The 992,449-nt window shown below is 35.3% G+C and overlaps 2 protein-coding genes, 3 long non-coding RNA genes and 2 pseudogenes across 9 annotated transcripts; 3 read left to right on the top strand and 4 right to left on the bottom strand.

Moving 5' to 3' along the window:
• The first annotated feature begins 72,689 nt into the window (after positions 1-72,689).
• LOC309660973 (LIM domain-binding protein 2) lies at positions 72,690-74,800 on the top strand. The gene has a single exon (XM_082462195.1). The coding sequence runs from the start codon at positions 72,832-72,834 to the stop codon at positions 73,951-73,953; it is 1,122 nt and encodes a 373-aa protein (XP_082318321.1). The 5' UTR covers positions 72,690-72,831; the 3' UTR covers positions 73,954-74,800.
• A 31,261-nt stretch (positions 74,801-106,061) lies between these two features.
• Positions 106,062-107,198, bottom strand: LOC309660982 (oxidoreductase HTATIP2 pseudogene; annotated as a pseudogene). Its single transcript has one exon. The product of its transcript is annotated as an oxidoreductase HTATIP2 pseudogene (transcript).
• Positions 107,199-111,053: 3,855 nt separating this feature from the next.
• Positions 111,054-963,666, bottom strand: LOC309661037. Its single transcript, XR_014263817.1, has 2 exons — positions 945,641-963,666; positions 111,054-120,781 (listed from the first exon to the last, which is right to left on the bottom strand). It is a non-coding gene; the product is annotated as an uncharacterized lncRNA (long non-coding RNA).
• LOC309661469 (monocarboxylate transporter 10 pseudogene) lies at positions 126,118-128,067 on the bottom strand (annotated as a pseudogene). The gene is made up of 2 exons: positions 127,996-128,067; positions 126,118-127,233 (listed from the first exon to the last, which is right to left on the bottom strand). The product of its transcript is annotated as a monocarboxylate transporter 10 pseudogene (transcript).
• LOC309661029 lies at positions 535,758-538,773 on the top strand. The gene is made up of 2 exons (XR_014263809.1): positions 535,758-536,093; positions 536,406-538,773. It is a non-coding gene; the product is annotated as an uncharacterized lncRNA (long non-coding RNA).
• FAT4 (FAT atypical cadherin 4) lies at positions 546,198-718,025 on the bottom strand. Of its 3 annotated transcripts, none has more exons than XM_082462068.1 (18): positions 718,010-718,025; positions 711,224-716,410; positions 645,278-645,409; positions 634,012-634,273; positions 631,792-632,142; positions 624,739-625,661; positions 623,928-624,102; positions 596,826-597,006; positions 589,317-589,567; positions 582,948-587,297; positions 573,462-573,566; positions 569,032-569,339; positions 562,965-563,050; positions 561,592-561,771; positions 557,957-558,081; positions 556,062-556,279; positions 551,768-552,029; positions 546,198-549,219 (listed from the first exon to the last, which is right to left on the bottom strand). In XM_082462068.1, the coding sequence occupies exons 2-18, from the start codon at positions 716,396-716,398 to the stop codon at positions 547,355-547,357; spliced, it is 14,949 nt and encodes a 4,982-aa protein (XP_082318194.1). In that variant the 5' UTR covers positions 716,399-716,410; positions 718,010-718,025; the 3' UTR covers positions 546,198-547,354. The 3 variants fall into 3 exon arrangements, with proteins under 3 accessions (XP_082318194.1, XP_082318193.1, XP_082318195.1); XM_082462067.1 differs by lacking the exon at positions 718,010-718,025 and adding an exon at positions 716,839-717,974; XM_082462069.1 differs by lacking the exons at positions 546,198-549,219; positions 551,768-552,029; positions 556,062-556,279; positions 557,957-558,081; positions 718,010-718,025 and having other exon boundaries at positions 561,686-562,135; positions 711,224-717,974.
• LOC309661020 lies at positions 820,789-832,740 on the top strand. The gene is made up of 2 exons (XR_014263799.1): positions 820,789-829,500; positions 829,727-832,740. It is a non-coding gene; the product is annotated as an uncharacterized lncRNA (long non-coding RNA).
• Positions 963,667-992,449: the final 28,783 nt, after the last annotated feature.

The following is a 992,449-nucleotide window of genomic DNA, read 5'->3' as shown; positions in this document are numbered from 1 at the left end:
GTAAGAGAGTAGGAATTGTAAAGTGTTATGCATTATAAGGGGGCATATTTGCAAGAAAACTAAGAATTGTTCATTTAATAATTTAAAATCTTTACCAGTAGCCTTTACTAAAATCATGTTAATTGATGTTGTGTGCCATGTAGTACAATTTAATAACTTAAGTGGAACAAATCAAAATAAGAACAAATATTTTAGAAAAAGAACATAGATTTGAAACAGGACCAAATGTAGATAATGCAAGAGCACTGCGCTTAACATGACTTAAAAGGAGCGCATGTTGAATGCTTTTCTCAAGACATTTTCCTGAAATAAATACATTCCAAATTTGAACTTTGAGACATAGGGAAATCCAGAGTAGAAGAGAATTATCTATAGTCTCAGTACTTTAGAGACTCTTTTATTCACCCTGTTTGCTGTCTTAACTGCTAGAAGTTGTAGAATGATAAGAACAAAAGATGGAGCCACTCTGAGGGTGGTGCTTTATACTTCGTATTGTGTAATATCTCAGAGCACAATGATGCTATTTATTGTAAAGTCTCTCTGGCATTTTCATCTTAAAATTGGTTATAGAGACAATGGATAAAGGCATTAAAAGAACTCTGATAATCTCTATTTTTTATCTCCCCAAAGAAATGTTAAAAGGATTTGGTAGAAAAACACACCAAAACTAATGCTTGCTAATATGGCTATAAAGCTACACCTGGGATCCAAACCCATAATGAAATTAAACAATTGTATTTGCTGGTTAACCTCATTTTAAATAATATGTTTTCTCCCATAAGGGAGGCATATGTGAAATGTAATCATCTCTTCATTATGAGATTGCAAGCTGTATGTCTTATGACAGACATACAACCCTAGTGTAAGTATACCAGAGCCCTGTATATCAAAGAGAAGTACCTGAAATATTTTTGCTCATGATATCTCCCCCTCTCTTCCTTAATTTCCTTTTAGTCAGGGTAGTAAAGGATTCTCTTTTTACCAGGCTTTGAAAAGAGCTGCTGATCTATTATGAGTGGTAACTTTAAAAAGAACATCAAATTATTTACCTATTTTACTACTTCCCAGGTTTTAATTTTGAAAACTCTTTCAAACATTATATTTAGGCCTGTTCTACTTTCAAATCTACTTGCTCCTTAGTGGCACTACTGACTCTTGTGAGTATTCCTTTATAGCCTGTATCACACTTATTACAATTTTTCTTTGTTTTTCACTGCCACTAGACTATGAGCAGCTTGGGCACAAAGGCTGTGAATTATTCATATTTGTATCTTCATTAGCTACCATAGGCCCCAGTATATGTTGAAGAAAAAGTAAATGTAGAAATAAATTGTGGGTTGGGATAGCACTCTAATTTTTTAAATAAAATATTGCAAACAACACTTGCTTCTTAACAAAACACAGTTTTAATAAAACATACAGTTTTCCATACCCTAGGAATGATGAAAAAACAAACACACACAATGTGTTTAGAATTTTCCTTAGAGAAGTACAACTCCATTTAGGTTCTTTTCAGAAAGGCTATTCTTTAGGTGGAAAGACCTTCCTTGTAAATCAACAGTCTGGAAGGCAATGAGGTAGTGGACATTATAATCCACTAGCCAGTCAGATCAACTAAATAAACCTTGGCAATAAACAAGATGATGAGTGTACAAACAAATAAAGACTGTTGAAGTAGATGGTATTTCAAATTACAGTAAGCCCCCCACAGTAAAATACAGATTGTGTGGTACTGGTGAATAATGCCAACGCTCTGGCCTGCCCAAGTTCTCCAAAAGGGGCAGGGTGGGTAAAAGCTAACTTCTTCTTGATGATTGGGTGACAGAAGGAAGTGTTAGCAAATGACTGTCTCATGATCATTTCAGTCTTTCTTAGTTCAGTATAGGGTGCATTTTTTTGTTACTTTTTTTTTTTTTTGTAACAATCAGTCCTTTTCCCAGTTGGCCTAATAAATAAAAACAAATAAATGCAATGTTTTCTCTTTTCCTTTACCATGTAGTCACTGGAAGACTAACTAAAAAATGCATTTTTTTTTTTTTTTGTTAACATTGCAATACCACTACACCACATTTTGTATGGTTGAATTTTTGGACCTTACTTACTGAGTTATGGCAGGGTTTCACCATTTTCACAATTTAAAATAAAGTCCAATCATGTCGAGGTTATTTCATGGGTAAACTACATTTTAACTTGCAATATGTCTTTGCAAATTACAAAAATTTCATATTATCCTCAATGTCTTAAAAGTAAACAACACTGTGATTGAAACAACCTTTAACAAATTGAAACTTAAACAAGTATTTCCACCAGAAACAAATGTTAATCTGATTGAATGTACCCAAATATAATTTTGGTTTACTTAAATAAATATTTTAATTTGAAAATTTTTCCAGGGTACATGTGGTCATACAGAAATTAACATATAACACTGTTCCTCATAATAAAGACTTCTTTTTAATAAATATTATGTTACTGAAAGAATAAGAATTAGAATCTAATTTTATACGGGGATTTAAAAAAATAAATTTCAAGAATATTAAATCCAAATATTAGCATGGAAAGAGTAAATTATACTAACTTTAATTATATCCTTGAAGATAGGCAAACAAACTAATGGCCAATAAATACTATATAGGTGAGGTTTTTTTCTTAAATAAAATAGTTTTTCATTATTTTTTATCACATGTTAGTTTCACATTTAAAATTATTTGGTCCAGGGAGCGAGGGGGTTGGTGGTGGTGGGATGAATTGGGAGATTGGGATTGACATATATACACTAATATGTATAAAATAGATAACTAATAAGAACCTGCTGTATAAAAAAAAACAAAATAAAATTCCAAACTAAAATAAAATAAAATAATTTGGTCCAAATGTAGCCTGCTACTGTATTTTCAGTATATCTAAGACAATACTAATTGTTTAGAGTGATAAAACTGCATTATAACATTTGCCCAAGTGCTGAATGGGCATATATTTAATATGTTTGCAACAAAGCTTAAGTTCTCTTGACAGTCTCAAATGGGTTTCATGTTCATTTTCATTTTTTATGTAAATAAACTCTAAAATAATTTATTATTTTAAAAATCATTTAAATACATCTACAAGTTTGTTTTGAGAAAGTGTTTTACATATGCAGTTAACACAACAAAAGGAAAGCAAAAAGGAAAACCTAAGCTAACACTATCTTTTAGTTATATCAATCCCCAAAACTTCCTTCATAAGCAAGACATTCATGTAAAATTAGCTACTGACCAAGCAGAAACTTATGCAGAGAACACAGCTTTTGTGTATTTAGAAGAATACTAATTTTGACTGGATTTGGAATGTTTTTCTAGGCAATCATTACAGTTAAGCATATTAAAGTCTCTTTTTTTGTCAAAGTTAATTCATATTTCACTTCCAAAAGCATCTTATAGTTAAATACAACTTTGTGAAAGCCAATGGTTATTGCTTAGTCATTCATTTTTATAGAGAAAATGTTGTACTTTGACAACACTGCACTATTTAAATCAGCTGTACTCCTTGTTAATCAAGGGAGAGTTTTTCCATCATAACATGAAAAACATCAGATTCAGTGATTTGGAAACATCTTGATCTCTATCTTCCAAACCTGAAATATCTTCTTCAGTTTACTCCTTCTCTTGCTCTGCATCACCTCACTGGAAATTTTTTCTAATCTCCTTTCTGGATCCTCTTCATCACTACAACGTTTAAATTTTGGATTAACTCTAAGTGTTGCCTCTTTTTTGACTTTCTTGTCTTACCTTAACCCTCACTCCTGTCCAACCATATAACTGTAAAAATGTCCAGATTTACATTTCCACCCCCAATCTCCCGACTAACCTCATACATCTAAATCTACAACTGACATTTGCATGAGATGTTGAATACACAGCTCAAACTTAATATGCCCCAAACAAAATTTTTCATTTCTCCAATCTCCAAATGTGCTCCTAAAAGAAAAAAAATTTCACTCTTCATGCATTTAGTTTGGTAAAAATACCTAATCTAGGGATCTTCCTGTTAACTACTTTTCTCACTGCACACTTGTAATCCATCAGGAAATTATATCAGCCCTACCTTTAAAATATATCCAGAATCTGACCTCTTTCTACACTCTCTAGTGTTACCACCCTTGTGACAGATGTGTAAATCCACTTCCCAGATCCCAATTCAAGGAAGGACTCTGCCTAAGGGCAAAGAGAACAGTCAGCAGACAGCCTCTACCTGTCAGCAACTTCCTCAGGATCTGTCTCGGTTGCAAGGAGCCACCCCCTGAGGACACTCCCTTCCCAGGGCAGCTCACACCTTTTTCAGGTGGCTGAGCAAGTGGGAGGTAGAAAGCCTAAGGGTCTGGCCTTATCATCTCAAAGTAGGATACTCTGACGCATACACTCCAGAACGTTATTACTTCGATTCTATATAGAATGATGAATAATGAAATGTACAGTGCTCACTGACATGTTCTTTGAGTTATCCAAATTTTAATGATATTTATGACTCTGTATTTTATAGATTCCTGAGAGTTTCATCCACCAATAAGTAAGGATATAGCAAGATGCTAATGTATTCAGTGATGTTTTAAATTCTATTACTTGAAAAATCATCTTAGTCATCACCACTAAAAGAAATATCACTGCCACCACCATCCCTAGAAGACTAATTTTGTGGCAATTAAAAGATGCATTAGTACAAAGCAATAGAAAGATGTGTGATTTTCTGTAAAATGATTATTAGCTTGAAAAATAATTATCCCAAGTACCTTCATTTGCATTACTAATTTGAGGTTGTTCTTAAAATTATAAAACATTTGGATCATTTCATATTTGTTCAGTAAATTTTCTTTCAAAATATTATAACTAAAAATCTCACTTCTGAGGACAAATTGAGTAGTTAACTATTTTCATAGTATTTAAAAGTCTAAGACTTTTATTCTCTGCAGCTATTTCCTTTAATAGCTGACATGCTTCCATAGCTACAATGTCATGCAAGAGGGGAAAACTAACTACATCTAAAACAGGAGAACATGAAAAAAAAAAGTGCTTGAGGTATAACCATTTTCTAAATTTGGGTTTAAACAGTTAAAATGAACAGATTAAAAACAAGAACAGAAGTATAATCACGTGTGTGAGCTTTTAAAAAATACTCCTTAGATATCTCAACTTCATTTTGTTTTCATTATTAATACTTTCCACTTATAATTGTGGGAAAATATAAATGATTTAGAAAAAACACGTTATCAAGTAAATGAAGTATTTATCCTATTGTTTCAGTCAGTTGACCAGATGAGCAATATACAGCTATAATTATACTTTCTCCAATAATCAAAATATTTAAAAACTCAATGCTCTTATAGTAATCTGCTCTGTGAGGCATTGTTTTATAGATTATACATACCAGGCTTTTTCCTGCAAATAATTTTTAAGCCTACTTAATAACATTTTTGCCCCTTGAGTTTAATATGATTGCTGGAACCTGGCAGGAAGTAACTGAAAAATGAAGGAGATGACCTCCCTAAGTTTATTTTTATGTTTTTTTTTTAATCCTAAGATTTTGATTAGCTCATTCACAATTACAGCAAGTCATGTGAAGTCATTCTTTATACAAGAAAGCTATTCTTCCCTAGGGAAAAAACCCTCAAGTGTACCCCAAAAGAAAGACCCTGAATAAGGAATTCAGAGGCCATAGACTGCAGAGTATCAAAAATTCTATTTAGGGACAGGATCTTTCTGTACTGGCTAAGGGATCAGCTCTTAGTTCCCACCCTTAAATGACAGAGAACATTCTTTCTGTCTTCTCTCCTTCCTAGTCTACACCCCAGACTGATGGGTTCCCTCTGCAGGTGATTCCCTCTCCCAGGGGAAAAATTAAGTTCAACATATGTACCTCCAGTGGTGTCATAGTAACATATTGGCCTTACCATAAAACTTTAAATTGCTTATTTCTATTCTGAGCTTAGCTGTTCGTATGTTTGGTTTCCAGAAAAGCAGTTTTCCTTATTAATGACTTCAGTTTCTTTTGTTAACTAGATACTCTGTCATTTATAAAATGGTATCTTGGAAACTACTACAGTGAGAGAATAGTTTACTTTCTGTATATACAAGACATAAATCAGAACTAATGATTGTTTTAAACCACTTAAGGATATGTATCACAAAAGGAAGAAAAAATGCCCAGTTTCAAATGTTATACAGTTAAAAAATGTACTCTTTGCTTTCACTGGGGTGGTAGAAAAGGAGAGTTTTAAAACAATACAGATTAAATCCAATCAACATATGACATCATTGATGAAGTCATTTAAAAGTGGTAAATATACACAAAATATGCAATTTTCCTAAGCAGTACTGTGGAGCTAGTAATATTCACATTGGGGCTCCTCTCCTTCACTCCACCCCATTTTACTGACACTGAATTTAGGAACTGAATATGCCTTAGTATTTTTGACATAATATTTCCAGATGATGAAACCTCATCCCAATGATGTAATTTTCCAAATTATTTTCTAGATAATTAAAAAATCTGGATTAAAATTCAGATTTCCCAGTTCCATTTTCAGCGCTCTCATTCTACATGACCAAGCTGAGTCCACCCTACACAGAGGCCAAGCCTTCCTTGCATGCCTACCCTCACGTTTGCTCTCAGCTGGGTAGAGTTCAGTACACCCTTGTGGGCTGACCACCAGAAATTTTTCTTCTGTATCAAGTTCACCTTGCATCTCAGCTTCATGTAGTCTCATACTCAGGCAATATTTCAGTCCCTCTGTTTCATTTTTGATTATCAGTCCTGAATTTGTATATTTAAGAAATATTTCTTTAAACCCTTAAGTAGCACACCACAAAATCTCCAGTTCCCTGTGAACCTTTTCCCAGGAAAATTTGCTAGATGCCACCTTCTTGTCCTCTTACTTATGATGTCTCAGCAGACAGTGCTTTTCCCCACAAACATTGACCATTTCAACCTATTCTTTTCTTCCTCATGTCGCATCACCTAGAAGTCAATTTCACTGTCTCCTTTGTCTCTACCTATAGCTGAAGGCAGATTCCAAGGTTGTATCCTAACTGTGGGAATTCAGAATCTCAGCCTCACTTGGAGGGAGGTGGGGCAATTTCAATACCTTTAGAAGGTAACTGGATAAAAGGAAATCATGTTAACATGCTAACTGTAGTCAAAATGTGCTAATAGAAGACAAATTTGCTCTACCCTCTTTCTCCCCCTTCTTCAATCCTCACAACTTGCATTTTTGCATGGTTGTTGCTGTTGTTGTTAAAAAAAAAAAATCTAAACTTGATTATTTGCGGCTCTGAAGGAAGGTGGGCTGGACTGAAGAGGGCTCATTGAGCTCTTAAAGCTATCTATAAAACCTCAAAACAGAGGGCTAAAGAGTCAATAATTTACTCTTGTAGTAGAATCTGGCCTATTTTAAAATAATATTTTCTTTGATTATCTCTTGTCTTGGTGATTACATGCATTCACTAGGAATCACAATTTCTAACTCATTTGAAAAACTTTTAGATACTTTACAAAGTAAGCCAGCAGAAATATCATGCAGAGATATGTACGAAATACCCCACAAATGAAAAGCAAACAGTGGTTGCTGAACAATAGAGTAAATGGAAATTAAAGTTGCAGAGCACCCGAGTTCTTTATGTGAAAAAAACATTTTAAAAATTATCTCTTACCTGTGAAACTTTCTAGAAACTTAATTCACAGAAAATATACAATCTCTATATGGGAGTAATTGACCCACCCCAATCTAACTCAAAGCAATTTTTTTTCAAGCCATGTTTATTATTTTGGTTAAAATAACTTTATAAATTTAGTTATTTTATTATTCAAAGAATAAAAACAATTACTAATACATCTATTAATCAATTTAGAAGACACAATATAGTTCTTTTGCAAGTAGAATTAGATTTATTTTTAAACATGTAAAAGTGTCAACTAGAGATGTCCGAACTATTTAGATTATCCCAACTACCCACTAGTTTTCATTTATCAGAATGTCAGGTTTTTGTGTTAGGTTCTGAAATTGGAGCATGACATAAGTGTTCTATGTCAGATCTCTTAACATATAGCCTGTTCTACTTCACAGAGTGCTTACTTTTTAGAATGCCAAGAAAGGTACTGAAGATATCCTCCAGTGTATTACATGTTAATGTTATGGCTAAAACTGGTAGTTACATCTAGTTCTCTTCTGTAGTTTCTTGGCTGAAACTTGAATGTAGAAGACTGTATTGTCTCATATAGCACTTTAAGAGACTTTTTTTTTTTTCTGGCCTGTTTGTTGCATTTGGAAAGGTTTTATTCTTCCAGCATATTTAAGATTCATGTGTAATTTCTTTCTCTCTTTTTTTTTGTTACCAATACTTTTATCTAATGATTTGATTGTTTATAGTTGGTAATTTTATAAAACTACTGTTGTGTTCTTTATTTACTGGTTTAAAACACACTGTGTGGGTGGGCAAAACAATACGGCAGAGCTGCCACCATGCCAGCTGGCCACCTCAGTGTCTCACGGTGGGTGTCCAGCTTCGTTCAATTGCCATATGACATGAAACAGGGCTTTGACCCTTGCAGCACTTCTGCTTGTAAAAGTGAGCTAGGCTATAAAAATCACGATGATTTCATCAGCAGTAGGTCCTCCAATGATACATTCCATGCTTTTGGTTATTTACTGTACATGGTCAGCAGAGCAATGCCTTGTCAAATTTAGCAGTTTGAAAAATATTTTAAAGGACTGGGAGTCGATCATGGTTGCTAAAGGTTTTTTTAGACACTAAAGCCAGAAAGTTATTATTAATGATCACATTTTGTAATACATACTATACTAATTTGATATCGGCCTCCTTTAGGTTTAATATGTTGCTATTCCTCATTGTGTGGAATTTTATATCTAAGCTCATTTCAGAGTCTATAGTTCTTAGAATATACAGTGCCAGGATAAAATTTCATTGTCTGGATTTTGGTTTTATTCTTCCTTGACTATTTGAACCATATTTCTAAGCAAAGCCAATTCAAATTATGCATCTTGAGTGCTGAGCTCCTTTAAAGACAAATGCATCAGTGGAATTATGTTAATAATCAGAGTACTGAAGTGCTAGGGACAGATTTTTCTCTTCGGTTTTTATGGAATTACATGTGCAAGCTCAGAAAAAAGCAGCACAAGAATGTGATGATACTAGCTTATTCGACAGAGCTTAGTAAACTTTTGGTTTGTCCCACCAAGACAAAGGAGATATCCTAATGACCTTCTGGAAAGAAAGGTTATTAAAGTAGATGCACAATGTTTCTGTAAATTAGCAGAGAGAAAAATCATTATGCCACAAAACTCTGTTTAGAAACTTTAAAACATGACTCTGATTTGGATGTTAGAAGAGTGTGCTGAGAAAAGGACACACAAATGCACAGACTTAATAGTATATATGGTTACATAACATTCAACCAAATCTCCACCAGAGGGGAGAATAATAAGATGGCTTTCAATGTCCCTTTGAGTGTTGAGCACCTATGAGTCTGAGATTTGATGATTGCAGATGAAATTTTCCACATTTTGATAACAGGGTTAAGAATTTTCCAGTCTGTTTGTACTATTATTATTTAATTTTCTAAAAGAGTGACCAGGAAACAATAAAATTAGAAAAATAGAAGTCTGTTGATTCTTCCATGATAGGATACTGATATATTTCCATTTCTTTTTCCAGGACACAAATTTTCTCATTACACCCTGAAGACTTAAGTCAATGAAATCTCCACATTTGGTTCACAAATAGTCAATTTTCAGCTCCTTTACTTGAGTACCTCTATTACTTATCCCAATCATTCCAGACTTAAAGGACCAGTTAGATTTCAAAAATATATCAAGTAAATAAATAAAGGATAACAGGTTTTTGTTGTGTCAAGTAACACTAGTAAGTCTACCATATACTCAACTTGATACACAGTTTTTTTTTTAATTGAGGTATAATTAACATACAACATTATATTAGGTTCAGGTGTAAACATACTACAAAAAGTCTAGTTCATATCTGTCACAATACATAGTTCCAGATTTTTTCCCTTGTAATGAGAACTTTGAAGATCTACTCTCCTAAGAACTTTCAGATACATAATCCAGTACTATTAACTGCAGTAGCCATGCTGTACATTACTTCCCTACGACTTATTTATTTTATAACTGGAAATTTGTACCTTTTAACTCCTTTTACCCATTTAGCCCAATCCCCACTCCCCTGCCTCTGGCAACTACTAATCTGTTCTCTGTATCTATGAGATACATAGCTTTTGGGGTTTTTTTTTGTTTGTTTGTTTTGCTTTAGTTCCTGTCGACTAATATAGGCATACCTTGCAGATATTGCAGGTTCAGTTCCAGACTACCACAATTAAAAGAGTCACACAAATGTTTTTGTTTCCCAGTGCATATAAAAGTTATGTTTATACTATACTGTACACTATACTGAGTGTGCAATAGCATTATGTCTAAAAATGTACATACCTTAATTTTTAAGTACCTTATTGTTAAAAAACGCTAACCATCATCTGAGCCTTCAACAAGTCCTAATCGTTTTGCTGGTGGAGGGCCTTGCCCCCATGTTGATGGCTGCTGATTGATCAGAGTGGTGGTTGCTGAAGGAATGACTGTGGCAATTTTTTAAAAATAGGACCACAGTGAAGTCTGACACATCAGTTGACTCTTCTTTGCATGCAATGCTTGTTTGATAGCATTTTACCCACAGTAGAACTTCTTTCTAAATTGGAGTCAATCCTCTCAAACCATGACAATGCTTTATCAACTAAGTTTACATAATATTCTAAACCCTTTGTTGTCATTTCAACAGTCTTCACAGCATCTTCAACAGAAGTAGATTCCATCTCAAGAAACTGGTTTCTTTCCTCATCCATAAGAAGCAACTCGTCATGAGATTGCAGCAATTCAGTCATATCCTCAGTCTCCACTTCTAATTTTCTCTAGTTATTCTCATCACAGCTGAAGTTACTTCCTCCAGTGAAGTCTTGAACCCCTCAAGGTGATCCATGGATGAGGTTTGGATTCAAATTCTTCCAAGCTCCTGTTAATGTTGATATTTTGATCTTGTCCCATGAATCGCAAATGTTCTTAGTGCCATCTATAATGGTGAATCCTTTCCAGAAGGTTTTCAATTGACTTTGTCTAGATTCATCAGAGGAATCACTATCTATGGCAGCTATAGCCTCATGAAATGTATTTCTTAAATAATAAGACCTGAGAATCTAAATGACTCCTTGATTCATGGGATGCAGAATGGATGTTCTGTTAGCAGGCATAAAAACAACATTAATACTGTACATCTCCATCAGATCTCTTGGGTGACCAGGTGCATTGTCAATGAGCAGTAATATGGAACCATTTTTTTCTGAGCAGTAGGTCTCCACAGTGGGCTTTAAATATTCAGTAAACCATGCTAAAAACAGATGTGCTATCGTCCAGGCTTCCTTGTTCCATTTATAGAGCATGGGCAGAGTAGAATTAGCAGATTTAGCATATTTAAGAGTAAATTAGTAGATTTTGGATATTAGTAATGGTAACTGAGCACTGGCTTCAACTTAAAGTCACCAGCTGCATTAGCCTCTAATAAAAGAGTCATCCTGTCCTTCAAAACTTTGAAGCCAGGCATTGACTTCTCCTCTCTAGCTATGAAAGTCCTGGATGGCATATTTTTCCAATATGAGGCTATTTCATCTATCTTGAAATCTGCCATTTACTGTAGTCACATTCATTAATTATCTTAGCTAGATCTTCTGGATAACTTGCTGCAGCTTCCGCATCAGCACTTGCTGCTTCACCTTGCACTTCGATGTTATGGAGATGGCTTCTTTCCTTAAACTTCATGAACCAACCTCTGCTAGCTTCAGACTTTTCTTCTGCAGTTTCTTCACCTCTCTCAGCCTTCATAGAATTGAAGAGAGTTATGGCCTTGCTCTGGATTAGGCTTTGGCTTAAGGGAAATTTGTGGCTGGTTTGATCTTCTATCCAGACCATTAAAAACTTTATATCAACAATAAGTCTGTTTCGCTTTCTTATTCGTGTATTCACTGGAGTAGCACTTTTAATATCCTTGAAGAACTTTGCCTTTGCATTTACAATGTGGGTGTTTGGCACAAGAGGCGTAGCTTTCAGCCTGTCTCACCTTTCCACATGCTTTTCTCACTAAGGTTAATCATTTCTAGCTTTTCATTTAAAGTGAGAGGCATGCAACTATGGGTGTGGTCCGTGGTGTCCCAAAACAATTACAATTGTAACATCAAAGATCACTGATCAAAGATCACTGATCACTGATCACTACAATAAATAATAATGAAAAAATTTGAAATATTGCAAGAATTATCAAAATGTGACACAGAGACACAAAGTGAGCAAATGCTTTTGAAAAAACGATGCCAATAGACTGTTTGACAGAGGGTTACCACAAACCTTCAATTAGCAAACAACACAATATCTGCAAAGCACACTAAAGCAAAGCGCAATGAAACAAGGTATACATGTATAAAGAACACAAAGGGAAGTCAGTAGAGTTTGCTTATGTTTTATTTTCTTAACAAATTACAGTTTACTTGTATAGGTTGAGGGTAAACCACTCATATTTTTTTATTTCTCAAGTGAAACTTAGAAATGAGTATATTTAAAATTTCCAATGCAATAATCTCTAAGTCCTTACTTGTTTAACCCCACTGTGAATGTTCTGTATGTATTCCAGTCTTGCCCCCTTCAGAGCTCTGGCAAGATTGATACACCACCTGGTTATGCTACCCTAAGACTAGATAACCCTGGAATATGCTGACCCAAGCAGGTTAGCAAATATTTTGAATATCCTGTAGCTAAGCTTTATAAACAGAGGTTGTGTGGTACCCTAGAGATAGGCTTAGGGGATGTGACACCAATGCATAAAATAGTTCACATCTTCTTAAATCATCACTGTTATTCTCAGATTAGGGCAATATTTTTTCATTAAATAAATGTTTCCATATCTTGGCTTTAAAACATCATTATATTTATCTTTGCAGATTCTGCTGTATTACTGATAAAAGAAATATAAAGACTCAAAGCCACAATGAAATTAAGAGTTTACTAATATTGAATCAGGGAAAATCTGATTCTACACAGATGAATTATGCTGCAGAGAATGAGAATTTCAGGTTAACATAAAAGAATAATTCAGGAAGTTTGTTTAAAGCATTTGCTTCTGTATAGATATAGATGGGGAAAAGGAGTCTGTGTAAAGATGATCTCAGACCAAAAGCAAGGATGGGGCCCATAAAGGCAAAAGCCATAATGTTTTACAGGTGAAAATGATTAGTCAAATTAAACAAGTTTCTGTTATATTCAGAATTCGTGACTGTAGCATTGCTCGGCGTGACATTGTTGAACAAATGGGTAAAATCTTACAGCTGAATTGCCACTTGGAGAAAAAGAACAGTAGGGGGAAAACAGACAAACAAACCAACCCCAGAACTAAACCAAAACAAAGAAAAAAATTATAAAATGAAGTTTAAAGAAAGTGCCAAATGCATTGATCTTTTAGATTACTGAATAGGCTAGGAATGATCCCCTCCCTGAAAACGTTCTTCCTATTACTAGAGCAGTATATGTCGCTAAGAAAGTAGAATGGCGAATTGCTTAGAAAAAAATTCTTGATTGATTATTTTAAATTGGGAAACATTCATTCTGCTCTAGATTTAGGACTAGTCCAGAATATTTGAAGCACATTGACTAATAAAATTAGCATCATCACTATTGGTAATATTAGGAGATGAAATCATGATGAGAAACCTATATACAGTTGACCCTAGAATAACATGGATTGGAACTGCATGGGTCCACTTATATGCAGACTTTTTTCAATAGTAAATACTATGGTAGTACATGAGCCAATCCATGGTTGGTTGAATCCGAGGATGCAGAACTTCAGATATGGAGAAACTTCAGATATGAAGGGCCAGTTATAACTTATACATAGATTTTCGACTGTGCACTGTTCAAGGGTTAAATGTAGTCACAAAGTATTGATATCTCCTCTCAATATACTAATTGAGTACAAAGAAAATACTGTAACTTTATAGTAGAGAAATCTTGCAGTAACTTTATGGTAGAGAAATCTTGTAGATACCATCAGCACCAAGTGATCAATTTAATATAATTAGTAATGGGACAAATCAACATCATGTTTTCTATATGACTTACTGAGAAGAATACAAAAATCACTTCTGTGATACTCCATCAAACTACAAAATATGAATATACCCATGAGGAAATACAAGACAAAACTAAACTGAGAGACACTCTATATTCCTCATAAGAGTCAAGGTCATGAAAGACCAAGTAAAGACCTGTTCCAAATTAAAGGAGATTTAACAGCATCACAGTTAAATGCAACATGTGACTGGATTGAATCCTTGATCAGGTAAAGGACATGAGTGGAGAAATTGTCAAAATTTGAATAAAATCTACAGATTTTATTTTTAGGTAATAGTTTTAGGTAATTACTTTTAGGTAATTTTATTATGTCAGCGGTGTCTTTCTGAGCTTTATAATTGTACTTTGGTTATGCAAGAGAGTCCTTGTTTCTAGGAAATTATTTAGGAGCAGAAGGAGTCACGTCTGTCATTTATTTTGAAATGGTTCAGAAAGTTTCACGGGCTGTATGTTTTTTATATGGTAAATTGTTCACATTTGGAGAATCTCCGTGTAAAGTATAAGCAGGGATTCTTTGAACTATTTTGCAATGTATCTATAAGCCTATTATTTCTAGATGAAACGTTAAGAAAATTAAATCCATGATAATCAAAAGTTGCTAGTCACTTCTGAATGATTCATACTTCCATAGCTGCTCTAATCATAGTAGTTTTGCCCAGACTTAGCTCATTTGCTCTTAAGAAAACCTGACTAATGTTTTTGTCAGTCACACCTCACATAGTTTGGTCAGTCATGGTTCACATGTTTTTGCTTTTGCTTCTATAAAATCTCATTCTGGCTATTGATTTTATTAGAAATTCCTTAGGTGCAAGATAGTTTGACCTTATCCAGAAGAACATGTTTACCAAACGTTTTCTGAGCCCCTTCATCTGGAAGCATTGAAAGTGTCTACTGAGGCAAAAGTGAAGAGAGGGGTACAGACAGGTATGTGGATAACATATCTTCTTACGGAAAATAAAGTTCTAAGGTAAAATTTTCCCAACTAACAAAATTTCAAATCCTTCACATAAGTGTCTCTGAAAAGGCAAATTATTTGTAAAAGATATGCTGGGACACCCATGTTTATATTATTGGACCCATCCTATTGGCCATATCAAATTAGATCAGAGTATACAGTTAACCCTAACAGAGTGAACAAATTGGCTGGCTCAGGAGCAGTCTGATCTTTAAAAAAAAAAAAAAAATCAACTCAGAAACATATATAGTGGTAGGCTCTGGAGCTGAAATTTCATTGAGAGTCAAGGCTTGAAATAGCACCACAATAAACCTAAGTAAAGTTTAGGAAAAACACAGACTATGCGTCAGTAGAGAAATCACATCCCCAGATTGGAGACTCAAGTATTGATAGAAAATGGATTGTGTTTCTTTCTGGAACAGATACAGACAGTCACCACCTCACATCTTGACATATTAAATCCTCCAAAAGTCATACATGTGACTTTTCCTGTGAACATCCCATTGTCTTTTCAATCAGTAAATTCCATGTTTGGAGTGGTCTTAGTTTCCATTCCTTGAAACAACAGACATTTAAGTAATTTTTTCTACTCCTAATGCTCAAAGCTAATTCCTGAAGCAGTGACCAAATAACAGATAGCAGATTTTTAAAAAATAAATAAAACAAAAAACAAAAAATGATCAGCAATCCATAATACTCTTAAATATAATACATTTGTATAACTTTAGGTAGAGAGGCTATAAAAGTAATGGTTAGACTATTTGGATTATGGTTCTGATTCTGTCACTTGTAAGCTAAATTGCTTTGAGTAATCATTTTTTTTAAACATATGAACACTAATCTCTTTGTTTTCTGTAAGTTGAGAAAACTCCTGTCCATATTACTGAGCTAGGAGAATAGAATTATATAATAAAGTTGACAATGTTTTTAATTACCTGTCACTTTCTAAAGCTTGTATAATTGTTAATGCTAGTCAAATTTTACATGGGGCTGAAAGTTAACTTTGGGGAAAATTCTCTGTTACATTTGTATTAAGATTAAAAAATTGAAGTCTCATTAGAGCGAAGGGGGAAGAGTCACACAGACTATAATAAGGGCCAAAAAAAACCATGTATAATATGGTCCTCAGTTCCTTTTTCCCTGCAATATTTATGGAGTTGTCCAAATGCCAAATTCTACTTTCTCTGAAATATCACAGAATTTTATTTTTATTATTGTTCCTTCCTCATCTTTGACTTTTCCATAAATATTTATAGAATTTTTAAAAATAAGTGAACAATAAATTTTCTTCCAAATTCTGGCAACCTAGAAGTCATTAATAGTATAGCTTTGATGATTTAGCTTTGGAATCTCAGTTTGAATCATGATTCTGCAACTTAATTGTCTGTATGGAATTGGGAAGTCACCCAGTTGAAGTAAGCCACATATGAGTTTTGTAAGGATTAAATGAGATGGTTAATGTGATAGTGCTCTCTGATTTAGATTTGTAATTAAATCAAGTTTCTTTGGCTTAATTGTGAGAAATACTAACAGTGTTTATAGATATTACCACAGTGTCTGGTACATAACTGATTGTCTTATTTAAGATTATTTTTTAGGGACTTCCCTGGTGGTGCGGTGGTTAAGAATCCACCTGCCAATGCAGGGGACATGGGTTTGATCCCTGGCCCAGGAAGATCCCACATGCCGTAGAGCAACTAAGCCCATGTGCCACAACTACTGAGCCTGCACTCTATAGCCTGCGAGCCAAAACTACTGAGCCCCGGTGCTGCAACTACTGAGCCCGTGTGCTGCAACTACTGAAGCCCGTGCACCTAGAGCCCATGCTCCACAATAAGAGAAGCCACCGCAATGAGAAGCCCATGCACTGCAGCTAAGAGTAGCCCCCACTTGCCACAACTAGAGAGAGCCTGCATGCAGGAACGAAGACCCAATGCAGCCAAAAAATAAAATAAAAAAAAAATTTTTTTAAATTATTTTTTACAAGTGACATAAATCCAGCTTTAACCAGGCACACAAAAAAGGAAGATTCATATGTATATATGATATGCAACTGGCAGAACTTGTGCTCTATACATCACCATTTTGCCCACAGACGGACACTGAGAACCTTTCCTTAGATCTATGGTTTGAAACCTAGGAATGTCTATGATTGGCCAGGTTTTGGCTGAAGCTTAATCCTGGGTCCATCATTTTTGGACTCAGAAAGATGGATTTAGGATTCAGAAAGAAAGGCAGATGGTCCCAGAAAAAAAAGAGGGGGGGTGGTTTCTGTGAAAACAATAGATGGCCACTTAGGAATGATATCCGAAGTATTTAACAGCTGTTACTTCATGGCCTTCAGTCGATCAGAACAGTGGCAAGCTGGAACTGCTGGAGCTAGGGAGACTCACTATTGGACAAACATATTACATGCAGGCTGGCTCTCTCCCGTCCTTAAAATATTAAAATTTCAACTTCCCACTGAGTCCTATTATCTCCAGAGTAACATACATTGAATATATTTAAATTAATCTTTTAAAAAATTATTATTACACATCTATCCCAACCAGAGTGTAACTTCCATGGGGGCAAAGATTTGGTTCTATACTACTGTATTTCTACAGTCTAGAAAAATACCAACAATAAATATTTATTAAGTGACTGAATGTTTAGAATATTACTGACTCTTATTTTCCCTTATTACTTTTGGAGTCCCATAAGAAAGTGACATTGTACAGATGACTTCATTCATAAAGCTCATTCATGGAAAATGCCTAAATTCCATGGAAAGCTGAAAATAAAGATATTATATACTAAGTAATTTAGATCCATGTAGAGATATTTGTTACATTTGTAAATTAAACAAACACATTTTCAAATGGGCTCATATTTGGACTTTAGTTACATAGAAACGTTTATTTTTCAAATTGCTCTTTTGTTCTGAATGGAGAATCCTAACTTATTAAATGGGAATCTCCATTGTAATAAAAGCAAAAACACATTCAGGCTTGTCTTTTGGATCTGTTACGAAAGTTATCACGGCGGTGACCCCTGGAGCAGAATTGAGTATATTTGCAAAGCAGGTATCTGTAGTTCCTAGGAAAGAATGACCACTGGGGAAGCGGCAAGGAATAAGGCACAGAGACAGAGCTATAGTTCTTTGAGCATATTTCCCCCACCTCTGCCTTCTCATTTCTCAGAGCTTGATGCAGTGACCAACGGGTGCTAGCTTGTTCCAGTTTCCAAGCCAACATAACATATGACAGGGAAAAGAATAATACTAGTAGTCTTCACTTACTTTTAGCTCCAATATCTCTGATTGTGGGGAGTTTAAGATAGTATTAAGATAGGTGGAGAAGTTTAAAATAATCTTTTCTTGGTTTGTTTTTAGATCAATGATTTTCTGTGTGTTGGGGGATGTCGTGAAATTTTTCAGGTTTCTGTCCCCTCCTGAAGCATCCAGCCAGACCCATAACCCATGTCTAGTATAGAGTGATATACTCTTGGTTTCTGTGTAAATGTCAAGACATAGGACTCCTTATTATAACTCTTTTCACAATAAGGTATGAAGTCAGCCTATCAGATTAGTCTTCTTCTTAAGTACTACCCCCTTTAACTCATGTCCATTAGCAACTAATATGCCCAGCTTCCAGAACTAAAGCCCTGATCTCAAGCCCAGCCATTATGTATGCGTCCCTAACATACGGATAATTCTTTCTTAGGCATGGGCATCAGCTGCACTAAAAATAACAACAACAAAAGAAAACAAAATCTTAATGTGAATCTTTTGTATACATTGCTATTGCGTCTTCAATGTGAACCTACATTATCCTATTCTTAATCTGCCTTGTATGGCTACTGAGGGATTTAGAACCTTCCCAAATGCCACACCTAAGGATAGCAGCATAAACTGAAGTTTAAAGAAGTTACTGAATTTAACCCAAGGGGCAATTGCTAAGCCTGCCACCATTTAAAACAGCAGAAAGGCAAAGATCCCCAGGTATAAACTTAATAAGAAAATTATAAAATGCTACCAATGGAACAAGAATTCTGAATAAACTGAAAGATAAATGCCTTTGTTGGAATCAAGGAACTTAGAATTGTACAAATGACAATTCTTCTTAAGTTATTTTATAGCTTAATGAGATATCATTAAAATTATTCATACAGATTTTTTAGAATAAGAGATGTTTCTAGCATTAATTTGGAAAATGTGTAAGAATAACCAGAAAAATTCTGGAAAGTAGTCATGAGGGGAAGAATAAAAGGTAAAGAAGAGATAATATATTCTATCTTATGTAAATATTATAAAGCTAAAGCAATTAAAGTTGTTTGCTCCTGGTGCAGAGATAGAAAGAGTGATAAAACATAGACCAGAAATAGACCCAAATATATGGGTAAAAAGAAAATATAATAAGAATACTTCAAAAGAGCACAGAAATGGTATAGGGACAATTGTATAATCATAGTAAATAAATACACTTGGCTAGCTGACTTAAACAAAAGAACTTCTAGAAAAATAAAAATGTAAATGTAAGTAAAGAAAGAATAAAAGGAAATACCAAAGACTTACATTTCATATAATGACAGCAAAGAAATCCTTCCTAGGGATGGTACCCAGACATTCATAACAGAAAAGACTGATAAATGTTTTTGAATAAATATTTTAAAATTCTCCATAGAAGATATTGCATATACATTAAAAAAACAAAAGACCAACTTAAAAATATTAAAGATACACGTTTGATGAGGACTATCAGTAAAATATACTTAAAATATAAAGAATTTGAAAAAAAAGAAAATATATATAGACAAAGAATATAAAATGGGCAAAAGGCATGAATAAAGACTTCCCCAACAGGAAATAGACATATTGGCTTTCAAATTCATGAAACAAAAATGAGCCCCCTTAGGAAATTTGAAAGAATAGCAAATTAAAAATACAGTGAGAAAAAATTCCATATCTATTTGTAATGTTGTATTTTTAGGAGTGGGGAAACAGACATTCTTAAATGTATTTTTTTTAGCACACCATCTTTAGCAGGCATTTTGACAATAACAAGCTAGCAAGGCATATATTTTTTGAACAAGAAATTTTAATTGTAGAATATTTTTATAGAAGTACTCATATGTATACACATATACATATATGTGAGTAAAGGATTCATTGTGGCAATGTTTGATTTCAAAAGTGTGGGGGCAACCAAATTTAATATCAACTGGAGACCTTGTATTTTAAAATAGGGATGTAATATCTTTTAAAAGTTACAGAATACACTACTGAAATACATGTTAAGATATATTGTTAAGTAAAAAAAAGTGAGGTGAGGAACCATGATTTACCTTTTATGTAAAGAAGTAAAAGTGATATTTACTTATATGATTATATATGGTCAGACTATCACTGGGAATATGAATTAATAAGAACATGGACCAGAGTGTATTGATAGAAAGAATGTACTTTTCATTATAAACACTTTTATAATTTTTGACTTTGTGTTTAAGAAAACGTGAGCATAAATATATATATATTTGAATAAATAAATGTTTTAAAATATATTTTAGTAAATATAACTATCAGTTTAAAAATTCATTGTTTTGGGTATTGAGGGTAGAGCATGGATGTTGGGGTCAGAAATATGTGGATTCAACGCTAGATACAAACTAAGTTGTAAACCCTGTGGCTTTGCATAATATACTTAATCTTTATGAATTCACTTTTTAATCTGAAAATTGGGTAATAGAACATAATCTAAGGATTCTTCTGAGGATTAAATGTGATAATACAGAGAATATCCCTAGTCTTCTCCCTCTCTCTCTTGTTCTTTCCCCTCAAAACGCTTTTTCTTTCCACAGTAATATGATCTTTCATGGAGACCTGTTAAGTGGTAAATTTGGAAATAGATTTATTTTTTCTATAGAATGATCTTTAAAGTTCTTCATGGTCTTAATATATTTTACATTTTTCTATGCAGTACATTTATCCACAGCAATAAGTACAGCATATTTTTGCTATTTCCAAATTTTTAGAAATTAGAAAGAACCAATGTGTAATTTTTACTCATAGATTTTAATTTTAATATATCTTCAAACTTACAGAAAAGTTGTAATAAGAATACGAAGAGCCCCCATATGCACCTTACTTAGATCCACCAAATGTTTACTTTTTCCCCCACGTATCATTCTTTCTTCCTACCAATGTATCCATCTATTTACAAAGTCTATGTCTCTATCTATTGATATCTATCTATCTACCTGGTCTATTTTTTTTCTGAATATTTTGAGAGTAAGCTGAAGACACTCTGCCTACTTACCCCTAAAATGCTCTGTGTATGTATTTCCTTAGACCCAGACACTCTCATACATTTAAATTATACAATTACCAATAACAGAAAATTTAGCATTTATACAATATTATTATTTAATCCACAATCCAAATTCAAATGTCATTAATTGTACAAATAATAACTCTTTTTATATAGCTTTTTTCCCCCCATGTCCATGATCCAACTCACAATCACACATTGCATTCAATTGTCCAGTCTGGAATGATTCTTCAGCTTTTATTTGTCTTTTTTTTCCCCCTGACATATTTGAGAGTACAGGCCAGTTGCTTTGTTGAATATTTCTCAATTTGAGTTTGTCTGAAGCTACCTCATAAATGTACTCAGGTATGCATTTTTGGCAGAAATGTATTGAATTGATAATACGTTCTTTTCTAGTGCATCACTATCACAAAGCATATTGTGTCAGTTTGTCACAATATAGCAGATGTAAACTTTTATTATTTGGCTATAGTGGTGTCTGGTAGCCATAATGATAATTTTTCTCATTTTAGTTAACAATTTAAATTTAACATTTGATATTTAACAAATTTAATAATTTAACAAAATTAAGGAGATACCTTGAAATGATGTAAATATCCTGATCCTAGTCAAATTTTCATCAACTAGATTTAGAATCTATCGGTGACTGCATAGCTCCATCATTCCTTCACTATCTATTGAGCACATTGCAAGAAAAAGCTTCATGTTTTCTGTCATTCAATTCTTGAATTATTTTAGGATCAACTCATAGTGATTTTATTCAATAAAATTTAAATGCATATTACTTTTACATTATTTTCTTTTTTTAGTGGTTCCATTTACATGTTCCAAATAACACTTCAAGTCCTCTTCCAAATAACACTGTCATATTATGTGAAGTTTAAGTACATTATAACAGAGTATTCCCAATTCTTCCCATCTATACCTTACAATATTGTTGTCATTCATTCACTTATCCATAAAGTATCACAACCAAATACACTGTTGCTATTATTATTTTGAACAAAGTGCTATCTATTAGCTCAGTTAAGAATAAGAAAAAATAGGGGGTGCAGTCAAGATGGCAGTGAGGGAAGACACCAAGTTAGCATCTCCCCACAACTAGGGTGCCTGCCGTTACTGGTGGGGGACTCGGATGCCCAAGGAGATGGGAGGAACCCCCAAGTAAACTGGTAGGATGTTGGGGGGACAGAGGAGGGAGGAGAAGTGGAGGCCAGACAGGATCGGCACCCCTGAGGCTGGGGAGGTAAAGAGAGGCACGTGGGAGAAGCCATCCGGGAGGAGCAGGAGAGGAGAGGAGGGCATTTGCCCTGCCCACTCAAGCCCAGGAAGCCTGCTGGGCTCCCAGGTGAGGTCCCCTGCCTTCTGAGATCAGAGGTGGGAGACATACCTGGACCCCTTCTGTTTCTTGAGCCTAAGCCCCAACCCCCAGAGCCCCCAGGGCCTTTTCCAGCCCTGTGGGTCCTAAGCATAGGGCCCACTCACCACCCAAACCTCGCCCTTGCTTAGGCCCCACCCTCCACAGCCAAGGCCTTTCCCCCTTTTTATTGCTTTCTTTTTTTTTTTTTTTCATTTCCTTCCTCCTCTTTTTTTTACTACTGTGGTACTGATGTACCTTCTGGTTGTTGATTCAGCTATATTGTTATTTTTATATTCTTTCTAACATGTCTGCTAGTTTCCTAGTCTAATTTTATTTTTTACTTTGTTATAGTTCTCTTTTTTTTTTTTCTTGCCACCCCACATGGCTTGCGGGACCTTGATTCACGAACTGGGGGGTCAGGCTGAAGTTCCTGCAGTGGAAGCTCCAAGTCCAAACCACTGAACTAACAGGAGAACCTGAGACCCCAGGAAATATTCGTTAGAGCAAGGTCTCACAGAGGTCCTCATCTCAGCACCAAGATCCAGCTCTGCCCAACAGCCTACAAACTCCAGTGTTGGAAGCCTCAGGCCAAACAACCAGTAAGACAGGAACACAATCCCACTCATAAAAAAAAAAAAAAAAATGAGACTGTAAAAAGTATGTCACAGATGAAGGAGCAAGGTAAAAACCAACAAGACCAAATAAATGAAGAGGAAATAGGAAATCTATGTGAAAAAGAATTCAGAGTAATGATAGTCAAGATGATCCAGAATCTTGGACTAGAGGCACGGATTAAGAAAATACAAGAAATGTTTAACAAAGATCTAGAAGAACTAAAGAACAAACAGAAACGAACAACACAATAATTGAAATGAAAAATACAGTAGAAGGAATCAATAACAGAATAACTGAGGCAGAAGAATGAATAAGTGAGCTGGAAGACAAAATGTTGGAAATAACTGCTGAGGAGCAGAATAAAGAAAAAACAATGACAAGAATTGAAGACAATCTCAGAGATGTCTGGGACAACACTAAACACACCAACATTTGAATTATAGGTATCCCAGAAGAAGAAGAGAAAAAGAAAGGGTCTGAGAAAATATTTGAAGAGGTTATAGTCAAAAACTTCCCTAACATTGGAAAGGAAATAGTCACCCAAGTCCAGGAAGCACAGAGAGTCCCATACAACAAAAACCCTAGGAAAAACACACCAAGACACATATTAATCAAACTAACGAAAATTAAATTCAAAGAAAAAATATTAAAAGCAGCAAGGGAGAAACAAAAAATACAAAGGAATCCCCATAAGGTTATGAGCTGATTTTTCAGTAGAAACTCTGCAGGCCAGAAGGGAGTGGCAGGATATATGTAAAGTGATGAAAGAGAAAAACCTACAACCAAGATTACTGTACCCAGCAAGGATTGCATTCAGATTCAATGGAGAAGTCAAAAGATTTTCAGACAAGCAAAGTTAAGAGAACACAGCACCACCAAACCAGCTTTACAACAAATGCTAAAGAAACTTCTCTAGGCTAGAAACACAAGAGAAGAAAAAGACCCACAAAAACAAACCCAAAACAAATTAAGAAAATGGTAATAGGAACATTCACATCAATAATAACCTTGAATGTAAATGGATTAAATGCCCCAACCAAAAGACACAGACTGGCTAAATACATACAAAAACAAGACTCATATATATATGCTGTCTACAAGAGACCCAATTCAGACCTAGGGACACATACAGACTGAAAGTGAAGGGATGGAAGAAGATATTCCATGCAAATGGAAATCCAAAGAAAGCTGTAGTAGCAACACTCATATCAGAAAAAATAGACTTTTAAACTAAAGACTGTTACAAGAGACAAGGAAGGACACTACATAATGATCAAGGGATCAATCCAAGAAGAAGATATAACAATTGTAAATATATATACACCCAACATAGGAGCACCTCAATACATAAGGAAAGTGCTAACAGCCACAAAAGGGGAAATCAACAGTAACACAATAATAGTGGGAGACATTAACACCCCCCTTACACCAATGGACAGATCATCCAGATAGAAAATCGATAAGGAAGCACTGGCCTTAAATGACACATTAGACCAGATAGACTTAATTAATATTTATAGGACATTCCTTCTGGAAACAGCAGAATACACTTTCTTCTCAAGTGCATATGGAACATTACCCAGAATACATCACGTCTTGGGTTACAAATCAAGCCTATGAAAATTTAAATCATATCAAGCATCTTTTCTGACCATAATGCTATGATATTAGAAATAGATTGCAGGGGAAAAAAAGCTTTAAAAACACAAACACATGGAGACTAAGCAATATGTTACTAAATAACCAGTGGATCACTGAAGAAATCAAAGAGGAAATCAAAAAATACATAGAAACAAATGACAGTGAAAATACAATGACCCCAAAACCTATGGGACGCAGCAAAAGCAGTTCTAAGAGGGAATTTTATAGCAATTCAATCTCACCTCAAGAAACAAGAAAAATCTCAAATAAACAATCTAACCCTACACTTCAAGTAGAGAAAGGTGAAAAAAGAAAACCTAAAGTCAGTAGAAGGAAAGAAATCATAAAGACCAGAGCAGAAATAAATGAAATAGAAATGAAGAAATCAATAGCAAAGATCAAAAAAACTAAAAGCTGGTTCTTTGAGAAGATAAACAAAATTGATAAACCCTTAGCCAGACTCATCAAGAAAAAAAGGGAGAAGATGCAAATCAATAAAATTAGAAATGAAAAAGGAGAAATCACAACTGACACTGCAGAAATACAAAGGATTATAAGACAGTACTACAAACAACTATATGCCAATAAAATGGACAGCCATGTAGAAATGGATAAATTCTTGTAAAGCTACAATTTTCCAAGACTGAACCAGGAAGAATTAGAAAATATAAACAGACATATCACAAGTAATGAAATTGAAACCATAATTAAAAATCTTCCAGCAAACAGAAGTCCAGGGCCAGATGGCTTCACAGGTGAATCCTATCAAACATTTAGAGAAGAGCTAACACTGATCCTTCTCAAACTCTTCCAAAAGGTTGCAGAGGGAGAAACACCTGCAAGTTCATTCTACAAAGCCACCATCACCCTGATACCAAAAGCAGGAAAAGATATCACAAATAAGAAAATTATAGACCAATATCACTGATGAACATAGATGCAAAAATCCTCAACAAAATACTAGCAAACAGAATCCAACAACACATTAAAAGGATTATACACCATGATCAAGTGGGATTTATCCCAGGGATGCAAGGATTCTTCAATATATGCAAATCAATCAATGTGATACACCACATTAACAAATTAAGGAATAAAAACCATATGATCATCTCAATAGATGCAGAAAAAGCTTTTGAAAAACTTCAACACCATTTATGATGAAAAACTCGCCAGAAAATGGGCATAGAGGGAACCTATCTCCACATAATAAAGGCCATATATGACACACCCACAGGAAGCATCATACTCAATGGTGAAAAACTGAAAGCATTTCCACTAAGATCAGGAAAAAGACAAGGATGTCCAGTCTCGCCACTCTTATTCAACATAGTTTTGGAAGTCCTAGCCATGGCAATCAGAGAAGAAAAAGAAATAAAAGTAATACAAATTGGAAAAGAAGAAGTAAAACTGTCACTGTTTGCAGATGACATGATACTATACATAGAAAATCCTAAAAATGCCAGCAGAAAACTACTAGAACTAATCAGTGAATTTCGTTAAATTGCAGGATACAAAATTCATACACAGAAATCTCTGGCATTCCTATAAAAAAACAACGAAAAATCCGAAAGAGAAATTAAGGAAACACTCCCATTTACCACTGCAACAAAAAGAATAAAATACCTAGAAATAAACCTCCCTAAGGAGGCAAAAGACTTGTACTCAGAAAACTATAAAACACTGATGAAAGAAATCAAAGATGACATAAACAGATGGAGAAATATACCATGTTCTTGGATTGGAAGATCAATACTGTGAAAATGACTATACTACCCAAAGCCATCGACAGATTCAATGCAATCCCTATCAAACTACCAATGGCATTCTTCACAGAATTAGAACAACAAATTTCACAATACGTATGGAAACACAAAAGACCCCGAATAGCCAAAGCAATCTTGAGAAAGAAAAATGGAGTTGGAGGGATCAGTCTCCCCAACTTCAAACTATACCACAAAGCTACAGAAATCAAGACAATATGGTACTGGCAGAAAAAAAGAAATATAGATCAATGGTACAGGATAGAATGCCCAGAGATTAAACCCACGCACATATGGGAACCTAATTTATGACAAAGGAGGCAAGAATGTACAATGGAGAAAAGACAACCTCTTCAATAAGTGGTGCTGGGAAAACTGGACAGCTACATGTAAAAGAATGAAATTAGAACACTACTTAACACCATACCCCAAAATAAACTCCAAATGGATTAAAGACTTAAATGTAATACCAGACACTATAAAACTCTTAGAGGAAAACATAGAAAAACACTCTTTGACATAAACCACAGCAAGATCTTTTTTGACCCACCTCCTACAGTAACAGAAATAAAAACAAAAATAAACAAATGGAACTTAAAAGCTTTTGCACAGCAAAGGAAACCATAAATAAGACAAAAAGACAACCCTCAGAATGGGAGAAAGTATTTGCAAATGAAACAAGAGACAAAGGATTAATCTCCAAAATATAGGAACAGTTCATGGAGCTCAATATCAAAAAGACAAACAATCCAGTTAAAAAATGGGCAGAAGACCTAAATAGACATTTCACCAAGGAAGACAGATAGATGGCCAAGAGGCACATGAAAAGATGCTCAACATCACTAATTTTTAGAGAAATGCAAATCAAAACTACAATAAGGTATCACCTCACACTGGTCAGAATGGCCATTATCAAAAAATCTAGAAACAATAAATGCTGGAAAGGGTGTGGTGAAAAAGGGACCCTCCTGCACTGTTGGTGGGAATGTAAATTGATACAACCACTATGGAAAACAGTATGGAGGTTCCTTAAAAAACTAAAAATAGAACTACCATATGACCCAGCAATCCCACTACTGGGCATATCCCTGACAAAACCATAATTCAGAAAGACACATGTACCACAATGTTCTTTGAAGCACTATTTACAATAGCCAGGACATGGAAGCAACCTAAATGTCCATCGACAGATGAATGGATAAAGAAGATGTGGCACATATATACAATGGGACATTACTCATCCATAAAAAGAAACAAAATTGAGTTATTTGTAGTGAGGTAGATGGACCTAGAGTCTGTCATACAGAGTGACAAGTAAGTCAGAAAGAGAAAAACAAATACCGTATGCTAACACATATATATGGAATCTAAAAAAAAAAAAAAAAAAAAAAAGGTACTTATGAACCTAGTTGCAGGGCAGAAATAAAGAGTAGACATAGAGGATGGACTTGAGGACATGGGGTGGGAGGGGGAAGCTGGATCAAAGTGAGAGTAGTATCAACATATATACACTACCGAATGTAAAATAGATAGTGGGAAGCAGCAGCATAGCACAGGGAGATTAGCTCGGTGCTTTGCAATGACCTAGAGGGAGGATGGGAGGGAGGCTCTAGAGGGAGGGGAATACGGGGACATATGTATGCATGTGGCTGATTCACTTTGTTGTACAACAGAAACTAACACAGTATTGTGAAGCAATTATACTCCAATAAAGATCTGTTTAAAAATAAGAAAAAGTAAATGAAAGATTTTATATTATCTTAGTTTATTTTCTCTAGGGCTATTCCTTTCTTTCAAATATTCCCATTTGAAATGACTATTTCAGTCTTTCATTCATTTCTTCATTGGAATGACAGTCTTTTAATTATTAATTTTGTGTGTGTATGTCTGTGTTTAATCAGCATATGAATTTTTTCTCAATTATTTTCTCCCAGTCTATGGTTTGCTTCAAAACAAATTTTTAACGTTGCCTTTTGATGAGATCTGATTATACATTTTTTTAATTGTTATGGCTTCATGTGTCCTCTCCAAAATACTTTTTTGCCTACTCTCAGGATAAGACATGCCTCTGTTTTTTATTTCTAGAATCTTCATCATTTTAGATTTTATGTATAATTTCATTATTCATCCCAGAATATTGGTTAATTTCCGATATAAGGTAGGAGGAAGTAGTTCCTTTTTTTATGATTAGATATGTGATTTTTTTCAATGTAATTTCTTTGAAAAGGCTTTTCTTATCCCATGAATTACTTTGGCGCCTATGTCAAAAGTCAATTTACCTGCTAAATGTAGGTCTGTTTCTGGATTCCTTATCCTTTCCACTGAGTATATTTAATTTATCTTTAGGTCCAAACTAACCTGACTGTGTATCATTGTAGTAACACCTGAAATGAGATATTTTAAGGTCTCCAAATTTGTTTTTATTTTCAAAATTGTTTAGCTACATAGGTCCTTTGCATTTCCATACAAATTTTAGAGTATATTTTAGAAAAAACTTGTCACATCAATGAAAAATCCTTCTGAGGAGAATAGAAATTTTAACAATGTTGAGTTTTCTAATCCAGGAATACATTTATTTCTCCATTTACTGAAGTATTTAAATTTTTTTCAGTAATTTCTTGTAGTTATCAATGAACAGGTGTTTTTTTTACCGTTTATGAAATTAATTTCTAGTTATTTACTTAAATAGTATTGAGAAATGGAGTTTTAAAACTTTATTTTTCAATCCTTTTACTACTATTACTTTGAAATATAATTGAATTTTATATGATTGTGAATCTTTCAACCTTGCTAATTTTAATCATTAATGCCATAGTTGTTTTGTAGTTTCCTTAGGATTTTCTGTGTAAACAATCTTGTTTGACTCATCTGTGACTAGAGTTATTTTACATCTTTCTTTTTGATCTTTATACTTTTAACTTTTATTTTCTTTATTTCTTTAGTTTTCATTTATTGTTCATATTATTTCTTAATACACTTTGTTTATTTTTTTGGGCAGGAACTTCTAGACAATGTTAAGTAAAAGCAAGGAGAGCAGTCATTCATTATTTTCCTTAAATTGAAGGAAAAGCAATCATTATTTGACCATTATGTTTGATATTATCTTTAGGTTTTTCATAGCTATCCTGTGAATGGGTGCCGAACTGCATCTATTAAAATGGTCATATGTGGGTTCTTCCCCTTACTTTATTAATGTGGTAGAATATATGGATAAATTTTCAAATGTCAAGGTGGTCTTCTAGTATTGGGCTAACCCACATTTTGGCATGATAGTTTTGCTCCTTTTTCTGTTGATAAATTGCTCTATTTGATTTACTAATATTTTGTCCAAGATGTTTCTGCATATGTTCATTAGGGCTAGAGCTCTATAGTTTTCTTTTTTCTTTAATGTCTTTATCACATTTTGATGTTAGATATTTGCTCACCTCATAGGACATGCTACAAAGAGTTTCCCTCTTTTCTAATTTCAAGAGGTTTTCCGTAAGTTTAGAACCATTTATTTATATGGTTGATAAAATTTACTGGTGTATCATACGGGCCTAAAGTTTCTCTGTGGACAAAGTTTTGCTAGCATATATAACTTCTTTTATAGTCATAGGGCTATTCACTTTGTGTTTTCTATTCCACCCGGTGTCTGTTTTAGTTAGTTGTTTTTGTCAAGGAATTACCATATTTCATCTAAGATTTCAAATTTATTGACATAAAATTATTTAGGAAATTTTCAGTCTTTTTAATGTTTGTAATATCTATGGTGGCAACCTCTAGTTTTTTTTTTTTTTCTTTTCTGTTAATGGTAATTTGTGTTTCCTCTCTTATTTGTCATTCCTAACAGTGAATCTTCATTTAAAAAAATAGTCTTAAAGAACCAATTTTTGACTTTAACATTTTTCCCTATTCTGTCGATATACGCTCATATCTTTATTATTTTGTTTCTTCTCATTATTTGGGTGGTATCTTTTCACTAGCTATTTAAAAATGAAATCTTAGAACATTGATATTAAACTTTCTTCTTTTCTAAATTTACTATTAATATTAGTTGTTGCCCAGGGCTGCCATAAAAATGTACTATCAACTGTGTGGCTTTTAAAACAACAGAAATTTATTCCTTCATAATTCTGTAGGCTACAAGTCTGAAATACCACAGTTGGCAAGGCCAAACTATCTCTGAAGAATCTTTATGATCCTTCTTTGCCTCTTAAGCCTCTGGTAGTCTCAAGTGTTCCTTGGCTTGTGGCAGAATAATTATAGTATTTTTATCTTTCACCTGACCAGCTTCCCTTGTGTGTGTCTCTCTCTCCTCTTTTTACAGAGTCCAGTGATATGGGATTAAAGGCCCAGCAGGCACCTAGGACGTTAAGCAGAAATTTAAGAAGAATAAATTATCATCCTGCTCTTGGAGGAAGTAAAATTTAGCTAAGTAAAGAAGAAAGTTTTGTGGTGACTTTCCTCTAGAGGAGAAGAAAATAATGTAGTATCAGAAATAAATTACTGATTTTAGTTTATAATTTACAAATAGAATTTAGGGCTAAAAAATTACTCTGTGAATAATACTCTATTACTTATTTTTTTAAATCATGGTTTCAGGCACTATGCATCAGAAAATGCATGTTTCACAAATAAGCAATCTCAACATAAATGTTATCACCATTTAACAAATGAGAAAATTAAACATCAGTAATTAAACATTCTTGCTAAATGGTTAAATACAGCTAAGGTGTCCATGTTGCAGTTAAACTAATGATAATATTATGTATTACTTCACTAATTGTAAGTTTGATAATTAATTTTGATACCTAATAAGTTGAAACAAGACCTACATCATTTTTTAATCAACTTGTTTCTTTTAGGAGGGAGAAATTATGGGTACCCACAAATAATGTGTTGTTACCTCTAAAGGGTGAAATTTTCTCTCCTTGTATATCTTATAATGAAAATGTCTTACCTACTTTCTTAAAGAAAATATGAATTAAGGCATGACACCTCTATTACCAATTATTAAGGAGCATAGATCTTGATGTAATCACCTTTTCTTGATGTTCTATAATGTGCTTTGCAGCAGAAATTAAATCATGGGATTTGGTTTTTATTTTCTTTATATTCAGAACCAGGTAACTGAATTACATTGAAGTAGTTCAAAGAATGTAAATTAATATCTTAATAATACTAATTTTCTGTCTTTAAAATGAAATCATGGTTTAAATTAAATATACAAAGTCATAAGCTAATTAGAGATCATTTCCCATCTTTAAGTTATGTTGATTAGAGATACAAAAATTATTTGTGATGAAAACTCAATTATAAATAGTTAGACTACGCCAAACATATTCAATAAAAATATGCTTTTTTAATATTCCAGCCTCATATGCAAAACAACTATAGAGTCTACTCTGGAAATTCCTGATTGTGAATAAACCAACTTGATACTGATGAAAACCAAAACACTATTTGTTCATTTCATAAATTTAGATATACGTCTTTGTTACTGGAAAATGGTGTTGGATGAAAGATTAAGTAGGTATATATTCCCCTGGGATTCTGTCACAGAGCTGGTATTTCTTTCTAGACCCCCCACATTATGTAAAGATACAGTTTTAATAAACAAACCATTTCTGATCTCAGCAAGGAACTTAGCAGGGATTTTGAAAGTCAAACACACAGGAGCCATGCTTGACTGTGTTGGTAAAAGTAACATCTGCCTGAGAGTTTTAAACAACAGACTTTTCAAATCACTTTTAAAGCCACAGTAGGAGATGTAACAACCATAAGCAATACCTCAGGCAGAACAGGAACATGAAAGCTGGAAGAAGTCAATTGCACTCAAATACTGAAATAATCCCTATTAAGGGGAAACAAGAGGAATAATTTAAAGTTCCTGTTTATCTCTGTCTACCTAAGCTTTTATGTATCCTTTCTAGTCTTCCCTAATGAATGCCACTGACTTTAAAGAAAGAAAATAATTACCACTGAAGAAAATTAACTTCACACTGCCCAAGTTACAATAGTGACTTATTTCAAAATCAAATTTGATTCCTAATTCAGTACTTTTACTTAGGATATATAGGATATCAAGCAACATATATCAATTAGTACTGGCCTGGATGATTAGGATGTAAAAGGAGTGAAGCAATGCACTAACAATGCAATTCTGGAAAAACAAGGTGAAAATATACCCCAAGATACCTAAGGCCTTTGAAATTCATTTAAATGTGTTGCATCTTTTCTATTGTACCTGCAAAACAAGGAAAGACGCGATATGTATTTTTACTTTAGTTTAATACATATTCATATGTATTTTTACTTTATTTGCTGTGTTGTTCTAAACCTGTTACTAGATAATTCACTTGATTAAAACACAGCAAATAAAGCTAAGAGCACAGAATAGACTCCAAAGAAGAGAATATTACTATTCAGCTTCTCTTATACATGTCAATAAAAAGAAAGAAAATCATTTTTTTCACGCTGGCATAAATAAGTTACATGTTCAGGTCTCAAGAAAAAGTACACTGTGTAACATTTCTACTTACTAAAAATCATGAGGTGGTCAATGAAGGATGAAGATAATTTAGGAGACTGAAGAGAGAGAAAGCAGAGGAGGAAACTGTGTTTCTCTGTAAATAAAAAATGTAGTTAACATGTGCATTCCATTTATCTTGTTCCCTTATAGAATATTTAATAATAATTGAGGCACTCACAATTGTAGCTCACTAAATCTTGCCAAAATTGATTTATGTGATGACACACTTAATAAACGTCAAAAATATTTTTATAGGAAAGAAATCACTACTGAGTCAACTATGAGAATATAGTTAAAATAAATTAGCTATTCTCTGCAATATGTCAACTGGAGAAAAACACACAACTTAAAGTTGCAAGTTATGTTTTGTTTGGGGACCTTACTGAGGACTATAGCCCAGGAAACAGCCTCTCAGATAGTTCTGAGGAACTGAGCCAAAGAGGTAAGGGAGGAGCCAGGATATATGAGTTTTTGGTGAATAAAAAGAAAAAAACATGTAGTCTCACATCAAAAGATTACTGCTAATCACAAAAAACACACATCTCAAACTAATGATTTGAGTACTTTTTTATGTACGGGAAGGTGCAAGAATCTGGGTTCATTGAAATTATTCCTCGGATATGCATCTTAACTATCTAGGGCTAGTATCCAAAGCACAGAATGCTTCTGTTTTTTCTCCATCCTGAATTCCCCTCAGGGCCCACCACAGGGGGTGGCAGCAGAGGTTGACCACTTGAAGGCCCACAACAGTCTTCATTTACTGAAATGGCAGGCAAGTTTTTTTTTTTTTTTTTTTGTCTGCAAATAGATAATTTCTCTCAAAGTTCTCTCTATAATGATCATCAACCAATCTGAGGAAAGTAAAAAAAAAGGACAAAGGTTCACCAAGAATGGTCAAGAATTATTACAAGAAATATTTTGAAGTATTTTTTCTCTGTTATCTGCACAACTGTGGCAGACATATAATTCTCCAACTATCTAAATACAATGCCTTTAATTCATTTGCATTTTATTGAGAATTGACTCCATGCAAAACACTGTGCTGAATATGATGACAGTTTGCTAAAAATTATTACTTTAGACTGAAGGATCAACTAAGGTCAAGGAACAGAACCAGTAAGTGATTATGTAATAGTTAGGACTGAAATCTATGTATTATGACACCAAATTCAGCAATATTTCTGCTATGTTACAACTGAAAATTTATCCACTACAATTAAAATATCTTAAAATACTTTACTATAATATATATCAATATGAAAATTTCCAAAAGAATGACCTTATTATGGAAGTATATTTTATAATTTATTTTCTTCTTTCCCAGGGAAAAGAGTTATGGATACACATGTGCACTCTCGCGTGCGCGCGTGCACATACACACACACATTAGCTCAATCTATTTACTGATACACTGATGAATTACTTCATGTAATTTATTCCTAGAGAAAAATCAACTGAAATTAAAACAATTAACTTGAGGAGATATTATAAAATCCTACTTCTGTGAATTTTTAAAGGAATTTAAAATTTTTTAAAAATTTCTGGCTATATACAAATTCAGAATCATTTAGGGACTATCTAGTAGCCAGTCACCATGTACTTCACATTCAATAGCCAACTCTTCCTTACTAAATTCTGATAAAATAAACTTTAGATGTGATGAAACAAAATACTTATTTGTTTTTATGTACCTTTAAGTTGTTAGGGATCCCCTTAGATAAAGTTAATATCTTTTCAGAGAAGTTAGCTTTGTTGTCATACACACATGCTCCTCTAAAGACTGCAATATTTTATAAAGCATGGCTGGTTTAAAAGCTGTCTATAAGGTAAAAAAAAAGGGCGAGAACAAACTACAACTTGGGAATCATTTCACAATTGTTAATATACCCTGCTGACTTTAAAAATTGCTAAAAAGTCATAAAGAATATTTATTTGAAAGTATTTTCCTCTGGAATATAAAACATAAACATGAAACAATAGTTATCCTTGCTTCTACTAGTCTGAAAAATTTCAAAGTTGTTTAAAGCATATCTAACTGTCTGAGAATGCAGGAATCATAACATGATTCTGGGTACCTTATAACCACATCTAGTGATGTAAGATTTGGCAACAAATAACACCTGCATTTTTACAGAGTACAAATATATTCATACATTTTTCTTACTCTCTTCTGAAAAATTTTCTATATCTGGAATGTGTGTGTATCTGAGGGACTTGATGATTTCTAACAGAAACAGACATATTGTAATCATCCTTTCCTTTACATGTTGATGATTATCTCAAAAATGAAATATTCTATTAAAACTCTAAGAAGAGCATCAACAGATTAATGTTGGTAATTCATATGAAAACAGAAACATGTAAGAAGTGTTACCGGATAATTTTCTCTAAATGACCATCTACATAATTATCTTTTTAACAAATATTCATAAAAGCCCACGAGGAACAAACTGTTGGTTACCAATTCATGTTTATGAATAATCTTCTCTTCAAGACTGTGGGCATGAAAGATGATGCAACTAATCATTTATTTCAGAAATAATCATTTTGTCTTCATCGTTGTGTAAAATTATTGGTATAAATATTTAATTTTCACATATTTTAAAACATGTTTTAAAACATTATTAAGACCCTTATATAAAAAAATGGGTTATCTGACAATCAAAAATAGTAGTTGGGTCAAAACTGTATTTTTCAAATACTATTATCAATCTTTCCTTCATTCCAAAGAGTTTCCATACAAAAGTTCAATATATAAAACAATAAATGGTTGCTAATTTGTCTTAGAATGTATAGCATGTCCATTGTATCCACACTGTATATTTATTTAGCACCATGTCCATTCCTTTACTGGACAATTAAATTGGAAATGTGAATTTTGAAGATACAGACCCACATCCACTATGACAGTAGTGAGAAGAGGGATCAGTACACACATAAGCGTTGATCATTTCTTTTTACCTTAAGGCTTACAGAAGTTCCAAGAAGAGCAAAATAATTCTGAATTTTTTAATGGATAAAATTTTTATGGTCAAATAAATGTTATGTAGGGGATATGGCACATACCCAATAGCTGATGAATATTTGTTAACAATATTTTTCAAAATGACTTTGAAAGTGATATTAATACCTTATAAATATATTACTTATGAGGGTCAAGGCAGTATACTCTTAGTTGTCAGGAAATTGAAATAGTGTTTAAATTAGTATCATTTTATAGTATACTTGTAGATTACTGGTATATGATAGAGGAATGTGGAAGGGAGAGATAGCCCTTAGAAAGAATTACTTAAGGATAATAAAAGGAATTTGAAAGAAAAAATTCAAGAGACAGAAAACCCACAGTAATGGAAAGGACTGAATGCCATAGACCATTTTTATTTAAATCACTGCCTAAGGATAGATAGATTCATGAAAATGATGACAAAACAAAAGGTTTAGGGTACTACAAGCTATAAGTGCTTTGGGGAAGAGCTAGAATCCATGTTGCAAGTAATCTCCAGCTTTACACACAACCCTTTGGGACTTGATGTGTTTACACACAAATCTAGAAACACTGTAGTAAATACTTCAGGAAACTTCATTACACAAAACTTTTTTGTATCCTTAACTTCAGTGTTTACTCTAAAATACATGAACAATCTATATATCTTTTATCAGTATTTTGGTGCTATGTTAAGTTTTACCTTTGATTTTTGCCTCATGTTTTCACTTTAATTCCAAATTTTCTTTGAAAACATTATTTTTTACTGTTACTGCTTGGGTGGTGTAGTTCTTCATATGATCATTTCCATGTGCAAATATTACAGAATGTCAAAGACCCTGAATTTATGAACTTTTATTTTCTGCTAAAGTTTAGTGAAAAATTCTAATTGGAGACTAAGTAGGTAAACCCCTCCCCCTAAATACTTTTAATATGGTCCATGTGCAAAAACTTTAGTTTATGATCATACCCACCACATAAAGTGTCAGAGCAAAATATCATACAACCCACTGAGAAAATTGGCCAGGGACTCTGTGTTTAATGTTTCCAAAGTATTAACTGAGACTTGTTAGACTTTAGTTATATAAATGCACAAATTGACCACATCTTTTAACAAAATAAGATATTTAACTTGTTTTAAGAATTATTTTGAATGGTTTAAACAAATCATAATCTTGAATGTGTTATTTTCAAACCACTCTCATACAACCAACACTAGACCTCATCTTGAAGTATATTTTAAAATAACACAAAAAGAGAGAAAGCAGCATTTATTCCCAACTGGATAATATATGTAGTATTAGTAGCTTTACCTAGAAAGAATAAAGAAGGAAAGAAAAAACTGGAAAATTCTTAAAAGGAGCAACAAAACTGACCAAGGAACCAACATGAATGAGAAAATAATTAAAGTTTGTACCAGTAACATATGAAAAGTGTGAAATTCTTGTCTACTAATTCCCTTGTCTCCAGTAATAGAAATTCATATGGAATAATTTTCAGGCTATTAAAAAAAAATGGGGGAGGAAAACTCAATTCACAGAAAGATATTTTTAAAATAAATGTTAAGAGAATTAAAAATTATCCTTGATCTCTCAATTTAGAGATGACCATTAGCACCATATTGGTATATTTATTGCCAGTCTTTTTTCTTATATTGATTATACTACACCCTAATTTGTTGTATCCATGTTCACTTAGGGACATTTATAATACCATGAGTTTCTAATTGACCTCACAATGAGAAGAAGATAAAAATGGGCCAAGATGGATTTATGCGGAGCCAGGTTTGAAGGAAAGCCAGGAATGTGCCAAAAGGTGAAAGTGCTAGCTGGGAATCAAAGGTTTAGTGGGTTCGGAGCTAGGTTATCAATGTGACCAATTTATTTAAAGTATAATTAATGAGATTTTAAAACTGGGTAATACAATAAGATAAATGTGAATGACCTTTGCCTTCAAATCATGCCCTATCTAAATGTAAGCTGAACTTTCAAGGATGACGAAGTGTGGCAGGTGGACACAGGGATGATAAGAGTACAAAGTGCTTCCCAAATCCCCATCTGCCCAACTAACTCCCACTCTACTCTTCAGCATTAGCTGGCTCTATTAAAATCTCAATTTGGAGAAGAGAAATAACTAAAAATGGAAAAAAATAGTGTCCATGCAAAACTGAAATGAAAAAATTAAAAACAGAGACAGGTTAAAGCATAGCAAAAGATAATGAAGTATTTCAATTAGAAAAATTGCCCTTGGAAATTTTCAGAGAAAAAATACCTCTCCATAACCTCAAAGGAAGAAGTATATGAATTATTTTAAAGGATATCAAAAAATGAAACATGATTAAAAAAGAAGAGACGATTACTCTCACCAAAAGGGATTTAAAAAATGAATGAACAGAGCCTGGAGAAAATCTGTAGTAGAATTAAATCATTTCAAAAAGTCATGCTAGCATTTGAGGGAAAATATAGATTCTATCGAAAATTGAGTTGGGGCATGGAAAGGAGAAGCTACATTACATGAAGTTGAGAAGAACCAAGAATTAAAGCACAAAGATGATAAACATAAAACTTTAAAAAGATCTAATCTGGGGGCTTCCCTGGTGGCGCAGTGGTTGAGAATCTGCCTGCTAATGCAGGGGACACGGGTTCGCACCCTGGTCTGGGAAGATCCCACATGCCGCGGACCAACTAGGCCCGTGAGCCACAACTACTGAGCCTGCGCGTCTGGAGCCTGTGCTCCGCAACAAGAGAGGCCACAATCGTGAGAGGCCCGCACACCGCGATGAAGAGTGGCTCCCGCTTGCCGCAACTACAGAAAGCCCTAGCACAGAAACGAAGACCCAACATAGCAATCAATCAATCAATAAATAAATCTTTAAAAAAAAAAAAAAAAGATCTAATCTGTATAATTGCATTTCTAGATAAGACAACAGAGTTAAAAGAAAAGTCTAAGTTATAGAAACAATTGTTTTCTTAGATGAATAATAGAATTTGTAGATCAGAATGTACAATTTGTACTAGGAAATGTCATTAATTAATATTCCTCACACATTTGTATCTTGATAAATATTATGAACTTCAAGACAACAACAAAAACAACAAAATCTTCATCCAAGATGTAAAGGCACCTACAACAGAGGGAAATAAGGACTGCAGACTTCCCAGAGCAGTGATCACTGACAGGACAAAATGCAACTGTCCATAAAGTTTTGGGAAAAAGAGCTTTGATGTGTGTTTATGTTCTCAAACATGTAAGAAATAATAGATCATAGCCCAGCAAGTCAATCTGGGAATAACTATTAAAACAACTAGACAGAGTATTAGGCAAAAATATTCAGCCAATGGGAAAAAATCAAAATGAAGAACTCAGGAATGGAGAAGTAAAGTGTTTTTTTTAAAGTAGTGAGCAGTGACTACCACTAATTAAAGACTAAACGATGAAGAGAACTATTTTAAAAGATTGCAAATGTTACAAAACTGAACAAGGCAAATTTGGAATAAAAATGACAAATAGAGGTAGGCTGAGATATAGGTGTTCAAATTCTCTCCATTTTCATAGTGAAGTTATTTTTTATTAGCTAAAATGGATACACTGGGATACCTAAGTTTTAAGTATATTATTGGTAGTTTTGAAGAATAGATACTATAATATGCATACCTTCTAAAGCCAGACATTTACACAACAAATAGAGCTTCCAGCAAAAGGTAGAAAATGAACAACAATGATAAAATATCAAATGCAACTTACAATAAGATGGCAAAATTAGAAACAATAATATCTGTAATATTATATTTTTACAAGGTAATGTTAAATGTCTCAAAATGATAGATGGAAAGTTGTGTGATGAACCTAAAATAGTTAAAATGTAATTGTAGAACCTTGGTAATGGGTATATCACTGTAAAATTCTTAAGTCTTTTCTATGTGTTTGAAAATTTTCATAGTAAAATGCTAAAAAAAATTACTTAATCTGTTAAGCCAAAATAAAACCTAGTTGCATGAAGTGTGTAAACACTGGGAAAAAAACTAGAGGCCCAGAAGAAAACATAAGAAATTACTGAAAAGTTAAAACCTTTTCATGTATGGCACAGAATACAGAAGCCATTCAAAAGGTTTTCAAAATTACCACTTTAATTAAAAGAAAAAGATGCATATAGAAATAAATTATACATTCAGTTTTTGAAAAATGAAACTGGCAAAACATGACAAATCACTAATGTGGTTATGTAATGTTTTACAAATCAAATAGGAAAAAGACTATAAACTCAACAGTCAAATCATCAATATGAACAGTTTACAACAAAGTACATAAAAATGCTTATAAGCAGAGAAATAAATTCTCAATCTCACTCAAAAGTAACGAATTACAAATGAGAGTCCAGTTAGAGAGTATATTATTCCTATAAGTTTCGCAAAGATTAAAAAGTGTGGTGATGCCTATTTTTGGCCAAGAAAGGGGGCAACTGGCATTGTCATATGGCTGACTGAGCGCAAACAGTTGTATGGACTTTTTGGCAGGAAATTTGGCAGGATCTGTTCAACATAAACCTGTATAATCTCTTAGACTCAGAAATTCCACTTCTAGGAGTTTACACTAGAAAAATATTAACACAATTGTGTAAAGATAGGAAAAGACATTTGTTGTAACAGTTTATAATAGCGTAGTTTTAGAACAATTTAAGTTTCTACCAGTGGAAGATAGGTTAAATATATTATACTTAAATAATATGCAGTTAGAAAATAATAAATCAGATCTAAAGTGGTGATATCTACAGAAAGCATTATAAAGGGAAAAATGTACTGAGCAGAACAATCCTAATGAACAAAGTATGACCCCAAATTTAGGAAAATGAAAGCAAATACTTCCTAGAATATTCATAAAATATTTCAGGAAGGGCATACAAAAATGACTTAGGAATGGATTTGGGACATGTGAGAGAGATGAAATTTTACTTTGTTTTTTTAAACCATGTATACTTGAGGTGGACCCAAACCTGTTTTTCATAAAGCTTCCCAGATAATTTTGTTACGCTATTAGTTAAGATCAGTAGTATCTGTCAATAGCAGTAAGTGGTTTGCACACAGAGGATATTAAAATCATACAGTATGAGGATGAGTTAGGGAAACAAGGAAAAACTGTGTACCAGGTAATAACAGTTGTCTGTAATAAACAGAAGCTCTGGGAATAAGAATGTAGAAAAGTAACAAGGTTTCAAGGAACAAGAAAGGCAAAGGTGAGTTGTCAGGACATCAAGAGCAAAAAATAGCTGCTCAGAGGTAAGGCTAGTGACAAAGAGCATCATCCTATTTTCTGCTGGTTACAGGAGGAGCCAGCTTGCTCGCTGGTCAATACAATACCATTGCTAGTGTAGGCACTAGATAATTACATCTAAGGGAATTGTGACAGGGTGTATGTTCTCATATTGATTCTAGTCATATTTGAGGCAGAAGTAGAATATTACAATTATGAGAGTGTATTTACAAAGATCAATAATTTTTAGGCCACAGTCCTTCAACCTGAGGTGCTGGTTAATATAAAATCCTTAATAGAGTATTTTTCAGTACAATTCTCAAAGGAGTCAGACTTTTACCTAACGATTGCAGTCAGGATCATCCTGCTTTCCACTAAGAGATTTATTGTCTCAGTGACTTACCCACAGTCACCCCTATAAATCTAACCATCTGGTAAATTTCATCACTGCTGAGAAGAGGCATGAAAAGTGTATTACTAACTATAGTATCTCTTTATTAAGCCAAAATAGTACCTTTTCGTGACGAAAAAAGCTGAGCATTTTAAATTATGATAGAAATATACAGACGTTTTGATGAACATACTTTACTAAAGATATGCCATCAATATAGGCATTTGTGTCTAAATTCCATTTCTACAAATTTTATGTCATAAAATTTGGCTGAGTCAGATCTCTTGCCCTTTTTGAGTAACTCTATGTGGATCCAGCAAGTAAACATCACATCTAAATCTCATAAACATTTAAAAGATGTCCACCCACATCTCATAAGCCATCATAAGGAAGAATTAGAACCCCATCCATAATTTGGATTTCAGGTGAAAAAAATCTGAATGAAGAAAAAGGAATCATATAAAAACACTATTATAAATGTTAAAAAAAAGTCTGGCACTGTGAAGCAGACTTGAGGCCAAAGCCCAGGAGTTTTAAAAAAAATGATTTTAAATTTAGTATAAGATGGAAATTTCTTCCACCCTGATCCTGGTCCACACCCACCTGTTTCCCAGCCATGAAGAGTTCCTATGCAAACCTAGGAAAGATGGATGCATGTTAAATCGATGAAACTTTGCCTCTCGAGACTCCAATCCCTTTTATGTAGATTCTCCTTTGGAAAAGCTAGACAGTAGAAAAGGAAGAATTTTCTTTCCTCTCTAGAAAGAGAGCAATAGGAATAAGTAGGCTGGCTCTAGACAGCTATATCTGAGGGTGCACAAATCCCCCTCAAGCTTGGGAGATAAATGTTGTTTAGTGCTGCCTTCACCAACACATGACTTGCATAAACCTTTTCTTAACTTTGAAAAGTAAAAGAAAGAAAGAGACAGTGCACATACGAGAGAAAGAAAAGACTGAGTGCACTACAGCCAACCACATCTGTAAACAGGAGTTCTAATTAAGTGAGAGACCCTAGGATGCCCAAAGGAACTCCTAGAGAGAAAAAAAGGGTGGTGCAGTTGACCGGTGGAAGCTATTATCAGGCCAAAGGTAATGGACTTGATAGAGATTCAGGTTTATGATAGAAAAAAGCCCTGTCAGAATGATAATATAATATTGTTTACATTTTCATCAAAAGAATGATTGAATTTCCTCTGATAAGAGTACATTATTCCTGCTACTTGATTTGATTCAATTATATTTTGCATTACATGAATAGGACCACTTAAAGGAACTTTTATTATTAGATGGCATAGATGACATCAAGTGCTTTACCCTTTTGCATTAAGTAGCTGATCATGTTTATATCATGACGATAAAAGCTATCCATTTCATATTAGTGTAAAATCAAGTGGACACAAAATTGGATTTATTCATGTAAATATATTTCTTAAAGTTCAGTAAGATCCTACTTATATGATCTATTGTTTATAGTCTGTCTCCTCTGGAATTCCACGGCTTTCTAGAATAGCTTTTAATTCAGCTCATGATATTTATATTTATCTCCCCATTAACTTTTATAATTTCAGGTGGTCTGGGTTCATGTTTATTATCAATATAATGTTATATCTCACTGGATTTGCCCAAATTTTTACATACTTACATATTTGTTGACCTGAATTATTATTAACAAGTTACTGAGTCTCCAAAGTGGGATCTATGAAACCTTTTGGACCCCCAGATCTGGTGATCCCTACTATGTGGCATTCGTCACAATGTAGCAAAGGCACTTCCTAGAAACCTGGTTCCCTCATCCTGAACAGCAGGCTGCCTGTTTGAGAAAGGCCTGTGAAAAGTGTCCACAGGTTTCCTTCCAATATCTCTGCACGGTTTCTTCCAGTGACTGACCAGGAAAAAACTGCAGTTTGCATTATTCCATAATAGCACCTTATTTGGATTGCCTTTTACCAAACCATTAGTTTAAATTACTTTTAGTGAACTCCACAGTTTACTGATTGGGGAAGTAATGGACTGTGAAGCAAGAATTGCTAGAGGGCCCCTTTTCCTAATAGAACTTTTCTGTTACTGTTTTTGTTTCAACAGCATCTTGAAAACTAGTCCATTTATACAAGTGGTAAATAATGCAAGATGAATGACAGTTCAGCATGTAAAATGCTGGCTATTCACCAGGAAAATGTAGATAATTCCATGTAGTACTTTAATTTAAACAGGCTGGATTTTGCTGAAGATCAGTGACATAATGCAAAGTATTTCAAGACAGGAAGCAGAGGCTGGTGCAGAAGAGGCACCCTTTTCCCTTTCATGGTAATGTTGAACAAGGAAAGCAGTGAAACAATACTCCGAGCAATGCTTTTGACCAATGGCAGGAAAGACTCAAACATTTGTCTTGTACTTTTAGAACAAACCGCGATGGTCAAAGAAACAGCTGGAACAACTCCATAACATTTTTAAGGATATATTCTGGCAAAGAAATAAGATCTCAGAGTAATTTTCATAGGATTTGGAGAAAATGGTCAGCAGTTTTCTGTTTGATTAATAATTCAAATAAACAAACTAATGGTCAAACATAACTTCAGAGAATATTCAAAGAAAAAATTTACCCCACATTATAAGTGATGATATATAGTAATTGCTTTTGAGACAGAAATAGCTTATTAAACATCAGCTGGTAGTTCAGATAGATCTGTAGAGGGAGTTATTAGGTAATAAGATCTGGTTGTTAGCTTCACAGACCAAGAATTTCCACATTATCTGTGATCCACATTACATTAAACTCTGAGAGACTAAATGTGCAACATTTTTCAGGTACACGATTTAAAATTTCTAATGAAAAAGATAGGGTTTAAATAGACTAGACCTACCTTATCCAATATGGTAGCTGCTAACCACACATGCCCATTGAACACTTGAAATGTGGCTAGTCCAAATTGAGATATGCTATAAGTAAAAAATACACTCTGGATTTCAGTGACTTAGTGCAAAAAAATGCAAAAATCCCATTAATTCTTTTATATTGATTACATAATAAAATTGTTTACATATTGGGATAAAATATATAATTACAACGAATTGTACCTGTTTCCTTTTCCTTTTTATAATATGGCATCCATAAAATTTAAAATTACACATGTAAAACTCACTATATTTCTATTGGACAGTACTAGGCTAGACAATTTTATCAACATGACTAGTGCAGACCCTCCCTATAAAAACTAAGTTGTTTGGTGATTTCATACAGGGCAAAGAGTTACACAATTTAAAAATTTATCTGTTTTAGGCTTAATTTATTTAATGCACCTATCTCTGTATTAGGGATATACATGCCAAGTACGTGAGTTTTCTGGTTAAATGACACTTTTCTAGAACGTGCTGAATAAACACCATCCAATTCTTTCTCTACCTCTTTATGTTGACCACTCTCTTCTACTGACTTATTTGTTTCTTTAATATTGGTGCTACAATATCAGATGTCTATGGGTGCTGATGTAGTCACCTGCAGGCAGGTACCTAAAGTAAATGAAGAGGCCCATTTGGAAAATGGAAACTGATGTGAACTAGAAAACTCATTTTCTGTCCAAAAACGTGTGGATGCAGCCATATAGCTGCTGTCTTTGGTGAATGAGTACATGGTGGATGAAAGTGAGCATGCTTACAAAGTATTGCCAGATTTTTGTTTTTAATAGAAGATGTGTGTTGTATAATTACCTATATCTTCCCCCATGATTTCCCCCTGTGCCATGATCCAGTCTCTTCCTTTCTCCAACTGTGTTCTGGAAGGCTGATCTATACAGATTTCCACACCAAAGTTGAAATGGAAGGCAGTGGCAAGAGGAGGACTGAAAAAGAGGCCTGGATAGCCAAGTACGTATTCCCTACATTCATAATCCACCTCCCTCCAAGGAAGGAGGTATCTAATTATGACCACAGCTCCCACTAGACAGTACTTCTCCCATAGCTAGAATTTTATTTAGTTTCAAGCAGAATAAATATGGACTGCAATTTGCCTAGAAAAATCTGGCTTATGCTCCTAGTAGATCAATTAAGGGATGTTAATTACTTTTAGTATCACCTTTCACTCTCAAATGTGTTCCTGTTGGATGACAAATTATACGGTTACCTTAATTATTTCTTTATAGTTGGACACTCCACACCTCCATGCTTATCTAATCTTTCCCTTGTCCTTAATTTCAAGGTCGTAGACACACTGGCATATTTTCACTCCTTCTTGAAACAGTGAAGGTAGTTCTTCCTAGAGTTAAGGAAATTTTTCCATGTCAGGTCAGGGGATGTATCATTGGAATTTTAACCCCTCAGGATTCTATCATTCTTAAGAGCCAATGACTACTCCCTGACACTTTCACTTATAAGGGCCATAGTGTCCTTATTCAGAAGCAGAGAAATCTGAAGATTCTCTGCTGCTGGTTTTGAAGATGGAGGAAAGAACCATGAGCTAAGGAATGTACGTAACCTCTAGCTGGAAAAGACAAGGAAATGAATTCTCTCCTATAGCTTGTTGATTTCCCCTTTCATGGTTGTTAACATTTGCCTTATATATTGATGTGCTCCTATGTTGGGTGCATATATATTTACAATTGTTATATCTTCTTCTTGGATTGATCCCTTGATCATTATGTAGTGTCCTTCCTTGTCTCTTGTAACAGTCTTTTTTTAAAATCTATTTTGTCTGACATGAGTATTGCTACTCCAGCTTTCTTTTGATTTCCATTTACAGGGAATACCTTTTTCCATCTCCTTACTTTCAGTCTGTATGTGTCCCTAGATCTGAAGTGGGTGTCTTATAGACAGCACATATACGAGTTTTATTTTTTTATCCATTCAGCCAGTCTATGTCTTTTGGTTGGAGCATTTAATCCAGTTACATTTAAGGTAATTATCGATATGTATGTTCTTACTGCCATTTTCTTAATTGTTTCGGTTTTGTTTTTATAGGTATTTTTTCTCCCCTTCCTCTTTTGTTCTCTTGTGATTTGATGACTATCTTTAGTGTTGTGTTTGGATTGCTTTTTCTTTTTTGTATGTGTATCTATTGTAGTTTTTTGTTTTGCAGTTCCCATGAGGTTTTGATATAGCAGTCTATATATATATATATAAGGTTATTTTAAGTTGCTGGTCTCTTAATTTCTAATGCATTTCCCATTTCCTGCATTTGTACTCTCCTCTTCTCACTGCTGCTGGTTTTGATATCATATTTTTGTGTGGATGATTTCCTACTTTTACTGTCTGTTTGCCTTTACTGGTGAGCTGTTCCATTTATGACTTTCTTGTTTCTAGTTGTGGCCTCTTTTTTTTCCTCCCTAGAGAAGTTCCTTTGGCATTTATTGTAAAGCTGGTTTGGTGGTCCTGAATTCTCTTAGCTTTTGTTTATCTGTAAAGATTTGACTTCTCCGTCAAATCTGAATGAGAGCCTTGTATTATGTCACTTAAATGTGGAATCTAAAAAAATTGGAACTCATATAAACAAAGAGTAGAATGGTGGTTACCAGGGGCTAGGGGGTGGGTAGGGAGAAATGGGGAGATGTTGGTCAAAGGGTACAAACTTTCAATCATAAGATGAATAATTTCTGGGGATCTAATATACAGCATGGTGACTATTGTATACTTGAAACTTGCTTGGAGAGTAGATCTTAAATGTTCTTACCACAGACACACAAAAAAGTAATTATGTGAGGTGATGGATATGTTAACTGACCTCACCGTGGTAATCATTTCACAATATATACATTATCAAATTATCTTACTGTACATCTTAAAATTATACAATGTTATTTGTTAATTACCTATCAATAAAGTTTGGGACAAAAAAAGAGCCAGTGACTACTTAGTGTTTCTAATTATTTCCATTTTTGAATGGAAGATTTATTATGGCTATCCTTTCCTGTTGCTGTATTTGTATTTATTAGGTGTGCATACATTTGTTGGGGAGGGGGGAATTAGATAACATGTATTTATTTTGAAAGTCACTAGTCCACAAGAAGTTTTATCTGAAATTGATGGGGAATACAGTACTTTGCTCCCAATTCCCAAATCTTATTCAGAGGTATTATCTGGCTATATTATGGAGTTGTCTCCCCTGGAGAGGGAGTGCTTGTGTCTACATGTGGAAGGAATGAGCATGGAGATTTGAGTGGCCAAAGAGGACCATGGCAGACTAGTATGTGTATGCACCAAATCAATTTACAATTTTTTTAAGGTGATAGAGTTATAGCTGGCAGCATGTACCTTGCAGATAGGTATAGCCATATGGCTAATTTCTTATCCACAGAATGTGAGCAGACATGTTATCTACTGTTTTTTGGATCTAGGTTTAAACATCAGGCACATGTGCAGTCAGGCTCTTTTCCCTCCCTGCCCTTTGGAATACAGAGCCTGGCAGGGATATGGCCATAAATGTGACCACTTGAAAAAATAATGCCTCAAGCATATCAAAATGTTGGAGCAAAACAGAAGAAACTGGTGACTTTAAATGATTTCCAGAAGTAGAGTTACTACACCTTTGAATACTGAAAGGACTAAATATGAAAGAGAAATCAACTTCTGTTCTTCTTTAAAATACTGAATTATGGAGGTGTCTTATTATATAACAGATACATGTCTCAAATATTTAGTTTTTCTTTTTTTTACTATAGTTAATATGAATTGTAGCCTAGGGATAGGTGTACTGTATAGTAAGTGGCAGTTTCATTATGTATGGACAAACTTTTTGAATTTTTGTGGTTGAGTCATAACAGTATTTTCTCAAGTAAATATCAATATGAAGGTTTCCCTACATATGTATAAATATTAATAAACATTTTCTACATAGACATTGCATTAGTAACATTGCCTATAATTATTACTGTAAAAATTTCTTAATATTACTAAGTGTATACACAGAATTAAGATGAATTACTACTGTATGAGAAATCCTAAAGTCAAATATTTACTTTTTTGGGCAAAATGAAAATGTTTGGTTATTATCTTTACCCCTACTGAAATGCTGAAATTACTCACTTAAATGGAGAGGCAATTGACTCTAAGTAATACTAATGTTTTATCAAAAGTGTATAATTTATTTTTGTGCATAAACATAACTTTTAAATAAAAATGGTGATAACATGCACATGAACTTATTGTTAAACTCTGCACATTGTATTAGATCTAGAAAGGTACTGAGGTAGTAGATAGGTCCCCAGCTGAGCATCTGTAACTGGTTTCTCTGGGCTGAGCACCTGCAGTTGGTCTCCTGCTGACACTTCGAGATGGGATATCAGCAGAGCATTGCACCCTGATTGGGTGTATTCTTGTGGATTTCCTGGCCTAACACATGTGTTGAGAAGGCCCTCAGTCGAGGGGAAGGACAAAAGGAGGGAGAAGACACCAGCTGGGATCCATACTGGCTGAAAGATGTGTGCCACACCAGGACCAAATATGGAGATGATTGGCCAGAAAAAACCCAGAAAAGTGCCCCTATATAAACAACCTAAGCTGCCCCTATTGCACACAACTCACTCCGCACTTGCCTGTGTGCTCCTCAACACATATTTTGTTTTTTTCCACAGGTACTTTGCTTTTTCTACACATTTTGTTTTTTCCACACCTATTTTGCTTCTTCCACACATATTTGCTTCTAATAAATGCTTTTACCTTTTTCACAATCTTGGTCTCTTTGCTTAATTCTTTCTTCAAAGATGACAAGAACCAAGATCTTTCTTCCAGCTTCACACTGCTTGAATCAATACAACAGGCCACCTAGCTGTGATGAAGGGCATAGGAAGCTCAGTTTGCTTCCTAGTACTGCTTTTGGTTGTTGTGTGGTGTTGGTCAAGTTAACTGACTTCTCTGGAATATCTTTAAAATGAGAATAATAATGGACTATTCATGGAGTTGTGATGAGAATTAAAAGATAAAAGGGGGCTTCCCTGGTGGCGCAGTGGTTGAGAGTCTGCCTGCCAATGCAGGGGACATGGGTTCGAGCCCTGGTCTGGGAGGATCCCCCATGCTGCGGAGCGACTGGGCCCATGAGCCACAACTGCTTAGCCTGCGCGTCTGGAGCCTGTCCTCCGCAACAAGAGAGGCCGCGATAGTGAGAGGCCCGCGCACCGCGATGAAGAGTGGCCCCCACTTGCCGCAACTAGAGAAAGCCCTCGCACAGAAACGAAGACCCAACACAGCCAAAAATAAATAAATAAATAAATTTAAAAAAATTTTTTAAATGTTCAAAAAAAAAAAGATAAAAGGGATGATAAAGAAAAGATAAATTCTACATAATATAAAATAATTACTAAACAGATATAAGTTAATCAGATAGAAGAAAATATTTGTATAACTATTTACATAAGTATAGGTAACAAGTGCCGTAAATCTTTAATCAATGCATAAATTGCAAGCTTGGGTTAATGTATTCTAGTCACTCTATTCCATTTCACTTTGTACATACCCATTTGGAAGAAACATTCAGACGGATGTAGAGTTATGTCCATTTTGTTTTTAATCACTTTTAAGACTCATTCTTTAATTAGCAGGTAATACATGAACACTATGAAGAAGTTATTTACTAATCATATTCTGTGGAAATTAGTAGTTTCAAGAAGTTTGCTAAGATTGCTCTTTACGGGTTCAGGATATAGAACTATGTATTGTTTAAGAGCACAAGATTTAAAACCAGAGAGTCCTGAATTTGTAATGTCACCTTTGCCAGTTTTTGATTTTGTAAATTAGGACAAATTCCTTAATCTCCCTAAGGCTCAGTTTTTTAAATGTTGATTGAAATATTAAATTAAGGCAATGATATCTATAAACCAAGTTTAGCACCAGACTCAGTAGAATGCATGGATCTTTGTAAATTCTCAATAATAGCTACTTCCACGTTCAGAAGCATTAATAATAAAATGAATGCAATCTAAGTTAGATATATAGTACTTATTATTTTTCTTTTAAAAAATACTATAACTTTTATAAGGATGTAACAGTTTTTATTTCATTTCTTTCTAGCATTATGCTTTTATTTTTTTCCCATGCAGTTGTTCTAAGATGTACTCTGGAAATAAATGAGTAACATCTTTGTTATAAACAAAGTTATTTTACTATTAGAAGGAATATGCCAAATTGCAAAGATTAAATTTTCCTATTCCACTTTAATTATATTAAATGACTTTAGTTCATGATAATAATTTGAGCTATTTTCACCAGCTTTCTTTCAATTTAAACCATGTCATACTATTAAATATCAGTACATACAGTGCTTTTATCTTAAAGATGGAAAATACCAGTACAGTTTTACACCTCATTGTTTTTTTTTACCTTTTTCTTCATGAGAAATGCACATAATTATTTTTCAAAAGAAGCACACAAAGAAAATATATTTTATTTGTTTAAAGTTATTACCCTTTAAGTACCTTTACTAAGTTTTCTTGAGCAGAGCAGAATGAATTAATTTGCGAAATGTAAATTTTGAAAGACAGATTTGACATGTTTGCCTTGAGCTTGGAAATTGTAAATAATCACCAGATTGAATACTTTGTGTTGAGGATCTCAACCATTTAATCTGAATATAAAACTATGTGAATAAATAAATATACCTAAATTCTGCATTTATTTTGTAGTTCCACTTGAAACTCTCCACTGTGGAGTTTGCCTGGCATATCTTATACCAGATGATCCTTCTGTTATTTATAATCCTTGAACTGAAACTCTATCAGAGGTTTTCATTCTCTGTTCCATCCATGGCCCTACTAAGCTTCTCAGGAGCTTTGTTAAAGGATGGAATTGCTCACATGAGAGAACCTTGCTTCTCCACATGTGCTGCAACCACAGAACCTGTGTTTTATATGTTTGACATGTTTAGTTTCTAAGTAAGAGTTTACTTGAAGAAAGAGTTGGGGCAACAGGTAAATAAATAAATATTAATACCTTCAAAATTACTGTTGTAGTTTATCTATTTTATATGTAGTAGTTTGTATCTGCTAATCCCCAACTCCTAAATTATCCCTCCTCCACCTCTCTCTATATATGTAACTGAATCACTTTGCTGAACACCAGAAACTAACACAACATTGTAAATCAACTGTACTTCAATAAAAAACAAAAACTAAAAAAAAATATTACTGCAGTCACACATTGTTTTGATCTAATAATTATTCAATAGGTTTATTTTTAGCTTCCAAACAAATTATAAATTCTGTTAATGAAGGGACCACATCATATAAATGATGTGAGTGTATATGTGTGCATGTGTGTTTTAGAAGGAGCTATTTCAAATTTTGTCTTCATCCAGAGATTCTGCTTATCACAGAATAGAGTTGTAAAAATCTCAATTGAATTGAACTTTCTAAAGTCCTTAGGAGACTAGATATGAGCTTGGAATTTTGACACAGATGCAAAATCTAGGAATGCTCTCTTAGAACCTATTTTAAGAAGTTATTGTGCTTTCATGGTTGACAAAACTATAGCAGAGTCAGGTGTTGAAGAATGTATCTGAATTTTCTCAAGCTCAGAAACATCCTACAGCTTCCACATTCAGTTATGGATTATTTGAAGCGATTGTGGAGACCGTCTCTCTCCTTTCTCTACTGCACCTCGCATATTGAGCTGCTATAATAACTCAAGTAGCCACTTTTCTGAATCTAGTGTAATCAGACTTCTCATAAAATTCTAGAATAAATCCTAGAGCTACTCATTACCTTGACTCTTAAGAATTTGATGTTGACCAAAGCACCAAGTATCATAAATCCCCTAGACTTTCTCAGTGTCTCTCTGAAAACTGAATAGATTTCAATTCCAGTCTTGGTCAACACCAAATGAAAAGCAATACAGTGGCTCTGGAACTTATTTACTCTGTAAATGTCAGCATGTTACCTAACTGATCTTGCTTCAGTTTCTTCATCATAAAGTAGAAATAATAATGATAAGTACCTCAGAGCTGTTATCAAAAACAGAGAAGTTACTATTTGTAAAGCACATAAAGAAGTAGTTGGGGAAAGACCTTCAAGATGACGGAGGAATAAGACGTGGAGATCAACTTCTTCCTCACAAATACATCAGAAATACATCTACACGTGGAACAACTCCTACAGAACACCTACTGAACGCTGGCAGAAGACCTCAGACTTCCCAAAAGGCAAGAGACTCCCCATATACCTGCGTAGGGCAAAAGAAAAAACAGAGACAAAAGAAAAGGGATGGGACCTGCACCACTGGGAGGGAGCCGTGAAGGAGGAAAGGTTTCCACACATTAGGAAGTCCCTTCACGGGTGGAGACTGCGGGTGGCGGAGGGGGGAGCTTCGGAGCCACGGAGGAGAGCGCAGCCACAGGGGTGCGGAGGGCAAAGCAGAGAGATTCCCGCACGGAGGATCGGCGCCGAGCAGCACTCACCAGCCCGAGAGGCTTGTCTGCTCCCCCGCCGGGGCGGACGGGGCTGGGAGCTGAGGCTCGGGCTTCGGAGGTCAGATCCCAGGGAGAGGACTGGGGTTGGCAGCGTGAACACAGCCTGAAGGGGGCTAGTGTGCCACAGCTAGCCGGGAGGGAGTACGGGAAAAAGTCTAGAACTGCCTAAGAGACAAGGAACCATTATTTCGGGCTGCTCGAGGAGAGCGGATTCAGAGCACCGCTGAAACAAGCTCCAGAGATGGGTGCGAGCCGCGGCTATCAGCGCGGACCCCAGAGACGGGCATGGGATGCTAAGGCTGCTGCCGCCGCCACCAAGAAGCCTGCGTGCGAGCACAGGTCACTATCCACACCTCCCCTCCCAGGAGCCTATGCAGCCCGCCACTGCCAGGGTCCCGTGATCCAGGGACAACTTATCCGGGAGAATGCACGGCGCGCCTGCGGCTGGTGCAACGTCACGCTGGCCTCTGTCGCCTCAGGCTCGCCCCACATCCGTACCCCTCCCTCCCCCCAGCCTGAGTGAGTCAGAGCCCCCGAAGCAGCTGCTCCTTTAACTCCGTCGTGTCTGGGCAGGAACTGATGCCCTCAGGCGACCGACAGGCAGAGGCGTGTCCAAATCCGAACCCCAGGAGCTGTGCAAACAAAGAAGACAAAGGGAAATCTCTCCCAGAAGCCTCAGGAGCAGCGGATTAAATCTCCACAATCAACTTGATGTACCCTGCATCTGTGGAATACCTGAATAGACAACGAATCATCCCAAAATTTCATGTGGTGGACTTTGGGAGCAATTGCAGACTTGGGGTTTGCTTCCTGCATCTAATTTGTTTCTGGTATGTTCGTCTTACTTTAGTATTTAGAGTTTATTTTCATTGGTAGATATTTTTATTGATTTAGTTGCTCTCTTCCTTTTTTTTTTTAATATATAGATATATATTTATTCTTTTCCTTTTTCTCTTTTTGTGAGTGTGTATGTGTATGTTTCTTTGTGTGATTTTGTCTATATAGGTTTGCTATTAACATTTGTCCTGGGTTCTGTCTGTCCTTCTTTATTTTAGTATAGTTTTTAGCGCTTGTTATCATTGGTGGATTTGTTTTTTGGTTTGGTTGCTCTCCTCTTTCTTCTTTTTTTTAATTGCTTTTAAATTTTTAAGTATTTTTAATATTTTTAAAAATTTTTTATTTTAATAACTTTTTTTTTTTCTTCTTTCTTTCTTTTTCTCCTTTTTCTTCTGAGCGGTGTGGCTGACACAGTCTTGGTGCTCCAGCCATGTGTCAAGCTTGTGCCTCTGAGGTGAGAGAGCCAAGTTCAGGGCATTGGTCCACCAGAGACTTCCCAGCTCCATGTAATATCAAATGGCGAAAGCTCTCCCCGAGATCTCCATCTCAACGCTAAGATCCAACTCCTCTCAACGGCCAGCAAGCTACAGTGCTGGACACCCCATGCCAAAAACTAGCAAGACAGGAACACAACTCCACTCATTAGCACAGAGGCTGCCTAAAATCATAATAAGTTCACAGACACCCCAAATCACACGACCAGAAGCGGTCCTGCCCACCAGAAAGACAAGATCCAGCCTTATCCACCAGAACACAGGCACCAGTCCCCTCCACCAAGTAGCCTACACAACCCACTGAACTAACCTTACCTACTGGAGCAGACACCAAAAACAATGGGAACTACAAACCTGCAGGCTGCAAAAAGGAGATCCCAAACACAGTAAGTTAAGCAAAATGAGAAGACAGAGAATCACACAGTAGATGAAGGAGCAAGGTTAAAACCCACTAGACCAAACAAATGAAGAGGAAAGAGGCAGTCTACCTGAAAAAGAATTCAAAATAATGGTAGTAAAGATGATCCAAAATCTTGGAAATAGAATGGAGAAAAAACAAGAAACATTTAACAAGCACCTAGAAGAACTAAAGAGCAAACTAACAGAGATGAACAACACAATAAGTGAAATTAAAAACTCTTTAGAAGGAATCAATAGCAGAATAACTGAGGCAGAAGAATGGATAAGTGACCTGGAAGATAAAATAGTGGAAATAACTACCGCAGAGCAGAATAAAGAAGAAACAATGAAAAGAACCCAGGACAGTGTCAGCGACCTCTGGGACAACATTAAACACACCAACATTTGAATTATATGGGTCCCAGAAGAAGAAGAGAAAAAGAAAGGGACTGAGAAAATATTTGAAGAGATTATAGTTGAAAACTTCCCTAATATGGGAAAGGAAAGAGTCATTGAAGTCCAGGAAGTGCCGAGAGTCCCATACAGGATAAATTCAAGGAGAAACATGCCAGGACACATATTAATCAAACTGTCCAAAATTAAATACAAAGAAAAAATATTAAAAACAGCAAGGGAAAAGCAACAAATAAAATACAAGGGAATACCCATAAAGTTAAGAGCTGATCTTTCAGCAGAAACTCTGCAAGCAAGAAGGGAGTGGCAGGACATATTTAAAGTGATGAAAGGGAAAAGACTACAACCAAGATTACTCTACCCAGCAAGGACCTCATTCAGATTCGATGGAGAAAATAAAACCTTTACAGACAAGCAAAAGCTATGAGAATTCAGCACCACCAAACCAGCTATACAACAAATGCTAAAGGAAATTCTCTAGGCAGGAAACACAAGAGAAGGAAAAGACCTACAATAACAAACCCAAAACATTTAAGAAAATGGTGATAGGAACAGACATATGGATAACTACCTTAAATGTAAATGGATTAAATGCTCCAACCGAAAGACAGAGAATGGCTGAATGGATACAAAAATAAGACCTGTATATATGCTGTCTACAAGAGACCCATTCAGACCTACTGACACATACAGAGTGAAAGTGAAAGGATGGAAAAAGGTATTCCATGCAAATGAAAATCAAAAGAAAGCTAGAGTAGCAAGTCTCATATCACACAAAATAGACTTTAAAATAAAGACTATTACAAGAGACAAAGAAGGACACTACATAATGATCAAGGGATCGATCCAAGAAGAAGATATAACATTGTAAATATTTATGCACCCAACATAGGAGCACCTCAATAAATAAGGCAAATGCTAACAACCATTAAATGGGAAATAGACAGTAACACAATCATAGTAGGGGACTTTAACACTCCACTTTCACCAATGGACCAATGAAAAGCAGCCCCCGCTTGCCGCAACTAGAGAAAGCTCCCATGCAACAACAAAGACACAACACAGACACAAATAAAAATAAATGAAAAAAATCATCCAAAATGAAAAAAATAAGGAAACACAAGCTTTAAATGACACATTAAAAAGATGGACTTAATAGATATTTATAGGACATTCCATCCAAAAACAACAGAATACACTTTCTTCTCAAGTGCTCATGGAACATGCTCCAGGATAGATCATATCTTGGGTCACAAATCAAGCCTTGGTAAATTGAAGAAAACTGAAATAGTATCAAGTATGTTTTCCAACCACAGCACTATGAGAGTAGATATCAATTACAGGAAAAAATCTGTAAAAAATACAAATACATGGAGGCTAAACAACACACTACTTAATAACCAAGAGGTGACTGAAGAAATCAAACAGGAAATCAAAAAATACCTAGAAACAAATGACAATGAAAACACAAAGACCCAAAACCTATGGGATGCAACAAAAGCAATTTTAAGAGGGAAGTGTATAGCAATACAATCCTACCTCAAGAAAAAAGAAACATCTCAAATAAACAACCTAAACTTACACCTAAAGCAATTCGAGAAAGAAGAACAAAAAACCCCCAAGGTTAGCAGAAGGAACAAACTCATAAAGATCAGATCAGAAATAAATGAAAAAGAAATGAATAAAAAAATAACAAAGAACAATAAAACTAAAAGCTGGTTTTCTGAGAAGATAAACAAAATGGATAAACCATTAGCCAGACTCATCAAGAAAAAAAAGGGAGAAGGCTCAGATCAATAGAATTAGAAATGAAGAAGGAGAAGTAACAACTGACACTGCAGAAATACAAAGGATCATGAGAGATTACTACAAGCAACTATACGCCAATATAATGGACAACCTGGAAGGAATGCAGAAATTCTTAAAAAGCACAACCTTCTGAGACTGAACCAGGAAGAAATAGAAAATATAAACAAACTAGTCATAAGTAATGAAATTGAAACTGGGATTAAAAATTTTCCAACAAACAAAAGTCCAGGACCAGACGGCTTCACAGGCGAATTCCTTCAAACATTTAGAGAGGAGCTAACACCTATCCTTCTCAAACTCTTCCAAAATATAGCAGAGGGAGGAACACTCTCAAACTCATTCTACGAGGCCATCATCACCCTGATACGAAAACCAGAAAATGATGTCACAAAGAAAGAAAACTACAGGCCAATATCACTGATGAACATAGATGCAAAAATCCTCAACAAAATACTCGCAAACAGAATCCAACAGCACATTAAAGGGATCATACACCATGATCAAGTGGGGTTTATCCCAGGAATGCAAATATTCTTCAATATATGCAAATAATCAATGTGATACACTATATTAACAAACTGTAGGAAAAACCATATGATCATCTCAATACATGCAGAAAAAGCTTTCGACAAATTTCAACACCCATTTATGATAAAAACCCTCCAGAAAGTAGGCATAGAGGGAACCTACCTCAGCATAATAAAGGCCATATATGACAAATCCACAGCCAACATTGTTCTCAATGGTGAAAAATTGAAACCATTTCCACTAAGGTCAGGAACAAGACAATGTTGTCCACTCTCACCAATATTACTCAACATAGTTGTGGAAGTTTTAGCCACGGCAGTCAGAGAAGAAAAAGAAATGAAAGGAATCCAAATCAGAAAAGAAGAGGTAAAATTGTCACTGTTGCAGATGTCATGATACTATATAGAGAGAATCCTAAAGGTGCTACCAGAAAACTACTAGAGCTAATCAATGAATGTGGTAAAGTAGCAGGATACAAAATTAATGCACAGAAATCTCTTGCATTCCTGTATACTAATGAGGAAATATCTGAAAGAGAAATTAAGGAAACACTTCCATTTACTATTGCAACAAAAAGAATAAAATACCTAGGTATAAACCTACCTAAGGAGACAAAAGACCTGTATGCAGAAAAGTATAAGACACTAATGAAAGAAATTAAACATGATACAGATGGTGAGATATCCCATGTTCTTGGATTGGAATAATCAACATTGTGAAAATGACTATACTACACAGTGCAAGCTACAGATTCAATACAATCCCTATCATACCACCAATGGCATTTTTCACAGAACTAGTACAAAAAATTTCACAATTTGTGTGGAAACACAAAAGACCCCAAAGAGCCAAAGCAATCTTGTGAAAGAAAAACGGAGTTGTAGGAATCAGGCTCCCGGACTTCAGTTTATACTACAAAGCTCCAGTATTCAAGACAGTATGGTACTGGCACAAAAACAGAAATATAGATCAATGGAACAGGATAGAAAGCCCAGAGGTAAACCCATGCACGTATGGTCACCTTATCTTTGATAAAGGAGGCTAGAATATACGATGGAGAAAAGACAGCCTCTTCAAGAAGTGGTGCTGGGAAAACTGGACAGCTACATGTAAAAGAATGAAATTAGTACACTCCCTAACACCATACACAAAAATAAACTCACAATGGATTAAAGACCTAAATGTAAGGCCAGACAGTGTAAAACTCTTAGAGGAAAACATAGGCAGAACACTCTATGACATAAATCACAGCAAGATCCTTTTTGACCCACCTCCTAGAGAAATGGAAATAAAAACAAAAATAAACAAATGGGACCTAATGAAACTTAAAAGCTTTTGCACGGTAAAGGAAAACATAAACAAGACGAAAAGACAACCATCAGAATGGGAGAAAATATTTGCAAATGAAGCAACAGACAAAGGATTAACCTCCAAAATTTACAAGCAGCTCATGCAGCTCAATATCAAAAAGACAAAGAACCCAATCCAAAAATGGGCAGAAGACCTAAATACACATTTCTCCAAAGAAGATATACAGATTGCCAACAAACACATGAAAGAATGCTCAACATCTCTAATCATTAGAGAAATGGAAATCAAAACTACAATTAGGTATCACTTCTCACCAGTCAGAACGGCCAGCATCAAACAATCTACAAACAATAAATGCTGGAGAGGGTGTGGAGAAAAGGGAACCCTCTTGCACTGTTGGTGGGAATGTAAATTGATACAGCCACTATGGAGAACAGTATGGAGGTTCCTTAAAAAACTAAAAAATAGAACTACCATACCATTCAGCATTCCCGCTACTGGGCATATATCCTGAGAAAACCATAATTCCAAAAGAGCCATGTACCACAATGTTCATTGCAGCACTATTTACAATAGCCAGGACATGGAAGCAACCTAAGTGTCCATCGACAGATGAATGGATAAAGAAGATGTGGCACATATATACAATGGAATATTACTCAGCCATAAAAAGAAACAAAATTGAGTTATTTGTAGTGAGGTGGATGGACCTAGAGTCTGTCATACAGAGTGAAGTACGTCAGAAAGAGAAAAACAAATACTTTATGCTAACACATATATATGGAATCTAAAAAAAAAAAAAGGTTGTGAAGAACCTAGGTGCAGGACAGGAATAAAGATGCAGACATAGAGAACGGACTTGAGGACATGGGGAGGGGGAAGGGTAAGATGTGACAAATTGAGAGAGTGGCATGGACATATATACACTACCAAACGTAAAATAGATAGCTAGCGGGAAGCAACTGCATAGCACAGGGAGATCAGCTCGGTGCTTTGTGACCACTTAGAGGGGTGGGATAAGGAGGGTGGGAGTGAGATGCAAGAGGGAGGGAATATGGGGATATATGTATACATACAGCTGATTCACTTTGTTATACAGCAGAAACTAACGCACCATTGTAAAGCAATTATACTCCAATAAAGATGTTAAGAAAAAAAGAAGTGGTTGGCACATAAAGCAAAGCAAGTTTGAGTGCACTGACTTCATCTAACACCCATAAAATCAAACCTTAGATTTCCTTACCTCTTTTAGAAGGTGAAAACCCGAGTGAATTCCATATGCTTTAGGGTAAAATCTTTCTACCAGTTGTACATTCTGAAATAACTTTACAAATCCTAGCTTACCTAACCACGTAGATATTCATAACCAAATCAGATATAATTCCTTATGGTTTATAATCTAGTGTAAAGTAATGATAAATTAATTTCACTATTCCTATATAGTAATTATTATACCAATTATCAATTTTATTTTATGTGAAGTATGAAGAGGTTGGCATGTTGAGCTTACTATAAGAGTTAAAAAATAAAAATCCTAAGGTCATTGGAAGTAAGGCCAAGTTTAATTTTTCTCCCACGTGATAGTGTATTAACAGGCTATTGTTCTGGAGACTGATTCTCAGTTTAGCTGAGCCAGAATGGTTTGAATTGATGCCATTTATTTCAGCCTGTCAGGAATCTTGGATAAAAATCAACTGTGACTTTGATTTCAGATCAGCAAGTCAAGTATTTGCTCATCAGACAGTATATAATCCAGGTATTTAAATTAATTTTGTGATTCTCTTTTCGAAGATCCCTCCCCCAAAATGATTCCCATTTTTCTTTAGCCTAAACTTATTTATTTTATGCATTCCAGTTATTAAAATTAACAAGAAGGGTTTTTTTACATATCTGCACATCTAGACCCCACCATTCTGGAATGTCCTCTGGACATCATTAAAACCAGATGCTTTCAAATGTCATCTTGCATATACTGAAATGATTATAAAATGAGAAAAATTTTTTTTCCAGGCTGTTTCTGCTCAGACAAGAATGCCAGTTTCCACTGGTTTGGAGGACATTTTTATTTCTAATAGCATGAAGTTGGTTCATGACTCAAAATACAGATATTTTTCATGTCAAACACAGTACATCGTTGCCTCAGAAAATGTTTTTTTAAATAGTAGATTTTATTAGAATTTATGTGTTGTGTGTATATAATATTATTTGGAGCTTGAGTTTTATTTTCATTTATAGAAATTATAATTTTATCTCGATTTATACATCCAGCAATTTAACCAAGAAAAATGGTGCACTGTAACTCCTAGGAATGAAGAGTTGTTATTTTCCATCTCCATTAAATTATTAAAAACTTATATAGCTTGAAAATGGCAATATGTCTAAAAGGAATGTGATACAACTACTTTCTACTTATGTGATCAATATTATCATATTCAGTGGAATATTTCTTACTGTTTAAATGTTTATAGATGCTCACTATTGGTCAAGCTACGGAAGCAACTAGTTTGATTTCTTTTCTGTGTGTTATGCACGTACTGTTAGCTGATGATTGGTTTTCATACATCCCAAATGTAGCTACGGATCATTAAAGTAGCATTTGTATAAGAAATACAATTTTGTAAAACATTTGGAAATGATTAGTGGGCATAGCTACTAGTCATTCTATTTATAGCAGATCCTAGGTAAATTAATCTAAAAGTTAAGACTGTGTTCCTACCCATTTGGGGAAAAATGAAACTGATTTTCCTTCTTAGGGATAAGAATATAAGATCTAAGTCTAAACTACTGATAGTTTACAAAGAATCCAATTTTACTGGAGCAAAAAGATTTTAAAAATATGTGACATAACAAAAATGATAAAAGTCACAATTTGTTTCATTACCCAGAAATTATCAGTTATCATTTTGTAATTGGTTAGTTGTAGACCTAGCTACCATTTTTGTAAGAATATTTATATGAAAATCCACGTGAAAATGTCTTTTTAGAGTTCAGTTTTGATTCTTCTTTGGCTGCTATATCTTGAAGAGAAATGCAAATAAAAGCCCAATTGCTCATACACTTGAGATTATGCATAGTTCAGGTAAGATTGGGGAACTTTAGATAGAAATTATTCTGCTTATCACCAACATGATCATTTTTATGAAACTGTGCAGGTTACCTAATTACATTCCCTCCTATAATTATTTTCGTAATCTATGGGGAAAAAATTGCATGTGTGTGGTTGGTAAGTATTTAGAAAATGACATGGGTAAACTGACCTTGTTTTACTTCTACTAAATATTTCATAAGTTGTATAGACTTCTACTAAAATATTTCATAAATTTTATACATTTAGTATAAATCTCATTTCCCCTACTACTTTCTTTGCCAGTTTCTGTTTATATGACCTAACATGTAGATTGTGAGCATATACAATTTTATAAGCAGCTATTGTTTAAGAAAGCCTACATTCGAAAGTAATAATCAGTCCATCTTCTTCAACAACTGGAAGGTAGACCAAAAAAATCATATTTATCAAATATGGGGTGATTAAATAAAAAGCTGAGATCACCAATAATAACTACAACAGATTTACACTAAAAAATCACAAGGCATGCTGAAAATTAAGATGAGATTTAATAGGAATGATTATATATTTTTATTCTTAGGTTTAAACAGAGTACAATTGAACCAGAATAATATAAATTTATTTTTAAAAGACAGGTTTTCACCTGACTACAAGGTAACAGAGAAAAAAAAATCAATAGTGTAATGGGCTTTAAAGAAAAAGAGTTATTGCCGTATTTAGTGGAGGCTTCCCAAGGACAGTTTTTTCCTGTATTGCTTTCCAATAAATCCGTAGTGTTACATAAATGAAAATATGCTTCAAACAATCCCCTTGTCAGATTGTCAACAGAAAATATTTTAATGCTTGATCATCACGCTGACAAAATGGACTGAGTATGACACAGCAGACAGAGTTGCAAAGAAGCTAGAAACCTTTATACATGAAAAATAGCTGAAGACAAAGAACTCTTAAAACACAACAATAAGAAAACAAACAACCAGGTTAACAAAATGGGCCAAAGACCAATCGGACACCTCACCAAAGAAGACATACAGATGGCAAATAAGCATATGTAAAGATGTTCCGCATCATATATCATTAAAGAAATGAAAATTAAAACAAAAATAAGTTATCACTACACACCTATTTGAATAGCCAAAATCCAGAACACTGAAAGCATCAATTACTGGAGAACAACAGGAACTCTCATTCATTGGTGTTAGGAATGCAAAATGATAGTCATTTTGGAAGTTTTGATGGTTTCTTACAAAACTAAACATACTCTTACCGCATGATCTAGCAATTGTGCTTCTTGGTATTTACCCAAAGGAGTTGAAAACTAGGTTCACACCAAAGCTGCACATAGATGTTTACAGCAGCTTTAGTTATAATTGCCAAAACTTGGAAGCAACCACAATGTTCTTCAGCAGGTGAATGCATAAATAAACTGGTACATCCAGGCAATGGAATATTATTCAGCACTAAGACCAAATGAGCTATCAAACCATGAAAAGACATAGAGAAAAAAAATGAATATTACTAAGTTAAAGAAGCCAATCTGAAAAGACTAAGTACTATCTGATTCCAAGTATATGATATTTTGAAAAAGGCAAAACTATTGAGATAATAAAAGGATCAGTGGTTGCCAGACGTGGGAAGCAGAGAAAATAAGTGGATACAGAATAATTGGGGGGCCATGAAATCAACCTGTATGAGCTGTAATTGTGAATTTATGTTGTTAGAAATCTGTCCCAACCTATAGAATGTACAATAACAAAGTGAATTCTCAAGTCAATAATGATGTGTCAATGTAGGTCCATCAATTGTAACAAATCTACCACTCTGGTGAGGGATGTTAATAGTGGGGGAGACTGCATGTGCAGGCAGTGGGTGTATGGAAAATCTCTGTACATTCTGCTCAATATTGCTGCAAACCTAAAACTGCTCTAAAAATAAAGTCTATTAAAAAATACTGCTGAAGAAACTGGCTACGTTTTACTTGGAATGGGAATAACTAGGAGGAGAATGATGACAGTTTTCAGATACTTTTAAAGGCTGTCACATTGAAGGTTTTCTGATGCTCGTCAGACTTTCTTATGCTCATAAGGTTACATTAAAACAGAGGTAGAATATTTCAGAAATGCTGATTTCCTAATAAGGACCATTTAAGAACCGACTTAATGGCTTTAAGACTGACCGACATCCTTTGGAGGCATGAAATACCTGGATGACCAATCCTCAGAAATTTCTAAGAGGGGATTACTGACTTAACTGTGAGCAAGGAATACAAACAATTCTTATCCATTTTAACTAATATTTTAGGACATAGCTGTAATTCATAAATTACTTAACAGAAAAAAAACCTCATTACTCTTTTTCATACCATTTCCTCTACTTTCAACATTTCAGTGTGAAATCATTGGAGTTATTAACAAGATATCAGTAATGCTGGCCAAGAGGAAAAGTAAAATGTATTTGGAAAAGAAAATGCACAAAGAAGTTGTACAGACTTTATGATGAAGTCAAATATCTCCTCAAGAGGAAAATTATCTGCTTTTTCCTTTCTACTTCCTGGCACTGCCAGATATTTACAGCAGAAGCTCCTTTGGCAAATTGCTCTTTTGGGGGAGTTTTGAGTGTACTTATTTTGATATTTACTACAACATTGCTTCATTTTACATGCCTGAATTATATAATTCCTAGAGGTAAAAATAGTACATTAGACTTTTGCATTCATTTTACTTAAGACCCAATATCAGAAGTGAGTGATTATCTCCTAGACAACTAAAAACAACAATTTTTGTATGTTTAGTTAGAATCTTTTAAACATGGGTCAAATAAACATGCAATTTTTTATGGGTTTGGCAACATTAATCTACTGGCTTATGCTTTAAAATCTAGAGACTGTATTATTTGTAGAGCTGTTTATATATATGCATATGCTTCTCTTTAAATATAATTTCAGACAATTTGGAAGAAATAATTTGTTAAATTTTTATTGAAAACTTGTTAGAATATTCAAGTTAGAGACTTTGAACTAGATTCAAATCCTTCCTTCAAGTTATTTTTTTTTTTTTGCTAATGGTTTTAATTAAACATACACTGTTCCTCATGTCATGTCATTATGTATTTTTTGGTAGTCTGTATAATATAAAAAGTACAATTAAATTCTTTGCTTACATTATGGTTTGCAAGAACACTTCACATACTAACGGGTATTTTAGTAGAACATTTAAAGAAAAAAAGTCTAAATCCTTTTCAAATATTGCAAACACAAAGTATTGTTTACATTTTATAAGTTTAAAAAATATAATAGTAATGGATTTTGAGTGAGTAAATTACTAACCAGCAGCTAGCTATCAATTATTGGCTACTTATTAATATACCTACTATAATTTTTAAGTGAATATTAACCACAAGTTTCAAACAAATCATATATTATAAAATACTTTATGGGGACAGAACTTAAGATTTAAACCTGCCCAAATGGAGATTTTATTTGAACCTTGAATGAAGATATTTAAATAAATATATTTTGAAGAGTCTATAGTAAAAGCTGCAGGTAACCTCACAGAAGTAAGTATTGCAGTTTACTGGATTTTATCATAAGCATCCTTTGGCATTGTGTAACAATGAATATGCCACCTCATTATAGAGACTTATGTTACCTTTTGTGGATACAGAACTCAGAATGGTTCCTATTTTTTTGATTTCCCATGCCCTCTTTTCAGTGATGCTTACAAGGTAGTATTGGGCACACAAACCTTTCATAACTGTTTAGACATGTTTGACTTGTAAACAGTGTACTTAGCCCTACATATTTACAGACTATTGCTTCTTATCACACATCTTACTTATTGAATGTCATGATGCCACGGAATATATTTAATTCAGTGCCTGGATGCAATTTCTAAACATACAGAAATAATTCTTAGTAGTCATCTGAATTATTTTTTAGAATATTTTGGATAAATCTGCCACAGGAGGAATAAATCTACCAATATTCAATAGAAATGAAATTGTTCAAATTCTTTAGGGACACAATAGTGAGCTACAAGCATATTAGATGATAAAGTTTTAGATGCAATGGTATTTGTTCTGGCTATCATAGTCAATATGGGGAGTAACTCTTCTAACAGTTATATGGATTTTTCTTTAGTCTCTGGAGTTTCAGAGAGATGTCAAAATAATTTCAAGGTGGTATAGTAATTAATATGGTTTTAAGGTGGAAAAAAGTTGAATATAGAAAATACTGAGACTTCTAACTGCTCAACAGCGTCAGTAAGTTAATTTCCAGAGCGTTGTTAAACTTTTTTTCACAGAACTATCCTACATACTCCTGAGGTTGAAATGTGGTTTTAGTCTCCAGTGTAAAGATATGATATGATCCTTTCCACTCAAGAATTATTAGAGAACAAAGAGATCGTGACTGTAATGTTTGCATTAAAAAAATAGAGCCACCATAACATCATTTCATAATGAAATCCAAGGGAGGTCTAAAACCATTAACACACTCTTAAAGGAGACAGCCTTTTCATCTTATTATAGTTCTGGGCAATAAAAACCTTAGAATTAGTCAACATTTAGTTAACTACCACAGAGCAAAAAACTAGCAGCAACTGAATAGAAATTTGCTAGACTAGAAGTTGGTAAGCATAGGCCCTATGGTAGCATGCACCAGGTTCACACATTTACTGAAAGCATTCTCCTGTATATCCACTGAATCCATGCCCAGCAAGTATCTGCTTCTGCTGATTACTGGCATATTGTTCATTATTCAACTAAAAAATTAGGTCAGTGCTTCCTAAACAGTAGTGTACAAATATCATCTGGGATCTTATTAAAATGTGGGTTCTGGTTCAGTTGGTCTAGGACAGGGGACCAGGGGTGGGGCGGAGAAGGGAGCTGAGATTCTGCATTTCTAACAAACTACCAGATGATACCAATGCCGCAGGTCTATGGATCATACTCTGTAACAAGGATCTAGGTGACGTGGAGCAGAGCTGATACACGGTATTTATTACCGTGTATTTATTTTATCTCATTTATTTTCCTCTCATAAATGAGGCGTGAAACATAGGACATGTGGTTTGGGTCTGCAGACTGTTCTGGATAGGCTGATGTCTTCATCATTTCAGGCTACTGCTATAACCAGGTGCCATAAATAGGTAGCTTATAAGCAACAGAAATTTATTTCTCACCCTACTGGAGGCTAGAAATCTGAAATAAGGATGCCAGCATGGCTGGGCTCTGATGAGAACCCTTATCCAGGGTTTTACTTTACCCTCCCATGGCTCTGACATATCACGGAAACAATCTGAGAGTTCTACCCGCAGCTAATATGTCCATCTCAATCATACACTCAGGAACTGTGGAACTTAACCAGTGTGGACTGTGGGTCTGGTAGACTCAATGAATTGACTTAAACACAGACACGGCTCAAGAATCCATCTGTTATCTGACCACTGCATACCCCTGTTCTAACAAGGAGGACACGATGGTGTTTTGATTCCCCTGGCATTAGTGTCAGTTCAGATCATGTGTCCAAGAGCCCTTAAAATATGTATATGCCTTTTACCCAGTGTCCAGTTACTCAAGTAAATGTCAAAAGCCCTTTGGGGAAAGGATTTGGAAAACATGTATTTCATATTCCTTCTGTAGCACTGCAGAGTCTTTCTCAAGTGGTCCTGATCTCCCTTTCGATCAACAGCCTCTAGATCTGAGAATTGGTTCAGGTTTGAAAAGTGTGTGAGAGAGAGTAATTTTTCAGTACTGTGGCTGATATTACTCTTCTGCTTTAGATATCCTACTCATTTTTTGTTATGTAAGTCAAACAATGACATGTTGGAAGATAAACACAGGAAGAACTGTTAGGGAGTAGGCAAATGAAATACAGGAGAGGAGAAAGTCACAAAGGGTGTGTTAATGAGTGGGTTACACTTAAAGGTAACTGGAGCTTAATTTCACTAGAGATCTTCTGGGAGATTGTGTGGAACATGCTTTAGAATTGTGCCAGCACTTGTCCCTAGATGACTGAGCATTGCTCCAGAGTGAGCCAAACACATTTTAGCCAAAGAGCACCCTTACACAGAGAGATGCAGGACAATTTCTGTGACTATGGGAATTGTCTGTAGGCTACCCCCAAGTAGGCCAAGATGACATAGGTGGGGCACTGGCAGAATCTGCTTCAGTGATTTAGTACTTTATTTTTTTTTACTAGTTTATTTCTTTACTTACAAATTAATAATAATAGTCACTACATCATTAGGATGCTGAAAAAGAGGTTGAGATATTTCACGTGAAGTGTTTTACAAGGTGTCTTGGACACAGAATGTACTTAATAAATGCTAGCTGTTATCTTCTGTGTCTCTCCTCCACACATTTTCTACACAAAATTTTTGTGTAGGTTTTTCCTACACAAAACCTCCTGAATGTGCACTCTAAAATTCCACTGTATTCCTTTCCTCAACTCAGCCTTGAATTCTTGTCTAAATCTGAGCTTTATTTGAGGTCCAACCAAATACTCTTTCTCCATAAACATTTCTATGTCCTCAACAGATTATGGTTTTTTTCTTCAGACTTGAAGTATTACTACTACTTTAGACTCCTTCTTTTCTATTTATTATGATCATTTGGAAACATATCTACAGTTGACCCTTGAACATTGCATGGGTTAGGGGCACTGACCCCTGCACAGTTGAAAAATCCACATATAACTTTTGACTCCTCCAAAACTTAATTACTAAAACCTACTGTTGACCAGAAGCCTTACCAATAGCATAAACAGTCCATTAACACATATTTTGTACACTTTATGTATTACATACTATATTCTTACAATAAAATAAGCTACAGAAAAAAGAAATATCATTAAGAAAATCACAAAGAAGAGAAAATAAATTTATAGTACTGCAGTGTATTTATCGATATCATAAGTTTACATCCTCTGTTTACAAGATGCATCATCTGTTCATCAGTACCTACATCAATATTGTCTTATGTGATACAAAACACTGTATGTGCTATACCTATTACTAACACCAGACATCAAAACTAAAAAGATAATATGAAAAAGCAATTCATTATTAACAGGTATAGCAATTTATTGATGATGAAGCAGCAGTATGAATGATTCATGGTAGCCTAACTTATACACTAATAAATGAATCATTATAAAATTTTTATAGTATATGGTATTACAGTCATATTCATAATACAGTTTTGGAAACATTGTTACATTTTTTTAAAAAACACTTGTTATGAAAGGCTGATAGGCAGTTTTTCCAGTTACAAGAAGAAGAGGCATACTATACAGTTATGTAATTCTTTGAAGCAAAGTCATAAAACAGTAAAAAAACCTCACACATTCTTAGTTCTATATTAAATATGATTCACATTATGCCTATGTAAGGATAGGCTAGTTGCTTCAATGCAAGTCTCGCACACAATGTTGTACATGTATATTTTTGTACATTTATTGAAAAAGACCCATGTATAAGTGGACCCAAGCAGTTCAAACCCATGTTGTTCAAGGGTCAACTGTATGTATCTTCTAGATTTTAAAGCTTTTGAGAGTTAAATTTTCATCTTGTTTGTGTATCTCTTATAGCACAAAGCTTAATATCTGGACTTTAGTGGATATTCTATAGTTATTATCTCTTCTAATTAGCTCTAGCACAACTCAAAAAAAAACTTGGTTTCTGACTCAATTCAGTGCATTTGATATGACAAATCATTATCTCTTGGACAATATTACAGTTTTAGGTATATAAGGTAAATATTATTAATTAAATTCTATGGGTGCAATGTTGTGGTATATGGATGATATCTCTTAGGTATAATTAAACAGAATAGTGAAATCATAAATGTAATATTGATGCAGAAACACCTAGGAATAGTTCAAAAGCAGACTGTAGATAAAAGGAAGCAAAATCCAGCACAAGATTATTACTGCAATTATTGCTCTTCGAATGTTCTGAAGGGCTCAGCAAGGAAAAGCTGTGAACTTGGAAACATTATCTCAAATGATAAGGTAAAGAAGACAAGGCTCTTATGATTACATATGGGGCCAAATGAGAAGACTTCATGAATGACTCCACTGACTGCAGTGATGATGGTTAGAAGAAAAATTAATGAGGTGTGGGGTGCAGATCACTATATTTTTAATTGTGGTGAAGGTGGTTGCCTATGCTATGTCATAAACAGATGTTTATATAAAAATTAACTTTATTCCAAATAGCTCTTGCTTTCTTCCCATTTTTTCTTTTTTCCATTGCCATCATGCAAATTCATGTCTAAATTGCATCCCACATATACTGCAGAAATGGTCTCCTATACGTCTTTTCTAATTCTGATTGCTTTCCTTCTTCATACATCTTTAATTAGCTTGAAGAGGACTCTTGTATTAGTACCTATTTCATTAAATAATTTATTTCCACAAAATCTCCAAAAGTTTCATGAAATATAACCACCTCTATCTGGTTGGGTGTTATGTTCCATTATACTATCTTGAGAATTACACATTTCTATGACTTCCAAACTCTACCTCCTTTGTCCTCTCTTTTGTCATACATTTTCCTCCCTCCCCTTCTTCCATCATAGATTCTATCCTTCTCTATCCTCTTACTATTCTCCTCTGGTCATAAGGCAGCTACATCATTAGCAATGGAGTTCTGTGTGTTGACTCTGGAGTCCAGCTGCCTGATCTCCCATCCCAACTGCACTGTTTAATATCTGCACAATCAAGGGCAAACTACTTAACCTTTCTGTGTCTCAGTTGTTTTAATGATGAAATGAGGAACTAATAATACTTAACTCTTACAGTTGTTGAGAGTATTAGGTGAAAGAGGACATAAGAAGTGTGCGGCATAGAGTAAATAATTAATAAAAGTTCCTTGTTATCACTAACTTCATTGTTACTCTTCTCTGAACCCTTTCATTATGAAAAGTGTACACACACATTGCCTTGATTTTTTGATGAATGTTTAATGTGCATTGTTCTTAAATTCCCAAACATGTTACAGGTCCTTGGGTACAGAGCCCACAGTTTATGCGTCTATTTCCATTATAGCTAAATGTATAAGTGTTGAATAAATACTAATAGACTACATGAAGTTGGACCCAAAAATGTGGACAGGGAATCATTAGCGAAGTATATTGTGGAAGAGGATAACTAAAGGAAATAATCAGAAAATAATAAAAGTTGTTACAACAAAATTAACCAAAACTTTTTAAAAAACACATTATATAAGATTTTTCTATAGGCAATTGGAGGAACAGACATATTCCTAGTTAAAATACATGCAAAAGAATTTTCATACCTTCTGCTTTATTTTTTCCCATCACATATTTTCCAAGAAGTCAGAATATGAAGATGGAACCTTTGAGAAGGTAAACCCAATATAAGGCAGAAAACTTATGGTCGAGTTAATTGCACCCTAATTCTCTGTGTATCTTTAAATGTTTCATCTCCAATTCCTATTAAAAAATATAGAATGTGAGCTAACTGCTTTGAAGCATTATAAATGCAATCATAACCTTTAATATTTTGTGGAAATGTCTTCGAATCTCTGTTAATTTTAACGTTTCCAAATTTTTAAAAAAATATTCATATCTTTAATTCCTGTATTTAAAAGACCAAACATTGTAGGTCATTAAATCTAATAAAATAACTACACTTGCCATGAAATAATTCAATTCTTAAATTTGAAAAAAACCTGCCTTTTAATTTAGAAGCATATACTTAGCTACTATTTTTTGAAAATTTATTATATGCCAAGTGTTTTACATATGTCAGTGTAACTGCAGGACCAGCCCAAACTGGTCCTACCTACTCTGTAGATAACAAGATACTAAGTTGTTTTTCACAGAGAGACTGCAAGTCATGCAGCTAAAGCATGTGCAGAAGAGAAAATTTTGCCTGGGATATGACCAGCCCCTGACCACTGGAACGCTTTCAGAAGTGACGGGTCCATTGTCCAGGAAGATCCTGTGCTGAATCCCCCTTTCCCATACGTTAGCATAAATGGCCAAGTCCCAAAGCCCTCCAATAAAAACCACCAACCCTCCTCCCCTAGCTCATAAAGGTTTGAGGGAACCCCAGATCCCCAGATGGGGAGACAGATTTGATACTGTTTCCCTGCCAGTCTACCTCACATTAAAGCCTTTTCTTTCCTCAAAAGCTGGTGGTATATAGTATTGGCTTCTATGCATGTTGGCCAGTGAACCACTGCTTGGTAACATAAACACATTTAATTACTGAAATAAATTTATGAAATAAATATTAGCACCCTTATTTTGAAGATAAGGAATGAAGTTCAGAGACATTAAACAACTTTGCAAGTTTACACAGCTATCAAATGGCAGGGCCTTGGTTTGAACCAAAATTTACCTGAAGTCAAAATGAATCCTTAATCTTTGAGTTGCCCAAAATCTTAAAAACATCACTTAAGAGCCTGCCTGCCTGCCTGCCTCTGTGTGTGTGTGCGCGCGCGTGTGCGAGCGTGTGCGTGCGGCTACTTTGTACTGTGAAGAACACAGCCCATGTGCTCTGCATGGACGTTACTGCTACTCTGTTTAGCTTGATTTTCGACAAGCAGGCAAGATGTCCAGCACACCACATGACCCCTTCTATTCTTCTCCTTTTGGCCCATTTTATAGGAGACATACACCCTACATGGTACAACCAGAGTACCGAATCTATGAGATGAACAAGAGACTGCAGTCGCGCACAGAGGATAGCGACAACCTCTGGTGGGATGCGTTTGCCACCGAGTTTTTTGAAGATGACGCCACATTAACCCTTTCCTTTTGTTTGGAAGATGGACCAAAGCGATACACTATCGGCAGGACCCTCATCCCCCGTTACTTTAGCACTGTGTTTGAAGGAGGAGTGACTGACCTGTATTACATCCTCAAACACTCAAAAGAATCCTACCACAACTCATCCATCACGGTCGACTGCGACCAGTGTGCAATGGTCACCCAGCACGGGAAGCCCATGTTTACGAAGGTGTGTACAGAAGGCAGACTGATCTTGGAGTTCACCTTTGATGATCTCATGAGAATAAAAACATGGCACTTTACCATTAGACAATACAGAGAGTTAGTCCCAAGAAGCATTCTTGCCATGCATGCACAAGATCCTCAGGTCCTGGATCAGCTGTCCAAAAACATCACCAGGATGGGGCTGACAAATTTCACCCTCAACTACCTCAGGTTGTGTGTAATACTGGAGCCAATGCAGGAACTGATGTCCAGACATAAAACTTACAACCTCAGTCCACGAGACTGCCTGAAGACCTGCTTGTTTCAGAAGTGGCAGCGGATGGTGGCGCCGCCAGCAGAGCCCACAAGGCAACCGACAACGAAACGGAGAAAAAGAAAAAATTCCACCAGCAGCACGTCCAACAGCGGCGCTGGGAACACCGCCAACAGCACAGGCAGCAAGAAGAAGGCACCAGCCGCCAACCTGAGTCTGTCCAGTCAGGTACCTGATGTGATGGTGGTAGGAGAGCCAACTCTGATGGGAGGTGAGTTTGGGGACGAGGACGAAAGGCTAATCACTAGATTAGAAAACACGCAGTATGATGCGGCCAACGGCATGGACGACGAGGAAGACTTCACCAGTTCACCCGCCCTGGGGAACAGCAGCCCTTGGAACAGTAAACCTCCCGCCACTCAAGAGACCAAATCAGAAAACCCCCCACCCCAAGCTTCCCAGTAAGATTGACCAGCTCCAGAATCCACTGTCAATAGCCCCCGTGGGTTACACTCACTATTTCAGATCCTTACTCACAGGAGAGGAAGGAGGAGACATTAAAACTTTTCCAAGCAAATACCGATTTCTAAACCGCAGTGATCTGAGTTTCTCTCTTGCTTTTTTTTAATTGAGAGGATCATTCCCAGTAAACTTCCATGACCCCTCCCTGGAGGCCTTCACAGGTAACACAGATACTGGCACTGATCGTAATTAAAGTAAGAGCAAACGCTAGCGCTTCTCCTGGCTCGGTTTTAACCACGTTTGTTAATTTCATCCCCCCCCCCCCCCCCGCCCCGCCCCACCCAGCCCCACCCAACCATCCAACGAAGGCCATATTGTCAATAAACCCTCAGTGCTCAGGATCTCATTCTATGCCGAACCCAACTACAGATAGACTTTTTAATATTGTAAAATATTTTCTGCTTTTTGACTTGCATCTGAGAGTTTCTTGTTTCAGTAAAAAAAGAAAAGGAAAAAAAATCCACTTTTGGAAAGGAATTTAAATGTACCTTTATTTTTTTTTTTCCCTTCACCTTTTCTTTCATTGGGTAACAGCTAAGAGGGCCCAGCAGGGTAATTTATGGCCGAGCTAATGTCAATTGGTCCTCGAGCCCGAGTTGGTTCAATCGAGCCCGAGTGCTGAAACAAGAAATGTCTTTTTGTCATCAGAGACACCAAGGCAGATTTTTATGTAAAGAAAGGCACTTGGCCCCCTGAGAATGTATGCGTTTGTAAAATTTCTGTTGATCCAAATATTTTCAAGCCATGTAATCCATTAATTTTGTGGGCAGTTTAATAAATCTGAAACTCTTTTGTGTTTTCTTGGTTGTATCTGAGTTGACTGTTGTTTCTTTTCATAGTATATTTCCTGTATAATATTTTGTAAAGCCCTAACCTAGTTCTTTTATGGGGACTTTTCTTTGGGAGCAATTCCAGTGTATTTATGTGAAACTTTATAAAAGAACTAATTTTTCCATTTGCATATTAATATGTTCCTCTATACATGTAAAGACACAGTGGCTCCGTGTGTTATAAAACAGCTGTATTTTATGTATGCTTTACTGATAAGTGTGCCAATAATAAACTGTTAACGACCAAAAAAAAAAAAAAAAAATCACTTAATTGGCTCTATGAATTTAAGCAATTCATTCAATGCCATAGTTTGGTGTTTGTTTTGTCAGTTGGTTGATTTTTGTACCTGTCCTATAAAAACAATATAACATAATTGTTCGGGTTCAAACTCTGGAGTCACACTACCTGTATCTGAATTTTGGATCTTGTGGCTACTGCCTGAATGGGCTTACATAAAATACTTAAACTCTCTATTCCTCAGTTTCCTCATTTGTAAAATGAGGATAATATAACACACTACCTCACAGGATTGTGTAAGGATGAAAGATTTAATATTTTTTTAAAACTTAAAATTTTGGAAGATGTTAAGAAATCTAGACCTGTAAGCTGTTATTATGTACAAAATACAAAAAATAATGCCTATATTCATTTAATTCACAGGATTGTGGAGAGAAATAAATGAGTGAGTTAGTGGTTGCAAATGTGCCTCACATAATAGAAAGTGTTTTATAAACTTAAGATATGTTTATAGGTGTTACTTACATTTATATGCCAGTGGTGAATAATATAAATTTGATTAGATATGCATTTAAGTACAAACAGCATGTAAGTACTAAACTGAGAATGCTCAGTATTATTCTTTCAAAAAAATATTTAGTAAACTTTAAAACTGACTTGAAGTAAGTCAAGCTGGTAATATACAAATTATTTACTTGCTTTGAGAATAAATTTTCCAAATACATCGTTATTAAACTTCTCTGATGTAAAATCAAGAATGAAGATACTAAAATGAAAAGACAACCACATATATTTCACCTAATACTTTTTTTATTCCATCTTAAAGGTTTTTAGGATTTTTTTAAATTGCTTGCACACATTTAAGATTTTATGTGTATGTGTGTATTGTCATATATACAAACTCCTCTACTCACACATCATTTCAACCATCTGATGGACTGCGGGGACGAGCCACATGGCACACAGTTGACAATAATGTCCTTTAACAAGAACCATGGGGTATTTAATGGCTTGCAGCATAGGCACTGACCCCAGCTGTATGTAGTGCTTCACGCTGCCTAGGATGTAGGCAGATAAAGTATGTTTAGATTTCCCCAAAGCAAATTATTTGAATTCATGGCCATCTGTCTGAAAATAAGAGCACTTCTAGCTTAGACACACACACTTAATCTGTTTGTTTTTAAGTTTATGAGTATATAGGTACAGTCAAATCAACCTGAAATCCAAACTGTTAGATATAGACTCTCTGAGAGAGAGAGACAAGAGTGTGATAGTGTGTGTATGTGTTTGTGGGGGGGCGTGGGGAGGGAGGCAGTGCAGGGGATAATTAAATTGGAGACTGCCTAATTCAGAATTAAATTGGAGACTGCCTAATTTCCTTTACCTGAATCTTTGGTTGTCTGTGACCACCAACAGAGTTTCCTCCACTGAAGCAGTCTGACTTAAATGTGTCTGCAGTGCATATTAGCTCACCTGAGAGTTCTGGTAAAGAGATTTTTCTGCAAAATGCCACAGAGACTGCAAGATTTAACATACATCAGTTTAAGTATATAGCATCATATGCTGCCAGTGGCAGGTTATTTGATTTCTTTTCCTTTTAGCTTTTTCTTTTGAGATGTTCCAAGAATATTGATTACCTGCATTGACAAGTTGTTCTCGCCATGGAGAGTTTTTTTGCTTCCCTCCCACTAGTGATTATATATGTTTAATGGAGATTTTTTAATAAGTATGTATGGTAGAGCTGTAGGCTTAAATAAAATTAATTTTCTCAATGAATCAATCACTTACTGTTTTGCAATGAACTGCTGGTGTTTTTACTTAAAATATCAATAATAATAAGCCAAAAACCTTTTGTTGAAGAGGTATGAGCAGAGTGAGGAAATTAACATTATAGAGCTCATATTATGTGCCAGACAATTTGTCAGTAAGTCTACATATTCATTTTGTAATTTACTTTCTCTACAATCTTCTGAAATGTGAATAATAAAATTATGACAGTTTAAGCCTTCTTGTTTAAAGTCTGTCTGATGTAAAAATCCACATACATTTTTGTTTTGTTTCTTTAATTTTATTTGTAAGAAACATTTTATTTTAGGAGAGTTTTAAGTTTACGGAAACTTTGTAAAAACAGTACAGAGAGTTCCTCTAACACCCACACCTAGTTTCCCCTATTAATGTCTTACATTAGTGTGATACATTTGCTACAACTAATGAATCAATATAGTAACATTATTACTGAAAAAGTCTATACTTTATTCGGTTTTCTTAGTTTTTACCTAATGTCCTTTTTCTGTACCAGAATCCCCCCAGGATACCATGATACATTTCGTCATCATCTCCTTAGGCTTCTGCAGACTGTGACAGTTTCTAAGAGCTTCCCTGTTTTTGATAACCTTGGGAGTTTTGAGGAGTACTGATCAAGTATTTTGTTTACTCCTCATCAACTGGAGTTTGATGTTTCTCTCATAATTAGACTGGGATTTTGATTATTAGAGAACACAGAGGGAAAGTGCCATTTTAATCACATCATATTGAGGGCACACACATCAGCATGGTTTATCTTTGCTGATGTTTACCTTGATCACCTGACAGGTAGTTATTCAGGTTTTTCCACTGTAAAGTTATTCTTTTGCCCCTCTTTCCAAACTGCACTCACTGGAGGAATTCACAAATAAACAGCCTACATTTAAGGGAAGGGGAGTTATCCTTAATCTCTAGAGGAGTGTGATGGTTAATTTTATGTGTTAACTTGGCTGGGCCATGGCGCCCAGATATTTGATCAAACATTGTTCTGGATGTTTTGGTGTGGGTGTTTTTGGATGAGATGTACATTTAAATTGGTGGACTGAGTAAAGCAGATTACCTTCCATAAAGTGAGTGGGCCTCATTCAATTAGCTGAAGGTCTTGATAGAAAAGACTGACCTCCCCTGAGCCAAAAGGAATTCTGTCAGCAGACTGTCTTTGGACTCAAACTGCAGCTCTTCCCCTAGTCTCCAGCCTGCTAACCTACCCTGCAGATTTTTGAATTACCAAGCCTCTACAACTGCATAAGTCAATACCTTAAAATAAATCTCTCTCTCTTTCTGTATGTATTTACACACAATTTTGTGGTCTCTGTTTCTCTGGAGAACCTTAATACAAGGGTAGTATCATCTATTGTTAACAATAATTAGTATCAAGGCTGCAAAGAGGGTAAAACCTAAAGAGTGTTCCAGGGAAGAGAAAGAGTCAGGGGCTTATAAAGACAAAAAGCCACAAGATTGTTAAAGTTGCCAGGTGAGAATTGTAATTGCCTCTCATGCAAGTCAGGAAGTTTTTCCTTAAGGATTCATAAGTTAGTTTAGGGTAAATGTCTGATAACAATCTCGAGTTTCTGGCAAATGTTCTGGATGTCTTTGTTAAAACAATAAGTGGTCAAAAGGTCAGATTCCATCCAGGATGAGACATTCATAAGTCACAATTCCTCAGTGACCTTCTGGCTTCATTTTAGAGAACTCTCTTCACAATACCAATTCCATTTTGATTATCCTTTCACACTATATAAATTATTTGGAATTATTCTTCTTAAGAAATGTACCTATTCATATTTATTTATTTATTTATTTTTCATTCATTCACTATTAAATCATTTGTTTGTATCTGTTTGGACTCATGGATATGTATTTTATACTTCGGATTATAGTCTAACACTATTTTGTTGTTCAAATTGCTTTGGCTTATGCCACTGGGAGCTCTTTCACTTGCTTCCTTTAACATACACTCATCACAGTATGTATTGTGTGTATGTTGTATTTTGTTTGTTTGTTTGAGCATTTCCTTACTTTCTGGCAATACAAGATGTTCCAGGCTTACCTGTATATTCTCAACATCAGCCCTAGCATCAACCATTAATTCATGCATTTTTTAGCAAAATACACTGACTAGATTCTTGTTGGATGGAAGGGGCACTTACGTCTATTAGCTAACCTGAAATACATGTAATTTGATATATTGTCCATAGTAGCTGTATGGGGCACTCGAGGGGAACACCACACTAGGCACTATGAGATAATATGAATTAATTAGTATATATTATACTTGTCATATAATTTAAAATGATAGATGAAGTTGAGAAAATTGAAAACAAATGCTAGTCAATGTTTATGCCAACTTACGTTATATGAAATTGAAACATAAGTCAGGATGCGGAAGCTGGAGCCACTGTCAAGTGTAACAAAAGCGTTAGATGACATTGTCCCGAAAAGATGTGAGGTACAATTGGTAAAGAGTTCAGAAATATCATTGAGCCCTGTACCTGTGGCATTTGGGGCACTCAATAGACACCAGTTTAATTAATAGACATATATTGACACAATTTAGGGGGAAATATTTTCTACACTGAGGGAATGGGATTATGCAAGGGGTACTGCAATTGAGAGAAGAAAATAAAGATTGTAGGGTATTAAGCAAATTAATTTGGCTTAGGAAGAGGTGCCATATGGAAGTTAAAATAAATAAATAGCTAAAATAGTGCAGTGGGAGAATGAGACTGCATGTGCTGGAGTGCTGGTAAGAGCTTAGATGACAAGTTTGGATTTATAGAGGGGTGGCTGTGTGGTGTTTGGAAACAGAGGACAGTGTTTCAGCCCAAATATAATTTACACATACCTGGAGAATTGCTGAGAGCCTGGATTGCCAGAAGTCTTTTTCCATATGACACTGAAGAACCTTCTTAGAAAGAACAAATCTAAGTGAAACACTATATGAACAACCCAGGAAGAAAAGTGTAGTTGTCTTCCAAGGGTGGGCTAGTGTTGTGATAGCTGAAACTGGAATTTGTTTCCCAGCCTCTTTCTCTTTGGTCTTCAACATTTGAATTCCTTTTTAAGGACCACAGAGAGGGTTTTTGTTTTGTTTTGCGGGGGGTGGGGGGAGTGTGGTTGGAAAGGAAAGGGAAGGTAATGAGGCAGAAAGACCTGATTAACTAAGTGACCATATAATTTCTTGTCCCAACTATGCTCCTTTTTTACATACAATTTTTAAGGGTTACACTCCATTTACAGTTATTATAAAATACTGGCTATATTCCCCGTGTTGTACAACACACCCTTGTAGCCTTATACCCAATAATTTGGACTTCCCACTTCCCCATCCCTATATCCCCAACCACGGGTAACCACTAGTTTGTTCTCTGTACCTGTGAGTCCGCAACTAGCTACTTTTGAGAGCAAAAGAGATAGTTATTTATAATTATGCAGAGACAGCAAGAGTAAACAGGGTTATAGGTAATTTTTGGTAAATCACTACAAGACTTTTTTAGAACTCTTCTAAAAAAGAGCAAAGTAAAGGAAGAGAATCTGCACTTTGTGCCACCAGCTGTGGCAATATGTGGGATCAAGGAGAGACCTGGTGAAACAGAGGCTTCTGTGTCTTACAAGCAAGAGTAGGACATCAGTAATACACACCTTGGACTATCAGGACAGGCTACTGGGTGGAAGCATCATAAACACATGGTAGATACTCTAGGGAATTCCTATAGATTACAGGATTTGAAGATGAAGGAACCAGCCAGTGAAATCTGAATTATCACTCAATCCTCTATACCTACCATTTTGAGGCCAGGAGAAATTCAGATGATGAATTTCCCTAAAGTCTATCTCATTACAAACTCCATTCACTTCTAACCACACTGCCCAGAAAGTAAAGGCATATATGTTTATTAGCTAATCTGAGATACCTGTAATGTGACTACTGTTATGCAATAGGAGATTTGGGATAAATCTGATATGAGGGGGCTTCCCTGGTGGCACAGTGGTTGAGAATCTGCCTGCCAATGCAGGGGACACGGGTTCGAGCCCTGCTCTGGGAGGATCCCACATGCGGCGGAGCAGCTAGGCCCGTGAGCCACAACTACTGAGCCTGTGCGTCTGGAGCCTGTGATCCGCAGCAAGAGAGGCCGCAACAGTGAGAGGCCCACGCACCGCGATGCAGAGTGGCCCCCACTCGCCGCAACTAGAGAAAGCCCTCGCACAGAAACGAAGACCCAACACAGCCAAAAATAAATAAAATAAATAAATTAAAAAAAAAAAAAATCTGATATGAGGGGTCACAAGGAGATGAAGTATTTGAGGAAGGTAATTATATATCCCAGATGAGGAAATCTTTGCAACAGGAAGAAAGGCTGGAGTTCAAGACATCATGTGTGTGTGTTACAGTTACACAGAACCTAGTATTGTAGAGATGGACAATAAGAACACTATGAAATAAAAAGCAAAGTGTGAACCTGAGAGAAAAAAGGAATTTAAAAAATATAATACTTGGATATAGAAAGTGGAAACATAATAGTAATAATAATAGTAATAATAATAAATAATTGATTTTTCAAAATCTGAAAGACTCAAAATTCAGTAAAACCAATGTGAATATTCAATAGGTGCGAATAATGGCTTTGTGCATTCCCTGTGCATTGCAGCTTCTCAGCCTTCAGAATGTCATTGTCATTGTTATCAATGGCCCTCCTGAAAAAAGGATGACTAAAATAGCCTCTCTCAAAATAATGCTTATCACCAAGCCTTTTTCCTGTTGCAAAGCTGTCTACATCTTGATGCTAAAATTATCTTCCTCAAACACTTCATTCATCTTAACATCCTGCAACCTCAGAAAAGCAGAACTACTGTGAAGTCTCTTCAATAACATATGTACATCATGTATACATAAATTTACATTTATATATGTATGTATTATAAATATAACTGCTATCATATATGTGTGTGTAGCGTGAAAATGCATTAATTTTAAATACTCTTTTCCACCTTATTTCATTGACGGATTTAAAGGTGATGGTACAGAAAAGATCACTTGTTTTAAATCAAAGTCCCCATTTACTCTTATATTACAAATGACATCAAATTGTCTTTACTATAAATCATAGAAGAAATGAAGCTTTATGGATATTTTTAATGAAATCAAATTATGGTACTTCTAAATTCCAAAGAAAAAAATTTTGAACACATATTAATTTCCAAAGTTATGCTATGAAACGTTACTCACTTTGTAATAATTTGGAAACTTGATTATTTGATAGACTATTTGGGAGAAGTAAATTGTGAAAGATGCAGAACTACTGGTCTAGTTTATATTTCTGTTTTACCTTTAATCTGAGAAGGACAGAAATACCTAAGTATATTATTTCTATTAAGCATGCCACTATATATACAGTTGTAGAAACAGTCTGCATGCAGTATTCCCTGGATATTGGCTTAACAAGGCACATATTTTCTGCACATTGTTTCAATCACAAAGCAATTAAAATAAAATTCCATTCTGGATTAGCTTGAAGAAAAAGTTGAGAAACTTTTGAAAAATTACCGTTACAATTGAAGGAACAAAAACAATTGCACGAGTACCATTTTCCCAAATAGTAGAATTATATTATTGGCTCATATCCAAGCTTTATTTCCTAGAGGCTGACATAAGATCTAGTCCTAAATTTCTACATAAATCCAGCTTGACAAGAGACTGAGGAGAAAAACAACACAGCTAAGTAATTTTGATGACAAATTAAGTTCTTACAACCAACACAGATAGGTTTTGGGGTCCTAAAATACTTTAATTATTTTATGTTAGTAATTCTAAAATAAGTCAAAAGAAGTGCAAAAATGAGATTAAAAGTTATTTTCTTCTATTTTGACTTGATAAACAGTGTTTCTCAACCCTCAGTACAAATTATATTCATTTAGAGAAGTTTGAATTTCCAATATCTGGGCCCACCCTAGCCTGAAGAGTCAGAATCTCTTGTGGTTGGGGGTCACTCATTATTTCTGGTTTTGCTTTTTTTGTTTGTTTATGTTTTGTTTTTAGAAGGTCCTCAAGAGATGCTTTACACAGCCAGAATTGAGACCATAAAGTGGTGTCACAATTTTAACATTAGAAATCTATACAGGATAACTGTTTCTCATTCTTAAAACCTCAGTTCAGTGGGAACTTCTGGACCATTTCCCCAATCCCCCTTCTGTGTCAGGGTTTATCTATATTTAATGTGCTTGATCTTAATAATTGTTTAGCTGTTTAATGTGTTCAATTGCCTGTCTCTAGCCTAAGTGACAGCGTGTTTCTTGAAGGCACGGAGAATTTTTTTCTCTCTGAATCAACCACCTATGGTACAAAGCATGACAAAAACAAAAACTTGATTTTGAAGGAATGTATGCATGATATAATTGCACTCAATTGCACAGTCTAGAACTTTTCCTTCCATACTACTGACCATCACTTGTAATAATCATGGAGTATTTTCACAATTGCTTCCTCACAAATTTAACGGAACTAGAAAAATAAATGCAATGTGAAATAAAAAAATAATAGATATGGGATTCACTTAAGTGAAGCCCACTTAGCAAATTAAATGAATAATGATATTTAGATTACTTTTTCTTAGCAGTTCTATAACCTGCTTTTCTTAGTTGTTAAAATAGAATTTCTCTCTATTTATAAGAATACACTATACAGAATACATCCCATTTTGTAGCATGAATACCATCTTTATTTGTATACACAAAAAAGTAAGGTGGGTAAGATCTCCCTCCCTAAAATATGGAACTGTGCATAGGTGATGAGAAGTGGAGCCCTGGGAACATAAGGGCCATTATGCTAGGGAAAGGAGATGAATGTGCATTTTTCACAATGACTGTAATGGTAACTTTCAATATCTGAAAACACAGTAGGAAAACCATTGGATATAATTTCCATCATTGTTCCCCCTGTGATTAATCTCCACACCTTTCCCAAATGAATATATGTGCACAGGAGTATCTGTGTCCTATAGTAAATGAGAATTGAGCCAGAAAAAGAGGTAGTCTGATATTTGTTTAACACATCTCGTACTTGAGCCTGCAGGAAGGGAAGATACTATAGATGGCCATATGCCATAAATAATGCCACAGGATTTTTCAACCTAAGATCTGAAAATTACTGCATGAATCAGTCAAAAAAAATCACATTCCATTAATACTGTGGAATGTTTAGATGGTTGACCTGCTTCTATCTGGCCTGTTAACAAGTATGAGCTGGACACATTCAAATGTTTTGTTTATTGTTTTCTTTATTACTTCTTTTCTTAGTTGAACATAAAATGTCACTGGGGAAGACTTATTTCAGTACAAAGGGATCATTTAGATGAAAAGAGTTACTTTTCATTTAAAAAATCTACATTATTTACATTGGCTCTGTTAAAACTGATTCATAATTATTAGATATGTCATATATCTTTGAATTTGAGAAAAAATTAGTGTTCGGTTATCAAGTATATTAACAAGTATGGGAATATAATTCAGTAAGCATCTGGCCTAGTCATAAAATAAGCATCTGTCTTATGTTTACGATTTAGAATATTTGATTATTTTAAGCCACGTTCACAAGTTCAGATGTTTATCTGCAATCTGGTTGGACCAACCTGACTTCTAGAGTTGGAATATAAATCAGGTGGGACCAGACTTCACCACTCTCATACATTCTTCCCTCACTGGCCTTTAGAATGTGCAAACACAGAATACGGCAACAATAACGGAGATACCATGAAAATAACATCACATGAATTGTCACTGACAAATAAAATTTAATTCTCTTCTCAACTTTGCTTATGTGTCTGGGCTGAAAATTTTCTTTAAAAACATCACAATAATATATCATCATGCATGTCTTCCTACTGTTAAAGTAAAGCAAATCATCATAATAAATTATTTCCTCTGTATTACACTTTATATTTTATGGGTCATGATGCCTTTTGTTCCTTGGAATAACCCTGTTTATAGGCATAGCATGTGCTATCATATATACACTGCTATATGAAACAATAGTCTCAGATTTTCCTAACAGTTTAATGCTAGTATTAAATTGTTATCTATTAGACTAGTTATGATTTAAAAAAATGAAAGCTCAGAAGCATTGTTCCCTCAGACTTCCATTTACCATACACATAGCATACAAACTCCTTGTATAATGTTCAATTTTGTTCCAAACTAATTTTCCAGCCTATCACTCGCTTTTGCCCTATGCATCTTCCACTTCACCCAAATAAGTGCATTTGCACCTTCTCCATTTCCTTCCTTTTAAGAATTACTCTCCTTTGCCCATAATTTTAAAACTTGTGAAAAGGTCTTTTGCAGCACATGGCAGCCTCTACCTTGCATTCAAACTATTTATATGTCAGTCTTAACTGTGAGAAGTTAGTTCTCAGTGTAAATGAATTCATTTTATTCCTCCCTGAATATTTATTAAACATACTGAGTACTCTTGTACCAGACATTATGATAAGCACCTTATATCATAACAGTTAATCATCATGAGGTTAGAATTATACTATGGATTAGCATTGTTTTTCTGATGAGGAAACTATGGCTTTTAGAGGTTTGGATCATGGCCAGGCACATACAGCAAATATAGTAAGCGTTAGGATTTGAATTCAGGACTCAAAGCACAATCTGCTAACCACACTATTTACTGGTTTCCAAATTAAAGGGTGTGAACATGAATAAAACAAAGCAATAAAAGCAAATAAAACATACAAATAAATAATATGCATCAGTTTATGTGGACCAGATGTCCCCAGGCCTGGCACTACAAAACGAGGGCACATGTTCATTTTAGAAAGGAAGAGGACTCCATTCCATTCTTAAACTGCCCTGCTGCTCTGCCCTAAGAGGAGGTAGTCTACATTTTTTAGTGGGTGGGACCACTAGGTCCTAGAACGTCTATTGTGGTTCTTGAATCCATAAGGGTATTGCCATACTTCTGGTCCTCTCTTTGCCTCTACTCATACCCATCTGCAGCCTGATCCTTGCTTCTCTATATGAGGGTGACTGATGGTAAGATTTTAATTCAGGCTTATTAGAGAATAGAAAGTCCCACTAAGACCTTCAGCTTAGGCCACATACTTCACTGGAGATATCTGGTCATCAGAATCTTGTTTTCCATTTACTGTTGCTGCCTTAGGAACCTCATAGGAAGTAGTGAGTTAGGGCAGGTAGGATTTGGGTTCTTGAACTTCATCCCAATTGTCACTTAACCTTAGCCCAAACTCCCCACTATTTATAACACTTTTTTGGAAATGCACGGATTTCAAAATTTTTCATTTTATTTTATTCGTTTTTGTTTTTCCTTAATTTTTCCGCAGCTTTACTGAGGTATAACTTACAAAATACTGTATATATTTAAGGTGTAAAATGTGATGTTTTGATATCAGTATACTGTGTATAATAGTTACCACAATCAAGCTCATCAATATATCCATTATCCCACAGAGTTACCATTTGTGTGTTTGTGTGTGAGACAGAGTAAGATGAAGACACTTGAGATTTACTCTCTTAGCAAATTTCAAGTATACAGTACAGTATTATTAATATAATGACTATGCCATACATTAGATCTCTAGAATTTATTCATCTTATAACTGAAAGTTTGTACCCTTTGACAAACATCTTCCTATTTCCCCCACCCCCTAGCCCCTGGCAACCACCATTTTACTCTCTGATTTTATGAGTCTGACTTAAGATTCCACATATAAGTGATATCATGCAGTATTTGTCTTTCTGTGTCTATCACGCAGTTCAAACCCATGTTGTTCAAGGATCAACAGTATATATTTATATAAATATACATTCATATATGTATATATACCTATATGTAACATAACATACATTTAACATATTACATATAATATATACTTATATATGGGTAATATACACGTGTGTATTCATATCTATTGATATATCTGTAATCTCACAATTTATTTTTCCATTCATCACTCAACAGACACTTAGGTCATTTCCATATCTTGACTATTGTGAACAATGCTTCAGTGAATACAGGAGTGCGGGTATCTCTTTAGGATACTAATTTCATATCCTTGGATATATACTCAGAAATGGGATTGCTAGATCATATGGTTGTTCTGTTTTTAATTTTGTGAGGAACCTCCATTCTATTTTCCATAATTACTGTAGTAATTTACCATCCCACCAATAGTGCACAAAGGTTCGCTTTTCCCCACATCCTTGCCAGCGACTGTTATCTCCTGTCTTCTTGATAATAGCCATCCTCCTTAACATGAGTGAGGTGATATCTCACTGTGTTTTTAATTTGCACTTCCCTGATGATTAGTGATGTTGAGCACTTTTTCATGTACCTGTTGGCCATCTGTATGTCTTCTTTGGTGAAATTCAGTTCCTTTGCCCATTTTTAAATTATTTTTTTGTATAATTGCTATTGAGTTATACATATTTTGATTAATAGCTCGACCAGATAGGTGGTTTGCAAATATTTTCTCCCACTCTGTAGGCTACCTTTTAATGTTGTTTCCTTAGCCGTGCAGAAGCTTGTTAGCTTGATGTAGTAGTCCCACTTGTTTATTGTTGCTTTTGTTGCCTGCGCTTTTGGTGTCATATCCAAAAAATTATTTACAAGACCATTGTCAAAGAGCTTATTGTCTATATTTTCTTCTAGGAATTTTACAACTTCATGTCTTCTATTTAAGGCTTTAATCCATTTGAGTTGAATATGTATGGTATAAGAAAAGGATCCAATTCATTTTTGTATGTGGATATCTGATTTTCTGAACACCATTTATTAAAGAAACTATCCTTTCTGTATTATGAATTCTTGGCACCCTTGTCAAAGATTACTTGACTGTATATGCCTGTGTTTATTTCTAGGCTCTCTATTCTGTTCCATTGATCTATGAGTCTATTTGTATTCCAGTACCATATTGTTTTGATTACTATAGTTTTTAAAATACATTTTGAAATAAGGTAGTATGATGTCTCTAGCTTTGTTTTCTTGCTCAAGATTATGTTGGGTGTTCGTAGTCTTTTGTGGTTTCATATAAATTTTAGAGATTTTTTTCTATTTGTGAAAAGTCTGTAGATCTCTGGGTAGTATGGATATTTTAGCAATATTAATTCTTCTAATCAATGAACACAGAATATATTTTTGTTTATTTGTGGTTTCTTTAGTTTCTTCCAGCAGTGTCTTATATTTTTGTGTGTAGAGATCTTTCACCTCCTTTGTTAAATTTATTCCTAAGTATTTATTCTACCTTTTCCAGTTTTATTGATATATATAATAATGGACATACACAGCACTGTATAAGTTTAAGGTGGATAGCATAATGATTTGGCTTAAATATATCATGAAATGATTACCTCAATAACTTTAATGAATATTCATCATCTCAAACAGATACAAAATTAAAGAAACAGAAAATTTTTTTCCTTGTGATGATAACTCAAGATTTACTATTCTTTTTGATGCTTAATATGTTTTTCTAGTTCCTTAAGGTACAAATTAAGGTTGTTTATTTGAGATTTTTATTTTCTTAATGTAGGTATTTATTGCTATAAACTTCCCTCTTAGAACTTCTTTTCCTACATTACGTGAGTTTTGGTGGGCTATGTTTTCATTTTCATTTGCCTTAAGATACTTTCTTATTTCCTTTTTGATTTCTGCTTCAACCCATTGGTTGTTCAGGAGTGTGTTGTTTAATTTCCACATATTTGTGAATTTTTCAATTTTCCTCCTATTATTGATTTCTATCTTTACACTACTGTGGCTAAAAAAGGTACTTGGTATGATTTCAATCTTCTTAAATTTGTTAAAACTTATTCTGTGGTCTAACATAGGGTCTTTGTGTACTTGAGAAGAATATATATAATGTAACTAAAATAGTTTCCGTACTCTCCATTTTAATTCACTGATCTATATGATTATCCTTATGTTAGCATCACACTATTTTGATTATTGTACCATTGCAGTAAGTTTTAAAATCTGGAAGTATAAGTCGTCTAACTTTATTTTTCAAGATTGTTTTAGCCATTCGAGTCCCTTGAATTTCCATAGGAATTTTAGAATCAGGTTGTCAATTTCTGCACAGAAGTTAGCTGAGTGGAATCATTTGGTGTTGTACCTCAAAGTGTGCAGCTATGGGAATATGCACATTCACTCTGAGATGACAATGGTTTTAGCAGGGCTTTTTAAAACTGTTTCTTTCTCTGATATCTCTATTAAACTATCTTTCCCATTTGGTATTACACTCAGTTCCATTAACTAATAGTTAATTGTTTCACTGTTTTTGACAATGCCTTGGAGCATAAACAATTCCCTAGTCTGATATAATTAAATTTCGGCCCCTTTCGCAGAAGTAGTTTTTGAAGTCAGTCTTCAAGGTTTGTTTTGATATCAAAAAGGCTCTACTTAGCTGTCTCTTCCTCTGGTTCTTTTTGGTAAACTAGCCTGCCTACAGTTTAGCTTGTTTCTCTCATGGTGCTGCCATATTTCTTTTAATTGCTTACAGCCAAAATCTCTATTATTTTCAAGAGCACTGTTAGGCTTGAATTTCCCCACACTGTTCTAAATAAAATCATTTCTTTTTGTGGAAAGTTTCAGAGTTCTATGTTCTTGTGGCCTGTCTCTTCCCCCTGGAAATAATCTCTGTGCCACTTCTTCTGAGCTGGAAGTGGGAATAATGGCCCATTTGGTTAAGCTTGTTATTCTTTATTAAGAGGAACTAGTATTTTTGAGAGCATTATTAGGCATGAACTTCCCATGAAATCAGCTCCTTTGGGGAGATCTTTGATCTCTCTTTTCTCACAGACTGCCTCTCCCACCTAGCCAAAATCTTTGGCCAAGATCTCTGAACCATTACTCCGGGCATTGGGTTGGGTGGTAGCCTGTGATATTTCCTGCTTGCCTCTACCAGTATGGAAACCTCTACCTTACAAGCCAGCTGGGACAAAGACAGTCAAGGCCCTATTAATTTTGGCTTGCAATGCCTCTAGGCAGGGCTAAAGGTAGACCCTCTTTAGACAGGGTATAACCTCTATACCCTATAGTTAAATAGGGTAGATTCTCTATTCTGTAGATAGGGGTTGGGTTGAATAAGGAAACCCTTGGACTTTGACCAGGATCATCGGGAAACTACCCTCTTCAAATTGGAGTTAAAAGAGTTGAGAAATCAAAAGAGACTTCAGAAACCTTCTAATAGGTTGAGTTTTATTTAACTGAGAATACCAAGGAAGGCCCTGGAATGTCCCATATTGTTTGTATTGATGTTTTATTCATAGGCATATAATGTAAATTTTGGTCAGTTATATATATGAGTAAATTATCTAGGAAATTTCAGGGCTTTCTGTATATTAAAATGAGACACAAGGAAGATGGCAACTTACTTCTATCTTTAGATATTGTAAGAGGAATATGATTACCAGAATTGCGGCATCCATCATTAAATCCTGAGAGATGATAACCCAGGAGGAAGCATATTATGTGGGAATGATAGAGGAGAATGACTGGAAATGGCTTTCATGACATTAACACTTTCTGAGTGGCCCTTGACTCATTACAGGATACAATAAGTTGCCATTGAATAAGCCAATAGATTTGTATTTATCCCTTGCAGCCAAAACATTTTGATAAAGAAGGGGGAACAACATTTTCAGTATATCTATGGTTGATGGAAACACCGGAACTATGAGGAATAAAACAAGGTCATAAAATTTGAAGAGAAAAGAATGAAAGGAGCTATAGTAGGGGAGAAGTCAAAATGGTAGGTAAGAAACAGAGCAAGTGAGATCTCTTAGAACATGTTATAGAAGTCTGTCCTTATCAAAAGGACAGAAAGAACTGAATGGAAGATTTTAGGCAAAGAAGGATATTCAGATTTATATTTTGACGATATTGTTCTGGCAGAAATGCAGAGGATGTATTTGCAATGTAGAAACAGAATGTGTGTACAAGTAGAGCAACTGAAGGTAAAGGAATGCAAGGGAGACATAACTGTAACTGGGATTTTGAAATATGCAGTAGAAGTAGAGCCAAAATGTCTAAGCAGCAACTACAATAAAACATTTGATGGATTGGGTTAATGAACTAGACTTTGAAGGGTGTCAAGAATGATATCTATGTTCTGTTCCTGCGGTGGAGTAAACAGTGATACTATTTACTAATATAGTAAACAATAGAAGAAAACCACACAGCAGAATAGGGGACAGATTGTGAGTTAAGTGAAGAATTCAGTGAAAAGGTGCATGGGAAGGTCTATATAGACAGATTCTCTATATCTAGGTGACAATTAAAGCAGTGCATGAGAATGAGATGGCTAAGGGCCCAGCGTTGAGCCTTGAAGGATGCCAACACCTGGCTTTATAGAAAACGAAGAGACAAGAGAGAAAACAGTAAGAGTGAAAGATTACTGTGTTAGTTAATCCAAGAAGAAAATGTGCTTTAAAAAGGAGGTAGAGGAGGATTGTGATCACACTAGTTCATGTAAAATTATAAAACTGAGAATGCATTTAAAAGTAGATGGAGATTCGAAATAGAAAAATAAATTATTCAATTTGGCTGAATTCTAGAGTTTCCAAATTCCAAATTCATCTTTAGAACAATAGATGCTTTTATATTACAATCTGAAATGCAAAAAATAAATGTGGGACAGAACCAAATAAATATATATTACATTCATCAAAAATGTCTAAAATATCTAAAGTTTATCCTAAATAATTTAATAAGTATTACCACAGAAAATCATATATCCATTCCCTAAAAATGATCAAAACAAGCCTCTCCAAATTAAGAGTACCCAGAGGATTATATAACTGTAATTCTAGCATTTGTGAAGGATTTTATGTTGTTATTTACTAGATGATCAAATGAAAATGTGAATTTGTCATAGAAACTCATGTCTGGAACTGAAAATGCACCACTTCTTGAGAATTACAGCACTTCTCCACACAATAGTGCTGCATGCAATCTGAATCCTTCCAGGAGCTTAATTCAAAAATATGGTTTTAATAAACAACATAGTTTTACTAGTTTTAGAGTACAGCTAGAATCCAATTTAAATTCAGTGGGCTATTGTGAGTTTTGTAAACTACAATTTTCTATCAAGTGGAAATAACCATTTTTGTAGACAAGAATTTAAGATTGGGGTTTGCTAATGAAAAGTCATGAACTCCAGGAAAGGTTTGGAGGTGTTTGTTAGATTGATCAAACTTGTGGGTGGTCAGTTGCAACTCTGCTATCTTGCAGTTCAGGAGAAAAATAATGGCTGTGCTAGCTTGCAAAAATGTATGTGCAACTCCAGTTATTCTCTAAACTATTATTGTGTGGGCAATAATTGTTTTTTTTAATAACTTTCTCATGATGTAATTTTCACATATTTGAACAGCTATCCAAAACTTATAAAAATGTTTCATTGCTGAATTATTTGAATGAGTAAAATCTGTATTAGATTTGTTAGACATTGTTTTAAAAATGCCCATCACAAACACAATCTCTCTTATCTAAACATCAATAACCAAAAAAAATTTTTTTGAATCACTTTATTTCAAATAATACATTCCTTAGAACTATATTCCAAGACAAACTATGCATGAGTATTAGATCAAGAGAGAGAAAAACATCTGTATGAGAGGCAGTATAAGAATCTGTTTCAGGGAGTGACCTTCAAGATGGCAGAGGAGTAAGATGCGGAAATCACTTTCCTCCCCACAAATACATCAAAAATACATCTACATGTGGAACAACTCCTACAGAACACCTACTGAACGCTGGCAGAAGACCTCAGACTTCCCAAACAGCAAGAAAATCCCCATGTACCTGGGTAGGGCAAAAGAAAAAAGGAAAAACAGAGACAAAAGAATAGGGACAGGATCTGTACCTCTGGGAGGGAGCTGTGAAGGAGGAAAAGTTTCCACACACTTGGAAGCCCCTTCACTGGTGGAGATGGGGGGTGGGCAGGGAGGAAGCTTCGGAGCCATGGAGGAGAGCGCAGCAACAGGGGTTCAGAGGGCAAAGCGGAGAGATTCCTGCACAGAGGATCAGTGCCAACCAGCACTCACCAGCCTGAGAGGCTTCTCTGCTCATCCACCAGGGCAGGCAGGGGCTGGGAGCAGAGGCTCGGGCTTTGGAGGTTGGATACCAGGGAGAGGACTGGGGTTGGCTGTGTGAACACAGCCTGAAGGGGGCTAGTGTGCCAAGGCTAGCCATCAGGGAGTCCAGGAAAAAGTCTGGAACTGCCTAAGAGGCAAGAGACCATTGTTTCAGGGTGCACGAGGAGAGAGGATTCAGAGCACCACCTAAACGGGTTCCAGAGATGGGAGCAAGCCGCGGCTGTCAGCACGGACACCAGAGACAGGCATGAAATGCTAAGGCTGCTGCTGCAGCCAGCAAGAATCCTGTGTGCAAGCACAGGTCACTATCCACGCCTCCCCTCTCAGGAGCCTGTGCAGCTTGCCACTGCCAATGTCCCGTGATCCAGGGACAACTTCTCCGGGAGAACACATGGCATGCCTAGGGCTGTTGCAACATCACGCTGGCCTCTGATGCTACAGGTTAGCCCTGCATTCCGTACCCCAACCCAACCCGGCCTGAGTGAGCCAGAGCACCCTAATCAGCTGCTACTTTAACCCCGTCCTGTCTGGGTAGGGAACAGATGTCCTCAGGCGACCTACATACAGAGGTGGGGCCAATCCAAAGCTGAACCCCAGGAGCTGTGCGAACAAAGAAGAGAAAGGGAAATTTCTCCCAGCAGCCTCAGGAGGAGCAGATTAAATCTCCACAATCACCTTGATGTACCCTGCATCTGTGGAATACCTGAATAGACAATGAATCATGCCAAAATTGAGGTGGTGGACTTTGGGAGCAACTGTAGGCTTGGGGTTTGCTTTCTGCATCTAATTTGTTTCTGGTTTTATGTTTATTTTAGTTTAGTATTTAGAGTTTATTATCACTGGTAGATTTGTTTATTGATTTGGTTGCTCTCTTTTTTTTTTAATATATATATATTTTCCTTTTTCTCTTTTTGTGAGTGTGTATGTGTATGCTTCTTCATGTGATTTTGTCTGTATAGATTTGCTTTTACCATTTGTCCTAGGGTTCTGTCTGTCCATTTATTTATTTATTTATTTTTGTATAGTTTTTAGTGTTTGTTACATTGGTGGATTTGTTTTTTGGTTTGTTTGTTCTCTTCTTTCTGTATTACTTTTCTATTTTTAATAATTTTTTTTTAGTTTTTACTTTAATAACTTTTAATTTAATTTTATTTTATTTTACTCTTTCTTTCTTTTTTTTTTCTCCCTTTTCTTCTGAGATGAGTGGCTGACAGGGTTTTGGTACTCCGGCCAGCTTTCAGGCCTGAGCCTCTGAGGTGGGAGAGCCGAGTTCAGGACATTGGTCCACCAGAGACTTCCCAGCCCCATGTATATCAAACAGCGAAAGACCTCACGGTGATCTCCATCTCAATGCTAAGACCCAGCTCCACTTAACAACCAGCAAGCAACAGTGCTGTATACCATATGACAAACAACTAGCAAGAGATGAACACAACCCCAGCTAACAGAAGAGAGGCTGCCTAAAATCATAATAAGTTCACAGACAGCAAAAAACACACCAGCAGACGTGGTCCTGCCCACCAGGAAGACAAGATCCACTCTCATCCACCAGAACAAAGGCAGAAGTCCCCTCAACCAGGAAGCCTACACAATCCACTGAACCAACCTTATCCACTGGAGGTGAACACGAAAAAACAATGGGAAATATGACCTGCAGCCACGAAAAAGAGACCCCAAACACAGTAAGTTAAGCAAAATGAGAAGACAGAGAAATACACAGCAGATGAAGCAGAAAGGTTAAAACCTACCAGACTGAACAAATGAAGAGAAAATAGGCAGCTTACCTGAAAAAGAATTCAGAGTAATGATAGTAAAGATGATACAAATCTTGGAAATAGAATGGAGAAAATGCAAGAAACGGTTAACAAGGACCTAGAAAAACTAAAGAGCAAACAAATAATGATGAAAAACACAATCAATGAAATTAAAAATTCTCTAGAAGAATCACTAGCAGAAAAACTGCAGCACAAGAACGGATAGGTGACTTGGAAGATAAAATAGTGGGAATAACTACCTCAGAGCAGAATAAAGAAACAAGAATGAAAAGAATTGAGGACAGTCTCAGAGACCTCTGGGACAACATTAAACGTGCCAACATTCAAATTATAGGGGTCCCAGAAGAAGAAGAGAAAAAGTAAAAAAGGGACTGAGAAAATATTAGAAGAGATTATAGTTGAAAACTTCCCTAAATGGGAAACAAAATAGTCAATCAAGTCCAGGAAGCGCAGAGAGTCCCATACAGGATAAATCCAAGGAGAAATGTGCCAAGATACACATTAAGCAAACTATCAAATATTAAATACAAAGAAAAAATATTAAAAGCAAAAAGGGAAGAGCAACAAATAACATACAAAGGAATCCCCATAAGGTTAACAGCTGATCTTTCAGCAGAAACTCTGCAAGCCAGAAGTGAGTGGCAGGACATATTTAAAGTGATAAAAGTAATCTACAACCAAGATCACGCTTCCCAGCATGGATCTCATTCAGATTCGACAGAGAAATTAAAACTTTAACAGACAAGCAAAAGTTAAGAGAATTCAGCACCACCAAAACAGCTTTACAACAAATGCTAAAGGAAATTCTCTAGGCAGTAAACACAAGAGAAGGAAAATATCTACAATAACAAACCCAAAACAATAAAGAAAATGGTAATAGGAACATACATATCGATAACTACCTTAAATGTAAATGGATTAAATGCTCCAACCAAAAGACATAGACTGGCTGAACGGATACAAAAAGAAGATCCATATATATGCTGTCTACAACAGACACACTTCAGACCTAGGGACACATACAGACTGAAAGTGAGGGGATGGAAAAAGATACTCCATGCAAATGAAAATCAAAAGAAAGCTGGTGTAGCAAGTCTCATATCAGACAAAATAAACTTTAAAATAAAGACTAGTACAAGAGACAAAGAAGGACACTACATAATGATCCATGGATCAATCAAAGAAGAAGATATAACAATTGAAAATATTTCTGCACCCAATACAGGAGCACCTCAATACATAAGGCAAAGGCTAACAACCATAAAAGGGTAAATTGACAGTAACACAATAATAGTAGGGGACATTAACCCCCCATTTTCACCAATGGACGGATCATCCAAAATAAAAATAAATAAGGAAACATAAGTTTTAAATAATACATTAAACAAGATGGACTTAATTAATATTTATAAGACATTCCATCCAAAAACAAGAGAATACGCTTTCTTCTCAAGTGCTCATGGAACATTCTCCAGGACAGATCATATCTTGGGTCACAAGTCAAGCCTGGGTCAATTTAAGAAAATTGAAGTTATATCCAATATCTTTTCTGACCACAATGTTATGAGACTAGATATCAATTACAGGAAAATATCTGTAAAAAGTACCATCAAATGGAGACTAAACAATACACTACTTAGTAACCAAGAGATCACTGAAGAAATCAAAGAGGAAATCAAAAAATACCTAGATACAAATGACAATGAAAACACAATGATGCAAAACCTATGGGATGCAGCAAAAGCAGTTCTAAGAGGGAAGTTTATAGCAATACAATCTTACCTCAAGAAACAAGAAACATCTCAAATAAACAACCTAACCTTACACCTAAAGCAATTAGAGAAAGAAGAACAAAAAAAAACCCCAAAGTTAGCAGAAGGAAAGAAATCATAAAGATCAGATCAGAAATAAATGAAAATCAAATGAAGGAAACAATAGCAAAGATCAATAAAACTAAAAGCTGCTTCTTTGAGAAGGTAAAGGAAATTGATGAACCATTAGCCAGACTCATCAAGAGAAAAAGGGAGAAGACTCAAATCAATAGAATTAGAAATGAAAAAGGAGAAGTAATAACTGACACTGCAGAAACACAAAGGATCATGAGAGATTACTACAAGCAATTATATGCCAATAAAATGGACAACCTGGAAGAAATGGACAAATTCTTAGAAAAGCACAACCTCTGAGACTGAAGCAGGAAGAAATAGAAAATATAAACAGACCAATCACAAACACTGAAATTGAAACTGTGATTTAAAACCTTCCAACAAACAAAAGTGCAGAACCAGAAGGCTTCACAGGAGAATTCTATCAAACATTTAGAGAAGAGCTAACATCTATCCTTCTCAAACTCTTCCACAATATAGCAGACGGAGGAACACTCCCAAACTCAGTCTACGAGGCCACCATCACTCTGATACCAAAACCAGACAAAGATGTCACAAAAAAAGAAAACTCCAGGCCAATATCACTGGTGAACATAGATGCAAAAATCCTCAACAAAATACTAGCAAACAGAATCCAACAGCACATTAAAAGCATCATACAACATGATCAAGTGGGGTTTATCCCAGGAATGCAAGGATTCTTCAGTATATGCAAATCAGTCAATATGATACACCATATTAAAAAACTGAAGGAGAAAAAACATACAATCATCTCAATAGATGCAGTAAAAGCTTTTGACAAAATTTAATACCCATTTATGATAAAAACCCTCCAGAAAGCAGGCATAGAGGGAACTTACCTCAACATAATAAAGGCCATATATGACATACCCACAGCCAACATTGTTCTCAATGGTGAAAAATTGAAACCATTTCCACTAAGATAAGGAACAGGATAAGGTTGCCCACCCTCACCACTATTATTCAACACAGTTTTGGAAGTTTTAGCCACAGCAATGAGAGAAGAACAATAAAAAGAATCCAAATCAGAAAAGAAGAAGGAAAGCTGTCACTGTTTGCAAATGACATAACACTATTCGTAGAGAGTCCTAAAGATGCTACCAGAAAACTACTAGAGCTAATCAATGAATTTGGTAAAGTAGTAGGATACAAAATTAATGCACACAAATCTCTTGCCTTCCTATGTACTGATGATGAAAAATCTGAAAGAGAAGTTAAGAAAACACTCTCATTTACCACTGCAACAAAAAGGATAAAATACCTAGGAATAAACCTACCTAAGTAGACAAAAGACCTATATGCAGAAAACTATGAAACTGATGAAAGAAATTAAAGATGATACAAAAAAATGGAGAAATATACCATGTTCTTGGATTGGAAGAATCAACATTGTGAAAATGACTCTACTACCCAAAGCCATCTACAGATTCAATGCCATCCCTATCAAACTACAAATGGCATTTTTCACAGAAGTAGAACAAAAATTTTCACAATTTGTATGGAAACACAAAAGACCCCGAATAACCAAAGCAATCTTGAGAAAGAAAAATGGAGCAGGAGGAATCAAGCTCCCTGACTTCAGACTATATTACAAAGCTACAGTAATCAAGACAGTATGGCACTGGCACAAAAACAGAAATATAGATCAATGGAACAGGCTAGAAAGCCCAGGGATAAACCCATACACATATGGTCATCTTATCTTTGATAAAGGAGGCAAGAATATACAATGGAGAAAAGACAGCCTCTTCAAGAAGTGGTGCTGGGAAAACTGGACAGCTACATGTAAAAGAATGAAATTAGAACACTCCCTAACACCATACACAAAAATAAACTCAAAATGGATTAAAGACCTAAATGTAAGGCCAGACAGTGTAAAACTCTTAGAGGAAAACATAGGCAGCACACTCTATGACATAAATCACAGCGAGATCCTTTTTGACCCACCTCCTAGAGAAATGGAAATAAAAACAAAAATAAACAAATGGGACCTAATGAAAGTTAAAAGCTTTTGCACAGCAAAGGAAAGTATAAACAAGATGAAAAGACAACCCTCAGAATGGGAGAAAATATTTGCAAACGAAGCAACTGACAAAGGATTTATCTCCAAAATATACAAGCAGCCCATGTAGCTCAATATCAAAAAACAAACAACCCAATCGAAAAAAGGGAAGAAGACCTAAATAGATATTTCTCCAAAGAAGATATACAGATTGTCAACAAACACATGAAAGAATGCTCAACATCATTAATCATTAGAGAAATGCAAATCAAAACTACCATGAGGTATCACCTCACACCGGTTAGAAAGGCCATCATCAAAAAATCTACAAACAATTAATGCTGGAGAGGGTGTGGAGAAAAGGGAACCCTCTTGCACTGTTGGTGGGACTGTAAATTGATACAGCCATTATGGAAAACAGTATGGAAGTTCCTTAAAAAAACTAAAAATAGAGCTACTATACAACCCAGCAATCCCACTGCTGGGCATATACCCTGAGAAAACCATAATTCAAAAAGAATCATGTACCACAATGTTCATTGCAGCACAATTTACAATAGCCAGGACATGGGAGCAACCTAAGTGTCCATCAACAGATGAATGGATAAAGAAGAGGTGGTACATATATACAATGGAATATTACTCAGCCATAAAAAGAAATGAAATTGGGTTATTTTCGGTGAGGTGGATGAACCTAGAGACTGTCATACAGAGTGAAGTAAGTCAGAAAGAGAAAAACAAATACCGTATGCTAACACATATATATATGGAATCTAAAAAAAAAAAAAAAAAGGTTCTGTAGAAGCTAGGGGCAGGACAGGAATAAAGACGCACAGGTAGAGAATGGACTTGAGGGCATGGGGAGGGGGAAGGGTAAGCTGGGACAAAGTGACAGTAGCATGGACATATATGCACAACCAAATGTGAAATAGATAGCTAGTGGGAAGCAGCTGCATAACACAGGGAGATTTGCTCGGTGTTTTGTGTCCACCTAGTAGGGTGGGATATTGAGGGTGGGAGGGAGACACAAGAGGGAGGGGATATGGTGATATATGTATACATATAGCTGATTCACTTTGCTATACAGTAGAAACTAACACACCATTGTAAAGCAATTATATTCCAACAAAGATGTTAAAAAAATAAAAAGAATCTGTTTGAGAACTTGTCTTTTTGGGTAAAAATCTCATTTTTAATTTACAAGATATATGAACTTGGACAGTTACTTACTCTCCCTTTTCCCTAATTTTCCTATTTACAAAATCTGGATAATAAGTATAACTTTATCTTATGACTATTGTGGAGAATATATATGTTGGTATTTGCAAGGAGATAAAATAATTCATTGCATATAGTAAATACACAATACATATTAGATATTAATATATATTAAAATACAGATGGGATATACAGATGTATACTTTTTAAGATATTCAAGTCTTTTAGTTTCCTCAGTTTGCTCTGCAAGATTTCAGAGCATGTTTCAGTGTATGTGTATGTAACTCTGTGTGTCTATTAATAGATTTATTGCTAAATGTGAAACAGAATTACTTTTCTGCTGTATCCAAATTGGCAAAGGGCTCAAAGTTGAAGACAATGCGTGTTAAGTGAAGAGAGGCTCTAAATTTAACGTTCTCAGAGTTGCCCAGCATATCTGCCCTCATGGTTTGCAGAGCCTCAGGCAAATATATTTTAGGAGGCTTCTCTTTCTATAAACAATTTGATTAAAAATGTATCACAAGATATGATCCCTTGTGAGATATACTGATTTATCAATGATGAATTAATTAATGGCAAATCAGTGGTACTTGCATATTTTATGGCCAATGAGTGCATGGTAAGAGTTTTCTAGTGTCCAGGCACCATTCCTTCCTACTCAGTTCTAGGAACCATCTCTGTATTCTTCATTGTCAAATGTATTGTTAGTGCCTAATGTTATATTTCCTATCATGAGGAGCAAGGCTATTATTATTCCCAATGCCGTGCTCTTAGGAAACCATTTGTGTAAAACAATTCGGATCTTCTTGCTTCTTCAGCTCCTTAGTAATTTTTATTTATTTTTTAAAAATGCTGTTTACCTCATTACTCATGATACTGCATCATCCTTCAAACAGCCAATGACTATCAGCTTCCAATGGCTCTATAATGGTTGTTATTGTGCTTTGTTGATGATACCCACAAATGTTAAGTCTTACCCAGATGTGCAGGAAGACACGAATCATAATTTTCTTTCTAGTCATGTTAAATTTACCATTTGGAGTATTATAGGCTAAATACAGTATGATATTCATTTTCTAATGATGATTTCTCTTGAACTATTTAAGTTATAGTCACTATATTCTTAAAATGTGATTTCTTTCCATGTAAACTGCAAACCTGCCTTCTACACAGTGCTGTCAGTGGGGTAGACAGTCAAGGGTCCATGGGCAGAAGTTGCATTTATACAAGGAAACTTCCACTTCTAGTTTTCATAACAAGATTTATCAGTTGAAGCATGAGGGGGTACCAATGAGAAGTGTCTATTGATGTTGAAGAGCAACAATCTTGAAAAACCTCATAGGAGATTGCCAATGCCATCCTTGAAGGACTGTCTGAGCTGGTGGAGTGACTGCCCTGGGTGCCAGTGCCTGGGGATGCACAAGATGAAGAACACATGTTACTACCCCAACTGCCCTTGGGTGCTGTAGAACATGGGTGGCACCATGGGTGGCACCATGGTTAGAGCACTGGCAGCTGAGAGCTAATGCCCAGGCTTTATATGGCTCAAGCCCAAAGGTAATCAGACCACTGGTAACTCAGAGTCTTAAAATTTTCCTGTGTCTGATGTGACGGAGACTCACTCAAGATCAGCATGTCAGTACCATCCTGATCCTGGTAGCACCATTTAATGCAATCCTATGAGAGAAATACTACCTTAGTCAGTAGGTGTGCCCACTTACCATGCTGTGCTCTTGGACTAGAAACCATCCAGGACCCTGGGGTAATCCTCTCAACTTGAGTCTCAGAGCTCTTGGGGCATCTGGTAGATCCCATGCTTGGGATAAAGAAATGGAGAGTTCCCCGCAAGGACAGAAACAAAGACATGGGCTCAGGGCACTCTGCCTGGATAGCACTGCCAGCCCAAGCTGATCCCAATCATCAGGGAGAACACAGAAAATGTTGAAATAGGTGCTTCTAGAGACCAGAATTCACACAAGGCAAGATCCAGGCTTGGAGTGCCCTGCCCAGAAGGCATGGGAAGGCACCACAAAGTGCAGCTCCTCCTTGCCCATCCCCACCCCCCCAATCAGGCCTGGGAAGGAGTGCTGCCTACCTTTTACCTACAGGGTAGAGATTTACTGAGAAAGAATTCATTGACAAAATTTAAGGAAAAGAAAACACACAAGGAAAGCAAAGTTCTTCTTCCCCCTCAAGCCAAGTGAGGGTAGCTCTAAGAGAACCCCTTAGAAAAAAATGGGAGATGTATGCAAGATGAGGAGCCTGAAATCTCACACCTCAGTGAGCTCTTCAGGTGATTCTAATCCATGCTAAAGCCTGAGAACCACTAAGGAAAGGATGTTGTGACTCACAGTTTCAAATACTTTGGTTCCCTAAGGTCATATTTCAGAGGAAGAGTTGTTGTTTTAGACTACCTTTTCCTGATGTCAGTAAACATTTGAATCATTTAAATCCCCTTTCTCTGATTTCATGCTTTCATGCTTTACCAAGACAACTTCTGATTTCATTTGGCTTCTATATCACTTAAAAGGCTACAAACTGCATTTAATGAAAATTTCCAATTCAAACAGAATTAACAACAAAAAAGGTATCATCAAATAAATGAATGAATGATTGAATGATAGAATGGGGTAGCTTTCAGAGTTGGTTAACTGGGTGGCTCAATAACACCATCAAGGGCCATATTTCCTTTTTTATTCTCACCTTTGTTCTTATGTTTCCAAAATGGTTGCAGCATCCCAGGCATCACTCATAACTACAGAAGCATCCCTGTGCATATATTTTAAAGAAGTTTCACAGCTGAATTCCAGAATTGTATCAGAGACCTAAGCCTAACACAATCACTGTCAAGGATATCTGAACCACTACAATTGGGTTAAAACAATTAGGAATCATTCTCTGAGCTGTGTTGGGAAGAGGGTGGCAAGTGTGAAGCAATTTGATGTAAGCCAGTTTCTTGCAATAAATCTCTTAGTATCCATCTCCTACTGGTTCTATGTCTCTGGTTGAAACCTGACTAGTATGCTTTATATCACAGATATTCACTAAATTAAATTTTATTAATTGTAAATTACATTATAAATATCTTCCCTGGTAACCCCTACCTCACTTCATGATCTCATTAAAATATACATAGAAAATCCATTTCATATCAGGGTATATCATGCTGTGATATTAATTTGATATACTATGAATTAAAAAGTGATTATAATAGTTAATATGTAACTATAAAATGGGTCTTTCACCAAAAGCAAATATTCTAGGCAGGTTCCTTTCTAGCTATACATTCATTCGTTCATATGTGAAAAACACTGGATATTAGTAGACCTCAAAACATACATGACAACTAAATGTGAATATCACTTTGCTTCAATTAGAAAAAGGCAAATTGTTTGCTGATATTTGATTTAAATGATTTCTGTTTTCTTTCTGGTACTGAGATAAAATATTTTGCACATAGCTGATATGTAATAAACATCTGCTTATTATTAGAAAATTACATATTTATTTTGCATTCTATTTTGCAGAAATTCACTGATGGCAGTCAAAAAGCTATTTTTTAGGGAAGTCATTGATCAGTTTTCATTATTTTTGGATATTAACAAAGAGCAACTATTTACACTACTACTTAATGTATAAAATTATATCTATTAAAGGACACTAACAATTTTTGTAAATTTTTTATAAAGTAAATTAACTTGATAACCCATTGCAGTATTCACGAATGCATTTTTCACAGAACTAGAATAAATAATTATAAATTTGTATGAAAACAACAAAGACCCAGAATAGCCAAAACAATCTTGAGAAAGCAGAACAAAGCTGGAAGTGTCACACTCCCTGATTTCAAGCTATACTACAAAGCTACAGTAATCAAAACAGTACGGTACTAGCACCAAAAAAGACACATAGATCAATGAAACAGAATAAAGAGCCCCCAAATGAATCCACATTTATATGTTCAATTAACCTTCAACAAAAAAGAAAAGAACATACAATAAAAAGACAGCTTCTTCAATAAATGGTGTTGGGAAAACTGGACAGCTACATGCAAATAAAACTGGACTATGTTCTCACAGCATATACAAAAAATAAACTCAAAATGGATTAAAAACTTAAATGTAAGATCTGAAACCATAAAACTCCTAGAAGAAAACCTAGGTAGTACAATCTTTGACATCGGTCTTAGCAATACTCTTTCAGATCTGTAACCTCAGGTAAAGGAAGCAAAAGCAAAAATAAACAAATGGGACTATATCAAACAAAAAACTTTTGTACAGCAAAGGGAACTACTGACAAAACAAAAAGGCGGATAACTGAATGGAAGAAAATATTTACAAAGGATATATATATTTATAAGGGGTTAATATACAAAGAACTCATATGACTCAACATCAAAAAAATATGCAACCTGCTCAAAAAATGGGCAGAGGACCTAAACAGACATTTTTCAAAGATGACATACAGATGGCCAAGAGACACATAAAAAATGCTCAACATCACTAATCACCAGAGAAATGTAAATGAAAACCACAATGAGATACCACCTCACACCTGTCAGAATGACTATCATCAAAAAGGCAACAAATAACAAGTGCTGGTGAGGATGTGGAGAAAAGGGAACTCTTGTGCACTGCTGGCAGGAAGGTAAATTGGTATAGCCACAATGGAAAACATTATGAAGGTTTCTCAAAAAATTAAAAATAGAACCCACCATATGATATAACAATTTCACTTCTGGGTATTTACCAGAAGAAAACAAAAACACTAATTTGAAAAGATACACGCACCCCAATGTTTATTGTAGCATTATTTACAATAGCCAAGATATGGAAGCAACCTCAGTGAATAAAGTATATATTATATTACATATATATCTGTAATTGCTCAGCCTTTAAAAAAGTGAAATCATGCCATTTTTTTTTTTTTTTTTTTTTTTTTTTTGTCCACTGAAGCTTGTTTATTACCTTGCTTCCCCCAGCACACAAATTAAGACAAATTTCACTACTATCCTTTGTTCCATGATGGAAATTAACAGTGTGCTCCTCTTGACCTTGACCCTTCCTTCTGCCTCTTCCTTTCCTTTTCCATAGTTGTTAAAGTGAAGCACTTTGAGATATACATTTACTGGCTATGTGAACATTTTGTGGTTAATCATTAGAGGGATCCTAGACCAATGGAGAAACCCAAACATTTCTATTTTATTCATCCACAGCATGTACTGATCCAGCAACAATTAACTGTAACTTCCTGGAAATATACAGATACTGGATGCTCTTGCAGAGTAGTTAAAAACAGAAGCTATGGATTCAGGCTCACTTGGGTTAGAATCCTGGCTTTGCCATTTCCTAGCTTCAGGCTTCAGCTTTAAGCCCTTGGGCAAGGTACTTAACCACAGTGAGCCTCGGATTCCCCACCTAAGATATGGGGATGATAGTACTGCCTGTAAGAATAATAAAGATTGTCTGGAGGGTTGAAGGACAGACAGTATGTGTAAAGGCTGGCAATTAGCAAGTACTTGATATGTATTAGCTGCTATTCTATCATCCCATTGGCCAAAATACTGCATATTACCACCGTTACTTGGGCATTTTCTAACAATCTAAGGACACCCACGACTTGTACATTTATTTTAATTCTTCTATTTAATTCTCCCATGAATTATATAAGCTCAGTTATATAATAACTTTTATTATATATTCTAAAGAAGTAGTAAAGCACAATGTTCACTTACATAATTAACATGCAGTCAGCACTGGGTAACTCAGAGACACAAATGTCAACAATTTTTGTTCAGAACTCATCTGCATGATACATAAAGTTTGCACTGCTGCTGTGACTCTGCAGACAAGCTTTCAAAGCTGACCTCCCCACCAGTGGCATCAGAACCATAAGAGAAGCTTAAATAAAACAACAGATTTCTGTGCCCATACCCCCCAAGTTCTGATTCAGAAAGTTTGAGGTAGGGCCTATGAATCTCTCATTTCTGTGCCAAACACGAGACAGCAGACCACCAGGGAGCTGCTGGATCTCTATTTTTGAAAGGCTCCCAGGGTGATGTCTACATATGTAGAATCAGGCTCTAAAATGCTGATGCAGAGCACGATCATTATATGATTGGATCTGGGCGACTGAGAACAGTGAAACTACATGCTTTTTTTAGACCCTGAAATTACTGTTAGGTGATAGGTGTTGAGTCTGACACTGGAAATCATTTCTCCAGCGTGGTCACGGCTTGAGAGAGCCATCAGCTTTCCCCAGGTCGTGGATGGCCTTGTTATCCAGCAGTTCCTTCTTGTCACTTGGTCTCACTGCGTTGTTCAGCATTGCTCTAACCACAGTCATCACTGGCACAGAACGGCCGCTGGATCAAGATTCTGGTAAGGAGCCAAAGAACTTCCTAACCAACCATTGACCTGGGCGAGATTCTTGCCTATCACATAATAGAACTCCGGGCCTAAATATGGAGTAACGATCAAATTTTAACTCTTCAACCCTAGCTTCCACTTCTCCCTTGACTTGCAGATATAAAAAATTGCTAGACTTATCAGCTCCCTCAGAGGACGGCAAGTTGAAACGTTTGCACCCTCCGGCTTTTGCCAGCTCTGCAGCCTTCAGGACGTAATCTCAATCAACACGAACAAATACCTCCACCCCAGCTTTTTGTATGGTGGTACCCAGGCAACAGAATCCAACATCATGACCTTGAAAGGCAGAAGCGTAGTCATCCAGTTTCTCAAAGTCCACCACTTCTTGATTCACGTTTTTGGAAACTTCCTCGTCGAAGGTGAGCTTCCTGCGGCCACTCAGCGTGACTTTGGAAAACAGGTCCTGCTCCAGGATTTCTTTCAAGAGCATTCTGTCGGTTTCCCCGCCGGAACCCAAAATAAAGACGGATTTACTCTGCATCCTGAAGTCTTCCGAAGCCTCGGCAGCGCTTCTGTCTCGGCCATGCTGGAGCCGGCCCCCGGCCCCGCGTCCTCAGGCTGCAGCGGGAGCAACGCGCCACGGCCACCAGCGCGCCACCGGCGCCGCCACCGCCACCACCGCGCTCAGGGCTGCGGGCCGGGACATCCGGCCGTCCCTCCAGCCCAGCGCTTTGCTCTCCTCGCCGGCCTCTGTGAGGCCCCTCCCCTGTCCGCGCCTACCCGACTTCGTCAATCTTGGCATTTTTGACAACACAGATGGATCTAGAGGCTATCATGCTAAGTGAAATAAATCAGAGAGACGAACACAAATATCGCACGGCCTCACTTGCAGGTGATATCTAAAAATAGGTGTTTGCCAGATTGGAGGAGGGTAGAGGAGTTGTGCAAAATAGGTAGAGGGGATTAAGAGGTACAGACTTCCAGGTATAAAATAAATAAACCATGGGGATGTAATATAAAGCAAGGAATATGGTTAATAATAATAATATTAACCATGTTCCTTGTGAGGGGACTGATGGTCACCAGATTTATCATGGTGATCATTTTGTAATCTATGTAAATGTAAAACCACTATGTAGTATACTTGAAACTAACATATTTCAATTTTTAAAAATAACCCACCCACTATATTTCAATTTTTAAAAAAAACGTTTTTTGGATAGGTCAACAATAATGTCGAGCTTGATTAAATCAGGTCACAAGCTCTACAGATTAGGTGTTATCTCAAACTTGCATGTATTAATTATTTTCTTTTAAGAATCTTACACCGAGATCCGCCATAGTAGATCAAACATTTTTAATTAACAGAAATTAAAGCAGTATCCAGTAGCTACCTATGGTTTTGGAAAATTTTTTTGCTGTTTGGTTGAACTAAGATTGTTCAGACTATTTGATGGAACGTATTCAAACTGGTTCTTGAGTAATTAAGCTTATCTGGAGTCTTTCTATAATACTTTGGATTAATATGATTTTTGTACAAAAATTAATTTCATACTGAGAGAAGTAGAGTGTGGCACTGGGATGTTTAGTTGTTTTGTTTTTTCTTGCACAGGATGAGAGAAGGCAGAATCACTGGCTGATGGAATCTAATAATCATTTACCTAAAGCTGACTTGAACCAGATTTAGCTGTTCTTACTCTGCTCATCAAGATATAAAGCCTTGGGGCTTTGGCTACAGATCACTTTTTTCTTTAGCAAATGGTTGTAATTTCAATGACCTTTTCTTAAACCTCCTTATCTACTTACATGCAAAATTGCAAGAAATGAAGCTTGAGATTTTTCCAATCCATGTCTTAAAACTAGAATTACTCCCACTGTGACATGGATCAGAGTGTAGTTATGATCATTTAAAATACCAAGTTGAACAATTATTTTTACAATCCCACAATTCTGGTTCCTTTCCACCCTAGACTTCTCAACATTAGTCAGGAAAACGAGAAGAAAAAGAACTGACAACATAATTTTTTCTCCTTTCTGTTTAACAAATGAAAGTAAAAAGAAATGTAATCGAATAAATGCAATATAGGCCTACTATCTTAGATACCTTTAGAAAGTTTATTCATTCATTTTTCATCACTCATTCAAATATTTATAGAGTGCTTAATATGAACTGGCAATATTGTAGGCACTGGGGATGTTACATATACAAGAAAAATCTCTGCCACTGTAAAATGTATATAATAGTGAGTGGAGATAGAAAATAACTTGTAAGCAAAAAATATTTCAGATAAGGATAGTTAACATGGACAAAATGAAACAAAGTAATTCAAGAAAATGCATGTTGTGTGATGAGGTGTGAGGGGGGCATGAAGAACATCTTTAATTAGAACTGCCAGCAAAGGTAAGCTGAGGTTATGGTATTTTAATTAATATAGAGCCAATCACAAAATCAATACTATAATAATATGTCACTGAAAAATTTTACTTAAAATCAAGTCAAATGTTTCAATGATTTTACGAAGTACATTAAAAAGCAAGTATCAAAAATGAGAGAAAACCTTTAAATTCATCTTTATGTACGGAGAGTAGTATCAACATCGTTAAATATATTAAGTGGATAACTATTATAATTTAATAGTATAATGATATAAAAGATGATGTGTTTTCCTTTTTCTTTGATTTACTTCTTTATCACACATGATGTCAAAATTATAAAATGACAAAGGCTCACGGAGAATTGTAAGCTTATGTATTAAAGATGGTTGATGAATCCAAAAAGTTTGGAAAATATGACTTTAGGATGAGGGCTGGAATATGTAGAAATATGAATCTTTTTATTTCATAAAAATGCTAAATATTCTTTTATTTTTTTTATTTTTTTTATTTTTGAATTTTTGAATTTCATTTTATTTTTTTTTATATATCAGATTCTAATTAGTGGTGTGATGAATTGGGAGATTGGAATTGTCATATATACACTAATATGTATAAAATGGATAACTAACTAAATATTCTTTTAGATCATGGATATTTGACTTTTCACAAGAATATACTGACTACTGAGTTATTAAATTTTCATTGTATACTTCTCTGAGGTTGACTCAATTAGACATCTGGCTAGCTGATATTTGTAGGTTTGTAATTCTTACCAGAGAAATCACCCATTTTGTTTATTTTTTAAAATGAAAGGGAATTTTCTTAATTTTAGGTGTACTTTCTATCTCAAGTATTGAGATATCTCAATATCTCACTTCTATTTCATTCTCTACACAGTCTCCTTATTGATCTATCAAAAATACAAACATATCATTGAAAAGTGTGAGCATATAAATTCCATGCTTAAAATGCTTCAAAGACTCTTATTATCTGGTCAGTGCTTTTCAACATGTTTCACTGATATGTTCTAAATTGTATTGGACATTGAACATATATATCAGGGTGTGGGGATCTTTTTATTGAGGTATATTTTATATTCAGTAAAGTGAACAAAATTTAAGTGTATAATTGAACACATTTTTAAAAATTCTTTCACATAACTCAGACTCCTATCAAAATACAGAATATTTTCATCATTTGAGAAAGAGCCCTTCTGCTTCTTCCCAAACTCCACACCTCTCCCCACTCTACCTGTCAAGAAGCAACCATTGTTGTTTCCTCGAAAGTTTCTTTGACTATAACAGAATTTCAAATCTAACTACAGATTGTCTTGCTTCTTTTGATCAGCTAAATAGAAAAATGTTTCTTACGTTTATCAATTTTTGTACATATTAGTAGCTTATTTCTTTGTTGTCTTAATTTGCTGAGAGTTATTCCACTACCTGGATATACAACATTTTTCCTAGCCATTCTCCAGTTGATGGACATTTGGATGTTTCCTGTTTTGAGCAACTATGAATATCCCTGTTATGTTATGGACATCCTTGTGTACCTTTTTGTGTACATATGTATTCAATTCTCTTGTTTAAATAACTAAGTATAGAATAGCTAGGTCATGTTAAAAAAAAAAACTTTATGTTTAACTTTAAGAGAAACTGAGAAGCTAATTTCCAAGATGACTTTAGTCATTTTATTCTCCCATCACTAATGTCTACATCTATGCCAACATTGAAGGTTGATGGCCTTTTTGAAATCTAGTAAATATGTAGTAATATCTCATTGAGGTCTAATTTTGCATTTCTCTGATGACTAATAATGGTCACTTGTTCATGTGCTTATTGGGCATTTATCTTATTTTGTGAAATTTTTTGTATCTTTTGACTAATTTTTAATTTGGTTGTGTTTTTATTATTGAATTGTAGCAGTTATATATTCTGGATACAGATTCCTTGTCAAATGAATTGTAGATATTTTCTCCCAGTCTGTAGTTTGTTTCTTCAATCCTCTATGAAAAAAACAAAATTTGCCTACCTAAGGCTAAGAAGATATTTTCTTGCTTTCTTGTAGAACAAGAGAACAAACTGTTCCAGCATCATATATTTTGAAAAGCCTTTAATGTCTTTATTGAGTCATTCTGGTGCCAAGTTTTAAAACAAATTGACCATGTAAATGTGAACCAACTTCTGGACTCCATTCTGTTCCACTAATCTAGTTGTCTATCTTTATGTTAATACCATACTAACTAGCTTGGTAAATGTAGATGTGTGCAAATTTTTATTTCAGATAATGTATCTCCTCCAGCATTGTTTTTCTTTTTCAACTTTTGTCTATTCTAAGTACTTTGAGGTTCTACATACATTTTGTAATCAGCTGGTCAATTTCTACAAACATTTCTACAAACATTTCTACAGCATTTTCAACTTTTGTCTATTCTAAGTACTTTGAGGTTCTACATACATTTTGTAATCAGCTGGTCAATTTCTACAAACATTTCTACAGCATTTCTACAAAATGCTGAAATATTTATTAGTATTGCATCAAATCTATAGATCAACTTGGATGAACTGGCAGCAAAACAATATTGAGTGCTCCATTCTATTACCGGGTATAAATCCCTGTTAGTTTAAGTTTCTTTAGGCTTCCCTGAATGTAGTTTTGTTTAGCTACATGCTACAATTTATAATATGATGTATCTTTAATATCATTCAGAACTTCTTTTTAATTTCAAATTTTTCTTCTGTTCTATTGGTTATGTGCAAATAGGATGCTTAGGTGGCAAATGTATGGGCATTTTCCAGGTACCTCTTTGCTATTAATTTATAATTTGTATTTTTCTTTGTATAATTCCTAAACATTATTAAATTTATATGTAACTATATCATATTAAAAAAATAATGCTGTGCCTGATATTGCAACTGCACTTCCAATTCAGTCTCACCACACACACATACACACACACAAATTAACCCGCTATTCTATCACTTTGTTAAATTCTTTTATTAGCACTGGTAGGTTTTTTTTCTTGCTGCATTGTTTTCTTTTTTGTTCCTTAGGATGTTCTACATACAAGATTATGTCCTCTGTGAATATAGGTAACTGTTTCTTCCTATTGAATTGGTATTACTTTTTTTTTTCTTTCTCTTGACTTATTATTACAGGATAGGACCTCCAGCTTGAATGGAAATGATAAACAGACATATATGTCTTTTTTTCAATCTTAAAGGGAAAGTTTTCAGTTTTTTAACATATATTGTGATGCTATAGTTTTATTTTGTTTTGTTTTTTGTAGATGCACTTTATCAAATTGAGAATTTCTTTTATTCTGTTGCTAGAGTGCTGGTCATTTTTATTATGAGTGTGTTAGATTTCTCTGACACTTTATAAATTTATTGATAGAATGTTTTTGTTTCTCCTTTAATGAATATGATGAATTATATTGTTTGATTTTGAATTTGAAAAGTGTGGCTCTGAGTTTTGCTAATATTTGTTTAGGACTTATAGCTTATAGCACCTAAGTCAGAGGTTAGTCTGATAAATAAAATATTATTGGAACTTAGCCATGTCAATTCATTTACATATACTCTATGACTTTTTACACTACTATGGGAGAGTTGAGCTGTTTCAACAGAAATAATATGACTCTCAAAGTATAAAACATTTACTCCCTGAGCTTTTAAAGAAAATGTTTGCTAACCCCAGGCCAATATCAGTGAATGATATTAGTGTGTATTTTTTTTTTTCTTTTTTTGGTAATGTCTTTGGAATTACTGGCCATATAAAGTAAGATGAGAAGTGTTTATTGCTCCTTTATGAAAGAGCTTTTGTAAAATTTTTTTTCCTGTAATTTTTTGGCATAGAATTTTGATAAGCTTTCTGGCCTGGAGTTTTCTTAGTTGGAAAGCTTGTAATTAAAATGCAATTACTTTAATATATAAGATTATTATTTTTTAAATTTACCCTATGAAAATTCTAGTAATTTCTTTTCAAAGAATTTGTCCAAATCTTCTAGGTGAATTAATAATTTTATCATAATATTCTTTTATTATCCTTCTGAAGAATCTGTAGTGATTTTTAAATTTAATTCTTAAATTATTCACTTGTGTCTTCCATATTTTTCTGGATTAGTCTAGTTAGTGATTTACCAATCTTACTAATTTTTTTAAAGAATCAAGTTTTGTTTTCATTAATTATTTCTGTTTTCTCCATTTTCTGTTTAATTGACTTAATTCTGTTTACCACTTCTTTTCTTTGCTTACTTTGAATTTAATTTGCTGTTCTTTTTCTAGCTTCTCAGGGTAGACATTTAGATCACCAGATTTAAAAATTTATTCTTTTCTATAAGCATTTATAAGTTAGCTTCTAAGCCCTAATTTAGCTACATCTCACACATTTTGATATGTTATCATTTATTTTAAAGTATTTTCTAATTTCCCTTATATGATTTCTTCTTTAATTGATAGATTATTTAAAAATATGCTGCTTAATTTCCAAATAGTTGACAGTTTTATAGATTTTTTGTTACTGATTTCCAACATAATTCCACTGTTTTGAAAACGCATTCTTAAAAATTGTATATTTATTGAGAATTATTTTATCGTCTGGCACATGGCCTATTCTAGTCAGCCGTCTATGTGTAGTTGAAAAAAATGTAGTCTATTGTGTGATTGGGTGTAATTTTCTATAAATGTCAGTTAATTCTACTTGGTTAATAGTGTTTCTCAAGTCTTTTACACCCTTACTGATTTGCTATATACTTACTCCATAAATGACTGAGGAGGGATTGTTGACATTTCCAACTATAATCTCAGTTTGCTTCTTTATCACTTCAGTCCTCATATTTTGACAATATTTGAAGCTATATACACGTATTTTTGGAATTGTTATCCCTTCATGATTAACTGAACTTTTATCAGTGTGAAATGTCTGTTTTATTTCTGGTAATCTTTCTTGTTCTAGAATTAATTTTATTATTAATACAGCCTCTCCATTTTTCATGATTGGTGTTTGTTTGGTATATCATTTTTCATTCTCCTTTGAGTCCATATGTGTCATTACAATCAGTTTGTCTCTTGTAAATATTATCATAAATACTGGACACAGCGCAGGTTTTGCTGGCACAAAATTCTCATAGCTTTTCTTTGGTTAGAAATGTCTTTATTTCCTCTGCATTTCCCTAGCGTATTTTTGCTGGATATGTAATTATAGGTTAAAGATTTTTAAATATAAACTTTTTATTAAAAAGATATCCTTTATGTTGTTCCTCTAAATGTAATATGTCTTTTTTTCCCCTTAGTTCTTTTAAAGTTTTCCTCTTTATTACTGGTTTGGGCAATTTTTTAATAATGTACCTTAATGTTCATCTTGTTATGTATATTCTGCTTAATGTTGATAGAGCTTCTTAAAACTGTTGATTTATATTTATATTAAAATTTGAAACATCTGGCCATTACTTTTTTTTTTTTTTGCTTGAAATTTTCTCTCTTCTTACTGTATGTCAATTACATGCATATGAGACTACTTGATGTTTTCCCAGAGTGCCCTGAAACTGTTCTCTTCCTTTTTTTTAACTCTGTATTTCAGTTTGAAGCAGTTTGAAGCATTCAGTTTTTCCCTTTATTCATGTTCAAATATTTTATTTATTAGGTTCTTTTGCTTATGAGCCCATCTTTGAAAATTTCACTTTGGGTATCTAATTTTGCTGTTTTAAATGTGCATTTGATTTATTTTTACAGTGTTTATTCCTCTAAGGAGATTTTACAGTTGTTCTTTCATTATCTTTGTTTTTTTTCTTAAATAGTTGAACACATTTGAATACATCTTTTAAAATTATTGCCTTCTAATTCCATTACCTCTGACAGTTCTGTGTCTATTTTAATGGACTTACTTTTCTTATTATGGGACACATTTTTCTACTTCTTCACATATCTAGTAGTATTTTATTGGATTTTGGACATGATGAGTGCTATGTTAGTGTGTGTATAAATTTTGTTTTCTCCCTTTTGAGAGTTTTGAGGTTTTTCATAGCAGTCAATTAATTTATTTGCACATTAGCTTGATCCATTCAATGGTTGCTTTTAAGTGTAATTAGGGTAAAAATAAAGGAGCCTTTATTCAAGAGTTAAGAGTAGTTCTATTCCAATGTCACAACTTCTGAATTCTATTCAATGTCCAGCTATTCAGTGAGGACTCTTCATTCTTGCTTTTTAGAATATGAACATTTTTCAGTTGTGTCTGTTCATAATACATATAGTATATATTAATATATAAATATACATAAATATACATATAAGTATATAAATATAAATATATATATATATAGTTTTTTATTTCCCAGCTCACAGCTCCTGATAACCTTTCTTTCCCTAACTTTATGGACTCTTTCCCACAGCATCTGCAGCTTAGTATTTGCCAATAATTCAAGGAAAGACTTTTAGGACTTTCTTTTTCTGTATAGGTCCCTATTTTCCTGCCCTGCAAATTTCTGTCACCCCAGTAGTCTTGAACTCAGTTTTCTCAGCTCAGTGAGACTTCTATGATTTAGTCTTCCTTTCACTGTGCCACAGTCCAGACAGTGTTAGTTGAAAGTCAGGATAAACATGAACCAAATTTCTTATTTCCCTTCTACTTTGAATCATAGTCCTTCACTATCTAATGTTTAATGTATGAAAATAATTATTTAGTATATTTTGTCCAGATTTATAGTTGGTTATCATGGGGAATCTAGTCCTATACTAGTTAATTCATCATTGATGGAAATAATATACTCTCTGGGAGGTCTTTTAAGTTATCCAACAGTGTGTTTTATAAATGTCAAATTTCTTTGAAATCTTATTATTATTTTTTTAATGATAGCAAACGTGCATTATGAAATACCATAAATTTTTATTTAAAAAGCAGTATTTTATGTCTCTTTTGACAACTCAATATAGCCTCCCAAATTTCTTATAAATTAGAAGTTGTAAGAAGGTCATTTATGCCTAGTTTGTATTTCTTTGGTAAGCACTAAAATTCTAACTCCTGCTCTTAGCCTCAATGTTAATCCCCAAAACCAAACCTTACATTCCAATGACACTGAATAGCGTATAATTAAGCCTATGCAAAGTATTATTTCCTTTTATGTGTCTTTCTCACTCTGTTCCCATTGTCTGAATCAAGATCCACTTTCTTCATTCCCAGATAACTCTGTGGATATTTCAATACTTGTATTTGCTATGTTGTATTACAATTCCTTGGCATACATTAGTTTTGTATTTTTTTTTTGGTATTTTATTGTATTCAATATTTATGTTTGTATTATATTTTTTGCACCTCCATCACCTAGTATAGTGCCTGGGTAACATAGATCCTAAAAAATTATTTGTTGACTATGTTTTTATGTATGGAAAAAATATTGTCTGTCAGATGTGAGTGTGCATCAATTTCCTGTGGAAAATCCTTTGTGGGAAGCTAAATTGTGAATAGAAGTTAATTTCGTAAGCAAAGAAAATGGAAAAAAATAAGTTGTTTAGATAATGTGGCATTGATCTATAATTACCAAAATTATCTAATTTTATTGAAGAAATATATATTTCAATTCAATCAGACTTAGAGAATCATCTGGTTAGGGTATGTATTCCTAGAAATAGTGCTAGAAAACCAAGCTCTATCATATGGACTTATTTTCATTCATTGAATATGAAAATTATTTTAGCAATCACTTCGTCTATAATCCTCATTTTATAGCATGAAGAAACTGATATCTGTGTAATCCCCTAGGTTGCCCAGCTTTTGTTTTATTTTGTTTTACAAATTCTATACCCTCTAGTGGAAAAAAATATGTAAATGAAGAAGCTGTTCATATGTGACATATGTTTATGACTTTACTATTCTATCAAGTGTACTTCCAATAGACATTGGTGAAAAATTTTACAAACTTAGCTTCTAGATTGCATTAAAGAGGCAAATAATAGAGTTGAGTTTTCCAAGCACACCTTGAAAATAAATATTACAAGCAAAGAAAGGGTGAAATTCTTTAGGAGTAAACCAGGGAGGCAGAGGTAGTAAGTATGAAATCCTTTACAGTGGAGAAAAAAAAAGGTGTATCAAAAATTGATACTTTGGTAATTATAAGATATGTATACCACATCAGTTTTAAAAGTAACTTCAAGATCTCACTGAAAACTAACTGGAGACTGGCAGAAAAACACTTGTACAACCAAGGCTGTAAGAAAGATCTACACAGAATTGGGTAAGAAGGGAAGTGAAGCAATCAGGTCTGGATCTGTGTCCCTGGCAGGAGACAAAGAACAGGAGGGAGATTACACAGGTGGAGATATTCCCTGGGTAGTGAGTGGCTTGAGCCACATATTGGGTGCCCCAGGCCGGGCGTCTGAAACCAGGAAGATGAGTCCCCTTAGCTGTCTTGAAAACCAGTGGGACTGACAGGAGAGCTGTAAGAAACTCATGAAAAGTGTACACACACTGCTTACTCCCGAAACATGGCAGAAGAAGCAGATTAAAACTGCAAGTGACACTGGTAGATTTTCTGCAACCGAAACAGTGGAGCCCCACCCGAGCGGAGCATCTGCTTTGTCCCACATGGTCAGCAAGGCAGCTCCACACAAGAGTAAGGGACTGCCACAGCCTGTGCCCTGACCCATGCCAAGTGCCCACTCCAGACTCTCTTACACCAGTACTGCTCCCCTATGGGGTGAAGGTGCCGAAAGCAAACACTCAGAGGGAACGGGGCCAGCTCAGATCTGAACCTCAGGGCTTCTGCCCCAGCAACTTCTGTCCCCAGTAGGGTGGTGTTGGCCACTGAGCAGAGGAGAAGCCCTGGCTCATACCTAGCTCTGGTCCAGCCCCTCCATCTCCAGTCCTAACTCCTACCAAGGTAATAGCTACCAGCACACCCTGGGGAAAGACATGACTCATGCTCACCTCAGATCCAGGTCTCCCACCAAAGTCACTGGGCATACACAGACTGTATAGAGACACACCCACACAAGGACACCCATTCAAGACTGGGATAGGTAACTGTTTCAACTAAATTCATAGAGACAGAGAAAGTTAAGCAAAATGAGAAGACAGAGAACTTGTTTCAATCAAAAAAAACAAGAGAAAATCCCTTAAATAACAACTAAGGATATGACTAATAAGGGGTTAATATCCAAAATACATAAACAGCTCATACAATTCAATATCGAAAAAACAAACACCCAGATTACAAAATGGGCAGAAGACCAAAGATATTTTTCCAGTGAAGATATACAGACATCCAACAGGCATGTGAAAAGATACTCAGTATCTCTAACCATCAGAGAAATGCAAATCAAAACCACAATGAGATATCACTTCACACCTGCTGGAATGGCTATCCTCAAAAAGTCTACAAATAAATATTGGCAAGGATGTGGAGAAAAGGGAACCCTAGTATACTGTTGGTGGGAATGTAAATTGGTGCAGCCACTATGAAAAACACTATGGAGGTTCCTCAAAATACCAAAAATAGAACTACCATATGATTTAGCAATTCCACTCCTAGGTATGTATCCGAAGAAAGTGAAAACACTAACTTAAAAAGATACATGCACCCCAATGTTCATAGCAGCATTATTTACAATAGCCAAGATATGGAAGCAACCTAAGTGTCTATCAACAGATGATTGGATAAAGAAGAAGTGGGGTTATATATATACAATTATATATATAATTGAAGTGATATATATAATATACTATATATAATTGAATTTTATTCAGCCATAAAAAGGAATGAAATTCTGCCATTTGCAACAACATGGATGGACCTAGAAAGTATTATACTTAGTGAAATAAGTCATACAGAGCAAGACAAATACTGTATGTTATAACTTTTATATAGAATCTGAAAAATAAATGAATAAATGTAACAAAACACAGACTTACAAATATAGAAAAAAGAAAAAACTAATGGTTACCAGTGGGGAGAGGGAGGGGGAAGGGGTAAGATAAGGGTAGGGGATTAAGAGGTACAAACTATTATGTAAAAATAAATAAGCTCTAAAGATATATTGTACAGCACAGGGATAGCCATTATTTTAAAATAACTTTAAATGGAGTATAATCTATAAAAATATTGAATCAATCCAAAAAAAATTGAATCACTATGTTGTTCACCCAAAACTAATACGCTACACTTCAATTTTAAAAAAAGGAACTTCAAAAAACACTGGAAATTGACAGTGTTATTTTCTAGGAAGAACAACTATCCTCTTAGGCTAGAGGAAGAGATTTTCATTTTGAGACTTTCTTATCATTTGAGCCATGTTTTTGTCATGTATCTCTATTATTCCTATATCTTATAAAAGGAAAAGGAAAAAATATTTGAGATGTTTCATACAATTATAAATTTGTATTCTAAATTCTCAGTCAGCCAGAATATAACTGAAGTGAATACGATAGGACTGTTGGATTTATGTTTCTAATTATTTGTAGAGTGGACTAATTTGTTTTTTGGTGCTGTTCCTTCTGTTTGGTATATCTGGTGTCACTGTTTCAAATAGTATGTGTAATAGAACAAAATGCAGTCTGATTGATGATGACATTTAGTTATATAACTATTTCTATTTCCTTAAAGCCAGATGTTGCTGTCCTAATTTCTCCAGTGTCCAATTTAAATGTAGATGAGAATAAAGAGCAAATTAAGAAGATAGTAATTTACATGAATAATGAGGTACAAATCAAAGAAAGGGACAACTGCAGAATTAACTATCAGCAATCCCCTTTGAATAAAGCCACCTTTTATCATTTGGAAATTTGGATATCAGGCACCTTATAGAGATTTTACTATTATAGGTCACCTTGGGAAATATACCTAGTTTCAGAAAGAATGCTATTACAATTTAAGTATTTCTATCCAAACTGTGGACTAGTCTAATATGATTCACATAATAACCCAAGCCAATTTAAAGTGGCTGTCATGTTTTTCAGCATATACATATACACACATATATATATAGTCTATTAATATTTTATTTGTACAACTTTTAACTGATATCAAATAACTCCACAAAGCTCAGTGAACATCAAAGAGAAGAGGACCAAAGATGAAAAATCTAGAACGTATCAGAGGCAATAGATTGTAGCTGTTCACTGCTAAATAACTTTAGACAAATTATTAAATTATAACATTAAAAACAAAACACTGGTGATTATTTGTACTGACAGAAAAATCCATCCTGAAAAACAAAAGCAACAAGAATATGTTTTTCAAATCCTAAAGGCCATCTCAGAAAATTGTTTTGTTTTGTTAATTCCTTGAGGAAATAAAAAGAAATTTTAAATATTTGAGCATAAACTGTTGAAGACTAAATATGGAGACACTCAGAAATAAGACAGTTGTATAAGTATATAATACAATTGTTACCATGGTCACTCACAAATGATAATGCAGATTAAAATCAGGTCACACACAGCTCTGAACCAAACTATGGTGCAGGATAGGCTAAGTTTCTTAGGAGTGGTCTGCTGTATAACTAATAGCTACTTTCGATGAGTCAGTCCTTATCAATACAACCAAATTAAAAGCAAACAACAAATAGCTGCACAGCCCAAAACAGAAATAGATTTTTTTAATTAATTGTATCATTTATAAGCAGTTTAATATTTATTTTGTTTTTTCCCATCTATCATAACAATTTACTTGATATAAAAATAATAAGACCCTTATAAGCTAAATTTAGGCTCCTCAAACTTGTACAAACTTTAATTTGATATTAATCCAAGGATTTGAGGAATAAGCAAATATCCATATTACAGTTGAATTTTTTCTTTTTAACATCTTTATTGGAGTATAATTCCTTTACAATGGTGTTAGTTTCTGCTGTATAACAAAGTGAATCAGCTATACGTATACATATAACCCCATATCCCCTCCTCTTGCATCTCCCTCCCACCTTCCCTATCCCACCCCTCTAGATGTACACAAAGCACCAAGCTGATCTCCCTGTGCTATGCAGCTGCTTCCCACTAGCTACCAATTTTACATTTGGTAGTGCATATATGTCCATGCCACTATCTCACTTCGTCCCAGCTTCCCCTTCCCCCTCCCTGTGTCCTCAAGTCCATTCTGTACGTCTGCATCTTTATTCCTGTCCTGCCCCTAGGTTCTTCACAACCACTTTTCTGTTCTTTTTTTTAGATTCTATATATAAGTGTTAGCATACAGTATTTGTTTTTCTCTTTCTGACTTACTTCACTCCATATAACAGTCTCTAGGTCCATCCACATCACTACAAATAATTCAATTTTGTTTCTTTTTATGGCTGAGTAATATTCCACTGTATATATGTGCCACATCTTCTTTATGCATTCACCTGTCGATGGACACTTAGGTTGCTTCCATGTCCTGGCTATTGTAAATAGTGCTGCAATGAACATTCTGGTACATGACTCCTTTTGAATTATGGTTTTCTCAGGGTATATGGCCAATAGTGGGACTGCTGGGTCGTATGGTAGTTCTATTTTTAGTTTTTTAAGGAACCCACATACTGTTCTCCATAGTGGCTGTATCAATTTACATTCCCACCAACAGTGCAAGAGGGTTCCCTTTACTCAACACCCTCTATAGCATTTATTGTTTGTAAACTTTTTGATGATGGCCCTTCTGCCCGGTGTGAGGTGATACCTCATTGTAGTTTTGATGTGCATTTCTCTAATGACTAGGGATGTTGTGCATTCTTTCATGTGTTTGTTGGCAATCTGAATATCTTCTTTGGAGAAATGTCTATTTAGGGCTTCTGCCCATTTTTGTATTCAATTTTTTTTTTTTTTTTTGATACTGAGCTGCATGAGCTGCTTGTAAATTTTGGAGGTTAATCCTTTGTCAGTTGCTTCATTTGCAAATATTTTCTCCCATTCTGAGGGTGGTCTTTCATCTTGTTTATGGTTTCCTTTGCTGAGCAAAAGCTTTTAGGTTTCATTAGGTCCCATTTATTTTTGTTTTTATTTCCATTTCTATAGGAGGTGGGTTAGAAAGGATCTTGCTGTGATTTATGTCATAGAGTGTTCTGCCTATGTTTTCCTCTAGACTTCCATAGTGTCTGGCCTTACATTTAGGTCTTTAATCCATTTTGAGTTTATTTTTGTGTATGGTGTTAGGGAGTGTTCAAATTTCATTCTTTTACATGTAGCTGTCCAGTTTTCCCAGCACCACTTATTGAAGAGGTTGTCTTTTCTCCATTGTATATTCTTGCCTCCTTTACCAAAGATGAGGTGACCATATGTGCGTGGACCTCCTTTGCATGTTATTTGTTGCTTTTCCCTGGCTGCTTTTAATATTTTTCTTTGTATTTACTTTTTGATAGTTTGATTAACATGTGTCTTGCTGTGTTTCTCTTTGGATTTTTCCTGTATGGGACTCTCTGCACTTCCTGGGCTTGATTGACCATTTCCTTTCCCGTATTAGGGAAGTTTTCAACTATAATCTCTTCAAATATTTTCTCAGTCCCTTTCTTTTTCTCTTCTTCTTCTCCGACCAATGTGATTAGAATGTTGGTGCATTTAACGTTGTCCCAGAGGTTTCTGAGACTGTCCTCAATTCTTTTCATTCTTTTTTCTTTATTCTGCACTATGGTAGTTATTTTCACTATTTTATCTTCCAGGTCGCTTATCCGTTCTGCCTCAGTTATTCTGCTGTTGATTCCTTCTAGAGAATTTTTAATTTCATTTATTGTGTTGTTCATCATTGTTTGTTTGCTCTTTAGTTCTTCCAGGTCCTTGTTAAACCTTTCTTGTATTTTCTTCATTCTATTTCCAAGATTTTGGATCATCTGTAGTATCATGACTCTGAATTATTTTTCAGGTAGACTGCCTATTTCCTCTTCATTTGCTTGGTCTGGTGGGTTTTTACCTTGCTCCTTCATCTGCTGTGTGTTTCTCTGTCTTCTCATTTTGCTTAACTTACTGTGTTTGGGGTCTCCTTTTCGCAAGCTGTAGGTTCGTAGTTCCCATTGTTTTTGGTGTCTGCTTCCAGTGGGTAAGTTTGTTTCAGTGGGTTGTGCAGGCTTCCTGGTGGAGGGGACTTGTGCCTGTGTTCTGCTGGATGTGGCTGGATCTCGTCTTTCTGGTGGGCAGGACCGTGTCCGGTGGTGTGATTTGGGGTGTCTGTGAACCTATTATGATTTTAGGCAGCCTCTCTGCTAATGGATGGGGTTGTGTTCCTGTCTTGCTAGTTGTTTGGCTTGGGGTGTCCAGCACTGTAGCTTGCTGGTTGTTGAGTGGAGCTGGGTCTTAGTGTTGAGATGGAGATCTCTGGGAGAGCTCTCGCCCACTGATATTACGAGCGGCCGAGAGATTTCTGGTGGACCGATGACCTGAAGTCAGGTCTCCCACCTCAGAGGCTCAGGCCTGACACTGGCCAGGGCACCAAGAACCTGTCAGCCACACGGCTCAGAAGAAAAGGGAGAGGAAAAAAAAAATGAAAGAATGTGAAAATAAATAAAATACAGTTATTAAAATTAAAAAATTAAAAAGCAATAGAAAAAAGAAGAGAGCAACCAAACCAATAAACAAATCCACCAATGATAACAAAGCTTTAAAAACTATACTAAAAAAAAAAACAAAGAAAAACCGGACAGACATAACCCTCAGACAAATGGTAAAAGCCAACCTATACACACAAAATCACACAAAAAAGCATACACATACACACTCACACAAATAGAAAAAGGAAAAAAAAAAGATATATATATATATAAATATATATATATATATATATATATATATATATATATATATATATAAAAGGAAGAGAGCAACCAAATCACTAAACAAATCTACCAATGATAATAAGGTCTAAATACTAAACTAAGATAAACATAAAGCCAGGAACAAATTAGGTGCACAAAGCAAACCCCAAGTCTATACTTGCTCCTAAAGTCCACCACCTCAATTTTGGCATGATTCATTGTCTATTGTCTATTGAGGTATTCCACAGATGCAGAGTACATCAAGTTGACTGTGGAGATTTAATCCACTGCTGCTGAGACTGCTGGGAGAGATTTCCCTTTCTCTTCTTTGTTCGCACAGCTCCTGGGGTTCAGCTTTGGATTTGGACCCGCCTCTGCCTGTAGGTCGCCTGAGGGCATCAGTTCCTGCCCAGACACGACAGGGTTAAAGGAGCAGCTGCTTCGGGGGCTCTGGCTCACTCAGGCTGGGGGGAGGGAGGGGTACGGATGCGGGGTGAGCCTGAGGTGGCAGAGGCCGGCGTGACGTTGCACCAGCCACAGGCGCGCCGTGCGTTCTCCCGGGTAAGTTGTCCCTGGATCACGGGACCCTGGCAGTGGCGGGCTGCATAGGCTCCTGGGAGGGGAGGTGTGGATAGTGACCTGTGCTCGCACACAGGCTTCTTGGTGGCGGCGGCAGCAGCCTTAGCATCCCATGCCCGTCTCTGGGGTCCACGCTCATAGCCACGGCTCATGCCCATCTCTGGAGCTCGTTTAGGCGGTGCTCTGAATCCCCTCTCCTCGCGCACCTGAAACAATGGTTCCTTGCCTCTTAGACAGTTCCAGACTTTTCCCTGGACTCCCTCCCGGCTAGCTGTGGCACACTAGCCCCCTTCAGGCTGTGTTCACACAGCCAACCCCAGTCCTCTCCCTGGATCCGACCGAAGCCCGAGCCTCAGCTCCCAGCCCCCGCCCATCCCGGCGGGTGAGCAGACAAGCCTCTCGGGCTGGTGACTGCTGGTCGGCACCGATCCTCTGTGCAGGAATCTCTCCGCTTTGCCCTCCGCACCCCTGTGGCTGCGCTCTCCTCCGCGGCTCCGAAGCTTCCCCGCCCACCCTCCATCTCCACCAGTGAAGGGGCTTCCTAGTGTGTGGAAACTTTTCCCCCTTCACAGCTCCCTCCCAGAGGTGCAGGTCCCATCCCTATTCTTTTGTGTCTGTTTTTCCTTTTTTCTTTTCCCTACCCAGGTACATGGGGATTTTCTTGCCTTTTGGGAAGTCTGAGGTCTTCTGTTTGTTAGTGTTCAGTAGGTGTTCTGTAGGAGTTGTTCCACATGTAGATGCATTTTTGATGTATTTGTGGGGAGGAAGGTGATCTCCACCTCTTACTCCTCTGCCATCTTGAATGTCCCCCTACAGTGGAATTTTGAGATCATTCAAAAGTATATTATATTTTAACAAATAAAAACTGAGACATTGGGCTTCCCTGGTGGCGCAGTGGTTGAGAATCTGCCTGCTAATGCAGGGAACACGGGTTCGCGCCCTGGTCTGGGAAGATCTCACATGCCGCGGAGCAACTAGGCCCGTGAGCCACAACTACTGAGCCTGTGCGTCTGGAGCCTGTGCTCCGCAACAAGAGAGGCCGCGATAGTGAGAGGCCCACGCACCGCGATGAAGAGTGGCCCCCGCTTGCCACAACTAGAGAAAGCCCTAGCACAGAAACGAAGACCCAACATAGCAATCAATCAATCAATCAATAAATAAATCTTTAAAAAAACAAAAAAAAAAAACTGAGACATTTAAAAACAAAAGAAAACCAAAAAACCTGGTGAAATTTACACATTAACAAGGGAGAAAGATAGATATAGGGAACTAACCAGTGGTCACCAGTGGGGAGAGAGGAAGCAGAGGGGCAAGACAGGTGGAAGGGCATCAAGAGGCACAAACTGTTATGTATTAAATAAATAGGTGACAATGATAAACTGCATAGCACAGGGAATATAGCCAATATTCTACAATAACTTTAAATGGAATATAAGTTATAAAAATATTGAATCACTGTGTTGTACACCAGAAACTAATACAATATTGTAAATCAACTATACTTCAATTAAAAAAAATGTAAGAAAGAAAAACATTACAGATAGAGCTGGAAAGGAAAAAAAAAAAAAAAACAGGAGAGAAGGAACAGATTTCCAATACACTAACTCTTAATGGTTTTCTCAGGACACTAATGATCCATCAGAGCCTTGGAGAGTTTATATGTAACTCTAAAATTCAAACAATTTGCTTTTTTCCTTTTTCCTATAATAGTACTTATGCTGTTAATCAAATACAAGATAACTCTTGCTATAAATTTATACATTTGTCATGTTTTCTTCTGCTATGCTTAATGTTTATTGTAGGAAACAAAATTGAACATAAAACTATGTATATGTTCTGGGGACTTCCCTGGTGGTCCAGTGCGTAAGACTCCAGGCTCCCAACGCAGGGGGCCCGAGTTTGATCCCTGGTCAGGGAACTAGATCCAACGTGCATGCTGCAACTAAGAAGCTCACCTACCACAACTAAGAGTCCGCATGCTGCAACTAAACATTCCCCAACGAAGATCCCGTGTGCTGCAACTAAGACCTGGCACAGCCAAAATAAACAAACAAACAAAAAAACTATGTATATGTTCTACTTGTCACAGGTTGTGAAAAGCAATTCAATTTTCTCATATTCACAATGTACTAGAGACCAAAGGAGGAGATGTAGAAGCTGGAAAAAAGGTTATGTGATGTCCTCTCATTCACATTAGCCCATTTCCTCCAGGTTCCTGTCTGTGGCTGTGCAGTATGCTCGAGTGGGGGCAATGGTCCAACACTGCCTCTGTTCTAGTTCTGAGGGAACAGAGGGGAAACTTGCAATGCAAAGAAGACTTTGGTCTTGGCCCAGAGTGGCTGATAATAAGCAGCACTCCACCCCTGAGGTGACCCCATCAAAGAACAGCAGACTCAAGTGAACCTAAGGCACAAAGTATCCAAAAAGTGAAAGTGGTATTCCAACTGTCCACACTGCATATAGGCTGTCACACTGAAGATGGCAAAATTGAAAAAAATTGGGGGAGGACTGAACTTTCTCCTGGAAAAGAGGGAGAATCTGTTGCCTCCTTTGGTTCCACCATCTTTATCTTTGGCATGGGAGGCAAGGGGTAGATCTTACTTACCAGCCAGAAAGAGAACAAACATGAAGATACAGAGGACCCTTTAATGTGTAAAAGAGGCCCCCCCGCTGTCAGTCAGAATCCTTAGAAGGAAAGGCAGCAAAATTGCAAAGATACTGTTGCCAGCGGTGACAATGCCACTCACCAGTCCCAGGCACTTCTTGAAATGGTGTCCCCAAATGACCCATGAAGGCTGGTAGGCAAAGGAGCAGCCACAGGCAAACGTGATTCTCTAGGTAAGGTACAGAGGCTCCGTGGAGCTTACAAAAGAACGGGGCATGAATCCAACAGCACCCACCACGGCTGTTTTCTGACAACCAAACAAACATGTCTGTGAAGACGCTAATGGGCAGCAGAAGGGCATCATCTCCATGGAGAGAGAACTTACCCACGCTGTCTTGAGAACCATCTTGTCATCCTCTTTGGACCCGAAGGTCTTCAGCACGGACGTGAAGAGCACCCTGCAGGCGTTCTGGACGCCGAGCCACCCTCAGGGGCCTCACGGGGCTCAGGGAACCGGACGCCCAGCGGCCCGCCAGCTCCGCCTCCACGTTCTCGGCCGCCGCCGCCTCGGGGCCCTCCGAGGGTCCAGGGCCGGGCAGCGGGGCCACCTCCGCGGGCGCGGGGGGCCCTGCAGGCTGCGCCTCGCTTGTCCCCCGCGCGGTGGCGGGCCTCTCCTGGGTGGGCACCGTGGCCGAGGCGGCCTCCTTGGGCCGGCACCAGGGGAGTGGGCGGGGCCGAGTTCCCGGCGGGCTCCGGGAGGAGCCTGCGTGTTGGGCCGCTGCGCTAGAGAGGCCGTCGTGAGGGCGGGGGAGCCCCGCGGTGGGCAGGTGGTTCCCCCTCCAGCTAGCACTCAGGCCTCCCAGTCACAGCCCCAGACCGACTCTTCGTTTTTTTATTTTTATTAATACCTTGCAAAATACCTAGACTAAATATATATAGAGCTACCTGTTATTTTAATCAAAGTAACTTTTAGTTTTATGAGTATTGTTTATATTTCAAATATTTGTTCAACAAGCCATTCAACTGTTGACTGAAAAAGAATGTACAACTTGAAAGTTGAGGATTATGTTTTATTTGGCGAATTTTCTGAGGACTTAAGCCCAGAAGACAGCCTCCCATAAAGCTCTGAGGAACGGCTCCAAAAAGGTAAGAGAGGAGCCAGGTTATACAGGAGTTTTGCAACAAAAGCCAGATAACCAGAACATAAAAGATTACTGTTAATAAAAGAAAACCAGGTGTCTCAAGTTTTTTAAGTTAGCTCTTGCTTTTCTAAGTATAGGAAGATGCAAGAGTCTGGGCTCACTGAAATCATTCCTTTGAGGCACACCTTGGCTATCTAAGGCCAGGATCCAGTTCTTCTCCATCCTGAGTCCCCTCAGGGCGCACCGTTGGGGGTGGCTGCAGTGGCTGAGGGCTTGTTGGATGGCAGCCCTTTTGCCTCCATCCTGAGCTCATTCCGGGCTCACCATCAGGGCCTGGTAGTGGCTAATGGCTGGATGGCCACAGCATCGTTTGTTTGCAGTTTCAGTAGGCAACATTTTTTATCCACACAACAAATATTTCTTAAGTTCCTAAAAAAAAATGAGTATAAGATAAGGGACTTCCCTGGTGGTCCCGTAGTTAAGACTCCACGCTTCACTGCAGGGGGTGCAGATTCACTCCCTGGTCGGGGAACTAGGACCCTCCCTGCATGCCAGGTGGTGTGGCCAAAAAAAAAAAAAAATTTGAAGTCCCTACTACCAACCAGATAAATTTTGGGGCTCTAGGAAATAGATTACTAAAAAACAAATAAAATAAAATATTTCTTGAGCTCACAGAGGTAACCTCCACTCTTTTTCAGCTGCCTAACCAAATCACCCCGTTTGGATCCTTCTGAGAACAGCAGGATCAATCGTGAGTACCAGGAATGATTTAAAATTTTAGCTCTCCTCCAAAATTGTTAGGGTACTTCACCTTGACTTTCTCTCTGTATAATAGCCATTTTCCTCTCTGAAGGCAATGTAACATTCAAATGTGTTTCTCTTCCAAAAGCGTAGGAATAACTGAGTAAAGAAAAAATCCTAGCAGTACTTTTTGTTTTGCAGAATTTGTGTTTCTCTTCAGCTTTATGGCTTTCATTAATCCTCTTCGGCATACAAAATAAAGGTAGATGTATTGCTTTAATGACTATGCATTTGCCTTAAAGAACAATACAAATGCCTGTATTTCAAGGCATTAAGCACATTAAAATCAATACAAAGGGGAACTAGTTCATTAACTATTTTAACCTAGTAGTTGATGAACTAGTTCCCCTTTGTATTGATTTTAATGTGCTTAATGCCATGTTTATCACTGTATAGCTTTCAAACAAAAATACTGTAATGCATGCTGAAGGATCAAATAATTGACTTTACTTTCAGTATTTCCACTTTTCTAAATCATACAGAGAATAGCTGAACTGGACTTATACCTATTTTGGATTTCATTTACATCGGTGTATATAATAGTTCTAATTTCTGAACTTTGTACGCCAAATGACAGGTGATTGACACTATCTCATACTAGCACCTAACAGGGGTAAGAGCCCTGAAAAGCAGGTATTACCACTTACATTTTACACATTAGGAAACTGAAGCTTAGAGAAATTTAATAATTGGTCTTTTATCACACAGGTGGTTAGTTATAGAGCCAAAATTTCAGTCTTATGTGCCTTACTCCAAAGTATGTTTTTTTCACTACCCCATAGTGAAAGTGGGATCTCTTTTTTAAGACATGTAATTATTGTTTTAAATTATCTGATTTAGAATTCATACAATTCAAACCAGTTCAACAAATACTTTTTGAATGTGTGGTTCAATAGACATATGCTGCTCAGATAAACCCAAAGAGTCAGGCCTCAGGTAGCCTACAGATTAGCAATGAGGCTATAACAAGCATGAAACAGCTATAATTCAAAGTAGAATGTGCTAAGTTGATGCAGCATCATGACGATTAAAAGAGGAAAGTTCCCTTTGGTTGACAGAACCAAGAGAAGTATCTTGGAGCAGAAAAGGTTTGAGATGGCTTGAAAATAGACAGCACAGGCAGAGAAGATAATGGGAATGATGAGTAAAGAAAATGGTGTGAATGAATGCATAAAGACAGGAAACTATGATGTATATTTGCAGAATAGCAAGAAGTTGTTCATTTAGATTTTGTAATAAAATCTGGCCAGAAATCAAATAGAAAATCCAACACTTGCCTTTGAATATTTACCTAGAGACCAACTTCAAAAACCTGTGTGTACTTCAAATATTCCTCTACTAATAAGCTAAAAGAAGAGAGAAGACACAAAATAGCTTTCTCATCATTTGAGGGTTACTTAATGTAGGAAGAAGACGCAATGAACATGAATTATATGAATATCTTTTGTTTCTCATACCAGACTTCTTTCAGTCAAGAAAAGTAGGAGACTCAGTTAAATAAATTAGTTCAAAGAAGATTTTTATAATAATAATTTTCTGTTAATTTACTGCTGTAGATAACAATGTTTGTGAGAAAATAAGTCCAGCATCAGAGTTACTAAAAATTTCAAAGGCATCTAATTTCTTTGATTTTCAAAGCTGATAACATCTTGTAGTGCCTGATTTGCATACTGATTACAACTGTAGCTACAGCTGAAACAATGGTCTCCAAGCAAAGGAGATTCTTTCTAAGTTGTTGTTATGATGAGTATGGCTTGGGGGCCTCTAGGGAACTACAGAGTAATCTGTTACACGTAGGTAATAATATTATATGCTTATAGGTCTTAAGTCAGCCATACTCTAGGAGTGATTCTTTTAGTCAGTATTTTCCAGAAAAACAAAACAGAGAGAGAGAGAGAGAGAGAGAGAGAGAGAGAGAGATTGATTGATTTATTATAAGGAATTGGCTCACATAATTATGGAAGCTGAGAAGTCCCAAGATCTTTCATTTGTATTGGAGGCCCAGGAAAGATGGAGGTGTAAATTCCAGTCTGAGTTCAAATGCTTGAGAACCAGAAACACAAACAGTACAAGTCCCAGTCTAAGGGCAGGAGAAGACCAGTGTCCAGCTCAAGCAGTCCTCTCCCTTTTTGTTCCATTCGGACCCTCAACTGGTTGAATGACGTCTACTCACATTGGGGAGGGCCATCTGCTTTGCTCAGCCTGCCAATTCAAATGCTAATCTCTTCTGGAAACATCATCACAGATATGCACAAATATATGTTCAAACAGATATCTGGGCATCCCATGATTCAGTCAAGATGACATGTGAAATTAATTATCACCGTGATGTGATTCCCTCAATAGAGTTTCATGAAGATTTCTATTTAGGCCAGTTTTTATGGCGTTTACTTAAGCACCAGGTTAAGAAATGGGGTGAGGGTAACCTTTTTCCATTTTAGAATGTGATGATATGTCAGTGCTCTCTGGGAGAGAGGAGGAGCTAGCCACCAGCAAAGGTGGGGAGGTGAAAGGAAATTGACACCTTAGAAAAGGCATCAGGATATAAGGACTTCTGATAGCCCTCAAAAGTTTTGGGGGGAAAAATATAAGATTTGAAGGTAAAATAGAGAAGCTATATGATAATTTCTTGAGAATAGCAGGAGCTCCACCCTAACCTAACTGGTCCAGTAGCAAGTGCACTTGCTACTTGTGGAATGAGGGAATTATGAGCAGCAACTGCAAATGTCTCTCCTTTTCACCAAGAGCTACCACCATAAAGTAAGAAACGAAAGGCAGTTTTTCAATGTGACCAGCTATTGGGGCATACAAAGCCTAGGAGATATGCCTGCTGGATCTCTTACCAGCACTAGTGAACCTTTCCAAGGAGATAATTCTATACAATATGCCATATAAAATAGTACATCAAAAAAAGAAAAAAAGAAAGAAAAGAAAAGAAACCTATTGGGCAGAGTTAGAATTCTCTTGCAGGTGGAGAGAGGGGAAAGCTGAGATCATATATACACTTGTAATCGTTTTCTTGTCTTATACATGCATCTTTAAAAAATGAATGTTTTCCTACATCAATAAATAGTCTTCTATGTAATAAAAATAAATAAATAAAAGAGAGGGTCCATAGCTTTCCTCTGATATTTAAATGGGGTTTGGGATCATCCCAGATACTTAGAATTACTGCTGTGGAATATGAGAAATATTAAGAGCAAGAAAGAAAACAATGAAGAAACATGGTGACGTTTAGTTCTTTCTTTAATCAGTAGTATTATAAATAATAAATTCCAATGTTTAGTCTGAATTTTATTTTTGTTTCTGTTTATATGTGTAATACCTAATGGCATGTTATAATTTCATTACACGAAGTCCCCCCAAAATAGTAAATCAGACTAGAAAAATTCCTAGGTATGCCAGAAGTGGGCAAAGGGAAATGTGGTTGGCCCAGAAAATGTCTCATGCCTGCCCAGTTGACAATACCTGACCCATCTATTATAGGGAAAAGGTTACATGAGAAGCCTCTTAAAATAGGTTGTTGGGGGAATATATTTCAAGATATACAGAAGGATGTCAGAGTAACAGCAGAACCTTACTTGGACATGGAATTATCTGGAAGGCAATGGAAAAGATAGAGAAGAATTCCAGGAGAATCTCCAGGATGCATTTAATCATGATATCTGATTCTGAGGCAATTTTTCTGACTTACCTGGTAAGGTGGAAAAAAACAGCAAATAAAGATTAATTAAAGAAGTGAGAAATAATTGAAATCAAAGGATTTCTTATTGATTTGCAAAACTTTATGAGTAATAACAGCATTGTCTTTTACTCATACTAAAGAAAAAAAGAAACCTCAGGTTTGGAAGGAAAATAAGAGATTATAATTGGGTGCCACAGAGCTCCCAGTATTCAATCTAAAGAAAGAGGAAATTACTAACCAATAAAATAACTGTGTTCTTTTTGAAGATTCTTAGGGAATATAAGTCTCAGTTTTACACGGCATCATTTTAGTCTAGACTTAGGTTAGAAACTGCTGACTAGTCCCAAGCTTCCTTAAATATGGCCTGTTGGGACTGTGCTCCTGGAAAAAATCTATCAGAATTCTCTGTGGTTTCTAGAAGCATGGTCTTTCTGAGTATACACACAATGGAATCTGTTGTTGGCTCTAGTTATTTCTGCCTTTTAACAAACTAGAGATTTGTATATTAATCAAAGTACAGCAGTCAACATAATGGTCAAATAATTAAAGTTTATGTACGTGCAAGGGTGAAGATTAAGTGAACCCGGTCCAATTCCCTCTGAAAGTTCTTTTCCTGGATTAACTTCATAGATTCAGGAGATATTAGTAGGGAGCATGGTAGGACCACCAGCTCTGCCATATATTAAACTGGTGTTATTTACTCTTATGGAGGTGATGCAGCCCTAACCAGGTCAAGTAAATGATTAAAATTCCTGTTGTTTCTGGTAACTTTGAGTTTGGTTTCAAAGAATTATATAATTTTAAAAGTGACAGAAATTTTCATGTGTGCTTTCAGATAAGTAATGTTCACTTTAATTAACAATCGATATTCCTTTTGATCAAACAGTATCAGGACCCTTTTCATAGTTGAGGAATTCCCCACCTTATGACTTTTGGTGGGAAGTAGAAATTGCCTGTTATTATTAAAAAGTTGAGAATGTAAGACACTCATTTTCACAGCCTCCCTTGCAGCCAGAAAGTAGACATGATACCTATGTCTTGCCAATCAAATGTACTCACTACGTACTTGACTCAGGAGCTAGTGGCACAAGAAGCACCAAATAGTAGCACGTTTTCCTCTTGCATAGCACTGGGGAGGTTTTGGGTAAATCAGATTTTGTCCTTAGTACAGAAGTGGCCATTATATGAGCAGCATTAGTAGTTACAGTTCAATTTAAATTTTTAGGGCGGAAGAAGGGGTCAGAAGTAAGAGCAGGTAAACTAGTGTCTAGTGGCAATTTCAGGAGCTCTGTCACTAGATCAGTGCTATACCTGCTCAGTTTTGGGGAATTGTTCCTGAGTGCTTAATTGAAATCTTTCTTCTCTAGTTCCTCCAAAGATTCTGTGAACTACGGTGTATCTGTTTTATAAATTCCTTATCTAATTCCGTCAGCCAGAGTTGGTTTATCTTACTAGGATCTAACAACGACTGACAAAATATCTAGTTAATATTAGTAATCTTTAAACTGTGATATATTACAGTGTGTTAGATTATGTTTCCCAAAAGCAGACCCAGAGATAAAAATTTGAATACAAGTGTTATATTTGGGAAGTGATTCCCAAATACCAGTTTGGGAATGGGGAAGTAAAGGGAAGGGGAAAAAAGCTAATAAATATTATATTATTGAGTAGATTATTGTTTTCAACAACTCTGGGAGAAAATGTAAGACACGCATTAGAGCTATCTCTCTTCACCTGAGGGAGAGATGATGACTGGTAATATAGCCAATTAGCCTCTTCTCATCATTGCAATCTGAGGCAGGGACCTTGCAGAGCTGTGTGTAACAGAGACAGCTGGATACCAAGAAGGACAGCACACCTACATAGCAGCCCTCTCCAGACAATCTGACCTTATTTAATCGGTATACCCAGATATTGACACCTAATCAACAGCCACTTATCTCTTTTTTCCTTCTCTGAGCTTCATCCCCAGGAAACTATCTGGACTCTCTGCTAAGACTGTGTATCAGCATCTTCCTTCTGCTGTAACAAGTCATCAAACATTTAGTAGCTTAAAACAACACAAATTTATCCTTTTACAATTTTGGAGGTCAGAAGTCCAAAATCAGTGTCACCGCACAGTTTTAAGGTGTACTGGCTCCCATGAAGGATCTGAGGGGAGAATCTATTTCCTTTATCTTTTCAGCTTCTAGTGGCCTCCTATGATGGTCAATTTCATGTGTCAACTTGACTGGCCTACGAGATAGTGGGATAGCTGGTAAAACATTATTTCTGAGTGTGTCTGTGAAGGTGTTTCCAGAAGAGATTATCATTTGAATGAGTAGATTCAGTAAGAAGACAGCCCTCACCAGTGTGGATGACCATCATCCAATCCACTGAGGGCCTGAATAGAACAAAAAGTAGAAGAAGGGCAAATTCGCTCTCTTTGCTTAAGCTGGGACATCCATCTTTTCCTGCCCTCAGACATCAATGCTCCAGGGTCTCGAGCCTTGGGGCTTGAACTGAGACTTTCACCATTGACTCCCCTGGTTCTCAGGCCTTTGGGCTTGGACTGGAGCTACATCACTGGCTTTCCTGGGTCTCTATCTGGGCCACCACAGATGGCAGACTGTGGAACTTCTCAGACTCTAAAATTGCATAAGCCAATCCCTCACCATACAGACATAGCTCATTTTACTGCACTTTGCTTTGTTGTACTTTGTAAATATTGCATTTTTTTTTACAAAATAAAGGTTTGTGGTAACCCTGCCTTGTCAAATGATGGTTAGCATTTTTTAGCAATAAAATATTTTTAATTAAGGTATATACATGTTTTAGACATAATGCTATTGCACACTTAGTAGACTAAATTATAGTGTAAGCATAACTTTTATACGTACTGGAAAACCAACACATGTGTGACTCGATTTATTGCGGTATGCACTTTATTGCAGTTGTTGGAACTGAACTCACAGTGTCTCCGACATATATCTGTAAATCTCTTTCTATATATCTATATCTCTATATAATTGATTCTGCTTCTCTGGAGAACACTGGCTAATATATCTCCCCTATCCCTTGGCTTGTGGCCCTTTTCTCCATCTACAAAAGTGCAGCACTCCTGTCTCTGTTTCCACCATCATATCACCTTTTCCTTTGATTCAGACTCTAACTATGCCTCTCTTATAGGGATCCTTGCTACTGCACTGGGCCCACTCAAATAATCCAGGATAAACTCCTCATCTCAAAATCATTAACTTGATCACATCTGCAAAGTTCCTTTTGCCATAAAAGGTAACATTCACAGACTGTGGGGATTAGGAGATGAGCATCTCAGAGTCAATTATTTGGTCTACCACAAATAATGGACTTCCTGCTTGGCAATAAAACTTTTTCACTCAGCAGTCTTTCTTTGGTTTTGAAATGGCATTTGTTTTGCAACAGTAGAAAAGCTGGGCAATTTATTTCTCAGCTCACATGTTTTTATTGACTGGAAGCTGCTTTAGGGGCATCAGCTCCTTAGCTCTTTCTGACTCCTTTCCTATCCCCCACCCACTAGCCAATAGAAAGTCCTGAGGTGGAGAGTTGCAGGTGTTTTTAATAAGATGCTAGTGTCATACGCTGGAAGAGCCAGTGCTGAGGGGACATGAACATGGCATCAACAGTGTTCCATACATATAGAAAGCAACCAAACTAATGAGAATTAGCCAAACTAATTAACTAAATACTATGTAAACAAGTTCAGTTCTAGGTAATGGGCATGTGATGAGACACACTTTCCCTTGATGCCATGTTTAAAAGCTGACTCTATGAGTTGCCTGCGTTTCTGTAGTTTGAGTGTCTCCACTGATAAGACACAAAAGAGGGAATGCAAAATACACTTCATGGCAGACCTTTGAGAGTTACCTGATAAGGAGGGGGAGGCAATTATTCATGAATTTTATGCCAACCCTTTAATGTTCATGGGAGATGTTATTATTAGTGCATGGCATGAAAGAAGAAACTAGGAGATCTAGTCACAGCAGTAACTTCAAAGAGAGGTTTAATCAGCCTTCTGTTAATTTTTCTGGATAGTTAACTTTAGTCTCCTGGTCCCTTTTGGAAATTGAGCACCAAAAACAAACATGACAATTACTCAATCATATTTTGGACATCAGTTTCTATGTTATTTCTACAAAACTTGAGTTGCATGTGCTTTATTCAAGTTTAGGAACAGCAGGATATATAGCTGGAAATGAAAATAAGATATTATAGTGTAGGATTCTGTCATCAAATCCCATATCAACACATTAGACAAAGTTTATGTATTGTCAAAATTCCACTTGGAAATCCTTTGTTTTATATATAGGTACAGAATTCAGAAATTGAAACGTTCAAAAGTTTTCCACGTTGAAAAATATAAACAGACTTCTGGATATCTTTGTCCTGTAAGGATGATTTTGCCAGTTTTTTCCAGTTTCCTCCTGGCCTTCAATTAACTATTCCATAGTAATTAAGGCTGCAGATGGAATCATTTCTTACACTTGATCCCATGAATAATGCGTTTTGCTTCTTTGTCAGTGATCACAAAATTATCCTCTTTTTGTTTTGATAGACTGAGCCATAATATATTGTGAATCACAGGTTGAACTGTTTCATACTAAGAGAGCATAGAGTGATGAGACTGAGGAAAGGGCAGATTTAGATCTTATCTCTCATGCTTACTCTGAGGAACCTACAAGAACTTCCATACTATTTAAGCTGTTGATTTTCTCTCACACAATCTTCTAGCTAAGCATCTATACGTGAATTTCAGTTAATCGAAAGGTTTATAATAGTGAACTTGAAATGTTAATCATGAAGCCCAACCTGAGATACATCCAGGTTTTATTCAATTCCTGAAACATATTTAATTTGGAAAACTTTCTTTAAATATAAATCAAAATTACACATAAGAAATTGGGTACAGAGCCTTGGAGGGATACCTTGGAAGTGAAGGGCCCTGATGCACAATCTTCAGTAGCTTCAGGGTAAACTTGCTTCTGGGACCAAAAATTTAATTGTTTAACTTTTGAGAAGCACAAATAGCTTTTGAGCAGGAAAATACCTGGATTTAAAAAATAATCTGGAAGTATTATGTCATACCAGTTAGAGCAAAGAGAGGCTGAATGTAGGGAAACCTATTAGAATTCTATTGTAACAATCAAGGCACAAACATGTTTTAGTCCTAAGTAGGGGATTGAATTGTAATTGGAACTGAAAAGGTCTTTGCAGTGTTTGAAGACAGGTTAGCAGAAGTAAGTAAAGGAAAAGTGAGAATTAAGGATGATTCTGAGGATCTGGTGTCTACAAGGATAGTGAATGGGAGAATACTGGTGCCAAGTGGAAGACAAAGTCATGAAGAGGGTCAAGTTTATAATTCTGATTTTTGACATTTCAAGATTTAGCTGTAGGCCAAAGGAAATCCAGATGAAAATATAAACCAGGAAGTAAATAAAAATGCAAGTGTAGCGTTTGGTAGACAGTTTAGGGCTAGAAAAATAGAGACACCCTACATATCTCATAATTGATATATAAAAAAAAACCCATGGTGCTTGAAATGAAGAAATAAAGTAAATGCACAATAAATACATATAGATTTCTGCTTCTTGCTTTTACAGAGTTATTTTTCTTTCATTAGCACATCATTGTCCTCTTAGTTGATTGAAATTTGGGACGTGATTATTAGACTTACACAATAAATATTGAACTTATAAATGCTCCTAGAACCTATAATACATAGTATATATGCACTCCTACTTTCAAAGGTAGCCAGTTATGGGTCTCAATATGTATTATTCTTAGTGAATAATATAACTTCATTTGAAAAACATGGTTTTCGGGCTTCCCTGGTGGCGCAGTGGTTGAGAGTCTGCCTGCCAATGCAGGGGACACGGGTTCGAGCCCTGGTCTGGGAGGATCCCATATGCTGCGGAGCAACTGGGCCCATGAGCCACAACTACTGAGCCTGCGCTTCTGGAGCCTGTGCTCTGCAACAAGAGAGGCCGCAATGGTGAGAGGCCCGCGCACCGCGATGAAGGGTGGCCCCCACTTGCCACAACTAGAGAAAGCCCTCGCACAGAAACGAAGACCCAACACAGCCATAAATAAAACAAATAAATAAATAAATAAATAATAAAATAAATTAAAAAAATAAATAAAATTAAAAAACATGGTGTTCAGTTAATAACTGCCCTGTTTTACTCTTGATATTAAACTAAGTAATGCACTTTCTAATGTAATAAATTTACATAAATATGCGTAAAGAAAACAGAATATTTACAGTAAAATATTTCCTTTTCCTGTTTTTTACATCTACTTACTTATGTGATAAATTAGCCATCCCTTTGGAATTCAAGTAATTTCTTGTTTAATAGAAATTTAAAAGTGATTAGAGGACATTAAAATAAAAATTCAAATTCAAATATTATTTATTTATTTTAACTTATTTATTACTTATATAAATGTTAAATATGTGACATTATATAAATTAAAGTGTTTTAAAATTACCAGTCCATTTTATGACTTTAAAAATATTAAATATAAATTTCTGGGGACTAATCAAGTTGTAAAATCTGTGCCATCAATGGATTACATAAATTTTGAGGCTCACAGTAATAAATATGATTGATTACAATAGCCAAATGTTTGTGTAAATTGATAGGAAGGAATATGCAGCTGAGAACCTTACATGTGGATATGTGAATTCTAAATGGAAACATGAGGATTTCTAATATGCATGTAAATCTACCTATAATACAAAAGGCTAGGAGGTAATAAAAAATGTTTTTATTTTAGTAACTAGAAAGATAAACACATATCTGAATATTTCAAAAATAATTTTGAGGCTAGAAAAAAATCAGTTCAGAGAAAGAGGTGAGAAACAAATCTCCAATAAAGTAAAACATAAGTGAGGCTGAGAAACATAGTTGTCTATAAAATGGACATGGAATAAATGAAGCATAGAGAGAGAAGGAAATTGGGATATCAGCCCTCACTCACATTGTATTCTAACATAAGAAAGTGTAATTTCATTTTAGTCAATCCAAAATATTCTATGAGTGGTTGGGAGGTATGAAGTAAGGCTTAGGGCGAGTGTAGTGCAGTAGATAAGAGTTTGGGCTCTGGAGTTGGCCTTTCTAGGATAGAATTATCTGGGTAGTTTATGGCAAGTGACTAGACTATTTGTGACAGTTTCCTCATCTGTAAAATGGAATGTAAATAATACCTCATAAATTACTGTGCATATTAATTCAGTTAATACATTAACATGCCTAGAATAATACCTAGCATATAGTAAGCTCTTGATAAATGTTATCGTCTATTATAGAAATGTGTTGCTGGGAAGAGTCATTTTATTTTCAATAATTTCCACTTTCACATTCTCTTTTCTTCAGTTGTTTCCAGACAATAGAATGAATAAAATTTTGGAGAATATATGTGCTAGTATTTCTCATGCCATATCTTTCCTTTTGCTTTCTTAAGACAATTTGTCATCTTTGAACTCTTTTCATTTTGATTTCCAAAATATTACTGAAGTCAGGATTTTAGAAATTTGTGGAACCTTCTTTGACTCTAGCATATGGTAATCTTCTCCATTATGAGTCTTAGAGAAACTGTTACCTTGTAATCTTCATATACTCTCTAAAATTATTAATGATTGTTTTAAGTAACAATATTGAAAACACCTTGACAAAAATGCCAAATCTTTTTTTTTTTTTAATTCATTTATTTTGGCCACACCATGTGGCATGCAGGATCTTAGTTCCCAACCAGGGATCAAACCTGCGCCCCCTGCAGTGGAAGCACAGAGTCTTAACCACTGGACCACTAGGGAAGTTGCAACAATGCCAAATCTTATACTTCTCTCTTTCTTTTATAATGTCTAAATTCATTCATTTTGAAGGCTAGGTAAAAAACTAAATACATTAACTTACTAACAAAATCTGTCTTCATGCAACGCATTATTGCTACTCAGTAGTCTCTGTTAATTTATTCTATTAATTTTTAACTTTTTCAATAATTCAGACTTTCTGTTTGAATAAAATATAACTAGTGTGATATAGATACTAACCTGATATTAATATCAAATATTTTTATTATATATAATAGTATTTTTTACTGTACTCCAGATAGATTATTGTGGTAAACATTATGGAATTTCCAAAGAAAGGTGTCACAAAGTGGAAATAAACATCAGGATTAATAACTTTTATTTAAGGCAAAAATTCTGTGAAGGCCTCCTAATTACTGGTGCCATTCTGACTAGGATTAAAAAAATGGATGGGGAACAGTTGGAGTCAAATTTCCAAAAAAAAAAAAATAAGCAAGCCAGAAACGAAGGAAAGTCAGTCATTATAATGGAACAAAAACGGAGAAAAATAAATACTACCCAGACTAATACAAAATCAGAAAATATCTTAGCAAATTAAGTCTCCATGGAAACAGCAGGTCTCAGAAAAATTATATGTTTTGATTTGGAAAGATTATGGTAAAGACCACAAGTGGCTGTCATTTTTTAAAAGCATGTATTAAAATATAAGATACTACTAATTTTAATAAATGAGTACTCTGTCCATCTGATACCATCTAAATAGCTATACTATCCTGAGAAGTACAGTAACTTCCATCTCTGTAAGAAGTCATGCCACATATTCCTCTTATAAGCATATGTATGGAGATACATATAAATATATTTAATTTATGAGTAACGATCTTTATTATAATGTAATCTTTGTTTAGTCTTGTGACTAAGCAATAAATTATTGGACATTTGCTCTCATGTTGATAAACTGCATACATAAGTAAAAATGTCTTTCAGTCTTTATTTAAAATCACATGACCGTTACTCAATGGAGTTTTGAAAGAACAACATCTAGCCCATTACTTCCTAATGGATTGTATCATTCAAAGAGGGAGGTTTGGAAATGGGCTACTACGGAGACTGAGAATTGCCATCATCCTCTATGTCTCCCACATTTTAAGTAAAAGTGACAAAGAAAAACCTTAGTTTGCTATATTATTTGCAAAAATGTCAATTCATGGATTATTAGTGTAAATGGCTACAGGCAGTTAGTACTGTAACATCTGGATCTAATGAAGAAATGCAAAGCCAAAAACATTTGGTGAGAGTTTAAATGAGGTCATTCATCTGCTTTTGAACAAAGATTTCCCCCAGACCCACATGCAAAAGTGAGCTGTGTTTGATTAAGACATTACTTTAAAATGGTATCAGTCAAACCACCAGAATATTCTGTGACCCAATAAAATAAGTGAATAAGAGACAAGATTGAATATTCAACATTTAATATAATAATGCCTGAATCTAGACTGGCTTTATTTACAATTTCTTTCTACTTATTAAAGATAGTATCCTTTTACATTATTACTAAATAATAATAATCAAAATTTGAAAATATTTCAGTTATACACAATTTCAGAACAATGCTCTCTAGTCAATAAGTATTTGCAATAGTTACTATAAATTCAATTAAAATTATAATAAAATGTGATTATTTTGGTTTTTAATAGTAAAAATGTTATTATTTTGGGTTTTTAATTAATGTGATTAATTTGGCTTTAAAAAATTAGTTAGCAATTATAAAGAAGCAAACTTAAAAGCAGTCATTTATATTGAACAACTACAATGAGCTGTTCAAACATAAATTTATTATTTATATTTTCTTAGGGACACATTTTTTTTTTATGAAACTTGAATGCTCAGGGAAGTAATTTAGGCTACTGTTTGATTTTTTTCATACAATGGAAGACTATCCAGCAGCCACAGTTAAAACACCTTTCTTGGGAACTAGGACTAACTGAAAGGACTGAATGAATGTAGCATGCAGTACTTTAGATGGCACAAGTTTTGTGAAGGAAACACTATGCCAGGTTCAAATGTATTCTCTCTAATAGAAGAGGGAAACAAGGGCATCTAATACACTAATGGATTTGTGTTAATATCGATTCACCAGCTACTATAATTTTTTAGCAATTTCTTATAAATCAAGGTAACAGATAAGTGTTACCATCATTTAGATGTCAGGAACAGGAACATCAGTGAAAAAAAGAAAGAAAGAAAGAAAAAGAAACCAAAGGGAATAAAAAGGGAGAATGATAAAAACAGAGGTTCTTTGTTGCCATTTATGTTTCCAGTCATATTACTTATAGATTATGATTTTTTTAAAGCCATACAAATGTAAAGGGATAGATGAATGTGAATTAAAAGACCTCCAGAATTGTCACTTTTTAGTGTTCAAATTGTTACTGAGGTATTGTCACATTTAAATTTGCTACAGAAAGTTAAAAAACAAAACAAAACAACCCTCAGTAGTGCTAAGTCCACCACTGCTTTTCATTAAAATTGTTTTTAACTCTTAACATTCTTTAACAACCAAATTTTAATTTATTTATTTTGGAAACCAGCCATGGGCCATTTAAAGCTGCTTTTAAATGGTCTCTAGCATAACTGCTAAATGGTTTGCAATGTAAAATTATGCACTTGGGTAGGATTTTTTTCTATTAATATAGGGGTCTCTGCTAATTATAGCCTATATGAAGTGCCATAATGAAACCTATGAACAGTTCAGAATCCCAAAGATTTTAAAACCTATTCACCTTTAATGGTAAGATTACTTTTAAAGATACAATGTTTGCAACACAGTTCTCAAACATGGGCCAATTCTTTATGGTGATGGCGGTCTGTCTGCAATGCAGAGGATGACTACTTAACATTAATGTCTACTCATTACATGGCCAACATAGGCTGAAAGCCCTAATACTGAAGCAAAGAATTTCGAAAGCTTTGTAGTCCAGTTCTGTTTCTGAAAACTTAATATTGTCTATAATTTGTCTCATTTTAAATTATGCTTACCTTTCCTTCTGCAACTTGAACTGAAACAGTGAATGTTTAAAAAAACTAAAATTTCCATACATTAATTTGAGAAGAATAGCGAATTTGAGTAAAGGCCCATGAGTCAATTTGATATGTTAAATATATCCATTTTTTTATAGGAATTGAGCAATAGGAAATGGCATGAAGAGTACTGGGTCCATCTAGGTTATCAAATTTGTTGGTGCCCACTTATTTATAGTCCTCTTGTATAATCCTTTTGATATATGTGGAATTGGTAATAATGTCCCCCTTTCATTTATAATTTTGAATTCAAGAGAATATTTTTGATATTTAATCATTATCAAAACCATGACATTACCATAAAGCCTATAGTAATCTATAATCCTGCCAATTCTGTACAAAATGTCCCTTTCATCTCATCTTTGCCAATAATAAATATAATAATATTTTATTTAGTTTATTTTTTCTAATCTAATCATTAAAAGAAATTACATCACTAGAGAAGCTAGGTATATCACTTCACATTTTTATTGGCCATTTTAATATTTTTTTCTTCTGTGAATGATCGTTTTAAATAAGTTCCCCATTGTTTTTATAGGTATTTACCTTTTTAATATTAATTTGTGGAAATATTTTTAGAGTATGGATATTCACTTTTTTTCTATACATAAAGCAAATATCTTCTACCAGACTGCAAAATGTCTTCATTTTATTTATGATGCTTTTGCTTAATTGTTTAAGTTGAAACATTATCTAGCCCTCATGCCTATTACTTGGATGATAATAAATGAATGGTACAAAACACCTTCCACTCCCACATATTTTCATATACTTTCATTTCATACTTTGTTAAAATTTGCAAAAATAAAAGATTTTGCAACATAACATTACAAGCAATTGAAGAATCTATGTTAGATACTTTTTTTCCTAAAGTCTCTTTGCCATTTTCCTCGACTAGGCTCTAGCTTTGTAGAAAGTATCTTTTGTTGTCTTGGTTTCTCAGAGCCCGTGTCTCCAAACTCCTTCAGGCAATTCACAAAAGGATTTCAAGATCATTTCTCAAACAAAGACAAGTTGATTATAAAAGAAATTCAGGTTCTAGTTGTTAGGCTTATACAATTGCAAGCCTCAACTTCTCCTAAACGACCTTCTCACCCTTGGGAATCTACATTGCATAAAACCCCTGAAATATATTTTTCACAAATGACCACTTTTATCCCATAGTCTCTTGCTCAAGAACTCTAGTGGTAAAACTAACTTCTAACAAAATAAACTGCAGTCCTTATCATTTGTAAATTTTTGTTTTACCATTCCATTTCTTTTTAGTCTTTTTTTATTCAGGCTCAGCTTCTACTGAAATCCTCCCTCAATAGCTCCAGCCCACTATTGACCTATCTCATTCTGGATCATCTTTTTTTTGTCACATAGTTCAGTACTTCCTTCTTTTCTATTGCTTTCTAATTTAACAATCAATGAGTATAAATTTTTGCTTTCCCAAATAGTAGTTTCTAGTCTCCTCATACCCTTTACCTTTTTTACGTTTTGTTTTCAAGAAGTATAAGGCTTATATTTTCACTTCACATATGTAGGTTACAAATACTACTTTAAGTATATGTGTAGTACAAAGTCCAAAATTTTGGATAGTGATGCATTCATTTAAACAATTTTGTCTACTTGAAGTAAATTACAAAATCAAAAGCATAATCAAAAAAGTTTCCTTTTAAACACACACACACACACACACACACACACACACACACACACTTACTTCACTTGATCACTTGGCATTCTATATGACCAGACCATAGTATGCTTATTCTCAGCCATTCTCCAGGAATACCTGGTAGTTCATAACAGATGGGGTATGAATTTTTGGCCCTTGCAATTTTACATTGTAAAATGAATGTAAGTAACATATTTTCTACAGCTGATTCAAAAATGAAATATAATCCAACAGAGTGGTGTAAGCTATCTCAAATGTCAGGATTTTGAATGAATGACATTGCATAGGATTTTAATGCCATATAAAGAACGGACAAGCTTTCAACCATTCAAAAACACCCAGTTTCTGACATGTGAAACTAACCCTTGGTGACAGCAGTTGCCTGAATTGACCAATCTCTGACTTCTTTCTTTAGTGAAAGGTGATTAAGAGGGTGATAGCATACTAACTCTGTGAACATCTGGAATTCGACAATAGACTGAGCCAGATCTGATCATGTTTCAGTTCTGAAAGTGGAAGAGAAATATTACAGGTTATACTAACACATGGATTCCTTCTGTCTGCTAGTTGTATCAACAGCACTTCACATTTTTGCCCATATATTCTCACTGAGGTTATCATAACATGGGGTCAACATAACATGGAGGTCTAAATAACTGTTTTCTTTTTGACAAAGAAAACAAACAAAACTAGACAGAAATAAAAATGATATGTATCATTTTTTATTTCTATCTAGTCATTATTCAGATCTTTGTAGATCTTTGTAGCAAGAAGATCTTCAGATCTTTGTAGCAAAATACACGTAAAGATAGTGAATTGTATGTTTTATTGCTACAGATGTAGAGATGTATAAACCTTCAGTAATAGAAATGTACATTTACCATATTTTATCTGTATAATCATATGTATCTTGATATATTTTAAATTTCCAAACTTCCTAAAATTTCTTGCCCAATTAAAGTGCACACACATGAATATTCACAAAATAATTTTAAAATGTGAAAAACTTATCACACAATGAATATAGTTTATATTAATTCAAGAAGAGATATTTTGTCTTGTTTTGTAATAGCTCCATGAAAGAAAGGTTCTAATTCCACGCTTCTTCACCATATTTTGAAGTGTAAAAAATTTCCACCATTCAGTTACAATCACCTTTTTCCTTCAGAGAATATAGGTAATGCTAAAAAGAAACTTAGACTACAGTAAAAAAATGTATACCTGCTAAAAATTTAAATGAGATGAAATCAGTGAAAATAAGCTGAAGAAAAATCAAACAACCCCATAGTGCTGTGGTTTGTTTTCTTATATGGTCTATATATGCTTCCTTGTCACCATGTGTTCAGTAGTGATGAATGTTTCAGGAGGAGTCCTATGTGACAAAATTCACCAGTGCAGCCCTCTGAGGTGGAAATTTTTCTTATTAATTCTAACAGTTGTTATGCTATTTATTCCCATTTTCTTAATTGTATTGGGTTTGTTATTGTAGGTCTTTTCCTTCTCTTGTGTTTCTTGCCTAGAGAAGTTCCTTTAGCATTTGTTGTAAAGCTGGTTTGGTGGTGCTGAACTCTCTCAGCTTTTGCTTGTCTGTAAAGGTTTTAATTTCTCCATCAAATCTGAATGAGATCCTTGCTGGGTAGAGTAATCTTGGTTGTAGGTTTTTCTCCTTCATCACTTTAAATATGTCCTGCCCCTCCCTTCTGGCTTGCAGAGTTTCTGCTTAAAGATCAGCTGTTAACCCTATGGGGATTCCCTTGTGTGTTATTTGTTGTTTTTCCCTTGCTGCTTTTAATATTTTTTCTTTGTATTTAATTTTTGATAGTTTGATTAATATGTGTCTTGGTGGGTTTCTCCTTGGATTTATCCTGTATTGGACTCTCTGTGCTTCCTGGACTTGATTAACTATTTCCTTTCCCATATTAGGGAAGTTTTCAACTATAATCTCTTCAAATATTTTCTCAGTCCCTTTCTTTTTCTCTTCTTCTTCTGGGACCCCTATAATTCGAATGTTGGTGCATTTAATGTTGTCCAGAGGTCTGTGAGACTGTCCTCAGTTCTTTTCATTCTTTTTTCTTTATTCTGCTCTGCAGTAGTTATTTCCAATATTTTATCTTCCAGGTCACTTATCCATTCTTCTGCCTCAGTTATTCTGCTATTGATTCCTTCTAGAGAATTTTTAATTTCATTTATTGTGTTGTTCATCATTGTTTGTTTGCTCTTTAGTTCTTCTAGGTCCTTTTTAAACGTTTCTTGTATTTTGTCTATTCTATTTCCAAGATTTTGGATCATCTTTACTATCATTATTCTGAATTCTTTTTCAGGTAGACTGCCTATTTCCTCTTCATTTATTAGGTCTGGTGGGTTTGTACCTTGCTCCTTCATCTGCTGTGTGTTTTTCTGTCTTCTCATTTTGCTTAACTTACTGTGTTTGGGGTCTTCTTTTCACAGGCTGCAGGTTCATAGTTCCCATTGTTTTTGGTGTCTGTTCCAGTGGCTAAGGTTGGTTCAGTGGGTTGTGTAGGCTTCCTGGTGGAGGAGACTAGTGCCTGTGTTCTGGTGGATGAGGCTGGATCTTGTCTTTCTGGTGGGCAGGTCCACGTCTGGTGGTGTGTTTTGGGGTGTCTGTGGCCTTATTATAATTTTAGGCAGCCTCTCTGCTAATGGATGAGGCTGTGTTCCTGTCTTGCTAGTTGTTTGACATAGGGTGTCCAGCACTGTAGTTTGCTGGTCGTTGAGTGAAGCTGGGTCTTGGCGTTGAAATGGAGATCTCTGGGAGATTTTCGCCGCTTGATATTACTTGGAGCTGGGAGGTCTCTTGTGGACCAGTGTCCTGAAGTTGGCTCTCCCACCTCAGAGGCACAGCACTGACTCCTGGCTGGAGCACCAAGAGCCTTTCATCCACACGGCTTTTGCGCCACCCTAGTCTAGAAGCTCCCGCCCCCTACTTCTCAGGCCGGGCCCCCATCTGTTATGCTATTTAGAATTTTCATTTCATTTTGTGTCAGTTTCTTTAAGTTGGGTTTCCTAAAAAAAATATAGCCAATTTAAAAAATTTTAAAGTTGATTGGAATAAAGTTATTGTTAATGCATTCTTATTAAGAGTTTAATGCTTCTTGACCTTTTGTGATATCCTCTTTTTAATTCAAATATACTGTATGTTTGTATTGTTAGATGTTTGTGTGTGTGTGTTATCTATATATGTGTATTATGTGCATATATATAATATTTCTATACATATTTCACATATTTATATATATATTTCATATATATTATACTTTTCAAAGGACCAGCTTTTGATGTTTTCTATCCCATGTTTGTTTTCTATTTTTATTAATTAATTGCTATTAATATTTATTGGAGGGATGCTATTGATATTAACTACGATGGAGAAATGTTGGGAGAAGCCAGTTTAGCAAGGAAAGTTTAGGAGCTGATTTTATGACATCTTAATTTTTATATGTTTTATGTGACATCTGTTATACATCCAAGTGGAGATGAATATAGGAATTAGAGTTTAGGGAAGTGATCTAAGTTAGGGATATACATTTTACCCTTGTCGCTCTATAACAGGCATTTAAATTCAATGATACTGAATAAGATCAAGAGCAGGAGTTCAGATAGAAGAAAAGAGGTAAAAGAATGGAGCACTGTGACATTCCAATGTCTAAGGGCCAAAGAGATAAAAAGGATCCAGCAAACAATCATGAGAAGAAGAGCAAATGAAACAAGAGTAAAACTAGAATACAGTGTGTCCTATATGGAAAGAAAAGATTTCAGAGAGGAATAATCAACTGTATCAGAACCTACTGCTGGTATGTTAAGTAGAATGAGGATTGAGCAGTTTCAGTGGAATGGTGGGGGTGAAAGACTAATTAAAATGGGTTCTTATAATGCCATATATTAGAGATAAAATGAACAGAGATAAAACTGAACAGGTTTGCTGCAAAAGAAAGGAAAGAAATGGGCAGTATCTAGAGGAAAAAGCAGAACTAAAAGTTTTTCTTAAAATGGAGACAAGCATTTTTATTTTGTTGGAAAAGATTCAGTAGAGGAAAATTACTCAATCTGAAGGAGAGAGAGGAGAAAACTGCTACAAGAATAACCTCAAGAGGTGAGAGGGTTAAGTAACAGGAGTGGAATACACATATTTCGATGCAGATGCTCACAGGTTTGTGGAAGTGAGAGGGGAACTTGTGAACTTTATCTTGGCTTGTTTCTATTAGTCAATAAAATAGAAAGCAAGGTGATCAGCTGAGATTGAGGATGAAGGAGGAAGTTTTAAAGGTTTGATAAGATAGAAGAAGATACAAAATACGTAGTCAAAAGTCTGAGCATGTGGATTGACCAAGAAAATCAGAATGAACACTAGGCACCATCGATAGCCCCACCTGAACTGAGTAATTATGACCTTAAAGTGAGACAAGTCATAATTAATTTTAGTTCTCTTCAAAAATGCTAAGCTGCATGGGTGAAGGCACAAAGTAGATGGTATTTTGAATTTAACCAGGCCTTTTATTTTGCCATAAGAATATCTTGAGCTGAGAAAGACTTAGTTAAGAGTATAGAGAAGATATAATTAAAATTAACCACAGAATTTACTGTTAGTGAAAAAGGAAATAAACATGAGAAATGTGTGAGAAGTTCAATGGTCCCTGTGAAAAGGAAGGGTAGGTATTAAAAGGACTGAGCTGAAAAGGCAGGAGATGGGGACCTAAGATTGGGATGATCGAAATGGCAGTTATGCAGTAGATATGCTTACTGGTAATGGTAAGTAAGGTCTAGGGTGTGGCTATGTGAGTGAATGACTGAGAGAGTTTCGAAGTTGGTGTCATGGGAAGAGTTGAGGTTGATAACTGAAAGGGAAGGGCATTGGGTAGAACTTGGCTCAGGATTTTGAAATCACCAGTAGTCATAAAGGAACAGTTTGGAGAGAGTTATTATGAGTCAGGAGCTAAAATATTTAAGAAATTAAGGGAAGAGATGAGCAGGTCATTTTAAGACTGCAGCAAGGAGTGTTGGCAAAGAGTTGTCTGATGAGAAGAGATCCAATGCGAAAGGGTTTTAGGGAGAAGCAAAGGAGAATAGTCTGAAAACAGCAAAGAAAAGGAAGGAGTGGGGGGTAGAAAACAAACCACTCAAGAAACTACAGAGGAAGCTGTAGTGCCTTTAGGGGAGTTCCAGGTTTTAGCTAGAGAAAGTAGGAGAGAGCACACAGATAAAAGATCAAGGATCTGGGAGATATTGCTAATGAGGCACAGTGAGTTCCTAAAGAGCCTGGTGTAAAGGCTCAGGAATAGGACAAGGCTGAGTGTTGGGGTCCAAAAAAGGGGGATATAGAGAATATTGTGAAGAAAGACATGGGAGACTTGGGCTTTTTGAGGTTAATACATGGAAACAGCACTAGGTTTAGTAATCAGTCCTCAATGTATGGAAATTCCTTTCTTCTCAATTAGTCTTTTGAGAATAGATTTCCAGGTAAGGTCCTAAAATATAAAAATCCCATGTAACTTATTAAGGGTAAACATTAGCTTTTTACTTTACAGTTGGTGCTAGTCAACTTAGAAATATAGCATGTATATAATGTATAGATAACACCTAAATATTTGGAATACAACTCCTTAAAAGCTATTGTATGGTCAAAAAACCTGGTGAAATTTATTAACATCAACTATATAAGTAATAAATAATGTGTTCCCTTTTCTTACTTTAATTCGGTTTGTGTGAGATTTTGATATATGTGGTGGGGAGAGGCATTAACAGTTTGTAAATAAGCATGGATATATTACTTATATGATTATTTTAGTTTTCCAAAAATATTTTTCATGTAGACATAATCTGATATTTTTTGATAATAGAAAACTTAAGTAAAACACATTGATGGTTTGAGCTACTATTTGGACTATTTAGTCAATGACAGCTGAAATGGATTTTTGCCCCTCATACATAGCCCTCCTAGTTTGCAGAACTGAACTCCTTTTAAATTGTTGTATATTAAACCCAGAGGGAGGTTATCTCATGACTAGCTCACCACAGATATATTTCTCATTAATATTATTTCTTGTGAATGCCTGATGTGAATATAATTTTTCTGTATTTGTGAATTTTAGCAGAGGTTTTTCTCAATCTACTGTCGAATATGCCTCAAAGGATATGGAAAGGCAGTATTTTACTCATTTTCCCGAAAAAGTACTTAGTAAGCATTTGCTTTTGGAAGAACATTGTTATAGGCTCAGACAGGCATTCCCAAGATAGCTGTATTTACTATTCCTGACTTGTAGGACATTAAAATTCACCAGAGATGTTGGATGTAGACCATGAAACAGTTAATAATCAACGAGAAACAAGTATTCATATTGGTGATATAAACAGTAAGCATGATAGAATCCCAAAGATGGGAGAAGTTTATTGTTGGCTGAATTTACTAGAAAATAACTATTAAAGTGGGACTAGGCAGGATTTTGGTAGGAAAATAATAGGGCAGAAGTCATTCTAGGATGATGAGCTCCAACAAAATCGATTATTTCTTGAGGAACTTTCATTGAATCCTTGATGCAAAGCTAGACAGTAGTGTATTCCTATAGTATTTTATATATAACTTTACCATAGCAGTTATTATATTGATGTGTCATTATTTTTTGTGTGCCTGATTTATCTATAAATTGTGAGAAATTTCAGGGTGAGGATTATGCCTTATTGAAAACTATATTCCAGTACTTCTAAGTCACTGATTAACTTGAATATCTTATTGTATTTTTAATTGATGATATTCACTTCACATGTACAATATTCAAGTTACAGAAGAGTGCATTGCAGAATGCATATTCTTATTCCACTAACCCCCAATTTCTCCTCTCCAGAGATGTGTCAGCATTTTCTTGTGTGTCCTTCAGAAATATATATACCGTTCATTCTTTACATATACTGGGTGTAATGCATATAAGTACTTACTATTTTCCTCTTTTTAAACTACACACGCTGTTCTGAATTTATTTTTTTTACTCCTAAAATATGTGTTTAATTAGTTTCATGTATTAATGATATAGTTTCTTGATTTTTCATTTCAGATGAGCAGTGTTCCATTGTTTAGGGGTATCGTATTTTTTAACCAGTCAACGGATGATGGATATTTAGGTTGTTGTCAATCTTTTTTCAATTAAAAAAAATAGCTAAAATTGATATTCATGTAGATACTTCAGTTTTCACTTATGTAAGGATAACTCTAGGATATATTCTTAGGACTGAAAATAATAGGTATGTACACAAATTTAGATATTGCCAAATTGCACAGCAGCTATATGAGCCTACCACTTTATTTATTTCTTTGCCAATACAGCACGTTATCAAACTTTTGCTTCTTTGCTAATCTGATAGGTGAAAATATTTCATTGCAGTTAATATTTTTCTTTCTCTTATTTTGAGTGAGGTTGAACATTATTTCATGTTTAAGAGACATTTGCATATACTATTTTCTTCAGTGTCTGATCATATCTTTTGGTTTTTTTCTATTATGTTGGTGCATTTATTTTAATTGACATGTAGAAATTCTTTCTGTGTTAGGGTTATTGGCCATTTGTCTGTGATATGAATTGCTAGTATTTTTGTGTGTCTTTGACTTTGCTTGTGGTTATTTTGCATGTATAATACTTCACTGTATATGTCAAGGTTTTCTTTTAATTTTTTGGTGTGTTTTTCTTTAAATAATTCTTAGAATGCACTCCTACACTTTGATTTCATAAAAGAAATCTCCCATAATTTCTTCTAATTTTTTGATCATTTATAGTTCACTAAACTCCTGTTTGCATTTGGATCTTTGGCCAATTATTATTACATTTCAGCTTCAAATCCACTCATTTTTGTGTACTTTGTGAATCATGGGCTGAACCCTGTAAGGATATCTCTTTTATCAGTTGGCTTCACGTTAGGCTCTGTCAACAAAGGGCTTGGAGAGAAACTAAATGATTGTGGAAGGGGAAGAGACTTCTAGGCATGAGTGGATCAGAAGCATGAAGCCACAGCAGGAAATTAGGGGTTATAGCTTCCTGTAATTTTTTCAGCCAACCAGAAGCCATTTCTATAGATCAACTCTGTCCCACCTGCACCTTCCAGCCAGTTTCACTAAGATATGTTTAAGATATATTGTGTTCCCCAGCTATATTACTGTTTATTCTATGTTCACTAGTTATATCATTAGCTAGTAAAAAATTATGTTTTATGTTAACACAGAATCATTATTTTAAAAAATCCCATAATATATTATGCAGATAATTAAACCGTTGCTTATTTTTATGATATGTCTTGTCCTTCAAGTTTCATATTAATTTCTGCACATTTGATAATGTTTTTCAACCACTAATGAGAAAGAATAAACATGAAAGTATATACTGAAACTGCTGTAACAGACCATTTAGTCTTTTTATCATTAATATTTTTAGAAATGTGACATCAGTTTACTGAGGCAAACACATATTCAACATTCTTCATATATTTATGTTACAATAAAGAAAAATAATCTTTGAAAATAGATCAATCACGCCTTAGAAAATAATTAAATGTTGAATTCATTTGGGGCATTAGCTCAATTTCTCTTAATTGTATTTAATGAAACTCTTCAATTCTATAATTATGTTTTAATAATCAGATGTAACCACTTCACTGTTTACAATCCATTGAATGTGACAAGGTTACCTAGGAGTTGTTGTTATGACATGCTTCATTAAATTTATTTAAGAGATTTCAACATTTTTCACTGAAATTCTTACTTCCAGTCATAAAAATTAACTTTGGATTAATACTTGCTGTGAAATGTTTTAGAGAAATAAGATATTTTAATAATTTTTAAGATAATAATACTATGAAAAGCTTCTTAGTGTCTCATTTTCATGTCTACAAGTATACTCAGTTATGATTGAATATACTATGAAATCTACATAACACTTTAATTTTTGAAATGTTGGGGACTATCATTAAAGTCTTTGCTCCTAAATCAGATGTTTCATGTAAAAATCACAAATGTATTAAAATCACCAAGAAAACCATGTTTGTGAGTGGACCGCACTGTAGAAATGAATACCTAATAATAAGTTAAAGATTGTTATTTGCTCTCTTTTTGTTAGTATTAGCCTTTGTGTTCTGCAGATCAAGATCCACAATGGTCAGTTTGTTTGGGGTCACTTTATTTGTTCCTAAAAGTCATGTTACTTGTATCTGCATAGTAGTTACATTGGTGTTTCATTATGTATGTTTGTGTTTGTGTGTATAAATATATGGATGTGTATACTTGAACATATTGGGAATGGGAAAGGACTCAGATTATTCACTAGCTCAAGACTAAGTTTTGTTTCTTGCTAGTGTTTAAAAACAGTGAAGAAACAGAAGTTTATTAGACAAATAAACCTGAACAAGGTTTTGCAACCTTAGCGCTATTGACATTGTGAGGCAAGTAATTGTTTGTTGTGAGGGGCTGTCCTTTGCATTGTTAGATGTTCAGCAAGATCCCTGAATTCTACCCACTAGAAAGTAGCAGAACCTCACTCCCAGCTCTGGCAACCAACAACGTTTCCAGACAGTCTCAAATGTCTCCTGGTAGACAAAATCAGAAATCCGTAGTTTTCAAAGACGGAAGATTACTTGTCCAGCACTCTATTTGTACTCATATTTGCCCTTGAGTTCAGTCTCCTCCAGACTATTCTGATAATGAAGGAAAGTGACTAGCAGAAATATTTTGTAGGGTGCCAGAACACAAATATAGTACTGCTATGAAACCCAGGTGAAAGCATGGAAATTCTGCATTATTGCAGAGAGTACAGTGAAGTTTTGAACTTGAAGATATAAATCAAAATAGTTTATTACTCCAGTGAGCCCCAGTGAGAAAAAGTGAAAAGCAGCAGAAGCATAAAAATAATGTCCCCTTAAGAGAGGTAAAGATGACTGGTGCCTTGGCACTGGTGGCATTCCACTAGGCATCCCTGGAAGACGCATATTGTGGCATATTAACTCACAGCTCCCTACAGAGAATGTAGTATGATGAGAAAAGGAGAAAAGTAATAGGCAATGAATGCTATATTTACAGAGTCTTCCGTTTGCCAAATCTGATGCTCTTCACCACCACTCTAAGTAGAGATTTTATTATCAGAAGAGGCTAAACGGGACTGTACTCAAGCATAAATAGAGGCCAAATAGCTTCTCCGCTTGCCTCAGTTTGTTTGCACACACAGCCTTGCCTTGATCAGCTCAAATATGCGTGCTCCTCTTTATCTCATCCTTTGTTCCCCTTCCTTCCTCCTTTCCCAGTCAGCTACACTTCAGGCACATACATATCTCAGGCAAGTGCAGAATGGCAATTCTCCAAAGAAATGAGCATTTAGTTATTACCCCGTCATTGATTTAGTGGATCGTATTCATAATAAAAAATGTTTTATCAAAAGTTTATGGTAAACACTGGAAACTCCTTAGTAAAATAACCTGGAAACAGAGTTAAAACTAACAATCTGTAACTGATCAGTTTATATATCTTGGACATATCATGTTTCTTCTTATTTATACCTGAACAAAATAAATAGGAAAATTAATTTTTTCCACTTTCCTCTTGGTGATTACCAGGTTTTTTTTTTAATACAGAAATATCTCAAATGAAATCTGATATTGTATTAAAACATTTTATAGTAAAAGGAACGTTCCAAATAGCCCCTCTGAAAATTTTAGTTTTCTGTATTACCTCAGACTTTAAAACAGGCTAGTGAAACTCAAGAAACTGTTAAGTAACAGCTTGAAAATTCACAGGAGAAAGATAAAATAAAATAATGAAAATACATTTAAATTGATCTCAAATTCTGAATTGAATTGGCGCTTACATTACCTCTGAAACAGCTTCAGTTTGTCCAGTGAGTGAGCCAGAGGCTTTTCTCAATTTACAGTTAAAGCAAGAATAGAAAAAAAATAACAAAAACAAGACAAAATAATATTTTGACAAGTTTCTCATCTAATCTTTATTATGCCAATCCCAAAATAACAGTATTTGCTGGACTTTTAATTATGCATATTAATTATTCTCTATTAAAGACAGATAAGAAAAATAATTGAATCAGACTGTTTTTCCAAAAGGAAAATAACATTAAATCTCATCCTCATGTGAAACACCTAATATTTAGAATTTTAGTTTTGCAAGGAAACAAAGTTTTAAAATTTTATTTCTCAGCCAATGCTGGAATTCATTCTACTATGTATTGGTCAAATAATTAACTGACTCTTCAATTGAATAGATCTAGTTACAAAATTCTGATGTACTTTTAATGGAGTAAACTTTGTTAGGGTATTATTTATTTATTTTATACAGTCTAACTCTTCCTTTCTGCCTTTATCATTCATTGGCTTCAGTTATAATCTCATAATATGTGAAGCAAAAGAGTAAATCTTGTGTGTTAATGTGTGTGTGTATTTATCAGACATTCTAAGGAAGATGTGCTGTCCCATTTCTTCCTCACTTTTTTTTTTCTCACTTATTTTTGTCTCTTCATGTCTAAACATCCTTTAAATTGTATTTCCCTCTAAATATACAAAGTTCTTACAATTTTGATCAACTTTTTCTGTGTGCTTCAGTGTTGTTCATTTCCATTTTTAATTTGTAATACTGAAGGCTAGTCACACGGCACAACACAGCCATGGAAAATTACCTAATATAATCCAGGCACTACACTTCTATACTTGAGACTGCCTCTATAATTTTAAACATTATATCATAATATAGACCTATAAACTATTTTGGGGAAGCAAAACCCAAATACTTCATCATGTTAACTATTTCAAAAATGTTCTTCCTCATTCTTCCTTTATCTCCTTTATTCAATAACTATGTACTAAGATCCCAGTATAAATCACATATTATTCTAGAGAACAATGAAATATCACTCTCTGTTTCCAATAGTTATGGTATAGAAGGGAGATTGGAAACCAAACTATTGTAAAATAAGAAAATGTTATAAATATGGGCATAGTTTAAAAATAGCATGAGAAGATGAGGCATCAGGTCTGTCTATAGTGGAGAGTGGAGCTGGAATGGCATAGCGACTTTATTGCAACACATCACTTAAAGGATGATGCAGGACTACAGGTGTGCACTAAAAGTGTGGATGGAGAGGAGAGGGCAGAGACATTATTGCTCAGATGGAGAGAATGTTGTGGTCACTAATTTTTGTGGGGGCTAAAGAAGAGATAAAAAATAAGGATTATCCCAAATCTCTGATCTCAAAGTAGAAAAAGAAAGTGAGGAGGGGAGAAAAAGGGATGCTCAGGTAAACATTGTGATACATGTTACCGTAGAGTAAAGCAAGGCTACTTCATGAGACAAGGGGGATGTAGCCATCTATATTAAAGATATTGATTTTACACTGTAGATTACTGGCCTCGAAGTGTTTTGATCATTCAACTCTATATGTAAACATTTTCATGCACAAACTATCAAAATAATTTTATAATTTACAAAGGCAATATACGTATTGTGTTACTACTATAGTATATATTATAAAAATACACAAATAGAAAAATATAATGAAATAAAAATGAATTCAATATTTCAAATTATTATTTTACTTCATAAACATTATTTGTAATAATGTTTTTCAAAATCTTGTTAATCATGATGGATTTGTGTCATTATTACCTTCTATTTCAAGGCCCAATATATACTTAAAGTCCGTCATTAACAATAAAGGATGTAAACCCATATTTCAAATTATTTTTAATAATTTCACATTTTTCTGACCAAAATCTTGCCGATAAGTTTAGACTATTATTAATTTTACCTATTTTAGTGGCTTAAGAAGAAATGTATTACCCAAAGTGAAAAGATTATTATGACAATTTCTTATTGTTTGGTGATTCTTACATTTTATTATTTTTCCAATTGTGGTTTCTTTGAAGGAAATTGTATCAATATCTAGTCTTTTAGTTATAGTTGTTCTAGTCAAAACTAAATAATATGATCAATAAATAAATCTACCTAGTTTACATAATCTAAACTATAGTGCAACGAGCTGAAAGTAATAAAATAACTGAAGACAACACAATTTAACATTTTTCTGGAACTCTCTTCTTACCCCACCCTTAGTATATTTCATATAATCTATATGATCCTTGACTATCTGATATATGGACCAAGATAGCATTCTGCTGTCAATCTAGTTGTTAAATATCATTAATATGTAATCTCTTTATTAGTTTTATAAAATAAACATAAATACTGTTATAATATTTTTCACAACCTCATAAGTCATCTTGGGCACTGTTATTCACTAAATGTTTTTGTTTCCCCCGCCCCCCCTACTAGAATTCGTATGTTGAAATCCTAACCCCCCAATATGATGGTATTAGGAGGTCGGACTCTTGAGGGTGAAATCCTCATGAATGAGACTAATGCCCTTATAAAAGAGACCCAGAGAGTTCCCTTTTTCCTTTCACCATGTGAGAACACAGCTAGAAGACAGCTGTCTATGAACCAGGAAGTGGTCCCTTACTCTGCAGCCACTTTTATCTTGGACTCCTCAGCCTCAAGAACTGTGAGAAATAAATATTTGTTGTTTAAGCCACTCAGCCTATGGTATTTTTGTTATAGCAGCCTGAACAAATTGATAGAGGCATGTACCAAATGTGAGATAGAAGAAAGGCATAATTAAACTTTTGTTTCAGAAAAATGTTTCTGGTTACAGTATGGAGAATTTTGAGACTGGAGGAAGATACTATTTCATATGGAAAATAGTGAGGACTTAAGTCAGTGGCTGAAAGGATTGAGAAGTAGAATGGATTGTTGGAGATATTAAAGACATGATCTGACCAGACTTGGTTACTGGTAAGATGTCAGGCTGAGAAAAAGGGAGATGTCTAGGATAGCTTCTAGATAGATCAGTTGGACAAGTGCATGATGATGGTAGCAGTCACTGAAATAAAAACTAGAATCTTAATAAAGTTAATGGGGTTTTCAGTCTGACATATAAGGAGATTAAAAGTTGCCACTCTGTCCTAACAAGTAAAAGACTGAACAAGCTGGAAAATCACAGGGCAAATTGCCACTTCAAAAATTGGAAAGATGGACAGGTGAGTACAGAGAATCACAACTTACCAGAGCAGAAATCTCCACAGGAACCAGTACCTGGGTAGGAAAACCTAAACCTAAACTGTAATTGAGGAATTGCTGGGGACTCCTTGTGGACAAGTCTGAGAGTTAAAAACTCCGAGGGAGGGGGGTCATAAGAGAGCACCCAAGCTTTTGTGGGTTTTACCTCAAGGAGCTCTACCAGGTGCTCACGGTGAACATCAGAGAAAAATCCCTTCATGCTTTTGGCAGTAGGAGGGGAAAAGCAACAATTTAAAAATATGTCAGAGCATTCTGTTTTTCTTAACAAAGTCTGACCTCAGCAGAAACTTTTTTACCAGAACTTTACCTGCTGGAGTTTCATCAGAGCCTAACTTACCTGGGGGGAGACAAATACTCAAGCCCTGGTAATGTTCACAATCCAAGGCACAAGCTCACCAAAAGACTGAGATCTAATCATAGGATTATAGAACACTTGCCCTCCCCTACACCTCACCACCACATTATTAAAAGCCTAGCTGTAGCAGTTCCTTTTACTGGATACATCACGTCCAGATTTCAACAAAAAATCACAAGACCTACTAAAAGTCAAAAAATACAGTTTGAAAAGACTGAAGAAGAATTAGAGCCAGAGTCAGCTGTGGCAAGGATGTTGTAATTATTAGGCTGGGAATTTAAAACAACTATGATTAAAATGCCAAGGGCTCTAATAGAAAAAAAAAAAAAAAAAAGTAGGCAACATTCAAGAACAGACGGAATGTAATAAAAGGATGAAAATTCTAAGAAAGAATCAAAAAGAAGTGCCAGAGATCAAGAACACTGTAACAGACATGAAGAATGCCTTTGATGGACTGATGGATAAAATTAATAAAATCAGTTTGGGGCTTGTTCAATTTAAGGTGCCTGTGAGATGTAGAGGTGGAAACATTTAGCTGCCACAGGTGTAACTCAGGACAGAAGTCCAAGTTGAAAACAAGTGGAGAAGTTATCTACATACAAGTCGTGATTAGAACAAATGGCCAAGATTAAAATACATAGGAAAAGTGTTTTAGAACAATGATTCATAACCTTTACTGAGTCACTTCATGATTTTAAAATTCTATATCTCCTCTTCAGAAATAAGTTCACATATACAATATTAAATGTATAGATTCAGGAGTTTTATTGCCTCCTTAAATCCCATTTGAGCACAATAGTTTCTAATTTAAAGCAAAAAGACTTGAAGCTTAAATACAGATTCCTGAGGAAGACATGACGTTTAAATACTGTCCTTATGTGTTTCATCATTTAAGGAAAGAAGGCACTTATAAAAGAAACTGAGAAGTGGATGAAAAAAAAAATGTAAAGAAATTTGGAAATAAATGGATGAGAGTCTTTTAAGAAAGTGGCTGAGTTTGCATCAAAAGTTGAACATACACATATATGTGTAAATATATACATATATATTTATGCATATACATGAGTATGCAAGTTTTGATATATGTATATTTGTATGGGTGTGGCTGTGCTTGTGTGGTGTATTTGTACGTAGAGGAGTCTAAAAATACAGCATAGAGTGGAAATAATTGATGGAGTAAGATGGACTCTATTGGGGCTAGGGATTTAAAGAAAATGAAGAAGGGCTGGAATAATTGCTGAGGGGAGCGGGAAATAGGCCAGATAAGAAAAATGTAATAGGATTGCCAAGCAGTTGTGGTTACCTCTGAGTTTGGATTCCATAAATTTGCTATGGTACTAATCTTCAAGATCATCTGGTTTTCTCTAGTGGTACACAATAACATGGGGCAGGTTCAGAAGCAGAGGGGGCAGATGGTTGAATTAATCCAGAGCTTCTCAGAAATTAAAGAGGAAAATATCAGAATCAGCTGGGGAACTTTTTTTAACTACACAGATCTGTCAGTCAGAAATAGGAAAATACATTTTGCAATAACGTACCAGTGAGTGGACAGAGAAGGGAAGGAAGCTAAAAAGGCTTGTATTAATGACCACATGTTACAAAGTTGGTAAAGAAGAGGAGGTAGAGTAAGTGGAATTGGAGAACGATTTGTTACTGAGCTTGTAGTAATAAATGATTAAATTAGATACAAACTTATCTTCAACATTATAAAATGTAACAGAAAACCAGATGCGTTTAGATGATAAAAACTTTAGATGTTGAAAATAAATTGGTTATCTAGAACAATCAGATCAACCAAATAGTTACTTTAAAGGCAATGTCACATAATGTCTAACCATACTTTGGGGACTTTCTGGCTGTTTAATTCTCACCACTGGGTTTTTCTAATTTTCTGGCTCGAGCAAGTACTTTGCCTTGGTCTGTCTGATCTCCTCATCCTAAAATTCATATGCTTGTCATGAAAATTAAATGAGTTAGTATATTTAAAACACTTAGAACCATAGCTGGTACCTAGTGTACACTTGAAAAATGTTATCTGTTGTTATTACTAAATCTCTATTTTACCTTTATTATACAGATGTGACTTTAACAGTGAATTCTCACTCAGTGGAAAATGTGTTTTTGTTTTCATTTTTTTAAAAAAAGCTAAAATCAACATCTAATTATCTGTAGAGAGCAGTTTCCTAAAATTTTTAAGTTTCGATCAACTTGTAGATTATTGATAGATTTATCTTCCATCCCCTACTTCCCTAGAAGCTGTTAACTATAATTATCATTTAGCATTAAGTCAGATCCTTCAAACTTAATTCTGCATAACAGTCTCATTTTGCTCTATTATGACATATATCAACCATGATTCTCCTTGACTGCATTCATGATATCCTTAACATAAATCCCATGACGAGTAAGCTATAAAAATTGTTTTCTGAATGAAGTGTGTTTTCTATTTGGAGAAGATTAGAAAGCAAAGAAATCATCACTAAAGTCTATAACAGAGAATGAGACACATGAGGTATGAATTTCCCACTTCATTTGGGTCTCGGTTATTCCCCTGTACCCCATGTCTATTATGTCAATTAAAACATTAATCTTCTTTTCTGAGTCTCAATATCCATCAATATTAGGAATTCAAATTTATGAACCTAAATAGTCATAATCTGCAATGTTTATTCTCCAGTACTCTTGATGATACTTTTCTGAATATTGACCCTTACTTGAGGACAGTTACACTGAAGTGGTATAGCTATATTGAAGCACAAGCACATGCACAAAAAATGAAATTTTTTGTCTTTTTCATTTTACTTTCTTTGTTTTTAACTGTGTACCATGTGTAACATATGTTCCTGAATAGTAGACAAAAATGGGATGCCTATGCAACCTCTTGGATAAATGTAAATAAAGATATATTATCTTACTTTAAACTTCTGAGAAACATGAGAGCAAGGGACCTGGCAGCATGGGAGAATTCCATATGGCTCATGATGTAAAAAGCCAGAGCAGATAAAACAGTCTTTGTGATCCAGACACTAAGCAAAAAGAGATGACTTGTTTGATTCATACTGAAATTACTTTATCTCCCCATTTCTCTTGTTCTCATTCTTAGAGTGATTTCTTCTCTTCTGCTCCAGAAAATTATAGCCCTATGATCTTTTTAAAATATATTTTAGCCTTCGCTTAACCAAGGAAAACCTGACTCTCAGTAATTCATCCTTTATTTGTTTGAAGAATAAAACTTCGAAGTAAATTTTCTTTTCTTTTTACAATCTCCTTTCTTGTTTGATCATTTTTCTATTAAATTTTAAGTTTTGATGGTTTACTGTTATACCTTCACAAAAGAAATTTAGAGACACTGTCCCTTAAATTTTAGATGCACTGTGTATGGTGATTGACAGATGTTATCCGGACTTATTGTGGTGATCATTTTGCAATATATACAAGTAACAAATCATTACACTGTACACCTAAAACTACTATAATGTTATATCAATTATATCCCAAAATATTAGAGAAACTTAGAGATACTCTGCCCTTAAGAACTTTAAATGCAAGGATGGCACTGGTGAACCAGAGCATTTATCCATTTCCCTTGGTAACATGCAAAAAATATACATACACCTATACACAGAGATAAAAACTGTGAGTTTCCAGTGGAATCTCAGAATCTGACCTAAGGTCACACTCCAATTAGTCAATATTCTGATGTTCATAAAATAATAATACTGGACTCATAAAAAGGAGGAATAAGCAATGTGAGATATTTTTGAGAAATGGTTTTGATAGATTATTTCTCCTCATGTACATTTTTAAAAAATTAAGTATAGTGTCATAGAAAATAAAAAACAGAAACTACATAGGTTGAAACAACACAGACACTATTTTTCCTGGACGAGATGCCTCTTCAGCAATAACTATTAATTTGCTCACCCGACTGCCAACATGGCAGGTCTTGGTGCCTTCCATGGAACTCAAAGAAATATGTCTCTATGAACAAAAGAGCAAACATCCTTCTGAACATTCAAAGTCAGCAATGCTTAAGACAACCAACTTGACTAAAAATACATATAGTTATTTACATATATGTTAGCTCACTTAATTGTCACAAAACCCAGCCAAGGCTGATTTAATTATCTCCATTTTACAGATTAGACAACTAGGACACTCAAATTTAGGAGATTTGCCATGTCCAGATAGCTAACGAGAAACACAAATAGAACTTAATACCATTTTACAAATGTAATAACTGCTAATTAAATTTTTGAAATAATAGAAAGGTATATAAACAATTAAATCCTCTTTAATAGCTTGAATTTACATATATATTCAAAAATATGTGTATATATAAATAAGAATATATTAATATACATGCATATAATTTTATTTAAACAAATAAATTAATGCCATACATACCATTTGGAAATTTGCTTTATTACCCTGTTACTTTAATGGCTTATACTGAACATTATTCCTCAGTATATACCACATATTTAAGCATTTCCATATGAGTTTTTACCAAAATGTCAATATTACAGGTTATGCATATGTATATGTTCTTGGTGTTACTTTTAAGAGAAGCTATCAATAAATGGAAATTCTTAATCAAAAATATTTTACAACTATTATTAGATTTGGTAGTTATTATTAAATTACTCTCCACAAATCTGTTTAAAACTTATATGTACATCAATAGTGTATGACAGTTCAACTTCCTGCACATTTTCTTAAAAAATAGAAGTATTCTCAATGTTTCAAAATTTTTTTTCTTGATCAATAGGAAAAAAGAAAAAATATGGTAAAATATTGTTAAAAATTCAATTACCTTATTACCTAGGAGATCAGGGATCTTTTTAAGTGCACCTGCTCATAACTTTGCTCATGCCCTTCCCCTTTATTTCTAATGGGTTACATGTCATGTTCATATTGATTTGTAGGATCATTCCTTTTTATATTAAATATTTTGGTCCATTTCAGTTACATACTTTACAAAAATGTCTTCCCAATATGTCAATTTTTAAAAAAATTTGTTCATTCATAATTCATAGCTTTGTATTTATTTTAAATAATCATCAGTGTTTTTATTTATGTTTTATATTTTACATCTTACTGAAGAAAGTTTCCCCATTATAAGATGATTACAAAACAATAGCATCTTAAATTATATTCTAGAATTCATTTAAAATTGTTTGTGGGTAATAACTAATTTATAAAAAGGTAAACCTCATATTTGCTGTAATGTGAGGTAGAGCTAAGTTTATCGTAAGATGTACAATCAATTATCCTAGTATCACTTTGTCCCTCTTTACTGTTAAAAGGTTAAAGGGTGATCAAATATATTCATGTCTGTTTCTGGACATTTTCTTTTGTTCCATTGATCTATTTATTTCTATGCTAGAACTTTATTGCCTTCATTACTGCAAATGCATGTGTTTTTTTAAAATAACATTTAATAAGAGGCCCAGGGGACTTTGGGCCAGCAGGCACTGACATGGTCATTGAGAGGACAGAGAAGAAAGTTTCATACACTAGGATAAAGTACATTAGTGAAATAAAACATACCGTTGGTAAAGGCTTGCGGCCACATGGGCTAGAGGCAGAATTCTACATAGTACTAAAAACCTGTTTAAAGACCCTCATTTTAATATATAAAAACACTATAAACAAACAAAGAATAAGGCAATGCAAAGCTTGTATTTCAGCTTGAGTCCAAAGAAATAATATTTTCTAACTATGATGCTAATCATTGTAGACTACCTGCAAAAATGGCCATTCCTATAAGCATATGCTTCTTCCATTAAGAATGAAGTCTAATCTCTCCCATGTATATTCTCTAACCATGTGACTTTTATTTTTAGCAATTTTATGAAATAAATGTGATTATCTTGAACTTCTGAACTCATGCCTTAAGAGACCTTCCTTGTAGTTTCTAATTTTATCCTTGGAAGGCAATAGGCAGGTTAAGAATTCCAACTACACTGCTTTAGAGAATGGCAACATTTAGAAAGAAAGATGCTGAAGCTTAAGAAATTACAAAAAGAGAGACAGGGACCCCCAGATGCACCAAATATGCAAGACAGTACAACAGATATGTGAGTGAAGCCATCTCATATCTTCCAGCTCTAGTGGAACTACCCCAGCAAATACCACGTGAAGAAAATATAAGCTGAACTGTCTCACTGAGCCCTGCACAAACTGTAGAATCCAATAATATCCAAATAAATGGATATTGTTGTTTTAAGCAGAAAAGTCTTGGGAAGGTTTTGTACATAGGAGTATACAACTGAAAAAATACTAGGACTCCACAAAGAAGGAACTCCAAGAATATCTGAAAGGATTTTCCTTGGTCCTTGGCCAACTCCTAGGCTATGGATGCACCGGATGACATCAAAGGAGACCTGGCATAGAACATCTGTTGCGATCTGGGAACTGAAAAGTGATTCAAGAATTTGTACAGAGCTGGAGAAATGTTATAGTTCTGGTCCAGCCACAGCAGAAAGACATTGCCGACTCTTCAGGTGATTTATTTAAAATCAGCAAAGGAGAGCAAAGCACGCCTCAAAAGGAAAGGGAGTACACAGTAACAGCAAAGGCAAAACTGAATTAGATCCTCCTTACCAAAACTTTAAACCAAGTCTCAGCAGGATAAATTATCTCCCAGTAATTTTATTGCTGGACGAACAAAACTAAATATGTGTTACAGGGAAATAACAAATCCAAAGTCTCTACAATGTATTATACAAAATATTAACATACATTTAAATATTACTAGATATATGGAGAAGCATGAATAATTAAAGATGATTAAAAAATAAAATAGTCATTAAAAGCAGATACAGAAATGTTTAAATACTGAAATTAACAGACAAGAACTTCAAAATAATTATAATTGCTATGTTTTTAAATATAGAAGATATAGATAAAATGAATGAAAATACAGAACATTCAACAAATATTTAGAATCAGCACAAAATAATTAACTACACACTCCCTGAATTCAAATGCAATATCTCAAATTAGTCATTATGTGAATTTAACAGCAGACTAGACACTGCAGAATACAAGACTCATAAAGTCAAAAACTGGTCAAGAGAAAATACACAAACTAAAGTGTCGAGAGAAAAATAATGAAAAAAAAAAAAAAAAGATCAGAAATTAAAGAAATGTGGGATATCATCAATAAGTTTAACCTACCTGTACTTGGAATGCCAGACAAAGAGAATGACATGGAAGTAATATTTTTAATAAAAGAATGGTGAGGTTTTTCTAATTTGATAAAAATACCAGCTCATGAATTAAAAAAAAAAAAAAAAATTAAGATAAACTCAAGCAGGGTAAATACAAAGAAAACAGCCTCTCACATCATAGTCAAACTGAAGAAAAACAAAGATAATGAAACAATCTTAAGAGTAACCAGAGAAGGAAGACACATTTCCTGCAGTAAGATAACTGTGGAAGTCATAAAATACTGAATTTTTTTTTTTTTTTAATTTTGAACCCACAGAATTATGCTCCACTCAGGCTGGCTCCTTCTTCTTTCCACAACAGCCACTCAGGGCTCCTGGTTGTGGCCAAGGTCAACTAGATCACTGCCATCTGAAATGTATTCTTAATGTATTGAAAAAACAAAATACCAACCTCAGGGACAATAATCTTCCAAAATGAAGTTAAATCACAAGTGTTTTCAAGACCTAGTGAATAAACAGCAAATGGCCAGCATATCTGAACTACAAGAAATATTAAAGGAAGTTAATCAGGCTGAAGGAAAATGATTACAGATGGAAGAAAGAGTAAGAATAAATGAATAACTCAAGAAAAAGTAAATATAAAGTTAATTATAAAAGACTATTGATTGCTTAAGCTACAATAAAGACAGTGCATTTTGGGTTTTTACCAGAAGTAAAAGTAGAGTACATGATAACAGTAAAAAAGGGCAAGAATAGAATAAATTAACTGTTAAAATATTCTTGCACTGTTTTGGATATATAACCCTAAAAATTTGAGGTAGACTGTAATAAAGATGTATTCATTTCTAGGGTAATCAGTGAAAAAAGAATTCTGAGTCAGACAAATGTGAATTAAAAGATAAAGTGCAATAAAATTGTACTTGTTCATACAATAGTAATTAGATGAGGAAGAATAAAGAAATAAAAAGCCTTGATGGGACAAATATAAAACTAACATCAAGGTGCTTACTTAAACCCAAATATATAAGTAATTTTTAAAAGACCCAACTCTATGCTGTTTACAAAAAATATCTTTCTAAATCACCTAGAGGTTAAAATTATGGGAAAACATGCCATACAAATCCTAACCAAAATAAAATCTGGGTGGCTATGCTAAAATTGGGAGGAAAAAGATCTTACATCAAGGAATATTTTGATGATAAAAAGGGACACTTTTTGTTGATAAAAGAATCAGTATATCAAGAAAAAACAACAATCCAAATCCACTAAAAGGAACATATACCTACCCTATTTCCCAGAAATTCTACTCCTAGATTTATGTGATGCATGAGAATTGAGTGCATACTTCCACCAAAATACACAGTTGAAAACATTCATAACAATTTTATTCTTATAACTGAGAACTGGACACTACGCAAACTGAGATATATTCGTACAGTGTAATACTCTACTGCCACAAAAACATGAACTACTGATACATGCACTAACATAGATGATTCTCAAAAACATTATGTTAAGCAAAGGAAGTTCCTCACCATACACCTCGAGGGCCCACGTGTTTACCTGAGCTAAAATTCTCCTCATTCACTGCAGACATTAACTGAAGATCCCAGGAGGGTTTGCAGAATTGTCCTTTTTACCTCCTCACCACTAAATTTATTCAAATGAATTGGGAGTAACAAGTAACTAGTCCCTCTAAAAGCTACTTTATATAATCAATTTTTTTGCAAATAAATTTCTTATGAATAAATTCAGTCTGGGTGATGTACAGAAATTAAAAGGTAGTTTAACCTGAAGAAGTTCTACAGGACTCTTTAACTCAGGCAATTTCTAAACAACATTATTTTTTCTTCTAGTATAATTTTAGACAAAGAATTCCCTGCTTTTTCTTTTATGTTTCAAGACCCCAGAGACTGCAATTAATTTTGTCATGAGATACTATTCAATATTAATTAAATTCTTTCAAGTGGATATGTGCTATTAAGAAATAGTCTTTTCTAGGTTAATGTGGTTCTTAAATTTAATTTGAAACTTATTTAGTCAGTATGTTTTAAAACGTTATGAAGATTAACCTTCCCTTATTTCTTTGTTGTTATTGTTTTTCTAAATGCACAATTAACCTGAAGACAAATGCTAATTAATAGATGACATTATAATTTGACTCCATTTATTATGTGAGCCATTTATATCAATTCAGGAGGGGTAAAGAGGTGGATTGAGGAGTTTTCCTGTTTTGAAATTTAAAGACTCTTATAGTTGTGTTTCGTGTTTACATTTCATTACCATCCTACTTTATTTACTTAGTCATTTGTACTATTTAGTATGTTTTCTTTTTGATGAAGCAATAAAATGTCATGTAATTGGGTAATAGTAATTTAATACCTAAATACAAGCTTTTAAAATCCCAAGAAATTTGCGTGACAGGTTTATAGTTGGTACATTACTGGTGACGAAATTTCTTCCTGTAGGTAATTTTGAAACTTAACAAAATTAGGTTCCCTTAATCATCACCATTTCTAACACTAAAAAAATTAGTAACATAATTTGTTTTCAGAATTTAGTTTTATTATTTTGTTTTCTAATTGTATAAACATAAATTTAAACACACATTTCTTCCCTAAAACCACATTTTGTTCCCTCCACACCACCCTCGGATTATGTCATTTACCTCTTCTCTGGATATCATGCATAAATGCTTTTCTGCAACATGTTGATTAGAGAGGATACTAACTCACAGGAATGTCATTTCAGGCACCACTGGCAGAGAACAATGGGGGTCCCAGCAACACCAGAGAAACCAGGCAGACCAAAATCATACTGCAAAAATTCCAAAACTTTAATTGTCATTAGAACAACCCACAAAAGAAGGCTAGGATCTGCAGGTTAAATCTAAAGAAGGTGACTGCCTGATAAAATAAAATAATTTAAATGGACTCTGAGTATCCAATCAGAATAGACAAAATGTCCAGGAAACAATAAAAAGATCTTACAAAGTCCTTATACAACTAAATATACCCTTACCATAAGATCTAGCAATTGTGATCCTTTTACCCAAACGAGTTGAAAACTTACATCCATACAAAAACCTGCACATGGATGTCTATAGCAACTCTGTTCACAATTGCCAAAACTGGAAGCAACTAAGATGTCCTTGAGTAGGTAAATGGATAAGTAAACGGTGGTACATCCATACAATGGAATATTAATTGGTGCTAAAAAGTAATGCGCTATCAAGCCATGAAAATACATGGAGGAAAAAAAGAAAAAAAAAGAAAGAAAATACATGGAGGAACATTAAATGCATATTGTTAAGTGAAAGAAGCTGATATAAGAAGGCTATGTACTGTATGATTCTAACTACATAACATTCTGGAAAAGGCAAAATTATGAAGATAGTAAAAAGATGAGTGGTTGTCAGGGGTTGAGGAGTGGGAGGTTGATGAATAGGTAGAGCGTGGAAGTTGTCTAGGGCAGTAAAAATATTCTGTGTGATACCATAATGATGGATACATGTTATAAATTTTTCAAACCCATGGAATGTACAACACTGAGTGAACCTTAATGTATACTGTGAAATTTGGGTGATGATGATGTGTCAATGTAGGTTCATCAATTGTAGAAAATGTACCACTCTGGTGGGGAATGCTGATAATGGGAGAGGTTATGCACGTGTGGAAGCAGAGGGTATATGGGAAATCTCTGTACTGTCCCTCAATTTTGTTGTGAATCATAGAATGTTCTAAAAACAAGTCATTTAAAAAAATAAGATGAATTGCATTTGTGTATGATGATTAGACATGATGTATAATTAACATGTATTGAGCCCTGAATAAATAGGGTTGTTATTATCAGTGTTAGTAATGATTAAATAAATGGCCAAATTGATATATTAAAGCACCATAGGCAAATTTGTCCTCTACTCTAAACCACTATCAGGCTTTGTCTAAAGACGTCAGTGACTGTTCCTACTTGGGTGGTGCTATTGACACCTAGTGGGTTGAACCCAAGGATGCTTCTAAATATCCTATAATGCACAGTATAACCACCACCACACTCCAGAAATGATCTGACTCAAAATGTCACAAGTACCAAGTTTATGAAACCCTGCTTTAGACCATACATTATTTTTAAATGTAAATGAAATAGCATCTCTTGCTCTCTCTCCTTTTCTCTTTCTGAATGTGTGAGTGTGTTAGTCTTAGAAGACACAAAGAAAAATGTTAAGTTGTAATTTGTTGATGCCTTAAGATGCATTACATGCTTAGGTCTAGAGAGGTTGCTTAGTGAATATGAAATAATATATCTAAATTTAAAAAAAGTAGAACCAATTTTCTGTATGGCTTTCTCAGTACAATAGCTTCAGATTGAAACAAAATTAACATAAATATTCCCTTTTGAGCATTAGCAAATAAACATAGCAGCTGTATTTTTGGCTTTTTAAAAAATACTTATAATTACTTGTAAACTCTGTCATCAGCAATTTCAGAGTCTTTGACCTGTTTGTAGCATCTGTATTTATAAACAGTAATTCAATTAATGTTTCCAAATGCCATAATCGATAAAGAAAAATGGTCGGTTAATAAGTAAAGAATATTTGAATGTAAAAAGGCATCCAGTCGTTTATAAGCAAATGACATTTCTCTAGAAACTAAATTCTTAGCAAATAACTCACCTCTATTTGACCAATTAATTATTCTTGTTAACATCAAATTAAACTGATAGTTAAAATGGTTGACATATGTGAAATATTCAGAAAATACATAAAGGGCTAATATATAAATAAATGTTCTCCTTGATATTCTATTTGTGATGTAAGAATATAACCATCTCTTACTTGAGTTTTTGACTTGAAAATAGTTTTGTTTTTAGATAATAGTATGAATTTTATTTTTAAATGACAGCATTTAAATTGCCCACACATATTTCAGTCATCCTGTATTTGTTAATTTATTTAGCATTTAAAATTTCTATTTCCTTTTATTCTATTTCCTTGAAAAATTGTTTCAAGAATAAATGCCAGATTTAGCAAACAAAACTACAGGATGCCTAGTTAAATTTGTATTTAAGAAAAACCAAAAGAAGGAGCTTCAAGATGGCGGAAGAGTAAGACGCGGAGATCACCTTCCTCCCCACAGATACAACAGAAACACATCTACACATGGAACTGCTCCTACAGAACACCTACTGAACGCTGGCAGAAGACCTCAGACCTCCCAAAAGGCAAGAAACTCCCCACGTACCTGGGTAGGGCAAAAGAAAAGAAAAAACAGAGACAAGGAATAGGGACGGGACCTGCACCAGTGGGAGGGAGCTGTGAAGGAGGAAAGGTTTCCACACACTAGGAAGCCCCTTCGCGGGCGGAGACTGTGGGTGGTGGAGGGGGAAGCTTCGGAGCAACGAAGGATAGCGCAGGCCCAGGGGTGCAGAGGGCAAAGTGGAGAGATTCCCGCACGGAGGATCGGTGCCAACCAGCACTCACCAGCCCGAGAGGCTTGTCTGCTCAGCCGCCGGGGCAGGCGGGGCTGGGAGCTGAGGCTCGGGCTTCACTCGGATCGAGGGAGAGGACTGGGGTTGGCGGCATGAACACAGCCTGAAGGGGCTAGTGCACCACGGCTAGCCGGGAGGGAGTCCGGGAAAAGCTCTGGAGCTGCCAAAGAGACAAGAGACTTTTTCTTGCCTCTTTGTTTCCTGGTTCGCGAGGAGAGGGGAATAAGAGTGCCTCTTAAAGGAGCTCCAGAGACGGGCGCGAGCCGCGGCTATCAGCGTGGACCCCACAGATGGGCATGGGACGCTAAGGCTACTGCTGCCGCCACCAAGAAGCCTGTGTGCAAGCACAGGTCACTATTCACACCTCCCCTCCTGGGAGCCTGTGCAGCCTGCCACGGCCAGGGTCCCGTGATCCAGGGACAACTTCCCCGGGAGAATGCATGGCGCCTCAGGCTGGTGCAACGTCATGCCGGCCTCTGCCACCTCAGGCTCGCCCCGCATCCGTACCCCTCCCTCCCCCCGGCCTGAGTGAGCCAGAGCCCCTGAATCAGCTGCTACGTTAACACCATCCTGTCTGAGTGAAGAACAGACGCCCTCAGATGACCTACATTCAGAGGTGGGTCCAAATCCAAAGCTGAATCCCAGGAGCTGTGGAAACAAAGAAGAGACAGGGAAATTTCTCCCAGCAGCCTCAGGAGCAGAGGATTAAATCTCCACAATCAACTTGATGTACCTGCATCTGTGGAACACCTGAATAGGCAAGGAATCATCCCAAATTGAGGAGGTGGACTTTGGGAGAAACGATATATATATTTTTCCCCCTTTTTCTCTTTTTGTGAATGTGTATGTGTATACTTCTCTGTGTGTTTTTGTCTGTATAGCTTTGCTTTTACCAATTGTCCTAGGGTTCTGTCTGTCCGGTTTTTTTTTTGTTTGTTTTTTTTTTAATTACTTAAAAAATTTTTATTTTCTTAATAATTGCTATTTTTTATTTTAATAACTTTATTTTATTTTACTTTTTTATTTTATTTTATTATTTTATTTCATTTTACTTTATTTTATTTATCTTCTTCTTTCTTTCTTTCTTTCTTTTCTTTCTCCCTCTTATTCTGAGCCGTGTGGAGGACAGGCTCTTGGTGCTCCAGCCAGGCATCAGGGCTGTGCCACTGAGGTGGGAGAGCCAAGTTCAGGACACTGGTCCACAAGAGACCTCCCAGCTCCATGTAATATCAAACACCAAAAATCTCCCAGAGATCTCCATCTCAACGTCAAGACCCAGCCACTCAAAGATGAGCAAGGTACAGTGCAGGACACCCTATGCCAAACAACTAGCAAGACAGGAAGAAAACCCCATCCATTAGCACAGAGGCTGCCTAAAATCATAATAAGGCCACAGACAAACCAAAACACCCCCCAAACATGGACCTACCCACCAGAAAGACAAGATCCAGCCACATCCAGCAGAACACAGGTACTAGTCCCATCCACCAGGAAGCCAACACAACCCACTGAACCAACATAGCTGCTGGGGACAGACACCAAAAACAAGGGGAACTACGAACCTGCAGCCTGCGAAAAGGAGACCTCAAACACAGTAAGTTAAGCAAAATGAGAAGACAGAAACACACAGCAGATGAAGGAGCAAGGTAAAAACCCACCAGACCTAACAAATGAAGAGGAAATAGGCAGTCTACCTGAAAAAGAATTCAGAATAATGATAGTAAAGATGATCCAAAATCTTGGAAATAGAATGGAGAAAATACAAGAAACGTTTAACAAGGACCTAGAAAAACTAAAGAGCAAACTAACAGAGATGAACAACACAATAAATGAAATTAGAAATTCTCTAGAAGGAATCAATAGCAGAATAACTGAGGCAGAAGAATGGAAAAGTGACCTGGAAGATAAAATATTGGAAATAACTACTGCAGAGCAGAATAAAGAAAAAAGAATGAAAATAATTGAGGACTGCCTCAGAGACCTCTGGGACAACATTAAACACACCAACATTTGAATTATAGGGGTCCCAGAAGAAGAAGAGAAAAAGAAAGGGACTGAGAAAATATTTGAAGAGATTATAGATGAAAACTTCCCTAACATGGGAGAGGAAATAGTTAATCAAGTCCAGGAAGCACAGAGAGTCCCATACAGGATAAATGCAAGGAGAAACATGCCAAGACACATATTAATCAAACTATCAAGAATTAAATACAAAGAACAAATATTAAAAGCAGCAAGGGGAAAACAACAAGAAACACATAAGGGAATACCCATAAGGTAAACAGGTGATCTTTCAGCAGAAACTCTGCAAGCCAGAAGGGAGTGGCAGGACATATTTAAAGTGATGAAAGGGAAAAACCTACAACCAAGATTACTCTACCCAGCAATGATCTCATTCAGAGTTGACGGAGAAATAAAAAGCTTTACAGACAAGCAAAAGCTAAGAGAATTCAGCACCACCAAAACAGCATTACAACAAGTGCTAAAGGAACTTCACTAGGCAGGAAACACAAGAGAAGGAAAAGACCTACGATAATAAACCCCAAACAGTTAAGAAAATGGTAATAGGAACATACATATCGGTAATTAACCTTAAAAGTAAATGGATTAAATGCTCCAACCAAAAGACATAGACTGGCTGAATGGATCCAAAAACAAAACCTGTATATATGCGGTCTACAAGAGACCCACTTCAGACCTAGGGACACATACAGACTGAAAGTGAGGGGATGGAAAAAGATATTCCATGCAAATGGAAATCAAAAGAAAGCTGGAGTAGCAATTCTCATATCAGACAAAATAGACTTTAAAACGAAGACTATTACAAGAGATAAAGAAGGACACTACATAATGATCAAGGGATCAATCCAAGAAGAAGATATAACAATTGTAAATATTTATGCACCCAACCTAGGAGCACCTAAATACATAAGGCAAATACTAACAGCCAAAAAAGGGGAAATCGACAGTAACACAATAATAGTAGGGGACTTTAACACCCCACATTCACCAATGGACAGATCATCCAAAATGAAAATAAATAAGGAAACACAAGCTTTAAATGATACATTAAACATGGTGGACTTAATTGATATTTATAGGGCATTCCATCCAAAAACATCAGAATACACCTTCTTCACAAGTGCTCATGGAACATTCTCTAGGATAGATCATATCTTGGGTCACAAATCAAGCCTTGGTAAATTTAAGAAAATTGAAACCATATCAAGTATCTTTTCTGACCACAACACTATGAGACTACATATCAATTACAGGAAAAAATCTGTAAGAAATACAAACACATGGAGGCTAAAAAACACACTACTTAATAACCAAGAGGTCACTGAAGAAATCAAAGAGGAAATCAGAAAGTACCTAGAAACAAATGACAATGACAACACAATGACCCAAAACCTATGGGATGCAGCAAAAGCAGTTCTAAGAAGAAAGTTTATAGCTATAAAAGCCTACTTAAGAAACATCTCAACTAAACAACCTAACCTTACACCTAAAGCAATTAGAGAAAGAAGAACAAAAACACCCCAAAATTAGCAGAAGGAAAGAAATCATAAAGATCAGATCAGAAATAAATGAAAATCAAATGAAGGAAACAATAGCAAAGATCAAAAAAACTAAAAGCTGGTTCTTTTAGGAGATAAACAAAATTGATAAACCATTAGCCAGACTATCAAGAAAAAAAGGGAGAAGACTCAAATCAATAGAATTAGAAATTAAAAAAGAGAAATAACAACTGACACTGCAGAAATACAAAGGATCATGAGAGATTACTACAAGCAAATATATGCCAATAAAATGGACAACCTGGAAGAAATGGACGGATTCTTAGAAACTCATAACCTTCTGACACTGAATCAGGAAGAAATAGAAAATGTGAACAGACCAATCACAAGCACTGAAATTGAAACTGTGATTAAAAATCTTGCAACAAACAAAAGCCCAGGACCAGATGACTTCACAGGTGAATTCTATCAAACATTTAGAGAAGAGCTAACACCTATGCTTCTCAAACTCTTCCAAAATATAGCAGAGGGAGGAACACTCCCAAGCTCATTCTACGAGGCCACCATCACTCTGATACCAAAACCAGGCAAAGATGTCACAAAGAAAGAAAACTACCGGCCAATATCACTGATGAACATAGATGCAAAAATCCTCAACAAAATACTAGCAAACAGAATCCAACAGCACATTAAAAGGATCATACATTATGAGCAAGTGGGGTTTATCCCAGGAATGCAAGGATTCTTCAATATACACAAATCAATCAATGTGATACACCATATTAACAAATTGAAGGAGAAAATCCATATGATCATCTCAATAGATGCAGAGAAACTTTTTGACAAAATTCAACACATATATATGATAAAAACCCTCCAGAAAGTAGGCATAGAGAGAACTTTCCTCAACATAATAAAGGCCATATATAACAAACCCACAACCAACATCATCCTCAGTGGTGAAAAACTGAAACCATTTCCACTAAGATCAGGAACAACACAAGGTTGCCCAGTCTCACCACTATTATTCAACATAGTTTTGGAAGTTTTAGCCACAGCAATCAGAGAAGAAAAAGAAATAAAAGGAATCCAAATTGGAAAAGAAGAAGTAAAGCTGTCACTGCTTGCAGATGATATGATACTATACCTAGAGAATCCTAAAGATGCTACCAGAAAACTAGTAGAGCTAATCAATGAATTTGGTAAAGCTGCAGGATACAAAATTAATGTACAAAAATCTCTTGCATTCCTATACACTAGTGATGAAAAATCTGAAAGTGAAATTAAGAAAACACTCCCATTTACCATTGCAACAAAAAGAATAAAATATCGAGGAATAAACCTACCTAAGGAGGCAAAACACCTGTATGCAGAAAATTATAAGACACTGATGAAAGAAATTAAAGATGATACAAATAGATGGAGAGATATACCATGTTCTTGGATTGGAAGAATCAACATTGTGAAAATGACTCTACTACCCAAAGCAATCTACAGATTCAATGCAATCCCTATCAAACTACCACTGGCATTTTTCACAGAACTAGAACAAAAAATTTCACAATTTGTATGGAAACACAAAAGACCCTGAGTAGCCAAAGCAATCTTGAGAAAGAAAAACAGAGCTGGAGGAATCAGGCTCCCTGACTTCAGACTATACTACAAAGCTAGAGTAATCAAGACAGTATGATACTGGCAGAAAAACAGAAATATAGATCAATGGAACAGGATAGAAAGCCCAGAGATAAACCCACGCACGTATGGTCACCTTATCTTTGATAAAGGAGGCAAGAATATACAGTGGAGAAAAGACAGCCTCTTCTATAAGTGGTGCTGGGAAAACTGGACAGCTACATGTAAAAGAATGAAATTAGAACACTCCCTAACACCATACACAAAAATAAACTCAAAATGGATTAAAGCTCTAAATGTAAAGCCAGACACCATCAAACTCTTAGAGGAAAACATAGGCAGAACACTCTATGACATGAATCACAGCAAGGTCCTTTTTGACCCACCTCCTAGAGAAATGGAAATAAAAACAAAAATAAACAAATGGGACCTAATGAAACTTAAAAAGCTTTTGCACAGCATAGGAAACCATAAACAAGATGAAAAGACAACCCTCAGAATGGGAGAAAATATTTGCAAATGAAGCAACTGACAAAAGATTAATCTCCAAAACATACAAGCAACTCATGCAGCTCAATAGCAAAAAACAAACAACCCAATCCAAAAATGGGCAGGAGACCTAAATAGACATTTCTCCAAAGAAGATATAGAGATTGCCAACAAACACATGAAAGAATGCTCAACATCATTAATCATTAGAGAAATGCAAATCCAAACTACAGTGAGATATCATCTCACACCAGTCAGAATGGACATCATCAAAAAATCTACAAACAATAAATGCTGGAGAGGGTGTGGAGAAAAGGGAACCCTCTTGCACTGTTGGTGGGCATGTAAATTGATACAGCCACTATGGAGAACAGTATGGAGGTTCCCTAAAAAATGAAAAATAGAACTACCATACGACCCAGCAATCCCACTACTGGGAATATACCCTGCGAAAACCATAATTCAAAAAGAGTCATGTACCAAAATGTTCATTGCAGCTCTATTTACAATAGCCAGGACATGGAAGCAACCTAAGTGTCCATCGACAGATGAATGGATAAAGAAGATGTGGCACATATATACAATGGAATATTACTCAGCCATAAAAAGGAATGAAACTGAGTTATTTGTAGCGAGGTGGATGGACCTAGAGACTGTCATACAGAGTGAAATAAGTCAGAAGGAGAAAAACAAATACCATATGCTAACACATTTATATGGAATCTAAAAAAAAAAAAAGCTCAGAGGAACCTAGGGGCAAGACGGGAATAAAGATGCAGACCTACTAGAGAATGGACTTGAGGATACAGGGAGGGGGAAGTGTAAGCTGGGACAAAGTGAGAGAGTGGCACGGACATATATACACTACCAAACGTAGAATAGATAGCTAGTGGGAAGCAGTCGCATAGCACAGGGAGATCAGCTCGGTGCTTTGTGACCACCTAGAGGGGTGGGATAGGGAGGGTGGAAGGGAGGGAGATGCAAGAGGGAAGAGATATGGGGACATATGTATATGTATAACTGATTCACTTTGTTATAAAGCAGAAACTGACACACCATTGTAAAGCAATTATACTCAAAGATGTTAAAAAAAAAAACAAACCAAAAATCTTTTAATATAAGTATGTCACAGACATTGCATGCGACATTCTTATAATAAAAATATTATTTAATTATGTGAAATTCAAATTAAACTGGGCATTTTTATTTTATTTGGAAACTCTATTTTGAATCCTTCTAGAGCATGTCCCCTTGTGTCCCTTCTTATTGTGATGTTTCCCTGTTATTTACCATTCTGTAACTTATGTTCTCTCTCCAAAGTTTTTGCTTGTAATTCCTTGATAATTATAATTTCCCTGCTATATTTTAAATACTTAGTATATAAAAAACACACTTAACAGTTAAAATTTTCATATAAATTTTAAAAATCTTCAATATATATTTTGTATATAAAATCATATAAATTTAAAGTCTTCAAATAAATTATATAACTTGACTATTTGGATATATTTATATAATTTTTTTTTAATTGAGTAGGAAATTATTTATAATTATATTTATATAAGATACAAATATAGTGCAGAAAATATTGACCCTGAATTGAGGCAGACTTCGACCAAACAAATAAGATTGTTTCTTCCACAGCTTGTAAAATAGTATCTATGATTTGCAGACTAATGTCTTGATCATTCGGGTTTAATTTAGAATAGAAACAATTGGAGATTGGAATGAATTCTTGTATTTATCATTAAATCTAGACTTTATTCTGTGGATTATGCCAATTAATCAACACATAATCTTTTTTCCTATTGCTAGCAAGATATATGATTCCCGGGATCTTTTGCTCTATTAAATTGTTCACAGACTTAAAGCACATGAGGAGCACTGTTTTATATAGCCATGGATTGGATATTTTATAACTGGTACATCAAGTCATTTTCTACAAATTAATCTTGTGTTTACTAAAGACAATATTAATGGTAGCTACTCCTTCACATATATTTGAGAGCACATCACTGTGGTTACAATATCATGTCTCAAACTATTTTATCACCCACATACTCCTTAATGGTCATCCAGCCTATGAATGGATTGCCAATTTTAGGTAAATTACAAAAACATTTATGTAAAACGTAGCCATTTTTTTTTCTTGCCAATCAGAGGGAAGATATTGGTCATATTTCACCAATAACTTAACTCAGTTTAATAAAAATAGTTTTAAAAATTTGGTGAACTTACACATCTACTCATTTTCTTTATTACATTTAATTTCTACTGAATTAAATACTACTAATTCAAAATCAAGGGTATTAGAAATGATCAAAACTGTAATAGGACCACTATTATTATAGCATTAGATAGGAAGCTCCCAGATGTAATTAATGTACATTAATACTTATGGCAGATAATTTTCTACAAATTAATCTTGTGTTTTATAATGAAGATACTAATAATAGCTAACTTTTCAAACACTTATTGCATGTTTTATATACATTATTTCATATAATCCTTTTTAAAATCCCTCCAAATTTAGCTATCAAGGAAGTCACACAGCAGAGCTGGGCTTCACCATGGCTTTTATGTGTAATGCTCATCCTTTGAGATGCTATAACCTCTGCTCTTCTGGAAGAAAGAACCTGGAATCAGTCAATATTCTATCAATTAAGACACTGTGTGCTGCAACTAAGACCCTAAGCAGCCAAAAAATAAATAAAATAAATAAAGAAAATAAATAAATATTTAAAAAAAAGAAATTTATAAAAAAAAGAAATTCACCTCTCTTTAAAATGAAATTCTATAAATTAATTAAACTGTGCAATCTGTTTTGTGTGTGTCTTTGTCTTATAACTGAGGACATGTGTAGCTTTTTTTTTTTTAATCACATGTTCCTTGGAAAGAGCAATTTCCCAAGTAACATAAATTTTCTTTTTGCTTTGGTTCAGATCAGGTCAGGATGTAAAGCTTGAAATCTTGCAGATGAAAATCATTTCAGATGAGACAAATCCTTGAGCTTCTCTAAAAGCAAAAATATCTCCCCACCAAGCCCTCTAACCTTATTTACATTTTCTTTACTTTATCTATATCTCATATTGGTCATGTCTATAACAAAACTATAAGTTGATCAATAGGAGAAATGCTTACTCTTGATTTAGTGATCACAGTGACAGAATTATTTGAATTATAACATCAATGAAACAAACACTTGGCTTTTGGTTTTTGGTTTTTACTATCTGATAATATCTCATCTGTTCACTTGAAGATGATTGATATAATTCAATATCATCACAGCCTTTTTGTGTTTTAGGACTTCCTTAAGTGGCTGACCTTGTTACACATAATTCATAAAACGTTTCTGCCTCTATAGTACACTACTAATCCTACAATTTAATATACTGGAAGTAACCAAATTGTAGTATGTGCACAAATTAGAAATAGAATTTCTGGGACTTTGAATTACAACATATGTTGCTATATATAATCACATTGAATCTGTGTCTTTTAATACATAGCATTAAGTAGAAAACATAAAATAATTTTCCCTATATTTGGAAACTTTCACATTTCAGTCACGTATATGCTGCCAATGTTTTTTAAGAACAAAGAATAAGTTAAACTCTTGGCATTAACTTAGACTTTTATTTATATAAGGCATGCTTTCAAATTTAATTTTATGTTAATCCATATAGATTAGCTAATTGCTTAAATTTTAAATGTGTTATTACGGGCTTTATACTTCTAATATAGGAAAATTTTTATACATGTATGTTTTAAGACTATCCTCTTAAATTAAATTTCAAATGAATATGGGGGTTTGAGGCAGAAGGCCATAAATCTGCACTTGTCTCATTATCTTACTCTTTGCGCCAACTCAAAAAATTCCAAATGGAGTTATGTTTCTGAACATTTGCTAGCGTGCCAGTTGAATCTACACTACATTTAGTAAAATTAGATGAGAGTTAAAAGTGCTCCTGCGAAGCAACATGATGAATAACAGATAAGACATACTTTAAACAGATCAAGAATTATGAGTTTAAGGGCAAACTACTGACCTCTACATTAGAAAATATTTCTGAAAGTACTTTCTAAATTGACTGTTATTATTATTATTTTTTTAGCTTTAGTCACTTTCTGCAGGAGGGTCAATTCATCCTGACACACACCACCACCCAGTATGAAATCACAGGCTAAATGTGTGGTCCAGACAAGCACTAACGAGTGCAAATATGAGTCAGCACCTTTACCTCCATGCCACGCTGTCTCTATCTTTATACTACGTTTACATTGCACCAAGAAAATTATGAACAAATTAGATAGATAGATAGATAGATAGATAGATAGATAGATAGATAGATAGATAGATAGATATAGATATGTATGTATATACATGCATACATATTTGGACCCAAAAATGAAATAACTTGCCCTGGCACAAACATCTTGGAAAGTATTGATTCTCAATTTGGTTTTGGTTTTGTTGTTTACCATTGAATCTATCTTTACAGTTGAGCATAATGTCTGGCACTCAGAAAGAATTAAATAAATATTTTTTGAGTGAATGCTGAATAAACTATAAAACTATTCTGTTTTCTTTATCTAAATATAGTTGACTTACAATATTATATTACTTTCAGGTGTACAATAGTGATTCGATATTTTTATAGATTATATACCTTACAAAGTTATAAAATATTAACTATATTCCCTGTGCTTTACCTTACATCCCTGTGACTTCTTTATTTTATAACTGGTAGTTTGTACCTCTTAATCCCCTTCCCCTATTTCATCCCTTCCCCCATCCCCTCCTTTCTGGTAACCAATAGTTTGTTCTCTATATCTGTGAGGCTGTTTCTGTGTTGCTATATTTTATTTGAATATGTGTAAAAGAGAAAGTAGTTTTTTTCTGTACAATGGGAAATTATAGTTAGATGTAATTGACATAATTTAGGATATTATGCTCTTGTAATATTCTGAGCAAAACAATCAAACGATGCATGTTTTGAAAAGTCACTATTTGCTCCTTTTGTTGTGTGTTGACAGGTAGAATACAAAAAAAAGAATGAATTATATCATATTCAAAGATAACATAATTTTACGGATTCACAGCTTTAGGATAAAGTCAACTTTTGTCTATGTTAATGTAAGATATAAAAAATACAGACTACTGAAAACAGATGACAAAAATGATTTATATCACTCGTTAGGAAACAGAAATATACACAAAAGCATATAAACAAGCAAATGTTTAGACAAAAACTTACTGTATTTCATGACTTACTAGCTTGATTCTACAGGCTTTCTCTGAAATGTCTGAAAAGGAAAATATTTAAAGCACTGGAGCTAATCCACTGGCAAGGAATCAGAATTAGATCATATTTCAATAATTAAATAAACTGAACAAGCAAGGATGTCTCAGCAGCAGAGATTCCTAGTTACTGACCCAATATCTGCTTCTGCTCTTATGTCCCACCGACATCTAGCTTTCCCCTCCTTCTCTGAAAGTAGGTGATACACAGGTGTATGGTTCGATGTAGTTTCTGGAAAAGAAACTTTTAAATAGTGACAGAATTGACATGCCCCTTATCTCTTATGCTTCTTCCTTTTTACCCTTCCTCCTGTCTGGAATTTTGATATGAAGGCTGGGGTTCTAAAAGCCACCTTGAAAACATGAGAGGGGGAATCAAAGTTTAAGAATGACAGAGCAAAGTAGTGGATGAGCCCTGAGAAGCCAGGATGCCTGTTAATATTTGCCCACTACAAGGCAGCCTTGTCCAACTTCTGTCCCACTCATACCTCTGTTTTCCAGGTCTGGGCAACTATTTTCTGAATTCAGTATCTAACTGACACACTCGACTAATCTTAAGTCCAGTATATCAAAATATAACTATTTTCTCCTTTGTATCTCATCCAAATAAACTTAAAAATGTCTACAATACATTATCAAGTGAACTATTTTTTTCTCACTCAAATTTGGAATACCATGGTTAACTGTGCCCTTTTTTATTTCCTAAATTAATGTAAATATGTATATTTTGTGCATAAATGTTATCAATTCTTCTTTTAAAATAAGTCTCAAATCCAATTTTTGCCATTCTTATTTCCAATTTCATCATCATCATTTCTTTACATCTTATTACTATTTATTTGGGAAACTTCCTTCATTTCTTCATTCTTTTCATCACTTGTATTATATGTTCCTTCCTTTTTCCTTCCTTCTATTCCTTTCACAATGTATCTAGTTCTACTTAATTAATCTATTTTAAAGTCCCAAACAGTTTCAAACATATATCTAAAACGCCAAGCTTATCATGTCAATTCCTGTTTAAAAACACTCAGTGGCTTGCAGCACCTATCTTATGTTAGGACTTCACAAATCTATTACCACTTTTTTATATTTCTGTTTGAAATTAATTTATTTGGAGGAAATAAACAGTTAGTGCTTTGGAAATTTTTTTAGAATAGTATATTTATTTCCAAAAGCTGTTGTAACAAAGTACCAAAAATTGGGTGGCTTAAAACAGCACATGTTTATTGTGTCATAGTTTTGGAGCCTAGAAGTTCAAAATCAAGGTGTCAGTAGGGCCACACTCCCTTTGAAATCTGCAGGGAAGAATACCTCCTTACCTCTTTTAGCTTCTGGTGTTTGCAAACAATCCTTGGCATTCCTTGGTGTGTACATGTGCATCATTCCAATTTGCCTCCACGTCACATGGCTGTCTGTGTCTTCACATGGAATTCTGCTCCCTACAAATGTCTGTGGCCCAATTCCCCTCTTCTTATTAAGTTACCAGTCATATTGGGTTAGAGACCTCCCTAATGACCTCATAATAACTTGATTACATTGCCAAGACTACTTCCAAATGAGGTTACCTTGCAGGAACAAGAAGTTAGGACTTCCAACATCTATTTTCGGGGGACACAATTCAACCAATAACAAAATGTATTTATGCGTTTCTTCCTTTGAAAAAAAGAGGCAAAAATCAAACCTTGTTAAGGTTTTTACTGTGAATGGATTTGCATCAAAAAAAATAAGTAAAATATAAAAAACAAAACAAAATGAAACAAAAACAACCCACAACGAGATACTATCAATACTTCACAAGATGGCTATAATAAAAAAGAAAGACAATAACAAATATTGGTGAGAATGTGGAGAAATTAGAACACTCATTCATTGCTGGTGGGAGTAAAATGTGGCAGACACTTTAGAGAAGAGTTTAGAAGCTCCTTGAAATTGATAAACATAATTACCATATAACCCAGCAAGTTCATTCCTAGGTAACTACCCAAGAAAAATAAAAACATACCTTCACACACACACACACACACACACACACACACACACACACACACACACACACACAAAGTATAAAGAATTAAGAATTACTTTGCATTGGCCAGAGAGGTCAAGCTAAAAGACTTCTGAATTTTGACATTTTTCTCTTAAGCAAAAGCTTTGGATTCAATGATTTTATATCTCCCATTCTTCTGTCAAGTTCTTAATGGTAAATAAGTCAATGATAATAATATTTTGCTTTAATTTAATGGTCCTGTTACAGTTGGATCAATCAGAAGCAGCTTGTTTCTAATGAATTGGAGCGAGTCAGGCAGTGTTCTAGGGTGCTGAGTCCCACCCAGAGCATGGTGTGCTGCAGTACATAGTTTATTGGTCCAGAAGATGCTTTGAAACCCAACACAGTTTCAACTCTTCCCCTGTGAACAAGCCAAGTAATGAAAACTGGGCATGACAGTTTAGCCACAACTCAAGTAAGGGATTAAAACCCCCTCTGTCATCCAACCACATCTGTTTGAAGAGTGAGAATATGAAGAATATGAGTGGTTTCTCAGTGGTTTCTCTTCTTAGGAGTCTCTGATCCTTAAGTAAACAGGCTCCGTTTCCATTTCTAAATGTTTTATGGAAAATGCAATGAATCCCATTGAAATTGGCTGTGGGCAAGAGGTTATCAATATAAGCTAGTTAGTAGGGAGATATATAAAAAAGCAAGGCATTTTCTGGTTGTTTATGGCAAAAGCATGTAAGGAACTGGAGACCTATGGCAGAACAAGTGTTTGTGGAGATTCCTAATAGTAGTTACTGAAAGGATATTAAGTCTCATATAAATTCCATTGCCAGTGGGTTGGTATTCCTGACCAAGACAATGTAGCTTACATCCCAAGAAAAGGGTACACAGAAATGGGGAATAAGCCATATAAAAAATAAAATTTAGGCTTGCGGGTTGGGTCATTTTTGCCATCTAATTTGATCAGCATAGCCTTAGTCATTTGAGCTCAGGCTTAAAATCAAAGCTAAAATTCTTAGAGAAGACACTAGCAAGAGCAATGTAGCTTCTGGTCTTAAAGAAGATCTGAGGTATCAGACATATCAATAAAGTAGAGTCCCAGAAAATTAACTAAAGTCCCAGTTTTAAGAAACAAATCAGGAGCAACCAACTTGTTTAGTGAAATCACTGGTAAAAAGCCAATATTTAAAATCAATCACAAAGCTAGGGATTGGCGTGTGACTACAGTTGTGATAAAAGCCAGTGGTCCCAGTTTACTGGGGAAAATATTAGACCATGGCATCAGTTATAGGTTAAAATCTGAAATTATTAACCTTGCATTCAAGGTTTTCATTAATTGATTATAACTTATTACCCTAATACTGCTTTCAAACATATCTATCACATACCAAAATTATTCCAGCTACACGAATGTCCTCATGGTTCTCAGAATAAATTGTGTTCCTTATTAACTCTGTATATTTACCTTCTTTTTCCCAGTGGAGTGCTGCCACCTCTACTTGCCTACTTCCAACCTACTCCCAAAATAATGTTCTATCACTCAGTTTTATCAGTAATCATAGGATGCTATGCTTGTTTTGTTAATTATTCCATGTATGAATGCTTTATCTCTATAATTCAATTACAAACCCCTGGAGAGTATTATTTGCTTGCTACTTCTGTTTGCTTTTATTTCCTTAGGTTTCAACTTTCTATCAGTAGGGGAAAAAATCAATGAAGAACTATTATAGAATTTTTTAAAAAATCTATTCCTCATATTTTTAAAAAGAACTTCATCTACTTTAACACTAGACAGATGTTAGAAAAAATAAAAACTCTTGACTAATATCATCCTTTGCTTATTTATTTTGATATGATGTATACAGATGCCATTGTGGATTGACTTGCATCTCCCCCAAATATATATTCTAATCCTAACCCCTGGTACCAGTGAATGTGACCTTATTTGGAAATAGCAGCTTTGTAGATGTAATTAAGTTAAGATGAAATTGTACTGAATGAGAGTGAACCCCAATATAGTGATTAGAGGCTTTATAAGAAGAGGGAAATTTGAACACACAAGGTAGAAAGCCATGAAGACAGAGGCAGAAATAGAACGGATACAACTACAAGCCAAGTAATGCCAAAGATTTCAGGCAAACACCAAAAGCTAGAAGAAACAAGGAAGGATTCTCCCATAGAACCTTCAGAGAGAGCATGGTTCTTCCCACCCCTGGTGCCTGAGTCAGTTCAGCCTGCTATAACAAAAATTCCATGAACTGGGTGATTTGATGTTGTGATTTTTTAAATCAACCTTTGTTAAGTAGAGTCTTAGGGTGTCAGATGATGAGCAGTTCAATGAAGACCACAAGGGAAAGTGAAATAGTGTTTATTACTCACAGGTCCTGGAGGAGCACAGCAGGCCTTGAGGGGCCACATGGGAGGTGGAACCAGGCTGCAGGCAAAGTGTGACCAGCAAGACCTGCAGCACATGGCTTTCTTAAGGTCCAAGGGTGGAGTACTTTGAGGTTCCCAGGCTGAAGCCGAATTGGTCAATTCAAACCAAGAAAAACAGAGTTTTGGTAAGCTTTTGGGGGATATTATATAAAAGGTGTACAAGCAGAGGGAGTTAGGACGCAAGGGAGACTTTATCACCAGGTGCACTGAGGGTGTCATATAAGGAACTTACACTTACTTGTGACTCTGTAGGCTGTTATCTAGGGCATGCGCTTGAGGGAGGGGCTAGTGACAGTTCATGGCCCCTACAGCTGCTTAGCTACACAAAATGAATGCTGAGGCAGCACTATTATGGAGTAGGTTAGCTAAACCCTCAACATTCATAAACAACAGAGATTTACGTCTTACAGTTCTGGAGGCTGGAAGCTCAAAATCAGAGTGCTAACATGGACAGGTTCTGGTGTAGACCCCCTTCTGGGTTGAAGACTGCTGACTTCACATTGTATCCTCATAAGGAGAGGAGAGAGGAAGCAAACTCTCTCATGACACAAGGGCACTAGTCCCATTCATAAGAGCTCCACCCTTATGACTTCATCTAATCCTAATTACTTTCCAAAGGAAGCAATACTATCACATTGGGTGGTAGGGTTTCAAAATATGAATTCTGGCGTGCCACAAACATTAGACTTTAAAGCGAAGAATTTTGCTTGTCATTTGGTTCTACAAGGATTAAGTCATTAGCCTTTGCAGTCATTGACCGACAGTGCACCCTGAAAGGAATTTAGGATGAAAACCTGGATAAAGCACCATGTGCTTTAGAAAAACAGGCCCCTTAGATAGTTATAGATATCTCAGCAAAAAAGAAAAAAAAAGAATTGGTGAATCCAGATTCTTGCATCTTCCCATGCATAAAAAAGCACTAAAATCATCAACTGAGATATCTGTTGCTTGTGACTAGCAGTAACTCAGTAACTTTTTAACTGAGATGTATGCTTGACTGCACGGATTCCTTAGACAAAATCATATATACTGGTTTTATATATACTGGCATCTCCCCCTACCTCTCTAGAGCAGTTCCTCAGAACTATCTGAGAGGCTATTTCCTGGGCTGTTGTCTTCAGACCCCCAATAAAACTGAAACTCACAACTCGTAGGTTGTACATTTTTTCTTTCAGTTGACAAGACCGTAAGACCTTGATCTTTGTATTTCTACCTCCAAAACTGTAAGAGAATAAATTTCTGTTGTTTAAGCCACCAAGTTATTGGTACTTTGTTGCAGCAACCCTAGGAAACTAATACAGACTCCAACTAACCCTACAATGAATGGTTTTTAACATCAGTAATCAGTGGTTATGAGACATCCTCTCAGGTCTCTTGGTTAATATAAAGCTAATTGAAAATGGCAAGCATTACTGAAATGCTTATATAATATTTATGAAATCAAATGCAAAGTAATAATTCAACTACAAGTCACATATATATCTGTAAATGTATATAGTTGTATATAATATATATAAGAAAAGATATATTTTTATATATTAAGAAAAGTTATATATAAGATTATATTCATCTCAATTATTTATATATATATATATATATATATACAGAGAGAGAGAGAGTGCGTGTGCACAAAAGAATCACATTACTTTTGTAAGAGAAAATTTCTCAGTCAGAACCCGCAATTTAATTTACGGCTTGGGGCTGATAGGATAGAAATCTGCATATTTCCAACCACTCCAGGAACTTCTGCTACTGGTAGATGATCCACAAACCACCAGAGATGAACAACTTAAAGAGCCCCAGATAAGGTCAGCTAATTTAGAAATATAAGTAAAATTTATGGCACATACCATAAATGAAAAAATGATACGATTAATAAAACATGACATTATTTTCGAGGGATCTATACTCAGGGGAAAATTGGTGAGAAGAAAAATCAGAAACTCAAGCTCTAGCTCCAGATAAGTAAAAATTACAAATCTTTTTTGGTCGGCTGGGAAAGTTCACATCTCGGTACTCTATTCGTATTTTTGTTCTGACTAATTACCGCCGTCTATGTCAGTGGGAATACCAGCCATAAAACAGCAGGAAGGAACACGTGCCTCCCATCCCACTGGAGATAAAAAAGAAAAAAAAATCATGTAAGGCTAAGACTTAAGAAAATCAACTGAAAACAGGCAAACAAATTCCGTGGTCAAATGGCTTGTTTTTCTGGAAAATAAATAAATAAAAACATAATTTTCTTCATTTTTCTTATACTATTTAATAAGGAACCAATGTGAAAAACCAACCAGTAGTCACAAATACCATTGAAAACAAGCTCTTTAAATTTGCTTTAATTCCAGTCTATTCAAAAAATGCATGATTGTCTGCTACCTTATTTTATTTTTGAAAAAAGCCCTCTTACATTTTCCAACTGAGTTCTACTAAGCCAGCCAACATCTTACTGATATCTGGTGTATATTTTGGAGTTTAAAGCATAAAGTCAGCAGTGACTTGCTGTGGGGTTAAGGAAAATAAGTTATTTCAGATTAAGACTAATTAGATAAAAATCACTAAGAAAATAAGTAATTTGGTAATGTCAGCTAAATTTACAAAAGCTCATATTCATCTTAAAGTCAAAGGTTGTGTGTACAATGGCAAGCTAAAATGAAAAATTGAGTCAATTATTTAGATAATTCAGGTCTAAAATTGCTGCCATTTAGGAAGAGAATATTTAGTTAATGGGGTCATGATTTATGTAAATAAACTATCAACACTGGACAATTAACAACCTTTCCCATTTCACTGGAAATATACAGAACTATCTTAATGATTTTCATGGGAATATGCTACACAAGAAATCCTCCATGTGAAATGAAAACCACAACAGGTTTCATCAATCAAGCAAAGTAAAACTAAATATCTTGGTGCATACCTTCTCCTTGTCCCTAATAAGATATTTAAAAAACAACAACAAACAAAACAAAAGAAAACAAACAAACAAACAAAGGGCCCAACAGGAATTATGTTGAATTCTGAACATTTACCTTTTTCCATATCTTTTTTTTTTTGAAACCTTGAAAGGACTTCTCCTTCCTCTATCATTTCTTAAAGTGAACTGTAAAGCTTCCAGTAAAAGGTTTTTCAACACAACTACTTTTTAAAATAAGAGAAGTGAGCTTGTAAAACAAATATTACCATTCTTTGCTCATTGTGTTTCTCTCAATGATTACCTCTTTTATTCACTGATCACCACTTTTCGAAATTGGGACAGAGCTAATAAACATTTAGTAATAATACCTTTATTAAAATGTATTGACAGTAATATCACCACCACCAGATAGTTGCATTTTATTTTAACATATAGCTACCAGAGTGGCTAATATATCCCTAATACTGAGATAAGAAAATGTCCTTGCCTTATCTTCAAATTTTCCTAATTTCAATTAGTTTCATACCTATCCTGTGACGTAAATACTTCAACTTTTCAGATTAAATTATCAGAATTTAGAAAGATTAGGTAACTCTCTCCTTGGTCAGATAGCTACTGATGTTAGAGCTTGGATTTAAATTCTAACAAGCTTATGATTGTGCTTGTTATTTCTAATTGTTAAATGAACAAATTTTAAATAACAAGCTAAATAAGCAGTTACCAAAAAAAAAAAGTGATTTTGTGTGTGTGTTTGTGTGTCTACTGGGAGGGTGGCTAGCTGAATCCTGAAGACATTCTGAGCCATTGCTAGCTTCAGGTTGAAACTCACCAAATTCTTTAAATATTTTAGGGCTGTGGTTCACAAACTCATTTGTATTTGAATTACCTGGGCAGCTTAAATAAAACGTCAGTGTTTTGAAAAAGAGACAGATTGTAAAACTACCTTTTAAAGACTTAGGACCATATTATCTGCTTTCTACTATTTAGGAGCTAAAGACTTGCATGATGTTGTCATCTGCGCATCCTGGAGGCGCTCACCAAACTGGACTTTCAGTTCTTAGAGCTTCTACGTTTGTTGTGTTTTCCTTAAGTGCTGTTCTCCCTGATCTTTGCATGGATGCACCTGCTCCTTCCCTTCATCCTTCTATTCCAGTCTCTGACCCTTCCTCCTCTCCCCCTCCCTCTCCACTTCTTCCCACTGCTCTTTTCCTGTCCTCCTTCCCCTTCCTCATCATAGTGCCCTTCCAGTTTCTTCCCCCCCACCCCCCGTGCTCCATCTTCTCTTTCTCCCCCTTTCCTCTCCTTCTCACTCTTTGCCTTCTAACTCTACTCCTTCCAACTCCTTTTCCCATAGCACCCCCTCATGTCCTTTACTACTGCTGGACCTTCTTCTCTAGCATATTCCAATTTTTTTACAAAATGATGAAATGGCCAGCTAAAAAGTGTAATTTCTGGGTTCTTCCTACAAGGTTATCTGAAAGGAGAAAGGCACATTTTCAGGACCTGGTTTATACACTGGGAGATATGTTTGGTTACAAGTGAATTGATAATTTTCTATCTTATACTTCATAGGATCTTACAGTTAACATTGGAAACTGTCCTTTTTATTACCTTATATTCCTTACATGTTTATTATCTGTTCCACTTAGGTAATCTATCAGCCAGAAAACTGGGGAATTCACCAAGTTTAAATTGAACTTCTATATTTCCACTACCAGGAAATGTACTTCTTAAGAGTGGCTAATAAATGTTATTATGTATCTTTTATAATACGTTTAAGTATTTATGGAACTTTTGTAGAGATGTTGTCAGTGCACTGCCCATATTCAGCTGGCCTTTACCACATGGGTGCATGCCAGTTGAGGTTCCCACCACCATCACCAGCATCTCCTTGCTGAGGCCTTTGTCTGGCCACCAGCACTGGTTCTCTCCGTGAACATAGCAAGCTGGGAGAGACAGAAAATTCGATGGGGGATGGGCATTCCTTGACCAATGACTGATGGGGCTTAGGATAGAAATATCCAGCTCTTGCCTCTAGGATAGGATCACTGTCAGTTGCTCTTTCTATACTGGTTATCTGAATATCCTCAAGGATTAAACTTTAGATGCCCACAAAGAGAAGTAGAGAATACTTGACAAAGTAAATAGCAATATGTCATCAGGAATCTGATTTTTCCATTTTTCCACAAGTAGTTTTCTTCCTCTTCCTTCTTCCCTCTTTCCCTCCCTCCTTCCCTCCCTCTCTTTCTTCTTTCTTTTTTGTTTTTCTCTTCTCTCTCTCTCTTTCTTTCTTCCTAATTCCCTTTTTGGGCAGAGGTGATTTTCACCCTTCTGTGTGTGTGTGTGCGTGTGTAATCAAGAATGGATAGGAATTACCATTAAGTTTTAAGTTGCAAATCCTCCCCTCCCTAGTCCTAATTGTTTACACAGAAAGACCATTAAACCCATGTAATGCCTATTTGTTCCATTGCATTACTGAGTAGGAGACAATATAGAAAAGGAAAAATTACCTTTTAGCAAATATCACAGCATGCTTTGAAAGCTTTCTTCATGTTTGTGCCGTCTGAAGTTTAGCATGATCTTAATTACTATAAAGGAGTTTTCATCATTCAAAGAATAAAAACATATGCATTAAATAAGCATAAAGAAAATTTTAGAAGAGAAATGCGTAATGCAAAGCATTATGCTGCTCTGTTACTGCCTTAAAAGTACACACACACGCATATGCACATAACCAAAGCCTTGTCTTAGCAGTTCTTAACAGTTTCCCAATAGAGAATGGACGGAAACAAATGTCATTTTTGTATAAGTTTATATATTTTCAAATTTTATTTGCCTGGTTTTAAAATCTTTCACTTATTTCTTAATCTTTGCCTTAACCATTGCATTGTTAAGATAAATGAATTAAGCAAATGCTATCTTATAACTAGCATAAAAGTTAAAATGTGACTTTCTTCCAAAAGCTAATTGCTGAGCTTGCTTTTCAAAGAGAACCAAGCAGATTGGAATGCATCTTCTACCTCCATAACTAGCTCTTCTTTCTGATTTTCTTGATTCTAACCTTATATTGGTTTTGTCAATCACTCAAGTTCAACTTCTTAGGATCAATATCTTCTGAATTATCAAAGGCTGCCATATATATATATATTTTTGCAAATGCAACACCTCTGGCATCCATTTAGTCTCCATCTGCGTTTCTGAAATCCTGTTCATTGAGCACTGTCCTGTTCAAATATCACTCTGACTAATTGGATTCTACACAATTTCATTAATTCCAAAACACTCAATCCAACAAACATGTAATGCATGCCTAAAATATGCTAAGTACTATACTGTACACAAGGAGATTACAGTCTCCTGAGTGAAGCACATGTAAACAACGACTCCAGAGTTTGTTCAATGAAACTACAGAATTATGCGCAAATGTGCAAGTGGCAGTCCAGGGAGTGATGTAGAAGAAAGGAACAGAGAAAATTTCACAGGATGAATGACAAATAAACTGAATTTTAAAGGTCACAGGGAAAGGTCTCCAAAATGATAAGGCAGAAATGTTCAGAGAGGAAAAAAAATTTTAATTAAAAAAAAAATTTTTTTTTAATTAAAAAAAAAATTTTTTTTAATTAAAAAAAAAACCCTGAAAATAGTTATGTCACTTAGCAAGATTTTTGGCCAAAAACAATATAATAGTTAATTACAATTATTTAAATAAATAGATATTGCCCCTATCCTCACTTAAGGAGGCCAGAAATAGTTGCTAGTGTTGATTCTGTCCCTCATATTGAACTCAGGCTGGATGTAGCAAACCAAAAGCTTCAGTGCACATCTTCATGAAGCTGACTGAGATATATGGGAAAGGAATACACAAAACCAATATGGCAGTCTAAATACAATATAAAAGCCAAAGGAGCCGGAACTAGTTCTCAAAGAGGGAATATCAAATTCGGAATCTCAGAGTCAGAAAAGTTCTTGTACGAGAATTTTTGAGTGAGTAAAAAAGTTTGAGTAAGTAAAGTGAAGCTAGGAAGCACCTACACTTTGCATCAGGCTCTGTGTTTCAGCCTAGGTGATAAGTGAGGGTGGCTCATATGACTAGTAAGATCCAACAACCAGGCACATTCCAGGAGCATTGAAGAATTTGAAGGTAATTGATCATATTACATTTTAGAATTACTGTGATAGTTAAAGTACAAAGATTGGCTTGCAAAAGGGTATCCAGGAAAACAAGTCAGTTCAGAAACCATATGATGCCCCATGTAAGCATTTTCTCTAATTCTTCCAACCAATTCTCTTTTAACCACTCAAAAGAATATTACTATGCTTCTCCCTTCATCATAGTACTCATACATTGTGCCATGTAAGTAAGACTTATGTCTTCTTTACCTTTTTTATTTTATAAATTTATTTATTTATTTATTCAATACTCTAGTACTTACTATGTGCCAATCCCTGTTGTATGTGCTAGGGAGGTAAAAATAAGCAAGAATCCTTTTCTGTTTCTCTTAATGTGTTTGCATTCTAGTGAAAGAGAGAGAGAAAAAGAGAGAGTTAATAAACTTATAAATAAACAATATGTCATATCAGGTTGCTGTGATATGTAAAGAAAATTCAAGGTAGGTTAGGAAAATGAGTAATGGGGAAGCTCTTATTTTATATTAGGATAATAAGGGAAAGTCTCACTGATAATCTGAGACTCAAAGGAAGCAAGGCAGGCAGCCATTTGGATATACTGAGGAAGAGGAATTCATGCAGATGATACAAATGCAGCAGCTCCTAAGGTGAACATTTAATTAATGTTTTTAATTAAAAAAGAAGCCAGAGTAATCGGCGCATAATGAGTAACTGAAGAGTAGTAAGTTACGATGTGAGAGAATCAGTTATGAGCCAAATTGTAGAAACTCAGAAGCCTTAATAAGGATGTTGCCAGTAAGCTTGGAAACGTGATAATATTTAGCAGAAAGGGGACACGATTAGATTTAGGCTATAGGATCACACTGGCTGCCATGTGGAAAATAATCTGTAGGGGGACAAACATGGAAGCAAGTAGACCAGTTATGAGGGCACTGCAGTAAACTGGGAGAGAGATGGTGGGGTTCTGGATGTATTTTGAAAATATAAGTAAGCGATTGACTAATGGAGTAGAAATGGAGTGAGAACAAAAAAAGTTAGTCAAGGATAACTTTAAAATTTTATGCCTGAGCAACTGAAAGAATGGAATTTCCATTAACTTAATGGGCAAGATGGTCAAAGGAAGATTGGTAAAATTAGGAATTGTTTTGGTCATATTTCTTTTGAGATATCTATTAAATGCCCATAATGTTCAACCTCAAACAGTTTTTTTCCATCTCAGATATTGTCATTTATCCTTTAAAAGTTTCTGCTTAACATCCTCAGTCTTTAGCTTCTTAAACATATGAAATATAATTATTTAAATGTGCTTGTCTACTAATTCTATCAACTGTGTTATTTTTTAATTGATTGATTTTTATTCAATGTTGTATTTTCCTGCTTCTTTGTGCCTGATAATCTTTTGTTGGATGTCTGATATTGTGAATTTTACTTTGTCAGATGCTGTTTTTCATATTCCCATAAATATTATTGAGCATAGCACTTGGGTGCAATTTCATTATTTGGAAACAATTTAATCCTTTTGGGGTCTTGCTTTGTTAGTATCAAAGCAATGTTTCATCTCAGGTAAATTTTTTCCTATACTAAAGCAAGACTCTTCTTGATAGATAACTGATGCCTTGGGAATTACAAACTTTTCACTCTGACTCTTAGGAACTGTCACTCAGGTAGTTTCCTCACGTATATTTGCTGATCAGACTCAACCGAATACTAAAGGGGACCCTCTGTGGATCTCCAGAGTTTTCTTTGCTCAGTTTTCTCCTCTCTGATACTCTGCTATGAACTCAAACCACCTTGCCCTCCTCAGACACAGCTCTGTCTACATCACTCAGGGAAAGCATTAGTTCTCCCTCACTGCTCTGTGGTCTGCCAACTTTCTGTAAACAATAAGTAGGGCAGTTTTAGAGCTTATCTTGTTTGTTTCCCATTTTTCAGTGATCATTGTCTGTTGTTGTCTGATGCCCAGTAACTTGAGTCATTGCTTTATATGCTTTGTTCATTTTCTTTGTTGTCTTAGGCAAGAGGCTAAATGCAGTCCCTTTTACAATATCTTGTTTAGAAATGGAAGTCCATTAGGTCTATAATTCTTTTTATCTTGTCTTTTTGAATTAGCATTATTAAGGAAAATATATGAACATATTACAGAACATATTTTACATTTACAGTTCAACGAGTTTTGACAAATGCATGCACACATAAGCATCACCAAAATAAACACACAAACCATTTTCATCACTCACAGATTTTCTCTTTCCTTACTGTAGTTAACTATCCCTCCAGCCCAACCATATGCAACCACTCATCTGCTATCTATAGTGTAGATTAGTTTATATAGTTTGGAATATCACACGAATGGTATCATAGTATACATTCTTGTGTTTTGATCCCTTCAGTCAGCATAACGGTATAACATTTATCCTTGTTGTATATTCATTCTGCTTTACTGCTGAGTATTATTGCATTGAATGACTATAACAATTGTTGATAAACATTTGGCTGTTTCCAGTCTAGAGCACAACACTATTATGAAAATTTGTACATAGATTTTTGTATGAATATTTTATGTTAAGCTTACTCCTTTCCAGTTACAGTTTTTATTCAGGAACAAATTCTCCTCTGTTATCAGTCTGATTGGAACACTTTTTAATACCTTTAAGTGTTTTTTTTCTTGGTACAGATTTTACATTATCACTGATAGTGTTTCTGTAACCATTTCACTTTGATGTAACTAATAGAAGTTCCTCAGTTATAATTCCCCCATGTAATTTAAACTAAATTGAATTGTAACACCTAATTACATCTCTTTCTCTCATTTTAGGCACAAGAGAGTTTATTTTTCAATATTTTTTTCTTTTTCTGAATCATTACTTAAAATATAGAAAATAAGCTAGGAAGATCTACAAAGATTTTCTATTAATTCTACCTTTTCTTTTTATTCTTATGAGAAAGGTTGCTTAGAGTTGGGGGCATTTTATAAACAGTAGTCATTACTCATACCCTGTTAATTCCTTCTGCTTTCCCACTAATATATATAATTACATAGTAAGGTCAAAGTTCTTTTCTTTTTTTAAACACAATTGTTTTTTAGGGTTTTTTTTTTTTCTGATTAGTCATCAATTTTATACACATCAGTGTGTACATGTCAATCCCAATCGCCCAATTCATCCCATCCCCACCCCCACCCCCATCCCCCGCCACTTTCCCCCCTTGGTGTCCATACGTTTGTTCTCTACTTCTGTGTCTCAATTTCTACTCTGCAAACTGGTTCATCTGTACCATTGTCTAGGTTCCACATATATGCATTAATATACGATATTTGTTTTTCTCTTTCTGACTTATTTCACTCTGTATGACAGTCTCTAGATGCATCCACGTCTCTACAAATGACCCAATTTCATTCCTTTTTAAGGCTGAGTAATATTCCATTGTATATATATACCACATCTTCTTTATCCATTCGTCTGTCGATGGGCATTTAGGTTGCTTCCATGACCTGGTTATTGTAAATAGTGCTGCAATGAACATTGGGGTGCATGTGTCTTTTTGAATTATGTTTTTCCCTGGGTATATGCCCAGTAGTGGGATTGCTGGGTCATATGGTAATTCTATTTTTAGTTCTTTAAGGAACCTCCATACTGTTCTCCATAGTGGCTGTATCAATTTATATTCCCACCAACAGTGGAAGAGGGTTCCCTTTTCTCCACACCCTCTCCAGCATATGTTGTTTGTAGATTTTCTGATAATTCCCATTCTAACTGGTGTGAGGTGATACCTCATTGTAGATTTGATTTGCATTTCTCTAATAATTAGTGATGTTGAGAAGCTTTTCATGTGCTTCTTGGCCATCTGTATGTCTTCTTTGGAGAAATGTTTATTTAGGTCTTCTGCCCATTTTTGGATTGGGTTGTTTGTTTTTTTAATATTGAACTGCATGAGCTGTTTATATATTTTGGAGATTAATCCTTTGCCCGATGATTCATTTGCAAATATTTTCTCCCATTCTGAGGGCTGTCTTTTCGTCTTGTTTATGGTTTCCTTTGCTGTGCAAAAGCTTTTAAGTTTCATTAGGTCCCATTTGTTTATTTTTGTTTTCATTTCCATTACTCTAGGAGGTGAATCAAAAAAGATCTTGCTGTGATTTATGTCAAAGACTGTTCTTCCTATGTTTTCCTCTAAGAGTTTTATAGTGCCCAGTCTTAAATTTAGGTCTCTAATCCATTTTGAGTTTATTTTTGTGTATGATGTTAGGCAGTGTTCTAATTTCATTGTTTTACATGTAGCTGTCCAGTTTTCCCAGCACCACTTATTGAAGAGACTGTCTTTTCTCCATTGTATATCATTGCCTCCTTTGTCATAAATTAGTTGACCATAGGTGTGTGGGTTTATCTCTGGGCTTTCTATCCTGTTCCATTGATCTATATTTCTGTTTTTGTGCCAGTACCATATTGTCTTGATTACTGTAGCTTTGTAGTATAGTCTGAAGTCAGGGAGTCTGATTCCTCCAGCTCCGTTTTTTCCCCTCAAGACTGCATTGGCTATTTGGAGTCTTTTGTGTCTCCATACAAATTTTAAGATTTTTTGTTCTAGTTCCATAAAAAATGCCATTGGTAATTTGGTAGGGATTGCATTGAATCTGTAGATTGCTTTGGGTAGTAGAGTCATTTTCACAATGTTGATTCTTCCAATCCAAGAACATGGTATATCTCTCCATCTGTTGGTATCATCTTTAATTTCTTTCATCAGTGTCTTATAGTTTTCTGCATACAGGTCTATTGTCTCCCGAGGTAGGTTTACTCCTAGGTATTTTATTCTTTTTGTTGCAATGGTAAATAAGAGTGTTTCCTTTATTTCTCTTTCAGATTTTTCATCACTAACGTATAGGAATGCAAGAGATTTCTGTTCATTAATTTTGTATCCTGCAACTTTTCCAAATTCATTGATTAGCTCTAGTAGTTTTCTGGTGGCATCTTTAGGATTCCCTATGTATAGTATCATGTCATCTGTAAACAATGACAGTTTTACTTCCTCTTTTCCAATTTGTATTCCTTTTATTTCTTTTTCTTCTCTGATTGCCATGGCTAGGACTTCCAAAACTATGTTGAATAATAGTGGTGAGAGTGGACATCCTTGTCTTGTTCCTGATTTAGGGGAAACGTTTTCAATTTTTCACCATTGAGAGTGACATTTGCTGTGGGTTTGTCATATATGGCCTTTATTACATTGAGGTAGGTTCCCTCTATGCCCACTTTCTGGAGCGTTTTTATCATAAATGGGTGTTGAATTTTGTCAAAAGCTTTTTCTGCATCTACTGAGATGATCATATGGTTTTTATTCTTCAATTTGTTAATATGGTGTATCACATTCATTAGTTTGCGTATACTGAAGAATCCTTGCATCTCTGGGTTAAATCCCACTTGATCATGGTGTATGATCCTTATAATGTGTTGTTGGACTCTGTTTGCTAGTATTTTGTTAAGGATTTTTTTCATCTATATTCATCAGTGATATTGGTCTGTAATTTTCTTTTTTTGTACTATCTTTGTCTGATTTTGGTATCAGGGTGATGGTGGCCTCATAGAATGAGTTTGGGAGTTTTACTTCCTCTGCAATTTTTTGGAAGAGTCTGAGAAGAATGGGTGTTAGCTCTTCTGTAAATGTTTGATAGAACTCATGTGTGAAGCCATCTGGTCCTGGACCTTTGTTTGTTGGAAGATTTTTAATCACAGTTTAATTTCATTACTTGTGATTGGTCTGTTCATATTTTGTATTTCTTCCTGGTTCAGTCTTGGAAGGTTATAGCTTTCTAAGAATTTGTCCATTTCTTCCAGGTTGTCCATTTTATTGGCATAGAGTTGCCTGTAGTAGTCTCTTAGGATGCTTTGTATTTCTGCGGTGTCTGTTGTAACTTCTCCTTTTTCATTTCTAATTTTATTGATTTGAATCCTCTCCCTCTTTTTCTTGATGAGTCTGGCTAATGGCTTATCAATTTTGTTTATCTTCTCCAGGAACCAGCTTTTAGTTTTATTGATCTTTGCTATTGTTTTCTTTGTTTCTATTTCATTTATTTCTGCTCTGATCCTTATGATTTCTTTCCTTCTGCTAACTTCGGGTTTTGTTTGTTCTTCTTTCTCTAGTTCCTTTAGGTGTAACGTTAGATTGCTTATTTGAGATTTTTCTTGTTTCTTGAGGTAGGCTTGTATAGCTATAAACTTCCCTCTTAGAACTGCTTTTGCTGCATCCCATAGGTTTGGATCATTGTGCTTCATTGTCATTTGTCTCTAGGTATTTTTTGATTTCCTCTTTGATTTCTTCAGTGATCTCTTGGTTATTTAGTAACGTATTGTTTAGCCTCCATGTGTTTGTGTTTTTTACATTTTTTTCCCTGTAATTGATTTCTAATCTCATAGCATTGTGGTCAGAAAAGATGCTTGACATGATTTCAATTTTCTTAACTTTACTGAGGCCTGATTTGTGACCCAAGATGTGATTGATTCTGGAGAATGTTCCGTGCTCACTTGAGAAGAAAGTGTAATCTGCTGTTTTTGGATGGAATGTCCTATAAATATCAATTAAATCTATCTGGTCTATTGTGTCATTTGAAGCTTGTGTTTCCTTATTAATTTTCTGTTTAGATGATCTGTCCATTGGAGTAAGTGAGGTGTTGAAGTCCCCTACTATTATTGTGTTACTGTCAATTTCCTGTTTTAGAGCTGTTAGCCGTTGCCTTATGTATTGAGGTGCTCCTATGTTGGGTGCCTATATATTTATAATTGTTATATCTTCTTCTTGGATTGATCCCTTGCTCATTATGTAGCGTCCTTCCTTGTCTCTTGTAACATTCTTTATTTTAAAGTCTATTTTATCTGATGTGAGTATTGCTGCTGCAGCTTTCTTTTGATTTCCATTTGCATGGAATATCTTTTTCCATCCCCTCATTTTCAGTCTGTATGTGTCCCTAGGTCTGAAGTGGGTCTCTTGTAGATAGCATATATATGGGTCTTGTTTTTGTGTCCATTCAGCAAGCCTGTGTCTTTTGGTTGGAACCTTTAATCTATTCACATTTAAGGTAATTATTGATATGTATGTTCCTATTACCATTTTCTTAATTGTTTTGGCTTTGTTTTTGTAGGTCCTTTTCTTCTCTTGTGTTTCCCACTCAGAGAAGTTCCTTTAGCATTTGTTGTAGAGCTGGTTTGGTGGTGCTGAATTCTCTTAGCTTTTGCTTTTCTGTAAAGCTTTTGATTTCTCCATCGAATCTGAATGAGATCCTTGCTGGGTAGAGTAATCTTGCTTGTAGGTTCTTCCCTTTCATCAATTTAAGTATATCGTACCACTCCCTTCTGGCTTGTAGTGTTTCTGCTGAGAAATCAGCTGTTGACCTTATGGGAGTTCCCTTTTATGTTATTTGTCGTTTTTCCCTTGCTGCTTTCAGTAATTTTTCTTTGTCTTTAACTTTTGCCTATTTGATTACTATGTGTCTTAGCGTGTTTCTCCTTGTGTTTATCCTGTATAAGACTCTCTGTGCTTCCTGGACTTGGGTGGCTATTTCCTTTCCCATGTTAAGGAAGTTTTCGACTATAATCCCTTCATATATTTTCTCGGTTCCTTTCTCTTGTCTTCTCCTTCTGGGACCCCTATTATGCGAATGTTGTTGCGTTTAATGTTGCCCCAGAGGTCTCTTAGGCTGTCTTCATTTCTTTTCATTCTTTTTTCTTTATTCTGTTCCGCAGCAGTGAATTCCACCATTCTGTCTTCCAGATCAGTTGTGCATTCTTCTGCCTCAGTTACTCTGCTATTTATTCCTTCTAGTGTATTTTTCATTTCAGTTATTGTATTGGTCATCTCTGTTTGTTTGTTCTTTAATTCTTCTAGATCTTTGTTAAACATTTCTTGCATCTTCTCAATCTTCGCCTCCATTCTTTTTCCGAGGTCCTGGATCATCTTCACTATCATTATTCTGAGTTCTTTTCCTGGAAGATTGCCTATCTCCATTTCATTTAGTTGTTTTTCTGGGGTTTTATCTTGTTCCTTCATCTGGTACATAGCCCTCTGCCTTTTCATCTTGTCTATCTTTCTGTGAATGTGGGGTCAAAATTCTTTATCATCTTTCCTGTTGGTCCCTTGAACTTTTCCTTCCATACATTTACCACAATTACAAGCATATCTTTAATATGACTTCTTAGAAAATGTATGTATTTCTCACAAAAGCACTTTAAATTTCACAATTATAAGAACTATTTTCTTCACTGCTATATTTCTCATTGCCTAGCACAAAGGCCAGCCCATATAGAAGCACTGCTATATTTCTCATTGCCTAGAACAAAGGCTAGCACATAATTAGTGAGTAGCTAATTTTAAAAAATAGAGAGTTATCTGAACATCTTGTTAAAAAATGGCATTAACCATATTTTGCATGTCATAGCATGTTTCCTTGGTAATATATCCATGACCTCTTAAAATAGAAGGATGTTTTCTAGTCCTATCTTAAATATTCTCTTTCCTTAGTTAATATTGTATTCAAATTCTCCCTCACCTTCTCAGGGTCAATCATACTATAAATTTACCCCCGATATGCTTTTACATGCCAAATCTTCCTCAAGACAGGCAGAAGTGTATTTTGGTGTTGATGAAAGACGCAAAGTGCACATCATCAAAAGGGAAATTTCCAAAAAGAAAGTAAGAGAAAATACAGCAAGAGCCAGGTGTGCATCTGTAAGTGTAACTGTGACTGACCCTCTGCTGCTGGCCTCTGCTACTGTCTCTTACACATCATCATTCCATTCTTTGTAAAGGCAATGTAACCCGACTCATAATATTCAGTGAATGGTGGTGACTGCAGATGAGTTTTCTTCTTTATACTGCAGAAATGAAAATGGCCTTTTGGCTGAGTAATATTCCATTGTATATATGTACCACATCTTCTTTATCCATTCCTCTGTCGATGGACATTTAGGTTGCTTCCAGGTCTTGGCTATTGTAAACAGTGCTGCAATGAACATTGGAGTACATGTATCTTTTTGGACCATGTTTTTCTCCAGATATATGCCCAGGAGTGGGATTGCAGGGCATATGGTAGCTTTATTTTTAGTTTTTTAAGGAAGCTCCATAGTGGTTGTACCAATTTACATTCCCACCAACAGTGTAGGAGGGTTCCCTTCTCTCCACACCCTCTCCAGCATTTATTGTTTGTATTGAATGAAATAATGCCATTTACAGCAACATGGTTGGACCTAGAGATTGTCATACTGAATGAATAAAGTCAGACAGAGAAAGAGAAATATCATATGTTATCCCTTATATATGGAATCTAAAAAGAAATGATGCAAATGAATTCACTTACAAAACAGAAACAGACTCATAGACTTAGAGACGAACTTATGGTTACCAGGGGGAAGGATAGGGAGAAGGGATAATTAGGGAGTTTGGGATCCACATGTACACACGGCTATATTTAAAATGGGCAACCAACAAGGACCTACTATATAGCACAGGGAACTCTGCTCAATGTTATGTGACAGCCTGGATGGGAGGGGAGTTTAGGGGTGAACGGATACATGTATATATATGGCTGAGTCCCTTTGCTGTACACCTGAAACTCTCACAACACGCATAAGCCAGCTCTACCTCAATATAAAATAAAAAGTTTAAAAAAAGAGAGAGAGTAGTAAAATTGAGAAAAGAAGAAAAAGGCCTTTTGCTATTCTTGTTGGTATTGTTGGTGAGTTTGGAAGAGGAGATTGGGAGGAGAAGGGGATGGACTGAAGAGAGGATTGCTGGTATCTTCTAGATTGCAGGTAAGAAGAATTTACAAATAATTTAACATGAATTTTAAGGAAACTTTTAATAAGTTGGTGAAGAGGACAATTTTTTATAAAGCTCGTGAATTCACTATGAACTGCTTTAGTCTCATTTTTAAAAATCACATGTTAGTATTAAATTATGTTTTTTGGCTTAAGAAAAATCCCTGCAGGCCATCAGTCACATAATATAATCCTATTTGTAATGAAACATTAAATATATCACATTGCACATATCACAAAAAAAGTATTAAATGATCTTAGTCCTCTTACCCAAATTAACATTGTGAATACAAAAAAGAGAAGCAGTGTGTGCAGTTATGTTTTTCACCTGATTTATAACTCCTTTACATTCAACTGAGTGTTTAATGTGCTTTTTAGGTCAGGTACTCTGTATGCAAAATTTGAAATCTTTGATGTTTTAGTGTATTTTAAATGAAATCGATCCCCACTGTGACTAATTTTGAAAACAAAGCCAAAAGAAAATATTCACTTACTTTTGTGAAAAGCCACTTTGGCCATTTTCTCAAGTAAGTTATGTAATGTATGTAATAACAAAAACCCTGCCAATACTGAGAGATGCAAATAGTTACTTTCAACTGAAGATGGCTTTAAAAATTACCACTGGCTCAGCCCAGGCTGTAAGAATGCTCTTTCAGAGAATTCAAAGAGTGATTTTGCAAGAAATATGTTTATCTGTATATTATTAATTTAGAGCTGAGACTTCAAGCAAAGAAAAAAACTAAAGATAATATAATCAAAATTAATAAATTACTCTAATTTATAGGTTGGTAACCATTTCATTTTTCACTGACTTCTTGGGTACTGAATATTGGGCCTAATGAAAACTGAAGGGGGTAGTTTTAGGCTAAATAGAACAAATTACCATATGTTATGTTATAGAGAGCACATGGATTTTTACAAGATTATTAGATAGTATACATATGCTATTGTGGGATACTTCTAAATTTCTTCGGGTAATATCTAAAGTGAAAAAATTTGCTCCTGCCCCAAATAGATTCCTTGAATAATAGTCTGTGCTTATTTGTAGTGATCAGTTAGCTACCTGTTGAATCATAAAAGTTATCTTTATATAAAAATTATTTTCAAAGTAAACTAGGTTAAATTGTGTATTTTATTCATCTAATGTCTTGAATTATTTTTGAATGTTTTGTTATTTATACTGTTCTTTTATATATTTTTTCAACTGATCTTCCAAATAGGCCTGTGAGTTTTTCAGACAATATAATTATTCACATTCTGCTAAGGTGAAAGCAGTCTTAGAATGATTGAAATTTAAAATTATAAAGTCCAGATAATTGTCTAGGGTAGTGCTATACAATAGATATACAATGCTTGCCAAAATGGGAGTCGTGTGCGCAATCTTTAAATTACAAGTAGCCACGTTAAAAGAAGTAAAAAGGAACAGGTGAAATTCATTTTAATGATTTTTCCCCAACATATCCAACAGTTTATTTAAACATGTTATCAATAGAAAACTATTAATAAGATATTTTACATTCATTTTTCTTATTAAATTTTCAAAACCTGATGTGTGTTTTGCACATAAAACATCTCAATTCAGACTAGTCACATCATACATGCTCAATAAACTACATGTGACTACTAGTGGACAACACATATCTATCTAATGTTTCAGATTCTTAAGCAATTTCTTTTCCTCTATTCAATGAATTTCCTCTCTTCTTTTTATACTCTATATCCATACAATCATCTTTGCTCTCTCTTGATTCTCTCAAGCTCCACATCTACAACCTTAATTCATGCACCATCAACTACACCCAAATTACTGCATTAGGTTCCCCAGTAGAATACTTCCTTCCTATATCACCCCATCCAATTTTATTCTGATGCCCCAGTGACCTTCTTTATTGGTATATATCAGAGGTCCCCAAACTTTTTGGCACCAGGGACCGGTTTCGTGGAAGACAAGTTTTCCACGAACTGGGGGAGGTGGGGGATGGTTTTGGGATGATTCAAGCTCATTACATTTATTGTGTACTTTATTTCTATTATTATTACATTGTAATATATAATGAAATAATTACACAACTCACCATAATGCAGAATCAGTGGGAGCCCTGAGCTTGTTTTCACTTGCCACTCACTGATAGGATTTTGATATGAGTCTGCAAGCAACTGATTTATTAATAGTCTCTGTGCAGTCACACCTCTCTGCTAATGATAATCTGTATTTGCCGCCACTCCCCAGTGCTAGCATCACCTCAGTTCCACCTCAGATCATCAGGCATTAGATTCTCATAAGGAGCGCACAAGCTAGATCCCTCGCATGCTCAGTTCACAGTAGGGTTTGCACTCCTGTGAGAATCTAATGCCTCCGCTGATCTGACAGGAGGTGGAGCTCAGGTGGTAATGTGAGCGATGGAGAGCAGCTGCAAATACAGATGAAGCTTCACTCGTTCACCCGCCGCTCACCTCCTGCTTTATGGCTCAGTTCCTAACAGGCCACGGACCAGTACTGGCCCATGGCCCGGGGGTTGGGGACCCCTGGTATATATGATCACATGACTCTCTTGTTTATAGGAGAGACACTCTCCCCATTTTGTCAGGTTATGAGGTAGGGCCAAGGCTTATGTGTTTTAAAAATGTTCTCTAAGTAATTTTGTTATGTACTACTGGATAAATTACAAGAATAATACTATTTCCTCTCCATGGCTACAGGCTGTGCTAAGTGCCATTATTCTGACCTATCTCAATACCCTATACTTTCCCAGTAAGTATTGGTTTGCAGTGGCTGGGACTGGCCCTTGAACTGAGTGTGAGCTTTGTCACATTGTGGTATTACATTTGGTAACAAATAAAATATACATTTAAAAATATAATAGTATATTTCATCTACCAAAATTATTTCAGTTAATAGTGAAAGAGCTGCTAAATGCCTCCTTCAGTTTGTTTGTTTCTGAATTGTTTGATGTTTTTTCCTATAAAAATATTTTTCTTCTTCAAAAGCATATTATATTAGAGTAAGAAAATTTGAATTACCCAAGTCTGAACTTGAATTCATAATTTATGTTACTTTTAAAGTATGACACTTAGACAAAATAAGTCAACTTATCTATGTTTTTATAATAAAATGCAGAAAATGAGATTGCTAGAAAAAAAGTCAGAGAGCTACTATATGTTAATAAATCACTGTTTATGTATTGTAAATTCTTTATGGTGTGGCTAAAATTTTTTATTTCTCAATTTGTATTCTAAAACAGAAATATATCACTATAGGCTATATTTTTATGTGATAAAGGGATTTCCAACTCACTCTTATTGGAAGACACATACATTTATACATCAAAATTAGATTATTCTTTGGTAAAAATAAAAAAACTATTTTATTTCCTAAGGAAAATATATGTTTAAAAAACACTATTAAGTTTTCAGCTATCATCAAAGTTAAAATAAATAAAATGTTTCTTTGCAGGCATTAAACTGTATCTTCAATCTGCATAAAAATGAGAGCAACCTTAGGGATTTTTTTCAATGAAAAAGACCCCATTAATAGGATAAAAATGGAAATGGATTTTATACATACATCCCAGGGCTTATATTTGATAAGACTTTATAAGGAATTTAATAAGATGAAATAAAATGGCAAGATCAAAGCACACACACACACAGAAACAGATTTCCTGCTATGAAGCATATAAATTGGGATGATGTAGCTAATGAAATGTCTTATTTCTTAGATTCTTTAGATCATGCCTAGAGACACAAAAATTAAACATTGGATTAATATCAAATAATTCAAGCCTTTTGATTAAACTAGGCAAATACTTGCTTTAAGTCATCTTTATAAAGCTTCCCTAAATATTCTGTCTTTTCCACATAATTTATTGGAGTTATGTAAAAGTGCCCCTATGTGTTAGGAACTACAGACGTTATTTGTTCAGTGGGATTGGGATCTTCTTCTCCACTCTATTCCTTCATGGTTGTGCTCCTGCAAAGTTGGCTTTTAAGTTCCTCAAACACACCAAAGATACTCTTATTTCAGGGGCTTTACCTGTGCTCTCCCTACTGTCCATCATAGATTTCCTTCTGTTCCTTGCAAAATTGGCTACATCTTATTTTTAGATTTTAGTTTAAATATTACTTCTCTAGAAAATCCTTCTTTTATCATCCAAACTAAAATAGGTCTCCATTATTTTTATCTTGGTAGCTTATTTGTTTCCTTTTACAGCTTTTCACAGTTTGTAATTGTACTTTTGTTTAATTACTTGCTTATTTGTTCTTGCCTCTCTCTTTACCTATATTACAGCCTTGTATGAGGAAAAGACATGTCTGTTCATTAATCATTTCACATTAGTGCATAAGATAGTGTCTGTCGCAAAGTTAGTGCCCAATAAATATTTGTTGTCTGAAAAGAATGTCACAATATTAAGTTAATTTAATGTTAATTACATGTAATTTTTAAAATCTTTGTTAGGATTAGTTTTTTAAAATGGTGTATAATTTCACTTTAATAATGTGAGGATTGCTTATTACAAGCTCAGTGATTCAGATAAGAAAGTTTTAATTGCAATGGAGCTTAAAAGTTAGTATTAGTGCAAATTTACCATAATAACCAAAAGAAATATTCAGATACAGCAAAAGTAATCTTTATGAGAATAACCAGGACACCTATGACATTAAAGACTTGTTCAAAGTGAAAATAGAATAGAAACTAAAAATTTTCTCTTAGGAAAATGAGACACTAGAGATACTGACAATAGATAATGTAAAAAGATAGTGTATATGATTTTTTAAAAATTTATACCAAAATTAAATGTAAAATCGTACATTCCTCTATTTCAAGTAGACCACTCCTATGATTACCTATGGTGACTAATTACTTAATTATGTAAATTAACAATATGGTTTATGTATATTGGCATATTATGACACCTCCTAACTGGTTTTCCTCCTTCTACACATAACTCCGTACAGTCTATTCTTTATATAACAGAGTAATCTTTTTAAAACATTAGTCAGGTCACATGTCTGTTTGCATCCCATATGGTTATAGTGACAGCTGTTCAACTCTATGCTTGTAGTGTGAAAGCAGATATAGAAAATATACAAATAAATGGACATGGCTGTAGTCCATGAAATTTTATTTAGAAAAACAGGCACCAAGTTGGATTTAGCTTTTAAGGTCATAGTTTGCCATCCATGGCCTACAAGGTCTCACTTCTGCTGTCTCCCACCCCACCCCGAATTCATCTATCACTCCTGTTTTTCTCATTCACTCTGATCTGGCCATTCTGGGCTTCTTGCTGTTCCTTAAATGTGCAAATTACATTCTTCTTCCATCTCATGGCCTTTGCAATTGCTGATCATTTTGTCTTGGGCACTGTGTCTATAGATATCTAAAGGGCTCATTTCTTGTTTCTTAAAGACTCTGCTCAAATATTATCTCCACAGAGAGACTTCTCTGACCTTAGATAAAATGAGGATAAAATGATATCCAGTCAAGTACTTCCATCTGATGTATTCTCTCTCTATATTTCTATTAAATATTTTTTAAATTTGGTTATTTTCTGTCTCTTCCCTTTAGAAAGTAAACACTGTGACAGCAAAGAATTTATCTAAGCATTTTCCTGCTCTAGCATCAATGCCCAGAATAGGGTTTGACACATAATAGTCATTCAATAAATAGTTGCTGAGTATGTTGATTGAATTAATTTATTTTTTTCAATACTCCTCATCTGTAAATATTTGTTTAAAATATAAACCTTATCCCTAAATCTCATACTAGGAAGAATATGGCTTATTTTTTTCATTTGACTTAACATCAGTATTCATTTTTGTAATTTATAGGAGCTTGAGAACGTTTAGTTATCACAGACTCCTACTTCCACCCTAATGTCTTCCTTGTTGATTCTACTTCCCTCCACAATTCATAAAGTTAACACCTCTGGTTTAGGAGTATAGTTAATCATTGAAAATAGACAGACAATAAATATACAGCATGCAGGTGGTGATACATACTGTAAAGAAATAAAAGGGAGCACAGAGTGGCAGCAGGTGGTCATGGAAGGGCTTTCTAATAAGGTCATTCAAGCATAGTCCTGAAGGAGTCAAAGAACATGACAGACACAAGGCAATCAAGTGCAAGGCCACAGGGTACAAATAGACTTGGTGTGCTCAAGAAAGAACAGTGTTATGGGTTGAATTGTGTCCCCCCCACACCAAATATGTTGAAGTCCTAAGTCCCTGTACTTCATACTGTGACCTTATTTGAAAATAGAGTCAATGCAGATGTAATTAGTTAAGTCAGGAAGAAAACATACTACAGTAGGGTGGGTCTTTAATCTAATATGACCGGTGTCCTTATAAAAAGAGGGAAGATGATGTGAAGGCAGACACACAGGGAGAAGTTGGCCATGTGAAGGTGGATTCAGAGACTGAAACTATACTTCCACAAGCCAAAGAACACTTGGGACTGCCAGAAGCTAAGAAGGATTCTTCCCCTAAAGTTTACAGAGGGAGCATGGCCCTGAAGATACCTTGCTTTTGGCCCTCTAGCCTTCAGAACTGTGAGACAACAAATTGTTGCTTAAGCTACATCATTTATGGTACTTTGTTATTGCAGCCGTGGGAAATTAATACCAGTAGGTGGGCTAACATATCTGCAGAGGAGTAAGTAAATGGGAAATAATTTGGAAATATTGTTTATAAGTATAGTTTTGCAGGTGATTTAAATCCAGAGCAAAAATTATTTGCATTATTAAGAACATGCTATTCTTTTTTGTAAATTGCTAAAACTTATGACAAAGTAGGAATTCAGATAACCGTGCTAATATAAGTTGAACGTAAAGACTATATTAAAGTTATTTTTCTCTGAAGTTAAATGCAGAGGAACCCAAAACAGAGCAGATATGTGGGGAGACGCAACAGGTAGAGAGAATATGATAGGACTCACATTCTGAGTAGAAGTTTCAACATCTAGAACATATGATTTAGTCTTCTGCGTAACAGTAGGTCTCATGGGAAAATAACATAAAAAGGAATAAAATGTTAAATATTTGGTTAAAGGAAATAGGAAGAAAACCGAGGAAGAACAAGGAAGTAGCACCCTTTTTCCAGTGGAGTATTCTCATTTAAAATTTAAACACACGCACTCATAAAATTCTTCACTTTTAGACAAGCTTCTCGAAACAACCTATAGTCTATCTCTAGTAGTCAGGGTTCTTCAGAGACAGAACCAATACATATATATATATAAAGAGATTTATTTCAAGGAGTTGGCTCACATGATTATGGATGTTGAGAAACCCCAAGATCTGCAATTAATAAGCTGGGGACCCAGGATAGCCAATATGTAGATCCAGTCCTTGTCGGAAGGCCTGAGACCCAGGAGAGCTGATGGTGTACATTCTAGTCTGCAAGCACGTGGGCTTGAGACCCAAGGAGAACCAACGTTCCAGTTGGAGTCCAAAGGCCAGAAAATAGCAATGTCTCTGCTCATGCAGACAGGCCAGAGGAGTTCCCTCTTACTCAGCCTTTTTGTTCTATTCAAGTCTTCAGTTGACTGCATGAGGCCTATCCATATCAGAGAGGGCGACCTGCTTTACAAAGTCTACTGATCCAAATGTTAATCTATCTCATCAAGAAACACCCTCACACCCAGAATAATGCTTGACCAATTGTCTGGGCATTAATAGCGCAGTCAAGTTGACACATAAAATTAATAAAATTAACCATCACACACTTTTGTTTTTATTCTTTTTTAAAATTTAATTTTTGTTTTTCAATTTTCTATTCAACCCATCCTATTCCAGCTCCTTTGTTATGATTCCACTGAAATGACTTCTCCCATAATAAGCAATGAATGTTAGAGCTAAAACAACATTTATCAGTCATTTTTCTATTCTCTTCCTTTACATCTCAGGATTATCTGATCATGAGACCATTTCCTTGTTTTTTTGAAAATTTAATTTTTTTTATATAGCAGGTTCTTATTAGTTATCTATTTTATACATATTAGTGTATACATGTCAATCCCAATCTCCCAATTCATCCCACCACCACCCCCCACCCCCACCTCAGTTTCCCCCCTTGGTGTCCATACTTTTGTTCTCTACATCTGTGTCTCTAATTCTGCCTTGCAAACTTGTTCATTTGTACCATTTTTCTAGATTCCACATATATGCACTAATACACGATATTTGTTTTTCTCTTTCTGACTTATTTCACTCTGTATGACAGTCTCTAGGTCCAACCACGTCTCTACAAATGACCCAATTTCGTTCCTTTTTATGGCTGAGTAATAGGCCATTGTATATATGTACCACAACTTCTTTACCCATTCATCTGTCGATGGGCATTTAGGTTGCTTCCATGACCTGGCTATTGTAAATAATGCTGCAACAAACATTGGTGTGCGTGTGCTTTTTTGAATTATTGTTCTCTCTAGGTATATGCCCAGTAGTGGGATTACTGGGTCATATGGTAATTCTATTTTTAGTTTTTTAAGGAACCTCCATACTTTCCTCCTAGTGGCTGTATCAATTTACATTCCCACGAACAGTGCAAGAGGGTTCCCTTTTCTCCACACCCTCTCCAGCATTTGTTGTTTGTAGATTTTCTGATGATGCCCATTCTAAACGGTGTGAGGTGATACCTCATGCATTGATTTGCATTTCTCTAATAATTAGTGATGCTGAGCAGCTTTTTATATGCCTCTTGGCCATCTGTATATCTTCTTTGGAGAAATGTCTATTTAGGTCTTCTGCCCATTTTTTGATTGGGCTGTTTGCTTTTTTAATATTGAGCTGCATGAGCTGTTTATATATTTTGGAGATTAATCCTTTGTCAGTTGCTTCATTTGCAAATATTTTCTCCCATTCTGAGGGTTGTCTTTTCATCTTGTTTATAGTTTCCTTTGTTGTACAAAAGCTTTTAAGTTTCATTAGGTCCCATTTGTTTATTTTTTTTTTTAATTACCATTACTCTAGTGGGTGGGTCAAAAAAGATATAGCTGTGATTTATGTCAAAGAGAGTTCTGCCTCTGTTTTCCTCTAAGGCTTTTATAGTGTCTGGTCTTACATTTAGGTGTTTAATCCATTTTGAGTTTATTTTTGTGAATAATGTTAGGGAGTGTTCTAATTTCATTCTTTTACATGTAGCTGTCCAGTTTTTCCAGCACCACTTACTGAAGAGACTTTCTTTCCCCCATTGTATATCCTTGCCTCCTTTGTCATTGATTAATTGACCATAGGTGCGTGGGTCTATCTGTGGGCTTTCTATCCTGTTCCATTGATCTATATTTCTGTTTTGGTGCCAGTACCATACTGTTTTGATTACTGTAGCTTTGTAGTATAGTCTGAAGTCAGGGAGTCTGATTCCTCCAGCTCCGTTTTTCTTTCTCAAGATTGGTTTGGCTATTCGGGGTCTTTTGTGTCTCCATACAAATTTTAAGATTTTTTGTTCTAGTCTGTAAAAAATGTCTTTGGTAATTGATAGGGATTGCATTGAATCTGTAGATTAGTTTGGGTAGTATAGTCATTTTCACAATATTGATTCTTCCTATCCAAGAACATGTATATCTCTCCATCTGTTCATATCATCTTTGATTTCTTTCATCAGTGTCTTATAATTTTCTGAGTACAGGTCTTTTACCTCCTTAGGTAGATGTACTCCTAGGTATTTTATTCCTTTTGTTGCAGTGGTGAATGAGATTGTTTTCTTAATTTCTCTTTCTGATCTTTCATTGTTAATGTATAGGAATGCAAGAGATTTCTGTGCATTAATTTTGTATCCTGCAACTTTACCAAATTCATTGATTAGCTCTATTAGTTTTCTGGCATCATCTTTAGGATTCTCTATGTATACTATCATGTCATCTGCAAACAGTGACAGTTTTATGTCTTCTTTCCAATTTGTATTCATTTTATTTCTTTTTCTTCTCAGATTGCCGTGGCTAGGACTTCCAAAACTATGCTGAGTAATAGTGGTGACAGTAGACATCCTTGTCTTGTTCCTGATCTTCGAGGAAGTGCTTTCAGTTTTTCACCATTGAGAATGATGTTTGCTGTGGGTTTGTCGTATATGGCCTTTATGATGTTGAGGTAGGTTCCCTCTATGACCACTTTCTGGAGGGTTTTTTATCATAAATGGGTGTTGAAATTTGTCAACAGCTTTTTCTGCATCTAATGAAATGATCATATGGTTTTATTCTTCAATTTGTTAATATGGTGTATCACATTGATTGATTTGCATATATTGAAGAATCCTTGAATCCCTGAGATAAATCCCAGGGATTGATATTGATATTGGTGTACTTGATATTGGTGTATGATCCTCTTAATGTGTTATTGGATTCTGTTTACTAGTATCTTGTTGAGGATTTTTGCATTTATATTCATCAGTGATATTAGTCTGTAATTTTCTTATTTTGTAGTATCTTTGTCTGGTTTTGGTATCAGGGTGATGGTGGCCTCATAGGATGAGTTTGGGAGTGTTACTTCCTCTGCAATTTTTTGGAAGAGTTTGAGAAGGATGGGTGTTAGCTCTTCTCTAAATGTTTGATAGAATTCGCCTGTGAAGCCATCTGGTCCTGGACCTTTGTTTGTTGGAAGATTTTTAATCACATTTTCAATTTCATTACTTGTATTGGTCTGTTCATATTTTCTATTTCTTCCTGGTTAAGTCTTGGAAGGTTATACCTTTCTAAGAATTTTTCCATTTCTTCCAGGTTGCCCATTTTATTGGCATGGAGTTGCTTGTAGTAGTCTCTTAGGATGCTTTGTATTTTTGCAGTGTCCATTGTAACTTCTCCTTTTTCATCTCTAATTTTATTGATTTGAGTCCTCTCCCTTTTTTTCTTGATGAGTCTGGCTAAAGGTTTATCAATTTCGTTTATCTTCTCAAAGAACCAGCTTTTAGTTTTATTGATCTTTGCTATTGTTTTCTTTGTTTCTATTTCATTTTTCTGCTCTGATGTTTATGATTTCTTTCCTTCTACTAACTTTGGGTTTTGTTTGGTCTTCTTTCTTTAGTTCTTTTAGGTGTAAGGTTAGATTGTTTATTTGAGATTTTTCTTGTTTCCTGAGGTAGGATTGTATTGCTATAAACTTCCTTCCTAGACCTGTTTTTCATGCATCCCATAGGATTTGGATCATCGTGTTTTCGTTGTCATTTGTCTCTAGGTATTTTTTGATTTCCTCTTTGCTTTCTTCAGGGATCTCTTGGTTATTTAGTAATGTATTGTTAGCCTCCATGTGTTTATGTTTTTTGCATTTTTTTCCCTGTAATTGATTTCTAATCTCATAGTATTGTGGTCGGAAAAGATGCTTGTTATGATTTCAGTTTTCTTAAATTTACTGAGGCTTGATCTGTGACCCAAGATGTGATCTATCCTGGAGAATGTTCCATGTACACTTGAGAAGAAAGTGTATTCTGCTGCTTTTGGGTGGAATGTGCTATGAATATCAATTAAATCTATCTGGTCTATTGTGTCATTTATAGCTTGTGTTTCCTTATTAATTTTCTGTCTTGATGATCTTTCCATTGGTGTAAGTGAGGTGTTAAAGTCCCCCAGTATTATTGTGTTACTGTCAATTTCCTCTTTTATAGCTGTTAGCAGTTGCCTTATGTATTGAGGTGCTCCTATATTGGGTGCATATATATTTATAATTGTTATATCTTCTTCTTGGATTGAGCCCTTGATCATAATGTAGTGTCCTTCCTTGTCTCTTGTAACATTCTTTATTTTAAAATATATATTATCTGATATGAGTATTGCTGCTGCAGCTTTCTTTTGATTTCCATTTGCATGGAATATCTTTTTCCATCCCCTCATTTTCAGTCTGTATGTGTCCCTAGATCTGAAGTGGGTCTCTTGCAGACAGCATATTTATGGGTCTTGTTTTTGTATCCATTCATTGAGCCTGTGTCTTTTGGTTGGAACATTTAATCCATTCACATTTAAGGTAATTATCAATATGTATGTTCCTGTTACCATTTTCTTAATTGTTTTGGCTTTGTTTTTGTAGGTCCTTTTCTTCTCTTGTGTTTCCCACTCAGAGAAGTTCCTTTAGCATTTGTTGTAGAGCTGGTTTGGTGGTGCTGAATTCTCTTAGCTTTTGCTTTTCTGTAAAGCTTTTGATTTCTCCATCGAATCTGAATGAGATCCTTGCTGGGTAGAGTAATCTTGCTTGTAGGTTCTTCCCTTTCATCATTTTAAATATATTGTGCCATTCCTTCTGGCTGTGGAGTCTCTGCTGAGAAATCAGCTGTTGACCTTATGGGAGTTCCCTTGTATATTATTTGTTGTTTTTCCCTTGTTGCTTTTAATAATTCTTCTTTGTCTTTAGTTTTTGTCAATTTCATTACTATGTGTCACGGTGTGTTTCTCTTTGGGGTAATCCTGCCTGGGATGCTCTGCGCTTCCTGGACTTGGGTGGCTATTTCCTTTCCCATGTTAGGGAAGTTTTTGACTATAATCTCTTCAAATATTTTCTCGGGTTCTTTCTCTCTCTCTTCTCCTTCTGGAACTCTATAATGTGAATTTTGGTGCATTTAATGTTTTCCCAGAGGCCTCTTAGGCTGTCTTAATTTCTTTTCATTCTTTCTTCTTTATTCTGTTCTGCAGCAGTGAATTCCACTATTCTGTCTTCCAGGTCTCTTATGCATTCTTCTGCCTCAGGTATTTTGCTATTGATTCCTTCCAGTGTATTTTTCATTTCAGTTATTGTATTGTTCATCTTTGTTTGTTTGTTCTTTAATTTTTCTAGGTCTTTGTTAGACATTTCATGCATCTTCTTGATCTTTGTCTCCATTCTTTTTCTGATGTCCTGGATCATCTTCACTATCATTCTTCTGAATTCTTTTCCCAGAAGGTTTCCTGTCTCCACTTCATTAAGTTGTTTTTCTGGAGTTTTATCTTGTTCCTTCATCTGATACATAGTCCTCTGCCTTTTCATTTTGTCTATCTGTGAATGTGGTTTTTGTTCCACAGGTTGCAGGATTTTAGTTCTTCTTGCTTCTGCTTTCTGCCTTTTGGTGGATGAGGCTATCTAAGTGAGTTGTGCAAGCTTCCTGATGGGAGGGACTGGTGGTGGGTAGGGCTGGATGTTGCTCTGGTGAGCAGAGCTCCGTAAAACTTTAATCCTCTTGTCTGCTAATGGGTGGGGCTGAGATACCTCCCTGTTGGTGTTTGGCCTGAGGTGACCCAGCACTGGAGGCTACAGGGTCTTTGATGTGGCTAATGGTGGACTCCAGGAGGGCTTATGCCAAGGAGCACTTCCCAGAATTTCTGCTACCAGTGTCCTTCTCCCCAAAGTGAGCCACAGACACCCTCCCCACCCCCGCTTCTGCAGGAGACCCACCAACACTAGCAGGTAGGTCTGGTTCAGTCTCCTATGGGGTCTGTTCTCCTTGCCCCTGGGTCCTGATACACACACTACTTTGTGTGTGCCCTCCAAGAATGGAGTCTCTTTCCCCCAATCCTGTCAAAGTCATGCAATGAAATCCCACTAGGCTTCAAAGTCTGATTCTCTGAGAATTCCTCCTCCCATTGCCAGACCCCCAGGTTGGGAAGCCTGACATGGGGCTCAGAACCTTCACTCCAGTGGGTGGACTTCTGTGGTATAATTGTTGTCCAGTTTGTGAGTCACCTATCCAATGGATATGGGATTTGATTTCATTGTGATTGCACCCCTCCTACCATCTCATTGCGGATTCTCCTTTGTCTTTGGATGGGGGTGTGGGTTTGGTGAGTTCCAGTGTCTTCCTGTCGATGATTGTTCAACAGTTAGTTGTGATTGTGGTGATCTCACAAGAGGGAGTGAGCACATGTCCTTCTACTCTGCCATCTTGACCCAATCTCCCATTCCTTCCTTCTTAAAATGGTACCTTGCCTTGGCTTCTGTGGCTCATTATTTCCATGGTTTTTCTCTTATCTCTCCATCTTTTCTCTTTTTCGGGTTCTTCTCTCCTGGTTTCTTTTCTTCTGTCCAAATTAAAAAATATTTGTATACCCAAGTATTTTTCCTTGTCCCACTTCTTTCTCATCATAAATTTTCCATGAATTATGTTATTTATAACTATGGCTTTTAATGCTCTTTGATTCAAATACTTTATCTCATTCAGGGCACTATCTTAAGTTCTAGATTTACCTTAAACACAATGCCTATAAAACTAAACTAAGAGATGCTGAGATAGAGTTTGAGAGGAAGAAATTTATGAGGAGTGCTCTAGGTACCAGCAATTGTGTGGGGCAAAGGAAGCATGAAAGACAGAAGAAGTTAAGCTGTGATGCAGTCCTAGGACAAGCCTCAGCTGACTCCACAGCAAGTTCTGGAGCTAACATTATCCAGAACAAGGTCAAGGAGTTAGGGCATGTACACCCTGGTATCAACCAGTCATTGGACTCAGGCTGCCCTAAAGAAGAGGATGTGACTGTGGGCAAGATGGCTCTCTTCAGACTAGGGCAATCTCTGGCAGGAATCTTGATTATAATTTGTCAATTGTCAACTTTTCAACCACTGGGTTAATGAGTTCTTCTTTCCTCAAGGGGATGGGAGTGATCTGCACAAATTGGTCTCTCTAAGGCAATCCCTGCCTCAGTTAATAGTAATATCATGATACCAAGTGTTACAAATGAGAAAGTTTCCCCCTCCCTCAACTTTCCCCTCTCCTTCCAGTTGGAAACAAAATTGCTTCAACTTTATCCTTCAGAATTTACTTGGGAGAGTGTCTCTCTACTATACAAATTCCTCTAATATGTCTATCCCGTTAAGAATCCTCTTTTATCAGGATCATAGTTTTATTGTGTTTCGATCATGTGATTTTCTAATTGGTCTACCCTCCAGGTTGCAACTAACTAATTATTGAGATGTATAAGAAAGAATTTATCTTTTATAAATACAGTGTATAATGGTGTCCTTATTCATATACTACAGATACTTATTTACATGCCTGCTTTTTAAAAAGCACAATATTTACATTGTACTGGAAGAAAACCTTGTAGTAATAAGCAAGATGTATGATAGCCATCTGTTAATTTTTCTGGTTAACTTGTGTTCATGTCTTTTAAGAAAATAACAGAGGAAACTACAGACAACAAATAATTGTAGCATTTTACTCTTATGAAATATAGGAAATATCTTCACACTAGAGGCTTCCTACAAAAATTGATCACAATCGCTAAAGCATATTCCAGACCTGCCTGGATGATGGTCTGATTTGATTAGTCCACAAGAAACTAATTTACTTGAGAGAACTAAGAGCCTTCTGGAGAAAAAAAAAGAAGGGGAAAAGACTCCCTTATAAATGTTTGGCCTAAAATAACGTTTAGTGGCTGTATGAGTGATTCAAGATGGGAAGGATATAGAAGGGGGAAAAGTGAAACAGAAAAGGTATTTTTGTATCTCATTAAATTTGTCCTCCAGTCCTTCCTTATGGAATTCTGACTAAGTTCAAGGGAGAGAGATCAAGTAAAATAAAAAAGACCAATTGTTTGTTCAGAATTGTTTGTTGCAGTGAAATGAATGTTATCTAACTAGTTTAAACACAAATAAGTTGTATTTTTTATTACACCAAAATAAACACAAAGGGAGTAGGGACAAATTTGTGTAGTTTAAAGAAATGTTCAGAGAACTGATAACTAAAGAAACAGACTCTAAGCATCCAAAATGACTCCCAAAATCACACCACAGAACTAAGTTGCCAACAGAGTGGCTTACTCTGCCACAATTTGGAAATTGCCAGACAACTTCAGCCTTGAGGATCATGCTGCTTCTGCTGCCATCTCTGCCAATATACTTGAGGTCTCATGTTCTGCCTCTCTCCCAATTTAATTTATTTACAAACTGTTGTCTCCCATGACTGACCCAAGCTAAGTCCAATCTGAAACTGTGTCTGCAGGGATTTCTGAGTGGTGTCATTCTTAGCTTTCTAGTCTCTGAAATTCAGAAGGCACCCTAGGAGGAAGTCAGAGAGTGTGTGATGAGCCTCCCCATCATATCTGTTACAGCAATTTTAACTCATACAAAAAAATCTGTGTGATTCTGGAAACATAAAAGAGCATAGCTTTTGGGCCAGTGTGACAGAGACAGCACACAGCTGGAGGAAAGAGATTCTCACGCTTCAGTGGAGAACAACATGGAAATTAAAGGGAATGAAGAAACAGTGGCATCAGCACCCACACCAGCAAGATGTTGCACAAGTGTCCTCAAAAGCACAGAAGCACCAAAGTATCATCGACAGATGTAGTGAACCCTATCAGAGTTAGAAGCAGAGAGAGGCAATGCCAGTTGTGGGAGTATTCTGGTGTCCGATGGTGGTTGTAGGGGCAGAAGTAGATGTATTTACATGATTTCCTCTAGCAGATAACACATTTGTTAACAAAGGCTAAAATGACTAGCTTTTGAACATATGTAAAGTAGCAAATGGAGATTCCCATTTTAAATTATAAAAATAAAAAATAAGGGGAACTTCTATAATAGTTTGTGAGGACCCGACTGAAAGAAAAACTGCTTATTATTGTTAACTTGACCTCATTTACCCTCTAGGCTTGAGATCATTCTCCTCAAGTCTCAGTTCCTTTCTTGGTAGAGGGGAGGGTTTGTGTATATCGGTTTCTTACCAGGGAATCTGCAGAATCAGATGAAGAAAGGTTTCATGAGAGAGTAGGATAAGAGAAGGTATAGACAGTTTCATTCTAAAGAAAGAATTATTATGCATCATGACTCAGCTGCTCCCCTACAACCTTGACTTTGTTTTAAACATTGCAAAATGTGAAACGTATAGGTTATATTACATATATTTTCTTGCATAATGGTTACATACTGCATAGATGTAAATCTTCGTTTGACATTTTACTAGCATTTGTGTCTTGCAAGCATGTCTAATGGTGGTGATTTTTGAAGTAGATATGTGGGCTGGAAGATAAAGAGTCTAAGTCTAGGTCTATGGGGTACCTGATAAGGTTAATAATAAAGAAAAAACAAATTCTCAGTGGTTTTTACATAGGCTGGTATTAGTTCAGTGCCTCGTGGCAAACAATTTACAAATGAAGCAGTTTCTCCAAAAATCATTTTGAAAAGACTTTAAAAACAAATCAGAGTTATTTGACAAGTAAAAGTACTGGTTATTTTAAACTATTGTACTCTCATATCAAAACTGAATTAAGGTTAAAAAAGAAAGGAAGAAAGAGAGAGAGAGGGAAAGAAAGAAAGAAAGAAAGAAAGAAAGAAAGAAAGAAAGAAAGAAAGAAAGAAAGAAAGAAAGAAAGAAAGAAAGAAAGAAAGAAAAATGGGAAGTGAGGGGGAGGAAAGAAGGAAGGAAGGAAGGAAAGAACAATGAAAAGGCTACAAAATCTCAGAAAAGGAAAAATCACACAGTTGGTAGGTAACTAATAGTACTCCACATGAAAATATAGTGAGTAAAAGGCTAAGAAATATGTCAGTACAATAAACAAAAGGGTTCTATGCTCAAATAGTACAATAAGTTGATGTATTGATAGCATGTAACATATGTGAAAGAGATTTATGTAAAAAACTTCTATATTCAGACCGAGTGAATGGATTTCCCCAGGAAATGTATTGCATTTTCAAGATTTGTAAATCATGGTTAAATTCAATGAAATATTTCCTGGTGTGAAAAGCCAGTGAAATAAATAATGACCAACATGTATTTAAAACGTGTTTTTCATATCTGGAAATAAAGATGTGTGTCAGCATCAGTGATTGGCTTCATGAGGGGTTTCACTTGTGCAAAAAAAAATTCCTCACATCACATTTTTTTTCAGAGAGGCGCTGGTATCAAAAATTCTTGGAAATGAAATTATTTCTTAAGAATGTTACAAAATTTTTAAAAAAAAAACACCAATCATTTTACTCAAGAGCATTTAAAGAAGTATGTGAAAACCTGGACTAAGAGTATATAAATCTTGTGCAACATGCAGAAACTTGGTGGCTTAACCAAAGAGTTCTCAGTAGAGTGAGCTAAAAGGTGAATTGGAGAAATCACCTTCAAGAAAATAGTGTCAGGGTTTAGTGAGTATTTTGAGGATGAGGCAGGTCTGCAGAAACTGGCTACTGTAAGACATTTTTCATCACATGAACCTATAAAACAAGAAACCATAGTGCCCTGTAGAAAATGCCTTCAAGTGACTACAGTCTTGGTTTTAAAAGGAAACCAAATCTTTGGAAAAATCATACTGCAAAAGGAAATGCTGAAGGGTTTCCAAGCTGCTTGGTTTTGACAGGGAGGAAGAATATCAGAATATCCTAAATCTTATTGAAAACCACCTGAAGGAACTGCACATCAAAATTGAAGGGAATTCCCCCATCCCTACCCTTTTTCAACGCAAGTGAATGACTGGGTGAGGGAACACCGTTTATCTGAATCTTCTATTCAGCGGAAGAACTTGACTTCAGCAAAGAGGAAGGACTTTGTGAGCTGCAGAATAGCCATTTACTCAAGATGAGAATTACTGAGTCCATGAGACAAGTCTGAAAGTCTCTCCTGCCATTAGTAGGAAAGCAATAAACATTTTGCCGCAGTTTCCCACATCTTATGTGAGTGAGCAAGTTTTTTTTGGTTTGGTAAGCATCATGAGCAAGCACAGAAGTCATCTCACTGAAGCTGAAAATGAAATCTGTGTGTGTTTAGTCAAATCTGACCCCAGTTGAGTGTTTGTAGAAGAAATGTAAAGGCAGGTTTCATATTAAAGAGGTATATTTCATTTTTAGTTTTAGTTTCAAAAATAATACCTTTAATTCATACATATGCCTATGAAAGGCTGTATACATATATATACATATATAATTACTATAAATAGTAATTTTGTACTGTTAAATCTCTATTTGAGCTTGAAAATATAATTTAGTATGAAAATATTGTTTTGAATGCCTTGTGTAAAATTTATCATAGGCCATATTTTAATTCAAATTGTTTTTGCTTAAGTAGTTCTGCTATTCAACATGATCAAAAATATGTTGTAAGTAAAATTCATAAAATCCATTTACAATTTTTATTTAAATTTACTCTACTGAGTCTATCTTTCAAAAAATTAAATCTTGTTTTGACTTAAGATGCCATTTAACCAAAATATATTTGTTGCCTTATGCATTTATAAAATTTATGAAAAGGAAAGAAAACAATTAATTAAAAACAATTAACTATGAGTTCTGTGTGTGTGCATGTTTTTTTTTTTTCCTGAAAGATTGGCTAAAACCCCATTTTTTGTTTTAAATTAAAAAAATGCTCTAGCAGATACCATATAATGTATACCATATACATAATTATCTTTTATAGTAAAAATTTTGATATGACAATTAGACTTATTTGAATTAGAAAAATATATATAATAGGAAAGTTATTTTAAAAAAAAAATTAAGAAAGAAGAAACTTGAAGTCTCTTTTACCTACATGTTTGACTCCTTAGAGTTGATGTCTGTAGTGGGAAAAGCAAATTATATAAATAGAGTAGGCCAATTCATTGGCAAAATAAACAGATCTACACACAAAAAATATTATTTTCACAAAAACACATTGAAAATTATTAGTTTTTACAATTTATTTTATTGAAATATAGTTGATTTATAATGTGTTAATTTCTACTGTACAGCAGAGTGATTCAGTTATACATACATATACATTCTTTTTTATATTCTTTACCCTTAAGGTTTATCACAGGATATTGAATACAATTCCCTGTGCTATACAGTAAGACCTTGTTGTTCATCCATTATATACATATAATAGTTTGCAACTGCTAATCCCAAACTCCCAATCCTTCCCTCCCCAACCTCCCGCCCCTGGAAACCACAGGCCTGTTCTCTATGTCTGTGAGTTTGTTTCTTACAAACTAGATAGATAGGTTCATTTGTGCCGTATTTTAGATTCCACATATAAGTGATATCATATGATATTTCTCTTTCTCTTTCTGACTTACTTCACTTAGTATGATAATCTCCAGGCCCATCCATGTTGCTGCAAATGGCATTATTTCATTCTTTCTTATGGCTGAGTAGTATTCCATTGTATATGTGTACCACATCTTCTTTATCCATTCATCTGTTGATGAACATTTAGGTTGTTCCCATATCTTGGCTATTGTAGATAGCACTGCAATGAACACTGGGGTGCATGTATCTTTTCAAATTAGAGTTTTCTCCAGATATATGCCCAAGAGTGGGATTGTGGGATCATATGGCAAATATATTCTAATTTTTTGAGGAACTGACATACTGTTTTCCATAGTGGCTACACCAATTTACATTATTGGATTATAATCTCTATAATTTACTGATTATACAAATGTATAGTTATTATATAGGTAGGGGCTGAAAATATTTAGACCATTCCTCCAGGGTAAAATTATTAAAGAAAGATAATATATAATAGCTAATATGTATTTTGAGCTTTAGTAATTTATGATTTTTTTTTTTTAAGTTGAAAATGTTAGTAACTGAAAGAACAAAACTTGTGAATATATGATCAATATAAATAAATATATTTCAGTGGGTTGTTTTAAAATATACACTTTTCTGCTGTGAAACAAATGGATTTGAAACAACCTTATATGGAAGACTTGTTAACATTTCATTAATCTGTAATTTTTTAATGAGAAGTGGATAGATAATCTGGTGTCACAAAGATGAAAAACTCCAGAATCTCTTGTGTTAAAAATACATATATACATAAATGTAAATAAACAGTACTCCATAGTGTGAAAATAGCCCCCAAATAAATACAAGCACATATGTTATTTTTGATCCATGAAATTAGAGGAAGAAATGCCAGTAGAAATGAAATCATGTTTGAAGGACAAATATTGCCTAAGATTTCACAAGGTTTAAAAATAAAAACAAAAATTAAAGAAGTCCAGACAGAAAGGGAGTGGGTTGTCTGAAATGACATAGCTGTCTGCAAAGCTGCAAGTTTATCATTATCACACACTCTGCAACAGTCAAAATATGCATCTCAACATGAAAATCACACAGCCCTCTAAATACAGATGAAAAACAGTTTCTCTCTCCAAAGCTGTGCCTTTGAAAAGGTACCTATAAAACTATTTGAGTTCTGGAAATAGAGAATGTGTGTTTACTGTTGACTTAGGCTCTGCTATATTTTGCCAAGGTCTTGAGGAAAATAGTACATGAAAGAGAATCCTCATATATAAATTAACATCAATTCTATTAAAATATGTATTGAGCACTTACATATTATGTAATTTTATAAGTTATTTTAGAACCTATTTAATTTCCTTTTCTGTTAATTAATTCCTTGGAAGTACTACAGTCAGTCTTTACCTTAGTAAGGAAAGGTTTATAACATGCATACCCTCTACCTTTCCATTCTCACGGCTCCAGCTTTGTGACCATAAAAATCACATATTGCTACTCCTGTAGGATTATAGTATGAAAAAAGGTAGATAAAATTTTCTCAGCCACATAGTTAATGAAACCTCCTTTATGAAATTGAAATTATACCCTCCTCCAATTGCATTTATTTGTCAGGTTGATGTAAGTGATTATCAGTCACTAAAAGTTTGCACTCAGAATGTGCTGATTATGTGGACCGACAGAATTAAAGGCCAATAGGAGTTAAAGAGTGAGGAGTCTGAAGAGAAAGGATAAAGAAAAAGGGAGGAGGAAAAAAAGTGAGGAATATTTGCCTTTGTATAGAAAATTTCAACTAACAAGACTCTTTCCCTCTAGGATTACGAGCAACTATTTTTCATTTTTATTTTAGATGCTGTTTATTACCAGCATCCTGGTGACATGGTAATGCTGAAACTTCAAGAAATAATCTTTAAAATGCTAAATATGTCTTGAATTAGCAAGTAAAACCAAATGCTATGAATGTGTAGTTCACTGCCATGTAATTTGGCTAATACTGAATTCAAATCTTGATGACATTTCCACATACCATCGAAATCTGTTATTTAAATATCAGAAATATTGCTAATTTTAGTCTCATTTCATACCCATAGGACTATAAAGATGACCATAACTCATAAATGTAATCCATTCACTCTTTTAATGCCCTAATTAGAGTAATAAAAATAACCCAAACTTAGTAGATTTAAATTGGGGAATCAGAGAAAACATTGAAAACTCTCCAGCAATAACGGTGCATCTTTTTAAAAAACATTTTATTGAGATATAATTTAAGTACCATAATATTCACGCACCCACTTAGCTGAACATTTCAATGGCTTTTAGTGTATTTACAGAGCTATACAACCATAATCATAATCTAATATTAGAGCATTTTCTTTACTGCACAAAGAAATCTAATACCAATTAGCTGTCACTCCCCCTTTTCCTCCCCACCGAAACCCCAGGCAAGTGCTAATCTACTTTCTATCTCTATAGTTTTGTCTATTCTGGACACTTCTCATAAATGGGATATATAATAGGCAATTTTCTGTCACTCGCTTTTTTCACTTAGTGTAAACTTTTTTGAGGTTTATCCATGATGTAGACTGTATCTGTACTACATTCCTTGTTATTACTGAATAATGTTCTACACAATTTCTTAATTTCTTTTTTTGAATTATTTCTACTTTGGGGCTGCCATGCATAATGTGGATTACCAGTGTATCTTGAAGAATGAAACACCGATAAACTTGCCATGTGTTGCTGACTCTAGAGCAGAACCTTGTTTCCCCTGATGAAACTGTTACCAAGATACAAATCAGGGTTTTTTTAGGATATAGTTTAACTTCCACTTGATACAATCCATCTGGTTTCTCATTTTGTATAGCATAGGGACATCATGTCACTCTTCAAAGACTTTTTATTTTGACCAAGAATTTTGTTATATTCTAGGCGTCTGAGAGTATTTTATAGGGGTGGGATCTAATATGTTTCTGAATCCTAGGTTTAACTAATATAGTGTCAAGGTATAATTTTCAAAAAGTTAAAAACAATAATCTCACACAAATATACATCTAGCATGTGTCAGAATTTTATTTAACTCATGAATGAGGAGATAATAAAACAGTAAACATGGTTCCAAGGACACTTTAGAAACTAAGAATTTATAGGTATTTAAAAAAAAGAATAAGATTCTGTCAGATACTAAACTAGGTAAGGGCAATAAAATCATAATCGGGATGATCTTTTCTCCTCAACACAAATATTCAAGTTAACATATAAGAACTGTATATCTTGACTTTAATCAGCATGTAAATAAAGTTAAGCACAAGTAAAATTTCCTAGGGAATAAAATAATTCATGAAAATATCCTTGTATGACATTGAAGAAACATCCTGATGCTACTTATCCCTTATCTTTTTTCTCACATTTGGGTATTTTTCCTCAATAATATAATGCTGCAGGAAGTAAGTAGATGTAACTAATGTTAAGAGCTTTGTTACTATTTAAAATATTTTTCATTTTTATGTTGTATTTTTATTTGTTTTGGTAATCATTGAAACAGTAATACCATACTAACTTGAAGAAACACGCTGACTTTTTAAAATTAATTTTTATTGTAGTGTAGTTGCTTTACAATGTTGTGTTAGTTTCTGCTGTACAGCAAAATGAATCAGCTATACGTATACATATATCCCCTCTTTTTTGGATTTCCTTCCCATTTAGGTCACCACGGAGCCCCAAGAAGAGTTCCCTGTGCTATACAGTAGGTTCTCATTAGTTTTCTATTTTACACATAGTAATGTATATATGTCAATCCCAATCTCCCAATTCATCACAGCCCTCCTTCCCCCCTGGTATCCTTACATTCATTTTCTATTTCTGCTTTGCCAATAAGTTCATCTGTATCATTTTTCTAGATTCCACATATAAGCGATATTATATATTTGTTTCTCTTTCTGACTTACTTCACTGTGTATGAGAGTCTCTAGATCCATCCACGTCTCTGCAAATGGCACAATTTCATTCTCTTTTATGGCTGAGTAATACGCCATTGTATATATATATGTATCACATCTTTTTTATCCATTCCTCTGTTGGTGGACATTTAGGTTGCTTCCATGTCCTGGCTATCATAAATAGTGCTGCAATGAACATTGGGGTGCATGTATCTTTTTGAATTATGGTTTTCTCAGGGTATATGCCCAGTAGTGGGATTGCTGGGTCGTATGGTAGTTCTATTTTTAGTTTTTTAAGGAACCTCCATACTGTTCTCCATAGTGGTGGTATCAATTTACATTCCCACCAACAGTGCAAGAGGGTTCCCTTTTCCCCAAACCCTCTCCAGCATTTATTGTTTGTAGATTTTTTGATGATGGCCATTCTGACCAGTGTGAGGTGATACCTCATGGTAGTTTTGATTTGCGTATCTCTAATAATTAGTGATGTTGAGCATCTTTTCATGTGCCTCTTGGCCATCTGTATGTCTTCTTTGGAAAAGTTTCTAAGTCTTCTGCCCATTTTTTGATTGGGTTGTTTGTTTTTTTTATATTGAGCTGCATGAACTGTTTGTATATTTTGGAGATTAATCCTTTGTCAGTTGCTTCATTTGCAAATATTTTCTCCCATTCTGAGGGCTGTCTTTTCGTCTTGTTTATGGTTTCCTTTGCTGTGCAAAAGCTTTTAAGTTTCATTAGATCCCATTTGTTTATTTTTTTTTTAATTTTCATTACTCTAGGAGGTGAGTCAAAAAAGATCTTGCTGTGATATATGTCAAAGAGAGTTCTGCCTATGTTTTCCTCTAAGACTTTTATAGTGTCTGGCTTTACACTTAGGTCTTTAATCCATTTTGAGTTTATTTTTGGTTTGCTCTTAGGGAGTGTTCTAATTTCATTCTTTTACATGTAGCTGTCCAGTTTTCCCAGCACCACTTGTTGAAGAGACTGTCTTTTCTCCATTGTATATTCTTGCCTCCTTTGTCATATATTAGGTGACCATAGGTGCATGGGTTTATCTGTGGGCTTTCTATCCTGTTCCATTGATCTATATTTCTGTTTTTGTGCCAGTACCATATTGTTTTGATTACTGTAGCTTTGTAGTATAGTCTGAAGTCAGGGAGCTGGATTCCTCCAACTCTGTTTTTCTTTCTCAAGATTGCTTTGGCTACTTGCGGTCTTTTCTGTTTCCATACAGATTGTAAAATTTTTGTTCTAATTCTGTGAAAAATGCCCTTGGCATTTTGATAGGGATTGCATTGAATATGTAGATTGCTTTGGTCACACTGGCTTTATTTGCTAAGTTTCCATCACCTTTTTTATTTTCTAACTTTGTCTGCTTCCATGTTTTCCTTTTTACATTCAACTTTAGTTGATATAAACAATCTTTTCATATTTTTATCTAAGCAGCAAATCTTAGCATAAAAAGAATGTGTGAAACTATTATGAGTAAATTGGACCATGGCATGGGGAAGTCTCAATATATATTTGTTAATTGATCTCTCCATTTTCCAGACCTTGCTTGCTTGCTTGCTTTTTTTTTCTTTCCTTCTTTCCCTTTCTTTCCTTCTTTCTTTTTCTTTCTTTCTTTCTTTCTTTCTTTCTTTCTTTCTTTCTTTCTTTCTTTCTTTCTTTCTTTCTTTCTTTCTTTCTTTCTTTCTTTCTTTCTTTCTTTCTTTTTCTCTTTCTTTCTTTCCTTCTTTCTTTCTTCCTTCCTTCCTTTTTCTTTCTTTCTTTCTTTCTTTCTTTCTTTCTTTCTTTCTTTCTTTCTTTCTTTCTTTCTTTCTTTCTTATTGTAGTAATTTTGGTTTATAATGTTATGCAAGTTTCACATGTACAGCATTGTGTTTCTACTTCCCTGTACCCTTTAGTGTGCTCACCACCAAAACTTTAATTTCCATGCTTCACCATGCAGCTGTTCCCTTTTATACATCTCACCCTCCTCCAGCCCCTTCCCCTCAGGTAACTACTACTCTGTTCTCTCTATCTGTGTTTCCTTTGGTTTGGTTTGGTTTGTTCATTTATTTATTTTTATTAGTTTTTTTTTTTTTTATTTCACATATAAGTGAAATCATGCAGTATTTGTCTTTCTCTCTCTGACTTTTCTCACTTAGCGCAATACCCTCAAGATCATCCATGTTGTCATAAATGGCAAGATTTCATCTTTTTTGTGGCTGAGTAGTATTTCATTGTGTGTGTATATGTGTGTGTGTGTGTGTGTGTATGTATGTTATCCATTCATTTATTGGTGGGCAGTTAGGTTGCTTCCATATCTTTGCTATTGTAAATAATGTTGCTATGAATGTTGGGGTCCATGTATCTTTTTGATTTATTTAATTTTTATTTATTTTTTTAACATCTTTATTGGAGTATAATTGCTTTTCAATAGTGTGTTAGTTTCTGCTGTATAACATAGTGAATCAGCTATACATATACATATATCCCCATATCTCCTCCCTCTTGTGTCTCCCTCCCACCCTCCCTATCCCACCCCTCTAGGTGGACACAAAGCACTGACCTGATCTCCCTGTGCCATGTGGCTGCTTCCCACTAGCTATCTATTTTACATTTGGTAGTATATATAAGTCCATGCCACTCTCTCACTTTGTCCCAGCTTACCCTTTTTGTTTTCTTTGGATATGTACCCAGCAGTGCAATTGTTGGATCATATGGTAGCCCTGTTTTTAGATTTTTGAGGCATGCCCATACTGTTTTCCATAGTGGCTGCATCAATTTACAATCCCACCAACAGTGTAGTAGGATTCCCTTTTCTCCACATACTCACCAACATTTGCTATTTGTAGAATTTTTTTATACTAGCTATTTTGACAGATATGTGGTGATATTTTGCTGTGAATTTGATTTACATTTCCCTAAGAAGTAGTGATGTTGAATATCTTTTCATATGCCTGTTGGTCATCTGTATATCTTCTTGGGAAAAACATCTATTCATATCCTCTGCCATTTTTTAATCAGGTTTTTTTGTTCTTGTTGAGTTCTATGAGTTCTTTATATGTTTTGGACATCAACACCTTATTGGATGTATCACTTGCAAATATCTTCTCTCCAAGGTATTATTAAAAGTTTATCCTAGCATATCTAAATAACAGGAGAATGAGACAAAAATTAACAATAACCTGTAAAAAGAAAATCCCAGGATATTTATTAAAGCAATATATTATGTGGGGTTACTTTCATATTTTTGCCCTGAAGAATTATATGAAAAATTGGAAGAGAATTTTGCAAATATTGATTTGGATAATACACCTGATGAGTCACAGTTTATAAGTCATATGGAGTCACATAAAGTCATTTGGCAGTAAGCAACAGGCACTTGCATAGAGGCACACTTCTCCACACAGCCTATGCTCTAAAACTGATAGAAGATCCAAATACTGACCCTGATGCATTCTCCACTTATCCTCAAATGAACAAGAATATAATCAATAGCAGTGAGATCCAATGATTTAGCTAGTTTTCTTTTTTTAAATTGAAAAAGAAATACCCAACTACATTTGGAAGAGGAAGTAAACTTAATTAGCCTCTTTAAGCCCATCAGCTACTCTGACAGTGACTTACGAGACTTCATTAATTTGTCTACAACCTTCCTATAAGTAATCCTGAAGCAAAAGCCCAATTCCTCCATGAAAAGGACTACAAAAGAAAGGCTTGGAGGAAAACATGTAACCTTCTCTCTCTTAGCAGCTGGGCAAGTAGACACAGCCTAGTTAGTCCCCAAAGAAATAAGACATTATGTAGGGGTTGCTGAAATACCATTAAGAATAGACAGTAGGAGCCTGTGCCTAAATTTATATGTTATTTCATGAAAGATCATATATTTAACAAGGAGATACACTGTGTCAGAGAATTAAATAGAAGCTATAATTTTATTACTTCATTTTCCCCCTTTTATAGTGGATTTAGGGAATTATAATTTCCTCAGCTCTTTTTTTTTTTTCTGAAAACTAATACATTTATATTAAGATTGAAAAAAGTTGTGAAAGGTTACATTGTTCTCTCTTTGGTGCCACCGTGTTGTTGCTACTTAAGGAGTACAGAAGTGGTGGCCCCTACTGCTTCATTAAACCAGGATCTCTGTGAAGTTCAGCTGCAGAACATGTGTTCTGCTTTTCTTTTGAAAATGTACTCCATTAAAACCACATTCCTCTGCCAGTCCAAATTCACAAATGTCTACATGTCTCTGTTCAAATTATCCAAATTCTGCCTCTGAGGCAAGGGATATAAAGTGAAAATGATGAAGCCACAACATAACAATCTTAAAGGTGCCAATTGCTATATGGCTGATTGAGATTCACCAATTGGCACCGGTTGTGAAAAGAGCCAAGTGCATGAGAATGACCAGAATATACCTGCATGAAGATAGCTCTAATAGACTGGTTTATGTTAAAGGCTTAAAGGAGTCTTTAGATATTTTTAATAGCCTCAAAATTGGAGTGTCACCTTTTACTCCTCAATTTAATCAGAGCTTGAGGTCTGATTAAGGGATTATTAAAATAATTTAAATTGTTTTGTTCCTGCTATAAGTAATCGTTATAATTCCCCAGAATGAATGGGAAGAGAAACAAACACTCATCTCTAATCAAAAATCATTTACAATTTAGAGCAAATATTTATTATAACATCTTGAAAAGAAGAGATTCCAAGATACTGGAAACTCATACAGGATGGAATGAGAGAGCATCTGGACTACTTTCTGATAGAGGTTACATAGGTAGAATAAAATTGAGTTGTTTTTTTCAATTATATAAAATATGTTTGGTCAAGAATGTGAAGTGGTGGTGCATAGTTGAGGCAGGAAATAAAAGAGAAAATGTTGATTGCTGCCAAGTCACAGGTTATCTTTTTGCTTTCCTGAAAACTTTGGAATTATTTCTGGGAATTCAGAAGAATTTTGAAGAGGGGAAATAACATTATCTAAACTTTATTTTAAGAGCATAACTGCTCTGCAGGGAAAAGTAAAGAAGTACCAATAATTCAGTCAAATGGGGCAACCGGGTTGAAAATTGCTAAGAAGGCCTAGTTTACTAAACTTAGCACTCCTGAAAATAAGGAAAACGTTAAAAATTTATATGTAGATCTCATTTGAAAAAAGGATTAGACTATTAAAGGAAGGCAAAAGGTTCTAAAAGCTCTGATCTAAAGAATTTTAGAATTCACCATCTCACAATGTCCCAGAGATTAATGCAATTCCCCAAGAGAACACAGGATGGACCTGGTAATCTCTGAGGAGCTCTGGAACTTTCATCTTTTTGGATGGAAGACAATCAGATTAAAATACATACCTGTGCATATTGGCATCAGTGATACCAAATTCACAAATGCAGCTTACCCATACATTTTCACATTCTTCAAGCTTAAAAACTAGTAAAAATATAAAGTTTACAGACAATGCCTCTCCAAAGTCACATTTAATTGTTAGACATTTATGTAAGCTGGGAATTGAATAGGCCACCTGGCAATTTTACAGGGTGAAAAAATGCTTTACTCAAAATGACAGTTTTTGCTTCTACTTCCCTGGTGTGAAATTTCACTAATTATTTGCTGCTGTGAGCAAGTTTCACAGTATTAAGAAACTGTCTAAACTTACATTATTATTGTTCATTAGGACTTTCAGAATCATCCCTAAAGTATTCATAATTTTAAACACATTTATTATACCAGAATGAAGCATTAAATTCATTTATTGGGCTATATGTATTATCTAGGTAATCTTTAATTTTAGATGAAAAAGCTAAAAAAGCATATAAAAAAGAAGTTCATTTTAGAAGCCAAGGGGACAACGACCTGGAAGGAAGTAATTTCAAAGATTTCAAGTAAATTAACAACTATGAAAAAATTAGAAATGCTAACTAAAACAGAGAGATAACACTTTTGTTCTAAACATAGAATTATAAAACCAAAATTGATCCTTGAAATAGATGGCACAATTTGAAACAATAAAGTAAACAACATGGATTTATGGAAATATTAAAATGTTCTAAATTCTAGCTATGACAGTGAGAAACAGGATGGTAATGAATCTCAGCTCTTTCCCATTGTCCCAGTGTAATTATTAACACTTTTTACTTTCGCTCTCAAAAATGCCCCATCTTGGATGATATATTATATGAACTTCCTTCTTATAAGGCATCCTTGAAATTTACCTTCATTCTCCAGGAAAGAAAATTTAATTAAAGAAATAGACTTATCAAAATTTATTTTCAATAAAACCAGAAATAAAAAAATATTTTATCAAAATATGGCAAAGAACACTTCAACAAATATAAGTAATCATTGTTTTATTATGTCTTATTTACAAATAAATGCATTTAATGTTATCAAATTACTTTAAGGATTATTTAGCTGCTTCTTACAAGTTTAATATGCTATCTTGCCATTGCCATTCACTTCTAGATATATGGTACTTTTCATTAGATTTCTTCTTTAATTCATTAATTATTTGGATGTGAATTTTACAGTTTCCTAACATATGTATGTTATTTGTATTGCTTCTTTCTAAGTTAATTTCCTTATAATTAGAGAACATATTCAGCATGGTATTAATTCTTTAAACTTTGCTGAAATTTCTTTTATGACCAAATAAAGTCAATTTATTTAATTGTTCCTTGTGTAATTTGGTATTAATCTACTACATCAATCTTGAAATTTTGTTGTTAAATCTTGTTTTTAAAGTTTAATATTAGGTGAACCTATTATTCAAGAGCAAGAAAAAAAAGGTACCTCCATACATAAAATAACCATAGGATTTATAACCAACAGACCCTCACTACAGTGTGTTTGAAGGCATGATCTTCTGAAATAAAGTACAGTTGACCCTTGAACAACAGGGATTTGAATTGTGTGGGATTGCTTATATGGGCATTTTTTCCAATAAATGCTATATTACTACATGGTCTGTGGTTGGTTGAATCCATGGAACTGCAGATACAGAGAACCTACTCTAAAATTATATGGGTTTTTAGATGCCCTAAACAATGCCCAATCCCCATTGTTCAAGTGTCACCTGTAATTAGAGAAGAAAGATATGAGATATAAGTAACAATTGTGAGCAAAGATATTGATTATAGATAATTTAACAATTTAATATGTAAATAATATTTTTGTTTAAAAATTATTTTTATTTAATCCACCAGTTTCTAAAATAGTGTGTTGAATTCTTTCCCATTCTGCTTATGAATTTGTCAATTTCTCCTTCTTGTTATTTTTTTATAGCTTTAAAAATATATTATATATGTAGCATATATGTTTAGGCTATGCTGTTAAGTACAAATGAACTCACGATTCTTTTCTTGATAGATTATCTTTTGTTCACTTTTTATGTATATTAGTACATTTTTCCATTAACAATAGCTTGTCTGATATTCTAATTTTGTACCAGTTTTCTTTTGAGTAGGCTTTGTACAGTCCGTGGATTTTCATCTTTTTTTTCCCCCTCAATATCTATTAACTAGTAGATTAGAATATAATGTCCTTAAATCATTCAGCTAGATTTTGATTTATTTAACTAATCTGCTAATCTCTATATTTCTATAGATTATATTAACAATTCATAATTTTTGTAATTATTTATATGTTTGTACTTATTTCTATGATATTTTTATTTTTGATTGCTTTTCATTTCCTTTATTTTTTTTTATTTTTTTGCTTTTTTCATTTTTGTGCCTTCTGTTGTAATGAGAAAGTTTCCACATTTATTTCCCTCAGATCATTTTGAAGAAAGAGACATTAGTTTTATTATTTTCTGAGTACATTTTTAAACATAATTACATAACTAAAGTAACTTAACAAACACACATGACTTTAGCATGTTTAAGTACCCTTTAAATTCCCTATCCTCACTTTCATCTTATTTATATGATTGTCTTGATTTTTTTATCTTTTTAAAACAAACTCAAAAATATTAATTTTTATATTAAACAGTTGGATTTATTAACCATATTTCTATAAATTACTTTTTCAGCTTTGTTTCTTATATTTCATACTTTTCTCTGATTTTACTTTCTTATTTTAAAAGAAACTATTTTAAAGTAATATATGAGATTTTAAGCTTTAAAATCTTTCATTGTTTTAGTCCAAATCTAGCTTTATTTTGCTCTCACTTTGAATGATATATCCACTAAATATTAAATTTTAAGTTGACTATTATTTACACAAAGTACTTTGAAGATGCAAACATTGGTGGTGCAAAGTCTGCTGAATATTTTCTATCATAAATTTGTCACTTATTCTTTTTATCTTTGTTATTCTTCAGTTTCACTCTGATATGACCAGATTTAAGATGTTCATTTTTCTTTTCTGCTTGGAACTTGCATTGAATTTTATATCTCAGAAAACTTCATCAATTTTGGAACCATCCTAGTTATTTCCCTTCAAATTTTGATTCTTTGTTATTTTCTTCACTTGAATTTCTCATATCTCTGGTGGGAATTCTGAAACTATACATCATGTTGCATATATAAATTTTTTTTCTCTATGCTGGTTTGGGGCTAACTTTCATATGTGGGTCACACAAAATTTATCCTTTCAGTAATTACAATTTCTGTGAAACTATTTCTTATTTATTAATTTATTCTTTTGCATATCTGCCATTTTTATTTATGAGAACTGGTTTTACTGTCATATGTATAATTTATTTTTAGTAAGTATTATGAATATTTTTGAGCATCCAAACTCCAATTATTTTAAATTCTCAGTTAGACTGATTCTAACATAAGTTTCTCCTGGAGTGAATGTGTATTTTGTTACTTGATTTGATACTGTCTTCTTTATTATTTAATTTCTTGAATTTTTAAAGAAGTTTAGACTTGTAGGCATGTTTTGAATGGGAACATTTTGGCAACTTTGGTTTTGTTTTGTTGTTATTGTTATTGGTGAGTGTGTGTGTGTGCATCTGTGTGTATGTGTTTGCTTGTTTTTCTTTGATTTTATTTTGCATTTTCATTATTTTCTCCCCTTTCTAGCAATTCTGAAGTTTTGAGATTGCCTTCTTCTAGCACAGACCAGGTGCAGTCATTAAAATGGCAGTTTCCATTTTATAAAGATATTGAGGATATCAGAAATCCAATTACAGGTTGTGATTTTGTATCTCTGTTTCCTGAAGTTAGCAGCTTTCTATGATGCCATATTACAAGCAACAAGTCAACAGCCATTTTATTCAGAATTAAAGGAGAAGGAATCTACTTTTTCACAATTGAAGCAGAGGGAATCTATTTTTTCCTCAATCCCAGGCTTTAACCATTGAGACTGAATAGGGAGAACCATGTCACTCTGAGAAATCTTAGTGCTTTCCTTTCAGAAACCAATCATGTCCTTGCTTCCACTCTAGAGTCCAAAAGGCCAGTGGCTATAGCTCCAATAACACCTTTACAATTCTGGGGATTCATTTCTGTTGTGTGAGTATATTTATCATGTCATTGGATCTCAGCTATTATATACGAATACATGGAATGTATGTCTTGTGTGTGTATGTGTGTGTATTTGGTATTTTTGGATTAATGGATCTCTTTAAAATTCATTGCATCTTTGATCAGTAGTTCATATTCCCAATGATAGAATTAACTTATTAGTCATGATCCCTATAATTGCTCTATGATTAACTGATGCCCACTAAATCTATAAAAACTGAAAGATCTATGTTCTATCATTTTTCTAAGTATCTTTATTTGTATACATGTAAAATGACAACTAAAAAGAAGAAAAACTTTAAAATTAATAAATTCATAAGATTTAGCAGAAAAATGCTAGTGAGCATTTGGAATCAAAGGATATCATGCTAATTTGGAGGTATTAAAAAATTCTAGATTCTAAACCAGTATTCTTCAAAATATTAAGCTATGAGTAGAGTTGATTTCTATTTTCAGAATTTTTAAATAATGGATTAGAAATATCTTATGATTGAGGAGGGACCTTCAAAATGGAGAAGGAGTGAGATATGGAGTAAGAGTAAGACTTACTTACTCTTGAGCAAGTAAGAGTAAGACACCTTCCTCCCCACAAATACATCAGAAATACATCTACACGTGGAACAACTCCTATAGAACACCTACTGAATGCTGGCAGAAGACCTCAGACTTCCCAAAAGGCAAGAAAATCCCCACGTACCTGGGTAGGGCAAAAGAAAAAAGGAAAAACAGAGACAAAAGAATAGGGACAGGACCTGCACCACTGGGAGGGAGCAGAGACAGCAGGTGCACAGGGGGGAAGCTTCAGAGCCGTAGAGGAGAGCACAGCAACAGGGATGAAGAGGGCAAAGTGGAGAGATTATCGCACAGAGGATCGGTGCCGACCGGCACTCACCAGCATGAGAGGCTTGTCTGCTCGCCCACCAGGACAGGTGAGGGCTGGGAGCTGAGGTTCCAGCTTCAGAGGTCAGATCCCAGGGAGAGGACTGGGGTTGGCTGCATGAACACAGCATGAAGGGGGCTAGCACACCACAGCTAGATGGGAAGGAGTCCAGAAAAAAGTCTGGAACTGCCTAACAGGCAAGAGACCATTGTTTCAGGGTGCGTGAGGAGAGGAGATACAGGGCACCGCGTAAACAAGCTCCAGAGATGGGCATGAGCCGCGGTTATCAGTGTGGACACCAGAGACGGGCAGGAAACGCTAAGGCTGCTGCTGCAGCCACCAAGAATCCTGTGTGCAAGCCCAGGTCACTGTCCACACCTCCCCTCCTGGGAGCCTGTGCAACCCGCCACTGCCAGGCTCCCGTGATCCAGAGACAACTTCCCCAGGAGAACACATGGAGCCCCTGAGGCTGTTGCAACATCATGCTGGTCTCTGCTGCTGCAGGCTCCCCCCACAATCTGTACCCCTCCTTCCCCACGGCCTGAGTGAGCCATAGCCCCTTAATCAGCTGGTACTTTAACACCCTCCTGTCTGGGCAGGGAATAGACACCCTCAGATGACCTACACGCAGAGGCGGGGACAAATCCAAAGCTGAGCCCCAGGAGCTGTGTGAACAAAGAAGAGAAAGGGAAATCTCTCCCAGCAGCCTCAGGAGCAGAGGATTAAATCTCCACAATCAACTTGATGTACCCTGCATCTGTGAAATACCTGAATAGACAAAGAATCATCCCAAAATTGAGGCGGTGGACTTTCAGAGCAACTGTAGACTTGGGTTTGCTTTCTTCATCTAATTTAGTTCTGGTTTTATGTTTATCTTAGTTTAGTATTTAGAGGTTATTATCATTGGTAGATTTGTTTATTGATTTGGTTGTGCTCTACCTTTTTGTTTTTAATATATATAAATTTTTTTACCTTTTTCTCTTTTTGTGAGTGTGTATCTGTATGCTTCTTTGTGTGATTTTGTCTGTATAGCTTTGCTTTTACCATTTATCCTAGGGTTCTGTTTGGCTTTTTTTTTCTTTCTTTTTTTAGTATAGTTTTTAGCACTTGTAATCATTGGTGGATTTGTTTTTTGGTTTGGTTGCTCTCTTCTTTCTTTCTTTCTTTTTTATTATTTTTATTTTTAATAACTTTTTTAAAATTTAATAACTTTATTTTATTTTTTAAATTTATTTCTTTTTTGTTCTCCCTTTTCTTCTGAGCTTTGTGGCTTACAGGGTCTTGGTGCTCCAGCTGGGTGTCAGGCCTGAGCCTTTGAGGTGAGAGAGCCGAGTTCAGGACATTGGTCCACCAGAGACCTCCCAGCCCCATGTAATATCAAACGGTGAAAGCTCTCCCAAAGATCTCCATCTCAAGGCTAAGACCCAGCTCCACTCAATGACCAGCAAGCTACAGTGCTGGACACCCTATGCCAAACAACTAGCAAGACAGGAACAGAACCCCACCCATTAACAGAGAGGCTGCCTAAAATCATAATAAGTTCACAGACACCCCAAAACACACCACCAGATGCAGTCCTGCCCACCAGAAAGACAAGATCCAGCCACATCCAGCAAAACACAGGCACCGGTCTCCTCCGCCAGGAAGCCTACCCAACACACTGAACCAACCTTACCCACTGGGGGCAGACACCAAAAACAAGAGGAACTATGAACCTGCAGCCTGCGAAAAGGAGGCCCTAAACACAGTGAGTTAAGCAAAATGAGAAGACAGAGAAACACACAGCAGATGAAGGAGCAAGGTAAAACCCCACTAGACCAAACAAATGAAGAGGAAATAGGCAGTCTACCTGAATAAGAATTGAGAGTAATGATAGTATATATGATGCAAAATCTTGGAAATAGAATGGAAAAAATACAAGAAATATTAAAAAAAGGACCTAGAGCAAACAAACAATGATGAACAACACAATAAATGAAATTTAAAATTCTCTGGAAGGAATCAATAGCAGAATAACTGAGGCAGAAGAATGGATAAGTGACCTGGAAGATAAAATAGTGGAAATAGCTACCACAGAGCAGAGTAAGGAAATAAGAATGAAAAGAATTGAGGACAGTCTCAGAGTCACCTGGGACAACATTAAACACACCAACATTCGAATTATAGGGGTCCAGAAGAAGAAGAGAAAAAAAAGGGACTGAGAAAATATTTCAAGAGATTATAGTTGAAAATTTCCCTAATATGGGAAAAGAAATAATCAAGTCCAGGAAATGCAGAGAGTCCCATACAGGATAAATCCAAGGAGAAACATGCCAAGACACATATTAATCAAAATATCCAAAAGTAAACACAAAGAAAAAAATATTAAAAGCAGCAAGGAAGCAACACATAGCATACAAGGGAATCCCCAAAAGGTTAACTGCTGATCTCTCAGCAGAAACTCTGTAAGCCACAAGGAAGTGGCAGGACATATTTAAAGTGATGAAAGGCAGAAACCTGCAACCAAGATGACTCTACCCAGCAAAGATATCATTCAGATCTGACTGAGAAATTAAAACCTTTACAGACAAGCAAAAGCTAAGAGAATTCAGCACCACCAAACCAGCTTTACAACAAATGCTAAAGGAACCGCTTTAGGCAGGAAACACAAGAGAAGGAAAAGACCTACAATAACAAACCCAAAACAATTAAGAAAATGGTCATAGGAACATACATATCGATAATTACCTTAAACGTAAATGGATTAAATGCTCCCACCAAAAGGCATAGACTGGCTGAATGGATACAAAAACAAAAATACAAAAACAAGACCCATATATATGCTGTCTACAAGAGACCCACTTCAGACCTAGGGACATATACAGACTGAAAGTGAGGGGTTGGAAAAAGATATTCCATGCAAATGGAAATCAAAAGAAAGCTGGAGTAGCAATTCTCATATCAGACAAAATAGACTTTAAAACAAAGACTATTATAAGAGATAAAGAAGGACACTACATAATGATCCAGGGATCAATCCAAGAAGATATAACAATTGTCAACATTTATGCACCCAACATAGGAGCACCTAAATACATAAGGCAAAATGCTAACCACCATAAAAGGGTAAATTGACAGTAACACAATCATAGTAGGGGACTTTAACACCCCACTTTCATCAATTGACAGATCATCCAAAATGAAAATAAATAAGGAAACACAAGCTTTAAATAATACATTAAACAAGACGGACTTAATTGATATTTATAGGACAATCCATCCAAAAACAACAGAATACACTTTCTTCTCAAGTGCTCATGGAACGTTCTCCAAGATAGGTCATATCTTGGGTCAAAAATCAAGCCGTGGTAAATTGAAGAAACTTGAAATCGTATCAAGTATCTTTTCCGATCACAACGCTATGAGACTAGATATCAATTACAGGGAAAAACCTGCAAAAAATAAAGATACATGGAGGTTAAACAATACACTACTTAATAACCGAGAGATCACTGAAGAAATCAAAGAGGAAATCAAAAAATTCCTAGAAACAAATGACAATGAAAACATGACGACCCAAAACCTATGAGATGAAGCAAAAGCATTTCTAAGAGGGAAGTTTATAACAATACAAACCTACCTCAAGAAACAAGAAACATCTCAGATAAACAACCTAACATTACACCTAATGCTATTAGAGAAAGAAGAACAAAAAAACCCCAGAATTAACAGAAGGAAAGAAGTCATAAAAATTAGATCAGAAATAAATGAAAAAGAAATGCAGGAAACAATAGCTAAGATCAGTAAAATTAACATCTGCTTCTTTGATAACATTGAAGAAATTGATAAACCATTAGCCAGACTCAGCATGAAAAAAGGGAGAATCAAGTCAATAGAATTAGAAACGAAAATGTAACAACTGACACTGCAGAAATACAAAGGATCATGGGAGATTACTACAAGCAACTATATGCCAATAAAATAGACAACCTGGAAGAAATGGACAAATTCTTAGAAAAGCGCAAGCTTCCAGGACTGAACCAGGAAGAAATAGAAAATATAAACAGATGAATCACAAGCACTGAAATTGAGACTGTGATTAAAAATCTTTCAACAAACAAAAGCCCAGGACCAGATGGCTTCAAAGGCAAATTCTATCAAACATTTAGAGAAGAGCTAACACCCATCCTTCTCAAACTCTTCCAAATATAACAGAGGGAGGACCACTCCCAAACTCATTCTAGGAGCCCACCATCACCCTGATACCCAAACCAGACAAAGATGTCACAAGGAAAGAAACCTACAGGCCAATATCACTGATGAACATAGGTGCAAAAATCCTCAACAAAATACTAGCAAACAGAATCCAACAGCACATTAAAAGGATCATACACCATGATCAAGTGGGGTTTATCCCAGCAATGCAAGGATTCTTCAATATACACAAACCAATCAATGTGATACACCATATTAACAAATTGAAGGAGAAAAACCGTATGATCATCTCAATAGATACAGAAAAAGCTTCTGACAAAATTCAACACCCATTTATTATAAAAACCCTCCAGAAAGCAGGCATAGAGGGAACCTACCTCAATATAATAAAGGCCATATATGACCAAGCCCACAACCAACATCGTTTTCAATGGTGAAAAACTGAAACCATTTCCACTAAGATCACGAACAAGACAACGTTGCCCACTCTCACCACTATTATTCACATAATTTTGGAAGTTTTAGCCACAGAAATCAGAGAAGAAAAAAAATAAAAGAATCCAAATCAGAAAAGAAGAAGTAAAATTTTCACTGTTTGCAGATGACATGATACTATACATAGGGAATCCTAAAGATGCTACCAGAAAACTACTAGAGCTAATCAATGAATTTGGTGAAGTAGCAGGATACAAAATTAAGGCGTAAAAATCTCTTGCATTCCTATACACTAACGATGAAAAATCTGAAAGAGAAGTTAAGGAAACACTCCCATTTACCATTCCAACAACAAGAATAATATGCCTAGGAATAAACCTACCTAAGGAGACAAAAGACCTGTATGCAGAAAACTATAAGACACTGATGAAAAAAATTACAGGTGATACAAACAGAGGGAGAGATATATCCTGTTCCTCGATTGGAAGAATCAACATTGTGAAAATGACTATACTACCCAAAGCAATCTACAGATTCAATGCAATGGCTATCAAGTGACCAATGGCATTTTCCCAGAACTAGAAGAAAAAATTTCACAATTTGTATGGAAATACAAAAGTCCCTGAATAGCCAAAGCAATCTTGAGAAATAAAAATGGAGCTGGAGGAATCAGTCTCTCTGACTTCAGACTATACTACAAAGCTACAGCAATCAAGACAGTATGGTACTGGCACAAAAACAGAAATATAGATCAATGGAACAGGATAGAAAGCCCAGAGATAAACCCATGCACATATGGTCACTTTACCTTTGATAAAGGAGGCAAGAATATACAATAGGGAAAAGAGAGCCGCTTCAATAAATGGTGCTGGGAAAACTGGACAGCTACATGTAAAAGAGTGAAATCAGAACACTCCCTAACATCATACACAAAAATAAACTCATAATGGATTAAAGACCTAAATATAATGCCAGACACTATGAAACTCTTAGAGGAAAACATAGGCAGAACACTCTATGACAGAAATCACAGCAAGATCCTTTTTGACCCACCTCCTAGATAAATGGAAATAAAAACAAAAATAAACAAATGGGACCTAATGAAACTTAAAAGCTTTTGCAGAGCAAAGGAAACTATAAACAAGATGAAAAGACAACCCTCAGAATGGGAGAAAATATTTGCAAATGAAGCAACTGACAAAGGACTAATCTCCAAAATTTACAAGCAACTCATGCAGCTCAATATCAGATAAACAAACAACCCAATCCAAAAATGGGCAGAAGACCTAAATAGACATTTCTCCAAAGAAGATATAGAGATTGCCAACAAACACATGAAAGGATGCTCAACATCACTAATCATTAGAGGAATGTACATCAAAACTATAATGAGCTATCACCTCACACTGATCAGAATTGCCATCATCAGAAATTCTACAAACAATAAATGCTGTAGAGGATGTGGAGAAAAGGGAGCCCTCTTTCACTGTTGGTGGGAATGTAAATTGATACAGCCACTATTGAGAACAGTATGGAGGTTCCTTTAAAAACTAAAAATACAACTACCATACAACCCAACAATCGCACTACGGGGCATATACCCCGAGAAAACCATAATTCAGAAAGTGTCACGTACCACAATGTTCACTGCAGCTCTATTTACAATAGCCGGGACATGGAAGCAACCTAAGTGTCTATCAACAAAAGAATGCATAAAGAAGATGTGGCACATATATACAGTGGAATATTACTCAGCCATAAAAAGAAACAAAATTGAGTTATTTGTAGTGAGGTGGATGGACCTAGAGACTGTTATACAGAGTGAAGTAAGTCAGAAAAAAACAAATACCATATGCTAACACATATATATGGACTCTAAAAAAAAAAAAAAGAAAAATGGTTCTGAAGAACCTAGGGGCAGACAGGAATAAAGATGCAGACGTAGAGAATGGACTTGAGGATATGGTGAGGGGGAATGGTAAGCTGGGATGAAGTAAGAGTAGCATGGACATATATACACTACCACATGTAAAATAGATAGCTAGTGGGAAGCAGCCACATAGCACAGGTTAATCGGCTTGGAGCTTAGTGTCCACCTAGAGGGTGGGTGGGAGGGATACACAAGAAGGAGGAGATATGGGGATAGATGTATATGTATCGCTGATTCACTTTGTTATACAGCAGAAACTAACACACCATTGTAAAGCAATTATACTCCAATAAAGATGTTTAAAAAAAACCAAAATTATGCTAAGTGAAAGAAGTCAGACACAAAAGGCCACATGTTATATGATTCCAATCATATGGAAGTCCAGAGTAAGGATAGAAAGTAGATTAGTGGTTGTCTAGGGCTGAGGGTGGAGATTGGAAACACAGGACTGATAGCTAACAGGTAAAGAGTTTCTTTTTAAGGAGATGAAACTATCCTAAAATTGACTGTAAGGATGGTTGCACATATCTATGAATATACTAAAAACAATGAATTGCACACTTTAGGTAGATTGTATGATTTGTGAATTATACCTCAATAAAGCTGTTAAAAAAAGAATAAAATAAAGAAATATCTTATGATTATTATATTATGTCTAATTCTAAGAAAAACTATCCCATAACTAACACTTAAGGAAGACATATTTTGTCCCAGGTTTTGTTCTTTGCATTATACAAATATTACCTTGATAATCCTCACACTTCTCACTATTTCCTAATTTTCAGAAAAGCTGAGGCACAGAGAGATTAGTTACTTGCTGTTAGTATAACACATAACAAATGATAGAGTCAGAATCTGACCCTTTGCGATCTGGATCCAAAGGAAAATATGTAGCTTTGCTCATTTTACTTTCAAAGCAGACATCATTACATACCTTATGATAATGACTGATTCATGTGTTTGTATGATTATGAATAAACAGTTTTCCTTTTGCATTTTTTCCTCTCCAAATGGATTTCCTTCATTATCAAATGCCTAGCCATGCAACTGATTTATAGACCTTTGAAGATTTCTGCTTCTGTGTATGATGAGGTATATTTAATGATATAGAACCTTAAACATACTGGTTATGGATGACTATGTTAATATACAAAATGCATAATAAATTTTAATTCCTATTATATATTACAGAACAATGTCTATACTGAAAAGCATCCAAATATGTTCCTAGTATAATTCTCCTGTGTGGATCACTACAAATAAACAGCTTCTAAATGGTGATAAAAATTACATAAGTCTACTGTGTTTGGCCTTAAGGATTTAAAAACCAAAATGAAATTATCACTAACATCATTATCACAAAAGTTCAAAAAATAGGAATCACAAAGCCAATTTAGTCTCTACAGCCTAGCAAACTTGGCCCAATATAAATGTTTTTTTCCCTCTGCTATAGCAAAGAAAAATTTTAATAACAAGGCCCTGCTATTTCACCTGATGGCTCAAACACCACATTCCCATTCACTGTCCTCATTAATGTCTATAAGGAGGACATTCATGATCTCATTTCACTTTCAGAGGCTTTGCTTCCTTTGCTCTTGTTGCAGTTTAATTAGGCTACTCTTTCTATAAATACATCAATAATTAATTAATTTTTTAGCTATAGACTTTAAAAGTAAAAGTATGGAATAGCAATTTTTGTTTAGGAAAGGGAAGCTATGATTGTATACTGCAAGAAGGGACTTCCTAATTCAAAGGAAACAAGATTGTGTGTGTGTGTGTTTGGGTGTGTGTGTGTGTATGCAGGTAGGACTGTAACTTGAGAACATGTGATATTGAAATTTTATTTATGAGTGTTTTTGTTTTGAGCTCAAAATGAATTTTACCTTAAAACAATATTGGTTTTCTAAGTTAGCCTAATATAGACCTCATGTGTTTTAGAAATATGTAATCTAAGAGATGGATTCTAGGATTCGAGAACCAGGAAGAAGGAAGAAGGGGCAAGTAGAGTCAAGTACAACACTAGTTAGAATACTGTGATGAGTGGCATTTTCCTTTGGGTCAGCATCTTTATTTCTGTGCTCCTTTTCAATCTTCATGTGTACATCCATTCACGTGCACCGGAGTGGTCCATTAAATGTGGGAAGAGACCTAGGACTGAATGAAGGGTTAACATGTAAACAACCAATTCCTTCATTTGAAAAGTGGTTAAGGTCACAGAATTTGGAACCAGACTTCTAGGGCCCAAATCCTGGTTCTGTCACTAATGCATTTTATGACCTTAAGCAGTTTATTTAATCACCCTGTGTCTTTGTGTAGTTATCTGTAAAATGGAGATCAGTACTAGTAACTAGCTCATAAAATTTTTATGAAGATAGATTGAATAGTGTATTTCAAGCTCTTAGAACAATGATAGACAAAATATAAACAATATGGGAACTTTAGCTGTTATTATTGTTGTGTTATTATTACTATTAATTTTAAAAATGTGTATCGGGGCATCAATTTTGTGCAAACACTATACTAGAGGATGGACACACAAGATAAATGAGAACAATTTCTGCATTGAAGAGTTTCAGGCTAGAGAAAATGGGGATTGGCTATTTTAAAGATTATCAAATAGGGATACCAGGAGAAAAACCCATGGAAAAAGAGTGAAAGAATGTGTGAATACATTCACCCAAAAGTATATCTGTGCTCAAGGTGAACATGACCATCCAGGCACTGAAGAAGCAGGACATTATCAACAGTCAAAGGAGCAGGAAATCAGTTTAGATATTGAGAGATGAACAAGAGAAAATGGCATTATTAATGTCTAAGCAAAACATTAGAATCCAAATTCGAGGGGCATGAATCCAAGCACCAGAAGACTTGAGGTAAATAGCAGGATTCAGAGAACAGAGAAATGAATTCAGCTTTGGGAGAACTAAAAGCCAACATGGCAAGACTGATTCAGTGCCATCACTGAGCTACTATCTCTAGAACGTCATTACTCCCTGTGAACTTCCAGTACAGTCTGAGAATCTGAGGGCATAGTTTAGAATTGGAAGAACTCAGAGAAAAATCACTACAATCGACATGAGAAAACCCGGCTCCAAAACTTATCAGCTATACAATCTTCAGCACCATAGTTTGCTCATTTATGAAATACTTTCTATTCTGTAATATATGAAATATTTTCTATTCTGTAAACAAAGGCAGAAAGAACAAGTGGAAAATATTGAATAAGTTTGAAAGTGTTTTACAAGCCATATATGTATTAGTTATCTTAACTATTATATGATGATGCACACGAAACTAAGCATATTGAAAAATTGCAAAAGAGGAAACTCAATATTAGAATATGCACAGGGCCAAGGTATTGCTGTAGGTCCTCATTGTAGAGCTTCAAAACTGCACTAGGTCCAAGGCATTCTCAACACCTTTATTCCTCTAAAATGCTTGGAGCAGAGCAGGACATAATCAATGTGCATTGAATACATAAAATGAGTTAAATGCCTAAGTTAAATCACATTAATCTGGAAAAGATTTTTAACACCTTCCTCCTTTTAAAGCCATTTGTGTTTTCCAAAATGGTAGAATTTCAAGAAATGTGGCAAATTTTACATGAAAAAAGAAAGGAAAAGTGAAAACATTAAATGAGATAATTATGCATGGGAACTTAGATGAGATTTGGCACTTTCCTGTTTGAGAGTTCATTTCTTACACATTTGAGCACAAATATTCTTTAAGAACTCTGTTTTATTCTGCTTTGTATTTAATTTCATGGCTATTCTTATGCTATTGACAGAGAGATTGGGGATGAGGTTGGCTGATCAAGAGGAGCTTTGTGCGTATGGGCTAAAATTGCATTAGATATTAGAAAGTGAGTGATTATTTGTAGTAAGAGACATACTGAAAATATCAGATATGAAATAATGACAGAATTAATCTATGTCATGGCAGTTCGGATCTAAAAATTTGGCTCATTTCATAATAGACATAGTTCACCAGACTGATCAGAATTTTCTCCCTAGATAAATTTAAGCAATGAAATATCTTCTTTCTCCAGAAATGTTATTTCCTGGAATGTACTTCTATACTCTTAAACACTTTAAAGGTATAGACATCCAGTATGCTTACATATGTAATGAATCAGTTGTAATTCAGGAACATGTCAAAAGCTTACACTTTTAAAACACCTTAATTAGATTTTAAACATTTCTGCCTATCTTCTTTTAAGTACAATATGCTCAATTGTTAAATGGTGCATTCCAGAATTCCCACAACTGGATGGATTCCAGAATTTTGGACTGAATCATCAATAAAATATGGATAAATGTGAGATTTCTGATTTATTTATATTGCTTGACTTGGACATTGGGGGTCAAAAAAACCTACCAACTAATTACCAATTTAATTTTATAAATGTATTTATTTATTTATTTTTGGCTGCGTTGGGTCTTTGTTGCTGCATGCAGGCTTTCTCTAGTTGCAGCGAGCAGGGGCTACTCTTCTTTGCAGTGCCCAGGCTTCTCATTGCGGTGGCTTCTCTTGTTGCGGAGCACGGGCTCTAGGCCCACGGGCTTCAGTAGTTATGTCACGTGGGTTTCAGTAGCTATGGCTCGTGGGCTCTAGAGCGCAGGCTCAGTAGTTGTGGTGCATGGGCTTAGTTGCTCCGCAGCATGTGGGATCTTCCCAGACCAGGGCTCGAACCCATGTCCCCTGCATTGACAGGTGGATTCTTAACCACTGCGCCAGCAGGGAAGTCCCACCAATTTAATTTTAAAAACATAGATATTTTTTTCAACAGAAGAAGTTTAAAGCCCATATAATACAAAAATTATGAGAATCATTGTTTTTGTGTAATATAAAGTATTTTTCTCTATAAAAAAACTCATACAAAAACTCACCATATCTTACTGTTTTAATAGCATGACAAACATCTGGGAATTCTTACTCTTCTACTGAAATGAATTAAAAAATTAAAGAATGTGATTCTAGTTATTTCTAGCTCTACCCATTAACAAATAATCTAGTATAAACCTCATTAGTAACATAAAATATCTCTTTGTTTCACTAAAGTTATGAAACATATATTATTTTATTGTATCTAGAGAGAAGAGTTACTTCTGAACATTTGTGTGGCACTTTTATTGTTAAAGTGATTTATAATTGCTTACTTTAATTATTCTAGTGCTATTAGCTATGGTCTGTGCTGTTGCAAACAAAAAACCTGAGATTTATCTGAAAAATTACATGTACTTTTCCAACATTTTCTTTATTAGCATCTGTAAAACAAGTCATGATATGATTTATTATTAGGTCATTAGAACGAATTTAAAATGTGAAGTTGATAATTTTACTCTAGCTATTTACAATATGGGTATTGTAACACTAATAATCTAAAATATAAAGTAACTTGAGACATTAACATGGAAATATATACAAGTATTTGTCTTATGGGTAAAAGTAAGCCAGATATAACTTTTATGATATGATAAACAGTTCATGTTTAGACTGGATATATACCGTCTCCTCTCATTAGTAATTTGGGTCAACTTCTTGACACATCAAAGAATTTCAAGAGATGTATAATTAGTGGAAAAAAGACAGTTAATTCAAAGGAGAGGTAATCCAGACCCAGAGTAATTTTGAATAAGTGTCCTAGTCTAAGGCAACTTTAAATGCCCTCTAGCAAAAGAGGAGGTCACCATAAATGTGGTTAGCCTGGTCAAAATGAAAGACAGAAAAGATAGATAACAAAGGACCAATGTCATTGGAAACAGCACAGACAATTCACAGAAGAGGAAAATTTAGTGGAGAGAAGGTTGAAATGTTCAAATGAGAGATAAGTAGTATTTGAACTAATGCTATTTTTGTAGATTGGAGAGCATTTTACTTTCCTAGAGCTGCCGTAACAAATTGTGACAAACTTGGCAGCTTATGAACACAGAAATTTACTCTCTCAGAGTTCTGAAGGCCAGAAGTCCAAAATCAAGGTGTCAGCATGGCCACACTTCCTCTGAAAGCTCTAGGAGAGAATCCTTTCCTTCCTTTCTCAGCTCCTTGTGGCTCTAGCCAGGCTTCTTTGGGTTATAGTAGCATAATTCCAATCTCTGCCTCAGTCTTCACTTTGCCTTCTTCCTTGTGTCCTCTGTGTGTCCTTTTCTGTCTCTTATAAGGACACTCTCTCTGGACTTAGGACTCACCCTAATCCAGTGTGCTTTCATCTCTATCCTTACCTTAATTACATCTGTAAAGACCCTATTTCTAAATAAAGTCATATTCTGAGCTTCCTGTAGATATGAATTGAGGGAGAGAGGTGTGACACTATTCAACCTACTATAGAAAGTAAAGAAAGCATTTTTTAAAACTTGTGTAAAAGAATGGTTAAAAAAGTAGAAGTGTGGAACACAGAATAGTCACAAATATAACTTGTCTTAATGATGTCAATATACAGAATGCCATTTTTTATGAGGTCCTGAAACATATATGCCTTTAACTATCAGTGGAAATAAGAGAGTTATTAGAGAAGAATGATAAATAATATCAATAAAGTTATTCTTAGTTAAACATGGTAGGATTGAACACAGGCACTGTTTCCTGTACCTCATGACCCCAATAAAATGAGAGTAAATATATAAAATATATATAAATGAAAAAAATAGAAAATAAGAGAGTATCAATATAATATATGCAATGAATTATACCAGTGAGAAGCAAGACAATTCAGGGTACAAAATCACAGAAAATCTGGGATGGGAGAACTAGAAACTACAGATCATAGAGTAAATTATAGGATTGAAAACAGGTGATAGAAAAATTGACAAATCAAGAAACAGAAATACAAGCACATTATTTAGAAGTCAGAAGTGACATATCAGAAGAAACAACGAAAGTATTCAAGGAGGGTGAATCAAGGATAAGGAAGGTATGAACAGAGGACTGCCATTTTTCAGTATGGTTTATTTTTTTTTAACTAGAATTATGAATAATATTGATAGGGATGTTTAAAATGTCATTAAAAATAAATACGAAATAGCAATATCTGCATTCATTGAACAGTAACTTGGAGATAGGCACAATGATAAGTGCTTTATTTGTTCTAATTTATTTGACACAACAAACCTCAGCAACAGGTGATGCTATTATCATTTAGATTTTATAGATGAGGAAACAGAATAATTTGCACAGATCACATAGCTCTTAAGTGAAAAAGATGAGATTCAAAGCTAGGGCTTTTTGCTTCCAAATGCTCTTAATTGCTGGACAGTACGATACTGTGGAGCTGAAACCTTTGTCTGAGGTCATTGATGCAGTGATTCTGATTGGGTTATGTGTCAAAATGACCCTCTGGCAGCATTCTGTTTCCACTAGGTTAAAAGGGAAGGAGGCTACTTTGAAATGTCCAATAGGATATTCTCAGTTAACAGGAAATAAAAATGGAGGATTTTAAAGCCCTAGGCTGTGTTATGGAAACCACAATCACGTCACTTAAATATTGAAGATTTTTGAATTCTAGAAGCAAGGCCGTTGTTCTTATTAATCTCCCGTATAAGTTAGAAGTTCTACCTGCTCTGAGAATCTTCTGACTCTTTAACTTAAATGCTTGATACAAAATGGGACTTGGGCAGCTCGATGAACTCTCCTCTTCTTTTTGGCAGAGGGCTTAAATTTTAGGATCATGCCAAGCATCTTCCTACTCCTCCTTCTAACTCCCTATCGATCTAATTAGTTTCAAACAGGAGGAAGGACCTAGGTGTCCCTTAGCTTTAAATATTTAAATATACTCTTAGGTTTCCCAGCAATTTACATCCCAAACTTCACCACAGGCTTGTAAATCTCTAAACTCTGTGAGATTGCACCCCCTCCCCGTTCCCTTCCTGTGAGATTAGTGGTACCTGTGGGGGAAGGGACACTTGTAAGTTCTAAAATTTACAAGAGTGCTATGCTTTCTAAAGTGTAAATTGCAAGGAAACTCCAGAGTGCCATTAAACATTTAAATGTGGTAAACATCATGCCCCTTTATCCTCTGAGGGAGCAGTTACAAAGAAAGAAAAGAGAAAGGGGAGCAACACTTGGGTCTCCAAACCCTTCACCCAAGTGTGAAACCAATATTGGAGGTATCCTGAATTCAGTAACAGAAATACAAGCATATCCTTAATAACTTGATCTTTTGGTTGCCATGTTAAGAATGTAATCAAATATTTAACACATAACTGACATACACCTAGTCATTAAATGGTTGAAGCCCATCTGTCCTTTACACAGTACAGTTATTAAAAATGTACTTAATGTCTGTTGCCTGATAATTCATTTCAGTCATGTTATTGTAAGTAAGTGTAATAACCAAAACTTAAAGCAAACTTATAAATTATCTTGCCTTAAACAATACATCTATAGAATGAAAATAGAGAGGACCATGGAAAGTGACTTGCCCAAAGTCACAGAGGTAGTGAGCACCAGTTGCATTAAATAAATGAAGTTCATGAAGGAAGGTCTTTCTAATTTATTTTGACTTCTGGAGTATACATTCTCTGCACAAGATTTTCACAGCCATCTAAGAGAATGATGAAAAGGCTATGGCCAAAAATACTATTTCCTGACCCAAAGATATTCATATAAAGACTGAATTACAGGTGTTATTGTCCCAGTGCCTATTTTGTGTTGTAAGTAGGGCTCCAGGATTTTCTCTAGAAGTCATAGTTCTACTTGCCAGTTTTATCGCCTAAGACTCCCAGGTGCAAATATATACACACATAGAAAATAACCAATTTCAGCTGAAATGTTACTTGCATTGAAGTCAATGTTGTTGCCTTTGGCTCCTCTATCTCCATTTCTCCTTCACCTACTTCAAATGAGAAAAGGTGACAAATTGTACTACTCCAAATGTTGAAATCCTAACAACACAATTTCTCAAGTTTGGAGAACAGGATATAATGACTTTATTTCCAAATAATCACATTTTTAATCAGTACTTCACTTTTCTGTGTTTTATGCAGGATTACCAAGGTATAGGATAGAATTTACTGGTCGTTTGGAGTTTCAAATCCAGCAGAACTAGAAGTAAAGGGAAATGGAAAAACAGATGTAATTCTGAAGCTTCTTGTTGCCAAAAGAAATATGAAACCACTGACATGTTCTCTCTTTTTCTTTTCTTCCTTTGTGTCTTGGATTGCACCAGACTCTCCTCATGGCAGCCTTGGGGTCTTCCAGAATCTTTGCTACTTTCATGTAGAAAATGTGTGTTCCCATTAAACTCTCTGCTCTTTTTGTTCCCATATTGTCGCATCCTGTGTCTTAATCTCTAAACTGTTATTACTTCTATTAAGAGTTTCCAATATCTCAGTTTTCCTCCCTTGTTTTCTCTTTTTAGTTTAGTTATGCAACTTAAATTTTTTTACACTGTTATTTTAAAAAATTTCTTCTATCTTGTTTATGATTTTTGGGAGCTACTTGAAAATATATTTTTAAATATATATTTCAGCCTTCTAGCTTCATGAGCTTGTCTACAGACTACCCCATCACATTTTTTCCTTGTTCATCTTCCTTTCCATTTTTATTTTTCCAGATGTTTAAGAGAATGTTAGAGAACATGGAATCTGGAGTTGACTAACATGATTCAATACATCTCTTACCATTCAACAATTCTGCAATTAACTTAACTATCCTAAACCATATCTTATTCATCTTTTAAATTGAGCTAATAATACTTGACCATGCTGTTACAAAGATTAAGCATAATAATTTTTGAAAGAGTTGATCATAATATTTGGCTTGTAGTATACACTTAATAAATATTATTACTACATTAAGCTATAAGGTAGAGGAAAAAGGAGTATTTTTTAATATCTAAAAGAAAAAGATGAAATTTCAGAAATTTTAACATTTAACTGGAGATGAAAAAGTCTTACAGCATGCATCTAAGTGTAATTTTAGAAACACATCTTGAGGGTTTACTTGGAGTGTAATTTGCAAAAGGTAGCATCGTGCTAGATAAGAACTTGAGTTGTAGATCCAAGATGTTTTTGCTCAAGTCACTATTCCCATCATTAATCTGTTATATGGATGTAGACATATCACTTACCTTTTTGATCCTCAAAGTTATCATCTGTTAAATGAAGGAAATAACAATTATAGGGTTGTTGTAAGGTTTGCAAAACTGCTGTGACATTGTCTGATCTATAATATCGTATTATATAGTATTATTGACTTGGGAGTGAGTTTGAAAAGTTTTCACGTGTATTAAGAAAAACCTGCATATCAAAATGAATTCCACTGAGTCAAAATGACACATTTTTTTCCATATGCATTGATGTTGGTACTCCACACATTCTTTGTAGGGGCAACTGAAATGAATAAGTTATACTTGAACATGGAAGAGCAATTTAATGTCTTTAATAAACCATGTTATGCAATAAGTGCTTTAGATTGGATATAATCTAAATGTACATGTGTGGACAGTCAAAAAGTTAGATTGAATGACCTCTAGTGGTTCTTTCCTATGGGTTTCTGATTTATTTTCATGAGAAATTTCCACGGAACTGCCGTACAGGCTGCTGAGCTTTCTGGATTTGATAAGCAGCTCTCTGGGTCTATAAAGCCATAGACAAAGTCTTAGATTACACATTTTAAAACTACTCAACTCCTAAAAGATGACATCTTATAATCACAAAACAGTATTTAAATCTATGGATACTAAGTTGAACCATGAATTTTTCGTTTGTTTTGTTCTTTTTAAAATCAAAACTAGGCCTTCTCATTCACGCTGATAATGACTTCACACATGCTTTTCATATGCCAATATTTTACTGCCGTACGAAAATATAAATATTTCTGAAATGTGTGATTTAATATTTCAGGTTCTATAAAGTCATTCTAAGTCAATTCTACCGATTTTGTATTAAATTTGTAACTAAAATGATAAAAATTGACTTTACAGTGACAAATACTAAATATCAATCTTTCCTCTTTTTTACTTATTGTTAATTCAAAGATGGCATTAAGGTTTTAAAGTTTTACTTTTGAACAGAAATAAGGTGAGCAATACTATTACACTATTCTACTCTTACACAATATTTTAATATTATTGTTAAAAATAATAATTGTATGCCAGGCACTCTTCTAAAATCATCACATATTTTAACTAATTAACCCCTCAAAATGTTTTAATAGCCTAATGTGGCAAGTTACTATTATCCCCATTTTCACAAGTGAGGAAACCAAGGCATAAGAATGTAAGTAATTTTCCCAGGATCACACAGATAAAAAGTGATAGAGCTGGGATACAAATCCAGTCAGTCTGGTTCCAGAATCCAGGCTATTAATGATATAAATGCACAAAGAACATAATCCTGAAAATTTAAAAACTTGTTCTTTTAATATAAATTTAAGAAAGGAACTTTTAATTTAAATATAAATCTTATATAGTTAGATGTCTTTAAAATGAAAAAGCCTTAACCAAAAACTGAAACAATGGGCTTCCTCAGAATTGATAAAGTAATATAATAAAAGATCTCTGGGTCTATCAAATCCTGCAGTAGTTTAATTAGTAGATATCAATGTCATTTATCTAGCATTAAAATCTCTAAGTCTGCTGAAGAAGCTTGTGAGTGAGTCAGACCACCAAAGATCAGGAAGAAAATGGCTCAACTTATGTGTGTGTCAGGTGGGAAGTGGGGGGATGAGAGGGAGAAGAGTGCTAAAGAACCTGAAGGAAAAATACTGGATCAAATCAGGCAGCTCTGCAGTTATTATTTAAAATATATATATTTTTTGTATGAAAATTAAATTTCTTTCTCATACTAGTGACAGATTTATTGTAATACTAACCATAAATAACACTTTACTGGGAAAAGTAGTACTGGTACCTGACATAAAATATTTAAAGTGCTAAAAAATACTAGTGTTTGCTCAGGCAAAATAGACAGAACTACATTTGAAAATTTATAGGTATGAGTATATCAGATATTAGCTCTTATTAAAATTGTCTTAATTAAATTAATTAATTAAATACTAATTTAAACATCTAAGTGATAAAATGTTTACCTTATTTATGTGCCTGTGTACTTCAACCCACAAGATAATAATTTAATTAATTTAATGTTTTTAGCCTCATAAAAATCAGCAATTTTCCTTATTGATTAGCATTTAAAATTAACTCCAATTTCAGTATATCTTTCTCCTCCAGGTATTAACTACATATTACTTGGTAGCAAACAAGTCAGTATATCTACCATTAATGCAGCAAAGGCAGTTACTCCTCTTGGTTAGAGAAATCCCCTCACCTAGAAAACTATTACTGATATTTCAACCTATGGATGATTTAAAATCTCATTAGGTCACAGACTCATTTTGCAGCAGATGCTAGCTTGGATTTATGAAAGAGAAGGCATTTTAAAAAAATAGCTGAGCTATACATTTTCGGGTACAAACTCTATACCAACTGACTTCTGAAGCTCAAGAAAGCCATGCCCATCTTCTACTTTTTACATTTTACTTAGGATTTGTGAAGTATTTCCTAAAATTTTCAAACATTTCTACCTTGACTATCTATCTACCTATCATCTATCTCTATCTATCTCTGTATATATATATATATATATATATATATATATATATATATATATATATATATACACATACATACACACACACACTTGTATAAATTATATCTAGAGCTATAAAGATAAACAAATGTGAGTGTTATTCATTCTACCACAATTTATTTAACATTGATTCAACATTTATTCTCATTGCCCCTAATTTTTTCTCACCATTAATGATTATTAATAAAAATCTCCTGTAAAGAAAACTAATATTTTTAACTGTCAGAAAATCTTATATAAATGAATGATGATTGATGATAGAAAAGAGGCACAGAGATAATTTCCAGATCTGGTTAATTCCCAGTACACCTTCCCGATGACCATACTTTCTCCTCCCTCCTTATTCCATAGGAGGCAGGAGAGTCCCGTGTTTTGTTTCATCACAGCTTTTAAATTCGTTCACCATTGTGTGAATATGACATCTGCAGGTGAAAAGCACATTCTAATATAATAGATAACTCCATGGAGGATGAAAAGAGGTTATCATTCATTGGTTTTGTTTTTTATCCTGAGAAAATGTAGAAAATATTTGCCATTTAAAAGAGCAAAAAGAACTATGACTTATGTTTTACAAATAAACATTAAGTTTCACACACCATCATGTTCTATTTTGCATGGCTATATTTTCTACCCTCTGAGACATTAGGATTTTACACTGCATTTTTTAGGGGAAAGAAGGTTGGCACCTCTTTCCTCTAAAGGAGGTATTTGGTCTTTAAAGCTCACCATGCTATAAGATTGGACAGCTAATATGTAGGCTATAGGTGGGGTATAAGAGGAGACCTGGGCACATCTTCTACTCTAAGCATACTTATACTTGAAATTAAATATTTTCTTGACTTCCTTTGTCTCTGTAGTAGCTGCTGCACATGGAGATAAAACTTTTCTTTCATTCCTTTCCCCCAGCCCACAAACTGATACCTGCTCACATAAGTCAAGTCAAATAGGTAAAGATAGGTTTTCTTTACAAAAATTTTTATTTATACAAAATTATTCATACAAAATTGTTGATAGTTACATTTACATCTCTAATACAGTTTCTGGCATAAAATGGGCATAATAATATTTTTCAGTAAATAAATAATTCCTAGAGAAAAACCTAACAATATCATCTATACTAACATATCTTCCAAATAGCAGACCACAGTACTAAAATTTTTGATAAGTAGAGCACCTTCCTTAAGTTAAAGTTTATTTTGTTTGTTTATTCTAAGAATATGTCTATCAAAGCACAAAGGTATTATGGAAATAGTGTAATTCATAAGTGAAATTCATTTTGACAAAGAAACAAAAATATTGATTCACAGGAAACTAAACAAGAACAAAAACAAAAAGCCTCTCCAGCTTAGGTGAACTAGCATAGTTAGGATACCAAAGGGCTTAAATTCAGCTGGCAGACACCAGGACAGATCTGTTCCTGACTAAATTTTAATAGATTCCATCCATTCTGTCTGGTTCTAGAGTCTGTATGACTGACAGTTGCCCTGGCCTTATTAGCTGTTAAATGCTTAAAATATTACGCCCTGAAGAGCTGAACTGATAGCAAAGGCAATTAGACACTTAGGACTAGATATATGAAAGAGCAGGGTGAATGGTTTGGAAAAAAACAGCATTCAGAAACATTGAGGGACTTCCCTGGTGGTCCAGTGGCTAAGACTCTACGCTCCCAATGCAGGGGGCCCAGGTTCAATCCCTGGTCAGGGAACTAGATCCCACATGCCACAACTAAGTGTTCTCATGCCACAACTAAAGATCCCATATGCCACAAAGAAGATCCCAAGTGCCACAGCTAAGATCCAGTGCAGCCAAAACAAAAGGAACACTGAGACAAGTTTACTTCTACTATATAATATTCTTAACCTTAGCCTAAAGCTATGATAAAACTGTAATTTTTCAATCTTGAGCTCAATCCTACAAATAGTTTTTCCACAGGAAGACAAAATTGTTTTTTAAAAAGCAGAAATTAGGCAATATCTTTTGCTAGAGATTTGAATTTTTACAAAGTAACCATTTCATTATTGCACTACACTCAGTACCATTCACAGTGGACTATATGTGGTTCTTATATTAGCTGTGAGCATAAGGTGCCTAGAATTCCCCTAAAGACTGAGTTTCTCAAAATGTGTTTAAAAAACTCACCTCCATCAGAATGTCTTGGTTTAGTAGTTGAAAATGCAAATTCCGCTGTCTTTCCCCAGAAGTATTGAATCAGAATCATTGAGGGTAGATTGAAGAAATCTGCATTTTAATAATTCCCCAGATACTTCTACATACTTTGAAATCTTGTCCTAAGAAAGGTCAGAAGATATTTCCTGGTTCCTGAGATGTGTCAGGCCAAGTACTCAATACAAGGTGAAATGATACAATAGGTGTTTTGGTACTATTTAAAGTACAATTATACAGGGAACTCTACTCAATACTCTGTAATGGCCTATATGGGAAAAGAATCTAAAAAAGAGTGGATATATGTATAACTGATTCACTTTGCTGTACACCCAAAACTAACACAACATTGTAAATCAACTATACTCCAATAAAACTTTTTTAAACGTGCAGTTATATATCTAGGAATTGCCTTAATCTAGCATATGTTGAATGGTAGCAAAATGTATACTTTCAGAGTGTGAATCCTCGAATACCTGCAGAGTTTGATCAGATGATTCTATTTAATGCCAATGTAGAAACAAATTAAAATCAAATTTCCTATCTTTTTAATGTACAAAATTTGATGTAGGTCGGGATTAAAATTTTTTTCATTTCTTTTTTTCTGTTTTACTTAAGAATTACCTTAATTTATGGCTATTACTCTCAGTTGCAAAACTAAACATGTGTAGAATCGCTGGGCTGTGTCTCTTTTCCAGTTGAATCCATTTCCAACCATGAAGTTATGTGGTTTCTACCTCAAATAATCAATCAGTACAGGTCTTCTCAAAATTGGCCCAGTCTGGGCTTTCCTAGTGGTGCAGTGGTTAAGAATCTGCCTCCTGGGCTTCCCTGGTGGCGCAGTGGTTGAGAATCTGCCTGCCAATGCAGGGGACACGGGTTCGAGCCCTGGTCTGGGAAGATCCCACATGCCGCGGAGCGACTAGGCCCGTGGGCCACAATTGCTGAGCCTGCGCGTCTGGAGCCTGTGCTCCACAACAAGAGAGGCCACGACAGTGAGACGCCTGCGCACCGCGATGAAGAGTGGCCCCCACTTGCCACAACTAGAGAAAGCCCTCGCACAGAAACGAAGACCCAACACAGCCATAAATAAATAAATAAATAATTAAAAAAAAAAAAAAAAAAGAATCTGCCTCCCAATACAGGGGACACGGGTTCGAGCCCTGGTCCAGGAAGATCCCACATGTCGCTGAGCAACTAAGCCCGTACACCACAACTACTGAGCCCGCATACTACAACTACTGAAGCCCGCACGCCTAGAGCCCGTGCTCTGCAACAAGAGAAGCTACTGCAATGAGAAGCCCACGCACCGCACCGAAGAGCAGCCCCTGCTCGCCTCAACTAGAGAAAGCCTGCGTGCAGCACTGAAGACCCAACACAGCCAAAAATAAATAAATAAATAAATAAATAAAATTGGCCCAGTCATGTTCAGAAAGTTTGTGAAGCATTCAGTAAATCTAATTTAATTTTTAAAATTGTAACCAGACCCCCTCATTGGATGTGTCGCATTTAAATTGGTTATATTTTTAAATAAAAGTGTTATATAGCCCAATGAACACTGTAATGGCATATAAGCCAAAATCTAGAGTATACTGAAAAGAAAAATGTTTATTCTCTGCTATTTCCAAGTATACAAATTAAATTTTCTTGTCTTCAATTTCATATACTTTCCTAATAATGACAGAGTAATTAATTTGTACCACACTCAGTCCTGTTTTTGATAGTACCACATTCTGAGTGAAAAAAAAAGCACTTCTCTAAATCCACTGAACTGAAAAATTGAAATTATGGCTCTGTTCCACAGTAGAGGCACTCTCTCCTACTACAGATAAGCCTACAAAAATAATGTTTGCTTTTTAAAAATTTCAGTGAAACGTACTTGAAAATATATATAATGAATGTATAAGTTATAGACAAAATTAAATATGAAGATAAGTTTAAGACTTTCCCTCCTGCCTTCTGTATGTTTTATGTTACTGAATTCCTTCAATAACACTCATAAAGAACATATAATAACATGCCAGCGTTTAAAGAATGCTGAATTCCTTCAATAACACTCATAAAGAACATATAATAACATGCCAGCTCATATAGACTACCCTAACCTACAAGTTGTAGAGCTCTAATATTTTAACCCCACTTTCAATAAGGAGAGCTGACACGTGGTGCAAATCCCACACTAAAAACACATGTCAAAATCACCAATAAGCCCAATATATTGAAAAAGTGTCTATGACACATGTTAGTTTTTACAATTCAAAGTACATAAAGAAAAACAAGAGAGGGTTTTCTTGGCTATTGTAAATGTGCAGAACAAGAAAGCTTTAGAGGGTCATGGGTTTAAAACGTTTAAGAAACAGGATTTCACAGGGTCAAGGTAATTAAGGGCATGGCTCCAAGTCCACCTCATTAACCATAAACATTGGCAGCCCTTGAAGTGTGAAGTTGGAAGACGACTGGGGTTGGCTTCACCTTCTAAATCATCCTTCATTAGAGCTTAGGAAGTCCAGACTTTATAAAACATTTTTTCCTGATATCCAGAAAGCAAAGCTGACTCTCTAGAGCATCTGTCTACTCTCTTATGTGAGGAATAGTCCTCTCTCTTTTTCCATTGTCTTAAGTCAGCATGCTTTATTTTGCTTTTAATATATTTCTCCTTCTATATTTTAGGGATAGAAATTAAACTTCAGTCTTCTCATTTTTTTTTCTTTTTCACATATATATTTTTTCTGATCCATTGAAGTTGGCAATGTAAATGTAATCTAAACTATACAAGCCTTGCCCTCTGCTAGTCATTTGAGTTAACCAACTTTACATCAGTAACCTAAAAAAATATATAACATAAAATATTCTCTTCCCATCTCTTATTATTATAGAGGACACTTTTTCAGGGAATGAGGTACAATTGTAAAGTACATCTTCAAGAAGAGTATAGAGGAGAAACTGCTCAAATGCTATAATTGTGCAGAACCACTAGATATTTTAATAATGATACAAATGAAGCCAGTCCTGTAGGTAATTTCCAGAGGTGGCAGGCCTCTCCCAACACTTTATTTTCCATTCTAAATACGTCAGATTACCTATCAGACCCTCAAAGAAATATTCCCATATCACTGGGGGTAGTCCTACCTTGTAATCCCCTATTATCAATTATCGATGCTTCATTTTTATGTTGTGTTTTAGTCAAAAGGTGGACAGAACAACATTTATGTACCTCTATGCGATAAAATACTTAGTGCCTTTTATAAAAGGTATTTCACTGAAACTACAAAAAAATGTATATCCTTTCTTGAAATGCATGCATGATGACTCTTTTCTCATGGAGCTTTAAAATACACAAAGCCTTGGGCTAATGCAAGTGCTTCAGAATAATAATTGGAAGTGGCTTATAAAGTTTGTACTAGTTCATGCAACCATTCATTCAACAATACTGAGCTCCTATTTATGCCAAGCACTATGAAAGCTTTGAAGATTTAAAGAAAAATAAACCCTGCCCCTTTTTTTAAGAAGCGTGTAGTTTATTAAGAAGAGAGGGACACATAAATAATTATAGTCACTGTAGTAAGTGTTATAATGCAGACATTGGAAAGTTTTATGGAAGTTCAGAAGACAAGGCAGCACTTTTTGCCTGAGGAAATAAAGTCTTGGGTAGGTTCTTAGAGAATGAAGAGAGGTCCTACTGATAGAGAACAATGGTGGTGGGTGTGGGAAATGGGGAAGACAGCAGGAGGCACAGCAGTAGAAAGGTGTAGAGAAAGGAGATAGGACTTCTGAAGATATGTTTGAATATGTTTAGCATGGTTGGGATGTGAAGAGGAAGCTTAGAGAGGTGACACTGGTAAGGAAAAGTGGGATGGAGCATTCTTGTGAATGACTTGGCAGAGACTACTAATGTATCCGAGATCATGGACCAGAAGAAGAGCTGTGAAAGGGGCAAGAAGCCATTCTGTTCCCATCATTTTGGGACCAGGCATCCATTCCTAAGCCTCAGATTTAAGAAAACCTACTTTTGGAGGCTGAGTTTCATGGAATCTTGATCCATGTATGAAAATTTAATGAGAAAAGTAGAAGTCGAAATACTTCTTTTTCAAGCTATGAGGAGGTTTTGGTTTAGTTTTGTTGAAGGAGGAGACTTGTCCACACTCTTACAACAAATTATTTCTTTGTGGTAAAATCAATTAATCAGGCCATTATTTCTGCAAATGAGAAGGAAAAACCACAAACTAAAATGTAGTTGTTTGAAGGAATTCCCTGGTGGTCCAGTGGTAGAGAATCCACCTTCCAATGCAGGGGACGCGGGTTCAATCCCTGGTTGGGGAACTAAGATCCCACATGCTGCGGGGCAACTAAGCCCATGCGCCACAACTACTGAGCTCGCACGCCTCAACTAGAGAGCCTGCATGCCACAAACTACAGAGCCCATGCACTCTGGAACCTGCACCACAACTAGAGAAGAGAAAACCTGCATGCCACAACTAGAGAGAAGCCCACGTGCTGCAACGAAGACCCAACGCGGCCAAATAAGTAAATAAATATTAAAATGCAGTTGTTTGAGACTATGTAGATCAAAGGTGCATTACACTAAAAAATATGAGGTGTGGTCTATGTGGAAGAGAGAGATTTTTCTCTGAGATATTTGTTTGTAAATATGGATTAAGGTTCACCTGTAGTTTTTTTTAAGAAGTTTGAATCTCAGTCCAAAATTTTCTTTTATTTGTGTAAATCAAATTCATGTCAGACTCCTAGCTCTGGGATTGTCAGAAAGCTAAACTCCAGTCTTCTTGATGAGCTCCCTCCCCACAACACTGTGTTTTATTTCTGGGGTCCTGCTCACTGTTAATTTCCAGAGTCACATCTGGAGTGGGAGGGAGGAGTCCATCTGTGTATCAGAGGAGGTACAGATAGGATAGTGTCCCTAGCCTTTGGTCACTGGTTTTCATAAGTTTTTAGAGATGCCAGCTATCCTTGTCCACAGACCTTCTTCAGAGTGGTGACTGCCTTATGCTTTTGGGTCACCTCAGGGACCAGAAATCTTTACTCAATAGTCCCTTCTGTATAACCATATCATAAAACCATTTTCTCCCAGGGCCTTGTTACCTCACTGAAGAGGTGAGTGTTACATTCTATGATGAACCCATTTTGTCTGGCTGCACCGTAAAACCGTTTCCCTCTAGGGTCTTGCAAACTCCTTTGTGATTGGAGTTGATTGGAGCCTAGCTTGGCCTTTTTTTGGTCCCTGAGATCTCTCTGTCTTGTATACTCCCCAGCTTGGGGAAACTTCTTTCCATGTGGAGTTGGGAAGTTCCACTCACAACCCGATTTCTCTAGCAAACACTAACTTTAAATAATCTTCTTTTGTGTTTTCTCTCAGGAATATCTACAGTGATTTACTACTTAGATCATTAATTTTGGAAATTGGCAACCCATCATACACTGTCTTTTGGGCAAGGAAGTAGTTAGTGTGCCTGCTCTCTGTTTGAATGGGAAAAGAGATAGGGAGAAACCTGCTGGTGGGGGGGGCAGTACATGAATTAAAAATCTCAAAATATTATTTTGACAACTCAACCCCCCTCTAAAATCCATGCTTTCTTAAAACAAAAATGAATACTTTTTGCTCCTACCCCAACCGTTAAACTGAAGGTGGAATCTATATTCCTGAACTGAATGGGTTACTTAGGAAAACATATCCTACATGCACAGCATCACCTGGGTTGGAAAGTTGAGACCGTTCACAGAGTAAATTATTCAACTTGTTCACCTGGGATGGCAGTGGTGGGATGATAATACTGCCATATTGAGTGTTCACTCTGTGCTATGTGCTCTTCTGAGTCTTTTATACTCATGATCTCATTTAATTATCATAGTCATTGTATGAAAAAGGTAAAATTATTATCATTTTTTATACCAGATCAAGAAACTGAGGAAGAGACAGGTTACATAATTTTTCAAGGTCCATCACTGAGAAGTATTGGAATCACTGATTGTGACAATTAGTCTGTCTCTGGAGCCCATGCTCTTGACTACTATGCTATGCTAATATATCACATTCCACACCTCTCAGGGCAACAAGAGATAGGATGATAACAGAATAGGTGGTTTTTCCTCCTTGATAAGTCTCCCTGATAAGTCCTCACTTGATAACTGAGTCTTGATAAGACACTCAGTTATCTTTCATTTTAACTTTGCTGGATGAGGATTCAATTTTGGTAGCAACTGTGGGTTTAATCCCCATCTATTGCTGACAGAAAGCATAACCTCCATTCTTACTGGGTGTCTGGCTGGTCTTGTGCTTCTGCTTCAGGGTATCAACAGGTCATACCATGGTCTTTAGTTTCCGTGGGTCAAAGTTTTCCACTGAGATGCCCATCATCTCTGTGTGCTTAATCCTTCAAGTTCCCACTGCTTTGAATTGAATTCTTCTCATGAGTGGAGCAAGGCTGTGCTTCACAGGATCCAGAAATACTACATAGTTATTTCCTTCAGAATATCCCTGCCTCCCTGCCTGCCACACTGCCAAGAGGCTGGACTGGGGTCTCCTCTTCTGCAAAACCACAAGCATCTTTCTCATTGCTTCTCTATAACGTAAGGAGATTTTTTTTTTCTTCTTCTATCTAGAGGAAAGCCTTACTCTTCACCCACACCTACTGAGTTTCTCCAAATATTGTTTCCACACATCCTTTTCTCTTGATATTTCTTTTAGGAGCACTTCACTTAACCTCATCAGTGGACTTAAGATTTAAAATTATAATAAGCTATTATCCTACAAACATAATGTGCAGAAAGGAAACTCAGGGCTGCCTATCTTATTAAATAAGAGGAAGGTAAAACAAAGCAAAACAGAGAAAATCATAAAGAAAAAATAAAATTTAGCCATTCTTGTTTTAGTGGAGCATGTGTAAGAGTATATCTTTGTGTTATTTGATCATTTATTGATGAGAAAAATAAAGCTGATGTTCAGAATTTTGTAAGAATTAGGACACAACCAGTGCCACTTCAACACCAAGATATCAAAGCGTCTCACTACGTTGGAGAAGATATTTACACATTTCCAGGTTGAAATTAGAATTTTTCTATCACCCAACCAGTGGCAAATGCACAGAGCAAGAGCATCAAGTTGTGTCTATACCTAGAAGAGTAGGTATTATTATTATGAAAAGCTTGTGTTTTCAGGCAACAAAGAGAAGACCAAGCCAGACTTATTCCTGAATCCATATGAGACACTTCATTCTGAATACTCTCAAATGTAAGGGGGTAGAATGAGGGGAAGTAGACCCGGGACAATGGTAAAATTTTTGAATATTAGATGGAGGATTACAGCCATTTCAATTTAGGCCATAAGACACAAGTGACTTTGATTAGACTGCAATTCCTGTGATATACAGGTTACACTATTGGACAGAGGAACTTAAACTATTTTAGAAACAAAGCATCCAATGTAGAAGTATTTGTGTTTCAGGGACAACAGAAAAGATCTATGAAATGATGAAAACCTAGACTAGGATGGTAACAAAAAAAAAATTATATAATTTAGATAATGTTGCAAGATGTTAACTATTGCATGAGGATCATCAGGAAAAGAAAGGAATTAGAAGTAATTGCCATGGAACTGAATATATATTGATGCCATTAAGTAATAGGGGAAATATAAGAAGAAGATGAGAAGGAACAAGTTTTCCAGAGAAGAAAGTGAATTCCATGTAGGACCTGTGTATTTGTTTTCTGTCTAATATCCTACTAAATATACAAATTGGCAATTAGGAATTCAATCATTAATAAGCTCAGTAGAGAGATCAGTGATAGAAAATTAGGTGATAAGAATGATAAAGTCATTGGTGAAAATATGGCTTACTAAGCTACCAAGTAAAGGATATCATCAAGAAAAAACACATGAAATATAAAAAAGAAGAGGATCCAAGATTAAACTGTAGAGGATAAGAAAATTCAAAAAACAGATTTAGGAAAGAAGGCTGAGAAGGACTGATCAGAGAGATTGGAGATGGGAGAAGGCTAGGAAGAAAATTGGAAACCTGATGCCACAAGAAACATGCATTTTAAGAGGTAGGAGGGCTCCATATTATGTTACAGAAAGATTAAATAAGATGAGAAATAAGAAAGTGCCCATTGGATTTGGGTGGTGATGAAGTCAATGAGTGATTTTACTAGAGTTATGTAATATCAATTAGATTTCAAACAGGTGTTGAGGAAGTAAAGTTCAGACTATAGACCATACTTCTAAGAAGACTGTGTATAAAAAGGAATGATTTGGGTATCCATCAGATATACTAGGAGAATTTTGAAAAAAAAGAAGAGATAGTATTATTTTTGGAAATAGACACTGGAATTTACCTAATTCAGATGGAACACAGAAAGAATAAATCTTAAAGTAGAAATTTATTCCATGGATTTATCTGATTATCAGAAGAGCTAAATCTAACCTTTCACTTTTCAGAGGATCTGAAAACATCTTGCTTGCAATAATATATTAACCCTATAATAACCAACATATTTCCTTGTCTCTATGGCTCTCTTCCATTTCTCTGAGTGTATTTAGACTCAATTTCATTCATGGTAGGAGAATTTCTCCTACCCCAGGGAGAAGCTTATCCCAGGGACAATGTTAAAATATCCAATTTAAGAGCTTAAGTGACCCAGTGTAAGTAACTCTGTTGGTATTTTTTCCTACATTAAGTTTAGGTCAATAAACTGTATTTCAAAATTGTTATTGTAACCACATCTTTACTTTACCCACTACTTCTAATAACTTAGTCTCTTTCTTGAGTACCTTGAGGGTCCAGGCACTCATTATAACTTCTTGTTAGATCTCCCCAAGTTTCACTTTTGTTTGAATTATTACCACCATGCTTTCCAGATTACTATCTTTGCCTGCAACAGGAATACCTAAATCCCTGAGTCTTTTCAAAGGGCTAGCATCATCTCTAAATTCTAACCTTTTTAATCTAAGTTTCTCTAGTGGTTCTGAACATGGAATATGACTTGTTAAGCCTCTTCTTTGCTTCTTTTTTCTCCCTTCTTATTCTACAGGAGTTTTCAGACTGATAGTTTTAGTGATGGATTGGTAGGGTGGTGTGTCATCATCTTTCTAGATGGGGAGAAGGGATCAAGTTCCCAGTTATATGACTGTCACGTAAGTAAAGATTAGCTACTTTCCAGATCATCCTGAGTTATTTTCTCCACCATTATTTAAACATTTCAAAGAAAGAGTAAAAGACTAAGCTTGAAAAAAGAAAACATAGAGGGTCAAGAAAAGTTGCACTTCTCTTGAAGGTAGAAATGGGGAAAATGTAAAATTAGGAGATGATTATAGGCAAAAAAAATAATAGAGGGCTTTATGAACAATTCAGGGCAGAGACTCTGGAAATGGTAGAACTAATAACATCAGCTGTGTTACAGCTGACTCACTTATATTCACACTACTTCATTTGGTATGTCATATTTGGAAAAATAATCACTTATTGTTGCTAGATCTTTGTAAAATATAAAGGAAAGAATATTTGCCTTCATTTTGTAGCCTTCAAATAAAGGGTTTTATTAAATGCTCACATTATCATTAATACACTGGAAAACATTCCCGATTACTTCAAGTGTTTTAGTTGCCAACATATACATTTAATATGGGTTTGTTTAAATCAGTGTCCATGTGCACTGTTAACAGAAAACATTTCCACTAGTTCAGTCTAGAATAAATGAGTCCATTTATAATCAGCAGTCTACTGGCAAGCGACTTGTACAGCATGCTGGGAGGACTCAGTTTGATGTGGGCCTCTTCCCAATGTCTGTAGTTACTGGCAATACTTCCCTGTTGTTATATCTCTGGCCTTCATATCCGATGGAGAGGTTACTCTCTCTTGGCTCTGCATGGGCAGGATGAACTTTGGAAGTAGATAATCTGACTGTCCTTTGGTAGACAGTCATCATATTTTTTCATGATTTGGTCATTTTAATCATCAGGATCTTCTCTAGGATCTTTTCTCCCTTCATGAATGATTAAAAGTATAATCTCTGAAAACTGTATGCTAAACTTAGATCACATTAATAATCATCAGTAATGATTATGTAAAGCTATTGCTGTATCTTAAAACACAAAATATTCTCTTCTATAAGAGGCTAAAAACTAGTCCAAAAGTTCATTAAGAACAAATATGATAAAGTAACAATTTGGTACTTTAATATTTTAATCAATACAAGCTCTTAAATGCAATAATTAGGCCCAATACAAAATTTTAGAGCTCGCCTTACATGATTTAATAAAAAAATATATTAATGTCTAATGAGTAACAGATTTTCCATTGTCTTACTAAAAGACAAATGTGGTAGTCCACAACTAAGTGAGTAGATCATGTTTTTACAGAATGCCTACAACTCACACTGGAGAGACTGTTTTGAAAGGATTACCTAATAAAAATGGAGAACAAACGAGTGGGTAGTAATGTATATCGATACCCAACACAACTCTGTTAACCTGTCTGGAAGTCAAAATCTATTACACTCTAGTGAAACAGATGGATTTTCTATTTTCCAAATATAGTCCAGATTTTTACTGAGGTCAATAAACATAAATGTTATGGGCCTTTCATAATATTCTTTTCCAGAAAAATATATATACTTTAAGTGCCACAAAGTACATTCCAGTATATAAAAACAGTAGCAAAAATAAAAATTTATGAGAATGAGAAGCAACAGTCACACTGAAGAAATAATGCTATGCATGGTATTACAGCTTTCTGTATTTAATTATTCCTTGAGCATCCTAATTAACTCAGTAGTTCCCTCTGATAAATTATGTCCACTTTCTAAAAATGTTTTCTTTGGTATTAAAAAAAAACTATTGATTTCATATCATTATTTTTAAGGTTGAGCTTAGACTTTATTTTATTCATTTGTTTATTTTTTTGCTTTGCAAGTTAATACTGTAAACAGAATGCCGTTCAGTTTCTCACAAACTTTTTATAACCCTAGAATTAATTTTTAGTTTTTAATTTTTTAATGTTGGTAACTGTTACTAACCTCTACTGATCTTGGAAGAAGAGTTCGAAGAATATTTTTGAGAATAAGTTGCCATCCCATCACTCTCAAATACTTTAGTGTATATTTCCTACAAACAAGGCCATTATCCTTTATAACCATAAAACACCACTGAACCCATGAGATTAACATGCATACATTTATATCATTTAAGCCTCAGATCCCATTCAAGTGTCTTTAATTGGTTGAATAATGGCTTGTATGGTAAAGAATCGAGTTTACAATTACATGTTGCATTTAATTGTCATGTCTCTTGATTTTCCTTCAGTCTGGAATATTTCCTTAGTCTTTACTTGACTTTCATGACTTTGACGTCTTTAAGATCATAAGCTAATTACTTTTACAATGTGTACCAATTTGAAATAGATTTGATTAGATTAAGGTTATGGATTTGGGGCAGTACTATCATAGAAGTAATGTTGTGGTTTTCTCAGTGCATCTTATAAAGTGGCACACAATTTCAATCTCTCCCATTATTAATCATGTTTACCTTGACCATTTGATTAAGACAATGTCAGCCAAGCCTTTCTACTGTTAAGTTTTTCTATTCCCCTTTGAAATCAATACATATTTTACAAGGAGGTAGTTTGAAACAATAAATATTCCATTCCTCATCGACTTTCAATATACCCATTCATTGTTTTATATTTGTATTGACTTACCATTTGCTATTTTATTGGATAGATTAAATCCATTATTATTACTATTTTTTGATCCTGAAATTATTCCATATTTGGACAGCAAGAATCTGTTCAAGCAGATTTCTGGGGGTTTTCCCATCAGTTTTGAGTCTTTTTTGACACTACAAATATTCCAGGCTTATCTTGTACTTTCTTTGCTAAATTCTGATTGAAAATCTAGGATGCTTCTCACTACACCATTCTATTTGCAAATGATTTATAAAAGTAATAGAAATATTTTCCCATTAAGAAGCCAAACCTCCAAAGCACATTAGCACCTTCGATATAATTCATTTTCATTCCTAACACTTACTCTGTGTCAGCGCCTTAAATGCAAATCTGAATGAGGCACCATTCCTGTGTACATGGAATTAACAACCGGTGGAAACAAACAAAAGACAACAACAACAGAAAAACAACAAAAAGAAAGGGTCAGGTCAAGTTTTAAGTGCCAAGTGACTTATGAAAACTGTTTCAGAACAGTGGATAAAATATTAGAAAAATAAACATATGTTTAATTATGAAAATTTTTTTACTCTGATACCAGAATATGTATTTGAAGATTGTAGACAGGATTATTTTCACATTGGAAAGCATAGATAATTCAGAGTAAATGATTCACATCCTATTGTCACCAAAAAGCTTTACTAGTAAGAAAGGACAAATCTGGGGAAGATATAATGATGGTAAAATATTTTGCAAATATCTCAATTTACACTAAAATTATTAGACCTAAGTGGCCACTAAGCCTTTTATTTAACTTAGACTTGCTGTGTCAGAACACGCTTCTCAAGAATTGGCAAACCGTATCTGAAATAAATCCAATATGCTAATCTCTGAGAGGAACTGGTTTACCGAGGGATGAGTAAATCCATGAGAACTGAAGTCTGAGGCAGCCTGCAAACATGAAGCCTGAGACCAGCGTGATGCAAGATCAGCGGCCAGGCGTGCCGTGAACAGAAGTAACCATTATATACTTGTCAGACTTTATGAGACAGTTTAGATATAAACAGCATGAGTAGCAGCCAAATCCAGCCTTTCCATTCCTCTCTTCTCTCTGTAGCTGTGGCTGAAACCTGCACCAATGACCACTGGGATTTGTAACACCCTTTTGCCAGTAACAGAGGCCAGACGGTCATTAAATTGGATATAAACAAGGCAGGAATTAAGAATGGGGAATGGGCGGTCCAGACCTCCTACGAAACCATCTGGAGAAAACCCAGATTTCCCAGATGTAATCTCAGGCTTTAGAGTTCACATCAGCAGCTCTGCCCTAAAATAAATGGAGGTAAAACCCATTTTGTGTAAGGGGGGGGGGGTGGGTGGGAAATAAAAAAGTCTCCCCCCTGAGCTAATAGGATATATATATGTACATTTGAACTTTCTCACGCTCACTCTCACTGTACATACATTTATGCACTTATCTTTCCCTCTCATTTTATTCATATATCTGTGTAATTACCCATAATGTAACGGACTCATTAATTTTAGTAATCAGTGTATCTTTATTAAATAATTAAATGAATTTTAAACTTATATGAGAAAACTAAAGAAATTTACCTAAAAATGATGCTAGTTCTCATGCAGTTTAAAAATTACTCTTCAGATCAAGTCCTCTTGCATTTAACGGGAACAGAATTCCTTCAGGGCATGTCCCCTCTGAGATCTCAACTCTCTGGTCTCTGTCCAGCCTAAGGAGAGCTGTTCAGATAAAAGTGACCTAAAACAGATTACAAATCCAGCCACAGAGAAGATCGTTATTATAGTATACTATTATAGTACTAAACAAAAGTCTCAGAGGGTTAATGAAGCTGTGGCTTCAGAGACCCTCATTTGCATGGACCACTTCCACAGCAATGAGAGAGACTCTAGCAATTTCATATTAATTATTGTATATTACGTATCTTAAATGAGGCCCCCCCCAAACTGCATAAGTTTAAAGCCCCACAAAGAATATAGGTGTAAAAAAATTATCCTATTTTCTCCTAGCTAAAACAGTTTCTAACCAGGGTATACAGTTGTTCATTCATTCACTTGCTCATTCAAATTATGTCTCTTGAACATTGGCCTCGTACGAAGCACTAGGCTTTGGAAAAAAGTAGAAAAAAAGTTAAAGAAATGGCTCTCAAAAAGTTTATATTCTAGTAAGAGAGAGAGGCAGAAACAAAAACATAAAGAATAGGAAGCTAAATTTATTACACACCATGTTCTCTGTACCCAACATACATGGGTTTGCAGAAAAGTAGAGAGTTCAGTATGAAAGGCAGGATATCATTGGAGCACACTGAACTTCTGTGTGTGCTTTGATTATATTTATATTGTTGTTAAGGTATCTTTTGGGGATAGTGTTGTCTAAATTTACTAGAGGTCTTTAGGAATGTAGCATAATGGGCATAAAGACAAGAAACATTTGGTAAACTAACATCATTTAAATAAGAAAAAAAGTTATTATTCATACTTCAGTGCTACATTATGTCTTGAAAGCATAATGACCCTTCTTAAACAGACTGTGGGCAGTCATAAAATGCCACCCAAATGTAACTGTTACTTCAAAGTTAAGAAGGACTTGTTTTTTTGTCTTCATTAGGTATCTAGATTTTTCTCTGGCATTCTGAAATCTCAGTTCACTCTAGTATCTACATTTTTCTTGCTAATTTCTATTGTTTTTAAAATGAAATTGAAAATAGAGCAACACAATATTAGGCTTTTTAACATTTCATGCAGTTTAATTTCACTAATATTTTATTAACTTCATGAATATGTAAGGTCAGAATTTCTTTCAAACACCATGTGAATTGTAAATATCTTCCAAAATAAGTTATGTGACTATGTATACAGTATTAGGTCCTCTGCTGACATTAAGAGAAAATTTAAACTAAAAGCAAATCCACTAAAAGTTGACAATTCTTCACACAGTATACATAAACCTGATTTTTTTAAAAAAATTGCTTACCGTTCCCTCAGTTATTCACAGAAAATATGGCATTTGTGAACCTCAGCTATATGAAGAGTAAGTTGTCTCTTTCATAGTATTCTCATAGTAAAGCTATAATCTTGGCTAATTATTTAAGAATCATAAATTCAGTGCCTAAAATGTATTGTGTAATAGGTTAGACTCTCCTCAGAATAAAATTGAAAATTCGTGGAAATACCCACAAAAATACAAAAATTATAGCACAGCAAAGAAAGTGCCATAATATAAGTAAGACCAAAACGTGATCGTAACACCCTGAGGATAGAACTAATTGCTCTGCCGTAGGCTGTGAGGCGATTTCTCCAAGAGGAAGTGACAATTTCTATCTTTTAAGAAAAATAGTTGGAGCTTTCAGATAAAGAAGGAGAGAGGTTTTTCAGGCAGGGAAACAGATCACAAAATGATGTGAAGCCATGGCAAAGCCTCCAGTACTCTGGGAGTGAGAGATTCTGTAACGGGATTGAGAAATGTTTCAAACGGGTGCTAAAGAGGTTGGTAGGGTAAAATTCAGTCAGACTGTGGAGGACAGGACTCAATCCTGTGGACAAAAAAAAACCAAGGGACGTTTGAAGCTGTGAAATGACATAATCAGATTTATTTTGTAGATCGGCTTTGGTAACCACCAACACACTTTGGGGAATGTGGAAAATGAAATATAGGTGGAGAAAGTGGAGAAAGGAGTGATCAGATGAAAGGCATTTGAAATAGGCTTTATAAGAGAGGATATGGGTCTGACCTAAAGGCAGTGGAAATAAGGACTGAGGGGAGACACCAGGATTTAAAGACATCGCTGAGACAGATCCTCTAGTATTTGATGACAAATTGACATAAGACATGAGAATAGTAGAAGGAATCATTTATATTATACCTATTGCTTGAAAGATTTAGGATTCTCTTAGCTGAGATACAGAGTGCCATAAGAGTACTAGGTAGAAAGAAAATCACAAATTTGAACATATTGAGTTTGAGATTCCTTGAAATGTGCCAAGTGAAATAGAAATTTATCTTCAAGCTGATAAACTGATATTATGGCCTCTAGTCCCTACCCATACTCCCTGAAATCCATCTTCTACACTACTGTCAAAATGACTTTATGAAAATTCAACTCTGACCATGTTATTCTTCTTCATTAAATCTTTCATTGGCTCCATATTACATAGAGAAAAATAGTCTCAGGTTCTCTCAGGACTCCACAATCTGGACCCACCTGCTTCTCTAGGCTATCTCTTGTTGCACTCTTTAAACACACACACACACACACACAAAACAAAAAACAAAACATTTGCTTCAGGTACATTGATTTACTGCTCTTTCACATTCCCCTTTCTTTTTTTAATCCCTGGCTGTTCATTCAGCCTGGGACACCCTAATAAGCAAACAATTTTTCTAAGACTCAAATCAAGAGTTGTCTGTGTCATGTCTTTGCTAAAGCAAGAATTGACCATCCCTCTGTACGTTGTATGTGTCCATCTGAGCACTGTCTATACCTATAACCCTTTAGTGCCCTTATTTAACAATACATCTTCCACTAAAACATCAGAAACTATAAATTACATGATTTTTATACCTCTAGTGTATTGCACAGTGATTGGGTTTGTTAGGAAGGAGAGAAAAAAGATTAATAGAATGAAGGGGAGATATTTAAATGTACATACCTTCAAAAATAATTCTACTTCTGAGAATTTATTATATAGATGTTACATGTGTGCACAGGCACATGTAGTAATTGTGTTAGTGTTAGTGGTACCAATCAATCAGAAACAACCTAGATGACCATCAACAGAAGACTGGTTAAATGAATTTTGATACGGCCAAATAATGAAATACTTTTCAGATGTTAATAGAATTTGGTGCATTTACATGTGTTGATATAAAAAAAAATTCAAAGACAATGTACAAAATCATAGTGAAAATCAGTGCATATAGTATATACCTATTTCAATTAAAGGTCAGTGTATTCGATTCTTAGGAGTGCCTTAACACATTATCACAAACTTGGTGGCTTAAAACAACAGAAATTTATTGTCTCCCAATTCTAGGAGCCAGAAGTTTGAAATTAAGGTGTCAGCAGGGTCACACTCCCTCCAAGGACTCTAGGGATTGGTTTCATGTCTCTTTTATCTTCTGGTGGTTTCAGTCTTCCTTGGCTTGTGGTGACATCACTCCCATCTGCCTCTATCTTCACATCTCCTTTTGCTTTGTGTATCTCTCCTAAAGATACTTATCACTGCATTAGGTCTCAACCAGATAATCTAGGACTATCTCTGCACCCTAAAATCTTTAATTTAATTACATCTGCCAAGTCCTTTTTCCTGAATAAGTTAACACTCACAAGTTCTGGGATTTAGATGTGGAGATATCTTTTGGTGGGCCACCAGCTGACCCACTGCAGGCAGTTTCTTGTATTTGTTTAAATATGGATATTATCTGAAAGGATATGCAAGAAATTACTGAAGTTTTGGCATTTTGTTTTTCTGCCTCTCCCCCACCACTGAAAGAGGAAACTGGTGATCTTGGCATGGGGAAGAAAATGTTTTTTGTATACATTAATTTATTGTCTGAACTTATTTTTTACTGTGATTGAGTTTCCATTTGCAATTAAATAAAATGTAATCTAAATCTTAAAATGCTTGCAAAAATCACTTGACTTGAAACTAATTCATTTAATAAAATAATATGAAAATTTACTTTCAAAAAGCCCTTGCTATGGTCTGAATGTTTGTCTCCCTCCATAATTCATATGTTGAAGCCCTAATGCCCAATGTGATGGTTTTAGGAGGTGAAGCTTTTGGGAAGTGATTAGGTCAGGAGGCTATATCCCTCATAAATGGGTCCTTATAAAAGAGACCCCACATTGCTCCCTAGCCCCTTCTGCCACATGAGGGTGCGACATGAAGTCTGTAACCCAGAAGAGGACACTCATCTGATGATGATGGCACCCTAATCTTTGACTTCCAGTTTCCACTACTGTGAAAAATACCTTTCTGTTATATACATATAAGCCACCCCATCTGTGATATTTTTTTAGAGCAGCCCAAAGGGACTACAGGACCCCTTATATGAAGAGACTAAGTAAAATAGAGCCTGAGTGGCCAAGGAGCTTTGTGAAAGCTATCTCACCCTAAGACAAGGATAAGTTAAATATGCTGAGTTTCACATGATAATAAACCTTTATCACTCGAAAAGAATCCAGAGGACCATATTATTTAAATCAATTTCTTTCTTAGCTCCTTCAATATTGGAACTCTAAAATTCATCCATGCCCTATCAAACATATCTGTATCAAAATATTTCTGTATCACAAAGGAGAGTGGTCATTTTCCTACCCCTAGTCCACTATAGACAGTATCAGTGTTTTGGCCCCTTAGTATTAGGACATCCACCACTGCAGATTTACTGACTGTGGAAATCCAGGAGTTACTGTTGAGCTGCAGAAAGTACTTCTACTATCATCTGGGACAGTAAAAGTGACTTGCAGAATGGCTTTAATCTGGTGGAAATGACTAGTTCTTGAGCACACATGACATTTGGGAACACCCAGAAATAATCAATGTGGTTTTCTTAGGGATAGGAGGTCTTCTAAGAGTAATGAGCTAACAAGTTTTAATGATTAATTATATTGTGATATGGTTACACTTTCCTAAGAATGACCTGAAAATATTTTATTTCTGCATATTGATGTACTTTTCATATGTACAATTAGTAAAAAGAAAATAACCATAATTATTATATATATTCTCTATATATATATACCTGTTTCCTCAGAGAAATAAAAGGTTCTCCATTATCAACTATCCACTATTATATATATACTACCAACAGTGTGTGTGTATATATATATATATATATATATATATATATATATATATATATATATATATATAAAATCTAAAGCAGTTTTTTAAAGCAGTTTCAGATTCACAGCAAAATTGAGAAGGTACAGAAACTATTCATATATCCCTGCCCCCATACATGCATAGCCTCCTCCATTATCAACACCAGAGTGGTACATTTATTACAATTAATGAATCTACAATTGAAACATCATTATCACCCAAAGTCCATAGTTTATGTTAGGATTCACTCTTGTACATTCTATGGGTTTTGACAAATGTATAATGATATGTAACCACCATTACAGTATTATACAGAATAGTTTCATTGCCCTAAAAATTCTCTGTGCTCTGCCTATTCATCCCTCCTTCTTCCCTAACCCCTAGCAACCGCGGATCTTTTTACTATCTCCATAGTTTGCATTTTCCAGAATGTCATATAGTTGGAATCATACAGTATGTAGCCTTTTCAGAGTGGCATATTTCACTTAGTAATATGCATTTAAGTTTCCTCCAGGTCTTTTCATGGCTTGATAGTTCATTTCTCATTAACACTGAATAATTTTTCATTGTCTGGATGTAACACAGTTTATTTATCCATTTACCTACTGAAGGACATCTTGGTTGCTTCCAAGTTTTAGCAATTATGAGTAAAGTCGCTATAAACATCTATGTGCAGGCTTTTGTACTGATAGAAGTTTTCAACTCCTTTAGGTAAATAACGAGGATTGCAATTGCTAGATCATATGGTAAGAATATGCTTAGCTTTGTAAGAAACTGCCAAAATGTCTTCCAAATTGGTTGTAACCAGTTTGCATTCCCACCAGCAATGAAATGAGAGTTTCTCTTGCTCTACACCCTCACCAGTGTTTGGTGTTGTTAGTGTTCCAGATTTTGGCCATTCTAATAGTGGCGTATTAGTATCTCATTATTGTTTTAATTTGCATTTCAATAACAACAGATGATGTGGAACATCTCATCATGTACTTATTTTCTCTTTTTTTTAAATGAATTAATTAATTAATTAATTTTTGGCTGCATTGGGTCTTCGTTGCGGTGCACGGACTTCTCATTGCTGTGGCTTCTCTTGTTGTGGAGCATGGGCTCTAGGCGCATGGGCTTCAGTAGTTGTGGCACGCAGGCTCAGTAGTTGTGGCTCGCTGCTTCAAGAGTGCAGGCTCAGTAGTTGTGGCACACGGGCTTAGTTGCTCTGTGGTATGTGGGATCTTCCCGGACCAGGGCTCAAACCCATGTCCCCTGTGTTGGCAGGCAGATTCTTAACCACTGCGCCACCAGGGAAGTAACATCACGTGCTCATTTTCCATCCATACATCTTTTCTGATGAGGTATCTTTAAGATCTTGGCTTATTATTTATTTATTTATTTTTGGCCATGCCGCCAACTGCATGTGGGACCTTAGTTCCCCAACCAGGGATCAAACCCACGCCCCCTGCATTGGAAGCATGGAGTCTTGTCCACTGGGCAGCCAGGGGAGTTCTTTGGCTTATTTTTTAACCAGGTTTTTTGTTTTCTTATTGTTGATTTGTAAGAGTTCTTTGTGTATTTTGTATAGTAGTCCTTTATCAGATATTTCTTTTGCAAATATTTTACCTAAGTGTGTGGCTTGTCTTTTCATTCCCTTGAGATTATCCTTTACATAGAAGTTCTTAATTTTAATGAAGTCCAGCTTATCAATTATTTCATTCATGAATCATGCCTTTGATGTTGCATCTAAAAATCCATTTAGAGTTAATTTTTGGGAAGAATATAAGGTCTGTGTCTGGATTCCTTTTTTTTTTTTTTTTTTTTGACTGTGAATGTCCAGTTGTGCCAGCACTATTTTTGAAAAAAAACTCTTTGTTTCTTTGTATTGCCTTTGCTCCTTTGTCAAAGATTAGTTGACAATATTTATATTGATCTGTATCTCAGTTCTCTATTCCATCCCATTGATCTGTCTATTCTTTCTCAAATACCGCATTCTGTTGATTTCTATAGCTTTATAATAAGTCGTGAAATCTGGTAGTGCCAGTACTCTGACTTTGCCTTCTCATTTCAGTATTGTGCTGGCTACTCTGAGCCTTCTGCCTCTCCATATAAACTTTAGCATCAGTTTGTGATATCCATAAAATAACTTGTACCATGCTGGTTTTGATTGAGATTACAATGAATCTGTAGATCAAGTTGGGAAGAATTGATATCTTGATCATATTGAGTCTTCCTATCCAGAACATGGAATATATATTTATTTCATTCTTCTCTGATGTATTTAATCAGAGTTTTGTAGTTTCCCTCAAATAGATATTATACATATTTTGTTAGGTTTATATCTATATATTTTATTTTTTAGAATGCTAATATAAATGATACTGTGTTTTTCATTTCAAAGTCCACTTGTTCATTGCTGGTAGATAGGTTGATAGGAAAGTAATCAACTTTTGCACATTAACCTTGTATTATATAACCTTGCTGTATTCTAGGAGCTCCTGGAATTTTTTGTTTGTTTTTTGTTTGGTTTGGTTTTGTTTTCCAATTCTTTCATATATTCTACATTGACAATAGTTTCCTTTCTCTGAAATCTGGTTTCTGAAATTAATATAGCTATTCCCACTTTCTTTTGACTAGTGTTAAAATGGCATATCTTTCTCCATCTATTTACTCTTAATTTTTATGTGCATTTATACTTAAAGTAAGAGTCTCATAGACAACATATAGTGGAGTCTTGTTTTTTATTGCCTCTGATTTGATCATCTCTTTTAATTGGTATTTTTAAGTCTTTGATGTTTAAAGTAATTATAGATATAGTTGGATTAACATCTGCCATATTTGTTACTGTTTTCTGTTCGTTGTCTTTGTTTCTACTTTTGTCTTCCACTCTTTTTCTGTCATTTGTGTTTTTTTTTTTTTAAAGATTTATTTATTGATTGATTGGTTGCTATGTTGGGTCTTCGTTTCTGTGCTAGGGCTTTCTATAGTTGCGGCAAGCAGGGGCCACTCTTCATCGCGGTGCGCAGGCCTCTCACTATCGTGGCCTCTCTTGTTGCGGAGCACAGGCTCCAGACGTGCAGGCTCAGTAGTTGTGGCTCACGGGCCTAGTTGCTCCGCAGCATGTGGGATCCTCCCAGACCAGGGCGTGAACCCGTGTCCCCTGCATTAGCAGGCAGATTCTCAACCACTGCGCCACCAGGGAAGCCCCCTCATTTGTGGTTTTAATTGAGCATTTTAAAAAAATATCTTTATTGGAGTATAATTGTTTTACAATGGTGTGTTAGTTTCTGCTTTATAACAAAGTGAATCAGCTATACATATACATATATCCCCATATCTCCTCTCTCTTGCGTCTCCCTCCCATCCTCCCTATCACACCCCTCTATGTGGTCACAAAGAACCGAGCTGATCTCCCTGTGCTATGCAGCTGCTTCCCACTAGCTATCTGTTTTACATTTGGTAGTATATATATGTCCATGCCACTCTCTCACTTCATCCCAGCTTATGCTTCCCCCTCCCTGTGTCCTCAATTCCATTCTCTATATCTGCGTCTTTATTCCTTTCCTGCCCCTAGGTTCTTCAGAACCTTTTTTTTTTTTTTTTTTTAGATTCCATATATATGTGTTAGCATATGGTATTTGTTTCTCTTTTCTGATTTACTTCACTCTGTATGACAGACTCTAGGTCCATCCACCTCACTACAAATAACCAATTTTGTTTCTTTTTATGGCTGAGTAATATTCCATTGTATATATGTGCCACATCTTCTTTATCCATTCATCTGTTGATGGACACTTAGGTTGCTTCCATGTCCTGGCTATTGTAAATAGAGCTGCAATGAACATTGTGGTACATGACTCTTTTAGAATTATGGTTTTCTCAGGGTGTATGCCCAGTAATGGGATTGCTGGGTCATATGGTAGTTCTATTTTTAGTTTTCTTAGGAATCTCCATACTGTTCTCCATAGTGGCTGTATCAATTTACATTCCCACCAACAGTGCAAGAGGGTTCCCTTTTCTCCACACATCTCCAGCATTTATTGTTTGTAGATTTTTGATGATGGCCATTCTGACTGGTGATATCTCATTGTAGTTTTGATTTGCATTTCTCTAATAATTAGTGATATTGAGTATCCTTTCATGTGTTTGTTGGCAATCTGTATATCTTCTTTGGAGAAAAGTCTATTTAGGTTTCCTGCCCATTTTTGGATTGGATTGTTTGTTTTTTTTGATATTGAGCTGCATGAGCTTCTTCTATATTTTGGACATTAGTCCTTTGTCAGTTGCTTCATTTGCAAATATTTTCTCCCACTCTGAGGGTTGTCTTTTCACCTTGTTTATAGTTTCCTTTGCTGTGCAAAAGCTTTTAACTTTCATTAGGTCCCATTTGTTTATTTTTGTTTTTATTTCCATTTCTCTAGAGCATGGGTCAAAAAGGAACTTGCTGTGATTTATGTCATAGAGTGTGCTGCCTATGTTTTCCTCTAAGAGTTTTACAGTGTCTGGCTTTACATTTAGGTCTGTAATCCATTTCGAGTTTATTTTTGTGTATGGTGTAAGGGAGGGTTCTAATTTCATTCTTTTACATGTAGCTGTCCAGTTTTCCCAACACCACTTATTGAAAAGACTGTCTTTTTTCCATTGTATATTCTTGTCTCCTTTGTCAAAGATAAGGTGACCATATGTGCATGGGTTTATCTCTGGGCTTTCTATCCTATTCCATTGATCTATATTTCGGTTTTTGTGCCAGTACCATACTGTCTTGATTACTGTAGCTTTGTAGTATAGCCTGAAGTCAGGGAGCCTGATTCCTCCAGCTCTGTTTTTATTTCTCAAGATTGCTTTGGCTATTCGGTGTCTTTTGTGTTTCCATACAAATTGTAAAATTTTTTGTTCTACTTCTGTGTAAAATGACATTGGTAGTTTGATAGGGAATGCATTGAATCTGTAGATTGCTTTGGGTAGTAGCATCATTTTCACAATGTTGATTCTTCCAATCCAAGAACATGGTATATCTCTCCATCTGTTTCTATCATCTTTAGTTTATTTCACCAGTGTCTTATAGTTTTCTGCATACAGGACTTTTTTTCTCCTTAGGTAGGTTTATTCCTAGGTATTTTATTCTTTTTGTTGCAATGGTAAACGGGAGAGTTTCCTTAACTTCTCTTTCAGATTTTTCATCATTAGTGTATAGGAATGAAAGAGATTTCTGTGCATTAATTTTGTATCGTGTTACTTTACCAAATTCACTGATTAGGTCTAGTAGTTGTCTGGTAGCGTCTTTAGGATTCTCTATGTATAATATCATGTCATCTGCAAACAGTGACAGTTTTACTTCTTCTTTTCCCATTTGGATTCCGTTTATTTCTTTTTCTTCTCTGATTGCTGTGGCTAAAACTTCCAAAACTATGTTGAATATTAGTGGCGAGAGTGGACAACCTTATCTTGTTCCTGACCTTATAGGAAGTGATTTCAGTTTTTTAACATTGAGAACGATGTTGGTTGTGGGTTTGTCATATATGGCCTTTATTATGTTGAGCTAAGTTCCCTCTATGCCTACTTTCTGGAGGAGTTTTACCATAAATGGGTGTTGAATTTTGTTGAAAGCTTTTTCTGCATCTATTGAGATGATCAAATGGCTCTTCCCCTTCAATTTGTTAATCTGGTGTATCACATCAATTGATTTGCGCATATTGAAGAATCCTTACATTCCTGGGATAAACCCCACTTGATCATGGTGTGTGATCCTTCTAATGTGCTGTTGAATTCTGTTTGCTAGTATTTTGTTGAGGATTTTGGCATCTATATTCATCAGTGATATTGGTCTGTAGTTTTCTTTCTTTGTGACATCTTTGTTTGGTTTTGGTATCATGGTGATAGTGGCCTCGTAGAATGAGTTGGGGAGTGTTCCTCACTCTGGTGTATTTTGCAAGAGTTTGAGAAGGATAGGTGTTAGCTCTTCTCTAAATGTTTGATAGAATTCACCTGTGAAGACTTCTGGTCCTGGGCTTTTGTTTGTTGGAAGATTTTAAACCACAGTTTCAATTTCAGTGCTTGTGATTGGTCTGTTTATATTTTCTATTTATTCCTGGTTCAGTCTTGGAAGTTTGTGCTTTTAAGAATTTGTCCATTTCTTCCATGTTGTCCATTTAATTGGCATATAGTTCCTTGTAGTAATCTCTCATGATCCTTTGTTTTTCTTCAGTGTCAGTGGTTACTTCTCCTTTTTCACTTCTAATTCTTTTGAGATGACTCTTCTCCCTTTTTTTTCTTAATGAGTCTGGTTAATGGTTTATCAATTTTGTTTATCTTCTTAAAGAAGCAGCATTTAGTTTTATTGATCTTTGCTATGGTTTCCTTCATTTCTTTTTCATTTATTTCTGGTCTGATCTTTATCATTTCTTTCCTTCTGCTTACTTTGTGGGTTTTTTGTTCTTCTTTCTCTAATTGCTTTAGATGTAAGGTTGGGTTGCTTATTTGAGATGTTTCTTGTTTCTTGAGGTAGGATTGTATTGCTATAAACTTCCCTCTTAGAACTGCTTTTGCTGCATCCCATAGGTTTTTGGTCGTCTTGTTTTCATTGCCATTTGTTTCTAGGAATTTTTTGATTTCCTCTTTGATTTCTTCAGTGATCTCTTGGTTATTTAGTAGTGTATTGTTTAGCTTCCATGTATTTGAATTTTTTACACATTTTTTTTGTAATTGATATTTAGTCTCATAACGTTTTAGTCAGAAAAGATACTTGATATGATTTCAATTTTCTTAAATTTACCAAGACTTGATTTTTGACCCAAGATATGATCTATCCTGGAAAATGTTCCATGATCACTTGAGAATAAAGTGTATTCTGTTGTTTTTGGATGGAATATCCTATAAATATCAATTAAGTCCATCTTGTTTAATGTATGATTTAAAGCTTGGGCATCCTTATTTATTTTCGTTTTGGATGATCTGTCCATTGGTGAAAGTGGTGTGTAAAGTTCCCTACTATGATTGTGTTACTGTCGATTTCCCCTTTATGGCTGTTAGCATTTGCCTTATGTATTTCAGTGCTCCTATGTTGAGTGCATAAATATTTACAATTGTTATATCTTCTTCTTGGATTCATCCCTTGATCATTATGTAGTGTCCTTCTTTGTCTCTTGTACTAGTCTTTATCTTAAAGTCTATTTTGTCTGATATGAGAATTGTTACTCCAGCTTTCTTTTGATTTCCATTTGCATGGAATATCCTTTTCCATCCCCTCACTTTCAGTCTGTATGTGTCCCTAGGTCTGAAGTGGGTCTCTTGTAGACAGCATATATACGGGTCTTGTTTTTGTATTCTTGTTTTTGTATCCATTCAGCCAGTCTATGCCTTGTGACTGGAGCATTTAATCCATTTACATTTAAGGTAGTTATCAATAGGTATGTTCCTATTACCATTTTCTTAATTGTTTTGAGTTTGTTATTGTAGGTCTTTTCCTTCTTTTGTGTTTCCTGCTTAGAGAAGTTCCTTTAGCATTTGTTGTAAAGCTGGTTGGGTGGTGCTGTTTTCTCTTAGCTTTCCTTTTCTGTAATGGTTTTAATTTCTCCATCGAATCTGAATGAGATCCTTGTTGGGTAGAGTAATCTTGGTTGTAGGTTTTTCTCCTTCATCACTTTAAATATGTCCTGCCCCTCCCTTCTGGCTTGCAGGGTTTCTGCTGAAAGATCAGCTGTTAACGTTATTCAGTTTCCCTTGTATGTTATTTGTTGTTTTTCTCTTGCTGCTTTTAATATTTTTTCTTTGTATTTAATTTTTGATAGTTTGCTTAATATTTGTCTTGGCGTGTTTCTCCTTGGATTTATCCCATATGGGGCTCTCTGCACTTCCTGGATTTGATTGACTATTTCCTTTCCCATATTAGGGACGTTTTCAACTATAGTCTCTTCAAATATTTTTTCAGTCCCTCTTTTTTTCCTCTTCTTCTTCTGGGACCACTTTAATTTGAATGTTGGTGCATTTAATGTTGTCCCAGAGGTCTTTGAGACTGTCCTCAATTCTTTTCATTTTTTTCTTTATTCTGCTCTGCTGTAGTTATATTCACTTTTTTATCTTCCTGGTCACTTATCCGTTCTTCTGCCTCAGTTATTCTGCTATTGTTTCCTTCTGGAGAATTTTTAATTTCATTTATTGCCTTGTTCATCATTGTTTGTTTGCTCTTTAGTTCTTCTAAGTCCTTGTTAAACGTTTACTGCATTTTCTCCATTCTATTTCCAAGATTTGGGATCATCTTTACTATCATTACTCTGAATTCTTTTTCAGGTAGAATGCCCATTTCCTCTTCATTTGTTTGGTATGGTGGGTTTTTACCTTTCTTTTTAATCTGCTGCATATTTCTCTGTCTTCTCATTTTGCTTAAATTATTGTGTTTGGGGTCTCCTTTTTTCAGGCTGCAGGTTCTTAGTACCCATTGTTTTTGGTGTCTTCCCCCAGTGGGTAATGTTGGTTCACTGGGTTGTGTAGGCTTCTTGGTGGAGGGGACTGGTGCCTGTGTTCTGGTGGATGAGGCTGATCTTGTCTTTCTGGTGAGCAAGGCCACGTCTGGTTGTGTGTTTTGGAGGGTCTGTTAACTTATTATGATTTTAGGCAGCCTCTTTGCTAATGGGTGGTGTTGTGTTCGTGTCTTGCTAGTTGTTTGGAATAGGTTGTCCAGCACTGTAGCTTGCTGGTCCTGCCTCTGCTTGTAGGTCGCCTGATGGTGTCTGTTCCTGCCCAGACAGGACAGGGTTAAAGAAGCAGCTGATTAGGGGGCTCTGGCTCACTCAGGCTGGCAGGTGGGGGTGGGGCAATGCGGGGCAAGCCTGGGCTGGCAGAGGCTGGCGTGATGCTGCACCAGTCTGAGGTGCGCCGTCTGTTCCTGAATCATGGGACCCTGGCAACGGTGGCCTGCACAGGATCCCGGAAGGGGAGGTGTGGATAGTGACTTGTGCTTGCACACAGGCTTCTTGGTGGCTGCAGGAGCAGCCTTAGCATCTCATGCCCATCTCTGGTGTCCACACTGTAGCCGTGGCTCACGCCCATCTCTGGAGCTCGTTTAGGCAGTGCTCTGAAACACGTCTCCTTGTGCACCATGAAACAATGGTCTCTTGCTTCTTAGGCAGTTCCGGACTTTTTCCCGGACTCCCTCCCACTAGCCCCTTGCAGGCTGTGTTCACGTAGCCAACCCCAGTCCTCTACCTGGGACCTGACCTGCGAAGCTCAAGCCTCAGCTCCCAGCCCCCACCTTCCCCGGCGGGTGAGTAGACAAGCCTCTCGGGCTGGTGAGTGCTGGTCGGCACCAATTCTCTGTGCGGGAATCTCTCCATTTTGCCCTGTGCACCCCTGTTGCTGCGCTTTCCTCCGTGGCTCCGAAGCTTCTCCCCTGCCACCCCAGTCTCCACAAGTGCGAGTGCTTCCTAGTGTGTGGCAACTTCTCCTCCTTCACAGCTCCCTTCCAGAGGTGCAGGTCCTGTTCCTATTCTTTTGTCTCTGTTTTTTCTTTTTTCTTTTGCCCTACCCAAGTACGTGGGGAGTTTCTTGCTTTTGGGGAAGTTTGAGGTCTTCTACCAGTGTTCAGTAGGTGTTCTGTAGGAGTCGTTCCACATGTAGATGTATTTCTGATGTATTTGTGGGGAGGAAGGTGATCTCCACGTCTTAATCCTCTGCCATCTTGAAGGTCTCTCACATGCCTAATTAAGTATTTTATAAAATTTCTTTTTATCTCCTTTCTTAACATACCAGTTACACTTTTTTTTATTTTACTTTTTTTTACTAATTAACCTAGAGTTTGCAATGTACATATAACAACAAATTCATTTCCACATTCAAGTAAGACTATACCACTTCCTGGGTCATGTGAATACCTTATAATGACATAATAATCCTAATTACTTCCCCCAAATAATTGCTATCATTTATTTGACTTATAAATTAGCATACATAAGCATATCTATATCTATTTGTATAGACATATGTAATTGAGTATATTATTGCTATTATTATTTTGAACAAACTGTTATCTGTTAGATTAAGAATAAGAAAAATAAATGTTTTTATTTTACTTTCACTTATTCTTTTTTCTGATGGTCTTCCTTTTATTATGTAAATTCTATGTCTCTGCCCTATGTAATTTTCTTCCCTCTAAAAAATTTCTTTTAACATTTCTTGACAGGTGGGTTTCCTGGCAACAAATTCCCAATTTCCCTAAAATTCTCAATTTTTGTTTGTCTGAAAAAGTCTTTCTTTCTCCTTTAATTTGAAGTGTATTTATGCAGGGTATAGAATTTTAAATTGGTACCTTTTTTTTCTGTCTTTAAATATTTAATCCCACTCAGTTTTTCTTTGCATGATTTCTGATAAGTCAGATGTAATACTTATGTTTGCTCCTCTATAGATAAGGTGTTTTTCTACTCTGGCTTCTTTCAAGATTTTTTCTTTATCTTTGAATATCTGCCGTTTTAACATGATATCCTTGGTGTAGTTTTTGTTTTGTTTTGTTGTGTTTTTGCATTTATCCTTCTTGGTGTTCTCTGAGCTTACTGGGCCTTTGCTTTCATGTCTAACATTAATTTTGGGGAAATTCTAAGTCAATATTGCTTCAAATATTTCTTCTGTTTCTTTCTCCCTTTCTTCTCCTTCTGGTATTATCATTACGTGTATGTTACACATGTTGTAATTTTCCATAGTTCTTAGAAATTGTTTTGTATGTTTCAGTCTTTTTTCTCTGTGCTTTTCAGTATTAGAGGTTTATATTGCAATATCCTCAAGCTCAGCATTTGTTTCCTCAACTATGTTCAGTTTACTAATCAATTCATTAAAGGTATTTGTCATTTCTGTTAGAGTGCTTTCAATCTCCAGCATTTGTTTTTGATTCTTTTTCAGAATTTCTATCTCTCCATTTACATGTCCATCTTGAATATTCTTGAATGCTGTCTACTTTTCCAGTAAAGACTTTTGTATATCAGTTGAAGTTGTTTTAAATTTCCAGTCTGAAAGTTTCAAAATACCTGCTGAATCTGAGTCTGGGTCTGATGTTTGCTCTGTCTCTTCAAACTGTGCTTTTTGCTGTTTAGTATGCCTTGTAATTTTTTTTTTTTTTTGATAATCTGTGCATGATGTGCTGAATCAAAGAAACTGCTATAAATAGACCTTTAGTAAGTGGTAGTAAGATGTGGAGAGACAAAAGCATTCTATAATCCTATGATTAGATCTCAGTTTTTTAATGAGCCTGTGTCTCTGAACTGTGAAGCACTTCACTAGTGTTCTCAGTCCCCACTCCTTTTTGTAGGACAGGATGGATGTAGTGGGCTGGAGTTGGGTATTTCCCTTCTCTTGTGTGGAAGACTAGAGCAGGTGAGAATTAACTATTTCCCTTCACCCAGGTTGGTTAGGCTCTGTTCATATGCCAATAGCTTATGTTCTGGTAAATTAGTTTCTCCTGAGGAAAGGCCTTGTTAACAATACAGTGTTGTGACATATTTGAAAATGTTTCCTTTTCCCTCCCTTGCTGGGAGGGATTTTTTTTTTTTTTTTTTCTTTTTTTTCAAATAGTCACTGTGAGAACCTGGTCAAGCTCTTGGAAGTAAAACTCACAAAAGTGGAGCCCCTCCATGACTGGGTTACCCTGGAGTTTGTAACTCTCAGATTTGGCCACATAAGCCTCCAGCAATTCAACAATACAGTTTAGATTTTCGTACTCCAGCACTGGTTCCTTTGGAGATTTCTTCTCATGGGTTTCTACTCTGGTTCATTATGATTCTCTGTGTTCATCTATCTCCAATTTTGGTGACAGTTATTTGCTCTTTGACATCATTTCTCCAATGACTCTAAAAGGAGTTGTAGATTTTTCAGTTTGTTCAGCCTTTTACTTGTTGTTAGGATGGATTGGCCACTTCCAAGCTCCTTACATGACAATTAGAAAACAGAAGTTTGATTTTGTTGTTGTTGTTGTTGTTTGGTTTTTTAAGTTAAAATTTTGATTTCTTTCAGGGTCTTCTCTTCTACTTATTTATAGTTAAACTGTGACCAAAGTTAGGGTTACAGTGGTGTAGGGAATATCCCTCCTATGATAAAGTGAATATACAAGTCTAGAACTATTTTTAATTGACAACATAACACTAATTGGCTGGGTATGGACCACATGCTTATCTGTGAACCAGAGAATGTAGTACTCTGGCTAGTTTGGGCCATGCGTCCAGTGCTACTGTGGTGGATACAGAGGAAATAGGGCTATAGAATTAACTCCATCAGGTGAGGAAAGCAAGAGAGTCTGAGTGTTATTAAAATAATAACACTATAGTTACAATAAATAAATTCATGAAAGGTCCTTTACCAGGGTAAATGTCAAACAGACACCTTGACTTAAAAACTACAGACAATATTCTTTTCTTTTCATCAACAAAATTATTATAGCAATGGAATAATATGTGAAAAATAAAAGTAAAAAGAAGAAATGCTGAGATGTAGGAAGAATCTGTGATTTTTGCTTTTTATTTGATTCTAGCAAATTAAATTAGCATCTTTCATTTTCACAGAAAGCTGTTTAGTTTTTTCCAGTCCTAAGGACATCTAGGAATAGAAATGGAATATAAAAGAACAAAATTAAGTGATCAGATTATAATACTGAAGTGCTCCTTTTAAGCACATACACTCATACACTAGTCAATTTCCCTTCGAAGCTTTCTACCCACCCTTCTTCCCCTCTGTTATCAGCGTTGCTAACATCCTCATTCAATTTCCACCAGCTGTTCTATGCATGTGTAATCATTTCATACCTTGGGGGTAAAGCTTGACTTTTTAAACTGAAGGAATAATTAGTATTTCAAATAGCTCTCCTTTTTCATTGAGAGTCCTGTGGGTTCAGTCTGGTTTCCCAGACTTTATGTGTTTATTGGTACTGGAATTTTGTAAGCTACAGAGAGATTTTGGATCTGATTTCTTCCCTCTTTCCTCACTTCTTCCACGCTTCAACATAGAGCTCTTTCTTTCCACATTAACTTAAGCATATGACAGTTAGATACTACGTATGACATTGAAACTGCCTCTAATGTAACCTAATTTTTTATCCCACATGAGCTGGAAAATCTGACTACTAAAAAGTAAACTATTCCTTTCAAGTAACACTGATCCAATTTCCTAAAACTTTTGTATTTTTAAAGAATATTTATACATATTTATATATATAATATATATAATTGAAAATGAAGCTAATTGAAGAACCAGATAAGCTCTATAGCTCATGATTATTTTTGCATGAAAAAAAAAGCCTAACTTCAGGGGAAAAAATACATTTTTAACTCTTGTAAACAGTAGCAATTGTAGTAATTAATCCTGGTGAACAAATATTATATGTTTAAGTGTTTTTAATTCTTTACATGCATTGTGTTATCAGTATTATAAAGTTCTTGGTATAGTTTTCATGTCAGCTCCACTGAGAGACCTCTTTTAATTAGCTGTGAATTCTCTGAGATCTCTACCATGTATACAGTTTTTCTAAAATCATTTAGAATTAATTAGTTATTCTAATTAGTTATTAGTTAGTGGAAAGAATGGCAAGGAGAGAGAAGGGAAAAAGTTTTCCTGCTTATTGGTAGGATGTGCTAAAATCAATTGAGAAATGGAATTTGTTTTAACTACACATGCCTCCTCTCAACCGAGACACATGATAATGATATAAAGCTCCCAGACCTTGAGAATCACTATCTCAATCAGCCACTTTATTGCTAGAAATAAAAATTTCATTTCTCAAGTTTTTGAGACATTCAAAAGTTTGAGAACTCCCATCAAATCAGGAAAAAAGTGTTAAATCAAACTAGCTGTTTAACAATTAGTAAATAAAACATTCAGATCAGTTTCTTTTTTTTTTTTTTTTCTGTATTCACTACACATTTTCTTATGGTATAGAGTAGTTTTCATTCAAACTTGGCATTCGCCTTAAACCATGTACATGGTTATTTTCAAGAAAATATCTATAAGTGAATTATTTTTTGTTAGAACTGTAAACATTTTAAATTATCCTCTCATCAGAATATGCCATACTCATATTATGTAATTATTTCTCTGCTCAACCCAGTCTCCACCACAGCTACAAATTCTGGGAGTCTTGTAATGGTGTATGTTTTGTGTTCCATCCTCAGCCTAGTGCTTGGTACATGTAGACACTCAGTGAAATTTTTAAATGACATAAGACATTTTGGGGTGAAAGATAGATTTTCACAATTTAGATCTTCACAATTTATTTTGGACTTTATTTACATCACAAACTAATCACCTATTATGCAGAAATTCTGGGAACTTTACCAAAAAGACAACTTAACGTAAATATATACTTTTAAAACAGAGCCCACCAGGAGATAAAACCCAATGGAAATAGTATGAATAAAATACCCAAAGAGTTTATAGCACTGATAATGGATAAAGTGCATATAAAAGATCTTCAAAATATATATTAAGCCAATAATCTGGTATGACAAAAAAAAAAACAAACCTGTTCTCTAGAAGTACATTTTACTACATTGCAGAAACATATTACTTTCCTCAAATTTAAGTTATTTTTATAGAAATGTAAACACTAAAGCCATACTATTTACCTGATAGGGTTAATTTGTCAATACTTTAACATAGTCAAATATCATTCCCACTTAAAAGTATCAGATTATATGAAACTATTTTATTAAATATTATCATCACTTGTTATCACAAATAATTTTTTAAGCATGATGTCCAGGAGCCTGCTGCTAAGTCAAGGAAGAACTGTTTCTGTCATCAGAGTGGCAGTAAACAAGCAATACAAAATTACAGTTGTGTAAACAAGCTTGAGATTAATGGTTCACACACTATTTTCCTTTCATTGGCCCCTTTACTAGGTCAAATGACCCTTTAGACCACCTACTCTCAATCTCACCACACACAGACACATAGTTCTTAGGGTTTTCCTAGGTACCCCTCCACTACACACACAAACTTGATTTTTTTCATTTAAAGTTACAGGAAAATGAAAACTAGAAGAACCAATTAACAGAAAGAAGGAAAGAAAAAAATCCAGTACCTTCACATGTGTTCTTCTGCAAGGTGCTAATAGCCATATACCTAACTAGTGTAATGCTTCAAATTTAGGTCTAAATCAGTGATAGGTGACTATAGAAAGAAACACCAACACTAATTACACTGATTTCCGAAATGCCATTTAATTTTTCTTTGTAAATCAATAAAATTTATTCATTCCCAGTAAAATGCTACAACATTGGTATTATGACTTGATATTTCTTAGCAATTTAGCATTTTAAACAAGACCACAGTTAAATATAATCCTATGCATTCAACCCCAAACCTCTCTTCATCTTTAGTGATGTTTTCTGAAAAGCTTACTGAGTCTTTGAACTAAAAATGGTTGTTTTTTTAATTATATACTTTGTTTCCTAGATTCATTCTGCTCCCTTAAAATCTTTCTTCCCTTTTTACAAAGGGGAGTTATCTTTAGCCTTAATTTGTACCTCTAACACTGAAGTTTAAATACAAAATGGAACAATTTTACTTAAAGAACATGTATTAGGAAGTTAAATGAACATACATTTATTAGTATATTGTCTTGATTTAATAATGGATATGTTACATTTCATTAGTCTATGAACTTTTTTTCAAGCTGACTATATTATTATCACATTTGATATAGCATTTTGCTTAGAATCCACAGATCTGTCTTTTATGGAAGGTATTTTAAAATGCCTGATCTCTGTTTTATAGCTGTTAAGTAATCTTGCTAAGGAAGTTTTAAAATTAATGTTTCCAAAATGTACTTCCCCTTTAAAGGTAGAGAATCAGCAACAATTAGTTTATTTTGCAAAGTTCTGTGAGTACTCTAAAGGATTTCCTCCAAAGGCAGACAAAAACTAAAGGTGATAGTGAGTGCATCCACATGGAAAGAAGAGACATCAAAAGGAAAAAAATCATAAAACAAAAATATCTCTACACCAAAAGATGTTTCCTGTTTCTGATCTTAGATGTGTTACAATTTTACAGATCATTTTCCCCAAAATGTCTCTTAGTTGGTATGTTTTCAAGTCATATTTTGGAAGAGAAATAAGTCAGACTCTATTCACTACAAAAATCAGGTAGTTTGCAGTACTTGTCATGCTTTCAGTACATTTACAAATAATAAACAAGTTTTGTTTTCTACCACAGAGGAAATGTAGCTTTTTGAAGACTCCTGGAAAGGAAATGTTTTACAAAATGCCACATGACAAATAAGAAAAAAAAAGTGTGCTAAAAGAGAGACAGTCCAAACCACCAAGTTGGAGTGTCACAGGAGTCTATTCCCTTAGTAAAGGAATCTGACAAGCATTCCCTCAGAGACATAACTAGGCAGAAAAATGGATGTTAAACAAAGAAACATGAAGTCAATTGGAAGCAAAATAGAGAAAGTGAAGCTAGCCAAGTTGGGCCATTAAGTTAAGAAAAAAACAAAGAATATTAAGATAAATATATGTAATATTTAATACCCAAAGCAGAAAACTTATTTAATAATAATGCCAATGTTTGAAATTAACTTTTAGAGCATTCAATATTTCATCTCGTGAAAGGAAAAACCAACAAGTATAAAGGGAATTGATTGTTCAGAATCTTTTGAAATTATCAGCTTTATTCCATTATAAAGGAATCTCAGAAACTAGTTTAATGAGAGGAAGGGACAGAGTTGTGCTTTGGGTCTTCTTCTATAGATATTCTTTACTAAATATATAGATTATCATATATATGAAAATTATCTCAATAGATGTCTACATGTTAATTTTCCACATCACTTACATGAGTAAATATGGAGACATATGAAGGTGGGACATTTAATTAAAAATCATGTATTTTATCCAAAAGGAGAAAAATATGTGCAATAATTTGGGAGGCAGAAGCTGCCTACTATAAGTACAATTTTAAATTAAATCAAGTCATCTATGTATGCTGTACTTAATTAAATAAATAAATTTAGCACTTTCCCATTGTTAATATAACTCATGCCCTCAAAGAAAAATTAGAGAACATGAGAAACATTAAAAAATTTTAAAAATTACTACCCAAAGAAAATAACTCATAAAAAGATAATCTATTTTTCTAGTCTCTTTTTTATGTAGTTCATTATTATTATTTTAATTTAATTAATTAATTTATTTACTTATTTATGGCTGTGTTGGGTCTTCGTTTCTGTGCGAGGGCTTTCTCTAGTTGCGGCAAGTGGGGGCCACTCTTCATCGTGGTGCATGGGCCTCTCACTATCGTGGCCTCTCTTGTTGAGGAGCACAGGCTCCTACGCGCAGGCTCAGTAATTGTGGCTCACGGGCCTAGTTGCTCCGCGGCCTGTTGGATCCTCCCAGACCAGGGCCCGAACCCGTGCCCCCTGCATTGGCAGACAGATTCTCAACCACTGCGCCACCAGGGAAGCCCTGTAGTTCATTATTGTTCTTGTTTTTGGCTTGTTGTTCTATTACTGTTTGTCTTTATCTACTGATAATCATATGTAACTAGATTTTTTTAAAAATCTTCACTAAAACTTTGATCATAAGCATTTCCGTATTAGTGTAAATGAGCATGGAAGGCACTTTCAGTCATAATATAATCATGTGAAAATAGAATATTAAACTTTTTCTCCTGTTAATAAATATGCTCTGTTTCTTAATATTTACATAAGAATTTAGTTTGGTATAAAAGTGTGGTCAACTTAAAATAGACTATCATAACTATAAAATGTGTTATGTAAGCTTCTTGATAATCACAAAGAAAAAACCTGTAGTAGAAACACAAAAGATGAAGGTACAAAAAATTGTCAAATAATAAATGATGATAGCAAAAGAACAAAAAGGAACCGAAGAACTAAAACAGCATTCAGAAAACAAATAAGAAAGAGCAAGATGACAGAATAACTTTTAATCTAAAGAAGACTTCACCAAGATACATTATAGTCAAACTCTTGAAAATCAAAACAAAGAAAGACTCTAGAAAGCAGCAAGAGAAAAGTGAATTGCCACATACAAGGTCACATACAAAGTGAATTGTGACATACTTCCATAGGGTGTCAGCAGGCTTCTCAGCAGAAACCTTGCAGGCCTGGAGAGAGTGGGATGATACATCCAAAGTGCTAAAAGAAGAAGTCTGCCAACCACAAATACTTTACCCAAAAATGTTGTCCTCCAGAAATGAAGGAGAGGTAAAGACTTTTGCAGACCAATTAAAAAAAAAAAATAGCTAAGGAGGTTCATCACCACTAGAGCTGCTTATAAGATATGCTAAAGGGATTTCTTCAAGCTGAAATGAAAGGAAGTTAATTAGTAACATGAAGACAAATGAAAATATAAAACTCACTGATAATGTTAAGTATATGATCAAAATCAGAATACTCTACAACGGTAACGGTGGTGTATAAATCACCTACAAGAGACCCACTTGAGCTTGAAGGACACACACAGGCTGAAAATGAAGGGATGGAAAAAATATTCCAAGCAAATGGAACCAAAAGAAAGCAGGAGTATTTATATTTATATCAGACAAAGTAGACCTTAAGGCAAAACTGTAACAAGAGACAAAAAGTTATTGTATAATAATTAAAGGGTTAATAAATCAAGAAGATATTCTAATTGTAAATATACACCTAGGGTGTGAGAGAAAGAAAGAAGTCGAGAATAACTCTAAGATTTCAGCAAATGGAAAAAAATGAGATGCCGTTCACTGAGAGGCAGAATTTTCCAGGGAAGGGTGGGTTGGAGTGGAGGTGGGATGGCAAGATGAGGATTTCAGTTCAAAAATAAGTTATCAGTTAGACATCCAAGAGAAGATTTAAAGTAAGCATTTGGATACATGAATCTGAAATTCAGGAAATATGTGCGGACTGGAAACATAAATGCGAGAGTCATTGGAATATAGGTTTCAAAACTCTGAGATTATCAGAGAAGTGGCAATAGATAGGGAAGGGTTCTAAAGACTGTGTACTGGGGGCACTCCAGTGTTAAGCAGGTGGGTAGGACAAAGACGACTAGGTAGAGGCAGGGCCACCAGATGAAACTGCTGTTACTCTTACTTAGAAGAGAGAATGGGAATGGGCATAGACAACTCTTTGCAGGGATGTTACTGAAGGGGACTAGAGAAATGATGCAGAAGTTTGTGGGCAAATTGTTGAGAAGAGTAGTTTTCAGTTTATTTATTTTAAAATTGTGAAAATAATAGCATGCTTGCATGCACATGAGAACAATTAGAGGAAAAGTCCATGATTTAGGAGAGAGCGTGAAGAAGTGATAGAGCAACACAGCAGAGGTAGATTAAAGCAGATGGGATCTGTTCTACAATGGAGGAGATGATTTTAGATAGGAACTTGGAAAATTCATCTCTATTAATGGGCAAAAAAGCCAGAGCATATGCTAGTAGGAGGGTAGATGTGTCATCAGGAGCTTGTGGAAGTCTATTTCTGGCTGCTTTTATTTTCTCACTAAAATATTTGACAAGAGCATCAGCTAAAAGTGAGGATAGGAAAAGAGTTGTTTTGGGTTTGAGGTTTGCGGCAACAATTGAAGTTAGTACAATCCACTTGGTTGAGAGATTTAATCCAGCAGTTTTCTGCAACCCATATTATTTATAATTCCACAAATTAATGTTAAGCCATATTTCTTTTCAGAATTTTTTTCAAAATAAAGTTTTAAAATGGATCTCCATCTACTCTCTCATTCAATTGATTCTTTGAGCAGATTTTGTAATGTTTATACCTCAATTATATCGTTTTTGAAGTTAACAATCAGAATAGCATTTTGTTCCTTCAAATTTTGTAAAGAAAGGTAGGGATTGGGGAGATGGCTAGAAAATATCCAGAAAGGGAATGCCATACTTGCCAAGTATCTATTTCCTAATTTACTCCTTAATTCAATGTTTCTGTGGGTATGTATGTGACAGGGATATGTCATAAGTATATGACATTTGTATGTAATTGCATGTTTTCATAGGTACAAATTTTTAATCTATTTATCTATATAATTTTACAATGCAGAATCATTCTAGAATTTAATGAATTCCTACTTAGGCTGGAAGTATACTGACCTCTGCAGTGTAGGTGAGGCATAGTATTTCTCTAGTGGAAAGCAAGACCAAGATGGTCTTCGTTTTATTCTGCTAAGAACCTAATCGCCACAAATTGAATCAAGGGTAACTCCTTCAAAGTATATGATATTAAATAGGGACTAAGCTCATGAGGCATGGGAACAAGAGCTCATTTGCTATTCATTTGTTGATTTGCTCTTAACTGTCACAGTAATTAAATTTAGGAGTTATAATTTTCCTCCTTTAGCTTTAAAATACTGAGGTAGTTTGAGCAAAATATGGTCACAACTTACATTTTGTGCCATGTTAATATTCATTTTATCCACGGGAGTTTTCTTAGCCAATATTTAAAGAGCACATATGGTTCTCTTCTGTGGAAAATACTTAATATATATTTTCAGAAATTTGAAAATAATATCAACAAAAGTAATGAGTAGTGCTCAGACAGGAAAAAAAAAACAAAAAAACACACAAGTAGTTTTATTTTCTTAAATTTTATCCAGCAGTTTTAAAATTCTGTATTTCATTTAATTTTGGTATTATTTGTCTTACCATTTCTTATTCATTAATTTTCTTAGTTGTTTTATTTTCTTTACTTCATTTCTTCATTCAAAAATGTAATGATAATGTTATTTTAAATTGTAAAGATAAGCTGTTATAACCACTACATTTTTAATACTTAAATTATTAAATATGTAAAATTTACTCACTCATAATGAACAGTTAGTTTGTAGATAGTGTATAGATTTTTATAAAACCAAATATTTCAAGTTTTCAAAATTAAACTTTAGTAAAATACAAATTAGAATGATAAGGTTTTCTACAACAATTTTTGCCATTCTTTGTTTAACTTTTCATTTTTAAACATGACATTTTTCATCTCCAGATATACAGGACTGGGAGAACCTTATAATTAGTATTATAATTTTAATCCCCATTCCACAGATAACAATAGAAAGATAATTCAACTCAGAGGAGGCCTAAAAAAGATTAAATACATTAGCTTAGATTAGATTAACTATGTTAAATGTATTCTTAAAAACAAATTTTAAACCTATTGAAATGAAATTTTATTTAATGGGAACATCTTCAAAGAAGTATATAATATGCATAAGAAAGTATACAATAGTTATAACCTCTCCAACGCCCTCTGGATAGGAGATTGCCATGTATTTAGGAAACTTACCTCCTTTATTTGAATGGAATTTAATAAAAAATTTTAGGTTCTAATGTATATTTTCTTATAATAAATGAGTATTTCTATTTATTAAGGAATACTAATACATATTTCTTTGTAATAAATGAATATTTCTATGTATTAAGGCAGTGCGTTACTTCAGTGTATTAAATGCAAGAGAGTTTAAGAGTTTAAGGGAAACACATCAATAAATCTTAAATATATACATTTTGGGAAAAAGTAACGAGTAATAACGGCAGAAAGTAGTTTAGGAATAAATATGATACTCAGTCATGCATAACAGTGTACAGTTCTCTCAGCAAGATTCTCTCAGCCCATTCTACATTCTGCTTACCATGTTATGAACGTTTTTCTTGACCGCTTCTTTCTGCATAAAATCATGCTGGGATTAATGCTGGAATCCATGGTGATAGCCTAAAATGGATTAAGAAAAGAAAAAAGGGAGAAAGAAAGAAAAAGAGAAAGAAAGAAAGAAAGAGAGAGAGAGAGAGTAAGAAAGAAAGAAAGAAAGAAAGAAAGAAAGAAAGAAAGAAAGAAAGAAAGAAAGAAAGGAAGAAAGAAAGGAAAAAAGAAAAAAAAAGCTCACATATTATTTACATTAATAAATGTAGGTGGGTGACTAATTTGATCAGTATTTAAATATTTTTATTTCAATAATTTTAATTTAAAATATAAAATTTTATTTAAAATTGTATTCATTTTCATAAGCAATTTAAGGATCATCAGTTTGCTCTTTACTATTATAAGAACCATAAGAAAAGATTATTTTCATAGAGTATCTGAATATGTGTTGTTCCTTGTTTGATGAAGGATAATACATTAACTGATAAAAACAAATAGAAACAAAATATATTGTCATGTAACCGTTTAAGCATTGAATTATTAGAATTTTGATTTGAAATCATAAGTATAAATAATTTAATTAGAGAAGATAGCAATAGTTTAGTGTAAATACTAAAAATCATATTTGAAAAAAAAGTTAAAGGGTTGTTGTGATTTGCATTTTCATGACAAGACCTTCTCCCTAGTTAGCCCTAGGCACCTATCTGCTTCAAAGTGATTAAAACTATTAGAATAGGAGTGCAAAGGAAAATAAAACACCAATATTCAGATTATGATATTACAAATATGAATTTTCAAGAAGTTACTAGATTTGAAAGCCAAGCATGGCTGAGGAAGAAATTAGTTTTTAAATTTTTGTACCTCCCATTTTAACCATTCAAGACTCAAACTCTGTGAACTAGATAATAGTGGGAAGCCCTAGGCTGATAGGAAGAAATAAACAGACATTCAGAACCCTGGGCATTATAGGGCAAATACCAGGAAAGGAAGCTGTCAGATACATATCCTATATCTGGGATATTTCTCTGGGTTTGGCCTTCAGAAGTGGGTGTGGTCAATTAGTTGATAAGGAAGCTGAGGATAAAGAGATCTTGTCCAGTTCTCCATTTGGGACACTTGGAAAAGTCTAACTGCATGAAGAAGCCTATGCCTCCATGTGGTGGAGCAGTATGGTTAAGGCACGAAGAAATGGGGTCATAGGTAAAGAGAGTCTGGAATGATCTCCCAAGCTTCTTTTGGTTTCCACGTGGCAAGAACCTGCTATGACAGAATGGAGTGACTTGACCAAGAGTGGAGTGACTTGATCCAGACAGAGGAGGTGGCAGAGAGTCTGCAAAGCAGCAAGGGCTGAGTAAGCAGAGAGCTGTTGATTGAGCAAAGAAAAATTGCAATTTGTGTTCATCAGCCCCAGATGTCAGCAGCAAATGCCAGCAGAAAATCCTGAAAAAGGACCAGGCCAACGAAATACTGCAGCATACATGGAACACCCACTCAGCAGTGGTCTGAAAACCAATAAATACCTGATGGATCCAAAGACTCTTCCCTTTTCCCCTGTATGTTCATAAAAGTCCCCAATTGACTCTATCCCCGAACACCATCAACCTAACGCCATCTTTGAGACTATCAAGTGCATGGGAAGAATGGAAATAAAGGAGTCAAGCAGTCATTTTTTTTAGAAGACTGTTAAAATTACTGGATTGGATTAAGTTTTAAACCAAATTGGACTAAATGTAGTTTTTTTTTAATTTCCAACTAATCATAAGCGAAGCCAGAACTGTTGTAGACAAAATAAAACAAAGAAACTGTTTTTTCTTGTTCCTCTGATCATAATGTGAGCAAGTGACATCTCTGTGACACCAATCCAAGTGAGCATAAAAATAGCATTGATGTTGCAAAGGTTAAAGATTAGTGAAATACTCTAAACTAGAAAGGGGAACTACAATGTAACAATTATCAATTTCCTTGGCAATACTGACCACTTTTAAGCATTTTACATATATACATTTTTCAATAACCCGATTATTATTCTACACCTGAGGCTAAGAAAGTTTAAGTGACACACTTGATCTCAAGCTTCAAAATATTGACCTTGATAGTCTTCTTATAAACTGTTCTGTTAGGAGATTATGTGGTACCAATCAATAACTTTATTTATATTGATATTTGAATTGTTATATCATATTGTTATTTAGGTAGCTGTACTTGTATGATTCAAGATGCAGGTTTAGTTATTTATGGAATATTTTTCTGTAATAAAGTTTATAGCTGGAATCGAGTATCTCTGCCTATTAATTGATTCAGAATAAGTAGATGAGTACAGACATGAGAAAGTGAGATCATAATCATTAGGAAAAGAGGGCTGTAATTATTTTAAGCCAAAAGGACTATAAAACTTTTATAAAATTATATAAAAATAAAAAATATAGTTCTCTCTCCCAAAAAGTTGGAACATAAGCCAAGAAAATTTTAAACTGGCCATAGCATTCAGAGTGATATGGGCATAGGTCAATGTTTCTCAGGGAAAAGTGAATAATTTCAGTTGAAAGAGTGTCTCCTGTAAATTTTCTACTAGTTTTCATTGTATTCAATGTGTATACTAGGCTACTGTTACTGAATTCTTTCAAATCTAAAAAGGTAAGGCATAAACTGAATTATTGTAGAAGGTACAAATTGTCTTATAAAAAGTTAATACAAGACAATGTTGAGATTTCTCAAAGTTAGGGCTTTTGGAAGTTAAGTCATCTGAAGACAAATAGGAAATATATTATGAAAGCTATGATTTTTTTAGAAGAGCAAATGTTTAGTAAAATAACTGGGATAAACAAAATAATATTAGAAAAAAACCCTATTAGCTATGCTAGGAAAGTAACTCATCGTTCAAAAAGATTATTTTCCAATGTCAGGTATACCTATTTCTTAATTCTTCTGTAAAAGTAAAGAGACCTGATTCCAAATGAAAGAGAATATGTAAGAAAGTATTGTTTCTACTCTAATTTGAACTCTAAGGTAAGTAGAACATCAAGTGTAAAAAATTTTGGATTGAGACTTTGGAAACTGAATTCAAGTTCTGGTGTCCTCCCTGGGTGGCCTTAAGTAAACAACTTACCCTTCTGTTCGTTCCAAAGTCAGCAAAACCAAAGTGTTAGATTATCACCAAAACTGCTCCCAACATTAAACTTCTATGACTCTAGGGCTTCCAAAGTCTGGAAAAATAGAAAGTTTTAGCTGAATTACTTAACAGTGAAAGCAACTGTGTAAGATGAAGGATTTCACTAAAGATGATCTCTAAATCTTATGTCGTTTGCTTATGGTAGAGGGTGTGGGTTAACAGTGAATCAAATGTTAACTTAATCTTCTCAGACAAATATGGGAAACAGAGTACCAAATAATTTTTCCATTTTATCTAATGGAACTCCATCCTGATGTACTTCACACTGTACTTCACAACTGCACAGCTCCATGGCTGTGCAGAGAGCAGCTGGTGATGAGAATAGCACAGGCACTGCATCCCAGTCCTTCAAGTAACAATCTGACACACGATATGTATGTTGAGTCTTACCCTTTGCTGTGGTCATGCTCAAATTTAATATTTAAATGGAAGAAAAAAAACCCAGAAACTACTTTCTCTCTCTCTCTGTCTCTCACACACACACACACACACACACACACACACACACATACACACACAAAACTGTGTATTCCATGATTTCAAATTCTGTTGAAGTAGGTTAAAGATTATAAATCATTCCATTTACCATCATCATAAATAAGATTAACGTCACTCCAGCAAATGGACAAAAAGTAGAATTAAAGACATTTATGTTTATGTCATTATTACATCAAGCAAACCACAATAGTTTGGTTCTTTGAGAGATTCTTTAGCCATTTATTGAGAATTTACTTCAGCCTGTCCTTGGCCTTGGGAAGAAAAAGCGAGGTACCCTCTGCTATCAAATAATTCACTAATGAGAGAGACACACACATTAACAACAAAAAAATGACATGTCAGAAGAGTGATTAAGATAGAAATGAAAGAAAACTTGAACCAAATTTATGTAAATGATAAAAAGAATTTAGAGTTTCACAAACTCACAGCATCCAGGAGCAATCTGACTTCCTGTGTGATTTGGTTCAAGGATCAAGCAATGTGCCCTAGAGTTGGGTTTTCTCATTCTGTTTACTTGCTCTGATTTCTCAGTTGTTGGTTCTGGCTTCTCCCTTCATTACTACAAGATAGTTGTCAATAAATCCCAGGGGGTAAAAGAGTTTCTTCCCCTTAACTGTTATACAAATGTCCTTGGATTGGCTCTCAGCTACCCCAATTTAAATATGCCCACTTGAATCAACCACTATGGATCTGGTGAATTCAATTCCAAACAAAGGATTGAAAATGAGATGGGGAAATTATTCCAAAGGAAATTTCTGGAATTGTTATATAGAGAAAATTGATGTTGAGTGGCAAAGAAAAAAAAAGAAAAAGCAAATGTCCTATTTAAAGAGCAGAGTGATTAAGAGATAAGGCCCTAAATCAGACTGCCTGGGATTAAATCCTGGTTCAAATTAAGAAATGTTTTCATCTCTATAAGCCTTCTCTTCATATGAGTTGAATGATGATAATAATAGTATCAATAGCCTAAAATCATGTGAGGATTTGATGACAATCTGTTAAGAGTTAGCACAGACGTAGTATTTAGTAGGCAGTTTATAAATGTAAACTGTAATTATTGATTTAATTTTCTATCTTCCTTTTCTACAGCATGAACTCTGCCCTTTATTGCTTTTGATGATAACTTAAGTTCAACTATTGAATTTTAATTCCCTTACCATATTTCCTTATCTCAGAAAACCCTACTGTTTTGAGGTCTCTTTGTACTATCCTTGTATCTCAACGTTAGCCTGATTACATTATGACTGTTGCATCACATTTCATAGAGGTTGTATCTGTTTAGGCTCAGTTATGCAACAGTAAAAAGCAACTCCAAAATACTGATGGCTCTCAACAATATTTTTTTTAATGCTCACATTATGTAATCACTTGGCTGTGTTTGGATCCACATAGTCTTCATGCTGGGAAATTGCTGAGTTTGCAGCAAAAGAAAGGTGAAACTATGAAATATCTTTTAAAGCTTATTTTCAGAAGTGGCACCCATTACTTCTGCTCACATTTCATTAGATAAAATGAATCATATAGTTAGGCTGTCAACAGAGAAGGAATTTATAATCCTCCTATAGAGAAGACAGTGAATATTTTGACAAGAGTGAATAATGAAATCTACTACAGCAAGCAAGCTTTTTTTCTCCTTTGTTTTTTTGGAGGCAAAAACTATCAGTACATGAGAATCATTTAGTGATTTTTTCAGTCTAAATGCCACCCATAACACCTCTTTTAGTTTGATTCAATTCATGCCTCTATGGTTGATAAATGCTATTAGAAATGTCAGTGGGTCATCTTAATTATTCACTTATTTACTTAACATGGGATCCTATAGTTGACCCAGATCAGAGTATGCCCTTCGTCTTTGTCAGTCAGTGTCTCTAAACGTATGACATAGATACCTGGAGGTCCTCGACCCCTTTATAAGATCAAACTATTTTCATAATAATTCTAAGACACAAATTACTTATTTCACAGTGTTAACATTTGCACTAATGTTGTAAAAGCAAGGGTGGGTAAAACTACTGGTTTTATGGTGGGCATTTTATTACCAATCAAGGCACTTTATTACCAATCAGATGTATTTTTGCTGTGTTCATGGGATGAGATGAGCTCCATGTGCCCCTACTCTGCCATCTTGATCTCCTGGGGTAACATGTTTTAGATCACACAACTGGTATCAGAATTCAGGCTAGAAAGGGATGTCTGACACCAGTCCAAAAGCTAATTCATTTCCAGTCCAGCATGGTGCCTTCTCAGAAGTAATTCATTATACCATGCTTTCCACTACATTCAAGCACCCCAAATACTTTGTATTTAGACTTTGATACCTCAGCATAGTGATTCTGTCTGCCAAATGCTGACTTAGCCTTAGTCGTGGTGCCATCTTTGGACAGGAGGATTAGCCAACTCTATGTATTGGATGCACTACTATTTTGTTACTATTTAACTTAAGAGAACAGAATAAAAATAAATAAATGTGCTACAACTAGTGATTAAAATCATTGGCTCATAAAATTAGTTCATTTGTGGTAAAGATGGAAGTCCTTTGCACTTTTCAATCTGCAACATCTAACAGAGTGTTCACTGTGTTCAATAAGTATTCAATAAATTTTTGTGAAATTGAATTGAACAAAAGTGAATTGAATTAAATTGAAGTGAAGTGATGTGAACTGAACTGAATTGATTTGAATTTAAAAGTGAGCTACTCACACTGGAAATTGCTATAACTCTATGAGGCCACTAGGAGGAGATGCAATTCAGAACATTAAATTATTTCTAGGAAACCAGAAATGACAGCTTTTCTCCAATCCTGAGTCTTATTGTTGAAATTTAAACCAATGTTATACTTAGCATTCCAGAAGATGGGAATATGCAATTATCAAAAATCTTTCTTTTACTAGGTTAGGTAAAAAGATAATGTGCTGTTTATTTTGAATAAAAATATGTCAGATTTGAGGCAGTACAGTATGTTTTTTGAGGGGGTGGGGAGATAGTCTGGGAAAAACCTTGAGAATGTCCTACTATCCAAGAAAGATAACTGTCTTTTTACAATATTCTCCAATGATGGGAAAAACCTATCTTGATCTGAATGCCATATAAACAAGGAAACAAACAAACCTTGCCTGCTATCAATCTTAAAGTGATATATACAACACAGATGGTGGTAATGAAAGATGCAGTTGAATGCTTCTCTATAATTGAAAAGTTTTAAACTGTGTAATTGCTGTACTATTTCATCTCATCCCCTTCTGCCATTTTAATAATATATCTAAGACAAACAAAGAAATGTCTATAATAAATTACTCTGAAAGTATACTTAGTTTTCTCAAGCAAAAATCTGATGAAAATGGAATTTTAATGATTCTGATTCTGCCTATTCAGTCTTACATGGAACCATTAGATCAACAAAACCAGCTGTTTTTAAGTTCCATTAGGAGCCAGTATTAAAAATAAAGTAAATATTAAGTCTGAGCCTAATTCTATTTTACAAATATCGTCGTTAATTTTAAAAAATACTTTGCTTGATTTATCTTTTTAATTTAACTTCTTCCACTAGATTGTAAAAATAGTTTTACTCATCATTCTGTATATCAAATAATATGTTTCTCCCTGGAAATAAGATTCTTTGGACATCCTCACTACTTTACCCACCACCTCTACACTTCAAGGACTCCAAGATATTTCAAAGAAGTATTATGGTAGAACTACAAAGTGATTTTATATAAATTTACTCAATTATTTTATAAAACTTCTATGTGAATTTTTGCTGCTTTGGTAAGATCCTCAGAATTCGGCATGGTCCATGAGATTTGGGCAAATGGAGGTGTACTCTCCTACCAGATCAGATTTCAAAACAGAAAGGGTAGATAGACTTTCTCAAAAATTAGTTTATGTGCAACACAATGGAGAGAATGTGGAAGACGTACACACTTATTACAGATTTAAAATTCTATACTTGGGAAAGTTAAGAAATATCTTCCAAGTCTCCCTCTTAGTAATCAACAAAGCTAATATTCAAACAATTTTCTGTCTCCTTATTCATGGCCTGTATAGCTTTCTCTACTATGCTCATTCCTCAGTGGTTTTTATAGTCTCCAAAGATTCTCTTAGCCCAATAGCTTTGGTACTCCCTGACCATGGGCAGTAGTGGGGTCCCTACTAAGCATTCAAATATAGCTCTCAAAGGCAAATGATTACCTTTTTCTCAAGAATCTTCCGACTTCTTCCTTTCCTAGCTCTGGTCTCTGAAGACTGCAAATCCCCTTTACGTATCACTTACTCATAAACCTGACCCATCCAGTTTAGCCCCTTAATTAGGAGTAGTTACTTCATCCCTATTATTTTAGCAGCCTTCAAACTCTTTGCTCACATAAAGGTGACACAGGAAAAATATTTTTTTAAGTATTTTCATTATTTTTTAGAAGGCTTAAAATTAAATTTCTTTATTTAATAAACAACTTGGAAAATTATTTTAGGATGAAAAATTGGTTGTTATTTGATAAATTTGAAATTGGAATTAATTTATTTGCAGCTTGTGCCTGAAGAGAATTTTATCTTTTTGCAGTAGGAACCATACATATAAGCAAGCTGACAGAAAGAAATAATGCCTGGCAGCAACAATGGTGAATCATATAAACATATAAGAATCCAAAAATGTACAGTTAGCCCGTTCTGTATTCTGCAGACTATTTTGATTAAAATCAAACAAATCAAGAAATGATCAGTTAAAAAAATTAATTTCAAGGCACCTGAAATCATCAACAGTAATTTCTTGGCAGCTCTAAAATATCCTAATTTCCTGAAAACTTTTTACTCTTTTCCATGAACTTTGTTCTGCCAGTCCTTTCAAAAAAATTTTAAGCCACTGACTCCCTGTATTAAATACCTTCCTGTTTGAATTATCGAGTAATTTCTGTTTTTCTGAACAAATCCTGTTAAAAATCTGCTTTGCTGTTTGCAACTGAAACCATATACTGAATCACCACCTGATAAGTATATGTTTAGTATGTAATTACATAAGCATATTCTTTAATAAATAAATGGCAAATTGTAGTGGGTAGACATGTGAAAAAATAGAATAAACAGACTAGCCAATTTATTTTGATCATTTTTGTCTTTTATCATCATATAAATTAAAGGGCTGTCTTCAAGCCAAAAAAGGAGGAAATCGGAATGTATTATAATTCTCATGATTTTAATTTATACTACCTCAATTTTAAAACACCTCTTGATTGCTAAAATGTATATTAATTAAATTTAAGCAAAGAACAAAATTAATTTATTAACTAAAGTCATCTAAAGGCAGTAATACATACTCATTTATTTCTTTCTAAGTAGTGTTATTTCCATGTGCTGATAAAATGAAATTACACTGTTCACTGCAAAGCACATTTCCAACATCATAGTTTAAGATTTGGAAAATTTTTAAACTGCATAATACTGACTATTATAAATGACAAAGATTCATCTTAATTACCATCCAGGTATGATCCCAAATGGAAATATTATCAAGTCTTTATTACTTTCCCACTCCTTTATCAAGTATATTCAATATATAATTGGATTTTTTTCTTCTAAATATTTCTTAAGGTATTTTCACAACATCTATTAAATGATCTCTCTGCCAATAGTTTCTTTCTTTTCTATTTTCCTTCCATACCACAACCAGAGTAAATTTTTGAATCAAGTTATTATTATATCACTTTATTCCTCTAAAAAAATGATTTCTAGGGAAGAGTCAGAATTGCCAGGATTACAGACTTCCTGCAGGGCACATGTCAGCTATTCATCCAAAAAGGGCATACAATATTCTCAACATGAAAGAAAATAACTGGGTGCTGAGTGTATTATGGGAATTCCTGTCTCCTTTAAACATATACTACAAGCTTAGCTTGCATATTTGTGAAATATTTATCTAGTCTAAATTTTACTTTCTCTAGTTGGGATGCATTTTTGTCTACCTTTTTAGTTATAGGGAGACAGTGAGGGAGACCCTTTAAGGGTAACATCAGAGCATGTTGGAATCACAATTATCCCAGCACTGCATCAGAATTTGCCTGACTACATATTTTAATCAGTGTATCATGTGGGGAGAGGGATGGAGAATTGTGCCCAGTCTATGCAGACCCTCTAACCAAAGTGACCCAGAGCAAGGGAGACTAGCACCCGCCTGAAGATGACCAAATGCCACACAGCATTTGAGAGAGAAATTGTCAGCTTCTCTATCACTTCAGGATAAGACATGGACCCACAAGTCTTTATCATGAATAGATTTTTTATAGTATTTATTTAATATAGATCTATTTTTGTCCATTCCTCTCTGCTTCCTCAGAAAGAAAAAAAGAAAAAGAAAACTTTTCCTGATCGCACTTCTGAAAGATCGTCAAAGTTACTGAACTTTCTGAGAGGTGGAGAATATATATAATATACATATTTATATATATATTATCTATCTATCTATCTATCTATCTATCTATCTATCTATCTATCTATCTACATCTAATTTATTATAGGAACTCAGATAGAGAGCAAGGCAATATTAGTCAAGATATTCCCTAAATAACGAGTTGTTTAGAAGTCATTCTTTTGTCCTGACTGTAGGGGGAGTATATTTCTAAACAGTTGATCATTTGTTCTAATTCCTCTGGAAATGATGGATTCAGTGTGCTATATAAGGAATGTCCTTGCTCAAAGTGATTGTGATGTCTTGAGCATTCCATTGTTTCTGTACATTTTAAAATCAACAATTATTGCAAAGGAAATCTGTATTGTTCATGACAATTCCACTATTCTTTTCTAAAACAACAGAGACTTTATTAAAAGCAAAGTTGCACATGGCTATATTTTTTACTTTTTATTTTATTACCAGTAAAGGAACAAAACATGAGACAAGACTATTGTCTGATCCATCTGGTGCTATATTTCCTCCACACAAGCCTTGTATAACACACACAATATTTCTACTGCAAACGTTGTTTAGCTTTTAAAACAATTGCCTATCAAAGCATCCAGGTCCCATTGATAATGGAGCAAAGCCTTTCCTGCAATTGTGAGCCAGGAAATGCTGGCCGCCTTGGCAAGTCTCATATGTCCTGTTGCTTGTAATGTCCCTCCCTCCTTGCTGGAATGTGTTATTTTTAAGCAGCTAGACTAACAGGAAGAGAAAGTTGTTACTTCTTTTCATGTGATGGAGCAGGCAGGGGAAGGCAACTGCGTTTTAAGGATTGGGGCTGATCAAATCTCAAAACCGCTTACCAGGTACCAAGCCACTACTGTAAGAGAAATCTCCAATCGCAAACATTGTTTTGGATAGATAGTAAGTTCCCCATTTCATAACTCAATACATTTTGCAGGCTTCTGAGGACTGAAAAAATAAACACACAAACTGCATCGAAGGTACATAGAACTTCATTTTTCTGTACTTACATGGCTGAAAGAATGTTCATTTTTCAGAGAGCTGCCCTGAAAATAAATCACTTTAAAGAGAACCACAGAAATAGAGACACATTTTGTTTTACCATGATTACTGAATGTTGAACCAGTATTCAGTGGAACATTTTGCTGACCACCATAAACAGAATTGTGTAATTTGAGAAAGAAATATATTCTCCCATACTTATCTCTGTAAGAAATTGTATTATAGCTTCAATCTATCATATCTACTTGTATAAAAATTAATCTGTTAACTTACTTAAATAATTTTTGTCCCCTAAGAGACTTTTCTTTAAAAAGCAGATCAGCATTAAGACAAGGAAAAATAGCCAAGGACACGTTGAGCATGAGAGGCACTTTTTCTTGCTCTTCTTGAACAAAGAAAGCACATCTCTGCCTTAGATCCTCTGCTCCTGCTGTTCTTTCTCCCTAAAATGGTCTCCCCCAGACTTTGCCAAGTCCCCTCACCTTCCTTAATCAAGCCTCTGCTCAAATGTGACCTTCTGATGACTGTAAAATGGCACACTCCACTCTGACGATGTGTCCATCTCCTTTCCTACTTTACATTTTTTCACAGCCCTTGACATCACCGCTACACTCTAAACATTTGCTTGTTTTTTTAGTGGCTTTTTGTTAATAAATTCTCCTCATAAAAATGTAAAGCCTATGCGAGCAGAGACTTTATTTTGTTCACTGTAGCATCCCAAGCACCTAGGAGAGAGTGGGGCCATGGCAGGTGGTAGACTCTCAGTAAGCAAATGTGGAATAGTAAATGAGTTAATTTCTAGATACTTCTTCAATAAATTCTCATGGTGTACACTTGGCTCCAGTTATCATTCCTCCTACATACACAAATAGTCCAAATAATTTGAGAGTATAGTACAGAATACTGTAGTCTAATTTATATAAAAATATCACCTACATATTATAAATCTAAAAACATCCCATGGAAATTTGTATGTGCACACACCCATCAAGGTGCTGAAAACTACAAAAGGAGCTGGGATGTAATTAATCTATCATTATTCTTGCCTTCATCCATCCTTCATTTTCCCTGACAATTTAACATGAAATCATCTTGGGTAGATTATGCAACCATCTACATACCAAAGGACCAATACCCTTTCAATCTCACCAACTTTACTAATAGAGTATTCATAGTCCCTCCCTTGCTACTAAACACCTCCAGTATCTATCCCAGATTTACAGCTCTATCCATGGCAGTGTTTTTCATTCATTCTTTGAGCAGTCAGTTATAGGTGCTAGTAGATTCCAAGTTGATTGGCATTTAAAACATCTCCAATATCTCTCCATTCAGCCAGCTCTTAATACTTTCTAATGCTTTTTTTTTTTTTACTTTTTTTTTTATTGGGGTATAGTTGTTTTACAATGTTGTGTTATTTTCTACTGTACAGCAAAGTGAAGTAGAGCTCCCTGTGCTATACAACAGGTTCTCATTAGTTATCTATTTTATACATAGTAGTGTATATATGTCAATCCCAATCTCCCAATTCATCCCACCCCCCTTTTCACCCCTTGGTTTCCATACATTTGTTCTCTACGTCTGTGTCTCTATTTCCGCCTTGCAAACAGGTTCATCTACACCATTTTTCTAGATTCCACATATATGCGTTAATATACGATATTTGTTTTTCTCTTTCTGACTTACTTCACTCTGTATGACAGACTCTAGGTCCATCCATGTCTCTGCAAATGACCCCAATTTCATTCCTTTTTATGGCTGAGTAATATTCCATTGTATATATGTACCATATCTTCTTTATCCATTCATCTGTTACTTTCTAATGCTTTAATCTTAGAAAGTAAAAGAAAGAGATGTTGAAATTATAAATAAATAACTACGGAAGAGACACTATTCTATTAGAATTGTATTTCTACTTAAATTTTAAGCCCTCAGTCTGGGTTAATGTTTAGGGGAAGAGAGACCAGGCAATATTGCTTGCAGCATTTTGCTTATTTCAACCCACAAGACAGGTGGTACATTGGTTGGCTCTGTTCCCTGTGTCTGTCTTCATATCAAAGTAAGGCAGAAATTAATATGTAGTGTGATGCAGCAGGGAGAACAGTGAATTTGTTGTTATTCTACCCTTCCCATCAGAAAATTTGTTTTTCATTAGAGACTTAGATGACTCAGAGGCTCCCCTAAATCAGCCATGGCCATTGGTTTACCTCTCTACTTTCTGTCCATCCTCTCATTTCCATTCCTAAGTGACTTATCACACTTTACAGTAGGGAGAAAACTTGCAATAATGAGTTAAACATTTTCCCTTTTTTCAGGAACCTCCACATCTGAGTTTTATACTGAATCTCTAGGGCCCAGTACTGCCATAGATCACATGGCCCTCCAGCCCTCTCAAGTTTGCATTCCAGACATGTGATTATTGTACAGGTCAAGTGCCTGGAGCACCCTCAAGACTACATTTAGTCTTAACCCAGAGCAAAGTCACAGGCCCATGCCTATGTTAGATCTCTGTATGAGAAGTCAGGTTCAACTGAAACCTGACAAAAAATAAACATCTTTTCATGTATCACAGATTCATTGACTCTGAATGTTAAAAACCCAGCACTGTTCTCTAGGTCCTTTCCTGGGCTCACTGTCTACAGAGTCATGGCTTTGTTCACTGTTACTGTGTCCTGTGTTTCCTGTTGTCTTAAACCCAAGCCAGTCAGATCAGGGTTCATATATCTAACTGACCACTTGTCACCTCTACTTGAATTTCTCATCAACATCTCAAGCTCAATATATCTCAATCTAAGATCAACTCTATCTTCTTCCCCTCAAAAATATTTCCCTGCAGTGTACTTCAGCTCAGTCCAAGGCAGTACTATCCATCTAGGTGTTTAATCCAAAATTCTGACTCACATGTACCTTCTCTCTCTTCCTCATCCCATACACAGTCAGACGTCAAGTTCTGTTGTTTATGCTTCCCTTATGCTGTGCAGGCAGCTCCTCTCTTTTCTCATTGCCAAAAGCTACCACGGAAATACTTTTCTAAAAAGAATACCAGCATTTACTCTATTTCTTAAATTTATTTTGCATAATATTTTCACGACACTTCCTTTATAAAATACGTGCATCAATTCCATGCTATAAATTCTTGATCTTTTTCCCCCGCATTTCCCATGGGAATATAATACAAAAAACTTAAAAAGGCCTACAATTCCCACCATGATCTGAGTCTTCCTACTTCTTCAATCTTATCTTTTAGCACATTCCCCTGTACTCTCTCAGATTTTGCCACAATGCATGACAATGCCAAATCATTTGTCCAAAATTCTCTTCCAGGCTACTATGACCTGGGTGATCAGCATGTATTCTTCAGAGGTCAGCATAAACAGCATCACCTTAGAGAAGTCAGACTGGCTGCTTGTTACACGCTTCTCTATCACATTCTTGAACATGATAGTTTTTTTAATTCATAACAGTTGAGTGTATCATTTCTAATTTTGCTTAATTCCTACTTTTCTCATTTTATTGCAAGCTCCATGAATGCATGAAATCATGCCGAGCATGGTCACCTCTATGTCCCAAAATATCTGTTGCAATGCCTAAGGTTAGTAAAGACTAAAATATTTGATAACTGAATGTACAAAAACAATCATTGAGCAATTATTGTGGCCAAGTCTATGTTCCCCAAGCTGGTGTTTCAATTTTATGAAGTCCATTCAGAATTCTTAGCTGCCAAGAGAAAACTTGAGTAATGTCTCTTGGCAAATCACTATAATTCCTTTCATTTATCTCTGTTTTAAAGTGCTTTTCTCTCTTAAAAAAAGTCATTCTGTAAACAGTTCTAATAGATGCCATCTAATAAAAGAATACATGTATCTAAAAGGCAAAGTGAGCAAGACAGACAAATCAAAGATATTATGGAGAGAAAGAAAATCTAAAATGACATAGAGACTCCTTGAATTTTGAATCTAAGGAAGATCTAAGAGAACAAATATTTTATTGGAACAGTAGCAGAAAGAATATTAGATTTAGTTATTTAAAATAAAACAGTCAAAAACCAGTATCTTCCTGTCTGGAGGAAGAAAATAAGCTGGTAAATAAACACATGTTGAATGTACAAAAGAATTAACCTAGGGAGAGTTGTGTGATTAGTAATGAGAATGATGATGGTCTGGTATGTATTTTTCACGTGTCACAAGAAAGAAACATCCATTAGAATCCACACAGTGGGCAATAAGTAGCTCAGTAGGAATGTTGAGCTGGGAGGATGAAGTTTAACAGAGCAACACTGTGAAGTATGGGCAGGCCTGGCCAAGCAAACATGTCGTTAAAAATCACACAATGGCAGAGCTGATAAAAACACATCTGCTTTCTTTCCTTGTACACAAGACAATAAATGCTTCTAGTTAACTTCAAATCTTACCCCTGGAAACTTTGGTATTGCAGATGTAAAGTAAATTAAGACAAGAGGAAAAGGGCAAATTTATTGGAAAAAAAAAAAAACAACATGCAAATTTAGAAAGCTCAGCATGTAGATAATTGAAAGCAGGAAGGAAATTTTTCTAGATAGTATTCTAATTCACATGGCTTAATTTTCTACTGTTAAAGGACAGCACAGCCCTGACCCTGAAACGTTTGATTTAACAAGCAAAATGCTTCAGAGGAAAGCAATGTATTTTCATGGCTCTCATAAGGAGCAAGGCTATTATCCCAGTTAGGCAGAATTTTCTGCTTATTAATTAGTTTTTAATTAATTTATTTATTTTTTATCGTTAGGCTTTCTGAATTTTCTTAATTTTACTCCTTAACTTAAGCCCATTAATTGTTTCTCACTGTGCACATGTAAGGCTCCACCATGATCTGCTGATCTGGGCCCGATCTCTTCCTCATCTCTTCTCCTACCACCCTTACCACTTCCTCCCTCTGCCTCCTCCTCACTGACTTCTGAGCAGCCCTTGAACACATCAAGGACATTCCCAAAAGAGGGGTTTTACCCCTGTTTTCTCTAACACAGGGACCCTTAACGCTTCCCTGTGCACAGGTCCTCTGGCAGTCGAGTAAAGCCAATGCACACTCTCTGAATGATGTTCCATAAGTCATAAAATAAAATTCACAGGACTACAAGTGCGACCAATTATATGGAGACAAACTTTAAAAATATTTTTAAGCTCGATGTGCTTTATAGTAACATATATGCTTCTTTATTAATTCATCAAAAGAACAAGATCTAACCCCAAGTCTAGATCTAGCCCCAAGATCTAGCCCCAACAATAGCCATAATGTAAAAGTAGTGGTGAGTGTAAATGTCTGAACAATGTTATATAAGTAAAGATATCTGTAAATTTTTTGGATAACAAAATTACACTTGCTGTTAGGACTCCTCTGGATTCCTGATATAATTTATAATTGAAAGAAATACTAATTTTCAGTTAAAGGTTAATAAGAATCACATTTTAATTTTTTCCTAAACTAAGTTCATGGATGACGTAAGTTCTAGGGGGAAATATAGATCAAAAACTCCTACTTAATGACACATTCTTTTCCCAGGTATCTCCTTTACTCACATTTCCTTCACTTATCTTTTTGTGTCCCTTAGAATGAGGTTTTCCTTAAGAACCTTAGTAAAATAGCACCCCCTGTGTTAGTTATTGCCTATCCTCCTTACACTATTTTATTTTTCTTCATAGCATATATTGACCTACTTTATATTTACTCATTTTTAAAATTTTCTGTCTTCATTACTGTTATCTGTTCATTGGTATTTAAGCTGTGTGAGGATAGGGGTTTTCTTCTCTTTCAATCACTGCCGTATGTTCAGCTTTTAGTACAGTGCCTGGAACAGATTGAGCCTTCAGTGGATATTTGTTGAATGCACTGGATGAATGAATGATCTTTTAACATGGCCTATACAATTTTTTTAAGATCTCACCTCTGATTGTTTTGCTAGTCTCTTCTTGCACTGCTACCTTCCTGGCTTACTCTGCACACCCCAGACACTCTTTTCTTCACTCTGTTTTCTGGAGGAACCAAGTACCATCCTGCTTCAAAGCTCTCACCCGGGCAGCTCAAAGTCTTTGGAGTGGTCCCCTTCCCTCCCTCTCCCACTCCACTTGGCCTGGTGAACTTCTACTCATCCTGCAAGTCTCAGAATGCCTTACTTAACACTGCGTGAGGTCATGAGGCAGATCTCACTGTCATATACACGTATAGCTTATATGTCTTTCATTACACTCTTCAGAAATGTAATCAAATGATTATTTGCATAATCTTTCATACAGCATCTGTTATTCAAGCTAGACTGTGTCTTTCTGGAAGCAAATCGCTTGCTGTTAGAAGTGCCCAACCAACATTTTATACAATAGAATGAATAAATCAAAGAAGTCACAGAGACTACCCACTACAGATCCTTCTAAATGTAAAACTTGGAACACGATAACAAAGTTAGTTGGCCTAGCTTGAGCGATCATTGCCTGCACCTGTTGTCTTTGAATTCAATTCTAATGAGATGGCAGAGACCACTCATAAACATTTACGAAGACAAGGAGTTTGGCACAAACTGGCACTGGGCTGAAAACTCTGTGATGTTATTTCTTGTTCAGTAGCTTTCCAATATCACAGCCACCAGTTCCATCCGAAAGTGTTGCCAAAAGTTTGATCTCCAGAAGGAGCTTTTCTCCCCCCAGCTTAATTATAAAGTCTGAATTTAGAAGAAATTCAGCATTTTCATATAATTTTATCTTAGGGGTCATAAGCCTCTTCATGTTATTCTATAACCACTAGCTTTCAGTAAACAAAATACGGTATTAAGAGATATGCTTCATATAAAGCAAGCAGTGTAAGCAAAAGGAAAGGCACCTTCCTTTTTCTTTGTCCTATTGTTTACAGTCATGGTTAGGACAGTGATGATGGATCTTAAGAGTGAAGAATATTCAGTGCAGATGCCTGAGTTGAAGAAAGATTTGTGAAAACCAAAACCAAACCAAGCTAACAAATTCAGCAATGTTATTAGAGTCCTCCAGAAGTAAAGGGTGATAAATCTGAGGGGAGACTTCTAAATATAAATTCATCCCTTCAGGAAATACCTTCAGTTTCTCTATAAAATCAATACAGACATTTTGTCACATTTCTGGAATACTTCATTACTAACTGTTCAGTTGTAATTAGGTGTTTGGGAATTTTTTATGCCATGCTCCTCTGTATTAACTGTCACAAGACTATACCACAGTGCCAGTATTTTGGAAGAAATCTTATAGAATAGTGAGAGACTGATACTCTCATCAGTGAACAGGACAGAAAACATCAATATATTCAAAAAAGAAACTCAAGGAAAATTAAGTAAATTATTCTGAATTTTAATCCCAGGTAATTAAGAGTAGAAAAATAACTGAATTAGTGTCAACATTATTACTTAGAAGTAATTTTCGTGTCCATCTAACACTTTGGGAAGTGAAGCAAACATACCCAAGAATCTCTTGACAGTTTCAGAAATATTGATAGTTGTAAAAGAGAATAATTTTTACAAACTTGAAGCTATTTTAGAAGGCTTTTTTATAAAGACAAAAGCCTGCTTTTGAAATGGTTGTAAGTAAAATGAATTAAATTACCTTGGATAAAGGTTAATTGATATATTCCTGAGTTATTTCTGCAGCAGTTTAGAGCATTTAATAAAAATTTCCATAGCAAATGGTATACTCTGTCAGCATATCTGTGGAAGAGAAATAGTGATTGATGATGGAATTATATGTTTCAGACTTGAATTCCATGGATCATAGTAAAGTCATGACACTGTCCTGTTGCACTAGAAGGATGTCCATGGTTGGCGTGTTCATGGGTTTACATTCATATATATAATTGCCACTGACCATTGTTTAGGGCACTCTACAATGTGATCACTGAAGCAAGAGTTAATTTTGTCCTGTATACCTCTTTCTCTTTCCCCCTCTCTCTAACACACACACACACACACACCAACATCCACGCACACACACACGGGTTCACAAAGCTAGTTTTGAGAAGAGAAAAGTCAGACAAAAACTTTTGTGATAACTTGTCTACATTGCACAATATAAACAACTAAGCTTCATACCAGTAGGAAACAAGTGATAAGTCATTTCTTAGCAATTTTGAAAAAATCATAGCAATTTTGAAAAAATCCTTTTGGTTTGTTTTTATTAAAAATATTTGCTCATGGAGATTTTTTGCAAGTCAAACAGTGAGTTTGTTCACTTGTACACATCTACATTAAATGCATTTTTGTTCAGCTTGTGAGAAATCAATTGCAAAACAACTCTTCATCAAAATTAACATTTGAAAAACTCAAACTGGCAACTGGTCTCATCAGCTGCAATATATTCAATTAACATAAGTCATGTTCTGTGTGGCAGATACTTTTCTAGGCAACAGGAATATAAAGCTTCCGTAAGGGTTGAGGAGAAGGAAATTTATATTAGACTAATAGGGAATTCATGTGAGGAGCAAGCAGTTCTTAAGAGGAAGGGATCAACTCTTCTCAGGCAGGGAAACAAAGGGTTCAGAAAGAATTGTACATTTGAATAAGTTTTTAGAGAAGAGTAGGTAATATCTACATAGAAAAAAATGATGAGACAGCAACAAAGCATTAAGAAACTGAGATCATATTATCCTTTCCTTGCACCAAGATCACAGAGTAACAGTCAGATATGCCAGAAGGGAGGGAGAGAGGAAAAAAAATATATATGTATATGTATATTTTTGACATGCCAAAATAGATGACATGTCATAGAATAGATCATGAAACATGAATATACATTAAATTAGTTATGCACTTTTCAGGAGGAAAAAATATACCACAGTACTATTTATTCTACCACTATGTAAACAGCAAAGCAACTTGATTAAGAAAGACACTTAAACTGGAAATCATCTCTGAGCACCTCTTATCTTATTTGATCTGTTGCCACTGCTTGTGCTGGTGGCTGGGGGGCGAGGGCACAGACTGCACAGGTGCTGTGCAGGGCCCCCAGGCCCCACTCTGATGCTGCTCTAAAGAAGAACACTCAGGTAGAGGGAAATAGTACAGTGTGGTCAAAGCATGCGAAAAGGGTGGCATGGATGTAGCTTCAAGTGTACCCCATAAGCATCAAATTATTTCTGACAAAGGTGATTTCACTGGAGTAGGTTACTTCTCTCAGGGTGGGAACAGGCAGGAAATGTTTGAGAAACAAGGGATCTAGCCTTTTCTTTTGGCTGAGTTGTTTTCTAAGGAACTGTCCTTCAGAAATTAGAATTTCAGGATTTTGCTTTCCTAAGTAGATTATTTAAACTAAGGTGAGAATCTGAAAAATGGGAGGGATTTGGAGAAGCTGTATAGAGAAGATATGAAAGAAGCTGCTAATAGCCAGAGAGCTTGGAGGGGTAAGATTAAAGAATTTCAGAATATATTTTATAAAACTTTACTTTAAGGTGAGCATCTCTCCCTGAAATCTTTCATAAAATCTACATTACCTGCCATAAGCACTGTGGTTGGATTATTGGTTTTCTAACAAAGACTTTGTATGAGCCACGGTGTGGAACAAGAGCTGAGAGTACTCATGAAAGGCCAAGCAATTATGGATTCTAACTGGATTTTGTAAATTATAAAGAAGTATTATGCCATTTATTGAAAGAAGTATTAACTGTTAATGAAATATGAGCATTTGAATGTGAAGCTTTTACTAGATATAGCTTAAGAAAATAAACTCAAGCCTTCATTGTCCAGAACATGATGATTAAACAAAGTTAAAATAAAGAATTCTAAGGTAAGAAATATATGTAAAAATGGTAAAAAGTATGTATCTTTTAAGCTATTTTTTGGTGGAATGGAGAGATTTCTTCCTTTTTTTTTTTTTTTTTTTGGTAGAAGGAACTTTGATAATGCTACATGTAGCCAGCAAATCGTATTTAAATCATGCCCATATTTGCTTTGTTTGGATTTGTAATAATTTCTTTTTTTGTTTTAAAAAGTATTAAATTAATTAATTTATTTTTGGCTGCATTAGGTCTTCATTGCTGCGCGTGGGCTTTCTTTAGTTGCGGCAAGTGGGGCTACTCTTCTTTGAGGTGCACAGGCTTCTCATTGCGGTGGCTTCTCTTGTTGTGGAGCACAGGCTCTAGGCATGCAGGCTTCAGTAGTTGTGGCACATGGGCTCAGTAGTTGTGGCTTGTGGGCTCTAGAGCCCAGGCTCAGTAGTTGTGGTGCATGGGCTTAGTTGCTCCGCGGCATGTGGGATCTTCCCAGACCAGGGCTCGAACCTGTGTCCCCTGCATTGACAGGCGGATTCTTAACCACTGTGCCACCAGGGAAACCCCACGGATTTGTAATAATTTCTTGTTGAGTACTTACTATGTGCTTGTCACTTGATCCTGCAATTTTCGCAAGTCCAGGGATTTAATGGGGAGCTCTGAAATATGGCCTGCAGTCTCCAATGGAGGGCTTAACACATATTATCTGATTTTAGCTCCCTTCATCAGTGCTGTGTCAGCACAGGAAGGGAACCGTGGGAGGCAGTGTACCTGCGGGCAGGGAATTAGCCTGGGAGGTGAGAGGTGAGGCTGACTGGATGTGAAGCCTTAAGAAAGCTGCTCAATATTCCTGAGATTCAGATGCGGTGTCACTATTTTACCAAAGTTTAACTGAAATTGTAAATGTAAAATAAAATTTCTCCCCAGTAATATTACTGAACCTAACTAGGGTCTCCTCGTCCATGTGCAGTAAAGCCAATCTATTAACACTGGGTTGCAGTGAAGGAAAGTACATTTATTGCAGGACACCAGTCAAGGAGAACAGACAGCTCATGCTCAAAAGACCCGAACTCCTAGATGGTTTTTAGGAAAGGTGTTTTAAAGGCAGTGTGAGAGAGGGGGCTGCAGGGTGTGTGATCAGCTCATGCACAATTCTCAGACTGGTTGGCATCAAGGTGAAGTTTCAAGCATCATCAACCTTCTGTTTTCAACCAGTCTAGGGTCTATGTTCTTGCGGTCAGCAGTTTTCATCTGGTGGGGGTCTGCTTCCTTTAAAAACAACTTAGGAATGTGTGTCAGGCCTTTATCTGTATCTTTCAGGGAACTGGGAGTTTGGTGATTCTGCTATGTGGTGGATTTATTGTCTAAATTGTCACCAGTTTCCCAGCCCGACAACTATTCTTTGTTTCTACATCTTCACATTTCCTGATCATTAACTCTTGAGTCAGTCTTTTGAGACTCAAGGGAGGCCTGGGATACTAAAGCAAAAGCCTTTTACTTCAAAGGATGGGGACACAAGGGCTTGTATACAGTTTCCAAAAATTCTAGTTATCTCCCACACAACATAACTGGTAGAATTTCACCCAAGATATCTCCAAATAGAAAAATTTTAAGATTCAATTATATTTTAATATTTTGCAATAGAAATCTTGATCTACTTATTTTTCTTATATTTCATATGTATGTATGTATTTTATATTTGTCCTCTTTGTGGATTCCATGCCTGTTACTGCTAAGCTAACCATCTTTTCTGAGAGAAACAGCTCTAGAAATGTAATTCCTGAGAGTATTTTTTAAATATTTGAGTTCTTTTTCTAATCTTCAAGGAGCTTCGCTGCTATTATTTCTATTCTACTGCTTTTTTTTGTCTCTATCGCTTTACCTTACGTACTCATTTACGTTTACTGGAAATATGATTTTAAGGGTGGAATAAGTTACAAGTATATGACTATAGTTTTCCTGATGGAGACCACAAGAACAAATTCTCTCACGTATCAAATTTGCAATCGTTCATTGAACTTTACCAGAGGCACCAGTGAGATGTCATCTCTTGAACGCTCTGACTCCATATACCTGATTGTGTTTCTTTCTTTCTTCACATTAGCTGCTTGGATGGCTTTGAGATAAATGTGTTGTACTTCTAGAACATGCACAGAATTTCATGACCTGTCCTTGTGCATCTCATCCTGCAGCATGTTATTTTTCTATCCTACCATAACTCCATACCTTATTTTTCTCACCTATTTTACCTTTATTTTGTCCTGCAGACAACTTTGTCAACCTCCATTAAAACTTTCTAGAATACAATAAGGTATGTAAATTATTTTTACTTAAAGAAATTCAACAAAGGAACTTCTGAGGAAAGGTTCCAGTTTGAGCAATAACAAATAACAGTTAAATGTAGTTACATCAACAGTTTAAAATGTTTTTAAAAAGTAACTAGAGGGGCTTCCCTGGTGGTGCAGTGGTTGAGAATCTGCCTGCCAATGCAGGGTACACGAGCTCGAGCCCCAGTCTGGGAAGATCCCATATGCCGCGGAGCAACTAGGCCCGCAATGAGCCACAATTACTGAGCCTGCGCGTCTGGAGCTTGTGCTCCGCAACAAGAGAGGCCGCGATAGTGAGAGGCCCGCACACCGCGATGAAGAGTGGCCCCCACTTGCCGCAACTAGAGAAAGCCCTCGCACAGAAACGAAGACCCAACACACCCATAAATAATGAATAAATAAATTTTAAAAAAAAAGTAACTAGAAAAATATAAATCCATAGGACACTCAAATTTGTGGGCAAATTCACACCAAACTCCTTCTTTTTTTTTTTTTTTTTTGAAAACTTTATGATGTCTAGATCAGGGGTTGGCGGGCTTAATCTAAATAAATTTTACTGGAACTCAGCTACATCCATTCACTTACATATTGTCCGTGGCTGCTTTCAGCCTATAATTGCAGAGGGAAGGAGTTGGAATTGGAACAGAGAGTATATGGCCCACAAATCCTACAATTTACTATCTGGCCAGTTATAGGACAAAATTTGCTGACCCATGCTCTAGGTGATTTTGTTAACCTACTGAGTTCTTTTCAGAGAGTGAGTGTTGCACCTGTATAGTGCCACCTGTGGTGAGCCCAGGAGGCCCAAGCTGGAAATGTGGTATAGAGTATCTGCTAAAGAAATTCCTGACTCTGGTTTCTCCATCAGTATTAATTACAACACAGGCCTCTGGGGTCAAACATACCTACTCATCAGGGAGAGTTATTTATTTTAGAGAATGTGAGCAAACATAATTCACATATCTATTTTTGTCTGGTGAATAACCAGATGATCTATAATAGATTCATTACATAAAACAATTTCCATGTACATGGAGAAAATATTCAATTTTCCTAATGGACTCATACAATACATTACAGTTCATATACTTAAGATACTCTTCTATTTTTAAAAAGTGAATTAAATTTGTCGGGAGACCAAAAATTCTCTAGTAGAAACAGAACGGACAACCTCTGTTTTGATCAGCTTAATCCAATGACATATCTCAAAAAAGGAAAGCCATCTTTTTCCACCCGTATCACATGTGTCTGTCTGCCTGTTTGGGAAAGGGCTAGGAAATCTAAGGGGAGTTATTATGTTACTGATGAAAAGCTCCAATCTGTAACACATATGTGCATTTCAGTATATAGTATCTGCTTATTTTCATTAAATTGCATTAAATGCTTCAATATGCAGCAGAGTCATCTTCCTTAGGAAGCATATACTTGTGGAATTCTTTGTGGTGTCCTTGGGAATCCCTTTACCATGTTTCCATGGCATCCTGCCTCTACTAGACTCATTCCTTCCTGTACCCTGGTATATTTATTGACAGGGTCATTTTTCCTTTCTTACTCTAAGATTTTGCTCTGTCCCTAAGCTGCTGTTTTTGAACTGAAAAATAAAGGGGGAGGGGCAAGGGATAATATATTTGAGGAAAAAATATAACACTACTAGAAATTACTGCATGATAACTGTTTTCTTACTTAAAGGCAGAGGCAGAATTTTTCTCTCATTTCCCCCCACAAACTACTATACATTAGACCTAAGCTAAAGTTTGAAGTAGCAGAACAATGAAAGCTGATATTTTCCAAGCTGAGAGAATTTCACCAGTCACACATATTCACCATATTAGGTAAGTGGAAATGAATAACCACTTTTTTAGAAACTTTTATTCTCTGTTACAAGGCATGCAATCTATATATGAACTTTAAAAAAGTAGTTGATTTTAAAATTTCCTCTTTTAACATACACTGTTTTTGTTATCACTGGAGGAAATAATAGCAAATGTACCTCAACATTTAAGTATTATTTTACTTTATGCTTTTGTAGGCATCTGATAGCATACAAGTGTTTTTCTTTTCAGTTATTCTAGGTTAACCATTCATCTTTGTAATCACTTAGCAGTGCGCCAGACACATAGTAGATACTAAGTAAGGTTTCTTTTTAACCAAACTGAACTTCAAGTCCCCAAATCCATCTTATTTCCAAGTTTTCTACTTTATCAGCTAAAAGTCATCATCCTGTTAATTTTGAGGACAAATAACTCACTTTTTGAAACATGAAAATCAGATATAAGCTGTTATTTATTTATTTTTTGTACACCAGAAAAACAAGTGAAATGCCAGAAAAAATAATTCTAGATGAAATTCAATTATTGCTTGTTAGTTTCAAGTACAAATATCTGGAGGATATTTGCTTCCTATAAAGTACAAAAAAACTCCGGGTGGGTGGAGGGCACATGGCATACTGTGATACATAGGTGTAATCAGTAAAGTACCTGAAACTCTGGAAATCAAATAAGTGTAGAACTTGATGAGACTATTTTCTCTCATTTGGGTGAGTCATTATAACAAGCAAACTCACACTTAGAGTTTAAAAACTTGTGTTTACACTCAGCCAAGTATTGCTGTAGCTTTGTTACTTCCTATGCCTAGTGGGGGATCTCAGTAAGGTGGCAAAGATGACAGTCACAGCATTAACCTGTAGACACCCATTAGTCACTGCATACATACTTGACCTTCTGTTTTCCTCTGCACCACTTTTGGGGTAGGAAAACCTGCATCAGACAGCAGGAGAGGGAAGAATTTCCTTCCAAGTCTAGGTGCTTGTAGCTATTTTGAAACAAATCAGCAATTCCTATCAAGTTACATAGAAGAAGTGAAAATATGTATTAAAATAGTATTTGTTTTTATTTATAGACAATGCCTCTCAAAACAACTCACTTACGTAAAAAGATAATTCAGAATTTGTTGTCATTAGTAATGGTAACAATAAAAATTAATAGCTTAAGAATAGTGTATATATCAGGCACTATTCTAAGCAATTTATACACGATTAATTTGTTTAATCTTCAATACTTCACAAGTCTGAGGCAAAATAAGGTTAAATAATTTATCCAAGGTCACACAAAAGGGATAAATAATCTGTCTCCAGATCCAAGCCATCTCCCCAAGCTCATATTAAAATAAGCATATAGGTACTTTGAGGTCTCAGATTTCTATCAACATCTCTCTAACATTAGCAGGAAGCACGGGTTCTATTACAGAAGAGGGACTCAAATGAGTCGCATCCTATTTGAGAGGCTGTAGGCTATAGTGGTTAAAAGCACCAACTCTTCAGCTAGGATTTTGAACCCTGGATTAGAGGCCCTTAAAGTTACATAATCTCTCTCTGGTTTACTTTCCTATTCTGTTATGTGGCGATAATGATAGTACCTACCTCATAGAATCATCATGATGATTAAACGGACTAATATACATAAAGTGTTTAGACTAGTACCTGGCAATTAAGAAGCACTATATAAATGTAATTGATGATTATGATTATGACTGTTGTGAGTTGAATTGTGCCCCCCCAAAATATATGTTGAAATTCTAATCCCCAGTGAATGTGATTGTACTGATATTTGGAAATAGAGTCTTTGCAGATGTAAACTGAGATAGGTTTATACTGGATTAGGGTGAGCCCTAAATCCAATACTGGTATCCTTATAAGGAGAGAGAGATTTGGAGATACAGAGAGACCTAGGGAACAAGGCCAGGTGATAACAGAGGCAGAGATTGGAGTTATGTTGCCACAAGCCAAGAAATGCCAAGGATTGCAAACCAGAAACTAGGAAGAGGCAAGGAAGGATTTTTCCCTTCAGAAGGAGCATGGCTCTGCCAACATTTTGATTTTGGACTTAACTCTAGAACTTTGAAGATGATGATGATGATGATGATGGTGGTGGTGGTGATGATTTCTTAGTCTTAGGTTGAAGTTTATTAATTCAGTCAGAAATTTCTGTCAACTATTATATGTCAGACATCAAGCTAGTCTAAAATTATATGGTTTAAATGGATTTATTAAATATGGCCTACTCATTACAAGCCTTAAATATTTTAGAATCAGAATGTAATATTTGGAAATGAAAGTACCATATTTAAATTTGAAGTTGTTCACGCAAGGTCACTATACATGTAGAAGTGATGCAAGTATTTTGAACTAGTTCCCACATCATATGTCATAGATGGCAATTATCAGTCTATCAATCTGAGAAACCACCTAAAGAATTAAACTAATAGGAATTCAGCACATATTTCTGGAGGATAATGTCATTTTGAGATCTGGAAATTCATTTTATTATTTGGTTTATTCTGGTTAAATTATTTTAAAGATTTATTTTCTCATCCATGTATCAAGAATGTGTTTTCTGATGCTCATTCCTAGAGCAAAGGCAATGAAAAGTCCTGGCAAAGCTTATGACTTTTGCTGAATTGTAATATTGTAAATTAAATATTGTGATATAAATTTGACTATCTGATGAGATGACTTCATGCATTGCAGACCTGAAAATGAGTTCATGTTCTCTTTTTGGGCCACGACAAAAGAAAAGTATTGTGTCCATGTGGAAGAATATGGAGAAATAAACTATTTTTATGTTATGGAGCAGAGTTGCTAGCCATATACTTTTATTATATCTGAGTCAGTATATGCTTGTGAAGTGTATTTGAATGTCACTTGGTCTATCAGAAAAACGCATTGCAATTCTCAGTTGTTCATTACATTAAGCAAAATACATGGTATGAAAACAGCTAGAACGAGAAAAATAAAGATGGATACATTGATAGGAGTATTTTATATTCCTGTTATGAGCTATATTTCTTTGAATTCAACCTTCAAGGTCAAACATTATTACATCAAATTTTAAATCTTAGAAAGATGGAGAAGACAATTTGCGCATAGTGTAGTGTGTGTGTTTCTGTGTGCACATTATCAGATTATTCTAAAATCAATATTGCCATCTAGAGAAAAGCTCTAATTCATTCTGATAACAAAGCAGTGTTTTCTTTTTTAATAAAAAGTAGAATATTACTCTCATTTTTTCTCAGTGTCAATTCAGATTTCATAATAATGATAAGCCATTTGAAAGTAAATTAGACAGACTAAACTCTTCAGAAATTAATGTTGCAAGAAAATATCTAAAAATAGATATGTACAAAATCAAGTAAATCTAAGGAAAAACATGCTCACTATTTTCTGATTTATTTTTTCAATATAAATAAATATCTCAAATCAGATTTCAAGAGACACAGTAAGGAGTATAGTAGCTAAACTGTTAATTTGGTTTTGCCAAATTCCTTACATAATTGCTCCCCTTCTTACTCTTTACAAATACACTCTTCCACATGAGTAGAGAAATGGCAGCCATCAATTGGTTTATCCATTCCTTCATACTAAACCATTTATCAAGTCCTGATACATGCAAGTCATTAGGGAAAATGAGTAAAATAAGACAAGCGAGGGAACTGGTATTCATTTAAGATGTTTTATAGGAGCAGACAAGACAGTCCTTCTAGATGTGAACAGATGTTTCTGCTTCCCTGGTTGGTTTAGCCTTGACCCAGGTGATCTTCCCCTGGCCATCTCTTCTTTCAAAGCTCTTATCCCTCTGGAGTTCACCAATCTGGGAAACAAGGGCAGAGACACAACCTCCCACACCATGGAGGAGATATACAGACTACTGTCAGTTACAACCACAATACATGCTACCAAGCACACATGTTTAGTGGCTTTTTAGGAAAACCATAGGTAAGAAATTGCAATGGTCTCAGGAGTTCCCTGGCAGCCCAGTGGTTAGGATTTGGTGCTTTCACTGCCTTGCCTCAGGTTCAATCCCTGGTCAAGGAACTAAGATTCTACAGGCTACGTGGCGCTGCCAAAAAATAAAAATAAAAATAAAAAAAGAAATTGCATTGGTCTCAAACCATCTCAAAATGGTCTCTAGAATTTGGGTCATTGATCAAAGTTATAAATAATTTCATCTTTTACTTCTTATATTTTAGATAGTTTGCATGTTCATTCTTATGGGATCTTTTCATCTGAAGCTGGTCTTATTAACCAATCTGAAAATTAGATCTCTAGGAATTAAAGACTTAGTCCTTTTATATATACTTTTATATGAAGACCATAATAAGTCAGAGTATAAATTTTGTATTACTTTTGGACTAAAAGATTATATTAGTTTGCTAGGGCTGCCTTAACTAAGTACTACAGACTGGGTGGCTTAAACAAAATAAATTCTAGTTCTGGAGGCTAGAAGTCTAAGATCAAGGTGTTGGCAAGTTTGGTTTCTTCTGAGGCCTCTCTCCTTGACTTGCAGATGGCTACTTTCTCACTGTGTCCTCACAGCGTTGTCCCCCTGTCTTTGTGTGCTGAGTCCTAAACTCTTCTCAGAAGGACAAAGTCATATTGAATAAGGGCCCACCCTAATGACTCCTTTTTAATTTAGTTGCCTCTTTAAAGACCCTATCTCCAATACAGTTACATTCTGACGTATTAGGGGGTTAGGGCTTCAACAAAGGAATTTTGAGGGGACACAAGTAAGCCCATAACAAAGGCATAACTTAAAACATTCAAAAATTACTAGAAAGTTAAATTTAGCAGCTAAGGTGTGAAACTAAACACATCTTTGAAAGATGAAATAAAACTTTCTAAAATATTAACTTTAATCAGATTGAAGATCTGTAGCTAATTAGTTTAACTGGACTAATATTTTTCCTGAAAATCTTCCAAAACTGTAAAGGACCCACTCAAGACAAAAATGAATTTCTCATAATATCTTAATTTTTTTTAACTTCCAAAACCTACCAAATTGGTAGCACTTGCTTGCCTATAGAGAGAACTTTTAAAATGCCATGGAATACTATTTAAGTAATTTCCTCTTCCCTCATATTTAGAGATACCACTCTTCTGTAATCTATAATCAGCCACAACAATTACTTGAGCTGTTTTATGTCAATAATTATCCTTTTTATTATAAGACGCAGATAAAACACTTGTTCTCTAAAAGCTGAACTCCACTCCTAAGAATGAGGGTCATTCCTGAGGACATGAAAAGAAAAAAAAGAATAGTAGTGTGTAGTAGGATACACTTTTGTCTCCCAAATGTCTCTACTGTCCAATGGGAGAGGTTTTTAAGGGCAGTACAATTATAGAGTTTAATTTTTAAAAACTATTGCTTTGATCTATATTAAATTGGAACAAAAAAACTCCTGGGGGAAATATTTAGGCTAATTTCTGTCATCTGAATTTCTTTAAGGATAAGATTTGTAAGAAGGAAGAATAAGGCATTAACACCAAGTGCCTAAGTGCACGTGTGTTTGGTGGTGGAGGCTGTGGTTGCAGTGGGTTTTGATGTGTCTAAGAAATTGCTGGGGAATACTGGTGGGAGGATGAGAGGCAGGAAGGTAGGATGAAGGGGTGGAACAGAGAAAAAGTGAGAACAGGACACTGAACAAAATAACCGGTTAAGTGTGTTATTTCAGACCAGCTCTTTAATCACACTGACATAGGACTGCTAAACATATTAGTGAATCTGTTTCTTCTGTGTGTGTGTTTGAGAGTTTCAAAAATCTCTTCTCCAGTTGCTGCCTAAAAGAATCATATTAATTTTAATCAGTGGTATCACTAAAGATTAGGCCCAGTCATTAAAAAATTTTTTTAAAAGATACTTTGTGAATACACAAAGTGAGGAGTAATAATCAGACATTACTCTTCTATTTATTTAAAATAAAGATAATGGGAGACCTTCAAGATGGTGGAGGAGTAAGACATGGAGATCACCTTCCTCCCCACAAATACATCAAAAATTCATATACATGTGGAACAACTCCTACAGAACACCTATTGAATGCTGGAAGAAGACCTCAGACTTCCCACAAGGCAAGAAACTCCCCACATACCTGGGTAGAGCAAAAGAAAAAAGGAAAAACAGAGACAAAAGAATAGGGACAGGACCTGCACCACTGGGAGGGAGCTGTCAAGGATAAAAAGTTTCCACACACTAGGAAGCCCCTTCACTGGTGGAGGTGCGGGGTGGCGGTGGGGGGAGCTTCAGAGCCACAGAGGAGAGCGCAGCAACAGGGGTGTGGAGGGCAAAGCAGAGAGATTCCTGCACAGAGGATCACTGCCGACCAGCACTCACCACCCTGAGAGGCTTGCCTTCTCACCCGCCGGGGCGGGTGAGGGCTGGGAGCTGAGGCTTGGGCTTCGGAGGTCAGATCCCAAGGAGAGGACTGAGGTTGGCTGTGTGAACACAGACTGAAGGGGGATAGGGCACCACAGCTAGGTGGGAAGGAGTCCGGGAAAAAGTCTGGAACTGTCTGAGAGGCAAGAGACCATAGTTTCGGGGTACACGAGGAGAGGGGATTCAGAGCATGACCTAAACGAGTGCCAGAGACAGGCGCAAGCTGCGGTTATCAGCACGTACACCAGAGACGGGCATGAAACACTAACGCTAGTGCTGCAGCCACCAAGAAGCCTGTGTGCAAGCACAGGTCACTAGCCTCACCTCCCCTCCCAGGAGCCTGTGCAGCCTGCCACTGCCAGGGTCCCATGATCTAGGGACAACGTCCCTGGGAGAACACATGGCATGCCTCAGGCTGTTGCAATGTCACGCTGGCCTCTGCCACCACAGGGTGGCCCCACATTCCATACACCCCTCTCCCCTGGCCTGAGTGAGCTAGAGCCTCCTAATCAGCTGCCACTTTAACCCCGCCCTGTCTGGGCAAAGAACAGCTGCCAGAGGGTGACCTACACACAGAGGCGGAGCCAAATCCAAAGCTGAAGGCCAGGAGCTGTGCAAACAAAGAAGAGAAAGGGAAATCTCTCCCAGCAGCCTCAGAAACATCGGATTAAGTCTCCACAATCAACTTGATGTACCCTGCATCTCTGGAATACCTGAATAGATAACGAATCATCCCAAAATTGAGGTGGTGGACTTCGGGAGCAACTGTAGATTTTGGGTTTACTTTCTGCATCTAATTTGTTTCTGGTTTTATGTTTATTTTAGTTTAGTGTTTAGAGCTTCATTTGTTTATTGATTTAGTTGCTCTCTTCCTTTTTTTTATATATATATAATTTTTTTTCCTTTTCCTCTTTTTGTGTGTGTGTATATTTATGCATTTTTGTGTGATTATAGCTTTGCTTTTACCATTTGTCTTAGGGTTCTGTCTGTCTGTTTTATTTTTTTTTTTAGTATAGTTTTTAGTGCTTGTTATCATTGGTGGATTTGTTTTTAGGTTTAGTTGCTCTCTTCTTTCTTTCTTTTTTTTAGTACTTAAAAATTTTTATATTTTTAATAATTTTTTCCTATTTTTTATTTTAATAACTATTTATTTTCCTTTCTTTCTTTCTTTCTTTCTTTCTTTCTTTCTTCTTTCCTTCCTTCCTTCCTTCCTTCCTTCCTTCCTTTCTTTCTTTCTTTCTTTCTTTCTTTCTTTCTTTCCTTCTTTCTTTCTTTCTTTCTTTCTTTTTCTTTCTTTCTTTCTTTCTTTCTTTCTCCCTTTTCTCCTGAGCCGTGTGGCTGAGAGTGTCTTGGTACTCTGACCGGGTGTCAGGCCTGTGCCTCTGAGGTGGGAGAGCCGAGTTCAGGACATTGGTCCCCCAGAGACCTCCTGGCCCCATGTAATATCAAACGGCAAAAGCTCTCCCAGAGGTCTCCATCCCAACACTAAGACCCAGCTCCACTCGATGACAGCAAGCTCCAGTGCTGGACACCCCATACCAAACCACTCTCAAGACAGGAACACAAACTGACCCATTAGCAGAGAGGCTGCCTAAAATCATAAGTTCACAGACACTCCAAAAAACACCACCAGATGCAGTCCTGCCCACCAGGAATACAAGATCCAGCCTCATCCACCAGAACACAGGCACCAGCCCCTCCACCAAGAAGCCAACACAACACACTGAACCAACCTTACCCACTGAGGGAAGACACCAAAAACAGTGGGAACTAAGAACCTGCAGCCTGTGAAAAGGAGACCCCAAACACAGTAAGTTAAGCAAAATGAGAAGATGGAGAAATATGCAGCAGATGAAGGAGAAAGGTAAAAACCCACCAGACCAATCAAATGAAGAGGAAATAGGCAGACTACCTGAAAAAAAACTCAGAGTAATGATAGTAAAGATGATCCAAAATCTTGGAAATACAATGGAGAAAATATGAGATACGTTTAAGAAGGACCTAGAAGAACTAAAGAGCAAACGATGATGAACAATGCAATAAATGAAATTAAAAATTCTTTAGAAGGAATCAATAGCAGAATAACTGAGGCAGAAGAACGGATAAGTGACCGAGAAGATAAAATAGTGGAAATGACTACTGCAAAGCAGAATAAAGAAAAAAAAAATGAAAAGAATTGAGGACAGTCTCAAAGACCTCTGGGACAACATTAAATCCACCAACATTCGAATTAAAGGGGTCCTTGAAGAAGAAGAGGAAAAAATAGGGACTGGGAAAATATTTGAAGAGATTATAGTTGAAAACTTCCCTAATATGGGAAAGGAATTAGTCAATCAAGTCCAGGAGGTGCAGAGAGTCCCATACAGGATAATTCTAAGGAGAAACACAAGACACATATTAATCAAACTGTCAAAATTAAATACAAAGAAAAAATATTAAAATCAGCAAGGGAAAAACAACAAATAATATACAAGGGAAACCCCATAAGGTTATCGCTGATATTTCAGCAGAAACTCTTCAAGCCAGAAGGGAGAGGCAGGACATATTTAAAGGGATGAAAGGGAAAAACCTACAACCAAGATTACTCTAACCAGCAAGGATCTCATTCAGATTCAATGGAGAAATTCAAACCTTTATAAACAAGCAAAAGCTAAGAGAACTCAGCACCACAAAACCAGCTTTACAACAAATGCTAAAAGAACTTCTCTAGGCAGGAAACACAAGAGAAGGAAAAGACCTACAATAACAAACCCAAAACAGTTAAGAAAATGATAATAGGAACATATATATTGATAACTACCTTAAATGTAAATGGGTTAAATGCTCCAGCCAAAAGACATAGACTGGCTGAATGGATACAAAAACAAAAACCATATTTATGCTGTGTACAAGAGACCACTTCAGACCTAGGGACACATACAGACTGAAAGTGAGGGGATAGAAAAAGATAGTCCTTGCAAATGGAAATCAAAAGAAAGCTGGAGTAGCAATTCTCATATCAGACAAAATAGACTTTAAAACAAAGACTAGTATAAGAGACAAAGAAGGACACTACATAATGATCAAGGGATCAATCCAAGAAGAAGATATAACAATTGTAAATATTTATGCACCCAACATAGGAGCACCTCTATACATAAGGCAAAAGCTAACAACCATAAAAGGGAAAATCGACAGTAACACAATAAGATTAGGGGACTTTAACACCCCACTTTCACCAATGGACAGATCATCCAAAGTGGAAATAAATAAGGAAATCCAAGATTTAAATGATACATTAAACAAAATGGACTTAATTGATATTTATAGGACATTCCATGAAAAACAATAGAATACACTTTCTTCTCACGTGCTCATGGAACATTCTCTAAGATAGATCATATGGGTCACAAATCAAGCCTTGGTAAATTTAAGAAAATTGAAATCATATCAAGTATCTTTTCTGACCACAATGCTTTGAGACTAGATTTTTTACAGGAAAAAATCCATAAAAAAAATACAAAAACATAGATGCTAAACAATACACTACTAAATAACCAAAGGATCACTGAAGAAATCAAAGAGGAAATCAAAAAATACCTAGAAACAAATGATAGGAAAACATGATAACTCAAAACCTATGAGGTGCAGCAAAAGCAGTTCTAAGAGGGAAGTTTATAGCAATACAATCCTAACTTAAGAAGCAAGAAACATCTCAAATGAACAACCTAACCTTACACCTAAAGCAATTAGAGAAAGAAGAACAACAAAAAAAAAGAAACCCAAAGTTAGCAGAAGGAAAGAAATCATAAAGATCAGATCAGAAATAAATGAAAAAGAAATGAAGGAAACAATAACAAAGATCAATAAAGTAAAAGCTGGTTCTTTGAGAAGATAAACAAAATTGATAAACCATTAGCCAGGGATATGATTCAAATCAATAGAATTAGAAATGAAAAAGGAGAAGTAACAGCTGACACTGCAGAAATACTAAGAATCATGAGAGATTACTACAAGCAAGTATATGCCAATAAAATGGACAACCTGGAAAACATGGACAAATTCTTAGAAAAGAACAACCTTCCGAGACTGAACCAGGAAGAAATAAAAAATATAAACAGACCAATCACAAGCATTGAAATTGAAACTTTGATTTAAAATCGTCCAACAAACAAAAGCCCAGGACCAGATGGCTTCACAGGCGAATTCTATCAAACAGTTAGAGAAAAGCTAACACCTATACTTCTTAAACTCTTCCAAAATATAACAGAGGGAAGAACACTCCCAAACTCATCCTACCAGACCACCATCAACCTGATGCCAAAACCAGACAAAGATGTCACAAAGAAAGAAAACTACAGGCCAATATCCCTGGTGAGCGTAGATGCAAAAATCCTCAACAAAATACTAGCAAACAGAATCCAACAGCACGTTAAAGGAATCATACACCATGATCAAGTGAGATTTATCCCAGGAATGCACAGATTCTTCAATATATACAAATCAATCAATGTGATTCACCATATTAACTAATTGAAGGAGAAAAACCATATGATCATCTCAATAGATGCAGAAAAACCTTTGACAAAATGCAACACCCATTTATGACAAAAATCCTCCAGAAAGTAGGCATAGAGGGAATCTACCTCAACATAATAACGGCCATATATGACAAACCTACAGCCAACATCGTTCTCAATGGTGAAAAACTGAAACCATTTCCACTAAGATCAGGAACAAGACAAGGTTACCCACTCTCACGACTATTATTCAACATTGTTTTGGAAATTTTAGCCACAGCAATCAGAGATGAAAAAGAAATAAAAGGAATCCAAATTGGAAAAGAAGAAGTAAAGCTGTCACTGTGTGCAGATGACATGATACTATACATAGAGAATCCTAAAGATTGTACCAGGAAACTACTAGAGCTAATCAATGAATTTGGTAGAGTAGCAGGATACAAAATTAATGCACAGAAATCTCTTGCATTCCTATATACTAATGATGAAAAATCTGAAAGAGAAATTAAGGAAACACTCCCATTTACCATTGCAACAAAAAGAATAACTTACCTAGGAATAAACCTACCTAAGGAGACAAAATTCCTGTATGCAGAAAACTATAAGACATTGATGAAAGAAATTAAAGATGATACAGACAGAGGGAGAGATATACCATGTTCTTGGATTGGAAAAATCAACATTGTGAAAATGACTATACTACCCAAAGCAATCTCCAGATTTAATGCAATCTCTATCAAACTACCAATGGCATTTTTCACAGATTTAGAAGGAGAAAATTTCACAATTTGTACGGAAACGAAAAGACCCCAAACAGCCGAAGCAATCTTGAGAAAGAAAAACGGAGCTGGAGGAATCAGGCTCCCGGACTTCAGGCTATACTACAAAGCTACAGCAATCAAGAGAGTATGGTACTGGCACAAAACAGAAATATAGATCAGTGGAACAAGCTAGAAAGCCCAGAGATAAACTCACACATATATGGTCACCTTATCTTTGATAAAGGAAGTAAGAACATACAATAGAGTAAAGACAGCCTCTTCAATAAGTGGTGCTGGGAAAACTGGACAGCTACATGTAAAAGAATGAAATTAGAACACTCCCTAACACCATACACAAAAATAAACTCAAAATGGATTAAAGACCTAAATATAATGCCAGACACTATAAAACTCTTGGAGGAAAACATAGGCAGAACACTCTATGACATAAATCACAGCAAGATCCTTTTTGACCCACCTCCTAGAGAAATAGAAATAAAAACAAAAATAAACAAATGGGACCTAATGAAACTTAAAAGCTTTTGCACGGCAAAGGAAACCATAAAGAAGACGAAAAGACAACCCTCCGAATGGGAGAAGATATTTGCAAATGAAGCAACTGACAAAGGATTGATCTCCAAAATACATAAACAGCTCATGCAGTTGAATGTCAATAAAACAAACAACCCAATCCAAAATGGGCAGAAGACCTAAATAGATATTTCTCCAAAGAAGATATACAGATTGCAAAAAAACACATGTAAGGATGCTCATCATAACTAATCATTAGAGAATGCAAATCAAAACTACAATGAGGTATCACCTCATACCAGTCAGAATGGCCATCATCAAAAACTCTACAAACAATAAATGCTGGAGAAGGTATGGAGAAAAGGGAACCTTCTTACACTGTCGGTGGCAATGTAAATTGATATAGCCACTATCAAGAACAGTATGGAAGTTCTTTAAAATACTAAAAATAGAACTACCATACGACCCAGCAATGCCACTACTGGGCATATACCCTGAGAAAACCATACTTCAAAAAGTGTCATGTACCACAGTGTTCATTGCAGCTCTATTTACAATAGCCAGGACATGGAAGCAACCTAAGTGTCCATCGACAGATGAATGGATAAAGAAGATGTGGCACATATATACAATGGAATATTACTCAGCCATAAAAGGAAACGAAATTGAGTTATTTGTAGGGAGGTGGATGGACCTAAAGACTGTCATACAGAGTGAAGTAAGTTAGAAAGAGAAAAACAAATACCATATGCTAACACATATATATGGAATCTAAAACAAAGAAACAAAAATGGTTCTGAAGAACCTAGGGGCAGAACAGGAATAAAGACAGAAACGTAGAAAATGGACTTGAGGACACGGGGAGGGGGAAGGGTAAGCTGGGATGAAGTGAGAGCGTGTCATGGACATATATTCACTACCAAATGTAAAATAGATGGCTAGTGGGAAGCAGCTGTATAGCACAGGGAGATCAGCTTGGTGCTTTGTGTCCACCTAGAGGGGTGGGATAGGGAGGATGGGAGGGAGATGCAAGAGGGAGGAGATATGGGGATACATGTATATGTGTAGCTGATTCACTTTGTTATACAGCAGAAACTAACACACCATTGTAAAGCAATTATACTCCAATAAAGATGTGAAAAATTTTAAAAAATTTAAAAAATTAAATAAAATAAAGGTATTAAACAAACCCAACATCACCATTTTGCTCTCAAAATTCTTAATAGTCCTTCATAAGCCTACCATCACAGTCATATTTCCAACTGCTTCCGTACTTTGTGATGCTCTCATTTTGGCTTTTTAGATCACATTACTGTTTTCTTCCTGGAGAGAGTTTATTCTACATACATAATTTTAAATTATATTTTAATAATACATAAAGTAACAGGACTGTTTTCTCTAATAGTTTTGTTATCAGAGAGACCATTCTGATAACACAAAGACTACAATTGAATGTGCACTTGATATTGATTTAACTTGCTCTATAATGATGAGAAGCTCTGGAAACCACTTGGAGATTGTAAACTCTGGGAAGGTGGGTCCTGATGGACTCCAAAAGCATGAATACTGCTGTCTTTCTGTTACTAGCTAATGGGAACCACTGTCCAAAATAAGCAACAGTGTGGAGAAGGACAGCTCTCCTCCACAGTCGTAACTCTTATTGCCTGTGGGGTGAAAGCTTTGAGAGACAGGACAATACACCTCCTTGATGGGGTCAGGGTTAAAGCAGTTGCAGGATGTGCATGCAACCATGCTTATGTTTGGGGGAAGCGAACACTTACTACACACTATTTGATTGCTTTAATCGCTGAGGTTACAACAACTAATGCATAGTTCCTGCTTTCCAAGTGTTTAGTTTGGTCAGAAAGAAAACAGTTAATATTATAAAAGCAATGGAAGGGCACCAGAAGTTAATCTTAAAAAAACAAACAAACTATTTTTAAAATAAAGAATTAGTCATTTTAAAGTTGAATGTCTGACAATGTTTAAGTTTTTAAAATATTGTCTTAAATATTATATTTTCCAAAACTCTATTCAGGAATAGAATTAGTATTCATACTAATTGTTTAATTAAAGAGAATTTTTTTTCTATGTTTAAAAAAGTCTGTTCCGACATTTCTTGTTTCTCAGTTTTCAGTGCCAAGACAGAGAACTAATTGGCCTGGTTGGGAGAAAAGGCACCTTACTCTCCAGTGGATGTTAATTACTTGAAGGCAAAAAGCAGGAGTTCTTGACTTGGGCCTATAGCTTTCCTGAAGTTATTAGCTGAATGATGTGTTGATGTAAACATTTTACAGAAGAGGATTGTAACTTTTAATAGATTTTCAAAATAATGACCCCTAATTAATAAGCAACATTTACTTTGGGGGATAATGGGAAACTAAATGCCAAGAGTTTAAATTCTATTTTAGTGACAAAAACATCACAATGACTCATATTAGTTTTGCTAACCTTTTGTCCCTAAAATCATATTTACACTATCTTCAAATAAGTCCAACTTTCCTTCATCTTTATTTCTGGAATTCATTTTCTTAACTAAAAGGTTGCATTTTCCATAATGTCTGCCTACTTCCCAGAATATCAAAGTCATTTTTCATTTCAACACTATTCTCTAAATTTAATTCCCACAACATTCTACTTTATAATATTCTGGCCATGCTTACTAAATCTTTTAACAATACTATGCATTCCAAGGTCAAGTTACAACTACTATTTATTTCTTCAAAAAGAAGAGCTAAGAACTAAAATTTTAGATGTTTTTATTTATTATACAAATTTCAAAATTATATCTTATAAAATAGTGCATTAAATTACAAAATGACATTTTTCCTTTTCTTAGATGTATGAATTAATGTATTTAAATTTTGACCTCTATGTTTGGCATAAACCATTGTCATCTCTAGAGCCTTTTTTTGAAATATAAAACACAATTTTTTAGTGTGCCTTGTTTTAATTTTCTTCTAATATGTTTGGGATATGACAACTATAAAATCTATGCATGTTGAAATTGTAAATTTTATCTCAAACCACAAACAGCCATTTATATTTGTGAACTCCACCATCTTTTTACTGCTAGTGCCTTTTAAAATGTCTGTTAAAAGACTTGTTTGCATTATTCAATTTCAAAATTCAGTTAATTATTGAAAATAATGACTACTTCTGTATTAAATTTATTTTATTCCTTTTTTTATGATTTCTTCAGATGATCTCTACAAATACCTAAATATATATCAAATATATAGGTAGTTAATATAGATTTAAATAATATATAAACTTATGTCTAAATATATTTATGAAAATACAAATATCTAGAAATATCTATAAACTAATAACAGTGTGAGCCATCTTAGGCTTGTGTGTCTTCCCTGAATGGTACTTTGTTTTTTACAAAAAAGTAATTACGAGCACACCCAGGATCTTAAGAGATTTGTTTTACCCAAAGAAGTAATTTCCTAAGCATAATTGTGGAAAAATACAACTTGGTTTATTTTGTGATGTATAAAATATATTAAATTTGGCAATCACTTTATTTACAGTATAATACTCTACTGGTCATAAAACAGTCTCCAGTGAATGATTATTTCTTAGTTTTCACACACACAACTGAATAATAATAAAAATCTCTAAATTTATAAAAACTGATCTACTCAGTATCCCAGAATTGACTTGATTGATATTCAAACAATTATAAATAACAGTAGGGGAAAGTGAACTGTAGTGTACTTTTGAATATAACAAAATTAATCATCTATGATATAATGCTCTATGTGCGCATGATGTCTTCTTATGTCTCCATTTTGGAAAAACAAAATTGATACCTAAATTTTTTTCTAATTATTCTCAGTTTCTTACATTACATTTGAAACCCTTAGGAAGTTTTGTAGTCAATTATAGTTTCTCTTTTCCTTTTAAATTTTTCCTCATAATTTCATATAACTTTTTTTTCAATAAGGCTATTTAATGGTTATAAACACTGGGTATACCAGAACATATTTGACTTTAATAATAGTAATTTAAATCCCATTCACATAGGGCATGAGTCAAGCAACAAATTTTCTACTAGTCCTTAACATTGAGTAATTTCAGCCAATGCTTCCACATTTCTTAGAATTACAAAATTGAATATGCCTTTACATAATATCTTTTAATCTTTTTTGCTGGTTATTCTCCATATTGAAGAAAGGATTACATAGTAATGTGCAAGATCACAGTCATGGCTGAGGTAACTTAGAAGCCATAATAAAGCAGTACATTCAGCAATGCCAATCAAGACACAGTACGTTTTTCTTCCCATTTAAAAATTTCACCTAGTACAATTATTTTGAAGTACAGGAAACTTCCACATAAGAATGCTTTCTAATTTTCCTTCAGGTCATCACTTCTGTCATCAGAATAAGAGACCAAGAATGAGTCAGAGACAAGAGGAAATGAAGACAACTGTAGCACAGTTTATATGTCAGATTTGTAGAGCCCAATGCTTTACAAGCTTTTTACATGTGTTCTGGTACTTTGCTAATGCAGCTACAATATCTCCAGGGCCTTTAACATCCTTTCTTTCATCTCTCAAGTGGCCCACAAATGATGGTTAGGAGAACACAGGAAAAAGAAAATGACCAGAGGGGTTTTCTAGTCATTTTTTCCAGTTTGATCATTTAAAACAAATTCCTTTTCCTTTTAATTGGTTCTACCTATCTTAGAGAAACTGTTTAAATTTTACAGAATCCCACAAGCTAACCAAATGCCTAAAAAAAGTTCCAATCCCTCGTCAGGTATTGACAGTGATTTTAAGGGACCCACAGGTAGAGACAATGACATTCTTGCGCTGGATAGTTTATGAGCAAGTGGAATATAAGCTTCCCTCTTTCTCCCCCATCAGCAATGAAAATAAGCCTAAAAATGGACTCAAGTTCAATTAGGGATTGCTTAATTGACCTGCTGTTGAGTCAGTCCTGATTTTCTTGTCACAGATTTTAGCTACAAAATTTAGAGTGTCTGAAAATGTTGCTGTTTACAATGTGTGTGAAAACTGTGTGAGCTGTAGCCCTCCAGAGCTGCTGAAATCATGCAGACTGAACATTAAATTTACCCTCCTCAGAGAAAGAACTTTTCTTTCAATGCATGACCTACTTACTCTTAAATACCAAAATGGTTATATTTGGTAGCTTCCTTTCTTTTTTTTTTTTTTTTTTGTTCATTTGTTTGCATTTTTTGCCTTTATATTATAAGATTAAAATAAAATTAAGCAAAGCAAATGAATGTTAAAATTCAAAGGCATTTGAAGACCTATAACTCAATAATGAAAATCGATAAAAAGATTATTTTTTACTATGAATGCAGGTTTTATAACCCGGACAACTGTACACTATACACTTGGTCTAGTTTCACTGATAAGATTCATTCAGTCCACTACACTATACTTCGAAAAATCCAGTCAAGTATGCACATACACATAGTTAGTGAAATCTAAGCTATTCCTTCATTTTAAGAAACTAAAAATAATTTTTATTATACTTTATAGTTGACTATTATTTTTTAATTCTAAATATATTATTCACAAGAACTATTTCAGTATAGTTTGCTTTTTTCAACTTAAGCCCTGCCGCCCCCAATGAAAATGCTGAGATAAACAAATGAATAACAGAATATTCTGTATCAGCCATATATGACTGTACAACAAATCATCTTACAATTTTAGCAGCTTAAAAAGGAAGTATGTGCTACTATTCATGAGTCTACAGGTCAGCAAAGTGGTTGTTCCAGTCTAGGACCAGCTCCTTCCTCATCTCTGGTTTTCTGTCAATTACCTTGGTAGCAGCTCTGCTTCTAGGAGCTTCCTGGATGTTGATTGGGCTGCCCTGTTCCTCTCTCCTGCTAGCTGAGGTTTATTCATCTACTCACTGAAAAAGATTCAAGAGAATGAAGCTCTTTTGAAAGTACAGCTTAAAAACATTGTAGGCTTTCTCTGATTCAGACTCAGGTCCATCCTGATAGCCAAATCCACAATTATTTGGGAGACACGTGTCTCCCTCTGGATTTACTCATGGCAGCTTTGGCCATGTCAGAAGGTTATGAGACAAGCCTCTTTAGTTTCTCAGAAACCCTTTTATCTAGCTGAAAGGGAAGCCTGGGCACTGACTTAAGTCTTAATAAAGGGTTTTATAATAACACACTAGATTTGATCTTGTCCTCACAACTTGTTTTATGTTGGAACCCTTACTAGTTGGGAAGACAGAATATAAGAAACAATTTTGTTTTTATTTTTTTTTTAGATCTCTCTAAATTTTTCTTGAAAACTGATCAGGTCTTTCTCTAGTCCAGAGACTGGCAAACTCAGAGCTGCAGGCCAAATTCAACCCACCTCCTATTTTTGTATGGACCATGAGCTAAGACTAATCGTTAAATTTTCTTTTTTTGGTTAAAAAAATTCAAAAGAAGGATAACATTTTGTGATACATGCAAATTATGTCATATTCACATTTCAGTGTTCATAAATAGGGTTTTTTGAAACTCAACCACACTCATTCATTTACATATTCTCTCGTTTTTGCACTGCAGTAACCTAGTTTGTCGTGGTCTGAACGCAGGTTGGAAAAGAATTTCCAGACACAAGGCAGAATGTAAAGAAGACAGAATTTATTAAAGGGAAGGGTCGCTGCCAGAACAGCGGGCCGACTTCCTGATACTCAGGGAGACCGGACCCCGAGCAAGTGTTACTGGTCTGTTTTTATAGCTAGGGAACAAAGAACTTTCGAGTCACCTGCTGATTGGGCAGGGTATGCATACTTCCAGTGTGCAGAGCTGGAGAAGAACGGGACAAATACCTTTCCTTATATGGGCTGGGAAAGGGACAGGGCATGCTGCTTGGGAGGGCTCAGGGATATTGTAATGGCCACTATGTGACAGTGATAAGAGTCCTGTAACTCTTGTTCTGGCAATGTTGGCCCTTGTTCAGGTTTATCTTGTTCTTTGTCCCTGGAGCACCACATTTCTCCCTCTCTTTGTTTATAGAGCCAATCCTTTGGCCTTATTCGACACCCTGCTCATGTCTACCTATCTGCTTAGCTCCTTCTCAGGCATTCGGGAACGCTTTTTGTAAGGAGAAGGAGGGACGATCTCTCTCTGGCTACTTCCTGCTGGGCAGGGACGTCATAGGGGCCCTGGGCTCCCGATGCCTGCTCTCTGTCAGGGTATCCCTAGACAGGGGGTGGAGCCTCCATGGAACATTGATGGCAGCTTGTGCAAGTGTTTTCCGGGTGTTGACGGGCTGGTATCCCTGTCGCCTTACCATTTGGAGGTTTATTTGTTGTATTCTAGAAGAGACAAACTTAACAAAGAAGTTAAAAATATATGGCCTGAAGATCAGTAAAAGTAGGAAGGCTATTACAGGACCTAGGAAAGGGGTTAGCCAACAGAACCAGGACCAGATATTAGTCTTGAAATCTCACCAGTCGAATCCCCCTGAGGCTCCCTTCATGTAAAACCCGTTAGCTCTTTGGATAATATTCCAAAGGTTAGTTTGAATTTTGCCCGATTGGTTGACAAAAAACAGCAATCCTCCTTTAACATTGCACAGGTCCCACCTTGGTTAGCTGTTAGTAAGTCTAAAGCGCTCCTATTCTGTAAAATCATTCCTGCTACAGAATTTATTTGTTCTTGCAGAGTGTTAATTTGAGCTGCTAGGTAGGCAAACTGTTGTGTGAATTCAAGAGAGAGTTATCGGGCAGTGAAAATGGAGTTTAAAAGCCCAGTTGAGCCTATTCCTACCCCTGTTAGGAGGATCAAGGAATGACGAATGGGACCAGAGAAGGAGGCTGAATAAGTAGCCCCTGTGTCAATGAGAAAGGTTATAGTAGCCCCTGCCACATCCAGGGTTACCCAGGGCTCCTCTGGTCTTATGGGGAACATAGGGGCCTATAGGTTAAGCCCCAGGCACCTTCAGTCATCTGCATCCAGGAGCCCTAGAGCACACGTCGATTCTTGTTCCTGATAATCAATTACCACTGACAAGGGCAATTGGCCTTGTCCTTGGCCCAGGGGGCCGGGATCCGAAATACCCTGGGTATTGGATGATTGTGGCATTGGCCTACCCACTCGATGGCGGGAGGGACAACTCCTCTTCCAATGGCCCTTTTGACGACAGTAAGGGCATGGGGTATCGAGTGGCGGGGTGAGGCAGTTCCTGACAGTGTGCCCCTGCTGACCGCACTGGTAGTGGGTCAGCGGTGGTTTTTGAGAAGAGGAGGGCATTCCCGTAGGTCTCTGTTGTGGGAGGGACTGACTAATGGCAAGAGCCATATGTTGAGCCTGTCGCTTTAATTTTTCCTCCTCTCTCAGTTCTTGCCTGTTCCTGGAAATTACTTCCCTGTTGTTAAAGACCTTAAAGGCTGTGCCAAGTAGCACAGAGAATGGAGTTTGTGGGCCTTGTTCTAATTTTTGTAATTTTTGTCTGATATCAGGGGATGCTTGGCTTATAAAATGAACTGCAAGTATGGCCTGACCTTCAGGGCTCTCAGGGTCTAGCTTGGTGTATTTCCTCATAGCCTCTGCTAATCAGGCCTGAACAAGGGCTGGATTCTCAGAGGGTTCCTGTGTAACTTCTCTGAGCTTATTATAATTGACAGGTTTGATGACTGCCTTTTTCATACCTTCTAATAGACAGGTAATCATGTAATTTCTCCTAGTGAGCCCTCCTCTTGGCCATTTTCATTTGCTTGGTATTTCCATCCTGGGTCCACCCGTGGGACTGCTTCTGCCCCCTCTTGGTTCTCATTAGGATTTTGAGAATGTGCATCAACTGCCCAGGCCTGAGCCAAGGCCCAGATCCTGGTCTTCTCTTCATGAGTACAGCAGGTAGTTAGGACCACATGAATATCTTGCCAGGTTAGGTCAAAGGCTATGGTAAGGGCCTGAAATCCCCTGATAAAGTGAGGGGGTCCTGGCTGAAGGAGCCTAGTTTCCCTTGGACACGAGAGCGATCAGACATGGGGAAGGGGACATGAACTCTGATAGTGCCTTGGTCTCCCTTAGAGATCTCTCGTAGGGGAAGCATATTGGGACTTGGTTCGGAGCGTTGGGTTGTCCGTGACCGAGGGTGGGGAGGGGAAAGCGGGTCCACGTCTGGGTCAGGGGGTGGAGGTTGGGGAGGAGGCGGGTGAGACCGGGGACAAGAAAGCTCTTCTAAAATATCTGATGGAGGGGAGATGGGGAGGGGCGAGGCAGTTAAGCCGTCGGAGGGAGAGAAGGGGGAGGGCGAGACAGTAGAACGGCAATGGAGAGACACGTGCGGCAGGAGTCCCTCAGGCTCGGATTCTGACTGAGGGCCAGGAAGGCCTGGATGTACGGAACCTCAGAATCCTTTCCCAGCCTCTGGCAATAAAGATCAAGTTGGAGGATCGTGTTATAATTTAGCATCCTATTAAGAGGCCATCGTTCTTGGTCCCCCAGTTTGTACTGGGGCCAAGCTGTGTGACAAGAGAAAATGAGCCTCTTCTTTTTGAGATTGTCTGGGTCAAGTTCCTTCCAATTCCTGAGAATACAAGAGGTGAGTCTAAGGGGATAGACGTACCTGAACCCATTCTTAGCCTCAATGCTGAAGAATGGGTGTACTGAGAATCACTGATGGGCAAAAAGGCGCCCCTCTTTGCCACAGTGACGTCTCCATGCGACCAAGGCACAAAAATGCCGACCATCTCAGCAGTCACGTCCGACTGAGAGAGGTGACCAGGGCGATGAGAAACCGTGCGGCTAGAGCACCAGTGAACAGAGAGGAGGATTCCCATAGCCAGCCGGGAATTGACTCAGCTTTAGAAGATCCTCAGGGACGGGGGAGAGGATTCTCAGGACCATCTAGAGGCAGTGAGGTCCTCTGGAATCAGTCTGGGCTGAGGAAGAGGAAACAGAAGTAACAGAAAAGAGGACTGAGGGTCCCGCCTTTTAACCATACCGAGGAGGCGGTGGCCAAGGGACAGTGGGCTTTGTGGTTTGTTTCAACCACTATGTGCCTCACGTTGCACGGAAGTTGTCTTGATGGGGACAGACGCTCTAAAAGCCTGGTCTGTTCTGTGACCCCCTTATCCTTTCATAGGAGTCTTCAAGCGGCAGGCTCCCTAATGGCTTTTAAATGCCTGACACGTGCCCGCACAATACCAATCGGCCCAGTCCTCAGTCGGAAGGAAGACAGAGGGACCCTCACCCGTTCTGGGCTGCAGTTACTGGGGCGAAGTGAGCCATGGAGCCTTCGGAACACACCAGGGTGTGGTCCTGGCCAGAGTTTCTCTGTTGCTTCCACGGCAACTTGTCTGTTCACAGAGGGTCCCAAGGAATGAGGAGAGGAAGTGAGGAAAGAGATCCCCATTCGGGCCACCAGAAATGTTGTGGTCCAAACGCGGGTTGGAAAAGAATTTCCAGACACAAGGCAGAACGTAAAGAAGATAGAATTTATTAAAGGGGAGGGTCGCTGCCAGAACAGCGGGCCGACTTCCTGATAATCAGGGAGAGCCAACCCCAAGCAAGGATTACTGGTCTGTTTTTATAGCTAGGGAACAAAGAACTTTCGAGTCACCTGCTGATTGGGCAGGGTATGCATACTTCCAGTGTGCAGAGCTGGAGAAGAACAGGACAAATACCTTTCCTTATCTGGGCTGGGAAAGGGACAGGGCATGCTGCTTGGGAGGGCTCAGGGATACTGTAACAGCCACTACGTGACAGAGTGATAAGAGTCCTGTAACTCTTTGTTCTGGCAATGTTGACCCTTGTTTGGGTTTATCTTGTTCTTTGTCCCTGGAGCACCACAGAGTAGAATAGTTGAGACAGAGACTGAATAGTCACAAAGTTACTATCTGGCCCTTTACAGAAAAAGTTCCCTGACCTCTGGTTAACTCATATTGTTCCTTTAGTACCTTATCTTGTGCTGCTAAAAGGAGCCAACTGACACTTTCAACATTTTGTCTGAAAATCATTTTTGTCAACATCTATCAATTTATTAGGAACAGACCTATCGGTATAGTCTTGCCAATTGTTTTGTTGGTTTTTATCATGGGGCTCGACGTTTCCGGCTTCCAATAGCAATCTCTCAGCATTTTCCAACCTCTGTGAAATTGCTCATTGTGTTTCCATTGTCTGCTCATTGCTTTGCTCTTAAATCAGAGTATCATATTTTAAGTCAATAGCATGCACTTCTATGTACCAATTTCTATACCCATTACCTCTTACAGTTTAATAAATAAACAAAAAACTCTGTGTCTTAAAACAACAAGAATTTGTTATTGCCCCTGAGTCTATGAGTTAACTAGTCAGTTGCTCTGATCTTGCCTGGGCTTGTTTGTGTATCTGAAATCAACTTGTATGCTGGCTGGTCTGAGATGATCTCTATTACAGATCTCTTATTTGGCTGGCTATTGGCTGGTCCAGCAGGAAAGACTGGACCATGGGCCTCTTGTCCTTAATCAGATGACCCTAGACCTGTCCACATAATCATCGTAGGGATGCAAAAGGATGAGTGGAAGCATGTAAGGTTTCCTGAGGTATGGACTAGGAATTAGCACTCCATAACTTCTTCCAAAGAAGTTAACAAAAGCAACCCAGTCCAAATTTAATGAGTGGAGAAATAAATTCTGCATCTTGATGAAATAATTATACAACTTACAATATTGTTTTAAGAAGCTTTTGATACACAGAGTATATAGGCATACCGAGCACACAAGCAAATTTGTGTTTGCTCATCGTCTTCAGTTCTGAATATATTATACACAAAAGAAGAATTGTTCTATCTTTTCCAGTCCTAACATTGTAATGATGCCAAAAGAATAATGAAACACTCCCAACAGGTTATTAGCATTGGTGAAGATCATATTCAGATAGAGAACTGGGGAAAGGACATGTAAAATAACCAAAGAAATATAAGTCCAGGTAACTCAGAGTATTTTTGTAATCCTTCTTAAGTCATCTACCTAGAAGCTGTTCCTCTGTATTTTGAGATTCTCCTCTCTGCTCTTAGGTCTGCCCTGGGATGCTCTTTATTTTGTTGTTAGTTACCCCTTGAATGCCTTTGCTATATTCCCGTTCCCCAGGATGCTATTTTCTTTTGGGGGGTGTCATTGGAATAATAAATATATGTTAGTCCACATAACTTTACCATCTTGTCTCTTTATTTTCCACAATTTCCTGTTCAAGTACAAGGGAATTTGTCTTTACCGATTGGTGTAACTAATTACTCAGAGTAGGGTCTGAGAGTTTGAACATTGAGTGCAGGCTTCCTGACCCAGAAACCAGTAGTCTACAAGAGTCTTCCTTACGCATTTTCACTGTTTTCATGCTATTAAAATATAAGAGGAAGAGGGGTGTGTCTTCACTTTAATCACTTGGGGTTATCAGATAGATAAAAAGGAGGCAAAAAAACCCATGCATTTTATGTCTGCCCTGTGAAGCTCAGGCCAAATTTCCTACTGCAATTGTTAGGACACCCCTTGGTTGGAAAAGTAAGTCAGAGAATCAGAGACCTAGGATCAAATAGTAGGTGGGTCCAATGGGCTTTTACAGGTAGGTTTCTTGAAGGGTCACAGTGTTAATTTTGTTAACTTCTGCTGGTATTGTTTCCTTCAAGCATAGAATTGTCACCAAGCTGAAAGAATTATTTTCCTTTCCTAGAGACTCTTATGATAGGGAGCTTTGTCTGGGATTTGTATGGTGGTTGCAAAGGCACCTTAGACTGAGAGTCTTTCTTCTAAACATAAGATGGGAGAGAGGCAAAGTTTTTAAAACTTGTTTTGTATGACTGCCGACAAAAGGGAAAGTATCCAAAGAATTAGACTTTTTAAGAGGTTGATTTATAGAGAGCCTTATTTATAACTTACTTCTTTGTAATCAGGGGTTTACCTCTCTCTAAAAGAGGAACTTGCTTTGGGGGCGACTCCACCTCCTACTTGTTAAGAGTGAGATGCGGTCTTCCCATTTACTCAGGTGCTGAGTCTTACTCATTTCCAGTGTTATCCAAAATGTCACTTCCTCAGACAATCTTCCACTTCGATTTTTTAAAAAAATATTTATTTACTTATTTATTTTTTAAGACTACTTTTTAGAGCAGATTTAGTGAAGAGCCTTTGTGTGTTTGTGTGGAACAGCCCCTAACTTCCAGATGAGGTCTTACGTTCTCCAGAGCCTGGTATTCATTGGTTACTTTAAAAAGACCCAGCAGACATATTTACAGTGTCCAATATCTGAGGCCAAATCACTTCTCTATGTAGGGTGTTTCCAGACTAGTCTTTACAAATGAAATGGAAACAGTGAGAGGATTTATAATTCTCCTTTGTGAGATACCTCAAGTATAGGAAGTGGGCATATGAATTGATCTTCCTATTAAACCCTTATGTACTTTCCCTCTAGTCTAATTCAGTGACATGTGCATTCAGTTAACTGCTCCATCTCAATTCCCCCATCTCCCTACTCACCCCCATACAAACCTTTATCTGCAAGGTCATCTTACTCTTGGAAATTTTACTGTGAACAATTAATTTATCACTTCTAGGTACAGTTTGCCCAGTTCAATGGAATCCTAAGAATTTTAATGTGATTTATGATCCTTGTTTATTGATAAGGCTTACCAGCTTCTTCAAATATGTGCTAGTAGGTATAGTGCCACATTCATTTCTCCTACTCTTTATTATTAATTTTTAAATAGCCAAGAATTTGTAATTTGGTGGCACCATTATATAGAAAGCTTTAAAAATTACTCAGAAGAAACGGATTACTGAATTAGATCAAATTTTAGCTGAAAATGTGCCAGCCAGCTTATTGATTATACTAAGCTTAAGAATTTTTTTAAATTTAAAGATAGATAAAACAATAGAAGCATTATTATTTTTTTATTTTATCCATTTTTATCTAAACATTTATTAACTTTTTTGAAGTATAATTGTCCACATAAAAATGTACATTTCACAAGTGTATAGATGGATGAATTTTCGCCATTGAACACACCCATGTAACCAGCATCCAGCTCAACGGACAGAACAGTACCAGCATCAGGAACTCCTCCTGCTCATGCTTCCTTCCAGAGGGTAGTATTTTTGAGGGAAAAAATCTAATGTGGGAGCAAATGTAAGGGCACCTGACACCCATCCGAGTTTTATTTTCTTCATCTGTAAAATGAGTGGAGCAATAAATATGCTGAAAAACTGCCTTATTGAATGTGATCATCTCTATGAAAACATGTTTTAAACCACAGCAAGCTGCACAAATGAACAGTATTATTTTAATTTTCTGTTACTACAAAGTACCCATTGCAGAGTTCACCTTGGAAAAATGATCAGACTTGGCTCAAGCCATGAAGAAGGGGGAGTGTTGCTAGGGAATGCCAGCAGGCTGCCTTCCAACAGACCTCTTAGAGTCTCATTACCTTGGTAGATTTGCCTGGCTCCAAGTCTGGCCCTCAGCCTGTCCAGACTCTGAAACCTAGTTGTCTATTTCTAAAGGGCCTAGTGATATTAAATAAGCTCAAGGGACTGATTTAAAAAATCAAAGCCCTGATTTATTAATTTACAATTAATTTACAATTTACAAAGGGACCAGGCACTTGAGTCCTCTGGCCAGAACATTCTCTCCCTGCTGATGTTCCTTTGGCGGAGCCATACTGTATTCTCTAGCTTGCTCAGTGAGTGTGGTTTCAGAATAAGAATTAGGTGACAAGAAGCTCCTCCTATACTGTGTGATCTTGGTTCACTACTTTTTTATACCGATGCAACGCTGAACTTTTACTATTCTCTTTAGACCCACTCGGCTGCCAGCCCAATGAGAAAGCACTCTGAAGCCTCCAGCTTTGGAAATGAATCGTGTGAACTTTTCCCCCTTAGGAAAATCCTGTGTACACTGTATTATTATCACAGAGGTCTATGAGAATGAGACCCTTATAGGATTTGGGGCTCTCAATTTTAAAAGATGAGTTATCAGTCCTGTGTGGGCTCACCTGCCTTGCAACTTCTGCGACCTAGGGCCCCTCCCTCCCTTCTGGCAGACAATGTGTGTGCCTGGCTGGAGCATCCAAAGACTGTCGAATTTCCCTTGTCTTCTCTTCTTCTATGTGGTAATTCTGAATGTTTATTTCTGAAGTTCATCTTCTTTCTTTTGTATAATTAGTAGGGGAAAATTAGAAGATCCCCCGGTAGAGACATGTGAGCAACTGAGATGGAAGCTTACCCTCCTGAAAGTAAATGCTGACTATCAGTGCTAGCAGAAGTTATGGTCACTTATCATACCCAGCACTGAATTTTTTTTTTATGTCTGGATTGATTCATTACATGTTGATTCTAAGTTCTTGAGCTCATAACTGACAATACTGACAATACCTTTAATCTGTTTTGGGTGAACCTCATATTTCTAAGAACTTCGTTTCTTATTAATTTTAGTTGACACATTTTAAATATTTAAATCTGAGAGAATCATATAACTGACTTAATAGTTAATCATCCAAACATTTTCCTCCACTCTTGATTTTTTAAATTTGGAAACAGAGTGTTACTCTTAGGATAATTTGATAAATGTTATGTCAGCAATTTTTGAAAAGAGTCTTCTGTTGCAATAAAAGTTGGCAGACACTAAACAGACAAAGTCTCAGAATAATTGATAAGGACAACAAAAGTAAGAATTTTGACTCCCAGTAGGCAAACCACCTGTATAAACAACACTTCTAACGTCAATTTGAGTTGCTGGCTTCTGAACACTCAATTATTTAGGGCATTCAAAGGATTTCACTAATGAAAGAAATATCTACAGGCCTGAATTACAAAGGTGTTTTTTAATCATTAAAGATTAGGTTTTAATAATAAGTATTGTTATTGGTATGCTTTTCCATCAGAACTAGAACCCTTCCATTTTAATGTGTTATCAATATTTTTGTATTCAGAATGTTTTAATACTATTTTGCCTTGAATTCTTCAGTCAGACATTTTTAGAGGCAGAATCTAGAAAGACAGAAAATGACCATCCAGAGGTTACCACATTTCAAGGTTGTCACTGCCTTGCCATCCAGACAGAGTCTCTTTTGGAATCTTAAAAAAATTAGTTTGGGTTAGAGGGGTGAACTACATGTACAATGTTCTCTTTTTGCAATAATATGCATTGCATAGCCTATTACAATGAATTGACTTAGAGTTCCTGACCCATGTTTACAGGGGCAATAATATTTTGTTCGGTATTGTTTTATTGAAGAGTTGCAAATTAAATTATTTTTAAATACACATTTAAGATAAAACGGTTTTAGATTTACAGAAAATCATAAGGATAGTACAGTGATTGCTCATATATCTGTACCCATTTCCCCTTATTAGTAATATCTTACATTAGTATGGTACTTTTGTTACAATAAGGAGTTAATATTGATATGTTATTATTAACTAAAATCCATAATTTATTCAGATTAGTTTTTACCTAATATTCTTTTTGTGTTCCAGGATTCCATCTAGGATAGCACACTACATTTAATTATCATGTTCCCTTAGACTTCTCATGACTGTGATAGCTTCTCAGATGTTTATTCCTTGTCTTTGATGACCTTGACAGTCTGAGGAGTATTGGTCAGGTATTTTGAAGGATGTTTCTCAGTAAGAATTTGTCTGATTTTTTTTCTCATACTAAGGTTATGGAGTTTGAGGAGGAGGACCACAGAAGTAAAGTACCATTTCCATCATATCTTATCAGGGATACATGACTTATCACTACTAATATTGATCTTAAGCACCTGCCTAAGGCAGTGTTTCTCAGTTTTCTCCACTGACATTTGCTGGCCCTCTCTCCACCATTCCATACAGTCTTCTTTGGAAGGAAGCCACTATGTGCAGTACACATGTAAGGAGTGGAGAGTTATGCTTCACTTCCTTGAGGGCACGATATCTACACATATTATTTGGAATTCTTCTATACAGGAAATTTGTCTCTTCTCCCAATTTATTTATTTATTCATTCATTCACTTATTTATATCAGTATGGACTCATGAATATTCATTTTATGTACTGAGTTACAATCTAATACTACTTTATTTTGTTGCTTAAATTTATCCAGTTTTGGCCATTGGGAGCTTTACAGTTGGCTCCTGTATCCTTTTGATATATCTCATCTGTGTGTGTGTGTGTGTATGTTTCAGACATTCTCTGTTTCTGGCATTACAGGGTGCTCCAGGCTCATCATGCATATTTCCTGCCCCAGTCCTAGAATCAGCCATTCTCCAAGGCGTGTGGTTCCCTTTATTGGAGAACAATATTAGAAACCAAGATCTAGGTGCTAAGTGTGTACATAAATATTGGTATGTCATTGATTCTAGGTCCTCTCAGTCAATAGTACAAGGAAATGTATTTATATATGTAAATATACTAACCCCTGAATCTATACACATCTTTAAGTATTTGTATATGTAAATATCTGTCTATATCAGTTAATTCTGACTTCATTCTGATGACTCTGTTGACCTGAAATAAAGAGCCTGCCAGATATGTCTCCAACAAAGATTCAGGATCAGCAGAGAATTGCAGCTCAGGTCCTGCAACCATGGCAAGCAACATGCAAGTTCCCTGCACTCAAGGGAAGGAGAACACTTTATAGAGAGGAAAAGGAAGGTGGGAGGTAAAAGGAGGTGGGAGGTAAACAAAGAGATTACGGCTTTTTATTGGCTGAGTCCTTGACAGGAAAGAAGATGAGTCTTTCTTCTTCCTGTTGGGCTCTGCTATCATCACAGAACATCAGAGCTCCCCCTTCTGGTTTCCCAACTCTATTTAATTGAAGTTCTTGTTTATAAATTGTTTACAAATCCAACTCTAATTCATTACCAAATGGATGATTCGAGCCTCCTTCCCTTGCTTGTCTGCAAACTACTCCTCCAAGAGTAAGAAACCTGGCTTCAACCAACATACAATCCATTGACTTAATTTCCGTATACTTATACAGCAGTTACAGAATTGTTAACCAGTACTCCTGTAGGAAATAAATTTATTAACTAGAGTGCAGCAATCCTTTATTCTCACAAACTCCACTCATTTCCAAAATTGCCTAGGTCAGCAATATTTTTTAAGTTGTTTCATGTATAAATAATATTCTTTTATCATGTTCTACATTCCATCCTGGGATTTCCCCCAATCTCGTAAATAATTTTTTTTGGAAATTTGCGTATATTAAGGTTCACCTTTTGTGGTGTAAAGTTCTATGGATTTTAACAAATACACAATGTGATGTATCTACCATTACTGGATCCTTCATAATACTTTCACTGCCCTAAGAAATCCCCTGTGCTTTACCTATTCAACCCTCTTCTCCTCCCACTAAACTGGAAACCATTGATTTTATTATCATTGTTATAATTTTGCCTTTTTCATAGGTCATATCATTGAAATTATAGACTATGTAACCTTTTCAGGCTAACTTTTTTCACTTAATATGAATTTAAGATTCTTCAGTTGCTTTCTATGGCTTAATGGCTCTTTTTTTATTTTTGCTGAATAATACTTTGTTGTATGGATGTAGCACAATTTATCTGTTTGCCTACTAAAGGACACCTTAGTTGCTTCCAGCTTTTGACAATTATGAATAAAACATACAAGTTTTTGGATGGACAAATATTTTCAAATCAGTAAGGTAAATAATCTAGGAGCAGAGTTGCTGTATCATATTTAAGATTATGTTTAGATTTGCAAGAAATTGCCAAATTTACTCCCAAAGTGGCTGTAACATTTTGAATTCCTACCAGAAATGAATGAAAGTTTTATTGCTCTGCTTTCTTGCCAGGGATTGATATTATCAGTGTTTTGGATTTTTGCCATTCTAATTCATTTGTAGTGATATCTTGCTATTTTATTTTATTATTTTTTAAAATAAGTTTATTTTATTTATTTATTATTTTTGGCTGTGTTGGGTGTTCGTTGCTGTGCGTGGGCTTTCTCTAGTTGCAGCGAGCGGGGGCTACTCTTCGTTGCGGTGTGCAGGCTTCTCATTGCAGTGGCAGCTCTTGTCGTGGAGCACGAGCTCTAGGTGCACAGGCTTCAGTAGTTGTGGCTCACAGGCTCTAGAACACAGGCTCAGTAGTTGTGGCACACGGGCTTAGTTGCTCCGCAGCATGTGGGATTTTCCCAGACCAGGGTTTGAACCCGTGTCCCCTGCATTGGCAGGCAGATTCTTAACCACTGCGCCACCAGTGAAGCCCTATCTTGTGTTTTTAATCTGTAATTCTCTGTTGACAATAATATTGAACATCTTTTCATATGCTTATTTGCCACCTATATATCTTCTTTGGTGAGGTATCTGTTCAGAATTTTGACCACTTAAAGAATGGCTGTTTATTTTCTTCTTGTTGAATTTTAAGAGTTCTTTGTATATTTTGGATACAAGTTCTTTGATAGGTAAGTGTTTTGTTACTATTTTCTCCCAGTCTGTGGCTTTTCGTTCTCTTAACAGTGTCTTTTGCAAAGCAAAAATTCTAATTTTCATAAAATGCAACCTGTCTATTTTTTCATGAGTCATATTTTGGATCATGATTTTTTGGGTGTTTTATCTAAAAACTCATCACCAGGAAAATATTTTTAATAGCAATATATATTTAATATTTTTAATAGCAATATATCTATTTTTGGATATTGAATACTTTGAAATAGTAGCTTTGAATACTTTCTGAATACTTTGAAATAGAGTTTGAGAAACACTGACTTAGAGGAAAATCAGTTGAAACTACAGCCTTGTCCTCCCACATTTTGCCAAGGCCCTGGTAGGAACTCAGAAGGCAAATCAAGATATGTGAAAGTATGTAAAATAGTCATGGGAGGGCTTCCCTGGTGGCGCGGTGGTTGAGAATCTGCCTGCCGATGCAGGGGACACGGGTTCGAGCCCTGGTCTGGGAAGATCCCACATGCCGCGGAGCAGCTGGGCCCGTGAGCCACAACTACTGAGCCTGCGCGTCTGGAGCCTGTGCTCCACAACAAGAGAGGCCGCGACAGTGAGAGGCCCGCGACCGCGATGAAGAGTGGCCCCCGCTCGCCACAACCAAAGAAAGCCCTCACACAGAAACGAAGACCCAACACAGCCAAAAATAAATAAATAAATAAATTTAAAAAAAAAAAAAAAAAAAAAAATAGTCATGGGAATTTTCCTCATGGGGAAAAGAGTAGAAGGAGGGCCTTGTTGCTTTGGAGAAATATTTTTCTTTCCTGCCAAGGGACAGACGTACAAAGACTTACAGACTTTCTCTTCTCTCTTTCTCTGCTCTCTTTTCTCATTCTTTTTTTTTTTTTCTTGCTTTCTCTTTCCTTTCTTCCTTCTTTTCTCTGTGGCAATAAGTAAGCTAGAATACAAAGTGTGTAATTAAGATAAGCTAGTAAGTTGATGATGATGACTTTAATCTATCCATTTTCTTCAATGGATTTTTTACCTAAAGGTTGGAAATATTCTTTTGAGATATAGTTATTATTTGTATGCTAGCTTGTTGGTAGTAAATTGCCTGTAGTAGTAACAGAGGATACTCTAGCAGTGCACCAATTAATCAAAATCAATATTTGTAAAACAATATAAATTAATTATCAATAGAATAAATGTATACTGTTATCTTATCAATTATTAATACTTATTCAAAGACAGGTATGTTCTCAGAAAGGATTCCCTACGAATGAACACAAAGTTAATATTTGTCATGTTTCCTCCTCTAAAATCTAATAGAGGAAGACATACACAATGCAATTTGTGAATATAAAAAGCTATATTCCATAGGGTATAAGCAAGTGTAAGAAGACCACGTTGATGCTATAAACAGTGTAATGACTGATGAATGTAAAGAGTGATGAGTGCTGAGTATTCATGGAACATTTTATGAAGGAGGCAGGGCTTGTGCTTGCCACAGAGGATGATTATAATTTAGATAGTCCAAGTTAAAGAGGAAAGGATGCTCCAAATGAAGGAAAACATGAACAGAAGCATGGTGTGAGAATGAATACTACTTATTGGGCACGTATAACAAATCTCTAGCCAAATGGCTTTTAAAATCAATATGGTAAGTAGATGAGTAGAATAGATGTGGTTAACTAGGTGCTATGAGTTTTTTTAATAGATAGTTGATGCAACAAAAAGGATTTTTTAAGACACATTGTGAGTATTGAGGCCTCTGTTATGACATAGGGCACCCTGAAGCCCTCTCAGCATATGGCATTCTCCTGTCCCTTGCGATTGGCTCAGATGTAGAAATATAATTTAATTGGATCTAACAGAGGAAAATTTATGATTTTAATTTGATAGTATTTGGAAGAAAATTCTCCCTCCTGAATAGTATGACATACAGATGGGCCATTTGAATTTCTGCAGTCATTTCAACTCCATGAAGGATAAGGCCTGCCAATAGAGGATGATGACACCAAGAGGATCACAAAACAACAGAGCCAGAAAACTGCTCAAAGGGTCCTTGGAGTCTGGCCTACTTCTGGATTGTTATGTTAATTGAGCCAGTAAATTTCCATTATGTGCCTTTTTCCAGGTCCTCAGAAAATTTTTTCTCTTTCTCTCACATACCACATACAGCCTCACACTAGGAGGTTTTTTTTTTTGTTCTACCTTCAAAATACATTTAGATCCTACTCTTTATTTCTCACATCTCTATCCTGTCTCCCTAAGGCAGATCAGCATCAGCTAGCACCTGAATTAATATAACAGGCTTCTAGCTAGTCTCCCTTTTTCCACCCTTGTTCCTTCACAGTCAATTAATCACACAGATGGCAGTGATCTTTTAAACATAAAAATAAGATTTAACTACTTCTCTGCTCAGCTTTCTCTAAAAGCTCCCCTTATTGTATGGAATAAAATCCAAAGCCCAGATGATGTCCTATCAGGCCTTTTATGATTTGGGGCCCTGCTGCTTCCATAATATTATCTCTTACTATTCAACCCTTGTTTCCCCCTGCCATAAAACTTTTTTTTCCTCCTTCTCAAACACATAAAACACATTCTCATCTTAGGGCCTTTGCACTTGCTGATGTTTGTACCTGAAACATAGTTTTATACAGTATTGTTGTGTCTTTTCCCCTCACTTGATGTGTTTTCCTTATCAAAGAGGATTCAGCTTCCATTTGGTACCCTGTCCTCACTGGTACCAGGTAATATTTTTAACATCCAGCTTCATTTTTCTTCAAAGCCCTTGTCACCAATAGAGACATTATTTATTTGTTGATTTTTTTAACCCTTTCACTAACACTAGAATGAAAGTTTCACAGATAATTCTGTTTTTTTATTAATGTCTTCAGAACCAGGGCAGGCAACACATAGTATATGATTTTAAATTGAATCAAACTCTTCTTAAAGCTAGAGTCATTCTTATTTCTATTAATGTTGTTTTGCTGCTAAAAGCACTTTCATTAGGTAAATGCTAATCTGATTAGTCTTTAGTAAAATTTAGTAGAGGATATAACATGTCCAAATAGAAAGACTATATTGTAAATTATATAACAGTGCTTTAAAGTGAATTCTTTGTATTTAATATTTTCCATTTAAAGGAGAATATTACACAGTGAATAAAGACTGAAATAACAATTCATAGAAATCTCTTGTATTGGTAAAAGAAAAACAACCAAGAATGAAGCACTTCCCATTATAAAAATGTGAATGTTTTAATTAAAAAAAAAAAAAAAAACAGCACATTACTCTACGAGTACTATAGTATTAGTTTTATGTTGCACAACAAAAAACAACAGTGTTGTGATTTAAGAGGGATTCAGTTACATAAAAGGTGGAAACTGAGGAAGTATTCATTTATAGATCTCATCTTAAGTGTCAAGCTCTTTGCTGGATGCTTTACAAATATTATGTCATTTAAAATTTCAAACCCTTATCTGGTGAATATAAATTATTATTAAAGAAGAAAAAAAATGAGGTTCAGAAAGAAAAAAAAATTTCCCAAGGGCTTGCAACTCGTACTGGACATCCAAATCCAAAGTTTCAAGCATCAAAATTCATTAAGAGAAATGCTTTATCCAATAAATATGTAAACCTATTGGTATGCACACAAAAAAATTTTTTTATTTATTTTTAATATTTATTGAAGTGTAATGGACTTATAATATTATATTAGTTTCAGGAGTACCACATAGTGATTTGATATTTTTATACAGTATGAGATGATCACCACATATAAGTCTAGTTAGTGTCTGTCACCATGCAAAATTATTACATTACTGACTATGTTCGCTATGCTGTACATTACGTCTCCGTGACTTATATACTTTATAACTTTAAGTTTGTACCTCTTAGTTCCCTTTTCCAATTTCACCATCCCTCCACCCTTTCCTTTCTAGCAACCACTGGGTTGTTCTTTGTATCTATGAATCTGTTTCTCTTCTGTTATGTTTGTTCATTTGTTTTATTTTTTAGATTCCACGTGTAAGTGAGATCATATGGTATATGTCTTCCTGTCTCACTCATCTCCAGCTATGTGAATCAAATGTCAAGATACCACTTTTTGTGATGGCTGAGTAATATTCATATATATATACACATACCGTATCTTTTTTATTCATTCATCTATTGATGGACACTTAGGTTACTTCCATATCTTAGCGATTATAAATAATGCTGTAATGAACATAGGTCTGCCTAACTATTTTCGGTTTGCTGTTTTTGTATTCTTTTGATAAATACCCAGAGGTGGAATTTCTGGGTCTTATGGTAGTTCTATTTTTAATTTTTCGAGGAACCTCCATACTCTTTTCCATAATGGTTCTACAAATTTATATCTTCACCAAGAAGTGTACAAGTGTTCCTTTTTCTCTACATCCTTGCCAACACTTGTTATTTGTTGTCTTTTTGATAATAACCATTCTGACAGGTGTGACAGGTGTGAGGTGATATCCCAATGTGGTTTTGACTTGCACTTCCCTGATGGTTAATGATATTGACCATCTTTTCATGTGTTTGTTGGTTATCTGTATGTATTCTTTGGAAAAATGTCCATTTGAATCTTCTGTCCATTTTTAAATCAGATTTTTTATATGTATTGAGTTGTATGAGTTCTTTATACATTTTTTTGGATATTAACCCCTTATCAGACATATCATTTGCAAATATCTTCTCCCATACTGTAGGTTGCTTTTTTGTTTTGTCGATGGTTTCTTCACTGTGCAAAATATTTTTAGTTTGATGTATTCTTATTTGTTTAATTTTGCTTTTGTTTCCACTGCCTGAGGAGACATGTCCAAAAGAATATTGCTAAGGCTGATGCTAAAGACCATACTACCAACGCTTTCTTTGAAAAATTTTATGGTTTCAGGCTTTATATTTAAGTCTTTACCCAATTTTGACTTTATTTTTGTATATAATGTAAAAAAGAGGTCTAGTTTTTATTGTTTTTTTTTTTTTAGCTGTCCAGTTTCCCAACATCACTTATTGAAGAGACCATCTTTTTCCACTGTATGTTCTTGCCTCCTTGTTGTAGATTAATCGATCTTATAAGCATAGGATTATTTCTGGGCTCACTATTCTGTTCCATTCATTTATGTGTTTTTGTGTCAGCACAATTCTGTTTTGATTACTGTAGCTTTATAGTATAATTTGAAATCAGGGACCATGATATCTCCAGCTTTGTTCTTTCTCAGAATTGTCTTGGCTGCTCGGGGTCTTTGTGGTTCCATACAAATTTTAGAATTATTTGTTCTAGTTCTGTGGAAAATGTCATGGATATTTTGATAGGGATTTCATTGAATTTGTGGATTCTGTGGGTAGTATGAACGTTTTAGCAATATTAACTTTTCCAATCCATGAGCAGCATGGCATACCTTTCCATTTATTTGTGTTGTTATCAATTTCATCAATGTCTTATTGATTTCAGATTATAGGTGATTCACTTCATTGGTTAAATTTATTCTTAGGTATTTTATTCTTTTTGATGCAATTGTAAATGAGATTGTTTTCTTAATTTCTCTTTCTGATAGTTTGTTATTAGTGTATAGAAATGCAACAGATTTCTGTATATTAGTTTTGTATCCTGCAAATTTACCTAATATATTTATTAATCCTAATCAGTTTTTGATGGTGTCTTTAGGATTTTCTGTATATAGCTGTATGTCATCTGCAAATAATTACAGTTTTACTTCTTATTTTCCAGTTTTGATGTTTTCTATTTGTTTTTCTTATCTAATTGCTGTGGCTAGGACTTCCAATACTATGTTGAATAAAAATGGCAGTAGTGGGCAACCTTGTCTTATTCATGATCTTAGAGGAAATGCTTTCAGCTTTTCACCATTGAGTGTGATGTTGACTTTATGTTTGTCATATATAGTCTTTATTATGTTGGGGTATGTTCTCTCTGTCTACTTTGTTGAGAGTTTTTATTGTAAATGGATATTAAATTTTATCAAAAGCTTTTCCTGCATCTATTGAGATGACTATATGATTTTTATTCTTAAGTTTATTAATGTGGTGTATCACATTAATTGATTTATGGTTACTGAACCATCCTTGCATCACTGGGATAAATCCCACTTGATTATTTTAACGTACTGTTGATTTTGGTGTGCTAATATTTTGTTCAGAATTTTTTGTAGCTATGTTCATCAGTTATATTGGCCTGTAATTTTCTTTTTTTTAGTGTCCTTGTTTGGTTTTGGTATCAGGATGATACTGGCCTTGTAAAATGAGCTTGGAAGTGTTTTTTTCTCAATTTTTTTTTTTTTATTTTTTAATAATTGAGAAGGATAGGTGTTCACACGTGTTTAAATGTTGGTAGAATTCTCCTGTGAAGCCATGTGGACCTGAACTTTTGTATGTTGAGAGCTTTTTAAATTTCTGATTCAATTTCATTACTAGTAATCTGTCTATTCAAATTTTGTACTTCTTCCTGATTTAGATTGTATGTTTCTAAGAATTTCTTCTCTTCTATGTCCATTTTATTAACATATAATTGTAGTAGTCTCATGATTCTTTGTATTTCTATGGAATTAGTTGTAATTTCTCTTTCATTTCCAAGTTTATTTATTTGGGCCTTTTTTTTTTTTTCCTTGAAGAGTCTGGCTAAAGGTTTATTTATTTTGTTAATCTTTTCAAAAAACTAGCTCTTAGTTTCATTGATATTTTCTACTGTTTTTTAGTATCTACTTCATTTATTTCCACTCTGATTTTTTTTGTAAACAATATTCCAATTACATCTCTGACCAGCAAAGCCTTTTATTTAGTGAGTGGCTCTAATACTTGCTAATGTAGTTTTATATGCAAGTATTATTAACCACATGCTAAAATAAATTATATCAAAGAATAGGAAGAGGAATAAAAAGGCAGACAATAAACAAAAGTGATATTTATCATTAACAATGACTGAGAGGAGAACTTTAAGTCTATTTACATACTTCTGGTGACACTGAAACATCAAAGAAAATATCTTCTCACTTCAAACCATTCTATGAGTCTATTTTTCTAACATCAATCCAGTAATTAAATTGAACCTCAGTAGATTTATGAAACTTTGATATTTCTCCTTACTCTGAAATTTGAACTCTGTTCAATACTTGCCATGCTGAACAACTTTTTTCTTGCAAATATAAAATTTGGTTGTGTGTTTTCTTTTTTTAAGCTATATTCTGATTATATCTGTGGCCAGCAAAGCCTTTTATTTAGCCCAGTGTTAATAGCTGTGCTTTTGTTGATAAGGTTGACACTACATAAATACATGCATATTTGTTTCTCATACAGATGAAATGACCTCTAGTGTTTATAGTAAAATCAGTTTGTTCTTTGATAAAGACCTCTTGAACTACACTGAGGAGCATCTTTTATACAGGATAATATATACATTTATGCACACGTATAGAGTATGAATTCATGGAAAGAAACTCTTGCCTCAGTGTATCCTTTTCTTTTAGGACGTTTCATTTTTCACAGTTTAAACTTCAAATCTTCAGTGCCTGTAGAAGGATGAGTTAGAGGTACCAAGTCATTGAAACTGGTCACTTTAAAACTTGTTGAAATAGTTACTGGCCTAAATGTTTGGCAGACTCAACCTAGTTGTCTCTTGTCTTCTTCATTTTTGTTTCTACTTTGACATTTGGCAGCCCGTCCCAAGGAAGAATGCTGTGAGTCTTGTCAAACAACTTTTCATTATCCTATATTGATCACCTTTAGGATATTTATAGGAAGTGGCTTTTTTCCCACATCTAAGATGAACCATCAGGAGCATATTTTCACTTCAGTCAGATTGATTGAATGCAGGTGAAGGATGTATTATTACTTTAGTGGAAATTTTATGAGTTCTTCCAATGCAGACTTAGTTCTTATACAGCTATTAATATTGACCCCAAATGGAATGACTTCTACACTTCTTAATATCTTAATGGTTTAATATAAAGACAACACATTTAAAAATATTCTTTATACTAACTAAAGTTTTTCCAGTCTTACCAGTGACCAGAGAGACAGATAATAATGTCCAGGCAGGTCAGAACATTATTATCTGTGTAATGTGCTTGTAATAACATTAATAAGAGGAGAGTGGATAAAAAGGAAAGCCCTTTGACAGAGAACTGCCTTATCCTTTAAGAGAGAAGCAAAACAATTAGATTGACCTATTTACCTTTCAACTGCAGTTTCCTGATGTAATCTGTACATGGAATGTCATTGAAAATGGTTTAATTTTTTTATATAGGTTTAATAATTGTATCAAATGAACACTTTCAGAATCATTGCACCAAAGAGGTGCTATTTTTCTAAAATACATACTGTATATAGGTATATGTTTTTAGTAAACATTAACTGATTTTGATTATAAAAGTGTTATAAAACTCTGTTTTATCTACCTGCTTATAGCAATGACTGGCTTTTCTGAATGAAATTTTTGCAACTTTGATGCATTAAAAATTAGAAAAGATATTTGTTTCTGAGCACTGAACTTTATTTTTTATTCTTCTCTGTTACTGCAATTCCCAAGCCTAAATCGTACAAAAGGGTATGAAAAAGTGTGATTTTGTGTTTTGTGAATTACTGTCAGAATTAAGAGCATGATTACATCACCATTTTTTAAAAGGACATTGTGTTGATCTGCAAAAATCCAAACATATTTCTTACTTTTTAAATGTAATTTGCATTTTAATATGTTAAACTACTAGAAGCTTTGTAATGTACTGATTCATGATAGGAATTTAGATGGGTTGTCCTTATTTTCATTGTCTTTACTTTGTCCAGAATCTACCATTATATAAATAATGTAATTTAGTGTGTCAATTGTTAAAAAAACAAAATCAGTATATTTAAAGCAAGCATATTAAAGGATATGAAAGTGATTGAGATAAATTGCACTACCTCAATATGGCTTTACAGTCTTTACTTTCTGATGATGTGGAACTCATGGTAGTGACCCCAGTCGCTGGCCAGAGGACCTGCAGGGCTGATGAGATTGACCACCTCAATTGACCTCACTATTTCACTATCAGTACCAAAAATTCCTTCTTCCATTACCATGAATTTTAAGCACTGGAGTACTGTAGAAAAGTCAAAGAATTATACAGTTCAGAAAACTCTGCTTATCTCAGAGTGGTACATTATTTAACACAGAAACACTTCTTTTCCATTATAAATTCCACAGCCCTCAAGGGCTCTTGGCATTTATGACATTCACTGTGATATCTGCTCCAGAGGGTATTGCTCCATTTTCCCTTGTGTCAAAAATTATATAACTTCTACACATGAGCTGAAAAATTTGAAATCATCTGTGACAAAATGAGTATGGCTTATCAAGGGATGCCCAACCCTCATCCCTGTTTAATAGATAACAACTTGCAAGGTAACAGAAAGCTATAATATGGACTGGTTCTGCATAATCATGGGGAAGAAATTACCCAGAGCAGCCTGGCCTCCAGATCCCTGCTGTCTAGATAGTTCTCCCGTTTCCATGTGAAGTCACTCTCAACATATGCAAAGTTTCACTTTCAATTAGGAATGATCAAGGGACCAACAAGAAAGCAGTGCCCAGCACAGCTTCCTCTATTAAATCCTAATAGGGAAAACTAAAATGGGACTTTCTGCTGCCAAAGCATCAGGACTCAGATGCACAGATAGGTCTTGATTAGAGAAAGGAGACTGCAATTTATGTTATAAGAGAAATGGAGCAGAGAGTCTGACCATGGAGATTCAGGTCTGGTGTGGGCAAACATGCTAGGCACATTGAGAAGTCATTTCTCCCCACTTTATTTCCTCTGCTGTTTATCTGTTACCAACCTGCTTTTTGTTTATTCATTTGTTTATTCCACAAATACTTATTTTTAATTTTTTAAAAAACTATGTTAACTCCTAGACATCAGGACTATTAATCATGTCACCAAGTAATTTATAATAAATGTTTTACCATTTCCAAAGAATTTTTAAATTTGCTACCATCCACATTATCTTTTCTTATATTAATCATATATCAGTTCTTCCTAAATTTTAATGTGTGCATGAATCACGAGAAGATTTTATTTATATGTAGATTATTTTTCATTAGATTTGGGGCATGAGGAGGGGCTGAGTTTCTATATTTCTAATGCGCTCCCAGGTCTGCTGTTGCTGATTGTCTATAAACTACACTTTTGTGTGGCAAATATCTAAATTATCTTTTTACTGTTTTATACATTTTTTTGAGTCTAGTACTACTGTAATCCCAAGACTCAGTGCTTCATTGTGATCTTTGAAAAGATTTATCTTTTATTTCCCATATACTATTAGTCTCCAAGCTTGCTATGCTTTTACTTTGCAATGCCTCATATGCCTGTCCTTTCCTTAACACTATGCTCTCTTAACTGTAATTCACATTACTTCATGTAACAAGTGTTTATTAATCATCTACTGTGTCTCAGTCATTGATACCGTATCAGACAATGTCCCCCTTATCCCAGATTTCAGTCTTGCCTCACATTTCTAGTGTTTCTTCCTTTCACTTACTTTGTTCTACCATTATTTTCTCCTTTGCTCATTTCAAACAGCTTTATAACTCCTTCTCCATGCATGTGCCCGCAAACTCCATTACAAACTTGGAGATGTAACAAGTAGAAATCAAGGCTACTTTTCATAATCAAATATGCATATGGCCGATGGTCAATATTAGCAAGAGACCGGATGTTTGGTCTTATCTCCTCTACTCTAAAGAATCTGAAAGATCTTAAGTCTCCTCCAAAGATATAAACAAGATGGCATTGGAGCACGTTCCTTGAGGAACTTAGTTGTGCAGAGCAGAAACAGGACCAGCATGAAGGAAAGAGGGGACATTGAAAAACCAAACAAAGAGTTTCATGGGAATAGTTAAGACAGAAGGGGCAGGAGAGAAGAAACAGAAGCTATTTCTGAATTTCCACCAAAAGCAGACTCCACCAAAATAGAACTTAATGGTAACTTGATGAGATAAACCAAGGAATATTATGCATAACCTTCTGGATTATATGTGTGTTTGTGATAAGCAGTTCTGAAAGGCCCTCTTCTAGAAAGTAATGAGCAATCTGATTTATAATAATAATATAATAATTAAAATAATGAAAATGTTTTGGATAAGTATAGATAGTCCTAGATTTTAAAAGATAATGTATTTTTTAATAGAGTTATAAAGAAAATCTGCCCAAGGCTGAAACCTATTTGAAGTTCTGTCTCCATTATTTGCTCTCTGTTAAGTAATAATTATTTTACCTTAACACAAATGTTCATAATCTCTTCCAGAAAATGGAAGAGGAGAAAACACTTTTCAGCTCATTTTATAAGGACAGTATTACCATGGTAGCAAAACTAGACAAAGACAGTACAATAAATGAAAGCCACTGACTAATATACTTTATGAACTTAGACTCAAAAAAAACCCCTCAATATATTAACAAATCAAATTTTTAAATGTATAAAAATTTATAAACCATGACCAAATGAGATATATTCCAGGTGTACAAGGCTATTTCAACATTTGAAAACCATCAGTGTAATCCACCATCAATAGGCTGAAAAAGAAAAATCATATGATTATTTCAGCTGATGAAGAAAAAAGCATTTGACAAAATCCAACACTCATTCGTGACTTAAAAATACATCTCTGCAACTTAGGAATAAGGTGGAACTGTTTCAACTTGACAAAAATCATCTACAAAAACTTTCAGGATTATTAAAGATGAAAGACTATAACCAGTGACTAATAGCCACTGCAATAAGGCAAAAATAACTCACTATATAAATAAATAAATAAATAAATAAATAAATAAATAAAAGGCACACAAGTTAGAAGAAAAAAAACTGCCTGTTTTGAAAATGATATGATTGGCTATGTACAAAATACCAATGAATCTAAAAACAACAACAAAACTCCTAGGAATAAGAGGTGTGTTCCGCAAATTTGCAGATCATAAGATCAACACACAAACATCAGTTACATTTTTATATACTATATAAATACATGAAAACCAAAATGAAAAGCACAATACTATTTAACATTTTCAAATTGCATATTCAACAAAGGACTAGATCTAGATTATATAAAGAACTATAAACACTCAGCAGTAAAAGAAGAAAAAGGGAATTAGAAGATTGAGCATGAACAGATGTTTAGCTTGAGAATATACTGATAGCAGATAAGTACACGAAAAGATGTTCAACATTATTAGCCATGGTGAAAATGCAAATTAAAACCACAGTGAAACACAATTACACAGTTAGAATGACTAAAATGAAAAATAGTGACAATATCAAATGCTGGCAATAATGCAGAAAAACTGGATTACTCATATATTGATGATGGAAATGTAAAATGGTACAGCCACTATGGCAAACAATTTGACAGCTTCCTGTAAAACTAAAAAGGCAACTACTACATAACTTTCATGCACTCTTGGGCACTTTTCCCAGGGAAACTAAAACATATTTTCATAGAAAATCTATATATGAATGATTATAATAGCTTGTTTCATAATAGCCAATAACAGAAAATGACTTGGTTGTCCTTCAACAGGTGAATGATTAACAAACTGTGGTACAACCATACCACTGAAAACTATTCAGCAATAAAAAGGAATTAAGTACTTTGCATGCAACAGCTTGTATGAATTTCTAGGGTATTATGCTGAGTGAAGAAGCCAATCCCAAATGCTGCATACTGTATGATTACGTTTACAGAACATTCTTGAAATGACAAAATTTTAAAATAGAGAACAGATTTAGTGGTTGTGAATGATTAGAGACTTGAGGAGAGGGTAAGGGGGTAGATGTGACTATAAAAGTGATATTTTTAGTGGTAGAACTCTTTGTAGCAATATCTGGTTTCGCTATTACACTATACTTTTCTTAAGATGTTACCTCGGAGAAAGCTGGGCAGAAAATACACTTGTATACTCTCAGTATTGTTTTTTTACAACTGAATGAGAATCTATAGTTAAGCCAAAATCAAAGGTTTAATTTAAGAAATTATCATTTTCTTCTATGAATTATTTTATTTTGTGACAAAGATAAACACTTTTTTTAATACAGATGTATGCCAGTGACATGACTTTGTCCAGCGTTGTGATACAGATATTTCCTTCAAGATTGTTTGTTAACAACATATCTACTGATTTAGTCTGAGAACACAATTGTTGGTAAAATGTGCCTTTCAAATGATTCTTAATGAAGAAAAATATATCTAAATGTGGTCTCAAGACCGGATGGTCAAGATTTTAAAATTAACCTTATGATAACTATGAATTATTGACAAATGCCAACAAACCTTCTTCTTTTTACCTCTCTAAATAAATAATAGCAAACTAGCTATCTGAATGTCTGCTGTCATTTTCTATTTCCCAGAATAATGCTTTGTTTTCTGAATTATTACCTTCTATTTGTAGATTTTCCCCTAAATTTAAGTAAATAATGCCACCTATGCTTCACCCCCTACTGATTTCTCAATGTATCCATGTGCTTTTCATTTTTCAGAGTCTCAACCTTGCTGTAAATTTAAGTTTTGGAGGTCACAGACGTACATTTTTATAGTTGACAAATGATTCTGAGCCATTTCTGCTTCTGCTGTGTCACTGGAGATTTACATAAAAGCCAGAGTTCAGATGAAATTATTAATTTTCCCCCTTACATAGTAAGATGAATGAAACTTGGATTAAATAACACAAAAGTGGACAATTTTGGGTGGGGAGGTCATATGATTATAAAAACTACTCTAACAGCATCAGGATCCTTCCATCAATTCAAGAAGGGACAAACACTGAAACCCATTTTATAGCTATTAACCCACTGGTTCTGATGTTATTTCCTAGATTTTTGCAAAAGCCACCTAATTCATCTTTTTGCTTCTGTACTTTCCATGTTCCTACAAATCTGTTAGAATAGAAGCGTCATATGGTTCTTCTGTTTAAAATTTTCTAATGGTTTCCAGTTATGTTTAGGATGAAATTCATACTCGTCCCAGGGTCAACAAGACCCTACCTGACCTAAACCTGCTAGCTCTCTGGTTTCCCTCTCTTTTATTATATACTATATAAATTGATATTTGTTTTATTACTCAAACATTGCAAGTTTGTTCCCACCTCAGATGTTTTACTTACTATACCCTCTGCTTGGGAAACTTCTTCCTTCTATGTTCATATAATTTGTTTCTTTCTTCTTAACACCTTTCTATTCAAATATTCTCTCCTCAGAGAGACATTAATTTAGTTGCTAAACATTCACATAATATTTAAAATATTAACCGCTTTCTTGTCACTTTCTTTTCCATTATGCTTTGTTGTATTTTTCAGAAGACTTGTAAATATCTGAAATTATACTATTGACTCTTTAACCTACTATCTCACTGTTTGTCTTCATCCAAGAGTCTAAAAGCCCAGAAGAACAAAAACCCTGTTTATGATCTCACCACTGTATTCCAGAACCTAGAATAGTGCCTACTACATATTAAGTGTTCACTCAATGTTTCTAAATAAATGCATGAATCCTAGTAAGAACGATGAGAAGGGATCAACAGTGTTTCTCATCTGAAGTGATCGTTAAGTTATTCAGCTAAGGAGAAGAGATGGCATTACCATAGTGACTGAATTTAAAGTAGCTTTGATATTTATTAGCCTGACAACCTCAGGTAATAAGTTAACCTGTCCAAATTTCAGTTTCTTCAGCAATAAAAATGAAGTGTTAAATCAATCTTGCAAGGTTAGAATGTTGTAGAAAATTACATGAAATATTAGTTACTCAATAGATGTCAACTGTAAAAGTTAATGTTGCTATAGTCCTAGATTATAGAAGTGACAGGTCCAGGAAGGATCCCAATGTGCTGCTGACATGATGAGACACAAAGTAGATTTAAAATATTCAGAATAAGAATGATAATAGAAAAAAATTCATGGATCGAACCAGTATCCAGACATTTTTTTAACAGATCCTGGGTAAAAATATTTCCTCAACTCCCTGGTGGCAAATGGTTGAAGTTAATAACAAAATTTACATTGGTAAATCACACTGTTTACAGCTGGGTGTATGCATATGATTGAATGCTTGTGTCGTTTAGTAGATTACATGAATTTGTTCAGGGATTATCAAATAATCATTTTTGTATGTATAGGTTTTTATTCTTTTCAGGAATTATTTAAGTCCCTGAGCTCAAATTGTAATTAATGAATGAACAACATATTTTTCACTGAATCATGCCTGAAACCCATTTATATCTGACTAGGTGTATCTTGTGTCATACATTACATATGTCAATCTGGAGTATGTCATTTTTGTACTAATTTCTTTTACCTTCTTTCCTTAAAACGTTCTACCCACTTGAAGAAGAAAGGCAGGGAATTGCTAAAGTGCCAACTCAATGCTCTTTTCCCTTTAAGCTGTGCTAAAATCTTAAGTAAAATGATATTCTAAGGAAATTATTTTAACTGTTAGCTAAATTGAAGCAGTAGAATGAGATGTTTTACTTCATAATAATATTAATATCAAAAATTTATTGAGTTTTCTTATATATCAGGTGCTATGCTGATATATGAATTATTTTATCCTCACAAAATCCCCATGCATTGAATAATATTTTTATGCTCATTTTTACTGATCAAAAAACTGAGACTTACAAAGGTCAGATAACTTGCTCACACTTACCCCATACAGTGTCTAGAGCCAGGGATTGAACTGAAGGTTCACAAACTTTACAGTTTGACCTTAATTAAATCTATGACTAATTTAGCTACTGCCAAGTTACTGTTAGAACTTCTGAGTTTATGATGCACAATCTCTGATACTTAGCCTGTTCTGACTACTTCAAGTACCATATCTGAGTGAGAGGAAAGGAAGAAACAAGTTTAATAAAATGCAAGCAACTGGATCGCATGAAAAAGTAAATACTAACAATGTTCTCACTTGCCTAAACTCAACCAGCACTATGTCAAAAAACCTAGTTAGTTTATTTTCAATTCTGAAACATACTTTAACTTCATCTGATGATTTTTTTTTCATGTTTGATATCCATAGTAGTTCACCTTACTTCTTCCAAGAGTAAGGTGGTTGTGATAGTCACTCTGAGACATTAGTTGCAAAGGGGTAAAAGGATGTTATATCATCACAGTTGAAAGTGAGACTCAGAATTCAGAGGCAGTAGTTGCTAGCGAAAGATGGGGGAAAAAAGACCTGCTTTGGAATAAGCAGTAACATTTGTAGAGTTTTGTTTTAAGAAAAGAAATCAGAATCTTGACTTGGGATTTCTTTTAAAATTTGACATCAAAATGAAGCTTCTGCTAGACTATTTCTAGATACTGGAAGCTCCACTGTTAAATAGCCCTAATTACTTAAAAACCATGTCTCAATCTGAATTTACTTTACCAGTCCATAAATTTTGCTTGTAAGCCCTACGTCTATATTCCAGAAATGAACCAAATGAGTCCATTGCCTCTTTAACATGACAGCCTTCCAAACAATTGAAAATTGCTGTCCCCTTTTATTCCTCTATAAAAGCCCTTTTCTTTAGGAGAGCTCTTCCAAATTCAAGAAAAATAAAGTCAGTTGGTATGCTATATCAATACTTATTAATAGAGCCTTGTGTAAAAGCAGATGAAAATAAACAACACAAATGAGTCAAAGTATATTAAATATCTAATAAGAAAGGATAGCAATTTTCTTGTATGTACTTGGTTTTCATCACTCTGTATTTTTTATTTCTGGTTGACCACATAGATTAAAGTTCTGTTACAGTGAATAACTGTTCCATAAATGGGCACTGATGTGGTATTTTTTATAGATCCTTAGTTATTTAATTCTGCAGTCCAAATCATAAACACAGTGACTATAAAGCAGCAGTAAGTTACCTACTGACATAAAAAAGGGGAAATTCACAGGAGAAGAAATATCTACCCTTTAAGAACTTTGTTATTTATTCCAATTACTTCTCCAAAAGGTAGTTTTTCAAAGTTTACCCTAAATCGTCATACGGTTTTTTCTTTCCCCACTCTCTTCTCTGCTTAAAATCCTCTAATGACTTTTAGAATAAGGTCAAAATCCTTAACGTGTGTTATGGATTCCAGACAGACATCAAGATTCTACATAGTCAGATCCTCCAATCTGCACAGCTTGATTTCATTCAGTACTCTCCCTAGCTCTCTGCTACAGCATCACATGGCCTTCTTTCAGGCCTCTGATTGTGTGTTCCCCCATCACACAAGGTTCTATGAATGGAACCCTCATCCCTTAACCCTCAACCCATTTAACCTATTAGATACTTCCTCGTCCTTTAAATCTTGGTCAAATGAGATTTCCTACTGAAAGCCTTCCTGGATTATCTTTCTTTTCACATCTCAATCATTATTTACTTGTGTAATGATTTGATTTATATTTTCCTCTCCCAACAGACCTAAACTCTGTCAAGACAGGGACATTGTCTGGTTTGGCTGATCATGTTATATGCAGCATAAAACACCCAACTTGACCCATATTAGGTACTCAGTAAATATATCTTGGAAGAATAAAGGCATAAACAAGATAGATATTATGGACCCTGCTTTCTGGTTCTACTGTAACTTGATCCTCTGTTATTCTGATAATCATAATGTCATTTTACTGTCATATTTTTTACATGAAAGTAGAAAAAGTGTAAGCAATCACATGAGGAGTTATTATTCCATGACAATATCATCCAATTTTATAATTTTTGACATGTGGTAAATAGAAACTTAGGTACTTTCAAATACTTTCTCCTTTTTGGCAATCTGTTTATGTGACATTTTACCTTTAACTAGTTAAATGAGCCATGAAGAGTGTCTTCACTGATATGTGTCCACATACACACACACACACACACACACACACACACACAAAGTACTTAATGAAATGAATGCTTGAATATCATGTACCTTCCAACAAAATAATCTTTTATTCTTACCCCTTAGCCCTTGACCGAAAGAGGCAGACACTTGGGAAACTGTGCATATTGTGCAAATGGGTGGTCAAGAGTGAGGGAAACAGTAAAAATCTATTGATTTACTTACTATGTGTCAGCTGCAGTTCAAATTGTCTTTGTAATATTGTCTATTTAATCCTTATAACAAACTCATGATGTAGCTATAAGCACAGAAAAGGAAAAATGATGTACAGTGAAATTTAGAATCTCATCCAAAGTCCCACTGCTAATCATTGAGGAGCTAAGATCCAGTGCTGACATTTTAACACCAGCAGGTAGTCTCTTGACTATGAGAAAGAAATCATCTTCTCCTAAACACAGCTTTCTGTCTACATTAACATGACTTTACTATAATCTCAGGAGACTGTTGCTGAGGGAAACAACTTGGTTGTCCACTTTTGGAGTGTCCCCCAAGTCCCATGAGCTCTTCAGTAGATAGCATTCACTGTTGGTTATACCCAAAGACTACTAGAACCCGTTGTCTCAAAATTCTCACCTTTCTCTTTTCACCAATCTTAAAACAACTGTATCGTTATACATATCCAGTCTTAATTGAGTCTCTGCATTTCAAAGGCACACCTGAAACCACACTTTAAATTCTAAAAGAAATCCACTTTGCCTTTCTCCCTCAAGATACTGCCAAAGTTCTGTTGAGGTCATACTCTCTCTTACTATAGTAAGCAAGAAAGTGATCTTTCTATTATCAGCAGGTTGTATTGGTGATATTTGAGAAGATGGCAATCAATAGCTACTGTTACAGGCCAAGATATAAATGTTGATATGATTTGCAGGTATCACCTGAACGTATTTCAATAAACCACTAACACTATGAGATTCATTCAGAAGCGTGAAGACATCCTTTCCACTAGACAAATAACTTAGTAGAATATAATTTTATTTAGTCATTTGAATTCATAATTCCATATCACTGGAATAATTTATTTTGTTCTAATAATTCTCTGGACTTAGAACAATCCTAAGGACTAAATAGTTTATAAGCAAACAAAGCCAATTTTATTTTCATATAAAAATGTAGTACTTGTAGCACAAAACATGACTTCATATATACTCTTTTAGAAAATGAATTATACTATTTCTCTGGAACACTTTGTGTTACCCTTCTATTACTCCAGGAATATAGAATAATTGTATGGTTCATGATTTAATCATTATCTAGAAGCCAGAGAAAAAGAAGATTAGGAATAAGTAATAGGCAAGTCTTAGATCAGGTCAACAGTCTCTTTCTTATAAATTTCAGACCTCCTGTTGATGTCTAGAGGTGCTGCAAACAAAAATATCATTGTCTTCAATTTTCATATATTCTTATTATTTTTATATGTAACTACAGTTAAATAGATGCATATTCAGTATTTATTTTTACATATTTCAACATGTTCATCAGCTTAGAAAATAAGCATTATGAAAATGTCTTGCTAATACTACTTCATTTTTGTAATGGGAACATACTTTTTTGCTTATAATTGAATGCTGTTTTAAAACTCAGTTCTAATTGAATTAAGGAAAGGAGAGTGAAATCATATAAATTGGTACAAAATGATAGAAAAATTTACAAAATGCTAATATAGAGTTACATGTGAGACAGGAATAGAATTTCTAATTTCGAAATACAGTTTGCATTTTGGTACAAACACTTTTTACATGTGTAACTCCATAATCCCTCTGGTGCATGCTATATCGTGCCACCGACATAACCCTTCAAGAATAAAGGACGTATTCCCAAGTTTCTGGGATGCTACCACACAACTGTTCTCTGCTGTCACCCTCTTTAGAAATCAAGCCCAATGGTCTTGCCAGATCTGACATCTGAAGGGTCATGCCAGATCCTAGAACCTTCCATGATGTTTACTGAGGCCTTCATTAGGATGGCATTGCAACTCCACTTCTCCATCTGCCCATCTCTCATCTTTCTCCTCCCTTCCACAAATAATGACCTCAAGCATACTTTCACATAAATGTCATGCACACAAATCTCCATGTCAGAATCCTGGGAACTTCAACCTGTGATAATCTTAATTTTCCTACATGTGAAATTAGGCTAATAATAAATAATATCACCTATTTTACAAGGTTTTGTTTTTCAAATGAGAAAGTGAAAATATTTGGAATGGGAAAGTATTATTTAAAATTAAATTATGGCCATTTTGATAATTAGTTTTATCCAGGTGTTTCCCTTAACCAACATATCTCAACCACCCCATAGTAAACTGAATAGAAATTCAATATTTATGTCAATGAAAAAATATGCAGCTACCATCATCTATGAATGACATTTCACATCAACATTTATGTGCCTATGTGAACACTCAAATATCCTTAGGGTGTGTATAGTATAGTATTTCCCCTACTAATGAGCTAGTTCTCAAAACCCAGTAAGTATTTATTTTGCATCATTTTGCAGCACATAGTACATATCTTGCTATAGGCTATTTGACACAGTTTCAGTACCCCAGAATTAAAATCACAGTTTTAAGGCAGAGGTAGTATGTGATCTCTAGGGAACTTTACCCCCTTTGCTTTTTTAATGAACTCTCCGGAATATAGCCCAAAACTTCTTAGCTGGATTTGGTTGTCTGCCCCTTAGGGCAAGTCAGTCCTTTGAGCCCTGTTAACGGGAGTCCTTTTCTTGACTTCTGCTGGACTCTGAAGGATGCAGATCAAGGAGAGAACATATTTTTGTGTGTGCATGATCTTGGCAAAATATTCAACTTTGAAAATACATATTTCAGATCTCCAAGTAAAACCATTTAAAGGTTATTTTAAGAGCTTATTCTTTTGTAAGCAATTATGTTCAAGTTATAAGCTTGTTCAAATTAGGGTTTTTTTTAAATATATTGTTCAATCTAACTTTCTTTGTTGCTATGGTAATTAAAGAATTACTATCCATTTGCATCTGCTTAATAATGAAGAAATAGAATTGAAGAACTGGATAAGAAATATTCCCGAGTCTTTAATTAACACAAAATTAATCTTTAAAAGTACAGATATTTTGACTGAAATGAAAACCTTGTACTTAAAAGCATCTCCAAAATAGCCTTGAACAGAAAATAGGCCCAAAATTCCAGGCAACACTCCTCTTAGTGAACTATTTTCAGGCCCAAAACAACTACACAAATATAAAAGTACAATTAGAGCAGAGCGAAATGGAAAAGTCCTTTCAAGTGTTGTATTTAAATAAACATACAGATCATATGCACTGATTTTCAGATACCAGGGTGATGTTTCTGAACCACTGTGGATAGATTCTGTACTCTGAGGTCCCTTCTCTCAGTGGCAGGCACTTGTTCTAAATCACCTGAGCACCTTTATAATCATTGCACTGGGAGTGTCAACAAACACACCCATACTAGTCTGATTCACCTGTACCAGTCTATAGTGAAAATTTTATTAAAAAGTGTTAAAAAGTGAAGTTCTGTGCTAAGTTAAAAAATATTATAGTGTCAAAGTTAAACAATGATGAATTGAGAACAGTATTACGATAAAGCATTAGTTTAAAATGTTTAACAATTGCGGGTTTATAGACAACCCACCTCCGGTTAATTCCTGGCTCTGGAATATGTGATCCCACTTGAAGAAATATGATAATGATAATATTATTTTTTTAATATAGCAACATACAGAATATTATACTATATAAAGATACTTAATGCAGATTAATATTTGTTATATAATTATAATGAAGATACTGTTACTTTGATATAAAATTTAAAAGTTTGCAAGGAGCTTTGAAATACTTCATTTTGGTTTCAGTGTCCCTAAAATTTAGTGGACAGGTGAATGGAGTCCATGAGAATGATAATTAGAGTTGAGCAATATTTTTTTATGCCTTATCAAATCTGTTGGTAAGCTAGGAGTATTTAAATGGCCTAGAGATGAGGGTCACCAGCGTGCAGAGAATGATCTGACTGGACAGGTCTCAGCCTCTGATTCAGCAGGACTGAAGGGTCTGCCGACCTGATTGGGTGCTTCCCAGACATGGTTAGCCAAGGATTCCACAGAAAGTTCTGCTTCTGCAGCCGAAGATGACAAGTTGCTTCTCATCTGGCTGGCAGAGTGATAACTTAATAAAGGGACAGACTTTGACAAAACTGACATCAGGAGGAGATTGTGAGAGAATTTTAGATTTGAAACAAATGCCTTGGATGATGAGTGACTAAGAATGTAAGAACTTATAGAATTAAATACATTTCCATAAAAGAGTACAGTCAAGTAATCAATTTAGACAGATTTTGTGTGAGAATTCAATTGATGTCTTTTCTTTCTTGTAAAAGTAATCTTTTGAAGTTAGAATCAAATGCACGGAAAAGTCAACTGTGTAGCAGCATAGAAAGGACAAGGGAATTAAAGCTAGTAAGATTGACTTCTTCCTCTGGTCCTGTCTCTAGGTCATGTGACATTGGTAAAGTCATGTAGTATAACTAAACATTTGCTTCCTGCTAATTTGCAAAATGGTGATAATATTATAGAACCTAGGGGGAATTATAACTCATAAATATGAAGCATCACATAAATTATAGTTAACTTTGTCTTTCAGTTAATGGTACATGTGTAGTCACATGGAGATTGCAGTCTTTCTTCCCTACTAAACAAGTCCCTCACCCTCTGGAGCAAAAGATTCCTCAGAAACACTTAGGGTTATTTTTCAATGACTCACTTAAAGATTAATTTGAGTTGGATTACATGCCCTATGGCTATTTTTCAAACCTCCAGGGAGTTGTTACCTACTTACTTTATATGCATTTTCCTAGAATCAAAGGCTGACTGTGAGTAAATAGAATAAAATAATAACACTAAAAAAATTAAAGAATGTACCAAACTTCAAGTTGATTTCTCTTGCCAAATAAGGAAGAGTGCCCATAAAAAGGGGAATTTTCTTAACTTGATGTACATCAACTATACCTCTACCTGTTGAATAGATAGATAGATAAAAATACCTAACTAAAATCAAAGCTATATCATGTTCTTTTGCATATTTTACTAAACATTGTAAGATGTGTTTTACCCAAATTGATCAATGTAATCAATATAATTCAGACAAAATCTCAGGTAGATTTTTTGGAAGGGATGCACTTGACACATTTATATAAAATGTATATAAAAGAGAAAAAGGCCCAAATATAATTTAAAAAATCTGAAGAAGAAAATGGAATAACTTGCCCTATCAGATATTAAGACTTACACTGGAGCCATAGCAATTATGACAATGTGGTATTCATCATGGGGACATGTGAAAGCATAGAAATAGGCTTTCTTATATATACAGTTTATGATGGAAGACACGATATAAGTTAGTGGGGAGCAGATGGGCTATTTAACATACACTGTGTTAAAATTACATATGCATATGGGAAAAAATAAAAATGGATACCTACTTCCCACTGTGCATATATACATAAAAATTAAGGTAAAATAAAGGCTTGTGTCTAAGGTAAAACTTAAAACATTTAGTTGGCAATATAGGAAAACATCTTTAAGATCTTTGGGATAGAAAATGAATTCTTAAATAGAGATTTGACAGTACATATCATAAAAACATGATTAATTTGACTACATTAGAATGAAGAATGTCTATGCATTATTAGACACAATAAAGAGAATATAAAGACAAGCCACATAATTTTGGAGAATATATCTGCATCACATATACCAGTTAAGAATTAATATTCATAAATTTAATCCATAACTGTACATCAGAGAATTAATCTAATAAAAAAATGAATTGAAGACAGAAGCAGACATCTTACACAGGGAAACAAGAATCACCAAGTTACTGGCAGGAGTATAAACTAGTATAGCCACATTGCAAAATAGTTTGGCATAATTTAGCAAAGTTTACTATTTGTTTATACTATGTTCCAGAAATTCTACTCCAAAATATATACTCAGAAAATTTTTGCACATATGTGTCCAGAAGATGTTTATAATAATATATTTAACATAATCTTTTTATTAGCAAAAACTGTTAACAGGCCAAATGTCTGTCAACAGTATAATGGGTAAATAAGTTATTGTAGCATTGCAACAAAGTTCTACATACACCAACTACATGCCTCTCAAATTATTAATATTCAAATATAATAATATATGAAACAACAAAGTCACAGGACAAAGACAAAATATTTGCCTTTATATATAACAGGAAATAGGGAAGAGTAAACCATAAATTTTTCAGGGGTTTATCTTTACATAACAAAATTAAAGAAAATTAGAAAATGGGTATTAAGTATCCAAGATGATATTATTTTTTAGGGGAAGGAGTGAGGGAATTTGATCAAAGAGTGATATACTGGGCTTTCAAAGTTACTAATAAATTTTAGCTTTAAACTGATTGTTAGGTCAGTTAGTATTTTTGTAATATTGTTTCAATTATACATGCGTTAGTATTTTATGTGTTTCATCAAAAACAACATTTAAGATACATTTGTGATAAGATGTGATAAGATTTGGTCTAATTGTCTCCCAGGGAAGTATCAGTTGAAATCTATGAATTGGTTTATTTTTGAACACTCAATCAGGAAATTTTGGAAAAATTGTTCTTTTGCAGATGTAGGTCACACTTAGGAACTGAGTCATGAACTACTGCTCTCAGAGCTGTGATCGGTAAGGAATTTAAATCCTTCCACAGTGACCACCACTCGTGTATTCCTCTCCTTCATTTTATAATGTGGTAACTGCAGGGAAGAATTACATTAACCCTAGGCCTCACCTGGATATTGTGGTATATTTCTTCTTCTTTCATTTCATCCCCTCTTCTTTCTCTTCTTTCTTCTCCAGACACTGTTTCTGAAAACAAATTAACTCTGCTATAGGCAGAAATCACCACAGTCTCTGAAGAATTATTTAATGTTTATGATCAGAGAATATTTTGGGTTTTACTCCCATTTAGGCTCAAGGTATTTCTTCTCTGAAATCACTGAAAGAAGGCAGAATACTCAATTAGCAAATAATTCTCTAGAGAATTTATTTAAAATGGCAGTATAGTCATCATAAATTACCTGAAATACTGACAGCAGATAAGACACAATTTGGTGGATTAAAGTGACATGAGTACTACTCCAGAGTTTTCATGGCAAACTTCAAATATTAATACATAATAATACATTTATACTCTATTGAGATAATTCAACCCTCTAAGTCTTAAGACCTGATCAGTTAAAAAATATATAAGACAAAACCAACAACCAAAACAAAAACGAAAACAAAAACAAAACAACAGCGTTTAGACTGACCAGGTGTCTCCATCTCGTTCAAGAACAAAGAGAAATGGGGCAACATAACCAGCCATTCAGCAAAGCCAAGAACTGCATGGGAGTAAGCACTTAGCTCCACCCCTGGATAGTATAGGTTGATCAGCAAAGTATTTTTAAAATGTATGACATAAGGAAATGAGTCATTAGCCTTCATAGTCTTTCATCTTTTTGAACTTCCCTGCGCCTATCTCTAACTGCTGTACGCAAGTGGATCAAATTTAATTGTTAGTTTTCCCAGCCACTCACATGTTATACATATATCAGCTAGAAGCAATTCATAAGTCTCTAGTATCTATGCCTGTAAGAGATAATGCCTGTCAAATACACAACACAATCTCCTGGCATGTTGTAGGTGCTTAGCCACCATTAATCTTTAATTTCTTTCTTAAAAATTCTTTCTGTTATTTTTTTGTATTCAGCCCAATACCTTGAATATATCTCAGGGGTTTCGTTTAGAAATTTTATCAACCCCCAAAAAGGTTCTAAAGATAATGTGAGTGGAGTTTCTAATTACTATTCATAATTTTTTTGTAAACAGGTCTCCTATTAGATTCTCTATTGTTTGATGGGGCAAGATATATATATATATATATTTTTTTTTTTTTTTGATAAACAGAAACATTTACAACTAAAATAGGTCACTGTCACATACAAATCATTGAACTTGTTAAAATGTGTAATGAAACCTCAAGACTGGACCGCCTGACCTACATCTTTTCACAAATGCTCTGAATACATAACAATAATAAAGTGGAAGGTATGTCTTTTCCTTTTTAGCTCGCTTTGCTTAGCATTACATTGGTACTGGATTTACATCTCCCTTGTTATTTCTTTCAGGGGACTGAGGCAAAGTCAGTGCTAGGTGGCTCTGTGGATTTGCATTGACTATGGAAGCTATTTTAACTTGGGATCGTTTTTCTAACAATTCACCATAGTGACAGCAGGAAATTGTCCCTATAGAAAAATCTAGCAATGCTGGGGAAAAAATTCTAGTTTCGGAGGCTTGTGTTCCTTTTTCACAAATACTGCAGTCATTAACACGGATCATATAATAAATGAAAAATTTGTGACAGGCAGTTGAGAAGATCTGCCCTGGTCATTAGCAAGTGGAGGAAGTCTCCCCAAGTCTGCATGAGTAATTTGTAAGTGAGACAGTACCAAATGATATGTCTACCCCCTAGCTTTTTTTTCCTAATGGCTGGAAATCCCTTGGTATAGGCATCAGTTTGGAAGTAGTTGTGGAATTTTACTTAAACTACATACAGTGAAGGATTGACCCTTTAGGTGTGAGACTTGGCAGCTGAGTTACATGGAAAACACATAAGTAGCCAAAGAAGAAACCCAAACACTAGGGAGAGGTGGATGCCAATGTATCCTTCCCATTTGCGGCAGACACTGTTGAGTGGGTGCTTAAGTTAGAAAACAATATAACAAGCACTCACTGCATCCTTGCTATACCAGCACACAGATGTTGCCGTGCAATTCTCAAATGCGATGAGAGATCTTTTTTCTCTTAAAACCTTGACAGGGATAAAAGCTGATTCTCAGTTTGTATATCAAGCTGCTCCTATCTAAGCTTTGAAATAAATGATAGAACTAGAAATCAGAGAACTTCAAATGACATTTCAGAATGGACCACCACCTTCTAAATGGTAATCACACTGCCTTCCAAATATAGGTATTCAATAAATATTTGTTGAATTAAGCTGAATTCCAAAACAAACAGTTCTGCAGTTATTATTCAGTCTAAGAACTACTTAGGCTTATTCCCAAGGATAATAAAAGGGAATACTTTAAAATTTTTCCTATACAGATGAGAATCATACGCGCAATTTAACTTTTAGCAAGCTGAAAACCTGATAGTTTGGAAGTAGTAGCCTATTTTAAGTGTAGAATGTGGAGCAGGTCCTGGATATAAATTCTGTTATATTTGATATTTTCTTTTTAATCTTAATACCATGGTGATGGGGAAAAATACAGCATAATTACATGATGAAATCAAAGTTAAATGTTTAGAAATATGTTAGATAATAGAACATACTGGTATGTATCTTTGTACATTTGCTATTGAGAAAAGATTGGGGGGAGTGTCTGTCTTACGACTACCAATCCTTCCTTTTCAGATGAAGAATCTGAACTTGATTATAAAGAAGAAATCCAAGCACTTCACTTACTATAACACTTTGCCTCTCTCAGTATATCAGGCAAATATAATATATTTCAGTCTGTTGCAGACAAAGGGAACCTGGAAACTAAGGCAGGCTGTAGAATGCTATTTGGGAGTTAGTACAAGTTGGATTCTATTTTTATAATGCAGATTAAAACTAAACCTTTGTTGTGTATGAATTGTGTAATTTTTGACATATCTTTCTGAGTGTTCGTTTCTTTGTGATATTAAACTGTTATTAGAAACAAAGGAAAAGTTTTTAAAGCAGTTTGCACAGCATCTAGTACATTGTTGATACTCAGTGGACACTAGTTACCTCCCCGTCTCTCTCTTGTGACCTCCTAGGAGTATTTTCCTCTTCCCGTTCGTGGTCATCTCTAATTATTTTGCTACACATGCAAACTGGCCATACCTTTTGTCCTATTAAAATGAATAAAGAGCTTCAAGAAATTGCCAAAAACAATTAAGATAAAAAGTCTGTAAAGTAACAAGAGGGGGTCCAATCAGATATTGAAGATTTAATTCTAAGACTATAAAGATGAGAAACGAGATATTACAGGATTTTTGAAAGAAACAAACACTGAATATTTTGGCTAGCCAGTATGGATATCCTGCTATTGGCATTGAAAGAAAAACATAGATATTGATAAAGGTTGTTTTTCACTGATAGAATCAAGAATAACCACTGATGAAGATTCTCTCTTTGACCCAACTCTCGCGAGGCTCCATCTCAGCCCTTTCTTGGCTGGTAAAGACTTGAACAAAACAGTTAACATAGTTTCTAACAACTCAAGGCCACATCCCTAGGATAACCCTACCCGCCCCCCCCCCACCACCAACACCACTACTGTAAAGTGTCTGAGAAAACTCAAGGCTGCAAAAAGAATTTACTGTTTGTTCCAGCCAACACACCTGAACATAAGAACCCCTGTCTCCCAGGCTTTGTGGGAGGGGAAGAGCCTAACTTTGACAAGCATCAGTTAACAAAACAAAACCATACAGGTTTCACATGGCCCAACTCCCCCACTGCCCATTTTTCTGTAATTTTTTTGCTTCTCTATCTCTTGAGTCCCTGCTCACTCCCTTCCATATTCTCCCATTCTCCCTTTAAAACTCTGAGTCCCCTCTGTACAAATTGAAGTTGAGCTCAAATCAAGCTGGACTCTTTCCCCTATGACAATAGTAGATTGCTGATTAAAATCTGTCCTTATCTCCTTAACTAGTGCCTGGTTTTTTTTATCTTTGATGCCATGCATAGACCCGATACGATTAATTAGGGTCTTTGTTACTCTCCCAGAACAGCTACTTATGACAAGGTGTTAAGGACTGAATGTTTGTGTCTCCCCAAAATGCATATGATGATATTTAATCTTCAACGTGATATTTGGAGGTGGGGCCTTTGAGAGGTAATTAGGTAACGAGGTGGAGCCCTCCTGAATAGGATTTGTGTCTTTATAAGAAGTGGCCGCAGAGCAAGCTCACTCTCTTTCGGCTATGTGAGGATACCATAAGAAGTCAGCAGTCCAAACCTGGAAGTGGGTTCTCAACAGAACCAGACCATGCTGGCAGCCTCATCTTGAACTTACAGCCTCCAGAACTATGAGAAATAAATTTCTGTTGTTGATAAACTGTCCAGTCAATGGTACTTCATTATAGCAGCCCAAACAAAGACAAAGGAAACTGTAAGATTTATCAATCCCAACACCTACTAAGTTCCTTTATGGTATATGCTGCCAGAATAAATCTGAAAGACATCTTTTGTGACATGGAAGGAATTTGAGGATTTGGAAATACAGATAGTGTTTACATCTCTTCTTACAATTGACACTCATGACTTTAAAAGCAAATACATTTATATTGGGAGTGAAATCCTGACTAGAAAAATTGTATTGGATTTGATCTTCTGTATACAAAACCAGAATGATGAGCTTCTTCTTTACAGAGGAAACTGAGCCCATCAGATGTGCTTACCAGCACTTTCCTTGAAGTTTTCCTGCCCCTTGTGCCTGTATATATCTTTAACTTTCCTGCAAGATTTACCCTCTACTTGTGAACTTGAGCACATCCTCTCCAAAGTCCTCCAAGACCTTGCTCCAATGATGCCTTTCCTCTCTATTATTAGTCACTACACTGCCACTAAATTATATTTCTTAATCCATTTGTCTTTTTTTCTGTCTTCAAAGATAATCCGGAAAAGATGGTCTCTCACAGATACTCAATTCTTAGTCATCACTCTTCACACTGTAGCCCCCATGCCAATATTCAGATGGCTTGTAGAATATTATTCAAGAGCTAGTATGGTATATTGGGAAAAAAAGAAAGAAAGATTTTCTAAGATACTAACCTAATGTGTTTTAACTCTCTTCTTATGCGGCCTTTCTGCAGCATCTGACAATGTTAGCAATCCTGTGTTTTCCTTCTATTTCTTGGCTTCTTAGAAACTATTCATATGTGTTTTCGTATTATTTTTCTTCATGTTTTCAGTTGTTTTTTAAATTTAACTTGAGTCCATATTAAATTATCTTATAGAAACTATGAACACTGATTATGGTGTTTATTTTTCTTGGCAGATGGTCCATAAATTTGATCCGTGTATCAATAAAATACAGTGTTCATGGATAATCTCATATTTTGGTGTCAAATTCTTTTCTGACCTTTATCTCGTTTGGCAATCTCTTCACAAATGTGCCACAGATATTACAAATCAAATGTCCTCATCTCTACTCTCTTTCCTCTTGCAAAAATAAAAATAAAAATTGTCCTAGTTTTTCAATATCTTATTTCAGTTTATGGTGTTGGTCATCCTAAACTAGAAAATGTATACTAATGTTTGACTCTTGCCTTTTTCCTTCTGCATTTCTAGTCAGTCACAATGTCTTGCTAATTCTACCTCAGAGATAGCTTTAAAAGAAAGTAAGGGGAGAGGATGGGGGAAAGGGGAAAGATGAAAAAGAAAGGAGGAAATCAATTTGACACCACCCCTCCACTCCATGCCCCATTTAAAAATCAGCTGGCTCCAATTTGCTTTCATGATGTTTTAGTCCATTCATGCTATTATAACAAAATACCCTGCACTGTATTTTACAAACAACAGAAATTTATTTCTCACAGTTCTGGAGGCTGGGAAGTCTAAGATCAAGGTGCCAGCATGGCTGTGTTCTCTGGTAAGGGCCCTCTTCCTGGTTTATAGCCAGTGCCTTCTCACCTGTGTCCTCACATGGTAGAAGGAGCAAGTATGCTCTCTAGCCTCTTCTTAAAAAGGCACTAATCCCATTCATGAGGGCTCTATCCTCATGACCTAAGCACCTCCCGTAGGCCCACCTCTTAATACCATTACATGGAGTATTAGGATTTCAACATATGAATTTGGTGGGGAGTGGGGGGCAAACATTCAGACCATAGCACATGACAAGGCCTAAACTCATTATGAAGGTATATGAAATCATTTATAATGTATCTATAACAAGAAGGAACACCAAGGATTGCTGGAAACGTGAGAAGCTGAAAGAAAGATATGGAACAGATTTGCCCCTAGAACCTGCAGAAAGATAACCCTGCCGGCACCTTGATTTTGAACTCCTAGCCTCCGGAACCATGAGAGAATAGATTTCTGTTGTTTTAAGACACACACACACACACACACACACACACACACACACGATAATCCAGTCCCTTGTACTCTGTGCTTCAATTACTTTGAATGGCTTTGAAACAGCAAATCACCATGTTTCTATTATCAAACTCCTCCTTTCTGCCTCAATTCCTTTGTATCTCACCCACTAGTGAATCACTTACTATATTAGTCAGCTAAAGGTTCTGGGACCCAATTCTGATGTGTATACACAAGTGTATATACCTGTGGTAGAGGTTTCCCCACACCAAAAATCTCCAGACACCAGCCAGGTGTTCTACAATTCAACTCAATCCTGACACTCTCTACCCGAAGATAGCATCAGATCCCACAGGTTAAGGGTTCAGTCTCACAAGACTGAGCACCCTCCCCCCCAAATTCAGATGTCAGTTGCAAGTCCAGGCTGTCCCCTGTGCTTCTGTTCAACTGGCTATAGATTGGAGTTCCCCATGACCCCTTTCTTGGACTTCAGACGCCAGTTGCAAGTCCAGGTTGCTACATGTACTTTTGACTGACTGGCTATAAATCAGAGATTGCCACAAGCTTCTCCTTGGGTTCCAGTAATTTGCTAGAGGCTCACAGAACTGAGAGGAACAGTTATCCACAGTTGAACAGTAAAGTTTAACACAGTATTCTTATATCAAAAAATTAAATGTAATTTATAAAGGTGAATATATGCATTTGCCCATGTTCATCATAACAAAAAATTATAAAGTGAATCAACTAATATATGCATGCTAATAGCCTTATCAAAATATTACTATATTTCAGTCAAGATAAGTAATTTAGTTTACTTTACTGAGATGGTTTCTACCACACAAAATCTTAAGTACCATTTTCAGATCTTATTAGTTTCAGAACAAAGCAATGCATCTTTGCAAAAAAAGTTGATTTCTCTAGTTTTCACAGACTCAGCAAGTGTGAAGCATAAAAAATAACAGATGGAAAAGTCAAAGAAGCAAAAAGAAACTGGGAAACGTTGCAGATAATTCTATTTACTATAATAAAACATAGTGTTAAAAGGGTGGCCTGTTTATTTTTACTTTTCTCACTGAAATAATTAACATGGAACACAGCTCCTAGCATTTCCTGGGACCTGAGAATAAGAAATTATTCTTTCTGTCTTAAATAAAATTCAATTTTGCTTTACATAATTTTGAGTGCCAACAGAACAGAATATTAAAAATATGTATCATACTGTAATGAACAAATATTTATGCCCACAACTCAGTCATTTAACAAATAACATTATTTTAAAATTTTTCAGCTTTACTGAAGTATAATTGACAAAATTATAAAATATTTAAAACACATCATGATGATTAGCAAATGACAACTTTATTCTTCTAGAAATGTAACTTTTAAAAAAATTTTATTGAAATATAGTTGATTTACAATGTGTTAAATTCTGCTGTGTAGCATAGTGAGTCAGTTATACATATATAAATTCTTTTGCATATTCTTTTCCATTATGGTTTATCACAGGATATTGAATATAGTTCCCTGTGCTATACAGTAGAACCTTGTTGTTTATCCATCCTATATACAATAGCCTGCATCTGCTAATCCCAAGCTCCCAATTCTTCCCTCCCCCATACCCTCCCCCTTGGAAACCACAAGTCTGTTTTCTATGTCTGTGAGTCTGTTTCTGTTTTGTAGATATGTTCAAAAGAACATATCTACAAAACAGATTAATTAATCTGTTAATTAATTTAGATTAATCTAAATCGTATTTTAGATTCCACTTATAAGTGATATTGTATGGTATTTGTCTTTCTCCTTCTGACTTTGCTTAGTATGATAATCTCTAGGCCTATCCATGTTGCTGCAAATGGCATTATTTTATTCTTTTTATGGCTGAGTAATATTCCACTGTATATATATACCACATCTTCTTTATCCATTCATCTGTCAATTGGCATTTAGATTGTTTCCATGTCTTGGCTATTGTAAATAGTGCTTCTGTGAATATAGGGGTGCCTGTATCTTTTTGAATTATAGTTTTGTCTGGGTATCTGACCAGGAGTGGGATTGCTGGATCATATGGCAACTCTATTTTTAGTTTTTTGAGGAACCTCCATACTGTTCTCCATAGTGATTGACCAATACACATTCCCACGAACAGTGTACGAGGGTTCCCTTTTCTCCACACCCTCTCCAGCAAGCAAATGACAACTTTAAATGTTACACCATCATCACTACATGTTTCTTTCCATATATAGGTAAAGGAAACATTTAAAACAATGTTCACGTTGTCTCATCAAAAATTAGATAGTTTCATTGAAAATTTCTTAATTTAGTTAAATTGATTTCTTTCCCATCACAATAATAGAAAAATTTATTATTCATAAAATGCAAATCAGTTTTTCTCATAAACTTCCTTTTTAAAATTTATTTTGCTAATGGCATCATCACATTTCAAAATATTTACATTTGAAGGCTTAGAATTATAATTAATAGCCCATTGTTATATTTTTGCTACATCTAGTGATGTTCCATATCATGTTGCTTTTTACTTAAAAATGACTCTTGTATTTACTTTTTTCTTCCCACTCCAGTTATCTTAATTTAGGTGCTTTTTTTTTTTTTTAACACTTATACCTTTGTCCTGGAATATCCTTCCAATAGTTTCTTTTTTCCTATTTGGTCCCAAGTAACTGACCCTTTACACTCATTCCAGAATTACATTTTTAAAGCTTTGGTTATATCGTTTGGTTGAACATTTTACATGGTATATTGTCTACAACAAAGTTCAAATATCATTAAGTATCTTCCAAAATCTACCCAGTATCTTTATTTCCAGATTTGTCTCCTATTATTTCCCCAATACAAATTATCTACTCCCAAAATACTATTCACATTTCTAAGCATCATCTGTATCCCCTTTACACAAACCCAGCATGCCAAAGTCATAAGAATGTCTTGCACTATCCCAACTCTGGAAGGTTGATCATCCCAATTTTTCCCCTTGGTGTGCCCCTCACAACTCTTTTTATTATCCTATCACTCCTCCAATGCCTTATTCTGACATTAAGTCTTTATGAAGTCGTCCCTAACAGCCCAAAATATATTTCTACCTCCTCTAATCTCTCCTTGTACTTCATTTATGGGATTCATAGAATACATTATAGACAACGTTGAGCTAGGTGTCTGAGCATATTCCCCCTAAGAAATTCTCAAAAACTGTGTCATTTTATTATACGTCACCAGTTGCTATCCCTTATATATAATAAGCAAAAATACTAATTATTTCAGTATTGTTACAGTGTCCAATTCCAGTAGTCTAATCACATACATGTATGAAAAATTTAAAAATAAATTACCATTTTCACAGATAAAATTAGCAAAAACAAACAATGACAATATCAGTCCCTTTAACATAGTGTATGGTTGGGAAATATTTGGAAAAACAATTTGGCAATAGATACTCTGGGCTTTAAAACCTGATGCCTGGAAATTCAAGCTTAAAATGGCATCTGGCCAGCATCCACTGGCTCTCTTTTCTAGATTCCTACCAAAATAACAACCAAGACAGAATAAACAAACACACACACACACACACACACACACACACAGAAAATTAGGACCAACAATCAACTAAATTTCATAATCTAGAAAATAATTCAACTACCAGCAAGGCTGACAAAAATGAATAAAATAAGTTCAGTTAATTCCAATTGACTAGTTACATCATGCTATACCAAAAGAAGTTACATATACTATCCCATTATGCTGGTACCAAGAGTATGAGCCTATATAAAATTGCATAGAGAGAACCTGTCTCTTTCTCCAACTGGTTCCTCTCTGACTTAGAAATGCATGATCTACAGTAAATTGAAAATTATGCAACTGCCCAATTATTTTATGGGTATTCTTAATAACAGTGTCCAAATCCTAGAAGTTGCTTTCTCTGCACATAGACAAATTACCATTTCCAGAGTAAACTTTGGAGGAATGGTGGGGATGGGGACAGGCCTGTTAGTGTAGGAGCATCTAAAGTATAGCAATCTTCTCAAAATAAAGCAAGCACAAGTACTCAAAGACACCACATAGAACAGTATATATTTGGTCTTTTTTTTCCCAGTAACTTGATCTGCTTTGTCCTTCGGGCACCCGGGACTGGTAGATTATGAAATCTCTTAAAGGAGATCTATTCTGATTGCCTTAGAGACAAAGAAGTGCTTATATAAATTGAATATTCTTTGAAAAAAATAGAAAATAAGAAAATTGGACTTCTAATATTTTCAATGTGCTAAAAAGTATATTCTTATAGAGTCTAACTCAAACAGATTTTAAGAATTGACATTCACATAATTTAGGTGCAACTTTGGCAAACACAATTAGTTCAATATTTCTGGTTTAATAAAAATAGCTGTTTGCCCTGACAATATTATTAAATATTAAATATAATACAAATGTGGATTTTTATTTTCTATGAGTATGTTCTTCCTAAACTTATATAGGTTTACTAATTGAATAAGCTAGCATTAATTGGACTAAATACTTAAGATTATTAAAAATATAAATTTGTGTTAATAAAATTGAATAATTATTCTGACAAACTTTATTTAAATAATTACTTTGTTTTGCAGTATGTCAACTTGAACATAATCTCCAAGATCCCATAAGATAAGCTGATGATCCCTTGTTTGTTGCCTCTTCCTTTTCTTTGAGATGTTCATCATTAATCAATGTTCTCCCTATTGCATTAGCCTAAACAAAATTATCTCTTTAAATTTCCAGTGCATTTGGTTTATTCACAGTATCAACCTAAAAGTATTTGATATATGAAATCATCAGAAATAAATTCACCTTTTTTTTTTCTTTCTGACTGGGTGAGCTAATCATTTCTGTATCTCCTTTAAAACAATTTGACTTTTTCTGCCCAGATGATGATAAACATAGACTATCATGCTCTTTGCTTAAATGATATATCCTCCTCTGTAAAAAATCAATCCCTTCTAATGAATGGTGAATCTGCCACCTGAAAAAATCCCTCAAGTTAACACCTTGTTAAGGTAACCCCTTCAGCTATTTTTATTCAAGCTCTAATATATCTTTCTAATTCATCTGAACAACTTGAGATTTATCAGTTGGGCTATGTTGCATATTAACTGCATTCTACCCAAAACTTGGATCCACCAAATTTGAATACAAAATCAGTTATATTCTTTTAGTATATTTATTAACACAACTGATTCTGAATGACATAACTTCTTCACCTTTGGAGAAGGCTGGGTAGACTATCACCAGAGATAAAGCCAGGAGTTCCTTTACCAAGCCTGTAGACTAACATTTTTTGTGTGTAATTTATCTGAACCTTCTGGACTCTAATAACAAATGGAAACCTGCAGTGTTGCTCCTCTTAAGTTAGTTATTAAGATGAGGTGACACTATTACCTATGCTGAGTATATATCAGGGTTTTTGTAATGTTGCAGTGGGTTGATTATATGAGAACACACTATAGCCCAGTTTTCGAGAAACAACACAACATTATTTCAACAATTAATCACTTTTTTTACTTTTATCATACAATAATTCATGACACAAATTCTGTAATATGAAAATCATCTAAGCCCAGTTCCCATCTTGAGTTTTGTATTTTCTAGCTTCTGTTTCTGCCAGTGCCCTTTCTCTCCATTTAAAATGTTGAACTTTTTCTCTAAGTCAGCCTAAGAACCACCTTAAATCATATCTCCTCCATTAAACAGTCACTAAATGAGTAGAAGATGTGTTCTCTTTTGTTAATGTGAAATCATTTGACTCAATAGACATTTTCATTATGTATTTGCACATATAATTATTTTCCTCAGAATTTTACAAGTATTGGTGAATTTCCATTAAAAATTAATTTTTCAGAGAGAACTACATTGAGTCTATCTATTCATGACCACTTTTATAACAGTGAAAAAATATTCAATCTTCATAAAATCTTTACGTAAAATTGTTCCAAATTCGTTTCATTAGGTCAGTTTTTCCTTTGTATCACAATAAAGATTTGACAATGTTTTGTTCATATACATTTTACCAAATATACTAATTACTTTATTTTTATTTAACTTTTATTTTTGGTAACATGTAATTAAAAAACAAAACAAAAGACATCTAAAAATGGCAGTCATTTTCCCCATGACTTCCTTGCAAAAATCCCTTTCCTCAGTAATCAGTTTCAACTCTTTCCACTATTTCTTTTTCTATTTACTTTCATATATGTAAATAATATGATATTTAGCTCTATGTTTATAAATAATTGCATGTCAGTGTTTTTATAAATTATAATACTCAGATTTAAAGGAGCTGTATGACTTGAATAAAACTTGTATCTGTCCTATTTGCTGTCCTTAAAGGCAAATGAATGCATATAAAGCAGAAGGAGGTTTTTTGGTCACATTTATCATCTTTGTCCTTGTACATTCTTACTTAGATGGGTAAGCACCCCCCCCCCGCCTTTTTTTGATATTACAGAGAAAGATATCTTTTTTATGTCAACGTCTTATCTGTAAACTCTCATAGGCCAATGTCCAGAAGCTACAATCTCCCTTCCAGGGTAGAGTCATCCTAGACTTGAATCAGTTATGTGACCCTAGGTTGGAGCTGGATCCTTGGGGTGGTAGAGTGAAGAGTTCTCTCTTTAGGACCATAAGTAGGTGGAAGAGAGTCCAAACAAGGAAAAAAGCAATTGCTGAATGACCCCCTTTGGAGTCATTTCCAGAGAGGAAAGTTAAGAATATTTTAGCCCATCCTCTAGCTTCTGAATGTATTCTTAATTAGTTGGTGAGAATATATTCTTTTTGTTAAGACCTGTTTCTGTTTGTCCTTGCAGATACCATGGTGGCTATAATGCTTGCATCCATGCCTAAAGGGGTGGCAAAAACCCACCATTGCATTTTGTAATGCCCCAATTTGCTTATTCCCAGTTTGCTTTCACCTTCATTTCATTCTTACCTTACTTGGCTTTCCTCAACTAACTTTAAAGTGTTATTTCTCTAGATCTCACTGTCCTGATTGCCCAGAGAAAGAATGCTAATCTAATCTCCGGGCCCCAAAAAAACTACTCCTTGACCATTCACAATTGCTAAACACCCTGAATCTCTGCCTAGAATTAGAGGAATGGATGGTGTGTAAAGGTTAGATATTTTCCCCCAAACGTGACACAGATCTGGTCTTTCTGTCCCAAATTCAGTGATGTTGGGATTACTTCATTCTCCTTATGAATAAGAATCTTTAAAGAACTTATGCAAAAATTAGCCAGAGCAACTAAAGTATTAGCAGAAGGAAGATTTGAAAGATAATCTCATGGAGAGATAAGATGAGTTGTGTTTTCAATCTCTCAGGGTGTAACACTGAATAAAGTCAGAGTAGAGAAGTACTTAAATGATAAATGACAGAGAGATTAATTGAGATTTTGGATTATCAGAAATAGTAAGTTAGAAGAATCGACACTAAGAATCTTGGTCACATATATTGTTCACTATATTTAGAAAGTATTATTCCTCCTCACTAAAAATTTTAGTTTGTTCTTAAGAAGTTTTCCAAACAGGGCAAAAACTGCTTGCCACTGTTTCTTAGTATTAAATAAATTCATAGGAAAACTAAGTATTAGCAGAGTCAACAGTGAAAAATTGTATATTTTTGAGGAGCACTGAAATTCTAAGCACATCCTACTTGTCAAGGAGGATATTGAGAGTCATGTCCTTGGTAAAAAATGATAGCAGACAAATGTTCTTGATGCATGGCTCGGGTTGGAGGTGATTTAAGTGTGTTGAGTGATTAAATGAAAAGGAATAAGGTATATATGCACAGCAGGAAATATACAAGAATGTTTGTAGCAGCATTTTTCACAATAGCACAAACCTGGAAATGACATCAGCATGTATCAATGGGAGAGTGGATAAATAAAACTGTGAAGAGTTACATAACGAAATATATATAGCATTTGAAACAAATGAACTATAAAGCTATACAATATGAACAAATCTTAGTAATATAATAATAAAAAGTATTCCCAAACTATTATGTACAACATACTATACTATAAATTTGAAACAACTAAAAAATTTATTTCAGAACTTTTTATGGGTTTAATAAAACTATACAAAAACAGAAAGTGATGAAATTATGAACAAGAGATTCAAAATCATAGTTAACTAGACTGGGATAGGACACTTAACTTTAGGGAAAATAAGAGGTGAGACTGTATGGTTACCTATAGGTTATTGTCAAGATTCTAGATTTTAATGTGTGGAGGTGGGTTCCTGAATCATTATTACATTATTAAAAATAACTGATTGGCTAACTCAAGAAATAAAAATGATCTACGCATGAACCAATGATAGGAGTGTGTGATGAAGAAAGGATTGGAAAGAACACAATTCTGTGTGAGATTTAATTGAGATGCTTTCAGGGTATGAATTTATCAGCACTCATCCTGTAAGATCTTCCTAGCATAGCAAGCTTCTTTTTGGCTAAAGTTATGAAGCAAAAACAATAGACAGTCTCCCTTGATGGAAGGTGAATAATTTGCACCATTCTTTTTCTACAAAAAGACCAGAAAAAAAGAGGACTTTATAATTTAATTATATCTCCTTCTAGAGTCTTTTCAAAAGGGTCCCAGGTGCTTGGATTTTTATTGGAATTAAATCTGTAGAGGGATTATAACATAGAGATTCCCTTCAGGATAACTGTCCTATTGTGTAGATTTAAAGTCAGGATTATTAATTCAATAATTTTCTCATGTATGGACTGAAAATTCACTGATACCTCAACCCTTACATGAGCTTTTATTCTTCCGGGAAATGAAAACGGTGATCTAGAGCCCCACTATCCAATACAGTAGTCATGAGCCATGTGTGGCTGTCAAGCACTAATATGAAGCAGAATGTGCAGTAAATTTAAAATACAGACCTGATTACACAGTGTGAACAAAAGAAAGTAAACTACTTCATTAATAATTTTTATTATCAACTACATATTAAATGACAATATCTTAGGGATACTGGGTTAAAGAAAATATATTTTTAAAATTAATTTCATCTATTTCTTTTTTTCAAAGTGGCCATTAGAAAATTTTAAATTTCATCTAAAGTTCACATTCTATTTTTTACTGAACATTGCTCATCTAGAAAGATCAGTATTTCCCAGTTACTACTGAGCCTTCTTTAACTGTTAACATTCTACTCCATTGAGGAAGAAAACAAGAAAAATAGGATTTTGCTTTCAAATTCTGAGTTGCCAAAGCAATTCTTTCATGTGAGAAACTGAAAATCATTCCTAGAGGGCTATTTTTAGGGACAGAGAGACCATCTGGTGAGTGAAACTGATCACTCCAGAGAGGATAAAAGGCCTTAATGGAAACAAGCTAGGAGAAAATTCTTCACCCATCTTCCAGGGTTTGTGACAAAGATAATCTCTAATGTTGTTTCAATCTGAAATGAAGTAAAATGTGAAAAGATAATAGATGCATATACAGACACAACAGAAACCTAAATTTAAGATATTATAATCTGATTGCAAAGTGGATGACTAAGTAAGTAATAAATTAATAATGATATAAATAATACTAATACTAGTAATAATAAGGAAAAAACCCACAAAGAATCAAACCAAATCCATTGTGTATTCTAAATGGCTAAAAGTAGCTTGATGAATGAGCTGGGCATGTGAAGTGACAAAAATTAATATTTTTTTCAAGAAGGAATTTCAAAAGATCAGGCTCTAACTCTGGGATTTCCATCAGAAGTCCCTAGTGGGAGAATCTAGTTTAGAAAACTCTTAGGTATTAACCCCAAACCACTGTGCACACACACATAAATACACACAAATACATGCAATTCTAGGAGAGATGGAAGCCCCCTAGTTAGGAAAGGTCGAGTCAAAAACTAATCTCCTCAGAGTAGCAGCACTTCACAAATCCTTCTACTTAAGCTTTCAGCGGTTTTCTGTTGCCTAAAATTTTAATACAATATTCAGCCTGGCGCTCATCATCTTCCTTTATACTTAACATCTTCAACGTTTACTTTTTCCCATATCTTGACAGGAAGCCCAACCTCTTGTCAGTCTGGACCCAGTGAAAACAAACCTGACTCCCTGCCCTCGGGATCTTTCAGTCACCCCACACCACTCAGAGCAGTACCATGTCTGTTGTAGCTAATCCTCAAATTGCTGTCCGAATGCATCATCCTTCCTAAAGTTTTAAAAATTCTGTTATACACCTACTGTTTCCCTCCTTTGTAATCCTACGTGAATTAATTTGTATTTTTAATGGCAGTTAAGATTTGTTTTTTATTGTAATTATTTTATGATTCTTTTTTACAAATATTAAACTCCCAGAACTTTATCAGACAACCAAAGATAACTGCATCTTGATATTAGAAGTTGTGCAATAAATATTCATTGAATTAAAAATATTATGCAGCTTAATAGAAAACAATGCAATTTTAAGCTTAACTCTTATACAAACAAATGTGCATGCCTTATTTATTGAAAAAAAAATACAGTTTTGGAAGTAGCTTCATACTTATACATACTTATCTAGCTTATTTATCTGTTATGAATTGATTATAGTCATCAAAAATAATTTACTTCAGAATTGGCAACTTTCACCTTGGAAAGAACTCTTAACTTCATTTGTAATAATTGAACTGCCACTTTAAAAAAAAAAAACTCATGCAGCAAATTATTTGAATATGTTTCTTTTCATTTCATAGATGTCCCTCTACTCTTTCACCCAATCCTCCTAGAAAAAAAATGTTCTATGTTCAAGCACTTTAAAACCTTTAGAGAGAAAGGAAAATCTTTTGCTGACTTTATTTCTCCTGTTTCTTTACAAAGTATCAGAAGCTCTCTTACAGTTAGTTTCCTTTTACAGTTTCCTGTTAGAATAGGAAAATTACAATTTCCTATTCTAATTCTCTGTCTTGTATATTACATCAGTGGGTTAGTTAATATTAAATCTTATTCTTCTCAAATATTTTATACAATTTCAAATCTCTTTAACTTTCAAGTCAGAAGATATTTATGATCCTTGGAGAAACTTGATCAAAGTACACTGTTTGTATATTCTCGACTCCCTCCTAATGAAAGAGATTCTCTCACATCAAAGCTTCCACACACTGTTTTGAAGAAAACTGGATGACCAGCAGAGTTACTGTCTTTAGTTTATTAATTACTGTTTGCTCAATTCCATGCACCAGGATCTCAGGCAATCACCAGCAGGACCTGCCAGCAGCAATGTAATTTCTCAGAGACTATTTCTCCAGGGTTTCCCTTTGTACCAACTTTCCACCCCCTTTCCTTTCAAGATTTTTTCTTATTTTTTTTTCTCACAAATAATTTTTACATCCAGTGTTAAACAATATTGCATTTCATGCTCACTTGCTGCTTCAGGTCTAGTAACCACATTTCTTATGAACCGTGTAATAGTAAAAGTCAGATTGGTTATTTGCTTTTTGATGTGAAATGCTTATTGCACATGACTGAGGTGCCACAAATTATTTTGCCTCTGATCATGTCACACATAATAAAACAAAGTAGCACTCAGCCTAGAACACAGATTGACTCACAAAGTTTACAGAAGTTTGTCTTTTTATGTGAAATGTACTGCTAATGTAGAAAAATAAGAACTGAGAATTATTTGCTGCCCCAAAAAACCCTAAACTTAAAAAAAAAATTAGAACCAACTTAAATATATATACACACTTGTACACATCACACACATATACATATATCTAGTCTTAACAGTGTATTTGCTTAAAAAATAAAGTTTAAAGAAAATCTCAATACTTAGGACAGATATATTGTAAATTATGTATCACTAAGACAGAATAAGATTATAAAGTAGTAATGTATGTAATGAAACATGCATCAATGTTATTTAGTTGATACAGAAAATGAAGAAAGTAAAAACAAAGAGAAAATGGATAGATACACACATATAGATACACACACACACATATACACACACACACACATATACACACACACACAGGCAAAGACATTCTTTTCTTAATTTTGTTCCCTAACAATGATGGCCATTGAAATGTGGCTTTTTTTTTTTTTTTAACCATGAAGACGGCATATTTTCTTTCTTTTTTCTGTTATTGAGGATAAAATATATACTACTTCCACAATAGGAGAGTACTTTTTGCAAAACCTAAAAAGATAACTGGCATATCTTTGAAGGATTTGGTAAGATTCAATTCTGTAGAAAGATTAAGAATAGCTCAATTATAGATACACTGAAATGTCTATACACAACTATCCAATAAAAAAGAGACCTATGTATCTGTATATGTTATGGTAGTTTCTTTTTGTGTAATTACCTCCTATTCACTCCGTTGGTGAGGGGGGCTTCCCACTCTAGGGTCTGGGATGACTAGAACACAGGACACCTACCACTGGACAGGACACTAAGCTGGACCACAGTTTATTAGCCACGTATACGCATCACCTAGGGGAGGAGAACACGGCACTGCACAGAGGGCCACACGGGGGTTGCGCTGTGGAACAGAGTGCACACCAAGGACCACGGGGGGCAAGTTTTATAGTCTCAAGAGGGTGAAGTAAGTCAGACAGAGAAAGACAGATATCATGTGATAACGCTTGTCTGTGGGATCTAAAACAATGGTACAAATGAACCTACTTACAAAACAGAAGTAGAGTCACAGATGTAGAAAACAAACTTATGGTCATTGGGGGGGAAAGGGGGGGAGGGATAAACTGGGAGATTGGGATTGACATATACACATTAGTGTATATAAAATAGATAACTAATAAAGACCTACTGTACAGCACAGGGAACTCTACTCAATACTCTGTAATGACCTATATGGGAAAAGAATCTAAAAAACAGGGGACATATGTATATGTAAAACTGATTCACTTTGCTGTACAGCAGAAACTAATACAACATTGTAAAGCAACTATACTCCAGTAAAAGTTAATTAAAAAAAAAAAAAGAGGGTGGAGAGTGCCCCAGATTCCTGCAGGAAGATGTGATTGGTTCATCTGAGCAATTCCATGCCACTCATGGATAAGCAGGGATTGGGCCTGGTCTCCTGGTAAGAAGGGTTGAGTGCTGAGGGGACATTATCTGCAGGAGCATTGTGAGGAAGAAAACTTGACTTAGGCCAGGTGAGGCCTTCCCAATGGCACCCCATATCAAAACAGCACATAATATTGGGCCTCAAGTGCAGACCTTACATTATACTCTTTGATAACATACTTGTTTAAAAAAACATACTGAAACCAAAGTCAGAGACAGTAGGTGTAAAGGTATTATAATTAAATTGGTGTTTGCAGAAACCTCTGTGGGATATGAATAGTAACAACACAGACTAGGAGAACTACAGCTAAAGCAAATACTCTGTTGTAGAACTTGTTGATTTTTGGTTCAAACAATCAACCAAATTTTGCTTTTGCCCCCTACTACTTTGGATTAGAATGTAATTGCAATATTACTTTTTTAGATACCCTTGTGTTGGGCTCATTATATTTCTTCTGAGAGATACACCTATGTATTTTATGTCAATGAAACTAGAGTAAACAGAGCAAGATTTACCTGACAAGACGTCTACCCCCTTTATATTAGACATAAAAATTATATTTTCTCTTACTTCAGAAAGTCTCAAAAAGGAAATGCTTTGCTTTAGGAGTTGAAACATAGAATTGAAAGACCATTTAGTTCAAATTCTTTGTGTATGAATCCTCTACGCTAACTCACTGAAGTAATCATAGACCCCTCCAGAACTCATCAGAAAGAAGAAATGCTCTTCTCACAGGATAAACGTATCTTTTGCCTACTTGCTATTGGCTGCATTTTTTAAATAATTGAGTCTAAGTGTGTCTCCAAAAAATATGAGAAGTCGGCTTTTTTTTCCCCCAGCTGTGGCATATCTAATGTATTTGACACCCAGAGTGGATCGCTTTTAATGCCCTGTCTTTATATAACAAAATTATACTCAGTAGCAATCAAGTGACAAAAAAGAATAATGGCCAGAAAAGAAATGCAGTTATTGAAAAGTTTATTTTGTTCAATTCATATATGGAATGATATGAAAATTAAAATATTGCAGCATTAAAAAAGAAAAAAAAGTATTTGTCTAATATATTTTAATTACATTAATATGTGTTTCGATTAGAGGGAAATACATATGTAGGTCTGTTGTACCAATGAAAGAAAGCCATACAGCTTCTGTTTTTAGCCTTGACATTGGTCAGTTTGTTACTCTATCTTTAAAGTTGATCTTCTTCACATATTCAGGTACAGTAGACAGTATGGACAAATTTGCAATCTATCATCACTCACAGGGGTAAAATAATAGTTTTTATTAATTTCAAGTTTGAAAAGTCCCTTTTGCATGAAGCCTTAAGTGTATGAATACTTAGGAACGGTTTTAAATATAAGGATAATTTTGGCAAGAGATTCTTGGAAATCTAATTTCGTGATAAATTTAGACATTAAAATACTGTCCATGCTTCTGTTCTTCAGGTTTCACGTTAGCAGCTTTCAAATGTCCAAAACTTTTAATGCAAATAGAAACTCTATGTTGTCACGTGGAATGACAGATTTGAAGTAACTCAACTTCTGTTTCCCAGTTTTAAATTAGTGTGCCATCATTGCTTATATAAAATTACTCTTTAAAAGCAAGACTGTGTGTGACATGGTGATTGGAGACACAAGCTGTGTGGGATGCGATATCCAATGATTCTGAATCCTTAAGAAGTTATTTTCAAAAAGAGCTTTTTTGCTGAGTCTGCACTTTTCAGGAAGATGATAAAACTGGGAATTTTCAAAATTAACTTTGGTGTAGTATACAGAGTTTATTAAAGAATAAGTAATAAAAATAAGAAAATTTGACACATGTATACTATCAAAACTCAGCAAGAATGCCAAGGATGGGTTAGAATTTAGACTAACAAAATTTCTTTGGGGAAGAACATTTTATTATTGATATGTTTGGGCTTGCAAGTGTGTGATGAAAATAAAACTTAAGACCACTTTTTAGTTAGTTTTATTATCATTTTTAAATCCTCTATCAACTATATATCCTATTATTGCTTGTATTCAATATTGACTGCTCCCACCCATTTCTTTGAATACCTCTGCCGTCAAGTTGCTTTTGGGCAGGCTAAGGATTCTCTTTGGCTTAGGAATTCCCTCTTTCTTTAACCATTCATCATATAATCGTATCCCAAATCTTTTCCATTCTAGTCCTGTATGTCCCTGCCTTTGCAATAAGGCACTCAGTGATCAGATTAGTAATAACTTAAGTTGATGGTGAATTCCTTTTTCTATTATAAGCCAAAAGTTACAATATATTAGATGTGTTCTTCGAGCATGGAATATTACATCTATGAAATTCCATCTGGCCCTCAATATTATGTGTCATTACTAATATAAGCAATGCTAGCTACAGTTATTTTATGAACTGAAACCATCTCATGATATTCCTGATCAAGAAATTATCACAGGGAAGTAAAAGGAATCCATACACTTGTGCAATTAACATTCAGCAAATCCATTCTCATGTTCATTATGCCCCATTTCTCTGTTCCATTTCTCATATAAACTGACTTAATGAGTATTTTAGATCTCCTCTCCTTTTGGGCCTAATTTTGTGTCACTTAATTGTGGGTTCCCTGTTGGCATTAGTAAGGTGAAATATGGTAGCTGTGAGAGAGTATTAAAAATTAGTGTCTGATAGATTATAGGCTAATATCCTGGCTTTACCTGCAAAATCATTTTTAAATGAAATACTGTTTTGTATATTAATCCTAAACTTTAGGGTGAAATTTCAGCAAAGAACATTCTAGGATATTGATACCCAGATCTCTAGAGCTGGACCAAGTCTTAAATGTAATCTAATCAAATTTCCTGAATTTAGGGAAAAATTAAGATCCATAGATGTTAAATGGTTTTGAAATCATCAAGACCTAGCTTTGAGTCCTGAGTTTCACCATTTATTAAATATATGACTAGCAAAAGAGATAATTCCTTGTGCTTTTATTTCCTCAGCTGCAGATACTTAGAAAATAACAATACTTACCTTGTGCAGTTTTTGTGAGGATTAGAAAAGGCAATACAATGTTTGGCATCAAGATTCTCTATTGAGAAGAAGCATAACAAGTGAAAGGCTGAATGGAGGGTTCATTGCACATTGATTCTAAAGCCAGAATGTCCAGGTTTGAATCGGTGCCACTGGTTAGTCTCTTATGCTTCAGTTTTCTCATTTATAAAATGGCAAAATGATAATATCTTATAGATTCATTAGGGATAAATAAATAAGCTTATATATGAAAAATATGTAAAACAAACATTATTTGAATGCTAGTTGTATGTATATTTATGTATATATATGCATACATATATGTATGATAACCACTATTAATATAATTCTCTTAAATACGACCTCCTTTAAAAATGCCTCATGTTGGGCTTCCCTGGTGGTGCAGTGGTTGAGAATCTGCCTGCCAATGCAGGGGACACGGGTTCGAGCCCTGGTCTGGGAAGATGCCACGTGCCGCGGAGCAGCTGGGCCCGTGAGCCACAATTACTGAGCCTGCACGTCTAGAGCCTGTGCTCCGCAACAAGAGAGGCCGCGACAGTGAGAGGCCCGCGCACCGCGAAGAAGAGTGGCCCCCACTTGCCGCAACTAGAGAAAGCCCTCGCACAGAAACGAAGACCCAACACAGCCATAAAAATAAATTAATTAATTAAAAAAAAAAAGCCTCATGCTGTGAATGAGTGAAACACCAAAATTTTCCTATTTAAAGCTAGGAAAAATATTACTATTGAGTGATTTCCTATATACAGAGGACTGAATTCTGAGCTTTCTCAGGGCAAGTGTAGATGGACAGGTGTCACTGCTGAGGTCCACACAGGTCTGAATAACATAGCTTAGGAGGAGGAGAGAGACAAAAATATATTTTCTCTTTCTCTCTATGCCTACTTTTCCGAGGTAGATAACAATGGCAACTAAAACAGGATAGTGAATTATTTCTGTCTCTTTTAATAACTACATGGAAATGCAGAAGCTGGCTACACAAAGCCCCAGATTAGGAAGAGATTACCTGTGTTCTGCAAATGTCTACGGCCCTCTGAAATATCTCAATTGCAGTCAAGAAGAACCTCGGGCATAGGCAGAATGGAGCACATTTTAATAAAGACAATGAAAGGATCTCTTTAGGGCTCTGGAACCATTGTTCTCTATCCCCAAGGGACATCTGACGATGTCTGAAGACATTTTTGGTCGTCACAACGTGGCAGGTACTATGGCATCTGGTGGGTGGAGACCAGGGATGCCGTTAAACAATGCTCGGGACAGCTCCCCCCCTACACCAAAGAACTATCTGATCCAAAATGCTGATCTTGCTGAGGTTAGAAAGAGCCCTGCTGTGGAGGGACAGCCTGAAGTTAACAGACTTCATTTCAGGTAATTTCTTAATTTCAGGTAATTTCAATATAACCTTACTACACGCATAAATGTGCTTGTTTAAATTGTTTTGCCAACATTTCTAATACTAGTCACTACTGATGAGGAGACATTTCCTGGGATACTGAAAATAGCTGGTTGGCACAGGCAACATGGTTTTTGTACTGTTATTTTTATCAGACCCTAATTGCCAGGAAATGTTCTTTCTGTGGATTTTCAGCACATAACTGTGCACATTCTCTGTGTGAAAAACTATGCACTTACTTTAAAAATACTATAAATATTTACTCTAAATATGTATGTCAGCGTTTCCAGTACTAGAGCTGTAACCAGGCAGTAAAATCATACTTACCTATAAAATGCAATCCATGTACAGTGTCTGTAAGGTGAGAAATGCTGCTTTTGAGCAGAAGATAATTTTGCAAAGTCAATGTTTTATATTGTAAAATATATAAAAAGAGAGGTGTATTTCATTTTGTTTTTATAACATAATTATACTCTGTACTTCTCCTTCCAATGTGAGTTAGTATTATGATTATAAAAATAATACCTGTTTATGGCCCATGAAAAGAATCACGTGATCTCCCACCCTTCCCACAAGGCATACTCCCCAAAGGTTACTGCTTAGGTTATGTTTTCTCTGCTTCATTCTTGCAAACCCACGGGCTATTCCCCTCCCTTGAGTGGGAGCACTGACAGAAAATTCTATTATATGCATACGGTCAGCTTCATATCAGAATAAACTGCAAGAAGAAAGCAGATAGACTTTCCTTCATCACTTCACATTACAACCCCCAAGCCAAAATAAGAAAGATTTCTCAAAGGCCACAGGATGTGTGCCTTGGCCCTCCTTAGGAAAATTTATGGGATTTTGTTGTTGTTGTTGTTTTAAGAATAGGGCTTAGCCTGACATTAGCTTAGGAGCAATATCTTGTTGTCAATGGCTTTGCAATCACAGGCCTGGGGAGAATAGTTGGGGCATGAATGACCTTCACATTGGTCTCTTAGAATTCTTGAGGAAATTCCTGGTTTCTACTTTCCCCACGTTTGGCCTTAGATGAGCAGATTCCAAGCTTAAAGGGTCTCTACCTGAGAAAGAGTTAAGTCCCACATCTACCTCAGTTTTCTCCTATGCAGAAGATACCTTTTTTTCTGATTTATAGGTAACTTAATTCCAGTTCTTTTTGTTATAAAATACTTGGCCCAGTGGAAGAAACATGTACTATATCCTTATGTCAATAGGATTTTGGAATAAGAAAGGTAAAAATGTATATTGAATTTCTCATTTTGAAGCAGACTTTTAAGTTAATATTTAAAGACATTTTTCCAGCTTGCATCTGTTGTATACTCTTATTTTTGCCTCCAAAATTATTTATCCTAAAAAGTTTATGCATTGTTTAAAATATCTTCTTATCCTATATCCAGTGATCTTTTCTTGGAAAGATAAAAAACATGAAAGAGAACTGTCTTCTTAATAGATTTCTAAAATACTACTTTCTTATGACTTTAGAATTATGAATAATGAAAGAGTGATTTAAAATAGCTATCGTATATTATTCTCTTTAAAACTTTCAAGAATGCCATCAAACTCACAGTTTTTTTAGTTTTGAACCACCATAACCCTTGCAGTAAAATCAAATGAAAAGCAATATGGGAATTCCCTGAGAGCTTCTGAATCTGGGCTATAGTTTCTTACTTTTACATTTTGATTAGTGCCTCACGGAAAACCCTGATTCATTGGTTCCAACGGACTCTTCATTTATAATTTATAATTGCTCCTAAAATATAAATATGTAAAATAGCCTTAGATCTAACACACAATACAGTTTGTGTTATTTTATGATCTGAAAAGAAACTCCATGGGAACATTAAAGTTATTTCACATGTATATATAGAGGGAATCGGCAAAGAAGATACCATTGGGCTTCCCTGGTGGTGCAGCGGTTGAGAATCCACCTGCCAATGCAGGGGACACGGGTTCGAGCCCTGGTCTCGGAAGATCCCACATGCCGCGGAACAACTAGGCCCATGAGCCGCAATTACTGAGCCTGCACGTCTGGAGCCTGTGCTCCGCAACAAGAGAGGCCGCGATAGTGAGAGGCCCGCGCACCGCGATGAAGAGTGGCCCCCGCTTGCCGCAACTAGACAAAGCCCTCACACAGAAACGAAGACCCAACACAGCCAAAAATAAATAAATAAATTTAAAAAACAAAAGACGTTTCTTAAAAAAAAAAAAAAAAAGAAGATACCATTGTTCTAAGCATCATCACTTAGTGATCAAAATGGATTAACTTAAACAAAGAATGTGTGACAGCTTTGTAATTTACATTTAGAAAAAACATTCTTTCTTTACAGAAAAGGCATATTTTATCACTAAAGAACTACAAAGTAGAAATAAAAATGAAAATCATAAAATATTTATTGAAAAATGTTTAATGCATGAGATGAAAATAAATCTACAAATGTATTTCAATTATTTTACTTCTTATTTTCAATAACAAGCTTTTCTAAAGAAAAGGATAAATATAGAATATAAAATTGGGTTAAATATGCAATACAGTTTGGGTCCTATGTTTTGGAAGGAAGTTCCATCTTAGGAACAAAAAAGTTATGTCACATGTTAGATTTATAGGAAATTCAACAAGGAAGGTATTATTTCTAAACATCATCACCTATTGATCAAAACAGTGTCATGCTATATTGTCAGTCTTTTTTTCCAGGATAGTCTCAATAGGTTTAGTCATTTATATAATTTATAAAAGAGTTTTCATGTCAATGAAATAAATAAAAATTAGGTAGTGACTTGGTTATTCTGATATATTTGGTTAAATCAGATGATATATGTCAGCAGAACTGTCAAAAGTTGTTTCCTTCCTTAGAAGTTTACAATATTGGTGCACATGAATATGTTCTGACAGTTGAAAGAAATTTAATGACTAGCAGTAACCACTGCCTGGAGAATTATCTTCTGTTGTCGAGTCCACATTCTTTGTCTTATAAATTTACTGTGATAACTGGTTTGCTAGGAAGTCATCTATGAATAAGGAAAATCAAAACGTCATAATTAATTTTAGAAATATGTCTCAGTATTTGAATTTATACCCTCATACATGTTTTATCACTTCTATTCAATGGAAATATCAGCAATTACATGATAATTGAGCCTTTTTGTATGTGGGCAATTATCAACCATGCACCCAGTGATTAAAATAAAACAATACAAATTGCCCTAAACACATACACACACTCACATTCACAATGGCTTTAATGACTCTTGGGAGAATGAATGGATTTCCAGGGTGTCAACTTAGTATTATCTATTGCTAACTATTAATCACATAGAATTGCTTCTATTCCACTGCTATTATATACAACCATTTCAATCGTGTGTACATGTGTAACCAGATACCTATACATGTATATATGTATTTTGTTTCTATATCTTTAACTTTGTCCTACCTTATACTTTTTCCCTGAAGAGCATTATAATGTGAGGGAAGAAAATTGGGCTGGGATTTAGAAGATACAGTGCTAGTCTTTCCTCTATTACTGGAAGCCTTAAAAATGTCTATATGAACTCTAAGGTCCCTATCATTTCTCACATTGTGTAACGTTATGTACAATTTCAACAAAACACAAATATCCCCTCTGAGTTTTTCTAAATTTTAATAGAGCTATTACAGAAAGCTCTTTTTTTTTAGTTTTAACCTACGTTCTATTAAACGTTTAGATTCTTTCCAGGAATTTTTTTTCTTGTCCTAAAAGCATGTGCAACAACAATTAAAAAAAAAATTTATAAAGTCTCAGTATCATAAATATAACATTATTATTTTAAGATTATATATAGTATAGCCATAAAATAATATATTTTATCTTATGTCATATTTTTATGCTTTGGGATTTTTTAAAATCATAGTCTTTATTTCTTTTTTTTTTTACTCTCTTTTTCTATGTAGACTAAGTATTTCATTTATTTTTTATTTATAATTTTCTTATGGTGGCAGACTTAGCAGTGGCTCCACTTAGGGAGTTTGTGTGAGGATTCTGCTGTTGCTGAGAAAATTCAATTACACTCAGAAACGGGGATAATAATATCAGGATAGTTTGGAGTCTCATTGGACCTATATGTGAGTCAGATTATGGTCAGAACCGTGTTTATTTTCTGACCTTATCTGTATCTGAGGAGCATTTCAAGTCCTGACAAACCAAGGTTAGTACAGAGCCATTTCCACTAACCCTTCAAAATGTGGATATTTAACTTTCCACACCAAAGCAGCTCATTTATTCAATGAGCTGTTTACTGAAATGCACTCAAAGAATGTATACGAATAAAACAAGTTATTCATAAAAAATATGGTAGAAACTTTTCTTAAAGTTCAAGCATTTGATAAAACTTGCAGCATAATTTAATTTAAAATTCAATTCAATGTAGTTTAGGATAATTCTATGATTGTTCCTGATGTACTGCAACAATAATGAGCTAAATGACATCATTATACCTTGGAAGAACTAGTGCTATTATTGGGCATCTAGTAAATTAGACAGAGTGACAGACTCTGCACATATTAGAGTGTGACATTTTGCTTCATTTAGGAAATTATCTGAGAAATTCAGGTCTATATCTCTTTTGACTGAAATATCAAATAATTGAAGGCAGTATACTGGTTGGAATGATCTCGGTTTTTGCTTTGCATCTATTCTTTTTCCTTTTTGCCACAGATAAGCATAGGTTACAGCAGTATAAAATTCTTGACTCATAACAACATACTGAACTAAAAAATGCAAAAAAATGTATAGAACATACATGAAGGGGGTCTAGAAATTGTGAATCAAATATAACTTATCAAAGTTGGGGCTGAAAGCTATGTATAAATTGCTTGGTATATGGGTCTTTTTATTAATAGTAAATTAGAGGAAATTAGAATAATGTTTTCTACCAAAAACATGAAGTGAACCATGAAAAAATATGAAAGAAGCAGGGTAAAGAAGTCTTAAAACTCTTTTTGGAATTTACAAACTAATTATCGGATGAAGAGGGATTCATTTGATAATTAATAATGGGAGAAATATGGTGAAAAACAGATATGCTGTAAAATTTTGGATTATCTGTAAATATATGAACGGTATAGGAGAGAGACCAACTAGAAAGAAGTTAAGTGAAGACTGAAATAGTGTATGTCAGCAGAGTTAAAATACATAATCCGCTTGCAAAGTTTAAAACAATGAAGTCTTCCATATCCTTTAAACTCAAATTCAAGTCACATGTCTTCCAAGCCTCTGGCCTATATTGCCAGTCAGAAATAATCTTTGCTTCCCTTGTTCTGCCTTTGCAATTTGTCTGTAATTCTATTTTGATTCTTATCATAGCATGTGTTGGGTTATATTTCTTTATGTCTGTTTTTGTTTTTCAAACCCTACTGCAAGCTGCCAAAAGGTAGAATCCTTTCTACTCTTCACAGTAACAGTTGGTTAAACAGGATTAACTGACTTGATGAGAATGTAAGTGTGATCTAGCTTGGACAACTGTCACTCCATTTCCTTCCAGGGTTGATTAAGCTGATCTGGCAGCCTAGGCAGGAATCCTGTGGCTTCCACATAACTCTTTGTTGTACACACTTAAATGAATAGGCATATTTTTCAGAGAGAAAAAAAGTATACACTTCCATAAAGTATATTTTATTTGAATAATAATGATGCCACAACCTATAATTAACTTGAATGTGAGCTATATCGAATGTGTATCCTGCAAGGTACTAAGAATTATGGGCATGATATGAAGACACAGCACAACCAAAAGCAATGCAGAAACCGGCTCATTTCTTGTGTGCCTGTGTATACACACATGTATACATTTTCTGTAAAATACTTAAATACATGCAAATTATATTTAATACCTTCACATATGCAAATATGGTTTCTAATAAATAAATTTTATGCATATGATTCAAAATGCTACATTAGTATGCACCATCTAGATGAGTAATTGAGGGAATATGATGGGTTCAAGGTATGGAATTATGATCTTATGCCAATCAATTAAAGCAATTTAAATTGTACTATGACTATTGTGAACCAAATCACAAGGGTTTTTTGGAATCCTGAATTCAAGAGTAATATCTTAAGCCTATTTCAAATGAAATAATATTTTTCAATGTCTATATTCAGTATGTGATTCATTGGTAATCTATATTGTTTAAGTGGTTTTAAGAGCCATTTTCAAATCATACCATCAAAAATTAAAAAAAAAAGAAAATTGAACAAGCTTAGTTCTTCAACTTCCTCTGCTTCAATTTGTTGGTCTTCTCAGTTTTCCAACTACTAATGGACTGGACTAGTTCAATTCTTAAGAAAGAATATCTGATTTGCCAAGCTAATCATCATAATCTTTGCTTGGATAGATCGTTAAGTACCAGACAGCTTATAGATTCTTAGTAATACTCTATGTTATCTGTCATTGGGTCAGCTGTCCACAGCAGACCTACTACATCTGGCTCTTGGGGTGGATTATGAGGTACTGACCAGGGCCACTCCATGGCTTTCCTCAGCCAGTGGTGGAGATGGAGCAGTTTCCCATAGAGAAACAACAATATGGCAGAAAGCAAGATTGATCTGCCCAGTAAATTTATTTTCTTATGCACATATTCAAACGTGGCCAAACTATGCACATGCCAAACTGGAAAATCATCTCCGAATCTGCAAAACATATGAAAATCTGAAAGCTAAGTACCCAGTGGAATTTAAGGAGAAAATTATACGTCCCCATTAAAAAAGCTATTTTTCTTAATTGGCAATATTTCCTAGTGTGTTTCTTTTTATCCTTTCCAACAAAGCATAAGTAAAGCAATTGACACCTGGAACGTTTGGCAAATGCATTAGCCATGGCACACAGAGAGATGAATAGTTGGCAGACACGTGCTGAGGTCTGGCATATCACCAAACCAAGAGATGATTTGATGCCTGAGATATTACTGCCTTCCTTTTTACCTAAATTGGGCTTTGTATTTAGTTGCATTTACATAAGAACAACAAAGTTATAATTTTAGGAAGCTGCAGAAGTGTAGAATTCAGCATTAGCTGAAGCATTCTCCAATAATAAATAAATACATTACATTATTGAGAAAGACCATCCTCAATTAAAAAAGGGTACCCCAGTTTCAGTGGGAGCGTAGATGAGCCATGAGTACTTAACATGAAGAGAAATTAAGCAACCAGAAGGATGTCACCCTCTCCCTAAATCAGCCAGGAATTAGCAGAGGAAATGGATACTAGCTCCAGATATAACAAGGAAAGTAAGTGTATAGAAATACATTAAAAGGTTCTGGAGGATCAGAGGCTGAGATAACCATTAGATTATTGAGTTAAAGGCCACAGAACCCTATTTGCAATTCAGTGTTCAGCTCGCTGCTGCTGCTGTCACTACAACTGAGACCACAATTGCCCCTCACACCATGCTTCTGGTGACAACATTAGCTGCAGCGGCCAGTCGGCCACAGTCCAGGGTCTCTGTGAGCTGGCTGCCACAAGATGGCCTCTGTCCCACTTTCATCTGCCAAGTTCTTGCACAAGTGAATGTAATTTACATCCAGAACTTTATCCCTAAGGCCATTTGGAAGATGTGCTTGCTAGAAGACACATCGCGTGGAGAGGAGAAAACAGCATTTCTAACACACAGCACAATTTCTTCCTCTAATACTTTCATCTAGCATTTTTGTGTTTACATTTTTCTTCCAAATCTTATTTCTCACTTTTACTCACTATCCTTTCCTAACAATTATCTACAAAATATCTGCAAAAAAAAAAAAAACCCTTGATTTTGTAAAATAGTTCATCATTTGAAAGGCAACAGTCGATGCCTGGCATAATCCACCATTTACTTTTTCAGTACAAGAGTGCTAAATCTTTTTTATAAAGGAGGAAAATAATAGTTATTAAAAAGAACTTTAGAGCAGTCATAAATATATTTTAAGTTTTAGTGATATTGTTATATAATAACCTACTACTGTCAAAATACAAGCATCTTATTTGCAGAGATGCTATTTTTACTCCTGACAACAAAATGTCTGATTGTGTTTAATACTATGAAATATTGGTAGTAGAACTATCATATCAGAATTTATAACAGTGATGAATTTTCAATATATGAAATGATTTTTACTTATGATATGTTTAAAAAATTATTGAATCTTGCTATGATTCTTTTTTTTTTTTTTTTTTTTATTATAAATTGTTCCTGTCTGTTTCTGATTATATTCCTTGTCCTGAGGTCTATTTTGTTTGGTATTAATATAGCCACTCCAGCTTTTTTTTTTTTTTTTTTTTTTTTTTTCATGGTTCTTTTTTTTTTTTGGCTGTGTTGGGTCTTTGCCTCTGTGCGAGGGCCCTCTCCCATCGCGGCAAGCGGGGGCCACTCTCCATCGCGGTGCGCGGGCCTCTCACCATCGCAGCCTCTCTTATTGCGGGGCACAGGCTCCAGACGCGCAGGCTCAGTAGTTGTGGCTCACGGGCCTAGTTGCTCCGCGGCATGTGGGATCCTCCCAGACCAGGGCGCGAACCCGTGTCCCCTGCATTGGCAGGCAGATTCTCAACCACTGCGCCACCAGGGAAGCCCCCTTGCTATGATTCTTAAAAGGCACGTTGGTGACTCTCCTCTCTTTGATATTCATAATTACTATTCAATAAGATGAATAACGTCTTTTCTCACTCAACACTCTAAATCCTTGTTTTATAAGAAGAATCCTTAAGGCAGTGGCAGAAAAAGACTTGATTTTTCAGACAAATAACATGTGTACATGCTAAAATGATGAAAGGCATTATATAATATTTTATTTTTATTTACAACATAAATGTAAGTTCTGGAAAGCAATTATATTCTGGATGACATTGACTAATAGTATACATTTTAATAAAATTAAACGTAAAATGCAGAATCATTGATAATAATTTACAATAATAAACATAATAAATATACTGGCTAAAATATAGTAGTAAATCTGTTAAGTTTTGGGGGACTATTTTGGCTTTCTAAATATATCACATCAATTAAAAATATTTGTTTCTTTATCTATACTCATTTATTTTGTATCTTTTTTGTGCCTATTGTTATGTTTGCTGAAACCTAAAGTACTATGTTGAATAAAATTGGGGGTAGTGGGCACACATATTTCTGACTTTAAAGACAACGCTTTAAATGTTTTATCAATTCAGTTGAGTGTTATGTTTGCTTTAGGTTTCCAGTAATTATCCTTTATAAGTTCAAGAAGTTTCCCTTTTCTTTGTAATCTTATATCAATTCTCTGTGATGAATAGGCGTTGAAATTTATCCATGCTTTTGCTGAATCTACTGAAATAAGCACATGATTTTTTTTTCTCCTAAATATGCTGATATGGAAAGTTATAGTAGTAATCAAAGTACTCGGTTAAAAGAAACTGGTTAAGAGAACTTGGTATGGTTTTGCTGTCAGTGTTTTACCCACTTGTTTAACAAATTTGAAAAATATATCCTTTCTTTGTTTTCTTTCTACTTCTTTCTTAATATTTTGACAGACTCTTCAAAAATATTCTTAATATTTTGACAGACCCAGACAGGCTGTTTCTGTTTTGCTTTTGTTTTTCCTCTCATGGCAGAATTTTAAATGAATAATTCAATCAATCCTTTCCCAGGTATAAAAGATCAGGAGGTCAATTTCTTCTTTAGTTTTTTAAGAATGTATGTCTTATAAGTTTCCAAATTTCATGTTATAATTTGTTTATGTCTTTTCTCATTATCTTTGTAAACACTTTTATATTAAACTCTAGACATTATTAGTATATTAGTTTTCTTAGCTTAGTTTTTTTCCTAAGTAGAAGCCGAGGTAAAATGTTTATTCAGGTAGTTTATTTTGGAAGTCAGCCCAAACAGCAGGGTTGAACAATCAGGGAGACTGATACAGGGATAGCAGAAATGTCAATGTAAATGGAAATTATCCAAATCACCACAGTAGATTATAGGGGCACTATTCTGCTAGAACCTCCTGAGCACAGTACAGAAAACCTGTGTGAAGTACCTGCCTAAAAGTGGGACCACACATCAGCTACCGTGTCCTTTAACCAAGGGTTGCATGAGGAGGCCAAAGCAATCAGATGAGAACCATAGCTTCCATTATTGTGCTCCACAGTTGGCAGTGTTCACCACCTTGAGAACCAACACCTTAAACTCAGCAGGATCTAAGGTTGCAAGGGTTGGAAGCATGAATGCTGCAGGTAAGTTGTTTGGATAAAGGGAAGAAGTATCAATCATATTTTCACCCCTTGGTCCCTGGGTGATATATTACTAGATACATAGCTGTTGGTTTAGTTTCATTTAGCCTGTTCTAAAGGTCAATGCCCAAATGATAGAGGGTCATTCCCAAGATGATGCTGAAGCTCAAAGATCAACAAACTAAATGTGACCCATTACCTGCTTTTGTCAATAAAGTTTTATTGGAGTACAGATACTACAGTTATTTTTTTTTTTTAATAAGGTCTTGAGTATTCTTTTTTTTTTTTTTTAATTTATTTTTATTTACTTATTTTTGGCTGTGTTGGGTCTTCGTTTCTGTGCGAGGGCTTCCTCTCTAGTTGTGGCAAGTGGGGGCCACTCTTCATCGCGGTGCGGGCCTCTCACCGTCGCGGCCTCTCTTGTTGTGGAGCACAGGCTCCAGACGCGCAGGCTCAGTAATTGTGGCTCACGGGCCTAGTTGCTCCGCGGCATGTGGGATCTTCCCAGACCAGGGCACGAACCCGTGTCCCCTGCATTAGCAGGCAGATTCTCAACCACTGCGCCACCAGGGAAGCCCCAACTACAGTTATTTTAAGCGTTGTCTCTAGCTGCTTTCCCACTATACTATCAGAATTAGGTGTAACATGGACCCTGTGGCACATGAAGCCTAAAGTATTGACTCTGTGACCATTTAGAGAAAACATTTGTCAATCCCTGTTGGAATTGAACTTCCAGTGGGCCATTACAACACTCTAATTGGTATTTGGTCATACACCCATTGATGTACTTATTTTACTGTGCAATATGTCCTTCCACTGAGGTGATGTTATGAGTTATTGATCACCTGTTAATAAATCAAACTTTTCCTAAACTTTAGATGATACTGCTAGCAGAAGCACTGCAGGCAAGAAAAGAAAATTTATATCTGGAGTTCACATTGCTGCTGCCTTCAGGGTAGAAGGAAGTCCTATTCACATGACTTGTTGCTAAGGAATTACCTGGTCTTCTTGTGAAGTGGTTCCACATCAAGGGCTCAACGTCAATTTTTGCTACTAGCAGGTTAGTTATTCTGAAGTGGCACTAGTTAGATTGGCCTTATTGAGAGAGAACCCATGTGGCTGGACCATACCTATCCTCCACCTCTATGGCCACTCTGTTCATAGACCCTTTGTGCAAACTCTCAGGGGCTCAGGAACAGAGACTTGCTGACACCCACCAGGTAAGTTACATTTTCCACCTGTTTGTTAAGTGACGTCTCTGCAGTGGTTGCTTTCTGGTGGCACTCACTTAACGCATTTTATGTCCACTCAAGTGGATCTATCTACACACCTCTCCCCAAGACCTCCTTGTCACCAAGTTTCCTCCTTTTGGACACAATCAGCCATTCATTTTGCCAGCCTTCAGGAATCCATGTGTACTGATACAAAGCTAATGAGTAAGTGGACTTCTTGAAACTCTACTTATGGAAAGATTTTCCTTCTCTGCTGTCCTTGCTTGTCGAATTGTAATCCACCAACTAGGGGCATCCGCATCAGGAGAGAGCTTCTTAGAGCTTCAGAACTGCAGTCTCCAAGCCAGTTCTACTCCACCAGAATCTGCGTTTTAACATGATCTTGAATTGGTTCTTATATGAACATTAAAGTTTGAGAAACACTGAAATAGTCTATCTTCTATATTATAATGTGATTATATTATAAATTAATCACATTAATAACACTGATCCTGGACATTTTAATTTCTCTTTGAAGTTTTCTCAAATACTTGAAGGCTATTTAATTTGATATACTCAAATTTTGAATTATAATTAACTGTTTTTTTAAACGTATCATTTTATAATGACTTTGTCTCCTAATAACTTTTTTTTTTTTTGTCAAAGTCTACCTTTTTTATATTAACACAACTCTTCTCAGCTTTCTTTTTGTGAATATTTTTCTGGTATTTTTGAAAGCATTTATTTTTAACATTTCTATGTCTTCAATTTGTTTTCAAAATTCCCATATTTTAAGTGTGCCTCTTGTAAATAGCATATATCTGAATTTTTTACAGAATTTTATATAGATGTTTAAAAGGTATTATCTAATCCTTTTAAAATAGTATATTTACCAATTTAAGTTTATTGTGATTATCAATATATTTTGATATATTTCTGATATATTTGGTGTTTTTCCATTTTTCTAATGTTCCCCTACTTATTCCTTGCCTTGATTTGTTATGATTGTTTTGTTAAAGTTCACATTGTCTTACTAGTTTGTAAAATATACACTCTGTGTGTTTTTTTCAGTGGTTAAATTTGAATTTTGCCAAGCATATCTTACAAAGTCTACCGTTGAATTTAATACTCATATATTCTCTTCACAAATAATAGATCTTAGGATACTTCAAATGTAAATCCCCGCTGAAAATGTTATGTTTGTCCAGATTTTCTTTCATCCTGTATTACTTTAACCTCACAGATTGAACATTATTATTTATTTTTTATTTAGACCAAGTTTGTTACATTATTCTTTATCTACCCATGTCTTTTTTCACCATTTGTTTCTGACTATAGATATTCCTCATGGGATCATTTTCCTTCCTTTGAGACTAGATAATTTGTAAGTTTCTTTACCGAGGTTTGGTTCATTGTAAACTCTCTATTTTAGTTTTTGTAAACAAGTTTTTAATTTGCAATTTCGATTGAAAGACTACTTTTCTGGGATACAAATGTCCAGGTAGATACATTTTTGAAGTCTTTGTTTCGTTGTTACTGGTGAGAAAACTTCCAGCAACATGGATTTCATTTATTTTAGGTGATGTGCCCTGTTTTTTTCCAGGCTCTTCTTGTCTCTGCCCTTGACGTTCTGTAGTTTCACTATGATGAGCTTAGACATGGATTTCTTTCGGATTATTATTCTTTAGATATCTTACTGTGTTGCATTATCTCTGGGACCAAATTTTTGTTTTTAATTTTGGAAACTTTTCAGCCATTATTTTTTCAAATATTGTCTATTTGCAAATATTGTCTATTTGTCTGTTTGTCTCTTTTCTCCTTCTGTGAGTCCCACTACAGTTATGTAGATAAAAGAAACCTATTTCCTATACTCATAACACTTCTGACACCAAATGCTTGTTTTGTTTTGTTTTTCCCACACCAACCAATTCTCCAGTTCTCTGATGATACCAACTGGGTATCCAACAGTTTAATTCAATTCTGACACTAACTACCTGGAGTTAGTGCAGATCCCACAGCTTAAAGGCTGATTCCCACAAGACTGCCCCCCTCTTCAGATGCCAGTTCCAAGTAAACAGGTCCCTAGAGTACTCACACTTCTGTCCAACTTCGCTACAAAGTTGGGGGTTCCCACAACTCCCCCAGTTTAATAATTTGCTGGAATGGCTCACAAGATTCAGAGAATCATTTATATCCATTTATCAGGTTATTATAAAGAATATAATAAAGGACGCAGATGAACAGCCAGATGAAGAGGTACATAGGGTGAGATCTGGAAGGGTCCCAATTGCAGGAGCTCTGTCCCCTGGAGTTGAGGTGTGCCATCCTTCTAGCATGTGGATGTGTTCACCAACCCAAAGGCTCTCCAAACCCTATTGTTTAGGGTTTTTATGGAGGCTTCATCATTAAGGCATGATTATCTAAATCATTGGCTATTGGTGATTAACTCAATCTCCAGCCCCTCTCTCCTCTCTAGAGGTTGCAGGAGGGGCTGAAATCACCAACCTCTAATCACATGGTTAGTCTTTCTGGACCCAATCCTGAAACTATCTAGGGGTCCTCAGCCACCAGTCATTTCATTAGCACACAAAAAGACACTGGATGATTCCAAGGGTCTTAGAAGCTCTTGTGTCAGGAACTGGGGACTAAGACAAAATATTATAACAATTGATGTTTCTGTCACCCTTATCACTCAAGAAATTACAAAGGTTTTAGGAGCTCTGTGCCAGGAACCAGGGATGAAGATCGAATATATAGTTGTTATTATATCACAGTATCTCAGTAGACCTTGTCATTCTATATTCCATGTTGCAACATCTCTTTTATGTTTTCTGTTTCTTTAGTTTTCTTTGTTGAATACTGGGGAATTCCTTCAGCTTTAATTTCCAGGTTATTAATTCTCTCTTCAGCTGTACATCATTTGTCCTTTTTCCCATTCTTTGCAAGATTTTTTTTTTCCTAGAAATTCTTTTTGACTTATTTTCTATTGTCCCTGGTCATTTTGGTTGTCCCTCTACAGTGCTTTTTGACTTCATATTTTATCTCTTTAAATTGCTTCATGTAGATCTACTTTATATCCTGTATCTCATAATTTCACTTTCTCCTAAGGATGGTTTAAATAAGTTTCTTCTTATTCTATTGATTTTCTCTCATAGTGGTCCATTTATATATATATATATATATATTTTTTCCGTACATATGTAATTGATCTAAATTTTAAACATCGAGAATTTAACATGTGGCAATCTCAAGGGACCAAAGCTGAACACACTTTCCTCAGGCAAATCTTAGGTTTGTTTCTTTTTAGCATCAAGGGACACTGCAAACCTAGAAACACTTCAATAGTATTTCTTGGTTTGGGTTTTCCCAAAATGTGGTGGTGTGTGTGGGGATAATATAAATTAGAGTTCCTGGTCTATCTGGGAGCAGGCCTATGATGACAAAATTTGGAGCATGGTGATAAATGGTAATGATGATGATGATGATGATGATGGCAACAACAAAACGTTCCACTCTGAGCACAACAGAGAAAACAGGGCTTCTTTTGGTCTCATTTTGGCAACAGACAGATATTTTCTTGCTCCCCTTTTACTGAAGGTGTAACATTCTTACCCATTCTAGCTTTATAGTTTGTTACTGATCAGCTTCTCTTTCCCCTGCCAACATCCACATATTTAAGTCCTGGAATCCAAATGTGCATGTGACCATTACTCAATGTCTTTTATCATTTTTACATTCATCAGATGTAAGTTTGGCCATTTTCATGGGCTTAACTGGGTATCACTTGTACCATCTCCATTCTTCATTTGCCTTGTCATTTCACATTCATTACATCTTCATAACAAATTATCACTTTATGTTTTAAAAGAAAAAATGTATATTCTAAATTGCCAACTACATCATTCTATTAAAACAATTAAAAAGAGAAATTTTTCAAAACAATAGGAAAGATTAACTCTGGTTTCCAAAAGCCAACTGCCTATATAAACAAGATTTTATATTTTCTGATACTAAAGAGAGACCCTCTTACTACATGGTTTGGGATATTACTATCGTTCTTTAAAAGGAATCATTTTATTATGAAATATTAACAAGCTTTATGACACAAATCTTTTTGAGTATAGTGCAAGCAAATTTCAAATATAAAATTTTTAGAAATTGTATTTCTCTTCGATAAGAATTTTTTTTCCTCTTTGTAAAACATTCCTCTTTTCTGTTCTTTCCTGAATATGCATTTTCGTACCTTTAAACAATTAAATTCCTTCATTCCAAGGTAATTTTATTAAGAGGCATGATGTATACAAATGTAACTTCATCTGAAAAAAAAACCATTCTGTTATCATCTTAAAACTAGTCTTAAAAACTAAAGGGTTCCCATTATAATTTAGTTGCAGACAGTTGGCCTTTGAACAACATGGGTTTGAACTGCGGGGGTCCACTTATACATGGATTTCTTTTTTTATTCAATAAATACTGTAGTATTACATGATCCTTCATTGGTTGAATCCAAGACATGAAACCCCCGTTATAAAGGAACCATGTATATGGAGAGTCGACTCTAAGTTACTTGGATTTTCCACTGCACAGAGGGTTAGCACCTCCAACCCTCACATTGTTTAAGGATCAGTTGTACAATGATACAGGCAATAGTGAGGTAGTTTTAAGATCAGTTTTTTGCTGCTGTTCTTGATAGTCAATCCATTCTAATTTTTCTATGAAGAAAATCATTGAAATGATATTCTTTGATTAATCACCTAGACACTAGAGAGTGAATTATGTTATTTAAGGATTAACTTGTCTCTCTAAAAGTTTTGTATGTTCCACATTCTTAGAAGCAGGTCTCTTTAAGCATTCAATTTCTATTAACTTCCTTGGGAAAACTTAATAGATTTTTATTATTTCCTTAAAATTAATCTATTAAACTTGGATTAAAATACATAGCGGGTTTTCTTTTCTTTCTTCTCTTTTTCCTTCACCTCTTTCTTCCTCTATTTTTCTCTTGATTTTTGAAATCCTCAAAGAAGAAAAAACAAGAAAGAAAACTAAAATGTAATTTCTTCTGCAGTATTTTGTGTTGACATTGAAAATTTGGCCAGAAACAATTCTGCTTTAAACATTCAAGAGTGTGTGTCTGTTTTCAATATGAACTGAAACGTTAGGGAAAACATTTTAGACTTACACAGCCTTAAATGGTGTTGCCTGCCAGGAACACCAAGCAGCTGCAAAACTCACTAATGAAAACTGGGACTCCACTTAACAGAAAAGGCTATCAAATATCGTTTCAAATAGAAAATAGAGGTGAGCATAATTAACAAACTATATCATGAAATAATGCATATTTTTGTGACTTTCTCTCATTCTTTCCATCTACACTGACAAAGCGAAAGTGAGTTAATTTTGCAACCTTCACAATGATGGGTGGCAGAGATCAGTCACCTCTCACTCATGTCACTCACACTCAAACCTATTCCAGTTTAGAACTGGCAAGAGACTGAAGGAGATTTTAAAGTCAGGATATCCAAATCTGAGAAAGCAATTTTTTCTTGGGATTACACAGAACTGATCAAAGAGTTGGAAATTACATTACATTGCAGCACACTGCAGTGCTGTGCATTTGAGGCTAGGAAAGGGTTTGAGGTGAACACTTATTTGGTCTCCTACCGATGTGTACATAACTCCACATCTGTAACTAGAAAAATGTGTTAACAAAGGACAATAATAATAGTTCATCTTTTGGAGGAATTGTGTATATTCATCAGAGTGGAGGCTGAAGGGCAAGGGTGAAATTGAACATAATAAAAATAAAAGAGGTGATAACACACATTTCTCCCAGTTAGTGCCTTTCCACAACGCTCTAGTGGTACAACTGTCTTACCTAATTACTGAAGGCTAACAAACAATAAATTTAAGACCACTTTTATCTAAGATTCCTGATATTCTTCACAACTATTATCTCATAATACTTCAGCACAATATAGTGTAGAAATGCTTGAAAGGTAATTTATGTTTTTCCAACCTCCCATATGAAAAAAATGAAAGCCAAATAATGTAGGAAATATTTACAAGCTAGATAGTATGGTAACATTGTGAAGGCAGTTAAGTTATAAGACTTAAGCCAAAATTAAATGATGTATCTCCAAGAAATGAGTTAGGTCCAACAATTTTGTCTAAAATCGACTTTCCTAATCAAGTTTTTAAATTATCCTAACCAGATTTATTCTTTCTTACTACTACCACTATGATCTACATCATCACTTCGCACGCTTAATGTTCATTCTGATCTCCAGAGGATCGTGTTAAAAGCAAAGTCTAATTCAGTCTCTCCGAGTTGAGACCTGAGATTCTGCATTTGTAATAAGCACCCAGATGACTCTCACACTGCTGGCATCTCTTTACTTTAGATAAAAGGATCTCCAAATCCTTGAATGATTTCAGAATGAGATTGACAAGGAAAGTATTAGGAAATTAGGTAGCAGAGTTTGTGTTTATTTGTAAGATCAAATATGAATTTTTTATTCAAGAAAATAAACTATTTTGAGTTTTCTTAAAACAAATTAATTCATATTTTTATATCTTCTTCATTGGAAGAAAAATGCCTCCTCAAATCACATAAAAATATGTAGTTATGTTTGTTATCTGTGTTTCTATGTTTGGAATAAGCTATAAATATTTGTATCTCTATTTTGAAAGGATACTCTGTTAGAACATTTACATGGCTCTGGATGTGAGGGTGTTTCTGGAGAAGGATTGGTTATAAAATATCTTCCTAAAACCAAGAACCCACAAAGGCATTTCTTTGCTATTAAATGACAATTTAAAAAGTAGATAATCCTTAAGAGTGACAGTTTGGGACTTTCCTGACATGAAATACTTTGAAAATAGAAACATAGTATTTTGTTAATTTTTGGCTGCTTATTTAGAATCTCCTTCCATGGAGAAATTATTTATATATATTTTTTCTTACCATGGAAATAGTGCCTTTAGCAACTTTTTATAGACTCCGTTGCCATTCTTTTAAATAAAAATAAAGTTGTAGTTGTAATATTTACCTGAAAACCGTGGTGTTCCTTTATTTCCCCTAGGTAGACCATCCAACACAACCTCAGCCTCCTGGGGGTAAGCTTTCATTTCCTTCAAGCCATAGTTATGTGCCCTTCTTTGCACATGAAGTACCACAACTTGCACCAAAGTAGCAAGACTTTATAAATATTTATTGGAATTTTTTTTTTTTTTTTTTAGAAATTTAAGCAGTGGCAAGACTTATTTGTGTCTTCAGGAGGAAGGTAATTAGTTGAATTTTAGACATTTTATATGTGTCCTGGTTAGTTGAACACCCAGGACAGCACACCAAAGGTAGGATTTAAGCTAATGATGTTGAACTGTTGTATCAGGGCTGTGGGAAGAGGTGTAGTTACTGAGGTGGATGGCAAAAGGACTGGGCCTGAGCCTAGGGCCACAGTGAGAAGCCTAGAGGGCAGAGCTGAAGAAAACAAGAAACCTATTGGTACATTCATGTCTCTATTTTTCAAGCCTCTGTTTCACTTAAGTTGGATGAAATGTTAATCTTTGGACCAAGTGATACATTTCGAATGTGAGTGCTACTTATCGGAATTTTTAAAAGACATGTAACTGTACTATAAATTTTGGCAAATAACCTCCTTAAAGTGAAATACCTTATTTTTGTGCAATAATTATTTAAAATGAGCTGGTTACTGATAATAGTTTTCTTATTATTCTATCAAAGGGTGATATTTAATTAATATCCAACACTAATAACTTGTTTCAAGAATAGAGGTTTAAAATCTAGGCAATGTAAAGAAAATGAAAATTCAAAATTGTTAACATTTATTAAACTTTACTGAATGTGTTGTGTTTAATTATTAGAAACACGTTCCTAAGTAACTAAATTGTTTTATTATGACTACTGTAAAATATCCAAAGACTAATTCTGTAAAATTATCCAAAGACTACTCAGTCAATGTATACAGCGAATGTCCCTCCAAATATGTTGCATTTTAATCAGAAACGTTAGTGGTTTCATTAATTTACAATAGAGAAATAAATGATCAAAGTTATATTTTTTTGAATTTTTAATTTTTATTTTATTTATTTTTTTATACAGCAGGTTCTTACTAGTTATCCATTTTATACATATTAGTGTATATATGTCAATCCCAATCTCCCAATTCATCACACCATCACCTCCCCCCCCCCACCCCCAGCTGATGGAATTGGGTCATTTGTAGAGACTTGGATGAATCTAGAGACTGTCATACAGAGTGAAGTAAGTCAGGAAGAGAAAAACAAATATCATATATTAATGCATATATGTGGAACCTAGAAAAATGGTACAGATGAACCGGTTTGCAGGGCAGAAATTGAGACACAGATGTAGTGAACAAACGTATGGACACCAAGGGGGGAAAGCAAAGTTATATTTTAATAGCTCAAGTAACTATTAATAAATGAACATAGCAAGATAATCCTATTAGAATGATAAAATATTGTGTAAGAAGTAAAAAATTTCTAATATAAGTATAAAAAGATACAAATGATACTAGAATATGGAATTCTGTGTTATTTTCTAAAATCGTTGTTTTATTTTTTCCTTTTCTTTCTTTTCACATCCATTCCTAAAATTCCTTATAGAAATACTAGCTCTGTCCAGGCACAAGTGTATCATTCTAGAAGAGAGAAGAACGATCAGACGCTTCCTTCAGACTGAGTGCAGAAAAGTGGTGATGTCACGTTTGTCAGAACAAAGTCCTATTGTTTGATGGTAAGGAAAATGCTTTCCTGGCATCATTTCCAGGAGGTAGACTGTGCATATCAGTGTAATTTTAACTGTTGTTAGATATAAGTTTGTCAGTACGATTTTTGCTGAATCCAATATAGATTCCTTCTATTCATGCCATAATCTCATGTTCAATTATTTTTGTTTTTCCTTGCAAATCGCCCCCCTACTCTAAGCCTTATAGTCAATTCTAAAGCTATCTCTAGTTCAACCAAGATTAATTAATCAATAACTCAAATATCTCAACTCTCACCTTTTCTCATTCTACTTTCTTTCTAGACTTCAACTTTAGTCAAAATAAATTATTTTTGGAAAGAGAAGAGTATAATTAATATCTCAAGATTAGCAAATAAAATAATAGATATCTTGCATAAATACATTTGGAGGAAATTCAGAGAAAGCATTGTGCCCTTGTAAATTATGTGCTTTGTAAATGAAGCCTTCAAAAATTTTCTCTAGTTTTCTTGTCTTATTTGAAGAAGTGACCCTAATGTTAAGAATTTCAAGCTAAGTTAAGGAAAAAGTCAATTATATAATGGGATAATGGATAAAGAATTTTGTGGGAATGGCTGATTTTAATTACCTCAAAATGCAATGTGATTGTCAATGCTGTTTTTAGATTGAAGTTTATTACAATTACCTCAAAATGCAATGTGATTGTCAATGCTGTTTTTAGATTGAAGTTTGGTATAAGTTTATACCAAAAAACTCAAATTTCTACTCCAAACGATAACTACACCTCTCTCCTTTGCAAGACTCAGAAAGATAGGCTATCCACTTCTGAATTTAAACTTCAATACATTCTGAATTTTATTTGTAATCTCCAATGATCACAATTGTTCTTATAATAACTTCAAAATTTTCTCATCAGTTTCTTCCCCTTTTCTTCTAAATAGCACCAAGTATTCAGGTTCTGACATACTTAATTTCTCAATATCTTATTCAATAATCTCATTTTATTAACCTTTATTGTATTTTTTTCTGATAAAAATTCTTGAATAATCATCTGTTTTCTCCCTGTCACATTATCCTGATCTCGAACTTGAGCATATATTAACTCCAGTTAAACTACTTTTATTGAAGCCACTATACTCTTTTGTTCAAACCCAATGCCTTTCTTTTAATGCTTTACAGTCACTTTCCTGTCTTTAGGCTCTTCATTATATTCCTCCTAGTACACCTTTTGCCTGATATCTGTCTTATAATTCCTTGGACATTAGGTACACCGCCGATTTTTCTTGACTTTTGAAACTCATCTTCATTCTCCCAGACATTAACTATGTGTTTCAAGGTAACTGCACCCTGCTTTGGACAATTCAATGGATGCAAAGCCATATCAAATATGGTTCCTATTCTCAGGTTATTACAGTTTAATGAGGAAAGTGAAAAACCATGTGTGGAAATATAAATACTAATACAAGGCAGCAAATAAAGTCTAAGTGAATGGGTCAATTCTGTGGTTCTAAAATACTTTTCTCTATTTAAAAAAATTTTCTAGTGGAGTACAGTTGATTTACTATGTGGTGTTAGTTTCAGACGTACAGCAAAGTGAATCAGTTATACATATATCTATAACCACCCTTTTTTAGATTCTTTTCCCACATAAGTCATTGCAGAGTATTGATTAGAGTTCCCCGTGCTATACAGTAGGTCCTTATTAGTTATCTATTTTATATATAGTAGTGTGTACATGTCAATCCCAATCTCCCAATTATCCCTCCCTCCCCACTCCCTACCCCCGTAACCATGTTTGTTTTCTACATCTGTGACTCTATTTCTGTTTTGTAAATAAGCTCATTTGTATCATTTTTTTAGATTCCACATATAAGCAGTATCATATATTTGTCTTTCTCTCCATGTTTTTATATTAAGGAACTCTTTAAAGGCAGTTTTCTGGCCTTTTCCAGTTTAGTAAAATATGTTCACTCTCTACATTTTCCTATTATTAAATCTTTCCATGGAGTCTTGTAAAAAAGGACCTAACTGAAATATCCAGGTAAGTTCAGCTTACAGAACAGCAATCACCCTGAAACTATGAAAGGATTAACATGATTCCTGTAACTATGGACCTTTGCCACCAAACATTGTTTGTGATCAGGGCATCTGTGTGATTGAGCCGAGGCCATTAAGTCCCCAAAGTGTTATTGCAGCTTCCTGAATGACATAGTACCAGCTTTCTTAGTGCTATTTTAAAAATAATTTCCTAAGGTGATCTAGAGTAGGGCAGACCTACAATTACTTGAGTTATAAATTATTGTAATAGCATATTTTTTATTCTATAAAAGGAAAGACTTTCATTCTCCCTTAGAAATATTATTCCCGGAGAACGTTCTCCTCCTGCGTCATTTTTCTCCTATGAAGCAACTCTTTTCCACAAAATCAAAAAAATAAATTAGGATTTCAGAATTGAAACTCACCAGAAAGGTAATTTAATTGGAATATGTACTGATACAACATAAAAATAAGAACATAAAATAGGATATTTGAAAATATGACTGTTAAAAATATAAGAGAAAAGATTGCTTTATAAGCAGGACTTGGATAGTCACAGTCTAGCTGCAGATCAGGAGAGAGAAGATCAGGCAGAGTCCTGGCAACAGGCAGAGGGAGGTTTTGAACCAAAGCACACATGAATTGAATAGTAAATCTGAGGAAACACTTCCAAACAGTGTTCCAAGTGTTAGTCTTAGAAGATGATCATAGGGGCCAAAAAGTGAGTGTGTGTGTTCAGGGATGGGTGGACAAATAATTCTGGTATTTCTGGGTTAAAATTTTTGAGTGTTGTTTTCTATTAGGACTTCTCAGAGACTTTAATATACTTGCTTGGAAATGTAAATAAATAGATATATGGTGTACCGACCAACACTTTTTTTTTCTTCCTCCAAAGCAAATTTTAAAATCTACTGCGAGGAAAAGCAAAGCTCGAGAGAGGTTTTATTCATGACAGAGAACAAAATTTTTTTAGAAACGTTTTCCCCAGTCCCTCTCACATAGCCCAGCAGGCTGGTTGGCCCCAATTCCTGTCATCATTTCCAGACTCTACAATTCTCTGCCTTGTATCCACTGGCTACTGCTGGCTCTAGTTTTTCCTACCCTTCTCTCCCAACTTTTCCAATCTTTTCCCTGGGTAAGCCCTGACTTTTAACCATTAAGTCAATCAAATAGCTTTTGGATGCCTTCAATGCTCTCAATCCCATTGTGTCAACCCTCACAATATTCAGATTTTTTTTTTTTTAAATATAAAGTCTGACTTCCTTTTAGCTAATTAGAAAAAGAGAGACAAGAACTTAATTTATGTATTTATTAATTTAAACTTTATTATATATACGATATATATATATCATATATATTCATTTATATTGGAGCCTGGTGATTGCTAAGAGTCAATAAGCAACAACTGTTACTACTACTAACTAGAGAGGCACAGCATGGAAGGTGGAGAGACTGCACCAATCCATTTTGGGAAAAAGCCCAGAAGTTAATATTCTGAGCATGGAAATCTGAACTAAACAGTCCCTTAAAAAATAAACTTTTATTATTGAAAATGTATACAGACATAAGTAGAGAGAATTATATAATTAAACCAATGTACTCATCATCCCAGATTCAACAATTATCAAATATTACCAGTCTTGTTTGAGTTATACCAACACCTGTTAGTTTATTTTAAAAGGATCTCAGGGATTATATCTTTTCAGCAGTAAGTACAGTACTTCAGTATGCATCTCTAAAAGATATGGATACTTTATATAAAACTGCAAATACTCTTATTACATCTCAGTGATATTTGTTATTCATTAATACCATTAATTACCCTATGTGTGTTCTAATTCTCCCAACATCTCCTAAATGTTTTTGACAGATTTTGTTTTTATTATTATTACTGTTTTTTAAATTGAACTATAACTTACAGTAAGGTACACAAATCTTAAATACACAGATTGATGTATTTTATACAATAATTTACCTGTCTAAACACGATCCAGATCAAGATATAAATATTTCCATCATCCAAGCAGGCTCCTCGTGCTCCTTTCCCATTAGTGTACCTCCAAATTAACCATTCTTCTCATCTCTGTCATAGCTTTTGTGTGTGTGTAGTAGGGGGAGTATAGCCAACATCCTACAATAAGTATAAACGACATATAACCTTCAAAAATTGTGAATCACCACATCGTACATCTGAAACCCATGTAATATTGTACATCAACTGTAGCTCAACGACAAAAACATTTTTGAAGATAAAAACACACAAACTATAGGCTTCATGCTTGCCCCAAAGGCAGGCAGATCTTATACTAGCACTCACATGGCTTTCAACGCCCAAACTCTGGAGCTTGTTTGAAAGACTCTTGGTGTAAATCACCAACTTCTTGGATCATCTTAATCTCATCTTCCACTCTACATAGCCACAAAGCATTCTCTGATGAGCTTTCTGTGACTTTCCTGCATCCTCCAAACTCACAAGGCCCCTCGGCTCCTATCCTGTATCTCAAATATCAAGATTTGAGGTTCAGGCCCCAGAACCTTCATATTTGACTCTTTGCAATGCCATTAAAGGAAAACGTGTGCAGCCCAAATGCAGTGATACTCAGGGGCAGAAATGAATGAATGCAACTTCTTATGGGCAGCCATTGTATATTCCTTCTAAAGTCAACGTTCCTTTTCGCAAGAGCATGCACAGTCCTCCACTGAGGAACAGCTGAAGAGCTTCCACATCATTTTTCAACCTAAAGCACTTTTAATACAATGGAATCTCTCCGCTTACCTGTAGTGGATATGTCTTATCGTTGTCCCCAAGGGACCAACTGCTTTTGCAGAAAATACGTGTGTTTGTGTGTGTGTGAGTGTGTGTGTGTGTGTGTGTGTACTAATCTTTGAAGAGGGACTTAGACTTACTTGAAGGACTGAGAGGAAAATAACATTCATTGTCTGTCCCAGCAGCCCAGGAGTGCTGAGCCTCCAAAGCTTCAGCCTCTCAACCACAGATACACATGGGACTCCCTAGATATGGACCATATGACCCTATGTTATTCATCAAACCTGGAAAAGACACTACCATTTACTGATGATCTGGCAATTCCATCAGCCCAATATAGTTTTCTGAACTTAAAAGGCATTCATTGACAAGTCCCACTATTATGGGCTGAATTGTGTTCCCCCAAAATCCATATGTTGAAGTCATAGCCTCCAGTACCTCAGAATGTGACTGTATTTGGAGCTAGGGTCTTCAAAGAGGAAACTAAGTTAAAATGAAGTCATTAGGGTGGGTCCTAATCCAATATAACTGGTTTCCTTATAAGAAGAGGAAATTTGGACATAGAAACAGAGAGAGGACCATGTGAAAACACAGGGAGAAGGCCATCTGCAAGCCAAGAAGAGACCTCAGAAGAAACCAGTCCTGCTGACACCTTGGTCTCAGACTTCCAGCCTCCAGAATTGTGAGGAAAAAATGTCTGTGGTACTTTGTTGTGACAATCTTTGTCATGCTTTTGCATGTTTCTGAACTTCATGTAAAAACATTGAACATATACCTAGTACATGACTAGCCATTCCATTTCTAAGTATTTAGCAAAAAGAAATGAAAGCACATGTCCATATAAAGAATTGTACCTGAATGTGTTTGAAGGCTTAATTTGTAATAGACTCAAATTAGGAAAAAAATCCAACTATCCATCTATAGGTGAATCGGATAAATAAATTGTGGTATGTAATGCAGTAAAATACTGTTCAGCAATAAAGAGGAACGAATATTGAATCATGGAACAATTTAGATTTATCTCAAAATAAATATGCTTGAGCCAGTACAAAAAAGTATATAATATATATTTTTGTTTATATGAAATTCTAAAAGTGAAAACTCATATACAGTAATAAAAAGATCAGTGAATGCCTGGGTATTGGCGAGTGGGCAAGAAGAAAGGATCACAGGGGAGCAAGAGGGAGTTTTGGGGACAGTGGATAAGCTCATTATCTCAATTGTGGTAATAGTTTCATGGGTGCATGTATACATATGTAAAAACTTATCGAATTGCACACTTAAACAGGTGTTACTTATTATATATAAAATATTCCTCAATAAAGTTCCCCCCAAAATAAAAAAAGACTGATGGTTGGTATGATCCTTTCTCTTCTTCCTTTCTGAAATTCATCTGGAATACATGAAGGTGTACTAGCTATCTTTCCATTAGTAAAATAAAAATAATATTTAAAAAATAGAAATCAGGGATGCCATTTTTAGAGAAATACTAGAAGATTTGTGTAAGAATATATACAAAAAAACCCAATCTAGAATTTTTAAAACTTGATTAATCTAAAAATGCATGAAAAAAAAGAAATGAATACATGGGATAATAACAATATGTTCATTAAACACAGATATATCAGGAATTGTGATACACATAAATTGACTAAAATCCCATTAAAAGGCCACATTTGTCTAACTGGATAAAGATATCAAAACCAATTTGATGTTGTTTACTAGAGATACACTTGAGTATAAAGATAAAGAGAGAATCATAAGGATTAAAAAAATATATATTATGCATACACAAACCAAAAGATAGCTATTACATGTTTATTAATATTAGGCAAAGAAGACTTAAGACAAGGTGTACTGCTAGAGAAAAAGACATTTCAAAATGATAAAAGAACTAATTCTACAGAAAGATACAAGAATCCAAAATCAGTGTGTATACAATAATAGAGCTTTGAAATACATACAGTACATATGACAGATTTAAAGGAGAAAAAGAAGTGTCAAAAATCTTATTTGGAAATCTCAACAACTTGTAGAAGATTTGAAGAACTGTTAACCAATTTAACCTCACTGACCTACAAAGAACACTTCAGTCAACAGTTAAAAACAAACACCCACTCTTTTCAAGTACTTCCTTTATTTCTTCAATGGTAATTGATCTGTGTAGCCCATCTTCTCCTCCTCTCCCACAGCCCTTTGGTAGAGAGAGAAAATTATCCAAGTTTTCATTTTTTTTAAATTAATTTGCATTATTTTACAAGGTAAGTCTCTTAATTATTATTTTTATAATTTCCTCAGTTTTGATGATAATTTTACCCTTGTTATTTCTAACTTTGTACATTGTGCTTTGTCTCCCCCCACCTCAATTCCCTCACTGCCACCACGTTTGAGTTAGCTAGTTATTTTTCAATAGTGTTCTTTTTCAAAAACTTTTTTTCTAAAAACTCATGATTAGATTTATTTATTTATGTTTTCTCACATATTTAATTTGGCTTGTATGACTAGTATTGCTGAATTATCAGTGCACAAATATTAATATATTCTATATCTTCATTTTGAATTTTAATCTATGGCCTTATAAAGTGTCCTTTTGTGTTCTTCTTTTAGTGTTTTTTGGTCTAAATTCTACCTGTCAGATGTCTACCTGCTTTCTTTTTATCTGCATTTGCCTGGTATAATATTGCTTGTTCTTTACTTTTTACCCATTCAGAATATTTGTTTCAGATCTGTTTTGTGAATGTAGCACAGAGTATTGAATTTTCCTTTTTAGGCAATTTGAACTTCTTTTTTTCTATCAATACATAATTTAAGCTGTTACACAACTGTCAACATGATTAATAACTTTGGTCTTTGTTCTTTTATATTATTGTATGTTATATACACCCACATCAAATTTCATTACATAACTAGTTTTATATATTCTCTTTCTCTGTGTGTGTTTATCAGTATACCTTTTGGCATTTATAAAGGTTGGCATTTTTTCTAAATGGTTACAGTATTTGCTGTATTTCTACTGTTATGCTGGATTAAAAAAAAAAAAAAAAAAACACCCCGAACTCAATGTTTAGAGCAATAAGCATCAACCCGGTTCATAAGTGTATGGGTCAGTGATTTCAGCTGGGTGGTGGCTCTGGTTTAAGCTAGATTTACTTTCATTTCTGGGACTATGCTGGCTAGTGACTGGGACAATTTAGCTCTGTATCTTACATTCTTCTTACATTCCTCCAGCAGGCAAGACTAGACTTCTTATGGCAAAGGCAGAGTTGCAAAAGCCTAAGAAGCAACACGCAAGTACTTTTTCAAACCTCTGTTTGAATTATATTCATTAACCTCTCATGGGCCAAAGGAAATAATATGATGAAGCCCAGAATCATAGAGGAGGGCAAATGAGAGGAATGAAGAACAGGAGGTCATTTTTGTGATCTAACACAGTTACAATTATTCTAATACCTTTATATAATATCCTTAGACATCCCCTTTTTTCGGGGATATTGACTTTATCTTTTCATTTTTCTATTTATGATAAGTAGTGAAATTAGCTCGTAACTTCTTTTTCCTCCCCTCCTCTTTCTTCTCTTAGAATCTAATTTGAAATAATGTCATTTTGCTCTCATTTAATTCTTATAAGGCAATCAGTGAGATCTGGAATTAGGCTAATTGAATTATACTCATTTGGAAAGAAACATCAGGAATAGGAAAAACATATTGCTTCCAAGAGTGGTAAAAAATATAAAGATATCCAATTAGCATTGTTGCATGTCTTTATTCCCAGAACATTTAAAAGCTTGAATTAAGTTGTGGATTTAAGGAGGATTGGAGTTTTGCAAAGGGAGAGAGGGGCAAGAGAGAAGAGGACAGATGCTATAGAGCAGTTGTAAAAAGAGAGTAAAGAGATGAAGGTCATGATGGACAGGGAGAGATGGTGGGAAAATCAATTGGGAGGTCTTTACCAAGTCAACAAATTAATGGAAAAAGTAAATTTGATGATTAAGAGGTAGTAGATGGAAAGCAGATGTCGGAAACTGAGGTTTTGGAGGAGATATAGATTAGAGAATGATGATGGGAGTATACAGGTATGTCAGGATGGAGGACAAGATCTTGTGAGTGAGGAGCAAAAAATATTTAGACACAAGGTTTATGTCCCTTTGTACTGCAATAAAGCATGGGCCATCTAAGGTCAAAGGAAATCCATTAATTCAAAAATATTTAATTAATGCTTATGCCTAGTTTTGTTCTATGTACTAAGGATATGGGAGTGGTGAATGGTACAGACCAGATACAGCTCTCATGGGGGTGACATTCGAGTAGAAGATTAGTCTAGAAGGGAGTTGACTTAAGCTTTCTCTGAAAATTGAATCAGTCAAGCTTGTGACAGAAACCAATATGTATCCAATTCAATATTGAACACTCTGGCAAGGTCCTAGATAAACTGAAAAGAGATCCATATTATATATATTATATGTATGCAGTCAGTAAAAATCATATAATTTTTAGTTATCTGAAAAATTAGTTATATATGGGAGATCATCTCATATTCACATAGAAGTAGGTTGTATGTGTCTACTGGATCTTCCTAATATGTGGAACAAATAAATTTACGTTAATATAAATAACTTTTTTATTTCACCGGATCCACTTGGTCCTGATAGAGTACCCATGGTATCTTCATCTACAGAGGTTCCATATGAAGAATCTCCATTTAGCCACAGTCATTCCAAAGCACTCATTATGTTTTCCCTCTCTCGTACCAATTTCACAACTACTGCCCACAAAACAAACTTCTACATTGATACTGCTAACAATGTCTCTTAAGAGAACATCAGGATTAAAGACCTAAGTGTAAGGCCAGACACTATCAAACTCTTAGAGGAAAACATAGGCAGAACACTCTGTGACATACATCACAGCAAGATTCTTTTTGACCCAGCTCCCAGAGAAATGGAAATAAGAACACAAATGAACAAATGGGACCTAATGAAACTTAAAAGCTTTTGCACAGCAAAGGAAACCATAAACAAGACCAAAAGACAACCCTCAGAATGGGAGAAAATATTTGCAAATGAAGCAACTGACAAAGGATTAATCTCCAAGATTTACAAGCAGCTCATGCAGCTCAATAACAAAAAAACGAACAACCCAATCCAAAAATGGGCAGAAGACCTAAATAGACATTTCTCCAAAGAAGATATACAGATTGCCAACAGACACATGAAAGAATGCTCAACATCATTAATCATTAGAGAAATGCAAATCAAAACTACAATGAGATATCATCTCACACCGGTCAGAATGGCCATCATCAAAAAATCTAGAAACAATAAATGCTGGAGAGGGTGTGGAGGAAAGGGAACACTCTTGCATGTTGGTGGGAATGTAAATTGATACAGCCACTATGGAGAACAGTATGGAGGTTCCTTAAAAAACTACAAATAGAACTACCATACGACCTAGCAATCCCAATACTGGGCATATACCCTGAGAAAACCATAGGTCAAAAAGAGTCATGTACCAAAATGTTCATTGCAGCTCTATTTACAATAGCCAGGACATGGAAGCAACCTAAATGTCCATCGACAGATGAATGGATAAAGAAGATGTGGCACATATATACAATGGAATATTACTCAGCCATAAAAAGAAATGAAATGGAGGTATTTGTAATGAGGTGGATGGAGTTAGAGTCTGTCATACAGAGTGAAGTAAGTCAGAAAGAGAAAAACAAATACAGTATGCTAACACATATATACGGAGTCTAAGGAAAAAAAAAAAAAAGGCCATGAAGAACCTAGTGGCAAGACGGGAATAAAGACACAGACCTACTAGAGAATGGACTTGAGGATATGGGGAGGGGGTGGGGTGAGATGTGACAGGGTGAGAGAGTGTCATGGACATATATACACTACCAAATGTAAAATAGATAGCTAGTGGGAAGCAGCCGCATAGCACAGGGAGATCAGCTTTGTGCTTTGTGACCACCTAGAGGGGTGGGATGGGGAGGGTGGGAGGGAGGGAGATGCAAGAGGGAAGAGATATGGGAACATATTGTATATGTATAACTGATTCACTTTGTTATAAAGCAGAAGCTAAAACACCATTGTAAGGCAATTATACTTCAATAAAGATGTTTAAAAAAAAAAAAAAAAAAGAGAACATCAGTATCTGTGCCAGATTATTGTCTCCAGATGCCCAGAACTATTACTGGCAATTCATCAAAGTTCTAGAGGAGGTATGAGCTCCATATAGATGTTGGGGGTTGGGCAGTAGAAGAGATAGATTTCTATGTAATTTCATGCCATAGCTGCCCTGGGCTAGTAAGCATCCCTCTTGTGTACAGAGTTCCCAAACATCTCCCAGACCAGCTTCTCTAACTAGCTATTGGCTCTTGTTGAATCCAATGACATATGTCACAGTGATTAGGAGTTTGGACCGTGGAGTCACATAGTACACATTCCCTTCACAATCCCTAATATTGCAGACTTTAAGAGGCATCTATTTATAATGAATAAATTTAAAATATGCTTATTAATGGATGATTAAATTCCAGACTGTAAATAGATGTATATCCAGGGAAAGTCATATTTTAAGATATATTCTACACTTTTAGTTTAAATATGTAAAAACTATCCATTAAACTATTTTTAATACATCAGCATATTGCTAGGAAATAAATTTTTATATGGGAAGATGAAGTGTGGATAAGGAAGATATTTAGTTTCTTTATCTCTATTTTCAATCATGAAGTCTAGTCATAAAAGTGGGAATCATTCAATGTAATGGACTAGGAAAGAAGTGTTGCAAAAACCAGTAGAGTCAAAGACAAAAATAGATACTTTATCTTTGAAGCCAAGACTACACTTATCTAGACAAGATCTGCACCTCACAACTCAAAACATGTTGGCCAACTATGATCCTTTGGGAGCCATTCTTTCCTGGACTTCTTTTGGTTTAAGTACCAAAAAAAAAAAAAAGTTACATAGATGAAGTAGCACTTATCTGTGCTTTTTAAAATTGGTTTCCTCTTTTAAGCTGTGATTGTGCTGATTTAGAAGATCATAGTATGTGAAATTTAATAACAGAATACAGGGCAACAGCCTTACAAAGTTTATGACAGAATCAAAGTATCAGGACTCTCAGAGATCATTGTGATAGTAATCCATTCTGTGTAACTGATCTGGCCTGATTAAAGTGGAATTCAGCGTTTGTTTCTGGGTATGTGAAGAAGTTTTAGTTCACATAAAAAGTGACATTTTTTTCAATTGCTTGATTTGGTTGAATGATCCTTTCAAAGTGATAAAGAAAAGAAAAAAGAACATTTTCAACTTGACACTTTTCTGTTCAAAAAAACAAAACATCTCATTTGAACAAAACAATATGGTCAGCAGAATTATTCCTTACAATTTCCTAAGGGAACGAAAAAAATGAATAATCCGGTCTTTTGACTGTGACCTCTTTGGATTTCAACAGATTTTTTTTTCCTTTTAAAATGCAGAGTAAAAAATCTAAATCTATTGAGAAATGGTCAACACATGAGACCTAGTCACTCACTCAGTGACTTGATACATACTCTTCTCAGTACAATCATGTGGCATTGGAATGAAACAGCAACAGCACTTTGACGTTGAAATCTATTGAAACCAAACAAAAAAGAGCCCTTAAGGATTATACTCTGTGTAAAACTTCTGTCCAGAAAACCATCCTTGGAAACTGAATTCCATAATTACATGTATCTGAACAAAAACATTCCAAAGGCATTTTTATTACTTGTTTTTATTACTATTTACTTGTTTTTGTTTGTTGTTTTGTATAATTTTTATATCCAAAAGCCATAACACAGCTTTAATTTCCCTGCTAGTATTGAGAATTTGATATTTATTTTTAGCTTTTATTGCAAAAAAATGTGTTACCTGAGAGGGAGCAATTAGGTTAAGTACTCTGTCACACAACCCAATGGGAAGAGAAATTAACTCTGTTTTCCAAATAAGAAAGAATGAGATACATTTTACTCTTTCCCCTTTAAAGAGGGCCAGCGGGGCTTAGCTCCAGGAGGCCTGAGGACACACTTCCTGTGGGAGAGAGTTGAAGCTTATGTTTTCCAAGACCTAGGCTCTTGACAAAGAACTAGATTGCTGGGAGAGGAGGCTGGGCTGGAGCTTCATGAGAAGCAGCTGCTGGGCCTGTTTCAGAAGGCAACTTCCAGAGAGACAGCAGAGACAGGTGTCTGTGAGGTATTGAATGGAAGAGGCACCTCCTACATGCAGTACCTTGGATGGGAAGGAATGGCTGGATGGTTGTAGTACAGCTCTAGACGTTAGGCCCATTTGAAAGGAGCTACAGTTTCAACTGAGAAACTGAAACTGTGCAAGAGCAGCACTTGTCAGTGTCACGTGCAGCCGCAGAGCGATGAGCCCCTTACAGTGAAGCTCAAGGCCAACATCCTCCCTGCTCTCCCATGAAAACCACAGGAGACTTATCTGCGAAGAAAATTGAAGGGATCTCCTCTCAAGACCTGACAAAGAAGTCCTTCCTCACCAACTCTGGCAGGTCAGCTTTCGTTTGATTAAAGTATTTGAATTCAGTGGAGCAAACTCAGAAAATTTAAATAGATTATTCTGTAGCCAGGCCTGCCATTTTTCAAGAATTGGTTAAATTTTTAGCTCTCTTATCTGTACTTTCCATCTGAAAAGTAAAAGTTTCAGCCCAGTATATAGTCCAAGTTTTCTTTCCAGACTAAAAGGTCTGAGGACAATTTCTTGTTTTATTTACATCAATAATTAAGAAAAAATTTTTGGGTTACTTTATTCCTTTGTGTTCTGCCTCCAATTTCTTGTGTTACTTAGCTTTTATTTTAGAAATGGCTGTCATTAATCAAGGATTTCTGAAGCTGGCTTCTTTCTTCATGTGTACTTTGTGTAAAATTCTAATTTGTTCTTCTGAACTTATTCTCATTTTCTGTGAAATAACTCCTAAAATATGTTGACTTTAGTGATTGTAATCCTTGTTTGTGACTTATGGCAGGAAATAATTAAACTTGCATATTTGAGTAAGTGTCCAATGCATCTACATTAAAACACAAAGGAACAAGATTAGCTAGCATGTTTTTCTATCAAGAGACGTTCTCAGAGTTAGAAATCCTCTGCTGGCCATCACTGTTTCCTTAAATATTAGCCCTCAGCCTGGCAGATAACATCATGTGTGATAAACAACTCATTAAGTACATGAATGAATGAATGAGTGTCCTGAGGCAAGTTCCAACTTTCAATTAAAAAAAACCTTCCTTTGAGAAGATTCACTGAAAAACAAACAACTTAGCCTCTGTTTAAACAGATATTAAGAAGCCAGAAAAACTAGTTTAATGTGTGTGCTCATACTAATTAACCGAAGTATTAAATTTTGGAAAACAAAAAGGAGAAGAAAATAGCCTTTCTAGGCACTGGGGGAAAAACTGCTTACAAGTATTAAACAAAGACATTTATTTTACAACAGCTTTAAATGTTCTTCCTTCTAACCCCACATCTAGGAAACTACTATAACCCTCTGTCTTCAAAGTCTATGTCAATAATTCAATTTTTGGAAAACATACTAGTGGTGCCCTCAATATACTCTTTCCATTCATGGTCCTTCCTAATTAATGGACACTTAGCCAGAAGTTTTGCATCTTATCCTAGGTTCTAGGTATCCTAGGTTCTAGTCCATAAACCATTACTTATAAATTCATGGGTCATTATGGAAAGTTCTTCAATATATATGAACCGTCTGGACACATGGTAACGATCTTATTTTTTTTTAATGGCTTAGACACATCCTTTGACTATTTCTTTGGCTATTTACCTAATTGATAGCTACCAGCATTTATGGGATGAAAAATTTAAATGAGGGAATATAACACACTGATAAAACCAAAGAATAACTACAGTTCAGATTGGAGAGCTATAAATAACTACTTCTAAAGTCTAGAGAAAGCGCAGCGTGTTAGGAAGGTGGTATCAGCTTAACTTTTCAAATTATCATGGAAATATATTTCAGGATAGTCTTTAACTATTAATATTTCAAATATGTATTTTTGTTTTAAATTATTCATTGCTTGATAATTAAAAACTATCATTTTGAAGAATATGAAAGCATTATTTATTCTTTTTTTTTAAACAACTTTATTGGCATATAATTGCTTTACAATGGTGTGTTAGTTTCTGCTGTATAACAAAATGAATCAGCTATACGTATACATATATCCCCATATCTCTTCCCTCTTGCGTCTCCCTCCCACCCTCCCTATCCCACCCATCTAGGTGGACACAAAGCACAGAGCTGATCTCCCTGTGCTATGCAGCTGCTTCCCGCTAGCTATCTATTTTACATTTGGTAGTGTATATATGTCCATGTCACTCTCTCACTTCGTCCCAGCTTACCCTTCCCCCTTCTCGTGTCCTCAAGTCCATTCTCTACATCTGCGTCTTTATTCCTGTCCTGCCCCTAGGTTCTTCAGAACCACTTTTTTTTTTTTTTTTTTAGATTCCATATATATGTGTTAGCATACGGTATTTCTTTGTCTCTTCTGACTTACCTCACTCTGTATGACAGACTCAGGTCTATCCACCTCACTACAAATAACTCAATTTCATTTCGTTTTACGGCTGAGTAATATTCCACTGTAAATGTGTGCCACATCTTCTTTATGCATTCATCTGTCGATGGACACTTAGGTTGATTCCATGTCTGGCTATTGTAAATAGAGCTGCAGTGAACATTGTGGTACATGACTCTTTTTGAATTATGGTTTTCTCAGGGTATATGCCCAGTAGTGGGATTGCTGGGTCGTATGGTAGTTCGATTTTTAGTCTTTTAAGGAAGCTTCATACTGTTCTCCATAGTGGCTGTATCAATTTACATTCCCACCAACAGCGCAAGAGTGTTCCCTTTCCTCCACACCCTCTCCAGCATTTATTGTTTGTAGATATTTTGATGATGGCCATTCTGACCGGTGTGAGGTGATACCTCGTTGTAGTTTTGATTTGCATTTCTCTGATGATTAGTGATGTTGAGCATCCTTTCATGTGTTTGTTGGCAATCTGTGTATCTTCTTTGGAGAAATATCTTTTTAAGTCTTCTGCCCATTTTTGGATTGAACTGTTTGTTTTTCTGATATTGAGCTACATGGGCTGCTTGTATATTTTTGAGATTAATCCTTTGTCAGTTGCTTCATTTGCAAATCTTTTCTCCCATTCTGAGGGTTGTCTTTTCGTCTTGTTTATGGTTTCCTTTGCTGTGCAAAAGCTTTTAAGTTTCATTAGTTCCCATTTGTTTGTTCTTGTTTTTATTTCCATTTCTCTAGGAGGTGGGTTAAAAGGTATCTTGCTGTGATTTACATCATAGAGTGTTCTGCCTATGTTTTCCTCTAAGAGTTTTATAGTGTCTGGCCTTACATTTAGGTCTTTAATCCATTTTGAGTTTATTTCTGTGCATGGTGTTAGGGAGTGTTCTAATTTCATTCTTTTACATGTAGCTGTCCAGTTTTCCCAGCACCACTTATTGAAAAGGCGGTCTTTTCTCAATTGTATATTCTTGCCTCCTTTATCAAAGAAAGGTGACTATATGTTCATGGGATTATCTCTGGGTTTTCTATGCTGTTCCATTGATCTATATTTTTTGTTTTTGTGTCAGTACCATACTGTCTTGATTACTGTAGCTTTGTAGTATAGTCTGAAGTCCAGGAGCCTGATTCCTCCTGCTCCGTTTTTCTTTCTCAAGATTGCTTTGGCTATTAGGGGTCTTTTGTATTTCCATACAAATTGTGAAGTTTTTTGTTCTAGTTCTGTGAAAAATGCTATTGGTAGTTTGATAGGGATTGCACTGAATCTGTAGATTGCTTTGGGTAGTAGAGTCATTTTCACAGTGTTGATTTTTCCAATCCAAGCACATGGTATATCTCTCCATCTGTTTGTATCATCTTTAATTTCTTTCATCAGTGTCTTATAGTTTTCTGCATACAGGTCTTTTGTCTCCTTAGGTAGGTTTATTCCTAGGTATGTTATTCTTTTTGTTGCAGTGGTAAATGGGAGTAAGTCCTTAATTTCTCTTTCAGATTTTTCATCATTAGTGTATAGGAGTGCAAGAGATTTCTGTGCATTAATTTTGTATCCTGCTACTCTACCAAATTCATTGATTAGCACTAGTAGTTTTCTGGTAGAATCTTTAGGATTATCTATGTACAGTATCATGTCATCTGCAAACAGTGAAAGCTTTAGTTCTTCTTTTCTGACTTGGATTTCTTTTATTTCTTTTTCTTCTCTGATTGCTCTGGCCAAAACTTCGAAAACTATGTTGAATAATAGTGGTGAGAATGGAAAACCTTGTCTTGTTCCTGATCTTGGAGGAAATGGTTTCAGTCTTTCACCATTGAGGACAATGTTGGCTGTGGGTTTGTCATATATGGCCTTTATTATGTTGAGGTAAGTTCCCTCTATGCCTACTTTCTGGAGGGTTTTTATCATAAATGGCTGTTGAATTTTGTCGATAGCTTTTTCTGCATCTATTGAGATAATCATATGGTTTTTATTCTTCAATTTGTTAATATGGTGTATCACATTGATTGATTTGCGTATATTGAAGAATTCTTGCATTCCTGGGATGAACCCCACTTGATTATGGTGTATGATCCCTTTAATGTGCTGTTGGATTCTGTTTGCTAGTATTTTGTTGAGAATTTTTGCATCTATGTTCATCAGTGATATTGGCCTGTAGTTTTCTTTCTTTGTGACATCTTTGTCTGGTTTTGGTATCAGGGTGCCGGTGGCCTCATAGAATGAGTTTGGGAGTGTTCATCCCTCTGCTATATTGTGGAAGAGCTTGAGAAGGATAGGTGTTAGCTCTTCTCTAAATGTTTGATAGAATTCGCCTGTGAAGCCATCTGGTGCTGGGCTTTTGTTTGTTGGAAGATTTTTAATCACAGTTTCAATTTCAGTGCTTGTGATTGGTCTGTTTATATTATCTATTTCTTACTGCTTCAGTCTCAGAAGGTTGTGCATTTTTAAGAATATGTCCGTGTTTTCCAGGTTGTCCATTTTATTGACATATAGTTGCTTGTAATAATCTCTCACGATCCTTTGTTTTTCTGCAGGGTCAGTTGTTACTTCTCCTTTTTCAATTCTAATTCTTTTTCTTTGAGTCTTCTTCCTTTTTTGCTTGATGAGTCTGGCTAATGGCTTGTCAATTTTGTTTATCTTCTCAGAGAACCAGCTTTTAGTTTTATTGATCTTTTCTATTGTTTCCTTCATTTCTTTTTCATTTATTTCTGATCTGATCTTTATGATTTCTTTCCTTCTGCCAACTTTGGGGTTATTTTCTTCCTTTCTCTAATTGCTTTAGGTGTAAGGTTACGTTTTTTATTTGAGATGTTTCTTGTTTCTTGAGGTAGGATTGTGTTGCTATAAACTTCCCTCTTAGAACTGTTTTTGCTGCATCCCAAAGGTTTTGGGTCACCATGTTTTCATTGTCATTTGTTTCTAGGTATTTTTTGATTTCCTTTTTGATTTCTTCAGTGATCTCTTGGTTATCTAGTAGTGTATTGTTTAGCCTCCATGTGTTTGTATTTTTTACAGATTTTTTCCTGTAATTGATATCTAGTCTCATAGCATTATGGTCAGGAAAGATACTTGATACGATTTCAGTTTTCTTAAATTTACAAAGGATTGATTTGTGACACAAGATATTATCTCTCCTGGGGAATGTACCATAAGCACTTGAGAAGAAAGTGTATTCTGTTGTTTTTGGATGGAATGTCTTATAAATATCAATTAAGTCCATCTTGTTTAATGTGTCACTTAAAGCTTCTTTTTCCTTATTTACTTTCATTTTGGATAATCTGTCCATTGTTGAAAGTATGGTGTTAAAGTCCCCTACTCTTATTGTGTTACTGTTGATTTACCCTTTACAGGTTTTAACATTTGCCTTATGTATTGAGATGCTCCTATGTTGGGTGCATAAATATCTACAATTGTTATATCCTCTGCTTGGATTGATCCCTTGATCATTACGTAGTGTCCTTTGTCTCTTGTAATAGTCTTTATCTTAAAGTCTATTTTGTCTTATATGAGAATTGCTACTCCAGCTTTCTTTTGACTTCCATTTGCATGGAATATGTTTTTCCATCCCCTCACTTACAGTCCGTATGTGTTCTTAAGTCTGAAGTGGGTCTCTTGTAGACATAATACATATGGGTCTTGTTTTTGTATCCATTCAGCCAGTCTCTGTCTCTAGGTTGAAGCATTGAATCCATTTACATGTAAGGTAATTACGGATATGTATGTTCCTATTATCATTTTCTTAATTGTTTTGGGTTTGTTATTGTAGGTCTTTTCCTTCTCTTGAGTTTCCTTCTTAGAGAATTTCCTTTAGCTTGTAAACCAGCTTGTAAAGCTGGTTTAGTGGTGCTGAATTCTCTCTGCTTTTGCTTGTCTGTAAAGGTTTTAATTTCTCTGTTGAATCTGAATGAGATCCTTGCTGGGTAGAGTAATCTTGGTTGTAGGTTTTTCCCTTGCATCACTTTAAATATGTCCTGCCACACCCTTCTGGCTTGCAGAGTTTCTGCTGAAGGATCAGTTGTTAAACTTATAGGGATCCCCTTGTATGTTATGTGTTGCTTTTCCCCTGCTGCTTTTAATATTTTTTCTTTGTGTTTAATTTTTGATAGCTTAATTAATATGTATCTTGGGATATTTCTCCCTCGATTTATTCTGTAGGGACTCTGTGCTTCCTGGGCTTGACTGACTCTTTCTTTTCCCATATTAGGGAAGTTTTCAACTATAATCTTATCAAATATTTCCTCAGTCCCTTTCTTTTCTTTTCTTCTTTCTGGGACCCCTATAATTCGAATATAGGTATGTTTAATCTTGTCCCAGAGGTGTCTGAGACTGTCCTCAATTATTTTCATTCTTTTTTCTTTATTCTCCTCTGTAGTAGTTATTTCCACTATTTTATATTCCAGGTCACTTATCCGTTCTTCTGCCTCAGTTATTCTGCTATTGATTCCTTCTAGAGAATTTTTAATTTCATTTATTTTGTTGTTCATCATTGTCTGTTTGCTCTTTAGTTCTTCTAGGTCCTTGTTAAACGTTTCTTGCATTTTCTCCATTCTATTTCCAAGATTTTGGATCATGTTTACTATCATTACTATGAATTCTTTTTCAGGTAGACTGCCTATTTCCTCTTCATTTGTCTGGTCTGGTAGGTTTTTACCTTGCTCCTTCATCTGCTGTGTATTTCTCTGTCTTCTTATTTTGCTTAACTTACTGTGTTTCGGGTCTCCTTTTCACAGGCTGCAAGTTGGTAGTTCCCATTGTTTTTTGGTGTCTGCCCTCAGTGGATAAGGTTGGTTCAGTGGGTTGTGTAGGTTTCCTGGTGGAGGAGACTGGTGCCTATGTTCTGGTGGATGAGGTTGGATCTTGTCTTTCTGGTGGGTAGCACCACGTCTGGTGCTGTGTTTTGGGGTGTCTGTGACCTTAGTATGATTTTAGGCAGCCTCTCTGCTAATGGGTGGGGTTGTGTTCCTGCCTTGCTAGTTGTTTGGCATGGGGTGTCCAGCACTGGAGCTTGGTGGTCATTGAGTGGAGCTGGGTCTTAGCGTTGAGATGGAGATCTCTGTGAGAGCTGTCACCGACTGATGTTATATGGGGCCAGGAGGTGTCTGGTGGACCAATGTCCTGAACTCGGCTCTCCCACCTCAGAGACTCAGGACTGACACCCAGGCGGAGCACCAAGACCCTGTCAGCCACATGGCTGCTAGTGTTGGAGGGTCTCCTGCAGAGGCAGGGGAGTGGCTGTGGCTCACCACAGGGACAAGGACACTGGGAGCGGAAGTTTGGGAAGTAAGATTTCAAGCATTATTTATGCTTATTCATCATTTATATTTTGTTGTTCTTTCTAATTTTAAATATTTATATAACTATCCTAATGTACAAGTTTAACAAATGATAAAATCAAATATACACATATGTCCATATATATAATGTCTTTAGCAGTTTCAAACTAAACCCTGTATAATATCACACATTGTTCTATTATTTACATTTCTTTGCCATATTCTAAAATACTTCTTTAAATGTTATCTCGTTCCTTATTAAGAGGCTCTATTTGATGGAAATGGACTCCATTCACAATTTTATTCAGAGTTTAAATATCTTACATCTTGTACCAAGGTTAAAGCTCACAGAACCTTTCTATTTTCAAAATTCAAATCCATGGAGATCACATACTTAACCAAATAAATTATCTTGGGATTAAGTACATAGAGAAGAGTTAGATTAATGAATTAAATAAATATGTTTTTCTGCTGAAGACACAAACCACACTCTTCATCCCCATTTTGCTAAAGGCACAACCACATTCTGTGAACAATCACAGTCTCTTTGGTAGGTAAGTCAGACAATAACCTAAAAAGTATTTTGGAATATATGCACACTAAGAGTGTATATTTATGGCCTATCTCTTTCCAAAGTAAACGGCTGGTAGATTATATGAAGTTATGCACACAGTCATTCAAAACTTAAGAAAAGGAAGAAGAGATCTATCATTCAATTTTCTTCTGTTTCCTTGTCTTCAGGGAACGAGTAGACTCACACACACACACACACACAGACTCACACATGCCCACCAACACTTAGCTTTAGCATGAAGGAGCGTTTCAATAGGAACTCTTCAGCGGAAAGGCTGTAACAGTGTCCTAAAGGATAAGATTTTAGAGACGGCACTGGCAGAAATTATTGGAAAGTATTGGGTAAGTTAGAACTGGGAATGTCAAAAATGTCTGAAAACAAAGCATGCTGGTCAAATTGAATCCTCTTCTCTGTTATTAGGAACTTTAAAAACCACTGGCCTCCTTGACTCACTCTCATCCCTTTTTTTTTCTATCCTTGCCTCCCTCCCTTCCTCCATTCCTTCCTTCTTCCCTCCTTCTCTCTCTCCCTCCTTCTACTTGCCTCTCTTTCATCTCTCCCTCGTAACATGTGAAAACACTTGCTCACTTGAACCTCTGGAGTATGATTCCAGAGCCCACCTTCTTAGCCCTTAATATATAACTGCTTCAGGATTCCCATTTCTTCCCATCTATGACTTCAAAGAGATGGAGCATAGGTTTTTTGCTTTCACGTTATATAGTTTTTTAAAATTTAAACAAGCATGTGTTTTGGTGTGTGTATGTGCAAGTCATTTTTAGAACTTTTATCTAATTATTTTCATATCTGCTTTAATTTATTAACAGTTGATCCTTCTAAAAGAGACTCTTTTCAAAGATCTAATTTAAAATCTTGTTATTATTACAATTTTTTGGAATGCTAATCCTGTGCAGTTTGCTGACTGTCCTCTTAGTGGACTGTGTCAACAGCAGCTGCTATACCAAGGGACCAAAAGCTTACTGATCATATTTTTTCCCAGTTCCAGGCCCTCTTCTCTAGGAGGTGAGGATAAAACAAATCTCTGACTTCTAGGACATTACGCGTAGTGGAAGAGACAGAAAATACATAAACAAACATAAAATCAAACCGTGTGCCAGTTGGCAGCAATTGCTATGAAGGTGAACTCCTAGCACCTCATTACTATTAGCATGCCCTTACTGGGGACACGCTGGGATTTCCATCAGATCCCCACCCTTTCCTCCCCAAGGCCGCCTTCCCATTTCTCCTCCCCCTCTGCCCTTTGAACCCACTCCCTTCATTCATCAGTGGCCTGGTGAACCTGCCCATAATGCTCCCTGACCTAATATAATGGTAGAGGCTTTAGCCATGGCCTGGGGCAGAGAAGGAGCAAGGAGACATAGCTAGACCAGGAAGCCAAGAGCCTTTGCTTGTCCTTAGCAGAGGCTGTAACCTCCAAGCCCCTGGTGGCCCTCCCTTGGAGTCAGTGTTCTGCCTCATGAGTCTGGCTCTGACAAGGTCCCGCCACCACCCTCTGTCTCACTGCACACCAAGCTGGGCCAGGGCCACCCCAAGGGACCTGTTCCCAGGGATTAACTGAGGCTCAGTCAGGTCTGTTTTATACTGGTTTATATTATGGTCCTAAGTTTTTAAAGTAAAGCTGGGACTTCCCTGGCAGTCCAGTGGTTAGGACTCCTCGCTTCCACTGCAGGGGGTGCAGGCTCGATCCCTGGTCGGGGAGCTAAGATCCTGCATGCCGCGTGGTGCGGCCAAAAATAATTAAATAAATGAAATTTAAAAATAAATAAATAAAGTAAAGCTAACTTTGTATGGATGATGTCTCAAATGTATTACATAATATTATTTAGGGAAAAAAATTGTACAGGTTAAATAGTGCAACATGAGGGGAAGAAAAGTGCTACTTAAAAGGAGTATCTTCTAACCAGTCTCAAATTTGTGTTAAATCCTTGGCTTAGAGATTTCCATAGCACACGTACAGAAAATGTTAATTCAGATTTCATACCACATGTGGCACAGTAGCACTGGGGTTCCAGAGTTTTCATGAAAGATATTTATATAAAAATGTGTATATATTATATGAGTATATATTCATGTATATATGTGTATATATATAAAAAGCATGCATATATAATACATCGATAGAGATTATGCACACACACACACACACACACACACACATATGTATATTTTTTTCTTCTCCAAGGAATTGGCTCACTTTTTTTTTAAATTCTCCTGGGATGGTGGCAGGCCCCAGCTTTATGTAATGATCTCAATCTGGCTTTCACTCCTGAGACAATGTCTTCTGTTCTAGAATGGGCATTACCATCTCAGGCCCTACCACTTAGGTCCCATCTCTGCTCTGATATCCTTACAACCATCAGGGTATCAGTTTAAGAGCATATTGCAAGCTTATTGCAAGTTTATGGTTCTAATTTTAAGTTTCCTCTTCATCTTTGGCTTCTGGGGACTTCTGAGATTTTGTGTTTGTTAAAAATGCAAACTTTCTAGGTATTTGTACTTGGGTGCAGCAGTTTGTATTAGCTCAGTCCATTATGCTGTTGGCTGCTGTAGTACTAAACCCACCTGAATTTTCTGTCATTTAAGTCTTCTTCCCATGGGTTCTTCAAATTTTAGTTTTTATTTAGGATTTTAGTGTTTCTTAAAATCTAATATTGAAGAAAGAATTTCTTTGAGAGTAGGCAACTAGCTCTTCTATGCTTGGAGCAGAAACAGTAAAAATACAAGAATTACTGCTCCAATAATACAGTGTTGTATGATATTGCTGTTTTATTAAGAAAGTTTTTTTTTTCCCCCTCTATTTTCTTTCCCTGCTCCTCTCTCTTCTTAAATTGAAATGCTAAAGCATTTAGCACTCTTTTACTTAAAGAGTTAAAGAGGAAAGTAACACTATTAAAGGGAAAAGTGGGACTCTCCCCAACTCTAGAGCTCCAAACGGCAAAATCCTTAAGGGAAGACAGAGTGCACACAACCTGGAAAAAGACATGAAAGAAAACATGATGAATTCGACCAAGGCTTCCCTGTCCCACCACTTAACCTAGGACAGAGGACAGGTGCCCAAAGCTGGAATTGGTAAAGGAGGGGGAAAGTTGGAAGAGAAATTTTAATTAAGTAGATAAAGGTGGGTCTCAAGGAGGGAGAGACCCTGTACCTGAGTGCTTAAATGAAGCCCTTAGAAAATAGCAAAATGCATAGGTTTGTGGGTACTGAGAGTAGAGGGGAATACTGAATCATTCTCAGACAGAGGTGTTTAAATGTTGTCTCTAGACAGATACAGCCTTAGTTGACATCACAACAGAGAGATGTTGGAAAAACAGATCCACTTCTAGGTTTCCACAATGCCAAGAAGTATAATGGGTAGAAGTGGGCAGACCTAGAAGCTATACAACTGGAAATTGGGACATTTCTACAGCGTGGATCACGAAGTGAATTCCAGAATGTTCTATAGCTATCTTGACAGATTCCAAAGACGACAAATGACACTGATGACAACGTGTCACTACTAATGCCTTATTATGTCATAAGCCTCCTTAATATTGTGTGCTTCTTAAGAAAAAGACTTGATCACAAATTGATTGACATTCATTTCCAGCACCACGAAAGAATGGAGGACAGAAAAAGAAAATGAGTGATAGAAACTACAAACAGATAGCATTACTTATAGGAACTGAATTTAAACCTGTGCCAGAAACAGAAACAATGCTTTCCTTAATCCAAACTTCTCTTTCAAGTTTGTTCATTTGTTTGATTTGAAATGCTTCACCCTAAAACATGCAATGTTTTTCTTTTAGTAGCGAAAACATGTAATACTTGGTATGTATGTTTTCTAAGGCACTGATTTCAAACTAATATCTAAGGCCAGATTCAAATACACTATGTTTTTCATCTCACAGTGGGACGTTGGAGACTGCTCAGACTTGCTCCCAGGAACCAAGTACACACTTTTCTTCCCATGTTTACTGGTGTTTACTCCATGTTTACTCATGTCATCCAGGTAGATCAAAGTTGGCCCTAGTGGGAGTATTTAGCCCATAGAAAGCAGCAAATGCTGTACTGCAGGGCTTTCCCCTCCCCTGAGAGCCGCTGTTAAATGTTTAGCAATTCACCACTGGTCCTACATCTTTAGCACTGGAGAACCATTTTTAAACTTCCCATGTTTCTGCTACAACTGAATTTATTTTTAGTTTTTGAGCAGAGAATACCCAGTCACATATGACATTTTTTATGAATCCTGGGTGTTCCAGATTTCTAATTTAGCAAAAAGTCATGTTTTATGTTTAAAAATTTTGAATTATTGGACTTATGGAATTTCTGTGGGACTGGGATCCAATTGCGTGATCCCTCCACCCCATAGTGCCCGCCCAGTACTTTGCATCTGTTGGGCACACTTACAGCCCCAGCAGCAGCCTCGGAAGCAACAGCTGCTCTTCTAATGACCCAAGGGGCCGATTTTATATTAGCCCTTTCATGGAAAATAGAGTAGTAGGAAATCATGTCATGAGATGTTCTGTGGGTAGATACATAATTATAATGCTGTTTTTATTCTTTTTTATAGTACTGACCAATGTCACACTTTTGAAGAAATGATGATGAGGAAATTAAAGGAAGGAAATGAAATGGACTGCAGTGGTATGTATAGTTTATCTAGCCTCAGAGAATTCAGAGATAAAGAATGAAAGACTTCTTCCAGAAGCAAAGGGTGGGAGTTTCTTTTATCAAGTGAAATGAGTTTAAGTGAATTAAAAGATCACTCAGAAATGACTTCGTTTATTATCCAGATCTCCTGGTGTTTTATCTTTTGCAGAAAATAGCAGTTTGTGAATGCTCTGCTTAGTGCCCTATATGACAAGAGGGAAGGCAGTGGTGTGGGCAGTGAGGCTAAAGACAGGAAAACATAAAGTTAAGAAAAAATAGCCTGAGGATTGCCTGGAGGGGAGAAAAGGGAGGAGGGGTAAGGCTTACAGAAAAGTGGGCAATTTCCAGACCGCACACAGACTTCCTTCAACAACAGGGAAAAAGCCTCAGGATTTCCTAGTCCCAAAGATTTAGATGACATGATACAGCAGAATAATGACTTCTGGCTCAGACGTCAAACCAGTCGTCTGGACTCTCTGTAGTTGGTAACAGTTACTACATTAGCTCCTGATGCCAAAAAATTATAAAAATGAGAAATTTCCCTAAATCACAATCCATTTTGATTTTCAAGGGATCTATCTTGTAATATTTTTCTCTCAGACTGATATATTTATACAGTGCTCAAAGCTATTTCTTCCTCCAACATTTTTAATCAGTCCAGTCATACAAAAACCATACTAAGACATATGTGAATGTTCAAAATAAAGTAAAACTTTAACATTCTTATATACTTTATAACTTATTAGCTGAGTAATTTACATGATTCTACAAAATGCCTTTTTTATACTGAAACAAATAGCTATTAATTGATATGTATTGGCTGGAAATTTTTTTAGTTGAAATACATTAACTCTTTTTGTTTTTTAAGAAAAATACAGAATGCAGTATTGTACAATAGAAACACTCATTTGAGTAAATCATATCAGTGCGTTGGAAATTGAGATCTGAGCCACTTTCCTTCAAGAATGTATAAAATAATTCAAATAGAACTTTATTTAGTAGTGAGTCATATTAATAGTAATTCAGTTTAAGAACAAATGCTGCTGAGCACAGGATTAGGTATTTTAAGGCAACAATACAATGAGAGAAAAAAAAGTCCCAGGTGGCTAAGTCTCTTCCTTACACTCAGTTAAATGCAATAATTATTTCAGGTTAAGGATTTTTTTTTTTATTAATTAATTAATTTATTTTTATTTTTGGCTGTGTTGGGTCTTCGTTTCTGTACGAGGGCTTTCTCTAGCTGCGGCAAGCGGGGGCCACTCTTCATCGCGGTGCGTGGGCCTCTCACTATCGTGGCCTCTCTTGTTGCGGAGCACAGGCTCCAGACCCGCAGGCTCAGTAGTTGTGGCTCACGGGCCTAGTTGCTCCGTGGCATGTGGGATCTTCCCGGACCAGGGATCGAACCCGTGTCCCCTGCATTGGCAGGCAGATTCTCAACCACTGCGCCACCAGGGAAGCCCCAGGTTAAGGATTTTGTTCACTCATTCAATAAATATTCGTTGGAGCCTAATACGTGTCAGGTACTCTTTCAGGCACTGGAGATACAAGAGGGGAAAATAGACCCAAAGGAAAAAAAAGAGATAATATTAGATCATTTCCCTCAGTGTCCGACCTACTAGGAAGAAACTAGTACCTAAAGGAAAGTAGAGGTCCCTGACTGCATTTGGTACAGTGGTGCATTAATTACCACATGGGGAACACGAGGAAACTGGCGTGGCCTCTCCTCTGTCCTTGCTGATTTTCTGGTGAGGAACTGGCTACAACTAGTCAACAAAGGTCTGTTTTCATTTTCTCCCTCAATGTGCAGAGCAGAAACCTTTTAAAAGCCCAAAGTGTGGAGTCAGGGATAGGTTCTGTCCTCTCTCCCCAGAACTCTGATATTAGCTGCTGGCTTGATATTTGCCTGAAAAGAAGTTTTATCAAACCTCTAAAATGAGAAAGTTGGAAATTATTTCCACTCTCCTTAATAAAGTTCCATATGAAGAATTTTACTTCTGTTATCTTCCTTAAAAAGTAGCTTCAACTTCACACATGATCTAGGTACAAGCTAAAGATATTAATCCTTGCATGCTTTAACCATTTGTAATTTAGAACTGGAATATTGCCAGCTCTTGAATTATCTTCAGATTGGCAAACAATTTATCTAATATCTTATTTTTTTGTTTTCTGTGTTTTTTTTAACATCTTTATTGGAGTGTAATTGCTTTACAATGGTGTGTTAGTTTCTGCTTTATAACAAAGTGAATCAGTTATACATATACATATGTCCCCATATCTCTTCCCTCTTGCGTCTCCCTCCCTCCCAGCCTCCCTATTCCACCCCTCTAGGTGGTCACAAAGCACCAAGCTGATCTCCCTGTGCTATGCGGCTGCTTCCCACTAGCTATCTATTTTACGTTTGGTAGTGTATATATGTCCATGCCACTCTCTCACTTTATCACAGCTTACCCTTCCCCCTCCCCGTATCCTCAAGTCCATTCTCTAGTAGGTCTGTGTCTTTATTCCCGTCTTGCCCCTAGGTTCTTCATGACCATTTTTTTTTTTTTTTTAGATTCCGTATATATGTGTTAGCATACGGTATTTGTTTTTCTCTTTCTGACTTACTTCAGTTTGTATGACAGATTCTAGGTCCATCCACCTCACTACAAATAACTCAATTTCGTTTCTTTTTATGGCTGAGTAATATTCCATTGTATATATGTGCCACATCTTCTTTATCCATTCATCTGTCGATGGACACTTAGGTTGCTTCCATGTCCTGGCTATTGTAAATAGAGCTGCAATGAAAATTTTGGTACATGACTCTTCTTGAATTATGGCTTTCTCAGGGTATATGCCCAGTAGTGGGATTGCTGGGTCGTATGGTAGTTCTATTTTTAGTTTTTTAAGGAACCTCCATACTGTTCTCCATAGTGGCTGTTTCAATTTACATTCCCACCAACAGTGCAAGAGGGTTCCCTTTTCTCCACACCCTCTCCAGCATTTATTGTTTGTAGATTTTTTGATGATGGCCATTCTGACCGGTGTGAGATGATATCTCATTGTAGTTTTGATTTGCAATTCTCTAATGATTAATGATGTTGAGCATTCTTTCATGTGTTTGTTGGCAATCTGTATATCTTCTTTGGAGCAATGTCTACTTAAGTCTTCTGCCCATTTTTGGATTGAGTTGTTTGTTTTTTTGATATTGAGCTGCATGAGCTGCTTGTAAATCTTGGAGATTAATCCTTTGTCAGTTGCTTCATTTGCAAATATTTTCTCCCATTCTGAGGGTTGTCTTTTCGTCTTGTTTATGATTTCCTTTGCTGTGCAAAAGCTGTTAAGTTTCATTAGTTCCCATTTGTTTATTTTTGTTTTTATTTCCATTTCTCTAGGAGGTGAGTCAAAAAGGATCTTGCTGTGACTTATGTCATAGAGTGTTCTGCCTATGTTTTCCTCTAAGAGTTTGATAGTGTCTGACCCTATCAAACTCTTAAAGGAAAACACTATCAAACTCTTACAGATAATATCTTATTTTAAAGTTAAAATTTTTTTTTTTTTTACTTTATCAAATTTAGATGAGACAAGACCGAAGTCATCAATTTTACATTCTCCTCAGACTGGAGAGACTGGCTTCATCTCTGCTCTTGGCATCATGAAATGCCAACTGAAATTTGTGCCTTGACTGTTTTAATGATCAAATCTGTTGCATTTGGAACTTTGTAATAAAATCTATTTTCAGAACTTTAGCCATGCTGGTCTCCTTTTTTGTCTCTCAATGATGCTATTCTCAACCCAGCTACAAAGCTGTTTCTGTGCTGAGAGAATTTCTTCTCCCAAAGCCCAGAATGCTTTTTCACCTAGTTAACTCCAGTTCATCCTTCACATCAAGCTTTCCTTCAGCATCACCATCCCCTTCAGGTTAGATTTGATTTGTTTTGTCATATATTTGGAGAGAACCATGTAACTTTCCTGTCTAGCATTTAACCACATATAACTTTTAACTTTTCAATATGGAAACTTGTAGAGAGGATAGTATGTTTCAGCCCTCTGTACCCATCACCACCAGCTTCAACAACAACAACCCATGGGTAATATTTTTCTCTTAACAATTAAATCAGTTATAATATACATATTATAATACTTAGCCATTTTAAATTTAAATTTTGATTGCTTTTATCTAAGGCGTATACTTTTGTAGCCATCTCCATAACTGTGATGTAGAACATGTCCATCACCCTAAAATGTTTCTCTAGCCCCTTTGATGTCAACATTACACCAGCTTTTTGTCAAGTTGTTTCATGTCTTCTTAAGTTGTAAAAATCCTTTATATATTCTGGGTACAACTACTTAGTTATATTTTGCAAATATTCTTTTCCCAGACTCTGGATTGTCTTCTCATTTTTTAAAACAGTATCTTTGGAGGATTAAAAGGTTTTAATATATATCAAGTACAATTTATCAATTTTTTTAGGTTTTATGATTTTTGTGTGCTTTCCAAGAAATCTATCCAGAACCCAAGATCACAAGGATTTTTCTCGTATATTTTCTTCTAAGAAGTTTTCTAATTTTGGATCTAACCTTTAGGTCTATGATCAGTTCTGAGTTAATCTGTGTATATGGTATGATGTAAGAGTCAAGGTTTAATTGGTTTAATTTTGTATGAGGATATTCAATTGTTTCAGCATCGCTTGTTGAAATTAATTTTTCATAGTCAAATACCTTGACATCTTTGTGGAAAATCCATTTACCTTGTATGTGTGGATCTACTTCTAGATGCTCAATTTTTTTCCTCTTATGTACAAGTCTATCTTTTACTGAGTGCCATGTTGGCTCAATTACTATAGCATTTTACTAAGTCTTGTAATTAAGTCATGTATATCCTTCAACTTCAACTTTCCTTTTCAAAGCAATTTTGGCTATTCCAGGTTCTTTGCATTTTTATACGAATATTAAAATCAGCTTGTTGATTTCTAACAACAAAAACCCGTTGTAATTTTGATTGGGATTGTCTTAAACCTTTCTGATCAATTTTTATAAAGTTGACATTTTAACAGCATTGACTCTTCTAACCCATAGACATATATCTCTATTTGCTTAGTAGCATTATTTTGTAATTGGAAAAGAAACAGATTTTATTAGGTGAGTTGGTGAGAAAGAGACACAATGAGAGGAATGGAGTAACATCTTTCCCATAGCAGGTCTTCTGAACTCTTTTTGAGGTCTCTGTGAGGAGAGGAATTTTAAAAAATGATGTTGATGGTTTCATTTAAGGACAACTGTGGAACTCTGGATATGAGGGCTGTCCTGGGACTCGGTGACAATGAGTTGTAAAATCCCAGCACAGATCAAGTGACTAGAGGTAGCATGTGGAAGCATTTTCTAGCAGCAGCATCCTTGACACAATTTCTTTACTGTAATTGGTCAATTACTTGGGTGTTTCCTTCCAAACTGTAAACACCCCTCTGGTGACTAAGACTTGACCTGAAGTTTCATGGGGCTGAGGGTATCCAGTGCTATAGGGGGCTTTTGGGTGGGGCGCATCAAAGTCCTGATGTATAAGCTTTCACCTTCCTCAGGAAATTCTATGTAGCCACTATCAAAGAATGCTCTCATTCAAACTGCGAACAAGAGCACACCTGTTGTGGCTTTTCCCCGCAGATATCATGATGTACTCGTTTTGGTGGTTGGGGTGGTTTGCTATCACCTCAGTTTGGCAGACTGTATTTTCCAAAAATAGCAATATGTATGTATATAAATTGATGGGACTTGTTCCCTCTCTTGAACCTGGGCGGGTACTTATAATTGCCCTGACCATTGGTGTACTATGGAAGTGATGCTATGTGACTTTCTTTGTTGTTTCTTTAAAAGAATTATTTTATTGTGGTAAGAACTCTTGACATGAGATTTACCCTCAACAAATTCTTAAGCCTAAAATGCAGTATTGCTAACTAATGTACAGCAGATCTCTAGAACTAACTCATCTTGTTTAACTGAAACTTTATGCCTGTTGACTAGTTACCCCCAATTCCTGCTTTCCCTTGACCTCTGGCAACCACTTTTTGATTCTATGAATTTGACTATTTAAGATACCTCATATAAAGTGGAATTTGTTCTTCTGTGACTGGCTTATTTCACCTGGCGTAATGACCTCAAGGTTTACCCATGTTATCACATATGTAGAATTCCCTTCTCTTTTACCGCTGTACAATATTCCATTGTATGTATATACCACATTTTCTTTAACCATTCATCCATTGATAGACATTTAGATTGTTTCCACATCTTAGCTATTGTAAGTAGTGCTGTAATGAACATGGGAGTGCTAATATCTCTTCAAAATTCTGGTTTCAGTTATTTTGGATAAATAAAATACCTTTTGCTTGGTGCTCTCATTCTCTTTTTTTCTTTCTTAAGATACTCACCTATGGAACCCAGCTACCATGTTGTAAGGAATACCAGATGACATGGAGAGACGATGTGTATGCATTCCTATTAACAGCCCCAACTAAGGTCTGAGCTGATAGCGAGCATCGACTGCAAGACATGAGTGAAGATGTCTTTAGAAGGTGTCTTTAGAAGATGACAGCTTCCAGACTTCAAATCTTGCAATTAAGACCCCAAAAATCACAGAGCAGAGATACCCTATCCAAATTGATGACCTGTAGAAACAATGAGAGGTAACAAATCATTTTTCTTATTTTAATCCATTAAATTGTGGGATGATTTGTTATAAAGCAATAGATACTTGAAATACTTTTCCATGAAACTTTCCAGTGCTGGCTATACGAGGAGCTTGGAAATCTCTTAATACTGATTTCCCTCCTCTCCACACGGTCCTCCGCAACTATTTGTCTCATTTCATGGCACAGATTTATCCAGGGTTTCTTCTATTATTTCCTCATAGCCGAAGGGCACAGCATGGTAATCTGGCTATCTATTCCTGTTATAATTTACTAAATAGTCAACACTAAATTATTGTTACTAAATAATATTTTTTAAAAATCTGAGATACTAGTGGTTTCAGGCGTTCTTTTTAATTCTCAAGATACTATTTTGATATTCAAAACATTTGATTCTTTCTTTCTTATACCTTTTCTGCTATATAAATCTTAATTGTTCTTGATTCAGTGTGGAAGACTGGTGAGTGTGGAAAGAAAAGCACAAAGATGAGTATTTTAAGATATAATTCACTAAATATGTGTGTGACATGTAAGTATGCTCTGTGTTTATCAGTGGAGATAAGAGATCACTTGTAGTAAGCATTTAAAACATCTATTAACTTCATTCACATTCATTATCCCAGAGAGCTTTAGCATTGTTCCTATTCCAGATTTCCAGGACCCCAAACCAGCAGGTCCTCAGTTATGTATCTAGGTACACAGTTCTCACAAATCAGTCATTGTCATTTAAGAATGCCCAGTATGGAGGAAGATTCTAGCAAGGAAACATTTTTCTTAGCTCCCTTCCTACTATATTACTATTTCTTTCTACCAACATAATCTCACACTTTTTTCCAGTTTTTCCACTGAAATGATATAAACCTTCATCCAAACAGCAACAGCAAAACAAATGTTCTTGTTCCTGTTAGAAGTTGTTCATCTACTCCCCTTCCAACCCCCCATCCCCACCCCCACTAGCACTGCCTTTATCAAAAGGCACAAAGGCTTTCAACATCTTTTCTTGGCTTATTGTATTTTTATGCAAAACTCACAGATAGAAATATTGGCAGAATAGGGTAAGTGGAAAGGGAAGCAAATTACTTTTAATGAAGTTTAAGACACATAACCTGAAAATTTAAATATGAAACATAACTTTTTATTAAATACTCAATAATGCATGTTCCTCAATTGTTAATGATTATAACTACATCTCAGTATTTCCCTAAAAGTGAAATTTAACAGTATAGTTTAGAATATAAATTGGTATAGCCAATTATTTCTCATTTTATTCAGATATATCTTTCATCAATAGAACTATTCCATCATTCAAGCTCCCATAATTTATTTGCTAATGAGTGATTACATAACATTTTAAAAGCTGTCAAGGTAGACCCTCCAATTTTTGGTTCTAGATGCACTTTACGAAAATGGTTGTCTTACCAGGAATTACAATTTCTTTCAGTTAACACACATTTAACAAGTTTGGTGTCTCAGAAATTTTCTCATTTCTTTGGATATCACTGTGGCTTGCTCACCTTTTATCTACTAAAGTTATACATAGGTGGCTGGATCAAAAAATTGGGCCAAAAGCCTTGTACATGAGGTAATTTGTTTTCTATTGAAACTAGGATTATTGTAAGCAAAGCCCAGGAGAAACGTTAGCTAAAAAAGGTCATTTAAATCTCTTTCTGCCACATGTCAGAGGAGGATTTTTCAGGCAACATAAAGGTGTGTCACAATATACTTAAAGGTCAAAGAAAGTGCAATCATTCAACTTTTGGAACTTGAGGTTGTATGATTTCAAGTTTGCCTATTTTCTAATACCATCAGGACTAGATAACTCACTTGGGCTGAATATTAAAAAAGTTCCTAGCTGTTAGAAGATTGTTGGACCAGGCAACCTAAGGCACATAAAACCAGGGAAACTGAGCACAACATAAAAAATAAAAACAGAAACAAAGATACAAAGAAAGGATAGCTGCATCTTCTTTATGCTCTTTATGCTCTCTTCCAAGAAGTCTTGCAGGGAAATTCAGGACTAATTGTTAACTGAGATTAAAAGCAAGGGAGTGAGGATTCCAATGTTTGGCCTTCTTGGATTGTTAGTAGGCACCTAAGACTGTCGTTCAGCTGTCTCACATTACTCCTTCTGGAGGGCGGGTGGGGCAAGGAGGGCTTTCTTTCTATTTATCGATATGCTTTAATTCCTCATGCTTGGAAATAGTAAATGATTCCCAAACAGAATGTTTAGAATACCCAAAAGAAGAAAGAAAGAAAAAAAAATTATCCATAGACTTACTACAACAGACAAATGCTCTTGGTGTTTTAGGGCGCCTCTTCCTGTGTTCTTTTAAAGTGTAGTTGTGTTTATATAATATTATTTAAATGAATACTAATTTAAACTTTATATATAAATGTAATTTACCGACATATCCATATTATTATTATCATTATATTATGTATTATTATATTATTATTATTATCCATAAATTATCCATATTATTAAATGCTGATTTTAAAAATAAATATATTTCATGTCATTTCATATTAGGTTTAATAGCTATAGTTTATATTTATATCTATGTATAATTTTTTTCTGATTAAAGAGATAATGCAGTTCTTAAGAAATAGTAATTTTTTAGAAAGTAATTTTTAAAGATACATATGTGACACTTTTCTTACTTTGCATAGCTAAGGATTCATGTATTTGCATTCATACTCATGCATTAAATGCATGATATGAAATTTTGAGTGCACACATTTTTTTACCACAACATTATCTAGATGCAGGTGTGTTGATTGCACTTTGTTATTTAAAGTTGAAAAGTAAAAGTACACATTGAAAGCTTGTTCATTTGCAGTGGAACTCTTTTCTGCTTATATGCCTGGATAATCTTATTCCTTGTTGGGGAAAAATATCTTGCCGTATTTATCTTCTTAAGGGTCTCTACATCTTAGCTTTTCTTGAATTCTGGCATAACTTGTTTGTTGATACATTGTTTTTTGTCAGCAAAGGAAAGATTTTCTTCTACTGTCTCAGGCTGGCTTGCTTCTATATTTTCAAGAACATCAGGTATCTCCATTCTTTTTCCTCCAAATCTATCAAATCCTATCTTATTGTTTAATCTACTTTACATTTTTTCTGTATTTCAGGTTTCTCAATTAGTCTTGCTTTTATATCCATCAGTATATAATTTTATTCTATTTTCTGTTTTAGGTTTTTTTGAATACTTCTTTTGCTTATTAATTTCCCTTTTCATCTCAACCTATTGACTTTTTGTCTCATATTCTCCCATTACAACTTTTGAAATGCCATAATTATTAGTTTATTGAAGATATTTTATATAAAACCCTTGTTCTTCTGAAGCCTCAAAGACTGGTTTTAGTCAACAGATTACATTTCATAGGATTCTTGAAATCTATTGAATATTTTAAAACTTTTCTTGATACTTACCTTAGGTTCTAAAATAAATGATTTTTAGAGTAATATTCAGTGGCAGTGTACTGTGATGATTTGGCAAGCAGACTAGGGGTCAGAGTGCTGGGGTCAAATTTTGTCTCCATTACTTCACAGCGATGTGACTTTAGCCATGTTACTTAATTCTTTCCCAGTTTCCTCATTGACAAAATGCAGGTGATACTAATTTGTGTAAAAAAAACATGCCACTATTAAAAATGTCAGGACTCAGTAAGAAAGAGTACCAAAATGGAAGCCAATTTTTCTGGTTAAAATTGAAGTTCCTTTAAAAGAGGGGCAAATTATAAAGAGAATTTCTACCTTCTTTTACGTTGAAACCTAAGACAATTTTTTTCTGAAACGTCTGACTCCATCTGCTTTATAGTTAATAGAGAACTCTCCCAGATTCCAGCGTTACTTTATTTAATAGACTCAATTTCTGATATTGATGTCATTTCTGACTTTTCCATTTTATTCATAGGTATTTTGAGGGAAAGTTAGTAGAAACTGTGGTTTTCAATCATAAAAGAAACCAAGCCTGTTGATTATTTATTATGTCTTTAAAATTTAGGTATGAAATCCTGCAACAGTTACAGCAACAGGCTGTTTAGAAGCTGGGTCTGTTATTCTCCTGGGGGGAAATTGTAGTCTTTATTTTTGCCCAGTTACCAGAAGCAGTGATTTAGGTATGAGGTTTTCAACTTTCCTTGGTGAGCTGGAGAGGGACTAGCTAGGATCAGAAGGCAACTTGAGTGTATTGAACGGCCTCTGAACTTCACTTAGTTTGGTTTTGTCAAGCCTTTGACCATGCCTTAAAGAAAGTAGTACATTTTACCCAGTACACACACATACACAAACTCAAACAAAGTTTCCTGAAACCCTATTTACTTTTACCACATGTGATGCATTTTTTTTTACTTTTTGATTTTATTTTGTTAAAAATATCATTCACAACCTGTTAAATTTAGTTTATTACCTCTAAGGATTTGTGGCACTCAAAAAAAAAAAAAGATCAAAAAATCACTGGATTAGAGTTTGAGGTTCTTATGACTTTGCTGCCCATATGATGCTTTTATTTTCTTATAAATATTTTCTAATTTATTTATTTAATTTTGGCTGTGTTGGGTCTTCGTTTCTGTGCGAGGGCTTCCTCTAGTTGTGGCAAGCGGGGGCCACTCTTCATCGCAGTGCGCGGGCCTCTCACTATCGCGGCCTCTCCTGTTGCGGAGCACAGGCTCCAGATGCGCAGGCTCAGTAGTTGTGGCTCACGGGCCTAGTTGCTCCGCGGCATGTTGGATCCTCCCAGACCAGGGCTCGAACCCGTGTCCCCTGCATTAGCAGGCAGATTCTCAACCACTGCGCCACCAGGGAAGCCCCATATGATGCTTTTGAATCCTAATGGAAAATAATCAAAGGTGAGATGTGTGTAAATAATATAAGAAGAGATTAAAACAAATGTCATACTACATAAACAGCAAATAGATTAACTGCAAAACATTTTTTCCTCTGTCATTACTTCCTATACCCAATTTGACCTCCCAGAAAAAGATATTGTCAATTAAGATTAAAACAATTGTTTGACATGTTTCTTACAAGAGAAACCAAGAAAAAATTTAAATATAGAAAGTAAAAATGCCTTAATCACAATATTTGGAAATTTTACTAGTATTTATTGTACACACATCTATTTTCTGCAACTGGACAATTATGTTCTCATAGATTAGAAAGCTGAAAAGAAGAAAGATCAACTAAAATAAGTAGGTCCATTTTATTCACAAGGTGGAAATACTGTGAACTGACAAAACTACAAATTCAGAAACCTCATGACAATGAAGTTTTTCCAGACATTTATTCTTTCCACTTTTAATTTAAGAACAAATAATCATTTGTCATTAAATTATTGGTAACAGATAAAAGTAAATGAAAAGAATAATCAGACACCAAACATTTCTGTTATTTTTGCTTTTGTTTTCTTTCATAAGCAAGCAGATATTATAGCTGAAAACTGGCATTTTACTCTGTGCAATGATATCAGACTGATTTAAGATTTATATAAGGTTAAAAATTCAGCTTTTGCTGCATTTTAAAAACAACAAAGAGCTTATGTTTTTTTCTTAATTTTATGAGCCAAACCAATAGACATCTGTATTATTATAGCTAGTTGTTATTATACAGCAGGATTTACTGTACCTGCCTAATTAGACAGCTAAAAGTACCATAAAGGAATCTTAAAGTATCCTTAAATAATTTATTTAGCAAGCCTTTTCTAGTTATTTAGCTTTGGGAAGTCTGCTGATATAAGGGTAGAGTATCATTTTTCAGGTTTAACATTGGCTTATGGTCAAAAAAAAAAAAAAAAGAAAAAAGAAAGAGAAAGAGAGCAAGAGAGAAGGAGAGAGAGAGAGATTATTTCTTTGTCAAATTAAGTCATTTTTCGAGGATCCCAGGGGAGAATACACTTACTTGCTTCATGTAACAGAACTAGTAGGGAGGTTAGGTCAAAAATATTGTTCTGAAACTGAAGTGAGAACTAACAGCTGAGAAATGTATATTTAAAATGGAAGTTCACATGAAGTATCAAAAGTTCAAAGTCTGTCTTATTTCCATTTCTATGTGTTTCATATCTATTTAACTGAAAGGCAGAAGTAGTTGAATATTTTGAGCAATTTGTACACTCAATGTCAGGATAGGGGGTGGTGATTAAGAAAGAACTTCTAACCAGACACTGCCATAAGGCTGGCAGTTATTTGCAATTTGATAGCTCTCCTTTCCTCCTCTTGGTCTATCTGCTTCTAGCCACAAACATAGTCAATAAAATGAGTTTTACATTCAGTCTCAAATGCTGTATACTATCGGCAAACATTATAAGATTTTTAAAAATTTTAAAGTTTATGTACCTTTATGTTCACTGTGGTCAAGGTAGTTTTCTTTTATACTATACAGTTTGACAAGACCGTGTGAGCAGTTTTCTTGAGGGTCTGTTTTCACAGTAATTCATGACACTGAATTTGACTGAATTCTAGAATAAGAAAAATACATGCTTTGTTATACTTCAGTCCTATCAAAATATTTGGAGAAGAAATTAAACAATTAATATGCATGTATTTTTTAAGGGAATAGAATTAAATATCTTAAATTTTTCCTTCTCTGTTAAAGGAGAAAAAATGAGCATTATAGAGAAAAATAATTATTTGTCTTCCATCTATTTTTCTCCTTTTTTAGGTCAGCCAAACAATACTCTATTTATGAAATAAAACACTCCAGGAGTAAATTTAAAAAGAACAGGAAGAACTTTGGTAAACTATCATCACATGTGATAGTTTCCAGCTAAAGGGGGATATACAGTTCAGCCTATTGGGTGCTCTATTTTCTTTCTTTGATTAACTAAGGCATTTCTTCAACTTCAGTATTCTTTTTTTCTTTTTTATGTAATTTTTTGTAGTCTTTATAGCAAACTCTTAGAGATTCCTTATATTTGTTCTCCCCTTCTTCCACAGTAATAGGCTTTCTTTTAGTTGTGTACATGGTCGCCAAACTAAAGGCTATATTTCCCAGCTTGCTATGTGATTCATCATGGGATGTTCTCAGCTGTCAAGTCTTATAAAGGCTTAAAATAATATCTGGTACATGATAAGCACAATTTACATTTTAGGAAGAGAGACAACATGAGTTTTGTTTAAAAACATACACTATTTCCAGGTCTTGCTCTAAAACAATTAGGCATCGCTCCCCAAGTTTCTCACCCTCTTTTCACTAACTTGGAGATGCCAGAACTGGAACAGCCATATTGGACCCCCACTTTAGCCATGTAAAGACCCTGGCAGAGCCACTTACCAGCTCTGATGCCTGCCTACCATTGAATTGTTATATGAGAGAGAATAAACTTCCATCGTGCATAACCCACTGAAATTTGGAATATCTTTCCTGGTGGGGCTGTAATCAACTAATATGAATTACTAATCATTCTCCTTTAAGAGAATTTTTCTTAGAAAATGAAACTTGTTATTAGTTCTAAAATAGAGGTATAGATTTGTTTGGCAAAATTATTAAGCCCAATCTTTCAAAATATTATGTATTTATATATATATACTTTTTTAGAAGGCTAAGAAAAGTATTCAAGTCATATATTAGTCAAATCTGAGTAGTTATGATTACACTAACACATAAGTAGAACGATTCTCAATTTCAAATCCATTACTCTACAGAGAAGTTTCAATACAGTAGTGTTTATCTTATCCTTACAATTTTTGATAGACATGAATTATGCAGCTCTTATTATGTAGAGCACTATACCAAGACCAAAAAGAAAAAAAAGAGAGAGAGATCCAGTAATACATATATGTTGAGTGTGTGTGTGTGCCTGTGTGTATTCAGAATAGTTTTTCAACCAAGCCTCTTGTCTTCATCCTTCCCTTTCCTAGTCATACTCCATAAAATCACCAGAATATTTTAACTATTTTCTTTATTTTTAAGGTAATTTGTGTAATACAGAACTCTAAGACTCCCCTGCATGATTAACTTCAAAATTTTTGGCACATTATTTAGAAATTTTCAAAATCAAGTATCAACCTACTTTTTCGTCGTCTTGGTCTATCTTTCCTTCCAAGTATTTCTTCTATTTAAGTAGGCAAAGTTAGTCATAGTTTTCCTTTGTTTCCACAGCTCAGTTGATTTGCGTATATTAGAACATTAAACACATTGTTTTTCGGTTACTTGCTTATCTGCCTCTTTCATTATACCATTAGTTTGTCAGAGACAAGCACCTCATGCACAGTAATTCACACTTTATACTCTCTAGCATTTATTTCATTTTGCATTTCATATTGCATTTTAATTTCAAAGTTAATTTTTCCCAATATTGCCTGAACCCACTGGACATAGAAATGGAACCCTAAATTAAAAAAAAAAAAAAAAAGATTCTTATATGATCCCTTATGTATATTTGTGTGTGTGTGTGTGTGTGTGTGTGTGTGTGTGTGTGTGTGTGTGTGCTTTTACATCAGCATTTAGCTAATAAGATGCTTTAAAAACATCTCACATATATAAAATGTTTTGTGGGAAACATCAACATATACAAAAACTACACAGAATAATAGAATGAACTCCCAAATAACCATCAATCAGCTTGAACAATTGTCAGTTCATTTCTAATCTTGTTTCATTTCTACCCACACAATTCTCCCTTCATTGATTATTTTGAAGCCCATCTCAGAAGTTATATCTTTTCATCTGTAAATATTTCATTATGAGCTCTAAAAGGCAAGATCTCTTTTTTAAAAATGTAACCACCATGCCATTACCATGATTAAAAACTATAATTCCTTGACATCATCAAGCATTCAATTTTGTTCAAATTTTTGATTTAAAAATGAATGAAGTAAAGGTTTTCAACTTTTAATGTATAGATTAGCTACCAATATCTTTTTATCTTGAAATGTATTTGTCATTTAGAGTGTCTCACTATCTGTTTTGTTGTACAAAATAGCATTTCTTCTCCCTTTTTTATTACTTTTATACTGGTATTTGGGTCTACTGGCTTAATCAGAATTAGTTCTTGTTTTTGTTTCATTTCCTCATAAGGCTACTTCAGATTGATAGGGTGATGTTGTGTTCTTAAGTCTAGAGGCACATTACAGCCTTAAATGTGCCAGTATTGCATGGGAATATTTTAATTAAAAGAATCTGGAGTCTGTTCTTACCAATAGGACTCTTCTACCATGATTTGGGGGGCACAACAGTCAAGCTGAAACAGTCCAGAGAACCAGCTCATCTTTAGTTTTTTTTTTTTTTTTTTTTTTTCCAGCCAAACAAGTCAGTTATGCCAGGAAAGAAACACAGAATCAAGTTTAAAGGAAAAAACAAAACTATAACTAACATTTATTTATAAGATGTCACAGAAGGAGATTGAACCACAAGGTAAATAGTAAAAAGAACCAAGAATGTCCTAAGGAGATATAAGGTAAAGTTTACACTAGGTTATTCAGGCAAGTCCCTAAAGAGATGTTGTGTATGGCTGAGAAAAACCTTTTATGTACAGGAAAGAATGGAGGACGGAAACAAAGGATTAGTTGACTATAAGCTTGATATGACAATAGTATAACATGGCCATGTAAAGCTCAGAGAAGTGATAGTCTCCTGATCATATTGTGTTCCATTCTGGGTAACATAAAAATATGTTTAGTGAAATATTGGGGACTTTGACAACATTTAAAGGCAATTGAACAAGATGATGAACAGTTTGGAGACTCTGCCTTGTGTAGCTTGAAGAAAACTATGTATATGTGTATGTGTGTGTGTATGTAGGCCATTATGAGGGATTAAAGTATCCTAGAGTAGTCTTGATAAGAAGAAAGTTCAAAATATTTGAAAGGATATCATTTGGACTTATTCTGTCTAATTGCAGAAGAAAGACGTAGAACTGGTGGATAGAGGCTATACATACATGGATTTCTCCTCAACCAAATAAAAAAATTCATCTGTGCTAAAGTGAAATGAGTTAAATTTTGGCAGACTCTTGATAACCTCTTTAGGGTTGTTGTATATGTGATCTCTGCTTTATATCAAAAACCACATGATCCTTTTAGGATGCTCTAGAATGAAATCTAAAGCAATAAATTCTAACTGAAATAGATGCCACATCCTGATTGAAATCTTCAGAAACTAAGCTTATTCCCATAGTACATTATTTTCCATAGTATGCTGCTTAGCTAACACATTCCCTCAAACTTGTTCTGGCAAATCTTGTCACTAAGGATGTAGTACACGGAGTGAAAAGTTGTACAATTTTAGCTTCAAGTAGTCTTGCAATACTAAGATTTTCTCTTGTTTTTTCTTTTATTTATTATCATCTTCATCACCATTATCAATAACATTTTAGTGTCACCCTATATCTTGGAAATCAGAACTCAGCTAGAGTAGAGTACATCAGGTTTCATTTTTTCAGGTCCCCAACATTTTTCAGAGGATAGGAGTTTAGGACAGTTGGAGAGGAATGGAAGCTGCCAGGTGTGTCTGATTTCCCAGTCCAGTCTAGAGGATTTCTAGAGCAGTCTAGAAAGAATAAGCAAGGACTGTGTAAGTGGCAGACAGAGTATCTGGGACACTCTGGCAAAAACCCTCCTTACACTTCCTGGTAGCCTGGGCTTGCTGTTTGGCCCAGCCTGCTTGGGTCTTGTGTTTTCAATAGGAATGTCCAACTCTTAAGCACCTGGTTTTTCCACCTCCTTTTCCTTGGCTGTTTCTGGGTCCCTACACTAGGTGCCTGATTATAGGACATAATTCTCCACCTGCCCATCTTCAGTGCAATGCACGTATGGTCTATGCAGCATGGCCTCCTCCCTTCCAGCTGCCAACATCTGCAGTACATGTTGCCTCCTCTCCACTTCCACGCCCATCCTTTTTCTGTTTTTTCTCAGTTTGTCCTACATTTCTAGAATCCACCAAGGTCTACTGGTTCCAAACCCAATAGAGACAGGATTGCTTATTCAAAAGTTATTGTCAATACTCCTCTTCCAGGAGGTATACATATGTGTGGGAAAGGCAGAAGGAGAACCTGTTACATCACATGAATGTTCCTGACATTTTTCCAGTCCTCAGTGACTCTGTGATTTGGCCCCAACATTAATGTCCTTGGCCATCCATTGCATTCTTGATCTATTCTCAGGCCACCACCCTATCAAGTGCAATCAGAAGAAACTAATACCCCTTTTACACTATGTTGCCATGCTGCATCTTTTCCTACATAAAATTATTAAAACTAAATATAAGTGAAAAGAATTTGAGGAAAAAATTAAACTTTTCTAGGCTTTTCAAAATGTACAGACAAAACCCCCCCATGTATGTGAGTGAACTGATTATTAAAAAAAAAAAAACTTATTCACAAAATATTCACATTATGGCAGTTATTTCATTATGAATCTATTATTAGAATAAAAATAATTAAAAATGTACGTTGGCTCTAAGATGATGATAATGTTTGAAGCGATGGAAAAACAATTTTATATCTGCTAAATTTCCATCATTTTTGCTCTAAGAATATATCTTAGGATATAGGATATAATTGCGTATATTTTCTCAGAAATCTGTAAAATTGTAAATACACTGACTAGAGTAACAGAGTAATTATATTTTTATTTAATGTACAGTTCCAGGGGAGATAAAAATATGTACATATGTATGTATGCACAAACTCACACAAACATGCACTCATATGTACATGTACATAAATACAGTGGAGAGAGACAGAGAGACAAATGGAGACACAGACACAGAGAGAGGGAGAAGAAAATGGAGAGAAGAATGTGAAAACTTATTAAGACAATCTAATCATTAGGGCTAAATATGAAAGGCAATTTTTTTATACTTCGAAACTTTTGGGGTGATTTCTCTTGAGATTGAATTCTTCACATGCTAAGCTTTAAATAATTAACTAATTTTGAGTTATTTATTAAGTAAAAAAGTACCCTGCACAAAAGATTGAGGGTTTTTTTTAATGCATTTTATATGCATGATGATTTTATTGTCTAAAACTGATCATCAGTCTTCTTTTTAAAAAGTTTTAAAAATACTCTAAAATCTTAGTAAGTTTCTTTTTCATGTCCTCTACTCCTTTTGTTTAATCTGTCAAAACATGCAAATTTTAGTGGTTTATAGAGATTCTCTTGATTGGAAATGCTGCCCCATAGGTAGGTAGATGATCAAATAGAAATAGTAATAGATACATGCCATGGGTCATGAACTTGAAAATCACTTACACTCCTTTTTTGTACATTTTTATCTGTTGATATTTAATATACTACTTATACCCCATAAATGGAAGTAAGAAAACCTATTTTCTTTTTCTAAGTAGTTTAAGTTAAAATTTGGGATATTGATTTCTCATGTACAAATATGCAAAATATTCTGTATTCAATAACCAGGAAGGTGTTTTTAAATAGCTAGTGGCTGCAGGGAGAAACAAATGAAGCAACACTCTTACCAATCCTTTCTTTCTTCAGTGGAGTTTCAAAGGCCAACCCAGGTCAACATGCCTCCCTTGTACTGCTCTAAATCACAAACTGGGTAATTGTGTAATTCCCGACGTGAATCTCTGGTCTCTATCTGCCTGACATTTTCAAGTAAGCTTTTACTCACCCACTAATTCACTCAATGCTGTCACCAAACTTTGGGCCTGTCACAACCTAACATGTGGAATGTCATTCATTAGCCTTCCACATCAGAATTGGGTCATCCTTGATACTGGTGCTGCTTTGATTTGGGGACATGAATCACCCACTAAGATTCCTTTTCTTGAGGCTCAGTTCCATACTATTTAGATTTAGACTGCCCTTAAAGCCTACTTTCTTCTTGAATTGACTACTGATTTTGGCTGCCATAACTCTCTACTATTCATTCCCCATTTTGATAGTAAGATCTCAAACTCCTGTTGAGAGAACAGAGACCCTTGCTCCTAAATCATTGTCCCTGTGTTTCTTTGCCTGGATTTATATAGTCTGTGCTCACATATTTAGAGGATTCTAAATCAGCTCTCTTAATTAAGTCGTCCTTGACCCTAGAGAACAGGCCCTCTCTACCTAGATCTTCTCAATGCTGCACAGATTATGATCATGACTCTGTGAAGAAGAAAACAATAACCTTTACCTACTGTTCCATTACCCCAAAGTCTATATCAAGCCAGCTTCAGGGAGTTGTGTGAAAATACTAATAAAAGAAACAGTACATTTTTCAAAAGTTTACATAATTAGAAACCAAAATGCTTCTCTTGAGTTCACAGAATATAGGGATACTAGAGACTATATTGTAAAAAGGAAGGATAGTAATGACTATGAGAAGAACTCGATAGTGATTGTGAATTCTAGAGCAAGGAAATGACATCATAATGGTAGTAATTCTAAATGAAGTCAAATGACTTGTGAAAATTAGGTATACTTATTCTGTATTGATTTGACATATGTAACAAATACTCTTTGCCTATAAATCTTTTGGGAGAATTGCCTAAAAATCATAGTTATATTTGGGACTTCCCTGGTGGTGCAGCGGTTGAGAATCCGCCTGCCAATGCAGGGGACACAGGTTCAAGCCCTGGTCTGGGAAGATCCCACATGCCGCAGAGCAACTGGGCCTATGAGCCACAACTACTGAACCTGCGCGTCTGGAGCCTGTGCTCTGCAACAAGAGAGGCCGAGACAGTGAGAGGCCCGCGCACCGCGATGAAGAGTGGCCCCTGCTCGCCGCAACTAGAGAAAGCCCTCGCACAGAAACGAAGACCCAACACAGCCAAAAATAAATAAATAAATTTATTTAAAAGAAAAAATTCATAGTTATATTTGAGAACATATATTTTAGGGAGCAGAGGGTCTCACCCATGCTGAGTAGGGTTCCTCTCAGCAGCCAGCAGCTTCCTTCCCTTCCAGCAGCAGATTTGTCAGTTTACCATATGTGCCCTGCAAGTACTACTATCATGTTCTAGGTAGACTATGAAGGATATTGGGAGCAGTAGACGGAGTCACTGATGGAGATAGCATGTCTTGCATTGCAAACGTCTTCTTTAGTTCACATCATTATAAATATTACAACAATGTGGTTTTGTCAAATATGGATTTTTTTTAGTAACTGAATTTTCCAAACAGAATATTATTTAGAAATGATAAAACAATACTGTATAATAAGTTACATGAAGTATCTCTGTGCCCTCCAAAGCCCAGAGGCATACATGCATCATATTACAATCTATAAATCTCAGATTTTCATTATTATGAAATAAAAGTGCACAACTATCTAATTTATGAAGCTGGAAATTTTATTTCCCAGTTCTACCATTTGGTATTAAGGTTTCTTCTGATTCAACCTCACAGTATTAATGTTTTGAAGAGTAAGGGCGTTTTTCAAGAACTTCACAGTTACTACTGCAACATGTTAAGCATGATTTAATTAATCTTGAATAGACTGTCTCTGAAGTAATTAAACCAGCTATGTCATACCCAATCTAGCTCTCTCATTTTCCATAAAGATGGCAAATTAGTTTTACAAAGATATGTAGTGAGTTAAGTAAATGCAGAAGTTGCATATAAGAAGAATCTGCTTCTCTTAGATAAAATTGAAAACTTGTTAAAGATGTGAGCCCTTTGATAAGTCACTTAAAATTACTTTTCCTGTCAGTTTTAGAAAAGAATATGCATTGTACTTGTCTCATTAAGGAAAAAAAATAAACAAATGCTGTGAACTGATCTGCCAATATTATAAATATGTTCGGCACCCGTACTGAGTGTAATCTAACAGAATGTAATAAAGCTAGAAGCTGACACTGTAATGAAGAAAGAAGAAATGCAATATTGATTTACAGGGAAAAGTCTGTTCTTTTGAAATGAAATAAAAGCACCTGTTACCAGAAGAGAATGTAAATGCCAAAATGAATAGTTCTGTTCATAAACTTTTCAATTTAGAACTGCACAATTCAGCTCACTAAATCAAAATTGTATACAATAAAATAAAAACCAAGAACTAGTTTTATTGTGAAAGTGGTGTTTTAAAGGCTCACTAGACCATCAATTCTGTCACAGTGTTGAAAAAATAAACTGTAGTTTCCTATCCAGTTGGCCCTTTCATCCAGAACAAATTTTAAATTGGATTCAAACATCATCTATATATAATATCCTACTGATGTTGACATATGGCTTATAAACTTTCTGGTTGCTACTCAAATGTTCACTGTATGCCTCTTCTCTTTATGTCTCTGTTTTCCCTTCTTCTCTAAATCCTTTCTTTCTACCAAATATTTATTGAGCACCAACTATGTGTGAGACACTCTGATAGGTCTTGGGGACCAATAAATTAGACTTGGGCCAGGGCAGCAGCCATGGAGACCCCAGGATTCTCAGTGCACCGTGCCTGAGGTTGAGGCTTCATTTCATGAGTAGGATCTGGACAAATGAAGGGTGCCTTCTCTTCTCAACCATTTGCTGAAGATCCACCGCTCAGTTGGAGAAGCAGGAAAGATTCTGAAGTCATGCTCCTCCCAGGGAAAAAGCCCTTTGACTGGGAGCTCAAGGGAGGGGGAGCCTGGTGTCTTTTAGCTGCAGTCATCAAGAGTGGCGTGTCTGCCTTGCTGAGCTCGGAGTGGGGAAACAGAGAGTCACTCTGGTTCAAATAGCACAGTCTCTTGCCCTTCTTACTGAATTTTCCCAAACGGATTTTCTTCATTTATTGTTTCCTTTTTAGGGCCATTTCCACGGGGTTTAAATGGTTGAGTTTTTAAAATAACTTGTACCAGTTTCACCGTGGAGCTTCCCACGCTGTCTTGCTCGAAGTCGATCTTCTATCTCATTCTATTAAATTGAAAATTTTTAGTCAAGGGGTGAACAGACAACTTTCTGAACATCTGTCAGTATCTTTGTCTATTGTTCGAATGGGTTATAAACCTTTCTCTAATGATTTGTTAAAACCCTTTAATGAAGGAAATTACTCTTTTGTTTTGTTTCTTCTTTCCATGATTTTCTTTACCCATGAGTCTATTATAATTGTTTGTATATTTGCCCCACTTAATTTTAAATACTGCCTAATTGATAATCTTTATCATTTATTGATTCTGAGTATCAAAAATATTTTACTTGTCTGTAATTTATTATTTATTTAACTCTGTGTGTTTATTAAAAACCCTGATTTTTCTGTTATGAATCTGGACAAAATCGTTATCACAACACAGCCTACAAATCTTTGCTCTGCTTAACTAGTGAAGTCAAAGCCACTATGGTTGGTTTCACCAATGACAGCAACATTTTTTTTAGGCCAACATTTCCAGCTAAGCTTGGCTGGCCTGACCTCCAAATAATTATACTTATTTTATTCTCCAGCCCCCTCTGCTAGGTGGCACCGATATGTGCAGCATTGCTAGATGTCCCTCACTACTCCAGGCCTGCCTCTGAAACCAGTGCATCTCTTTCAACCCTCTGTTATGTCCAGGTACATCTTCTCAGGACTAAGGTGACAGCCATCAGTTCTTCTCTTTGGCTTACCTAACTTATTCCTGGTATCAGAGGACTAGATTTATTCCTTCCAAAATTACCGTCCAAATTCCTCCCATGTGACCTGTAGCTCTCAGGCAAATAAAACCCTTCTTGCCAGACTTGCTATCTTATGTTTCTCAAAGAACCCTGGCTGTAAGTCTAATGACTTCAAGAAAATTTTCCTTCATTTTGCAGGCACTTGATTTCCTTCAGAAAAATAAATTAGACAGAGAGAAAGAGAAAAGGAAGGGAGCAAAAAGGGAAGGAAGAGACTTAAAACTTACTGAACAACAAATTAGACTTGTACAGGTACTTTTGCTATGTATACCAAGCCATATCTTGGGCAAATTAATATATAATATGTGTATTTTATATAGATAGTTTTGCCATGTATTAAAAATAACTTATGTTTATGTTATTTATTTTCTTCTTAATATCCTGAATTCTCTGCCTCCTGAAATTTGCTGTGACCTAAGTTCCTGACCTCCTGCAATATATTTAAGTTAACATTGTTCCTAGTTGTTACCTGGCACCCAGTACATGTTTAATGAGTATTTTTAAATTTATTTTTTTAAATGAAGGAATCACTTCATCATGGTTACCACATACTTTGAACAAACTGTGATGGCTAGTATCACTACACTAAAGGGAAAAAAAAAAATCTAAGAACAAAGTCAGGGAAGTTTATTTCAAGAAGTAAACTTTTTAGAAGTTTCTAATCTCAGAAGCATTTAGTTAATGCTAATTAATAGCTATCAGTTTAACTTAACTCTTTTCCACATTATTGCTATTGATGATCTCCATCTGGTCTAATTAATAAAAACTCTTCTTCCACTAGTTCTGATTATCAGCCAAATTTCATTTTCCCCAATCTGGTTTCATAAAGAAAAATTTTTATTCCATCTGTAACAGCCTTACTTTTCTAATAAGCCAGAAACACAATGATTGCTGATTATACCATTAAAGCTATGTTCTAGCATATCTATTGAATCTCCATCTTGCCATTTAGAAGGTGTGAAAGAGGCTGAAACTCTTTGAGATGTCTGTTCCAGAAAGAAAAAGATTTCTACATAATATAAATACAGTTTTAGAGATTTAGAACTAGAAGTGTGCTTTTTGGAACTCAGTGATAATTCTGAAACATAATAGGCAATTAAGCATAGAAATTATAAATAATAGCCACAATACTGTCAAAGAGATAAATTATGTTTCTAAGGTTTTAGAGACAAGGACAACCTTATATGAGGACATATAACTCTTATTTTATATATGTATTCACAAGAATTTATATTCTAAAGAATTTCCAATGTTCTTTTTCAGAATGAGAAAGATTTACATTACAGTAACTTAACACCTGACACAAAATATACACGCTTTTCAACTACAGATCTTTTAATCTATTCAATCTAAACACTCAAACGGTTATAGCTAGGTTGACCATGCTGTGAATTACATGACCACCCTGATTATTACCTGTTCTCTCAGTGTGATATTAGTGCTTTGTTTATCAACAGAATCACAGTTATGACAATAAGCTGTATAATCACTTACTTATACCAATTATTGTCCTTGTGTTTCCCAAACATGCCCTAGATAAGCTAAATTATAAACAAATGGTCATCAATAAAACCTAGCTTTTATGAATTAAATAATTTCAGTGTTTTAAATTAATGAGTAATAATCCAAAGTTATTTTAAATGAAAATAAACTGTATTAATTTATGACATCTATCTGTTTGGAATTCAAACATCTGGCATTTGTCCTATTTGTGAACAAGGTTTAGAAAATCTTTCTCTCAATGACCAAGGAAAAAACAAACTGATTTCGGAGAAATCACTAATAAAAAGATTTTATTCCAGTTATGGCCATTGAGGACATTTTTTTTTTGCTTGTTTCTTTTAAAAGATTTTTTTGAGCAACAAAATTTAGAGGAAGGTACAGAGATTTCCCATCTGCCCCCTACCCCGAACATGTGTAGTCTCCCCCATTATCAACATCACTCACCAGAACAGAACGGTACATTCGTTACCAAAGATGAACCTACATTGACACATCATCATCACCCAAAGTCCATGGTTTACCTTAGGGCTTACTCTCGGTGCAATCTGTGGTCTTGGACAAATATATAATGACATGTATCCTTCAGTACTATGCTGAAAATGAGTGGTGAGGATACACATTCTTGCCTTGCACCTGATCTTAGTGTGGAAGTTTCGAGTTTCTCACCACTAAGTATGATGTTAGCTGTAGGTCTTCTGTAGATAGACTTTATCAAGTTGAGAAAGATTCCCCCAATTCCTATTTTACTGAGAATCTTTATCATGAAGAGGTGTTGGATTTTTTTTTAATTAATTAATTTTATTTTTGGCTGCGTTGGGTCTTCGTTGCAGCGCGCTGGCTCTCTCTAGTTGCAGCGAGCAGGGACTACTCTTCCTTGCGGTGCGTGGGCTTCTCATTGCAGTGGCTTCTCTTGTTGCAGATCATGGGCTCTAGGCACGCAGGCTTCAGTAGTTGTGGCACACGGGCTTCAGTAGTTGTGGCTCATGGGTTCTAGAGCACAGGCTCAGTAGTTGTGGCACATGGGTTTAGTTGCTCCGTGGTATGTGGGATCTTCCTGGACCAGGGCTTGAACCCATGTCCCCTGCATTGGCAGGCAGATTCTTAACCACTGCACCACCAGGGAAGTCCGGGGGTGTTGGATTTTGTCAAATTCTTTCTTGGCATCTATTGGTATAATCATGTGATTTTTCTTTTTTAGTCTGTTGATGTCATAAGTTACATTTATTGATTTTCGAGTGTTGAAACAGCCTTGCATACTTGGGATAAATTCCACTTGGTCATGTTATAGTTTTAGATTTGATTTACTAATATTTTGTTGAGCATTTTGGGATCCATGTTCATGAGAAATATTGTTCTGTAGCTGTCTTGTGATGTCTTTGTCTGGATTTGATATTAAGGTAATACTGGCCTCATAGAATGAATTAAGAAGTATTCTCTCCGCTTTTAACCTCTGAAAGAGATTGTAGTGAGCTGGTATACATTTTTCTTAAAATTCACCAGTGAACTCATCTGAATTTGGTGCTTTCTGTTTTAGAAGGTTACTAATTATCAATCTGATTTCTTTAATAGATAGAGGCCTATTCAGAATTTTTTTTTTTTTCTTTTCTGATGCGAGATTAGGCAGATTGTGTCTTTCAAGGAATTAGTCCATTTCATCTACATTGTCAAATTTGTGGGCATAGAGTTATTCATAGTATTCCATTTTTATCCTTTTAATGCCCATAGGATCTGTAGTGGTGTCCATTTTTCACTCTGATATTAGTAATTTGTGCCCTCGTTCTTTTTTTCTTAGTTACCTTGGCCAGAGGCTTATTGATTTATTGATTTTTCAAAGAACCACTTTCTGGTTTCATTGATTTTCTCTCTGATTTCCTATTCTCAATTTCATTGATTTCTGTTCTAATTATTCTTACTTTTCATTTGCTTAGTTTGGATTTAATTTACTCTTCTGTTCCCAGTTTTCCAAGGTGGAAACTTAGATGATTAATTTTAGACCTTTCTTCTTTTCTAATACTAGCCCCTCCCCTCCTCAATTTCACTTTCCATGGTTTCAGTTACCTGATGTCAACAATGATCAGAAAACATTAAGTGGTTGGAAAATATTAAGTGGGAAATTCCAGAAATAGACAATTCAAAAATTTTAAATTCCGAGTAGTGTGGAGAAATCTCGAACTTTTCCACTCTGCCCCGCTCCGTCCCACCCAGGATGTGAATCACCCCGTTGTCCAGCATATCCCACCCCTTAGTCATTTAGTAGCCTTTTTAGCTGTCCAGGTATCACAGTGCTTGTGTTCAAGTAACCTTTGTTTTACTTTCTAAAGGCCCCAAAGTGCAAGAGTAATAATGCTAGCAACTCATATATGCCAAGAGAAGCCATAAAGTGCTTCCTTTAAGTGAAAAGGTGAAAGTTCTCAACTTAATTAAGAGAGGGAAAAAAAAATCATATGCGAAGTTGCTATGATCTCCAGTAAGAACGGATCTTCTGTCCATGAAACTGTGAAGAAGGAGAAAGAAATTTGTGCTAGTATTGCTGTTGCACCTCAAACTCCAAAAATTACAACTACGGTGCATGGTAAGTGCTTAGTTAAAGTGGAAAAAGCATTAAATTTGTACAATAAGATATTTTAAGAGTGAGAGAGAAAGAGAGAGGCCACATTTGCATAACTTTTATCACAGTACATTGTTATAATTGTTCTATTTTATTATTATAATATTATTTATTATTATAGCTGTTGTTAATCTCTTACTGTGCCCAAATTATAAATTAACTTTTGTCATAGACATGTGTATATAGAAAAATTATAGTATGTATAGGGTTTGGTACTATACACAGTTTCACACATCCACTGGGGGATCCAAGAGGAACAAATCCCCCACAAACAAAGGGGGACTACCGTGTATGCATTCAGTGCTACAAATTTCCCTCCTAAGCACTGCTTTCATTGCATTCCACAAATTTTGATAAGTAGTATTTTCATTCTCATTTAGTTCAAAATATTTTTAAATTTCTCTTGAGATTTCTTCTTTGACCTATGTGTTATTTAGAAGTGTGTTGCTTATTCTCCACATATTTGGGGATTTTCCAGTTATCTTTCTGTCATTGATTTCTACTTTAATTCCATTGTAATCTGAGAGCAGACATTGTCTGATTTCTGTTCCTTTCAATTTGTTAGAGTGCATTTTATGTCCCAGAATGTGGTCTATCTTGGCAAATATTCCATGTCAACTTGAGAAAAAAGTGTAATTCCCTGTTGTTGGATGAAGTAGTCTATAGATGTTAATTCTATCCAGTTGCTTGATAGTGATGTTATGTTCAGCTATATCCTTACTGATTTTCTGCCTGCTAGGTATGTCCATTTCTGAGAGAGTGGTGTTGAAGTCTCCAACTATGATAGTGAATTTGTCTATTTCTCCTTGCAAGTCCATCAGTTTTTGCCACATGTAGTTTGATGCTCTGTTGTTAGGTACACACACATTAAGAATTATTATGCCTTCTTGGTGAATTGCACCTTTATCACTATGTAATGCTCTTCTTTAACCCTTATAACTTTCCTTAGTGAAGTCTGCTCTCTCTGCAACTAATTTGGCTACTCTTGGTTTCTTTATATTAGTGTTAGCATGGTATATTTTTCTCTATCCATTTACTTTTTTTATAGAAATATAATTTTATGATTATTTGTCAGTTCATAGATCAGATATTAAAACAGTTAGCAGGAAAATATATTATGGCTTCATATAAGAAAGATTTTTAAAGATTGACAAAACTTACTCCACTCAAACAATTTCTATCCATTTACTTTTAATCTATATGTCTTACTATATAAAGTGGGCTTTGTGTAGACAACATGTAGTTGTGCCTTGTTTTTGATCCACTGTGACAATCTCTGCCTTTTAGTTGGTGCATTTAGACCATTGATGTTCAAAGCAGTTATTGATATAATCAGATTAATGGCTATCATATTCATTGCTGTTTTCTATTTGTTGCCCTTGTTCTTTGTTCCACTTTTTATTTTTGCCTTCCACTCTTTATCTGCTTTTTATGGTTTTAAATGAGACTTTCATGTTTCCTTTTTTTCTATTTTCTTTGCATATCAGTTGTGCTTTTTTTTTAGATAAATTATATGTTTATTCATTCAGATATTAGAAACCATTAAAACTCCTTTACCTCTATTTATCAAAGGATTCTCCCCTCTCTTTTTTTTGTTTTTTTGGGTTTTTTTCCACTCCCTTAATATGTTTAGTATTTATCACTTTAAAATATGGAAATTCTCTTGTATAACCCCAGGACCATCGTCACAACTAACAAAATTATCAAACACAGCCTTCTTGTCACATAATACCCAGTCCGTACTCAGATTTCCCCAATTGTTTCAGAAATTCTTTTACAGTTAGTTGGTTTGAATCAGATCCAAACAAGTTCCAAACATTGCATTTGGTTGTTACAACTATTGTCTCTTTTAATTGACAGCAGTGTCCTAAAAAAAATAAAATAAAATAGTATAAGACACACAGGAAAATATCAGATCTACTTTTAAAAAAAACTTATTTTTAGTAGTTGCCCTGGAGTTTGCAATACACATTTACAGCTAATCCAAGTCCACTTCTAAATAACACTATGCCACTTCACGGGGATTATGAGTACCTTATAACATGAAGGCAGTCCTTGGGACTTCCCTGGTGGCGCAGTGGATAAGAATCTGCCTGCCAATGCAGGGGACATGGGTTCGAGCCCTGGTCCTGGAAGATCCCACGTGCCGTGGAGCAACTAAGCCCGTGCGCCAGACCTACCAAGCCTGTGCTCTAGAGCCCGTGAACCACAACCACTGAGCCTGCGGGCCGCAACTACTGAAGCCTGCATGCCTGGAGCCCATGCTCCACAACAAGAGAAGCCAACCCAAGGAGAAGCCCGACGAAGAGTGGCCCCCGCTCACCACAACTAGAGAAAGCCTGCGCAGCAGCAAAGACGCAATGCAGTCAAAATAAATAAATAAATTTAAAAAATTAAATCTTAAAAAAAAAAAAGAAAGTAATCCTTATTCCTCCCTCCCATCCCTGGTATCATTGCTGTCATTCATCTCACTTATATATATAAGCATAGCTATACCTATGATATATACAAAAGCATGCATAATTGAATACATTTTTTTACTAGTTGTTAGGACCACGTAGTGACTTCCAACCTCTTTGCAAATAGAACTAGGAACTGAAAGTCTGTCACAAAACAAAAATGTACGTCACAGTTTTCAGGACACACATTTCTATGGCCTAATATTTTGAAAGACAAGAACAGTTATGGCTAACAAATTTCTTCAACTAGTTTTTCTAATATCTTTACCTATCTCTATCATCTATTTATCTATCTAATAATAGAAATAAATAATAATAGAAATAAAGCCATGAGCCTGTAATAAAGTCTCATATTTGATATCTCTTCACAAATGCCACCACATCAGAAAAGCCTTTTCTAACTACCTTATCTAAAAGAATTTGCACCCTGCCCCATAGTTTCTATCCCCTTACTAAACTCTATTCTCAGAACAATTATCACTGACATTATAATTTTTTATTTGCCTACTTATTTATTAGTTACTTATTATCTGTCTCACTGACAAAATATTAAATGCCATGAAAGCAGGAAATTGCTCTAAGTTATCCATCACCATATTTGATCCTCTGGAACTATAGTGGTAAATGGTCCATTCTCAATAAATATCAATTGATAAATATTTTTGTATCAATGAAAGATGAAAATAATTTATTCCCAGAAAACTACCATCCTATTTTATTTCTTCTACTTCTATTTTTCCTCCTCTACTCATTCTCCATCTTGTCATTATCATCTGTATAAATTCATGCACTGGCAGCAAGTACTATTAGGGTTTATTGGCCTTTTATAATTTTTTCTAGTCAAAATAAAAATGCTGGCTTTTGCCATGTAGCTCAATTAACTTATTAACACAAAGCAGTTAAAATAAAATAAGAATATTGGATAAGTAGGGAGAAATTAATTATTTTACCCACTATCCATTGAAGTGGAAATATGAAAGATGAGATAGGAAATACAGAAGCTAAATTTTCTTTTGCACGATGTAATATAATGTTTTAATTCAAGTTCCTACTGAGGTTCTAAAGGTAAATTCAGACTACTCCAATAAATTATTCAGACCTTTAAACAGCTTGGCTTTTTTGGATATGTATTCAGTCTTTTAAATTTCCTCTCCTCTGTGCTTTTTTCAAATGGTGTCTGAATGGATTGAGGGACAGGTCTACTTTACCTTGTGTGTCTAGGAAGAATTAGGTCCTCAGATCTACGACAATATGCTTTTTTTTAAAGTTTTTTTTTTTGATGTGGACTATTTTTAAAGTCTTTATTGAATTTGTTACAATATTGCTTCTGTTTTATGTTTTGGTTTTTTGGCTGCGAGGCATGTGGGATCTTAGGTCCCCAACCAGGGATCAAACCGGCACCCCCTGCATTGGAATGTGAAGTCTTAACCACTGGACTGCCAGGGAAGTCCCTGACAATATGTTTTTATATATATTCTGACTCCTTTGAACTTCATAGAAATATCCCCTTACACCTGTTAGCTTTGCTTCTTATTGGCATCAAAGGATATGTAGCTACTGATAGAAAATAGTAAACATACATTGGGACTCTTACTTCCCTACCTCCACGCAGACCTTCTCAAAAAAATATTCACATCACAGTCTTTCCCAGTTGCTTGTGTCAAAAATTATGTTTCCTACCACCAGAATCTAAGCTCCATGGTTAGGAGAAGATTGGTTTACTGCTATAGTCCCAATTTTTAGAACAATGAGTGCTATGCAGTGGGTAGCCAATAAATATTTAATGAATGAATTTATCTCCACTCCCAGATTGATTAGAACTCAGTAGTTACCCCTATTGACTTTACCGCATCTTGATTCTGGATGGAATTACCTCCTGTTCCTGAGGTTTTGATGTGCTTCAGCTTTGCTGCTTTGTACCTTCGTTACAGTATCATTTCACTCCAGATGTTTTATCCTCCCTAGTAGACTCACCAGTCCAGCACTGTCAGCTATTACTCCAAGACATGTGTGGACTTTTGACATTTCCATGCCACCCAAGAGTGTGTGGGCTTCCCTGGTGGCTCAGTGGTTATGAATCCGCCTGCCAATGCAGGGGACACAGGTTCGAGCCGTAGTCCAGGAAGATCCCACATGCCGCGGAGCAACGAAGCCTGGGCGCTACACCTACTGAACCTGCGCTCTAGAGCCTGGGAGCCACAACTACTGAAGCCCACGTGCCACAACTACTGAAGCCCGCGAGCCACAACTACTGAAGCCCACGTGCCTAGAGCCCATGCTCCACAACAAGAGAAGCCACCGCAATGAGAAGCCCGCGCACCCTAATGAAGAGTAACCCCGGCTCGCCGCAACTAGAGAAAGCCCCACGCGGCAGCGAAGACCCAACATAGCCAAAACTGAATAAATAAAATAAATAAATTAAAACAAGAAAAGAGTGTGTGTATATGTAGGGGTTGGAGTTTGGGAGGTTAGGGAATAATCATATGTTCTCCATCTGCTCAACCTTGTCAACTAATAATTTTACTCAAATTTTCCTATACCAGTTAATAAACAGAGAATCCTGCAAGGCAGACTCCTCCAAGAGTCCCAGATGGGAAACCCTGCTTTTCACTCACTCCTCGGCCTTTCCCAGTCTCAGCTCTAGGACTGCAGACTGCGAATGAGATGCCACACAGGAGTCCAATTCTGTGGTTCACGTACTTATCCCCTCTCTGCCCTTCCTCCATTTCGGTGCCCTTTTTCTCCCTATAATTCCCTTGGACTGGACATTTGGATTTTTGTGTATTCCTTCATATCAAAATCTGAGTTCTCTCTCATGTAGTAGGATTCTTTCCCTGCTTTTGATATGCTAAATAGAATACAAGTAATATTAAAACACCATTATCTTTTCAATGAAAGCTGGAAACTCTTTTCATTTTATGGACTCTAGAAAGTCATTTTGAGACACCAAGCTGATCATTGACACCCTTCTCCCTTCCCACGTGAGACCATTCTACTTTTCTGAGCAAATAAAATGCTTAGATCTGCCTTGATAATCAAAGGTCATAAGAAGATATCAATCAAGAAGAAAAGGAAGTATATTTTTATTCTTAACTGTTATCCCCATTATGTGTATTTAATTGGAGTATAAAAATTCTAACCAATACTCTCTTTTCTTGCTTATTTTATGAAGTTTATGCACCTGACATTCATACAAATTAATGAGCTGAAGAACAATCTCAGATGATGACTGCAAAAATACAATCAGGATGAAAAGTACAAATTTAAATCCTTTGCAAACTAGAAAATTAATATTTATCTAGTATGTCTTTCATTTCAGTAAATTTATATGTGGTATAAAATGCCTAATAAAATGTTCTCACTAACGTGATAGAATAGGATCCTTCAAACTTTGACGTTGTAAGTCTTCTTGCTGTATCACTAAGCAACTTCTTGTAAAACCAACCATCTTTGCTTCTATTGTGTCTTAACAACTGACACACTCGTATTCCCCTTATCTCCCCCAACATCTCAATCTCGCTGTCTTTACTCATCTCCTTTTTGTCTCAAGGGGAGAAAAAATGGCCTTCTGTCTCCAGTTAGTCTTTGCAGTGGAGTTCTGGATTCGATTACCTCTCATCTCTTCTAGCCCTTGGATCCTTCTCTTTCTTGAATACTTCTCCGTCTTTACCGTCTCTTCCCTGACCTTGTACACCCATCTTTGACTGGACTGTTTGGTCATGGCATCATTCCCATCATTCTCCATTTGGCGGGACTACTTTTCCTGACATTATTCCCTTTCTCTCTGAATTTTCACTGACCACCATATCAAAAGAGCTGTCTGCATTGCTGACAGCTCAAACATCAAATCGCTTCTTAGATTTGTGTTGGTGTCTCTGCTCCACCTCTTTACTCAGTGCAGGCATTCAGATGCACTTGTTCTTCAAAGTTGTGTCATAAATTGTTTGGAGAGCCAATAAAGAACACAGGAGCACAGGCTTCTTCAAGAGAACAAGGCTAGGACTTCTGTACTTGTATAAGTCTCCCACGTGGTTCTAAGACACATCAAAATTTAAGAACCATTGCTCTGGTGATTTTTAGGATCACAACTTCATAGTCTCCAGAGTAAGTCATTTTTTTTTGGCCAGTCAACCCTCAGAACTGTCTCTCCCTTCTTCCCTTCTCTTATAGAAGACTATCCTGGATCTGACATCATTTGGGCAGTCTTACCCCCAATAGAATCTCAGGAAATGTTTGTTGAAACTGTGTAAACAAAGGTTTTATGAAAAACCTGGTCTTTAGTCCGCTTTTTTCTAACTCAAATTCCATTTCCTTTAGAAAGTAGCTTAAAGTTATTACTTTTTCAGACCAACAGCCCAGATTTTGCTTTTCAGTTCTACAAGCAAATCATTTAAAATAAAAATCCAAATACGAATACAGTTCTTTTCCCTACCAGGCCATGTTCATATTGGCATTTAGGAATAGGAACTTAAATGATGACAAATTTGCCTAAGGAAATTTTATTTAATATAATTTTGTAAGGCTTTATTGCTACTTTGCTGGTTACTGGACGGAGAATGCAGCATGTGGCTCTGATTCACAAATTACGTTTCTAATTCAAGGGCACATTCAACCAATGAAGTACAGTTTTTAGTTTAAATTTCAGAACATATTGAAATATTTGATAGAAAATTGAGTTTTGGGGGCCTATGGCTCTGCTCCCCTCAGAGGATCCTAATTGAAGCCAAGTTCTAATGAAGCTAATAAAAATTTAGTAGATTGACAGTTGAATGCAAGAATACATTTGTTGCCAACTTACTAAAGTTAATCTGTTCCATATGTAAAAACACCATATGAGGCTATTCTTCTCTTTGACTCATGTTATTTTAGCTTTAATACCTACCTTTAGGATCCAAGGACTCTTACAAGACTATCTTCCCTGCAATTACTGGTGATAATCTACACATGGATTTCCATGGCTGTGCAGGGCTGCCTGTGTGTGTATTTGAGGCTTCCTGTGTATGTGAACACACACCTATATATTCATACACACATACTCCCATTAACAGATCACATGCACGTAAGTCTAAATGTAGCAAAGTTCTATCAGCGTTAGGCTGAGATGTTGAAGCCTACAAAAATCAGAAGATTCAGAAGTTAGGTTCTCACAGCAGCTTGAAACTAGCACTGGTGTCATGTGCTGTGACGGGGTTTTTCCATTACACAATCAGATAACCTTGTATAATGTGACATAAATACTAGGCAGATCTTCACTTTGCAAACACACATTTACTGTGTCATGTTGTATAACAGGCTTCCATAATGTGGACGATACTAAAACTGAAAGTTCTTGTCTTGGTTTTAGACATTATGTGTAAATATTTTGCTTATGAGACGTGCATTAATTTTGAAGGTATAACAACATAAAGAATTGCTCTTTAAAAGACAGTATTTTGTTTTAACAATGTATTGCTAATATCAACAAAAAGAACAAACATTGAAAGAGTAATTAATAATCACAAATGATAAATGAAGCATACAGTTGGTAATTATAAGATAAGCAATATCTCTTTGCTCATAAAAAGTGTTATTTTTAGTTTATAATCTTATAAAAAGTTAGATACTTGGTCATACAATAAGGCAAAAAAAAAGATTTTAAAAGGGATAAAAATGAATGTAAAGTCTTAGACATAAGCTTATTAAAATTCTTATTCTTTATATATCAAAATGCATATTTTAAATAAATGACAAACAACATTTTATCGTTTCACACATATTTTATAATAAAAATACAAATATTCACAAAAATATGAAATACCCGTCGAATCTAACTATTTAAATGTCTTCTAGATTGTCATCAAGTTGCATAAGAAAAAACTGCAGTGAAATGGAGTTTGCGTTTTTGGTTGTTTATTGTCTTAAGATTAAATCGTAGTATAGAAAGCTGCTCGAATCATTAACCCTCAATTTAAAGTAATTTAATTAAATATAATAACAGTTATACACCAAACAATATACAATATTGGCTACTTGGCTATGGATTCACAGCAAGTAGGAGGGAACTCCATCTTAAGTCCCACCGTCTTCTCATAGTCTAACAAATTTGGTCTTTAAATCATTCATTGACTCAGTGAATGGCCATTAGGAGTTCTCTGTGTCAGATACTCTGCTAGACCAGGAGATTCTGGGATGAGTTAAATAGATGTGGGCACTTCTTTCTCAATATTTTCTGCACAGCAAAGAGTACAGACATTCAAAATGTCACTTTGCATGTTTGAAGACACATTTTTTTCTACTGTTCACATTAGAATCTGTAATAACAGCTTATATTTGTTGAAATTTTGTCCCAAGAATCACTTTGAGAATTTTACATGTACTAATTTGTGTATTCCTCACAATGATACAGCGGGGTAGGTAATATCATTCACATATTATAGAGGAAGAAACTGAGGAACAGAGGTCTACTGTAGAATGCATAAGGTCACAAAAAAGTTATATGGGGTTAATTTACATGCAACACATAGAAATAAAATTCTGTGTATATAGAAACCATAAAGTTGCAAAATAATAATAGCACTAATATTCAAAATATGTATCATAAAACTAGTATTGGCTTTTTGACTGTTAAAGAGTCACAGGGACTTCCCTGGCAGTCCAGTGGAGTTGGTGCTTTCACTGCCATGGCCCCGGGTTCAATCTGTGGTCAGGAAATAGGATCCTGCAAGCCACACGGCATGGCTAAAAAAAAAAAAAAAAAGATTCACAAAAAATCATTTTAAAAAAGGGTTAAATGTTCCCATTTAGAATAGTCTCTAAGGTACATAAAATACAATTTTTAAATGAAAACCACAAAAATTATACTTTCTAAATTTGAATGTTTAGATTTGCATTCTGTAATAACTGAAAACTAGTTTTTACAGCTTTTTTTGTTATAACTAATGGTGTATGATCATCAGTCTTCAGATTTATCCTGGTAGATTTAAGGTAAAAATAATAAATTATTCTTTATCAGGCATTATCTGCTGTGAAATATTACACAGGAAAATCATGTTTTAAATGCGACTCGGTTTTCCCCACAATGAATTTCCTCCATATACTCCTGACAGTCACTTAATTACTCTTTGTTATTCAAATTTATATTTCATTTCACAAATAATATGATATTGAATTGTAATTTTTTTCTGGTACTGCACACCATGTAAACAAAAATGCAACAAATTTCTATTCTTGAAAACCATTAGCATAAAAGAAAGACAGTTTTTAATTTTTTAAATTTACTTTTCTAATAATTTTAATTTTTTAATGTGTTTTCCAAATTAATTTATGCATATCAATAAAATTATTTTGTCCATTTCTTCCAGGTTGTCCATTTTATTGGCATAGAGTTGCTTGTAGTAATCTCTCATGATCGTTTGTATTTCTGCAGTGTCAGTTGTTACTTCTCCTTTTTCATTTCTAATTCTATTGATTTGAGTCTTCTCCCTTTTTTTCACGATGGGTCTGGCTAATGGTTTATCAATTTTGTTTATCTTCTCAAAGAACCAGCTTTTAGTTTTATTGACCTTTGCTATCGTTTCCTTCATTTCTTTTTCATTTATTTCTGATCTGATCTTTGTGATTTCTTTCCTTCTGCTAACTTTGGGTTTTTTTTTTTTCTTCTTTCTCTACTTGCTTTAGGTGCAAGGTTAGGTTGTTTATTTGAGATGTTTCCTGTTTCTTAAGGTAGGATTGTATTGCTATAAACTTCCCTCTTAGAACTGCTCTTGCTGCATCCCATAGGTTTTTGGGTCCTCGTGTCTCCATTGTCATTTGTTTCTAGGTACTTTTTGATTTCCCCTTTGATTTCTTCAGTGATCACTTGGTTATAAAGTAGTGTATTGTTTAGCTTCCATGTGTTTGTATTTTTTACAGATCTTTTCCTGTAATTGATATCTAGTCTCATAGCGTTGTGGTCGGAAAAGATACTTGATATGATTTCAATTTTCTTAAATTTACCAAGGCTTGATTTGTGACCCAAGATATGATCTATCCTGGAGAATGTTCCATGAGCACTTGAGAAAAATGTGTATTCTGTTGTTTTTGGGTGGAATGTCCTACAAATATCAATAAAGTCCATCTTGTTTAATGTATCATTTAAAGCTTGTGTTTCCTTATTTATTTTCATTTTGGATGATCTGTCCATTGGTGAAAGTAGGGTGTTAAAGTCCCCTACTATGATTGTGTTACTGTCGATTTCCCCTTTTATGGCTGTTAGTATTTGCCTTATGTATTGAGGTGCTCCTATGTTGGGTGCATAAATATTTACAATTGTTATATCTTCCTCTTGGATCGATCCCTTGATCGTTATGTAGTGTCCTTCTTTGTCTCTTGTAATAGTCTTTATTTTAAAGTCTATTTTGTCTGATATGAGAATTGCTACTCCAGCTTTCTTTTGATTTCCATTTGCATGGAATATCTTTTTCCATCCCCTCAATTTCAGTCTGTATGTGTCCCTAAGTCTGAAGTGTGTCTCTTATAGACAGCATATATATGGGTCTTGTTTTTGTATCCATTCAGCCAGTCTGTGTCTTTCGGTGGGAGCATTTAATCCATTTACATTTAAGGTAATTATCGATATGTATGTTCCTATTCCCATTTTCTTAAATGTTTTGGGTTTGTTATTGTAGGTGTTTTCCTTCTCTTTTGTTTCCTGCCTAGAGAAGTTCCTTTAGCATTTGTTGTAAAGCTGGTTTGGTGGTGCTGAATTCTCTTAGCTTTTGCTTGTCTGTAAATGTTTTAATTTCTCCATCAAATCTGAATGAGATCCTTGCTGGGTAGAGTAATCTTGGTTGCAGGTTTTTCCCTTTTATCACTTTAAATATGTCCTGCCACTCCTTTCTGGCTTGTAGAGTTTCTGCTGAAAGATCAGCTGTTAACCTTATGGGGATTCCCTAGTGTGTTATTTGTTTTTTTCCCTTGCTGCTTTTAATATTTTTTCTTTGTATTTAATTTTTGATAGTTTGATAAATATGTCTCTTGGCGTGTTTCTCCTTGGATTTATCGTGTATGGGCTCTCTTCACTTCATGGACTTGATTGACTATTTCCTTTCCTATATTAGGGAAGTTTTCAACTACAATCTCTTTAAATATTTTCTCAGTCCCTTTCTTTTTCTCTTCTTCTTCTGGGACCCCTCTAATTCGAATGTTGATGCGTTTAATGTTGTCTCAGAGGTCTCTGAGACTCTCCTAAATTCTTTTCATTCTTTTTTCTTTGTTCTGCTCTGTACTAATTATTTCCACTATTTTATCTTCCAGGTCACTTATCCATTCTCCTGCCTCATTTATTCTGCTATTGATTCCTTCTAGAGAATTTTTAATTTCATTTATTGTGTTGTTCATCATTGTCTGTTTGCCCTTTAGTTCTTCTAGGTTCTTGGTAAACGTTTCTTGTATTTTCTCCATTTTATTTCCAAGTTTTTGGATCATCTTTACTATCATTACTCTGAATTCTTTTTCAGATAGACTGCCTATTTCCTCTTCATTTGTTTGGTCTGGTGGGTTTTTACCTTGCTCCTTCATCGGCTGTGTGTTTCTCTGTCTTCTCATTTTGCTTAACTTACTGTGTTTGGGGTCTCCTTTTTGCAGGTTGCAGGTTTGTAGTTCCCATTGTTTTTGGTGTTGGCCCCCAGTGGCTAAGGTTGCTTCAGCGGGTTGTGTAGGCTTCCTAGTGGAGGAGACTAGTGCCTGTGTTCTGGTGGATGAGGCTGGATCTTGTCTCTGTGACGGGCAGGATTGAGTCCGGTGCTGTGTTTTGTGGTGTCTGTGACCTTATTAGGATTCTAATGGGTGGTGTTGTGTTCACGTCTTGCTAGTTGTGTGGCATAGGGTGTCCATCACTGTAGCTTGCTGGTCGTTGAGTGGAGCTGGGTTTTAGCGCTGAAATGGAGGTCTCTGGGAGAGCTTTTTATGTTTGATATGATGTGGAGCTGGGAGGTCTCTGGTGGACCAATGCCCTGAACTCGGCTCTCCTGCCTCAGAGGCACAGGCCTGACACCTGGCTGGAGCACAAAGACCCTGTCAGCCACCCAGCTCAGAAGAAGAAGGCAGAAAAGAAAGAAAGAAAGAAAGAAAGAAAGAAAGAAAGAAAGAACGAAAGAAAGAAAGAAAGAAAGGAAGAAAGGAAGAAAGGAGGGAGGGAGGGAGGGAGGGAGGAAGGAAGGAAGGAAAGAAAGAAAGAGAGAGAAAAAGAGAGAGAGAGAAAGAAAGAAAGAAAGAAAAGAAGGAAGGAAGAAAGGAGGGAGGGACGGAGGGAAGAAGGAAGGAAGGAAAGAAAGAAAGAGAGAGATAGAAAAAGAGAGAGAGACAAAGAAAGAAAGAAAGAAAGGAAGGAAGGAAGAAAGGAGGGAGGGAGGGAGGAAGGAAGGAAGGAAGGAAAGAGAGATAGAAAGAGAAAGAAAGAAAGAAAGAAAGAAAGAAAGAAAGAAAATATAAAGAAATAGTTATTAAAATAAAAATTAAAAATTAAAAAATTAAAAAGTTATGAAAGAAAGAAAAAAGAAAGAATGAAAAGAGAAACCAAACCAAAAAACAAATCCACCAATGATAACAAGCGCTAAAAACCATATTTAAAAAAAAAAAAAAAGGCAGACAGAACCCTAGGACAAATGGTAAAAGCAAAGCTTTACAGACAAAATTATACAAAGAAGCATACATGTACACACACACAAAAAGAGAAAAAGGAAAAAATATATATATACCTAGATATAAAAAAAAATGGAAGACAGCAACCAAATCAATAAACAAATCTACCAATGATAGAAAACTCTAAATACTAAACTAAGATAAACATAAAACCAGAAACAAATTAGATGCAGAAAGCAAACCCAAGTCTACAGTTCCTCCCAAAGTCCACCACCTCAATTTATTGATGATTCCTTGTCTATTCAGTTATTCCAGAGATGCAGGGTACATCAGGTTGATTGTGGAGATTTAATCTGCTGCTCCTGAGGCTGCTGGGAGAAATTTCCCTTTCTCTTCTTTGTTTGCACAGCTCCTGGGGTTCAGCTTTGGATTTGGCCCCGCCTCTTTGTGTAGGTTGTCTGAGGGCGTCTTTTCCCGCCCAGACACGATGGGGTTAAAGGAGCAGCTGATTCGGGGGCTCTGACTCACTCAGGCCGGGGGGAGGGAGGGGTACGGAATGTGGGGCGAGCCTGCGGCGTCAGAGGCCGGTGTGACGTTGCACCAGCCTGAGGCGCGCCGTGAGTTCTCCCAGGGAAGTTGTCCCTGGATCACGGGACCCTGGCAGTGGCGGGCTGCACCGGCTCCCTGGAGGGGCGGTGTGGAGAGTGACCTGTGCTTGCACACAGGCTTCTTGGTGGCGGCAGCAGCAGCCTTAGCATCCCATGCCCGTCTCTGGGGTCCGCGCTGATAACCGCGGCTCACGCCCATCTCTGGGGCTCCTTTAAGCTGCGCTCTGAATCCCCTCTCCTCGCACACCAGGAAACAAAGGGGCAAGAAAAAGTCTCTTGCCTCTTAGGCAGCTCCAGACTTTTCCCCTGACTCCCTCCCGGCTAGCCGTAGTGCACTAGCCCCCTTCAGGCTGTGTTCACGCAGCCAACCCCAGTCCTCTCCCTGCAATCCGACCGAAGCCCGAGCCTCAGCTCCCAGCCCCCATCCGGTCCTGGTGGGTGAGCAGACAAGCCTCTCAGGCCGGTGAGTGCTGCTCGGCGCCGATCCTCTGTGCGGGAATCTCTCCGCTTTGCCCTCCGCACCCCTGTGGCTACACTTTCCTCTGTGGCTCCGAAGCTTCCCCCTCCGCCACCCGCAGTCTCCGCCCGCGAAGGGGCTTACTAGTGTGTGGAAACCTTTCCTCCTTCACAGATCCCTCCCACTGGTGCAGGTCCCGTCCCTATTCTTTGTCTCTGTTTTTTCTTTTTTCTTTTGCTCTACCCATGTACGTGGGGAGTTTCTTGCTTTTTGGGAGGTCTGAGGTCTTCTGCCAGCGTTCAGTAGGTGTTCTGTAGGAGTTGTTCCACATGTAGATGTATTTCTGATGTATTTGTGGGGAGGAAGTTGATCTCCACGTCTTACTCCTACACCATCTTGAAGGTCTCCCCCAAAAGACAGTTTTTAAACAGATTTTTATAAACATAACATATAACCAAGTTCTGTGAAACTATGAGTAAAAAAATCTTTTTCATGGATGGAAAATTAAACTGTATGAAACAAAGAATAGAAATAAAGAAAACTTGTCTTGAGATGTATTCCTCAAATATCTCCCATATTTGGATACTGAATCTGGTTTTATTTGAGATTTTTATAACTAATCTGGAAGAAAGAGGCCTCCATAAAATCTACACATCTGTAGAAGGGACATTTCCAGATATTTAAATGCATATCAATGTAAAGAAATTATAGATTTTGACCAATGAGTCATTTCTATAGCTATGCTCTGCGCTTTCACTTGTCAGTGCATGTTTCTAGCTAACAAAATTGCTATAAAATAAGATGGCAATATGACAAGTTATATATTTTAAATATTTATTAAATATTATTATTTAATAACAATTATTAATTATTAAATAATATTTATCAACTGTGTATTGTGTACAACATGCTATTCTACATTACATTAAGATAATACAAAAAAAATGAGACACAATCTTTAACCATAAGAGGTATGTGATCTAAATGGATAATATCACTAGAAGAGAGAGGACCATAATGTTACAAGCAGTTTTAAAACTGTGATCAGGACTTTCAAGACTTCAGAGAAAATGCCTCAATATGTGTATATTAAAAACTACACATCTATAGTGGCTATTGGAAAAAGTAGGAAGGTGTGAAGGAGAGGAGAGGATGCTATAGGGACACTACCCGTACTTCAACACAAATGATCAGGCAGTTAAATGAAAACTGATGCAGTACTTTGATGGTTGATTAAAAGTAGAAGGCAGATTTGGAACGCTACAGTTGGGTTGTTTGAACCCCAAAATAATACAAATAAAGGGGAGTATAGTGAGTATACTACTACTGCTATTAATAGCAATAATAATAATAATAGTAATTACTATTATTATATAATTAAAAAGTGTAAGTAAATGCTTACATAGTCCTTAAAATATTTGTAAGCTTCTTGACTGTCAGGGCTAGTGGGTTTGTGTGTAAATCAATAAAATTGGCCAGATGTTAGGGCATTTTGAACAGAGAACTATGAGGTTCACTTAAGAAAAGATTAATCTATAAGATTTGAATAACATAAATTAAAATTGGGGCAAAGTAGGAGAGAGACTAGTTAGGCATTTCTTGCAGTAAATAATCATCTGTCTTAAAGAGATTGTTGACTGTCACAATAAAACGATGTAATATATGTGAGAAACACTGGAATTTGTAATATCTGACAGTAAATTAGATGTGGGAACATGTAAGCAAAGAGAGGATTCTTTCATTACTCTGAGTTTTCTTGCCTGAGATGTGGGAAAGATGGAGTCAGCATAGAGCAGATTCTGGAGGGAACATAATTCTTTTAGGTTCACTTTTGAAAACTAAAATGTTAGTAATGCTTAAAGCTATAGCAGTAGATGGTTCCATGAGGGAGATAATTTAGATAGCAAAACAGGGAAAGATAAAAACTTGACCAATGCCCTGCTTCAGGGTCTAAGAGAGAAACAAAAGACAAGTGTTATGGAGAGCAGATGAACGCTTAGAAGAATTCAGCTAAGATTGTTTTTGACTTTTGAAAGAGCAAATTCATTTGCCAGAGGGAAAAGTCATTATAAGGCAATAGAAATAATATGTGTTTCCCAAACATTCAGAAGTGCCTGTATGCTCTGAAACCCAAACTTCTTCAATATTTTAGGACTTCATTGTGTGGACTTAAAAATACATATATATATTAATCTACAATCAGTCTCAAGTATTACACAAGCATGACGACTTTAAATTTCCTAAAACTGTCTACCAATAAGCTTTCCTCAACATCTTGCTTAAACGAGCTTTATAAAGTTCATTAAAAATATAAAACACTGTCTCTGGTTCATCATCTTTTGTTTCTTCCTTTTAACTTACTTTTAAATTGTACAGTTAACAAGGTCTCCTTCATAACAGTAATTAAAATCTTGTTTATTTCATTGATGTATCTGTTTACTTGTTTGTCTCTCTCCCCCACTAGAATATAGAACCTGTGAGACAGAGAAATATGTATGCCTTATTGCAACTCCCAAGCCTAGCTGAGTACATGGCATCTAGTAGGTGCTTATGAATTATCTTTTATTGAAAGAATAAAGTCTCTGAATATGTAAATAAATACGTAAAATAAAATTTCTGCTCTGAAAAATAATCAATTGCTGCTCACAATGTAAAAAACTGAAATAAATGGAATTGTAAAGTCCTTGAAATTGAGTTTCTGCTTCTCTTATCTCAAAAGTATCAAACTTGGAATTAACTTTTAACTAAAAGACAAACTTACCATTTCATAAAGGAAAAATAATAAAGTAAAAAAGAGAGAAAAGTACTAAGTGGTATTATGAGCTCTTGATAAACTGCTGGATTAATCTCTTCTGGTCACACACACAACTTCTGAGGCTTTCTTTTGCTTGGAAAAGATGATGCATTAGAACAACACACTGATTATAGAGTGGGAAATTCGGGAAGGAAGTCAGTCATATTTTTCAAAGCTGGTGACACTAACTGATTTCCATTTTCAATCAGAGGGTGAGATTTTCACAGTCCCATAATCCTATTCTTTAAAAATGCATTTAGCATTTTGCATTTAGAAGAGTAGAATGTTGGAACCAAGCACCCCTCTGTGCTTTTTTGGTCTTCTAACCAAAGAAGTGGGCAAATTAAGGGTCCAGCTTTTGGTGGTGTACTATGTACTGTTCCATTTCTCTCCTCCCTTTCAGAGTATTATGCTTAAGTGATTTGCTACACTTTGCGATGAACACTAACGCTTACTTTGTTTTATGCATTTATTTAACAAATCTTATCTTCACTATAACTCGAAGGCTAAGAAATAGAAGGCTTGTATTTCTGGCCTTTTACCTTTGCTCTTCATCATCAGATCCCTGAAGCTTGCAAGTCTTTTATTTAGTCCTTTCTTTTATCAGCATATTTGAAAGGGCAGGTGTATTATACCCCAACACACCCACACTGCTCGGGCTTCCTGTGTGGCTCTGGCAGCCCAGTTTCCTCCTTCGACAAACTTCTTCCATCTCGCCCTGGCAGTGGGTGGCACCATAGCTTAGAAGACTGGACTGTGCCTTCCACCACCTTAATTAATAATCTGCAATAATTATAATGACTAAGTCTATATGAGGGATTTTTGCCCTCTCTGTCTTATTCATTTATACTTATCTATGTTACTACCAAAATTTCAAACCTAACTCTTCTTTCACCGCTATTTTTTAAAATATAACTTTCCCTCATTCTGTCTTTTTCCTGAAATGACAGGTATAAATTTACTGTTTAATGTAGATAATTTTCTCCAAGTTTCTTACTAGCTTGCATTCCCTTCCGCCAGCGGAGTGGTGTAACCAAGTTCTCAGAAGCATAAAAGTGATCACTATGTTGTACACCTGAAGCCAATATAACATTGTAAATCAACCGTAATTCAACAAAAAAAATAAGTGATCACAGCGAGCAGGAAAGTATGGAAACCAGAGGCTGAAATTTTGCAGATGTAGTGTTTTTTACAAATTCATGACTCTCAACATTTGAAGTTTCATTGTTTTCATTAAGAACAAATACACGCATATCAGATGTAACATGGGTATTTTAAATTATGTGCTAATAGCTGTGATAAATTATCAGAATATATCCATTTATTGACTGGGTGTTTCAAAGAAAAAACATAAGAAAACCCACATGTTATTTAAAGGTTTCCTGATCATTCAGTCATAATGAATATGACTGAAGATAAAATGAGAACAATTATCCTTAGTGATGAGGATAATTTTATATTTAATACTACAGATTTCAGAAGAATTAACCACAAAACCTAACCCTTGCATAGGTTTCTTACCTCTCAGCTCACAGAATCCACAGAAGTAATTTAAATTTTGATGCAGACCTTTTTGCACTGTACAAAATGTCAAAATAATGAATTAATGTTCCACATTAGCTCTATCAATTGCTTTAGTTTGCTCATAAAATTAAATCCCCAGGCTTGAGCTATACCCATAAACTGGCATATGAGCCAGAACAAATAGAATTAACATATAGATATAGGATCATTCAAATTAAAATTTAAAATCCTGGAATGGAGAAAGAGAATCTTCAAAATTATTAAACAACATTTAGAACTTTCTTATGCTGTAGTAAATTATCAGTGTATAAGTTAGGTTTGTACAAAGTTCCAAGCATTTTATAAATGGATTATAATTATACATCGCTTTATCAACAAAACAATTACATGAAGTAGGTTTTATGATTAATACCATTTTTCAGAGAATAAAACTGAGGAACAGGGAAGTTCAATAACTTGTCCAATGTTATTAATCCACAAAGCAGTAATCCCAGAAATTGAACATAGAGAACTTGACTCTGAAGCCCTAAATCAACCATGGTGTTCTTCACACTGCCTCTAGGTTATATGTTTCCCTCCCCCGAACCACACACACACACACACACACACACACACACACATACACACACACACACACTCAGTTTTTTTAAAAAACATTTTTGCCACTATACTTGCTGCTATATTATACATTGTATTTTTATCTTCCCAGTAACACTATAAAATAAGTATTATTTTCTTCCCATTTTACAATTAAAAACCTAAAATTTAGAAAGATTAATTAATTTGTCTAGAATCACAGAATAGAGAGCCCAAAAATAAACCCATGCATAATATATGGTCAATTAATTTATGACAAAGGAACCAAGAACATACAATGGGGAAAGATAATCTCTTTGATAAACGGTGTTGGGAAAACTGGACAGCCACCTGCAAAAGAACTGGATCACTATCTCACTCCATACACAAAAATCAACTCAGAATGGATTAAAGACTTGAACGTAAGACCTGAAACCATAAATCTCCTAGATGAAAACAGAGGTGGTAACCTCCTTGGCATAGGTCTTGGACACGATTTTTTGAATCTGACACCCAAATCAAAGGCAACAAAAGCAAAAATAAACGTGGGAATACATTAAACTAAAAAGCTTCTGCACAACAAAGGAAATTATCCACAAAATAAAAAGGCAACCTACTGAATGGGAAAAAATAATTGCAAATCATATGTTTGATAAGGAGTTAATACCCAAAATACATGAAGAAGTCACGTAACTCAACAGCAAAAATCCCACAAACAATCCCATTAAAAAATGGTCAGAAGATCTGAATAGACGTTTTTCCAAAGAAGACATACAGATGGCCAATAGGCACATGAAAAGATGCTCAATATCATCAGTTGTTAGGGAAATGCAAATCAAAACCATAAGGAGAGGGCTTCCCTGGTGGCGCAGTGGTTGAGAATCTGCCTGCCAATGCAGGGGACACAGGTTCGAGCCCTGGTCTGGGAAGATCCCACATGCCGCGGAGCAACTAGGCCCGTGAGCCACAATTACTGAGCCTGCCCATCTGGAGCCTGTGCTCCGCAACAAGAGAGGCCGCGATAGTGAGAGGCCCGCGCACCGCGATGAAGACTGGCCCCCACTTGCCGCAGCTAGAGAAAGCCCTCGCACAGAAACGAAGACCCAACACAGCCAAAAATAAATAAATAAATTAAAAAAAAAAAAAAAGTAAGGAGATATCACCTCATACACGTTAAAATGACTATCACCAAAAAGATAAGAAATAACAAGCGTTGGCAAGGATGTGGAGAAAAGGGAACACTTGTGCACTATTGGTGGGAATGTAAATTAGTGCAACCAAGATGCAAAACAATTTGGAGGTTCCTCAAAAAATTAAAAATAAAACTACCACATGACTCAGCAAATTCCACATCTGGGTATTTATCAGCAAAAAATGAAAGCACTAATTCAAGATGACATTTGCACTCCCATATCCCCATGTTCATTGCAACGTCATTTACAAAATCCAAGATATAGAAACAACCTGAGTTCATCAGCAGATAAGTGGATAACAATGGAATTTTATTCAGCCGTAAGAAGGAATGAAATCGTGCCATTTAAGACAACATGGATGGACAACAAGGTCATTATGGTAAGTGAAATAGTCAAACTGGGAAAGACAAATACCATATGCTCTCTTTTACATGTGAAATCTAAAAACAAAACCAAAAACAAGCTCATAGACACAGAGAACAGATTGGTGGTTGCCCGAGGTGGGGGATGGGGTGGGGGGTGGGGGTGGGAGAAACTGGTGGAGGGGGTCAAAAGGCACAAAAAAAAGTAAATAAATAAATAGCCCTAACATTTAGAAGGGCTAATTAACTTGTCTACAGTCACTAGGTGAATAAGTAACTGAGTCAGGGTCTGAACCCAGCAATTTCTGACTCCAAAGCCTGGCTTTTTGCTCCATGCCATTGTTTCATTCCTAACCAAACTCTAAGGGTGTCTCTGAATATTTGTAAATGAAAGTCTATACAGGACTCTACCTAAGGGATTTCAAAAACGAGAATGCCAAAATATAATTGTATAATTCTAATCCATTCTGTCTCAGTTGCTTGTGACTGTTTTAACAAATTACCAAAAACTTTGAGTCTCAAGACAACATAACTTTGTCCTGTCAGGGTTCTGGAGGCCAGAGAACCAAAATCAAGGTGTTGGCAGGGTTGCATTTCCTCTGAAAGCTCTAGGAGAGAATCCTTTCCTTGCCTCTTCCAGCTTCTGGTGTCCGTCTGCCTTCCTTGACTTCTGGCTTCATTGCTCCAATCTTCAAGACCAGCATCTTCAAATCTCTCTCTCTCTCTGTTCCGTCTTCATATTGTTTACTCCTCTGGGTATAGTAAAATCATCCTGTATCCTCCTCTTATAAGGATACATTTGATTGCGTTTAGTGCCCACTTGGATAATCAAGGGTAATCTCATCATCTCAAAATCCTTAGTCACATCTGCCAAGAGTCTCTTTGGTCACATAAAGCAACATTCACAGGATCCAAGAATTAGGAAGTGAATTCTTTTTCAGCCATCACATATTCCAATTCAAATTTATTAATATTTTAGCCATAGTTACCATATTTTTTGGACTCCAGGAAAAGAGCAAGCTTACTTCTTTGCAAGACTAATCCTAACATCTGTACTAGTGATCTCATTTCCTCTGGTTTCACCCCAGGACCTTGTCCCATCAATTATGCTTTTATTCGTATGTATCAATTTCTCCTTCCACATTGGTGCCTTTCCTTAAAGCCTAATATCATGTGTCAATCTCTCCTGCCTCATTTTCCAAATACATATTGATGGATTAAAGAGGGGTGCTAATTCCTTTACAAATCTCCCACCCCCAACACATACACACACACACACAAACATGCACACACACCTTTAATCTGGGTAAGCTCCATGACTACCCTCACCAGTGAAAAATGATGAAATGACACCGTGCCAGAGTCCAGGCTCAGGTCTTTACAGACTGGCAGCTTCCATGTCTGCCTCTGGAAATTTTCCCTCCAGGAGTCCTCGTCCACCACGTAAGAAGTCTGACTATCTTGACAACCGTTCTTGGGGTCCACGCATTATAACATGGTTAATAGTCCAAGCTGAGCCTATCTTTCCCGTCCTCTTTGACAAAGCGTGAGGCATGTGAGTGAAGCTGCTCTGATTCCTCTAGACTGGCCCATCCACCAGCTGGATACTATTGAGTGGCCTCAATCAATACCACATGGAGGAGAAGATTTGGCCAGATGATTCCTGCTTGAATTTCTGCCCCACAAAATCATGAGATAAAATAAAATTCTTAGAGTTTTAAGTGTCTAATTTTGGAGGTAATTTGTTGTGCAACAAGAGATGGAATTTGGAATCTGGAAATAACACTGACTTCCGGACCACGTGGTAAGCAAAGTTGGATGGCCCTAGAGGAGATTCTTAATAAAATCTGGAGGCATCTCAATGAGATTTTTGGTGAGGGCTGAGAGAACAGAGAAGAATTTGCAGTCGGTAGTTAGAGAAAATGATACCTTCGTAATGTGTAGCAGAAAATTTGGCAATAATGTGGAAAATAAAAAGGGTACCTAATTAACTTACCGATCTCGCTCTGGAGATTTTCAAGCAGAAGGTAAAAGGTGCCAGTCACTTCTCTTAGTTCCTATAAGAAAATATGAAAAGCAGACATGAACTAAAGAAGGACCTGCTCACTTTTGAGCATAGTATACAGGAAATATAAAGGAGCAAAGTCTTCCTGGGTTGGAAAACCAATCTGTTTCTTATCCACATTCTCTTCCAGCAAAACATTTTTAAAGAAAAAAAAAAAATGGCATCAGGATAAATATCAAATCCAGCATGGAGCTGAAAGATTCTTTAAGACCGCAGAAAGATCTGTGGCAGTGCAACACACTTTCAGCTAGTCAAAAGCCAAAGGGATTATTTTTTTAATCTTCTCTTCTAAGACAGAAAGCTTCTAAGAATCCTAAAGACATTGTCTCACAGATACCTTACACAGGGTCTTTCACAAGATTGAAAGGGTCTATCTATCTAATCTAGTGACCTGATAATATTCATTGAAAACCTGTAATGTTTTTAAGAGAATTATATCATCAGAAGCAACAATAGCTTAGGCTAAAAGGGACAGAGAAAGTACAAAATGAAAAGAGATCTTATGCCTCCCTAGTTTCCAAACAGGCATAGAAGACCATGTGGTTGCAAACACGTGCCAAGAAGGATAATTCAGAGGACAAAACCAAGAGCCAATAGGATAGAATTAAGAGCCACAGAAAATATTCCCAGGAAGCAGGATTCAGAACTAATCAAGGATCTGGTGACATTTTCCAGGCTGAATCTCAGAGTTTCTGTGAAACAGTGGCTGCTATGTGCCGAAGGATTTTTTTTTTTTTTCCTTTTTGAATAGGAATGCCTATTGTGGTTCTCCTGTCTCGTTCTTATCACTATGTAGTAGGTTTTTTGGTGAGAAGGGGAGAAACGGTGTAGAAAACTTATCAATTGAGTTTATACAATTTTAGAGTGAGAAGAACCATACTCATGAAATGATACCGAAGGAACATCATAACACCTGGATCTAACTTAGGTAATAAGATACAGAACTTTGAGCTAATAATGTTTTATTAGAATGAAACTTTAAGGATGTTGGGATGGAGTGAATGTATATTTTTAGGGGAAGGATGCCAGAATATAATCAACATGTGTCTAGAGAGAGAACCATGGTGAATTAAAGACGGCCAAGCATTCTTTAAGATTTCTGTCATCAAGAGATGGGGCTTACTTCCTCTTCCTTTGACTGTAGGAGGACTCTCTGAGTACTTTGACCAACAGAATAAGCCAGAAGTGAGACTGTGCTAGATTTTTGTCTCAGTCCTTATGACACTAGCAGCATATACTTCCTATCCTTTAAAGGCTTGCCTTTAGATCCCAGTTACCATGCTATGAGAAGCTGAAGCCACACAGAAACACTGAGTAAAGGCACCCCAGTAGACAGCCCTGAGTTCATCTTGGATATTCAGCCCAGCTGAGCCTTCAGATGATTTCTTCCCCAGCCACTAATTGACTGTAATCCCTTGAGAGACTCCAAGTAAGAACCACCTGTCTGCTCCTAGTCAAACCTCAGTACCATGAGAAATAATTACAAATTCTAGTTTTATGCCACTGTGGTTTGTGAGGTTTATAACACAGCAGTAAACAAATGGAAAAATGAACTATCTTCTTTTATTGCTGTCCAACAATTTCCATAGACTCTGCAAAATTGTGTGTCATTTTTGCTAGAAGTAGTTGTGCAGCCATGAGCTGTATTTTGCAGATCTTTTGGGATTCAGGGATGTCCATGATATGATTTTAGCCATCTGAATGGAAGCAGAGACATATTACCTACCCAATCCATGATGTCTCTAAGTTCAAGTCTTGCTTGGAATAGCTCAATATCATTTTTTTCCCATAAAACATTCATTTTTTAGGATCAATTGAAATCTCACCCCCTTCTAGAAGACCCATTCTCCCACACATGCAGACTCTTATCACCTCTTCTACTTCATTGGAATCAGTACTTCTTTCTCTGTGTTCCCAACACACTTTAAAATCATTATTTTTATTTACCTCATTAAAAATAGTTGAATGAATTTCCTTATTCATTACTGTTTTAGTCTGTTCAGGCTACTGCAACAAAGTACCACCGACTGGGTGGCTTATAAACAACAGAAATTTATTTCTCACAGTTCTGGAGGCTGGAAGACCAAGATGGGCATGCCAGCGTGCTCAGATGAGTGCTTAACTCGTACACTGACATTGCAAAAGGGGCTAGGGAGCTCCGTGAGAGCTCTTCTATAAGATCACTAATCCCACTCCTGACGATGGAGCCTTACCTTAACACCATTGCCTTTGGAGGTTAGGATTTCAACATGAATTAGGATTTCACCACTGCCTTTGGAGGTTAGGATTTCAATAGGTTAGGGTGGGGGGACACAAACATTCAGATCATAGCAAACCTGTTAACTTCTTGACATGAAGGAACTATAATTCTAGTACTTACCAATGCCAGATACATACTGAATATTTTATGTTGAATAGAAGATGAATACATTAATTAGCTACAGTCTTCATTTAAATTCCTTAGAATCTATTAAGTTTAAAAAGGCAAATTTTGGATACTATATTCTATCTCTTTTGCTCAAATAAGTAAAAACTTTTAAGGACTACCTTGATGTTTCCTTTATAAAATGAGGTCTGAAACAAATTTATACATTATCACTTTGGATAGATTAAGTGAAAGAGATGAAAAAAAAAAGTATTGAGAAATTTACTTGAAAATAAATTCACTTTATCTCCCTTCTAAAAAGTTTTCACCAAAATTGCAAAACATTTAAAACCATACCAAGAAACCTGGTAAATTATTATACTGGAATTATATTGTTATTTCAGCCATACTGCTATCAGTTTAGGATTTTTTAAAAATTAAGGTTTTAACACTAACTGTCAGAAAAAAAAAGTATCTCCATCTTATTACTATAACTTTGGCTGAATAAATTTCTTTAAAGCTAGTTATGTCCTCTCTTCATACACTTTGAGAATGATCAGTGTAATTTTAGATAAAAAACAAAGACAGTTTCAAGTCTGAAGGAAATTGTGTATTTTATATTTTGTCATAGAGTAATATTCATCAGCATGTGTACTTAAAGTTTCCATAATAGGAAACATACACTAGTTCAAAATGTCATGTCTTCCTTAAAGCCATACATGAATAGCATATATATGGAGAAAAATCAGTATTGTTAGGATAATAACTTCACATGAGAGACAAAATTTGTTTCATCTCTTTGGTACCTTATGATGCTTTACTATTTGACTGTATCTTGGAATGTGGATACAGATTATCTTTGTTTTGCAGGAAAGTAGACTGCTAGAGTTTTAGACCTTTCAGTTTGAATGTTATCCTGTATTGTTTCAAGTTAACTCTTGGGACCAAAACAAGGAAGGAAGATCTTGTCAGCACTATGAACTTGAAGTTGGATAAGAGAAAACAGTTTCAAAAAACTCTTTGCATTTTCTCTTTACAAAGTTGTAGAAGTTTCTTTACATTCCAACACTTTTATATTTGAGGAAAACAATACTACACGCTGACCTGTTAAGGATAAAACATTACTCTTTTGACTACGAAAAAAGCAATATTTTCTTAAACAGATAATATTAAAAGAAGCACGCAGAATTGTGAAAGATGAAGTGTATGTGAATATATACCTAATTATTTTTCCACTAGGATGTGAAAGATGCTTTGGCATATGAAAAGATTAAATAGTAAGGTGCTGAGAGATAGAGTTGATCCTTTTATAGTTCTAAGTTTTAGACACTTTTTGTAGATATAACTAATTCTACTTTGAAATTCTCTCCTTCTTATGAGAGTTTAGTTGGGTATTTTATTTGCATACAAAACTAAAGACTCTAAACTCATTTCCTTGTACTTTATCCTATGAAGCATATTTTTCTTTCTTTTCTTCTCAAGTCTTAATGTGTTCTTAATATATAATTCAACACTCAATATTTTTATACACGTCTTATGTACATATTTACATTCATTTATTTGGGAGCAAAAAAGTAATGCTTCCCCTATGGATTATAAGGTATGTATATATGTCCAAATAAAACAGATGCAGTCAAATAATTTCCCAAGAGGTTGTACCAGCTTACACTCCCACTGGCTATGGTGACAAAATTTGGTCATAGGCAAACTTTCTAATTTTCAATATTCTTCTAGGTGTATAATAGTATCTTATTTCGGTTCTTAGTTACATTTCCCTAATTATTAATGAAGTCAAACACCTTTTCTTATATTAATTGTTCAAGTGAATAATTTTAGTGAAGTGCCTATTCAAGTCCAAAGACCATTATTTACTGTTTTTCTCGTTGATTTGTAGATTATATGAGGTTTTGTTGATGTTGTTGTTGTTATATATGTTGCAATTTTTAATTCTATTTTTATTTTTAAATACTATCTTTTGATGTACAGAATCCCTTATCTTTAATGTAATCCATTTTATCAATCTTTTATTTAATGTTAATGCATTTTATATTTGGTTTAAGAAATATTTCCCTACTCAGAGTTTATAAAAATATTCTCCTTTATTAATTTTTAGGAGCTCATTGTTGCACCATCTACATTTATATCTTTAATTCAACTGAAATGATTTTGAGTACAGTGTGAAGGATGTGACTAATTTTTATTTAATTTTTATATCTATACACTTCATTCTGGAAGAATTGATGAAAAGATAATTCTTCTCACTCTCTTTCAGTACAACTTTTGTCAAAATTCAAGCATCCAAATATGAATGGGTCAGTTTCTGGACTCTTTATTCTGATTTATTGGTCTCTTAATCTATCATCACGCCAGTGCTGCACGGTTATAATTCATGTAGACTTACAGAGAAGTGTAATACTCAGTAGAGGAAGCTCTTCCATTTAGCAGTTCTTAAAAATGGTCTCCTGTAATTTTGACTCTTTGAATTTCTATATGCAAATTAGAATTAATTTGTGAATTCATATAAAACCTTTCAGAAATTTTATCGGAATTGCATAGAATCTACTCAAAAATTTCTGAAGAACTGACATCTTTAAGATAGTGAGTCTTCATATTCCATGAATATGATATACTTTTCCCTTTATTTTTATTTTTTAAATTTCTCTCAGTAATATTTAATAAATTTTTATGTAGATATTTTGTACATCTTTTATTATATTTATTCCTAGTTAATTTGTTTATGATGCTCCTATATAGATTATCATCTTTAAAATTTTATTTTCAAATTATTGTTTGTAAGGATAGTTGCAAGGAAAACAAGAAGGAAATAAAATTGCTTTTTTTGTATATTAGTCTCTTATCCAGAAACAGTGATAAGAACATTTATTTATATTAAAATATTTTCTGTAGACCTTTTAGATTTGTATGTACTCAATCATATTATCTATAAATAATGGCAACTTTATTCTTTCTTTAAGCAGCCCTTAAAGCTTTTATTTCTTATTCTTACACTTTTTCACGGACTAGAGAGTATATAATGTTAAATAAAAGAGATAACAGAGTATATCCTTACCTCATATCCATTCTTCATAAGAAAAATGTCAGTATATTACCTTTGAGTATGACTTTTAATGTAGTTTTCCTTTATCATATTAGGGAAGTTCTCTTTTATTTCTGGTTTTACCAAAAGCTTTATTTATCTAATTATTTAATAATGAATGTATGTTGAATTTGATCAGATGTTTCCCTAGCATCTGTTGGGAAAATCCTATGATTTTTCTCCTTAATTTTATTGATGTAATTATTTACCCAGATACCTGTATGTTAAATCAGTTCTACGTTCCTAGAATATATCTAGCTTTGGATGATAAATTTTTTAGTTATATTTGGTGGAAAACTTGGTATGAAGTGGAATTTCTACATTATTAGTTTTGTTTGTTTTACATCTATATTTGAAAATATGCCTTCAAGAAATTTACTATAGATGAAAACGGTAAATTCTAATGTTATCGCCTAATGAAAGAAAGAAAGGATGAATAGTTGGAAATAATTATTTTTAAAAAGGATTAAGAGTTCCATAATGTTAAGAATGAATCACAAGTTGTTGATGTGTTGATATCTTTCATATCTTTAGAACTTTGTAGTCACCTAATTTTCTTTAGATAAACACTTAGGTGATGCCCAGAACCAAGGTTTTTAAGTTCAATGTCCTATATATCATTCTGTCAATTATTACTTCTTCTCTTTATGTTTCAAGACTTTATTTTTAGATCCCACAGTCTGATATTTTTAAATGAACTTAATCTACTTTCTGTAAAACTAATAGAACATTTTGCTTACGTTTCAATTCCCTCTCCATTCCGGGTTATAAACTTCCAGCCAAGTATCTAAATTCATGTTTTTGAAAATAACTTCACAAATATACACATTTCCTTTCCTGAAATGCACTGATAAGGTAACAATGTGCCTGATATGCTCTATTTATGGATGTTATGGCAAGAGAAAAAACAAAAATGAAGGAAATCTGGAACATAACAGTGATTTGGAAGCTTCAATATAATCTATGATGCCAAAGGTGCATTTCCCCTTAAAAGTTATTTTTAATTTAATTTTTATTTTATATTGGAGTATAGTTGATTTATAATGTTGTGTTAGTTTCAGATGTACAGCAAAGTGATTCAGTTATATATATATATATATACATATATACATTCTTTTTCAGATTCTTTTCCCATGTAGGTTATTACAGAATATTGAGTAGAGTTCACTGTGCTATACATTAGGTCCTTGTTGGTTATTTATTTTATATATAGTAGTGTGTGTATGTTAATCCCAAACTCCTAATTTATCCCTCCTCCACACCTTTCCCCTTTGGAAACCATAAGTTTGTTCTCAAAGTCTGTGAGTCTGTTTCTGTTTTATAAATAAGTTCATTTGTATCATTTTTTCTTAGATTCCACATATAAGTGATAACTTATGATATTTGTCTTTCTCTGTCTGATTTACTTCACTTAGTATGATAATCTCTAGGTCCATCCATGTTGCTGCAAATTGCATTATTTTATTCTTTTTTATGGCTGGGTAATATTCCATTGTATATATGTACCACATTTTCTTTATCCATTCCTCTGTCTATGGAAATTTAGATTGCTTCCCTATCTTGGCTATTTCAGGTAGTGCTACAATCAACAGTAGTGTGCATATATCTTTTCAAATTATGGTTTTCTTTGTATATAACCCCAGGAGTGGGGTTGCTGGATCATATGATATTTCTATTTTTAGTTTTTTAAGGAACCTCCATACTGTTCTCCACAGTGGTTGGGAGAATGGGAGAAAGTATTTGTAAATGAAGCGAACGGCAAGGGATTAATCTCCAAAATATACAAACAGCTCATGCAGCTCAATATCACAAAAACAAACAGCTAAATCAAAAAATGGGCAGAAGATGTAAATAGACATTTCTCCAAAGAAGACATACAGATGGCCAAAAAGCACATGAAAAAATGCTGAACATTGCTAATTATTAGAGAAATGCAAATCAAAACTACAATGAGGTATCACCTCACACTGGTCAGAATGGCCATCATCAAAATATCTACAAACAATCAATGCTGGAGAGGGTGTGGAGAAAAGGAACCCTCCTGCACTGTTGGTGGGAATGTAAATTGGTACAATCCCCTTAAATTTTTAAATAATTAATGCTAAGAATACTTTCACTCCATTGCAGATAGATAAGAAGAGGCAATCTTTAGAGAAAGCAAACTTAATAATACCCAATATCAGGTGAAAATTCTTCAATAAGGAGTAATAATTATATGGCTGTCTTTTCTGACCACATGAGTTTGACTACAATTGCTATTTCACGTTCCATTATTGTATTTTTATTAGCAATGATGAAAAGATTCTTTTAAATTATGCTTTTATAAGGACAGCAGATAGAAAGAGAGTGACAAAATACACTTTCTGGAATTATTAAATTTAACGTTCTACAGATTATTTGCTCTGTCCACATTAACTCTTAATTCACTTCTTTTCTTGGTTATATTCTGTTGAAACTTTTAGTTAGGATAGTCTTGTGTCATATAGATCAGAAATAGTTATTTCTTGTGTTAAGATTTCAATACTAATTGCATTTCATTACAGCTTTGTACTCAAAATGCCAGGCATGTTTTGATTATTATCTAGAAATATTATTCCTTATTATTCTTGGTGGTGCCACCTATTCTTTTATTCTCTATTTTCTGAACATATTAAAGTGTTGGAAAGAGGCCTAATATAATATTTCTTTTTATTGGAAGAGCAGTTTCCAGACTGAGCCAGACCCTAAAAGGAAGACTTGTAGCTCCTTCCATAACACTCTTAAATTCCCTTTCTCTTGATGAAGATAATGAAGCCTACGGGCAATGACTTGAATGACAGCTTAAGATGCACGAGGATCATAAATGCAATGAACTCAAGGCTGGAATTATATACCATGTGCTGGATACCAACTGATACAAAAGAAAAGAACATTTCTATGATGTGCTTTAAATGTTTTTAAGAAACGTGGTTTGAGTAGAAAGATTGTACATTCATATATAGATCATTTCTATCATTTTTGGTTTCAAACAAAAAAGTTAATATGCATACAGTTGTTGCTTTGGAAATATCTCAACTTTTACATCTTGCTAGAACTGTGTAGAGCTGTGGAACACTGCCCAGAACCTCAAGCAAAACAAAACAAAACACAACAAAACAAAAGGAAAATAACAAACTAAAAAACCCACCAATGTAATTATGAAGACAGTTGTTGAATATTGGTATTATTTCAGAGTTTAAGAGCAGTTTGATAGAGTATCCAGAATTATTTTTTTCTGAAAAAAATCAAGTTGCATAAAATTTTAAAATATAAAATGAACACAGGATATTTGCTTGTCTCCTAAGCAAATTGTTAGGGTCTTGGATTTTTAATCATAAGTGGATAAACCTTTATCTAGTTGCAATCTTCAGTTGAAAAATTGTCAGGTTTTATTCAACTTAAAATCCAAGTGTTCTTTATTATACACTGAGAAATAATATAGTTTGAAACGGTTATTCCCCACAGTATAGTGTTGAATCAGCAGGCCTTGATTACTCACTCAGTAGGATGTCTTTGAATTGGTTAAATCAAATAACTGTCATGTTGGACAATTCATGAAGGACTAATAAAGTAGATGGAAACTGGAAAAAAGCCAAAATAGACTTTTGAAAGGGAAAACGATGACCATGAAAATTATATATCATTCAGTTTAGGTGTAAACATCCATCTGTCCCTATTATGTTATAATAGTTTATTATTCAAATGCATACTTAAAGGAAGATTCTCAACTGATAAGCAATTGGATTAGATTCTAATAAACACTAAAAAAAAAAAAGATAAACATTTTAGTTTCGTACAAACCATCTGTGTTTGATTAAACTGAAAAACTGTAGTGAAGAAACTTATAAGTTTCTGTTAAATTTTTCCATTCATAATAAAATATCACCAGTATCCCAAACAAAAGTACATTTTACATTTAATTACTTGCTACTGGCAACAAACATTAATTAAAAGTAAAATTTCAAAATATTTTGAACATCATAAAATTTTTATACACACATAATATTAAGGGATGCAAATTTATACAAAATATTGATGCTATTAAAAAAGGGAGAATACTTTCTTTATGACAGGGAAACCATTTCTGGATTAAATTAGTGAACTCAATAATTCAATTCAGTTTCTCAAAATGAAATTAATGGTTTGATTCAATTGAATACTCCATATAGCATTAATTTTTTAATTATTTTATCTATTTTTTACTTTTCAAATTTACATTGAATTAATGAAATTTTCTGAAAGACCTGTGCGGTTTTTGTTAGGCTTTTGATGATATGCCCTTAATTAAGAAAATGTTGATCTTTCTAATCCCTTCTAGTTAAAGATGACTCAAAGTTTCTGTAAATAGGGAAAAGTTAAAGATGCTGAATGTTTTAAGCTCAGTGATACTGAAATTTAAAAAGTAAAAAAAAATTTACCTCAAATTTTTGTTAATTCTTCTTTTATAATATTTCTTAAAATTTTCTCCTTTAAACATTTTTGTTATCCTTAGCTCAATACCATTTCACTAAATACTTGGACAGTTGCTATAAATTCTTAACAGCCTCTTTGTTCCTTCAGTGTCCCTTTTTTCTAATACAGATTACATAATCCTAGGAGAATAGACCTTTAAAAATTTTTTAATTACTCTATTATCTAGCGGATCAAGACCACAGCTTTTCATCACAATTAAAACTATTCCTCCAATCAGTTTATTTTATGTTACAAAATTCATTTTGAATTTTTTTTTCTGAACAAATTCTCCATTCTTAGCCTTTATCTGACCCCCATATATATGTTCCACAGTTTTAAGTCTCTTGATACCTGTGGCCAAATTTATCCTGAGGTATTGTAACAAATACCATTACCACCAGCAGTGGAGGTGTTTCCATACATCATTGCCCAAACTGTATAACTTTGTGTGTTTTCAGTAAATACCAACTTCTAGTTATGTATTCATATTATAGTTGTTTTCAGAAGCTACTTAGTTTGCAGGATTGTTAACTGTAAACTTAAAGAATAGATGTAAAATAATGATTAATATAATTAAAAGCTTCTTATTTTACAACCACTATGCTAAGTAGATTCTATGTATTAATACTTTGTGTATGCTCAGTAACTCTGTTTTGTTTTTCAATGAGATAAATGGGATCTAGGAATGTAGATACTATGTCCAAATTCACAAAACTAGAGACAAAACTAGAGGTACATCTCAAGCCTATGCTTTTCAAAGTACATGACACTGTTGCGAATATAATATGAGATTATGTAAGTAACTGAAACAGCTTCATTCTTGGCATGCATGAAATGTTCACAAAATAGCATCTTAAGAAATACAAATTCTGAATCACTTCTGTACAGAAGCATAGTTTATTAATTTTTATATCTGTCACCTCCCAGCAAAAAGACTTGGGGCATATAAGTATTCGATAAATGTTGGCTTCCTTAAATTATTTTTCTGTTGTATATACATATAGATACATGCATGCACACTTTAAAAAAAAAATTCTCATTTCTCTCCCCCAAAGTGAAAACAGAATATTTATTTTAATAAGAATTATGATTATATCAATTGTCTGGGTACACACACAAACCACATGCACACACACACACAACCCTCACATCCTCACATTCTCTATATGTTAAACAACCAAGCAAAGAAACAAACAAAAAAAAGTGTATGGTTTTATTCTTGGAAGTTGGATCCACTGTGAATAACTTGTTTGTTATTTAACAAATATTTATTAGACATCTAGAATATGCCAGACACTGTTTTAGATGCTGAGGAGACAGCAGTTAATAAAACAAACAAATTTTTGGCCTGATGGAATCTAGATTTTCACACAGGATACAGACAATAAACAACATGACTAAGCAAAATGCATACTGTAATAAGTAATGATAAGTGATAAATGCTGAGAAGGAAAGCAGAGAAGGGAGAAAACAGTGTGTGTGTGTGTGTGTGTGTGTGTGTGTGTGTGTGTGTGTAGGTGTGGAACTTTAGATTGGTTTGCCAGGGAAGACTTCATGGAGATGGTTCTGAGTAAGGACCTAAAGGATGTGAGAGATCCAGTCATATGAATTTCTTTGGATAGAATATTTTAAGCAGAGCAGAAAGAAATCCCAAAGACGATGGTGGTATGTACCTAGAATATTCAACAGACAGCGAGTCCAGACTAGTGAAAGTGAGAGGGAGGGGAGACCAGGTACGGGAGATGAGCAGAGCATGTGGGGCCTCGGGGTCCATGAGCAGGACTTTGGCTTCCATTCCCAGTGAGGGGAGAAGCTGATGTAGGGTTTTGACTGATAAAATCTGATGTGTCGGGGCTTCCCTGGTGGCACAGTGGTTGGGAGTCTGCCTGCCAATGCAGGGGACACGGGTTCGAGCCCTGGTCTGGGAAGATCCCACATGCCGCGGAGCAACTAGGCCCGTGAGCCACAACTACTGAGCCTGCGCGTCTGGAGCCTGTGCGCCGCAACAAGAGAGGCCGCGATGGTGAGAGGCCCGCGCACCGCGATGAAGAGTGGCCCCCACTCGCCGCAACTAGAGAAAGTCCACGCACAGAAACGAAGACCCAACACAGTCAAAATAAATAAATAAAGTGTAAAATGTTAAAAAAAAAAAAAAATCTGACGTGTCTAAACGGGTTGTCAATCTCTCTCTCCCTCTCCCCCCTCTGCCCATTCTACTGAGAAAATATTTAAGGATGAAAGAAAGGAGAACCATTGAAGTGTCATTTTAATGATGTAGGCAAAAATGTAATGGCAGCTTAGACTACAGAGGTATCAGAAGAGTGGGAGAGAAGGGGATGATTTAAACGTAGACTGATGTGATTCCTCAATGAGTGTGAAACAAGGTGTTGGAGAAAGAGGAGAAAAAAGGATGATTTCAGGATGTTTGTACTAAACAATTGAAAGAATGGAGTCCTCATTTTCCAGGATGGGGAAGATTAGTAAGGCAGCAATTAGGAGGGCAGCTCAGTGGGAGACATATGAGGAGTTCAGTTTGAGGCATCGAAGTTTAAAGCACTAAAGTCTGCTCGAATCCAATCACCTCCCACACCCTCCTCCTGTAATATGCTAGTTCAGGCCCACATCACCTCCGCATGGACTACTGCAGTAATTCCTGACTAATGTTTTCCTTCTGTCCTTGCCTCCTACAATCAATTCTGTCAGCTCTTGGTGGCAATTAGTGTGAAAATTATACAGAGTGAGTCAAATTATGTCACTTCTACTGCTCAAAACCTTCCCATGGCCAATAAACTCATTTACCTTAAAAGCAGATTTTACCATGGTCTCTTTTATTTGGCCTGTAACATCTTCTCTGGTCTCATCTGCACCATTCTCTCCCTTCATCCTGGGCTGCGGACATTCTGAATCCAGCCTGCTTCAGCAACCCTTCAACCACAAGTCCAAGACCTTTGTGTCTGCTATTTCCATAGCCTGGAATGTTCTTCACCAAATACAGCAATTTTTTTTTGTCAGATCTCTATTCACATGGAAGTTTTATTAGAGATACCTTCCCTGATCATTTTTTCCTAAAATACCAAGTTCCTTCCTCCTTAATTACCCTAACATGTAATTTCTTTACTCTCTCTTATTTTAAAGCATTTAATAACATACTTAAAAAAATATTTGGGCTTCCCTGGTAGCGCAGTGGTTGAGAATCTGCCTGCCAATGCAGGGGGCACGGGTTCGAGCCCTGGTCTGGGAAGATCCCACATGCCGTGGAGCAACTAGGCCCGTGAGCCACAACTACTGAGCCTGCGCGTCTGGAGCCTGTGCTCCGCGACAAGAGAGGCCGCGATAGTGAGAGGCCTGCGCACCGCGATGAAGAGTGGCCCTCGCTTGCCGCAACTAGAGAAAGTCCTCGCACAGAAACGAAGAACCAACACAGCCAAAAATAAATATAAAAATAAATAACTAAATTTAAAAAAATATTTAACATACACTTTGGTACTGCTTATTTTGGCACCAGGCACAGTTCTAAGATCTTTATAAATATTCAGTCATTTAGTTTTCATAACATCTCAGGGAGCTATATATTATGATTCTCCACACTTTACAGAACAGGTAAAAGAGGTGAGAGAATTCAAGTAATTTTCCCAAGAAAACACGTTTGGAAAGTGGTAGAGCCAGTACTGTCTACTATATTTGTTCGCTTATTGATCATATATCCACCATGCTGTCTCTTACATTTATTTACTTATGTATCATCTCTCTTATTCTACTAAAATGTAAGCTCCTTGAGAGGAGTAATTTTGTTTTCTTCACTGTCTTATTACCAGGCCCTAGAATAGAGTTCCATACATAGAAATATTTAAACAGATACAATTTATCACAGGAGAATATATGAGTAATTATCACTCTAGTTAGAAACATGAACGTTATTCAGAGATATATATTATTTCCACTGAGGTCCCAGTGCCTCCAGGACTTCAGTTTAGGAACCGCTGAATTATAAAATGCAAATGCTTTTTACTGTTTGACACAATATAATATAATCTTTAACAGCCCAGACTTTGAAACATTTAAAACAAATCTGCCTTCAGTCTAACCCCAGCTCTGATACCTAATAGCTTTGTGAACTTGGGTAAGTTACCTAATACTTATTTATTTTAATTTGTAATTGAAGATAATAATAATAACTTACCTTATGAGCCATTGAGAGGAGCAATGAGTTTATGCTGGTAAAGGACCTGGAATAGTGCTTGGCAAAGAATGATCACTCAGTAATTGCTACTGATAAGATTATTTTTATTGTTTGGTTTTTGTTATTTAAAGAAAATCTATAGTCCCATTTGTTCAGCAGAGGCTTATCATATTAAAAAGTAATGGAGATCCCCCCTCCATTTAATTAATCTGCATCATAATTAGACATTCTTTGAACTATTTCTCATTGCCCACATCACGCTGGCTGTTTGTCACTACATAATGTAAATAAAATGGGAATGCATAAGTAAATCTTTTCTTTTTCATACAATTAGTTATCTCTATCTCCAAAAATATCTCCTGGAATTGAATTTTAGTTGTGTTTGTTCTAATAAAAAAAAAAAAAGCAGTTTTAATATGTGTGAGAAAAGACCAAATGTTAAGTATTGATATAAAATACCTTAACTTTCTTTGCAGTTATATGCTTATATACATAGCTATATATGTGCATGTGTGTCTATACGTTTGTTAAATATGTCAGAAGGGCCAGTGGCATAATCTTATTGTATTTTTTCAGTTTGCTTTCTGGCTTCAAATATCTTTTATAGCTGTTCTTATTTTCTTATTGGTATAAATTTATGAAGTTCTAATTTGTATTGACTTTTTATGTTGCAGAAAACTTTAACCCATTTCTGATCTTAAGTAGTACAGAACAATATGAATTCATGTATATGCATATTATCAGCATAGAATTAAGACACAGAAATATATATATATATAGAGAGAGAAATGTATATGTATATTTACATGCATATATTTATATTCAAGATACAATTGGAATTTGGAGTCATGTGGAGTGACAAACAGACATATGCTGCCCTGGTGGTGAAAATAAAGGGGATAAGATCAGCAATATATAAAGGAGTCTGGTGATAAAGTTTTATGCTATGGTAATACATTTGAACTTTATTCTAAAGGCTATTATGGGCAAGTTTGATTTCATAAACTGAGCAACATGATCTTAGTTTATGTCAATTATTATGTAAAAATTGGAGAAATGCTGCCATTAAATGGGGAGTTGATTAGGCTGGATAAAACACAAAACCCGACTATGTTCAAAGTTTTTATGTCATATATATAAAATCATATGTTTTGTGTTTGTTAATTGCAATCATTGTTGCTTTTGTTGTGGTCATCCATTTACAATGCTTGGTGTCAGTTTATCCTTGTAAAAATAAAATACAGTGTGTGTGTGTGTGTGTGTGTGTGAAAAAAAACAAAAGAAAGAAAGAAAAAAAATCAAATGAACAGAAAGGCTTACAGGTAAAGAATGGAAAAAGACATACCATGAAAATACTGAAAAAGACAGCAATACAAATCAAAATTTAATTAATTTTGATTTTAATACAAATTAAAAAGATATACAGGCAAAACTCATAACTAGAAATAAAGAGGGACACTTCATATTAAAAAAAATTCAGCAGAAAGATATAAAAATTTTAAATTTGTATGTACCTAAAAATATGACTTAAAAACATGTAAAGTCTGGCATAACTAAAAGGGAATGCACAATTTCAGAATAGTGGTTGATTTTGAGATACTTCTATCCATAACCGATTGAAAAAGTAAAAAAAAATAAGTATTACAAACATAGCACATTTGAACAACAGGATTGCAAATTTGAACTAATGAATATATGAAGAATCATAATCCCCCAAAGTGCAATATGCTTATTATTTTCAAGCACACATAAAACATAAACAAAACAATGAACATATGCCAGGTCTAAAGCTTGTTTCAATAAATATCAAAATTTAAATGACACAGAAAATTTAATCTGACAACAATATAATAAGGCAAGAAATCAATAGAAAAATGTAACTACAGAATATCGTATGTTCTTAAAGAATACAATACATTCCTAAATAACTCAGAAGTCATAGAGGAAATCATACTGAATATTGGAAATCATGCATAAACAAATAATAATTAATAGTACATAAAATGCTACATATCAATACTTTGTCATGTTTAAAGAGAATTATTGCCTTAAATGGATGTATTAGGAAAGAAAAAAACCCTAAAAATCAATTAGAAATTTAGCAACAAACAGCAATTTGAATCTAAAAAAAATGTAAAAAAGGAAGATAATGAAAATAAGAACAGGAGTTAGTGAAATAGAAAACAATCATATACTAAATAATCAACAAAGGTGAAGTTGTTTTCAAGAAAAGACTTTAAAAATGTTAAACCCCTAAGACATTACTAGTAGAATAAAAGCAAAAGGCACAAATAATGTCAGTAATGAATGGGAGAGATCACTACAAATCATCCACACAAAAATAATAGCATATTATCATACTAGTTATTATATGATTGTATCATTGACATATACCTTATATATAATACATAATAATAATAATATGGATCATCTTATGTAAGTTAATTTGCAAATTTAGATGAAATTGAACAATTTGAAAACAAAACTAACGAATATTGACAAGGTAAAAAATGAAAATCTGAGCACTTCCATTAAAGTGAAAGTATTTGTAAGCATTATTAACTTTTCACAAAGGAAACCATGTGCTTAGATGATTTCACTCACAATTGCTACTAAAATCTTAATAAATAAATAATGTCATCTTCCCAGAAATTCTTCCAGAAAATAGAAGAAAGAACATTTGCCACATTGTTTTTATGAAGTCAGGCTTTGATACCAAAACATGAAAAATATTATAACAAAATAACATTTACACAGCAATCTTTTCATTAATTGGATGCAAACATTTTAAACAAGCATATTAAATCAAACCCAATAAATATTTTAAAAGGATAATACTGTTTTACTATTTGGAGTTTACTTCATAATTATAAGCTTATTTTAATATTTGAAAAATATTGGTGAAATTCATCACATTAATATAACAGAAGACAAAATTATGTGATAACAAAAGATACAGAAAAGCATTTGATAAATTCAACAGCTTCTCACGATAAAGAAAAAGATTATAAAACATTATGCACAGAAACTTTCTTATTATGATAAGGGGTAAAACAACATTTAACAAGCATCGTACTTGATAAGTTGATCTAAAATGATATATAGCAAATTACCAACAAATCATTTATTTTTTTAATGGGAAGGACTTACTCCAATCGATTTTGACTTATTATGAAGTTATACTAATTAAGACATTGTACTATAAGAATAGACAAATAATACAACAGTATATAAAATAGATTGCCCAAGCACAGATTAAACAGATATAAGGACAGGGCATAAAATAAACTTGGCAATACACGGCAGTGGGGAAAAGATGGACTTTTCAATAAATGATGATAGCACAATTGGAAATCCACGTGGAAGAAATTTGACCACTACTTCACACCATACACAAAAATCAATTTGCGGTAAATTATAGATCAGTGTGATTTAAAAAAAACAGTACACTTTCTAAAATATACTATACAAGAATGTCTTCACGCTATCAGAGTAAGGAAGGATATCTCAAACAGGACCCAAAAAGCAGTCGCCATAAAGAAATAGACTGATAAATTGGATTCAAAATCTTAAAATTCTGTTTATTAAAAGAGAGTATAAAGAGAATAAAAAGGCAAGCAAAGGAGAGGGAGAAGTCGTGTGTTACGTGTATGAAAAAGGGGCTTATGTGCATAATATGTAAAGAATTCCTAGAAATAAGCAAAAAGACAAACAAGCCCATATAATATAGAACAAAATATTTGGAGAGTCACTGGGTTTATGAGGTTAAGGTCACGAGGAAAATTCTGGGTTCTGGCCATGTTTGATTTCTTGACCTGAGTGGTGGTTCCGCAGATGTTGGCTTTGTGATACAACTCATGAAGCTGTACAATTTTGTTTTGAACATTTTTCTGTATATTTTATTTCATGTATTCACTGGAAATGTCTTAAAAGCAAGATTATTTAGGTTTCAGTGTGAAAATAATTATTGAAGGAGAGTCTTCAAAAATGAAGAGGGAACCAACAATTGAGACCAAATTTCACTAATACCTGGGAAAGGGAATGAGGACCTAACAAAGACAGTGGAAGTAGACACAGAGAGGAAGGAAACCTCTGTAGAGATAGTTAGGAGGGAGTTATAAATAAGCTTTGATGACTAATTGAAAATGGGAAGATGAGACAGAAGAAAGGATTTATTTAGAGTGATGGGTAGGCCTTGAGTGTATGGCTGGACAATAATTATTAATTGCTAGAAATATTAATAAATAGATTTATGTCCTGGTATGAATACACAGAGAGAACTAGAGATACAGAGAGAAACCCAGTAATCTTACATTTTATTTGCAAACTGTTGAAACTGAACTTAAAGCTGAAGTCATGAGAATAGAATTCCTAAACCCGAAATACCATACAGACTGGCCTCGAGTAAACTAAAGAAACGGTTCCATTATTGTAGAAAGACATTCCCATTCAGCTTGCAACGTGGGTCTTATCAATAATCAAGTTTCTTTACAGTATAAATATAAAGAGAACACAAAAGGAGTAAAGATGATTCTTTTTGGAAGCAATCGTGTTTAATTAGCTCTTTATAAGTGGTGTAATAATTGGCAGCATTCAAACTGCTGACAGCTTCGCTTTCTCACTCCTTTCTTTCCCTCCCTTCTTTTTTCCTCTAGCTTCTTTTAAAGGAGGATCAAAGCCTTTATAGCTGAGTGAATGCTAATGGTGCATACATTTATTTGAAAAGCTTTAAGCCCTTGAAAATCTGCACATAACATTTTTTATTCCCAAATGTCTGTCTGTAAGTGTATTTGATACTATTAGAGGAATTATCTCTACTTCTTTCCACCCCCGTCCTTTTAAAAAGAAAACAAGCCTACTTTAACGTTTTGGAAATGTTGATGAAAATGAGAGTTACATAACCTTTTTTGACCCTCCCCCAAATAGATACTTTGAACCACAGACTTGCCATAGAGTTAATGAGTCTCTTCCTCATGCATACGGACTTCCCTCCACATTGTACACGGGATGAGGAGGGGCCCGATCCCACCACACAAGCTTGGGAACATGATTAAATCCTCTTGTTGGTGTATATATAATTCTGACAGGTGGGAGGTTGCCATCGCAGTTTGTAAAGAAAGAATGGAATATTTTCAGTTGAACAAAAACTTTTCCTGGATTCTTACAAGAACAAAATGCTTTCCACTCTTTTTGAAATAATAAGAATTACCCATGGCAACTTTGCAAGACTGGCCCAGAATTCTTTCAGAAAATCTGATAAATACTAGTGCTGATGGAGTGGTTTCAGAGGAATCAGTTTTCTGAAGTATTGGCTAAAATGTTTAATGTTTGATTTTGGGGTTTCACTCTCTGGATATACATTATAAGGGGATATTTCATGTTGTTGAGTATTATACTTAGCCAAATTTCAAGGAATACTATGTGTACCTGGATACTTTGCCTGAGATACAGAAAGTCTTAAGTTACTAGTTGTTCTTGTTATTTTTGTTAAAGAAGGAGAAAGAGAGGGAGGAGGGGGAGGAAGTAGAAGATTTAAAATACTACAGCACTCAGTGATTTAGAGAAGCTGTATTAATTTTCCTAGTGACAGCTCACGTTTGCTGGTAACATCACCGAGTGAAGAACGGCTGTGTCATATTAAATGGCACTTTACTAATTAGAAAACACACAAACAAAGCTAGTTTGGCTAAACTGAACACTACAATAGTTCAAGAACTGGGGGAAAAAAAAAAAAAAAAGCCTTAAAATAGCTGGCCCTTGTCCTATCTAAGAAGATATACCTTCCAGCAAACCAGTTTACACAAAAGAGTATTCAGAAGGAAAGAATTTCAACCAAGGCCTCAAAACATTAAACACCAGCTTCTCCTAAATTCCAAAAAGACGTTCAAGAACACCTGTGGGTGATGCGCAAAGGAAAGGAGTGAACTCCTTTACGGGTCTTGGCTCTTAATGTCACCTTTCTAGAGTATAACAGAGGATAAAATGGAAAGGGCAGGAGTGCTGGGAATTGGGAGGATTTCTTTAGAGTAAAATTATCGTGCGTCCCAGACACCTACCCCACCCCCTGCCAAACACACCCAAAGCTAATAGAGATCAGGACATTTTTCCTTTGAAAGGAGTACAGAATTTTGACAAACTTACAGTACTAAACATGTTAACATAATAAAAGTATATTATGAAGTGGGGGATTAAAGTCACCAAAATGTATTTTATTCTGAGAACATCAAGAAAAATCTCTTCACTGTTTATTTAGAAAGGTGGGCAAGAATTATCTTCATAGAGAATGGCTATGTAGGGGGCATCATTATAGAAGAAAATGTAATTTCTAATTATATCAGTGAGCCCCACTTATTCAATGTACTGACTATCCTGTATTTCAAGTACCAAAATTTGCTTTATAAGTAAACTTGCAGAATCCTCCATATGTTCCAATCTCCTTCATGCCCATTTTCTGGCAAAAAGAAATCTAATTCAGGAACTTAAACAGGAGTGTCTCATTCTAATTTCTATTCTTGTTGAGCAATGTTTGTTATTTAATATATGAATATCTCTATGGGTCTCTATGGTAACAAAGAAGTGTTTTGGCAGTGATTGGAATGGCTCAGATGATTGAAAGGGTGATAAGAATTATTATTTTTTAAAATTCCAGGCTCCCTGCCAATATTTTAGAAACTTATCTCTCTCCAAGCTTATGATTTTACTTAACTGCATAATTTTAAAAAAGAAGAACTCCCTCAGTGAAGAAGACTACTTTGTAATGAGGACAGTTCTGAAGCATTTTGTAATATGTTGGCACAGAATTAACGTCAAGGTGTTTACTCTTTTGTTAAACTTAGATTGTGACATATTAATTAAAAACATAATAACTAATTGTTATTAAACATTTATAATGTGCCAAGCTCTGAGCTCAGCTTTTTGTATGGGTTATCTCATTTAACCCTCACAACAGCCAACACGTTACCATTATCATCCTTTTTACTGGATTGAGGAAAACTAGGGTATAAGAAGTTAGGTAAATTCCTCAAAGGCTTACAGAATTAAAATTTTATTTAATCTGACTCTAGGCCCCATATCCTTAACTATTTTGCTGTCTTCTCTCTCTCCCTTTTCTATGTTTCAAACACAGCTTGGTCAGCTTGCTTGGGCCATCTAGGAAGTCTAATAAAATAAATGTGTGCTTGTTCTGTAGTTTTTGCATGTGGGGTGTGTGTTTTGTTGTTGTGTGTGTGTGTTGCCATAAATCCTACAGTATTCTATGTTCTAACCTACTCTTTTCTGTCAAGATCCCTGTAGGATCACTTTTCTTCTTTATGAGTTTACCCAGAGCAAAATTAGCCATCCCCAACACCTATCCCTTACACATGAAATTTGTTACTCATATATCAGAGAATAATTATTACAGTGGTATTCCCATACAATTAAGGCTCGGCTTATGCTGCCTAAGAAGACTGGGAGTTTTCTCGAGCTCCTTTCTTTTCTTGCCATGACTGCACAGTTCTTGCTTTTCCTACTCTGGCCTCTGGGGTCCAGTAGAGTATGGCCGCTGAATGGGTGCCCAAGGCCAGGCTGGATCTGCTCTTTGCTTTGAGGCTGCTCCTTCCCCTCTGAGGCAGCCTACAGGCTGGTGAAGGGCACTGCCTCCTAGCTAACCCAATAATCTAATCTCCAACATGAATTTTCCATGTCTTCCAGGTCTGCCACTATCCTGTGCGACACTTTGTATGAATTAGAAAAAGGTCATCCTTCCTCGGGGAGGAAAAGTTCTATTCAGTACATCAGGGTGTTGCCTGAAGAGGGGAAGGAACACAGGCCAGATTTCATCACTGGGTGTCCGTCCCTGTGCAGTAGACACCATGCGCCATATGCATCAGCTACATCTGCAGACGAAAGCAGCTACACAGCATGAGGACCTCAAGTCTCAGAGGCTTTCGTTTCTGGTTAACAATTCAATGGGAACTCTTTATAGTTAGAATCTGAGTCCTAAGTGGAAAATATAAAAGCAGACTGGTCAATGGAAATATTTGAGGGAAAAATAAAATTTGCTTCCTTCTATTCTTCTTGCCCATTTCTCGCAAGGGCATTCCACTTTTCGATCTTTTATTCTTCCTCTAGCTTAATGGTTCTCAACTTTTGCTGGATATTAGAATCACCTGGAGAACTTGGACAACAGCTGATCCTCAGGCTTAACTTCAGACCAGTTAGATCAGAAACTGTAAGGGTAGGACCCAGGCATGTATATCTTCTGAGTGCTTTGGGTGATTCCAAGGAGCTAAATTGAGAATCACTGAAGATACAAATAATTGAGCTGTGAGGTAGTGTAAGGATAAAACTGTGCTCTCTGCTCCCTTCCTTCAGACCATACCTCCTTGTAATGTTTGTGTGACTTCAATTATATATAACATAAAGGTTGCATTTTATTATTTCAAAATGCTTAACTACAGAATTCAACTCAAGCTTATTAATTGTATTTCTTCAACTAGATTATCAAAATGGCTAAATCTGTGTTGTTGCTAATCAGTTAAAAATGTATTATAGACATTACAATTTTCTTTTCAGAAAGTTCTGGTAGAGTGGTAGCAAATAAACATTACCTGGGTGTAAAAGAGCAGCTTTCTTCAACATGAATGTTCCTGAAAAAATTACTAGGCTTAGAATTGCCTTTTTTTTTTTTTAACCTTTAACTGTAATAATCACCAAAAATAAAAAAGAAAGTTTAGCACCAAATCAGTAGTACTCTTTGAGAAATAATTGTTTAAATAATTTATAAATGATCCATCTGTGGAAGATGTAACGGTATGATAACAATGCCATCACTAGGTCTCAGTACTATCACAGGGTATCAGCAAACCACAGTTAACAGAATAAATATTTTTGGCTGTAGAGAGGTAGGCCCTCCAAACACAAATTAATCTCTTTAATGGATTTTCCTTACCTTCATGAAAAATGCATTATGGGCTCTTAAGTCACACTCAACACATTGTTAGGACTTTATATGATGTGAGGTTGGCACAAAGATGATTTTTCTTTCACACCGTGGGTAAAAAAACAATGAGCTGGGTGGTCTGGAGCCAGACTATTTAATCACTAGGTAAAGACTGGTGACCAAGAGAAGCTGCAATATTCTCACCATCCCTCTTTCTGCAAGAGCTCCTTAAAGTTTTTTGTTGTTTTTTTCCCTCGCATATACTTTATTTTTTTTTTAACATCTTTATCGGAGTATAATTGCTTTCCAATGGTGTGTTCGTTTCTGCTTTATAACAAAGTGAATCAGTTATACATATACATATGTTCCCATATCTCTTCCCTCTTGTGTCTCCCTCCCTTAAAGTTTTTTGAGAGGTAAAAAGAAATTATATTAAAGGGCTTAATATTTGTGAAAATTTAAAAGTGTCAAAGAATGCGTCCCAGTTGGCCTCTTTACTAGTTGTTCTGATTTTCTTAAAAGCTGATTAAAGGAAAGTTGTCCTGGCACACTGGAATTCCTCATGTTTATGCCTAGCCTTCCTTTTGTAATTATAATTATTTCTAGGTATCATTTAGATTCGCAGGTATCTATTTACTGACATAGATGTAATACGTAGATGGACAATCACTCAGGACTGAATGCCCACATTAACCAGGTCACGTGCGTCACATGACTAAGTTTCTACTGCTTCAGACACATCAAGAGGGGCAGAGGAACTTCGTTGCCACGCTCCTTCCAGCGTTTAATCAGACACGCGGGCACAGCCAGCCCTGAGCTCAGTAAGAATTTTTAGAGGGCAGATATGTGACACTCGTGAAGCTATACTCCACATTTGAGTTTTCTGGTAGTACTGGCCCTGCCTTTTCTTCAGTTTTTGTTTGTTTGTCTTTTACAGTTTCGGTTGCATAAAGCTGTTTTAAAACCACTACGTTTTTATTTTCTTTTAAGAAAAGGTCAACAATCAGCCTTCATTCACATGGTTCAAATTAGTCAACAGAGATCAGAGCTGAACCCGTGCCCCAGAAGTGAACGCAACTTTTCCTGGGAGAAATCACCTAGTGGCAGAACTGCGAGGTGAGAGAACTCTTACAGCTGTGCAGAGCATGCAGCTTTGAAATGACAGGAGCCACATCAAGTTTGCAACACAGGATCTGCCTAGCAGTGCTATTTCTAAGGATCTGGATTTGACAATCTTTGATAACAATATCGAGGATTCATAGGATGCCTGAATTGCAGGCAAAGTACCTTCCAAATATATCCCAGGAAGAAATTAATGACCTAGATATTTCGGGTTGTCAACCTGTAGGAAGACTATATTTCATCACAAAGCCAAGTGAAGAAGAATTCGGAGGCCATTTCAAAATTTTATGAGCATTCAAGTAAGTAGTGGAACTGGAACAATATTCAAATTACAGAGGTAATTTAAATGATGGTGGAGAAGTACTGCTGTGACTATGGTGTCTTAGAGTAATTGGTTTGAGTTACATAATGCTGGAACTATTTTTTTTCTTTTCAAATAATTGTGTGCAGCAACCCATGCATTTTCTGAGCGTTTATCACTGAACTCTAAACTCATGTAAAATCTAATGTGTAGTATGGCCTTAATTTTCCAAATTTCACAGTTAATAACTTTTCTAGTATAGAGGCTAAAAGTCAATGCTCCTTTTTACAGTGAACTAAGATTGTAAAATAAAGTATTTTACCTCACAAATACCAGCCTAATTGTTACTTATTTCATTTTCCAAAGTAATATATGGAAATATAGAAAACAAGTAAGCATTTATGTTTACTCTTGCTTCACTTCCATCCATTGTTCTCAGAACATGTGACATAAATTAGGCCATATAAACTTCTTCATTAAAAAAAGAAAAAAACTTCAAGGGTTCCTCATGGTGTTAATAATAAATCCAAACTTTATACAGGAGTCCAAACAATTTAGAAGACCTGATCCCTGCCTCAGTCATCAACCTCTGCTTGTGTCACAGTTCACTCCTCAATCTCAGGTCGTTGGTCACTGTGGAAGCTGAATAGTGGTCCCCAAAGATGTCCACATCCTAATCTCAGGAACCAGTGAGTACATTACCTTACATACAAAAGGAATTCTACAAATGTGATCAAGTTAAGGATCCTGAGATAGGAGATTATTCTGGATTATTCAGTTGGGTCCAATATAATCACATATATCCTTATAAGAGGGAAGCAGGAGAATCAAGTCAGAGGGAAAAGATGTGCAAGTGGACACAGGGGTCAGAGAGGAGAGAAGATGTCATGATGCTGGCTTTACAGATGGAGGAAGGGGCCACAAGCCAGGGATTCTTAGGCCACTAGATGCTGGAAAAGGCAAGGAAATGAATTCACCCTCAGAACTTCTAGCAGTAACACAGGCCTGCTGACATCTTGATTTTTAGCCCAGGGAAACTGATTTTGGACTTCTGGCCTCTGTAGATGTATGATAATAAACTTATGTTATCTTAGACCCTTACATTTGTGGTTATTTTTCATAGCAGCAATAGGAAATGAATGCAGACACAGTGCCCTCTTTCATTTTCTCACATATGCAAAACCCTTCCTTGACTCAGGGATTCGCAACATCTCTGGACTCTAAGATGTATGAAGGAGAATCTCTCTCTCTTCTTCATCCTTGTCTCCTGCATAAACAAAGTGCTGAACTGAAATGTGTTAGATAAATGAATGATTGAAATAGAACGTCAGAAGGTAAATGTATACACTCGGAAACTGGTTCAGGAGTGTGATTTTTCTTGTTCCACACAGGATCCATTAGAAAAGGGTAAGCAGGAAACTACTAAGTAACCGGTGTATACTGGAAACATTCTCAGCTTTTATTCCCCTCGCTCTGTTCCATACATAGGGCCCTTTACTGAAAGCATATAGAAAGGAAGTGATGAAAGCAATGGGATATGAATCACTCATCTTTCTTCAAAAGTGATAACTGAGCTCCTGATTAGAGTAAGTCCCCTACATATGAACGAGTTCTGTTCCGAGAACACTTTCTTTAGTCCAATTTGTTCTTAAGTCCAACAAAGTTAGCCTAGGGACCCAACCAACACAATCGGCTATGTAGTACTGTACTGTAATAGGTTTATAATACTTTTCACGAAGATAATACATAAAAAACACAGTACAGAAAGTACACAGAAGTACAACCACTTGTAGAGGACGCACGTGTATGACAACGTACGCCAGACACGTGAACTTACATGACTGGGCATGCGAACACACGTTCGCATCTTTGAAAGTTTGCAACTTGGAGGTTCATGTGTAGGGGACTTACTGTACTACAAACACAAGCAACCCACCTCTACTACTAACCATGATATCACTAACTGCTGACCTCTCAGAGGACTTGACTGGTCATTATTCTATCAAATATCCCTTTGAGGAGGGAAAATATTACAAGGAGAAATTACTTCATGTTTTTCAGAAACGCTGCAAATTAATCCCCATTGTTTTAGGACCAACTGACCAACTTGTGCCAGGATCTTCTCTTGTACCTCCTCTTACAATCACATTATATCCAATAAAATAAATTCCTGTTGTTCAGTTAGTTCCATCAGACAACATATTGGCCTTCTCTATTATGGTTTTTTTTAAATTAATTAATTAATTTATGGCTGTGTTGAGTCTTCGTTTCTGTGCAAGGGCTTTCTCTAGTTGTGGCAAGCGGGGGCCACTCTTCATCGCGGTGCGCGGGCCTCTCACTGTCACGGCCTCTCCTGTTGCGGAGCACAGGCTCCAGACGCGCAGGCTCAGTAATCGTGGCTCACGGGCCCAGTTGCTCCGCGGCATGTGGGATCTTCCCAGACCAGGGTTCGAACCCGTGTCCCCTGCATTGGCAGGCAGATTCTCAACCACTGCGCCACCAGGGAAGCCCTCTATTATGATTTTATACAAAATTCTTTCTAGAAACGTTGCTAACCTATACTATCACTATCAGAAGGTGATGAATTTGAGCTGCTCTTATTTTACAAACTATATTTTAACATATCCAAGTATGAGTCCCTATATGAAAATGTATACGCTGTTCTTTTTTATGCAATACATTAGGAAGAGACAAACTTTTGGATCTTGACTATTTTTTATTAAATATCTTCTCATATAATTTTCATTTGCTGTTGTTTTTTAAACTATGATTTTATAGATTAATTTAGTTATTTTAAAAATGTGAACAATACTTTCTTTGTGCAAAGAAACAATTTTAATAGTTAAATATATTTTCAAGCAAAGTATGAACATAGTGAAGCCACATTATTTTATTTGATGAGTAATACTTATGCCAGGTTTAAAAGCGTTAAGACTTTTTTCTTTCACCATGAAGTATGAAAAATATTTCTTTTTTTGAAAGCAATGCTTTTATATTAAAATTTCACAAAAATACTGTTCATTTTTTGCTAGCTTTAAAATCTTTTACATTTATTAAAGTCACACTATACTATTTCTTATTAATGAACTAAAAGTTAGGAATAGCTTTCTTCAGGATTGTTTATGAAAGCTCATGAAATCATAAAATCTCAGATCCTCTTTTTGCTTGATCTAGTCTTACAAAAATAATATTTTCCCAGAAATTCCCCCATCTAAAAACAAGATACTATAATCTTTTTAAAAATTCTATTAAGAGTTCACAGGGACTTATGATGACTTCTTGATCATGGAAAATGACTATAAAACAAAAAAATATAAACAAACAAACAACAAAAAACTTAAATCCAGACTTTTCTACCTAAGGAGGATAAGGGACAGTGAACAAGTGTTTTCTTTGAGTAGCTTAATGAGAGTCACAGGAACACAGAGAACTATTTTACTATTAAGATAAAATACTGGGCTTCCCTGGTGGCGCAGTGGTTGAGAATCTGCCTGCCAATGCAGGGGACACGGGTTCGAGCCCTGGTCTGGGAAGATCCCACATGCCGCGGAGCAACTAGGCCCGTGAGCCACAACTACTGAGCCTGCGCGTCTGGAGCCTGTGCTCCACAAAAAGAGGGGCCGCGACAGTGAGAGGCCCGCGCACCGCGATGAAGAGTGGCCCCCGCTTGCCACAACTAGGGAGAGCCCTCGCACAGAAACGAAGGCCCAACACAGCCAAAAATAAATAGATTAATTAATTTAAAAAAAAAAAAAAGATAAAATACTCATTCCAAAACAACTGTAATGGAAAAATCTGTTGAGCGTTCAAGACTAGCCATAGTTATCCCCTGGGACACAAATCATTTAATGGATTTTCAGTTCTGTTCTAAACTTTTTTTCTATGCTCCACCAGTGTTGTGCAAAATATCAGGTTTTCTTTAGCTTTATTTTCTTTTTCCTTAGAAACCTTTGGCCTTTGTAAATTATTTGGAGGAAGAAAGTTTTCATCTCTCTACAGGAAGTCCAGCTGAGTGTAAGATACTAGAATCCAAAACCTTCAAAGATTATAACAAATGTACAATTATGCATTTAAAATTTATCTAGTTTGCTGCCAAGCTATACAACTTCAGCTGACAGATTATATTTGTGCCTTGGAAATAAAATAATCAGAAGGTTAATTTGCCGCTAAATGAGGGGGTAAAAAGATCAGCTGGCAACAGGATTGTGTCTTTTGCTCCATGTATCCTCTTTTATAAAAAGAAGGCAGAGACTAGTTAATCAAAATATTTTGAAGTTACTCTTTTGGAGAAGTTTTGTTCTGAGACTTTTAGTTTTGATACCGTAATGTCCCTGACTTTTAAGTAACAACATTAATTAGCAATTTTAAATTCTGTTTTATTAAAACGGCAATATCTGTTATCAGATTTTCTGGAACATTGCTGATTGTTCTGCCCTCCACTGAGAGCCACTGGGGAAATTTCTATCTCAGCAAAAGAAAATTCCGTAATTTTGATTCTGTTATTAATTAGAAAACTGAGCGATATGAGAGGAGAAAACAAAATGTCTATAGGGGACTGTAAGTCTCTTGGTTTGTCTGAATTAACTGTTAAGACAAGTTTGTTTTGCTCTAGCCTGAGTTTACTTACTAAATTTCAAAGTAGTTTCAAGCATTATTACTGCATATACAACACAGAAGGCTAATTACCCTCTGCTGAATATTTTAATATGTTCCTCTGCAATACAATTGTTAATGATAGAGAATAAATTAAACTTATATTACAGGAAGGAAGAGAATCTACAAACTGGTGCTTCTTAATTGTCATCAAAGGAAAAGTGACAACAACACACGGATTCATTGGGAGTATTAATAATTCAATCAACAGATGGCTGTGTACCTCTGAAAAATGCAGACAAATTCATTCTCACTTGCTCTCATCTATTGGGAGGTAAAAGTAGAAATATGACTTTCTATCAATATATTTACATTACCTATATGCCAAGATATTTCATAATAATAATCTGATATAAGCAATAAAAGAGTATAAAGGGTTATTCTGCAACTTCTATACCACATAATATCCTCATTGCAATTAGTTCTAAGAATATCTTACATTATTAAACTTGAAGTTCAGAACTATTCAAGTCTTTGTTTCATGAGCTTGTGTGTATCTGTCAGTTTTCAGTACACTGTGCTACAGTAACAAATCACCCTATCTCAATGGCTTACAACAAAGAAAGGTTGTTTTTGTTTGTTTGTTTTTCTCCTCACTCTCGTGAATGCTCATTGCAGCTCTGCTTCATATATTCACCATTCTAATACCTGGTGGAAGGTGCATCCTCTATCTCGAATGAGCTGTTCTCATGGCAGAAAGAAAGGAATGATGGTGGATCTAGGGGCTACTTTAAAACATTTGCTGAGAAGTGTCATTACTTCCGTTCACATTTAATCGGCAAAGGGAGCTCACATGACCCAGCCTGATGTCGGTAAGATGAGAAAGTTTTCCTGCAGGGATCGTCCCTGCAAGAAGATGCAACAGAAATTTGGATGATAACACAATCTGTCTTATAATTATTTTTTCTAAAATAAACTTATAACACTTTTCACCAGTCCTGAAACTAAGTTCTTAATTCTGAAAGAAAGACTTTGAGTAGACATGACAGAAAAATGAGGAAATATTATAGCTGATTATAAGATATGTTGCCATTTATTTACGTGTTTCCAAGTCTGGCTAAAATGGAGAAGAACCTGATATTATCACACAAGTATCTTCCATAAAAGGACAGGTATTTTCATTAGACTATTCTGCTTGTAGTTAATCTGATCTATATCTGGTTTATATGGCTATATGAAAAGATTGCAATCAGAATCAGTTCACTTCCTATTCTGAAATTTAATCAGTAACATGGCTTAATGCATGGATAAATACACAAATAAATTTATGTATCCTGTACCGGGGGTAAAAAGTTTTGGAAATAAGGTCAATGATCTGGCTCTCCCGTTACTGTAAATAAAGAAATTGTGATAAAAAATCTTTACATTAAACCCATATTCTAATCCTAGCACTGGGCTTCTTTAGAATCATTGGCAATATTTTAAGAACAGCTCACAGTTTACTAAATACCAAAGCAATGTCAGAGCAGAAAGATACTGCTCCAACTATGAAGTCATTCATAGAGTCTACCGATTCATCACCCAAAGCAATCAAGACTAGCTTTAAGCCAAAGATGTGGGATTGGCAATTGGCTGTTGTTAAAGTCAGAGCATGACCCCAAGAGCTCATTCCCAATGCCTGAGAGCAACGTTTTCTGAGTCTTTAAACTCACAAGAAAAAGAAGAACATTTATTAGTGTCTTAATTAATATCACATCATGTACAACAAAGCTACTTTAATACCCCAGTAAATCTTCTATCCTATCTCCACCTGCTTTATTTCTTGTCTGAGGACACTATACCCTAATCATCTATATTCTTTAGTCAGAACAAAAAGAAAAAAATACAGTAACTACATCTCAAAATATCTTCTTCCTCTTGTACGTATGGACCACATATTATGTCATGAAAGGCAGAATTCAGTAAGAATTATATTGTACATTTTCTATATTAGACTCTTCCTTACACACACAAAAATCAAAATAGGAAAGTATAATTTATTACTTTGAAGCAAATTCTAATTAGATATTTTAAATTTTCTCTTTTCCCTTGAGAAATGATTTATCTAGTCTTTAGAAAGATTTAGAAGAAAATAAGTCAGAAAGAGAAAAACAAATACAGTATGCTAACACATATATATGGAATCTAAGGTAAAAAAAAAAAAAAAAAGGTCATGAAGAACCTAGTGGCAAGACGGGAATAAAGACACAGACCTACTAGACCTACTAGTATCCACACATGCAAGAATGGTGTGTTGAAAGTATGGTATCTGTGAGGCAACTCTAAATATATTTGTATTTTGCTTTACAGTGTACATTTGTGTTTTAATATATTCTGTTTAATTAAGCCTCTCAGTCATTCGGAGGATTAAAGACACTATCATTCAGAAAACTTGAGCAACTTGGTAGAGTGGCAAAGAGATTTTTAAAGAAAGATGTGAGATGAGAGCAGACATCAAGCCAAGGGTTTGCTCCATAGCCCGGACTCATAAGAGGCTGTGTTGGGTGCAAAAGGGGTCCAATAAGAAGTGTGAAAGGAGTAGCCCTCCCAATTCTCCAGCTTCCCAAGTCTCCTTCTACTGTCTCCTACACCCAAGAGAGAAGCTTCATCAACAGAAGCTGTGGCATTTTTGTTCATGTGTTTTATATACTGTGTTTCAAATATCATTTGAACCAACTGTTTTCTTTCTTCCCCATAGTGGGTTTCTCAGGTGTAGTTGTAATTACTGTGAAACATCAATTGACTAAACCATGCTCAGGAGGAAATAAGAACAAAATAAATGAAACACTGAGTACACAGGTAATCAAATAAGGGCGAAAGAAATGAGAATTCCGGCACAACATTTTAATAGCGTTATAAGAATTCATGGAAGGTAAATGCTGCTTTGTATTTAGAAACCTCAGTTTCTACTGAAATTAGTATTCAATGACATTTTCAATTTGCAGATATTGGGCACAAGGAAACTCAGGATTTTATAACAATACAGTTCCCTAAATAAGTATGCTCTATAATAAATAAAAGCTTTGTTTATTTGTTTGTTTCTAGGCCACAGTTATTTTCACTGTAACATCCTTTGTCCCTTGAGAGAAAGGAGATTATACAATGTAATTCACAGAACTCAGAGAAACAGAAAAAAATAATTAATTTATATACAATAGCAGTCAGCTAATGCTAATTTAGTATTTAATGCCAGTAATTACAGATAATGTGGCTTTTGAAGAGTAGTTACTCTGGTGGGCTTCATACTATAATTTAGCATTACTGAAGTGAGAACAAAATCAAAATATGCACTTTTGAACAACATGTGAAAAATGTTTAATCCTTATTAATTTTTCTTTTTGTGATATGCCTGAAAATGTTCCTTTTCTTTGTTCAGCACATTTTTATTTTTTAGTACTTGATTGTAAAATCTGGAATGTCATAAGAGGAAAACCATTTTGGGAAATTAAAATTAACTTTTCTAAGGTCTTGTTATTTACCTAATTATTATAAATAACTTCAAGGAAACTTTTTTGTCTTGAGACTGCCACTACCTTGTTATCATGTATTCTTATAGCAGCATTTAAAAAAATCAGCATTCTTAGATTTTAAAGGTTAAATTAAAAACTAAATTTTTGAGTGATGGCTACATCCACGTCAAATATCTTAAGGAAAAGGTGAAGCATTTATACATTCATGAGTAATTGATTCTTTTACAGTTTTTTATTATCTAGAAAAGGGCCTGTAAACCATTTGGGGCTTTATATTTCAGAGAAGATTCATTTGTAGGTTTTGTAGGCATTATATTATTTTTTCCAGTTATATTTAAATATAACTGACATATAGCATTGTTTTAGTCTAAGGTGTACAACATAATAATTTGATACACATGTATGATATATATATCAAATATATATATATTTGATATAGATATCTCATTATATATATATAGTGAAATGATTACCACAAAAAGTTGAGTAATACATATCATCTTACATAGTAACACATTTTCTTCTTATGATGAGAACTTTTACTATCTACTCTCTTAGCAACTTTCAAGTATGCAACACAGTATTGTTAACTCTAGTCACCATGCTGTACATTACCTTCCCAGAACTTATCTTGAAACTGGAAGTTTGTACTTTTTGACCGCCTTCAGTTATTTCCCCCCTCCTCCCACCCCTGTCTCTGGCCACCACCAATCTGTTCTTTGTTTCTATGCATTCAGTATTTTTAGATTCCACACATGTGAGATCATAGAGTATTTGCCTTTCTCTGTCTGACTTATTTCACTTGAAGCTTTTTTAAAGTATTCTATTATTTCACAATAAAAATTGATGAGCAATAATATTATACACACATGGTTCCCCTTCACAAGAGCAATGAGTCTTCCAGGGACCATGTGATGATTTTTAACTCAATTACTTGAGAAAGATACTAAATTGGCTGCTCTAGAAATGATTCTGTTAACTGAACTGGCTTGCTATTTATGCCTGGAGTATGACTTTTCTGGTTGCAAACCATAAGGGTAAACAATTTCCTATCAGTATAAGAGAAACCTTAGATTTAGAAAGGTGAAACAATGCATCTACAATGGCTTTCTGAAAAGAATACATTTTTTGACAAGAAATATTGGAAAATTTGAACTCATTGCCTCAGGTCTAATGTAAAGTCAGGCAGACCTTGGAGATATTGAAGGTTTAGTTCCAGCCCACCGCAATAAAGCAAACATAGCAATAAGGTGAGTTGCAAGAATTTTTGGTTTCCCAGTACATATAAAAGTTATGTTTATACTATACTGTGGTCTAAGTGTGCAGTAGCATTATGTCTGATAAAACAGTGCACATACCTTAATTTAAAAATGCTTTGTTGGTAAAAAATGCTAACCATTATCTGAGCTGTCAGTTAGTCATAATCTTTTTGCAATAGTAAAATCAAAGATCAGTGATCACAGATCACCATAACAAATAAAATAATAATGAAACAGCTTGAAATATTGTGAGAATTACCAAAATGTGACACCGAGATATGAAGTGAGAAAATGATGTTGGAAAATGGTGCTGATAAGACTTGCTCAGCTCAGGGTTGCTACAAACCTTCAATTTGTTAAAAAAAAAAAAAAAAAGGCAATATCTGCAAAGCACAACAGAGAGAGAAGCTCAACAAAACAAGGTCTGCCTGTCCTGACTTAGCAATATCTCACAGTCACTCACACTGTATTCTAGATACAAACCCCTAAGCTTGTCCACTTAGAATCTTCTGCATGAACTGACTTGAAGGCTCATAATAATATCATAAAGATCTTTCAAATTTGTTTGCCTCTTCTGTGCAATAAAGAGCTTACACTTTTATACCAGGAATATTAGATGAGTTTGTTATCTTTTCTACTGATTTGACTAGAGACCAGATCAGACTGTACTAGTTTGATGACAGAAACTCCAACTTCAGGATTACAATCATTGTAGGTGCTCACTAACAATTTGGAGAAAAATGATCAGTTTCATCCTTCTCAATGCTAATGGAGTTCTGATTACATGTGGGTCACTTTAAGGTTTAATCACTTTACATAAATTAATCCATTTAATCTCAGACCATCTTATGAGTAGGTATTATTATCACCCTCATTATGCACATAGAGAAATAGCAAAGAGGAAGTAATGGCAAAGCACATTGGTTCAGGATCAACATCTTAAGTAAAGAGAAATAGGAGGAATGTTCAATTGTATTATAAGCCCTGTTGTGGAAAACAGGACAAAGACACACCATGTTAAGAAATGCAGGCAATAGGTCATTGTTTGTTATCTATTTTATACATAGTAGTATGCATATTTTAATCCCAAAGAACCTACTGTATAGCACAGGGAACTATGCTCAATGCCTTGTAATAACCTATGATTGAAAAGAATCTAAAACAGAATTCCAGTTCTACTCTTCATCAGTTATATGACTTTGAACAAAGCCCTAACCCTCTATTTCCTTGTATGTAAATTAGAGAATGAAATTACTACTTCGTATGGTAGTTGTGAGACTTCAGTAAAATCAACTAATTAAATAGAATAGAGTAATGTGCATAGGTGCTTAACATGTTCTGGTGATCTTCTCTATACATGGCTTTGTATTTTTAGCTTTTTGATGTCATATTTTCTTTATAAATTCTGTAATATTGGTTCCTAATTTCCAATAATATTCACTATTGCCAGATTCACACTCCAACACCGTTATTTCTAGTATGATCATTCCTGGCTCAATGTTTCTCAGATAGTTGCAGTTTAATATCAAAGATATCATGCCAGTGTTTCACTCTCTCCACATTTTATCATAATATACTGGAAAAAAATACTCCAGAGGGGGCTAATGTCTATTTTGAGATAAGCATTAACTTTGTCAGTTATTAACTATGACTTTTTTTAAAAAATAAATTTATTTATTTATTTATTTTTGGCTGTGTTGGGTCTTTGTTTCTGTGCGAGGGCTTTCTCTAGTTGCGGCGAGCGGGGGCCACTCTTCATCGTGGTGCGCGGGCCTCTCGCTATTGCGGCCTCTCTTGTTGCGGAGCACAGGCTCCAGACATGCAGGCTCAGTAGTTGTGGCTCACGGGCTTAGTTGCTCCGCGGCATGTGGGATCTTCCCAGACCAGGGCTCGAACCCGTGTCCCCTGCGTTGGCAGGCAGATGCTCAACCACTGCACCACCAGGGAAGCCCATTAACTGTAACTTTGAGCAAGTCTCTTTAAGTCTCTGTTTTCCTCTCAGTAAAATGTGATCATTATTTTTGTCTGATCAACCCCACAGGTGTGATATAATGTTCAAATTAGATAACTCATTTGAAAACTCTTTAAAAGCTGAAAAGACATATACAAGTATTAGGTAGTAGTGGAGAAAGAAGGAACTTTGAAATCTAGTTCAAACCCAGTTCAGATTCTAGCTCTGACCCTTATCAACCTTGTGGAGATTAGAGGTCACTTACCGTCTTTGATACTCAGTATTTGTAAATAAAATTGGGCAGAATAATCTCTACTGTCAAAGGAAAATCCTATTGCTAAATATTGTGGGATTTTTGTAATTTTTGACATAAGTATGTCTTCTCAATAAATCACGTTGTCCCTAGGACTTAGACATTATTTTATACCATTCTTACATGCTCCACTATGATCAGCACAACGTACAGTAAATACAAAACAAAAATAAAAAACAAACAAACAAAAAACCCTGATAGGATAGTGATCATTATTCTCCAAACTTTTAGCCAGAGCTTACCATGATTCTAATAGGTTCCTGATTCCAAAGGAAGGAAATTCACTGGAGTCTTACATAAAAATGAAAGGGGGATTCTTTTGTAGTCCATGACGATTTAATTATGTAGCACGATTATAAAGAGTGAAATTTGTTTACCATGACATAATTTCATTGCATTCGAATTGTGTAGAGAATGGATGACAGTAAGGCCCAGACAGCTGTCATAAGATGGGATGAAATGAGTTGGCTGCCAGCGGTGAGGGCAAGCATCAAACACTGGCCTAGCCATAGACTTCAGAGAAATAAAAAGAGCTGACAAGCCGGCCTGGTTTGAAGCAGGAAGGCATTAGTTCACCACTTGACACTGAAGAATCCCTAATGACGCTGAATGCAGAAGGCAGGGTCACAGATGACGATGGTAATGACTGTAGCAGGACAGGCTTGAAGAGCCGTGGCTCACAATTGCTTATCAAAGAAACATCTTAAGGTAAATTGTGTGCGAAAGTTATTATTTTTTAAACTATCACATGGGTACACCTAGGGCAATTACTGAGAAGAGATTTATTTCAACTATTGACAAAACTAAATCACACTGGATAAGACCATGTTTAACAGTAAGAATGTACACAGTGTTATATAGGGATTGGGTTCTTGGTAATTTTATGTTCGTTGTCTTACTGTTTATGCTTATTATTATGTTTCGTCATTAATTCTTTAATACATTTTTATTTAAAAAAAACTAAATTACAAAGGCAAATTAAGAATTAACTATAATTTAGAGATACATTTTCATTTCATGTGTCTTACAGAGTTTGTAATAGAAATCAAGTGCTGGGTAATCAGTCTTGATTCGGACTGATGGTGTTGTAGCTTACACAAATGAAGCAATAAGTGAATATTCAGTGTGTGGAAGAAAGATACTCGCCGTAAGGGTTCTTAGTGCTCATTCTTCAAAAAAGATATACATAGGTAACTTGGATTCGTGTATTGCCTGCTTGTCCCATTTTTTGTAAGCCAAATGGCAGAAGTCTCTGCTATCAAAATCTTATATGTAGCGTCTAAGATTAAAATAAGAAAAAGTTACTTTGAGCAACCAAAGATATAGATGAGATTAACTGGACTGTTTTGTAGGGAACCTTTAAGAGAGTTTAGAATAAGATGCAAATGCATCACCCCGGGACCTGTGTGATTTGAAGGCTGCTTCTCCTCACTCCTCGTTTTGAGACTTCCCTCACCACATGGCAACACCCTGGCCCTTCTCAAGTCCTGGAACACAGCAACTCCTCGCACTGTGATGACTTTGTTCATTCCCTTCCATCTGTGTGAGATGCTCGGTGCTGCTCTTCACCTGACAGGCGCCTGTTCTAAACCTTAACTTCAGTAGTCGCTCTGAACCACCCCTGTCTGTAACTTACTAACCACATCACATCCTTTTAGAATTAAGAGAACACTCAGTATATTGGCTGCAAATTCATTCTTTTTAACTTTGAGAAAGTTAGACTATTTCCTCAAGTCTCAACAGTATCAAATTGGCAAAAACACTCAAGAAGCTTTGACTTAAAAAAGGGTCACAATTTTCTTTGTTAAGCTGTGTGTGAACATGTGTCTGTATCAAAGAGTGTAGTCACAAGAAAGTGTATCTCAACTGTTAGATTTATTGCTATCTTTCACTTCCTTTATTAACTAATCTTGTCTGTATGCTGATGTTTTAAAACCAATTTTAATATTAGGGGAAATATTAAAGAGGTCACCTTAGCTTAATGAAACCAGAAATTAATATTCTTGTACTTATCTCTGAAATTGTTCCAAAATTCTCAATTATCCCCAGAATTTGATTTGATGATAATTTATAAGGAATAGTTCAACTTTACTATGAGAGACAATATTTTAAACACTTCAAAAATTTTTTGCAGTGTTTGATACTATAGGCAAAATGTTTTTCTACATCAGGTTGCCCCATTCATTATTCTGATATTGTCTTTGTTACAGAGTGCTAGTGTTAAACTATTACAGTATTTTACTTTGTTATTGGCCTTTACTAGTACTTATTAAACAAAATATAACTAAGGTTGGTAGAATCATAAAGTAAAACTAAGTTTTCTGATTAATACTATAAAAAAAAGCAGCAAGGAATTGTTATCTAAAATGCATTCAGAGTAGAATTCAGTGTATAAAGATATGTTTCTTTTGTTTTGTGACATTAATGGTGATAGTATCATTTATACTCTGACGATAGTAGATTATATTTTTCAAGTTATCTCATGATGATTACTGAGTCTATAAAACTATTTTTTGCCAGTTATTTCATGCAGTACCTTTTAGGACATATGTAATCTGCTTAAATGAAAGACTTAAAATGTAATATGAAATTATATTGAATACTCCAGGGGAAATTTAGAAAAAGAAAAAAACAAAACAAAACAGGACACATAGAGGTATTTTATTCAGTTTCTCATGAATAATTAGAAAAATATATGGTTGGAAAAACAAAAATGTCAGAAAAAAGCATGAACCATTTGGTTATTCTTTTCTTCACAGTTTTGAATGTTTCCTTTCCACAGAATACAGCCACAAATGGATCCTATAACAATTTGAATGGAGTCCAGAGAAATTAAAATGGAAAATTAAAATCATTGGAATTGGAAGCCAAATGGAACTTTGAGATAGCTAGACAACTTGTCAGAGGTAATTATTCAGTAATTTTACCCAAATTATACTTCAGCTTTATTTCTCACAAACTCAGCAAACCATGATGAATCTGGATAACATATTTTTTTTGCTGGGGATGGATGACACCAAATTCTGTGAAAAAGTATAATCTTGAAACCAAATGAACCAGTTTCAAAATAAGTAGTAAAGGATAAGACAAAGCTGATAATAGTTAGTTCAGGGCAAAAGCTCTCAAATGCCAGGAATTTTAACTAAGTCTTACATAATTAGACTATGAAGGAACTGCTGAAAAATATTAGACAATTGCCTTACTTCAAGAACTTGTGTTCTTTAAAACTCACTAACCTACTATTTTGTTACTTTAGAAATGCAGTAGATTACCAAAGTTTAGGGAGTTATTGATTACATCAGTTGTCCAAAAGAATGCATGTGGAGCACACATGAGTACAAATAGAAATGTCTTTGGAAATATTGCAAAAATTCTCCGAAAACAGAGCTATGCAAATTTTAAAGTATGTTGGGAAAGGAAGAGTCTAGTCACCAAAAATCACAAGCCTCTTGAAGGCAAAAGTCATCTTTATTCACCAAGTTCTTCCCAGCACTTGGCAGACAAGGCTGAGCAAATTTTAAAAAGCATGCATAACCAAGATTCACTTACAGACTAATTTATAAGGAATAGTTCAACTTTAATTCAATGTCCCATAAGTATCTATTTAGAAAGGCCCATTAAATGCAGAATGGCCAGGAATTGTGCTTTAATGTGGATAGAAAGCTCCCTATAAATTATAGATAATTGACTTTGCCACTTCAAAATCTCTTGAATATTTCTTGGTCTCATTCTGTTCTTGATCTGAAGCTGCATAAATTAAGACAATTTCAAATGCGAATGTACTTTTCCTATCTTACAATGCTGACAGCCCAAGCCATCCTCTTTCAGGAAACACTATTCTATAATCACTATCCATAAAACTTAAAAGAAAAAAAAAAATTCTGGTTTTGATTCACTCTCCAGATCCACGTATCAGTGTGCGCAGCTCGTGCTATCATAAGCTTTTTGCATCAGTTAGAAGAAACATGTTAAAGACATGAATGGTTTCCTGTTAGTAGAGATCATCAAATCAAGTTTCATGATGACAGTTCTCCCAAAGCAAAAGAGGGCAGCCATCTTTTCATTTTCTATTTATCCAAAGCCATTTCTCATATTTATCAGTTTCCCATAAAGAGTCCATCTCATGATCTGACTTTCTGATGAGCATTACCCCTCATTTGGTACTGCGTCTCTTTCTACAGACTCATAGCTGTAAAAGAATTAACACATTTTTGGAGCAGGTTATGCTGCACTTATTGTCTTAATCATACTGTTTTTCTGAAGCGATAATTCCCTAGATGTCTTACTTTTCGACATCAAAGTCAAGTACTAATAACTCTGTCCTCCGCAGCATTCTGGCCTAAGACTGTGTGGATACAGTAAGGAAAGGATGACTTAAGTGAGCAGTCAGCTCTGGCAAAACAGAATCTTATTTTGATCAACATCTGTACCACATACAATATGGTTTTAATTGGAAACGGGGAACTCATTGACATTGCCAAAGAACTTTGTACATTGGTGGTTATTTTATTTGGGCTAGAATGGTACACAGATTAAGATCCCAATTTTCTGCCAGAATACCATGATGACTGCACTTTGTACTTTGCAAACTGATTTGGGTCTTTGGCAAATTGATTCATAAACTAATAAAATTGGAAGTATCCAAATGGGTCACCTGGAAATTTTCTGCCTTTATGCAGTGTGCTTTTAAACATTCTGGGGTCTTTTCATTTTAATTATATATCTTCAGATATGGAGACTCTCCTCACAAATATTTTCAGTATTTCTACCTTGAACATATCACATGATATATGAGGATTTGATGAGTCTGTCCATCCATTCAACATATTCTTTTAAGAGATACAAAGAGTCCTTAAGTTACCTATATGATGTCAGTTACACATTTGTCAGAATTGTCTATGTGAATTCTAACATAATTATGGGTCTGACATGTATACATTGTACGTATGTCATATGTACATAAATAAAAAAACGACTTCCAAGAGTTTTCCTGGTAAATGCCTAAAGTATGTCTTTATATCTATTTTTTAAATTAATTATTTAATTATTATTATTTTTTTATTTTTGGCTGTGTTGGGTCTTCGCTGCTGCACGCGGGCTTTCTCTAGTTGCAGCGAGTGGGGGCTACTTTTTGTTGCAGTGAGCGTGCTTCTCATTGTGGTGGCTTCTCTTGTTGCAGAGCATGGACTCTAGGCACACGGGCTTCAGTAGTTGTGGCACGTAGGCTCAATAGTCGTGGCTCGTGTGCTCTAGAGTGCAGGCTTAGTAGTTGTGGCGCATGGGCATAGTTGCTCTGCGGCATGTGGGATCTTCCCGGACCAGGGCTCAAACCTGTGTTCCCTGCATTGGCAGGCGGATTCTTAACCGCTGTGCCACCAGGGAAGCCCCTGTCTTTATATCTTAATCCTAGTTCACTACACTCAACTTGGATCCTTATTAAAATTCTAACATACTTTGAAAAAGGTTTATTAGTGATGCAAAGATGGAGGTTAACTACACTCATTACAAACAAAGACTCATTATAAGACATTTGGACACGCTTTAGTTGCCTTAAATTTAGGCATAGATTTATCGTCATGTCTTAGAGACATCTCGTTTGCCGCCATTTCCTACCAATATTAATCTATCTCATTCCACTTGAAAAATTTTCCTCGCAAATGATCTACTTCATAAAAATAGAAGTTAATTTTTAAAATTAAAATTTATGCAACCTTCTAAAAGGTAGGAATTACATACTTTGGATATATCAATGCCTCAGCAGTAAGGAAACAGACTGCTTTACTATTATATATCTTAATATGCTTCCTATTAATACACGTACAGGTTTGGATTGGTCATGGAGGGTCGCATGAATCAATCAGTGTTAGCACAGACATTCACCTCAGTTAAAAACATCTCTCCTTTTGTCTTCGGGATCTTAGACATCAATGCAGAGTGAGTGCATATCCACATTCTCAGGGTATCCTTTGCATTTGGAGATGCACTTATTTGGCAAGAGAATATGCATAAATGAAGGTTTGCTTCAACAATCATTCTGTTTCTGGGCCTGTTCTGAATTACCGTTCTTACTCCTTATCCTCACATCCATTCGACCCGCAGGTTTCTGGGGTGCAGTCTTTGCTGGTGTATTGACAATGATCTGGCCTCCCTGTCTCTCTGGCTGTTCCTCTAACATGGAATGTTCTCCTACTTGGGGATTCCCCATGCCACCGCCTCTGCTTGTTTTCCTACCTCATTCAGCGCTCTACTCAAATGTCGCCTGCCCAGAGAGGCCCTCCCTGACCAACCCATCTAAAATAGAATGCAGGAATTCCCTAGTGGTGCAGTGGTTAAGAGTCGGTGCTTTCACTGCTGAGGGCCTGGGTTCGACCCCTGGTCGGGGAACTAAGATCCCACAAGCCGTGCTGTGTGCTGCGTGGCCAAATAAATAAATAAAATAAAGTAGCAGGCACACTCCCAAGTCAACATTTAGCCCTTACACTGCTTTAGTTGGCTTGCAAGCATTTGTCTCCACTAGATATTACACTGCATAGTTATTACTGTATTTGTTACTTATTGATGGCTTGTCTAGCTCCTCTACCAAAATGTAAGTTCCTTTGAGGAAGGTCTTTGTCTATTTTCTTCGCTGTTTTATCCCATGAACTAGAAGAGTGCCTGACATGTAAAGAACATTTGATATTGTTTGTGATTAAATGGATTTACCCAGGACATTGAACTTCTTTATATCTCAGTTTATTTCTCTGTTGATGGAGAATGTTGTACTTCATGGACTTTGGTCTAGAATATATTTGTTTGCAATGATTATCATAGATGCATAGGTTATGTTAGAATTGAATCACTGATATTTATCTGTATGCATGAAAATTGTATGCACCAAAATTTATTAGAACCTAGTGCCTTTTGCCTCATTAACAATAAATGAAAGTACTGAATCATATATAATACTGATCTATAACTCTTGGACTGATAAACCATTAAAACTGCTGGCTGGCTCAGTAATGGTAACCATATAAATTACTAATAATGTGACATTTCACTCAAAATACCTTTAAGGAATATATACTAGATTAATCACAGACTTTAATATTTTATTTCACACTGAAAGGTCTAATAAATATATCCCAAAATACATTTCATTTCTAGGTTTATTTTTCCTGAGGGGAATGTAAATGTAGTCATCTTAGAATGTTAGTCCTTTTAAAATTGAATCTATGACATAAAATAATGAGAAAAGGAAAAGTGCATTGCTGAATTATTGATTCAAAAGTTTAAAATCACTTTCACCTTTTACACATTAATTTTATCATAATGTTGAATTCAAGTGAATAAAAATGCATTTGCATGCAAATAGTGATTTCTTAGATGTGTTGTCGGGAAGTAATGAAGTCACAGGGTGATATATTTTATTTTTTTCTTATAAATAAAATATAAAGAACATAGCTTTCAATAGTTTAAGTCAGTTATCATTCTCATCACCCTTTGGGTGGGTAAACATTTTAAGGGCAACATGTGAGGCAGAAGCTGTGCTCCACTCCCTTCTGATGCTCTGTTTTCCTCAAATGATTTTCACATATCTGAACAAGTGGTCAATGAAATCAGCTAACTTAGAAAATTTTGGAAATGGCCTTGAAAGCAACAGCAATGGGCTCCTTAAGAGCTGAGTGATTGGAGTCCTGTGCTGTGTCGCCAATCTAAGCCCACAGATCTTGTGGCTGAGTGATCACAAGCTGCTTTTCCTGGCAACATGCCCACTAAGGTATTTTCTATGTGTACCTGAAGGAAAGTAACGTTTCCTCCACAACAGACATGCAGGAAGAGCCCCAAAGAGTGACTGTATTCCAGGCAAGCCAATATACCCTTGCAAGGGCTGGATTAAAATTCTGAAGGCATGATTTTATGTACGAAACTGCAGGTCACCACTAGCAATTAATTTGTGGGGATTGTTACCTTGTCACTTTGTCTTCAATCCCCATTCCACTACAGTAATGTTATGTCATGTCACTGTTTCGGTAAGGATTAATTTCCATTTTGAATGAAAATTTCATTGCATACATTTCTGATTTGTTTTGCTGTATAAGTATTGTTCTTGCTTCAATGGAAAAGATTTAAAGAAGAACCAAAGGCTAGAGATTTTCCAATAAAAATTCTATCTTATGCCGAAACTGGGATTGATTAATCGAGGGAATAGTAATTCTCTATCTCACAAAGAATTCCTAGAGAATTAGAATACAGAATCCTGGTATCAGATTCCTTCTCCTTAACCCTTAGCTATAATCATGTCTATCATTTTACTTTTAGCTCTGTTCTCAATTATAGAGTTTATATTCTTGAGGACATTGAGATGCTTCAGAGTTTCTCAGAAAGAAAAATGTATCCTGTTTTGAGTTATGCAAAGCTATCAACATGTTCCCATATTTGGTGCATAGATTCATAATCCTAAAATTCATAGGAAATACTAAAATATGTTGGCTTATTGCAGGTGACCAAAAAAACCCCCCAAATTAGATTAGCAACTTATACTCAGTCCCTAAATTGTGTTATATGAATACTATAATTTAAATTATACCCACATTTTATTTTCTATCAATAATTCTGCCACAGATCTCAATCTGTTGTTACTAACTTAAAATATTTTATTTACTAAAAGCTTTTTCATATTTTATGTACTGAGAACTTATACATACGGTTAAAACCTCTATTCATTATGGGGCAACTAGTGGTAGAGGATAATATTCTCAGCAAATATTAGGTGTGGGGCAGATAGTTAATTACAAAAAGTGCTGAGGTTGTGACATAATTTGCAGAAGTCCTGTTATTTCAGGTGTAACTATTTATACACCACTGGATTTCTTCTGGGCTAGTCTCTTCTCCTGGATTGTTTCACTCTTGGGTGACTATGTGAAAAGAGGGGTTTGTCTTGGCTAAGATAGTCTGTAAAATTTGTTTAGAATTTATGCAGCAGAGTGATCAATAAATTAAACACAGGTATGCGTTACAGAGCTTTCGCTGTCATTCTTCCTACCCACGACTGGACTTGGAAAATTTGGGGCTGCATCCTTGGAGAAAATGAGACCCAGACATTTTCCCATAATTAGCTTTAATTCATTGCTACTCCTATTATTATAAGCCTGGCCCAAAGCTGGCCTTTAGTGAACATACCTAGGGGGAACTTCCAAGCATTTTTTGCCAGAATGCTTAAACCAGGCTCACAACAAAGTTAGTCTCCTAAGGTCCAACCTAGTCTAGACTCATTATGCTCTAGGGAAGTCCAAGAACTCTGACATGTGGGAATGCACTAACGCGACCTTAAAATATCTGTTCTGGCAATTATCCATACTCATGTTTTTTAAAAGATAATGATGTTGCCCATTTATCATTCAATTTGTCATACCCTATTGACAAGTAAAGACTTTTCTCAATTGGGCATGGAAAAAGTATGGGAAAATGAAAAATTAATAGTACACTATGAATGCAAAGTATTTTAAATAAATATTTTAATTCTATCGTTGGCATTTAAAAGTAGAAAGCATACAGTATGTTACAAATATCAAACTGTGAAAAATATGAACGTTACATAAGTAACAAATGTAAAAAAGGTATTTTCTTACCTTCCCTGAAAGTAAGAAAACCATTCAGCATAGGAAAATATCAGTATCAAAAACACAGCTTCGGTGTAAAAAAAAGTTTTTACACAGTATTAAAAAAAGGGTCTACAAAATGACAGAAAGTTAAGAAGTGTTGAAATTTGACTTTATATAAATTATAAAAACTGGGTACTTGGGGTAAATGTTAAATGGCTGAAAACTAAGTCCAATCATAGGCTTTCTTTAGGTTGATTCTTTAAAATTTTAAAAGCATAGAACATTTTTCAATAAATAACTTTTAAAAGTGTCTCTGAGAAGTGCTGCTAGGACATCATTCCACAGCAGGAGAGCGGCAGAGTTCTGGGGACAACATTTTGTTCCAGGTGGAAGCCTCATGAAAGTCAGAAGACCAAAATTGTTTACAGAGAAGATTCGGAATTTTTAACAAAACTCTGTAAGAAAGTTCTAAAGTGCTGAACAAAATGACTTAATTTTAGTACCCACTGTCATGACAAACATATTCAAATATTCAGACATTTCCGAGCAACATCGAATGCGGAATCCATAATTCTGAAAAGTGTTAATATTTAGTCGTTCATTCAAGGATAGGAGGGCTCTTTCTACACTTTACAAAGATGGGTTAAACCTCAAGGATCTTGCAATGCAAAACATGACAATAATAATACAATGGAAACAATACACATACCCCACTGTGAAAGCACAAGTTCATTTCGGCAATGGCAACGGTATTAATTTTAAAAGTCACAAATCAAACATTGGTAAATAAGAAAAACCTTTCCAAACGCTGCATGCCACATGACTAGTTACAAAATACAATGCATGCAGGAAAAGAAATTCAACCAAACATATTTAAATTAAAGAGTTGTTTTGAGTCTGTTTCAGCAGCATTGTGGTTATTATTTTTAAGTTTTCCTCTAACACCAGTTCATACTGGCCTGTTTTGCAAATATGACCCACCCTATTCGGCAACCTTACAATGGTTTGAGTGTTTCTTGTTTTTAATATTTTTATAATGCCAGCACACAAAGGTCACACATACTGTTCTGCTTCCCCATCTTTGGGGACTGGCTTAGTTGTCCCACCTTTGCCTTCTTCATTTGCTGCTGCTTTTTCCGGGAGAGATGCCAAATCTTTAAACACATCTACATAATGGCCAAAGCCCGGGCCCCAGTTCAAAAGGTTGTCCCAGTTGAAATTCCCTGCTTGCTGCCCAAGCTTCAAGGGCAGTGTGTTGTCAGCAACCCCGGGCGCTGCTGCCTGTGTGCCCACAGGTCCCCCCTCAGCCCTGCGGCCATGGTATCTTCTAGGCTTCAGTCTGGCTCCATAATTATCTTCATCATCTGCATCAGATTCATTGACTTGAGATAATTTGGGCATCCTGGAAGTATATACCATTGGTTTTTCCCTGTCATATTCCATTTCTGAGCAAGTGAAAGACTCATGAGAGTCACTATCAGAGGAAGATTCTGGAGCCGGAATGCCATCCGCTGGGTTCCTCGTTCTGGACAGTGGCCTTCTGCAGTCCTCTTCTGAAGAAGACCTCCCGTGATCTGCACTGCAGATACTTGGGTTTCTAGGGCGAGGGGTGTTTAGCCTCTCCACCTCCTCAATGGAGAGTCCTACTGGTGGAGAAGATTCCAGAGGAATCTGCCCAATTGGCTGCTTCAGGCGACTCCCCGGTCTAGAGCCATGAGATGCCATGGCCTGAGGACTCTTGCTTCTCCTTCCCAGCCTCGCGGCGTAGTTGAAAATGCCGGGTTGGCACACATCGCCGTGCATTTCCAAAGTATTTCCATCCCTTATCGGAAGGTGCAGTTCCCTGGCCGGGCTGTTCCTGTAGAAAGTGGAGGACTTGGAGAAAGGGGCGGGGCTGTGTCGAGACAGAGGGTTGGGAGTTGGGCAAGCCGAGTGGCTCAGGGAGCTGGATCTTAAACCTTGACTGTAGGAAGGCTGGTAAGTCAAGCTGCTGGCTCCTAAGGGCATGGGGGACTGCCTGGCGAAGCCTAGCGGACTGTGCCGCTGGATGGAGAATTTCGGGGTGTGGCTGCGGAACTGCTTGTAGTGTTGGATGATGTCTGCGTCCGAAGGGGCGATGCTGCTGGCGTTGTCGATGTCGTAATGCTCGATCTCTTGCTCCGGTGAAGCCAAAGGGGCACTGGGGATGGTTTCTGAGTTGTGGGGGAGATCGGTCTCATCGTAGATGAGGTAGGGGTTCTCCCTTTCAATGATATCAGGCTTCGGGTTCCCTTCGGGCTGTTTCCTCACGGTCATGTCCTCCCCGTAGGGGGGGATGTTGTCTGGATCGTCAAAAGCAACGTTCTCACTTCCCTTTTTCTTCTTCTCCTTCGGTTTCTTCTCCTCTTTGGGATTTTTGGCCTTCTTCCCCCGGCACTGGTTACACAGGATCAAGCTCAGGACCAGGAGGGCCAGGACGGTGGCACAGCTGCCCACGATGGCAGGCACGGCCCACAGGGGCAGGGAGATCTCCTCGGGGCCCTGACTCAGAACACAGACGTGCCCTCCGGGACTTCCAGCCTTGCACACCCTCCCCGGAGGACAGAAGACACCGAGACAGGCCACCACCGTCTCACAGGTCCTGCCTGTGTGTGACTCCGGGCAGCTACAGGTGAAGCCGGAGTGCAGGCCTGGCTCACAGCTGCCCCCGTTCTGGCACGGGTGGGAGGCGCAGTCCCCGGGGGGGACGCACTTGTACGCGTACCACTGATTGATGCACAGCAGATCCCCCCAGCAGGGGTTACTGGCACAAATGTTCGGGCCACGACAGCCCATCTTTACTGAGGGATCCGTCTTCGAAATGGAGGCCAAGCTGTGCTTCCCGCTGAAAGGAAGACTTTCTCCGCCGTACAGCACAGAAGCGATGCAGCCATCAAACCCTGCCGGGGCGAGAAGGGGCAATAAGGCGTTTTAGTGAAAACCAAAGGCTTAACAGGCTGCACAAATCTGCCCAAGAGAAGCTTCACAATCACATCACAAGAGTTTAGACACCACAGTCCCAGCGCCATCACCCCGTTCGAAGGCAATAAATCTGTGCATCTTACAACAGAAGTTAGCCAGATGAGTAAGATTTCCATAACAAAACGTGGTGAACATTCATGAAGGGCTCTAACAGGCTGCGTCTTCGTTTTATCCCTCCTTTAATTATCTGTTGGTTTTATTTTTATAGTCTATGTACCAAGAATTACATACATAAAAATAAATTTTATTTTAAAACTACTTAAAAAGAACCAAAATAGGCCAATAGCTTCAAGCGTTAGATCTTGCACTCTCAATGGAGGTGATACGGCTCCCAACGGGGGAGTTGAACATAGCTTCTTAAGGAGCAAAAGAAAAATCTTAGCTATGACCATGACTTGTGGGCCTCCAAAGGGCAGATATAGAGTATACTTGTGGCGGGGGCACGGGGGGCAGGGATGTGGATAAATCAGGAGGTTGGGATTAACATATAAACACTACTATGCATAAAATAGATAACCAACAAGGACCTACTGTATAGCACAGGGAACTCTACTCAATATTTTGTAATAACCTATAAGGGAAAAGAATCTGTATGTGCATATCTGTGTGTATATATATATACATATATATGTATAATTGAATCACTTTGCTGTATACCTGAAACTAATAGAACATTGTAAGTTAATTATACTTCAATAAAAAAAAAATGGAGTATACTCATTCAATTAACATTTTACGTGGTAGTGATGGCAGGGGTTGGAAAAGAAGATCTAACGCAGCTCCTTAGAGGGCGATGATTTAAAAAAAAGTTGAGAAAGACTTTGTTACACTAATATTTGTGTGCTAATATTGCTAATGCTCCAGTCACAAAGCCCAAGAATGTATCTTGACACTAACAAAAGGGCATAATTTACATTGGCTTCTTTTCTTACAACATCCAAATGAATTAGCATCCGTATTCTAAAACAGGCTAAATATATAAGAACTAATTATTACCTAGGCTTTAACTTTTATGCTTTGCCTCCTTTACTCCGCAACACATTTTTCAATTTTCCTCTTATTTGGTGCATCATTCCACCCTAGTGTCATTTCCATCCCTGATACACTCTTTTTCCATGAGCTCCTGGGACATCTACTTTTGTTCCTCCTCTCCTGGTTTTCTTTCTATGGCTTAGTCCCCTTTCTGTCTCATTCTCCTCTAAACAACCATTGGCTCTTAGAATTACTCAAGGTGAGGCCCTGGGCTTTCTTTTTACTCTACACCCTCATATTTGCTTATCATATCCATGCCCAGTACTTCAGTTACCTGCTCGATACTCATAACTCCTAAATAAGTATTTCCAGCTGGTCTACTCCTGATTTCTAACCCATCTACCCAAAGGTCTTTCTCAAAGGTGCGCCAAACTCAGAAAGCTCCAAACAAAATCTTGACGTTCCCCATAGATTTTTTTTTTTTTTTTTGCACCCTTCCGCAGTTTCCTCTCTTAGTGGCAGTACCCATTAGTTGGAATGTCAGAAACCTTCCTGAATTTTACCAAAAGCATCAACACTCTGGCTCATTTTCATTCCTAAAATATTCTTCCCTATCCACTACTTTTAAACTCCTGTGCCACCAAACTAGTCCAAGCTCACACAATACCTTGCGTAGATATCTTCCCAGCTAATTTGTGCAAGTCCTCTCTTGTCCTTCTCCAATGTATTTTCCATGGTGTAGCCTGAAAGATCTTTAATGTCACTGTATATCTGATTTTGATACCTCTGTGATTAATTTTTCAGTAACTTCCCATTGTTTCAAGAATGAGATAAAAATTGCCACATAGTCTAGGAGAACTTTCATTCTCCAACTTCGTGTTTCATCTGTGACATCAGTCCCCAATATTCTGGGTTCTGTGATCCTGACTTAATCTACTTCTTTCCCTTTAGTTCCCATCAATATAAATTAACTTTCATACTTTCCCATCCTCATCTTTATAGTTCAGATTTAAGTACAAATGTCAATTTCCAGAGAAGTTTCCCCTTCTCCACGTTTTTGGCAATCTCTTAGAATTCTATATTCTTTCTCACATCATTTACCATAGGTTAAAATAATATAGTTACTTGTGTAATGATTTGATTGATGTTTGTCTTCCTTACAGGACCATGTATTCTATGGAAAGAGTCCACCATTGTAGTTCATGCCAAGTACCTACAGGGCTCTATAAGTATTGTGTGAATGAACAAACGGATGAGTAAATGAATGAATGTATAAATAAATATTTGGTACACAAGGAAAGGATCAAAACACCCTTGGTAGAAACTTGGTAGAAAATGCCTAAAGAAAGTGACGACCAATAATTTATTACCAACTTTCTAAAGATAGTTATGATAGTCTTAGAATATTCATAATGGACATTATCAGATATCCAACTACTTTTAGAGGAACAATTTTACCTTTCTTTTGTGTCTCTACTCAAAACAAGCCTTTACCTGTTTGAGTATCTCGATGAGCTTGATTAGGAGGAATTCCTCCAAGAGATATAGTGAGCACATCGAGGCCACCAAAATCCTGAGTAGGGTGAATGATATCTCTGTTATAAATTCTGTCGATGGACAATACTGTGGCTGTTCCATTTTTTCCAATTAGAAAAGTATGCCAGTGGCCATCAGCAACGTAGACTTCAGGAATATTTCTCTCCACTTTCCCAGCAATTCCTGCATCTGACGTAAAATGTACTTTGCCATTCTTAATCTGTAAAACATATTAAAAATAGTGTACAATTAAACTATGATATGCTTGAATAAAAATAAAAGTGTCAAGAAACCTTAAAACATTGATCAATATAAAGCAGAGAGAACAGTTGAGGAGTCTGGTTGTGCTAGAGTATGCCTTTACAATTTTAGGTAACATATACTTTCACATTTAATAGGTTCAATAGTTTTCAAGATATTCTTATATTTATAACTAATTTTTCAAGATGTATAGATTTATTCTCCAGAACGCAACTGAGATAAATAATAGGGTGAATACTAATTTTAAGATAGGTAAATCACACCTTTTTATGAGTACTTATATTTTAATGGCAATTGCAAGTTTAAAAAAATTGTTTAATAAGTGGCCCATAGCTATCAAAAAATTTTAAAACTATATCCAAAAAGAGAAATCAATGATTAACTATAAATGAAGCACAGTTGGAAAAGTGAAGACATAAATAAATTGTTTTACCTGTCATCTATTACACACTGGAATTTTATCTTAAAAAATCATGCTTATTATTTATTAAGATGACCACGATGATGAATAAAGGGTGAGTTCTTAATAATGAGGCATCTGGACAAGTCTTTATTTTGGCTGTCTTTTAAAATTTATCTAAGGGATATTTGGTTTCTTTTACTTTGCCCAGTAGAACATCGGGTAACAGGATGCTCTAACTCCAGTTTCCAGCTCCCAAGTTTGCAGTTTTCTAAGTAGACACTTAGAAAATGAAATAATTTATAAGGCAGGATGAAAAGAGCATAATCCCATCACTACTGCCAGACAGAGCTGGTGCCTCGGCCGGCGGATAAAGTGGCACTGCGTATCAAATGACAGGAATGAAAGGATGGATCCGTTTATTTTGTCACTCAGATCAAATGCTTTTTCTACATGCAGCAAACACATCTGGTAGAATTAAAAATGAGTTCATTTTTACTTTATGGAAAATATGCCTAACACATTTACATAAGTTATTCATAATGTAATATTTTATTAAAGCAGTTTCTCCAGATAGTAATATATTCCAGTACTGAACCCAGGGGGAAATAAAAAAAAGAAAATTGTGGTTAAATGACAATAACATTTCATCGAATGGGCAATGTCTCATGAAACAGACAGTGAAAACAGCAACTCCTCTTTGGTTATAGCCAGAGTCTTTTTTGGAAAGAAGCCTTGAGAAGAGCCTTCCACAAGCTTTGTGTTTCTCTCCTAATTGATCACACCATGTCATCCTTTCATTCGACCAATTTCTGATGAAAAGGTCCTTGGAACATACCATGGAGTAGGATGAATAAGAATATATGTTTCCATTACAACATTCTTCATGTTCTCCTTCTCCCCAATAATACTCCACCTAACTCTTCTACCCACCCTAACTTTTGAAACGTCATGCTCATTTTTTGCTTGGTTTTATTTATTCATAGATTGATTTGCTCATTTATTTATTTTTGACTCTATAGAGCTCGGAATCATCCTAACTCTGTACGGCATACCTGGCCTCACTTCAAAAGAAAAACAAACAAACAAACAATACACCAAAAACCAGAATTGACTTGGAGTAGAAACAAAGCCCATCATCTGGCATTATCACATTTCCAAATATGGAGATACCCAGTGTGCCATGAAAGAAGAGAGATTTGTGAAACACTTTAAATACAGTTCAAAAGCCGTTATACATAAGAATGCTTTTCTTTTGTTTTCCTCTCTGAAATTTTCTCTCCTTAGTTTCTTTTTTTATCTGAATTTAAAAAAAAAGAAAGAAAGAAAAGAAGGGGAAAAAAGAGAGAGAGAGAGAAAAAGCAACTGTCAGAAACTGAGCCAAAAGAAAGACAGAAGAAAACCAGGGGCCTTGGTCACTGATAAGCTAACTGATAAGTAACAGTCCATTCTAACTTGCTTCCTCGCCTGGATAAGCAGATCAGATTCCTGTCATCCAAGTAACTTGCTTACTTACAAAAGTCACTCTCTTCCTGTCTATTCAGTTCTTCTTAATCACTGTTTCATTTTAATCTATTTACTCCACCTGCCAAACCCCTGAATCTCTGAAAAACCGCCTTTCAAAATTTTCATACAAAAGAAATGTGCATTTTGGTCTGCATTAGTCATGATTTTTACTCATTTTCCCTTCAAGGAAAAAGAAATCTCTTTCTAAGTGCTTGCTACCAATGCAACGAAATCTGGAGAAGTTGCATGCTGCTGTCCTGTTGGAAATGCAAGATTTTATGGTGACAAAAACGGATGTCGACATTCAGCTTCTTCCTTGAGGAAGAAAAATATTCTGTCTCCAATTTCTTCAAGCACATTGTTTTTGTATCTCTTGGTTTAAAGAGATAACATACAGAAATATTTCATATGTCATTTAAATGGCACGAGGACTTGGAAGCAGCCTAACAGATAACGCACAGACCTCAATGTCAAAGCCTCTCAATGCATATAAAAAATGTTTCTGGTAGAATATGGGGATCTACTTCTTTCCTTACTTTCTTTACTTCCAATACACTTTTCAATGAAAACCATAAACACCGAATAATAACGTTATACAGTGACTTAGGTGTTTTCGTTTTGCAGCAGTTACTCTATTAATTCTGGATCTGGGCTCTTTGTTTCAACGATGGAGGTAAAATTATAACCTGAAGGTATTCTCCAACTGGATTAGGGCAGAGCTTCTCAACCTCAGCACTGACATTTCAGACTGGATGGTTCTTTCTTGTGGGGTGTTGTGGTGTGCATTGAAGGGCGTTTAGCAGCATATTTGACTTCTACCCACTAGATGTTGGCAGCAGTACCCTTCTCATTCCCAACAACCAGGACAATAAAAATGTTCCCAGGCTTTGCCAAATATCCCCTGTGGAGGGGTGGTAAAATCACCCCCAGCTGAGAATGGCTGGACTATGGCGATTATGAGAATTTTAAAAAGATTGTTTTTTATACTATTTAAAGCTCTGTACAGGCCACATACCAACTGAGCTGGCATGGACAGAGAGAAATTTTGAGAATAAAGAAGCTGAAGTTCAAAGGTGAATGTCTGTTTTTATTTTTAGTATTTTATGTGAATTAAACCTAGTAATTTTCTATGCATACTGCTCTTTTCTTTATGAACTAAGCTTTCAGTAATTTTCAAAATATTGAGTTATAAGTGAAAATAATTCAGGAAATCTGGATTTGCTTTCTTAAGAATTAACTAAAATTCATATAAAAATTACCAGCAGATTTATAATAGACTGAATGATATTAATAAAAAAGCAGTTGATATAACTAAACTAAAAAAAATGATGGTCTGAAAGATGAAGTCTTACTTGTGGGAAAGAAAGCAGAATAATCATTTTAGAAATTAAGAAAGCTAAGAGCTGACAGGAAATGCATATGTAATGAAATTATTCACCAGTTTAGCATCTTATTTATAGCTGAGAAAAAAAATGTGTAAAAGCCTAATGATAAATCAATCATGAAATATAATGTTTCAAAAATATTTATTTAGAAATTATTTGGAGGAGTTAACTGAAATTTTACTTACTATAAATTCCAAAGGTATTTAACTTTACAGGATTTACCTGGATAGTGAATTGAATATATGTTCCAGAATAAAGCCAGAAAATTTCAAAAAGTTTTTTATTCTAGTCATTCCAATTAATATATACATAACAGTGTTTGGAATAATTCTTGGGAAAACACATTTTTCCATTTCAAAGACATATTATCTTTTTGTTTCACTTTGTTTAAAAGTAGGGTAAAAACAATATAAATTTTTATCTGGCAAAATAGATTGCAACAAATTCTTTCTTTGCTGGCCTACACAGCAGTGCTCTCTACTCTAAACAAAAGTGTTTAGAAACCAGACCATTCAGTTCTTTGTTACTCTGGCCAATGCCTGAGGAATAGTTAAGATAGATGATATTGGAATAGTGCCCAGCCTCAGTCGGAACTCTAATGGGTTGTGAAGAAAAGGATAGAAATTATGGGAGAAGTGATTTAAACCATGACACAGCAGGCGGTCTAATCAAATGAAGTCACCATTAGCTTTTATCTTACCTTCACAGTAGTGTAATTGCTGCTTTCTTGGATATGGATTAAAATGCCATTCTCGCTTCTTGTCCTGAATTTTACTTCCAGGCTGTTCACACCAAAAGGTTCCAACATGGCGCCTCGGATGCTCTGTCTCAACAAATACTCCCGTTTCTCATTCTGACTCATGTGGTAGTCCAAGCGCCCTTTGCCTTCTAATGATAAGGCCGTGTCAGGAGTAATAGCTGAAAGCCAATGAAGAAAGGGGAACATGAACGCATCCAATAGGCATTTCTTAAAGAGTTTCTTTGGTGACAAAAAATTTATAAAAAAAGAACAATGAAAATATTAAGGTTTTGGAATTAGCGTCCCTTAATCCTCCTCTGAAAAAATAATTCCCACTTGTGAATTATTGTGTAAGTTGATTTCAAATGCTTAAATCCATTTTGGAACCATGAAATAGAAAACATTTTATGATAATTATTCATTTGGAAAATATTCATTAAAATATTTGATACATGCTACATACATTATGAATACCTCGAGAGATAGCCACATGTTAAAAATATACAGTTGAAGAATTTGATTATAAGTTTCACCGTGTTTCTAAAATTAATAAATCCATATATGTTTTCACAGTTATAATGATTTGTAATCTTTAAAGCCTCTAACATGGAAAATTTGAACAAAGAATTGTACAAACATTCACATTTGTAAGTAACTTTATTAGTAGTAATAATCACGTCGAATTTAATTTGTCATCATGTATAAACATCATATGTAATTATAATTTTTCATAATCTGATAAAATGTTCACACTTCTGAAGTATAAAAGTGTGTGTTATAGCTAATACAGCTAAAGAAAGGACATAAAGAAAATGAGCTCAAAAGGGCTTCAGCAATGCATGGTACATTTTAAGAAGGTACACTTTGTAGTATGTGAATTATATCTCAACTAAAAAATAAAACTGCAGGCATTGCTCAAGTGAGTGACATTTTATTTTCCAAATATAGTTGGGCTCCTACCTACTAAATACTCATTACTTTAAAAAATATCATGTGACAATGACTTTTCCCATGTTTTAATTTTATCCTAAATAAACACAATTATACTCTGCTACTAAGATCTTTTCGATTATAGTATATACGTAATTTAATCATAAATTTCTATTCATTCTCATATTATAATAGAATCAAATGACTACTTAAAAAGTGATCAGATAAGTGCAATGATTTAAGCAGTAACCACTTATCTGAAAATAAAGCAATTTTTTATAAAAGAGACTTCATTAGGGCTAGTTAGTGGGATATACAACTTGAAATTAGAGAATGCCATGCTCTAATGATGGCTTGAACATCATTAATGTCTTAATAACAATAAAATTAGGCTTTAGAAACAAATAACTAACAAAAGAATTTAAAAAGTAATATTCGAAGCCAATTCCAATAATTGCAATTTAAAATTTAAGTATCACCTTGAACTACAACAGATTTTATTGCCATTGCATGTTTTGAACTCAGTGTTTAGTGATTTAGTATTATACTTTTCAACCAAATACAACATATTCAACAGAGATATCCCCTAAATGCAGATAATATTAAGCCAAAGCCTGAATATAGCCCCTGACCTTGTAAATTGTCTAGCATTCCAATAGGTAAAACAAAAATAACTAAGTGATATATTTATAAAATGGAAATGAAGGACATACTTAGTAAATAATTCTAAAAGGATTTCACTATTTCTCAGGTGAAAACATGAATTAAAAAATGTCACTGTGTTTTACCAAGTATTGCCCATTTAATCTTTTCAATATTTAGAATCAAAACATAATTCTTTTACTTCAATTACATATTTAGGTGCATATATTTATACTTTTAATGGTTACTATAATTTCTGGCAGAAGATGAAACAGCTTGCATACATTTTTCACAGTATTTCCCAGTCAGTCCTTCTCTGCAGTGACACTGCTGCCATGACCAGTAATCCGTACACGTGCCACCGTGTTGGCAGGGACTGTGAGTACAGGCACCTTCTAGTCTAGGGCACCTAAAATAAACAGAATAAAGACGCATGAAGCACAAAATCGGGTGGCGGGAAATTTGTTAAAATTAGATATAAACTTTTATGAACCTGCTTAGTTTTCATGAACTCAAATCTTTGAAACTCAGGTTACAACTATATTTGGAGCATCTAATCTAACAAGGTGTCCTGTAACACATGCCCTGTCTCATTCATAATGGAGAAGATTAAACAAAATAACAACTTACACAATAAAGAAAAGGGGTGATCATTCCTTTTTTTTTTTTTTTAATGTTTATTTTCATTTATTTGGTTGTGTCGGGTCTTAGTTGCGGCTTGCCGGCTCCTTAGTTGCAGCATGTGGGCTCCTTAGTTGCGGCTTGTGGGCTCCTTAGTTGTGGCATGCGAACTCTTAGCTGCGGCATGCATGTGGGATCTAGTTCCCTGACCAGGGATCGAACCTGGGCCCCTGCATTGGGAGTGCAGAGTCTTATCCACTGCGTCACCAGGGAAGTCCCCCTTTTTTAAATTAATTCTTAATTGAGCCTCTTGGTCAAATAAACACTTTGGTTCACGTGCTCTCGGGGCCACATGTTTATCTGAATACCCATCTCCTCCACCAGACAACTCACGCACCTAATGTTTATTGAATGGCTACTACCTGCCAAGTGCGGTTCTAAGCATGGAGATAAAGTGATGAAAAAAATCCATGTGTTCATGGAATATTTCTTTTTCCTTGTGGGGGACACAGACAAAAAACAAAAAAATTAGATAATTGTGTAGTATGTTAGAAAGAAGGAAGTTCTATGGGAAAATTAAGGCAGAGAAAGGGGATTGGGAGTTTTGAGGGGATTGCTGGATCTCTAGGTTAGGCAGTGAAGGAAGGATCTATTTTCGTAAAGTCCTAAACAAAGGGAGAGAGAGCAAAGTATATCTGATAGAAGATCATTCCAGGGAGAGGAAAGAGCCGAGTGAGGAAGTCCTGAAGTGAAAGTGTCCTTTGCATGTTTGAGGAACATCAAGTGGCTAATATTGTCAGAACAGCATGAACAAGGAGAAGAGTAGGTAGATAATGGTGAGGAAGTAAATGGTGTGGAAAGAACTATCTCAGAAATGGCTGGGACTTGGGCTTCCCTGGTGGTGCAGTGGTTAAGAATCTGCCTGCCAATGCAGGGGACATGGGTTCGAGCCCTGGTCCGGGAAGATCCCACGTGCCGCAGAGCAACTAAGCCCGTGCACCACAACTACTGAGCCTGCGCTATAGAGCCCACAAGCCACAACTACTGAAGCCCACACACCTAGAGCCCATGCTCCGCAACAAGAGAAGCCACTGCAATGAGAAGTCCACGCACCACAATGAAGAGTAGCCCCTGCTCGCCTCAACTAGAGAAAGCCCACGTGCAGCAATGAAGACTCAATGCAGCCAAAAATAAATAAATAAATAAATAAAAGAAATGGCTGGGACATGACCTAAGGACCTCCACGTTTGCCACCCATGCTGGATGTCTGCTGAACACTCTAAATTAAAACCACTGAATAGTTGCTATGTTGCAAAAAGGAAAGAATAATGCTGAGAACTGGACTTTTTCTGGACTAAAGGAAACATACCTTTCCCCAGTAACAAATGAGGTGTGCTCCATAACCCAATCACATGTATAGAATAATTTTACCCTCCAGCCCAAATTCTGCATTAATTTCCCTCTTTTCCCTATAAAAAACCCCTGCCCATTTTCTTCTGGTGGGACATTACTTTGGTTTCTGCTGGAATCTGTGATCCCTGAGTTGCAATTCTAAGACCCCAAATAAACTGCCTTTATGCCTCTTTACAGTTCCTGGTCCATTTGGTTGACAAGAGGGAGGTCAGCCTTATAAGTCAGGGTAAGAACTGACCTCTGTTTTTATTTTATTTATTTTTTCTTTTTAACAAATTTTTATTTTATATTATAGTTGATTAACAGTGTTGTGTTAGTTTCAGGTGTACAGCAAAGTGATTCCGTTACACATATACATGTATCTATTCTTTTTCAAATTCATTTCCCGTTTAGGTTATTACAGAGTATTGAGCAGAGTTCCCTGTGCTACAATAGGTCTTTGTTGGTTATCTATTTTAAATATAACAGATTGACATCACTTCTGTTTGTTGGTGGATTGAATGTGGTTTGTCAGAAAGAAAGGAGTCAAAGGTGGTCTACAAATTGTGGCTGACCAGGTGGGTAGACTGAGTTATTATTACCTGAGATGGGAAAACCTGGAAGGAGTGAGTTTGGGAGAAGTCAGGAAGGAAGGCCACAAGTTCAGTTTCAAACTTAAGTTTGAAATACTTGTTAGAAGTACACGCAGGATATTCTGTATGCTGTTGGACATGAGGGTCTAAAGTTCAGAGGAGAGGTCAAGTTTAAGATAAACATTTCAAAGTCATCAGCTTTAGCGATAGTACTTAAAAGCAAGACTATAAAAAATGACTTAAAAAATGAATATAGATACAAAAGAGAAGAGGTTAAGGAGATGAGAAGAAGAATCAGAGTAGAAAACCAGGGGCGTACCGTGTGCTGGTGGACAAACTAATAACGTTGTTCTCAATGCTGCTGAAGTTCAAATAAGATGAGACTTGACCATTGATTTTAGCAACACAGTGGTTATTGATCACTTGACAAAGACAGAACAATGTGAAAATGGGATTAACCAAGTTTAAAATAAAAGGGGGGGAGAGAAATAGCAGCCTGAATTGAAATGAGAAAAGAAACACTTTAGAAAGCTGGAGTACTGTTTTAAGAAGGTTTGGGGGGATGGAGTCTATCACATAAAAAGGGGTTGGTCTTCGTGGGAAGAAGAACAGTTCATTCAATGATAGGATACAGGGTAGACTCTAGGCTGCATGGGCAGATATGGAGGAATGAGCTTTGGGGAGTTTTGTTTCGATTGCCCCAATTTTCTGAGCAAGTTAGGAAGCAAATTCATTAGCTGGGAAAAGGATGCAGGAGATGATGTTTGAGGTTTATGGAAAGAACAGGCATGAAATAGTTACTGAGGAAGTGAAAAGTGACTAAACTAGGGGAATATAATATATTGCCAGGCAATAATTATGGCTGCACTAGAGGCCAACAATCAGGGATTTAAAGAGACTATGAACCCCTCAAGAGCAAGGATCTGCCTTGTCCGTTTAGTTGAGCCTAGGGCCAGGCCAAGGGAATACGTACATTTATATGTAAAACTATTTAATTTCAAATAGTTTTTGTACATATTTTTGCTAACACTTATATATTACTATGTGCCAGGTTCCTTTCAATGTGATTTACTTACTTAACTCATATATTCTTCACAACTATGTAAGGTAAAAGGTATATGCATACATATATGCACACATCAATTTGTTTATTCCCAAATTTCACAGCTATAAGTAAAAAATTAAAATTCAAGACAGCATAATACATTTGGTATTTTTAGGGCTTTGGGCACAAGAATTTCATCTTTTGCTGCTCAATCATCATACACTTTTGGTGTCTTTCTTTAAAATGGTAAGAAATAAGGTTGCCATACTGATCTAGGATGCCTTGCGCTGCCAGAGCTTGGCTTGGTTCCAGAGGCCTTCCATTGACGGCAAACTCCATTATACACCCGACAAAATCGTGGCTTTCCACGTGTCCTCTCCTCTGAAGGATTGGTTCTAGCAATCTGATACCTCCAACTGTGACTCGATTTGGCTGAACGTCAAGAGTCCTGCATAAGAAAGGAAAGATACGTGTATTAATACCAATGCAATAGATTTCAGTACAATGTTTAGCTTAAGAAGAGGTGACTAGGGACTTCACTGGTGGTCCAGCGGTAAAGAATCCACCTTCCAGTGCAGGGGACATGGGTTCAATCCCTGGTCGGGGAACTAAGATCCCTCATGCCGCAGGGCAAGTAAGCCCCGTGCCACAACTACTGAGCCCACGCGCGCCTCAACCACAGAGCCCGCGTGCTACAAACTACAGAGCCCACGTGCTCTGGAGCCCGCTTGCCACAACTAGAGAGAAGCCCGTGCGCCACAGCGAAGAGTCTGCTCGCCACAACGAAAGATCCCGTGTGCCTCAACTAAGACCTAATGCAGCCAAAAAGATAATAAACAAACAAACAAATAAATAAAAGAAGAGGTGACTATAACTTTTTCTGGCATGTATTAAAGCATGGTATATTTGAATGGGAAACATTACCTATGGATGCATGTGATTGTTAGATTTTCAGGGTATGAAAAATAACAAAACTAATGGAAATAATATGTTCAGTTAGTCACATGTGATGTATATAACAATGTTGAGTCTTAGAGAAGGAGCATACTATCAGAAAGAAAATAAAATGCAGTAGAAGTGACAACTCTAATATTAATGTCAGATTACATTTTCCTTCACTACAGAGATGATAAGGAATGCCAATAAGTTGATTAAAGCAAATGAATGATGTGTCACTATTTCTTTTTCTCTGTTTTTTACTATTTCTAACAAAATCACTTATGTTTTAGGTGAGGTAATGTTGTATTTCAACTTCAGGTGCTATTGAAAAATATCTGCCAATCACTGTCACATACAACTTTCAGAAAATACATTTAAAAGAGGTGGGATCCTTATCCTAACCTTTTTGCATGACCCAGGTCACGTGCAACTATTTCATGAAGCTTCTCAAAGAGGATAGGCTATGTTCATCTTCCCTTTCTCTAACTTTATCCTCATCTGTACCACTTCATTTTTACACCCTTTTTACACATTTTGTAGACTAATTATTAACTTTTTATTTTACAGTACGAAAATCCCTTTGGAGAAGACAAAATATCTTAAACTTTTATATAATACTGAGCATAATAAAATGATTGTTAAGGTATAATTTCATTTTGAATGTCAAGTAATAATAAAGATCAAACTAAAAATTGTACTTACCAGTCATCTGAAACTGCCACATTACTGACAGTGCAGTACCCTGGTTCTTGGTTCTCAGAACAAGAGTCCACAGTTAAGGAAGCTGCCTATAAAGCAAAAGAAAGAGATGTTCAGTTTGGATTCTACTGACCCCGTTGTCCTTTTCAGCCAACACTACCCAGGACTTGTTTCTATATGGACATGATTTTAAAGTTGAAATACATTTTTGATGTAGTATATTATAATATTATATAATTATAATACATGCTCAAATTAGGGGTACATATTTATTTGATGTATCTAAAGCTAAAATTGTGAAATTATTGCATGTAAGAAGTGGGAGGGTACTTTTAAAAATCTCCAGCCCCTTTGTTTTATAGATGAAAGAATAAAAATGTTATTAATGTCTCTTAGGATATCATACATTAAGTCTGGGACAGCTTCCTGGGATTACAATCTTAAGAAAAATGTTTATCCGACTATCCAACTATTCCAACAAATAAAAAAAAATTAGATTCCTAATTTTCAAAAGTCTATTTCCAATAATATTTCAGTCATATTCACAAAAAGATTTTGGAAGTATAATATAAATACTATTACTGCAAACTATGAAGATCGTAATACTTGTATAAAAGATAAAGTTTGAGATAATTTAAACAAGTTGATTAGATTCTCTTTTCATTTATAAGAATCATTGTTTATAAATGGCATATTACAGCATATTTATGTATAATCTGAATGCATTATTATATATTGTTATACAGTAGAAACTCACCAATAATATTTAAACCACAGCTAACAGTAATTGTTTTTGTATCCTAAGGGATACATATTCCCCTGAGACAAAAGCCTTCTGTTTAGTAGGACAGATTAACACTCCATTTGATCAATAAACAAAGTCATCAAGTCAGGGTCACCAGGGCCAAGAATATGATGAAGTCAGGGCTCTCTATATTGGGCAATGGCCATTGGGGATGGTTGTGGTCCAGTTTAAGACCATGGTTGTTGCATAACCAAGTTACTCTGTGCTCTACAAGGCTGTAATGATGCCCCTCCTTTGTTTCCCAAACTGCAGTGAAATTTTGCAAAACTTTGGATATCTTAATTGGTGAGATTATAAAGTTGATATTCAGAATGTGGTATTTCAGAACATGGCCAGTAATTCATAGGAAGAGGCCTAACCCTGAATCCAGAAACACAGAAGGACTAAGGGTTTCTCCTAATGCAGAAAATCAAAGGTTCTATCTAAATTTACTTGAATACCACAGGACAAGACTAATCCAACTTTGTCCACTTGTATAGCAGAAAAATAAATACTATGAAAGCATTTATAAGAATAATTGTCTTGAGAACAGTTGTCTTCCCACTTACCAGGTTGAAGGAAAAAAATTAACGCTATTAAGTCTAATGTGGTTTAGAACTTGGTAGGATCCAGTAATTGTAAAGTCCCTTTAGAGTGTGATCAGTCTTGGGGGATAATTGCACAGTCTCTTCTATTGCCATACCCCCTCCTTCATTTTTCCTGATCTTCTCCAATTTAGTATCAGAGTTTATGGGCAGGGGGCGGGGGGGCTCATGAGATCTCATGGTGCCTGGAAAATTCTTTCAGAAGCTCAGGGGCCACTGCTGGGTAGAACTGCCATCCTATGATTTTCAACCTAGACTGGCCCAGCAATATATATTTTTTGTTTACATATTTGGGTTCCATGTAAAATTTTGAGAAAAGGGCTGTTCTGCTAAAAAAAAAAAAAAAAAAAATTAAAAACCGCTGATCCAAAACACCTTTGAGGCCATCTGCACTGGAATGTGAATTAAAGGCTTAGATTGGTGTCCTGTGACACATCAAGGCATTTTTACGGGTATCATGACATTTGTTTCTAGGTTTTGTTCCTGAGAATTGGGCTGCCCAAACCTTTTAGTCATGTCCAATTTTGTCATCACCGTGTAGATGTGGATAAAATCTTTTCATCATGGTCAATATGTTCTTTACAAATGTAGCAATTTCTCATTGAAAACTGCCCTCCTGCGGGAACATAATAGATTTCATGGTTGCCCAATGAAGAGGGAAGGTGCTAACTAGCCGTGTGGCTCCAAGTACATCATTATAGTAACTGCTTCTCTTTAAAGAATAAAGAGCTGGTATTACAGCCTTAAAATTCCCTTTTAGTTCCAATAAAAAGACATTTTCACACTTGTTCTGTGAATAAAGTTTCTTCAGTAACAAAACAAAAAAAGAGAATAATTGTCATTTGAGGTTAATTTTAATGAAAGCAAAGCAAGTGTAGGAAACACAGCACAGGGAAGTTAAGTAAGTTAACATTACCTTTGACTTAAATGCAAAAGTATCAGGTTTTCTATCTTCTTTCATTATGTATGGAAATGATTGGTTTCCTTAATATCACCTTTTTATTGATATTGCATATAACTTTAAGGGATTGTCCATAAAAATATATATTTAGGATTTGTAAAAGTATATCTTAAATATCTCACATTTCAGAAATAATAAATAGGGCCAATTTATACTTACTGTGCCTCAAATATTAGTGTCTAAACTATTTAAAAATATTTCTATAAGTTAATTATTATAACTGATTATAAACTCCATACAACAAACTCTCATAAGCCATGTAATTTTTTTTTGCCACCTTCTCAAAGAAATTATAATAAATACTAACATTTTTAGGGAACATTTACACTTCCAATTCTATTATCAAGACTTTCATGTCCTATTTAGTTAACTCTTTCAGGAGTTAATTTTTTCCAGTGATCTATAAAATTGAGGGACATTCAATCTCAAAAGAGGTATTAGGTTTCTATAATACAATGTATGTTTATCTTGACTATTAATTTAAGCACAATTCCTTTCAATTTACTTCTAAAACAAAATGTTAACACATCTCTATGTATACTATGTAAGCTATCCATCCATTCTAGAGATCCTTAAAGTTATTACAAGCTAGAGAGTATCACATGGATATTTATGAATGCTTTAATTAGGGAAAAAACCTTGCATAATGGTATCATATTTTCATGAATGTTAATACTTAATATATTTTTTCTTATTTTCTAAAAGCTTAGTGATATAACTCAAAGGAAAAAATACCTGAGGGAAAGTTTTATTTGAATAATAGCTCATTCAATTTAATCTTCAGAGTTAAATGTACCTTCTTTTACTGTTGAATTTTTCTACCACTACCACTGTAAATTGAGATATTTTTATCCTGTCTATGCAATGATTCAAAGCTGAGAAGTTAATGATTTTGCCAGTTTCCAAAAAAATCCTTTTGAACCGTAGAAAACAACAGATTCAAAATCCAGTGAGGCCTTATTTTGGATGTTTTCTGAAATAGGGAGAGATTTTTCCTCTGACTGAAGTTATAATGACAAGGGCATTTTTTCCACATTTAGTATTATTCAAAACCTCATGACTATGGTGACATATTACAAATGAACTGAAATAACTTCTTTCTCTTTCCCTTTGGGCATATTTCATGGTGCCTTTTTCTCTGTTCTCCCTCTTGCTCCCAAGCCCTTCTTTGATAAAATCAAATGTTCATGAAGTTTAAGGGGACCTTAGAGGTCACCACGCAAAATCCTCTATTCTATATAAGAGCCCATTGACATCATCTTAGCAATATGGTTACCTTACATATGCTTGGAAACCCATTAGGTTTCCCTTTCAGTATTAGAAAATCATTATGGCTAACATAAGCACCAATCTACATATACACACCAGACTCCACGTTTGTCCTAATTTTGTCAGATTTAATATGACTGGGTACATCAATAATCAGGGACACTGGAATTTTCTAAATCCCTATTCTCCTAGAGATCGTCCTCTAAGCACACTGGTTTCATACTATGTTGGTGTAAAAAATCTCAGGCAGAACTGAGTGTTGTTACCTATTACTAATCTGAAAAGTTATTTCCAAGATGTATTTGTTATACCTCTATTAAATTTATTAAGCACCTTTTCATACAAAATGTATGCAATTTTAGATATAACTTATATTAATTACTATTTGTGATAATGCTGAAAATGTGGAGATATTATCTTCACATTTTGATTTTCTGTCCAATTAACAAAGCCATCTGAATTACTATCAAATCAGACCTCCAATGAGTGCTTTTCAATAGATTTTTTAAATAGATTATTTTTAGAATCTAAATGATCTTAATTATAATTATTGTTACTAAATTTTATTTTTGTTTCATTCTCATTTTCAAAATGTTGGGGTAATTTTATAAACACTTTATAAATTAAATGTATTAGAAAAAAGTTATAGCTACAGATATTAACACGAAGTTCAGAAGGAAATGGAAAACAATATAGAATTAAAATAATTCATAAATTTGTACTCCTTTTTCTGTTTTCTCACCTCTCATTATATTCAAATAGCATACATCTAATAATCTAGTAGGGTTCTGAAAGCAACACAATGGATGTGGTGAATGTACCTGATGAAATATCTGAACAGCTAACCTTGACCATGCTGACACAATCATTTGGTCACTTTAGGGTTAATCACTATTCTCTTTTTTTCCATAATTGGAAATAGTTCTGTATTTTAAAGCTGTTTAGATCTTCTTTAATGTAATAAATTAGAGTGAAGGAGAGAAAAGCCATTGTATCTGATGCCAATTCAACATAGATTTATAGTATTCCTGGAAGCAAATGGAGAATTTTGTCCTTTGATAAAGACAACTTGTTATTCATATTTGTCAGAAAAAAAATTAATGTTATAAGGTAGCTTCTGTCTTATAGCTTTATGAAGTTGGTAATTATAGAGCGCACAAAATTTTTGCTTTTAAAGTTAATTATGGATCACAGAAAAAGCTAGCAAAAACATGGTAAAAACATTTTCAATATCGTTTCTGCAAGTTGCTTACGTGTAGTACAACAATAAAAAGTATTCCTGAAGTTTAGTGGCAAAAATACGTCTCTCATATGATTCATTTCATCCGTCTCAGAACTATATAATTACCATATTTTTCATATTTTTCTAGCTTATCATAGAGCCAAGAGGTAAAATTATAATCATTTAGATCCCAGTTTCTTCATTTAAAAAAAATTTCAGAGTATTTATTTTGTTCTTTTGGCTAATTTTTCTTTTAATAGTTGGTTTAATACTTTAACCATTCTATTCCATTTTTAGGGTGAAATAAAAATTTTAAAGAGCAGTTATGGTTTTAAAAGGTCAGCGTTAAAATCCAAAAATATTTAAAAATAGTTTTTGTTACAAATTACTTTTTCCAAAATCTTTGATAGTTGTTGAAGACGGGGGGAACTATGGAGAGAGAGTTGGAATAAAAAAATGAATAAATAAATAAATCCTTCCATTCTATTATTCTGTGTCAAATGTTTTCAAACATTAACTTGGAAAAGATATGACGCATTTCCCTTTATAAAGAAAAATACTTGTTTAATGAACACAAGTGCTAAATATGTACCCTGCTTGTTATGAGAGCCATATAATGAAATGGAATATAATATGGAAATCTTGGATATTACTGAGTTATAATTTTGAGAATATTTTAATAGTCAAAAACCAATATTTCATCCTAACACAATTTCATGTCATAGACCTCACAGATGACAGTATACTGAAGTGCTGGTATAATAAGGATTATTACCTACTATATGGAAATCTGTGTTAAGTATCATCTTTTACCAGTAATTTATTTGTAGAAAAGTTTTCCCTGTTTGTTTTCAAGTCGTTTCTTCAATTTGGTCAAGGATACTTAGAAAAGCAAAGGGGCCATTTTAAGTACTGTTCTGACACAACCTTAAAAATGTGTTCAATATAAGAAATGTATAAAATGGAATGTTTATGCACTAGGGTATTTTCTTTCCTTCATTCCCTTTTTGTTTTTGAGGTGAGTTGTTTTTGAGACAAACAACGCTGTCATGAGCAAAAGAAGAATGTTACCCATTTGCTGCTGTAGTTCATAACAAAATTGGACAAGTAATGAATACATATAACTGAGCTCAATTTGCACCACAATTCATGCTTTAACTTTTCAAGTTTCCAGCCTGATTGACTGGATATTCAATAAAACAAGTTTTAATGTGGAATGAATATCTTACCATTCCTGCCCTCCGGGCAATCACAGTATGAAAATGTCCATCTGACACCTTCTTCATGGTGGTGAGTTTATAGGTACCACTGCCTAAGTTATAAGAGAACCTTAGTCTTTCTTCAGCAATTTCAAGGGCCAAAAACTCAGCCCGGTCCCCTGTCTGGTTGTCATAGTTGTAAAGCAATAAAGCATGACTTTTAATAGTTGCAAATTTGACATAAATATAGTTGTTATTGGGGTCCAAGCTGGGAAATTCCATGTACGATAACTCCTCAAATCCATAACTGTTCAGCTCGCAGTGTTTTCCAAAGACACCTGTAAATGAGAAAATTGACAAACTGACGCATCACGTTCAAGTAAAGTTTTATTAAATGACTTTGATTAAAATATTTTTAAGTTACAATAATGTCATGTTTTAAACAACTTTTTATTACTCTCCAAAGAATACTGTCTAAATTTATTTGAAATAGAAAAAAAAGTGATGATCTCTAAAGCATATAAGAAACGATAAACTGGTGTAATTATTTTTCTTTGGCCAATATGGAAACATATCTAACTATGCCTCATTTTAAAAAATTAGAATTAGTAGAATGGAGTAGGTCTGAAGAGGTTTCTTTTCTGGAAAGCTTTCAATGTGAGTTTGTCAATCTTTTTAAAGTTTAATATGCTGTAATTTTCAACCAAGTTATTTCCTTCATAATAAACAATTCCTGAAAACAATTTTAATTCAATTAAGGATGGTAAATTTTGTTTTGACCTAAAAAAATTAGTCCCTGTGCTTGTGGTATTTTCAAGTCACAAAATTAAGGAAAGGAATATACTGCCTTTAGCGAAGAAAATAACTGTCTTAAGTTTTCATCTCTTTCTTGTTTTATACCCTCTTTGGGTATGATTTACAGCAGCTACTTTGAAACTGCTTTCTGTTTTTCTGAAATCTAGCATTCCCACTTGTTTGTGCTGGTTCTTTTTCAAACTTGAAAAGTGAGTTTTATTGATGTTACAATTCTATGCCAAAATTCTTTTCCCACAAATATTAGTAGGCTGTAGCAAATAATCAGAAAATTAACCCATGCCAACACATCATAATTCTTATTAACTTGCAAAGGTTTCATTCCTTCATTTTGGCTGTACATCTCATGTAAATGCATTAAATTTAGATGCAGGGAATTGTTCTGCTAGAAGAAACCAATGTCATCATTTTACAGAATACTTAAAACTTCTCCAATGTCATAGAACCATGGGAGACAGAGCCAAAATTTAAGGCCAGATCTACTGATTGTCTAGTTGTTTTGACTACACCACATTTTATATCCAAATGTTCTTTAAATTAAAATGGCCTAGAATTTCCTTGTGTCATTTATCTTTCCTTTTTCTGTAAAGTCTTAGATAATATTCATTATAAATGAGTAGGAAATCTATATGATTTCTTTTTAATCATTACCTAAAGTTAACAAAAAGATAAAGGAATTATAGGAATTATATGTATTATATATCATATATATTATATACAGCATATGTTTATATATCATAAATATATCTATCATATAGTATTTATATTTTATATAAAACTTATATTTATATATAATAAATTTTCAAGTTTATATTAAACATATTTTATTATATATATTATTTATATATGCAGAAAGAGTAATCAAAGTTAAATAGAAAGGAAAAATAAAGCATACAAATGAAACACATTATTAGAGAGAAATTTTTACTGTGTGTTCCCTCAGGTCTCTTATGATTAAATTTTAATAAATCTATGAAAATATATTTAAAATTTGAATATAAATATATGTAGAAAGTATATACTGGAAATATGTTCTACATTTTATTTAAATTGACACTGTACTTTCAAAAATGATAATATTTTTATAGAATATATTATCTTTCTAAGGGTTTTTGTTATTGTTTCTAGAGAAATGTAAATTTTTGTCTTTGAAATAATTTTAATGAGGATTTCAAAACTGTCTTCCAAATAGAATGCCATGAAATAAATCTACATAAAGGTTAAAAGAAATTATTTAAATTACTTTAATAAGTAATATTTTGTGTGTGTGTATGAAGTTATACATATATATAAAGTTATAGCTATATAGGTTCTTCTTTATAAAGTCTTAAGCACTTTATGTTTTTTATAAAACATAAGCTGAAAAATAACTAAAAATAAAAAAAAAAATTAGTCCAAAACAGCAAATCTTTCACTGATGAGAAGGGAAATGGTGTAAAAGTTTTTCCAACTTCAGAATTATAGCTAAGATGTTCTGTTATAGGATGCATGTGTAACTACCTCCAGCTATTTGCCTGAGGCATTCCATCTGCCATTTTTTTGTATGTTTCACCCACATTCAATTTGTAAAGGACAACACTTTTTCCTTTTAATTCTATCTCTCTTTTCTCATATCTGTATTGTTTCAAGGTTTTTTGTTCTGTTTTGTTTTCTTTTTAAGGCTTCTATTCCCAACTAACAATGTCTAAGTTTAAATAATGTTTTTTTGCCTTTGCCACTGGAAAGAATAGGGGGGTAAATGCGCTCCGCCGGCTACATGTGATCTGTCTCTATTTTAATTTACATTATTGTGCTAGTCCCCCACCCCTGAGGATCTCTGGTATGGTGAGGAGAAGGTTTATTTGGACACCAAAACACTTCCATCCAACAGGCAATCACTGTTGTATCACCTACAATGCTGCAACAATTTGCTCTTATTTGTTATCAATTATCTATCTTAAATCCTCATATGTACAAATGGAATGCAAAAGAATCTCTAAAAATGTAAAAACTTTTGGTTCATTCACTTGAAAATAATTTTCCACTTTCCACTCCGATCCCCTTATCTTTCCTTCCAAAACACAAGTTAAAACCATGAAACTTGATTGTGGTTATCGGTCGAAAGCAGCACCCTTTATTTAAAATGGATAACCAAGGACCTACTGTATAGCACAGGGAACTCTGCTCAATATAATGTAACAACCTAAATGGGAAAGGAATTTGAAAAAAGACCAGATACATGTATATGTATAACTGAATCACTTTGCTATACACCTGAAACTAACACCACATTGTTAATCAACTATACTACAATATAAAATAAAAAGTTAAAAAAAACAGAGATAATTGAAAGAAAGACGTCTTAGGAGATCTAACATTTTGGTTATTTCGACCTTGATCTACCTTTTACTGCTTCGAGGGTATTGTTGGTGAGAATCTGAAGAAGTTTTAAAAAAGAGGGGTACTGTGAATATCATCCTGGACTGAAAATAAAATTGTGTTTTAGTCAATATATCATTTTGGGGTTGTTTTGTTTTGTTTTCTCTGTTTGACTGTAGACGAAGCCCTCAATTTCTGGGCCTCGGAACCATTGCTAAAATACAAGGCTCACAATTAGATATTTTTACATTCTGTTTTTCTTTATCATTCTTTTGATATTGTGCTTTAGAAAAACAAAACTAGATAGTCATAGAATTACTTGAAAATGAATTAATGTTACATTTACTGGTTACTAGAAACCTGAAATTCTTTTTAAGTTCTATTCTCTACTATACATTGAGATTCACTTTTCAGGTCCATGTAGCACTGTAATAAATATATTCAAGGAAAGACTAGAAAAAAATCCTTCTCCTCTCATGCTTATGGAGAATGACAGAGTCTCTAACTACTGCAGGGCCTCTGGAGACGAATACTATATTGTAGGGTAAAGCAGTTTTTAAATAAATGGAATAATCACCAACCTATGAAACAAACCAAGTTAAAATAAAAGCTTCCTGCAAAGCTGTTCTCATAGTTCTTGGCTGTCCCAGTGTAGGGTAACATTTGGGTGAGACCTGGAAGGAATCTTTTAATTCATTCCACTATGATGAATAAATATGCATGCATATGAAAAAATTCTTTTAACAATTTTCTTCCTTAACAGAACACATCATTCTGAATTTTGATTATTTTAATTTTGACACTATCTACAAAGCCTATATGAAAACTGCATGTCAAGTTACCAAATCCTTCTAACTGAAGTGGTTGAATTAATGCAAAAAAACAAAAGTAAAGAAGCAAAAGCAAAACAAAACAAAAACGCTTTGACTAGTCTTAAAGATTTTAGTAGAAAGTGATGTCAAATAGCTCTTAAAGGATTTTTCATTTGATAGGTTCTAGGCTAAAAAAAGGCATACACAAGTTTTTGAGAGGAAATGTCCTGAGGAGACAACATCAAATTTAATTATCTTTGGTTGATTATTTTCTAGTAATGATCAAAACAATATATTCAATGGAATTTCCATAATTAACTTAGAAAATATTAAGCCTTTGAGATTTTATTTTGCTAAAATCTCTTGTGTAAAATGACTAACATTTTCTTAGTCACTCCAAGATACAATAAAACAAAATTGCTAAACTGTGCACCAAAATAGATTGATATTTTATATCAACCACTAAGTTTTACTCACCAAATGGACAATGGCAGTAGTATGACTCCACACCACTTTGACAGGAACCACCATTAAAGCAGGGGTTGCATTCACAGTAATTGACTGGAGATTCACACATTTTCCCTGAAAAGCATCAGACTCATTAAAAAAACCCTTACATAAATATATTAACACCATTACTGCATGACCATATGTAATAGTCTATCCTGAGAGAGCCTATCTTTGTAGAAAAGAAATACAAGAACATTTTACTTGACATGAGGACATAGGAATATTATATCCGAGTTCAAAGTCTTATTCAGTTGTCCTATTGTAAAGTTATGCATTATAATATTTAGGAAGTAATTTACATAATCATCTTGGAAGGAACTACTGTTTTCAGGGAAATCACAAATGGTGAACATATTTAAATGTTTTCACTGAATTTATTTTCTCTTGTCGATGCCAATTTTTTCATGTATTATAACTGGAGAGTTGAAACTTCTGCAATATAATTTTCGCCATCGAGATTTCCTTAACTCAGATTTCTCAAAGGTAATAATGAATCTCATTTAGCTTATTTGCCAAATTACAATCCTTTCACTCTCAAGAAATATTCCTTAACTTTGACTTACCTGTTGTAAAGTAGAATAGGAAATAAAAAGACACATCAAACACATTTTCAAATACTTATGAAAATTTATTCTTGACTATAGATTATGTATTCTCTGTCTTTCTTCTAAACCAATAATACCTACCCTGCCTATATTTCAGTGTATAAAGACTTCTCATACATCATCTTGTTCATTGAATCTGTTAATATTGACTGAGTGCCTATTATGGGCCAGGCATGCTAGAAGATGAAGGTCTGACAGTTAAAAAGCAGACAAGTGTCTTTACATGGTGTCTCCACTTTAGTGGGGGAAATTGATCCACACAACAGAAAACATATTTCACAGATGGCAGAGAAGAAGCCTTTGGAGGGTAATCTCTTGCCTAAGAAATTATAAAACTATGGTACAGACCATTGTAACTCCGTTCCCATATCCAGGTTTCAGACAGCTATAATTGAATAATTAATCACTTAGTAGGCAAAACTTAGGGTATAAGGCCAGTCTCATCTGTGTTTTGTTATCGTTGTGATGTTGTGTGGTTTTTATGCAAATGTAACTTTGTTCTAATATCACTGTTCTATAATAAATATTTTAATAATTTAACATATTTGTTAGAATAGTTTTTAGTTTTCTAATTTGAGGAAATAATGATATTTCTTAATTTCCTAAGAAATTAAGACATTTCTTAGAGTTCTTAATTTCCATTCATTGACAGGAGGGAGAGTTTATTTCTGTAAAGCTATTACCTACTTCCCAGCATGACTGCACTAATGCCTTTATTCAATGTCTCATGAAAGGGCGTAAGTTTTATCTGCACAACTAGACCATGTTGTGCATAGATAACCCATTTCATCATAATAACTATGCTTGAAACACAGTCAAAGTTTTTGTTTAATTTAGTTCTGCTTTTGTGGCTTGATTTTGTAGCCACTCTTGCTGGTTTGTTTGAAATTATAAGTGTGAGTCAGATCTCATGACTCTGCTAACTGAACATGATTCTCTACATCATAGGGTCATAAACACAAAATTTTTTCCTTTATAAATAAAATTGGGAATCTCCTTACAAGGCAAAACAGTACAATTTCAGAATACCTTTCTATTCTAAGGGGAAATAATGAAAATAAACAAGTTAACAATCTAGAAGCACAGAAATTAAGTTTTAAGTACTTTAGCAATGAGTCATACTGGAGAAACAGGCAGGACAAATTTATTCTAAGCCCATACAAACTATCACACCAGAGAGATGCTGTGCCATGGAGAGCTCTCTTCTCTGGTGTTTTCTAACTGGATTTGTGACAGATTGTTCTAGAGAAGTGTACTTTTTTCCCCTTAATACAATACTGATACCGCTCAATAGAGAATGAAATAAGACCTATTGACTATACTATTGATTATTTACCTAGTATCAGGAAAGTCACATCCCAGTCCTTCCATTTTTTCCACTGTAAGATTATGCATAATTTCACATGTGCCGTTGTACTAAGTAAGGTTTTATTTTCTTCTTTTCCTTTCTTTTTTTGAAAATTTCTTTTAGAGTTGTGTTAAAAGTAGCATGCATTAAGGATATAGACTAATATTCTTTACAGGTATGGTCAGTATAACCTTCATGTTGTGAACACATCATATATGTAGGTTACAAAATCACAAACTTCACTTCTTGAAGACTGGAAATGAGGAACAAAGGCTAATCAGCTTAGCGGGTGTGGTCATGTACACTTACTCAACTTTTTGGACATATGTGCTCTCCAAGAACAATGTATGACTATAAAAACCCAAATCATTGATCCTGTAAATCTCCACTCTCTACTTTTTTGAATCTTGTTGGAAAAGACCACCTTGAGTCTTGGTTTCTACAGCAATAACAACAAAGAAATTTAGGGTTTTTTAAAAATAATTATATAAAATGGTTATTTTATTTACCCCTTACAAAATAAGATTTTAACACAGACATCTGAATTTAATTCAAACACAAACTATGAGCTATTTCAGTTAGTCCAAAGCAAGAGGTGGAAAGAAATCCAAAAATAAATACGACTTACTCATGTGTTAAAACATACACTGACTACATAAATAGAAGCAGCTACAAACTGAGAAAATATTAGTTTGAGAATGAACTTCTTTTAAGGAGAAAGAAAATTCAATCTTTCATTTGACATTCTATTTTAAGCCTGAGTTTTATCTTCATATTTGTCAAAAATTTAAGAAATGAATTTTCTAGGGGTTACGCAAATGAATTTATTGTTGAGTTTGGGTAAAATAGTCTTATTTGTTGTTGTTAGAGTATGTAAATTATTTACCATTCAAAACTTTAGTTTGAGTACTCCATTTGTTGAGTAATATTTTTATTTTACAATTAGTAAATTTCAAAGAGGTTGCCGTACTATATTCCAAGATACAGTTTGAAAACTCAATGTTGCAATTTAAGTTATTATTAAAAGAACATTTTTTCTACATGTGAGGGAAAGATGTCATAATTTTACTTAGAATCAAAAAGCCTTTAAATGCGTATTTCTAGGGTTTGGAAAGTTTATGCTCTATTACCCAGTTAGAAGTCAGCAACAAATTCTGTATTGTTCTGCATACATCTATGTTAATGGCATAATGATTATCAGAGAATGCAGCAGTTTGAATTACTCTAACATGCTTCTGCTACAAACAATCTGATGTGTTGGAGCACCGTGAAACAAAATTTTGCATCATTAACTTAATTAATGCTGCAAGTCAGTTAACAATATTTGTCAGTGCCTTGAGGCTTGGAAGTATGCTGATAGGGCTTGCACAGAGAAAGGCATTTATGTCTCCTGAACTCAAGGAGCCTTTTTCTATTAAGATATGTTAACTGTCAGAGCAGCTGTTTAGAGGAATAAAGTGACCTCATTGCTTTGACATTCATCAATTAATGGTGTTGATATACATTATTTATTATAGATAGAGATGTGCTTTTGGAAGTGTAAGCTCCTAGCACATGGAGAATGGGAATTGTTGAAGATGAAAGTGAATGCATAATAGGAGGCCAAGGTAAATCCAGACTTTTCAAGATTACAGTTTAAACTTACAGGAGAAATTTAGCATGTGTCTTCATGTTCTGGGGCAGAAGGTGTGATGAAGTGTTGAACATAAATCGAATCTGATGTGATCATCTATGATCTTTTCGACAAGGATATATATTCAAGTTTCACTCATTGCAATAGCACATTTTAATGTTAAGTTAGGTATAATTGTGCTAAATTTATTCTTGCCAGTTAAATTCAGCCACCCTATGGGGATATGATGATTTCTGATATCCCATAGTTTGTGTAGGCTTCAATTTAATATCTTAGATCATATATATGTTAGATCACTACAAGTAATACTTTTGAATCTCTTGTGTTTTTACACAGAGGAGAAGGAAGACCATGTGGAACTAACAAAGTTCATTTGATATCTAAATTGATCATTTTATTAGCAAATATAATTCCATAATACATACACGCTATATATTCTGAATGTTTATGCTTATAGGCTTTTTTATTATTTTAATAGAAAGTAGCTGTTTTTTGCATGCTATGTAAATGAAAGGCACTATGAAGATAGCTCATCTAAATATCCTGATCAATTAGCATTATGGTTTTTCACATGGAAACAAAGCAAAAATATTATGCTTAAATAAGGGTTGCTAGTAATAAAACCAAAAACAAAACAAAAAAAACGGTCTTACCTTCGTATTTTAAAACACACACAAATACGATCTCAATGAGACTACAAATGATTATATATAATGATACACATAATAGCTACGATAAGCTTACAAATACACGCTTATTTTCCACAGAAATAAGAAGCTTTTAAGCTACTAGAACCTGTTATTAATGCTTTAATAAGTTAATGTATCATTTGAGGCAAACTGTGTAATTCCACTCTTGGAAATAAAATTTGTTTATATTCTTTGGTTTCCTGGTCACATGATCATTTACAACATTAATATATGACTGCTGAGATTTTAAAAGAATGACTCTTAGTTACAACTCCCATCTTCGTGAAAGCAAATGTTTGCCAAGTTTCTTGGTAAAATTACTATGCACAACCTGTAAATAACTTTACGGGCCTTTTTATACTGTCAAGTGACATAAAAGTGATGAATGGACAAATCTCACCCTCCCCTGAAATACTGGGACTTACTAGAGAGCACAGGAAAACTTCTCCTTGTGGGAATACACTCCTGGCATTACTACAAATAGCACACCTAAAATGCATCCAGATGTGTGAAAGTGAACAGGCAAGGTTAAAGGTGCTATGAACTAATTCTGTTATGAGAGACCAGGATTTAGAAATAAGTTCCATATACCTGCTGCCCTTTATAACACCATTCATTACTCTGAAGGATTTAATGCAGGGTGTACTGCAAACAGAAAACCTGGGAGCAGGAAGACAGATGCTGTGTGGTTACTGACTATATAATTGTGCTTTCTAATTAGTGTTCTATTAAACGCAAGGAATTTTCATTTGTATAGGAAAAGAAATATTAGATTTGTAGTTATTAGGCTGATGTTTTCCTCCAGGGTTCCCTGAACTTCTGAGGCACGAATAATATGGAAGATATTTTCTTTCAGTTTACTGGGGCACGTCGACAGTTGATGCAATTTCTTATACTATTAAACTTTGTGAAAATCTAGACATTAATTTTTCACATGTTCTAGACTATATTAAAATTTATTCATCTTTTCTAATATACTCTACATATAGCTAATCAAAGCTTCATTTAGTGCTATTAATATAAAATTAAATTATAGGAAAATGTTCCTAACAGTGAAACATGAAGTGATTATAACGGAAAATGAAGTCTCAGTATTTTCTTTCTCAATCTCTTTTTGGTTCTTTTTCTAGTAACTAAGAAAAACCCACCCAAAATACAAGTTATACAAACAAATTAGTTTTCTCTAAAGTCATTAAATAAAAAATATTCTTATTCCATATTTATTATGTGACCCTATAGCCACAAACTTGAAAATAAACTTAAAAAAATAAATATATCAGGAATATGGTAGCAATATGATAATAACTATATCTCTTCATATCTTTTTGTTGTAATCATTCCATAATTTTCATTTTTCTACTTGCATCCTTACAGGATGTTCTCCACAAAGATTCCCTGTTGAGCTAATATTTAACCACTCTCTGTGGGGTATTCTTAGGATAAACCTCTCAACTTGCATCAATTCATAAACACTCATCTAATCTTTAGCACAATCTCTAGCTTCACATGAAATATTCAGTAGTGTGTGTGCGTGTGCATGTGTGTGTGTGTGTGTGTGATGGGGGGCCAGCGGCTGAGAATTATTTTAATCAGAAAGTTTATATACTCTCACAGCTCCAATTTGTAATGCCACCGACTTTAAAAATCACTGAAAAAAAATGCAGTGAAAGTCCACAATAGTAAATAGAGTATAAAATATAGGTGCTTTGAAATAATTCTGATGATCCAAAAAAATCTGAATACAATACATACAGACTTTGAAGAAGGCTTCACTAAGGCACTAATACTTAATGTTAACAGAAGTAAAATCTAGCCAGAATGAATATTTAAAAATTCATTCTGTGAGGCACACTTGTGATTAACTATGAATTTTGTCTTATGACTTATTAGCTGTGATTGGTTCTTTAAGATGTTTTGGTGCATTAGTTCCACCTTCCTGAGTCAGGTTACCCGGTAAAGACTAGCTGGAAAAAAGTAACTCAAAATGATACTTGAGGGATTACCTTTCCAAAGAACATTAAACATTTACAGACATTTAAACAATGCATTCCTAATTTAGTGTGTGGGTTAACAATTTGTCAGCATGGTTTTTCATATACTGTTTTCTGCAAAACAAAGCAAAGAAATAAAACTATCAGAATTTAATTATCTGCTAGTTTTACTGGATGGACTTTGCATATAGAGTTTGGAAACAAAGAATAACGTTAATTTAAAAATGTAAGATTTATATGAAGCATTCAATTATATGTTTGCTTATATCATTCCTGATCAATTGGATTATCTCCAATTATGCAAACAGGGACTAAAGTGAGCTCTGAGGAGGGACCGCATGTAAAATTAATACATTACTTCAAATGATGTTCCTTAGAGAAAGAGGTTATGATCTCGTTTTTGGCAGCTCTGGGCCTAGAGTCACCAGAGTGTAGGCTCAGCTTCCTACAACATAAAATAGAAGCAATAGGAGGATCTTTCTACGTCAGATATTCTCTGCTGACGCTCAGCTCCATTCCATCTTACTGTATTGCAGGGACTGCAAGTTGGAAAACTATCACTTTTCCAGACTCCCTCCCAGCAGGACTCAGGTTTAGCTTCTGCCAGTGGGTGAGAGTTGAATGATATCTGAAGGGTGAAAGCAAAGCAGGGACTGTTCTCCTGGGAATCACTCACTGCAGCACTTCAGTGATGATTAGCAGCTGTTTCTGGAAATACCTGCAATGTCTTTATTGCTGACGTTATGGGTGAATTTTCCTGACCTTCACTCTTATCCAGTTTGAGCATTCCAATACCTGTCTCATAGGCTTTTTGTGCGGTTTAAGTAGAATCATGGAAAAAAATTCTTAGAAGATATCACAGGCCCACTAGCAATACTCTCTAGCAAATGCAGATCAAAGTGTGATGAGACATGACAGGCATATAAAGAACAGAGTAAAGCTTAGAGTCAAAACTCAGATCACTTTCTGTGCCATGCTGGAGGCAAGTTATTTCATCTCCAATCCCTCTCAGATCCAAATTGTTTTGTTTTTAAATGGGAATGATAAAAATATTCATTTAATAGAGCTGTGAGAAGAACTGAATAAATAAGTGAATAACAATGTCTGTGATGCAAGGAGCTTTAAGCAGTGTTTTAAACAGTCACCCGATAAATGTTATTAATATTTCATGATGAAAGAAGAGTATGCTTAAAAGTTTCAACAACTACATTTAGAAAAGGATGCGGTGTATGTTTAAATAACATGAAACAAATAAAGAAACAAACAACAGAGAAGTGAAGTGAAAGGGCTAGTTCTGTGTCCCTTCATGCAGTAACATTTATGCTGAGATCATCATAGGGTGCCTTGCTAACATACTTTCCCTCTTCCCCATCTACTACCCAATGCAGTCACACTTTCTTCATTCCAGAACTAAGCGTAAACTCACTCTAAGTGTGAATCAGTGTATTATACTAAAATGGGACAAATAAGTAATCTTTATTGTTGAATTCCCAACAGAGGAAGTAATGGGGGGGGGCGTTGGGGGTGGGGGGAGAAGGGTGTGAAAGAGTGAGGAAGGTTTTCTAGAAACCCTGAACTCATAACATGTATGTAAGCCTGTTATTCATGATCCTACAAGTACAACTCTGGTAAGACTCAGACTTACCTTGTGCCACTGAGGCTTGTCTTTATAGAAATCCTATGGCATACCTCTACATCTACAATTATACTAACACTACTACTAACGCTACTAATCAGCATTGCTACTTATTGAAAGCTGGGCTCTGTGCTAGGTGTTTTAAAAACATTATTTTTACTCATTACAACAACCCTAAAAGATAAGTGAGTATGATTATTCCCATTTTACAGATGGGGGAGTTGAAGGTCAGCAAGCTAAGGTGACTTCTCAAAAGCTATAGCTAAATCAAGTTCTGTCAAATCCCTTGATTCTTTCATTCATATGTTTGCTGCCCCTTTTTCCTTTACATTTCAAGGACATTATTTTGTAGAAGGCAAAGTTTATGAGATCTGCTTTGGCTTATTCAAACTTGCTTTATATCATCACCAACCAAGCAATTCAATTCTCCAAATATAAAACTATAAGTATACACATGATGGGCATCATTTTAAAATATGATATCCAAATACATTTTCTGAAAAACTTCTTTTAAAATAGTATTCTGCAAAACATCTACCACATTTTAAAAAATATATCCTGGTTTTACCTATTTCACTACACTTTAAATTGTGTTCATAAACACTACAAGGCAACCCAATGTAATATATATGCTCTAAAAATGTATACTGTGCAAATTACAGCAGAGAGATTGTCTCTCCTCAAACTTATCAATAGCATAAATTTATACACATTTGAAGGTGCACTAACTACAGATCAGCTAATAAATAAATAGGTGATAGATAGATAGATAGGGATAGAAACAGAGATATATTTATAAACATACATCATGTCCTATTAGGATGCCAAAGACTAGTCAAACAAATTTGCTCAATATGTTTCTAAAATGTCAAGGTACATTGTGGCTCAGTTACCTTAGAAATAGGCCTATGATGTTTTCTAAGCGACTACTACAAATAACAAGGCATTTTAATCTCAATCTAAATCACAGCTCTTGCTTCATTCTCCTCACAGTGTGGGTCAAATTTCAATACTCCTAATGATAATTATGATAAACAATCATAAAAATGATCATGATAAAATGAAGGAACCAACAACAATAATTGAGAACTATATTTAGAACATAAAAGAGTCCAGGTCTTATACTTTAACTATACCATGTCCTTTAACTTTAGAACACTTTTTTGAAGCTAAGATACTCTTTTTGCTCTTGTCCAAGACAAGAACTTAACCTCTGGAATGAACTGTGTAAGCTCACATCCCGACTCTACAACAAATCAACTGAGTCACCTTAGAAAACCAACTCAACTTCTCTCTACATCATCTTCCTCCTCTGTAAAACCTGGAAAATCATTATCCCTACCTCGTAGGTTTCTTGTGAGAAGTAAGTGAAATAAATACAGATAAAGTGCTTAGAACAGTGTCTGGCCAATAGTAAATGCTTAAAGCATTTGCTGTGATTCTGCCTATTCTTCAGGGAAAATCATTTGAAAATGACAAAGTTCATGACTTTCTATTATACTTGATATGGCTAAAGTCTTGGTGGGAAAAAAAAGCCAAACATTGTCATACCTGTGTATCCAGTTTTGCAAACACAGTTGAAGCCTCCTGGAAAGTTCTGGCAGACGGCACTGTTCTTGCAGGGACTAGGCAGGCACTCGTTGATATCTCTCTCACAGGCCCTGCCAGTGAAGCCATCTGGGCAGCTGCATGAAAATCCTCCCACTAAATTGTGACAGGTCCCACCATTGTGGCAAGGGGACGGAAGGCATTCGTCTATGTCTATTTCACACCAGCTGCCAGCATAGCCTGGCAGACACTTGCATAAGAAAGGCTGCAAAGGTTCATTTGCCACGATGATGACCGGAAGGCTCTCATGGCTCTTTAATTCGAAGCTCACGGCCAGTCTCCTTACACAGCTGCCTCCGTTCTGACATGGGCCGGGAGCACAGGAGTCGTGATCTACAGATTCTACCTTCACTCCACTCTGCCGGAAGAGGATCTCTTTGATGCTTTCAAAGAAGGTGGCTACACCACTGGGATTCACATACTGATTATGGCTTCGCTTCACAGCTGCCAAAAGAAATGTTCTATTGTTCCCTTCATAGGCCCCATACAGTTGCACAGCGGTCCCAAGGCCAGTCAGCTGTGAACTGGCAATGCGTAAGAAATGAAGGTAGTGGTTCGTCAAGAAGTCCTTTACACTTGGTACGCTGAGACGCAGCAGGATGCTGTTATCCACTGTCGTGTTGGAAAATCCAGTGAAGAAAACTCGGATATTGCTCGTGACCGTGCTGTGGACGCCATCGTTGCTGAGGACAGTCAGATCAAACGTGCCGTCTGTGGACCTTGGCTGGGAACTCAGATTGCAAGTGCCCCTCGGAATACTGAAGAGGCTCGTAACTCCCGAAGTCAGGGAGCAGTGGAAGGTGTCTAACACATCGGGATCCTGTGGCTTCACGGAGCCTAAAATCCCACCAGGAAACAAGTTGCCATAATAATTAACAAATATCTCCACCGTCCGAGACTGTGAAGGGTTGTCATTTTGGTCTATCACTGTGATATGCACGGTCCCTGTGGAAGACATCTGAGGGACACCGGAGTCCCTAGTGACCACAGACAGATAGAAGTCTGCAATTTGCTCTCTGTCAATCTCTCTAGTCGTGCTCAGAACTCCAGCAGTGTTCAGACTAAAATAGCTGGTGGCAGGACCCGTGCTCAGCAAGTAGTAGGTAAAGGGGCCTTGATTTGGAGGGAGGTCAGGATCCGTGGACTGAAGCCTCATCACCAGAGTTCCTGGGCGTTTGTTTTCCATAACTTCTCCCTCACTGATGGTCAGCATAGGCCCATTATCATTTATATCTTCCAGGGTGACTAATAAGGAGGCACTTCCTGTAGCTGAGGGGGTCCCTGAATCCACAGCTAAAACCGTGAGATTATAGATGGGTAGGGTTTCTCGATCTAATTCTGCAGTAACGGTGATCTGTCCTGTCTGTGGATTAATGGAAAAGGCACCATTTTCATTCCCTGATCCAATAAAATAGGAAAACCTACTCCAGCTGGGAACAGAGTCTGAGTCGAAGGCACTGACAAAGGTCACATGAGTTCCCGTTGGGACCCCTTCACTGATCTGAACACTGTAGATGTTTAGACTAAAAACGGGTGGGTCATTGGCATCAAGCACAGTGACATTTACAGTGACCTCATCGATGTCTGCACCCCTAATGCTGCCAAAATTCTTGGCCAGTACCTTCAAAGACACCCTTTCTTCTTTTTCCCTATCAAGAAGTCCAGAAACATAAATTTGTCCAGTCTTCTTGTTGATCTGGAAACCCTTCTTTCTACTGTCACCAAAAATCAAATAGTGTACTTCCCCATCAGTGCCCAAATCACGGTCACTGGCAAACACTTCTCCAACAATAGTACCTTCAGGAGCTGCTTCTGAGATTTCAAAATAGTAAAGTTTGGAAACAAAACGAGGCACATATTCATTTGTCCCTTTTAACTGTATATTAACAGTGGCAAAACTGCACCTTTCTTCATCGGGGACATTGAAAGCTTTCACAGTAAGGTGGTAGCTCTGCTTGGTTTCAAAATCCAGGAAGCCTTGAGTGGTGATGACTCCCGTGTTGGGGTCAATGACAAAGAGGTCACTGTCAGATGACTGTACAGTATACGCAGTCACAGCATTGGTTCCAGAGTCGGCATCCGTTGCATTTAGGTGGATAACTGTCGTCCCACTGGGGGCATTTTCCAAAACAGCAGGGAAATATTCATCAGGGAGGAACACTGGAGAATTGTCATTCACGTCAATCACATCTACAGTCACACTGCAGTAACCAGTCCTTGCAACCCAGCCTCCATCTGTAGCACTAATAGTCATTTCGTGTTTCTGGCATAGCTCATAATCAAGAGCTTTGGCTAGTGTTAATACACCTGTGGAGGAATTGATTGCAAAGATGCCTTCTTCATTTCCTGAGGAAATACTGTACTTAATCAAGCCATTCATAGCCGTGTCTCTATCTCTTGCAGAAACGGTTCTGACAATGGCCCCAATACTATGGCTTTCAGGGATGGTTGCACTCATGTGGCTTTGAGAGAATTCAGGTGTGTGGTAGTTTTCCTCGGTGACAATTATGTGAACAGTGGCTTGGGATGAAAGTGGAGGGTTTCCCTTATCCTTCGCGGTGACAGTGATCAAAAAGTTTTGATTCAAGTCAGATATCAGGGGAGCTGCTACTGAAATCCACCCCGTATTATTGTCTAACTTAAATTTTCCCAAATGATGTTCATTCGAAATGAAATACTCCACTTCAGAATTCAATCCAAAATCTTTCTCATCTACTGCAGTAACTTTGATTAACTTTGTACCAATTTTAACATGTTTGGTGACTGGAGTAAAATATGCAGGTTTAAGAAATCGTGGTGCGTTGTCATTACTGTCCACCGTGTTGATGGTAACTGTCGTCTCACTAAGTAATGCAGGATTGCCTCGATCTGAAGACGTCACTATAAAACTATGTCTGTTGATGTTCACGTTACTGAAGCCACTGACGTTTTGGTATATTAAGACCTGTTTATTGAAAATCTCCCCTGTGGTGGCATTAATCCTGAAGTATTCTGACTGAGATTTTATAAAATAGAACACTTGTCCGTTTGATCCCTCATCGGGGTCTGTTGCAGATACCTGAGTCACTCTGGAGCCAATTTCAGTAAGTTCAGGAAAATCTAAGTAATAGGATGGTCTGCTAAATCTTGGAGCATTGTCATTGACATCTGTCACAAATATCGTGACATCTGTACTTACAGTCCATCCAGAATCGTGGGCAGAAACTCGGATTCTGTAACGGTCTGTGTCTTCTCTATTTAAAGGCCTACTAATTACGATATCCCCAGTGCTGGGATTAATCGTAAATGGAAGACTTGTGTCCATTATAGAGTATCTACTAATTGCATTTACACCAATATCTTCATCAGAAGTTGTGACACGTGTAACTGTGTACCCTAATGGGGAATTTTCAGGAACGTGGGCACTGAATATTTGCGAAAACCTAGGGGCATTATCATTTTCATCTAAAATGTTAATGATGACTTTTACTGAGGTACTCTGAGAAGGGGAGCCTTTGTCTGAGGACTTTATGGTAAGCACATACTGAGATATTTTTTCCCGGTCTAAAGGTCGAATGCTTCTAATTTCACCAGTAGCATGATTGATACTGAAACTATGTTCTCTGTTGCCATTAACAATTTCATAGTCTAACTGTCCATTGGGTCCACTATCCTTGTCCACTGCAGAAACAGTAAGTATTTTTCGAGGAGAAAGGTTTTCCAATATTTCAGATACAAATGGATCTTCCTTAAAAACTGGGGAATTATCATTGACATCTAATACTGTTATGTCAAGTTTCTCATAAGAGGAGAAAGGAGGGAAACCTCCATCTCTGGCTTCTATCCATACAACATACTTTTGTATCTTTTCAAAATCCAGAGGTTGACTAATGGACACCTGCCCTGATAACTGATCAGTCTGAAATGTGTTGCCAAGATTCCCACTTGCAATATAATACGACAAAGGTTCTCCTCTCAAGGAGGACCCCGTTATGGTAGTGACAAGAGTGCCTACTGGTTGGTTTTCAGGAAACACGAATGTTTGTTCTTTGGCTCTGACTTTAGGGAAATCTGCTTTGTTCACAAATCGAACAGTCACTGTTGTAGAATCTGTCTTTGGAAATGAGCCACCGTCTTTTACATGTACAGAAAACGTCACTTCTGAAGTGCCATTTAGTGGTCCGGCTGCCATAATAGCTCCTCTCAGTGGGTCAATGTGAAATTTTTCAGAGTTTCTACCCGAAAGAGAATAATGTAGTTCAGAATTGGGTCCAAAATCAGCATCTGTGACAGTAACCGCAAAGACGAAGGAACCTATAAAAGAGGGAGTGTGCAGTTATAATCTCATGGAACCCCAATAAAACATTTGATAGTAAGTTAAAACACTATATTAAAACTATATATAAACCACTATATTGCTACCTGACATAACTTTATTTCCCCATGATTACGAGGGGAGAACAGTACCTCTTATATTGTCTCTGAAGTTCCCCAGTCAAATCTAACAGTAGTCTTCAGGAACTGACCTGTCATTATCTACCTAAAACCCATACAGTCTTCTGAATTTAATAATTTTCAGTGTGCCTCTGTGAGAAGCACAGGGAAGAGCAACGGCTAATCCTTCCAAATTATAGTTCCTAGGAGAAAAATCTGTACACAACAGAACTTCCAACAAACACAATAATACAGGAGTTCTGCTAAGAACTATTTTTATGCCCAATGGGGAAAAAAAATAATTGCTCTATTATGTCTTAAAATATTGTTGAATTACCTTTTATGTAATCATGTCAACAAAAATAATATGTTTAAAAAATTACTGTTGATTCCTTATACCCACTGTTTTATAGCAAAATTCTTTTATCTGTGAACCATTCTCATACGGAGATGAAGTGTATATATGTATGTGTGCATACATTATATGTATAACAATTATAAATTACACACACACACGTATATGAACAATTATAAAGTACACACACACACACATATATATAAACAATTATAAAGTAGTAAGAAATAAGAACTGAGGAAGAATGGACTCAATTTGGATTCCAAAAGTCAATGCTTGGGATGAGGGCCAATTGGACAGATTGTAGAGGAGATACGCTGAAAAGCTGCCGTAAGGACGTGTTTTCGATAAACTTATTCAGAAACCTTTCCCAAACCTGCATTCCTACCCATAACAGAAGAGTTTGTGACACAAGTGAAAAGTCTCTAATTTAAAAAAGGCAGTGATTCTGATTAACTATAATATGTCTAATGAGGAAAAAAATGCTTAAGCCTTACTCACTTTGTACAGGAGATGTTATATTGCATCACCACACATTGGGTGTGATTAGAATTATGCCTGCCAGCATCATTTCAGCTGAAGGCCGTCATCAGGGATTTATGACTTCACTATTGACATTTCCTTTTGATAGAAATTTGGCACAATAATTTATGGATTTTATACTTGCAATTGGTATCAATTATACCTTCTCAAGTGAATAGAAGCTCAAAGATCACTAGAGGAGAAATCCTGCATCCGTTTTTTTGTTTTTCTAATTAAAAATATCTTAAAGCAAGGAAAATTAATTATGGCCTTTATTTGTATACTTTCTTGTTTCAAAATTCATTTCAAAAATTACCAATGGCAGATGATTTGTGTAGTGCCTAAGAGAGTAGGCCATTCCTTGCAAAGAAACAAACAAAACCAAACTAAATGTAAAAGAGATGCAGAAAGATAAATACATATCGTCAATACGAAAGTGGTTCATTAACGGCTTCATACTCATACTAACAGAAGAAAAACTTCACTCATCAAAACTAGAGTAAAATATTTACAATAATAATTAACTAGAAGGATTCCTTCATTAAACCTTTTAAAAACTTATCTGTGAAGCATTGAATAAAATATTCATTTTCTACTAAGAAATACAGTTGAAGGCCTATTACTTCCCAGATAATGTTTCAGGTGCTCGGATATGGCATGGAAAAAGAGATAATGTCCCTGCTATCAAGGAACACACAAATTACATCTCAGGACAGAACCCTCCCTGACTACAAGGTGAAATCTATTCTAATCTTTAACAATATTCAAGTAAAATTAAGAAACAGCACTAGGAAAGGTGTGGCAATTATAAAACCTTAAATACAATTGGTCTGGGAAGAAAGAATTAATTTGCAAGATTCGATGTTCCTTCAATGTATTTAGGCAAGAGTTGAATTTTAGAGGATTTGCCAACTTTGGCTATATCAGAAATATACACGTAAAAATAACAGCAATGTAATTATAGGAAGTGTCCAATGTATAGTTTTTATTTATCTATGAGACCTCCGAGTTGGTTTGGTTACCTGGAAGAGTAGGCGACGGGATGTGTGTGACATACGGGTGATGCTGAAACCTTGGTGGGTTGTCGTTGACGTCAGTCACCGTGACGAGCACACTGGTGGAACTGGAAAGAGGCTCCGGGGATCCAGTATCACTGGCAACGACCACTAAAGTGTAATTCTCTTTTGTTTCCCTGTCTAGCAACGCACTGGTGATGATTTGTCCTGTGGAGGGGTTGATGGTGAACTGAGAATTTCCACCAATGATCCTATAACTAAAGCAGAGAGCAGACATGGGCATATTTCTTCCAGTTTTAATGCTGCAACATCTATTTACTATAATTTAATGACCGAGGCAGAAATGTCAAGATAAACATTACAAGTAAGATCACAAAACAACGAAAGGATATGGCGAGTTCAAATTTTATGTGAACATCACATTAACAATCTTTATTGTGAGATATCCCATGACCTCAAGCAGGTCCTCACAAGGTTTGTGGGTTTCTTAAATCATGCAAGTCCCCAGAATATACCCAGAAGACTATCGTGTTTTAAATAAACCAGCCTGAGAGCATAAATCAGGGCCTTGCTCTAATATTGTGGTCAGTGGCCAGGATCACAAATGAACATCTGTTAAATGAATCTAAAAATTATTTTTTCTGCAGTGCGCCATAATATACCAGAAAGGTCAGTGGAAGATCTTTTTCTTTAAAGACCAAACACTGTATTTGACACATATTGACTATCCAGAACAACTCAAGAACTGATTATTTATACAGAGAAATTCCTAGTTACTAATTCTCTCGTTTGCTATTCCTCATATGGCCATGCTGCTTTGCTTTCTTGTTGTAAGGAGAGGTATGACATCTTCATGGATATTTTGACGTTAACCAGATTGGTTAGCGGGGAGGAGTTTCCACTGAGAATAGCTTCTCTCTTCTTTCTGAAGAAAAAAGCTGTCTGTATATATTCCTGAGAGGTCAGCTAGGAAAGAAGTAGCTAAGCTTGAAGGTTCAGAAGCTGGCTGTGGTCCATAATTTTTTAAGTTGGAGGGTAGCGAGATAATAGACATCTTTCAAAGTTTTCTCCTTTATGCCAACAAAGAAATGCCCTTGTTGGAACTAACTGGTGTTCCTATGGTTTGTGTCCATAAAAACATAGCAACAGCAAGTGCCTAATAGAAACAGCAGGAAAAAACCTTGCATTGCAGCCAGTGCACATTTCTCCTATGAAGTTCATCGGTTAAAACAAACATTTCAGCATCTTCATCCTTTTTAGAGACATAATGAACAATTGGGAGCTATTTTTTTAAAAAAATAGAGTTTCTATAAAATGAAAGCTAAATAGAAAAAGAATAGAGAAGGAATTTGGTTGAGAAATGATTTTAGTATTGATAAAGTACTTGGTATCACTCAGATTTGAACACCCTTTGACACACCCACATGCCACGATCAGGAGTGAGAAAAGCACTGACTATATTTCCTAGACCAGAAATGACTCTTTACAAAGTGTAATTACTACGCTTACAGAGTAGAAGATATCTATTCCCTTTATCAAAATAAAAATATCAAAGGTTTGTAAATGATTTCTCAAAGTTAGAAATTCAGGACTCATGAAATAATCATATTGCCTTACCTTTTGGACAAAGTCTGTAGACACCTGGATTATGAGAATTATGTGATTTTACTTTGGGAAACTTTGCTTCTATCGGTAGGTGTAGAAATGACCAAATAAGTTAATAGGGGTTGGAACAAGTGCTTCATAGTGCCACAAGCTTTCTTACAGCTTTATGACAGCAAAGGCCAAGGTTCACTCAAATATTTGTTCCCTTAAGCATTCACAAATAAAAATAAGAAGGATGCAAAATGCATGTAAATTTGATTTGGATGCTTTGTATGTGAGAAGACCATGGTATATTAGAATGAACAATGTGTTGAAAGGCAAATGATGTGAGTTCTGGCCCAGGTTGAACTAAATAATCCATAGAGGAACTTTGTACTATAAATTCTTATTCTTTATTTTATGCTATTGCACATAAGATTGTCTGTTTAAAAGTAGGTAATATATTTATTATTTTTTAAAATTAAAGAATAAAAGTGTATCAATAGTGTATTTTAAATATGAGATATTCTTTAATATCTCACAATATCTATAATACCAGTTTCAATCAAATTTATTCTTGTAAGTTACAAAAAGAAAGAAATAAAAGAAACATAGGGGACAATATAAATGGATAGACTGCTGAGATCACATGCCCAGGTTTTCCCCACTTGTATTATTTGAGTCGTGTTTCACTTCTCATCCTTTCATACATCTCTCTCCTGCTTCTCTGGTCCACATTAATTTCTTTTAAGGTTATGAACTTAGATCAAGTCTGTGCTACATTCTTAACAGCTAAACACCTACACTGTTCTTTACAACTTTGCAGCATCTTACCGTGTTCTTAGTGTGTACCCAGCAGACTACAAGGCATTTTATATACGCTTTCTTTTAAGCCTCAGAACAATCCTAACAGTTTGGTTTTGTACTACATTTTTTATCGATGAGGAATCTGAATCTAAGGGAGGCTAATCTAGTTGCACAGAGAAACATGCAATCTATAAATGGTACATGGAGACTGAACTTCTGTCTTTATGACTTCAGCATGCACTTTTTCCATTATCCTACAGTAGATGGAAGGTGAGACACAGCCTGAGGGGATGTGGGTGAGACAAGGCACACTGTAGCTCTTGCTAAGGCCAAAAGGGACTCTTGCTCAGGTTTGATGTAGAATCAGTTTACAATGACTTAGTTCAATGCAAATCAACAAGGTGTTAATTTTTTTTCTGACTCAAGAAATTATTGTTTCAAATTACTGGCATAAACTGATCATTATTATCTAAAATCTAAATCAACTGTTGTTGCATTTGTAAAGATGAAATATCCCCATTTGATTTCTTGAAACTTTTTTACCTCTTCCTGAGATTTGCTACAGTCATAAGGCACTGCACTGTGGGCTGCTAGAATACAGTGATTTAGTAATAGTTTAGAAACTGGACTTTGGAACACAGTTCCCTTGGACATGAATTTTGATCTCATTCAAGGACTTAAATTCATAAAGTTTCTTAGCCTTTCTAAGTCTTCTCTATCTATGAAGTATTATACATATATGTATTCCCTTCATTTGGTAGTTTTGAGCATCAAATGTAATTTCTTTTGAAAAGCACTTGGCATCATAATTAGTATGTGACAAGAATTCAAAGTTTAGGTTTACACACATAACAGTATATATACGTACATAATTATAATACTCTATTATATATAATCTCTTATAATCCATCTTTAGGTAAATGGATGAACTAATAGAGACATGGATAAGTAGGTAAAAAAATTCTGTGCTCAAGCTTATACCCTAGATAGAAGAAAGACACACGGAAAAGTAAATACAAAATCAGGCGTTATGTTTAAGTGCTATGAAATTGCTCAGAAGCATTGTTTTGGGAATTCAGAAGACAAAGAGATCACTTTTGATAGAAAAGCCTTTCTTGGAGAAATGTAAATTTAGGCTAAGTCTTAAAGAGGTTACCCGCCTTACAATAGTATTGTAAAGGGAGAATGAAGGTATTTTAGGCTAGGAGTCAACAAATTTTTTTTTTCTGTAAAGGACCAGTTAGTAAATATTTTCAGCTCTTTAGGCCATCAGATCTCTGTTGCAACACTCAACTTGCTGTTTTAATGCAAAAGCAGCTGCAGACAATACGTACATGAATGGGCATGGCTATTTTCCAGGAACACTTTATTTACAAAACTAGGCACTGGGCCGAATTTGGCTTGCAGGCTGCTGTTTGCAGAACCCTGGTCTAGGATATAGAAGGATTTGAACAGAGCCATAGTGCTTGGAAAAGCACAGGTCCTTTTCCCAGGAGCAGAAAGTGATCCAGTGAGGCTGAAAGTTTGGGTATACATTTGTACAGGATAAGCTTGGAAAGATGCTGGGGCTGTTTACGGAGGGGCTGGAATATGCAGACTGGGCGTTATGCCCTAGGCAAACTGGAAGTTGAAAGATTTTGAGGAGGGGGGAGTATCATTGTTAAAGCTGAGCCACTGAGCTAGCTGTTTCATGTTACTGTCATTTTCCCTTCATTCACAGACTCAGGCTTTGCTTTATCCAAATCACTTTCTACAACACTGAGAGAGGAATCATCATAAAATGTAAACTAATCATGTTATTGCCCACCTTAAAACATTTCAGTTGTTTCTCCCACTAGACACAGAAAGAAATGTGAATTTTCTCCTATGGTATACAAGGCCCATTCCTAACCCACACCAACCATACTGAACAGCTTTGTTTTTCTGATGCTATGTTTTTGCATAGCTTTGGCTTTGCACCTGTTACTGTCTTTGCCTAGAATGCCTTTCATCCCTTGTTTGTACATAAGCAACTCCTCTGTTTTTCCAAAATTCATCAATTACTTGAAGCTTATACTTATTTCCTCAGGTATCACTGAGTATGCTGTTCTTTCCACACATTCTGTGTTTAAACTATACTTGTTCCAAGGTACTATCATTGTAATATTGCAAAATTACCTTCTATATTAAAGTGTTCTTATTAGAACTGAAGTGCTTAACTCCTCAGAACTTAACAAAGTATCTGGGACATCGTAAGGGCTCCAAGATTATACAGGATTGTGTAGTATATAGATTGGAAGGATTAGAAACCAGAGTCAGGAAAGTAAGTTAATTTTTATTATAATAGTCCAGGCATGATGTAATTATGGACTGAACTAGGATCTTGGCAGGAGGGATGCACAGAAAAGAATGAGTGCCAGAGGCATTAGGAAAGAAGAAACATGAAAACTTGTCCACTGAATGAGCGTAGGGGGAGAAGATGACTGTTAGCCATCAAGATGGGAGGATGAAGAAAGCAAAGCAACATCATTAAAAGAGAGCAGTACACCAAGAGGAGAAACAGAAAAGGTTAGGAGCTTCTGATACGTTGTCCTTATGACAACAGAACCTCTACGTAGAAGTGCCTCCTAGAGAGTTTTAAAGACGGGTGGGAATCTCCAGGATGGAGTCAGAGTTGGTACAACAGGTTTAGAGGTTTTCTGTCTAGTTTTCTGGGTAAGTTTTCTCATGGCTGCAGCCATGGAAATGGATGATTCTCTACTCTCTCTCTCTTTTACTCTTTCTCTCTCTCTCTCTCTCTCTCTCACACACACACACATACACACACGTGCGGGAAAACAAAGAAAGGAAAGAAAAGGACTGAGGAAACTTGCTGTGGGGAATGTCCAAATTTCTTTGGAGAGAGAGAAAGAGGGGACACAGAAGGCAAATTAGAAGGTGTGGTCAGAGACGCAGGATGAGAAATAAGAAATAACATTTACACAGACACTGAGGAGAAAAAAAATGCCAATAAGAAAGGCTGACCTGTGGTGCAAATATTGCAAAAGGCAAAGGAAAATAAAGACTCAGACATCACTGGACTTGATAAATTTCAGTAGAATCTTCGAATAGTCTTTTTTGGTAAAGCAATGGAGGAGAAAGACTGAGAGATTTTCAAGAATAAATGGCCAGAGAAAACTCTGAGGCAGTAACCCACCCTCTCAAAAATGTGGTGTGAAAAACATGAGGAAAAGCAGCAGTCGTAAAGAATACTAGAATCATTCATTTAATGCATTTATTTAGGTGCCAGTCACTATTATGTTGTAGACATTTTTCAAGGAAGAATATATTAGGAATAAAATAGATATTAGAATGATGAAAAGAAAAAAAATACTAGTATAAATTTAGCGACTTTCATGTCCCAATAATGTGTTAGAGACATTTGCACATATTAACTGATTCCATATATGATACTTGGCACCTAGTAATTGGTCAATATATATTTAATTCTCACAAATTTCGAAAGTAGCAATTCTTATCTCCACTTTTACTGATGGATACACTGAGCCTTAGAGACACTAAAATGACTTTCCTAAGTCATGTAAGTAAATAAAGGAACCAGAACTCAATACCAGATATTCTGAGCATTTCTATAGGGATAAAGATATGATCAAGGAAAGAAGGATTACTTGAAGATCCAGAGCAAAATGTAGTAACTGCTGAATTAATGATTTGAGGGAAATCGAATGGGATGGGATTAAGAGCACAGAGAAAGGGATTTGCCTTTGAATGTCAACACTGTTGATACAGTTTTGTGACTTTCTCCAATGTTATGACATAAAAGAATTAAAAGTGAGGTTTTGAATGGAGATTTGGTCAGTTGGGAAAAAAAAAGGAATATATTTCTATAAGAGCTAAATTCTGGAATGGGTGTCTGGGAAACAAAGATATAAACTAGATAAGCTAGTAATTAATGCAGGCTGGTTTACTAGAAGGGAAAATATTAAAAGTTATGTAAAGTGTTTAACTCAAAATAAGTATACCATCCATTAAAATGCATAACTTGATCAAACTGGTAGAAAGAAGAATATAAATAAATATTTTTTGGGTAGCTGCTGTGTAAAAGATCATGTTAGACCATATGGGAAAATTAACATCACACATAAAAGGTTGTGCTTTTAGAGAGTCCATCAGTAGTTAGGTAAATGACTTAAATATGTAATACTTAAATAGTCAATATAAAAATTAATACATAAAAGCTCTGTTAACCAGAGGAAAAAGTGGATTTTCTCCAGGATTCCATGAATAGCAAGGAGTGATTAACATCCAAAATATATATTCCATTAAAAACATATCAAGCCAGAGTAAATAAGATTTAGGTTGGCATAACAACTTACTATTCTGTGAAAATATTTTTCATTTAAGTTGTAATAATTGTCTGTCAATTTAAAGTGAACATAATAGTTTTTTGCAAGATAAAAATGGCATGGATTTTTATTATATCTGACTATATGAAGGCACAGTCATTTGAAGACTTTTCACCGATGGGTTTTAGCCCGGGGACTCTTGGCTGGCCATGGCTGCTTTGACAAAGAAAGTATTATGGAAGTGATTCTATGCCGTTTCAAGGCCTGGTCTGTAAGAGCATTAGCAGCTTTCACCTGAGGTCCTTGTTCTTCTACCATATAAAGAAGTCCAACTACCCTGCTGAAGAACCACACTGAGAAGCTCTGAGACCACAAGATCAGAGAAGGGGCCCAACTGAGCCTAAAGTTCCAGCCATCCCTGCCAAGCCACCAGGCATGCGCGTGAAGCCATCTTGGACCCTCTAGGACACAGTCACCAGGTAAATACCATAAGTGACACTAGTCAAACACAAGAAGCAGAAGAATCTCCCACTGACCCATGCCCTAATTCCTCAACTACAAAATAATGAGATACAATAAAAATATAAATAAAATTAATAAGATAAAGTTTTAGAACAATACATAAAATCATTATTGTTTTAATCCTCATTTTAGGCATAGTTGGTTATTCAGCAACCACAATTGGGCTATGAGTTAATGCTACAGAATTTCAGCAAAATGAAGCATTGTATGCATTTAGTCCAAAGACTAATGTTTAATGAGAAAAATAATTAAAATTTACAAAGGAAAATGTACTGACCTGATTACTGCATTTGTTGAAGCATCAGCATCTGAGGCATTTACCAATGAAACATCTGTCCCAGTTGGGGCATCTTCAGGAATTGTTGTGAAATACATTTTACTGGCAAAAGTGGGGACATTGTCATTGACATCATCCACTATGACATTGATAGTTCCAGTTCCGGTCAGGGCAGGGGATCCTAGAAGGAAAAGAAAATCAAGTCTTAATGTTCATAAATAACAAAAATAATAGCAAACTTAACAATTAGCTGTAGACAGAACTACGGAAGAGAATTTAGAAAACATCCCAAAGTAAAATTTGGGAACACATAGGCAAGTGATTGAGTGATTTTTAGTGTTGTTACAAGAAAAAAATATTTTTATTTAGGGAATAGTATTCCAACTCTTTCCTAGTGATACTGCACGAAAGGAATACGTCAACCTCTTATTCTATTTTAAAGGTGCTGATTCAGCAATGCAGAACACAACAATATCATTTAAATGCCACAAAAGAGGCACTTACAGTAAAATAGCTCAAGCCAGATTTGGAGAATACCCCTGGGCCTGGAATAGCTGGCCAGCTGACAAGGCAGAGTTAAAAACTGTATTCCTAGATGTGACTCTCAATGCTATTGTCAACAAAATCCAACTGGGCTTCTGAGGCCTTTAAATCCCCTTTTCTGTACTAAACAATATTTGTTGCAGAAAACTTAAAGAAGAAAGCTTCAAGTTAACATCAAAACTCTAATCTTCCACTTGCTGGAAATAACACTATGTCAATGAGCTGACTTGAAATCATTTTTGTTGCGTGTATTGAATATTTAAGGTAAATGTGAAACAATTCATTTTTATTTCCTGTTCCAGTTCCGTTATCAGCATATAGTGAAAACCCAGCATTTAACAAAATCTTGGAGTACACGGTCTGTACTACACAAGGTTAGCAGACTCTTTGTGGTGAAGGTCAGATGACATATTTGGTTAGACTCTGTGGGTGGTCCCACAGGTAAATGGCATATCATCTGCCCTTAGTTGTGTTTTCAAAATCAGTTTTCAAACTTTAATTTCTCTAAATAGAAATAATGAAAGTCTGTTTAACTGTAAAATAAAATAAAGCCCTGGATACTCTCACTTTCTGTTTAAGATACTATTCTTTCTCCCATAAAATTATCTCCTGTTAAACGAAGTTTAAATTCTACTTATTTCTAGTACTCAACATTTTGTTAATAAAGCCATTCATTCACTCGCTCATTTGTTTCTCTGTAAAATGTTTATGGAGTAACTATTTAGTATCAGAATGGTGTTGAGATTCACAGCCTTCCAATATTATTTTTTCATAATAATATTCTTGTGATTTGCTAGTATTTCCTTACTACTATTCAAACTTTGTCCTATTAGATTGTTATTACTGATGGCATAGTACCAATCAGCTTTTATGCTCAAATGTATAGGAACCAAAATCAACAGGCTAGAAAATTATGGAATGCAGTGGTTTTGGTGATCTGGTATTTTTGTGCCCTATGTAAGGAAGCTCAAATTCTACGTTAGATAAAAAGTGTGTTAGACAACTTGAACTGGGCAGTGTAATGAGGCATGATACCTCCCGGAAACCTATGCAATTAAATTTAGGCTGCAAGCTGATCTTTGTTGCCATATATATCCTTCTCCGTGACGTAATTTATATTAAGCATTCCATTTACATTAACATATTTTTAAATTCATGACTGCAGAAATCCTACTTTTTAGGTGTTTGATTTTACATTAAAGGAAAGAAAACTAGTTCTCACTTTTTGCTTTTTTTGTATAATCGACTACTAATATTAAAATACTGTAATTGCCTTTTTACTAGTCACTTAAACAATGGTAGGCTGATGTCACAAACATTTCACACCCAGAGTAGATCTGGAAGTATTATAAACACTGAAGAAGCACATTAAAATAATACTTTTAAAATCTCACTCATCATATTAATAATGATAATTGCAAATATTTACTGAGTCTTTAGGTATTCAAGTACTGGTTGAAGAAGTTTACTTTCATTGTCTAATCTTCATAAGTTAGTAAAACTGTTATCTCCATTTTATATATAAGTAAACTGAGAGAAAGGCTGAGCAACTATTTTAGGGCCACAGACTTAGTGAGGAATGGAGCTGGGATTTGACTTGAATGCGGTGCTGCTGACCACTGGCAAAAAGCCATAAGGTGTTAGCAGCTGGACAGGTACTGCTCAGTGAGATGCTCTGGGACTCTGGACAAGCCGATCCCCAGCACGAGGCACAAGCTAGAGAAAAAGGTCCATCTGTGAGGGATCCTAGCTATTGTCGAGGTTGTTTGTGGAGCATTTGGGGACATCAGTCTGGTCACGAATTCTGAATTTTTCATAGCACGTGTTAAAACCAAAATCAATTTTTCTGAGGTATTATTTTTGGCCAATGTTTGGCCTAAAGCTCTTGAATGTGTTTAATTACATACAGTTTGATGAAATAGAAGTTAATGATGTGAATGATGTTAGTATTTCTCCCACTGGTTGCATTAAAAAAATTAACTAGAGGATAACTGTGCTTTTGTGTGGACAGAAGGGGATATCATGGGAAGGAGGCTGTACATCTGATGAATTGAGAGAGGGGATAACTAAATCAATGCCCCAGAGGACGTGAAGGGCTCTTTTATCTCTTTTATTGACATTGTACTCCACTCACTAAATCTGTCTCCTTACACGCAAAATGGGAATAATGAAAATAGAACCTACCTCAAAAGAGGTGTTGAGGGGAATGTAACATGCTTAGGATAGTGCCTGGTACATAGTTAAAACATATTCTATAGTACTCTTTGTTGTTGTACTTGTTTTAGAAACAAAAAAAAAATGGAATATTGACCTTTAAAAGGTCCATTTTTAATCCTACAGATTTCTGTGTCATAGTTCTCAGGATTTTTGTTCCTCCACAAAACTTTCAAGTCAATCCTATGATAATATTATTCAGGAAAAGATTTTGAATCATTCTTTTCTTTTAATGATTTTTTTGTAGTTATAAGTATATGAGATACTTAGCTTTCAAAACTTTCACAGCTTTGTGGAAGACGTTGAATTGAAAGTTTAAAAATGCAAAATCTAAAAATTTACAGTGAGAGTTTAAAGAAGACCTGAATATGTCTGATATGCTCTCTAATCAACAGTGCTTAAACTTGTTAAGAAATAACACAGTACTGCCAAACAAAGGTTTCACCTTTGGTATTCTAAAGTGTCTGATGACACACATATGGAAAACCTCATAAAATGATGACTAACTCATTTGGTCAGGAACATGTGATTTCTTTCCTTGTCTATAAACTACATAAATATTGTTTTTGATGTGTTTTCTGAATTAGTAAGCAAAAAGAACAAAACATTGTTTACCCAGGAAAATATTCAGCAAGTTCAATCTCACGGTCTCCATACCAGAGAATAATTTTTTCACAAGATCTCAAAAGCACACCAGCGACAACAGATGGGCCTGGCTTGAGAAATGGCCCCATAGGTAATCCCATATCCACATGGGACATCTTCTTAAGCCAAGAACCATGCCCAGAGTCCCCTTTTCTCTTTCAGCCCACTTTCAAAGCACTTGGGGTTCTTCTCTTCCTATTTTCTTCAAGAATTGATAGAGTGAAGCACAATCTCTACAGTGGCCTCACTTTCTTGTTGCCCCAGGGGATGGGCACGAGGGTCTTATTTACTTTTTAAAGTTTTACAAGGAAACTTCACAAAGACAACGTTCTACATTTCTAAGTCTTTTACTGAGATTTAACTTACTCCAAACTCTGCCTCCAATATTTTTCATTTATTCTTGGGGGTGGGGCTTTCCACCGCACACCTCACTCCAGCCTCAGACTTGTCCACTATAGCAGGAGGTCCACAAGGCCCTCCCTCTCAGCTTTGGGCAGGGAGATGAAATCAAGGGACAAAAAGCAGCAATGCCCCTGGATTTCAATTGAGTAAGCCTCATCTCTACACACTCTTCTCGGATGAAGGACACAAGTTCCCTAGTCCTTGGCCCACACAGATTTCAGTGCTTCCTCATCTCCTAATGGAATGATGAAGTCTTGTTTTTGTTGTTGTTCTTGTTGCTTTTCTGTGTTTGTTTGCTTGTTTTTGAACCCTTCCTCTTAATTATGTGAAAAAGTGGTCCTGGAACTTATGTTCCTGTTTCCCAATATCTTTGTGGTTATAGCCCGTGTGAAGTGCTGCATGATGTTCACTATTACTTTATCTTTGGTCCAGAACTTTCTACTGGTTCCAGAGCCTCAATATTAGTATGTCAAAAACTCAAGTCTTAATTATTCTGTGTAAACTTAGCCCACATATTTATATATAAATTGAAAAACATATGTGCAAATACATATACACATATATATTTATAGATGCCTATTATTGAACACTTATTTGATAACAGATATATGTATGAGTATCTTATATATGTATTACTCATTTAATATACAGATTCATGAAGTAAGTATTACAATTTAATTTTTTAAATAAAGAACTTTAGACTCAAAGGATTTGAGCAACTTATTTACATTCAGCCATAGTGGCAGAAGGAAATCAATTTTGAATTCTTAAAAAAAATATATTTTCTCAGTTCATTAGGCTCAGATAAAAGTATGTCACTCTTATTGCACATTTTTACTCTATATTATTATTATTATCAATGTACTTCTGCCATATTCTCTATTAAGTTACAAATTAATTGAGAGCAGAAATAATTGTTTAATTCATCTTTATATAAAACCATAATGCATACCAATAGACCTTGTCCTCAATGTTTATTAACTTCTCCTTTGACTCGATATATGGAAATCTGATCTAGTGACTACATGGCTGAAAGTTCAAAAAGCTGAACACTTCTAGAAATATACAACTGGGAATATAGGTTTTAGCCTACAGCCAGAGTCAGAGAACAAGACTGTCATCAAAGGTCAAAGTTTTGGAGATAGTCTACTACTTATAACAGAGGGTCCCAATTAATCCTGAATCCCATGAGAAGAATCAGAATACCAGGGGCCAATATTTAGCTTGGATAGATCTGATAAGGATGAATTATATAGGTAGTGGCGTACTAGGGCAAGATTACTTGATTTCATCTGGAATTGATTTATGAGAACCAGATGCAAACAGAAAGAAGAGGTAGGATGTAATGACACAGGCTGCTGGTAGAAGACAGTGAGCCAGTGAAAGGGGTTGAAGATACAAATGAAATAAAAGGACAAGATCTCAGAAATTTATAATTGTAGATATTAGGAGGGTACAGTGGATATTTGAAATACAATTAGAGGTCAGATGATAAAATGAACCTCAAATTTCATTTTGTAAAAATTATATGTATTGTATACATCATAATCTGTATAAATATGTATATATGTATATACATATATAAAAATAAAATAAATATAGGTAAATTGATAGGAACCTTCTGAAATTTTTAGAGCAAATAGAAAAAAATAACATATGATTCTGAAAAGCATTCTATAAAATTTGCAAAAACATATCTCACACACAAACACATACACACACACACACACACACACACACACACACACACACACACACAGACTATTCACAGCTTAATCTTCTGATAGTCCCTTATAATTGGGAAGTTCCAAGCTTTGTCTGAATCATATTTTATACTCTTATTTGAGAAATGATTAAACTGGTATTGCCTTTTAACACTAGTGGCCTAAAAAGATCAAATATATCAAAATAAAGTTCAAGGAAACTTAAAATAAGATTTTAAAAAGAGGAGACCTTCAAGATGGAGGAGGAGTCAGATGTGGAGATCACCTTCCTCCCCACAAATACATCAGAAATACATCGACATGTGGAACAACTCCTACAGAACACCTACTGAACGCTGGCAGAAGACCTCAGACTTCCCAAAAGGCAAGAAACTCCCCATGTACCTGGGGAGGGCAAAAGAAAAAAGAAAAAACAGAGACAAAAGAATAGGGACAGGACCTGCACCTCTGGGAGGGAGCTGTGAAGGAGGAAAAGTCTCCACACACTAGGAAGCCCCTTCACTGGCAGAGACGGGGGTGGTGGGGGGGAAGCTTCGGAGCCATGGAGGAGAGCACAGCAACAGGGGTGCGGAGGGCAAAGCGGAGAGATTCCCGCACAGAGGATCAGTGCCCACCAGCACTCACCAGCCTGAAGGCTTGTCTGCTCACCCGTCGGGGCGGGCGGGGGCTGGGAGCTGAGGCTTGGGCTTCAGAGGTCAGATCCCGGGAAGAGGACTGGGGTTGGCTGCATGAACACAGCTTGAAGGGGGCTAGTGCAACATAGCTAGATGGGAGGGCGTCCAGGAAAAAGTCTAGAACTGCCTAGGAGGCAAGAGACCATTGTTTCAGGGTGGGCAAGGAGAGCGGATTCAGAGCACCACCTAAACGAGCTCCAGAGACGGGCATGAGCTGCAGTTATCAGTGCGGACCCCAGAGACGGGCATGAGATGCTAAGGCTGCTGCTGCAGCCACAGAGAAGCCTGTGTGCAAGCACAGGTCACTATCTACACCTCCCCTCCCAGGAACTTATGGAGCCCACCACTGCCAGGGTCCCGTGATCCAGGGACAACTTCCCCAGGAGAACAAACAGCGTGGCTCAGGCTGTTGCAATGTCACATCAGCCTCTGCGGCCGCAGGCTCACCCCGCATTCCGTACCCCTCCCTCTCCCTGGCCTGAGTGAGCCAGAGCCCCCTAATCAGCTGCTACTTTAACTCTGTCCTGTCTGGGCGGGGAAGAGATGCCCTCCGGCGACCTACACACAGAGGCAGGGCCAAATCCAAAGCTGAGCCCCAGGAGCTGTGCAAACAAAGAAGAGAAAGGGAAATCTCTCCCATCAGCCTCAGGGGCAGTGGATTAAATCTCACAATCAACTTGATGTACCCTGCATCTCTGGAATACCTGAATAGACAACGAATCATCCCAAAATAGAGGCGGTGGATTTTGGGAGCAACTGTAGACTTGGGGTTTGCTGTATGCAACTGACTGGTTTCTGGTTTTATGTTTATCTTCATTTAGTATTTAGAGCTTATTATCATTGGTCAATTTGTTTATTGATTTGGTGGCTCTCTTCCTCCTTTTTTTTTTATATATATATAGATATATATTTTTTTTCCTTTTTCTCTTTTTGTGAATGTGTATGTGTATGCCTCTTTCTGTGATTTTGTCATATAGCTTTGTTTTTAACATTTCTCCTACGGTTCTGTCTGTCCATTTTTGTTTTTTGTTCTTTTTTTTTGTGTGTGTATAGTTTTTAGCGCTTGTTATCATTGGTAGATTTCTTTTTTGGCTTGGTTACTCTCTTCTTTCTTTCTTTCTTTTTCTTTTTCTTTATTACTTTTTAATTTTTTTATTTTTAATAATTATTTTTTATTTCAAAAACTTTATTTTATTTTATTTTACTTCCTTCTTTCCTTCCTTCCTTCCTTTCTCTCTCTCTCTCTCTCTCTCTCCCCCTCCCTCCCTCCCTCTCTCTCTCTCTGTCTCTCTCTCTGTCTCTCTCTCTCTCCCTTTTCTTCTGAGCCATGTGGCTGACAGAGTCATGGTCCTCCAGCCAGGTGTTAGGCCTGTGCCTCTGAGGTGGGAGAGCCAACTTCAGGGCATTGGTTCACCAGAGGCCTCCAGGCTCCACATAATATCAAACAGCGAAAGCTGTCCCAGAGCTCTCCATCTTAACGAGACCCAGCTCCACTCAAAGACCAGCAAGCTACAGTGCTGGACACACTATGCCAAACAACTAGCAGGACAGGAACACAACCCCACCCATTAGCAGAGAGGCTGCCTAAAATTATAATAAGGTCACAGACACTCCAGAACACACCACCAGAAGCAGTCCTGCCCACCAGAAAGACAATATCCAGCCTCATCCACCAGAACACAGGCACTAGACCCCTGCACCAGGAAGCCTACACAACCCACTGAACCAAGCTTAACCACTGGGGGCAGACACCAAAAACAACAGGAATTACAAACCTTCAGCCTGCAAAAAGGAGACCCCAAACATGGCAAGTTAAGCAAAATGAGAAGACAGAGAAACACATAGCAGATGAAGTATCAAGGTAAAAACCCACCAGACCAAACAAATAAAGAGGAAATAGGCAGTCTACTTGAAAAAGAATTCAGAATAGGGCTTCCCTGGTGGCACAGTGGTTGAGAGTCTGCCTGCTAATGCAGGGGACACGGGTTTGAGCCCTGGTCTGGGAGGATCCCACATGCCGCTGGGCGACTGGGCCCGTGAGCCACAACTACTGAGCCTGCGCATCTGGAGCCTGTGCTCCGCAACAAGAGAGGCCATGATAGTGAGAGGCCCGTGCACCGCGATGAGGAGTGGCCACCACTTGCTGCAACTGGAAAAAGCCCTAGCACGGAAACGAAGACCCAACATAGCAATCAATCAATCAATCAATCAATAAATCTTTAAAAAAAAAAAAAAGAATTCAGAATAATGATAGTAAAGATGATCCAAAATCTTGGAAACAGAATGGGGAAAATACAAGAAATGTTTAACAAGGACCTAGAAGAACTAAAGAGCAAACCAACAATGATGAACAACACAATAAATGGGATTAAAAATTCTCCAGAAGCAATCAATACCAGAATAACTGAGGCAGAAGAATGGATAAGTGACCCGGAAGATAAAATAGTGTAAATAACTACTGCAGAGCAGAATAAAGAAAAAAGAATGAAAAGAATTGAGGACAGTCTCAGAGACGACTGGGCCAACATTAAATGCACCAACATTCGAATTATAGAGGTCCTGGAAGAAAAAGAGAAAAATAAACGGACTGAGAAAATATTTGAATAGATTATAGTTGAAAATTTCCTTAACATGGGAAAAGAAATAGTCAATCAAGTCCAGGAAACATAGAGTCCCATACAGGATAAATCCAAGGAGAAACACACGAAGACACATATTAATCAAACTATCAAAAATAAAATAAAAAGAAAAATATTAAAAGCAGTGAGGGAAAAGCAACAAATAATACACAAGGGAATCCCCATAAGGTTAACACCTGATCTTTCAGCAGAAACTCTACAAGCCAGAAAGGAGTGGCAGGACATATTTAAAGTGATGAAAGGGAAAAACCTACAACCAAAATTACTCTACCCAGCAAGGATCTCATTCAGATTCGATGGAGAAATTAAAACATTTACAGACAAGCAAAAGCTAAGAGAATTCAGTACCACCAAACCAGCTTTACAACAAATGCTAAAGGAACTTCTCTAGGCAGGAAACAAAAGACAAGGAAAAGACCTACAATAACAAACCCAAAACAATTAAGAAAATTGTAATAGGAACATACATATCGATAATTACCTTCAATGTGAATGGATTAAATGTTCCAACCAAGAGACATAGACTGGCTGAATGGATCCAAAAACAAGACCGACATATATGCTGTCTACAAGAGACCCACTTCAGACCTAGGGACACATACAGACTGAAAGTAGGGGATGGAAAAAGATATTCCATGCAAATGGAAATCAAAAGAAAGCTGGAGTAGCAATTCTCATATCAGACAAAATACACTTTAAAATAAAGACTATTACAAGAGGCAAAGAAGGACACTACATAATGATCAAGGGATCAATCCAAGAAGAAGACACAACATTTGTCAACATTTATGCACCTAACATAGGAGCATCTCAATACATAAGGCAAATGTTAACAGCCATAAAAGGGGAAATTGACAGTAACACAATCATAATAGGGGACTTTAACACCCCACTTTAAGCAATGGACAGATCATTCAAAATGAAAATAAATAAGGAACACAAGATTTAAATGATACATTAAACAAGATGGACTTGATATTTATAGGGCATTCCATCCAAAAACAACAGAATACACTTTCTTCTCAAGAGCTCATGGAACATTCTCCAGGATAGATCATATCTTGGGTCACAAATCAAGCCTTGGTAAATTTAAGAAAATTGAAATTATATCAAGTATCTTTTCTAACCACAATGCTATGAGACTAGATAATAATTACAGGAAAAAAATCTTTAAAAAATACAGACACATGGAGGCTAAACAATACACTACTTAATAACCCAGAGATCACTGAAGAAATCAAAGAGGAAATCAAATAATACCTAGAAACAAATGACAGTGAAAACACGACGACCCAAGACCTGTGGGATGCAGCAAAAGCAGTTCTAAGAGGGAAGTTTATAGCAATACAATCCTACCTCAAGAAACAAGAAACATCTCAAATAAACAACCTAACCTTACACCTAGAGCAAATAGAGAAAGAAGAACAAAAAACCCATAGTTAGCAGAAGGAATGAAATCATAAAAATCAGATCACAAATAAATGAAAAAGAAATGAAGGAAACAAAAGCAAAGATCAATAAAACTAAAAGCTGGTTCTTTGAGAAGATAAACAAAATTGATAAACCATTAGCCAGACTCATCAAGAAAAACAGGAAGAAGATTCAAATCAATAGAATCAGAAATAAAAAAGGAGAAGTAACAACTGACACTGCAGAAATAAAGGATCATGAGAGATTACTACAAGCAACTACATGCCAATAAAATGGACAACCTGGAAGAAATGGACAAATTCTTAGAAAAGCACAACCTTCTGAGACTGAACCAGGAAGAAATAGAAAATATAAACAGATGAATCACAAGCACTGAAATTGAGACTGTGATTAAAAATATTTTGACAAACAAAAGCCCAGGACCGGCTGGCTTCACAGGCAAATTCTATCAAACATTTAGAGAAGGGCTAATACCTCTCCTTCTCAAACTCTTCCAAAATATAGCAGAGGCAGGAACACTCCCAAACTCATCTACGAGGCCACCATCAACATCATACCAAAACCAGACAAAGATGTCACAAAGAAAGAAAACTACAGGCCAATATCATTGATGAACATAGATGCAAAAATCCTCAACAACATAGTAGCAAACGGAATCCAAAAGCACATTAAATGGATCATACAGCATGATCAAGTGGGGTTTATCCCAGGAATGCAACGATTCTTCAATATATGCAAATCAATCAGTGTGATAAACCATATTAACCAATTGAAGGATAAAAACCATATGATCATCTCAATAGATGCAGAAAAAGCTTTTGAAAAAATTCAATACCCATTTATGATAAAAACTCTCCAGAAAGTAGACATGGAGGGAACTTACTTCAACATAATAAAGGCCATATATGACAAACCCAGGCCAACATCATTCTCAACGGTGAAAAAATGAAACCATTTCCACTAAGGTCAGGAACAAGACAAGGTTGTCCACTCTCACCAGTATTATTCAACATAGCTTTGGAAGTTCTAGCCATAGTTATCAGAGAAAAAGGAAAAAAAAGGAATCCAAATCGGAGAAGAAGTAGTAAAGCTGTCACTGTTTGCAGAAGAGATGATACCATACATAGAGAATCCTAAAGATGCTACCAGAAAACTACTAGAACTAATCAACGAATTTGGTAAAGTAGCAGGATACAAAATTAATGCACAGAAATCTCTTGCTTTCCTATAAACTAATGATGAAAACTCTGAAAGAGAAATTAAGGAAACACTCCCATTTACCATTGAAAGAAAAAGAATAAAATACCTAGGAATAAACCTACCTAAGGAGACAAAAGAGCTGTACGCAGAAAACTATAAGACACTGATGAAAGAAATTAAAGATCATACAAAGAGATGGAGAGATATACCATGTTCTTGGATTGGAAGAATCAACATTGTGAAAATGACTATACTACCCAAAGCAATCTACAGATTCAGTGCAATCCCTATCAAACTACCAATGGCATTTTTCACAGAACTAGAACAAAAAATTTCACAATTTGTATGGAAACACAAAAGACCCTGAGTAGCCAAAGCAATCTTGAGAAAGAAAAACAGAGCTGGAGGAATCCGGCTCCCAGACTTCAGACTATACTACAAAGCGACAGTAATCAAGACAGTATGGTACTGGCACAAAAACAGAAATATAGATCAATGGAACAGGATAGAAAGCCCAGAGATAAACCCACACACATATGGTCACCTTATCTTTGATAAAGGAGGCAAGAATATACAATGGAAAAGAGACAGCCTCTTCAATAAGTGGTGCTGGGAAAACTGGACAGCTGTATGTAAAAGAATGAAATTAGAACACTTCCTAACACCATACACAAAAATAAACTCAAAATGGATTAAAGACCTAAATATAATGCCAGACACTATAAAACTCTTAGAGGAAAACATAGGCAGAACACTCTATGACATAAATCACAGCAAGATCCTTTTTGACCCACCTCCTAGAGAAATGGAAATAAAAACAAAAACAAACAAATGGGAACTAATGAAACTTAAAAGCTTTTGTACAGCAAAGGATACCATAAACAAGACGAAAAGACAACCCTCAGAATGGGAGGAAATATTTGCAAATGAAGCAAGTGACAAAGGATTAATCTCCAAAATTTACAAGCAGCTCATGCAGCTCAATATCCGAAAAACAAACAACCCAATCCAAAAATGGGCCGAAGACCTAAATAGACATTTCTCCATAGAAGATATACAGATTGCCAACAAACACATGAAAGGATGCTCGACATCACTAATCATTAGAGAAATGCAAATCAAAACTACAATGAGGTATCACCTCACACCAGTCAGAATGGCCATCATCAAAAAATCTACAAACAATAAATGCTGGAGAGGGTGTGGAGGAAAGGGAACCCTCTTGCACTGTTGGCGGAAATGTAAATTGATACAGCCACTATGGAGAAGTGTATGGAGGTTCCTTAAAAAACTAAAAATAGAACTACCATACAACCCAGCAATGCCACTACTAGGCATATACCCTGAGAAAACCATAATTCAAAAAGAGTCATGTACCACAATGTTCACTGCAGCGCTATTTACAATAGCCAGGACATGGAAGCAACCTAAGTGTCCATCAACAGATGAATGGATAAAGAAGATGTGGCACATATATACAATGGAATATTACTCAGGCATAAAAAGAAATGAAATTGATTTATTTGTAGTGAGGTGGATGGACCTAGAGACTGTCATACAGAGTGAAGTAAGTCAGAAAGAGAAAAACATATACCATATGCTAACACATATATATGGAATCTAAAAAAAAAAAAAGATAGAAAGAAAGATGGTTGAAGAACTTAGGGGCAGGACAGGAATAAAGCCACAGATGTAGAGAATGGACTTGAGGACATGGAGAGGGGGAAGGGTAAGCTGGGACGAAGTGAGAGAGTGTCATGGACTTATATATACTGCCAAATATTAAATAGATAGCTAGTGGGAAGCAGCCACATAGCACAGGGAGATCAGCTCCGTGCTTTTTGACCACCTAGAGGGGTGGGATAGGGATGGTGGCAGGGAGATGCAAGAGGGAGGAGATATGGGGATATATCTATATGTATAGATGATTCACTTTGTTTTAAAGAAGAAACTAACACACCATTGTAAAGCAATTATACTCCAATAAAGATGTTAAAAAAAAAAGATTTTAAAAAGAAAAATGTTTCAGGCAAATGCTCTATCAGAAAATACATCTTTAATACGTGTAATGAATGAGCCTAACCGTCTAATTAAAGTTCAAACTGCAGACATTTTACATTTTTTGTTAGCCCCTATAAATTAAACATACTTTCTTGAAACTTGAACAACTATTCAGCCGAAACAGTATTTTTGCTTAACTGAAATATGTTGCTTTGCAACAAGGCCGATTTGTTCTCGACATCAAACATTTGGTGAAAGGGTCCCGAGTGGGTGTTTTTTTGTTGTAATAAAGTATTAGCTTCTTTTTTTACCCAGGCAGTAAATGCATATTTCTCACATTAAGTAAGCCGTCCCCTGAAAATGTATTGAAAGCAGCCATTCAATATTAACATTAAATTATATGGTTAGATTTGCATCCAGAAAATACATGAAGCAAGTAAGTATGTAACATTTTAAATATGACCATCAGCTTTTATCTTAAAAATTTCATTTTATAATATATTACCACTAATTAGTTTTGTAAATATGTTTATATAAATTAGGTATATACACATTAGGTAACATTTTATTTTTAATCATTTCTCAGGAATCTTTATCAAAAACACTGTATTTCCTTAATATAAATTCCTATACTAAATAGAGGTGACAAGTAAAACTAAAGAAAGAACTTAGTAATGTTATGAAAATGAGACTGAAAAGTGGCCCACAATGTGAATGTACTTAATGCTGCTGAACTGTACATTTAAAAATGGTAAAAAAGGTAAATTTTATGTTATATGAATATATAAATTTGGGCCTATACCCTGAGAAAACCATAATTCAAAAAGAGTCATGTACCACAATGTTCATTGCAGCACTATTTACAATAGCCAGGACATGGAAGCAACCTAAGTGTCCATCGACAGATGAATGGATAAAGAAGATGTGGCACATATATACAATGGAATATTACTCAGGCATAAAAAGAAACGAAATTGAGTTATTTGTAGTGAGGTGGATGGACCTAGAGTCTGTCATACAGAGTGAAGTAAGTCAGAAAGAGAAAAACAAATACCGTATGCTAACACATATATATGGAATCTAAAAAAAAAAAAAAGAAAAATGGTACTGAGGAACCTAGTTGCAGGGCAGGAATAAAGATGTAGACGTAGAGAATGGACTTGAGGACACGGGGTGGGAGGGGTAAGCTGGGGCAAAATGAGAGTAGCATGGACATATATACACTACCAAATGTAAAATCAATAGCTAGTGGGAAGCAGCAGCATAGCACAGGGAGATCAGCTCGGTGCTTTGTGACGACCTAGAGGGGAGGGATAGGGAGGGTGGGAGGGAGATGCAAGAGGGAGGAGATATGGGGACATGTGTCTGCATATGGCTGATTCACTTTGTTGTACAACAGAAACTAACACAGTATTGTGAAACAATTATACTCCAATAAAGATCTATTTATACAAAGAGTTTATAAAGTAATAAAATGTAATGGAAACTAAATATTTTATCCCCCACACAAAGCATGTCATGAGGAGTTACTTTTTGGAGAACATTTTTTAAAAAAACCTCTCAACACATGTTGAAACTCTGGAATACGAGAGGCTACCACCAAATTTGAAATACAACCTGCTTCCTGCCTACTTGCCTACTGAAAATATCAAATTAATATATTTATGGAATAATTATCAAAATAGACCACAAAATAAGATCACGTTTTAACAAGATGAAATTTAGAAGATTTTTGAAAAGAAAAAATTTCCTCATAATAATAATAATAAGCTGACATTATTTTCTATTATATTTAATATTTATCCTTTAGGTAATATAAACATTCTCTTTAATATTTCAAATTGTTTGTTTCCATTTCAAACTTGGGTTTCCTTTGTCTACTCAGATTTATAGCTTAAATTGAGTAAATGAAAAGTAGACTGAAATTATCAAATTTTAATTCTATGTAACATGATGGCAATTCTAGATCTTGTTTAGTGGAGTTTTGGAAGTTAGATCATCTTTCTTTTTGTATTTTTATCTTATGAATATACAAATGAAATTCTATGTAGGAAGAACTGTTCCTACTAAAGAGTAGCTGATTTAAAGAAAATTATTTAAATAAATGATTTATGATAATACTTAGTTGCTAACAGATTTTTTTTTTTTTAAGTTATACAATTTTTATTTATTTATTTATTTATTTATTTTATGGCTGTGTTGGGTCTTCGTTTCTGTGCGAGGGCTTTCTCTAGTTGCGGCAAGTGGGGGCCACTCTTCATCGCGGTGCGCGGGCCTTTCATTATTGCGGCCTCTCTTGTTGCGGAGCACAGGCTCCAGACGCGCAGGCTCAGTAATTGTGGCTCACGGGCCTAGTTGCTCCGCGGCATGTGGGATCTTCCCAGACCAGGGCTCGAACCCGTGTCCCCTGAATTGACAGGCAGATTCTCAACCACTGCGCCACCAGGGAAGCCCCTCTAACAGATTTTATACAAAAACTTACTAGAAATAAGAGGAAGTAAAACAATAACCAGTTATCAACCTTGGAAACAAAATGGAAATAACCAAAACTTCCTTCAACTCAAATGTATAATTAAGTGAAATGCAAGTGATTTCTGGTAATTGAAGATTACGCTAGCACAATCTGATTTATGAAATCATTGGTGCCTTTTGGAAAGTTCTCAAGCAATTTTCATTATTAAAAATGTTCTTCATAACAGACAAGGCAAGCTCTTCTTCAACATCTTCCTACAAATAACACTGACAAAATGCAATCTTCCTGGAACAGTTATAAAACAACTCTCTTCATATCTAAAATATGATATGCCACATTTCTGCCCTCTCTTTTGATTATAGAGACATTTGCAATGCTGCGGCACTCTCAGCTGAACAATGTGACAGATAGTATTAATTTAAATGTCATCATATCCTCACCAAGAAAATAAAGCATAGATTAGCCCTTTTAGATTTTAGGATTAACTTTTGCAAAAGCATCATGTATCCCCTCCATCAAAAAGTAATTTCCAATCCCTGCGTAAGAATGAAGTTTATTCCCTCTTTCAGTCAGATGATAAATGCCCTTAATTAAGAATGTTAATAACTGAACTTTTCCCCTCAGACCTATTAATTATGCTAACACATAGACAGTTCATTACCAGACTTTTTGGCCACATCTATAGCCAGAATATCTCTATATTCCTTTAGTGTATTAGACTGAGAACAGATAAATAAAGGTAATGTATTTAACTGGTACACAGATTAATCTCCCACCCCCAAATTAAATGCAAATACACATACAGCCCAATTGACTTATTGTATGTGCATGTATGTGTATATTGTACATACTGTATATTCTTAGTATAATATTTAACATTTGCTTTGCACTCTATAAAACCCTTGGATATGCATTTCCTGATCTGATGAGAACAGCAATCCTTTGATTTTGAATTCATGAATAGTCTTATTTTACTTGCTGTCTTATTGGCAGAGAGCCAAAAGTTGTTTCTTTCCTTTTTTTTTTCCTTTGCTGCAAAAACCAGTGCTCTTTTTTTTTTTTTTTTTTTTTTTTTTTTAACATCTTTATTGAAGTATAATTGCCTTACAATGGTGTGTTAGCTTCTGCTTTATAACAAAGTGAAGTGCTCTTTTTAATATAAAAATAATATTTAACCCAAAGAGAATAAACTCTTTAAACATGTTTTACATAAAACATAATATGGTAGATGAGCTAATCTGTGGGAAACTGAGTAATGGTTAAAAAATGGTCTCCTTGATCAGGTTTAGTGGCTTCAAATCCTATTTCCACTGATTAACAGCTGCAGATCTAAATCAAGTTGCTTACCTTCTCTAATACTCAGTTTTGTTTTTGTTTTACTTTTAATCCCTAATATTGGAATCCAATTTACAAGGCAGTTATCAGATTAAATGAGATACTATAGTACAAACTCTGGTATATACAAGCACTCAGCATGCACAGAATGAATATCTTCTAAAGTTTGACTGCCCAAGTTGTATCTCTACTCAAACGTCTTTTCTGGGAACTAAACTTTTATATCTATCTACCTGACATCTCCACTGGAGATCTCATAATGTCTAAAATACAATATATCCAAAAAATAATTAAGGATAATCCACCCTAAAAATCTTTCGTGGGGGGCTTCCCTGGTGGCGCAGTGGTTGAGAATCTGCCTGCCAATGCAGGGGACACGGGTTCGAGCCCTGGTCTGGGAAGATCCCACATGCCGCGGAGCAACTAAGCCCGTGAGCCACAACTACTGAGCCTGCGCGTCTGGAGCCTGTGCTCCGCAACAAGAGAGGCCGCGATGGTGAGAGTCCCGCGCACCGCGATGAAGAGTGGCCCCCGCTTGCCGCAACCGGAGAAAGCCCTCGCACAGAAACGAAGACCCAACACAGCCAAAAAATAAATAAATAAATAAATAAATAAAATTAAAAAAAAAAAAAAAATCTTTCGTGGGACTTCCCTGGTGGCCCAGTGGTTAAGACTCTGTGTTTCCAATGCAGAGGACGTGGGTCCCATCCCTGGTTGTCAGGGAACTAAGATCCCACACGCCGCGTGGCGCGGAGGAAAAAAAAAAAAAAAACTTTTGTTTTTGCATCCCCAAATTTCTCTGGCCAATATTCTAGGACTCATGGTTGATTGGTCTCTTTTCCTAACTTCCTGTACCTCCAGTTCCATCATCAAGTCCTATTGGCTCAACCTTCAAAAGGGATAAAATATTTAGCTCATTCACACCACCTCCACACTGTCTCTAATTTCAAACACTCTCAGGGATTGCTGTCATGGCCTTTAAATCACCATCTCTATTCCCACTGCTGTCTTCACCACTGCCACAAAACCAGATCTCTTCTCCACAAAGCCAGATCTCTCCAAAATCCCCTGTCGCTCCCCTGTCCAAAGCTTTAATGAGACTTGGCCTCACTCTGAATAAAATTAAAGCTCCTTACCCTGGCCTAAAAAGTTTAGATGATCCAGCCTCTGCCTACCTCATCTTCCAAGACTCTTCCTCTCTTTTACTCTGATGCAGACATCTACGCCCTCCTGCTCTTCTTTAGATATAGCCAACTTGACCTCTGCCTCCGGGCTGTTTCATCTGCAAGTTTACCCAGTTCTTCACCTTTCACTGTCCTGACTGTGCTATCAAAAATAATACCTCCAATTCCTATTTTGCTACCACTTAACCTGCTTCATTTAACTTCATAGCACCTCATATAACTCTAGGCCTACATATTATATTTTGTCTATCTTTCTGACTAGAATGTAACTTCTGTGAAGACAGAGACTGTCATTTTTTCCACCACTGTATCTGCAGTTCCTAGAAGAATACCTGGGAGAGACTGCTCCATAAATATTTTCTGACAAAACACTGTCAAGATGCTTTTTACACATCAATACAGCCCATAGAAGCATATGAGTCTCACTGACTCTAATCATAATTCACTCATAAGGTCTATTAAATTACCATCATAGTTTGGTTTTAATACATACAAAATGACAATTGGCAGGGATATCTGGCAATATTATCATCTTCTACCCGTAAAGTCTAATGAATTTTTTATATCTTCTCCTACTTAGCAATTTAATTTGAACAGTGCCTAAATTGAAGCTCATTTCCAAACAATCACTATTGAAATTACTGATTCCAATTGATTTGACTTCACTTAAAATATTTTGAAACATTTATTTATGTACTTGGAAAAAGTAGAAATAACAGTAGAACGTTTTGTGCATTAGAGTACAATGAATAGCATAGAAGATGCAAAGAAGAAAAGCGTTCTTAAAATCACGTTTTTGGAAATCCACGTTTTGCAGACAGTCATAAGATCCTGATTTTTTGGATACAGTATAAGTATACAGTATAAGTGAGCAGGAACTCGGTGGAAAGGCAGAAGTCCTGGATATTGCGCCCAACTCTGCCACTCTCCGGGTGTGCAAAGCTCTGGCAAACTGCTGAATTATCGCAGGCCTCAGTTCTGTTTCTCAAAAATAAAGGAAATGGACTGGCTCATCTCCAAGAAGTCTACTGGCTATGAAATTATCATTTTAAGTCAGATTTTTCTAGCTTAGAATTTTTTCATTTCTAGTTCTATTTTAAAATCCTTCCATATTACACACTGTGTTACAACTGCAATAACCCCTTATTGTCACATCATTTTGTTTTACGGCTTTCTTGTATATAATTCAGTTCCTTGCAAGAGTACTAGCAGATTTTAATGGCTCACAGGCTCTGAATTTACTGGTGAGGGCAGAAGATCATCGAAGGTTAAAAAAAATTCTAAGAGACCTGGAAAATTACATATATAGATACATATCTGTTAGAATAGCTTGTCTAAATACCAAAATCTTCATAACAAAACTCAAAACAAGCAAAAGTTTTCATATTACATTAATGTGAAGAATCATAGGCCTTTAGTATTAAGCTATGTGAAGCCAAATACCACATATAGGATATATTTTTTTGTAGCTAAAAAGGTGTTGGGTATTTAGGAGATATGGAAGGCTCACACTTTTTTGCTTTGGAAAGCCCAGATATAAGAGAATTGCCAAATGCTTAAACTTTTCAACAGCACAGTGTCTGTTTATGCAGATTTTGAGTTAGTGAACCAGATTAAGAAAAGGTAGGCAGCACAGCACAAAGTAGAGATAAGACCTACCTAGAAACATCTACAAGATAACAGAATTGAATAAGAGCCAGAAGGTTCAGGGGAGAGTCATGAGAATATAGCTCAAGCAGTATTTTAAGCATTTGAAAGTGAATTAAAGCCATAAAATGCTTCAGTGGGTCCTTACATATGACTGCAATTTATCACATCACACTAAACACCACACAGCCTTAAAACACTTGCACTGCTTTTCAAAGCAGGGGTCAATTTGAATGACCACAACCAATGTAGCAAAAACTTCTGGAATTTCAGCCGTGAGTTAAAAAATATTGGCACTTTTCCTTTTGGTAGGTCCTTTGAAAAATCTGCAAGCGATTAAATACATAATAATAAAATAAATATAAGTATGGTAAATAAATATGAATTAATAGTTACATATTAAAATAACAGGATGGTGATTAATTGATAACTAATTATCATCACTTTTCACTCATTAGATCATTCATTCATTCAATAAATGTTATCAAGCAAGTGCTATGTTACAGGTTCTGTTTGGAGTGTTTCTGGGAATTCAGTTTTGAACAAGACTTAGGAAGCTTACATGCTACTGGAAGGATGGCAGCTATTGATGGGGTAAACAAACTATACAAACTCAGATACATTATATTTTATATGTGCATATAATTTCAGATAGTAACTAGTGTTAAGAAGAGATCACAACAAGCTAAAGTGATAGAGACACTGGAGAGATGGGAAGTGGGACCATAGATTGGTAGTCAGATAAGTCCTCTCTGAGAAGTTGACATTTTACCTAGAGGTAATGACAAAATGACCAAGACATGAATGGAAAACAAGTGCAAATGCAAAGGGCCAAGGGCAGGAAAAGGTTAGCATTTATAAAGGGGCAAGGTTACCTGGCACTGGCAATTTGCAATAAATGTTTAGCAACTGCTCTCCAGAAGCAAGTCACGTGATTTGTAAGTTTGCTGACTTCTGTGGTGTAAATACTCCTGCATTGGCCAATTTCAGCCAAACCAACATGAAGATACTGAACACTGAGTCGGGATGTGACAATGGCCAATGGTGGCACATGATAAAGGCAGCCAGGGGTTGGTGACAGAAGGGGTCAGATAGGTGGACAGAGGTCAGGTCATTTAATGCCATGTGGTCAATGGTAAGAAATATAGTTTTTCTTCTTGGAAATCACTGAAGGGTTTTTAAGTAAGCAACAGGGCGTGACGATTTAAGTTATGGTTTTAAGGTTCATTAGTTGCTTGTTGGAGAAGGTACTGTGGGGAGAAAGGCAGTTAGGAAGCTCTCACATTAGCCCTGGCTTAGACTAAAGTGGTGGTACTGGAAATGAAGAAAAGTGGATACATTCAGGACATTTTTTGAGGCAGAGTCTACTTGTCAATGGACCTGTTGAATGTGGAGTACAGAGAAAGAGGAATGAAGAGTGATAACAAGGTTTGCCTTTAGCAACTGTGAAATCAGGGACAGAGAATAATTTACGGAGATTAGGGTGGACAGAAGTCAACAAATTTTACTTGGCCTTACGAAGCTTAAGATGTCCAGCAAGTATGTTGACTAATATTAATAGCTAAAATAAGTCATTTCCGTATTTATTCCTGCCGATATGTTTTTCACATAGGAATTACTGTCCCCATTCTATAGACATGAACACAATGGTAACTTCTTCAAGGTCATGTACCTAGAAAGTGGCGGAGGTGGGATTTGAGCCTCTTTTTAACTATAAAGTTATGTATTTACCTTTAGGATATACTTCCATTTTGTAATTAATTCTTAGGATTAATTTTTGAAAGTATACTGCTCTGGGTTCCCTGATAATTCCCGCTACTTACCATATTTAAAACATATTCTTTTATTTATTGCACTTACGAGAAAATGGTAAGGAAAACTTTTGTAAGGAAGGGTCCTTGGGAACAGAATGCCAAACCATGTTAAGGACATTAACTGCTTTAGGGCCAGCTCCCCTCTTAGAAGGAGCCACGGAGAGCTGGGCTCTCTGCAGGTCCTGCATGACTACACCTAGGTGAAGCCTCAGCCTCCTAGGAGTTTCTACTTGGTACACGTTTCTAGAAGAAGTAGCAAGGAGTAATACAGACTGAAGACAGAATATCCATACTTTTCATTACACCAGTTAAACAAAATATCACCTTTGAGTTGTAGTCATTAAGTTAATCTTTAGTAAGTAAATCCTATAGGGAAAAAATGAGGTAGAATTCTTATACTCTGTCCTGGTATTGTTACTTAACATTGTAACAGTCGGTCCCACACACATAAGATAGTGTGGGTGCAGCTCATTTTAAGCAGTAGACAGGAGTAGTCAGAGAGTTTCCAGATGTCCTACTCTATAGCCATGCAGTCAGTAAATAAAAATATGATGATAGTGGAATGCTAGTATTTTCTCCAAAAATATTCAAAGATTTAGAGATCTGCTGATAAAAGTAAGCTGCTGCTTCAATCGCTGCCATATTGCCAAAGTTGACCCATCTTTGGGCTGCCATCGGGTAAGAATTTTAAAAGAGCAAAGCAAAAGTGATTTGTGAGCTAAGGAATAAAACTGTCAATTTTTTTTTCTTTCTTTAGAACACTGATATTTCCCTGGTTCTTAGAACACTGCAAATTTGAGAATAACATCGCATCTGGGACCTAAAAGCTGCCATATTTTTCTGAATTTTCTCATGTCATCTACCAATTTGACTTTTAAATCATAGCAGTGAATAAGTATTCTAAATCCTGTGTTAGAGACTTCATTCCTGGAGTATAGGATTAAACTGCAGATTCTGAAGCCTGATATCTGAAACTCTCACAGTCTTCCATACTAGTGGATATTGATGATACCAAAAGTATACAAAGGAATTGACTATAAAATTATGGTCACATATGAGTTTTAATAATCTTAAAAGCATCTAGTCAACTTACTTCACAATTTCTGATTGCTTTACATGTGATCTGTATGAAATGACCTTCAGACACCTAATTGAATACTTACACTCCCGTGGCCTCATAGACACCAGTCCATTTCAAGGCAACCCCCAAAAAAGCATTCATAAAAATCTGTGCTTTGGGGCAAAATTCAAGCAATTCTCTAATTTCCAAGACTGCCAAAATACTGTGACCAAGGCACCAGTGTCCCTGAATATCATTTATGTCTCCCACCATTCTAATTAGCCTAAATGACAAACTTCCAGATACTTTCATTTTACTGATGATATGAATTTTCACTCTCTATAACTCTCCTATCTCAATATTGGGTAGAATATACACACACTTGGTCTTCACATGTTTCATTTAATGGCAACGGTCCTTCATAGGAATTAGAGTTGCACTTGCATTATTTGTCCTTATATTAAGAATTCTAGATCCCCAATTTTCCCCAGCATCAAGACTGATGGCATCAGGAATGCACACAGTTCAGCTCCCTGGAACCAGGACTTGGTTCTTGCGCAGTCTGCTCACTTAGACCAAGGCTCTATTGAACCTCCTACTTGCGAAAGTTCCTCCCAACAGGCTGACTCACCCATGAGCATTAGAAGAGAATAATTTTAACTCTATCATTTCAAGTTTTCTTTCTCTTTCTTCCTCCCTCCCTCCCTCCCTTCCTTCTTTCTTTTTCTTTCATTCTTTCTTTTTTTCCTAATGAAATGTCCCTTTTGTGCTGTCATATTGATGGAGAAACGGCATTACAAGTGGTGGTTAAGCTTGCTGGCTAGCCCACAAAGGCTTCCTTAACCATAATTTGGCTGAACTACAGTTTTTAAATGGTTAAGCACTCACTTACTAAGCAATATATTCTTTGGAAGTTTGCAAAAAACTCTGATACCACAATAAAAGTTTTTAATGTAGTAATGTATAAAATGTAAAAATATGAACTGCAATTTTTTAAAAATGCCTTTTAACACCAATTCACATATTTTCTAATAACAATACTTATGTAGTAAAGAACAGGGCAAATATTTCTAAGAATTTTAAAATGTTTAAAGTGCATGGATCACAATTCTTTTTTGAATCATTATATACGTGATGCGGTAGGCATATTTAGCAATTTAACATATGTTGTATCAATTAAACCTTGTAATAAAATATTTTGTAATTACTATTATCCCCATGTTACTGAGAAAGATACTGAGATTGAGAGAGATGATACTTTTTGCCTGAATCATGGAGAAAATTATGACAGAACCAGAATTCAAATCAAGATCAATTCATATTCAAAGCTTTTATCATTATATTATATTATATAGAATAGTATTGGGTTTAATTTGCAAATAAAATAATTTTGAAAATGAATATATTTTTCAAAATTTACTTTACCGCCACACTAAAACCTTCATATACATTAAACTTGGAAGTCAGATATGTTAGGGTCTGAATCCTGCTCTTCTGCTTCTTGGAGGTGTAATCCTGGGCAAATTATTTAACCACTGTGAGCTGGGGTTTACTGTAAGTAGGGTGGAAATAAAAGCGCCAAAGTCTTTGAGATAATAAAGAAAAGTAATGTATAGAAATGGGCTAATATCTGTAAAACCTGACAAACTGCAAGACTCAGATTGCCAAATGTCAAAAAAACAAGCATTCCCTTCCCCTTCACAATATCCCCCCTTGGCTTTGTAGGCACACAAAAAGATTTTTAAATTCTCAGAATGATTTGATTGAAAACAGGCACTCTTGTCTAGATGATTACATTCTTTCTCTACCATGGCTTTTGACTTTAGAATGTTCCAAAGTACAAATCCTCTGATGGGGAACTTCTGTGGGTTGTGCCCTGCCCCGCACTGCATTCTCACAATCACAATCTGCTCCTTACCCTGGGGTGACCTACTTGTGACACACCATCTTGTGCAACAAGTTTTATAGTGACTGATGCCTTAGCGACCAGATTCCTGGTTCTGGTTTCTCCTCCCCCACTTGACCTCCACAAAGGCTGTTATTGTGCGTGCCTAGAATTGACTGCACACATCCAGAAACTGGAGAGGAGAGCTGAGACTGGGGTGTTTTCGCAATAAAACCTTGGTTCTAAATATCTGACCCTCTACCAGTTTCTACTCCATTTCATCCTCTCTTCCCTCCAGGTGACTCTTGAATACTGGATTGATTTGAGCAATGTGGCAGTGACTGCATTTTTCACATGAAAATGCTTACCTACTGACCAAGAAGCACTGCCTACACATATAATGAAACATGTTTCAGATCAACTTGTTTAAGTTTTATGTGGTTAGCACACTACATTCTGTTCATCATTCTCTGGGATTTTATAGTTTGCATGAAATGTAACATGGTCATTCACACCCATTAAAAAATATAGAGAATAGTTCTTTCTTTCATAAAATAATAGTCTCAGATGATTACACTTCCAAAAGCAAATGGCAAATAATATATAGACAGAGCCACCTTGATTAATAAGCAATGGCACTATCATTTGAATACTTAACATAAATTTATTATTACTCAATCTTAAAATCTCCTTTTTTAATGAGAAGTGGTAACATGAAATTGTATACTTCGAAACTGGATATATATATAAAAAAAATTGATATATTATATTCATCAAAAACGTTTCAACCACAGTAAAAACAGCTCATTTGAAAATTCAGAATTGTTCTTCTATAGCAGGAGCCACATATTTACATGAATATACATATACAAAAAATGTCAGTCCTTTGAGGTTCAAACAAAATCTGCCTTGGCTTAAAACAATTTCAACAAAATTTTAAAATATGTCAACATTACTAAATTCCTCAATACTTAAAATACTAAGTTGTGACAATTTTTATAAATGAGTGTTACATAAAGACAATGTTTCATAATTCCCTGATACTTCTGTAGATCAATGATTCATTCATCCATCCATTCATTCATTCATTCAAAACATATTTAAGCAATACCTATTTTCTTCAAGGCATAATGGTTCTTTAACAAGTTTTTAGTTGTTTCAGTTTTTAATTAGAAGTGATCAACACTAATGAATAGAGTCAATATATGCAAAATAATGTAGCAGTAAACAGTAATGTTCCTTTTTTAATAGATTGTATTTTATGCTACTTGCTATACAATTTTATGTAATGACTATTTCCAAACGCTAAAAGCTAACGTATACTGCTTCTCTTTCTCTCCATGGTAGTCCATTACACTGCTATCTCAGTGAGAACCCCGGGCTCTCACTGCTCTTTTTGGAGCTCTGTGAGGCTTCATCAAATGCTTATTATGGGGCTTCCCTGTTGGCGCAGTGGTTGAGAATCTGCCTGCTAATGCAGGGGACACGGGTTCGAGCCCTGGTCCGGGAAGATCCCACATGCCGCGGAGCAACTGGGCCCGTGCGCCGCAGCTGCTGAGCCTGCGCGTCTGGAGCCTGTGCTCCGCAGCAAGAGAGGCCACGATAGTGAGAGGCCCACGCACCACGATGAAGAGTGGCCCCCGCTTGCCACAACTAGAGAAAGCCCTCGCACAGAAACGAAGACCCAACATAGCAATCAATCAATCAATAAATCTTTAAAAAAAAAAAAAGCTTATTATGGCTACTTACAATTTTGCAGAACCTAAAGGACTAATGAAGTAAAACTCTGGACCCACTCTCTTATCTGCATGACCAGTTAGAACAATTTGGATGTTTTCAAAGCTAAAGTATTGGGTTGGCCAAAAAATTCTTTTAGGTTTTTGCAGAACAAAACCCAAACGAACTTTTTGGCCAACCCAATATTTGCAATGCCCCGCAGCTCAAGTGGTAAAGCATCAAGTCACCCCCAGAGGTACTGGGGCATCCTTCCAGGCAAGGACACATTTTGTTTTACAGGAATAGAGCTTTGCTTGTAATGTGCTTAAGCTCTTACCACTTACATATAAATTTCATAAAGTGATATATGTTCTATAAATGATGTAAATACAACTGGAGTTCCAAGCATTAGTAAATTTCAACAAATATTTAAATTAATGAGAGACAGAAATACTTCCATTTATTTATATTATGAAGAAATTCTTCACAGTTGAACAAGATTATTACAGACTTACCTGAATCTGTAGCTGTGATCAACAAGACAAAATGCTCCTTTGTTTCACGGTCCAAACTCTGTGTCACTCGAAGTTCTCCACTAGATGAGAGAGTAAAAGCATTGTCTTCATTACCACCAAATAGAACATATGAGAGTTTGCTGTTAGAACCTTGATCGTCATCTCTTGCCACGACCTATAGGAGAGAATAATACACACCATGAATGAGAGTAAAACTAACAAAATGTATATCATGAAATAAAGTGTATCATTAAAAATAATGAGGTAGAGCCATATGTTCCAATATTAAAAGGTTTCAAAGACATGTTTGTAAGTTTCAAGCAAAAAATTAAAATGGTACAGAGTACTATGCATTATTTGTGCAAAACTAGGCATAAAAGCCATACATTGCATTTTTGGAAGGCTTCACAAAAAATTTTAACAGCAGTTTCATCCAAGTAGTTGGATTTGTAAAGAGGGAAGGGAGAACAACATTTGTAACAGTTTTCAAACTTTTACATCATTTTATTTTCTTACCATGTGCAGATATTACTGTTATAGTGAAACAAAATTCAAAAATACACAAATTCATAAATATGTGCAACATGAGTAAACACAAAAGAATATAACTGAAATGCAATATTTAATCTACAAGGAAATCAACAAGTCCTTAGGTATAATTTTCATAAAACTGTCCTTTTCAAGATTTGCTATACCTGCAAGTAAGCATTTTTGGATGAGAAAGAGGAAGAGAGTGGGGGAAGCATGTACATTATAATTAAATGAGAGTCTTATAATGAACACAATATTTGTTTTATTTAAATATACTGACCTGAAGAATTGTTCTGGGTAGTGTCCCCAAATTCTCAGGGACATTTACAGAATAGGGAGATAGCTCAAATATGGGAACAAAATCATTAATATCCAGTAGAACAATGCTGACAGTGGAGGTATCGGTTCTGGGGGTGCTGCCCCGATCTGTTGCCTGAACAGTTAAAAAGTAAGTAGGGGTCTTCTCTCTATCCAAGGGCTTAGCCACAGTGATTGCACCTGTGACTGAGTCGATCCGAAATTCCTGATTGGCATTACCATCAATAATGCCGTAGCGGACCTGTCCATTTGTACCTCCATCTCCATCTGCTGCGGATACTTGTATTATATCCGTTCCAGTAAGTGTATTTTCATCAATCTCCACTTTATACATGGCCTGTGCAAAAACAGGGTTATTATCGTTGATGTCAAGTACCATAACTACAACTTCTGTAGATGAAGAGAGAGATGGTTGACCTTTGTCTGTAGCCACCACTGTTAGAGTATAATTAGAAACCTCTTCTCGATCCAGTTCTCCAGTGAGTCTCACTTCTCCATCAATGGTCCCAATACTGAACTTGTTTCCCGAAGGGTTCAGTAGGGTGTACTCAATATAGCTATTTGGGCCGCTGTCTGGGTCAGTTGCTTGTGCTTTGAAAACAATGGTATCAATAGGTGTGTTTTCTGGAATGTATGTCAATTTAGGGGAAAGAAATGTTGGTGGGTTATCATTTACATCCAACAAAATAATGGAGACTTGAGCAGTGCTTGTGAATCTGGAGGCTGGAAGCTGTGGCAGGTCGTGCACTTGAACGACCAGATTGTAGAATGACTGACTTTCCCGATCCAAAGCTTTCTGGACTTTCAGTATCCCATTCTTGTCAACTGTAAACTGCCCAAGGCTATCACCAGAAGCAATGCTGTAAGCCAACTGGGAGTTGATGCCTGAAATGGAAGGGAAAAATTAAATTTTCTGAAATATGTGCTGATTGCAAACTAAACTGCACCAAAATTTTCATGATATGAAACTGCACATTTGATATATGATGCCTCCAAACACACCTTACAGATGATTTAGCCACAGTTAATTTTCTTTATAAGTAATACATAACCCATAATCCTTTTCTTGTCAACGTCTGATCTGAAAAGATGTTTACAATCTGGTGAACAAATGATCTATACACTGTGGGCTATTTACCATGGTGTTGAAATGCTAAATTACAAAAATAAAGAGGAAAAAAATATTCCAGAGAGCGGATATTTTTCTATGCATTTACTTATTTCTGTCACATAATTCCTGAGAGTTCAACATTAACAGTGCCACACTATACTACTAGCCAAACATTTATCACTTTAGTAATTTATTGAGGCCGACACCAATTTTCAGAGAAGGGTAATAAAATTTTCTGATGTATGGCATTAGTCATGGATGCTTTAAGTCTACTTTTACATTTCTTGTCAGAACCAATAAATACTTTTTAATTCCTATTAAGCATCTGGCTAATGGTCTTTGAGAAAATAATTCTCTTTCAAATTTTATTATGTATATGTACAGTGTTTTAAAAGTAATTTTTGAAAAAAATATTAGCAGTAAAAGTCTCCAAATATAAAGGTTCACACTATTTTGGGGCTATTTTTAGATAATATTTTATCTATTTTTCCCAGGAACATGTGTCAAGGACCTGCTGTATAGCACAGGGAACTTTGCTCAATATTATGTAACAACCTAAATGGGAAAAGAATTTGAAAACGAATAGATACATGTATATGTACAACTGAATCACTTTTCTGTACACCTGAAACTAACACAACATTGTTAATCAACTATAGTCCCATATAAAATAAAAAGTAAAAAATAATTATATATAAATCCTAAGTTCATAAAATGATTGCAGAGATTCTTCTAACAAAGATGATATGAAGAATGGATCAACCTATTAGTTTAGTAAATAATTTAAAGGTAAACAACAGATAAGCAGTGCAAACAGAAAGAAAAATCATATTTTCTGCCCCAGAATAGCATTCTCTTCACTGGTGCACAATGTCATGTGTACTTTTATATTTTATCATAAAACTGTTGGGCAACCATAGGATAAGAATTTCTAAGAAACATATTGTATATCTAGATAATTCATCCTTAATAAAGATACTGTACTCTGGGATCTTCTGCTAGGGAAAATCTGTTGAGTTACATAAACTGCTTACAAACAGCTCCTATATTTCTGAAGTTAATTTTAACTATTCAGGTGTCAGAAACGATGTCCACTCTTTGCCAAAAGTCTTCTAGAACAATTTGATCACCTTTTTCCTCTTTTATTTCTTGAAAAATACTCTTTCTCAAGATTCTGCGAATATTTGAGTTTGCTTTCGCCTTTTCTTTAAACTCATTACAATCGTTATAAAGGTAAGTTTAGTTGAGTAGCAGGATTTTTTTTCTACCAGGTAAAGTCTGCTTGTTCTTTTTTTTAAAAAATGCTAGACTTACTGTTTTCCTGTGATTTAATAGTCTCTTATCTAATGTCTTTTGTCAATATGTTGATGCAGAGAAAAATATTTATGGAGATAACTTTCGGGGACTGGCTTATTCACAAAAATTTCTAGGATAAACAAGGATTGAGTAGATCTTTGAAAAGGTAGGATTTTTCTCCTCATTAAGAGTTGTGGCTTTTAATCTTTGTAGTTTATTTAAGACTATTCACAAGAGAACAAAGCAGAGGTTATAAAGTTCAAAATACTTAGGACTCTGAGGATCAGGAAAAATATGAATAAATAAAGCTAATGGAGGCCACAGCTCAATTCACCAGCAGGAGATAAAGAGAATTTTAAGATCTGGATAGAACAAGGTCAGCAGCCTACTTCAACTCTTTGACTTAAAATTCCACAGGTTTGGGGGGAAGAAAAGTTCTATCAACTGATGCAAAGAAAAAAAGTTTCATCAACTGGTGCAATATATGTATATATTACTTAGAAAGTAATTTGATTTTAAAGATATATACACCCATATATATTATATATATATATATATATTTAATATATTTTTAAATAGAATTACTCTCTAAGGAAATTTTTTGCATTTCCTATGGCTAACTCCATCAGTAAATATTTAATTCCTATTCTTTGAGGCACAAATTCATACACAATTATTATTGAGAAAAAAGTTATGAAGACATCTGGATAAAAATAATACCAACAAGCAGAGCTATAGTTCCCTGTAAGCATATAAAACCTTTCATGCCCAAGACCAAAAGAAATTTAAAATACTTACAAAATTACAGATGGCTACAAAGTGATGGCCTAACATTTCTACATAAATCAACTGGAATGCAAGTAATTAAATCAAGGATCTGAACACCCTTGGTCCACTGTGTATGCTACTTCCTGGAGTAAACAATTAACTTGCAGAGGCAAAAAGAGAACATGATACCAAGATTTTATAGCCTTGTAAACAGCAGGACAGCCTCCTTTTTAGGGAAAACATTTAGTGGAGTAGGTGGATGGTGGAAGTAATAAATATTAAACTTTAGAATTATGAAAAAAGAAAAATTTGGTTTTATATTCAAATTTATAATGACAAATGTATCAGGTGATAACATTAAAAATGAACTGACGATAACAATCATTATCTTTGAAAAAATAAACATAGAAATACAACTAGTTTTGCACAAAATATTGCAGCATCATCTAAGAAACAGCTGTCATCTCAGGAACTGAGACCTTATGGTTGCAATTACAGGCCATGGAAGCCATCTATATGGACTTTACTGTAAAGAAAAGGACTTTTCATTCCTGTCAAGTCTAAGCGACTCTGGGCATGTGCTCTACATCTAGAAAATACATGTAGACATACTGAAACTCAAAATTCTCCCTGAACTTTTGTACTATCCTGAAAAATAGAGAGCTCAGGCCATTCTTCTCTCTCTGCTCCTTGCATCAAATATCCCAATCATGAATCACTAAATATATTATTTTAGCATTCTATAATTTATTCATATGTGTTGGGACTTGAATTTAGTGGGCTTTCATAGCACCAGATTTTTAAGCTTAGAAAAGTTCATATTTCTAACCATTTGTGTTCAATGTTCTGAAAGCAGTTTATTTACATGACTATTTCTTTCTTTCTGGCAGCTTTATTGTGTGTGTGTGGTTGTGTTAGGGTTTTTTTTTTTTTTTTGGTTGATTTTTATTTCAATCTTAAGAATAATTTAGTTCCAGGAAATATAGCATATAACTATAGGTATGTAGCTCTGCTATGAAATGTGTATATTTATTCACAATCCATAAATATTGTCTAATTATTTCTATGATGAATTAGTATTTGTCAACTTTTCATACAGCTATAACACATGGAACTCTTGCAAATAGCATTCACTTTTATGAAGCAGTTCCAACAAGGTCATCAGGTCACTGGAATATGAAACCCATTTACAGGTCAAATGATCTGCATTGTGTACCAAGCATATATCAGTAAATTTATTCAGCAATAATTACAATTGCTTTATGACTCTACAACTCCCCAATATTTTGAAGAGTTTATGAATTTATTTCTAGGATAATGTAATAATTATCAAAGCCAGAATAGTTCCATGAAACTTCCATTTTATAATACTTTGCCTCAATATAATACTTTCTTAACTGTATGCATCAAAGCCTTGAGATTAATACATGTGCTACTTATCTTGTGAACACAGTAAAATATTTGCTTTATTTTTAGATATAAAATATTTGCTTTATTTTTAGAGAATTTAGATATAAGTAACAGAAAATGTTAAATTTATTTCCATATAAAATGTCTCCATTTAAGATGACAATATTCTCTCATCTGAAAACTCTTGATCAGAGATTAAAATGAATTTGCTAATTAGAAAAGTCTAAATAATATTGTTTGTAAAATATGTTGAGAACTATTTAGTATAACTGAGTTGGCAGTTTTAAACAAAGAAGGTTACCCTTGTACAGTCTTATCATGATCCTTGTAATTCAGAGAGATTAGAAACTGTGTCCTATAGTTTAGGTCAAAGTACAGGAAATTACACTGATAAAAGTATTCTAAACTAAAACAATGGAAAAATGTAGCTTGAAACTTTTACCTAACACAATTAAAGGCAAAAAAAAAATCCATAAAAAGTAACTTGAAGTCAATGGTTAACACATTTCTGTGCATATACTTGCATGGATTATTCCAGCAGCTTTCACAAAAAAAGTGTCTTATTTGCTATTTTCCCAGTTCCCTACAATCAAGGTGTGAGGATAAATGAAATTTACTTTAGAGCTGCACACAATCCTATGATACAATGGACTCTCTCTAATACATAATAAATAAGTCACAATGAAACCTGGCAGATAATTCTTCACTACAGAAAAGTTGGAACCAATAAAAAAAGTTCATATCCAGAGACCAGGTAAATTAATTAAGTTTATATCAATAATAATAGAGAAATCAACATCCAAAATAAAGATTAACCTCAGTTGTGTATAAAGCCTAATGGTAGACAATTACAGAGCTGGGCTGATGTACATGAAATAGACTGAGCAATGTTCTTAGGCCAGGACTGGGTACATACTAAGGACAGGTGGCCCATCATATTTGCTGGTTGGTTCCCCATCCACAGATTCAACCACCATGGATCAAAAATATTTAGGAAAGAAAGATTCCAAAAATTTCCAAAAAGCAAAACTTGAATTTTCCATGCACTGGCAACTATTTACATAGCATTTATATTGTATTAGGTATTATAAGTAATCTAGTAATCTATATGGGAGGATGTGCATAGATTATATGCAAATACTACACCATTTTACATAAAGGATTTGAGCATCTTGGATCTTGGTACCAGTAGGGGTCCTGGAACCAATCCCCTGCAGATACCAAGGGACGACCTGTATTTGACAATTGTCGGTTATTGTTATTAATATTATTAGCAATTTCTAGAACTAACATTATAGGCACTTCTATTTTAGGTATATTTATGTGTCCAATATTAACTGTGCTTAAATAAGAGGGGAAAACTTCAAAATGTACTTAATGAATTCTAAAGAAAGCATTTTCATGTATTAAAATACCGTGCTCTTTGCCTCTCATATCTTTCTAAGTGGCAATTCTGGACACTCCTGAAAGGAAACTAAGTATAGAGCAGAATGTTGAGATAGAATGGTACTCTGAGATTACATAATCATTTAAGTCAGCAAGAACCAGGAAATTCTAAATTAAGGTTGATATGCCTATGTCACGAGGCATATCCTTGGGCTAGAGACCCATTTCCTCTTAAAATAATGTCCCTTGTTTTCTCAACTGATTGAACGTTTAGCTGCATCCAGTGGAAAGGAAAACAAGGTATTAACTTTCCAAACAGTTTAGTTAAAGACTGATAATCTATACAATGTTATCTCTGAGCCTATATTATCTGATATTTGTATATACAAGTTAGTCTTAGAAGAAAGACCAAGGGAGTCCTATTTTAAAATAAAGTTTTTCAAATAAATAAATAAACATCAAGCAAAAATCAAACATCGTAAAGTCTAGATTTAATGTAAAATCTCAACTGGATTATATAGCATAAATTAAAGAGATCTGAACCTGTCCTTTGAGACAAAGCATGAAAGCTTGCTAAAATACTCTGAGGAGTTTTCAGTCAGAAATATAAAACTAATCATGCATTCTTAAGTATTTTTTGAGACTTTGGTTTTCCTTTTGCATCCATATTTTATCCTTTTCATGTTAAAAGAATATATGTAAGCAAGTAGTTATTTATCTGACATAAACCTACCAAAAAGCTGTTTTATGACTTCTACATTGCTAACCTGCAAAAGTGTCATACAGTTAGGGAGAAAAAAAGAAAGATAAAGTTTAAAAAGCTTATAAGATGATAACAATGCATGCTGTGTAACTGTTATAAATAAGAAATTAACTAATAAAATAATCTTTTTATCCTCTATAGTTAAACTATAATCTATTCCTCAACTTTGGACCTATACTTACAAAATGCAATTTTGTGACAGCTGCACACAGTAAAGAAATACAAGATAAAGCTGATGATATTTTTAAATAAAGTTTAAGTATATAAAATAAAGTACATACCATCATCTGCGTCAGTAACATTAAACACAAGAACAGTAGATCCTAGAGGTAGATTCTCCATTAAAGATGTGCTGTATGAATCCAAGCTGAAAATGGGTGGGTTATCATTTACATCTAGTATATTGAAATAAACCCTAATGGTAGTAAATTGTCCCCCACCATCTTCAGCTCGAACAGTGAGAATATAATATTGCTGTGCTTCATAATCTAATATTCGAGTCAAATTAAAGACTCCAGTAACTGGATTCAGGAAAAATGTGCCATCTTCATCGTCTTCATTTACAATATATGTAATTTCTCCATTCACACCAGAGTCATCATCTGTAGCTAAAATAGCTGCTACCAAAGAACCTATCAGAAAAATAAGAGTCTAAAATTAATGGGACAGGGTATTGCTAAGAGAATACTTATGATATCAAAAACTTTATTTCTACAGTAAAGTATTTTAACTAGAGAATTACTATGAAAATATAATGAACACAACATTCTGCAGATTTCTACATTAACACCGATACCAACATTCCCAAATAGTGTCAAAATGTATAGCATATTAGATATCCAGTAGATCTTATGTTGCAATGTAAATGTTCTGGGGAATGAACACTACTTCGGACATTATTTTTCTACCTGGCACTACCAATTCATAAACATATTGATGAATTCAATGAGCATATATTGGGGCCCATTGCTAGTGTCAGGAACTGGGGATTCCAAGCAATAACACAAACTTCTGCTGAGGGGATACCACTTGACAGCTCATATGACCGAGACAGGCTGGGACCTGGGGCCCTTTGCTGTAGTGCTGCAGTGCTTACACCTGCACACACCTCTCCTCAAGCAAAACAAATACAGAGAAACTATATGGGACTAAAAATAACTGTGTGCATGCCCAGTTGGGGCAAATTCTGGACCAAGAGATAAAAAGAAGACCAAAAAAACCAACTGCCACTTCTGAACAGCCAGGAACAAAAACTGGGTGTTGGGAGCAAAAGCAGGGTACTGCGCATGCCCCCTGCACTCAGCACCACAAACGGGTGGGCAGAACACCTAAGCCACCCCTCTGGCCCGACCCCTGGGCACACCCCTACCCTGACCCCACATAAGGAACCAGCTTGCCCCCCCTCAGGGAGCGAGCAAGGGAACCTGTTACTTGTTTTTGCTCCTTCCTGCAAGGGCAGGGGCCCCAATAAAGCCTAGCCTGAATTTCTTATCTGGCCTCTAGTCAATTTCTATTGACTGTGGAAGGCCATGCACCCTGGTCAGTATCATGACCATTGCTAGAATTAAGGCGAGAAAGAAATGTAATGGGAATTACATGAAGGACATGCATAACTCATCTTGGGGACTAGTGAGAAGCAGGCTTCTATAAATGTTTCACTCCTCTGTCAAATGAGTTTCTAAAACATATGCCTTATTCCAAACTCACTCCAAATGTAATTCAGAATACAATTTCAGTTTTAGATAAGAATTTCCAATAGTGGGAAGGAAGCATACCCACACCAATTACATGGATTTTGGGTACTCAAACTCAACAGTCACAGCATAATATGTTCAAAAAGACAAGGTGGGAATTCAGGATTCCTATTCTACTAACATTTATTGAGCATCTGCTAATCCTCAAACCCCATGTTAGCAAACTCATATATGTTTTACCCTAATTCTAACAGGAATTGTTGTTTCCATATACAAAAGAAGGAACTGAAGCTAAGAGAAATGAATACACTGCCCTGGTTCACACAGCTAGTAAGTATTAGAACCAGTATTGACAGGTTTTCATGTGCTTTTCTTTGCTCTTTCTATGCACAGCAACATAATCACATCAGACTCTTTTTTTTTTTAATCTTTATTGGAATATAATTGCTTTACAATGGTGTGTTAGTTTCTGCTTTATAACAAAGTGAACATCAGACATTTTTAAAGTGGAAAAATGCTATCAAAACTATGGTTGCCAGAAAAACCCACAATGCATGTCACAAAAACTTTCAGAAACAGAAATATCTGCAATTAGTAATCAGATGATTGGCTAACTTCATGTGCTCTCAAAAGTCTAGAAATTTGGGAATTGTAGTGAAGATGGTTAATTAAAATATTTCAAAATCCAGCATTTATACCTAGTAGCATATGGTAAAAACTAGTCACAATTTAAGAGTAGCCAAAACATAGTCCATAATTGCAGTCAAAGGTGATCCTTGCCAATACACTTACAGGCGTGCCACCTACCTGGGGTAGTGTCTTCTGGGATGTCAAAAGAGTACACAGGCCTGGAGAACTTGGGTGTGTGGTCGTTCACATCGCTGACAGTGATATTTATTCTCATATCTGAGGACTGAAGACCATCATCTGCACGAACCAGCAAGGAATATTTGGAACGGCGTTCCCTGTCCAACCTCTTGGTAGCTATCAGATCTCCAGATTCAGGGTCAATTCGGAAACTGTCATCGGCTCCACTAATGATTGTGTATGTGACAAGAGCATTTGCACCCTAGGAAAAAAAGATGAGTATCTGAACTGCTAGAAATAGAACAGTAAGAGTACCACTCCTTGTGCTGACTATGTATTTGACAAAGTGAAGCTTTGGGGCTTAATTTCACATGATACTGTAAGTTTTCAAAAGGTAACAAGCCAGAGTAGTATATTACATAGTCTTTCACCATTCACTCCATTAAATAACAACAAATCTCAACCTTCAGTATTTATATGTATATTTCAGTATTTATATAACACAATGAATCTCAACCCTCAGTATTTATATATACCATTCGCTCCATTAAATAACACAACAAATCTCAACCTTCAGTATTTATATGTTTTTTAATTCTTAAAATATACACATGGAAAATACGAATGATGCTAATACTATTAACCACATAACCAGAGGTTTGCTAAAGGCTTGCTCTGTGCCAGGCCTGGTGACAGCACTAAGTATGCATTATCTCGCTTCAATTCACAGCTCCGTGAGATACTATTTCTCAAATGAAGACACGGGGTTCCGAGATGCTAGTTAACTTAGCAGAGTCACGCTGTAAGTGTGAGCGTGGATTTCAAACCCTAGTCTGCCTGACTCTGAGCTCATGAAAAGGTAATTAAACAAATCGAGCACTAAATGGAGGCTTGCAAGAAGCAGTGTAAGAACCAAAGACAGGGATTATTTTGACCAATTAGGTAGTGTGGAGAGTTTAAATCTAAAATAAAAGAAGAAAAATCAAGCTAAAGTATTAGATTATGGGTGTACATTGGAGAATATCAGTTGTAACACACATTGAATTGTATGGCCAAGAAACCACTAATCTTGTTTTAATTGAAAACAATCTTTTAAGGCTCTCGATAGTGTAGGACAGACTAGAATGAGGAGAGGCCAGAGAAGGGAGACAGTGAGTAAGGTTTGGCCCCAAGAGACTGGGGCTTTATTTCCTCAAGATGAAACTCTATACAATCTGTATTATTTTCTGGTTCCAAGTCCCTGTTCTGTAGAATGAAAGCAGGGATCCATTCTTGTTTTCTCTCAGATCTTAGAGCTGTAGCACTCAAAATCTGAGGTATGAACTAGGAATTTGGCAGAAGGAATGGAAAAGTTGAGAAAAATAGAACATTTATTAAGTGTTTGTTAAGTGCTAAGCACTGCTCTGAGCACATCACTTCATGGGCACTAATTGTTTAGGTACTTAAAGGTAATCCAGTTGGGTACGTACTATTATTACCCCAATTTTGAAGATAAAGAAACTGAGACAAAGAAATATGAACCCTGGCTATCTTGCTCTAGAAATGAGACTCTCAATTATTATGTACCAAACATAACACACAGGACAAATTAGTAAGATCTGATAGGTTACTGGATACAGAAGTAACAGTAACAATATCTCTCATTTGTTCAACATTCCCCTATATTCTCATTTCTTTCTTTATTTTTTAATTGCAGTTGATTTACAATGTTGTGTTAGTTTCAGGTGTACAGTAAAGTGAATCAGTTTTATATATATATATATATATATATATATATATATATATATATATATATATATATATATCTCCACTCTTTTTTTAGATTATTTTCTCATATAGGCCATTGCAGAATATTGAGTAGAGTTCCCTGTGCTATACAGTAGGTTCTTATTAGTTATCTATTTTATGTATAGTAATGTGTATATGTCAATCCCAAACTCCCAGTTTATCCCTCCCCCCTGCCCTTATCCCCTGGTAACCATAAGTTTGTTTTCTACATCTGTGACTCTACTTCTGTATTGTAAGTAAATTCATTTGTACCCTTTTTTTAATTTCCAAATATAAAAAATATCATATGATATTTGTTTTTCTGTGTCTGACTTACTTCACTCAGTCTCATTTCTTTCTTTTAACAACTCTAGGCAATGGGTGTAAAAGTGAAACAGAAGGAAAAAACTTTAATTTCAAATTACTTTGGCTGTGAATTAGGAGAATACTCTTGCTGAAGACATCTCAGGATAGGATCTGCTTTGACACAGGAGAAAGTATGCAGTGAAATTTTATAATTTTATGTATAGTATGTTAAGCGATTGAAGGATAGTTTCATAGAAATGGTTATGGGGCAATGGTCATAACCATAGAAATGGCTGTGTGGTCAGAGATTTGAAAAGGGGTTTCATAAAACTATCTGAAGGTCGATATATGTAGGTCACAGCTGAGGCCACAAGATTTGTTGAGGATTTAAATTAGAATAGATCAAGAAAGGAACAGCAGCATAAAGATTGAATACTACATTTAGAGAGTGGGAAAAAGGGGCAGGGACTAAGGGAGGAAGAGGGAGGGGGAGGGACCTAGGAGACCCAGAGGACAGCCTGCCACAGAGGTTAAAGGGAAGGTTTCAAGAAAGAACAGATTTTAGCAGAGTCAAAAATAAAGAAATTAAAGCAAATTAAAATTAAAGCACCCCGTGCTCACTTCGGCAGCACATATACTAAAATTGGAACGATACAGAGGAGATTAGCATGGCCCCTGCACAAGGATGACACAAATTCGTGAAGTGTTCCATATTTTTCTAATGAGAATCTACTGTATAGCTCAGGGAACTCAGTGCTCTGTGGTAACCTAACTGGGAAGGAAATCCAAAAAAAGAGGGGGTATATGTATATGTATAGCTGATTCACTTTGCTGTACAGCAGAAACTAACACAACATTGTAAAGCAACTGTACTCAAATAAAAATTAATAAAAAGAAATTAAGCACCCATCTGGATTTGATGATGGGGTAATGCTAACTTTACAGTATTTAAAAATCTCTTATAAACTTACCTATATATTGTTTCAATTATGAGCAGTTTGATTTAGATATGTTTACTTATATGTATATTATAATTGAAATATTGAGTTAAATATTATACACTGTACTGGTTGAGATCTGATGCTCTGGGGTCATAGTTTTGGGCTTGAATATTTGCTCTACTACTTATTAATTGTGTGTCATTGGGCCACTACCTAACCTCTTTGAGCCAGTGTTTCCTTACCTGGACAATCGGGTTGGTAATAATACCTGCCACATAGGGCTGCTCTGAGGATTAAAGGCGCTTATACGTGTAAAGGACCTAGAACAATCCTTGAGAAGCTTTAAGTGTAGGACAATGCTAATTGTTACTTTTAGTCCTATTTTAATTATTTTCTTATAAAAGAAATACAACCAGTTAACTGTATTTGATGACTGAGTTGTTTGCAAATAAATAATTTAAGTAAAAATTTGATTAGAGTTGCTATATATCCCAAGGAAAATATTTTCTGATTTCCTGTTAATATGTAATATTGAGTCTTGACACTGAGGTATAAGTAGTGTTGTAATTGTTAACTTCAAAAATTGCTTTTTGATTTAAATATACTCACAAAAAGCAAATATACTTTTTTTTTACCATATTAAGCTATAGCAAGGTATTTATTAAAATATACAGGCTAAGAACTCTCCAGAAGATATTAGGAAGAATATAAATTTAGGGTGTTTAGACTATAAAGCTGACATGCTGGGAAATTTCAGCAGCTGAAGTTTCCATACATCTTTTCCATCACAGATTAAATATATTTTATCTTCATGACCAAACATATAAGGGGATGATTTCTAACAGTCGAAGGCAAAAATACTCTTTCAAAATTTACGTTTAGTGGCATTTGCTATATTTGTACTGCATTCCCTAAGCCAACCTTAAAATTTAGTAACGTGAATACCTCAAAGAACATTTCAATTTAGTAATGGAACAGATGGGTTTAACATACTATGCACATTTATCTTGTATATTCAGGTGTACATAGAGTATCTAACATATTTATTGTAACTGTATGGTTTAACAAAAACATTCAATAAGAATTTTAGACTTCTAATCTGACCACGTTCTGTACCATTTGTTCTATTTCACAAGGAATTCGATTATTCTGGTAAAACAGTCCAGGGAAAAACAGCTACACTCAATTCTGACCTATTAAAATGGAATTTGGAAACTAGGGGAAAGCCAAGATACAAAAACATATTTCAAGCTATTGTACAAATGGTTTGAAATTTAGAAATGTCCTGTCTGTAAAATGACTATAATAATTAATACTCCTAAACTTATGATAATTCTTCTGAACAGAAGCAAAGGCATCAGACTATGTCGATAAACCATCTTTTTCACTTTCAAAATCAGCTGATGTGGTGCATTAGTAGTTCTAGTGAATGTCTGAAAATGCGTAGCCAAGAGTAATGATTTAATTAGGTCTTTTGAAAAGTCTATTTATTTAATATTCCAAATATGCAGTATCAGCAATGCTACAAGAAACAAATATCGTATTTCAGCTGTAGCCCAGTGGAAATAATGCTGTTTAAAAATATTCCACTCTCCTGAGGAATCACAGAGACAAAAGTAAGTGGAAGGAATTCTAAAAGTAAATAGCTATAAATTGCAAATGCATTTTATGAACTTAAGTAGTATTTTCAAAAACACGTATGGTACCATGGAACAATGCTTGAGTATCCTGGCCAATTACAAGCATAATAATTCTGTTTATTGAAGGAAACAAGAGACTGACAATGTCACATGCTTCTGAGAGATGTGTATCTTGATCCAACACATGTTTCAAAAGATATTTAAATTACGTTCAACGTGTATATATTGCTTTCTAAAACTGATGCCTTTACCCAGGCATTACTCTTCAGTGACCTACAAGTTTCTCTAAAATACTAATATTTTTATGTTCAATTTAGTAATTAAAGACAAGTGTATAAACTAAAGAATATATGGACATAATTTGCTGATTACCTACATAATCTTAGCATTTTAAAGAATTCTATTAATCTTGCAAAATCAATCTACTGGATAGTTGTGTGACAATTTAATGCTGGCCACAAAGTAAAAGCAACTCCTTGCTTTCAATATTGATTCCTACTCAAAACTAGATGAAGAAAGAAAACAGAGCCATGATTTGGTAAGAGAGAAAACATTTCAAACATATATATATACATATTTTCAAATTTAACTAAGAGGTAAGGAGCTGACAATAGAGAAGAAGATAGAAGGTTTACCTAAAAGCATTAATATTAATTTATTATAAACCACTCAAAAAAGGAAACAGCCAATAATTCTGAATGCCATAGGAAGCCTAGGTATCCATTATGCATGGCATACAGCCAAAGAAATTGGTTTCTAAAGCCAGTATTGGAAATAGTCAGTATTCATTAAAATGCTACTAAAAAATTTAAGAGAAAACATATCCAAGAAGGAAAACAATCTCAGGAGCTTAATCGTTTAAACATAAGAGTCCAAATGCAGTTTTCCAAAAATGTCCTCCTTTTCTTTTTCCTTTTTTTTAAAAACATCTTTATTGGAGTACAATTGCTTTACAATGGTGTGTTAGTTCTGCTTTATAAAATAGTGAATCAGCTATACATATACATATATCCCCATATCTCCTCCCTCTTGCATCTCCCTCCCACCATCCCTATCCCACCCCTCTAGGTGGTCACAAAGCACTGAGCTGATCTCCCTGTGCTATGCGGCTGCTTCCCACTAGCTATTTTACATTTGGTAGTATAAGTCCGTGCCACTCTCTCACTTCGCCCCAGATTACCCTTCCCCCTCCCCGTGTCCTCAAGTCCATTCTCTACATCTGCGTATTTATTCCTGTCCGGCCCCTAGGTTCTTAATAACCATTTTTTTTTTAGATTCCATATATATGTGTTAGCATACGGTATATGTTTTTCTCTTTCTGACTTACTTTACTCTGTATGACAGTCTCTAGGTCCATCCACCTCACTACAAATAACTCAGTTTCGTTTCCTTTTATGGCTGAGTAATATTCCATTGTATATATGTGCCACATCTTCTTTATCCATTCATCTGTTGATGGACACTTAGGTTGCTTCCATGTCCTGGCTATTGTAAATAGCGCTGCAGTGAACAATGTGGTACATGACTCTTTTTGAATTATGGTTTTCTCAGGGAATATGCCCAGTAGTGGCATTGCTGGGTTATATGGTAGTTCTATTTTTAGTTTTTTAAGGAACCTCCATACACTTCTCCATAGTGGCTGTATCAATTTACATTCCCGCCAACAGTGCAAGAGAGTTCCCTTTCCTCCACACCCTCTCCAGCATTTATTGTTTGTAGATTTTTTGATGATGGCCATTCTGACTGGTGTGAGGTGATACCTCATTGTAGTTTTGATTTGCATTTCTCTAATGATTAGTGATGTCGAGCATCCTTTCATGTGTTTGTTGGCAATCTGTATATCTTCTATGGAGAAATGTCTATTTAGGTCTTCTGCCCATCTTTGGATTGGGTTGTTTGTTTTTCGGATATTGAGCTGCATGAGCTGCTTGTAAATTTTGGAGATTAATCCTTTGTCACTTGCTTCATTTGCAAATATTTCCTCCCATTCTGAGGGTTGTCTTTTCGTCTTGTTTATGGTTTCCTTTGCAGTACAAAAGCTTTTAAGTTTCATTAGTTCCCATTTGTTTGTTTTTGTTTTTATTTCCATTTCTCTAGGAGGTGGGTCAAAAAGGATCTTGCTGTGATTTATGTCATAGAGTGTTCTGCCTATGTTTTCCTCTAAGAGTTTTATAGTGTCTGGCATTACATTTAGGTCTTTAATCCATTTTGAGTTTATTTTTGTGTATGGTGTTAGGAAGTGTTCTAATTTCATTCTTTTACATACAGCTGTCCAGTTTTCCCAGCACCACTTATTGAAGAGGCTGTCTCTTCTCCATTGTATATCCTTGCCTCCTTTATCAAAGATAAGGTGACCATATGTGCGTGGGTTTATCTCTGGGCTTTCTATCCTGTTCCATTGATCTATATTTCTGTTTTTGTGCCAGTACCATACTGTCTTGATTACTGTAGCTTTGTCATATAGTCTGAAGTCAGGGAGCCGGATTCCTCCAGCTCTGTTTTTCTTTCTCAAGATTGCTTTGGCTATTCGGAGTCTTTTGTGCTTCCATACAAACTGTGAAATTTTTTGCTCTAGTTCTGTTAAAAATACCAGTGGTAGATTGATAGGGATTGCATTGAATCTGTAGATTGCTTTGGGTAATATAGTCATTTTCACAATGTTGATTCTTCCAATCCAGGAACACGGTATATCTCTCCACCTGTTTGTATCATGTTTAATTTCTTTCATCAGTGTCTTACAATTTTCCTATAATCTCTGGGAGAGCTTTCACCATTTGATATTACATGGAGCTGGGAGGTCTCTGGTGGACCAATGTCCTGAACTCGGCTCTCCCACCTCAGAGGCACAGTCCTGACGCCCAGCCAGAGCAACAAGACCCTGTCAGTCACACGGCTCAGAAGAAAAGGGAGAAAAAAAGAAAGAACGAAAGAAAAAATGAAATAAAATAAAATAATTAAAATAAAAAATAATTATTAAAAATAATAATAATTTAAAAAACAAAGAAAGAAAGAGGAGAGCAACCAAAGCAAAAAACAAATCCACCAATGATAACAAGCACTAAAAACTATACTAAAAAGAAAAAAAGCAACAACAACAAAGAAATGGACAGACAGAATCCTAGGGCAAATGGTAAAAGCAAAGCTATACAGTCAAAATTACACAAAGAAGCATACACATACACACTCACAAAAAGAGAAAAAGGAAAAATATATATATATCGTTGCTCCCAAAGTCCACTGCCTAAATTTTGGGATGATTCCTTGTCTATTCAGGTATTCCACAGATGCAGGGTACATCAAGTTGATTGTGAAGATTTAATCCGCTGCTCCTGAGGCTGCTGGGAGAGATTTCCCTTTCTCTTCTTTGTTCCCACAGCTCCCGGGGTTCAGCTTTGGATTTGGCCCCGCCTCTGCGTGTAGGTCACCTGAGGGCGTCTGTTCTTCACTCAGACAGGATGGGGTTAAAGGAGCAGCTGATTTGGGGGCTCTGGCTCACTCAGGCCGGGGAGAGGGAGGGGTACGGATGCGGGGCGAGCTGGCATGATGCTGCACCAACCTGAGGTGCGCCGTGTGTTCTCCTGGGGAAGTTGTCCCTGGATCACGGGACCCTGGCAGTGGCGGGCTGTACCGGCTCCCGGGAGGGGCGGTGTGGGGAATGACCTGTGCTTGCACACAGGCTTCTTGGTGGCGGCAGCAGCAGACTTAGCGTCCCATGCCCGCCTCTGGGGTCCGCGCTGGTAGCTGCGGCTCGCGCCCGTCTCTGGAGCTCCTTTAAGAGGCACTCTTAATCCCCTCTCCTCACGCACCAGAAAACAAAGAGGCAAGAAAAAGTCTCTTGCCTCTTAGGCAGCTCCAGACTTTTCCCCGGACTCCCTCCCGGCTAGCTGTGGTGCACTAGCCCCTTCAGGCTGTGTTCACGCCGCCAACCCCAGTCCTCTCCCTGGGATCCGACCGAAGCCCGAGCATCAGCTCGCAGCCCCGCCCGCCCCGGCGGGTGAGCAGACAAGCCTCTCGGGCTGGTGAGTGCTGCTCGGCGCCGAGCCTCCGTGCGGGAATCTCTCCGCTCTGCCCTCCACACCCCTGTGGCTGCGCTCTCCTCCGTGGCTCCGAAGCTTCCCCCCTCCACCACCCGCAGTCTCCACCCTCGAAGGGGCTTCCTAGTGTGTGGAAACCTTTCCTCCTTCACGGCTCCCTCCCACTGGTGCAGGTCCCGTCCCTAGTCTTTGTCTCTGTTTTTTCTTTTTTCTTTTGACCTACCCAGGTAGGTGGGGAGTTTCTTGCCTTTTGGGAGGTCTGACGTCTTCTGCCAGCGTTCAGTTGGTGTTCTGTAGGAGCTGTTCCACGTGTAGATGTATTTCTGATGTATCTGTGGGGAGGAAGGTGATCTCCACCTCTTCCTCCTCCGCCATCTTGAAGGTCTCCTCCCCTTCTTTTCTTTAAAGTTGCAGGTGAAACTACTTCCTCCCATCCTCTGCTGCCTTTTCCTCCTTCCACCTCCCCGCTCCTTGCCCCCGCATACAGGTCCTATTACAAAATACTCAGTGGTGATTTTTATGTCTTCAGGGGCAGTCACATCCTGCACAAATTGTCAACATCCCTACAGCCCCCTGAATTGCAAACAATTCTCCTTTCTTTTCCCTAGCTATTCCTGCTTTATAACTTTACCCCTTTCTGTCCCTTTAACTCCCCACCCGTTCTCACCTCAAATGCACTTCTTGCATATCCTAGCTATCATCACCTTACATTTAGTAATTTAAAAAACAAAAACAAAAAACCTGGAACACCTAAGGATAACACCAGCATGGTTACTTACATTTTTTTAACTTACAAAACAAAGCTCAATAGAAATAAAACAAAGTACACTAAAAACGTGTTGATGTAAATACCTAGAGACATAGGACTTTCCCAGCCTTCTTCAAATTTCATCATAAATATAAACACATCTCAAAAGATGAACTTGAAGACAATGCAAGTGTGTGCGGGCATACACACACACAGAAAAGTTAAAGAGAGAAAAAAAAAAAACATGCAGGCAGCATTACATTTGCATTAACCCTTCTTTGTCATATCTTGAAAAGAAAAAGTAGAGAGGAAAATAAAATTTTAACAGTATCAACATAATAGTATTAAAAGGGTTGAATGTTGGCATCTCTTTCAAACAATCAGTTCTTAAGAGACTAGTGTATCCCATCAGAATATATATATATATATATATATATTATAATTAACATATTATTGCTTCCTGCCTTGGATAAATCACTTGAAATAAATGAGGTTTATTCGTTCTGTTTCTACAGAGAGTATAGCTAACAGAGCAGTTGTTACAGTTACAATTATTTGATGTATCGATTGCGTAGGCTTATAGCAATTGCATGAGCTTCCTTTTTGTTGTTGTTTTTTAGCTGTTTTGCTAAATAAGAGATAATGAAATTTTATGAATTGAGCTATCCAAATATATATTATCAATGATGAGCTTTAAGGAAATGCAGTATTTACTAAATTATAGTTGATGATATTTTATATCTATCAATAATAATAGAAATATTCTGCACACAACTCTTAATGGTAGCTGGAGTTGGGAATAAACTTTTCTCTATATAAAATTGAGGAGGAGGTACTAAACTTGAAACACCAAATCTTTTTCAGTAGAAAACTACAATTACCTAAATGCCCTTGCTTTATTTTGTTTCCTTTTCCTTAGGAAAAGGAAATTTGGCAAAATGTATAAATGACTAAGTCATTACATTTCTGTACTGGCTGTTAAAAATTAGTCTGCTATTGAATTATTTACCTTTTTAAAGTCAAAGAAATAAGCCAAAAATCAAGTTTTCAGATACTTCTGGATTTTAATTGAGGGCAAGGATATTAAATTATCTGACCTGTTTGGGGCTTAGCTTAAAGGGAAAGGGTATACTAGTGTAGGGGAACATTATTCCTCTTTCCAAAACTCTAGAACATTAATTAAACCCTTTACCTAGCAAGAAGGAGAAAACAAGTGATACTATTTTTTTAATGGGAAAAATGCAAATTACAAATTATATAAGCTGCCATGCCATTTGGAGCATTAGCTAACTTAAAATATAAATACAGAAGATAGAAGTCTAGATTGTGCCCCCAAATTTCAATTTACCACTAGGAAAGAAATTTCTGTTTATTAATGGAATTGAAAACTCATTAGCTACCTAGATAATTTCCTTAAAATATATAAGGCTATAATTAAATTATATATATTTATATTTGCATATATGTATATATGCAAATTAAATGAAAAGTTGCAAGGTAGCCTTAATTTTTTTTAATTTTAAATAATTTGCTTTTTTCAATTACAAATAAAAAATAAATTCTTAGCTATATATGCTATAGGATAGAAATCCAAAATGTAGCCAGCAATGAACTGAGCTGTTAACTGCTGATCAAAGGAAAATTACGACTAGACAGTCTTTATTTTAGCATTCCTATATCACATTTCAAGAATTACTTAATTTCTTTGGAAAAGAGCACACAACGCTTAACCTTAGCTATTAGGAAACAAATGTTGTCAACATACAATAGAAATTTGATAGATCACTGGAATACTAGGTTTCAAAAATTCAGAGAGAGTGTCTAAACTACCTCGTCAGCATCCATGGCTGTTAGTTGCATAATCTTAGAGCCATCTCCAGTGTTCTCCTCCACTGTGAGATCCAGCATGTCGGTTGGGAACACTGGTGGATTGTCATTGATATCCTGAAGTGTTATTTCTACCTACAAGGAGAGAAAGAAACAATGTATGAATATTGCATATGTCTGCAAGATACCAATTAAATTGTATACCAAGAGTCTATTCAAATAGTCCTTCCAAAAAGAATCAGAACCTTCATATACGACATCAAAAACAGAAAATACCCTAGAGAAAGTTGTGAAATATTTATAGGAAAATATAAAAGGCAAATAAAGATCATTTGACTTGTTGATCGTAACTGATTTTAAATGATCAACTTGGAGTTTATAATAGAATAGGTCCACGATCAACTGTCATTTTAATCCCCAGATTTGTACACCAGTGAAGAATTGTTCAGACTTAGGACTGTCTGTCTTTCAACCATTAAATGTTGCCTGACACACAGATGAGGTTGTATAAAATTTCTTCCTGAAATGTTTACATATTGGCAACTAATGTCCAAAGGAAATAAAGAAGTTCACATTTTGTTTTAAGAAACACTCAGCATTTTTCCCTTTAAAGTCAACTCTCAATCTTTGGGGGAAGAAAACTACACACATCTTTTCTTTCTATTTCCACTCCTTTCAACACTTCTTAATGTGACTAAAGCTAAACAATCATTCCATTCAGATGTAGCATTCATATAAATTGCAAATATTAACAGCTTTGTTTGAAAGATCCTTGTCAGAGTTATTTGTTTCCCTACCTAAGAAAAATTGTTTAGAAATAACAATTTGTGAAGTTTAAATAATAACTTTAAACCATGTGTTTTCTCTTTCGAGCTAGGTGCTAAAAGCTGAATATCTGATAAGAAAAGGGGAGACAGCTGCTAATAAAACTGAAAGTTTCCCCAGTTGGGTCACAAAATCAAGTCATGGAGAAAAATCCATCCATCCATTTAGCTCAGATATAACCAGGACATTTTTCTCCTAGGATGAAATGTCATCTTTTATAGTTATACTGTAAAAATTCCATCAGATCCAAGAGTGATGAGTATGAATATTAGGAGAGAGCAAAAGAATTCTGGTTTCTTCTTTTCCAGGAAGAGAGGAGGGTGGGCTTGGTTGGAGGGAGAAGTAATAGGTAGGACTGTCATTATTCTCTGGCAAGGAATGAGTGGGAAATACAGGAAAGCTAGGCAAGTAAACAGATGAGCAATTGATAAAAAAGAAAAACCCAGAAAACAATATACAAAATTCAGTACTAAATAATTATTATAGTTCCACCATTTAACAGGACAGTTTTGATCATAGCTAGTGGCTCAAATTAGTCTAAGAAATGGTTAAGACAGCCTCAGTAGTTAGAAATCTGCCACTTCTTTTTTGGCTGACATCATTCTCTACACCACTTCCTTTAGAAAAGATCCACAATGGCTAAAACTGCAGTCTATAAGGAGCATTTCCAACTTCCTTGCAAGGTTGTAAACAATATGAGTTTTCGAATTAGAAAGACCAGAGTTCAGATTCTGTCTCTGCAACTTATTAACTGGGGAAACTGGAACACTTAATTTCTCTGAGCCTCTGTCTCCTTATCTTAAAATTAGGATAATAACATTTATCTTGGACCATTTTATGAAGACTAAACCTTGATGATGCCGGCAAAATGCCTAGCACAGAGGGAAGCATTCAATAAAAAGTAGATCTTGGTTTTCAAACTACCAGGACAGAACTAGGTGTTCCTCAGAACAAGAGAGAGACTGCATATGTGACAGAATATGCATATATTAGTGTGTGTTTATGTAAGTATATGTGCATGTCTGTGGGGGGGAGGAAGAACACTAAATTGAGGGTAAAGAGAATCCAGATTGGCACCAATTAAACATGACATCAAAGATACATCAGGACCTGTACCACACACTAGAAGCATGTTGGGTATAATAGAAAGAGTCTTCATTATGAGTGCATGAATTGAACAAGACCCTTCTATATTTTAATAGTTATAACTAACATGCACATGCCAAACACTGTTTTAAGTTATATGTATGTGTACACACATATACACATGCATCCACACACACACACACATATATACATATAAAATCCTCAAAAGAGCTCTATGAGGCAGGTACTATTATCTTCCATTAGAGAAATGAGTTAACTAAAGGTACATAGGTTAAGAGGTAGTAAGTCAGTAAGTTTTCTTCACTACAATGCAAACCTGTCTTTCTCTGTCTCCACACATACCTCCCTCGCTTGTGTGTGTGTTCAATAAACATAATGAATCATATCTGAAAAGTATGTCACAGCTATATAAATATATTTTTACAAATGTGCATATTATTCTTGTCTGGAATTTGGAACACTTACATATGAACTAACTAGCCATATAATCTTGGGTCAGCCTATAAATCTTTGTCAGAATTAAAAAATTAAAATGAACTAGGTGATTCCTAGATACAGCTCTAAAAGTCTGTGATCATGTGTTCTCTATGAAATTTTGGCCAACTCCATCACTTCAGGTACAGAAAAGTATCTCCTTTTTTATTAGCAAGAGTAAATTTAGTTAAATATTAATGAGTTCAAAACTACACATTTCTGAATGTATCTAGAATCAACCAGTTATAGACACAGATCTAGAATATCTCATCGTTGGATCTGATATATGCAAAGGTTATATTTTTGGTTAAGGATACAATAGGGCATCCATTTAATAAGCCAGACTATGCTTTTTCCAAATCAGTGTCCGCTTGCCAATCAAAAAGTTGAAACTTTATATTCCTTTTTAAAGAAAAATCTGGATATTTTCTCTAACTGTCCAGTCTCTCTTCTCCACTTCACACTTCCTCAAATATTCCTGAAAAGCTTTCACCATGACTCCTCTAGATTCCCTCAATTGCCTGGGGTACGAATTACCTAGGAGAGGAGATTTGAACTCATTGGCGTAAGTAGGTGTCATCCTGCAATCCCTTCACTTCTGATTCGGTCTGCCATGTTTCTACTACCAAGAATTCCAAGATCATGGACCCTGTTTGCCTGTGAGGTGGTCACTGATTCCAATATTTATTCATGTAATATTTTAGGATCTATCACATAAAGGGTATATGTTAGTCATTAAAAATACAGATGAAAATAAGGCCACCATCCCTTGCGGGGAAGAAATGAAGTTTGATCATGGAAATATGTACAAATAGAAACATTTACAACTACCTCCGGGAAAACACATTGTTGACATCTTGATTCCAAGAAGTTAGTCCCCCACACCATGGATAATTCCTTGAACTGCCCTGCATCTTGTCCTTGGCAGTTACCATCTCTCTTGATGACTCCAGATCCTAACATGCACTTGGCTCACTCTCTTGGATCTGCCACCAACCTGAGAGTCTTATTCCATTACTACCCCCTCTTTGGACTAAGATTTGGTATGATTTGTTTTGAAATATTATCATATAAAACACAGGAGTCAAACATTAAAAGTTTAGAGAAGATATCTGGAAATAAGTATTAAGACATTATAATTTTTAAAGAGTCCTTTCTTTCTGTACAAATTAGATAACTTTAAATAATACAGATAATGGCTATTAGTGGTTTATTTTAAAATTCTGCGATTTAAAAACTGTCTAAAATATAATTCCTAAACTAAAAAATGTATATGTTGATAAATACATTCCATTCTTTTAAAAGACATACCAAAAACTACAGCATAGCTAAGCTTTTAGTGCCAGCATTGCCCCTTTAGTGTTTTACATCTATTTTTATATTTGTTTGGACCTGAAATAAGCAAAATAATTGCATTTAAATATTATTTTGTAAAAACTATCACATTTTAAAATATTTTTTTTATTTTTTAGGCCAAGCTGTGCACATGTGGGATCTTAGTTCCCCGACCAGGGATCAAACCCATGACCTCTGCATTGGAAGCGCAGAGTCTTAACCGCTAGACCACCAGGAAAGTCCGAAAAACATCACATTTTGAACTCAGAAGCTTCCCTTCACAAGTGGCTGTATTTTAAATGAAAACAAAGCAAATACAAACTGCCAGTAGCTTCCATAACTTAAGTCTGGGGACATTTTAAGGTGTCAATTCTGTAAGTTGGTGAAAATTGACCCTCAAAGATGAAAGAAACATTACACCATTAAGATAAGGTACTTGCATATTTTATGCCTGCCTATCAAATGTTGACCTTTGTGCTTAGATACTTGACCCTTAAGGAACATATGTGGTTTCACCTGCTACAATTACAAAGGCAGTTGGTAGCTTTTTGGTTGACTTATTCATAGCAAAAACATCAGCTACAGCTAATGGCTGAACCATAGGTATTGGCTACGGCCATCACTCCATTACCATTTAGGTACCCTCAGAATAATGACTTTCTAAGCTGAGGCATCTGATCCCTAGGCAGTGAAACCTTGGTAAATGATGATATTTAAAGACAAAAACATGACTGAGATTAAGGAGCTAATGATCAATTCATTAAAAATTGGTCTGTCTTTTGGTAGTTTTGTAAAGGTAAAAGTTAATTAAAAATATGGCTTTAAATATTGTCACCAAACTTATTTATGCTGAAGGAATAGAATCCTTGATATGCCACTTGCTGAATAGCCAAATGGATATTTAAAAACTAAAACTCTTACTGTGCAAATAGTTGCTATGAAATGAGTACAATGCTTTTCTCTTTAAAATTTTTTTCCTGTTATATGCAATTTATCGTTTTATTCTGCACTGCATCAGGAATGATGTTATATCTTGGGGATTTACTTTTAATTTTTTAAGTCAATAAATCAGAATACAGCTACATAATAAATGAGCAATTGCTAGTTAGCAATAGCAATTATCAAATCATTATATATGTGTAAATATAAAATATGGTATTTCACTAAATTAAGTTGATATTACAGAAGTAATACACTATATTCAAGGCTAAGGAATTGACTAAAATATCATGGTCCATTATGAGCTCATTCTCTAGTTAATGAACTGATAATTGCATTGTGGTCACTATCTCAACCACAATTAAAAACATATTCTTAAATACACAATCTCTCTGCAAGCTAAATAAAGTGGTTCTTAGTGAATCAGGATGAAAAATGCCCCAAAACATATTTTTAATTCACAATCTTCCTGCAACCTACATAACATGTTCTGAAAAATAATCTTTCTTTTTTCTTTTGTAAGATTGTAGAATTTATAATACAACAAAGGTTTAGAAATCCATTCATTTGCAAGAAGAAATATTAAAATTCTTAGAAGGAATCTTAGATTTCATCAAGTTCATCTCCTAATCAAAAGCAAGGCATTGAAATGTCAAGTGATTTATCTAAGAGAAACTATTGTCAGCCTCTTAACTCTAGTCCACTGATTTTTGCAGAGATCTGTGGAAAGAATCACGCTAGGGAGCAAGCAGCATAATATGCCTTAGACCACTGTCTCTAATCTTTGCACGAAGACAGAGATCATTCAAACGAAATATGCATTTGATGTGTACGGGAAAATAATGTTTGAAGAAATTAATGTTTGATTATCTACCCTACAAATACTATTTTATCCACATTCTTGCTCATTTTTAAATTCCTTTATAAATATTTACATTAAGGGAAAATAATCTGTGAAGGTTTGCCTTATCGATGTCACTGGAAGACTATTAAATCTTCAGCAAAAAGGTGGTGGATATACATTACAAGTAAAGAAACTATAGCTAAATTCTCTGTAGGTATCAGTAAAAGTTACTGCTTTTAAAATGTCTACAAAGAAGCTATTTCTTTTTCTCAAAAGATGCAGTAATATTCATTTTCAGAAATGACTAAAGTCTAAATGGTTGGTGGGACAGACATAAAGTATATAAACTATAAAACAGTAAAAGAAGACATATCACAGCAAATAGTGCTTGATTAGTTGCTTTTTTTAGTGCCAGACGTAATTATTTACATTACTGACTTTTTATTTTTGTGAAATTGACACTCCAAGTTTCTCAAATACTACTATTGCCACATAAATTGTGACAAAGCATTGCACCAAAAATAATGCTTAGGGTTCACATGTATTACCTCCAAAGATATTGTGATAATGCCACCAGATTGTATTTAAACACACCTTTTTAATTAATAATTCTGCCCAAAAATATTTATTTCAAGGGAAGTATTTTTTGCTCTGATTTCTTTAACACATTTATATATCATAGAGATTGGTCACTGCAAAGGTTAACAGTTCATTTATACTGCTCAAATTTGTAACTTCTAGAATTTTGAGGGCAAAAATTATCTCGCTCATTTTTGCATTCTCACAACTTATCCATCTCTAGCATGTAACTTTCTCTCCAGAGATATTTGTTTTAAAAGAAAACCCAGGTTATTTTTACATTTTTATTAAGTCACATGTTCAGCAAATTTAATAAATTAGATATGTTACTGGTATATAAGGAACGTATTCATCAAATTTGCCCTATATTACAATAATATTTAGAACCAATCCAATTCCATTGATTTCCTAGATCTTGTGTGTCCATGATGCCATCATGTATAATTTTTATGATATGACATTATATCTGATGATAATTCAATAACTTTATACTTAGAAGAATGATTTAAAAGAGCTTCAGGAAAAATATCTTGTGTATAAACATATACAATAACAATTCAGGAAATCTCCCAGTTGGGAGATTGGAATATAAGATACTATGAAATGCCCATCACTGCTTCAGAAACAACTACACTAAATGCCACAAAAGTCATGAATAAATCTGAAAAAATAACTGAGGTCATTCAAATGTGCATTACCCTTAATAGGGCATTATGATGTCACTCCAATAACACTTTGCTAAACGATGCCCTAGTTTATACTGTGTAGGTGCTACTGAAATTCAGTGAGGATAAAGTCTAATCTTACACTCAAAACAATTTTTATTTCATCAGCGTGAAACAAAATGCTGAAATCTAGCATTTAATTTTCTGTATGGAGGTTCAAGTGAGAAGTTGAAGCTGAAAGCAAAGTAACCAAACTGAAATCCACACCAGGATCAGTACAACTATCAAGCCTGAGCTGTCACTTCCTTTGGCTCTGAAAAGGAAAACTCCACCTTTCCTGTCTGAGATGAGGCTATGTGTGAAGTATGAGTCTGCCTGCAATTCAGTGAGAGGCTTCGTGCTGGGGGGCATCAGGGTGGTGTGTGCAAAGAAACATTCTATGACTTGACATTAAACTTGGGAATCAAGAGCAACATTCATTAAACAAAGACATCAAGATAGAAATATCGAAACCATGGCTCAAGTAAACAATCAAATTTATATTTTAAATGTTTGGCAATAACTTCCCATTCCCTCTCTTCAAATGAAGCCAAATACTATGTGATTCACCCAATTCAGTGGGATTGACACATTTTGCATGCTATGTTGGCTTCCAATAACAAGGCTTTATTTAGTAAATTTATGTCAAAGCCTATATATATTGAGAATACATAGCAGAAGGTCTAATTACATTTCTGCAGAAAGTTTGACATTCTATATTAGCCTTTTGGTAGAAGAACTAACCAAATAATTTCATTTGGTAGGGCATATATCTTACCCCTTTTTAAAATTTCAAGTATGAGGTTAAGTTCAGTCATTAGGAACAAGAAAATTCAACACCTACTTGTACTATCATTTATGGGTTTAAACTCCAAGTACTTCCATCTCTTAACAACAAGAATAAAGAGCTGTATTTCCATGAAGGGATGGTGCCAGGGTTTGCATATTTCCTTTAATTTTGTTCTTCATTTCTTTCCCTATTTTGGGTGACCACTGGGAATTCTGCTGCCATAAGTCTGGGTGAAGTGTTTCACTACATCCAGAACACTTCATCATGTTGCAGAGCCAAAATCTATTATGGTTTGCAAGTGACTCATACTTTAGTTATGAGAGAGCCCTAGCAAAGAACAGTTTACATCTAAAAGTCCCTAAATGTCAGGAATGTCTTGTTTGGACTGCATAGGTATGGAAGGTCCAATCATACTCTGTGAACAATGCTTTGAGGTATTTATTTATTTATGAGGTATAACCACCCTTATACACAAGAGTCTGTGGTAGCTGTAATCATAGTGTACTGTCTCATCTTGATGGTATTTCTGAACTTTTGAAACTGAAATCTTGAAGAAAATGGGGGAAATCAAACTATGGAAAGATGACCTATGATCCCATACAATGAAAGACCAGTAGGGGTTAGATGTGACCTATTAGAGAAAATTAATAGCACCACTACTGCATGTATACATGAACTAGAAATTCTTGAGAACACAGGTCTGTTGCAGGCTCCAGCTTTACTGAAGCTTCAGGGATCATCAGAAAGGAAATCTTTGCATTTAGGTACAGTGTTTCTTCAGAATGACAAGAAAAAATAGAAAAATCATGTATTTCACAGAAATTTAGCACTAACATATTACCTTATATACTAAACATTATTTTACTATATTTTTGAAGAGAAAACACTTTAATAAGAGAAACATGATATAATGATAATATTTGAGGAAGCAACATTTAATTTGGGAATTAGAATACTCTTTTTGGAATTTTAGGCTAACAAATACTTTGTCATTTCAAACTTTACACCTGAAATTTAAATTAAGTTTTGTGTATATTTAGATATCTGTGCATTTATTTCACATAAGTTTGTACTTTTTTCCCTTCCAACTATTCTGGAATAAGAGGAAAGAAGGAAGCATATACATTTTAGATTCCTTTCAGCGTCATTTTTAAAAGCAAAATAAAAATGACTGTCTTGAGTTTTAAAATAGAACATATTTTACATATAAGCTACATGTATGTAACTGTGACCAATTATATTTCTCAAACAAAAGCAATTACATTAATCTCTCACCACTAAAACTCTTCTAGCAGTCAGCAGCATATGTTCCCGGGATTTCAATGCATTTCTTACCAGGAAAGAAGTATGTATGAGTCACAGGCAGGCTTGGACAGTAGCCAGAAATGACAAGAATGGCTAGAAGTGCGGACAAGACACAGTTAACTCCATTCCTGAAATAAAATGCTTTCCATAACTCACCAAATGTGTGGTGACATAATAAAAAGCTAGTTTTGTTGTGCTTTCAATATTGTTCAAATTAGAACCAAATAAGGATTTCTTTTAAGGCAAAGGCAATCATGTGTAACCACTTCAACTTTTCCTGAAATCAATACCGCATAATTTCTGCATTTTAACAGATTCTTAAGGACGCCTAAAAGTAAATGCAGAATAAAGTATCAAGTTAAAATATCTGTGGTTGCATATGAAACTTTATGGAAATTTTTATACTAGTCTTCAAAACAAACACCCTGCAAAAGCATCCTGGAGTACACTTTTCAACAGTTGTTCATCTGAATGTGGTAAACACACATCAAAAGGAAAATGTAGTATAAGAAAAACAAATAAAAATATTCCACCAAATTTTTCTTCACTTTTTTTTTTGAGTTAATAGATCCTGGATTTTTTTCAAAAGAAAAGGCTTCTATTAAGACTGCTGAAAAATAGAAAAGCAGTTTGATTTATACTAAAGATACAAGCTGTGGTAGATTGAATTATTGATCCCAATTCTTCACCCATCCCTATAAGCAACTTCACAGTCTCTCCCACCTTTAGGTGGAGTTTCTCTGCCTCTTGACTTTGGGCTCATCCATGATACTGTTTCAGTCAATGGGATATTTACAAATATGACCCAAGTGCAGATTTGAAATGTATTTGCTTTCTTGTACATCTGCCATGGTTACTAGAATACTATGTCCCTGCTAGTTCACTAGTACCAGACAACAGACATTGAATAGAGGAGACATTGACACGGAGAGACTTGTAGCCTGAAGCAGAGCTTTCCAGTTGAGCCCAGCCTAGATCAACCCAACTGCCTACACAAAGATGCATGAGAATAAATGTGTATTGCTGTAGGGCTTTGAGACTGTGTGGCTCTTTATTATGCAACATTATTGTGGCAATAGCTGACAGATACGTTAAGGCAAAAAAAATGGATTCATTTACTGAATATGTTTATTATTATGTTTTAAATAATGGATTACTGTTCTGTTTAAAATGAGGGGCAAAAAGAAGAAAAAAAAAAGTTAATGTATACTGATACCTGTAGTATACCTTATACTATGAGGTAATTTTTAATGCTATGAACTTACTAACATCTTCCTACCCTGTATAACTTCCCATCCTTAACACACCATGCCCCTTTAGAAGGACAATGCAAAACAAGATATGATCAAGTTTTGATCAAGCTCCCCCGCCCCTCCCACAATCTAAAAAGTAGAGCAAGAGGGTGGGAATACTTGACCCAAGAGGAACAAATTATGACTGGGTTGAGTCAATGAAATCATCTTTCTTAAGAGTGAAATTTATGAAAAAAATAGGAAACACTACAAGAAAATAATAATGGCACAACTACAATGCAGCTCCTATGAATAAGTGGTCCCGCCTTTAGTGGTTTTCGAGTACCCACATGAGGCCTGGCTAGACTTTTCTTATGGAATTGCAACAATGCCAAAATGATCCCTCTGCCCCATTTCACCTTTTCACATTAGCTTTCACCTTTAAAGAAATTTCTATTACTCAATACCAAAGACATCATGTTTTGACTTATAGCTATTCTATCTTATTTTAGTTGGTTATTAGTTTATACTGCTTGTATTTCTTTATATATTTTAAACAACTATTTCACACTGTAAAATTGAAGTCCCATTTATAGCTTTGTGGTTTTTTAACTTCAAAAACGTAAAAATTTCTATTCATATGAAACAGCATTAGCTCATCAATAATCAGGAGTGAATATAACTTTAATCTAAAATATAAAATATATCTTCTGAAAACTTTGAATTCACTGTCAAAGCATAAATTTTTTGCAATGCACTGTGCTTAATTATATTTAGAAAGCCTATTTCAATGAATTAAGAAGGACAGTTTCTCTACTAAGCTTCAGTGGAACATGGAACATTTAGTTTCTGGCATAGTGTTTAGCATACAGTAGGCACTTAATTTACATTTATTCTATGATTTAAAAGCCAGTATGCTTATTGCAGTAGAACATCTTGTAGTTATATACATAAAAATGAAGAGAATGGTATTTTATATGCAAAATTAAGAGCAGAGGACACCAGCTGGGGTGAACGATCAACTGTAACAATTACATTGAGTAGCGAAAGTCCTAAGAATGATTCCCTGATGTTTATCAAAGTAAAAACTAATTAATAGGAAAGAATATTTTTAAATGTAAAAAATAAAGAAATAAATGGTAAAATACATTTTCTTTAAAAAGAATTTCAGTGTGGAAGGTTGTCTTCTATTTCTCATTGTCAAAGCCAAAGTACCAAATTTTTTAGTGTGATAACAGTATCACAAGAAGATTAATACATTTTTTAAAAAGTATTTCACTTTAAAGAAATCATTGAACTGCTACAGAAGTGTACTCTCTCGAAAAGAGAAAAAAATGAGCAAATTACAATAAAACATCTCTATACTTTAAGAGATTAGACTCAAGAGTAATGAAAAAGATATGCCAATCATAAATACTTACTGACTACAAGTAATCATCTCCATGAAATAACATGGTTTGATTATTTTGTCCAAATATACTCTCACTCTTTCTCAATTTATGACTCTATAACCATGAGTAGGATGACATCAATAGATGCTTTGATTTTATTTTTCAAAGGCATATTCTTTTCACTAAAACCAAAACAAAAGAAAAATGTTTCATGTAATCTTCCATTACTAATTAGTTTTTTCTGCACTCATATTTAAGTAACTTTTTAAAAACCATTTTAAAACATTTTTTAAACCCATGGTAAGTATGCAAAAATTAAACTATATCAGAGTAGGGGATTCATGGAAACCTGGTAGTGCAGAATTGCAAGCACTTCAAGTCTGTCAAAATTAATAAGAAAAACAAAAGAAACATTGCAGTTCTCCTGTCTAGACTAATAGAATTCTCACAGTCTGCTTATGTTAATAAATGTTACAGGAAATCTATCCCTTTCCTCTAGTGATTGTATTTAGATATTAGAGCCTATGAGTGTTTTTTCAGTTAATCAGAGAATACTTTTTAATAAGAGAATAAATTACAGTTTTAATAGTCTTTAACTTTTTTATTAATACTAAAGTGTGATTAAGCATTGTCATGTTTTTATTGACAATTTTTAATATTCTATGTATATATATGAAAAATCATTGCGCAAATTTTCATATAAAATTCCCATTTACCAAAAACATTTGTCCATTACACTGCGTAGTCTTTCTTTGTAAGGTATTCTCTAAAAAAAAACAAAACCCTCAAATTAGACTATTGATTGTGACAAAAAAAGACCCTTGCAAGTTAATATTGTTATTTGAATGTAGTAATAGTATTTACAACAGCTAAGTTTACCTCTTTCAATTTGTGTCTTTGTAGTAGAAAACCACCTTTACCCACCTAATTTCCCTAAGAATAAACTCCATAAAAGCATAGGAAATACAAGTTGGAAATTTCCTTCTTTAAAATATAACAAGTATGAATTAAATTCAAAATTCAGTGAAGAGAAAGATTAAATACATAAAATTTATTTACTAGAAAATATCGATGTGTTTGTTTTAGAGCTCTACAATCTATTAATTCACTTTTTAAAAGTTGATTTAATATGTTAACATTTTTCATTCTCTTTGACATGTTTTTAATCATGGCAATAAAATAAAATTTGTTCTCACTTTTTTAAAAAAGTATATTCTGTGTCAAAACTAAGGCACGACAAACTTTATGCTTCCAAGTAACTGCAAACTCAAAGATATTGGAATGAACCTGTAACCAGTTTCCACACTTCATTTAATCAAGGTTTTTTCTGTTGATCCTTGTGTAGATACAGTTCTTATTCAAAAAGCACATCTTTTTTTTTTTTTTTTGTACATCATGAGCTTTCAATAAAACCAATGAAATTGCAAACCAAGCAGTTTTCATAAACATTCTACAATAGAGAACATAGTTCCCAGTTACTACATTGCCAATGAAACCACCTTTAGAAAAACTTAATCTTCTCAGTGCAGTTTACTTCCTACATTTAAAGTTTTCATAGTAGCAATTGAGAAAGTAATCTAAGTTATATTACAATGGTGAACACTGAGCATGAAATTTTTTCTCTTATTTTATTGCATAGTGTTTTGAATGTTGTTAAATTTAAAGGATATGCTCATATCAATTTGAAAAATTGCACTGCAATATTTGGTGAGCAGGAATAATGATAAATATTTTTTTAGTCACATGAAAAAATAGATTTGCAAAACCAAAGATTAGAAGATATGTATAAAATTCCTGGAGCCAAGAATCTGTAACACAAATATTACCTCCTTAAAAGAAGATACTTTACAATTAATAATTGTCTATTCAGGGACCTAATTTGAGATTCTCTGTGATTTTCAAATTAGTTTTATGACTCATCTGTGATAAGGAAAAAAAGTTTCTGACCCAATACCCATCTCAAGAAATAATATTAAATTACAGCTTATTTTTATATTAAAAATGACTGATGTGTCATATATTACCTTTCTGAGCAACAACTATACTTCTGTAGTTGTTTTTCATTAATTTATCCAATAAATATTTACTTAAGGCTTACTATGTGCTATTTTAAGTGGTAGATGTGTAACAATGATCAAAACCATCTTTTCTGACCTCATCGACCTAATGACATTCTTAAAGTTATCCTTTATCTTGGGCTCTTACAACGACATTTTGCTGCAAACAGCTTAGGTTTTAAAGATTATATTCCTAAATTCATTGGTCTTTATATCCAATTCAATACAATATATGCAACTAGAAATATATCTGTAAGTGTGGAACAGAGTAGGTATACTTTTTGTCTGGCAATGGCTATTCTCACATCTATGAATTTTTTATAATTGTAAGTGTTTGAGGAGAGGAGTGCTCACGTCTTATGCTCTAGGTCTCAATAAGCTGTCACAACCCTGTGTGTAATATTCTTTCAGGTTTTCTGCTTGAGCAAACTGTTCATTAAAGGAAACCACAAATTATAATTCATACTCAATTGCCTACTAGAGACAATAGTTGTGTGAATAAATGAACAAGGTTTCCTCTACTTTTAATGAATATTTTTAAAACATCTAACTTCTTATTTCTATTTGCTAAGGTAATATTAAAATCAACTAAAATGTTCTAATTTTGTCTTGGTTTGCAAGGCTTTGCCAACATTTTTTAATCTGTTTATTCATAATTAGAGTATATTTTAATTCTTAGAAGTTCAGTGCTTAGAAAAAGCAAATGTTACCTATAAAAATCTAAAATTTAAAAGTTTAATTTGATTAATAACTTGTCTTTTAAAATGTGCAGGATCTATATTTCTGTTTTTGTGCAGTACCATACTGTCTTGATTACTGTAGCCCTGTAGTATAGTCTGAAGTCAGGGAGCCTGATTCCTCCAGCTCTGTTTTTTTTTTTTTTTTTTCCTCAAGATTGCTTTTGCTATTCGATGTCTTCTGTGTTTCCATACAAATTGTAAAATTTTTTGTTCTAGTTCTGTGAAAAATGCCGTTGGTAATTTGATAGGGATTGCATTGAATCTGTAGATTGCTTTCGGTAGTATAGTCATTTTCACAATATTGATTCTTTCAATCCAAGAACATAGTATATCTCTCCATCTGTTTGTGTCGTCTTTGATTTCTTTCATCAGTGTCTTATAGTTTTCTGTGTACTGGTCTTTTGCCTCCTTAGGTAGGTTTATTACTAGGTATTTTATTCTTTTTGTAACAATGGCAACCTAAATGCCCATCAACAGAGGAATGGATAAAGAAGATGTGGTACATATATACAATGGAATATTACTTAGCCATAAAGAGGACAAAATTGGGTCATTTGTAGAGACATGGATGGACCTAGAGACTGTCATACAGAGTGCAGTAAGTCAGAAAGAGAAAAACAAATATCGTATATTAATGCATACATGTGGAATCTGAAAAAATTGGTATAGACAATCTTATTCACAAAGAAGAAATAGAGAATTAATGCATGGATACCAAGGGGGGAGGTGGGATAAATTGGGGGATTGGGATTGACAAATATACACTATTGACACTATGTATAAAATAGATAGCTAATGAGAACCTACTGTATAGCACAGCGAACTCTACTCAGTGCTCTGTGGTGACCTAAATGGGAAGGAAATCCAAAAAAGAGGGGATATATGTACACATATAGCTGATTCACTTTGCTGGACAGTAGAAAATAACACAACACTGTAAAGCAACTATACTCCAATAAAAATTTTAAAAAAAGGAAACCAGCTCAAAAAAATAAAATAAAATAAAATGTGCATGATTACTCAGAACATATGTAACAAAAGAATAAATAACCACTCAAGTATGTATTAGTTAATAGTCATAAAATAATATATTTAAGACTTACTAGTGGTTTATATTTAAGAAAATCTTAGCGAAACCAAAATTAGCTTATTTGGGGTCTACTTTCAGAAATAACATTAAGTGTGAGGCAAGAAAACATAAGCGTAGGAAGAATAGCATAATCTGGAGTGGAAACAGTACATTCTTAAATACGTAAAAGTATAAACTTGGTAAAAACTTTGTAAATGTATTTACAAATCAGAAACCAATAAAAATTTTCAAATTAAATGTATACTCAATAAAATTCAAATTAATAGCAATAATTGTATATGTTGTTTTGCTGAAAATAAGGTCTCTGTTAATCAGCAGGGTGAGATTTAGCAAAGTTACCTCTACATTCCTCGGTTTTAATCTTGATGCTATTATCCAGGCACCTGTCACCTTTTCTAAGCCTCAGCTTCTTCACATATAACATGAAGCTTCCAAATGCAAAAATAATGAAGTTTTGCAGAATGTCAGACAAATATAAAGTCATCATATAATGATGGTGACTATCAACATAGTCATCACATAGTGCCAGTGACTATAAATCTTAGTAATTTCTTATTAAAATGAAAAACTTACTAGTAATTATCACACATTAAAATGTTTTTTAATAAAATCTTAGAATCAGTTAAAAATAGTGATTAAGTAGTTCCTTAAAATGCTCTTGTGGACGGCATCAAAAGTCAGGAAAATCTCTTGAGGTAAGTTACAAAGACATCTACTGGATAATGAAAACTACTGAACCCAGGGCAGAGATAAAAAAGAGCTTACTTACTTTCAATGCAGTGGTTTCTAATGAGGTTTACAAATTAGAATCACCAGACAGAATTTTCATAATGCACAGTTCCAGGCCCAAACTCCAGGGAACCCACTCATTAGGGCACCCAAGTGGGTGACCAAGGACTGAGTAAACATAAAGAATAATCATTCAGTGAAATGAAGAGGAACACTCAGGCAAATGCTCATTGGAGCTACGGGTGAAACAAGATAGGGAATAAAATCTCATTTTTGTTTTGTCTTTTCTATAGTATTAACTGCCTCAGCCAAGTGTACACATAAGAAATAATTTAGCTGCTTTTGACAAATATGTTGTGCCATTAAATTTTAAGATAAAGGAGACTGCCAGTGAAAACGTTCTTGCTATGCTTTCAACTTAGAATCAACAAGAAGGAACCTAAAATAAGGATCAAACTTTCCTTTTGTTGATTTTATGAGCTGTTAAATCACTAGGGCCCATAGAAAAATTTCAACTTTTGCCACTAAATGTTATGATGTTGCCCTTTCTCAAGTGACAATCTATTTAAAAAAAAAAAAAAAAAACTACTCTTGAGTGTTAATTCATTTTGCTCTGAAGATGTTAAGATGTGTCTATGAATATAAGCCCCACATAAAGTGATTCCAAATATATGAGACAAATGTCATACTTGGCAACTTATCTGATGCTAACAAGCCCACACTGTTTCTCTAGGTGCTAAAATTACAAATAAACATGTTATTTTAATCATCTATTTGCATGCCTCTGGGAATCTATATCTGAATACTTAATTACTCCTTGTGTTTTTACAAGCTATTTCATCTGCATTTAGCTAGGATTATCTGGCTCCCTCTGGTATACCCTTATATCCATGAAGTGGTTTATTCAGCAAGTACTGGTAGAATGCCACTACCGAACACTTTGTGGGGATAGATGCTCTTCAACAAGCAAAGAGAGAAAATACGGGTCAATCTGGACAGTTCTGTGAATGTACTAAAAACCAGGGAATTTACCCCTTAAAGGGATGAACTTTATGAAGAGTGAATTATATCTTGCTAAAGTTCTTAAAAAGTAGGTAAGAGGCCTTTGAAATCAGTAAATCTACAGAATAAGGAATTGATGCCTATTTTATATAATTTATTTGTACTGAAGCCAACAAAGACAGCTGTTTATAGACAGCATCTTCCTTTCTGAGTTTTTCTAAAGAATAGTTTTAGTATGTGTCATGGAATACTATCAAGCTTGTTAAATTACACTGATGCTTCATAGTTTTGAAAATAGGGGCTTGTGTGACTAGGTTTATCATTCTTTCATTACACTCAGTTTCACTTTACAAGTAAGGATGCAAGAGAAACATGTGGAGAAGGTTGAAGCCATGACTACATTCACTGACTCACAGACAATCAAATGATAACATAGAAGGTGGTTTAATAGAATTTTAGAATTGGAAAACACTTTAGAAATCATCTCCTTTGATTCTTTTGAATAAAGAATTCCAGGTCAAAGAGTTAAAGTGGTATCCCTAATTTCAGGGTTAGTAGAGATCTATGACTAGAACTGAGATTTTTTCCTAACATTTCACACTTTAACAAATATGCCATTTATCTTAATTTATTTAAAGTGGAAAAATAGCCTGAAATAGAATGCATATAATTCCCATTATTTTCTAATACATTTGTTATCTTCATCTAGAGGCTATTTAAAATTAGATATTAAACATGGGTTGTTCCTTGCCTACAACTTATTTCTAAAGGTAGACAAGCATGCTATTAGTGGGTTTAAATCCTGGATTTGTCATTTTTATCTATATGAACTTAGAAAATTATTTAACCTGCATGTGCCCCTGTTTCTTCATCAGTAACTTTGAGATAATAAAAGTACCACATTCAGTGGGTTGTTGTGATGATTAAATGAGATAAAGGGTGTAGAGCGCATAGAATAGTGTCTGGCACACATTTAGTGCTCATTAAGAAAAGGGATGTTAGTACTAGTATTGAATAGTGCACTGATGAAGTGTTGTTTGTAATCAACAGAACACAAACATTCAATACACACACACAGAAATGTAGATTCTAGTTAAAGAAATAAAGCTTCACTTATTAGAAGGAACACATTTTAGGTTCACAGTAACAAACGTCAACATTTTTTAGAGATCTGACCCTTATTCAGATCTCTTTTTAGATAAAACATGCCTTTGTTAGTTAGCACAATTAAGATAAAATCAGGATAAATAAAGGAAACTATAAGCAAAATATTCCTCATGTTGACTTACTTCATATATGTGAGGCCACATCACTATAATTCTGATTTGAATAACTCATAAAATTACCGTTACTTCACTAAATTAAACTTAAATAATAGATTTAAATCAAATAATACTCTAGCTTTTACACAAATTTCAAAACACATTTCACATTTGTAATTTTTTTTAGGATAAAAGGAGTTCAATTACTCATACCAGATTATTAATGGTGGTTATTTCTGTTTTGTTCTTTAAGATATTTTCTAAATTCAATACAATGAAGAGCTAACATTTGGTAAAAAGGGAAAAATATATACTATTTAAAAAGTAAAGGTGTTAGATTTAGAATTTAAAATAAAAATATTTTAAATACATAAAGAAATCCATAAAAGCAAAGATTCCTCCTATTCGATCTTAAATTAAAAGCATGGGTTTTCCACTTGCTAGTGTATGTGATATTGATCAAGACAACTTTTCTCAACTACTATTTCTATGTCTATAATCATGAATATGATAATACTGTCTTTCTTATTGGACTATTGTAAGGGTGCAAGCATATCAAAACTGATTTGAAATCAGTCCACTATTATTATGTAAATAAATGTGATTTTCACTCATAAAAATTCCATACTCAATATTAACAACACGATTAATCATGAATCATTGTGACATATATTTAAGAAGAGGACTGTTTGAAAAGCTCCTTCTGTACCTTTTATTTATTTTTTGGTCAGTTCTGCCATTTACTAGTTGTGTGATCTAAGTATCTCAAACTCACCAAATGTAGTTAATAATTCTTGGCACACTACCTCAGGTCATTCTAAAAATTAAGTAACATGACATCTATTAAAATATTTTTTAAAAGTAATTTACACTTATAGAGCATTATCATAGTATGTTTACCAAGGACCAGGCTCTGTACTAGGCACTTTGGATGTACTAGCCAACAAGGAGAACATGATTCTCATCCTGATGGAGCAGACTAGTTGAATGATTGACATTTATGATGCCCCGTTCTCAGGAGGCAGTTCTCTAAATGACCTTATATTGATATAAAGGGTATTCTCCACATACCTCCATCATTCTCCAGTACATCACTATATTTAGTTTTATTCATAAAACAGGTCACTATCCATCATTATCCAACTTATATATTTGTAGAATCATCCTACAACTCTCCCACAATTGATCCTCCCCCCAGAAGAGACATCTTTCATCTTATTCACTTCTATGTTCCCAGCCTCTGGGACTAAGTCTAGCAAATACTAGAGGCTCTCTCATTATTCACTGAATAAATGAAATTGTGAGCCAACTATTTCTGTATTATTACTTATGGTACTTACAGCAGACAGCAGGAAATCAAGTCAGTTTCTCAGTTGGATGCACTCTGCTAAGTATACCCCATCCCACAAGGCTCTAGCCCTCAGTCTCCTGCCACCCTTCACAACAGCTATCCTGGGAGATTTCATGGCTCTCCATACTCTCCACTGTTGGTTTTTGGAAGGAGGTCTCTTAAAAGGCATGTGCAGTATTTTTAAAAAGATTTATTAATATAATGAATATGCATCACATGACCCAGTATTTATGTTACATATTTGATATGTAGAAAAAAATGTAAGTTCCTATAAAACAACTCAAAAACATATCAGTAGGTTTTTCAACTGCTGATTAATAAAGAGACTTGTAATGATTTCTATAAAATTGTGACATTAGAAAGATGATACCCACCCTCCCCCCAACCCCCTTAGCCCCACCATCACCATTAAAAATTTGATTGTATTGGGAAATAAGATTCACCTTACACAATTTTAGTATTATAAACATTTTGAATATTTTCTCTATATATGCTTTGTAGTTTTTACTTTAATTTACTCTTTAGTCATGGTGATTATCTATATTAATCCAAATGCAATAATCTCTTATAAAGGCACACCTTTTTCCAATGCCTGCCAAATGTGTCACCTATGGCTATGAAACAGAACAGTTTTTATTCTCCAATAGTGTATCTCACATTTTTATGTATGCCAGGCATTGTGTAGAATAGCCTATTGCATGGTTTAGTGCTTTACAGTTTAATAGGAAGTTTCTCACATATGTCACAATTTCACAACTCTGGGAAATGGAACTGTCCCTGCTTTATACGGTTTCTGTCAGAATACATTAAAAAAAATATGAAAGTTTAACAATTATTAGCTATAACAATAAGACTATAATACTATAAAATACAATTGTATCCCTATTTTACAGATGAGAAAACTAAGTCAGAGAGAAATTAACTAATTTACCTAATTGAGGCATAACTAAGTCTAGCTTTTCTGTTTCCAAACTACTATGGATTTTATTGCCCCATACCTGTCTTCTTTAAGGATCACATAATATTAAAGCTCAATGCATACAATAACAAAAGATAAAAGCAATCCAAGTGTCCATCGATAGATGAATGGATAAACAAAATGTGATATATACATACAATAGAATATTATTCAGCTTTAAAAAGGAAGTTCTGACACATTCAACAACATGGATGAAACCTGAAGACATTACATTCAGTGAAGTAAGTCAACCACAGAAAGACATATATTGTATGATTCTACTTATATAAATTACCTAAAGTGGTCAGATTCACGGAGACAGAAAACAAAAAGGTGGTTGCCAGGAGTTAGGAGTTGGAAGAAATGGAGAGTGAAGATTTAACATATACAGAGTTTTAGTTTGGGAAGATGAACAAGTTCTGGAGGTGGATGATGGTAACAGACCTGTACACTTAAAAACAGTTACAGATAAATTTTATCAGAATTAAAAAAAAGACCCTCAATGGTATGGCCACAGTTTCACCATTTATATCATACAACAGAATGAATTAATTAATACAGGTGATAGTAATCTTCCAAATTGTTTCAGGAAAGTTAGGCATTTTTCTTCTTGGTCATTTTTCATTGTAGATAGTTGTTCCCGATTCCTTAAAAAACTATGTTGATAAGATTTAAAACATTACGTTTAGATAAGAGTTCTGCTGATTTTACGTTATTTACCTGAAATCATATCTCACTTATGCCCTCCAACCATAGCATGTGTATATCAGATATTTGATGTGCATTTATTTTAATGGAAAAGCGAAAGGCTGATATCGATTTATCTAACATAAGAAGACATACATATCATACATGAAAAATATAATTCAAACTACATAATATGATTCTCTCTTGGCATATTTATTCTTAAAGTATTCTAAGATGGTGTAGTGCCAAACACAATATTTTTTTTCATCCCTTCGCCAAAGTGAAACTTGACCACTGAAGTCTAAAAGATGTACAACAAAAAGGCACAAATAGATGAGACTTTAAATTCACTCAAGGAACATTTGGGGCTATGCAAGCATGGAGAATATGATTACCTTAAAAAGTACAGTTTCCAGAAATTCTCATAAGAATTCCTCAGCAGGCATTTGGCTAGAATCCAAGTTTCTCTTTCTCCAAAAAAAAAAAAAAAAAAAAGCGCTTTTGGATATTTTCCTATCTTGACATTTTAGAGAGATCTAAGGCATTGTCAAATGTCATGTGTGCATGTGGTATTTTTTTAATCATACTTTTAAAAACATCTTAATTTGCCTCAAGTTTTCAGTTTCAGAATCAGGAGTCTCAAATTCAATGGAAAGAGTTAACATTTTTTAGCCAATACCACATATATATATCCTAACTAGAGAAATATCACAGACTTCCTGGCTTCCCTCCAAAGACTCTACCAGTCGGCTCATTGGCTCAATTCCCATTCTACTCTAAAACGTCTTTTTAGTTTGCTTTTCTTTGTCTTTTTCATATTTTAACTGCATAAATTGTTTACTACGAATGCTACGGCGCTTCCCTCCAAGCGACTCAGATAAAAAACAAGCTTTTTAATGATCAGTCAGTCATACTGGATAAGCTGACTTTCTCAGTCATATACTTTATTTCCACAAACCTACACTTTCTACAAATCAGGATTTGCACTTGAATATGTTCAAGCTCTTCTGCCACAGTGAAAGGCCATTTTAAGATTCTCTTATAGTCTTTGCCAAAGTTTCTGTCTATAAATACTTAACACTTCATACTGGCTCCAGAAAAATAATTTCCAAACTAGTGACAAATACTAAATTGACTATTCAGAAAGCCCTATGAAACCTAAAACAGAAGGGGGAAAATACTGCACTGGCAGATTTAGAGAGTTCTACACCATCAGATAGGAAATTGCCTTTTCCTCTTTTGTTCATAATATCTACCTACCTGAGACAGGGTGGAATTTCCACACACAGATACCCTTTCTCCTGTTTAAAACTGCGGTAGATTTGTTGGCAAAAGTCTCCAAACCCATTTCTGTATATATTGTTTGCAGCTGTTCCTTATGTGTTACTTAAGGAAAGGTGAATGCTGTGAATGTTTGGGTATAAATGGTAATGGTCACCCTTGAATTTCCCTACAGGAAACCTTTTTCATTTCAACCATCTTCCATTGAACTCTACTCACTTTGAACAACTAAATAACTTCTTAATTTTCTATGATATATGTTTTAAAACTATTTACTGAATATGTTCTTTTTTTCCCAACCTGATATTTAAGCTGAGTATATTTTTAATTTCAGCTTTACTGAGGTATAATTGACATAAAATTGTAAGTTATTTAAAGGATAAATTGTGGTGATTTGAGATACGTATACATGGTGAAAGGATTCCCCTCATGTAGTTAATTAACACATCCATCAGCTCACGTGTTTATCTTCTTGTTTTTGATAAGAACATTTAGGTTTTACGCTGTTAGCAAATTTCAATTATACAATACAGTGTTATCAACTATAGTCAGCATGTTTTAAATTGGATCCTCAGAGCTTATTCATCTTATAGCTGAGAGTTTGTATGATTTTACCAACCTCTCCTTATTCTCCCCACACTCCAGCCCCTGGAAACCACTTTTCTACTCTCTGTTTCTGAGTTTTTAAATATTATGTGTATTTCAATAGGTATTTAAAATATCTATTAGATATCTATGTATAATTAAATATTAAGTTACACATTTTTTATATACCCCACTGTTCCTTAGCACATTAGCAGTTTCTTTAACCATATGACATCTTTTATTCTGCTGGATAAGAATACAGACTTTGGAACCAGAACACCTGGGTTTAAATCTATTTCTGACAGTTACAAATTGTATGACCTTGGGATAGAAACACCATAATCTTGCTGTTCCTCAATTTCCTCATCTGTTAAATGTGTACTATAAGTAAGCATCTCATAGAATTTGTATAAATATTAAATGCTTTAATATATGCAAAGTGTTTAGAAAAAAATGTCTGGTAAGTACTTACTCCTAGCTCTGTCAAAAATTGCTTCAAATCAATTTTACCTGAAAGAATTGTTATTGCTAGATAAGGCTTGTGTAGAGCAGTGTGGTAAAATAAATTGATATCACTTGATGCATATTTGCTATGTTAAAAATGAAAGGGAAAAAAGTTCTTGTATACATACATGTTGAGGCATTTCAAATGTCTCCCCTACTAGTTTTAATCAAACATTCATTTTCCATTCTTCCATGCCATATTCTATATTTATTAACTCTATCCTTTTTCCTCCTTCCCCATAGCTAATATCCTTGTTCAAAGGATGGTCATAACTCTCCTAGCCTAGTCTCCTAACTCTCCTGCACTAGTCTGTTAATCTGGCAACCAGTCTTGCTACCCTCAAATATGTAATAGTTCTGGTGAGAAATAAAAATAATCTAATTAGACTATTAGAAATAGAAATGGTGGTATGAACAAGAAAGAAAATGGAGAGCTAAACTGATGACTTGACAATTGATTTCATATAGGAAGCAAGAAAGAAAGAGGAAGAGGAGTTACAGGACACAGTTGAGGTTTTGAACTTGCAGTGATGGTGTTTAATATCAAAAGAGAGTCTACTTTCCTCTGGATAACACATCTGCTGTCATCGGCTACTTTCATGAATACTGAACTCCAGATCTAAATTTTAACCCAGACCGTTCTGTTGCGTTCCAGATGCAAATATCCACCTAACTGATATTTCCATTGGGTGTCTCAGAGTAACCTCACTTTTGCATTCATCACCTTCCAGGTATTGCCCCTCCTCCCATGTTCCCTAACTCACCACTTAGCTGTTCACGGCAGAAACCTAGCCAGCATCTTGCCACTCCCAACATCCTGCCACCATCCTCCACATTCACATCCAATTCATCACCGAGAAACACTAGCACCACCACGTCAACGCATCTCAAACCAATCAATGCCCGATCTCCAACATCTCTGTCACCTCCTAGTCCACGGCTCCATGTTCTCTATGCTGAACTACTAAGACCACAGCGCCCCTGACCTCTAACTGGTCTCTTTACATCCATTCAGGTAGAAGACTTTTTATGAAACACAGATATGATCAAATCAATAACTGGATGAAAACTCTTCAATGGCTTCTCCTTTCGGCATGAAAAATACCAAACATTTAACCTGACTTCTGGAGTTCTTTACACTCATACCCAGGCTAATTCCCCAGGGTCATCTCTCACGTCTTTCCTTTCAGCTCTGTCAGTTCAATAAACTTCTCTTTTTTCGGTTACTCAGAGTTGTACTCTCGCAGGTCATTTATGCATGGTATTCCTTTTGCTTGGAACACTGCCTCCTAACCACTGAACTTGGCCTAATTAATTTCAAGTGATCCTTCAAACTACAGTGTAAGTATCACTTCCATGGTGACTCTTTCAGTGATCCACAGTCGTTTCAGTTCCCTTCCAATAGTTTCTTAAAGTGCCCTGTTTTTCTATCACACACTCATCGTAATTTATTAAACTACCTTATTAATAACTATTTTTCTCAATGAGCAGAGTGAACTTGAAGGGGATTGGTGGCCAAATTTCCAGGTAGAAATCCAGCAAGTATTCAGAATGTGATGCTCTTGAAATAAAGAGAGAGAGGTAAATAGTGACCAGCATAAATGTGACAGCTGACACTATGAGACTGCTAAGGAGACACTGCAGAGAGAGAGGAGGGGAAGTCCAGGGAAAAGTCTTTGAGAAAACCTCCATTGAATTTGTAGCAGGAGGGAGGTTAGGGGAGAAAGGGAAAGAGAGAGAGAATATAAATGAAAACATTCAGAGAAGTAACCAAAGAAAAAACAAGTCTCAATTTAACTGGGTAAAGTAATAGGATAACCCTAAAACTGACAGACCCCGTTCCCAGGACATCACTCTAAAACAAGGAACAAATTAGAAGAAATTATAGTTGAATATGAATATTGCAAAAGTACTTACATGGATGCTTCTATTTTATTCTTTCAAACTAAGGTATGTATAATTACAAGTATCCAATTTTATTAATATATTGCTTTAGTGCGGCCGAGATATAACTAATATATGTAAATTAAATTTCTTTAAAAGTATTCATTTATTCCTGTCTATCTAAATGTGTGTGTGTATATATATATATATATATATATATATATATAGTTTGCATTGTCCAGCATTTCTATTATTTATTTTTAACTGAAGGAGAAATTTATTTTTGTTTAATTGAAGCATTTTTTCTAATGAGTGCTAGGAGGTTTACAACCTTTATATAAACCATCCAATTAATGTTAAGCTAGAAAAAAATTATCTTCTCTTTTGACTTGGTCGTAATAGCTAGATCCATTCACACAGGCTTAGAATGTTATATATTTAATAGAAGTTTTGCTGTACTTTTTCTTCTTTCACTTGACAGAGTTTTCTGCTCAAAGAATATGTAGTTCAATAAATTATCATCTATCAATAGTAATTTTGGATATTCTAGTAATAAATTCACATTGTATTCAACCATGTAATAAAGATCAAATAGTAAGTCTATTCATGTCCACATATGCTCATAAACTGAAGGGTTCTGCTTACAGATTCTTCACTTTCATATTTTGGAAAACTTTATCCCTTTTTTACTTCTTATCAAAAGAGAGGAATCATTTCTCTTCACCAAACTTCATAAAATATTCCTTACTTTTGTCATAATGATATCTCTACTTACTCTTTCAACTAATATCTTTCAATATATACCTGAGGTTCTCAGACTAGTATGCTGGAAAGAATCCAATGCTTGCCTTCCAAGAGTTTGACTCTTGTCTTCTTGAAAGGAAATATAGAGACTTTATTTCCCTACAGAGTTGAGAAAGGGGGAAAATGCATACGTGTGCACACTCACACAAACACACACATATACACACTCTTAATCAGTAACCTTGGTAATAGAGGGGGTAATATTATGGAATAACACTGGAAAGTAATGTAAATGGTATTGTCTGCAGGTCATGAATCCAGTGAGGGGCAACAACCAAGAGCTTCCAGTGAGAGACAGGACTTTGCCAGCAACTGAATGTCAGAAAACTGCAAAGTTCACCCATGCTTAGTGAGGAATAAAATAGAATGTAAAACTCAAAATAAACAGGGCAACATTTTACCCTCGCAATCGAAGTCTGGTTTGAACCCAACAGTCCTTTTCTCCCATTTCTTGTGGGAGTCCCTGTGATTCATGGGTAACTGAAGCTCATCCCAGTGAGTCTGGGACGTGCACATGAGGATAAATGAATTGAGCTCATGACTGATGTATGGCGGAGAAGGACGGGCGACCAGCAACAATTAAAAGGAAGAAAATGATCACTCGTCTGTATGGATGTTCTTGCTTCCCACAACATCTCCCCTACTTTACGTCCCTATTCTTATCACAAAATCCAGGTTAGACAGAGTCATCCTTGTCAAATCCTGTTCTACCAACGAAGTGAATAACCCCTTCTCTGTGTGGCTTTGTGGCTTACAATTTCCCAAAGGTTGTAAGTATCACAGCTTTAAAATCAATTGTTTATTTGTCTGTCCTCCCTCTTAAGGCAAAATTAATGTCTTTTTATATCCTCTAACACGGTCCCTTGTTCAAGGTGGCAGGTTTTGAATGAGCATTTGTTAGATCACCTCTCAGCATCAGTGCCTGCACACCATCCTAGGTTTAAAACAAAGACAATGACTAGATTTTCCAAACCTCTCTTGGGCATGCAGGTCCCTACTCCATCACTAACTATTGAAAATGCATCATCCTTTGTTTACTCTGTCAAATGCCATCTCCCTCACAACGCCTTCCAGATTACCACAATCTGATGGATCTCATTCCCTTTATTCCCACTGCACCTTGTTATACCTCATTCATTGTACATGTTATACTGACCTGCTTCATATGTATAACTGCTTTATATGCTTAGCTAATAATTGACTGAAACCCCAAAGAACAGAGACACTTTTTTCTTCATTATCTTTGAATTCCCTCCAACATCTAACCCAGTACCTCTGTGAGAGAGTTGAGATCTAATGCATATTCATTTCAGCTAATTGATTTGAACTTGGTCCTAAAGGGAAAAAATGCAATATTTAGCCTCACAGTAACTAGCAATTTGATACTGAATGTAAGGAAAAGTATTTGAAGTAATACACATTATTATATTTATATCCACAAATATTTACCCCAGAATTAAGCAAAACCGTACTTTACCTGTTCCTCATCTTTAGTAAGTTCAAATTTTAATGAAATAAAGATGGCTATGCCTCCCACATCATATCTGTGATCCATCCTCTGCCTCTAAAGGTATGCTGAGTTTTGTAAGTATATTCAGGGGTATGACTACAATTGAGTGTGCATGTACTGCAGTTCAGTGTAAAAAGTATAGGTGCATTATAATTATCCCTGAGCTGGTCAGCCTCTCCTACCAGACTGTGAGCTCCTTGAGGGCAGTACCTGTTTACTCAGGTCCTTGGACATAATAGACTTGATTAAATAGTTCCTGAATTAGTTAATTATTTTAGAAATAACAACTTAACAGAGGGCTTGTACTGTGGGAGCAATAATGATAGCGGCTAACATGTGAATCTATGCACCACCTTGTATTCATTACATAATTTTATCCTCCTTACAAGCCTAGGAGGGAAATGTTGTGATCCATGTCTTCAAGATGAAGAGATGGAAGCTTAATGAAGTTAGTTAACTTGCCAAGGTCACAAAGCCAATAAATTTTGAAAGTGGGATATGAAACCAGACATTGTGACTCCATATCTCTGAACTGCTTAGGAAAGAGGGAAGGAGGTGGTTTGAATTACCACCTGGGAATTACCCAATTCCCAGGGAATTGGGAATTACCCAATTACCACCTGGGAATTACCCAATTCCCAGGGTGAAAGAAGTGCTGATACTGGTAATTCGTACAGGGGAAACATTGTAAAGGAATAGGAGAGCTTTGTGAATGTCAGAGGGTTCCTAGAAAAGAATAAAAGATAAGTTGAATTGGAGTGGCGAAACTGAGGGAAAGCCCATGGCAAGAGGGAGAGAAAGAGAGAGCTTTAAGACACTCAAATTTAGGTTATTGTGTTCCAAGGGAAAATCCATCTAGGAATACACAGGTGAGTGGATTCCAGGGGAGAGTCAATACATAGTGTTTCCACAGTAAGGTTAAGAAGCACAAACTTTGGATTATTTCTCCGCAGAGATTCAGGCTAGGGCCCATGAGTAAAAAAAAAACATAAACAGATGAGAAAATAAAATAATACACAAAACTAGGTAAAGCATAATGGCTTTCATTCCCTGTATGCTAATATCACAGTTATGTTTCAATATTAACTTACATGCAATTATTATTTTCTTCTGACAATTACTCTCCACTATTTCAGTTTTTCCTTTGAAGCCTCTATTTCCTTTTGCATTACTATGCTTATACCAACAAAAAGGCACATATTTTTGATTTAAAAGGAAAATTAGACAACAATAGAATTATAAATAATGATCTCATAAATAATTATATTTTCAGGACTGATAAATCTTACACTACTCATTAGTTGATTCACTGAGGAATAATATGACAAGCCACAGTGAAATAAATTATTTGCATTGAAAAATAAACAGTGTATTGTCTTAAAATATCCCGTTTAGCAAAGATGTATGAATGCAGTATATTTGGGGGATATATTGGTCTTCAGCATGTATTGCCAGTTTAGCGTTTTAATACAGATAACTAACTTATTAGGAAAACAATAATATCCCCAAAATCAAGGATATTTAACAAATAACCTAAGTCACTACAGTAAGAAGAATTTTCATTTGGCCTTAACAACCTTGGGTGAGTTACCTCCACCTGTCTATGATGGTTTTCTCATCAGGAAAATGGAGAGAATAGTGGTACCTACCTCACAGGACTGTTGGGGGCATTAAATGTGCTAGTATGTGTCAACATGTGGGAGCAGAACCTGGTAAATGCTGTATGTATAGATGTTTGTGCCGCTGCTTCTATTATTTGTTGAACATTTAACTTCTGTTTGATCATAAACGTAATATAGACCAATCAACAATGGTGATTATTACTCATGCACAATTAACTACCTTCTAAATAAAACAATGGTAAAATAATCACGTTTTGTATAGTGAACAAGTTTGTATGATTTATAATACCTAGAATGTGGGTTCTAAACAAAGGGCGATGTACATGGCCTTACTTTCCACTTTGAGTTGACTTCCTTTTTGTAATTTTTGGCTCCTAAATCCATAGCCCACACCAAATCCTCACAAAAGACAGAACATGTGGATGTAAATGGTAACAGAAAATCATATATCTCACAACAGGTAATTTCTTTATAATAACAAGTCCAAATTATTTCAAAATAAAGATGTAAAATTAAACACAATTATTCTAAAGAAAACAACATGGCTAATGTCAGTCAACAGAAATTCCATTTACTTTTTCCTAACTACACACTCATAATAATAGTGGGGCTTTTTCCCCCTTGCTGGCTCACTTAAAAGAACTCTAGTTGGATTTATGTATTTAAAGCTTAAATAACTACAAAAGAAACTAATACCAAAGGGCAAAAGGAAATAATCTTACAGCTCTACAAAGCAGTTAGCTATTCCCTTCATAAGTGAAGGGGAAGGGATATATGGCCTAGTTCATTAGTCTGTAGGATTTGACAAACAATGTCGAGAGGTTTTCTGAGGCTATGCCCCACAATGAACAAGAGCATCTGTGGTAAATGACAGCCCCCTAGGAGGAAGGTCTGAGGCCTTTGTAAACTCCCTTGATTCAAACATACCCACAGAGCACATGCCAGCCGTGTCCAACAATTTATGCTTTAGCTGTTACACTTCAGATCTGAGCTGCATCAAGGAGATAAAATATTTTGCTTTTCTTCAGTGAGAGGAGTAAAATCCACCAGAATGAGCAGTAAAATAACACCTCCTATGTCTTTGTGTGAAAACCTAATATGATCAAATACAGCTGGAATGTTTGATATATTTCACTTAGTTAAATGCCAGTGGGCATATTGGTAAAATAATTTCTATTAAAATTCCATTTGATTCCTTGGTTTGGTTATTATTACTTAAAGGTCCAAAATTGTCTGAGTTAAAATATATATCTATCCCAGATCTTGTTTTATAGGTCTTTTTTGCTCTATAGGAATCTGTATCAATTTCAGTGAGCAACTAACTATTTTTATTATAGAGCAAAAGATTGTACATCTGCCTAAATTCATAAAAACTGGAATCAAGAACATCTTATTCAGACATACTTATTCACTAGAAGCAAATTTACTGTTTTGCTCTATGATCACCTGTCACACCTGAGAGGTTTTAATGTCTCTTTTTGTTTACAGATGCTCAAAAACAGCAACTTTTACACTTGAGTACACTGATGATCAATTATTACATTTATTTGAATATGGCCTTAAACTGCATTTTATATAGCACATCATATGGTGTATTTACTTTTTATTTTAGTCATTCATCATTAGTGCCATGCGCTTTGTATAACAGTGGCCAGTGGGAGATGTTGCTGTGGGGGTGAGTGGTTAGGGTGAGAAGACAAAATAGAAGAAATGCAAAAACATAGCCACACCCTCAGGAAACTTAATTTTCATATTCCTAGATTCATGAATGTTCAAAATGGAACTATTAAAGATTGAATGCAATGTCCCACCATCTATCTTTGGTGAATGACTTTCATTTGTATGTGTGTTATTAGGCTAAATTTATTAAATATTCTCTAACCCAACTATATCTTACTTTACTATCTGGTCTTATCACTTGTATTATACAGTCACTTTTAAAAATAATTCTCACATAGGACCTTTCCAAATATGTAAACATGGCTCGTGATCTAGAAAATGGCAAAAAAAATATAGATCTACAATTTTAGAGCAGAATATTATTACTATAATGATCTTCTACATAGGTAGAAGACTTCTTTTCATATCCCTTTAATGAATCAAATAAAACAAAAACCTTCAGATTGTGTGTGTACATACCAATCTGTTACATATTAGTTCAAGTATCTGTTTAAAATAAATATTGATTCAGACGTGCAATAAGTTCATAAACATCACTTCTCTGCATTTACTTTGAAGACAAATTACCCAGGGAGGTAAAGATGTCAGTTCCTTTATCACAGATCCAATTTTAAGACATGTCAAGGAATAAAAATGTATGACTCTTAGGCGACTTTGCTCTTCTCAAGCTGAGGAATGCAAACCAGGGTGTACTATTATTGTTAGACTACAAAGATAAGACCACCCTGAGTGGCTCGTGTGAACACTGTCACAGCTGCTTCTTTTCTCTTTGAAATCATTCAAAGTGATGCATGAGGACGAGGCTGCTTTTATCAGCCTCCCACTCGGGGTCTGTTTAGCCCACTGAGGAAAATACTTGTGATACACTGCTGACAGAAAACAAAACATGATCCAAACAGCAGGGCTGCTACCCACAGGATATTATTATGTCAATCAAGGGATGCAGCTGTGATAGAGAAAATCCTCTAACGCAAATATATTTGGGGGTAGGAAGAGACTATTTGTGCTTCTATATATCTGTGTTAGGCAAATTGTCAATGGCCCTGTAGCAAGATGATCTGTATTTAAAAAATCCTGGAAATCGCTTTCATCATCATCACCATCATTATCACATATTTTTCTCTCTCTTACAAAGGAAAGCACCATGCATCCCAATGCACTTGAGTCCATTGATTGTGGAGGAAAAAAAGATTGAACCACACCATCTCCACATCACCAGAAACAAGTGAGATAAAGCTGTAAAATATTTTAACATATAACGTAAAGGGCATTGTTATATGTGCAATACATAAATTAAATCCTTTAATCCTTATAAAGCCCTAAATGTAGGTGTCTTCCTCATTTCACAGATAAGAAAATTGTTCACAAAATTAAGTAACTTGACCAAGAGCGTAGAGCTGGTAAAAAGCTGAGATTCAAAACATATCTATAATAATTTTCCCATCATACCATCACCACACCAGGATCAAATTTTTGTTTTAATTTACCCAAATGCATTTGGAGTCAGATCTGGAATGTATCTTGTAAAAAGATGGATCAAAGGAATTTTTATTTTTGTTATATTTTGTTATATTAAAATATATGGAGGCTGTCAATTTACTGAGAGTACCTTCCAAGTATTCTGTTAAAGCTAGCCAACTCTAATAGATACTTCAGAAGCTATTTAACTTTACTGTAAATAAGTGTGTTTTAGGATTAGAGGGATTAATAAATGCATTTATAGATCATTTTCTTGGAAATCAATATTTCTTTAAAAAGGTCTTTAACTTTCTTATCATATGAAGGTCCTCTATAACTTAATGGGATAAAAAATATAAATTGTTGATGATATGCAGGAAATCATTTGGAAAAAGTGAAGTATCAACATTATTAATAAGTAGAGGTTATACGAAATTTCTTTATATGCATATCTGAATGGAAAAATATGTGGATCATAGGAAAGGCGGCCATGATGTAAGTGTACATTGAAGCTAAACTATTATGTTTTTCTCCCCAGTTCTTGAATGCAAGAATTCAGAAAGTCTCAGAAACCACTCTAAGAATGCTGCTTTGACCAGTTCCTTTAGGATACCATGTTTGATCCAGGACCCTGATCAAGTTAAAAACTAAACTTTAAATTTATTTTCCCTCTTACCCAATTGTTCCAATAAGTTATTTTCATTAAACCCTGAATGGCTTGTTCACTATTCTCCCATCTACCAATCTTTCTTTTGTTCTTTGATTTGCATTTTCCTGTTGGATTTGAGACGACACTAATTTCCCAGCTACAGCCTTTGACCCTCCAGACTGTGGTTTCATTTCTCTCCCTGAACTGGCTTCTTAGGACTAAGAATGGTAAATTCCATCACTCTTTAAATTGGCCTGAGACTCTCTTTTCTTATTTGGCATATGCTATTACTGCACATTGGAGAAGACAAAAGAGTGAGAATTTGCTCAGTATTCCATCAGCAAAGAAATAATCACAATTAATTTATAGATAACCACAATAAAAAGAGTCTATGTGTAGGATTTTGAAAGTTAATTCTGTCTACGTATAACCCCAAAGTATCTTGGTTATTCCTTTCTGCATTTAAATCAAAAACTATAGCTAAAAGCAAATAAAATATATGTTGAGGGTTACAAACAGAAGTGTTCATTAAATAAAAATCCCTTATAAATTAAAATTTTCTGTTAATTTTAACAGATTACAGAAAATGATGATTTATTTGCTGATTACAGAAAATGATGATTTATTTGCTGATTACAGAAAATGATGATTTATTTGCTCATTTAAAACCTGTGAAAATATGGTGCAAAATCTTTTAAAACCACTTTAGTTATAGTGATTTATAGTATTTTTCTAAAGTATTGTAAGATGCAACTAATCTCCTATCTTTGTCTTTGAAACACAGACATGCCTTTTTTTTTAAATAGCATATTTTCAGTATTTAGTTTTTCACCTTATGAATTATTTGTTGAGTAACAGCATAGATATCTATCTGACTATGATAATTAAAATTGAATTCAGTCTGAAGAAAGGATGACTGATTATATAACATTTCTGAGACCTTTGGATCAATTCGAACATGATGGCTTTGCAAATTCTCAAACACCAGTTCAACCAAAGCATATTTTACTTAGCCTTCATTTGGAGTTTTGCAGTCATTAAATATTTTGCTCTAAAGAATAAAATGTATCAAGTGTTCATTTATAAGTAAAGATGTGTGTGTGTAACTCACATTACAGAAACAACAGACTGCCTTTATAACACAGTACCATCCCTGAGACTTCTTATTTAGTGATATATATAATTTGACTCATGGTCCTCCCAAATCTATGTAACCATAGGCTGTGTTAGAGCACTGCTGTATTCTAAAGACATATTAATTTCTGTTTTTAAAGATAATATCAAGTCCTTGATCAACTAACAGATTGACAAAGGACAGTAAACATATTATGAAAAGGATTACTTTAAAACATATTTATCTCATTTCTGGGCCAATTCCAATGGGGCAAAATACAATTTTAAACTAAAAAGAAAACAATGAAATTTTTAATTTACATCATATTCTCGAACAATATAAATGGACAAGTCAATAGTGGACAGATGTTGAGATGATGCCTAACAGGCAATTAATAGTTTCTTTGTTTGTGATGAAATAATGTTTTGGTGAAACTTCTGTAGACTATCATCACTAAATGCTGGTTGGTTTTCATTTTCAAATTATTGCAAAACTGCTTGAATAAATAAGTCATTCTAACTGAATGCCAACCTTTCTATAGAACTGAACATTTCTTGAAAAATGAGGTCTGATTCGCATCATTTAAAACATTTATTAGTCATTATGAATGCACCTTTTGTATCCTCAATTTTGCATCCTTCTAAAATTTTAGAAGGATTTGAAACATCTTCAAATTAGAGTGGAATCATATTTTAACATTACCATACAGAAGAGGGCTAATTATGAATTAAAAATACATTCATCAAAGGCCCATTATGTGCAAAGCACTCTGCTGGGGACAGGGAAATACAGAAATAAATCATTTTTCTAATAACACCATTGCATCTTATAGAACTTATTATAGGCTTATGGCCTATATAGTTGATGCTAGCTTTTTTTTCCTTTAGTGTCAAGGTTGCAGTATATTGGAGAAGCATAAGAGAGCCCCAGTTTTGTTTCACAGGAGGACAATTTATACATGTTGAACATGCAAAGGAGAAGACTGGCAGAGCTCACAGAAGAAAGCACCCCTGTCATTAGTTACCTATATGGGGAAGTGATCTGAAAAGCCACTCTTTGAAATCAGGGACCTCAAAATCCCACTTTAAAAATGTCCTTACTGTAACAAATGGAATACTTGAAAATACTGACAGATAGACATAAAACGCAACAATTGAAAGAGAATGCTTTATTTAAGAGGAACAGTCAAGCAGAGGAGATGTATTTCCCAAATCTGCTGGCAACCTGTGTGCTGCTACGTTTTCAAACCAAACACTTAGTGATTACGTATTCTGTTCAGACTTTTTTTGGTCATGAAAAATGAATTGTAATATTAAAAATAAATGGTAGGTGGAAGAAAACATTTGAAACAGTTAAACTTGGAGCTACTCTGGTTGAAATAATGAAGAGCAAGAGAAATGTTGGTGACAAAGTTCTGCCCGGCCCGTGAGGCTTCTTCAGCTCTAGTTTGGAAATCACTGCATTAGGCAATCAGAAATGCTTCCAGAATATTTTAATTTCCCTTCATATAATCAGTTAGAATTATACTATATTTAAGAGCAGCACTTCAATGTATGAAACATCATCGTGACTATTCTATACGTTATACAAATCCTGAAAATTAAAGTAACAACTTTCTGCAACAATCTAAATTCCTTTATTAAAAGGCTTTGTTAGAGAAAATAAGAGTTACACTATAATAAAGTTAAAAGCTTAATATAGCTACTGTTTGTTGAAATTTCAATATAAAATGTTTGAACAGGTAGAATCTATCTTTCTGAAATGGTTTGAATTGTTGCACAAAATCCAGTGTCCAAAGTGAGGTATCCTTCAAAAACAAGTTTATCCTGAGTTGGGAAGAGTCTAGAATTCTGTAGGAAGTGGAGGAATTCCAAAGAATTCTGAAGAGCCCATCTTTCTCAGAGTGAAGACTAATATCTCATGGTAGGGAGAATTATGAATGCAAAAATTTAGTTATCAGTCATGATCAAAAGGAAATTTGAACGAATATTTCTGATGTTCACTGACCAGTGTTGAAAAATCATAACAAAATTCTGCCCCTTCACTCATTATGCACTTGCTAACTTTACATGCAGTTCAGGTCTATATATTAGCACAATCAAGTTGTCACCTGAAACGGCTAAAAAGCTGCGGCACGAACAAGAGCTCTTGTACACACAATAAAATTGAAGTTTTTCTGATAAAAAAGTGAAGTGTGAAGATTCATCATATTGCAGACTGGCTGATACAAATAACATGACTAGAAAAAATAGTCAAGAAAGTAGAAGATAACAAAAGAAAATGAATCACATTATTCATGGTTTCTCAAAGATGTAAAATACTGTTTTGCTCATTTATTTACGACCAATACTGCTAGAACTAAAAGTTGCCAAACTAAATGTGAAAAAAAAAAAAAAGCACATGGACCAAAATCAACAGGAAATGAAAGTTATGAAGCCTTCCAAATTAGTCATTGTATCAGCAACAGTTCCTATGTTTCATCTGTACATTTAAATTCCAAATTAATGGCACCAAGCGTATTTTATAAATATTTTAATCTTAAAATTAGAAATTTATGATTCATCGCCTTTGACTTTAAGTTAATTAAATAAAAATGATGTAAAACAGAATTTAAAATTGGAATTGGTACCATCTGACCAATCAACCACATCACATGACCATATGCAAATCCACTGAGTATTGGCTGTGGTTGGCTACCATGTGATGCAAGGCCTGGAGTAAGGAATCTTCCACTGAGAAACCTCAGTCACCATCCCCATGCCCTAATACGAAAACACTAATGCTAATACCAATAATCATTTAAGGGTCTTTTCATTCCAAATGGTCAGAGAGGGAAACATGATGAACCACCCTGCCTTAAGGGACAGGCATTCTTCTTCAAGTTTAATGGACTGCCTAGCTGGGAAGGATGAATAGATACCTCAGAAATTTCTGCTTAGTGTCTGTCCCTAGTAACATTAAATGGCTTACTGCAGTGCATGAGGAGAGAACTTTCAAGGAAGTCAGCAGGAGCTCTGTAAACCTGTTCTGTTTTCCTATGGATGACAGCCAGTACCCATTTCTCCAAACTTGTAAGGATCCAAGCCTTCCTGGAGGCCAGCTCTGGGGACAAAGGTGCTTCTCCAAAGCTGTTACAGATAGGGACATTCGGATTGAATGAGAAACACAGTAAACAAAAGCAAAAACTACCAACTCGAAACACTGGCTATACAACACATACTTCCTTCCTACTCTTCCACTGCTTACAAAGACCAAACTGGATTCTTTCTGTTGTACACAAGAAACTAAGTCATTGAACTGATATATATATATATATATATATATATATATATATATATATAATTTTTTTTTTAAAGCAGCATTAAGGAACAGAATTTGGGAAGATCATCTAAATAAAGTAGGATGAAGTTTTGATTTTTGTACTTGGAAAATAAAGATAAAATTAAAGAGATTATAGGGCCAACTCAAAATCTATAGTTTTCTCAGGTTTTTTTGAATTTACATGGCCCAAATACAGAAAAAGCTTCAATTATCTCATCTCGTTGAGGAGGAAGAAAGAAAACACTGAGTGTGACCAAAGATAAACACAACCAGGTTACTTAGGCATTCAACTGGTTCTAAAGTATGTGAACTGTGGGAGTCGAAATTTACAATTCCTTTGTGTTCCTTCAAAAAAGCTGTCCTATCCAAAAGAGATCATAATGGAAATTATTCACTTATTATGTGAAATGTGAATTTTTATGAAGTGCCAAACAACCAGAAATATACTAAATCCAAATTTAATTGAAATTAATGGATTCACACATGAAAACTTGACCATACTTGTAAAATAAATGCAATGTAGTCAGTAATTTAAATTCAGTACACACGCCTGAAATTTCACATTGAGCTTAGGGTCCTGTGAAAGCACTCTGAATTGAATTAAGGTGGATTTTAATCACTTTTCATTGTCCTTCGCCTTTGTAAAAATTAATGTTATTTGTTATTTTATTTCTGAAATGAGCCTTTGTACATCTTCATATGATTTGAACCCAGCTTATGTGACATATGAATGTCAAACTAAATGACAATATTCTAAATGAATTCATTATTATATTCCAAAATGCACTGCTGGTATATTTAAAAGTTTAAAAGTGGGCATATATATTAAATCGAGCCATTGCATATATTACGTATATAATTCTATTTGTGTCATTTGCCTGCTTAAGTCCCCATAAACCTCTCTAAGCATGACTTTAATCTAGCATATCAGATCTTCAGTGCACTAGACCCAATATTCTACCTCTGGCTATGGGAGCACTGGGCCATTTGTGAAAGAGTGTGAAAGCCATTCACAAACTAATTTAAACCTCTTTTAAACTTATACAATACTTTCAACCCATTTCACCTCATGATATTGGTATAATTCAATCTATAACACATGTTAATATAGTATATATAATAGAATACTGTGTATTATATTACTTTTCCTTAATACATCTCTTTCAAGCTACAAGTGTTAGCCATTATCTTTAATATATTGGGAAATTCTTAACAAATGCCAGTTTCAGCAATACTTTACATCATTTTATAAATTTCAACAAAAATGCCTTTTATTTTCTTCCCTAGACTTAAGAGCCCTAATTTTTATATTTTTATTATACTTTTCTAAACCCGCTTAGATAATTTATGTCCCTTTTTCAGCATCATTGTATCTTTCTCAATTATAGCAACCAAAACTGTATACAGTATTCCTAATGCATAGATTCATTATTACTTATATGATGATATATTTAGTTTCTAATCTTCTTCCTGAATTTAGTTGGAATTTTGGAAAAGAACTACTATTTTCAGATCAGAGAATTATCTATATAGAACTCCCAGATTCTCTCATATTCTTTAACTTCATAAAATACAAATGCAGTTTTCTCTTGGATGTGATAATTTTAAGGTAAATTATCCTCAGTTTTCAAATAAACAGCACACTCTTCTAGGGAAAAAAAATGCCTTCAATCACAAGTAAAATATAGTATTATCAATGTCATTTTGGCTGAGATTATCCATGTAGACAGCTCTATATGGTTCCAAGTTTGAATATTTACTTAGATCATATACACATATTCTCCAGAATTAGTACTTTACATAATTACACGATAAAAATACAGCCCTTCCAGTGTGCAATCAAGGCTAAGAATATAATTTTCACATTATTGAATTTTCTCCCGCTCTAATCCTGTGCTCTTTATGCACTTCCTCAATATATCATTATTGATTGCCCTCTAGCTGTCAGGCATTGGACTCTGCAGGGGATACAGTGATGAGAGGACAAATGAGGACAGAAAGAATCCCCCCACGTTTCCGAAGCATGTACCCTAGATATTGCAAATGTGCAAACGTTACTAAACTGGCATTTCTTATCTTTCTTCTTTTACCCTTTGCTGTATCACTTTTAATTAGTACCATTAATTGGTAGGTCATCCCATCTATATGTCTATATCTCTCTGTATAAAATAAGTCATATGATTGAAATATATATAGAGAGAGAATATATGTTGTATATTATGTATGTATAGGGTATAAACTATATATTATATAAAGTTGGTAATATATATCTATAGTTGATGTTCATTAATTGAAGTTATAGGAACCAAAAGTAAAGCATTTCTTATCAGTTATTCTCACAAGATATCAATTCAAAGAACATCTTTGTTCTTTTATCAGTTTTCGGAAGACTGCTTCATTCTAAATAAATATTCATTTTCATCATTGTACAATATACTTTATTACTCATTAAAAATGCAACAAATTTCTATGTTCACTGTTCGCCACTACTTTCTCCATTACCTTGTCATAATTTATTGATGTTCTCACTTATTAAACACAAACATTGATTAAGTCCCTAGTGAATATATTGATATTGTTGGTAGTAGATCCCACCTACATAATAACATTTCTGTTGAGTTCCCATAAAATTAATTCATAGAAAATATCCATAGATTAAGTTGGTGTAAAAGAAAAAAATGCCTGTTAAAATTCACTAAGGCAATAACTAAATGCTGAGCCATATTTCCTGTACAGTTGAATATATAATACAAATATTCACGTTTGTTAATGTCAAGATTTAGAAATCCCCCCCAAAATATGCAAGGCTACAAATTCTTTTGGTTTGGAAAAATTAACCTCTTTGTATTAGTATTTTTATATATTCCTTGACTAGCCCTGAGCCTACCTCTCAGGTTCATGCTTTTTTATAGCATTTGCAATTAATTTCTCCCATCTTATTTCCTTCAAAGAGTGTAAGTGCTTCCACTTCCTGAGAGTCACTGAATTATAACTTAAGTATTCCTCTTAGCACAGTATAGACCTTATTTAGAGAAAAGGGTAACACTTTCATGAAGCACTACAGAGGAAAATCAGTCAGCTTCAGGACACAAGGACTACTGTTCCTATTCACAGCTTTGTTTTAAATCTTCCCTTGTTTTTCCTCAACAAACCATGGCACAATGCTTGCTGCATGTTCCCCTCCCAAACTGCGGCTGTCAATACCAGGTTGTTCAGGCCCTGAATATGCGAGCTGGCAAGAATCAGTCTTCCCATGAAAATCAAGTCAATGACCTGCCTCCTTGGCTTCTTGTGAACCAAAAGACAACCATAATTTTTCATCCTTTCCATTCTCACGTGTTGTAAATGTTCACTCAAGTCCACAATCCAATACAAAATGCATTAATTCCTCCAAAGTGAGTTCACCGTGCATGATTTAATTATAGCCAATTGGACATACTTTTCCTTTATTTTTTCTAAAAAAATAATTCAAGGCTGTAGCTCTAAGAGATTTTTCATTCAGTAGTTTTGCATTATCCTTATTATCTAATCATGTGGGAAAGAAATAAGGTTTTGTCCTACTGGTTTGTCAAGAATAAAAGTATAGCCATAAAAGTTTTACCTACAAACTTTATATCCACAAAGACCTAAGTTTAGTCAAGTGACAACCTCTCTATTTCCCACCACTTACTGTACCCCAACTTGAAAAAAAAAAGAAGGAAAACACTGCAATCGCTTTTATTTTAATTCCTCACATTTTGCAGTCACCGTTGAAGTCAGATATACAAGATTATGCACAGTTTTTCAAGATTTGCATTTAAAAGATTGTATACAAGCTTCAATACAGGTTGCTTTTCTGTGACCATAGAAACATCAGAAAAGTTGGAAAATTCAGCTCACTGAACTTCAAATGACTTTATTAAAGTGTCACTAATCAGAGTTAAAAGACGGAAGGTTTTAGTGTTTGGCCTAAAAGTGAATAACGCTCAAAGTCTAATGACCTACCAAGAGCATTTCTTAAAATTAAAAAAAAAGAAGAAGGTCTGGTTGAAAGCAAATTAAACAAGAAAAAAACCTTCATCACCTTCTCCAAAAGATTGATTTCATACAGATAACGACAGCTCAGCTGAACGGTGACACTGAGTACTGTGCCCCTTGTCTGGGCAGCTGGGAAAATCTGCCTGGTTAACTTTTAACACACTCTATGTATAGATTTAGTTAAAATATAGCTGTCAGTAAGACTTCATTTCAAGAATAAACCTGGAACTTCATTTGTAGCTAATAATGTAAGTTATGTAAATTACAACACTTTGAAACTCTAAGTGCATTCTAATTTAATTATAAGCCACAAAGAAATTCCAACATGCAAATGCAAATCAAAGTCCATTAACAATGCATGCTAGAATAATATTCAGGAGTGCTACCAAAAGTCTACACCTTAGCTATTGGCTTGAGAGATAAGAAATTTTTTAAAAGCTAGGCTTTCTCCTACAAATAGGAAAGTGAAGAAAAAAAGAAGTGATATATAATTTTTCTTTTGGTGGCATCAAAGGTTATCTCTAATATTAGCTATATTTAAATGGTTATAATAACAACATCAAAAAGGACCAGAAAAAAATTAAAGGAAAATAATTTACTAAAAGGGAAACAATATGTATCATTGTCATCACTTTTCCCTTTCTTTTCCAATGGTTCCTAAGAGGTTCTTAGATATTTCTCTTTGGCCTTAAGCAGAAGGTTGACAGGGAAGAAACTGGAAGTGTATTGTGTCATGTCAAATATACAGCCTTCAAATCAAAAATGCAGAAGGGTCAAACTTAGCAGCACCTTCACTGCCGAATATTTTTCTTTTACAGAGATTCTTCTCAGAGTCTTACTCCAGTGGAAAAAATACACTGAGGTGATTAAGCAGGACAGTGACTTGCTCCATTCACTCTCTCCTCCGGGGGCACCTGGACATTCACCTAGTTCACCAATTTCACAAACACTTGTTGATCACTTATACTGTGTAAAAGAAAGGGTCAGCTACTGTAGGACTTTAAATAAAGGAGAGTCTTTTTTTTTTCTATTAACAATTTACATATGACCAAATTACAAATGTACCTGTCAAAGTAAAAGGGAAATAATCTGAAAATAATAGCTACCACAGTACCAAGAAAACTAAAGCCAGTTATTCATACAACTCACTTCCATGAATTCATTCTCTCAGCATTTATGGATCATGGCCATGTGCTAGGTACCACTATAGACATGAAGATCCAGGGATGGGTGAGGAATGGACCAGGCACAGAGAGACATCATAATCTGGAAAGGGAGGCAGTTGGGAATGCTAGTCATTGTAAATCAGTATGGTAAGCGTTACAGGTGTAGCGTGACTAAAATGTTAAGGAATTTAGGAGAAGGGAATAATTAATTCTACCTGGAGGGCAACTGAGGATTTATTTTTCATAGAGGTGTTCTTGACCTAAACAGTGAATGATGAGAAGGAATCTTCCGAACAGGAAAGGTAAGTAATGTCCATCAGCTAGAGCACGCAAAGAAACAACAGCAGCAATTAGGTATTCCTGAACTGAGGACTGGTGTTTGGGGTATGCTCTTGAAGTTTCCAGGATGAAACCTTTGGTTTTAATGGAGCATCTCCACTTGGGTAAACTCACAAGGAAAAGTAAATTAAATTGGTACCAGGCCTCCTATTCTTGCTATGCACATGCTACTTGTTCAGTTACAACAAAAATGAAATAATTTACCTAATAAATTTGCTTCTGAATTTTTCAAGGTGATTGGGAATTTCACTCATCACAGGAAGGGTAAAATACATTAAAATAATAAATTTATAAAGCAAGTAATCTTTTTAAAAGTCCACATACGATATGTCTTGGATATGCTCTGGCAAAATTTATAGAACTGTTCAACGTTCATCAGAAACTTTCTGCACTGTAGTAACTAAGTTATGAGAAATCCCTCCAACTTTAAAAAGTATAAATTGCTTAACTTAGCAAGAAAATCTCTCGGTCCTAATGCACTCCTCCAGCTCACTTTGCCTAACTCACATCACAAACCAAACCTGTATCAGTTCCTCCATTACGACACTATATGGTCCTGTGACCAGCTCAGTTAACTGTTCTTGGTCCTCATTTTACACAGTCCTGGGTTCAGTTACCCCTTGGAAAATTCCTGGTGTTTCCTCCATGCACATTTATGTTTAGCAATCCATGTAAGTCCAAGATCAAACTTCTCTTCAGGAAGCCCTTTCAAATTAACCCGCTTAATAATATGGTTAACACATTTATTCTGTCTACTCACACAATTTTCGCTACATTTCTTTTTTTTCTATCGTGTGGCTTCTCAATTTTTGTCAGATCAAGGCCAATATTTATTTTCAATTTATTTTCTTGAGCAGTGAAGTTCTTCACATATTAGATAGTCAATACTTAAAAATCAGTTCAAAAGTCTGAGATAAAACTATGAAGAACTGCTATTAAAACAATATCAAGAAATAAAATGAAAGTTTCATCCATTTTTTTTTAAACAATTGGAATTGTAAATGAGATGAAAATTCTTGACTGATTTAGGGGTCAAAATAGAACACTAAGTAGATGGTCACATTCTAGAGGTGAAGCAGGGGGGTCTGCAGCCCTGGCAGCTGGAAAGTAACCAGGCCCATGAACTGAAGGTGCTTCATTCATCATTGTCTTTAAACCAGTAAAGATAGTTCAACACAACTGGGATAAAACACTGATTTGTTTCTGAAAATATCTGCACTGACAAAGGAGAGTATATTCTCAGTATACAGAAGAGTAGACACAGAGAATTTAATGACATATGTCAGCTTACACAGGAAAATATGGAGGCCCGATTATAAAAACCACGCATTTCTTTACAAAGAATCCACTGGATGGGATTGAAAATTGCAAAATGATGGATTACCTAAAGCTTATATATGTTCTACTTAACTTATGTTAAAGTCTGGCAGAAATTTTGCTATCTAGTAAATAAAACACTCATACAACTAATATTGGCCTGTATTGTTAATTACAACCCATTGTGCAGTTTCAAAATCATAGAGTATTGATTTATTTACTTCAGAATACTTATTTAAAAGAACTGCACACAGATAAAACATTTCTCTGTTTAAAAACCCTGATTTAATATAATAATATGGTCGTTCTACTTTTTATTCAGAATATATAAATGTCAGTCAGTGAAAGGGAGCTCTGATCAGCCAAGAAAGAATTGATAAAATTCATTCACTTTCAAGTAGGTTTTCAGGTTTTTGTTATGGTCCTAAATTTTTTTTTTTCCTGTTTTTCTTGGCTTAATCCTTTTGCCCAACCCTATGTATATGTAGTTACGTAAAACTATATAATTTAACTATGGAGATTTGCATATTTCCTAGACAAGAAATAACAAAAATCTATCTCGTTGGTGACCATTCCACATAAACATTTTACATTAATATAGGTCACTGAAGAAGCAGCTCAGTTCTAATTTGGACTGTAAATAATAAATGAATAACATCAGTTATGTAATCTCAATAAAAATTTTAAATTTTCAAAAATCAAAATACCAAGAGCTATTATAATAAAAACTATAGCAACTTCAATTTCATAATATAAAAGGTATTTTAATCACTTGAACTATAAGATTTAGAATTATTTGAACTTAATAAATATTTTACTCTTAAAAATTCCTTTATAGAAGTAAACTACTTCATATTGGTAAGACCAGATCTGTCTGATGCCTTAAGTTTATCAACACCAATCACCGCATGCTGATATTTTTAGCTCAAAATTTGACTTATTTTACAGTATCTTTAATGTGTTTCATAAAAATCACTTACATATTATGCAATATGAATATAATCATATATTTACTCATACATTCATTCAATCAACATTCAGTAATGCCAAGCTCATTTTTTTTTACTTTGGGAAAATTTATATTTTGTATCCGTTGATAAATTGTTGAAACAAAACACTTTGCAATATTTCTGTCACCTTTGTGCATACAACCTCAAAGATGTCATTTTGCTTAACTGTATGTATTCATTTTATAAAAAGAAGGAATGAAAGAACATTTAGGAAATCATTAATCTTTTGGATATGAGGGAAAGCCACACATAGTCTCAATAAATCAATGTCTTTGGAAGACACAAAAGATTTCTGGCTTAATTCAAAATCCTTTATTTAGAATGCCAAATGTCTTTATTTTATGCAGAAGTGCTCCAGATGGCTAGGCACATGTTTCAATTATGCTGAATTGCAGTTTTTTTTCAAGTGTCCTCTTACTCTTTTACATCTAGAATGTTATTGATTGTATCTTGAGTGGGCAGGTAAAAATACTCTTATTTGTAAATGTAAATCCTTTTTGGATAAGGGAAAATATACATGAATTAAAAGACACTGTGCAGTATACTGTCAAAAGTTAGAAAATATAACTGAGCAAATGAGGGATCCTAAAATGTTGTTAAAGTTTTATTAATTATTAATCAATTTTCTCATAAGTGGATATTACTATACCTTGCGTTTCAGTGTCTCAGAAGACTTCAGAAAAAAGAAATACTTTGGGCCTCTATGCTAATAGTAATTCCACAGTTATAGAACCATAATATGAAAACTAAGAGGTCTTTCTTAAATAAGTCAGTAAAGTACATAATATATTATTTGTTATTAAATGTAAATCTTTAATATTAGCATAAATTGCCATATACCTACTGTCTCAGGCCACCTCACGTATTTTTAAAAACACCCCATAGATTCTGTTCAAAGCAAAATGTCCTTATTTCAAGTCCTTTTAAATATACTCTCCCAGGGTTGACTCATAGAGCCATCCCCTTGTACTTGGAACACTACTTAGTTCTTTCATATTGTTCTTTTTTCCTGTATCTCTCTGGGAAATATTGCTTTCCATAAGAAGATTTAATCTCTGAAAGTTTGGCTTATACCAACAAAAATCTATTACTCTCATCTTCTTTCTAAATGTATAATAAATGTATAAATTAAATAAAATAAATAAATAAAAGCTATCTTGTGTAAGGTAATTTCTGAGAAGGCAGGGAGGGGATTCTGAATGCTACATAGCTATTTATAACACATTTACACGAGCTTAATTAATCAATAACTAGGACGGTGTACATTTTTATTTATTCAATTTACATTTTAGTACTTCATTAGTTGCCGCAGATATTTGTCGTCAACTAAAGCCAAAGTGTTCTGGTATTTTTGAGTCGCTATCAAAGGGGAAAAGGTAATTATCCACTGGGGCTCCCTGTGTTGAGCTTACTACTATTACCACCACTACTATTACTTCATAGAAGTTTCCAAATTTGCAAAAGTATAATTAATCTCATAAAAATCCTAACCAATTAAAGAAGAAAGGTTTCTTACAACAAGGTCAGGGGGCCATTTGCATCAGAATCACTTGTGCAACTTGTTAAAATGACATGATTCAAGGATGTTCCTTGAATCTTCTGAAAAATAATCTGCATTTTAAATAAGCATCCACATAAGGAATCCTCACATGCATTGTTTTGAGAACTAATCAAACTAAAACATATCACCATATGAAAATGGAATATTTTCAAAAGTTTGAATTTTGCTTATTGGATATACAAAACAGAAACAATAAAAGCCTTTGAAAAACTATGTTGAAGAAAATGTTTTCATACATTCTCATATTTTGTATGAGTCAGTGATATTTTAAAGAATGTTTTTCCAGATTCATTTGATGAAAATTCTGCTTCCACATTCAATCTATTTTTAAATTTATGATTCATTCCAAAAGAGACTTAAAGTGATCTTAAAAGCCATCTATGCTATACACATATAAAATTATACAAATAATATACCATGTACAGTGAAAACAAGAATTACTTATTTAAATTTCCCATACTGATATCTTTGTCAGAAACTTTGTCAGAATGTGCTATTGGTAGGGATGAGTTTTGGAGTTAGTGCCTGGGCTTCAGTCCTGGATCTATGCCTTGCTAACTGTATGACCCAAAGGAAGTAAATTTATCTTTCCCTAGGCCTGAGTTTTCTCATCTGTAAAATGACAGTAACAGCATTTATTTCACAGCATTATTTTGAGATCTGAATTAAAAAGCACAGATAGCCATCTTTTCTTAATAAACAGTTTGTATTGTTTTAGGGGTGGTTGCCATTGTTGTTCAATAATTATTATTTAGTAACCATGCTGTTATTGTTTAATAACCATTATCAGAGATAAAGAATAATGTTGAAGACAGATGAATAAATATAGTTCCTGACCAAGATACACACGTTCGTCAAATGTAAGCATGCATAGAGGCATCTAAGGGCAAAGGTAGCTCCTAAGGGCAGAGAGGCAGCCCAGAATGGACCAGTGTCCTAGCAGGAAAGGAGGAAAGGCACGGTAGAACTGAGTGGGAGCCTCAAACTATCTAAGAGTATCTTAGATACTAGAGCATCTCTGGGATGAGGCCCAAGATGGATATATTGTAAGTCAAACTCTATTTAGTTACACAATGATATCTCATATCAAATATTTTAAAAACAGGAAAATATGAAAAATAGGTATTGTTTTACAGCTGTCTTCTCTGACTGTAGACCAAGAAAATGATTGTACTTCAAATAATTTAAAACATGCAGACAACCCCTTATGAAGTACAATAACTGAATTCTTTTTTTTTTTGAATTCTTAAGTAAGATAAATCATCTCAATTGTGTGAAACCAGGTACTATAATCAATTGGTAAAACTTAATTTCATCATAGCAATCTTCTACATTTTCTGATAATGGTTTATGTGATGTTTGTTTTCCTGTTGGACTGTTTGTCCCTCGAAGCCACAGATCTGTAAAACGCAAATTTGAATCTCCAGTACGAAACACCCTGTCTGGCATATTGAATACTGGGGTGAACGTTAAGGATGGGAATCAATATAAAGGCAAATAAATTGTTCACAATAAAACATAAGAACAAAGTCCTAGTACTTATCCCTTCTAATTTAGAAGTCCTTGATTATTGCCTATGTGACAATGTGGAGAAACAAGACTTTAGCAAGGTTAACATATACATCTGGGCAAATGGCCAGGAAAAAGATTAACAACTCTTCTGTTTCTGTGTCCATCTACCACCTCAGAAGAAAACTGGAAATCCTAAGTTGCTTGAATTCTCCACTGAGAAACACTGCAAGAAAGCTCTCAAACTTGGTCTCATTTAAAAGCAGGTATGAAAAACTGAGGTGTCGTTTATGCATCTCTCAATGCTGTAACCTTGCTATCTTGCCTGATTAAAGACAAAATTAGCATCTATGCAAATGAAAAAGTGAGAAGGAAGTGAACTAATACTTATTTGGGGTGAACATCCTGGGTACGCTTATTTATTTTATTTCTCAAAACAGCTCTGTGAAATAGACTTCACAAGGAGGTAGCTGGCACACTAGTGTATTAAACAGCTCCCCTAAGATCATGAATTGTACTACTGTGTCTATACCAAAAGTCCTTGCTCTTCCCACTGTTTCCTAAATTTGAATTCAACAGTCTTTTCCTGTTCACCTGCTCTTATAAGGAAAACTTTACACATGAAATAGCACTAATCTTCAATGCAACCCGCATATAAATATACCTGGTTATATGTACATAGGTGTTTTATAATATATAAATGTATTTATAAGTGCAGGCTCCTTATTACCCCTTCTTCCATGACTAAATCCATATCAATTATCAGTTACTAAATTGACATTAATTGTCTTATTTTTTCTTTCTTCTAGAGCCATTATTAAAAGCAAAAATGGATTCATTCATTTTTAAGTATTTAATTAGGAGATCGGTTTAGGTATATCAAAGATAGTCAACATCTAATTTAATTCAGTTAATCATAAGTTCAACCATTAGCAAACAGAAATTTTCTGTGATTCCTCAGCATGTCTTGCCTTTTAATGAGATTCATGGTTAATCTTTGAAGCAAGTAATGATCTTTGAAGCAAGATTATTAACTCTTTAAAAAATATTATTTGATTGTATTGTTCAGTTTTTAAAAAGTGAATATTCAGTATATAAATATTCCAAACAAAAAAGTAAGATCTGGTTATGATATAGGTCAGGATTCAAACCAATGCTTTCTTTTATATTTATGGGGTTTTTTCTTTTAATCCCATTCTTTCTATTACATTAACAGACAACGATTTGTAATCATTAAAGAGCTATAGAGTGTGGTGGAAAGAACAAAAGCTTTGAAACCAAATGAACTCAAATCCAGCTGTATCACAAAACAATTTACTCAAATTGTCGTGGTCCTTGATACCCCATCTGTGAAATGGAGATACTGTTATGTGCCTCAAAGAATTTTCAAGAGGAGTAAACGATATATTTGCAAAGCATATGATACAGTGTATGACACAAGTTGGAAATCAACAAAAACTGGAATCTTCCTATCACTCCAGGTCTGCTTAAATTTATTTGCCTTCGTAATCAGAGTACGCTTAAAATTGTTCCAATAAAAGTGCCTTGACATCAGAACAAACACATTAAGAGAGCAGTACCATGTTTCATTTCCTCTTTTAAAACAGAAAGACTCCTTATTCAGAAAAGCACACGTAAAATGAACAGTTTTCAACATAATTTTTCTTAGAAATAGAACTTGTAAAGTTGCAGTGCTTACAATGCACTGTTGGAATATTTAAAATTGTCTCTTCTAGATGTTTCAAATATGGTATTAAATTGAAATAAAGGTGTTTTAGAGCTGTCTCTGAAGTCCAATTTCTAACAGGCTGTCTTTCAACAAAGTTTTTATTTTAATTGTTTTCCCCAGGTAGGCTGCCTGTGTTTTAAAATGACTTCAAACTTTGATACTTTTAAAAGAACACAGTCCATAAACTGGAATGATGCTTATCTGGTTGTACATTATATTAAAATTAAAAGAAGAATCCTGAAATTTACTTAAATTAAATTATATGCAAATAAACAATTTAAACACTACACACATTTCCTTATATTAGGTAATAACCTTTCTTTTCTGAGTTATGTCTTTCAGCTTACTAGTCACCATAATTTAAAAGTTATTTTTCTACCTGATATAGTAGAATGAGAAAATAACCAAAGAGGTATTTTTCAATGTGCTTCCTGAGTAATTTCCCTAAAATTAGGAAATGTAATTTGTAAGTTTGGTTTTGTTCCCCATCTACATGGTATCATTAGAAATGTCATCACAGTTCCTACATGAACGGTAGCTATTTACATGCCCAGTAGCTGTTTACATTTTTTTCCTTTTTAATCATTGCCTTCTTGACCACACAAGGAGTAAATAACTGAATGCAGCATCAATAAAAGCAAACCAAACAGACTTTTAGGGAAATATGCACTGCTATGTTCAGTGGTTAAGATAAGTGGTTAGAATTCTCTCCCTTTAACAGATGAAGGCACTGTAGCTCAGAGAAGTTTAACTTCTACTTCAAGGTCACACAGCATGAAAGGGTAAAGCCAGGATTTGAATAAAATTAGTCTAACTTTCAAATTTATGTTTATCTCAGTATTTAATCATGCAGTGCACAACTACACTCAATATTAAGAATAACATAGAACTCCTTCAGAAATTGAAGTACATATTAAATCTTTTAATTGAGGATTTAAAATAATTAATTTTAGAAAAAAATAAAGTCAGAGAATAAAATTTCAATTAGTTTCACTTCGTCAAATGTTTACCCTGTGCACTATAAGAAGTTAGATTAACTAACATAATGCATTTACTTAGGCCATTATTTTTTCAAATAGTATTTGAGGTAGAAGGTAGAGACAAGCTAAGAAGTAAATGTACAATGTGAATTATTTAATTTTAGACATATATAACAAACACCTTTCTCCTGGAAAATTGCCTTTGCTTAATGTTAATACTGCTCAAAGCAACACCTCCCTACACTCCGCTATCCAGTATCTAAAACTACCAATTTCTTTTTCCTTAGCAAAAATGTATTCTCTTGGTTGCCAAGTAACAAAAATTCTTCATTTAAGTATAAACACACTGACACACAGGCAGAAAAGTGCCTAGAAGAAAATACAATAATAGACACCTCTATCAACTATGGCCATCTGTGCTCAGTTTGACCCAAAGTTTTGGCAAGCTTATGTGGTCCCTCCTATCCCAAAGCATCGTGTCCTATAAAGAAAATTTTTACTCCCACTTCCTTCATTTTCCAGCAAGTCTGGGGTCAAGTGTGTTCTAAATCTGCCAGGCTGTGGACGTGAAATACTAAGGATTCATTACTTACTTGTAATTAATGACAACCTCAATGGATAAATAAATAACTTTACCTATTTTATTATGCAAAGTAATAAAATACTAAGCTGTAGTTGCAACACAGGCAGTTCTGTCCCATTTAGTCATATACATGAATTAGTATTTTAATCTTTTTATTGGAGAATTGAAGCTACCATCTTAAAAAAAGAGACTGAGTCAACTTTTTGTAGCAATTAAAGGACTGCCATACAGCTACCGGTGAGGAAAAAATGCTACAATAAAGCAATATAATTAATTCAAGCAGCATTTAGTAACTCAATTATGTTTCTAAGAAATGGCCACAATCTAAGACACAGCTTGCTTGATGTGGGCCAACTATTTTAACCAATTGCTTTAAATGAACTTTTAAAAAAATACAAGTAAAGCTAAAATCTTACCAAAGGATTAAGCTGTAATCTTACCGAAACCCCTATCATCCGGTTACCCCTGTGATGTGCTGAGATACGCTAATGTGAAAAACTCAGTAGGAATGTTCATCATGTGATTATAAAATATTAATCCACTACGTGAAATAAAGCCAAACAAGAGCACTTTACCAAAGGGGGAATCTCTTTTGATCCATAAATAAATTATTTGTTAGAATCACAGTTTTACAATTTGTCATAAGTACATTCTAAAAGACATCACAATTAATCTCCAAAACATACAAGCAACTCATGCAGCTCAATATCAAAAAAACAAACAACCCAATCCAAAAATGGGCAGAAGACCTAAACAGACATTTCTCCAAAGAAGATATACAGATTGCCAACAAACACATGAAAAGATGCTCAACATCATTAATCATTAGAGAAATGCAAATCAAAACTACAGTGAGATATCATCTCACACGGGTCAGAATGGCCATCATCAAAGAATCTACAAACAATATATGCTGGAGAGGGTGTGGAGAAAAGGGAACCCTCTTGCACTGTTGATGGGAATGTAAATTGATACAGTCACTATGGAGAACAGTATGGAGGTTCCTTAAAAAACGAAAAATAGCACTACCACATGACCCAGCAATCCCACTTCTGGGCATATATCCTGAGAAAACCATAATTCAAAAAGAGGCATGTACCAAAATGTTCATTGCAGCTCTATTTACAATAGCCAGGACATGGAAGCAACCTAAGTGTCCATCGACAGATGAATGGATAAAGAAGATGTGGCACATATATACAATGGAATATTACTCAGCCATAAAAAGGAACGAAAATGAGTTATTTGTAGTGAGGTGGATGGACCTAGAGACTGTCATACAGAGTGAAGTAACTTAGAAAGAGAAAAACATATACCGTATGCTAACACATATATATAGAATCTAAAAAAAGGAAAAGAAAAAAGAAAAAAAAAAGGTCAGAAGAACCTAGGGGCAAGACGGGAATAAAGATGCAGACCTACTAGAGAATGGACTTGAGGATACGGGGAGGGGGAAGGGTAAGCTGGGACAAAGTGAGAGAGTGGCATGGACATATATACACTACCAAACGTAAAACAGATAGCTAGTGGGAAGCAGCCGCATAGCACAGGGAGATCAGCTCGGTGCTTTGTGACCACCTAGAGGGGTGGGATAGGGAGGGTGGGAGGGAGGGAGATGCAAGAGGGAAGAGATCTGGGGACATATGTATATGTATAATTGATTCACTTTGTTATAAAGCAGAAACTAACACACCATTGTAAAGCAATTATACTCCAATAAAGATGTTAAAAAAAAAAAAAGAGAACTGGGGGGAAAAATAAATAAATAAAAGACATCACAGTAGGAGATATTGAAAATCTGTCATTGTACTAGTAAAAGTACCATTGAGAAAATCATCACTTAAAAATAGATCTCTTTTGAGCATCTGTAAGATAAATTCCTCTTAGGTCCTTAAGGTTTAGAAAATCTATATTTCTTTTGTTAACTGTCTTATGTATGTGCTTGTTTAGTCTAGGACACCATGACTTATCTACCTGATCTTATTTCTCTGTTTGATTTGGCATTTAGAAAATTAAACTTAGTGGACTACCTAAGTCATACATTTCTGTATGCTAATCTTACATATTCCAGGATTACTTTTTAGCTACACTTATTTTTACTTCCTAGAGGTTAATCTAACGATTTTATCTTCCTTTCATTGTATATATACTTTTGTAACCTGCTTCAAACCCACTGTAGCATGGAGTGGCTTCATATATATATGTACACACGCATATATATATATAGAGAGAGAGAGAGAGAGAGAAAGAGAGAGTAAATATCTTGACTAAAAAACAAAGTTACATACTATAGAACACTATGTCAAGCAGAAGGGAAGCACATCTTCTTTGGGTATTTGCTTTTTTTGAACAATTTCAGAAAGTAATAAAACATTTTTCTTTTCAGGGAAATATTTTAATTATGAATTAGAAAATTCTCACTTAAGAAGTTACCAGAATTTACATGTTTTGTAAAAAACAAAGTAGTTTTGAAGAAAAGATAGTTTTACCTATATTTGATGGGACCAGCCAATTTGACTTCAATTAATAGAATTGCATTAAGTAATTGACAAAAAAATTTTTTTCAAATTAGGTTCTCAGATAAACACACATGATTTCATGGTAGTCAATATCTGACAATTGAGAGATGCACATTTCTCATCTAAATGAGAGAGAAGGCTTTAAAATGAAACAGACACTGAATAATCTATTTTAATTTGCTTGTTTCATAAGCAACTAAGCCTCTCAACGAAGTTTCTGGATTAGTAAATTAATTCCCTTAAGAGACTATAACTATTATTTAATTATGTCAACAATAATAAAATGATGGATGGGTAAATAGCATCAATTTAACCACAGACGGGCAGTATGGTTTAGTGCCAAGCATGCAGACCAAAGTCAGAAAAAACCTACATGTTACTCTAGATTTGTGATCACATGCAAATCATTAAATTCTCTGTGTCTTTTCCTTAAAATGAAGCAAAAAACACCTGATATGCCTCTGTACAGACTTGTTAGGGAAATTTAAAAAAAATAATAATAAAAAGGAGTGATAGAGTTCTAAAACACTTTGGAAATAGAAAGCGTTTTTTTAAATGTTAATAGTTCTGTGCATATCTGCATTTTGGAAAAAAAGGAAGGAAACTAACAAACTTTAGTGAGGACCTTTTTTTACCACCCTCACAAGAAGCCATCAAACAGGTAATCATTTCCATTTTACAGATGACAAAAATGAAATTCAGAGAGTAACCATGAAAACGTTTGAAACAAGCTTCTTCCAAATCAAAAGCATGCACTATTTCACATAAACTTCAGTCAGAATGAAATGTTAAACAATATTTTATTTGCTGCGTTTTATTAGTCAAGTTTACTAATACTATTGATGTTAAATATTGAGCAACGGTGTAAATTTGAAAAAGGAATGACAGTACTTAAACGTATCAATATCCAAAGTAGAATATTGTTATCCTGCTTTTTTGCAGAAAGAAAAACATGGTTTACAGTAAGTTAAGATTTGCTCTCTAAAGCAAAATTTGATAAGTTCTAAGGAAATGAGAAGACATGGTAATAGCGTAGCATACATTGTTATATATACTCTAAAATGTTCTACTTTACCAAAATGTCTATAAAATAAGCATTAGTGATCTCAGTGTACTTTAGACAATACAGATTTCTGGATATTGAGTTACAGGCTCTTAGCCAGTCAAGTCACGCAGCCACGGTCATTCTACCCAGGAAAATCAGTCCTGGCCAATTAGCTAGCTTCACTAATTTCAGAAGAAGCTCCATGGCTTGGCTTGAGATATGAAAAATGACTCCTTTCCTTCAGCACGCATCACTGACTGAGCTTCTGGCCCTTAAGCAGCATATTTGCAGCATGTTCAACAGTAATTCCTTACTTTATCAAAGATTTACTGAGCATCTGCATTGATCCAGCCCTATTGAAGGTGATGGGAATACAGCAATAATAAACAGATGAAAACCTTTCCCCTGGTGGAACATATATTTTAGAGGGAAGACATACCATAAACAAAATAAAGAAGTAACATATGTGTTATGTTGGGTGATGATAAGGACTAAGAAGAAACAAAAAGAAGAAAAGAGAAGAAGGAAGGTTGAGGGAATGAGAACTTTGCAGGGTGACTTTGAGAAAAGATGTGAGAGAAGCACAAAGCCAGCAGTCCAGGCTGAGAGCCCAGGCAGCCCAAGGCTGTGAGGCAGGAGCACCCGAGGCTGGGCCACAGCCCACAGTGAAGCTGCTGAGCGAGCTTAGGGAGGGACAGCCAAGAAGAAGAGAAGTCAGGAAATGACTGACTGATGAGAGCAGGCCACATAGGGCCTTGGGGCTCTCTGTAAGGATCTGGCTCTTACTACGAGTGAAATGGAAAGCTTTGGGTTTCGAGCAAAGGAGTGAAATGATCTGACCTACATTTTAAAGGATCACTGCATCTGCTAGACTAAATCAAAGAGATGAAGGACAGAAGCAGGGAAATCAATTCATCCATTCATTAGTTATTCATTCATTTATTCATTCATTCATCCAACAAAAATTTACTTTGTGCCTACTATGTTCCAACTAATGTTCTAGGCTCTTGAGGTACATCAGTGAACATAGCAGATAAATACACCTGCCCTTGTGGAACTTCATTCTAGCAGGAGGAAGACAGATAAAACATAATCATAATTACAGATCAGCAAATTATATCACACATGCACTTATACCTGTACAGTGTATATATATTATTCAAAGTAATGAGATTGGTTGGGCTCCTCACCTCAGTGGAATAGAGTAGATTAGAAAGAGAAGAATTTCAAGAATTGATTCCAGGGGCATCCCAGTATTCAGCATTTCGGGAGATGAGAAGAAGCTGGTGAAGGAGGCTGATCAATTCTACGGGGGAGGAATATGAAACAATATAATAGAGAAATGGAGATCAGGCAGGATGAGGGGGTGGGGAGCTACAGTAATAAGTCAGTAAAGGAAGGTTAGTTCTCACTTAGAATGTGAGATATGAGCAAATCCTTGAAGCGTGGGAGGAAATTATCCAAGTAGATGCCCTGGAGGAAAGAGCATTCTATGCAGGGTGAGGAGCCAGGAGCAAGAGCTTTGAGGCAGGTGTATTCCTAGCAAGTTCTGGGACTCGCAAGAAGCCAGTATGAGTAAAGAAGATGAGCAAGGAAAGAGAAGAGTGGGAAAGGACGATGGAGATCAGTAAGAAGATGTCTGTCTTCAATAATCCAAGGGAAGGATGATGGCGTCTTAGACAAAGGGAGTAACAGTATAAGTGATGAGAAAAGATCAGTTTCTGGATATATATATATATTTTTGTTGTTGTTGTTGTTGTTGTTTTTGTTTGGCTGCGTTGGGTCTTTGTTGCTGTGTGCGGGCCCTCTCTAGTTGCAGAGAGCGGGGCCCACTCTTCGCTGCGGTGGGTGGGCCTCTCATTGCGGTGGCCTCTCCTGCTGTGGGTCATGGGCTCCAGGTGCACAGGCTTCGGTAGCTGTGGCTCGCGGGCTCAGCAGTTGTGGCTCGCGGGCTCTAGAGCGCAGGCTCAGTAGTTGTGGCGCACGGGCTCAGTTGCTCTGCGGCACGTGGGATCCTCCCGGACCAGGGCTCGAACCCGTGCCCCTGCATTGGCAGACAGATTCCCAACCACTGCGCCACCAGGGAAGTCCTAGATATATTTTTAAGAGAGAGCTAAGATTAACTGACAGATTGCACATAGGGTGTGAAAGTGAGAAGTCAAAGAACACCAAGTTTTTTGACCTGAGCAGTTAGAAGATTGGGGTTGCCATCAATTGAGAAGGAGATGGTTGAGGGTTGTTGAGTCGGTTTTTATTGGGGAAGATATCAAGAGCTCAGATTTGGAAATGTTAATTTAAAATATCTGTTAAGACACTAATCAAATGTAGGAAGTAAGTGGTTGGTTATATGAATATGGAATTCAGGAGAGATATACAGGGTGGAGACAAAATTTTGGACTCATCTGTTCATATGTTATTTAAAATCATGAGCTTGATTGAGATCTTCAGGGGAATAAGTGTAGATTAAAAAGGAAGAGTTTTTCAAGAACTGATTCTAGGGATATTCCAACAGTTAAAATTTGAGGGCATGGAGAGAAGCTGGTGAAGGAGGCTGAAAAGGAACTGGTCCAAGAAACAGAATAAAAATCCTGAGAGTTTGATTACTTAGAAGGTTATATACAATGGGCACTGAGACCTGCCCAATGGACGTAAACATGTGGCTATCATGGTGGCTTTGGTAAGAGCAATTTTACTAGAGTGGCAGAAGCCAAGCCTGATGGGGGTGGATTTAAGAGATAATGAGAAGAAAGAAGACAGGTATAGGCAACTCTTTCAAAAATTTTGCTGAAAAGGGAAGAAAGTAAATGAGGCAGTAACTGGAAGAATGGAAATATATTCTCACTGCACATCGAAAAATAAAATGAAGAACTGACATTATAGGTCCATTTATTCAAGCCTAACCTAAATAAAGATTAATAGGGACCTAAAGTAATCCTACTATTGGGTCATTAACTAAACTTCACTTTACCCTATATTTCTTCAGTCACCAGTATGAAGAAATATAAAAATATGAAAACAACTTTTTACACAGTAAAACTTGTATGCCTATGAGAGTATAGAAAGTATCAACCATTCTTATAACATGTTGTGTTGGGATTAAACATACATACTCAAGTCAGACTGCTGGGTTCAAATTCGATTCCACCACAAACCAGCTCCATAAACTTGACCTCCATTAGCCTCGGTATCCTCATTTGTCAAATGGTGAGATGTCGTGGATTATGGTGAGGGCAAGACAATGCCCAGTGCTCACCAGTGTCTGACATAATGTAAACACTTTATATATGTTAGAATCTATACATGATAAAACATTTCAGAAAAATGTCAAAAATCCTAAACAAATCATCCATAACAATGCCATTGGCTCCCAGTTGCCAGTTGTCAAACAGGGTTTATAAATGTCTCTCAACATTTCCTCAATACCTTAAAACTTGGTTTTCATTCCCTAATTGTTTCCTAAATATGCATACATGTCTGGAAACTGCACCCCTATAGTCAATTCTTGACTGCCACATGTAAATTATCTTCCAGTTAGATTCTATCATCTTCATGACTTTATTGTCCCATTTTGTCTCAGGATTTTAACACCAGGGAAAATCCAGTAATCTCTGTACAATGGTTGCATACATGTTAGTACATGGTATTATATATATATATATATATATATATATATATATATATATATATATATATTACATGTATATGTTTTATAAATGATATTTGTCTAACAGAATTTTTAAAAATTTTCACTTCTCTGCCTTCTTCATACTCTCTCCTCCTTATTTATTGTACTACTAAAATTGGCGGCTGTTGTCACAGACTACTTAAAGCCTGAAAGCATTAGAATATATTTACCATATTCCATATCTAGGAGACTTTAAGAAACGCTTTAATTCATTTTGGCCATGTCACTTGCCAGTTACTCTTCTTCAGTTTCCACTCCGAAGCTCCTTCTTCTGAATACTAATTTCATGGTTATTCATCAAGAGCTGAACCTTAGCTACATTAATTCTTGGAAGAGAGGACATACCTCAGGGCCTGTGGAATCCTTTATAGTCACTAACTCAACAGTCCCTCACAGCTAATGAGGTTCTTTGGCAGTTTTTCATTGTAATGATGCCAAAGTGCAAGCTGTAGACAGTGCAATGAAAAATTGATTCCACAAAATATGAAGTACATAAACATCTTTTCAAAACTATTCCTAGAGTAGCTGCCTCAAAATCTAATGGAACAATAAAGAATTAAAATAATTTGGGTTTTAATAAAGGCAAAAAAAGAAATAAACAATAACTCTGTCAGAAAATAAACTATATCTATGGAAATATATCAACAAAAGAGAGAGACCAAATCAAGCATCCTGAAGCCATATATGAAAATATGCAGCATGAGCTTAATTGCCCATCAATATTCCTGTCTGTGATACACACTTGTACATGTCTTGAAAACGTACAGAGGCCTTTAAGTCACAGTTTAATAAATTTAAACACATACCAACAGGGAAAAAATAGAATCAGAAAATAATCATAGATTGTTTAAAAAAAAACAAAACACTGTGGAAGTCAAAAGTCGAGGAAGTAAGAAAATGTTTTCCTCCTTTTAATATAATCTTCACACTCCACCCACACAATTTCATCATTATTCCTTAGGAGAGTAAGATTTATCACCTGAAAATCCAAAAATGGATTCTCCACCTTCATAAAGTACAGCAACTGCTCCCAACCTGCACAGTACTGTAAATTAGGAGAGTCACTGCATATACGTGTGCCCTTCCTTTGTCTCCAGTGCCCCTCTCATATTCTCACCCTTCTTCCCTGCTCCAAAAACACCTCCACAGGTCCTCAACTTGGAATCCTTGCTGCTACCAGTAACTGACCCATAGGAATGTACAGCATCTGCTGATGGCCTTGATTGAGGTGGCAAAAATCATGTTTCTCTTGGTTCAGACAATACATAATACCACTTTTCAAAGAGTTTTTAACACCAATAAGGGTGTGAAAACAAGATTATCAAAAGCATACATCTATACTTTTATCTATGGAGTAAAAAACCCCCTCTCTTAATGAAGGCCACAGATTGCCCTGTCTTTATAGGACAGTAGCTATGAACACAAATAATGGATTTTGCAAGTCTGGATGTGATTTTTCTTTCTATCAATCTGAACTTAAGCAAATCACTTAACTTTTCTGAGACTGTTTCCACAACTACGAAGTGGGAGTGATATGACTAATGTTGTTGTGAGGCTCAAATGATAAAAATCCCTAAAGAAGCACTTAGCACTCAGGTCAATGACTGAACATAGTGATATGCAATAAATTTTATAATAATTATTATTATTATCATTATTATTAAATATTCAGTTCTGTTGCTTATATTTTGCCTGTGAGGAATGACACACAAGATATACAGACATTTAATATAAGGTGCACTAACTCTTCTTCTAAACCCTTTGGAAGAAAATCATTTCTAAACTTGATATTCAGTATTGATATTACAAATGTCTCCATCATTTCTCCTGGAACTCTTGATGGTTTCACTCTAAAAATAAATTTATTATCAATTGTTAAAACTCATTTCTAATCTAAATGCAATCATAATTTGTTCACTTAACATTCTAAACACACTTTTAATAGAATATTTCTAGTTGCTTTTTTTGTTGTTTTTTTTACTGAATTGCAAAAATCTCAGTGCCTAGGCCAATGGTTCTCCCACTGTGGAACATGGGGCCCTAGGCATACCAGAGACCCATTAAAGATGCCTGGGAAATAAAAACTGTGTTCATAATTATACAAAACATTGTTTGCCTTTTCACTATGTTGACATTTACACTAGAGGTTCTAAAGCAAAGGGCAGGTAAAACTGCTGGTGCCTTAGCACAAAGCAAAGCAGTAGTTCCAAAGTATTCAGCTCTAATTGTATTCTTCACTTACTAGTCACAGTAAAAATAAAATGCCAGTTTTACTTAAAAACTGAAGAACTCTCCTTGAAGAAACAGTAAAATGATTAATATTATTAAACCTAGACCATTAAATCCTGATGTCTTTTCAATATTTGGGTGACAAATAGTGAAACGTGCATAAAGAACCATTAATCTGTACCACTGTAAGTAGTCTCAAAGAAAAGCATGTGTGTGATGGATTGAGTTAAAGGCTGAACTAGGTGCTCTATTTACAGAATACAATTTTTACTTGAAAGAACAACTGACAGAGAAACTACGCTTTTTTTAGATTTGGTATGTGACAGACATTTTTTGTTTGTTAGTTTGAAAATGAACAAAGGGAGCCTAATACATCAGGACAACAGCTAACAATATATGTTACAAATGATAGAATTTGAGCTTTCCAGTGAAAATTCAAATTTGGAAAACTTCGAACCATCACCATGAGGTTGTGAGTCAATATATTTAACGACTCTTTTGATAAGATCCTTATCAGTTGTAACCAATATTTTCCAAATGATCAATGCCTGATATTTCTAAGTCACACATAGGAAAGTTTCCATTCAGAATGCAAGATAGATCAGTATTTTCATGCAACAAAGTATGAAAAGTTTACTGGTAGGGTTTCAGATTCCTAATTGCAAGTAAGTTTTAAGAAACAGCCAGTTGTGGAATTCCGGTGCAGTATCAAAAGAAAATCATCAATTATCTGAAAAGGATATCAAAATATCTTTCCCTTATCCAGCTTTGTCTATCTGAGTGAGAACGGATTATTTTCATATACTTTAACCAATAGAACATATTGCAATAGATGGAATAAGAAGATTTGAGAATCCAGCTGTCTTCTCTTAGGCCAGATATTAAAGGGATTTATTAAAATGTAAAATAATGTCTCTCTTTGCATTATTTTTTATGTTTGGCAAAATTAAGTTCTTTTAATAAAATAAAATATGTTATATGGTTAATGTGATTTTAAAGAAATTAATAAACATTTTTAAATTTTCTCAGTTTTAATGTTCAAAATATAAATATTAATAGATAAGACACACCTAAGTAAAAGCTCTTTGGGGTCCTGCAACCAACAAATTGGAGAACTGCAACCTAGAAGCATATACAGTATTTCTCTCCATTTAAACCCTAAGTTCCATGTGAGACCACCCACCTAAATTCCTCTTTCCTCTTTGAGTCTTCTGACAATTCTCAGTTCATTTGTAGAACAGACATAATTGGTTATGTCTTTATGTCCTTAGTTCAAATAATGACCGAGATCAAATTTACTAACCTCCTTTATTCTCCCGGCTTCTCTCTGCTGATTATTGCTGAAGCACAAGAATGCACACACCAGTCTTAGCTCTTCTACCATCTCATTCAGCAAACATGTACTGAGCACCTACTATACACCAGGCTCTAGGAGATATTATTATCGAGGAGATATTATACTAGGAGATAATAAAGACCAATGAGGTGGGATAGGGAGGGTGGGAGGGAGGTTCAAGAGGGAGGGGATATGGGGATATATGTATACACATAGCTGATTCACTTTGTTGTACAGCAGGAACTAACACAACATTGTAAAGCAATTATACTCCAATAAAGATGTAAAAAATAAAAATAAAAGAAATAAAGACCAATGAGACAAAGCCTTTGACCTTCAAGAAGTCCAACCCAGTCCCGAAGTTGCATGTTCCCATAAAACACATAATAAAAGAGAAATGCTTATGGACGTGCTACATCTCCAATTTTTTTTGTTGAACCTAAAAAAGTGGTACAAAATGTATATGAGCTATTCTAACATACTCAAGACTCTTCTTAGAATACAAAGATATAAAATAAAAGGATAATAAACCTTGTGTCTGCAACACAAAAGCCATCCTTCAAAGACACTCTCATCCATGCCGAAGTTTAAGCTATGACAGGTAGAGGCAGTGAAGGTGTACAACTGGACACAGCTCTGGAATGAGAAGTATCAGAGTCAAGTCCCCAGCACCGCCCCCTTCCCACAAACACACACACACAAGTGTCAGAGCTTGAAAAAGAATGCAGATTAAATCATTTCTCTTTTACCCACTGACCCTCTGCTTGCCCATGGAACGTGGTTAGCCATGACTCTAGCCAGAAACCTGAGTAAGCAACCCAGACTCCTCTCAGTGTACATGAATAAATTGTTAAAAAATGCACTGGAGCAAAGTTTACACTTAGAAACAAACAACTGAAAAATCACCTCTGACAACCAGAGGTAATTTACAGCTTCTTTTTGCAGAATCACGGTAAATTAACTGTTTGAGTAGAAGGAAAAAACTTTATTGTATACACTTGAAAGATACAACCAATAATAATATGAAATTCTAGCTCCCAACTACTGCTTTCAATATTCTTTGGAGAAACACATTTGCTTTTAATTTTAGGAGTGGTTGGAGCTTGGGAACTCAAACTCGGTTTACAATTTCAGCACTTCAGTTCACAGAAGGTACCCTGACAAACAATTTTTTTCTCATAAAAAAATCATCATGATGAATTCTCTCCAGATTTTTAAATAGGCTACAGTAAATATGAATAACTTTTCATATTGGTGCTATTGGAGGTGAAAAAAGGTAACAGACATATGATCCCCTATTACTAACAAAACGGTTTATAATCATTATTTTTTAGTCCTCGTGCCTAATGCAGAAAGAGCACTATTTAACAAATTTAAGCTAGGCTAATCTTTGCATATCTCATGGATAAATAATAAGACTAAATAAATCTTCTAATGAAAACAATGGACATTTATTCTCATTGCAGAGCAAATGTAATGCATTGAACCAAACAACCAATAACATAATTTGTTTTACAGTTTAACAGATTTAAAGTCTAGAATGACTTAATTGCCTGTCTTTAAGAGCTACTTAAATCTCTTCATCTAAGAAATAATTCCAGAGAAGGAAGGTAGAGCCAGGGAGTGGGTTTAGGGGAGGAATAACCCCAAATCAAAACAAAATTACATGTAAATCATAGCCTGAGTTAAACCAAATAGCTCAATAAGTAAGACCTATGTTAAGATCTTTAAAAAACTAATTAGGTAAAAGAGGACATATGGGTTAGAAGTTTCTTCAGGGCTATGTGTATAAGATAAAACTGAATTCCACTTAAAATTTTATCTCTAAGAATTATCTCTCTATTAAGAATTATATCTCTAATTATATCTCTAATATCCTCTAGGCCATGAATATACTGTTCCATCCATAGAATAGACATAGCTAGTAGCTAACATGAAAAAAAAATCACAGGGGATTCAGAAAGATAATAATAATAAATGAACATTTTAAATGAAGAAAACCCTTCACCTCTGTAAAAAAACAAAAGAAAGCAAGAAAACAAACACATGAGCCTCAGTTTCACCAGCATGTCGTGTCTGGGTTACTGCCGAGTATCACAAACTACATTTGATATTTTGTGTTTCTGGATGAGTGACACCAGAATCTCTTTGAAGGGAGTGAGGAGAGAGAACTTAGGAAATGGCAAACGAGCTTTCCAGAGTATAGCTATGTCATTTCTAGTTGATTATCAAAACAACATTGGAAGTAGTTCAACTAAAAAGCAAATCAATGAAACACTGAGGTAGTAACAGCCAAAAATATACCCCGGGAAAGGCCAAGCTTGAAATCTGTTGGCTTATGCTTTGAAACACTAGCTTCTCGCCCATCAGCAGACAGAACAACTTGTACCTATACCATGGCATTGAACAACACAGTTTTGTCTCAAGAAACAGCTTCTAATCTCTGATCATTCACAGCACATTACATGCTTTAGTTCAAGAGGGAAGAGAGAGGATTACTCCAAATCAGAAGATAGTGCCTAAACTGTGAAGGCAGATGAAATCAGGAATCTCCCCAAACTTGGCCCAGCACATTGAAATTAGTCACTGTCTATAAAGAAACTGCCAAGACTGCTGAGGATGTGAAAGTTAATACCGTCCTGATGTAAACTGTCAGTCCACAGCCACTCCCCCTTGAAAGCCATGCTATAATGCTGATTTCTACCAAAGTTATTCATTTTGGAATAAGGATTTCTTAAGTCTGAAATTGCTCATTCTCTGGTAGACTTCCTTACTGTGAGGTGTTTAGTTTAGCGTGGTGATGTAACTTAGATAAATGAATTCTTTTTTTTTTTTGCACTTCTGAAATGGCTAAAGAGTTCTCATTAGCCTTACACATATGATGGTGTGAGATGAAATATAAGGTAAAAACTGTTCATTGTTTGGTTTTGATCAGGATTAAAGCTAAATTGCATGTAATTCTTGTTAGTCTGTGTGACAGAACATTTTTATATGCTCCTGTCAGTAAAATGAACAATCAACAGTAAATTACTCTAGAAAGTAAATATAAAGAGAACGATCTTCCTAAAAAACACATCAACAAATAATCATAAGGGATGACAAAATCATTACCTCTGCTCTCTGTGTTCTGGGAAAAGCAGTTGATTTTTCTATGGCATAAACATCCACCAGGTAAAGACAGGCTCCTTGTTCGCGGTCCAGAATGGCTGCAGTCTGAATTATGCCAGTTTGTCGTCCAATAGTAAAGAGACGTCCCACAGTTTTTTCTTCACAACGGACTGAAACAATATAATACTCCACTGGGGCTTCAGATCCTCTAGGGCTAGCTGCTTCTATTGATATCACATTGGTGCCAATGGGTTCTCCTTCCTTCAAAATAGTTATATATTTGGGTTGTGTAAAAACAGGTCCATCAAGGCCCTGAAGAATGACGGTCAATTCAGTGGTTGATTTCCTCCTTTCAGGGCCAAGGTCTGTTGCTGAAACTATGAGATTATAGATCAGCTGAGAAGGCACCAGCGCTGAAGCCACTCTCAAGTCTCCACTGTAACGATCCACAATGAAGGTGTCTGTGTCCCCATTGATGATCTCATACTCCACCTCTCCATTCGCCCCTTCATCTGGGTCGGCAGCCATAATTGTTGTCAGAACAGAACCAATCACAGCTGAAGGGTCGGCAGCCAGGGCATTTTGTGATATAAACATTGGAACATTGTCATTGAGGTCTGTAACCAAAATGGTCACGTTTTTCAAAGCATACCGTCTAGTTTCAATGGGCACAGCTTGATCATTGGCTTTTACAGTTAACTCAAAGAGATTAGCAAATTCCCGATCTATTTCAGCATTTGTATAGATAGTGCCTTTGGCTTCATCTATGCCAAAGTGGTTGCCCCTTGGCATCTGTTGGATGATCGTATAGCAGAGTTGCCCATTAATGTCTGCATCAGGGTCATGTGCAGTCACTGAAATGACAGACGTTCCAATGGGAATGTTCTCAACAATAGACTTGAAAATATCCCCAGGAGGGAAGCTAGGAGGATTGTCATTAAAGTCTCTCACATGTATAACCACTGACATTGTAGATGAACGAGGAGGCCTTCCTTGGTCTTTTGCTGTTATATTTAATTTGTACAAAGACTGTGTTTCAAAGTCCAATTTTTTGGCAAGAAAAATACTCCCAGTGTTTGGGCTAATGCTGAAAGTTCCATGATTGTTAGTCCCAGTAATACTGTAATGTAAGTCAGCATTGTCACCTGAATCTGAATCAGTTGCAGTAACAGAGGATATGAGTTCACCAATTCTCATGTTTTCCAAAACATCAACAAATAGTGTTGATTTAGGGAAAGAAGGGGTATTGTCATTTTCATCTAAAATATCAATATTTAAGGTACAAGTCGAATTGAGGGAAACTGCCCCTGAATCCACTGCTTGAATGACAAGGGAATAGGCAGGTGTTGCTTCATAGTCTAATTTGCCGATAAGTGTCACCTGACCAGAGGTACTGTCTATACCAAACTGCCTTTCTTCATTTCCTTTTATTACAGAATAATGAATAAGTCCATTATTACCTTCATCAACATCTGAGGCAGATACTCTTAAAACTTGTGTCAGGTTGGCTGCTGACTCTGATATTGTCGCTTGGTAAAAGTCTTTTAAAAATTTGGGAGCATTATCGTTTATGTCCTTCATGTAAACATGTACTGTGGCCTGATCCTTGAGAGGCTGAGGGAGCCCCTGATCTGTTGCAGTGACTGTAAAGCTAAACACTGCAGTACCTCTCCGCCTCATAAGAGACTCCCTGTCAAACTGATGAGTATTTGTAATTTCCCCACTAATTGCATGCAGCTCAAAATCTGGCTGCACCATTTCAAAAGAATACCTTACTTCTCCATTTGGCCCGAAGTCTTTATCTATAGCATTTACTTTGCCCACAAACGACCCAGCTCTCTGTTCTTCTTCAAAGTAAAATGTGTAATTGGTACTGTTAAAAAGAGGTCTGTTATCATTTACATCTTCTAAAACTACAGTAACGTTCACAGTAGCACTAAGGGGTTCCACTGCTCTGTCAGAAGCAACAACCAGTAAAACATATCTGTCTTGAAGTTCACGGTCCAGTTCACTTTTTATATACAATTGACCATCTGGGAATATGCCAAAAGCATCCCCTGTGTTGCCTTCAGCAATGCTGTATGCAATTTCACCATTTGCTCCTGAATCCTTATCAAAAGCTTGCACTTTAAAGAATCGCGAATTCACAGGTTCTGACTCAGAAAGGGTGACCTCATAAGAAAGTTGGTCAAACACTGGTGGGTTGTCATTTACATCATGGACATAAACTGTTAAGATGAAACTAGAGGAGAGCTGGGGAACACCCACGTCAGATGCCAAGATCTCTATCTGGTAGGAACCAGCGTTAACATCCAGAGGTCCTAGCAGACTAATATTACCATTCCTTTCATTGATAGTAAAGAGGTTCTTGGGGTTTTGCTTCAGGCTATAGAGTACCATGCCATTGACACCTTCATCAGGGTCCACAGCTTTGGCTTGGAAAATGCTGTGACCTGCCTGCCAATTCTCTACCACATTCACACTCTCTACTGCCTGAAGGAAATGGGGAGAGTTGTCATTTAAATCCTTAACTGTGATGTTAACCATCGTGTCTCCAGTCACTGTGCCCCCACTGGCTACTACTTTCAGCTGATAAAAGGATTGCTCTTCTCTGTCAATCACACTTGCTGTGGTAAGCTGCCCAGTGACCTGGTTGATAGCAAACATACCTTTCTGATCCCCAGTAGTAATGAGATAACTGATGTTGGAATTGAGATCCATGGTGGATGCAGACACACTACCCACATGATATCCCAGAGCCACATTCTCAAAGACCACGAAGCTGTAGGCAGCCTGGCTGAATACGGGTGGGTTGTCTTGAGTGTCCAATACAGTGATGGTTACTATTGCCTGGTTTGGAGATTGTAAATTGCCACCATCAGTAGCCACTATTTGCAACTGGTAAGCAGTTTTTTCTTCTCTGTCTAGGGCCATTCTTGTAGAAATAACCCCACTCTGAGCATTGACCTGAAACCGAGACCTGTCCCCAGCTGATATACTATATTTGACAGTTCCATTGAGACCCAAGTCTGGGTCAGTGGCAGACACTGTGGTGATGTAGCTACCTCCAGGCTCATTCTCCTGAATATGAGCAAAGTACTGGACTGGGTAGAACACAGGGCTGTTGTCATTAATATCCAGGAGGCTCACATTTATTCGAGCCACTGACGACTGGGGAGGGGAGCCCAGATCTGTGGCCAGAACCAACAGGGAGTAGAAAGCTTGCACCTCCCTGTCCAAGGAGGAGATAGTACTCAACCTCCCCGACACAGGATGCAGGCGGAAGGACCTCTGGTCAGTCTCAGACTCTTGTAGGGAGAAACGCACTGTCCCATTGTCACCCAGGTCCCCATCAGTTGCCCCAAGCACCAGTAGTTCAGTCCCTGTTGGGGCATTCTCAACCACAGACACATCATATCCTTCCAGCTGGGTAAATACTGGCTTTTCATCATTCACATCCAGGAGGGTGACTTCAAGCTGGGCATAGGAAACCTTGGGGTGAACCCCCTGGTCCCGAGCACTGATATTCAGCACAATCTGGGAAGCGAGTTCACGGTCCAAGCCCCCAGCAAGCCCAGTGGTCACCAGGCCGCTGTGTTCACTGATGTGGAACCAACCGAGTCCATTCCCAGAGACAATGCTGTAACGCAGATTAGCATTGAGACCAGAGTCGCCGTCAGTGGCAGACACTCCACTCACATAGCTTCCCGGGGGCGCCTCCTCGCTCAGGTTCACTCGGTACACTTGTTGGGCAAAGACTGGAGGGTGGTCATTGATGTCATTGACGAAAATCACCAAGCTCGCCACAGAAGAGCGCGCCGGAACCGCCGCGCCAGGGGGCGCCCCGTAGTTATCAGAGACAGAAACTGTTAGGTTGTAAGAAGGGATGCGCTCCCGGTCCAGGGCGCTGGCTACTTTGATGAGGCTCAGGTTCGGCACTTTGCTGCTCTGCACCTCGAAGTGGCGCTGCTCGTTGCCCCCAAGGATCTGCACGGAGATGTTCCCGTTGGCCGCGGGGGAGTCTGCGTCCGTCACGGTGAGCAGAGCCACCACAGTGCCCACCTGAGCGTTCTCATCTACCGAGGCGTAGCGTGAGGTGGCAGGGAAGTAGCGGAATTTCACCACGGGGTCGTTGTCGTTGACGTCCAGCAGCTGAATCAGCGCCTCGGCGCGCCCGGTGAGGGAAGGCACGCCTCGGTCCAGAGCCTGCACGGTAAGCGAGTACTGGCGCCGGGCCTCGAAGTCCAGGGGCTCCCGCACCGTGATAAGCCCAGTTTCGGGGTCCATTTGGAAGGGGGTCCCCTCGTCCTGCAGCCGGTAGCGGATATCCGCGTTGGTGCCCTCGTCCGCGTCCGCTGCCGCCACCTGGAGGACGCTGGAGCCCACCGCCGCGTCCTCAGGCACCCCCGCCTGGTAGTGGGAACTACCAAAAACTGGGGGGTTGTCATTAATGTCCTGCACAGTTACGTTTACCTGAAGGTAGCCCCGCCGCTTCGGCTCTCCCTTGTCCTCCACTTCCACCAATAGTTGGTACTGCGGCGTGACCTCGCGGTCCAGCCCGCCCTTGGACACCAGATGCAGGAACGCGCCCTCGCCACTCGGGTTCAGGGTGATGTCCAGGCGGAAGCGACCCGCCTCGTTGCCCTGGATGATGCGATAGGACCGGTGGTCCACACCATTGGAGCCGATGTCTGAGTCGGTGGCCGTATCCAAGATGACTTGCCGCCCGCTGCTACTGTCCTCCTTGAAAGTGACCACAATCGAGGGTTCAGGGAAGACCGGGGCGTTGTCATTGAGGTCCCGCACCAACACTCGCACTTCGGTGGGGTAGGTGGGTGAGCTGGAAAGAACCACCAGGTTGATCACGTCGCTGGGTAGGCTCTCGCGGTCGATGGTGGCAGTAGTGTACAGGGCCCCGGTGCTACTGTTTATGGCAAACAGGGCGTGGCTTTCGCTGAGTCGGTAGGTGAAGCCTGGGCGCGTCTGGATGGTACCCACCAGCGTGCCGGGAGGTTGCTCCTCCAGCACCTGAAACACCTGGCGCTGCTCGGCCCCGCTGACCCGGGCCGGCCGCGGTAGCAGTGACAGCAGCCAAAAGACGCGAAGGAGCTGAAATAATGATAAAGTGGGCAGCGGGAGCCACGGGCGGCCAGGAGCCCTGTCTGCTGCCAAGTCCATGGTCCTGGCTCCCTGGAACGGTGTGATAAAGAGAAGGAAGAGGTGAGGCAAAAAAGAGTGATAATGACAGGGATCAAGTAGGCACCAGCAAACATGCAGCCGATGTATCTGTCTGAGAGCTCTGCTATTTCAAAGAACCTCCAGTCCAGCAGAAGCAAGTCGCATCAGCAAAAGGCTCCAGGTAGCCATTTGGACGCTTAGCGCGGGAGAGATGAGGAAAAAGGAAAAAGCGGCAAGGCATTCCTCGGGCACTCCTGTTTGTTGACGAGTCCCCAGAAAAGTTTCTCAAACCTCCAATATTTTCCCCCTTTACTTTGTTTTCGAATCCAGAAAGCCTGAGCGTTTTCGGCTGGGTGGATGTGAGTTGGGAGAGGTTGCCTGTATTTAAGGTATATGAGGAATCATTGCAAACAATTGTCTTGAGAAACTTTAGAACTTACCCAAGGCGAAGAAACTGAAGAGGGAAGGACAAATGTCCGTAGCGGTGTGTGGAAAGAACAACTGCGCACTGGGGAGGGGGCGATGGGGAACCTGGAGATTATCAAATTGCTTTCCCAAAAGCTGGAGACGAGGGATTTCCTCGAGTCCCCTCTCCTCAAGAACAAGGCTGCAACGCCCCTCCAACAGGGCTGCAGAAGTGGCCGCTGAGGCCCAGGCGGCGGCGTCTGAGCGCGGGCAGCTAGCAAACTGCGTTCCAAGCGCTCGCTTTGGCGCTAGGGTTCCGGTACCCGGGAGCGCTCAGCTCCGTCCCTTCTCCTCCAGCAGGAGCCGCCGCCGCCCCTGCTGCGGCTTCGAGCCCTTAGTCGGGCACAGGCAAAATCCAGCGCTCCTCAGCATTTTTTTTTTTTTTTTTTTTTTTTTTACCTCTGCCGGGACGCCTGCCGACCCATTATTTGTACATCCAAATCGAGCGCAGGTCCCACTTTCTTCTCGGCCTCGCCGGGGTCGGGCAGGAGCAGCGCGCTGTCCCCGAGTGCCCTCCCCTCACCATGCCAGGGGGCTCCTTCTCCGGCGGCCCCAGTCAGAAGCCCACTCTAGTGCGCCTCGCCCCTGACCTCTTGCCCTTTGCTTTTATTGTCCCGTGTCAGTTTCACTTTGTAATCCACAAGGCTTTTTGTTTGGGGCGGGGGGCTGGTGGGTCCCTCTTTCTCCTTCACCGTTGGCGGTGGAGGCGGGGAAGTCGGCGCTGGGCTCTGGCGGCGCCCGCGGCAGCTCGGGACGGCGGCTGTCAGCGCTCTCCCTCTCGCCTGCCCGGGCTGAAGGTTGTACCGCTGTGGAGCTGGAGCTCCGCGAGCCCCTCTCAACCTCCGGCTGCTCTCTCACACTCTCCCCGCCCCTTCCCCGCCGCACGCGCGCGCGCACACACGCGCACACGCGCGCGCGCGCACACACACACACACACACACACACACCGCGTTGTCGAAACACAAACAGAGGGGGAGGGAAGACCGCGAGCTGGAGCAGGACTCAGAAACTTTGCTCGCCACTCATTGATCCCCGCACTTTAGTTTGCCCGGACTCCCCCTAGCTCCCCGTGCTGTCACCTACTGCCCCTCCCTCGCCCCAGCCCCATTGGGCCGGAGCTAAAGCAGCCCCGCCTGGCACTCCTACCGCGAGCGCTCTCCGACTTCTTCCGCCTCCGACTGGCTTCTCGGGATGCTAATCACTCCAGCCTCCCGGAGGACTGTAGGCTGTCGGGTGTGGGAGCTCGGCGAGTAGGAGGCGCTGAGAAGGGGGTGGGGTGAGGTTCCCCCCCCCTTTTTTTTTCTTTTTGGTCACATCTTGGCCGGCATCTGAGCAATAACAGCAAAAAGCTGCCGCCGAATAGATGGGGGTGGGGTCAGGTTTGCAGATAAATAACTTTAGTGATGGGTTCTGGGGGAAGACCGTTAGGTTGTTATGCTAGTAATAACTCAGGGGTAACGGGGGGGGGTCGAGGGAAATAAAAGAAAGGCAGGGGGTGAAGGTCTATTAGAGCGGGAAGAAGGATTAAGCAAAGCCTGTCTGGGAATGCAGAGCGCAAATTTGCTTTAACCGTTTCCTGCCCCTTCTCTTTCGATGGGAGAGGAGGGAGTTGCTCTACAGTATGATCCGGCAGCATCCAAACCAAATCTTCCCCATTCCTCCTCTGTCTACAGAGCGAGCTAATTGCAGTCCAGATCTAACCCTAAGCCTGTCTCCACTTCCAGGTGAGTAGGGGCACCAAGGCCTCGGTACCGACCGCACTTTGGATTTCCTATAGGAAAAGCCAGGGGAACTCTGTTTTTTCCTTTCCCAAATGGATCCCAGGTGCCAGTAGCCAAACCTTAGAGTTTCAACAATAACAATGGTAGCCCTTTGGAAAGATGGAGGTCTCTTCCTATTGCAAAGTTTGGAATTTTGATCTCCGTTGGAGTATTTCCCCCTAGACATTTTAAAGCCAAAGGAATCCTGATGAAGGTTTGTTTCTTTTTGCTTTGGTTTGGTTTTTATCTGGGGAAAAGACAGATATGAGGAAATAGAAATAAATAGAATGAAATTTAAATTTTAAAATTACCCACGTGCCACGCAAGTCACTCAGATTACTGTAGCTAATTTTTGTGGTATTCTTCAAAGGAAAAAAAAAAAAAGGACTAGGAATTAGGTCAGTATTATTTCCCCTTTAAGGACAACCGTTTCGAAAATAAGAATTTAAACCAAGTAATGCAAGTATAGGGCATGTGTCATACGTTTCAGCCACAGTGACCCCTCCAAATTTAAAACTTCTGAGTTCGGAGATGATTCAGCCATGAGTAAATACTGCCCTCTGCTGTTCGCTGTCCGTCTTACATTTTTAGCAGTCTGGTTTCTTGCTTAAAATTAAATGCAGAGACTAGAAGGATCTGGTTACAAGGCTAATTCCTCCTTCTTGCCTAGGGATAGTAGCAAAGAAAAAAGATCTTTAGGAATCTCCTAGTGCCTTTCTTTACTTACGGTTAAAAAAAAAAAAAAAAAACTTTTTTTAAGCAATAAGGCAGAGAGCAAATTCAAGTCCTCTGATCCAGACAGCCTGTAGCCCAAAACTGATATACGGAAACATGAATGGTAAAATCTCTATCACCAATTCCTTTGTTTAGGTTAGAATATTTACTTCTGCATTTCCCTCTACTGTAGATACTGATATATACGGTACATATAATGGGTGAATTGGAAACAGACAAGAAAGTTAAATTTCACCATTTTTGTATTTTTAGGCCTTGAAAACTTGTGAAAGCATTGGAAGCTATTCTTTTAAGAGATATATTTTAAAGCATTTTCTCAACACTCATATCTCTGCCAATAAATTACAGTCTTTATTTTGATGTAATTTAACACACAAAGATTTGTTGATTAACTAAAGTGAAAGCAGAAATTTTTACAAACCATGGCTATGATGTGTGATTTTAAGAGGGTTTTCTTACTTGTATGATATTGTGTACTAATGTGTCACAGTTCAGTCATTCAGGTAGGAAAGAGTAGAAAGAAAACATTTAGATACTTGTAGGGGATCAGGTACTTTTTTCTGTTTTCTTGTTTGTTTGGAAAGCCTGTGGGATCATCTTCATATTTAGTCTCAATAGTATTAAATTTGCATCACTTATGAGTGAATTTAATATTGGGGAAATGGGTAAAAATCATTCATTTTGTGGAATAGGAAGTGTAATATATATTCTTAAGTAAAAAAACAAGATATGACAGAATTAAGTAATATAAAAAATGTACATATATTCAGTACATAAAATAATTTTTTGAACATTCTGAATGAAGACTATCAAAAATGATTTAGACAATGGCATGGTTATTCAAATAAATGGAAACTTTCCATGCTAACTGAATTAAAGTAACACATTCGTTTACAGATAAAACCTACACATAAAATTACAATCTATGTACACATAGGTACATAATTTAAGGTATAATATAGAGAATGGTTTTAATAAAAGACAAAGAATAAAGCTTTTATTATATTTAATTTTTCTCCCTTGGATTTCAGAAATTCTAGTAATATAATGTATGATAAAAAGTAAGGATGCCCCCAACAAAATCAAATCAAATCAAATAAAGACACATTGTAATTATACGTGTGAAAAAGCAAAGTTTATTTTTGCTCTTCCACCAAAAGCTTAATTCTTTTAAGAAAAGGGTTATTTAGTGAAAACTTTCAATAAACATAAAATTACATGCTTCTAAGAGAGAAGATATTCATCAATTTTAGTAAACTGTAGGGGAAAATTGTATTTTTTTATGTCCAAGCATGAAAGAAACTAGAGAACACAACTCATCTGAAGTTTAGAGCATACATTAAAACAAACAGTTTTTGTAATAATTTGTTATCCTGGTCTGTACACAATTACCATCATCACTTCATTAAATGTCTGAAATTACTTTCATGTTTTAGACCCTAGGTAAAGAAGCTTAGGTTAATCATACTCTACAATTCATATCGCATCAGCAACATTGTCCCAGAAAAGGATTCTCCCCGCTGCTTCTTCCTTTCCATTCCTCTCTTCTCCCCTTCCCTCCCTTCCTCTTCCTTCCTTTCTCCCTTCCTTTCTCCCTTCTTCCTTTCTTCTCCCTTCTCTCCCTGTTCTTCTCTTCCCCTTCCTTTCTCTCTCTTCCTTCTTCCCCTCTCCTCTCCTTCTTCTCTTTTCCCTTCCCTTCCAATTCCTGCCTTCCCTTCCCTCCACTCCCCTCCTCTCCCTTCCTCTCCCATCCTTCCCCTCCCGTCCCTCACTTTACTCTTTATTATACTTTGCTCACCTTACCTTATTCTGCTTTACTCTTTTCTCCTTATCATTCTTCAGTCCTCTTACAGGACTCCCAGAGACAAACATTCTAATAAGTGGAATATGTACTTTTTGGTTCCATGCTTTTGCAAAATATGTATTATTTAGTTGTCCTGTATTTTTAATTGAGATAAATGGTTTGGGTTATATTGTGTATGTGTCTCATCCTCTTTTTTATCTTTCTACCAAGCGCTATTTTTAAGGTTTACACATGTTGTTATATGTTCCTCTAATTTATTGTTTCTGACTTTTGCCTTTTACTGTAAGGCATGTATTCACAATTCTTAACCTGTCTATTTACATGGTTATAGGCATCAAGGTTGCCTCTAACTCCCTGACATCAAAGATTAGTCTGCAATGAACATCCTTGTAATTGTCCTCAAAAGGAAATGAATAGTTTAAGGATATGTAGTGGGGAATAGAAGAGGCCTCCATTCCATATCTGAAATGAAGAGCTGATTGTTTGCTAAACAAGAGAGAGTTGTGTTTGTGGGGTACAGTGTTTCTGAGCAAGAAGACTGATCCTAGGATCGGGAAGCATGGAGTTCAGAGATGGCAAATTTTCAGAAGTAGGAAGGGTTAGATATTGGTTAACTTTTGAGTGTGGAATTGAAATTAGTAGACTGTAGTTTTTGCAGATTGGCTAAATTTCATATTTGTGATTACCAATGTGAATTTAACATGATTTGGGATGGGTTTAACACTGGTTCTTATCATTGGCTCTTGGTATCATTGACACAGGTGGATAGGATTTTTGTCCTTATTTATGTTATTTCTCTTACTCTTATATCTGGCTCTGTTGCTTTCCAACCTCTTTTGCTAAATGTTTAACTCAGTATTTTAGACTTTCTTATTTCCTGATCAATATATTTAAAGCTATAAATTTCCCTCAAAGTATTGTATGAGCCTTACTCCACAAAATATTAATTACAAAATGCTACGTGTAATGATCTCATTTTTATTTAACTTTAAATATTTAGTAACTTATTTTATGGTTTCCTCTGTAGCACAAGATTGTATTTAATATATAAGTACATTTCTAAATATGTGTTGAGTAATAAAGAGCCCTCTCCTCCAGCAATCCTGCTGCCTTTCACCACCTTCCCTTTGTTACTATTTTCTTCATTGTTATATTCAAAGTGTCTGTGATACAAAGGGAAGGTGCCTGCCATCTGGTGGCATTTCTTCAAAGAATTCTATCATTCAAACGGCACAGAATACTCATGTGAAGGAATATATGATAGCAATGAAAAGTGCTCAGTTTTAATTTGTAAGTGGTTTCCACTTACTTCTGCTTCTCATTCTTCTGCATCTCCTCCTTCTTAAAGGTTGACTGTGAAACATTTTTTAATTGCAAGGTTGCTGAACACATCCCAGATGAAACAGTAACTATGCATGTCTAAGAATTCAGCATGCCGGTGTACCACAGTCATTTTTAACACAAATTCAAAACAACAACAAAAAAAAGTGTTAAATATCAAAAAACAGAACAAAACAAAGTATCTGTGATAAAAAAAAAAGAAGTCTCCAGTTTCTGTCCTCTCTTCTTATCTTAACCCACTCCAATCAGTTTTACCCAAAGCGATCCTCCGAAATTTTTCGTATCAAGGTCTCAGTTGATCACTTCCTTCTCCTTGATTAACTTTATTCATTTCCCTTCCAGGATGCCATCCTGCCTCATCTTTTCAGTCTCAGATATTTTACTATGTAGCACCTCAGGGCTCATGGGACAAACTGCCACTGTCCATTCTCTAAAGCTCTGCCTCTTGGTGATCTCGTCTTGTAACAAGTCTTCAAATAAGTTGATTACACTCAGAAAAGAATGTGAACTGTGCAGTTCATGGGTTCAGTGTTCTGTCCACATCCATTAAGCTGTTTGTTAATTATGCTATTCAGATCTTATATATCATTACTGATTTTCTGTTGGCTTCCTGTATTGATACTAAAAGAAGCATGGAGGCATGTTAAATCTGCATTATGATTGCAAATTTAAATCTCCTTATAGTTATGTAGCTATTCTTGTTTTGCATATTAAGGCATTTTACTATATATATTTTATATTTTATTTATTCCTCATTTTATATGTTTATATATTTATAAGTACATATATATAATTTAATATATTCATCATGAATTAAACCTTTTCTAATTAAGATGTGACTCTTTTTATCCCAAATAATATATTTTCCTTAAAGTCTATTTTTGTCTGATACAAGTACAGGTAACCAGCATTCTTTGGTACTATCATGACAGATTTTTTCCCTATCCTTTCACCTTGTATTCTCTGTACCCTAATGTTTTAAAAGTCTTTTTGACACAACATTATATTTGAAAATGCATTCACTGATTTTTTTTTAATCATCATTGCTTCTTAACTGGAGCGTTTAGTCTATTTACATTTAGTATAACTACTCACATTCCTGTTTAAATCTCCTATCTAACTTTGTGTGTTGCTATTTTTCTCTAGTTTTATCTTTTTGTTTATTTCTGTGCTTCTTACCTGTATTTAATTAATTAGATATTTCTTTCACTTTCTGCTACTACTTTGGGTGATATATGCTCTGTTTTGGCTATTTTCATTTTACTTCAAGAAATTGCAAAAATATTCTTCTCAAAGTCTTAAATAGTTCAATGCCCTAAGGAAAAAGACACTTCTTGAACAATACATTTTAAAATACATTCATTTACTTCTCAATTTACCTCTTAATTTGGTGTTGCTTTTTAATTCTTTATTTAAATTTTAATCTTGCATAACATTTTTATTTTTAAAAAGGCAATAATGTATTTAACACAGTTTGTTGTGTTTTGATCTTTCCTCTATCACAAACATTCTATCCTGGATCTCTTGCATTCTGCCCGAAATATGTTTTTCTGAATTTCCTTTGGAATGGAAGCTGTTGGTAGAAACACTTTATAGTGCCCCATTCTTGAAATATTTTTCTTTAAGAATAAAATTATAAATTCAAAATTAATGAGTCATTTAGATATAAATTTTTTGTCATATGCCATTCTAGTGCAAATATGAAAAAAGGTATTTAAAGGAAATAAATAAGGGTATTTCTAATACTACACATTGATAGTTTAATTCACATGATTCAGAATCAGCACTATATTTATCAGCACAATTTAATTATATAGAAGTTTGACTTTCATTTTGCTGTCAATCTAATTATTTCTTTTTAATCTCTTGCTCAAGGTAATCTGTCACTTTTCACTGATTCTTCCTGAAATGCCTCTGTATTTTTGATGTTTTGCAGTTTTGCTTTGGTATATGTGTAGGTGTGAAATGTTTTTGTAATCATGCCTGGAAATTGAAGTCTTCATGATGCAAATCATTCTTTCATTATTTCTGAAAAATGTTCAGCCTTTATATTTGTATTTGCAGATATTACTCCTGGTTTCCTTCTCCTTGCTCTTCCTTCTGGAACTTTACTTAGACACATATTAGGACTTCTCACGATATCTTGTATATCTCAATTATTAGTTTAATATCTTCTCTTTTCTTTTCTCTATGCTTAATTTTGAATAATTTTTTCTGACTTGTCTTCCAGTTCACTAATTCTGTCTTTAGCTGTGTCTAACCTACTTTTAAATTCATCTATTTAATTATAAGTTTAATTACTGAATTCTTATACCTTAACATCTTGATGTGTTTTGAAGTTAGCTATCCCCTTCAGATATTTTCAAGCTTGTTTTTCATTCCTTTGAGCATGTTAAACATAGTTTTAGATGTTATTTAGATAGGTATCTGAAGATTCCAGTATCAGACATATTTAATCATGTTTATGCTTTCCATTTTTATTGCTAGTTTTAGGTCATAGTAAATTGTTTCCTTGTGTGAGTATTTACGTTTGAATAGGAACTGGTCTTTTTTAAAAAAAATAAATTTATTTATTTATTTATTTTTGGCTGCATTGGGTCTTCGTTGCTGTGCGTGGGCTTTCTCTAGTTGCAGCTAGTGGGGGCTACTCTTCGTTGCAGTGTGCAGGCTTCTCATTGTGTTGGCTTCTCCTGTTGCGGAACATGGGATCTAGGTATGCGGGCTTCAGTAGTTGTGGCACACAGGGTCAGTAGTTGTGGCTCGCAGGCTCTAGAGTGCAGGCTCAATTGTTGTGGTGCACAGGCTTAGTTGCTCCGCAACATGTGGGATCTTCCCAGACTAGAGACTGAACCCATGTCCCCTGCTTTGGCAGGTGGATTCTTAACCACTTTGCCACCAGGGAAGTCCCTGAACTGGTCATTTTAATTGGTAAATTATTTATGCTATTCCTTGAGGCTTGGGGTTGGTGTGCTCTTGTAAAGAAGAGCTGAGTATGTTTCCATTAGGTTCTTGTGGGTTACTACTTGTCTGCAACAACTACTGTTTTCATTGAAGCTAAGATGGCAGCAGCAAAAGAGCAATAACACTTTATGAATCACAAGGTAACACTGCCAAGTAAACCATAAAAAATGCTTTCTCATCACTTTGGAGTTTTATTTAAAGACAGTTTTACCCTCATTTAGATTGTTGTCATGTCATTCTTCTATATGTATGAGAAGGAAACTATAAGCAAAATAAATTGAACAAGGCAATCTTAGATCTTTTTCACATTGAAAATCCAGCTCGAAGTGGTATAGCATTTATTGAAAAAGTGTTCCATTTTGTCTGTGATTTTTTTCTAACCTTCTAACACTGCATGTTTGCTGTATAGTCAATGATAATTAAGTCACAATTGCTGCCAGGCCTTTAGCAGATATAATACACATCCTAACTGCTAAATATTAAAATAGGACCAAAAAAAGGTTGAATCTTAGAATAATTAAATATGGTGAATTTACAACTTGAGGGTTTTTTTCTGTACCTCCTCAGTGATGTGATTTTGAGTGCTGCCTTGGGGCTTCAACTTCTTAGGGATGGTTTCCCCCTTCTCCACACCTCAGTCTAATGATTGCCAAGGCAGTATTATTTTCAATATTTTGGAGAAGGCAGGGTGACTAGGTATATCTGCATAGATAACTAGTTATCTTAGGACTAGTTAACTTAGGACTTATGATTTAGGAGCTCCAGCTTTAATAAGAAAAATTTCCTATTAAACTCCACACCTTAAGAGAAGCCTGGGCTTTTTCTCTTAGCTCTCACACTTTACCACACCTTAAATGTCAAAGCTCATATTTGTGAAGTTTGGCAAATGTCCTTAAGGCAAAAACTATTTCAATGTTGAGCTTACCTCTACAGGTTCTCATCTAGACTAGATATGGTAATTCCTAACTCTCATATCATGTCAGCTTTTTGATCTTTTAAGAAAATATTTTAAAATTTAGTAATTTTAGTCATTTTTAGTGGCAAATAATAGCCTGGCATATTACCAGAATAGGAAGTCTATCTTCCTTATTTCTTCAAATAGTTTCCTTTTTTCATTTGTTTTTTCTCCTTTGGGAAATCTTATTATTTGGTACTTATCCGTAAGTCAGGTCTCTTTAGCTTTTCTTGCTGTTTTCTGGGAAAATTCCTCAATCTGATGTTCCAACTCACTAATTCGGTCTTCAGGTATATCCAATCTACCACTCTTTAATCTTTTGTTCTCTTTATATCAACTCAAAATTTTTCGTACTGACCAAATATTTATACTTCACTCATTTTTAAATGAAATTTAATTCTTGTTTTATATTGACAATTACTGTCTATCCATTAATTGTCTATCTGTGCTGAGGAGGAATCAAAGGCCAGATCTCAGCGTGTGAGTTTAAGGTAGGGGTTGACAAATTTTTTCTGTGAAAGAGAAGATAGTAAATATTTTAGGTTTTGAAAATCAGACAGTCTCTGTCATACCATTTAAACTTCCCCTTATAATGTGACAGCAGCTATAGATATTACAGAAATTATTGGGTATGGCTGCATTCCAATAAAAATTTATTTACAAAAACAGGAACCAGGCCCAATTTGGCCTGCAGGCTGTCATTTGCTGACCACTGTTTTAGAGCATAGGAGGTAAGCCTTGTGCTGAAAACTCCACCAGATGACCATTGCTGATCATTCCCATTTGTAATCTTTTTTTTACATATATATGTACACGTATATAGAGTCAGTATTTTGAATATGATTCAAAATTTCTGTCTGTTTTACAAACAGTGCATTTCTTTTCTTTTTACCATCTGACCTTTTGTAATCTTAAATTTTAAACTTTGAGGTATAGTATGATTGGGAAGTGACAATCTCCCTAAATTGTAATCCATGGTCTTAGGGATTTTTAGAGAGTAAGATGGAATATTCAATACCTAAGGGCAACTCTTCAGAATGCACTTATTTCATGTGAACACTGATGTCTTGGCTACTGCTGCCAGTTTCTGCAGTGAAGCAGGCAATAATAGCCTCAAGGCAACATACAGTAGAGGCAAAAAGTATTTTTTTCTAAACACTTATCTTTTCTAGTCTCTATAAAAATTTTCTGGCCCTTATTACTTGGTGCTTAGCTTTCTCCTTCCAGTTTCCATATCCCCTTTTTATAATTTATATATATATATATATATATATATATATATATATATATATATATATATATATATATATATATATATAATTATACAATATATATGTTTACCCATCTTTTTCTGGCCAGTGTTCAATTTCCAAAGATTGTGGAACCACCAGTGTATGTAAATAAATCTGAAACTACATCATGGAAACTAAAATCATATTTTTTAACATCACACTTATGGGAGAAACAAAATGAAGGGTTAGCTTTAAAATCCTTCATAATATACTACATGTGAATATGTGAGCAAACCCACTGGAATGGAAATTGCTTACACTAAATGTGAGAGTAGGTTTCTGAATACTGTGGCATTTGCCACAAACTAGTAATTACCTACCATAATTTGGAGAAACTGCTCGGTCCAACAACTGTTTGTGACAAGCTACTCTTTTGTTGAAATATGCATATCATAGGTTGGTTATATTTTAATCTTTATTAGGTATAGGTATACAATTTATCTCAAACAAAAATATATTAATATGGGTAATAGTTAATGGCTGCATTAACATTAAAATGACTCTGATGTTGAATTTCATGCTAGAATATAAAGAGAATTAAGAAAATAGGTACTCTAATATATATATATTTGTCATGGAGAAGAGATAAGTGAAATGATATGATATTCACTTTAGGTTTACTAGACTTTTAACATGTGAAAACATTTGAAAATACAGAACAATTTGAACTGTAACTTCCATCAACAATGGGTGTATGGAGAATTAGAAGAGTCCTGCCAGAAGAGTTGATTCTAAGAAAACAATTTTTTTTTTTGCATTTTTGAATTTTATTTAATTTATATTTTTATACAGTAGGTTCTTATTAGTTATCCACTTTATACATATTAGTGTATATATGTCAATCTCAATCTCCCAATTCATCACACCACCACCACCCCACTGCCACTTTCCCCCCATGGTGTCCATACGTTTGTTCTCTACATCTGTGTCTCTATTTCTACCCTGCAAACTGGTTCATCTGTACCATTTTTCTAGGTTCCACATATATGCGTTAATATATGATATTTGTTTTACTCTTTCTGACTTATTTCACTCTGTATGACAGTCTCTAGATCCATGCACGTCTCTACAAATGACCCAATTTCATTCCTTTTTATGGCTGAATAATATTCCATTGTATATATGTACCACAACTTCTTTATCCATTCCTCTGTCAATGGACATTTAGGTTGCTTCCATGACCTGGCTATTGTAAATAGTGCTACAATGAACATTGGGGTGCATGTGTCTTTTTGAAATGTGGTTTTCTCTGGGTATATGCTCAGTAGTGGGATTGTTGGGTCATATGGTAATTCTATTTTTACTTTTTTAAGGAACCTCCATACTCTTCTCCATAGTGGCTGTATCAATTTACATTCCCACCAACAGTGCAAGAGGGTTCTCTTTTCTCCACACCCTATCCAGCATTTTTTGTTTGTAGATTTTCTGATGATGCCCATTCTAACTGGTGTGAAGTGATACCTCATTGTAGTTTTGATTTGCATTTCTCTAATAATTAGTGATGTTGAACAGATTTTCATGTGCTTCTTGGCCATCTGTATGTCTTCTTTGGAGAAATGTCTATTTAGGTCTTCTGCCCATTTTTGGATTGGGTTGTTTGTTTTTTTAATATTGAGCTGCATGAGCTGTTTATATATTTTGGAGGTTAATACTTTGTGTGTTGATTCATTTGCAAACATTTTCTCCCATTCTGAGGGTTGTCTTTTCGTCTTGTTTGTAGTTTCCTTTGCTTTGCAAAAGCTTTTAAGTTTCATTAGGTCCCATTTGTTTATTTTTGTTTTTATTTCCATTACTCTAGGAGGTGGATCAAAAAAGACCTTGCTGTGATTTATGTCAAAGAGTGTTCTTCCTATGTTTTCCTCCAAGAATTTTATAGTGTCCAGGCTTACATTTAGGTCTCTAATCCATTTTGAGTTTATTTTTGTGTGGTGTTAGGGAGTGTTCTCATTTCATTCTTTTACAGGTAGCTGTCCAGTTTTCCCAGCACCACTTATTGAAGAGGCTGTCTTTTCTCCATTGTATGTCCTTGCCTACTTTATCATAGATTAGTTGACCATAGGTGCATGGGTTTATCTCTGGGCTTTCTATCTGGTTCCATTGATCTATATTTCTGTTTTTGTGCCGGTACCATATTGTTTGATTACTGTAGCTTTGTAGTATAGTCTGAAGTCAGGGAGTCTGATTCCTCCAGCTCCGTTTTTTTCCCTCAAGACTGCTTTGGCTATTTGGGGTCTTTTGTGTCTCCATACAAATTTTAAGATTTTTTGTTCTAGTTCTGTAAAAAATGCCATTGGTAATTTGATAGGGATTGCATTGAATCTGTAGATTGCTTTGGGTAATATAGTCATTTTCACAATGTTGAGTCTTCCCATCCAAGAACATGGTATATCTCTCCATCTGTTGGTATCATTTTTAATTTCTTTCATCAGTGTCTTATAGTTTTCTGCATACAGGTCTTTTGTCTCCCTAGGTAGGTTTATTCCTAGGTATTTTATTCTTTTTGTTGCAATGGTAAATGGGAATTTTTCCTTAATTTCTCTTTCAGATTTTTCACCATTAGTGTATAGGAATGCAAGAGATTTCTGTGCATTAATTTTGTATCCTGCAACTTTACCAAATTCATTGATTAGCTCTAGTAATTTTCTGGTGGCATCTTTAGGATTCTCTATGTATAGTATCATGTCATCCACAGACAGTGACAGTTTTACTTCTTCTTTTCCAATTTGTATTCCTTTTATTTCTTTTTCTCTGATTGCCATGGCTAGGACTTCCAAAACTATGTTGAATAATAGTGGCGAGAGTGGACATCCTTGTCTTGTTCCTGATTTTAGAGGAAAGGCTTTCAGTTTTTCACCATTGAGAATGATATTTGCTGTGGGTTTGTCATATGTGGCCTTTATTTTGTTGAGGTAGGTTCCCTCTATGCCAACTTTCTGGAGAGTTTTTATCATAAATCAGTGTTGAATTTTGTCAAAAGCTTTTTCTGCATCTATTGAGATGATCATATGGTTTTTATTCTTCAATTTGTTAATATGGTGTATCACATTGATTGATTTGCATATATTGAAGAATCCTTGCATCCCTGGGATAAATCCCACTTGGTCATGGTGTATGATCCTTTTAATGTGTTGTTGGATTCTGTTCGCTACTGTTTTGCTGAGGATTTTTGCATCTATATTCATCAGTGATATTGGTCTGTAATTTTCTTTTTTTGTAATATCTTTGTATGGTTTTGGTATCAGGGTGATGGTGGCCTCATGGAATGAATTTGGGAGTGCTCCTTCCTCTGCAATTTTTTGGAAGAGTTTGAGAAGGATGGGTGTTAACTCTTCTCTAAATGTTTGATAGAATTCACCTGTGATGCTATCTGTTCCTGGACTTTTGTTTGTTGAAAGATTTTTAATCACAGTTTCAATTTCATTACTTGTGATTGGTCTGTTCATATTTTCTATTTCTTCCTGGTTCAGTCTTGGAAAGTTATACCTTTCTAAGAATTTCTTGAAAATTTCTTCCAGGTTCTCCATTTTATTGGCATAGAGTTGCTTGTAGTAGTCTGTTATGATGCTTTGTATTTCTGTGGTGTCTGTTGTAACTTCTCCTTTTTCATTTCTAACTTTATTGATTTGAGGTCTCTCCCTTTTTTTCTTGATGAGTCTGGCTAATGGTTTATCAATTTTGTTTATCTTCTCAAAGAACCAGCTTTTAGTTTTATTGATCTTTGCTATTGTTTTCTTAGTTTCTATTTCATTTATTTCTGCTTTGATCTTTATGATTTCTTTCCTTCTGCTAACTTTGGACGTTGTTCTTCTTTCTCTAGTTCCTTTAGATGTAAGGTTAGATTGTTTATTTGAGATTTTTCTTGTTTCTTGAAGTAGGCTTGTATTGCTATAAACTTCCCTCTTAGAACCACTTTTGCTGCATCCCATAGGTTTTGGATCATCGTGATTTCATTGTCATTTGTCTCTAGGTATTTTTTGAGTTCCTCTTTGATTTCTTCAGTGATCCCTTGGATATTTAGTAATGTATTCTTTAGTCTCCATGCATTTGTGTTTTTTACAGTTTTTTCCCTGTAATTTATTTCTAATCTCATAGTATTGTGGTCGGAAAAGATGATTGATATGATTTCAATTTTCTTAAATTTACTGAGGCTTGATTGTGACCCAAGATGTGGTCTATCCTGGAGAATGTTCCATGCGCACTTGAGAAGAAAGTGTAATCTGTTGTTTTTGGATGGAATGTCCTATGAATATCAATTAAATCTATCTAGTCTATTGTGTCATTTAAAACTTGTGTTTCCTTATTAATTTTCTGTTTGGATGATCTGTCCATTGGTGCAAGTGAGGTGTTAAAGTCCCCCACTATTATTGTGTTACTGTCGATTTCCTCTTCTATAGCTGTTAACAGTTGCCTTATGTATTGAGGTGCTCCTATGTTGGGTGCATATATATTTATAATTGTTATATCTTCTTCCTGGATTGATCCCTTGATTGTTATGTAGTGTCCTTCCTTGTCTTTGTAACATTCTTTGTTTTAAGGTCTATTTTGTCTGATATGAAAATTGCTACTCCAGCTTTCTTTTGATTTCCATTTGCATGGGATATCTTTTTCCATACCCTCACTTTCAGTCTGTATGTGACCCTAGGTCTGAAGTGGGTCTCTTGTAGACAGCATCTATACGGGTCTTGTTATTGTATCCATTCAGTGAGCCTGTGTCTTTTGGTTGGAGCATTTAATCCACTTGTGTTTAAGGTAATTATAGATATGTATTTTCCTTTTACCATTTTCTTAATTGTTATATGTTTGTTTTTGTAGGTCATTTTCTTCTCTTATGTTTCCCACTTAGAGAAGTTCTTTTAACATTTGTTGTAGAGCTGTTTTGGTGGTGCTGAATTCTCTTAGCTTTTGCTTGTCTGTAAAGCTTTTGATTTCTCCCTCGAATCTGAATGAGATCCTTGCCGGGTAGAGTAATCTTGGTTGTAGGTTCTTCTCTTTCATCACTTTAAGTATATCATGCCACTCCCTGCTGGCTTGTACAGTTTCTGCTTAGAAATCAGTTGTTAACCTTATGGGAGCTCCCTTGTATATTATTTGTCGTTTTTCCCTTGATACTTTCAATAATTTTTCATTGTCTTTAATTTTTGTTAATTTGATTACTATGTGTCTCGGCGTGTTTCTCCTTGGGTTTATCCTGCCTGGGACTCTGTGCTTCCTGGCCTTGGGTGGCTATTTCCTTTCCCATGTTAGGGAATTTTTAGGCTATAATCTCTTCAAATATTTTCTCGAGTCCTTCCTCTCTCTTTTCTCCCTCTGGGACCCCTATAATGTGAATGTTGTTGCATTTAATGTTGTCCCATAGGTCTCTTAAGCTGTCTTCATTTCTTTTCATTCTTTTTTCTTTATTCTGTTCTATGGCAGGGAATTCCACCACTCTGTCTTACAGGTCACTTATCCGTTCTTCTGCCTCAGTTTTTCTGCTATTGATTCCTTCTAGTGTATTTTTCATTTCAGTTATTGTATTGTTCATCTCTTTGTTTGTTCTTTAATTCTTCTAGGTGTTTGCTCTTTAATTCTTCTAGGTCTTTGTTAAACATTTCTTGCCTCTTCTCGATCTTTGCTTCCATTCTTTTTCCAAGGTCCTGGATCATCTTCACTATCATTATTGTGAATTCTTTTTCTGGAAGGTTGCCTATCTCCACTTCATTTAGTTGTTTTTCTGGAGTTTTATCTTGTTCCTTCATCTGGTACATAGCCCTCTGCCTTTTTATATTGTCTCTCTGTGAATGTGGTTTTTGTTCCACAGGCTACAGGATTATAGTTCTTCTTGCTTCTGCTGTCTGCCCTCTGGTGGATGAGGCTATCTAAGAGGCTTGTGCAAGTTTCCTGATGGGAGGGACTGGTGGTGGGTAGAGCTGACTGTTGCTCTGGTAGGCAGAGCTCAGTAAAACTTTAATCTGCTTGTCTGCTGATGGGTGTGGCTGGATTCCCTCCCAGTTGGTTGTTTGGCCTGAGGCGACCCAACACTGGAGCCTACTCTGGCTCTTTGGTGAGGTTAATGGCAGACTCTGGGAGCACTCATGCCTAGGAGTACTTCCCAGAAATTCTGCTGCCAATGTCCTTGTCCTCACAGTGAGCCACAGCCACCCCCTGCCTTTGCAGGAGACCCTCCAACACTAGCAGGTAGGTCTGGTTCAGTGTCCTATGGGGTCACTGCTCCTTCCCCTGGGTCCTGATGCACACACCACTTTGTGTGTGCCCTCAAAGAGTGGAGTCTCTGTTTCCCCCAGTCCTGTTGAAGTCTTGAAATCAAATTCCACTAGTCTTCAAAGTCTGATTCTCTAGGAATTTCTCCTCCCGTTGCCAGACTCCCAGGTTGGGAAGCCTGACGTGGGGCTCAGAACCTTCACTCCAGTGGGTGGACTTCTGTGGTATAAGTGTTCTCCAGTTTGTGAGTCACCCACCCAGCAGTTATGGGATTTGATTTTATTTTGATTGTGCCCCTGCTACCGTCTCATTGTGGCTTCTCCTTTGTCTTTGGATGTGATGTATCTTTTTTGGTGAGTTCCAGTGTCTTCCTGTCGATGATTGTTCAGCAGTTAGTTGTGATTCTGGTGCTCTTGCAAAAGGGAGTCGAAAACAAATAATCTTGACCCACAGCTAACATTTTATCTTTTTTCTATTTTAACTTTATTTGAGATGATGAAATATAGACTACTATAAGATACCTTTATTTTGTGTTATTGCCTAATGAGCATTTCCTTGCCATTGTAATAATTTTTTGTAAATATTGTTTTATTGGATGGACACTATTTATAATATGAATAGGCCAAAAATTATTAATTGTTCCTTCAATGTTGACCTTTAGGGTTTTTCCAGCTTATTTTGCTATTAAATGCATGCTTTGATAATTATCCCTCACTCCTCCAAATAAAATTTATTGAAAAGTAACTGTGTCAGGTGCTTTAAAAGCTACAGAGGGAAGACAATAGTGAATAAAACAGACACAGCTTCTGCCATGTTTAGTCAAATTGCAGAAATTTTTAAAAGAATTTAAACTGTTAAGGACCTTTATTACTTATTGCCAAGTCACCTTCCATAAATAATGTATCAATTTATAATTGAAACCAAAGTATATCAGAGTTCTCCTCCCAGCAAAACAAAGAAACAAATACATTTGAATATAACATGTCTTAAATCCTGGTCTATTTACGGGGGATTAAAAAGGTGTCTTCTTTCAACATGTATTTCTATTATATTTTTCACATATTAACTATTTATTTTCCTTTTTTTAAAAGAAATTATTCATGTTTGTTGTCGATTTAATCAATTGGGGTCTCAGATCTATTTTTTTTGGTTGTTGCTGCTAATGTTAATCAATTTGTTCTCCTTTATAAACACCTACCTTTGTTTTAAATTTGTAATTCTTTCCTTTATCCAGCGACTATTTATAAAACTTTAATTCTAGTTTCCTCTTTCTGCTCTTCCTTCTACTTCTTTGTCCTAATTATGTTGTATCAATTGGCATAATGCCACCAGAGCAGGACAGATAAATAATTTTCTTTTCTCTGAATCTAGCATCATGTCTGAAATTCAGAAAGTATTCAACAGAAGTCTGCTCAATTTCATCCCAGATAGGATGCCTAAAATTTTTTAAATATATATAATTTTAAAAAGCAGTAATAAGTGTTTTGAACTCTACAGTCTAAAACATTGTTTTCTAAAATGTGGTAAAGGATGGTACTCACAGATTTTTCCAGGGGGCTCAGAAGAAGGTACTGAAAAGAGTAAAAACATGAGACATTAAAAAAAAAAAGAAAATCAAAACACTATGGTGAATGTTGTGGCTTGACATTCACCTTCCATTCAAACCTTCCAGCCTACCTCTAGTGTGCATTTCTAGAGGCTTTTCTTCAGACACCCTCTCATCCATGGTTCTTCATGCAATGGTCCTCTATTTGAATGCAAGCACTTGGAATTTGTTAGGCAAACAAGGGCAGAGGCCGTCTTCATTTTACTTTAGCCCTTTCTCTGCCAGCCAGCTCAGTCGTGGATGCAGTTCCACAGTGGTGTGCAAGTGTCCAGTCTATGTGTGTAGAGAACCAACAATTGTATCATTTGCTGTTGCCACAAATTCCTAACCCCTGAATCGCAGCTACTATGGTGTGTTGGTGAAGTTAATTATTCCAATGATGACCTCCTGTTTTTCTACCTTGCTGATTGTGGCAGAAGTCACAGTGCCCACAGTGGGGCTTTTCTGTTTCTATCACCATGCCCCCAACAATTCTGAAAGCACCTAAATCCCTAAATGTTCTTCTTGAAACAACTGGACTGCCTAACAGTTCCTGCAACTGGATGTTGACTGATACAATCACAAGTGATAAAAATTATTCCACTTTCATTTCTCTTTCAAATAAAGGAGAAATTCTATGGTTAGAATCAGAATGTTTACCTCCTCTTTAACATCACATATCTTCCTTTTGGATAGAGAGTGTTCTAAGTGAATAGACACATATGACAAGCATAATTGATGGAGATTTGATTAACATGGTACTGTTTGAACACAATATAGAGTCTCCTTAATTAAAGAAGATTAAAATCTAAAATGAGTCAGAAGTAGTGCGCACTATATAATTGGAATAAAGAAAAATCTCAGGACTTGGCATATACTAGAAGACAAAGGAAAAATAACAGAGGATCTCAGTAGTACTTAAGCATTTTGATATTTTATGGTACTCAAAGCCCTTATTAAAAGAAAGAGTGCATTATCTGTACTATTTAGTTGGAATATTCCAGATGTCTCTAGTCTTTATAAACATATCACAACATCTTAATCTTTGTTTATTTGAATTGCTTCTTGGTCATGTCTCTTTTTCATTCCATTCTTAATCACTGAGTCTGTGATTAAAAATGGCAAACATGTGTTTTGAGAGAAACTAAGCTGTGATTTCGGTTGTGGGTAGTAATTTCAGAGTGGCAGACATATTAACCCCTTCCTTTCCAGTCTACTCATGAACTTATAACAAGACTCAAGGTAATAGTAAACACAAAAGAAGCAAGCAAAGCATAGAAAAATGAACTACTTTTCAGTTCAAATACTTTGTATGGTTATACCAAGGAGAGGTTTCTGAAAGAACAAACAAAAGTGACAGTTTAATATTTACAAAACAATGTTCAGCTAAAATAAAACAGATAATCATAGATAGGATATTATTGTGGTTAAGACTCTTAATTTTTGCTCTTAAAGAAAGATCAGTTTTAGAATCTGACAATCACTGGATCCAATCCTACTGACTCTGCTTCTTCCTCTCTACAGGGTCAACTGTAAGTCATTTCAGCATTCCACAATTGACTTCTCCATTTGTAAAATGAGAGAAATCAGCTCACATGGTAACTGTAAGTTGATCATCATCTATCAGAACAAGAGACATACCTCAATTTAATTAGAAAAAGTTCTAGATAAAAGTTAAATACTGTTAATCATACCTATACTGAGGGAAAATTGAAAATATAATTTTAATTTTCATGGAAAAGAAACAGTTTTATTCATTTCGAAACAGCATTGCATTGTTATATGTATAGAATTTCAAGAATTATCATAAATTTCTAAAAACCTTGGAACAAAAAATAAAAATAATATAAAATAAATATATTGAAATATTTATGGGTAAAGTCAAATATTATAATATGGTTGTGTGAAAGACAATACTAATAGTGTTTATTTTTAAATGAATTTGAATAAGTTCAATGGAGTAGACTCAGACAGAACAATTTGTTCAAAAATTTAGTTCAAAGAAAACAATAACCCATATAAAGTTGAAACAGAGCCTATATAAGTAGTCATAGTAACACAAAGACAAATATTGCAGAAAATCTAAAAGTTTTGTTGGCTCCAAATTTTAAAAAATACATTTAAAGAAATTCCACTGTCATGTTAATACTTTTGGTAAAATCACATACGTCCTGAATTACTATACTGCAACCAAAATACTACTCTATAGTCCTATCACTAGGTTTTTTGGGGAATCTATATATTGAATTTGAACCATATTTTATAAAAAATGTTTTGTTGCTTTTGAGTCAGGAGATTGGTAGTAAGAAGTTTACATCAATCATGTTAAGGCGATAGTCCAAACTCTTTCTGATCCCCAGTGGGTCTGTGACATGTTATTTTTTCTTTTTTAAAGAATTTTCTTTTAAAAAAATACTATGATTTGAAATAAGCATCTTTGCTTTGATAACTTGTGTTTCATCTTTGCCTGTTGAAAGGTGCATTATGATTACTGCCTCATTGAAGACTACTGCTTGCAAATGGTAAATTTGTCTCTGTTTTTCAGCCCTTTTTGATGATTGCATTTATCATATAATTTCATAACTCAAGACATTAAATTGATACTATTAAGAAGATTGAATAAGATGATCTAAATGCCATACCAATTCATTGCCAATTGTTTATTTCTTTAATAATTTTGGCAAAGTTTGAGATAATTTTGCTTGTTTGCAACGTTCTGTATTATTAATAGTTCAGTTTTGTTCTCAGTGAATTCTAATCCTTACAGCCCACCAGATATCTCTTAGAATTAAGTGCTTTCTTTTCTATCTGTCCTGGAGGTACATTGTGATTTTCAGATTGACTGATTGATTTAATGAATGATGATAGAGAGCTGTATCTTCCATGCTGGAAAATATTGAAAATAGAATCAATGAGATAATGTCTGTAAAGTACTAAGTGCAAGGAAGAGTTCAATAAATGTTAGCTATTTTTCCTATTCATGTGGCAAAATTCAACAGGAGTGCTCATTTAGAGCAAATGAATAAAATCAATTACAGGAGTTATGTTCAGTCTTTAAAAAGAACATGGTAAAACTCAGTGTATTAGTTATCTATTGCTGCTTAACAATGATACTATAAACTTAGTGGCTTAAAACAGCACACATGTATTTCCTCACGATTTTTCTGGGTCAGGAGTCTGGGCACAGTTTAGCTGAGTCCTCTGCTTCAGGGTCTTTCAAAGTTGCAATCAAGGTGTTGGCCAAGTGATGGCCATCGGAGGCTCAACTGGGGAGGAATCAGCTTCCTAACTCACAGTGTTATTGGCAGAATTCAGTTCCTTTCAGTTTGCCAGACTGAGGACCTCAGTTTCCTGCTTGCTCTGAGCTGGAGCCTACCCTCGGCTCCTTGCCACATGCTGTTCTCCACATGGCAGCTCACAACATGGCAGCTTGCATCTTCAAATCCCGCAAAAGAAAGAGTCTCTTAGCAAGATGAGTTACAATCTTTTGTAATATATACACATAATCTAGTACATCATATCACCTTTGGCATATTCTGTTGGTTAGAAGCAATTCATAAGTCCCACCTACACTGGAGGGGAGGGTATCAGACAAGGCATGAATACCAGGAGCATGATGAGGGGGGCCACCTTAGAGTCTGCTGACTGCACTCCATGAGAACAAAAATTACAAAGTAGTGGCTATATTTCATGGTTTAAATTCATTAAAATCCTTCTTGCTGCCCTTATATTAGGAAAAATATTTTTTTCTAATTAAAACATTTGAGGAAAAAGAACTCTTTTGTAATTTTTAAGTATTATAACACTGGAAGGAGATAATATCTTGGGTTTGCATAGCACTTTAGAGTTCACAGTGTATTGATATTTATAACTATTATTATTTCAGACTAGAAAATGGACGGTAGAACTGATATTGATTTCAAGATTACAACACAGAGTTTAGGCTCCAAGTGAAGCCTTAATTACAGCATCCTGCCATGTATCTGTTGATGAATTCAATATGTGCCTCTCTTGATTTGGGCCATTCTTCTTAATAACTTTCTTAGTTAAAAATAATTCATATTGGATGGAATGGTGGGTAGGGGAGTGGGCAGAGACAGGCTTGCACTGTGGCCAGATAAGCTGTTGGGCCGGGAGAGTCAAGTGCAGAGAGCACTGTATTGAAGTCATCAAGATGAAGGGTGCCACAGGTCAACTAGAAAATGTATGCCAAGCATGAATTAAACTGGTGACACAGATCTTTTCATTTCTTTGTTTGAAATACATGTTATGAACCATTTTCTGGAGCATGTCTACAAGCACTGTGTGCAAAAGATCTGGTGGTCAAGAGAATATTTTCACGGGACCTACAAACCAGAACACCATGCACAGCTCGAAAATACAGCTGCCTTCTAATCTCAAATTGCTTCCCTCATAACTAAGACTGTATCTCCTGCCCCAGCAGTAAACAAATGGCAACCATGTTTCCTACAGACCCTTCCCTCTGGAATACTCTCTTCTTGAAGTATTCTCTTCTTGGTTGTAAAGCAGAAGTTACTTGGTGTCTATGAGTAGCCATCTTATAGCTCTTCATTAATGTGGTTCAGAGTAGCATTCATATGGCAATGACTTTATCAAGATGACACATTTAAGTCTATAGTGATTATCACTGATAATTCTCCAGATGGTGACTGTCCATAGGGGGTTTGATATTTCTATCTTTCACCCACTAGCTGATCCCAACTTAGGTCAACTAGATATTCAGAGAGCATTTGCAAAATGCAGGTGGAACCATAAACATAGTTGTTAAGTATTTATGTATCCATGGAGAGTTGAAACAACAAGCCTCCTAAAACCAAAGGCTGCAGTACTGTATAAAAAGATAGTTACCTTTATGAAAGAAAAATGCTCAACAGTATTAGAGTGTACACTGTGTGTTTGTTTGATAAACATAAATTAGAAGACCCTGTGTAATTAGTTTTCCTCCATGAAATCCATCTGTATGTGATGAACTCATAGAGGAGATGCTATCTCATAAAAAGAAACTTGATGAACACCACGATAAAAGTCTTCAGGTTACAGAATTCCAATGTTTAAACTCCAATGTGCAAAGAACTTGTAAACTGTCATTCCTGTGCCTGCAAGAAAATGAAGAAGAAGCAGAAAATCAGTGACTTTTCTTGGACTCATCAGAGACCTGAGATTATATGGAAAATTGTTACCCTGAAATCTGTAGAGACAAGCAAATTCAGAGAGTCACAGATGAGATCTGCTTACCTGGAGCAGAAACTGTTGGAGCCATAAACTGGTAGGGACACTTAAACAATCATTTTGATGAATTGCTGGAGGCTGAGGGTGGGCTAGCATGAGAGGGAAAAGCCCATGGGGGCTGTGGTCTTGGACGACCCCCATACCTTCACAGGTTTTAGCTCCAGGAGCACCCCCCTGGGTTTTCCTAGTGCACATGCAAATTCTCTAACCTTGTGATTCTGGCTGGAGGAGAAGATATGAGTAATCATTGTGTAATATGTCCAGAGGATTCTCCATAACAAGGGCCTAGTTTTCAAGGGGACAAATTTTACCTTGAGCCTTATCCTAGGCAGCAGAAGGGAATGCTGCCTGACCCAGATCACTCTCGCCTTTCTGCCTAGCCTAGAGGGTGGAGGGAAGCTAAACAGTTACTGTGGAAATACCAGTCAGTGTTTTAGCCCAGAGTTTCAGGCACACTAAAAGACTGAGATTGAGTCATAAGATGACAGTATTGGTCTTCTGCCCCACACACTGGATTCCAGGAAAATGACAGTGTAATACAGCTGACGGAGCTGCAAGATGAAGACCTACCCTGAGGAGGGAGTACTGAGGGAAGCCCACAATGAGGAAGAGGGACAAAAATCAGGACCCCAGAGGAGTATGAAGCCACTGGCACCAACAGCTACGGCAAACATTAATTAGGCCCAACTCCTATTCAGATTCGCATAAATCCTCACACTGAAAGCCTATTTCCCTCAATACTTATTCACCAATACAGCATCACTGGCATTCAACAAAAAACTACAAAGCATACCAAAAGGCAAGAAAAAAAATATCTGAAGAGACAAAGCAAGCATCAGTACCAGACTTGGACATGACACCAATTTTGGAATTATTAAAAAAAGAATTTAAAATAACTGTGAATTTTATAAGTGCTTCAATTGAAAAAATAAGACAATATCCAAAGATAGATAGCTAATGTAAGCAGGCAGGTGGAAACTCTAAGAAAGTATGAAAAGGAAATGCTAAGTATTAAAAACACTGCAACAGAAATGGAGAATGCCTTTAAACGTCTCATCCGTATAGACACAGCTGAGGCAGGATTCAGTGAGTTTGAAGGTAGACCAATAGAAACTTCCCAAAATGGAATGCAAAGGGTAAAGAGAATTTTTTTTTTAAAAAGAATAGAAACTCCATGAACTTGGGACATTTCGAAAAATAACATATATGTATTAGGATTGCCAGAACAAGAAGAAAGAGAATATGGAGCAGAAGAAATATTAAGTAATAATGGACAAAATGTTTCCAAAATTAATAGCAAACACCAAACTACAGATCCAGGGAGCTCAGAGAATAACACGGGATAAATGCAAAACAAACAAACTCATAAAAACTACACCTGGACATATCATATTCACACTACAGAAGACCGAAGACAAAGACAAAAATCTGTGAAGAAGTCAAAGGGAGGGAAGGGAAACACCTTACCTATAGAGGAAAAAAAATAAGGATTACAGTGGACTTCACATCAGAAATTATGCAAACAAGAAGAGCAGAGTGAGATATTTAAAATATTGAAAGAAAAAAAAGCACCTAGAATTCTACGCCCAGTGAAATTACCCTTCAGAAGAATGTCCTTCAAAAGGATATTAAGACTGTTTATCTCTCTCTTGTGCATAGACACACACACACACACACACACACACACACACACACACAAACTTAGAGAATTCATCCCCAGCAGACCCATCCCAAAGGAAATATTAAAAGAAGTGAATTGGAGAGAAAGGAAATGATGTAAGTCAGAAAACTCAGATCTACATAAATAAGGAAGAAGGTTGGAGAAGGAACAAATGAATAAAAATAAAATATTTTAATTTTCTTATTTTAATAGATATAAAATATAACTGTTAAGAATAATAAAAATGTATTGGGTGATTATGGCATATGGATAAGTGAAATGAGTGACAGAAATGTTATAAGGAAAGGACAGAGGGATGGGGAATACTCTCTAAGACACCTGTGTTACACATGAAGTGGTACAGTGTTACTTGACAGTGACTTGAATTAATTTAAAATGTTTATTTCAAGCTCTAAAGGAACCATTAAACAATTTTATAGTAGTATAATTGATATGCTAAGAGAGGAGACAAAATTCAAATTATATAAAATGCTCAATGAAAGCCATAGAAAGCAGAAAAAAAAGGGGGGGAATGGAAACAAAGTATAAGTACAAGAAATATTAAAAAGTTACATATATGGGAGATATTAGTCCAACTATATCAATGATCATTTAAATGATAATGGTCTAAATGCACCAATTAAGAGCGAGATTGACAGAGAGAATAAACCATATTTTGTCTATAGGAAACCCACTGTAAATATAAAGACTCAGAAAAGTTAAAATTAAAGGATGGAGAAAGTATAACATTTTTAACACTAATTAAAAGAAAACCAGAGTAGCTACATTAATTTCAGAGACAATGGACCTCAGGACAAGGAAGATTATCAGGGATAATGAGGGGCATTACATAATAATAAGGGGATTGATTCTCCAAGAAGATATAACAATCCTAAACATGTGTGTACTTACCAACAAAGCATCCAAATACGTGAAGAAACAAATGATAGACCTGACAGGAACAATAGACAGACAACTATTGTAGCTAGACACTTCAACTCTCCTCTTTTAGTAATCCATAGACAAAGGAAGCATAAAACCATTAAGGATATAATTGACCTGAACAACACTATCAATCAGCTTGATCTAATTTTCTCCAATGACTTCTTCTCAAGCTCAAAAGGCATTTGCTAAAGTAGACCATATAAGTGGTCATAAAATACACCTTAATGAATTTAAAAGAATGGGAGTCATGCAAAATATGTTCTCATACCATAATGGAATTAAACTTGAAATAAAAAATAGGAAGATAGCTGGAAAATCCTAAAATATTTGAAAATTAAACAACACACTTTGAAATAACTTGGGTCAAAGCAGTGTTTCAAGAGAAATTTAAAATATTTTGAAATGAATGAAAATGAAAATATAACATCAAAATCTGTGGGCTGCAATAAAACCAGTGCTTAGAGGAAAATTTATATAGCATTATACAACAAATAATGTAACATTAAATGCATGTACTAGAAAAGAAGATATAAAATCAATAACCTAAGTTTCCATCTTAAGAAACCTTATGAAAAGGGGTTAATATTCAGAATATACAAAGAACCCCATAAACTCAACATCAAAAAAAGAAAAAAACCCAAATAACTCAATTTAAAAATGGGCAGGGCTTCCCTGGTGGTGCAGTGGTTAAGCATCCACCTGCCAATGCAGGGGACAGGGGTTCGAGCCCTGGTCCAGGAAGATCCCACATGCCGCGGAGCAACTAAGCCTGTGCGCCACAACTACTGAGCCTGTGCTCTAGAGCCCATGAGCCACAACTATGGAGCCTGCATGCTGCAACTACTGGAGCCCATGCGCCTAGAGCCCGTGCTCCACAACAAAAGAAGGCACCGCAATGAAAAGCCCGCGCACCACAACGAAGAGTAGCCCCCGCTCACCGCAACTAGAGAAAGCCTGCGCGCAGCAACGAAGACCCAACACGGCTAAAAATAAATAAATGAATAAATAAATATATAAATAAAATCTATTAAAAAAATAAAAAATAAAAAAAATAAAAATAAAAATGGGCAGAGCACCTTAATAGACATTTTTCTAAAGACATATAGAGGGCCAACAGACACATGAAAAGATGCTCAACATCACTATTCATCAGGGAAATACAAATCAAAACCACAATGAGATATCACCTCATACCTGTCAGAATGGCTACCATCAAAAAGACAAGTATGTGGCAAGTATGTGGAGAAAAGGGAACCCTGTGCACTGTTGTGGAGGTATGTAAATTGGTACAGCTACTATGGAAAACAGAATAGAGGTTCCTCAAAAGATTAAAAATAGAGCTACCATGTGATCCAACAATTGCACTTATTGATATTTACCAGAAGAAAAAAAAAAACACTAATTCAATATGCACTCCAAAGCTCACTGCAGCATTATTTACAAAAACCATAATATGGAAGCAAAGTGTCCATCTATAGACAAATTAATAAAGAAAATGTGGTATATATATATATACAATGAAATATTACTCAGCCATATAAAAATAAAATCTTCCCATTTGTGACAATATATAGATGGATGTAGAGGGTATTATGCTAAGTGAAATAAATCAAACAGAAAAGGACAAATACTGCATGATTTCACTTTTATATGGAATCTAAAAAACAAAACAAAGGAATAAACAAAACAATGAAAACAGACCCATAGATACAGAGAACAAAAGGGTGATTGCCAGAAGGGAGAGGTTAGGGAGGTAAAATGATAATGGTGATTAAGATGTACCAACCTCCAATTAGATAATAAATGTCACAGGGATGTAATTTAAGCTAATATTAAACTGTTCATTTTTGAACTTTATCTCCTGTCTTACAGAGATTTCAATTCTGCTCTTACCCTCCTTAAAAGTGAATGAGTATTGGAATTACTGTGCTCAACTTTAGCTTGCAGAATATATTTTTCTTAATTTTAATGGAAATTTTAAAACATACTCAAAAATACAGATAATATTACCTATCTCCCAGCTTCAAAATAAATCATTGACATTGTGCTAATCTTATTTCATCTATCTCTTCAAAAATATTTTTAAAAGTTTTATCAAGTACAGATGTCAGATAATATGTCATTTCATTGATAAGAATTTAATACATATCTCTAATTCTTAAGGGCTATTCATTTTTACATATCCAGTTGCCATTACCACACTTAAAATAAATTTTAAATGTTTCTTTAATATCTTCAGATACCCAAAACCCAATGGTCCAATATTATTTCTGTACTTACTTTCTGCTAAACATGATACTGATCATTTATTTAGATCATGTCACTTAATCCTTACATAAGATTCATAGAGTATTGATACTCGATTTTTTTTAAATTAAAGTATAGTTGAGTTACAATGTTGTGTTAGTTTCTGGTGTACAGCAAAGTGATTCAGTTATATATATATATATATATATATATATATATATATTCTTTTTCATTATAAATTATTATAAGATAGTGAATATTGTTCCCTGTGCTATACAGTAGGACCTTGTTATTTATCTATTTTACATATAGTAGTTTGTATTTGCTTATCCCAAACTCCTAATTTATCCCTCCCCCCTTCCCCCTTTGGTAACCATAAGCTATGTCTGTGATTCTGTTTCTGTTTTGTAAATAAGTTCATTTGCATCACATTTAGATTCCACATATAAGTGATATCATATGATATTTGTCTGTCTTACTTCACTTAGTATGATAATCTCTAGGTTCATCCATGTTGCTGCAAATAGTATTATTTCATTCCTTTTTATGGCTGAGTAGTATTCCATTGTGTATATGTACCACATCTTCTTTATCCATTCATCTGTCTGTGGACATTTAGGTTGCTTCCATGTCTTGGCTATTGAAAATAGTGCTTCTATGAACATTGGGGTGCATACATCTTTTCAAATTAGAGTTTTCTCCAGATACATGCCCAGAGGTGGGATTGCTCGATCATACAATACAGTAACTCTATTTTTAGTTTTTTAAGGAACCTCCATACTGTTTTCCATAACAGCTGTACCAATTTAAATTCCCACCAACACTGTAGGAGGGTTCCATTTTCTCCACACCCTCTCTAACATTTGTTATTTGTAGACTTTTTAATGATGGCTATTCTGACTGGTGTGAGGTGATACCTTATTGTAGTTTTGAATTTGCACTTCTCTGATAATTAGCAATGTTGAGCATCTTTTCATGTGCCTATTGACTATCTGAATGCCTTCTTTGGAGAAATGGCTATTTAGGCCTTCTGCCCATTTTTTAATTGGGTTGTTTGTTTTTTTTTTGGTGTTGAGTTGTATGAGCTGTTTGTATATTTCAAAAAAAAAAAAAAAATTAAGCCCTTGTTTGTCACATCATTTGCAAACATTTTCTCCCAGTCCAAATGTTGTCTTTTCATTTTGCTTATGGTTTCCTTGGCTATGCAAAAGCTTGTAAGTTTGATTAAGTCCCATTTATTTACTTTTGCTTTTTGTTCTATTGCCTTGGGATACTGACCTAAGAAAGCATTGGTACAATTTATGTCAGAGAATGTTTTGCCTATGTTCTCTTCAAGGAGTTTCATGGTGTCCTGTTTTATATTTAAGTCTTTAAGCCATTTTGAATTTATTTTTGTGTATGGTGTAAGGGAATGTTCTAACTTCATTTATTTACATATGGCTGTCCAGCTTTTCCAACACCACTTAATGAAGAGACTGTCTTTTCTGCACTGTGTATTCTTATCCCCTTTGTTGAAGATTAATTGGCCATAGGTGTGTGGGCTTATATCTGGGCTCTCTATTCTGATCCATAGATCCACATGTCTGTTTTTGTGTCAATACCACACTGTTTTGACTACTGTAGCTTGGTAGTATTGTCTGAAGTCTGGGAGGCTTATGTCTCCAGCTTTGTTCTTTTTCCTCAGGATTGCTTTGGCAACTGATGTCTCTAGTGCCAAATCAACTTCAATCCTGAGATAGAAAATATTAACAGTAACAGAGTTGTACCTTAACTTTTCAAGTGTATATTTTAGGCTTAAAAAAGTGGAGAAAGATCAAATCAGAACAGTAAGTCTTAGATTTGGTGATTTTTCATTGTGACTTATGAAAAAATGTATTCAAATTTTTTCAGATATTTTTTCTGGAGTCCACCGTTCTTGTCAATGATTTTTTGGGGGAAAGAGGTCAACAAAAAACTCTAAACCCTTATGTAAGACGTTTTGGACTTTCCTCAACCCATAATTTTTTTAAAGTTTTATTGATTATTTATTATTTATTTATTTATTTTTGGCTGCATCAGGTCTTAGTTGCGGCACACGGGATCTTCGTTGAGGCATGCGGGATCGTTCGTTGCAGTGTGTGGGCTTCTCTCTAGTTGTGCATGCGGGTTTTCTCTTCTCTAGTTGTGGCACGCAGGTTCCAGAGCACGTGGGCTCTGTAGTTTGTGGCACGCGGGCTCTTTAGTTGAGGTGCGCGAGCTCTTTAGTTGAGGCTTAGTTGCCCCGCGGCACATGGGATCCTAGTTCCCCGACCAGGGATCGAACCTGCGTTCCCTGCATTGTAAGGTGGATTCTTTACCCCTGGACCACAAGGGAAGTCCCTCAACCTATAACTTTTAAGAGGGAGTGAAACAGAGTGGTAACCGTTCTCTATGTCTTTCTGCTATTACATTATAAAGCAGAAGAAAGGAAAAGCATTTGGAATTGTAAATTATCTTTTCCTTGACTGATCCTTTACATAAATTATACAACAACTGAAATAATTTTGCAATGAAATGTAAAGCATATACAATTAGTTTGTATAGAAATAGATTCTTTTTTTCCATGTGATTCTACAAGAGGAGAGGCACCACTGTGGTACGAATAATTATGAGGATAAGAAGTAGGTGACCTTGCCTTTACAAAATTTGTTTTTATGTCCAGAACATAAATCTCAACAATTAGCAAGAATCCTTAATCAAAGTATATTGTTATAGATTGCTCTTATGTAAAATTAGTTACACTTCTTCACATAGTGATAATAATTTTTCATCTCATTTCAGTAAGAAGATCACAAAACAAGCATTCTGTGTGTATTTATTGATACCATTTTTATTTAGCTTATGAGTGTTATTTTTATTTTTCCCCTGTGGTTTGTTTGCCATAACGTGAAAAAAATTGAAATACTTAGGCACTAATTCTTAATAAGATGATAATTTTTTCCTTTCACTATTAGTGCTACACTATACTAATACTAGTAGTATTATTAATTTTGTCATCCTTATACAAAGTAAAGCTTAGATATTTTTGTTATTTGAAAAATGTAATTAATATTCTAAAAAACAGCTAGAAACTTCAAGACATGGGGAAAAAATAGTTTAGGTCCTGATATATATAGTTCCACTGTCAGACGGTAGTGGGTTAAAATCCAGTTCTGCCACATACAGTCAAGTGATGCTATAGATACAGTTTATTGACATTAGAGACCAATCTAGAACGTGAGGATTCTGTTCTGGGCTTGTGTCAGGACTCTACGAGAGGTGGCAGAAATAATACTTGCAGACTGTAGAGATGTCATGTGTATCTACCTCAAAAGCTGGTAGTGAGGAAGAAGTAAATAACTTATGTGGAATGCTTTGCATGGTAATAATATTACCACAAACAGATGTTCTATGTTGATTAAATTAGATTAACAAAGACAGAAGCGCACACAGTGTATGGCATACCTTCCTATTTTCCCTTCTAGATCTAAATGCTTAAGAAAAATCACTTCTGAAAATGTTGTTTTTTAAATTAGCCACTTGGTGGCAACCTTTAACCAAAAAGAGACAAGTGTTTCTTAAAAATCATTTGCAATATATTTTGCTTTAAACAATTTGTAAAAGACAAAAGTTTACAAAATTAAACGTAGGAAGGCACTATATCTTATTCATCTTTATAGTCTAAAAACCTAGAAATAGAATTTCATGTATCAGAGAGTTCTGTTTTGGTATCAGATAGGGGGCCTCTTTCTCTCCCCAAAGACTGTCCTGTAGAGTGGAAGAGATGGGTCTTTACTTTCACTGGATAGTTTTTCTCTTCTGAATCTCTTCTTTTGACCAGGTAGAGACAGGTTATGCCTAAGAGGAAAGATCAATTGTAATGTGAGTTTAAAAACATGAATATTAGTGTTAAAATCACAAAGACTAGTAGGTTATTAATCTGTTTTTACTACTTAATACTCTCTAATGTCTCATTTTCATTAAAAAGTTTTTAAAATGCTCAACACACATGTGATATATATCACAATATGTTCTAGTAGTAATCTACTACTCATCTAGATTTTTGCCTTTTGCCGCATCAAAGTAATTTTTCCTAACCGTCAGTATTTTCTTTCATATGCATGTAACAACCATATCTTTCTCTCTCATTACACATCACTGCCTGCATATATACAATATCCTTGTCTTATATGGGGATTATTACAACATATTATACATACTTCAATATACACAAGGATTATTACAACTGATTGACTTTCAAAGTGGAATTACAATGTTAGAATTTCTACTACTTTTAGTCTTATCTTTAATATATTGAAGACATATATTATTTATGTTTTATATGTTAGTTGGTTTTAAAAGTACTAGAGAAGTAACTGCAGTATAAGTAAATAAACATCTTAGCCAGTAACTGAAAACACTGGTCTCTGAGGGGCTCTAGCAGAAGGCAACTTTATTCTTTTTCATGTCTGCTCACTCCATGGACCCCATCTGCCGTCTACTATTTCCTCAGTCATCTGGATAGAATCTTGATGAGTTGCAGAGGTGTGGATATTTTCAAGTTCAATCCGGTCTAATATAAAATCTTCAGACTCTCTACCAATTTAAAGCCCTTTTGTTGCCCCACCTTGGGCCTGCCTCAACGGTGCTTGCAGTGCGGTGAGAGGGTCGTCGTTGACAACTTCTTTGTTTCTTTATTCAACTCTATTTGTGCTTCTTCATCTCCAGGTTTGGAGAGTGGGGAGGAGTAGCAGTGAAGGACAGAAGAGTCTTTTTGAGGGGCAGAGCTGTAATCAGAGGTGACAGAGGTCCACAGCTGACCCTTTCTCAGGGCTCCTTAGGGACTCCCTGCTGTGGCCTCCAGGTGAAGCTCTCTTGTGGGTGCTGCCTTTTCTGGCTTCTCACTTACAACTCCCTGCCCCATTATCTCAATGTGCATGCCCTCTCTGCTGAGGCCAGCTCCCTCCCATCAGGAAAACTTTCTTCATGCATCCTATTCAAGCACACTTGCTACATCCAGGTGTCTACGTAAGACTCATGGAGAACGTGCCTCTGGCTCTCTGTCAGTGGAAGGATAGCTCACTCCCACAGAAAGCTCTCCTGAAACACTCACTCCAGAAACAACCCTTTGATTTCAGACTTTCCAGATCTGTCTCTTTCCTACTCAAATTCCAGAGCACACATGTCAAGCTCTCCCTCTGGCTTAGCCTAGGGTAAAATGCATACTGCCCTTCTCTCCACGGGTGGGTAGGGGACTGGGGAGAGCAAGACACAAAGGGCTTTTTCAAATGAACTTCACATTCACTCTTGATCTTCTCTTGTGTAGGCTAGGTGTGGGTAATGGGCTGATGTGACAAAAATAAATTCACAATGTTCTGAGTAGGTGGCTTATGATCTCACTTTAGAATATGATGGTTTTGAGGATTTGTTTTATTGATCTCAGTATTTGGGACTTTGATGAAATTAGAATACAATGGAAATTTCGTATTTAAACTCTATGTATACATGTTAGGATTTTACTAAGTTAAAAATGATGTGCAATAAAAAAAAAAATTTTAGACCATTAATGTAGTAGCAAAAATATAAATTTTGTAGTTGGTCTAGGTTTGAATGCAGAGTGAGATTATTAGCTGTGTGACCTTGTGCAAGTTGCTTAATTGTTCAGAAGCTCATTTTCCTCATCTGTAAGAGGGAATTGCCTCACATGTTTGTTGTATAGAATTAAATGAGATAATGCATAATAGTACTTAACATGTATCTAGCACATTAAGCACATTTAATAAATGATGGTTTTAAAAATATTTCCATTTCATTGTTCTTCGGCAACTATGTTCTCACTCCTCAAGCTGGTCCTATATGCTATTTCAAATTGATGCTCTAAACATCCCACATGCTTAGCTTAGCTTAGCTTACTTAGGAATTAGTGGCGCCTTCCTGGCCTGAGTCAAATTTAAGTGTTTTAGCTTAACACGCAATACTGTCCAAACTCTACCAAACACCCCGTCCAGTCATATCTTTATCCAAAACTCTCTCTCTACCATACTCAGTGTGTTTATAATGTTCCATGTGTGCATTCTTTTCTTTCCTACTTTGCTTGTACTATTTTCCCTACGAAACACATTCTCTCTTTTCCTTAATTATACAAATTTCTCTCATCTGAAAGCCCATATTTAAGCCCATAAATTTTCCCTGACCTTTCAAACCTGTTGTATTCTCAGGCTTATCTCCTTAATGTCTTCCTTTTTCTCTCTTAGTCAGCACACCATCCAAGCTGAGTCACTCCTCTTACAGATGTGAAGGAAATATACCCCTAGGAGCTTGGGATACTGGTTGCTGAGCAAGGCAGACATGTAGGGAGTGGCTCCCCATGGGTTGAACCTTGACCGGTGAAAATAGGAGATAAATTCCTCTTCCTTTCTCTCTCCTGTGGACCCGTCTGAGGAGTAGTTGCATTTTACGGTTCTTTTACCAGTGTCACATGTGCTGTGTGAACATGCCTGCCAGCAGCTGCTGTGTCCCAGAGACTGTCCTAAAGATGGGGCCGGTACTGTAATGCTTCTTACCATACTATACAGCTTTTCATCTTTCCCTGTCTTGTTTTCTTTTTTTTTTTTCCATCAGCCTCATTTGTCTGGGCTTACACCTCCCAAATAAGTAAGGAATCAACACTTCATCTAAGCTTCAGGGTCTACTTTCTAAAGGACCGAGGTCACGACAACTGTGAAAAGTCTCTTTCCCAATGCTTAACATTATATCGTATCTACAATACTCATTTGTACTTAATACTTATTTGCTGTTCTAAGATTGTGCAGGTATTGTTACTTACCTTTTTAATGTTCCATCAACCAGTCAGACTATGTTTTCTTTATGGGAAGAGTTCATATCTTTTTTTTTTTGTTCTTTAATACATTGTCAAGTAACGTTATTCCCAAGAAAGAAGCTCACTATACATTTTTAATAAGGATTATATAAATGATGGACCCTGTTTATAGCCATTTGGTTATACCAGTTAGACCAGTATTTTCTATTAGAAATAGAAATTTCCTGTAAAAAATTCACTGCCTTGAAAAGGACTTATTTCTCTTTGTTTATAGACCCACAGTATTTACAGATTTTTAAGGTTCAAATATTCTTTAAGACAAAGGCAAACATCTTTATTTGAACCATACTTGTAGTTCTCTAATTCTTACTACCTTAGGGCCCCAAAAATAATCCAGCAAAAATTTTGAAAAGCAACATTTAGCAAGTAATGATAGTAAACCAGGAATAGAGGGCATAGGGTTTGTAGGTAATAAAATAGAAAAACGAGGCTCTTAGCAAGACAAATAAAGAAGACAAACACGCCAAGGAAGAAAATTGCTCAATTACAAGGCACTTTTAAAATTTCTCTGGCACTGTTTTTACATTGCTATAGGCCGAATTTGTAAATCCTGGAAAGTTACAAAAGACAAGAAAATGACTTTTGTAAAAACTTGGGGATGTTTAAACCTAGTGAATACATGTTATTACGTTGGGTTGATGGTATTTTAACATAGTTTGCAGGCTAGTACCTAGAAATGTCCATTCTCTTAAGCTGGAATAATTGAGCATTAGCATTTGAGGAACTTTAGAAATAACTTGTTCCCATCCAACATATGAAAGACGTAAGGCAGAGAAAAGTAAAGCAATGCACCAAAACCACTCAGCTAGTAAGTGGAAGAACTGATTTTAGAATTCACAGATCCTGGAGCATGGTATGGTGCCCTGTGAAGTAAATCATCATTTTTCAGTTGCTTAATTAAAATGAAATGAATGCGAAGTGTTCTATTATCACGGTATTATATCATTGTAGAAATTGGGGTATCTTTCAAAATCATGTAATGCAACTTGGAGTTGGTGATGCCAAATTTTAGAAATAAGACCTAGAAAATTTAAACAAAGACTCTCCTTTGAGGCTGTTTTAAAGAAATAAGGAGATCTTCAGATACAGTTAAAGATTTATTTTTAAATCTAATATTTTAAAATGTACTTTGTAAGGTAAAACCATCACAGTGGGGAATACACTCGAGCATGAACTTGTAATTTAGTATCAAGCAATGGAATCAGTGAACGTGTATATATGTCTTATAAAAATCAATCAATACTTATTTAATAGATACTGGCTGTGTTTGAATTACTAGGCTATATACAACACAGATGAATATGTGAAAAAAATTTAGGATAAAATATGGAGGAAATTGTTTGAATCTATGTAAGTTTACTATCAATATACTGAAAGACAAAACAGAGGCTTAGAAACAGTTCTGGTTTCTTGGAATAGGAAATGAGGAAAGTGAGAATAGAAGAACAAATAGAGAACAATCTTCATGACAGAGTGTCTGTTTGAAACTCGAATGGTAATATTTTCATAGATGGCTTCTCAATAGTTCCTCTCTCTTTCTTTCAATAAACTTTATTTTATAGAGCAGTTTTATGTTCACAGCAAAATTGAGAGGAATGTTCAAAAAATCCCATGTACCCCGTCCCCACACAAGCACCACCTCCCTTATGATTATGACACATCACAGTGGTATATTTGTTACAACTGATGAACCTACATTGGTAAATCATAATCACTCAAAGTCCATAGTTTACTTTAGGGTGTACTATTGGTGTTATGCATTCTCTGGGTTTGGACAAATATATAATGACATGTATCCATCATTGTTGTATCATACAGAATAGTTTCACTGTCCTAAAAATCCTCTGTGTTCTGCCTATTCACCTTTCCCTCCCCCCAGCCCCTAGCAACCATGGATCTTTTTACTGTCTGCATAGTTTTACCTTTTCCAGAGGTCATATAGTTGGAATCATATAGTATGTAGCCTTTTCAGATTGGCTTCTTTTACTTAGTGATATGCTTTTAAGGTTCCTCGTGTCTTTTCATGGCTTGATTGGCATGAGAGAAAGGAAGGAAGCCAATGTGGCAGGAGTGAAATAAACAAAAGGAAGAATGAAGAGATGACGTCAGAGAGCTAACAAGGTGGAAGGGGGTCATCATGTAGGGCATTGGAGGCCATAGTAAGGACTTTGGATTTCATCTTCACTTTAAACTTCCGCATTGATATTTTTTCAAACAAAATAAATTAAATATTTTAACAGTCAGGTTTCTCTAGAGAAACAGAACCAACCTATAGAATATATACATATATAAAATGAATTGACTTAGGCAATTATGGAAGCTGACAAGTCAAAGCTGCTGTCAGCTAGCTGGAGATCCAGGAGAATTATGTTTCAGTTTGAGTCTGAAGACAAGAACAACCAATGTAACAGCTCCAAGAGAGTCAGGCAGGAGGAATTCTTCCCCACTAAGTCTTTTTGTTCTGTTCAGATCTTGAACTCATTGGATGAGGTCTACCCACATTAGAGAGGCCGTTTCTGCTTCATTCATTCTACCGGTTCAAATGTTATTCTCATTCAGAAATACTCTCAAAGGCACACTTAGAATAATGTTTGGCCAAATGCCTAGGCATCCCATGGCCCAATCAAGTTGACACATAACATTAACTCTCATAAGTGTTATTTCTTACGAATATTTCTATATCTAAATTATTATTTAGAAGAAATCCATATGTACTAATCTGACATTTCATAAGTAATTTCTGGATAAGGGAATTCTATTTTTCATGTTTCTCATTAATAATTATGTACCAATTCTCTTGAAAAATTTACCTGGATTCTAAAATTCATGACTCTACCCGTAGCACTTTAAAGATCTAAGCAATTCTATCTTTACCTTAAGGAGTCTATATGACAGCCAGAATTTCTTTTCTTTCCTAACCTTCTCATTCACTCTACTTAAAAGAAGCTTCCAAATGTCTATTATGGAGAAACTAGGTGACATAGTTCAGAACTTTATAAGCAATAGCCTAAGGAATCAGAGCTTTGAAAATGCTGTTGAAGTGACATGGTTTGTATGTGCTCACTCCCTGAATCCTGTGAACTGAAGTATATAGTGTTACCACAAAGAAACCCACATCTTAAAACTCCTTAACATAGTTAATCATGCTGACTTTTCAGATAGATGCAATTATATTCAATAATTATAGCTCCTAGTTTGTTTTTTTAAAAACTCTTGTCTAAAAATTATTTGTATGTTAAAAAATATAATGAACTTAAGTAGAATAATCTTGCTTGTACTTGTTTGCTTTGCTTTATCTTACTTGTATCTCTCTTTCCTTTTTAACGAACACATCTAAAACATTTTAGCCCTGGCATTTATACTTATGCTGTAGAATTAACTTCATCATCTCTAGGGTTATTGAGTTATCCTTCTAAGGGGCACTAGAGTCAGGCTGCACTGGGTCCCAAGAGTAATTATTCACATCTCATTGCAACTCCATGTTCAGTGGTGTCATGTTGAAATAGCTTGAAATTGACCGTAATGGGAGTACTTATATCACATAAATGAAAAAATGCAATGTATCAGGGTTCCCTTACCTTTTCCTCCTCCACCCCCCTCCCCAAACACCCTGCAAGCTGGTTGTTAAACATTACTACTTACTGCTCTTTTTTATGAATACTTTCTGATAAATGTTAAGAAAGATTTATTGCATTTAAAAATTTAAATCTCTTTTCAAAGCAGCTTAAAATAATAAACAATTTTTATAATTTTATACAGTCAAAATGGAAATTTCTGCCCGTTTTTAGGTCCTATGCTTTTTGGTCACCTCTAAGAAGTTCAGAAAGTAAAAAGTGTATAAATGAAATGTGAATAATAATAGCACCTATTCTAAAAAATTGTATTGAATACTAAATAATCAATGCAAATGCTTATTCTAACATCTGCCTTATAGTGAGTGCTTCGTAAATGTTTTTGCTAACAGTAGCAGAATTAGAACTATATTTGTAGTAAAAGAATATTGTGTGACTGCCTTCACCCCTTTGCACACCGCCCTGCTAACCTAATCCAACTTTTTAAAGAAAATTTCTGTACTTGCATATGAAGACATTGATTTGCATAAAACAATATAAAATAAGATATACTATAGAATAATATGTACCTCTAGTCATTTATCTGTTCATACTTATATGTATGCATACATCCTATGCACACAAAGTTACATATGTATTTGTTTTTAATTGGATTATGCCATACATTTAAAAAACTTTTAAAAATCTAATATATCATGATAATATTTTCAGGCTAGTACGTAGATGTAACTCAACATATATGTGTAGGTCCATACTCCCTTACTTGAAACTCTTGGGACTAGATGTGTTTTGAATTTCAGATTTTCTTTTTAATTTTGGAAAGGTATTATGTTACACATACGGTATATTATTATAGCATTTCCCATTATGTCTTGGGGGGCACTGTGATCAAACAAATTCATATTTCTGCAGGGACCTGAATGCATAGTCATGTTAAATAGGATAGCAGTCATAAATAACCTCATGCCTAGTCAGGTTAGGTTTTATCTTCAGATAAGTTTCTGTTAGATTTGCTGGAGGGAGTATGTATCTTTATAATTCCCTGATTTTTTAAAAAGTCATTAATAAGCAATATCTCTAAAAATGCAGTAAGAAATGATGATCTGGATGAGGCTGAGAAGTCAGAAAGGCCAAGGAGTTCTCTGGAACTCCAGTGAGCTCAGAAGTGGCGTGACCCTCCAGGCAGGTAAAAAGTCTACAGAATAATGGTTTTGCCCAACGTCTGTTGTGACTATAAAATACAACCAGGCACAGAGCCATTTTCAGCTTCTTGATCAAATCCTAACATGTATGCACCACAGGTGTGCATTCTGTACACTCTGGGAAGGGGGTGGTGTGAGAGAGCTTTATGGATGAGCTGAAAGATTTACTGAGTCATCTGAAGAAAACCAGCGTGGGAAAATTCTATTCTGCCAATGTAGGGAAGAAACAAGAAACAACTGGTTCCTGGATGTGATGCAGAGTTCCCACATGTGGAAACAGGCACAGTGATGGCTGCTGGGCATACACGTTCAGGAATATTATGAAATAAGGAAAGGTTGTATCCTTGGATTGATTTTGACCTCTTTGAAAAAATTCAGAGAACTGATTATGATTCATATGTACCAGTCGTAAGAATAAAGCGGTATTTCTTTGCAAGCTCATGCTGCATACAATAAAATATATTCTCTTTGAAAAATCAATTCCATCTATTGATACTTATATCCACATAATCACTAGATATGACACAGGCAGATGAACACAAAAGGCATCAACTTCTAGCTCAGAATGCTCCGCATTGCCTTTGATTTCCAGCGAAAATTGTTGTAAGTCAAGAAAAATGGAAGTTAGAATGCATGCTCATATTCATACATTTTTTTGTTTACACAATACACATGTAATACTTTAAAATGTTTCACATTAATTGTTCACTCTCAATTACTCTATTTAGCATTTAGTATTTTATATTTTTTACAATGTGTTTAAGCTACAGGGCAACACAAAAATCAATATATAATTCATCAAGATGAATAAAATAAGGGCTTATCAGTTAAAAATCTACAAGATGAAATAGAGGTAGATTTAAAACCAGAAAACTCTATTCTATTCCTGATTCTGTCGCACTTGAGTCTTATATCCTTTTTCCAGCTGCTTAACTTCTTTGAAATTACATTCTGCCCTTACCAAAGAATTATTAGGATTGTGTTTTTAATGTTAATTATGACTGTGAAAATGTTTTCTAGAAATTTAAACCACTATTGTTTTTCATTTATGCATTTATTAAACATTTCTTGAGTTCATTAAATGCCAGGCAGTGCTAGCTCTTGGAGTACATAGGAGTAAAACGGGCATTTTTAGAAGGCAGATGCTGAGAGAAAGATGGGTATGAAATGCCTATGTGATATTCTAATAGCATATATAACACTCATCCTCTACTGTACATCCTATAGCAATATGTGTGTGAAACAGGGAGAATGGTTCACTCTAGAGAAATAAATATGGGCTTATTAGCTCTGTATCATAGTAAGTGAAAATACTCACATAGCGAGACCACTGGGGAAGCGAATAGGGAACATCAAAAGTTAAGGTGCTTTGGAAAAATGGTAATCTCCAAATGAAATGGAAATGAAGAAGGGAGAGAAGTGGGAGGGAAGAAGAGACAGCAGACTAATATGGGTTAGTATTTAGGCTCACAGTTAACAGACAGCAGCATAAAAAGGACAGTAATCCAGGGCATAAAAATAAATGAAATGAAGTAACAAGCAGATGTTGGAAATGGTTAGGAAAACCTTTTTGTAATGTAACTACTAAAACAAGTGACCTTTTATGCTTTACGCATCCTGAGTTGCCTCTTTTAAACTGTCTGTGATGTATCAGGACTGTTTATGAAATGTTGTGCATGGCACTTCTAGAAGGGCAGATTCACCATGGGAAATAGCAGTATACAAATTAAGGTAGTCTATGAAGTTATTGTATTAAAGGTTTGTCAAAATATTTTGCCAGTAAAACCATGAGAAATAGAAACATGTTAACACATATTTGATAAAAGTATGAATTGCAACATTTCTGAAAGCAATATAGGGCATGTAAGAATTGAAGCATGTAAGGGCATGTAAGATCTTCTAGAGATCTAATTTATAAAAACAAAAATCCCAGTCTTTAATTGGATAGATCAGAGGATGTTTATTGCATCATTCTTTATACAAATGTACAAACAATTAACTAAAACTCTTGGGGCCAAATCTGTTTAAGAATTCTGATGTTTAGGGATTTTTATAACAATAATATGAAGCATATTCCATATATTATTAATACCACTAGGGTACCTGGGGCAGTGCCTCATAATCAAACACATTTATATTTCTGCAGCAAAATGTAAGAATATTCAAATTAAGTAGTTTAAATAAAGATTATAAATAGCCTCATATTGCTTCAGATCAGGTTTCCCAACAAATTAGAATTAGAAAAAAAATTAATTTTGGAATTGCAAATAAGTTATTGAGAACCTATAAGTAAATTTTAAAAAGGAATAATCTGAATATCTATAGAAAATGTTCTGCTTCTATTTAAAATATTAGGTTAGATTTATAAGTGTTGACCTGGAAAAATGACTGTGATATATTGTGTAAAGGGAAAAAAAATAATTTTTCAGATTAACATGAATAGTATAATCTCATTTCTGTGGAAAAAATCACCTGCATCACTACATTTTTTATTTTGTTATAAGCATGGGAAAATGTATAGAAGTATGTCTGAACAAAAGACAGCTGTAAAATATAATTTTAAATCATAACAATATAATAGGAAGGTTAAAAAATAAAGTAGGATTTATTGAGTGTATCATAAACTTTGACCTCACATGCTTGGTTTATAGCAATATGGCTATTTATAGATAGTTTGTAGTCAAGAATGTAGTTAGTGTTGCTTTAAATTCTCTAGTGAGGCAAGCAATTCACAAAATGTGTGATTAACATTTAGGTGCAAAAATGTATTAACTCAATTAATTAACGTTGCAAAGAGAGTAATTAAAATGTAGGAGGAGTATTCATCTATTTTTGCTGACAAAATAAGTTACTTTAACTAAATATAGAAATGATATTTAGATCAAGGGAATTTTAGCCTGTAAAGAATCAATCCTCCTTCTCTGAAGTCATTAAAATCATGGTGTATGGTGCAGTGTGTGTTAAAATTCTCATTTAGTAATATGTATATAAAATAGCATAGAGTATTAAAAAATTAATGAAACTAAATGTTAAAAACTTATTTAGAATAGGATCTCAATTCTGTTAAGTGGCTGATGAATTTTAAAAATTAATAATTTTGCTAAATGCCCTGTCTCTGTGTTATAATTGATTTAGTTTTTTAGCACATATGGGACATTTAAACTTCTAGAGATTATAGAATTGTCTTGAAAGCTCAACTTTTATGCAATGAACTGAGGTTGACTATATATTATAAAGCCCTACAATAAAAATATTTTAATAAGTATTACAGAATAGGAGCTCCAATCTCTTTGATTTAGGAGGCCATACTTTCTACATTCAGCCAAGTGGGGCTGGTCTTTACCTCATTTGCATGGCACGGCTCCATTAGATGCTTAGGACTGGTGACTCTTAGAGTTAGTAAGTGCCTGGGACTAACCCTTTATTACATATTTTGAATATTCCTTCACCAAGATTCTTGAAAAATAATATTCCTTCCTAAGAGTTGTTGTTAGAATTCAATAAAGTGAACTATATAAAGTTAAAATTACTGCAGTAGCTGTGAAACACATCTGTCTGATTACACCATTGCCCTCATATAGGTTCTTCCCAAAGAGGAGACAGTAATTCTGTTAAAAGAGAAGTGAAATAATGCCTTTCTTCTGCTCAAAACCCTCCAGTAGTTTCCTATCTCACTCTGTAAACACCGAAGTCTTTGCAATGACCTGTAAGTCCCTACATGATCTAGCTCTGAGCTAATTTATTACCTTCATTTCCTTGGGATCCCACTGCTCTAGCCACACTGGCCTCCTTGCTGTTTCAAGAAAATACATGGACCACTCTTGACTCAGAACATTTGTGCTTAGTATTTCTTCTTACTGGAATGTTCTTCTCCTAAATATTCACATGCCTCAATCTTTCAAATCTTTACTCAGCTGTCACCTTCTTGGTGAAGCCTTCCATGGTATCCTATTGAAAATTTCAAACTATACCCATAACACTTTTGACCCCCCATCCTTGATAATTTTTCTCCATACTACCAGTAACATATAAAGTACTATATTTTACAATTTTATTTTTCTCCACTAGTATATATGCTCTGTGAGACCAAGATTTTTGTCTAATTTGTTCACTACTATAGCTTCAGCACATGGAAGAATAGATAGAACTTAGAATGCACATGATACACATATTTGTTGAATGAGAGAAGTACAAAGACAAGAGTCAAAAATGACTTTAAAGTTCTGACCAAGCAACATGAAAGAGTGAGTTGACTTTAAGTGAAATGGGATATAGGCTGAAAGAGAAGTAGGTCTTGAAGGTGAGGGAATCAGCAGCTCACTTTTTGACATTTACATTTGAGATGCCTACGCAAGTGAAGATGTTGAGTAAACAGTTGGATACCTGGGTCTTGAATTTAGGGGATAGGTTTACTCAGAAGATATAGAGTTGGGAGTCATTGGCATACAGAAAGAAGATGAGATTGCCAAGGAATTGAGTGTAGATAGAAGAGAAAAGAGACCTAAGATTAAGGCATGATTCATTTCAACACTAGCAGGTGAAGGAGATAACTCATTTATTGAAGAAAAGAATAAACACAGCCAGTGAGTTGAAAAGAAATTCATGAGGGGGATGTCATGTCTTGGAAACCAAGAGAAGAAAGTGTTTCAAAGGAGAAAAGAGTAACTGACTACATCAAATACTGCTGACAGATCAAGTAAGACGGGGACTGAGAATTGACTGAGGGGCCGGCAATGTGGAGGTCACTCAGGACTTTCACGAGAGCAGTTACAGGAGAAAGACAATGGTGAAATCCTGGTCAAGTGTTCCAAGAAGAAGGGGAGGCGAGGAATTGGAAAGAGTGAATATAGAAAACTGTGTTCAAAGAATTTTATTAAAAGGAATGAGAGAATTGAAGTGGTTGTTGAAGAGGGAAGTGGATTTGAAGGGATTTGTTTTTGTCCTATTTAGTTTTCTTCTTTTAAAGAGAGAAGTTGTGGCATATTATGGAGAAATGCAAGAGAGAAGGAAAACTTCACAATGCAGGAGAAAGCATGAATTGCAGGAGAAATACCCTTGAATGGTGATGAGGGTTAATGGGACAGAGTACACATGAGGAGGTTCTTCTGTAAATTGGAACATCAACAGTTCTTATATGGCAACAAGAGAGATAGCAACTGAATGTGGCTAGATGTAGGTAGATGGAGATATTTGATTGTGGTACTTCTTTTCTGAGGCTTCAGAGAGTTTCATCAAAACAGGAAGCAAGATCATTCGGTGAACTAAGAAATGGGGAGTAAATATGAAGTTGTTGTTTAGGGGAGGGGAGTGAGTAGATTAGGAAAACTTGATTGTCATATTGTTAGGGCGCAACCTGAGTCAGTGGTCACAAATTTGAGGTAGGACAGGTCAACGTGTGTGTGTGTGTGTTTCATTTATCCCAAATATCATAGGTGTGTGGGCATGGGGTAAATAGAACATGCATCGGGGTATAAGTAAGACAGTGATTGTAATTCTTGATCATGAGACAAACTAGGTAAGGGGGACATGAGAACATGAAAGGAGTAAGAAACAATGAAAGATGGCAGTGTCAAAGCCCCAGTGGGGATAACAAATTATTGGAGTCAGGATACTGTGGTAAGTGAACTGAAGACTGGGTTGAAGTTTAGGATGCTTAAGATCATGGCTATGGAGAGGTTATAGCTGCTAAAATTGACAAGGTCTAGGTTATGACTAAGAGAGTATGTGGCTGAGGTGTGGGGGGCAGGGGGGTAGAAAGATTATCTGTGGAGAGAGGACAGAAATTGAGAGGTCAAGCTTTGTGGGATTCCTTCCCTGAATTGTGACTGTAGATATGTATAAGGAAACAAAGCATTAAATTTTTAAGGAAAAAGGGAAAATGAACCAGGAGTTGGTAAATGACTACAACAATGAGGGATAGTCTTTTTGTATTAATCCTATATCATAAAATTCTGAGGTGATGGTTTCAGGGAAGAATAAGAGAGAAGGGCCTGGACACAACAATGAAGAAGGATGCCTTTGACACCACACCAGTGGAGGGGACTTTATTGGAAATATATACTCAGGGGTGAGCCTGGTTTCAGTTAGATCAAATGAGGAAAAGAGCATTCAGAGAAAGATTTGAGGGGATTTTTCAGGTAATTGACCTTGGTTAATCCAGAAAGTATCAAGGGAGTGTTGGGAGTTTGGGGAGATATATTGAATGAGGCCAGAAGTGTTATGTATAGAACCTATGAGTAGCAAGAATGAGACAGGAAGTGGGCAGGGCACAACTTTTAAAAGAATGACAGCCATTGAGGACACACATACACTGGTTAGAACCAGTTAGGTACAAGATGGTGGAAGATTTGACTTCCAGTAGACCTTAAGCCACATTATATTCTCATTATAATACATTAGCATGCTAAATGACACACCCACAGGTGCCATGACAGTTCCGAGGCTAACCGTAAAAGGTCAAAAAGTGGGTGGTGACCCAATTCCTGGAAATCCCCGCCCCTTCCCTGAAATAGTTGGAATAATCCTCCCACTCATTAGCCTTTGAAATTACCTAGCCCATGAAAACTAACCACGCCATATTTCGGGGCCTCTTGCCTTTTGAGATGGCCCACAGTCTGTCTATGGAGCGTGTATCTCCCTGAATAAACCTTCTTTTACTTTGCTCTTGAATTCTTTCCTGTGCGAAGCCAAGAACCAACACTTAGTGACTGTCCCAGAGACTCGCCTGAGACCTGGGACTTGACCAACTTCTTGCACCCCACTTTCTTTCCTGCAACAAGACCATATAATTTATTATCAAAACCTAAAAAGAGGGCTTCCTTGGTGGCGCAGTGGTTGAGAATCTGCCTGCTAATGCAGGGGACACGGGTTCGAGCCCTGGTCTGGGAAGATCCCACATGCCACGGAGCAACTAGGCCCGTGAGCCACAACTACTGAGCCTGTGCGTCTGGAGCCTGTGCTCCGCAACGGGAGAGGCCGCGATAGTGAGAGGCCCGCGCACCGCGATGAAGAGTGGCCCCCGCTTGCCGCAACTCGAGAAAGCCCTAGCACAGAAACGAAGACCCAACATAGCAATCAATCAGCTAATCAATAAATAAATCTTTAAAAAAATAAAAAAAATTACAAAAAGTCTTGAAAATGTTTATAAAAAAAACATTTAAAAAAAAAAAAAAAAAAAACCTAAAAAGAGACCCCAATAATAATTACACCAAGATAACAAGCATACACTGGAACTATCTCAGGCAAATTACATTATATGGTCACCCTACGCATCAGACTTGCAAATTATGAGGTTATCTGTAAAAACAGGAGAAAAGTGAGTAAAGGTCTTGTGTCTTGATGGTCCCAAGGCAGATGGCCCCAGAGCAGATAGTTGTAGTTGTAGTGGTAGAAGAATAGACAAAGGGCCAAGTTCTCTCTCCGGGCATATATGGTGTTCTTGACTGCCACTTGAATCCTTTCTGTAGAGCTGTGGCCATAGGCATTGAAACTATATTATTTCAAGCTGATGGGGAATATAAAATAATTACCAAAATGCACTGGCTGGATGTAGCTCCCTTCTCTTTTCTTTGTTTAGTTTCACTGCTGCTATTTCTTACATTGTTATCTCTACCTGGAGTTTCCATTCCAACTGCTTATGCAAATGTCACTGTTTTTGAGTCCAGTATGAAATATCATGGCCTCCATGAGCCCGTCCTTGATTCTTTCAGCTGGGTGTTATCTGTCCCTCCTTTAAACTCTCACAGTGTTTTATCAAGCTCTCCATCTAGCATTTATTAGTTTCTGCCTTTTACAGTCCTAAATTACTTATGCATGTCTTACTTTTCATTCTAAATGAATAAGAAGTTCCTTAGGGGTAGAGTTTATATCTGTAAACCTTCATTATCCTACCACTATGTGTTTACATAAGATAGGCTTTCAATAATTGTATAGATAAATAATAGAATGCATGCATTTTGAAGAAAAACCTAAATTTTTTTCTCTCTCTTAAATACTGGAAAATCAGGAGCTGCTCTGAAAACAAGGTGGCTGATAGCAAACAAAGAATAAAATATTAGAATGGATGTTAGTATCTCATGTCTAAATTATAGACTTGAAGAAACTTAAGATATAAAATATTTCCTCATAACATTGAAGTGTAAAATAGATTATTTATTCTTTTATAGATAAGAATTTATATACTGATACGGTTTTTGAAAATAAGTGTTAGTTATTTCACTTAGGTATGTAAAGAAATGTGCTTCCTGGAGATTAGAACAAAAGGTTATACCAAATTTTGAGACAAGTGTATATGAATAATGACTAAACATGTGCTTGCTCAGGTTTCTAAACAACACATATCCTAATAAAACAATGAGTCAAATCAGGCCATGTTTTCAAAATTAAGTATGTGTGTGTATTTTGGTTTACTCTAAAGAGATCATTCTTGCCCCAGATCTTCTAGAAAATTTAACACATGATACAATTGTAAATTATCAGTAGTAATCCCAAGAGTCTCTTCTAGGAAAGAAGAGAGTTGTTTGCTATCACAACATTAGACTTGCTCAGTGAAGAGAGGAATATATAGTCCCCACCTTGTTTGAGGATATTCTTTTCATATCTTTTTTAGTCCAGACATACCTCAAATTAATTCACGGAAATCTGTTATAAAACCTTAGACTAATTACTGTATAAAAAATTCAAAAAAATGCAACAAATTGAGCATCTCAAAATATAAAACAAAGTGAAGATAATTAGATTCTTTTTTATATTGCATACATCAAATTTTATTTACCAATCCATTATAACTGGATATTTACAATGCTTTAATTATTTTTATATAAACAATATTATGATAAATATGACTGAATCTTTGTACAATTATCCAATTACTTCCCTTAGGATAAATTTCTAACATTAGAATTACTTATGCCAAAGGATATATCTTTTTAGCTTTTAGTATATTTTGACAAATTCCTCCAAAATTTTTCACTTTAATTCACTCTTACCAACAGGGCTGAAGAATGCCTTTCTTCTATATTCTCACCAAAACTGAGTTTTAATTTTGAGAAATATGTCCGTATATGGTATATCTTGTTTTATGCATGTCTTTATTACTATTAAGGTTAATCTTAGTTGGCCATTTGTTTTTCTTATATGAAACTCCATTTTTCATCCTTTGCTCATTTTTTCAATTGAGTGGTTATCTTTGTATTGCTTAATAAAAATCTTTTTATATGTTAATGTTGATAACTTTTAACTGTGTATATAAGTATTTTTCAAGGTTTTTCCCCCTTTAAGTTTATTTATTGCAGTCTTTGATATATGGAGGTTTTAAAATCATATATAAAAAATGTATTATGGTTTCTATTAGTGAGTTCTTCCCAGTAAGATTATTAGATATTAATGAGCAGATGTTTATCATGGCTATTTACTCCACATGTTACCTTATACAATAAATTATTTGTTCAGATTTATCAACAATTCATGCTGAAACATTTCATCTTTATTTTCCTTTGGTATAGTTTCTCCAGAGCCGCTCAAATAATTGAGATTTTAGTTTTGGCTAAGAACTCTGTTTAAGATGTTGAGGTTATTTTCCCTTTAATGTTTTCCAGGTAATTATACTTTTATATTGATAAAAAGAGGGATTATATTAATAAAATACATGGGTAATTAAAGAATAAACATGTGTGATAGAAAATAGGGAAGTTATAATAGATAGAATCAGGGACTCTGAGTATTGGACAAAATCTTAAAGGTTAGGTGCAACTTCTCTCTGACAAGGATTCCCTGGGCTGTTGTCAAGCTCAGTAACTGGCCTCCTCCTTGGTCTCTTGGAAGTTGCATTTCTGAAACTCAGAATTGGATACTATAACTACATGAGAATAACAAGGTAAGGACTCTGCACTCAATTCTAATCGTGGGGGTGGTGGGGGGATTCCCACACATCCAAGCAATTCTGTGACACCAGTGGGTGTCCTACAATTCAACTGAATTCTGACACTACCCAACTGGAGATAGCATCAAATCCCACAGGTGAATGGCTCAGTCCTACAAGACTGCTCTCTCCCTGCCCCCACTTCAGATGCCAATAGCAAACCCAGGTTGTTACCTGTGCTTCTGACTGACTGGCTATAGATTGGCGGTTCCAATAACCCCCTCCTTGGACTTCAGATGCCAGTGCCAAGTCCAGGTTGTTACTGGTACTTCTCACCAACTGGCTATAATCAAAGGTTCCCTTGACATTCTGACCCTTCCACCCTCTTAGAGGGTGGCTCACAGAACTCAGAGAAACATTTCGTTTATAAGATCACTGGTTTATTATAAAAGGATATAACTCAGGAAGAGCCAGATGGAAGAGATGCATAGGGCAAGGAATGGGGAAAGGTAGAGTTTCCATGCTCTTTCCTGGTGTGCCACTCTCCAAATCTCCATGTATGTTCACCCACCTAGAAGCCCTGTGAACCCCTTCTTTTTGTTTTTTTTGTACAGGCTTAATTACAAAAGTATGGCTGATCAGAACATTGGCTTTGGGGCATGGATTTAACCTGCAGCCTCTCTCCCCTCCCCAGAGGTCAAGGGGTGGGACTGAAAATTCCAACTCCCTAATCACAAGTTGGTTCTTCAGGCAACCAGCCCCCATCCTTAGACAAAATCCAAAGATCACCTCATTAACATAACAAAAGAAACTTTTCTTCCTCTCATCACAGGAAGTTCCAATGGTTTTAGGAGTTGTGCTAAGAACAGACTAAGGAATTTACTAAATAAATTGCTAATCTTAATTATCTTCTTTGTCTTTTCTGGTTCTTGGGTATCTTGCATATTTGCCTTTATATTAGTTCCTGTCTATTTTGCCTTAGTGACTTGTACATGTGCTACACATTGCATTGCTCAAACATATGAAAAAAAAAATGGTTGACTTAATTAATTTATTAATAACACTATTTTGATAATTGTTTTTGTTTGAGGAAACATAGCAAATTATTGTTCAGAGACATAAAAGCCTCCTCTTTTAAGGTCAAAAGTTCTGTTTAGCCCTTTGGGACTACAACTCTCAGAAAAGTTGAGTATTAAATTTTCTTTGAGACCAAAAATACCCCAGCTTAGCCAAAGCTTAAGAGATCAGATTTCCATTTACACCTATCATGCATACTTTCAACCTCATTGAAACTGCAGTTGTCAGAAAAGGATAAATGCTATTCTTTTTAAGTGAATAAAATTCCCAGCTCAGTGGAAGACTCGGTTTGGTCTGGATTAGTAGGCTATTAAAGCTCAGCTATCAATAGGGCTCTTGCAACAGTAAAATTTGCCTGGCTTCATCTGGCTTTGTTCACCATTCTTCAAGATTCAGTGTTCAGGTCTTCTATGGATTCTTCCCTAACTTCTCCAAGTCTGGGTTAACGCCTATTTTATAGCACCCTTGCTAAGCCCTAACACACTCAATCTGTTGTTCTGGAAGTGTCTTCCCAAGAACAGCAGAATCAGCATTTCTCTGGAACTTGCTAGTAATGCAAAACCTTGTGCCCCACCACCTCTTGAATCAGAAATTCTGGGGTTGGCGCTCAGCAGTCTGTGTGTTCAGGTGTTCCGGGTGATTGAAGACTATTACACTGAATATATTCCGTTTGATCTTTTATTTACCTATTTATTGGCCCCTAGAATGTGTCCAAAAAATAGTTATTGTATCAATTATCCAAATGAAATTCAGGCTATATAAACCTCTCAGGTCTAGCTAGAGGGTAGATTCAGTCAATTTTATTTTACTGTTTTAAAAAATAAAGAATGACAAAAAATAAAAATTCATTTTTGTAAGACAGTGAGTGGAAAATAAATTTTGGAACAGTTAAAAGGAAAATAAAAATATTGATCATGCTGATTTATTGTTTAGTCTAGGCATTGTTTTGGTCTAGTTTTTGGCTAGATATACATCAAATATTCATTCTCCTCCATAGGTTTTTATTTATTTTTTTCCTTTAGAAACTCTTCTGCTGAAGGAATAAATGTTAACTTCCAGGTATCTTATAGAATAATTCTTAGAAAAGTTAAAAGTATTTTTTAACTCTCACAAAGTGATTTATAGTTATTAAAAGATATTTATACCTCTGCGGGAATATGTTATCGATATGATACATGTGTACATCTGCAAGTATATAGCATGTAGACATATGATTCTTGTATATATACCTGCATGATACATGTGCATATGTTTACATGTGACAAAATAATAATAAATTTATTTGACTCTAAATCTATATAAACAGTTAATGATTGGACCTCCATGACAGTTTTTTTCTGAACAAGTCTTAATAGATTAAATCTTAGGTGAGTTTCCAAATGCTGGTGCAATACTACTATTTACAAGCAAGATCTAACTTATTGCTATCAAATGTGTTTGACAAGTAAATTAGTATTCTTGTGATTATGTACAATTTATCTATGTATGAATCTATAGTCCCTTATAAACAGTAGAAGTGAAGATGCCAGTTTCTGTTTGAGTGAAAAAGTGTGTACATTAATTTATCAGTGTGTAAGGAGTTATTTTTTGAGGGAAGAGACTTTCTGTGAAGACTATATTAATCTCTCATCAATTAGACTATTTCAGTAAATCATTTAAATTTATTTTCCTTCGAATGGTTTAGATTTCCATCCTGTTATTTTAGTTTTTGTATCACTAGAGGCCACTGTTGTCTCTCCAATATATTTCATAACTAGGGAGGTCTTTAAATACAGTGTCTGAGTAACTCAAAAGCAATAGATTTTAGAAATAGGAGAAAAATGTGTATTATCTTTTGTGAAGTCAGCCTATTTGAAATAAAATATGATTTTTAATACTCAAAGCAAAATGTGAAATCTTTATTTAAAAATTGTCATTTATACCAAATGACAAATATAGATGTTACTCCTCACACTATATTTGTTTTCCCCAAAATCAATGTTCTTCAATAATTATAGAAGGATTATAAACCTACTTTCAGTGAAATATCTTTGAAAAATGATGGATTCTAAAAGATCCATCAAAGGTAAAATAGTATGCTTAAAGTTATTGAGTGCCAAATATTGTTCTAAGAATATTACATTCATTACACCATTTAGTTCTCATTACAGCCCTGTGAGTTATCTACCAATGGTATTCTCAATGTATAGTTGAGGAAAATAGGGGACAGAGAGTTTAAATAAATGGCCGAAGATTGTATGCCATTAACATTATGTTACAAAGGCTACCTTAAAAAAAAATTAGACGTGGGATATAGCTGTACATGTATATAAGTGTATATGAAGTTATATGTATAGAATTGTATGTGTATACACACACACACACACTCACAAATTTGATAATGATATCATTGTCCAGAGCTGTACAGGGTCTGAGATTTTACCCTACTTGCTAGAAAATTAACCTGTTACTGTTTAATATATGCTGACAGAAAACATGAAACTCCTGGGTCAGAGACAAAAGACCTTATTACTCACAGCAAAAGCAATAACCAGAGCTTCATATTTGTGTCAGTTTCCCCGTGCCCTCCAGATCTCATGGATTCCTGCACATGCAGTGGATTGCATTAGAGCAGAGGAATACCCAACTTGGGGGATTTACTGCTTTTATAGCATGTGAGAACAAGCCTGCTCTCTGTCGAGGGAGAGATGCTACCTCATCTCTCAAGGTTTCTCACTGCAATCACTACCTTGAGAAATGGCTCAGGTAAAGAGCTTGTCAGGGTGTTAAATTCTTAGAATACCCAGCAAGGACATGCAGATCCTATGGCAGATTGCCTCTCCAAACAGTCATCATTCATTGTTGATAAAAAGAGGTTTTTATTTTTTTTATATTTTATTTTATTTTACACTTTTTTATGGCTTACTCCTCAATCCTCAAAGGATGGAGGAATGGAAAATATATGCAGTGCTGTAAAAGCAAGACAAAGATAAATATATTTCTCTCAAATGCATTTCTGTGCCTTTCTCATAGTCTGTATTAATTTTGCTTGGCAGTCTCAGCATGGGTTGTTTTTTTCCCCATTCTGTCTTGTTACATTCTCATTCATTCAGTAAATATTTTTTCAGTGCCTACATTATGCAGGTAAAATTTTTGTGTTAAGAACATTTTCATAACCTCAAAATAGAAATTTTATTTCATCTAATTATTTAAGATGTAGTTTTTAAAAAATCTAATATATGAGAAGGTCCCAATATTTTTTAACATTATATCAAGTATGATGTATCAAAGACAAATTGCATTTATAAATTTTCTCCTTGATTTTATGAATATTAGCATCTATAATACCACTAAAATTGTTTCTACTTTTAAGTGAAATATAGTTGATTTACAATATTATAGTTTCAGGCGTACAGCATAGTGATTCAGTATTTTTACAGATTATATTCCATTAAATGTTATTATAAGATAATGGCTATAATTCCCTGTACTATACAGTATATCCTTGTTGTCTATTTTTTTTAAACATCTTTATTGGAGTATAATTGCTTTACAATGGTGTGTTAATTTCTGCTTTATAACAAAGTGAATCAGTTATACATATACATGTATCCCCATATATCCTCCCTCTTGCGTCTCCCTCCCACTCTCCTTATCCCACCCCTCTAGGTGGACACAAAGCACCGAGCTGATCTCCCTGTGCTATGCGGCTGCTTCCCACTAGCTATCTATTTTACATTTGGTAGTGTATATATGTCCATGCCACTCTCTCACTTCGTCCCAGCTTACCCTTCCCCCTCCCCGTGTTCTCAAGTCCATTCTCTATGTCTGTGTCTTTATTCCTGTCCTGCTCCTAGGTTCTTCAGAACCATTTTTTTTTCTAGATTCCATATATATGTGTTAGCATACAATATTTGTTTTTCTCTTTCAGACTTCCTTCACTCTGTATGACAGTCTCTAGGTCCATCCACCTCACTACAAATAACTCAATTTCATTTCTTCTTATGGCTGAGTAAAATTCCATTGTATATATGTGCCACATCTTCTTTATCCATTCATATGTTGATGGACACTTAGGTTGCTTCCATGTCCTGGCTATTGTAAATAGTGCTGCAATGAACATTGTGGTACATGACTCTTTTTGAATGATGGTTTTCTCAGGGTATATGCCCAGTAGTGGGATTGCTGGGTCATATGGTAGTGCTATTTTTAGTTTTTTAAGGAACCTCCAAACTGTTCTCCATAGTGGCTGTATCAATTTACATTCCCACCAACAGTACAAGAGTGTTCCCTTTTCTCCACACCCTCTCCAGCATTTATTGTTTGTAGATTTTTTGATGATGGCCATTCTGACCATATATTATAAATATATAATTCTTTATCCATTCATCTGTTGATGGGCACTTGGCAATTGTAAACAGTGCTGCTATGAACACTAGGGTGCATGTATCTTTTTGAGTTAGTGTTTTTGTTTTTTCCAGATATATATCCAGGAGGGGAATTCCTGGATCATATGGTAGTTCTATTTTTAGTTTTTTGAGGAACGTCTATACTGTTTTCCATAGTGGCTGCACCAACTTACATTCCCACCAACAATGGACAAGGATTCCTTTTATCTAAATCCTCTCCAACATTTGTTATTTGTAGACTTCTTGATGATGGCCATTCTGACGGGTATGAGGTGATATCTCATTGTTGTCTTAATTTGCATTTCTCTAATAATTAGCGATGATGAACATCTTTTCATTAAAATTGTTTCTGATTTTACTTTGTAAAGTAGCTTTAACTTTTAACTATCTATTTTTTGAAATCTGGTAGTATTTTCTTAAAACAGTTTTATTCTCAATAGTTTAAAAAGTGGTTTTCAAGAAAAAATAATTTGAAATCACTATTAATAATAATTTTGAGAAAGAAATAATGTTTTTACGTTACCATTATCTTACATTCTGAACATCGACTTTTACTGAAAATCATAGAATAAGAAAGCTGACTTCACAAATGGAGTTCAAAATGTCCTCAAAATTCAAAAATCAGAGACTATAACTGAAAATAGAATAAATTTTAGATAGTGGCAACTTAATACTGGAATCGATAACATAAGCATGTTATCCAAATCCATACTAATTTATCTTTCTTTCTGGTAAAAATAAATGGCAGGATCTAATCCCAAATATCAAATATTAGCTATATGACATTGGGTTGTTCAAGTCATGCTTATCTTCATCCATTCTGGGAAAATAAAGTTTAAAAGTATTATTGAAGAGTTTTTCTGGAATTTTAACAATGTAATTAACATACTGGTAAAGAGAATATGCATTTTATTGTTCAATATACATTTGTACAGTGAAAGACTACACTTTTAATCAAAATTCCAATATTCCACTTCTTGAGTTATTAAATTTCAATTGTGAACTTAATTTTTTTGAGAAACTATAGATCTTTGTAATTGGCAGAAACCTTGAGAATTTGCTCTTCTATTTGTCCACATAATTAAGAGAGGAAGATGTGCCTGCAAATATACTTATGAGGTCATCACCCGTTCTTTGCATGAAAATTGTCCAAATTTATTTTTCATATAATACAAGTATACTGAAACCTGTTCATTCAAATATTTTAAATTAACTTAGAGTAGCATCATACTGTAGAGGGAAATATATAGTGCTAAAATAAAAGTTGCAACATTAGCTCTGCCATTTACTAACCAAAAATATTGGTATTTATATTTCTGAATCTCAATTTTCTCCATTTCTTTCTTATCCTTAAAATATCAGAGTGAAGATGTGGGAAAGATAAAATTGTCTTCATCACATGAAATAACACAGGTTAGGGATGTAGAAGTCTGCCTAGAAATCAGTCAGTGTTAGCTACTCTTGTTTCTTTTGCCATCCCCCTTACATCAATTTTTATGATGCCTTTGTAGCCCAGGGTAATTCTATAGCTTTCACATATACTATCTAGTGCACAGAGAGAATATAGGACCTTAAATAATATAATTAACAGCAGCACTCTAAATGATGAAAGAAAGAAATATAACCATGTTAAGCTATTCTAAAATATTTATGGAAAGGTCATTTCTTTTTGTATCAGTAAACGTAATTCAAAAATATTTCACCAGCTATTTCTTTGAAAGAGTGGAGAGTCAACTACAAATTTATCATTTTGAGGGCAGGGATTTTTTACCTGTTAGTTAATGATGATAAAGCTATAACTACTTTTTATTTCCATGCAAGTTTTCTATCAATTGAATAAGTTTACTTCTTTGGAAATCTAATGTGACATAAGATTAAATAATGCTAGAAACATACATTCCTTTGAAAACAAAAGGAATAATTGATTATTCCCTGTACACCTTTTATCAAAAAACCCTGCTATAAAATTAGATAGGGAGTTGATGGGACACCTGGGAGGCTTTATCAGTGCTATTTAAGTAGCTAATTACTAGGAGAAGGAAGAAGAATGTGCTTTAGACTACAGACTTCCTGAAAATGTGAGGGGGTTTAGAGTTCATTCCATAAAAGGGCTATTTTCCTGTCAATCATATTTTACAACTAGAATCAATAAGGTCCCATAAACATCAGCAAATTTGCTCAACGAAAAATAGGTCCCTAAATGTTCTTATCTTTACGGATTAAAACACCTCAAAGTCATTGTGAGTTCTAAGAGAAAAGAATTCTTCTAAGGTGCTCTATTGACACAGTAAGCTTATTGGATATTTCTCCAGGATACTTAATATAATGACTATAAGTACAAGCTGTTATGTTAATTACAGTATTGTGTCTGCACCTCAATGGGAGGATCATAAAATTGGTAAGATCCTTAGACTGATGATGTTGCATATTTGGGAGAGAGTTATGAGCAAATTAATGCAGCAATGGTGGCACCGAATAAAGGCTGCTGTACAAGCTGATATGACTTTTTGATTAACTCAACCTTCAATGGCCATTGCTTTCACACATGCCGATCATATTTTAAACAGCTGACTTAAATAACCAGTTACTGTTATTTAATTACTGAATGAACAATTAGATTAGACATCCCCAAACTTTTTCTATAAGGACCAGATACTGAGTATTTTTAGGTTTGTGGGTCATAAGGTCTCTGTCCCAAATAGTTGACTCTGCCATTGTAGCATGAAAACAGTCAGAGACAATATATAAATTAATGGGAGTGGCTGTGTTCAGTAAAACTTATTTACCAAAAAAAACAGCAGGTAGGATTTGGAATGTGAGCTATAGTTTACCCATCCTTGAATTAGACCAATCACAGGGTTTTAGCTTACATACCCCATCTAAACTTAAGTGTCATGCAGACAGAGACCACATCTGTCCTGCTTACCCTCTGATCTGCAGAGTTTTGCATAGCACCTGGAAGATAGGAGGAGTTAATAAAATTTGTTAAATTAAAAATTAAATGTGTATACACTATAAAATAATTTCTAATAATTCTCCAAATTGTTGCTTCATACTAAGCTTGATTTGTATCAATAGCTATACTTTAGAACATACCAATAAGTTTCGGTGAGTTTTATTATAGTTCTCAGGATACATATCCTAACATTTGACATAATTTCTAGGCTATTATATACCTTAGATAATCCCATCTTTCTTATCAACATTTTTTAAGAATAGTTCCAGGATAGAAAACCACAACAATCCTTTTAAGTTATGTACTACTCACCAAAGGTCTTTAATAGACAAGAGCTCCCTCCTTAGTACATAAGCCACAGAGAATGTTCATGTGCATTCTGCTCATCTATTGTCTTAAAACACAATGTACATAATAAAGACAGTCCCAAATGACAAATTGAAAATTATGACCATATATGCAGATGATCAGAGTCACACAGAGATAATTTCAAAGGGAAATGAGAACACAGGTGACAATTACACAGGAAAGAAACAACAATATGGAAAAATAAAAACCAAGATTATAAAGGTTGGAAATAAAGCATAAGGAAATAAAATTTTTTTTAATTATGAATAATTCTTTGATTAGGATAAAGCGTACATTGAGATGCTAAACAAATCAAATGCATTTGTGAGGTATTATACTAAATCGCTAGAATAAGAAAGGGATGGATAACAAAGCATAGGAAATTCGCAGCCATCTGTTCCTTGAGGAAACAGATATAGTATTTGACAAACATGTATGTAAAATAGTAATTCCCTAATGAAGTTCTTTGATAAAATAATTAGAAATTCTAACATGAATATTGAATGAAAGAAAAATATGACAAATAATATAAGAGCAACTAACAGAATGAAAACAGACACTCTAGAGAGATAAAAAAGCTATTACCTTAGTGAAAGCATAAAAAATTGTGTGTATATGCTTAGATTTTAAGTTTTCTAAAGAATCTATCAATACCTAATATGTTGCTTGTACACAGAACATGAACTACTTCTGCTTGAAAAATATGACAACAAATATACCAGTTAGGTTTGCTTAGGCTGCAAACATCAGAAATAGAAAATATGGAAACCACTTGTAAGTGTAATTTTCATAGAAGAAGTCCAGACTGTAGGCAGTCCAGGACTGGAGAGCCGTCCAAGAGGAGACACTGAGATAGAGACTCCATCTCACTCCCTGCTCATGGTGCAAGGTGGCTGCTTTATCTCCAAACATCGATTCCATACCCCAGATGGAAAGTGGATTGCAAAGGAGACATTTCCTAGCTAGACCTGTCACTTTTTAATATAAAAAATAATTTGCTTTCAAAACAATCCATTTGGCTGACTTCAACTTAAATCTTGTGGCTCAGAATCATGTCATACAGCTATCCTTAGGAACAAGGAGGCTTTGGGAACTAAGAATTTTAATAGGACACATCGCAAACCTGAATAAAGTCATGTGTCTCATTAAAGAAAAAAGAGAAAATAGATATTTAATAGAAACCTAGCGGAGAAAAGGCAAAACAACACAGGTATCTATATCGTCTATATCTGTATCTGTATCTATATCTATATCTATATCTATCTATATGTAAAGCTTGGCTAAGGCAGGACCAAATCCTGTTCATCTTTGAATTCTCTAACTCATTATAATGCTGTGTAAATAAAGATATTTGTTGAATTAATGATATCCAGCATCCTAGATTTGGAAAAGACTTTAGAGACCGTATTTTCCTCTTCCTTATTCTACATATAAGTCATGTAAGATTCATGTAAGGAAATTGACTTGCTTACAGCACGCAGCAAATAAGGCTCCTGATTTCCTGTTCCTCCAACCACATACTCTTTCTTTTTTTTAATTAATTAATTAATTTATTTATTTATTTATTTTCGGTTGCATTGGGTCTTCGTTGCTGTGCACGGGCTTTCCCTAGTTGCGGTGAGTGGGGGCTACTCTTCGTTGCAGTGCACGGGCTTCTCATTGCAGTGGCTTCTCTTGTTGCGGAGCACGGGCTCTATGTGCGCAGGCTTCAGTAGTTGTGGCATGTGGGCTCAGTAGTTGTGGCTTGTGGGCTCTAGAGCACGGGCGCAGTAGTTGTGGAGCATTGGCTTAGTTGCTCCGTGGCATGTGGGATCTTCTGGAAACAGGGATCGAACCCGTGTCCCCTGCATTGGCAGGTGGATTCTTAACCACTGTACCACCAGGGAAGTCCCTCTTTCATTTTATTTTATTTGAAATATCACTCTTCCATTAAAGCAAGGGACACAGCACAGCAGAGTTTGGGAATCTAGATTCAGCGTTTCTGAATATTTCTTATTCTGGATATTTTTAGCATTCCTGTATTTGATAGGTAGATGGCTGAAAAAAAGGCCACATAGAGAGTTAAAAAATGCTTATTTTGCTTCAACAGAAATCTTTCTTGGTAGAGGTGGAAGTACACAGGTACAATCTAACATTGAAATGTAACTATTATCAGACATGCCTAGAATGGGGGTGGGGGGTGGAAGCACAAGAAATGCATGTAAGTAATGTCCATAAACATGTGGAAATGGTAATGATGGTGCTTGGAAATCTCTGTGTAACAGCAGAAGGACAGAAAATGAAGTAGATCTCTTCTCCTAAGGGTCCAGGACACACACTGAACAAAAACAAAACAATGTTTATGTAGAAATCTTTTCAGTAATGCTTTCATTTAAATTAATGCCTATTTTGAAGTTTTAAAAGTTTGATATTTTAAACTATATTTATTATTTTTAGTATATTTAATCTGTCTTACACCAATAAGTCTTTTGTACAACAAACACACTACACATACTGTTGGACATGAGTAATCCCTAAAATGAACCTAATTCTTGAACAGTTATTGATAAGAACTCCTATTGTAATACCAAAGAGTGCAGTAAATACTTTTTCTCCCTTTTTGTTGTTTGTCATTATAACTTTCCACCTTTGTATGAGGCTAGGATGATTTTCTCATATAACTGTTCCTCTTTTAAACTGTTAACTAATGCTCAAAGAGTGGTATTTAAAGAGATGCAATTAAAATAATAATAAAAATGCTTTCTAAACAATGTTCCTGCTTTGTATTCAGGACTCTCTCTATATGTGGTTTCTTAACTTTGTTCAGATCAGTTTGTAGAAAGGATGCTTACTTATAGGTTTCATGCTGTAATGTCCAGTCTCAATTTTATTAATATTGTAAATAGGAATTTTGATTGAGTTTCTCAGCAAACAAATGTGTATTAGTTTCAATCTTGTAATTCCTCTATCAGTTTTCTGCTTCAACATAGTCATTCTGAGGAGAAAAAAATTGTAGCTACCATACTTAACTCCACTCCTAGGAATTCCCACATGTTATCAAGCAGTATCAGCAGACAGGAGTCTGGCATGACTTACCGAAACCTTATAGCCCACCTGGGTCATGGTTACTTTTGTAGCACTTAAACTTGAATCCTCTCCAGCACTACGATGCATGATCTGGCAATAATCTGGAATCAGTCACTTTTGTTTTTTTGTGGTGAGATTGTTTCTCAACCATATTGATGCCTAGCAGCTGTGAATATCAAATTTTGCATGAGCTTCTGAAAACAAAAGAAATAATTGTAGCACACGCTTCTAAAACCATATAGCCAGTCAGCAGGGGTTCCTGTCATATAGTTACAGAGACTTTTAGGTCAAATTGATAAGGTCTGTTTGCTAAATTATCAACAGCTAAATTCCATCCTTGAAAGAATAAAAGTTGCACTCTTCCAGCTATCCCTTTGGTGGTGACTGTGTGTGAAACAGTGGACTAGATAGAAAAGTAGAATGAATGAAGTAGTTTGTTTGGATCATTCTTAAAGATTGCGCTTGTTAAACTACTCTACAAATATTAGAAAAATTGCTTAAGTCAAACTAATTAAACAAAGATGTTTATTAGCTACCTTCCATGATACAAAAAAAAGTTACTATGCCAAATAGCAAAGAAAGTAACAACACAGCTCAAGCGTGGACTTTTAGGAGGGGTTTGACTGCTTTCTCCTTCTCCTCCTTAAAGTTCATCAGTGAGGCATTGAATAGCATGCTGGTGTGTGTGAGCACAATTCCTTAAGCTCGAATGCCCTGCTACCTCCCAAGGCCAGACCCTCAGTTTTGTAAATGTGGACAATGGTGCATTATTTGTTCAAGACCCTGACATGTGACCCTCGGAGATGGAGCCAGTGGAGGGGAGCAGCTGTTGCTTGCTCAGCCATTCTGTCTGAAACCCCTTCCCTCTAGACCTCAGTGCAGTGCTGAGCGACCCCATTCAGTCATAGAAAAATGGATCTCTGAGTTTTCTGTAAAAGGAGATGGAAAGGAAATGTTCCACATAGCCTGCAAATACACTGCCAAAGCAACACTAGGGATTATTTTTAGTATCTAATTAACAGCCAATTTATGAGAGTCTGTATTTTCATAAATAATATCTAATACTTTAAATAAGTGCAGGCTTATTTTTTTTGCATTTATATATTATAGTTTCATGAAATGTGCTACACAATAAATTATTTTGCTTGGAAAAATTCCACATATCAATACAATAAAATGTCCAGGGAAACATTGTAACACCCAAGAGTATGGTCTAACTTCATTTTAACTCCTAAAATGTTCACTTTTTATGAAATCAAAACTAGAATCCTATTTTTAAAAGATCTGTTTGATTCCTAAAAACAATAAAAGTACTGTTTCTCTGTGAGTAATGTGCATTAGCATTTTTTCAGTATAGCACTGAGCTATGTTGATAAGTAGGCTGCTTAAGCATGAAAAGATACTTTAACTGAATTTGAACAATGCAAGGAGGAAGAAAGGATATGAATCTAAAGCAGGCACCACCTGAACAGAATGTCCTTGAACAGAGGAATAAATAGGATTTCTCATAATCATTCAACCAAAAAACAAAATACAAAAACATACTGCAACAAAACAAAACAAGAGCCTTTAGGAATGTGTCTTCCTTAGCCTTTTGCAGTAACTTTCATTGTATCTCCAACTAAAATTTCCTGCCAATTTATATGGCTGGTATGGGATTACGCTTGTTCTAAGACTCCACAATAAAAGGGAGGAGGCTAGGGGTCTACGTCCCTTTCCCTTCGATGATTCCCAACTAATTAGCTGCTTGTCACCTTGAGTATGTTGCTAAATCTTTCAGACCTTCACAAGTTCTAGCTAGTTGATCTTTTGTGGTCCTTTTCAACTTTAGGGTCAATAATTTTATGCTGATTACCCATAATTTTATAAAACATGCTCTAAGTAGGTCATTTTTTTGTAGTGTGAACTCAGTGGTACACAAAAAGTCACTGCTTCCCTTCACAATATAGTGGTTCCTATGTGTACACAAATGTGGTAGGTTTAAAATTAATTCACTACTCACTTTATATAACAATGCTATATAAGTCAATCATTTGAAAAACATGAATAATATTTTTTGTAATATTCCTTAATCACCACTTTTAACTTTTATTCATGTAAATTTGGATTTTTATCCATGAGGTCAACAGAAAATGAGTTATTCTGGCATATGCCTTAAGGTAGGATGGCGCTCTTAAATCGAATCCTTATGTTTTGGACTCAGTTACAAAAAAGTAAAAAACGATTAACTGGGTCACATGGGTTACAGGTACTGCTTTGGCGGTTTAGTTACAATTATACAGTACCATCTCCCATCACTTCTCTGACCACCCCATTTGTAATGGCACACGCTTCATTGCCCTGGTTTAACATATGACTTTGCGGTGTTTTATGTTATACATATTTATCTGCCTATTGCTTATGCAAACCCCACAGGACAAGAACTTTGTCTTATTCTCCACTGTGCTTGCTCCCTAAGCAAGAAGAACTAGAAAGACATCTTTAGAAGGATGTAGTAGTTGCTCCAAAAATGACCTGGGAAGCATAGCTTGTAATCCAAAGGCAACTGCGAGAAGTCAAACAAGCTACTTAACTTCTCTATGGCTAGTGAGTAAAAAGTGGAGATAATAACACCCAAAGATTTACACCAACTAATATCGTATTGAAGGCTTACTCTGTGCCGGGCCCTGTTCTAATCACTGAGGCTCCAAAAGCAAAAAATGCAGATGAGGACCCTGCCCTTAAGGACTTGCCAGTGAAGCAGAAATGACAAATTATTCAGAAGAAATTCCTGCGTTATCGAGGTAGCACGGTGCCTAAATCAGTAAACAGTCACTTGCTGCTATCATTAATGTTCTCATTCCACAGATTGGGAGGTTTATCAGGAGTCCATAGGGGTTTATTAGGCTGAAACTGGGAGTCCTAAACCAAGTCAGCCAACGATGCTGGCATTAGAGCTGTGAGTCAAAGAGACTTGGGAGAAAGATGAAACCAACATGCCAACAGATGTGTCAAGGAGAAAAGCATGTGGAAAACTGATTAAAGACAAACACATTGGGATTAGAGTTCAGATTTGGGGGAAGGAGGAGTGAGTTAAGCAAGCTGGGATGAAATCAGTTGAGAGAGTAAAAAGAATTTCTGAGAGACGTTACAGTGCAGGCTGAGCACAATATTTAGGAGGGATAGTCAGGCTTCAAGGGCCAAGAGGAGGAGCAGATAGGAATTCCCAGGGGCTTAGCATATATTTTGTCATTACTTATAAAAAATAATTTGATATATTAACACAGTATAGCCGTTTTTTAAAAACATGTTTGTGAATCAGAAGATGTAGATTTTAGTTTATTTAGTTTTTTATCTTTTATAAATCACATAGCTTATTTAGATCTTAGGTCCCTTATTTTAAAATGAAGGCTTATAATGTTATATGGAAGCCTATATTTAATTCTAGAAGTCATCCCTTTATCTTATAATGACCTTATGCTATTCATTTTGAAAAGAAATGATTTCCCATAATTTAAAATATATTTTGAGTAAAATCTTGCATTTATAAAATCATAAAATACACTTAATAAATTTTGTAGCTGACATAGTTTTTGCACATGACAGCAGAGGCACTCAATAAACTAAATCGGACTGTGTTTATTTAGGAAAAAATGGAATAGAGAAAGATGTCCTTAGTGAATTAATTTTATGGATTTTATAGAGTCTGCAGATTTTTCTGGCATGAGAGTGTGATCACACAGGATGTTTAATTTTTAAGGTAAAGTTATTTTAACTCATCTCAGTGAAAGCTATCCATTCTAGCTCTTTCTATGTCAATGGTATAATATCAAACATTAACTTTCACACAGCAACAGATGTCAGTCTATTTACAGTGAAATCAGTCTCTGTATCCTGCTTTCATCCGTTCTTCATCCCCGCCTGCTCTTTATTTGGAAATGTTAGGAACCAAGTCTTAGTGCTTTCAGGTACCTCATATTTTGTGTCTGAGTCTCCCTTTGTATACCTTTGACAATTTTATAAATCTTAGTCAAGATGACTCAGAGGAAGAACTTTATTTCCTTCAAAAATAAAATTTTCTATTTGGGTTAAGTGGAATCATTCATAGACCTCCCCTCTTTAATTAAAATCTCCTTTGTCTATCCTGCAAAGAAAACCAGTATATTTCTACCTGAAATCAAATCCTGTTTCTCAGTGGTTGGTAATGGACAGAGAATTTGCATGTCAGGAGGGTAATTTGAAGCTTGTAGATCCAGTGCTTGTTTTCCAGAGCCCAGCTTTCATGTGGCTTTCTCTACTTATTTCTGCCATCACTCACATTACTCCAGGGACATAAATGACACAAGCCTAATAATTGGAAATAAAATGGCTATTACCAAAGAATAGTAGGGTTAACTACCAAAAAGATGAACATAGAACAAACATATAACTAGATTATTAGCTTAAATATAAAGCTCTATAATCTTAAACTTGATTTCTCCTATAGGATGCTAGCCTCCCTTGTATGATAAAGGTTTTATGAGACATTTAAAACCTGGCCACTTCTTCAAAATCTAGAGCCAAGAGAAAGAGTCTCAGAAAGAGAAATAGGTTCCCTTCAGCACATGTATATAAGACCTGAATTGTATGTTTCAATTTCCCACCTCAACACTTGACATTGGTTGATTGACAGTAAGATTAATCCCTTTCTTCAAAGTAGACTAATTTATCACTAAGGGATATAGCCCTATTCATGATGTCAAAAGGATAATTCTCTCAAAATAATTTAAAATAAATATAACATCTGTTTAAGAAAGACATATGGAATAAGATGTGGGTAATATCTTTTTTCACATCCTTAATAAGATTTAATTCTTGAAAAAGCAACATTACAAAAGTTAGGCCAATGAAGGCAATTCTGAAAGCCAGAGCTGGTATTCAAAACTATTTTAAGAAATGAAACTATAATGGATGCCTAATTACAATTACCATTTTATAGAACCTTAATTTGATTTCCACTTGAATGATTCTTTTGAAGGAAAACACTCCTGTCTTCTTGTTTTAATTCTGTATTTTTCGTCTAGGATAATACCGTTTAACATTATCCTGCTAAACTACGAAAATAATGCCCTTGTCTTCAACTTTGCAATGATGATGATATTTTTTGTTGTTGTTGTGAGTAGTTTTCCGGTGCTATGTGCTTATATCTAACTTTAATCTACTTTCAGCTTCTACTCATTCAAAAGTGTTTAATATCCATTGGATTGTTTAGTTTCTTCTCATTCAATGTAATAATATAATAATGATGTAATAATTCATGTCTATCACCTGGCAATTTGTTTTCACTTTGTTACTTGTTTCTTTATTTCACCTTTCTTGACTTACTTTGGGTTAAGCAAGTATTTTTATTCTATTTTTCTCCTTGAACTAGCCTTTTAGTAATCTATTCTTGGATTACCCTTAATGATTTCTCTATACTTTAATGTATTCCCCTGGCATAGTACAATCTACCTTAAATGTTTTTTATGGCTTTCTGCAAGAAACTTAACATGATTTAATTCATGCATTGTCTCTTGCCCTTTTTGCTGTTCTTAGTGTAGGGGAGGAAAACTTTTCCCTTCTTCCCTTTTAGGTTCTTTGCTGGTCTAATAATTAAATGGCCATGAGACACATTAACAGGAGAACAACAAATTTAATTTTGTACATATGGAGCTTATAAAAATATGAAACTCAAGGAAGTGACCAAAGCAGGAAGCTTTTATACCTTTTAGACAAACAAATATTTGTGAAGAGTTGACAAAGGGGTTTGGGTTTGTGGTAGCAAATCAATAAAGAAGTAACAAAGTTGTTTATACAGCCTTTTCAGCCTTGAATTCCCTATCTCTGGTGATAAGGATGCCTTCTACCCTCCTGGTATAGGAAGGGCACCTTCACATGGGGGATTTATTTCCTGCTTTCAGAAAGACAAAGGAGGGTCAGAGTGTCCTTCTTATACTAGCTGTTTCTTAAGTAAATTTAATTCAAAATAATCAACATGCTAAAGTGACATATTTTTTGGGGTGGGTGGCAAATTTTGCTCCCCTTCATTGCTATTTATTTCATTGTGGTGTAGGTTATAATTCCATAGGCCATTGTATTTTTATTGAAGGATAAAATACAAAAAGGTGCATAAAGTGCTGTGATCTTAGGTTTTCACCTTGATTTTATACACACACACACAAACATGCACACCCACACATACATATTTATACATATATATAAAGAGAGAGATGTTATTGTGTACATGAATAGCTCATTCTTTGTAATTGCTATGTAGTGTTCCACTTTATGGGTATACTTCAACTTTTATCCATTCTTCTGTTGATGAGCTTTCAGGTTTTGGCTATTGTAAATGGCTGAGAATATGCATGTTTTTTTTGTGGATATATTTACTTATTTTTCTTTGATATATGCTCAGAAATGAAATTACTAAGTTATAACTTGGGTATACTTTAGCTTTAGGAGAAAAATGCCAAACTTCTCAATAGTACATGTGCCATCTTTATACTGGCACCAGCAATGGGACAGTTTTAGTCATACCACGTTCTTGCCAAAACATGGTTTTAGCAGTTCTGGTGGGTGTGTAATAGTATTTTATTGTGTTTTCAATTTGCCTTTCTGTATTGGTTTTCTACTGTTGCTCTAACAAATTACTATACAATTAATAGTTTTTTTTTTTTCAATTAATAGTTTTAAAAAGCAATCTGATATGGTCTCACTGGGCTTAAATCAAGGCATCAGCTGTATTCCTTTCAGGAGTATCTGTTTCTGTTTCTTTGCCTTTTCCAAGTTCTAGAGGCTGCCCAGATTCTTGACTCATGACCCCTTCCTTCCTCTTCAAGGCAAGCAACTTTGCAACTTCAACCAGACTTCTGTAGCACATCCCTTGTTCACCTGCTCACCATAACCATCTTGAAGTTTTGTGTTTCCTTCTGGGTTTATTTACCTTCAGCCTGAATTAACTTCCCTTAATATTTCTTCTGCTGCAGATCTTGGTGATGAATTGCCTAAGTTTTTGTTTGCATACAAACATATTTATTTTACTTTACTTTTTGAATGATATTTTTGCTGGCTATAGAATTTGAGACTAGTAATTTATGTTTCTTTCTTTTAGCATTTTAACACTAATATTCCACCTTTTTAGTCTTTCATTAAAAATCAATTATCACTCATTATTATTCTTTGAGGTTAATGATTCTTTTTTCTCTAGCTGAATTGTTTTTTTCATGTTCAATTGGCTATAGCAACATGACTACAACATACTTAGGGTTTGCTTTCTTTGTAATTATCCTGTTTGAGGTTTGCAGAACTTCTGGATTCATGGATTGACAAATGCCTTGCATCGATTTTGAAAAATTCTCCATGTATATTTCTTCAAATATTGTTTCTGTCCCATTTTCATTATTTTTGTCTTCTGGAACTCCTATTAAATATACATTAGACCATTTGACTGATCATCATATCTCTCAGGCTTGGTTCTTTCCAGCTTTTTCTCTTGTCTCAGTTGAAATATATTCTTATAACCTGTCATATGTTTACTAATTTAATTTTTGTTTTATTTATTCTCCTTTTAAACCCCTCCATTGAGTTCTTAATTTTAGATTCTGGATTTTTCAGTTCTAGGATGTCCATTTGTTTTTGTTTTTTATGTACAATTTGATTCTTTGTTGAAATTCTATTTTCATCTATTTTGCATCTTTTTTTCTGTATTTCAAAAAATATGTTAGTTATAATTATTTTAAAGCCTTTGACTTTTAAATCCATTCTCTGGATTATCCATGGAGCTGCTTCTATTTTATATTTTTCTCTTAATTAACAGTCACATTTTCCTGTCTCTTCCCCTTTCCACAAATTTTAGTTAAAAATACAAAAACTATAGAACTTCAGATAACATGCAATTTATTTCCTAGAATAGTTCCTTTTGCCATCAAATCCCCTCTCTCTGTGTTTTTCCTATATATGGAAATGATGGGCTACAGATGATAAAATATTCACTGAGTTAAATGAAAAAATTCAAAATTACAAGGTATAAACTCCATATCTCTGTCATTGCTAGAGTCATATTGCCATCTGAAAGCTTTTCAAGAAAATCAGGGCCAGAAGAACTTCAAAATTCTAATCAATGAGGATAGGAATAAAATTAAGATACTTAGAATAATAAAATAGTAGACACCTAGGAAGGAACTTATGATAAGAGCCATTATATATCTGGGAACAGCATTAGTAAGTTACCTTAGTTAACTACAAAAATGTAATTAACATCTGTGTAGAAGAATCAAAAATTCCAACCTACTAGTTTCCATAGTTCTCATAATTCCCATTCATAAAGGCTGCAGGGATGCAATAATCATGTAAGATTTCTCTGTTTGGGGTTTTCTTTTTCACTAATCAAATTTTTTTTTAGTTAAGGAATACTTTAACATTTTTAACACTTTTCTTGTTTTGCAAACTTGTTTTCTTAGTCACTGATCTTTAATATGTCTTAGTTATCTGTAAAATGAGAGAAAGGAAACTATAAATGTTTTAAATCTTTGGTTTGGAGAATATGTTATTTCTAATGATGTGTCAAAATAGATATTTGATACAACTCAGTTTTTAATCTAAAATCACCCACAGCTTACTCCACTTGATAACCTTCATTAGGATACGATTTTTGATGATTAAGTTGGTGTCCAGAGGCAGTGGTCTGGAGTTCTACAGGTAAATCCCCCCCCTTTTTTTTTTTTAATTTTTATTTATTTATTTATAGCTGTGTTGGGTCTTCGTTTCTGTGCGTTTCTGGGCTTTCTCTAGTTGCGGCAAGCGGGGGCCACTCTTCATCGTGGTGTGCGGGCCTCTCACTGTCGCGGCCTCTCTTGTTGCGGAGCACAGGCTCCAGACGCGCAGGCTCAGTAATTGTGGCTCACGGGCCCAGTTGCTCCGCGGCATGTGGGATCCTCCCAGACCAGGGCTCGAACCCCTGTGCCCTGCATTGGCAGGCGGATTCTCAACCACTGCGCCACCAGGGAAGCCCGGTGGATCATATTCCAAGTAAGTGTGGCTTTTCATTGCTCTGAGAGTTTCAGTATTCTAGAACACACACCTAACACCAAAAGCTGAATGCCAGGATGCTTTTAGTCTTTGAATATATCTCAAATACTGGCTTTCTAACTTTTGAGTTGATGAACCCCCTCTAAATATGCTTGCTTAGTTTTAGGCTATACTTTGCTTGCCACACTGCTGTTTTGTTTTTTCTTAAATAACTTATGCCATCACTCAGCCTTAAGACCATCAACTAACTGTGCAAGAGTTCTTGTAATAAGCTATAATTTGCACTCCATTAAAATGAGTTATAAGGAAAGATCACGTGTCTCTCCTCTCCCCTTGAATTTGGCAACGAATTGTCTCTTTGAAGCAAGTTTGACACTGATGCTTCTTGCAGGCTGGGTCACCCTAGAGTAGCAAATCTCTATGATTGTCATGTGACAATCACAAAATTTATTAACTTCTACACATTTACAGGTTTTCCTCCCCTGTAATGGTATGAATTTTGTCTTTGTGCCTCTGCCTCTTCATTCTACTACTCTCCCATTGTCCTCTGAGAAAAGGTCTGTTCTTGTCAGCCTATGTCCCAAGCTTTTGGTGGCCTTAAGTAAAAACATGTTATCAGGGTAAGATAAGATCAAAGAAAGAGTTGGAAAGACTATAATAGTATTATTTGTTGCAATATTGCCCAGGCCTTCCTTTATTGCAGAAAATGGGAATAGAAAACAAAGAACAGGAAAAAGTAAAGTTTTGTTCTTTCAAAACATAAAGTCAACCAAACAAAAACAACAACCACACACACACAAAAATCAACAAAAATTCAGAGATTTTTAACTTTACCTATTAAAGTAAAAAAAGAACTGAGACGGAGAGTATGAGAAAATGAGCAGCCGATGTGAGGATGTGAGAAAGTTCAGGTGTGTGAGAGAGTGGAAATGGAGAGAAAAATGGGGTTTTAAGAACTTTCATTTTAGGTTATACATTGGATATCCTTTAATATTCTTATATAAATGTGCTTCAAGATTTTTAATTATTGTTGGCAACTTGACAGTGTCTTTAACTGGGTCACTAAAATTAGCCTGAGCCAAACGGGAGTCCATCTGGGGGCCTCTATGACTTGCACCCATCGTCACTGGTTTGCCTGTTGTCAGATTCAGTGGGTATGTTTCTCTTTCTGTCCTCCTGTCTCTTGATCTCCTGCCAGAATTTGGCGGGATATACCACTCCCTCCTTCTGGAACACCGTCCTCTTTCAGATCCTATAACACCATTTTCTTCCAGTTTTTCTTCCATTTCTCTGGTTATTCTTTACCTTTGAGCTCATCCCCTCTCCCTAATACAGCAAGCAATCCCTCAGGACTCAGTACTAGGTCTCTTCTCCTCTGTATATCCTCTCCTGTGCTGAGCTGCCCTAATCCTGTGGGTTTAGAGATGGTCTGTAGTTTGATGATCCCCAAATTTATATCTGCAGTCCAGACCCAGGTAATTATATATTTGAAAATTTCCTTGGATGTCAGACTAGGGTCTCAAAATTTAAATTCTAAAACCGACTTTCTGCTTTTACTCTTAAAGTCTTATCTACTGTATTTTAGCAAATAGAACTACCATCTCTTTAGTTCCAAAATCAATATACCTGGGAATTGTTCTTCTTTTTACTTTTATCCCCATGTCCAATCTATCAAGTCCTGTCATTTCTTCCTCTAAACTATATCTCACATCTGTACATTTTTCCGTCATTCCCAGCATGGCCCTCGTCACCTCTTCATGTCTCTGCACTCTACCTCTATTACTTTTATTTAACTCATTCTTCAAACAATTGTGGAATAATATTTTTTTAAAAAACACAAATTGGACCATATGATATCCTAGTAAAATTTACCAATGGCTTTTTTATTTTCCTTCAGAGAAAATCTGAATTTCTAATATTGGCATTCAGGAACCTGAATGCTCCTCTGGTTCATCTTAACTTATCCAATCTCGTATTATTTTCCCTTTTTCCACATTCCTTCTACATAAACATTGCTTACTTCTTAAAATGTGCTAGCTATTTCTCTTGTTATAGCCTTTGAAATTACAGTTTTTGCTTTGATAAAAGCTTTTATTTCAATTAACTATTGTTAGGCAACTGTCAAATCACTGAATAAGGTGAAATATCACTTTCTAAGGAAACTTCCTTGATGGCTTTTAGTAAATAATAATAAAAAAAAAAACCCTCCTTCTATTACTCTCTCAGGACAATCTGCGTCCTTCATAGCATTTGGGCATTTACAGCTGATTTTTTGTTTACTCATTGTTTTCAGCTCCAAAATGGAAGGGAATTTGTTTTACTTACCAAGTGCACTGCTTGGCACAAAGAAGTCATTCAACAAATACTAGACAAATGAATAACATTTTTAAAACGAATTTATTTCCTTTGGTCTACAACTGATGGGTATTGTGCAGGTCTTCAACATACAGCTTTCTAAAATAGATATTTCTTTAAGAGCACAGTCTTTTTTTAGAAGAACGAATTAATTAATCCTGTAACTGCTACAACCAGTTATTTAGTATAAACTGTCTTCTAGTCATCGCATGAAGCTCCTCTACATGCTCTATGTCATTAACTGCAGTATTATTTCTAGCTCCATTTAATCAAAAAATAAATTAAAAGTTGGAAAGGTTAAGTTTATAACCTTCTTGAGTTGAATTAGGAAAACAGAGTTTCATAATACCATAAAGTTTCACAGTATTCAGCCTTCTCATCTCGGAGGCAAGCCACTAGCCATGCAATTATCCTGGGATCATGGTGACTGAAGTCTTTTATTTTTCTTGGTGGACTCTCATGGTTTTCAACTGTAGAGCTCGTCACTCTCTCCCATGAAAATCTACATCCAAGGATCAAGAAGATGTAGAAACAGTTTCCAAAATTTTCCACCCTTCATAATATGTACATGAACTGAGGCTCACTTGTTTATCATTCAAGTCTCTTTAATTACCTCTGATTTCCTGGAGGAGAAAAATTTTTTTGAAAAGGACTACTTCTGCCACTTACTCTGGTTGTTAAAAGTGTAAGTTAATATTCTTACTTCACAATGATTAATGTGTTTAGTGAGCTGTTCAACATTTATTATTCAACACATTTCTGTTATGTAAAAACATTACTTTTTCATTTTAGAAAATGGAATGGCCAACTTGGAGAGTTTAGTTTCACTGTTTGGCACTCTGGCATTTTTCTCTCATCTGATGACCAGAACACAGAATTGAACCTGAAGTGAGTTTAGTTTATCCTGAGCAGGTGGTGGTTAGTCCAGAGCCCTGGGACAGAGTGAGAATCTCTGTTAACATTTCCATCTTTTCCTGTGCTAAGTAGCATCTGATTGAATCTAGCAGCTGCCCACTCTCATAATAAGATAAACTTCATGATCAGTAATCCTGAGGAATCCCTGTAAAATAAAAAAAGGTGCATGTAGCCACATGAATACATAAATTAAATTCAAAATATTAACAAACTCTTTTTTAAATTAAAAAAAAAATTAAAGTACACCATACTTTTTTTTTTTTTTTTAATGAATTCAACTAAATCCTTAATGTAGGAGTTGGAAACTGGGTTCTACCTTGATTTCAGTAGATCACTTCATCTTCTTGGCTACAATTTGTCACTGATAAAATAGGGAGAGGTAATGTCTTTTTTCTTTTAATGAGTCAAATTGGATATTATGAAAGTAATTAAGCTATTTTGAGTTTCTTAATGGTTTTTAAGGAGCCGATTTTAATTTTATCATATCCTGTGTAGTAGCTCTTCTCCACCGACGAATCTTACCTTCTGGTACTCATCTGTGTGTTCTCCTCTACTGCCTTAAGTCTGGGCTGACTTTGTAACTTTTTTTTTTACCAATACAATATGGAGAAAATGATACTGAGTGATTTCCAAGGCAAGGACAGAAGAAGCCTTGAATCTTCTGCATTAAGTCTCTTAGAAAGCTAGCTTTGGGAGAATTTAGCTGATGACATGTAATAATTCTTACCACCCTGAAACTGTCATGCTGTGAGGAAGGCCAAGCTAGCCATCTGGAAAGGCCACTTAGAGATGTGACTGGCCAGCCCCTGACTCTTCCAGCTATCTCAGTTCTGATCCAGACATTTGAGCGAAGCAGACAACTTGAATCTTTAATGCAGTGCACCTTCAAATAACTCCAGCCCTACCCTCCACCTGCATATAACTCCATGAGAGACCACTAGTGAGAACCATCCAGCTGAGCCCAGTCAACCCTCCAAACTAGGAAAGATAATAATACATTGTTGTGTAAGCTTCTATGTTTGAGATTAGTTTATTATACAAAAATAGAGAACTGGAACACCTTCATATTATGAAGGTGATAATAGCTTTTTGGAAACCACTTGTTGCAAGTAGACATAAGTATACAAATAGAGATTGGAAATGTATCTCATCTTATCTCTAAAATTAAACACTTTTTGGCTTCTTGGTATTGAGGTACAGATGGAACATACACACACAGTCTGGGAAAGAAGAAAGACATAAAATTAAATATTATTGCATTAATAATTCAAGAAAAATCAACAAAAATACTAAGATTCAGGAGTTAGAAACGCTATTGAATTTTTCACTCTTCAAGGCTACCAGAGAAAGAAACATTTTTCTCATGCCTTTCCTTTTCTACTTAAAAGTTTGTGAGAGGCTATGTGATTTACGCTGGGAGATATACTTAAATAAATGAACTTGAATATCAAGAATGAGCAGGTGGCCTTTAGCATTCCCTCTTTCTAAGACCTGCAGGTGACTTTGGTAGCACAATAGTAGGTTACACATTCCTCTTTGGATGCATTGCACACATAGTCTTAAAAGAATAATTCTCTTCTGTTCACGAGAAATTTTCTTATACAAAATTTCGAGCTTTAGGAGGGATTTCAAGACCCATAATAATAATGTTACATTTCTCCTTCTGCATAATAAATCTGCATGAAGATTTCAGCATAAATAAAAAATTAAGTATGTGATGGGATAAGTTTTAAGAGACATTTTATTGAATTCAATTTAAAAAATATTTAAAGAAAGGTAATCTATCTTTATACTTAAAACAAACTTACCTGTGTCCCAAAGATATATAATTTCTATGTTATTAATATTATTTCAACTCTATAAAATTATTTCAAAATCTCTGTGTCTGTATTACTAGATTTATAGCAGCTGTTAACACATTAATATTGAAAGTGGTGGGTTGGCTTCAAACTGAAGACATATTCCAAATTCCAATGAGTATTTCAATATATGACAAATATTTTCTTAGAATTTTGACTGATGGGTTGAGAAAATTCTGATTCTGAAATCAAGTATAATTTGTTGATTTTCAACGGTTGTTTCTTCTACTCAATTTGGCTTTCTGCTTCTAACACAGGAACAGATGATGTGAATATAAAATGATTTCTTTTCAAAGTGAAAGTTTCACAAATTTATTTTTAAAAGTAAGTTCAGAATCTTTAACCTTAAGATACTCACAAAATAGCACTCCCGAAAGACTAACAATGTTTCTTTATAGATGCTATATGGAATTAACTTCAGAACAAGATCAATTTTGAAGAAAACAATGCTTTGTTGTTACAACTAATACCCTGAAATAAACCACACTTAAAACTCTATAACTTGTAAAACAACCCGTAAACCAAACAATAAAGTAACCATGACAAAAAACAAAAAAGAGCTCTAGTTGTGAATCCCTGTACTGTAAACTAGTATTTCTGCTTAGCTAAGCAAACTCTTTAAACATTTACAAAGCCATTTCTTTGTTATAAGTAATAGATATAGAAATCAAGTACCTACATTTTCAGAATTTGCCCCAGAGTTATCAGAGAAGAAATAGTTCTTTTGTAACACTGCAGCATGCATAATCAAAAGCCATTACTAGTGTACTCAGATATATTTCTAAGGGTTTTATATGTATCCAATCATCCTGAAAATCCCTCCCTTACTTAGTGACTGACTCAAGTTTACTCTGGTCTTCTATTACAAAGGTTTTGTGTCCCCAGTTATAACTGCAAGAATCCATCTTTATGCAACTCATAATTCTAGTAAAAGCTACTCCAGCAAGAACAATGAAAAAATATAATATGAGGTGGAGCCATGGCCTTAATGAATCTTTTTCAATCTTCTAGATGTTCTTGACTCAGTGTAAAAGGGGATCATATATAACATTGTGATGTGAACACCAAAAAATCGATCTCTCTTTCTGGTTTGGAAGGGGAAGAAGCCTGTGCTGTCTTGCGGACAGTTTGCTTCATGTAGACCTTCACAGTTTTCATAGTTCTTACAGAGGAGTCGGATATCATTGCGAAAGTTTGGATAAGATTCATATTCACAAATTTCTCAAGCTCAGTTGAGGGCAGATAAAGATTCCTTGTAAGACATTGCACTATATTACAAATAACCACTACCGAGCCATGTCTTTTATAGCTTGTATTAGATGTTCTTTGAGTCACATTGAAAAGTTATTATCAAGAAAACCCTCCACTTTGAATATTCTCTTCTGAAGTGATGAATCAACATAGTTTCGAAACTCCAGAAGTGCCAAAAGAGATGGTACAAAAGAGATAGTCTTGGGGATGTTTTCAGATATGGTCCAATGAATCAGAATTCCTTACTACCTTTCAAGTTTGTGTGTGGACATGTTTTCTGCTTAAGACTTTGGTATATCTGGAAACAGTTATGTTATTTAGCTTAGAAAAAACCTTACAAAAAAAAGTAAGTTTAGGGATGACTATAAAGATTGCTAAGAAACTAATCAACCCTCATGAAAATATCAAGGAATTTTGCTTGTATATATTTCAGTTTTCTATGTGATGCTTTTATGAGGTAAACCATTAGCACCTTGACAGCTTCTAGCATCTGGTGGCTAATCAGAGCCTTCTACAACAATTTAAATGGAAGCAATGGTGGAAACAGCCATTAGATCTTCTTACCATGCCCTCTTACAGTGACTACTATGGTACAGGATACTTTGCCCTTCAGGGAAACTAAACACAATAGTGTTCTAGTCAGTGTGAAGGACAGTCTCATTCTCTCCTGAAACAAACAAGACTCAAACCCCACAGAGAAATGTGGAACAACTTATGACAAATTACAAAACTCACAAATGTGCCACAATAAAACCTCTCAAAGCCCCATTTTATTAGGACAGAAAAATAATCTAATCATATTGTAGGTCTTTTGAAGGTGCATTTATACCAATATATTTAGTCTTCTAATTATAAATTTACAAGTATAATGAGAAAACATTAATTCTATTACAGAGTTATACCATCTGTTTAAACATTACAATTTTTAGAATTATATAGATAATTAGGTCTTTGATGAGAATTTATTGTTCTAAAAACTGTATTAGGTTAAATCCATTCAAACTCCCTGTACTAGCACTGAACAGCACAGTACATGAGGGCACAGGCTTTGGCAAAGGCAACCATGTTTCAGTCTCAGTTCTACCATTTTCTAGCTGTGTAATCTTGGGAAACTGCTTCTTAAGTCTCAGTTTCTTCCTTTGTAAAACAAGAATAATAAAATCCTAACTAATTGGCATATAGTGAGAGTGCAACAAGTAATAGCTAATACTACTATACACTCAAAGCAAAACACTAATAATGAATGACACTTATCAGCACTAATGTTTTCCTTAACATTAAATCATTTAAAAATTAATGATATTTTGCTACAGTTATTAAAAGTAACATTGTTAAGTATATGTCCTACCGCCAAATCAGCCATATTCAAAGAGTTTATTCAATTCAAAGAGCTCATAAATTGATCAATTTTAATCATGTGTTTTCTTTTTAAATTGTGCAAACATCTCACATATATGTTTATTTTTATGCAAAATTTAACTCTCAACCTACATAGTAAATTAGGTAAGTATAGTATCATATGTATTGTATATATGTTATACTAGCATGTATAATATATATATTGTGTATAGTATAATATAGCATAGTAAATTTAGACCTTTCTCAATATGAAATGGTGAATAAACCTGGATGTTAAAACAATCAATGTTCTTTTTTAAAGTCATAGTTATATTTGATTATATTATATGAACTGAAGCAATAATTAATCCAGCCAGGCCATATATATTCTAACCTCAGGCTACTTTTATATCCACACAACGTGTATGACCAAGTGTGCCACCCAAAGCTTGGCCTACTGGAGGATTTTCCTTTGCTGTGATCTTTCAAGACCAGGCTGTAGTGTAGTTGCTGTTCATTTTTGGCTTGTACTCACATGCCAAGGTGACCCATCTATAACACAAGCTTGGCCTTTTTCTCCTCTCCCAGCTGGTCGTATATGGTCCATTATACAGCCACAGGCATGAGCTGAGGGAGAGCCATTGAGTTCAGCAATGGTGGTGTGTGTCATGGGGCCCCATCTTCCTCCTCAGACACCTTGCCTGTGTGCTGTAGTCCTATTTGTCCTCAATACTTGATGTTCCACTTCCATCTTCCATTGGATTGTTGCTGGGTCTTCTTGATTATGTTTTGGTGGGTCTGAGAGAGCCCAATATATGGAGAGCAGTTCTGGATTCATGGTCACTTGGTGTCCCTTGGTCAGACATTCCATCGCTATCAGGGCCAAGTAATATGCCAGCAGCTATTGTTCAAAAAATATATAATTTGCTGATCCTTGTGAATTGTGATTCAAGAATTGTGATTCTTGGTATAGAATCACAATGGTCAATCTAATTCTCTCACCTGGGTTTGCCATAAATTCCCCATGGGCACCTTTTCCCAACAACGTAGGGTCTTATGTATCTTATGGCCCAAACCACAGATTGCTTGTACTGTAGCCTAGACTTGCTATAGAGACACTTCCTCCTGGGTCCCACTCAAAGCTATCAGCTTTCATGTCTTCCAATATAGGGGCTGTAGTAACACCCATAGTCTGAATTCTTGGACCATTTCTGGTACCAACTGGTACAAGTTGGGTTCTCCAGAAGTAGATGTTAAGATGGAGTTTGATGTGCAATATATGGTATGCCCTGCGAAGGAGATGGACTTTGGGAGGGGTGGCTCATTGAAGTTGAGGTAGACTCTGAAGGCATTGATGGTTGGAATAGTCCAACAGGTGGGCAGCTCCTCAAAAGAACATCACTCTGATTGATTGTCACACCTGTCTTAGGCCATTTGATCAATGTATTTCCTAAGCATGGAAGGCTGTTTCCCTGAATTATTGTAGGAATATTTCCTGTTCATACTTCAGGTATTATCTCAAATTTCACTGTTTTAGATAGGCCATTCTAGACCAAACAATTTAAAGTAGATTAACATTCTTTCCCTTTAATCTTTATAATAACACTCCTTTTTTTTTCATGATACTCACTGTAATTTTTAATTACAGATTTATTTGTCTACTTCTTTGTTGTCTTTCTCAGGTAGGCTGGAACTTCCTGAGGTCAGAGCTCAGGCAGAACACAGGACCAGATAGGCCCAGTTACATAATTTGCTAGGCCTAGTACAAAATGAAAATGTGAAGCTCCATGTTCAGAAGTCACTAAGAATTTCAAGACAGAAGCAGCATTAAATCATGTGTGAGATGCTTCTGAGAATGGAGCCCTGTGTGACTGGAAGGGTTGTACACCCTCCAAGCCAGCCCTGGAGCTGGCAGACAGCAGACACTCACCATGTATGTGTTGATAAGTTATTAAAGGGATCCATGACCCCAAAAGATTAAGAATCACTGCTTTGTAAATGACTACTTATTCTGTCAGAGCCCTATCAATGATTTTTTAAACACTTTTCTTGATGAATCCATTTTCTGAAAGAAATTTAAATGACACAAACATTTTTCATCTTGAGCCTCACAGATAATTTCAAAACACACTAAAATCATAAGAATTTAAATAACTGAGTGATTATTAAAAATCATTATACTCAGATCCTAAAAGATGAACTTGCTTATAATTTTCATTAGTGTTTAATTACATTAATCAAAAATGGTATTTTCCTATGAAAAAATTAATACTTGTGTTGATATATTAAAAGATCAAGATTTCCATCATTTGTAAAGTGCTTAAGATCAAATGTGTTTGAAATCATTGTGCTTTTGGTATATCTTGAGTCCTCTGACTGACAGAAATTTCATTAAAAATAATTTCTTAAATTTTGTTTGAAATCTCAAGTTGTTAAAGTGATAGAAGTCTCTGAGAAAAAGTTCAGTCATAATGACATAACTTGTCTGTGGAAAAAAACATACATTTTAAAGGAGAGCAATGCAACTAACTCTACTTGAACCATAAAAAGAGGTGTCATGTAGGATAATTGCCTCTTGAAACATAGTGAGAATTTCTTCTACATTCAGGTAAGTTAATATTATAAACTCAGAAGAGTTTTCAACTTTAATCAAAGGTTTAATAGTCCATGTAAATTAAACTATATTTCAATCCTATAATAGGATTTTGAAGATAAACCCACTTTCCTTTAGCTGTTTTACAATGCATTATAAGACAGTAGTGTTTGTTTCCATACACTTGAGAGTTCTTTAACATGTCTTAACTATTCCAGAAAATTAGCTACAAGACTTTTGATTATAATATCATGCTTATACAATATTTGATTCAGGATGATATTCTTCCAGACAAGAAAGTGTTCAAATACTGATTCATCACTATATCATGAAAGGAAGATTATTCATAGTAAATAAAATGTACACTTAAATGAAAGGTTAGAGAAACCAGAAGTTTACAAGGTGATAATAAACATCTTACAGAGCATATTGTAGGGGAGTATATCTTTGGAAGTAAATTGGTAAACATTTAATTCTAAAAGACTGTTTTTATAAGCAAGTTTCATAACCAAATTGGTAATTGGTAATAAAAGATTTTGCTGCCCCCCAAAAACAGATACTACAGAGAAAAAAACATGGGATAAAGCAAAATGGGATACACAGAAACCAAACCCATACTAGCCTAATATTATTCTGATGTTTATTTTGATTAGATTATAATCATTTCCTCAGTGAGGAAGTGTTGGAGCAGGGAATCAGAATCTAACCTATATCTTTCATATGTTTTGTATGCAAGATATCTGCTAGTAAATGGTAGGTTTTTGACATAAATGCCTATCTATGTAAACATATTAAATACAAGCCTACATTTGCAAGTGAATAACCTTAGATAATGTTATTTAAACACTCTAAGGTTTAGATTATTTTTTGTAAAATGAGAACAGTACCTACATCATAGCTTTAGAGGATTGTATAAAATAACTCAGGTGCTTTGCATGGTACTTGAAATGTAGTGCACATTTAATCAATCACTAAAACAATGTCTTTGGATGCCAAGAAAATTAGAAATTCCATACACAAGAATTCAAGATATAAAACAAAGAAAGGAAAGGGGGAAGAGTGACAATCATGTTTATTGAGTGTTTACTGTGTGCTTGGTACACAAAACACTCATTTAATCTATGTATATAAGTTTAAGTTTTTCAGGAAATCCTTCATATAGATATCATTATTACCCCTCTTGTGAAGTTGAGGCTCATTAAGCAAATCGACCACCTAGGCAGCTGTCATTGGATCCCCATTCTCTTTAATTAAATAAATGTTCTTACTTTTTAATTCTTTTAATTCTACCTCTTAGTTTCACATACAAGTCACGCTAGTTCTTGAAATTTTAAAACTCTATAAACAATAATGATTTTAACTTCTGTACCCATTTACAGAGAAAATATTGCCTTAGTTTCACTATACAACATCTGAGAACATGTCAATGTTCAGTGATGAAAAACTTCCATCCTTTACTTCAAAAAGTTGGAAAGACAGTAGGGTTCAATGATTAAATGCTTGGGCTCTGAGTGTGACAGACTGAGACCCAAATCCTGTATCTTCACCTGCTACTTCACAAAAGTGTCCACTTCCTCATCTGTGAAATGGGCTCTGAGTTGTACTTTTCTCAGATAAAACAAGGCAAGTGTAGAACTGCTAGCATAGTGCTCAACAGACATTTTTAAATTTTATAAAAATTTTAAGTTAGTGTAAAGAGTGTCTCACATATGTCTGTGTTCTTTTGTACTCAAGTGGAGACTCATTTGAAATAGCTTAAGCAACAAAAACAAAGCCTCAGAGTAAATCTGAAAGAGTCTAGGGTATCTCACCTAAGACCACGAAGAGCCATAAAATATTATAAGCTCAGGAGAACACTGCCGTCAGAAAACTTTCTTAGTTCATTTATTTAGCTATGTCTATGACAACCCTGCAACATTATCTGTAAATCTTATGAACAGCAAGCAACAGTCTGCAGAAACCATGTTAAAAATGCTATGGAAATAAGATGAAATTATTAGGTTCTACCTGTTTGCTCTATTGAGAAGAGAAAAAAAAAAAGAGCTCCTGTGTTATCCAGGTATGTGTGCTAAATATTGATTTTGGAGTCTGTATAATAGTTAATAAATTTTTTAGTTTATTAAAATTTTATGGAGTTCTAAGAAGATTAGTCATACTCGGTAGGAAGCCTATAGTCCTTTTTTTGGTAAAGTCTTTTTTTGTCACTAGAAGAAAATACGGACTTTTTTTGTAAGAGTCAATGTTTTGTTTAATATTTTATGGTTACTTAAAAAACTGGATACACCTAGGCAGAATAGGAACAACATGGTTAATATCGCTGACTCTCAAGCCCCACTCTCTGGGTTTGTACCAGACTTTACCCAATAAGTGTGTGAAGTTGTTTAGCCTCTGGGTAACTCGATTTCCTCATCTCTTAAAGTTTTAAAAAGATTTTATATTTCAATGTGTGTAAAGGACTGAGGACAGTGTAGTAAATGCTCGATAAATATTAATTAATAGTAATATAAAAATACCAAAAATGCACTCTAGTCTCATAAAAAGAACTATGAAATTAATATCCCAGGAGCAAAGTATTGTCATAAAACTTTCTTAACTCATTCTATGATGCTATTCTGACCATTTGTTTCATTACCTACTCTTTAATAAGCTAAATATCTGGCCTACTTGGACTTTTCAGATGAGAAATGAAAGCAAAAAATTTCAACAGAAGCCTAGGATTCCTTTCCATGAATGATGTAACTGGAGGCTACTATTTACCTGTTCATGCAGTCATTCAACAAATAGTTTTTTGAACATCTATGGGCTAGCTATAAGTGCCCTTTCAAATCATATTGGAAAATAAGGCAAAAGGAAAAATATATATTCTTATATCAGTGTTTACATGCATTTTCATGATTAATTTTTTTCAGAACATTATAGCAATTCAAAAATGTTGAAAAAGCCTCAAGCTTATTAAAACTAACAACATTAAGTTTAAATATTTTATTCATGCCCCCAAATGAATTTATTATAATTTTACTTTTCTTTTAATGGAAGTAAACTCATAATAATATTTTCAAAATTTATTTCTTTGAGAGAGCATGTTGGCTAAGTCACAGGGTTGATACATGTAAAGGCCAGTTATATTGTTCTCCATCAAAGGCAAGTTAGTGACCACAGATAGTTTTTTACAAATAACTCACTAATGATGAAGATAATTCAAAATACAATTTTTATTATATGGGCTCTCATATAAATTCTGTCTCAGACATATACATACATACTTAGGGGAATATATGTGTCTGTGTGTATACACGTGCAGAAAAATCTATATAAATTACTGCAAATCACAGGTATTCAAACATTTCTTTTAGGCTTAGTAGAAATATATTTATACTTTAGAATTATGTCATTTTAATTTACAACTGAAAAATAGTAGTAGACCCTACGTTTAACATTGTTGTGAATTCTTCTCTGAATACTGTTTAACAGCCACTTTATTGAACATAATGTGGTCTGTTGCTCTCTAGTCTCTTACTTTTCTTCATGCCCCTTAACCTCATCTATTATATTGTTATCTGAGTACTTGCTTACTGTCCATCCTCTTACACAAATGAAAGCGTCTGGAGAACCCGGGCTTTCTTGTTCTAGTCACTGTTTTGTTCCCAGTGCCAAGACTTGTGTCTTGCTCCTCACAGACATACAATAAATGTTAATTAAATAAATGAGTGAATGAACAGCAATTCTCTCCTTCCTACCAACCATCTTTCTTTCCTCTTGTAATAGTACTCCAAATTTCTTTGGGAACACTATTTTCTAATTCTGAGTCTGTGACTTACCCTGTTTGCAGGGACTTCTGTGCCATACGTGGGGTATCTCCAGTTACAGTGATCACTGTGTGGGCACGAGGGCCAAGACAGGCCAATAAAAGCCAATGAGAAATGTGGAGTTTTTGTTGGAAAGAGGCCATTTCTACTGGACGTATGGTCAGAGCTAAACACCTAGAAAGCTAATGTAGTACTGATGACATTGTTTAAGTCTGCATGTCTAGACAGGCTAAAGGCCATCCAACCAGGCATGCCAAGGAATAAATTGGTTATTTTTTCTTGTTCATATATATATATATATACACATATATATATATATATTTTGCTTAAGTAGTTTTGAGTTTGTTGCTCTCCCTTGCTATTATTTTGACTGTTGTTTTATGTATATATAATATGATCGGGAACCTTTCATACCAATTACAATGCTTTTGCATAATTACTAAGGTTAAATCCATATTAACTTAATATTTCTCAAGGTGAAAACTGAAGCAAATTTATACATGGAAGTTACATTAAAGTACCGTTATATATTTTTTTTAAAACTCTCAGTCCCCAGATTTTATTTTATTTTATTTTTTAAATTTTTATTAGAATATAGTTGATTTACAATACTGTGTTCGTTTCAGGTGTACAGCAAAGTGAATCAGTTACACGTATACATATATCCAATCTTTTTTAGTTCCCTGTGTTATACAGTAGGTCCATATTAGTTACATATTTCATATATAGTAGTGTGTATATGTCAATCCCAATCTCCCAATTTATCCCCCCTCTTACCCCCTGGTAACCATAAGTTTGTTTTTTACATTGGTAACTCTATTTCTCTTTTGTAGATAAGTTCATTTGTACCCTTTTTTTTAGATTCCACATATAAGCGATATCATATGATATTTGTCTTTCTCTGTCTGACTTACTTCACTCAGTATGACAAATCTCTGGGTTCATCCACGTTGCTGCAAACGGTATTATTTTGTTCTTTTTTAATGGCTGAGTAATATTCCATTGTATATATGTACCACATCTTCTGAATCCATTCCTCTGTTGATGGACATTTAGGTTGCTTCCATGCATAATTACTAAGGTTAAACCCATATTAACTTAAAATTTCTCAAGGTAAAAACTGGAGCAAATTTATACATGGAAATTACCTTAAGGTACTGTTATATTTTCTTTCATATGAACCTTGAGAGTATTTGGGGATTTTAAGAAAAATATTGTATTTGAGAACCAGAAAGTTATCCTTTGTATGATTATTGAACAACATGTGTGATGGTATTCAGAATCCAAATTACAGCTGGTGGTACTGCTGCTACCTTGTCCTGGGGCTGTGAAGGCAGTGAAACTTCAAGGCACATCATTTAGTGTCATTATTCGTAAAGACAATAAAAACACTGAGACAGTGTCTGTTGTTGACTTCTCTTAGTCACTTTTACATGGATAATATGGTCTTTCTAATAAGGACACACACATCTTTAACCATTTTTCAACCTCTAATTAGAACAATACACTAGGTACTTGTTTCATTAACTCTCTAAGAAATTATGTGAGAATGTTCATACCTATATCACATGCATAAGCAGGAAAGTACACAATTTAATACGTAACAGTAAAAAAAAAATCTGTTTAACGTGGTCCATGTTTAAGTCTGTGCTTAAAAACATTTATTTCTTTGTGGAGGGTTGAATTAAGACATCTGCAATCCCCATCATTCTATTAGGAGAACTATCTTGGAATTTAAAAGAGCTTCTTCTTTTAGTCCAGGGAAGGGTAATCATTCCTAATGAAAGTAAGATACTAGATAGAAGAGGTGTGGAAGGGCTAGGAAGAGAGTAGAGGAGGAAGGAAGTGGAGACAATAGTGGAAAGAGAATGTTTGGGAGAGGAAACTTCCCTATGGGACACTCTCCCAATTATCAATACTAACAAAGCCCGTTATACTGCCTGCCCCACGCAGTTTAAGGAAACGAGGGATATAAAGTGCCTTCCTCTGCTTCATCTCTACCGGGAGCTTTGCAGAGATCAGCTTAACTATTCAAAGAACCATGCCTACCAGTGTATTTGGGCTATTTCAGAGCAGATTTCTCCGGTCATCAGAAGCCACCAGTAGTGATGATAGAATTTCCGAGGCATCGCCAGAGGTGAGAAAGGCTCATCCTTCTAAACAGAAAGTTCTAACTTGGGTTGGACTTGGAAATTATGTTTCATGAACTTGTTGGATGGACAGTGTGCTGGAAAGGACACAGACAGGTGGTCAGGAGACACGAGATGTGGCTCTAACTCTTCCGATAGCTAAGTAGTTGAGTGGCCTACAGAACCAGCCTCCTCCTCTTATGACTTCACTTTTAAAAAAAATACCTGCAAATCCAGCACTAACTCATCACAGAGAATCTGAACGGGGATGAGGGTACATTTTCATACTCAGCAAAAGCACTTTCCAAGACACAAAGGAAGTCTTAAAATAGCTCAAAACAGATTATTGGTTTGTGTAAAAGGAGCCTGAATTTACCTGAAATGTGAACAAAGAAAAGCTACAAAAATGAAGTAGCTTTGTGGCTGTAATGATTGAATTCTCTGAAATACAGTACTGTCCCTCATTCACACTCTTCCCAATAAGATTACAATACAATGTATTCACGGATTATTTTCTTCTATGTGAAGTTCTGTATTTCTAAATTTTTTACAATGGGAATATATTAATTTGGCTTTCAGAGACTTTTTTCAAAACAGTTTTTTCAAATAACTTTAAAAAGCCTCTTACTTTATCTTCCACCATCTGCACAGATTTCCAAACTTTTCGTATATATTATGTATATGTGAGATCACAAATTTATATCCACTATCATTTAGGTGAGAAAAGAAAGTTAGCTCCAATCATTCCTACAACTTATTTAGCATTTCTCATGATTCCTACATCATTGAGTGGTGATTGAGGAGGGAAAGAGACTTTTAAAATGTGTCAGTATTTTAGCATCTTTCACTTTACATGTTTCTTTTAGTTACAATCTCCTTTTTGGAATGTCTTGGACTTGAGTGAAATTGTCAGGATAAAAAATGATCCAAATTTATACATGAAAATATATATTAAATTATTTGTCATATTTTATTTCATTTGAACCTTCAGAGCATTGTGTTAAACATAAAAGTAAAGATTGACAGTCTCAGTTTCCCCGTGTTCTTCTGTAAGATGGTGTACAGGTAGATGGAGTTTTCATAGGTTTATGGAGGAAAGAGACCCACATGCAGTCTGATTTTCAATATGATGTTTTTCTATCTAAGATCCTCTTTGACTCTGGGGCCCCCTTTGGACATACCCTGCTGCACTGCATAATCCTACAAGCATATTGACTTTGGGGAAGTCCTTGTCCCTTATATTGTCTTTGTGGAAACCCGAGGCCTTCATGGTTACGTCGATCCTCCAGTGGTCCACTGATCATTTCAGCATTTCCTTATTTCCCCACCAAAGAAGTAGGAACCTCAACCACCAATAATCCTCACCCCACTACAGACTATGGGAACCAAGAACATGGCTTCCAATTCATCTGTCCACCTCCACCTGGGCTTGTTGGACTTCTTCAAGGAGTCTGTAACACAAAGTGTGTTTGAGAAACAGGCCTGTCGCTTTGATGTCCACAGATGTCTCATAATTTTTATCGAGGTGTTTCCTAGCTCCATACATGCTACCCAAGGTTGATTCACAAGACCGCGAGAAAAGACTGCAGCATCTTATCTCCTAGCTCTGCTTCTGTCTTCCTCTCCTTTCCGAAGTCCACTTGAAGTGGACCGGTACACTTTCCATTGCTTCCCACTGGAAGGAAGTGCACTTTCAGCCTGTCTTTCTCTGTTCCAATATGTTAGCCCTGTCCCTGTCTGGGAGCCATAATGGGCAAAGGGAGTAAAAACAAAAGAAACAGGCTAACTATAGATTAGTTATGGATAGATATTATGATAGATATATTATGGATAAATATTTCAGAATCAGCTTTGATAGACATAAGTAGATGGCTGCATATTGATAGATACAAACTAATAAAGATACGGCTATGGATAGATAAATGACATTCTTTTATAACTGAATGTCTCAATAATTAGGAGGTATGCCCCTCATCTTTGGAAGAATCAAGCTCAATCAATCTTAATAACCTAGAAGTAGTTTTTGAGGACTCATGAATATGAATTAAATTCTCAGTGGTCAAAAGAACATTTTTTGATTTCCTCTTCTAGGAAACAGCATTCATAGGGAATGGTATTTAAATGACAAGTCACAAGATTGTGACAGTCAGAATACCACATTGTTTTTCATAGCTAACCCAGCAGAGGGAGGGAAATGTATATATAATGCATTTATAATCCCATCTTTCTAGTCTCTGACTTAGTTCAACAACAATGGGAAATTGGCCCTCTTATGTGGAAAAATTATTTTGTAACAACAGCAACACAAGGGCCAAAGAAATAACAAAGATTTAGTTATAAGAAAACAATCACTGATAGTTTTGTGAATATTGTCCAAAGATAATTTAACAGGGGATTTTCCCACAAAGTTAATTGCTACAAAAAATAAGGCTGAATTCAAACAGCTAATTGCTATAAACCAAAAAAGAGATTCCAAGAATTTCTTGCTTAATGAGCTTTCTGCAACCTTATAATAAAGTCTCAGCATTGCTTAGAAAAAGCAATTTTCCAGCCACCATAGGAGAACATGTAAACCTCTAAGTCTAATTTATTTAACCTAGTTTATTTCACTTCTTCTTATTTTTGATTTTTATAAAACCTTCAAAGAGCAATTTGTTATGAATCAAACATAGAGTGTTCTTTCCAGCCCAGCCCACCCCCTCTCCATCTTTCTTGGCATTCCACCAGGGCAGAAGAGCCTGACTAATACCTTCCCTTCTCCTATCTCCTCCCTCATCTAAATTGGTGAATACTGGCCAATATACAGCCCAAAGCAAATTTCCCATTATTCTCAAGAAGTAAGCATGGGAGTGTCTAACCTGAAATGAAAGCAAGTATATAAAAATAATTAGGAAATTGATAGGCAAAATTCCCTTACTTTTACTTGACTTACAGTTTATTCAATTCTCATAAAAAGAATAAGAAAAAAGAATAAGAAGAATAAAAGGATAATAGTGCAAATACAGAAATCACCTTCAAAAAATGGTTAATTATTTATGGAAGCACATTCCTCTATGTGTGTAAGTTTGAGATAAGAAAAAACAATTGTTTTTTTTTTTAACATCTTTATTGGAGTATAATTGCTTTACATTGTGTTAGTTGCTGCTGTGTAACAAAGTGAATCAGCTATACGTATACATATATCCCCATATCTCCTCCCTCTTGCGTCTCCCTCCCACCCTCCTTATCCCACCCTTCTAAGTGGTCACAAAGCACCGAGCTGATCTCCCTGTGCTATGCGGCTGCTTCCCACTAGCTATCTATTTTACATTTGGTAGTATATATATATATGTCAATGCCACTCTCTCACTTCGTCCCAGCTTACTCTTCCCCCTCCCCATGTCCTCAAGTCCATTTTCTACGTCTGCGTCTTTATTCCTGTCCTGCCCCTAGGTTCTTCAGAACCTTTTTTTTTTTTTTTTGATTCTATATATATGTGTTAGCATATGGTATTTGTTTTTCTCTTTCTGACTTACTTCACTCTGTATGACAGACTCTAGGTCCATCCACCTCACTACAAATAACTCAATTTTGTTTCTTTTCATGGTTGAGTAATATTCCATTGTATATATGTGCCACATCTTCTTTATCCATTCATATGTTGATGGACACTTAGGTTGCTTCCGTGTCCTGCCTATTGTAAATAGTGCTGCAGTGAACATTGTGGTACATGACTCTTTTTCAATTATGGTTTTCTCAGGGTATATGCCCAGTAGTGGGATTGCTGGGTCATATGGTAGTTCCATTTTTAGTTTTTTAAGGAACCTCCATACTGTTCTCCATAGTGGCTGTATCAATTTACATTCCCACCAACAGTGCAAGAGGGTTCACTTTTCTCCACACACTCTCCAGCATTTATTAAAACAATTGCTTTTTAAAATAGAAATAAAGATTAGTATTCCTTCTCTGTATGCTCTTTTAGTCTCAGAATCTATTCCCTTCAAAGAGGTGGGAGATTTTCTTCAGGTTTCCATTGTTTTAGAATAATGCTCTTGACAAAGTAATGAAACTGTTATATGAAACATGTCAAGTGTTCATTACGGATGGTACTTCCAGGGATTATCTCTTTCTCTGTTTCTTAAACACACTAGACATGAATGACAGAAACAGATACCCAACTCCATATGTTGTCAATGAGAGGAGGGACGTTACCTTTGCAAAGTAAGTTTTGTTAACATATTGTGTTTTAATCATTGAAAATTCTTGGCTACTTTTGATTTACAATATTTTGAATGAAAGAAAACGACAAAAGTGAAAGTTAGTGTTAAACATCTAATAAGAGTATTAAATAATGGTATGAACCCCCTAAGTTTATGTATATATAAATATACTAAATCTATATACTAAATTTATGTAAATACACAAAATGTATAATATATAAATATATATAACTATACTAAACACCTAAATTTATATATTAAAATACTACTTTACATGTATACATGACATATGTATATATCTACTTATATATCTATGTAAAGTGTGTGTATGATGTCCATACCAGAATTTTTGATATATATGCATATATGTAGATAACATTGATATATATCTACATATATATCAAAAATTCTGGCAGACTGTGTGTGTATATCAAATTGTGTGATCACTAAATTTTGTTTTTATGGGTTTTACAGTAATTACTTTTCATTCCCCAAGAAGGACACATTGATGTCCTTTGAATTAGAAAAGTATGATAATTCAAATTGAATTAAATTTCAATCAATTTTTGTCCCAAATTCTTGAGCTTTTTAATGATTAGTGTATAAGATGAAATCTTGAACAATGAGACGATGAAAGTAATAATTTCAGAACATAAAAATGAACATATTGAGAAACATATTCCAATTTTAGTCAGGTTTAAAAAGAATCTCTATTACATATTATTTAAAAAATAAAATATGCAAATGACCACTAACTAGAAAGACTGAATTTTCTAGTGTTTAGAAAAGTTACTAAAAATTTGGAAATAAGACAACAGAGTATGTACCATACTGAGGCATTTTTTGAAAGGAAGATTGGAAGATTATTTAATTGTCTAGGTGAATACACCCGTGTTCTAATACTCAGAGCCCACACACTGAGAAGTTACGTGTCAACTTGTACACTTCTGTCCAGTTGGAAAGAGAATTCCAAAGGTTATAGTTTTATTGTTCTGTATGCCATTGATTTGTTTTATTTTTAACTTAACAATCTTATTCTAATCTTTTTATTTTAAAATAATACTTGTAAATGCTCAGTTCCTCAAGATGCTGAAATTCTCCAAGTGGATTTACCTGATGGAGACAGTTAAAGTGCATTGACTGAGTGCACCTCATGGGCAATTGATGCTCAGGTTTGTTTTCTTGGCTTTCAGTGTGATTCCCAAGTAGGACTAGCACTTTACTTTTTTTGACATTCCATTTCTTTAGTTGTTGTTGTTGTTACTAATATTCTAATGTTTTCTTTTTGTTTTTGTTTCTGGTTAAGTCTATTATTCCTTCCCTGCCTTGTCTAAGTCAAGGTAATTGCTGTGTCTCTTTCTACAACAGAGACTTAGTGACTCTGTCTTGTCTCAGAACACTGAGTTGGACTCAACTATATACAGAGAAAGCTTTCTCTGTATATATCTGATCTGTGCAAGACGAGGAAGTTATTCCCCATGAGTGGCAACAAGGGTTGAAAATCTGGATTTATCATCTGACAATTTGGTGATATCTATTAGGAAAATAGATGCCTATTTTCTGTTGGATGAGGGACAAGAGAGAATATCATTTGTTAATCTATTTTTGGTTATTTTGTCTATTTTCCTTATTTGTAAGCTCAAATTGATTAAGAAAATATTTCGTGTCACCTGGAAATGAGAACAGAGTTTTGCACACTGATCCAGTTAGTTTTGCATTTAGTGTTTACTTTTGACCCATGTTGGAGGTTGGACAAATGGAACTCTAAGCATTCTTTGTCTATATAAGTCAGAAAAGGCTTGACTTCTTTTGTGTGTTTCTGTGAAATATTTTTCCACTTCCATACCTATTATTAGACATTGTTACTATTACTAAAAAAAAAAAGCTATGTTCTTACTAGTATAGAAAGTTTGTTATCTACCTACATAAATCTAATAATCTGATATAAAGCTTCAAGATGGCGGAAGAGTAAGACGCGGAGATCACCTTCCTCCCCACAGATACATCAGAAATATATCTACATGTGGAACAACTCCTACAGAACACGCACTGAACGCTGGCAGAAGACCTCAGACCTCCCAAAAGGCAAGAAACTCCCCACGTACCTGGGTAGAGCAAAAGAAAAAAGAAATAACAGAGACAAAAGACTAGGGACGGGACCTGCACCAGTGGGAGGGAGCCGTTAAGGAGGAAAGATTTCCACGCACTAGGAAGCCCCTTCGTGGGCGGAGACTGCGGGTGGCGGGGGGGGGAAGCTTCGGAGCCACGGAGGAGAGCGCAGCCACAGGGGTGTGGAGGGCAAAGTGGAGAGACTCCCGCACGGAGGCTCGGCGCCGAGCAGCGCTCACCAGCCCGAGAGGCTTGTCTGCTCACCCGCCGGGGCGGGCGGGGCTGGGAGCTGAGGCTCAGCTTGGGTCGGATCGCAGGGAGAGGACTGGGGTTGTCGGTGTGAACACAGCCTGAAGGGGTTAGCGCACCACAGCTAGCCGGGAGGGAGTCCGGGAAAAGGTCTGGACCTGCCGAAGAGGCAAGAGACTTTTTCTTGCCTCTTTGTTTCATGGTGTGCAAGGAGAGGGGATTCAGAGCGCCGCCTAAACGAGCTCCAGAGACGGGCGCGAGCCGCGGTTATCAGCGTGGACCCCAGAGACGGGAATGAGACGCTGAGGCTGCTGCTGCCGCCACCAAGAAGCCTGTGTGTGAGCGCAGGTCACTCTCCACACCGCCCCTCCCGGGAGCCTGTGCAGCCCGCCACTGCCAGGGTCCCATGATCCAGGGACAAATTCCCCAGGAGAACACACGGCGCGCCTCAGGCTGTTGCAATGTTAGCTGGCCTCTGCCACCACAGGCTCGCCCCGCATCCTACCCCTCCCTCCCCCGCAGGCCTGAGTGAGCCAGAGGCCCTGAATCAGCTGCTCCTTTAACCCCGTCCTGTCTGGGTAGGAACTGATGCCCTCAGGCGACCTACATGCAGAGGTGAGTCCAAATCCAAAGCTGAACCCCAGGAGCTGTCCGAACAAAGAAGAAAAAGGGAACTCTCTCCCAGCAGCCTCAGGAGCAGCGGATTAAATCTCCACAATCAACTCGATGTACCCTGCATCTCTAGAACACCTGAATAGACAACGAATCATCCCAAATTGAGGAGATGGACTTTGGGAGCAATGATATATATATATATTTTTTCCCTTTTTCTCTTTTTGTGAGTGTGTATGTATATGCATCTGTGTGTGATTTTGTCTGTATAACTTTGCTTTTACCATTTGTCCTAGGGTTCTGTCTGTCCATTTTTGGTTTTCTTTTTCTTTTCTTTTTTTTTTTTTATACCTTTAAAAGCTTGTTATCATTGGTGGATATGTTTTTTGGTTTGATTGCTCTCTTCTTTCTTTCCTTCTTTTATTTTTATTACTTCAAAAAAAATTTTTAAATAATTATTTTTTATTTTAATAACTTTATTTTATTTTATTTTGTCTTCTTTCTTTCTTTCTTTCTATTTTTTCTCCCTTTTATTCTGAGCCGTGTGGATGAAAGGCTCTTGGTGCTCCAGCCAGGAGTCAGTGCTGTGCCTCTGAGGTGGGAGAGTCAAGTTCAGGACATTGGTCAACCAGAGACCTCTCAGCTCCACGTAATATCAAGTGGTGAAAATCTCCCAGAGATCTCCATCTCAATGCCAAGACCCAGTTCCACTCAATGACCAGCAAGCTCCAGTGCGGGACACCATATGCCAAACAACTAGCAAGACAGGAACACAGCCCCACCCATTAGCAGAGAGGCTGCCTAAAATCATAATAAGGCCACAGACACCCCAAAACACACCACCAGACGTGGACCTGCCCACCAGAAAGACAAAACCCAGCTTCATCCACCGGAACACAGGCACTAGTCCCTTCCACCAGGAAGCCTACACAACCAGTGCACCAACCTTAGCCACTGTGGGCAGACACCTAACACAACTGGAACTGCAAACCTGCAGCCTGTGAAAAGGAGACCCCAAACACAGTAAGTTAAGCAAAATTAGAAGACAGAGAAACACACAGCAGATGAAGGAGTAAGGTAAAAACCCACCAGACCTAACAAATGAAGAGGAAATATGCAGTCTACCTGAAAAAGAATTCAGAATAATGATAGTAAAGATGATCCAAAATCTTGGAAATAGAATGGAGAAAATACAAGAAACGTTTAACAGGACCTAAAAGAACTAAAGAGCAAACAGTGATGAACAACACAATAAATGAAATTTAAAATTCTCTAGAAAGAATCAATAGCAGAATAACTGAGGCAGAAGAATGGAGAAGTGACCTGGAAGATAAAATAGTGGAAATAACTGCCGCAGAGCAGAATAAAGAAAAAAGAATGACAAGAATTGAGGACAGTCTCAGAGACTTCTGGGACAACATTAAATGCACCAACATTCGAATTATAGGGGTGCCAGAAGAAGAAGAGAAAAAGAAAGGGACTGAGAAAATATTTGAAGAGGTTATAGTTGAAAACTTCCCTAATATGGGAAAGGAAATAGTTAATCACATCCAGGAAGCACAGAGAGACAGGATAAATCCAAGGAGAAACACAAGACACATATTAATCAAACTATCAAAAATTAAATCCAAAAAAAAATATTAAAAGCCACAAGGGAAGAGCAACAAATAACATACAAGGGAATCCCCATAAGGTTAACAGCTGATCTTTCAACAGAAACTCTGCAAGCCAGAAGGGAGGGGCAGGACATATTTAAAGTGATGAAGGGGAAAAACCTACAACCAAGATTACTCTACCCAGCAAGGATCTCCTTCAGATATGGCAGAGAAATTAAAACCTTTACAGACAAGCAAAAACTAAGAGAATTAAACACCACCAAACCAGCTTTACAAGAAATGCTAAAGGAACTTCTCTAGGCAGGAAACAAAAGACAAGGAAAAAACCTACAATAACAAACCCAAAACAATTAAGAAAATGGGAATAAGAACATACATATCGATAATTACCTTAAAAGTGAATGGATTAAATGCTCCAACCAAAAGACATAGACTGGCTGAATGGATACAAAAACAAGACCCGTATATATGCTGTCTACAAGAGACCCACTTGAGACCTAGGGACACATACAGACTGAAAGTGAGGGGGTGGAAAAAGATATTCCATGTGAATGGAAATCAAAAGAAAGCTGGAGTAGCAATTCTCATATCAGACAAAATAGACTTTAAAACAAAGACTTTTAGAAGAGACAAAGAAGGACACTGCATAATGATCAAGGGATCAATCCAAGAAGAAGATGTAACAATTGTAAACAATTATGCACCCAACATACTAGCACCTCAATACATAAGGAAAATACTAACAGCCATAAAAGGGGAAATCGGCAGTAACACAATCATAGTAGGGAACTTTAACACCCCACTTTCACCAATGGACAGATCATCCAAAATGAAAATAAATAAGGAAACACAAGCTTTAAATGATACATTAAACAAGATGGACTTAATTGATATTTATAGGACATTTCATCCAAAAACAACAGAATACACTTTCTTCTCAAGTGCTCATGGAACATTCTCCAGGATAGATCATATCTTGGGTCACAAATCAAGCCTTGGTAAATTTAAGAAAATTGAAATCATATCAAGCATCTTTTCTGACCACAATGCTATGAGACTAGATATCAATTACAGGAAAAGATCTGTAAAAAATACAAACACATGGAGGCTAAACAATACACTACTTAATAACCAAGAGATCACTGAAAAAATCAAAGAGGAAATCAAAAAGTACCTAGAAACAAATGACAGTGAAAACATGATGACCCAAAACCTATGGGATGCAGCAAAAGCAGTTCTAAGAGGAAAGTTTATAGCAATACAATCCTACCTCAAAAAAAAGAAACATCTCAAATAAACAACCTAACCTTACACCTAAAGCAATTAGAGAAAGAAGAACAAAAAAAACCCGAACTTAGCAGAAGGAAAGAAATCATAAAGGTCAGATCAGAAATAAATGAAAAAGAAATGAAGGAAAATATAGCAAAGATCAATAAAACTAAAAGCTGGTTCTTTGAGTTGATAAACCATTAGCCAGACTCATCAAGAAAAAAAGGGAGAAGACTCAAATCAATAGAATTAGAAATGAAAAAGGAGAAGTAACAACTGACACTGCAGAAATACAAAGGATCATGAGAGATTACTAAAAGCAACTATATGCCAATAAATTGGACAACCTGGAAGAAATGGACAAATTCTTAGAAATGCGCAACCTTCTGAGACTGAACCAGGAAGAAGTAGAAAATATGAACAGACCAGTCACAAGCACTGAAATTGAAACTGTGATTAAAAACATTCCAACAGAAACCCAGGACCAGATGGCTTCACAGGCAAATTCTATCAAACATTTAGAGAAGAGCTAACACGTATCCTTCTAAAGCTCTTCCAAAATATACCAGAGGGAGGAACACTCCCAAACTCATTCTATGAGGCCACCATCACCCTGATACCAAAACCAGACAAAGATGTCACAAAGAAAGAAAACTACAGGCGAATATCACTGATGAACATAGATGCAAAAATCCTCAACCAAATACTAGGAAACAGAATCCAACAGCACATTAAAAGGATCATACACCATGATCAAGTGGGGTTCATCCCAGGAATGCAAGGATTCTTCAATATATGCAAATCAATCAATGTGATACACCATATTAATAAATTGAAGGAGACAAACCATATGATCATCTCAATAGATGCAGAGAAAGCTTTCGACAAAATTCAACACCCATTGATGATAAAAACCCTCCAGAACGTAGGCATAGAGGGAACTTACCTCAACATAATAAGGCCATATATGACAAACCCACAGCCAACATTGTCCTCAATGGTGAAAAACTGAAACCATTTCCACTAAGATCAGGAACAAGACAAGGTTGCCCACTCTCACCACTATTATTCAACATAGTTTTAGAAGTTTTAGCCACAGCAATCAGAGAAGAAAAAGAAATAAAAGGAATCCAAATCAGAAAAGATGTAAAGCTGTCACTGTTTGCAGATGACATGATACTATACATAGAGAATCCTAAAGATGCTACCATAATACTACTAGAGCTAATCAATGAATTTGGTAAAGTAGCAGGATCCAAAATTAATGCACAGAAATCTCTTGCATTCCTATACACTAATGATGAAAAATCTGAAAGTGAAATTAAGAAAACACTCCCATTTACCACTGCAACAAAAAGAATAAAATATCTAGGAATAAACCTACCTAAGGAGACAAAAGACCTGTATGCAGAAAATTATAAGATACTGATTAAAGAAATTAAAGATGATACAAATAGATGGAGAGATATACCATGTTCTTGGATTGGAAGAATCAACATTGTGAAAATGACTCTACTACCCAAAGCAATCTACAGATTCAATGCAATCCCTATCAAACTACCACTGACATTTTTCACAGAACTAGAACAAAAAATTTCACAATTTGTATGGAAACACAAAAGACCCTGAATAGCCAAAGCAATCTTGAGAAAGAAAAACGGAGCTGGAGGAATCAGGCTCCCTGACTTCAGACTATACTACAAAGCTAGAGTAATCAAGACAGTATGGTACTGGCACAAAAACAGAAATATAGATCAATGGAACAGGATAGAAAGCCCAGAGATAAACCCATGCACCTATGGTCAACTAATCTATGACAAAGGAGGCAAGGACATACAATGGAGAAAAGAGAGCCTCTTCAATAAGTGGTGCTGGGAAAACTGGACAGCTACCTGTAAAAGAATGAAATGAGAACACTCCCTAACACCATACACAAAAATAAACTCAAAATGGATTAGAGACCTAAATTTAAGCCTGGACACTATAAAACTCTTGGAGGAAAACATAGGAAGAACACTCTTTGACATAAATCACAGCAAGATCTTTTTGATCCACCTCCTAGAGTAATGGAAATAAAAACAAAAATAAACAAATGGGACCTAATGAAACTTAAAAGCTTTTGCAAAGTAAAGGAAACTACAAACAAGACGAAAAGACAACCCTCAGAATGGGAGAAAATATTTGCAAATGAATCAACGCACAAAAGATTAACCTCCAAAATATATAAACAGCTCATGCAGCTCAATATTAAAAAAACAAACAACCCAATCCAAAAATGGGCAGAAGACCTAAATAGACATTTCTCCAAAGAAGATATACAGATTGCCAACAGACACATGAAAGAATGCTCAACATCATTAATCATTAGAGAAATGCAAATCAAAACTACAATGAGATATCATCTCACACTGGTCAGATGGCTATCATTAAAAAATCTACAAGCAATAAATGCTAGAGAGGGTCTGGAGATAAGGGAACACTCTTGCACTGTTGGTGGGAATGTAAATTGATACAGCCACTATGGAGAACAGTATGGAGGTTCCTTAGAAAACTAAAAATAGAACTGCCATACGAGCCAGCAATCCCACTACTGGGCATATACCCTGAGAAAACCATAATTCAAAAAGAGTCATGTACCACAATGTTCATTGCAGCTCTATTTACAATAGCCAGGACATGGAAGCAACCTAAGTGTCCATCGACAGATGAATGGATAAAGAAGATGTGGCACATATATACAATGGAATTTTACTCAGCCGTAAGAAGAAACAAAATTGAGTTATTTGTAGTGAGGTGGATGGACCTAGAGTCTGTCATACAGAATGAAGTAAGTCAGAAAGAAAAAAAACAAATACCGTATTCTAACACATATATAAGGAATCTAAAAAAAAAAAAAATGGTCATGAAGAACCTAGGGGCAAGATGGGAATAAAGACGCAGACATACTAGAGAATGGACTTGAGGATACGGGGAGGGGGAAGGGTAAGCTGGCACAAAGTGAGAGAGTGGCATGGACATATATACACTACCAAACGTAAAATAGATAGCTAGTGGGAAGCAGCCGCATAGCACATGGAGATCAGCTGGGTGCTTTGTGACCACCTAGAGAGGTGGGATAGGGAGGGTGGGAGAGAGAGAGAGATGCAAGAGGGAAGAGATATGGGAACATATGTATATGTATAACTGATTCACTTTGTTGTAAAGCAGAAACTAACACACCATTTTAAAGCAATTATACTCCAATAAAGATGTTAAAAAAACAATTAGCACTAACAAGAATGAAAGACATTAAAAATGTAAAATGAAATATTAAAAAAATAATAAAAAATAAATAAATCTAACAATCCCCACCAAATACCTAGAAAATCAACTTCTAATTCTTTAAATGTGGTAGTCTTTTAAAAAGAGATTATTTTTTATAGAATCTGCTAGCTCAGAAGTTTTATGTAAGAATCCAAATACATGTAAGAAAGGCTAAAAGTTTGAACAATTCAGACCGATTTAATGTTTTTTTCTTTCAAGAGAATAACTATGTTTTTTCTTTGATTTTCTCTGTATACAATACAGAATTTTTTGAAAATAAGATTTGTATTTTCACTAAGAGACTAGTTAACCTGTTGAGTCCTTACATTTAGTATATTGGTTTATTATCAGTTAATGTAAGACAATTTCTACATAATGCTTATGATTTTGAAAAGTGTTACATTTTTGAAGTAAATTTATTTGTAATTATAAAAACATTTTATATGAAGGGTGGTTCAGAAGCATATGGACTTAAATGTAATTTCCAAGACCCTTAATTTAAGATCCCAAACTAATATTAAATGAAGGTAATTCTTGGGCGTTGTTTTGATAACCAGATACTTTCCAAGTTAGATAGAATACTGAAACTTTGGTCACCAAGTAATTAGTTGATCATGTTCCACGTGTGTGTGTTTGTGTGTGTGTGTGTGTGTGTGTGTGTGTGTATTTGCTTTTTATCAATACTTTGTGATGTTACAGAGTGCTTATTCTTATGGTTCATGTTAATGGATATGTTCATGTTTTACCACTTAAAAATATGTAGGAGGAACGTGAGTGGACTTAGGTCAACATATTGTGCATGCTTATGAGTCCTACTGGTTTGCTAAGATGCTTTGTATGACAGTTACTGAACACCTACCTCCCAGTTTTCTCTGTAAAGTAGATGTAGTTCTTTGGAATACAAATTATAGTTAATATGGGTGATTAAGATTCTACTGGAAGTATAGTAGCAGAAATGTTTGAATGTGGATGCAAGACAAAAGTACGTATTTTATTTATTAAATATGACTGAGTCTAGTAAATTAGTAAATGGTCTGGCTGCATGAGAGGGAAAATAGTTAAAATCAAAACTTTAATATATATACAAAGTTGCAAGTAGCAGAAAGTAACTTTTATTTGTCTAAATTTATTATATTTGTAATGAACCTGAAAAGAAGCAATGAAATTTATTAAATTTTGATTAAATTTGTTCAATTTTAATAGATGCATCAATTTATCAATAAGATAATTTTAAAAAGGAACTTGCAGATATTTTACTGACAAATACTATGTTAGGACAAGCTTCACTATATTTAATATCAGGTTCTGTTTCTCACTGCAAGCATTTGTCTTTCTCCAGACTGGTTCCCTGAAACTTCATTTCTCTAATAGGTGCAAGAAAAATTCTTAACATTTGCAGGTTTTTTTCAGGTTTTTTCTTTATGCAAGGGTAGAAGTGATGTTCCTTCAAGCTCTATATCACTGCCCTGAAACTGGAATTCTCAACTCTGAGTCTTATAAGTACTGAATTTATACATATTTTATAAGCATAGATGAGAAAAAGGAATTATATTGCCTATGAATGATCAGATATGTCATAGGTCATCCTTGAGTTTTCATCCACAGACAAAAAACCTAACCCCACTAAAAAAATCAAATGAACAGTTGGAGACAAAAAAAAAAAGGTGCTTTATTGTTGTATCCCTCAAGTTACTCTTATTTATTGAATAGGTATATTTGTTAATCCATGCCATAATTTAATAAATTTCATTTATTCACTCAGTACTTTGAAGGTGAGGGAAGAATCTGATAAGATTCTGGTTCACTAATATATTTACCCAGGGAGTGTTCATTAAAGTGTAAAATTGGTGTATTAACAATGGTTCAATAGAAAATATTCAAAGAATTAAATTGAAAAGAAAAAAAAGCCCAGTCAGAAAATGGAGCTATTGGCATCTCTGCTTTGATTAGCTTCTTGGAGGGAGTGAAGCTGAGTCGGAGTCAAAGTAGTGCCATGGCAACAGAAGGTGACACTGGTGGTAACAATGGACTTGCAAGGCTACTGTTTGGCTCACATCTGATTCCACATCCCTCCTCCGAGGCAGCTTGGCCTATAGATAGACTATGAGGGGCTGCTAATATCTATGAGAACTTTCCCTTCTGTATACATGAGGGGGATTTGTGTCTGTCTCCTTCCGGTTTTTTCTTTTATTTGTCTTTCTTGTTTCCATGTGCTTGCTTTTGGTTCAGCTCTATATGTTAGAGGATTTCTTCCTTAAGAAATAAAGCCTGTTACTTCTTTTACTGCAGTGTCAGGAACGAACTGACAAGTGGCCTCCAGTGCAGATATGATGACTCTTCCTGCACTAATTACACAAAACTTTTTCCATATTTTCTCTATTACCTGTGTGGCCAGCTCAGATCCAGCTCAGAAAAGCTGTCATCACCACGATTATCCATTTCTCCCAAGAGAATATGGTATGGGAAAGATCTTCTAAAGGGAACTTTGCTGAAGGGAACTTTAGCAATTCTGAAGGAATTGCTAAACTGTTCTCCAGATGGTTGAATTGGCATTTTTTTTTTTTTTTTTTTTTGATGTGTGATGTGAGGGGTGTGTATGATTCTCCCAGCTTCACTAAGATGCTGGCTGATTATCCTCTCCAAGTTTCCATTGTGTTCTTGGATATCCTCGATACTTGAGATACAAAAAACTTTGGACAAATTTTATGGCTTACCTCAGGTCTGGAAGACTTAAGGTGACTCCTCAGATATGCTGCTATAATGTAGTAGAGAAATCATGGGCTTTAGATTCAGAAACACCTATGTAAAATCCCAGCTCTTTTACCTACTGTGTCCATTATCTGGAGCAGTTACATCTCCTTCACGAACCTCTTTCTCCTCATGGATAAAGCTGGAGTAATAATAGCTATTAAAAAAAAAAAGAACATTAGAAACCTGACATAAAAATGCTTATATAATGCCTATTACAAAGCTTGGTATACTGAATGCATGCAATATGCTAAGTATTATTATTAATTGCACTGATATTACATTACTATTTTTTACTCAGGAATTATTTTCAGGCCTATCCTCAGTGTGCAAGTTGTGACATTTTAGTTCTACCACAAAACATTTATGTGTAGGATGTGCCTCTAGCCCAGCCCCTTAAGTAAGTTGAATTCTATATACACACATGTGTGTACACACCCCTTGTCAGAAAGGTCGTTTCAATGCTCAGGGGAATTTTCTTCCTGTCTCTAAAAATTTTTCACAATATTTTAATCTGGACATCTTCATATCCTCTTGATGATCCCATCAACGATAAAAAGAAAAAATCAAGAAAAAGTGATAAATGTCAAATGTTGTGCATCATTGCTAAGATGTCATTAAGCCAAAACCATTGCATGCATGAGTAGACTATGAAAATTAGCTCTGGATGAGAGAGAAAATTAACAGAATTATATAGGTTTTATCCCAGTGTTTTTCTCTCTCTGGTTAAATTTTCCTTGGTTCTTAGCTACATCTTCAGACCTGTATTTGACATTTTTCTCCACTCAGTTTCTAGGCTCTCCCTCCAAATCCTTAATATTCCTCTTGACTCTGCCTCATGATTTGCCTTTGGCTTGGAGTGGAAACTGACATCTACCTAGTGCACATCCAACCTGAATGTTCCTTGCTGGGATCTAAGGGTTTCTAGGTAGGTCAGTCTTCTGTGTAATCTCACCTCTACGAGTACTGTAGAGGAATTCTCTGGAAAACTGGGACACATTTTTGTCTGTCTTTGTGTGGAAGAGCTCAGTGTCTAACTGATGAAACCCTTATGCTGCCAGCCTCCCCTCTATTGGTCACCCCAGGCTCACGGAAGGGTGTCCTGTGTGATTTACTTCAGGTTTGACAATGTCCTTTCATCTCCTGCAGGTACCATGGCTTTTAAACTATTCAATATGTGCTTCCTCATCTTCTCCCAAAGGCAGCTTTTGTTCCCTCCTTCCAGCTAGATCTTCAAATGTAATCTTTGTTTTTCTGGGGTCTACACTCTTGGTTTTTTGATGTAGTTTCTGAAGGAAGGGATCCAAAGTATTAACTAGGAGATACACATTTTCTGCATACTTTACCTCTGGAAAGAAAGATGGAAGAGTGAGTGGACCTGGCAGGAACACTTGCTCCTGGCTTTTCATTTCGTTTTATTTGTAAATAAAACAGTCATTATTCTATCTGGAAATGAAAGACAGATTAATATCTTTGCAATGAGAAGTAAGAAGTGAGCATATTTCAGATTTATCTGCATATTTATGCAGATAAGTTAGAATTAAAAATCATCCCTCTATTACTTCTTTGACATTTTTCTTGACCAAAATATACTAGGAATAATCATTACCAGCTTCCACTGACCGTCTGTGCATTGGCCTCTGCCCATGAAAGTCTGCACAACTAATTCTCCAGGCTTGTGACCTTAACTGCCTCTGGCTAACACTGACATAGGAAGTCACATAGTGAAAAATCGCCAGTACTTTATGCTTTTTTGCCTTTAAGCCTTTTAATCACAGGTACAAGCCCTGTAAGGTATATACCTGGGAGCAGCATCAATAACCTCTGGCGTACTTCTCATTGTTCTCTGAACCATGACTACAGATCTATAGAAATTTATTTTTCACCTATTTTTGAGTAGGTTGTTGTATTTATTGAACAATTTGAAAAGGCACACAGAGTTACTAAGGAAATTAACATTCACTAAATGCCACGATGTGGGCACCAGTGTGCTACCTGCATTACATGATGCTCTGTTCTCTGGTTTCAAGTCAACTGGGGGCTTCTGCCAGCATCCAGGAAACTACTGTGGAATGAGTATTGAAAACCCACATCCTTACTTTCCCCCAGCACCGGGCATGAATCATTTCCTTCTTCTGCAATAAGATCCAGGGGAAAGACATGAAAATAAGATGCATCAGCCTTCCTCATGACATGAACAAATATTACCAAATCAAGTTCTAACAGGAGTTAATAGAAAATGTCAACTGGTATATAAGAAGGCATTATGAGATATAGGGAAAGAAAAGTAAAATGGTAATGACTCAGAGGAAAATCCTTCCCTGAAATGAATTCATGACACAAAAGGAAATGCAGAACACATTTGTTCCTTATTCTTAGTAATATAAAAGAAAGCTTTAGTTCTGTTAAACAAGGACATGTCTGGATAAGAAAAGTACAAAATTCAATGAGAAATAATTGCCCAATAGAACATTCGCTGGAAGCCTAAAAAGCAGATTTACACTGAAGAAATTCAAATTAACAATAATAAAGTAGACTTTTAAAGCATTTCCAGAATCTAAAAAAGAAAAAAATAGAAATGAAAATTTTGAGTGAAGTGCGTGTACATAGAAAATTAACCATAGCAATCTAAGATATGATTGAAGAACAAGAAAACTTAAATATAAGTTAATTATCAGAACTAATAATCAAAGATATAAGTGAAGAAGCCTTTTATGATCAGATTGGAACTTGGGCCAGCTCTCATGGCCTGAAAACTATACACTGTACAACTCTGAAGAGTGCCATTAACATCGAGTTTGAGGTGGACAGCCATTACTTGGAATTGTGAAAGGCACGGGAACATGCAAGAAAACAAATCAGTTGTCAAAAATGAGTAAGAAAGATAATAATAAATACTTTAAAAGTTTTTTAGAAATGATTGCCTACAGATCACTAAAATCAAGTTAGATTCAGATCTTTCCTTGGGTAAAATAAATTTTTGAAGAAAAACATATAATATCTATAAAATTTTCACTGAAAGAGTTGAGTAATGATCATTTCAAATACTACCAAGCGTTTGAAAATACAGGTGTTCAGGAATGAAAGCCTCTGGTGAATGTTCAGTGACACACTTGAGATCACTGTAAGAGAAATCAGAAAATATAGTTCTCTCTGAGATAGCTGGTGTTAAAATAGGATGAAAAGATACAGAAATATATAACAAACTTTTTATGTAACTAATAATTATAAGAATTAAAGGTCAGTGGTGGTAAATCTTCATGTTTTTAAACCATAGAAACAGAAATAGTTTAAAGTATAAAGCAGTCAGGGAAAAGATTCTGAAACTGAAAAGACCACACAGATGGGTTTGCAAGTGAAGGTTTTATTTAATTTTTATTTTTATTTGATTGAGGGGGCCCTAAGTCAAACTCAGAGATGCTACTCTTGCTCTGGTAGGAATCCACTGAGGACGAGTCACCTGCACACATTTTTGAGAAACACAAATACTTATTTGGGGTTGTTTATTCCCATCTTTATTCTCAGGGTTTGATTTCCAATGATCTCCCTTGGCTTAGATTTATGTCTACCTAAGACATTGGGTGTCCACAACCGAAGGAAGAATATATTGTTATTAAAAATAACATGAAAAAGAGAGAAATTTTTAAAAATTGGATTTATGACCTTAGATGATTGTAAAACAATTTGCAAAGTTGAAAGAGTTGAGGATGGAAAGAACAAAAGCAGAAATACAATGTCTTTTGTCAGAAGGATTAAAAATTATTGTTGTCTTTTACATTGAGATGATTAAATGAATACAAACTTAGGAATGTTTGTGAAAACTTTGATTATTAAATTAAAAGCACATTATCTAATTTCCAGATTGTTATAACATACATGTAGTCATGTGTGACAGGCTGTTTGCGCATTATTTCTTAATCTCTTCCTCTTTTGTCCTCAGTAATTGCACTCAAAATTATAGCTGGGAATATGACTGCCAAATGAAAAGCTGCACCCCACCCCCGTCCTCTTTGCATCTAAATGAGAGAAAATAACCAAATTTTGGACAATGGGGTATAGATGAAAGAAGTGAGTGAAATTTAGGGGAAGTATTCTAAAAAGAAGGACCATGCTTCTTTCCTTCCTGTTTCTCTTTTTTGGCTGACGGGAATAAATAAAGTACATAACTGACATAATGACTACTGCTAGGGAAAAAATAATTATAAGTGAAAAGAAACCATATGCACGTACGTGTGCATGAACACACACACACACTCCCCTATGCACACACACACTTACTGGCCTTACACATGCCCCAAACCAGAAACAATCTATGTGGCAAAAGATATAAGACAAAGCATTAAAGGCAGAAAAAATAATACAGTGACAAAAGTGAGGCCAAATATCATCACTATTAATTTATAAACTAATTATAAAATAAAAGGATTAGAAAATATATAAAATTGAACTATTGTAAAACTATTTAATAAATATTTATTTAGGAAAATACTATAAACTATTTTATTTTTCACCCACCATTATTAAGTATAGCCCAATCTGTTTATTTAACTTCAGCCATTTACCCTGTCCCCTACTACTGCTTGGTTTTTACTGGTTTTGTTCTTATTGTAGACTCTTCTGCAGATTTTCCTATTGACTCTTCACATCAACCCTCATCCCTTTAGATTCCTATTTATATTATTTTTTAATGATTTTATATCATTGAGCTTCTGTAACCATTGCCTCTCCTGAAAAAAATTACCTATTTTTAAGGGATTAAACCTCACATTAAGAACATACCATAATCCAAACATGCACATGGGAAACTGACCTTATTTTCTACATTTTCAGTCTTTTATATTAAGAACCTCTGAAATGTAGTGGCAATGGCAACTGCAGCACGAAAATAAGTCTAGGCAGGTGTACAGGGAGGTTGGAAAGAGTTGAGAGCATGAATTCAGAAAAGGAAATGAGCTTAGTTTGGAAGAGTGATCATTAAATGATGAGAAAAAAAAAGGCTGAGCTCTAAGAAAGAAACAGAAAATCAGTGTATCATATTTTTTCATGGTAGCAATATATAGGACCGATTCTACATTTGGGATATGGAGAGAATATGATAATAAATAATTTATCAATACCAGATATTGAATACAAGAAATCCAAAGGAAAAAATAACAACATCATAGCATAATGAAAAATTTAAACCTTCCAAGTGCACGATGAATTTTCAAAACACACACACCCACACACACACACACAACACACACCCATATCACACCCACACACAGATTGTCATATCATAAAATTTCATGTACCAAACAAGGTTTTTTAAACATCCACCAAAGAGAATAAAATATTAAAACAGATTTTATTTATTTTTATTTAATATCATTTTCTAATTTTGTCTATATTTAGCTTTAATATAGTAATTATGCTACTTTATCTTTTGATCCTTCCTTTCTGTAGCTGTTTATGTATAATAAATAACTTTATTCTAAGTGATGAGTTTTGTCATTTTTAAAATTAAGGATCTTGCTAATAAAAATCGTTCAATAATTATATTTAAAATTATTTGACTACTGCCTAAGATTAAGAGATATAACTAATGAAAGTTTAATATTAGCATTTCTTAATAGTAAGCTGTACTACTGGCTTATAAATGAAAATAGAGTTTTAAATTTATTATAAGATATCTATATCATAATTTTAAAATACACTTATTACTAAAGAGATATTTCTTCACAGAGTAAAAGCTTCAAATAGTATCTTAAACAATATGTTGTATTTCATTAACAATTAAGTTGTTTGTAAAATAAAATAAAATTTTAATTACTTTTAGGGAAGTCTAAATCATCTTCTCAAAATTACCACATGAAATTTTTTTGATGTGAGAAAACTGACCTTGGCATATTAAAACACTCTCAATGTATTGCAATTTTATCGTACCTAAAAAAATAGAAAAGCTACCTAGTTTGAAGCATTCGTGAATTTCAAAACACCTCCTGGAAACCCCTTTTCTCCCATGTGAGAGCGGCATTTTTCTGTGGCCTTTCCCATAAGACCTACTTACCATTGCTCTCCAAGGCTCCAACAGGAAGCACTGAGCTAGTTATCTAAGTACAGAAAACTATTCTGACATTTTATCAGATAACTATGATATGTTCACCTGATTCTTTCGGTCTGCGCTTTGAGCATGAAACATAAATACAGAAAGCCAGGTGGGCCATGCAGCCAATTCAGTTCACAGCAGAAGAGCGAGGTGAAAGCTGTGTCCTGAGAGATCTTAGATGTTGCCTCCACCATTTTCTCTGTGATGAATCAGTTAATGCAATATTATTATTCCTCTCCTAACTCATGCACTAGTTTCTTCCACATTCACACCAGCCTCTTCTTCACAGTGAGTTTCGGGGTTACAGTTCCATTCTAGGTAATTTCTGGATAGCAGGCCTAAGGGTAAGAGTGACTGAACTCCAACATGATTGTACTTTCCTTATATATCAGAGGAAGAATGGGGATGGCTTTGATATAGAAAGGAAAGGACTTGGCATCCTTCCTTAATCATAAGGGCCAGAAATGTAGACCCTAAGTAACCCTAATTCTGAAAGATATACTTTATACTGGATTAACAATAGGTTTTATTTTCAAATAGGTTTTATTTTCCATGCCAATCCTGATTATGTGATATTGGTTTTTTGAGGCTATTTCTGACATTAGTAGGGTAGAATAGATTTAATAATTCAATTTCCACAAAGGGGGAGGAATCTTCATCCAGACCTTAGTAACTGGAATCTCTGATATAAAAACAGTTCTATGTTCATTGTATTATAGCATAATTTTTAATAATGATGTTGCTAATAAAATGTTAAGTGAATCTATATGATTAATAACATGACAATATAAGCCATGTTTACAAAGTATCATAATGTCTCTTTCGGCTCTTTATTTTAGCCATTTAAATAATAAATTTGGGTCTATATATCCCTAAGTCTCATAAACTTTATGTGTTGGGTTTTACATTTAATGTTATCATTTTAAAAATAATGAAACATTTTAGTATTTAATGATATTTTTAAACGTAGAGGTAAATCTAAATTGTCCTTTCTGGTGATTAGTGTCATGAAATATGGGATGCCCTTCCTCTAAAACACATTCTGATTTTCTTAATTTTTTCCATGATTTCAAACTATAGATGTAGTTTGGAAAGGTGATTTTTATATGATAACTTAGGAACATGTGCCCCTCACTCTGGTTTATTTGCCAGAATTACTGGCAAATGATTACAGAAAATTACAGAATGATTAAAAATAATTACAGAAAAATATTTTCCTGGCTGCATATAAATAATTTGAATGACAAATAAATAAATTTTTAAGAGTATGAAGTAACCTAAATAAAGAGTACATATTTTGAAAAGAGAACATCCTGCTTTGGCACTGACAGAATAAAGAATATGATACACTTTCAAGTATATCTCATAGCTTTCAATAGAATGTAATGAAAAAAGTATTAGATATTTGGTTATTTCCTATGTATTAAAAACAAAATAAAACAAAACTAGGCTTTGAGCAAGGTTTCAAGAGTGAAATAATTACAAAGATTTCAAAGGAAAAACAGCTAAAGGTAGTAATTGAGAATGGTATATTCTTTAGTGGTAATACATGAATATATCTTGCGGATGGTTTTTTCAGTGTGCTGAAAATGGTTAGATGATATAATAATAATGGATAATAATGGATGTGATGATAAATGGTTAGATTTGAGAGTTGAACTCTATTTTTGTCATGTTGCTTGCTTTTTCCTGCTTTCTCTCATGAAAGCACTCTCATGTATACCTGTAAGCATCAGTGGAATTTTTTTCATTGGCATACAATGCCAATGACTTCTCAAGGGCATCAGTTTACCATGTCATCAATGCTTTTATTACTAGTTCTTTAAGCAGAGCCTGGGGGACACACTGCAGTCAATGAATGTTTGTTAAATAAATGGTTTAGTGCAGAGGTAGCTTAAGTAGAGCTTATATCTTCTGGAATGGTGTATATTTTGGTATTCATACATTGCTGACCAGAGAATTTTTTAAATTCTAATTTACTTCATTAATATGACATGGAAAGACCTCTATACTGTGGCAGAAGCATCCTGATTCTATCCTTTTGATAATGTATTTTTGGAAAACGCCATATTTGGAGTTCTATACTTTATAAGCTATAATTAAGCACAAGTAACATGTATGTTAAGGAGGCTGGCCACCTTAACAGAAGTATAATTTCTCATAGTCAGATAGAGAAATGAACACAATGAAAATAAGACAGACAATTTTGCAACTATTCAGTAACATCAGCTTTCATCATCTAAATAACTATTGTTATTACAACATGAAAGTAATATATTTTATGTGTCAAAAATTCTTTGTAACTGTTTTGGTAAACATTTAAATAAGATTAGTGTTTTAACATTAAAAAAGTTTTCTGTTCTTATTGTGACTAAGTCTGTTGTTTTTATTCAGATCGGTTATTACCAGGGAAAACAAAAAAGAAAATCAAACAAAATATTGCAGAAGCAACCACCAACAACTGATTTGACATTGCCAAATTTGTGTTATGTTTATGATTCCAAGTTTTGCTTTCTCTTATGTGTAGCAAGAACTATAGACATCTGTATAGAAATCTAAATTGAGACTCCTTGGAGATTTTTATAATTTTCCTGCCAATATTTTATGGTTGTCTCACCCATGCCTATTTCATCTGCAATTTATTTTCAAGAAAATTTCTATTAGTTATTATTTTCTTAGTTTAAATTTAATTTTTGTGAAAGTAATTCTCTTCTGACAATCATATATCACAGTTTTATTGAATTACATTGCATAATTGCAATATTAAGCAACTCTGGCACACACAGTTTGGAGAATAAACCCATGTTTAGCAAACTCTAGTAAGCAAACATTTCCAATGGCTTGGGGCCTACTAACCTTGAGTGTTCAGCACTTTATAGAGGCAGTGGAGACTTGGTTATTGTGATATTATGATTTATAAGAAAAACATTTATTTATTAAAAAATAAAAAATTTATTTTTATTAAAATTTATTTTAATTTATGTCCACAGTTCCTGAATCACAGTCCAAAATTGGAAGCAGTGGCAGCATCTTCTGTCATAATATTTGGTCTCTTGTCTTCAGTTTCTGAAAAGCTTCAGAGTCATAAAGGTAAAATGTTGTCTTGTTATTCAAAACAAACCCCTTTCTACCACAACTGGGTTTATGATAATGAGGGACTTTTGGCCAGCACTAAGGATGGGGGCTGGTTGTTAGGGAAAACCACCAAGAACAGAGGCTTGGAATTTTCAATCCCACCTCCTGATTTCTAGGGAGGGGAGAGGGGCTGGAGGTTGAATTAATTTAACCAATGATTTAACCAATTGTGCCTGTGTAGTGAAGCCTCCATAAAACCCCCAAAGCACTGAGTTTGGAGAGCTTCTGGGTTGGTGATCATGTGGGAACCTGGGGATAGTGATGTGCCTGAAGATGACGTGGAGGCTCTGAGATCTTTCCCACAGACCTTATCCTACATACTCCTTGATCTGGCTCTTCTTGAGTTACATCCTTTCATAATAAACCAGCAATCTAGTAAGTAAGTTATTTCTCTGAGTTCTTTGACCTGCTCTGGCAAATTAATTGAACCCAAGGAGGGGGTCTTGGGAACCTCTGATTTATAGCCAGTTGGTCAGAAGCATAGGTAACAACCTGGGCTTGCGATAGGCATCTGAAGGGGCGGGGGACAGTGTTGTAGGACTGAACCCTTAACCTGTGGAATCTGATGCTGTCTCTTGGTGTAGGAGAGTTGCTTGGTGGTGTGGGGAACCCTCTCCCCACTCACATTGGGAGATTGGTCTCAGAACACGAAAAGTTATACTTGGTAATCAGTTAAGCAGAAGTCAGTAAGAGTTTCTGTAATGTTTTTCAAATTCTTCACAACTAATATGGGTTATTTTGGTAATAAGAAACTGGCAGAAGAACTTGCCTGTCATTAATGATGAATAATTTTTCCTTTAATAACTGTTAGAATGAAACATATAAGAGTCACAGATTAAATGTTTGATGAACATCAAATAACCTGTATCCATACTGTTTGAGGCATGTGTTAAATTTATGAGATATCCATGTTAAAAATGATGATAGAAATAACATTCACACAAGCATACAACAAACTAGACTTCTTATGAGTATTTTATATACAATCAGTGCAAATTACTATTTTCAGCAACTCTGTGATATTTATAAAAACAAGAATTATCTTACATCACATGATACACTGAAATATGAGTTAAGAAGAAAGTTAACAATAAGATATACATGTAAATATATCAATGACAGAATGAAGTTATTAGACTGAATCAGTGTTTTGTGCTCTAACCATTTTTCAGCATTTGAGTAAGTTTATAAAAGTGGCAAATACACTTTAATAATTTGCCTCATCTATTCAAGGTTGTCAAAACTGGCTCAGTATTCATTACTGTGAAATATTCTCAGAGTCCTTTTTAAGGAGTTATAAAAACTCTAACAAACTATTTAGTGCTAGAATGCAAGATAAAAGTCTCGGAGGAAAACAGTCTAAGGTCGGTAAAAAGGATCTGACAAGGTGGTCCGACTCTGCAAAAATGAGGTCAGGATCAAATAAAACCATTCTACAGTTCTGTTCACATAGCTAACCAATAGATGCATTTGCTTTTTGTTTAATTTTTTTGGATAGGATTTAGGCGATCTTTACAAAAGAATTTTAAATGTTTATGTTGTTCTCTTCTAAAACTGGCTTTGGTGCACCTAATATTAATTCTACACACATTATTAAGATTATCGCTAGATTTTATCTTTTATGAGAAACACCCATGAGAAGAAATAGATAATAAAGAAATGTCCTCTTGAAATGCAGCAGGACCCTGTGGTCCTTGCCCCCCATGTCCTCAGCCTACTTTTTGTCTGTCGAAAAACTTCAGCTAAAGAAAAAGTTTAATGAGAGGAGTGAAAAAAAAAAAAGCAAAAACAAAGGAAAACAGTCCAACAAGACTAAATAATAATAGTTTAGTCATTAAACATAGTCAAGGACCTTTAGTTCCTCTTCAAGGGCTATAGATAATATTCCGAGACATATCCTGTGAGCTGTCTTATAGATACTGAAAGCCCCACCAGGTGGAAGAAGTTGACTACATGATGACCAGACTGTAGCCATGACATAAGCTGCCACAATTCCAAGAACTGGCCTAAAGAAATGGGAACAAACTGACCCTGGAACTAAAGGCTAACTGTACTTAAAACAATCAAGGTGACACTGATCAGACAACTGCATGACCCGTTTCAAGATGACTGTCAGAGCTGACCGTGTTGTTCCTGAAGGTAGAGCCCCCTCCCTCCATCTATAAAAGCTCTTGCCCACTGATTGTCAGTGGGGAGAGTCAGCAGTCGGACAGGAACCCCATGGTTGCCAGCCTCCAAAACAAAACAAACTTTCCTTTCCACCAACCTTGCCTCTTTATTGGCTTCAGAGTAGCAAGCAGCCGGGCTCCACTTTCGGTAACAGTTTTTTGCCACCCAACGTGGGGCTGCTGCGCTCTCATGACATCTGGCTCCCCGGGGTTTCCCGAGTAGAGCTGCAGCCATGACAACTCGCCCTCAAGGCTGCGAGGCGCCCGCTGCTGGGGGCTAGCTGGCTCCGAGAGGGAAATTTGGGGGGATGTTCCTAGCAGCTGCCAAAACCATTTGTTTCGGGGATCCTCCCTCTTACTCCCCTTCTTGCCACTGTCTGCCAACTTAACACTTTTCCTTGGTGGAACGGAAGCATGCATCTGGATAAGCTGATGAGCTCCAAAACCGAGTAAGTCCCCCAGTTGTGCACCTGGACAAACTTCTTTTTTGAGCACGAAGTGCTATTTGGACATTTTTCCAATTAGTTCTGGCATAAGTCTGACTTTTTGGGGAAGTATTTGTTTGGGACTCTGTATTGGTCATTGGTCATCCTATCAGAGGTTATGTGACAGTTCTGTCTTCTGGTGCATGAGTGTGTATTCCATTTGTATGACTGGTATTCTTGTTGCCTTTTGTAAAATGGGAAATTCAGGTTCAATTCATTAGAAAATTTAAGCTATGAAACTATGACTAAAAAAACAGAAAGATGATTTTTTTTTATCACTGTGTTGCCAACAGTATTCTTCAGACTCCAGAGAAAATTGGTTAAGATGAAATTCTTTTGAAATTCCAAAACTGCTTCTTTTTGCATATGCAGTTAGAGAAAGCTAGCTTGATAAATACTGTTTTTGGAATTCTGACCCTGAGAGAACAAAAATGTGCCTAGGAGAAAGCTTGAAGTTAACTCTTATCCTGTCCTTGAAATACAAACACAGCCCACTTTGCCTGAGACTTCAGTCTTGGGTTAATTAGTAGAACTTCAAGCCAAGGTAAAAAAAAAAAGGGGGGGGGGTGGGAGAAGCCTTTTAAAATCAAGTGAATAAATTGAACTTATTCCAACTGTTATTTATAAGCTGATAAGTTCTGTATTGAAATATCTGGTTTGAGATCTCTGTCTGAATATCGTATGTCTATATGTGATATTGTCATAAATGGATCAAAAGCTTTTGGATAAACTCTTTGAAAATAATTATGCTTCAGGGATGTCTATCTAAAAATAGTTATTCCAGATTTTTGGTAACTTGAAACTTTAGAGCTTTGCTAAATTAAGTTCAATGAAGAAAATTAATTGAATGTCTAAATCGTTTTTAAGATAAAATACTGGAACATTGCTGAACAAATCTAAGTTTACATACTTTTGCCTTCTTTTGAGAGAAAAAACACTAAAGATGTTTGGGTTTATTAACGCATCTTGTACCACATTGAAGAGAAATTATGCTATGAGAAAAATGTATGTTTTTAGAGGTTATGGAATATATTCTTAAGTTTGCCAATCAGTAAATGCTGGTGTAACAGTTCAATTACTTGTTTCTTGGTTTTGTTAAGGCTTTTAAGGATTAAAAACTGTAATATGTAATTAAACCTACTAAAAATGATAAGGGAAGCATTTCAGTGTGTAAAGCAAGTAGGATATGTGTTGTTGGTGACAGAGATATAAAAAATGAAGATATTTTTGTTGAGGAAAATGATGATAATAATTTTGTCCTAGAGCTGTTTTTTTCTGGATGGGGAAAAATGTGGGACAAATCATATGGATACAAAAAGTAATAAAAGGTTTGTGAGAAAAGGGAACTTTGAAAAAAGAATTTTGTATGTTGTTAGGAGTGATTAAGATCAGATTGGATTTAATTAGGTAAATGAATTTTGTTATTAATAGTAAGCTGGTACAAGACTGGAATTTGGTTTTCTTTCTCCCTGTTAAGAGAAAAAAAATTTTCCTGGAATATTGAACTGCTTTTGATAACAGATTGTAAGTTTCTTTCTCTAGCTAACTTGAGTATTCCAAAGGGCCCCTAGGCATCTCAGAAGAAATATTGAAGTAACTAGGATTATCTGGTATGTTAAATTATATGGAAAACATTTGATAACTTTCAGATCATCCTGCTGAACTGGGTAAGAAATTTAAAGAATTCTAATGGAAAGCTACTGTTTTGCTTCAAACCATATTTTGACCCCAATGTTTAGGATGGAAAAAGTTGTCTAGTGAAGTTATCACAGAGTATAATTACTTATGATGTGTAGCTCTACCTCTTGAGAGGGAATTCCTCACTAGGTCAGATGACTGTTGCCTGCATGTTGCTTAACTAATGAATATTCACATTTCAATTACTGTCTATGCTGAATTATTTTAAAATAAATGACAGGCATTGTAATATATATATATATATTTTTTGCTTTGGTGGTCGGGGGGTGAAATTTCCGAATTTTCCAAATTGAATTCAATCTCCATTGCATTTGTTTCAATAATGGAGGCGGGGTGTGGTGTCATTAAAAACCCACACCGTGACTAGAATTTTAGCTTCACCAACTGTCTCAACTTCTTTCAGACAGAACTTCATAATCTTTTGCATAGTTTTCCACCACTGAATCTTATTTAGTTTCTAGCCTATAGTCTTTCCTTCTTCCAGCCCATTAATTATTAATATTTGCCAGAATAATTTGTTTTTAAATGTCAATTCCTGTTAAGAGCAATACCCTTTTAAAAATCTTTCAGACTTCCCTGGTGGTGCAATTGTTAAGAATCCTCCTGCCAATGCAGGGGACATGGATTTGAACCCTGGTCTGGGAAAGATCCCACATGCCACAGAGCAACTAAGCCCATGCACCACAACTACTGAGCCTGCACTCTAGAGCCCACAAGCCACAACTATTGAGCCCATGTGCCACAACTACTGAAGCCTGTGTGCCTAGAGCCCATGCTCTGCAACAAGAGAAGCCACTGCAATGAGAAGCCTACGCACTGCAATGAAGAGTAGCCCCCACTCGCTGCAACTAGAGAAAGCCCAAGCACAGCAACAAAGACCCAAGGCAGCCATAAATAAATAAATAAATAAATTTATTAAAAAAATCTTTCCACAACTTCTCATTGCTTCCTCATAACAACTAAGTCCTAAACATATTCAATGCTAATCAAAATCTAACTTCGACTTCTCTCTTGATTCTTGCTGCTTGACGTTCTCTGCCTGTTTTTTCCTATATTCCATCTCTGCCAAATTGCCTATGTTTCACCAACAACATACTGTGTTGTTTTAAAATGACCACATTTTTACATGCCTGCTCTTTCTGCCTGGATTCACTTATCTTTCTTCTTCATCCAGTTAATATCAATTCCTCTTTTAAATTCAAATATTCCTTTACCCAAATATTTTTTTTTCTGCTGGCTGGGTCACAATGGGTCTGATGCCCCACACATAAACCTCTGAAACATCATTGGTTCTTTAAAATAGAAAGCTTAACCACTTTTGTTATAATTATCTTTTTTTTCTCTTCTCTTTTCCAATTGGCCATGAGCTTTCCAAGGTCATGAATTGATCATATCTGAGAACTTTGAATCCTCAAACCTTAGAACGCTGCTTAGCAAAATGGAAACACAATAATCGTATTTAAATTTACTTCAACTAAATGTGTACATGTGTGATCTTGGACTTTTTTTCACATTTCCTTTAGCTTGGCTTCTTCATCTATATAGTGATAACTGCATATACTTAATGAGTTGTATTGAGTATTAAAAGAGACTATCCACGTAGTGCTTGGTGAATATTAAGTGCTGACAAATGTTACTTCACATTATGCTTCCACCGAATGGTATAGTGGAAACTTATTGGGTGGCTTCGCCTTAACACTTCTGTGGGATTTTCTGTTTATGTGAGTGGAGCTACCTCCAGCATTTATTACATGGCTCCCCTGGCCATGTAATGGCCATTACATGTAATGGCCATGTTATGGGTCCAGGGTGACTTCTGATATAAGGGCATCAAGGGTTTCCTTCCCTAGTACCTGGGCCTGAGAACCAAAAAGATTGCTGGTTGTGATGACATGTAAATGGATACCCAGGCAGAAGCAGAAATGAAAGATATAGAAGGACCTAGAAGACATTTAATTCTCTGCTTTCAGATATTTCTTACAATCCAGATGCATTCTTGTTTTCAGGCCCTATCTTTCTTTTTTATATAAGTTCCTGTTTTGCTTGTCACTAAGTTTCTGTTTTACAAACAAAACATTCTAACCAAAACAAATGAGATTATGGCCTCTTTAGAAGACAGTGTAATTATGGTCTTTGTAACAATACACCTTAATCAAATAATCAATTGCTGATGGCTTTGGCCGTTACACTGTGTTTATATTAAAAATATGAGCTGGCAGTATGTGACCCAAAATAATGAGTCATGGTTTTCATGGTGTTCAACTTTCAACTTCTACAAAGAGAATTACAGAGGCAATCTATAAATATGTATTCCATAAGCAGGTGAAGAACATAATAATCATCCATTTAGTAGCTATCATACAAATATTTTATCATTTCACTGATCAGACACTTCAGAAATTGTAAAATATGTCCTTGCAGTCCTGGACGTGGGTATCAAGGAACATATCTTTAATGAGTAGCAACTCTCTTTACCTTCACCAGGTGTCTTATCTTATCCATTAATTCTCTCCATCAAGATCAATGCACCAAAGAAATCTGTTTATTTACTTTATAATGCAATATAAAATATTAATGCTTTGAAATGTTAAAGCCCAAAGGATTATTTCATTTGAGATAAGAAAAAAGGACACAAATCCCTGGCTGCCTTTCAAAAAGTACTGCTATTTCTGAAAGTGTGGCAGTAAGATTAGTCTCATAGAAAATGGGCTTGGGAGAAAACAATGCTAAACATATTTTAAAATAGCAAATAAAAGTTGTAGATTACATTTCTTCCGAACAACTAAGATTCATTGTCTTTAAAATCTACTTCTGATGTGAAACTCTTCAGAACTCCACTGCTCAGAGAACATTAATGCTGAGCTTTGATGTCTTAAGAGATTTCCGCACGAGCTTTCAACTGTGCAGACCGTGCCTCTCTTACGTTTTCAGCGCCCTCTCACCTAGATTGAATTGTTCCCTTGCACTTGTGTTCTCTCTTATTCTCTCTTATTGATTTTTTTGCCTGTCTCATCTGAGTGCCTGCATATCATGTTTTCATATCTGCCTGCCTTTCACACACACAACAAAATGATGGTACATAAATGCTGGCTTTGGGGGGGCCTAATCATCAATTTATATAGAGAGAGATCGCCTTTCTTCATATCAGCTTATAGACTTCCTACATGACTTATAAAGGGAGTATACGGTCTTGTAAGTTGAGGGGAATACCCTGACCCATCAAGCCAGATCATAGATACAGATATAGACACAAAATATGCACACACATATATACGGTAATCGATTTAACCTTTATAATACATATTACTAAATATTATATATTATATAATTATACATGAGTAATATATTTATATTACATATGAAAGGTATATAGAATATACCCTTTTTTTCTGATTTAGGAAATTACAGGGTTTCTTCAGGGCAGACTATGATTCTAAATCCTCCAATTATATATAATATGTGGCCTGAGGTCATAAGATGCTTAAACATAATCAATGACTTAGGGAAAGCATAAACGTAAATACTTCAGACACTGGACTTCTTTTAATTTCTCAAAGAAGTCATTTTTTTCCCCACTTAATGGCCTTTGCACATGATAGTTTCTCCACCTGAAAGTCTCTTACATTTGCTCTTCCTCCGGTTTCAGCTGAACTGTTCATTCTCAGGGGGGTCGTCTCTGACCTTTCAGTCTGAATTACATCTCTCTTTTACCTCCTCTCTTAGTTCTGTAAGTTTTCTTTATATAAAGTATATCAACGTATCTGATCATGGTGGTGTACCCAGTGTCTCCAACAGCATTATAGCTCATCATAAATATCCTCTATCTCTCCATCTATCTATTGGCTAGAATAAATATGTGAATCAATTAATGAATGAAAAAAATAAAGAAAGAAAAACTGAAGAATGGTGGGAATTCCTGAAGTACAGCCATATAGTGGTTTTCAACTTTTCCTTGAGACCAGCTCATATACAGCCTGAAATGCTGAGGTCATTTGGGGGCAGAATGATGGGATAAGTAAGAGCAGACAACTATGCACACAACTGCCATAGCTGCAATCCTTCCTCTCCAAACAAAGGTGCTTCCGTTGCTGTGGAAGCACTCATTCTTTTTTTTTTTTTGAATTTTTGAATTTTATTTTATTTATTTTTTTATACAGCAGGTTCTTATTAGTTATCCATTTTACACACATTAGTGTATATATGTCAATCCCAGTCTCCCAATTCATCCCCCCACCCCCCACCCCCCTGCCACTTTCCCACCTTGGTGTCCATACATTTGTTCTCTACATCTGTGTCTCTATTTCTGCCCTGCAGACTGGTTCATCTGTACCATTTTTCTAGGTTCCACATATATGCATTAATATACGATATTTGTTTTTCTCTTTGTGACTTACTTCACTCTGTATGACAGTCTCTAGATCCATCCACATCTCTACAAATGACCCAATTTCATTCCTTTTTATGGCTGAGTAATATTCCATTATATATATGTACCACTTCTGGAAGCACTCATTCTTGTCTGAGGCTCCTGCCTTGGGACTTCAGCAGTCCCTACTTTTCCCTGTTGTCACTCATCCACCTGAAATCAGTACCCCTCATTCACTGAAGCCTTTGAGAACCGGCAGTGTCTTCCCTTTTGCATTCTGACATCTTATCACAAAGTTGAGAGATTTCGAAGTCCACAGGGAAAATTCATCTAACAAGCTAGTATTAAAGTGTGCAATGCTATTTAGTGTGATGACTTTACCTCCATTAATTTTGGCAAACAACCTCCAGGGCCAAACCTGAGATCTGGTCATCATCTGGACTAGATCTACCTTACATACCTTAAACTCGAATAATTCACTCTGTTGACAGCACGCTTTTTTCCTTGTTCCCTCACAACCTCTCTAACGTCTCTTTAACCTCATGGATAGTCCTTTGAGCTCCCCATTTGCTCCTCCCCTCACTTCTTTGCCATCCTAGCCAGCTGGAATTACCTATGCAGCTGACACTTGCCTTTTTGTTTCATTTTGTTTCTCTTTGGCTGCTAAGACCCTTGGACATGTTCCTATGGCCACTTGCCTAGAAGCTAGACACTTGCTTTCCCAGACACTATTGTATAGATAGGGTTGTTTCCTAGCCTGGTTTAGAAATTTCTAATTTCCAAATTGGAAATTAGTGATGTAAAAATTGATGAGAAAAACTGGCACCACATAGAAACTATGCTGGCAAAGGTAGCCTGAACTGCATCCAGTTTCAATGGAGCCTGTGAGTGATAGAAACTGATAGAGCCTGATAGAAACTGATATCCAGTGTTGGTTCTCGCTGTGATGTCATCTGTGTAGTTCTGTGTTATCACAGATGTTACCCGTGATGTTATCTGTGTGTTACCTGTGCTGGAGTGTTTGTACCCTGGAAAGTTGTGTACCTTCCTCTGCCACTTCGCAGGGTGGCTCTGGTTGCTTTTCTGTTTTGCACAGCTTCTAAGTCCTGCATTTTGGCCCTTTTTTTTTTTTTTTTAAAGTATTTGTTTTTATTTATTTATTTATGGCAGTGTTGGGTCTTCGTTTCTGTGCGAGGGCTTTCTCTAGTTGTGGCAAGTGGGGGCCACTCTTCATCGCGGTGCGCGGGCCTCTCACCATCGCGGCCTCTCTTGTTGCAGAGCACAGGCTCCAGACGCGCAGGCTCAGTAGTTGTGGCTCACGGGCTTAGTTGCTCCGCGGCACGTGGGATCTTCCCAGACCAGGGCTCGAACCCGTGTCCCCTGCATTGGCAGGCAGATTCTCAACCACTGCGCCACCAGGGAAGCCCCCATTCTTAACAAATTCTGTTTCTGACTAAACTAGCGAAAATTTATTGCAACTAATTATACCCACTATGAAGGCATTCATCTGCTGGTTTTTAAGAGTATAGAGTCTAGATTTGGACTCTTTGGTTCAAATCCTGGCTGTAGTACGTAGTAGCCATTTGACCTTGGGCAAGTTATTTCCCTTCCTTGTGCCTTGGCTTCCTCACTTGATACGTGAGGATAAGAGCTAGTAGCTACCTGTGAAGAATGCTGTGAGGACTGCTGGGCACACTGTAGATGCTATGTGAATATTTGCTATTATTACAATTAGTAATAGCATTTGGTTGAGCATATAACCTACTTTCTCGTCAGGAACTTTAACTTTATTATGCCTTCATTTTAATACTTTATTTACTGTGTTTCTTTACTATATGTTTCTAATATAGTCACCCAGGAAAACCCAACTGTAAATCTACATTACAAAATACCTTCTCTAGTCCAGTACCCCATTTAACTTCGATAAGAAAGTTTCGTGAAGACCAAGCTCATGAAGGTCTAATGAAGACTTGTTACTGTATCAGATGAGAATTCATTTGAATCTTTATTACCAGATTTCACAGGTCCTTGGTCGAAACCCTCTTTGTTCCCTGAAATGACTATTTCAGAGTATTATCTGCATGCTTATTCTAGTATTTTGAAATAATTTAGGCCATTTGATATCATTTGCTTCATAATCTCACCACTCAAATTTCTTAAATGTGTGATCTGCACACTTTGTCTTCACTTCCTTAACTCACCACTGTAACATGTCCTGTAACTTGACTCTACTAAGATCATTCTTATCAGAGTCACCAAAAATCTCCCAGTGCCAGATTCCAAGGATAATTTGAGTCCTTATCACGCTGTAAACTCACTGTTCCTCGGGACAACACTGCACACTTCATCTTCCTTAAAACTCCGTATTCCTTTAGTTTCCATTATCACAAAATTTCCCAGTTATTTTCACATCTTTGCATCTCTTGTGAGCACCTGTTCCGTTGTTTATGCTTGCATTTTTGGTGTCCCTTGTGATTCACCAAAAAACACACACTCCTTCGCCATTCTCCTAGTTTTAATTACCAACACACCGATGTTTCCCAAATTGACATCTTGAGTCCGGACCTTTGCCTGAGCTTCGTCATATATTCTAGACATAGTACACATGTACTTGCTTGAAAGCTTTTGTATGTATGGTTATCTTGGGGTACCTGAGATAGGTCCAGGTTTTATACTCAGAGACAGAGAGTTGAGAGTCTAAAGGTGATGTGCACAATGATTGAAGAAATGCTGTGAATGTCTTCAGTAGAAGAGGGTCAGGAAGTTGAGAAATATGAAAAGAGAAATGTCTGGTAATGGGCAATCTGACTTCTTTGTAAATGACTCTCCCGCTTTAATGTCTTACCGTGAAATAAGTATGTACCTTTGACGGTCGGGATTTGTCAGCATAAGAAAACTGATAGTTAGGATAAAATGATAAAACAGAAAGATCTCCGGAAGCCAGAAGGACATTTTTTAAATGATATTGAACATAAAGTGTTGAATTATATTATTTCTGTCCAGTGAAGGATCTGATTTTTAACTCAGACCCCATTAGGAAGTTACTTCCTCTACCATAAAAAATGAAATACAGTAACATTCTCTATCATTGCAGTGTGACAAAGAATGTAAAAGGTACCAATTATATTAGAACATCAAAAGTCTGAAAGAAACATCATTTCCTGGTACCTGAAATTAAGGATAGGCATTTTTCACAGCATATTGGAGAGACGCAGTTTTTTGAACAATACAATTGTTACTCTTTTATTTAAAATCTGACAGCAGAGTAAGTGAAGTAGCATAGCTTGAGCAATCACTGTCCTGATACAAGAAAGTGACACCCAGGGCAGACCAAACTGAAATGAGAACATTAGGTGTCATCAAAAACAGAGGAGCAGAACTTGTATAAAGAGAGAAGAGGAGGAATTTGGACTTCAACAGACAGAGATATTACATCAGCCTCTGATTATAAGCTTTACCGGATGTTCAATTAAGAAAAAAATACTGTATATAGTTTTCAATTGTTGTGACTGAGATTCTATAGAGTATATATTTTCTACTTCAGAATTTGGGTCAAATATTAAAAGAGAATCTTTTATTGGTTTCATAAAAGATGAATTAAATGATCACTTCAAGGACTGAGATACGTACTATGTAAGACATTTTCTTAGTAATGCAATAAAGTTTCACACACACAGAGCAGACAAAGTTAGGCCAGGCAAGCAACAAAATCCACAGGCTGCTGTGTTAATCAGTTGACTTTTATCTGGAAGTTCTCTTCTGTGTGCTTGAGGACACCAGTAAGAATATTCATTGAATTCAATACTGCCTCCCTTAATGCTATTTTATCATAATTTATATAAGTTTAAAATTTTATGAATATATTTTATACTAAATTTAAAAGAATGATTCACAACTACACAATTTATATATAAAAATTTATTTTTTATATTAATAAAAATGTATTGAAATCCTACTAATTGTATAACCTATTTTTGGTGATGTGGATATATTAATAATTAAAAGAGATGAAGATTTTGCTTTCTTGGAGTTTTTCTTCTAGTTGAGAGGAGAGTAAATTAATACATCAGTCAAAATCAAAATCAATATATGTTGTAAAGCCAATAGTCAAAGAAGTAGGTAGCAGTAGTCAGGCAAGTCTTTTCCGAGCAGGTGAGATCTGAGCAAAGACCTAAATGAAGTGAGGAAGTGAGTTATGAGAACATTGAGGAGAAAGTGCTAGAGATAGAAAGGAGAGTGCCTTACAAATGCCCTTTGGTAAGAAAACACTGAACTCAGGGGACAGCAAGAAGGCTGTGTGGGAGGAATGGTGGGAAATACCGCTGGGGTCAAGAATGTCTGTAAGACGTTTGACTTGAACTATTGGATAAATGAAGGTTTTATTACAGAGCCTAAGAAAACATGTAGAGAGTAAAGCTCTGGGTTAAATTAGTCAGAGTTCAGCCAAAAAAAACCAGAAACCATTTTACAACTCATAAGAAAGCATCAGGTTGGGATTTAATACAGAGAATTAGAAGATAAAACTGCTGGAAGGGCCCAGGGAACAAAGATCACAGAAAGGTGCTACCAGCTTCAAGATATCAGAGAGTGCAGAAATCAGACAAAATTGCTACCAATGATCTCAATTTCCTGGAGCACAAAAATGAGTGATTCAGAGGAAGCTATTCATACACTGTCTCCAAGAAAATCTCACTTCTGTTGCCTGCTGAAGTCCATGATCTTTATTTCTCTGCCTGAACAACATTGACTTTGGATCAAGTGTCACATATCAGGGTAAAAGCATTCTGTGGGTTGCTTCAGTAAAGGAACCACATCTGGTACAACAGCTGATATTGGGGTCATCAATTAATTGTATTTATGATAATCCCCATCATTCTTCATCATATTTAAACATACCAAATAGATGACTTAAAAGAAGACCTACCACGAATCAATGTTCATTCACCTTTCAAGTCTTTCATGGTGGCACTAAATTCTGTCATTCCTCCAGGGATGTATTACTGGTTTCTGTTTTTCAATTTACTAAAATACAAATTAATGGTAGAGGGGAGACCAGTTCCAGGAACTTACACTTGGTTCTTTCTAATATTATAAATGTTGATTCAAGGGACAACTAGCCAAAGGAAGAATTCTGTGAGTTTCCAAATAAGGAGAAAAACTTGTGGATAAATCCACAAACACACTGAGCTCATTTTAACATACACTCCATCCAAAACGCCATTTATCACCAGACTGCCACAATACCCTCTCTGATTTATGGCCCAGAGAGTGATTTTTTTTTTTTTTTCTGATCTTTAAAGATTATTTTCACTTCAAACCCAGTGTTTATTAATTCTTCAAAATCTTGGAAATTTTCTTTTTCTCAGACCACAACCACCCTCTTAAATAGCCACAGGGATATTTTAGGAGAAATAGAAGGAAGATTTAGAGTACGTGTGCATGGCAGTGTCTCCGCTCCTTCTTTAAGCAGACCCATCATCCTCTTCTTTCAAGGCACATGGGACCATAATTTGTCTCAAGTCTGGAACTGGGTGAAAATTCATGATTGTCCCTTATAGTGACTCAGTGAGTTATATTCACCAACCAAGAGTTGTTTTTTTTTTTTTTTTCTATTACCGAATTAAGGAAGAATTTAATAGCGTGCCCATCTATTTCATTTCCACGAATCTCATGATCAATTAGCCATGGCCAAATTGCAGCTTGCCCAATTTACTGATTACACCTCAGGCCCTGCTTTCCATTACAGCTATCATGCTTATTGTGTCATTTGCAATTAAGCTCTGGCACAGGGCCTCTGCCACTTTAGAATCTTAACTTTAACATAAATATCAGTAAGGCTATATCCATGGCGACAGTTCTCACCTTTGTTCCCGCTTGCTGAGTTCATTCTCAGAAGTTTTAAAGGATGTTCTATCACCAATGTTCTTAATGCTATATTACAGTTCTTCAGGCCCTCCCAGGGAAATAATTGGGTAAGCAATTCACCATCATTAATCCACATTAACACACCTATCTCTCTAGTCTTTGTATTCCTTGCTTTAAATAATACCAAAGGATTTCTGGCATCTCACCTTTTTCTAATGTAGGTGACTATGATGTCCAGGTTTTAGCTAACAACTGAGTGAGCTATTACTGCCACTCCTAGATGCTTGAATTAATATGGAATTCTGACTTTATGGTGAGTGTTGTTCCTATGTTGCTAAGCGTGGCTTGATCTGATGTTATATTCCTTCCTCCCTGATCTTAAACCTTTAGAATCCATTCATATTTATATTTTCTAGATTTCTACTGTTATACATTTGTAAAATTTTGCAACTTTTTTCATGTATAAGCTACCTTGACCTAGGGAGGATCTCATTCACTCTACTGGTTTCTAAGTCTGGGAGTAAAAAGAGGTCATATATGTGGGACTTAAAAAGGAACAATAACACTAGAATTTATGACCACCTGGTGAATCTTAGGCAAATCTTCACTTATCTAGGAAAAATTTTGAAGATGATGAACAACATATTTTCAACAAAAAGTCTCCCAGGTCTGTGAAAACATACAAAGAGATGAACAAAGCATCATAAATGTAGAGCAAAAAGCCGGTGAGTGAAGAAAACTGAAAATTATGGATAATGATACCAACAAAAGATTCCAATGACATTCTGAATATTTACAAATAACTTCATTGTGTGAAACTTATTAAAAAAGCAAAATGTCTGCATTCTTAACTCATTTAGAAAGGGAGACGTAAGCAGTTGTTTTTTTTTTAATATAGACCATTGAGACGGAGGTCTTCTAAAAGGTCAATAGGCTTAGCAATCTGAAATGTCAAATTAAAAACTTATTTTATAATTAACCATACTGTGAAAACTATTGATCTGCTAGCTAAACAACTAAAATTTTTAGATAAGATGATATCGCTAACTTTTAGTAGATTTTCTTTGATTCTCAAAAATAATTACACAAAATTTCAGATATGTGTTATTTCAAATAAGAAATATAAAATTATAAAATGATGACCTGATTTCTATCATCTCAGAAATTTTAAATAGCTTGCATTGAATATTGGTCCTTAAATTTTGGCATGAAGTCAAAAGGTGTTTTATTTCTAGTTATTCAGCTAAAATCAAGATTATTTTGTTCAGAATGTATTAATTATTTTAAATACAAGAGTATTTAGGTAAAAAGAAAAGACTTGACAAATTTAAAGTCAGTATTTAATTTGCTTAGACAAGTTTTCTATGCCTCACTTCTCTCTCTCACCTTATCTTGAATCTTATATCTGTTTTTAAATTTATATATTAAATGTTTAGTTCAAAACAGAATGGCAATAAATATAGATCAAAAAGCTAACATCATAAAACCTGTTTGTAATTTAAAAACTTTAATACTATATTTTATGCATGTGTCAATGGTTCTTTTATAAAATAACAAATAAAAATCTATGAAAAAGTATTTTAGTTTTAAACCACATGTCTCCAATAAAACACTTGCATAATTAGAAACACAGCAACAATTCAGTGGAGTTAAAACTAAACGTAACCAGGAACAGAACTATTAAATTATAATAAAGAATATGGGGCCCATCTGTGTTATAATATAGATGATAGAAGTACATTCGAAATATTGATGATGGATTTTACATAAGATGGGAAAATATTGGCTTCCCTGTATTCATTTTCCTATACATTCACCAAATTTGTTATTACCAAATCCTCCAGCTTTGCTTGTTATGTTTTTCCAATCGTCAGCGTTAAAAGTTAAGGCACCATACTGAGACTGGGTTTAAAACAGTCATCACAAAGGATGATTCAGAACTCTTCTAAGTAAATATTTACAGCAAGTCTTTTAGCAGAACTCATAGGAGTTTAGTCACACTACTTGAATTGTATGGTCTAAACCATGGAAAAGGGAAATAAAAACAATCCTCCAGAATATGTTAAGAATTAGCATCAAATTATTTAAACGATCCAGAATATTTAAAGAACAAGAGAGAAGCAAATTCTGACTGGTAACCTCCTCACTAAGGCAAGTATAAAATATGAGTGCATTTATGGCCAGACTTGGAGGATTGTTTTTTTCCTTTTATGGTTTCATTATATTTCTTTCTGTATGTGAACTGGCACATAACATAAAACCAGAAGACACAATAAGAACATTTGGGGAAACATAGCATCCTTCACATGTGAATCTTTGCACCTCTTTGTCTTCACAGCTAGTATATGTATTTTGGAGGTAATGGTAATTTGTATTAAACTTACCCCTTCATTTTAATTCCTCTCAAGAGTCCATAATCCACTGAAGCAGTAAATGCTGCAGAGCATTATAATTGCATCTAGTTCTAGAGACACTGATCACTTGGCATGATTAGAAGTGAGCAAATTTCAATTATGAAGTTGCTCTGCATCTCTTAAAGAACCTTTCCTTATCACAAGCAAACAAAGGAAACAATGAAAGTATTTTGAAAAAATTATAGGGCCAGAGGAAGAAAAAAGAGCATATAGTAAAAGACATATTGTAACCATGATGATTTTAAACAGTTTATCAGAAAACTCTTCATTATTGTTGACCTAGTATTAAGCAAAATTACCTATATTTCCACATATAATATGGACTACCAATATAATATGTAATATCAATATAATTTTCACATGTATAATATGTCATATTAATATAATAAACTCCAAGGCTGGCAGGTAAAAAGATATTTCAGAGGAATGATGCCTAACTAAGAAGAGGGATTATTTCTAAACCAGGGTGCCTCATTTGAGAATTCATGGCAACCTCTAGACCTAATTCTTTTTAACTCAAATCAGAAAGGATACGGAAATTTGACCTCTGCTTGACAATATTTCCGTAGGAATAATTTTTTGGAAAAATTAATAAGTTGTAAACTGTATCTCTGCAGTTTTTTCCCACTAGCAAATACAAAATTAATTGTAAAAAAAAAGTGTCTGTTTCTCACAGATTAGTTTTATTTTTCTTTTAATTTTCCTGAACACTGGGTTTTGACATAACAGTGAAAATAAACTTATCAGCCATCATTATTTGGTACTAAAGAGCACTTCACACTGCATTAGTAGCAATTTCCTAGTGATTTTATAAGATGATCCATCTTTTAAAATGGCAATCTGTATTTTATAAGAAGTATGTATCAACTGGAATTATCTGCTATGGTTATGATTATTTCAATATGTAGCTCCCCTTAACAGGCTAAGATAGCATTTAAAAGTAAATATGTCCCTTCTACTCAGATATGTTCTGACATCTAGTCATTCCCTCAAATTTGCATAGATTTCCTATACAAACAGTACCATTGAATATAAATTTCTTAATTTCCCATGAGCAGATATAATGTTAAAATACTTTTCCCTCTGGAAAACAGACACCAGCTAGAGTCAGAGTGAGTTTCAATCCTGACTCAGCCACTTAAATTGTTATGTTATTCAACTCTCCAGCCTCAGTTTTCTATAAAATGAAGATGTGTATAATAGTCTACCGAACAAGGTTATCATATGGTTGGAGACGGTTTATGTTCTTAACACACACAGTGTCTACTGCTTAGTCATCACCCATTAAATGGCAACAATATTATTTTCAAATATTTTCCAAAGAAGAGGAAAAAAATATTTGAAGATTGCCATCTATCTATTCATTTAATGCTGAAAAACACGGCAGTTGAGTACAGTGTCGTTGGTGTCAGTTTCCTCTATTTTCCTATTCTTACTTTGCCTTCTCCTCACTCATTATAATTCATTCAAACATTTGCTTTTTCTTGGCTCCAACCCCATGCAAAGCCTTGCATTTATCTAAGTGCTTGTAGAGTCTTGGGACATCAGAAATCACAGACAGAAGTGACAGCTGTGAGGGGTCCCTGGTGTCTCACCATCCCACAGAGAGGCACGCTTGGCAGGACCCAAAGGGGTTCCCTTGGGCTCTCTCTAGGAGAGGGATTCCAGTTTTCTGTGGATTTCCCTTTTATGCACAAGCACAAGAATGGATGTGTAAAGGAGATGGTAAATGTTCGGGGGAGAAGAACCAAGTAGACTGAATTTTGGTGCCAACACTGTAGGAGAATGCTGGGAAATAAATGCCAGCTGCCTAGCACCTGGGGAACGTGTGGTGCTCCAGCCTCATGAGGTGTTGAGTTTAGGTACCGCCCCTCCTGCCAGGGGTGCTTAGACAACCCATAGACAGTCTCCAGGGTGATCTGCCAGACAGAGCTACTAGTCTCCACAATAGAATGGGTGGCAATTTTGTCCTCTTGAGGTCTCTGTCTTAGTTTCCTTGTTCACTACTACTAGTCATTTAGTTTAGTGAGAAGAAATCCTACCATCCTTGAATGTGTATAAGAATGCCCTGTGAAACATACATCCTCCAACAACCTTGGTGGGATAACAATTATAAAAACCACTGGCCACAAGCCAGCGGTATGAAACTAGTGGTATGCCGTAGTGTCTGTATTAAGGTGAAATTCCCATGCGATCCACATATTATGACAAATAAGATTGGACTGTTGAAATCATGAGCAGTTAGCATTACTAGAAGCTGCTCTATTTTCTTGGTAAAGAGCTGTCACAACACAAAAGCTGCAAGACCTTATGCTAAGCTCGGGCTTGGTAAGGACCCTGTAGATAACATTTAAATGTCACAGGTGTCATTGAGATTATATATGAGAAGTACATTTTTGAAAGTGCTTTGTGAACTCTAAAGGGCTATAAAATATTCATCCATCTTAATAGTACTTCTGCAGATTTTGAAATAGAGACATTAACCCCAGTGTATGAGTTAATGTTTTCAAGGTCTTGAAAAAGACAAATGTGATTAAAAACAAATAAAAATAATTGTAGGAAATTTAGATTTGTCTCTGTCATAAGTTTTGCTTTAAGCTTTTCCAGCAACATAAGTAATAAATATTATTTTGCTTGCTCTGTTAGATTGTTTCTGTAATATTGAGTAACATGCACATAAGTTAAATAAAACACAGAACAAAATTCTCACAACCAAAAATATTAACAGTGGCTTTCTCTGGCAGAAGTTGTTACAGGGATTTTATTTACTCCTTTTACATTAAAAAAAATTTTTTTTTAATTTATTTTATTTATTTTTGGCTGCGTTGGGTCTCTGTTGCTGCATGCAGACTTTCTCTAGTTGCAGCGAACGGGGGCTACTCTTTGTTGCGGTGCGTGGGCTTCTCATTGCAGTGGCTTGTCTTGTTGCAGAGCACGGGCTCTAGGCACGTGGGCTTCAGTAATTGTGGTATGCGGGCTCAGTAGTTGTGGCTCGCGGGCTCTAGAGCGCAGGCTCAGTAGTTGTGGTGCACGGGCTTAGTTGCTCTGCAGCATGTGGGATCTTCCCAGACCAGGGATCAAACCTGTGTCCCCTGCATTGGCAGGTGGATTCTTAACCACTGCACCACCAGGGAAGTCCCCCTTTTACATTTTTAATATTTATCAATTTTCTTTAAGTTCTACTTGTTAATTTTATGATAAGACATCTTTCTAAAATATAATTTTTCCCATAATACTTTTATATTCTCAGATATTCAGACATTAAATGTTGTGATTTTAGTTGCACAGCCTTTCTTAGACCAAAACACCCCGTATTATAACTTTATGTCTCCATTTCATCCTATTTAAAATGAGTATTTAGTAGTACTTAAATTCTATTTAATGATGCAAAAATTGTAATATTATGAAGTTCACATAAATAAATGTCAAATGTTTACAAAAGACTTCAGCATTACTGTAGCATTTGGTAATAGCATGTCACGATACTTGAGTGTTTACTCTTACATTGTTTAATGATTTTTTCTTTTTCCTTTTCAAGATATTAGGCTGTAAAGAACTGAAAAGCAATGGAACACAAATAATAGGAAATGAGACACCAACTTTAGAATTTTAAAAGCTTTAACTCGTAATTTATCCTTTTAATTCTCTGGCCTTCACTGGATGGCTCAATGACTTTGCTCTCCTAAGTCTGAAATGATAGCTTCTTTGTAAACTTAGAACTTCCTATCACTCATATTTTTTTCTAAGATGCCTTTATATAATAGTATCATTTCGTATAATGGAAACCTGCAACTATGTTGCAAGGCAACATTGTAATAGAGACTTACAGCTATCACTTGATCCCATTTCAGTGTTCCCAGCTGAAAGCCTTCAATCATTGACGCTCTGATTCAAAACTAATTTCATCCAGGGCTTCCCTGGTGGCGCAGTGGTTGAGAGTCTGCCTGCTAATGCAGGGGACACGGGTTCGAGCCCTGGTCTGGGAAGATCCCACATGCCGCGGAGCAACTAGGCCCGTGGGCCACGGCTGCTGAGCCTGCGCGTCTGGAGCCTGTGCCCCGCAACGGGAGGGGCCGCGATAGTGAAAGGCCTGCGCGCCGCGATGAAGAGTGGCCCCCGCTCGCCGCAACTAGAGGAAGCCCTCGCACAGAAACGAAGACCCAACACAGCCAAAAATAAATAAATAAATAAATAATAATTAAAGGTGCTAATAATTAAAAAAAAAAAAAAAAAAAAAAAACTAATTTCATCCAAGTGGGTATTAGGACTGAAGATGGTAAGATCATCAAAAGAAGTTTCACTCCAAGTGAAGACCGAGCGTGTAACAAAGTCTATCAGAATATCCTAGGTAAGGAAAATCTGGTCATCCTACTTAAATATTGTGCTAATTAGGAATTCTCTAATTGCAAAACATAGGGAAAAAGCATTGAAATTAGAGAAGTAATTTCTATATTCAATTCATATTTTTTGTCCCTGTTTTAATTAGTAGTGAGTGTCCTGAGGCAATAAAATTAAGTAATTTAATTTAGCTGTAGTAGTCAGTAATATATGGGCCACTTGAAGGGGGGATTCTCCCCTTCTGTGGGAGAGGCTGAATAAGGCCCCACTCTTCCACCTCAAAGCTAGCCATATCCTAATTTCTGGAACCTGTGGCTGTTACCCTACGTAGGAGAGGGGTGTTGCAGGTGTGATTAAATTAAGGCTCCTGCGTGAGTAGCCTGGATTATCCATGTGAGCCCAATGTAATCACGAGTCCTTATAAGAGGGAGGCAAGACAGTCAAAGGAAGGAGGTAATAGTGATGCGATAACAAAAGCTGGAGGAGAAGATGTGATGTGATCCTGGGCCACAAACTAAGGGATGTAGGCAGCCTCTAGGAGCTGAAAAAGGTAAGGAAATGGATTCTCCTCTACAGCCTTCAAAATGAACTAGTCCTTCTGATGCTAACACCATGACTTTAGCCCCATGACACACATTTCAGGAACTTTTAGAGAATAAATTTGAATTGTTTTGAGACACATAGTTTATGGTAATTCGTTACAGCAGCAGTAGAAAACCAATACATATTTCTTTGGTACCTACTACTTCCAAACCCTAGAAATTAGGGTTCAGTGGCCATGTGTTCATACCTCCTTCCTCACAAGTGGTCCTTCCACCTCCTAGGCTCTGAGAAGACAGAGTCTTTTCTTCTTCCATATTTATAATAAACCCAGCTCAGTGGTGGGCAGAAGATAGATAATCTATCATATATTATCTATATTCATATTGTAATTAGTAACTGGATAAGCATTAATATTACTGCACTTTAGGTTTTAACTGGTCACAGTTTCATTGCATTTAAACATACAAAAATGCTTAGAAATTATCTCATTTTTTTTCTTAATACTCTCGTTTGTGTAGCACAAAATTTCAAAGTGTTTAGAAGTACAGGGTCTCATTTGCTCCTCACAATAACTTTTTAGTAGGCTACCCAGGCACTGGTATCCCCACTTAACAGATAAAGAAGCTATGAAGTAAAATGTCAGTTAACCACCTTATACTGCAAACAAGAACCCAAATCCACAGCCTCTAATTAAAAGCTACTCCTCTCTGCATAATCTGATTAAAAATCCACTTCCTTTATCTCACTCTGATATATTTGACTTATATCTTCCTGTTTATTCTCACAATTTACAGCACATAGGAAGCATTTATCAAAAGAATTAACCTCCCTTGATCACACAGCTAATTATGATTTAACAAAACTGAGTTAAGACTGAACAGCCACCACGTAAGATAAATCTTATATTCTGGTCTTGGGTTATTTTCAAAGACAAGATATCCCTCAGCAAGAGTCTTCAATAAGGTAAAATGTCACATTGCAGGTAGTGCAAACAATGCATAGCAGTGGCACAAGGTTTCTGAGGTGGTGAAATAGGATTTTTCATCCATAAATCCAGGAAGAGATGGAGCATCTTAATGAGTAAGCCAAGAAATATTATATAGTTTTAAAAGTGCATATTGTAAGCTCTAGTCCTGCTGTGATGCACAAAATTAATGGATGAGTAGTTTCAGTACCATTGAAGGGTCTATTCACACTCATGTGCACATCCTTATAATAACCTTATCTGTATAACACACTAATTCAAGGTATAAGACTTGGTTAAATATTCATGGGGGAGATGAAGTATCAACATTGTAAGCAAAGAGAAAGGTCAGGACAGCCAATCATTGAAGGAAAATTTCAGGGTCATTTCAGAAAATGGGCAATTCAACTTAATTTATATGAAAGATGAGAGAAAGGGAGCAGTTGAAAACAAGATGGTAAAATTAGGTTGGGAGAGGCCCTAAATGCCAGGCTAAGAACTATATACATATTTGGGGACAGTAGACATTTTTAGTGTGTAGGTCTGACATGAACAAGACCATGATTTAGAAAGATTTTTCTGAATGGAATGTATGTAGGATGACTTAGAAAGGAAAAGATTGGAGAGGGGGAGATACTATAGTAGTTCTGGCAAGATAACATAAGGGTATGATGTTATTTCCATTTCTTATGGTATAAGAAGTAATAATAGCTAACATGAATATAGCACTGATGATCTGCCAAGCACTTTTCTAAGCACTTACATGAGATAATTCATTTAATTCTCACAATTAATGAGTAGCTATTATTTTTGTCGCCATTTTACAGGTAAGGAAATTAAGGCATATAGAAGTTAATAGATTTGCCCAATGTCACAACTAGTATTTGGTAAGGCTACCAGTTTTGAACAGTGGTAGTCTGACTTTAGAAATCATAACTCTACCTATAACTCTAGGTAATAAACTACAATTTTGTAAACACAAACGTAGGCCCTTTTGATAACTATTGAGCAAATCATCCCATTCTATATATGCATGTGTATTATATACTATATTTATGTTCATTAATGCCCTGAAAGAATGCATCTAGGCTCATTTAGAAATAAGTAAAATACTTTAGAAACAGTGTTTATGAACCATTGGTCATTGTGATCACTCTTTTACTTCTCCTCACTATTTCAGTGGTATTTATTGAGCACTTACTATGGCACTGTGCCCTTCACTGAGAGACACAGTTCTTGCTCTCCTGGAGCACGAGCCTTTTTTAGGGTTTAGATTCTCTGTCCCATTACTGTTGGTGGCTTGCCATATTCTTGTAGAACAGTTGTTAACTCTATGTGTCTGAATGTTCAAACTGGTATCCTTTTTTTCTATTATATTTAAAACATTAACATACTGTACTATAGACAAGACATGGTCAAGGATAGAAGATGCCAGGTCTCAGCCATCTCAATGTGTCAGTGACATTCTGAAGCCAGCTGGAACTCTGCCACCTCTTGCTTCTGTCTACCTCACATTTAGAGTGCCCTGACGCTAATGCAGCAGATTCTGTGAAGTACATATAAATATCACAGATTGTATTCAACTGAAAATTATCTTTTTAACATTATTTATCGTTATTAATATTATTTAATCCTACATACTGAAAAAACTCTAATTCTTAGCAACATAAGGTAAGGGTTTTTGTGTTAAATGTTTTATGATTTTGAAATTGAACTACGTAAAATTGTTTTGTTTTTATATTACTCTTTGGCTACTGTGTACTTTGTACTTTCATTTGATGGGTAATTGTTTCCTTAGAGTTGTTTTTGCTTAAAACTAACATACATTTAGGGACATTGAATGTAGATGACTTACTGAGCATTGTTTGCTTTGAGCATTTTTGCATGCATCAAAAACTGTATGTTCACTCCATATACTCTCCTCACTTTTAAACTTTTTTGTAATTGACTATCTTTCTTATATCTGTAAAGATATTTATACTTATATATTCTTCATGTTCATTCTTTCAACTTAGTGCACACAGAAAGTATTTTATGAAAAAGATTACAAAAAATTTAAATGACAAATGCTTCAGAAAATGTTTTGAAGAAACATATAAACATCTGAAGCTCTATTATGCACAGATCCAAATCCTGAAGACTTCATTTTTTCATAAATATTTAATACATCACATTGCTATACCATGCGAATTCAGTAATAGAAGTCTTATAGTTCAAAAGTAGAAAAGAACATTATTCTTGTCAGAGCTAGACAGTCCCTGAGCCTTAATATACAAATAACTTTTCCCAGTGACTTTATAGGTTCCTGGAACTACTCAATTATGAGAGAAACCATGATTATTTTTGTCTTCCAGAATCGCTTCTTCTGGAATAGAAAGTAAGGCATAAATAATTTTACCTCATTATCTCTCTTTACAGAGTCTTGATTTGCATTTGGCTAGTGCACTATTTAACAATCTTAATTGGATCATTCTTTTATTAACCTAAAAATAGCTATTGAAACATTATGCACAATCATGTTATACCAGACCAGGCAAGTCGTTTGCAAAAGAACAAATCCTTCTATAAGCAATGTCATGTAGTCCAGCATATACTAGGAAAAAAATGACTAGTTTTGAATCACAGGTCTCTAGAGAAAGCTATACTTTTTTTTATATATATAAGTCTAGAAAGGAGAGAAAAAAGAATTTTAGGTATCTGGTACATTAATCTTCAAGAAAATACTGAAATATATATTTTTTGCTTTAAGGATAATTTTTACCCTTTGAATATTTCACATCACTTTTTTATATGAGAGGAAAATAAATTACTTTCATTCAACTCATTACTGCTGACAGCATATTATATGAGAAGACATTATACCGTGAAACAGCAAAATGCTTCCCGTCTCAAAGCAGTTTCAAAGACAGAAAGAAATTACATTTTTTTCAGTTTATATTCTCATTTCTAATCACTAATTTCTGCAATCAGGTATAGGGTGATGAACTGTGGAATTGGGAAATTTCATTTTCCAGCAACCTACTCATAGAAAGCACACAAAAGAAATCCATTAACCTCTCTTTAGAAGTAACAGAAGGAAACTAACTTCTGTCTGAGTGGCAGTTGCATAGGCTCAAGAAGAACAAATGCAAAGGTTTCTTTGCCTAATCAGCTATCTAAGGGAGTAGAAGTTTTGCTTTTTACAACGTTTTCCACAAGAGCAAACTTTCTACAGGAAATGACTCACATTGGAAATTCTCAAGTTTGAGTTGGTTTACCTTAAAGGACTGAATATTATGAATAATCAGTGTGTGGTTTTATTCTATTGTATTCTAAACTGAGTTTCTCATTAAGCTGTATACTTTCTTATTTACTATTCATTTCTTCAGGACTCCAGTGGGATGTCAACTCCTCCACACTATTGGTCCTGATTCATCCAGCTTCTTGTAGGAACTTAGGTATATTACTCTTGTTTCTCTCCCAGCATCTTGTTCTTAATTCTATTATAATTCTCTACCATACTATATTCATTATCTTATGCCTTAGTATTGAATTCCACAATATAAATTTCTCCAGGCATGGATACTATCTTCTATTCATTTATCTCCATATCTAGTGTATTATTGGGGATTTTCCCAAAAGTCAACTCAGAGTCAGGATTCAAGTGCAAGTAGTTTATTTGGGAAGCACAGAGAACTCTGCTTTTAAAAAAATGGGGCAAGCGACTCAGAATAGGGTAAATCATTAAGTGGAGAACTATTAAATGTACCACTATATGTTAAATGTTGGGGGAAACTTGAGAAAATGGTCCAAACCCTGTCCCTGAGAATTCTCTTTCCTGAGGAGGGAGGAAGTTGGGTAACTGAACACCAACTGAGAGGAACTGATACAGGATTGCTATCCCTTGGCATTTCCAGACGGCTGCCTTGCAATTGTGGGCACCACAGTTTTTGATTTTTAAAGGAAAAGAGCCCTCAGGCACATATCTTCAGATCCAGGCACTTGGAAGCCTACCGGAACACACAAAAAGATTCAAAGGATATGAAATACATAATGGATGTTAAGAGTTTGAATTTTGTGCTGTTCACATCCATTAATGCTTCATGTTAAATTCACTCTTTCCTATTACTGCTTCTTCAATATAGTTGCCAGTCACAATTTCAGGGGAGGGAGAGATATAAGAAAAAGACTGTTAGCTGGACAAATTATGGTTTCCATTACTGCTGCTGATACTCATCTTCTTCCTTTACCACCCATTCCAGATTCCCCTTACTCTCAGCAGGCACGTATGTTCTAGTATGCTTGCCTGTTGGTATAAAGCAGACCTCATGCCTGAGGATTCATGCTATCATGTGATTATATAGGTTCCTGGAACTATACTCAGTTATGAGAAACCATGATTATTTTTGTCTTCCAGAATCGCTTCTTCTGGAATAGAAAGTAAGGCATAAATACTTTTCCCTCATTATCTCTCTTTACAGAGTCTTGATTTGCATTTGGTTAGTGCACGTTTTAACAATCTTAACTGGATCATTCCAATTAAGCAAGGACATTGCTATCATGTCCTTGTTAGGCTGAAGTTGCTACAGGTGCCCATTTACGATTATTACTAGACATAGAAGCACGGAAGTGTTGTCCAAATGAATCTCCTTTCCCACATTATACAGCAGCAACCTTACCTCCTCCTAATAATCAGGGTCAATTTCCTGGTCTGACATAAGAACTCCTTCTTTGCCTGCTGGTATACTGACCAATCAGGTGTAGCCATAGCTTTCACTTCAGTGTGCTAAATTTAGTGGTGCTGCGATCTCTACTAGACAATTCACCTTCTCTCTTTTGTTCTATAATGCCTCCTCTGCTGTGGATGCTCTTTAGTGAATACCAGCAGGAGACAGAGATTCACCATCTCTGTGCCTAATCCTAATCCTGTAGGTACATCCACATGTTTTTCTCTAAGAACAGATTGTTTCATATTTAAATGTTATTTCAGGTCCTTGGCCAACCAGCTAAACTATTTGCTGCTGCTCAGGATTTAGTGAACATATTCATCTGTGGTCAGTTCTCCATCTGCACAAATGTATCTGAAGCTCTGCCCATTGAGATGCATTTCTCTGCTCACTGACATTCAGAGATACACTTTAGTGGGACTCTCATGCAGCAGCAGTGCATCGTAAGCTTGTGCCAATATATCTACCCAGCCATTATAAATCAAACCTTAATTTTTCTCTTTTCCAATAGCTGGCCATGGGGAGCCCCTAAGAGACCTTGGTTAGAAGCTGTGGGAGAGGCATCCGTGAGACTGGAATATGTGGTACTGTCACCTGCATTGTAAGTTACTTGTATCCTCTAAGCTAATTGGGTCTGATTCATAACATGTCATTTCAAATGTGTGATGGATTGCTTTGCATCTGCTTACCTCTGTGACTTGGTGGGTTTTTATAAAACCTGGCTCAGGATGGGCAGCTCTGGTTACAAAGTCACTTAATGCCTCATGCTTAGTTGCCCAGCATGTAGTAGGACTGAATAGCAAGTCAGGAGCTGCTTTTAAAACAGTGAATACGTCTTTGCTGCAGTTGGCATGTCCTTGCACTAACCCTCCACGCCCAGGGTCTTTGCTACGACACTTTTATTTGGGCTTGCCAGATATTTTAGCACAGCATTTTAATGTGCCGGATAACTTTAAATTGACAGCTTTCCAAATCATCTAATAAATGGGGATGGAGCTGTATTTTCAAGTGTAATACGTGCTGTCTTCCAAATATGAAGAAGCCTACCAACTCTGTGCCTTTTTCTTAGTGGCAGGGGGTACAAGCTGCCATAGCTTGTCCTTTATGTTGGAGGAGATATCTTGACATACCTCTAATGTCTGGACACTTATAAACTATACTTGTGTGACATATTCTGGACCTTTTTATGATTCTTCTTATACCCTATGATACACATGGTTTTACCAGGGGACCCAGGGCACTTGCCACTTAGTGTTTTCTAGGCCAGATGAACATGGTGCCCTCAATATAGTAGATCAGCGTGATATAATGTGAAATGTCCAGATGATCAAGGTCCCTTCTGACTTTGTGACCAAGAGTGAGAGTTAATATTATCCTGTGACAAAACAATCTATGCTGCTCTTTATTCCAGGTGAATGTAAATGATTCTGATTCTCCATGACAGGGACTGAAAGAATATATTTGCTACATCAATAGCCAGATACCAACTCCCAGAGTTTATATAAAATCTTCTAGTAAAGATACCACATACAATACAATAGTTGTGATTAGGACCATCACTTGAATAATTTATGGTAGTGTGTCATTGTCGTAATCTATGTGACCTTTTTTAGGGACTAGACTAGTAAAATAAACAGAGACATTAAGTGGAACTATGACCCCTAAATCCTTGTAGTTATTAAGAGTGGCACTAATCTTTACCATTCTACTCAGAGCATAGCATTACTTCCAATTTACTACATTGGCCAGAGAAAAGAGAGTAGTATGGCTTTCTCTTGGCCATTCTTACCATTATGACTTTAACTCCAGAGGACAAGAAAACAGTGCATGAATCAAGCCAGCTATGCAGTATATACATACTGGGGAAGCACTTGGTAGACCTGGAGAACCAATCGACACGCTGTGAGATAGGCTTTGGCCAGGATCCCATTTATCACCGGGCTTCTATATGTCCCCACTCTTACAGTTGGGCCATAATGGTGTTTTGAGTCTCCAAGTATGATTGTCATCTTAGATTGTGTATTCAAATATCCTAAAAAGTTTAGTATGCTCATTTTCCCGTGTACAAATATTCTGGTAAATGACTAAGGTTTCCTCGGGGGATTATTGGGGTAAAATACTACTCAATATACTTGCTGTGGCGTTTTGGGTTCTTTTGCAAGATGAACTGTCCTCCACTTTAAACAATGAGCTAGGGGTCATAGGGCTGCTCCATATGTGGAAGCTGGTTTTCCATTATGGCCACTGATGTTAGCCTTCAGTTCTCTCATTCTTGATCTTTGCTGGTTGTATAAGTCAAGGAAAAAAACTTGTCACCTTTTACTCTATCTCACCTCTTGGGACATCATGGTATATTAGCTATTAGCATAGATTACTGCAAGTTGGGTTCCCTCAGATGACATCTACTTTGCTTCTGACAGTTAAATGCTGCTACATGACCCATACGATTCCAGAATTGTATTATCTCCATTGACCCTAGAGAGTCCAATACCATAGAGGTTTACCCTACTGTCATTCCTGACTTACAAAAAAAATAGCCAACTGTGAGCTTTTTAATAATACTATCATCCTCCTCACCATTGTTATTGTTATAGTAAAGTAGGTGTTTCTGGTCACTATTAGGGAATAGAGTTAGCTGGTATGTCATAGGGTCTTTGGGAATAAACCCTTTCACTCTTCCCCTTTTGTGCCCTCCTCAGTACTCTATCAAGGCATCCTAGTCAAGCACTCTTATGATCCATCCCCAGGAAGCTTCTAATGTTTCCCTGTGGTGGAAAGAAGTTAGCCATTGCCCTGTTTTCCTCCTGAAGGAGAAAAAATACTTCCCCTGGGCCATGCTGAAACATGATCCTAGTTATTTGCCTAGAATATACAAGGGGAGATGGGGTCAAATCTCAAAGAGGGCAGTTATAGTTGTTTGAAGCATCTGCCTCCTGTGAGGTCTCTGCATGGTCTCCAGACAAGGCTAATTTTCCATCCTTGAGGGGCAGTGAGACACTTCTACCATCTCAGGACATTCATGGAGTCTGGAGGTTCAAGGTTGTTAAGCACATTCACACAGATGTCCTTATCTAAATCGCAAGGTCCCAGGACTTCTGTATCATAGTCCTTACTTTAGCAACAAAGGCTCCTGGGACTAGGAAAGAAAAAAAAAGCAAAACAAACACTGCAATTTTGCGTCACTCACAATCTGATCCTGGGCCTTGTTTTCAGCCCTGTAGCCCACCAGCTACAGATAATGAGGGTCTTTGGCTCTGACATAAAGAACTTCTGGCTCTTAAATTGTGACCTGAATTGGTGGTTGGCTAAACTAAATCCGTCCTTTCCTTTCTTTACTGTATCATTGGCACTTAATGAGAGCCAACTGACTCCATAATGCTGGAAATTCTCATTATTAGCATATGGTCAAAAGTCTTGAAAAATTACATAATCTATGCATCCTCCTTTATCTCTATCTTATCCCAGTTCACTACAGATGAGGCTTAAAAATCGTGATACTATAGCATTCCAGGGGTTATATTCCCTGGAGTGGGCTTCTTGTCATTTGACTACAGTGATTCAGGAACTGCATTTGGGAACCACTTCCGATAAACTGTCCTAGTATGGGTTCTTTCAATAGCAGATTCAAAGACAAGAATTTGAAGTCAAATAATTACTTGGAAGTGCAGAGAACTTAATACTTGGAAGTGGGGGACTTAATACAAGAAAGGGAAACTTGTCAATAGTGGTGAAGTATCAAATGTGCATCAGAGCTCTTAAGTGTTGGTCTAGAGCATCATACAATTCTGCAGAAAGATGAAAACCATATATCTAAAAATTGTCCTACCCAAAGAATAAAGGAATTAGACAGTTCATGTACCAATTCCTGAGAGTCACTCATTGAGAGCTGCTGGTAATGGTGATGATGGTGGGTCCCAAGCATGGTATTACATCTTTCAGCAGTTTCAAGGGAAAACAAAAAATAAAACAAAACAAAACAAACCTCTCAGGCACAAAGATAAACATGTTGGCACTTAATGCATTTGAACGAGGGGTAATGAGTAGGGCATAGAGAGCATCTACTATAAATTGTGTATGGAATATTTTAAGTGCAGAAAAATACATTGCTACTATTATTAACAATTGTGGGGTACTGGGCTCCTTGGATGTTAATTTTCATAGGAAGGCAGTTTAATATTTCTAAAGACATTTTATTCAAATGTAAACATTATCAAAGTACAAAGAGTTTAACATTGACTACATACAACATGTAATGCAAAAATATAGCTTCCAGAATGATAGCATGGGTTTTGACACATGGAATCTAAGACATTCTATGTCTGAGAATTGACATGAATAAAGGCAGGAGCATGAGAAAAGCTAAGCACATTTGGTGAAATGTTCACCAAAAGTTTGACAGGTGATTGTTTAGAGCCCTGGGCATTGGCACTTGTGAAACAGGAAATGAAGGGTCACAGAAAGGTTTTGAGCCAATATATGAAACTGCTTAATGAACTCGTGGGAGAATACAACCCCTAAAATCTCAAGGATCATCGCAGAATGCAGACATACAGAAGTGTAAACTTTGTTAAATTGCAGAAAATCACATATTATATTATTTATCAATAATAAAAATATAAACATAATTAAATATAATCAATACAAATATATAAATTCTAGATTTCTTATCTTTAATAATAATTTTATCTGTAGTGAATATTAAACTGCGCTTCATCTGACACATCTGAAGAATGTTGCTTCTTCCAGAAACTATGAAGCTGTGGCTGGCTAACTTGTTAGCTAAGGAGTAGGGTAAAATCTCAGAGCCTCATAATTTGAGGCAAAGGGAATGCAAGGCTCAAATATATAAAGATTTATGCCCTGAATCTGGGAAGATTTTAAACCACTCATGTTCACTTAGAGTAGGGCAAAGGAAATTACAATTCTATTTGTAAGGAAGTAGTATTTGGAGATGGCTATTGGATGAATAACAACAAGAACACACACATAAACTAGGATAATTTTCTGTAAGTCTAATAAATACCTTGTAAGATCATTTTGATTATTAGATGTGTATTTAATAATTCCAGCTATTTAATGAGTGTACAACTCCTTTTATAAAAGTAGATTATGGCATGATTATTTGCTTTTCAAAATAATTTAAAATTTTTCATATAACACTTAATATATTCATAAAGTCCAAATGTAAAATATAAATTAAATATCCATTTTTGTTTCACAATGAGTAAACAAATGCAAGGTTTTTTTAATCTCCTTTTTTCAAAATCATACTGCATGAGAGAAGAAACATAAGAATTAAATAAATCTTTACCAATATTGGAAAATTAGAAGGAAGCCATTAGCTGATGAAAAAGAAGAAGAATTTCTGAGAATGTAAATAATAATGAGAGTAGGTTAGATTGACAATCAATTCTAATGGAACTAAGATACTTGCAAGATTGGATTGAGAGTATCATTTTTAATTATATGGAATTATGTGGACTAGAAAGTTCAGAGCCGTTCTTATGTATAAATGAAAACTTGCCATAAAATTTGTTTTGGTACTTGGAACAAAATTAATGTACATTTCTAATTCATACCCATGCATAACAACAAATTCTGGGTAAATCTAAGATTTCAATGAAAAATATCCTAATGACATAAATAGCAATACAATAAAAAAGATGACTTCATACTTTGTGTGGTAAAAATTTTTCAAAAGAAAAAATAAATCTGTGTCTTTAAAAAATATACTTTGTATGTGGAGGGCCTTCCAAAAAGGGGAAAAAAGACCTCTTAAGAAAAACTTAGCTGAATAAAAACAGTCTTGTGCATGTCAAAATTCATCATAATCAATGTCCAAATAAAGCCATAGAATGAAAGAACATTTGAAACTCCCACAAATCAATTTGAAAAAGACAAATGACTTAAGAGATAAATTTGCAAAGGAATGAAAAAGTAATTACAAAGGACGCTGAAAATAGAAAAAAGATTCTTAAATATGTTGGCAATAAAAAATGATAAAACAAAACTGGGATCAATTTTGAACTAATTAGTTAGGCCAAAATATGCAAAATTGACAATACTGAGTCTTAACAATGGGAAAAGTCGATTTTTTTCATTTAATATTTGTGGAAGAATGATTGTTATAACCCTTTTTGAGGGCAATTTGGCAGAACATATAAATTGTGAAAATCTGTCTTCATGTTGCCACAATGATTCCATGTTAAGAATCTGTCCTAAAGATTTTATGATTCAGACACATGCAAAGAAATTTCTCTATAAGAATATTCATTACAGCTCTGCTAATAATAGCAAACAATTAGAAACTAGGTATTCAATAAAGAGGAGGGGTTAATTAGATAATACAATTGTACATGGACTATTTTGTAACTAATAGATTAGCCAATCCCATCAGACTGCTGAATGTTTGGATGAGACCAGGAAAGTCTGCCAGCAAGCCTAGCCTAGGTTGACAACTCTTAAACTGAGGGGGTAAATACATGTTTATTTTGTATGCCACTAAGGAATGATTTTTGTTTTTAATGCAGCATTATCGTGGCAAGAATTACTGATAACACATATAACTGACAAAATTAGTAATCAGAGATTTTGGAGAAGTTTTATATATCTATTACAAAGAAAAAAGTATAACAACCCAAAAGAAGTCAGTCTAATGGCCAGTAAACCAAAAAGGATGTGTAATATTATTAGCAATCAGGGGAATGCAAATTAAAATTACAAGGAGATACCGTTATGCACCTACCAGGTTGGCAAAAATTTAAAAGTCTGACACTATTGTGTATTAGCAAGAAAGTTCCAAGCAATGAGAACTTTCTTTACTATTGGTGAATATGTAAATCACAACAACTTTGATAAAGAATTATCTTTTATTACCTAATAAAGTTGAAAATCCATAGACCTAATATTTAATCAATTTCATTTCTAAGTATATGCCCTAGAGAAACTCTTGCACATATACAGAAGGAAACATATAGAAGAATGTTCATAGTAGCATTGTTCATAGTAACAAACACTGGAATCCAACAAAAGACCTGTTGGTAATATATTAGATTAATACCTTGTAGTTTATCTATTTATCAGAATACTATACAACAGTGAAAATGACCGATTTACAGAAATATGAGTCATCACAGTTAAATCTCACAAAGAAAATGTTGAGTGCAAAAGCAGTCACAGAAGAATTTTAAAAGTGTGTGTCAATTTAAATAAAATTTTAAAGTATGAAAATTTAATGTACTTGATGGATTCATACATAGGTTTAAAAACTATAAGCAAAAAGAATAAGAATATTCATCTAAAAAGTCACAATAGTGGCAGTAGGTAGGAAAATGCTGTAGAACAGGCCATGTTGAGTGGTTCTAAGTCATACAATGCTGATTTCTTAACCTGAGTTATATATGATTTGTAGAACCAAAAGGAAAAAAAAGAGGTAGTCATGACATTCTTCTGCTAGATAGAATCAGAGAGAAAAATTGCATTTCAGGAAAGGGATAAAGTTATAGCTATTATATAATATAAATATATAGATATTTTATATAGATCTAGTTTATATTAATATATATTTATACTTATATACACATATATATTTATATATAGTTATAATGTAGCAATTATAGTGGAAAGTTTTTATCATGGAAAGTATCTTATTTATTCCACATATCATTTGTATCCCTAAATGGAAATATACGTGTGTGCATGTGTGTATATACATATATATGTATGTGTCTATGCATGAATGTATGTATATATGTATAAATGTCATTTTATGACTCATTATTATTTTAAACAGGTCAATCAACACATTTTTATTCAACTCCCTAGCTCATATCTTGATAATGTATATATTATTCCATAAAATGGACATATATTTTCCTTAAAGGAAAAAGATATGCCATTAGCTACCTTGACAACATAATGATGGCACGATCAAAAATTTCCAGGTAAAAGTAATAAAACCCTAAATATTCAGTTATTTATTTTAGATTAAAACAGGGAGTATACTGATAGAAGAAGAAAGATCTCAGGAAAGAATACAATGCTACAAAAGAACAAAAATAAATAGAACCTCTTAATAGGGTGATATACATTTCTCTTTTCCAGTTCAGAAAATGTATTACTGTGAACACTTACCTGAACAAATAATTCTTATCTATAGTGTACTTGAAATAAGGTTTTAAATGCATACAGATTTCCTTCTAGTAAGTACTTTTCTCTGATAAGACAATAAAGAAATCATTGTGATTCCTATTTGAAGTTGATTAAATATATACATGAGACATTTTTCAAGCAATAAAATGCTATATATTGCATTTGTAGATGATATACTTATCACTGGATACTACTTAAAGGATCACATTGATGTCTAGGAAATTTATTCATTCATTAAAGCATGAAGTAGAAAATCAAAGCTTGGAAACTAGTCTAAAGTAACCACTGTGATATGTGACAATAAGCGTAATGACATTCGATGACAAATGTGGCACTTAAAATGTGGGTTTATCTCTATTTTTGACTGACCTGTTCCATGTTTATTTTGAGCTTCATAGAGTCTTGCCATTTCAGGTCTGCCAAGGCTTGCTTCTGTTCCTCAATTAACAGATGCACAGCTGATATTTGATAATGCCTTTCATTTTTCCTTAAATTTGTTCCTTCTTTATGTCAGTAAGAGAAGTCAATATGTGCCTGTAGAAAATACCTTTAACAAATTTCTACCAAATAAAGATTCCTGAGGATAGAAAGGAAAGGTAGTGTTATATAATCTTGATTTCTATAAAAACTTACTTATTGGTTAAAATTACTTCAAATTTGGAGATTGAAATAATATAACCTGCAATGATAACAACATTAATTGGCATTTCCTTTAGCTGCCTTAAGTAAATAATAGGTTTTTCAGAGAGAATGCGTGGAAATAACTTCAAGGAAATATATTTCTGGAATGTCTCCACTTAAATAAACTGAATTCTAAGCTACATCCTATGACTTACAATTTTTGTAACCTTTCTAAGCTTTGGTTTCCTCATCTGTAAAGAGGGAGAATATACTCTTTTTCATACATACATACATTACATATATTATTTTCCATGAAGATCTAGGTATTAAATGAGATAATTGAATAAAAGTATGTAGTGTGGTTTCAGGCCAATAGCAAATAATCAAAGACTTCTACCCGATTACATTAGCTCGGAAGTGGCAAAGTAGATGAATGCCTTCTTGACTGCCTTTGAAAAGTGTCGTTTGTTTTTCACGTTTTTAATCTTGGAAATTCTTTTCAGCTGCAGTGTATTGGCAGTGCTATAAGTTAGAAGTGCGTTCACCACATTTAATGTTGCCAATTATATTTCAGTAACAGAAGATTCCTTTTAATCCAAATAGTTTTCCTTTTAACTACATATAATGGCAAAATAATGATTGATCAAATTGAATTTCTATTAAACTAAGTTTTCAACATTGAAGTGACCATCAGAATTGTATCTAGGATTTTTCTAGAATTTCATAAAGTTCTAAAAATAAAATAATGGTCATGTCTAAAAGGAAATCTAAAAGGATATTAAAAGAAGTATTATTTTTCCTTCTACTTCTCTTGTCCTTCTAAGAGCTTCCAAAAAGTGTTGAAACAACAGGGTTAATGTTTGAAAAATATAAACATCCCTACTTCACGTCAAAATCCAAAATAATTTAATCCTCAAAGGAATTAATTTTTTAACATATTTAAGAAATAGAAGAAAATATTGGCAAATGATTATATGACTTATGGTTGCGACAGTCCTTTCTTAGTGCTGTGGCTACTCTGCAGAAACAGAATGGACCCTCCACCATGATTTAGTTCAGATGTCAGGACAGATGATGCCACACGCATACCAAGAGGATATGAAAATGCTTATTACTTACATAATGAGGCTTTGGGGAAGGGTGGGGCAAGCTTCCCAAGCTGGTCTGAAAATAACTCAAGAGAATAAGGAAAGGAGACTGACTTGGGGTTTTGATTGTGGTTAGGAGTGGCCTTTAGTTGAGGTTTCCCCTGTGCAAGGAGGGGTTTGCTTGGTTTGAGTCTCCCCTGCCTGACACCAAAAGAGGGAGAACCCAGGCTTTCTTATCAGCTTGCTCAGATGTGGAGCAGACGGAGAGAAGTGAGAACTGAAACTTGAAAGTTGTCAGAAGTCAAACACCAAAAAGTGGAGAATTTTTATTACATTAAGTGTTCATTCAAACATAGATGTCACAGGGAGGAAATCATTGATACATAATTTTATAATATTCAACAACCATCAAAACCCTCCATAATTAAAATGAATGGTATTAAAGTATAGGCATATTTTCATTGTTTATATAAATGTTAATAACTACAAAAATTCTGAAAAATGAATATGATAAAGATGAAAATTACTAAGGAAAAATAGTCAAAGACCATATACAGCTAATTTACAGAAGAAGAAAGGCAAATGGCTAAACACTTATGAAAAATAAACATCTTCAAAGCATCAAAGAAATATTTTTTAAAGACTACAACTAAGATATGATATTTTTCCTCTGGCAAATGGCACAGGTTAACAAAAAATAATAATTAGATTAGCTGGTCATTCTGAGAAATGGCACTTTTGTGAACCATTGATGGAAATTGTGATGGAACAGTGTTGGAATTGTGTCAAAATCTTTAAAAGTGTGGAAATTCTTTGATCTGGCAATTCCATTAAAAAAATTTTATTCAGGGGAATAAAATAGACGTGCATAATTATTTACCTTGAATAATGACCACATAGAGTATAAATAATAAAAACAAAATCCAGGAACATAGAAACAATTACGTGTCCAGCATTTCACAAATGCTTACATATAAATTATGTTACTTTTACATAATGTACATCTATGTAGTCATGAAAGTGATATTTTGAAAAAGTATTAACTTATATAAATAATAATGATTGAATACAAAAATGTTATAAAACATGATATATACATATATGGTGTGTATATGTGTATATACATACATATATATGTACCTCTCTCCAAACTTATAGATCTACTTGATATCTCCATTTGAATATCTAACAAACACCTTTTGAATGTGGTGCTTTAAACAAAGAAACTTTTGAACAGAGTTCTTCCCCTCCTAACATTTTCTTCATTTTACCCTTTATCTGAAAATAGCACCACCATCTACTTACCCTTGGTGGTGTTCTAGATTCCGTACACTTTTCTTAACCTCCTCACGTCATCCATCCTATCTCTAAAAATATATTTTTACCTCCTTTTCTTCATTTTAACCAATATTCTCCCAGTCCAAGCCACCTTCTTTCATCTGGACTAAAGAGTAGCCCACACTTCAGCTCAGCCTCTGCTCCTCTCCCAGCCCACCACATTCCATTCTCCACCCAGAAGTTACTTGTTTTCAAAGAAAATCATACATAGCACTCTTCTGATTAATAGTTATTTAATTAGCTTTTATTTAAGTTAAAAAATTGTTGAGGTTGGATTTTATTTTAACTTAAATGAAAAGTAAACCATATGATCCAGCAATCCCACTTCTGGGTATATATCCAAAACAATTGAAATCAGGATCTCCAGTTCTCCAAGAGAACTCCCATGTTCATTGTAGCACTATCACAGTAGCCAAGATATGAAAACAACCTAAATGTCCATCAACAGAAGAATGGCTAAATAAAATTTGGTATATACATACAATGGAATATTATTTATCCATAAAAAGAAGGAAATCCTGCCACATACAACGACATGGTTAAACCTGGCGGACATTATGCTGAGTGAAATAAGCCAGACACAGAAAACAAATACTGCATGATTTCACTTATATAATGTATCTAAAATAGTCAAATTCATAGAAACAGAATAGAATGGTGCTTGCCAGGTGTTAGGCACAGAAGGAAATGGAGAATTGCTGGCTGTTCAATGGGTATAAAGTTTTAGTGATGCAAAATGAATACGTTCTAGAGATCTACTGTACAACATTGTACTGTATTGTACACTTGAAATTTTAAGTGGATAGAGCCCATGTTAAGCACTCTTTCCACAATTAAAAAAATTAATAAAATGAAATCCAAACTTCTAACCATGACTTACACAATCTAGCACAACTGCTTTTCTGTTTTCACCTCATTATCAAACTCCCCTTTGCTCAATATTTCCCACAACTTCTGACATGTCTTTTCTTTTTCTTTTCCATTATATTGAAGTTTATTCCCCCGATTAGGTGGTTTGCATTTTTTTAATGCTGCCTAGAAACTTTCTCCCATGGATGGCTCCATCTCATTACTCAGTCTCTATTTCAATCAGATCCTCCTCTCCTGACCATTCAACTGAATTACACATCCATCAGCCTTCCCCTGCCACACTTCATGTTACCCTATTGTGTTTTTTCTTGCCAGTACATTATAATTATCAGACTTCTTGTTGTTCTTATTTTATTTTTAGTTTCCTTCCTACCACAATGTAGGCTTCAAAAGCGGAAGCTTGACTGTCTAGAATAGTTTTTGCACACATCAGGTGCTCAGTAAATAGCTGCTGATTAAATGAATATATAAACAGCAGAAGTATTGAACAACAGTATATTTTCAGAACCATGTGTGGATAGTGAAAGAATAAATAATTTCCCTTTATCCTCTCCTGAATCTTCAAGATTTCCCCTATAATGATGTGTCATATTTATATAAACTATAAAAAGTGAGTAATTTAAAACCTTTAAAATGCCATAATTTATTCTCCTACCTTAAAATCCTGTATACTAAATTTAATTTAATTTCTCTTGCTTTGTCAGTACTTTGTAGTGTCTCAACAAAAGAAAATGGCAATTTGATGTACTTGATGACTTCTAAGACATTTTCCAGATACTATGGTCAAACTCTATGCGAGGTGGTAAATCTAGAAGGTGAAAAAGGCAAAATGAATCTGCAAAAATCATATAATCTGGATTTGTCTTTTAAAAGTTCCTATTATAAATGTGGTTGCTGTGATTTCTCTCTTAATTCTTGTTCTTACGAATTAAGGGAAAAAAACAAATCATTTGAGCATTTCCATTTGTTTGCTTCAAATAATCACAAATTGATTTTACAGGAAAAATAAAGTAGTGCTAATAATACAAAAGTATTATTAAAATGAAATTAAAACACTTTTTCTTTTCTTGGATCTGGGAATTGTGCATTTTGCTTTACACTGCATATTTTCCAACTTTCATGAAGAGAAATAAAATTAATGGGAAAAAGTTGTAATAGCAGAGCCCGAGCTAAAGTCTGTAGAAATCATTATTGGTGTTCTCATGCCATATTCCTTATCCAAATGTGTAATATTATTAAGATTGTTCTATATAATGAACCATTAATTTCATAGAAACACAAATTGAGTCCCTAAAGGCCATAAATATCAAAAAAGTGAGTCATTTTCCATGCTTAACAGCAATTTGAGAAACGGAGATTTCAGAAATAATCTAGGTAAAATATATTGCTATGTTTCTGGTTATTTTTGGTCAGTAAAGTGGATTTTTCTGGTATGGAAAATTACAGCCTTACATCTTGTTCAGACAAAATGTCCACATCCACAGGAAGATAAAATAATTTAAAAATAAGAAGCACTGTATTCTTATAAAAGCTTCTTATTCACAGGAATACTTTACACTCTTGGTTATAAATTACCTTGCTTCTCACTTGAATATTTGTTGATTTGGCCTGATGCTTGCATAACTTCCTATTTATGCTATATAATATGGAATGGAAGATTAATAAAAATCTATAATGTATATAGCAGAGGAAAGAATAGAAAATGCGTCTCAGCAAGATTGTTCATGGATGTCAAAACAAATCATCAAGAGTACAGAAGGCTCTCTTTCAATTATATTTTGAGTGAGGGTATGAGAATGGAGAATTAGTTTCCTCTCTTTTATTGCTTAAACTATAAAACTATGAAGCATTAAATGTCTTCTGGGAGCTCACCCAATTTTTGGAAAAATAAGGCTTGATTCTGTGGAATTTGATGCATTCCTTTCCAGGGTATAAGCTCATCCAGAGTTAGTGTGCTAAATAAATGCTGGAAACAGGGTAAAAGAGAAAGGGGAGAAAAAGCCAATAAAATAATGATGAAAAGACAAGGCACAAGTGCCATACACATTAATAACACTCATTTTGAAGGGTAATACTTAAATAAGCATGAAAAGTGAACCACTGGAAAGTTGAGATTAAAATTAAATCACATGCTTGTTCAATAATTATTTGACTAGAAGCTAAACACATTCATTAGCAAATGCAAATGATTCTTTTAATTAGACATCAACAAATGAGGTTCAAATAGCAGAAGCCATGCTATTTGATCTTGATAGATTTTCATTATAGAGCTTCAACATCTCCACAATATTTCCGAGTTTCCTCTACAGTCACTCACAAAGAATATGAGTTTAAAACTGTTTTAATATCTTAATATGTCTATAAATGTGTTTAATATCTACCACGACCAAGGTCAAAAGGAAAAGTTCGTTCCTTTGTATTTCTAATTGATATTCCATTGTGCAGATATAGATATACCAGAGTTTGTTGATCCATTCACCCAACAAAAGATATTTGGGTTGTTTCCAGTTCTTGGAAGTTATAAATAGATCTACAATAAATATTCATGGACAGGTCTTTTTGGGATTGCTGGGCCATATGGAAAGTATATGTTTAACTGTGTAAGAAATTGCCAACCTTTTTTCCAGAATACCTGGACGATTTTGCACTCCCACCAGCAATGTCCAAGAGTTCTAGCTGCTGCTACAAATCCTAGCCATCACTTGGTATTATCATTCCTGATACTCCAAATTTGCTTCTGCTATCATTTCCCTCTGTCTGAAAAACTTCCTTTAGTAGTTCTTTTAGAGAAAATCAAATACCAAGAAACTATCTCAGTTTTTCTTCATGAAAATGCCTTAATTTCACCTTTATCCTTGAAGGATAATTTCTCTGAATATAGAATTCTAATTCTATGCTAGCACTTGAAACATATATTATTTGACGTGAAGAATCCTTAGAGGAAGATGGAGTCATAATTGTATAATATTAGGCAGTTGTGATTTAATTATTGAAATGGAACTTCAAAGCCTTAATCAGAAAACAAGATATTATAGAATAGAAGGTTGGGGACAAATTATTTCATACATAATTTTCAGCATTCAGTAAAAATTCTATTCAATAAAAAAGAATAGCCAAGAGAAAAACCAGATCTTTTTAAAAGACCCACAGGTTATCTGGATATTAAAATTTCCAGACATTGAAATAGCTGGGAATAATATATTCAAGAAAATATATGACAAAATGAAATCTAAAACAGAAATGCACAGAAATAGAGCAGATTCAACAACGAATGAAGAATGCAACAAATAGATTAAAGCAGATTAGACTCAACGAGTAAGAGTATAAGTGAGTTTCATGTTGGATCAGAATACATACAGACTAAAAGATATATTAAGAAGCAAAATAAGAAAATAAGGTAAGAGATCCATGAGTCACAATGTAAAAAGTCTAAGAAATGTGACTGGATCCCCAGAAAGCAACCTAGCCAAAGAATTACAAGTTTAGAGAACCAATATTTTATAATATGCTGAAAGCAAACTTGTTGAAACTTTTCCCTGAAAGGAGATGTTATCTTTATTATACTGTTGCAAATCAATATGGGTATACTGGAGCTTTCTCAAAAAACTAAAATTAGAACTACCATATGACCCAATAATTCCACTCCTGGATATATATCTGAAGAAAATGAAAACACTAATTTGAAAAGATACATGCACCCCAATGTTCATAGCAGCATTATTTACAATAGCCAAGATATGGAAGCAACCCAAGTGTCCATCAACAGATGAATGGATAAAAAGACCTGGCATACACACACACACACACACACACACACACACACACACAAACACACTGGAATACTACTCAGCCATTTAAAAAGAATGAAATTTTACCATTTGCAACAACATGAATGGACCTGGAGGATATTATGCTTAGTGAAATAAGTCAGAGAAAGACAAAAACTCTATGTTATAATCACTTATATGTGCAATCTAAAAAATAAAACAAACTAGTGAAAATAACAAAACCATAAGCAGACTCACAGGTATAGAGAACAAATAAGTGGTTACCAGTGGGTAGAGGGAAGGGAGAAGGGACAGGATAGTGACCATGAAGCAAATTGCAAAGTGATCATTTTCATCATTCCTCAGGAAATGCAAAATAAAATGATGATATATCACTACACAGTCTCCAGAATGGCTAAAATTAAAACGAAAAAAATAGGTTTTATAGGTGAATTGCAAAGCAAATCTTATCTCAAGGTGCTAGTGGGGATGTAATTTGATACAACAACTTGGACTCTCTATTTGACATCATCTACAAAACTTAGCGTATGAATACCAATACTTCTACCCCTAAGATATTTTCCCAAAAGAAATGTGTCTGTACATGCACCAATAGATATGTACAGGAATGTTTGTAGCCACATTATTTGTAGTGTCACATTATTTGTAGTATTCAAACACCAGAAAAATCTAAATGTCTATCAATAATACTAAGGAGAAATAAACTGCATATTTATGCAATAGAATACTGTACTGTAAAAAATAAACTAGTGCTACATGCAACTACATGGAAAGAATTCTGTTCCATTTAAAATATTTATTCTCTCTTTGCTTAGAAAAAGAACATAGTAAATTTGACATTTGCTTTTGATTATCATATACTTCACATCAAGCATGTTAGAGATCAGTTAGGACATCATTGCAATGAATCCTTCACAACTCACAATCCCCAGAATCAGCATTTCCACACAGCTCTTATTTCAGGATTTTTAGACATGACTTGGAAGATTTATTTCAAGTCATTCTTGGGAGGAAAATCCTTAAATGACTTTATCCCTTAAGGAAGAATATCCCTGATGCTATATCCTGGGGGTGACAGACAAACGGGTAAAGAAACTTTATTTCTGTTACTTGTTTCTTGTTTTTGAGCTCTTGAAACTCTGTTTTTATAAGAAAGAATTTGAAATTATTATTCTATTTTGTTTATTCATTGATGCAATTTCATTTATTCATTTATTTACTGCTACTTTTATTTAAACAATTAGTAATACAAGAATATGGGTTTTGTTGTGTGCACTTTTAATTTATAGAATACTAAATTATACAGTATTATAGGTGTACTTAATAACTCCAATTACAGGAAATGACCTGTGCTTATTCACTGTGTTTCTTACTATGTTTCTTACTGTGATCATAGCATGTAAGTTGCTAATATGTTCTACTGAAAACACTGGGTTACTTAAGATTGCCTGGTTAGTGTCTCAGGTAGAATGGCAATACATTTTTACATATTACTCCCACATACAATTTTAGAATATCTTTTTCAAAGCAGAGTTTGAACTATAAAATTAGATTATTTTATTCCAAACTAGGAGTGTGTTAAAAAAAACATTTTGATTAAACAAATATAATGGAAGTATTAATTGCAGGTTTGAAATGATTGACCAAAGATCAAAGTATAACTTCCTGCTTTAGCAACTAAAGTAAAAAGGAACACTAGTTGTAGGTAGAGTGGAAAATAAAATGCAAGCAAATCAACTTGGTAAGAGTTGGTGTTAGCTTTCTCAAAGTAAATCTATGAGATGAGGTATGTATTGAATCTCTTAAAGATTCATTTAAAATAATTATATCGATACTTAATTTGGGAGTTTACAGGAAGATAAACTGTAGTGAACTCAGATAATTAAATTTAGCAAGGATCAGATTTTAAAAAATAACCACAATGGTGAAAATGCATATAACATGTAGACATATATATGTATATATAATATATAGATATAAATACTGATCGAGATATATAGACATACCATTGTACGTATGTAAATGTGTAACTATCCATCTACATATCTTCTTGTTGTTGCATCTGAGATGGTAGAATCATTGTTTTGTCTAAAGGACTTCACATATTTGATAAAAATAAATAGACCCTTCTGAAAGAAATAATATTTGAGCATGTTTTCCATAATAATTTTTACTAGGTGTAATGAATCCCTCCTTATCTCTTCTTGAGATTAAGATTCTTAAGTAAACTTTCATCAGCAAAAGGGGGGGGGGTCACAAACAGCTGACACTAATAATTGCTAATATTTATTGAGGTCTTGCTATTTATCTTTGTCTCTGCTCCTAAGGCTCCTTCCGTGAGACTTCAACTGAACTACTGTATTAACTTCTCCCAAAATGTGGAATAGTTGCTAACTTATTTACTCAATTGCTATTTATTGAATGTCAATTATATGCCATGCACAATTAGTCTAGACTCTGGGGATGTATCAATGAACCAAACAAAATCCCAGCCTGTATGAAGCTTGCATTCTTGTTGGGAGTGGGACAGATTCAGATAGTGATGAGTGCAATCAGCGGGGAGAAAGAAAAATTGTAAAAGAAAAAGATTAATCTTACTAGCTTATGTATTAAGAAGAAAAAATCTCCTCTTTTTCATTCATAGGGTAACATACGTACATACATACATAGCAGAAATATAGAATTTTTCTAAAAGACATGGTACTTCAAGAAATCCAGGTAATTATAATTCATTCAGTTTAGTGTAGGACCCTTAATAATACACTGAGCATGTAAACAAATTTAAAACACAGTTCCCTTGACCTTAAGGAGCTTCTGTCCATGTTGTATGGCATCATTTAATAATCTCAGGAGTCCAGCCCTTCCGTTGCTTTGAGGTATACAAACTGAGAAGCAAATATAGTGATGACCACCCACCATCTGCACCCAGGGTGGGCCACTGACTCAAAACAAATGCTTCATTTGTATGACTTTAGATATTTGAGAAACGTTTATTCTGACCAAAAAGACTTTTTCCTTTTTACAGCATTGGATTGGTATCCCAATTGAAACTGATTTTCAGTAGCATTTGACTTTCAGCTAAATAAAATAAGTTCTGCAAAATATGAAGAATAACAGTCATTTTGACTGAAGCCAGTTGTGGTAGGAAATCAGAAACCCTGGAGGTCTTTCAGTTTGCTTGTTATCAAAGTAGCTGTTGAGGACTGATGCTTAAAGATCTCTATCTAAAACAGATGTAACTTTACTAAATCTCCATGTGGAAAGCTTTGTCTAAAAAGAGCTCATTTTAAAACCTAGCCATAATTACTTTTATTTTGTTATATACCCCAGGATGCCTCAGAAAAAATTTTTTCCATAAAGAAACTGTTACAGGACCATTAAGCCATACATGAAGTATATCATAAAAGTCAGCTATGAGAAGTGACTTTAATTAGTTTACCACCAAAAAAAATCCCTATTTGGTCATTCTTACCCTGCATTCAAATCATTCTACCAGAAAACATGACAAAGAATATATTCCTCTTTTTACTTCATGCAGAAGTTTTTGCCTTCATTGTGAATTCATCTTAAAGTATAATTTTGAGTCACTTTTTAGTCGATTTTCAAATTCTGTGAGTTACTTCTGAGTGGGAGTAATGAAATCAAAAGAACACTAGTAGTATCAAGTATCCTCCTATTTTGCATGCTGGTGTTTGAGAGTGTTCACTCTGGGAGCATTTGACTGAAAACTAAATCTTTTGAGAAATTGACTTCTCAGCATCAGCTAGCTGAATAGTAAATGCTTCCATGTGTTATAAAAGCGAAGACTTATTTTTCTCCCCAGCTGATTAGGAAAAGCAAGTCTTTCTTACACTTACAATTTTAGTGGAAAGATTGAAAGCGTCAATAATTCTGTCAGAAAGACCATAGGGGAAAACATGAGAAAATAGAGAAGATTAAATTACTTGAAGCTTGGATCCAGTTGATTCACAGAGGAAAGTCACATTTTCTCTCATTCTCCCACATTCTTCTCACAGTGCTAGAGCATTGTTCTGGAAATCATGGTTTGGCTATGTGGCTATAAAATCTGTAAATAAGACACTGAATATTTTTAGTGCTCTTTATCTTGAAATTCTAATATATAGATAAGAATACCTGATAATGTTATATTCATCAATATTGTATTTTTTTTCAAATAACTTTATAATGGAGTTGAAATTGCTTAGAATTTTACATGCATAACTAAAAAAACAATTACCCTTTATGATTTGAAGGAAAGTTTACTGTTATATGTAAAAAGTTTCACTCATAGAGAAAGAAGAATAAAATAAGCCATCTTTCCTTAGTGGTTCATAGTCTATTGCAAATCATAGTAACTATTGAGTCAGTACTGCTGCCAAAAGAGGATTCATGTTGATTACAGCATTTGGTAGAGTCAGTCACTTCACAGGTAAAAGAAACATGTGAGCCTCTGTTCAGTGTCCTCCAAGCAGAAATGTCACCTGTGGAGAGTAACAAAGGAAAGTCTGCAGTTTGAAAGGATTTTTTACCAAACACTGATCATTATCTCTACTAAGTTTTCTTAAAATGCTTTATTCATAAATTGTTATGAAAAATTGAGCCAAGAATGTCATGGCATTACAACATTATAATGCACATGACACAGTAGTAAACAATTGTTTATCAAAAGGTGTTTAATAAACTGAAAAATATGTTTATGTTAGCTAAAAGTGAAAAAATATCCGAAAATTTTACTAAAAGTTTATATTACAATAAAAAATTTTAAACTCTCCATATGTTTGCCTCTTTTTATGTCTCCCCTTACAATACCTTTACAAAAAACAAAATTGTTCACACTTCTAGTGAAGATTGCATTATATATTCACACTTTGAAAGTGCCGTTCCTCCACCTGAACAAATAAGAATGATACATAAAGTACAAAAGAGGAAACATTAAAAACCTCTCTCATGCTCAAAACGCTATTAGTTCCATGAAGCAAAGATGAAAAATAAATGCTTAGAACTGAGAAGAACTGAAACTGCAGACCTGCTAGATAGAGTCCAAAAAAGCAAAACAAAATAAGATAAAACATACATTTAAAATATATTTTTAAATATAATCACTGAAATTGAAAATAATCTATAAAGGGAATTAACTCTGTAATGAAGGAGAGTTTCCGCAGAATAAAAAAAGCAGTTAACTGAAAGATCCAGTAGAGAAATGAACCTAGCAAAGAGTACTCAGAGACAAAGAGATATGAAATATGGAAGAATTTGTAAAGATGTAAAGAGTATTTTGAAGTACTTCAAAAATACATTGGAGAGATGGCAGTAAAGTAAAACTCAAGGGGTAATAGCTAAAAAATGTCCAGAACTGTGTTTTCATATTGAAAATACATCATGATTTTTGAGCAGGATTTTTGTTTTTAATTATTATCTAGATTCATCCTAGTGAAGCTGTAGAAAATCAAGTGTAAGGGAAAACTCATTAAATCTACTTGAGGGTAAAGATCACTAGACGGACAATTAGATTGACAATAGATTTCTCCATAGTAACAATAATGCCAATATAGTTTCAACCTGCAAAGGAAAGATTTCAAACTATATTTCTATACTCAGCTCAGAATTATTTAAAAGGAGATAAGGACATTTTAAGACAAGCAACTAAAAGTTTACTACCCAATTTGGATGCCTTTTATTTCTTCTTCTTGTGTGATTGCTTTGGTTTGAACTTCCAGTATAATGTTGAATAGTAGTGGTAAAAGTGGGCATTTGTTTTTTGTTTGTTTTAAATGTGTTTTTAATAAATATTGAAAGTAAATATGTTAATCATTAGGAAGTTAGAAAATAAAGCAACAAATACAAATAAAACTAATAGAATAAAACTGAAAAAAATATAATAAAGATAAGAATAGAATTTATTAAAATAGAAAATAAATAATAGAAAGATAAGAAGTAGCTATATCTTTAAAAGTACTATCATGTAGAATGCAAACTAACAACAGATTCTTGATTATTTCTGTGGAGTTATATAGGAGAATTGTATTAGAACATGATATTAAGTAGGCTTTAATTACATCTGTAATTTTTTTTTGAAGGACTAAAGAAAATATGGTGTGTTCATGAGTATTTGTTATATAATACCCTGTACTTTTCTACATGGTTTAAATAGGTATAACAAAAATTATGTACATATATTTTAAAAGAAAATACAATAGAATGTGTCATTTTTACAATGTCCCTATATACCCTATTTATTTTTAAAACATATTTGTCCTTTAGTTCTGTCACATGAAAAAAGATTCTAAGTTAGAAAGTAGAAATGAAAGCCTAAATAATACCCTTTCAGAGATATTGAGTAAAGAGATGAGGGTATTCTAACATCATAACAGACTTCAAAATTATTGTTATTTTTAAAGTTTGGAGTATTTATAAAAAATTAATTTTTATTTCCAAACTGTGCTGTTTTAAAATTTTAGCAATAATTATTATTTTTACTGGTGAACTGTGAGGTTGGGCTGTAGAAAATAAGAAACAGAAGATGCTAGAGATTGCCAAAGGAATGAATGGATGTATTAAAATAGCATATACCTCAAGATATCAAAACAATGCAACTTTTTAAAAATAAGTATTTCTCTCTGAACAGACAGCTTTAAAGCTCCATTGAACAAAACTCTCCTCAGATTTACAGAACAAACATCTTATTTGTTTCTCTTGGAATAACTCAAAATTTAATATTTTATCCACAAAAATCTCATTTCATATTTCTTTTCTCAGAAGCATACATTTTTATTATTATCAAAAAGCAAAATGCTAAATCTTCTAAGGAGTGACCCTGCACTTTTTTTCTCTTTGAAAGTTTAATAATTTTCCTATTTTCAGTCAAATATATAAACCAGTTTTGGATGACTCCCTCATAGCAGAGTTAGACAGCAGTCCTGTGCAACAAAGCGACCTGCACTTGTAATGATGACATCTTATTTTATGGAGACCTGGCCACATTTCAATGAATAAATTCATGGAGTCTCACTGCTCTGTGACCTCATATCTACAGTCTTTTTGACCTAAGTCTCATTCTAGCTCATTACTGTCATAGCAAAAGCAGCCGTTCTATCTCACTTCTGATCTTATCTGCCCTTTAAAAGTGAAGAAGCACAACAGCAACCAAGAAAATAGGCACCTCACTTTTTCTTTCTTTAAATGGCTAGCAAATTCGTTTTTCTTTTTTAGTCAAATAAATTTACTCAAAATAACTATACTTGCTTTTTCAATAGGTGTTTCTTAGATTGTAAAACTAAACTGAAAATATAATTGTCCCCATCTTCCGCTCATTTTTTGAAGATGCCTTTCTAGTAGATGAAGTCTCATTAGCGTGCAGAAATTATCCCAATGATGCTCTACAGATAGGAGGTAAATAGATGAGTGTATGACCTGAGTGCCTGTAAGGTATTCACAAGGTCAGAGACAGATCATTAAAATGCCTCTGAATGTCTCTTAATAACAAGGAGTACAGTGTACCATTCTTCATCTCTCTCCTCCAAGTCTTGGTTCTAGAATCTTGCTAATTCACGTTTATATACAGGTTCAAAGATGTTACTAAATGTTTAGGATCTGAGAAGCATGAAGTGATTTGCAGTGAAATTAGTTACTCCAAAGTACTAATAGAAATCGGGTAAGTGTGGCAGATTTACTACAAAGAATTATCACGTCTGCTCCTCAAAAGCTCATAAAGGGAGAGTGATGAAATAAAGAGGTGTAAACCCACAAGGACAAAGAGAAAATGAGATGACACAAGAAATTTTAATAAAGCTTTGAAATACAGGTTGTGGGGGAAGAATTGGTAAATTGAAAAATGGAAAGAGTTGTTACCTAAGAGCCTTCAGAGTGGAAGAGGAGAAAGTAGCAAGAAAATTTACTTTTGAATCACAAGGATGGCCCAGGACTTGGAAGCATGAGGAAATAGTGGAAAGTAGATTGTAAATAGAGAGGTTCAATACTCAGATTCCTTTTCCCTCCTAAGGTAGCTTAGTGTATCTGTCTGCACCTGCCGTATACTTCCAGCAGCTGTTTATTTTTAATTTCTCCTAGAGACACTCTGGATTTAGAGATGCAAAGGATAACAGAAGATGGAGATGAAAGATGAGACTAGAAACATGGAGATTAAATTTGGATTCTCAGTCCCTTACTTCCGTCTTGCTGTTAAAATACCTGTAGCAGGCATATATATCCCAGGGAAGGACAGAGGGAAAGCAACTAGTAGAGAAAGGACACATAAACTGGAACAAAATGAAAGAACAATCAGGTGGGATAATCTGAATGCAGTAAGACAAAGGTACTCAAAACAATTATTACCATCATTTTTATTTACTTTTAATATTGTAGTAAGTGAAAAGTAAGCACTTTACAAGCAAAAAGCAAATCTGTGCTATATAAAAAATCACATATAGCCCTAATAATGAATAATATGTATTCCATTGCAATGGTCTAATGATATAAATTTAAATGTCTCTTTTTAGCAATTTCACATGGTAACTTAATAATGACCTAAGAGTCTATTAAGAGTACAAGCTATTGTATCGTCTGTCTCATTACAAAGAAATTTTGGGTTATGATTGACTCTTTTTTTAGAAAACCTTAAGCTGAACTAAAGTAAAAAGTAAGCTTTTCATTTGTCATGTTTATTTTATAACACATGACAAATATTAGAAAAATATGTTGACATTTATTGTTACATTCTATTTCATCTCTGAAATTCCCTTTGTTTGAAGGCATTCAGTAATGATAATATGCCTCTATTAATCATCTTCCTTGAAATGAGGCCACAATTTTAAAAATATAATAGCTCTGCCATTAAAGACAACTGCTTTTCTTTCTTTTCTTTTTTTTTTTTCTTTTTTTAGATGCCATTTGTCAATAATGACTGCTCAATGATTAGATGGAGGAAAGGAAACCTGGAGCAAAGGGTCATAAAGTATTATTATTAAAAGCTTATGTTTTTGTATTTTATTTAAATTTATACTTCAATAGGTACTTCTGGTTACACAACTGTTACTTTGTAAAATCACGTTTTCAACGTTATAGCCTATGCATCTTTTTTGTTTATCATACAATAACAGTTCCTTGAACTACTGTCATAATAACATCAGTGGAACAGAAATGCTTTGACCTCAGTATTATAGACAAGGTGAAAAAAAATTTTTTTAATCTATGGTAACAAAGTCACATGGCAGAAAACAACTTGTAAACCCTTCCTACATGGATCAAGTCTTCAGGGCAGAGCATTGTTTAAATCTCTTTTTCAACCAGCCTGAGGAAAAGACTGCATTTACTTAGCTGCTGAATCAAATAGCAAATAAACTTTTGGCAGAATCGGGGATGGAGGTCATGGGAGGGGGAGGGGTGGTGGTAGTAAAAACTATGGAAGTTATCAGTTTGATTTCATAATGTTTAATAATGATTAATCCATTTCTACCAGCATACTACACACTCTAAAAACATTTATAAGGGTTAGTCCCTGTTCTTTGCAATTTACACAGCTACTAAATGATATAATAAGTCAAGGATGATATAATTAGTATCACTATGCACAGAATGCCACAAAATGCTGAAAAGTGCTTTTGCCTCATTTCTTATTTCCCCTGAGACTCAAAGGAGGAGTAGATGATACCATTCACAAGAGTGAGAATTGATCTGCCAGCATTGCCTTTGTGTAGATTATGGTAACTGCATCATTTAACACTAACCCTTAGGCAAGCGGATGCCTAACTTTTGCTGGGGCATTTTGATGAATACTTTGTACTACTCCATAAAAATCTAATGTAAACTGTGTTACAGTATGAAGCATTATAGATAAACATTTCTCATAATACTATATTTTCCAGAATGCTGTCATAAGAGTATAAATTTAGAAAGTTGTCTTCAGGGTTGACTTTTAGATATCACAGTTCTGGCTGTATTTTAGCTACATAAGTGAGTAACAGTTAATGACTTTCTCAAGGACAGATATTAATTTTCTAGTTTCTGAAGTTATTCTGAGGTTGGCAAAATTCCTAAAAATGAGGAATGATATGTTTATATTTGTGTTTTACTTATATTTTAAGAAGTACTTCATATTTCACCATCATGGATATACTGGGAATATAAATTTTACTTAGGTGACAATGGATAACTTAAAATGTTAACTATCAAGTTCAAACAGCTTCTTAACTCAGGGAAAAAATTATTGCTTCATGTTAGCTAATGAGAACATTTCAATATCTTTCTATTATATCCAATCTATTGATATATACTGGTAAACTGCAAAAAGGATATTCTTTCCTTCACTTTCAAGAATAATGCTGCCAATTTCCAAGTGCTTTGCTATGGGCCAGGAAATGGTCTGCACAATTTACATATTTTACTGTATAATTTACAACAAATGCATAAAGGTAGATATCATCACCTTCATTTTTCAGGTGAATAAACTGAGATTTGGAAAGGTCAAGTAACTTGTCCCAATTCAGGTAGAAAAGGAGAAACCAGGATTCAATTCCACATCAAATTCACCCCCAAAACTCTACCTACTGACTATTCTATACTACTCCTTTGTAATGGGGAAATACCAGAGTTTCACTAGTAAGATTTGTAATCCTGCTAAAAATGGTCATAATGCTGAAAAAATCTTCAAACTATTTTTAAAAGCTTACCAAGCATATCAATACAAAAACACAATGTGTATGGTTTGCTTAAGGAAGGGCACACCTAATACCATAGATAAAATATTTTCATTTTAAATACCATTTTTGCTTCTTCATAGCCTGTCCTTTTTAAGAAGAATTAACTTAATCCAGACTGCTCTAAGTTGAATAGTTGATCTTTTCATAAATACTCTGCATAAAAATATAGATTTTTTTAAAAAGTAGAATTATATTAAGTGATTAAGAAATAATTCTTTTGATTTCCATATTACAAAAGAGAAAATAAAACCTGAGGTCAAAAGTTGTGAAGTGCTTCCTTCAAATCTTTAAAGTCATCATTTAACAAAAAGAAGTTGCTTATTTTGGAAAGATTTTGAAAAATTAAAATCATACAGTCCTTGGCATTTTCTTTGTTTTATGACAATTTAGTCTTCCAGGGTCTCATTCTTTTCCCACATATGCCATCTGTTAATATGTTGAAGCAGTCTTTAGTTTTCATCTTTTTTACAAAGTCTCCAAATCTATTAAATATATCAACATAAATGTAAGTACATAAAAACATAAACATATACATATACCAGCATAAGAACGTCATGCATCGGGACATATTATCACTATCCATGCAACTTATTTTATTAGAAAACAAATCATGTATATTTGTAACTGAATATTGAATTAGAAGCACAAATCAAAACACCTGCCTGCATACCTTAACAAATGATCCAATGTCAATGACAAAAAAACCTTTCTTTCCAAAACATGATATTAATGATGAAGTATCAATAATAACAAGAAATCTTTCATGAATAGCTTTAAACATGTTCTCACATTATTTCATTTGATTTTAAAAATATTCCTAGAAGTAGAAAGAGCTTGTGTTTTTACCTTCAGTTTATGGATGAGGAAACAAGGACTCAAGCAAACTGACTTATCTTGCATTGTGAAGCCAGGTTTTCTGACTGTTGGCCCTGAGCTCTTTCCACGCACATGTGAAGTGTCTTTTAGCTACACTGAATGTTGACCAGTTTCTCTATCATCTTTAACTTGAGTTTTCAAGAGGCAAAGTTACCTAACCTACTGAGAAGGTTATTAAACCTTGCAAATCATTCCATTTAAAACATAGAAGAGGGATCTGAATAGATGTCCTTCATGTTGGTAGGGAACACAGTTAATCATATTGGACTTAAGATTCCATAGAGCATCTTGCAGAAATTAGTACAGATAAGTTCTAAAATAGGCTCCCAGGTCATTACAGACTTTGTACATTTGTGTGTCTAAAGTACTTCATATTATTATTTATAGTGAGTGTTTTGTTTTAGGACTCAGCAACACTAAGTTCTCTTTGGTTTGTAATTCTATTAAAGAAATGTCAAGAACTATTATATACCACTCTTCTAAAAATATTGTTTGTGATCGTGACATTGGGAGGCAGAAATAACACCTGTCTCTCACTTATTTATGAGTGAAAGAGATATAGCATATGTCACTTGGTCCATGTGATCATAAATTGAAGAAATAGAAATGAATCTGAGGCATGTAGGAAGCTCCATCAATATGCCTATATATCACTATATCTATTTAACGTTTTAGGCACTTGTTTTTGCCCAATAAGCATTTTCATGACTGAAGATTTTCTTCATCTTAATTTTACATTTAGAAATTGATAGGACTTTTAAAAGTACCTCGTATCTTACTATATACACTACTTCTGCATAAAGAGCTTCAGTGAATAAAATCTGCATGTTCATCAGAGTTTTTGATTTTAAATTAGGACCACCTAATGTACATGTATCCATCTATGACAAACACCTGTAGGTTGAATTGCTAGATCAAAGAGTAGGATCCACCTTTACCAAACTGTTTTCCAAGCTTATACCTAGTCATGCTGCCACTAACAGTACATGAGAGTTCTTTTTGATCTACATCCTTGCCAACATTTTGTGCCAGTGTAGTGAATGTAGATTAGCATCTCTTGCGTCCTCTTATTCCTACTGAAGGTACATCATGTTTTATATCTTTTTGGTCACATATTTCCTCTTTTTGTGAAGTGATTATTCAGCCTTCTGATTTTTCTACAGTTGTTTTTTTTTTTTTTTTTAATGGGATAAGGAGGCTTTAAATATTCTGGATATGAGTCCACCGTTGAGAGAATTTATATTTTTATACAGTAGAAATTACCTTTTTTAATTTGTTTAAGACTTTTTTATGTCTTAAGAAAAATTTCCTATCATGAGATCATGAAGATATTCAACCAGATAATTTTCTAAAGGATAACTTGGAATTGCACATTTGGGTCAATAATTAGGATGACCATCTTTGTTTCCCTTGAACATTCTTATTTTATGTCCAGGATACTCAACTGTACGTTTTTCTTTCTTATCAATATCCCAATTTGTATGACAAAATATTTGGTCACCTTAATTATAATCCACAGTAGATGATTTTTTGTTTGTTGTGAGAGAGAGGTCTTTATTAATAAGATTTTCTGAGTAACACAGAACATTAAAATTTCAACCCCAGATATCCATTGATTTGCTTCAAGTTATTAGAATTTTAACTTTTTAGAGTTTCATATAAATGGAACCATACAGAATGTTGTATTTCATGTTATACTTCCTTCACATAGCTTAATGTTTTTCAAACTTGTCCAAATAGTTGCGGATATTAATACTTCATTCTTTACATGGTTTATATTATAAGGATATAGCATGATATGTTTAATCATTTACCAGTTAATTGACACTTGGGTTGTGTATTAGTTTGCTAGGGCTGCCATGACAAAATGTCACAACTGGGTTGCTTAAACAACAGAAATATATTGTTTTATTGTTCTGGAGGCTGGAAGTCCAAAATCAAGGTGTTGGCTAGGTTAGCTCCTTCTGAAGCTGTGAAGGAGAATCCGTTCTATGCCTGGGTTGCTGACAATCTTTGTCATTCCTTGGCTTGTAAACACATCCCCCCATTTTCTGTCTTCATGTTTGCATGGCATTCTTTATGTAGGTATATTTGTGTCCAAAATTCCCTTTTTTTGTAAGGACACCTGTTTTATTGATCAGGGGACCCATGCTACTTCAACATGATTTCATCTTAACTAATTACCACTGCAATGACCTTATTTTCAAGTAAGGTCATATTCTTAGGTACTTGGGGTTGGGATTACAACATACTTATTTAGAGGGAATACAATTCAACCTACAACAGGTTGATTTCAAATTTTAGCTATTATAAATATTGTTTTCATGAAAATTTGTACAAAAGCCTTTCTGTGGCTATCTGCTTTCATTTCTCTTGGGAATACACCAAGGCATGTTATCTGGAGGAACAAGTATTCCAACACTTTCTTGTTTTCTTTAAGAATACCCTATTATATTTTTAAGGTTTACATTTGCAAAGTAATTTTAGGATCAGCCTTTCAAGTTCTAAAAAATAAGAAAGAAAGAAAAAAAGAAAAAAATTCGATTGAATTATGTAAAAACTTTAAATCAACTTATGTTATTTTTATATTTTTACAATATTGAGTGTTTCAATCCATGAACTTTGTATATCTCTCCATTTATTTGTCACATTTAATTTCCTCCACTAACTGTTTATATTTATTCACAAAGAAATTGCACATATTTGTTTGATTTTTCTTATAAAATATTTTTTGATGATTTTTAAATATATCTTTTGTGAAACGATTTTTAATTGTAAATTTCTAGCATGTAAATACAAAAGATTTTTCAGAGAGATAACAATTTTTCTGTTCAAAACTTCCTAAATTCTCATCTTGTACTAAAAATTTATTCATAAATTCTTTCAAATTTCTATCTACATGGACAAAAATGGTAAAGAGCGCTTATTTCTTCATAATCTTTATACGTATCAATTTTTTCTTATATTAACACACTGGCTTAGACAGCTAATAAAAACTTAATTAAATTGAAGTGGCAATGATGAACATATTTGTTTTATTCCCTATCTGAAAGATAAGGTTTTCAATGTATCATTATTAAGTATGGTTTTTAAAGTGTAGATGCCTTTTATAAAAGTTAAAAAGCTTTCCTTATAAATACTTCCTACTTTGATATTTTTTAGCTGTCACTTTTTCTGCATCTCTTACAACAATCATGAAACTTTTTTTCTAATTACACCTGTTAATGTCATGACTCACACTGACTGATTTTTGAATATTAAACCAACTATGTATACCTAGTATAAATCCTACTTGATCATCATTTGTTAGTATTTTGTTGAGATTTGTAATGCTAATAAGAAGACTGGTTGGTAATTTTGTTTTATCATATTACTCTACCATGTCTTTTGTTCAAGGTTAAACTAGCCTCAAAAAATGAATCTGTGAATGTACCCTCTTTTTATTTTCCATAAATACTATGCTTAACATGAGGAATTATATTATTCTTTGGCAATGGCAAATAATGAATCAATGGCAACCACTGCACTAACTAAAGCACTGAAACTGAATCTTAAAAGTTCCTACCCTGGACACAGCAGAAGCCTCACACTCCACATATTTTGGAGGGCTTCAAATGCCAGGACTTCTCCATTCCTCAAGATTACTGGCCATGCACCAAAACATTGGAGAGTTGGGGGGAACATAAATAGCACTCCTCTTTTAACAATTGTTTATTGTGCTGTAACAAATTACCACAAGTTTACTATCCTACAGTTCTGGAGGACAGAAGTCTGAAATCAGCTTCACTACTTATGGTGTCAGCAAGTTCTAGGGAAGAATATGCTCCTTGCTTCTTCCAGCTTCTATATAGTAGCTACCTGAATTCCTTGGCTTGTGGCCATATCACTTCCATCTTTGCTTCTATCATCACATTTCCTTTTCTCACTCTGACCTTCCTCTTACAAGGACCCTTCCTCTTACAAGGATTACACTAGGTCCATCTGGATAAGCTAAGATAATCTTCCCATAAGGCAACATATTCACAGATTCTGCAGAACAGGATATGGACATCTTTAGGCAGCCATTATTTACCCTACCAAAATCTGCTCTCTGGTACCCAAAGGTTCACATCTGTCCCACATGCAAAATACATTCATTGTATCCCAAACTCCACCAAAATTTTAACCCAAGTCCATTAACTTAATATCATTAACTCAAGTTCAAATCTCACCTAAGTCTTATCAGGTTAAAAATCCCAAATCGTATCATCTAAATCATCTACATTAGATATGAGTGAGGCTCTTAGTATATTGCATATCCTGAGGCAAATTTCCTTTCCCTATGTGGACCTATGAAACTAGAATACAAGTTATCTGTTTTCAAAATACAATGATGGGGCAAGCATAAGATACCAGATATAGATGTTACTATTCTAAGTGGGAGAAAATGGAAGGAAAAGAGTAGTCATTGGTCCCAAATGATTTCAAAATCCAGCAGGACAAACTCCTTTAGGTTTCATGACCTGAGTATAATCAGGTCATCTTAAGTCGGTAAGTTTGACTTAAGTTTCCATCACCTGAGCCCTGTCTCTGACCTTGGATTTACTTTCCCTTTTTCTTGAAGGATAGAACATTTTTGCAGCTGAGTAGTATTATTAGCCTGTTTCCTTCAAGTAGAATTTGGGGAATCTGACAGCCTTGTTTTATTATATCCTCTCTCTTTCCCTTTCAGTCCAAGCTGGCAGGGTTTCTGCTGAGAAAACATTCTCAGGAGCTTTGTAGATCTCCAGTGTATGTGTCCTGGATTCACTCCGTTAGACAAAAGGCTTCTCCATAGATCTTTCCTGTATAACCCCATCTCTATTTTTGACTTCTGCTAAAATGAATTAGGGGAATCCATGAGCCATGCACCTAATCTTTCAAAAAGCTCTCTGTGTGAAGGAATACTCTGACCTTTTAATCTTTCTGAGATACTAGCAAAAGGTTGTCCAGCATACCCTTGGCTTTTTCTCTGGAGCATGCTTTCCTGGCAATGAATCTCCTAATTTTAGCAATCTGGATAGGCTGAGAATTTCCCAATCATCAAGTCCTAGGTCATCTTTGCTTAACAGTTTTTTTCCTCAATCCATTTCTTTCCTCTCATATTTTACTCTAAGCAGCAAGAAGAAACCAGTCATATCTTCAACCCTATTTTTTGAAATCTCTGCTAAATATCTAAGTTCAGCATTTCCATGTTTTGCTTACCATATAACTGCAGAATACAAGTCAGTTAAGCTTTCTGCCACTCTAGGGACTTCCCTGGTGGTCCAGTGGGTAAGGCTCCGTGCTCCCAATGCAGAGGGCCCGGGTTTGATCCCTGGTCAGGGGGAACTAGATCCCACATGCATGCCACAACTAAGAGTTCGCATGCCATAACTAAGAAGCCCGCATGCTGCAACCTAAAAAAAAAAAAAGATCCTGCATGCCGCAACTAAAGATCCTGCATGCCGCAACTAAGACCCAGTGCAGCAAAAAAAAAGTTAAAGGAAAAGCTTTCTGCCACTCTACAGCACTGGATAATATTACCTCAAGTTCCCAATAATGTGTTCCTTATTTCCATCTTAGCTCTCACTGGCATCACCTTTATGGTCCATATTTCTACCAACAGTATATTTATGATAACTTAAGTGTTTTCTAATACGATATATCACTTCTACCTTGCTTCTCATTTCCTTCTGAGTACTTACTGGCAGCGTTGTTAAAGCAAATTTCTGGATAGAATAAAAAAAATGGAGGTGAAAAATTATTAGAAGAATAATGTAAGATATAAGCTTTAAGATATAGAAATATTAGGTATACTAATTTAAGAAAGCTCCATTATCTCTATTTGTTTTTACAGGCTACCTCATTTTATAACACTATTTATGCCTTAAAATCTGCCTTGTCTTATCATATTCTTTTATTCAGAACTAAATTACACAAATAGAGTTAATATTACTGAACAAACTTTTGTCAACAGAACCTCCTTTAACTGAAGGGCTATAATTAATTCTCTTATTAATATCTGAATTCCTATTTTAAAGTTTCCCAAAAGAAAAGAGCTATCAAAAAAAAGCATTAAAAGTTTGACAGCTTAATCTTCTCAATATGTCACTGCAAGAACTGTAAACTGCTGTCAGACTTTGCTGCTTAGAACTGGAATTACAAAGATCAAGTGCTATGAGAAAGTATCACGTTTCAAGGTACCTTGGAAATGAATATTGAGAGAAAGAATAAACAGAATTGCACTTAAGAGATTACATCAGTTAAACATTGTAAAAATTTAGCACCACATAGACAGAATCACAAGCATAACTTTCAAAAGCTGACTGTTTTGCAATGTATACAGTCTACTATTACTTGAATTCATATCAAAAGTGCTCCTCCAGATTATGAAGTAACACTCAGGATAGAAGTAACTGACTTCCCTTTAATGTTCTCTTCCTCAATTGTTCTAATGGTACATTCATTTTTGGCAGAACAAAAAGAAGGTAACAAAACATGTGTATGAATCCTTCTTTCAGGCGAAAGATCATAATGCCTATTGTTTCACTGTCCATCATGTCAGAGGTGATGCCATTAACTGATGGTTCCATTAGTAGGTTCAAGTGGGGTTGAACAGTCTGGAGTGAGTACCTTGTCTTCCATCAGTTTCCTCTGGATTCTGCCTCAAAGACCGCACAAGATCTTCGGTTGAATAGATTAGTTTCATTACTGCTATGCGAGTTGTTTGCTGCTGTGTTTCTTCCCGGAATCCCGTCATGCTACCTCATTGAATCCTTGATTCTGTCGTTAGAACATACGTCTGCCCTTTAACTCTCTCTCTCTCTCTCCCCTCCTCAACTTAGTTTCTAAGCAGCTTTGATTTTCTGTCAACAAATGTGGATTAAGGAGTGGATCAGTAAAGCAGATGCCTGAGGCAGCAATCTTGAAGGATGTATTCTGAGAAACAAAATTGTATTTACCAGAACTCCTCCCCAGAAAAGTACAGCAGCACAGAATTGGAAGGAAAAGCTTGCCAAGCCCCTCCAGTTAGAGGATCAGATCCCCCAAAGACTTGCTTAACACTGGTAGTTGATCAATAACTTGATTTCTACCAAGGTCGATCCTGTTAAAGACACGGCTTTTCTTTTGCTGCTCTAAAAATTTTTTTGCATCCTTTTTTTTGTTTTTCACCTTTATTCCCTTCCACAAGCTTCATTGGAATAGTGCACCCATAAATTGCAGAGGAAAAACCTAGAGCTTCATTTCTAAAATCTTTTGCCAATAGGATCCCCATTTTTCCAATGAGCAGCACTAGTGTAAGATTTGCAAATTGGGGTTAGGGATGCATTGCCCAGGGCCACCAGAAGACAGCAGCCGAGTCTTCCTTCACTGTCCTCAGGTGCACTCAAATTCCTTAAAAATGTATTCACAGGCTGTCAGTATGATGGGATATCAAATTATAATCGATCCCCGCCCCCCTGACGCCGCCCTCTTCCATGAGTGTCTTTCCATTCCTGGTGCTATTGCCTGTTCTCCTGTTATATTCAGCCTGGCAGGAGAGTGATGCAGTGAATATTAGACTCCCCAGAACCAACCACAAAGAAACTCCTTCAAATGGATCCCATCCTGTAATTCAAGTAGCTAGTGCTCTACGTAACAACTTTAAGAGAGAAGAGACCACACAAATCAAAGGCCTTCTTTTTATAGAGGACTTAAGTGTCTAGCACTTAAACCCACTAAAAATTAGTGGTGGATATAGGATAAAAGCCTTTTCCCAATAAAATGTTCTTTAATTTAATAGGATCTTTAATTTTATCAGGAGATCTTCTTAAACATCTGTGATATATTCAGTATAATCTATGTAGATACCTGGACAATATTATGGCCAACTATATATTCTTTGGAGTTTGATGCTATATTTTGTTGTATTCACCAAAATTATCTCCTGCTAAAACAAAACTAAACGAAACTAAACCAACTTCATGAACATGTTTTTCATTTATTTTAAGTACAAATGATATTTGTGCTTAAAATAAAGGAATATAAGAACGTTTACAAAGTATTTGGTGACACCATCAATTTCTAGAATGTCAACACATTCTAGATGCCTTTCAGTGTTTACTTAGGTCTTTAGCTATAGCACTTTCACCAATACAAAATAGTCTGTATTCTTTCTACTTCCGAATTACCTTCCAAGAGTACTATTTCCACACAAAAAGCTTAGGATAATAGCCTCTATACTCTGAATCACTCTGGGTGTGTGTGTACGCCTTTGTATAGTGTTTTGGGGGTGAAAGTGCAAATTTTAGATTAACTGTATCATTGAAGATAGAAATATAAATTCAGCTTAATACAGCCCTGTTTATAAATTTATGCCATTTCTTGATGTTAAGAAATTGACCATATTAGATGACATTGACACTCCATATAAATAAAAATTAATTATAGACTAATCCTAGAATCTTTAAGTTTGAAACTTTAAATCTACATAAAAGATAAGTTATTATTCATCAAAGTATTTCTCTAAGATGACCATGGGTTATTAGGATGTGTTTTGGTTGCTAAAAATTTGGGGCAATATTTGTTGCAATGCTTATATTTTTTAATTTTATTTTACAACATATATTTATACACTAAAAAGACTCTTTTAGCATTAATATAATAGTTTGTAACAGTGTCTGCCATATGACAAACCTGTGTAATGATGAACTTCTCGGAAAAAATATGGTATGGTACTTAAAGAATGAATGAATGAATAAATGAATAAATAAATAAATGAGTAGAAATGGTCATTTTCCAAAGTAATGCTAAGTATTTTACTTTGTAAGCATTTTATGGTCACTTGCAAATGTTGAAGAAAACTGATTTTGGGGGTTTTTTTCACATAGATAATGCAAAAATGTATCAGTGACTGAAATACATATCTGCTTTGGACTGAATAGGTAAAGCAGTGTCTTCCCACTTACTCTTAGAATGAATCAGGGAAATTTTCTTTCTTGAAATTGTTAAATTTTTTTTTTTTTTTTACTTATTTTCTACCAGTGTGTGAAAATATGTGTGTAGAGTGGACATTGCTATCCACTGCACATAATTTATTTTTAAGTCATTTTTCACACCTTAAATGTAGCAGAAGTATACAAAACCAAAATTTTAATAACACTTTGAACTATTTTTTCTAGTCTAGTTAGTACTAAAATTAAGCATTTGAAAAACAAAATCTCAAAGATGTCTCCCAGTACTTTCTTTACCTCAAGTCAGTGAGCTATATGAAAGGGTTTGACAGCCTAATCTCAATGTGTCATGGCATGAAGTGTAAACTGCTATCATGTGTCAGTCTGCTTTGTGACAGATAGAAATGGTATTACAAGAGTCAAATGCATGAAAATTAAACATTGAAGAATGGTTAACTCTATTTCTGTTGCTAAAAATTATAATTCAATACTTGATAAAATGTCTTATTTCAAAAATTAATTTATTTAAAATTCAATAATTAATTTTAATAGGATAACTGTAAATATAGAATCACTGTCAGTCTCGGGGAAATTATGAAGTAAGTGACATTTTCTTCAACATCTGTCTGATTCCTAATTCTCTTTTGTTTTTCACTTACTGTTATCTTATTCTCCTGCTTACATGAACTAGTGTCCTCTTGCAGGCCGAAGTTTCCCAAAGGACAGATCATTCATATAGAAATTTCTTTCTTAAGTACAAACCAATTAATGTATATGTCCTTATTCTTAGAGAAAGCTCTTAGGTAACTGAGTGCTTTTTTGATACTCTCTTTTTGCCATGAAAAAAAAAAAAAAACTCTTACTAGAATATCATATATTAGTTGCTGTTAACTAATATTTCTAGACTTTGTGGAGTTTTTAACATTCTAAAGGCTTATTTCTGAAAACATGGGAAATGTGTATAAATGGCATTTCAGAAGCTATATAGTTGAATTGGAAGGGCGTCTTTTAGGAGAGAGCTAACCCTTCCCTGGAGATCCATCTGTATGCACTACAGATCATTACGTTATCACTTATGTATCATTTTTGCCAAGAGATTTCTTCATCTCTTTCTATATATAAATCTCTTCTTTCCTCATTGTTAAATTTTCACCATTAATGTAACATATTATATATGTAACATATACGTAATATGTAAGTTAACATATACATGTCAATTACCCTTGATACTTCTATCTCTCTTTATCTCTCACTCACCATTTTCAATCAATTAATAAGACCTTTAAGTTTTCAGTTTACACAAATCTTTCTACTCCTTTCCATCAACACTGCCACCAATATTGTCCAAGTCTCATTTTCTCTCAACATGATCTACTAAGATAAGCCCTTAAATAGACTTCTTGTAGCCAATTTTGTTCTGTTCCATTTATTCCTATGCAGTAACAAGATTGCAAAATACTAAAACCCTTTAGAAGCTTTCCAAGCTACAAAGCAAAAAGAGTACTTTACATGTGGAGTAAATAATTTGGTAACGAAACCCCTCCTCTGTATGAACAGTTATTTTCTGTAATAATCATGTAATAATCAACAATTATTTTTTTCATGATTCCTTCTTCAGCTTAAAATTTAAAAAGAAGAATAAATTTTAATATTAAACATTTTTTAATTCATGTAAAATATTTCAAGTATGAACTAATATTTGCACTTTAATCTTGTTAATCTATAGTTCTAATTTCTTTTCATTTTCAAAAAAGTTATAATTCTATATTATGTCTTAGACAAAATAAATTCCAGATGATATTTAAATGGTAAATATGTAAATGTTAAAAATATTTAGCAGTTCTAAACAAAAGCAAGTATTTATAATATGGGAGACAGGTTTTTCTAAGCAAAATAAAAACTCATGAAGAAAACAACTCACTATAAATGAAAAAATTAAATTTTCTATGGAAGAAATATGATGGAGAGTAAGAAAAATAAGCTGAGAAGAGAAAAGATTACAACATACATCACAGACAACAAAATTGAAAAACCGTGATTCTTATTTTTAAAAATGGGCAAATGGATGATTACCAAAAACAAGAAATAAAAATACCAATGACCAATAAGCACATGAAAATCTCATTCATTTAAAAAAATGTAACTCAAACCAACAAGATACCATTTTCTCCTGCCAAATTGAATATTTTATAAATTCTGATAATGCCTAATATATTGACTATAGTTTGTAGGAACCTGAAGTTGTGAGAATTTTCACTTATCTACATTATAAGTAGAAAATTTTGCAGTATATATGAAAAATTTTTAATGAAAGTTTATGATCAAGATATCCCACTGTATGCAGTGCCAAAGGAGGTGGCAGAATGTGTAACTTGTTTTCAACATGCAAAAGTGGACATAGGACTAATAGGGTTAGAAAATTCTGGAACATATTAATTATTCATGATTTTAAATATATGATTTTTTTCAACTAAATTTTAAAAATACGTGTAATAAAATGAAAAAAATATTGAAAAGTTTAAATATTCAAACTGAGATGGCTATTTAGTAAATCTAATGTGGCACTTAAGTACACTCTAAAACATCACATAAACTACCTGTTTTTACTTCACGGTTTAAGTCACTATATTTTTATTCATCAGTTTTTCTTTTGAAAGAAAAATCTTATACCCTTGCCCCAAAAAAGAGATGAAAAAGAGAGAACATAAGTTCTTTAAAGGCATATATGTAATTATCGTCTTTGTTTTTAATTGTCTTTCCTCTAGTACCTGGATGACTGTCTGGCATATAACAAGAGCTCTGTAACTTTGTTGAAAGAATGAATTAATGAATAAACTAAAACTAAAACAAATTCCATTGACCAGATATATTTTATTAGCAATAACACAAGGGGAATAGATTTAATTATATCTTTGAGTCTTTCCAGCTCTCACATTTTATGTCTACTGTCAATTTTTTGCTTCTACCTCTAATAAGGTGAATTTAAAGATGGTAATAATAATAATATATATATATATATAAATTGAGACTAAGGATTTTATATAGAGATTTAAATTATCTTAAATATAACTTTAAAAAAATAAATTTCAAAAAATTGTAAATAACATAAAATTGGCAAGCAGATTTAAATTTGACAATGCAGAATACATGATTAGTCTAACCTTGCTGTCACCAGGCCCCAGAGCATCCTCTCTCCAAATCTGTAGTCATTTGACTCACACTTGCAAACCGATCTACCTTAGGTTTGGGGACCAATTGTGTCCTTAATCAGAAGAAATTAAAGAAGTATGAATTTTTAAAGTCAGACTTCTCAGAATTGAGTTAAATTTTATCCTATTCCTCTTCTGCCTTTGTTTCTAGTTCTAGCAACAGGGTTTCTGTTTTTGTTCTTTCTTGTTTTTCCCATGGTATTCCAGATCCAGTAATTGGATATCTTCCTGTCCCATTTCAAACCATACATTCTAATTAAAAAACAAACAAATATTTAATATCTCTTTCTGTGAAGATATCCCAGCTCGAACCCTAAGTTCAAATAAATTATTTAGTATGAGAGTGTTATTTTTGAAAAGGTTAATACTGAGTGTAAAAACCATTTAGCAAATGAAAAAAATATATTTTGTTAAGCAATGACATCTATACAAGAGATAAAAATTCTGTGGGTACACATATCTAATGTGTGTGTGTATATATACATGTACATGCATAGACATACATAGACATACACACATATATATATGCATATTTATTTTAATCAGAAATTTTAAATAATGTATGATAACCACTTATCTTTTTTTTTCACTATTCTTCAATTCCTGGGTATTTAATATGCAATAATCTTTGGATTATTCTGTATTTTAGTATAGTTTCTTTTTAGAAAGGAAGGATAAATAGAAGTTAGCTAGGAGGTAAAATAGTAAATTCTGTATTTTTGTATAGTTTCTTTTTAGAAAGGAAGGATAAATGGAAGCTGGCTAGGAGGTAAAATGGATAAATATTATGCTTGAAATAAGAAAGATTGGATCTAAAATGATTTAAAATAGAATGTCATCCATCTTATACCTATGGCACCAACAGTTTTGTAATTATTAATAGTGTAATTATTAATAGTTTTTAATTGTTAATAGTGCCTATCTTTTAACCTTTGAAAGTATCCTGTCTTGGATATTAAATTATATGCTCACTTTATTCGTGTAGTATACAGTGTTGGACAAGGCCCATTGCAAGTGGTCCAGAGCAAGGGGGAAAGAGTACTCAGATTAGCTGTGGGAAGAAATTAGTCTCTCTTTTTTTTTAATTGAAGTATAGTTGATTTACAATATTGTGTTAGTTTCAGGTATACAGCAAAGTGATTCGGTTATACGTATATCTATATTCTTATTCTTTTTTTTTATATATATTCTTTTCCACAGCCTCTTTTCTTCATTCCATCTCTACTGCTCTTCAAATGACTGGGCAAAACTCATCAGTCTTGTATCTTACCCAGCAACGTCTACAGGTTCCCCTGTGAACGGGGTATAACTGAGTCTGCTCTTGCCCAGTTGGTGAACCATTAATCCTGGGACCACAAGATACATTATTTTGGTCTGTTCTAGCTCAATGCTATAATCTATGGCATATTGCCTGTGCTTTAATTTTATCCTCCATAAACTAGGGTTGGGGGGAGCTTCTTTAAAGATGAGCGATGAAGAACAGCTATGCCAAAATTGTTTGTGTAAAGGTCATAGGCCCCATATAAACATAGAATATAGCAAATGATCATCCACAAATTCTTGCTGGCTTCTCACTAGGATAGAAATCACATTCAGGGAAAATTCAGAGATCATAAATTGAGAGTATAGCCTGTCTGAACATAGAGGATTTGCATTTGTTATGTGAATTCATTTAACATTTTTCTAATTCCTCTGAGTTTTGTATGTCATAGACAGCCGGCTCAGTGGGAAAGCTATGAAACTGTTCCAGGATCATCTAAATGAAGTATTTAGTAACAGATGGCAATAAACACACTGTAATGGACCTTATTTTGTTTTATTTTATTAGACCAAGGTTATGGCCACAGTTGTGAACTTAATCTGTCTCATCTTATAATCATGATAGTGGTTAACATTGCATTCATATCACCAGCTGCCTTAGCTGAATCAAATGTTCTATACTGCGTAGTGCAGCTAAGAAATGGAGCAAATAACATGTTTGGTGTAGCATCCTGTCAGCCTGCAAATAAGGTATTTCTAATAGGGCAGTTTGGGCATGGATAACACACACGCTTGGTTTTGTTAGATGTATTTCTAGACCAAAAGAGTAAAAATCAGCATCACTTTTAAATAATGAAGGTGTTTTAGCAATATTCATGATTAAATCAAATCCAGCTAGAAACAAAGGGGAAAATTTGTACGACAATAGGAAACAACGGAAAGGGTAAGAACAATGAAGAGAACCTGATCATGTAATGTGGTCTGAATTAAATAAGATGATCTCATTTTTTAAAGAAAAATCAGTAGAACAAATTCTTCTTTAGTTTATTTTAGATTTGGGTGATTTTGTTTCATTATTAAAATAAACAAGACACAGGATTCAAAGTAGACAAAGGAAAACAGAAGTTCTCATGAGCCAGAGTCCACAATGTATAAACTTGTATTCATTGCTTAGTTAGATCCAAAAACATTTTCTCAACTATAAGACAAAAAAAGCTAATTAGAGATATTTATAGTAGTCTAGGAAATTCTATTTAATCGGTAATACAGCAGAATTTATATAATTAGTACCATTGATTGCAATGGTAACTTGAACTTTCTTAAACACCTTAGCTTTGCCACACTTAATGCCCATTACATTTCTATTTCTTATGCTGGATAGTTCAACTCTCTTCTTTTCTCACTGCCACTACCCAGGCTATGTTTTGATTATTAGTTCTCTTTCCAGATAGCCTGACCCCAAAATGAGAATGGCATGAGAACTGTACGTGAGTATTTAACCCTTGTCAGGGAATCAAAGTACACATTTTATTGGCATTTTGATGCATGCATCAGTCATGATTTAGGACTTAAAATGCAGGTAAATTCTGATTACCCTGACAGATTTTAGTTTCTCAACCCAGAAAACTGAGGATCAGGTCCTGTGAACTTGAGTGCCACCAAGTCTCCTTCCTTAATTGTAATCCTCAGCATAAGAAATAAAGAGATATAATAAATGCACCTACTACAGAGCAGTACCCAAATTCTGCCTGTTAGTTACCACATACTTGCACATTACACAAAGTTATTTTTTAAATTATTAAAAATTCCTGAGTTTGTAGTTTATACCTACAAATTTATTTTACAACAATCAGCTGCTATAATGAGATTGAAAAGAAAGCCTAGGCACCTCTTGATTATATGGGCCTACGTGTTGAGGGTTTCTAAAAATAGTGAAAAATTTCACAGTTAAAATTAAAATGCAAAATAGTTCCTAATTTATGGTATTTTTAAAATAATTGTTTCAAACATGTTTTATTATAGGTAATAGACTTCACAAGTTGCATTAAAGAAACTCATTTTAGTGGCAATAGAAGACTGGATTCAAGAATAGTACTGAATTTTGTGAAAAATTAAAATTTGTATAGTAAAGATTTACAGTCGGAAATGGAAATAATGTGAATTTTTTCCACTTAGTCTCAAAATGCATGTGACTATGGTTTATCTCAGCTTCAATTAAGTAAGCCCCCAAGTTGTTTATGTTACATAAAATAATGCTGAGAATTTGGCTATCTATTCCCTTGTCTGGTCTCCTAACTTCAGAGATCAGATCTGGGCAGACTGGTGTGCTTTGAAGGAGAGACAAAGGAATGTTTCTAACCATCTTCCTCATGCATCCTGCTTTACTCTTCAGCTGAATTCAAGCCTCCTTAAATAGAAGCACAAGACTCAGACAGATCAGCAAAACTCTGATTTTGCCTTAGAAGCTAAAACTGAGCCTGTAAGGAAATTAAGTTTTCACAGTTGTCCTGACTATGCACTTTTTACTAAAGCTGTTACAGACCTGAAATACTCCGTAACTGGAGGAAAGTCATTCTAAGTAGCCAGAAGAGTTAATTCCTCAAGCTTGTGCACCCAGGGACCCACATCAGTTCTAGAAAGCTAGTATTTGCTAAGGGATGTGCACACTACTTGGTGAAGGGGATAAGACAGCTAGATTTAAATCCTTCCCCTGTGATTCCCTGGCTCTGTGAGCTTTGCTAGGTTATCTGATTTCTCCATCCGTCAATTTAATCATCAGTTAATTGGAGAAATGAGCCTCCCCGAGCTATTTCAAAGGTTGAAATAATCTCTGTTATAGTATCTGGGACAGATTAGAGGACTAATAAGTGTTTCAAGGGAGGTGGCTTTCTCCCTAGGACTGATAAGTAACTTGATCCCCAAATTCTCCTTATTTTTGAGGCTTCTTATGTGACTAAGCCTGAACATACTCTCTGGACTCCTTCCCTTAACATAAAAGCGTGACATACAGCACATCCAGCTAGAATAAACATTTTAGTCACTTCTGAGATAGTGATATTGCTTAAAATACTAATTACAATTTCAGCCAAGATATACACATTTTTAAATATTCTGATTAACTAAATACCTGGTTTTATTGTTTAAATTCTAGATTCACTATAGTTTGAAGTGGTTGACTATGGCTTTTAGGGAGAAGCTCCTGAGCTAGGCCTTGAGCAGTGAATAGCGTTTTGATAAGATGGTGCACTCACCTGGGCTAGAGATGTCACAAAATCCAGAGTTGGATGGATCAATAAAACTAACATAAGCACAGGTGAGAAATCTCTGCAACAGCAGAAAATGGTGGGCAAAGGTGAAGTCGCTGGGCCCCTGAATGCACTATTGGGTGGAAAATGATTATTTTAAGTGTACTCTTTCTCTTGTTCACATTACTCTGGATGGATCTTTGCCACCTTGAAGGCTCTTTAAATAAAAACTCTGCAAGCAGCCTTGGTCAATGAGGAAACTTCATAGAGGCTGGGATAGAAATAGTCTAAAATAGGTGCAGGTAGACCAGCCAACCCTGAGAAAGTTTTCCTTTCAGCATGCCTTTCCACACCCTAGGGAGTAAATGATTATAATTCAAGGAGAAGCTCTTGGGGAAAAAAAAAATTGAATCTCAGCTGCAGTATATATTAAAAGACATGAGTTTCCTGCACTGAAACATATTTCCTCCTTCTAATAGATATTCTAAATTTATCACAGGGGGCTTATGGTAGGGTATAGGCTTTATAAACTTCATCCAAATACACATTATCAGTTGAGATACTAACACCTCCAGGGGTCTCTGAGTTCACAAGGAAAATAACAACCCATTTGGAGTGTGGACTCTGCCATGGAGATATCACAACTTAATACCTGCTTCAACATGGAAGAATTAATGAATCAGATAGAAGTGAAGGATATTATAGGCATACATAAATCTTCAAAAATTTAAGGATGGAAAATTAAAATGTGAAGCAGAAACAACAAATTATGAAGAACAGTTTTCAAGGTATAAAAGTTAAAATAAAAACTTAGTAGATGGAGTGAATTGCAGAGTGATGCTGACAAATAAAACTGACAAATAAAAGAAAACAAAACAAAACCTGAAAAAGACTCCATTGCACCTTTTTCAAAATAGAAGATAATAGATATGGGATATAAAAGTAAGTTTATCAAAATGTGTATTATATGTGTCTCAGAAGGTGACAAAAAATATAAATAAATGTAAAGGAAATCTGAAAAATGACTACAAAGAGCTTCCTAGAATTAGAGAAATATCTAACTTTTCAGACTAAAAAGTTAATTGGAGAAATGCAAGCCTAACAAGATTAATCATTTTTTGAATCATGCATCATCGTGAAATTCAAACCATTAAACAGACAAAATTATTATAATATGTGTTAGAAATAACCTACAAAGGAATAAGAAAAGCATATTCTCAACATCATTATCGGATGAAAGAAGACAGAGAAGTAATATTTTCCATTTGTTGAAGAAAAAATACTTCAAATTTGCAATTTTATAACAAGCCAAACCATCATATCAATCTGGAAACTCAGTGAATCTATTATCAGGAACACACTATATATGTCTCAGAAAGTTTATCAAAAACAGATCCCTTTTGATAAGAGTTTTCAAAGACATACTACATCAAGAAAAATAAAAAGTTTACAATGATGCTATGAGACCTGGGAAGTAAGGGTGTGTAAAGAACTTAGAACAGGTAACATATCTAGATTAGAAGAAAGGGTACTGGGAGTAGGGATGTGATATGAAGAAAAAAATAGAATCAAGCAATAGTAAAACATGTATGGACCGAATACGCTTTGATACAATGAAATAAGATGTATGGTTAATTGTCTGAGAAAAGAGGGAAGATGTCAAGGAGGAGGAAGACCAAGCAGAGAAAGAGGAAGAAGGGAAGGAGATGAGGTGGATCATGACGGAAATTCTATTTAGAAAGACTGAGTAGCTCAGATTAGCAAAGAATGGAACTTTGATCTCATATCACAATAAAAAATAAAGCTAGGAAAGTCAGGGGCCAACTGGTGGAAAATATAGAATCTCAAACTGAAAAGCAAAGATTTAGTCTTGAGGATGATGAGATTCACTGAATGCTTTTGAGTAGGCAAACATCACCATCAAGCTATCTTTTAAAATGATAACTTGAACAACAATTTTCGAATTGGTTGATGAGAAAGAAGCCAGGAAGGTCTTAAAAAGGTATTAAAACAATTCCATCAAAAGTTTATAGTGCCTGGAAATAAGATGATGGTATAGATTATATGACAAGGACAAGAGATAGTTGAATAGGAGTGTCCCCTAAATAACCTCAACTAGGTTAATGCTGAATTGTATTACACAGTAATGTCACTCTGATATACAATGGGGAAATCCATTGTTTTCTCACATCCCAATAAGAAATTTTTCCTTTGGGAAATGGTGCAGAATATATATCTTAACCATCACCAAAATGTAAAATAAAATGCAGAGCATAAAAGCAGAAATTAGAGAACACACTTCAGAAGGAGACTGGCAGAACAAAAGACAGAGAAGCCAATCTTAGATCCACCAGTGGGATAAGATAAACCAGACTCCAAACACCCTTCTATCAGAGGAGTTAACTGAAATGAGGAAGAAATAATTAGAGTTGACATTATTTACAGCTATCATGGCCAAGAAAAAAGTCAAATACTTCTAGAAATCAATTCTTCTTCAAGTGCATGGTCAAAATCACACTAACGGGAATAATTTGTTTCTTCATCTGAGACTCGCCCAGGCAAGATGGACTTCCTTCTTGGGTAACTGTGAGACCATAGCTCTAACTGGTCAGGTGATTGAACTGGAATCCGGACACTAACAATCACCCCCATTCAGAGGACTGGCGCCCACTGTCAGCTCCCTGTAAGGTCAGCCTGAGTCTGAGCAAAGGAGAGCCTCCTTGGCACAGGGATAAAGCCTGCGATGTTTGAATTGAAAAATTCTGTCCAGATCTGCTAAGGAATATTTCTTCCTGTCTGGAGTGTAAACACTTACAAGATAGAGTCCTGGACAAAGGTGCTTGAAAAAAGAGATGATGCAAAAGGAGGAGGCATTGGAGAAAGGAAAGAAACCTCGATGGGAATCCTTTATTTCCTAGATTTGAAAGTGAAATAAACGTATACATGTTTATCTTACATAGCATTGTGTTTTGAGATCAGTCAGTTCCTTTAACAGAAAAATGTCAGATAATCTCACCCCAATCCACTGTGGGCTTTGTTTGGAGAAGATGAAAATGGATAAAAAGGGAGGTACTTAGGAAAAAGAAGGTGGTATGGACTGAATGGTGCCCTTTCCTCCCATTCTACCCCCTGTCAAATTCGTATGCTGAAGCTCTAAACCCCAATATAACTGTATTGGCTGATAGGGCTTTTAGGAGGTAATCAAGGTTAAGTGAGGCCATAAGGATGGGGTCCTGATCCAATAGGATTGGTGGTCTCATAAGAAGTGGAAGAGGGATATTTCTCTTTTGTTCTGTGAAAACACAGCAAAAAGGCAGCAGTCTACAAGCCAGGAAGAGACCTTTCACCAGGAACTGACCATATTGGCATCCTGATCACAGGTTTCCTGCCTCCAGAACTGTGAGAAAACAAATTTTTGTTGTTGAACTCACCCAGTCTATGGTACTTTGCCATGGCAGGCAGAGCAGACCAATACAGGAAGTAAATGCTTCCTCTATAAGACCCTCATCCTTGATCTTAGAGAGTTTCTGCTGATAATAAAAATATATGACCATTAATCAACTACACTCCCTAATAAACACACAATGTATCTGAGAATTGCATTCCTGTATGAAGCCTGGAGAATATTATGCTTGCTTTGTACACTAAGTTGTACTTTAGTCCCCCCTTTTCCGTGGTTTCTTTCTTTTTCCTTTTTTAAATTAATTAATTAATTTATTTTTGGCTGCATTGGGTGTTCGTTGCTGCGCGTGGGCTTTCTAGTTACAGCGAGTCGGGGCTACTCTTCGTTGTGGTGCACGGGCTTCTCATTGCAGTGGCTTCTCTTGTTGCGGAGCACAGGCTCTAGGCACGCGGGCTTCAGTAGTTGTGGCTCGTGGGTTCTAGAGCACAGGCTCACTAGTTGTGGCGCATGGGCTTAGTTGCTCCATGGCTTGTGGGATCTTCCCAGACTAGGGATTGAGCCCGTGTCCCCTGCATTGGCAGACGGATTCTTAACCACTGCACCACCAGGGAAGTCCCTTTCCGTGGTTTCATTTACAAGATTTCATGGTCTGAAAGAGTAAGTGGAAAATTCCAGACATAAACAATTCATATGTTTTAAATTGTGTGCCGTTCTGAGTAGTATGCTGCAATCTCAAGCCCTGTCCCGCCTAGGTCATGAATCACCCCTTTGTCCAGTGTATCCTGCCATCCTACTTAATCACTAAGTAGCCATTTCAGTTATGAGATCAACTGTCATGGTACCTCAGTGCTTGTGTTCAAACAACCATTACTTTACTTAATAATGGCCCCAAAGTGCAAGAATAGCGATGCTGACAATTCAGATATGCCCAAGAGAAGCCTTAAAGGGAAAATGTGAAAGTCCTTGACTTAATAAGGGAAGAAAAATGTCATACGCTGAGGTTGCTAAGGTCTACGGTCAGAACGAATCTTCTATCCATGAAATTGTGAATGAAGGAGAAAGAAATTCATGCTAGTTTTGCTGTCCCACTTCAAACTGTAAAAGTTAAGGCCACAGTGAATGATCAGTGCTTAGTTAAGAAAGAAAAAGCATTGAATATGTACAGCAAGATATTTTGAGAGAGAGAGAGAGAGACCACATTCACATAACTTTTATTACAGTATATTGTTATGATTGTTCTATTTTATTATTGTTAATCTCTTATTGTGTCTAATTTGTAGGTATGTACATATAGAAAAAAAACATAGTATTTATACAGGGTTCAGTACTACCCATGGGTTTAGGCATCCACTGGGGGTCTTGGAATGTATCCTCCTAAATAAGGGGGTGACTACTGTATTAATGAAGAGTGAAATGCGTTTAGAATTTTGTCTACATCAATTCTTGATATAAAATTTAAGATGTTTAACTAACTCAGTTGGCTACCATTTACAAAAAATGCTTAGCACCAAAAAGTTTGAAAATTTTAATTCAAACAAGGTGTATATTTAACGAGTAAAATAAAAGCAGGTCATTTTTCTGACTTGCTAGAACTTAGTGGATATATTATATTACAAAATGTTGTCCTTGTGGGAATGGCAGCACATCTGTCTGCCTACAGCTAAGGCCACATGCTGTTTTACTTCAAACATTTTTACTATCTTCTATGAAAGTTATGGTTAGTATTTTATTTCCTTCATAAATATTAATCACTAGCAGCATGATAAGCACTATAAATATTTTTTTGAATCTTATTTATTTATTTATTTATTATACAGCAGGTTCTTATTATCTATTTTATACTTATTAGTGTGCATATGTCAATCCCAATCTTCCAATTCATCCCACCACCACCATCGCCACCCACTTTCCCCCCATTGTGTCCATACGTTTGTTCTCTAACACTACAAATATTCTTAAATAAAGTTTTATGTGTAATGTCAGCACATACTTTATTTTTACTTCCTTTGGCAGTACTTAAAATAGATATGTTTTGCTGTTTTGCTTTCCTGATATCACTCCCCTTCAAATTCATCTTTTACAGTGAAATAAAATACTGGCAATATAAACAAATTTTAAAGATAGTCTTTTTTTCTCTGGTTCAGGCAATTTGTGTTGACTTTTGCACACTTTTAAGAGAGGAAGATGGATCCTTCTAATCCCTGATCAAAATTTATAATTGACACAGAATAAATCAACATATGGGAAATTAGCATCTGTTTACTACACATCACATCACAGAAATACATTCCCTTTAGTGGCACTAGTCCATATGATAAAGCAGCTTGCAAAATGTTATATTATCTATAAAAGCCACATACAGTTGGAAGAGTTCAATATTAGCACATTAAATATCCTTATGAAATGAAAACAAATATATAGATTTGTAACTGTATTCTCCACTTATTTTTCATCTTAATCAATGATCATGGATGAATTTCTTAACTTTTCTTTGAAGTTCAGATTGTAATAAAATTGTAATAGTTTATATAAAACTCTATTTAGATGCCACACATCCCCAGTAGATTAACTTTCCTTGCTTTACACTTTTTGTGAATATATCTAAAATAAAACCTGTACTATTTTTTTAATATTTATTTTGCCTTCCTTCATTAGACAACAAATTCTTTGAAAGGAGGAATCATGTTTTATTCACTCTTTTGCCCCCAAACCTAGCACAGTAATTGACAAGAAACATACCCTCTGTAATTGCCCGTCGAATGAACAAATACTCAGTAGAAATTGGGAGCAGGGTCTCTGGAGCCTTACTACGTGGGTTTGAATCCTGGTTTTGTACTTACTCTGTTACCTTGGCAAATCAGCCTTTTTGTGCGGATAATAATAAAATTAAATTCATAGGGTTTTATTGTTAATTGAGTTAATACTTGTAAAGCCTTTAGACTAGTGTTTGGATCTTAGTAAGAACTCAATCAACATCTATTATTATTATTCAATATAGGGAACATAAGGAACTATTAAACTATATTTTCTGCATGAAGCTGTGCTAAATAAGGTAATATGTTCTTGTTTATCTATGCACAGTGCAAAATGATTTTCACATTTTGCAACTCTCTATAGATGTTATAAACTCTTGTCAACTTAGTTAACTTGTCCCAAAATGAGTTCAATTCATCCATTCAACAACCTTTATTTGGCAAAATATGAAGTTAAAGGCCTTCAAGAAGTTCCATTTTAGAGGAGGGTTTGATACTCACAGAGCAATAGTAGTTCATGAAAATCTCCATTAGCATTTACTCTGATATTATTAATTATGTTTATACTTGTCTCTTTGATAGAATCTGAATTCATATAAGAAAGAGATTTTTATTGTTCTGATATTCCCAGCTGTTGAACATTTACAAAATAAAGTATGCCAAAATAACATATAAGTAATAATATAATTTCTGGTGATTCATCTGAGTGATTAGTACAAGAAGTTGATTAATCTTTTTAAACAAAGGACTTTTATTTAAAAATACACATTCACCTTACATATTTAAATTCAATTTTAAACAGGGAAAGGAAAACTAATTTGCTCACATTTTATCAGAGAGTACAGGACTTTCCTCTGAGTAGAGCTGTCCTACTTCTGTTTTACAAGGTCTTTCTTGTATAAACAGTAGTCATAAGCCACTAACTAGAATTTTTATTGCTAGTTCTATACTAATTTTTAAAATACTAATGAAACAATTTGAGTGCAGAATACCTCTAGATTTTGTTTTGTTTTGTTTTCCTGGTTTCTTAAATTTCATCCTCAACATCTAATTCAATAGTAGTGTTTTCAGTTATTTACTTTTATGTTTCAAAAAAAATCAACTTAGCTTTTTGGATATAATGCTCTATTGTTACATGTAAATTTAATCAATTAGAAAGAAATTTAAATCTCATAATTACAATAATAAATGTAATTGCCATATTTTGGGGAACAAAGACAATGAACTCTGTAAACACATGAGCCAACTCTACAAACTTCTGGGTTTGGGCGTTGGGTGCTATACAGGCAGTAGTTGAATGTTTGAGAGAGAATGGAGAGTATTGGTAATTAAGTTCTGTCATTAAAGGTCTATTAAAATAACTTCTAGTGTACATATGGTTGTCAGAAATCTGGAAATTCTTTACAGAATAGGTGTTATTTAAGGTAGACCTAGAGAAAGGGTAAAGATAGAAAAAGAGACATACGAAAAACAGGAAACAATCTGAGAAATGACCTGGAGTTCAGAAAATGTGTGACTCTGGGAAACAACAGTTAGTCTAACTTGAACATATGAAGATGGAGGTTTTCTAAAACGCCTTGAATACTAGATGGTTGTTGGAGGACAGAGGGAACAAAAAGTGCCAACTGAACTGAGAAGAAATCTCGAGACTGACGGATGAGACAGACAGCTCCATATAATCAGTGGATCCGTTTATCATAGAGTAACATACTCACAGGGTAGGATCCGGTGGACAACAATTTGGAAGCATTCACAACTGGGCTCCTCACCATCGAGGAGCCACTGGGACAATTTTATGGTTAACCTAGGGTATGGGGGTATACCCACAGGAAGTGCATTCCAGAGTCAAGATTAATGAATGCGTAACTAGTCTCATAGGTGCCGGGAATACGTCAGGGAAGGTCTTCATCACTCTTTGGAGACCAACGGAGCATAGAGGCCACCTGGACCTAACGATCATTAAACAATATCTATTAACTACAAAGCCTTTGATGACAGAGAAGAGATTTACTACACAGTACAGCCCTAAGTAGGGTCAGTGGAAGGACAGGAGGAAGGGAACAGACCCAAGATGGCGTCAGTTATGCTAACACTCATACAAAGGTCAACAGAGTTTAATTCCTAAGCAATATCAGAAATGGAAGATGGGTGAGCAGGAACACAGTACATTAAGAAATAATCTTGGGACTTCCCTGGTGGCACAGTGGTTAAGAATCTGCCTGCCAATGCAGGCGACACAGGTTCGAGCCCTTGTCCAGGAAGATCCCACATGCTGCAGAGCAACTAAGCCTGTGCACCACAACTACTGAGCCTGCACTCTAGAGCCTGCAAGCCACAACTACTGAGCTCACGTGCCACAACTACTGAAGCCCACGCACCCTAAAGCCCATGCTCTGCAACAAGAGAAGCCACCACAATGAGAAGCCCGTGTACCACAGCAAAGAGTAGCCCCCTCTTGCTGCAACTAGAGAAAGCCTGCACACAGCAACAAAGACCCAACACAGCCAAGAATAAATAAATAAACAAATAAATTTATTTATTTTAAAAAAAAGAAATAATCTTATATCAAAGTAAGATAATTTAGATGGGTTGAGGTACTAAAACAAAGACAAAAGCTTAAACAAAATGATGATAGGGAAAAAGCAAGATTTTTGTTTGAGAGAAACATTTTTGTTTGAGAGATGCTTTAAAGATTAATTCATATTCTATAATCTGTATTATATATACATACATATATACACATACATATATACTATATGTCAAAATCCTATCTCCTATGGCAACCATTAGGTTTCATTTAATAATAATTATACAGTCAGCATTGTTCTAAATAATTTACATGAATTATCTCATAAAAGCTGCCTAATAATGATACTAGGTAGCTACACTTATTATATACAATATAAGCTGAATAAACTGAAGCACAGAGAAATTAAGTAATTTGCCCAAGTTCACGTAGTTAGTAAATGATGGAGCCAGGCTTTTAACTCATACCAGGGCTTTAGATCAGTTTTTAACCACTGAACTATATAGCCATTCTATAGGAGGGAAGCAAGCACAACTATGTGAAGTAAGGACTAAGGATTTAATAGAGGTACACGCTTAGGGAAAAAATTTCACTCAGACCCAATCATCTCTTCTATGCTTGGTAGATACCTACTGTTTATATCACCCCAAATTGTTTCCTCTTCTTCTGCCAAATATTCCCAATATTCCATTGGGTGATGCATCCTTTTCTCATTATGTAAAGTCCATGAACTTACGTTGAACACCAAAGGTAGACCCTGATTTGTTTAAGTCATTCAGCAAAGTCCATCCTTCTCCCACAGTAATTAATTCAGGGAAGGGAGAATGACTCAGGTGAAGTGATGAAATGTTTAGGAAAGTAGCTTCCTTGTTCTTCAAGAGAACTACCAGAAATTTCTCTCCTTGCTCCCCTTTTTGGATGTCATTGAGGAAGTTTTGGCCATGGTTATCAATCTTTTCAGGCAACCTGTGGCTATGAAGGAGCCCTGAATGAGGTTAAAACTTTCATCCCCAAAGGCAAAGTCGAAAGAAACTACATCCTTAACAACACTGCTGAGTTGCTGAATTTATGAGTCAGTAGAATAGGTCACCTTTTGGTATATAAGCCATTCTAAATTGCATTTTAGATTATTTGCAACCCAAATTATTCTGATGCATTTACAATTTCCTTAGCTTCTTATCTAGATCAATGTCACTTTGTTACCAAATTTGTGACATTCTCCTTTTACTTTCTGATCCATCTATTTATAAAACACTTACAGCATGATAGCCTTGACTCCATACTGATTTATTCTTCTCCTGAAAGTATGTAACAGATTTTCTTGTTTGGACTGTGTGGGTTCATCTGTGTTGGCTTGCATCTTAGCCAAGGTGTTTTCCTTAATGTATTCCAGGCTAAACCATTTGACAACTTATTATACATGAAGTTGTTGGTACTAAAAAAAAAAAAATCTGTCAAGGATACTTAATTTACTCATCAGGGTTACAGAAAAAAATGAAATTCTTATTCACTAGTTTTATTTAATTAATCTTTAATTTACACTTCTGTTATGTCTTATAATAAATTGTTAGCTTCTTATTTGATAGCTTTTTAGTTTAATTATTCCATTGGTTGCTAAGGTTGAAAGCAATTTTTACGTTGAAAGCAATATTTAATGGAGTTGTCTAAATCCTTCAAAAGAATGCTACTTTAAAAAATTTAACTGATCTAAAACAAAGTCTAAATTATGGTAAAGTGGAGTGCATTTTATTAGGCAACTTTTAGAATGATGAGACCCACTCACTATTCCAAACCTCCAGACTCAACTATCCAATATGTAGAAATATGAGAATCATGTTTAAAACACAGTGAATGATCAGAATAAGTTCAGAAAGTCATTACTTTCTGACATAAAATTATTTTCTCTGTGAGCAGAAAGGGACATTTTAGGATGAGTTAGTCTCCATCAGATTCCCAAAGAAATATAATTCAAGTTTGTATATTTTCAAAGCTCAATATCCAATGTAAGAGAGTAAATCTGATCAACAGATTTGAGTTATTAGTATGGGAAGTTACAGTAATCTAGTTGCAGAGTTAATAGAACAGGAGAATAAAACAGCTTGTGAAAGAAAATTAATTTAGAAATAATTTTTAAAATATTTTTCAAAATATATTTTTAGTTTCAGACAAAAAGTATACGAAAATGTCACAGAAGAAATTGGAACTCTGCATCTGGATATAAAAAGCAATTTCTCAATCAGATATACATATTAAAAACACAGAGACAATGAAATAGTTCCAGACTGTACTTTCCTTTCTGACATTACGGTGGTTTAGATGGCGTAAGAAGCCTCCTGCTTCAAGAAAACTAGACCCTAAATAGAAAAGAAAAAAAAAAAAAATTCTAGACTTGCAAAACGTAGAGGAGTTCAAAAAAATAATAAAAAACAAGCAAAAAAAACCCCTGCCACTTTGCCACTTTGCCACTTTATCTCTGCATCTCCCTCCTTTCCCCCCAAACACTTCCTCTGGAGTTGGAGCTGGGACATAAAACTATGGATAGATAGACAGGAGAGGAAGAATTTCCCCTAAGGCAGGTGCTCAGAGTAGCCCAGCCCAGTAGGTACTCTAAGCCTTGGGCCACTGCTTAGGTAAGTGTTTGAATTTGGGACTTCCCATTGATTTGGGCCCCACTGCTGGGAAAGGGATTAAAGTTTTCCTGGGTATTCGGCAAACCCTAGCTGTTTGCAGAAGTGGACCGAAGTCTACTGCCGATGAAAGCATCCCAAAGGAGACCTGGTGGAGGTAAACAGATTAGCATCGAGCAATAAGCATGCACACAAACCAATGGGTAAAGGAAACAGATTTCCACCCCAATCCAAAGATCATGTAAAATATACATAACACTAAATATGACTGTGCTTAAAGAAGTAAAAGATGGAATCACAAAGGTGAACAGGTAATTAGAGGCTATGACGAATGGCCGTTAACTTTGTTAAAGAATCAAACTGGGTGACCAGGGCCCGAGGTGGAGCCGAGCAGCGCGCCGGAGGCCGCAGGGCCAGCCTGGGCAGTGTGAGGGCACTCCTGAAGCCGGGGGCCTGGAAGCTGAACCAGAGGCAGGACATCTCTGCCTGGCTGGCCCCATGGTTCCCCAAAGCCCTAGCCGAGTCCATGGTGACCCTAAAAATACCCATCAAGGTGGAGCTGGCGGCTGGGAAAACCTGCAGGTAGTATGTGTGTGGCCACAGCAAGAAGCAGCCCTTCTGTGATGACTCCCACTTCTTCCAACTCACTGGCCTATCCCCACTCAAATTCAAGGCACAGGAGACCCGCACGGTGGCGCTTTGTACTTGCGAGACCACCCAGCAGCCCCCGTACTGCGAGGACACCCACGAGAGCGAGCAGGTGTAGAATTTGTGGGTTCCCCACTCGGAGGGGATGGGTGCTGCCCGGCCCAAGAAGGGGTCACCCCAGGAACCCCAGTACCCGTAGCCGGCTTCGGAGGGACTTGCTCCTGTAACCTGAGGGCTCCCATCTAGCGCAGCTGGGAACAGACTGCTGCTTCAATGCCTGCTGCTGAAGATGCCATTAAGTAAGCAGGCCCCACCCCCCGAAAAAAGAATCAAACTGGACTTGAGGAGGTAAATCATTACTGATCGAAATATAAAACCCAATGAACGAATTCGATTAGCAGTTGGCAAATGATTTCTCCGGGTTTGGACAATAAGCGTGTCTAGTTCTGTTGACGGTTCTAGTTCTTGTATGTTCACAGTTATCTACATCATTAGTATGCGTCATAAGTAAGGTATAAGGGTTTAACACATATTCTTGTAATAAATCAAAAGTTACACTAAAATTAAGAAAAACATTTTTATATAATTTAAGATTGTGTAACGGGGAGGCAGTGTCTTGGTTTTGAGAAGGAAAACGAGAATGCTGTGTAAGTGGCATGAGTGAACTTCAAGAGGGCAGGTTGAATAATAGCATAGGCAAATGATCTAAAAAATAATCAGTGGAAAGCAAAGAACATAATATCAATAACTATGAAATTCCTACTGTTTATTGATCACTTTCTAGATGCAGTGCTTCTTTTTTGCAGTCTCCTTTGAAACCTGTCAATGGACTAAGCAGCATCTGAGGAGGGGCAACTCTCTCTTCATTCTAAAAAGGAGTGTTTGTGTGTACAAATGAAACAGAAGGCTTGAAATAAAGTAAATGGTTTATTCTGTCTGTGATTTTCAAACTTTGCTCTTTAGAACCTTCTCAGGGTGCCATAAAATAGGAGAACAATTCCAAGCCCCTCCACTCTATTTCCAATAGTGCACTCATTCAGCTGCCAAGTCCTTTAGCTGTAGTGCCTGGTGGGCATCAAATAAATGTTCTTTAAAGGACTCAGGAGCTAAAAAAGAATCTTGATCTCTAAGAATCATTTAGGTTCTTTTTATTTATAATGCTATTGTAGCCAAAAGTTAAAAGCACCAGCGATCTGTTAGGTCTTTGTCAAGGAAATTTACATTACAGAAGAAAAAGCTGGATTAAATAAAAACAAGTATTATACCTACTTGATGCAAGAACTGAACTGTGTAGTGCAATAAAATGTCAAAACCAAAAAAGACCTTAGAGATCATCTAGGCCAATACTCCTTCCTGATCACAAGCAATTCTACAGAAGTCAGTGAAAATTGAAAATAAATAAATGCATGTGGCAAGGTAAGAGAAAGGAAGAAATAATATTAAAATATTTTGGTTGCTTAAATTTTTAACAGAGAATAAACAACCACAGGTGATAGACTATTTAATCAGATATTTGTGTATATGGCGTTATCACCCTTGAAATTGTCTCAGAACTAACATGAACTGATAAAAAGTAAAATTTGCATGACAATGGGAATGTGTGTTCTTAGTTTAAGAATCAATCAGATAATGTAAATAAATAGTGAAAAAAATATCCTTTTTTAAATGTTAGGTGCTTAAGATAAATAATTAAAGGGAATTCTTCTAGTGGATAAACAAGCAGGAAAACATGACTTACTGTATCAAAGTATAGCAGTCCGCCTTTTGTTCTAAGCTTTGAAAAAGTTAGTTCATCTGTGAAAACTAATTTAAAAGTTTTGATGGGCAAATATATATCTAGTATTATGTTACATGTATATCATTATATTTATATTTTATTATATATTGTATATATTATGTGCATTTATATTTTATAGATATCAAAGATTTACAGAGAAAGAGTTGGAACACAGAATGATTTCTATCAGAACTTAACGTACCTTGGAGAATGTTTTAACTTCATAAATAATTCATTTCTCCATAGAATGAATGTGACTCTTTTTGTTCTCATTCAATTATAATAGTCTAAGAACATTTCCCAAGAAAATGCTGGCTGGTATAGCATATTTGATTCACTAAATTAATTCATTTACCTTTTCTAAACTGTTAGTCAAAAAAGTTTCCAGTTTTATAGGGATAAGAAATATAAACAAATTAGGTTAAAATATACAATCGCAAAATACTGTAGATTACAAAACAAATATATCTATGGCACAAATATATCTATGAATCTGAAGTATTGCCATGCTTTTCTACATGAAATAATGGCTTTGGTATATATACAAACCTGGAGATATGAGAGTGAACTAATTTCCTCTTTTGTTTTAGGACTTGAATTATTGTATTAAGAGAGATGAATAAAATATGTGGCTGGAATATGAGCCAAAATAAAGATTTCATGCAGAAATCCTACCAAATACAGATAAAACTATAACTAACTTTCAAAGGCTGCCAAATTGTTTGTCAGATGTAATGGCTTTCCCAAGGTGCTCATCTCACTTTGCCTTTGTGAACCATCCATATCTTGGGACATTCTGCTCAATTTGTTTCTATTCCTCTGCACTTCCTGATTCATTTTCTACCTTTTTGAACTCTCCTTCTTCTAGTCTTTAAGACAAACTTGAAGGAGTACCACTATTATGCCCATTGTATTACTAGGGAAAATAAGTCTTAGGAAAGGTAAAAATGTATCCAGTATCCCACAGGTAAGAATCTTGCCCAATATCCCACCGATCACCAATGGCAAAGGTAGGAATGTGGCCAGGTATGCCTGGGTGCAGATCTCAGCTTTATCACTGGAGCTGCACCATGCCATGTGATTGAGCAGAATCAGTGATTAGAGGTTCAGTTGTGGTCAGGTGAATTTAAAGTACAGGATAAAGTGTCTAAGGGAAAAGAGTATTAACCAGCTGAGGTTCTCCATAAAAATGCAGAGATAATTTTCATGGAGATGCTATTTGAAGGCATAGAAGTAAATAGGGAATTTAAAAACAACATGGTAAAGAAGAAAAGGGAAAGAGCTTAAGAACAGGATTCAGGGGGGAAATCTACACTTAATGGCAGAATGAGAAAGTTGATAAGGTGATAAGCTCTATGTCTAGCACAAGAACGGACTGAATAAATATTCAATGAGATGCTGAAGAGAAAGAGAAGACTTAGAAATGTTGGAAGACAATAAAGATAAATGATAGAAAACCATTAGAGTGATAAAGAAAGGAAAGGTGATTAACATTTCAAAACGTCATAGACAAGACAGGTGAGAAACCAAAGACTCTGGACAGCCAGAATTTTGTTAATTTCAGGCAGACCCATTTTATTAGTTCAGTTGTTTGAAAGAACGAATAGGAAATGGGGAAATAAGGCAGTGGCTTTTCCTTTTTCTTTCTATTTTTTTACTTTTTTTTTCTTGTGGAAGACTAAAACAAGTTGGCATGAAAAGTTAAGGAAAATAAGATGACATTTTTAGGTAGGAAACTGGTTTAAGAAAAAGTTTTTTGGCTAATATAGGCAAGACCTGACTCAATTGAGTAAGAAGAGTGAAGAGGGGAAGAGCATAAAGTTGAAAAAACAGAGAGAGGGATTAGACTGAGAGATTGTTGACTTTTTCTTGGTGGTAAATTGTATGCATTCTTATCTGTATTTATAGAACCAAGATATTTATTAGAAAGTAGGAAAAAAACAGAGTCCTGGACAATAAAGACATACAATAGGTGTAGAATTAGTGTTTGTAATTGATTTAACAGCCAGTTATAATATTCTTAGAGAAGTGAGAGAATTTTTTCCATTGAGTTTATGAGGAAGAGAAAACTCAAGGAAAAAAAAAAGTCTATTCATACCCAGCTGAGTTCACAAATAAATAATAAAATAAATAAGGTGGAAAGAGTAGTACTGAAACAAGCAGACAGCAACGAAAGAAAATAAACTCTGAATCTCTGCTCTTCAAAGAAAGCATCCTGGAGTAAAGGAGGAATGTCAAATTCTTAAGTAACTTTATACTTGTAAAGAAACTCTATTCAAACTCATCCCACACTTCTCTTAATACTGTATATATTATCGACTCTCTTTTAATTCGTATCTGGCAGCATCTATCTTTGTTTAAAAAGTTGGTTCCTTCATGGAATTAACAGTCCATCTAGTGATCCTTTAATTTTTACTTACAGCATCCCAGATGTAAGAAGTTAATTGTCTTAGAAATAGCGCATTCAATATCAAGTAAACTTTTGTCAAGGACAGTTCCTTAAAAGGAAGAAAGCAACAGCAGTCTCAAAATAGTATCAGTTAGTCTTGGCTTTTCCCAACTGTTGATGAATAAAAAAATGTTGATTAATCTTTTGTTGATGTCAACAATCTAATTCAAATTAAATTATATAAATACAATTATACTGTGTTTTAGGTACGTTAAATTTTGACTGATAAAAACATCATTTCTAGTCTTAAAACTATACATATGTCTGTATATGAAAATAGTTAAATTACCATAACTTATTTTCTAACATCAGCTGTAGATGCTTTATTCAAGCTTCTCTTTCATTGTCTTAAATACATTAAGGATACTCTAAGCAGTTTCTCTGATCCCCTCTAGTTTTAACATTCCAGAATCTTTGTTAGTCTCTTGTTTTTTTCCAATGGTTAATTAAAGGAATGACTTAAAGGACAATTATATTTTCTGCACCACTTCTTTCACAAGACTTCATAAAAAAGGCTAATTCTTTAGTCAATAGTAAAACTATTCTTTTCTCAAGAGGGAATTGATGATCCAAGAAAAGATCTACAAATATGTTCTGTATCTTCTTCATTTTTTTCCATATCCATCCCATATCAAAAGTTCTGAGGATAGATACTTCCCCACTCCACTTATCTCCCATTGACATTCAAGTATTAATTAAAAGAAGCATCATTTACATAGCACAATTTTGGTTTTTTGGATTGTCAAATAATTTCTGCTTGATTAGTACATTTTATGCAAACTGTTTACTTGTACACAAAAAAGGCTAAAATCATTGTCTGTTCTGTTGGCAATCATGGTGTGGAAATGATATATGAGAGGCTCCTCTTTCAGATATACTTCTCTGCATTTCTAGAGTATAGACTGTAAAAATAAGAAAGAAAAAAAGAATTCTTTGCTTTCTTGTATGGTAAGAATGACTTTTCTGTAGGGCCAGTGTTTGATGTTTATGCCAATATTGTGACTCCCCTATCCAACAGTGATATAACAGTTAACTCCACCACCATGAGTCATGGATTGATAACTTTTGTGTTTTAAAGGCTTTCATGCAAGAATGATGACTCTCGTGGGTAATGGTGGAGAAAATAGTAAATTATGCTTTCCTTTACAATCTCTAAGTATTAACCTTGTAAACCCCTTATTCTCACCTGATTCTATAAAGGATCAAAATTCTTAAAAAGGTGCCTGGATTTCTCCTCAGTGGCATTGTGCTTAGAAAGGATTTTGCTCCCTACCTCCCATAATATGTTCATTAATAAGAAACCTGAAGAACATTATTATTTTTTTACAGGCAATGAATATCATAACTGGTCATGTTGAATGTTAAAAACAAAGTCAAAAACGTGGTCACACTTTAGTCATAATATAGTTTGCTTAAATTAATATGTGATCAGCAACAAGAAACCAAAAACTACATTAGTTATGGTTTACAAAAACAGAGATGCCTTTTTCTCCCATAACAAGCTTGTGGTACATTATGGTTGATATTTTTGTAACAGCTTTATGATTTCAAAGCATGAGGCTGAAATCTTTGCTGTTCTCATGGCCACAAAATGACTGCAAGGGCTCCAAACATTACCTTCTCATTTCATATTCAAAGACATAAAGCAAGGGAGAAAGCTCTTAGTCAGAGAATAATATAAAATTGTTTGACAGTTATCAGAAAGTAAACATTATTTTTGATAAGTCATTCAAAATATTTCTGCTCAATCTCATTGACCAGAATTACACAAGTGAAAAGCTAGGAATACACAGAACAGAAAGGAGTTAAAAACAGCCTTGGAGAAGTAAAAAATACTTCTCTGCCATGTACATCTTCATAAATATGATTTTTATACCATCCTCACTCTTAGCTCTATTTTCTTTTTGTATTTTTATTTTCTGTTTACCTCATTTTTGTGTTTTAAATGCATCTTTATCTTGCTTCATTTTATGTAATTTTATGAACCCTCTTAAGTCTTTTTGGAATGAGATATGTATCTCTACATATATGCATATATGCATACAAAGTGATACTGTTCCAGCTGCTTCTCTGTAACATATTTTATACACACTCATTTGGAAATCTTTATTGATTTGATTTCCACAGCCACTGATAAAAATCTTTCTGTAATTTTGGAGTCAATTTTATAATAACAAATTGCATGGATAGTTTTACAGTTTGTGAACAGCAAAGAGCAACATTATTTTAAAAGTTAGCAAGGTTTTCAAATATTGCTTATAACATGGTCTCATGATGGGAACATTTTCATTATGTTTTCTTTCATCCTTGTTCATTGATCCCTGTGGAATTATCACTGAACCATGAGATTACTGATCCAGGAAAAACAGGTCCTGTGCATCACTAGCTCATAATTCAGCACAGGAATGCAGGTCCACACTCTAGCTCTTCTCCTTGCCCTGCCAAATGATGGATGGTTGGTTTTGTTGTGTTGTGTTGTGGTTTTTTTTTTTTTTTAATGTACAATTGTGTGTGGGTTTGAATGAAAGGGGGAAGTGATCGAAGCAGAGCGAGACAGAGAGAAGATAAAGCCAAAAATTTTTAGAAGGATATCTACTATTTTGTGATTTGACTATAAAAATAAAACAAGTATTTAAAAGACTGTAAAAATCCATTGTGAGGAAAAAACTAGAACACATAGTCATTAGCAATCTGGAAAAAAATTCAAAAGAACTAAATGTTAGTGAGAAATATTGATTAGAATATGATTATATAGAAAAATACAGGTATAAGTTAACTGAATTGGTAAAGAGAAAATGGCATGAATAATTGTTACAAGTACAACTTTCAAAGCTCTTGTTCTTGTTTGTTTGTTTGGCAATGATGACAATTCTAAATTAGTTTAAGGCATTGTTGCTGATGCTACAGAAATTAAAGCCTTTGAAAAAATTTTGATTCATTTATGTTTATTTATAGATATTATTTTAAAGGGTCTTGCAAATGTTCTTAGATTTAAAATGTTAATAATATATTTACTAAAATATGATTGACATTATATCTAAATGATAATGACCACTATGTAAAATTATTTATGCATATAGACAAGCACTGGTAGGGAATGTAAAAAATTCAACAATGATACATCTGGTTGATATGCAAATTTTTTGTTTTCTATTTTTACTTCAAAATTATATTGCTACTAAAATTGTTTTTATTGAAGTAGGTAAAATATTCAGAACTTTCTTTACACTGTACTGTACTTTATGACACAATTGATTTAGTATCTTATAACTAACATCTAATAATATTTGAAAACATCTATTTTTATATAAAATAAAGTAATATTAATTTTCTTTGTGGTAATTCATAATTTGAATATCCCTATTCCTGTAGAGAATCTATCTGTACAAATAAAAAGAGGGAAAGAAAGGCCTTGGGTATATCAATAAGAGATATTCTCCCTGTATGATCTTGTGAGTATATTGAAAAGCTGTTGTCTACCTTTGAGCAGGAAAAGCTAATTCACTGGACATTACTAAGTAGTGGCAAAGAGCCATCCTTTGAAGGTGAATTTGAGGCTTAGAAATATCCCAAAGTCCTTGGTGTCTAAAGAGTGGGGCATGTGATTAGACTGTTAAAACTCTTATACATAAAATTTAATGGACTTTCTTTGGAGATAGACTAGACATTCTGATTGTGAAAGGGTTTGAACAGAAGCTCCTTCCAAGAGGTAGCTTAAGAAGTTTTGAAGATGTTTCTGCCTTTACTAGGAGATGTGCTACAAACCTATTTTCTCCAATTTGTTTTGGAAGTAGGCTGGTGAGGATGTGGCTTCAAAGTGACTCCAAAAATAAATCTAAAAGAAATGCTCTCCAACTGACTTGATAAGTGTCATTAATGTTTTTAAAAAATCTACATAAACTACCGCTGTGACAATTTTGAAAGCAACACTCATGGATCTTTGAATTCTAATTGAGATACCTAACTAAATTTTTTTTAAAAACCACAACATTAAAAATAATAATACAACAAACTGGTCCATCAGGCTAGCAGGTATCAGTTATTCAAACACATTTCATCTCCATTATAGTGGCTGAGACTGAAAAGACTCCAGTCTTATCTGGGCAAGAAGGGGGCCTTGTGGAGAGCATTGCTGTGCTGATTCTGGAGAATCCCTCTAGAAGGTCTGTAGTCTCCTTGGTTTGTCTGTTGACTGGTGGCTTTCCAGACCCTCCTTGTTCTCAGCAGTGGCTCACTATCTGGATTACTTGGAAACTCTGATTCGTATGCAGAGCTGTCTACTACCTTCTCAGAAGAGAAAGGCAAAACTTTTGTTCTTTCCTCTCAATATCTTTTCTATTTTCTTTACTCTAACTATAAAAAAAATGATCTGTCTCTATAGTTTTTTCTATTACTCTATTATTGTTATTGCTGCTACTGTTATTATTATTTTGACACTCATTCTCTCTTGCTGTCCATCGAGATTCTCCTGCTCAGTTCAATCTGAACTGTCTTAAAAGGTTCAACTTACTATTTTCTATTAAATGCTAAAGAAATCTTGATATTATTTTATATTTACATATACAACACAACAGACTTAGATATATTTTAATACAGTAATTCCTGTCCTTACCTTTCCATATATTATCTTGATATGAAAGAGACTTACTTTAGTTGTTATGGTCTGGGGTAGAAAAAATTAGGTAATTTTAAATAGAAGAAGTGAAGATAGTAAATTCTCAAACTTTTGTCACTCTCAACACAACTAAGTTTCACTAAACTTAATTTTACGAATAAGATCAGGAACGTTGCTTGCAATTATTGGAAAAGTCACTCTTAATTTGGTTTGTATCTTTGCATAACTGCATCACTGTGAGGTATACATTCCAAAGCATCATAAACATGTTTTTCTCATTTTTATAATATAGATACAAAGAAGACCTCATTGCTTCAAGAGTATTATGAATATTGTTCGTGGTCATTTTGATTAATCACTACAAGACTTCTGTAACCTAAATGCTGAAAAAATAATGTGCCAAAAGTCATGATCATTTTTTAGATGGTAGTTATTACTGAGACAGATCCTATCATTTGTTTTCCAAGTCAGTAGATAGGGAATGATAACTAATCACTGTTGCTCATTACACAAAACGTATTTCCATAAAGAAAATACTCAGATTTACTAGCAGCAGTTCTGTCAAGGTATTGTATGTAATTTGGCCTTTATTTTCCTTAACCAAATTTCTATTTGTATTGTATGGCTCCATTTTTCGATCTTGGATCTATGAGCGAATGTGAACAAGGGAGCATGATCTATGTTTAGAAGAGTTCTCTCTTTGTAATCATCCTTTTTGAGAGGGAAATATTCCCCAGCTGCATGCTGCTACAGAAAGTAATTAAATTTAATAGTAGCTGCCCTTAATTTATGGGCACAGGGGGAAATAATCATATTTAAAATAAAAGCCACAGCTTTTAAATGAATATATAGGCCACTGTAGCCTGTCTGCAGTAAAAGTAACTGTTGCTGCCATTCAAAAGGATGACATTAGAGGGGTTTTTTTTCCTTTTATTCCTGTCCATTTGTACTTTTAAAGGAAAGGTAATCTCTTTATTGAAAACATCACTTTCCTCCTGATGAGGAGTTTTTTCTTTTTATTCTTAAATGGCTATATCAAAGCTTCAACACCATGTTTTTTTTGGTTTTTGGTTTTTGTTTTAAAGCGCTTCCTCAGCTTCTGATTTGGCACTCCCATCTGCTCCAAGATAAAGCATTGAAAAGAGACATTAATTTGCCTCTTAGAATCTAATGAGATATTGATTTTCATTGGATTTGAATGTAGATAATTTATGTCTCAAAATCAAGAGAAGGATGTTCCTGTTAAATCATTCTATATGAAACTGTGATAATTTGCAAAGTCATGGGTACATTATATACTATTTTTACTTAAATGAAAATAAAACAAAATTAAACTATGTAAATGATACAAATTAATTTCTGAAAAAATCTAAATAATCTGTAGTCTTATTTGTTTTCAAAAGCAAAATAAATAAAAGTAATATATTTTCAAGAAAGCAACAGTTTTTACAATGTAGGATATTAGAGACACTCTTTTGATACTTACATGCTTTGCAGAATGGAATGATAATGGAAGCAGGACATGTGATTCTAAGTAGATTTAACAAAACACCTCATTTATCTCACAGTGATGCTGAATTGGTCCCATAGTACAAATCCGGGAGAATATCTAGTTAGTGTATTTTAAGCAACACAAGTATTAGAAACACTTTTATTTCTATTTGCTTTAACTTGGCTAACTTTATTCCCAAGGTAATTCAAACTTTGAAGAAGCTGATATTAATTATTTTCTACTTTTTATTCTTTTCAGTAATAAATCTGTTTCATTTTTTTAAATTCATATTTTGTTCCTTTGAATATTTTCCCAAAATTTCTATCTAATTATCTAAATGAAAATAAAATTAAATTAGGTTAGACCATCATCAGGAACTGACAATTCATATAAACTGTTTGTTAACATTTTTATTCTTTGGCACCTTAGGGGTTAGTGCAGATTGAACAATGGCTGCCACGTAGAAACCACCTTATAAATATTAGTTTTAAGTATTACTTATTTGACCTTTAAGTAATTGAAGTGTAAAATGAAATATTTATTTAAACATTGATTAAAAAAAAATTTGCTGAAACTTTGCTTTGTGAAAATTGCTGTGTTAGCAGCTGAGGGAGGTATGGACAAGATCTTGTCCATAAAGATCTTACATCTAGAAGATAAAATTGGATATACATTATATATACATATATAGCATATAAAATATATTTCTTTTATTATATTCTTCTACATAAACACATATGCATATACATGTGTATGTAATACTATATAATTGATTGATTAACTGATTGATAGATCGACAATACAAGGCAGCGAGTAATGAATTCAATGGGACATAATGTTTGAAAGTACAGAAGCTGAGATTTCTTAATGTAAAGCCATGACTTGATGTTTCAATTTCAGAACTTATTTAGGCATTCATTTTTGGTATTTCTATCCTGTATACTATTATAAATCCCCTAGTAAATTATGTAAGAGATATATACTCAGTTTATAATATTTGCAATGAGTAGTGATTATGCTGAACTCAATAAAATATTAACATTAAAAAATAGCTCAGTTTTTCAAGTCATTATATTCCTAATATACAGGAAATAGATTTTTCTTGAAATATTATTTAATAAGATTATTTATACTCATAGATAATTAAAAGTCTATTTAAGAAGAGACCATAATACTTCCACTATTTATTATTGCTATTAGTGGTAGAAAATATATTTTCATTTTCCATCATAGTATAAAAGATCATTTATCCTTAATGAGAAGAAATGAGAACACATGAAAGTATATACCTGTTATATAAGAACAAGAGATCAGTGGAAGGACCAGCTAATATGTGTATTCAAATAATTTAATTTATAAACATTTAAAGGCTGTCTTTCTGCTAAGTTGATAGACTTAAGTCTGATAAGTAACTGGTAAGTACTTTTATATTTCTGCATAAGCACACTTTTCAAAGCAGAGGTATCCTTTTATGTAGTAACTGTAATCTGGTCATAAATATAGTAACCTATACATTTCCTGTAAAATTTCAAAGTGAAGATATATGCTAATGAATTTGAAATGTTCCACAGAGATTTTTTTATGAATATATGCAAGCAATTTATTACACAGTGAAGGTGATCATTTTAAGGGAGCAATTATTCTGCTGACGCCTTTTTTTATATCACCCAGAATGCATTACAAACTCTAATGAAGGTTATTATTTCCAAAAGCCCTTAAGCTCAGAATAGTTTATAGCTTTGTAAAGTCAATTTATCATACAACAAAGGAAATATTCAGATGTGTATTTGTATCTTTTATATTGAAACTTTTTCCTTAGTAAAATGGAATCTCTTCAAGGAATATACAATTTGCCATAAAAAGAAGGCTATATGGAAAAAATTTTAAAGCTCTTTGATAACATATTACTAATATTTTATGTAAAAATGTTTATTCCAAACAAGTTTATTGTGCTGAAATGTATCATCAATGTAGAATAGAGAAACTAGAGAAATTATAACTATGTTTTTACTCTTTGCCTGTTTTTAGAAAAAGAAAATAAGAGAATTGCTTTCACTTATTATGTACATGCTTAGTCACTGATAGTCAGTCTTTACTTAGTATAATGATACTGAATTGTTGAGGCTGGTGTTGAGGACAGCATGTTTCATTTTTCGCTTTTCTACCTAAGTTCTCAGTATATATTATACATTTTCCCAATATCAGTATACATTTTCATTACTATATATTTTACATATATAATAACATATGTCTTTCTTTTCTGGGAAACAACTGACTTTATAGTTAATGAGAATCAATTCAGCCAGTTAGATGTCTCCCATGAAGATTCAAGCAACACATGGTTCACAGTAGCAAGGGATTACAAATGTGGGTTTGTAAGCTTATCTTTTAGCACATAATAATGCCAAAAGTTATGAATTCTATGTACTAAACTATCGAGCGTGATTTTTTTAAATGCTCTCCAAAAGGATAAACATTCTTTTTTCATATGCCACTGCTGTAGCCTTAAAGCTGTTGAAGGTTGTGTTTACTTTTATTACAGTTCATCTGATTAAAAATATTAATCATTAGCAGTTAGCAATGCATGTCCTCTACTTTTTCTTTGTAAGTATCTGGAATCCTTTCAGCTAGATTAACTTTAAATAAAACAATCTAAATAAAATAAAGTAGTTACCATGTACCAGATGCTGCTCTAAATTCTTTAAATAACTAATTTAACTTAGTTATAAAAGCAACATTTACTCATATCCTCTAGGACTGTAGTACCATAATCTAGCATACAATGGTTTATTCTGACTTTGACTCTTACACAAGACGAATCAAGAATTTTATCATTCAAAGCAGTAGACAATGAAGTCTTGAGTTTAAAGTTAAGACCAGCATTCTTTGTGCAGCTCGGCAAGAAAGGTCAGATGGACCAGATACAAGGTCTCAAGGAGCAGCCAGGACTAAAAGCGTCAGACAGGGTGGGTACTATGAATTGAAAGAAATATTTTACTAATTTAACAAGTTTTTATCGAATGCATATAATAGCGCTGTATGGCTTATTGCTGATACAGTGATCAAATATGACAGAGAATCTATGCCTTCATGGAGTTTACAGGAAGTTTAGATAGAATCACATTAAAATTTTTCAGGTATATTATTGTGATGGGTTGTACTAGAAGTCTATTAGATTTCTTAGAATCATACAAGCCAAAATGCCATTCTGGAACGTGGTTTTAAAAGTTATGTTTCTAATGTAATGACATGAAGTATATCTTTCTTCCAAGGCTTGATCTTGTTAAATTTTGATGGATAGGTCTATTTTAGTATTGCCTTTAGGTCTAGGGCTTTTATTTTAGGATGTTTTTCTGACTCCAAGGGGTAGCCATTATTCTTAAAGCTTGGTTGCCTGGGGTCCCAATTCAAAACCCTGGGCATTTAGGAAGGCTGCTTCTACTCACAGGACCTAAACTGCAGTCTCTTCCCAGCACCATACATTTCACAGATATCTCCCCAGACTTTTGGCTTCCTAGCTGCTTTTGCTGGTAGGGGTTTTAGAGTCTTACTCTGGGCATGTTCAATTTAAGGAAAAGTTATGACTTAAAGGGAAGATTTGGGGCATCTGTTGGCTGTTCTTTCCTCTCCAGGATTTTTACCACTCAAGATCCAATTTCCTGGCAGCCCAGAAGGCCAACAGTTTTATCTTTAGTCCTACAAGCTTGCTGCTTTCTCTTTTCTCTATCCTGTTATTTGGACACTGTTATTTGGACAATGCCCCAAAGAATAAAGCTAATGTGAATGTGGAGCTTGCCTTATGTGACCCTCCTCTTTAAGGGATCATAGCTTCTTAAGTCATGCCTGTAGATAGTCTTCCAATACCTTCCAACATTTGTTGAAGATATTTCGTTCAGTTTTTGTGGTTGTTATCAGTGGAAGTGTTAGTTCTTTACTGAACCCACTTTGTCATTGCCAAAATTAGATGTCACTCACGGACCTTTAAGCTTCCAGGTTAATTTCAGAGAAAACTTATCATGTTCCTCAAAACAAGAGTGTACTTCAATTTGAATGTATTTTCATTGAATTCATACTTTAATCTGAGAAGAATCTAGATCCATATAATATTAATTCAATCTATCAAATATCATTGAAGTTTCCTGATATTATCAGATTATATTCTCTTATCTTTACTAAAGTTTTCAACTTTCTCCATAGAGAACATGTGCTCATTTTTCTCAAATGGCCTGATGTCATGATAGCTTATACTGCTCAATGAAGGCAGACTTTTAGTTATTAGAAGAGAAAACGGAATTCCCTGGCAGTCCAGTGGTTAGGACACGGCACTTTCACTGCTGTGGCCAGGGTTCGATCCCTGGCCAGGGAAATAAGATCCCACAAGCCGTGGGACACAGCCAAAAAGTAAATAAATAAAAGGGAAGAGAAAACATAATAGAGTGTGTTAGAATATCCTTAATATTTTACTTATTAATGACCAACTATATTTCTCTATGAAAAACATACAATATTTATTTTCTTTGTGTTCAGTCATGATTTAAGTATTCAGCTTCTAAACAAATTTAGAAAAGAACCATATGGTAAAGAATAAGTGTAGATTTTTGCCTTTTTAACTGGTTTTTATTAAAATCCAGTAACTAACTGGTACTTAACTGATCCCAAAGTTTATATGCTCAATAAAATATAGAGTAAGTTTCCCCAAATGAAGTCCTTCTGGTGATAAAGTGTGTCCAGTTTTTATTTAAAGGGAATAGATATAAATTTTGCTGGTTTTTCTCTGCCCAATTTTAAGAGTTGCCTTTTTTGGTTTTATCTTCAGAGTGTGTGTGTGTGTGTGTGTGTGTGTGTGTGTGTGTGTGTGTGTATGTGTGTGTGTGTTCTTTCCTAAACAGTGCCATCTTTTGCAGTGACTACATTTGCCATATATGGTTTCCAAAGGATCAAATTGCCATGTGTCAAGTGAAATCGAGTGAGTTTGTACATAAATATTCCCTTAAATGGGTTACAAAATAAGTACACATTTTGATAATTAAGGAAGGATTCCTTTTTATACAAACTCCATCCTCCTTTGTGTTATATGTGAACAATGTGTATACAATTATCATCACAATCTCGTGTCCTAAACCCACTACCCTGATAAAATATGTTCTTAACTTTCAACCCTGGATTAGTACAAAGCCAACTTTAGGACCCTGATCCTGTAGTGACCAAAAAAATAAAAACTAAAAGTGCATTTTAAATCAAAGGTTTGAATTGTAGCAGACACCTTCTCCAGTTTTAAACTAAAGGACAGGGAGAATAACTAAATAAATGAAGAAATAAACTATTCTCACAGATTGGAAAGTGCAATAATGTTAATAGATGGATTCTTCCCAATTTGTTCTATTTATTTTGTAATGGAATTCCAATCATTATCCCACCTGGTTTTCTGTAGGAATTAATAAGATGATTGTAAAATTTATATGGAAATGAAAATATCTAGAACATCAGTTTAAGAAAAGTACAAAGTTGGAGAACTTAGACTACCTGATATCAAGATTTATTATGCATCATTATGAATCAATCAGTAATCAAGAAAATGTTTTACTGGTGTTAAAATAGCCTATAGATAAAAAGAACAGAATCAAGAGTCCAGAAATAGTCATATATATACATATATATATATATATATATATATATATATATATATATATATAGTCATTTTTACCAAAGGTGACAAGGGGAAAGGATAAAATTTCAACCTCAATGCTCACATCATACCATACTCAATATTTAAGTCAAAACAGATCATAGATGTAAACACAAAAGCAAAAACTATAAAATTTTAGAATATAATATTCTTGATCTCGGGGTAGGCAAAAATTTCCCAGTCATGACACAAAATCACTAACCTAGAAAGAAAAATAATATGGTAAATTGGGCTTGGAAAATACCAAGCACTGCAGAATACGTGGAGCAAATGAGACCCTAATACAGTGTTAGAAAAGTGTAAAATAGTACAGTTACTTTGGAAAGATTTAATACTTTGTTAAAAAGTTAAACATACATTCACTGTGGTACCCAGCAAATCCGCTCCTGAGTATGGGCTTAAGAGAAATAAAAACAGATGTCCACAAAAAGCCTTGTACATAAGTGGTCATGTCAGCTTTATTCCTAGTAATCAAAAAATGGAAACAAACTAAATACCTAATGAGGTAAATAGCTAAACAAAATGTGGTATATTAATACAATGGAATTCTACCCTACGATAAAAATAGTGAGTGAACTATTGACCACACGATGAGTGAATTGCAAAAGCATATACTGCATGAAGGAGGCCAAGCATTAAAAATATATCCTAAATGCTTTGTTTTATATAAAATTCAGGAGCATACAAAATTAATCTCCAGTGATAGATACAATAGATCATTGTTTATCAGTCAATTAGGTATCCACAGAGAAAGAAATAAATATTGATTCCTATGGCATATCATATAGAAAACTCAATTCTAGAAGAATTTTAGGCCCAAATCTGAAAGGTTAAAAAGATCAAGCTTCTGGAAAATAACACAGGAGAATAGATCCTTGGAGCAGAAAAATATTTCTTCAGCAGGATATAATAAACTACATATAAAGAAAAATATTGATTAAATGGCCTGCATTGAAATTAAGAACTTTACATAAAAGTCACTCTTAAAAGAGGAAAAGTGAAACTACATATATGCACAGTCTGTATTATATATACCGACAAATAGGCTTCTAAAATATAAAAGATTTCCTACACCTTAAAGAGAAGATACATAATAAAAGGACGCGCAAGCAAAAGGCTTGAAAATCACTATGCAGTGATTTAAGAAAAGTAGCTCAGCCTGATTAGTCGTTAGGGAAAAGAAAATTAAGACCACAATGAGACACCTCTACACACCCACAAGAAGAGCTAGAATTAAAAAGACTGTTAATACCAAGTGCAGGAGAGAATGGGAGCAACAGTTCCTTTCTACAATGGTGCTGTATAAATTAATAGAACCACTTTGAAAAATTGTTTGGCAGTGTTTACTAAAGCTTACTTACGCATACATCCTATGATCTAGCTATTTCACTACTAGGAATATACCTAACCAAATTGCATCATAAATGTGCACCAAAACACAAATACAATAATATTTGTAATGTATTACATATAATAGTCAAAATCTGGAAAAAAAAACTCAATACTCCTCAGACTGGATAAATGGTCTCATGATTATACAGTGAAATACTATGCACCAATAAAAATGAACAAACTACTGCTACATACAATATTATGAATATCATGCATGAGTCTCACAGATACAATGTTGAAGAAAATAAGGTAGACAGAGCAGGAAAAGAGACTGCTGGATTCCATTTCTATAAAGACAAAACCAATCTATGTTGACAGAAATCAGAATGATGGTTGCTTTGGGGGGTCATGACTGGAGGAGAACTCAGAAATTTTCTGAAGTGTTAGTATTTTTTGATCAGAGTGGAGGTAACAAGGATGCAATTATATGTACAAATGCTATGGACTTTACACTTAAGGTTTGAGAACTTTTCTTTATATATGCTAATACTTCGAAGAAAATCTTTTCCTTAAAAATGTAAGAGACTTTTGTGCACTTGTAAAGACAGTTTAGTATTAAGAAAATGTCTAGTTTAGCTGGCTTTTAAAAGAAATGTTGCATGATATTTTCCTTTTAATCCCAAGAAATTAGTCTTCTTGTTATAAAAAAAAATCAACTTTTTTTTTAATGAGTCTCCAATTGTATTTTGCCATTTCTCATCATTAGATACACAAATTTATTTCTTGCAATTGAACCATGTTATATGTTATGCTACTTCACCATATAAACATCTAACTGGAACATTTTTCTTCCCTAAGAATTTAAGTGGAAAGCATAGAATGGAAAATCTCAGATTAGTAAGTAAAACCGTCACTTTATCCATGTTTTCTTCGAACCCTATTCTTAATTAATACTGAAGTTGCTGAACAGTATTAGAGTTTTTGAAAAGGTTTACTACATTTCTACCTAGAAGAAGCACAATGAATGCTGAAGTTTGTTAACTATGAATTTACTACTTTAAAAATTCCTATATAAGTTTTTGTTTGTTTGTTTAATGGAAAGGAGTAGCCTGCTGGGGGCCTTTGCAAATAGAACCATGAATAAGGCAGGTTTATCTTGACTATCTACAAGCTTCAATTTAAATAATTAAATTAGAACAATTTTAAATATGCCAATAGCTTTCCTTCAGTTCCTCAAAAGTGCCAGCCTGGTTATCAGAGACCTATGTTTGTTGCATTGTTTGCTACTCTCAGGCTGTACAAACTATTTAAAACTAAACCATTCTAATTAATAAGAGGATATGATAATAGAGAAATGTCTTAGAAGATTTCAGTATAGGATATCAGAATTCTCATGCCATTTACCAGAAAAAAGGGAAGTAATAGGATTTTCCTGATTTATAATACTTGGAGTTAGTTTTAACAAAATAGTGGCACCTCTAGGTTCATACTCAGTATATTTCATAATAAAGTAAAGGTTAGATTACTAAAGTATGTGGATCTACAGCACCCAATGACCTGTTCCTATGTAAAAGTCATTCTAGATGCTTTTAAGTTTTTTAAAAATGTATTTATGTTTATACCACTACATCTACCCCACCTTGGCCTTCACAGCTGCAGGGCCAACTTTCTTTGGCAGCAATTCTTAGTTTCTATTCAAAGATCATTTGCTTTTTCCAGTTAGTGTGTGATAAGGAAAAGTCAATTCATCTTCTAAAATTATCTGATGTTATTTGTTGTATCCTGTCACTATCGCTATTTACAGAATCTACATAAGCTGTTACTCTTTCTTTTGATGTGCTTAGAGATCCTGCCATCATTTTGTTCATTTACTTCAGCAATTTATAATGAGTCTATCTTTTCCATCCTAATATGCATAAGATTCATAATGCACCAGGGGGATCATTTTTCTCATCTCAATTTCTCTACCTGTGTTTGAGGTATTCTGCACATTAAATTATACCATTGTGGCTATATGCTGTCTTGGTCTAGTTGTGCTACCAGGAAACCGTACAAAACAAATCATGATAATATAAATCATAAACACAAAATCAAGAACAATGTATTCCAGACATTTCATGATACTAAAATGGTTAGAGAAGGATAGTTTTGTATTTCCTTTATGAGAAGGTTGGGGGGAGTTGAATAAAAGTTTACTATCTGATGATTTATTTACATGTTATCTAATTCAACATAACCAATCTCTGTAAGGTAGGAATTAATCATTTCCATCATCTTGATGAAAACACCATACTTGCTGACTGTCATCCAGTTTGAAAATGGTGAGACTGAGGGTTAAAACCGTAACTCCTTGTCTGAAATTTCCCCACCTTTTGCCTTTGAGGAGCCTGCAATGTGAAATATCTTTATGAGGAAGGAGTCACAAACTTCTATGAAAGACAGTATTTCCTGAATAGGTGGATACTCCGATGGGGTGGAAATAAATTTTTATTGAAGCTACAATTCATGCAATATTTGAGAAGTGGATGAAATAATTTATTTCCAGCAAACTGGAGAGAGTAAAGACTCTGAATAGCTAGACCATTCTTCAAGTCACTGAAAAGGAGAACACCTAACCCCTTAAAAAAAAAATCACGGTTGTTTCATCAATTTATTTTTTAAGATGATCATGATCTTTCTCATATCTGACCTCTATGTATGAAATGCTGTTAGCACATTAATCTGTCCTACACCTACTCTTTCTTCAAATTCATCTTGGAGAATTTTCCATGCACATATATATTCCCTAATCCTCGCACTAGCCTGTAAAGTTGGTATTATTATCTCAATTTTCCGGACAGAAAAAACAAAACTTCATTGTTATTATAGATAGAAAAATACATTTTTTTTTTTTTTTTTTTTGGTGATAGTGCCAAGAATCAAAGGCCTAATTAATAAATTCTATTAAAAATAAACTCTAGATTTCCAACCTGGATACTTGCTAGAAGTTTAGATATTTTGTTGAGCTTCTTTCTCTTTACCTAAAGTATTAGAGAAAAATACTAAATTATGGCATGAGAAATGATACTTTTTCCTAAAAACCAAAGAGTCCTTTTGCAGAAAAATATTTACCTGCAAATTTTAGATTTTTACGTGTGACAGCTTTTAATAGTAATTTGTAGTACCTTGCATTTTTCTCACCACTAGAGTAAACACAAGATTTGTTCTTCGTTAAATCGTCACTGGATCAAGAGCAAATTAAAGTTGTATGAATATTTGATTGACAAATCTAATGCACAACAATCCCAAACAAGAAGTTCAAGTACTTATCAATTGCTGATGTGGTTGGGAGAGTAATTAATTCTGTGCCTCTGCTGGCTAAACCAACCTCCAAAAGTGTTATAGCACATGGAGAAGCACATTAATAGTTGAAAATGGGGGCTTTATACTCCTGAATTCAAATCTAGCCGCAATTTGCTGGCTCTGCGGTCTTGTGCAAATCAGTAAGCCTTATTTTGTCTTCTTTAACTCTCTTAAAAAGGGAGATAATGAGTAGATGAACATGCATACTCCATAAACGGGTTTGGAATTAAGTAGGCTAATGTGCGTGAAGTTCTTCCCCCACAGTAAGCTACCCGCTTCTTCTTGCCAGGCTGCCTTGACTATAATGCACCCTTTCCTTGACAAGCTCTCCCTCCTCCTCTCCTTCCCGATCCTTAAACAAATCTGCTCTCCCCTCAGGTCTCAGATTAGATTTTATTTCCTCAAGTTTTTCTTAAAAAAATTGTTTAAAAAGCATGAGGCATCTATGAGGAGAAACAGTTGGACCATTTGATGCCTAAGGAGACAGGAAATTTCTAGCACTAAATAATATAATTTTGTACCTAATTAATAATTTCTATATTAAATTATTTCCTAAAATAACCAGAATGGCTTCTTTCTCCTGACTAGGCCTTTATGGATACAATCCAATGTATAAATTCACCTGTTCTTTACCCACATTTTAAAAAGAAGCCTCTCCATTATCTGTGGTAACAAATTATGGAAAATATATCATAGTTCAGTAATGTGTCATTGGATGACATAAGGGTTGATCCTATATTCATAACCTGATGCAAAATTAGACAATTTAGTGGTTTCAGCCCTTTCTGTGTTTATCATTTTTTGGGAGTCTATCTTTTTGGATGTTTAAAATTTTATCTTATCTGTAACCTGGTTTTCCTCATTATAACATATAAACTAATTTGATATAAAATAAAATCTGTTTATTATATATTTTCCCATCCTGAGGAAGTGTTCAAGGCTATAAAAGTATATATCATTCTCATTTCTTTAGACATGTTTTGATGATAATTTTTCAAACTGCCTATTTTATGAAATGAAGTAAAGGGAACTATAAATTAAATCAATGATTGATTAAGTGAATCATGCTGTCTTATCATTCAAGCAATATAAGTCATAGTTTATAGAGCTTGACTCCTTTCTTCCACACTTGGTGTCTCTCTCTCTATATCCCCTTTCTTTCTCTTTTACACAGTTGAGAGTTTAAGGAAGAAGTAAGAGGGTACAAAGAATTTCTTGCCTTACTCTTTTTCATTTTGAAACCATTTACATGCTTTTTATAATTTAATTTTAAATAAACCAATTTTAAATAGTGTACACTTAAATGAAGAGGTTTTAATAACAGGAATATCTTATTTCAAATACAAATTCTACCACGTATTACCTCTGAAGTATCACCACGTTGTATAAACTTGCTAATCCCAGTTTCATATTCTGGGATATGAACATAACAGTCTGCATTTCATAAGATTCTTTTAATGGAATACATGAAAAAAAATGCATGCAACAATATAGTTCCTAGTTTACAGTAAACATTCAAATAATGGCAGTTTCTTTGGAATTGATATTTTAACATCATTTTAAATGAAAATTAAGTACTGTTTTAAAAGCTGCCTTAACAGCTAGTAAGACTAGTCTCAAGAGATTAGCAAATAAATACCTATGCATATGTAAAATTTGAATTTTTTTTTTAAGTCTGAGGCAGGATGGTCACCTCTCCAACTGTCTGAGTAAGCTGGTCTTTGTAACCAGGGAAACAAATCTGATTGCCAGCTTAAAGAGAGATTTTGGAACTACTGTACAAAGAGAAAACATGGGTATTATTTCCCAATGCTTTGAATTCATTGGCTGTTATTAATTCTAACTGCTGTTAACCACCCAGGCCTTCCTCTAGCAGTTGTCATTCAGCAGCCAATTCCAGCTCAAGATGTTTCCTTACACTCTTCCCAAAAGATAGGCAAATAACTGATAACCCCAGTCCTTTCTTGCATGCTAGTGACTAAGGTAGAAACTGTATCTAATATGAAGACCAATCAACAGCTGAGTTGAAAAGAACGAGTTTCAGAGAACATGCCTAGTATTACATGTTGAGTCTAGGATTTGATTTCACCTTAAGCTTACATGCTAATGAGTTGGCCTAATACTGTTTCATGGATGCTGGCAGAAGACACAAGACTCCCAGGTCAGACACAAAGACTTTGTTATGTAAGGCATAGCAAGCAGCATAAGCACCAACATATCTGCATCAGTTCTGCTTGTCCCCAAATCCAACAGGGGGGCAGGGCGTGTGGTTGCAACAAGAAGGCCCCAACAACACCAGCACAAACAGTGGAAAGTCTTAAAGAGAAAAACCCTGAACTTGGGAGAATCCACCTTTCTATAGCAATCAGTAATTAAGCCTCTTCTTTGAACCAGAGGGAGATACTACCTCATCCCTCAAGCTGAGTCTTAAGATCACAACCCTTATGTACCCTTGGAAAAAACCCTTCAGAATCTAACCTCTTGAGTAACATGACCCTGAGAAACAGCCCAGGTAAAGAGTAGACAGGGCCTTTTATTCTTGGCACACCTAGCAAGACATAGAACATGAAAGACCAAGACTGTTGGGTATCTCCCAACAATATCCAACATTTAGTCCTACTTTGCCTTGGCTTCTAGCAAATTTTCAAATGATTTTACTACTCCATTGGCCACTTCGATTAACCTAACTAACAGAAGATACACCCAAATCCATTCAATTTGTCACAGCATTTAATTAACAGGATAAAAAGGAGAATGATGGCAACCTGCAGTACTGACCTCAATCACGTCCTCAGGATCTCAGACTCAGTCAACTGTGAATATATTCCAGCAGGATCAGCAAGTCATATTTTAGGTAGTCAGACTATAGTCTAAGATCAGGTCTATTATCCATTATGAACCATGCAAGGGAGTTGCAACTGACTCGCTGATCTTTGATGTCATTGCCAATAAGTACAGGGGGCAATACATGGGCTAAAAAAGTAGGCTCTATCTGCAAAGAAAGACATTTAATGGTCTGTCCATGATCTCCCACATACAAACATATAACCCAAATGTACATAGGTCACCCCTGTTCTAGATATGTTCTTAAATCTAATGTGGAACATTATATCAGTTTGTTTAAGACACATGGGCAATGTCACCTAGAAGTTGTAGCCTCAATCATCATATATGACATAATTCAAAGGCACTTAGACATCAGGAAAAGAATATGAATTTGTATCAACCAAACTGAAACAGACTGGGCCACATTTTTGTAGACATATGAGGGAGGGCATCCCTGTTCAGGAGTTGACATTGATAGCATCAGGAAGTAGAATAGTTCAGAACTGGCCATGTCCACATGAGTGTCTCTGTTTTTACAGTAAAGGGTCAGATTGCCCATGGTAGATGTTGCATTACTCAGGCAGACCCTATGATGGCTTTATCAGGTTGCAGTGTTGTATCTAGGTGACAAAGGGAGCATTTATTATTCCCCTCCCTTGCAACTCCTGAGATCTAAGGTGTGCCTCCCCAGGTGCTGGAGTTGCTCATTTGCTGTTCACAAAATTAGTGTGTCCCACCCCAGTGTTATAAATATACCTTTTCCCTAATCATTTTCTACTCATACCACAGCTTTTGTCTGGGGGGTCAGGTGCAAGTGGAACAAGACTGATTTTGTAAAATTTACAAAGACCCATTATATTTCTCACCTTGGTCCAAGGGGACAAGGAAGACGTGTGGAGCAGTGCACTCACTCGTTAGTCCGTGTCTTTATGATCTAAGACCATGTAAGTCACAACAAAAGAATCCAAGTGGCTGAACCAAAATTAAATTTGAGTTCTTTAGACCCCCTTATGGCTAGACTGCTACCCAGAGGATGTAGAGTGCCAGGCTTACCTGGGGTCACTGTTAGGGGAAAGAAAGATGTATCATGCCCAAACACTGTGAGAGTAGGAAACATGAATTTTCAAAATTGTTCTATAGGCTTCCCTACATCTTTCATTCTTTACGTTATCCAGGAGGCAGACTAAAGAAGATAAGCCATTCTGGGGACAGCTGCATTCAATGACGAAACTGCCCTCTTATAGAATGTGAACCAGAAGACAGTAAGAGAGGAAGTGTTAGAAACATATTTGTATTGATTTTTGAGGAGTCTATCAAGTGATCTTCAATAACAAATGCCTATAAATGTTAGGGAACGTGGAATGTCATTTGAATATCTTGACTATTGGACCACAGTTGGATGATTTTCAACAAAAGGCTCACTGTTACAAACTATGGATGATCAGGAAAGTTGAAAACATGGCTGTTTTTTTTCAAGGGTCCCAAGGGCTACTTGCTATGGCTGGGATCAATCATTTGTACTAGAAAATTTCAACAATAGCAAAACATAGATGGTGAACTTGAAAAGGGTTAAATACAGTCAATTTTTCAAGAGCTGGTAGAGTTGGCATCCTAGCCATTGCCCAGAAACAAGGTGGACCCCACTCAAAATTTGGTTCAGTTGTCGAGACTGATGATACCACATGCATACCAAGAGATATGAAAATGTTCATTAATCACACAATGAGACTTTCTGGGTAGAATAAGGTTGCTCCTCAGCAGGTTTGAAAAAATTAAAAAGTGAGCAGGGAAACGAGACTGGCTTGGGTTTTTATGGTGGTTATGGAATGGGGCCAGGGTGAGTGTTCTGACATATGGTTTGAAGATCCTACAAACAGCAAAAGAGGGAGCACCTGGGCTTTTTAATTGTCTTGCTCAGATACAGGGCAGAAATGGAAGAGGGAAGACGGAAGCTTAAAAGCTGGCAACAGCCAAACATTAAAAAATGATGACATATTACAGCAGACCCCTGATGGTTGACTGATGACTCACATATGCCATTTTTCACTTAATTGAATTCGAGCTTGTTTAAGTAAGCCATTATGGCACTCTATGAGGCCTATAGCCTGAGATGATTAAAAGAGATGAAATTTCCATCAAATGCCTTTTTCAAAAGTCCAACATTGTTCATTCTGAGACGTGAATGAGTGCCTTGGTCATTATCAGTGATGTATAAAACTTCTGAGGGGATCAGGATTATCTTGGTGAGGACTTGTGTTGTAGCTTTAGTAGGCATGTGACCTTGATTCACATTTTGTGTATCTGTCAGGCAAGAGATGCCTAGAGTTCTTTACACCAAAGAAGCAGCCTTGGGTAAGAAATCACTGTTGCTGTCATTAATTATACTAGATAGACCATTGGCAATGGCCCATGAGTCTCTATAAATGTTCAAATGGGGCCAATTTTTGATCAGGTCTTCCAGTGCTACTGTGACTGCCTGAAGTTTGGCCAATTAGAGTGACCTTTGAGTCTCATGCTTTATCAAGGACATCCTGTTTAAGGAAGGAATGGCAACAGCAATTCAGCAAGCTTCATCATATGTGAGGGTGATGAAGCCATCCACAAATTCTACAAGCTCCTTTTTCTGTTCACTCAGCTGATCCTGAGGAGCTCCATAAATAACCAAAGAGTCTGAGAGAGGTGTGACCTCCTTTAGCACCATGGCATCCAGAAAAGGACTGAGGAAAGGGAAGGCCAGCCCCTCCTGCAGGAGGAATATACCAGGAGCTCAGCTTTGGCTCTATCCTGTGTCAGGAGTCCTCAGTGGCCATGCTTTTGTGGTGCTGCTTTCACGACCCAAGGTATAATGAGCAGCTGGATATGGAAGATCTTGGGTTTAGGACTTATGAGAACCTATATTTCCACGACAGCCCAGTATGGACCAGCAATTGTCACTCTAATGGTATATAACATGGGGCCAAAGAGCACAATTTCTTGCATCAGAAGCCCATGGGCAACTTATGGCCATCATAGGTGTTCCAGAGATGCCAGGAGGTATGAGAGGAGGCTGCTAGGGCCTATGTAGTGAAGGTATCTCTGGTGGGGGCTCTAACAAAATGCCTATTATATTGCAATTTGGACAGATTTTAGAACTTTTGTTGGAGGAAGTCCCATGCAAGATGGGCCAATGTGCATGTAACAGTATAACTGGATTATGTAAAATTTGTAAATGAGGAATTTGTTGCCTTCAGAACCCAAGAAGGCCTAAAGATGTTGAAATTTTTTTCATGTTGTGGGTACTGAGATAGTTAATAACTCTTTTTTTGACAGTGTCAGGGATGGAGCAGACCTTGGTTTATCAAATGACTTTCAGGAATTTAACCAAGGTGCCTTGACTCAGAATTGTTAGGGGTGGAGGCCTTCAAAGAGCAGTGTTTGAAGTGACCCTTTGACTGTGCTACAGGCGTCTTATGATAATCCCTAAACTCTGAGGATCAGGATCTTTTTTGGTGACAGAAGCATAAATAGCAGCAGCAGAAAAGGCGTTTTGTGAGGTCGCAGTGAGTCATCTGCTTTTAGGAGTATGATTTCAGAGTGTCACACAGTTGCTATTCTTCTTCCATACCAGCAACCACTGGTGGGCCCATAATGCACAGAGTATCAAGCTTGCCCTTGAGCTCTTTGCAGAATGGGGCCAGTACGTGGTTGAGACATATGACCAATGGTTAAAGAATAAGAGTCATTCTCCTGAGCATAGTGTCAGGCACAGTTTATGTTGGAGTCGAGACACACAGTTCAATCTGTTACACACAGATTGGTCTGGGTAGAGATACACAACCCAGAGCTTTTTAAAGGACAGCCCCAAGCTCATATTCCTGTCTCTAAATTCCAATTACCCAGACTTCTGACTTGGGTCAGTTCAATCTATAACAGAGGCTCAGTAGAACTCAGCAAATGCAACATAAAACAGCCTAAATTAAAGTGCAAACTTATCAGCAGGCAGCAATGCAGCTCAAAGAGCTCTCTCACCAGTAGTTAGCAAGTCAGAGAAAGAGAAGAAAGACACTGAGAGGTGGTGGGCATTGTCTAGACACCCATGCTGCTCTCTTCTCCAACTGTTTTGGAGATTCCACAGAAACAGAATACATCTTCCCACCCCCAAATTTGGTTTGGTTGTTGACATTGACAATGTCGCAGACACACCAAAAGGATATGAAAAGTTTCATTACTCATATGACAAGGATTTCTAGGAAGAGCAAGGTGAATCTCAAGCAGGTTCTGAAATGGCTTGAGAGAGTATGGAAGGAGAATGGCTTGGGAGTGTTTTGATGGTTAGGTGGTGGGGCCAGTGTAATGTTCCTTTGGGTGGTTTGAACTTCCTGCCAGCATCAAAGGAGGGATCATGCAGGTTTTCTCATCGGCTTGACCAGATGTGGGGCAGTAGTGGAAGAGTGAGACTTGAGACTTAAAAGCTGGCACCCATGTAACATCAAAAAATGGAGTCTTTACTACAGTTATCTTCTGTATCAGAAAGTTTTGACTTTTTACATTGTGTCCAGTTTATGATGGTGGAAATAGTCATGCCTTATGTGATGATGCATCTAGGTAACAACGGCACCAATGTGAGTAATGCAGGCTTGATCAGCAGCTGATTCCATTCACTCTCATCAGAGAATGAGCCCTTATGTGAGCATCTATGTGTACAGCCCAGACTATCAGCTGAGCAACCACAATTGCCTTCCACATTTTGCAGTCATAACGAGGATCATCTTTAATCTGCCATTTTGTAGTCTTCCAAGTAGTAGAACAGATGGCTAAGCCATTGGCAACAGCTTAAGAGTTAGTAAAAATATGACTGTTATGTGTATGCATGTTATGTATAATATTATATAAAAATATAACATGATCCACTGGAGTACTGTCTAGGGAAAGGGTCACAGCTTCCAATTCAACCCATTGTGATGACCAGCCTTTACCAAAGTTGGTCTTCAGAGTTGTCATTGGGGCGAGACTGCTGTTCTTATCCATGGACAGCATTAACTTTCACTGATGGACAGTATCAGTGGACAATGCCCACTGATTAAGGTCCCTATTGATCCAGTGGCATTTTTTTAGACAATCAAGTGGGGAATGAAGTTTCCCTAAAGGAGCAGCAGCATGTTTTCATGCAAAGTTGAGAAGTCCCTGGGTCAGGCCAGTTGCACTCTTGAACAGATTGTACCTGTTTGACCAAGAATGCCTACTGAGTACTTTCCATTTTGTTAGTCATTGAATTCAAACTGATGCACTCGCAAATAAGGATATCAGTCTAGTGTTACAAGCCTCCGCGAGTCATGGGTACAATTTCAACAAAAGCTCAGTAGCAGGTTAAAATGTGCCTTTTTATTTAAAAAAAAGGGGGTGTAATTGGTACCTTCATCTGGCAGGCACTATTCTTCTGGGAAACAATCTCTTTGAGTATTCTGGCAGCCTTTAAGTCTTTAACTAAAACTGTGATTTTCATTTCTCTTTCTTGTAGTTCATTTTGTTTCTATTTGATCAGCCAGCAAGGGAGAGGGAAGAGGGTTAAGTGGGAGGGGAGAAGGGATTGATCTGTCCCACTATCATTTTTCCTCTCGTGGCAGTCTTTGAAAAGGTGAATTCTCTGTAACTCTTTTGAGACAGGAAGTAGAAGCATGTAATGCATCAATTCAATGGTATGTGCAGATGTCAAAGCCACTGCAATCGTGAATTGAATCAGCTGAAAGTGCTCATCCACAAGGTCATTTTTACATCTCTGTCCCACAGTGACTTTGTCCCACAGTGTATAGATTGAATTCAGTTTCCTTCTCTGCCTAACAGACTGGGTAGGAAGTGACTTTAGTGCATGGATCCAGTAGAACCATAGCATTAGCCCTCCCCAAAGCTCCCCAACATACTCAGACAAGTGTATTTAGCCTTGGTTCCCTTTTGAAGAGAGGACTAAGATCTTGGCCTCATCCTAGGGATCTTTCTCCTAAAAGCAGCTGAGGTTGACATAGAAGGAGGAAGTAGAGATCAGGGGTACTGTGTGAAAGAGTGGCTCCATGCTAATAAGAAAGACTCTTTGCATTTACTTTTGGTTTTGAGAGGCATGATAGCAGAACACAACCCAACCAAAGAGACCCCTGTGTTTTCGGTTCATCCAAGCTCTGTATCAAAATGTAAATTTCTCATTGCTGATGCCATTTGAGGGCCCAGGCTTACCATCTGTAGCTACCTCATCTATCACCTGGGGCCATAGGGTTTGCTGCCCCATAGTCATGATATATCTTCCTGTTTCTGCTCAGAGGAGAGTAGGAAACAACCAGATTCCACTTGGGCAGCTTGTCGCTTCCATTCTACTTGTTGGTCCTCAGTCTCATTAGCATTTGGGACACTACCATCTTCTCCCTTGCTCACCACTTGGGTGAAAGCATTCACTATCAGATCTCAGGGTGTCTTCTTCTCACTCTGAACCTTGCTTGTGGGGCCTTTTACTTCCTCTTCCAGAAAGTCACCTTATTCAAGATCCCGTCCTCATCGTGAAAACTTTTGCCCCGGAGATTTCATCTTACCTTACCTTGATGAGCTAAAAAGTTAGTCTGTCACTTTTTTTTGGATACTGGTAGAAGACACAAGACTCCTGGGTCAGAGACAAGGGAATGTGTTACTCATCATACAGCAAGCAGCATGAGCATCAGCATATTTGCTTCAGTTCCTCTTGCTCCCAAGTCTCCAGAGGATGATGAGGGGGGAGATGAAACCCTTAACAAAGTGGATTGCACTGTAGAAGAGCACTGAGATTGGGGAATCTAGTTATTTTATAGCAGACAGTAAAGATACCTTCTGTTTCTCACAATGGGAGATAGACCTCATCCCTCAAGGGTGCTCTATGAAAAGACAATCCTGAAAAAGGACTCAGGGCTCTGTATTTTTGGCACATTAGGTAACAATAAAAGACTGGTGACCCATGGAAAACTGTTTCCCAACACTATACAAAAAATAAAATTGATCAGAGTAGTAGCTGGTTCTCATCATGATGATGGTCTTGGACTATGGCTCCACCAGCCACATTTGCACTAGCCTCCAATTTTTCTTTCTCCATTGCTTTATGCACATATTATTATTATTATTGGAGTAAGTTTTCATTAGAGAATAAATATCTTCTTGTTTATGGAACAATATTTGGGACTGTTATGTTTGATTTTACCAAACTCATACAGAGGAAAAGTAAACTTGCTTGATACAGAGGGGAAGAGAATACATTAAATATTAAAATTTGAAACTAATCCCTTAGAAACAGTGGAAACTAGGAAAGCAGGCACATGCTTTTGAACAGACATATTTCTCGAGGCTTTTTTAATAGAGCCACATCTTTTTAAAATGATGAAGCTGGCAATAATCTCAGTTATGTCTGACACAATCTCTTTCCATTCCATCCATGCTACTTCACAAAGAAAATAAACCGGGGCTTCCCTGGTGGCGCAGCGGTTGAGAATCTGCCTGCCAATGCAGGGGACACGGGTTCGAGCCCTGGTCTGGGAAGATCCCACATGCCGCAGAGAAACTAGGCTCGTGAGCCACAATTACTGAGCCTGCACGTCTGGAGCTTGTGCTCTGCAACAAGAGAGGCCACGACAGTGAGAGGCCCGCACACCGCGATGAAGAGTGGCCCCCGCTTGCCACAACTAGAGAAAGCCCTCGCACAGAAACGAAGACCCAACACAGCCAAAAATAAAAATATAAATAAATAAAAATTAAAAAAAAAAAAAGCTTTAAAAAAAAAAAAAAGAAAATAAACCAAGTGATATGTTCAGGACCTATGAGTACGAAATGTAATAAGCCTCAATTCTTTCTTCGAAAATAGGCTATCTATAGCAGGACTATACAGATAACATTAAGTTTTATTTAAACTAAATTGGAGACAAAAATAAAATAGAAAGCCATTTTAAAATTTAACAGATTAAAATATTGTTAGGGATTCTCCATCCTATTTTGTGGTTATGCCAACACCTCAGATGGAACACTGACAAAATCAGAAAATGTTTTCTCAAGCACAGCTAACTGTGTGAGATATTTCAGATGTTTTACGGAGGTGGTAAGCTGTGACTGTATCCATTCCAAAACATACACCAAGAATACTATTAGATAAAGCAAGTGTCTCTTTATAATATATAATTATATATCATAATATAAAAACTATGTAATTGTAATATATAAATGATAACATATCATATATAATCTATAATATCATAATTATATAGAAATATATAGTAAATGTATAGTATAATGTATAGACAATTTGTGAACTATTTACTATAAATAAATATGTGAACTATTTACTATAAACTATTTCTGATTTATAGTATAAACTATTTCATACATAATACATAATATATTATACTATATAATAGAACTGTTATATGTAAACAATTTATGTATTTTAATATATTATGATGTACACAAATATGCAAACTATTAAAATACATAAACTATTTGATGCATATTTTGATATATAAACTATTTAATCTGCAAGTGATTGAATACTCATTTTTTCTGCTTTCTCATAACATGGTCAAATCTAAAATGCATTTTTTTTTCTGCTCAAAATATAAAAGAGGAGAATTCCAAATGTTTCAAGTCTCTTAACTGCATCATTTAGAGGTTTTTTTTTTTAATCTTTATTGGAGTATAATTGCTTTAGAATGATGTGTTAGTTTCTGCTGTATAACAAAGTGAATCAGCTATATATAAACAAATATCCCCATATCTCCTCCCGCTTCTGTCTCCCTCCCACCCTCACTATCCCACCACTCTAGGTGGTAACAAAGCACCAAGCTGATCTCCCTGTACTATGTGACTGCTTCCCGATAGCTATCTATTTTACAATTGGTAGTGTATATATGTCATTGCAACTCTCTCACTTTATCCCAGCTTACCCCACCCCTTCCCCGTGTCCTCAAGTCCATTCTCTATGTCTACATCTTTATTCCTGTCCTGACCCTAGGCTCTTCAGAACCTTTCTTTTTTTTTTTTTAGATTCCATATATATGTGATAGCATACGGTATTTGTTTTTCTCATTCTGACTTACTTCACTCTGTATGACAAACTCTAGGTCCATCCACCTCACTACAAATAAATCAATTTCATTTCTTTTTATGGCTGACTAATATTCCATTCTATATATGTGCCACATCTTCTTTATCCATTCATCTGTCGATGGACACTTAAGTTGTTTCATGTCCTGGCTATTGTAAATAGATCTGCAATGAACAGCATGGTACATGACTCTTTTTGAATTATGGTTTTCTCAGGGAATATGCCCAGTAGTGGGATTGCTGGGTCGTATGGTAGTTCTATTTTTAGTTTTTTAAGGAACCTCCATACTGTTCTCCATAGTGGCTGTATCAATTTACATTCCCACCAGCAGGGCAAGAGGGTTCCCTTTTCTCCACACCCTCTCCAGAATTTATTCTTTGCAGATTTTTTGATGATGGCCGTTCTGACCAGTGTGTGGTGATACCTCATAGTAAATTTGATTTGCATTTCTCTAACGATTAGTGACGTTGAGCATCCTTTCCTGTGTTTGTTGGCAATCTGTATATCTTCTTTGGAGAAATTTCTATTTAAGACTTCTGCCCATTTTTAGATTGGCTGGTTTGATTTACTGATATTGAGCTGCATGAGCTGCCTGTATATTTTGGAGAGTAATCCTTTGTCAGTTGCTTTGTTTGCAAATATTTTCTCCCATTCTGAGGGTTGTCTTTTGGTCTCGTTTATGGTTTCCTTTGCTGTGCAAGAACTTTTACGTTTCATTAAGTACCATTTGTTTATTTTTGTTTTTATTTCCATTTCTCTAGGAGGTGGGTCAAAAAGGATCTCTCTGTGATGTATGTCATAGAGTGTTCTGCCTATGTTTTCCTCTAAGAATTTTATGGTGTCTGGCCTTACATTTAGGTCTTTATTCCATTTTGAGTTTATTTTTTTGTACGGTGTTAGGGAGTATTCTAATTTCATTCTTTTACATGTAGCTGTCCAGTTTTCCCAGCACCACTTATAAAGAGGCTGTCTTTTCTCCATTGTATATCTTTATCTACTTTATCAAAGATAAAGTGACCATATGTGCATGTGTTTATCTCTGGGCTTTCTATCCTGTTCCATTGATCTATATTTCTGTTTCGCTGCCGGTAACATACAGTCTTGATTACTGTAGCTTTGTAGTATATTCTGAAATAAAATAATTATTTATTTTTAATAATTATTTTCTTTAATAATTTATTTTATTTTTTTCTTTCTTTCTTTCTTTTTCTCCTCCCCTTTTTTCTGAGCCATGTGGCTGACAGGGTCTTGGTGCTCCTTCCGGGTGTCAGGACTGTGCCTCTGAGGTGGGAGAGCCGAGTTCAGGACATTGGTCCACAAGAGATCTCCTGGCTCCACATAATATCAAATGGTAAAAACTCTCCCAGAGATCTCCATCTCAATGCTAAGACCCAGCTCCACTCAACGACCAGCAAGCTACAGTGCTGGACACCCTATGCCAAACAACTAGCAAGACAGGAACACAGCCCCACCTATTATCAGAGAGGATGCCTAAAATCATAATAAGGTCTCAGACACCACAAAACACACCATCAGACGTGGTCCTGCCCACCAGAAACACAAGATCCAGCTAAATCCACCAGAGCACAGGAAATAGTCTCCTCCATCAAGAAGCCTACACAACTCACTGAACCAATCATAGCCACTAGGGGCAGACACCAAAAACAATGGGAATTACGAACCTTCAGCCTGTGAAAAGGAGACCCCAAACACAGTAAGTGAAGCAAAATGAGAAGACAGAGAAACACACAGCAGATGAAGGAGCAAGGTAAAAATTCACCAGCCCAAGCAAATGAAGAGGAAATAGGCAGTATGCCTGAAAAAGATTCCAGAGTAATAATAGTAAAGATGATCCAAAACCTTGGAAATAGAATGGAGAAAATACAAGAAACCTTTAACAAGGACCTAGAAGAACTAAAGAGCAAACAAACAATGATGAACAACACAACAAATGAAATTAAATAATTTCCAGAAGGAATCAATAGCAGAATAACAAAGGCAGAAGAACAGGTAAGTGACCTTGAAGATAAAATAGTGGAAATAACTCCTGCAGAGCAGAATAAAGAAAAAAGAATGAAAAGAATTGGAAACAGTGTTAGAGACTTCTGGGACAACATTAAGTGCACCAACGTTTGAATTATACAGATGCCAGAAGAAGAAGAGAAACAGAAAGGGACTGAGAAAATATTTGAACAGATTATAGTCGAAAACTTCCCTAATATGGGAAAGGAAATAGTCAATTAAGTCCAGGAAGCACAGAGAGTCCCATACAGGATAAATCCAAAGAGAAACATGCCAAGACACATATAATTCAAACTATCAAAAATTAAATACAAAGAAAAAATACTAAAAGCAGCAAGGGAAAAAAACAAATAAAATAAAGGGGAATCCTCATAAGATTAACAGCTGATCTTTCAGCAGAGACTCTACAAGCCAGAAGGGAGGGGCAGGACATATTTAACGTGATGAAAGGGAAAAACCTACAACCAAGATTACTCTACCTAGCAAGGATCTCATTCAGATTCGACAGAGAAATTAAAACCTTTACAGACAAGCAAAAACTAAGAGAATTCAGCACCACCAAACCAGCTTTACAACAAATGCTAAAGAAACTTCTCTGGCAGGAAACACAAGAGAAGGAAAAGACCTACAATAACATACCTAAAACAATTAAGAAAATCGTAATAGGACGATACATATTGATAATTACCTTAAATGTAAATGGATTAAATGCTCGAACCAAAAGACATAGACTGGATGAATAGATACAAAAACAAGACTCATATATATGCTGTCTACAAGAGACCCACTTCAGACCTAGGGACACATACAGACTGAAAGTGAGGGGATGGAAAAAGATATTCCATGTGAATGGAAATCAAAAGAAAGCTGGAGTAGCAATTCTCATATCAGACAAAATAGACTTTAAAATAAAGACTATTACAAGAGACAGAGAAGGACACTACATAAAGATCAAAGGGATCAATCCAAGAAGAAGATATAACAATTGTAAATATTTATGCACCCAACATAGATGTACCTCTATACATAAGGCAAATGCTAACAACCATAAAAGGGGACATTGACAGTAATGCAATCATAGTAGGGTACTTTAACACCCCACTTTCACCAATGGACAGATCATCCAAAATGAAAATAAATAAGGAAACACAAGCTTTAAATGATACATTAAACAAGATGGACTTAATTGATATTTATAGGACATTCCATCCAAAAACAACAGAATACACCTTCTTCTCAAGTGCTCATGGAACATTCTCCAAGATAGATCATATCGTGGGTCACAAATCAAGCTGTGGTAAATTTAACAAAATTGAAATTGTAACAAGCACCTTTTCTGACCACAACGCTATGAGACTAGATATCAATTACAGGAAAAAGTCTGAGAAAAATACAAACACATGGAGGCTAAACAACACACTACTAAATAACCAAGAGATCACTGGAGAAATCAAAGAGGAAATCAAAATTTCCCTAGAAACAAATGACAGTGAAAACAGGACAACCCCAAACCTATGGGATGCAGCAAAAGTAGTTATAACAGGGAAGTTTTTAGCAATACAGTCCTACCTCAAAAACAAGAAACATCTCAAATAAACAACCTAACCTTACACCTAAAGCAATTAGAGAAAGAAGAAGAACAACAACAACAAAAACCCAAAGTTAGCAGAAGGAAAGAAATCATAAAGATCAGATCAGAAATAAATGAAAAAGAAATGAAGGAAAACATAGCAAAGATCAATAAAACTAAAAGTTGATTCTTTGAGAAGATAAACAAAATTGATAAACCATTAGACAGACTCATCTAGAAAAAAAGGGAGAAGACTCAAATCAGTAGAATTAGAAATGAAAAAGGAGAAGTAACAACTGACACTGCAGAAATACAAAAGATCATGAGAGATTACTACAAGCAACCATATGCCAATAAAATGGACAACCTGGAAGAAATGGACAAATTCTTAGAAAAGCACAACCTTCCAAGACTGAACCAGGAAGAAATAGAAAATATAAACAGACCAATCACAAGTGCTGAAATTGACACTGTGATTAAAAACCTTCCAACAAACAAAAGTCCAGGACCAGATGGTTTACAGGCGAATTCTATTAAACATTTAGAGAAGAGCTAACACGTATCCTTCTAAAGCTCTTCCAAAATATAGCAGAGGGAGGAACACTCAGGGCCATCATCACCCTGATACCAAAACCAGATTAAGATGTCACAAAGAAAGAAATCTACAGGACAATATCCTTGATGAACATAGATGCAAAAATCCTCAACCAAATACTAGCCAACAGAATCCAACAGCACTTTAAAAGGATCATACACCATGATTAAATGGGTTTTTTTCCAGGAATGCCAGGATTCTTCAATATATGCAAATCAATCAATGTAATAAACTATATTAAAAATTTGAAGGAGAAAACCCACATGATCATCTCAATAGATGCAGAAAAAGCTTTCAACAAAATTCAACACCCATTTATGATAAAGACCCTCCAGAAAATAGGCATAGAGGGAACTTACCTCAACATAATAAAGGCCATATATGACAAACCCACAGCCAACATCGTCCTCAATTATGAAAAACTGAAACCATTTCCTCTAAGATCAGGAGCAAGAAAAGGTTGTCCACTCTCACCACAATTATTCAACATAGTTTTGGAAGTTTTAGCCACAGCAGTCAGAGAAGAGAAAGAAATAAAAGAAATCCAAATCAGAAAAGAAGAAGTAAATCTGTCACTGCAGATGACATGAAACTATATAGAGAGAATCCTAAAGATACTATCAGGAAACTACTAGAGCTAACCAATGAATTTGGTAAAGTAGCAAGATCTAAAATTAATGCACAGAAATTTCTTGTATTCCTATACACTAATCATAAAAATCTGAAAGAGAAATTAAGGAAAACCTCCCATTTACCATTGCAACAAAAATAATAAAATACCTAGGAATAAGCCTACCTAAGGAGACAAAAGACTTGTATGCAGAAAACTATAAGACACTGATGAAAGAAATTAAAGATGATACAAAGAGATGGAGAGATATAACATGTCCTGGATTGGAAGAATCAACATTTTGAAAATGTCTACACTACTCAAAGCAATCTACAGATTCAAAGCAATCCCTATCAAACTACCAATGGCATTTTTCACAGAACTGTAACAAAAATGTCACAATTTGTATGGAAACACAAAAGACCCTGAATAGCCAAAGCAATCTTGAGAAAGAAAAACGGAGCTGGAGGAATTAGGCTCCCTAACTTCAGACTATACTACAAAGCTACAGTAATTATGACAGTATGGTACTGGCAGAAAAACAGAAATATAGATCAATGGAACAGGATAGAAAGCCCGGAGATAAACTCATGCACATATGGTCACCTTATTTTTGATAAAGGAGGCAAGAATATACAATGGAGAAAAGACAGCCTCTTCAATAAGTGGTGCTGGGAAAACTGGACAGCTACATGTAAAAGAATGAAATTAGAACACTCCCTAACACCATACACAAAAATAAACTCAAAATGGATTAAAGACCTAAATGTAAGGCCAGACACTATCAAACTCTTCAAGGAAAAATAGGCAGAACACTCTATGATATAAACCACAGCAAGATCCTTTTTGACCCACCTCCTAGAGAAATGGAAATAAAAACAAAAATAAACAAATGCAACCTAATGAAACTTAAAGTCTTTTGCACAGCAAAGGAAACTATAAACAAGAAGAAAAGACAACCCTAGAATGGGAGACAATATTTGCAAATGAAGCAACTGACAAAGGATTAACCTCCAAAATTTACAAGCAACACATGCAGCTCAATATCAAAAAAACAAACAACCCAATCCAAAAATGGGCAGAAGACCTAAATAGACATTTCTCCATAGAAGATATACAGATTGCCAACAAACACATGAAAGGATGCTCAACATCACTAATCATTAGAGAAATGCAAATCAGAACTACAATAAGGCATCACCTCACACCAGTCAGAATGGCCATCATCAAAAAATATACAGAGAATAAATGCTGGAGAGGGTGTGGAGAAATGGGAACCCTCTTGCACTGTTGGTGGGAATGTAAATTGATACAGCCACTATGATGAACAGTATGGAAGCTCCTTAAAAAATTAAAATCGAACTACCATACGACCCAGCAATCCCACTACTGGGCATATACCCTGAGAAAACCATAACTCAAAAAGAGTCATGTACCAAAATGTTCATTGCAGCTCTATTTACAATAGCCAGGACATGGAAACAACTTTAGTGTCCATCAACAGATGAATGGATAAAGAAGATGTGGCACATATATAGAATGGAATATTAGTCAGCCATAAAAAGAAATGAAATTGATTTATTTGTAGTGAGGTGGGTGGACCTGGAGTCTGTCATGCAGAGTGAAATAAGTTAGAAAGAGAAAAACAAATACCGTATGCTATCACATATATATGGAATCTAAAAACTAAAAATAAAAAAAAAAAATGGTTCTGAAGAACCTAGGGGCAGGACAGGAATAAAGACGCAGACATAGAGAATGGACTTGAGGAGACAAGGAAGGGGAAGGCTAAGCTGGAACGAAGTGAGAGAGTGGTATGGACATATATACACTACCAAATGTAAAATAGATAGCTAGCCGGAAGAAACCACATAGCACAGGGAGATCAGCTAGGTGCTTTGTGACCACCTAGGTAGGTGCGATAAGGAGGGTGGGAGGGAAACGCAAGAGGGAGAGGATATGGGGATATTTGTATACGTATAGCTGATTCACTTTGTTATAAAGCAGAAACTAACACACCATTGTAAAGCAATTATACTCCAATAAAGATGTTAAAAAATAATTGAAATTAAAAATTAAAAAAAATAAAAATAGTTCTGTTCAAAATGCTTACAATTTAAAAGCAAATTAAATATGTAAAGTGAAAGAGCATTAGGTATCTAGAAATAAAGTGATAAACAGGATATTTAAAACTAATGCTTTATTTTATTTTAACGCCATCGTTCCAATTATCAAGCGGAAATTTTATAAAGAACTTTGCATATTAGTTCCTGTTCATGCTCGTACTTGCAGTAGAAGGTTTGAGTAACACCTTAGATCTTAGACTTTCAGCAAATTTTCAATTACTCTATGCTAACTCCACTTGCCTATTAGGTGCTTCATTAACCTATTGGACCTCTTTTCTTTCTTTTACAGTAAGGCAAATCTGTCAAGTATTACATAATATACTTACATCCTCTGTCTGTATTCTGACACTGTTTAAGCTACAGAGACATCTATTTTCAGCTGAATAAAAATCAATCTTTTGCCCGTTCTCAGCTGTATTCCCAACTTTCAAGGTCTGGCATGTAGGAGGTATGGCGATGGGTCTTTGTTGAATTGTCTATCTGCCTCTCTAGGCTTCCACCTAATCCCTTTTGGCAGTCCCTATCCAAAACTACCATCAGTGTTTCATTAGTTTCAGTCTCAACTGTGTTTGGTCATTATCTCCCCCTTAGTTAAGCAGGTTTTACTGGTTGTCCTTAGGAATGTGGTATTGCTAGTGTTCTTTTGAACTTTAATTGCTTATCTCACAGTAGAAAATTTCGATGAATTTTATCAAAACTATTTCACTATCATCATCATAAAGTCAGTACTTTCCAAATACTCACTTGATAAATAAATCAGTATTCTGTGATTTTCATTTCTGTCTTTATTTGCACAGTCATAAATACCCTCAAAATAGTGTATACATTTTATTATTCAGTTTATCTAAGAATGGTTGAAAATAATTTTCCAAGTAAAAGATTGAGTTCAGCATTTTTAACATACAAAAGCAATTGTGTAATAAAGAAAAATATGTCTAGCATAAGATAATAGCTGGAATGTGATAAGGGTACACAAAATTTAATCTAAACATAATGTAGGCAGGGTCAGGTTCAAGTTCATGTAACATGTGCAGCACACAGAGCTTTGGGCTCTGCTATCTCTGTATTGAAATTCTCATTGACTTTGAACATTTTCATTTTGCACTGGGCCCTACAAATTATGTAGCAGTTTCTGAATACAGGAGAAGACAGTTTACTGGTTCACTATGGATCAGTAAACAAAACCTCAATTATATATACACATATAACATGTGTCTTAATGCGTATCAAATTTTTACCACAATTCTTATTTTAGAGATCTGAATTTTCACTTAACTTAGAAGACAGAGATATTCTCTCATTGTTTCACTTTCAGTACCAATTTGTGATTATGGAGATAAGCTAGCTCCTCAGATTTTGCCAGATATAAAAAAATGATTTTGTCAGAAACAATCATTTGGTGAAAAACCAAAACTTAGAAAACAAAGTGGAGAATATGCTGATATATGTAACAGGAAGGGTAGATTTTAGTTTAAATTTATCAAGGCCTCATTGGTTTTAAGTTTAAAGGATGTTTTGGCTTTGATTGGTGGGGTTCAGTGAATGTCATTCTCATTTGGATTGATTTACATTTGTGTCCTACCAATATTCCCTGGGACTAAAGTGAACAAAGGGATAGGAAAGAGAATATATAAAGAATTCCTATAAATCAAAGAAAAATGGCAAATAATTTGATAGAAAAACAGACAAATGATATGGACAGACAATTCAGACAACAGCTAATAAATATTTAAAAAACTCAACTGCACTTGTGATTATAGTCACACATATCAAAACCACAATGAAATAACATTTTATTCCCATCAAAAGCAAACAATTTTAAGGTGTCTGAGAATACAGCTTAGGCAAATTCTCACCCTGTTTCATGGGAGTAAAAACTGGTACAACTGCTTTAGAGAGCAATTTCACACAGTAAATGTCTGGTAAATGTGAAGAAGCAACTCACCTGTAATGGAACAATTCTATACCCAGTTATAAGCCCTAGAGAAACTCACACATGTGTAAAAGCAGGTATGTACAAATCTTCATTGCAACATTGCTTATAATAGAAGAATTTAGTGCTTATTATTAAGAAAATGGACAAATCAATTGTATTATATTCGGATGGTGGGATATTATCTAGCGGTTAAAATAAATAAATTATAGCAACATCAGTCAGCAAAAGTAAATTTTTAAAAACCAGTGTTAAATGTAAAAAGCAAATTGCAAAAATATATAAATAGTATGATAAAAATTGTGAAATTTTAAGAAACAAAAATATGCAGTGTTATTTCTAGTCTATGAATACCTGACACATATAATACAAATATAAACATATGAATAGGAATGATACCAATTTAAGGACAATGCTACATCTGGAGAGAGGGGGAAGATCAATGAAGGATACAAAGAGGGATTCAACTTCTATCTGTAGCATTTGATTCAAAAAGATATGGCAAAATATTGACTTGTTAAGTTAGGAGAGCAAGATTAAATAAGCATTCGTTATCTTATTATTTTCAGTATGTTTGACATCTTTTGTTTAAATAAGGTGAAAAAAAGGATCAAGAAGGCAGAGTTTGGGAAATGAACAAATTTTGCATACACAATATCCAATAGCACCTCCTAACTAATTGGCAATTTGAATGCAGCAAAATGAGGCAGCTGTTTGGAAGCAGAATCTGTTATACAGTGTGAGTTATCTGGAGCTTTTACTTGAGTTTTGCCTCATTAGCAATCATGTCTATCACTAATTGTAAAGACTAAATCTCCATACAAAATTACATGCAATTAAAACAAAAGCATAGATGCCAGAGGTAAGGCCATTGCTTGGAAACCAAACCTTTGTGTGTGTGTTTTGGGGAGGGGGCCTGGATTCATTGCAGCACAGTGTTCACAGGCGTCGCGTAAGCTCACTGTACACTTTTCTTTCATTTCTCATTTCCTCTAAAATTCAATTGCCCAGATTTGCCTTGAAAGGAGAAAAAATCATCTGGCATTCTTTATGACAATTTCACTCCAGCTACACCATGAGCTATTTCAGTGGATTGGGGGTACGTGGGAAGGCAAGAAGAGTGGGAAGCTAACAATTCCTTGGATAGGCTCACACCCTAGCTGCTGGGTACATGCCTTCCCAGGTGAACAGTTTGCCGTGTCACGGGTGCTGGGAATGAATCTGCTTGGTGACACGCACTGCATGCATTGGAGACCACAGTGTCTGTGCGTGCATTTGATGGCAGATGATTATATGCACTTTCCCATAAAGGGAGACGGAAAGAAACCTTTGAGATTAATTTCCACTGTCAGCAGCTTTAGAGATGAGATCTATCCCAGTACATCTGCTTCTTTTCTAATTTAGGACAGTCTTGGAGATAATTTTATCTGATGGGAGAGGACTGTTTTTAAATATAGAAATGTAATTTCAGAATATTGAAAACAAAAAGAGCCCCAAGTTGCTACAGTATCACATGCATACGCATATAAACACGTATTGATAATTTTGCATTTAGAAATATTTTTCCTTCCATGTTTAAATTGTTTCTTCTTTTACTGGGTATCATATATAAAATACTGCTCATGGCAGAGACTATGAGGCTGTATTTTACTGTAACAGATTATGGCCTGCTATTTAAAACATGTGGTAATAATGTTAATGGTAAAAATAGGGCCATTTGAGGGTGGGGTAAGGATCTTCTGGTATTCAACTATCATTTCAATGAACAATTATTTTCACAGTAAGTGCTTCTTGAGTCCATTAGGTATTATTGCTTATGGTAGACGATGGTAATCTAAAATGACAGATTGCTTTCTTTTGAAAGAAATAGATACCCCGTGATAAAGAAGTATGTGAGAGATGTAATTATGGTCCTAACCTTAATTTAGATTTAGAATTTTAATTGTTCAAAGTAATATGATCCAATCTGGCAAAAACTAAACAGTGTTCCCTAGGAAGGAAACATGACTTGACAATTGTAATGCAGATATCAGCTGAGCTACCCTTCTCCTTGAGAGCTAACTGAAACTGACGTGAACACCATCCTGGGAGGGGGGAACCTCACATCTCTCCAAATTCTTTTTTGGGATTCTTATGGATAGAGTATAGTTATTAATGGGGATGCAGCTCCCATGTCCTTAGATTTCCATAGCAGATTTTTGAGAGAGCAACTCCTAGTCCTTCTCTACTTCTCGCTCACTTACTCCTTCCCAATAAAGAAGAAGGAGCATATATAAAGGGACCTGGGTGACTGTGGAAGGCTCTGTCTCCTATGGATTCTCCCTCCCAAGGGAACTGTCATTAGGACTCTCCTATTCCTTATTTCTTCATGCTGTAAGCTCACTAGGGATGACTTTGCTGCACCAGGAGCCTGGCCAACAGCTCTGGGCTGGTGAATTTAATCCAAGGGGCAATATATTAGGAAAATTGATTGTATTCCCAGGTCCAGTGGACTTCTCTTCAATTAGTTTCAGCAGCCACAAAGCAGATAGACAGCTCTTCAACTCTCCAACTTCAGCAACTATTTTCCATTGAGTCAGAAAGGAAGAGAGGAAGACATGGGTTATATTTATTCCCGTCATTAGTGCATAGATCAGGAAATGCTGAGAAATATGAGAGCATCTTTTGGAGACCATAATGACAGGCTGAGGGCGGAACTTTCATGTGGGACCAAAATAGAATGTTGTGATGCTTTAGTGAGGGTGGGTCTTGACATCTTTGACCTTCCTGCCTTACAGCTACATGCATTGTGATTGGTGATACAGTCCTGGGCTGATCAATAACAAGATTGCCTGAGGAGACAGACCTCAGCATCCTCCCTCAGTAGCAGACTTGGACAGGACAGATCAGCCAGGGCAGAGATTAAATTATGTAGAAAAGCCTTTTTTGGCTGTGTCTTGAGCTTAATCCTCTACCATTCTTCCATGCATTCATTGGCTGAATCATACTGCCTTTTTTTTGGTACCTTGGTCAAACCAAATATATTCCTGTCTCAGGATCTTTGCTCATGCTATTCCCTGTACCTGAAATATATCCCACGTGATATTTGTATGCCTGGTTTTCTTGCTTCATTTAAGTCCCTCCTGAAATACTACCTTCCCAGAGGGGCTCTTTTTCTCATATATTATCTTGTACTAAAATAGCACAAGCCATCCCAGTTTTTTTCTCCTTTTCTTGCTTTATTTTTCCTTATAAGTGTATCAATCTCAGATACTATATTTTATATGCATTTTAATTTAATTTAATATATATGCATTACCTGTTTCTATCACTAGAATATTAGACTCTATCACTAGAATATTAGAATATGAGGAAAGGACCTGTCTCATTGGCCACTGTTGACCCAGAGCCTAGTGTGTGATTAATAAATAAACAATTCTTCCAATGGAATTACCTTGCTTTTCTTTATTTTTCTTTCTTTTCTCTTTCTCTTATTCTGACAAAAAACCCAAAGCATACTGTTCAAAACCAGTTTAACTCTTCCCCGAACAAACTGATTTCTGCAGGGTCAATCCTTTTTTAGGTTACTTTTTGGCCTTGGGTTAATGATACTTTCCAAGAAAATGGAATATTCCCTACTTAGTAAGGTTTCTATTCTCTCTTACTTCATCATTCATTTTTGTGAGAGAAGCCACAATTAGAATCTCCAAAATCCAAAATGGTGGTCATAAATTATATTGCTAATAAATCAGAGTAAAAATGTGAACCTAGGTGGTGGGCGAGTGGAGAGGAAGGTGACCATCAGCCTGAGGACAAGTCACAGGACAAAAGGAGCCCAGATCCTCTGCCCTTGACCTTTATGCATTTCCCAGGAAGACTGAGAAATATGTGTCAGTTAATCTTCTGCCACTATCTAATGCCTGTCACTTAGCAACATAAAGGCCAGTTCCTAATAATATTCAATAATATTCAAATATTCTAATACTTTTCAGTAGTCTATGCTGAAGACTGCCTCTTGATCTGCAGAGACCTGGACAGCTGAAGAACTAACTGAGAAACATTCTGCAGAGATGACAAAAAATGTGGCATACCCACCACTGCCCAAACACTCTGCATGCTTAAGCATTGCTTGTTTGGAGTTGAGACTCTCCTGTGATCTAAACCGTTTCCTGGCCACATATATCTTTATGTCGTCCAAGGTTAACCATAGCAGTCTACATACTGAGGCCAGGTGTCTTACTGAAGATCATGCTAGTTTTGAAAAATTCGTATAGCTGCAGAAACTCAATATAGCCAAACTGTCAAAGGGAAAAATATAGCCAAGACCACACTAACTAAAGCACTGAAGACTGAATCTTACTACTAGGAAGTAGATGCTCCCACACTGGTCACAGGAGCAGCTTCACACCCACCTATTCTTTTGGACATCAAATACGTAGACTTCTCCATTCTTTGAAGATACTGGCTGTGCATCAATACACTGGAGTATCATAGGGACATATAATTAACATTCCTCTCTGCTCCTTTTTAGTTCTGAACCAACTCTGAAATTAGACATTGGTGTAAGAGAAATGGAGAGCTCTTATCAGCTTTATTATGACTATGATTAAATTAGAAAATGAATGTTGGGATTAGAGCCAAAATCGGGCTTCAAATATTTCTCTGAATTAAACCTATTTCCCCCAAATCTCTGCTCTGTGTAGCAGCCATGGTCTCAGAAGGATATTAGAGTCATTTAAATAAAGTCAAATATAGGAACTATTTAGCATCACGTGGACAACGCATAGGAATGCTGAAAAACCATGGGCTGGTCGACAGCAGAGCTATTTTTAGCCGTAGGCACAAAGAAGTTTTTTAAAGTCAGAAGGAGAGAGTCAAATCGAGTCACTATGAAAGGAGATAGGCAATTCTGCAGGAGACAGCCAACGTGATAGACAACTTGAACTCAATGTTCTGTTTCTATTCAATCTTCTACCACAACTCCCTGTTAGTCATATCCACCCAAAAGCCAGAGGAAAAAGGATCATTTGATATATTCCATCCAAGTCACCCTCTTGGGGTGGACACCAGGCAAAACAGAAGTGGAAAGTGGAACTAGATGAGTGAACACAAGACATCTGGTCCACCTGGAAAATACATCATAGGGATGAGCAGAGAATGGCTACCCGTCAAGCACAGGTTTCTTGAAGAAAGAGAAAGAAAGGATTAAGCCACTCCTACCCAGTTTCTTCCCTAATCTCTTCAATCTTCCCTGGAGAAGATAGTCTACAAATTTCTCTACCTTGTTACTCCTGCATAATGGAAATTTCCTACCAACTATAAAAGTACAAGGAGTGGAGAACAGGTATCTTCTCTAATACTTACCAGTGGATCCAAGAAAACACACTAAGTAGAAGTGGTTGAAAATGAGAGCCTGCCCGTTTCCTCCCCTGAGTGGAATAGCTACACCCCTGGAATAAGCCTTGATTGTTAAGTTCCATGGGTTAAGAAAACAAATATCTGGGTAATGTTAGGGCAAACCCTGGTCCTCTTGACAACATACTTCCATGAGAAGATTTCCTAGAGACTTTCTAGCTTCTCCCTAAACAGGGAGAGATAATTTATCTCAAGAGTGTGACCAGAAAAAAAGAAATTAATCAGGTAAGGAAACCCCATCTATGTTCTCCCTTTAAAAATGTTGTGAAAGAACTTTAAATGAAAACCTACAAAAAAGTTTAAAACTTTGAGTTTAATAAAATTAACAAAAGTCTTAAAAGAGGCTTAAGAATCTCAAGGTATTTACCAAACATTTTTCAAGATGTCAAAAATCTTTAGTGACTCTTGTATACTATTCTTATATTTTTTCACAACAGAGTAATCCCAAACTGAAGGAATTGCTTCATGTTTAATTATTAAATCCAAGCATTGTTCATTTTAACGTTCACTAGCTGTTTTAAAAATGGAATGATGTTTGGTGCTCCCACATTAGATTGCTATGAACCAGATGCTTTTTTATGCTTTAATGTTTGACAATATTTCAAAAATAAAAATGACTACTAAGATATAACCTTCACGGTCATCTTTATTTCTTTGTCTAAGATCACAAATTTTTGTAAATGCTTATTAGGTACTCTCAAAGACTTGTGGATATGGCATAGGTCATCTGAGCTGAACAGATACAGTCAATCAGTGGGGGAGCATATCTAGATATTAAAGGATTATGTTTTATATTTATTTGTATACCAAGAATAAACAATAAAACAGAGACGATACTTTTCACCAAGAAAATTACCTAAATTTTTGTGCTGCTGCCATTTAGCTTGCTTTATTTTTTAAGGCAAATTTCTCATAACTATAAATGCAGAGGCTTACACAGTTATGTAGCAATCTAATAAAAGAAATCTGCTTTGGTTTCAATTTTATGGACTGGTTTCCAGGGGCTTATTATTACAGGAAAATTATATGGCTCTTCTTGTTGTTTTGGCACTGATGAGAAGGATCACAATGATGGTGACTTTGTGAACCTTTGAGAAATATAATCACTGTTCATTTTTTTATGAAGTAAGTAATTCATGGAAAGAATCCTTATTCTGTTTTTGACATCATAATAAATATTTTTGCATTTTAAAAGTGTATAAGAGTTATTTCATTTTCTCAGATTAAAAAAAAAAAGTTCAATGGTACTTGGGGTACAGACATTCTCATAGAAATATGCCAAACCAATAGGTTTTGGAAAGAGGGTTTCCTCAGTAAAGCTGGGGGATGTCACTCAGGAAATGATAAGTAGCTTGATTTCAGTGACTCAAACAGATCTTTGCGCTTTATCTGCTCTTTATCCAGATACATTAGTATAAGCCTGGAACCTGTGTGTTTTCAGATAGTTACATTTTTATATTAGAAATTCCTGGTCTTTGTACAGAGTTCTTTATCTATAAATGGAAAGGCAAAATATTATTTCCAAAATGCATATAGGCATTTAAAGAAAAAAAAGTTATTTTTGTTGAGGGTAAATTTTTGAAATATTTAATGCAATAAGATATTTCTATAAAAGGCTTTGAGGACTCTTCCTTGTAGTAGTGACCACTCTATTCTGCTATTAGAAGCTAACTTTTGGAGGACCTTCAAGATGGCAGAGGAGTAAGATGTGGCGATCACCTTCCTCCCCACAAATACATCAAAAATACATCTACATGTGGAGCAACTCCTACAGAACACCTACTGAACGCTGGCAGAAGACCTCAGACTTCCCAAAAGGCAAGAAAATCCCCACATACCTGGGTAGGGTAAAAGAAAATATAAAAAACAGAAACGAAAGAATAGGGATGGGACCTGCACCTCTGGGAGGGAACTGTGAAAGAGGAAAAGTTTCCACACACTAGGAAGCCCCTTCACTGGCGGAGCCTGCGGGTGGTGGAGGGGGGAAGCTTTGGAGCCATGGAGGAGAGCGCAGCAACAGGGGTGCAGAGGGCAAAGCAGAGAGATTCCCACACAGAGGATCGGTGCCAACCAGGACTCACCAACCCGAGAGGCTTGTCTGCTCCCCCGCTGGGGCAGGTGGGGGCTGGAAGCTGAGGCTCAGGCTTTAGAGGTCAGATCCCAGGGAGAGGACTGGGGTTGGCTGCATGAACACAGACTGAAGGGGGCTAGTGTACCACAAATAGGGAGTCTGGGAAAATGTCTGGACCTGCCTAAGAGGCAAGAGACCATTGTTTCGGGGTGCACGAGGAGAGGGCATTCAAAGCACCAATTAAATGAGCTCCAGAGATGGGTGCAAGTTGCGGCTATCAGCACAGACACCAGAGATGGGCATGAAACGCTAAGGCTGCTGCTGCAGCCACCAAGAAGCCTGTGTGCAAGCACAAGTCACTAAACACGCTTCCCCTCCCAGGAGCCTGTGCAGCCTGCCACTGCCCGGGTCCCTTGATCCAGGGACAACTTCCACAGGAGAACACACGGCTGTGCCTATGGCTGTTGCAACATCACGACGGCCTCTGCCACCACAGGCTCACCCCTCATTCCGTACCTCTCCTCTCCCCGGCCAGAGTGAACCAGAGCTCCCTAATCAGCTGCTCTTTAACCCCGTCCTGTCTGGGCAAAGAACAGATGCCAGAGGGTGACCTACATGCAGAGGCAGGGCCAAATCCAAAGCTGAACCTCAGGAGCTATGCGAAAAAAGAAGAGAAAGGGAAATTTCTCCCAGCAGCCTCAGGAGCAACAGATTAAATCTGCACAGTCAACTTGATGTACCCTGCATCTGTGGAATACTTGAATAGACAACGAATCATCCCAAAATTGAGGCAGTGGACTTTAGGAGCAACTGTAGACTTGGGGTTTGCTTTCTGCATCTAATGTGTTCCTGGTTTTATGTTTATCTTAGTTCAGTATTTAGAGCTTACTATCATTGGTAGATTAGTTTATTGATTTGGTTGCTCTCTTCCTTTATTATTTTGTATATATATATATATATATATATATATTTTCCTTTTTCTCTTTTTGTGTGTATGTGTATGCTTTTTTGTGTGATTTTGTCTGTATCGCTTTGCTTTTACCATTTGTCCTAGGATGCTGTCTGTCCTTTTTTTTGTTTTTTGATATTTTTAGTATAGTTTTTAGTGCTTGTTATCATTGGTGGATTTGTTTATTGGTTTGGTTGCTCTCTTCTTTCATTCTTTTTTAAATTTTTTATTAGTTTTTTATTTTTTTAATAATATATTTTATTTTTATTTTAATAACTTTTTAATTGAATTGAATTGAATTGAATTGAATTTTATTTTATTTATTTACTTATTTCTATTTCTCCCTTTCCTCCAAGGCACGTGGGTGACAGGGTCTTGGTGCTCAGGCCAGGTGTCAGGCCTGAGCCTCTTAGGTGGGACGGCCGAGTTCAGGAAATTGGATGACCAGAGACCTCGCATCCCCACGTAACATCAAACAGTGAAAGCTCTTCCAGAGATCTCCGTCTCAATGCTAAGACCCAGCTCCACTCAATGACCAGCAAGCTCCAGTGCTGGACACCCCATACCAAACAACTAGCAAGACAGGAACACAAAGCCACCCATTAGCAGAGAGGCTGCCTAAAATCATAATAAGTTCACAGACACCCCAAAACACACCATCGGACTTGGTCCTGCCCACCAGAAAGACAAGATTCCATTTCCATGCAAATGGAAATCAAAAGAAAGCTGGAGTAGCAATTCTCATATCAGACAAAATAGACTTTAAAATAAAGACTATTACAAGAGACAAAGAAGGACACTACATAATGATCAAGGGATCAATCCAAGAAGAAGATATAACAATTGTAAATATTTATGCACCCAACATAGGAGCACCTCAATACATAAGGAAAATGTTAACAGCCATCAAAGGGGAAATTGACAGTAAGATAATCATAGTAGGGGACTTTAACACCTCACTTTCACCAATGGACAGATTATCCAAAATGAAAATAACTAAGGAAACACAAGCTTTAAATGATACATTAAACACGATGGACTTAATTGATATTTATAGGACATTCCACCCCTAAACAACAGAATACACTTTCTTCTCAAGTGCTTATAAAACATTCTCCAGGATAGATCATATCTTGGGTCACAAATCAAGCCATGGTAAATTTAAGAAAATTGAAATCATATCAAGCATCTTTTCTGACCACAATGCTATGAGACTAGATATCAGTTATAGGGAAAAAATCTGTGAAAAATACAAACACATGGAGGCTAAACAATACACTACTAAATAACCAAGAGATCACTGAAGAAATCAAAGAGGAAATCAAAATATACCTAGAAACAAATGACAATGAAAACATGATGACCCAAAACCTATGGGATGCAGCAAAAGCAGTTCTAAGGGGGAAGTTTATAGCAATACAATCCTACCCCAGGAAACAAGAAACGTCTCAAATAAACAACCTAACCTTACACCTACAGCAATTAGAGAAAGAAGAACAAAAAAACCCCCAAAGTTAGCAGAAGGAAAGAAATCATAAAGATCAGATCAGAAATAAATGAAAAAGAAATGAAGAAAACACAAAGATCAATAAAATTAAAAGCTGTTTCTTTGAGGAGATAAACAAAATTGATAAACCATTAGCCAGACTAATCAAGAATAAAAGGGAGAAAACTCAAATCAATAGAATTAGAAATGAAAAAGGAGAAGTAACAACTGACATTTCAGAAATACAAAGGATCATGAGAGACTACTACAAGCAACTATATGCCAATAAAATGGACAACCTGGAAGAAATGGACAAATTCTTAGAAAAGCACAACCTTCTGAGACTGAACCAGGAAGAAATGGAAAATATAAACAGACCAATCACAAGCACTGAAATTGAAACTGTGGTTAAAATCTTCCAACAAACAAAAGCCCAGGACCAGATGGTTTCACAGGCAAATTCTATCAAACTTTCAGAGAAGAGATAACACCTATCCTTCTCAAACGCCTCCAAAATATAACAGAGGGAGGAACACTCCCAAACTCATTCTATGAGGCCACCATCACCCTGATACCAAAAGCAGAAAAAGATGTCACAAAAAAAGAAAACTACAGAGCAATATTACTGATGAACATAGTTGCAAAAATCCTCAATAAAATACTAGCAAACACAATCCAACAGCACATTAAAAGGATCATACAACATGATCAAGTAGGGTTTATCCTAGTAATACAAGGATTCTTCAATATATGCAAATCAATCAATGTGATAAACCATATTAACAAATTGAACGAGAAAAACGATATGATCATCTCAATAGATGCAGAGAAAACTTTCATCAAAATTCAACACCCATTTATGATAAAAACCCTCCAGAAAGTAGGCATAGAGGGAACTTACCTTAATGTAATAAAGGCCATATATGACAAACCTACAGCCAACATTGTTCTCAATGGTGAAAAACTGAAACCATTTCCACTAAGATCAGGAACAAGACAAGGTTGCTCACTCTCACCACTATTATTCAGCATAGTTTTGGAAGTTTTAGCCACAGCAATCAGAGAAGAGAAAGTAATAAAAGAAATCCAAATCAGAAAATAAGAAGTAAAACTGTCACTATTTGCAGTTGACATGATCCTATACCTAGAGAATCCTAATAATGCTACCAGAACACTACTAGAGCTAATCAATGAATCTGGTAAAGTAGCAGGATCCAAAATTAATGCACAGAAATCTCTTTAATTCCTATACACTAATGATGAAAAATCTGAAAGAGAAATTAAGGAAACACTCCCGTTTACCATTACAACAAAAAGAATAAAATACCTAGGAATAAATCTACCTAAGGAGACAAAAGATCTGTATGCAGAAAGCTATAAGACACTGATGAAAGAAATTAATGATGATACAAACAGATGGAGAGATATACTATGTTCTTGGATTAGAAAAATCAACATTGTGAAAATGACTATACTACCCAAAGCAATCTTCAGATTCAGTGCAATCCTTATCAAACTACCAATGTCATTTTTCACAGAAGTAGAACAAAACATTTCACAATTTGTATGGAAACACAAAAGACCCCAAATAGCCAAAGCAATCTTGAGAAAGAAAAATGGAGCTGGAGCAATCAGGCTCTTGGACTTAAGACTATACTACAAAGCTACAGTAATCAAGACAGTATGGTACTGGCACAAAAACAGAAATATAGATCAATGGAGCAGCATAGAAAGCCCAGAAGTAAACCCATGCACATATGGTCACCTTACCTTTGATAAAGGAGGCAAGAATATACAATGGAGAAAAGATAGCTTCTTTAATAAGTGGTGCCTGGAAAACTGGACAGCTACATGTAAAAGAATGAAATTAGAACACTCCCTAACACCATACACAAAAATAAACTCAAAATGGTTAAAGACCTAAATGTAAAACCAGACACTATAAAACTCTAGAGGAATACATAGGCAGAACACTCTATGACATACATGCCATCAAGATCCTTTTTGACCCACCTCCTAGAGAAATGGAAATAAAAACAAAAATAATCAAATGGGACCTAATGAAACTTAAAAGCTTTTATGCACAGCAAAGGAAACCATAAACAAGATGAAAAGACAACCCTCAGATTGGGGGAAAGTATCTGGAAATGAAGCAACTGACAAAGGATTAATCTCAAAAATATGCAAGCAGCTCATGCAGTTCAATATCAAAAATCAAACAACCCAATCCCAAAATTGCCAGAAGACCTAAGTAGACATTTCTCCAAAGAAGATATACAGATTGACAACAAACACATGAAAGGATGCTCAACATCACTAATCATTAGAGAAATGCAAATCAAAACTACAATGAGGTATCACCTCACACTGGTCAGAATGGCCATCATCAAAAAATCTAAAAACTATAAATGCTGAAGAGGGTGTGGAGAAAAGGGAACCCTCTTGCACTGCTGGTGGTAATGTAAACTGATACAGCCACTATGGAAAACAGTAAGGAGGTTCCTTAAAAAAACTAAAAATAGAACTATCATATGACCCAGCAATCTCACTACTGGGCATATACCCTTAGAAAACCATAATTCAAAAAGATTCATGTACTACAATGTTCATTGCAGCTCTATTTACAATAGCCAGGGCATGGAAGCAACCTAAGTGTCCATTGACAGATGAATGGATAAAGAAGATGTGGCACATTTATGCAATGGAATATTACTCAGCCATAAAAAGAAGTAAAATTGAGTTATTTGTAGTGAGGTGGATGGACCTAGAGGCTGTCCCACAGGGTGCAGTAAGTCAGAAAGAGAAAAACAAATACCGTATGCTAACACATATATTAGGAATCTAAACAAACAATAAATGGTTCTGAAGAACCTAGGGGCAGGACAGGAATAAAGATGCAGAAGTAGAGAATGGACTTTACGACACTGGGAGGGGGAAGGGTAAGGTGGGACGAAGTGAGAGAGTGGCATGGACATATATACACTACCAAATGTAAAATAGGTAGCTAGCGGGAAGCAGCCACATAGCACAGGGAGATCAGCTAGGTGCTTTGTGTCCCTCTAGAGGGGTGGGATAGTGAGGGTGGGAGGGAGACGCAAGAGGGAGGAGATATGGGGATATATGTATACATATAGCTGATTCACTTTGTTATACAGCAGAAACTAACACACCGTTGTAAAGCAATTATACTCCAAAAAAGATGTTTCCAAAAAAAAAAGGCTTTTAGTCCTGTTTTATTGAAGTGTTTTTTTCCTTTCTGAATTCCTTACCAAAATGGATAGGATTATTTAATTAAAAGATACAGATTTATGTTAGGAATACAAAGGAATGGCATTTAAAGATAGTAACATTTGAAGTATATTTACATTACCTTAATTTTCTATGTTCTGTAAAACAGGTGATGTTTATGAATTCAGCTATTGATTTAAGCAGATGAGAAAGCCAGAGGTATCCAATTTTCTCAATAGTCAATAAAATAAACACTAGTTGCTCTGCCCAGACAAAACAGATGGATCATAATGTTTGCATAATATATTCATGTTGATGGTGAGTATACTCATTAAGTTTGAAACTACAGTATTGCAAATTAAATTTTAGAAATTACAGTTCTATTAATTTGCTTTCCCTATATTGTTCAATTCATAATAGAAGCAAAAGATAAAATATGCATTTAATGGTCATATTTTATAGTTTTTGCATCAAATTCATTACAGTTTTAAAAAATTTCACATGGTTTGTGAAGTTAGACATTTTTTTCATTTAAAGTACTTATAAACGTTTGTTAAGAGAAAATAACTACCTATTAAACAGCATGTTTTCAAATTAATTCCAATATTGATATATAAAGAAATCCTCTTTTCATTGATTAGTGGCTATCATCTACCTATTTTATGATTTTGATTAAAAATATTTCCCTGTGCCCTTCCAAATAAGAAATACTGACCAAAATTATGAAAGATGACAATATTATATGTTGGCAAAAATGTTTGATCAATGGGAAGTATCATACTTTATGGTAGCGTTATAAATGAATACAGTATCGATCACAGGTGACCTTGGCCTGCAGTGACTTGAAGTAGGATCTCAATTCTCTGACCAGAGATTAAAGCCAGGCTGCAGCAGTGAGAGCAGCTAATCCTAACCACTAGACCAGGAGGGCCAGTGGCTAGTGACGAGGCCCTGGCTCTTCTGCTTTGGAGAAAGGAATTTCAACAAATAGACGGAAAGTAGTGAAGCAAGTGTTTACTAGGAGGAAAAAAGTACGTGTGGATAGACGCACAGGGGCGGGCTCACAGAAAGGGTCATGCCTTTGGGTAGTTTAAATTACTTATATGGGGCAGTTCTTCCGGGTTTCCTCTGGCCCATCATCTTGCTTTGCCTGGCTCTGCGTCCATATGTGGTTTAACTCGGAGCCCTCCCCTGTGTGCGTGTGCATCTTTTAGCCAAGATGGATTCCAGTGCAAGGGTCTCTGGGAAGAAGAACATATTATGGCCTGGCGCCCCCTCCCTTCTCTGACCTCTGAGGCATCTTTCTGTGCATGTGTAGTTTGGGGGGTCTCTTTGACCTCAAGAATGAGAAATATGTGTCTCCTTATCTTCTATCCAAGCAGGACTCAGCTCCTTTTTGTTCCTACTATTATCTTTATCTTGGAGTACCTGTCTGCAGGGGCCAGATTCCAGCTGCTCAGCCTGAGACCCACCTATCTCCTGCCTCAGTATCTTTGAAAAAATAATTATCAAGTTAAACATGAGCATTGCATATGATCCAGAAATTTCCTTTTAAGTACATACTCTACAGAAATCCCCACATATATGCTACTGGAAATATACACAAAAATATTCATAACAGCATTGTGTGTGATACACCTTCTCCAAATGGAACCATCCTAAATACCAATCACAGGAGAATGGATAAAATTTGTGGTTTATTTAACCTGTAAAATATATGGCAATGAAAAATAATTAACTGCAATAATAAATCTCAGGAATATAATATTGAGTGAAAATGTAGAATAGAGCATATAATTTTTACAAATGTAAAATTCATTCAAAATCAAACAATATGTTACTCAAATATTCATACATATATGATAGAATCTTATAAAGCAATAAAATAATTAACATTTAGGAGAGTGAGTAGTAGAAGTTTCCTAAATTTTTTATTATGTTTTGCAACTTAAGCATATATAGTAAATATTACATAATTGACAATGAAAAGAAATATGAATAACTTCAACATTAATTCTAAATGTTCCACAAGTGTGTTTTGCCAAAATGTCCAAAGTATTATACTTGTGAATAAGGTAAATTTAGAAGCATATCCTAAACTCCCTGAAATAGCAAATCTTCTATTTGCAGGACATTAATTTAAACTTGAATTATATCAGTGGATCATGTTATATTGCTATAATGCAAGTCTAAATTAAAACAATAATACAATTTTTAGAATACCTCTTCAGCACGGGCATATTAAGAATTTTTTTATGTCAAAGAGCTTGTTAAAATTATGTCCTTTTGATGATTTCCTAATTGATGAAACAATTGTCTCATCATGATGTATCCGAGTAGGACCCTATAGGGCCTTCCCGGGACAGACCCTCCTCCCATGTCCTCTGCCTACCACTTCTTTATAGAAAAGCTGCAATCTCCCAGGCCTCCCCTGAGTCACAAAAGCTTGTCTCAAGAATTAATGATGGAAAGGATGCAAACATGTAGTGACAAAAATAGCAGTTTTGGACCAGGAGAAGCGGTAAATTTAAACAGTAAATCAGCCATATGGCATCACAGAATCTTTAGTTCCTCTCTGAAGTACCTACATAACAGTATCTGAGCCACATTTCCTGAGCTGTTTTACAGATGCTAAAACCCCCTCCAAACGGAAGAAGTTAACTACTTGACGACCATAAATGCATAGTCCCCAGACCTACTGGAGCCTGAGGATTGATAATGTTAACCCATGTGACACTACCCTGTTACCTCACCATCAACTAATCAGAGGATTGTGCACAAGCTGATCACACACCCTGGGACTCCCCTCCCTCACTTTGCCTCTAAAAACCACTTCCCTGAAACCCACTGGGGAGTTCAGGTCTTTTGAGCATGAGCTGCCCCATTCCCCTTGCTCAGCCCTGCAATAAACCTTTCTCTGCTCCAGACTCTGATATTTCAGTTTGCTTGGCTTCACTGTACATCAGGCACAGGAATTTGGGTTTGACAACAATGAAACTATGGTCATTGCTGTATTGTAACAGACAACCAACTGGCTCGTTCCTTCGAACTCTTATCGAACTACATATTCTGAAGAAATCAGTGCTACAGAAAAACACTGTTTTCTTTAGCCTCATTTCAGTCCTTCTCAGGAATATACAACAGACCACAACTTTTGTTCTCCCTATGCGTACTAGCAGCATTTTAGTTAAAGCTGAGTTTTCACACAGTTTATAAAGAAAAAAATTTTTTTGAGGTTTAAGAATAACAATTCCCAAAAGGAATTTCTTTCAGTTGAGGGAGACCTTGAAATTTTAAACAAAGAGGGTAATATAAATTTAATATTATATACACCAAAACCTCAAGCTTGAAATAACTTAAATGCCATTCTCTGTGTACCCACATATTTTTTGGTTTTGTACTTACTATGCCATGATGGAACTGAGTGTCTATTTCCGCTACTAAACTCTGACTCACTGTGAATCATTATTTTTGTATCCTTCACTTCTTTCATGGTACTGGATAGTTAGTAAATCTTCAGTAAAAGCCTACTATAAATGAATGGATGGGTGGAAAGACACAATCATTCATTCATTCATTCATTCATTAACTGGATTTCTTCAGGGCCAATAGTTTGAAAATTCCACAAAGAAGAAGTTATGCTGGTTTTATAATAATTTTATCTAGGGGATTTCCATTGCTACCAACTAAATATTTCTAATAAATGACCATGCTTTGTTTTTTAAATCAATTTTCTTTGCCTTTTTGAAATGGAAAATACCTTTTTTTAAGTAAAATCTATAAATTATATAATAAACTAATCAAAACAAACAGATGTATTGAAATTTTTGGTGGCAAGCTGAAAGCAATGCAGTGGGATGTGTATATGGGGAGAGGAGGGCAGGGAGCTACATTCTTCTATTCTGAATACGAAGCACTTTCCTACTTGAAAAAAAAAATCATACCCTAAAATTTTCCTTACAAAATAAAAGTGTCATGGCCCCGTCATACTCACAGGTTCTTAAATAACTATGTGCTACTACTAAAAATAATATTATGCCAGTTTTAAGATCCCTTAATCCTCCTCACTTTTTCAGTTTCATTGATTCCAGAGGCTTTGATCTATTTCTCTAAAAATTATATAAGATGATTCTGAAGTTATCTAAGGAGCCAAACAAACCTAGGGGAAAAAAGGGAAGAAGAAGCAGAACGTCAATAAGAGCAACTCTAAGGCCCTTTAGGAACAAAATTTCTTGCTTTAATTCAAATCACCAATGATCTTGTATGACAGGAGAAAAGAATAACTCCTCAATTCAACCCAACTGTGTAACAGAAAATAATTTCTGTGTTTGGTTGCTTTACCCCAAAATAATCCCTGGAGAGGTTTTCAACTTCTCTGATGCCTGATACTAATAAAATGAGCCATTGATCTCTTCTGACTAATCCCAAATATGGAATTGCATGTTAAAAATCAGATACTAGAAATAGAAGCCTCCATGTCTCCACTGCTTGGAAAGGTCAAGTATTGATTTTTCTTCATAGTTGTGTGTGTGTGTGTGTGTGTGTGTGTGTGTGTGTGTGTGTGTGTGTGGTTGGGGGAGGGGTGCATCTTTTGTATGCTGGCCTGTGAGTGTGCATGTCTGAGTGTGTTTGTGTCTGTGTTTCTGAGGGGGATGGGGGAGGGGAGGGGGCACCAGTTATTTGCAATGGAGTATTCACGGCCTTTGAAAACAGCCATTGAGGACAAGAATGAGAGTGGGGCAGGCTGCATTTCATAACGTTAATTTCCCTATTTTCTGGGAGGCAAGTGAGCCTATAGATTCTGCATCTGCATTGCTCTTTTACTTGATACTGAATCTAGTGAAGAAAGAAGCTACAGAGACCATTTCAGAAAAATCTGGAAACTTAGATTTAATGCAGCTAAGCAGCTAAAAATAAAAATCTTTAAGGCCTGATCAAACCAACCAAATATCTGGGGTCAACTGGAAAACTAAAATGCCTTTCTCATGTTATTTAAAATGGAATCTGAGGTCAAAAACCACAACAATGAACTCCTTCTTCCATTCAGGATACTTCTCAGATTTTGTAGCTATTGTTTCAATTTATCAGTATAGTCCTGAAACATAGCACTGCTTTGTAACCCTTTAAAAAAGAAGGGAAACTATGCTGAATACTGAATACCACTCCACTCACACCATGACACAAAATATATTTAAAGAAACCTAGCTTTTTATGAATAATGCACATGCCAACCAACAGTGTGAGTATTGATATATATATATATTCTTACACTTTTGCACATACACATAAGGTGTCACTGGTAGTACAGAATGTCACATGATTTTTATTCATTCATTCAACAAATTTTTTCAGAGTATCTTCAATGTACAAGGCATTGTTCTAGGCACTGGGTATACAGCGGTCATTAAAAAAATCCTGACCTTTATAAATCTCACATTCTTGGGGGAGGCAGCAATAAATAAGATGCTAAAATATGCGAAATAGATTATATACTAAAATGAGGAAAGTGCTAAGAAAAAATAAATCATGGGAAGGAAATAGGAAGTGTGTTTGGGTAGGTGAAATTTTACATAGGGTGGCCCATGAAGATCTCACGGAGACAATGACATTTTCCTAAAGATCTAAGTGAGAAAGAGAGCGTATAGCAATAGAAGTTAACCACAGGAAACAGACACTTCTTTTTGTATGTCAAACAGAACAAAATATTTAATTATTCAATACAGGGAATAATGTGTTAACATTATTATTAATATAACATTAACAGAGCATCAAGGAGGTCTGCCACTGATTTAAGGAGCTGAAGGACTTACCATCTTAGCTGTGATGGAGAGAGCGGAAAACGGAGGCTCCTGCTATCACCATCATACCACCAGTGTCTAGATTTGTGTGAACTGGGGGCAGACAAAGATACTGAGGCTACCATGCAACTTCCTAAAGATATTCATGCAGAGCAAAGAGGATGGCCTCTACCTTGCTTCCATGTTTTAAATTGCTGCAATTGCATTTAATTGATGGACATTATTCACATCCCAGATTCTAGAGAATCTAGAGAATTCTAGAGAATCTGGATTTTTGCTTTCCAAATGGAATAGTTACCAAGGCTGTGGCCCCAGAATCATACCCCTGCCCCTCCCTCAAATAGAAAGCAATTACTCTTATATAAGTTTCAGGAGGAAGCTGCAAAGAGAAAAAAAAAAAAGAACCATTTAGAGCCAACTAGGTCCAAGACGGTGGAGGATTTGACTTGCAGTAGACCTTGAGCCTCATTATATGCTTACTGTAATACATTAGCATGCTAAATGACACACCCACCAGAGCCCTGAGAGTTGACAACGATTGTCATGACAACAACCAGAAAAACCCATCCAGGGACTGAAAAGGAGAGTTGCATCAGTTCTGAGTCCAAACCATATCCCTGTTCTCTGATAACTCATGAATATTTCTCCCATTCTTTCCAATTCCCTCCCTTTTACATTGATCAATCGTCCTACATATTTGGTGTCTCAGCGCGAATTGGGTTGAGAGGTTGATCCGTGAACTAGGTTCCTGCTTCTTCATTCTTTGGCCATTGATAAAGCTTGTGCTGTTCCAGTCTCAACATCAGTATTGTTATTGGCTGTGCTAATCTGATCAGGGAAAAGAATGTCCCTGGCTGAGAGAGCAGGTCTTAATCTGGGCTAGGACCCTGGTGCTGGTCCAGTTGACCTATTCGGTAACAGAATGAAGGTACAATGAAGGTTGAGACACCCTATTCAAAAGCTTTATCGGTGGGAAATTAATAGGAGAAAGTGTCCAGAGGCATAGATCTTCTTAGGCCCTTGAAGACTTTGGCTTTATTCTCTGAGTGATATTGGAAGACATTAGAGACTTTCACAGACAAGTGTGACATGGTTTGGCTAATGTGTAATAGGGCAGGTGTGACTGCTGTTCTGCTAATAGACAAAAATGTGTGGAAAGGTGAAACAACCCAGGCAAAATGTAAGCTTTCATAAGAGTTGTACCATTGAAAGTGAAGAGAGGCGGTCATAGTCAAGATATATTTTGAAAGTAGAGTTAACTGAATTTACCTTTAGATTCACTGTGAAAAAGAAAGAGAAAAATCAAGGATGATTCCAAGGTTTTGGTCTTTGAAACTGGGAGGAATGAACTGCCATTAACTGAAATGTCAAAGATGTTAAGAAAAGCAAGATAGTGTGGAGAAGAGAGAGATAAGAAACCCAATTTGACACATGTTAAGTGAACATTCAAATAGCATATCAAGTAGGAGCTTGGACCTATGAATCTGGAGTTCAGATAACATTTAAGGATAACATATCAGTTTACCAAAATAATCCTGTGCCTGCTTGGCAAATATATTGAATATAGAAAAATTGATTCCTTATTATTAGCTTATAGAGAACTTTTTCCCCCCTCTTTCCTTTAAATTATTTCATGTGTTTTACTGAAGTAAAAATATTGCTTTTATTTAATCATATTTTCCAATGAATATTAAGTTAGTTGGCCTCTTGTACAATTCATCCATGTCTGTAAGACATTGTTAAAAGAGTGATTAAAAGTTAATTGAAGATTAAGATTGTTGAGCATTGGGGAATCTCTGTTACTTTCAAGGAGAGTCTTTAATAATTCTGAAAGCAGGGTACTTCAGCTGTTCAGATGTGTGAAGCCCTAATCCCTTCTGTTTCAAGTGATAACCATTTATTTCCATTTCCAAGTGAGTGCGTCTGCTCACATGGCGTGAGTTCAGAAGGCGTGAAATCCAATAACTGGACAAGAAGTGAACTTCCTTTGGTCCCACAGCAAGACGAGCAGTTCTCACAGGACAGGAGCAGTTTCAGTGGTCATGGAGTCAATCATCAGGGACCCAGAGATAAACGAATAACTGACAAGAATATAAATGGGAGCCTTTGACTAAGCACTGCTCTGGAAGAAGGATAAATGCACATGCTCACAAGCACTTACACACAGGCACGCAGAGAAAAGACAGAGCTGAGAAAAAAAGAATCACGTATTTCAGAAACTGACAAACAAGAGGAAGAAGAAAAATTCTATGCCTATAAAATAATATTAGATTATTATTATTATTATCATTCTGTTCAATTTCCAGGCAATCTATTGGCTTGCTTTTAACTGTTCATAAGAATTTGTATTATTTCTCTTCTAAAAATAGCAAGTATTACTGCTGGAGTTATTAAGTATTAAAGATCCTTAAACCACAAACAATAGATCAGCCTGTAAGTGGAAAAATAACTAGAGAGTTGCATAGCAAATTAATCTGGAAGGGGTAAAAGAAAAAGAAGCTAAAACAGCTACAATGATAAACAGACCTAACAGCGGATTCTTATTCCTACTCTGCAAATTTAGCATTAGATGGCTGAGAGTAGTTGACCAATAAAAGCATCTTAAATTTGACGAACACGTTAAACTTTTTCTAGGTCTTTCCAAAGAGTCATCTCAAATGAAGGAAATAAACATTTACCTAACTTGCCTAAGGCAACAATTAATGAATGAAATTCCGGCTTGGAAAACCACAGTCCTAACTGCAGTCTCACTGCTCTTTCCAATAACAGTACAGTTTCAAGAGAAAGATTTCAATCAGGAATCAGACACCTCAACACCTGGATATCTAACTCATAAAATAATGGCATTCTATAGTCTGAAAAGACTTCACACATCATTTAGCCAGTGTGTCTTAAAGTTTTCCAAATGAGGACTGTTTTAAAAAATATAAACATATTTTTGCAACTGTCCCATAACTACAATTGGACTTTTGGACCCTAGTAATTGTAGAAGTATATAAAGCATATGAATTCAAGGCCTTCTTGCAATTACTCCAAGGTTCATAATTTGGAAACTACTGATTTAGTCCAATCCTCTCATTTTACAGAGGGGAATCCAAAACCCAAGGAAATTAAGTGAATCACCCAAGGACATAATGCAAGTTATTCAAAGAACCAAGAGTGTGACTGCTCCACGCTGCTTTCCCTCCTCTTTCATTTGGGGACAATTTCTTTTTTGTTTCCTTCTTGGCATATGGTGCTTGTAGTTATCATGAGATTTTAATTCTATTTTGAGTGCTTGGTTGTCTTGGCCACACTATTTTCCACACAGCCTCTACTTCATTCCAGTAGACGATCCAATGATTTCTCTGTTTTCTGCTACTGATTGATAGAGTGCCAATAAACTTTGAGGAGATTCAAGAAAAGAGAAATTCATGAAAAATAAAGATGACTAAATAAAATTACTAGGAAAAATAAATTTGGGGTGTTTATCTTTGACATCATTCAAATGATGAATTCAACTGAGTGTTTCAATTAACTCCATTCTTTCCTTTGCATAATGGGGGAAATCTTTCTATGAGGCCTTGTGAAAGTGGAAAGATAAACCAAACGCTACACATATTTCATAAATCATAGGGGTTGTCTAGTATCTAGGAGTGTTCTCAAAAGTTGTTTTGTGATTATTTCACTTTGAATAAAGAAAAAGATAAAGTAGTATCAGCCTATATTTTTGGACGTTCCTTATGTAGTTGTTGTAACTTTTGCACATGAAAAAGTAGGACTAGATAAGTATTGGGGGCATGCAGTGACTTCTTCTGGTTCAAAATGAACAATTATCGAAAGACAATTTTTTTTTTTTTAATATTTATTTTATTTATTTTATGGCTGCGTTGGGTCTTCCGTTGCTGTGTGCTGGCTTTCTCTGGTTGCAGCGAGCGGGAGCTACTCTTCGTTGCGGTGCGAGGGCTTTTCATTGCAGTGGCTTCTCTTGTTGTGGAGCACAGGCTCTAGGCACGCAGGCTTCAGTAGTTGTGGCACACGGGCTTCAGCAGTTGTGGCTCACGGGCTCAAGAGCACAGGCTCAGTAGTTGTGGCACACGGGCTTAGTTGCTCCGCGGCATGTGAGATCTTCCCAGACCAGGGCTCGAACCCGTGTTCCCTGCATTGGCAGGCAGATTCTTAACCATTGCGCTACCGGGGAAGCCCGACAAATTTTTATTTGGTCAATGTGACTTGCCTCAAGATATATTCTGCTTTCTATTACTTTTTTTTTTTTGGAAGCTATATCCCTAAACATGATAAAATAGCTGTGCCCAAAATGATGGACTCTCACCTCTCTGATTAGCTCTTAGGAGGAATTAAAAACCAATGAGAAGTAAGTTCCAGGTCAAATTATTTCAGTCTTATGGAAAAGGTGCCCATCGGGAGCAACTTCTGATTGACAGAACAAGCTCCGGATGCTGGGAAACTGGTCTGATGGAGACAAAAGGGAACATTTAAATGGGCAGACTACCTACAATATGTAACCTGCCTTTCTACATAATTCTTTATGATCTAACTGTACTCCAATTTTTTCCTTGCAAATGAAGTTCAGCAATTAAAAAAACAAAACAAAACAAAACGAAGGTCCAAAACAGTCTAGTTAAAGTTCAAGGAGGTTATTAATTTTCCATTCTTCCATGACCACATCCTCTAGAGAAGACTTTCCAGACTGTGAAATTCTCCACGTAGCCGCTGTAGATCCCTGGCCAGTGAGTTAAGTAAAGTAACATGGAGGATTTCATCAGGAAGTAGGGTAAATAGATGCAACCAATTAGGGAGTAGAGCATTTCATCAAATCAAATTAGATAATTAAAAGTTAATATGGAGGTTATGATTTTTTTTAATATTAACCACATTTTATTTTTATAACATTCTTTGAAAAATAAGCAAGAGAAGCACAACAACAGAATTAAAACATGAAGATAGAAAGATTCAGAGCGGCCAAGGTTATGATTTTTTTAATGAATGAGAAGGTACAATCACTCAGATTGCAAGAAAAAGTGTGTGGTAGAATCATCCAAGACAGTACCTAGATCCAAGGTCCACATCCTAGTTCTATTGCTTGAACTCAAATCTATACATTTGCACATCTCACATCTTTCATACTAAAGTTTCATCATTGGGAGGCAGCAAATCTTCTCCACACATTCATGGCTCACAGGATAATGGGTATCTGAGGCAGCGTCAGCATCATGGCAGAGGAAAAAGAGGAAGAAAAAGAGGAAGTGGCACACACTGCAATGGTTTCTAATGCTTCTGCTCAACTATCACACATACTTCTGAAAATACGTATTTCTGTTATTCCATGGTCCAATGCAAATCCCATAGCCTGACAAGCTCAACAGTAGACAGAGACATACAATCCTCCATTAGAGAGGAAACTTTCTTTGCTCTTATGATCTTTCACCCTAAATTATACTTAATTTGATATCAAAATTCATTTTACGACTATGTTTTGAAAGATATTTTTCTGGTTTTAATTTTTCCCTCACTTTATCATCAATCTTTCTGATCTCTACTTTCTAAGTGTATCTCTTAGGTAAATATGTCTGAAGTATAGTTCTTGTTAAAAATGTATTGCTGGAACTTGAATTTTAGTCAATATGGAGATAAAATCTTATAATTGACAAATTTAACCTTCTACATTGTTGTAATTACTTTTCAATTTTTCTTTCATCTGAATTATATTTTTATATTCTCTACACTATATTTTATTCACCTTTCATACCTTCATGCCTTTCAGGCCTTATATTAGACATATTTTCTTCTGTTATTTTTTCTTGTGGAGCTTATACATGTTTATGTTATTTATTTGTATTTTGACAGTGTCTACTGCTTATTATTATATTGGTATGTATATATCTGGAGCAAGACAAGAATCTTTTTCTGCTTTTACCACACTTCAGTCTCCCTTCTCTCAAACACCGCCCCAACTGTTGATATTGTCTGGAGTTTATTTATGGATTATTATGAGTATACATTTTTTAAACGTTGTTTATTATGCAGCAATAAACTTCAATAAGCTCTATAACTAAACTTATTTCCCATGTCTTAATGCATTTCACCTAGCTTTATTTCTCTTCTGGATGTAATATATTCTACAGTATTCTTTCTGAGAAGGTTTTTTTGTGGTAAATTTTATTCTGAATGCATTTATTCCTAAAAATATTTTTATTAGCTTACATTTAAATAATTCAACTAAAGAGAAAATTCTAGACTTAGATTTACTTTCCTTCAACAATTTAAAAACAATATGTATATCTTTACCTTGAGAAAGTTGATATCACTCTGACTTCTCATCCTTGATTTTTGAGGTATCTGCTTTTCTCACCAGAGGCATTAATGATGTTATCCTCTTATGTGTCTGAATGCACATTTTTTCTCTTTCTCAGCATCCTACTTAGCTTTTAAAATGAGATCTCATATTTTTTTGTGAAGAGGATGAATATTCAATTATTATTTCTTTAAATAATTTTTCCCCTCATGTACTATTCCTGCTTCTGAGCTTTCTTCATAGCTCATGGCTAAATTTCTGCTTCTATGCTCCATTCTTATTTTACTTTATATTATTTTTTGGTCTCAATTCTGGGGAAATTCCTGGAGCTGCTTTTTAGCTCACTATTTTATTCTTTGGCCAAATTCAATCTGCTATCAAGCCCACACGCTAAGTTCTTTATTTCAAAAATTGCCTTTTCATAACCAATATCTCTAGTAGATTCTTGTTAATAATCCAATTTCTGCTTCATGCTCTCTTTGGAACTTCTCTTTCAATATAAAAACTTACTGCACTTTTTCACTTCCTTCAACTGCGGTAAACTATGAGGAGACTATCCCCCCAAAGCCTCCTCTGAGGAAGCAGCTAACATTGTGCATCACCCCATTGCCTCAGAATCAGAAGGTGGGATGGTGCCCTACAATGCTGCTGACTACCATTTCTAAACATCCTATCCTTCTTAATTCTGTTTTTTTTAGGTTTGTGTCCCTTTACTCTTCCTCTTTGCTATTATTTCCCAATATCTAGGTAACTATTAAAGCATCTTCTTTGAGTCGTCCTTCGGTACTACATCACCTTGGGTGATTTCAATATGTACCATAACCATTCAATTTCTGATTCCCTCATTATCAGTTACTTTTGTTCCTTGAATTAGTGAAGACCTACAAACCCTTTACCCTTTTCATTTCTCCTCATTAAACCCCTTCTCTTTTCAGTTCCTTTCTATTTAGCTTTGATTCAATTAGCCATCCCTTCAATATATTTATCTCCAAATATGTTCAACTGCACTAGAGATTTTCTGTTTTACCTGAGGGAAGTATATTGTTTGTAAACAAAAACCCTACAACAATGATTAAAGACAACCTTGAATTCATAGACACTTCTTCAGACTGTTTCAGAACATTTTTTCCTTTACAGAGGATAGATGTAAGAACAACATGACAGATCAAAGTGTGAGTGATCTGGAAGGCAAGTATAGAGGTCAGATCCTTTCAGAATGACTGAAACAGAAAAAAAAAGACCAAAAACAAAAAACAAAAACTTTAGAGGTTGACCTAATATGCAAGATGGGTTGAGAAAAATTATCTAAGATTTGATGATCTAGGAAGCATTCAAATTGATTGGATTAGACATATTAGGCCGGGAAAAGCTTGCTGGAGGTTATTGCAAAGATTTCAGTCTTAACCAAAATTCAAGGATATAAATTGGAGCTAAAAAGATGTGTGTGTGCGGGTAATCTTCTCCATGTGCTGGGAATCAGGAACGATGAGAGAGTAACGGAGCTAACTACAGGATACATATCATTCCTCTTGAAAACAGAAGTCTCAGATCCAGAAGGGATGAACCATCATCTTTTAGATACCACCAAAATGTCACTCAGAAAATTATACTTAACCGGAAATGGAAAGAATGGATCTTTCTAGGAGTCAGGAACTTTGTGAGCCAGAATGTGAGAGCCAAAGACCAGGAAAGGACGGCATCTAACCAACTTTTGGTGCAGGAAGAGCCCTCCCGGAGTGCAGCAGAGTGGGCCATAAGACTGTTCATCCCTGAAAAACCTAGGGAGGATAAACTGGTATTTGGTGTGTGCTGCCTTATAACCACAAGGTTATGCTTGAAATCACATTACCTGCTAAAATGTTGGTAAGTAAATTTACCCTTTCCCTGAAATTCTCATTCCTTATAATGAATTAAGCTGAACACCCTTTCTATTTGAGATGCAGTGGAGACTCCATTGGCCCAAAGAGGAAGGGTCTCAACTTCTGGGCCTCAGGTTGTTGGTAGCAAGTACATGAACCAGACTTGGTAATAAAATGGGAGGTCACAGGGATAGGGAATGACAGTAGAGACCTCAAATCCTACTGATTCAGCCATGGGACTGAAAATGTGGCTAATCTAAACAATTTTCATGGCTCTGATCAAGAAAAACAAGTAACTCTAGCCACATTAATTGAAAAATAGAATGCCTTTTATTTAATGTTTCATCACTTATTTTTTCATAGTGATACTTAGTTGTACAATTACTGTCATCTGACTATAATTTCCAGCCAACAATCAATGCTAGAAATATTTTGTTCTAAGTAGTGATGTAAAGAATTCAATTTTCATACACCAATGGCAGGAGTAATTTTAAGTTATAATGAATGATTCTTGGTTCTAGTTTGGAAGTTGATTTCAATGGACAATACATATCAATGTCACATGGCTGAATATTATTGATGAGGATATTGGTGTTTTATGGTAGCAAAACTAGAACCTTCCCCCTTTACTCATTTCTGGTACTTGCCAGACTGATATCAGCATTTTAGCTAGTGAGACTCTTGGGCTGATTTAGTTTGAACTGTATTCTTGGTGGGTCCATAGTATGTTTAAAGAGACCCTGTGATAAAACACTGTACTGATAATCAAGGCTATTCCTCTGATATTTGAAGGCAACTTTAAGGCTTTTATGGAGGTAGGTTTATTTTAGAGTATAGCATAATTCACTGGAACTTTCAATTGACCTAAGAAATCCTCAAATAATTATGAGACTAACTTAAAAAGAGTACTTACAAGACACAGATAAATCTTGATGAAATTGGTGGGATTTTTATAATCAAATGCAAATTCTTTCCTGTGGTTTAAAATTTTTTAATTTAGATTTATTAGTAAGATTTTTCTAGTTTGAGGACAATATGAAGGAAAAATAGCCCATAAACCTTCCTTTGAGATAATATTTATTGACACTTTATTTTTTAAATAACAAAAGTAAAATATGTTCTTGTTTAGAGAATTCAAACAACAAATAAAGGTATAATATAAAAAGTGAAAATTTAGTGCCTGTCTCTAGTAGCACCATTTTCTTGTGTTTTTCTTTTTTTTTTCAAAAATACATAAACCAGCATGATAATATGTATTGTTTTTTAAAATAAAGAGATTCATTCTAAACACATCTTTGAGCACATTGTGTTTTTCACATAACACAACATCTTGCACAATTTTCATACTGACACATACAAAGGTACTTTTTTTTACAGCTTCAAAGTATCCTGTTTCATTGATATACTCTAACTTTCGTACTCACATAGCTTGTACTACCAAACACTTATCCTTTTTTTCCTGCCTAATTTCAAACATTCATCCTAATTTTAAAAATTACAACTTTTTGTTGAAGTACTAGTTGATATACTATTTCAATTGCATTCAGATGTACAGTAAAAATGTGGGACTCAGTAAGTGTAACCAAATGTTTTAAATGTTTCAGGTTTCCGTTATCACTTTATCTTTATATTGTGTAAAGCCTAGTACAATTCACACCAATATCCCAGTGGTTACATAGAGAATAGCTTTGGCTATTTCCGTCTGCTCTAACTCTGATTTTTCAATTCCAACTTAATTCTACACCCCAGTTCACCGTTGTTCTCCCTGATGATACAAATTAATACAAATTATGTGAACCGAAAGTTGCTAGATACACTACAACCATTACAATCATGCAGCGATTTTAAGATTCTTTTTTGTGATTTATTTTATGGTGCAAAATACGTCTTATGGGACAAACGCTTCATCCTATTCCACCTCCTTTTGCCTTTAAATTTAATATAAACCAAATCTGGCTATTGACACTAAAATAGAAAGTCAATTCAATGAAAAAGAAATCATTAAATTCTTTATCTAACTGACCCAATTATTTGGCCCAATCAGTGCTGCAAATTCAGGCAAAATTATCACCGGGTATCTTTGTACCAAGATAACTAAAACCTGCTGTAATTCCCTCCCATTATAATTTTTCCTTAAAAATATAACTAATTCTTCTTTTAGTGTATTCACCTCCTCAGCAGTGAAAAGTTCTCCACTGTTAAAAGTCACAGTAATTTATCGTTACATTTCCACTTCAAGGCAACAGTCAATATTGCAGCCCAGGTCTTGCTTAAGACAACTGTGTGCTCACCTTCACCTCAGGCTTACATCCTGAAATGGGATCCCTCGTCTCTTTTACCCTAACTTATCCTGACAATCGATTTTCTGAACCTGTTACATAAGCTTGAAACATTTTTTATATGACCTCGTTCAGCAAATATAAAAATGAATTAAGTTACATAAGAGACCTAATCCAAAGTTGTTTTTTTCTTTTTTTCTTGCCTTCTTCTTCTTTCTTTTTTAAAAATAAAATCAAAAACACACCATTTTAAAGCCAAGCCTTAATATCCTATAATTTTCTAGCTGAATAGAATGCTGGAAATAATCTAGTTTAATTGATCTCACTTCTTTTAGCCAACTCACTCATTTTATATACTTAGATACAGAGACCCCCCCCCAAAAAAAATTAAACAAATTGCCCAAGATCTTATAAATGGAGGCATGCAAATTATTTCTTTCTTATTTTTTACTCCCTCTTATTTTATAGGGCTGAGGTTAAAAGAAAAAAATACTCTACGCCTGCATCTATGTTCAGAAAAACATGTCACAAGACCTTGGACATCATCAGAGTGCAAAGATTGGTATGAATTCTCCAAAAAGCAAAACTTTCAGCTTCCACCCATGAACAAACACTTCATGGCAAATATGTACTAGAAACCAGTAATCCTGGTTCATATAGGGGTAAACTAATAGAGAATAAGAACATGGCAGCCAGAATGGAAAGTGATAGGGTAAATTAGCAGATAACAAGATAGACTATAATTATGACCTAGGTAATCAAGATGAAAAGAATGGTATAGCCTTAAAATAGTAATTTGGGACTACTCTGAATATAAAACACAGTTTTAGAAAATGGAAAGACAATAATATTTGCCCAATTTCTTTTTTCCTGTAATCTAAATGACATTTATTATTCTTGAAGTGTGCACTTAAAAATTACTAGTATCTCCTATGATAAATATTTCTAATTGATCAAAAGTATCATAGTTTATATAAGACTAACACATATTTTTTTAAACCTACAAAGGATCTGAGATAGATTTAAAACTATAGTTCAGTCTTCCAAAATCTACTAAATGGAATCAATAATCAACATAGATTTGTTTGTGAAATTTGAAAAAGGTAGCTATCATAATATTCGAACAGAAGTCTCAAATCAAGACTACAGCCCAAACATCACTCAACAATTTAGCATTTCACGTGTGTGAGTGTATGTGTGAGTGTGTGTGTGGTAATATTTAAAACTTTGTGTTTAGCATTTCTTTTTAAAATATATAATGACCTTTGTTACAGTGATGAATAATTCATCGAACAATCACTAGGGTGTGTATATGTATATTTAATGTGGAAGGTCATCGTCTATTTTTAGAGGTCCCTACCCTAACTCCACAGGGCTTCTGAATTCAATTTATAGAAATACCATAAAATGCCATTGTCCCTTGGTGTGACGAGCCATAGTTTTAATCATAACTACACATTCAGGTTCTTCCAATTGCTCAGGGCAAAATACTATAGCTTAAATTTAATTTTTAGTCATTTATATTTCATGCTCAGGCTGTTCATTTATAGAAACTGAAATTGTGACTTAAGTGATGCGTGAACACTGCTGATAATCTGCCACCTGCCTACTCCATAGGCTGTTGCAATCCTCCTCAGCGGTAACATTTAATCTATTAACTCATTAAAGTAAAAGAGACAGATCATACGGTGGCTCTGTAGAACTAACCACTTAATTAGAAAGCAGCCACTCTGTTGTAAAAGGTATTTCAGGAAACTGGGAGCTCATTCTGGAACAAGGAGAAATGATAGTAAGAATGAAAGATAAAAATCATCTGTTTCTGTTTTCTTGGATAACACCAAAATTTTTGAGGCAACGGAAAAATGTGAAATTCCTCTTGATTAATAGTAATGCTAAGGTTGGAATCACAAGTGTGGAGCGAATTCATTTGACATTGCTAGAAAAGCCAGCAGATTAAAACGTTGGTTTGAAACTAGCTCATTCACATTATTTCTAGGGGAGTCATAATCTAATGTGTAAAATTATTTTTGCAGAGCACCAGAGGGTATGCTGCACTTAGCTTGCAGCTCTTGAATCCACTTAAAACATGACCAAAACTTGAAATGAAATAACCATTAAATGCTATGTTCTCCTCCAAAAAAAGTAGTATTATTGGACAAAATATTTTCCTCATTATAATAAAATTACCATTATGCCAGATAACATTTTACTTTCAATTTTACTCATCTTAGGAAGAGAATAATCTAACCCATAAAAACAAAAATATGATCCTACCTTCAAATTCCACCTAATAAAAATTTCATTCATAGTTAACTTAGCTCTTTTGAAATACCAGATGTTTTACATTCTGTATGTTAATTTATTTCAGGATACAATTTCTTAAATGCAAAATTATATCATTCTTTTGACTCGATGACATTGATAAACATTTGTTGGAATATCTTAGTAACAAATAAAAAGTCTTCAAACTGCTGGAGGAATCAAGTAAGTATAAAATTTACTTTATAGATACACACCAATGTATAATGTACTTTCGTAAAAGCTAATGTAATAACTATTATAGTAATTCCAATTTTAACCTCTGTCTCAACAATTCATTTATTCATTCAATCACAATCTAACTAAACATCTACTTTGTGCCAAGTTGTGCTGTGTTTGGTCAAATCCATGAGAGTATAAGCATTAAATTAAATATCTTTCCATTGAATAAAGTGAAAAACCCCAAACAGGTGACTGAAAATAGGGTAAAGGAAATTTGATAATCTCACTTTTAAGGGTAGCTCTGACTATGATTAGCAAGCCCACAAATTAATTAGATAAAAAATTGTGTTTAAGATGACCTTATTTATTTATTTAGGATAACAGTACTTTATTATCTAAGCCAAAACCTAATCTTATTCTGAAATCTTTATTTTATTTTAAATAAGTCAGCAATTGACTAAATCCCATTTAGCAATTTTCAGTTTGGTATAAGGGTGAGGATGCTGAACGTGTACTCTTACCCTTTGTGGGACCTTATCAAAACTAGCTATAGAATAAATCTGATGACTCATAAAGTAGAGTGGTTTTATTTTTTTAAAAAAGCATCATAAGACAAATTGTGGTCACTAAGAATTATCCTGGGTATTATTCTTTTTTTCTTTCATATGCTCACATTTGTTTTCAAAAACTGTTTTACTTTTTCTTGAAAAGTCCTTGCAGCTCTTTGAAATTCCCAGAAAGGAACCATAGAATATTCATATCAATAATAATATACTTCTACTTTCTAAAGTAGAAACAGATTGAATTTGCATGTAAACTTTAATACTATTCTGATTGGCTTTATTCTTATTGATTCTATTAGTTTTGTCAGGCCAGTTGTGTATATTTTCTCATACATGGCCGTTCATAAGTCTTTGAAGTAATTCCCCTTTATGTATTACATTTGCAAATCAGTCAGCTATTGAATTAATAGTGATTGATTGTTAAAAGACAAATAATTAATATAGAAAAATAGGAAAAGTACAGAATCTCTGACCTATAAACACTCCACATAAATCTGTTATGATTGATTCCTTGCAAGTTGATTTTATTGGCATAAAGTAGAAAATATTTTTGGTCCATTTATATGTGATGCTTACATTTTTTTCTGTACTCTTCCCATCTGATCAAGTTTTCTTCCAAATAACTTGGTATTCTCTATCTGCCACAACCCCAGTTTATTCAGAAGTCCCACCTTCTGAATTGTGCAGGTGAGGGTAGTATACAGTGGTGGAGGAAGTAGAGAACATTTCAGTGTGAGGCAGGGAGGGCAAACCCAAAAGCTGACACTTGAAGTAAACACCAAAATCGTATTAACTCAATCAGCTCTGTTGATAAAATCTTGTTGGAGTAAAAACCTCTCTAACAGCAATAAAATTCAAGAATATATATTGTTTTCAGTATCTAATTGAGTTACAAAACTATCAATTAAAAAAAAGAATCTAGACCAAACACTGACGGAATAACCCCATTTTATGTTAAAAACAAGGCCAAGTTATTTTAATCTGTTTATCAAAGGTAGCCAAAATGAATGGGAGAAACAGAGAGACCATATTTCAATAGAGTTAATGTCAACTTCCAGCTGTAGCCCATTTTGGAGTAAATAGTAAATCTAAAAGCTCATCAAAGGTAGTTTCATGGAAGAGCATGACCAGGACTTTGTTTTTGCAGTGAGGAGGCAAGGCTGTAAACAGTAACATGTATGAATCTCAAGCTGAGAAGAGAGTGTGTAGAGTTCAATATTTATGTTAACTAGCTAACAGGGTGCTTCAGAACACATAAGTAAACCACTTGGTGTTGGTTGTCAATTGGCAGCTTTGCAAGTAAGGGTCAAACTGGAATGCTTTCACATTTTCCTTTTCTTTTCCGTTGGACTAAACAGATATGCACTAAAAGCAATTTAGAAGGGAATGGCATAATAAAACAGCAGGTATGTGTCTTGATTTCTCAGGTAAACATCCATAATTGGTAAAGGGTATTTACAACAAGAAGTCACTTCCCATTCAGTATCAACAGCCTACTTCAATTGGACGACCAAAGCTCATTCCACAGGACTACTGACATGGGGTCCAAATACATTTGTCCTTCCCAAGGTTTATAGAGGCTTGCCAAGCTGTGTGAGACCACATTTTATGGCAGCAATTACTTTCTTTTTGGTTGTAAACAACAGAGCCTGTAAGAGTACTTACAAAATACTGATCCCTCACACTCTGCCAATAACCAACTGGGTAGTTATTCCACTCTTGGCCTTTTGACTTGATAGTAGTAAACTAGCTATTGTGCAAATGTTAAGGCTTTGCATTCTACAGTTACATAGCAAGCTAATGCAGCAGCAACTCTCCAAATTCCAAATTCTGTGTTCTGTGTGAGGTTTTTCTTTGTCTCATATTCTGGTTGGTGGTCGTTAAATGATAAATTTGAAGAGCTGACAATCAAACCATCTATGCTGAAGTTAGAATCCTATGAAAAGTTACACTCTTCTAACTTCTGATGAAGAAAAAAAGTAAAATCAGAAAATGTAATTGCTCCAAAACCAGAATAAGTCATCATTACTATAAATGTCACCCAGACAAAAAGTAAAGGATTTTCTGTTAAGTTCAAAAAATGAATCCTATTTTTCCCAGTGCTAGAGTCATTTCCAATGAATGGAAGTGATATAGCTGCTCTTCTTTCATATAAGAGGCCAATTGAGTCAACTAACGAGACAAATAGTATTTAATGGCCGAATTTAGGAGTCAAAAAAAGAGAATGTAGTGCTTTTCCATCCAAGAGACTTAGTCACTCAGGAGTGAGGTTGAATAGTTTCATTTTTCCATATCAGTGCACCACCATTTCACCGGTAACACAAAACATATCATTTCCTAGTTTCCCTCAGTTATCTGCCCCAAAGCCAAGAGTACATAGCCTTCTTCATCTCCTACTTCATTACTCCCAGTGCATATAAGTCTGTGATTCCCAATAGAAAGTGATTTTCTTCAAGGGAACAATCATACCTTGTGTGAGGCGAACGTGATAGCCACTACACTACGAAAGTGCCCCAAAATCATGCCTTGTGGATCTCTGATCCTTACAAGCCCTGGACCAATTCTTTGAACATAGAAGGTACTCAATGAATGGGTGTTATTAAGTAAACTGACAAAGCATGGCAAATCAGATTACCTTAAAATAAATAATACAGATAAAAATATGAAAAGCTGTAACATCATTTTCTAATCATGCAGTTTTGCATTGTTTTGTAAATATTGATCCTGGAAAGAGAAAACACTACAAAAATGATTGACTTTGCTATTCATTCTTAACTTCCCACAAATTATGAAAGGCATGATAAACAGGCTTTTAATAGCAGCAAAGCTCAGAAATAGAAATAAGTCAAACATTTCATTCTGTCTTTTTCCGTATGTTAAAATATCCAAGTCTTGAAAAATCCATGCAGTTAACATATAAAATACCTGATATGTAATAGTCATTTTTCATGATTGAGAAATAATATTAATTTTATGTTCTTCCTTTACTCTCTCAGAGGTATTTATTTTAGATTGTTTCTTTTAGAAAAAAATTCACTTTCAAAGCCCAAAGAAAATTATCCAAAGGCTATCCCAGTTCAATGCTTGTGAAGATATGGTAGTTTATCTTCACATAAATTTGCCCAACATCTGTTTTGGAATTCTCATTCGAAAGGCATTAAATTTCCAATCAGATATATGTGCTATCGGCAAAAGATTCTCTTTGGAATTTTAACTAGTAGGTGGTAAATATGGCTTTGTTTATTTAAAAAAACTGCTGATGTATAAATAAATTTACTATGCACATTTTTGTGAATAAAAATTAAGCAAGAAATTTCAGAAATAATTTAAAATTTATATTTCATTAATTTATCTTGCCTTTTCTGTATAAACTATATTTCAGGGAAACCACATATGCGAGGAGAAAAAAAAAGTATTCTTAAAGAGGAATTCTAACCTGTAAATGTCAAATAAATGATCTGATTTGAAAATTACTATTTTGCAGCAAAGAATGAAAGACTTCATCTGGAAAGGGATCATAGTGCTAGAGTAATTAGGTTAAAGATTGAGAATTTTACAATGGATTATTCAAGTTGACAACACCTGAACCAAACAATCGATTTAATATCATTAAATCTCATAATATCATTAATATCACATCTCCTGATTCATAGAAGAAGAAGTACACAGAATAACCTATGAAGTATTTTTGCCAAAATAATTGAATTGGAATCCAGTCAAGCCTCTAGTTATAAAAAGCACTTTACAGAAAATACAGGAGATAAAGGACATATACTCAGCTAAATCAATAAGGTAGATCCTTATTAGGATCCTGGATAAATAAATCAACTGTAAAAAGATATATTGGAGGCAAACTAGGAACTTTGAATATTTCCTGGGTGTTACATTATTCCAAGAAATTATTGTTAAGTTTGTTCGGTGTGATAAGTACCTATGGTTATGGGTTTTTTTTAAGTATCCATAGTACAGTTCAACAATGCTTCACTCATCTTTGCCATCTTGTTTTTTTTTAAATGCCAATGTTTTAAAATTGAGATAGTTTAAAACAAATACCAGGTATCTCAATTTAAATATTAAAAAAGAATTCTGTGTGTACCTCTAAGAAAGAAACATTTTTTGTTGTTGTTGTTATTGTATTTTTGAATTGTTAGATGAAGAGTAGAAATTTAACAAAATAAAAGGTTTTCCTCCATACCATTATCATTCTACAGACACGTACCTGAATTCTCCAGTCACCTGTATACAAGTTTGGGATTGGCCTGAGGGATAGTGTTGAATTCAGTGTGAGAGGCAGTGTGAAAATGGGCTCTGATTATCCCACCCCCTGGTATTCATGTCCTTGTGCAATGCCCTCCCCTTGAGTGTGGTCTGGATTTAATGACTCATGTCTAATTAATGGAATATGGCAGAAGTGATGAGATGTCACTTCTGAGATGAGATTATCAAAGATGGTGGCTTCCATCTTGGGTGCTTCGGCGTTCTCTTATTCTCTTGGAATTCTTGCTTCTGGAGAAAGCCAGCTGCCATGACATGAAGCAGCCCTGTAGAACGGTCCACATGAATCAGGTTGGAAGTAGATTTTCTGAGTCTGCCTCAAGTTCTGTGGATGAATTCAGAAGCAGATCATCACCCAGGTGAACCTTCAGATGACAGTAGTGCCACCCAACAGTTCGATTGCTACTTTGCGAGAGATGGATTCTAAGCAAGAACCAACTAGTTATTTCACTCTGGGATGCCTGAGTGAGATTTTCTCCTTTTCTAGTTTCTGCATATTACTCACCCCACCACCACTGACAAATGTTCTCTTGTGAGAATCTCTAACTCATGCCCTTATGTTCGCCTCAGGCTTCACCTGTGTTTATCACCCTATATTTATCTTGCCTCATTCCTTTCCTCTCTCTTTCTACTTTTGTTTTCCCATACCACCTGCTTACTTTTACTCAGGCTTTTAAGATTGTGAAATCACTTTAACATGATAATGTAAGCTGTTTTAGCTATTAAGAAAACATTACATTCCTTATTAGAGTAATAAGAAAGTTTCCTGCCCCAAAAATGACCAATCTAAGTACCTGACAACAGGATAATGAATAGAGGGTAAATATTTCACACCTCTCTGCTAGCTCAGGCAAGGCATTGTCTTCTTGAAGATGAAAGAGGATATCACTTCCTTGAGGTATTCGCGGGGAGAAGAGGGAGTAAGTTAACAGATTTTTGACTGTGGGTGTTTTATAGCTCTAGCTCTTAGCTAGCAAATAAGGATTACTCAGTCATAAAGTTAAATCAAGATATTAATTAGGGAGAAATATGAAACTATTTGCCGTTTGGTTCAATACTATAGAAACTGCTCTACAGGATATGCTTTTTTAAAAAATAATTTCCCAACAGTGACAGCATTGGCATAGCTATGTTGTTTTACAACATCCCACTGTAATTTGCTTAAAACGGAACTGAAGTCATGATTATACAGCA

This window comes from Balaenoptera physalus (genome assembly GCF_965194825.1).
Source record: "Balaenoptera physalus genome assembly, chromosome: 5".
Taxonomy (NCBI): Eukaryota; Metazoa; Chordata; class Mammalia; order Artiodactyla; family Balaenopteridae; genus Balaenoptera; species Balaenoptera physalus.
The sequence above is the reverse complement of the archived record's forward strand: the minus strand, read 5'-3'. Positions and strand labels throughout refer to the sequence as shown.

Coding starts and splice junctions, on each gene's coding strand:
- LOC309660973 (XM_082462195.1), top strand. CDS start 72,832: ATGTCCAGCACACCACATGACCCCTTCTATTCTTCTCCTTTTGGCCCA.
- FAT4 (XM_082462068.1), bottom strand. CDS start 716,398: ATGGACTTGGCAGCAGACAGGGCTCCTGGCCGCCCGTGGCTCCCGCTG. Junction 634,274..645,277: donor CAGCCATGGATGCTGACGAG/GTAGTTTAGACA, acceptor TTTTTTTCCTAG/GGTGCAAATGCTCTTGTCAC. Junction 632,143..634,011: donor CCCAGAAGACACTACCCCAG/GTAGGTGGCACG, acceptor TTTTTCTGATAG/GTTCTTTGGTAGCAGCTATT.